This window comes from Rana temporaria, chromosome 10 (genome assembly GCF_905171775.1).
Source record: "Rana temporaria chromosome 10, aRanTem1.1, whole genome shotgun sequence".
In the NCBI taxonomy this organism is placed as follows: domain Eukaryota; kingdom Metazoa; phylum Chordata; class Amphibia; order Anura; family Ranidae; genus Rana; species Rana temporaria.
In genome coordinates this window covers 78,865,200-80,018,632 of record NC_053498.1, presented here as the reverse complement: position 1 = coordinate 80,018,632, position 1,153,433 = coordinate 78,865,200, and the positions used below count along the sequence as shown (strand labels likewise).

Sequence of the window (1,153,433 nt, the reverse complement as noted above, 5' to 3'; positions counted from 1 at the left end):
AATATTAGATCAATAATTGTAATTACATGCCCCTGTTGAACAGGGGAAGAACAATTGGGCCTTTGGTGGTGGTGGTGGTGGTGTTGCCACAACACTGTAAGCCCTCACAGTTACTCTTGGTGGGCGCAGGAATGGGCCCTGCTGTGAAATATTAGATCAAGAATTGTAAGTATATGCCCCTGATGAACAGGGGCAGGAAAATTGGGCACTGGTGCCACAACACTGCAACCCCTCACAGATACTCTAGTTGGAGCGCAGGAATGAGCCCTGCTGCAAAGTATTGCATCAAAAATTGTAATTACACGCCCCTGTTAAACAGGGGCAGACAAATTGGGCCTTAGCCACTGGTGGTGGTGCTCAGAACCAAACATTTTCTTACAAGCTATCAGCATGATCATTGAGGAGGAAGAGGATAGTCACTCAGCATAACAGGATAGTCACTCAGCATCAGCATAGACAGTCTTGAAGGGATCTGACTGTCACGTACCTGGTAGGAGTCTGATATGATGAGGTCGGCCTCTCTTGTATCTCCAGCCCCATCCCCTCTGAGGGTGAGACAGATGGCGGTTAGGGTTAGGATTAACATGAGTGCCTGTAAGTGTTGCTTGTAGAGCTGACAGATGAAGGTGAAGGCTTGAAGACACTGACAGACCAACAGGTACAGAGCACCAGTAGTGTTTGAGGAACCAGCCGGAGTTAAGGGGAACTCCAATCCACTTGCAGAGTCTGGGTAAACAGCTTGCTGGAACTTTCGGGATACAGAGGTCAGAGGACTAGCTGGGTCGGTTAATAGACAGGCAGCGAGGTACACAGGGATCAGCATGAGCGAAGTCAATGGATAGCCGGGATTAGGAACCGAGTAATCAGGAAGATATCAGAGTCCAGAAACGAAGTCAGGGAAAGCCAAGTCAGCAACAGGAATCCTAAAGTCGCATAACTATGCGACTATTAATAATTGGTGTAATATAATTAAACTGTGAACCACAGTGTTTACTATAAGTGAAATAGTTAACCACAAACACCTTGCATGTGAAATAATCCTGAAGGATCACATAAATCAATACAAATAAAAATCAAAAAAAGGAAAAATAGTCCAAATAAATGAATGTGACAAAAAAAGTTATGCGACTTTAGGTTGCGCATTATACACACCTTTCTTGAAGATTTGTAATGAAATATTTGCAATCCAGCTGACAGAGCGGTGCATCCATCACAGACTTTATCTCCTAGCTTTTTTGCAGTTTTTTTGTCACATTCATTTATTTGGACTATTTTTCCTTTTTTTGATTTTTATTTGTATTGATTTATGTGATCCTTCAGGATTATTTCACATGCAAGGTGTTTGTGGTTAACTATTTCACTTATGGTAAACACTGTGGTTCACAGTTTAAAGGGGTAGTTCCCCCTAAAAAAAAATTCTAACAATACATTCGGAAGACTGGTTACACTGCGGTTAGGCTGGGTTTTTTTTTTTTTGTACATACCTCTATCTCGCCGTTTTATCCCTCCGCTTCCGGGTATGATTCTTGTGGGGCTGGGCGTTCCTAGTTGATTGACGTTCCTCCGACCGACGCATACTTGACGTCACGACTTTCCGAAAGAAGCCAAACGTCGCTGCGCAGGCGCCGTATAGAGCCGACTCTATACGGCGCCTGCGCAATGACGTTCGGCTTCTGTCGGAAAGTCATGACGCGCAGTATGCGCCGGTCGGAGGAACGTCAATCAACTAGGTCCAGCAAGAATCATACCCGGAAGCGGAGGGATGAAACGGCGAGATCGAGGTATGTACAAAAAAAAAAAAAAAAAAAACCCAGCCTAACCGCAGTGTAACCAGTCTTCCGAATGTATTGTTAGAATTTTTTTTTAGGTGGAACCACCCCTTTAATTATATTACACTAATTATTAATAGTCTCATAGTTATGCGACTTTAGGATTCCTGTTGCTGACTTGGCTTTCCCTGACTTGCACATTATACACATTTTTCTTTCACATTATATTTAGTTCTCTATTCGAACTATCATTTAATTGCAGCACCAATTACTCATTTTATTATCACCATTTTCATGCTTCTCATTAGATTGTGGGTTTGATTCATCACACCTGTGATGTGTGCGCTGGATCTCTGTATTTAGCTGCATTTCATTATTATTATTTGGGTTAGCGCGGTTCACATCTTTTACAGCAACAGGAATCCAGCACAATACACGGGCGTCAGGAAATCAGGGCACTGCTGAAGATCAGTCATAACCCCCTTTAAATAGGCATCAGGAGGGATTAGGAACGCCCCTGCGCATGCACGCCGTCCGTTGCGCACACGCATGCGCAGTATCGCTCTGGAGCGGCTGTTGTGTTCTTCGTGCATGCGCATGCATGCCAATGGTTTGGAAAGTCCGCCGATGTCTAAGGATGCGCGCATGCGCACGTGTGTGTGTGCCAAAGGCGTTCCAATCCTTATCTTACACTGACATTTAAAAAAAAAATATTCAGTTACATCAGCATCAGGTGCTTGGTAGCTGGTGGTGATCCAAGACTGATTCATTTTTATGAAGGTCAGTCGATCGACCAAATCAGTGGACAGGCGCACCCTGTGATCAGTTACAAAGCCTCCAGCAGCACTGAATGTGCGTTCCGAAAGAACGCTGGATGCAGGACAGGCCACTAGCTCAATTGCATACTGTGCAAGCTCTGGCCAGTGATCCATCCTCAAGACTCAGTAAGAGAATTTTCGGTGGGAAAGGTGTCCAAGTCTGATCTTGCCCCTAGGTATTCCTGCACAATGCAAAACAGACGCTGGCGATGGTTGCTGGAACCAATCATACCTTGGGGCTGCGCACTAAAAAATTGTCTGAACGCATCGGTCAGAAGGCCACCTTCTCCACCGCTCCTTCTTTAAATGACCGAGGCCTCAGCAACATGTTGTCCAGAACCAGGATTTTGTAACCCCCCAGTCTCTCGGAACGCATTGCACAGACCTTTCTGCAAAGCCTCCCGAAGATGTTTCATCCTCTGCTCTCTCTGTGACGGCACAAGGATCAAGGAGGGTTGCCATCCAGTAATGATCCCTCTCCTTGATAGCACGAATACAAGGATCCATCCGCAGGCTTCGCAGGATCAGGGAGGCCATACAACGTAGGTTTGCTGAGGCATTCGGTCCGAAGTTCTCTGGGTCACTCAGGACGACATGATCCGCAGCCACCTTCTCCCAGCCACGTACAAGTCGATTCGTTTCTTGGGACTGTAATTGATTCCTTAAAGACTGCTGCTGATGCTGAGTGCTAGGCTCCACCTCCATGCTGACACAATCCTCCTCCTCCTCCTTGTCCTCTTCCTGTCTGATAGGCAGGCCAGCAAGAACACTGTCTGGATAAAGGGGGCCTTGAGAGGTAAGGAAGTCCTCCCCTTCGTCCCTCTGTTTTGCCACAAGTGCTCTGTCCATTATTCCACGCAGCGTGTGCTCCAACAGGTGGATAAGAGGGACAGTGTCACTGATGCATGCACTGTCACTGCTCACCATCCTCGTAGCCTCCTCAAATGGTGACAGGACAGTGCATGCATCACTGATCATGGCCCACTGGTGTGGGGGAAAAAAACAAGCTCCCCTGACCCTGTCCTGGTGCCATATTGGCACAGATACTCATTGATGGCCCTTTGCTGCATTTGCAGCCACTGCAGCATGGCCAACGTAGAGTTCCACCTGGTGGGCATGTCACAGATTAGGTGGTTCTTGGGCAGGTTGTATTCCTTTTAGAGGTCAGCACTGGCATTATATGACTGGCTAAAATGCACACAGAGTTTCCTGGCCTGCTTCAGGACATCCTGTAAGCCCGGGTACCTGCCCAAGAACCGCTGCACCACCAAGTTAAGGATGTGAGCTGACAGAACCTCTGCCCCAGTGTGGCTCCTGTCCCCCAAGCACACCAGCTCAAGCACCACATGGCATCTTTTTGCCTGCGTACTTGCGTAGCCCCTTAAACGCCTACGGAGCACCGCTGGTTTCAAGGACAAAGCACAGGAAGAAGCCATGAAGGAAGAAGAAGAGGAGGGGGTAGAGGAGAGAGGTGTGTCAGAATCACCAGTAGTAGCATTTTGGAGGCATGGTGGCGGAAACCACCTCAAACACCTCCAACACTCGAGTTCGACTCGAACTCGAAGCTTATCCCTAATGTGAATATTTCAGGAGGCTGTGGGCACCAGGAGGACATCATTCTTGCCTCGACAAGGCACAAAGTGTGGGAGGTTTTATAAAAAAAAGTATGTACAATGATGTAAAAGGAGAAGGGCAGGAGTAAAATTATGGAAAGTCAATTTTGATTTGAATAGAATACTTCATCATTTTATCTTAGCATAGCACACTATAATGCCTCATACACACGACCATTTTTTTTACGGTAAATCTTCTATGAGAGCTTTTCGTCATGAAATCCTGGCCATGTGTATGCTTCATCGCAGTTTTTCCGACGGGAAAACTGCCGGACAAAAAAAGAGAGCAGGATCTCTTTTTTCCCATCAGGAAAAAATCCTGGCGGGAAAACCGTTCGTCTGTATGGTTTTCCGACAGGCAAAAAAACGTGCATGTTTAGAATTAAGTATGAGACAGGAGTGCTCTTTCTGGTAAAACTAGTGTTCATAATGGAGATATCACATTCGTCACGACTGAAAAGCACGAAGACTGAAAAGCGCGAATCGTCTCTCACCAACCTTTTACTAACACAAGGATCAGCAAAAGCAGCCCAAAAGGTGGCGCCATTGGAATGGAACTTACCCTTAATAGTGCCATTGTACGTGCTGTTCGTCACCGCGCTTTGGATGGGTGGACTTTTGTCTGAGCGTGTGTATGCAAGGCCGGCTGAGAGGAATTCTGTCGGGAAAACCGTCAGTTTTTTATCCAACGGAAAAACTGGTCGTGTGTACTAGGCATAAGGTGTGATGTAATCAGTTACACCTTTATGTAAATTATAAGGCACTCTAAAAGAAATTCTAGGCCATGAAAGTCAATACTGCACAGAGGAAATACAAAGTCATACATAACTGCCATTTTTAATAAAGGCACAAAACAGAGGAAGTTTTAGAAATATAATGTAAAGTACTGAACCATACAGTATGTCACACTTACAAGCTTACCTCAGCAGTCTGTGACCTTTGTATGTAGAACACATATTGTAGCATACATCAGTGTGCCTTTGTAACCACTCAGTGTCACATATATCAGCCTCCACCCCCCTGTTGTACTGTATACTCATTTCAGTAGCAGAACAGTTAGCATGTCAAACATGAAAACAACTTGTATTAATGTCTACTGAAGCATCATGTGACTGACAGACAAGCATAGTTGAGGATGTACAGTAAGCTGCAACTCACAGGTGTATGTTGGACTGTAATGTATGCAAGTTACAAGTTAAAAACATGATTTTAATCATGGTGTTCTTTGTAATACCAGCTATAATCACAAATTCCACATGAAGCACGTCACTCTGTTGCTGCTGTGCAGCTTTTCATATGTCGTGTGTTTGCTCTCAGTCCCAGCTGTGTATCCCACCATGGAACACTTCCAAAATGAGTCATGTTAATATAAGTGTCCAGGGATTTTTCTAGACAACAGGCAAACAGAATTAGATAAACAAAAGTACGCCTTGACTTGAGTACAAAACACTTTATATGGCCAGCAGGATAGTAGTACCCACAATTCCTTAACTTTAATTACATAACAAGATGTCTTCTTCTGCAGCCATCATAAAACTCTACACCTTACATCATTTTGATATTTTACTTAGTATATTTATATTATAAACTGGTTTTAATATTTAGTAACAGTTTTAAATAAAATAACAGTACAACAGGCAAAGTATGGGCAGTTATGAGGCGCAAAGTGCAGCAAGTCACAACCACAAATTAGAAATCATCTTTCAACAGTGACGAAACGAAGATTTATTGTTTTGTTTTTTCATGCTGTTCATTTGAGTAATTTTTTCATAATGATGTACATGGCAATAATATAATGGAAGCGAGCCTGCTCGAGTGCCCCCATAGCAAGAGGCTTCCTATTGGTGGCACTTAGCAGGGGGTAGGACCAAAATCGCCAGCAGGGGACCCAAAAAGAAGAGGATTGGGGCTGCTCGGTGCAAAATTATTGCACAGAGCAGGTAAGTATAACATGTTTGCTATTAAAAAAATAAGCAAGCCTTTAGTTTTACTCTAAGGCCCCTTTCACACTGGGGCGGGAGGTGCGGTGGCGGTACCCTCCGCTAGCGGGTGAGAAAGGGTTAAAACTGCCTGCAATGCGCCTCTGCAAACCGCTCTAGTGTGAAAGGGGTCTAAGTGCAACTGTCAGTATTCAGCAGTTCATTACAAAAATCAGGTCCCCCCAGGAGAAAATATTCACACCAGTTGAGAAATCCAAGTGAAATAGGTCAAAGAGAGCGTGAAGTAAAAAATGTTTAGAAGTCCAAAAACATGTATGCTTACACAAAAAAAAAAAAAATATATATATATATATATATATATATATATATATATATATATATATATATATATTATTATTTTTTTTTTTTAAAGTGATCGCATATCCTCTGTTCTCAGCTGCAAAAGAGGTATGGGTGGAGACTGCAGGGAGTTTGTAACAGCAGATGCAGGGAATTAGTAATACACAGATCTTCTTAGTGAAGAGCCATTGGAGGGCATATGGACTGAAATTCCAGCACAGCCAAAAAACTGGCCATGCTGAGAGATTGCATGTACTTCTATGCCTAGCATGGTCAGTTTGAAATAGAAAAGCAGAGGGACTGGCAGGATCACCAGGTACCTTCACAAAGTAAGAAATACAAAGAGAACAGGATAATTTCTCATACATGGTACAACAGACACATATTACGAATAAGAAATGTTTTAGTAGCAAACACTTTAATCTCTTTGTGCTGAGCACACGCAAATATGCGGCATTTCGAAGGCCAGGCCTTGTCACAGAGCGGTCGCATATTTGAGTGCATCAGCACCGACAGTGCTGTGCCGAAAGCGCACGCCTTGCACAGTGACCGGCGGTACATGGAAAGTTTGCCAATCATTTGAATGCAATTAACTGGCCATAAGCCCCACCCTACCTCCCGGCATAGCAAACCCCTTAAAGGGCTGGTGTCAAGGGGTTATTATCTGTGTAACGTTGCTCTTGTGATCTGTGCATTTAACCACTTGCTGACCGCCCTATAGCAGTTTTACTGCTACAGGGCAGCAGCTCTGCACCAGATCATGTATACATACGTGATCCCGCATTACGCCTGCAGGAGGCGAGCTGCTTCTGCACCCACCGATCATCGGTTAACAAGGCAGATCACCATTCTGACAGGGGGGAAGGGATGGATTCTGTGCTCCTGCAAAGCAGGGACTAGAATCCATCTATTCCCCTAGTAAAAGTAGCGCACATAGTAAACACAAAGACTAGCTAGGCACACATTTAACCCTTCGATCGCCCTAGATTCTTAACCCCTTCCCAGACAGTGTCATATGTTTAGCACTGATCACTGTATTAGTGTCACTAGTTCCCCGTAAAGTGTCAAAAGTGTCAGTTAGGCCCCATACTCACGAGCAAACATGTCTGCTGAAACTGGCCCGCAGGCCAGTTTCAGCAGACATGTTTGGTCGTGTGTGGGCGCGAGCGGGCCGAATTCCAGCAAACATTTGCCCGCCGGGCCTTTTCCCAGCAGACAAATATTCCTGGACTTGTTTTAAAACAGTCCGCTGGAATTCTGCCCGCTCGGACATGTACGGTCGTCAGTACAGACCTACCGTACATGTCCAGGCGCCCGCCGTCCCTCGCATGCGTCGAATGACTTCGACGCATGCGTGGAAGCATTTTAAAGGCGGGCCGCCCACGTCGCCGCGTCATTGTCGCGGCGACACCGCGTCATCGACGCGGCGACACCGCGGACACGCCCCGCGTATTGTTTACGCGCGGACTTCTGTACGATGGTGTGTACAACCATCGTACAGAAGCCCTCTGGCAGACATGTATGGTGAAAACGGTCCGACGGACCGCTTTCACCATACATGTTTGGTCGTGAGTACCCGGCCTTAGAGTTCAATTGTCTGCTGCAAAATTACAGTCCCACTATAAGTCGCTAATTGCCACCATTACTAGTATAAAAATAATCCAGAATATTTCCCATAGTTTGTAGACGCTATAACATTCGTGTAAACCAATCAATATACGCTTATTTGGGCTTTTTTGTTACCAAAAACATGTAGAAGAATACATATTGGTCTACACTTGAAGAATTGAAGAAATTCAATTATTTTTTATTTTATTTTTTATTGGATGCGTTTTATAGCAGAAAGTAAAAAAATATTGTTGGAGTTTTTTTGTTTATAAAAAAAACGCAGTGGTGATCTAATACCACCAAAAGAAAGTACTATTTGTGTGAAAAATTACATAAATATTATTTGGTTACAGCGTTGCTTGATCACACAGTTGTCAGTTAAATAACGCAGTGCCGTATCGCAAAAAGTGGCCTGGTCATAAAGGAGGGTAAATCTTTTGGAGGCCAAGTGGTTAAAAATGTCTCCTATATATAATGCAAACATCTGAGCTTTTGAAATACTCTGTCTTATGTTTGGTAACATTATATTGAAAACAAAAAAAATAATGACAAAGTGTCCCTCATTAATTAGCAAATTTCAAAGCAACCAAACGGTTAACATGTCATGCAAGAGAAACTGAGACTCAACATCTCTTCAGCCCACTGGCAAAAGCAGTAGTGCTGGTCAGTAAAACTGGCAGGGAACCAGAATGTACACTTAGGAAGATAGATTGAAGTCACTTTCAGAAACAGACACACAACAGCACAAGCCAACCAAACGCACACGTCTGCTCTTCACGTGAAAAGGTGAGGAAATGGAAAGTCGACAATTCTGTTTCATTTTTTATGTAAATGTTTAATGATGATCTAGTGAAAAAAAAAAAAAAAAAAATGTTCATACTTGTAGGAAAATGATGTTAGCAAACAGCAGGATGTTTTAGAACGCACTTTGTCATAAAAGATTTAATACATTGCAAAAAATGTTTTACATTTCATTTGACCGTAGCGATGTTCTAAGAGAATGATAGCAATGTTCTAACAGGATGATTCATATGTAAAATATGTAATAAAGAGACTTTATTCTAAAGCCACTTTAAAATTGCTACTGTATATCGACTGAACCATTTGCATCTAAATTATATATAAGGTTTAGCATGCTTTGCTGGATTGTTACACTTTATAACATGAACTAGACAATATAATATAGACTAGAAAAGAAAAATGTGATGATGTTAGCTAGCGAGAGTTCCAAGGTTCTATGTGTACTTGAGTCTCTTGATCAAACATGACATTATGTCTAATGAAGAGCCCTCCAAAAAGTAGCTTCAAATGCTTGCAACTTAAATCTACTACTTAACTAATGATGGTATCATTTTACTTCTACATTTTTCCTTCTTCTACAAGTGACTAACAAGATACAAGTATTTGCGGTTGAAATTAACCTCAGAAAGCTGCTGATCAAGGTCACACTATGATCTTGATGACCACTAATTAATAATCAATGAAATCTGGATGAGATTTGTTTCATTTTATTCTTCATACATTTATTTTACACCGGAGTAATATAAGGTGTTTTGAATGATTTTCCATACATAAAACACATTTGTATCTTTTTGATACCTTTGATTAAAAGGTATACAAATCATAAACAAAAATACACACCAGACTGCTACAGTAATAAATAGTATACAACTGCACAAAACTGCATACAACCCAGGGAAAATGATTTTATTAAATGGATAGATTAAAGCGTGTCACCTGGTTTAGTTTGTTTAGGTTCTATATTATACTATACTATACTATAACATTAATATTCCTACTTAATTGTTCTCATAAATTCATGCTGTAAAGCTTCTTATGTAAAAAGGGTTATTATTTGTTTTTCTTTTTGGGCAAAAAGACTTTCAGAGATTTTTTTTTATTTGACATTCTATGTATAGTGCATTTTAGACAAGCGTCCTCCGATCTCGAAAAACAATGATGCAAACTATTAATGTTTACAAGGATTCTGATCAAAAATTCCTTTCTGCCAAGCTCATTTTTTTAACTGGTATTGGTCAACAATTTTTTTTACTACATACAGCTGCAAACTTTTTGCATCATATGACAAAAAGGCTATGTGTATCACAAACATGATAAAAGTATTGTTTAAATTCTCTGTATTTGTTTAAAAATAAGTTACATTTTTTAAAGGATCCTCAAGTCTAGTTGCATATTTACAAGTATTTCATTTATTTCAATAGTGATGTAAGGATCCTGCACTATGCGTTAGTTTCGCTAGCTTAAATTTAGTACTGTTGGGCTTTAGTCAGCCTGAGTTCTATTTGGTAGTTCTCCTTGTCTCAGGATCTTTTTAAATGAATGCCTCGTACACACAGCCGGACTTTCCGAGAAAAAAGTCAGACAGGCTTTTTTTCTCGGAAAGTCCGACCGTGTGTAGCCTCCATCAGACTTTTTGGTCGGAAGTCCGACGGACCTTAGAGATTCTGTTCTCTTTTTGTCCGTCGGACTTCCAACCGGCTCACGGCAGACTTTTGCACGGTCAAAAGTCCGCCTGTGTGTACGAGGCATAAGTGTTATTATTTGGCTTTTCCTGCTATTAGGGAGCATCCTATGGAAATAGCATAAGAAGATTTAGTAACCGGAGTTATGAATTTTCTCCCTGGCCAATCACTAGGAGGTTCATTGCCAGTGGTGCATGCTGGACAAGGATATAAATATTTAGGAATGACCTTGGAAAGTTATTTTTCCTCCCACGCTTTGCCTGGGGAGGGTGTATTTTGCTGCTGATGTTTCTTATGCCTCATAGGCTAGCTGCCTGAGGAGGGTGTACTGTGCTACAGAGACACTGGGACCAGAAGCTTCCTGCTTTCCTGCTAGAGGGTATATCCAGGGGAAGCAGTGTAGGAAAGTGATTACCTGGATTAGAGCACCAGGGTTAACACATATTCTGATGGACATTAACCACTTGAAGACTAGGGGCTAGATTCACGTAGATCGGCGCATCTTTAGAGCGGTGTAGCGCATCTCATATGCGCTACGCCGATGTAACATAGAGAGGCAAGAACAGTATTCACAAAGCACTTGCTCCCTTTGTTGCGCCGGCGTAACGTAAATTGGCCGGCCTAAGCCCGCCTAATTCAAAGTAGGAAGGAAGTGGGCGTGATCTATTAAAATGAAGAGTGACCCCATGCAAATGAAAGGCCGAACGAATGGCGCATGCATGCTCAGAATCACGTTGCATATACTCCCTAAGATACGACGGCTCAATGCCTACGACGTGAACGTAACCTACGCCCAGCCCCATTCACGTACGACTTACGTAAACGGCGTAGATTACAGCGACGGGCGCAAGTACGTTCGTGAATCGGCGTATCTCGGTCATTTGAATATTCGACGCGTAAATCAATGGAAGCGCCCCTTGCGGCCAGCGTAAATATGCGCCCAGGCTCCGACGGCGTAGGAAACTTACGTCGGTCGGATGAAGCCACAATTCAGGCGTATCTAGCTTTAAGAATCAGGCACATAGATACGACGGCGCATCTGTGCACTTACACGGCGTATATAAAAATACGTCAGCGTAAGTGCTTTAAGAATCCGGGCCTAGGACTTTTCTGGAAATCTTTGCTTAAAAGTTTAAATCTGTATTTTTTGTTAGAAAATTACTTACAACCCCCAAAAATGATATACTTTTTTTTCTTAGCAGAGACCCTAGAGAATAAAATGGCATTCATTGCAATATTTTATGTCACACAGTATTTGCCCAGCGGTATTTCAAATGCATTTTTTGGGGAAAAAATACACTTTAATTAATAAATAAAAACACAATATTTACCCCAATTTTTTGTATAATGTGAAAGATGATGTTTCGCCAGGTATAACCTTTCATGCTTTAAAATTGCGCATACTCGTGGAATGGCGACAAACTTTGGTACTTAAAAATCTCCATAGACAACACTTTAAAAATGTTTACAAATCACCTGTTTAAAGTTACAGAGGAGGACTTGTGCTAGAATTATTGCTCTTGCTCTAATGTTTGCGGTGATACCTCACATGTGTGGTTTGAACACTGGCCCAGATTCAAGAAGCACTTGCGCCCGCGCAACCATAGGTTACGCAGCGCAAGTGCTTACTTGCTCCGGTGTAACGAGTGCTCCTGATTCAGGAACCTCGTTACACCGACTGCAGGCTAAAATCTGCGCGGCATAAGGCTCTTATGCCTCGCAGATTTTAGGCTGCATTCTTGTGGGGGCCGCTCCCATTGTGTATCAGCGTGTAGTATGCAAATTGCATACTACCACTGATTCACAAGCTTGCGCGGGCCCCGTGCAAGCCAGGTACGGAGTTTCCGTACGGCTACTTTTAGCGCAAGGCTGCCCCTTCTAATAGTAGGGGCAGCCAATGCTAAAGTATAGCCGGCCTTCCCGCGCCGCGAAATTTGAATTTCACGGCGTTTGCGTAAGTGAAACGTGAATGGCGCTGGACGCCTTCACGTTCACTTAGAAGCAAATGATGTCCTTGCGACGTCATTTGCCGCAATGCACGTCGGGAAAGTTTCCCGACGGAGCATGCGCTGTACGCTCGGCGCGGGAGCGCGCCTAATTTAAATGATTCCCGCCCCCGGCGGGATCATTTAACTTGCGTGCGCTTACGCCGGGCAAATTTGCCGGCGCGCCCTCGCAATTCACGGAGCTACTGCTCCGTGAATCGAGGGCAGCGCAAAATATTTGCGGGGGCGCAGGGCAAAATCGTTGCCCTGCTCCCCTGCAAATATCGCGCAATTCTACTTGAATCTGGGCCAGTGTTTACATATGCTTGCGTGACGTACTTTAAAAAAATCCCATTTATTTTCATAAAAAAAATTATATTGCTTTTATTCCTATTACAAGGAATATAAACATCCCTTGTAATAGAAATAATGATGACAGGTCCTCTTAATTGAGAGATCTGGGGTAAAAAAGACCCCAAATCCTTAATTTGCCATTAGCAAAATAATTTTTTTTTTTTTGGACTTTTGCTTAAAAAAAAAAACCTTAAAAAATGATTTACTATGGCCCGGGATGTCAGCTGTCACTCTGGTCCTCCAAGGGCATAGAGATTAGTGGTGGCCATCTTGGCTTCACTCTTCTCCATACCCAGCTACCACTAGCATTGCATCGCTCCCGGGCTGCAGCCTTACCGCCGCTTCTAAAAGTGATCCTGCGTGGCCACTTTTATCTGACATTAAAACAGCTATAGTAAAAAAATACTAGGGCTGTTACTGATTTTTCTGTTAGATTAATCGTTTTTTTTTTTAATTGATTAATCGACTAATTTTTCGATTAATTATAACGCACATACAGATCCAACTACTTTTAGCTGATCTCCTTGGAGATAAAATCTATGTAACTACATAAACTGTAAAAATGGTGCGAGTAATACCAAATGGTACCAAAAGCAGTCATAAAAACATGTAGCTAAGTATGATACTGGTATAAAAATGTGTACAACGATTCCACTGCTGAATCCAGATGAGGAGAGGTTAACATCAGTCCGTCGGCATGTAGTAGTCCCATGAAGGGAACTATCACAACTGCCAGTGGATGGTTGTAGAATCCCAGGTTGATAGAGGGAAGTGATAGAGGGAAGTGTAACAGCCCTTGCGTGTGGCAGATAGTGAGGTCCCGCCGGCATGCAGATATGAAGGCACAGCAAAGGAGCCCTTCAGATGGACACCGCAAGCCCCGCCGGTGTCCGTGATGTCACTGGATCTCCGACGGAACTCCCTGAAGGCCCAGAAGCCGTCGGAGAGGTGAGTACCGATCAAAAGAATTTTAATTGATCAAAAAGATTTTGATCGATCAAAAAAATTAAAGATTAATTGATTAATTAAAAGTTAATTTGCACAGCCCTAAAAATTACCTCTGTATTTACTGTCAAACAAACAACGTACTTTTACTATGGGCTGGTCGGCAAGTGGAGCTCTAATGGTTCATCCAAGGGGCAAGCCTGCTGACTAGAAGCATCTCTACAGTCTGAATTCTACAAAGGGCCAATCTGGCTTAATGATTCTTTTTCTATATTGATGGTAAGTTTATTGAGCTTAATAAACTCTGATAAACTTTCCTAAAGTGACTGGCACTCCTTTCTTCCACCCAAAAACAGTCAAGAATTCACTAATTGCAGTGATGGTAGGGTGGTGCAACATAGTGTTTGTATAAGTTCTAAAATGTACCTTCATATAATCTTTACACAATCTCCTGCTCAGCAGAAGTCAGGGTAGTGAGTTAGCGGTGTTGCTCTGTGGATTAATTTTGGGCACAGGAAGGTGCAGGAGGAGGAGTTTAGCTAGCTAATAAATGGAGGATGCATTGCAAGGACCTCAGCATTGTAATGGTGCTCTTTTACAGACCAAAGAAAAGCGCAGGTGGCACAACAAAGCTGCTTTAAGGGTGGCACGCTGATGCCCATGCCATACAGAAGATACTGTATATATGAATAAAAAGATCACCTGAGTATTACAATATATTGTTTATTATAGTAATCCTTGGTTTTGCCCATGGAGGAAGAGGTTTGCTTAACCTTCCATGTTCCTATCTGCACATACCTTTCTTTCACTCCCTTCACCACTCCTATTGGCTGACAGAAGCAAAGAGATTTGTCTTTGCTCCTGGCAGCCAATAGCAGCAGAGAGGGTGTGAAGGAAACTGACACTCATAAATATGGCATGCATGTGACTTACTTTCCTTCCTTCCCTCCTGCCTATGTGACAGTGCCGGTACTGACTGATTGTCAGAGTATTGTCACATGGGGCAAGGATAGATTTAAATAACCTGTATAAGATCTGATCCATGACTTGGAGTTTAGATATAGCCTCCACTCTTCACTAGTGTTGCTCACGAATATTCGCATTGCGAATATTCGACTCGAATATAGCATATTCGAGAAATCGCGCTATATTTCGAATTTCGCGGTGAATATTCGCAATTCCGAATATTCGCATTTTTTCAATTTGATTTTTAAAACAGATCACATCCTATCGACGTCTAAAAGCATTGCTGGTATGATTAGAGACCCTGGGCCGAGTAGCTAAGCTGAGGCGATCCTATTATGTTGCCAAATTGAAAAAAAAAAAATTGCGATTTTTCGCTATTGCGAATGCGAAAATGATTGCGAATTTTCGATAACTGTGGTAGGAGAACTCTGATTGTCTCTGATGCAAAAGGGGGGGGCTTTGTGTATGTGTATGTTATGAATATTTGTATGTTTGATATTATTATTTTTTGTAAGAAGGAAAAAATTGCGCATACCTTAAAAAAGGGGAGAATACAGCAGCAACTCAAAAATGTTATACAACATAAATTAATACAAGACAGAAAATGGAGTCGCTCTACAAGAATAAAAAATATGTCTAGTGACAAGACATGTGGGCAAATTATAAAATAAGCAAGCGCAAATAACTTGTGAAATACACAGTGAAACAAATATATAAAGAAATATAGTCCCAATAATAGAAAAATAATCTTTCATAAAAATGTCTTTGATATGTGAAGTGAAAAAAAGTCCAAAGCATGCAGCATGAACGTGTTCAATCTTTAAGGTGTTTGATTGACAAACGGCTGTGACAGATGGATAGAGTAAAGAATCACCACCAATGCAAAACACTTTTTATTTTCTATTGTAAAATATCAAGAATATTCTGAGCCAATCAGAGTGCTCCTTCCGCATTTGCCGAATATTCGCAATTATTTTGTATTGTAAAATATCAAGAATATTCTGAGCCAATCAGAGTGCTCCTTCTGCATTTGCCGAATATTCGCAATTATTTTGTATTGTAAAATATCAAGAATATTCTGAGCCAATCAGAGTGCTCCTTCCGCATTTGCCGAATATTCGCAATTATTTTGTATTGTAAAATATCACGAATATTCTGAGCCAATCAGAGTGCTCCTACAGCATTTGTCGAAATTGCGCAGTAAATATCGCATTCGCATGTTGCGATATTTCGATAAAATATCACGAATATTCTGAGCCAATCAGAGTGCTCCTACCGCAGTTATCAAAAAATCGCAATTATTTTCGCATTCGCAATAGCGAAAAATCGCAATCATTTACTTTCGATAAAATATCACGAATATTCGAATTTAGCGAATATATCTCGAATATTCGAATATATATTCGAGATATATCGCGAAATCGAATATGGCATATTCTGCTCAACACTACTCTTCACTTCCTGCAGCTGGGTGGAGAGGCAGGAGGGCAAAGGAGGGTAAGTCTATGCCATTAGGGTGGGGGAAGTTAAGGGAACCTCCTGTTTTCCCCTTCATGTCCAAGAACAGGTGCACTTTAAAGTGGACATGGTTTTAAAATAAGCAGCTGAAATTGCAAAGTATAACCAGTTAACATTTTCACCTAGTTATCTTGCAGTGGGACAACAACTTATGTGCAGTCAAGTGTTTGATACCCTTGCCACTTTAATCAGTCCTCCTTTGTGGCAAAGTACACACAAGAACAAAACCCAGGCTTCTTCTTTTACATGGGGGTGGGCATGATGTAGGTAAAGCATTACATTTCTTTGATGTGCCACAGTACGTTTTGTTGTTTCTTTTAATTTGTTTCTGGAAGGATTCCAGGTGCTTTTTTTTTTTTTTATTGTACTGGAGGCCGGTGCAATTGTTTATTAATTTTTGATGCGTTTTACCACATTCTAGTACAGTTCTGTGCAAGAAAAAAAACAAGAAAAAAGCAGCATGTTGTACTTATTTTCTGCAAAAGGCACTGGAACGCAGTGCACTTTTGTGAACTATACCATTGGAACTCATATAACCTACTTTGCTTGAGTTTTTGATGTGGAAGAAAAAGCACTGCACTACATGTGGTGTCAACGGGTCCTGAAACAAACATAATAATTGTTATGCGTTTAAGTGTCAGTCACCTGTCAAATCTGTTTTGCAATTTCAAATTATGATTGATAATATATCAAACTGCGAGAAAATAAGTTACACAGCACAGATATTTAGAAAGCAATCCCACCCCACATGTGAGGAGCTTTATGATATCTTGCAGATACCTGCAATAAGGTAAACAGATGAAAGTAGATCTGCAATGACATAAATATGTGACTGCCATTGTAGTTTCTCGGGTGTGGGCTTTGCAGCTCTGGATCCCAAAGTGTTTGGTTTATGTATGTAGCACTGTCCCCATAAGGCTTGCTCAGGGTTGACTTGGGCCTCTTTCTGGGTACCTGCAGCTGGTTACTAAGGGTTTCCACTTTGGTTGCTAGGGGTTTCCACTTTGTCCCACCCTTACTCCGGCTGTTGCTCATTACTCAATGACCAGTCCAGGGTAATTGGGTTTTTGTTTTTTATTTTGGAACTTGGATGGGAGAAGGGATTAGTGGGATACTCCAACTGGAACTATTCACACTATTCACAATGGATAAGGACAACTCTCACTTGGCCCCACCTCCACGGAGGAGAGGGCAGCCACACCCTCCCTTCTGGACTCTGTTCCCCAGCTCAACTAACTCTGGGTATATGTACCCTGGGCTTATATACAGTATTCCAACATGCAATGCAGCACTTTTCCTCTGCCCATTGCCAGGACTGTAACAAAGCCTGTCAGGTCCCCTCCCACTGTCCAATATGCCTCCCTATTGGACCAGTGAGGGACAGTCAAACAAGCTGAGCTGGACCAGAGTACAATGAGCAGACCTAGCCAATAGATCCTGCTCTCTTGTAGGCAGGGAGCACTCTAAGTTTTACCTTACCATCATCCAGGTAAGCAGAAAGACCTCTTGCACCTACCTAGGAGGGTGCTAAACTTAAAAAGCGTCCATAGGGTAATTGCAGTGTGAGGCTACTCTTATGCCGCATACACACGATCGGAAATTCCAACAACAAATGTTCGATGTGAGCTTTTGGTCAGAAATTCCGACCATGTGTAGGCTCCATCGGACATTGGTTCTCAAATTTTCCCACAAAAAAAGTTCTTGTCGGAAATTCCGATCGTCTGTATGCAATTCCAACGCACAAAAATCCTACCCATGATCGGATTAATTTAACTTAATTTTTCTCGGCTTGTTGTAGTGTTGTACGTCACCACGTGTTTGACGTTCGGAAATTTCATTTGACTGACCGTGTGTAAGCAACACAAGTTTGAGCCAAAATTCTGTCTGAAAAAAATCCACGGTTTTGTTGTCAGAATTTCCGACCGTGTATATGCGGCAGTAGACCATAAAATACATATGATACAGAAGAATGAGAGCACCACACTACTACCTTAACGTCCAAATATGCCATTTTTGTGACAAATTTCTGTCTCAAAGACAGAGAAGGTATTCAGCGAGGGGGACTCGTCATGTTTGGAAGAATAAAAATGCTGACTATGACCCTAAGAACACCATCCCTACAGTCAAGCACAGAGGTTGAAACATGATGCTTTGGGGCTGTTTCTCTGCTAAATGTATAAGCCAACTTTGCTGCATCAATGGGCTAATGGATGGGGCCATGTATTGTAAAATCTTGAACGAGAACCTTCTTCCCTCAGCCAGACCACTAACTATGGGTTGCGGATGGGTCTTCCAGCATGACAATGACTCAAAACATACCACCAAGGCAACAAAGCTGTGGCTCAAGAAGAAGCAAATTAAGGGCATGGAGTGGCCTAGTCAATCTCCAGACCTTAATCCTATAGAAATGTTGTGGAGGGAGCTGAAACTTTGAGTTGCCAAGAGACAGCCAAGAAACCTTAAGGCCTCGTACACACCACCGGATCTATCCGCTGGGATTTATCCGCAGATCAGTTCCAGTGGATAGATCCGGTGGTGTGTACGTCCGAGCGGATATTTTTCCGCGGATATTTTTCCGGCCGATGGATTTTCAGCGGATATAAATTTCTTAGCATGCTAAGAAATCTATCCGCTGGAATCCTGTCCAGCGGATTGATCCGGTGGTCTGTACAGACTCACCGGATCAATCCGTCCGCTCCTCTCCCTCGCATGCGTCGTAATGATTTGACGCATGCGTGGAAGTCTTTATCTTCCAGCATCGCGCACGTCGCCGCGTCATCATCGAGGACCGTTTCCAGCGGATAATCCTCTCGTGTGTACGGGGCCTAAGGATTTAAAGAAGATCTGTAAAGAAGAGTGGACCAAAATCCCTCCTGAGATGTGTGCAAACCTGGTAACCAACTACAAGAAACATCTTATCCCTGTGCTTGCCAGCAAGGGTTTCTCCACCAAGTACTAAGTCGTGTTTTGCTTGGGGATCAAATGCTTATTTTACTCACTGAACTGCAACTCACTTTAGAGCATGTGTTTTTTTTCTGGATTTTTAATTGATACTGTATTCTGTCTCTATCATTTAATATGCACCTATGACAAAAATTGCAGACCCATCATTTCTTTGTAAATGGGCAAACGTACAAAATCTGCAGGGGATAAAATTATTATTTTCCTCACTGTACTTGTTTGCACATTAACAGCCTGACTGCTGTGCTCTAGGTGCCCTAAAGACCTGACTGCTGGACTGTATATGCAATGTTGTACATTAGGTAGTCCTGACCGTGCACCTATATGTTACATAGTCACGACTGCTGCACTTATACGCTGTGTTGCACAACACATATATATGATCATACTGATACACCGGCTTTATCACTTTGTGAGTCACTGGCCCAGAACAAGTATAAAGTCACAAATCCTTGTCTGAAAAGTTGTTTCAGGTTAGTAATTCTGAAGTAAGTGACAGCCAGTCAAAGAGCATTTTTAGATATAAAGCCTTCATATTTATTTTTTGACAGATTTCCTTTAAATATATATAGTATATTTTTCGTGTGAACATATTTTGAACTATTATTGCAGTGTTTGAATCATCAGTGCCCTGATTACAATTAAATGCCACCAGTGCCAGAAATACTTGCCCACCACTGTCAGCAATCAATGCCAACCAGTGCCCATAATTGCCACCAACCAGTGCCCAAAAGTGCCAGCAACCAGTGCTCAAAAGTGCCAATAACTAGTGCCCACAAGTGATGCTAGTTCAGTGCTGTCCGTTGCTGGTGCCCATCAATGCCCATCACTGCTGCCCATCAATGCTCATTACTTCTGCCCATCAATGCCACCAATCGATGCCCATCAGTGCCCCTCAGTGCTGCCCATCAGTGCTGCCTATCTGTGCCCACCAGTGATGCCTCTCTGTGCCCACCAGTGATGCCTATCTGTGCCCAGTGCCCACCAATGCCACCCATCAGTGCCGCCCCTCAGTGCTGCCCATCAGTGCCACCTATCAGTGCCCATAAGTGTGGCATATTCATGCCTCCTCATCAGTGCCCATAAGTGCCGCCTCATCAGTGCCCATAATGGCTCCTCATCAGTACCCATCAGCACCCATCAGTGAAGGAGAAAAATTACTTATTTGCAAAATGTACTGACAGAAACAAAGAATAACTTTTTTTTAATTAGTGGTAATCAGGAAGGTGGTTTAGGTGTCCTGTATTGAGGTGATTAAGGCTGAGTGAACACTATTGCGAATTGGATGTGGATTCCCAGCATTCAATTTGCATGTAAGAAGATTGTGACTGGTTCTCAATGGAGCCGGTTCACACAGCTCCAGAGCGGCTCCGGAGCAAAGTGCACTGGAGTACTGTGCATTTTCTGTACCGTTTTAAGTTCAAATTCAGCCAGAAATTCGGCCTGAAATCGGACCTGAAACGATGAACAGGGACGCACCAGACCCCTGCTGTGAGCCGCTCTGTACAGCAGTGTGAACCCAGCCTTAATCATTCCCTATGAAACATTATAGGTAACGTAGTTTGTTGCCTTTTCATGGCTGTGCAAAATTTTGAGTCTTGTCATGTTCGGTATCTACAGTAGTTACTCAACCATCTTTTATATTTTACTAAAATGTATTATGGTATTATGTTTGTTTGCACTAAAAATCATTTTAATATATGTTGTCCTGAAAATATGAGTTTGATAAATAGCTAGGCAAATATCGTGTGACATAGAAAAATTTCAACTGCCCCCATTTTATTCTCCAGGGTCTATGCTTTCAGAAAATATATACTTTTAGGCCTCGTACACACGACGGGACCTGTCCGATGAAAACGGTCCGCCGGACCGTTTTCATCGGACATATCCGCTGGGATCATTTGGTCTGATGGCTGTACACACCATCAGACCAAATTCCCCGCGGACAGGATACGCGGTGACGTGGCCGCGCTGTGGCTGCGACGATGACGCGGCGACGTGCGCGACCCTGGAAGGTCAATGCTTCCACACATGCGTCGAATCACTTCGACGCATGCGGGGGATGTCCGATGAGTCGTACAGACCATCGGACAAGTCCAATGGACAGGCTTCCAGCGGACATGTTTCTTAGCATGCTAAGAAACATTTGTTCGCTGGAAACCTGTCCGCTAGGCCGGGAATCCGGTCTGGTCGGCCGTACAGACGACCGAACATGTCCGCGGAAACTGGTCCGCGGACCAGTTTCAACAGACATGTTCGGTCGTGTGTACGAGGGGGGTAATTTCTAGTAAAAAAAAAGAATTTTTACATGTGTGCAGAAATATAAAAAAATCCCTCTATTGACAAGTGGTTAAAAAGCACTGAAAAGAGACAATACATTTCCATTAAAAACTATAATTATACTCAATCTAGCAACACTCACAAATCAACTTGTGCATGTGCATTACTGTTTTTTCTTTTTTTAGCTGAATTTCTTTGCTAGTCTAGCCAACCTGTATTTAGGGGGTGTCTAATAGATTTACCTTTTACTGGATAGTAATTTGCCTAAGGCAATTTGTAACTTCTCATTTGGCTTCTCCCCTATGTTCTAGAATTGCTGCAGTACCATACTAGGTGTCACCGGCACTCAGGGCCAAAGTACTACCGTAGGATGGTAGAAAATGTTGAGTCTTTAAGTTCCTTCTGGCTCCCGCTAGTAGTTTTCTTTAGTGGTGCATGATGGGGGGAGGCTATAAAAGCTTGGAGATTGGCCAAGAGACAGGTCTCTTTCCACCAGGCCCCATCCTCAAGAGTATGTGTGCAATTGTAAGTACTGTGTAGGACTGAGTCCTATGGGTTCTAGCATGAGTTCTTCAGGCTGTCCCCTCCGGTAGAGGAGGATGCACCTTCCAAGGTGGAAGAGCCTGATGGCTGTCTGCTGGAGGGGGATCAGTGTATGCCCTTGGAGGATCTTGGCACTCCCTTGAACTAATAAAGTCTGGACTCTCTTGTTGAGAATGAAGACCTAACCCTGACCCTCTTCGTGTGAAGCAAAAAATCTTGAAAAGACTAAGTGACTGGTGCCCTTCCTTGTTGTGTGATGCTCTCCACTGTGGCCATCGAACCACCCCAAAATAAATGCTAGCCTTCTCCCTACCAGAGGATAGTCTTCTCTTCTACCCCATGCAGGAGTGGTGCTACATTTTCTTTCTGTCTCTGTGCTCTGCCTTTATTGAGTGAGTAACTTGTATAGCACTACAAATGCGAACTAAATTGCCTCAAGGTTCTGTATCCAATGTCGTTGTCCAGCAATAGACGTGTCTTAAAGGGTCACTAAAGGAATTTTTCTTTTTAGCTAAATAGCTTCCTTTACCTTACTGCAGTCCTGGTTTCATGTCCTCATTGTTCGTTTTTGCTATGATGTTGCTGTAATCCTTCTCTGTTCTGAACAGTCTGTTTCCTGATGAAAAAAGTCATGGGAGCTTTCTCTCTGTGGCACTAATCAAGGAGGTGTGATTACTGTGTGTCTTAAACCCCTCAGAACCAATCACTTTCGTTTTTCAAACCATCACTGCCCTCTATTGGCTCTGTGTCTCTGTACTTCACAGAAGCATAAAAATAGATGCATAAACGAAACTGAAACTACAGTTACATTATATGATTTATTTTTATCTATTTTTAATCATTTTTAAAAGGAATCAGTTAACTATTATGTCTCTATACCCTGTAAACAGTCATTTCAGCAAAAACATTTTTTTCCTTTACAACTCCTTTAAGTTTTTTTCTGAAGGCCACTTTTCACTTCCATCCGAATGTCTGTGAGTAGAGCGTTCCATAGTCGTGGTCCTTGGACTGTGAATCTTCGTTTTCCTTTAGATTTGTAGCGGGACTTGGGGATGTGGAGGAGCTTCTGTGGTGTGAGGTACAGAAGCTGGAAGGTACACATTAGTCTGGTTTCACTCATGTGCCAGTGAACAATCAACCAGTAATCTGTACATCCTAGGGTGACAACATTGCTCTTGTAGAGCACTGCATTCTGTCAGCATAATCACCATAGGACAGAAAGTTCCTTACTGGCAGGATTAACTGGTTGAAACAGAAGAAATTAAAGGACGCCAAGAGAAATCAGGTCCCTTAACGCTATCAATGAACGGTAAGCTATCAGGATTTTTTTTTTGAGGTGGGGGTGGAGGGGGTTTACATGCCCTTTAAGGTAAATTAAGCAGACTTTCTTATGTAAGCTGGCTGTCAGTAGCACTTCACTAATGAGTTCCACTTGTTCCTTGGAATTGCTCTTAAAAACATAATCACAAACAAGCCATATATAGCACACATATAAAAATAAAAAATGAAATATTGAATTCTGCACAGCATATAAAATGTGTATGATGGAAGATTCAATTTATAGCCCTTGCATTTTGCTAAGTGCGTAAATTAAAGATATGATATTTTTTGGCACTGAAGTTAACAGTAGTGTTATGTTGAGTGCTGATTGCATGCACAGTAGTGCACTGACATTACAGAAGACTAAGATCCCTGACCCCAGTGCCAAAACACATCCCTCATTCACAGTATACCCTGCTTTAAAGTCCAAGCCAGGACACCAAATGTTATGACATCTCAGATGCCATTTTTCCACTAACAACATGCTAAAGCTGCTAGAGAACAGAATGAGTGAATTGTCGGGAAATATGAAACCTCAACTTTACATAAAAAAAATCAAAATACAATATTTCTCAGAACTGTAAAATAATTCCCCGATTTTATCCCTTAAAATACATGTTTAAGTTTTAGTTTCTAGTTTCAAATGGTGAAATGCAAGTAACAAAATTCATGGTAATGCAAAAACTAAACAATAAGGTACTAATGCGCTAACAAAGTGCTCAACCAAAAAATATAAATAATAATATTAAAGTGCTAAAGTGTAAACAGCAGTTAAACTCCTATAGTGTTGCCAACACCCGTAGAAATGTGTATAAATATTGAAGTAGCGCTTGTTAATCTAGTGGTAAAATACTAATATATTAAATTAATAAAAGATATAAATCTAATAAGGATAAAATATAAAATGCAATACAGCAAATGGTCCAGCAAGTACTAAAAGTCTGTGTAGATATAATGTGAAATTTGATAAATATATATAAACTATATAAACAAGTCCATCATAAAGTGCATATAAAAATGTGCATAAAAAGGTGCATCCACAAAAGTATCTGATAATCCGTAAAAAAAGTATGGGCCATCGTAAGTCCGAATGTGAGCCGTCGTATCTATGCGCCTGATACTTAGAATCAGTTACGCATAGATTTTGCCAAGATACGAGGGGCGTAAGTCTCCTGCGCCGTTGTATCTTGGGTGTATATTTACGGTGGCCGCAAGGGGCGCTTCCGTAGATTTACGCGTCGAATATGTAAATTAGGTAGATACGCCGATTCACGAACGTACTTGCGCCAGCTACGCTGTTTACGTTAGGCTTACGTCTGCCGTAAAGTTACCCCTGCTATATGAGGCGCAGCAAATGCAAAGTATGGACGTCGGCAAGCGTATCTTTTTACGTCGTTTACGTAAGTCGTACGTGAATGGGGCTATGCGTAGGTTACGTTCACATCACAGGCATTGGGCCTGACGTATCTTATGGAGTAAATTTAACGTCATACTGAGCATGTGCGCACATGCGCCATTCGTTAGGTGCTTCATTTACGTGGGATCACGATTCATTTTCATACAACACGCCCCCTACCAGCCTATTTTGAATTAGGCGGGCTTACGCCGGCCAATTTACGCTACGCCGCCGCAAATTACGGAGCAAGCGCTTTGTGAATACTGCACTTGCCTGTCCAAGTTGCGGAGGCGTAGCGTTAATAGGATACGATACGCCCGCACAAAGATATGGCCAGATACGTGAATCTGGCCCTATGTGTATATAATCAGTCTTTAACACAGCAGAAATGTTAAAGATGTAAACAAGATAGGAAGAGGGGGAAATGGGTGGGTAAGGGTGTCCAGGTCTGTCAGTCTATACAGACATCGAAGAAATAATCCTTGTATCCTCCCCGGGTAGTACCAGCCTCTCTGTATAAAAGCAGAAAAATAAAAACCGCCCGTACAGAGCTTGTATAAAATCCTGCAGCAGCGCTGCAAACCCCTGGTTTGATGTGTATGCTGTGTGTGATGACTTGATCAAAAGAATCAATAATATGTGCTCCAATCACCAATCAGGAATTCACCACGTGGGGGGATATGGGGTCCCCTTCGGGGAAAGCACTCACCAGATGGTTACTTTAAAACCGCGTTACAATATAATATGTCACTGGCAGATGGTGGATTGGAACAGCATACCCCTTTCCTCGATCACCGTATAGATTTTTCACTCTCCAGGTAATAGCAGTTTATGTAAGGGAAGAAAACATCCACATAGCGCAATATAGTTTTTGATAATATTTAATGTTACCCAAAAACATACATGCGTATCCCCTTTAAAAACATGCGTACCAGATAAGTAAAATAGTCAGGCAAAATATAAAATTGGTATGGGTGTTTATGCCACTCTCACTGTTTCTTGGGACCCCTGAAGACCGCTTGGATATCCTTCCTGTAGCTTGCTTCCTGGTTCCCTCAACGAGTGGAGCGCAAAACGTCACTTCCGGTTTGGATGCTGGATAGCAGCGCTCTGACGTTTCGTCCGTTCGGACTTCCTCTTAGAGCGTCCTACGCTACGTTAGACGCTCTAAGAGGAAGTCCGAATGGACGAAACGTCAGAGCGCTGCTATCCAGCATCCAAACCGGAAGTGACGTTTTGCGCTCCACTCGTTGAGGGAACCAGGAAGCAAGCTACAGGAAGGATATCCAAGCGGTCTTCAGGGGTCCCAAGAAACAGTGAGAGTGGCATAAACACCCATACCAATTTTATATTTTGCCTGACTATTTTACTTATCTGGTACGCATGTTTTTAAAGGGGATACGCATGTATGTTTTTGGGTAACATTAAATATTATCAAAAACTATATTGCGCTATGTGGATGTTTTCTTCCCTTACATAAACTGCTATTACCTGGAGAGTGAAAAATCTATACGGTGATCGAGGAAAGGGGTATGCTGTTCCAATCCACCATCTGCCAGTGACATATTATATTGTAACGCGGTTTTAAAGTAACCATCTGGTGAGTGCTTTCCCCGAAGGGGATCCCATATCCCCCCACGTGGTGAATTCCTGATGGGTGATTGGAGCACATATTATTGATTCTTTTGATCGAGTCATCACACACAGCATACACATCAAACCAGGGGTTTGCAGCGCTGCTGCAGGATTTTATACAAGCTCTGTACGGGCGGTTTTTATTTTTCTGCTTTTATACATGGACCATTTTACTTAAGCAGCTGCTATTATTGTTTATATGGTGTTTTATTTGGACAGATTTATCTCTTGGACTTTCAGATCCATCCTAAGCGCAGGGAAGTACTAAAATAGGGGGGCCAGTGATTAGTACTTCTGCATACTTAGTACCAGCCTCTCACCTCATCGGTGGACCCCATGGGTCTAGTGGTGCATCATATCGTAGTACACAGCAGACAGTGGTGGCTCTTTTCTCCTCGGTAACTCCTGGACAACGGTCAGCTGCAGCCATGTCTCCAATCATACCCACGGTTTTAAGAGAAATAGCCTCTAAAGTCACACGTTTTAAAAGCAAGAAAAAAGAAGGATCTTCAGAGTGTAATATAGCAAAAACTGGGTGGTTCCATTTGTTTTTAAAATAGGCAATAACATTAAAATTGTAGAAAAACCCACACAAGTAAAACAGAGTCAAAAACAAAGACTTCCAGTCACAGCCGTGACCGGAAGTTACGCCACTAAGCTACTCCCGATGCGTTGACAGTGACGCAACGTGATAGTGACGCAATGCAATACACAATGCAAAAACTAATTAATCTGGATCTTTTATCATAATATTTATCCATAAGTACAAAAATGTGCTTAAAATTGAGCTCCAGGCAATGCAACTAACTGAAAAACAAATGTTTTACTTGCCAAAGGATTTGCATTTCAGTCCAGACTGCCAAGCAAAACTAGTGACCTCATTTTTCTCTACTCCAATTAAATAACATAGCTAAGTCATTTCTCTGATTCATTCTTTCATTGAACTAATGTGTGAAGGCAGGGCTGCTGTTAGAAATCATGGGGGCCACGTAAAGCCTACCTGACAGGGCCCCCCAGGCCCCCTCCCCTGAAATATATCAAAACAATATTTTCACAAATACACTAAAATCATTATTAGCGGACGCAAACATAACAGAGAACCTGTGTGAATTAGCCCCCTTTTTTTATCTTTAAGCATTTTTTATATATAATTGTTTAAAGAATGTTAAAATGTACTTTATTTTACAATTTGTTATTTTTTGAAGAGACAGGTAAGCCAGCAGTGCTGTGGTTGGGCAGCGCAGTGACAGGGGGCACAGAGGGGGATCAGAAGCAGGCAGAACAGGGAGGGGGATCGGTGCAGGAGGAAGTAATTCTGTAATTGCCCCTTCATCCGACCACAATGATTCCCTCTGCTGTCCAGGCTCCCCTGTTTGCCCAGGCCCCCTACAGGAGGGCTGGTGGTGCCCCCCTATCAGCGGCCCTGTGTGAAGGATGAGGAAGACACAAATTTCTAAATGGTCCAGTAGAAAGATATAAATTAATAAGCATTTCGGAGGCTCACAATTTTTCACTTCAGGGCTAAGAAACAGAACAACATAAAACAATATCAACAGATTTCGGTAATCTAGAAGTAGCTAAATGCATTGTTTATTTATTCAATGTACATCGTGATTGGATAATGAAGGAGCAGCTGTGGACCCTTTAGGTCATTTCTCTGTGCCCATCTTCTGTCAGCATGCTCCTTGTCAGCAAATGTACACTACAGCTCACTTGATTGGCTCCAAGTGCTACCACTTCCTCTCCCAGTTTGAGTACTGCTGTACATGGGATTAAAGAAGGCTGAAGTAAAGTCACATTTGGGAATGTATACTAGTTGTACCTAAAATACAGGTAAATATTTTAACTACACAATTCGATACATTTTTTATTTTTAATAGTCCAGCTTTAAAGTAAACCTTTCACTTTGTCATTTAGGTTCTCTTTTTCAGACGCCACCAGATAGCAAATCCAAAATTGTACAGTTGTTGGCTACAGATGCAAATTGATAAATAACTATGTAGGGACGTACAGCCTACCCTCCCCTCTGTTGACTGACCACTGTACAGAGGGAATAGAAGATGAGAGAAACATTGACTTCACCAGCGGAGAATTCAGGACCATCTTTAATGCAGGGCAAAAGGGAAGTCTGCCCAGGGCCCAGTCATTGTTGTGGGGCCCACAACAGCTGCCCCTTGAGCTTCCACTGCCTGCAAATAGTTGATACAGTAGGTGAATTTGGGTGGGCCCAAGAAAATATTTGCCCAGGGTCCAATCAATATTAAAGACAGGCCTGGGAGCAGGGGTCCAATTATATGCTGCAACACTGGGTGACTGGGGTGACCATGTTTAGTGTGGGCAATGCTAATAAATAGCAGTTCCTCACAGCATTTGGCATGGGTTTTTGAATTGCTAGAGAAAGGTTGCTGTTTGAGGAGGGACAGATCAGGGACCCCGCTCACCGCTCTGCTCCCCCCCAGTCTCCAGTGCTCTAACATAGGTCTTGCAATGTTCTTCTAATTGCTGCTTGCACCGCCATCCTGCCTAACAGCCACCCTCTACACAGATGCTGTGGTTATGTAAGCCTTACCAAAGTGACAACCTTGCTGCCTCTAACATTGCTGAGAATGAGAACTTCTGCACCTGTGTCACCAGTGTTATTGTGTCATTGATACCATACTGTTTGGAACTGTTATGCTGAGCAATTTGCTGCTGTAATTGCAGACACATTACTAGTGCTGATGATTGTGATTGTTGCTCTACTTGTTATCTGTGGACCTACAACTTAACCAAGTAATAATTGTGCAACCTTCCTTTAGACTCTGTGTGCCATTTTTCCAACAAGGGTATCAGCCACCTAGCCCCGCCAACAATCGGACAAAAAATTTTTTTTTTTAAACTTACACTTTAACGGAGGGATACTTTAAAGGTAACCATCCATTTTCTTCTGTTTTTCATATGCTAAGCTATTTCAGAGGTTGTCCAAGATAAACTTATAAAATAAAGGATTATTTTACTATATTTCAAGAACTTGTAACTATTGTATGCTCCAACGATTCCATCGGCTGCCACAGTAAAAGCTCAACTCCAGCTTCCTCATCCCCCATTTGCAGCGCTACCCCATCCCTGTTTGGAGCACCCCTTGATCCTTTTTTAAACTGTAAAAAAAAACATTTCCTGATTAGGTCTGGTTGCATGTCATCAGGGGTCCTGTTTTATCTATGTCAGTAGACAGATCCCAAATGCTGCATGCTGATATTTTATAGGCTCCAAAAAAGTGGGTAAATGCCATTGGGCATCTTTTAACCTGGAAGTGAATTGTAGGGTGGTGAGTCTGTGAGAGACAGATAGGACGAGTATTACAGAGAGAATTATTTATTTTATTTTAACATGTCATGGGGAATTTATTTTTATTAACAACCTGGACAATGTGCAGGAGGCAAGGGTTCCCCACTGCAACTCTATTTAATATTGTTCTGTCACTGGGCTGCTAGTGCCTTCTACAGTCCTTAAAACTGGCAGCAAACATTTCGGGGGTCTAGCTTTGGAGCACATGTGCAGAACACGGCACCAGTGCCTCCAGATCCACTCACCACAAGTAATTTGGATTAGCTCCCCAACATTGAAAACACCTGCAATGTGTTGTTGGCAGCTCAGGCAACATTTCATATTGATATCCTCCAGTTAAAAAAAGGGAAGATCCTTGAACTGTTTGTGTGAGCTATTACTCAAATCAGCATACTTTAAAAAAATTTTACACAAAGTTAAAAGGAGAAGTACAGCCTGAGCTTTTTTTTTTTTCACAAGAAACAGCCTGAGCTTTTTAGGCTGGGTGTCTCCTATGTGTCGTTTTTCCCTCCTGTGACACGTTTTCAGTGGAGAACGGCCTGAATTATGTTCTCCGCTGACGTCACTGCAATCAGTTCAGGCAGCGCGTCATCCCCAACTTTGGAAATCTGGATCCGCCAGCTGCCTGAATAGATGGCAGTCTCAGCCTCCCAGCGAGCCGCTGAGAGACTGAGACAGCCGCTCCCCACCCTTCCACAGCTCAGCGCTCCAATGAGCACGGAGGAGCAGAGCAGGAGAGATTCTGACTGACAGTCAGCAGCTCTTTGTTTGAGGAGGTGAGAGAACCAAGCCATCGACGATGTTCCGTGACTCAGTTCTCAGTGAAAAGGCGGCTGCGACGATGCAGCATCGGTCTGATGCTGCATCCACCTAGGTAACTATAAATGTGGGGAAAAAAAACATAATTCTCTTTTTAAAGTATATCTAAACTCAAAACATGTTTTTTTTTTACTTTGGTTTGGTTACTATCAGGTTTTTTTTGTTGCCTCCTGTTTCCTATTGAGCAGATCTCACTTTAAAACTGTAGCCACAAGAGGAAAGAAGAGGAAATTTCTCCAAAGCACAGAACATCCTTTCTTAGACAGTTGGGAGAAGTGTCCCTTTAGAAAAATGTCCCCTCTTTTGTTTGCTCAAAAAATTTTTTTTCATGCTTTCAGTACCAATGACAAAGGTCACCAAGGCAATATAGAGAACCTCCTTATCAGGGAAACAGACAACAAATAAAAACCTGCCAAACATTCTAATCCCTCATCATTCTATCCATCAATAAAAATAAAAAGCTCAGTGTAGATACACTTAAAGTGTTGCTAAACCCACAACATTACAATAAGTCTGTATTTGCAGTAAATCATGCTGGTTATACTCACTGTGGAACCTACAAGGGTTAATCCTCTGCATTGTGTAAAATGGCTTTTTGATCCCATCTTCTCTGATCCACCCCTTCTTCCGCAGTGCCCAAACAATTTCCTGAAGGAACAGAGCCTTAAAGGGCAAGCTGCACATGATCGGTTTGGTGTGTATTGCTAGAGAGTTTTTATTTTCTTGGGAGAGTGCATGTGATCAGCACAGTTCTGTGTACTGTGTGAGATTAGTTATAGTGAATGCAGGGTCCTGAGTTTAGTAACACTTAAAGACCCCTTTCACACTGAGCCGCCCATAGCGTCAGCGGTGAAACACAGCTATTTTTACTGCCGAGGAGGATTTGCTATGGGAGGATTTGCGGCGCATTTCGGCATCTAGCGGAGCACATTTAACCCCCGCTAGCGGCCGAAAAAGGGTTAAAGCTGCCCGCAATGCGCTGCTGAAGCAGCGCATTGCGGGGGGTATAGTCATGCTGTCCCATTGATTTCAATGGGCAGCAGCAGTGAGGGGGAGCAGTATACACACCGCTCCTTCACCGCTCCAAAGATGCGGCTAGCAGGACTTTTTTTTACCATACTGCTAGTGCAACGCTCCAGTGTGAAAGCCCTCGGGCTTTCACACTGGAGACAATGGAGCAGCTTTTTAAGGACGGATTGCAGGCACTATTTTTAACGTGCAGTTTTAACCCGTTGTCGGCTGCTAGCGGGGGTTAAATGCGCCCCGCTAGCGGCCGAAATGCGGCGCAAATCCACCCATAGCGTTTTACCACTGACGATATGGGCGGCTCAGTGTGAAAGGGGTCTAACTTACAGTTACCACTGCATAAGAAGTAACTATTAAAAAATGATATTTAAAAGTTATAATAGATACATGGCATGTGTATATAATGACATCCATGGCTTGATGTGTTGATGTCTTATACAGGTCTTTACAGACCCCAAAGAACCATTCACACTAGGTCCTATTCCTTTGTGGAACTTACAGTCTGTGGTCTTTTCCACATTTACAGTGTCTAGGACCATTATAGACAATTATTATGTTTTTGAATAGTGAGAGGAAATTAGTTAAACCTCATTAAAAAACATGTAAAAACAAACACAGAGAGAACATAGAAAAACGCCAAGCATATAGCCCTGGTTCACACTGGGTACGATTTGGAACGATTTGAGATGCGATTTGACATGTCAAATTGCATCTCAAATCGGCGGCAATTGTCGGCAATGGCACTGTCCTAATCAGTGCGACGCCGCATCTGCGATTTCAAAAAGTAGTTCCTGTACTACTTTTTGCGATTTCGGGCCGCGATTTACATTAAATTGCGGCCGAAATCGCGGCAAAATCGCGGCAAAATCGCAGCTGCGAAATCGCGGTAAAATCGCGCATTTTACCGCGATTTTGAATTCGCAGCAGTGTGAACCTAGGCATAATGTCAGATAGATATTTAAACCCAGAGCTGGAAGAGGCCAACCAGCATATTGCACAGCAAACATATATTTGTGTAATGCATATCAAGGTCAAGAGGTAGCTTTAGACATCAATGTCAGCTATTTATTAAAACCCTGTTAATGTTACTACAGCCAGGCAGATGTTCTCCTTCTGCTGAGCCTCTCTCACCATTAAGCAAGATCTGACCTGTATTTTCCAAGTGTTCATTTTACTTTTCAGTGCTCGTTTGTCATTTGGCTTGTCCAGCAGATTTCAGTACTAATTAGCCAAGGTACAGAAAGTATCTGGGGAAGATGCATACTTGCAATACTAGAGGTTCCTTTTAACCATCGTTACCAAGCTGAACTATGCAACTAGATGCTTTCAACATACAGAGTAGTGATGTTTAAAATAAACAAACTCAAGTAATGAAGGACACCAGAGCTCTCTCCAGCTACTGGCATACATATGTCCTCACTGCTGGCATTCAATAGACATGTGCATACTGAAATAAATGTATTTAGTTACTCCTGAAATTCGTTTTTTATTTATTTTGTTTTTTGATAGAAATTGCATTCGTCCGAAAATCTGAATGAATTAAGGTTGAATCTGTCAATGAAGGCTTATGGTGTCTGTCGAATGTTCAAAGAAGATTCGACGGAGCAGTGAAACTGTATGACGCCATGATCGTACATTTCTGGTCGAATGTTCCGCCTACAAGCTATAGTAGAATTTTATAGTTGTATGACTAGTAATAATTATATTTATTAATTATTATTATTACTAGTCAACCAACATTATAATTTTTCTATAGCCTATGGGCCGGGCATTTGACGGGAAATATACGATTGCGGCGTCGTACAGTTTAGCTGCTTGTCGAATCTTCTTAGAACTTTCGACAGACACCATAAGCCTTCAATGACAGATTCAACGTTTGTATGTTTTTCGATAATTTGTCAAATCTTCGTCGTTTATGTTGAATTGTCAAGTTAGTTCTAGCTATTTTACTGCTCCTACAATCAGCCAATAACATTCAACATCATCATTATTTTTATTTTACTTCCCCCACCCAATTCCAGCAGCGATCTTTTCTCTCTATAATGTCGAATCTTTTCTCTCTATAATGTCAAATCTTTTCTCTCTATGTTGAATCTTTTCTCTCTGATATTGTCGAATCTTTTCTCTCTATGCCGAATCTTTTCTCTCTATGTAGAATAATAATGGACTAATAGAGTTAGGTGAGGCACATTCGACCACAGGTTCGATAGACACAGATTGTTATTATCAGAGTCATGTCGAATCTCCTATCTATATCGAACTGTTGTTGCCACGAAAACGAAAATAAAGCATTTGTTTATGTCGGAACTTTCGGTTTTCGTATTCTGCGCATTCGTTTTAGTTTGTTAAAGCGATAGCGAAAATAACTGAAATTCGGACAAAAATGCATTCGGACGAAAACGAATGCAAATGTCTAGCACTAAATAGGGTATTATTTTGTTTTTTAACCACTTCCATACTGGGCACTTAAACACTCTCCTGACCAGACCAATTTTCAGCTTTCAGGGCTCTCACACTTTGAATGACAATTACTCAGTCATGCAACACTGTACCCAAATGATTTTTTTGTCCTTTTGTTCCCACAAATAGAGCTTTCTTTTGGTGGTATTTGATCACCTCTGTTTTTTTTTTTTTTTGCGCTATTAATGAAAAAAGACCAAAAATTTTGAAAAAATATGTTTTTTTCTTAGTTTCTGTGATAAAATTTTGCAAAATATTAATTTTTCTTCATAAATTTTGGCCACAATTTATACTGCTACATGTCTTTGATAAAAATAACCCAAATTTTTTGGAAATTATTTGGTCTGTGTGAAAGTTTGAGAGTCTACAAGCTATAGTGCAAATCATAATAAATTATCACATATGATCACACCTGATGTATTGAAGGCCTATCTCATTTCTTGAGACCCTAACAAGCCAGGAAAGTACAAATGCCCCCCAAATAACCCCTTTTTGGAAAGTAGACATCCCAAGGTATTTAGTAAGAGGCATGGTGAGTTATTTGAAGTTGTAATTTTTTCCCAAAACACTTTGCAAAATTAAGATTTTTATTTTTTATTTAAAAAATTTCTCAAAAGTGTCATTGTAATAGCTTATTTCTCTCACATGGCATGTGCATACCACAAATGACACCCCAAAATACATTCTGCTACTCCTCCTGAGTAAAACAATACCCCATGTGTGAGACTTTTCCACTGCCTGGCCACATACCGATGCCCAACCTGCAGGGAGCGCCATCAGGGGTTTTAGGAGCATAAATTGCACATCTAACTAGTTGACAACCTATTACAATTTAGAAGGCCCTGGAACACCAGGACAATGGAATTACCCACAAAATGACCCTATTTTGGAAAGCTAATACCCTAACGTATAATCTATGAGGCATAATGAGTCTTTTGAACGGTTCATTTTTTTCCAGAAGTTTTTGGAATATGTGGAAAAAAAATGAAATCGCATTTTTTTTACACAAAGTTGTCCATTGATAAGATATTTCCAACACATAGCATGTACATAGCAAAAATGACACCCCAAAATACATTCTGCTACTCCTCCTGAGTAAAACGATACCCCATGTGTGAGACTTTTTCACTGCCTGGCCACATACCGATGCCCAACATGCAGGGAGCGCCATCAGGGGTTTTAGGAGCATAAATTGCACATCTAACTAGTTGACAACCTATTACAATTTAGAAGGCCCTGGAACACCAGGACAATGGAATTAACCACAAAATGACCCCATTTTGGAAAGCTAACACCCTAACGTATAATCTATGAGGCATAATGAGTCTTTTGAACGGTTCATTTTTTTCCTGAATTTTTTGGAATATGTGGAAAAAAATGAAATCGCATATTTTTTACACAAAGTTGTCCATTGATAAGATATTTCCAACACATAGCATGTACATAGCAAAAATGACACCCCAAAATACATTCTGCTACTCCTCCTGAGTAAAACGATACCCCATGTGTGAGACTTTTTCACTGCCTGGCCACATACAGATGCCCAACATGCAGGGAGCGCCATCAGGGGTTTTAGGAGCATAAATTGCACATCTAACTAGTTGACAACCTATTACACTTTTGAAGGCCCTGGAACACCAGGACAATGGAATTACCCACAAAATGACCCCATTTTGGAAAGCTAACACCCCAACATATAATCTATGAGGCATAATGAGTCTTTTGAACGGTTAATTTTTTTCCCGAATTTTTTGGAATATGTGGAAAAAAAATGAAATTGCATATTTTTTACACAAAGTTGTCCATTGATAAGATATTTCCAACACATAGCATGTACATAGCAAAAATGACACCCCAAAATACATTCTGCTACTCCTCCTGAGTAAAACGATACCCCATGTGTGAGACTTCTACACAGCCTGCCACATATAGAGATCCAACATGCAAGGAACACCGTCAGGTGTTCCAGAGACACATAGCATGCACATACCAAGAATTACACCCCAAAATACATTATGCTGAGCAAAGCGTAAACAAAAGATTACCTGTGGTAATAGTAGCGCAGTTCTACACAGCAGGATAGCACTGGTCCAGGCAGCAGGCAGGGACTTGGTCAGCAACGGCATACACAATTGTCCAGGCAGGGATACTGCAGGTGGTCAGTTCATGCAACAGGCAGAGGCATGATGGCATAGGTCCTACAGGCAGCAGGCAGAAGGAGGGCCTCGTTCAGGACAGAATGGGGACAGGGGTAGAGGCTTCTCCCACCCAAATCTCTTTGAAGCCTCCGGGCAACCAGACCCTAATCTAGGATGAAAAAACAAAAAAAAATGTTTTCTTCATCTAGAAAAACTTTTCTGGAGCCCCTCACATATGTGAGACCCCTGTGTTGAATCCCACTAGTCCAGTAGCAGGGTACAAGATCAGTCCAAGAGGCAGGCAAAAGGCATGGTCAAACAGTCCGAGGTCAGTTCCAGATCAGGCAGAGGCATTACAGAATCGTTAGGCAGAAGAATGGTCGAAAAACAGTCCAGGGTCAATTCCAAATCGGGCAGAGGTATTACAAAATCGTTGGGCAGAAGAATGGTCGAAAAACAGTCCAGGGTCAATTCCAAATCAGGCAGCGGTATTACAAAATCATTAGGCAGAAGCGTGGTCCAATAACAAGCCGGGGTCAGTTACAAAGCAGGCAGTGGCATAAGGGGTGAGAAGGCAGGAACGGAGGATTACGTTTACCATACTGAACTAATACTTTAGTTTAGTATGGTAACGTTTGAAACAGTCAGTTACACAGAGGCATGGTTGTGAAGGACACTCTGCACAATAATAAACTGTGTCTCGTCTGACTCCTCCACTGGCACACACTTTACATTTTTTTTAGCTCGTCGGCCTGATGCTGTGGGAGGGACCATATCCAGGAAGTGCCGTTCGGAGAGCCGACTTAGAACATCTGATCGGATGTTTTGGGGTAGGTTAGTCGGGAATATCAGGGTAGTGGTAATTTCCTCCAGGTAGCCAAGGAAGGGTAGGGGGTTTTGGGTGGATTTGCCGTAAATAATATGGGAGTTGTAGACGGCCAAATGAAAAAAATAAATAGCTACTTTCTTGTACCAATGGTACGTGCGTCTTGTGGGTAGATATGGTTCCATCATTTGATCATTTAAGTCGACTCCCCCCATGAACGAATTGTAGTCCCGGATACAGGTGGGCTTTTGGATGGTGGTGCCACACCTTCTGCGGGTTTCTACAAAGGAATCGTTGTGGATGGACGACAACATGTACACGTCTCTTCTGTCCCTCCACTTCACTGCCAGAACCTCCTTGTTGTGCAGACTCGCCGATTCCCCTTTCTTCAGCTTTGTATTCACAAGGCTTTGAGGAAAGCCTTTCCGGTTCTTTCTGGCGGTGCCACATGCTGGCGTCTTCTTCCGGTGCAGGTTGTGGAACAGAGGAAGAGACGTATAGAAGTTGTCCACGTACAGGTGGTATCCTTTATCCAGGAGGGGGGTGATAAGTTGCCAGACAACTTTTGCACTTGATCCCAAGTAGTCTGGGCAATCGGGGGGATTCAGCTGGGTGTCCTTCCCTTCGTACACCAAGAAGGAATACAAGTACCCTGTGGCTCGTTCACATAGCTTGTACATCTTCACCCCATAGCGGGCTCTTTTGCTGGGTATAAACTGTTTGATTTTAAGTCGGCCACAAAATTTTACTAGGGACTCGTCGACACAAATGTGTTGTTCCGGGGTATATATTTGGGGGAATAATTCTGAAAAATAATTTAATAAGGAGCGAATTTTGAAAAGCCTGTCAAAATTTGGGTCATTTCGGGGAAAAATTGTCCGTGTCCACCTGGACTCCTGGCTGGGCAGTAAAAGGGGGAATGTTGGCTTCTCCGGAATTTGGAGGAAGCCACAAGGGGTACTGAAGGGCATAGGGAAGGCTTGCATGGGTCCTTGGCCTTTGCTGCTGAGGTCCTTGGCCTTTGCTGCAGTGCTGGTAGATGGCACTTCGGTGCTGGTGGATGGCACGACGGGGCTGGTGGATGGCACGACGGGGCTGGTGGATGGCATGACGGGGCTGGTGGATGGCATGACGGGGCTGGTGGATGGCATGACGGGGCTGGTGGATGGCATGACGGTGCTGGTGGATGGCACTGCCTCACCAGAGCGCCTTCTTTTGGCGGGCTGATTATCTTCCCCCTCTGAGCCTGTATCGGTTCCACTGCTGTAGACTGGCTCGTAGTCTACATCCGAATCGGAATCCAGCTGGGAATCGGAAGACGAGAGCTCCCCGTTGCTCTCGTCACTTGCGGCAATAATTGCAAATGCCTGCTCGGTGGAAAAGAGACGCTTTGACATTGTTGCTGGCGACTTCACACAGATGTGTGGCACAGATGTGCACTGAGGCGGCACAGATGGGCAGAGATGGGTACTGAGGTGGCAGAGATGGGTACTGAGGTGGCAGAGATGGGTACTGAGGTGGCAAAGATGGGGTGGAATAGATGTGCACTGATGAGGCGGCACAGATGTGCACTGATTGATTGCACAGATGTGCACTGATGAGGCGGCACAGATGTGCACTGATTGATTGCACAGATGTGCACTGATGAGGCGGCACAGATGGCACTGATGAGGCGGCACAGATGGCACTAATGTGGCGAAACAGGTGGGCACTGAGATGGGTACTGATGTGCACCGATGAGGCGGCACAGATGTGCACTGATTGATTGCACAGATGTGCACTGATGAGGCGGCACAGATGTGCACTGATTGATTGCACAGATGTGCACTGATGAGGCGGCACAGATGGCACTGATGAGGCGGCACAGATGGCACTAATGTGGCGAAACAGGTGGGCACTGAGATGGGTACTGATGTGCACCGATGAGGCGGCACAGATGTGCACTGATGAGGTGGCACAGGTAGGCACTGATGAGGTGGCACAGGTAGGCACTGATGAGGTGGCACAGGTGGGCACTGATGAGGTGGCACAGGTGGGCACTGATGAGGTGGCACAGGTGGGCACTGAAAAGTACTGAGGTGGCAGGTGGGCACTTGGCACAGGTGGGCACTTGGCACAGGTGGGCACTGGTGGCACAGGTAGACACTGGTGGCACAGATGGACACTGGTGGCACAGGTATCACTGGGCACTGATTGGGTACTGAGGTGGCAGGTGGGCACTTGTCACAGGTGGGCACTTGTCACGGGTGGGCACTTGGCACAGGTGGGCACTGGGCACAGGTGGGAACTGGGCACTGGTGGCACAGGTGGACACTGGTGGCACAGATGGACACTGGTATCACTGGGCACTGATTGGGTACTGGGCACGTTTTTTTTTTACATTCGATACTTTTTTTTTTCACTCACAGATTGCTCTCTCTCCTCACACGCGCTGTCTGTGTGAGGAGGGAGAGCCGGCAATGAGAGATGATCTCATATGTTTACATTTGAGATCATCTCTCATTGGCCACAGAATCGCGCTGTAAATAGCCGCTGTGATTGGCTATTTACCAAGGGACACGGCCAGTACAGGAGTTCCCCGATGCGCGCTCGGGAGCGCGCGCGGGGAACGAGGAAAGGGGCGGCCGTATAAACACGGCCTCCCAGAGATTCAGAGCCACCCGGCGGCCGTACAAAGTCGTACAGCCGTCGGGAACTGGTTAAAGCTAAACCTCAGGAAAACAGTTAAATATGTGTAGCGCTACCCCCAGAGGAGCCGCTGATCAGATTGGGATTGGCGTATTTAAGTTACCTCTGTGATGTGTCTAGGGTGATGATGGTGATGAGAGCAGTGACAGAATGTCCAGATTGTTGGTTGACGTTTTCAATGCTTTATTTCTGGTCCAACATGACCAATAGTCAACTCGAGGTAGATAGAGTAGATTGGTGAAAAGAGTAAACCTTGCAGATACAGGCAATGGATGAACAGAAGCAGTCCTGCTTCCAATAGCAACTCTTTCTTCATCGCCACTTCAGCCGAAGTAGGTAAAGTGCCCCTGGACAGGTCCCTCTCACAAGCCTGGCAGCCAGAGCCTCACTTAGCACTCCTGGGAAGGAACAAGTCTCTGCCACAGACTTGGCTCTAATAGAATTAGGATTTAAGGATGAGACCTCTGCCACAGGCCTAGTACTTGAAAGTTTGGATAGTAGAGCGAATCCTCCCAGTGTATAATTTGGGGCCACCGACTGACAGTTTGCCGCATACAACCTGTCAGTGTCCGGTCACCCAGATCCCCGATGGTTCGTTCAAGCCCTGTTGGATCACCTGTCTCCGGGTTCACCTCAGACCGACTCCCCACCGAACAGCACAACTCGCTTAGGATCTTCTCAATAGAGATGGGGGACCCAGTAATTTAATGGGGCCCCTTTGCAGCATCAGGTGCTCTGGGCCATGAGGGCCCAAAGTCAGGAACTCTGCGTAGCCTGGTAGGCCATATCGCCGGGGCCCGTGATGTGCGCACACCCTAAAGGTGGGTGCCGCACCTGGAACCAGGAACCCGCGAAGAACCCCGAGCAACGGCCTCCGTTGAAATACCCTCCCCCAGCATGCCCCGCGAGGGAAACACTCCTCTGATTGGCTGCTGGGGAAAAGTGCCTCTGCCTGGACCCCTCTGGCACCACCTGGCATCCAGAGATGGAACTACATCTCTGGAGCACAGAATGACCCACAGACAGTCCAAGACTGACAACAGCCGAATTTAAAAAAATCAACACGGATGAGAGCAAATAACTCTTCCATCCCCCACTAAATTTGACATAGCACCTGTATTGAAAAGTACACAGGCGCTACACATGCAATTGAAGTTTGTGAATTGTCAAATATCAAAAGGTTTGTCATTTTGTCCAGCCATTTTTATAAATGAATATACAAGAAAGAGGATGGCAGTACTTTAACCACTTAACCCCCGGAGAATATTGCTGGTCAAAGACCAGAGCACTTTTTGCGATTCGGCACTGCGTCGCTTTAACTGACAATTGCGCGGTCGTGCAACGTGGCTCCCAAACAAAATTGGCGTCCTTTTTTCCCCACAAATAGAGCTTTCTTTTAGTGGTATTTGATCACCTCTGCGGTTTTTAGTTTTTGCGCTAGAAACCAAAATAGAGCGCCAATTTTGAAAAAAAAAATGTTTTACGTTTTGCTATAATAAATATCCCACAAAAATATATAAAAACAAATTTTTTTTCCTCAGTTTAGGCCGATACGTATTATTCTACATATTTTTCGTAAAAAAAAATCGCAATAAGCATTTATTGATTGGTTTGCGCAAAAGTTATAGCGTTTACAAAATAGGGGGTATTTTTATGGCATTTTTATTAATATTTTTTTTCTACTTGTAATTGTGGCGATCAGCGATTTTTTTCAGTACTGCGACATTATGGTGGACACTTCGGACACTTTTGACACATTTTTGGGACCATTGCCATTTTTATAGTGATCAGTGCTATAAAAATGCATTGGATTACTATAAAAATGCCACTGGCAGTGTAGGGGTTAACACTAGGGGGCGGGAAAGGGGTTAAGTATGTTCCCTGGGTGTGTTCTAACTGTAGGGGGGGTAGACTGACTAGGGGAAATCACTGATCTTCTGTTCATACATTGTATGAACAGAAGATCAGCATTTCTCTCCCTGACAGGACCGGGAGCTGTGTGTTTACACACACAGCTCCCTGTCCCCGCTCTGTAACGAGCAATCGCGTGTGCCTGGCGGCAATCGCGCCCGCCGGGCACACGCACGGGAGTCAGGGGACAAGCACCCCTAGTGGCCTGCGCAAGAGCCGACGTATATCTACGGGCTTTCGCACAGGGGAGCCGACTTGCCGCCGTATAGCTGGTCGGCAAGCAGTTAATGCATTAAGTCTGATTGCTGTTGCGGATAACAAGAAGCTGATACTAAGACAATTTCAAGTACCTATGCTACTCATGTAGAAATACATTTAACCACTTGGCAACCGCTGCATGACTATATACATCGGCAGAATGGCTCGTCTGGGCACATGGACGTATATATACGTCCCCTTTAAGAAGCGGCATTGTGGGCGCGTGCCCACCACAAGCTCCGTGAGTGTGACCGTGGGTCCCACAGACTCCATGACCATCGGGAGTCCTGCGTTCATCTCAGGGAGATGAAGAACGGTGAAATGCTGACGTAAACAAGCATTTCCCCATTCTGCCTAGTGACACGACACTGATCACAGCTCCCTGCGATTGGGAGCGGTGATCAGTGTCGTGTCACATGTAGCCCATCCCCCCTACAGTTAGAACACATCCCTAGGACACACTTAACCCCTTCAGCACCCCCCTACTGGCTAACCCCTTCACTGCCAGTCACATTTACACAGTAATCAGTGCATTTTTATAGCACTGGTCGCTGTGTAAATGTGAATGGTCCCAAAATAGCGCCAAAAGAAAAGAAAAAAATCGCTGATCACCGCCATTACTAGTAAAAAAATATATAATAAAAATGCCATAAAACTATCCCCTATTTTGTACACGCTATAACTTTTGCGCAAACCAATCAATAAACGCTTTTTGAGATTTTTTTAACCAAAAATATGTAGAAGAATACGTATCAGCCTGAACTGATAAAAAAAACATTGTTTTATATATATCTTTGGTGGACTTTTTTTGTTTATAGCACTGAAATAAAAAACCACAGAGGTGATCAAATACCACCAAAAGAAAGCTCTATTTGCGGGAAAAAAAGGACATCAATTTTGTTTGGGAGCCACGTCGCATGCCCGGGCAATTGTCAGTTAATTTGACGCAGTGCCAAATTACAAAAAGTGCTCTGGTCTTTGGGCAGCCAAATGGTCCGGGGCTGATTAAAGCAATCCCATCATTCAAAAAAAAGGGGAAAAAATTATAACCAGCACTTAATTGTTTTTTACATTTAATTATAACTCATTGTTAAAACATTCACCCAGGTGGTCTTAGTATGCTAATAAAGAATTTTTATTAAACTGAGGTTTCCATAGCTGGAAATGTAAGCTATCTAAGTTTTAAGGTGTATATGAAGACAAATCTTTTTTAACATTTTGAATAGAGTAAAGAAGCTTTGTCAATTTTTTATTGCTATCTGGGAAGATTTAACTTCTTTATTTGTCCTGGTGACAAATGTCACCAAGAATGAAAGTCATGGGAAATCCAGCAAATTACAATTGTCACCATTAAAGAAAGCGAAGGGTAATCTTCCTACAAGAACACTTGTGACAATTACACTCTCGCTTCATTCTAAAATTTCCTGGCTCATGGGACAACAATCTAAGTACTTGAAAGTGATTATTATTAGGGCTGGTAACTTCACAATTAACCCTTTACACTTACAGACATGGTAGCTGCCATCATGTGTTTAAAAGCTGATCTCAGGGCTGGTCCAAGCAAACTAATACCTTTCACAACTAGATGTGTCCGGTGTGTCCTCTGTACAGACTGTGTGTAGCCTCTAACCTGTGACCTGACTACACTGGCCAGTGACCTGACTAAACTGGCCAGTGACCTGACTACACTGACCAGTGACCTGACTACACTGACCAGTGACCTGACTACAGTGACCGGACTACACTGACCTGTGACCTGACTACACTGACCTGTGACCTGACTACACTGACCTGTGACCTGACTACACTGACCTGACTACACTGACCAGTTACCTGACTACACTGACCAGTGAACTGACTACACTGACCAGTGACCTGACTACACTGACCTGACTACACTGACCTGTGACCTGACTACACTGACCTGACTACACTGACCAGTGACCTAACTACACTGACCAGTGAACTGACTACACTGACCAGTGACCTGACTACACTGACCTGACTACACTGACCTGTGACCTGACTACACTGACCTGACTACACTGACCTGACTACACTGACCAGTGACCTGACTACACTCACCTGACTACACTGACCTGACTACACTGACCAGTGACCTGACTACACTCACCTGACTACACTGACCAGTGACCTGACTACACTGACCTGTGACCTGACTACACTGACCTGTGACCTGACTACACTGACCTGACTACACTGACCTACATACACAATCACTGACCTGACCTACATACACAATCACTGACCTGACCTACATACACAATCACTGACCTGACCTACATACACAATCACTGACCAACATACACTAACACTGAGTGACCTACCTCAGCCGTGGTAGAGATGCAGCCAGAGGACTCGAGGAGGCCCAGGAGCCGAGGAGGAAAGGAGACCAGATGAAGCGAGTTGGGATGTGGGGTGCAGCGCTGTCGCGCCCAATGTGCCTGGAATGACCGTGACCGTCCGTGACCCTGTACATATCGCCCTCAGGAGCCGAGGAGGAGAGCCGCATCATGGCGCGCCGGGCAGCATTGTAATTTCCGTCTTCTGAGCTTGCAGCGCCTATGATGGATGTCCCACGGTCCCAGATTGGACCGCGGGACGCGTGACGTCCATCATAGGCGCTGCAGGTTCCAGAAGACGGGACCTGCTCTTCGGGCAAACTCGACAAACGAATGGTCCCTGCTCAGCGGCGCTTGGGCACTCGGGGCTACTAATTTACTTTGGCATGCCTGAGACTCAGGGCTTTTCGGCTGCAGATTCGGGGCTCCAGCCTCCTCAGCCCACCCCTAATGACACCCCTGCCCCCCCTTCCTTCCACTCCAGATCTGACCCCCCCTTCCTTCCACTCCAGATCTGACCCCCCCCCTTCCTTCCACTCCAGATCTTACCCCCCCTTCCTTCCACTCCAGATCTGACCTCCCCCCTTCCTTCCACTCCAGATCTGACCCCCCCCTTCCTACCACTCCAGATCTGACCTCCCCCTTCCTTCCACTCCAGATCTGACCCCCCTCATTCCACTCCAGATCTGACACCCCCAGCCCCCTTCCATTCCAGATCTGACACCCCCAACCCCCTTCCACTCCAGATCTGACCCCCCTCCTTCCACTCCAGATCTGACCCCCCTTCTACTCCAGATCTGCCCCCCCATTTTTTCACTCCAGACCTAACCCCCCTCTAGATCTGATGCCCCCAAACTCTTTCCACTCCAGATATGACGCCCCTTCCACTCCAAATGTGACGCCCCTTCCACTCCAAATCTGACGCCCCCTTCCACTCCAGATCTGACCCCCCTCCACTCCGGATCTGACCCCCCTCCACTCCAGATCTGACATTCCCAACCTCCTTCCACTCCAGATTTGATGCCCCCATCCACTCCAGATCTGACCTCCCCAGTACATTGTATCCATTGTTTATTTTGGGTGGACTATTCCTTTAATATCATTATATCATAGCTGGTTATATACACGGAGCACCGATCAGATTTGTGCACAGATCACCGATCCATCAGCCACAAAACCGAACACAGCGGAAATCAGACCGGCGCTCGGGCATTCGGGGCTACTAATTTACTTTGGCATGCCTGAGACTCTGGGCTTTTCGGCTGCACATTCGGGGCTCCAGCCTCCTCAGCCCACCCCTAATACGCCCCTGGGAATGGGGATATCCCTTCCCACTCCGGTACAAGATTAAGTCAGGCTGAATGCTGCTTTGCCATTCTCAACAGTGTTGCCAACCTACCAGATTGAAATTTACTGACACAGTACCCAAAATTTGCTGGCAGAGCCAAGTTTAAAAATTATAGTTTTAAGTCCAAATATTAATATTTAGTCTACAAAAAAGTGCAATATGCAAATAGTGATTTAAGGTAGATATTAAAGCGGAGCTCCAGCCTTTAACCACTTAAGGACCGGGTCACGCACTTTTACTTCAGCAGAATGGCACGGACAGGCAAATCGACATAAATATAGGTCACTTTAAATTTTCCGGCGGCGCATGCACGCCGCGGGCACATGAGCATGTTAGGTTATTTTCCTTGCATGTCCCCCTCGGATCTACAGCGACTGCACTTCCAGTGACACTGACAGCAGTGTGCAGCAGCACAGGTGATGATGATGACACCTCACCGACACGACAAGTCCCCTCCTGAGTCACAGTAACAGTCTCTCTCCATGCCAGGTAATCCCTTCAGTCCACTTCAGTCCAAACAGCACTGACAGTCCCACTCCTGGCTTGCCTTGCTTCTGTCCCGCAGACCCTCACACAAGGCTCCGGCCACTCGGCTCCCTTGCACCATGACATCACACAACATACTCAGGCACTGCCTCCCCCAGACCCATCCCCCATTGGCTCTGCCCGAACATGCTGTAGAAGGCACTCCGATGGTCTCTGCTGGCCGAGTGTCACAGCCATATTTTTTACTGGAGACCTTTTCCTGTCACTGGCATTTACTGGTAAAAAAACGGTCGATGTAAACAGCAAACAGTAGACGGTGGGGGTAACAAGTCTTGTCAATCCCATCTTTATTGCTCTCTCTTTTTCACTTGAGTGAGTGAGTGAGTGAGTGAGTGAGTGAGTGAGTAACTTGTATAGCGCAACAAATGCGAACTAAATCGCCTCAAGGCGCTTCCCGTCCAGAGTCATTCCGGTCCTTCAGAAGAGGTGGGTCTTTAGTTTTTTCCCAAAGGCCTGATGGTTTTCTTCCAAGCGGATTGTAGAGGGTAGAGCATTCCAGAGCCGTGGTCCTTGGACCGAAAATCTACGTTCTCCCTTCGATTTGTAGCGGGATTTAGGAATTTACCCCTCCTTCTGCCCCCTCTTACTTTTTATGTTATTTTCTCTTCTTTCTTGTTTGAGCCCTTTATGGTCGGGGGTCTGGAGGTTAGTGCCGATCATTTGGGTCGGCCCTGGCCTTCGGACTACCGTCCTGAGAAGCCAGAATTGGGTGATACAGGGCTGTTATGAATAGGCCCCGTCCGGTAGCTCGTATTGTCTCGGAAAGTGCTAGTGAGTTAATGTGAGTCTAGATGCACATTCAAAGAGAGAAGCCATTACATGTTCGAGTCTTACATATTGCTTGTGTTATAATAGAGTTCCATATAGTGATGTCCGGACTTCTACCTAGACAATTGTGTTGTTAGCAACCTGTTAGCTACTATTGAGCTTATTGTATATGGAACCTGTACCCCAGTTTTCTGTATTTTTCTGTATATCTTGTGAAAAACTCCAATAAAATCTTTTTGGAAAAAAAAACTGATTGTTTTTTTATTGTCTGCCAGTAAAAATACTGACGGTTGACAACACTGATTCTCAAGGAATTTTGTATTCTATGAATGAATATAAAGTTTCCTCTGATTGGCTGAAGCAGAGAGGCAGGTTGTTGACTTAATAATCTCTAACTCAGCTGGTCAGAGGAAGCTTTGTATTTATTCATAGAAAACAAGGCTTCCTGTAAATGGCTGAGCAGCACTCACCCCCACTCAATTTTGTTTCGGGAGAGGGACAGGAAGTACCTGTCTCGACACTAGAACACAACGCTGTATATTGTATGCAGCAAAGGCTACATACAGTTTAAACAGCACACAGAATGCTAATAAAAGTAACAGTAATAGTTTGTTTGGACCAGCCTGGTCCAAACTAATTATTTAAACTCCACTAAAAGCTGGAGATCAGCTTTAAAGGAAACACACACTACTCACGACATCTGATGTTGCAGTTCTGATCTTTAAAAAAAGTCTGCATCAGTCACTGCCATGCCTAGACAAGATTTTAATAGAATTTAAACTATGGTAGCTCTTCACAGAGGCAAATGGGGCAACATATAAATATATATATATATTGTAAGGGGTTAGCTCGGTAGTGGGGTGTGTGACCCCCTGGATGGGTTCACTACACACTGAATATATACAGATAGGCAGTCGAAGACAGTTGAAAACAAAGATTTTGGTTTATTCTTCCATTTTGCTGGAAACAAGTGCAAGCATCCAAACAGCATAAACAAAATCAAACATAAAATAAACCCTGGCCCCTTGGAGCGTCTATCTTCACCACACAGGAACCTATCTATGAAATCTGGCACAGCCTAGTGCTGGGCAGACACTGCTGGTCATACAGCAGAAAAACAATAGTCTTTTGATTTTTATCACACAGAAAAATCCATCACCTCCTCACCTCCTCAGAAGACTTTCAGCTACTGCTCTCTTTCACTCAGAGAGCCTCAGGATGCAGCAATTCAGTGGTAATCCTCTGGATTACTTATAGAGGCCTTAATTGCCTCATTCTGAACAGCTGAAGTTTTTCAACGCCCTTAGACCTTTTCTGGCTACTTTTTGCAGCCAACACCTAATAACAATTGGTGTATTGTCTAAACAAGGCAGAAATGTATGTCCCGTCTGTGACAACACCCACAGATTTACCTGACTTCCTGTCACATTATATATATATATATATATATATATATATATATATATATATATATATATATATATATATATATATATATACGGTATATATATATATATACACAGTAAAACCTTGGACTGCGAGCATAATTAAATGTTTATTAAATGTAATCATATTGCTACACTCAAAATGCATTTAAAAATGTTGCTTGTCTTGCAAGACGCTCTCAAACCAAGGGCCAGATTCACGTACAAGAGCGCCGGTATAACGTAACCCGTTTACGATACACCGCCGCAAGTTTCCAGCGACGTAGCGAACGCGAAAATCCGTCATGGATCGCCGTAACTCCTAATTTGCATACCCGACGCTGGTTTACGACGCGAACTCCCCCCAGCGGCGGCCGCGGTACTGCATCCTAAGATCCGACAGTGTAAAACAATTACACCTGTCGGATCTTATGGATATCTATGCGTAACTGATTCTATGAATCAGTCGCATAGATAGAAACAGGGATACGACGGCGTATCAGGAGATACGCCGTCGTATCTCTTTTGTGAATCTGGTTCCAAGTTGCTCTCAAACCAAGGTTTTACTGTACAGACAATTTATGACAAAGTAAACATAAGAAACAGCAATGAAAAGGTTTAAATGTAAAAATAGTTAGGTTCAGTCTGCCCGTCTGATTATATTGATGCCTGATGAATCCCAAACTGAGTGGAGAGGATGGGGGGGGGGGGGTAAACTGAAATCAGCTCCACCTTTGTTTCACCAAAATTGGCAAGTCAATAACACAATTAAAATCGAATTTAAATCGGTGTACTAGGCAAACTACAAGTACAAAGTGCATTCAAAATTGCACTGAAAGTGCACTTGGAAGTGCAGTCACTGTAAGTTTGAGGGGTAGATCTGAAATAAGGGGAAGCTCTGCCTATTTTATCATCCAATCATGTGCAAGCTAAAATGCTGTTTATTTTCCTTCCATGTCCCCCTCAGGTTTCTACAGCGACTGCACTTCCAAGTGCACTTTCAGTGCAATTTCAAGTGCACGTTGCAAAGTGGATTTTCCTTTAGTAAATAACCCCCATTGACACAAAGCAAATCAGCTAAAAATCATCTAAAAAACAAGAATGTGGAAACATGAAACCCTTCTTAGTTCAAGATCTGCAAAAGACTCAACAAACTTTAAATCGCTGTTGTAAACTGATTGGAAAATATTCTGGTATGTGACTCTGCAACACACATCTGTGATGCTACGGTGTCTGCTTATACTGTCCATTTTCATACATTTTCTATAATCCTTAGTGTACAGAAGTTACCTTCATATAAACAGGAAACTGTGGGCAAAATACTTTTATATAAACTTTATGCAGTACCCTCTATGTAATAATGCCTTTAAGACCAGTATAGCACAGTTAGATAGAATACATTTTTAAAGTAATACACATTGCAATAAAATGTTCTAGTTCTATAAAACATATTTTTTTTTATTATTTATACTCTTTTGTGTGTATTTTTTCTCTTAAATAATGTTGGTTATAATAGCACATGTGCATATTGGATGCCTCTCATGAATATCTCTAAATAGAGAGATTCAGGCTAGTACTATGTTCTATAAAAGAAACCTACTATGTCTGAACATGCAAAGAATAAAATCAAGTAATTAATGGAAAATCTATTTGAGGAAAACATCTTTGTTCGTTAACAGTGAAGTAACATTTTAATCCAATAGAAGCTAGAGGAACATTCCTAGAATGCTTTTACCATTCCACCCCTGCACAATCCAAATATATGTGTCACCACTTCATAAAAACATGCACATTCATGTATACCCTTGTCTAATTAGGTTGTAAACACTTTTTCAACAATACCTTGTTGCTCTAAATTATTAGACATGTGCATTTGTTATCATCCGAATGCAGTTTCGCCCGAATTTCAGGGATTTTCGTGTTAGTTTTAACAAAATTATAACGAATGCGCAGAATTCAAAATCCGAAAGATCTGAAATTAAAAAAATGCTTTATTTTCATATTTCCATTATATTTTTGTATCGTTGTGACAACAGTTTGATGTTGATAAATAGAAGTTTAGACATGACGGTGACAATAGTGATCTGTGTCTATCGAACCTGCAGTAATACCGTTCGACATGAAGATTCGACGAAGCAGCTAAAAACATACGATCTCCGCGAGCGGGCATTTACAGTCAAATGCTCTGCCCATAGGCTATAGAAGAAATCTAATGTTGTTTGACAAGTAGTAATAATTAATAATTATAATTATTACTAGTCAAACAACATTAGAATTCTACTATAGCTTGTGGGCGGAGCATTCGACCGGTTCGGACGAATGTCGGACGACATCGGCCGGTTCAATAGAAACCAGCTGACATTCGGCACGTGTTTATGGAAAAAGAAACACAAAGGCTCTGCTAAGTGCAGTATTTCAACAATATTTTAATGCATAATTTGTTAAAAACACTTACAAGATCCATTGATAAGGATGTTAGTAGTATAATCTCTGGCTCTAACCATAGATTCCATAGGAAAAAGCCAACCAGCAGCTGCAGAAGGAGGAGGGAGTGAGGAGGAAAGATGGCCGTCGTAGTTCCGAAAGTAAGACAGGCATCTTTCCTGCTCTGACCAGACCTGCAAGGTTTTCTTTTTTGTTTAACCCGTTGGGTTAAACGGAAAAAGATAGTAGTGTGTACTAGGCTTTAATGTATAGTTTTTAAAATCCCATCCAACAGTTCATTCTATTAGGTAAGCCTAATGTCGGTCAGTTTACTTATTGCTATGTGCATGTCCCACAGCAATTACCCTCACAGATTGTCTATGTGCTCTGGAAAGTAGCATGTTGGCATTATATACATAAAGAAAATAAATACAGTAAAACCTTGGTTTGCGAGCATAATTCATTCCAGAAACATGTGTGTAATCTAGAGGACTGGTATATCAAAGCATTTTTTTTACAGGGTATAAAAGAGAAGAGAGGCCTCTCTAAGTGTAGCAATAAGTTGATAAATGTTGTACCTTCATATAATGTAACCATATTGCTACACTTATAGGCTCCTCTCTTCTTTTTTATACTCAGTTGTGACATGACGCTACTCTTATATCAAGACATCGCTTGTATATCAAGGCAAAATTTATTTAAACATTTTGCTTGTCTTGCAAAACGCTCTCAAACCAAGTTACTCTCAAACCAACGTTTTACTGTACATAAGTCAATACTTTTGCCTCAATGCCTGCACATTTGTGTCTATAGAACTTCTTCGTACCTGCATGTCATTGTACTAGAAGTCACTGCCTGGAAGAGGAATTGCACTGTGTTGGAGCTTTTACCTGAAACTCTGGGCTAGGAGCAAAGAGTTAACTAGGATTTGCTCCTCGTAGACTCCTATAACCTTTTGGCCTATCTTGATTGCTTTTAATGTTGTGCTTTATTTGAACTCTTATTAGGTTGACACATTTCTCAAATAAATATAATTTAATAAAAAACACAATACATAGTTTTTGTACATTCTTGCCTTTTATATACTTATATGTTCTTTTAGATGTTGTTTTTGTGCCAGGTCTATATCTTATATTTGTAGTTACTAGACCAATTTTAAATTATGTTTTGAAAGCTTGCCTTTACATACAAAAAAACATCATTATTGCTGTATATTTATACCAGCTTAGTATGGCCTTTTGTAATACCCCAATATGTCTTCATATAGGGTGTTCAGCATAAGAGCCACCCTGCCCCACTCCCTACCCCAAGCACTAAGCCAGGATTTAATGAGTACAGCTAAGCAAACTATTTACTTCTCTTTGCACCTTGGCTTTCCATAATGAATGTCTCACTCTATATGCTCATTAACACTGCTCCCCTGGCAGGGAGAGGCTAGGACCTAGGAGACAGGCCAGAGCTTGGTCCAAAAGTAACACTGGCAACTGATGAATCCAAGCTCATGTGTACAAGACAAGACCATATCATTAGTACATTTATTATAAAGATATTTGCAAGATGAGATGTTATAACATCTTACTTTGGAGCTAATTCATTAAAGCATAGGTGATATTGTATTTTCACATAAATGCATTATCTGCAAATTTCTATCAATCAATGGGCCATTTAAATTTACCACAATATACATGGTATTTTATCAGTAATTGCAGTGTTTTGAGTGTAAATCCCAATTTGTATAAATTATAAGCAGGGTTAATAGAAAATATAAATTCATAAACATAAATACATACATGTATATGTAGCGCTTGGTTACTTTTCAGAACCAGTGCTAGTGTAAATTTGGAGGGGGTCAGAGAGTTAAGTGACTCTGACCAGGTTAATCTGTTCAAATTGAGTCTCTGTCTCAGCTTTGGCTGTGCTGTGGGTTCATGCTGTCGTTTCTGGGGTGCTAATGACACCCCAGGCCGACAGGGGGCAGCAGTGGAGTCAAGGATTTGGCATATTTCTCCCCAGCAGCTTATCAGCAGGAGGGGATATTTAACCTGCCTGGGGGTATCCCCGAGCGTGACTCGGGGTGGGTTTTTCATGCTGCGATCGGTATCCCGAGTCACGCTCGGGTTAGCTGTGCAGAGTGTGCAGCGGCGCGGCTTACCTGCTCGCAGCATCCACAGACAAGTTACTCACCTTGTCCCTGGATCCTGCGATGCATCCCCACTGTGTGAGCGAGCGGTGTCCTCGCTCGATTCACAGTGTCCCCGTGTGCCGCCGATCTCCGTTCCCTGTGACGTTACGACGCACGGGGGCGGAGAACGGCGCCAAATTCAAAAAAGTAAATAAACACAATACACACAGTATACTGTAATCTTATAGATTACAGTACTGTATGTAAAAAATACACACCCCCCTTGTCCCTAGTGGTCTGCCCAGTGCCCTACATGTTCTTTTGTATAATAAAAACTATTCTTTCTGCCTGAAAACTGTAGATTGTCCAAACGTGTCCCTTTATGTCAAAAATGGTTTTAGAGCAGCTAGAAAACAGCGATAAAAAATTAGAATCACTTGCAGAATTGTGCGATAGCGATTTGTGGGGAAATACGTCATAAGAAAATAAAAGTAATGACAGCGACAATTCTGCAACTGAGCAAATTTCAGTGATTTTGAGTTGATTACATTATTGAATAATTTTTATTATAATTATATTATTATTTGTTATAATTATTTATAATTATTTATTATATTACTGTATAATTTATAATTTTGTTTTTTATAAAAAATCATACCCGGGATGCCTACAAGACTCTTGTTTGGTCAGATTTAAGTGAGTTATTCCTAAAAATTACAGACCTACAGTATAAAACGCCCAATTTCCTTGCAAAATAATTGTACCGCTTTTGGTACGTAATTCCAGACAGAATCATACCACCAGGGAGGTTAAGAGGCAGACGCCATTTTCCTGGGTCTTTTTCACGTGTGGCACCCACCATCAGGGTAGCCATGCCACGGCACCCTGGCAAAATGGCCTTCCAAGCCAGGGTGTGCGTGCTACGCGGTGTTTCTTGTTTTGGGACCACGTTGGTCTGGAACATCTGAGCTGTGGCTGGGGCCCAGTGATCAGCTGGGTCCCCAATCTGAGGAGGTCCTAAGCATTAGTCCTGTTAGAGGAGGCTGTTCAGTGGAGAATCTGCCTGAGGCGTACCAAGAGAGGCTGGTGTTCCAAGAGGGTTTTGACCATCCACCGGGGACCAAGGTAACCCGGTACTGAGAGGCTGGACGTCGGTCGCCTATCAGTCGGTAACCTACCTAAACTACCTGAAGGAGATCCGGGTGTTGAATCTGTCAAGGAGGATTCTGGACCACTACTATCTTTATTATTTTCAACCATTGAGAGGGTCTGTGGCAGAGACTTAGCCCCATGTTCAAGTGACATTTTGGCTGCCAGGCTTGTGAGAGAGACCTGTCCAGGTGCACTATACCCACTCTGGCTGGAGTGGTGAAACAGAAGTTGTCGTTGGAAGCAGGACTGTTTCCCATCTACATACACCTGAATCTGTTATTCAATTGCTACTATTTCTCTACTCTTCACCAAGTTCTATTGTTTTTTACCCGGCTGGGTAATAAAAGCACAGAAAAGACACCTGTTGTGTGGACATTCCATTTACTACAACTCTCATCAAGTACCCTAGACGGCGGAGATACATGAGGTAACGTGCCACCCAAAACAAACCAGCAGCTCCTTCGGGGGTAAGTGCTACATATATAAAGTGCAAACGTGCTAAAGTGATTGTGCAAAGAAACAGCCAGTAAAAATACAGACAAACAGATCAGTGTAAAAAGTTTATATATATCGCAAACAGTCCTTTAAATGAGATGAACCGGCATCCAACCACCTGGAAAGTGCACTGTGCAATCTAGATGAAAAAGGGATCCACCACCAGCCTAAAACACTCGGAGTACGCCTCTTAGTGAATGTGTTGGACCATAAATTATAATTGTCATAAACGCATGTGATATACCATAGAGAGCTAGTCATCAATGAAAGCGGTTGTCACTCGACACCAGATCCCAGGATGTAACCCAAAAATATAGACTGCTTTAGTGAAGCCTATCAAACATTTAGGGCTAGGTTTAGGTAGAATTAGGCGGGCGTAGCGTATCTCAGATACACTACGCCGCCACAAGTTTGAGCAGCAAGTCCTGTATTCACATAGAACTTGCGCTGAAACTTATGGCGGCGTAGTGTAACTGGGCCGGCGTAAGCCTGCCTAATTCAAAATAGGCTGGTTGAGGGCTTGTTCTATGTAAAATACTAGTGACCCCACGCATTTTAAGTTTTTAATGAACGGCGCATGCGCCGTCCGTGGACCTATCCCAGTGCGCATGCTCCAAATGACGTTGGCAAATCGTCATGCTTTCGACGTGAACGTAAATTACGGCCAGCCCCATTCACGGACGAGTTACGCAAACAACGTAAATATTTTAAATTTCGACGCGGGAACGACGGCCATACTTAACATTGGCTGCGCCATGTATTTGGTGGAATAACTTTACGCCTGAAAACCCCTTACGTAAACGGCGTATCTTTACTGCGACGGCTGAAACCCAATTAGCAAACAAATTATCAGGGGATTACTATGCTATACCAATATCTTCTGACTAGTATTAATTATTTGATTTGCAAAGAAAAATATCCATCATTACAACAACTTATGTTAAACATAGTTTTAATGTTTGAAGGAATACATCTGGCTGACCATCAGGGTTAGAATTTTTTTTTTTTACCTCATGTGTAGTGAAATTGGTAACATTAGGAATAGGAAATGCAAGGAGTTAAACTTGATGGACATCAGTCTTTATTTGACCTTATTAACCACTTCAACCCTGGAAGATTTTTCCCCCTTCCTGACCAGAGCACTTTTTACAATTTGGCACTGCTTCGCTTTAACTGATAATTGCATGGACGTGCAACGCTATACCCAAACGAAATTTACATCCTTTTTTTTTTACCATAAATAGAGCTTTCTTTTGGTGGTATTTGATCACCTCTGCATTTTTATTTTTTACACTATAAACAAAAAAAGAGCACCAATTTGGAAAAATTTAATATTTTTTACTTTTTGCTGTAATAAATATCCCCAAAAATGTTTTTTAAAAAACATTTCTTCATCAGTTTAGGCCAAAATATATTCTTTTACATACTTTTGGTAAAAAAAAACCACAATAAATGTACCGGTATATTGATTTGTTTGCGCAAAAGTTATACAAACTATGGGAAAAATGTATGACATTTTTATGTAATTTTTATAATTATTTTGTTACTAGTAATGGCGGCGATCTGCGAATTTTAGCAAAACTGTGACATTGCGGACAAATCGGACACTTTTGAAACATTTTTGGAACCATTGACATTTATACAGCAATCAGTATTATAAATATGCACTGATTACTGGGTAAATGTCACTGGCAAGGAAGGTGTTTACACTAGGGGGCGATCAAGGGGTTAATTGTGTGTTCCCTCAGTGTGTTCTAACTGTGGGGGGATAGGACTGACTAGGAGATGAGACAGGTCGTTGTTCCTACTTAGTAGGGACACACAACATGTCTCCTCTCCTCTGCCAGCACTGGGATTTGTGTGTTTACACAAATCTCAGTGCTGGCGCTCATGCATGCGATCGGTCACGATCGCCGCCGGCCCCGAGCATCGGGTCCCCAGCTGTTCAGCAGGGTCACGCGCTTACCTCCAGTGTGGCGCGCGCACCCTCTTAAAGGGAAACCTGTATATATACGGAATTTTGCCCAGGAGAGCCATTGTGCCGCAGTAAATCTGCATGACCCGGTTGGGAACCGGTTAAGTAAGTATTAAACCCTCCAAGCAAAAACAAAAACATAGGGTTAGATCCACGTACATCGGCGCATATATAGACGTAGCGCATCTCATTTACGTTACGCCGGCTCAACTTAGAGAGGCAAGTACCGTATCCTCAGAGTATTTGCGCCCGACGATGCGCGGGCGCAGCGTAAATTACAAGGCGTAAGCCGGCGTAATTGAAAGTAGGAAGGAAGTGGGCGTGTTCCATTGAAATGAGCCGTGACCCCATGCAAATGAAGGGCCGGCCGGACGGCGCATGCGCAATGACGCTGACTATGTTCAGCGCCTCTCTGCGCATGCTCAGAACTTGGCCCGGCGTAATCAGTGAGATACGAACTAGGCCCGGCGTAACTAGTGAGATACGCGCAGGGCATAAATGCGCCCAGACATGCGCCCGTCCAGTGCAAAAGTACATCCGTTTGTTCCCCCCCCTGAAGCAAGGTGCTTTTGTCCTTTTTTGTGCAGGTTTTTGTGCAGGTTATTCTGTTAGAGCCATGTCTGCTCCAGCAGCAGAGAGTAAGCGCAAGCACAATTACAACCCAAAGGAGAAGGCCATCATTGTCAGGGCCATGGCCCTGAATGATCGTTACCTCCATGGGCCAGAGAGTGTCAACACCACCCAGGCCAGGAGGAGGGAGATCCTGGCACAGATCGCAGATGATGTGAATGCATTGGGGTGCTGGCACCAGTCAGGCCTCCATCAGGGGTAGCCCCTCCCACTCCTCCCCCAACAGGGCTTCCCCCCCAAGGGTCTCCCCTTCTTATAGGCCCCAAGCCTCATCAGGACCCAGGAAGGCGACCCAGAAGACAAGGGGGTGGCAGACGTCCTGCCTGAAAACATCCGGAGGGACCAGGCCTGCCAGACCCGCCATCTGGGTAAGGTGGTGAGGAGAATGCACCACATGGCAGACAGCATGGCCTCCACGAAGGATTCTGTGCAGGATGTGGCATGCAACTCATCAGTTCTGGTCACCTGCATGGCTGATATGCAGGCCACCACAGCAGGCGTGGGTGAAGATGTCCGCGCCCTCACAGAGGCTGTCAGGGCCAACACGGCAGCCATCCAGGCGGGGGTGAGGCTGCATGAGGACACCAATGTGGTCCTCACCCGTATCGCCCTGGTGTTGGAGGGCAGGCCGCCAGGTGTGCTGAGACCAGGGGATGCTTCTCCTGATGTCCCCCCCAATGAGTCTCCCCTGAGGAGCCGGGGCCAGGGCCGTGGCCGCGGCAGGCGCGGGGCACGGCAGCGCCGGTAATTTTTTTTTATCTTGACTCAGGTTATGAGTATTTTATGTATATTTTTCTATTTTGACTCAGGTTATGAGTATTTTTAGTTTTTTGTAGCCCAGGCAGGCTACAGTGTGACTGATGTATGAATGTGGGGGTGACATTCCTGCCGGAAAAGGGGTGTCACCCTCGGTTGTTGGGGAGAAGGGATCCCCAGGACCAGGGAGAATTGATCCCCAGGTCCGTGTGAATGGTGTATGAATGTACAGCAACATAATTGGAGCCTTGGCGCGGTGTTGCTGCCCACAAGTCCTGAATGGTGGACTTGGGCTAATCCAATTTGATGAGGATGTGGGGTGTGTGTGCTAGGGACCACAGTGGTGTGCATGCGTGCATTCTGCTTGTGCCATGATTAATGTGTGGGTTTAACGTGCAAATATGCCTACTGCGAGGCATCTCCTGACTGCTCTTCCCTCAGAAGACGGGGTAGCCTCGGTCAGGGTGGGATTGTCTGGTTCGGGGGTCAGGTCATCACGTATGTCAATCTCCAGGCCCTTTCTCACGGCGAAGTTGTGCAGCATGCAACATGCAGCGATGAGACCCCACGCCATTTTTTTTATTTTGGTGCTTTTTCAATGACTTTGATCTGTATTGCTGGGACCCGACAATTCATGAATAGCCTCAAGTAGTTTTAAATGACTTTTTTTCCTTTAGAAATTATATTTTGTGCAGGGACAGTTCTAAACATGGGAAACATGCGCTACTTCACAGGCATACTATACACCCCCCCCCCCCAGGTACGGAAATTTAAAGGAATATTTCATTTTTATTGTTTCACTTTAAGCATTATTAAAATCACTGCTCCTGAAAAAAACGGCAGTTTTTAAAACTTTTTTTTTCATTGATACATGTCCCCTGGGGCAGGACCCGTGCCCAAAACACTTTTGATGACAATAACTTGCATATTAACCTTTAAAATTAGCACTTTTGATTTTTCATGTTCGTATCCCATAGACTTTAACAGTGTTTGCGAGTTCTAACACATTTTTTGCCTGTTCGCATGTTCTGGTGTGAACCGAACTGGGGGGTGTTCGGCTCATCCCTAATCTAGATCTTGGGTGCTCAGCTATAATGTCTGGTTCCAGGTTTCAGACTAAAGGAACCTATATCTTTATGGAGGCACTCAATCTGGGTGCTGGACGTTCAGTCACATTTGATAATACTCCAAGTAAGGCTTGATCCTATAGCTCTTTCATAAGAAAAAAATACTCCCTACTGTCCCTGATTTGGAAAAAAGTCCCTCTGTCCCTCTTTCCTCCTCATTTGTCCCTCCGTTTGGTCTGATGTATATAGTTGTATATAAAATGCACTATTTATCTTTCAAAAAAGTGTTTCACACTGCTAAACCTTTCATCTAATTTCTAAATTGTTGCATTTGTAAATTCCAAAAGCCAATATAACGGAATAATAGTGGTAAAAGACGCACTTGTTGGTTTAACATTTTTTTTGTGTGTGTAATTCTCCTTAAAGGGGGCATTGCAGGGTGTGTATCCTATGCCTATATACTTTTGCTAATAGATGTCCCTAATTCCCATCTCAAAAAGTTGGGAGGTGTAAGAAAGTATAGCTTTAAAACAGTGATCAATATTAGAAAAATATTGAAATGTGTTTTCTGTCCCCTGAGTGTATCAATCAGTATTAGTGTATGCTGGACCCTTTATTTTAATGATTTTTGACAATTCTGAAATAGATTCCCAGGTCTAAATCTATCTGGCATCCCCAGGAATTATGAAGATTTGTCCTAAGTTTCTTTGTCTCACTCAATAACTTGCTGCAGTTTCAAACAAACTTTATATTTAGTGACTTCATCTCTCCCCCCTTTAGGAGAGTAGCTACCGTCTGCCACCAGGTAAGTATGTAAGGTGTGCTATATCACATCCCACAGATATTAGGTGCAACTAACAAAACTATGTGTCCCATGATTCTTTAAACCTCTAGTAACAGCAATGACGAAAAAAACCTTTGCTTGCTGTACTCAGAAGCGGCTGTTTAATTAGGCAAATTAGGCAGTCGCCTAAGGCCTCGCACTCACAGGGGCCTTGCGGCCACTTAACTTACCCAATGCATTACCCCAGTTTTGAGGGACAGGGGACCTTAATGCTGCTGTGCTCAGGCAGCGTTAAGAGCCCTGACTCAGGAGCGGGGCCCCTAACAACCAGTGAATATCGGTGACACCACCCCTTGTGACGTCAATGACCCAGCATGCCCTCTGTCAATGACGTCACAAGGGGGCGGGTTCACCAGGTGACATCACTGGGTGGCCCCCACCCCTTAGTTGTTAAAGAGCAGGATCTGGGGGCCGCCTTATTAAAGGGGGCGTCCAAATTCCGATAAGCCCCCTGCCCACAAACCCCCACCGGCCAGGGTGTGAGTGGGGCCCCATGTCAAGTTTTGCCTAAGGCCTCACAAAGCCTAGAGCCACCTCTGGCTGTACTAACTATGCATTTTTAGCACAAAGCTCTACCTGCTGTGCTATTGTGCTCTGACAGGGGAACCGCCCCCACCAGCACATACCAGTCAGCGCTTACAGCCATTAACTGCCAGCACTGATCGGATGCTGATCAGCTGCTGGTTTGACAAATACTTGCTATGGGGGCAGACACAGAACAGGAGGAACCAAGATCACCATCGGGGCATCCCAGAAGTGGAGGTTTGGGGCGGCTCTGTGCAATACCATTGCACACGGCAAGTGAATATAATTTTTTTTATTATTATTATAATAAAAAATATGCATTTAAAACCACTTTAACCTCTTGCTGCCCCTGTAACGCATATGAGATAGTGGGATTTAACACCCACCCACTGCACGTATGCATCCATGGACAGCCGAGGTTTCTGTGTCTCTTCCAGTGACCAAACTGTCCTTGACACCTCTTAGGCCTCGTACACACGAGGGGACATGTCCGATGAAAACGGTCCGCGGACCGTTTTCATCGGACATGTCCGCTCGGAGATTTCGGTCTGATGGTTGTACACGCCATCAAACCGAAATCCGCGCGGACAGGATACGCGGTGACGTGGCCGCGCCGTCGCCGCGACGATGATGCAGCGACTTGCGCGACCCTGGAAGGTCAATGCTTCCACGCATGCGTCGAATCACTTTGACGCATGCAAGGGCTTGCGGCCGAGCGGACATGTCCGGTAAGTCGTACAGACGACCGAACATGTCCGACGGACAGGCTTCCAGCAGACATGTTTCTTAGCATGCTAAGAAACATTCGTCCGCTGGAAACCTGTCCGATCCGGTGGAAAATTGTCCGGTCGGCCGTACACACGACCGAACATGTCTACTGAAACTGGTCCGCGGACCAGTTTCAGCAGACATGTTCGATGGTGTGTACGAAGTCTTATGCCGGGTACACACGAGAGGATTTATCCGCGGAAACGGTCCTCCGGACCGTATCCGTGGATAAATCCTCTGGCAGGTTTTGAACTCCTGGTTGTACTAACCAGGAGATCAAAATCCCCGCGGAATTCCGTCCGCGGTGACGTGTCGCGCGCGACGCTGTCATATAAGGATATGCACGCATGCGTCGAATCATTACGACGCATGCGAGGGATGTGTTCGGACGGATAGATCCGGTGAGTCTGTACAGACCACCGGATCGATCCGCTGGAGCCGATTCCAGCGGATAGATTTCTTAGCATGCTAAGAAATTTTTATCAGCTGGAAATTGGTCGGCCCGAAATATATCCGTGGATAAATATCCGCTGGATCGTACACACCAGCGGATCTATCCGCTGAAACCGATCCGCGGATCAATTTCAGCGGATCGATCCTCTCGTGTGTACGGGGCCTTAGTCTCTAGTCAGGATTATGAACTGGTGGGCCAGGCTTTTTTGAAAGTCAAAAAAATATATACTAGCCACAGTCCAATATCAGCTTTTCTTGCTCACAAGCAAGGCGGGAGTGGTGAAACACATTAAGATAGGTTGGCTTTTGGGTGGAGACATGATTCATGTGGTATTTTTTCTGATAATCTGATACAAATACATAAAGAAGAGCTGAGATACAGGGCACTTTCACCCACTTCCTGTCCAGGACAATTTTCAGCGCTGTTGCACTGTACATGACAATTGCGCGGTCATGCAACACTGTACCCATATGAAATATTTATCATTTTTGGAGATAGATAAAGCTTGCTTTTTGTGGTATTTAATCACTAAGGCCTAGATTCACGTACGGCCGTTCTACGTTGCGCGGGTGTAGCGTATCGTATTTACGCTATGCCGCCGCAACTTAGAGAGGCAAGTGCTCTATTCACAAAGCACTTGCGTCCTAAGTTACGGCGGCGTACCGCAAATGGGCCGGCGTAAGCGCGCGTAATTCAAAGTAGGCTGGTAGGGGGCATGTTGTATTTAAATGAGGCTTGACCCCATGTAAATGCATGGCCGAACGAATGGCGCATGCGCACGCATGCTCAGTATCACGTCGTATTTATGCCCAAAGATACGTTGGCTCAATGCCTGTGACGTGAACGTAACTTACGCATAGTCCTATTCGCGTACGACTTACGCAAACAACGTAAAAAGATACGCTTGTTCCGACGTCCATACTTTGCATGGGCTGCGCCACCTAGAGACCAGCTTTATCTTTACACCGGCATATGTCTTAAGTAAACGGCGTAACTAATTGCAACGGGCGTACGTACATTCGTGAATCGGCGTATCTTGCTCATTTACATATTCGACGCGGAAATCAAGGAAGCGCCACCTAACGGCCAGCGTAATTATTGCAACCCAAGATACGACAGCGTAGGAGACTTACGCCGCTCGTATCTTGGCCAAATCAATGCGTAACTGATTCTATGAATCAGGCGCATAGATACGACGGCGGCCATTCAGACTTACGACTGAAAGTTTTGAAACAATAAAACCTTTTTTTTTGCTTCTGGTATACAATTTTGCAAATAAGTAAATTTTATTCTTACTGATCGGCGCTGATGATGCTGCACTGATGGGCACTGATAGGCTGCATTGATGGGCACTGATGAGGCTACACTCATGGGCAATGATGAGGCTGCACTGATGGAAACTGAGTGGCACTGATATGGCAGCACTGATAGGCGGCACTGATACCCTTCACTGATGGACACTGATATGTTGTACTGATGGACACTGATGTGCTGTGGCGCAATGCAAAGGATGTCATATGACGTCCAGTCGGAACGGTAAAGCCACCACTCGGCCTTCATTCTGCTTTATGGCCGGGCAAGAAGGTGTTAATAAAGAGCAGCGATGGGCTGTTGAAGCCAGCACCTGGATTGTCCATGTATGGCAGAAGAAGAGAGTCTTGCGTGGTGCTATGGATCTGGGTATTTTTTCACTGTGAAGTCAATCACATAGGTCACATAATCAGGAAGTCCATACCGCCACTGGCATAAAGACCCATTTAAAGGGATGCTGGGGCTGGGTGAGAAAGAGATAACAACTTCAACTCTTGCACCTTTATATCTCTTATGAACAAATCATATTTTGTTTAATATCTGATCTTCAGACAAAAATTAATTTTCCTTTTTAGCGACTTCCATACCACACCTATTCTGGCACTTCTCTCTTTCATGTAAAAATCATATTTTTTTTGCTAGAAAATTACTCAGAACCCCCAAACATTATATATATATATATTAGCAGACACACTAGGGAATAAAGTGCCGGTTATTGCAACTTTTTATCTTGCACGATATTTGCACAATGATTTTTCAAATGTTTTTTTTTTCATGAATTAAAATATAACAAAACAGTAAAATTAGCCCAATTTTTTGTATAATGTGAAAGATGATGTTAAGCCGAGTAAATAGATACATAACTTGTCACACTTTAAAATTGCGCACACTCATGGAATGGTGCCAAACTTCAGTACTTAAAAATCTCCATAGGCGATGCTTTAATTTTTTTTACAGGTTACCAGTTTAGAGTTAAAGATGAGGTCTAGTGCTAGAATTATTGCTCTCGCTCTAACACACGCGACAATACCTGACATGTGTGGTTTGAACAGCGTTTACATATGTGGGCGGGATTTCCGTGCACGTTCGCTTCTGAGCGCAAGCTACTGGGTACAGGGGCGTTTTAAATTTATTTTTATTTTTTTACTTTATTTTTACACATTTTTTTATTGTTTTTTATCACTTGTATTCTTATTACAAGGAATGTAAACATCCCTTGTAATAATAATAGTGTGTGACAGGTCCTATTTATGGAGAGATGCGGGGTCAATAAGACCCCACATCTCTCCTCCAGGCTGGAAAGCATGAGATCGCGGAAAAAAAAAATCACAATCTCATGCTTTCAGCTGCGATTGCGGCTTTGTTTACTTCTGGGCCTCCGACGGCCATAGAGATGACCATCTGGTCACCGGTCATCTCTATCCTCCCCATTCAGCGGTGGGAGATTCGTTCTCCGGGCCTCCGATGGCACGGAAAAGCCTGGAGAAGCACCAGATAGCGGAGAAGGGAGGAAGGAGATTGTCATTTATTACTGTGCATATGCCCACATGTGTGAGTCTATAGCCATGTGGGCTGTACAGATAAGTAAAAGGAGCAAATGAAGAGCTTAGAAAGGGAACTGAAATTATGCATGCTCCATAGAGGAGACTAGCTTGTCTGCACAAACTCAGCTTGCAGTGGGGACACAGAGAAGATGGGAGGGACAGCTGAAGTCAGGACCAACCAGGTGTATTTCACTCTAAACAAAATTAATGCATTAGTAGCTTTGAGAACACTCTGTTGTATAGCATGTATTGAGTTTTTCATAGTCTGAATTCAGCATTTTTGATTTGTGGTGCTCAGAGGCAGTGGAGTTCCTTTTTAATACAAAGTACTTCACAAAGTAATGTCCTCTTGTCAGCCAGTAATTGCCAATAACAGTGGTGGGTAAGCAGCAGCAGATGGAGATTACCTGAATGTAGGAGATACACCCTAAAGAAACTTTGTTGAAGTTTTTTAGGGTGAACATTTTAAGGTGTATTTCCGCAAAGTCTTTAAATGTTACAAGAAAACAATAAAAGAACAATAAAAACACATTTGATTGTTTTCTTGTGTGTAGTAAGAGCTTCAAGATTTTCAAAAGAATCTCCCAAACAACACATTTTCTGATAGGTGGTACTGTTGATTTTGTACATTGCAGGAATGTTGTGCAAATGAAACACAATTTTTAATAGCAATATGCTGAAATCACCAATAGTGCACACAAACACAACAAAAAAAAGTCCTACTAAAAAATAAAACTATTATACCATCTCCAAACTGTTATACCAGACCACATTTTTAAAATATTTCCGGAGTTTTAAAGCGGGAGTTCACCTGAATTTTCTTTTTAACATTAGATTGATGCTCATTTTGTGAAGGGGAATCGGGTAGTTTTTTTTAAAAATGAAGCAGTACTTACCGTTGTAGAGAGCGATCTTCTCCGCCGCTTCCGGGTATGGTCTTCGGGTTTGGGCGTTCCTATTTGATTGACAGTCTTCCGACAGGCTTCCGACGGTCGCATACATCGCGTCACGAGTAGCCGAAAGAAGCCGAACGTCGGTGCGGCTCTATACGGCGCCTGCGCACCGACGTTCGGCTACTTTCGGAAAATCGTGATGCAATAGATGCGACCGTCTGAAGCCTGTCGGAAGCCTGTCAATCAAATAGGAACGCCCAGTCCCGCAGCCCATACCCGGAAGTGGCGGAGAAGATCTCTCTCTAAAACGGTAAGTACTGCTTCGTTTTTAAAAAAAACTACCCGATTCCCCTTGACAAAATGAGCATCAATCTAATGTTAAAAATTAACATTTCCGGGTGAACCTCCACTTTAATAACTATTCAGATATGCAATTGTTATGTTTTTTTAAAGAGGTTGTAAAGGTTTGTCTTTTATGTTCTAAATAGGTTCCTTTAAAGCAGAGTTCCGGCCACAATTTCACTTTTTAAATATAAATACCCCTGTAATACACAAGCTTAATGTATTCTAGTAAAGTTAGTCTGTAAACTAAGGTCCGTTTTGTTAGGTTGTTACAGCAGCAGCCAGACTGAAGCCAGACTGTATGACTTCCTGGATTTCAGCCTTGCAGATCTCGCACATGCTCAGTGCTGCACAAGCAGTGTCAGATCAGGTTTCAGCACCTGTGCTGTCCAAGTCATATGATTCTTCGAGACTGGGGAGTGCCCAGACTCCTGGAAAGTTACACTCACTACATTCCCAGGAGTCTGTGCGGTGTAGGTTAGGAAGCATTAAGCACCTAGGTGCAGGAAGTGGGAAGATTAACTATTCTGCCTAGCAACAACACTTTGAAGGCATCTAAAAAAAAAAAAAATTTTCGTAAAGGACTAATGACATTTTTTTAAAACTACTGATGTAATGTTATATTTATGGGTGGAACTCCACTTTAAGCTAGTGCATTGTTGGTTCACTTACCTTTTCTTTCGATTTCCCTTCTAAATGTTTTTTTTCTTTGTTTGAATTTCTCACTTCCCGTTTCTCCTCAGTAAACTTCACACCGTCATCTGAGCGGTGGAAAGTCATTAAGAACAGCTTACTGAACAGCTTACTGAGAAGGAACAGGAAGTGAGAAATTCAGACAAAGAAAACAAAGAAAAAAAACATTTAGAAGGGCAATTGAAGGAAAAGGTAAGTGAACCAACAATGCACTAGCTTAAAGGAACCTATTTAGAAAATAATAACGAACCTTTACAACCATTCACACCTGAGCGTCATATTCATGCTTATTTGCGCGTTTGCATACAGCGTCGTCCGACGTTTTTTATTTTAGCCAATAGGAAAAATTATCATCTTTTCATCACTTGTTGCTATGTTGGTAGATTTTTTTAATCTTCTGCGTGGGTGAAATGTTCTATTGATTAAAGCGACGAAACGCCCATAGCAAACGCTCGTTGTCGCGCAAGTCACTTGAATCAAGCGTTTCCATTACTTTCTATGGGAAATGGAAACGCTCAAAAACGACCAAACCGCCCGATACGACAAAAAAGGGTCCGGAACTTGTTTGAGCTTCAGTCGTTCGGAGTCGGGCGTATTGGCGTGCAGATGTGAACAATCTCCATAGTAAATAATGTATTTTTTCCCCTCTAGCGTATTTGAGCGTCGCGCTTCAGGCGACAAAACGCTCAGGTGTGAATGCAGCCTTTAATGTTGTAAGATAAATCACAGCACCATGCAACTACCATAAGAAACTATTAGCAAATGCACAGAGGTTTAAACAATGTTGGTTTTCATTAGATTTTTTTTCTCTTTTTTTTCACAGGGGCTTGGTGTTTTAAGAGTTAGATGTGAAGACTGTAAAGTGTGGAATGGATGCTTTATGCATAGAATAGTGGTACTATGTATATGTTCAATGTGATTGAAAATTAAATCTGCTCATAAGATGAAAACTTCACTTGCCCAGCTCCTGCAGACCAACCTTGCCTATGGCCAAGTGCAAAAAAAACACCAGTCCTGTAGCAGCCTCCACTCCCCAGTGCCCAAACTCCTTTAAGAAGGAGAAGCCACCCTCACCAAGGATGGGATCTTTTCTAGTGCCAGCGAGACCTCCAGCATCCAGTAAGGAAACACCACCCGGCCACAGGTGGTGCCATTACAAGGAAGGGCAATGCAGAAAGCAGATGGCTCATGGGAACTGGTACCCAACCGGCCACCAAGGAGAAACCATAGGATAAGGCTGACTGAACAAAGGGCCCTTTATGCACCCTGCAAGTGCACTATTTGGGCAGCTCTAATTTGCCTGGGCACCATGGCACTCCTGACATGGAGGATTCACCTTTGATCAGGGAGCCCTCCACCTGGAGAGGCTGACCTAGGTGAGAAGGTATGGCATCTTTAAATCTCTTTAGAACATTTTTGAACAGCAGAAATAGTTGTCCCACAGACAAAAAAGAACAAAATTGTGAGGGGAGTCCTTTTATTTTGCAAGGGGGCTGTCCTGTGGGGTCAGAGGGGTGGAGTTGACCGAATAGCAGGCTAACATGATTAGTCCCATGAAATTTTAATTGTGTCTAGTACCCTTAAAACTCTACCATTAATCGTCAATGCCTCCTTGCAAATAACAGTGCACTTCTTGGGCCAGATCCACAAAGAACTTACGGCGGCGTATCTATTGATACGCCGCGTAAGTTCTACGATGCACCGTTGTATCTTTGTTTTGTATCCACAAAACAAGAGACGACTGAATGTGGGCTAGATCCGACTGACGTACGTCTTAGTACGCGGTCGGATCTTAGGTGCATATTTACGCTGGCCGCTAGGTGGCGCTTCCGTTGATTTCCGCGTAGAGTATGCAAATTAGCTAGATACGCTGATTCTCAAACGTACGTCCGCCCGGCGCAGTTTTTTACGTCGTTTACGTAAGGCTTTTTTCGGCGTAACGTTACCCCTGCCTCTATGAGGTGTACGCAATGTTAGGTATGGACGTCGGGACAGCGTCAAATTTTCCGTCGTTTGCCTAAAACGTTTGCGAATAGTGCTTTGCGTAAATTACGTTCACGTCGAAAGCATTGACTATTTGCGACGTGATTTCGAGCATGCGCACTGGGATACCCCTACGGACGGCGCATGCGCCGTTCAAAAAAAACATCATTTACATGGGGTCAAGATACGCTACGCCTGCCTAAAGACAGGCAGTTCTTTGTGGATCTGGCCCCTTATGTCTAGCTTTACCTGTGCCTACAGCATAATAGCTGTATATCTGCAGTGTGCACTTGGAGATATTGTTGTCCCTGACTGTCTCATTTGAGTGTGATTTAGTGATGCCCCTACTGTGTTGCTCACTGTTACTCCTTACTAATAAGGAAGTTGTACATAAAGACTTTCACGGATAATCTGCTCCTGCTTTATTCATTCTATAGATCTGTGCTCTTCGAACTTCTTCCTCTCCTTCCTAAATATCCCCCTCTTACTCCTTGTTAAAAAAAAATATATCCCACCCTCTTGTCATTAGATCAACAGTCATGTGGGAGGATGGGGGCTCTGACATTGGAAACAAAGACCTGCCTCATCCAATATGGCCCCCACCATACAGAGATTCATTGTTTAAAATGACATAGTTGTAGCGGTTGGTTTCTACTAGTAACAAACATCCACCAAATCACCCTGCTGCCAGACCTTCATCTATCACCTCAGAGAAAATGAACAGTCATTTGCATTGTTTTATTTTTGTTTATTGGGGGATGTAACTGGTTGGGGTAAAGGGGATATTGGATGCCCATAGAACATGTTGTTTTTCCATCATATGTAGTGAACATTGATGAATTAGAATAGCTTTGAAGAACTGATGTACTTCTAACATTTTACAGTCTCTTCCCCTTCATATCACCATGCAGATTATTGCTCCTTTTTCTCTGCACTAGCTCCTGCAGACTGTTGCTCCTGCAGACTTCCCTCTTCCTGCACATAACTTCCACTGTAAAACTATTAGATCCTGTCCCATCATCTTCATTATGACAAAAAGGGACCACTCTGAATAATCCCAGATTGCTGGCTGTAAGCAGTTGTACTTGGTGGTAGCTGACTGTGTAGTTACTAGGCCCAAGGCCTGCAGTACCCCTCCCCTGGGGGGGGGGGCTAGTAGTTTAACAGCTTGTACTTGGTGATGGACTACTGATTTGCCTGACCTGCAAATCCTGCGCCCTCAGGCGACATCGATTTGACACACTTCCCCACAGTCTCTCCTCTGACCCAGGACTCCTCATCACTGGCCACGTAATGACGATGCTCCCTCACAGACTCCCTGGCATGCCTCTGCACCCAGCACTACACTACCAAGTGGGGATTGGTCAGAGCTCCCACACAAGCTGTCTGCTACTCCAGTCCCAGGCCCTGACTCCTTCTCTGTACATTCTCACCAGAGGCAGGGGAGGCGCCTCAGAACTAGAGCACAGGTGACCACACTCATTGCTACCCCAACCACCCGATCAAAACAGGCAGGTCTAGCCTGAAGCATAGGCCTGCCTAAATTTACCTGTGCTGACAGTTTAACCTAGAAAAATCCTATTCTAGCACCTACCTATGGTAGAGGGTGCTACATAGTAATTTAGTAACAGGGAAAAGATCAGCTGCAAGTGTCATGTACCTGACTTTGAAGCCCAAGATGAAGAGGGTGGCTTCTTATGCAATTACCGTCCAAGCAATCCTGGTAGTGGAGACAAGGACTGCTAGGGCAGTGGGTGTGTTCAAGTGCCAGGAATCTTTAGTAGTGAGCTGCAGCTTGGAGACACAGGAGTCCTTCCAGTGGTTGTATGAAATCTGGTCACAGGCCTTGTTCAGTGGAAGCCAGGCAGACAGGTGCAGGGTCAGGATTAGGTTTAAGGTTGGGAACAGGCAGAAGTCAGTAACGTGCTGGCGGTGGGGTACCAAATCAGGAAGCAGAGATGTAGTCAGAAATCCAAGCCAAGGTCGGTAACATAAGTGAGCAGCAGATATAACAGGCAGGGGTGATCCAAGAGAGGTGTCAGACGTAGCCAGGTGTCCAGTCAATTAAAAAAAAAATTATTTGTCAATATTGTTATATAGCACTTTGATGTAGCAGTAGTCTCTAATAGAGGTTCTTGTCTTTTTCAACCGTGATTAGAATATACTGATAACACTTATTCTCTTGCATTCCCTAAAAACATTTTCCTGACTCCCAATCTGTGCAAACCCCAGGAGCTGGGAACAGATTCTGGATTCCTTTGAAATTGGGAGGCAGAGAGAAGGCTTAGTCTCTTTGGGACATGTGAAAAGATAAGGTTGGTTGAGTCATAACTGACTGATCTTAAAAATAATTGAGTGCAGGACCTTAATGTGCAACCCAGAATTGAATGCCAGTCTGATGTATGTCCACCTTCACTTACACTGGGGTGGAATGGCTGTTGGAACAGGTGCAGTTGGGGGATTTGGATCTGCATTTGGATCAGCTGCAGGCCTTGAAAGGCCTTCTGGAAAAACATCTTTATGTCTTTGCTTGGCATGCTGCTGACAAACATCTTCGATAGAACACTCAATTCACACCAGGGATAATATGTCAGTTCAAGATAGACAGAATATCTTTCTAGCTTTGTATTAAGAGGGTGAAAATTCAATTTGCTTAGCTTACCAATGCAATACTCTAAGAGTGGTAGCATTGCCCAGTATCGGATTTGAGTTACCAAAGGTGCCAAGTATGGAGCAAAGCTACAGGACCCCTGTAGCACCCCTAAAGAGGAGGCTTGTGATCAAAGAAGTTAAGAAAGCTGTGTCTCACAGCTACCTGGGAGGGGTTTTACTTTCAAAATTGCAAGTTTATGAGACTTAGGAAGGATTTTGTTTCTTCCAGTAAAGCAAATTGGATATGCTTTAAACATTTTTTTTTCCTTCCACTGTGGCCGCGTACACACGGTCGTTCCAAACCGATGAGAATGGTCCGACGGGCCATTTCCATCGGTTCACCGCTGAAGTGGCCTGATGGTCTGATGTGCGTACACACCATCGTTCCAAAAACCGATCGGGTCAGAACGCGGTGACGTCAAACACACGACGTGCTGAATAAAACGAAGTTCAATGCTTCCAAGCATGCGTTCGATTTTAAAGCATGTTTTAAAATTTTGGACCGAAGGACAACAGACCGATGGGCTATACACACGGTCGGTTTGGACCGATGAAACTGAACCTCGGTCCATTCTCATTGGTTTTGTCCGACCGTGTGTACGCGGCCTGTGGGTACAGTGCTCTGACTAACTATGCAACTATGTAACTTACTGTAAAGTGTTCAATTAAGGTTGAGCAATATGAGAGTTTGTCATTAATAGGCGAGCTTGCTTAAACATATGGATTACTTTTATGTACAAAGAATGTTAGGACCTTCTCTGCTAGTTCAAAATGTATTATTTAATATTTAAGCAAAAGTTATTTTGGATGCATCTTGTGATGGCTTTTGACTCCTATTGTACACATTTTGAGATAAATCTGGAACTGCCTGAACTCAGGTGATATTCTTATGCCCTGTACACACGATCGGTCTATCCGATGAGAACAGTCTGATGGATTTTTCCATCACTTAACCGATGAAGCTGACTGATGGTCAGTCGTGCCTACACACCATCAGTTAACAAAACGATCGTGTCAGAACGCGGTGAAGTAAATCACAACTACGTGCTGAAAAAAATGAAGTTCAATGCTTCCAAGCATGTGTCGACTTGATTCTGAGCATGCGTGGATTTTTAACCGATGGACGTGCCTACAAACGATTGTTTTTTTTCTATCGGTTAATTATCCATCGGTTAATTTTAAAACAAGTTTCACATTTTTTAACCGATGGATAAATAACCAATGGGGCCCACACACGATCGGTTTGGTCTGCTGAAAACGGTCCATCAGACCGTTCTCATCGGATTGACCGATCGTGTGTACGCGGCATTACACTCAGCCACAAGAATAAAGGAGGGATACTTTTTTATTGAATGAAAACATCTTTTTTCTTAGGTTATATAATAAAATTATGTTGACATCCAATTGAAAGACAGGAAAGGACAGTCCCTGCAACTTATCCTTGAGGTAGGCCAATAATAACTTAAGCTCATGTTGAATCAGTTCCACTACAACCTTTTGAACTGTATTCATCAGCCAGTTATCTACCCACGTACATAGTTTTCCCCTAGTCTTAGTGTGTTAATCCCATGTAATAATCTCTGTTTGTGGAACAGTGCCAAGTTCCTGTGCAAGACCCAAATAAATCACATCCAGTGTGTTACTAAAACACAGCCGAGATCAAATATTCTCTAAATTCCCATTTTTATCTAACCAATTTTAGCACTAAATCAATTTTCCCCATTTACATTTGTTAAATAACTGACATCACTAATACATTATCGATATTAAAAATTTGTAATTTTGACTGAAGCGATGAGCAAAACAGTTCTTCTAAACTGGGATTTGCCCAGATGAGACTGATATGAAAGTTGAACTATATGAACTGTTGGTGCGTCTGTACCATTTTTTCATCTATTTATGCTGTTTGGGGACATTCAGTCCTTTGAAGAGTTCTTTACAAGATACCACCATAGTTTGCACTAAAATCAGTGAGCAATGAAAAATGTAATCAATAGTGATGGTACACAAATAACATAGTTGCCAACTGTCCCGCATTTGTCAGGACAGTCACGGTTTTTAAAAAGTTATCCCGATATGACTTTGTCCTGGGCTGCATCACAGAAATCAAAGCTGTTCATGGACAGTCAGCAGCCAGTGAGTTTTTTTTTACATTGCCCGCAGCTGGCACCAGTTGGAACAGAACTTGAGTTCGCTTTGTTTACATTGTGCCGTGCGGGTGTCCACACACAGACATTGCATTTGTGTGGCCGGGCGTGGTGCCCACAAGAGACAGATAGCACTACCTCCTCCACCAGCAGCTAAGAGGACCAGTGCAACAGAACAGGTAGATATGGAACAGCAGCTTCCCTGTGCTACTCTGCATGTTGAAGAAACTACTTCTGTACCATAGACTGTGCGCCCCCCTCCACACTGTGCCCTTCCAACTTCCCAATCCTCTGCCCTGCTGATCCCACTCCACTGCCCTGCTGACACCCAGTTCTTTCCTTCTACAGACCTCTGGACACTGCCTTACATACTACTGACCTCTGGACACTTCCCTACACACTACTGACCTATGTACACTGCCTTACATACTACAGACCTTTGGAAACTGCCCTACATGTTATCGATCTCTGTACACTGCCCTACATACCACTTACACTGGTCAGAACTCAGAGCAGACAGGCAGACCTTAAACTAGCTAAGCAAGACAGCCCACAGTATCAGATCTTCTACCTTCATTATACGAAGCAGGACGAGGCAGCTGTAACTCTGCCTGGTATCCTGTCAGCGGTGCGAGGAGGAGACACTGACGCCGATCGCATGAGGATCTGTTGATATTTTCAAATGCCTATTTCTGTTTGAATGAATGTACGTTGAATATATAAGGGGAGCCTGATGTACTGGGACTTGAGGGTTTTACATATTAAAAGCTGAATTACGCTATGGTGGCTTTTTCTGTTCTTGCTTGTTTTACCTAAGGGTCCTTAACCTCCCTGGCGGTATGATTCTTTCAGAAAAAACATGCTGAAAGCGGTACCATTATTTGCAAGGAAATTTGGCGTTTTATATTGTAGGTCTGTCATTTTTAGAAATAACTCACTTAAATCTGACCAAACAAGCTTCTAATAGGCATCCCGGGTATGACATTTTTTTAAAAACAAAATTATAAATTATAATATAATAAATAATTATAAATAATTATAACAAATAATAATATAATTATAATAAAAATTATTCAATAATGTAATCAAATCAAAATCACTGAAATTTGCTCAGTTGCAGAATTGTCGCTGTCATTTTTTTTTTTTTTTATGACGAATTTTCCCACAAATCGCTATCGCACAATTCTGCAAGTGATTATAATTTATTATCGCTGTTTTTTAGCTGATCTAAAACTATTTTTGACATAAAGGGACACTTTTGGTTGCTATGGACAATCTACAGTTTGCAGGGAGAAAGAAACGTTTTTATTATATAAAATAACATGCAGAACACTGGGCAGACCACTAGGGACAAGGGGGGTGTGTATTTTTTACATACAGTACTGCAATCTATAAGATTACAGTATACTGTATGTATAGTGTTTGTTTACTTTTTTGAATTTGGCGCCGTTCTCCATCCCCGTGCGTCGTAACGTCGCAGGGAACGGAGATCGGCGTCACACGGAGGCACTGTGTGAATCGAGCGAGGTCCTGCTCGCTCACACAGCGCGGTGGCATCGCTGGATCCAGGGACAAGGTAAGTAAAACTCCCTGTACATCCAGTGAGGCGAGCCCGAGTCTGACTCGGGGTTACCGATCCTAGCCCAAAAATCTCACCCCGAGTCAGACTCGGGAACACCACCCAGGAGGTTAAAGCATCTGGTTCCATGATAGAAGCTGTCCGCTGAGATCCATGGTTAATGAAGTGTTATTCACTGAAAGGCGTATTTTATATTTCATTGCGGTGAGTTTGAACCCCGACGGGGCGAGTGATCACAACTGGTGAATTAAGAAGATTTTTGGTGGATGGTGCACGCTGCTATTTTTCTTTCTTTTTCAACACTCCTTCTGGGACATTTCTCATCTGCTTCTCAGCATTGATTTTTGATTTTTGGACTGCTTGGTGGGAGTGATAACACCACCTATAGAGTAGCGCTGTTGTGCTTTATTTTTGTTGAATGGACTTACCTTTTCAATAAGTGTTAGAGTACTTGTTTATATATGCTTTTCTTTCTAAACAGCTGCTTTTGTTTAGGTTGTCTGCTATTCATTTAGCAGTTAACCTAAGATTTGGATCTTTTTTCTTTTACTCTAGGTTGTGTATAGGTATTCATCCAAGTGTCACTAAGCAGTGTATTATAGGCCTTTTTTACACTACTTTAGTAAATAAGTAAAGTAAGGGATAGTTGGCACTTAAGATGACGTCCAAAACTATAGTATTTCTTTATTCAGTAGACATGTACAATGCTGTAAAACAGCCAACGCATTTCAGACTTTAGTCCTTAGTCAAGGCCTGGTAGTTCCAGTGACTTGGGGGTTATCCTTCAGCTCCTTAGTGAGCCAGATTCATCAAGGATTTTCAGCTTCTTATAGCCTTGGAAGGTTTAACAGAACTTTTAGGGGGGGTCACTCTCCAGCAGGCAAAAGACTCTGCTATACTCTGCTCAGTACCCTATATACACCTCTCAGCCTCCTGCTGGTGACTCTCTCGACCAGTGATTGGCTGAGGCTGCATACAGAGTCAGCCCAGACTCTACCCACTATGTTCCAGTGCTTACTGGAAAGGCAGGGGAGACAGGCAATCCGGCAGATGACAAATAACAAAATTTACCTACAAACTATCTATACTAGCACCTAGCTGGGAGGGCATTACAATATGTTAGCAGTGTAATTGGCGTTTATCACTGTATTCTCTGCAAAAGATGTTTGGTTGCCACACTTTAAAGAGACTGTACTGTTGTAGATAGCTAAACAAGTACATAAATAATTTTACGTATAAACAATATCTTCTTAGCTGTGTTTCCTCATGGCTTTATGTCAGCACAGCTGGGGGGTGGGGCCTAAATCCAGCTGTGCTGCCATGGAGCTCATCAAGAAAATTACCGTAAGTATCTGTCATTCAGTTTTAAATTTTCTGTCCTTATTATGAGATATCTTCATGTTAATACTGTATTTTAAAAATTAAAACCTTTTTATAGTATGTAAAGCAATGTGTAATGTATAGGCACTATATGCATGCCTGCAACAAATAAATGAATAGGTTAATGATATGCTTCTTGTAGAACCATGCCCATTTAAACAAATGCCCCACCCTTAATTAAAGCACATTCTCCACCTAAAATGGCTCGCTGGACACACAGCAAAAAAAGGTGTCCCTAAAAACTTTTTTGAAATGTTGGCAACTGTGAAATAATGGTGAAACAAATGTAAAAAATACTGTGGGATCTATTTATTGAAGATTATCTTGGCAATTTAGCCCACGATTAACCAAGATTCACCCATCAGTTTCTGCCTGCATTTGCTCTATTTACTATCTGGGCTGCTGCTGGGTGAATCATGTTAAAGTGATTGTAAAGCTTAAATTATTAAAAAATTCAAATAACAAACATCTACCGTATTTATCGGGGTATAGCGCGCTCCCGCGTATAGCGCGCACCCCTAAAGTTGCCCGAATTCCTGTGGAAAAAATATGTTTTGTACTTACAGTTTTGGTGTCTTGCGCGGCGTCCATCGGCGGCCTCGTCGGGTCTGGCGTCCGTCTGCGGCTTCGGGTGTCCTCTTCGTCGGGTCCGGCGTCCTTCTGCGGCGTCCTCGCGTCCTCCCCGCTCATTTCCCGCGCCGAGTTTGAATACTGCGCCGACATATACCGAGCGCAGTACACTCGTGTATCGTCGGGCAGGCTCGGCAACTCTCGCGCTGACGTCCTGTATGCTCAGGACATCAGCGCGAGAGGCGCCGAGACTGCCTGAAGATACACGAGTGTACTGCGCTCGGTATATGCCGGCGCAGTATTCAAACTCGTGGCGGGAAAGCGGGTATCGGCGTATACCGCGCACCCACGATTTTGCCCTGATTTTCAGGGAAAAATAGTGCGCGGTATACGCCGATAAATACGGCACTTACCTGCACTGTGCAGTTCTTTTTGCACAGAGTGTCCCCGAACACCGACTTCTGGGGTCCCTCTGCAGCTCTTGCGGTTCCTCCCCACATCAGATAACCCCCTAGGAGAAGCACTCTCCCAGGGGGTTACCTTGCGGGCGTGCTCCTGAGTCCAGCATTCGACGTCCATGCTCGACGAATGTATGACTCGGACCTGCCCCCTGGTGCCTGTGTCATTGCATTTGATTGACAGCAGCGGGAGCCAATGCCTGCACTGCTATCAATCGATCCAATCAAGAGAGAGAGGGACAGCGCGTCCCCACCGAGGGAAATTCGGGCTCAGGTAAGTAAAACAAGGGGGCTGGGGGGCCAGTGACTGCCAGGTTTTTTCCCCCTTAATGCATAGGATGCATTAAGATGAAAAAACAACCCCTTTAAATAGCATGTTGCTGAGGCAAATGTAATTAAATATCTAAAGTACAGTAGAGGCAATTTTGATATTTCTGTTAGAATCGGTGGTTGTATAAATACAGTTTCAGCAACCCAGGGTGTAATTGTTGTTAGAATGCAATTTTTAAAAGAAAAGTAGGGCCAAAGGTTTTTTGGCCCAGCTTTTCCTATAGATAGTTGTTTTCAGCTGACAGTGGGCTAAAGTCCCTCCCCTGATGTCCCTATGCTGGTCAAGGCTCTAGAAAGATCTACCCAAATGCCTGAACCAGCTGGAGGGCAGAGCTGAGAGACAATCACTGACAGTCACTGGCTCGCTGCTCACTGAAGACTGAGAACTAAGCAATCAGCAGTCTTTGATTGCTCAGTCTCAGTCTTAGAAGCAGCGGTGCTGCATCCACCTAGGTGAGTACATTTTTTTTTAAAGAACCTTATACAGTACTTCTCTTTTAAATATTGTCTTTCCATTTAAATAAAAATAAGGCACAACTGCCCTGTTGCATAATGAAGACAGGAAGTGCTCGTTCAGCATTGGAGTCATTCAGAGAATACTTTGTATTTTCTAAGCAAATGCAAATTGTTCTTTGATAGACTGAAATGGCAACTGTGAAATCACCGCACCACCATCTTGACCTCCTCCAATCAGAAAACACTGCTTTCATTCGGAAAATGCAAAGTGTTCCCTAAATGGCACCCGTGCAGAGTTAAGGACTTCCTTTGTTTATAATGCAGTGGGGCAGCTGTTCAGCATGGCCTACTACAGCTATCACAGGTATCCCACAGGTATGGCACCAAGCTGGACTAATGAAACTATGTACAAATTTCCAACTTTAGCTTTAATGAGTGAAATTGACAGTTAAACTATGGCTAAAGTGGCTAAAGTGTGCTGATAATAAAATATTTAACGTCACAGCAGAGTCAGTTTCACCAAACTCACTGTGCTCAACTCTGGTCAGAAACAGTTAACCACTTAAGGACCGGACCAATATGCTGCTAAATGACCCAAGGGGTTTTTACAATTCGGCACTGCGTCGCTTTAACAGACAATTGCGCGGTCGTGCGACGTGGCTCCCAAACAAAATTGGCGTCCTTTTTTCCCCACAAATAGAGCTTTCTTTTGGTGGTATTTGATCACCTCTACGGTTTTTATTTTTTGCGCTATAAACAAAAATAGAGCGACAATTTTGAAAAAAATTCTATATTTTAAACTTTTTGCTATAATAAATATCCCCCAAAAACATATATAATTTTTTTTTTCCTCAGTTTGGGCCGATACTTATTCTTCTACCTATTTTTGGTAAAAAAAAAATCGCAATAAGTGTTTATCGATTGGTTTGCGCAAAATTTATAGCATTTACAAAATAGGGGATAGTTTTATTATTTTTAATTTTTTTTACTACTAATGGCGGCGATGAGCGATTTTTTTCGTGACTGCGACATTATGGCGGACACTTCGGACAATTTTGACACATTTTTTGACCATTTTCACAGCAAAAAATGCATTTAAATTGCATTGTTTATTGTGAAAATTACAGTTGCAGTTTGGGAGTTAACCACAGGGGGCGCTGTAGGAGTTAGGGTTCACCTAGTGTGTGTTTACAACTGTAGGGGGGTATGGCTGTAGGTCTGACGTCATCGATCGAGTCTCCCTATATAAGGGATCACTCGATCGATGCAGCCGCCACAGTGAAGCACGGGGAAGCCGTGTTTACATACGGCTCTCCCCGTTCTTCAGCTCCGTGGAGCGATCGTGAGGGGGCGGCTAGAAACGAATAGCCGCACCCTCATCCCGGATCGCTCCTGAAGCCATGGGAACTGCCGCATGTATGGGGGGGGGGGGACCCCCGACCCACGTCTAGGCAGGCACGTACAGGTACGTTGATGTGCCTGTCCGTGCCATTCTGCCGACGTAAATGTACATGCGGCGGTCCGGAAGTGGTTAAAGAAAATATTACCCCAACATTTCATATTCCTGATATGTGCCTGCTGTACCATGTACTTGTATAAAAATGTATCTGGTTCTCTTTGTATTGTTTCCTTTGTGTGGAATATTTGGTGTTCCTGCCAGTCACTCTGCTTTCCTATTAAAAACTGACCACACTAGGTGTGAGAGCACAACATGGTCAGTGTTCTGTGCTATGAAATTAGTCTGCTCTCCTCCATGACCAGATTGGTGCACAACCGTTCACTCGGAAGACAGTTGTGTAATCGTGTGCTGCTATTTCCCCCCCTCTGTGGTCTATACGCAACGGATAACAGAGGAAATGTCATCACTTATACAAAAGGAAAATAAATGGTGTTTATAAAATGTATCTCTGTGATGTGGGCAATATAGAGAGGTACCACAATGATTGATAACCAGTCTTGAGTGCTGTGTACACAAAAACATTAGGATGCTACTACTTTGTGAATTCAACAGTTAATTATGACTTCTTAAACTTTGTAAATTAAAATACATTTTTAATTTGTTTTGCAATTAGGACAAGATGTCAGTCACAGACTCAAATATCGGTTTGACAGCAGCTAGCATGCTTGAAGAGATGACGGAAATCACTGGTCAAAACTTGGTTAGAATGGAAGTAGAAGATCATTACAAATTCATCAAACAGCTTGGAAAAGGGAAATATGGCCAAGTAACCTTAGTTATCCATCGTCAAAGAGGTAATTATAAGTCACAGATAATTACAGATAATCATATTAGGAGAATAGTAAATTTTAGTTCACCTGATTATTTCAAGTAGGTTAGTCTGATCTGTGCAGATTTATCCATCTTTCCACCTTTATCCACCTGATTCCAGGAATTCATGATTCATGTATGATTCCTTGCACAATCGACCTCATTGGTAGATTTCATCCCATCTTTTGTTCTGGAGACAACTATAACATTTTAGATTTGTTATCCTTTTCTCTCTCAATGACAAGGTCAACAGGATAAACACAGATAGCAATAACAACTTTCAAGGGGATACATCAAAGAGGCACTGGGAGTTTAATACTTATTGATACAGAGTAGTAAAAGGAAAATTGACAATTGTTCAAAATGCTCACTGGATCTGGCTGGGCACACAGGAACCTCAATCGGCGCTTAAAGCGGAGGTTCACCCTAAAAAACATCTATATACCATAACATCCAGCATACTTCCGACATCTACAGTATGCAGTTTTTTTTGCCGTACATACCGTTTGATTGTTATTTTCCCCCCGACTTCCGGGTTCTGGCTCCCGCGGGAGTGGGCGTTCCTATTCAGACCTCTGAACCTCTATTCAGAGGTTAGATGATTGACGTCTGGTGAAAAACATCCCCTGGCGCATAAGGCGCATCACCATTTTTCCGTAACTAACCGACCTGCGAGTCGGCTCTATACGGCGCTATACGGCGCCTGCACCCGCCGTGTAGAGCTGACTGCGCAGGCGACATATAGAGCCAAAAAGAATGTAAGATGATGAAACTCTCTAAGGAGTGTCAACAAATTAAAACAGCGCTATCAAATAACTGTGCATATTTGACTATATAAAATACATTACTACAACCCATATGTAATGATATACAGTGATAATAAACAAAATATATCCAGTTTAAGAAATAAACACTAAACTGTGACTGTAATAATAAACACCCGTGATTGACTTAAACGTGAAGTGAACGCACTGAAAGTGCAAGAGACAGTCTTTAAAAATAATTTAGAACGTGGCCAAACAAAGCAAAGTTCATGTGTATAAGGATCCTGCGATCTTCAAATTTTTTCAAAAACTTCCACCACACCCGACAGTGCTCAGTGACTCCTCCCCCATCAAATGGACACTCACCGGATAGGTATGCCTCACACTCTCGTGTTTTGGCACAAAAAACCTTATCAGATGTAGTTGTTCCCGTCAATAAAGATGTAATCCAAATATGACATCCAATCAGTTCCACATATATGTCAGAGAGAGACAAAAGAAGTGCAAATAGTGTGATACCATCAAAGGTTTAATAGCACACCAAAATAAAACTTCAAACAGTGCACTCACAAACAAAATCTTGTAAAACAGCAGAATATCACATCAAGAAACTCCTTCAAACGTCAAAATGGTGAGAAGCGGTCACGGCGGACCCCCGATCAGCGAGAAAAAGTGAAACCAATTCTCCTACTCACGGTGCCATGGACTTCTGTCAGATGCAGCTGCACATCCACTTAAATAAAAACTTCAAACGCACTCTGCATCCAAAAACGCAGCACTCACTAGTAAAATTAGACTGTATGGCAATACCCCGACATGTTTCGTTATAAAAACTTATTCATGGGACTAACCACACAGTCATAAATGGTTACCTTATATCTGATGTAGTCAGATCAATCAGCCTATCAGTCCTGGGCGTTTTCCCACTTCCTCCAAAACTGTGGGCGGAAGTAAACGATAATCCCAAACTCCTGTGGGCTGACAGCATCATCCACCACCACTGGCTGGTGTATGAATCAATCAGCCAGTGCGATAGGCGTGGCGCCAGTCCCCAGATTCCAATAGGTGAGAGAGTATGTTAATCACATCCCCCAACAGCAGCAGTCTGAGCCAATCACGTGCTGCACAGCGCATCCCGCTCCGCCTACAACGATGGGCGGGCCTAGAGCGCTTATGCAGCCAAAGCTAGGAGGAAGTCAGCGCCTCCTCCATTGGCTGGCTGTCTTACCCAGCAGCCACAGCGGTAAGCCGACCTGATAGGTCGAGCAGACGCTGCTCATGATAGGCTCGCCGCGGGGAATGGCTTCTAACAGCACAACAGGGGCAAATCAGCTGTTGTATAGGCAGACGTGGGCGGCGGAAATGAGAGGAAAAAAAAAAAAAGCCGATTTCCGGGTGTCCCCGTGACCACGAATCACATCTACAGCACAATCATTACACTGTGTTTATATTGAATAGCCATACAACAGTTCCTAATTAAGTCATCAGCTGATATATATCAATCATGCGCTGGAGTATATCAACAAATACATATAAAAACATTTGTCACTGGATGAAGGCAATAGTCAGTTAAAATAAATTAATAACATTTTGCATTAGTACATATTAGTATCAAACGCTAATTGCAAATTCATATAAATGATTAAATATATATAATTAAAATATATCTAAAATATGTAAGAAATGCATTAAAAATGAAACTCGATAGAATCAATCTAAAACTGGAACTAAATACAAGTGGTGAATTAGTGATCGCTGAGCTGATCGCAAATGGTCACCGATAACACCCCCACTGGAGAAGGGATTAATTAATAGCAAAATATCAGATAAATGAATAAAAGAGTACATATACTGTAAAGATGCCAGAAAGGGTAATACTAAACCCACGGAGGGAAAGGTGTGGGTATGATAAATGTCTAAGAATTATTGATGAAGCAATTCAAGTCTACCTCTATATTCAACCCCCGCGGAAAAAGACATTTTAGCAAGAATATCCAGTGAGTTTCGCGCTGTGAAAGGTCACGGACTCTGTGTGACCCCCTCCAAGATGGGTAAACCACATCTATGCCACAAAATTGAGCAAGCGTGGGGTCCTGGTTATGTACCTTTTTAAAATGCATGGAAACGCTATGTTCCTCAAAGCCTTTTTTAATATTTGCTAGGTGTTCTGATATGCGGATTCTTAGAAGTCTTTTAGTCCTCCCAACATATAATAACCCGCATGGGCACCATAGCAAATATACAACATATGACGAGTTGCATGTACTGAATTCTTTAATGTCAAACATTGTGCCATCGGAGCTGGTAACTTTGTTAATTCCTTTGTTGTGTTCTTTCACCGTGCGGCAGCAAATACACCTTCTGCAAGGAAAGAATCCTTTCAGATCTATTTTCAATTGGCGATCAGGTGGATCCAATATTTTGCGGACCACTCTATCGCCAAAATTGGGCGCACGTCTATATATAAAACGTGGCTGCTGAGGAATCACTCCACCCAGATGTCTATCTCTGCTGAGGATGTGCCAGTGTTTCTTATATATGGTTTCAATTTCCTTATATTGGATGTGGAAGCCCGTCAGGAAGCTCCACTGGTGTTCATTTGTGGATGGTTCTTCTATTTTCTTCTTAAAACAGTCTTCTCTCGGCTTCTCTGCGATCTCTTGAATAATTGACACCAGGTTGATCTCATCATATCCCTTTTGAGCAAATCTCTTCTTCAGTACATTCGCCTGCTCAAAATAATCTGAGTCATCAGTGCAGTTTCGGCGCACTCTGAGAAATTGCCCTTTAGGGATATTCTTTATCCAAGCAGGGTGGTGTCCACTTCTGATCGATAGATAACTGTTTCGATCAGTGCTTTTAAAGTACACCTTTGTTTTCAACCTGTCATTACATCTTTCTATAGTTACATCCAAGAAGTTAACTGAACACGCACTGATCACATATTCCAGTTTAATGTTGTTCACATTGTTGTTCAATACTTCAAGGAAAACTTTGAGATCTGTTTCCGATCCCTGCCAGATCAAAAAGATGTCGTCAATGTATCTCCGATAGAAGATAAGTTGAGATCTTTGATCTCTGAAGATACTTTTGTCCTCCCACTCCGCCATAAACAGGTTGGCGAGGCTAGGGGCATATTTAGCTCCCATAGCCACGCCAACCTGTTGTGAAAAAAATAAACCATCGAACCAAAAATAATTATGCGACAATTATGCGACATACAGAAATCGAGGGCTTGACCCAAAAATCTTTTTTGTGTAAACGGGATCTCCTCCCTCTTACTCAATGCCCAATTGAGTGCCAGAGCAGCGTCCTCATGCTGTATTATAGTATATAGTGAGGCGACATCCGCCGTCACAAGGAAGGTTTCAGTACCTGGATTTATTCTTATATCCTCCAGGGATATGAGCAGATCAGCTGTATCCTTTAAGTATGCTTTGGTTTCCCGCACACTTGGCTGGAGGAATTTGTCCAAGTATTCACCTAACCTTGCCGTGACGGACCCAATGCCGTTCACTATTGGACGGGCCGGTGGCATGGTTGCATGTTTGTGTATCTTCGGTAAGGTGTAGATAACCGGAACTCTACACACAGAAGGAGCCAAATATGCTTTCTCTTTAATATTCAGGGCATTGATCTGGAAACCCCATTGTATTAAGGAATCCAGTTGTGTTTTGTATGCTTCTGTAGGGTCAGAATTCAACCTCTTATAGGTGGTTCGATCTTCCAACAGTGTGGACAATTGCTGATGATAATAGTCTTTGTCCATCACTACTACTCCGCCCCCCTTATCAGCAGGGCGGATAATGATGTTCTTTTTGTCTTCCAGTAGCTTGATACCTTCCCTGATATACTCAGGATTGATATCTTTTTTCTGTGGCAGATCTTCTATATCTTTTAGCACAAGCTGTTTAAAGACTTCAATGTAGTGATTGCTTCATCAATAATTCTTAGACATTTATCATACCCACACCTTTCCCTCCGTGGGTTTAGTATTACCCTTTCTGGCATCTTTACAGTATATGTACTCTTTTATTCATTTATCTGATATTTTGCTATTAATTAATCCCTTCTCCAGTGGGGGTGTTATCGGTGACCATTTGCGATCAGCTCAGCGATCACTAATTCACCACTTGTATTTAGTTCCAGTTTTAGATTGATTCTATCGAGTTTCATTTTTAATGCATTTCTTACATATTTTAGATATATTTTAATTATATATATTTAATCATTTATATGAATTTGCAATTAGCGTTTGATACTAATATGTACTAATGCAAAATGTTATTAATTTATTTTAACTGACTATTGCCTTCATCCAGTGACAAATGTTTTTATATGTATTTGTTGATATACTCCAGCGCATGATTGATATATATCAGCTGATGACTTAATTAGGAACTGTTGTATGGCTATTCAATATAAACACAGTGTAATGATTGTGCTGTAGATGTGATTCGTGGTCACGGGGACACCCGGAAATCGGCTTTTTTTTTTTCCTCTCATTTCCGCCGCCCACGTCTGCCTATACAACAGCTGATTTGCCCCTGTTGTGCTGTTAGAAGCCATTCCCCGCGGCGAGCCTATCATGAGCAGCGTCTGCTCGACCTATCAGGTCGGCTTACCGCTGTGGCTGCTGGGTAAGACAGCCAGCCAATGGAGGAGGCGCTGACTTCCTCCTAGCTTTGGCTGCATAAGCGCTCTAGGCCCGCCCATCGTTGTAGGCGGAGCGGGATGCGCTGTGCAGCACGTGATTGGCTCAGACTGCTGCTGTTGGGGGATGTGATTAACATACTCTCTCACCTATTGGAATCTGGGGACTGGCGCCACGCCTATCGCACTGGCTGATTGATTCATACACCAGCCAGTGGTGGTGGATGATGCTGTCAGCCCACAGGAGTTTGGGATTATCGTTTACTTCCGCCCACAGTTTTGGAGGAAGTGGGAAAACGCCCAGGACTGATAGGCTGATTGATCTGACTACATCAGATATAAGGTAACCATTTATGACTGTGTGGTTAGTCCCATGAATAAGTTTTTATAACGAAACATGTCGGGGTATTGCCATACAGTCTAATTTTACTAGTGAGTGCTGCGTTTTTGGATGCAGAGTGCGTTTGAAGTTTTTTATTTAAGTGGATGTGCAGCTGCATCTGACAGAAGTCCATGGCACCGTGAGTAGGAGAATTGGTTTCACTTTTTCTCGCTGATCGGGGGTCCGCCGTGACCGCTTCTCACCATTTTGACGTTTGAAGGAGTTTCTTGATGTGATATTCTGCTGTTTTACAAGATTTTGTTTGTGAGTGCACTGTTTGAAGTTTTATTTTGGTGTGCTATTAAACCTTTGATGGTATCACACTATTTGCACTTCTTTTGTCTCTCTCTGACATATATGTGGAACTGATTGGATGTCATATTTGGATTACATCTTTATTGACGGGAACAACTACATCTGATAAGGTTTTTTGTGCCAAAACACGAGAGTGTGAGGCATACCTATCCGGTGAGTGTCCATTTGATGGGGGAGGAGTCACTGAGCACTGTCGGGTGTGGTGGAAGTTTTTGAAAAAATTTGAAGATCGCAGGATCCTTATACACATGAACTTTGCTTTGTTTGGCCACGTTCTAAATTATTTTTAAAGACTGTCTCTTGCACTTTCAGTGCGTTCACTTCACGTTTAAGTCAATCACGGGTGTTTATTATTACAGTCACAGTTTAGTGTTTATTTCTTAAACTGGATATATTTTGTTTATTATCACTGTATACATGGGTGCAGGAACCCTTACAAATCTGGGGGGGACAGCATTTTTACTCGCCAGGTATATTCTTATTCAGTAAACTGGGAGTTGTTTATAACGTGTATGTTATTTTGAAGGGTTGAGAGGGATCCCCTTCTTAGGGTTACTGCCTTATTCTACTGTTGTGATTTAGCGCTGACCTATTTTGGGAACGAGAGGGGGGAGAGAGAGAGAGATCTATGTGGTACGTGATCTGACACTACTGGGTCTGGGGAGTGCATGTGCGTTTTGATTGGCACAGCACAGTAGCTGTGTTTTGATGGGCACAGTGGCTGCGTTTGATGGGCACAGTGGCTGCGTTTGATGGGCACAGTGGCTGTGTTTTTATGGGCACAGTAGCTGCATTTTGATGGGCACAGTGGCTGCAGTTTGATGGGCACAGTGTCTGCGTTTGGACGGGCATAGTGGCTGTGTTTTTATGGGCACAGTAGCTGCATTTTGATGGGCACAGTGGCTGCAGTTTGATGGGCACAGTGGCTGCGTTTGATGGGCACAGTGGCTGCGTTTGATGGGCACAGTGGCTGCGTTTGATGGGCACAGTGGCTGCATTTGACGGGTACAGTGGCTGCGTTTGACGGGTACAGTGGCTGTGTTTTTATGGGCACAGTGGCTGCAGTTTGATGGGCACAGTGGCTGCGTTTGACGGGTACAGTGGCTGTGTTTTTATGGGCACAGTGGCTGCAGTTTGATGGGCACAGTGGCTGCAGTTTGATGGGCACAGTGGCTGCGTTTTGGACGGGCACAGTGGCTGCATTTGATGGGTACAGTGGCTGCGTTTGACGGGCACAGTGGCTGCGTTTGACGGGCACAGTGGCTGCAGTTTGATGGGCACAGTGGCTGCGTTTGACGGGTACAGTGGCTGTGTTTTTATGGGCACAGTGGCTGCAGTTTGATGGGCACAGTGGCTGCAGTTTGATGGGCACAGTGGCTGCGTTTTGGACGGGCACAGTGGCTGCATTTGATGGGCACAGTGGCTGCGTTTGACGGGCACAGTGGCTGCGTTTGACGGGCACAGTGGCTGCAGTTTGATGGGCACAGTGGCTGCGTTTGGATGGGCACAGTGGCTGCGTTTGGATGGGCACAGTGGCTGCGTTTGGACCGGCACAGTGGCTGCGTTTTGATGGGCACAGTGGCTGGATTTTGATGGGCACAGTGGTTGCATTTAATGGCAAACAGTAAATGAAATACTCACAGACATGGTGCAGGGCAGCCAGCCAGGTCAGGTGCAGTCAGCACTCAGCAAGACAGGCAGATGGCACTCAGATTTTAGGCAGCTCAATCAGGCGGCAGCTCAGCTGTAAAATGCTCCGCTGAGTCCGCTCGCTCCTCTCCCTCTTAGCCACGCTGTCTGAACTGAAGATGGCAGAGGTGGGTGGAGCCGAGCGGAGCTCACTCTCCAGCCGCAGAGGCGGCGTGCTGTGGATGCTGGGGCGGCTGCGGGCGGGCTCAGTCTGACGTCACATGCATCCCGCTCGCTCGGCTCGCCGATTGCTTCGACGACGGCGACGACGGCTCAGCGGCTCGCTCGGCGGTGGGGGGGATTTTACCATACCTGTCCCCCCCGCAATATTTCCTGAGGGGGATGCGTCCCCCCCATCCCCCCCGGTTCCTACGCCCATGACTGTATATCATTACATATGGGTTGTAGTAATGTATTTTATATAGTCAAATATGCACAGTTATTTGATAGCGCTGTTTTAATTTGTTGACACTCCTTAGAGAGTTTCATCATCTTACATTCTTTTTGTTCACTTATTATCTTCTAAACAGCAGCTAGGCATCATCCACTCCTCCATAGGCGCAACGGTGGGCGACTTTTTAGGGCGCATTCTATAGATCACCCATTGTTACTGACATATAGAGCCGACTCGCAGGTCGGCTAGTTACGGAAAACTGGTGACGCACCTTATGCGCCAGGCGAAGTTTTTGACCAGACGTCAATCATCTAACCTCTGAATAGGAACGGCCAATCCCGCGGGAGCCAGAACCCGGAAGCCGGGGGGGAAAATAACAATAAAACGGTATGTACGGCAAAAAAAAAAAAAAAAACAGCATACTGTAGATGTCGGAAGTATGCTGGATGTAATGGTATATAATTGTTTTAGGATGAACCTCCGCTTTAAAGAGGAGTTCCTCCTCCTCACCAAAACATTTAAAGTTAGCAGTTACAAATAATGTAGCTGCTGAATTTGAATATTAGGACACTTTCCTGTCTAGGGATCCCGCAATGTTGGCACCCCAGCCGATTTTCCGGTCGGCTCTCAGGTTCTGTCGCTGCCATTTGTGGTAAGGGAAACCGGCAGTGAAGCCTTTCAGCTTCACAGCCGGTTCCCTACTGTGCATGCGCGAAGTGCGCTGCGCTTTCTAACTGGCCTGGCGGCGGAGGAGGGGGGCAGAGGTCGCCATGGCAAGGTCTTTCGAAAGTAGTGGATGGGTGCCAAATGTGGCACTGGAGGGGGGGGGGAGAGAAGGCAAACAAATGGAGCTTTTCCTTTTGGGTGGAGCTCCGCTTTAAACTCTATTAAATTCTAGTTTGACACTCCTTCTTTTGGTTTAGGCTCTAAGCAATAAAAACGTGACATAGGTTGTAGCACTTCCCCACCTAAAACGCAAATGGACTTTAGATGCATTGTAATATTAATGCCTTATTTTCCCTTAAGCCCACCCTTTCCTCTCATTACGTAGGCAGAAACAATAATACAGTTATAATGCTGGTGTATCAAATTCAAGCTAGTGATCTCTATTGTTAAAAATTGATTATGCTTGTCTACGGAAAGGAATGTGTGTGTCAAGTAACCTTTTCCTTCAATACTGGGAAAATTATTTTAGTACTTTGGGGTAGATCCACAAAGAAATTACGCCGGCGTATCTATTGATACGCCGGCGTAATTTCAAAATTCCCACGTCGTATCTTTGTTTTGAATCCTCAAAACAAGATACGACGGCATCTTGGCTAGATCCGACAGGCGTACGTCTTCGTATGCCCTCGGATCTAAGATGCAATTTTTCGGCGGCCGCTAGGTGGCGTCTCCGTCGAAATCCACGTTTCCGTCGTTTGCATTCTGCTTTTTCCGGCATATAGTTAAAGCTGCTATACTGAGGCGTACTCAATGTTAAGTATGGCCGTCCTTCCCGCGTACAATTTTGAATTTTTTACGTCGTTTGCGTAAGTCGTTCGCAAATAGGAATTTGCGTAGAATGACGTCACCGTCGTAAGCATTGGCGGGTTCCGGTTTAATTTCGAGCATGCGCACTGGTATACCCCCAGGGACGGCGCATGCGCAGTTAAAAAAAAACGTTGTTTACGTTGGGTCACGACGTATTAACATAAAACACGCCCCCCATCACAGCCATTTGAATTAGGCGCCCTTACGCCACGAGAGATACACTACGCCGCCGTAACTTATGGTGCGGATTCGTTGTGGATTCAAACCAAAGAAAAGTAAGTTACAGCAGCGTAGTGTATCTTAGATACGCTGTGCCCGGCGCAGATCTGTGTGGATCTGCCCCTTTATGTTTAAAGTGGTTACGAGTCCTCGTACCCGATGCCGGTTTCCAGACAATGCAGTTTTTATTTCAAATTCGATGTTGCCCAATCTGTCCTTACAGTCCTCATATGTTGCATGAATATAGCAAATACAAGGAAGAATATGTGTGGTGTGTAAGAGGATATGTATTTTCTGTATATAGAAATATACAAAATAATTCCTAAAATTATTTAAAAGCTAGTCTTACCTAACAGTGTAAATAATCTTTGGGGTTTTACTAACAAGATGTATTTAGTGGGGGCAGCATATTGTCCACATACCACTATCATGCATGGCTTTCACAAATTAGAAAGACTAATGGCTTCCAAGCACGCACTCCCTTCTGTCTACTGCTGTGTCCTAAAGGAAGAATTTAAGATCAGTTTGCAATGCACTTAATACCTGTCACTAGATTTCCTCTGCATTTCACAGTCACTGTCCAGTTCCTTCTGTGTAAAGTTACATTCATGGCCAAAAGCAAACAAGCAGCACATGTAAACCGTTACATCAGTATTGGTACATCAATACAAGTATATGCATAGTACCTTTTAATGCTCACTAATTCTATCTGTTGCCTTTCATAACACAGTGACTCTTTCCTCCGTGTGATCTTACAAAGCAGCTTGAAGTATAGAGCCAGATTTATACAGCGTAATATGAAATGTTGACTCTGATTAAATTACACTCTGACATGTAGAAGCAGGTCCTAATTTGTATAAAGGTCTTATAGGTCAGTGTCTTGATCAACAAGCCCAGCAGGGTCTGTGCTTTTAAAATACATTAGCCCTTTTAATAATAAATATCAAGGGGCACAAAGCAACATTACAAATATAACCTCTTATCTGTAATATTATCTTTTTATTTCTCTGTGGTCTGAGAGCTGAAATCAAGGGTCCTAGTGAGTGTAAAATATTGCTGTCTGCAGTCTGTACTTATCAACAAGACAGTGTAGAAAGACATATCTATACTAATCAGAGCTAAAAACAGCATGGAAGGCGTCTGTTTATTTCAATATCTTCTTTCGCAGGAGGAATATATGATAACTTTTTTTACAGTACATTGCTCGTGATTTTTTTGAAAAAATATATTAGAAACTAGGGTGCCGATACCGAGCATTTGCATGAGTATTTGTACTCGTGTAAATGCTCCGATGCGTAATCCGACACCTCCAGGGTTCAGCAGCGTTGCAGGAAGAGACATTGTATGAGGTAATTAGAGACGGCATGCGCTTTTTCTCAGGCCCCGTACACACGACCAGTTTCCTTGGCAGAATTCAGCTTCCGACCGAGTTTCTGGCTGAATTCTGCCGAGGAAACTGGTCGTGTGTACAATTTCGGCCGAGGAAGCCGACGAGGAGCTCGACGAGGAAATAGAGAACATGTTCTCTATTTCCTCGTTGTTCTATGGGAGCTCTCGTCCCGCCGAGCTCCTCGGCGGCTTCAGTGCTGAACTGGCCGAGAAACTCGATGTGTTTGGCACGTCGAGTTCCTCGGCCGTGTGTACGGTGCCTCAGAGTTCAGTGAGCAGAGAAGACAGTGGGAGATCAGTGGCATGTTGGAGGCGTCAGAACACTGTGGTGGCCATCTTGGTATACCCCGTACACGCAGCCCTCGCCCGCAGTAAAGCTTGTTAGTTGTTACACACAGCCGAAGTTATGTTACACACATATCAGTGCTGCCTTTCAGTGCCCATCAGTGCCACCTATCATTGCCCATAAGTGCCACCTTTCAGCACCCATCATTGCCACCTATCAATGCCACCTATCATTGCCCATCAGTGCCACCTATCAGCGCCCATTAGTGCTTCATATTAGTGCCTCCTTTATCAGTGCCGCCTCATCAGTTACCATCAGTGCAGCCTATCAGTGCTGCATATCAGTGCCACCTATAAGTGCCCATCAGTGCTGCATATTAGTGCCTCCTCATCAGTGCTACTCAATCAGTGCCCTTCAGTGTCACCTCATCAGTGCCCATCAGTGAAGGGGAAAAATTACTTATTTACAAAACTGTGCTTTGTAAACTGTCACATGACATTAAAAGTATCATAATCAGTATCAGGGAGTACTTGAAAAAGTATCAGTACTTGTACTTGGTCCTAAAGGAGTTGTAAAGCTTTGTGTTTTTTCACCTTAATGCATTCTATGCATCCCCGAACCCCCGTTTTACTTACCTGAGCCCTGAATCTCTGTGGGCGCGATCCTGCAATGCTTTACCCCAGCTCTTGTTGGCTCTTCATTGGATAATTGAAATCAGTGCAGCCATTGGCTCCCGCTGCTGTCAATCAAATCTATGAAGCGGCACGTCAGATGGCGGGGCCATGTGATATACTCTGTGGCTATGGCCGCCGAGTGTATAAGAGGGGGGAGCGCCCACAAGCTAACCCCCTTGGGAGAGCGCTTCCCAGAGGGGGTTAGATCTTGCGGAGAGGAGACAGCGGCCGAGGGACCCCAGAAGACGAGGATTGGGGCCACTCTGTGCAAAACTAACTGCACAGTGGAGGTAAGTATGGTATGTTTGTTATTTAAAAAAAAAAAATTAAACCTTTACAACCCCTTTAAAAAAGTGGTATCGGTGCAACCCTATTAGAAACTTCTAGAAGAGGAAAACCCCTGTGCATGTTTAGGTTGTCCCTGATCAGACCTCATCCTCGTGCTGTCAGTTGTGCTTGCAGCGCCATCTCTTCATCTGTACATGTGTGTATATTAAAAAGAAGAATGCTTACACTGCTGCAGACCTACAATGACAGGTTTGAAACTACATGGAAAGAAAAGAAAGAGGTAAAAAGTAAAAAATACTGGAAGATAATTGGTTTTTATGCAGAGCTGCACCAGATTTCACATTCTCCATGACCAATTCCCATTATTTTTTCATACAAACTTATGGAAGAAATACAGGGAGATATGACATTGCTTATATTAACCACTTCCCACCCAGTCTATTTGGTAAATTCATCATTCTGGGTAATTGTTATATGACGTCCTCCCAGAACGTACCCTACACATGCCCCCGGAGTGTGCTCTGACACAATCTGTCACCGGCTGTGTCCACCAGACACAGCCAATGACTGACCTGTGTACCGGCCTGTTGCCAGTACCATGTGATCCCTGTGACCAATCACAGCAGATCACATGACAATTGTAAACAATGAATGGTTTCCTTTCATGCTAGCTGTGATTGATCACAATATTCACATGGTACAAACAAAGGCAAATCACAGCCTGTACATGTAATTAGTTGTGGCCACTCACATCAAATCACAACAATATGAATGAATCAGTTTAATTTAGTAAACATTGTTGCTTCTACAAGTTAACCACTACCCGACTTTATACGGCCGCAGGGTGGTTCTAATTCTCTAACTGGCTGTGTTTTTACGGCCTGCGCGCGCAGTCAGCGGCGCGGGCGCGTCCGGCGGCGGCGCGCGTGTGCTCACCGCATCGCTGAGATGCCGATGCGAGTGCCTGGCGGACATCACGGCCGCCAGGCACTCGGATCGGCGGCTACAGGGACAAGACGTGGAGCTCTGTGTGTAAACACAGGGATCCATGTCCTGTCAGGGGAGAGAGGAGACCGATCTGTGTCCCTTGTACATAGGGACATAGATCGGTCACCTCCCCCAGTCACCCCCCCCTCCACACACAGTTAGAACACAATTCAGGGTACACATTTAACCCCTTCCTCACCCCCTAGTGTTAACCCCTTCAATGCCAGTCACATTTATACAGTTATAGTGCATATTTATAGCACTGATCGCTGTATAAATGTGAATGGCGCCAAAAATGTGTCAAAAGTGTCCGATGTGTCCGCCATAATGTCGCAGTCACGAAAAAAATGCTGATCACTGCCATTAGTAGTAAAAAAAAAAAAATATATATATAATAATTCTGTCCCCTATTTTGTTAGCGCAATAACTTTTGCGCAAACTAGACGCTTCTTGCGATTTTTTTTTTTTGCCAAAAATATGTAGAAGAATACCTATCGCCTAGACTGAGAAAAAAAATGTTTTTTTTTTTAAAATTGGGCTATTTATTACAGCAACAAGTAAAAAATATTGTTTTTTTTCAAAATTGTCGCTCTATTTTTGTTTAACCTCCCTGGCGGTCTTCCCGAGACTGACTCGGGGTTAGATTTTCCTGCTACGATCGGTAACCCCGAGTCAGTCTCGGGCTCGCCTCGCTGAATCCACAGGCACTTTTTACTTACCTTGTCCCTGGATCCAGCGATGCCACCGCGCTGTGTGAGCGAGCGGGACCTCGCTCGATTCACATAGTGCCTCCGTGTGACGCCGATCTCCGTTCCCTGCGACGTTACGACGCACGGGGACGGAGAACGGCGCCAAATTCAAAAACGTAAACAAACACATTACATACAGTATACTGTAATCTTATAGATTACAGTACTGTATGTAAAAAAAACACACCCCCCCTGTCCCTAGTGGTCTGCCCAGTGTCCTGCATGTCATTTTATATAATAAAAACCTTTTTTTCTCCCTGCAAACTGTAGATTGTCCATAGCAACCAAAAGTGTCCCTTTATGTCAAAAATAGTTTTAGATCAGCTAAAAAACAGCGATAATAAATTATAATCACTTGCAGAATTGTGCGATAGCGATTTGTGGGGAAATTCGTCATAAAAAAAAAATAATAATGACAGCAACAATTCTGCAACTGAGCAAATTTCAGTGATTTTAATTTGATTACATTATTGAATAATTTTTATTATAATTATATTATTATTTGTTATAATTATTTATAATTATTTATTATATTATAATTTATAATTTTGTTTTTAAAAAAATGTAATACACGGGATGCCTATTAGAATCTTGTTTGGTCAGATTTAAGTGAGTTATTTCTAAAAATTACAGACCTACAATATAAAACGCCAAATTTCCTTGCAAATAATGGTACCGCTTTCAGCATGTTTTTTCTGAAAGAATCATACCGCCAGGGAGGTTAAAGGGCAAAAAATAAAAACCGCAGAGGCGATCAAATACCACCAAAAGACAGCTCTATTTGTGGGGAAAATAGGACGTCAATTTTGTTTGGGAACCACGTCGCACGACCGCGCAATTGTCAGTTAAAGTGATGCAGTGCCACAAGCTGAAATTTCACCTGGTCAGGAAGGGGTATATGTGCCCAGTAAGGAAGTGGTTAAATTCAGTGGTATAAGCAATCATATTGTGTAAAAAAAAATAACATGACCACTTCCCCAGTGTAGTACAGTGTCACTATGGTAACACATTATTGCTCTGGTCATGGGGTATTACATACTGTCACCAGTCAGTGTCCCTGATCACCACCACACCAGTTTTATGATGACACTGTACTGCACTGGTGACAGTATGTAAAAAAAAAAAAATTGTGGCTTCAACTTAAAAAAACTCACCATGCCTCTTACTAAATATCTTGTACTGCCTACTTTACAAAAAGGGGTAATTTGGGGGATACTTGTACTGTCCTGGCATTTTGTTGCCTAAATAAATTAGATAGGCTAAAGACTTGTATGCATAGTCTGGGCACAGTTTCAGTTTAAGTAGAAACTATCTTTCAAGGGGTAACTCCACTTTTGTAGTAAAAAATATAGCAAATAAAAAAAAAAAAAATATAGCATACAGTATACTAGAGTTTCCCAGAAGTCAGCACTTAGATACAAGTCAGATTTTAGGCATCCTCTACAACAAAAAATACATTTTAGGTGAGATATTCACAAAGGGTAAATCACATCTAAATGGATACATACACTGCAACTTTCCTCACTGGAAGATGATTATAGGGGTTGTAAAGGTTTGTTTTTTATTTTCTAAATAGGTTCCTTTAAGCTAGTGCATTGTTGGTTAACTAACCTTTTCCTTCGATTTCGCCGTCTAAATGTTTTTTTACTTTGTTTTCTTTGTCTGAATTTCTCACTTACTGTTCCTCAGTAAGTTGTTCTGGCTGACTAAGGCAAAACGGCTCAGATGATAGGGGCAAGCTTACTGATGAGAAACAGGAAGTGAGAAATTGAGACAAAAAAAAAACAACATTTAGAAGGGAAATTGAAGGAAAGGGTAAGTGAACCAACAATGCACTAGCTTAAAAGAACCTATTTAGAAAAAAATAACGAACCTTTACAACCCCTTTAAAAGAAAAGTTCTCCTTCAGGAACAAGTTACTCTACACCCATATTTAGGAAGAAATATGCATGTAGACTATAATATGGATGCAATATGTAATACATTCCTGCTTCTGCCCCTCTTCCTCCTGATCCCCTTCCCCTGTCACAGCAGGTGGAGATCCCCTCAGTCGCTGTCAAATTTAAAATTGTCACCTGCACAGTTGTGTCATTCATTCATAGGGATCTGTGAATGATTAACTACAAGTCCACTACCACAGAAAATGTACTTGTAGTTCCTAATGGACCCATAGCAACCATTTTCAGTGTGATATTGGCGTGGAGAGAGATAGAACAGGGCTTTGTTCAGTCCTACTAGTGAGTGTGTGTGCTATAGTGTGCTAATGTGATTCTATTGTCAGTGTAGAACATCAGTTTAGTGTGAATCTAGTAATAGTGCGAGTGTAATTTGACTATTCATTTTTACTTTAGTGACAGTTTATTTTGTTAGGGCAGGTACCCTGCAGTATATTTCAGGGTGTTACTGCATGTTTAACACAGTATGTTTCAGTGCTTTAGAGCACGTTTAACGCATTATATTTCAGTGCGTTACTGTACATTTACTGCAATATATTTCAGTGAGTTACTGCATGCTTAACGCAGTATATTTCAGTGCGTTAGTGCACATTTAATGCAGTATATTTCAGTGCGTTGGTGCGCATTTGACGTAGTATATTTCAGTGCGTTACTGGGTGTTTAACGCAGTATATTTCAGTGTGTTAGTGCATGTTTAACCGCTTGCTGACCACTCACCATCATTATACGGTGGCAGGTTGGCTCTACTGCACAAATCGCCATAGCTGTAGCTGCGTAGCTGTGGCTCACGCAGCCACTATAGTGTGCCCGCCTGTCGGGCGGACTTGATGTCCGTCGGCAATCCGCGATCGCCTATTACAGAGGCAGAATAGGGAAATGCCTTTGTAAACAAGGCGATTCCCCTTTTGACAGGTGGCATGACAGGGATCTACTGTTCCCAGTAATCTCTGTCATGTTCCAGTAAGCCCACTTACTGGAACATGATAACACTGGTAAACAACAAATTGACAGACATTTTCCTCCAGGCGCAGCGCATTGCAAAGTTGTCCCCAGTGATAATGAGGATGGAAGAGATGATGATGATGAGGACACTGACATCATTTGGGGGCCGGATAGAGCAGAGGAGCAAAGGGAGGGTGAGGCACAACCCTAAAGAGGCAGCCATCATGGAAGAGTAGAAAGCAGCTACCCCATTCCACCAGATTGTGGAGCTGTTATTTCTCAGCCCACTTCCTACAGCTCAGCTGTTTGGGCCTTTTTTAGCACATGTACAGCTGATCGCATGTTGCCATTTGCAAACTTTGCCTCAAGCACATCAAGCGTACCAAAAACACCAGTCATTTTGGTACCACATGCTTGACAAGGCATTTAACCACCTACCACTCAGCCCATTGGCACCTGAAAGCCACACAAAAGGGATGCAATTATGCTCCTCCTCACTCCTCAACTTTCCCAACTATACCTGATGACCTCTCAGCAGCCTCCACTGACAGGGATGGTGTCCCAGGTGCTGCAGTGAATAAAAAAATTGTCACTGCCATCCACATGCCCAGCGTCTAAATTCAAGCTTGTCAAAGCTGCTGGCTTTACAACTTCTGCCTTTCTGCCTGGTGGATTTTGCCCCCTTCCGTGAATTTGCTAAATGTTCTGTACCGCTTTTTCAGGATGCTTTGCAGGCACTATTTTTAGCGATATATTGCCTGCAAAGCGCCTCAGTGTGAAAGGGGTATAAATGTAATTATTGCTGCAGCAGGTTATATACACAGGAAATATGTGCCACATTACAGGCAGACTGAGGGGACCCCCCCCCCCCCCCAGGCACTATATTTAAAGGAATTTTTCACTTTTATTGTTAGTTCTCATTTTTATGGTTTCACTTTAAGCATCAGTAAACCATTGCTCAACCTATTTATTGATAGATAAATGTCCCCCAGGGCAGTACCCGGACCCTCATAACCATTGTATGCCCAATTACTTTCATATAAGCCTTCAATTTTTCCAGTTTGGGTCCCTTAGACTTCAATGAAGTTCGTTATGCGGTTCCGAACATTTGCGATGTTCCGAACATTGGGTCGTTCGGCCCATCTCTAGAGTACAGGCAGAAAGCTGGAGGAAGAAGCCTGACATTGTACCCCTGATCCACTAATCACAGTGCAATGCTTTGCAGGCTCCTGTAGTTAAAAATAATAAATGCACATTTCTTACCTACAAAAATACAGTATGTGCATTTAATATTTTTCCTAAAAGGTGACCATAGTCTTTAATAATGAAAAAGTCACTTTCATTCAGATTTATTTTGTAGAAAACAAACAGCTTTTTCTTCTGAGCAGAGACAGGTAGGAAACTGAAGCAAAGTTTGTCAAAGTCCATGGAGTGTTTTCACAACAAAAGTGGAGTCACTTTTTGAATTGTAATTATACCCAAATCCACATGATTGAATATATGCAAAGTGTATTGTGTCATTAAAATCTAGGGGCCAGATCCTCAAAAGAGATACGCAGGCGGATCTGCTGTTCCGCCTGCGTATCCCTGTTTCTATCTTTGGAACTGATCAACAGAATCAGTTTCCAATAGATAGGCAGAAGATCCGACATGTGTAAGGGACTTACACTGCCGGATCTTAGGATGCAGTACCGCATCTGCCGCTGGGGGCATTTTGAGTCGAAATGCCGCTTCGGGTATGCAAATTAGCACTTACGGAGATCCACGAAGCTTTTCAGCTTCGTTTTTACTCCGTAAGTTTTAAGTTGCATGTGTAAAATTAGGGCTGCTTTTACAAAGTGTAAACTGTTTACACCTTGTAAAAGTAGACCCTTCTTTCTCGCGCCGCTGTTTTTTTTTTTTTTTTGCCCGCCGTAACTTTTTTTTTCCCGACGCAACTTTTTTTACCCGGCGCGATTCACAAAACTCGCGCGGGAGCGCGCCTAATTTAAATGGGACTCGCCCCATTTGAATAGGAACGCCTTGCGCCGGCCGGATTTAAGTTACACAGCCGAAAATTTCTAGGTAAGTGCTTTGTGGCAGTGTAACTTAAATGGGAATTTTTAAGTTACGGCGGCTGGCTGTGGATCTGGCCCAGAGTCCATAAGTCAGTCAGTCACGTGATCCTTTTTAATTTCTCCTGTATGTCTATCTTTTTATTTTATGTGTAAACACATGAAAGCTTGCTTTCATTCACCGACATTCACTATTACAACAAATTCAAAATTATTTGTACACTTCGAATGTCCGGATAACCGCACTACTGAGAAACCTTTATTGAAAAAAATTAATATAAAAAACAGGTAAAAACTTCTAGGAAACAGCAGCAGAGACGTGAGGTAACCCACTAACACATTTCATGCTAAACTAGTGCTTATTCATAGCAGCCCAAGCTTGTCCTACCACATACTATGCTGCTATGAGTAAATGCTAGTATAGCGTGAAATACGTTAGAGGGTTACCTCACTCCTCTGCTGCTGTTCTGTATATGCTTTTACCTGTTTTGATATAAATCTTCTTTAAATGTATATGGTTATGTATATAGCTTATTCCACCCCAACAGCTGGTGCTCTCCCCCTTCCTTTGATGCTTTAGAATTTGGGTGGGCCCTTTGCGTTATCCTGTACAGTGCAGGATTGCTGGTCCTGGTTACGAGTTGCATAAAAAGGTAACCCTCCCATAAGCAGTTGACCCCTGCAGTGGGTAGGGGGGCCAACTCCAAAGGTAAAGGTTTTCTTTCAAATTTGTCATCATATGAGCTTCTTTAATTTATGCATGCTCTGATACAATATTGTGCTGGGTATAGAAAGGCTGGATTAATCTGTTTTCACTAAATACCAAACAAAACTATCAGCGGCTCATCTTGAAATTAAATGAAAAGAGGTATTTTTTTTAATACTTTGGGGCCATTCACACCACAATGCAATGAATATTGAAAAAGGCATCAACCTTCAAAAACATATTTAACAAATTGTTAGTGATACAACTTCTATCCTGCAGGAACATGGGCACCTCTCAGGCTAAAATACATGTGTTCCCTCTAGATCGTACCAGCTGTATCAAGTAAAATGGCTGAATATGAACTTCCATCTATAAAGCACAACAGCCAAAAGAAATGTCACAATGGGCCAGATTCAGAAAGAATCGCCTATCTTTAGGCAGGCGTAGCGTATCTCAAATACACTATGCCGCCGTAACTTAGAGCGGCAGGTCCCGTATTCAGAAAGAACTTGCTCTCTAAATTACGGCGGCGTAGTGTAAATGGGCCGGCGTAAGCCCGCCTAATTCAAACTAGGCTGGTAGTGGGTGTGTTGTATGTAAATGATTCGTGACCCCGTGTAAATGACCCGCTTTACGAACGGCGCATGTGCGCGCATGCTCAGTATCACGTTGAATTTTCTCCGTAAATTACGCCCGCTTAATGCTTAGTCGACGTGAACGTAACCTACGCCCAGCCCCATTCACGGACGACTTAAACAAACAACGTAAAACGTGTAAAATTCTACGCTGTTCCGACGTCCATACTTAACATTGGCTGCGCCTCATATAGCAGGAGTAACTTTATGTCGGTCAGACGCCTTACGTAAACGACGTATATTGATACGCCGGGTGCAACTACGTTTGTGAATCGGCGTATCTTACTCATTTGCATATTTTTTAATGGGAACGCCGAATGCGTCCAGCATAACTATGCGCCCACGATTTGCCGGCGTAGGCAAGTTACGTCGGACGGCTGAAGCCATGTTTTCAGGCATATCTAGCTTTGTGAATCGGCGTAAAGATGCGACGGCGCACATTTGAAATTACGGCTGCCTATCTGGCGATACGCCACGGTATCTCCTTTCTGAATCTGGCCCAATATGTTCTTATGCAACCCTGTGCTCTTTAGCTTACATTTGTAAAAAAAAAATCTCGAAAAGGAGAGCTGTATTTTAAATATTTACAGCTGCTATAAATCAAATTAGTTATTAAATAATATAATAACCATAAAATTTTTCCCTCTTATGAAGAAGCCAGTTAAGCCAACTTGACATTTTTCCCAGTTTATTTCAGAACTAATTCTACTTCAAGAAATGCAATGTCAACTTAAAGAACAACTCAAGTCTAATTGAAAAGCTGACTGTTGTCCTGAAGAACATAGTGAATGACCAGATCAAGAAAATGTTTTCATAGGACGCAGTTAAAAAAGCTGTGTGTTTTTTGTTAAAGAAGTATGGACTTGGAAAAAAAAAAATAACATACATTCTTACATCCAGGTTGCAGCATTGGTCTGATGCTGCAGCTTCCATTTACAGGCTTTAAACCAGGAAACTGAATGAGCAAATGCTGCTGATAGCTCAGTTCTTGACCTACTCAGAGTGGAGAGCCTGTCAGTCGCGGTTCTCCATTTGCCCTTCCAGGGCTCACAGCAGCACAGGGCTGGGGAAGGGGTGGGCACAGCTGGCTATGCTGAGAGCCAAAACACTAGCTGTCAGTCCGGCAATATGACCTCCCTCTTTGCAGAGTCTGGAGCATCTCTGTGACATGAGCTGACAGTGGCCTTTAGTTGGTTCTGGGTCACAATAAAACAAAAGTAAGTACATTCCTGTGACCCAGAATTGAAGTATGGCCAAAAAAGCTTTGGCAATGCCTCTCTTTCAATAAGAGTGATGGTAATCTGGTCAGATCTCTCTACCTTCCGTCAGCTGTTCAAGGTATACCAGGATAGGTCTCATGGGAAAACATGCATGCAGCAATGCGGACATAAGGGAGTAAAGAGGGAAAACTCCATATAGTGTAACTCAGTTTTATTCAAAAAGTAAAAGCACTCCAAAGTGATTATGCTTACAAGATTTAAAATGCAGTGGCACTTGTCACAAAAAAGATGAATGGTTCTCACTGTTGGTGTGGTCTGTAGGATTTCTCCCTTTTTGCCGCTGTGAGTCCCGGGATCCCGTTCGTCTGATTGGACTGTTGAATCACGTGGCCACCCTGACGCGTTTCGTGATTGGTTACACATCTTCAGAGGGCGTCCTCTGAAGATGTGAAATCCTACGGACCGCACCAACAGTGAGAACCATTCATCTTTTTTGTGACAAGCGCCACTGCATTTTAAATCTTGTAAACATAATGACTTTGGAGTGCTTTTACTTTTTGAATAAAACTGAGTTACACTATATGGAGTTTTCCCTCTTTACTCCCTTATGCTGCATGCATGTTTTCCCATGAGACCTATCCTGGTATACCTGGAACAGCTGACGGAAGGTAGAGAGATCTGACAAGACCCCAGTCCATTCCTCAGAGGCATTCCTTGATCAACATCCTGGATTACAAAGTACAGGCTTACTGAAATCTTTGATCTGGTGAGTGAGTTTCTTATGAGGATATCAGCAAGTGGACAAAGTGTAATACTACAGCTGCTGAGTATCAACATTTCCTTTCATTAGGATTGCTTTATGGACTTCAGTATACTATAGAGAGCCAGCTAAATTGTGTATCCCTGTCCATGGATATAACATTTCACCATTACATTGAGGACTCATTAGAATTGTGTTTTTACTGTTTTATGTCTATGAATGCTTTCATAGAGGCTCTTTTCCAGCATAATATTGCAACATATTATTATTTTTTGGGTAATTAGAGCCCAATTTTAGCGCTGTTTATATTTCATTTGGGCTAGTGAGACTACATTGTCAAACAAGATATATTTTGATGTTAGAATGCATTTTTATAGCACTTTTTGCTGTGAAAATGACAATGTGTCAAAATTGTCCAATGTGTCCGCCATAATGTCGCAGTCATGAAAATAATCGCTGATCGCCGCCATTAGTAGTAAAAAAAAAAAATATTAATAAAAATGCAATAAAACTATCCTCTATTTTATGAACGCTATACATTTTGCACAAACCAATCGATAAATGCTTATTGCGATTTTTTTTAACCAAAAATAGATAGGAGAAAACGTATCAGCCTAAACTGAGGAAAAAACATTTTTTTATATATTTTTGGGGGATATTTATTATAGCAAAAAGAAAAAAATATTGTTTTTTTTTCCAAATTGTCTCTCTATTTTTGTTCAGAGCGCAAAAAAAAAAAAAAACGCAGAGGTGATCAAATACCACCAAAAGAAAGCTCTATTTGTGAAAAAAAAGGACGCCAATTTTGTTTGGGAGTCACGTCGCACGACCGCGCAATTGTCAGTTAAAGTGACGCAGTGCCGTATCGCAAAAAGGGGCCTGGTCCTTTACCTGCATATTGGTCCGGGTCTAAGTACCTCCCATGTGTTTCATAGGAGATTAAAACACAATTTTTAAACTTTGGGTCCACTAAATATGTAGCATGGATCTATGAGAGGCACAATCCCTGGGAAGCATCAGGAACATATTTTTCCAATTCTGTCCAATATTAGGTACTAGCATATTTGAACATTTTTAAGAGCTAAAGTGTTTGAAAAACTTTTGGAAATGGATTGCCATATATCATTCCATATATCATTACAAATTGGACACTAAGTGACATTTTTTGGGGACCAGTGACACCCTTACAGTGATCAGTGCTAAAAAAAAATGCATGGACGCTATATAAATGACACTGGCAAGATAAGGGGTTAACAGGGGCAATCAATCAAAGGGTTAAATGTGTTTCCTATGTGTGCTTTCTAAATGTAGGGGGAGTGCTTTGACTAAAGAAAAACAGAGATCCATGTTTCTGCTTAGCAGAAACATGAGATCTTCATTTTCCTTTCTGACAGAACAGCGGTCTGCCTTGTTTACATAGGCAGACTGCCATTCTGCCTCTCTATGAACCATTGCTGCCACCGGACCCGCTGGCTGATTGGCTCCCGCTGTGTCCAATCAGGAGCACGCGCCCAAGACCCAAAGACAAGAATCACATACAGGTACGTGATTTTGCGCTAAAGGGCCGCCCTGCCGCTGTAAGTGTACGTGGGGCGGTCCTTAAGTGGTTAAAAAGGATCCTCTGCATGTTTTGAGCTCCATAGACTTTAATGTAAATCACATGTCAAAAGCTTATCTGTTCAAAAATAGGATGATTCTAGTGCATTTCATAGAAGTCTCTTCCTGATCTGCTTTTGAGAGAGAGGGAGGGAGAAAGACATGAAAAACACATTGGCATTGCATCTGAACTGCATCAACTCACACAGGATGTACTGCTTGAAATTGCACTAGAAAACTGATTCAAATTGTAAGGCATTAGTGTGAACCTAGACTAAGGTTGGCCATACATTTTCTTGTACAATTTTTCTTTTGATTTACCAAAACCATATAATATGAAGTGAAACCCAAACACTTTCAATTTGTAATCAGGTAGGCCCTTAGTTGAACAAGAAAATAGAATAATGTATGGCCAGTAGAGTTGAGCGAACCCGAACTGTAAAATTCGGGTTCGGTACGGACTTTGGGTTTTTCCCGAACCTGGACCCGAACCCGAATAATTGGAAAAAGTTTGTGTCTGGGTTCGGAGTTCGGGAACAAAAATGCGCGGAGGTCCCCGCAAATTCAATAACCAGACCCTTTAGGTCTGGTATGGATATTAAGGGGAACCCCACCGTCAATTTAAAAAAAAATGACGTGCGGTTCCCCCTAAATATCCATAACCAGACCCTTCAGGTCTGGTGTGGATTTTAAGGGGAACTCCACCCCAAATTTAAAAAAAAACTGGCGTGGAGTTCCCCCTAAAATCCACACCAGACCCGTTATCCGAGCACGTTGACCTGGCCGGCCGCAGAAAAGAGGGGGGGACAGAGTGCCCCTCCCCTCTCCTGAACCGCACCAGGCCACATGCCCTCAACATGGGGAGGATGTCCCCATGTTGATGGGGACAAGGGTCTCATCCCCACAACCCTTGCCCGGTGGTTGTGGGGGTATGCGGGCGGGAGGCTTATCAGAATCTGGAAGACCCCTTTAACAAAGGGGACCCCCAGATCCTGACTCCCCCCCCCTGTGTGAAATGGTAATGGGGTACACTGTACCCCTACCATTTCACGAAGGAAGTGAAAATAGTAGTTGTCTGAAAAAAAAACACACACACACCGTTAAACAAAATACTTTATCAATTAAACCAAATAAAAATCCAGCGGTGAAAATAGACAATCCATGCTGCTCCCTGATCCATCGTTGTTTTGTATCCAGCGGCGAGTTAGTTCTCCATCGACGGGTGTACGGGTGTTCTCGCCCACGATTGGTCCAGCGATGAGCAGATCCGTCCATTCAGAGCACAGCTCCCCGAATGACGCTCTGGAGCTTGACGTTTCTTTTATAGGGGAGGCGGGCCACGCGCCACGTGACCCCGCCCCCCTCTGAAGCACACTGTGCTACGTCACTGGGAAAGCCCTATTCCTTACAAAGGAATAGGGCTGTCCCAGTGACGTAGCACAGTGTGCGTCACGTGACCCCCGCCCCCCTCTGACGCACACTGTGCTACGTCACTGGGAAAGCCCTATTCCTTACTAAGGAATAGGGCTTTCCCAGTGATGTAGCACAGTGTGCATCAGAGGGGGACGGGGTCACGTGACGCGTGGCCCGCCTCCCCTATAAAAGAAACGTCAAGCTCCGGAGCGTCATTCGCGGAGCTGTGCTCTGAATGGACGGATCTGCTCATCGCTGGACCAATCGTGGGCGAGAACACCCGTACACCCGTCGATGGAGAACTAACTTGCCGCTGGATACAAGACAACGATGGATCAGGGAGCAGCATGGATCATCTATTTTCCTTTCTGAATCTGGCCCAATATGTTCTTATGCAACCCTGTGCTCTTTAGCTTACATTTGTAAAAAAAAAATCTCGAAAAGGAGAGCTGTATTTTAAATATTTACAGCTGCTATAAATCAAATTAGTTATTAAATAATATAATAACCATAACATTTTTCCCTCTTATGAAGAAGCCAGTTAAGCCAACTTGACATTTTTCCCAGTTTATTTCAGAACTAATTCTACTTCAAGAAATGCAATGTCAACTTAAAGAACAACTCAAGTCTAATTGAAAAGCTGACTGTTGTCCTGAAGAACATAGTGAATGACCAGATCAAGAAAATGTTTTCATAGGACGCAGTTAAAAAAGCTGTGTGTTTTTTGTTAAAGAAGTATGGACTTGGAAAAAAAAAAATAACATACATTCTTACATCCAGGTTGCAGCATTGGTCTGATGCTGCAGCTTCCATTTACAGGCTTTAAACCAGGAAACTGAATGAGTAAATGCTGCTGATAGCTCAGTTCTTGACCTACTCAGAGTGGAGAGCCTGTCAGTCGCGGTTCTCCATTTGCCCTTCCAGGGCTCACAGCAGCACAGGGCTGGGGAAGGGGTGGGCACAGCTGGCTATGCTGAGAGCCAAAACACTAGCTGTCAGTCCGGCAATATGACCTCCCTCTTTGCAGAGTCTGGAGCATCTCTGTGACATGAGCTGACAGTGGCCTTTAGTTGGTTCTGGGTCACAATAAAACAAAAGTAAGTACATTCCTGTGACCCAGAATTGAAGTATGGCCAAAAAAGCTTTGGCAATGCCTCTCTTTCAATAAGAGTGATGGTAATCTGGTCAGATCTCTCTACCTTCCGTCAGCTGTTCAAGGTATACCAGGATAGGTCTCATGGGAAAACATGCATGCAGCAATGCGGACATAAGGGAGTAAAGAGGGAAAACTCCATATAGTGTAACTCAGTTTTATTCAAAAAGTAAAAGCACTCCAAAGTGATTATGCTTACAAGATTTAAAATGCAGTGGCACTTGTCACAAAAAAGATGAATGGTTCTCACTGTTGGTGTGGTCTGTAGGATTTCTCCCTTGTTGCCGCTGTGAGTCCCGGGATCCCGTTCGTCTGATTGGACTGTTGAATCACGTGGCCACCCTGACGCGTTTCGTGATTGGTTACACATCTTCAGAGGGCGTCCTCTGAAGATGTGAAATCCTACGGACCGCACCAACAGTGAGAACCATTCATCTTTTTTGTGACAAGCGCCACTGCATTTTAAATCTTGTAAACATAATGACTTTGGAGTGCTTTTACTTTTTGAATAAAACTGAGTTACACTATATGGAGTTTTCCCTCTTTACTCCCTTATGCTGCATGCATGTTTTCCCATGAGACCTATCCTGGTATACCTGGAACAGCTGACGGAAGGTAGAGAGATCTGACAAGACCCCAGTCCATTCCTCAGAGGCATTCCTTGATCAACATCCTGGATTACAAAGTACAGGCTTACTGAAATCTTTGATCTGGTGAGTGAGTTTCTTATGAGGATATCAGCAAGTGGACAAAGTGTAATACTACAGCTGCTGAGTATCAACATTTCCTTTCATTAGGATTGCTTTATGGACTTCAGTATACTATAGAGAGCCAGCTAAATTGTGTATCCCTGTCCATGGATATAACATTTCACCATTACATTGAGGACTCATTAGAATTGTGTTTTTACTGTTTTATGTCTATGAATGCTTTCATAGAGGCTCTTTTCCAGCATAATATTGCAACATATTATTATTTTTTGGGTAATTAGAGCCCAATTTTAGCACTGTTTATATTTCATTTGGGCTAGTGAGACTACATTGTCAAACAAGATATATTTTGATGTTAGAATGCATTTTTATAGCACTTTTTGCTGTGAAAATGACAATGTGTCAAAATTGTCCAATGTGTCCGCCATAATGTCGCAGTCATGAAAATAATCGCTGATCGCCGCCATTAGTAGTAAAAAAAAAAAATATTAATAAAAATGCAATAAAACTATCCTCTATTTTATGAACGCTATACATTTTGCACAAACCAATCGATAAATGCTTATTGCGATTTTTTTTAACCAAAAATAGATAGGAGAAAACGTATCAGCCTAAACTGAGGAAAAAACATTTTTTTATATATTTTTGGGGGATATTTATTATAGCAAAAAGAAAAAAATATTGTTTTTTTTTTTCCAAATTGTCTCTCTATTTTTGTTCAGAGCGCAAAAAAAAAAAAAAACGCAGAGGTGATCAAATACCACCAAAAGAAAGCTCTATTTGTGAAAAAAAAGGACGCCAATTTTGTTTGGGAGTCACGTCGCACGACCGCGCAATTGTCAGTTAAAGTGACGCAGTGCCGTATCGCAAAAAGGGGCCTGGTCCTTTACCTGCATATTGGTCCGGGTCTAAGTACCTCCCATGTGTTTCATAGGAGATTAAAACACAATTTTTAAACTTTGGGTCCACTAAATATGTAGCATGGATCTATGAGAGGCACAATCCCTGGGAAGCATCAGGAACATATTTTTCCAATTCTGTCCAATATTAGGTACTAGCATATTTGAACATTTTTAAGAGCTAAAGTGTTTGAAAAACTTTTGGAAATGGATTGCCATATATCATTCCATATATCATTACAAATTGGACACTAAGTGACATTTTTTGGGGACCAGTGACACCCTTACAGTGATCAGTGCTAAAAAAAATGCATGGACGCTATATAAATGACACTGGCAAGATAAGGGGTTAACAGGGGCAATCAATCAAAGGGTTAAATGTGTTTCCTATGTGTGCTTTCTAAATGTAGGGGGAGTGCTTTGACTAAAGAAAAACAGAGATCCATGTTTCTGCTTAGCAGAAACATGAGATCTTCATTTTCCTTTCTGACAGAACAGCGGTCTGCCTTGTTTACATAGGCAGACTGCCATTCTGCCTCTCTATGAACCATTGCTGCCACCGGACCCGCTGGCTGATTGGCTCCCGCTGTGTCCAATCAGGAGCACGCGCCCAAGACCCAAAGACAAGAATCACATACAGGTACGTGATTTTGCGCTAAAGGGCCGCCCTGCCGCTGTAAGTGTACGTGGGGCGGTCCTTAAGTGGTTAAAAAGGATCCTCTGCATGTTTTGAGCTCCATAGACTTTAATGTAAATCACATGTCAAAAGCTTATCTGTTCAAAAATAGGATGATTCTAGTGCATTTCATAGAAGTCTCTTCCTGATCTGCTTTTGAGAGAGAGGGAGGGAGAAAGACATGAAAAACACATTGGCATTGCATCTGAACTGCATCAACTCACACAGGATGTACTGCTTGAAATTGCACTAGAAAACTGATTCAAATTGTAAGGCATTAGTGTGAACCTAGACTAAGGTTGGCCATACATTTTCTTGTACAATTTTTCTTTTGATTTACCAAAACCATATAATATGAAGTGAAACCCAAACACTTTCAATTTGTAATCAGGTAGGCCCTTAGTTGAACAAGAAAATAGAATAATGTATGGCCAGTAGAGTTGAGCGAACCCGAACTGTAAAATTCGGGTTCGGTACGGACTTTGGGTTTTTCCCGAACCTGGACCCGAACCCGAATAATTGGAAAAAGTTTGTGTCTGGGTTCGGAGTTCGGGAACAAAAATGCGCGGAGGTCCCCGCAAATTCAATAACCAGACCCTTTAGGTCTGGTATGGATATTAAGGGGAACCCCACCGTCAATTTAAAAAAAAATGACGTGCGGTTCCCCCTAAATATCCATAACCAGACCCTTCAGGTCTGGTGTGGATTTTAAGGGGAACTCCACCCCAAATTTAAAAAAAAACTGGCGTGGAGTTCCCCCTAAAATCCACACCAGACCCGTTATCCGAGCACGTTGACCTGGCCGGCCGCAGAAAAGAGGGGGGGACAGAGTGCCCCTCCCCTCTCCTGAACCGCACCAGGCCACATGCCCTCAACATGGGGAGGATGTCCCCATGTTGATGGGGACAAGGGTCTCATCCCCACAACCCTTGCCCGGTGGTTGTGGGGGTATGCGGGCGGGAGGCTTATCAGAATCTGGAAGACCCCTTTAACAAAGGGGACCCCCAGATCCTGACTCCCCCCCCCTGTGTGAAATGGTAATGGGGTACACTGTACCCCTACCATTTCACGAAGGAAGTGAAAATAGTAGTTGTCTGAAAAAAAAACACACACACACCGTTAAACAAAATACTTTATCAATTAAACCAAATAAAAATCCAGCGGTGAAAATAGACAATCCATGCTGCTCCCTGATCCATCGTTGTTTTGTATCCAGCGGCGAGTTAGTTCTCCATCGACGGGTGTACGGGTGTTCTCGCCCACGATTGGTCCAGCGATGAGCAGATCCGTCCATTCAGAGCACAGCTCCCCGAATGACGCTCTGGAGCTTGACGTTTCTTTTATAGGGGAGGCGGGCCACGCGCCACGTGACCCCGCCCCCCTCTGAAGCACACTGTGCTACGTCACTGGGAAAGCCCTATTCCTTACAAAGGAATAGGGCTGTCCCAGTGACGTAGCACAGTGTGCGTCACGTGACCCCGCCCCCCTCTGACGCACACTGTGCTACGTCACTGGGAAAGCCCTATTCCTTACTAAGGAATAGGGCTTTCCCAGTGATGTAGCACAGTGTGCATCAGAGGGGGACGGGGTCACGTGACGCGTGGCCCGCCTCCCCTATAAAAGAAACGTCAAGCTCCGGAGCGTCATTCGCGGAGCTGTGCTCTGAATGGACGGATCTGCTCATCGCTGGACCAATCGTGGGCGAGAACACCCGTACACCCGTCGATGGAGAACTAACTTGCCGCTGGATACAAGACAACGATGGATCAGGGAGCAGCATGGATCATCTATTTTCACTGCTGGATTTTTATTTGGTTTAATTGATAAAGTATTTTGTTTAACGGTGTGTGTGTTTTTTTTTCAGACAACTACTATTTTCACTTCCTTCGTGAAATGGTAGGGGTACAGTGTACCCCATTACCATTTCACACAGGGGGGGGGGTCAGGATCTGGGGGTCCCCTTTGTTAAAGGGGTCTTCCAGATTCTAATAAGCCTCCCGCCCGCATACCCCCACAACCACCGGGCAAGGGTTGTGGGGATGAGACCCTTGTCCCCATCAACATGGGGACAAGGTGCTTTGGGGGGGCACCCAAATGCACCCTCCCAAAGTTGAGGGCATGTGGCCTGGTGCGGTTCAGGAGAGGGGGGGCCGCACTCTGTCCCTCCTCTTTTCTGCGGCCGGCCAGGTCAACGTGCTCGGATAACGGGTCTGGTGTGGATTTTAGGGGGAACTCCACGCCATTTTTTTTTTTTATTTGGGGTAGAGTTCCCCTTAAAATCCACACCAGACCTGAAGGGTCTGGTTATGGATATTTAGTGGGAACCGCACGTCATTTTTTTTTTAAATTGACAGGGGGGTTCCCCTTAATATCCATACCAGACCTAAAGGGTCTGGTTATTGAATTTGCGGGGACCTCCGCACATTTTTTTTTTCTAGAAGTCCATGTCCCATCGACTACAATGGGGTTCGGAGTTCGGGTTCCCGAACCCGAACTTTTTTTTAAAAGTTCGGGTTCGGACCCGAACCCGAACATCCAGGTGTCCGCTCAACTCTAATGGCCAGCTTTAGTCTGTTCCCATTTTGTCATGGAAGGAAATGTTTTGGAAGGAGTTTGTAGTTATGAGGTTCCCTTATAGAGATGAGAATTAGGCCTGTGGACTAGGAGATAGTAGAGCATCTATCTTCAGAAATTGTTAGCTCTGCCTTACTTCAAGAGAAAGGCATTTTAGCTGAATGTCCGAAAGTTGGGACTGGAATTCTTTTATAACCTTGACAAGTTTATTCGACTGAATATTAAGTTCACTTTGAAAGGAAATTTCTATAAATTTTCACTCGATGCAGCAGAGACAGTTGACCAGCCTAGTGCTAGGTTTGCTGCTTTTGGAATACCATTTTTGCTTGGACTATGAATTTGGCGTTCTGCTATATCTATAAGGTAGAGGTTAAGTTTGGTTTATATAAGTGTCTAACTTGCACATGAACTGTGGGAAAGGGATTTGCATATTGCTTGGGTAACTGATTTTAAATCAGGTTTGAGAGATAGTTTATTATATCTCATTCTCTCTGCACTTGAGAGTCTGTCTATTTGGATAAGATGGCTTTTCCAAAATATGATTGAGACTTCCTAAAACATAAAATCACACAAAGGTCTCCACCACACAAATAAGTGCATTAAAGTCTATGGATAGTGAATAACTGATGAAAATATTTCTTCACAGTATCTTGCAATAATACAGTGCCTATTAAAGCCAACGACACTCCTCCTGTTAATTACAACACATGTCTTGACACAAACAAACAAATGTGCTCACCCCTCCATAGACCTCCATAACATAAGAAATCTGAAGCTCTCCATATGTACAGTATAACGCCTTAATAATCCAGGGGTTCCCCACAAGATACTGTGAAGAAATGTTATTAAGGGACTTTTCATTATTTACTTACTATTTATGGACTTGCTTTAATGCATTTATTTGTGTGGTGGAGAGTTTTGTGTGATTTTAAGATTTTTGAGTCTCATTCATAGCACTGCACTATATAATTGTTTTATGTATTTATTTATTTTTGTGTGAGACAATCTACATCTGTTCAGCTGGTTAATATAGGTATATGTTGTCAAAATTGATGGCACAACTATCAGCCCATCTCCACACACCAAGGTCCTAGGAGTAGTAGACTCTGAACTCTCCTTTAAGCCTCACTTCTAATCACTGTCCAAATCTTGCCACCTCAACCTCCGCAACATCTCCAAAATACGCCCCTTTCTAACCAATGACCCAACAAAACTCTTAATTCACTCCCTGGTCATCTCTCGCCTCGATTACTGCAACTCCCTCCACATTGGCTTACCTCTGCATACTCTATCCCCCCTTCGATTGATCATGAATGCTGCTGCCAGACTCATCCACCTTACCAACCGCTCTCTGCTACTCCTCTCTGTCAATCCCTCCACTGGCTTCCGCTCACCCAACAAATTAAATTCAAAATACTAACAACTACCTACAAAGCCATACACAACTCTGCCCCCAGCTACATCACTGATCTAGTCTCTAAATACCAACCTAATTGTTCTCTTCATTCTTTTTAAGACCTCCTGCTCTCTAGCTCTCTCATCACCTGCTCCCATGCTCGTCTCCAGGACTTTCCCAGAGCCTCTTCAAGCCTATGGAACTCCTTACCCCAATATGTCCGCCTATCGCCTTCTCTATTAGCTTTTAGAGGATCCCTGAAAACCCTCCTTTTCAGAGAGGCCTATCCTACCCACACCTAAGAACTGTATTTTCATTTTGTCCATCTGATCATCCCCCACAGCTACTGCCCTTTGTTCCACTTGACTCTCCCTTCTAGACTGTAAGCTCTAAGGAGCAGGGCCCTCTGATCCCTCCTGTATTGAATTGTATTGTAACTGTACTGTCTTCCCTGATGTTGTAAAGCGCTGAGCAAACTGTTGGCGCTATATAAATACTGTATAATAATAATAATAATAATAATAATGTATAGTGTGATTTCACTGCATGATCCTTTTGTCTGTTTGTTTATTTTTATAATAAAAATGCTCAATATGGTCAAAGTATATGGGCTATAAAAACCTAACAGTATGGTCCAAAGAATGTGCACACAATTCCTAATTATCCATTCGAGGTAATTCCAGTGTAGGATACTGTTAAGGCTACAAAATACTAAGAAACTGTTGACAATTGTAAACTTACAATTTCACGAAAACAGTTTGGGAAAGCCCCTTTTCTGTTTGATCAGGACTTCTAGTGCACAAAACCAGCACCATAAAGATGATTAATTTGATTATATTTGTCGCATACTATACATGCAAAAATCTTAATTTTTGTCAATAAAATTACTTAAACCCCCAGAACAATATATATTTTCTAAAAGCAGAGGCCCTAGAATTAAAAGGTGATAGCTGCAAGTTTTTATGTCACATGATATTTGTGCAACTGTTCATTAAACTAAATATAAATAATACATTTTCAGCAAAAAATATAATAAAATGAATTTTAGTGGAAAAACACACCATATAATACACATTTTTGGTTAAAATATAAAAGATGAAAGTTATATCAAGTAAATAGATGCCAAAGATTCCATGTCTTAAAATCATTGTTTAGGAATGGGATATCCAGAAAGCTCATGTGATGGTCAGATGTCTGCAAACGTTTGGCCATATAATGTACATGAAATACCCCTCAGGAAAAATAAATAACATAATATTTTGTGATATTACAATGAGAAATAAAACTAAAAACCTTTTCTGACCAGGGTTTGTATATACGTAGTTGATGCACTTGCATGGGATGAGCTGGTGTAATACTGAGCTGTGTGTCCATCTCTGTCTGCTACAGGCACCAAAAATTGCTTATACTGTACATTTGTATGGTTTTTTTTTTACATGTAGACTAAGTTAGATTTTGACAAGGTTAACAAGTTAGTTTATTACTAAGCTATTAACAATAGAAAATGTATTGTGCATCAAGTATTAGTTTATAATATCTTTTTATATCCATATGTCTTTAAAAAAAAATCTCACTTTTTTTGTATATTTATTTCACAGGAACACCTATGGCTTTAAAGCTTCTTTCAAAAACTTTAACCAAGAGACAGAACTTCCTGTATGAATACTGTGTGGCTCTATCCCTATCTACTCACCCAAATATCATTGGCATGTTCGGCATTGCATTTGAATCTTCTGAGCACTATGGTTTCCTGTATGAAGCTGCCCTGCAAAAAGATCTTATTTCCATTATAAAACCAAGCGTAAGATAATATTATATTTTTGATGTAACATTTTTATTGTGATATAATATGGATATTGTTTGTAAAATATTATAATATGTTAAAGGATCATATGGGCAATAGAGAAAAATTAGGTAAACTATGGGGAGGAACAATAATTTGTAATGAAAGGATCCATTTACACTATATTACCAAAAGTATTGGGAAATCTGCCTTTACACAACCTTAATGGCATCCCAATCTTAGTCCGTAGGGTTCAATATTGATTTGGCCCACCCTTTGAAGCTATAACAGCTTTAACTCTTCTGGGAACGCTGTCCACAAGGTTTAGGAGTTTGCCTATGGGAATTTTTGACCATTCTTCCAGAAGCACATTTGTGAGGTCAGGCACTGATGTTGGAGAGAATGCCTGGCCCATAGTCTGTGCTCTAATTCATTCCAAAGCTCAAATCATGGTCCATAAAGACATGGATGAGCGAGTTTGGGGTGTAGTAACTTGACTGGGCTGCGCATTTCTGGAAGAATGGTCAGACATTCCCATAGACACACTCCTAAACATTGTGGACAGCCTTCCCAGAAGAGTTGAAGCTGTTATACCTGCAAAGAGTGGGCAAACACAATATTGTACCTTACGGACTACTGGGATTGTGCGTGTAAAGGCAAAACTTCATGTGCGTGTAAAGGCAGGCGTCCCAATACGTTTGGTTATATAGTGTATATGCTTAGTCCTGTTGACTGAGAAGGTGATCTGTTAAATAAAGCCACTGAAACTTAGTATTAAAAATACTTTAAAGGTAAAAGTAGAACTATGAACATAATTGTTTTTCATTTAGAAAAGAGTAAGGGAGGGTTATAACCACTGTCAGTTTGTTTTTTGCCATCTCTGTCTCACTGGGAAGATTTACCTTTACTTCCCATCCCATAGCCAAAACAGAAAGTGAGGGGAAATCCCTGCAAATTAAGAAATTCCTTTGAGGACACTTAAGTCACCTGAACCAGTTTCCCTATTGTGAGAATTCCTCTTTATAACTTTTCTGGGGACCACCCAAAATTTGTGATTTTATTTTACTATCACTTTTAATGCTAATGGTAAACAGAACAAAGTTTTACCTATAGTTATACAGTTGCAATAAAAAGTATGTGAACCCTTTTGGAATTATATGGATTTCTGCACAAATTGGTCATAAAATGTGATTTGATCTTCATCTAAGTCACAACAATAGACAATCACAGTCTACTTAAACTAATAACACACAAAGAATTAAGAGCCGGTTCACACTGGGGCGACTTGCCATCCGACTTCATGTCGCCTCAAGTCGTCCCAAGTCGTGCTGTAGAGAAAAACAATGGAAGTGAATGGGAGCAGTGTTAATACACACAACTCAAGGCGATCTGACTTCAGAAAAGGTTCCTGTACTACTTCAATCCAACTTGTAGGCGATTTGTACCCATTGATTTCAATGGAAGTCGCCTCAGAAGTCGGATCACTGTCTTAACTGAAGCTACTTTCCAGGAAGATAACATACATTTCTCAGGCAAACCTCTCCCTCCCCCTCCCTCCCCCAGAGCTGATGGTTGTTTTATTGGCCACTGGAATGTCTCCTGTCCTGGAAATGACTTCAAGTCGTGTTGTAAATCTCCCCAGATCGCCCTGTGGTTCATGCTCAAGTCGTGTTGGAGTTGCTTCTGAAAGTCGTGCTGGAAGTCGTGTCGCCCTAGTGTGAACCGACTCTTACTGTCACCATGTTTTTATTGAACACACCATGCAAACATTCACAGTGCAGGTGGAAAAAGTATGTGAACCCTTGGATTTAATAACTGGTTGAACCTCCTTTGGCAGCAATAACTTCAACCAAACGTTTCCTGTAGTTGCAGATCAGACGTGCACAACGGTCAGGAGTAATTCTTGACCATTCCTCTTTACAGAAATGTTTCAGTTCAGCAATATTCTTGGGATGTCTGGTGTGAATCGCTTTCTTGAGGTCATGCCACAGCATCTCAATTGGGTTGAGGTCAGGACTCTGACTGGGCCACTCCAGAAGGCGTATTTTCTTTTGTTTAAGCCATTCTGTTGTTCGTAAAAAACATCAAATACGCGGGGTCACATGTAATTTAAATAAAACACGCCCAAATCATCCACATTTGAATTAGGCGGGCTTACGCCGACACACATACGTTATGCTGCCGTAACATAGGGTGCAAGTTCTTTCTGAATACGGAAATTGCGCCCTAATTTACGGCGGCGTAACGTATCTGCGATACGTTACACCCACCGATAGATAGACAATTCTATCTGAATCCGGGCCTGTGATTGTCTATTGTTGTGACTTAGATGAAGATCAGATCACATTTTATGACCAATTTGTGCAGAAATCCATATAATTCCAAAAGGGTTCACATACTTTTCATTGCAACTGTACTTTAGGTTCACCTTTTGGGAAAAAGGTAATAAATACACATATTTTCGCAGTAACAAAAATGTGCATTTATATTTTCTTTCCCCTTAGGTGCTTGCAAATCATTGCACCTGTGATTAGTGGATCGTGGTTGCACTGTCAGGATCCAACAGCCTGCAGACAAGCAGGATTAGGGGTGTGGGACAGGTCTGGAGCATGTTACACATTATACCCATTTTTTTATTCCAAATAAAACATTTTATTGAGAAAATTAAATAAGATAACATGGTACATTGTACAGGTTGTTTCATCATACATGGTACATCAACATTGGTTGAAAGCATCCATAAGAATGTATTAAGTCAGGTCTCACTATTTAGTGTCGAGTGTACTACATGCAGAGTTTACTTTGTATGTAGGTCAGAAATTCTATATTTCTTTAGATGTAACAGACCACGGGGAGAGGTATTGAGTATTGATACTCGGTTGGGAATAGCTGTGTTTAAATGGTTAATATAGTATTGCGTCATTCTCAGCAGGTTAGGAGATTGTGGTCTTATGGGGGTCAGTGTGGTGTGTCGTGGGAAGTTCCTATTTGGGGTATGCGAGGTATGTTTGTCTTAAGTAACGTGATGAAACCTAGGGATTCAGTCCAAGGGGTAGGGGAAATGACTGGTGGGGGTGCTGGCAGGGGGGGTGGGGGAATGTTGACATGGGGGTATATGTAGTTGGAGAGGCTTCTGGGAAGTGGAGAGAGAAAGAGAGGGGCTGTGGGGGTAAAGTATAGAGGTGGGGATAAGGGTGAAAGCATATGGAAATGGTATTAGCAACCGGCTCTTGCTTCTCTCCCCGGGAATCCAATCCTGTTTGGTCTGTTTTTTTAGGTTTGTGGGGAGGAGGCGGTCTTTCTAGTAATGAGGTCCAGTATTCCAAAAGTAATTATAGGAGCATTACACCCAATTTAGTACCTTTCCTACAGAAGAAACATCTCCAGTAAGACTGAACATTTTTAAGGCTGGATCGGAGAGCTTTCAGATATGTTGCGATCGCCGCCGGGCACCCGTGATCGCTCGTTACAGAGCGAGAAGCTCCCGGTCCTGTCAGGGGGGAAAATGTCCTATTGTCTGTTCATACAATGTATGAACAGCGATTTGTCATTTCCATATGTCAGTCCACCCCCCCCCCCCCTTCAGTTAGAAAACACCCAGGGAACAATATTAACCCCTTCCTCGCCCCCTAGTGTTAACTGCCAGTAGCATTTTTATAGTAATCCAATGCATTTTTATAGCATTGATCGCTATACAAGTGCCAATGGTCCCAAAAATGTGTCCGAAGTGTCCGCCATAATGTCGCAGAACCGATAAAAATCGCTGTCATTACTAGTAAAAAAAAAATATTAAGAAAAATGCCATAAAACTATCCCCTATTTTGTAAACGCTATAACTTTTGCGCAAACCAATCAATAAACGCTTATTGCGATTTTTTTTACAAAAAATATGTAGACGAATACGTATCGGCCTAAACTAAGGAAAAAAATTGTTTTTTTATATATTTTTGGGGGATATTTATTATAGTAAAAAGTAAACAATATTAATTTTTTTCAAAATTGTCGCTCTATTTTTGTTTATAGAGCAAAAACTAAAAACCGCAGAGGTGATCAAATACCACCAAAAGAAAGCTCTATTTGTGGGAAAAAAAGGACGTCAATTTTGTTTGGGAGCCATGTCGCACGACCGCGCAATTGTCAGTTAAAGCGATGCAGTGCCGAATCGCAAAAAGTGGCCTGGTCTTTGACCAGCAATATGGTCCGGGGGTTAAGTGGTTAAACCTCAAATATGAAAAATTTACAAAACACATCCCACTATAGTGTGTACTGACCTGAAATCAAAGCACCAAGTCCGGTTCTTGCTCTATTTGCATGACTCACTCTTAATAGATTAAGCTGACACCTCAGCCTCCCGCCTATAACACATAGTAGATGACTCATACCCATGTCTCTATGTTTCCCTGATCCTGTGGGAGGAGGTGGGTGCTGCTGAGAAAAATGCTTTCATCTATGTGTTGTAGAAAGTTGTACAGGACAGATGGCTGCAGATAATCAGGTACAACTTATGTAGGAGGATTTTTACATAATTTGAAGCTAGTCACTTCACTGGATATGTGTAAGGGTTTACAACCACTTAAAAAAATTACTGTAAAGCACAAAGTCAAAACATGAATTCTTACTAACATAACACACAAAGAAGTCCAATATAGCATAATAGTATCACAGCACACTGTATTAAACTCCAACGTGAACTAACTGAAAGACCGTTAGACTTCAGTTCAAATCCCCACCCAACAGCTACACCCCTTTGACATGTTTCACCCACATTGAGCTTATTCGTAGAGGACATAGTGGACACATAAAGGACGCAAAAAGGTCCAGTTACACCTGAATAAAAATAAAATAGATAAATAACCAAGCCTGGATGACATCCATCCTTGTGTACTATGTTAGTTAAGAAATAGAAAGTCAAAATTTTCATAGATTTTTAACTAGGGAACCCCATTAGGCTGGCATACAATTAGTGCCATGCCATTATTTAGGGAGTGTAAAAAGCTAGGAAAAGGTAACTACTAGCCAGTAATCCAGACACCGGAAACATAGATCATGTTTACCTACCAAGATCATGCGTGGCAATGTTATTGATGTGATTTATTTGAACTTGAAGGTTTGGTACCAAAGTTGAGGATGCAAATATAAGGGAATATTTTGTACCTAAGTAAAGGAAATAATAAGGAAGAAGAAAATATTAGTTTTTAATTAAATATGTTTATGCTGGGCTACTATTGTACTATTGATCTTATAAGTTTAACAAGAAACTGAGTGCTAAAAGCTGTGCCTAAACAAATACAAGCATAAAGCAATTGACTGATCACCAGCTTTGCCTATTGGTAGTCTTAAATACATATGCAATTCATATGCAATGGACTTTAAATGAGAAATAAATAAATGAATTGAATCTGATTGCCTTTTATAGGCTTAGCTTTCAAAATCCAGTTCCTCTTTAAATTTATTAGATCAATAGTAAAATGAAAACATTTAAGGCCTGTTAAACACTTTGGATAGCCCAACATAAACATGTTCCATTAAAAATTACCGTTTGTCAGGAACTACAGCCCTTGATAAGACAAGGCTGCATTTGACCTGCTTTTCTGATTTTCAAATACACCGTAAATGCCCAAAGCAGCCAAAGAAACGCAGATCAATGCAAACCAGATTATATGCAGCCTCAGAAAACTGACATTTGTACTGCTTAATTAAAATTTATGGGATTTTTCTGGCCTGCGTTTGACATGTATTCCAAAAAATGATGCCTATCAACAGAGCCAGATTAGGGTAACAGATGCCCTAGCCAAAACTAAACAAGTTTGAGCCCCTCTTCCCCTACATTGCTTAACTGACAAGACAGTAAAGGCTCGAAAAGTACTGTACGTGAAATAAAACTTCCAGAATTCATAAACCTTCTCCAAGGCAGCTCCAGGCTAGATCCCAAAACTGTAATACACAAAAACATTTTCATTTTATTCCTTTAACAGATTGGGCATGTATCAATAGCATGTAACCGAGTGTGGTGTTTGTTAGGGGGTGTTGTTTTGAGAATGGGCCCCCAAAGTGTTTTGTAAATGTAGGAAATATATCAAAGTCCAACCATTTACCCTACAGACCATGATATACAAGTGATACAATTATAATTTTTTTAAGTTCGTAAGAAATTTTAACTTCCTATATCTTATTGTGTGTACCCTTTATGGTAGAGCTTTCCTCCTGATATTCCAGGAAGAGCGCTAGAGAAACAAGTTCAGAAACTTGGCTGAGAAATGGAAAGATCTGCAAGAGTGATGAGTGCTATATATGCTCTAACAGACAGACAGACCTCTTAGACCTTACCATCATTTCTAAAACATCGAACCATACAGTGAAATGTCCGCAACTAGTATTTAATTTCCAGAAGATCACAGGAGAGATTAGACCTTGGCGTGAATCCCAAGGTAGCTCTTTGAGAAAAAAAATGACAACCTGTCAATAACAGACAAGTTCAATTAACGAATATCTCATGCATGTGGCTTTGCTGCCAACCATTGCTGGTCTTTCTGTGTGTAGATAATTACTCATTAGACATAAATAAAAAAATCTACTGCAGATGTTGATGGAACAATAGAAATGGAATTTAGCTTCCTTTTTTTTGTAAATTGTGTGTACCATCAATGACCTAATGTATTACAGATATATATATACATCAAGTTAGATACTGTACGTATTCAGCTATACATGCAAATAAACAATACATTTTATATTTAGGGGTGGCAAGCCTGTACAGTTATAAATGATATATATGAGATAAGTCTAATAAGATATATGCACCCAAGCAAAGTGACAACTACCATTTTTTTTTAAATGCGTTTACTGGTATGTACTATATGCACCTAAACATACACCCGTGTAGAATAAAATGTAATAGTCAGGCAGTCAACAGTTCTGAGGTTGTCAGTGATGTATATGTTAGAAGGCTGGCCGGAGGAGGAGTCTGGGGGAGTATATATCCTCCCTCCTCTGGTGTGTCCCTCGTCGGCTCGTCTTCCTGGTTCCTGGTCAGCTGACGTGCGTCACTTCCACCGCGACCTCTGACGTCATTCCCAGGTGCGGTCTAGCGTAAAAGGAAGTTGCGTTTCGTGGGCTCCGGTGCTTCTCCATGCCTCGGGTTTCTCAGGTATCGGGGGGGGGGGGGGGGTTGCTCTGCATAAAGATGGCTTAGTCTATAAGAAGATTGCCAAGACCCTGAAATTGAGCTGCAGCACGGTGGTCAAGACCATACAGCGGTTTAACAGGACAGGTTACACTCAGAACAGGCTTCATCATGGTCCACCAAAGAAGTTGAGTGCACATGCTCAGCATCATATCCAGAGGGAAAAATCTTTGGGAAATATACATATGAGTGCTGCCAGCATTGCTGCAGAGTTTGAAGGGGGTGGGAGGTCAGCCTGTCAGTGCTCAGACTATACGCCACACACTGCATCAAATTGGTCTGCATGGCTGTCGTCCCTCTTCTTAAAATGATGCACAAGAAAGCCTGCAATCAGTTTGCTGAAGACAAGCAGACTAAGGACATGGATTACTGGAACCATGTCCTGTGGTCTGTTGAGACCAAGATAAACGTATTTGGTTCAAATGGTGTCAAGCGTGTGTAGCAGTATCCATGAGTACAAAGACAAGTGTGTCATGCCTACAGTCAAGCATGGTGATAGGAGTGTCATGGCCTGTGGCTGCATGAGTGCTGACGGCACTGGGGAGCTACAGTTCATTGAGGGAACCATGAATGCCAACGTGTACTGTGACATACTGAAGTAGAGCAGGACCCCCTCCCTTCGGAGACTGGGCAGTATTTCAACATGATAATGACCCCAAACACATCTCCGAGATGACCACCGCCTTGATAAAGAAGCTGAGGGTAAAGGTGATGGACTGGCCAAACAAGTCTCCAGACCTTAACCCTATTGAGCATCTGTGGAGCATCCTCAAATGGAAGTTGGAGGAGCGCAAGGTCTCTAACATCCACCATCTCTGTGATATCGTTGTGGAGGAGTGGAAGAGGACTCCAGTGGCAACTTATGAAGTGCTGGTGAACTCCATGCCCAAGAGGGTTAAAGGGGTTGTGAAGGTAAAAAAAATCCCTAAAAAGCTTCCTTTACCTTAGTGCAGTCCTCCTTCACTTACCTCATCCTTCAATTTTGCTTTTAAATGTCCTTATTTCTTCTGAGAAATCCTCACTTCACCTGTTCTTCTGTCTGTAACTCCACACAGTAATGCAAGGCTTTCTCCCTGATGTGGAGAAAGCCTCTTGAGGGGGGAGGGGGCGAGCAGGAGTGTCAGGAAGCCCACTAACACACAGCTCCTTTCTCTATCTGCAAATTAGAGAGTGTCCTGACTTGCATGCTCGCCCCCTCCCCCCTCAAGAGTCTTTCTCCACACCCGGGAAAAAGCCTTACATTACTGTGTGTAGTTACAGACAGAAGAACAGGAAGTGAGGATTTCTCAGAAGAAATAAGGACATTTAAAAGCAAAATCGAAGGATGAGGTAAGTGAAGGAAGACTGCACTAAGGTAAAGGAAGCTATTTAGGAAAAAAAATTACCATTACAACCCCTTTGAGGCAGTGCTGGAAAATAATGGTGGCCACACAACATATTGACACTTTGGGCCCAATTTGGACATTTTCACTTAGGGCTTTACTCACTTTTGTTGCCAGCAGTTTAGACATTAATGAGGGTGTGTTGAGTTATTTTTAGGGAACAGAAAATTTACACTGTGCAGCCTGGGTCCAAGAATAAAATACCCCCCGGAGCGACACCAGAGCCAATGTGTGTGGTCGGTGATCTCTCTCCTCCTCCAGTCAGACCCATCCCCCCACAGTTAAGAAACACCTTCCAGGGAACACATTTAACCCTTGATCTCCCTCAGTGTTAACCCCTTCCCTGCCAGTGACATTTACACAGTGCATTTTCGCCATTATTAGTAAAAAAAATGCCATTAATCTAGGTCCTATTTTGTAGACGCTATAACTTTTGCGCAAACTAATCAATGTACGCTAATTGCATTGTTTTACCAAAAATATGTAGAATACATTTTGGCCTAAACTGATGAACAAATTTGTTTTTATTTATTTATTTGAATATTTATTGTAGCAAAAAGTTAAAAATTATAGTTATTTTTTTCAAAATTGATCAAATTGTTCAAATGCCACCAAAAGAAAGCTCTATTTGTGGGAAAAAGGGACATCAATTTTGTTTGGGTACAATGTTGCACAACCGTGCAATTGTCAGTTAAAACGTGTGTAAGTGGTTAATCAGGGCTGGGAAAAGCAAGGCACTCTCAGGCTGTCATGTCTCATACAATTTCTTTTTTTTTGTTTACAAACTTTTATTGCAAAAGATAGAGAGCGGTACATAGTTGAATATATATGAAAATACAGCATAATTACAAAAGTTGCGGTAAGTTCATATCAGAAACAGAAATATAATATGACACAGCAAAGCAATTGGGGTTAACAGGCTTCTTTTAGAGATGGGAAAAAACCATGGAGGATCTTGAAAGAATATTGAGGGAAGCCATGTTAAAAGGAACGTGGTATAATAATGGAATTAGTTTGTATTAAAAAAGAGAGGTGAATATTCAGACCAGGGGGACCATTTATTGTTGAAAATGTGCATGGTGTTTTGTAGAGTATGGGAGATTTTTTCCATCAAATTTATCTCGTTAATCCTGTGTTTGAGTGGATTTAGGAGTATTATTGGAGATTTCCATTGAGATGCAATCAGCCAGTGTATGGCTACACAGATTGTATGGATGAGTCTCATATGGCATGTAGAAAGGTCCGTGATGGGGGAGAAAAGTAAACAGTTATGTATTGTAAGGGTGATTGGTTTATCTGAAATTTTGGAGGCGAAGCCTTCAAGCTGTAGCCAAACATTCTTGACCTTATCGCAAGACCAGAAAATGTGAGGGAAAGAACCTGATTCATCACATCCTCTAAAGCATGAGCATGAGTCTCATACAATTTCTGAGGTGTGTTTATACTTACAGTTTTGATTCAGACTCCTGCAAACAATGCTGTTATGGGGAACTTACTGGTGGCAGAATGGACAGGGTGAGGGACAATGCCAACTTCCGAGCCTCCAGAACATGGACACAGCAACAGGCTGCAACACCTCAGGCAATGGCAGGTGCTGTGCAGGTGGACTGTGGACAGCTGCTCAACTCACACTCACAGGCAAAGGCAGCTCACAGACAGAGGCAGCTCACAGGCACAGGCATCTCACAGGCACAGGCAGCTCACAGGCACAGGCACAGGCAGAGGCAGCAGCACAGGCACAGGCAGAGGCAGCAGCACAGGCACAGGCAGAGGCAGCAGCACAGGCAGAGGCAGCAGCACAGGCACAGGCAGAGGCAACTCTCTTCAGACTTGCTCCCTTCTTTCAGGCTCTGAGCCATGCTGAAGAAGATGGAAGAGGTGGGTGTAGCTAAGGCACAGAGGCTGAGTGCTCTGAATGCTGGGGCAGCCACAGCCTCTGACATCACTGCTTGCATAAACGCTGAGCAGCAGGCAATTATAGCAACCATTGCTCGCTTGCCCCCCCCTTCCTGACCTTATGGGCTGCATGCTCAGATAAGGGTCAGGTATAGATCTTGGGGGGACCTTCACACCATTTTTTTTCGTGGGGTGTTCCCCTTAGGATCCATACAAGACCAAAGTCTCTGGTATCGTCTTGTGAGGGACCTCACGCAAAAAATTTTTTTTACATTTTGGCAGGGTTCCCCTTCATGATTCTCAGCACACAAGTCGCACCACAAGTCGGATCATCTTGATCCGACTTCTGGTGAGACTTCTATTCAAATCAATGGGCTACAGTATGGAATCATTGATTTTGAATAGAGGCAGAGAAACGCTGGGCGAGGTTTAACACTGTGTATACAGCGTAAAGCCTCGTTAAATCACGTTTAACACCGTTTACCTGCATCTGGCGTTTTTACAGCTCTAGCACTGGAACCTCAGAACACGCTGTTCCTGTTTTTTTTTGGAGCTTAAAAATGCCTATGCCACCTACAGCTGCTAAACACCTTGGTGGGCATGAGGCCATAGGCTAACATGGAGAGGCATTTTTAAGCTGTGAAAAATGCTCCTAAAAGTGCCTGTAAAAACGTCCATGGGCATGAGGCCTTACAGTTATAAATCACCCTGCTTTAGAAAAAGAGTATGTCCTACTCGATAGGTGATTTTCTCTCACTTTGGAGAAATATTCCTTTGTTTCCTGGTATGCGTCCATGACAAGACATAAAAAAGGAAATCTCCTCAATGGAACGTATTCCTCAACGAATGCCACGTACACACAATCGTTTTTCATGACGTGAAAAACGGTCGTGTGTAGGCTTTAACGACGGGAAAAAACACGCATGCTCAGAAGCAAGTTATGATACAGGAGCACTTGTTCTGGTAAAACTAGCATTTGTAATGGAGATAGTACATTTGTCAGGCTGTAACAGACTGAAAAGCACGAAGACTGAAAAGCGCGAATCGTCTCTCACCAAACTTTTACTAACACAAAATCAGCAAAAGCCACCCAAAGGGTGGCGCCATCTGATTGGAACTTCCCCTTTATAGTGTCGTCGTACGTGTTGTATTTCGCCACGCTTTGCTCGAGCATTTTTTTTCACGATCGTGTGTATGCAAGGCAGGCTTGACAAGAATCACGTTGAGAAAAACGTTGTTTTTTCTAGGACATTAAAAACGGTCGTGTGTACGCGGCATTACAGGTGTTTTACCATTCCTTTATCTATCAAAACCTAAAACAATGGTTTGGCTTTATATATATATATATATATATATATATATATATATATATATATATATATATATATATATATATATTATTTTTAGTCTAAAGAACTAAAGTTTTTTGTATTTGTCAATGTTAACATATATTTCAAATGGAAGATTAGCAGAATTTTCAGGTTTAAGAAGTCTGGTTGATAATTGTATTTTACACCCTCCAGGTATTGGTATTGATATTTGTGTTGCTTGTATGTTTTAACAGGAAGGAGTACCAGAACAAACCGCCAAGAAGGTCACTAGTCAGCTAGTGAGTGCCCTTGAATTTATCCACAGCAGAGGCCTGGTTTATCGAGATGTAAAACCTGAAAATGTGCTTCTTTTTGGTACGGATTGTCAAAGAATCAAACTTACAGATTTTGGACTGACTCGTCCTAAAGGCACCCTGCTTAAACTTGTGTCTGGTATAATTCCTTACACAGCACCTGAATTAAGCAACTCTCAGAATGGAGAGGCAGTTCCCATTGATTTTACTCTAGATACATGGGCCTTTGGAGTTCTTCTCTTTTGTTTGATGACAGGATACTTTCCTTGGGAGAAAACACTACGGTCTGACCCATTTTTTGAAGATTTTATAATGTGGCAGCAAACTGGCAGTCATGAAGAGCTATCTTGGCATTGGAGGAAATTGACATTTGAGGCTATGGATATGCTCAGGCAGTTATTGGCACTGAACCCCTCTGAAAGGAGTTCAGTCAACAAAGCTTTAAAATATCTGAACTATCCATGGATAGTGGATAACTGGAAATCATTGCAAGAATTAAAATAATTTGTCTGCTTTGTACATATCTTGAAACAGGCTTGATTTATGATAGCATAATGACATAAATCATTAGAATACTAACATCTATAATTTCTCAGTATACGCCATTTCTTATTTTGAGTTCTTCAGTCTATTTCTTGACCAAAATCCACCAACTTTTCCAGCCACAGACAAAACTTTAGTTGCAAAACTGCTCTTTTACTCACTGGAGCGTGAAATACATAGAGTTTTCTGATTAGTGAACGTGCCCCTGAAATATTTTGGATGCCATTTTGTTTTTGTGTATGTCAACCAAGATAGTGCCAGATTCTTAGTCACAAAGATCTCTTTGGTAGAAGTAAAGGAAATCGCATTAGTGAGTGTATTGATGCAGTAGGTGGCTGATGCTGCTGGTGGATTGTAGACTGAAGGGGGACAATACTCAATTACTGTCACTACTTTCAATCATCACCATCTAAGAACACTAGTTGTAGGAAGTCATAGCACTCCCCACTAGTTTATTACAGAATGGATAATTGTGATAGGTATGTCACAGACATTAAAACAGTGGACCAGAAAGCACGGCAGGAACCATATTTTTATTTTCTTAAGGATGGTAATACCAAGTGCAGTTTTCTTTCCATTTTCACATACCTTTGAATCATTATATAGACAATATTATACACTAACAGTAGCTTTGCCTGTCTACCAAGTTCTTTTGTAGAAAATAGTGATGTGTTTAGAAATTTGACTAGAGTTCCCATTTGGCTGACAGTATGTATGTCAAATGTCACCTGGTAAAATGTTTTGTAACATTTGAAATTAAAATTAAGATATGCGTTACATTTTAATGTCTTTTTAGTCATTTTTTCCGGTAATCCAAGTTACTAAATTAAAACGAAAATAGATACAAGTGTTTACTAAATCAGTATCCATTAGGTGATAATAAACATTTAATAGACTCCATAGTTCTGTCTTACAGCAGAATCTTGTAAAACACAGGCGAGGTGTGAGTAATGGTGTTTCTACAACTGTAAGTATGGCAAGAAGATTGGCTGACATATACGTTTACAGCAAGTTACAGAGCACAGCTTAACCATGCCCCTTATGTTTTCTTTAAACTCAACATGAGTAAAGACACTTGGGCTGATTTACTAAAGAATAAGAGACAATAAATTGAATATTCAATGTGATAAGCAAATTCCCGTGTACTTTAAATATTCCAGAAGTGAATATGTGAGGTCAGGCACTGATGTTGGACTAGAAGGCCTGGCTCGCAGTCTCCGCTCTAATTTATCCCAAAGGTGTTCTATCGTGTTGAGGTCAGGACTCTGTGCCGGCCAATCAAGTTCCTCCACCCCAAACTTGCTCATCCTGTCTTTATGAACCTTGCTTTGTGCAATGGTGTGCAGTCATGTTGAAACAGGAAGGGTCCATCCCCAAACTGTTTCCACAAAGTTGGGAGCATGAAAATTGTCCACAACAGTTCCCTTCACTGGAACTAAGGGGCCCAACCCCTGAAAAAAAACCACACACCATAATGCCCCCTCAACCAAATGATTTGGACCAGTGCACAAAGCAAGGTCCATAAAGACATGGATGAGTGAGTTTGGGATGGAGGAACTTGACTGGCCTCAACCTGACAGAACATGTTTGGGCTGATTTAAAGCAGAGACGTCGAGCAAGGCCTTTTCGTCCAACATCATGGCCTGACCTCTCAAACGCACTTCTGGAAAAATTGGTCAAACATTCGCATAGACACACTGCTAAATCTTGTGGTGAGCCCTCCCAGAAGAGTTGAAACGGTTATAGCTGCAAAGGATGGGCCCACGCAATACTGAAACCTACGGACTAAGACTGGGATGCCATTAAAGTTTATGTGTGTGTAAAGGCAGGTGTCCCAATACTTTTATACAATGTAGTGTAGTTAACATTAAAAACACATGGCACATGTATCATTCAACATTAGTACAGTATTCAAGAACATCTGATTAGGGCAACAAATGAGTACCATACCTGTAATATTTACCTTTAAAGTTCATGTACGTGTAAAGGTAGGCATCCCAATACTTTTGACAATATAGTGTATATGGATTTTTCACTTTGAGAGATTTATAAGAAAAAAAAAACATAAAACAAACTAGTTTTGCTTTCTTTTTATTAATTTAACACTTTAACTCACAATCATAACATGTTTGTATCATACTTTTACATTTTAAGAATACACTTGTAGCATTAAGAAAGAAAATTGCCGGAATAAAGCAACTGCACATGTTAGCAATAAATACCAAATGTTGATATTTACAGATTATGGCACAAAATGCAGGTGTAGTGCCTAGGTACATAACTTTATTCTTCCTTGGCATTATGGACTTAATTCAAAATAGGCCTAATCACCTTTATTTTAAAGTAGACATAACTTATAACAATTGATTCATTAGTGCATTCAGTAATGACTATACAGTATATTGTTTATGTTTCAGAACTGTATCTGTCTTTTTTTTTCTGCCTTTAAAAAAGTTAACTGGCTGAAAAAAAGTAAAAAAAAAATCCAGCAATGCAGTTTTAACATACAAAGGTCCCATGCTTTCTGCAGGACCAAGGCTGTTGAAGTTGTTGAGAGGATGAAACTAATGGACAGATGTCTTTTGACAATCTAGTTAATTTGGTATCACTGTAAATATTTTCCACACAAATAGATAGTTTTTGAAACAAGTTTTGAATAAAAAGGAAAAACATTTTTTTTTCTTTTTTGGGGGGATCAGGTATATTAGTCAATCATTTTGTAAATAATAATTTTATTGAAGAAAATATATTATTTAGCTAAAATACACATTTATACTGTTTAGGCAAGTATCCCTACAATTTACTCAAAAGTAAGCAATAACAGTGGATTGCAGCACCATACTATTACATAGAGGCCACCATGTGCCAGACAAGACACATTCCATTGAATTCAGTTTTTAGTGAATATCACATTTTACAATGCCCTGACAATTGAATACTTGCTGGGCATAGAGGTTTTTTGTGTTCCACGATATTTTAAAGCAAATGATCCATGACTACTTTTTTATACCTATGAAACACAAGCATATTGACAGTAAATCCCCCTGCACCAGATAATAAAGAGCCAAGCTTGTGTCCTTACATTCTCTGTGATGATTCTTCTCTGATTGAGACTGGTCACTTTGAAAAATTAAGGTTCACCTAGCTTTGTAAAAAAAAAAAAAGTTGAGCTATGTTCACTTTGGATACTATATCATATGAAAGGGAAATATAAAAAAAAAAGTGTGGCTAACACATTATTGAATAGGTGACTCCTGGTTCACATACTTTACTTAGCTCAGTGAACATCCACTTTTAAAGTGAACACTCTTTACTCCACTATTGAATCTAACCATCAGATTTCCATTGTAAAAATAATGAAAACTAGTGCCTTTAAATAACAGCCATATGGTCATTGATTTAGAACAGGGGTCTTCAAACTTTCTAAACAAAGGGCCAGTTTACTGTCCATCAGACTTAAGGGGGGGTCGGACTGTGGGCATTGGAAAGTAGAAAAGTTCCCGACGTCAGTGGGAATAAACAATGTCCCATCTTTGGTATTTGTGGGAGGAATAGCGTCCCATTGTTGGTGTGATTGGGCCCCACTGTTAGTATCATTGGGAAGAATTGTGGCCCATTGGGAGAAATGCTGCTCCTTTATTGGTGTCAGTGGGGGGAATTATGCCCCGTTGCTGGTATTAGTGGATAAAAATAGTGCCCCAAGGGCCAGATAAAAGCAAGCAAATGACCCCACTTTGGTGACCCCTGATTTAGAAGATTAATTGCTACATTATTGTTTAATAATGCAGGGGTATTCTGTTTTGCTAGCCTTTCATGACGTACTAAAACTACAATGGGCTTGAGCTCTGTATTTAAATTATCCCAGAAGAATATGTTATGTGCTATACAGCAATGCATTTGGTGAGAGGCATCAAAAAGGCTGCTGTAAACTCTATAAACAAGACTTATCCAAGTAACTTATCAACAATTACAAAGATGCAATACTGCAAGGAAACTCTTAGGCCTCGTACACACGACCGTTTTCCTCGACAGAATCCATCAAGAAACTTGGTGGCAGGGCTGGTTTTCGACAAGAAACACGTTCGTGTGTATGCTTAGAAACCCGCACATGCTCAGAAGGGTGGCGCCAGTGGAATTAAACTTCCCCTTTATTGTGCCGTCATACGTGTTTTACGTCACCGCATTTGAGAACAACGAGATTTTGTCTTCACAGTGTGTACGCAAAGAAAGCTTGTCAAGATTTTCGACAAGCCTAACAAGGAACTCGTTGAGGAAATCGATGTTTCATTTACGACGAGTTCCTTGGTCGTGTGTACGAGACCTGAGGTTAATGTAATTCCTGTAGTTATATTAGAATTAGTGGAGACTTTGAACTGGTGGGGCATTATGAGCAGGACAACATAGTTTTATCAGCTTGAAAGGTAAACTGTGTGATGATGTCCTATTGGGGAGCTAGATTTCTTTGACACAACTTTAGGCTGTTTACATATACAATGTTTAATGGGTAGCTTGTTTGAATTATAAGCCAGTTTTGTTCAGTTCTCCCCTTATACGTGCTGAAATGATTGCAATAATTGTAAAAATCTGTTTGTTTTTTTACTAGATCTCCCTGATGCTCTTTGTACTGCCCTACAGAAAAAGCCCATAATTACATTTAGGGGTTGATTTACTAAAGCTGGAGGGTACAAATTCGAGTGCAGCTCTGCATAGAAACTAATCATCTTCCAAGCTTTGTTTGTCAAAGCTTAATTGAATGAACCGATGTTAGAAGCTGATTGGTTACCATGCAGAGCTGTGCCAAATTTTGCACTCTCCAGCTTTAGTAAATCAACCCCTAGATCTAATTACGCGCCTTTTCTGTAGGGCATATTTTTATAATTATTGCAATAATTTCAGCTTGTATAAGGGGAGAAATGACCGCTGAACCAAACTGGTTTTAATTGGTGGGTGTAGAAAACTGGGAAGGCAGGATATTCAGATATTTAAATCTGCTATTGACACTGTTTTAAATGTATTTGACAAAGACCCGATAAAGGTCAAATGCATTATCCAGCTCTAGTGCAATATTACTACATTGTATTTTAAGAAATAAAGTTTTACTTTAAAATACATTTTATGTCAGAGGTTATGACAATCTTTTTGAAAGGCATTAGTGTTCTAAGGTAAAAGTCGATTCATAATTTTATTGCTATGAATTACTGAAACTTACACAGTCTCATGCTATTTGCCTATAATTATGGAATTTTTTTTATAATGTCCATTACTCTAGCTGTAATTGTAATTTTAAGATACATCAAAGAACTACACCTTTACTTCAAAATATTGCTTAACTGTAGAGATAATATGCTGTCCTATATTGTAAATATGGTGCTCAATATGTCATGCTTTGAATACATGTATAGTGAATTGCTGGGTGTGCTGGCTACTTTTTTGTTGTTCTCTACTGTAGAAGGCCCAAATTCTTAAAAAAAAGAAAACTAACGGTAATCCTAAATATCACCATTGTATATTATAAACTTTATTTTAAGTTCACCATAGTTTGGGATGGGATATATCAGTGTGACCACTGTTGTAGAACTGCTGATTGCTAGCATAGTGTGCTGAAAATCTGAAAATCTGGAGACCTGAGGTTGGGTCTTAACCAACAAATAATATTATGTTACAGTAAACATATTGTGGATATTGTGTCATATCACATTATCATAATCCAAAAGAAAATTCACATTCTAACAGCTTGAAACAGCATGTTCAATTTAATGTTTACTACATAACACAAGTATGTAAGTCAACTAAAATCAAGACCTTTAAAATTTTTAAAAAATAATTCAACAGACCAATATTCTACAATAAGACGACTTGTAACAGAAAATATTAAATATTCAAGCGTTTTTTTAAGATGTCTGATATTTTTTTGTGAAAATTGGCTATATTTGGATCTTTTGGTTTTATAATACAAAACTAGTAGAATCTTTGGACATAATTCATATCACCTTCTGCCTCAGAATTCAATAAAATAACTACAGATATGTGTAGTAGTCCAGAATTTGATTAATTAAAAAAATATGATTACATTACCATATAATCAAATGCAGGCTTTTACTAGGTCACTGCAGGCTTTTACTATGTCACTTTTAAGGTAAGGAACACAAAATAAATAATTAGATGGAATGTCTCAAAGAAAGTTGTGAAGTGGTATAAGAAAATCTTTATTATGCTATTAGCATAATATCAGTTTAGTTTTAAGAAAAAAAAAAAATTTAGTTCTAACTCATAAACTTTAGTTTGATAACCAGGTAACTAGATAACAATTCTATTATTTGCCATATTATTTGTGTCATTTGCTGAATGTTTAAACATTTAGCTACACTTTTCATTATTTGATTCCTTGGCTTTTTTGTCACAGTTATTGTATATAAAATATATATTGGCTGAGCTAAACACTATTTGTATTTGTCTTCACATTTCCTGAGTTTTCTATTCAAGCAAACATGTTGGATATATGGAACCTATAAAACAGAATGTTTTGGACTTGGATTCATCTTGTACATTTTTATTATTATGACTGTTGCTAAGAACTAAGAGTGCATAATTACAATTACTGTTATCATTTCTTGAACTGAATCTGGCAATGTCTCTATTGGTAAACAATTTGCAGTACCCATTGTAGTAGTTATCAAGAGAAAACTTGGTAATATAATTTGTGGTATTGAAAGACCTGTAGACCTATAACAAATCTTCTTGTGATTTGACAGAAGTTGAGATATCCATATTGAATTTCCATATGGCATGCAGCTACAAGAAATTGTCTGTTCCTTATAGTCAATCATATCAGGCTGGAGAAAGGCCAGAGAGAAAATTAGTGCTTCCTCCCCCACCCTAAGCGTTTACATGGCAGACACACCAATTTTTCTTTTACATATTTTCACATGTATGACAATCTTCTAAAAATTATACATGTTATTATTTTAAATGACAAATTATATTTTAAATACATTTTTGCCTAAAGCCAAAACATATCTTCCCATTTTAGATGTAATAGAGGTCTCTGTGGAATCCTCTCCTTCACCTTCTGCCCTGTAGACACAGCAGGAAGTAAGAGGAAATCTTGCATGGGTGAAGGAAATCTCTGCTTAAGCCTTGCACACACACGATAAAAAAACTGGACAAAAAATTCCACTTTCGACACGATTGTACGATAAACTGATCGGTAGTACACAGCTGTAATCCGAAATTCTCCGAAGGGACAAAGACAAAAAAAATTCTCGTATGATACAAGATTGTACAATTTTCATTTAATCAGTACAGTTTTTGTCCGAAAATACAATACAAATAACTTCCAAATTTTTTTTGTCATACGAGAAATGCCGTACTTTAGTAACCTATTTGAATTTGATATGGAGACTGGCATGCAAAAATAAAATAAAAAATGGACGATCGTTCGTCCGATAATCTCCTTGTGTGTACTAGGCTTTAGCCAGTTGTCTCCAGAACAAAAGTTCCTATTGGAAGATTTCCCTTCACTTACTGCTCTAGTAACAGCTCAAAATTTGGATTTTCTTTCAGTTTCTTTGATAATAGTCATTGGGAGAAATGGTGATTCTACCAAGTGGGGGCAAAGACAGCAATAAAAAAAGCCCAATGAAGATATTACCCCATCACAACTATCCAAAACTAAATCACAAAAAACTTTGCTTTGTATACACTATAGGGGTGTATACTGAAGTTGCACTGCCCTCAAATTTTGCATTCACCTACTCGCATTTTGCGAGTGGAAAATGGTTTCTGGTGAACATGGGCTGCCCATGAGCAGGGGAGCCTGCACCTCCGGTAGGTGGGGTTGAATGGGAGCCCTTCTCCCAGCTATCACTCGGGGGGAAAGAGAGAGTGGAGGAAGAGGAGAGAGCAACTGGATTACAGATCAGGGATTGCCCACTGTAACAGCTTACATTGGAATCGCCGGCCATGGACCGGCGTTCTGTTTGTCACAGGTTTCGGGTCAGGAGGTGGGCTGTGTGTGATAGTGAGCGTATGGCAATTCTAATGTAAGCTGTTATGGTGGACAATGCCCACTATGTGATGATCTGGCCGCCCTCTCTCTTCCTCTGCACAAGTCACGCTGCAATGGTGGGCACAGGCAAGGCTGCAATGATGGGCACATGTGAGGCTGCATTGGTAGGCACAGGTCACGCTCCATTTATGGTCACAGGTGAGGCTGTATAGATGGGCACATATCAGGGTGCATTGATGGGCACAGGTGAGGCTGCGTTGATAGGCACTGATAAAGTTGTTGTTCATATTTATTTTTGTAACTTAACTCTGCATATAACATTTAAGTGTCATTTCATGAGATCATTTACAAAGGGTGTGTTTAGGGGCGGAATTAGGGACGGGCAAGGTAGGGGTTGGGTGGGGCAACTGGTGGCGAGTCACCCTTAAGGCCTGGCTAGTAGCTCAGGACTTGACATTTTGAGCTCTGAACTAGCTCTTCATAGCAAGAGGAAATGAAATTAATTTAAACACTAGAATAATTACTGCATTATTTCAAAGCCCAAAGATTTATTGCTCACTTCTGTGTACTTTAGGAACTAGCCAGTAGCGTTCATTTGTTAAGCACAGGGATAACTAATAACGGTATATAAAATGTGTATTTTAAAATAGAGATCATGTTGTATCACAAAACTTGTGCAATAATGTATTTAAATGTGTTTACAGAAGGTTTCAATGGCTACACATATTTCCGCAACCCCATAGATCTTAGTTAACCTCAGCTAACATGACACATTTCATGGACAAAAAATTAGTAATCTAATACAAAACCAAGCCAGGAAATTGATGTATTTATAAAAAGTTGTATGAGGTCAGGGATGCAAGGTACACAGTAGATACACAGTTGGTCCTTAAAATGAATCAAAGCAACCTGAAACACTCCATTTGGCCATATCATTGTTCAAGAGGTTATAGTTACAACCATTTATTGCTTGAAAAACCATAATCACAAACTGCATGTAGTCATAAAACATTTTTAAATGTCTTTTTTCTTATGACATGCAAAATGTCTTTTCCTGGGCTATATGTCCCCAAAGAATGTCTTGGGTAACTTCATCAGAAAAAAAATTCAACTGCTTTTTGGTAATTGTTCTTATAAATAAACTCCAAGCATACATATCTGATGTATAATGCAATAAAAGAGCCAGACACGGTGTACTGTTGAAGTGCTTGACACTGTAAAATAAGTAAATATTAAAATGAATAAGTAGTCTTGACAAAAATAGCATTGATAAATAAATAAATAAATAAAAGCATAACTGATTTTAGTATGAGAAATGGTCAAGTATAATTTTGTTTCTATACTATTTAATTTACAATTTAATATATCATAAAGGAATATGCTATCCATCATAGCACAGAGGAGCACTACTAAATAAACCTAAATTAAGCTGCAGCTAGAAAGTGAGATATACACCAAAGAAAAATAAGCAAAAATAAAGCCACGCTATCCCATCCATACATATGATAATAATAAGTTATATATGTAAAATGAATGAATATTGAAGTGAAATATAAGTGCCTTTGTCAACTTGGTGGATATTTGATCACTTTGAAATACCCTCCGGTGATTTGTGGATTGACATCCTTCTACTCACTTCACTACCTATGGACTTTTCCTTTTGATTTTTCACTCATGCCTTATACATTATTAGGTTTAGTCATTATAGAGGGACTTCTATGTTGTTTTTTCCTCATTTTTCATAGAGTGTTATTTTGCACTTATATGTCACTTCAATATTCATTTATTTCACATGTATAACAAATTATTATCATATGTATGGTTGGGATAGCGCAGCTTTATTTTTGTTTATCTTGGATGTGATGTCAGCAGCCTACCCAGACAAAAGACTGTCACTCAAGTGACACTCAATGTTATTTCCCTAAACTCTTGACACTAATGCTTACTTAAATGCTGCAAATAATTATTCAGTTTCAATACATTTACATAACATAAACAATGCACAGAGGTACAAAGAAACTTCAAAAATATGAAAGTACACATCAAAGCATAGTACACATAGACAAAACCCAGTGCAAGCGCAATGAGGTATCACTTGTGGTGTAAGAGGAAACAAAGACAAGAAATGTAGACAAGGCCAAAGAAAAAAATTAACATGAAAGAGATTAGAGTAAGTGAAGGGGGGTGGAGGTAGGCTAGTTAGGTCGGAAAGTTGGAGTTAGGCCATTGCGGAAGTCGCCATTTGAGGTGATGCTTCAACCCTCTGTACCACTGAGGGCTGAATTGTCCATAGGGTGTCATTAAAATCTTCTGAGCATGAGTGATCCAAGGATTCCAGATCTTTTTTTTTTTTTTTACTTTATCATGGAGAATGACTTCCAAATTTACATTACACAGGTACCATGACATTTTTTTGCTTAACTTGTGTAACAGTCAGGTACCAGACCATCATAGACTGGACAAATCTTATTGACAGCTGTAAAAATGACGGTCAGAAACATAAACTGGCCAAGAGTACAGTCAGATAATTTAAGATTCAGTAGAGCTTCACAGGAATTCTTATGCCGCGTACACACGATCGGTCCATCCGATGAGAACGGACCGCCTACACACCATCAGTTAAAAAAACGATCGTGTCAGAATGCAGTGACGTAAAACACAACGACGTGCTGAAAAAAACGAAGTTCAATGCTTCCAAGCATGCGTCGACTTGATTCTGAGCATGCGTGGATTTTTAACCGATGTTTGTGCCTACTATCGATCGTTTTTTTCCCATCGGTTAGGAATCCATCGGTTAATTTTAAAACAAGTTGGCTTTTTTTTAACCGATGGTTAACTAACCAATGGTGCCCACACACGATCGGTTTCGACCGATGAAAACGGTCCATCAGACCATTCTCATCGGTTTAACCGATCGCGTGTACGCGACATTAGTGATACAGGAGCTTAGCATAGTATATAAACGAACTGGTAGACAATTGTCCAAAAATTTATGATTCTAGGACACTTGTACCATATATATACTAAAATGTCCAGCTACTCCACAACCCCAGAAACAACAGTCTGAGGTTCCCTGAACAAATGTGACTCTATAGAGTACCATATACCATGAAAACATTCATTTATAGTAGGCCTTATTAAATAATGACTTCGGTGATCTGTGTGCAATTGTGTCCCAAATCTGAGGCTGGTGCAAATCAATCAGCACACTCACCGCACAAATTTATTTTGTGTATATGTGTCACCAACCATGATTGCTGCTAAACATGACAAAGTACTTTTCACTACACTCCATAAAAAAAACAAAAATACCTTCATGAAGCACAATGAAAAATAGTAAATTAAATGTTCCCTTGATTAAAATAAATCATCACAAAATACAGTATATATTAACACAAATAAAATGTCCATACTGTATATTGCAATCCAATGAAGAAAGTCGTCCACCAATGTGCTGTGAAATTCTCAATATCTTCCACTCCAATTTAGTGCAATATATGCAACCACCCAGTGCTAATATTAAACTCTCACCTTATTTTTTTGACCTAGATAACAAATCAAGGTCATATATGCACTCGTTGTCCATCTATGGGCTATCTGAACTTTGCTCCTCCACTGGCTAATGTTCGCCTCTAGCAGCACCACACTCAAAGGCAAATTGCAATAAAAACTGAATGGGACCAATAGTGCTCGCTGTATAACACGCTTTAATTAGAAACTCATACAATTAACAATCACATAAAAAAATCACCCAAAGTGATATGGACCAAGCTCTTTATAAAGACACGGGTACATTCTCCTTCATACCACAAAGCTCGAGGGGTCCCAGGGTGTCCCCATTTTGTTTTTACATGCAATCTACCTGTGAATGTATGTGACACTGCCAGAGGAGAACATTAGTCAGTGAAGGAACAAAGTTCATATAGCCCATAGAGGGGCAACAAGTTTAATTGAAGCACTGGGTGGTTGCATGTATTTCACAGGTTGCACTAAAAGTGGAAGAGATTGAGAATTTCACATCACATTGATGGAGGACTTTCTTCATTGGATTACAATATATGGATATTTTATTTGTGTTAATATATATTTTGTGAAGTTTTGTGATGATTTATTTTAATCAAAGGAAATTTTGCAATGTGCTACATCAAGGTATTTATGTATTTTATGCCCCAAATCTGAGTCCACTGGTGCATCTCAAGGGAAACACCAAAATCCTTTTCCCATTGGGAAACATAAGAAGGAGGACATACAAAGTTAATCTCCAGAAGAGAACCATAGATTGAGGATACTATACCCTTGGATAGAGTATTATGATTTTGTGTTGCTGTTTTCATATTAGTTAATTGTCGTTTTTTTCTTTCGAACCTTTTTTTCTTTTTAACCCTTCCCGGATAACCGTGTTGCATAAGGTAATTTCTGTAGGGTGCGTTTGGTATAGCCATGTTGCTGATTCCCCTCTCTACCAATTAGAAGCATATGGGTAATTTTTGGGGACAGTGATCTGGATAATACAGGATGCTGTTAAAGGGCTGATGGGTGCCATTTTCTTAGACCCACAGGACAAGGCCTCCTATCTTGGTGTTTCAAGCTTTGACCAGACAAGTCCATGGCTTCCAGAGAGTCGGGGCCAACTACACAGTGTGAGAGAGCAGCTCAGACTTCTGAAAGACTCAGCTTTTAGCTTTGTTATCCGCAGGTGAAATGGAGTTAGATCAGGTACTTTGCTATAGCTTTTTTAGCGATTTTATGGCATAAATTTATGGAATATTACATTTTAGTTACCATGTATTGTTGGACTTCAGCTATTTACAAGCTAATTAACTTGTTTACTTGGTTCATGGGGGCTAATGGAGCAGGAAGTGATGTTTTCAGGGAGATGGGGGACATAACAAAAGACTTAAAAGCAGCCATGTTTTTAAACACAAAAGAAACAGTAATCTTGAGGACTGGGAGAAGTAAAGAAGAGCAGTCTGGAAGAAGACCTGGGGAGTAGGAGAGGGCTTGATAAAACCTGGAATACTGGAAGAAGGAACTTGACCAGAGGATGACACTAAATCTATACTGCAACCCAAGTTAAGTAACTATTAGTGTATGCCTATTGCATACATTGTCAATGTTTGTTTGATAGGAAGGATAGATAGCTTGTGCATGTATATATTTTATGCATGTTTGTAGCTCAATGTATGTTGTGTATTGTTTTCCTAAATGTGTGAGCAATTTGTATGCACAACATTCTTGTTTAGTAAAGCACAATAATATAGTACATAAGTATTTATGCTTCCTTGCTGCAAAGTAACCTTAGAAGACGAAGCAAAACATCAGCAACCATCATCTAGACTGGTGCATTGCAAAACCTAATAATTAATGATTATTAACAATTAAAAATTATTATTTAGCCTCTCTCCAGATTAAATTTGTGTTACATTACTACATTTATTCACACATTGACAGGCTCTTAGGACACATGCTACTTTAATAACTGAACTGCCCAGCTGCTTTTTTCTTAGTTACAGATTTAATTCCAGATATCTCTTACCTCGACAGCTACGTCCATCGTCTTGCAACGTCCCTGTAACACAGCTACATATAGGTCCATCTAGTCTGCTTGTACAGATCTGTTCACATCCCCCGTTTTCCTCACACCAGTCCAAACCTATAATGCAAAAAGAAGATCTATTCACAATAAAACAGCTTCTAATAATTCTACATTTTTGAGCCATGTATAAACGGCAGCATTTTTTTAATTAAACTCTTCCGTTTCATATGCTTTTCTAAACATTAAAAATAGACTGAGAACTAATACTTTGTCTGAGCCTACCACAAAGAAATGTTCATTGAAATAATCAGATGCATGTAAAAGATTCTCTGCACTTAGATCCATGCAGTAAAAACTATTGAAATGAATCATTGGCAAAAATAACATTGTTATTCTTGCTGTCTGTTAAAGCGTTTTTTACCATTTCATAACATTTCATATTCCTAATATGTGCCTGCTGTACCATGTACTTGAATGAAAAAGTGTCCTATTCTCTTTATTTGCCCTTCTAGTGTATAAGAGAAGAATTGTAATAGCCCAAGATCCAGCACCTCAGACCTACATCTTCCAAGCAATAAAACATGTCACAGACCTGTTTCACGTGGCTTTCATTTTCAGAGCTGTCAGCAAGCTTTGTTGAGACATTAAAAGTACAATTCAGATCCTGTATGTAAAGTTTGAACACAGATCCTAATGGGAGTGTTGATTGCAACAAGCAGCTAGTAGGCCTCAGGATTCCTGGAATTTGTTCAAAGCCTGCTAAAGTCTGCTAGTAGCTTGCGTAAAGAGACAATCAACAATCCCATTAGGATTTGTGTTCAGCATTTAGAAACTGGATGTCAGGTCACCTGAGGCCAGGTGACAGATACACACCGTTGGGCTTAGGAGTGCACCTCTAAGGTAGTGGACCCTGACTGCTGCGGATGGAACTCTGGGTGGTTAAGGAAGGCAGGTCCACTGGAGCACCAACACGGATCTAGAGCATAAGATACCCCAGGGCGCGGAGTCTAAGAGCCAGCAGGTGTTCACCAGAGCCTCTTGTGGTGAGGATGGACTGCGCTGCAACTGGTTCTAGGTCACTGCCCCCAGGGTCTCCATGCTCACGCTCACAGTAGGCTACAAGAGGATAGAGAGGAAGTAGCAGCCCAGGATTACAAGAGATAGTAAGGAGATAAGCCAAAGGTCGGGGCACTAGCAGACAAGGATAAACATAGAAAACACGCCAAAGGTCAGGGTCACAAGCAGGCAGGGATAGTCAAGAACAAGCCAAGATCGGTAAAACAGAGACAGACGTAGAGCACACGGCAAGCAGGAAACAGGACACACAATATTGCACGGCAAGGCAGGTTTGGATAGCACAGTATTAAATAGTGGTTCCTGTTGAGGCTAGGGTGGAACCACACTAGGGGAAGATTACTTAACCATGCAGGTATGAGAAAACAAGCCCTAAGGCTGATACACAGACCAGGTAGGAGACAGACAGGGCATGTAAGTATTACTGCGTCATGACACTGGAGTTGAATGGTACTTTAAAAGCTTCAAAATAGCTTGCTGAAAGCTCTGCAAATGTTTTGACAAAGCTTGCTGTTCATGCTGCCCTTATACAAGCTAAAACCCACATTAAACAGGCCAAAGCTTCAAAACCTTTTCTGATCTAACCAAAACTAAAAAAAGGGATTGACTATACATATACTTTAAGCAGGGCTCAAAATTTCAAGTCCTGAGCTACTAGCCAGGCCTCAAGGCATACTCGCCACCAGTTGCCCTGCCCAACCCCTACCATGTCCCGCCCCTAATCCCGCCCCTAGACACGCCCTCATAAATCTCAGGAAATGACACTTAAATGTTTTATGTAGAATTAAGTAATAAATATGAACAACAACAACAACTTAATCCGTGCCCAAAAATGCAGCCTGCCCATGTCTACCAATGCAGCAAAATGTCCCCATTTTCCAGCCAGAGTCCCCCCTCACCCACATTGCAGCCAGAGTCCCCCCTCACCCACATTGCAGCCAGAGTCCCTCCTCACCCACATTGCAGCCAGAGTCCCCCCTCACCCACATTGCAGCCAGAGTCCCCCCTCACCCACATTACAGCCAGAGTCCCCCCTCACCCACATTGCAGCCAGAGTCCCCCCTCACCCACATTGCAGCCAGATTCCCCCCTCACCCCGCACACACACCCACATTGCAGCGGGAGTTCTTCCCCCCCGCACACACACACACATTGCAGCCAGGAGTTCTTCCCCCACCCACACACACACACACACACATTGCAGCCAGGAGTTTCTCCCCCGCCCACACACACACACATTGCAGCCAGGAGTCCCCCCCCGCACACACACATTGCAGCCAGGAGTTCTCCCCCCCCCCCCGCACACACATTGCAGCCAGGGGTTCTTCCCCCCCGCACACACACATTGCAGCCAGGAGTTCTTCCCCCCCACACACATTGCAGCCAGGAGTTCTCCCCCCCCACACACACATTGCAGCCAGGAGTTCTCCCCCCCCACACACACATTGCAGCCAGGAGTTCTTCCCCCCGCACACACATTGCAGCCAGGAGTTCTTCCCCCCCCCCCCGCACACACATTGCAGCCAGGATTCCCCCCCCGCACACACATTGTAGCCAGGAGTTCTCCCCCCGCACACACATTGCAGCCAGGAGTTCTTCCCCCCCCCCGCACACACATTGCAGCCAGGAGTTCTTCCCCCCGCACACACATTGCAGCCAGGAGTACTTCCCCCCACCCGCACACACATTGCAGCCAGGAGTTCTTCCCCCCCCGCACACACATTGCAGCCAGGAGTTCTTCCCCCCCCACACACATTGCAGCCAGGAGTTCTTCCCCCCCCCGCACACACATTGCAGCACGGAGTTCTTCCCCCCGCACACACATTGCAGCCAGGAGTTCTTCCCCCCCCGCACACACATTGCAGCCAGGAGTTCTCCCCCTCCCCCCCCGCCCGCATCCTACCTGTGCTGGGTAGGAGTGGAGGAGCCGCCACCGAATGGTTCGCGGGGAACATTACAGTTTTCAATTCAATTGCTGTGAGTGTTCCCCGCAGCGCGTCTTATACAGCCCCTCCCCTCTTGTCTGGGAAACTTTAATAGACAGATCATCCATCCAATCCTGGGATGGGTGATCTGCCTATCAGTTTCCCGGAGGGGGGGCTGTATAAGACGCGCGCTGCGGGGAACACTCACAGCTATTGAATTGAAAGCTGTTGTGTTCCCGACGGCTCCTCCTCTCTTCGCTCGCCCCCCTGCTCCCAAGCAGCAAGCCAGACACTCGCCAGCCCTCAAAATTTACTCGCAAAATGCGAGAGGCAAGTGTAAATTTTGAGGGCTGCTTTAAGTATCTGTTTTACTCTGTTCTATGTTAAACTTAAAGCACTGAACTTCTATTCACAGTTTACTCTTACAGAAAGACATTTTCCTGATCCTGTTAGAAGTTCCTTATGGGTATCATGGGTACATTTTTTTTTACATCTGTAAGGCAAAAACAGAATTATTATAATTAAAAATATAGTAAATACTGACGTTTCCTCCTTATTGGGCCAACAGAAATAATTTGCTCTTTTGAATCCTGTCCATGGTCATTAGAAATTCTGGAATTCTGGGGACAATTCTGTCAAATAAACATAGTATGGAAGTAAGTAAAGATACAATTTTTTTTAATTATTTCACCTTCTGTTTTTTCTCAAATTAATTAGCTAATACTATACCCAGCTTTTTCTGCATTTTCCTGATAATGACTTTATTCTGTGCAAAGTTTAGGGTGTTGCTTTACAGATATAAATAAATTTTGTATTCTTTGTTTTCTACACCTATACTTCTGGGATAAAGCTCAACTGCAAGTCTTGGAACTTTGGTTCACCTCTAAATATGGCCCTTTGAAAACTTTAAAGAGTGCACATCAGTATCAATTTATACAAATGTATGACTTCCAAGGAAAAGATGTGATATTGTTTTGAAATGCAAGTAAAGTGAGTGAGTAAAGGTTTTTTTTCTATGGATCCCAAGTAGCAAATGGTTGGAGGATGGACAAATGCTGTCAAGCACCTATGCCTGTTAGTAGCGGGAATAGGTCTTTATCAATATTATTATCTGTTTGGAAAGCTAAAGTGATATTAAAGTATTTTTTTTTAATTTAAAAATACCAAACGTGTTATACTTACCTGCTCTGTGCAGTGGTTCTTCTCTTCTTGGGTCCTCTGCTGGCGCTCCTAGCCCCTCCCTCCTGCCGAGTGCCCCCACAGCAAGCAGCTTGCTATGGGGGCACCCAAGCCGAAACGCTGCCCGGTGCGTCCATTGAGACACAAGTCACGGTTTGATACCGCTCCCTCTCTCCTCATTGGCTCACTGACTTTAATTGACGGCAGCGGGAGCCAATGGCACCCCACTGCTGTCTCAGTTAATGAGGAGGGCGAATCCTGGGCAGCTGAGACTCTTGTGCAACACCACTGGATCGAGAAGGGCTCACGTAAGTATCAGGGGGGCTGCCACACACAGAAGGTGACTTTAGAACCACTTCTGACTTCAGAACAATTTTAGTATTCTGTTCATTAGTGTTTGTGATATCATTAGGGCCCAAAGTCATGTGTGTCAATAGGCCTACAGTTTTTGTGAACATAGTTCATAAAGGTTTTGTATAGATATTGATGGATTAGAGCCCCTAGCAGATGTTTTTTTTTATTTATGTCCCTGTTGCAGATTTACATTTACTTCCAGTTTGGAAATGTAAAACATGACAGGAGTTCAAAGTCGATCCCCCTCAATACAAAACTTTACAAAAAAGCAAAAAAAGCTTTGGTTAAACATACTTGTTAATGTGAGAAGCAGAAATTGTGAGTAGCAAAGTTGGTTTAACTATTTTTCTATTTTGAGGCTTTCACATGTCATCAACCATCTACAGTTTGCCACAGTATATCTAAACATTTTATATTCTTGTTATGTGCTTGTTGTACTGTGCACTTATGTTCAAAAAGTAGCCTGTTCTGTTTGCAATGTTTCCTTTGTCAGAAATACCTGGTAATCTAGTCAGTCTCTCTGGTTTTCTATTGCAAACTGACCACGCAAGGCATGAGAACACATTTCTCGGAGCGTGGTCAGTTTTTAGACTGTGCTGGGAGCACATTCTGCCTGTTCTCCAATGTCCTCCACAGCACTGCCCTCATGTCCTCCAAAAAAGAAACAAAATGTATTTATAATATGTTTTATGAATATAAACAAATGTTTTGCCATGCATTTCTATTTTAAACTGAATGGGTTTTTTTTTACAGGTAAGGGTTCACATATATTTTAATAGTATAAAGTACGTATCGAGATAAAAAAAAAGCTCAAACATACAGTAAAATTAAGAATGCACCAGCTTATTGTAAGTACAGTATATTGAGTATCAGAAAGAATGCAAGATATAAGCTCACAATCAAATAATCATCAATAAACATATTGCTAAAGCCATTCTATACTTACAATTTTACATGAGTATTTTTCAGAGTCACACAAAGATACAGCACAGTGGAGGTGAACTTCATCATAATCTCCTATGAATTTAAACACTGTGACATGAAAACGACAAGTAAGAGAAATTCCATTCTCCTCTATCCCAATGGTGTTGTCTTTTATGTTTGGACATCTGGTTAGATAAAAAGGAAAGTTTTAAAGGGAAAACATCACAATGGCATGTTCAAAACATTTTCATTACATTTCTCATCAGTTAACCACTTAAGGAACGGAAGATTTTCCCCCTTAATGAACAGACCATTTTTTGCAATATGGCACTGCGTTGCGTTAATTCGGCGTAGCATATATGAGATGCGCTACGTCGGCATAAAGATACGCCGATCTACGTGAATCTGGGCCCCTGTTTCTTAACCTGCACCTAATGGCCCAGGTGCACGTAGATCGGCGTATCTTTATGCCAGCGTAGCGCATCTCATATGCACTACGCTGACGTAACTGTGAGAGGCAAGTGCAGTATTCACAAAGCACTCGCTCCCAAACTTGCGCCGGCGTACTGTAAATTGGCCGGCGTAAGCCTGCCTAATTCAAAGTAGGAAGGTAGTGGGCGTGTTACATTTAAATTAACCGTGACCCCATGTAAATGAAGGGCCGAACGAACGGCGCATTCGCGCGCATGCTCAGAATCACGTTGCATATACTCCCTAAGATACAACGGCTCAATGCCTTCGACGTGAACGTAACCTACGCCCAGCCCCATTCACGTACGACTTACGCAAACGACATAAAATCCGACGGCTGTTCCGGCGTCCATACCCTAACATGACTTACACCTGCTTTATGAGGCTTAACTTTACGCCGGACGTACGCCTTACGTAAATGGCATAAATTACAGCGACGGGCGTAAGTACGTTCGTGAATTGGCGTATCTAGCTCATTTACATATTCGACAAGTAAATCAATGGAAGCGCCCCTTGCAGCCAGCGTAAATATGCGCCCAAGATACGATGGCATAGGAGACTTACGTTGGTCGTATCAAGCCAAAATTCAGGCGTATCTTGTTTCCTGAATAAGGCGCATAGATACGAAGGCGCATCCGTGGACTTACGCGGCGTATCAGAAGATACGTCGGCGTAAGTCCTTTCTGAATCCGGCCATTGTCTTTGTATATGTAATTTTGGCTAACTATTCTTGCTTGCAATACACACACCTATGCCCAAGGCTATGTTTACAAAGACAGTAAGCTTGTTCCTATAAGTAGCAGAGACTATTGGCAATGGTGAGTCACAATTTTTTTTCTCATCAATGGTGAAGATAAAGTAATCTCATATAAGCTTATTTATACTTCATTACAATATTCTAAACAGAGCAGGACCATTAAAAAAGTAATCTCTGAAAAAGAGATTATTCTAGCAGACAGGTGTTGTTTGGACACTAAAGGGTGTGCACCTACAATTTCCAGTGATGAATTCCGGCCCTGCGTCTGCCAGCTACGATAATCACTCTGCAACCTCCTATTTTACTGACTACATTACTGACTACCGAGCCAGCTCTCTGCCAACTGGAAAGAGGTGATAGTGCTGATTTAATGTCAAATGAGAAGGTTAGATGTGGGAGAATGAGACAGAACGTTTGGTGCTGAAACCTGAAATAAGTGTGCAACATGCCTGCAGTATTTCAGGTAAAACTGTAAACATACAGTATATGCATTTCAATAATGTATTTCCTTGCTCATCTCGTGTAAGTATATTTGTGGGTCTACTCTGCCCCTTAATGCATCAGAACAATGCTCAGAATTGGGCAAATTTGCCCTTACTCTAACCCTAGTGTTTTTTTCTCTGACATACAGTAGTTCTGGACAACACTTTAGAATAGATAAAAGTATGGATAACTCTTTCATCCCATTTCCCGGCACTCTTGCCTATGTTCAAGCTCTCCTAGGTGAAAGATTCCTTGTTAGCTATAAGCCCTCCTGAGAAGAATACTCCCCTTCCAGTTTTGTTTACTCATCACTACTGTTCACAAGCCAGGGACCAGGTTGCTCTCTCCAGTTGGTGGCCCTTAAAATATGTGTACCTGTATCTTACTAAGCTGATCCTGAGATGCTTGCTAAAGATTCAGCAGGAGGGGGGGCCTGGTTAATTTTCATCATCCAATTCTGTCCAAGGAGACCATGATTTCCCCTCTTGTATGAAACATCAACATGTGCCCATATTCCTTTGCTGTGCAAGAGGGATCTTCCGTGTCAAGACAAACATTCTTCACCTGAATGTGAGCAGGCTAGGCATGATGGCCTAGAGATTGAAAGGGGGAATTAGACACCAGAAATCTACCAAGCCAACCAGAAAATCTATGTTCCAAAGGACCTGTAAAAATGATACTGTCACCACGTAAAAGGAAGGGTGGAACTGGGATCAACTTTGAAGTTGTTGTTTTTTTAACATTGGACGGTACACTACTTTGGTGGAGCAAAGTCAGTGTTGAACATCAGTCAATGTTGTCCTCGTATTTTCTTTAGTTGACTCTAGACAAGTAACTTGTAGGTTCAAGTGTCTGCCTTGTAGGCCATTATGGGGATCAATGCATGGATTAATGTGATTAAATTCCTCAGAGCCGCAATAAAGATAAGACCTTTTAATCCAATCTTCTTGCAATGTGACCTGCTCTTGGTTTTAAAGGTTCTAGCTTCTCCTACTTTCTTCCCAGCCTCCTCCTGTTCTCTTTGGCATGTATATTTGTTGACAGTTTTCTTTGTGGCAGTTGCAATGGCAAAGTTTAGGAAATAGAGTTATTATGTCAGGAACTGTACTGCCAGCTTTTTCTGATAAAGTCATACCATGTACAGTTTACTTTCGAAAAGGTAATTTTGGTATTTTACTTCAGTTGGAGACAATGCTGCCATTTTTTCCTCTGACAGGCTTCACCTGGCAACACTTGACTTTGATTTCGGAATATCTTTAGAGAGCAGATAACTTTGGGAAGTCAGACAGTCAGACAGAATCTTCTCTAAGGGTCCAAAGAAGGGTGCTTCAAGTCAAATTACTTCAGATGGTGTACACATCTATATGCCTTTCCTCACATAAGAGATCAGGGCACATTTGACAGGAGGTGCGTCAATGTAATGAGCAACATTTGCACAGTTCTCAACAGATGTGAGAAGTTTTATGAAAGTCAGGTATTATATGTTTTATGAAATTATGTTCTACAAAAGTCAGGTAATCAGCATTTTCCTCAAAATAATCAAATGGAAAAGCATATTTGAATTTTAAAAGCAAAGTAAGCATGTCCCCCCTTTGTTCAGAAGAACATGAAAAACATTCCACAACTTCCTGGATAAAAATTATTACCAACATTTGGATTTCACCCATATACCTATTCTAACCAACATGTCTAAAGCTTTTTTTAAGGTAGAATTCCCAAAAGAAACAAAGATATACATTTGATCTGAATTCTGGTATATCCCAAGTAAGGTTAACATAATTTCATAATTAACATAATTAACATAAATGGTTTCTATTACTTTTCAGATATATTTATCTTATATTTGTGCCAGTTTAACATAACACTAACCCTCCTTCAATAATGAAGTAACGCAATTTGTCATTGCTGTCTCTTGATGGGGTAGCATAGCATTTATTCAGTATTAAAATCAGATGAGTAGAGTCAGCTCCAACTACAAAGACACCAACAAACAGTACATCTCGAGTGGTAAGCACTACTTCTCCTTGACGATATGGATGCTTATATGATGCATTTTTGTAAAGCGCCATCTTGGTGGTGAAACTTCCCTCTTGAGTTGGAACTGTTAGATTGATAACACTGTAAATATGCAGAGAACAAATAAATGGATGAAACAGATAGCAATGGTTTAAAACAGAATTTATAGGTTATCTTTTTCTGTGTTATCTCCTAAATCACCTATGTCCCTTGTATTTAGATAACATCAATTTAGCTTTAAATAAACTTATATTGACTGTTTAATGTAGAAACATGTTATACATTTGTATTTCCCAGGTCCAGACTAGAAGTACCCCAGCAGGTAATGTTTTCAGGTGTTCCTTAGTAATTACTACACTTGCTTAAAAAACACAAAAAACATGACCTGTTGGGTCCAAAGGATGCAGCTGTGGGGAGGTGAGGGTTTATTGCATAGAAACAACTTCTTATGGTGCTTCATCCTTCTTGGCTCCATGGGTGTCAAAAGCCCTATGTAATAGATGTTGACACCAGTGCTTTATAAGTGGCACCTTTTATGGAACCCCTCTCAAAGTGGCTTTACCAGTGTTGAAAGCAGCTATCAACATGGCAGGAGGATGCACAATCACTATCAACTTATCATCGAGAAACCACATTGCCTCAGATATATCAGTCTACATTCCAGTATCCAAAATCACTATTTTATAATGAATAGACATGTGCATTCGTTTTCCGAATGCATTTTCATCCGAATTTCAGGTATTTTCGTTATCGTTTTAACAAAACTATTACGAAAGCACAGAGGATGAAAACCGAAAGATCTGACATAAACAAATGCTTTATTTCCCTTTTCGTTGCGGTCGAATGTGCCTAACCTTAACTCTATTAGTCCAATATTATTCTACATAAAGAGAAAAGATTCGACATAGAGAGAAAAGATTCAACATTTTAGAGACATGAAGAAGAGTCGACATAGAGAGAAAAGATTCGACATAGAGAGACATGAATATTCGACATAGAGAGACATGAAGAGTCACATTTTTTTTTTTTTTTAAAGATTCTGTCGAATTTTCTTTTTTTTTTTCTTAGAACATTCGACAGACACCATAAGCCTTCAATGGCAGATTCGACATAGAGAGACATGAAGATTCGACATAGAGAGACATGAAGAGTCAAACATTTTTTTTTATCTTAGAACATTCGACAGACACCATAAGCCTTCAATGACAGATTCGATCTTAATTTGGATTTTCGGACAAATGCATTTTTTTAACGAAAAACAAAATAAATAAAAACGAATTTCGGGAGTAACTAAATACATTTATTTTTCGGACGAAAACGAAATTACGAAACAAAATATTTCAGTGTGCACATGTCTAATAATGAAATGAGATTCACTTTTCCTCTTGATAAATAATACACATAAATGAATAAATGTTTATAAATAAATTCCACGCAATACTTACATATTCAATACCATAAGAACAATCATCTGTACATAACAAAAATATCACAGTTATCTTTTTTAAGGTGTAACTTTGAGTATAGCTTCTTACCTAAGCATCGGTCTTATCACAGAATCCAGAGAAATTTTGATGTCTAATTCATATGCACATGAGAACTCCACATTGATAGTTCTATCCCGTGTAATTATATTCCCTGTGTTGTTTGCGCTCTCTATCCAAACCGTGTTTTTGTACATAATGTGAGTGCCATTGGACTGTAATACAAACAATATAATTACAAATATTTATGAATAAACTGAGCACTACTAGAAGCCCCAAAACTTTAACATGTAAATACTATATTCTGTTAGAAAGCTGGCACTTAGAAACACCCTTTACTAGTCTCATGGTCTAATGATGGACTAGTGGGGCTCTCTGGAAAAGACGTGAGATCCAACTTCTAGTGAATGTCAATAGCTAAATATCAGACCACTGAGTTTTGGGACTCATTGGAAGTTAACTAATGATATATGCAGGCACCACTGGGTTCCTGAGAAACACATCGTTTTGCTCGTCGAGTTCCTTGTTAGGCTGTCAAGGAACTCAGCGAGCCAATTTTCTCCATTCCCGTCGAGGAAAAAGAGAACATGCTCTCTTTTTGGCTCGACGAGTTCCTCGACAGTTTCCTCGTCGAAAAATGTACACACGACCGGTTTCCTCGGCAAAAAAAAACAGCAAGTTTCTTGCTGGTTTTTGCCGAGAAACTCGGTCGTGTGTACGAGGCCTAATTGTTACACCTAGTTGGATATAATCAGCAGGGGAATTTTCCTTTTTCTGAATGAAACAAAATAAAACAAGGATAAGATATATTGCCCAGAGCAATTATCTGTTAATCTTACTTTCAAAGTGCAGGTTCTAAAATTATTATTACATTAAGGAGCTATATTGATGACATTATATTGATAATGTCAAAAGCCAGTCGAAAAGAAGGATTATGTCATTGTTTCTAGGAAGATTTCACTCTTCAACAATGGTCATCAACCATCTGAAGATAAGGTTGATTTTTAAAATAGATTCACATTGAAATATCATTTGTTTTTGTTTCCAGCACTTATGCATTATTAGAAAAATTGTGTTTTTCAGAGGTAAATGCCAGCTAGAATTAAAATATAAAATGAAGGATATGTTCTATTCATTCTTTCTTTACTTTCATGTATTTGTTTACCTGTACAATGTTTCCACAGTTTCCTTTTGTATTGTTTATTTGAAAAGATATAAAGTCTTCTCCCTCAATACCGGGGCAGTGCCTGTCGTTAATGCGAACACCTTCTCTCTCAAAGCCAAGTTGAAAGAGCTTACATTTTGATATTGAAACTTCCATCTGAGCAGCTTTGCATGTTACTTCGGCATCAATGATATCATGAGTGTCTGTAAAGACAAAGTACACAACACACTTTGACAAACAGCTAGATGATTTTTGTTGGGCTACAATGCTCCTGCTTACAAAAAATAGCTTTTATAATAAATGGCCAGAAGTAGTCTCATTTATAATTGAAATGTATGAAACCCATATACCTGTAACAATTTGTCTAAAACAGGGGTCTATGTTTCAACTAAAAGTTGCCAGTAAAGTTATTTAGACAATTTTTTATTTACTGGACTCAGTGCACCCTCATGAGGATAAAAAAGAAATTGCAACTTTAACCTTGACCCGATTTCCCTCTGTACACTGTTCTAATGGCTTTGCTGTCTTTTATCCTTTTCTGAAATTATTAGCAAAAATGTTTGGCACTTTTGCCTCTGATGCAGCCAGTTTGACCTGGTAACCGGTCAGATGGTGCCCTTCTACATGCCCTGCTTCTCCATGCAAGGACTGTTAAGTATAAAATGTGCACTATATATTTCTCTTATTCGGAGTCTATGTGAGCATCACGAGCAGTAATGGATGGCCTTTTTGCATCACAACAACTTTAATGATCAACTTTGGGGTTCCTTTACATATTGCTCTGTTTGCCTTTGTGTCCAACCCTTTGGCTTAGGCCCCATACACACGGGAGAATTTATCCGCGAATACGGTCCAGCGGACCGTTTCTGCGGATAAATCCTCTCGAGGATTTCAGCAGATTTCTATGCGATGGCGTGTACACACCATCGCATTGAAATCCGCGCCGAAATCCTCTGGCGATGACGTGTCGCGTCGTCGCCGCGATTATGACGCGGCGACGTGCGCGACGCTGTCATATAAGGAATTCCACGCATGCGTCAAATCATTACGACGCATGCGGGGGATCCCTTAGGACGGATGGATCCGGTGAGTCTGTACAGACCAGCGGATCCATCCGTTGGGATGGATTCCAGCAGATGGATTTGTTCTGCATGTCAGCGAATATCCGATCTGCTGGAATCCATCCCAGGGGATAAATATCCGCGGATAAAGATCCGCTGGCGTGTACACACCATAGGATCTATCCGCTGAAACCCATTTGCTGGGATTTATCTGCGGATGGATTCTATGGTGTGTATGGGGCCTTACACTGGTGTGCGAGGGAGGTGTTCACAGCATTGTAACTGCTATAAGCTTGTCATGCAAGGGGATTTACCCCATCACTAAGGAAAGTGTGATTTATGTGTCATATCCTTCTCTGGACCACAGTGCCTTCTGTCCATAAACAGGGCTCAACCAGTGTGATTTGGGAGCTCTCAAGTTGGAACCATTATCTTTATGGAACTCTAACATATTGTTCGTCCAAAGAGTCTGTTCCTCATGCATATATGTTAAAGTCCCGTAATGCCCATAGTTTTGCTCAGAGTCTCTGTAATCTTTTTAATCACTTCAGCCCCAGAAGAATTTACCCCCTTCCTGACCAAGCCATTTTTTGTGATACAGCACTGCGTCGCTTTAACTGACAATTGCGCGGTTGTGCAACGCTGTACCCAAACAAAATTGATGTCCTTTTTTTTTTTACCACAAATAGAGCTTTCTTTTGGTGATATTTGATCACCTCTGCGCTTTTTTTTGAGCTATAAACCAAAAAGATTTAAAAAAAAAAAACAATAGTTTTTACTTTCTGTTATAATACATATCCAAAAAAAAAAAAAAATATATATATATATATACACAAAAAAATGAATTTATTCATCAGTTTAGGCCAATATATATTCTTCTTCTTTTGGTGAAAAAAATTGCAATAAGCAAAAGTTAATGTAGCATTTACAAAATAGGGGAAAGCTTTAGGGTTTTTTTGTTTTGTTGTTTTTACTGGTAATGGCAGTGATCTGTGCTTTTAAACAGGACTGCGACATTGCAGTGGACAAATCTGAACCTAAGTGACACTTGTTGGGGACCAGTGAGACCAATACAGTGATCAGTGCTATAAAAATGCACTGATCATGGTATAAATGCCACTGGCAGGGAAGGGGGCAGTCAAGGGGTTAACTGTGTTTCCTGGGAGGTGTTCCTAACTGTATGGGGGATGGGCTGCCTGGGAAAAGAGAGAGATCGCTGTTCCTGATCACTAGGAACAGCTGATCTCTCTCTCTCCTCCCCTGTCAGAATGGGGATTTGTTTGTTTACGTTGACAGATCTCCCTTTCTTCCACTCTTATGCATGGGTGGTGCGGTGGACATTGAGTCCGCCATACTCGATTGCGAGCTCCCGTGACTGGCGCGCACCCGCAAATACCAGTGCACGAACCGATGCACCGGTATGTTGATTCGCACAGCTGAGTCAACTTGCCACAGTATAACTGCAGCGGCTGGTTGGCAACTGGTTAACAACTATATGTACAATATATTGTTTTATTTAGTGGGGATCACCTTATAAACATTATGGGCCAGATCCACAAAGATCTGCCTATCTTTAGGCAGGCGTAGCGTATCTCAGATACACTACGCCGCCGTAACTTAGAGCGTACTTTCCGTATCCAGAAAGAATTTGCGCCGTAAGTTACGGCGGCGTAGTGTAAATGTGTCGGCGTAAGGGCGCGCAATTCAAATGACAAAGATGTGGACGTGTTTTATGTTAATTCAACTTGACCCCACGTAAATGATGTTTTTTTTTAACGGCGCATGCGCCGTCCGTGGTGGTATCCCAGTGCGCATGCTCGAAATCACGTCGCAAATAGTCAATGCTTTCGACGTGAACGTAATTTACGTAAAGCCCTATTCGCGAACGTTTTACGCAAATGACGTAAACGGCGGAAATTTCAACGCTGTTCCGACGTCCATACTTAACATTGCGTACGCCTCATAGACCATGGGGTAACGTTACGCCGAAAAAGCCTTACGTAAACGTCGTAAAAAAATGCACCGGGCGGACGTACGTTTGAGGATCGACATATATAGCTAATTTGCATACTCTACGCGGAAATCAACGGAAGCGCCACCTACCGGCCGGCGTAAATATGCACCTAAGATCCGACGGCGTACTAAGACGTACGTCAGTCGGATCGAGCCCACATTCAGTCGTATCTTGTTTTGTGGATACAAAACAAAGATACGACAGGGCATCGTAGAACTTACGCGGCGTATCAATAGATACACCGGCGTAAGTTCTTTGTGGATCTGGCCCTATATATGTAATATATGATATAATAATACTATACGGATACATGTGAGTTATTTAAAGTAAGAGAGAGAGAGAGAGAGTAGGGCATTTGTGTGCTCTAAATTTACATGTTTATTTGTGTATTTTCTTCACCTTAGGCCTACAACTGAGTGTAGCTGGCCCATGGTCAAACAATATAGACTAAAAAGGGTTTGCAACTATGTTCCAGTCTGTATCCATTACAAGAAATCTGTATTATTGTTACTTATACTGTGTATATTCTCCATCTTAAAAATGTTTACCATTTCCATAGGCTGGTGGATCCATGCAGCCACAAAGCTCTCCTCCGTTGTCTACTTCACAGCTCCTGTTGGGACAGCCTGCATCCACACAAGGATCTTCAATCACTCCTGCTATAGATGAAAAGGAGAAAATAATAACATAATGTTCCTATACCACATATGAGTTTGGGGTTGGTCAAATCATTTACTGCTTTTTTAAGGGAAATTTTAATATAACTGATATCACACATTCCCTGAAATCCCATCAAACTATCTACTCTCCGAAATATACAGTTTATTAGTCATAGAAAGTTTTATACCCACAAAAGAGAGTTAGGAAAAGATATTAAAATGTGTAGAAAACAAAAAAGTTTTTCCTCAGGGATCTTTCAGTTACCAGTGGGCTATGCTAGTTTAGGGTGGTATAAATGTATTTGATCAGAAAATATTATGGTATCACTTCAGCTCCAGGATGATTCAGTGTTACATAACCTAGCGCCCAATGGCTCTATCTGAACCCCCGCTGTGGCCTGTGTCACAACAGAATGTTCCTAATTTCAAATCTGTTGTCACATATCACTTCATCTTTCATAAGCTGGATGTGTACTGTGTGCAGACCTAAGTTGGTATGTGTACAATAAGCAGATTCCAGATTCTTGGAGAAAGCACTGGTGACTCAGGAATGTGGACTATTCAGGGCTCGGTGACAAGTGATGGATAAGTATGCCAATTTAGAAGAGGAAATTATCAAATTGTTTCCCTACAAAATGCTCATCCCAGAGAAGGAATGTAGCAGTATGATTATATAATATTAAAGTACACATGGCACCAACCTTGAACCTTGCAAAATATATAGCAGCTACCCTTTTAAGTGAACAACCCACTCAAAAAATGTGTGAATAAGTGAAGTAAGGCTCTACTCCTATTTGTGCAAGTAAATTGAGTATTGTGCAAAACAAATAAATCCCTGGTATGTGATATCAAACTCATTACACCAAAGCAATATAATTAGGAGATACGATCAATATGATAAGTGCTTTCAATAAATAATGTATAAATGTACACCAAAAAAAAATTATATATAAAAGTGTCCACATAAACTTAAAAAAGTGTCCACCATAAACCAAAAATAAAACAAAAAAAAGTCTTCTGTGCAATGCGTGTATTATGTTTTAAAATACAAGCATTGCACAGAAGACTTATTTTTATTTTTGGTGGGTGCTTTTTAACGTTTATGTGGACACTTTCATATATAATTTTTTTTAAATATATTTTAAATGTATGAATTATTTGTGGAGAACACTGTAAAGGGGTTAGATATCACATACTAAGGAATAATTTGCTTTGCACAATACTAAATTTATTTTCGCACAAAAAGGAGTAGCGCTTTACTTCGCTTATTCAGCAGTATAATTATGTTAAAGAAAAAAAATATGATCTCTGCCACCAAGCATTAGTAATACCTCATTTTTGAATATACAATTCATCTGTGGACACTTATTCAAAAAAAATTATGTTGTTGAACCATAAACAGTGCAGATAAGGACATTAACATTTATGATGGCCATGGATGAACTCAGCTATAAGCCAAGATTAACTTAACTGAATTAAATTTTCTTGTAAAAGAACTGATTAAAGGGCATATGATCTCCTTGTAAAATAACACAAATAAGACAATATAGTACATTTGCTGTAAAGTTGTTCAATTTAAGATCACCAGAAAAACATGAGGGCAATGTTTTCAACTGGAGGAAAAGTGGTTAAATACGAAAAGGGTTATTTTCCTGTTAGTGTGTTAAAAATGTCTTCAATTGGGCCTGGTTATTTCTAAATCTAAGTTTCCAAATTAAAAAAATATCAACTAGTAACAGAATTTAGGGCAAGGAAGTAATTGCCTTGGAGCAAACAAAATCATGTTTTTGAGGCTGGATACATGCTGTTTCTGTGCTTTGCCATATGTACATTAACATATGTTATTTCACGTATTAACACACACTTTGGTAAGGCAGCCAATTTAATACCATGCAACAGATTTTTGGAATCCATGCATCTGGTGCTCTACATGTTGACTAGGGCCCGGACGCTTAGGGGGGCGGCACCCCTGCACCAGGCACTTCTCACAGATCCACTGGGATGCATGTTGAATATCTGATGAACCTGTTTTTTCCAGCCCTATGTGAGTGACCCATTGTCTGTGTGAAATTACATTTTTCTAAATACTGTACTTAAAATAGGGAATGGCAAATTGTTTGGGGAACCAGAAACCTGGAAAGTGTCTGATTCGGCAGAATCCTCAGCCAGCGGTTCTTCATCATTTCTGCAGAGATCAAGACTTGGGCTTTCAGAACACGTGAGAATTCCTTAGCTTTCTTGCAAGGAGGAAATGTGTTTTGAATATTTATTTTAATGACAGAGTCACTTTAGGGTATTTTGCCTTTCTCTGTTTCCATTGTGTTCAAGGAATGCAAGTTTTTTAAACTGTGTGATAAGTCTTTTAGGTTTTCTCTAGTTCTGTTTTCCCAACTCTCTTCAATATAACTTGTAACATTCCACTTGATTATTTGAGTATTTCTGTAAAATAAAAGTAGATAACTGGCTCAGACTTACAGCAGTTTTCCTTCTCAATCCATTCTGTGCTGAGAATTCCAAATGATCGGCATGCCTCTCCATAGGCAGCTAATGAACCACACAGCTGGATTTTTTTGTTGTTGTAGCATCCATCAAGAAAACAAGATTCATAAAAGGGCACAGGATCCAACAGACCATAACATGGCTGGAAGAAGCCTTTCATGTCAGTCAGTTTAAGACAATATCCATCACTCTGAAGCTTCTGGATTTGAACATTGTCACAAGTAGAGGCATACTGAGAATACTGCAACTCATTGCAGCTAAGAAAGAAAGAAAGAAAGAAAGAAAGAAAGAAAGAAAGAAAGAAAGAAAGAAATGTTTAATTTACAATTTAAAACAGTTAAAAACATAATGAGCTTATATACATATTTGTGTGTGTAACAGCACAATGCTTACGTTTGCACACTATTTGACTTGCAGCTCCAAAAACCTGGTTTTGAAACCCCCTGGGGACCCCATCTGGATAAAGTTTGTAGTTTTTTTTACCAGTTTGATTGAGTTTCCACCGGTGTCATCAATTTCCCCCCAAAACACATTGATAGGTAAATTATCATTTCACAAAAATTACCCTGGAGTGTGTAGTTAAGAGACACTAGGGTTGATTTGCTAAAGGAATACAGACTGTTCATTCTAAAAAGTATATGTATAATTTGAAAATAGAATGTGGACCAAAACTGTTTTCACTTAAAATACCCAATTATTTACAGAGTAAATAAAAAACAGGATTTATGTTTGGATGAATAAAGTTTCAGCTTCACCTTATTCAATAAACTAAGCAAACTTTCACTTTGCAAAGTGAAAAGTCTATTCTTATAAATTAGTGGTTGCCAACTAGTGGTTCGTGGACCACTGATGATCCATGAGAACATTTTTGTTTTCCCCTGGGGTTCAAATCAACATTGTGACAGATGTATACCACCCAATATTGTTACCAATGTTGTTCTTAATGCGTGATGACAGTACTGACTGATACCCAAAGCCCCCTCTGTAGTCCTGGCTTCTGTGAACTCAAAGGGAGGCGCCGGAAGAAGTACAGAGAGCAGGAGGTGAAGAAGGAGGGGACTTCCAATTGCAGCGCTGATAGCAGGCTGTGGGAGGGAGCACAGAGCTTGAGCACATGGCTGGATAAGGAGGTGAGACTCAATGATGAGTCTGTGTAAGGTAGCATTGTGATGCGGAATGCAGGGTGGGGTGGGCAGAGAGACATAGAATTGTTTGTATAAGGCAGCAGTGTGATCCAGGGGGAAGGTGAAAGAGAGCTGGAGCATTGTGTGTATAATACATGTAAAACTGTTATTAGTTCAAAATTGTGACTTTAGTGGTCTGTGAGTTCTAAAAGGTCGGCAACCACTGCTATAAATCAACCTTAGATTTTTAAGGCAAGGAGTGGTGTAATTGTTTCTGTAAACTGTAAACCTCTGACATGAAATATGAACAAAGTATATCCCTCTACAGTGTGTGCTTGTCTCAATCCAGAGCACTAGGTATCTTTTCTATCTGCTGCATTGTTCCTCTGCTATCTGCATGAGTAACTTCTGACAAGTTTTCCTGACATCAAGAGGTAAAAAGATGACAGGAGCAAGGGGGGAGCTCCAGCACACAGTCTGTTATTTGACAGTCTCAGCTATGTTCCTGTGTGCTGTATCAGTGGATCTGTCCCTTCCTTCCAATCAGCTCTAATTTCCACTCACTGAGCTCTGTAGAGTGTAACTTAAGCTCCCCATCCCCATGCTTTCTAAAAGCTCAGACAAGCTGTATAAAGTCTGCTTTTTGAAGGGCTGTAGAGAAGAGAATACTTCAGATAAACAGGTACAACTTATGTAGGATTTGTTTCATGTGAGGCAAGTGACTTCACTGCATATGTATAAGGATTTACAACCACTTTAAAGCAGTATTACACCTAAAACAAATATGTCATATAATGTAGTTTGCCGATCCTTAAATGTGCTGGCTACAATAATAAATGGGTGGAAAATAACAGATTACCGGCAGGATCACCAGGTGAAAATAATAGGGAAAGGGGAATGAGTCTGTAAAAAACAAATGCAGCCACCTTTTCTAAGGATTTGTAAGCTGCAATACAATACATTGCATCCACCTCTTCTAAAGATTTGTAAGCTGTAATATAATACATTTTAGTTTTTTAGGTGGACCCAATCAGACCATCCGTTGCCCTCTATGGAGTGGCAGATGAAAACAGACATGTGTCCTCTCACTAAAAAAAGACAGATGGGGATCCATTTCCTATCCATCTGGTGGATTGAATCACATAACAGTCAGATGTAAATGGACAGGTGGACCATTTCCAACCAACTGTCCATAGAGGAAAGCAGCCTGTGTCTGCTCAACATAAGTTGCGCGGACACAGACCTATAATCAACCTGCTCAGCGGGGATCAGCAGACCGATCCCCCACTGAGCAGGTGGATCCGCTGGTGTAGTCCGCCAGTCTGAAAGAGCTCTAACCCAGAGTTCATATTCATTTATCTCTAACTGGATAATCATACTGATAAATCACGGTTACCAGCTAAAAACTTCCCCAGATACTTTTTAGCACTAGAAATAAGTAAATATCATTACACAGTGCACACTAATGGAAATACTGTGTTATGCTTTACGCTTCATGCACACTGGATGTTTTTAAAGCTGTTGCTTTTGGCTTCAGGTTTTTTTTTTTACAGCCAGTAAACTCTCCAGCATGTTATCCTATGTGTAGGCTTTTATCAGCAGTTTTTGGCAGCAGCGTTTTCTGGCTGGAAAAAAACAGAACTAGTGGGTTTGAAGAGGATTTTTCAGCTGTAAAAGAGCACCAATTCTGAAAAATGCAAAAAAAAAGCAGAAAAAGCGTCTATTCAGCATGTATGAGCATTTTTGAGCCATAAGCTTTTATGGGCGTATAGTTTTGCTAAATAAATCCAAAAAACACAGATGCTTGAAAACACTAATGCAACATTCTACAGCTTAAGCTACAGGCATTTTTATAACGTCCAGTGTGCATGAAGCCTAAATGTACAAATCTCCAAACTCCAAAATTCATAACATAAAGGCATCTAAAAAGAATGTTGTACACATTGTTTCTTTTTTCATACTATAAAGCCAATAATTAAATTACAATATACGGTAATACATAAAAAATGATTGGACTGGTTGGTTAAGTTTGGAAGACCATGTTGATTATCTATAAATATTAACGGCCAACCTTTTTTGCATCCCGTTGGTTTTCCAGCTTTGTGCCAACACAACACTACTAACGACGGGTTTCCCTCTTAGAGTAACATAATCATCAGTTAGATCTCCATTAAAGTTTCCACAAAGACCACAGACTTTATTTTGAAGTCGCTCACTGATGGTAATTTTAATAATGTTGAAACCATTGTAATGAATCTGAATGTCAGGGCTTGTGTCAATAACCAAAAATCCCTCCATGTTGTATATTTTTGTGGACAGTCCAGTTACGAATGGAACTGTCACTTGTGTTCCATTTACCTATGAAAAAAATAAAAAACAAAAAAATAATTATTGAAATGTGTGAGCAATAATCTAATAGTTGGGAGGCATTGTCTTTATACAGTAATAATAGTTTAAAAGAGTCGACAACTAAAATTGCATTCTCAAATTTACCTCCGTTACACAAGTGCCATGACATGATCATGATACTACTACAGTGACGATATTTGTAGAGATGTTAATGACTGGAGGCTAGACATGTGCATTCGTTTTCGTCCAAATGCATTTTCGTCCGAATTTCGGGTATTTTCGTTATCGTTTTAACAAACGAACGGGCAGAATGTGAAATCCAAAAGTTCAGACATAAAAAAATGCTTTACTTTAGTTTTCGTTGCTACAACAGTTCGATATAGATAGGAGATTCGACATGATGCTGACAATAGCAATCTGTTTCTATCGAACCTGTGGTCAAATGTGCCTAACCCTAACTCTATTAGTCCAAGATTATTCTACATAGAGAGGAAATATTCGACATAGAGAGAAAAGATTCAACATTATAGAGACAGTGATGGGGTAGACCAGTGGTCTCAAAGTACCGGCCCGCGGGCCATTTGCGGCCCGCGGACCAGTTATAAATGGCCCTCAGGCAGGGTGGAAGTGAGGGGAGCAAAAAAAAAAAAAAAAAAAATTTTTTTTTTTTTTTTTTTTTGAGCTGGGGTGCCATCTGGTGGTGAGCCGTTGGTATTACAAGTTATTACCACCAGATTTGAGCTGGCACCATCTGGTGGTGGCCGTTGGTATTACAAGTTAAGCATTACAAGTTAAAGGAGTTCTCTGACCTAAAAGTTTTAACCCCCGCTGTGCCCGGGCTGTAAAAAAATAGAAAATAAACTGTCACTTACCTGCCTACGATCCCCCGTTGTTCCGATATCGCCGTCCCGTTCTCCGGTCCCGGTCTCTTCCGCTTCCTGTGTGTCAGTGACTCATAGTGCGCTCAGCCTATCAGTGGCCGCGACGGGACATTGCTGCGGCCGCTGATACGTTGAGCGCACTATGAGTCACCGACACACAGGAAGCGGAAGGGGCCCGGGACCGGAGAACGGGACGGCGATATCGGAACAACGGGGGATCGTAGGCAGGTAAGTGACAGTTTATTTTCTATTTTTTTACAGCCCGGGCACAGCGGGGGTTAAAACTTTTAGGTCAGAGAACTCCTTTAAACAGCAATTCTAATGTCATTTTACACTATTTTCACTGCCATATTCTTCCCTCTAATTAGAACCCCCAAACATTATATATATTTTTTATCCTAACACCCTAGAGAATAAAATAGCGATCGTTGCAATACTTTCTGTTACGCTGTATTTGCGCAGCGGTCTTACAAGCGCACTTTTTGGGGAAAAAATTACACTTTTTTTAATTAAAAAATAAGACAACAGTAAAGTTATCCCCATTTTTTTTAATATTATGAAAGATAATGTTACACCGAGTAAATTCATACCCAACATGTCACGCTTCAAAATTGTGTCCGCTTGTGGAATGCCGACAAACTTTTTTACCCTTTAAAATCTTCATAGGCGACGTTTAAAAAAATCTACATGTTGCATGTTTTAAGTTACAGAGGAGCTAGAATTATTGCTCTCACTCTACCAATCGCGGCGATACCTCACATGTGTGGTTTGAACACCGTTTACATATGCGGGCGCTGCTCACGTATGTGTTTGCTTCTGCGCGCAAGCTCGTCGGGACGGTGTGCGTTTTCTGCCTCCTAACTTTTTTAGCTGGCTCCTAGATTCCAAGCAAATTTGTCAAACCCTGACTTACACCAGTGCTGGTGGTAATAATGCGCTCGCTGACACCAGTGCTGGTGGTAATAATGCGCTCGCTGACACCAGTGCTGGGGGTTAATAATGTGTTCGCTGACATCAGTACTGTTGTTTTTGAAGTTTGAAAGTTTGCATGCGGCCCCCCATGGCATATGAAAACTTGTCTTGTGGCCCTCAGGTAATTTGAGTTTGAGACCCCTGGGGTAGACCATTCGACATGAACGACGAAGATTCGACAAAGCAGAGAAAAACATACAAACGTCGAATCTGTCATTGAAGGCTTATGGTGTCTGTCGAAAGCTCTAAGGCCCCGTACACACGACCAAACATGTATGCTGAAACTGGTCCGCGGGCCAGTTTCAGCATACATGTTCAGTCGTGTGTAGGCGCGAGCGGGCCGAATTCCAGCAAACATTTGCCCGCCGGGCCTTTTCCCAGCGGGCAAATATTCCTGGACGTGTTTTAAAACCGTCCGCTGGAATCCTGCCCGCTCGGACATGTACGGTCGTCAGTACAGACCTACCGTACATGTTCAGGCGCCCGCCGTCCCTCGCATGCGTCGAATGACTTCGACGCATGCGTGGAAGCCTTTAAATGGCAGGCCCGCCCACGTCTCCGCGTCATCGCCGCGTCATCGTCGCGGCGACGACGCGGACACGCCCCGCGTATTGTTTACGCGCGGACTTCTGTACGATGGTTAGTACAACCATCGTACAGAAGCCCTCTGGCAGGCATGTACGGTGAAAACGGTCCTTAGAATATTTGACAAGCAGCTAAACTGCTAAACTGTATGACGCCAAAATAATACATTTTCGGTCAAATGCTCTGCCCCAAGAATTTGAATGTTAGTTGACTAGTAATAATAATTCATAAATATAATTATTACTAGTGTCATACCACATTAGAATTCTTCTATAGCTTGTAGGTGGAACATTCGACCGGAAATGTATGATTGTGGCATTGTACAGTTGCTGCTCCGTCAAATCTTCTTAGAACATTTGACAGACACCATAAGCCTTCAATTGACAGATTTGACCTTAAAGCGGATGTGTCACTAAAAAAATATATTAAAAGCCAGCAGCTACAAATACTGCAGCTGCTGACTTTTAATATAAGGACACTTACCTATCCTGGAGTCCAGCGCCGTCCGCAGCAGATGACGAGCGATCCCCCTCCATCCACGGTGAGGGAACCAGGAAGTGAAGCGCTCCGGCTTCACTGCCCGGTTCCCTACGGCGCATGCGCGAGTCGCGCTGCGCCCGCCGATTGGCTCCCGCTGTGTGCTGGGAGCCGAGTGTTCCCAGCATACAACGGGGGATGGACGGGATGCCAGGAAAAAACCCGTCCTTTGCCCGTATCGTGTGGCCGGAAGTGGGTGCAAATACCTGTCTGTAGACAGGTATCTGCACCCCCCTCCCCCCTGAAAGTTGTCAAATGTGACACCGGAGGGGGGGAGGGTGCCGATCAGCGCGACTTCACTTTAGGGTGGAGATCCGCTTGAATTAATTTGGATTTTGGGACGAATGCATATTATAATGAAACAAAATAAATAAGAACGGATTTCGGGAGTAACTAAATATATTTATTTTCGGACGAAAACTAAATTCCAAAACAAAATATTTCAGTATACACATGTTTCCTGGAGGCACAAAGCTCCTTTAATCCATATAGATTTCAGCTCAACTATCCATAGTTGCTCCTTAAATTGTTTTGGACTTTGTGGCCTGCAACTTGTCTAGGTTTGATTGGTTAGACTTTAGAAGGGGGAGGGTGGTCGTACACATGACTGAAATAATTTGGTTTTAGGGGACATGTACAAGAAGAGCGTAAGACAAAATTTAGCTACCACACAACTGTGGCCTTCCAACCATGTTAAGTAAAATGAGAGTACTAAAGATTTCTGCCTGGATGTGGGTGTATTTAGTGTTCACCTCAATGCTGCTTTGGGGCCAGTACTTGGACCAGGTTGAAGTTGTTTGGTCCAGTTAAAATTGGGCACCCAGGGTAAAAAAACATCTCATTCACAACTGTGAAAAGACCACCAATAGAAGTAGATGCATACTAAATTATGTTACATTGCAATTATTGCTGTGATACTCCTGATCTCTGGGAAAAGTTACTGATCACCTATACTGCTATATGAATGCTATGAAGGTTCAGGTCTCTTCTTTTATATGTTTAATACATAGTGCTTCTATGTTTCCAGAAGCTGACAGTCTTCCTAATAAGAAACCATAGCAGTAGCTCTTGCCTTGTTTTAAAGAATAAAGGTCTAGGGGTCGTATGAGGAGAGCCACCCGCTCCTTAAAGTGGAGGTTCACCCGGAAATGTTAATTTTTAACCTTAGATTCATGCTCGCTTTGTCAAGGGGATTCGGGTATTTTTTTTTAAATCAAAGCCGTACTTACCGTTATAGAGATGCATCTTCTCCGCCGCTTCGGGGTATGGGCTGCGGGACTGGGCGTTCCTACTTGATTGACAGGCTTCCGACAGGCTTCCGATGGTCGCATCTATCGCGTCACGATTTTCCGAAAGTAGCTGAACGTCGGTGCGCAGGCGCCGTATAGAGCCGCACCGACGTTCGGCTTCTTTCGGCTACTCGCGATAGATGTGACCGTCGGAAGCCTGTCAATCAAGTAGGAACACCCAGTCCTGAAGACCATAACCGGAAGCGGCGGAGAAGATGCATCTCTAAAACGGCTTCGATTTTAAAAAAACTACCCGAATCCCCTAGACAAAATGAGCATCAATCTAAGGTTAAAAAAAAAATTCGGGTGAACTCCCGCTTTAACAAACTGTGAATAGCCATTGTTAAGGAGCAGGCAGCCACCGTGTCCTTAACAACCAATGAGTCATCAGCTGTCAGCGAGATTCCCCACTGATAACTATGTAAAAAATAGAGTTGCCGGCAAAGAAAAAATAAGAGAAAAAACGCATGGGATGCCCCACAATCACACCAGACCCTTATCCAACCATGCAGCCCAGCAGGCCAGGAAAGGGGGGATGAGTGAGCACCCCCCTTCTGAATTATACTAGGCCACATGCCCTCAACATGGGCATGTGCTTTGGGGCAGGGAACCTTGTCCCCATGTTGATGCGGACAAGGGCCTCTTCCCCACAACCCTGCCCGGTGGTTGTGGGGGTCTGCAGGCAGGGGGTTTATCAGAATCTGAAATCCCTCTTAAACAAGGGGCCCCCTAGATCCTGGCCCCCCATGTGAAATAAATCCATCCTCAATCATGATGCCTGTCACCACTGAAGCGAAAAAAAAACAAAACAAAAAACAGTGCACTCCAGTCGAAGGCTCCAACCGTCTGCCAGCCCCGCCATCTGACAGTTCTTAAATAACTAAGGGGTGGCATGCCCCTGGCCGATGACATCACAAGGGGCAGGGTCACCTGGTTACGTCACAGGATGACCCTGCCACTCAGTTATTTATCAACTGTCAGGTGGCGGATCTACTATGTGAACAAACATATTTATAGTTAATAACAGTGCAACTAGTACTTGCCAAAAAAAAAGTTACTAGTAACATAAATATTCATGTTCAGAAAATTTTGTGAGCCTATTACCTTTACAGTGTTACGATCACTGATGAGAATTTGCTCTTCATTAATGTAGAAGTATACAGGGGATATAACAGTCAAATTTGGAGAAGACCACTTGTCAAAGTTTATGATTAGCTGGAATGAGATATCAGGCAGCTTTTGACAAATTGTTGATAATACAAATGCACAGTTTGCTGGAAAACGAAGAAATGCCCCATCAAATGTCCTGAAGACACCTCCTCCTGCTGCAATACAGTAGGAGCTCTTTTTGCTGAAACAGCCTCGCACTCCATTTCTTAGTGCACATTCTTCATCTGACTTGCAGTGCCTGGGATCACACTGGATGAGATTCCTGCCAAAGCAGCGGCATCGCCTGGTGCAGTCACTATTCCAGAAGAGCTGCTTGGGCTACAAGGGTAAAGAACAAATGCATTATATCCTACAATATCAATAAACAGCTTTACATATGTTCCACAAGCATTGAACTTATTTTGAATCTTCTAAGAGACCTAAACACTGAGAAAATAAAATAGAACATAAGCAGGGTTGCCACAGTAACCAAAGACACTATTCAAATTTGAACTTGACTGGCTGCTATTAGAAACAACCACCTGTGTCTTTTTCCAGTTTTTTTAAATTTCGACAAATAAAACTTGCTTGTCCTTGAATCCAGTTTTGATAAGCATAGACAAAATAGTCAGATTGCCACATTGCTTAAAAAATATAAAAATGTATTAATTGAGGGTGCTGATATCAGTTTGTGTCTTGATATGCCAAGAGAAATGGATAAAAACAATAACACAGTTCTAGACTAACAACCATAGAATGGGTGACCCAGCACAAGCAGTGAAAACCACATAGAAGGTGGATCTACATTACTGCAAACTGGTTTGCTCATCCATAGTAACTATTTAGTTGTGTCAAATCTAACAGGTCTACCTTAATATATTTTTTTACAGTTTACACAATTATCAACAACATGTTTTATCAACAACCTTTGCTTTATTTAAAGGCTCAGTCTACCCAAGAGTTATTTCAGTTGAAATCAAAGCCTATTAGGTTGAATATTCAACTAGCCTATTGTCTGTTTGGGCTCTGAAGCCCCATTCACACTATCAGTTTTCCTGCAGGTTTTCTCTTCAGGTTTACCAAAACCACCTAATATGAGGTCAAACCTCAAGAGTTTCAATTTGTATGCAATCAAGCAGGCCCTTGCACTACATGGTTTTGGTAAACCTGAAGAGAAAACCTGCAGGAAAACTGATAGTGTGTATGGGGCTTAACAATGAGATTTAAATTCCACAATTTGAGGTTTTGATGGAGTTTTGGATTATCTTGTTGCATTCTTACTACTATTAAATTGGATAAAAATGCACCAGACAGACAGGGCCCTTTGTAAATCACCATGATGGGTGTACAGGCCCAGATATCTTATAACCTGAGTCCCTGTAAGCACTTGCATCACCATGTATGGCACTTTCACAGCCTATACAAACTCACTTTAATAATTATCATCTTCTATATTAAAATTTATTTATGGCTTTATGCCACCATAGTTCCAAACCTATTTAAAGGGCAACATTTTAAACATCGTGAAGTTCAGCAAATTGTGTCAATATAAGCAAAATCGGTAATACAAGTGAATGAAGGTACCAATTTAATAACATCATGCCAGTAAACATGCACATGGAAGTCTAAATAAGCATCATCATCAGGGATAGTTATTGGTTTGGGAATTCACTGTTTTCCCAAAGAACATTTAGCACTGCTGATAAACAAGTTGCATACAAGTTGCAATAAATCAGAGTGTAAATTATTTTTCTCTGGCACCCCTATGGCAGCATATATGTGGTAGTAGCACTGCTTACTTCTGCCCAAAGGACCAGGGTAAAGCTATAAAGTGTTATTCGTCCTTGTGGAACTGAAAACAAGTGTAAAGCGGAGACACCCTTATCTGACACCTTTGGTGTTATCCATGCAGGTTTGGCCTTTCCTGTAGCCCTGTACTTAGGTCCTAAATGTTCCAGTAAGGCAGGGAACCCATTTATGACAGTAATGAGATAGAACACTACAGAACCTCTAAATGTTTAAATAACATCTTAACTAGCAATAGGACAGAACCTGTCAAATCAGATACCCTTTTAATTGAGCCTAAGCTTATCATAAATTTCATTAACTGGACCTAAAGGGATCATATCTATGATACTTAAGCAGCAATTACAGAAATAAGCATCGAAAGTGTGTTTTTTTAATAGCTATCATAAAACGTTTCATAAGTCCTAAGTGATTAGAATTGTAAGGCAGACATCTGCTCAAGCTAACAGTATTAGGTTTATTGCCCTATCATAAAATAGTTTAGCCTGCAGAAGGGCATCACCTTCCTGTAATTCTAAGCACAATCAAACAATAGACACAGGCTGGAGGAGCGTGGAACAGGCTGTGATTGACAGAACCTCCCCTTTAGATAGTCAACACCATGTTTTTGTACAACAATAATAAATATTTGAGTTTAAATGCATATGTGTATAATGATTTAAAAGTTTATTTGATATTAATTATGTATTTTGCCTTTGTATTGTGAAGGCTGTTTCACTTACTACTCTGGTCCAGAAAGGTATCAGACTGGGAGTGCTATCTAAACAGGAAGGTGAATTTTTAATCCCAGATGCACCTGTCATCCCAGTCTTTTACCATTTGCCTAAAACCCCTCAAGGGTTTAAATCCCCTTGTGGGCAAACTGATAGTGGTAGGCATCCAGGCTTTAACTGAACAAGAGGGACAGTGGATTGACTTTCAGCTATAGCCTTTGGTCACAAAGCTCCCCAGTTATTTACGTGATACTAAGCATCTCCTTAATTTGTGGCAGGATTTTGAGTGAATGGAGAGAGATATGAAGATTACATGTGCTGTGTCAAGCCTGCAGTCCTCCATTCCACACTCTCTGGGTTTGAAGACAGTTTCTTTTTATTTGCATCAATATGGCATGTACTCCTGGACACAGAGAGTGTTTATTCTTAACATTTCTTGAATATATCCTCACCCATAACTATTTCTCGTTTGATGGAAAATGTTACCTTACAAAATGTGGATTGTGGCGATGGCTGCCATGTTTTCGCAATCTCTTAGCAACCTATACATGGCTTGGAGGAAGAAGGTGAGAATATTTGGAGGAGACATCCTGTTCCGTCTGCATATTAGGTTTATTTAGTGGTATATTGATAACCTTATATGTATCTGTTCTGGGGAATTGGGGACACTTGAAGATTTTTTGTTATATTTGAATGATAATCAGCTAAACCTTAAATTCACAGGACAGATGGATAGGGATTCAATCAGTTTTTTGGATGATTTTTAGCCAGTCATGGTGGACATAAAATTACTAACATTTATAGAAAACCACTGTCAGACAACAGTATTTAAAGAATGAATAGAGAACTCTGCGCTATGGTAATACAAATATAAATATATTAAAGAAGCTGCTCCCCTAAAGTGGTGTGAAAACAACTTTGGCAATGTGGGGGGTGTATAATAATAAGGGGGCGCTAATAGTAGGTGATAAGTAAATTCCAAATTTTAGCTTGAAACAATATATTAACTATAAGGTTAACAATATACAGGTAATAATGATTTAAAGTGCAAGTGCTTATATAATGACAACATCAAAAAATAGGTGCCAACAGGTCTAAAAAATGCAGCAATGGTCACTAAATGATAAGCATTGGTAAGTCCATGCATCACATGGTTGACTTGAGAGTAGACACAGTCACCACGGAACAGATATCAAACTGGCGACACCCGGTGAAAGATAGAGGTAAGTGCCTACTTACCAGACCACCATGACCCTTCGTATGAAAAAAGGATCAGGTGGAGCTTTAGTACAGTTAGTGGCCTAAGGTCTGTACTGGTACCTGGATGGGACTAGCCAGGAATGGACTCCAACAGAAGAAATTATCATGGATAAAATGAAGAAAAAAGGGCCATAGTGAAGTTCTGCAATTTATTGTAAAACAGATTAAAAACAAAAGCCAAATGGCCGCTTACTTGTGCAAGTGCCGAGACATTGGTACTAAGGAATCAAGCGAATTGCAGCTAGATGTGACTTGGAGCACCAGCTGCACTGTGTCTCACTCTCGTGGGTAGGTGTAGTGTGCGTTCCACTGCCCCTCTGTGGCAAATCTGGAAGTGGCTGAACATGACCAGGAACGCCTCGACGTACGTTTTATCTATTAATGTCGTCGGGAAGCTTCCTGGTCACATGATGGGTGTCGTATTTATAACATCTATAATCTATTTATAATCTATTTATGAGATCTCACCCAGGGTTATAAATACGACACCCATCATGTGATCAGGAAGCTTCCTGACGACATCAATAGATGAAACGTACGTCGAGGCGTTCCTGGTCACGTTCAGCCACTTCCAGATTTGGCACAGAGGGGCGGTGGAACGCACGCTACACCTACCCACGAGAATGATTCGGGTAATCCAAGCCATAAGGTCAGAGGCATTCCTGTGGGCCGGTTTTTAAGGCTGCAGAGAATATGCAACATGGATGAAGACTGAGAAAGTGCTGGCCCACATGTGTGATCAATTTCAGCAGCGGGGATACCCAAGTACAGTTGTAAAGAGAGTGGTTAGTATAACAGGAAAACAGAGAGGAATACTTTATTGAGTAAGAAAACACAAGGAAAGACACAGATTGGACCACCTGTTTTCTCCACAGCATTTAGCATGGAATTTAGGAAGATTAGAAACATAATAGAATCTTATCTTCCGGTATTATATAGCGATAACGTACAGTATATGCTTGTATACTTTCAATTGGGGTTAGTGTCCCGGGATAGGGTAGTTTCCTCTCCCCCAACCTTCCTTAGATGATTTTTCCTTTTACCCTATTTCTCTCAATTACACTGTATTCTAAACTAATTGTAACATTAATCCTATTTCCTAGGCTTTTTTGCATGTGCACATTGATTGGTCCTGGCCATGTTTTCATTTATCCTTGCCACTCCTGTCCTGTTCGGGAGCTGTGACGCGCACCATGGGCTTCCCCCCTCCCCTACGTCTTGTATGGGCTTGGGGTGGGCGGGGCTCCATCGCTGAGCGTCTACGTCACACTTTACACGCCGGACATGTGGCATCCTCATGGCGCTGCAGCTGCGGCATGCTAGTTGTCATCTGCACACGGCGGGGGACAATTTTGTTGGCGCCTCTCGCCGGGTGATCCATCTGCCTGGCTGATTGCGCCTTCGTCCCCCCCGGTGTACTAACATGACGTTGGGGGTTGGGCTAGGGTGGCACTCCCTATACTGTATAGGCTTCTCCCCTAGATGGGTGCTACACACTGGATACATCACAGCACTACTTACCCTGGTAAACCATTTTATTTCCCATCCACTCCATTACAGGTACAACCTTTTTTCTACAACTTACATTCCATCAGGTCTTTTCCAACCTTTCACTTTTTTCTTATCTGCACTTACTGTCTCTTTCTTTCATCTTTTCTATCAATTTTCTTTTTCAGCTTCTCACTTAATTTTAAAATGTTCACACTGCTGTTCCTTCACACCTTTTGTTTGCACCATTTTTTACATACCTTCGTCACCTTTTTTCACAGATGTCCCCCACTTCATATGGGGTCACCACACTCCACCCACACATGTGTTACTTCACACTCTGACCCTCTTGGGGCGTCGCCCGTGTGGGCCGTTGTCGCCCTGCGCACCTCCTCAGCTCCTGGGGGTGACTTACCTGGCTGGTCTATGATTTTCACTGCCATACCATCACTGCACAGATGCATCCGTAAGTCTTTCGGCTAAATGTATACATGGGGGTTGCCTTACATAAATTCATAACTTTATTAGATTTGTATCTGTATCCTCCTATTTTTATCAATATATTATCAGTAGGTCAATAATCTGTACATGTATTAACTGTGTCAACTATTCCCTGTATTTGTAAATATATGACATGTTTCTATTTAAACATCAATTTATTGTGTAGTATTTGATTTAAATGTTAAGTCTAAAAAAATATCATTTTATTAGCAGAATGCATTAAAATGAAAAATTAAATTTATATGACTATTTAAACCAATTAAAGGCTGTCTCTTTTCTTAGCTAACCATTTGCTTCCGTGTACTTCATACAAAGTCCTGCCTCTTCTTCCCCCTTCTTTTATTCTTACAGAGGGCATTTGACCTTGTTCACATTTGTCAAGTAGACAAATGTAAAACTGTCGAAAAACCAGATATGGGCATTTCGATTATGCCTTTTGGCCTTTGCAACACTTCCGCAACTTTTTAACACTTCATCAATGATGTTTTTTAAGATCTGTTGAACAAGTTTGTGATTGCAGATCTGGATGATATTCTCATCTTTTCTGAAAATCTGGAGGAGCAATGCCAACATGTCTGCATGCTCTTTGAAAGATTAGTGAAGAACTGACTTTATATCAAACTGCAGAAATGTGAGTTTGAATGAACCCATATCCAGTTCCTGGGATACATTATTCCTCCAGAAAGAGTGAGCATTTATCTCAAGAAGATCAAAGCAGCAGCTGATTGACCTGCCCCTACAAATGGTAAGGAAATATAATGATTTATTGGATTTGCCAACTTACAGAGAATTCATAAGAAACATCTTTAAGGTGGTAACACCAATTACGCAGCTGACCAAGAAAGGGATGTCCTTTGTGTGGTCACCTGATGCACAGACTTCCTTTAGTAAGCTAAAGACTCTTCTTACTTCAGAACCAATATTGGTGCATCCCACTCCTTAACTTCCTTTTATCGTGGAAGTGAATGCTTCAGACTCTGTGGCAGCTATCCTTTCTCAGTAAAAAAGGGGAAAAGATGCAGCTTTAACCTTGTGCTTATTTCTCTCATTTAATGTCTTCAGCTGAAAGGAAGTATGACATTTGGAATAAGGATCTGCTGGCAATAATTGAAACGTTTTACAAATGGAGGCATCTGCTGGAAGGGGCTAATTATCCTGAAACTGTTCACACTGATCATAAAAAATTGTAGTTCATTCAATCTGCTAAGAAGAGACTATCTTATAGTTAAGCACTTTTCCAGGTTAACTTTATCATCTGGGTCAAAGAATTTAAAAGTTGATGCCTTATCAAGAATGTTGTTTGAGCCTCTCCAGCAAGGCAACTCTGAGTATACAATCCAATCTCAGAAATGATGTGACCTGTTTGACCTCTGTACGCAGTAAGACACCCTGATCTTCTCCTTTGGGGTTACTCCAATCACTCCCTGCTCTATCAAGACCCCGGGGTCAACTTCTATGGACCTCAAGGTCGATCTTCCTCCCTTGAAAGAGATGACCTCTATCTTGGTAGCCATCGATCGTCTCCTGAAAATTCTTGATTTCAGGATCTTTAGGAACAAATTACATAATCTGGTTCAATGGGAAGGATATGGGCCAGATGAGAATTCTTGGAAACCTGAGGAGAACGTTCATGCCCTAGATTAACAAGAAAATTCCACCAGGGGTTCCCTCACAAACATGGTCCTCTGACTTCCAGGGGATGTCCTTGAAGGAGCAAAGTGCTGTCAGGATCCAGACAACCTCTGTTGTGTTGACAATGTCTCTTCTTGCTGAGCCACCTGGGATGCAGGACAGCTCTCCGGAAAATTTCTTGAATGATCTAGCTTTGAACCTTGTTTCTCTTAAACCTTAAACCCTTTGCTCCTCCCTGTAAATTCCTATTTTAGCCATGCCTTTGCACTTCTTGTTTGCCAGATGATTGTGTTCTCTCCAGCCAACATCTTTCTTGTCACTCCTGCTGTTGTCTGTATCTCCACTACCACTCATTACCAACCTTTGGCTTGTTCCTTGACTACACTTCTGCTTGATCTCAACCTGCGGCCTCTTGTTACTGACCCTTTGCTTGTTTACTGTCTACACTTCAGCTTGATCCCTACCTGCTATATCCACTACTAGACCCCAGGTTGCACACCTCTAGATGGGGCGATTCTGAGGACCGCGATCTGGTACTAACATGCATCAAAACCCATCTTCACCATTAGGAGACCTGGTGAACAATTAGTGCTTTGACTCCGCAATATCATCTTCCAGGGTGCCAGTGCAGTGTACATATCCCCTTGGTTGGTAGAAGTCTCTCTACTGCCACTGGTCTCCAAGCCTGATCAATGGCTGTGACATTCTTTCAGTATTACTAAAGTAATACTAATAGGCTCAGCAGTCCTCACTACAGTTGATTTTGTCAGGAAGGCTGGAGCTTCCCCACTTGTTTATAAAATAGTATTTGCCTGAACTGACCACACGAGTTGCTGGTTATTGGTCTACGACATGTATGCTACCACATGTTGGCCCCAGAAAAAGGGAAAATTGCATTATACTTACCTTGTAATATTCCTTTCTTGGTGTAAATCCATGGTAGCAAGCTAAACCCACCTGACCTCATTCAGCTTTATAGGTTTACATTGGTCCTGTAGGCGGAAGTAGGCAGGGCTACTACCACATGTATGCTGCCATGGAATACCACACGGAAAGAAAAATTAAAAGGTGTGTAATACACAAATTATATATGTTTCACTTCTTCAGAGAGGTAATGAGATCTCACAGCACTATCTTCTGTGTGTCAGTAAGAAGCTTGCTGCGGCTGGTGGACGGGAGCTCTAACCTCCTTTTACAATGGATAACTCACTGGAAGGTGGCAGGTGACATTACTGCTCAGTGGATTCAGCTCCATTCTTGAGCCTCTTACTCAAGTAAAAAAGCGAAAAAAATTGTAACTACACTGTGATTTATTTCAAAGAGTATGCAGCATGTTTATCAGCAGTAGGGAGGCAAAGCTTTAAACTGATAATTTTAGCCTTTACATCTACTTTCATTTTATTGTATCACAGAACAAGAGAAGCTGAGACATTGCTGGGCATTTGCAAAATGAGCCAAATTATTCTGAATATTATCTCTGTACAGATTGCTGGTAAGCACTCAATATACTGTACATTAGAAACATGTACTGATCTCCAAATTTTGTATTAGCGTGCACTGGTGCCTGAATTAGTCATTCCAACAAATTTTCCCACCTCACAACTCAATTCACCTTCCACATCTCTACAATGTACTTACAAGTGCTGCTTGCTTTGCCTGTTCCCAACTGCGCACTCCTGTATTTAGCAGCTCCTGGGCACAGTGTGACGATCATGTGTCACCACAGAGACAGTAGCTCTTTATGGTGAATGGATCAATAATCACTGATACTGTTGACCACTGGAGGCATCTAAAATACAGTAAAAATATATTCATTTATAAGTGCATCCAGCAGTCAGCAATAGTCAGTATAAACAATAGAGAATTGAGCCAATTCACTAAACGTAGTGATCTGTAAATTTTTGGTGGCTATTGCCAAAAAGTCTGCATCATTTTAATTTTCTGATCTTCCGCTATACTACCTTGCATGCCCTAGCTTTCATTATTTCATTATGTGAAGGTACACAATCCGAAAATAAAAGAATTGCCGGAGCACAGTAGTAGTTACCATGTTTTGAATTAGAGCTCATCAGACAAAAGTGGTGGAAGACTGTTATGCCATTACTGTATCATCCATAGCAGTCACTAACATTCTAAAAACACAAATGGGGACTTCCATTTACCTATAACAACCATAAAAATCATGAGAGTGAGAATTCAACCAAAAGTTGTCGTTATACTTACTTCTTGTCAGTAACTTAAAACATTTGAACCCAGATGGTCAGCATGACAACCAGGCCTCTACCATTTAAGAAGAAGGCCAGCAATGGCAATAAATGGCATTTTTGTCTTTTTCCAGAACAAAGCAATGTACTCCTGGCATGCTATATGTCTTTGACTTTAGATGACAGGGGCAAAGATTATTTCCATGTCATTATTACTCCTTAAGAAAATTGCTTCAGCTTGTAAATCAGATCCTTGAACTTTTATGTAAATTGTCAATTATTGGCAACAAATTTAGTATGATTTTAGCAGATAAATTTTTTCCTCCATAATATTTTCTAGCTTTGTGTTCTTTGTGTTATTTTCAAAAAATTTCTACACAATGTGCCTAGGAACTTCTACGCCACAGAGTGCAGACAGAGTGACATTCTATGATTCTGAGCTTTAAGGAATTGTTGGTGCTTCAACTGGCTGCTTAGAAGAAAACTTACATACATGTTCTTAATGGCCAACTACAAATAAAGAGTGACTTAGATAGATAAAAAAGCTAGATTATTGGTAGGACTCTAAAAAAAAAATTAAGCTTACTAATTTACCCCAGACAACAGTAGTTTTCAGCATGTTCACATTCTCTCATTGAGTAAGGATGTGAGAACAAATGTGCTAGGGAGCATAATCACTTTGACATTTCAGGACCAAGCATGAATCAGAGAAAAAAACTTAAATAATGCAGGGAGGACACAACCATGTCCGTATTGCTTACAAGCAAGTTCAATATTTAAAGTTTCAATAATACTTTGTATAAGGACAGCCTAAAACACCGGCGTTTTTCAAAGGGACATTTTGCTACAGTGTTGTGGAATAGTAGACTCTTAATAGGAAAGGTAAAACAATATAAACTGAAATTCCGCACTAAGGTAAGATAGTGGCTGCTGCCCTCCTGAAAAAAAACGGCACTAAAGGGAGACTCTATCCATGAGCCTACCCATTAAGGACTCCCCGACACATTTTCATCACATTTGAGTACAGTGCACATATTTAGGATTGAGGTTTCTCCTATCCAGGATAGAATATACACCTTAAACCCAGCAGGCAGCGCCACTACCCCACATATATATTTTTACTACTATTAATAGGAAAGGTGCTCACCAAAAAAAGAAAACATGGTGTGTAAGTAGGAAAGCGCCAGACCCTTTTGTGTAGAGTCACGAAATTAGATATTATTGGCTTTAATATTCAATAAAAGCCAATGCAAAATGGGTTCTCTTTTACCAGGGCTTCAGATTACTCAGAGAATAGACAGAACTGATTGGACATTGCGAATAAAATAGTTCTGAAAACAATATTATTTTCACATTCAAAGCAATCTGTTTCATATGTCAGTTTTAACAGACTCCACGAGTTTTTTGTTTTTTCCAAGTAATCCTTATGTCCCTAGACCTCTTCCTATTTGTGAAAATTAGAATTGGACACTGGACAGCACAGTTATCAGGGATTGTAGTTACTCATGTAATGCAGCATTTGCTTTGGTTCAAGCAATGGATTACTGACACTGTAAACATTGTATGAATAATCCTAACTTTACATTTAGCAGTGAGAAATTTTATACTTGCTAACAAAGCTACAGTATGCAGTGCGTAATCTATACACTGTTTTTGACAAGCCCATAATACTAATAGACTATTCTTGCATCTGCCAAAAAAGGGATTTCATATTTGAGTAAACTGAACCTTTATTCTTAATAAATAGTTAGGCTTCTGGGTCAGAAAATCTCATATTATGTTGATCTAACTCCACACCCATTTATAGCATTAGTAGTGCAAGAAAATAAAACCTCTAATCTATGTTTAAAGCTTCACTCCAAGCAAACAGCTAAATACACATCCAAAAAAAAAAACATACATTGAATCTCTTTTACCTGCCAAAGGATTTGAATTTCTCTCAACCAACTCCTGAGATTTACACAGTTCTGCTAGGCATAGTAAGGCTGGTGACTTGACTTTTCCAGCTGCAACACAGCATGGTCACCTATCTGCCCCCTGTCTGTGATTGAATAAAGTAGAAGCAGCAGACTGATTGGATCATCTATCTGCTCCTCTTATCAGCATGGTCAGCCCGTATGCATGCAGGACACTTATGCTGCCCTTCCCTCTCTGTCTGATTGGGGCTGCACCAGAAATTACAACATTCAGTCAAATTTAGCTATTTAACTAGCTAAATTATAAAATGTATTTTATTCTTTTTAATGAATGCATAATTTGATTTAGTGATGTTCAGCTTTAAAAAAAAATGGTAGTGACTGTTACCTCATAGTATTTGCCATCAGCATAACAACCACAGTTATGTGGAAGAATACAGCTCTTCCCGTTCAAGACATAACCTGGATCACACTGACAACCCTCCACGCAGTAATGATTGCAATCACTTTTAAGCCTGATAGCAGCACATCGAGGTTGGCACACACTAACACAGCTCTCATAATGACTGTATGCTGGGCATGTGAGATCTGTAAGTTTTAAAGGTAAAAAAATCAATACAAAACATACATTATAAATACAGTGATGAGATATCGGAAACATTAAAACAAATATGACTAGGCTGAATGTGAAAAAAGAATAAAGGTGTGACTTAAATCATTGGTGTGCTATCAATGATAACAGCAGTAGCATTCATTACAAAGCACAAAATCCTAGGAACCCCCAGCACTAACCTTGATTCATGAATATGTCTCCTTATCTCCTGAGCACTAATGGAAACATCATTCACCATTATGTATTTATTAGCTAGAAGAGGGTTTCACATTCACAAGAGCCCCCCTGTCCCAAATCACCCATCCCCCCATGTGCAGGGCCTGGCATGGATTTGGCAGGAACCCCCACGCATTTTTTTTTTAAATTTTGGTTCGGGTTTGGTTGCTTTTTTTTAATGACTTTTATCTGTATTGCCAAGACCCGACAATTCATTATAGCTGCGATTAGTTTTAAATTACTTTTCTTCCTTTAGAAATGTAATTTTGCTGCGGGACTGTTCTAAACACGGGAAAAATGCGCCACTTTACAGGCATACTATAGACACCCCAGGCACGATATTTGAAGGAATATTTAATTTTTATTGTTTCACTTTAAGCATTATTAAATTACTGCTCCCAAAAAAACTGCGGTTTTTGACACTTTTTTGCATTGATACATGTCCCCTGGGACAGGACCCTGGTCCCCAAACACTTTACATGACAATACCATGCATATAAGCCTTTAAATTTAGCACTTTTGATTTTTCATGTTCGTGTCCCATAGACTTTAACAGTGTTCACGTGTTCTTACAAATTGTTTGCCTGTTTGCAACTTCTGGTGGAAACCGAACCAGGGGGGGGGGGGTGTTCGGCTCATCCTTAGTGAGTGGTAAGAACTGTATGCTCTTGGCCTTGGTAAATATTTTAAAGTGATACCTAATGAAAATCAGTCATATAACTTATTATTACTGAGTTAGAACTTCAGTAAGTAAACCTTCACACTTAACTGTGCTTTTACAGAAAATACAGTTATCTTTTTTGCCTAGACTTCTGAGCTACATTAATTGTTCTCCCCTGCCTAGATAAATACTTACCTGAATTAAATGGCCATCTACAGGAATCCAGTCTCTGGCTGAAATCCGGGGCAGGGGTGATATGTTATTTTAGGTCAGGAGGGGTAAGTGTCTATTAAAACTAGTGTGTTTGATTATCCTCTCGATGTTTAGTAATGTTTGATACATTTTGTAAATGACATGCACATTTCATGTTACAAAAACTCATGTTGCCATACTTAAAATACAACTTCATACGTCTTTTTTAACTAAAACTTACAGCAGGATGTATGGTTTCTCCAGCCAGTGATAGCAATCCCTTGTGTCTGACATGTACTCGCATAGTTTTGTAGCCAGCTACAAGCAGTTTGAACAGCACCACCATCAATGCAGGAGTCAAAAAGACAATTCTTGAAGAAAAATCTAGGATTCACTTTGCTGTGGCATTTGGCAAATACAGCACTCCTGTTGGGAATGAAGCCGCAAAGCTGCTGGGCTTTCCACAATCCATCCACTTTTGTACAGGTTGGACATCTGTCCCCACAGCCAACCTGGCAAAATGTGTCCCTTTTTACCCAGCTGTGACCAAACTCATTGACATTCATACTAATGAAGCCACTAGAGGTCTGCAGGTCATCTTCTATATTTCCATTGTACCTCCCACACAGACCATATGTGCTGTTCTGCATGTAGCGGGGAATTGTTACAGACAGAAATGTCTTCCAGTCATAGACCACCTTTAGGCCAAAGTCTGTTTCAATAACAATGTGAAAACCAAATGCAAATATATTCACTTTGCCATGACCCAACTTCAGAGGCAAATAAAGTCTTTCATTATTTACCTGCAAAAGAACAAAATATAGTATGTAAATCAATTTACAGCTCATGTGAAATTCATAAAAGAGCAGTCTATTACTCAGTTCAGGACCCAGTGATAGGCCAATATAAATGTACTATATGACGGGCAGGAGAAAACTTGTAAGCTTTTAAATTATGTAATAGAGTTCATAACTTTTTTCCTTATAGGATGGATACCACCCCATGGTAAAACTAGCTAAAGGAGATTGTGGAGTATCTAGCATATATGGGACACAATTTTGAACTCCATTATAGAACTAATTGAGAGAAGGCTTCACTTATGGTCAATATGTCCCTCAACATGTTGTAATATAGTGGGTCAGTACTGATTTAATAACAAACATTAAAATTACCAGGAAGTGTAAGACTGGCGTCATTAATAAAGCACAGCATGGCAGCAAAGTAGAACTGAACATTGTGTGCAATAACCACTAATTCAAAGACTACACATTTTGTATCTATTGTTTAACAATGGTCATTTAATAAAAGGTTATCTGAAGAGATAGCACAGCAGACAATGCCTGCTTTGAGGCTCATTTTTTCTGACTGAGACTTCAGACAAAGTTCTTTGATAAGGAACACACGGGCCGAATATTAGGCGACATCGGCAAGTGCAATAGAAATGGCATTCAGTCCGTATGTACAGCAGCCAGCGGGTCTTACAGAAGAGGCATGACTGAAAAAAGTCTGCCGATCGACATCGGATCAGCACTTTCAGCCAAAGGCTGAGAGCGCCTACCAGTGTGTTCTGGTGGGGGAACCCTCCCCCTGTCAGAACACAATAGCTCAGTGGGGGGGATTACTGTACAAACGTTGGATAGTTGGTACAGCAGATCTTACCAATCTCTTCAGTTTTTTTATCTCTCAGACCACTGGGTTAAATGAAAAAAAAAATAGTATGTACTAGGCTTTAAACTCCATGGCATGTGTAAATTTCAACTAGAGCTACTGAGCTCCGTCAACAGTAAACAGAGGGACAAAGTGATAGAGAAAAAGGTCTAAAGTTCTACCTGTATTTTTCTCACATTTGCCTGACTAAAACTATAATAAATTCATTATAACAAAATTACCATGTCCATACTTTACCTTATGAGCTTTGTATCCTCCATTGAATGGAGCAGAAAAGCAAAAAGGGACAATTTTCAATCAAAACATCCTAAAAACACTCTAAAATGATGCAATTATAATTTAACTAAATTTTAAACATCAATTTTTCCCGTGCAAAATTAAATTGATAAATAATATTCATAAAATTAGCTAGATAAGTACCTTGACTAGCTCATCCCCCCGACTTCAAGTCATGGCAAAAATGGCAACAATTTATTTTTAATGTCCAATTAATATTTGTCTCCATTATGTTAGGCAGAGAGTTGACCTCAGTAGTGTTATGATATTCCAATATTGTGCAGCCACTAGCCTACATAGTTGAACAGCATGTTTAGCTGTTTGCAAAGGTAAAACTTTTTTTAGTTTTATATAGAGCCAGGAATGGTTATTTTACTGCAGTCTGTGTACCACTGGGACAATTTCTCTTTACTTCCTGTGCCAAAGATGCAACATAAATTTATAGGAAATCAGCTCATCTCTCTGTCACTATGCTCACTCCTCCTATCAGCATTCTATTTGTCAGCATATGAACTGATTGGTTCCCTAGATCTACTGCACGGGGACTTCATTAGGCTGATACCAGGTCAAACTCTGGAACTTACAGTGCTTGTATTTAAAAAAAATACACTAACTGATGCATTAACTAATACAATCCTGCACTGCTTTGTGTCTTTTATATTTGTCTGGAGTTCAGCTTTAAGGCTTTCAGAGAAAGAATGTATACTGTTACATTGCATTAATATTGTTTTAATGAAATAATGAAGATTAAAGAATACTGAAGTTTATACAAAGTAAAACCCACTTACCAGGACAGTGTGTTTGTATGCCCGATAAATTACAATGTTATAACTGTAAACTTCTACTTCCACTTCCTTTACCCATAGTGCAAGAGAAGAATCTCTGTCCTCATTTTTAGCAGTAACTGTAAATCTCGGGACAGTGTCCGCTTTGGAATTAGTAACTGTAGTGCAAAGGATTAGAGAACAGCTACTTTGAAAATCAAACGGGAGTCCATCAAATGTAAGATAATGTCCATATCCTGAGACAATACATGATGCATCTGTACGGGGCTGACAGTAATACAGCCTATTGTCCTCCATGCAGTATTCTTCATCCTTGCATGGACTAGTCTCACAGTAAACACTGTTGTCTGTCCCATTACAAAAACAAAGAGATTTGCAATCCAGATCGATCCAAAAAGTTTCATTTGTGGAAACCTGATGACCTTCAAAATTACAGCCACATTCACTCTTAGGAATACACCGCGTACCCTGCAAGGCAAAACCTTCATCACACTGGCATCCTTCAGTGCAACTATCAGTGCAGACTGGGCCAGAGGCAAGGGTTTCACAAGTTTCCGTACAAGTAATGCATTCCTCAAAGTGGCTGTTTTCAGGACACATTAGGGCTGTGGTATGCAACACAGGTATTATTAATACAGTAATGAAGAAGATATCAACAATACTTTATCTGGGCAAAAACATTCCACCTGATTTTCTTCCATGTACATTTTTGAATGCATGTAATGTAATCAGCTTTGTGACTTTGCTCTTTTCCCACTTTGATCAATTTCACCTACTCTAATGCCGCGTACACACGATCATTTTGCGGCATGTAAAAAACAATGTTTTTCAGCCTCTAGAAAAAACAACGTTTTTTCCAACTTCATCATTAAAACGAAGTTGCCCACACACGATCGTTTAAAAACAATGCTCTATCAAAGCGCGGTGACGTACAACACGTACGACGGCACTCTAAAGGGGAAGTTCCATTCAAATGGCGCCACCCTTTGGGCTGCTTTAGCTGATTTTGTGTTAGTAAAAGACGATTCACGCTTTTCTGTCTGTTACAGCGTGATGAATGTGCTTACTCCATTACGAATGGTAGTTTTACCAGAACGAGCGCTCCCATCTCATAACTTGCTTCTGAGCATGCGCAGGTTTTTAACGTCGTTTTAGCCCACACACGATCATTTTTTACAACCCGAAAAACGACATTGTTTAAAACGTCGTTAAAAAATGCAGCAGGTTCAAAAAAAAATGTTGTCGCTTTTCAGAACCCGAAAAATGCTCTGAAGCCCACACACGATCATTTTAAATGACATTTTTTTAAAACTTTGTTTTTTACATGCCGAAAAATGATCGTGTGTACGCGGCATAATAGTAGTTGTAAGTAAACTTTTATTATAATTTTCTGGGCTTCTTCCAAAACATTTCAAGTACAGTAAAACCTTGGTTTGCGAGCATAATTCATTCCAGAAACATGCTTGTAATCCAAAGCACTTGTATATCAAAGCATTTTTTTACAGGGTATAAAAGAGAAGAGAGGCACCTCTAAGTGTAGCAATAAATGTTATACCTTCATTAAATGTAACCATATTGCTACACTTAGAGGCTCCTCTCTTCTTTTTTATACTCAGTTGTGACATGTCGCTACTCTTATATCAAGACATCACTTGTATATCAAGGCAAAATGTATTAAAACATTTTGCTCGTCTTGCAAAACGCTCTCAAACCAAGTTACTCTCAAACCAAGGTTTTACTGTAATTCATACTTACCTGCAATCAGCTCCTGGGGTCTACATCGTGTGCCCCGAAAGGCCAGCAGACTGGCTTTCTATTGATGTAGAAAAGGTCTATGGCACACAAGCAAAAATTCCAAACTCTATACAAAATCCCAAGATTTTCAGGAAATTGGCAGTGTTGGACTTGGCAGACCACGCAATGAAGATCTCAGAGAAGCAAGGTTGCTTTAAATATAATCTATTATAAAAGGAAACGTAATTTATAAATGTCCTCCAGCTAAATATTTTAGAAAACCAGAAAAACAAAAATGTTACTAGCCTAAATAGGTTGACCACCTCTTTGTAAATACCGTAGACTCCACAGTATCACAGTTTATAAGAGGATCTAAAAGCCAGGAGGCAGAGCAGCCTGTGACATCTTAGTTACTGTGCTGGGAGCACACAGTAAGCATGTTCTCAGCACAGGGAAGCTGTTCCCCATGGGCACGTACAGTCATGGCCGAAAATGTTGGCACCCCAGAAATTTTTCCAGAAAATCAAGTATTTCTCACAGAAAAGTATTTCACATGTTTATTCCCTTGTGTATTTTGGAACAATGCAAAAAAGGGAGGAAAAAAAGCAAATTGGACATAATGTCACACAAAACTCCAAAAATTGTCTGGTCAAAATTCTTGGCACCCTTAACTTAATATTTGGTTGCACACCCTTTGGAAAAAATTACTGAGATCAGTCGCTTCCTATAACCATCAATAAGCTTCTTACACCCCTCACCCAGAATTTTGGACCACTCCTCCTTTGCAAATTGCTCCAGGTCTCTCTTATTGGAAGGGCGCCTTTTCCCAACAGCAATTTTAAGATCTCTCCACAGGTGTTCAATGGGATTTAGATCTGGACTCATTGCTGGCCACTTTAGAACTCTCCAGCGCTTTGTTACCATCCATTTCTGTGTGCTTTTTGACGTATGTTTGGGGTCATTGTCCTGCCGGAAGACCCAAGATCTCAGACGCAAACCCAGCTTACTGACACTGGGCTTTACAGTGCGACCCAAAATCCTTTAGTAATCCTCAGATTTCATGATGCCTGGCACACATTCAAGGCACCCAGTGCCAGAGGCAGCAAAACAACCCCAAAACATCATTTAATCTCCACCATATTTCACTGTAGGTACTGTGCTCTTTTCTTTGTAGTCCTCATTCCGTTTTCGGTAAACAGTACAATGATGTGCTTTACCAAAAAGCTCCATCTTGGTCTCATCTGTCCACAAGACATTTTCCCAGAAGGATTTTGGCTTACTCAAGTACATTTTGGCAAACTGTAGTCTTGCTTTTTATGTCTGTGTCAGCAGTGGGGTCCTCTTGGGTCTCCTGCCACAGTGTTTCATTTCATTTAAATGCCGATGGTTAGTTCACGCTGACACTGATGCTCCCTGAGCCTGCAGGACAGCTTGAATTTCTTTGGAACTTGTTTGGGGCTGCTTATCCACCATCCGGACTATCCTGCGTTGCAACCTTTCATACATTTTTCTCTTCCGTCCACGCCCAGAAAGATTAGCTACAGTGCCATGGGTTGCAAACTTCTTGATAATGTTGCACACTGTGGACAAAGGCAAATCTAGATCTCTGGAGATGGACTTGTAACCTTGAGATTGTTGATATTTTTCCACAATTTTGGTTCTCAAGTCCTCAGACAGTTCTCTTCTCCTCTTTCTGTTGTCCATGCTTAGTGTGGCACACACAGACACACAATGCAAAGACTAAAGCCCTGTACACACGATCGGTTTGTCCAATGAAAACAGACCGATTGACTGTTTTCATCACCACAAACCGATCGTGTGTGGGCCCCATCGGTTTGTTTTCCATCGGTGAAAAAAAATAGAACATGTTTTAAATTTGTCCTATGGATAAGAAAAACGATAGAAAAAAACGATTGTCTGTGTGAAAGTCCATCAGTTGTCAAAAATCCACGCATGCTCTGAATCAAGTCAACGCATGCTCGGAAGCATTGAACTTCATTTTCACAGCACGTCGTAGTGTTTTACGTTACCGCGTTTTGGCACGGTCAGATTTTTGACTAATGGTGTGTAGGCAAGACTGATGAAAGTCAGCTTCATCGGATATCCGACGAAAAAATCCATCGGATTAGATTCCATCAGATATCCGATCATGTGTACAGGGTTTAAGTGATCTTCTCTCCTTTATTTCTGCTTTCAGGTGTGATTTTTATATTACCCACACCTGTTAATTGCCCCAGGTGAGTTTAAAGGAGCATCACATGCTTGAAACAATCTTATTTATCCACAATTTTAAAAGGGTGCCAAGAATTTTGACCAGCCCATTTTTGGAGTTTTGTGTGACATTATGTCCAATTTGCTTTTTTCCCTTCCCTTTTTTGTTTTGTTCAAAACATGTGTTACTGCAATACTTTTCTGTGAGAAATACTTGATTTTCTGGAAAAATTTCAGGGATGCCAACAATTTCGGCCATGACTGTATTTAAGGCCACTCTGTGTTAAAGCCCACCTGCCCAGCGGCCGCTTATGTGCCTATGGCCAGTGGGAACAGGTTTGGGGTGGAATTTCAGAACCAAAAGCGCTAACCCCGAGCCAGACTCGGGATCGCCTTGCAGTGTCCACAGGCAGGGAGTTACTTACATTGTCCCTTGATCCTGCGATGCCTCCCTGCTGTGTGATCGAGCTGTGTCCTCGCTTGATTCACACAGTGCCTGTGTGCCACCGAGCTCCGTTCCCTGCGACGTTACGACGCACAGGGGCGGAGATCGGCGCCAAATTCAAAAAAGTAAATACACACAATACATACAGTATACTGTAGTCTTATAGATTACAGTACTGTATGAAAGAAATACACACACCCTTTGTCCCCAGTGGTCTGCCCAGTGTCCTACATGCACTTTTATATAATAAAAACTGTTCTTTCTGCCTGGAAACTGGAGATTGTCCATAGCAACCAATAAATGTTCCTTTACATCAAAAGTGGTTTTAGACCAGCTAGAAAAGAGTGATAATAAATTAGAATCACTTGCAGAATTGAGCGATAGTGATTTGTGGGGAAATTCTTCATCAAACAATAAAAGTAATGACAGCGACAATTCTGCAACTGAGCAAATTTCAGTGTTTTTGATTTGATTACATTATTGAATAATTTTTATTATAATTACATTATTATTTGTTATAATTATTTATAGTTATTTATTATATTATGAATTTTTTTTTAAACGTTATCATACCCGAGATGTCTATTAGACTCTTGTTTGGACAGATTTAAGTGAGTTATTCCTAAGATTTACAGGCCTACAATAGAAAACGCCAAATTTCCATGCAAAATAATTGTACCGCTTTCAGCACCTAAAATCTGAAATAATCGTACCACAAAGGAAGTTAAAACACATGGTTTACTCAAATTAGTGTAGGTATACATTACTAAACTATCATGATAAACTCTGTATTTGTAAGTAAAAATTTAAATGCATAAACTTACGGCAGAAGTTTGTACTCCTCCACTGGCCAACATCTACAGCAGCATTTTGGCACGCCATGGCATAACGACTAACAGAGTCACATAGCTCTGTCTGGTTACCTCCACTTTGGCACAGACGAAACAGACAAGTTCTGTAATATGCGGATACATTAACAACAGCATGACAGTCCAGAAAAGAGCTGTTGCTTGGATCATTAATAATTCCACATTTGGAACGACTTCTATAATACTTCAGTAGTTCAGAATCATTGTTGCAGGCTTTCAGCAAATCCCCACATTCTCCATTGCAGATCTCGTCAAAAGTTGTCCAACTCTCTAAGAATATAGCAACGTTATCCGTACACTTTCCATTTGGCAAGCAAAACTCATCCTCACTGTTTCCATTGAAGAAACCACATAATCCTCCTGTACAATTGTGGTACAAGGTAGAAAGAGTGATGTAAAGCAGGCCTTGGTCTGAATACTGTATTTTAACAAACCCTTCAGATTCAATGACTGTTCCATTTCTGTTACGGTACATTTCCAGCTCACCAGAGGGCAGGTAAAAGGGAAGTTCAATCTGAAATCCATTAACCTTAAAAAGATACATTCTCTTAAATTTAACTGTAAGCAGAGTCAGATTCATAATTAGGAACAAAAGGCCTGTGCTTATATTGGCCACATTTCTTTCCTATTATCAATAGAAATACATTAATCTAATATACAATTTTTGGACATGCTCACAATGTTTTAAACTAGGTCCATAGCAGTATAGCAAGGAATGTCCTATGTAAGGCTAAGTTAACACTATTGCAGCTCTGTCTGGGTGCGTTTGAATCATTTGAATGGGCTGCTGTACCGGAAGGAAACACAGACCCTTTTTCCAAAACTGACTCACAGGAAACTACATGGTCCTGCAGAATCATGTGGTTTCCCACACTGGAAAACTTGTCATGTTTTCAGATGCGTGAGGATGCTAAGAATTAATGACATCCACGTGCGTCTGCTAAAGAGCAGCGCATTTGCCTGCGGGTGTGAGACCGTGTGAGATTTACACACACTATGACACCTGCAATAGTGTGAACCTAGGCTAAAGCCCTATTCAGACTTGGGAATTGGACCAGCAGGGGTTCGTGCAGCTATTTGTTGTTGACACTAAATCAATCACTCGTGCAGTCTGTGTTCAGGGCCAATCACATGCAGGTAATCGCTGCATGAGCAAATACATGCAATTAGCCATGTATAACTGCAGGAGCTGTCAGACTCCCATTAGTTTTATTGGGGCTTACTGCCCCCAACCTACTGGGTCTCATGTAGCTAATTGAAAATGGCCCATTAACTGCTATATCATCAGTGCCCAACAGTGCCGCCTTATCAGTGCCCATCAGTGCAGCCTCATCAGTGCCCATCAGTGAAGGAGAAAACAAAATTTTATAACAGAAACAAAGAAACATTTTTTTTCAAAAATGTCGGTCTTTTTTGGTTTGTTTAGCAAAAAATAAAAACCCCAGTGGTGATCGAATACCACCAAAAGAAAGCTCTATTTGTGGGAAGAAATGTATAAAAAATTTAGTTTGGGTACAATGTTATATGACCGCGCAATTGTCATTCAAGTGTGACAGTGCTGAAAGCTGAAAAGTGTCCTGGGCATGAAGGGGCAGAAGTGTCTGGTATTGAAGTGGTTAAATTAAAATAATTTTGAGACATGTCTTAATATTTTTTTTCTTCACAATTAAACAATTGAATGAACATTTTCTTCAAACATCCTGTAGAACTGCAGTAAACTTTAGTTTAGCTGTGAGAAATATGTAATAAAAAATAATTATCTTATTATTTATGTTTGCCTACCTTAATCTCTGAGGTGCTGCCTCCGCCAATTCGTATCTCTTGCTTGGCCACCTGAATTCTTAGTGGTCTGAGCCAGTTGGGGCCTGAGTCTGGTTTCTTCTTGCTGATGTCAATCTCAATAAACTCTGTCTTTTCTGAGCAAGTCTTTAACAGAGTATAAGAATATTCTACTGGATAAGGGAAGCTCACTGAGTCAAATGTGTGCATCACCTGATTTTGGCTTACAAGACATACACTTTCCCTTCTGGGGTAGCAGCCTTGATATCCATTTTCCACAGAGCAGATCTCACCATCTCGACAGCTGGTGTTGAAGCAAACAATATCCCCTCCATTTTCACACCAGCACTGTACAGTGCAGTCTGCAGAGGTCCAGAAGGAATCACCAACCACATAATATTTTCCAGCCATCTCACAGCCACATTTGCTTACAGGAACGCATGAGTCTGCACTCAACACATACCCAATATCACACTCACATCCCTCCGAGCATGGGCTGCTGCAGTACTGAGGCGCTGTGAGGTCAGAACAAGTGGCTGGACAGCTGCTTGTACATACTGAGTAATGGCTGAATTCTGAACACTGGATAGCCGAGGCTGCAAAAAAGACAGTAAAGTAAAATAAATACATGAGGACCAAAATCCTAGGATTAAAACTATCCATCTGGACTCCTTCTGCATAATAAATACAAGCCCTGACTTTTGTATAACCTCTAAAATAAACTGAAATTAATTGGCTGTCCATTATTGAAAGTCTTTATTATTGTGACAAATAAAATTGTATCTGGATACACACATTGACTTTGTGTTCTCATCCTTTTATAACTTCATTTCTGAAATTATTTGTTATGGTTTCTTTGTATGGATGGATTGCATGGCTTGTTACCGACATGTGGTGAAAATTGTATGCCAGTAGTACTTTTAGAAATATATTCACCTAGAGTTTGCGTGTACGCTTTGGTCAATATGCTCTTTCATTCTTATATACGCAGGGACTCTACTACATAAGCCCATCTCAGAACTATGGAAATGTGAACGCGTCTTGGCAACACATATTTTTATGGTCACTAAACAAACCATAGCAAAGGCGTAGAAAACACCTCTCCTCTCCTTTGAGGAGGTGAAGAGTCTGGTGCATGGTACATTGACGAACAAAAAGCTTACGGCTATACTCATGGACGCTATGGACACATTTCCTAAGACTTGGCAACCCTGGTTGGACCAGTTTCCAGCCATGGGCCCGCATTCTCGCTTCTTGGACTGGCATAGCTGCCCAGGCTGGTTTTGGATCCCCAGGGACGGGGCCTACTTTCTTCCTTATGACTCATTTCTCTTTGGTTTCTTACTTTGATGCCGCGTACACACGATCAGTCCATCCAATGAGAACGGATCAATGGACCGTTTTCATCGATTAACCGATGAAGCTGACTGATGGTCCCTTGCGCCTACACACCATCGGTTAAAAAAACGATCATGTCAGAACCCGGTGACGTAAAACACACGACGTGCTGAAAAAAACGAAGTTTAATGCTTCCAAGATTCTAAGCATGCGTGGATTTTTAACCGATGGCTGTGCCTACTAACGATCGGTTTTGACATATCGGTTAGGAATCCATCGGTTAAATTTAAAGCAAATTGGCTTTTTTTAACCGATGGCGCCCACACGCGATTGGATTTGACCGATGAAAATGATCCATCCGACCATTCTCATCGGTTTAACCGATCGTGTGTACGCGGCATGACTCTCCCTCTTGTTCCTTTCTTCTTACTTCTTTCTCTATTTTCTCCTTATTTTTTATTTACGGTTATTTAACGCCACCTGCCAGTATACGTAGTCTATTTTTTGCTCTCTGGTCTTATTTTTGGGGCAATTTTTTTCACCTCTTATTTTGAGGTATAGCTTTATGGTCTCTGGGTGGGGGTGAAGCCTTCCTTCATATCAGGAAGTTTATGGGATAGCTCCTCCCCCACTTTTCAAATAATGTATTTATTTATTTTCTTTTCATAAATATAATTTATATCCATTTTATCCTTAGGTCCTTGTGAGTACCCCTGAACTTTATTTTTACCTACAAATATAGGTCAATCCCAGGTATCGTATGATACTTCTTATGGGATGATCTTCGAAATATTGCTTGCTTGGCATACTTTCTAGGCTTTAAATCTTTGTAGTTACTGTCTAATTAATAATAAGCCTACTTCTCTGCAGTGTATATGTTACCATTCTCAAATTACTTTCCGCCACTGACTTTGGTTTCTGTTCATTGTTTTTTGAGCTTGTCTTTATTCAATAAAAATATTGTGAAATAAAGATATTCTCCTAGAAAGATGGTGAGGCGTTCAATACTTATTTTACTCACTGTATTTATGTACTGTATATATAGTACTGTGCAAAAGTTTTAGGCAGGTGTAAAAAAAATGCTGTAAATTTGGATTTCTCTTCTGTTCCTACTTTTAATTTTGGTAATTGATAAAAAAAGACTATTAACACTTTTATTTCGGAAAGTATTCCTAATTTACAGAATTTTTCACACCTCTCTAAAACTTTTGCATAATACTGTATATATAAAAAAAGAAAATAAGGCTTACTAAAAAAATAGCCTCTATTCGTGAAAATAGAAGAAATAATTGGCTCATCTAGGGACCTTAACCTGTAATATAATACTCCTTGGCAGTGACATTTTACTTTTTACAGCCGAGAGTTAAAAAGTGTCAGGACAGCATCTGGAATGGGAAAACCCCAAAATAAGCTTAATGGGCAAATGCACCTGCAATGGTAGGATATCAGTCATTGCAATTTCTTCAATCCTACGTGTACTGAATGAAGCCAAATAGGGCTCTCTGTTTCAAAGAATTAGATCCTAGGGTTTTCCCATTCCAGATGCTGTCCTGACACTTTTTAACTTTTGGCTGGAACAGTAAATTGTCACTGCCAAGGCGTATTATATTACAGGTTAAGGTTCCTTAATGAGCCAAGTATTTCTTCTATTTTCACGAATAGAGGCTATTTGTTTTAGTAAGTCTACTTTTCCTTTCTTATATATACAGTATTATGCAAAAGTTTTAGACAGGTGTGAAAAATGCTGTAAATTAGGAATACTTTCAGTTAATAGATTATTTTGCCATCTATTGGCTTTCCAAATCTGCATCTGTGTCAAATGTTTTTGGACTTTAAAAATATGTTTTACTCATATTTCAGATTTTCTACAAACCCACATATGTCATCATAAATATCTAGTTTTTTTTCTTATAAAGATGCAAAGGGACTGATGTATAAAAAGTGTGAAATAAGAAAAAAAGGTGTTCCCATGGCAATCGATTAACTTCCAGCTGCTATTTCTACAATACAGATCTGAAAATAAAAGAACGATTGCAATTGGCTGCTATAGACAACAAGAAATCTTCTTATCAGCATACTTTTCATACATCATCACTAGAGAAGGAATGCAAGCAAAGAATCGATTGCAGCTGGATATAGTTATCGTGATTCCCTGTAGATGATTGGATGAAGCACAAGACTGATAAAAATTGGTATTAAACATAAGGGGACTTTTTTTCACATAAGATAATTATGTTTTTAATATACATGTGTATATTTATTGCAGCGCTGTATCATAAGATTTATTAAAACATTATTTTTTATTACTTATGAAATCAATAAAAGAATAATAATAAAAGTTTATATATGTATGTTGCATTTATAAGTATGCATACACTGTCCGGAAACCTTTTTTGTTATTGTTCTTTCATATATTCCTATATCATAGATACTGTATTTATTGGCGTATAACACTCACTTTTTTACCCTGCAAATCGGTTGCAAATAGTGTGTGCATGTTTTACGTCGATACTGCAATTTGGGCTGCGTTGGAGAGAACAGGGAGGGGGGTGGGATGAGTGCCATCAGATTACATACAGCGAGAATCTCCTGTTTACTCAGCAGCCTCTGTAACAGGAAGTCCCGTCTCCTGGTCCAGGAGGCGGGACTCTGTATTAAAGAGGAAACAGGAAATTCTCGCTGTATGTAATCTGATGGCACTCATTCTGCCCCCATCCCTGAGATGGGCATTGATAAGGCTGCGTGTATGGCAATAGGGAGGCTGCAGATGGGCATTGATGGGCATATGGGCATTGATCAAGCTGCATTGATGGGCAATTGTGAGGCTACAGATGGGCATTGAGCACTCTGCATTGATGGGCAATTGTGAGGCTACGGATGGGTATTGATGGGCAATTGTGAGGCTACAGATGGGCATTGATCAAGCTGCATTGATGGGCAATTGTGAGGCTACGGATGGGTATTGATGGGCAATTGTGAGGCTACAGATGGGCATTGATCAAGCTGCATTGATGGGTAATTGTGAGGCTACAGATGGGCATTGATCAAGCTGCATTGATGGGCAATTGCGAGGCTACAGATGGGCATTGATCAAGCTGCATTGATGGGCAATTGTGAGGCTACAGATGGGCATTGATCAAGCTGTATTGATGGGTAATGGGGAGGCTGCAGATAGGCATTGATCAAGCTGCATTGATGGGCAATTTTGTGGCTGCAGATGGGCATTGATCAGGCTGCATTGATGGGCACTGACCCTTATTTTGCTTCAAAGTTCTTTATTTAAAATGTATGTTTATTTCCTGAAACTTCCCTCTTAAAATGAAGGTGCGTGTTATACGCCTGTGCGTGTGAGGTTACAGATGGGCATTGATCAAGCTGCATTGATGGGCAATTGTGAGGCTACGGATGGGCATTGATCAAGCTGCATTGATGGGCAATTGTGAGGCTACAGATGGGCATTGATCAAGCTGCATTGATGGGCAATTGTGAGGCTACAGATGGGCATTGATCAAGCTGTATTGATGGGCAATGGGGAGGCTGCAGATGGGCATTGATCAAGCTGCATTAATGGGCAATTTTGAGGCTGCAGATGGGCATTGATCAGGCTGCATTGATGGGCACTGACCCTTATTTTGCTTCAAAGTTCTTTATTTAAAATTCATGTTTATTTCCTGAAACTTCTCTCTTAAAATGAAGGTGCGTGTTATACGCCTGTGGGTGTTATATGCCGATAAATACGGTAATTGTTTAAAAGAATGATTTTTCATGCCCACAAAAACTCTATTTCCAGATAAAAGAACTCCTAGCAGGAAACTTTCATTCTTTCAGATATGTAAAAAGAAACATTTTGCATTCCTTAATTTGTTTCTTCATTATGGAGAAAAATGATCATGAGTTGCCTATTGGCCATTAGAAAATCAAATTAACATTTTGAGAATGAACATTTTCATACATAATGCATTAAACACTCTATGGCTATCTTAACACAGCCTTCACAAGGCTAAAAATCTCAGAGTTTTTTCTAACCTAAAAAGTCATTTAAAGTTTGTAATTTTGCACTGTTTAAAGAAGTTTGAATTAAGGAGTAGTGGTGCATAAGAGCACTGTCAAAAATAAATATGTATTTTTTTACTTACTATAAAACCACTATATATAGCCCTTGCTAGCTTGGGTAGAAGGGATTAGAACTACACCAAAGACCTAAGATTTTATACTCCAAAAAACAGTTGATGCTAAAAAATGCTGGGTAGCTCCTGGGCATATTTAAAGGGTAAGTTCACCTTTACAGAAAACTCTGTAGGGTGAACTTACACAGGTCCCCCTCCTTAACCCCCATAACCCCCCCCCCCCCCCCCCCAGTCCCGCTGACTTGGACCATGGCAATCTCCGGTTCTAAACACCTGGTATATCCACGCCAGGAGTCCGGGGCTTAGAAATCCTTGAGCTGAATATTCCAATTAGCAGCCGCATAAATGCAAAGCAGCCCTTCATCTAAAACAACCGCTTATTCTAGTTGATTCTAGGTGATACTCTTTCTTAATAAGATCTTATATTGTAAAATAATCTTTTTAAAAACACTTTACTTGGAATGTAGAAGTACGTTCTAGGGATTGGGATGTGAATACCTAACCAAAAGATATACAATGGTATTGTAAAAGAGATGTAATTCTTTCATGTTGTGGCAGCAATGGAGAAGGCATACCCCAAAGTCTGCATTAGAGGTTCAGTGTAATTGCTACCCCTAAAGTCTGAAGTGATAACAGAAGCAAATAATATGTCTATTAATCCATTTTGATGACTTTTTCCCTGGAACCCCTCCTCATTTTAAACCTCATATCAATACAGTGATGTGACTATGGGGTTGATTTACCAAAACTGAAGAGTGCAAATTCTGGTGCAGCTTTGCATAGAAGCCAATCAACTTCTTTTTTTTTGTCAAAGCTTAATTGAACAAGCTGAAGTTAGAAGCTGATTGGCTACCATACACCGCTGCACCAGATTTTGCACTCTCCGGATTTAGTAAATCAATCCCTATGGTTTTTAGTACATGCAATGCACCCTGGCCCTCTTACTGTTTGCTAGCTTTTACTTACCTCTAAGGCCGCGTACAGACGAGCAAACATGTACGATGAAACCGGTCCGCCGGACCGTTTTCACCGTACATGTCTGCCCGGGGATTTCTGTATGATGGCTGTACTCACCATCATACAGAAATCCGCGCGTAAACAATACGCGGGGCGTGGCCGCGCCGTCGCCTCGACGGTGACGCGGCAACGTGGGCGGCCCTGCCAGTTCAATGCTTCCACGCATGCGTCGAAGTCATTCGACGCATGCGAGGGATGGCGGGCGCTCGGACATGTACGGTAGGTCTGTACAGACGACCGAACATGTCCGAGCGGACAGGATTCCAGCGGGCTGTTTCTAAACAAGTTTGGAAATATTTGCCCGCTGGAAAAAGGCCCGGCGGGCAAATGTACGCTGGAATCCTGTCCGCTCGGGCCTACACACGACCGAACATGTCTGCTGAAACTGGTCCGCGGACCAGTTTCAGTAGACATGTTCGGTCGTGTGTATGGGGCCTAATAGGCTCTGGGCCCCCTCTTCATTTGGTGCACCCACAGATACAGTAAGTGCATATTTAATAGGGGCTTTGTCCTCAATATTTCTCCTAAAGAAATGGGATTTTAACAAACCTAATTTTTACAGCATATGTGTGGCTGGACCTATTTTGTGAGGTGGCGTTGTTGTTGCAGTTTTTGCAATACAATTTTGGAGATATAGTGCACTATTTTATGTGTACCATAACCACTTGCCGACCAGCCGCCGTCATTATACTGCAACAGGTTGGCGCGGCTGCACAAATTGCCGTAGGTGTATATGTCGGACGCTTTAAGACTGACAAAGGGCACGCGTGCGGCCACAGGCGATGCGCGTGGCCGGCGGCCACGATGTACGTCGGCCACCCACAATCGCTTCTCAAAGAGCTAGAATGGGGATCTGTGTATGTAAACAAACAGATCCCCGTACTGAGAGGGGTGTAAAGAGAGATCTGTTGTTCCTAGTGATCAGTAACAGCGATCAGTCTCTACCTCCAGTCAGTCCCATCCCTCCACCGTTAGAAACACCTCCCTATGGAACACTTAATCCCTTGATCGTGCCTTGGGTTTACCCCTTCTCTGCTAGTGACATTTATACAGTAATCAGCAGCTACTTTTAGCTCTGATCGCTGTATAAAATTCACTGGTCCCAAAAAAGTGTCAAAAGCGTCCGACCTGTTCACCACAATGTTGCAGTCCCACTAAGAATTGCAGATTGCCACCATTACTAGTAAAAAATTAATAAATAATAAAAATGCCATAATGCTATCCCCTATTTTGTAGACACTATGGGCCAGATTCAGAAAGATCAGCGGATCTTTCTGCTGGCGTAACGTATGTCATTTACGTTACGCCGCCGCAAGTTTTTCAGGCAAGTGCTTTATTCACAAAGCACTTGCCTGTAAAGTTGCAGTGGCGTAGCGTAAATCACGCGGAATTCAAATTCGGTGGGTAGGGGGCGTGTATCATTTAAATGAAGCGCGTCCCCGCGCCGAACGAACTGCGCATGCGCCGTCCGTAAAATATCCCAGTGTGCATTGCTCCAAATGACGTCGCAAGGACGTCATTGGTTTCGACGTGAACGTAAATTACGTCCAGCACTATTCACGGACGAGTTACGCAAACGGCGTAAAATTTTGAAATTGTGAAGCGGGAACGACGGCCATGGCATGTTTATCTTTACGTGGCGTATCTCTTACGGAAGCGGCGTATCTTTACTGCGATGGGCAAGCGTACGTTCGTGAATCGGCGTATCTACTCATTTGCATATTCTACGCCAAACTCAATGGAAGCGCCACCTAGCGGCCAGTGTAAATATTGCACCCTAAGATACGACGGAGCTGGCCGTCGTATCTTAGGCAGGTTTAAGAGTATCTCAGTTTGAGCAAACACTTAAACATACGACGGGTTTAGATTCCGAGTTACGTCGGCGTATCTACTGATACGCCGGCGTAACTCTTTGTGAATCTGCCCCTATAACTTTTGTGAAAACCAATCAATATACGCTTATTGCGATTTTCTTTACCAAAAATATGTAGAAGAATACATATTGGCCTAAACTGATATTAAAAATTTGGGGAATAATTATTATAGCAAAAAATATAATATTTTGTTTTCAAAATTGTCTCTTTTCTAGTTTAAAGCGCAACAAATAAAAAACACAGTGGTGATCAAGTACCATGAAATCCAAGAACACAACATAAATAAGGTACTAACATAAAATCCCTTTTAACCAGCATTACTAACAAACATAAAGGGAAAACAGCAAAAATGTTAACCTAATCACTGATGTTATAATAGGAAACAATACAGTGCAAAAGAAAGCTTTTTTTTTTTACCAAAAGAAAGCTCTATTTGTGGGAAAAAGAGGACATAAATTTTGTTTGCGTACAACGTTACATGACTGCTCAATTGCCAGTTAAAGTGACGCAGTGCCGTATCGCATACAATGGCCTGGTCATTAAGGGGGCAAATCCTTCCAGTCCTTAAGTAGTTAAAATTCCCATTGATTTGTTCCCTTTTTTGCTCAGATTATGCACTGTATTGTTCCCTATTAGAACATAAGTGATTAGGTAAAAAAAAATATTTTCTGTTTTCCCTTTATGTTTGTTATTAATGATGGTTAAAAGTGATTTTATGTTTGTACCTTATTTGTGTTATGTTCTTGGATGTCATGGTTGATTTTCCAGTGAATGCAGATTCCAGTGAAAGTTTCAAAAGTACATATGTGGGAATGTAATCAGGAAAGCTACTGGTATTTCAAGCCATCTGGAAGCCAGTGAATATGCCTATTGTAGTTGACTGGTGTAATAGGAAGCCCTGTTGTGGCTGTTTAACACAACCTGTTTAATCTTTTGTCCTACACCGAGTACCAGCTAAAAATAAAAATTACCTTCTACAAATTGTAGGAACAGATGACAGTTTACAGACTGCAGAGAAAAACAACAGGCAGCATGGGGGCTGGGTGCTGACCAGTCTTATCTTACAGTACTGGACTCCTGGGTTATATTAGATGGAAACCCTACATGGATGGTAATTTGTTTTCTAAAGCACTGCCTATAAAAGACATTTACCAAGTTAGATTTTTTTAATTTTTTCATCCTTTTCACATTTTAGAGCTGATTATTTACAATAACCTTTTTTTCAACCACTTCTTGTTTACATGCACTTTTTTTATCACAAATACTAGTAAACATTTGGGAAGATAGCAGAGCATAAAGCAATATTAAAGCGGAGCTCCAGCCCCCCAATAATTAAAAATCAGCAGCTACAAATACTGTAGCTGCTGACTTTTAATATTAGGACACTTACTTGTCCAGAGATCACACGATGTCTGCACCCCAGCCGATTTTTCTATCGTCTCCCGGGTGCTGCCACTCCTTGTAAGAGAAACCATCAGCTGGTTCCCTACTGCTCATGCGCAAAGTGCGCTGCACTTTCTGAATTGCCTGCTGTCGGTGGAAGGTGGAGACGTCCCGAACTTTGGTGGAACCTCACCGCGGTAAGGACTCCCAGGAGTGGGGACGGGTACCTGTCAAAAAAAGATACCCACCCCCCTCAACGAAAGGTGCCAAATGTGGCAGCAAAGGGGGGAGGAAGTAAACAAGCACAGCTTCCCCTGTTGGCTGGAGCTCTGCTTTAACCATTTCTCTACCGCCCATTGTCATATGACGTCTGCAGGAACACTCTGTCCCTCCGGGCGGGCGTCATATGACGTCCTTGGCTTCCAGGCCGCCTGGCACCCGCGATTGCTCGTCACAGAGCAGGGACGTGGATCTGTATGTGTAAACACATACAGATCCACATCCTGTCAGGGAGAGGAGACCGATCACATGTTCCTTCTATATAGGAACACCGATCGGTCACCTCTCCTCATCAGTCCCCTCCCCCCACAGTTAGAATCACTCCCTAGGTATCATATTTAACCCCTTGATCGCCCCCTCGTGTTAAACCCTTCCCTGACAGTGCTTTCTATAAAGTAATCAGTGCATTTTTATAGCACTGATCGCTTTGTAAATGTCAATGGTCCCAAAATAGTGTCAAAAGTGTCTGATGCGTCCGCTGCAATGTCACAGTCATGATAAGATCACTGATTACTAGTAAAAAAAAAATGTTTTACATAAATCTATCCCATATTTTGTAGACGCTATGACTTTTGCGCAAACCAATCAATATATGCTTATTGCGAATTTTTTACCAAAAATATGTAGAAGAATACATATCGGCCTAAACTGAGAAAAAAAATGTTTAATAAAAAATTGGGATATTTATTATAGCAAAAAGTAAAACATTTTGTGTTTTTTTCAAACTTGACGCTATTTTTTTGTTTAAAGCGCAAAAAATAAAAACCGCAGAGGTGATCAAATACTACCCAAAAAAAGCTCTATTTGTGGGGGGAAATGTATTTGGGCACAGTGGCCTGGGCAGGAAGGGGGTGAAAATGCCCTGTATTGAAGTGGTTAAAGGCTGATTATGTGCAAAGACCAAAGATGCTTTTGTACACCTTTTGGTTGTATTTATAGAAAATGGGTGGCTGGGACAGGGAATACACTAAAACTGGCCATAGATGGGTAATTTTTTGTTTGTTTAACCAGCGGGCTAAATGAAAAAAATAATAATAAATTCCTCCATCCACACATGTAAAGCCCCCTGATGGGACATTCTGACAGCGGGACTTTCCACTGTATTCTACATCAGTGGCTACAGCTGCTGACTGAAAACAGTTTTCCAACATTCCTGTTTGACAAAAGTTGATCTAACAATCGACTGAGCTTCGATCCATCTATGGTAGCTTTAGAATAAACTGTATATAGTAACATGTATATGGGATCCTTTACTCAAGTTGTCTAATAGGCAGAAGCTTTAGTTTTAGTATGTGCATTTTATTTAATTGCTTATGATTCTTCGTAGCATCAAATCCTGTGACTAACAAATCCCATAGCTGGTACTGCAGCATTTTTTATAACTTTAAAGCAGAGCTCCCCCCAAAAGGGGAAGCTCTGCTGGTTTGCTTCCTCCCCCCCTCCCCACACATTTGGCACCTTTTGGGGGAGGGAGCATGTACCTACTCTTGACAGGTACATGTCCCCACTTCTAGGAGACCTCACCGCGGCGAGGTCCCCTGAAAGTTCAGACCCCTCCGCCTCCCACCACCACCGGGCTATTCGGTTTCCCTTACAAGGAATGAGAGCGGCGGCACCCGAAAGCCAATAGAAAAAGTGTCTGGGGTGCCAACATCGTGGGATCCCTGGACAGGTAAGTGTCCTAATAATAAAAGTCAGCAGCTACAGTATTTGTAGGTGCTGACTTTTAATTTTTTGGTGAGGAAGCTGGAGCTCTGCTTTAAGAAATCTATACAGATTTAGTCCAGATCAAGGCATAAACAAACTCATTATTGTACAACAAAAACAAAAACGAGTAACAAATCTTCTTGAATAAGAATGAAAGTTATATACAGTATACAGTATACACAGTACATTTTCAAATGAAACATTAAAAAATGAAATACAAGTGGACTTCTGTAGGATATTCTTCAATTTGGCAAGTTAGAAGGGTGTTCACTCCAGCCTGAACCACTATTATCAATGTGTGACTGCAGTATGCCTACAGTCACACATTGGGTGTGACTGTAGGCTTAGGTCCGCCTAAAAAAATAAAATAAAAGCCAGCAGCTACAAATACTGCAGCTGCTGACTTTTAATAAATGGACACTTACCTGTCCAAGGTGCCCGCGATTTCGGCAGACGAAGCCGATCAATCGCTCGGCTGTCAACTGCCCCCGCCGCCATCATCTGTGAGAGAATCAGGAAGTGAAGCATTGCGGCTTCACTTCCTGGTTCCCTACTGCGCATGCGCGAGTCACGCTGCACGTCCTCACTGGTCCCTGATGTCTTCTGAGACCTGTGTGTTTCCCAGAAGACAGTGGGGGGGTTGGGGAAGTGGCGTGACCCCTGCGGGGATCCGTGCCTGGAAGTGGGTTCAAATACCTGTAATATACAGGTATCTGCACCCCTCTCCCCCCTAAAAGGTGCCAAATGTGAAACCGGAGCAGGGGAGGTTTCCGAAAAGTGGAGGTTCCATTTTTGTGTGGACCTTCGCTTTAGGATTATTCATTTTGGCATTATGAGAGTTACTATAATGGAACTAATTTTATCTTGCCATAGATATGAGGTGTGGGTCATTAAATAAAGCCATTTTGAGCCAGACAGGCTGACGGAAAAAGCAACAAAATTTAACCATCCTATAAGCAGGGGAAATGACTGGACAAGTCTGCCCTTATCTGATATCTATTGTTCCCCTGGAGGTAAAATTATCTTGACTTCTTCCAGTTTCTTTGTCGAAAGTTATAACTATAAACATTAAGTGCACAAACAATCTGAGCATTCATGCAACATGTTTATGGCGGTATACTGTAAAAAATAAATAAAAAATCTTCTAATTAAATTTTCCTGCATATCCAATGATCATATAATGTCTATGACCATCAAGATTGGGTAATCAACGTATATGGAAGGCAAGTAGGGGAGATACCTTTTTCATGGCCCTTCACAGAGGAACTGAGGCAGAAATGTTGTTTTTAGTTTAAGCTAAAACCACTTTGGGCTAGTTTACTAAGGCACACAGTTCGAATCTTGGCCGGTTCAGCAGGAACCTGCTGAGATTCGAACTGTGTGTGGGCAGGCTGAATGTACATGAAAAAACAAACACAATGACGGTGCAAAAGAGGGAGATTTGAACCACAATACCACAAAAAGTTGATAAATAAATTGTTATAAAAAGGGAAGGGGAGGAAGGGAAACAAAAAGACCAGTAACTGGATAATAATAAAAAGGATGGTAATGAAAGTCCCAATATTTAAAGTTCGTATATAAACAGTTCAAAATTACATATTCACCATGGCAGCACTTTGGAGAGTGAAGCAAGACTCTGTAATAGCAAAAACAAAAAGAAAAAATGTGCCTACTAAGTGCAGTATGTCTGATAATATGGAATTTTTTAATTCATTTAAACAGCCAAATGGCTACTCACTAAAAAGTAGTACAAAATGCGCACATAAAAAGGGGAAGTGTAGTCACTGTAGATCGTCAGCCGGTGATGGTGGCTTCTCTGGTGAAGATATTGTTGGTTGCTGTCCAGGAAAGAAGCGAGTCAGAGCACTGCGGGAACAGCGAATCCCGGAAGTACCTGTTCGTGGCGTGCTTTCTGCCTGGAGCGCACAAGGCTCTCGGCGACAGGAAGTGACGTCAGACAGGGGCTCGTAGTGATGACGCATTTCACTGCTTCCACATTTTCATCAGATCCAAAAAAGGAGGTTGAAGACGAACATTAGATATTTCATACACTGCAGGCAGTTTTGTGCCATCCTGCACCTCTTCAGCTATTGTTTCAGTGGATAAATGTGGAGCACTCTAAAAATACACTACTGGCTTCTCTCTCTAGTGCCCACCCGACATCTCTAGTGAACAATATTCCATACAGCCAGTATTTGAGAGTTAGGTGTAATTGTACAAATGATGATGAAGAAAGTTGTGGCCCTTTTATTCTATTCCTTAATGAATGTATTTTCCTCTGGCACTCACTGCCTCTTCACATCAAAAGCAGAATCCACTTCCAGGCTGTTCTCAGTTCGTCAGAGACCAACATTTTTAGGATTTCTTTATCTTTAACATTTGACAGATTCTGGTGGCAGTTGTCCGTCTCCTCACTCCCTGCGCTCCTCTGCTCAACCCCTCACCTGAATCAATGTACCAATTTGATTGATCAATCAGCTTTGGTACAACCAGCATGACGGGTTTTACCTGCAATTATTGCTAGCGCCTGCTATAGCTTCTAGCAATAATCACTGTCTTCTCCAGGCGGGGACAGGTTCCACCGCCGTTCTCCATCCTCCTCCCGAGAGAAGACAATGCCCAGCAGGAGAGATTCCTGCATCAACACTGTCTATGTTGATGAGGGAATCAAGCTAATTTCTTTCCAGCAACCCGTGGTTGCAGGAAAGAAATTTGCTCCGTGTATGGCCAGCCTAACTTTGTCATCACCACCAACTTAATTAGAAGTTTCTCCATTGAAAAAATTGCTTTCATCCACTCAAAAAATAGTCCAATGTGTTGTACATCGTAGGTCTTTTTAGTTAGGAATTTGAATATTTAGTTTGTTTTCTTTCTTTGTTTACACATTGACAGAATTTTTTTTTAATATCTCAGTACAGATCCTGTCTGACCTTTTAGGGTGCATTGCCCATATGCTTTAGATAAGCTTTAGAAGTTATAATAAACCACCATTCAGGTTTCAGAATGCCATGCTTACACACCCAAGAACAGATTTTTTTTTTAAATCAAATCATTTGTGAACTGCTCTTCCAGCAATGTGTTATACACTATATTATTCAAAGTATTGGGAGTAAGTACTGCCTTTACATGAACATTAACTTTAATGACTTCCCAGTCTTAGTCCGTAGGGTTTAATATTGAGCTGGCCCCCCCTTTTGCAGCTATTACAGCTTCAACTCTTCTGGGAAGGCTGTCCACAAGGTTTAGGAGTGTGTCTATGGGAATGTTTGACCATTCTTCGGGAAGCACATTTGTAAAGTCAGGCACTGAGGTGAACGAGAAGGTCTGGCTCGCAGTCTGTGCTCTAATTCATTTCAAAAGTGTTCTATCGGGTTGAAGTCAAGAATCCTCCACCCCAAACTCGCTCATCCATGTCTTTATGGACCTTACTTTGTACACTGGTGCATATTCATTTTGGAACAGAAAGGGGCATCCCCAAACTGTTTCCATAAAGTTGGGAGCATGAAATCATCCAAAATGTCTTGGTATGCTGGTCCTGACCTCAACCCGATAGAACACCTTTGGGATTATTTACAGCTGAGACTGTGAGCCAGTCCTTCTCATCCATGTCAGTGCCTGACCTTACAAATGTGCTTCTAGAAAAAAATGGTCAAACATTCCCATAGACACACTCCTAAACCTTGTGGACAGCTTTTTCCGGAAGAGTTGAAGCTGTTATAGCTAAAAAGGGTGGGTCAACTCAATATTGAACCCTACGGACTTAGACTGGGATGCCATTAAAGTTCATGTTCATGTAAAGGCATGTGTCCCAATACTTTTGGCAATATAGGATATATATTGGACAAACCTTACGTAAAATTTGAGAAACATAGAAGCGAAATCAGGAGGGGTGACCAGTCGCATGCCATTTCTGAAATGCAAATCAATCAATCAACAGCTCACAATTACGGTTCACTGTAATTGAGGAAGTCAAATGTCCATCAAGAGGAGGGGACCTGGCTAGGCTGATACTCCCAGAGGGATTATATTGGATCTATACACTAGATACGTTATACCCAAAAGGTATGAATGAAGAATACAACTGTACAGTGTTTATTTGATCTGGTCTGGTTCCAGCTTAAGTTAGCCATACATTGTACAATCAGATTGAACGGTCTCCTTTAAATCCACCATTTACTTTATAGTGCTTAGATTTTCCCATTAAGTTGCTAATTAATAAGATTGTATAGGTTAGTCTACATAATGCGCAGTCTGTATATGCCAGTGTGGGATTGAACAGAGATTAAAAAGGTCTAATTATGTGGTGTATTGCCAGCTATAGAGATGGGTTTCGTCTCTGCTGTATATACAGTATGTATTATTTACTGTTTTCTTTTATGTGTAGTAGACATGTGCACTGCGTAATTATTTTTTTTTGGGTCATTCGTGACTGCAATTCGTACATTTGTAAATTCGTAAATTTGAAAATTCATAAATTTAAAATTCGTAAATTCCAAATATCGAAAATTGGAAAATCTGAAAATGAACTAACTAACTAACTAATAATAGCTAACTATTAAATTAAAGGTATTGGAATTTCCTTTTAAATTTGGCTGTTAGTGAACGCAACGAATACAAATTTATCCGAAGTTACAAATTATCCGAAATAACGAATGTCACATGTAACCAAATGGAACAGAACAAATTAATAATAAAATGTTTTTAATATTATTATTATTTATTATTAATTTGTTACTTTCTATTCGTTTAGATACGGCATTCGTTATTTCAGATAACTTTGCATTGTAAAGTCCAATACCTATAATTTAATGGTTAATACTTTTTGAGTTATTATTCGTTCGTTATTATTTCAGATTTAAAAAATGTTGGGTTTTTGAAATTCAAGTTTCCGAATTTCTGAATATTCAAATTTATAAATTAATGAATATTCAGAAAAATTTGCTAAAGAGGTCTTCATTAATTCGGATATTTCTGAATTAACAAATTTGTCCAAATTTGTTAAAAAACGAATTCGAAAAGGAAATTAATTGTACACGTCTAATGTGTAGAGTGTCTTAAATTGGGTGCACATTGCTTTTTGTAGTATCTGCTCTATACTTTCTCCTTTTCTAATCAGGGTATTTTTTATTTTTTTATCTTTTAGATTGTGAATCTTCAACAAGCTACTCTTCAGTCTCTGCGCCCTAAAATCCCAATCAGAGTTCTTGCCAAACATTATTTTTACCACACTTCTTGCATCTTTTTATTTTTGTTGTCCTTAGTCAAGCTAAGTTACACCCTGCCCCCGTGGAGTCTTAACTTCTCTGAATCTGGTTGGCACATTGTTGGCAATCTTGAGAGAAGGGTGGAGCCATGAGTGATGTCAATCCCAGAAACAGGAACCAGAAGTGATTTTACACACAGATGTCCTTGGGGCGTAGCTGATAGCAATAGTCATTGTATGTATGGAACATGTACTTAGCTGGTTAGTTAGGCAGGAGGTTCTTGATTATGTTGTTTTTTTCTTCCTCCTTTCTCTTTTCACCAGGGTCTGGCTCAGCTATCCTTGTATGTATTTCTGAACATCAACTGCTATATGACTTCAGCCTCTAACTGAAAGCACTAATTGAGAGGCGGTCGACTGCTGGTTTTCCAGCATACACATCCGTTCTGTTGAAACGGCTGTCAAACACAGGCCGAAATTTGCCCGGCTGTCACCCAACATTCAACCCGTGTGTACTAGGCTTAAGCACCCTTAAATATAATCTATTTTTTGGTTGTTAATGGTGTAGATAAAAGTGAAAACAAATACAGTATATATCAATTTAAGGTACATATATTTACTATATTTACTCACCACATCCAGTCTGTGTTCTCCAGTCACCAACAGTAATCCCTAGTGCTTGACAAATAAGCGCATAGGCCTGGATTGCCTGGCAAAGGCTAGTGCCATTGTCTCGAGAACTACAAAGGTCATATACACAGCTGTGGACAAAGGCAGTGGGATCCACTATGGTGCCACATTCCCACAGTGGACTTCCTGTGAGGTTAATAAACCCACAGTATTCTGAGGTAAAATAAAGTGACTCCATTGCTGAATCACATATACTGCAGTTATCTACACAGCCAGAGGAACACTTCCAGTCTGGATGATATACTCTCCAGCTATCTCCCAGATCTATGACAGATATAGCTGGTCTTCCATCTGAGCGGAGGGTATCATCTTCAGGATTCTTGTTGTAGTTTCCACACATCCCACAGGTAGAGTTGATGTATGTGCCAGGTACTGATATAGAAGCATAGTGTTCCCCATCATACATCACTAGTAGTCCAAAATCAGTTTCCACAGCAGTCGATAGTCCACTTTGGTATATTTTAATGGCTCCATGTTCTAAAATTATTGGAAGTGAAAATATCAGATTGTTTACCTGTAATAAAGCAAATGTGACTTGTGTTAATGGGTAAACAGTGTTTGTTTAAAGCAACACAAACTCCACACACATAAAACCACACTACTTAGAAAGCCAATATCCCTGTGGTAATGAAAAATAGTAATGATAAATAATGTTCAAAATGAAAAAGGAACCAATGTAAGGACCTGTGTCAAGGAGCTTTGGGCTTGTGTCAATGGCATTAATTTGACATCATTTTGAGATGCTACTCAGAACAAAATATATTTGGAGTGAATGGAAGTCAGAAAACACAGGCCCTTAATATGTGTTAATTAGCACAGTAGTTTTATGCATATGCAATGTATTTTGTAAAGACACAACGTTTATATAATGAACTGCTAAGTTTTCCCTGATCTTGGATGGCATGACTTACAGTAGCTTGTAGGAAAGCAATTTAGTAAGAATCACAATGTGGTTCCTCTTTGAGAATCTCAGGTAATTAAAAATGATTATGTTTTCTTTTCTTCTCAGACACTTTGTGGATTCAGATTTATCATACACAGATGGTGCATTGGTCGCCATTTTTGTTTTTACTTGAATTGTTTAATTATGGGCACTGATGGTCCCAATGCTAAGTAGATACAGTATACTTAACATGTATACCTAAAAATGAGGCGTAGTCTAAAATGGCTCAAAAATATGCCAGTCATTGTTAATTGCAGTATAATTTTACCCTTTTCTTCCCTTTTTTCTCAGTGTTTTACACAAAAGTCATTTTTAATTCATGGACATTTAAGATAATATGAGTTAGTTATCTAAATATTATACAAATTAATTACATGGAAATTCCTTTTTTTTTTTTTTTATTTTATTGCATGTATCTATAATTGGCCCCTAAATGATCTTCTGTGCATTCTCAGATGTAACTGCTCTGTGCTGACCCAAAATCTGATGGAGCACCTTAAAAGAAGTCAAGACCAGCTTCTTGCTGAGTATGCAGAATAGGGAAGATAATTTAAGGCCATATACAGCTTTATGCAGGCAGTGGTACTTATTCACAAATAATAGGATTATTCAAGAACAGTATATTCAGTGACAGCTTGCTTTAAATTTGACCTCTTTCCATATGAAAGTTCATCTATAATCCTTTCAGTTGCTTTGGTTTTAATATAGTAACTCCTAAATCATAAAAAAACGAAATATGTCAATATTACAAATTTTACAAAAGATCCAAGCAGAGGTGAGTTGTATTTTGTATCAAATGATTCACTTTAGCTTAATTTGTCTTTCTAGATTTTGGCAAGATTCTCCATGGTGGACAGACTGTAATATAGACAAGTCCGTCTCTAAATTCTTTACTGCTCGTTATCGCATCTTTCAGATAATTGATTTGGGGTGTTAAATGTCTTCCAGTTTTAAGCATATTTTTTAAAGCCCTCTTTGTCTGTTTTTGTATAATCATTTGGTTAGAATTCAACCCACTTTTCTGTTTCTCTTCTGTTCTTGTTACCCCTAATGAACCCTTAAGTTACAGAATGTAACAAAAAACCATTTGGAAGAAATAGCTGGACATTTGCCATAGATGCTAACAGACTGCAAATGGAGCCAAACTATTCGAGTTGTTGAAGTAAATTCACAAGGATGTGTATCAAAAAACCCTTATCTGCCTTTGAGCACACAAGAAAAAGAAAACGTAGGAAATGCAGTCTCATCTTATTGAGGTAATGCCCTTAGGTTGAAAAAACTGTAGTCTACTGATAGAACTACATTTACCTAATAAATGAATGGTATTTTTGCAATTTATGACCATTTTATGATACTAGATTATTATTGTCATGATAAATGAACATATTCTTCGCCGACTGCTCTGTCAAATAATTAAAACTTGAGAAAGCATAACTTAGAACAAACCTATGCTTTGGTCATGCAGGGTGGAACAACATATTTACACTCATGGATGGATTTATTAAATAGTGTTTTTTAGTGTGTGGTGCTCAGGTGCAGTTACCTTTCACTTTAAGCATGTGCTAACAAGGGGTCAAACATTAAATTTCACCTGTTGCTTTACCAACCATTTGCATTTCCCCATATCTTCCTATAGGGAGCACAGAGGGCACTGTTCTTTCCTTGAACCTCATAGGAGAATATTTATGTTCCAGTGAAAAAAATCCCCTTTGTAATGTCATGATTTCTCTATTGCATTTTATCACATTTACATCAGTTCAACAACAGATATCTGCACTGCATGCCAAAATTTGTGAAAGTGTTTCCTTTATAAAAAATCAACATATTAAAGCCTGCCATACATGGCTCAAATTTCAGCCAACTTTTGCTAAATCGGATGCAATTTGAGCCATCGTGGCCTTTTCGGTACCATCCAGCCAAGAAAGTTTAATTGGAATATCCAAGGCGCAAGGTAAGAAAATATCAGTCAAACTGAAATCTGTATATGGCTAGCCTAAAGCTGGACACAGACAGATCAAAGTCATCAGGAACCGGCCAAATTTAGATCCAAGTATGAGTAGGCTGGTTGTACTGAAGTTGATCCATCAATCAACAGTACAGTACAACCAGCCCGTTGGATTCTTCTCATGCTATCACTGCCGGTAGACAGATCGAATCTTGGCTGGTTCAGCAGGGACTTGGGTACATTCAGCCTGTTCATACATGGTTCAAATCTCGGCCGCTTCCTGCTAAACTGGTTGTGATTCTAACTGTCTATGTCTGACTTAATGTTTAACATAATTAACCCTGTCTGCACTGTGTTTGCAGTTCTTCATTATCAGCTGTAAATTAGATATGAACACTGTCTGTCCTTAAAGGGGTTAAAATGTAGAAACATCCTCCTACATTATGTGTTAATAAGGGATTGTGTAGGGAAAAAGAGATTTGAGACTTTGAGAATTCTTAGAATCAGCCAAACACCTTAGAAACATCTAAAATGTATATATACAGTGATACCTCGGTTCACGAACGCTTCTGTTCACGAACAACTCGGTTCACGAACAGAAAAGTTCATAAAAATATGCTCCGGTTCACGAACTCCGCCTCGGTTCACGAACAGGAGCCGCGGCCATTTTAATGCTATTTCCAGGCTGTCACATGGTCGTGACTTCCTGTAGGAAGATCGTGGAGAGAAGAAGACACACAGAAAGAAGTGTACTGCGAGTACTGTGCATACATTTCAAGGTATTTTTTGATTTTTGGTGTGCTTTTTAGCACATACAGTACTGTACTGTACTACAGTGTACTGTTCTTGCTGTTCTTGCTGTATTGTACAGTTCACTGGACACCCAATATGGCTCCCAAGAAGCATAGTGGAAAGAAGAAAGTGCAGAGCAGCAATGAAGGTGACAAGAACAGCAATGCAGGTGACAATGTGCAAAGTGGAAATGCAAGTGACAATGTGCAAAGGGGAAATGCAAGTGACAATGTGCAAAGTGGAAATGCAAGTGACAATGTGCAAAGGGGAAATGCAAGTGACAATGTGCAAAGTGGAAATGCAAGTGACAATGTGCAAAGGGGAAATGCAGGTGACAAGAATGTGCAGCGCAAGCATGGGGGCAAAAAGAAAGTGCAGAGCAGTAGTAAAGGTGACAGCAAGGTTGTGAAGAAAATAACCATTGAGCTGAAGAAGGAAATTATAGAAAAGCATGACCGTGGTATTCGTGTGACTGATCTGGCCTCGGAGTACAAGATGGCAAAGTCAACAATCTCGACTATTCTGAAAAACAAAGCCGCCATCAAAGGAGCTGATGTTGCAAAAGGAGTAACAATGTTAAACAAGCAGAGGACGCAAGTGCTGGAAGAGGTGGAAAAACTTTTGCTTGTGTGGTTGAATGAGAAACAGCTGGCAGGTGATAGCGTTAGTGAAGCTATGATCTGTGAGAAAGCCAGGAAATTGCACAGTGATTTACTGCAAAGAAGCCCCTCTACAACTGCAGCAAGTGACGAATTTAAAGCCAGTAGGGGGTGGTTTGAAAAATTCCGCAGGAGAAGTGGCATCCACAGTGTGATTAGACATGGTGAGGCTTCCAGTTCTGACAAGGCCGCAGCAGAAGCCTACAAGTTAGACTTTGCGGAATTCATGAAGACAGAAGGATACGTCCCTCAACAAGTGTTCAACTGTGATGAAACAGGGCTCTTCTGGAAAAAAATGCCGAACAGAACCTATATCACGCAGGAGGAAAAGGCACTACCAGGGCACAAGCCCATGAAGGACAGATTGACCCTTTTGCTGTGTGCCAACGCAAGCGCCGATATGAAAATTAAACCACTACTGGTGTACCATTCTCAGACCCCTCGTGCATTTAGGGAACAAAATGTGAACAAGGCCAGACTGCCCGTCATGTGGAGAGCCAATGCCAAAGCTTGGGTCACAAGGCAATTGTTTATGGAATGGCTGCACGAGGTGTTTGCACCCACCGTCAGAAAATATCTTTCTGATAACCAGCTGCCTGAAAGGTGCCTTCTTCTGATGGACAATGCCCCGGCACACCCTCCAGCCTTGGTGGATGATATGGATGCTGAGTATGACTTCATCAAGGTAAAGTTCCTCCCCCCCAACACAACACCACTTCTGCAGCCTATGGACCAGCAAGTCATCTGCAACTTCAAGAAGCTGTACACAAAGGCGCTCTTCACTAGGTGTTTTAATGTCACTGAAGAGACGTCCTTGACTTTGAAAGACTTCTGGAAGAAACATTTCAATGTTGCCCACTGCATTAACCTCATTGACAAAGCCTGGGAAGAGGTCACTCCCCGAACCCTAAATTCAGCCTGGAGGAAACTGTGGCCAGAATGTGTCGCTGAACGTGAACATGACATTGAAGGGCCTGATGATGAGGTAGTGGAGGAAATTGTGTCCATGGGCAAGAGTATGGGTCTGGACGTTGATGGTGCTGATGTGGAAGAGCTTGTTGAGGAACATAGGGAGGAGCTGACCACGGAAGAACTTTCTGAACTCCACAGTGAGCAGCAGAAGGCACTTCTTGAGGAGCATTCCACTGAGGAAGAGGAAGAAAGGGAGGAGGTTAGCAGTGATGCCATAAAATCCATTATGCAAAAATGGAATGAGTGCCATGATTTTTTTGAAAAGCACCACCCCAACATAACTGTCGTGAACAGAGTGTTAAATCTCATGAATGATAATGTGGTCTCTCATTTCCGGAGGGTTATGCAGCGCAGGAAGAGACAAGTGACATTGGACAGATTTTTCAGCAAAACTGAGCCTGCAGCTAGGAGACAAAGGAGAGAGGAAACCCCTGAAGGAGATCCCCCTGATGTCCTTATGGAGGGGGACTCTCCCTCCAAACAATAACTGCCTCCCACCTGCCTCCCACCTGCCTTCCTCCATGCCAGAAGTCATCACAAGCAAGGTTAGTGTCCTCTCTTTATACATTACTATACTGTACTAATGTGTATTGTAATTTTTTTTCATATTTTTGTGCTTCAAAAACCCCCAAAAAAAGGTCAGCACGGATTAACCGGATTTACATTGAACCCTATGGGAAAATGTGCCTCGGTTCGCGACCAATTCGGTTCGCGACCAGAGTCAGTTCACGAATTAAGTTCGTGAACCGAGGTATCACTGTATATATATATATATATATATATATTTTTTTTTTTTTATTATTATTATTATTATTATTATTTTATTATTATTATTTTAGGTTTGCTGTGTGAAAGGGAACACATACTTTATAGTGAGGTTTTCTCAAATTTGACTGTAAAAGTGGAAACACACTTTACACTAACTGGACCACTGCACTTCAGTCACAATTTTCGATTTTGGGAGAGCCATAACTGAGAAAGGATAGCATGGAGATAAGTGTAATTAACACATTACACTAACTTTTCTATAGATAATTTATGAAGCTTTTCCTTAAGAGCTTTGGGTTACATTCCTGTATTTGATATTTTTAAATAAATATTGTGTAGAAGTGTGCAGACAGAGTCTTAAAGTAAAGTTCTACTCATTTAAAAGTCAGCAGCTACAAAAAGTGTAGCTGCTGACTTTTAACCACTTGACATCCGGGCCTATTTTGGCACTTTTCTCCTTCATGTAAAAATCAAAACTTTTCCCTAGAAGATTAATCAGAACCCCCAAACATTATATATTTTTTTTAGCAGACACCCTAGGGAATAAAATGGCAGGCATTGCAACTTTTTTTCTCGCACGGTATTTGCGCAATAATTGTTCAAATGCATTTTTTGGGGGAAAAAAACGGTTTCATGGATTAAAAAATAACAAAACAGTAAAGTTAGCCCAATTTTTTTGTATAATGTGAAATATGATGTTACGCCGAGTAAACAGATACCTAACATGTCACACTTTAATATTGCACGCACTCATGGAATGGCGCCAAACTTCAGTACTTAAGAATCTCCATAGGCGACGCTTTAATTTTATTTTACAGGTTACTATTTTCGAGTTACAGAGGAGTTCTAGTACTGGTATTGTTGCACACGCTCTAACGCACGCGACGATACCTCACATGTGGGGTTTGAAGGGCGTTTACATATGTGGGCGGGACTTGCATGCAAGTAAGTTCACTTCTAAGCGCGAGCTACCGGGGACAGGGGCGTTTAAAAAAAAGACCCCACATCTCTCCTCCAGGCTTACAAGCATTAGATCGGTGAAAAAAAATCACCGATGTAATGACGACAGCCGCTATTGCGGCTTTGTTTACTTCCGTGTACCGGGCGTGACGTCATAACGTCACGCCCGAACCACCGACATTCATAGAGATGACTGGTGACCATCTGGTCACTAGTCATCTCTATGCTTTCCCTAATGAACGCCCGCCGATTCGCTCTCCGGGCCCTCCGATGTCCCCTCCCGCCGCCTATAAGAATGATCAAGTGGTGGAACCGCCGCTATGATCATTCTTATGTTGCACAGAATCGCCGACTGAAGACGCTGATATCTGAATGATGCCTGTAGATGCAGGCATCATTCAGATATCACCGCACAAAGCCGAGGACGTCCATGGACGTCCTCGGATCTCAAGTGGTTAATAATCAGACACTTACCTGTCCCACGGTCTAGCGATGCGGGCGCATAAAGCCCTGCTCTTCTGCCTCTCCTCCCTGAGGCACTGGCATTCTAACTGTGGGCACCCAGCTGTGGCTTCACAGCCGGGTGCACACTGCGCATGCACGAGCCGCGCTGCGTGCTGTGAATGGCTGGGCAGTCCTCTGGGACCTGTGACGTGTTCCAGAAGATTGCAGGGAGGGAGGGAGGAGAGGTGATCTTCCTTCCAGTGCCACGGCGCCAGGAGAGGAAGCAGGAGCTGGGTGCCTATAAAAACAGGGTACTCGCTCCTATCCCCAAAAAAAAGGACATGCCAAATTTGGCATGCCAGGGGGTCACCAACACTTAAGGCAGAAGTTTCAATTTTGGGTGAAACTCCACCTTAACAGCAGATGTTGCAGCAGCAGATCAAGCAAGGGCCACTGTAGAGGTAAGTGTAACCTGTCACATGGCATGTACTTATTACGCAGCTGTCAATTAACCAGTACACAATTGTACCAGACTGCTTTGTACAGCTCACTCACAAGCAATATTAACTAAAATGTTTTTCACTAATGCATATTTCGACACGATTTAACAAACTTGAGAGGAAATGTGAAGTCTCTGAAATAAAAAAAATACATTTTTTTCTAAATGTCTAATTTTTTAAGGCCAATTTGGAAATACTGAAAATAGTTTTCTTACATTTACTGTGACTGAACTTAAAATGTAAAGTTTTACCTAAATGTTTCTAGTGTTCACAGTGCAAACAGTTTCAACAACATGCGCTAGCCATAAAGCTGAGAAAAATATATTTTTTAATTTCTCAAACAACACCATAAATTCTAATAATCCAAGCACAAATACTGGCCCAGATTTAAGAAGCACTTGCGCCCGCGCAACCATAGGTTGCGTGGCGCAAGGGCTTACTTGCTCCGGTGTAACGAGTGCTCCTGATTCAGGAACCTCGTTACACCGACTGCAGCCTAGGATGTGACAGACATAAGCCTCCTTATGCCTTCACATCCCAGGCTGCATTCTTGCGTTCGCCGCTAGGGGGCGCGGCCATTGTGATCGGCGTATAGTATGCAAATTGCATACTACCACCGATTCACAAAAGTTGCGCGGGCCCTGCGCACGCAAGGTACGGAGTTTCCTTACGGCCACTTTAGCATAAGGCTGCTCCTGCTAATAGCAGGCGCAACCAATGCTAAAGTATAGCTGCGCTTCCCGCTCGCGACGTTCAAATTTTACGTTGTTTATGTAAGTGAACCGTGAATGGCGCTGGACGCCATTCACGTTCACTTAGAAGCAAATGACGTCCTTGCGACGTCATTTGCCGCAATGCACGTCAGGAAAGTTTCCCGACGGAGCATGCGCTGTTCGCTCGGCGCGGGAGCGCGCCTAATTTAAATGATTCCCGCCCCCGGCGGGATCATTTACATTAGGCGCCCTTACGCAGGGCTATTTAGCATATCGCCCGTGCAATTTACGGAGCAACTGCTCCGTGAATCGCGGGCAAAGCGCAATATTTGTGTGGGCGCAGAGAAAAATTTTTGCTCTTTGCCCACGCAAATATTGCGCGATTCTACCTGAATCTGGGCCACTGTATTCCTTCAAATAATTATTACATATTTGGGTCCTATGGGAATTTAAAAAACAACAACTGAGGTTAACATTATTTTAATTTTACTTATGCAATGTTTTTTGGTGCACATTAAAGTATTAAAGAAAATATAATTTTGTTGCATGGGAAATTGTATTATATCATACTGCATGCCAGCTTTCCAAATGTCCCTGCCGGGTAGATTCATTGTCTCCGTTTTCCTAGTGACCATTGTTTGTGGTGCATAAAGTAACAGGAAATCAAAAATTCCACAGCTGTAACTTCCACAAGATGCGGGTGAAAATCTTCACAAATTGTGATAACTGTTCTAGAGGTTATTTACTTCCTCTTTAAACTTTTCCTGTTGGATCTTATAGACACAAAGTGAAGGGGTAAACAAATGGAGGCACTGCTTAATGATTAATATATAAAAAAGAACTGTTGACCTGCCATTGCAAGCATTGTTCTGACCATTATGTATTTTCTGGGTTTATAAAAGAAAGTCAGTTTCCCCTATTACATGTTTAAACTTGAACTGACATCTACCAGTGAAATTTCTATACTGGGTAAAATGTGGTTGGCAAGAGAATGCAGCAAAAGTCAGTTTATATGAGAGGAGAGTCTTGCACACAGTTGATGTCCTTAGGCCAGAAGACATTCTGGTCCATGTCAAACATAGACACACTAATCCTGCATCCTAAGTACCTCACTAATTTCAGTGGAGGAATCAAGAGACATTGTTGTATTTCTTTCTGTGTTAAGCAATAATTGGCTATAGCTAGGCTTTTGTGGGACTTGGGTTGGTGGGAAAGCTCTATGTAGGAACAGCAAAGCTACATTTAATTTAGACAGCAGATATTATATATCTGTGTCAAGCAAATCTCCCTCAAGAAGCTATTAAAAATAGTTTTACCTTTACTTTTCCAAAGCTTCCCTTGGGAATGACAATATTATGAGAATACACCTCCACAGAAATGTCCTTTAGCCATGATACCAAGGATGCTCCACGATTCTCATTTTTGGCTTCAACACTAAAGAATGGAAGTTGATTTCCTGCTAGGCAATTTCTTGCAAGTAAATAGGCACATGAACCTTGAAAGTGGAAAAGGAGTCCATCAAATGTGTGGTAATGAGGGTCTCCAAACACTACACATGTGCTGCTTTCAACAGGTAGACACTGGAAATATTTCTCCCTTGGTTCACACACTTCATATGGGCCACAGACTGTCTCTTGACAAGAAATCTCATTATTTAAATCGAGGCAACGGCATCTTGTAGAGCAGTTTGCATTTTCCCAAAATTGCTGTCCTCCTCGTATAAAATGGCCTGAAAAGAAGATAACATCATCATTACAACCACATTTTATTTACATCAGATTATAATTTGGAATGTGTTTTGCATTGGTTCAAACATGAATTGGACTTGAAACAAAGTCATTCTCAGTTTGAGTTTTGAAATGGCATACTAATACAGTCGTTCATGCCCATAGCAACTAATTACCAACAATGTACTTCCTGGCCTCTAAACTGTGGTCAGGTAACTTAAAATGATCAGGTCTCCTACCTATACAATTTTTTGTTCCCAGCAGCCTTTGTTGTATTTATTGTAGGAGGCATGGGGTAGATGGGGAGAGCTCATTGCCTTTTTTTATTTTGCAGGAAGAGGTAGTTACTACTGCTGAAAACATCTGTATTTAGAGTAACTGACAGACCTTGGTAACATTGGGGAGATCAAAGAGTGATCAAAGAGTTTTCATGAAGAGATAGTTGCTGCTATTTTACCAGTACTGCTTCTTAGAACGTTGTCCGCTTTTGCAGTCAAATAATAAAAAAAAACACTATATGTTTACTATTCTCATTCACACTGCATGTATAAAAAATAATTTGAACCACTTCAGCCCCGGAAGATTTGACTGCTGAATGACCAGGCCATTTTTTGCGATACAGCACTGTGTCGCTTTGTGTCACTGTGACCGCCTCCTGCACATTTACAGAATGGCACAGCTGGGCACAGGAACGTACCTGTACGTCCCCTTTAAGTGCCCAGCCGTGGGTCGCTTGCGACCCGGTCCGAAGCTCCGTGACCGCGGCCGCGGGACCCGCGGACCCGATCACCGCCAGTGTCCCGCGATCGGTCACAGGAGCTGAAGAACGGGGAGAGGTGTGTGTAAACACACCTTCGCCCTTATTCACAGTGGCAATGTCACTGATCGTCTGTTCCCTTCCCTGATATAGGGAAAGGTGATCAGTGACGTCACACGTCCAGCCCCGCCCCCCTACAGTTAAAACACATATGAGGTCACACATAACCCCTACAGCGCCCCCTAGTGGTTAACTCCTAAACTGCAATTGTCATTTTCACAGTAAACAATGCATTTTTATAGCATTTTTGCTGTAAAAATGACAATGGTCCCAAAAATGTTACCAAAAATAGGAAGAAGAATATGTATCGGTCTAAACTGAGGAAAAATTTTGTTTAAAAAAAATTGATATTTATTATAGCTATCTTTTTTGGGGGTATTTATTATAGCAAAAAGTAAAAAATATTGTTTTTTTTCAAAATTGTCGCTCTATTTTTGTTTATAGCGCAAAAAATAAAAACCGCAGAGGTGATCAAATACCACCAAAAGAAAGCTCTATTTGTGGGGAAAAAAGGACGCCAATTTTGTTTGGGAGCCACATCGCACGACCGCGCAAATGTCAGTTAAAACGACGCAGTGCCGAATCGCAAAAACTGGCCAGGTCCTTTACCTGCATAATGGTCCGGGTCTTAAGTGGTTAACTGACAATTGTGCGGCCATACAACGTTGTACCCACCTAAAGGAACTGACATACAGCTATGACTGCTCGCGGGACTGTGCCAACCTGCCACAGTATAATGACGGCGGCTGGTCGGCAAGGGGTTAAACAATGTCGGAGTGAGCTTGTCCCATGTCTGTCTTCATTGACATACAATGCAAGGAGCCCAGCTGCTACATGTTTCATTATTAGGACAGAGACGTGTGAAAAAAAAAGATACAATTGATAATGAAGATCTGCCCATGCAGCACAGACTGGGTTAATTATGGCAAACGCAGCTGCCCAGTCCCCTCCTAAACAAGGAAAATTATCTAGCATTTTTCCTTGCTGGAGGGTCCAGCATAGAGCATCTAAAAAAGGTAAGCTGCAATTTGTTATCTTTTTATTTAAGTTTTGCTATGTGAAAAGGGGCATGCAACAAATGTAAAGTAGGTATTATCTCAATTGGATTGCAAATGAGGAAATACAGTCAGCCCAACTAGTCAATATCCCTGTAACTGATAGGCAGAGATCAAACTGTCTTTACAAGGACAGAAAGGGTCCTTTTATTTTCCTTTTTTAAAGAATCAGCAGCATCAACTTGCTTCTGACACAGGAAAAGCTGCTTTTTGTTTGAAGCACAATCACCACATAATTGTGCGTTACAGTTTATTTCACCCAAATCACCTTATTGTTAATTGCACCAAAGCACCAAATCCTCAATACCCCTAGTGTCATAGCTGATAATAAAATATTTAAAGTGCAGCTCTCTTAGAAAAACTAAATAAATCTTTATTATGTCATGTACACACGATCGGAATTTCCGATAACAAAACTGAAGATTTTTTTTCCGACTGAATTTTGGCTCAAACTTGTGTTGCATACATACGGTCACACAAATGTTGTCAGAAATTCCGAACGTCAAGAATGCGGTGACATACAACACTACGACGAGCCGAGAAAAATGAAGTTCAATGATTCCGAGCATGCGTAGGATTTTTGTGCGGTGGAATTGCATACAGATGATCGGAATTTCCGACAAGAACTTTTCCCGTCGGCAAATTTGAGAACCAGCTCTCAAATTTTTGCTGTCGGAAATTCCGACAGAAAATGTCCGATGAGGCCTGCACACGGTCGGAATTTTTGACTAAAAGCTCACATCGAACATTTCTTGTTGGAAATTCTGATCGCGTGTACTCGTCATAACTTAAAAGCATACAAGATCAACAACAACGTGTAAAAGAAATCCACATAGTACAAAATCCAAGACAAGGTGTCCAAATATGTGTTTCACATATGAGAACAATTCATTCAAGTGGCAAAATTATTCAATGTTCATACACCAAGTGTCCAAAATCCAGAAAACAGTGACCCCCCTCATGCTCACAAACTGCTTACTAGGTAAAAATATTCACCAAGCCTTATTGGACAGCATTCAAAGAGTTAATGGCTCCAATACGTGGTATACATCAAAGAGTGAATGGCTCCAATACCCTGTATGCTTCCAAACCGGAAATTGCCATCACACAGCCCCACATCAGATATCAAAATCCTGCCACATAAATGCCATAAAAGAAAAGACAACCTCCATAGGGCAAATATCACAAAAAATATTCTATTTCTTAACCACTTAAGAACCGGAAAGTTTTACCCACTTCCTGACCAAGCCATTTTTTGCGATACGGCACTGCGCCGCTTTAACTGACAATTGCGTGGTCCTGCAACATTGTACCCAAACAAAATATATGTTCTTTTTTCACACAAATAGAGCTTTCTTTTGGTGGTATTTGATCACCTCTGCGGTTTTTATTTTTTGCTCTACAGGTATAAACAAAAAAAGAGCAACAATTTTATAAGATAAACAATATTTTTTACTTTTTGCTGTAATGAATATCCCCCAAAAAATTTAAAAAAAACATTTCTTCATCAGTTTAGGCCAATATGTATTCTTCTACATATTTTTGGTAAAAAAAATTCAATAAGCGTATATTGATTGGTTTGTGCAAAAGTTATTGGGCCAGATTCACAGTCAGCTTACGCCGACGTATCTGTTAATACGCTGCGTAAGTTCTGTGATGCGCCGTTGTATCTATGCGCCGTATTCAGGGAACAAGATACGCCTGAATTTTGCCAAGATACGACCGACGTAAGTCTCCTATGCCGTCGTATCTTGGGTGCATATTTACGCTGGCCGCTAGGGGCGCTTCCGTTGATTTACGCGTTGAATATGTAAATGAGCTAGATACGCCGATTCACGAATGTACTTGCGCCCGTCGCAGTAAGCTACGCCGTTTACGTAAGGCGTACGTCCGGCGTAAAGTTACCCCTGCTATATGAGGCGCAGCCAATGCTAAGGTATGCACGACGGAACAGCCGTTGGATTTTACGTTGTTTACGTAAGTCGTACGTGAATGGGGCTGGGTGTAGGTTACGTTCGCGATTCTGGGCACGCGCATGCATGCGCCGTTCATACGGCGCTTCATTTACATGGGGTCACGATTCATTTCAATACAACACGCCCACTACCAGCCTACTTTGAATTAGGCGGGCTTACCCCGGCCCATTTATGCTACGCCGCCGTAACTTAGGGAGCAAGTGCTTTGTGAATACTGTACTTGCCTCTTTATGTTACGTCGGCGTAGCGCATATGAGATGCGCTACAACTGCACAGAGATACGCCGATCTCTGTGAATCTGGCCCATAGCGTCTACAAAATAGGGAATAGATTTATGAAATTTTTATTATTATTATTATTTTTCTGTACTCGCAATGGTGGCGATCAGTTATTTTTAGCAGGATTGCAACATTGCGACGGACAAATTAGTCACCAAACTGAAATGTTTAACACTTTTTTGGGAACCAGTGACATTATTACAATAATCAGTGCTAAAAATATGCACTGTTACTGTACTAACTACACTGGCAAGGAAGGGGTTAACATCAGTGGTGATCAAGGGGTAAATGTGTTCCATCACTGTGTGTTCTTACTGTATGGGGGACTGTGTGACTGGGGAAACACACAGATTTGTCTTCCTGTGTGGCAAACACCACCAGATCCGTGACAGGAATATACACTATTTTTTTATAGTGTTAAAAGCTGTCTGGTGCTTAAAAAGCAGCCCAGTGAAAGTGATTAAATACTGTGCACATATATTTACTACAATATTTAGAAGACTTTTTTTCAGAAAATTAAATACATTCAAATGTTCATTTTTAATTAAAATCTGTCCAGTGTCTGTCGTATTTGAAAAGGGGTTAAATACAGTGCACAGTCACTACAATATTTTGGAAGCTGTTTTCTGTGCAGTAAATACACTGTAATGTGTATTTTTTTAAATAAAATTTGGATAGTGTATGTCCTACCTAAAAAATGTTGTGGTAATATACTGTACATGTAGCCACTACAATTTCGGGGGGGGGGGGGATTTTTTCACAGAAATAATTACACTGTAATGTTGATTTCTTGATAACAAAAAAGGATTTTTTCATTGACAGACACAGCGCTTCCTTATTTAGAACCATAAGGTTATTACAGAAGTAGGACACTAGGCTGAAAAAAAGGCTTGGCTACGCCCATGGGTAGTCCTAGGTGATATACACCCCCCTCTCTGCTATAGGCCTTCAGTTATGTAACAAGCAGTATCAGAAATATTAAAAACTCCATAGAGGGACGGGTGCTGTGTCTGTCAATGAACTCAGAGTAACTTATGGTAAGTCAAAAATCCTATTTTCTCATTCATTCATTGACAAACAGCACTTCCTTATTCAGAACCATAGGGATGTCCCAAAGCAGTGCCAAACATGAGGGGTGCGAAGCCAGGGGGTGTTGAAAGAAAACCGCCATAGCCGACACCTGGCCCTTGATGGTACAGGGCCAAATTCCTTTTAACGTCCCTCTGAAGAAAGGTCAAAATCCAAACCACCGAAAAGGAACGTGGGTGAAACCCCACTGACTCACACCATGAAATATACACTTTCAATTTCCGATGATATACCTTCCTAGTCTTGTGTAGTGTTGGAATCACCGACGCAGATAAGCCTCTATCCTTCAACACCAGGCTTTCAACAGACATTCCGTTAAAGCCAGCAACGGTAAAGCAGGGAGGAAGATCAGTTTCCATCAGTGCACCCTCATCAGTTCTTATCAGTGCACCCTCATCAGTTCCCATCAGTGCACCCTCATCAGAACCCAGCAGTGCACCCTCATCAGAACCCAGCAGTGCACCCTCATCAGAACCCAGCAGTGCAGCCTCATTAGACCAGCCTCATCAGCACCCATCAGTGCAGCCATATCTGTCCCAGTGTCCGTACCACAGTTTGTCACCACGGCCTGCAGTCACCGATATGGCGATTTTTTTTCCACTGAGGAGGCATACTAACTGCTTAGCTTGACTGATGAGAGCAGCAGGGATGCAACAGGAAACCTGCGTTACAACAGAGGGGGGCGGGGTCACCCGTCACATCACTGGGAAAACCCGGGTTTCACCTTGCGTCAGAGGGGGGCAGGGTCACGTGACGGGTGGCTCCGTCCTCAGCTACATAAGACCTGTCAGGCTGACGCAACGTCATTTCCGGGGTGTCTCCGGTGGAGACAGGATGCTGTTCCTCGCTGTGCTGGACATCATCGCTGAAGCCTGGAGAGGAGATCATTCATCGCTGGATACTGACAGCGCTGGAGTGGAGATTGAGAGTGCATTACCACCACTGGAATCTTTTTTTTTTTTTTTTTTAATGACATCTCAACTGTGTCTATGTTTTTTTTTGTTTGTTTTTTACACTTTCTTTGTTAAATGGTAGGGGTACAATGTACCCCATACCAATTCTCATAGGGGGGGCCGGGATCTGGGGGTCCCTGTGTTAAAGGGGTCTTCCAGATTCCGATAAGCCCCCGCCCGCAGACCCCCACAACCACTGGGCAAGGGTCGTGGGGATGAGGCCCTTGTCCCCATTAACATGGGGACAAGGTGCTTTGAAGGGTCACAGACCCCCAAAGCACGCTCCCCATGTTGAGAGCATGTGGCCTGGTACGGTTCAGGAGGGGGGGCGCTCTCTCATCCCCCCTCTTTTCCTGCGGCCTGCCAGGTTGCGTGATCGGAATAAAGGGTCTGGTATGGATTTTTGAGGGGAACTCTACGCCATTTTTTTTTATTTGGCGCAGGGCTCCCCTTAATATCCATACCAGACCTGAAGGGCCTGGTAATTTAATTTGGGGGGACCCCCACACATTTTTTTTTTTATCAATGACTTTTAATGACTTTTCTCTTTATTGTCGGGAGCCGACAATTCATTACAGCCGCGAGTACTTTTAAATTACTTTTTTTCCTTCAGAAATGACATTTTATGCAGGGACAGTTCTAAGCAGGGGAAACAAGCGCTACTTTACAGAAATACTATACACACCCCCCAGGTATGAAATTTAAAGGAATATTTCACTTATTGTTCCACTTTAAGCATTATTAAAATCACTGCTCCCGAAAAAACTGCATTTTTTTTGCATTGATACATGTCTCCTGGGGCAGGACCCGGGTCCCCAAGCACTTTTTATGACAATAACTTGCATATAAAGAACAAAAAGGTTTGCCTACTAAGTGCAGTATGTTAATAATTACGGTTTATTAATGTAATCAGCCAAATGGCTACTCACATGACAGTAGTGAGAAATGAGCATTAATATACATATATGGGCTGTGCGGTCACTGTGAAGTCCGGGAATCCATGCCAAGTGCTGTCCTGGTATGCTGCAGCAATCCGGACTGGACAGAGAGATGTGACGGTGAAGCCCGCCGGCCTGTATTCTGCTCCTCAGCGGTGTACGTACCATCGTCTGATATCTGAAGAAGAAGCGGAAGCTTCGAAATGCGTCATCTGACACGCCCCAGCGTCACATCCGGTTTTGGGTCACTCTGTGTGCGTTCCACGCTGGTACGCACACCGCTATGGAGCAGAATACAGGCCGGCCGGCTTCACCATCACATCTCTCTGCCCTGTCCGGATCACTGCAGCATACAAGGACAGAACGGAGTTCCGTACTTCACAGTAACTGCACAGCCCATATATGGATATTCATGCTCATTTCTCACTGCTGTCATGTAAGTAGCCATTTGGCTGATTAAATTAATAAACCATCATTATTAACCTCCCTGGCGGTATGATTCTTTCAGATTTTAGGTGCTGAAAGCGGTACCATTAATTTTCATGGAAATTTGGCATTTTATATTGTAGGCCTGTAATTCCTAGGAATAACTCACTTAATTTTGTCCAAACAAGAGTCTAGTAGACATCCCGGGTATGATAAAGTTTGAAACACAAAATCATAAATTATAATATAATAAATAACTATAAATAATTATAACAAATAATAATAAAATAATAATAAAAATTATTCTATAATGTAATCAAATCAAAAACACTGAAATTTGCTCAGTTGCAGAATTGTCGCTGTCATTAGATTTAGTGTTTGATGACAAATTTCCCCACAAAACACTATCGCTCAATTCTGCAAGTGGTTCTAATTTATTATCGCTGTTTTCTAGCTGGTCTAAAAGCACTTTTGACATAAAGGGACACTTTTTGGTTGCTATGAACAATCTCCAGTTTCCAGGCAGAAAGAACAGTTTTTATGATATAAAACTGCATGCAGGACACTGGGCAGACCACTAGGGACAAAGGGGGTGTGTATTTATTTCATACAGTACTGTAATCTACAGTATACTGTATGTGTACTGTGTTTTAACTTTCTTGAGTTTGGCGCCAATCTCCGCCCTCGTGCGTCATAACGTAGCAGGGAACGGAGCTCGGCAGCACTCGGGCACTGTGTGAATCGAGCAAGTAGACAGCTCGATCCCACATCGGGGAGACATAGGAGGATCCAGGGGACAAGGTAAGTAACTCCCTGCCTGTATCCTGCGACGCAATCCTGAGTCTGGCTCGGGGGTTACCGCTATTGATGCTGAAATTCCACCCAGAGCCAGACTCGGGAATACCGCTCAGCAGGTTAACCGCTTGCCGACTGCCTAACGCACTTATTTGTCTGCAGAATGGCACGGGCAGGCAAAGCAATGTGCTCCTGTACCTTTAAGGAGGGGTGGCTCCCCTTCAGTCCACCTGCCCCTATCTATCTATTAGAATGCATGTGCCTCCACTGTAGGGACGCTCATTGTTTAGTGTTAGGACCACAGATTACAGGGTGCCTTGGCGTAGCTCTGTGGCTCATGCATGCCTTTGCAAATGCGTGCGGACAAAACCCCTTGTTTTTAACGCATACTGTTAGACAGGTTAATTGGTTGTTCTGCAGGCTGGACGGTAAGGAGGCTTGGTTTTTCCCTGGGCATTCCCCAGGTTTTGTTGTTATCTGCTTTAGCCTTCCAATGCAACTTACTGCGATTGCCAGCTATAGATGGGGGCGGTGGACACGTTTATGTTTCACCTGTGGTGCTTATATTGGTCCAGCAGTGCACCAACACCTTTGCAGCCATTGTGCTATATGCTGGGTGTTTGGTGTGCTCCTGTACCTTTAAGGAGGGGTGGCTCCCCTTCAGTCCACCTGCCCTTATCTATCCATCAGAATGCATGTGCCTCAATTGTGGGGACACTCATTGTTTAGTGTTAGGACCACAGATTACAGAGTGATTGGCGCGGCTCTGTGGCTCACGCATGCGTTTGCAAATGCGTGCGGACAAAACCCCTGTTTTTAACGCATACTGTTAGGCCCCGTACACACGACCAGTTTCCTCGGCAGAATTCAGCTTCCGACCGAGTTTCTGGCTGAATTCTGCCGAGGAAACTGGTCGTGTGTACACTTTCGGCCGAGGAAGCCGACGAGGAGCTCGGCGAGGAAATAGAGAACATGTTCTCTATTTCCTCGTTGTTCTATGGGAGCTCTCTCCCCGCCGAGCTCCTCGGCGGCTTCAGTGCTGAACTGGCCGAGGAACTCGATGTGTTTGGCACGTCGAGTTCCTCGGCCGTGTGTACGAGGCTTCAGACAGGTTAATTGGTTGTTCTGCAGGCTGGTCTGTAAGGGCATTCCCCAGGTTTTGTTGTTAAAAGCAATGTACAGGTACGTTGCTTTGAATCTGCTGCCTAGCGGGCGTGCGTGTGCCGTGGTCTCCATGACTGTGCCCGCTGGACCTGCGGAATCGATGTCACGGAGAGGCAGAATGGGGGGATGCCTGTGTAAACGAGGCATCTCCCTGTTCTGCCTAGTGACAGGACACTGATCGTCTGCTCCCTGTCATTGGGAGCAGTGATCAGTGTCATGTCACATGTAGTCCAGCCCCCACACAGTTAGAATCCCTCCCTAGGACACACTTAAACCCTTCCCCGCCCCCTACTGGTTAACCCTTTCACTGCCAGTGTCATTTACACAGTGAACAGTGCATTTTTAGAGCACTAATCGCTTTATAAATGACAATGGTCCCAAAATAGCGTCAAAAGTGTCCGATGCGTCAAAAGTGTGCAAGTGCTTGATTCACAAAGCACTTGCCTGTAAAGTTGCGGCGGCATAACGTAAATCCTCCGGCGCAAGCCCGCCTAATTCAAATGATCCGGCTAAGGGGCGTGGATCATTTAAATTAGGCGCGTTCCTGCGCCGAACGTACTGCGCATGCGCCGTCCCTAAAATTTCCCGACGTGCATTGCGCTAAATGATGTCGCAAGGACGTCATTGGTTTCGAAGTTAACGTAAATGGTGTCCAGCGCCATTCACGGACGACTTACGCAAACGATGTAAATTTTCAAATTTCTATGCGGGAACGACGGTCATACTTAACATTGACTGCGCCTCATATACCCAGGGGCAATTTTACGCGTCGCAAATCTTTCGTAACTGTCGTAACTTCACTGAGTCGGTCGGGCGTACGTTCGGGAATTTGCGTATTTTGCTAATTTGCATACTCGATCGGGAAAACGACGTCAGTGACACCTAGCGGCGGAAAAAAAATGCATTTAAGATCCGACAGCGTAAGAGCCTTACGCCTGTCAGATCTAATGGTTATCTATGCGTAACTGATTCTATGAATCAGGCGCATAGATACGACGGGCGGACTCAGAGATACGACGGCGTATCTCTTTTGAGAATCTGGCCCTATAAATTTTGCTCAAACCAATCAATATACGCTTATATATTTTTTTTAACAAAAATATGAAGAAGAATACAATCGACCTAAACTGAGGAAAAAAAAGAATTTATATATTTTTGGGGGATATTTATTATAGCAAAAAGTAAAAAATATTGTTCTTTTCTTTTTATATATTGTCACTCTATTTTTGTTTATAGCGCAAAAAACAAAGAGGTGATCAAATACCACCAAAAGAAAGCTCTATTTGTGGGAAAAAAATTACGTCAATTTCATTTGGGAGCCACGTCGCACTTGCAATTGTCAGTTAAAGCGACGCAGTGCCGAATCGCAAAAAGTGGCCCGGTCATTTGGCAGCCAAATCCTCCAGAGCTGAAGTGGTTAACATAGGTACTAAGTAGGCGCACCTTTTTGCTATTTATCGTCCTTTCTTTCTGTGTGGGGGATGGTTGAACTGTAGAAAGACAGAGATCCACGTTCCTGCTTACCAGAAACACAAGATCTCTGTCTTCCTTACAAGCAGAATAGCGATCTGCCCGCTGTTCTTCCTCTCTCAGGGTGATCGCTGGGTTTAAGGCGGCCCGCTGATCGGCTCCCACTGTGTCCAATCACAGCAGGGCTCTGGCTGAACGTGCGGAAGAAAAAAAATTACATACAGGTATGTTATTCTGCGCTTAGGGGCCACCCTGTCACAGTATATGTACATGGGGTGGTCCTTAAGCGGTTAATGAGGCACCAATTGCACTAAACACACAATGAGCAGACTACAATAAACAATGCAGCAAAAAGCATATGAGAGATACAGTGTTGAATATATACCAAACAACTCAGAACTTGCAGCCGCCACTTCTCTCTATGGGTATTGCTTAGACATGGGCACCAGCATAATGACATTATAGGGGTTTCACTTTTTCTACTGCTTGGCTTTTAGCAATGGGGGCTGCTACAGGTGATGCTGTGCTATATTTCCTAACCACTGTACAGAGTCAACCATTGAACTATTTTTAATACAATTGATTGATTTTTGTGATACAAAATATACAATGTCTGGTATATAATCTCTTCAAACACTGAAAAAGTCACATACTATACATGTGGTATCCCTATATTTGGGAGGAGTAGTAGAATGTGTTGTGGGGTGAATTTCTAAGTATGTGCATGCTGAGCATGAAAAATATAAAAATAAATGAACAATTTTGTGTAAAAAAAAAAAATTCATTATCTTTCCAAATTGTTTTAAAAAATTGTGGCAAAAAATGAAGTCCATAAAAGACTTACCATATCACTTAAAACATGTGGTCATTTTGTGGGTGCTTCTCCTGTCCTGGTTCTCCAGGGTTTCCAAAAATGTGATATGTAGTCAGAAAAATCAGGTGCATAATTTATGCCCCATGAAAGGCTGGTGCTCTTTGGGGTTTGGGGGCTTTCTATGTAGTTAAGCCCCATACACACGGTCGGACCTTTGTCCAACCAAAATCACATCTGTGTTAGAAATATCTTATTAATTTTTAACTTCAACTTTTATTTAAAAAAAAATACACTTTCCCTTCAATTACGCATTTTCAAAAAACTTGTGGCAAAAAAATTAAGTCTTTAAAAGACTCACCATGTCTCTTAGAAAATACATTGGGGTTTTTGCTTTCCAAAATGTGGTAATTTTGTGGCTGTTTGTTGTCCTGGCATTTCACCGACTCAAGAAACACGATAAGTAGTCAGGATATTAGACGTGTAATTTAGGCTCCTTCAACAAAAGGTGGTCCTTGGATTTTAGGCTCCCCTATGCAACTAGGCTATGAAAGAGTCTTACACATGTGGTATCCCATAATCGAGAGGAGAGGCTGAATGTGTTTTAGGGTGTAACTAAGAACAAAGGGCCAGATTCACAAAGGAGATACGACGGAGTATCTCAGATACTCCGTCGTATCTCTCAGAGTATCTATGCGACTGATTCATAGAATCAGTTACGCATAGATAGCCCTAAGATCCGACAACTGTAATTGTTTTACACTGTCGGATCTTAGGATGCAGTACCGCGGCCGCCGCTGGGGGAAGTTTGCGTCTTTAACCAGCGTCGAGTATGCAAATTAGGAGTTACGACGATCCACAACGGTTTTTCGCGTTCGCTACGTCGCTGCTAGTCTAGTTTCCCGTCGCAAATTTAGTTGTCGTTTTGGGTGCCCTAACTTTACACAGCACACGTATGTGCTGTATAAAGTATGGCCGTCGTTCCCGCGTCGAAATTTAAAAATTCACGTCGTTTGCGTAAGACGTCCGGGAATACGGAAGAACGCTACGCACGTCGCCGTTTGAAATAAATGACGTCACTTCGCGCAAAGCACGGCGGGAATTTTGAAACGGAGCATGCGCAGTAGGTCCGGCGCGGGAGCGCGCCTAATTTAAATGGCACACGCCCCTTTAAATTACGCGGGCTTACGCCGGAGGCCGTCAGCGTAGGTTTTCATTGCAAGTGCTTTGTGAATCAGGCACTTGCGATGAAAACTTGCGGCGGTGTAACGTATCTATGATACGTTACGCCGCCGCACTTCTACGTGAATCTGGCCCAAACTTCTTGATCTCCTTAAGTCCAGATTTCACCCTCAACACTCCATGGAAACTGCTCTCCTTAAACTCACAAACGACCTACTAATGGCTAAAAGCAATGGACACCATTATGTACTACTCCTGGACCTCTCTGCTGCCTTTGACACAGTGGACCACCCCTCCTCCTCAAAAAACTCCACTTCATTGGTCTCCGTGACTGTACTCTTCACTGGTTCTCACCCTACCTATCCCACTGAACCTTCCGTAAATATTCTACTTCCTCCTCTTCTCTTCCTTTCTCCGTGGGGGTTTCCCAAGGTTCTGTTCTTGAACCCCTCCTTTTCTCAATCTACACCTCTTCCCTGGGTCAGTTGATTGCCTCCCATGGCTTTCAATACAATTTCTATGTGGATGACACCCAAATCTATCTCTTTATTAATCTACCCCCCCCCCCCCAACTCACTCCATCAGTCTCCTCACGCATCACCTACTAACAGACAGACTGCATATCACATCACTCAAACTCAACCTATCCAAAACCAAGCTCATGATATTTCCTCCCCCACGTGCCTCTTCCCCTGATTTCTCTGTCAAAATCAAGGGCTCAACTATGAACCGGTCAACCCATGTTAAGGTGTAATCCTGGATTCTGAACTATCCTTTCGGCCCCACATCCAATCGCTGGCTATACTCCTTCAGTCCCTCATGAATGCTGCTGCCAGGCTCATCCACCTTACAAACTGCTCTGCATCTGCTACCCCTCTCTTCCAATCCCTCCATTGGCTGCCAATCAACCAATGAATTGAATTCAAGATACTAACAATAGCTTACAAAGTAAATATATGTATGGGGTGGCACTAAATCTAAATATTTCTAAATTAAATCACAAAATCATACACAGTATCCGTGTCATAAATATTCAATAGTGACCTAAACAGTAAAACCAACACATAAATGTCACTTAAAACACCACAAATAAAAATAAAGAGAAATTTCTTAGTGCAGTGCCAAATTTCTGATTCAAAATCCTGTGGAATGCAAAGAATTATATAATCCAGTGCTCAATCCCACCAATCCACCACCATGTGCAATGGCTGCTCACCTTAAACTCAAAAGGTAATACGCTTCAATATAATCACAAATCTTCATTCAGTGAATGTCACTCCATCATGGATGATACTCGGCTCCCAAATGGAATAAGCATAAACATCCTTATGGTGTAGTAGGTTTATTAACCCCTTCAATACCGGGCTTTTATACCCACCTCAATACCGGGCCTATTCTGGCACTTCTCTCCTACATGTACACATCATCATTCTTTTGCTAGAAACTTACGCAGAACCCCCAAACATTATATATGTTTTTTTAGCAGACACCCTAGGTAATAAAACGACAGTCATTGCAACATTTTATCTTGCGCGGTATTTGCGCAATAATTTTTCAAACGCCTTTTTTTTTGGAAAAAAATAGTTTCATGAATTAAAAAATAACAAAATAGTAAAGTTAGCCCAATTTTTTGTAAAATATGAAAGATTATACCTAACATGTCACGCTTTAAAATTGCGCACACTCATGGAATGGCGCCAGACTTCGGTACTTAAAAATCTCCATAGGCGGCGCTTTGAAAATTTTTACAGGCTACCAGTTTAGATTTACAGAGGAGGTCTAGAGCGAGAATTGTTGCTGGCACTCTAACGCACGCGACGATACCTCACATATGTGGTTTGAACGGCGTTTACATATGTGGGCGGGACTTACGTGTGCGTTCGCTTCTGAGCAAGAGCTACCGGGGATAGGGGCGTTTTAATTTTTCATTTTTTATTATTATTATTTTTTTTTTTACACTTTTATTTTAAAAAAAAATCACCTATTACAAGGAATATAAACATCCCTTATAATAGGAAATGTGTGTGACAGGTCCCCTTTATGGAGAGATGCAGGGTGAATAAGACCCCGCATCTCTCCTCCAGGCTGGAAAGAATGAGATCGGTGAAATCGTGGCATTGTTTACTTCCCGTTACCCGAGCGTGATTTCATCACATCGCGCCCGGGCCTCCTACGGTCATAGAAATGACTGGTGACCATCTGGTCATCAGTCATCTCTATGCTTCCTAGCCTGTGCTGGACGTTTCTTTCTCCGGGCCCCCAATGGCACGGGAGAGCCCGGAGAAGCACCGAATGGTGGCCTATAAGAACCACCGCTATGATCATTCTTATCGTGCACAGAATCACCGGCATGAAAGAATGATATCTGAATGATGCCTCTAGCTGCAGGCATCATTCAGATATCACTGCACAAAGCCCAGGACGTCATATGACGTCCACCCAGGATGGGAGATCCCCTCTGTGGACGTCAAATGACTATGGGCCAGTAGTGAAGTGGTTAAAAACAATGTAGGCACTTAAGTTAAAATAACACTATTGCATCCAGAATTGGTAACTGTGGGGTCACACAGCAGCAGAACGATGATGAATCTGAACTTCCGATCTCGTAAACGGAAGTGACATCAGACGACTCCTGGGAGTGTGGACCAGTTGGAGTCCAGGCTGAGGTTGACACTCATCAATCCCTCTCTTGGTCTGTGCTGCTGTGCTATGGATTACCACCCTCTACCTCAATGTTGCTCTCTGTTTGCTTAAATGTAAATTTGGATATTTTGTGTCCAATAAATTATGACACTTTTTACTGATCCAGAACCTTGGCACTTTTGTTTTCCTGTATCATTCAAAGTGTGACAACGCTGAAAACTGAAAAATGGCCTAGGCAGGAAGGGGATTTAACATGTTGGTCTTCAAGTGGTTAAACGTGTACAAAGTTGAACAGTGCAGCCTATAGAGCCATTATCGTTACTAAACATTAATAAGCGGACGGTAGAACTTTTCAGTGATTTCTTACATATTAACAATATGAACATGGTATGAGACTTTGGCCTCGTACACACGACCAGTTTCCTCGACAAAATCCATCAAGAAAAATGCTGGCAGAGCTTTTTTGCAGAGGAAAACAGTCGTGTGTATGTTTTTCGTCAAGAAAACTGTCGTGGATCTCGACGAGAAAAAAAGAGAACATGTTCTCTTTTTTCTCGTTGGGAGTCTCAATTTCTTCATCGTGTTTCTCGTCGGGCTGGTTTACGATGAGAAACACGTTCGTGTGTATGCTTAGAAACTCCCGCATGCTCAGAATAAAGTATAAGACGGGAGCGCACCTTCGGTAAAAGTAGCGTTCGTAATGGAGATAGCACATTCGTCACGCTGTAACAGACTGAAAAGCACGAATCGTCCCTCACCAGACTTTTACTTAACATGCAGTAACACGAGATTAGCAAAAGCAGCCCCAAGGGTGGCGCCAGTGGAATTGAACTTCCCCTTTATAGTGCCGCCGTACGTGTTGTACGTCACCGCATTTGAGAACAACGAGATTTTGTCTTGACAGTGTGTATGCAAAGAAAGCTTGACAAGATTCTCGACAAAATGACGTTTCATTTACAACGAGATTCTCAGTCATGTGTACGAGGCCTTAGGAATGAACAATGGTTTGGCTACACTGTTTCTAGACTTTTTAAGGATATACAGCAGTAAAGAGAAAATCCAGGCAACAAACACAGTTTACTTTAATTTTAGTTTTCTAATCCACTGTAGTTTTCTAATCTTCTGCTAGTATAAAAAGATAATGTATCTGAAGCCCATGTTATGTAACTTTCACTCCCCCTGCTTCCTGGATCACCAATTACATTCCAGTTTGTAAAGCATTTTAATTATTCTTTCACTGTTTTCAGGAACAAGTTCCAAATATACAATGCAAACAATTTTATTAGAAACAGTATCTTCCACATAAACAAAGCAAAAACATCAATCATAATTGTTAAAGAGAATTGGTGACTGCCTGTCTAATTGGGACAAACAGCTGTGTCCATGAAGCTACTGCATCCCATACACTTGAAAGTATAACCAAAATTTCTGCACTTAGTGACATTAAAGAAATGTGGCCAGCTGCACTCAATAGTAGCCAGAGTAAAACATATACTGTACAAACTGAATAAAACATTACTTGTGCTGTCCATTTACAAATAAATCAAATGACACAAATAATCAAATGCATGAATAAAGACACCAAATTTTCATCTACATATGCAAAGTGCAACAGTAAAAATAATTGTGCAAAACCACATTTTTTACGAATATTTTTATAGTGAGCAAGCAAAAAAGGGTACTAACAAACATATAGTAACAAAACAACATTTCATCACACAAGACATTTTCAGGGAACTCTGAAACACATTCAGGTGGGGCTTAGTTGTGACGTCACTACGCACGACAGTTCGAGCAGTGTGCTGGTATGCTGTTTTGCTACTATATGTACCCTTTTTTGCTTTGTATAAACTACTATTTTAATGGAATCATACTATACAGTTTATTTATTTCCTCCTATGTGCCTTGGATTGTCAATGCATTATTTGAGTCCGGGTTCGCTCTCAGTGAAGGCGTTTAAAGAGCCAGGTGACATCCTTGAGGCATAGCCTCTGTTTCTATCAAATGCTCAGGACCTCATGGTTGAGAAGTCATTTGAATCCGGTAAGGAGCTGGTGTGCAAGCATGTGGTGGAACACAAATTGGACACATCATTACATGCCAAGTGTTATCACAGCTTATTAACATAATATGTGGACTTTTATATTGTAGTTCCACTTTATATAATTTGATGCAAGGTAGTAGTGTTCACAACAATAGTATATGTATATATGAATCACTTGCTACATATGTGCATCTGATGTATTTATTAAGTTTGTACTGTATATGGTTTTGCACAATTATTTTTCCAGTTTTACTTTGTGTATGTAGAGGGTGTGTTTTTGTTCATAAATTTGTGTAACTTGATCTATTTTTAAAGCGACAACGCAATTTTTATTCATCCCCCTACACTTACATGTGCTGCCTGCATAAAGCACCTGTTGGCTCTAGCCGCATAAACACACGGCCCATTCACAGACTAAGGGCCTCAGATCCCATGTGAATGAAGCCTAAGGCCCCTTTCACACACACATGTCCGTTTTTACAGACTCTGCTTGCTCAGCAGGGATCGCTCTGTTGATCCCCATTGACCCGGCGGATGACAGGTCCATCTCTGCTCACTGTGCAGGAACAGACCAGTCAGAGCTCCGCTCCCCTCTGTGGGAAATCGGATGAAAATGGACTGCCTGTCTGTTTTCACTCGATCCACCAGACGGATGGAAAACAGGGTTTCCATCCGTCTGGATTATACGGAGCGGATCGGATGTCAGCGGACATGTCACCGCTGACATCCGTCGCTCCATCAACCTGCATGGAGCATCCATTCAGGTCCACCTAAAAAACTGACAGATGGACCTGAATGGCCCGCATGTGTGATAGGGGCCTTACTGTACTCGAAATACAACCTGTCAATTAAAGTTCTACTTCTAAGAAAATATATGGGCTGCTGCCACTGTTATTTTCCAGGATTCTGATCCATTTGCTTTGATATTGTTTCATTAATTTCACGTAATTACAAAGTACTAGAGCTTGACTAACAGTCAATGCTATTGAATGCTATTGTAACAGGGATAATTTTTCATCATGTACGGGGATACATGTACCCGGGTACACCTTACAGCTAAAAACAGATTAATCAGTCGGTTATCAAACACACGTGTTCATACTTGTCACAAAATGTATTCAGAACTTACAAAATCTTTATTGAGCATAAATACTTGCAATTTTTTACTAAGTATGATTCAATAATTAGCATTTAATAATTATCATCTTAACATCTATGCAGTTGACATATTTACCATGTTACATATATGTAAAATTTGATCAGCTCAACATACCTTTCAGACTACAGCCATTAGCTGGATCAATTTCCTTTCCATCTACCTTATATAACCAGCGTCCAGGTATATTCACATTTGTGGTTTCTTCAATGCTGACAATCTCTGGTGAGCGGGATCCAGGAACACTGAAAAAATTGGTGCTATTTCCACCAATAAACCCAGCCTGAAAAATAGTTATGCTGGTTAATATTTTGTTGATTGAAATATATACTGATCTCATAATAAATTTAAAGCTAAAACGTCTTTTTCTTCTACTTCTGTTTGAACGATAAAACCTCTGTCAGTATTTCAATTTTTTTTTTTTTTAATGGGTCACGTCCGAAATTATGAGATTTAGAGAAGTCTAATGCTGCGTACACACGGTCGGTCAAACCGATGAGAACGGTCTGATGGACCGTTTTCATCGGACCAAACCGATCGTGTGTAGGCCCCATCAGTTATTTATCCATAGGTTAAAAAAAAGCAATCTTGTTTTAAATTAAACCGATGGATATCTAATCGATAGAAAAAAACGATTTGTAGGCACGTCGGTTAAAAATCCATGCATGCTCAGAATCAAGTCGACGCATGCTTGGAAGCATTGAACTTCATTTTTTTCAGCACGTCGTTATGTTTTACGTCACCGCGTTCTGACACGATCGTTTTTTTAACTGATGGTGAGTAGGCATGACTGACCATCAGTCAGCTTCATCGGTTAACCGATCGTGTGTACAAGGCATAAGTTGTTTTACCTTGCACATGCAGACATTAGGAAGAAAACGCTAGCTTGCAGGATCTAAAAACTGCAGAAAGACACTGGTTTGAGAGCTAAGAAAGTATGACGTTTTAGGGAGGGGATGGAACTAATTGAGCTTATGTTGATGGGGGCAAATGGTTGAATAGTTGTTTTAATTTTCCTTACCGGTTAAGGTTTAAAACACACTACGCACGGTTAGCTGTCAGTAGGTTGTTGAAGAATATCTCAAATAGATATCCATCTAGACTATGTACTAATATTCTCAGTTTTTATAGTTTTGCCTCCACTTGCTTTCTCTAGCTGCATAGTGTGATTAAATTATATGAACACCAAAGTTTTACTTGTTAATCTAACAGACCTGGTCTGACACACCCTCTGTCAGGATCCAGATCTGAAACCAGGATATCTGTTGTGCCTGGCAGTAGCTCTTCTTACTGAGTCAACTGAAATACTGAACAGCTTCCTGCCTAATGATCACTTGGACAACCATACTTTGTATCTTGTTTCTGGTACAACTTGGACTCTTTCCTCCTCCCATGAACTTCCTATTTTACGCAAAGTCTCTGCTCTTCCTATGACCCATGGTTTATTAGTGTGCCGCTCAGGCTCGATCACTGTGGGGAGCAGAAGTGCTAGCAAGGGATGGAGTTCCTTCCAGCTCCTGTAGTCACTGGAAGAAAGAGAGGAAAGGTGCCGCACATCCACAGAGTCCTATGGTGGTATGAGAGACAACCTCGACCTGGGCTCCCACCAGGCTGGAATTATCTCTCTTATACCACCACAGGACTCCGTGGATTTGCAGCACCAGGGATCTTTCCTCTCTTCTCTGCTCTTCCTGTTTGCCAGATTATTTTGCTCTTCTCCATTCAATATCTTATTCCCTGCTCTCCTGCTGCTGTCTGTATCTTCACTACCACTTGTTACCGCCCTTTGGCTTGTTCCTTGACTATACTTCCTCTTGATCCCAACCTGCAACCACTTGTAATGCCACGTACACAAGACCGTTTTTAATGGTCTAGAAAAAACAACATTTTTTTCAACCCGATTATTGTTAATTCGGCCTTGCCTACACACGATCGTGGAAAAAAAAATGCTCTAGCAAAGCGCGGTGACGTACAACACATACAACGGCACTACAAAGGGGAAGTACCATTCGGATGGCGCCACCCTTGGGGCTGCTTTTGCTGATTTCGTGTTAGTAAAACTTTGGTGAGAGACGGTTCGCGATTTTCAGTCTGTTACAGCGTGATGAATGTGCTATCTCCATTACGAACGGTATTTTTACCAGAATGAGCGCTCCCATCTCATAACTTGCTTCTGAGCATTTTCACGTCGTTAAAGCGCCCACACGACTAATTTTTACGACGTTAAAAAAGACAGCGTTAAAAATGACACGAAAATTTAGAGCATGTTCTAAATTTTTAATGCCCATTTTTACCGTCGCAAAAAATGCTCTGGAGCCCACACACGGTAGTTTTTAATGACATTAAAAAAAAAAAATTGACATTGCGAAAAACGGTCGTGTGTACGCGGCATTACAAATGGTTGAGCTTGTTTTTTGACTATGCTCCTACTCGATCCTCACCTGTTACATCTGCTACTGGACCCTGGCTTGCTCACCTCCTGGTTGGGCAATCACGAGGACCATAACCTGGCAGTAGCACACAGCAAAATATGTCTCCACCACCAGGAGCTCTTGTGAAGCCCAGTTAGTGCTTAAACCCTGCACCTTAAATGAGCCCAACTCACCCTCCAGGGGGGTCTGCTCATGTAATTTATCCTGATGGTTTCTGTTTGAGCCTTTCTACTGGTCTCTCAGCCTGACCATGACACCCCCTTTATTCTTCTGCAATACAAGTCAGGGAGAGGAAGCTTGAGCTGAGGGGTGTGACTGTTACTTATCTATGCCAGCATAGAGCACAGCAGTGCTGTCCAAAGCTGTCCCTTCTGCTTATTCATCCAGAGTGGGGGCACTCAAATACAGGTGGTGTATTACTGGCCAGATCAGCAGGTTAAAAACAGAGATAAAAAAAGCCTAGGAAAGGAAAACTGACATCACATCTAATTATTGGCAAGCTGCAATATATAACATTTTTGGTTTTGAGTTTATTACCGCTCTAAAATATCCTGGTATTGTTATTGAGAAACATCCTCTCATGTGTTTTATTATTATGTTTTTGACATAGAAATGTAAACCAACAGTTAATTATAATACACATAAACCCCACAAATATAAATGTCAGAGAACCAACCATGGAAGAACTGGCAGACCTGTCTTGCACGGACCTACGAGCACAGTGCGCATGCGCGCGCATACGGGCAACAACACCATAAATACATTGTTCTTTACTGTGCACGCGCGTGCGCCATTGCGCACACAATGCGGGCGGGACTCCTGGCGTCAGTGCCATATTTAAAGCTTGCTGCAGCAGTCACCAACTGCTGCATGATCTTCAGCCCTTGGTGTGATCCTGAATCCTTGTTCCTGTTCTCCTTGTATTCCTGTTGACGACCCGGCTTGCCTGACCAGACTTCTCCGTGTATGACCCCTGGCTTGTCTCTCGGCTTATGCTTGTCCTGTTCCTGTCTGCTGGATCCAGTGTATGACCTCGGCTTGCCTTCTGACCTGTTCCAGTCACTTCCTGCTTCCTGTGTATGACTACCGGCTCAGCTCCTGACTCCGCCCCTGGGTTTCCTGCCAGTCCACCTCATCTACTACTTCCGTGGTAACCCCTGCCTGACTGCGTATCATGGTCTACAGCTGATCTCCAACATCTACTTAGCAAGTCGCAGCTGGCAACTCCTGCATCTCTGGGCATAGCTCCCCCTGTGTCACCTCCAGGGGGCGTTCTGCACTTAGTCGCAAGGGAAGCCCTCTCAGCACTTCGGCCTCTGGTAAGGTACGTGACAATAAAGAACACAAAATTAAATGAATAAAAGTATCCTAAATATACTCAAAAACCCACCCCAAGTAGGAAAAATAAAAGTAGAAAAATTTAAGACATTTTTACCTAGTAGCTTAGTGAAAGAAAATGCGTTCCTGCTTTGGCAAAATTAGTAACTTTGCAACAGAATCAGTTTGCCTAAAGTCACTCTGCTCATCCTTATGAAAGAGAAAGAAATGTAGGGGCCACTCATATTACCAAGTAAATTGTAGACGATAAGAGATGGACAGCCGCACTCCAAAAAACCTTTAGGTTGTCTTTAATATAAAAAGATTTTTAAAAATGCACTACGCGATTCACACTTTAGATCAGTGCTTAGTCATGGCTTAGCACCCTTGATCTCCTGAATAGCCATTGATTGTTCATTCACACCCACCTGGAGCGGTAACTCCCTTTCTCTCATATTACCAAGTACTGTGCTACAAAATATGCTTTTTCATGCATTGAGGCACAGTGCATTAGTCAACTAAAAAAAAATAATATATAAAATAGACTGTAATGTACCTCAACATGCCAAAGTTTGGGTCATGCTGCATTCATGTGTTGAGATGCCCTTAGATGTGTTGTAATGCATGTGTGCTGGGGTGTCATTCAATATGAATAGTACTGCAACACACAAACACGTGCATGGTGGATTGTTACTGCGCAATGTGGTACCATTATGTTTTACTACTCATTGTTGCAGTGCACTGGTGTGAATTAACACATATGGTACAGAAAGATACATTTCCAGAGATAAAGGTATGCAGGGATAAAGCTTGAGAATCTAGGACAGCCCTGGTAATCAAGAACAGCTGGCAAGTACAAGGTAAGAAGAGAGCAGGGCCAAGGCCACCCACGGGAGGACAGTGCTAATACCAAACCAAAGCACCACTTAGATGGGTATGAATAGAGTTGAGGACTATTTGTGTGAGGTTACACTGTGTTTATAAGAAAACGATACCTAATACATATATTCTGGAATAAATCCTGGTCAGTTAAGAGAACATCTGAGAGGAGTGTATTTCCACTAAATGCCGCTAATGTTACACTGGTTTTGTGGCAACATTTTTACATTGTAGAACCCCAAAAGCAAACATTTATTATATTTCAGCTTACCAATTCTTAGATGTGTTGGCGGCGTTAGTTTTCTTTTTTAGGATTTCTTCTATGTTCATCCGTTGACGTAAGGTGTCCATTTATGATGGAGAGATTAGCCACGAACGTGTTGTTTGCGGCCTATCTCACATGTGCGTCAGTTTATGTAGCTGAGATGAGAGTTGGAGACCATGGGCCGGAATCAGTATCTGTCCGGCCGGCGTAACGTATCTCCGATACGTTACACCGCTCTAACTTTGGGCGCGAGTTCTTTATTCAGAAAGAACTTGCGCCCTTAGTTACGGCGGCGTAACGTATGTGTTGCGGCGTAAGGCCACGTAATTCAAATGGGGATGTAGGGGGCGCGTTTTATTTAAATTTGTGTTGACCCGCGTTTTTTACGTTTTATTTGAATGGCGCATGCGCCATCCATAAAATATCCCAGTGTGCATTGCTCTAAATGATGTCGCAAGGACGTCATTGGTTTTGACGTGAACGTAAATTACGTCCAGCCGTATTCGCGAATGACTTACGCAAACGACGTAAAATTTCAAAACTCGGCGCGGGAACTACGGCCATACTTAACATTAGCTACGCCTCATATAGCAGGGGTAACTATACGCCGGAAAAAGCTGAACGCAAACGTCGTAAAAAAAAGCGCCGAGCGGTCGTTCGTTTCTGAATCGGCATAAATACTCATTTGCATGTTCCTCGCGTAAAAATACGGAAGCTCCACCTAGCGGCCAGCCTGAAATTGCAGCCTAAGATCCGACGGTGTAAGTCACTTACACCTGTCGGATCTTAGGGATATCTATGCGTAACTGATTCTCTGAATCAGTCGCATAGACACGACCGGCCAAACTCAGAGATACGACGGCGTATCAGGAGATACGCCGTCGTGTCTCTTTCTGAATCCAGCCCCTTGTTCTTTGCTTCTCTTCTCATCACATCACAAAACACTTCTGTTATTCGCCTTTACACAAACAGCCATTTGTTTATGAAGGTGAGATCTGAGCACCTCACTGGTCGTCTGTGTAAAATATCTCACTTCCTTCTTCTCCAACTCAGAGACTTAGCAGGGAGAGAAGCTGCTGCGATTTGAGGAAGAAGACTACCGTCTTCCTCCATGAGCACCTGCGTGTGAAAAGTTAACATAAATGATAACTATCTAGCTATCTATCTTTCTCAATTTCCCACGTAGGAATTTCCACCATCAACACAAATATAAATGAGGTTCCACCTCGTGGGTCTGTCTACCAGTGCCACTGCTCATGCCTTTTGCCTTGGTCCTCCAGACCATCAAACACAGAACCTCACTACTCTCATACAAACTCTGCACCTCTGCTCTTTTCTAGCTGCTTGCTGTTTTATCACTGACTGCACCTACACTGTGTTGGGAGGTATTCTCCTGACCCCTATGCAGAGAACTCTCTGGGTGGAGCCCTAAACTATTGTCAGGTTTATGGCAAGACCCAGACACTGAGTTGGAGACTTCTTCCCTCCCAAAAGTTCCTGAGCTCCAAACCCTGATTCAGAAAATACAAAACAGATGAAAAATGACCTTTTTTCCACTCAGAAATGACACTCTGGAGCGCCTCAAACTGTCACAGTTGCCAGACCACGCACTGTCACATTATATAAAGTTATATATTGTTATATTGCATTGTCTTATAGGCCTCATTTACATTTGAGCAATGCAGCATTGCGGGTTACTGTCTGCAATTTTGGATTGTGCCAAAATCACATTATAAATTTGCAACATAAACTTAAGTATCATTTATGGTTAATGGCACCCCAAATTCGGTTAGTAGATGCCCATTTTTCCTCACATGTTGTGGTGTGACAAACGCTACAAAATGCAAGTAAAAAAAAATGCGATTCTCCATGCCTGAAAAGGCTCACAAGCCTTTTTGGTGCTTTTGACATGGAAAGGGCAGCCCTTTGAGGGGAATGAGCTGGCCTTCGTGCAAAGTCTGAAAACAGGTGAAAAACACAAGTGAGCCCCCTTCCAGCTGCCTGTCACCTTTTCTGGGCTCTCATGTTCCACCAGAAAGCCCGGGACCAGCGTGAGTGGTTAGGTTGGCTGCCCACAATAGAAAGGAGGAGACATCTGTTCCTCCTTCTCCTTTGTGACACATGAAGCTAGAAGTGATGAGGACTTTGTCACTTCCAGTTTCAGTGCTGTGTTTCTATTTGTTTCTATTACAGCGAGGAAAGCAGCTTGTTAAACAGATCTCTGGTTGATCAGCTGCTTTGAAGGACAGAGGAGTCATTAGAAGCCTAATAGATCCCTGATCTCTCCATAAAGTTAACCTGTTACTGCCCAAATATGAAAATGAAGAATTACGGCGCTGTCTAATGGGCTGGGTAGGGGGACTGCAGCAGTACCTGTGGATCTGATCCTAACAGAAAGAGTGCTAATTAAATGAAAAAGTGGTAACTGCGCTGTGGGGAAGGGGTGAAGGAAGGGGGAGGGGAGGGACAGTGAGTGGACTAAACAGTGAAAAAGAGAAAATATCCTATTAATACTGCAATAAACAGTACAAATAAGTGTATATAAATGTGCAGTAAACAGATACCTATAATATATGTAGTGGTTAACAGTAGGGATGAGCCGAACACCCCCCTGTTCGGTTCGCACCAAAACTTGCGAACACACCAATGAACTTTAGAACCCTATTAAAGTCTATGGGACTCGAACATTTGAAATCTAAAGTACTAATTTTATAGGCTAAAATGCAAGTTATTGTCCTAAAAAGTGTTTGGGGACCTGGGTCCTGTCCCAGGGGACATGTATCAATGCAAAAAAAGTTTTAAAAAAGGCAGTTTTTCCAGGAGCAGTGAATTTAATAATGCTAAAAGTGAAACAATAAAAGTGAAATATTACTTTAAATTTTGTACCTAGGGAGTGTGTAAAGTTAGCATGTGAAATATCGCATGTTTCCCGTACATAGAACTGTCCCTGCACAAAGTGTCATTTCTGAAAGGTTAAAAAAGGCATTTAAAACCGGACTTGCAGCTATAAGGAATTGTCGGCTCCGGCAATTCATAGAGAATTCATTCATAAAAAAAAAAAAGCGTTGGGGTCCCCCCAAATTCAATAACCAGGCCCTTCAGGTCTGCTATGGATATTAAGGGGAACCCTGCCGTCAATTTAAAAAAAAATGATGTGGGGTTCCCCCCAAATATCCATTCCAGACCCTTTAGGTCTGGTGTGGATTTTAAGGGGAACTCCACCCCAAAAAAATTTTTAAAAATGGCGTGGCGTTCCCCCAAAAATCCACACCAGACCCCTTATCCGAGCACGTTAACCTGGCCGGCTGCAGAAAAGAGGGGGGGACAGAGTGCGCCCCCCCTCTCCTGAACCGTACCAGGCCACATGCCCTCAACATGGGGAGGATGTCCCCATGTTGATGGGGACAAGGGCCTCATCCCCACAACCCTTGCCCGGTGGTTGTGGGGGTATGCGGGCGGGGGGCTTATCAGAATCTGGAAGACCCCTTTAACAAGGGGGACCCCCAGATCCTGCCCCCCCTATGTGAATTGGTAATGGGGTACATTGTACCTCTACCATTTCAGGAAGGAAGTGTAAATAATTGTAAAAAACACACACACACACACACTGTAGAAAAAAGTCCTTTATTAATAAAAAAAAGAGAAAAAATCCAGCGATGGTAATCCACTCGGTCCCTGCTCCCTGCTCCAACGTTGTCTGTATCCAGCGACGGGTGATCTCCTCTCAGGTCCAGCAATGAGAAGATCGTCCGGGATCCAGAGCGCAGCATTGCCTGCCTCCTCTCTCCGCCAGACACAGCCCAGCGAATGACGTGCCTGGAGCTTTGACATTTCTTATATTTGTGAGGCGGGGCCACTGTCACGTGACCCCGCCCCCTCTGACTCAAGGGGGAAGCCTGGACTTCCCCAGCAAGGTAGCAGAGTGTGCGTCAGAGGGGGACGCGGTCACGTGACGGTGGCCCCGCCTCACAAATATAAGAAATGTCAAAGCTCCAGCCGCTCATTCGCTGGGCGGTGTCCGGCAGAGAGAGGAGGCCGGCGATGGTGCTCTGGATCCTGGACGATCTTCTCATCGCTGGACCGGAGAGGAGATCACCCATCGCTGGATACAGACAATGTTGGAGCAGGGAGCTGGGACCGAGTAGATTACCATGGCTGGATTTTTTTCTTTTTTTTTATTAATAAAGGACTTTTTTCTATGGTGTGTGTGTGTTTTTTACAATTATTTACACTTCCTTCGTGAAATGGTAGGGGTACAATGTACCCCATTACCAATTCACATAGGGGGGCCAGGATCTGGGGGTCCCCTTTGTTAAAGGGGTTTTCCAGATTCTGATAAGCCCCCCACCCGCATACCCCCACAACCACCGGGCAAGGGTTGTGGGGATGAGGCCTTTGTCCCCATCAACATGGGGACATCCTCCCAATGTTGAGGGCATGTGGCCTGGTATGGTTCAGGAGAGGGGGGCCGCACTCTGTTCCCCCCTCTTTTCTGCGGCCGGCCAGGTTAACGTGCTCGGATAAGGGGTCTGGTGTGGATTTTTGGGGGAACTTCACGCCATTTAAAAAAAAAATTGGGATGGAGTTTCCCTTAAAATCCACACCAGACCTGAAGGGTCTGGAATGGATATTTGGGGGGAACCCCACGTCATTTTTTTTTTAAATTGGCGGCGGGGTTCCCCTAATATCCATACCAGACCTGAAGGGCCTGGTAATTGAATTAGGGGGGACCCCACGCTTTTTTTTTAAAATGAATTCCCTATGAATTGCCGGAGCCGACAATTCATTATAGCCGCAAGTCCGGTTTTAAATGCCTTTTTTTCCTTTCAGAAATGACACTTTGTGCAGGGACAGTTCTATGTACGGGAAACATGTCATATTTCACATGCTAACTTTACCCCCCCCAGGTACGAAATTTAAAGTAATATTTCACTTTTATTGTTTTACTTTTAGCATTATTAAATTCACTGCTCCTGAAAAAACGGCGGTGTTCCGCGGCTTTTTTCGAATTTGCCGCAAACACCCCAAATTGTTCGTTGTTCGCCGAACAGGCAATGTTCGAGTCGAACATGATTTCGACTCGAACTCGAAGCTCATCCCTAGTTAACAGCAAAGACTCATAAAATAAATACAGATATATGCATATACACCTCCACCCAAAATGCAGCGTGCCAGATAAAATATTCAGTGATAGCACCTCTGAGTGCACTTGCAGCTCACCTCCCAGCTGTTTGTCCAAACAGCTAAACAAAGTCACATATTAAAACTGGATATGGAAGCTGATAAACACCTTCTCCTAATTCCTGGGACAGCTCTCAGCAGCTAAAATGTGTCACGGAAAAATAAAAGGTACATGGAGAGTGCATATAGCGTGACACTGTGAGGGAACCTCAAAAGAAAGATAAAATCTTGAGATGATGCACTCACATGAAGCAAATAAGGCAGTGGGCATCAACCATGAGTGCCGAACTCGTATCCCCCTCAGAACGTCAACTATGCAGGTGGAGGTATATTCTGATCCTCATACGTCCAATGGCATGGCTCAGTGTGTAGAAATGGCATTAGAAAGAAAGAGGGACCATAGAATAACTCTGTATAAAGTATAAATTTAATAAAAAACAAAAAAAAACTCACATTTCAGCAGTAAAAAAGTGTAAAAATCCACGAGCGCCGAGCTCGTAATAAAGCGTCAGACTCTGAGCCCGGTGCTCCAACCCCGACGCGTTTTGTCACATCACGTGACTTCATCAGGGGAAAACACAGGGTAAGGTGGATACACTTAAATAGTCTCCAGGGACAGGACGGACGTCAGCCATTTTCTAGAAGCCTGCCATAGAAATACATAGCAGACATTTTGTTGAAGTCCTCTATTGTAGTGAATGGATCCGCCATTTTCCCAAAGACCATTCCACAGCAATGTGTGATGAATACACACATCCTAATACCAGAGACCAACGGCATAAGTGGGCATCTAGGCATGTTGTAAATACACCTATACGCAAGGTCTCTACTAAAAAGGGGGCTGGCTGACGGAAACTAAAATAAAATAAAGGGGCCAGCCTGCTGTATGATAGGAATGGAAAACAAATATATGGAAGGCACTACGGGAGAAAATGAAGGGGGGGGGCGGAGAGAACCACATACAAATATGAATATGGACAGAGCCATCAAGAACAAAGCATGTTAATAGTGTTGTGCTATACTTAAAGGAGGGATGGAGGCTCAAAAAAAGACTAGCAAAAATGGGGAAGTAAACAAAGGCATAAGAAACCTGCCATCCAATGGGGGATTACATGCCTAAGGTAAAAAATGTATATAGCGATATATATAAATGGAATATACATATGTGAATACACGCATGTATATATACAAATGGAGTCACAGGGACAGTACAGGTGATTGAAGTTAATCAAAAAATGATAATAATATACATGCAGATAAGTGGTCGGCATGGTATACTAGCATAATGACAATAATAAAACCACAGGGACAGCACAGGTACCTGGAGCATGATGAGGACATCCAAAATATAATCAATCAAGTATACTACCATAATACTAGTGGAAAGGTGAAGGAAAATGGGAAAAGGGGGCAACGATAAATAAAGATGAAAAAAACACACTATACCTGCCCTAAAAATCACTCAAGAAACTGTTTAAAGCGGGGGTTCACCCTATTAAAAAAAAAAAAAAGGATTGAATACAGACTTTGATTTAAAGCGGTGGTTCACCCTCCTTAACAACAGTGCAGCATTACATTCGGCATCGTAGCGCGAGCTACAGTATGCCGGTCTTACATTTTTTATCCCCGTACTCACTGTGCTATTGTACATTGAAGATTCCGGGGAATGGGCGTTTCTATGGAGAGAGAAGGTGATTGACGGCCGGCCCTGGCACGTCACGCTTCTCCGGAAATAGCCGAAATAGGCTTGGCTCTTCACGGCGCCTGCGCATAGCCTGTGCGCAGGCGCCGTGAAGAGCCGAGACCTACTCCGGCTGTCTTCGGGGAGCGTGATGTGCCAGAGCCGGCCGTCAATAATCCTCCCTCTCCATAGGCACGCCCATTCCCCGCGGCAGACGGAATCTTCAATGTACAATAGCACTGTGAGTACGGAGATAAAAAATGTAAGACCGGCATACTGTAGCTCGCGCTACGATGCCGAATGTAATGCTGCACTGTTGTTAAGGAGGGTGAACCACCGCTTTAAATCAAAGTCTGTATTCAATCCTTTAGGGGCAAAAGAATCCATGGAAAAAATGCATTTGGATTCAGATTGACTGATGGTCCTTGCTTTATGTCCCCCTCGCCACGATCTAATATATGGCTCAATGACCCAAAATTTTAAATGGGAGGGGTCTTTATTTGGAAATTCTAGAAATTTTAGAAAGTGCCTAGATACTGTGGGCTAGATTCAGATAGGTGAGCGGATCTTTAGATCTGATTTACGTTACGCCGCCGCAAGTTTTTCAGGCAAGTGCTTTATTCACTTGCCTGTAAATTTGCGGCGGCGTATCGCTAATCCCCCGGCGGAATTCAAACTCGGCGGGTAGGGGGCGTGTATCATTTAAATGAAGCGAATTGCACAGTGGTGATCAATCAAACACAAAAGACAGCCCAGACTAAGCATGTGCTACTTTTAAAATTACATATCTTCCCAAATGCATGTATATGGACAAACAACCATACAGCCACACCCCAATGACAAGCCAGCCAAAGCATGCATTATCTTTAAATATAATCTAAAGCCGTGTACACACGATTGGTACAGACCGATGGACTGTTTTCTTCGGACAAACCGATCGTGTGTTGGCCCTATCGGTCTTTTTTCCATCGGTGAAAAAAAACGGTGAAAAAAAATAGAATATGTTTTAAATGTTTCCTATGAATAAAAAAACGATAGAAAATCAGATTGTCTGTGTGGAACTCCATCGGAGAAAAATCCATGCATGCTCAGAATCAAGTCGACGCATGCTCGGTTTTTGGGCCCCTTTAATTTGGACCTCACTGGGATAGTCAGTCCATGAAGCAACTCCAAATGGGTTTTCCTTTTTAGTTTATAGTTCAGATTACTTATATGTTGTAGTTTAGATTGACAGGTCTGTTTATAGTTTAGATTGACAGCTCCGACTTGTATTAAAACTAAAAGGAACATAAAAGGAAGTTATTGGTCAACCCTTCTGTTTCACTGTGATCAGCAAAAACGGTTGCTATGGGTTATAAAATCTTGCAAATTGCTGAAGATACAATAATCTTGTCTCCACCATAATTTTATGAGGAATTCTCGGCTTCCTTTTGAAGTGATAGGAAGAAATTAATTTCAAAAGAGAATGTTTGTAAGTAAACTGTAAGTGGTACAGTATCATGTGGGTAGAGTTGGAGGCAACACTCTCTCAAGATGTCACAGCCAAGAGATGTACTCAAACGAAGGAATGTGATTATAAATTATTGTTTTACCTTATACAGTACATTTACTATCATAATCATAATTGTTAATCTCTTCATATTAGTAGGGATTATGGGGTGGTAGATTGGATAAGCACTGATTTGCTTTTGACCAATTATTGGTCAAACTTGGGGGAATCCAAAATAATTCTAAGCCAGTTGGCAGATATAGCTAATTCAATTTGACTTTCTTTTAGTTCAAAAAGTTGAAAGTTGTGCCAATATCTCCCTGATCACCTTGCATTATGTAACTTTGTAACTAGGGTATAGAAAATGATCCCAGTAATGGCCCTATTGTTTGGAGAAATATTAAATACATGTGTAAGCAAGCTGTATTATGAGAAACTGAGTTAAAGTGGTACTGAACCCAAAGCCAATAATGCAATATTATTACATAAAACTAATTATATATGTATTATTTAATAAATTATATAATGTATTATATAAAACAAATCAATGAGATTGAGTAGTCTTCTTTTGCTTTACTTGAACATAGAGGGGCAGATCCACAAAGAAATTACGCCGGCGTATCTATTGATACGCCGGCGTAATTTTAAAATTCCCGCGTCGTATCTTTGTTTTGAATCCTCAAAACAAGATACGACGGCATCACGGCTTGATCCGACAGGCGTATGTCTTTGTACACCTTCGGATCTTAGATGCAATTTTTCAGGCGGCCGCTAGGTGGCGTTTCCGTCGTAATCCGCATCGAGTATGCAAATTAGCTATTTATGGCGATCCACGAACGTACGTCGGCCCGGCACATTTTTTTCCGGCGTTTGCGTTTGGCTTTTTCCGGCGTATAGTTAAAGCTGCTATATGGTGGCGTACTCAATGTTAAGTATGGCCGTCCTTCCCGCGTACAATTTTGAATTTTTTGCGTCATTTGCGTAAGTCGTTCGCAAATAGGAATTTGCGTAGAATGACGTCACCGTCATAAGCATTGGCTGGTTCCGGTTTAATTTCGAGCATGCACACTGGGATACCCCCAGGGACGGCGCATGAGCAGTTAAAAAAAACTTTGATTACGTTGGGTCACGACGTATTAACATAAAACACGCCCACATCACAGCCATTTTAATTACGCGCCCCTACGCCGCGAGAGATACACTACGCCACCGTAACTTATGGCCCAAATTCGTTGAGGATTCAAACCAAATCAAAGTAAGTTACAGCGGCGTAGCGTATCTTAGATACGCTGCGCCCGGCGCAGATGTATGTGGATCTGCCCCAGAGTCCGTTAAACAAGAACATGTACTGTAGTTAGATCAGAGTATAAGATCTTTTACTGGCCTATACTATAACAATATATATATATAATATATATGTAATTAAACATATTTTTTATCATTATCACTAAAGAATAAATCCACAGTACATGTTAGGATAGCTTACTATATAAAAGTGTGCTCATACTGTATGTCTACATAACCTGGTAGAATTTATGTTTTCTTGAGCATTTTCAGAGAATATGAATGATAACACAAAAAAATTTCTTTTACTCATGGCTAAGTGTTTGGCTAAAGCCATTTATTATCGATCTGTGTGTTTACTCACTTTAAATCATAATCAAAACAGAAACTAGCTAAATGTTTACATACCCCAGTTCTTAATACCGTGTATTGCCTCCTTTAACATCAATGACAGCTTGAAGTCTTTTGTGGTATTTGTGAATGAGGCGCTTTATCTTCACAGATGATAAATCTGCCCATTCCTCTTGGTAAAAAGCCTCCAGTTCCTGTAAATTATTGGGCTGTCTTGCATGAACTGCACATTTGAGATCTCACCAGTGTGGATTAATGATATTGAGGTCAGGAGACTGAGATGGCCACTCCAGAACCTTCACTTTATTCTACTGTAGCCAATGACAGGTCGACTTGGCCTTATTGTCATGTTGGGATGTCCAAGAACGTCCCCTTCGAAGCTTCCTGGCTGATGAATGCAAAGGTTCCTCCAGTATTTTTTGATAACATACTGCAATCATCTTGCCATCAATTTTGACCAAATTTTCTGTGCTTTTGTAGCTCACACATCCCCAAAACATCAGCGATCCACCTCCGTGTTTCACAGTAGGAAGTAGTTTGGCTTGGGGTTACCGCTATTAGTACTGAAATTCAACCCTGAGCCTGACTAGGAATACCGCCAGGGAGGTTAATAGTCATTTAAACCCCTTTTGTCAACTTGTGTGCATGTTATCGGGCCAAATTCACCAGGGTATGTAAACTTTTGATCAGGGTAATTTCTGTTGTCATTATGATTTAAAAAGAGTATCATTCATATTCTCTGAAAAAATGGCCAAGAAATCATACATTTGCCAGGGTATGTAAACTTATGAGCACAACGGTATTTTTGGATCCCATCATACTTTTAAACAATAGCTTTGTGGGAACAATTGTTTTGTAGAAATAGGTAAATGTTGCACATAACAGTTAAGAAATAACATTTCCAGTACTATAATTACTATTATCTGAGTTATAATTTGAATGGCAGTAGTAACTTTGTATATGATTTTTAGTTTTACAGCATATTGCTTACCTGAGCCATAACACCACCCAGCCCAGTAAGAGGGTCTCCCCCACTCGCTGTCCCTGTGGTCCACGTGATCTCTGCATAATTGAACATTGCAAAGCTAGATGCCCCATCTGAAATCAGCAGAGCTTGAAATGTATTCACCTGAAAATGTAATTAAAGTATCATGAAAAGCTTTCCTCCATTCTGTATCATCTTTTCAAGACTGGCAGGTTACATTGAAACAAAAAACATGCAACAATGTGATTATATGATTACTTTACAACTAACAAAGAACTATTTAAAACCAAGAGCTTATATTTTGTTTGAGGGGGCATTAAACTACCAGATACAAACTATCTGGCATTGAAAGTAGCTGAAAGTATTTTAAAGACTGTAAAGGGCTGTATAAGCTAATTTGGAACATGATGTAGTTCATTGAATTTGTAAATTTGTAATTGGGACCTTTGTAGGTTGGCATTGTCAACCTTTCCTTCTGAAAAAAATAGTTTTCTGATTATCAAGTCACAGACAGAATAAATAAGCATATTCATAATTTTAGCATTCTAACTTTACATTTGTTTATGCTTGTTTATGTCTTAAAGTAAAAATTCAGGCCGATTTTTTAAACATTAGGAGTGCTTGCAACAGTTTCCTCCCCTGAGGCCTCGTACACACGACCGAACATGTCCGCTGAAACTGGTCCGTCGGACCAGTTTCAGCAGACATGTTCGGTCGTGTGTAGGGCCGACCGGACAATTTTCCGGCCGACCAGACAGGTTTCCAGCGGACAACTGTTTCTTAGCATGCTAAGAAACATGTCCGCTGGAACCATGTCCGCCGGACATGTCCGATGGTCAGTATGACTCATCGGACATGTCCGCTGGCCCGAGAACCTGCGCATGACGTCGAAGTGATTCAACGCATGCGTGGAAGCATTGAACTTCCGGGTTCGCGCACGTCGCCGCGTCATTGTCGCCGACACGTCGCCGCGTCATCGTCGCCGCCACGTCACTGCGTCGTCTGTCCGTGGGAAATTTGGTCTGATGGTGTGTACAGCCATCAGACCAAATGATCCCAGCGGACATATCCGATGAAAACGGTCCGCGGACCGTTTACATCGGACATGTTGGGTCGTCTGTACGAGGCCTGAGGTGTAGCTCAGTGCCTGGTTCCCTCTGTGTCCTTTAAAATCACTGCTTGTGATGACACCAGGTACTAAAGAGATTACTGGACTTCCAGTCTGCTGAAGCTGTGAGATCTGTGGCTCTGATACAGGGATAAGATACTGTTTTATAGCTGCCCCCCTCTCTACTTGTCTCATCACAAAACATTATATATTACACATGTTACTTAAAGTGGAGCTCCACCCTCTTTGACTACTTAGCTTCATCCCCTGTAGTTCTGTCTCCTTAAATAGATTTGGCATATAATTTTTTTTTTGTGTTAATTTATAATCTATTTGTTGTTCCGGCCGCGGACGCAGCGGCTCCAGCGGCCTCATCGCGTCATCTACTGACCGCTATGCCTCCTGGGAGATGTTTGTCATCAATCCCAGGAGGCCGTGAGCCATAGCATCGCGGAGATGCCTGGCACCATTTTAAATATGGGAAAAATTGCATTCTTTGCCAGTGTTTACCTAGCGTCCAAAGGAGTAACATCCCCAGGGGAGGATAAACTATTTGAGAGCGGTAAGTGTCGTGGATAATTCTGGGGGTCAAAAGCGGCAGTGTGATGGGCGCAGTGACAGCGGCAGCGTGATGATGGCAATGTGCGGTGGGACATTTGCTGTGATGGGGGACAATGTGCGGTGGGACATTTGCTGTGATGGGGGACAATGTGCAGTTTGCTGTGATGGTGGACAATGTGCGTGGGACATTTGCTGTGATGGGGGACAATGTGCAGTTTGCTGTGATGGTGGACAATGTGCGTTGGGACATTTGCTGTGATGGGGGACAATGTGCGGTGAGACATTTGCTGTGATGGGGACAATGTGTGGTGGGACATTTGCTGTAATGGGGGACAATGTGCGTTGGGACATTTGCTGTAAGGGGGGGACAATGTGCGGTGGGACATTTGCTGTAATGGGGGACAATGTGCGTTGGGACATTTGCTGTGATGGGGGACAATGTGCGGTGGGACATTTGCTGTAATGGTGGACAATGTGCGGTGGGACATTTGCTGTGATGGGGGACAATGTGCGATTTGCTGTGATGGTGGACAATATGCGGTGGGACATTTTCTGTGATGGGGGACAATGTGCGGTTTGCTGTGATGGTGGACAATGTGCGGTGGGACATTTGCTGTGATGGGGGACAATGTGCGGTGGGGCATTTGCTGTGATGGGGGACAATGTGCGGTGGGACATTTGCTTTGATGGGGGACAATGTGTGGTGGGACATTTGCGTTGATGGGGGACAATGTGCGGTTTGCTGTGATGGTGGACAATGTGCGGTGGGACATTTGCTGTGATGGGGGACAATGTGCGGTGGGAGATTTGCTGTGATGGGGGACAATGTGCGATTTGCTGTGATGGTGGACAATGTGCGGTGGGACATTTGCTGTGATGGGGGACAATGTGCGGTGGGGCATTTGCTGTGATGGGGGACAATGTGCGGTGGGGCATTTGCTGTAATGGGGGACAATGTGCGTTGGGACATTTGCTGTGATGGGGGACAATGTGCGGTTTGCTGTGATGGTGGACAATGTGTGGTGGGACATTTGCTGTGATGGGGGACAATGTGTGGTTTGCTGTGATGGTGGACAATGTGCGGTGAGACATTTGCTGTGATGGGGGACAATGTGCGGTTTGCTGTGATGGTGGACAATGTGCGGTGGGACATTTGCTGTGATGGGGGACAATGTGCGGTGGGAGATTTGCTGTGATGGGGGACAATGTGCGATTTGCTGTGATGGTGGACAATGTGCGGTGGGACATTTGCTGTGATGGGGGACAATGTGCGGTGGGGCATTTGCTGTGATGGGGGACAATGTGCGGTGGGGCATTTGCTGTAATGGGGGACAATGTGCGTTGGGACATTTGCTGTGATGGGGGACAATGTGCGGTTTGCTGTGATGGTGGACAATGTGTGGTGGGACATTTGCTGTGCTGGGGAGGAGATGTTTGACACTGGAGAGAAAAAAAAAACATGAAACTGAAACTTATTACACTGCTTGTGCAGCACTGAGCATGTGCGAGATTTGCAAGTCTGAAATCCAGGAAGACATACAGTCTGGCTTCATGAAGCCCACACTTAAGATGGCCACAGTCTATTTCTAGTTTATAAACTTCTAAATGCTGTAACAACCTAACAAAACGGACCTTAGTTTACAGACTAACTTTACTAGAATACATTAAGCTTGTGTATTACAGGGGTATTTATATTTAAAAAGTGTAATTGTGGCCAGAGCTCCACTTTAAGGAAGAATCAATTCCCAAATTGCTCCCTACCTCTTTTCACATCATAGTCTCCTTTTCTTCTGGGCTCTCTGTGCTGGCCAAGCCCCTCTGCCCTCACCTCACTACATAACGGTTTATGTAGCAGGCAGGTGGGAGCAAAGGGGAATAATATATCATAGCTAGTCTTTTTGGGACTGCTTACATCACATCCAAGATCACGTCCAGCAGCAGTCTCAGGGCTTTTTGATGACTGCACAAGGGAGGCTTTACAGGTAATTAACTTGCCTAAAATATGTTAAATGCATATCTAATCTTATGGAAAAACTGTTGTTAAAATTGTCTGGTGACAGGGTCTCTTTAAATGTCAACTCAAATTTCATAATCCAGTTCTGTTCATACCTGTTTTATTAATTTTAAAGAATAGATATGCTTATATTAATATTAATATACTTTAGCTCATTTATAATATCCAGGCATCTGACGCATGTCTACAGATATACAGATATCTTCCTTTCTCCTGCTGATGTCCCCTGAGATCCCTATTAGGATCCATGACCAACGGACATTATAGTTTTTCTGCCAGATTGCTGATAAAGCTATTTGCAGATAGTTATAAATCAGAGTAGTTCTATAAAAGAACATATCTATTTAGAAGTTCATGCTCACAGACTAAATTTACTGCAAGGATAAGCAAGTTGAATGCACATCCAGAGGAATGCCAGTGACATACTCCTATACAGAAAAAGCAAGCAGTATATATGGATATACAGTATATACATACAGCAGCAAACAAAACAAAAAAACTGAGTGAGGTCCTCAAAATCCATACCAGACCCTCCATGTTTGATACGGATTTTAGGGTTGTATCCCACACAAAAAAGAATAGTCTCCCCCCAAAATCTATACTGGGACCTTATCTAAGCATGGACCATAGGCATCCCCCCTGTCAAAGCATCTGGTCCCCATGTTGATGGAGACAAGGGCCTCTTCCCCACATTCTTGGTCCTGTAGATCTGGGGGTCTGTGGGGAAATGAATTATCAGAATCTGAAAGCCCCCTTTAAAATAAGGGGGCCTCTAGATGTTCACCCCCCCCCCCCCCACACACACACACACACACAAATGAGTAAGGGGTATGTGGTACCTCTAGTCACTATTTTACAAATAAATATTAAGCAGTAAATAAAAATAGAACATATAACATGGGTGCTCAATCTGTGGCACTCCAGCTGTTGTGGAACTACAAGTCCCATCATGCGTTTGGGAGTCATGATTGTAACCATCCACTGCTTGCAATGCTTAAAGTGGATGTAAACCCAAAATTATTATTTTTTGTCACAATGTAGAGTATAAGATTCCCTATCATCTGTGCCCAGTCTTGCCACACAGAGTTAATCCAGCGCTGAGCAATCCTCTTTTAATGTTCAGTGAAAATTAACAGAATTCCAGATAAAAACTTGCCAAATTATAAAGTCCGTTTCTCTGTTCTTGCTTTGTGTTACAGGTTATTTACATATCCTGGTAATATACAATTAACTTTGGATCACCTCATATTATGATAAACATAACATAACATATGATAAACATGTCCAAGCTCTAGATATGTAAATAACCTGTAACACAAAGCAAGAACAGAGAAACGGACTTTATAATTTGGCAAGTTTTTATCTGGAATTCTGTTAATTTTCACTGAACATTAAAAGAGGATTTCTCAGCACTGGATTAACTCTGTGTGGCAAGACTGGGCACAGATGATAGGGAATCTTATACTCTACATTGTGACATCAAAAACAAAAAAAAATTGTTTGGGTTTACATCCACTTTAATGAAACTTCTGCAACAGCTGGAGGGACACAGGTTGAGAACCCATGACATATAAGTTCTTTATTAAGTAAAAGACAAAAAAATGCCCCACAGTTTAAACATATTATTAATCACATGTCACATGTAAATCTATGTAAATCATGATGAACAAATGCCACCTCTTTAACCTCTTCCATACAGGGCTGTTATACACACTTCCATACCAGGCCTATTCTGGCACTTCTCTCCTACATGTACAAATCATAATTTTTTTGCTAGAAAATTACGCAGAACCCCCAAACATTATATATGTTTTTTTAGCAGACACCCTAGGGAATAAAACGACGGTCATTGAAACATTTTATCTTGCACGGTATTTGCGCAATCATTTTTCAAACGCCTTTTTTTTGGAAAAAAATTGTTTCATGAATTAAAAAAATTAAAAAACAGTAAAGTTAGCCCAATTTTTTTGTAAAATAGGAAAGATGATGTTACCCCGAGTAAATAGATACCTAACATGTCACGCTTTAAAATTGCGCACACTCATGGAATGGCGCCAAACTTCGGTACTTAAAAATCTCCATAGGCAACGATTTGAAATTTTTTACAGGTTACCAGTTTAGATTTACAGAGGAGATCTAGTGCTAGAATTGTTGCTGGCACTTTAACGCACGCGGCGATACCTCACATATGTGGTTTAAACGGCGTTTACATATGTCGGCGGGACTTGCGTGTGCGTTCGCTTCTGCGCGCAAGCTACCGGGGACAGGGGCGTTAAAAAAATAAATTTTATTTATTTATTTTTTTTATATATATTTATTTCTTTTTTTACACTTTTTTTTTAAAATTTTTTTTTTTTTTGATCACTTTTATTCCTATTACAAGGAATGTAAACATCCCTTGTTATAGGAATGTGTGTGACAGGTCCTCTTTATGGAGAGATGCGGAGTCAATAAGACCGCACATCTCTCCTCCAGGCTGGAAAGCATGAAATCGGTGAAAAAAAATTCACCGATCTCATGCTTACTGTTGCTTAGCAGCCGCAATCACGGCTTTGTTTACTTACAGGGACCCGGGCGTGACGTCATCACATCGCGCCCGGGTCCTCCGACGGTCATAGAGATGACTGGTGACCATCTGGTCACCAGTCATCTCTATGCTTCCTGCGCGCGCCGGACGATTCGTTCTCCGGGCCCCCGATGGCACGGGAGAGCCCGGAGAAGCACCGGATGGCGGCGGGAGGGGGGGGATGTCCCCTCCCGCCGCCTGTAAGAACGATCTAGTGGCGGAACCGCCGCTATGATCGTTCTTACGTTGTGCAGAATCGCCGGCAGTTTAGAAGTATATCTGAATGATGCCTCTAGCTGCAGGCATCATTCAGATATCCACCCGGAAAGCCCAGGACGTCATATGACGTCCACTCTGAACGGCAGAGGTTCTTTGTGGACGTCATTTTACTATGGGCCGGTAGGGAAGTGGTTAAAACAAACCAAGCATGCTCAATGCACTCCTGACTGACTCTAGGCACATAAAAAACATGGCCTTTCAAATAAATGTAAATAAAGGGGTGGGGATCTTGAAAAATATTATTGACCAAATATACATACTCAGATGGGGAGAGGCAATTTTTTCTTTGTGTGGAGTACCCCTTTAAAGGGGTGTTCCAGCCTTTTTTTAAGTTTATTAAAAGTCAGCAGCTACAAAAAGTGTAGCTGCTGGCTTTTAATAAACAGACACTTACCTGCTCCACGGTTCCAGTGACGCGCCGGCCGGGGCTCCGCTCCTCGCCCCCCCTCGCCGGCCTGCGTTTTCATTCCTAGTGTGGGCACCCAGCAGTGACAGCTTTCGGCTTCACGGCCGGGCATCCACTGCGCATGCGTGAGCGGGGCGGCGCCGTCCGATTGGGAGGGGCTGAAATAAGGCGATTAAACGAATCGCCTTACCAGCCCTTCGACGGAAGGAGGAAGTGGGACAGGAAGTCCCACTCCTCCTGACCCCCCCACTACCCCCCAAAAAAAATACAAATGTGGCGTGTGAGGGGGGAAGGAGTGGATTAAGCGGAAGTTCCATTTTTAGGTGGAATTCCACTTTAAAATCAACACAAGACCCCTTCCTAGGATCATTATCTGGTACTTATTTTGGGGGTTACCCCATCAGTTTTCTTAAGTTGTTATATTCAACGATCCTTGAAGCTTTTTTGTAGTTTATAGTATTTCATTTTTTAGATGGTTACCAATTTTATAGTGAGACACGGTTTGCATTTTTACAGATTTTTGTGCAAATAGGATTTGTATATTTTGTTATTTTTTTTAAAATGTTGTGAGTAGATTTATAAGTGTGTTGAGGTGTAAATGTATACAGAGCTTTTTTCTCAGAAAATAGGTGCAGGAACTCAACCACGACCCCCGTTCAGATTTCACAAACAGTAGAAGGGTCTTAATGGGGCATTAAATACCAGGATTGCATTACATACAGAGTGCAGAGTTTAGGGGGGGGTTACACACAGAGTGCAATAGCTGTCACTTGTAATCACAGAAACCAGACTTCTGTGTTTACAAGTGATTGTGGTGAGCAGGCACCAAAGGGTCTGAGCCAAAGGTGGTGGAACTGAGTTCCCCCAAGTTCCCCCTAAAAAAAAGCCCTGAATGTATATATTTTGGGGATGGGGTGTATGTTTGGTGTATGTTTATGTCCATTGATTTTTTAAATTGGAAACATATTATTTGTATTTTTGTACATATTCCAAATCAAGCTGATTCTGATTTTTGGCCATCTTCATTAGGATTTAAGAACTTCTGTGCACAGCTCAATGTACATTCCAAAGAAGCTTGTGAAATCTACATGTTTATATATTTTTTAAGTCAAGTTCTATTTTCAGGTTTCAAGTATCTTGACATTGGGAATGCATTTGTCACATGTTTACTAAGCACTTGCCAATGAGTTTGTCATGATTTTACCCTAAATTCTTATTGACTTTTAATGAGGAATAAACCAAACCCTATTCTCAAACTGCTCTTGAAAGATTTCAACGAAGATCCTGAATAATAGCAGTTAAAAATATTTCTTTCATATTATTGCAAAGCCGGCACAATAAAGTATAGTTCAGCAGATCTGGAAAACAACAAAAATCATCAAAAGTTTAAAGCAACATATGATCTACTATGTTTAAATATTCAAATTCTTAATTGTGCATTACAGGAGTGGTGCTGCTTCCTCCATAAAACGTGACCTCATCCCATGTGACCAGGAACACCCACGTGGCCGAGAACGATGGTATGTTTGTAAAATGTTTCCTAATTTCTTTAGACACCCTTTTAAGGATTACGGGATCTGTTGTTTCACGGTAGAAAATCTCCCCTCGTATTCCATTGTGGATATCAGCCCAGAAAGGAGCAATAAAAGCACGACCATCAGCTAGAGGAAAAGATTCTGGAGTAAACTGGCTGACGAGAACATTAAATGAAATCACTCCATTGTTGTTAACCTAGTAAAAAATAAAGAGGTGTCAGACACATAATACTACAGTTATAAGCACATTTAACAGCCCAGAAATTTGCATATAAAACTATTAATTTCATACAATTGCATGAGCTACAGACTTTCACAGTACCTGGTACCGAGGGCAAATTCTGGGAAATGCACATAATAGGATATTAAAGGTCAGGCTCAGAAACTATAACATTTACCACAATATACTGTAAACTGCACAGTATGTACCAAATTTAGTTCTGTTTTATCAATTATGTTTTGTTAATTCGTTTTCGGATATTTGTTATAACTAATCAATTAATTTTATTGTTTAATTGTTGCGTTTTCTCGATAATTTGTTATTTACGTATGTACAGTATCTCACAAAAGTGAGTACACCCCTCACATTTTATACAATTTTAAAAATCTTTTCATGTGACAACACTGAAGAAATTATACTTTGCTATATGGTAAAGTAGTGAGTGTACAGCTTGTATAACAGTGTAAATTTGCTGTCCCCTCAAAATAACTCCACACATGGCCATTAATGTCTAAATCGCTGGCAACAAGAGTGAGTACACCCCTAAGTTAAAAAAATCCAAATTGGGCCCAACATGTCAATATTTTGTGTGGCCACCAGTATTCTCCAGCATTGCCTAACCCTCTTGGGCATGGAGTTCACTAGAGCTACCCTCTTGCCACTGGAGTCCTCTTCCACTCCTCCATGATGACATCACAGAGCTGGTGGATGTTAGAGACCTTGCGCTCCTCCACCTTCCGTTTGAGGATGCCCCACAGATGCTCAATAGGGTTTAGGTCTGGAGACATGCTTGGCCAGTCCATCACTTTTACTCTCAGCTTCTTTAGTAAGGAAGTGGTCGTCTTGGAGGTGTGTTTGGGGTCGTTATCATGTTGGAATACTGCCCTGCCACACAGTCTCCCAAGGGAGGGGATCATGCTCTGCTTCAGTATGTCACAGTACATGTTGGCATTCATGGTACTTTTAATTGAACTGTAGCTCCCCGGTGCCCACCACCATGCTTGACTGTAGGCAAGACACATTTGTCTTTGTACTCCTCACCACGCTTGACAACATCTTATCCAAGTAAGTTTATCTTGGTCTCATCAGACCACAGGACATGGTTCCAGTAATCTATGTCCTTAGTCTGCTTGTCTTCAGCAAACTGTTTGTTGGTTTTCTTGTGCATCATCTTTAGAAGAGGCTTACTTCTGGGATGACAGCCATGCAGACCAATTTGATGCAGTGTGCAGCGTATTGCCTGACAGGATGACCCCCCCACCCCTTCAACTTCTACAGCAATGCTGGCAGCACTCATACATCTATTTCCCAAAGACAACCTCTGGATATGACGCTGAGCATGTGCACTCAACTACTTTGGTTGATCATAGCGAGGACTGTTTTGAGTGGAACCTGTCCTGTTAAACCGCTGTATGTTCTTGGTCACCATGCTGCAGCTAAGTTTCAGTGTCTTTGTGACCTTATAACCTAGGCCATCTTTACGTAGAGCAACAATTCTTTTTTTCAGATCCTCAGAGAGTTTATTGCCATGAGGTGCCATGTTGTACTTCCAGTAACCAGCATGAGAGAGTGAGAGCGATAACACCAAATTTAACACGCCTGCTCCCCATTCACACATGAGACCTTGTAACACTAATGAGTCACATGACACCGGGAAAGGCAAAATGGCTAATTGGGCCCAATTTGTGTATGTATTTTATATATTGCGTTATATGTATAGCACAGTGTACAGTAAAACCTTGGTTTGAAAGTAACTTGGTTTGAGAGTGTTTTGCAAGACATGCAAAATGTCTTTATAAATTTTGACTTGATATACAAGCAATGTCTTGATATACAAGTACAGTGGAACCTCGGATTGCGAGTAACACGGTAAACACGGTAAACACGGTAAACAAGCCTTTCGCAATACAGGCAATTTTTTTATTTAAATCCTAACTCGGTTTGCGAGTGTTGTCTCACAAAACAAGCAGGATTCAAGCCTCTGCAGTGTGCAGTATTGCACTTGATCAGGTGCGGAGGCGCCGGTGACACTCTGAGCCGTTCTGAAACACTTGAAAATACTCTGAAACACTCGGAAATACTCAGTTCCCAAGTGTTTCCGAGCCTTTACTATGGTTTCTGAGTGTAGCCGAGCGGTCTCCGAGTATTTCCGAGTCTCTCGGGGCCCCCTCCCCACCTCTGGCCATATGCGATATTGCATGTCATAGAAGTCAATGTGGAACAAATTATCTTTGTTTCCATTGACTTCTATGGGGAAACTCGCTTTGATATGGAAGTGCTTTGAATTACAAGTATTCTCCTGGAACGGATTATGCTTATAATCCAAGGTTCCACTGTATATGTATCACATACAGGCGTTCCAGGACAAATCCATGTTACACATCAAAAGGGTGTTAATGGTGTGCAGGGCCACATTGGTATCTGTCAATCTAATTATGTATTTTAAAGGTGACTTGTTAAACAAAGGGGATAGTGGCCAAACAATATTTACTCCACATATAATAAGGGGACAGATAATGACTCTGTGCTATGTTAATGTGAATATGTAAGAATGCAAATTAGGGCAGTTTGTGACTGCAGCTGTTTACGTCAAGTGGTCATTATCTGTCACTCTGAAAGACAGAAGTAGATCAAAGGCCTAATGTAAATGGGCAATCGAATTGCTTAGCCTTTCTGTATATAGGGGGTATAAACTGGTGTTGAATCTACAGGGTGGGCCATTTATATTCATACACCTTAAAAAATGGGAATGGTTTGTGATATTAACTTCCTGTTTGTGGCACATTAGTATATGTGAGGGGGGAAACTTTCAAGATGGGTGGTGACCATGGCGGCCATTTTGAAGTCAGCCGTTTTGAATCTAACTTTTGTTTTTTCAATAGGAAGAGGGTCATGTGACACATCAAACTTATTGGGAATTTCACAAGAAAAACAATGGTGTGCTTGGTTTTAACGTAACCAAGCACACCATTTTTCTTGTGAAATTCCCAATAAGTTTGATGTGTCACATGACCCTCTTCCTATTAAAAAAACAAAAGTTGGATTCAAAACAGCCAACTTCAAAATGGCCGCCATGCTCACCACCCATCTTGAAAAGTTTCCCCCCTCACATATACTAATGTGGCACAAAGGAAGTTAATATCACCAACCATTCCCATTTTATTAAGGTGTATCCATACAAATGGCCCACCCTGTAGTCATTCTCCCTCAATATGAAGGCACAGGTCTAGGAAAAATGGGACTCTAAAGGCTACTATTCTTTGTCATATTTACTCTGTTGGATTTTGTCGTCTGTTGCAAGTATCTTATGGACTTTGTTCTGTGTTGGAAGTCATATAAAGTGCATCTCTCTGGAAGAATCGGGTTGCTGCTGGGAATTACTCATATTATCATCATCAAAATAATACCTCAATAATAATTATCTACCCACATTACTATATCACTACATTGGTGGTGTGACCTGGATCTCTTCTTCTATGCTCAAATACAATACAACACCCTTCTCACGCAGTTCTCAGGAATGCACTTTGCAAGTAATCCAACCTCCAGCACAAAATTAATCAGCTGATTGGACTTTAAGATTTACTCAGAGTTGACCTTTTGTTTTATTAGACCTTTAGCAAATTATTGAATCATGCCGTATTCATTCGTTATTTTCGTTAAACTTTTTTTTCCTATTAGTTTAAATTGTTAAATTAAATTAAATTGTTTTATTTTTCTTCAGATATTCGGATGCACCTGAATGTCAGAAAGGTGCAAAATTAACCAGAATTTCGATTTGTTACGAAATGAATTGCACATGTCTACAAATCACTCTGACGGTGCTGTACATATGCAGTATAATGAGCAGCAAGGTGATCTCCAAATAATATGTGTACACTTAGTATAAACAGCCTATTGCTACAATTTTCTGGGTTCCTAATTTGTTTGATTTTCAAAATTGGTTACCACATGCGAATCGGTGAATTATGATCAGTGATTCAAGATTCCCTGCAATGCATGCAATGATTTATTGTGCATTCTTACAAGGCGGTAATAGATACCCACACAGGTTGCAATCTAATCAGACTAAGCTGGAATAATTACAAACCTCATAGGCATTTGTGTGCAGTAAGATAGATAGATAGATAGATAGATAGATAGATAGATAGATAGATAGATAGATAGATAGATAGATAGATAGATATCATAATTTAGGATTTTAGATGGTTAAGGCTTTATAGAATTATATACTTGCGTTGCTGTGCCAGTTGAGCAGAATTAGGAATGCCATTTGAATCGCCAATGATATAAGAAATCAGCATGCATTTCTAGTTGACCCCTAAAATTGACCCCTTTTGCTATGTCATTAAATGTTATACATAGTGTAACATAGGAGCTATTGCAAGCTCCCACACAGATGCCCAGCAATCCCTATAAAATAGAGATTGACTTGAGCTGTTTCCTTATTAGGAATCATTTACTATCTGTCCAATCATCTCACTTCATATATGGTTCTCTACAAACTACAAAACACAAATCCCCTTGCTTTCTACAAAACATTTTACTGTATTTGAAACCATTGCCATAAATGCTACAAACTCTCCTCCAAGCTACATACCCTTACCATTATATTTGTAATCCTTCCATTCTAGTCAGCTTCACATTATCTTTTAAACCCCCTGGGCTCTTACAATTTTGGTACTGTATATAGCTAATTCAGTGACCCCCTAACTAAAATATTTCCAAACCCTCAAAGGCAAACAAGCTGATTTGAAATCCCAGTTATATTCCTACTTACAAGTAAGACATAATGTACTGACATACACCCCAGACCTGAACATAGAACACCCTACCTCTTTTAACAAGCTAAGTTTTCATAGTCCCAGCCAACAACATATGATCTCCTCTTTAATTTATTCAACTTTGTGTTGCAAAATCGCTACTATATACGCAGAAATAGAAACAAACTCAAAAGATAGAAATCCCCCTGCCTCTATTGTAACAAATATGAGAAGGAGGCACAGAGTGCTCTATTTTTACAAGATATAGAAAAAATGCAGTATGCGATACTAATGTTTTCCTATATGATGCCTGCCAAAATTCGGACAAATTTTTCATTATTCGGACATTCGGATGCATACGAATTCCCGAATTGTAATATAACGAATTTAACCGAATCCGAACGAATGTTTTCGAATCGAAAACCCGCGGACGAAATTCGATTGAATTCGAAAACAAATTCTATTTGACTCGAATTCGAAAACAAATTCTATTCTAATCGAATTCGAAAACAATTTGATTCGAAAAAAACAAATTCGAATGAAAATTAAAAGCAAATTTGAATCAAAATCTAAAAAATATAAATCGATTTATAAAAAAGAATGCAATAAAATAGAATATAAAATAATAAAACAATAGAATGAAAATCAAAGAATAGTAAAGAACAGAATGGAATTTAATAGAATGTAATCAAATACAATAGAATATGACCTGGCTTCTTCTATCTATCTATCTTCCATTTTCTGAAATTCGAAATTCATATAGAATGAACTCAAATTCGAATAGAAAAATATTAGAAGAGTAGAATAATAAAATATATATACATATATATATATATATATATATATATATATATATATATATATATATATATATATATATATATATATATATAAATATATTTTTTTCTGCTCTATTCTAATATTTTTCTATTCTAATTTGAGTTCATTCTATATGAATTTCGAATTTCAGAAGATGGTTATATATATAAATGTAATTTTATATATATATATATATATATATATAATTACATTTATATATATAACCACTTCTGAAATTCGAAATTCATATAGAATGAACTCAAATTCGAATAGAAACATATTAGAATAGAGTAGAATAAAATATATATATATATATATATATATATATATATATATATATATATATATATATATATATATATATATATATATATATATATATATATATACATATATATATATATATTTTTTTTTTATTATTCTACTCTTCTAATATTTTTCTATTCAAATTTGAGTTCATTCTATATGAATTTCAAATTTCAGAAAATGGAAGATAGATAGATAGAAGATAGATATTTGATTACATTCTATTAAATTCCATTCTGTTCTTTACTATTCTTTGATTTTCATTCTATTGTTTTATTATATTATATTCTATTTTATCGTATTCTTTTTTAGAAATCGATTTATATTTTTTAGATTTTGATTCAAATTTGCTTTCAATTTTCATTCGAATTTGTTTTCTAATCGAATTGTTTTCGAATTCGAATAGAATTTGTTTTCGAATCCGATTGAAATATTATCGAATCCGGTCGAAACATTTTCCAATCTGACCGGATTTTTCGAAATTCGGTCGAAAACGAACGAATTTCGAAAACGAATTTTACACATGTAACGAATCTAACGTAACAAAATTCATTAAATAATGAATTAAAACTAAACTAAACAATTTTTTCCCTTTTGCACATGCCTACCACTCAGAAGAAAGCAACAAGAAGATAATTATCCACTACACAGGAGATCAGTACTTGCACCAGCTATACATGCCTTCCTTGCTATTATGTATTCAATCAGACAGATGGACTTAACCGATAGAACCAGCAATAAAACTCCTAAGTGTACCTGCAACTGGTAGCGGTGGAATTTTCCCCCCACTACATAGATACCCTTTCACAACTATCCCAATTGATCACACCAATCCATTCACCTGCCTATGCTCCAATATGTATAAATCTAGTGACCATACCACGTTTAGTAAAAATTGTATTACAGAGAGCTAAACTATTTCTTAGCTGTATGTTTTACTGTTGAATCTGTGACTTTCTCTGAGGGCTTTGATTATAAAGGTCCACTCTTCCACCAACAATGATACTATCAAATGCATAACTATCTAGATGTAGACCTATTATTTTTATGTATACTGATATTTGATTCTTGTACAACTATATGCCATTTGGCTATTTAGAAAGTACTTATATTAAAGATATGAAAATCCAATAAAAACACATTTAAAAAAATTACTGCAAACTGTTTAAGAAGTAGCATACATGCATATATTTATTAATTAAATTTATGTATTACTATATGTATTTGCAAAGAAACATCATACACTTTATAATCACTTGTTTTTGAAAAAAATGTGGGTGTCAAACATTATTCCTTATTAAATTACTTTTGGAAATGCAGTTTTAGCGGAAAAAAACACTCACATAAAGTGCTTTGTATGGAACTCCAAAGAAAACAAAAGGAACAGAGAGCTTAATTTCAGATGAACTTCCATCATCCACTTTTGGAGTTTTAGTATCATTCTGCCAGAATGGGTACAAAATTGTCTTTGATTGTGCTGTGGATAAAAACATATTTTAAAATGTAACTCCACTTTTGTTGAGAAGCAAATAATCCACTCTGGGTCATGTAGTATAGTATATGTACATTGCAAGAATTGTAACAACCTTTTTAGCAGATTCCTAAAACAAATTCTGTTTTGAAGAAAAATATGTTTGTTCCACTGTGTGCTTTCAAGATTGATTTTTGAATACAAGGGCTTGTTTTATTATAACCACCTGGTGCACTTTCAATGTTCTAAAGAGGAAAGTTGCCTGCATCCTTTTAGAAGTATTTATACCTTAGGTGGTATCTAACCAAAAATTAAAGTCCCATTGCAGACAATGCCTAAAATGGTACTTGTATTTTAGTGCCAATATCTGAGAGAATGAGTGGCTCACTCATTCTCTCGGACCTCAGCACTAAATCACAAGATTGGCTCTATCACACAAACAGGAAATAACATTTCTGGGAGCATTCTGTATACCAACACCAAACGTGTAGAAAAAGCCATCCAATGATAATTAAAACTTCTCTTCTTATTTTCTGTCAATAAACTTTGGGGGGAAAAAATAATTACACAATGTACAGCTGTCTACCTGAGATAAATTAGGAAGCTCCTAAAACTTGGCTCGTTGCTGAACCCTTCATTGGCATGTCTGACACTCCCCCACCCAGACAATCCAATGCTAAAGTATTGGATCTGGCCAGTTATCTGCCCTTTCTTTAGCGTTTTTTTGTCCTTGGTTTCAATGTCATCGGTTTTTGCAGAGACTATGGGCCAGATTCACGTAGCGGTGGCGCAGCGTAACGTAACCCATTTACGTTACACCGTTGCAATTTTTCAGATTTAGTGCCCGATCCACAAAGCACTTACCTGGAAATTTGCGGCGGTGTATCGTAAACACGTCCGGCGCAAGGCGGTCCAATTCAAATGGGGCGGGTACCATTTAAATTAGGCACGCTCCCGCGCGGGACATACTGCACATGCCCCTTTCGCAAATTTCCCGACGTTCTATTGCGCAAAATTTCGACGCGCCAACGTTTTGTGAATCTCGACGTCAACAAAACACTTACGCCGGGGAAAAGAAAAAATTTAAAAATAATTCAAAAGCGGCGCGGGAAAGACGGGCATACTTTAACATGGTGGAGTACTTTTACACCATATTAAAGGTGCCCTATCTTTGCGACGGAAATCTAACACTTGCGACGACGTAACGACGGGAAAAATCTTCGTGGATCGCCGTAACTGCTAATTTGCATACCCAACGCTAGTTTACGACGCGAACTCCCCCCAGCGGCGGCCGCGGTATTGCATCCTAAGATCCGACAGTGTAAGTCCATTACACCTGTCGGATCTTCTGGCTATCAATGCGTAACTGATTCTATGAATCAGTCGCATAGATACTCTGAGAGATACGACGGAGTATCTGAGATACTCCGTCGTATCTCCTTTGTGAATCTGGCCCTATATGATTAGGTACCATAGGAAAGTAGCACTTAGAAAATAATGCAGTTGTTTTAAATTTCTATTACCTAATGTTCTAATCTTTTCATTATACAGGGTAAACGTTTCATTAGTCAACATTTAATAATTAGTTAAAGTGATATATATTTACAGAAGAAGGAACAATGAGTATTTTTGTAAAGATACAGATAACAGGATAAGTTACTTAACTACTTCAGACCCGGGCCACTGTAAAATGACGGCCTCAAGGTGGCTCTATAAATCCGGGAGGCCGTCTTTTTATGGCCTCGGGTCTTCCGTCCACTGTGGGGCGCGCCCGCGACGGCGGCGGCGTGCGCCAGCCCACGCGCCACCGTGATGCTGATGCGCGTGCCTGGCGGCCGCGATGTCCACCATGTACCCGCGATCGGCAGTTTTAGAGCAGGGATGTGGAGCTCTGTGTGTAAACACAGAGCTCCATGTCCTGTCAGGGAGAGGAGACTGATGCTGTGTCCCTTGTACATAGGGACACAGCATCGGTCACCTCCTCCAGTCAGTCCCCTCCCCCCACAGTAAGAATCATTCCCAGGATCCACATTTAACCCCTTCCTCGCCCCCTAGTGTTAACCCCTTCCCTGTCAGTCACATTTATACAGTAATCAGTGCGTTTTTATAACGCTGTTCGCTGTATTAATGTGAATGGTCCCAAAAATGTGTCAAAAGTGTCCGATGTGTCCGCCGTAATATCGCAGTCATGACAAAATTCGCAGATCGCCGTATTACTAGTAAAAAAATAATAATAAAAAAAAATTCAGAATTCTATCCCCTATTTTGTAGGCACTAATAACTTTTGCGCAAACCAATCACTATACGCTTATTGCGATTTTTTTATTATTATTTTTTTTACCAAAAAAATGTAGAATACATATGGGATATTTATTATAGCAAAAAGTAAAAAATTTTGTGGTTTTTCAAAATTGTCGCTCTTTTTTTGTTCATAGCGCAAACAATAAAAAACGCAGAGGTGATCAAATACCATCAAAAGAAAGCTCTATTTGTGGGAAAAAAAGCACGTCAATTTTGTTTCGGAGGCACGTCGCACTACCGCGCAATTTTAATTTAAAGTGACGCAGTGCTGAAAGCTGAAATTTCGCCTGGGCAGGAAGGGGGTATATGTGCCTAGTAAGCAAGTGGTTAACATTGTAGACAACATTATTTTTTTCACCAGCTAATACGCCTAATGATTGTACAAGTATACGAGTATGTCAATATTTTTCCTGAAGGTTCCTCCTACATACCTTGTAATAAGCAGAGTGCAGACCACAGTCCAATCAGAGAAGAATAATTCATTCTGTAGCAATAAAATATAGTTAGTAAGGAGTTTATTAGTTCATGTACACACTGTATGCATCAGTTTGTTTAATACACAATTTCTATTGTCATTACTGCTTGAACATTAGGTTATAGCAGCACACACAGGCCATTATAGAAGCAAGGGTTAATTATCAGCTATATTATGTTTCTTGTGCTCCCTGTTATAGCTGGAAGGTGCTTGTTTTGTTAAATGAATAGGAGCAACAATGGACAACGGTATCGTTTAAGGCTGACATTTAGAGACCTTTGGGGAATGCGTTCCAACTGTACTGTAGTCAGGATAGCCCAGCATTTCAAACCATCCCAATGTATAAGAAAGATTCAATTCAAAATCTGTACTGTAAAGCAATAGATTTTTCCAAAATCTGATACTCAGTGGTTTATGGAATTATTATCATCACTTCTATGTCAGAGCTTTACTATTTATTTCATTGTTTATTATAAGTTTAGGTAAAATAAAAGAATATTCTATAAAGTAAGTCAGGCAGCTGTACATAATAGCATAATATATTTTAGTCCTACAAAAGTAAAAAAAATACTGTATTTTGGCAACTGTATAAAATTGACATCTGTAATAATAGTATTCAGTATATGAATTATTATAGTTTTTTTAAAGTGTGTTTATCTATATTTATATGCAGAGAGGATTTGGGATAAACCATATAACCTTCATGGTGCCTTCAAGGATCTTCATAAGCTTACTTTTTGTTCACAAAAAAAACTGTTATGCCCTGTACACATGATCGGTCAATCCGATGAGAACGGTCTGATGGATTTTTCCATCAGTTAACCGATGAAGCTGACTGATGATCAGTCGTGCCTACACACCATCAGTTAAAAAAACGATCGTGTCAGAACGCAGTGACGTAAAACACAACGACGTGCTGAAAAAAATGAAGTTCAATGCTTCCAAGCATGCGTCAACTTGATTATGAGCATGCGTGGATTTTTAACCAATGGATGTGCCTACAAACAATCGTTTTATTTCTATCGGTTACAGTAGGTATCCATCAGTTAATTTTAAAACAAGTTTCACATTTTTTACCCGATGGATAAATAACCGATGGGGCCTACATACGATCGGTTTGGTCTGATGAAAACGGTCCATCAGACCGTTCTCATCGGATTTTTACTGTAATTGTTTTGAAAGTGTTAGCTGCAGTTGAACTATGATTTTTGTCACTTATTTAAATTGTATTTAATACTATGTGTACATGTACGACTACTCTGACAGCACTGTTGTTTGAATTCACTGCAGAAAGTGGGAAAATAGTGAATGTACCATCAGGATCCACTGGTAATAACACTATGTTGCCTGGGGGGTGGGGAGGAATAAATAAACGCTGTGTTCATTCCAGTGTCAAACTCCATCAGTTATGTTTTTTTAAATTTGGTCCTATAGATCAATGATAACAACTTATAGGCTCTTTAGGGACTTTAACATCCTAAAGATAAATCTGTAATTTTGTGATCTGGAATGAAAGTAATTTTTAAAAATGGGCCAATCAGTTTCAGCAGAAGTTATGTATGACTGTTCAAGTTCAGTAATTATATATCACTAACAATGGTGATCTTTACTCAAAATTTCTGGACATCCCAGTCTCCGCTACATCATGTATCTGAATATCTTTGGACATCATATCAGGGGTAGAGATGGGCCGAACACCCCCGGTTCAGTTCGTGCCAGAAATCTTGAATATTGCAAAAGTTCGGACCAGAAACGCAAATTTTAGGCTTTCAAGTGCTCTTGCCAACGGGTTGAGTGGTGAGAGGTTAAATGCCTTATCAAGCATGTGGTACCCAAATGGCTGGTGTTTTTGCCATGCTTGATCTGCTTGCAGCAGAGATTGCAAATTGCAACACTGTGATCGGCTGTACATGTGCTAAAAAAAGGCCCACACAGCTGAGCTGTCAGAAGTGGGCTCCGCAATCTGATAGAATAGGGAGTCTGCTATCTACTCTTCCATGATGGCTGCCTCAGGAGGACATCCTGCCTCTTTGGGGTTGTGCCTCCCCCTCGCTTTGCTCCTGTGCTCTATCTGGCACCCAAGTCGTGTCTGTGACCTCGTCATCATCATCATCCCCTCCATCCTCATCATTACTGGAGCCAACTTGGCAATACGATGTGGCTGGGGGAACATGACTGCCAATTTGTTGTTTATCAGTGTTCTCACCTCTCTGTAGGCTCACGTTCCTCCCTTCCTCTACCTCAGATACAACAACAGAATCAAGTAATGTCTATGCATCCTCAAGAAGCTTTGTCTATGGCAGGAGTAACTGAGGACAAGGAGGCCAAATAAGCCACTCTGTCAGCTGCAATGGACTGCGCACTAGTGTCAGCTTGGGTAATAGAGGATGAGGATGATTTACTGAGCCAGTCCACAACTTCTTCTGCATGCTGTGGCTGGATAGCAAGGACAACATCATTAAACAGAGACAAATGTGCCCTGCCTGAGGATGGACCACGTCCACCTTTGCATGTGGACAAAGACACTGCTGGCCCCCTCATAGTGGCACGGGAATGTCTACCTCTCCTTGTTGACCTCCCAGACGTGATGGGGGGGGGCTTATTAAACAAATTGAATAGACACCGGGAAATGTTTGATTGGATGCACTTTATTGGATGAAAAGTGGTGTTTGGTGCACTTTAACCACATGCCGACCGCCGCACACAGATATACGTCGGCAGAATGGCACGGGCAGGCAAAAGGACGTATATATACATCCCCTTTAGGAAGCGGCATTGTGGACGCACACCTGCCGCGAGCACCATGACTCCGACCGCGGGTCACCGCAGACTTGATGTCCGCGGGCATACCCGCGATCGTGTGACGGTGAGGAAGAAGAGAGAAATGCTTATGTAAACAAATATTTCCACAGTCTTCCTAGTGACAGGACAGTGAACACTGCTTCCTGTAATCGGAAGCGGTGATCACTGTCCTGTCACACATCCCCCCTACAGGTAAAAGCACTCCCTAGGAAACACTTAACACCTACAGTGCCACCTAGTGGTTAACCCCTTCACTGCCAGTGTCATTTTCACAGTAATCAGTGCATTTTTATAGCACTGATCGCTGTAAAAATGACAATAGTCCAAAAAATGTGTCAAACGTGTCCGATGTGTCCGTCATAATATCGCAGTCACGATAAAAATCACTGATCGCTGCCATTACTAGTAAAGAAAATATTAATAAAAATGCCATAAAACTATCCCCTATTTTGTAGATGCTATAACTTTTGCGCAAACCGATCAATAAACACTTATTTTTACCAAAAATATGTAGAAGAATACGTATCGGCCTAAACTGAGGAAAAAAATGTTTTTATATATATTTTTGGGGGATATTTATTACAGCAACAAGAAAAAAATATTGCATTTTTTTCAAAATTGTCGCTCTATTTTTGTTTATAGCACAAAAAATTTAAACTGCAGAGGTAATCAAATACCACCAAAAGAAAGCTCTATTTGTGGGAAAATAAGGACGTCAATTTTGTTTGGGAGCCACGTCACACGACCACACAATTATCAGTTAAAGTGACGCAGTGCTGAATCGCAAAAAGTGGCCTGTCATTGACCAGCAAAATGGTCTGGGGCTTAAGTGGTTAAAGGCTAAGTTCACCTTATTTTTTTTTCTAAATTCCAGCTCCCCTATGTACCAATATAGCATTAATGTGCTTATTTAAAAAAAAAAAACAGATTTCCAATTATTCTACACCTCACTCTCTTCACAGCTGTTTAAACATACTGCTCAATTATTTCTGCCTTACATCCTGGTCAGACTTTAGGTCATGACACAGGAAGGAGTTAACCAGCTGATATCATTAGCACACACCCCGCATCATCTACCCTCAGCTGGTCAACTTCTTCCTGTTTCATGACCAGAAGTCTGTCGAGCAGTGTGTTTAAACAGCTATGAAGAGAGTTAGGTAAAATTAATGGAAAGCTGTTGTATTTTTGCAAAATAAGTACATTAATGCTATACTGGTACAGGGGAAGCTGTAATTTAGAAGAAAAAGGTAAACAAAGGTGAACTTTAAATTGAGTCCTGACGTTGACAGAAATGTAAAAACTATAAAAAAATAAAAAAGAGGGAACACCATTGTCACAGTCAGAAAAACTGCGGCTGACAATTTAAAAAAAGGGGGCAGGCAGGGGACAAAAAAAAACACAGCAACAAAAGAAAAGGGGTGTACAGCACTAAATGTTATGTAATACTCACTCACTATACTCACACTATACTGACACACTACACTATTCGCACACTATATTGACACTATACTGAGACACTACACTATACTCCCACTATACTCACACACTACACTATACGCACACTACACTGACACACTATACTCACACTATACTAACATTACACTAACACTCAGGCCGCGTACAGACGAGCATACATGTACGATGAAACCGGTCCGCCGGACCGTTTTCACCGTACATGTATGCCCAGGGATTTCTGTATGGTGGCTGTACTCACCATCATACAGAAATCCGCGCGTAAACAATACGCGGGGCGTGTCCGCGCCTTCGCCGCGACGATGACGCGGCGACGTGAGCGGCCCTGCCAGTTAAATGCTTCCACGCATGCGTCAAAGTCATTCGACGCATGCGAGGGATGGCGGGCGCTCGGACATGTACGGTAGGTCTGTACAGACGACCGAACATGTCCGAGCGGGCAGGATTTCAGCGGGCTGTTTTAAAACAAGTCCAGAAATATTTGCCCGCTGGGAAAAGGCCCGGCGGGCAAATGTTTGCTGGAATCCTGCCCGCTCGGGCCTACACACGACCGAACATGTCTGCTGAAACTGGTCCGCGGACCAGTTTCAGCAGACATGTTCGGTCGTCTGTACGGGGCCTCAGAGTCACAATAAGTGAACACACTAACTTGCTATCTCCACTCCAACAACACACTGCAAAAGTTTCCTGTGGGAAGGAACAGTTTATAGTGTGGGGTGAGACTATGAGCACTGAGCTGTGATTGGACAAAGTCATCATCAATTTGTTCAATCAGGGCTCTGACAGTGTTCTGTGCCCTAATTGGCAAAGCCTTGCACCTGACCAGCGGTCTTCATCCAATTAGGTACCTAGAATGCACTGAGCAGTGCGCAGTGCATTGTGGGGCACTCTTGGGCGAACATCCCCCTAGACACCCTGTAAATTCAGGTGTTCGCTGAACAGGAGGCGAACAGGCGATGTTCGGCCCGAACATTTCATCGGCCTGAACCGTTCACCCAACTCTAATCAGGGGACTTTTGGGCAAGAATTACAATTTTACTAACAAGATAGGATGTCATTAAGCCAGACCCCACCCAAAGACCCAGCTGTGGATAAAAATTAACATCAAGATTGGTTTGGCTGGCCAGTGATTTACAATGTATATCCCCATATCAGTCACATTTTCACCTTTAACTCTACATAATACTAATGCTAGGTTTCATGGAAATGTTCATATGTGTGCAAAATACAATTTTAAATATTGAAATGAACATACTTTTGATGCTGGAAAATATACTTGTAGCAAACCATGGTGCTATACCTGAAGTACTATTACATAAAATCTATTGAGTTAAATATATTTCTAAAAAAAATGGAAGTTGATGATAATGATTACCTGCATTTTATGGCATCGCAACTCTAAACTGACAATATTAATTGTAGAACGAAATGTTTGGACAGCTGCACTCTGGAAAAACCTTCTCGGTTGCCTTTTATTGGTAAAAGTATTCAAACACCACACATCACAGCAAAGACAGGGGCATACAGCTGACGTTTCGCACTAGTGAGCTATGAGTAAGCACTGATTGATAGTGCAAAACGTCAACTGTATGCCCCTGTCTTTGCTGTGATGTGTGGTGTTTGAATACTTTTACCAATAAAAGGCAACCGAGAAGGTTTTTCCAGAGTGCGGCTGTCCAAACATTTCTTTCTACAATTGCTTTGTGCATTTCCGGCACCTGGGTTTCTATGAGAGGATACAGATTCATCCACATACCTAATTGGAGCGGTGACAATCTTCTCTCTAAACTGCCAATATATTTTTTCTCAATATGACTTTGTATATAAAGTAATCTCTGTCTACAGAGGAAAATTAAATATCACAAGTCAGTCAATGCAAACATATCCAAAGACAACAGAAGATTACAACTCATTCCAGAGAGTTTAGGCTAGTGTTGCTTGCAAGTTGCCTCACCAGACACTCTCCTGAGATTGAAAAGTTATTTGCCCACATTTTTGCCAACTGATTTCTACTGTTGCGATAAAGGTGTCTGTTCACTGTATAAATAGACACATTTCATTTAACATTTGTGGAAAGTTTAGGTAAGATTAACACTTCTGTGTTGCAGTAATGCATGCTTTACTGTGTGCATTACCACAATGTACATATTTGCTTTGAACGCAAAAACAATGCACCTGCATTGCAGCATGACACAACACAAGCGGTGCCTTTTAGAAAAAAAAGGTCATGCGCATGTTAGGGTGCACTGCAGTCTAGTCATTTTGACAATGTGCAAGTGCACTGACACATAGCAAAGATGTAAATATTCCCCTAATGCCTCTGGAGCCTAACTGGAAGACAGTTTGTTTGCTAAAACGCTCTATCATAAAGAATTGCCATGCTTCTTTTTGTTCATAAAAGACTGTTCACTTTTTTTTTCATGCAATATTGCTGATCTACTTCATCCCTTTTCAGCCACTACTTATCTACATGCACTTATTGAAACATTTGCAGCACAACATTAACCTGAAACAACTTCCTGACTGTAACAGGAGTGGACTATGGCTAAAAATGTGTCAGCACAGCCACTAAAGAAGGTTGGAAGCCAGACATGAGTGTAATCTGTACATCTGAACAGGATAAGGTTGGGCCTCAAGAACAGCCAGATATTTTGAGTTAGTTTAAAGTATCTCTAAACCCAAACCTCAAATATTAGTTTTACCATGTTATTGTCATTTTAAATTTTGTTTTCAAATCTGCAGCTTCCATTTAAAATATACCTGGTAAGCATGTTATGAAGATCATTGTTCATGTACTACCTGTTATAGGGTGATAACTCGCAGTGGTGCATCACTGTTGTAATCCTGTAAGTGCACCCCTAGTGGAAACTACATGCGCCGTTCTGGCATGCCTTACGTAAGCATGGTATACCTTTCTCATCAGAAAAAAGGTCAAGAGCAATGAAATGCAGAACATTTTGGAATTAATCCAAGTACCCAGGAAATAGATGTAAAAGGCCAGAGCTGCACCCCAGATTAAAAAAAAACATGCAGTTCAGGGCCTGCAGAAAAAATGGCTGTCAAACAGCTGATTGGAAAAGGTCTGAAATGAGAGGATCGTCTCATTTTAGATCTTGGGTAACATAAAAACCTGACTAAGTGGATAACCACAGAAAATAATGAATTCTCTATAAAAACAAAAAACAAAAAAACACCAGTAACACAGCATATCTACCTATTGTACATTTCCAAATACCCAATAAAATGACAACACCCTACAAATAACGTAAGCCTATTAAGGCAATATTTACCTTGTAAAATATAGCTTAGTCTTATTTAATAATTCCCTGCAAATGTTCCAAACCTAACATGAGTCCATTGACTAAGTAAGAAACCACTACCATTTTTATTTCGCAGTTTTCTGCCAGTAGGAAGAAAATAGTTGAAAAGTAATGATCACATGGATAAGAGTGAAATCTGTTGGGAGCAATTCCACATTTTAAACAATGACATATGATTTGGAGGTGCTACTTTCTAAGCCCTGGAATTAAGGCTATAATATACTATATGATATTCATAAACAGAAGTTAAAAGCACACAAACTCATTAATCTATAGAGGAATTGGTGTGTTAACAAACATTTTACTATTATTAAATGACTTACACATGAGCAGCGTGGTTGCTGAGGGATTAGTCCTGAGACCCATTTCCATTTACATACTTTTGAGTTAATTGGCATCTAACTGAAACTAGTCTAAATATGCATTCACCCATATGCATTTGAAAATATGTGTGTTTTAATGTACATTTGCATGCATGCATTATTATTGTGCTGCATTGTGCTTTTGATGTGTTTTATATGCATTTCATGTGGATTTTAACTGCTTTATTGAATACAAGAAATGTTATTCCTGCCACTATTTGCATTTTTGAGAATGTGCGTCAAACATGTTACACATCGTTTAAATGCATTTTACACGTGTTGTCCTGCATTTTGACACCAAACAACTGCGTCCCACAAAAAAGTGAAGATAATGATTGTTCCAATGAGAAGAATGGTACATAATTCTTAATGCATTCTATATGTGTTTTAAACTTGTGCTAAAAGCTATGGAAAGCATTGGATTGGTTGCAACCTAAGTTTCTTGTTTCACTATGGTCAAACGTAAGCTTGTGCTAAGGGAGGAGGAAGGATCCATACAGAACTAGCAACTTGACCCTATGAAAAAGATGTTTAAGAAAGAGCACAATAGCTGCCTGTTGTACCTGACGGAACAGAAAAAAATGTAAGAGGAATTATAAATACAAAGTTTTTTTCTGTTTCAAGTGGTTAAGTGATTGTATCTACAGTATATCACACTAAGCAGTCCTCAAACATTAAATACTTTAAACGGCTCATTAGTATCTACAGATGTGTAAAATTGCATTTTAAATTCCAGTATTTTCAACATTTTCTCCACACCCCCTCCCTTCTGACCCTTCTTTCCTGTTTCTAATTTTATATAAATCACACACTGGCTAGCTATAATTTTTTGGTACAAAATAATCAATGCAATCATGGGACCCTTTAAAATAATCACATTTTATTTTCATGGAAATAGATATCCTTTTTAGAATGTGCATGTAGTTTTAATACACTCTAAAAAATACATGTATTTTCAATCTCTATGTTCTCAAAGACCATTATGAAGTAAAATGAATGGTAAAGTGTATCTAATTTATAACAAATATGTTTTTTTTTTTTTGTAATTATGATTTATAATGTCAGAATAAAAATGCCTAATACTTATTACTACAACAGTCCTTGTGTAGTTTATTATTTTTATCTTTCCTGTTTCAATATGTAAGTTATCAGCAACAGTTAAGGCAGCTTAATCTGTGTTACACAAGCTTTGGTCATGCAAAGGTATATACAGTAGATTTTCTCAGACTGTAAAAACCAAGTAACATTTTTAATTTGATGATATATTCAATTAGCTTCAAACAAGCTCATTTTCTAACTGAAACTTTGTATATGGCGGTGATTATAGATGCAATCTCCACAATATTCAAAGCATGTTTTTAGGTACCAAAACCCCAAAACTATTTTAAACAAACATAAACTATGTTCTCCATAATGCACTGACATCTATAAAATGTTGGTTACATATTCCCCTGTCACTGACTGTATATGAATTCAAAAATACATACTTCAGTTAACAAATCAGTGGAATAGTATCCTGATTGCCCTTATAAAAATCAGCATCTGGAAATAAACAAGAAAACACCTTTAATGCCATATGCACACAAGAATGCATATTTTTTCATGCCAAGTTTAAATACACTATATAGAAGTAATATAATGTTGGTATCTCAATTATAATTTATGAGATAAAAATCCTCAACACAAATACATTAATGTGAATAGCAAAATTAAGAAAATTACAGCTGGTAATAGAAGCATTGGCTTAATTTAAATGGCATACCTGGCCAGATTTAATGGCAGAACTGCACCAGTCTTTATAGCTGCTGTCTTCTCTTCCCCAGCTTGTCTTTTCTGGCAGTGAAAGTAAATCCTGTGGCCCCTGCTCCTGGAAGATACGTGGAGTGTGTATGATGATATAGGAAGGTACAGAGAGAAGAGCCAGAGTAATGTCTATTCCTATTGATTACACCGATCTAACAATCGTTTTGGGTAGCTGTGTTTTTTTTTTTTGGGCTGTGAAATAGGAGTGGGGTTCTTTCCCTGAAATATTACCTGCTTTAAAAAAAGACAGATGAAAATGTCAACTCCTTGGACTAGTTTAATCTTCCTGACCAGAAATACTTTCATCTAAAGAACACAAAAGAGAAAAACCCCTTTCACCTTTCCAAAAGCAGGAAAAAACAACCTTGGCCTATTAAATTACAAAATTAGCATTTGTCTAAAACACTAGACAAAAGACGCAGAGTTTGCATTTAAATGAGCAAGTCAGCTTTGCATAGAAGCTTTTTTGTTCATGGACAATCTCCCAAATTGATTTTATCTGTTTTTCCTATTTCGTAATAAAAAGAAGAGCATAGAATAGTGAAATAGTCAACTTAATTAATGTTCTGTAACAGTTCTCTTCATTTTTTTCCTATAGAGCAGAGAACTGAAGGATTAAATTAGTATTGTCCAGTTGTGAGAACTTGAAGCCAGCAACCACGCCTACTCTCCTTTCACTGTTTTCTTGACAGGGTTCTTTGTAGGTAAAGGCATCTTCTAACCTATATAAACTAGGGCATTTGCGAGAATGGCTGTTGTGTCTGTTTGTAATATGGAGCTGGTCTATGCTGTCAATCATCTGTAAAAATGTTTTATTTCATTCTAAATGAAACAGTCGGTAGAACAACTTACCTACACCACTAAAACATAGCACGGTACTGGATCAGTAATCTGCTGCCATTTTTGTTATGCTTTATGTTTAAAGTAAACCTGTGCTTTGCCAAAAGGTTCCCTTAACTACTACCCTCATCAGCTGCTACATCCTACCTTCCTTTTGCTCCCCTCCACTCTGTTCAGGATGAGGAGGAAATAGAAATATCTGTTATTCCCCGGTACGACTCACTTTCTTTCATTCACATGAAAGCACTGGTGTTTGGTGATTGGCTGCTAAAGAACCTAGCACTGTCAAATGATAATGAAGAAAAGGAGAACTTAGCCCTGGATAAGATCTGCGTCACACTACTCAGCTTCCTCACTTTGCTCCCAGTGGCCAAATAGAAGGGTGGAGGGCATGGGGAAGGTAGTTGGGGGTAAGAGGAAGGTAAACAGGATGTAGGTACAGTTTGACAGGGTCCCTTTATGGCCAAAGCACAGATTCCTTTTGTGTTTTTACCAGCTACAGGTGTCTTAAAAAGGGCAGACCTTAAAGGATCACTAAAGGAAAATATTTTTTTAGCTAAATAGCTTCCTTTACCTAACTGCAGTCCTGGTTTCATGTCCTCATTGTTCGTTTTTGCTTTGAAGTAGCTGTAATTCTGCTCTGATCTCCACACTTCCTGCTTGTCTGGCTCCTTATGAGAAATCTCATGGCAGTTTTTCACTGTGGTCCAAGCTGTGTGTCTAAAACTCCTCAGAACTAATCAGATTCATTTTAAAAACAAAACACTGCCCTGGATTTGTTTGTTTTTGTTCTGTGTCTCTCTCTACTCCACAGAAACATGAAACCAGTTTAAAAACGAAAGTGAAACTATAGGCACATTATATGATTGATTTTTATCTATTTTTAATCATTTTTAAAAGGAATCAGTTAACTTGTATGTCTCTATACCCTGTAAACAGTCATTTTAGCAAAAACATTTTTTTCCTTTAGTGACCCTTTAACAGGGGTTACGGATCAATATAAATGCAAAATATAGATTTCAGTTAATATTGCATAGATCTTCCCCCTAAATATAAGAATACTTACCTCTTGTAAAATTATTTTTAGAGGGAAGCTGCAGTCAGAGATTACCTTTGATGTTTACGAGACCATGGGGGTTATTTACTAAAGGCAAATCCACTGTGCACATCCAAGTGCACTGCAAGTGCACTTGGAACTGCAATTGCTGTAGATCTGAGGGGGACATGCAAGGAAAATAAAAAACAGCATTTTTGCTTGCAAATGTTTGGATGATAAAATCAGCAGATCTTCCCCTCAGATCTGCAGCAACTGCACTTTCAAGTGCACTTGCAGTGCAGAGTGAATTTGCCTTTAGTAAATCATCTGTCATATGTACTAAAGTTAAGCAAGTAAAATGTAAACTGTGTTCTGGTTTTCATCGGATGGCAGTACTGAGCCAGTTTGGCATGTATTGGCATATCAACCCATATGTACGTTTAAAAACTTCTTAGTACAGCACTAGATTACTTTTTTCCAAATCAGAGTTTACCAGATTATCTTCCAGTACCTTATTTACTACTCTGGGTTTACAACATAATGGGGGTTATTTACTAAACCTGGAGTGTGCAAAATCTGGTACACCTCTGCATAGAAACTAGCTTCCAAGTTTTATTGTCATGGCTTTATTAACAAGCTGAAGTTAGAAGCTGATTGGCTGCCATGCACAGCTGCCCCAGATTCTGAGTGCTCCAGTTTTAGTAAAACTCCCCCAATCTTTCTAGCTCTATTGCACAAGCTCTGATATGATGGCAAATTATAGGCTTGCAGGTTAACCATAAAGTACATTTTGTTGAGGTTGTAGGCAAGTTCAGCAGTTAAATACGTTATTCCTTAATTTATTTAGTAGAGTAGGGTAAAGCAAGAACCCTTGTCAAGTTGTTATTTCTGTCTGTGTGACCATTGCAGATTTTTCTTCACCTATTTGGAGAAACCTTTGCCAGAAGGACAGGAAGAACTCTATTCAAAACTAGTACAAATATTTTTGCCTTGATTTTATGTAATGGATCCCTGGAATTTCCGTATCTATTACTCTCATATCATCTCATCTCATATCTCTAATTCTCTTTCTCTGCTCTCTCATTTGCCATCTTTTAAAATCTCCAGAGCCTTTCCACCTATAAGCTATCACCCAACCTCATGATTGTCCCCTACACCTGAAGTTCAGGTCCTACTGTACATGGCTAGGTTGGTACAAATCATCAACTGAGAAGAGGAGCTGCTCAAAGACTTGCATTCAACACACAGAACCCCTCAAAATTGGCAACAGACTTTATGCCTATTTCCAGGGATTTAAAAGAAGTTGGTTGTATGAAGGATTGCACTCCCAGCCTGACTCTGTGCCATGAATTTCCAGTTCATCAGACAACAATCCAAGAACCAGCAAACTGAAAGTGATTATGACTGGTGCAGTTAACTCCTCACTTAACCTTTTACACAATCAAGCAGTATGTATATGCGCTCCCCTTCTCTTAGGCAGAAATCACAACTCCTCAAAACACATAACTGGACATCATGCACTGGCCCAAAGACATTCTTTAGCAACAACACGTTGTGCACAGTCTGAGTGGCTAATACATGCCATATTTTGTTATTTTTCATGTAAGTTCCCATTGGTGACTTTTATATAAAACGTTTTGACAGTTTTGCACTATGAGTCTGTTCTTTTTCTCTCTTCATGTTCCATTTATGGTGTTTTTGCAGGAGTTGTGATGCCTGCCTGAGGGAATTCTTCTGAAGGTTACCCTGGATTGTCCTTGTGCATTTATGACCTTTATATGAGAGGTTTAATATTTAGCTCAGCGAAGCTAGCCCATTACAATCAGCACAAATAAAGACTCAAGCATTGTACACATGCACAGGGTTTTCTTGGCAAGAAACAGCAAGAAAACTGCTGGCAGAGCTTTCTTTCAGAGTAAACCGCGCGTGTGTACGAGGCTTTTGAGGTTTCTTGTCAAGAAAACTGCCCAGAATCTAGATGAGAAAAATAGAGAACCTGCTCTCTATTTCCTCGTCATGATTCTCGGCAGTGTTTTTCTGCCGAGAAACCCGAGCGTGTGTATACCTACCTGTCTCCATGGAAACCCGTGCATGCTCGAAATGACTTTGACGCATGAGCGGTAGCTTCCAAGGTATAGGTAGGGTGAAGCAAGATGGCGGCGACGGCATCGAATGTGACGAGCGCATGCTCGTTGTAGTTGATGACGTCACCGTGTTCGTGCCATTCAAAAGAACGGAGGTTCTTTTGAATCGTAAGTGTGTACACTCAGCCGGCAAGAGAATCTTGCCAGGAATGTCATCAGGAAAAACGCTGTTTTTTTCCTGACGAGAATCCGGGCGGTGTGTACAGGGCTTCAAGTGTGTTTCTTTATTGCTACTTTTGTGCTGTTTTGTGCCATAAAAAATTTACATTTGTGCTGCTTTTATTTTTAAGATATTAGCAATTGTCTTTTCCAGACTATGACATCACCTAGCCCCCCTACAACAGCCAAATGGCAGAAAACCAGGCTGGTTGGTTAGTGTTGCGTTTGTTCTGTTTAATTTTCCGTTCTATCTTTTATCGTTTTTGCGTTATTAATGTTTTATTAAAGGTCACCAAAGGTCACTCAGCCCCCCTACAATACCCAAATGACATGAAACTGGTCTCGTTGGTTAGTGCTACATTTGTGCTGTTTAAATTTCTGTTCTATCTTTTATCGTTTTTGCATTATAATGATTTATTAAAGATAACCAAAGGTCACTCAGTCCCCTTACAAAACCCAAATGACAAGTGTCAAGTTTGAGCTGTTTTGTGCTGTTTAAATTTCCATTCTATCCTTTATAGTTTTTGCGTTATTAATGATTTATTAATCTCCCTGACGGTATGATTCTTTCAGGTTTTTGGTGCTGAAAGCGGTACAATTGTTTTGCATGGAAATTTGGCGTTTTATATTGTAGGCCTGTAATTCTTAGGAATAACTCACTTAAATCTGTCCAAACAAGAGTCTAGTAGACATCCCGGGTATGATGAAGTTTGAAACATGAAATCATAAATTATAATATAATAAATAACTATAAATAATTATAACAAATAATAATATAATAATAATAAAAATTATTACTTTCAGTGTTTGATGACAAATTTCCCCACAAATCACTTTCGCTCAATTCTGCAAGTGATTCTAATTTATTATCGCTGTTTTCGAACTGGTCTAAAACCACTTTTGACATACAGGGACACTTTTGGTTGCTATGAACAATCTAAAGCTTCCAGGTAGAAAAAACAGTCTTTATTACCGTATTTACCGGCATATACCGCACACTTTTTTCCCCTTAAAATAAGGGGAAAATCGTGGGTGCGCGATATACGCCGCTTCCGGCTTCCCGCGCTCAGTTTGAATGCCTGCGCCGACATATACCGAGTGCAGTACACTCGGCTACATTCAGCCAGGCTCGGCTTCACTCGTGCTCACGCATAAACGTCACAGAGCGTGAGCACGAGCGAAGCCGAGCCTGGCTGAATGTAGCCGAGTGTACTGTACTTGGTATATGTCGGCGCAGGCATTCAAACGAGTGCGGAAGCAGCGATTCGACGGGGAGACAGCACGGGAGAAGCCGGGAGGACACCACCGAAGGCGCAGACGGACGCCAGACCCGACGAGGCCACCGATGGACGCCGCGCAAGACACCAAAACTGTAAGTACTAAAATGTTTTTTTTTTTACAGGAATTGCGGGTCCACATTAGGGGTGCGCGCTATACGCCGGAGCGCGCAATACCCCGATAAATACGGTATATAAAAGTGCATGCAGGTCACTGGGCAGACCACTAGGGAAAAAGGGGATGTATATTTATTTTATACAGTACTGTAATCTGTAAGATTACAGTATACTGTATGTGTACTGTGTTTTTATTTTTTAGAAATTGGCGCAGATCTCCGCCTGTGCGTCGTAATGTCGCAGGGAACGGAGCTCAGCGGCACACGGCACTGTGTGAATCGAGTGAGGAGACAGCTCGATCACACAGCGGGGAGACATTGCAGGATCCAGAGGACAAGGTAAGTCAACTCTAATTGGATACTGCGATGCAATCCCGATATCTGGCTCAGGGATACCGCTAATGGTACTGGATTTCCACCCCGAGCCAGACTTGGGATTACCGCCAGGGAGGTTAAAGGTCACCAAAGGTCACTCAGCCCCCCTACAACAGCCAAATGACACGGAACTAGTCTTGTTCGTGTGTTCTGGCTTGTGCTGCTAAAAATGTATTTATGTTGTTATGCTTTTTAAGTTGTAACAGTTTTTTTCTTTTCAAACCCCACTTAGACAATCAGCACAAATAAAAACAAAAGTGTGTTTCTTTCTCTACGTTTGTGCTGTTTAAATTAAATTTCAATTTATTATCGTTTTTGCATTATTAATGATTTATTAAAGGTCACCAAAGGTCACTCAGCCCCCCTACAACACCCAAATGACACAAAACTGGTCTCGTTGGTTAGTGCTATGTTTGTGTTGCTAAAAAATGTATTTGTGCTGTTATGGTTTTTAAGTTACAACAGATTTTTTTTTTAAACCCCACTCACATTGTCCCCCCTACAATATTTCAGGCCCTTCAGGTCTGGTATGGATATTAACCATCTCAATATTGGCCACTTTCACCCCCTTGCTGCCCAAGCCATTTTTCAGCTTTCAGCGCTGTCACAATTTGAATGACAATTGCGTGGTCATGCAACACTTTACCCAAATGAAATTTTAATAATTTTTTCCCCACAAATACAGCTTTCTTTTGGAGGTATTTGATCACCTCTGCGGTTTTTATTTTTTTCACTATAAACAAAAGAAAAGCAACAATTCGAAAAAAAAAGCAATATTTTTTACTTTTTGCTATGATAAATATCCCCAAAAATATATAAAAAAAATATGCTTTTCCTCAGTTTTGGCCGATACGTATTCTTCTACTTATTTTTGGTAAAATCGCAATAAGCGTATATTGATTGGTTTGCGCAAAAGTTATAGCGGCTACAAAATAGGGGATAGATTTATAGCATTTTTTTTTTACTAGTAATGGCGGCGATCAGTGATTTTTATCGTGACTGAGATATTGCAGCGAACACACCGGACACTTTTGACACTATTTTGGGACCATTCACATTTATACAGCAAACAGTGCTATAAATATGTGTAAATGTGACTGGCAGGGAAGGGGTTAACCACTAGGGGGCAATCAAGGGGTTAAATGTGTACCCTAGTGATTCTAACTGTAGGGGGAGGGGACTGACTGGGGGAGGTGACCGATCTGTGTCCCTATGTACAAGGGACACAGCATCAGTCTCCTCTCCCTGACAGGACGTGGATCTCACACCGAGATCCACGATCCTGCTCAGTTACTGGGCAATCGCGAGTGTCCGGCGTACATCTCGCCCGCCAGGCACGCGCATCGGGTTCCCAGTAAACGCGGCAGGTGTGCGTGTTCTGCCGGCGGTGCGCGCATGTCCCCTGGTGGCTCGGCAAGGCGAGGATGTCATATGATGTCCTCTCATAATGAGAGCATTATTGTGCCGCCGTCAATTGACGGTGGGCGGTAGTAAAGAGGTTAAGGGGAACCCCGCACCAAAATTTTAAAAAATTGGCGTGGGGTCCCCCCAAAAATCCATACCAGACCCTTATCCAAGCACACAACCTGGCAGGCCGCAGAATAAGAGGGGGGGGGGACGAGAGAGCAGTCCCCCCTCCTGAACCGTACCAGGTCACATGCCCTCAACATGAGGATTAAAAGCAGCGATTAAGATCCCTCTATTGACTTATTTTTTGCACTGTATATAATCTTAATTTTTATTAATTGATACTAGATTTTTAATTGCTTGAAATTTTTGTATCAATTTTTCTGTGGATTCACTATCACATTTATTAAGTTAAGTATGGGTTAATTATCACCAATCGATTATTGGTGTTATATATCATATGTCACTATTATTAGTGTCAAGGTTAGCGCAATTAATTTTTCTTCCAATATTTTCTAATTTTGTATTCATGTTATACATGATAATTGCAGCTTCCGCACATTAGCTGGGTTTTCACATTCCAATGTTTTTGTACATTATTTCTTAGCGCGGTTTCCTTTTCCATTTTCCATACTATACACACCCCCCAGGTACGAAATGTAAAGGAATATTTCACTTTTATTGTTTTACTTTAAGCATTATTAAAATCACTGCTCCCAAAAAAAGCTTGTTTTTAAAACTTTTTTTTGCATTAATACATGTTCCCTGGGGAAGGACCCAGGCCCCCAAACACTTTTTATGACAATAACTTGCATATTAACCTTTAAAATTAGCACTTTAGATTTCTCCCATAGACTTTTAAATGGTGTTCCGCGGCTTTTAGAATTTGTCGCAAACACCCCAAATTGTTCGCTGTTCGCCAATGTTCGATTGTAACTCATGTTCGACTCGAACATAAAGCTCATCCCTAGTCAGGATCCACCCAGTTGTCTGATTGACAGCTGGCTCTGGCTCAATGTATTTTATTGGGACTTTATGTGATAGACCAACACAAAGTGGAAGGAAAATGATAAATGGTTTTCCAAATGTTTTACAAATAAATATGTGAAAAGTGTGGCGTGCATTATTATTAAGCCCGTCTGAGTCAATACTTTGTAGAACCACCTTTAGTTGCAATTACAGATACAAGTCTTTTTTGGGATGTCTGTACCAGCTTTGCACATCTAGAGAGTGACATTTTTGCCCATTTTTGCTCAAGCTCTGTCAGATTGGATGGAGAGCATTTGTGAACAGCAATTTTCAAGTCTTGCCACAGATTCTCAACTGGATTTAGGTCTGGACTTTGACTGGGCCATTCTAATACATGAATATGCTTTAATCTAAACCAGAGGTCTCCAAACTCTCTAAACAAAAGGCCACATTACTGTCCTTCATACTTTAGGGGGGTTGGACTGTGGTCAGCGGGAAACTTTTTTTTTTTTCATGCATCAGTGGGAGTAAACTGTGTCCCATCTTTGGTATTAGGAGGAGGATTCACACATGAGACCTTGTAACACTAACAAATCACATGACACTGGGGAGGGAAAATGGCTAATTGGGCCCAATTTGGACATTTTCACTTTGGGGTGTGCTTATTTTGTTGCCACAGGGTTTAGACATTAATGGCTGTGTGTTGAGGTGTTGAGTTATTTTGATGGGCCAGTAAATTTACACAGTTATACAAGCTGTACACGCACTACTTTACATTGTTGCAAAGTATCATTTCTTCAGTGTTGTCACATGAAAAGATATAATAAAATATTTAAAAAAAATTGTGGGTGTACTCACTTTTGTGAGATGCTGTATGTTTTTTGTTTGTTTTTGGCAAAATAAGTAAACACATGGAAAGCCAATTGGTGCTGGATAGGGGACATTTGCATTGAGGTGTGGTATTATATGGCTTTGTACTTATAAGCAATGAACTTTTAAGATTTTTGTATGTGATATTAATAAAAGTTGTTTGGTTTTATTATAAACTCTTGCCTTTTTACCTTAAAAGTGTGTGGTTATTGATTAACCTCTCTGTCAAAGGACACTGGATGTGGCACCCCTACAACAACAGCCCACCATTTCAATTTATATTTTGAAAACAATAGAGCAAAGGTAAAATAAACAAAGTGAAAAGTACTTAAGAAAGTTGTCCTGTCCTTTGGTACTATGCTGAGTCCAATTAGCTTGCAGAGTAAGTCCAATCTGCTATATCAAAGTCACTGGCTCTCTCAGTATCGCTACCAGTTTTTGGTGTCAGATGAGAGTTCCAGCTGCCAACTGAAGCCATCTTTACTGGTCCCTGGAGAGGGCATTTGCAGAATTAGTTCAACTAATCAAAGGGGTCAGAGGTGTGTGCTGAAAGGGTGTTGAAGTGTTTTATTATGCTCCAGTGGGCACTACCTCAATGCCAATTATTCAAATTACATCTAGAGTCAAGTTGAGAGCATGAGATGTAGTAAAGTTCAGTTTTAGTATAAATTAAGTGAGACTTACATATGTGTATTGCTTTTAGACTGTTTTACAACAGGTTTATAGCAGCCATTGAAAATTATGTCCGAGCCTTTGTAGATCCAGGGCTAAATAGCGTTGATGTTTCTGCATTGCTTTTTAGCCGATATGCTTGGTGTCAATGTGTCAAAGTTTTATTTTTTGTGTGCCTAGCACAGGCATGAGATTTAAAGCGGAGTTCCACCCAAAATTGGAACTTCCACTTAACCCACTCCTCGCCCCCTTACATGCCATGGCATGCAATTTTTTTTGGGGGGGAGTGGGGGCTTCAGGAGGAGTGGGACTTCCTGTCCCACTTCCTCCTTCCACCGAGGGGCTGGTAAGGCGAATAACTTAATCGCAGCCCCTCCCTGTAGGCGATCGCCTGGGACACATGACAGGTCCCATGCGATCGCCTGTCCAATAAGAGAGCGCAGCGCCGCTCGCGCATGCGCAGTGGGTGCCCGGCCGTGAAGCCGAAAGCTGTCACGGCCGGGTGCCCACACTTAGGATGAAGACGCCGGCCGGGGAGGGGAGGAGAGGAGCTTATTCCCGGTTGGCGCGTCGCTGGAATGTGAAGCAGGTGAGTGTGTTTATTAAAAGCCAGCAGCTACACTTTTTGTAGCTGCTGACTTTTAATAAACACAAAAAATGCCTGAAACACCCCTTTAAATCTGACTGCCCCTGTTATCAACTTGCTTATTTAGGAAGTTGCACAGAAGGGATTGTTCATTATGGGGAAAATTAGGGTGGTCCTGTGTTCACTATTACCCCCAACCAGGGCTGCCATCAGGAATTATGGGGCCCCTTACACAGCTTCAGGCATGGGCCCTCCTGGAGCAGAGACCGGGGGGGGTGCGGCCGCCTGAAATTAAGAAGCGGGGGGGCTTCTGCGAATTAAGAAGCGGTCCCGATACCGCCTTTAAAAAAAAAAAAAAATAAAGAAAAATATATATAAAAAAAGGGGGGTAGCCATTCGGGGGACCTCTGGGCCCTTTAATAAAAATAAAAATAAAATAAAAAATATATATATATATTTTTAAAAGGGGGTTGCCATCTGGGGACCTCTGGGCCCTTTAATAAAAATATATATATATATATATATATATATATACACAATTTTTTTTTTTTTTTATAAAAAAAAATACAAAAAAAGGGGGGTTGCCATCCGGGACCTCTGGGCTCTTTAATAAAAATAAATAAATAAACCTCTGGGCCCTTTAATAAAAAATATATAAAAAAAAATAAAATAAACATTTATTAAAAATAAAAAAAAGGGGGTTGCCATCCAGGGCCCTGGGCTCTTTAACCACTTCCTTACCGCGTCATTGTGAAATGACGGCGGCAGGAACCCCTCCTCGATCCAGGAGGACGTCATGTGACGTCCTGGGCTTTGCGGGTGGATATCTGAATGATGCCTGCAGCTAGAGGCATCATTCAGATATCCTTCTCTCCTGCCGGCGATTCTGCACAACGTAAGAACGATCATAGCGGCGATTCCGCCGCTAGATCGTTCTTACAGGCGGCGGGAGGGGACATCCCCCCCTCCCACCGCCATCCGGTGCTTCTCCGGGCTCTCCCGTGCCATCGGGGGCCCGGAGAACGAATCGTCCGGCGCTGGCAGGAAGCATAGAGATGACTGGTGACCAGATGGTCACCAGTCATCTCTATGACCGTCGGAGGACCCGGGCGCGATGTGATGACGTCACGCCCGGGTCCCCGTAAGTAAACAAAGCCGCAATTGCGGCTGCTAAGCAACAGCAAGCATGAGATCGGTGATTTTTTTTTCACCGATTTCATGCTTTCCAGCCTGGAGGAGAGATGTGGGGTCTTATTGACCCTGCATCTCTCCATAAAGAGTACCTGTCACACACATTCCTATTACAAGGGATGTTTACATTCCTTGTAATAGGAATAAAAGTTATAATAAAAAAAATAAAATAAAAAAAAAAGTGTAAAAAGATAAATAAATATGTAAAAAAATAAAATAAATAAAAAATATTTTTTTTAACGCCCCTGTCCCCAGTAGCTCGCGCGCAGAAGCGAACGCACACGCAAGTCCCGCCGACATATGTAAACGCCGTTTAAACCACATATGTGAGGTATCGCCGCGTGCGTTAGAGGGCCAGCAACAATTCTAGCACTAGATCTCCTCTGTAAATCTAAACTGGTAACCTGTAAAAAATTTCAAAGCGTTGCCTATGGAGATTTTTAAGTACCGAAGTTTGGCGCAATTCCATGAGTGTGCGCAATTTTAAAGCGTGACATGTTAGGTATCTATTTACTCGGTGTAACATCATATTTCATATTTTACAAAAAAATTGGGCTAACTTTACTGTTTTGTTATTTTTTTAATTCATGAAACAATTTTTTTCCAAAAAAAAGGCGTTTGAAAAATTATTGCGCAAATAGCGTGCAAGATAAAACGTTTCAATGACCGTCGTTTTATTCCCTAGGGTGTCTGCTAAAAAAACATATATAATGTTTGGGGGTTCTGCGTAATTTTCTAGCAAAAAAATTATGATTTGTACATGTAGGAAAGAAGTGCCAGAATAGGCCTGGTATGGATGGGTGTATAACTGCCCTGTATGGAAGTGGTTAATAAAATATATATATATATATATATATATATATATATATATATATATATATATATATATATATATATATAAACAAAAATAAAAAAATAAACATTTATAAAAAAAAGGGGGGGTTTGCCACATGGGGCCCTGGCGACCTCTGAGCCCTTTAATAAAGAAAAAATATATATATATATATATATATATATATATATATATATATATATATATATATGAAAGAAATAAAAAAAAAAAAAAAATAAAAAAAAAAATTTTTATAAAAAAAAGGGGGGTTGCCATACGGGGCCCTGGGGACCCTTGGGCCCTTTAATAATAATAATTTTATATATATATATATATATATATATATATATATATATAAAATAAATAAAAAAATATATATAAAAAAAAAGGGGGGGGTTGCCATCTGGGGCCCTGTGGGCCTCCGGGCCCCTGGGAACCTCCGGACCCCTAAAAAAAAAGGGGGGTTGCCATCCGGGCCCCTTACAGGTGTACTGCCTGTACCCCCCTGATGGCGGCCCTTCCCCCAACCCTTCACTGCAAACAGATCAGACCTCATTATCATCACAGGGAACATTTAAACTTTTGGTCAACTTTTTGAATTCTAATTTTTGTAATCCAGCTCCACAGATTTACTGATGATAATTACATTAGAAATAGTTACCAATTTAGTCAGTAGCAAAACAGCATTTAACCTTTATAACACTAGTGTTGCACCGATACGATACTGGTATTGGTATCAGTGCTGATACTAAGCATTTGCAGTATCAGTACTTGTGAAAATACTCTGATACCTGAAACTGATATATTCAGGCTCAGTTCTTTCAGCTGTCAGTGGGATTACCCCACTGACAGCTAAAATGTAAAAAAAAATGCAATTTTCAGTTGTTAAGGAGTGGGGACGCCGCTTCCTTCCTTAACAACCGTTGACTCATTCAGCTGTCTATGGGGTTTCCCAGTTGACAGCCGAAGCGTAAACAAAGTCCTGGCGATTGGAGCTGCAAAAAAAAAAGCAGCTGGGCAACTTTTATCAACAACATTGCTCAGCTGAAACAGCGATAAAAATAAACATTGTTTCTTTTTGTATCTGTTTTTTCATCTTCAGATCAAGGGGATGAACTTCTCTCTGAAGATGAAGTCAGTTTTAAACAATCTGTCAAGTTAAAAAAATATATATATATATTTTTATATTAAATGTTCATGTTTTAACCTCTTAGTAACCCTTCATTTTCTCCTTATTTTCCGTCTTCATTTAATTATTACTTTCCTGCTGATTTTTTTTTTTTTTCACTTCTATTTTATAAACCATCCATAATTTAAAAGCGCCGCTAAAACGATGGTAAAGCACCGCTAAAAGTAGAGGTGCTTTATCACTAATGTGGCCGCGCTGTGAGTGTGAAAGGGGTGTAAGTGCCAAACATTATTTGGCGTTGAAACTCACAGTTTCGGCTGGAGAACAGTTCTCATAGCGGGTCACTTGCTCTCCTCCATTTTTAATAATGTCTTGTGTCCTTTTCAAAAAAATACAAAGGTCCAGATTTTCAAAGGAGATACGACGGCGTATCTCCAGATACGCCGTCGTATCTCTGAGTCTGAGCGGTCGTATCTATGCGCCTGATTCTTAGAATCAGTTACGCATAGATTTCTATTAGATCCGAGTGGCGTAAGTCTCTTACGCCATCGGATCTTAAATGCATATTTACGCTGGCCGCTAGGGGAGTGTACGCTGATTTATGCCTAGAAATATGTAAATCAGCTAGATACGCAAATTCACGAACGTACGCCTGGCCGATGCAGAACAGATACGCCATTTACGTTAGGCTTTTCCCAGCGTAAAGTTACCCCTGCTATATGAGGCGTACATGCGGCGCACCAATGTTAAGTATGGACGTCCTTCCTACGTCGAATTTTGAAAATTTTACGTCGTTTGTGTAAGTCGTCCGTGAATGGGGCTGGACGTCATTTACATTCACGTCGAAACCAATACGTCCTTGCGGCGTTTTTTGGAGCAATGCACACTGGGATATTCCACGGACGGCGCATGCGCCGTTTGTGAAAAACGTCAATCACGTCGGGTCACAAGTTATTTACATAAAACACGCCCCCCTGTTTCACATTTGATACCACTTTTTTAGGACCGAGTACAAGTACCGATACTTTTTTTCAAGTACTCGCCGATACCGAATACCGATACTTTTTTTAAATGTCCCCCCACAGATGCAGCCATGTCCCCCCACAGATGCAGCCATGTCCCCCCCATATGCAGCCATGTCTCCCCCATATGCAGCCATGTCCCCCCATATACAGCCATGTCCCCCCATATCCAGCCATGTCCCCCCATATCCAGCCATGTCCCCCCATATCCAGCCATGTCCCCCCCATATGCAGTCATGTCCCCCCCATATCCAGCCATGTCCCCCCCATATCCAGCCATGTCCCCCATATGCAGCCATGTCCCCCCCATATCCAGCCATGTCCCCCCCACATCCAGCCATGTCCCCCCATATGCAGCCATGTCCCCCATATGCAGCCATGTCCCCCCATATCCAGCCATGTTCCCCCATATCCAGCCATGTCCCCCCCATATGCAGCCATGTCCCCCCCCATATCCAGCCATGTCCCCCCCATATCCAGCCATGTCCCCCCATATGCAGCCATGTCCCCCATATGCAGCCATGTCCCCCCCATATCCAGCCATGTCCCCCCCATATCCAGCCATGTCCCCCCATATGCAGCCATGTCCCCCATATGCAGCCATGTCCCCCCCATATGCAGCCATGTCCCCCCCATATCCAGCCATGTCCCCCCCATATCCAGCCATGTCCCCCCATATGCAGCCATGTCCCCCCATATGCAGCCATGTCCCCCCCATATCCAGCCATGTCCCCCCATATGCAGCCATGTCCCCCCATATCCAGCTATGTCCCCCCATATCCAGCCATGTCCCCCCATATGCAGCCATGTCCCCCCATATCCAGCCATGTCCCCCCATATGCAGCCATGTCCCCCCCCATATCCAGCCATGTCCCCCCATATGCAGCCATGTCTCCCCCCATATCCAGCCATGTCTCCCCCTATATCCAGCCATGTCCCCCCATATGCAGCCATGTCCCCCCCATATCCAGCCATGTCCCCCCATATGCAACCATGTCTACCCCCATATGCAGCCATGTCCCCCCATATGCAGCCATGTCCCCCCATATGCAGCCATGTCCCCCCCCCATGCAGCCATGTCTCCCCCCATATCCAGCCATGTCCCCCATATGCAGCCATGTCCCCCCCATATCCAGCCATGTCCCCCATATGCAGCCATGTCCCCCTTACCTGCATCCCGCCGCATCCCCGCTGCCACCGCCTGGTTAATACGGGCGGGGAACATTACAGCTTTCATTTGAATAGCTGTAGTGATTCACGCCGAGCTGCGTATAGACACTCCCCCTTGCTCGGGATTGGACAGTTCACCCGAGCAGGGGGGCGTGTCTATACGTGGCGGGAAACACTACAGCTATTCAAATGAAAGCTGTAATGTTCCCCGCCCGTATTAACCAGGCGGCGGCAGCGGGGATGCGGCAGGATGCGGCGTAACGTCGGCGGCGGGGGGGGGGTGTTATCGGATGAGGCATCGGGACAACCCTAGTAAATAGGATACGTTACGCCCGCACAAAGATACGCCGATCTACGAGAATCTGGCCCAAAGTGTTCTGTGATTGGAAGAGAGTAGAATGTGTACAAGTGAATGAAACATGATGAATGGAAACAGATAATTAAAAGGTCTGCACCCTCCATTCACAGATTGTTTTTCATTCAAAGAAGCTGTAGTAACAGCTCCTATGAATGGAGGAGCCAAGCAGAAAAGAAGGTCATAGTCAGACATTCTTGATGAGAGACAGTCACAGCTCCCTTAGCTCTATTAACCCCCACTGCACTGAAAGATTACAGCCGGGGAGGTGGGGGGACATGGGGGCGGGGCATTGGAGAAGTAATATTTCTGCTAAACGCAGACACAGCAGCACAACCAGGTGTATTATCTCAGTAACAGATTAAAAAAAAACAAAAAAAAATGCACAAAACCAAGGAAGGGTATGCACATGTCACAAATGCACAAATGCACAAAACCAAGTAAGTTTAATAGCATCTCCATGGTGGTCAATGACAGGGCTGTGAAAAAGGTGAAGCAATCTCTCAAATGCGCCACCATGACAACTCTGTATACAAAGAGAGGGTTGGCTAGGAACCAGCACCTAGTGGGTCTGCTGCTGCAGTCCCAGCAACAGTTCCATGGCCACCCACAGCTCAGCTTAAACTCTGACATGTGCATACCCTTCCTGGGTTTTGTAAGTGCATTTTAGTCTTTGTTTTAATAAATGTATTACTGTGGTAACACACCAGGTCATTTAGTCCTGCTGTCTGTTTTTCCTTTCATAACATCTTTATGAATTTTCCCAGTCTGGAAGGACAGATAAGCTGCATGGCCTAATTTTCTACCCTGCCATGGGATTTCAGGAAACTTGTATAGCTGTTCCTGTAACATTCCTGGCATGGAAGTATCATTGCTTTTTATGTTTCTTTTTGCTAAAAATATCATATAAATTAAAACAAAAAGCACTGTACATGCATACCCCATGGGGCATTTATAAGAAAGTCTAATTTTAGGTACAAATATCTTTCCTAATCTGAAGTAAAAGCATATATTGTCTTCTTTCCCTGAGAAATATTATTGCCTAATATAGGTATTAAGTATTCAAAAGCAGTTCTGCATGAGTTACATATACAATATACTAAAACCTATAAAATTATAAATCAATGAAAAGGAGAAGTTTATATCACAACATGAGACCTAAAACACTGAAATATGATACAAGATGTATTTTAGGGAAGTAGTTAAACAGTGAGGACATCTAGTGGGAGGAATATGTAACATCCTGTTCAGGTTTTAATAATATGGGTATACTTTTGTTCAATGTAAAATGTATTAGTTTCAGAATTTTAAAAATATATTACACATCCTTAAAATAACTATACCAGGAGGCAAGCTTACTGTTGATTTCATAGCTATTGTATGTCACGTGTAGGGATGAGCCGAACACCCCCCCCCCCCCCCGTTCAGTTCGCACCAGAACCTTCGAACAGACCGAACATTCGTGTGAACATTTAGAACTCCATTGAAGTCTATGGGACTCGAACGTTCGAATTAAAAAGTGCTCATTTTAAAGCCTAATATGCAAGTTATTGTTGAAAAAAAGGTTTGAGAACCCGGGTCTTGCCCCAGGGAACATGTATCAATGTAAAAAAAGTTTTAAAAATGGTTGCTTTGTTCTGGAGCAGTGATTTTAATGATGCTTAAAGTGAAAAAAAAAAAAATTGGAAAATTCCTTTAAATATCGTACAGTACCTTCTGGGTGTTGATAGTATGGCCCGGATTCACACAGCTCTTGCGCCGACGTATCTCAAGATACGCCGACATAAGTACAAATGTGCGCCGTTGTATCTATGCGCCGACCCACATACTAAGATACGCCTAAAAATAGGCTTCCTACGACCGGCGTAACTTGCCTACGCCATCGTATCGTGGGCGCATATTTACGCTGGGTGCATTTGCCGCTCCCATTGATTTTCTATGCACATATGCAAATGAGGGAGATACGCCGATTCACAACGTACTTGTGCCCGGCGCATAATATACGCGGTTTGCGTAAGTCGTACGTCCGGCGTAAAGTTATTCCCCATATATGAGGCGCAACCCATGCAAAGGTATGGACCAGGGAACACAAGCCGTCATATTTTACGTTGTTTACATTGGCCGTCAATATGGCTGAGCGTAGGTTACGTTCACGCCGTAGGCAGTGATCCGTCATATCTTAGGCAGTTGTTCCGACGTGATTCTGAGCATGCGCAGAAGGATGCGTCCACGTCCTGGCACATGCGCAGTTGGCGATTCGTATCTGTCTGTCGCTCGGCCCATCATTTGCATGGGGTCACGCCTCATTAGCATGGCTCACGCCCACTTCCACTTACGCCGACTTACGACTTGGAAACCCAGCGCAGATTTGGCAGCACTGGCTTTGTGAATCCAGTGCTTGCCTCTCTGCTCTGCATCGGCGTAGCGTAAAGAAGATACGCTACGGCAGCATAAATATGCGCCGCTGTATGTGAATCCGGGCCTATGCCTGTGAAGTGGCAGGTGTTTAGAACTGTCCCTGCACAAAATGAGATTACTATAGGAAAAAAGTAATTTAAAACTGCTTGCGGCTTTAATGTAATGTCTGGTCCCTGCAATATGGATGAAAATCATTGAGAAAAATAGCATGGGTTTCCCTGCCTCCCTCCCCCCAGGTCATTACCAGCCTCTTTGGTCCTATATACTTTGAACAGCAGTATACAGGCGGTGCAAACAAGACAGGGACTGTAGGTTTGTTGTTAAGTAGAATCTGTTTGTAATTTTGAACTGGTACTTCTTTAAAGTGAAGCTCCAGCCATAAAATGAATTTTTAAGCTTTTCTGAAAACATAGAGAAGGGTTATCACCCCTGTAACATTTGTTTTGCTGTCTGTGTGCATCTGTTCAGAAGATTGCAATTCACTTTCTGTCTCAATGACAAATGATTTTTTTTTGTTTTTTAGTGAAGCAAGGATTGGTGATAAAGCATCAGTGGACAGGAGACACCTCTTACAGATGAGAATTTCCCTTCCTAGGGGTAGATTTCCTCTCACTTCCTGTTGTCTCCTTTGTTTACAAGTAGGAGTTGTTTGTAAGTTGGATGTTTGAAAGTAGAGGCCTGCCGTATATACTCTGCAGAAATTTGGGCCCTAAGTGTTGCCACAACACTGCAAGCCCTCACAGTTAGTCTTGGTGGGCGCTGGAATGTCCTGCTGTGTGAACTATTATATCAAGAATTGTAATTACATACCATTGTTGAACATGACTGTGTGTCCTAGCGTGTCGAGATCCTACGGGGTAAAATGACCGCACCAGCCAAGCAGACACTGGCTGGAAAAGCGCCCAGAGGCGATTCAGTTCGCATGTGTAGCGCTATACAAGTCATTCATTCATTCATTCATTCAACAGTGGTAGAAAAATTGGGCCTTTGGTGATGGCGCTGGTGCCACAACACTGTAAGTCCTCACAGTTAGTCTTGGTGGGCGCAGGAATGGGCCCTGCTGTGAAATATTAGATCAAGAATTGTAATTACATGCCCCTGTTGAAAAATTGGGCCTTTGTTGGTGGTGGTGGTGCTGGTGCCACAACTCTGTAAGCCCTCACAGTTACTCTTGGTGGGCACAGGATTGGGCCCTGCTGTGAAATATTAGATCAAGAATTGTAATTACATGCCCCTGTTGAACAGGGGCAGAAAAATTGGGCCTTTGTGGTGGTGCTGGTGCCACAACACTTCAACCCCTCACAGATACTCTATTTGGAGCGCAAGAATGAGCCCGCTGCAAAGTATTGCATCAAAAATTGTAATTACACGCCCCTGTTAAACAGGGGCAAAAAAATTGGGCCTTAGCCACTGGTGGCGGTGCCCAGGACCAAAAATGTTCTTACAACCTATCAGCATGATCATTGAGGAGGAAAAGGATAGTCACTCAGCATAACAGGATAGTCACTCAGCATCAGCATAGGCAGTCTTGAAGGGATCTGACATTTAAAAAAATATATATTGAGTTACATCAGCATCAGGTGCTTGGTAGCTGGTGGTGATCCAAGCCTGATTCATTTTTATGAAGGTCAGCCGATCGACCAAGTCGGTGGAGAGGCGCACCCTGTGATCGGTTACAAAGCGTCCAGCAGCACTGGATGCAGGACAGGCCAGTAGCTCAATTGCGTACTGTGCAAGCTCTGGCCAGTGATCCATCCTTTAAGACCCAGTAAGCCAGAGGATTTTCGTTGGTAAAGGTGTCCAAGTCTCATCTTCCCCCTAGGTATTCCCGCACCATGTAAAACAGACGCTGGCGATGGTTGCTGGAACCGGTCATACCTTGGGGCTGCGGACTAAAAAATTGTCTGAACGCATCGGTCAGATGGCCACCTTCTCCACCGCTCCTTCTGTGACTGACCGAAGCCTCAGAAACACGTTGTCCAGGACCAGGATTTTGTAACCTCCCAGTTTCTGGGAACGCGTTGCACAGACCTTTCTGCAAGGCCTCCCGAAGATGTTTCATCTTCTGCTCCCTCTGTGCCGGCAAGATAAGATCCGCAACCTTACTCTTGTAACGTGGATCAAGGAGGGTTGCCAGCCAGTAATGATCCCTCTCCTTGATAGCACAAATACAAGGATCCTTCCACAGGCTTTGCAGGATCAGGGAGGCCATACAACGTAGGCATTCGGTGCGAAGTCCTCTGGGTCACTGAGGATGACATGATCCGCAGCCACCTCCTCCCAGCCACGTACAAGTCCATGGGTTTCTTGGGACTCTAATTGATCCCTTGAAGACTGCTGCTGATGCTGAGTGAGTGCTAGGCTCCACCTCCATGCTGACACAATCCTCCTCCTCCTCGTCCTCTTCCTGTGTAAAAAGGGGGCCTTGAGAGGTAAGGAAGTCCTCCTCTTCCTCCCTCTGTTCTGCCTCAAGGGCCCTGTCCATTATTCCACGCAGTGTGTGCTCCAACAGGTGAATAACAGGGACAAGTGTCACTGATGCATGCACTGTCACTGCTCACCATCCTCGTGGCCTCTTCAAATGGTGACAGGACAGTGCATGCATCCCTGATCATGGCCCACTGGAGTGGGGAAAAAAAACAAGCTCCCCTGACCCTGTCCTGCTGCCCAATTGGCACAGATACTCATTGATGGCCCTCTGCTGTGTGTGCAGCTGCTGCAGCATGGCCAACATAGAGTTCCACCTGGTGGGCATGTCACAGATTAGGCGGTTCTTGGGCAGGTTGTATTCCTTTTGGAGGTCTGTCAGCCGAGCACTGACATTATATGACTGTCGGAAATGCACACAGACTTTCCTGGCCTGCTTCAGGACATCCTGTAAGCCAAGGTACCTTCCCAAGAATGGCTGCACCACCAAGTTAAGGACATGAGCAAAACAGGGCACATGGGTCAGTTGTGCATGTCGAAAGGCGGAGAGGAGGTTGGTGTCATTGTCGCAAACCACCATTCCTGACTCAGGCTGGCATGGCGTCAACCACCTCTGAGCCTGCCCCTGCAGAGCTGCCAGAACCTCTGGCCCAGTGTGGCTCCTGTCCCCCAAGCACACCAGCTCAAGCACCACATGGCATCTCTTTGCCTGCGTAACTGCGTAGCCCCTTGAACGCCTACGGAGCACCGCTGGTTCCGAGGACACATCAGCACAGGAAGAGGCCACAGAGGAAGAAGAAGATAAGGGGGTGGAGGAGAGAGGTGTGTCACAACCAGTAGTAGCATTTTGGAGGCGTGGTGGTGGAACAACCTCCAACACTACTGTACCTTGTCCTGCGTCCTTCCCAGCTGCCAGCAGAGTCACCCAAAGCGCTGTGAAAGATAGGTAACGTCCCTGTCCATGCCTGCTGGACCATGAGTCAGCGGTAATATGCACCTTACCACTGACCGCCCTGTCCAGCGAGGCATGCACATTCCCTTCCACATGCCGGTAGAGAGCCGGAATCGCCTTCCGTGAGAAAAATGGGCATTTGGGAACTTGCCACTGAGGTACCGCACATTCCACAAACTCACGGAAGGGGGCAGAATCTACCAACTGAAAAGGCAGCAGTTGAAGTGCTAGCATTTTAGCTAAGCTAGCATTCAACCGCTGGACATGTGGATGGCTGGGAGAGAACTTTTTTCGGCACTGCAGCAGCTGGGGCAGGGAAATTTGCCTGGTACAATCTGTGTACCGATAGTAGATTGCAAGCAAGTACTTGGCTGTGACACACCTAATTCTACACCTTCAGTCCTATCAGTGCAGGCTTCAGAGAGGACTGAGTGTATAGTGGGGTTGGAGATCCCAGCTGATGAGGAACAAGGAGAGGTCCGCTTTGTTCTTTGGTGTGGGTCTTTGAGGTACGCTTGCCAACAAACTGCATGGCAGGTCGACATATGTCTGGTCAAGCATGTGGTGCCCAAGCGGGTGATGTTTTGGCCACGCGAGATACGCTTGAGACATATGTTGCAAATAGCAGCGGTGCGATCTGATGCACTCGTCTCAAAAAAGGCCCACACCAAAGAACTTTTAGAATAACGCTGAGAGACAGCAGCGCCCTGCACATGCGTAGCTCTGCGTTGTGATGCAGTCAGTGTGCTGCCCTTAAGCTGGCCCCTGGAGGGCATCCTGCCTCGTTGGAGATGTGCGTCCTCCTCCTCTCTCCTATCAGGCACCCACATAGAGTCAGTGACCTCATCATCCCCTCCCTCCTCACTGTAGAAAACCTGGCAGTATGCTGCAGCTGGGGGAACATGACTGCCAGATTTCTGTCCTTCTTAGGCACCCCCTCTCTCAGGGGCTCACGTTACTGCCTTCCTCTAGCTGTGTACCATCATCGGAGCCTTCAAATGCTGCGCATCCTCCTGCAGCATGTACTCAACACTGTGGTCAAACAGTTCGGGGGACTCCTCAGGAGGACATGGTGGGGCTAGGGAAGGAGTGACTGATGCCATTGAGCAGAGGGAACAGGCCGCGTTGGCAGCTGATTTGCCAGACAAAGTACCCTGAGCCTGGGTGAGAGAGGATGAGGAGGATGAGGACGGCTTGGTCATCCACTCTACCAAGTCTTTGGCATGTTGCAGCTCAACACGGCCAGCTGCCGAAAAAAAGTACTTGCAGCAAGATACCCTGCCTGTAGTATTAATATGAGCAGATCCCTGCTTCTAGGAGTAAATATGAGAAACACCAGCTTTACGTTAGGTGCACAATGTGCAGAGGACACGGACAGTAGACACACCACATAGCTTTAGGTGTGCACTGCAGAGGACACAGACAGTACACCACGTGGGAATACTGCAGCTATCACAATCACCTGCCTGCCTGTCAGTAAATTAGGAAGAGCGGATCTAGCTAAACTACACAGTGTATAAATATATATACAACACCTGGGATGCATATATATCCTCTAAACACTGTAATTCTTACTGACTAGCTTGCCTGCCTGCTCTACCTAACTCAATTGAAATGACACTGTCTCTCTCTCTCTCTGTCTCTATCTTTAACCACCGCCACAACACACTACACAAGGTGGACTTGCAGGCGGCCTTTTATAGTGTGGGGCGTGTACTAAACCCCCTGAGCCATAATCAGCCAAAGCCACCCTGGCTTTGGTCAATTATGGCTCTCTGTTTTTTGCAAGCTGTGATTGGCCAAGCATGCGTGTCAAAGTGCATGCTTGGCCAATCATCAGCCAGCAATGCACGCAGTAAATTATGGCCCGTGACACGCCACTCGAATTTGGCACGAACAGCCCGTAACGTTCGTATTTCGACGAACTGTCGAACATACAATGTTCGAGTTGAACGTGAGTTCGACTCGAACACGAAGCTCATCCCTAGTAATGTGTGTTTATTCTTCAATCCATGTGGCATCAGGGACATTATATGAAATCAGGGGGCCTGTGTGCAAGATCATTAATTAGGCCCCATTGCTTGATTAAAAATAAATAAAAAATGTGGCGTGTGTAGCGCTACCCCCGAAGGAGCCGCTGGTTAGATTCGGGACGGCATAATTATGTTACCTCTATGATGTGTCTAGGGGTGATGACGATGATGAGAGCAATGATGGAATGTCCAGACAGTTAGTTGACATTTTCTGTGCCTTTATTTTGGGTCCAACATGACCAACAGTCAACGTGAAGTAGATAGAGAAAGGTTGGTGAAAAGGAGAAACTTTGCAGATTCAGGCTATGGATAAAAGAAGCAGTCCTGCCTCCAATGATTATTCTTGCTTTGTCGCCACTCCAGCCAGAGTGGGTATAGTGCCCCTGGACAGGTCTCTCTCACAGGCCTGGCAGCCAGGGCGTCACTCGGAACCACTGAAAAGGAACAAGTCTCTGCCACCGACTTGGCTCTATTAGAATTAAGATTAGTAAAGAGCCTCTGCCACCGGCCCAGTACTCAGGAACATGGATAGTAGAGCGAATCCTTTCAGTCAATAGCTTGCCTGAATCTCCCTCAGGTAGATTTCCTATATTTGTGGCCACCGACTGACAGTTTGCAGCATACAACCTGCCAGTGTTCGGTCACCAAGATCCCCGATGGTTCTGTCTGAGTCCTATTGGATCAACTGCCTCCGGGCTCACCTCAGACCGACTCCCCACAGAACAGCATAACTCGCTTGGGATCTTCCTTTTGAAGTGTGGGGACCCAGTAAGTCACTGGGGCCCCCTCTCAGCTTTAGTTGCTCTGAGCCATGAGGTCCCAGAGTCAGGAACACAGCGTAGCATGTGCGCCCTGACCTGGTAGGCCATATCGCCGGGGCACGTGATGTGCGCACACCCTAAAGGAACCAGGAACCCGTGAAGAACCCCAAAAAATGGCGTACGCCACAGAAATACCCTCCCCCAGCATGCCCCGCGAGGGAAACACTCCTCTGATTGGCTGCTGGGGAAAGGGTGCCTCCGCTTGGACCCCTCTGGCGCCACCTGCCATCCAGAGATGGGACTACATCTCTGGAGCACAGAATGACCCACAGGACAGTCCAGGGCTGGCAACAGCCGAATTTAAACAAATCAACATGGATGAGAGCAAATAACTCTCTCATCCCACTAAATTTGAAATAGCACCTGTACTGAAAAGTACACAGGCGCTACATGTGCTTAGTGCACCTTGGTGAAGAGTGGTTGTGGTTTTAATTGTGCCAGGGTGTTGCTAGGATTGTGAAAGACCTTTCGGCCTCTTTAAAGGGGTTGTAAAGGAAACCTTTACAGAGAAATCCTCACTTCTGTCTGTAACTCACCACCATAATGCAAGGCTTTCTTCCTGGTGTGGAGAAAGCCTCTTGAGGGGGGAGGGGGCGAGCAGGAGTGTCAGGACGCCCACTAACACACAGCTCCTCTCTCCATCTGCAAAGTAGAGAGTGTTCTGACTTGCCTGCTCGCCCCCTCCCCCTCAAGAGGCTTTCTCCACACCAGGAAGAAAGCCTCGCATTACAGTGGTGAGTTACAGACAGAAGAACAGGAAGAACAGGAAGTGAGGATTTCTCAGAAGAAATAAGTGAAGGAGAACTGAACTAAGGTAAAGGAAGCTATTTAGGGGGAAAAAAATTCCTTTACAACCCCTTTAAGTAGAACAGTGATGCAGAACGCATAGCACTCCATTGTGAAGAGTGTGTGTGTGGCCCAAATTGCATTAACAATGGGAGGGGCTTAAATTGTCATGTTATATAAAACAAAAGCCTTTTTGTACACATAAAAATGCTTAGATTGCTGTGCCACAAGTAACAGTCTCACAGACATATATAAACCTCAGCACACTATATATATACATATATATATATATATATATATATATATATATATATATATATATATATATATATATATATATATAAAATGTGTATATAACGTTACTCACTGGACTATAATAAATTCACATTTTATTAATCAAAATATAGCAAAAACATGTAAATTGTGTATTGCATTAAAATGGTACCAAGTCCACATCATACACAACTAAAAACATGCATCCACCTCTCTCACTATATACAAATACTCAATGAACCATTACAAACATCCTTGTATAGTGATTTAGCAGAAAATCGAAACAAATCGAAAATGACAGTGGTGATCCCATGCATGGTGGATAAATAGAACTATGGAGACTAAAGCCCTGTACACACGATTGGATATCTGATGGAATCTAATCCGATGGATTTTTTCGTTGGATATCCGATGAAGCTGACTTTCATCAGTCTTGCCTACACAAAAATCCTACCGTGTCCAACGCGGTGACGTAAAACACTACGACGTGCTAAGAAAAATTAAGTTCAATGCTTCCAAACATGCGTCCACTTGATTCTGAGCATGCGTGGATTTTTGACCGATGGACTTCCACACAGACGATCATTTTTTTCTATCGTTTTTTTATCCATAGGAAAATTTTAAAACATGTTCTATGTTTTTTTACAGATGGAAAACAAACCAATGGGGCTCACACACCATCGGTTTGTCCGATGAAAACGGTCCATCGGTCTGTTTTCATCAGACAAACCGATCGTGTGTACAGGGCTTAAGAGTTCAATGCTTTATGAGGCAAGAGAAAAACAAGCCAATAGCCATTCAATGATAATATCCTCATAAAAGAGGATGGTAAGTATCATAAGCATCAATACTCCAAGGTGCCAGGTGGAGGAACAATCGGGATGACATGGATCTTTGGTTAACTCATATTGTGGAAACTCCCATAGTGGTAAGGGAGAGGTGAATTTGCGTGGTCCAGAGGAGGATAAATGCTCATCAATGACTGTCTAGAAAATTAGACCCATATGCACCTGACCAGTTTTGCCGGGCACAGGCCGGCTTCTTCAGAGGCACAGTGCTGAGTGGCTCTGTCACTATGTGCTTAAATATTGTTTGAAAATGGCCATCACCACATATTGTGTTCGTGCATGCACGTTGGCGCCCAAAAATGTGCAACGCCGTGAATTTGCACATACATGTGGCGTCACTGTGCTCCGTTGCGGTGATGCCATTGTGCATGCGTGAAAGCACACAACGTGTTGTCGTTTTTTTAGCACAATCACCACCCACCCAGGTCAGTGTCCCCGAGCACAATCATCACCTCATCCTGGTCAGTATTCCCCAGCAAAATCATCTTCCTCCAGGTCAGTGTCCCCTAGAACTATCACCCCTTCCCAAGGTCAGTTTTCCACAGCACAATCACCACTCCCCCAGTTAAGGGTCCCCTAGCACTTTCGCCCCTTCCCAAGGTCAGTTTCCCCCAGCACAATTACTTCCCCTCAGGTCAGTCTGTCCATTAGCACAGTCCTTCTGTTCCCTTAGCACCATCACCACCTCCAGGTCAGTCTGTTCCCCAGTACAATCCCCCTGGTCAGTCTGCCCCATGCACAATCACCCCCTAGGTCAGTCTGCCCCCCGATACTGTTGATCTGTCCCCAAGCACAATCACCCCCCAGTTAAGTCTTTCCCTCAGTACAGTCAGAATGTACACCAACACAGTCACCACCCCCCCAGGTCAGTGTCCCCCAGGACAATCACCACCACCCCAGAAAAGTGTCCCCCCCCACAGCAATCACTACCCCCTGGTCAGTGTCCCCCAACACCATCACCCCCAAAGTCAGTGTCCCCCAGCACAATCACTACCTGGCCCATGTCAGTGTCCCCTAGCACATTCACTCCTCCCCTGGGCCAGTGTCCCCCAGCACAATCCTCACCCACCCAGGTTGGTATCCACCAGCAAAATCATCATCACCCTGGTCAGTGTCCCCCAGCAATCATCTTCCCCCAGGTCAGTGTTCCCCAGCACGATCACCCCTTCCCATGGTCAGATTCCCCCCAGCACAATGTCCCCTCCCCTAGATCAGTGTCCTCCAGCACAATCACCCCTCCCCCAGCACAATCACCTCTCCCCAGGTCAGTGTCCTCCAACACAATCACAAACCCTCCCCCAGGTCACATTCCTCCAGCACAATTACTCCCCCTCAGGTCAATATCCACCAGCACAATCACTCCCCCAAGTCAGTGTCCTCCATCACAATCACCACCCCGTAGTTCCGCATAACCCAGCACCAACCCACCACCCCCCCATGTCAGTGTCCCCCCAGCGCATGAGTCTGTAATTAACAAAATAGTGTACTGTACCTACCACAGGAGTATGTAATGTATAATATGGTGTATATAGTGCAGGAGTTTGAGACTGAGTCTGACCCCCAGAACAATCACCCGCCCCCCTCCCCCACCAAGTCTGTCTGTCCTCCAGCATGGTCAGCCCTCCTCAGGTTCATTTATCCCTTAGTATAGTCAATCTGTTCCCCAGGCACAAGCAACCCCCCAGGTCAGTCTTTCCTCCAGAACCGTCGGTATGTACCCCAGCACAATCACCACCCCCCCAGGCCAGTGTCCCCTCAGCACAATCACCACATCCCCTTAGTGAGTGTCGTCCAGCACAATCACCCCCCCCCTCCCAGGTCAGTGTCCCCCCAGCAGATATGCCCCACTCAGAGGTCAGTGTCCCCCAGCACATTTACCCCTCCCCAGATCAGTGTCCCCCAGCATAATCACCACCCCATCCAGATAAGTGTCCCTCAGCACAATGACTGATCCCCCCTCCACCACCTCCTTCTGGAATCCCAATACCCCCTCCTTGGGTGCATTCTGTGTCAGAGCACCGTAGGCACACGTTGGATAATATGCCACTGTGTGACATATAAGTTACAATTAAAACTCCTTGCCTATGTCTGGCCTCACTCTGCTTGTTTAAATAAGCCATAGACAAATTGTATTATGAAAGCTCTGTGGTTTTTATATATGCAGGTTAAAGTGGTAGTAAAGTCCCTATATTAATTTGTACCTACAGGCAGGGCTTTTTTTCAGCGGGAATGCGGGGGAACGCAGTTCCGGCACCTTCTGAACTGACTGTATGTAATAGCAAGGGATGCTGGGGTGTGCTGCAGGGTATTGATGCTCACTGCTGTGGATCTATTTTTGCAGGGGGGGTCTATTGTTGCTGGTGGGTGACCTATTGTTTCTAGGGGGGTCTTATGTTGCTGGGGGGGTCAGTTGTTGCTGAAAGAGATCTACTGTTGGGGGAGGGGTCTATTGTTGATGACAGCCAGAGAGTCTATTAATGCTGGCTGTATGGAGATCTGTTGATGCTGCCGTGAGTCTATTGTTGCTGGTGGGGAAATGTTGTTGTGGGTGGTCCATTGTTGTTAGGGGGATCTATTGTTGCTGGCTGCAGGGGATATATTTTACTGCTTTTCTTGATATCATTACCAAATTCCATATAAATTACTTAGCACCACAAAATGATACTTGGTTCTATATTGTCTAAAAGGGGCGGTACTGGGAGATGGGTAGGGGGCGGAGACAAGGGGTGACTCAGAAAGGGGGAGTTCCTGCACCTATTGTCTGAGAAAAAAAGCTCTGCCTACAGGTAAGCTTACAATCAGGCTTAACTATAGGTACAGTAAATATCTCCTAAGCGTGCACCGTTTAGGAGATATTCACATCGGTAATAGCCGATGACAGTCAGCTGTGCATGCGAAGTGAAGTACACAGTATGCAACTGAATGCCAAGCGTTGTGTTATTCAAACGGCCGGAGCCCACAAACTCAAAAGACCAGATGAAGATGGAAGCACTGGAGGGTTCGTGTCATAATGTGTGTAGCGCTCACCCCCGAAGGAGCCGCTGGTTGATTTTGGGATCCGCCTACTAAGTTACCCTGGCGTTGTCTAGGGGTGTAGTTGTGAGAACAGAGGTAGTGAGCGAAGGTCCAGACATTGAATAAAGGTTTTCTCAATGCTTTATTTTCCAGGCCAAACACGGCCAACATCAACATCAATTGGGAAGGTCAAGGTTGATGAGGGAGAGAAAAAGAGAACCTTGCAGTATCAGGCCTGGATATTAAATGGAGCAGTCAGTACTGCTCTGCGTAGTACCAATTTGTAACTCGTCGCCACTCTGCTTGGACCGACTCCGGACAGACCCCTGCCACAAGCCTGGCAGCCGAGGTGTCACTCTAGATTTCTGGGAGGAACAGGCCTCTCTCACAGACCTGGCTCTAGGGCCTCTGCCACAGGCCAATTTCAATAAAGGAATTAGGTGGATAAAGAGAGCGAATTCTCCCAGTAGACTTTTCTATATGGGTCCCCAGAAGACAGCAAGCATACCTGTCAGTGGTCCGGTCACCCGATCCCTGCCTGGGATTTTCTCAATAGGTCCAGGAACCCAGCGAAACACTGAGGTCCCCTCTCGCCTCAGGATGAGGTTCGATGCAGTCTGCAGCTTTGGCCAGGTAGGCCGCGCCGGCGGGGTCCATGGATGCGCGCACCCTGAGGGTGGATGCCGCACCTGGAACGGGGACCCCGCGAAGATTTTAGAACACATGACACCTGTTACAGATATACTCCTCTCCAACTTGCCCCGCGAGGGAAAAGCTCCTCTGATTGGCTGCTGGAGAAACTTATTCCGCCAGAACCCCTCTGGCGCCAACTGCCGGCCAGGGATGGTATTACATCCCTGGACCACAGACTGACCCAGTGGACATTTCTGGAATGACAGAAGTCCCAAAATTTAAACAAATCACGAATGGGAGCAACGTAACTCTCCCATTCACCATTAACTTTAGCGTAGTGCCCATGCTGAAAGCAAGGGGGCGCTACATGTGCTAATATGTGGTGGATACTAGGACATTATGGGATAAATAGGCAGAGTACACAATAAAAATATTTTTTGAGGTTTGCTACTGCTTTAACCAGTTCCCGACCCCGCATGTACATATACGTCCACAATATGGCACGTACAGGCACATGGGCGTACAGGTACGTCCTCGCCTATTAGCGGGTGGGGGGTCCGATCGGGACCCCCCCCCCGCTACATGCGGAGGTCGGGTCCGCTCGGGGAGCGATCCGGGACCACGGCGCGGCTATTTGTTTATAGCCGCTCCGTCTCGATCGCTCCCCGGAGCTGAAGAACGGGGAGAGCCGTGTGTAAACACGGCTTCCCCGTGCTTCACTGTGTCGGCGCATCGATCGCGTCATTCCCTTTATAGGGAAGACACGATCGATGACGTCATTCCTACAGCCACACCCCCTAACAGTTGTAAACACATACTAGGTGCACCCTAACTCCTACAGCGCCCCCTGTGGTTAACTCCCAAACTGCAACTGTCATTTTCACAATAAAGAATGCAATTTAAATGCATTTTTTGCTGTGAAAATGACAATGGTCCCAAAAATGTGTCAAAATTGTCCGAAGTGTCCGCCATAATGTCGCAGTCACGAAAAAAATCGCTGATCGCCGCCATTAGTAGTAAAAAAAAAAAAATTTATAAAAATGCAATACAACTATCCCCTATTTTGTAAACGCTATAAATTTTGCGCAAACCAATCGATAAACGCTTATTGCGATTTTTTTTACTAAAAATAGGTAGAAGAATACGTATCGGCCTAAACTGAGGAAAAAAAATGTTTTTATATATGTTTTTGGGGGATATTTATTACAGCAAAAAGTAAAAAATATTGCATTTTTTTCAAAATTGTCGCTCTATTTTTGTTTATAGCGCAAAAAATAAAAACCGCAGAGGTGATCAAATACCACCAAAAGAAAGCTCTATTTGTGGGGAAAAAAGGACGCCAATTTTGTTTGGGAGCCACGTCGCACGACCGCGCAATTGTCTGTTAAAGCGACACAGTCCCGAACTGTAAAAACCCCTTGGGTCTTTAGGCAGCAATATGGTCCGGGGCTTAAGTGGTTAAGTAATAAAGACATAATCCCTCTGGCATGCTGCAAGCCTGACTGGTCAGTATCCCTAAGACAACATGACTTCTGTGACCCACAGGATCGGGTAACTACACACATACTGTGTACACACACCTTAGCTGCCATTCTAGCTACTGACACATTATGCTAAGAGTGGAAAAGGGACTCCTGGGACCTAGCTTAGGCCTGAAAGATAATATCCTGTAGAAACCTGGACCAAGTTCCAAAAATGTATAAAATGTACTCAAAACCAGTTTGGTTTCCCTGTATGTAAAAAAAACAGTTTATCATTGAGCTGTGTTAAAGTTTGTTAGGAGACATAGTCAGTTACATTTTTAGGAAGAAAGTAGAAGCTTAACTGCTTCAATATTAGGTACTTTTACCCCTTCCTGCCCAGGCCAATTTTCAGCTTCTGTCCCACTTTGAACGACAATTGCCAATTTGTAATTTTTTTACACAAATAGAGCTTTCGTTTGGTGGTATTTAATCACCACTGTGATTGTAAAGAGGGACTCTGCTGGGGGCACCTAATGTAAGGAGGGACTCTGCTGAGGGCATCGGATGTAAGGAGGGCCTCCGCTAGTGGCATATAATGTAAGGAAGGACTCTGCTGGGGACACCTGATGTAAGGAGGGACTCTACTGGGGACAACTAATGCAAGGAGAGAATTCGCTGGGGGCACATGGTGTAAGGAGAGACTCCACTGGGGTCACCTGATGCAATAATGTGCTTCAATCATCCTGACACAATACCAACCATGGTGATGTGATGATTGAAGCGCTAACACCAGGTGTTTGTACTAATTGCCTTTTATTGATACTAGGAAACTAGAAAATATATGCCTGTTCATAAATTGGGTAATTATGAGAACGTTATTAGCAGGAACTGTATCACTGAGTCCAGGAAGAGTGCAGGTGGTGGCACAGACATGGGAGATAGGGCAGGGCTTTGTCGCTAGAGATTATTTAACCACTTTAATACAGTGCACTTTTCCCCCTTCCTGCCCACGCCACTTTTCAGCTTTCAGCTTCTGTCGCACTTTGAATGATAATTACGTGGTCATGCAACACTGTACCCAAATAGACCCTAGAGATAAATAGAGCTTTCTTTTGGTGGCATTTAATCACCACTGGGTTTTCTTTTATTTTTTGCTAATCAAATGAAAAAATACAATTTCTTGATCATACATCACGGGACACAGATCCTTAATTACCTAATGGGTTATGTAGTTACCACATGTGATTGGACACTGGCAAACCCAATTAAAATGGAGTTCCTCCCCTATATAACCCCACACAAATGGAGAGTACCTCAGTTTTTTCGCTATTTATTGCGGTGTGTCAGTGTATTGCCCATCCCCATTGAACACGTCAACTTATGACGAAACGCACCTGGGGCGGCGTACAGTGACGTCACCGCGTTCGATGTGAAGGAGGAAGGGCTCCTATAATGCCGGCCGGCATCTTTTTACACGCTTTTACGAATTTATGTTTGTAAGTACAATTTTTTTAGAAAATAAACTTGAAAAAAAACGGTATTATGCTATGGTCCGTTTTTTTGTCATCTATGATCCACGGACCACCTTTGTGAAGGAGGTAGCGATCCCTCGTTGGATGATTCATTCCTGGGGCTTCTGGATCCTGTGTTTAACCCACGGACGGAGACCATACCTCTTTAAGGCTGTTCATACTTGTCATTCTGGTAAGAGGCTTTCCATGTGGTGGCGGTTCTCACGGATGTCATAACGTTCACTGTGGTGCTGTTTGTCTCAGATGTTGACACCAACAAGATTTATTACCTACCGTGTTTCCCCGAAAATACACCCTACCCTGAAAATAAGCCCTACCTGGATTATCGGGGTGGGCTGCAATATAAGCCCTACCCCGATAATAAGACCTAGTAAATCGCCAAAATATTTTTTTTTTAAATGATGGGTAAAGGTATCTGTTTGCTGCGGTATATGTAAAACAAAGTATGCACCCACCGCTGCCCCGCCGGAGGTCCTCTTCTCTCCCCCCGGCTGATGTCTGCTGCTGCTTGTGAGCGCATCAGCCGGGGATCGCGGCTATTCTCTTCCCTCCCCTCCTCCCTCCAGATGCCGTCTTCAGCGCATTGACGTCAGCGGCAATCTCGGCTCTTCTTTCTCCTCCTCTCCTCCCGCTGACGTCTGCGCCCCCTCCCTTTTCACTGCACGGAGCGGGCTGACGTTACCAAAGCCGAACTCCTCATCACCTCAGATCTCAGTGCAGAAAAAAAACAGGTACCGTACCCCATACTTTTAACGGTATACCAGTATAAAACTGAACCTCAGACCACATAATGACACAGTATCACAGTACCAAACATGATCTAAAAAACGGAGACTCCTGACTTGATAAGGGGGGGGGGGGTTACCTGAGGGGAAGACAGAGGACATTTTCAGATTTTAACAGAAAATAGAGAGGGATAAATGACACAGCACAAACACTGTGTTGTTTATCATGCATTAAAGGAACAGGATTTGTATTAAAGCAACAACCAGCCAGACAGACTTGCTGTAAATGAGAGATTAGGACCAATGGTTCAAAGGAAAATGTAGTTGACTGTACCGGTATTTGAAAATTTTTTGTTTAAATGTTGTTCAATGTACATACCGTAAATAAATAAGCCCTACCCTGAAAATAAGCCCTAGTGTGTTTTTTGTGACTAACATTAATATAAGACCCGGGCATGTTTTCGGGGAAACGCGGTATTGGGACATTTTGCACATGATTGATTCATATGTTTATTTATGTTACCATTTATCTAGCATGAGTGCTAGTTGATTTGTGTTGGCACAGTTTTTTTCTTCTTTTGTATTTTATGTGTGTCTACACTGTTTACTGCAGCCTTCTGGTTCAATATTGCCACATTATTAATAATGTTTTGGGTTAGCGCAATTTTTCGTTTACTCATGTAAGAAGAGTGGCTCTGCCACGATACGCATACAGGGGTCCTCAGATGCCCCCCAGTAACTCTCCCCCGCTTCCTTGTTTCCTGGGTGCCGCCATGACAGCGAACCAGAAACAATGTTTCTGACAGTATAGAGACACGGATAGGGGGAGGGCCCAAAGTGGTTGCTAGTGCCCCCCGTGCGCAATGCAGGACACCTGTGTGCAGGCGCCAAGAGGCTGGTTCAAAAGCCTTGCACATCAGAGCCTTCTGTATAGCGGCATGGACACAGAGCTGTGGGCTGTAAGCATCCCTGTGGATTGAACCAGGTAAACCTAAGACTCCTACTCGGCATCAGGTTGTGCAGTGAGCTGATATGTTTTGTGTATTGTAAGACTATAGCACAACAGTGATTGCATTTATATATTGTGAATACTACCTTTGCTTTGCAGTAAGGACTATGTCTCCTAGAAGAGGGTCAAGGGCAGTGGTTCTCAACCTTTCTAGTGCTGTGACCCCTTGATAAAATTTCCTTAGGTGTGGGGACCCCTAACAGTAAAATTATTTTTGTAGCGTAGGTTGTCAGAACCCAAGGCAAGACAAGTAATTTGCCCTCCCTGAGACCCTTCCACTCATACAGTATTGAACCCCCTTGTGGTACATTTTAGGATGTACCACTCTCTCTTTTTTTTCCTTTCTTTCCCTTTATCTCTCTCTAACCTAATTTCTTTTCTTTTTTTCCCTCATCCGTCTCTCTAATTATTTCTCCCCCTTGTTCTTTGTTTCTCCCCCTTTTTCCTCTCCCTTCCATGTATTCTCTATTTTTATTCCTTCTCTTACTCCTTGGTGGGAAGTGGGGGATGGGGGTCAGGGGGGAATGGGATGAGTGGCACTGATGGTGGGGATTAGGAATCAGTGGAAATGCTGGGGGGGAGTTCTGAACAACCAACTTAGGTCATCTGCTGATCTGAGAACTGTAGTGGGGACTTTTAATGGCAACTATAATCACCGGTAGTGATACTCACTGTGTCTCTGACTTTATGGTGTCTCGTAGCAGTGACACCAGGGTCTCCTCCAGCCCCTCCCACTTCACATTCCTCACCAGTCAGCTGACCTATAGCCTCCACCCCCCAGCCATGCCGTGAACTGAATGGGGGGCTGTGAAGAGGCTGAGTAGGCGGCCGCAGGCTCCAGGGACAGCCCTGCTGGGTGGCCGCAAAAATGCTGGGAGAGCCAGGAACAGCCCAGGATTTGGTGACCCCTGGCAAATCATAATTTGACCCCCGAGGGGGTCCCGACTCCCAGGTTGAGAACTACTGGTCTAGGGCAAACAAAAAAGGCACCAGAAAATCCCCACATACGGCTATGGATTATGAGCTTGCCCGCAGTTTACCATCCCCCTCTGTTAGCCTGATAGCAGCCTCACAGGATGAGCCCCTGTCTGGTTTTGCAGCTTCTCCTATGGCAGCTCCTGTATATGTCACTGAGTGTGCTTTAAAAGTGGCTATGGATGGCCTGGAAGGAAAGATTGCTACTATTGTCACAATCTCCTTGAGAAATAGCAGAAAACGGGGTAGATCCTCTTCATCTGCTCTGGCTCTCTCATCAGATGAGCCTTTTGAGGGTGAAAAATCAGGAGATGAGGATCATGTGCGGTCTGAGGACTCAGAGGATGAGAGGTTTCCTGTGACTTCTCAGTCGCTAAAGATGCAGGTGCAATATTATGCAGAGATGGTGCGTGCCACTTACAAATTGCCTCTTGTTGAAGCTTCTAGGCCCTCTGTTTCCTCTTTGGGATCTCGGAAATCCCTTCAGGCTGCTTGCGCTTTTCCAGTTCATCCCTTGCTGGATAAACGGATGTTGTCATGGTCTTACCTCTCTGCAGACTTCTTTCATCTGACATGTGCTGGCGGCCATATTGGTTCCTGGGCTTCTTATAACTTACCACACCCTGCGGCTCCTCCTTCCCACTGGGAGGAGCTGGATGCCTTGCACATATATAGGAGGTCTGTTGCTTCATTTCCCTGCTTGGTCCTCTTGTATTCACATGCTCCTGAGATTGTGCTGCTGCTTTTGGTTACCGACCCGGCTTCCACGGACTATCCTTCTGGCTCCCGATCCCTGGCTTCATTCGGACTACCCTTCTGGCTCCTGATCCCTGGCTTTGTTCGGACTATCCTTCTGGCTCCTGATCCCTGGCTCCGGTGGAAGACTCTGCTTACTGTTCGATCATCCGTTTGGACTTTAACCTTGCTGTTTGGTTTTTAATAAAGCCTTCCTATTTCATTTATCTGTTGTTGTACGTCTGATTCATGCTTCCGTGACATTAGGACCAAGCCATGAATTCTGACGGTACAGGGCCACCTTCGCTACCCATGCTGGTTGCCAGACTGGATCAGCAGGATCGCCTGCTGGGTCAGTTCGCTCAGGCGTTGCAAACCCTGCTTGCACGCACGGCTCATCTCGCTCCCACTGCCGATAGGCCGGTTTTCGCTCCTGGGTCCGCTCCTACTGCCGCTCCGGTTGTTGCGCCAGAGTCTACCCCGACACCTGTTGTTGCGCCTGCGGTGTCGCGGGGTATGACCGGTTCTGCCCCCCTTCCGCAGCGCTTTGGGGGAGAGCCAACTCAGTGCCGAGGTTTCCTTAACCAAGTGGGCATTTATTTCGAGCTGCTGCCACATGCCTTTCCTACTGAGAGATCAAAGGTGGGCTTCTTGATCTCGCTGCTCTCGGACAAGGCCTTGGCCTGGGCAAGCCCCTTATGGGAGAACAACAATCCGGTGGTTGCCGAGTTTTCCGGTTTTGTTGCTTCTCTTCGGAAGGTATTCGATGTACCGGCTCGCTCTGCCTCTGCTGTGAAGCTCCTTATGTCCGTCAGACAGGGTTCACGATCGGTAGCCGAATACGCCATTGAGTTTCGTACCCTGGCAGCAGAGGTGGGCTGGAATAATGAGGCTCTGGTCGCTGCTTTCTCACATGGTCTCTCGGATGCCTTGAAGGATGAGGTTGCGGCTAAGGACCTACCAGTGGACCTCGAGGCTCTTATTTCTTTCCTGATATTGACACCAGACTCAGGGAGAGACCTTCCTTTAAGGAGAGCCTGCGGAGGTCTCCTAACAGATTACGTTTGCTGTCCCACCCGTGCCTCCCTCTCCTCCCACGCCTCCTGGAGTTGACTTGCCTGGGGGTGAACCCATGCAGCTGGGGTTTGCTCGCCTGTCCGAGGGGGAGAGGGCATTCCGGAGACGCGAGGGCCGATGCATGTACTGTGGTCTCGGTGGGCATTTTCGGTTGGCATGTCCGAACCGTCCGGGAAACGCTCGCACCTGAGATCCTGTCGGGGGCAGATCTTGGGTGGAGTCTCTTCGTCCCCAGTTTCCCGTGCTGATAAACCACTGATCACCGTTGTTCTCTCCTGGGTCGGGGGCTCTGTGACGACCCAGGCATTGGTGGACTCTGGTGCTGGTGGTTTTTTCATTGATAATAAGTTCGCTGCCGCCAACTCCATTCCTCTGCAGGCTCGAGTTTCCCCGCTGGTTCTCGAGGCGATAGACGGCAGACCCCTCCAGCCGTCGCACGTGACTCATGAGACCCTTCCAGTGGGGATAGCCATTGGGGCCATTCACAGGGAGTCGGCCTGCCTTCAGGTCATTTCGTCTCCACACTACTCGGTGGTCTTGGGGTACCCCTGGCTCCAGAAGCATAATCAGACTTTCGATTGGAGATCGGCCGAGATCCTCTCGTGGTCACCACAGTGTGGGGCTAGTTGCATTCATGGGCCTGTCAAGTTGTTGTGTACCTCTTCGGACTCTGTGTTGCCTCCTGAATACGAGGGGTACCGGGATGTATTCGATAAGGTGCGCGCTGGGTTCCTACCCCCGCATCGCCCTTACGATTGTGCCATAGATTTACAACCTGGTGCCGTTCCTCCTCGTGGCACTGTCGGTTGCGGAGAATGAGGCCATGGAGGAGTACGTGAAGGAGGCGCTTTCCCGTGGTCACATTCGCAAATCCTCGTCCCCGGCAGGGGCTGGATTTTTCTTCGTGAAAAAGAAGGGCGGAGAGTTGAGGCCTTGCATCGACTATAGGGACCTTAATCGCATCATGATCAAGAACGCATACCCGATACCCTTGATTTCCGAGTTGTTTGATCGCCTGAAAGGGGCCACGGTCTTTACCAAACTCGACCTGAGGGCGGCATATAACCTGGTAAGGATCAAGGCTGGTGACGAGTGGAAGACCGCGTTCAACACCAGGACCGGTCATTATGAATCCTTGGTTATGCCCTTTGGGTTGTGCAATGCGTCCGCAGTCTTTCAGGAATTCATCAATGATGTTTTCCGTGACCTGTTGCAGCAGTGTGTGGTGGTCTATTTGGATGACATCTTGGTATATTCTGAATCCATGGAGGCCCACATTCTGGATGTCAAGCGAGTGTTGCAACGGTTACGAGACAACAAGCTGTTCGGTAAGCTTGAGAAATGCGAATTTCACCGGTCCCAGGTAACCTTCTTAGGTTACATCATTTCCGCGGAGGGGTTCTCCATGGATCCTGAGAAGGTTTCGGCTGTCTTACAGTGGCCCCAGCCCAGTGGTCTTCGTTCCCTGCAGCGCTTTTTGGGCTTCGCCAATTATTATCGGAAGTTCATCAGGGACTTCTCCATGCTGGCCAAGCCTCTCACGGATCTGACCAGGAAGGGCTGTAATTCCCAGGTCTGGCCGGCCGAGGCCATCCGGGCTTTTGAGGCCCTAAAATCTGCCTTTGTGTCGGCTCCAATACTGTCTCATCCCAACCCTGGGTTGCCCTTTGTTCTCGAGGAGGACACATCTGAGACGGGAGTAGGCGCCCTTCTGTCTCAGCGTCGGACACCAGAGGGTCCTCTGCTTCCCTGTGGGTTTTACTCCCGGAAACTGTCTCCCGCGGAGTGCAACTACCAGATTGGTGACAGAGAGTTGTTGGCCATCGTGCAGGCTCTCAAAGAGTGGAGGCATTTGCTCGAGGGTTCGGTGGTTCCGGTTCTCATCCTGACGGACCACAAGAATCTGACTTACCTTTCTGAGGCCAAGAGATTGTCACCCCGTCAGGCCAGATGGGCTCTGTTCCTGTCACGTTTTAATTATGTGGTCTCCTACCTACCCGGTTCCAAGAATGTCAGGGCGGATGCCTTATCACGTCGATACTCCGAGCTGTCCAGGGAGGAATCGGTACCGACTTCGGTCATACCTCCTAATCAGATCCTGGCCGCCATTCGCACCAGCCTGACCTCTCCCCTTGGAGAGCAGATTTTGGCGGCCCAATCTGGTGCTCCCTCTGGGAGACCCAACGGCAGATGTTTTGTGCCTGAGGAGTTGCGCACTCGGTTGTTGCGAACCTACCATAACTCCAAGACCGCGGGGCATCCTGGAAAGAATCAGCTGTCCTGGGCTGTTTCACGTTTGTTCTGGTGGCCTTCTCTACGTTCTGACATCGCCGCATATGTAGCGGCATGCTCTGTTTGTGCCCAGAGTAAGTCCCCTCGGCACCTTCCGTTGGGCCTTCTGCAACCCATCGCCACTGGGGAGCGCCCATGGTCACACCTTGGGATGGACTTCATTGTGGACCTTCCTGCATCCCGAGGCCATACGGTCATTCTCATGATTGTGGATCGGTTTTCCAAAACGTGCCACTGTGTTCCTCTCAAGAAATTACCCTCTGCACAAGAGTTGGCCACGGTTTTCGCCAGGGAGGTCTTCCGGTTGCACGGTTTGCCCAAGGTGATAGTGTCGGATCGGGGAAGTCAGTTTGTGTCAAGGTTCTGGCGCGCCTTTTGCTCCCAGTTGGGGGTTCAACTCTCCTTCTCCTCGGCCTACCACCCTCAGTCCAATGGGGCCGCAGAACGGTCCAATCAGGCCCTGGAGCAATTTCTTCGTTGCTATGTCTCCGATCATCAAGACAATTGGGTTGACCTTCTGCCATGGGCTGAGTTTGCCAGGAACACGGCGGTAAACTCTTCCTCTGGGACGTCTCCCTTCATGGCCAATTATGGGTTCCAACCTGCCGTGTTACCGGAGTCATTCTCTCCCCAGGATATTCCGGCTGTGGAGGATCACCTTTCCGCTCTACGTGCTTCTTGGGTACAGATCCAGAGGTCCCTTGAGGTCTCTGCGCAGCGCCAGAAACTCCAGGCTGATCGCAGACGGGCGCCTGCTCCTTCCTACCAGGTCGGAGACCGCGTATGGTTGTCCACTCGCAACCTCAACCTTCGAGTGCCCACTCCCAAGCTGGCTCCTCGCTTTGTTGGTCCCTTCCGAGTGCTTCGCAGGGTAAACCCGGTTGCCTATGCCCTTGCGCTCCCACCTGGTATGCGGGTCTCCAATGTGTTTCACGTTTCCCTGTTGAAACCACTGGTGTGAAATCGCTTCACCTCCTCGATTCCTCGGCCTCGTCCGGTTCAGATGGGCGATCATGAAGAATATGAGGTGAGCGATATCCTGGACTCACGCTTGGTCCGCGGTCGGGTGCAGTTTTTGGTCCACTGGCGTGGTTATGGTCCAGAGGAACGTTCCTGGGTTCCCTCCGCAGATATCCATGCTCCTGCCTTGCTCCGAGCCTTCCACGTGCGCTTCCCCCAGAAACCGTTTTTTGCGCCGCGGAGGAGGGGCCCTTGAGGGGGAGGTACTGTCATGGTCTTACCTCTCTGCAGACTTCTTTCATCTGACATGTGCTGGCGGCCATATTGGTTCCTGGGCTTCTTATAACTTACCACACCCTGCGGCTCCTCCTTCCCACTGGGAGGAGCTGGATGCCTTGCACATATATAGGAGGTCTGTTGCTTCATTTCCCTGCTTGGTCCTCTTGTATTCACATGCTCCTGAGATTGTGCTGCTGCTTTTGGTTACCGACCCGGCTTCCACGGACTATCCTTCTGGCTCCCGATCCCTGGCTTCGTTCGGACTACCCTTCTGGCTCCTGATCCCTGGCTTTGTTCGGACTATCCTTCTGGCTCCTGATCCCTGGCTCCGGTGGAAGTCTCTGCTTACTGTTTGATCATCCGTTTGGACTTTAACCTTGCTGTTTGGTTTTTAATAAAGCCTTCCTATTTCATTTATCTGTTGTTGTACGTCTGATTCATGCTTCCGTGACAGATGTATAATGACTGGGTTCACCCAGATAAACTATTTTCTCCTCCTAGACAGTTTTCCTTCCTTTATCCTATGGAGGAAGGTTGGGGGGTACCTGCTATTGATGCAGCTATTTCTTGTGCAAACAAAAACCTGACCTGTCCTTTAGACAACGCGCAGGGTTTCAAGGATCTAAGTGATAAAACGCTGGAGCCCCTATTAAAAGCCTCCTCTGCCATGGCTAGGGCTGTAGTACAACCTGCTGTTGCAGCCATTGGTGTCAGTTCCTCAGGGAAAAAATGGAGCAGATGATTAATCTCCTCCCTAAAGAGGAGATTTAGGTTTATGAAGACCTTCCTAAGGCCTTGTGCTTTGCGATTGATGCGATTATGGACTCTGTTCAGCAAGCATCTCGCTTGAATCTCCTGCAGGTACATATGCGCAGGTCCCTTTGGTTAAAACATTGGTAGGCCGAGGCTTCCTGCAAGAAATACTTGCCAGCATTCCCCTTTGGGGGAGAGAGCCTGTTTGGAGATTACCTGGATAAATACATCCAAAAGATTACCGGTGGCAAGTCTACTCTATTGCCAGTTAAAATAAAGAGTAAGTGTCCCTCATTTAAACGTACTCTTTCTCCAGCCCCTGGAAACTCAGTCTCCAGGCAGTGGTGACGGCCGCCCCAGTCTAACACTAGGGGAAAAGCCCAGAGCCAAGCCCCAGAGGATCAGGGGTCAGGATTCTATTCAAACCTGTTTACGGTTCCAAAACCAAACAGGGATGTCAGACCTATCCTAGATCTAAAGAGTCTGAATCAGTTTCTGAACATTCGCTTCTTCCGCATGGAGTCTGTTCGTTCAGTTGTTTCCGCCCTTCAGGGAGGAGAATTCCTGGCATCAATAGACATTAAAGATGCATATCTGCATGTGCCAATATTTCCTGCTCACCAAAGATTTCTAAGGTTTGCGGTTGATCAGCGCCACTTTCAGTTTGTGGCCCACTTTCAGGCTGGCTACAGCACCTCGAGTGTTCACAAAGATACTGGCCCCGGCCCTGGCAAGACTAAGGGCACGAGGCATAGCGATAACAGCCTACCTAGACGATCTGTTGATCATAGATCAGTCCGCCGCTCTCTTGGGCCACAATGTGCACAGCACAGTGGAATATTTAGAGTACCTAGGCTGGGTCCTCAATTTCGAGAATTTTTTTTGCAGCCTCAAAAAAGGCTAGAGTACTTGGGCATGATTATAGACACATCCCTAAGCAAGGTATTCCTTCCCAAGCCAAAGGCAAAAGCCATAGGAGACTTGGTCTGAGTGGTAAAGGCAAAGAGAAGGCCTTCCATCTGTCTTTGCATGAGATTGTCGGGAAAGATGTAGCCTCATTCGAGGCTGTCCCTTACGCCCAGTTTTACTCAAGACCGTTACAGGGCAGGATTCTGTCAGCTTGGAACAAGGATGTTCAGGCCCTGGATCTTTTTATGATCTTATCTCCAGGGGTTCGCCAGAGCCTCAATTGATGGTTGCTCCCCCAAAATCTGTCGGAAGGGAAATCCTTCACTCCAGTTACCTGTAAAGTGGTAACCACAGATGCCAGCCTTGGCCTGGGCAGAAAGGCATATTCCTCGCCTATCTGCAGTTTTCATTCCATCGGTAGAAAATTGACAGGCAGATTTTTTAAGCCACCAGCAACTGAGTCCAGGAGAATGGTCTCTACCCCCGACATGTTTCAAATTATATGTCAGAAATGTGGAACCCCAGGTGTGGACCTGTTGGCTTCCAGGTTCAACGCAAAACTGGACAGTTTTGTGTCAAGAACAAGAGATCCCTATGCTCAAGGCTCAGATGCCCTGACAATCTCATGGGATCGGTATTCCCTGATTTATGCATTCCCTCCAGTACCGCTCCTCCCACAATTCCTTAATTGGGTCAAGAAGGAAGGAAAGTCTGTAATTTTGGTTGCCCCGGCTTGGCCCAGGAGACCCTGGTACGCAGAAGTAATAAGGATGGCAGTAGGAAGACCTTGGATTCTTCCATTACGCCCAGACCTATTATCACAGGGTCCAATATTCCATCCTGCCTTACAAAGTCTAAATTTGATGGTTTGGCTGTTGAGACCCACATTCTGAAGAAACGTGGGCTCTCAGGACCAGTTCTATCCACCCTGGTTAATGCTAGGAAGCCGGCCTCCAGGCTCATCTACTACAGAATCTGGAAGGCAAATGTTTCCTGGTGTGAACCCAGAAAGTGGCATCCTAGGAAGTTTGATAAAAAAGTGATAAGCGCTAAAGTATAAGTGTATAACACAGGCGGCTACTCGCCAACACACTAAGACTAATAATAAAAGGATGAGCTTGGGGAGCCCAAAACGTGAAAGTGACTGTCCCACTGTGAACAAAAAAACGAACGAAAAACAAATAATAAAGTCTATATGAAAAATGGCAGGTGGATAATCTTGAAGGGCATATCCAGTGGATGGATCATCTAGACAGGTTTATGCAATCCGGTAACTTATCTCCTATTGCCCTTACCTTTAACCAGTGGTATATGCGCATAGGGCAAATATTTTCTCCTCCTGTTGGATCAGCGCCGCCACTCCTGGATCAGTTCCAATGGTGTCCTGGAAGGTTGAAGGTCCTGGGATCCGTGTCCGTGGTCCCAGGGATAGCCAGGGGATGTAATAAAGAAAGATGTGCCACAATGGTGAAGTAGGTTGTGACCGATAAAAATTTATTCAGGGAAGAAGTCACGAGACAGTGACGTAACGGCGTAGGAAGTGAGACCTATGCAAGCAGCCGGAGGCCAACGGAAGTAAGTCGGCTGGCAATCACGCCGCGTCCGACACTGTCATACGCTGTGGCGCTTTAGCGCGAATCTATGATTTTTTAAAATACCTTTTGAATATATTTTTGGAATAAATTTTTATCGGTCACAACCTACTTCACCATTGTGGCACATCTTTCTTTATAGGTCTCACTTCCTACGCTGTTACGTCACTGTCTCGTGACTTCTTCAGGGAAGAAGTCACGAGACAGTGACGTAACGGCGTAGGAAGTGAGACCTATGCAAGCAGCCGGAGGCCAACGGAAGTAAGTCGGCTGGCAATCATGCCGCGTCGGACGCTGTCATACGCTGTGGCGCTGTAGCGCGAATCTATGATTTTTTAAAATACCTTTTGAATATATTTTTGGAATAAATTTTTATCGGTCACAACCTACTTCACCATTGTGGCACATCTTTCTTTATTACATCCCCTGGCTATCCCTTGGCTCCATCCCTGGGACCACGGACACACGGATCCCAGGACCTTCAACCTTCCAGGACACCATTGGAACTGATCCAGGAGTGGCGGCGCTGATCCAACAGGAGGAGAAAATATTTGCCCTATGCGCATATACCACTGGTTAAAGGTAAGGGCAATAGGAGATAAGTTACCGGATTGCATAAACCTGTCTAGATGATCCATCCACTGGATATGCCCTTCAAGATTATCCACCTGCCATTTTTCATAAAGACTTTATTATTTGTTTTTCAATCCTTTTTTTGTTCACAGTGGGACAGTCACTTTCACGTTTTGGGCTCCCCAAGCTCATCCTTTTATTATTAGTCTTAGTGTGTTGGGGAATAGCCGCCTGTGTTATACACTTATACTTTAGCGCTTATCACTTTTTTATCTATTTTGTCATTGGTTTTGTGCACCTTTAGATATAGCAGCTTTAGTATTTACTTTATTTACTATTGATATATTAATTGGTCTTTATTATATATCAGTTTTTCATTTGGTTTACACTTTCAACACTCGCAGTAGCGCAATAGATCACTCCATTTTGCATCCTAGGAAGTTTGCCATTAATAGGATTCTTGCCTTTCTTCAGTTGGGCTTAGATATTAGGTTGGCCTTGAGCACTATCAAGGGCCAAATCTCGGCTTTGTCAGTGATCTTTCAGAAACCGCTTGCTTCTCATTCTCTAGTTAAGGCCTTTGTTCAGGGGGCACTGCGGTTAAATCCGCGATTAAGTCTCCCGTGTGCCCATGGGATATGAATTTGGTATTGTCTGTTTTACAGAAGCTACCTTTTGAACCTATACACCAGGTTTCTCTAAGTCTGTTGACACAGAAACTGTTTTTTCTTGTAGCCATATTCCCGGCTAGAAGGGTATCGGAAGTGGCGGCTCTTTCGTGTAAAAAAACGTATATGATTATTCATGAAGACAGGGTGGTGCTACGGCCCCATCCGAATTTCTTACCTAAGCTGGTTTCAGGTTTTCATCTGAACCAAGATATAGTCCTACCGTCTTTTTTTCCAAATCCGCAGTCTGCGGAGGAAGAAAGTCTACACTCTTGAGATGTTGTAAGAGCGGTAAGGGTTTATCTGCAAGCTACGGCTCAGATAAGGAAGACTGATTGTCTGGTTATTCTGCCACAAGGCCCAAAGAAGGGCCAGGCAACGTCAAGATCCACTATTGCAAGGTGGATTCGGCAAGTCATTATTGGGGCCTATGATTTTTTTTATACAGCTTACCTCTAAAATCATTTTCTTGGAAATACATCACGGGACACAGAGCTCCCACCCCTCTTCGGAGTTAACGTGGAACACTTATTGCTTCGCTACAAAACTGAGGTACTCTCCATTTGGGAGGGGTTATATAGGGGAGGAACTCAATTTTAATTGGGTTTGCCAGTGCCCAATCGCCTGTGGTGACTACATAACCCATTAAGTAATTAAGGCTCTGTGTCCTGTAATGTATTTCCAAGAAAAGGATTTTACAGGTAAATCTGCAGCCGCTGTAATTTTCTGTAAATGCAGTGCAATATGGCTACCTGTATGTAGTTGATCTGTACACAGAGTGTGTAATGAACACACCCCAGAAACATAATTTCCTGTTTGTGTGATTCGCTCACTAATTTTCCCAGAAGTCTGCCTAGGATATAAGTCAGATTTAAGGCATCCCCTGCAACAAAATTTTCATTTTTGGTGAGATACTTTCAATAGGAACATGTCTAAAGGGATGTAGGCCCAGGAAATTTCCTCATTAGTGTTACTCTTTTAACCACTTAAGCCCCGGAAGATTTGGCTGCTGAATGACCAGGCCATTTTTTTTATTTGATCATCTCTGTGGTTTTTATTTTTTGTACTTTTTGCTATAATAAATACCCCCATTTTCTTTTTATTAAATATTTTTTCTCAGTTTAGGCTGATATATATTCTTCTATACATTTTTGGTAATAAAAATTGCAATAAGCGTATATTGATTGGTTTGCGCAAAAGTTATAGCGTCTACAATTTAGGGGAAAGATTTATAGCATTTTTATTATTAGTAATGGCGGCGATCTGCGATTTTTATCTGGACTGCAACATTATGGCAGACACATTTTTGGGACCATTGGCATTTATACGGCGGCCAGTGCTATAAAAATGCACTGTTTACTGTATAAATGTCACTGGCAGGGAAGGGGTTAACACTAGAGGGGCGATCAAAGGGTTAATTGTTTTTCCTAGGTGTGCTATCATCATTACGCTATTCCATGTTTCTATCAAAGATTTTATGTACTATGGAAATGTGAGAGTTCCTTTTTTACATTAAATATCTAAATGTTATCACGCTATGTGGGACATTTCTTTAATCTTTGGCTACTACGTGTGAATACGGAGATTATCCTTCTCTCTTCGTGTGACTTTTATCGTAAATTTCACCATCCATCTGTGGAGGATACGTGTTGGTTTTACCTGGACGTGTGAGTGTTACTACCTGGATCTTCACTCTAAACCAGGGGTCTCCAAACTTTTCAAACCAAGGGCCAGTTTATTGTCCTTCAGACTTTAGGAGGGCCGGATTGTGGCCAACGGGGGTAAAATTTTTCCCCGGGTCCAGCATTGGTGAGAGTAAATATGGCCTCAGAGTTTGCAGTCAGTAGGATAAAGAGCAGTGCCCCTATTAGTAGGAGTAATTGTATCACATCATTGGTATCAGTAAAAGAGATTGTGCCCCCTTGTTGGCATCAGCGGGAAGAATAGTGCCTCATATCAGTGGGAGTAATAAAGCCCCAAGGGCCGGATAAAGGCTAGCGAAGGGCCACATCTGGCCCTCGGGCCGCAGTTTGGAGACCCCTGCTCTAAACGGTGAACATCACAATAAGCCTGTATGACTTAAGTGGTATATGCCCCTTTAAGTCCACTACTTCTGGTAAGCCTCTATACTGTTGGTGGCGGTTCTTGCAAGTCTTGATTCTTCACAATTTTGTGACATCTCCATTTTCAGTGATGCCGTATTGATGTTCATTCATCTCTTCATTGGGACGGTTTGTTTTACAATTCTTTCACATTGGTGGACTGTTGTGTCACAATATTTTTTCATCTTATTTTTGAAATGTTATGGTTTACACATGATCACCAAATTTATTGCCATTAGTCATATTTAGTAATAATTTTTGACCATATATATGAGTGCTGCACTAATTATATGTATAATCTTTTGCTATTGGTCTTGGGCTGTGCTGGCTGCTGCATATATATCATCTATTTCCTGAAGCACAGTGCGATATCCATATTTTTATTGTTTTACCTTGGTGTGTTTCTAACTGTGAGGGGACTGACCTACAGGAAATTACAGATCGTGGTTCCTAGCTATTAGAAACTCACAATCTGTCATTCCTCACAGAACAGAACAAGGATTTGTGTTTACACACACATGTCCCTGTTCTGCCTCTCATGCCTGTCATTGCGTTCACGAGCATCAGCACCCCCGCGATGCAGCGGGCGCGCACCTGCTATCCGCTTAAAGGAGCCGACATACATCGACGGCGGCTCGCGGGATCGTGCCGACCTGCCACAGTATAATGACCGCGGCTGGTCGGCAAGCAGTTAAGGATTTAGAGCAGAGTGGACCAAAATCCCTTCTGAGATGTGTGCAAAGCTGGTAACCAACTACAAGAAATGTCTTACCCCTGTGCTTGCCAACAAGAGTTTCTCAACAAAGTACTTATTCATGTTTTGCTTGGGGACCAAATATTTATTTTACTCACTGAACTGCAACTCAATTTCTAACATTTGTATCATGTGTTTTTTTCTGGAGTTTTGATTGATATTCTGTTCTTTATCATTTAAAATACACCTATAATGAAAATTAGAGACCCTTCATTTCTTTGTAAGTGGGCAAACTTACAAAATTTGCAGGGGATAACAAAATTATTTTCCCCACTGTGTATACAGTGGATATAAACATTCTACACACCCCTGTTAAAATGTCAGGTTTCTGTGATGTAAAAAAAAATAGACAAAAATAAATAATTTCAGAACTTTTTCCACCTTTAATGTGACTTATAAACTGTACAACTCAATTGAAAAACAAACTGGACTCTTTTAGGGAGGGGAAGTAAAAATTAAAAAATTTGGTTGCACAAGTGTGCACACCCTCTTATAACTGTGGTTGTAGCTGTGTTCATAATTAAGCAATCACATTCAGACAGATGTTAAAAAGTAGAGTGCCTCTGATTAACCCCAAATAAAGTTCAACTGTTCTAGTAGGTCTTTCCTGACATTTTCTTAGTCGCATCCTACAGCAAAAGCCATGGTCTGCAGAATGCTTCCAAAGCATCAGAGGGATCTCACTGTTAAAAGGTATCAGTCAGGAGAGAAGGGTAAAAAAAGATTTTCCAAGGCATTAGATATACCATGGAACACAGTGAAGACAGTCATCATCAAGTGGAGAAAATATGGCACAACAGTGACATTACCAAGAACTGGACGTCCCTCCAAAATTTATGAAAATATGAGAAGAAAACTGGTCAGGGAGGCTGCCAAGAGGCCTACAGCAACATTAAAGGAGCTGCAGGAATATCTGACAAGTACTGGCTGTGTGGTACATGTAACAGTCTCCCATATTTTTCATATGTCTGGGCTATGGGGTAGTGGCAAGACGGAAGCCTTTTCTTACGAAGAAAAACATCCAAGCCCGGCTAAAGTTTGCAAAAGTCTCCCAAAAGCATGTGGGAAAATATGTTATGGTCTGATGAAACCAAAGTTGAACTTTTTTTAACTATAATTCCAAAAGATTTCTCTGTCGCAAAAACAACACAACACAAAAAGAACACTATACCCACAGTGAAGCATGGTGGTGGCAGCAACATGTTTTGGGGCTGTTGTTTTTCAGCTGGAACAGGGGTCTTAGTCAAGATAGAGGGAATTATGACCAGTTACAAATACCAGTCAATATTGGCATAAAACCTTCAGGCTTCTGCTAGAAAGCTGAACATGAAGGGGAACTTCACCTTTCAGCATTACAACAACCCAAAGCATACATCCAAATCAACAAAAGCATGGCTTCACCAGAAGAAGATAAACGTTTTGGAATGGCCCAGCCAGAGCCCAGACCTAAATCCAATTGAAAATCTGTGTGGTGATCTGAAGAGGGCTGTGCACAGGAGATGCCCTCGCAATTTGACAGATTTGGAGTGTTTTTGCAAAGAAGAGTGCGCAAATATTGCCAATTCAAGATGTGCCATAAACTCATACCCAAAAAGACAGAATGCTGTAATAAAATCAAAAGGTGCTTCAGCAAAGTATTAGTTTAAGGGTGTGCACACTTATGCAACCATATTTTATTTTTACTTCCCTTCAACTAAAGGAATTCAGTTTGTTGTTCAACTGAGTTGTACAGTTTATAGGTCACATTAAAGGGGGAAAAACATCTGATATGATTCACCTTTGTCTCATTTTTTTTACATCACAAAAACCTAGACTTTTTATATATATATATATCTAAAATCTATATATATAAAATCTATATATATACCCCCACACACATTTACGCAAAAAAAAAAAAAAAAGAAACTCAGTTGTACAGATCAATCAATCCCTTTTTAAAATACTGATATAAACATTAAGACCCCTTCCACACACACACAGCGCGACCACGTTAGCAGTAAATCGCTGCTAGTTTTGGCGGCGCTTTTACTGTATGCTTAGCAATGCTTTTGGGGGAATTTAACCCCCACTAGCGGTCGGAGAAAGGGTTAAATACGCCCTAAAAGTGCCACTGCTGAAGCGCTTTACATGTGCTTCGGCAGCGATGCCCGTTCATTTCCTAAAGCACTCCAAAAGATGCTGCTTGCAGGACTTTTTCTAACGTCCTGCAAGCTCACCACTCTGAGTGAAAGCACTCAGGCTCTCACACTGGGGCTGCAGGGGAGCCATTTTTCAGGTGCTTTACAGGCGCTATTTTTAGACTTTAGCACCTGAAAAACACATCCAGTGTGAAAGGGATCTAAGTGTAATATATGATTACTAGGGGTGCAACGGATCAAAAAACTCACGGATCGGATCGATCCTCGGATCAGGAGTCACGGATCGGATAATTTTCAGATCAGCAAAAAAAAATAATCTTGCTACACCCACCGGAGTTTTAGGCCGCGTACACACGATCGGTCCAAATTATATATATATATATATATATATATATATATATATATATATATATATATATATATATATACACACATACACACACACACATTTTATAGTTGCTTTATGGCATTTGGCAACCATTTCACACATAAAACTACATCTTTGATACCTGTTGTATATAAGAAAAAAAAAAAACGAAGTTTTATCTCATGGGTCTTTTTTTAGCTTTGTGTTCAGTCATTGTCAGAACTGGGGGGGAAATAACATGCAGTAGTAAATAATCTTGCTTTAAAAACATCATGTCCAAACAGCCTCACCTCTTTAATCCACCCCTGTGAATGTGCTTTTTCTCTCCTCTCACACCAGCGCTTCCCTGCTAGCAGCATTCCCTCTCCAAGTGTGCTTGCCAGAGCCCAGTGCACAGCCCTCCACGCCTCAGCGCGCTGACTACAGAAGTCAGCGCGCTGAGGTGGGGAGGCGTGTCACACTGGGCTCTGGCAAGCACACTGGGTGGAGCAAAATGGCCGCCGCTCCGGAGCAAGGCTGAAGCCGGGGACTTTCCTAGGCCGAGACTCCGGAGCGCTCCGCGGATCGCGGGGTGTGCCGATCCGAACGGGGTGACCCGTTCGGATCACGGATCGGTGACGCACCCCTAATGACTACACACTTATGTTTTTTCCCAACCGTGGATAAAGCTGCATCATGAAACCTCAGCATAGAGCCATACTATAGCATAAGAAGGATGCATTATATTAAGGGATGTGGCTTTTTGCACTGCTGTTTAAGTTAATGTGTTGTATTTCTCTTTGCTTATTGTTCTCTGCAAGTCTCTACGAGTTAAATAGTTCTTTTTATGTGAGCCCTTTGAGTGAAATATGAGTTGAAGCAATGCCTTTGGGAAGAAAGCCTCACAATTTACATTGTTCCCTTTTCATATTAACGTAACAGGAAAGAAACAGAATCTGTCAAACGCTGTTCTAGAGGGAGACTTCATGAAAACAGCAGTGACAAGTTAAAAAAAATATACAGGCAATGGACAAGAACAGGGACTAAGAAAGAAATCCACAGAGGAAACAATATAGAGTTAACTCAATGAAAGTTTAATTAAAACGTGACAAAGATCCTCTGCCAGAAGGAAAAAAGGAGAAAGGTGAATATAGGTTGAGAAGGGTAATTTTAAGATACTGTACTTCCCATCTCTCAGGACTGATGAAAAGGTCAGCTACTTTGACGTGAATGAACATTCTTAGGTTGAGCGGTGGTGTATTGCTGAAGGAAGAAAGACTAAAGTGATAACGATATAAGAGGGTAAAAAGACAAAAGAATAGAAGAGGGAAAGATACTAAACCAAATTTCTAAAGAACAAAAGGCATGAGTATAATAAAATTCTCTTGTTGTATATAACAGACAAATTAAAAATAGTTAAAAATTGTCATTCTTCATTTGGCTTTAGTTACCCAAGGGTACATGCACATAGACCTTTTGACTGTGTTCGCTTTGGACTTGGAGATGTTATTTCCTGGGACAGTTTTGTGCAATACATTTCTATTGTGAAGGCAGCCACATAACACTTCAACAAAACATACATTTTTGTAGATTTTAAAGTATATTCCCACTTTTGCAGTCAAATTTGAGAAAACCCCACCATATGTTTGTTATGTGTTCCCATTCACACAGCATATCTAAAAAAAAATTAAACCAATATTTCTTACCGATCCAGGGGTTGTTTGCAGTCTTTATTGCTGTAAGCTTTATTAAAGCGATACTAAAAAGTGTTGCGATGTGCATTGCCCTCCCATGTAAACCCTACTGCAAAGGCTAGTTATAGGTTGGAATGGTTGCCATTTTTTGTACAGTTGGTTGAATTGGGTGCAGGGATACATTTGCTGGCATCACATGCAGGATGCCCAGTGCTGGGACGCACAGGGACTGCGCCTTTAAGTAAGAGTGTGCTCCCTCCAGGCACACCTGCCCTAACCTATCCTACTGCTATATATGTGCTCTACTTAGGAGACTCTGGAAATGTATATAGTTAGGATTGCAATTTACAGAGGAACCTTGACGTGTGCACTGTAGCTTATGCATATATCTGCAAACGTGTGCAACGAAAACCCTGTTTTTGACGTACATTTTTAGACTGGTTGTTTTGCAGGCTGGCTGGTAAGTGTGATGGGAAATCTTATGTTTGTGTTAGAAATTTGTTATACTGTTGCATGTTATACTTACCTGATCTGTGCAATGGTTTTGCACAGAGCAGCCCCAATCCTCCTCCTACTTGGGTCCCCCACTGGTACTCCTTGCTCCCCCCCCCTCGTTGAGTGGCCACCATAGGAAGCCGCTTGCTATGGGAGCACTCGAGCTGGTTTGCTCTCAAGCCAGGCTGTTGTGTCTATACAGACACACAGCCCAGCACGTGCCCCCCTCACTGCTGACAGGTTTTGAATGACAGCAACGGGAGCCACTAGCCAAACCTGTGAGAGAGGAGAAGAGCTGCTGTAGATGTGCACAGCACTAGCCCGAAATCCGGCTTAGGTGAGAATTTAGAGAGCTTTGGCCGGATGCTGAGAATGGAGTAAGGTAAAACACCTTTTATCTTTACAACCACTTTAACATGGAGGTTGACCTATAGTTTATTGCAGTGTTTCTCAACTCCAGTCCTCGGGGCGCACCAACAGGTCATGTTTTCAGGATTTCCCTTAGATCAAACTGCTGTGGTAATTACTAAGGCAGTGAAACTGATAAAATCACCTGTGCACAATAATGGAAAGCCTGAAAACAAGACCTGTTGGTGCGCCCCGAGGACTGGAGTTGAGAAACACTGGTTTATTGTTATGTATGCTCTGCTAAAGGACTAAAATAAAACGTAATAATAATTAAAAAAAAGAGGGACACACAGAGTTCCACCTCATTAACATACAATGCAGAAGCCTAGCTTCTTGATCCGAAAGTGATAATAAACACAAAAAAATCAAATGTTATATATTGGGGTAAGCTTACCATTCATTGTATGTGGTGGTTGCATTCATTTGTTTATGGCTTTTCTCCTGTGTTTTTACCTGGTGATCTGGCCACTAACAGAGTGGCCATAGTGCTCCCACTCTGGATGCAGGAGCATAGGGCGGCACATTTGCAAAGCAGCGTTGTCAGTCTGGGGGGAGGGGGGTGTTAGATGTAAAAGCAGATTTAGACACTGACAAACTTAAGCCAAATTCCAGATAACATTTTATAAGCAGTTACAGCAAATAGTTTTTATTTTCGTTTGGGATAAAGGTTTTACATAAATGAAAAGCTGGTCATACTAAGCACCACTGCCAGTGTTAAATGGTTTGTCTCATCCCTGTAACAGATACTGTACATCTGCAAGAGAGCTTGTTCTTTTTAAAAACAACAGATGAAAATAGAAGACGGAAAACATAAAAAATAAAACAAATGCAGCCATCACATCTAAAAATTGGTAAGCTGCAATAAAATGAATCTTTGCTTTTAGGTTTAGTACTGCTTTAAACCCTTTGCCTAGACAGGCAGTGTTTGAATGTAGTTTACAACTGATAGTGAGTCCTCCCAGTACAGTACAGACAGGGTTAATGTTGGTAACCATTAACTCCCTAGCCCCCTCTACAGAAGACAACTTACATTTTATGCAAAAGTGAATGCAGCAAGTTTTAAGTTATGAATGAGAACATGTGACAACAATAAAGTAGGTGTTATCCCAATTTGGGCGCAAAAGTAGAAGTACACTTTAAGAAATTAAATATGAATGGGTTTGCAAATATTTCCTTACATCTCAGCTCACCTTAAGGTGTGCCAGTAGAAGTGGCACTGATCAGCCACAGCAATCCTTTATTTTCTACTGATGGTCTGTCTGAGCCTGACGACTTCTAGTCCGTACACCCAAGTACAGGAGCCTGAATCTCTCCACTCTATACACCTATATACTGTACTATGTACAGACACATCAAATACTTTTTTTTGTAAACCATCATGTCAAAACATGATTTTTTTCCCTTTTGGATAGGACCAGAATAGAAAAGCAAGGAGACACATATAGCATTAAAACCATTCTTTGTAAAGAGGGCATGGCTACAAACAGGTTTTTAGACTTTTAGACTTTCTGTCTATCATCATGTGTTATACAAACAGGTAAGAGGTGAAGATTCCCTCTTACATGGCAAACCTTTGAACCCTTCCCCATTCTGTCCAAATTTAAAAACAAGTGGCTGAACCTGGGTAATAACATATAGAATCAAAATCAACAAAGCCATATTAATTACCTAAATCTATGTATCAAATGTATTGAGCCTGGCAGCAGCTGCTTTTTGCTTCTTTATGAGTCTTACGAATATGGTTAGATGGGTCACAAAGCTGATGTAAGCAAGCCAACAGACACTTGGTATGATAAAGATCACGGGCCCATGCAATTTTGTAAGCCGAGTAGGAATTGTAAAATGCCACAATCTACACCCTACTAAGTACAAACTAGTGCAAGAGGAAGCAAACACACAGAAAGATATACATGTATCAAGCCATACATCTCTATCCTAGTACACTGGGTGCCATGGAGTTAGGGCTGCCACCTGTACAGGATTCACAGGGACAGTTCAGGTTTTGAATCATGTGTCCAGGTTTCAGGCGGACTGAAACCCGGACACATTATTGAATTCAGACCAGGTTTTGGCTCTCCAAGTAACTAAGATAGTCACATACAAATCTGATGCCATCCGAGAGCTGCAGTGGCCATCTGGTGGCAGGTTTGGCATCACAGGAGGGCAGGGTAATGATGTCAGGAAGAGTAATCTGGCCACACCCACCATTCACCGCAGCACGTTATGTGCACTGCATTACTACTCTCCTCGTGGCACCCAAAGTTGTCCCAGACAGCTAAAGTGTTCGGGTTTGGCTTGAAGAAATAATGGCAACCCTACATGGAGTGCTAGAATAAAGCTTCATAAAGCCTTAGTAAACTGGGTACCAAGGAGTGCTAGGATTATGGAAGGAAAATGCCAAGACATTTATTTTAGTGCTTATGTATGCTAGCCCTTAAGCAGTATACAAATAGAGAAAATTGCATTGCCATAGAATGCCTTAGTGCAATTTATTGCAAAACATAACCATTATTCTGAGTGGACAATCTAAAACAACTGGCTTATTAAGAAGACGCTTATAAGTGCAATGTTTATTGATTTTAAGGAGGGTATACATTAAAACTAAGGTTCCTAGTTGAATTAGGCCTTCTGGAGAAGGGCAACGTGTTAAAATAATTCCACTCAAAACTAATAATTGAGCTTTGGATGGGGGCAATTAAGAATCCTTACACAATATTATATTTACCTCCATAGCCTTAAAACAAACTTCTACTTTACCCATGCATGGCAAAAAAAGTGGTTCCCCACTCCCTTGCTGCTCCATTCAGGTGCCAGAAATAAAGAGGAAATGTTACTTTACTTCCCAGGCACTGGAGGTAAGGAAAGATGAGCATGTGCTGTTGTGGAGGGTGGATTTAAAGATTAGGTTCACCTTTGGAACATGTAACATGTTCCAATTACTGCTTCCTCTCTCCTCCCCTCCCTGTGACAACGAGCTGCGGATCTTCTCTCCGTACCCGCTGTCACAATTTAAAAACAGTCATTCACTCAGTTCTGTGAATGAACAAACTACAAGTACCGATGGCTATCGTGGCTGACGGCTTGTAGCTCTTAATGAACTGCAAAGTTCATTGATTTATCTATCAACGTTACAGGCAGACAGTGTACTGTGAGTCTGCAGTATCCTAACATTGTACCCACAATCAGTGCAATGCTTTACAGGCTCCAGTGTAAAAAAAAATTCACTTTTTTTTTACTTGCAAAAAGATGTGTATTTATTATTATTATTTTATAAAAGGTGAACTAAACCTTTAAAGCAGGGGTCTCCAAACTTCTAAAACAAAGGGCCAGTTTACTACTCTTCAAACTTCAGGGGGACAGACTATGGCCAGTGGGAGTAGAAAATGCCCTGGCACTGGTGAAGGGAAACAATGCTAAAGGCTTGGTGGTAAGTGGGATAAAGTGTCAGTGTCAGTGTGACCCATCTCTGGTGTTACTGGGATGAATAGTGTTTCGTGTCAGTGAAGGAAATGGCGCCCCAAGGGCCGGATAAAGACAAGCAAAGGGCCACAGTCTGGAGACCCCTATTTTAGGCTGGGTTCACACCTATGCGAATTGGATGCGTGTTTCCCCCGCATCCAATTCTCATGACAGGAGATTGTGACCGGCTCTTTATGGAACCAGTTCCTGCACTACCTTGGTCTGACTTCAGCCTTTTGAATATCATTGAAGTCGGATCAAAGTAGGATCTTTGTCCTAACCATCCGACTTGTGACATCCAACATGGTGATTACAGCAGCAGAAAAAATAATCTGTCATACTGGGATTGTTTTGATTGGTAAAAGGACAAGTTGTACTAGCACAAAGTCTGATCAAAGTAGTATCCTGTTCATTTAAGTTGGATGGATGTAGGACCGAAGTAGACTGTTGTCGCAGAGCAAAGTAGGATGACAGTCGTACGACTGTCAAGTAGTATCAGTGTGAACCCAGCCTTAAGAATGATCAGTGGAAATAGGATGCACCTGAGCTCTATTTTGAGTGTCACGGCAAAGGCTGTGAATACTTATGTACATGTGTTTTTTTTTCCATATATTTGCAAAGATTTTAAACAAACTTTATTGACATTGTCATTATGGGGCGTTGTTTGTAGAATTTTGAGGAAAATAATGAATTTATATCATTTTGGAATAAGGCTGTACCATGGTATGTACTTTATGGATGCACTGTAACTGGTTTGTCATGCACTGTAATTGGTCATTTAACATGGTTCAGATCCATTTCATTTAGCAGGCGAGCAGACCCACTGCTGAATCGGAGCCTGAACAGGATGGAGTCAGTTTTACAAGATCTGTCCCCATTTAATTTGTGTCTGCAGTCCTTTTACTTTTTTTCTCCCAGACGTGAATGGATTCAAGTCTGTTTACATCCACCAGCCCATAGAGCTGCGTGGATCTTTCGATAAGGTCCGTCTGAAAAACTGATAGGTGGACCTGATCAGAAAGACCATGTAAAAGTCTAAAAGTAAAGATGCACTGTGTTCAGTTTAACCTCTTGTTCATCGCAGCCAGCCTTTGCTGGCATGGCCTATGCCTGACAGCAAGATTCTCTTTAATAGGAAATCCTCACCTATATGAGGGATGAACTAAACAATATGTTCCTTTTTTTTGACAGGTAAGAATAAAATTCTATGTTTATATTTAGAACTTCCAGCCAGCAGGTGGATCTCCTTTTTCACATGTTTACCAGGCTAACGTCAACTGCTTTGCTAAAAAGGTAAAATAAAGCATTTGTACAAAACTTAATATCTGAAGCACAGAATACTCACACATTAAACTGATGGCAGGAATGACTCCTCCTTTTTGTGCTGTACATTGTTTCAACTAATGACAGTCTGTATGAAAAGGAGAAATCTACTGCTTTGTACTCTCCTTAGAAAATGCCTATGCTCTTTTCGTCCTGTATATATTAATTTGTAAGAGGAAATATCTGTTTAAAACACATAAATGAAAAAAAAAAAAAGGAGAGCCAATGCAACACACAAAAATTGGGGTTGATTTACTAAAGCAAAATAGGCTTTTCACTTTGCAGGGGAACTTCCATTTAGTTCAGTGAATGAGATGCAGTCCTGCTGGCTTACATCATCTACTCAAACTAAAATACTTATTCTTATTTTCCTTGCACATTATTAGGCATTCTTGGCAAAGTAAATTTTCACTAAGCTAGCAGAACATTTTACTTGAAAGTTATAATTCTCTTGCAAATTGAATAGCCTATTTATTTTTAGTGAATCAACCCCATTGAGTCTTTATCAGCTGTTTGCCATGCATTATAGCTCTTACTCTTATGGCACATGCCTTTTCTCAGTGGAGGTGTTTTTTATTTTATGTTATTATATATGCTATTGTTCTTTTATTGTTCTACATCAACTTTTTTTTATATAATAATTGCCGTTTCAAGACCAGGGTCTAGTTCTTACATTGGTGGAACACTTGGTGATTGGAGATTAACTTCTTTCTGCCCCGTGTACGTATATAAATGTCCCAGGCGGCAATCAGTTATACAAGGATCACAGCTGCTGATCTCTCCATCACCATGATAAGCAGTTGCATCAGTTATTCATTCCCCAGTCTCCTCTGTAGTGAATGAAGGATTTAGTTTAGATTTCAGTTTCAGAGCTGTCTTCCCCTGGCCATTACAGGCAGGAAATCAGATGGTTAAACAGATCTGTTAGACCTATATGGACCTAACTGTATATGTAAATGGTGATTGCACCACACATCGACACTTATGTCAGAGTGAGGGCAATAATTCTAGCCCCATGTTTGACAATAAAATTATAACCTGTAAAGGCTTTTAAATTGTTGCCTATGGACAATTCTAGGTACCATAGTTTCCCAGGCGAGCAAAATTTAAATCTTGACATATTTGGTATCTACAGTATTTTCTCAGACGCAGCATTATATTATATTTAAAAAATAAATAAATAATTGTAATATACAGTATTGTGTTTGCACTAAAATTCATTCAAATGTATTTTTCCTGAAAATGTGTTTGATAAACGGCTGAGCAACTATCATGTGACATAAAAACAGCCACCATTTTATTCTCCAGGGCCTCTGCTTTCAGAAAATATATAATGTTTTGGGGTTGTAATTTCCTAGCAAAAAGTACTGATTTTAACATGTATGTGAAAAATGTCAAAATTGCCCTGGTAGGCAAGCAGTTAAATTATTGGATAGGTGTGCCAAATGTGTTTATGTTGTAGAAATTAACTATTTGATCTTTGATATTTTTTTTATCTTAAATAAAGTTGTAATATTATATCATTGGGTGTCATGAGGGTTTTTCCTGTTTGGTGTTATTGCTGTTAAATTCTCCTAGCTTCGCTAGTGCAGTTCTAATTGGTATAATCCACATTTAACAATCATTCAGGTGTTAAGATTCTAATTTTAAGAAAAGAATGTAAGCATGAAATGTGTTTTCGCTTTACTCATTATAAACCAGGCTGTACACAGGGAGTGGATCAGACAGGAGGAAACTGAGGTAGGTGTTCACATCTGGGTTACAGAGGTAGGAATAATTTAATCTGCAATGCCCCCTAGTAACTGTGCTCTAAATGAGTATAATTTGAGTGGTATTCTGATATAATTTTAATCCTTCATAAAATGTGGAATAAAGATACATTGTATGGATTATGCTTTCACAAACTCAAAGTGCTCTAGGAGTGCCTCCATCAGCCTTTGTTACCAGAGGAGGCCCTAGTGCATAGCAGTTTATACATATGTAGAATTTAGGAAATTAAATAACATAAAGACACTTAAAATACAAAAATTTGTAGATAGATATAAATATACACATTTACATGTTGCTAAAGGTCATTTGATTTTAGGCTCTACATAAAATTGGCATCCATCTCGAACACTATATGAATGTAAAGCTCGCGTGCTGAATTTCAGCTCTTCAGGTCCAAATGGAGCTTCGTGGTCCAGGTAATAGACTCGCATATTGTTTGTGGACAACTGTACTAAAGTTTTAAGTTGCTTTTTAAATTCAGCAACGGTTTGATCAAGACGAACACTTATCGTTTGAACTTTCTCTTCATAGTGAATATCAACACTGGCTTGGTTTTGTGGTCGGAGATCTACCTCTGCAAGTGGCTCCAACTTACCATACTTTGTTACCAATTCTTGATACCTAAGATAATATAAAAAAAAAAAAGTTAGCCCTAATTTATCATGAGATGCCACCTTATATTCCAATATTTTATTATTGCTCAAATATAGACATTATAACATGACCACATATACAACACTGAATACAGCTGAACTGTATTAGTTGGACAGATTTTTCAATATCAGACTGTGTGTATGGCACATATAACCTATATTGAGGATGTAAACAATTTAGCGCATTCCAAAATTGTAAAGAAAAAAATATAATACAAAATTTAACATACATCATATGTCTAAATTTAACTTCAGCTGTTAATAAGGCACCGACAGTTTTCACACTCAAGTTATAGCATACCCCTTTATCATTGCCCTTCTTTTTGAAGTAAAACAAGGAGAGGGGCGCCTCATGAGTATGTTTTAAAAAAATTATTTAATAAACAACAATATCCACTCACATAAAGGAATGCAGAGTTGAGTTCAGAATCCGTAACTGGGCTGAAGAGATGAGATTGGACTGCAAGTCACAGCAGGTCCGTTTTGGCTGGCACCACATCAGATCCTTGACAGGAAGGGGTGGGATGACTGAGAACAGCAGAGTCTCCTTCAGGGGCCCAGGTTTGGCATACCACAGTCAGGCGGGATCAGGAGTGGTTCATCTGGCATGGGTATGGATTACAAGAGGTCTGGTGAGGGAGGGGGGACATCAGAGCTAATGGCTGGCCACGTTGTGGCTGGAAAAAGGCATCCGGCTTCCGCAATAGATAGAGAAACACGGCTGTGTGATCAGAGGCCAGAATGAGGCTTGAGCAGCAAGCACCGGGCTGTGACATCACAGATGCTTGAGAAAAGAGCGTGGCTATTCTTCCACCAATATCGAGCCAGCTCTGAAATGCGTTGAACATCTGTAACATCACAGCCCGGCGCCGTACCCTGTGCTTTCTGCTCAAGCCTCGTTCTAGCCTCTGATCACACGGCTGTGTTTCTCCATCTATTGCGGAAGCCGGACGCCTTTTGCCAACCACAGTGCGGCCAGCCATTGGCTCTGATGTCCCCCCTCCCTCACTAGACCTCTTGGAACCCATGTCAGATGGACCACTCCTGATACCACCTGACTGTGGTATGTCAAACCATCTCATCTCTTCAGCCCAGTTACGGATTCTAAACTCAACTCTGCATTCCTTCATGTGAGTGGATATTGTTGTTTATTAAATGTTTTTTTGATACTTACTCAGAGGCACCCCACTCATTTTTATTTTAGCTCACTGAAACCTGCTTCTGGTCTTCTCGGCAGCTACCCTGACCAACCCATTGATTTATATGAACACAAGTGTATATACACATCCTTATACATCTCTTTTATCCCTGTCCTTGGACTATTTGGTACTATACTGAACTATATTATTGAGGTACTTGTGCATTGCGCCTTTTTACTTCTCTTCGAAGTGGAAGCTATGAACTTTATAGGCCAATATTTGCTCATATTTACATAGAGAGTAACTCTGTGTATTACCTCAGAGAGATTGGAGGCTATAGTTCTGTTGCTTCTACTAGTTAAAGCGGTATTAAACCCAAAGGCCAACATTTATAAATTCTATTGCAACTTACCATTTCTTAGATGTGACAGCTGCATTTATTTTCTTTTTTAGGCTTTTTTTCTACTATTTTCACCTAGTGATCCTGCCAGTATGTCTACAGGTATTTTTTAAAAGAACAAGCTCTTCAGCAGAATATATCAGTTACACAGATGAGACCAATCATTTAACACTAGCAGGCACATTTACAATACTTGGCTTTAACTATTATTTATGTAAAAGGAAAAAAGCTGCTTGCTGCTTTTTTTTTTCGTGCAAGAAATGGTTGCCAGCGGCTATAGCCACTAGCGATAATAACTATGTTCTCCCTGCAGGGACATAAGAACACAATAGCTCCATTGGAAGGAATCAAGCAATTTTCACAAATCTATGGCCGGCTTAACACTGGTGTATTACTGGCCAGAGCACCTAGCTGGAAACAAAAAAGAAAACTCATGCAGCCACCACATCTAATGTTTGGTAAGCTAAAATATATATAAAAAAATGTTTTGGGTTAAATACCACTTTAAACTTGCTGCATATAATGTATGGGATACAATAGTTCTGTATTGTTTCAAGTGGGAATCTATGGAAATATTTAACAGTGCCAACTGTGGTGAGGGTATCTTACTGATCCCTGTAACTTTGAATATTAAGGGGAACACAATTTTTTTAAGGCATTCTTTCAATGATTAACACAATTGGGTTGATTTACTATTGATTTACAATTGGTTTGATTTTGAAAAGTGCAAAATCTGATGCAGTTGTGTGTGATTGCAAATCAGCTTCTAACATCAGCTGGTTCAATTATGCTTTGAAAAGAAAGAAAAAATGGAAGCTGATTGGTTTCTATGCAGAGCTACACCAGATTTTGCACTCTCCCGTTTCAATAAATTAGCTCCAATGAGTAGTGCTGTACTTATTAAAGTGGTTGTAAACCCTTTACAACCACTTTATGCTAAAGGTAAGCCTATAATAAGCCTTACCTGTAGCTACCCAGGATATCTCCTAAACTGTGCAGGTTTAGGAGATATTCTGGGTAGCTACAGGTAAGCCCTGTCCACTGCATGTGCCAATGTCTTCGGCGCATGAGCACTAAAGCAAATGAAAGCAACGGCACAAATGTGGCTGTGCTTCAGTCAGTGAGCCGTTACCGAAACCTCTCGCGCGCATGTGCGAGGGTTTGAAGTCATTGCCGCTCCGGCCAATCACAGTGCAAGAGCTGCGGAAATAACCCCCGGAAGAGATGTCGCTGGCCGGAGGGGGTTACGAGGACCACTGCGGGGGGCTTTGATCTAAGGTAAGTAATTCATAATGAGCTGGTCTAGCTCATTATGCCTTTTTTTCTTGCAGGGTTTTTTTTTTACAAGGGCTTACAACCACTTTAAGAACTGCTTTCTGCCATGTTTCAGCTGAGAAGTCCATCCTCATATCATTATCCCATTTGAGAATGACAGGTGATTTGGAGAAATGTATTCTATTTTGATAAAAAGTATATAACCAGGAAATACCTGCCTAAGTTGAGGGTAAAGTGTTGAAGAGTTTATAAGCCTCTTTTTTTGGTAAATATAAATTATATTATGTTGAGTAAATAAATACCTAAGTACACCCATAGAACGATGGCAAACTATGGTGTCCAATCATCTTTATAAGTGACAATTTAAAAGTCTTTACAGTTTACCAATTATGAGTTACACAGGAGAACTAGCGCTAGAATGAATGCTCTCCCTCTGTCGTTAGCGATAATATCTCACATGGCTAGTTTGATTGCAGTTTATATATGCATGAGGGGCCTACGCGCATGTTTGCGTTTGCACGTGAGCACAGGGGCACCTAAATAATTAATTTAAATGTGTTTTTTTACATGGCCAATTAAAACATTTTTTTAATCAACTTTATTGAACCACATTCCTTGTGATAGCGTGGGCAGTGACAGAGATCTGGGGTTTATTAGACCCCAGATCTCTGCCCCCCAAAGCAGCTGATCAAACTGAGATAAATTTGATCGGCTGATTTACCAGCTGGTAAACAAAAGACCAAAATTGGAAGTGACGAAATCCTCCAGGTCAAGAAGGCCTAAAGATGTCCAGTGACAGGATGTAACTCATAAAGGGGAGGCGTTTTATTAAGATGACATCATCATGCTGTGAGTCTGTATACCAGCATTCAGGATTACACATAGGCCAGTCTGCTGTTTGTTGGCTGATGCTTTTTGTAACATATCGCTGAATGAAGCTTTATTTGGTAAGCACGTTCTTAATTTTTGGTTTCTGAATGTTTGTAATTGACCTTTCTCATATTAAACAAAAAAGAATACAGTGAGCACTATCCGGGTCTTTTTTATGTCTAGATTTATATACTTGGTGAAAGTTTGGCTGGATTCATATAAGTGGTCGGCAAGAGAGGAGACAAGTGCGTCATGTTAACCATTACATCGGTAACAAGCTCTCTTGATCACTTTTCTTTTTCAGAGGTCATAGCATGGAGGTGACGAGATTAGTATGTCACCAGCTGGATTGTTGCATTTACAAGGAGTGATTTTTATTTTATTTTTCTTAGGAAGAGCATTGGATTTTTCACATGAGACATGAACTTTTGGATTGATTTATTATACGCTGTTAGCACTTTATATGTTCTAATTAAAGAAAGGCTGACATTGCTTACCCATTTGAAAACACTATTTGCTCAGATGTCTCAGGCTTCAATATTTCAGGTTTCAAATTTGTAACAAGCATGCATGGTCAGAAATGCTAACCTCAATAATTCTCTCACTATTGGATTGCTTAAGGCTGGCTTCACTTTTGTGCATTGTAGTAACACACAGTAAGATGCACACTTTACCATACTTTTCATATTGATCACACTGGATATGTTGGATACATACAAACATGGATGTGTAAAACAGGTACTTTCAGGGTTATTCAATAAATGGTGCAATCAACAATTTACAGCAACCAATCAGATTTTAGTTTACTGGATTAGGATGCATTAAGATGTTTTTAGAATTTTGGGGTGATTTGGGTCCCTGTTCTTTGTACACCATTGCTTCATACTCCTGTTTACTAAGCTGCCTGGCTGGTTCACCAGGAAACAGAATTAGAGAAAGGGGTATTTAACTGAAAAGTTTTGAGACAGCTCATCTAAAACCATGCAATATTTCCAGAGATGTTCCATGGAAAAATATGGGTATGGATAAAAAATGATATTTGAAAGGTAACTGCTAAGTCTTTGCATGGGGAGCGTAAAATACCCAGCTATAACAAGATGAGATGCATGCATGAGATGCATAGATGAGATTCATGCAAAGGAACTTTTGAGGATACTAGCATGCTGTGTTGAAGTTAGTAAGGAAAAATTATAATTGCAAGCACATTGTAGAGTTTGGGAGTAGGGATACAGAGTACTCTAGGTACCCTGTGCTGCTGAGCAAGGGGAAAAAATAAATGGGTATTTCCAGAGACACTATAGTGCTGAATTGTGGTTAGAGAGGAAATGTGGAAATTGCAGGGACACTGCAGAGTTTGAGAGGAGACATCTCCCTAGGTACCGTGTGCTGCTGAACAATAATTGAGAAAAAGTGAGGCATTTCCTGAGGCAAGAAGATGCAGAAAGTAAAAAAATATATATTTTTTGAAACATTTTGAAAGTTGTAGCTTAAATGCACTTTTCTTGCCACTAATTTCCCAGTTTAATAAGCTATATTACATTCATGAAGGTAAATAGAAATTTCATGGGAAGTAAGTGAGCAGCAAGTAAGTCAGAAACATGATGATTCACAGGAAAGAATGACCCAGTCACTTGTAACATGAGACGCAGGCAGTTTGGAATAGCATACTGGCGCTATGAACTGGAAAGACTCAACCATTAATCGCTGCACAAGACCTATCAGTGTCTCTCTTTCACATTGCACAGATGGAGAGCTATGGACAAAGGATTCATTGACAGTAGAGAGGTTGGTCTCTTAGCCGAGTCTTGAAGTTTTAAGGTTTTTGCTGCTAATAAGTGATAACTATCTAATGAATCGATGATAGATTAAATTCTGAATCTTCATTACAGTATTTCATTTTTAAAGCTGAATACAATGATCTTCAAAATAGATAGGCGTCTTCCTCCTCCCTGATGTTTTTTATGACTCTAAAAGCAAGTTAAAATTCTTTCACTTGCTTTCATTCACTCTGAACCTCCCATGTCCAAATACAATTTTTGGGCTTGAATTTGTACTACTTTATGGAGTTTTCTTCTATATTATTACAAGAAACTTTTATGTGTTATTGTAAATCCAACTGTTCTGAATAGTATTCTAATGAGAGACCATGTAATTCTTTTGCAAAGCTTTATATTGTTGTTGTCTTGTTTATTTGAACAGCCATAGCAAAATGTTGTGAAATCATGTAAAAGATAATATTTCAGGTCTAGAATCATGTTTACAACTTCAGCAGACACCACAGGGTATGGTATGGATTGAGTATGTTAATATAAATTTTACCTTGCAGTAAAGGCAACCAAGCATTTCATAGCAAGCTAAGCTATAGCTGGCCATACATTTCTTGATCAATTTTCTTCAGATTTACCTTCAACTATGTAGAGCAAGGGTCTGCCTGATAGCATACACATTTAAAATGTTCAAAACTATATATGACAAACCCAGCAATATAACTCAGTTTAATCCTTTAACTACCACTGATGAGCCCAATTTCACAATTGGGCTCATCAGTGGTAATTCAAGCCATCAATGAATTAACCACCTTGACAGTATGATTATGTCAGATTTTTGCGTCTCAAAGCGGTACGATGTTTTGCAATTTGGCGTTTTATATCGTAGGCATGTAATTATTAGTAATAACACACTTAAATCTGTCCAAACAAGAGTCTAGTAGACATCATGGGTATGATAAAGTTTGAAACATGAAATAATAAATTATAATATAATAAATAACTATAAATAATTATAAAAAAATACAAATACAATAAAATTAATTTCCCCACGATTCAAAATCGCTCAATTCTGCAAGTGTTCCAATTTACTATTGCTGTTTTCTAGCTGGTCTAATACCGCTTTTGATGTAAAGAGACACTTTTTGGTGGGAAATATATCAGCATGCCATATCTGTATTGTGATTTAAGATGAAATGCTTTGAAATTCTGAAGATAATTCATATGTTTTCATAGAGTCAACGATTCCCCTGAAGATGACCACTCTATGGTCTAAACGCGTCGTTTCAACACCCCATAGCACTTGCTATGTAACTATGTTCAACAGTTTTGTTTACCTTGCTTGCATGCAACATTGTGGAATATGTAGCATATTATCTGGCCAGATTTTCATATATTGTATTTTAATTATAATGTGACATCTGATAACTGCTGAATAAAATATTTTCTTATTAACAATCTTACATACTTTAATCGTGTTTACATTGCTGTCTAAAGCCCCATTGGGGAAACCGTCCTATATTATTAGGGGCACTTTTTGGTTGCCATGGACAATCTCAAGTTGTCAGGTAGAAATAACAGTATATATACCGTAATATAAAACTGCATGCAGGGTGTTGAACAAAGCACTAGAGAAAAGAAGGATGTGAAATGATTTGATACAGTAATGTAATCTATAAGACAGGGTTATGAATTTTGAATTTCTTGAATTTGCTGCCAGGCTCTGCCCCCATGCCTTGCAACTCTCGCAGGGAACGGAGCCTGGCACACAGAGGCCTTCGGGTGGAGGACACAGCAGGGGGACATTGCAGGATCCTGGGGACAAGGTAAGTAACCTGGACCAGGATCCTAAGATGCAATCCCTAGTGTGGTTTGGGGTTACCGCCAATGGTACTGAAATTTAACCCTGAGACACACTCGGGAATACCACCAGGGAGGTTAATGGAGCTTTGAGATGAGGGAGATGCATTTGAAGAGGCATCCTCTTCTCCCAACACTCAGACGCTTCTGAAAACCCGTTTCCTTCTCCTGTATATTTCAAACCCAAATCTTAAAATTCCCCAATCTTGGGCAACAACCCCAATATTTGGACATTTGGGCAGCAAACTACTAAAGAAATAGAAAATACAGTATGATCTAAAACTGGCACAGACAATCTCTCCTTAATACATAGAAAAGCCCTTGTATCCCTGCAGAAGGATGTTGATAAAGTAATCAAACCAGCTGAAAAAACGCGGTAACCTAGTAATCATGAACCGTGAAAACTATGTACAGATCTCAAATTGTAATTGATAACTACTGCATTGAATATAGGAATATTACCCATAAAGCTTTTTAGATAACACCATAGACAAACAAACATGGAATTACCTCAATATTAAGGAGCCAAAAATACCCACCTTCTATAGTAGGCGAAGACCAAATAATGATAACCATATACCATAAATGGTCAAGAAAGGGTGGATAGGGATAAAGCTTACGCTGTGGTTTTATGAGCCAAGGACAAAATGTTGTGTTATGATTACCAAATAACAAAATAAACAACCAGGTAGGTAGGCTAGGGCTTTATCTCCCTTTAAAATGGTACTATGTATATTATCTAGAGAGTACCTTTAACAAAGGATAATACACTGTATATGTTTAAAAGAATCTTATATTTTTATAAATATATTTTTAACTAAAAGCAGAACAAAACTAAGCAGTACTCGTTTCTGCTCTGGTGATGCAACGTCTGCCAGCTCCCTCACAGGGCGCCAACATCTTCGCCTGGTCTTCTTTTGGATTTGGTGTCTTTGGTCCTCCAGTGATTAGCCAGCTCGGGATGATGTAACACCTTTGCATGTTGCACAGGAGTTAATTTATCCCGATATCAAGGCAGGCCAAAAAAATATGTTGGGCATGTGCAGATCAGTGTACAATCCAAACAAGTTTGCCGACAGGCATAATATGAATCTTCGACAATAAAAAGCCTTCGTCTAGCGCTTTTTTTTGCAGGTAAATTTCCCAATAATGACAATCTAAAAAAAATAATTCTGCTGCTTATGCCACAAAAAAAACACATATTTTTAATCCCAGTAGCTGCTCACACTCTCATGCATATAAACATTAAAGTGCCACTTTATTCATACAATTAAGTACTAATAGATCACTTCATACTGGCCCCTTTTGCAGGTATAGCTATGTAAAAAATTTAAAATTACTGCCTATACCGTTTCAAATCCAGTAAGGCACTGTCTTTCCCTGCTCTGCACATGCTCAGTTGCACTTTGGTATGGCCTTTTAACATACATGTTTAAAAGAAAACATTTTATGTAATTTGACATTGGATATATTTAATATTGTAATACAAAAAGTGCAGCTCTAAAAATGAACAGGTCCTAAACAAGGACAAAGAAAGAAAAAGTATAAAACGTGCGTCGGGTCGTATCTACAGCTACTACTGCATAGAATCTACTCATATACAAGCACTTGTTTTATCCTCTCAAATGTGAGTTTAAATTTTAAATGTTTTCAAATAAATGTTTTTCCTGTTAAACGGATTTACACTATGTGCATACCTTTTCCTTACTTTTGGTGACACCTGAATATCTCTGCCATGGAACCCATCGTTAATATTGTGGTTATGCTACTTATTGCTAAGATGAAAGTGTGACTATCTTACCCTGATGTTTGCCAGTTCCAGTGCTGAGGTCTTGGTGTTTTTGGTCTAGTGTCACCATACAGCCCTTTTAGACTCATTTGGTGTATGCCTTGCTAAGTCCATTCAATCCGGTAAGTCTTATTCCTATCAGTGGTGGTGGCTTTACTGCTATCATCATGTTTGTGTTAACTGAAGATCAACTTTCACTTGTTTGGATTATCACTTCACTTATGCTATTACAGTCATCACAAAGTTTAATCATCATACATTTTATAAATTGTTTGCTTTCAATTCATATGTATATTTACTTATAGAGCGAATATCATTACTCACTTATATACAGTGCCTTGCGAATGTCTTCGGCCCCCTTGAACTTTGCGACCTTTTGCCACATTTCAGGCTTTAAACATAAAGATATACAACTAATTTTTTTTGAAGAATCAACAAGTGGGACACAATCATGAAGTGGAACGAAATTTATTGGATATTTCAAACTTTAAAAAAAACAAAAAAAAAAAAAACTGAAAAATTGGGCGTGCAAAATTATTCAGCCCCTTTACTTTCAGTGCAACAAACTCTCTCCAGAAGTTCAGTGAGGATCACTGAATGATCCAATGTTGACCTAAATGACTAATGATGATAAATAGAATCCACCTGTGTGTAATCAAGTCTCCGTATAAATGCACCTGCACTGTGATAGTCTCAGAGGTCCGTTTAAAGCGCAGAGAGCATCATGAAGAACAAGGAACACACCAGGCAGGTCCGAGATACTGTTGTGAAGTTTAAAGCCGGATTTGGATACAAAAATATTTCCCAAGCTTTAAACATCCCAAGGAGCACTGTGCAAGCGATAATATTGAAATGGAAGGAGTATCAGACCACTGCAAATCTACGAAGACCTGGCCGTCCCTCTAAACTTTCAGCTCATACAAGAAGACTGATCAGAGATGCAGCCAAGAGGCCCATGATCACTCTGGATGAACTGCAGAGATCTACAGCTGAGGTGGGAGACTCTGTCCATAGGACAACAATCAGTCGTATACTGCACAAATCTGGCCTTTATGGAAGAGTGGCAAGAAGAAAGCCATTTCTTAAAGATATCCATAAAAAGTATTGTTTAAAGTTTGCCACAAGCCACCTGGGAGACACACCAAACATGTGGAAGAATGTGCTCTGGTCAGATGAAACCAAAATCGAACTTTTTGGCAACAATGCAAAACGTTATGTTTGGCGTAAAAGCAACACAGCTCATCACCCTGAACACACCATCCCCACTGTCAAACACAGTGGTGGCAGCATCATGGTTTGGGCCTGCTTTTCTTCAGCAGGGACAGGGAAGATGGTTAAAATTGATGGGAAGATGGATGGAGCCAAATACGGGACCATTCTGGAAGAAAACCTGAGACTGGGACGGAGATTTGTCTTCCAACAAGACAATGATCCAAAACATAAGGCAAAATCTACAATGGAATGGTTCACAAATAAACATATCCAGGTGTTAGAATGGCCAAGTCAAAGTGCCTGAATCCAATCGAGAATCTGTGGAAAGAACTGAAAACTGCTGTTCACAAACGCTCTCCACCCAACCTCACTGAGCTCGAGCTGTTTTGCAAGAAGTAATGCGCAAAAATTTCAGTCTCTCGATGTGCAAAACTGAGACATACCCCAAGCGACTTACAGCTGTAATCACAGCAAAAGATGGCGCTACAAAGTATTAACTTAAGGGGGCTGAATAATTTTGCACGCCCAATTTTTCAGTTTTTTATTTTTTTAAAAGTTTGAAATATCCAATAAATTTCATTCCACTTCATGATTGTGTCCCACTTGTTGATTCTTCAAAAAAAAAATAGTTTTATATCTTTATGTTTGAAGCCTGAAATGTGGCAAAAGGTCGCAAAGTTTAAGGGGCACTGAAATTGTTTATGTGTTTAAGACTCTAAACAAGTTTTATACTTTTTTTTTAATTTGTCCTTGTTTAGGACCTGTTCATTTTTAGCGCAGCACTTTTTGTATTACTATTTTGTCTAGGCTGTTTGTCATAGGTTGTGCTAGCGGCTGTTTCATGATCACGGATAACGCGGTATTCACATATTTTTTTACACTGTATATTTAATATTTGTTCAATGTTTCAGTGCTGACAATTTTATCACTACTATGTTTTATTACTTAGATGCACTGGGATTAGGTGCACTATATATTCTAATGCCAGTGTATTTATATTGGAAATTTGTTGTGATAAAAGGTTTTACATGGTAAAGCACTATGTAGTGATTTTGCTTTTTGCCCTGAGAGCCAGAGAGCATAGGAGGTGGTACCTGTTGGAACTGGAAATCAGAGGACCCCAGAAAAGGGAAACATGAGTTTTATGACCCAATATAATATATGGGTCATATGGAGAAGATGACAGCACACTTGGTATGGAGTACAAAGGGGGTGGAAAGTGGATTTCAGCACTACAGTGACATTGTAGGCACAAGGCACAGTGGGGTCCATTTACTAAAATTGGAAAGTGCAAAATTTGGTGCAGCTCTGCATAGAAACCAATCAGCTTCCAGGTTTATTTTGTCAAAACTTAATTGAACAAGCTGAAGTTAGAAGCGGATTGTCTACCATGCACACCTTTGCCAGATTTTGCACCCCAGTTTTAGTAAATCAACCCCAGTGTTATATGTTAAAGTTGAAAAAGAAAGACGGAAACTTTTTCCATTTTGGGTGTTGGATGTTTGTTAATTAGCAGTATATTTGAGGTTGTATTGCACTACCTTTTTGATACACAAATTTTCAAGAGTGACACCATCATATTGATTTACATGGAGTATCGCTGTACTGTTTTTTATTTAAAGTTTCACATTAGGAAATGGTTAATTTATATGTTACTCTTTTTCTAGCAGATTTTGTATTAAAACAAGATGTTTCAACAGTAAAAAAAAAAAGAACATTTATTTAAGTTCACTGACTGCTGCTCTGGGCAAATCTTCCAGATCTGACTTTAACCTTGACAGACATTTAAGCTGGAGAAGAACAATAGTCACCATTATAACACAGGGCCAATAGGGGACTTGTTTGTATACACTTAAAACTGGACCTGAAAAGGTATTTTGTGTCAGACCTAACTCCCCTCTATCTTTTGTCCCAGGTCTCACCTTAATGGGACATCTTCCTTTGGGAAATTCATATAGTAACGGAGGAAGAATCTCTCTGAGTCTTCTCTTTCACCTTCTGTGACAACGCTGCCATTCAGTTTGGAAACAGATGGTAATCTAGGAGTTTATACAAGAGAAAATGTTTAGCTGGGCCATCATTGCACTAAAACTGGTAGAGGAGAATGATTTGATCAGTAAATCAATATGCTTTTACATCACATTGTGAGAAGTTTTAATGGGTGCCTGTCAGGTATAATCAAAGAGAAGCGATAATGGTTTAGGTCAAATTTATTTTCTTTTTTTAACACTTCTGTACTATACAACCCCATTAAGACAGCCTACTTGCAATAATCGTTGGAATAATTTTCTTTGGATCTGAGATGGTACATAATAACTTTTTTTTTTGGTCCCCTAATGGGGTTAGTCTTCTCCGGAGCAAGGGTGCTAGGAGGGTCAGACAGAGGCGGTCAGCAGCCTGTGCCTCCGTAGATCAAAGAGCTCATGCTTGCTGCACAGCTTGCGACTCTCTCTCTCTCTCTCCCACTCACTTCCTTGACACAGGTGCCGATTTTCCTCTGCTGCCTTTCAAGCCTCTCTCCCCTGGGACCTAACCTCTTCGGTACGAAAGTCCTAGTATTTAGGGTTTGAAGACTCTGCAACTGTCCCCCTTAAAGGGACCACGACTCAAATATTGGGGAAATGTACCTGCCATCCAGGACACATTCCCGGTGTCCTGTACAATATGCACGTGAAACTCGAAAAATTCGAATATTGTGCAAAAGTTAATTTATTTCACGAATTCAACTCAAGTTAAACTAATATATGACATATACTCATTACATGCAAAGCAAGATAGTTCAAGCCGCGATTTGTCATAATTGTGATGATTACTTCATTTTCCACAAAGCCAAAAGCACCAAACGTGGTTTCATGACCGTTGGATTACCGTGATTGATTAGCCAGCAAACTTGCCTGACCTGAACCCCATAGAGAATCTATGGTGCATTGCCAAGATAAAGATGAAAGACATGAGACTGAACAATGCAGAAGAGCTGAAGGCCACTATTGAAGCATCCTGGTCCTCCATAACACCTCAGCAGTGCCACAGGCTGATGGCTCCCATGCCACGCCGCATTGAGGCAGTAATTGCTGCAAAAGGGGCCCCAACCAAGTACTGAGTACATATGCATGCTTCTACTTTTCAGAGGTCCCATATTCTATGTACAATCCTTGTTTTTTTGATTGCATGTAATATTCTAATTTTCTGAGATTGTGGATTTGGGGTTTTCATGAGCTGTAAGCCATAATCATCACAATTATGACAAATCACAGCTTGAACTATCTTGCGTTGCATGCAATGAGTCTATCTCATATATTAGTTTCTCCTTTTAAGTTGCATTAGTGAAATAAATTAACTTTTGCACGGTATTCAATTTTTTTGAGTTTCACCTGTATATATAGATCTATATATAGATCTATATATATATCTATATATAGATCTATATCTATATATATATAGATAGATATGCGTGTGTGTGTGTGTGTGTCCGGCTTCCCCAAAACTATTGGGCCGACTGTGGTAGCCAGATAATTAGTGTAATTGTTAATGCAAGTTAGATAATGAAAGTTAAAAAGGACCAATTCCTATGCTTTACAACAGTGGCCATCAATCCTGTCCTCTGGGCCCACTAGCAGGCCTGGTTTGCAAGTTAACTGAAATACATCACAGGCAATATAATTTGCTGCTCAATGATTGCAGAATTCTAGTCTTCATCTCCCCAAAGTAACACATAAAATCTGGCCTGTTAGTGGGTCCTGAGGACTGCTCTACAATGCCAATTTTAATTTTCATTGTGAATCTGTTACTTTATCCATCAGATTACATTTTCTACTTTTTATTACAGCTTTAGAAATAAAAGCTGAAGTGTATGCAAGACTCCTTTCACACTGAGGCAGTGTTCAGGCGCTTTAGCGCTAGAAATAGCCTCTGAAATCCGCCTCCCATTCATTGCAGTGTGTCTTTTCACACTGGGGGCGGTGTGCTTGTGGGACGTTATGAAAAGTCCTGCAAGCAGAATCTTTGGGGTGGGTTGGGAGCGCTGTAAATAGCTTTTCAAAACGTCCTGCCCATTGCAGTGAAGGGCAGCGCTTCCACAGCGCCTTAAAAGTGATTTGAAAGCTTGTTTTTAAGGTAAAAACTGCCCCGCCAGTGTCTGAAAAGCAGACTCTTGAGTATTTTTTTCAATAAATGATAGTTATCATACTGCATAGGATAAATACCTGGCAACAACTAATTTCCTGCGTTCTTCTGTGGTATAAGGCTCCACTAGAGGAATACCTAATAACCTGACTTCTTCTATCTTCGGTAAAGTGTTTAGTTTTTCAATGTCCTTCCAGGAACTTAGACCTGCACAAGATAATAAAAGGGTTATATAAAACATACCAGGCATATCTAAAAAAATGACAATAATTATTTTTTATTTTTACAGAACAGTATAATCTAGTAGACATGTTTTAAATGAAACATGTCTATATTTGTATCTTTTCCACGTTTGGAAAAATCGAATATATTTAGGTCTTCCCACATTGTCGTTTTAACCACTTAACGCCCGCCGCACGCCTATTTACGTCCACAGAATGGCACGTACAGGCAGATGGGCGTATATATACGTCCCTGCCTTCTAGCGGGTGGGGGGTCCAATCGGGACCCCCTCCGCTGCGTGCGGCTTACCTCGGGGAGCGATCCGGGACGACGGCGCGGCTATTCGTTTATAGCCGCTCCGTCGCGATCGCTCCCCGGAGCTGAAGAACGGGGAGAGCCGTATGTAAACACGGCTTCCCCGTGCTTCACTGTGGCGGCGTATCGATCGAGTGATCCCTTTTATAGGGAGACTCAATCGACGTCAGTCCTACAGCCACACCCCCCTACAGTTGTAAACACACACTAGGCGAACCCTAACTCCTACAGCGCCCCCTGTGGTTAACTCCCAAACTGCAACTGTCATTTTCACAATAAACAATGCAATTTAAATGCATTTTTTGCTGTGAAAATGACAATGGTCCCAAAAATGTGTCAAAATTGTCCGAAGTGTCCGCCATAATGTCGCAGTCACGAAAAAAATCGCTGATCGCCGCCAATAGTAAAAAATAGTAACTTTAAAAAAAAAAAAAATATCCCCTATTTTGTAAACAATGGCCATGCAGGATCCAGTGTCCGAAGTATCATTATAGTACGTTCTCTGTATCTGTGGGTGCACTGAATAAAAGAGTAGCTCCTGACAATATGTAATTTACACACCCCACCCCTAAATAAAAAAATAAATAAAGTTCAGTGCATGCCACAGTGTAAGAGCCCTTTCACACCGAGGCGTTGAGCGTCGGCGGTAAAGCGGCGATTTACCGTTGTTTTAGTGGCACCTTTCGGCCGCTAGCAGAGTGCTTTTAACCAAAAAGGGTTAAAAGTGCCCGCAAAGTGCCTCTGCAGCAGCGTTTTGCCGGCGATTCGGTGGCGCTGCCTATAGATTTTTTTAAATGGGCAGGGGCACTTTAGGAGCGGTGTGTACACCGCTCCTACAGTGCCTCAAAGATGCGGCTATCAGGAGTTTTTTTGACGTCCTGCCAGCGCACCGTTCCAGTGTGAAAGCCCTTGGGCTTTCACATTGGAGAGACAGGAGAGGCGCTTTACAGGCGCTATTTTTAGTGCTATAGCGCCTCAGTGTGAAAAGGGTCTAAAGGCAACATTACAAAGAGAATGAAATTAATACAGCAATAGGATAAGGTTACCTGACTTGTGAAGGCTTATTGACCGAAGGTTTGGAAATAACCGTGACAAGGATTCCCCAGAGTCCCCAATCGTCAATATATTGTTATTCGCAAGGATAAGTGTATGAAGACAAGGAAACATCATGCCTAATTTACAAATGTCAGACCAGTCCTGGAGATTGTTGTCTGTTATATGAAGAAGCCTCAATGAACGAAAACAAACCGGTGAACACACTATGGTGTCATAGTCATTAAGGCACAAAAACAGTTCCTCTAGGCTGGAAAGGAATACAAGATAATTTTTGTTAAAACAGAAAACAAAAACTGTAAACAAAATGTCAGGTGGTCTTTACTAGTGAGGCCTATTGTCATTATTATAGAGCTGTGAGAAGTCTTTCACATTACGTTTAAATGTTTTAATATATCTGTTGTTCATATCCGTTTGATGGCTTTGTTTGCATATGCATTCTTAAATTTGCATGTTTAGAGTCAAATTTCATATTACTTTTACCTTATGACATGTCCTGGGAATCATTTCTGGACTAGTGGTTAAAAGGCATTGGTGACAAACATTTAAAACCCACAGTTTGTGGGTAATGGGTGAAAATGATACTTATCCCCATTTTCCTCTGTTTACCCCCTCTCTTTTATAGGGCCCAATCAAACCAATACATTGCAGTATCGCATGTTACATGCATTTGTTAGCTGTGGTGGCAATCATTTTTAATTTGGCACTCCAATGCACCTGCGCTGCAGCACACGGTAATGCATGGTAATGAAGGTGTGAATGGACTCTTTAGTGACCGAAATTTCTTAATGTCCTACCCTGGGTAAATGTCATGTTAAAAGATTTTCTTATCTCCCCCCAGTATTTTCTGTTTTTGGGACAGGTCCACCAAATGTGGGCCATAGTTCCTACTTCATTACAACCCCTCCAACATAGCTGTGATGTAGTTCCTGAATATTTATGTACCTTATCCGGGGTAAGGTACCAAAGCACCAGGCATTTATAATTCAATTCCATTGTAATACTGTTTACCGATGTCGCGTGTACCCTCTTTATTAACTGGCTGATCTCATACTCATTTTACACATGAGCCCAGCACCTCCTTCCATTTCTTGGTAGTTAGAGTTACAGAGAAGGTCTATTGCTAGAATTATTGCTCTCGCTCTGACGATCGCAGCAATACCCCACATGTGTGAACACCGTTTACATATGCGGGCGCGACTTCCGTATGCCTTTTCTTTGCTGCGCGAGCTCGCGGGGACAGGGGCGCTTTACGATTATTTTTTCTTATTTATTTTATATACTATAAAATTGTGTTTTTAAAATATATATTTTTTTTTATCACTTTTATTGCTGTCACAAGGAATGTAAACATCCCTTGTGACAGTAATAAGTGTTGACAGGTATTCTTTATGGAGGGATCGGGGGTCTAAAACCTCCAATCCCTCATTTGCACTTCAAAGTATTCAGATTGCCGAAAACGGCGATTCTGAATACTGTGTATTTTTTTAAATCCCCCGCCATGGGCAGCGGAGTAACCTGGAAGTGACGTCATGACGACGCTTCCGTGTTTACATTGAAGAGACTGAATCAAAGCTGTTCGCTTCAATTTAGTCTCTCTCTAGGTGCCGGAGGTGGCGCATCGTAGATCGGGACTCCCGGTGGGAGGGGAGGCCCGGTAAGAGCGGCGGAGGTGGTGGGAGGGGGGATGTCCCCTCCCGCTCCTCCGGGATAACAACTGAGCAGCTTTTAGCCTCATTGATTGTTATCCATGGAAAGCCAATCGCCGGCTCTAAAAAATGATACCGGGATGATGCCTGCAGCTGCGGGTATCATCCCGGTATAACTCCCGAAAGCCGAGGACACATATCTGCGTACGCTCGGCGGGAAAGGGATAATTTAAAAGAAACACACACACACACACACACACTGCACCTTATATCTTGCAAAAAATGAGATAATACGAGTAATTGCGTTGTGACTTTACAACCTCTTTAATTTGCATCAGTTTTTTTTGTTGAATTTTTCAACTAAGCTAAAATAAATCTCACTTCTGGAATAAAATGGCCTATAAGTGTTTAGTACTGACATACACAAGACTACAACATCATTGTATAATTGGCAGCACCTATAAAATAAACGCAACACTATCATACTTACTTTGGTAGCTCCATCAGCAATGTATGGACGGTTTCCCAGGAAACTTTGCAGTTATTGAGAACCAGTTTCCGAATGCCAGAAAATGATCCAGCACACTTACGTTCCAACACAGACATGTACAATGGGTTAGAACTCAAATTCAAGAACTGCAGTTGAGGCACATTAGATACAATCTTGCTGATCTGCAAGTAAAGGCAAAAAAAGGCAAATAATTAAATGAGGGCATGATTATGCTGTAACAAACTTGCCACATGCAACAGTTTACTGTCATTTTCACATGCAACGGTTTACTGTAGTTTTCAAAATATCATAAACTAAGATTTTAATACATCATAGGCCACTAAGGAGCACTGCATGGAAGAAGGCACTGTTCTTATGTTTCAATTATGAAGAGTTTATAGAATTGAATGTAAACATGCCAGATTCTATTAGCATTGCTCAACTCCAGCTACAAAAACGCCTTTGCATATTAACTTGAAAAAGTAACAGTAACATACACATTGTAATTGGGGAAGGATTTGAATCTCAGAGGTTCTACAGAGGTTCTAAACCTTCTCCACTCAATCCAAAGGAAAATAGTTTGTGGGCAGCACAGTGGCTAAGTGGTTAGCACTTCTGCCTGGCAGCACTAGGGGTGCCGGTTTGAATCCCAACCACGGCATAAATAAAATAAAACGGGGCTCTTGAATCTCTAATGATCAGGGCAGATAAAAAGTAGATGTATATTGTAAAACCCCCCTGGTCTTGTCATATTTGATCAAGCATGGGGCAAGAAAAACTCCAGTCCCATGATGCAGTAGTAGCTTCTGGCATTCTACTGTCTGAACTACCCTGTCAACCAGAATGATGTTAAGCACTGTCTGGCCAAATGTTTCAAGATGCCATGTTTTAAACCACACATTTGCTGCTTATCAATTGTAAGGAAAGTAAACTTGTAGAACTTCAAAAGCTCTTCATTTTAAATCCAATGTTTTTATTACATTACGGTTCTCTTCTACCTAGAAAATTGGAAGCACACGCTTGTATTAACACTTAACTTCTTTGGAAAGGCAACCTGAAAGTGGCCTTTTTAACATTTTTCCAATACCTTTGTAGAATTTGTATACACATCTTATATCACTTCCTACACATTAGGTGCCAACATTTTTTTTGTGGATTACACTTGCATAGATGGCCTGTCTCATTACCAGACATCCAGATGTTACAAACCGGTGATGTGGTTTACCCACATTATCTGTTCAATTTGATTCTCTGGTAAATAAAGGTTTGAATACAAACAACATTCTATTCATGCTGTGAACAGTTTGATGTTTTCTCTTACCTCTTGCCAGCTGTCAAGATGATTACCAGATAGGTCCAATTCTGACACATGTGAACAAAAGGCAGCAATCTCATTCTCTTCTCCAGCATGGCTAATGCCACAACTGTTCAATACCAAGATACTGGGGAGGTTCAAGCGATCTAAAACAGAATTTTAATGAGCTCTAGTTAAATATGTATTTATTTAAATTCAACTAATGTGAGTACATGAATTTGACTTGATATTAGCCTGCTGCAATCCCCATAGACAGTACTAAAACTAAAAAAAGGGAGGGGTAGAGCAGGGTAAACAGGGATGAGCTTATTAAGGCAGTACTAAAGTTCCACTTTTAAAAACTGGAAACGGGGAGGCTTTTTAGAGCAGAAAGGACAAGCAATCTTATTATTTTACCCAGCATGGCTAATGCCATAACTGCTCAATACCAAGATACTGGGAAGGTTTAAAAGGTAAGTTTACCTTTGTACATTTTTTTTTCTAAATTCCAGCTCCCCTATGCACTAATATAGCATTTATGTACTTTTTTTGCAACGATATCGAAAGTTTTCCATTAAATCTGCACTTACTCTACTTGTCCTATTCCATGTTTCCAGATGTTTCCATTAGTAATGTCTTTCTTCCTTACAGACTGTAGGTCATGACACATAAAGGAGTTGACCAGCTGACCTCATTAGCACACACCTGCATCATTCACCCTTCCATTCCCAGGTGTACATTTTTTTTACATGAAATGCAATCAGTGATCACCCTTCTCACCAAATACACAATCAAATTGCATAGTGTATGGCCATCTTTATACAAGTACATAGGAGGGAGTAGATAGAAACACTCCGCTGTCAAGCCCTGTTCACAACTCTGCATAGCGGGAACTCACATCCCCACATGCTTTTTTTTTTTTAACCAAGGGGAGGGAGGCGGTTTGGAGCATTTTCACTCATCACACATAAGGCAGCCCATCCACCTGAATGGACTGCCCTACACATAGCAATCGCCCCAAAGAAGCTTTATAACTTTTTGTTAAGAGTGGAGCTTGGTGAGTTTTTTACTGATTTTTGGTGCAGTGCATTTCTGAAATGCAAGGAAACACACAGCTGTGAATGGAGCCACATTGTTCTTGTGTTACTGCACCAATTTCACTTTCAGGTCCCATTCACATCTAGCATAGTGGGAGTGCACATTTTGTGTCTCGTTTTTCCTGTGACACGCATAGGGCAGCCTGTTGATTTCAATTGGCTGCACTACATGTGGTTAATGGGACATTTTGGCGTTTTGTGGGTTGTGTGTTTTTTACTGTGCGCTTTGCACCTCGTTTTTTCACATGGCAAAATGTGTGTTTACTTTTGTGTTTGGTGTGTCGTTAACAATTAATGGCACTAAAAACGCAAATAGTAATTTTAGGTGTATAAACATGGTCATATACTATACAATCTAAATTGTATATTGTGTATTTAGTGAGACAGGTGATCACTGATTGATTGCATTTCATTTATAAAACGTGCACCTGGGAATGGGACGGTGAATGATGCAGGGTGTGTGCTAATGAGGTCAGCTGGTCAACTCCTTCCTGTGTCAGGCCAACAGTCTGTAAGGAAGAAAGACATTACTAATATAAACGTCTGGAAATGTGGATTAGGACAAGAAAAGTAAGTGACTGTAGATTTAATATAAAGCTTTGATATTTTTGCAAAAAAAGTCATGAATGCTATATTAGTGCATAGGGGAGCTGGAAGTTAGGAACAAACTTACCCTTTAAGCCATCTAAAACAGTGGGAGAAATTTACTAAAGCTGGTTCACACCGAATCTGGTGCAGCTGTGCATAGTAACAAATCAGTTTCTAGGTTTTATTGTCAAAGCTCAATTAAATAAACTGAACTTAAAAGCTATATATAATTAGGAGGACTGCAGATTCTCAAGAGAATCGTCAAAGAGGAATACTGTGGGGTATATAAAAAATTGAAAATGCTTTATTGAAAAATAAACACCAATATAAAAACATCAATATAAAAACATTAAACACCTTCACCATTGAAATAGTTAAAATATGACAAGTTGTCAGCACAGACAGGAAGCTGCAGCAAACATGCTTCCGCCCATACATACACCCAAGACTAAGTACACAATATGGGAAGTAAGGCTGATCTTTGAAGGAATGGCAGGCAGTCCACAATAGCAGTAATGTTGGGAATGTCAGTGTGAAAACCAGACCTTGGAGACCGGAGGAGCCAAACCCAGATACTGCTGGATAGGGTCTATGAAGTAAAAAGGATCCTGCTCCGATCCAAAAGCTGCTGGGTTAGACCCCCGGTCAGGTGTCAAAAAAGTTCTACACTAAGAACATTGTGCTCTGTATGCAGAAGTTTGAATGGGATAGTGCAGAGCCGACAGGTGGTGGACTCCAGCAGGTTCAGCCAGTGGGCAGTAAGGTCAGAGTAGTGCTGGATGGAGGTAGGTACAAGTGAAATCCTGGCTTTTACCGATGCAGTTACCACTCCTCGACAGCACTAAAGGATCCTCCAGTCTGCTCTGGGATCAGCCTCCAAGGCACCTTAATCGCTGCGTCCACACTCCTGTTATCTCTGCTTGATTCCTGGCTTAATTCCTAGGGCGGTAAGGCGGGTCTGTTGGTCCCTGTCTATGTCAAAGCATCACAGGTGTGATGACATCACTCTGACACATTTTCTTCAGAGCCAACTGAACTTAAAAGCCAATTGGCTACTATGTAACTGCTCCAGATTCTGTGTGCACCAGCGCAAAAATAATATAGAAATAGAACCCCCCTTCCTTCTTATGCAAGCTGAACACTGAAATTCCAGTGACAAAGATATAACGAAAAAAAAGTGCAGCGCAAAATATAAAACTAAGAAATTATGAAATTAAATCTGAGCGTGAAACATCACGGTAATTAATAATAATAAACATCAGTGAAGTCCATAAAACAAATAAGTGCAAATAAATATTAGGTATGTAGCAAGTGAAAGAGTCCATAAGAGATGATCCACCAGTGAGAAGATCCACAAAAGGTGACAATCCCTCCACCCAAGGCTCTCTAGGTACTCTCACCTCCAGAAACAGACCCCTGAATTACCAGGAAGTCATAACAATTCAAACTACTCACAAGCAGATATGCATAAACAGCATGTAGTAAAAACGTGGGTCAGACAGCAGAGCGGGTGATGTCATGAGCGGCTGCTAGAGACCTCCGTACGCGTTATGTTCAATAGAACTTCCTCAGCGGGGCGTCTGAGGAAGTTCTATTGAACGTAACGCGTAAGGAGGTTTCTAGCAGCCGCTCATGACATCACCCGCTCTGCTGTCTGACCCACGTTTTTACTACATGCAGTGAGTAGTTTGAATTTTAAATAAATGACGATGCCTTTTTACCAACGGTGAGCACTTAGATTATTCCCTCGGTTTCCTATGCATACACTCTGCCTGCTGAGCTTGGAGAAATACTAGCTGTCTCTGAGGAGTTTTTAAAGCAACCTTTATAAAGGAGGATTTCTTATGAGGATTTGGTCGATCTGGTTGTCTGCTTGTTATGACTTCCTGGTAATTCAGGGGTCTGTTTCTGGAGGTGAGAGTACCTAGAGAGCCTTGGGTGGAGGGATTGTCACCTTTTGTGGATCTTCTCACTGGTGGATCATCTCTTATGGACTCTTTCACTTGCTACATGCATATCACCTAATATTTATTTGCACTTATTTGTTTTATGGACTTCACTGATGTTTATTATTATTAATTACCGTGATGTTTCACGCTTAGATTTAATTTCATAATTTCTTAGTTTTATATTTTGCGCTGCACTTTTTTGTTCGTTATAACATAATGATATGCATCAACTTTATGTAATAAAATTAATCTATTCACCCTGTCACCAAATGTAGTCATAAAGAACAAGCAAAAGAAATCCACAGACATTAGGCACCTAAAGACCAGAGTTCTGTTTGTGATCAATAACAAAGGGCATGTTAAAGAGTATACACATGCAAATATATATATATATATATATATATATATATATATTATAAAGGAACATTTAAAAACAAACACTATACTATACTTACCTGCTCTGTGCAATGGAATTACACAAAACAGCCCCAAACTACTTCTTCTCTGGTTTCCCGCCTGCGCGCCTGGCTCCTATTATCTGTCCAGTGCCCCACAAGAAGCTGCTTCTCATTGAGGTACTTGTGCGTGCTCCCTCCGGAACCCCGCTGCTGCATCCATTAACACAGACAGCGGTACTCGGCCCCACCCTCGTCACTGGAGTTGACAGACAGGAATGGGAGCCAATGGCTCCTGCTGCCATCAATCTGCCCAATGCAAAGGGAGACAGCGGTGAAATACGCTGCTCTTGTGCACGTTGCTGGATCGGGGTCAGGTAAGAATAAATGGGAGGCTGGGGGATTCTGGAGCAGATGAGAAGATCAAAAAAACCTGCAGGCCCCGTACACACGACAGAGTTTCTCGGCAGAATTCACCGAGAAACTCGGTCAAAACCCGGATTCTGCCGAGAAACTCTGTCGTCTGTACAGTTTTGGCTCGATGGAGCCGCCGAGGAGCTCGACGAGAAAATAGAGAACATGTTCTCTATTTTCTCGTTGTTCTATGGGAGAAGGCGTCCCGCCGAGCTCCTCGGCGGCTTCATCCCAGAACTCGACGAGGAACTCGACGTGCCAAGCACGTCGAGTTCCTCGGCCGTGTGTACGGGGCCTGAGGCTTTAAACTACACTAATATCACACTACTGTTGGATGTATCCTAATTTTAGGAAACATTAAAGAAAAAAAAAAAAAAGACAGGCTCCTATGTAATCAACATATTTAGGAGTAAAAACTATTATTATTATTGGAAGAAGATAAGGCATTGCTAATTCCAAACTTCTTTGCTAAACCAGTTGTGGATAAACTTGTAGGAATCTCCTTTAATGCAGCATTGGTTGTTTTGGTCTTCATGGCTCATGTCTAATCCTTCTGGAACTTGTGAAACACTGACATCTGCTGGCTATTTCAATACATGATTTATACAGATGGAACAGAACACTTCCTATAAAGCAGATATGAATTCTTCAGCACACCAGCTGTTGTAGAACTACAAGTCCCATGAGTCCTTGCAAGACTGACAGCCACAGTCATGACTCCCAGAGCAATGATTGGATTTGTAGATTCACCACATTGAATCCCTGTTACTAAAACATAAACCAAAGAAATTACCAAAGGCTGTCAAAAGCTGGCTACACACATTACAGTTTAATTGTACTCTTTCTTTAATGTAATATATTAAGTGAGGTACACCCTCACAGTTCTTGGTAAAATTAGGAAAAGGTGAATTTCAGGCAAACAGCTTGAAAACATAAATAGATTGGTTTTACCTGCCAAAGGATTTGTAAATTTGTGCAGCCACTGCTGAACCCTTGACAGACAGTGCAGGCAAATCATTAAAGTGGTTGTAAACCCTTACAGACCACTTTAACCTACAGGTAAGCTTAGATTAAGGCTTACCTGTAGGTGCAACAAATATCTCCTAAACCTACACAGTTTAGGAGATATTTGCAAAAGAAAGACACCGATGTCTACGGCGCTTCGCACTGAGCGTGCTGTTACTAACGGCGATCATGCCGTTAGTGGGGGCATCTGTGCGCATGCGCGGGAGTGGCGTCATCACGACTTCGTCCAGTCACAACACTGACGCCCCGATATGCGGAAGTGAATCGTGGAGAGATGGCGCCGACGGAGGAGGTGACCGAGCACCGCTGCGGGGGCTTTGATCTCAGGTAAGTACTTCATAATGAGCTAGTATGCTATGCATACTAGCTCCTTATGTCTTTGCCTTGCAGGGTGTTTTTAAAAAAACCTTCAGCAGGATAACTTAATGGTGTAGTGAGAAGACACAGAAACAGCAGTAAAAGAAAGCTTCAGCCTTAGATCATGCCTCTGATCACGCTCCTTGTTTCCTGTCAGCACATGTGAGACTTTCTTCAAGTGTTTGACCTTCCACTCCTAATTTGAGCACTGCTGGGCAGGGGGCTGGTGTCAAAGTATATGTAAACTCAACTTCTAAACTAACTTTTATAAATATTAAAATGTTTATTTAAAAAGTAATTTTTTTATATTCTGTGTTCTTGGTTTACCGATCATGGTATCACTGGGCTTGATTAGACAGCAAACTCACCTGACCTAAACCCCATAGAGAATCTGTGGGGTATTGTCAAGAGGAAGATGAGAGACACCAGACCCAACAATGCAGATGAGCTGAAGGCCGCTATCAAAGCACCCTGGGCTTCCATAACACCTCAGCAGTTGCATTGATGCACTAAGTCTTGCAAAACGAGCCCAGACAAAGTATTGAGTGCACACTATACTGTACATGGACATACATTTCAGTAAGCCAACATTTCTGTATTAATCCTTTTTATATTAGTCTTACGTAATATTCAAATTTCTTCAAATACTGAATTTTGGGTTTTCACTAGTTGTAAGCCATAATCATCAAAATTAAAAGAAAGAAATGCTTGAAATATATCACTCTGTGTGTAACGCATCTATATACAACATCATTTTATGAGATGCAATGCACCTGTGTGTATATGTATATATATATATATATATCTCCACACATACACACAGTATCTCACAAAAGTGAGTACACCCCTCACATTTTTGACATGCACTGAAGAAATGACACTTTGCCACAATGTAAAGTAGTCAGTGTACAGCTTGTATAACAGTGTAAATTTGTTGTCCCCTAAAAATAACTCAACACACAGCCAGTAATGTCTAAACTGCTGGCAACAAAAGTGAGTACATCCCTAAGTGAAAATGTCCAATTTGGGCCCAAAGTGTCAATATTTTATGTAGCCAACATTATTTTCCAGCACTGCCTTAACCGTCTTAGGCATGGAGTTCGCCAGAGCTTCATAGATTGCCACTGGAGTCCTCTTCCATGATGACATCATGGAGCAGGCGAATGTTAGCGACCTTGCGCTCCTCCACCTTCCGTTTGAGGATGACCCACAGAGGCTCAATAGGGTTTAGGTCTGGAGACATGCTTGGCCAGTCCATCGCCTTTACTCTCAGCTTCTTTAGCAAGGAAGTGGTCGTCTTGGAGGTGTGTTTGGGGTCGTTATCATGTTGGAATACTGCCCTGCAGCCGAGTCTCCAAAGGGAGGGGATCATGCTCGGCTTTAGTATGTCACACTACGTGTTGGCATTCATGGTTCCCTCAATGAACTGTAGCTCCCCAGTACCAGCAGCACTCATGCAGCCCCAGACCATGACACTCCCACCACCATGCTTGACTGTAGGCAAGACACACTTGACTTTGAACTCCTCACCTGGTTGCCGCCACACACGCTTTACACCATCTGAACCGAATACGTTTATATTGGTCTCATCAGATCACAGGACATGGTTCCAGTAATCCATGACCTTAGTCTGCTTGTCTTCAGAAAACAGTTTGTGGGCTTTCTTGTGCATTATCTTTAGAAGATGCTTCGTTCTGGGACGACAGCCATGCAGACCAATTCAGTGCAGTGTGCGGCGTATGGTCTGAACACTGACAGCCTGACCCCCCCCCCCCCACCCCTTTAACTTCTGCAGCAATGCTGGCAGCCCTCATATGTCTATTTCTCAAAGAGAGCTCTTAATATGACGCTGAGCATGTGCACTCAACTTCTTTGATTGACCATGATGAGGCCTGTTCTGAGTGGAACCTGTCCTGTTAAACTGCTGTATGGTCTTGGCCACCGTGCTACAGCTCAGTTTTGGGGTCTTGGCAATCTTCTTATAGCCTAGGGCTAGGCCATCTTTATGTAGAGCAACAAATATGAGAGATTGAGAAGGATAACACCAAATTTAATACACCTGCTCCCCATTCACACCTGAGACCTTGTAACACTAACGAGTCATATGACACCGGGAAGGAAAAATGGCTAATTGGGTCCAATTCAGATATTTTCACTTAGTGGTGTACTCAATTTTGTTGCCAGCGGTTTAGACATTAATGGCTGTGTTGAGTTATTTTGAGGGGACAGCAAATTTACTTTGTTATACAAGCTGTAAACTCACTACTTTACATTGTAGCAAAGTGTCATTTCCTCAGTGTTGGCACATGAAAAAATAAAATAAGATATTTACAAAAATGTGAGGGTGTACTCACTTGTTCGATACTGAGATATATAATTATATATAATATATATACACACACACACTATAAATATTTATTTAAAAATTTTCTATAAGTGATCACATAAATCTGTGTTCTCAGATGAAAAAGGGGATAGGAGAGAATCACTGTACACCGGGGGCATGTCAGGAAAAGTCTGACCACTGGAGGACATGGGATGGGATGGGATGTTCTCCCAGCAAAGCCAGAAAAAGGACCACACAGGGATGGATTAGACCCTATGAGTAAGTGGCATGTTCAGCCACGTAACGCGTAAGGGAAGTGAGCCATAGGTGACATCATCTCCGCTTTCGGCCGGGAGCGGAGAATCCACTGTGTTTGATGCCTGTGTCATCAGTTTTAAATGTGAGTTTTTTTATTACGTTTTTTAATAAAGTTTGCCTTACGATTTTACACTATTTGGAGCGGTTTCCTTCCTTTATGTACCCTGCGGGGAGCCATTGATCAAAAGGGAGAGGTTCTCAGATGCTGCTTAAACGTGACTGCTGGGGATCTAAAGAGACCTTCGTATGGTGATACATGTATTGACAGAGGCGCTGCTGCCATTGGTTATACGTATTAAGGCTTATTTATAAGCCAGCTAGAGGTGAGAGGCTGGGGGAAACAGGGCACCTGAAGTGTAGCACTTTGTGACTTGTTTTTGTTGCACCTCACCATTGGAATAAATTGTGGAAATTTTACCTCCTTGGGCTGCATGTTTTTTGGAGTTTGGCCCTGATTGTTATTTTGCACAGAGACTTTAATATTGCACATTGCATGAAGACCTCTTCATCTTCACATTATTGAATTAATTTCACCATTGTCAGCACTGCATTTATTGTGTTCACATTGTTTTATTTGGTTCACAATATATAATTAATATTTTATATGCACGTACTTGCAATATTATTTACAGTATCTATTATCTATTTTACTGTCTTATGCTTATTATCACGTTATAGTTTTATGCAATATATTATTTATCATTGGTGTTATTAGTAAGCGCCCCAACACCCCTCGTTTTTATATCATTGTCAGTGTGTAAGCACTATTTTGGTTGTGGCTGCTGCTAGAGATTGATCATATATTTTGAGTTATTTTACATATCAGTTCCCCCATTTTTATCTATATTTAGCTATGGCTGCTGCGTAATATATGATATTTGTTTTATGTTTCTTTTTAGACCTCTTAGCTTATTCTTTGGCCAGTGTGGTTTGCGCATTAGTTCACCCCATTTTTCTTACAGGGATGGATGTGCTCTTATGCCTAGAGTGGTCAGTTTGACATAGGAAAGATGGGGGGCTGGCAGGAACACAAGGCATTTCACACAAAGGAAGCAATACAAAGAACAGGATACTTTTAAACTAGAGTACATGGTACAACAGACACATATCTGGAATATGAAATGCTGGGTAACATATTCTTTAGGACAAGTAATGTCATACCTTTCATAGGTGACACTTGAGGTCCAGCAGGTACATGCACACCAGCTCCTGGACCCCTCCTGTATGGAAAGTTTTCTGGGCTGTATTTCTCACACAGCACCTGCATAAAACTCCTTCCACATGGTGGCTCCATTTCTGTTACCTGAGAGGAGCAAAACACATATCCAGTTACTATTGAAACAATACTTCACTGAAAAATGCAGCACAGAATAATTGTGTTGTACTGGTAAGGAATCGGTATTGAAAATTGGTAATTATGTACTATAGTTCTTTAAACAAAGAAGTAAAACCAAAAAAATATGGAAATCCTGGGCACTCAATGACAATATATTTTGGGGGAAATTTCTGGGCTACAGCCATTTCTCTTGCAGTTCTTTGTACTTTACCTTTAGGCAAAAATATTGCATTCTTATTACATCTTCTATTTCTGAAAGAATGGAGATTTGTGGAAAGAGGAAGGTCAACTACCACATTTAGCCAAACGCTATATTCACAATCTATGATTGTGGTGGCTGGAGCATCCTGAGACAAGTGACAGACTGAGCAATTAAAGTAGATCTCTGAGCAATTTTAAAGGTCTGAATGAATGAATTCCTGACAAGTCACAATTTCCCACACCATTATCATTTTTCATTGCTCTACCTTTTATCATTAAAAACCAGTCCATGAGCTTTAGTCAAATGACTCTGCCTAGACCTCAACCAGGGTTCTTTGAAGCTCTTGGGTTCCTAGAGGAGTTGCTAGGGGTTCCTTGAGCTGTGCACATTGGCAGATGGACCTTCCAACTGAGTGCTTACGCAGTTTTGGCACCAATAACAATCTGCAGGCTTAGCAGAATGGGACCAGTGGGAGTTTCTTTTCTCATATCTTGGGTAAGTATTCACTGGCACAAGACATCTTTCTTAGTCTGTAAGGAGGGCATGCTTAACACCATCCATCCATGTAGGAGGGAATTAAACTGGTATCTGATATAGGGAGGCACTTCACCACAATGTGATGGAACCATTCTGCGGAACACCAATCTAAGAGGGTCCTCTTCCCACTGACCACTAAAGTAAAGGGGGCAGTAGAGTGTAAATGATCTGCTACAGGTTTAACCTACCCGTGGTTCCGGGTTAAAAACATATGATTTTCAAACAACTCCTACTTACAAAAAGAGGGAGATAACAGCAAGTGAGAGGAAATCTGTCCCTAGGAAGGGAAATTCACTCCTGTAAGGCCTCGTACACACGACAGAGATTCTCGGCAGAATTCGCCGAGAAACTCGGTCAAAACCCGGATTCTGCCGAGAATCTCTGTCGTCTGTACAGTTTTGGCTCGATGGAGCCGCCGAGGAGCTCGACGAGAAAATAGAGAACATGTTCTCTATTTTCTCGTTGGCCGCGTTGTTCTATAGGAGAAGGCGGCCCGCCGAGCTCTTCGGCGGCTTCATCCCAAAACGAGACGAGGAACTCGACGTGCCAAGCACGTCGAGTTTCTCTGTCGTGTGTACGGGGCCTTAGAGTTATGGTAAAAAGGTGTCTCTGAGGCTTTATCACTAATCCTTGTTTCCACAACATCCCAAAATTTTCAAAATCTAATTGTCATTGGGACAGAAAGTGAGTTAAAATCTTCTGAACAGGGACACAGACAGCAAAACAGATGTTACAGGGGTGTTAACCCTTCCCTATGCTATCCAAAAAGCTTAAAACATTTTTTTTGGCTGGAGCTACACTTAAAAAAAAAATACCTGTTCCAACTTAAAGGGGTTGTAAAGGTACATTTTTTTTTCCTAAACAGCTTCCTTTACCTTAGTGCAGTCCTCCTTCACTTACCTCATCCTTCCATTTTGCTTTTAAATGTCCTTATTTCTTCTGAGAAATTCTCACTTCCTGTTCTTCTGTCTGTAACTCCACACAGTAATGCAAGGCTTTCTCCCTGGTGTGGAGTGTCGTGCTCGCCCCCTCCCTTGGACTACAGGAGAGTCAGGACGCTCTCTATGTTGCAGATAGAGAAAGGAGCTGTGTGTTAGTGGGTGTCCTGACTCTCCTGTAGTCCAAGGGATGGGGCGAGCACGACACTCCACACCAGAAAGCCTTGCATTACTGTGTGGAGTTAAAGACAGAAGAAGCAAAATGGAAGGATGAGGTAAGTGAAGGAGGACTGCACTAAGGTAAAGGAAGATATTTATGAAAAAAAAAAAATTGTACCTTTACAACCCCTTTAAATACAAATTCAACTTAAGAATAAACCTACAGAATATATCTTGTTTTTAACCCGGGGACTGCCTGTACTCTAAATTTGCCACATTATTTATTTATTTCATATTTGTAACCATTCCTATATCTACATCATGCTGATTTACTGTAGGTTGTAGATATAAAAAGAAAAGGCTTTGTTAAATCTGTTTAAAAACAATGCAAGACAAGTACATAAACATGCATATTAAAGCCTGCAGACAAATCATCTTTATCAGGTCACAAGGTGAGAGGCAGCAAGCTGCCACATTGGTGAACACTGCCAAGAGCTGCCCAGGCACCAGAATTTGCATCATTGTATCTTCTCAGAGCCAGCATCTTAGTACAGAAAGTAGATACTGACCCTGGATTGTGCCTAACCCAACGTTTCTCAACCAGTGTGCCGCGGCACACTGGTGTGCCGTGAAGAGTCCCTAGGTGTGCCGCGGCAAAATGCCCCAAATATTGGTACACTACTGCTGGACATGTGTCTTTACAGCGGTGCCGGTCCGCTGTCTAAAACTCACTTCCCGGCACTCGGGAAGCTGTGCTGGCTGTACGGGCCTCCCGACCGCGTCTTGCCAACCGAATACGTCATCGGTTGCTATGGGAGGGTCGGACGCACACACTGCTTCTGTGACGTGAGAGCCGCGGGTACCGTCCTGAACTCTGCCTGGCGCGCTTTTCCCTGAGGGGGAAGAAGAAAGAGTAGAGCCACCGTGACCCACACTGCTCCCCTGCCCGCAGACATGGCCACCCACTCAGAGAGGGAGAAGGCCCTGAAGCTGAATGAGCAGCACCAGGCCATCCTGTCTCATATGCTGAGGGAGGAGGACAAGTACTGCGCTGACTGCGAGGCCAAGGGTAAGGTGGTGAGGGGGGGCTCTGCTATGAATAACCAGCTGTCACAGTCACTGACACCCCACATCCTCCATTCATGGCTACAGCACTCTGAATTTGATTGGTTGTTGTGCAGCTCTGACAGTTCTTCTTTCAGTGTATGTGTGCATGTGTACACATGTCTGTTAGTGTGTGTGACAAAAGTAGTTCTGATGGTACAGGAATAGGGGGGTCAGGATTAAAAGTAACATACATACAGACAGATGCGCACGCACACGAACAGACACACGTACAAACACACACAGTGTGTGTGTTTGTACGTGTGTCTGTTTGTGTGCGTGCGCATCTGTCTGTATGTATGTTACTTTTAATGTGTGTGTTTGTACGTGTGTCTGTTTGTGTGCGTGCGCATCTGTCTGTATGTATATTACTTTTAATCCTGACCCCCCTATTCCTGTACCATCAGAACTACTTTTGTAGGGCTTGTTCGAGATAGCAGCAAGGACTGCTGCTCCTCTGAAAAGCAATTTGTGTTCATATCGCTTTTCAGGGGCATTTGTCAGCCAGTAAAGAGGCATATCTTACCTCCTCACCACCTATTTTAAGCCCGTAAATGCAATGCACACAGTTGCGGGGTAGTTGCAGTGCAGCCCCAATCACCCTTGGTATACCTCCAGCTGCAGCCACAGCATGTTTACACCCCCAGCTGTTGCCTCTGCAGCTAAAGGGGCAAAAGTTGGGGGTGGTAAAAACAGCTCAACCATGTGGTTTTACTGCCCCTCCAGCCTGACATGTGAACAAGCTTTTGATTCTGTGTGGATGCGTGCTGCGTGTAGGGCAACCCATTAATTTCCCTACCCGCAGTAATGCGGGGAAAGAAGTCCCCGACCCTTTTTTTTTTAATTGTGCCACAAAAAAAGATGGATGGGGCACCATTAAGAATTAATGGCACCCCTAAAGAGCAGAGCATTTGTCTGTGTGTCAAGAACGAGCGCGATTTTGTGCGTGTTCCGCAACACACAGCGACGTGAACCAAGTCTGGGACAGGGGTGCCTCAAGACTGAAAATATTTTTCAAGGGCGCCCCGACTGGAAAAAGGTTGAGAAACACTGGCCTAACCAAACATGGTGCCACTCTTTGTTAGGGTGATTACTGTGAACTCTTGCACTAAATATATCTAATGTTAAATCCACTTAGGCCTCAGGTACACGGGGCGTTATAAAAATTAGCTGCAAAGCCACGACAAACGCCAGGAAAAAGTGTCTGTAAAAACGCGCTTTTAGTAGCTTTTTGCATTGGCGTTTAGCTGCGTTATCTTTTAAGAGTGTCTGCCTCTATTCAAAATCAATGTTTTTTCTATGAAAGCTGTCTACTGACCCAGCTCTCAGCCCATTGAATTGAATAGAAGTCGCATCCAAGTCGGATCATCATGATCCGACTTGTGGTGTAACTTGTTGTGCTCTGAGGATCTTTAAGGGGAACCCCATGCCAAAAAAAAAAACAGCGTGGGGTCTCACCCAAGATCCATACCAGGCCCTTTGAGTCTGGTATGGATCTTGAAAGAGGACCCCACACCAAAGTGGGGGGAAAAAAAAAACGGCCCCTCCAAAAACCATACCAGACTCTTATCCGAGCATGCAGCCCAGCAGGTTAGGAAAGAGGGGGGAAGGAGCAAGTGCCCCCCCCCCCGAGCATTCCAGGCCACACAACACCCAACATGGTGTGGGTGCTTCGAAACAGGGGGCTCTGCTTTCAAAAAAACATCTAAACTACTGTAGTACACATAAGATAACATTGAGGAGAGTTCAAAAGCTGCTGAAAAAATGCCCAACTGCAGTATTGTGACTCCTGGCCACTCTCCTACTCCGATACAAGGCTACAGCGGGATAGGCCGAGATCTCCCTCTGATGTCAGTCAGGGAGGTCACGTGACCACCATGCTGGCCACTCAGTACCTCCATCTGTATCCCTGGATCGGAGGTGTAGAGCGGGCAGGAGTCACTTGATTGGCCTGAAGATATCTGAAAAAGGTATTTAGAGGCTTTGGCCCAGATTCACGTAGATCGGCGCATCTTTGAGCGGGCGTACTGTATCCTATTTACGTTACGCCTCCGCAACTTAGACGGGCAAGTGCAGTATTCTCCAAAGTATTTTATTAGTAATTTTTCAATCACAGTGTCAAAAACAAATACATTAAACATAACAAGGCAGTACCGCAAATAACATTCAGCCATACAGGAATGCATTGAGGAATACATGCAGTAACAGTACTATCATTTACATCAGGCGTCTCAAACTGGCGGCCCTCCAGCTGTTGCAAAACTACAAGTCCAATGAGGCATTGCAAGAATGACAGTTACCAGCATGACTCCCACAGGCAGAGGCATGATGGGAGTTGTAGTTTTACAACAGCTGGAGGGCCACCAGTTTGAGACCCTTGATTTACATGAAGTGTACATACGGTTTGTAAGACAGCGAAATGCATCTTTAACTAGTGAAATCGTTAGACAGCAAGGCCCAACTAGCAGGAAACTGTGAGTAATGCTCTCGGGACTAGCCGAGGCGTCTTAGGGTGGGCTCAAGGCAGTGGAAAACCGTAAAGGGGATCATATTGTTGCAGTCAATAATGAGAACCTAGGGCACGTTCCCCATACCCACCCACCCCTAAAGGGATCACACTGTGAGCGGGACGAGGAACCCCTTGTAGCGATCAGGACCCAGAGTATGCAAGGTTCCATCAAGCAGGCTATCCTTCGATCCCAGTACATTTCAGAGTACAGGCCCTGAAAGCGTGAGTCTCCTGTGCTACAGGGGAAGTTGCACGGGCAGGAAAAGAAGGGGCGGGGGGGCAACAAAAAAAAAAGGGGGGGGGAGCGGCACATGAGGTGGGGAGTCAAGCAGGCAACGAGGTCGTAACTGAAAATCCCTCTCACACAGCTGGTGTATTGCGGGTATCAGTATCCTGGGAGTTCCATGATTCCCTGTAGTGCATCCAGCAGGCCCAGGTAAACCTGAATTTGTCATGTGTATCTTTGGCCTGATGGATGATCCTCTCCATTTCTTCAATCTTTGCAACCCGAGAATGCTAAGTGCAGTATTCTCAAAGCAATTGTTCCGTAAGTTGCGGCGGCGTAGCGTAAATAGGCCGGCGTAAGCCCGCCTAATTCAAATGTGGAACAGGGGGGCGTGTTTTATGTAAATGTTATGTGACCTGACGTGATTGACGCAACGCTTCTTCCCGCTGTAATGCCGGGTGCGCGGCTCACACCGATTTATATAGGCCTCTTATGGCGTCACAATCCCATCATGCTCCGGGTCCCGGAGCATGATGGGATTGTGACGCCATAAGAGGCCTATATAAATCGGTGTGAGCCGCGCACCCGGCATTACAGCGGGAAGAAGCGTTGCGTCAACATTGGAAGAAAAGAAGGCAGAAGACGGCAAAGAAGAGCGGGCTGCGCCGCCGCTAGTAATAGAGATAAAAAGAAGATAGCGGCGGCCAGCCCCGAAGAGTGAGCGGGAGAAGAACCGAGATGACAGCGGAGAAGATGGAAGAAGACCCCCCGGAGAGTGGAGAAGACCCCCCCGGAGAGCGGAGAAGACCCCCCCGGAGCTGACTAATAAATTATTTTAAAACCCTGTGTTGTGTGTTTATTTTCTTTTACACTTTTCCTCCAGGTGAATGGGTAGGGATACGATGTACCCCATATTCATTCACCTAGGGTGGGTGCCGGTATCTGGGGCCCCCTTATTAAAGGGGGCTCACAGATTCCGATAAGCCCCCCGCCCGCAGACCCTGACAACCAACGGCCAGGGTTGTCGGGAAGAGGCCCTGTCCTTATCAACATGGGGACAGGGTACTTTGGGGTGGGGGGGCCGCAGGGCGCCCCAGAGCACCCAACACCCCCATGTTGAGGGCATGCGGCCTGGTACTGGCTCGTCCCCCCTCGTTTCTGACTGGCCGGGCGGTGTGCTTGGATACGGGTCTGGTATGGATTGTGGGGGGACCCCCACGCCGTTTTTTTCGGCGTAGGGGGGTTCTCCTTACAATCCATACCAGACCAAATGGGGGGGAACCCATGCAGTTTTTTTATTTAAAATTTGGCGTGGAGTTCCCCCTCATGATTCATACCAAACGCTGCGGCTAGAATTGGCGGGAATCCAAGTCAGATCCCCATCGCTTCTATGACGGCTTGTTGCCATCGCGGCGAGCCGGCTCCCATAGGTGGTCAATATCGCCGAGAAAGGGCGCGAGACTGACACAATATCGCGGTCACCTACAGTAATATGAGGTCAAACCTAAAGTGTTTCAATTTTTATGCAATCAGGCAGGCCCTTGCACTACATGGTTTTGGTAAATCTGAAGACAAAAATCTGCATAAAATCTAATGCCCTGTACACACGATCACTTTTTGTGATAAAATAAAATTTTTAAAAATGTCATTTAAAATGATGGTGTGTGGGCAAAATGTCATTTTATGTCTTCTGAAAAATGACAAAAAAAAATTTCGAACATGCTTGAATTTTTTATGTCATTTTTTAAAATGTCATTTTTTGTGTCATAAAAAATGATCGTGTGGGCAAAAATGACGTTTTAAACCCGCACATGCCCAGAAGCAAGTCTTGAGATGGGAGGTAAAACTACCATTCATAATGGAGATCGCACATTCATCACGCTGTAACAGACAAAAAAGCACAAATCATCTTTTACTAACTAGTAACCAGCTAAAAGCAGCCTCAAGGCGGATAGAACTTCCCCTTTAGAGTGCCGTCACTTTGTTCATCATTTTTCAAAAATGATGGTGTGTGGGCAACATCATTTTTAATGATGAAGTTGGAAAATTACATTTTTTTTCATCACAAAAAGTGATCGTGTGTACAGGGCATAATAGTGTGTGTGGGGCTTTAAAGGGGCTGAATACAAATGCACGCCACACTTTTCAGGTATTTATAAAAAATAAAAAAAAAATGAAAATTATTTATAATTTTCCTTTTTCTTCACAATTATGTGCCACTTAGTGTTGGTCTAGGTAGGACATAAAATCCCCAAATAAAAAAAATTTCAGGACAAATACAAATACATTACACCACGTCTGAATTTTTATCCAGTCATACGATCATTTTTGTATTTTGTTTTCGATATGAAAAATAGCATGCAAAAAAAAAACAGACCATCATTCGTCCGATAATCTCATTGTGTGTATTAGGCTTTAGAAAGTAAACATAACATAGTATTTGCCATCTGTTTCATATGCTTAGCCGTGTACAGCCCAGAGTAATACTATTAATAAAGACCCCATATGTTACATTATATCTCTCTGCTGTTCATGCCTTACTGCTCTCTACACAAAGATTCCACAAGAACGGTAACATTAGACTGTATCACAAATCCCCTGCATTGCCAACACACAGAAATAACATCACTTTGTGTATAGGCAACTTTGTGTAAGCAGTAGATCACATTACTGCTCCCCATCTGCTTGTAAACAGGACTTTGTTTTTCCTTCTCAGGCACCAATCACATAATAATCGATACCCTCTCAAGGGCCATAAATAACACCGTGATCAGCATAACTATTCACCTGTACACACAGCATACATGATATGCTTCTACGTTCCCACTGTCTATCCTCACCTAAATCCAGCCCCAAACACAAAACTGTTACACAACAACACTATCTGCAATGTTGTGCCATCCCAGAATAAGAACAGCAACTAAAACTTGCAATGTAATCTCGCAGACGGTAGAAAAATAAAGTATATGATTACCAGTATGAAATGACAGGTCATCGGTTTTGTGTAACTTTCTGTAGCAGGAAAAGTTACTTACCATCTTCCAGGACAAAACTTCACACCAGGACCACATCATAACAGCACTTCACTTGCCAGTGTTTATTACTGAGCTAGGACGTAGCTGAACTGTTTGTTTTTAAACATCTGAATTTGGCAGTTCGTACAGGAAGACCGGAGCTATTCACTTGTTGCTATGGAGAACCCATAACAATGACTTCATCTCTTCAGTTTGCCCCTCATCTGCATAAAAGCTGTAAGCTGCTGAAAGGTTACCCCCCCCCCCCCTCACAAACTGCCAGCTCCACCCACTCCTCAAAGCTCTTTGAAAGCAATGTTAGACAAGTATCTCCATTTCATTTGACATGCTAAAGATGGGTACACACCTTCAGTTTTTTTTTTTCTTTTAACCAGCAGGTTAAACAGAAAAACAAACTGACAGGTCGCTGTGTCACCACATCAACACAAGCAATGCTGAAGCAGCGATCTCTGCTGCTGAGACATTGTTTTTTTTTTTTATTAAAGGCAAATATACTCTGCACTACACGTGCACTTGGAAGTGCAGTCACTGTAGATCTGAGAGGGACATGCAAGGAAAATAAAAAACATACATTTTAGCTTGCACATGATTGGATCATAAAATCAGCAGAGCTTCCCCTCATTCAGATCTACCCCTCAGATCTAAGGTGACTGCACTTCCAAGTCTCCCCATTATGAGAATACACAGATCAGAACCGCAGCCACTGACTGCAGGTGCTGGCCGATCGCTGATTTTCCAGCATGCCCGTTCGACAGAAACCAGTCGTTAGACCAGCTCCTGTAGACCAGACTGAAAGCCAGCCATAACCAAACAATTTTCACCCCGTGTGTCCTGGGCCTTACGTTCTGGAGATTCTACAACATGCCCCTGCCTGCAAGACACTTAACAATTAAACTGGACCAATCTAAGACTAAATTATAACGATACTAAACATCAGGTGCCCAAAAATGACAGGTGACTTTCTGAGTACAATTATCTGCTATCAGGCTCCATTCACACGTGTGACTTGTCATGAAACTTTGGTCATCAAATTTGTTCCCCGTGTTTTCACAATGATGACCAATTTATACTTGTGAAACTAAGGCCCCTTTCACACGTTTGGACCATTCAGGTCCGCCTGTCAGTTTTGTCGGCGGACCTGAACGGCCACTCCATGCAAGCCTATGGAGTGTCGGATGTCAGCAAATACATCGCCATCTGTCCATGCGGATCGGATCGGGTGAGATCTGATGAAAACGAACATGCTGTCCGTTTTCGTCCGATCTCTCCATAGGAGACAGCGGCGCTCGACAAGCCCCTCCCCGCTCAGTGAGCAGAGAGGGACCCGTCATCCGCTGGCTCAGCGGAGATCAGGGGAGAGAGCTCCCGCTGAGCTGACGGACTCCGTAGCGACAGAGTCCGCCTCGTGTGAATGACGCCTTCATAGTGCAGCGACTTCATAGTAGTTCATGCACTACTTTGGTCCAACTTTCATGCAACTTGAGGGCCATAGACTTCCATGTTAACCCTAAAAAGTTGCATGTAAGTTTGTTTGAATGTTTTACAATGAAACAGTAGTGCAACAATTGTCCATTATCACTGGTCAATGCCAAAGTCGTATCCAAGTTGCGCCCATCCAAAGTTGCACCCCAAAGTCGGCGCAACTTTGGAGTTGTACAAGTGTGAATGGAGCCTCAGTCTGATTGGCTGCTACAGAACATCACTGATATTTCATTTTTAATCTATAAACACACAGCTGGATAGTAGAACCCCTATCATCTCTACTGCTTCTCTTTTCAAGCTAATAATAGTGAAATACATGTGTGTGTGTGTCAGCAACATTCACTGCATGACAGAAGCAAATCAAATAGATAAAACTGCCAGCTATCTCTCTGTGCCCTTTGGACCTGTGTGACAAGTTCAGAAACTCAGTGTGATTCAACAGAGGTAACAAACGATAAAGTGTATGAAAAGCCTAGCAATTAACGTCTATTTGCTCCCTTTTGGTTTTATTAAGCTCAATTACAGAAATTCAGCTACTTTCTAACATCTTCTAGCTTACTATGGGTCATATCCAATGAGGTGCATGCCACCCTGTGGACTTATCGCTTTAATTCCCAACTGACAGGTTTACTAAACTCTGCTGCTCTGACAGGAAACACACTGCCTTCTCTTACAGCCACAATTCTGCCCGCACATTCACAGAAGGCTTTGTATTTTGTGGATGGTTTTATACAATAAAGTGCTATGTAATTGGGCAGGAGGAGGGGAGGGATGGGCAGAGCGACTGCAAATAGCTCTGCAGCTGCAGAAGCTGAGACCAGGAGGTCCAGTAAGTAGAGAGACCCCCTGCTCACACCGGTGCGACTTGTCGTGGGATTTGACAGGTCCAAATCGCATGGCAAGTCGCCCCCATTGCCGGTAATGGAATTGTTTAAATCGCAGGGCAGCACCGATTTGAAAAAAAGGTTCATGAACAATTTTTTTGTGATTTCAGATGCAACTTGCATAGACATCTGTGCATGAAGTCGCACAGATGTCAGCCAAGTCGCACTGACATGCGGCTTTGAAATTGTGCAATTGACGCACAATTTCAAAGTCGGATTTGGTGTGAACGGGGGGCTTATATTTGTATTCCCAGCACTCAGTAAAAAAAAAAAAAAAGTACATAAAAGAGATAAGTACAGCAGGTGGCATGCACCTCCTTGGACTTAACCCCTAGTAATTCAGATCATTATGTGTCTGAAATCCTGGAGTTCAGCTTTAAATATCCCATTGAAAGTGATTTGTTATATCCATTTGTTATGTGAAAAAAAATACCTGTAAATTGTGCCATAACATTTGTTAACTGACAACGTTCTATGATTTCTACCCCCAGTTCTCTCTGAACTACAGAAAACCTCCTCCTATGTTATGGTGATGACAATGGGAGATGTTCTACAGTTTTAACATTTTTGGTTTAGATACACTTTAACCTAGGGATGCACCAATGCCAGTTTGTTGTCGGCGAGAACTGATACTTTTGGTCAAGTACTCACCGATACCGGGTACCGATACTTTGCATTGCGATTTGCATCCATACAAAATGAATGGATGTAAATTGCACTGAAAAGATTTGCAATTCTTGTCCAAATTGCATGCGATTTCCCCCACCGCTCCAGTGTGTGACTGTGAACTCAGGAAAGATTGCGAAGCGCCATGTAGTACAGCAATAGGCAGTTTATTAGAATGTTACAACAACTCACAAAGTAGAGATCTAGTCAAATCCATATCTGCAGTGTCTCTGTCCCACCAATGATGGCAAACCATGGGCGCTGGAGGTGCTCACAGGGCTGGAGGAGATGCTTTCCAGGACTCCTGTGGGTATAAGGCAGAAGTGATGTTGCTGGACTTGTGAGCACCTCCAGCTCCCGTGGTTTGCTTTCATCAGTAGGATGGGGAGACTGTAGATATGGATTTGACTAGATATTTACTTTGTGAGTCGTTATAACATTTTAAGAAATTGCCTTTTGCTGCACTACATGTCACTTTGCTTTCTTTACTGAATTCACAGACACACAGGAGCTGTGTGGGGGAAATTGCATGTGGTTCAGACAGGAATCGCACTGCGTTCCTGTTCAAATCGCATGCGATTCTTTGCAGTGCGACTTGCGAGGATTCATATTGGATGGATGCAAATCGCACCACAAAGTATCGGGGTTGGTATCGGGAGCATTTTCACAAGTACTTGTGAAAATACATGATTTCGGCGCATCCCTACTTAAACCTGTATGGTACACGCTCTCTATACATATTTGGCTATTCAGTTTTAGTAATAATAGTACTTCTACACATATTTTATTCTAGATGACTTGGATAGGTGGATATCTGGGATGCTACAATACAATTATATACAGTACATACAAAATGACAGAGGCAGAAAAACACAGAAAAACAAAGACAAGCATGTACAAGACCACATGGACCTCATTTGACCAAAATGCCAGACATACATAATAGCTTTTGCCAATGTTTAACTTTGTCTGTAATTCACTTCAAATTGCTGGTTATTTTTTCCAGTGATGAATAAAGTGCTGGAATTTCATGCAGTGAGACCAACCAGCATAAAACCAGAGTGAAATGGGTATTATCACACAACTCAGTCTATTACTGCCATGGATATCCTCACAAACTTCAGAACTGCTCAAGTAATGTTTCAGCAGCACTGCTATTTATTAACATTTTCTTTGATAAATTTTTCATATATTGAAAAAAAAAAAAGTTGCTGACACAGGATTCTCTTCTGGTGTGATCATGGCGCTTCCACTTCTGTGTTTGCCCCCATAGCAAGCCGTTTGCTATAGGGGCAGACTTGCGGGCACGCTCTCAAGCCAGGCTTTGTGTGTGTCCAACTCGGCCCTGCCCACCGCTCTCTGCTCAAAGCTTTTGACTGTAGCCAATAGCTCCCACTGCACTCAGTGTAGGGAGAGGGGAGAGAAGATTGGCAGCTGGGCATAACGCTGGATCGATGTGGGCTCATGTAAGTGTTTAGGGGAAAGGAGTCACAGCAAGTGACAAACTTTATTTACCTTAACGCAGGGAATACAATAAGGTAAAAAAAAAAATTTCCTTCACAATCACTTTAAGTTGCTACCAGAACAGGAACAGAGTGAAAATCTTCCAAGGAGGACACTCATTCCTGTGAAAACTGTTCTAGGCCTCATTCACGCATACAACAGTCCTGCCACCCCTATGGAAAGTGATCCACAGTGGACTGATTTTTAGAGGGAGGTTGATAGGTGGCTGGGGAGCAATATGTCACCTTCTCAACGCCTGTTTTAACCCTTTAAAAGCCTGGACCAATCCACCGCAAACACATGCATGTTACCGGGCGGTTGGGACACAGTGTTTTTATTTAAATAGGCATCGGTACTGCCCACTGAATATGAATATAATAAAAGTAGTTATAAAAGCTCAAGGTTTTTTACCCTAATGCATATGCATTAAGGTAAAGAAAAACATGGGTGCAGCCCCCCTTATACTTACCTGAGCCCCATCTGGATCCAACAACGTGCACTGCATAAGAGCAGCGGCTCTCCTGGATCTCTCTCTCCTCATTGGCTCACACAGCAGTGAGAGCCATTGGCTCTGGCTGCTGTCATCACAGCCAATAAGGAAAGAGCAGGGGCAGGGCCTAGTCACACCTTGTGCGTGAATGGACACAGAGCACGGCTCGATAGAAAGCCTGCTTGAGTGCCCTCCTAGCAAGAGGCTTGCTACTGGGGGCACTTGGCAGGAACCAAGACTGCCAATGGGGGGACCAAAAAAGAAGAAAATCGGGGTGCTCTGTGCAAAACCACTGCACAGAGTAGGTACGTATAACATGTTTGTTATTAAAAAATAAATAAAAAAATCTTTCCTTTAGAATCACTTTAATTTTTGCGCCCAGAGAGGCGGCATGTTCTTCTTCAGGTGGGGAGTCAGGGGGTGGTCGAACCGCAGCTCAACCCCCTGTTTTTACCATCACGCAACCCCAATTACCCCAGGTAATTAGGACCTCAGAACGGATTTTCTTCATATTGGAAAGCAATCTCTATCCTGCTATTGGGAAACATAGGTGGCAAAAAAAAAAAAAAACAACTGAGGTTTTGACTTTACAAATACTTTAAACATACCTTTAAGCAGTAATAAAATTTTGCAAATTTGAAATTTATGTCCAGAGAAGAAATATAAAATCCCTTACCTTCTCTGGTAAAAGAGTTGCCTTTAGCAGCAGCATAAATAGGGAAAATTTGGAGTTAGAGAGTTTATTTTTTTTTATTTGACAGAGTTGAAAATACTGAAAAGTTTTTTTTTTTAGTTTACTGTTCTTTATTAGTATTTGTACAGATGAAACAAATGTGGCTACAGATTTTACTTTCGTTGAAGCTTAATCCACAGCTCATTGTTTTTTCCTCTTTCACACACTTTCTGCTCAAGTTCCTGGTTGATCCAGAGGGACACAGGTTGGAATCTGTCAATTCAGTCAGCTAGGCTAACCAATATAGCTGTCCTTAGCTCCCCCCAGGACCTTTGGTTTCTATGGAAACTCCAACCAACCAGAAAACTCAAACACAACAGGGCACGGATGGAACACTTATGCACAGGTAGATTGTGCTTAAAGCTCATCTCCTCCCAACATCTTATTACAGAAAACTTGCTAACTTCTGGGATGCAATTTCAATATACATTTACATACACACAATTACATTTATTTGCAAGGTAATAATTGCATTTATACTTCAATGCAATTGCACTTTAAATCAATATCTGAAATAAAGGTCTAACTTGTGTTTCAAGTAATAAATATTGCTTTTTTCAGCAGAATGTTAACAAAAAAGATCTCAACAGAAAATTGCATGTAGACTGGCATTGTATCAAAATCTCAGCATCAGTTAAGAAAAGCAGCATCACGTTCAGTTGCTTGGTACTGGGGTACCCCTGCCTGGAACAGCCAGATACATGTGAAAGAATAAAAAAAAAAATTCTGTCTACTCAGACTGTTACAGCTAAACAGTTACAAGTCAAAACAGCTAAATAGACAATACATCAAAACTTACATGAGAATTTTCAGTTACCAACCAGTTTATAGAATAATGTACATTCATTTCACAGCTACATGGCTGTGTAGCTACATGAAGTATGATGTTTTTTTATAGGAGGGAATACTGTAGATAATTTGTTATCACTTGTAATTCTACAGGCTCTAAGCACATACCCTGGCAACCTGCCTGTCCTTGCCCATTGTGCTCAATTCCTCCTTTAAGACCACCTATAAAACTTCTCTCTCCTGTCCTTTAGGTTTCAGAGCAAACACTCCCACTGCAAGGCTAATTTATGCATTCACCTCGTGTAGCTCAAAGAAGGGTTTTAAGCAATTACCCTAATTGTTTTTTTAATTTATATATTCTTTATTGTTTTCTTCCATACAAAAAAATCTGTTTAACCTTTTCTCCACCGACCGCCGTCAAATGTAGGTACGTATAACATGTTTGTTATTAAAAAAATAAATAAAAAAATGTTTCCTTTAGAATCACTTTAATTTTTGCGCCCAGAGAGGCGGCATGTTCTTCTTCAGGTGGGGAGTCAGGGGGCGGTAGAACCGCAGCTCAACCCCCTGGTTTTACCATCACCCAACCCCAATTCCCCCAGGTAATTAGGGCCTCAGAATGGATTTTCTTCATATTGCAAAGCAATCTCTATCCTGCTATTGGGAAACATAGGTGGCAAAAAAACAACCAAGGTTTTGACTTTACAAATACTTTAAACATACCTTTAGCAGTAATGAAATTTTGCAAATGTGAAATTTATGTCCAGAGAAGAAATATAAAATCCCTTACCTTCTCTGGTAAAAGAGTTGCCTTTAGCAGCAGCATAAATATGGAAAATTTGGAGTTAGAGAGTTGGTTTTTTTTTTTGTATTTTTTTTATTTGACAGAGTTGAAAATACTGAAAAGTGTTTTTATTGCCGTCTACATCCCTTTTGGGGAGATTTAACCCAACTTTTTCTACAAACTTTTTTTCAATGTTTTATGAGAAATTTTTAGCGTAATACAGAATCCATTGGTCAGAACATACAGTAAATCATGAAGTAATCTTCCATTCTCTTGAGAAAGTAATAACATTAGATTACACACAGACCAGGTATAAACATGTCATGTTTTTACTGCTATCCCATGGCAAAGGTTTTACAAAATAAGGACACACAGCAATCAAAATCTGGTAGGGTCTACCTCATCAAAAAAATAATAATCTGTATTTGCTGCCGATAGAGATTTATGCCTATTTCGTATTTGGTAAAACACCAAGGGGTATGCCTTTATAGTGAGGGTCGACATCCCTAAAAGAGGCAAGGGAAGAGGTGGAATCCGTGTGGCTGGAGGGAAGAAACAAAAAACTGAAAACTAAGAGTGGACGTATGCTACAGGCCCCCAACCTGAAGAATGAGGAGTACGAGGTCCTATCACAATTAGGAACAGCAACGAGGGCAGGGAAATGTTATAATATTGGGGGACTTCAGTTATCCAGATATCGACTGGGCAGAAGGAACTGCTCATTTATTAATGGCTCGTCATTTCTTAAAGGGGAGTTCCAGCCATTTGTATGTTTATTAAAAGTCAGCAGCAACAAAAAGTGTAGCTGCTGGCTTTTAATAAACAGGCACTTACCTGCTCCAGCGCTGCGCCGGCCGGGGCTCCGCTCCTCTCCCCCCCTCCCCGGCCGGCGTCTTCATCTTCAGTGTGGGCACCCGGCCGTGACAGCTTTCGGCTTCACGGCCGGGCACCCACTGCGCATGCGCGAGCGCGAGCGGACCTGTGACGTGTCCTAGGCGATCGCCTACAGCAGCCACTTCCTGAAGGCGATTAAGCTTAGTCGCCTACAGGAAGGAGGAAGTGGGACAGGAAGTCCCACTCGTGCTGAAGCCCCCACTCCCCCCCCCAAAAAATGACATGCCAAATGTGGCATGTAAGGGGGAGAGGAGTGGGTTAAGAGGAAGTTCCAAATTTGGGTGGAACTCCTCTTTAAGCAACATTTGATGATGCCCCAACCAGAGAAAATGCATTACTAGATTTACTGATTACAAACAACAAAGACCTGATCGCAGCTGTGGAAACATGGGACAACTTGGGAAACAGCAATCACAAGGTAACTACATTCAGTATAAATCACAGTATAAACATAATGGTAGTACAAGGCAACTTCTCTAAACTGCGCTCCATATGGTAAGATATTAAATGGAATAAAATCCTAGAAACACTAAGGAGAAATAGGAATGCTTCAAGAACATATTAAGTAAGTTAGAAGACCTACGATTAAGAATTGTTGACTTGCATAAAGCTGAAAAGGGTTATAAAAGTATCTCCAAAAGTCTTGCTGTTCATCAGTCCACAGTAAGACAAATTGTGGAGAAATGGAGAAAGTTCAGCACTGCTGCTGCTCTCCCTAGGAGTAGCTGTCCTGTAAAAATGGCTGCAAGAGCACAGCGCAGACTGCTTAATGAGGTGAAGAAGAACCCTAGAGTGTCAGCTAAAGACTTACAAAAGTCTCTGGCATATGCTAACATCCCTGTTAGCGAATCTACGATACGTAAAAAAAAAAAAAACATTTCTGCACGTTTACAGTTTGCACCTGGATGTTCCACAGCAGTACTGGCAAAATATTCTGTGGACAGATGAAACCAAAGTTGAGTTGTTTGGAAGAAACACAATGCTATGTGTGGAGAAAAAAAGGCACAGAACACCAACATCAAAACCTCATGCCAACTGTGAAGTATGGTGGTGGGGGCATCATGGTTTGGGGCTGCTTTGCTGCGTCAGGGCCTGGACAGATTGCTATCATCGAAGGAAAAATGAATTCCCAAGTTTATCCAAACATTTTGCAGGAAAACTTAAGGCCATCTGTCCACCAGCTGAAGCTCAACAGAAGATGGGTGTTGCAACAGGACAACGACCCAAAGCATAGAAGTAAATCAACAAAAGAATGGCCTAAACAGAAGAAAATACGCCTTCTGTAGTGGCCCAGTCAGAGTCCTGACCTCAACCCGATTGAGATGCTGTGGCATGACCTCAGGAAAGTGATTCACACCAGACATCCCAAGAATATTGCTGAACTGAAACAGTTCTGTAAAGAGGAATGGTCAAGAATTACTCCTGACCGTTGTGCACGTCTGATCTGCAACCACAAGAAACATTTGGTTGAAGTTATTGCTGCCAAAGGAGGTTCAGCCAGTTATTAAATCCAAGGGTTCACATACTTTTTCCACCTGCACTGTGAATGTTTACATGGTGTGTTCAATAAAAACATGGTAACATTTAATTATTTGTGTGTTATTAGTTTAAGCAGACTGTGATTGTCTATTGTTGTGACTTGGATGAAGATCAGATCACATTTTATGACCAATTTGTGCAGAAATCCATATCATTCCAAAAGGGTTCACATACTTTTTATTGCAACTGTAAAAGAGAAATTTTTGAAAATATAAGACAGAGGGATTATCTACAAGAAATGCAACAAGACGTGTAACAACGCAAACAGGTCAGCTAAAATGGACTACGAAAAGCACATAGCAAAGGAGAGTAAAAAAAAAAGAAGTTTTAATATATTAAAAATAAGAAAGCAAGGTCAGAGCATATAGGCCCCATAAAGTATGATCAGGGTAAATTGGTTACATACAACAAAGAGAAGGCAACGGTGCTAAATGCATTCTTCTGCTCATACTTTATGGATTAAAAGGAGGGATATAGTTACATAGTTAGTCAGGTTAAAAAAAAGTCCATCTAGTTCAGCTAATAAAAATAAAAAAATCATACAATCCCATATACACAATCCTATACCCACAGTATATCAAGACTGTATCATTGGCAACACATCACAGAATGTACCCTTGGTTCTGACAGAAGCCAGTGTCAGAAAAACACTTGAAAAAAATGTAACCCAAAAAATCACCTGGACACCTCAGAGGCCTTAAAGAACTTATAGCCAGATTCAGAAAGACTGGCTTAATTTTGTGCGGGCGTAGCGTATCTCAGATACACTACGCCGCCGTAACTAAGGCCACGTACACACGGTCGGTCCAAACCGATGAAAACGGCCTTAAGTCCAGTTTCATCTGTCAAAACCGACCGTGTGTAAGGCCCATCGGTCCGTTGTCCTTCGGTCCAAAATTTTAAAACATGCTTTAAAATCGAACGGATGGACCGCTGCCCGATCGGTCCAAACCGATGGTTAGTACAGAAAGCATAGGTTCAAAACCCGCACATGCTCAGAATCAAGTCGATGCATGCTTGGCAGCATTGAACTTAGTTTTTTTCAGCACGTCTTGTATTTTACGTCACCGCGTTCTGACCCGATTGGTTTTTGGAACGATGGTGTGTACGTACATCAGACCATCAGGCCACTTCAGCGGTGAACCGATGGAAATGGCCCGTCGGACCATTCTCATCGGTTTGGAACGACCGTGTGTACGCGGCCTTAGAGAGGCAGGTACCGTATTCACAAAGAACTTGCGTCCTAAGTTACGGCGGCGTAGTGTAAATGGGCCCGCGTAATTCAAAGTAGGCTGGTAGTGGGCGTGTTGTATGGTAATGAATTGTGACCTCATGTAAATGACGCGCCTAACGAACGGCGCATGCGCCGTCCGTGGACGTATCCCAGTGCGCATGCTCAAAATCACGTTGCAAATAGTCAATGCCTTCGAACGTAACCTACGCCCATCCCCATTCACGTACGACTTACGCAAACGACGTGAAATTCGACGGCTGTTCCGACGTCCATACTTAACATTGGCTGCGACATCTTTTTGGTGGTTTATCTTTACGCCTGAAAAACGCCTTACGTCAACGGCGTATCGGGCGCAAGTACGTTCGTGAATAGGCGTATCTTGCTCATTTGCATATTATAGGCGTAAATCCACGTACACGCCCCTAGCGGCCAGCGTAAATATGCAGCTAAGATACGACGGCGTAGGAGACTTACGCCGGTCGTATCTTAGCAACATTTAAGCGTATCTCAGTTTGAGAATACGCTTAAAGATACGACGGCGCAGATTCGGACTTACGACGGCGTATCTACTGATACGCCGTCGTAAGTCTTACTGAATCTGACTAATAGTGTTCATAATTTTTGTTTTTTGTTTAGTTTAATGATTGGAATGTTACCTGCCGATTGGCAAAAAGCCAGTGTGATACCAATATTTAAAAAAAATGCAGAGACACAGTATCCCAGTATCTAATTTTTTGTAAATATTTTATTATATCTTTTCATGTGACAACACTGAAGAAATTACACTTTTCTACAATGTAAAGTAGTGAGTGTACAGCTTGTATAACAGTGTAAATTTGTTGTCCCCTCAAAATAACTCAACACACAGCCAATAACCTCTTGACGACCGCGCCATTGCCGAAAGACGGCTACAGCGCGGTCAAGTTATTCTATTCTATCCATAGACGTCCTCCCGTGCTCGCGCTTCTCACGTGCTCGCGACAATGTCCGTGCTCGCCGGGTTCACGGAACCCGGCGCAACACGGATCACGGTAAAGGACCAATGAAAGTGGTTCTTGACCACGTGATCGCTCCCTCCAATGAGGGAGCGATCACAATGTAAACAAACAGGGGTCACGGAGAGGTCCAGCTCTCTTCTCTCCTCACACCGATACAGCGTGTGAGGAGAGAAGAGAGTACATTGTCAGTGAGTTTATTAATTTTTTTTCTGGAGAACTACAGTGCCCATCAGTGCCACTACACTACCCATCAGTGCCCCTACAGTACGCGGCTTTGTTTACTTACGGGTACCCGGGCGTGACGTCATCACATCGCGCCCAGGCCTCCGATGGTCATAGAGATGACTGGTGACCAGATGGTCACCAGTCATCTCTATGCTTCCTGCCTGCACCGGACGATTCTTTCTCCGGGCCCCCGATGGCACTGGAGAGCCCGGAGAAGCACCGGATGGCGGCGGGAGGGGGGATGTCCCCTCCTGCCGCCTATAAGAGCGATCAAGCGGCGGTACCGCCGCTATGATCGTTCTTATGTTGCACAGAATCGCCGGCACTAACGAATGATATCTGAATGATGCCTCTAGCTGCAGGCATCATTCAGATATCCCCCCACAAAGCCCAGGACGTCATATGACGTCCACCCAGGATGGGAGATCCCATCTGTGGACGTCAAATGACTATGGGCGGGTATTGAAGTGGTTAAAAAGACATGCGGCCACTCATTGAAATTGGAGGAGAAGCGGTTTAACCTTAAACTGTGTAGAGGGTTTTTTACTGCCAGAGCGATAAGAATGTGGAACTACTTTACACAATTGATGGTGCCAGCGGGGAGTGTCGATAGTTTCAAAAAAACTTTTAGCAGGGATATGGGAAGTAGTACCAACAAAACACATGCATACACCCACACTCGCACAGGTTGAACTGGATGGACTGGTGTCTTTATTCAACCTTACCCTATGTAACTATGTTGTTAGTGGGACAGCAGAGGAAATCTCTGTAATGGAGCCTTGGATAGCAGTAAAAACTAATCTAATCCTACTACTTTAAAACAATGAATAAAGTTTTAGCTTCACATACACTTTAACTCACCTGACCTAAAAAATGACAAAAAAATACATTAGCAATGCCAAATACAGAACTTCAAAGACATTACCGTAGATAACAGTGAGATAATTGTGACTTACCAACTGAAGAGCTTCTATTCTTTATTTTACATAGGTGGGGCCTATTCCGCAAATGTCACTTCTACTTTTCTGTAAACAGGAGAGAAACTTCATTAAACAGCTTTAAAGGAGTTCTCTGACCTAAAACTTTTAACCCCCGCTGTGCCCGGGCTGTAAAACTATACAAAATAAACTTTCACTTACCTGCCTACGATCCCCCGTTGTTCCGATATCGTCGTCCCGTTCTCCGGTCCCGGTCTCTTCCACTTCCTGCGGGTCGGTGACTCACAGTGCGCTCAGCCTATCAGCGGCCGCGACGGGACATTGCTGCGGCCGCTGATAGGCTGAGCGCACTGTGAGTCACCGACCCGCAGGAAGTGGAAGAGACCGGGACCGGAGAACGGGATGGCGATATCGGAACAACGGGGGATCGTAGGCAGGTAAGTGAAAGTTTATTTTGTATAGTTTTACAGCCCGGGCACAGCGGGGGTTAAAAGTTTTAGGTCAGAGAACTCCTTTAAGCAAAGAGTTACATAGTGCACCATTTACAAAAAACATGTAAAATAAGAAAAAACTCTAATCTTAAAGTGGAATTCTAGCTTACGCTTAACTAACCTTAAAACTACCCTGTGCCCAACATCTGTCCCAACTAACCTGTGTAATAAAGACACATTTACTTAAAGGGGTTGTAAAGGTTCATGGTTTTAAAAAACAAACATGTCATATTTACCTCCGCTTGACAGTTGGTTTTCCCACAGAGTGGCCCCGATCATCCTCTTCTGGGGTCCCTCAGCAGCGCTCCTGGCTCTTCCTCTTCTCGAGTGCCCTGTCGGAGAAGCACTCTCCTTCATGCTATTCACACAGAAAACAGGACTCTGCCATGCACGTCATTGTATTTGATTTTCAGAATCAAGAGCAAATGGCAGTGCTGCTATCAATCCATCCAATCAGGACCTGAGACACTGGCTTTTGCTGGTGTCCCCGTTCCGAGGTACAGCCTTACAGGAGGCTTTTCACTTCAATGTATAGAATGCATTGAGGGTTTACAACTCCTTTAATGGGGACATAACCCCTCTCATATGCCCAGTGAAGTGAAAAGTCTCAGATGATAATCAGGGATGAAACAAATTGAAATTGAAAATTGAATGCCTGGTTGGCTGAATTTCGAATCAATGGTGTCACAGTCGGATCACAAAACACACAATGTCTGATTTTCGAATGAAAATAGGTTTGGAATTCCACCCATGTATGGCCTGCATAACTCAAATCTACTCACAGCCACATTCTAAGGCTAATATGATCTAACCCTGTAAAGCTAAAATCGCTATATGTGCCTTTATTGAAGCCGGTCCGGTCTCCAGTGGCAGATGCTGTGTGCAGGAGACTGCTGTGAAACGCCTAGGAAGTGACATCACCCATAGAGTTATTATGGGGCTTTCGTTATCGGCTGCCTCTCCTGCACACAGAAGCCGCCGCTAACAGCTCAGCGTGCTATACAGGGCAAGAGAGATTTGTTTTAGAATGCGGCCGCCAGTAGATTGAGAGTTATTCCGCGTACACACGATCTGAATTTCCGACAACAAATGTTCAATGTGAGCTTTTGGTTGGATAATCCCACCGTGTGTACGCTCCATCGGACATTTGCTGTCAGAATTTCCGACAACAAATGTTTGAGAGCTGGTTCTCAATTTTTCTGACAACAAAATTTCGTAAATACCGATCGTCTCTATGCAATCCTGACACACAAAAATCCTACACATGCTCGGAAACCAATTCAACGCATGCTCTGAATCAATAAACTAAATTTTTCTCGGCTCGTCGTAGTGTTGTATGTGACCGTGTTCTTGACGTTAGGAATTTCAGACAACATTTGTGTGACCGTGTGTATGCAACACAAGATTGAGCCAACATTCTGTCGGAAAAAAATCCACGGTTTTGTTGTCGGAATGTCCGATCGTGTGTATACAGCATAAGTCTGTTTTTCTCTAAACTTCTACTTTAACTATTTTCAGGCCGCTCTGCTTATGCGATCCAGCACCCCTATGCCAGCCAACACAGCTGCATGGAAATGGAGGGAGCATCAACAACAGTTAGGCCATTGAGGTCTATGGGTGATTCTCTCCCCATTCCCATGCAGCCACCACTGACTGACACAGGGGATCACATGAATAGACCAGAGCAGCCTGAAAATAGGTAAGTATATACATCTTTCTTACATAGGTTAGCTAGCATAAGTGTAAGGAGGGGGAGAGGTTAATTTGTTTAAGGCTAGTTAGGAGTAGGCTGGAATTCATATTTACTATATTATTTTTATTGTCTGTGTCCTGTTAACTTTCTTTTCTCAGAGAAACTAAAGACATGAGGAGATATCCTCTCTCATGTTGGACATACACCGCTCATATTTTGGCCAATTCCAGCTGTAAAAAAAATCTAAAGATTCCCCCATCCCCGCTACCCAGTGTAGATGGAGTTACTTCTTCTGCTGGATATTGTATTATGATAGGCACAGCTTCTGCATCTATTAGAAAACCGAACAGTGGCTGCATCCCTGAAAGTATTGGTCAACTCCAAGTTAACATAATTGCAGATGGTGAGGATAAACCTACCATATTACAGTTGTTAACAGAAAGAATGGTGACAACTGTCTAAGATTGGACCTCCTTTCTTTGAATAGTTTTTTTTTTGCAAACTTCCTTTTGTGTCTCCAGGACAGGAAATAAATGAACATGTTCCTGCATTCAAAGAGCGCACCCAGATCTAACCCATATGCAGTTTTCTATGTCTTCTATATATTTACCACAAGGAAAATTAAATAGAGCTGGTGACCTTTGTCAGGGGGTCTTGCCTTTGGAGTACTTTAAGCCTTTCACTGCCACAAAAAAAAGTTATTATCAAATTTATGAGTAAGAAAAAAAAAATGGTTGTTTGGAGCAAATATATGCCCAATATATTACTTTTTTTGGAGGGGGGGGTTAAGTGCTTGGTGTACTTTGAATTTTCTTTTTTTCCCACTTAACTTTATTGTTATCACAAAGGGGACCAATAGCCCCCTATGTGATAGCATAGTTATAGTGCCATGTTCTCTTGAATGGGACATCCAAGGGCCTATAAGACACCTGATGTGTCCCCTGCACTCCAGTGAAGCAAACATAGAGTATACCCCCCCCCCCCTCCCTTTACTCTCTGTGTGGAAAAAGTGCTCTCTCTGCAGAGTTCAGACATTCAACAGAAACCAGTCATTAGACCAGCTCCTGTAGAACAGTCTGCTGTACGCAAGTTGTCCGGTTCCTGCTGAACTGGCCAATTATTGCCTTGTGTGTTCCAACAAATGGAAAAAGAAAATATGGACAGCTCTCCAAAAAACCTTGATGGTTGTCTTTATTTAAAAAAAAAAAAAAAAAAGGAAAACTGCACTACAAGTCACAGCACACAACACGGGAGTAAAACAACTGACGCGTTTCACACTATAAATTAGTGCTTAATCATAACTGTGTGTTCCAAGCTTTACGGTTTAGAGCAGTGGTCTCCAAACTGCGGCCCGGGGGCCAGATGTGGCCCTTTGTTTGCTTTTATCTGGCCCTTGGGGCAGTATTTTTTCATCCACCAATACCAACAATGGGACATATTTCCCCCCACTGACACCAATTAAGGGGCAGAATTCCTCCAAAATTACACCAAATATGGGGCACAATTCCTCCCAATGACACCAAAGATGGAGCCAAATTTTTTCCAATGACACCAAAGATGGAGCCAAATTCCTCCCAATGACACCAAAGATGGAGCCAAATTTTTTCCAATGACACCAAAGATGGAGCCAAATTCCTCCCAATGACACCAAAGATGGAGCCAAATTCCTCCCAATGACACCAAAGATGGAGCCAAATTCCTCCCAATGACACCAAAGATGGAGCCAAATTCCTCCCAATGACACCAAAGATGGAGCCAAATTCCTCCCAATGACACCAAAGATGGAGCCAAATTCCTCCCAATGACACCAAAGAGGGAGCCAAATTCCTCCCAATGACACCAAAGAGGGAGCCAAATTCCTCCCAATGACACCAAAGATGGAGCCAAATTCCTCCCAATGACACCAAAGATGGGGCCAAATTCCTCCCAATGACACCAAAGATGGAGCCAAATTCCTCCCAATGACATCAAAGATGGAGCCAAATTCCTCCCAATGACAAAGATGGAGCCAAATTCCCCCCAATGACACCAAAGATGGAGCCAAATTCCTCCCAATGACATCAAAGATGGAGCCAAATTCCTCCCAATGACACCAAAGATGGAGCCAAATTCCTCCAAATGATACCAAAGATGGAGCCAAATTCCTCCCAACGACATCAAAGATGGAGCCAAATTCCCCCCAATGACACCAAAGATGGAGCCAAATTCCCCCCAATGACACCAAAGATGGGACGCTATTCCTCCCACTGACACCAAAGATGCAGCACTGTTTATTCCCACTGATGTCAGGACCTTTTCAACTGTCAATGGCCATAGTCCGGCCCCCCTTAAGTATGAAGGACAGTAAGTTGGCCCTTTGTTTAGGAAGTTTGGAGACCCCTAGTTTAGAGAATCTACAGAATGCCCCTGCCTGCAATACACTCAACAACAAAAAACTGGACAAATCTAAAACTGGCCATACACCATACAATTTTCTTATTAAATTTTCTTTAGATTTACCTTCAACTATGTAGTACAAGGGCCTGCCTGATTGCATACAAAATACAAGTGTTTAGGTTTGACCTCATATTATATGGCTTTGGTAAATCTAAAAGGAAAGTTGTACAAGAAAATTGTATGGCCAGCCTTATGCCGGGTACAGACGATCGGACATTTTGACAACAAAACCGTGGATTTTTTTCCGACGGACGTTGGCTCAAACTTGTCTTGCATACACATGGTCCTACAAATGTTGTCGGAAACTCCGATCGCCAAGAATGCGGTCACGTACAACACGTACGACGGCACTATTAAAGGGAAGTTCAATACCAGTCGTGTTAGTAGAAATTTGGTGAAAGATGATTCGCGTATTTCAGCCTTGTGCTTTTCAGTCCATTACAGTGTGACGAATGTGCTATCTCCATTACAAACGTTTTACTAGACCGAGCGCTTCCGTCTCGTACTTGATTCAGAGAATGCGTGGAATTTTGTGCGTCGGAATTGTCCACACACGATCAAAATTTACGAGAACGGATTTTGTTGTCGGAAAATTTGAGAACCAGCTCTTCAAATTGTTGTTGTCGGAAATTCCGAGTGTGTGTACGCGGCACTAGTCTATAGTATGATGATGGTATCACTATACTAATCATCAGGTGACTTTCCATGTACAATTATCTGCTATCAGTCTGATTGGCTGCTACAAAACATCACTGACATTTCATTTATAATTTATAAACACACAGCTGGATAGTAGAACCCCTATCATCTCTACTGCCTCTCTTTCCAAGCTAATAATAGTGAAATGCATGTGTGTGTCAGCAACATTCACTGCATCACATTACTGAAGAGAACAATAAACTGCCATTAAAGAATCATGAATGGTGATATATGTGTATTTGAATACTTTCATCTGCTATCTCTCTGTGCCCTATTGGACTCATGTGATAAGTTCAGAAACTCAGCGTGATTCACCAGAGGTGACAAAAGTTTAATCTGTATGCAAAGCCTAAAGCCCTGTACACACGATCGGTTTTTCCGATGAAAACAGACCTATGGACTGTTTTCATCAGTCAAACCGATCGTGTGTAGACCCCTGACAGCCCTGTCAGATCGCCGCTCTCCCCTATGGGGGAGATCGGATGAACACAGACCGTCTCTCCGTGTTCACCCGATCCGCTCTGCAGACGGATGGAAAAATAGGATTTTCCATCGCCTGCAGAATCGGACCATAGCGGGGACGGATGATATCGGCTGTCAGCGGATGTCCCTTTTTCATCCGTACATGGATGGATGAAAAAGCGGACATACGGTCTGCATGTCTGAAAGGGGCCTAACAATAAGACCCCTTTCACACTGAGGCAGTTTTTCAGGCATTGTGGTGCAAAGAAAGCACCTGTAAAGTGCCTGAAAACTGTCTCTCATGCCTCCCCAAGTGCTTTCACACTGGGGCGGTGCGCTTGCAAGGCGGGAAAAAAAGTCCTGCAAGCAGCATCTTTGGGGATCCCTTAAGGCCCCTTTCACACTGGGGCGGGAGGTGCGGTAGCGGTGCGGTTTTACCCCCGCTAGCGGCCGAAAAAGGGTTAATACCGCCCGCAATGAGCCTCTGCAGAGGTGCATTGCCGGGAGTATAAAAAAATAAATACAAAAACATACTTGGGGGGCACACCCTAAAAATGCTATACATCTAAGATGGTGCTGCTATAAGACCAAAGACAGTACAAAACAGATTATAGCGCACACATGCAAAAATGACATTTATCCTGCCAGCGGTATAGCCGCGGTTTACCATTGCTTTCAATGGGAAGAAGCGGTGGAGGAGCGGTAAACACACCGCTCCAAAGATGCGGCTAGCAGGACTTTTGGAGCGGTCCTGCTAGCGCACCGCTCCAGTGTTAAAGCCCTCGGGCTTTCACACTGAAGAAACAGTAGCCGCTGTTTCAGGTCGGTTTGCAGACGCTATTTTTAGCACAATAGCGCCTGCAAACCGCCCCACTGTGAAAGGGCCCTCATAGTGTATACAGCGCTCTACACTGATCTGCCCATTGGAATGAAAAGCAATTCCGAAAGCGCTCCAACACGGGTGCTTTTAACCCCTTCTTGGGGGTTAAAAGTGCCCTGCTAGCGAACGAAAAGCACCGCTAAAACTAGTGACACTTTACCACTAACGGACCTGCCATCCCAGTGTGAAAGTAGCCTTAACTTCTCTTCTATTTGCTCTCTTTTGGTTTATTAAAGCCCAGATCCAGAAATTCAGCCACTTTCTAACATCTGCTGGCTTCCTATGAGTTAATTCCAATGAGGCGCATGCCACCCTGTGAACTTATAGCTTTAAAATTCCAACTGGCAGTTTTCCTGAGCGCTGGTGCTCTGAAACAAGCAACTCTGCCCACCCATTCACAGAAGGCTTTGCATTTTGTGAATGGTTTCATACAAGCGCTCTGTAATTGGGCAGGAGGAGGGAAGGGTTCAGGCAGAGTGAATGCATACAGCTCTGTAGCTACAGTAGCTGAGACCAGGAAGTACAGTGATAGTACAAGAACAACAAAAAAAAAAACTGTAAACCAAAGAGATGCTGCCACCTCATCTAAAGCTGGTCATACACTGGTAAAATGTCATTTGAAATTTTAAGAATGTTTGATTTTCTAAGTGGGGTTAAATCGACATTTGGTTGGATGTAAAAAAAATTGCGTTCAAACCAGGGCTGTGGAGTCGGTAGATAAATGTTCCGACTCCGACTCCTCAGTTTTATGTACTTCCGACTCCGACTCCTCTGTATTAATATGCGAATGTATTTTATACATTCCTTGAGTGAAAGAAACGCAACCTACCACAGGACTACTGGCTGGGAAGCCAACAGTCTACTGTATTGCACAGTTTAAGCAAAAGACAAAACACAATGAAAACAATCAAGTGACTGGATAGTAGCAGCAGGCATAAACATCAGGAACAGGATCTTTACCAGTTCAAAAATACAAACCACATTATTTGGTTGTTTTAGAACAAAAACAAAGCTTATCTATAATGAACCAAAAACAAAATCTGTAAAACCTAGAAATGGTTTATATTAATCTTGAAATGTAGTTCTAGGCTTAGCAAATGCAAATCAATTCAATGTGGAGTTCTAAGGAAGAGAATTGCCTCTGCCAGATCCTCTTTCATAGAGGCTCTTAAGTCAGACTTTATTATTTTTAGGGCTGAAAATAATCTTTCGACACTGACTTGGGTGGGTGGCATTGCAGTAACTATTCTGGCCACATCACTAACGATCTCTGGATAAACAAGGATGGCTTCTTCAACAGTAAGTTTTGATGAGCGATCATACTTTTCAACTTCTTTTAGTGCTTTATAAAACTCCTGTTGGAATTTTTTTATTTGGACACTTACTGGTTCTCTAACATGCGTTCCCTGTAAAAGCAGAACACAACACTATGGAAAGTATAAGTATTGCAGCTCCTAATTGTGCGTTGCGTGCCATATAGTGAAGCACATGAAAAGCGTGCTTCTTCACGGTCACTTAACGTGTTCGTTTTGCGGTTACGTGAGGCACTGCATGCATTGGTCTTTATTCTTACAGTAGAGAAGTCATTAATTATAACTTTTTGTGAATTGGGACATTTAAACTTGCTTTTTTTTTTTTTTATTCCAATCTAAATTTAGTAGGAGTCGGAGTCGGTGCATTGTTTGCCGACTCCGACTCCAGGTACCCAAAATTTCCGTGTCCGACTCCGACTCCACAGCCCTGGTTCAAACAGTGCATGTGGATTTCATTCAGGAAAGTCCCAAATCTTAAAAGCAAACAAAATTTTGACATACTTCCAAATGATTTTCTTTAAGGCCCCTTCCACACAGCAAACCCGCTCAGATCCACCTGTCCATTTTCATCCGATCTCCCCATGGGAATCAGCAGAGCTCTGACAGGCCCCTCCCCACTCAGTGAGCAGAGACGGACCTGTCATCCGCCGGCTCAGCGGAGATCAACAGAGTGATCTCCTGCTGAGCTGGCAGACTCCGCTAAACGGATCCGTCCCCTGTGGAAGGGGCCTAAGACATTAAATACACTGAGAATTTTTGTGCGAATATTTGTTCATAATTTTGTATAAACAATTGTTTGAATATCTAGCCAGCTTAAAGCAGAGCTCATCGGATTCTGCCCCCCCTCCGGTGCCACAATTGGCACCTTTCGGGGGAGGGGGAACAGGATACCTGTTAAAGACAGGTATCCTTTCCCACTTCCGGGAGTCTGGCCGCAGCTGTGACGTCACTGCAGGGCTCCCTCCTCCTCCTCCCCTGGCCGCCGGGCTAATAGAAGAGAGGAGCGGGCCTCGCGCATGTGCAGTAGGGTTCCCGGCGTGAAGCCGAAAGGCTACACTGCCAGGTTCCCTTACCTGCAATGGTGGTGGCAGTGTAGCCTTTCGGCTTCACGCCGGGAACCCTACTGCCGACATCGCTGGACTCCAGGATAGGTAAGTGTACATTTATTAAAAGCCAGCAGCTGCAGTATGTGTAGCTGCTGGCTTTTAATATATTTTTTCCCGGACCTCCTCTTTAAAGTGATTGTAAAGGCTTTTCTTTTAACAAACATGTTATACTTCCCTGCTCTGTGCAATGGTTTGCACAGACCTACCCCAAACCTCCTCTTCTGGGTTCCCCGCCAGCACCCTTGGCTCCTCCTAACCAACCTCTTACTGTGGGGGCACTCGTGCAGGTCCAATCCTGAGCAGGGCTATGTGCGTCTATAGATACACACAACAGTTTGGCCACATCCCCAATGTATCCTCACTGGGTTTGACTGACAGTGCATGCTCGGTTAAGGGTCTGGTGTTGATTTGGGGGACCACACACCATTTTTTCTTTTTCATTTTTCCGTGGTGAAGGGCCTGGTAGGCATTGGGGAGGGGGGGGGGGGCAGAACCCCACGCTGGGTTTTTTTTTCCATAATTTTTTTTAATTGCCAGTATGTTTTTTTACATTAAGGTGTTAGCGGCAAGCCCGTTGACAGCTGATGATTCATCTGTTGTTAAAGAAGTTGTAAAGGAAAAAAAAAAATTTCACCTTAATGCAATCTATGCATTAAGGTTAAAAAACAACTGATGATGCCGGCCCCCAGCCCCCCCCCCCCCCATTTTACTTACCTGAACCCTCGAAAGTCCTGTGCTCGGTCCCAAAATCCTCCATTGGCTGGCGCTGCTGTCAATCACAGCCGAGGGGCAGGGCTGGGTGATACAGTGAGTGGCTATGACTCATCACCATGCAAGCTCTCTCGCATGAATGTGATGAGTTCTTGCAGATAGGACAAGAGACAGCCGCCGAGGGACCCCAGAAAACGTGGATCGGGGCCACTCTGTGCAAAACGAACTGCACAGTGGAGGTAAGTATAAGATGTTTGTTATTTTAAAGAAAAAAAAAATCCTTTAGTTACCCTTTAAGGGCGCGGTGGCCGGCTTCCCTGTCTGCTCCTTAGCAACCAGCTCAATGCGATGAATGAACACATTTAGGCTGCATTCACACCTGAGCTTTTTCAGCTTGTATAGCGCTCGTATAATGCCAGAAAAAAATGCCCAACAAGCAAAATCCCATTCATTTCAATGGCACCTGTTCACATCTGAGCATTTTGTCACCTGAAGCAAAATGCCTGAAAACTGCCTTAGACCTCTTTCACACTTGGACGTTTTTCAGGTGCTTTTGGGCTAAAAAATTGTGCCTGTAAAACGGCTCCCCTGCATTCGGGCTTTCACACTGAGGCGATGCGCAGGCAGGACGTTAAAAAAACTCCTGCAAGCATTTTTGGAGCGGTGTATACAATGCCCCTCCACCTCTCCTGCCCATTGAAATTAATGGGCAGCACGGCCGAACCGCTGCAGCAGTGCTTTGTGGGTGGTTTTAACCCTTTTTCGGGGGGTTAAAAGTGTCCTGCTAGCGGCCGAATACCTCCGCAAAAACGATGGTAAAGCGCTGCTAAAAATAGCAGGCGCTTTACCGCGCGCGCCCCATTGTGAAAGCAGCCTAAAGATCAAAAAAGAACATGGCCCAGATTTAAAAAGCAACTGCGCCTGCGTAACCAGAGTTACGCAGCGCAATTGCTTACGTGTCCCGGCGTAACGACTTCTCCTGATTCAGAGAGCTCGTTACGCCGACTGCAGCCTAAGATATGCGTGGCATAAGGCTCTTATGCCCTCATATCTTAGGCTGCATTCTTACGCAGGCCGCTAGGTGGCGTTCCCGTTGTGGTCAGCGTATAGTATGCAAATTGCATACTAACGCCGATTCACAACGTCACGCGAGCCCTGCGTACGCAGTTTACGTCGTTTGCGTACGTCGGGTTTCGCGTAAGGCTGCACATGCTAAAAGCAGGGGCAGCCAATGCTAAGTATACCCGTTGTTCCCGCGTCCCGAAGTTTAAATTTTACGTCGTTTGCGTAAGTGAATCGTGAATGGTGCTGGACGCCATTCACGTTCACTTTGAAGCAAATGACGTCCTTGCGACGTCATTTGCCGCAATGCACGTCGGGAAAGTTTCCCGATGAAGCATGTGCCCTATGCTCGGCGCCTAATTTAAATGATTCCCATCCCCTACGGGATCATTTAAATTGCGCGCGCTTACGCCGTGCATTTTGCCGGAGCGCCCACGCAATTTACGGAGCTACTGCTCCGTGAATCGAGGGTAGCGCAGAAAATTTGCGGGGGCGCAGGGCAAAAACGGTGCCCTGCGCCCATGTAAAAACTGCGCAAATGTTACTGAATCTACCCCCATGAGTTTTTTTGGGGCAGATTATTGGTGTTTTTCTGCTTTTTACATTGGTGACCTGAACAAAATCGTGGCAAAAAACGTATGACTTTGAAACGCTCAATGTGAATGCAGCCTTAATAATGCAGTAATTACTGCTAAATAGAACAAAAACACTGCATGCGGTATTTAACACAAAACTGATTTACCGCTAGCGCTATTTTACCAAATTGTTTTGCCCTTTATTTACCTCTTAGTGAAATTTTTTTATTGAGATTTTTGGTCTTTTTTTCATTTGGCGCCAGGTGTCAGCAATTCCTAATGCCTGATCCCCCAGACATGCAGTTCTGGGAGCCGGATAGCTGATTTACAAAACTGGCACCCAACTTTTTTTTTAGTTGGCTCCTAGATTGTCCTAGCACGCTTCCTTTGACTACACACTCCTTAGATACAGCACAGCGAGTACACGTTATTACTAGAGATGGGCTGGGGCGTGTTTGAAACCCCACATGCCCGATTCCGTCAGGAAACCGACACTGCACACCGCTAATAACAGGCAGGGAGACATTTCCCGATATCTGCGGACTGGTAAATGTGTGTAGGGTGACCACATTTCCAAACTGCCATTCAGGGACACGCCCCCCCCTCTCTCACCTTTCCCAAAAAAAGATGAGGGGGGGGATGTAGTCTCGGGGTTGATGGGTAATTTGCCGGCGGGTTATTTGTCAGGTGAATGTGCCACTTGCCACCCATAGCCTGCCACCAGATGCAGTGCCGCTGTCACTCCCCCACGTGAGTAGAAGGAAAGGAGTGGCGTCACTATCTGGAGAGTGAAGACCACACCAGTCCCTGCTGCTTGCCACTGGGTGCTGGAGAAGGTGCCAAGGTGGGTAGGGACAGCAGTGCTGCACTTGGCGCAGGTCCCGGTCTGAGAGAAAATTGTCACTGCTTGCAAGATGCCAGGCAGCGCTGGCCCTAGCAACCAGTTACGGAAATGTAGGTATTAGTTAGTAGGGGGTGGCTGTGTCCTCTATTTCATTCCGGGACATTGTATTGTCCCAGAATGAAGGTGCCCAGGACCCAGCACAGACATGTGAATTGCGGGACAGTCCCGTGCAATCCGGGACACGTGGGCACCCTAGCGGTGTGGAGTGCAGCTTCCTGGCGGGTTTAGGCATGTGGGGTTTTCAAACACACCCGAGTCCATCTCTAGTGATGCGCTAAGAAGTTTGGACACAAATCTGAAACCTCCTGATATCCCACCAGGAGGCTTTCAAAGTGGACAGCCAGTCATAGGTGGCAGAGGTGTGCCCCACCCCAAACCACAGATATACATGTGTCTGTGGGAGGGGGATGCCGGTGCAGTGTCATATTCTGCTCCCTATCGCAGAATGCTGTGGAAGTCACGTGGCGGCCAACTGCGCAATGCGTTCCAGCGGCAAATGCGATGCGTTCCAGGGGATTTACGACACTACCCTACCCAAGGATAGGAACGTTACAATGATGTATTATATTGCAGATTACCAGTCTGCAGATGAGGTGGTTGCATTTATATTCTATTTCCAGCCTTTTACTTCTCTTTCATTTCACCTGGTGATCCTGCCAGCAACACACTTCCTGTCCTAGGGTGACAGTCTGGGATAAACTTGGTTCAAACACGAGTCTGACCCCACCAGGAAGCTGTCAAAGTAAATAGTCAGCAGAGCCGGTGTAGTGTCACCGTTTGCTCCCTATCGAAGAATGCAGCCTAAGTCACGTGGCGTCGAACTGCGCATGCGCAATGCGTTCCAACGCCAAATGCGATGCGTTCCAGGGGATTCACGACACTACCGTTCAGTGAACCATCACAATTTGTCACGGAAGTGACGAGGAACCATACACAGAGCGGCGGGGGGCGGGAGAGAAAGAGACATACAGATGTAACGAGAACCATACACAGAGCGGGGGGGCGGGAGAGAAAGAGACATACAGATGTAACGAGAACCATACACAGAGCGGGGGGGCGGGAGAGAAAGAGACATACACATGTAATGAGAACCATACTGTATCTGCATGTCTCTTTATCTCTCCCCCCGCTCCGTGTATTGTTCTCATTATATCTGTCTCTTTCCCCCCCCCCCCCCCCCTTGTATGCTTCTCATTACATCTGTATGTCTTTCTCTCCGGGCCCCCCCCCCCCCCGCTCTGTGTATGCTTCTTCGTCACTTCCGTCACAAATTGTGATGGGTTCACTGAACGGTAGTGTCGTGAATCCCCTGGAACGCATCGCATTTGGCGTTGGAACGCATTGCGCATGCGCAGTTCGACGCCACGTGACTTAGGCTGCATTCTGCGATAGGGAGCAAACGGTGACACTACACCGGCTCTGCTGACTATTTACTTTGACAGCGTCCTGGTGGGGTCAGACTCGTGTTTGAACCAAGTTTATCCCAGACTGTCACCCTAGGACAGGAAGTGTGTTGCTGGCAGGATCACCAGGTGAAATGAAAGAGAAGTAAAAGGCTGGAAATAGAATATAAATGCATCATCTGCAGACTGGTAATCTGCAATATAATACATCATTGTAACGTTCCTATCCTTGGGTTTGGATACACATTCTGCTGACAGGCTGGGGTGACCAAGCTGTATCGCCTAACTGCAGCAAAGAAATGTCAGGTCATGGGCCCTCGCTGTGCTGTGTGGCAGAGCTGTGTGCATTTCAGGACAGAATAACAAATCCTTTGGCAGGCTGATCCTCTCCCCATTAATGTATTATGTGTGTGCCTGGAGCTCACCTTCCATTCTTCTCTGCCATCACCCCCTGGCTTAGTCACCTCACAATAAGGAGCCTGTGTCTGGGGACTTTATTACTACTTCCCGTTATGTTCTATACACATTTCCCCAGTCACTGAGCCTGCCCTACACATATGTACAGAGGGCAGACAACACTATCCACACATCACCCTCACAATCTGCTTCTGCACACTAAACCCAAATCTCTACAAAATAAAGCTCAGGCACTGAGCTAATGAAAGTATTCCGTCCGGAACTAGTCGGCCCCAAACATCAGTCCCCCTCAGGTACTCACCGTGATCACCGCGCATGCGCCCGCCAAAGTACGCGGCTCCAACAGCACAGAGCGCCAAGAATTCCCCGCGCATGCGCTGTGCCCGCCTTCTACGGCATCGCTGTTCTGGGAGAGGGAAGTGGCGCGCGTGAGCGGGAAGTGTTTCCGGGACGGAGTCCGAGACGAGTGTGTCTGCTGTAAACAGAAAGTGGAGCGAGAGGCTCAAAATAACGTGATATGGTTCCAAACACAAGCTCTTCTCATAGAATACATTTCCATATGTAAGCAATTCGTCCCCTGTAAAGGAAGTCACATATGATTAATTTAAAGATGAAGTTTAATATATTTAGATATTTATCTATATATATATATATATATGTATGTATTGCAGTGCTTACCCCTGAGAGAACAGCCGGTTGTGTTGGCTCCCTGTGACCGTGTCTGCAAACAACCCTGACCCTGGTACACCTGACTGAGCAGAGAAGGTTCATTTCAGATATGTGTATATACACCCCAATGGCTCAAGCTGCATCCACACCAAGAACGGCACAACTCCGCCCAATATTGGAACTTCCGCTCTAAGGACTCCTGACCCCCTGAAATGCCACATTTGGTATGTCATTTTGGAGGGGGGGGGGGGTGAGCAAATACCTAGTTTTGACAGGTACCCAGCTCCCACTTCCGCTCATGGCAGCACTAGGGTTGCCAGCCACCTGTCCAGGATTCACCCAAACAGTCCGGGTTTTGAATCTACCGGAAACCCGGACACATTATTTACACCGGGATCAGGGCCGGATTAACAATGGGGCTGATGGAGCTGCAGGGCCCATGACCTGACATTTCTTTGCTGCAGTTAGATGGAGCTGCAGCTCCAGGCCTCCTTTCTCAAGATAGGCCCATTTGCCCATTTTTAAGATTTTTTTTTCTAAGATCGAATTTGGGGGGTTGTAGCTCGATGACCAGAGGTGACAGAAACCCCACATTTGGGGGTAGGCATGGGAAGAGCTACCCCACAACTGGTTAAAATATGGGACAGCTATCATTTATGGTTCCAGAGATATGGGCCTGCTTGCACAGCCTGTCAGAAGCTACATTCAGAGCGGCCAATATAAATACAAGCTGACACACTGCAGCAGACTGATAGGATCACAGTGCTTATAATAATTATTTGTATATTACTCATGGTAATTAACCCCTTGCCACCCAGGCCAATTCTGACACTTCTCTCCTACATGTAAAAATCATTATTTGTTTTTTGCTAGAAAATTACTCTATGGTGGTCTTTGCACTTTTTATGTTGCAGGGTACAGAGCTGCACGATTCTGGCTAAAATGAGAATTGCAATTTTTTTGCTTAGAAGATAGATCACGATTCTCTCACGATTGTTGTGGCGTAACATCATCTTCCACATTAAAACAAATAAATAAAAAAATGGGCTAACTTTACTGTTTTGTTTTTATGGTTTTTATTATTCATTGAAGTTGGCAAATGCAGTGTGACATAACATATTGCAGCAATTGCCATTGTATTCCCTAGAGCAGTGTTTCTCAACCTTTTTCCAGTCGGGGCGCCCTTGAAAAATATTTTCAGTCTTGAGGCACCCCTGTCCCAGACTTGGTTCACGTCGCTGTGTGTTGCGGAACACGCACAAAATCGCGCTCGTTCTTGACACACAGACAAATGCTCTGCTCTTTAGGGGTGCCATTAATTCTTAATGGTGCCCCATCCATCTTTTTTTGTGGCACAATTAAAAAAAAAAGGGTCGGGGACTTCTTTCCCCGCATTACTGCGGGTAGGGAAATTAATGGGTTGCCCTACACGCAGCACGCATCCACACAGAATCAAAAGCTTGTTCACATGTCAGGCTGGAGGGGCAGTAAAACCACATGGTTGAGCTGTTTTTACCACCCCCAACTTTTGCCCCTTTAGCTGCAGAGGCAACAGCTGGGGGTGTAAACATGCTGTGGCTGCAGCTGGAGGTATACCAAGGGTGATTGGGGCTGCACTGCAACTACCCCGCAACTGTGTGCATTGCATTTACGGGCTTAAAATAGGTGGTGAGGAGGTAAGATATGCCTCTTTACTGGCTGACAAATGCCCCTGAAAAGCGATATGAACACAAATTGCTTTTCAGAGGAGCAGCAGTCCTTGCTGCTATCTCGAACAAGCCCTACAAAAGTAGTTCTGATGGTACAGGAATAGGGGGGTCAGGATTAAAAGTAATATACATACAGACAGATGCGCACGCACACAAACAGACACACGTACAAACACACACATTAAAAGTAACATACATACAGACAGATGCGCACGCACACAAACAGACACACGTACAAACACACACACTGTGTGTGTTTGTACGTGTGTCTGTTTGTGTGCGTGCGCATCTGTCTGTATGTATGTTACTTTTAATCCTGACCCCCCTATTCCTGTACCATCAGAACTACTTTTGTCACACACACTAACAGACATGTGTACACATGCACACATACACTGAAAGAAGAACTGTCAGAGCTGCACAACAACCAATCAAATTCAGAGTGCTGTAGCCATGAATGGAGGATGTGGGGTGTCAGTGACTGTGACAGCTGGTTATTCATAGCAGAGCCCCCCCTCACCACCTTACCCTTGGCCTCGCAGTCAGCGCAGTACTTGTCCTCCTCCCTCAGCATATGAGACAGGATGGCCTGGTGCTGCTCATTCAGCTTCAGGGCCTTCTCCCTCTCTGAGTGGGTGGCCATGTCTGCGGGCAGGGGAGCAGTGTGGGTCACGGTGGCTCTACTCTTTCTTCTTCCCCCTCAGGGAAAAGCGCGCCAGGCAGAGTTCAGGACGGTACCCGCGGCTCTCACGTCACAGAAGCAGTGTGTGCGTCCGACCCTCCCATAGCAACCGATGACGTATTCGGTTGGCAAGACGCGGTCGGGAGGCCCGTACAGCCAGCACAGCTTCCCGAGTGCCGGGAAGTGAGTTTTAGACAGCGGACCGGCACCGCTGTAAAGACACATGTCCAGCAGTAGTGTACCAATATTTGGGGCATTTTGCCGCGGCACACCTAGGGACTCTTCACGGCACACCAGTGTGCCGCGGCACACTGGTTGAGAAACGTTGCCCTAGAGTCTCTGCTAAAATATATATAATGTTTGGCAGTTCCAAGTAATTTTCTAGCAAATAATATTGCTTTTTAACTTAAGAAACAAGTGTTGGACTTTAAGTGGTTACATTTAGTTACAATGTTAGTTAGTTACAATGTTTCATTTTGTTTACAAACTTCGCAGACTGCCCAGATTTTTTCTTTACACACAGAAGTGTATCCCTTTGATCTAAGAAGGAAGCGTCAGTTACAATGTTTCCTGTTAAAAACTTGGCAGACTGCCCAGATATTTTCTTTTGACAGCTGAAAGTCTTTCCACTTGTTATATGAAAGAATTGGCAAACTCTGCATTGAAGATCGTCAGGGGGGTTGAATCGAGATCACGATTTTTTTAACGATTAATTGTGCAGCTCTAGCACGGTATTTGCGCAGCAATTTTTCAAACATGTTTTTTTGGAAAAAAATGTTTCATTCATTAAAAAAACAGTTAGTTAGTTAAGTTAGCACAATTTTTTTTGGTATCCTAAGCGATGCTTTAAATTTTTTTAGGTTACATGTTTAGAGTTACAGAGGAGGTCTAGTACTAGAATTATTGTTCTCGCTCTAACGATCGTGGCGTATGTAACCTGTGTGTATCTGGCTCTGATACTACCAGTGCCTACCCAGCCACTGACTAGAATCTCTCCCCAGCCTGTCCCCACACACCCTCTCACCTGCTGACCTGTGGATGGGGGAATCACTCCTGCAGTGTTATTGTGTTCTGCCAGTGAGTACAATGATCAGTGTTGCTAACTTTAGCTGGCAGCACTGATTGTTTTAAGAAAAAAAAAACAGGCTGGTTGTACTCAAGTTGATTAATAGATTGACTTGTGTAAAACCAGCTAGCCCATACATAGATTGACTATGGCTGGTCTCTGCATAATTGGCGTAATTTCAATCCATGTATGACCCGCTTAACCACTACTCAGTCCCTAAATATCCTTCCACTCATGTACATAGTGCTCACTGTCATACTCTCCACATTCCTCTCCTGTACATAGTGCCCACTGTCATACTCTCCACACTTCTCTCCTATAAATAGTACCCACTGTCATACCCTACACACTCCTCTCCTGTACATAGTGCCCACTGTCATACCCTCCACACTCCTCTCCTATACATAGCGCCCACTGTCATACCCTTCACACTCCTCTCCTGTACATAGTGCCTGCTGTCATACACTTCTCTCCTGTACTTAGTGCCCACTGTCGCACCCTCCACACTCCTCTCCTGTACATACTGCTCACTGTCATACCCTCCACACTCCTCTCCTATACATAGTGCCCACTGTCATACCCTCCACACTCCTCTCCTATACATAGTGCCCACTGTCATACCCTCCACACTCCTCTCCTATACATAGTGCCCACTGTTATACCCTCCACACTCCTCTCCTATACATAGTGTTCACTGTCATACCCTCCACACTCCTCTCCTATACATAGAGCCCACTATCATACCCTCCACACTCCTCTCCTGTACATACTGCCCCATCATACCCTCCACACTTCTCTCTGGTACGTACTACCCTCTGTCATACCCCCTCACTCTTCCTGTACATACTGCCCATTGTCATACCCTTCACACTCCTCTCCTGTACATAGTGCTTTTTTCCATACCCTTTGTACTCCTCTCCTGTACATAGTGCCCACTGTTAGACCCTCCACATTCCTCTCCCTCACCTGCACATACTTCCCACTTATATACCGTCCATACTCCTCCCCTATGTCGCTTACCCACAAAAACAGTTCTTTAAAATTATACTGAATACCCTCAATGTTACCAGCTCTAGAATGGAAACACTTTTGTTAGTTCAACTAAAGGAAATCTCAGTTCTCATATTTGTTCTGCCCCATTATTAGTACTCATTTAATTTTGTGATTACTACTATGATGTATAGAGGAACATTGGGGATCTCAGCTACTCTAAATATAGCACTTATATAAAAAAGTGGCCCTGAAAATATTTTTTAAATGTTGGCAACTGTGCACTTAGGCACTGCCCAAGGGCCACCGTCCACCGGGTCAGTAGGGGGCCCCATGAGAGGCTCCTGGGATCCTGTGATAATAAAGCGGTAGTAAACTTTCCTGACATTACTACTTTTTAGAGGCCCTGGGGTAGGTTATGCCACAACGTACAAGTATGCACAGCATATTAGCACATTAGTGTACACTTAAATTTTCAGACTGAGCCCTCCAGTGCTGCGATGAATCAGGCGGGGCCCGGGCGCTTACATCTTCACCCGGTCTTCCTTCTGGGTTCTGTGCCTTTGGTCACTTGTCTTGGCTGGGCTGCGTTCATGTCATTCCCACTAATTTATTTATTATTTATTACACCCCATTCACACCTCCGCGACAAAACGCCCGACGCCGGCCGCTCGTGCCACTGGAGGGGAGAATTCCCATTGCTGTCTATGAGATGGTTCACATCTCATAGACGCCGTACACCTGCGGCATGAAAAAAAGTCCCGGACCCTTTTTTTCAGGTGGCATTGGCGTTCGGCCATACAAAGCAATAGGAAGGATTTGTAAAAAAAAAGTTACACTATTCGCGGCAAAATACGCCGCGTACGCGGCGTTACTTGTCGCGGAGGTGTGAATGCAGCCTAAAAGGCCCCACCAAAATCCTCAGCACCAGGCCCATGATGTTCTTAATCTGGCCCTGACCGGGATGTGGCTCCCAAGTAACCAAGATAGTCACATACAAATCTGTTGCTGTCCGGCAGCTGCAGACAACTGTCTGGGGGCAGGTTTGGCATCACTGAAGGGTGGGGTGATGATGTCAGCAAGAGCAATTTGGCCACACCCACTGGTTACCGCATTACTCCCCAAATGTGTCCCAGGTCTTTTATAATCCTATAGTTTTTACTGCGGGGGAAAACAATTACCCTGTGGCACTAAAGTGTTCGCAGAGCGGTAGTTCTCTTCTTCCTGCGTCCCAGAAGATTGCCGCATTGCTGCAGTGTCTGTTTATTAAAAGTCAGGAGCTACACTTTTTGTAGCTCCTGACTTTTAATAAATACAGAAATGGGTGTGTAGCGCCTGTGTACTTTTCGTACAGGTGCTATATTAAATTTAGTGGGGGAATGAGAAAGGTAAGTTGCTCTCATTCATTTGATTTGTTAAATTTGGCTGTCGCCAATTCTGGATTGTCCTGTGGGTCAGTCTGTGCACCAGAGATGCAGGGGGGTCCAGGCGGAGCCACTTCTTCCCAGCTGCCAATTGGAGGAGGTTTCCGTCGTGGGGCATGCTGGGGAGGGGTATTTCTGTGGCGGAGGCCGTTGTTCGGGGTTCTTTTCAGGTGCGGCACCCACCTTTAGGGTGTGCGCACATCACGGGCCCCATCACTATGGCCTACCAGGGGCTCTCATAGCTGCCAGGGGACCCCAGTGACTTACTGGGTTCCCACTTCTATTGAGAAGATCCTAAGCTGGGTGCTGTTCGGTGGGGGATCGGTCTGAGGAGAACCCGGAGGCAGGTGATCCAATAGGATTTGAACGAACCATCGGGGATCTGGGCACCGGACACTGAGGCCCTGTACACACGATCAGTCCAAACTAATGAAAACGGACTGAGGTTCAGTTTCATCAGTCCATACCTACCGTGTGTACGGCCCATCAGACTTTTGTCCTTCAGTCCAAAGTTTTAGAACTTGCTTTAAAATCGGACTGATGACCGATCGGTCAAAACCGATGGTTAGTACGCAAAAGCATCGGTTCAAAACCCGCGCATGCTTAGAATCAAGTCGACATATGCTTGGAAGCATTGAACTTCGTTTTTTTCAGCACGTCGTGTTTTACGTCACCGCGTTGGACTCGATCGGATTTTGAACTGATGGTGTGTAGGCACATCAGACCATCAGTCCGTTTTCATCAGTTTGGACTGATCGTGTGTACAAGGCCTGACAGGTTGCATTCAGGCTGTCAGTCGGTGACCCCAAAAGACATACTGGGAGGATTCGCTCTACCTTTCAAACTTTCAAGCACTAGGTCTGTGGCAGAGGTCTCATCTCAACATCCTAATTCAGTTAGAGCCAAGTCTGTGGCAGAGACTTGTTCCTTCCCAGAAGTTCTAAGTGGCCCTCTGGCTGCCAGACCTGTGAGAGAGGCCTGTCCAGGGGCACTTTACCCACTCCGGCTGGAGTGGCGACGAGACAAATACAATTATAGAAGGCAGGACTGCTTTCTCTATCCATAGCCTGATTCTGGGAAGTTGCTCTTCCTTCACCAAACTATCCTGTCTAATTCAAGTTGATATGTTGGTCGTGTTTGACCGGGAAATAAAGCATTTGAAAACGTCAACCAACGGTCTGGACATTCTATTACTGCTCTCATCGCTACCATCACCCCTAGACACAACATAGAGGTAACTTAAATACGCCAATCCCAAATCTAACCAGCGGCTCCTATGGGGGTAGCGCTACAGGTGGAACTCTGCTTCAAGTAGCAGAAAGTATATTGAAATGGGGCGAACGGCGGAAAAATTACACTCTAAGGCCTCTTTCACACGTGCGGACCGTATGTCCGCTTTTTCATCCATCCGTTTGCGGATGAAAAAGGGACATACATTGGTCCCTATGAGATTGCGGGTGTCAGCAGATGAACATCCCCTGACACCCGATCTCGTCCGCCTCCTCAAAGATCCGATTTTGCAGACGGAAGAAAACCCTATTTTTCCTTCCGTCTGCCGATCGAGTGAACACGGACATACGGTCCGTGTTCATCCGATCCCCCCCATAGGGGAGAGCGGAGAAAAGACAGGGTGGTCCCTGCACAGTGGGCGGGGACAGCCCTGTCATCCGCCAGCTCAACGGAGCGATCCCCGCTGAGCATACGGAGGCGGATCATTACTGATCCGCCCCGTGTGAAAGGGGCCTTATGGTTAGAGCAGACTTATAGGTTAAATCAGTATTTTTTTTGCTAGAAAACTACTTAGAACCCCCAAACATATATTTGTTTTGTTAGCAGAGACCCTAGAGAATAAAATGGCGAGTGCGCAGCCTTTTTTCAAACCCAATATTGGAAAAAATACATTTTAACCAGTTCCCGACCCCCGCATGTACATATACGTCCACAATATGGCACGTACAGGCACATGGGCGTACACGTACGTCCTCGCCTATTAGCGGGTGGGGGGTCCGATCGGGACCCCCCCCGCTACATGCGGAGGTCGGGTCCGCTCGGGGAGCGATCCGGGACCACGGCGCGGCTATTTGTTTATAGCCGCTCCGTCGCGATCGCTCCCCGGAGCTGAAGAACGGGGAGAGCCGTGTGTAAACACGGCTTCCCCGTCCTTCACTATGGCGGCGCATCGATCGCGTCATTCCCTTTATAGGGAAGACACAATCGATGACGTCATTCCTACAGCCACACCCCCAAACAGTTGTAAACACATACTAGGTGCACCCTAACTCCTACAGCGCCACCTGTGGTTAACTCCCAAACTGCAACTGTCATTTTCACAATAAAGAATGCAATTTAAATGCATTTTTTGCTGTGAAAATGACAATGGTCCCAAAAATGTGTCAAAATTGTCCGAAGTGTCCGCCATAATGTCGCAGTCACGAAAAAAATTGCTGATCGCCGCCATTAGTAGTAAAAAAAAAATAAAAATGCAATAAAACTATCCCCTATTTTGTAAACACTATAAATTTTGCGCAAACCAATCGATAAACGCTTATTGCGATTTTTTTTACTAAAAATAGGTAGAAGAATACGTATCGGCCTAAACTGAGGAAAAAAAATGTTTTTATATATGTTTTTGGGGGATATTTATTACAGCAAAAAGTAAAAAATATTGCATTTTTTTCAAAATTGTCGCTCTATTTTTGTTTATAGCGCAAAAACTAAAAACCGCAGATGTGATCAAATACCACCAAAAGAAAGCTCTATTTGTGGGGAAAAAAGGACGCCAATTTTGTTTGGGAGCCACGTCGCACGACCGCGCAATTGTCTGTTAAAGCGACGCAGTCCCGAACTGTAAAAACACCTTGGGTCTTTAGGCTGCATATTGGTCCGGGGCTTAAGTGGTTAATAAGTAAAAGACTCACCGCCGTATAAAGCCTGCCCTCATTTCACCTCCTCCTTAATTGTCGTCTGTGTCTCGTGTCACTTCCGGGAGACGCTGACGTCACTTCCGGTCTCGGACTGCGCAAGGAGGCGGTTGGCGGCAGTGTGTCTCTCTGCCTATCTTGCGGACATCGGAGGACTTTTTCCCGGCAGGGTCACGTGCGCCAAGGGCGCAGGTAGGGGGAAGGCTGTCTTCCCATCCGTTCTTTTTGGGGTATATGACGGGGGGGGGGGTTTTGCCGGTTGGGGTCTTTTTTGCAGGTCACGGCCATTTTGATCAAGGGCAGCTCAGTACGGCCACAGGGGCCATGAGGAAGGCCTAGGGGGGGGCTTGTCTTCTCGGTGGGCTGGTTGTCATACATATTCCTCAGCTGGGGGACTTCTGCGGGAGGCTCAGTTCATGCTGATTTTACAGGGGTGGTGCTATAGAGACCCCACACGTTAACCTTACGCTGACATTCAAGGCAGGGGCCCGGTTGTTCTGTGCACATAAACGTTCTTGCTCCTGGATTGATGTTTATTAGGCTTCATGTTCCTTTTTCCTTTTAGTTGGTGCTCCTTTCTTCCGGAAGCACAGAGTTGCATTCCTTGGTGGTTTTCCTTTATTTTGTTCCGGTCAGGTAGGTATGGTGGCTTCCCTCACTCCTGATCAGGAGTGACGTCTTGTTTTAAAAATAAGAGAGGGTTCATGGGGATAATGGTTCAGGTTCTCATGTTTTCTTAATAGTTGCATATATTGTTTCTTTCCCCAGTGGTGGTGTTCCAAGCTGGTCAGGTACGTATTGCCATGTGTGACTCGCTTTCACACTGTCGGTTTATCTAGGTTTCCACTGCACGTTACCCATCACGTCAATGGGTTTCAGCAGATTGAGGTTTTCGTTTTTAATTGGCTTGTTCAGTGGCAAGTCTCCTCATCTGTTTCTCACGCAGCTTACATATCACGTTCAACTCAAGTTTTCTCGTTCAGTTTCTCTGTCTCATGCAATTTCCGTTTCTCATGCAATTTCCGTTTCTCGTGCAATTTACGTTTCTCATGCAATCGCCTTCTTATGCAATTTCACGTTTCTCATGCAATTTCACTTTTCTCATGCAATTTTAACGTTTTCTCATGCGATTTTACATTTTCTCATAAGATTTTACGTTGTCTCATGCGATTTTTTCGTGGTCTCATGCGTTTTTTAAGTTTTCTCATGCAATTTTTTACGTTTTCTCATGCGGTTTTATGCTTTCTCATGCAATTTTACGGTTCTCATGTGATTTACATTCTCTCATGCGATTTTACATTTTCTCATGCAGTTTTTTCGGGTTTCGTGGTATTCTTTTCAGTGTAATTTCGGTGTCCTTACTTACTTTCGGTTGTCATGCGACCCACATTTTCTTTTACTTGCGCTTTTGCTGTTTTCATTTTTTGCATATTGCTCTCACCACTCCTGGGTAGGCAGTCTGTAGTGGTTTCTCACAACTCTTTTCACACGCAGCTCTCGGTTCGCACACCCATGTTTTTTCATTCATACTCACGCAGCCACTTCTCTCATCACTACTCACGTGCTCGTGTCAGTACGTTATCACGTTTCTCATGACTACTTACGTTTCTCGCTCAATCTTGTGTCATTTATGTTCTTCTTTTCGTTTTTCATGCTTACCTTGTTCATCGTCATTTATGGTTAAGTCCAGGCGGCTCCACTGCATGTTTCCTATCACGTTTATAGGATCACATGGATTGAGCTGTTCGTTTTTAATTGGCTTGTTCGGTGGCAAGTTTCCTCATCCGTGGCACATACGTTACATCTCGTTTCATTTAATGTTATCTCACACATACATGGCCTGACACGTTTTCAGGTTTCTAGGCCTGTTCACCTGTTACGCCGCAGGTAACGCGGCCTGTTTATTACTTTGGTTGCTTCAGTTTGTTCATTTTCACATAGTCTCAGGCATTGTTGTAACTAACAGCGTTTAAATAAACGCAGTTAGGTAGCGATGGGCCACCTGAGGGTAACGAGTAATCTATCAGAATACTTTTTCCCTCTCGGCAACGCCGTTCCCATTACTGGGCGGCGTTACCGAAATTACTTAGAGCGCGCGGGGGGGTGGGCAGTCCGGGCAGACTCTGCCTCCTCCCGTGACGCTGCTTGTGACTCACCGTCCGACCAGCTGACGTGGCCGCGTCGAAACAGCACTCCATACACTCCCAGCCACCCGATACAGTATCGGGTGGCTGGGAGTGTACGGAGTGACGTTTCGACGCGGCTGCGTCAGGTGGTCGGACGGTGAGTCACAAGCAGCGTCACGGGAGGAGGCAGAGTCTGCCCGGACTGCAGTGCCCGGCGATAGTACTTGACGGTGAGAAGGAGGGAGTGGGACCTGGCACAGCAGGAAGACGGGACTAGGAGTGAATGAGCATGCGTATGCGCTTCTCTGGGGAAAAGACTGGGTCGGCAACAGTGGGACGTCTTCATGGTCTACCTATCACCTGTCAGTGGTTGACAAGTAGCTTGCGATCAATGGGTTGCCAACCCCCACCCTAGAGCTTTTGGAAATAATGTTCAAAGCCTAGGGTATCCCCCTATGATGTTCACTTTCAAGCAACTAAGCTTGCCTCTCACATGGACCTGTTTACATGCATAGAGCTCTTTGGCTCCATACCTGGGAAGCTGACAGTGCTCTTAAGAAGCATTTCATTGTTTCCCCTTTTAGAATTAACACCTCTTTGGCTCTAGCTTTAACAATGTTCCTGATGATCCATCTGGTACTGTGCTCCACCAGGGGAGGTCTCAGACTGCCCGGCGATAGTACTTGACGGTGAGAAGGAGGGAGTGGGACCTGGCACAGCAGGAAGACGGGACCTCCGGTATGGTCTCAATGCGGGACCGACTCACTACCTGAAATGAATGATCTCATAAGCTCCAGCGGTGTTTACACAGTGTATAACGGTCGGACGGTGATATGCCTAAAACGGATGGAACCGGCGGAACAGTGGCGTTGGAGCCCGCCGAGGAGATCATCATGACAGTCGGCGATGGAGAGGCACAGGTACGCCTGCACAGTACACGGGACACACAGACCCATGAGGTGGGGATAGAGTCAGAGCCAGATCATATCAGGCAGCTTAGCGGGCTTATCCAGGCTCTCCCCACAAAGGATGACATGTCTGGGCAGTGGGCAGTTGGGCACTGTGGGCAGGTGGAGTTGATAATTAATTATACACAGTATTGCATTGCTGGACCTGCCTGGCCATGTGGAGCGGTCTGGTGGAGTATCAGTGACACTCCACCGGACCGCTCCACATGCCCAGGCAGGCCCAGCAAATGCAATACTGTGTACAATTATTAATATCATCATCACACTCCACCTGCCCAGCAATACTGTACAATATAGATTCAGTGTGCAGTGTGAGTGACACTGCTGCAGTGCACACTGAATCTATATTGTACAGTAGAGGGGGGGTGAACTATAGCGCTTGCCAATACTGACGCATCATCCCGTTCACACAGCCGGATCATTGTTTTGATAGTTTTAATCGTGTGTTTTTCGAACGATTTTAATGCTCCTATTGGAGCTTGATTTTTGTTTATATTTTGAATTTTATTAAATACTCTTTGGACTACTTCACCATTGGGAGCCTCTCTCATTTATTTTTTGGGATATAGCGAGTGCTTATGCACCCGGAGCCTCCATTTTGTTGAAGACCATAGCCTGTATCCATAGTGAGAAGGATCCACAGGACCGTAGCCGCATATCCAGCGGGGAGGAAGTCGGGGAGGCGTCAGTCTCTGGGACATACACCATCTGATGGTATCCAACGCTGTTTTCCCATGATATGGAGGTAAGCGCTCTGTGAGCCCAGCTGCATATAAGGATTGCTTCATTATTTGCATATGGACACATCTTCACCATTTGGACACATCTTCACTATTTGGGACAGTTTATTCCCATTCACTACTTGAGTGATTGGCACAGATGAACTCTATCACATTCATGCATTCATTTCCTCTGGCATTAGAGGATTTTATATGCTTTTTCACATTGGACGTTTTATTTATTATATATTAAGTGCACCATTCATTGATTATTTTTGCGCTCATCACTCACTATATTCATACCTATATTGTACAGTATTGCTGTCTGGGCAGGTGGAGTGTGATGATGATAATAATTGTACACAGTATTGCATTTGCTGGGCCTGCCATATACTGTACTGTACTATACTGTATAACTGCACTACAAAATTCCTTTACAAATAATGCATATTTTAAAATGTTATTACTAATAACATTTTAAAATATGCATTATTTGTGAAGGAATATTGTACAGTATTGCTGGGCAGGTGGAGTGTGATGATGATATTAATAATTGTACACAGTACGAAATGTTCTAAAATACTGTATATAGTGTTTTTATTCTTCAATCAGTTAATATTAACATCTTTGATATTAAAGATGTTATAGAACGTAATTGCATTGTAGAATATAAAAAAAAAAGTCAGTTACTTTGCTGAGTAACTAATTACTTTGCCAATGAAGTAACTGAGTCACTAACTCAATTACTTTTTCAGACACGTAATTTGTAACTGTAACTAATTACTTTTTTAAAGGAAGATGAGCAACACTGGTCTCAGGTGGGGTGGCCATTGGTCACTAGCTATTGGGGGTCGGTCATCTTATTTTTGGTTATATCTGGTATGTTTTTTTTGTTGTACAGGTCATGTCGCAGGCTGCAGACATTAAGGAATTCGCCTCTAACCCACCTTCTCCAGCTAGGGGGTCGCAGCACGTCAGCTCACCTTCTCTCAGGACCTGGACCGTCCCAAGACTCATGACGGAACTTCGTAGTAGGGGAATTCCTTTCCCGGCGTCCGCCCGGAAAGCCCAGCTCTTCAGGTTGCTTTTCCCAAGCACATCGGACGCTAGTATAGAGCAAGTTACTCTGCCGACTGTAGTCACTTCATTAGCTCAAATCCATACTACCCTCAGTTCCCTGGCTACATCATGTCAGGACCTACAAGATAGAGTGCAGGTGTTAGAGAATTCACCATAGCTCCAGCAGTTGCTGCAGGTCCAGGGGCGATTGCAGATTCCGGTACTCCCCCGGTTCCCATGCCAGTTCCAGCAGGCCCAGGTAATCCTTCTGCTCCCCCGATTACTCCTGCTCATTTCATCCCCGCTAACATCAAAAAGGACATCCTGGAGGGCAAGGATGTCAATCTGGCATCCCTGTTGATTGCGGCGCATGACGTAGCTGACAACAGGTCCTACGCTTGCGGGGATGTTTCAGTGGTGGTCAAAACCAGGGATCACAGGCTTAACCGCAAATTATCAATCCCAGAGTTTGTCCTGGCCTTCAGTCTCTACAGAGACATCATATGCTCTGCCAGTCCACTTAGGAGGGAGGAGTTGGACCTGTATCTCTTTACTGTGGTCGAGTTAGGCCACAAGTATGGGGGGTCCAACTTTTATGATTATCACCACTCTTTTTCTGCCAAGGCCGCGGCTCGGTTTGCCCAATTCCAAGTAGCTACAGTTTGGAGCAGTATTGACACGGAATTATTTTGCCGACACTTCGCTGGGCTCAGATCCCCTGTGTGCGCCACGTGTCAGTCATCCTCACATACAGCATACTGGTTCCTGCCCTACCCAGCACATCCAGGGGGTCGGGTGCACCTCTCCCGTCCGCAGGCCTTCCTGTTCCAGTGAACAAATTAGGCCGGCCCATTAATTTTCTTGGCAAGTCCCAGTTATGCAATAACTACAACCTTGGTACATGTAATTTCAGCCAGTGCCGTCTGTTGCATATTTGTACAGGGTGTTTCAGGGCTCACCCCAAGTCGGCCTGTTCACTTAGGCAGGCCAAAGCCCTGTGACTAAGCCGCATCAATGTGGCTTTTTTACAAGAGTGCTTAGCCGCCCATCCGTCACCTTCCTTGAGCTGTTTCTTGGTTAAGGGGTTTTCGGAAGGGTTCCACACCGGGTTAGTGTCCTTGCCCTCGGTTAGTGTGGAATGTCTCAACCTCAGGTCTTCGGCAGTAGACTCCGAAGCGGTGGACCTGCTTTTGCAATCCGAATTAGATAAGGGTTTCATCATCGGGCCATTCACCACACCACCTTTTCAAGTTTGGAGGGTTAACCCACTGGGGTTGGTGAGAGGGAAGTTTTCCAATAAACCACGTTTGATTCACGACTTGTCTGCCCCTCATTCTTCACATACACCTAGCCTCAATTCTTTGATACCGTCGGAAGAGTTTCCCCTTAAATACGCTTCAGTTGATCAAGCCATTCAGTCTATCATCAGGGTAGGCTCTGGCGCCTGGCTGTCTAAAGCGGACATTGCTGACGCTTTCAAGCTGCTGCCAATTTTACCATCACTTTGGCAATGGCATGGGATCAGGTGGAGGGGGAACTACTATTTTGCTACCAAGCTCACCTTTGGGACTCATTTGCCCAGGCCCTTAGCTGGATCCTGACACACAGGGAAAATTGTAATGAGGTAATTCATTACCTTGATGACTTTCTCCTCATTGAAAGTGGCGTTCAGAGGCCCAGACCTTCTGAAACTCACTGCTGTCTTTTCAGCTCTGAATGTCCCACTGGCAGTAAAGAAAGTGAAAGGTCCCGTTACCAGTCTGACGTTTTTGGGTATCACGCTGGACACACAATCCATGCAGGCCAGTCTTCCTCCAGACAAGCTGGTTAGGATCAGGGATCGCATTCATCCTTTTTCGGTCTCTCGAGTGTGCACTAGGGTGGAGTTACAGTCGCGTTGAGAATCATTTCCCAGAATCATTCCCCAGGGTAGGACTTTCATTGCCAGATTACTGTCATTGTTACCTTCTGTCCCTAGTTCAGAGTCTCGGGTTATCCTGGATCCATCCGCTCTGTCAGATCTCATGATGTGGGATGAGTTCCTCCAAGGGTGGAATGGGGTTTCCATGTTCATCCCTACAGTGTCCAGTTTTTCCCCTCGGGTGTCCACAGATGCAGAAGCCTCCAAAGGTTATGCAGCCATTTTTGGCTCGCACTGGCTGGCAGGGTCTTAATCTGAGGAAGTCTTATCAATTCCTCGGTTTGCAGAGACCTCTGCTATGTTTGAGATTTACCCTATTGATTCAGCAGCTCAGGTATGGGGGCATTTGTGGGCTGGGCAGACGGTGTTTTTTTCCACAGAAAACCAAGCAACCTCTGAAATCATCAACAGTGGCAGGTCCAAGTCATTGCAGATCATGGGGTTTGTGCGTAAGCTTGTTTGGTTGTCTCTCCGGTTCAATTTTCATTTACATTGTAGGTTTGTCAGTGGTGCTTTTAACGTGGCAGCTGATGCTTTATCCCGGTTTAATTTCCCACTATTTTTTCAGCAGGTCCCGGACGCAGACGCCTGTGCTACACCTTCACCACGATTCCAGCAATTAGTGTTGGATTAAATTATTTGTGAATGAGGCCCCGTACACACGTCCGAGGAACTCGACGTGCCAAACACATCGAGTTCCTCGTCGAGTTCAGTGTTGAAGCCGCCGAGGATCTCGGCGGGCCGACCTTCCTCATTGAACAACGAGGAAATAGAGAACATGTTCTCTATTCGGCCCAACGAGTTCCTCGTCTGCTTCCTCGCTGAAAAGTGTACACACGACCGAGTTTCTCGGCAGAATCCAGCTCCGATCGAGTTTCTGGCTGAATTCTGCCGAGAAACTGGGTCGTGTGTACGGGGCCTCAAAGTGATTGGTGTGTCCTCTTTTAGATCCGGCACCTCATCCCTATAGATTATGGTATAGGATTTGTAGAGGATGAAAGGGATTATAAAGGTGCCATTTAAACAAGTAATACAGAAGAATACTAACAAAATTATGAATATATAAATATTTTATTTTTAGTAGAAAAATAGAAGAAAAAAACAATAATAACTAAGATTGACATAAGTTGTTACATAATCCCGACATGTTTCGGCAAATCGTTGCCTTCCTCAGGGGTGTGAGTCAATCAATATGTCTTTGTACAATCTAATGGAACATATACATACATAATTAATACATTACAGTATAAACAGATGAATATCTCAAAGCATGGCTATATTCATAAAAGACTCAGTGCGGTTGCAGGGGGCTAGTATTGCACACTAGAGTATAAAAAATTCAAAAAGGGAAACAGTTAGGGGTTAAAGGACCACAAAATAATAGTTTGCGGTAACTTCTCCTCTAACAAGGACTAACATAGCCTCAATACATACCTAATTGGAATCATTTAGAAATGCTAAATGGGTGGGTGCAGAATGAGCTGCCACTGATGGAAAATTTTACAGTGTGGGCATAAGATGAATAGCTCAATCCTAGAGCATCACACAAAGCTTGTGAAAGGCAGATAAAGGGGAAACCTGAAAAATATAAATAAAATAAAGACCATTCAAAAAGAAGGTCCTGTATTCTCAGGGATGACAGTACAGTCAACCAAGAGCATGAAGTGTAACATTGGAAAGATAATACCAAAGGGTAAGAATAACAAATAGTATTTACCTTTAACAAGTAGAACCAGTATACAGCACCCACCAGGCTCAACAGCAAACAAATGCTAGATGAGCCTGTTTAAATAGCCCCCCAGCCGGTCAGTGATGATGATCACTGAACAGCTGCGGACATCAGATGGCCACGGCGCGCGCGCCTACAACCCTCATAATGCTGTGCGGCGCGAGGTCAGCCGCCAGCCATAGGAAACAGCATAGCGGCCACACCTGCGTCAGTCAGCAAGATGTAACAGGGGGGCGAGAATGTTAAAGGACAGCGGAGGGCAAACAAGGCGTGGCCAGGGGCGGGCAGTGTGTAATTAGAACACACAGCCCTTGGGTGTCCATACAACCACGGGTAGGGGGCAGGGATAACACCAACGAAACGCTGCACAAAAGCAGGGCCAATGTCGGCACAAAACAAGGCAACTAACAAACATAGTCAAACACCGATATTGCCACAAATCGATGTAAAAGGAGAGCAATGAATGGACACGAAGTCAGAAGGACAAGCCATGGATGGAGCATTCAGCAAATCTAATGGAAAAAGCAAAGACACCATTGTTACATAGTTGCAGTTTACATCTAATTCCAAAAATAACAAATAATTTGAACAATCAACAATGAGTCTCATTTTAAAATTATTCAAATCAAATAATGATTCATATAGGGACTAATGGAAGGGAAAAGGGAACGGGAAAAAATATGGGAAAAAGGGAGAGAGAGAAACAAATTATCAATTGCATACATCTCCGGATGGAATTGGGATGAATACCTGGGATGGTTGAAGGAAGAAAAAGAGCAGGGATAGGGATGGGAATCGGTCCCAGATGGGACCCGTAAGGACAGTTGAAATATGCATGAAACAAAAACAAATGGATAACTTATAAAAAAGATTTAAAACTGATATATTCATTAAGCCCTGGATACTTGGTAGCATCCAGGCTATGGATCCATCGTGTTTCCAATTGTAACAATGTAACATCTATGTCCCCACTAGGGATGAGCCGAACACCCCCGTGTTCGGTTCGCACCAGAACCTTCGAACAGACCTAACGTTCGCGCAAACGTATCGAACCCCATTGACGTCTATGGGACTCGAACGTTCGAATTCAAAAGTGCTAATTTTAAAGCCCGATATACAAGTTATTGTCGGAAAACAGGTTTGGGGACCCGGGTCTTGCCCCAGGGAACATGTATCAATGGAAAAAAAAGTTTTAAAAACTGTCATTTTTTCTAGAGCAGCGATTTTAATGATGCTTAAAGTGAAAAAAAAAAAAGAAAAATTCCTTTAAATATCGTACCTGCTGGGTGTCTATAGTAATGGCACGTGTTTATAACTGTCCCTGCACAAAATAAGATTACTATAAGAAAAAAGTAATTTAAGACTGCTTGTGGCTTTAATCTAATGTTTGGTCCCTGCAATATTGATGAAAATCACTGAGAAAAATAGCATGGGTTTCCCCGCCTCCCTCCCCCCAGGTCATTAAAAAGCCCCTTTGGCCCTATATACTTTGAACAGAAGTATACAGGCGGTGCAAACAAGACAGGGACTGTAGGTTTGTTCTTAAGTTGAATCTATTTGTAATTTTTAACTGGTACTTCTTTAAAGTGTAGCTTCAACCCTAAAATCTTTTTTTAAGCTTTTCTGAAAACATAGAGAAGGGTTATCACCCCTGCAACATTTGTTTTGCTGTCTGTGTGCATCTGTTCAGAAGATTGCACCTCACTTTCTGTCCCAATGACAAATGATTTTTTTTTTTTTTGTGACACCTCTTACAGAAGATAATTTACCTTCCTAGGGGTAGATTTCCTCTCACTTCCTGTTGTCTCCTTCCGTTTGCAAGTAGGAGTCGTTTGTAATTTGGATGTTTGAAAGTAGGGGCCTGCCGTATATACTCTGCAGAAATTTGGGACCTAGGTGTTGGTGTTGCCACAACACTGTAAGCCCTCACAGTTAGTCTTGGTGGGCGCTGGAACGCCCTGCTGTGAAATATTAGATCAAGAATTGTAATTACACGCCCCTGTTGAACAGGGGCAGAAAAATTGGGCCTTAGGCACTGGCGGCGGTGCAAAAAACACTGCAACCCCTCACAGATACTGTAATTGGAGCGCAGCAAAGCGCCTCATGCAAAGTATTGCATCAAAAATTGTTATTGCACTCCCCTGTTAAACAGGGGCAGAAAAATTGTGCCTTAGGCACAACACTGCAACCCCTCACAGATACTGTAATTGGAGCGCAGCAAAGAGCCACATGCAAAGAATTGCATCAAAAATTGTTATTACACGCCCCTGTTAAACAGGGGCAGAAAAATTGTGCCTTAGGCACAACACTGCAACCCCTCACAGATACTGTAATTGGAGCGCAGCAAAGAGCCACATGCAAAGAATTGCATCAAACATTTTTATTATACGCCCCTGTTAAACAGGGACAGAAAAACTGGGCCTTAGGCACTGGTGGCGGTGCCACAACACTGCAACCCCTCACAGATAATGTAATTGGAGCGCAGCAAAGAGCCACATGCAAAGTATTGCATCCAAATTGTTAATAAAACGCCCCTGTTAAACAGGGGCTGAAAAATTGGGCCTTAGGCACAACACTGCAACCCCTTACAGATACTCTAGTTGGAGCGCATTAATAAGCCCGCTGCACAGTATTTCATCGAAAATTGTTATTACACGCCCCTGTTAAACAGGGGCAAAAAAATTGGGCCTTAGGCACAACACTGCAACCGCTCACAGATACTGTAATTGGAGCGCAACAAAGAGCCACATGCAAAGAATTGCATCAAAAATTGTTATTATACGCCCCTGTTAAACGGGCAGAAAAACTGGGCCTTAGGCACTGGTGGCGGTGCCACAACACTGCAACCCCTCACAGATAATGTAATTGGAGCGCAGCAAAGAGCCACATGCAAAGTATTGCATCCAAAATTGTTAATATACGCCCCTGTTAAACAGGGGCAGAAAAATTGGGCCTTAGGCACTGGTGGCGGTGCCCAGAACCAACAATGTTCTTACTAGCTATCAGCAAGATCATTGAGGAGGAAAAGGATATTCAGTCAGCAGCATAACAGGACAGTCACTCAGCATAGGCAGTCTCCAAGGGATCTGACATTTGCAAAAAATTATTCAGTTACATCAGCATCAGGTGCTTGGTAGCTGGTGTTGATCCAAGCCTGATTCATTTTTATGAAGGTCAGTCGATCGACGGAGTCGGTGGAGAGGCGCACCCTGTGATCGGTCACAAAGCCTCCAGCAGCACTGAATGTGCGTTCTGAAAGAATGCTGAATGCAGGACAAGCCAGTAGCTCAATTGCGTACCGTGCAAGCTCTGTCCAGTGATCCATCCTCAAGACCCAGTAAGCCAGAGGATTTTCGGTGGGGAAGGTGTCCAAGTCTGATCTTGCCCCTAGGTACTCCAGCACCATGTAAACCAGATGCTGGCGATGGTTGCTGGAACCGGTCATACCTTGGGGCTGCGTACTAAAAAATTGTCTGAACGCATCGGTCAGACGGCCACCTTCTCCACCGCTCCTTCTGTGACTCACCGAAGCCTCAGCAACACGTTGTCCAGGACCAGGATTTGGTAATCCCCCAGGTTCTGGGAACGAGTTGCACAGACCTTTCTGCAAGGCCTCCCGAAGATGTTTCATCTTCTGCTCCCTCTGCGACGGCAAGATAAGCTCCGCAACCTTACTCTTGTAACGTAGATCAAGGAGAGTTGCCAGCCAGTAATGATCCCTCTCCTTGATACCACGAATACGAGGATCCTTACGCAGGCTTTGCAGGATCAGGGAGTCCATGCAGCGTAAGTTTGCTGAGGCATTCGGGGCACAGTCCTCTGGGTCACTGAGGACGACAGGATCCGCAGTCACCTCATCCCAGCCACGTAAAAGTCCATGGGTTCCTTGGGACTGTAAATGATCCCTTGAAGAGTGCTGATGCTGATGCTGAGTGCTAGGCTCCACCTCCATGCTGATGATACAATCCTCCTCCTCCTCGTTCTCTTCCTGTGTGCTAGGCGGGCAAGCAGGACCACTGTCTGGATAAAGGGGGCCTTGAGAGGTAAGGAAGTCCTCCTCTTCCTCCCTCTGTTCTGCCTCAAGGGCCCTGTCCATTATTCCACATAGCGAGTGCTCCAACATGTGAATAAGAGGGACAGTCTCACTGATGCATGCACTGTCACTGCTCACCATCCTTGTGGCCTCCTCAAATGGTGACAGGACAGTGCATGCATCCCTGATCAAGGCCCACTGGCATGGGGAAAAAAAACAAGCTCCCCTGACCCAGTTCTGCTGCCATATTGGCACAGGTACTCATTGATGGCCCTCTGCTGCGTGTGCAGCCGCTGCAGCATGGCCAATGTAGAGTTCCATCTGGTGGGCATGTCACAAATTAGGCGGTTCTTGGGCAAGTTGTATTCCCTTTGGAGGTCTGTCAGCCGAGCAGTGGCATTATATGACCTTCGGAAATGCACACAGACTTTCCTGGCCTGCTTCAGGACATCCTGTAAGCCCGGATACCTGCCCAAGAACCGCTGCACCACCAAATTCAGAACATGAGCAAAACAGGGCACATGGGTCAGTTGTCCCTGTCGCTGGGGAGAGAGGAGGTTGGTGCCATTGTCGCTAACCACCATTCTTGGCTTAAGCTGGCGTGGCGTCAACCACCTCTGAGCCTGCCCCTGCAGAGCTGACAGAACCTCTGTCCCAGTGTGGCTCCTGTTTTCCAAGCACACCAGCTCTAGCACCGCATGGCATCTCTTTACCTGCATACCTGCATAGCCCCTCGTACGCCTACGCAGCACGGCTGGTTCCGAGGACACATCAGCACAGGAAGAGGCCACAGAGGAAGAAGAAGAGGAGGGGGTGGAGGAGAGAGGTGTGTCACAAACGGTAGGAGTGTTTTGGAGGCGTGGTGGCTGAACAACCTCCAACACTACTGTACCTTGCCCTGCGTCCTTCCCAGCTGCCAGCAGAGTCACCCAATGCGCCGTGAAAGAGAGGTAACGTCCCTGTCCATGCCTGCTGGACCATGAGTCAGCGGTGATATGCACCTTACCACTGACCGCCCTGTCCAGCGAGGCATGGACATTGCCTTCCACATGGCGGTAGAGAGCCAGGAATCGCCTTCCATGAGAAAAAGTGTCGTTTGGGAACTTGCCACTAAGGTACCGCACATTCCACAAACTCACGGAAGGGGACAGAATCTACTAACTGAAAAGGCAGCAGTTGAAGTGCTAGCAATTTCACTAAGCTAGCATTCAACAGCTGGGCATGTGGATGACTGGGAGAGTACTTCTTTCGGCGCTGCAGCAGCTGGGGCAGGGAAATTTGGCTGGTACAATCTGACATCGGTGTACCGATAGTTGATTGCCCGCATGTACTACTAGGTTGTGACACACCTAATTCTACACCTTCAGTCCTATCAGTGCAGGCTTCAGAGAGGACTGAGGGTCTAGTGGGGTTGGAGATCCCAGCTGATGAGGGGCAAGGGGAGGTCCGCTTTGTTCTTTGGTGTGGGTCTTTCAGGTACGCTTGCCAACGAACTGCATGGCAGGTCGACATATGTCTGGTCAAGCATGTTGTGCCCAAGCGGGTGATGTTTTGGCCACGCGAGATACGCTTGAGACATATGTTGCAAATAGCAACGGTGCGATCTGATGCACATGTCTCAAAAAAGGCCCACACCAAAGAACTTTTGCAGTAACGTTAAGACACAGCAGTGCCCTGCACAGGCGTAGCTCTGCAATTTAATGCAGTTGGCGTGCTGCCCTTAAGCTGGCCCCTGGAGGGCATCCTGCCTCTTTGGAGATGTGCCTGTGCCTCCTCCTCCTCCTCTTCCTCCTCCTCTCTCCTATCAGGCACCCACGTAGAGTCAGTGACCTCATCATCCCCTCCCTCCACATCACTGTCGAAAACCTCGACAGTATGCTGCAGCTGGGGGAACATGACTGCCAGATTGCTGTCCCTCTCGGGCACCCCCTCTCTCTGGGCTCACATTACTGCCTTCCTCTATCTGTGTTCCATCATCGGAGCCTTCAAAGCGCTGTGCATCTTCATGCAGCATGTACCCAACACTGTGTTGAAACAGTAGGGGGACTCCTCAGGAGGACATGGTGGGACTAGGGAAGGAGTAAGTGATGCCATTGAGCAGAGGGAACAGGACGCCTTGGCAGCTAATTTGCCAGACAAAGTACCCTGAGCCTGGGTGAGAGAGGATGAGGACGAGGATGACTTGGTCATCCATTCTACCAATTTGTCTGCATGTTGAGGCTCAACACGGCCAGCTCCCGAAAAGAACGAGCGTGTGCAACGGCCACGTGCTGAAGAGGATGCACCGTGTCCACCACCAGCACTGTTGCCTCTAGATGCAGAGCCTGCTTGCCCTTGTGACTCTCTGCCTCTCTTTGTTGTCCTTCCAGACATTATAATAGCCTGAAGAGGACAAAATCAGTACACACAACTCGTAGCTTTAGGTGCAAACTGCAGAGGACACGTGCAGTACACACCAAGTAGCTTTATGTGCAAACTAATGAGCACACTTGCAGTATACACCAAATACGTTTAGGTGCAAACTATACAGCACAAGTGCAGTAAACACCAAATATGTTTAGGTGAAAACTATACTGCACAAGTGCAGTAAACACCAAGTACGTTTAGGTGCAAACTATACAGCACAAGTGCAGTAAACACCAAATACGTTTAGGTGCAAACTATACAGCACAAGTGCAGTAAACACCAAATACGTTTGGGTGCAAACTATACAGCACAAGTGCAGTAAACACCAAATACGTTTAGGTGCAAACTATACTGCACAAGTGCAGTAAACACCAAATACGTTTAGGTGCAAACTATACAGCACAAGTGCAGTAAACACCAAATACATTTAGGTGCAAACTATACTGCACAAGCGCTGTAAACACCAAGTACGTTTAGGTGCAAACTATACTGCACAAGCGCAGTAAACACCAAATACGTTTAGGTGCAAACTATACTGCACAAGTGCAGTAAACACCAAATACGTTTAGGTGCAAACTATACTGCACAAGTGCAGTAAAAACCAAATACGTTTAGGTGCAAACTATACTGCACAAGTGCAGTAAACACCAAATACGTTTAGGTGCAAACTATACTGCACAAGCGCTGTAAACACCAAGTACGTTTAGGTGCAAACTATACTGCACAAGCGCAGTAAACACCAAATACGTTTAGGTGCAAACTATATTGCACAAGTGCAGTAAACACCAAAAACGTTTAGGTGCAAACTATACTGCACAAGTGCAGTAAACACCAAATACGTTTAGGTGCAAACTATACAGCACAAGTGCAGTAAACACCAAATACGTTTAGGTGCAAACTATACAGCACACGGGCAATACAACACGTTAGAACACTGCAGCTAGCACAATCAACTGCCTGACAAATAGGAATAGCTGATCTAGATAAACTATACAGTGTATAAATATATGTACAACACCTGGGATGTATATATATCCTCTACACACTGTGGGCCAGATCCTCAAAAGGGATACGCCGGCGTAACTGCTGTTACGCCGTCGTATCCCTGTTTCTAACTATGGAACTGATCCACAAAATCAGTTTTCCATAGTTAGGCAGAAGATCCGGCATGTGTAAGGGACTTACACTGCCGGATCTTAGGATGCAGTACAGCATCCGCCGCTGGGGGCATTTGGTGTCGAAATTAGCACTTACGGAGATCCACAAAGCTTTTCAGCTTTGTTTTTTCTCCGTAAGTTTTAGTTTGCAAACGCAAAATTAGGGCTGCTTTTACAAAGTGTAAACTGTTTACACCATGTAAAAGCTGACCCTTCTGTCCAGCGGCGCAATTTTTTTTTGGTTTTGAATTTTTTTTTTTGCGCCGTATCTTTTTTTTTTCCCGACGCAACTTTATTGACCCGTCGCAATCCACAAAGCTCGGCGTAACGTAATTTCGCGCTATGCACGTCGGGAAAATTACGTCACGAGCATGCGCAGTACGGCCGGCGCGGGAGTGCGCCTAATTTAAATGGGAATCGCCCCCATGAAAAGAGGAACGCCTTGCGCCGGCGGAATTTAAGTTACACAGCCAAAAATTTCTAGGTAAGTGCTTTGTGGATCGGGCACTTAGGTAGAAATTTTAAGGCAGTGTAACTTAAATGGGAAAAATTAAGTTACGCCGGATCTTTGTGGATTACCCCCTGTAAATTTAACTAAACTGACTAGCCTGCCTGCTCTATCTATCTATCTAGTAAAAAAGACACTGTCTCTCTCTCTCTCTCTCTATGGGACTGATCTTCTCATTAACAATGCCGCAACACACTACACCAGGCCGCCTTGCAGGCGGCCTTTTATAGTGTGGGGCGTGTGCTAAAGCCCTGAGCCATAATTGGCCAAAGCCACCCTGGCTTTGGCCAATTATGGCTCTCCGATTTTTGCGCGCTGTGATTCGCCAAGCATGCGGGTCATAGTGCTTGCTTGGCCAATCATCAGCGCGCAATGCCGCAGTGAATTATGGGCCGTGACGCGTCACTCGAATTTGGCGCGAACGACCCCTTTTGTTCGAATTTCGACAAACAAACGAACAGCCAATGTTCGAGTCGAACATGGGTTCGAGTCGAACGCGAAGCTCATCCCTAGTCCCCACCCCGAACATGTGGTAAAACATGCTCAAGGGCATGGAATCGCACCATATTTGCATCGAAATCATGTTGGCAGCCAATATGTCGGTTTAATGCAGTGGTGGTTCGTTTTTTAAAGAGTGGTAAAATATGATCTCTAATTCTTTTGAAGAAAGGTCTCTTTGTTTTACCGACATAAAAGCAGCCACACTGGCACAGAGCAAGATATACCACACCAATTGTCTTACAGTTTACATATTGTTTAATGTTGTGAATGAATCCCGTAGGGAGGGGCACATCAATCGAATTAGACAAGTAACCGCACATGTCACATCTTCCACAAGGGAAGGTGCCCGTCTGCAGAGCCTGTTCAGAGGATTCAGGGCAGAAATGACTAGATACCAACCGGTCCCTAAGGGAAGGGGCACGGCGGTAGGTTACTAGAGAGAATGGTTGAATACATTTCTTTATGGTATTGTCTGCCAAAAGGATCGGCCAGAATTTTTTAAAAACATTATTGGGTTGACCATGCTGTTTGGAAAATTTGGTAATTACACGAACAGATATATTAGACTTGGGGATTTTTTTAATGAATTAAATCTTTTTTATTCAGTTTCATAACTCTATTGAAGAACTTCTTCAAAAGGGAACGGCTATAACCCCCGAACTAATAATCGGTCGCGCAACTCATTTGCTGCTTTAACAAAATCAGACTCCAAGGTACAGTTTATTTTTAGGCGAAGGAATTGACTATAGGAAATACTGTTAAGAAGGGGTTGGGGATGAGCACTGGGGGCGTGCAAAACCGTATTACCAGCGGAAGGCTTACAAAATAGGGAGGAATAAAGTTTAAAAATAAAAAATGTAGCGCCAACCTGTGTGAGAAAATAGTGTCCACAAAGTGGCCCCAAATGGACAAACACCCTATAGGGAAATAAGTCCAAAAACTACACTGGGTACACGATGGGAAAAAAGATCATATATAACATGAACCTAGAATAAATAAATAGCGTTCACGGTTAAATATAAATAAGTGAACAAACAGGGTAAAATAATTAATTAATCATGTGAAAGTGCATGACCAAAAATGCAGTACATAAGTGAAAAAGTCCCATATATGTGTGTGAGGGTGGTTCCTTATGGTACATTCATAGTTTGTGACCACGTTCAGATATTCCCCTCAGTTGAAAAACAACACCTCTTCATACGGAAAGGAAAAAACCTCTTCTCATGGACATTCCTTGGTAAGTTAAAAGATAAATACTCTTACCGACTCCCGTTGACCCACATCTCACCATACGGTGGGTAGGTCTTCAAGGCTTGTATGGGCTCAGATACCCTCCAACAGCACCGATGAAGGAAGAAATCCTGTTTCTGATGTTCCTGAAGGAGATGAAAGTAGTGGCCCCGGGAGCATCCGTGAGGTGGTGTGGAATGAACACTCCAAGTATCAGAGGAAAAAAAGGGGAAAAGAACACCTCCTCATAGTGTAGAAAATTTAATAAAATCTCTTCAAAAGATATAAAAATGTTCCACAACAGGGAGAGAATCCAAACAGTACAAATGTATATATAAAAGAAGTCCCAAAAGGTAAAAAAGTTCCACACTTGGATCACCACAGCAAGTCACATCACCACAGAAAATCAAGAAAAATCAAGATCAATAGTGTAGTGGAAATGAAAGGAATAAAGTTTACCCTCTTTATCAATATGGATCCGTAAGTCAAGAAAATGTATATGATCCTGACTACATTCCATAGTGAAACTCAAATTAAAGTCATTCACAGCGAGTTCATCCATTAGTTGCTCAAGTCCATCCCTGGTACCCGACCAGAAAATTAAAATGTCATCTATATATCTTGACCATGTGATCACATGTTGTAACAAAGGAGATAGATGATCATTTGAAAATAATTGCCTCTACCACCCCCCCAGGTACAGGTTAGCATAAGAGGGGGCACAAATGGTCCCCATAGCCACACCCTGTACCTGGAGGAAGTGGGAGGTGCCAAACAAAAAAACATTCCGGGTAAGAATGAACCTGAGCAACCGAAGGACGAACTCGCTTTAATCGCCAGAAGACGATCCGCGTTCATCCAATTGTGTCCGAGTAATAGCAATGCCCTTCTCATGAGGGATGGAATTGTACAAAAGTATCCAGGGCTTAATGAATATATCAGTTTTAAATCTTTTTATAAGTTATTAATTTGTTTTTGTTTCATGCATATTTCAACTGTCCTTACGGGTCCCATCTGGGACCGATTCCCATCCCTATCCCTGCTCTTTTTCTTCCTTCAACCATCCCAGGTATTCATTCCAATTCCATCCGGAGATGTATGCGATTGATACTTTGTTTCTCTCTCCCTTTTTCCCATATTTATTCCCGTTCCCTTTTTCCCTCCATTAGTCCCTATATCAATCATTATTTGATTTGAATAATTTGAAAATGAGACTCATTATTGACTGTTCAAATTATTTGTTATTTTTGGAATTCGATGTAAACGGCAACTATGTAACAATGGTGTCTTTGCTTTTTCCATTATATTTGCTGAATGCTCCATCCATGGCTTGTCCTTCTGACTTCTTGTTCATTCATTGATCTCCTTTTACATTGATTTGTGGCAATATCGGTTTGACTATGTTTGTTAGTTGTTGCAGTGTCTTGTTCCGATATTGGCCCTGCTTTTGTGCAGCGTTTCGTTGGTGTTATCCTGGCCCCCTACCTGTGGTTGTATGGACACCCAGGGGCTGTGTGTTCTAATTACACACTGCCCGCCCCTGGCCACGCCTTGTTTGCCCTCCGCCGTTACATCTTGCTGACTGACGCAGGTGTGGCCGCTATGCTGATTCCTATGGCTGGTGGCTGACCTGGCGCCGCACAGCATTATGGGGATTGTAGGCGCCGTGGCCATCTGATGTTTGCAGCTGTTCAGTGATCATCATCACTGACCAGCTGGGGGGCTATTTAAACAGGCTCATTCAGCATTTGTTTGCTGTTGAGCCTCGTGGGTGCTGTATACTGGTTCTACTTGTTAAAGGTAAATACTATTTGTTATTCTTACCCTTTGGTATTATCTTTCCAATGTTACACTTTATGCTCTTGGTTGACTGTACTGTCATCCATGAGAATACAGGACCTTCTTTTTGAATGGTCTTTATTTTATTTATATTTTTCAGGTTTCCCCTTTATCTGCCTTTCACAAGCTTTGTGTGATGCTCTAGGATTGAGCTATTCATCTTATGCCCACACTGCTAAATTTTCCATCAGTGGCAGCTCATTCTGCACCCACCCATTTAGCATTTCTAAATGATTCCAATTAGGTATGTATTGAGGCTATGTTAGTCCTTGTTAGAGGAGAAGTTACCGCAAACTATTATTTTGTGGTCCTTTAACCCTTAACTGTTTCCCCTTTTTGATTTGTTTTATACTCTAGTGTGCAATACTAGCCTCCTGCAACCGCACTAAGGTTGGAGTGTTGTTGTGATTGGTGCTGCGACTTGCCACACTTTGGCTCTGCTCCCTGTTGGGACTCACAGGGTATGTACGGCTCTCACTCTGGTCATTTTCATCTGGTCACCTCCACACCGGAGATCATTGTGTGTGCATTGAGTCTTTTGTGAATATAACCATGCTTTGAGATATTTATCTGTTTATACTGTAATGTATTAATTATGTATGTATATCTTCCATTAGATTGTACAAAGACATATTGATTGACTCACACCCCTGAGGAAGGCAACGATTTGCCGAAACATGTCGGGATTATGTAACAACTTATGTCAATCTTAGTTGATCATTATTGTTTTTATCTTCTATTTTTCTACTAAAAATAAAATATTTATATATTCATAATTTTGTTTGTATTCTTCTGTATGACTTGTTTAAATGGCACCGTAATAATCCCTTTCATCCTCTACAAATCCTATAGTGTTGAATTAAGTTCCCATCAAGCGGACGCAGCGGCCTTGATCGATAAATCCTTATCCGTCAACACCAGCAAGGCTTACCGTACTGCCTGGAATGCTTTTCAGGCTTTCCGGTTGAGTTTTCCAAGCCCTGATCATTTTGATATCCAGTACCTGCTAGCTTTCACAGCTTTTTGCCACTCTCAACTTTAGTTGGTCCACAGTACCATTAGGACATATCTCGCTGGTATTCAGCACTTTATGTCCTTGGTTGACCCTAGTAGACCCTCTATTTTTTCAGCACACCCCATCAAAGCCATCCTCAGAGGCATCCAGAAGGGCAGCCCCCCAGCCATGGTCAATAGGCCAGGTTTTCCGGGTCATGTCTGACATCCTCACGAGGTCCCTGTTTGGGTTCTTGCCTAGCCTAGTGCTCAAGGCAGCAATATACCTGGCATGTTATGGTTTCTTGAGGCCAGGGGAGTTCACGGTTTCTGGCCCAGGGTCGCGTGTTCTCTTGGTCAGTCAATTAGTCAGACACCCCAGCCACTTCTGTTTGCATCTGCATGCTTGTAAAACACAGCAGACAGGGGTGGGCACGGATATCAGGTTTTTTGAGACCGGCAAGGCATGGTGCCCGGTGTCGGTTTTAGACCACCTCACCAGTGCTTTGTCTGACAAGCCCAGAGATGGTCCTCTTTTGCCTTTCCCTTGTGCTCCCCTCTCCGCGGCTCAGAGTATTCTGCACTGCCGTATCTTTTTGGCTAGTCTGGGTCTGGACCCCAAGACGTACTCTGGCCATTCCTTCAGGATATGCGCAGCATCACGCCAGGGGCTTCTGACCCATATTATCCAGAAATTGGGTAGGTGGAAGTTGTCATGTTACGCAAGGTATATTCCAGAGCCTCTGGTCGAGATGTCTCAAGCGTTTGTTAATTTGTCAAATTGAAGGTCCATCTTTTGCTTACAATAAATTTTTTAATTAACTTTCACCCTACCGTGTTTTATTTTTGCCCCCTTTTAGGCATACCGTCCGGGTGACCTCGGCACACTTCAGGTCAATGTTCTCGGGTTCTGTGTTCTTTGTCCGTTCCATCCACAGGTTGACTACGAGTACAAGTGAAAGGCTGACCGCAGTTCAGCCTGTGTTTGTAGGAGGAGTCAGGCCGTATAAAGCCTGCCCTTCTTTCACCTCCTCCTCCCTTGTCGTCTGGGTCTCGTGTCCCACCCACCCGTTCCCCTTTTTTCCTTTATTTCACTTCATTTAATTTCTTTGCCGCCTTCCGCCTCCGGTCCCGGAGCATGATGGGACCGTGACGTCATAAGAGGCCTATATAAATCGGTGCGAGCCGCGTACCCGGCATTATAGCAGGAGGAAGCGACGCGTCAACATCTGAAGAAAAGAAGAAGGTGGAAGACGGCAAAGAAGAACGGGCTGCGCCGCTGCTAGTAATTGAGCTAAAACGAAGATAGCGGTGGCCAGCCCTGAAGAAGAAGGCACCAGAGAGCGAGCGGGAGAAGAACCGGGGAGTGCCGAGATGACAGCGGAGAAGATGGAAGAAGACGTCCCGGAGAGTGGAGAAGAACCCCCGGAGAGTGGAGAAGAGCGGAGAAGACCCCCAGAGCTGACTAATAAATTATTTTAAAACCCTGTGTTGTGTGTTTATTTTAGTGACATTTTTCTTCACCCCATATTCATTCACCTCGGGTGGGGGGCTGGTATCTGGGGGCCCCCTTATTAAAGGGGGCTCCCAGATTCCGATAAGCCCCCCGCCTGCAGACCCCGACAACCAACGGCCAGGGTTGTCGGGAAGAGGCCCTATCCTTATCAACATGGGGACAGGGTGATTTGGGGTGGGGGGCCGCAGGGCGCCCCCCTGCCCCAGAGCACCCAACCCCCCATGTTGACGGCATGCGGCCTGGTACGGCTCAGGAGGGGGGGCGCTCGCTCGTCCCCACTTCTTTCCTGACCGGCCGGGCAGCGTGCTTGGATACGGGTCTGGTATGGATTGTGGGGGGACCCCACGCCGTTTTTTCGGCGTAGGGGGTTCTATTTCAAATACGTACCAGACTTAAGGGCCTGGTATGCCCCCTGGGGGGGAACCCATGCCGGTTTTTCATTTAAAATTTGGCCTGGAGTTCCCCCTCATGATTCATACCAAACGCCGCGGCTAGAATTGGCGGGAATCCAAGTCGGATCCCCGTCGCTTCTATGACGGCTTTTTCCCCATCGCGGCAAGCCGGCTCAGCACTGGCTCCCGTGACGGGGCTCGTAGGTGGTCAATCTCGCCGAGAAAGGGAGCGAGATTGACACAATATCGCGGTCACCTACTGTAAAGAATTTTTTGGGATTTTTCTTACTCTCCTCCGCTATGTGCCTTTTGTCTTCTATTTTAGCCTTATATTTCTTGTTGGAGTCTTTGAAAAGTTGGAATGCTGATGATGATGATTGGCCTACATGTACGTCCCTTTATATCTGCTGCCCAGGAGTCCTGGGAGTCCCGCGATTGCGGTCAGCAAGGGCAGAACATGGGAATGCCTTTGTAAACAAGGCATTCCCCTATTCTGCCTAGTGACACTGTCACTGATGACTGTTCCCGATCACGTGATGTGTTACGTGTAGCCACACCCCCTAACAGTAAGAATCACTTCCTAGGGAATACTTAACCCCTGCAGCGCCACCTAGTGTTTAACCCCTTCACCGCCAGTGTAATTTTTACAGTAATCAGTGCATTTTTATAGCACTGATCGCTGTAAAAATTACAATGGTCCCAAAATGGTGTCAAAAGTGTCCGATGTGTCTGCCATAATGTCGCAGTCCCAATAAAAATCGCTGATCGCCGTCATAACTAGTAAAAAAAAAATATTAATAAAAATGCCATAAAACAGTCCCCTATTTTGTAGACGCTATAACTTTTGCGCAAACCAATCAATAAATGGTTATTGCGATTTTTTTTACCAAAAATATGTAGAAGAATACGTATCGGCCTAAACTGAGGAAAAAAATATTTTTTTATATATTTTTTGGGGATATTTATTATGCCCCGTACACACGATCACTTTTTGTGATGAAAAAAATGACATTTTTAAAAACGTGTGTGGGCTTCACATTGTTTTTTGTCTTCTGAAAAATGACCAAATTTGTTTTTCGAACATGCTTTAATTTTTTATGTCATTTTTTAAAATGTAATTTTTTGTGTCGTAAAAAATTATGGTGTGTGGGCAAAAACGACGTTTTAAACCTGCACATACCCAGAAGCAAGTTATGAGACGGGAGGTAAAACTACCATTCATAATGGAGTAAGCACATTCATCACGCTGTAACAGACAAAAAAGCACGAATCGTCTTTTACTAACAAGTAACCAGCTAAAAGCAGCCTCAAGGCGAATAGAACTTCCCCTTTAGAGCGCCGTCGCTTTGTTCATCATTTTTCAAAAACGATGGTGTGTGGGCAACATCATTTTTAATGATGAAGTTGAAAAAATTTCGTTTTTTTTCATGATGAAAAATTTAATTTTTTTCCAAGACAAAAAGTGATCGTGTGTACGGGGCATGATAGAAAAAAGTAAAAAATATAGTTTTTTTCGAAATTGTCGCTCTTTTTTTGTTTGTAGCGCAAGAAATAAAAATTGCAGAGGTGATCAAATACCACCAAAAGAAAGCTCTATTTGTGGGAAAAAAAGGACGTCAATGTTTGTTCGCACGACTGCGCAATTGTCAGTTGAAGTGACGCAGTGCCGAATCGCAAAAAGTGGCCTGGTCTTTGACCACCAAAATGGCCCGGGGCTGAAGCTGTTAATATGTTCTTAAAGCATACCCATTTCTCCTCCGTGTTCTTTGTTCCTGAGATTTTATTCCAATTAGTATTTTCTAGCAAGGCTCGTAGTTTAGGGAAGTTGGCTCTTTTGAAATTCAGTGTCTTGGTATACCCCTTATGTTTCCTATTATGCTACGTTTCCACTGAGCGGATCGGTTCGGTACGGTTCGGTACGGTACGCTATTTTGGTTGTTTCCATTATGAAAGCGTGCCATAAAACCGAACCGTACCGCACCATTCAGGGTCCTGCTTCTCATGTGGGTCCATAGAAAATGGAACGGTACGGTTAGGGCGGAGCTACTGGCGTCACACAGTACTTTCCACTGATTGGTGGTCAGAAAACATCAATGCTGACGTCAAAGCAAAGCGCCAAACAATCACCACGTCGCCTTATTAGTCCATATAAAGGAGAAGGATGCCAGCAAACAACAGCAGGGTCTGGTTATCTGAGGAACTATCTACGTTCTTAGCAATCATCGGCGATGGCGTTATTCAGAGTGAGCTTGATGGATCAGTGAGAAATGAAAAGGTCTATAAAGATATTTCTCAGCGGATGGCAGCCGAGGGATTTGAACGGACGTCGGGCCAGTGTAGGGCAAAGCTTAAAAAGCTTAAAGCACAATATAAAAAAATTAAGGACGCCAACAGCCGTAGTGGAAACTGTCCAACTGCTTGGAGGTGGTACGACGCCATGGACGCCATTTACGGTCATCGGCCAGCAAACCAAGGCAGGGAGGGAGGTCTGGACTCTGCAACTGTAATTCTCGAATCTATGGTAGACCCCTTTGGTAAGTTTTTTTTTTTAAAAAACTTGGCATAGGATATCGCTCTGCTTACCATTTAAAATATAATATCTAACCATATGTTTATTTTCAGAAACAGTTGATGGACTCTCCACTGATGCATCAAACTTATCAGAAGATGGACCTTCAATGTCTTTCAGCAGCAACAGCAGCAGTATTTCCTCAAGCCAACCACAGAGTAGCCAACCACAGAGTAGCCAACCACAGAGTAGCCAACTACAGAGTACTCCCAATGCACCAAGGCACAATGGTAAGACATGATGATAATAAAGTAATTTTTAACTGCATTTTCTTAAACTAAAACAGCAGTGGGGCAGATGTGCAGGAGGTACAGTGTTGGAATAGATAAGAAGGGGGAGATCAGCTGTGGGGGAGATGTGCAGGAGGTACAGTGTTGGAATAGATAAGAAGGGGGAGATCAGCTGTGGGGGAGATGTGCATGAGGTACAGTGGTGGAAGAGATGAGAAGGGGGGGACCAGCTGTGGGGGAGATGTGCAGGAGGTACAGTGTTGGAATAGATAAGAAGGGGGAGATCAGCTGTGGGGGAGATGTGCATGAGGTACAGTGGTGGAAGAGATGAGAAGGGGGGGACCAGCTGTGGGGGAGATGTGCAGGAGGTACAGTGGTTGAATAGATGAGGAGGGGGAGATCAGCTGTGGGGGAGATGTGCATGAGGTACAGTGGTGGAAGAGATGAGAAGGGGGGGATTAGCAGGAGGTACAGTGGTAGAAGAGATGAGAAGGGGGTTCAGCAGTGGGCAGATGAGCAGTGCTGTGTATTGGTGTAGCAGATGAGCGGGGGGAACAGAGGTGTGGCAGTGAATCAGTGTGGTACAGTCTAGTGGGGCAGATGAGAAAGGAGCTTACAGTATTGGTTTAGCAGATGTTACCAAAAGCAATATTTAGGTCTTTTGTATATTACAGGTGAAAGGAGAAGGTTCCAGTTGGATCTGCGCACAGTTATGGAGGATATGCGGGCAGCAGAAGAAAGGCAGCTGGAAAGAATGGATAACCTTTCTGAGAGGCGGTTTCAAGCACTACGTCAGGATGCACAGGAAGCTATGCGCCAGGAGGCAGAAATTGCCCGGCAGCAGATGGAGCAGTTGGCTACCTTCAACCAGGCCTTCCTCGGTGTCCTTGGTCAGCTTGTTCAAGTGATTGGAGCCAATCGTCAACCCAGGTCACCACCCAGACATTAGTGCCTTTCATGCAGCACAGGACCTGTACCCATGTTTACGTTTAAAAATAAAGTGGGTTTTAAAGGTTAGATTTTTTTTTTAATAGGCTCCTTTGAGCCATCAGCGATCACACAAGATTGGACACATTTGCTCCTTGCTGCACATGGCTTTCTTTGTGCTGCTGCTCTGATTCCCTTCTGCCTCCTTTGCGTTATCACCCCCCTTGGACGGTGGAGCCTGGATTTCAACAAAGGGCACCCCCGATCGCTTAATTTCTTCTCATTTTTGCATTGTAGATGTAATTGCGAATATACTTGGCATTTTTGGTTTACCTTTTCCTTTAATTTCCTTTTTAGATGTTTTTTTTTCTTGGTCTGAATTTCTCACTTCCTGTTCCTTCTCAGTAAACCTGACAACATCATCTGAGCTGTGTTTAGTCAGTCAGCACAGCTTATTGAACAGCTTACTAAGGAGGAACAGGAAGTGAGAAATTCATACAAAGAAAACAAAAAAAAAACATTTATTGGTAGTGAAATTGAAGAAAAAAACTACAATGCAATAGCTTAGGGATATGCAATTAGTGGATATCCAACTGTTTCAGAACTACGATTCCCATGTGGCATAGCAAGACTCTGACAGTCACAAGCATGACACCCAGAGGCAAAAGCATGATGGGACTTGTAGTTCTGCAAAACAGCTGGATTTCCGCTAATTGCGTATCCCTGCACTAGCTTAATAAAAAACAAACCTTTACAAGCTCTTTATTGTAAACAATGTTTCTACATTTTTTTTTCTTGGTCTGAATTTCTCACTTCCTGTTCCTTCTCAGTAAACCTGACAACATCATCTGAGCTGTGTTTAGTCAGTCAGCACAGCTTATTGAACAGCTTACTAAGGAGGAACAGGAAGTGAGAAATTCATACAAAGAAAACAAAAAAAAAACATTTATTGGTAGTGAAATTGAAGAAAAAAACTACAATGCAATAGCTTAGGGATATGCAATTAGTGGATATCCAACTGTTTCAGAACTACGATTCCCATGTGGCATAGCAAGACTCTGACAGTCACAAGCATGACACCCAGAGGCAAAAGCATGATGGGACTTGTAGTTCTGCAAAACAGCTGGATTTCCGCTAATTGCGTATCCCTGCACTAGCTTAATAAAAAACAAACCTTTACAAGCTCTTTATTGTAAACAATGTTTCTACATTTTTTTTTCTTGGTCTGAATTTCTCACTTCCTGTTCCTTCTCAGTAAACCTGACAACATCATCTGAGCTGTGTTTAGTCAGTCAGCACAGCTTATTGAACAGCTTACTAAGGAGGAACAGGAAGTGAGAAATTCATACAAAGAAAACAAAAAAAAAACATTTATTGGTAGTGAAATTGAAGAAAAAAACTACAATGCAATAGCTTAGGGATATGCAATTAGTGGATATCCAACTGTTTCAGAACTACGATTCCCATGTGGCATAGCAAGACTCTGACAGTCACAAGCATGACACCCAGAGGCAAAAGCATGATGGGACTTGTAGTTCTGCAAAACAGCTGGATTTCCGCTAATTGCGTATCCCTGCACTAGCTTAATAAAAAACAAACCTTTACAAGCTCTTTATTGTAAACAATGTTTCTACATTATCAAAATTTTGCTTTTACAAAATATGTATGAAGATGATTTTTTTTGTGTAATAAAAAACAAGAACGACTTCTCTGAGTATGTCTGATTTTATTTAGCATTTAGCAAAAAGTAATTAAAGATTTTAATTATTCACGGTAACAACGTTAACGTTAAGGTGCCTCATCAGAGCCTGACGTATTTCGCTGCACTCTTCTTCCATATCCTGTGCTGCTATTACTGGTACTGGCTCTTCTGGAGATGTATTCCAATCCTGGTCAAAGTCTTCTCCATGGCTTTCACAAAGATTGTGAAGAGTACAGCACGTTAGGACCATGGATTTTGTAAGTTGAATGTCACTGTCATTCCTCTTCATAAGACACCTCCATCTACCCTTTAGTCTTCCAAACGCATTTTCCACTACAACACGTGCCCTGGATGTTTTCTTGTTGTAGATTTGCTGCTCTGTTGTTAGGCGCCCATTGTCAGAAAATGGTTTCAGGAGCCAATTTTGTAAAGGATAGGCAGAGTCCCCAAGCACATAATAGCCAACATTCACCCCACAAATGTTCTTAGTGCTAACAGGATACAGGCCTCCCTGGCCAACCCAATCCCAAAATGTTGACAATCGGAGAACCCGAGCATCATGCAAACTCCCAGGCTTTCCTACATTCACATTCCAGAATAGTCCCTTGCCATCCACTACTCCCTGGAGGACGATGGAATGCCAGCCTTTTCGGTTGAAGTAGTCAGTGTGGTATTCTTGTGGTGCTATTATTGGTATGTGTGAGCCATCAATAGCACCAACACACTGTGGAAGGCCCCACCTGTTCTCAAAGTACTCAGCCATGTCTTTGAGCTTTTCCCTGTTAGGAAAATGAACAATTTCAGGAGCTAGCAATGTGCACACAGCCTTACAGAAGTCCTGCACACACCGGCACACTGATGATTTGCTGACACCAAAAAGATGACCTATACTCCTATATTCACTGTTGGTAGCCAGCTTCCACAGTGCAATGGCAATTCTTTTCCTTACAGGCAAACAGGCTCTGAAGTTGGTGCTTTTCTTTTCCATCACTGGACGTAGCTTGGCACAAAGGAATGAGAAGGTTTCCTCTGACATCCTTAAATTCTGCACCCACTGTCTGTGGGTGAATCCTGGGACGGTCACATTCCACCACTCATTGGCACGAGGGAATGCCCAAATCACTGGTCGGCGGCGCTGCTTTGCCAAAAGGAGAAGCATCTGTAAAAAATGCAGTGTGTCAGTGTGTATAGGTCAGTGTGTGTGTGTGTGTGTGTGTGTGTGTCTCAGTGTGTGTGTGTGTATAGGTCAGTGTGTGTCAGTGTGTGTGTGTCAGTGTGTGTATAGGTCAGTGTGTGTGTGTGTGTCAGTGTGTGTATAGGTCAGTGTGTGTGTCTGTGTGTCAGTGTGTGTATAGGTCAGTGTGTGTCAGTGTGTGTATAGGTCAGTGTGTGTCAGTGTGTGTGTGTCAGTGTGTGTATAGGTCAGTGTGTGTGTGTGTGTGTGTGTGTCAGTGTGTGTATAGGTCAGTGTGTGTCAGTGTGTGTATAGGTCAGTGTGTGTGTGTGTGTCAGTGTGTGTATAGGTCAGTGTGTGTGTGTGTGTGTCAGTGTGTGTGTATAGGTCAGTGTGTGTGTCTGTGTGTCAGTGTGTGTCAGTGTGTGTGTATAGGTCAGTGTGTGTCAGTGTGTGTATAGGTCAGTGTGTGTGTGTGTGTCAGTGTGTGTATAGGTCAGTGTGTGTATAGGTCAGTGTGTGTGTGTGTGTCAGTGTGTGTGTATAGGTCAGTGTGTGTGTCTGTGTGTCAGTGTGTGTATAGGTCAGTGTGTGTCAGTGTGTGTGTGTATAGGTCAGTGTGTGTCAGTGTGTGTGTGTATAGGTCAGTGTGTGTCAGTGTGTGTGTAGGTCAGTGTGTGTTTCATGTAAATGTGTGTGTGTGTGTTTCAGGTAAGTCAGTCAGTTGTGCTTACCCTATAGCGCTGCCGTCTTTGTCTTAGCAGCACAAATGTATACTTCTCCTCCCGGCTACACATCCAAGCTAAAAGTTTTCTTCTCTTTTCGGCTGTGTTTCTCATTGCCGCTCGCAACCTTCTCTCATACAGTGCGGTATGAATTTTGCCTATAAAGAACCAAAAGGCTAGCAGAGAAAAGACGAGCTGCTGAATGACCTCCATTGTTGTTGTTGTTTGGCTGACGCTGAGTGACGCTGCATCACGTTTCTCGTCGCACTAGTGTGACATCATGAGAGGCATTTTTTCTAAAACCTGTATGGCCCTGGCGGTCCGATTTGCAGTGGAAACGCTCACCAGAATAGACCGGACCATTCAAACCCGTTCCATTCTAAACGACCCGAACCGATCCGCTCAGTGGAAACGTAGCATTAGTGTGATTTGAAACTAATTGACCTGTGTTCACTGTTTCCTGCAAGTGTTTTTGGAACTGGCGAGCCTTAGATGGATGCGGAGTTCCTTCCACCTAGTCTATGTCTGGATAATTAAAATCCCCCATTATGATGACACTTCCCATCGTTGCCACTAATCCAAATTGTCCGCATCAACCTCCTCCCTCTGGTTATGGGGCCTATAGCATACTCCCAGTATTACTTTCCTCTTAGTTTCATCCCTTTGCAGCTCTACCCATAAGGATTTCACCTCCTTCCTTGCTCCCTTAGTTATGTCATATATTACATTCACTTGTATATCATTTTTGATGTACAAGCATACCCCTCCCCCTTTTTACCCCCTATCCCTGCGATATAGGAATACCGTTGAATGGTTGCCAGCCAATGATGAGAGCTGTTGAGTCTCTGAAATTCATACAAAATCCTCGAACAACGGTAGCTCTAGTTCTCCCATCTTGTCTGCCAGACTCCTGGTCCTGTCTTATCTTGAGAGATGGCGTACAGAATTGCAGGATAATGTTTTCCCATGACTCATCAGTAACCTGGCAGGTCATGCTGTTACAGGCCCAAGCTTGACCAGTGGCAGAAAGAATTCATGTGGAAGGAGGAAATTGAGGTGTCCACAAGACATGCACCTGGTTCAAAAGGCAAGCCATATATGTGGGACTGCTCCAGTTGATTAAGCAAGTATGTTATCACTGTGCGGTATGTGCCTCCCATGACTTGGAACACATCTTCCCCATTGGTAGTACTAACCGTTGACTCCCTTGCCTTGGACATGTGGAGTAATGGATATCGCCATGTTCTTGTTATGGTGGACCACTTCACCAAGGTTGCAGTAGCCGTACCAACTCATGACCAGACTGCAAAGACTACAGCTCAAACAGTATGGAAGGACGTCTGTCTCCCTTACGGCTGCCCATAAGGGATCAAGGTCCCTGCTTTGAAAATAAGTTCTTTCAGGAGTGGTGTTGCTCCTTAGGTGTCAAAAAGACACATACAACCCCATACCACCCACAGGGTAACGGAGCATGTGAGAGATTTAATCGTACCCTGATACAACTGTTGAGAAGACTGGCCCATGAGAAAAGAACCAGATGGACCCATTACTTGGCTGAAGGACCCATTACATTGACTCTGATTTGCAAGATAAAGGAAAACCTGCAAAAATGTCCGGTTGGGGGTACTTGAGGACAGGGTTGAGAACCACTGGTCTAGAGGACCAGAAGGGCAGGCTCCAGAGACACCAGTAGAACCACCATCAGAGAATCAATGGTGGTTACTCCCTTTTCCCTCACTACTATCTCTAAGGTCTGCAGAAAAATGTGCAGGTTCAAACAGTTCCGTGCAGCCCAATGATTGATCAGCTCAGGTTCTTACTCCCACTGTGGGGGACTCTGGCCCACTGTCTACTGAAATGTCGGAAAGTGACCATGTGCCTTTGACTGGTCCTGACAAAGAACCTGAACCCCAGCCCTTGAGGTGCCCCCAGAGGCTTAACCACTTAAGCCCCGGACCTTTAGGCAGCTAAATGCCCAGGCCAGGTTTTGCGATTCGGCACTGCGTCGCTTTAACAGACAATTGCGCGGTCGTGTGACGTGGCTCCCAAACAAAATTGACGTCCTTTTTTTCCCACAAATAGAGCTTTTTTTTGGTGGTATTCGATCACCTCTGCGGTTTTTATTTTTTGCGCTATAAACAAAAATAGAGCGACAATTTTGAAAAAAATGCAATATTTTTTACTTTTTGCTATAATAAATATCCCCCAAAAACATATATAACATTTTTTTTCCCTCAGTTTAGGCCGATACGTATTCTTCTACCTATTTTTGGTTAAAAAATCGCAATAAGCGTTTATCGATTGGTTTGCGCAAAATTTATAGCGTTTACAAAATAGGGGATAGTTTTATTGCATTTTTATTATTTTTACTACTAATGGCGGCGATCATCGATTTTTTTCGTGACTGCGACATTATGGCGGACACTTCGGACAATTTTGACACATTTTTGGGACCATTGTAATTTTCACAGCAAAAAATGCATTTAAATTGCATTGTTTATTGTGAAAATGACAGTTGCAGTTTGGGAGTCAACCACAGGGGGCGCTGAAGGAGTTATGCTTCACCTAGTGTGTGTTTACAAATGTAGGGGGGTGTGGCTGTAGGTCTGACATCATCGATTGTGTCTCCCTATAAAAGGGATGACACGACACGATCGATGCAGCCGCCACAGTGAAGCACGGGGAAGCCGTGTTTACATACGGCTCTCCCCGTTCTTCAGCTCCGGGGAGCGATCGCGAGGGGGCGGCTAGAAACGAATAGCCGCGCCCTCATCCCGGATCGCTCCCTGACGATTTCCGACCGCCGCATGTAAGGGGGGGTCCCGATCGGACCCCCGACCCGTGGAAAGGCAGGGACGTACGGGTACGCCCATCTGCCTGTACGTGCCATTCTGTGGACGTACATATACATGCAGCGGTCGTTAAGCGGTTAATGAATTACCTGAAAGTGAGGATGTGCCATCACCTGTTAACAGAGGGGAACCCAGAACTCAGCTCTGAACTCTTTGCGCAAGAGGACATTATATGGTCTGTAAACTTGCCTGGAATCGCAAGTTCAAGTGGGGTGGAGTGTGGCAGAGTGCCCCTTTATCCAGAGTCAGGTGCAAGTCCCTTTAATTCAAACTCCCACAGTCCTCTGGGTTCCCAGCATCCCCTGAGCTCTTGGACACTCCCAGGAGATATAAATTCCTGCTCCTCCCTGTTTCCTGTGCTCAGAGAAACCCTGCTTGATGGGACAGCAATGATTGTGCACGTGTGCTGTCTGAACATAGTTGCCAACATTTAAAAAAAAATTCCAGGGACACTTTGCAGCACAGCTATTAATTAATTACCACACTCACTTCCCCGAAGCTCCACCCACTCTGCATTATCTTCGCCTGGCGAAGATTATGCGGAGTGGGTGGAGCTTCGGGAAAGTGAGTGTGGTAATTAATTAATAGCTGTGCTGCAAAGTGTCCCTGGACAAATGTTGGCAACTATGCAGTGTCACCAGGTGCTGGGTCCTCCCCCATTAGGTCTGGTGTGTGGGCCCCCAGGTGTGCGCACAAGAGCACACAGCATCTATCTAAACCCCAGTCACTGGAGGTCTTTGCTGCTGTCCATGCAGTGGGGTGTCCCTATCTTCATCCACCAGGACTAGAGTTGAGTGGACACCTGGATGTTCGGGTTCGACGGGTTCGGCCGAACTTCAGAAAAAAGTCCGGGTTCGGGACCCGAACTTGACCCCGAACCCCATTGAAGTCAATGGGGACCCGAACTTTTCAGTACAAAAATGTCTCTAAAACACTAAGGGAAAGGGCTAGAGGGCTGCAAATGGCAGCAAAATGTCGGTAAGAGCATGGCAAGTACTCAGAAAATAAATGTGGATAGGAAAATAACTTAAAATAACATAAAAAAAAAATCTTGACCTAGGAGGACGAGGTCCATATGGAGTAGGAGGTTGAGGTGGCGGTGGATGTGGCGGTGTAGGTGGAAGCAGTGGTGGAGGAGGACGAGGTAGCCAACACAGCAGGTTTTGGTTTTTAATTGATTTATTTTTTAAATTAGGGTACACCCCTAATGTGAGAAAGATCTAGGGTTGCCACCTCATCCCTTTAAACCTGAACACATAGTAATTACACAGGTTCTGGGGCTAATTTAATGTCGATAAGGCACCAAGTGAGTTTAATAAGCAGCACCTTAATCAGTCAGAGAACCTGTGTAATTAATATGTTTTCGCTTTTAAACATGGTTCCTCCTCCATCTCCTCCTCCTCATCCTCCACCTCGTCATCCTCCAGAACTGTGCCCTTGCTGGACAATTGTGTACCTGGCCTTTGTTGGTGCAGGAACCCACCCTCGGAGCCACTTGTGAATGACTGCCCTGAAAGCCTTGGAAATGATCCTGATTCCTCCTCCTCCTGTGCCACATCCTCTTTCAACATCGCCCGAAGCATTTTTTCAAGGAGGCCTAGAACTGGGATAGTAACGCTGAGAATGGCGTCATCGGCACTGGCCATGTTGGTGGAGTACTCGAAACAGCGCAACAAGGCACACAGGTCTCGCATGGAGGCCCAGTTATTGGTGGTGAAGTGGTTCTGTTCCGCAGATCGACTCACGCGTGCGTGCTGCAGCTGAAACTCCACTATCGCCTGCTGCTGCTCGCACAGTCTGGCCAGCATGTGCAAGGTGGAGTTCCACCTTGTGGGCACGTCACATATGAGGCGGTGAGCGGGAAGGCCGAAGTTACGCTGCAGCGCTGCCAGGCGAGCAGCAGCAGGGTGAGAACGCCGAAAGTGCGCACAGACGGCCTGCACTTTCTGTAGCAGCTGTGGCATATCGGGGTAAGTTTTCAGGAACCTCTGCACCACCAAATTCAGTACATGCGCCAGGCAAGGGATGTGCGTCAAACCGGCTAGGCCCAGAGCTGCTACGAGATTTCGCCCGTTATCGCTTGAGGCTCACTGACGCCAACCACTCATCGGTCTGTTGTTCCATGTCCCTCCACAACTCCTGCGCGGTGTGTGTTTTTTTTCCCCAAACAGGAAAGTTTTAAAACTGCCTGCTGGCGTTTACCCATGGCTGTGCTGAAGTTGGTGGTCAATGTGTTACGCTGACCTGATGAGGAGGCGGTAGAGGATGAGGAAGCAGAGTAGGAGGAGTTAGCAACAGGAGGTAAACTGAAGCGCCCTGCAATCCTCGGTGGTGGAAGAACATGCGCCAAACTGCTATCCCACTCAAGCCCAGCCGCCACTGCATTAACCCAGTGCGCTGTTAGGAAGATTTAACGTCCCTGACCGTGCTTACTGGTCCACGTATCCGTAGTTAGGTGGACCTTGGCACAGATGGCGTTGCGCAGTGCACACCTGATTTTGTCCCCCACTTGGTTGTGCAGGGAAGGGATGGCTCGCCTGGAAATGTAGTGGTGGCTGGGCACGATGTACTGTGGGACAGCTAATGCCATCAGGCTTTTAACCACTTGCTTACTGGGCACATATACCCCCCTCCTGCCCAGGTGAAATTTCAGCTTCCGGCACTGCGTCGCTTTAACTCACAATTGCGCGGTCGTGCGATGTGGCCCCCAAACAAAATTGACGTCCTTTTAAACCCACAAGTAGAGCTTTCTTTTGGTGGTATTTGATCAATTCTGCGGTTTTTATTTTTTGTTCTATAAACAAAAAGGAATGACAATTTTGAAAACAAAATACAATGGGCCAGATTTACAAAGAGATACGACGGTGTATCTACAGATACACCATCGTATCTCAGATGTAAACTGGTCCTATCTATGCGCCTGATTCATAGAATCAGATACGCATAGATAGGGCTAGATCCGACAGTGTTACAATGTGTTACACTGTCGGATCTTTTTTTCATTTTAAAAATGGCGCCGGGGGCGTTCCCGCTGATTTACGATAAATAATATGTAAATCAGCGAGATACGCAAATTCACGAACGTACGCGGACCCGTCGCAGTGTTCTTACGTCGTTTCCGTAGCGGTTTTCCGTCGTATACTTACCCTTTCTTTTATCAGGCGCAGCCAATGTTAAGTATAGCCGACGTTCCCGCGTCAAATTTAAATTTTTTAACGTCGTTTGCGTAAGTCGTTCTCGAATACGGACGGATGTCGTTTACGTAAGCGTCGCAACCACTGACGTCCTAGCGACGTCAGTGGGAGCAATGCACGCCGGGAAATTTCGCGGATGGCGCCTGCGCATTTAAATCGGCGCGGGAACGCGCCTGATTTAAATATGACACTCCCCTAGCCGCGGAATTTGAATTCCGCTGGGGGATTTAGGATCCGCCGTCGCAAGTTTGGAGGTAAGTGGTTTGTGAATTAGCCACTTGCCTCCTAAACTTACGGGAGCGGATCTTAATTCACGTAGATCGAGCGGATCTATAGATCCGCTGAGCTACGTGAATCTGGCCCAATATTTTTTACTTGTAAATATGGGGAAGGGGAAGAGGAGGGAGGTGGCCTAGAACAGGCCAAAAAAGTTACTACTAGCAACAGGAAATACTTGGTCAGAAAAATGTTCAAGTGATAAGTATACAAAATTATTTATTAATTAATATTGGTATAGAGAACATATTTAAATATAAAACAGTACATTGATCAGCAAACCTACCGTCCGAGATGAAGCTACACTACTAGCCAAGCGAAACGCGTTGACGTCATCACCCGGCCTCGTCACGTGACGTCCTCCATGTGAGTGTGTGAGCAAGGAACGCCGAGGAACTATCCAGCTAAACGTGCGGCTTAGAGAACCCGGATTTAACAGCGGAAAAACTGCCCAGGTGTCCGCGTATGGTGCGTCTCAATATCCACCATACGGACGCCATAACAGGGAATCTGTCCCCTATCGTGGACTTTCCAAAAATCCGGTGATTGATTGGACAAACTCAGGGATCCACCCACTGTCACCTTCACTAGGATGACAAGGAACCAACTACTAGCAAGAAGTCGGTAACGTACAAACACTGGCTAAAATTGTGTTTAAGGATATATAACCATTTGTGGTCAGATTCATGCCTAACACCAGCAGACATGTGAAACGCTCCAAATGTTCTGTACCTACTTACCAAATGAACTTTATACTAACTCAAGCAATACCTCATGCTGTACTAACCATAGCTGCTTTATACTAATCAGTTCATGTTGCTTCTTGCTTCTTGCTAACCACCTACTTACCTATACTGGATCCAATAGAATCTGTACCAATCACCAATTCTCCCATAGCCCCACCCAGGACTTTGCACTTCCAAGTGGCCTTATCATATCTTTTTTCCTTCTGGAAATAATGACCAATATTTTTTTGTTCAGTTGAACTGCTTTCTCTTTTTTGCATACCATTTCCTTTGATCAGACGATCTGCAATCAAGACCCAGCTGTAACACCTAATTGCCTCTTGCCATTCCTCTTATCGTTCCCTCCCTCCCCTACCATCCCTCACCCATGTATTCAGCCCTTCCCAACCAGCATATATCAGGCCCTTAGTAGCAGAGGTTATTCTTATATTTGAGAAATGGCTACTCTTTTCCCCTGCTTATCTTAAATTGCCATTAATTTAATTAATATGCTGGACTGTCGGTGCTGAATACACCCACGTCCGGACTTGTGCCGTGAGTTTCCTGTCATTGTTTAATTGTTTGTCCTGTCCTGTTTGCATGTTCTTTTAAGTGATAATTTGATTATTGCATACAATTATCCATCTCCCCTTAGATAGTTTGCTGATCACTGTACTGTTTTATATTTAAATATGTTCTCTATACCAATATTAATTAATAAATCATTTTGTATACTTATCACTTGAACATTTTTCTGACCAAGTATTTCCTGTTGCTAGTAGTAACATCTTTGGCCTGTTCTAGGCCACCTCCCTCCTCTTCCCCTTCCCAATATTTACACTATATAGTTTGGTTACAGCAACAGAACCCATGCGGGTGTACCCACTACTTGGGGTACCACACTTAATACTTTACTATTCCATGGTCACCTTGCGTTATCCCCGTCCCTAAAATTCCCCTTTTATTCTATTAATATTTTTTACTTGTTGATATAATAAATATCCCATTTTTTTTTTTTTAAAAAAACATTTTTTTCAGTCTAGGCCGATACGTATTCTTCTACATATTTTTGGTAAAAAAAAATAAAAATCGCAATAAGCGACTGGTTTGCGAAAAATTATAGCGCCTACAAAATAGGGGACAGAATTATTATTTTTTATTATTTTTTTTTTTTACTAGTAATGGCGGCGATCTGCGATTTTTATTGGGACGGTGACATTATGACGGTACATCGGACACTTTTGACACATTTTTGGCTCCATTCACATTTATACTGCGATCAGTGCTATAAATATGCACTAATTACTACATAAATGTGACTGGCATTGAAGGGGTTAACACTAGGGGGTGAGGAAGGGGTTAAATGTGTATACTGCTTAGTGTTCTTACTGTGGGGGAAGGGGGGTGACTGGGGGAAGTGACCGATCTGTGTCCCTATGTACAAGAGACACAGATCGGTCTCCTCTCTCCCTGACAGCACGCTGTCTGTGAGAGCCGGCAATGAGAAATTATCTCATATGTTTACATATGAGATCATCTCTCATTGGCCGCACAGATCGCCTACCGAACGGCCACTCCGATTGGCCGTTCACGGCGATCTGTGATTGGCTGTGTCCAAGGGACATGGCCAGCACAGAGTTTCCCCGCTGCGCGCTCGGGAAACGAGCAAAGGGGCGGATGTCAATTGACGTCCACTTGGATTTTCAGGTTCGCACTGTAGCGGTCATTCGGCTATAGCGCGGGCCTCAGGAGGTTAAAACTCTGCGTCTCCACCAGACGGAATGACAGCATTTCAAAGGCCAGGAATTTTGAAATGCTGGCATTCAGGGCCAGGGATCGCGGGTGGGTAGGGGGGTACTTCCTCTTCCGCTCCAGTGTTTGGGAGATAGAGAGCTGAATGCTTCCATGGGACATTGTGGAGATGTTTGGTGACCCAGGTGGTAGTGTTGCTTGCCAGTCCATTAATTGCGGGGTGGCAGGTGGCACTGTCACTACAGAGGTGGATGAAGAGGCCGAGAGGCCCGAGACTGAAGCAGAAGAGGAATCAGGAGGAGCCAGAGACCTTTATTGGTTTTTGAGGTGTGTACTCCACTGCAGCTCGTGCCTTGCACTTAGATGCCTGGTCATGCAGGTTGTGCTCAGGTTGAGAATGTTTATGCCTCGCTTCAGCCTCTGATTGCACAGCGTGCAAACCACTCGTGTCTTGTCATCAGCACATTGTGTGAAGAACTGCCACGCTAGGAAACTCCTTGGACCAGGCTTTGGTTTGCTTGGTCCCTTGCTGCGTTGGGCAGTAGCAGGCGTACTGTCTAGGGGACGGACGCTCCGCTTTTGCACCCTGCTCCCTCTTCTGCTGTGCTGGTGGCTCTGTGCGACCACCGCTTCTTCCTCCGAACTACATGGGTCACCTGCATGAGGTTGATTCCATGTGGGGTCAAGGACCTCATCGACCACATCATCTTCCACCCAGTCTTTACCACTGCCCTCCTTGTCGTTCTGCACAATTGCAAAAGCAGCAGCAGTTGGCAACTGTGTTTCATCATCATCTGAGACGTACTTTGATGGTCCCCCCATGAACTCATCTTGAAACATAAATGGTTGGGCATGGGTGCACTCAATCTCTTCCACTTCTGGGGCAGGGCTAGGTGGATGGCCCTGGGAAAACATGCTAACAGACCCATCAAAAAGCAGAAGAGTCTGCTGCATGATTTGTGGCTCAGACTGCTTGGCTGATTTGCAAGGGGGTGAGGTGAAAGACTGATGGACATCGGCTGCAGGTGCCAACTCTGATCTTTCAGCACAAGACTGGTTGGGAGACAATGTGAAGGAACTGGAGGCACTGTCAGCAACCCAATCTACTATCGCATGTTCTGCTCCTGGCCTCAACATTCGTAGAGCCGGATTATGCCCGACCAAATACCGATGCAGGCTCTGTCGCCTACTCGCACCTGAGAAAGGTGTTTCACTTGTGCGTGTAGCTGGCACAGATCGACCACGTCCTCTCCCTGCAACAGGAGCTCCACTAGCAGCACCGCGGCCATGTCCCTTATTTGACGTTCTCCTAATTTTTCCAAAAATTTAGGATCTTGCCCTAAATGGGTGTTTTTTGATTAGAACAATAGAAGAACACTACCTAAAGTGTTTATCTCACACCTACAGATATGCAGGAAATGCCCAAAATATTTTTTTTTTTAATAGCACAATAGAAAACAGTATGTAAAGTGTGTATCTCACATGTACAGATATGCAGGCAAGACTGCAAACACTGGAGAAAAAAATGTAAAATATTTTTTTTTGCCCTAAATGGGTGTTTTTTTAATAGAACAACAGTAGCTAAAGGCCCAGATTCAAAGAGATTTGCCCCTTTTTTATGGAGGCACAGGGCAGCGCCCTCGCAAATTATCTGCGCTGCGCACGATTCACGGAGCAGTATCTCCGTAAATTGCGTGTGCGCTCTTTAAAATTGCCCTGCGTAAGGGCGCCTAATGTAAATGATCCCGTAGGGGGCGGGAATCATTTAAATTAGGCGCGCTCCCGCGCCGAGCGTAGAGCGCATGCTCCGTCGGGAAACTTTCCCGACGTGCATTGCGGCAAATGACGTCACAAGGACGTCATTTGCTTCCAAGTGAACGTGAATGGCGTCCAGCGCCATTCACGAATCACTTAAGCAAACGACGTGAAATTCAAATTTGGCGACGCGGGAACGACGGGTATCCTTTAGCATTGGCTGCCCCTACTATTAGAAGGGGCAGCCTTACGCTAAACACGCCGTACGGAAACGACGTAACTTGCGTACGCAGGGCTCGCGCAACATTGTGAATCGGTGTTAGTATGCAATTTGCATACTATACACTGAGCACAATGGGAGCGCCCCCTAGCGGCCATCGCAAGAATGCAACCTAAAATATGCGTGGCATAAGAGCCTTATGCCACGCAGATTTTAGGCTGCAGTCGGCGTTACGATGTTCCTGAATCAGGAGCATTCGTAACGCCGGCGCAAGTCAGCAATTGCGCTGCGTAACTATGGTTACGCAGGCGCAATTGCTCTCTGAATCCGGGCCAAAGTGTTTATCTCACACTTACAGATATGGAGGAAACACAGCAAACACTGAAGGAAACACTGCAAAATACATTTGTTTGCCCTAAATGGATGTTTTTTGAATAGTACAATAGAAGAAAAGTATCTTGCAGAGTATCTTACAGTAACATATGCAGTGCTGGTGTAATTAGATTTTAGAAACAGGACAGACTCCTATATATTTCTATTCCCTACAAGCACAAACAGGAACCTTCCCCTAACCTATCTTGCAGAGTATCTCACAGTAAATGTAATATATGCAGTGCTGGTGTAATTAGATTTTAGAAACAGGACAGACTCCTATATATTTCTATTCCCTACAAGCACAAACAGGAACCTTCCCCTAACCTATCTTACAGAGTATCTCACAGTAAATGTAATATATGCAGTGCTGGTGTAATTAGATTTTAGAAACAGGACAGACTCCTATATATTTCTATTCCCTACAAGCACAAACAGGAACCTTCCCCTAACCTATCTTACAGAGTATCTCATAGTGACATATGCAGTGCTGGTGTTTCTGAAGCAGGACAAGACAGTCTGACTCCTATCTAAATCTCTCCCTACAAATTCAATCTGGAACCTTTCCCTAACCTATCTTGCAGAGTATCTCATAGTAACATATGCAGTGCTGGTGATTCTGAAGCAGGACAAAACAGTCTGACTCCTATCTAAATCTCTCCATGAGAGCAGCAGCAGCAGCCTTTCCCTAACCTAACTAAAGCAGAGTGCAGAGTGACGAGCTGCGCTGTGTGCCTCTAGCTTATATAGAGGCTGGGTCACATGCTGGGTCACATGCTGCACTGGCCAATCACAGCCATGCCATTAGTAGGCATGGCTGTGATGGCTTCTTAGTCACAGTACTAAAACAAATGGCGATTTGCTGTAACATTGCCGAACACCGGACCCGAACCCGAACTTTCAGCAAATTGTTTGGGATTCGGGTCCGGGTACAAAAAACCCCAAAGTCCGTACCGAACCCGAACTTTACAGTTCGGGTTCGCTCAACCCTAACCAGGACCTCCTGACCAAAAGACAACAGCAGTGCCAGTGTGAAGCCTGTGCCAGCCGTCGATGCACACAGCCATGAGCTTTCCAGAACCTTCCTTCACAAGGTGGACATGTGAGACATTATCTTATTTTCTCTTTCAGAAGTTGAACTGAACTCAGGAAGTCTACTGCCATCTAGTAGCTATTTGTAGAATTTTTCTCATTTCTTTTGTTCCTGTTTCCCGGACGCAGTGTTATGTTGACCTTCATTGTTTAGTAAAGTAGAAATTGCATATCACCACTGATCATTTGGCTTATACCATTACACTACAGGCTCATCCTCTCTAAGTCGACTGAGCTACTTGTATTGTTACTATATAAGAGTTATTGCTGTTTCCCAGCCTGCAGTGCACATGCCCCACCTAGCCAGGAAAAAAGGCAAGACAGACGGAGATTCTGAAATTCTTCATGTTTACATGTGTGTTATCCTGCTAAAGTTAAAGTGTCATTAACCACTTGAGACCCGCGCTGTAGACGAAAGATGTCCACAGCGCGGCTCTCAACTGCCGGGTGGACGTCTCTGGACGTCCTTTTATTTGCATTCCCCATGCGCACCGCTGGGGGCGCGCAGCGGGGGAAAACTGTGCCCGGCGCATCGCTGAGATGCCAATGCGCGTGCCTGGCGGTCGCGATGTCCGCCAGGTACCCGCGATCGGCAGTGACAGCAGGGACGTGGAGCTCTGTGTGTAAACACAGAGCTCCACGTCCTGTCAGGGAGAGAGGAGACCGATGCTGTGTCCCTTGTACATAGGGACACAGCATCGGTCACCTCCCCCAGTCAGTCCCCTCCCCCCACAGTAAGAATCACACCCAGGGAATACATTTAACCCCTTCCTCACCCCCTAGTGTTAACCCCTTCCCTGCCAGTCACATTTATACAGTAATCAGTGCATTTTTATAGCACTGATCACTGTATATATGTGAATGGTCCCAAAATAGTGTCAAAAGTGTCCGATATGTCCACCGCAATATAGCAGGCCTGACAAAAAAAATTGCATATCGCCGCCATTACTAGTAAAAAAAAAAAAAAAATCCTAAATCTATCCCCTATTTTGTAGGCGCTATAACTTTTGCGCAAACCAATCAATATACGCTTATTGCAATTTTTTTTTTACAAAAATATGTAAAAGAATACGTATCAGCCTAAACTGAGGAAAACAATAAAAAATAAATAAAAACTGGGATATTATTCGCAGAGATGATCAAATACCACCAAAAGAAAGCTCTATTTGTGGGAAAAAAAATTATAAAAATATAATTTGGGTACAGTGTTGTATACAAAAACAAAATAAATCCGCGCTATCAAATAAGTGAGCAGCTATAAAAAACAGTGAACAATGGAAAATGACAGACAGAACATACAAATAGTAGCGCTAAATGATAATAAAGATTAAAAATTGTTTGAAAAAATCAAGTGACTGATGTGTGGACAAAAAGGAGGACAAATTAAATAAAAAAAAAGTCCAAATATTAAATGGTGAGAAAACTTGATTGATGCATAAGCCGGTTGAATGCTCCCTGACCAACGATGATTCACTCTTGAACGTGATGCACACTAGTGATATACCCGCCACCAATAAAGCAAAGGCTTACCAAATGTATTGAACCCTAATGAGCCTACGCCCAGGGGGTCAACAAAGCTGAATGTATACAAAGGCTGTGACAGTGCAGGATCCGATCTTTATATGGCAATACCAAACGAGAGGAAGATGTCCAATACTTAAAGATGGTACCTCCCAAACAGTCAAACCAAAACACAGATGTATAAAGAAAAAAGTAAAACAGAAGAAGCACATAGCGTAATAGCGTAGGCACTGAGCTTTTAATAATGGTTAGAAACACTTACATGGAAGTGGAAGAAAAGAACATATCGATCAATATGTGCGTGGCAGCAGTGGACTCCACTTTTCCTTTATACATCAGTGTTTTGGTTTGACCGTTTGGGAGCATTCACCCAGCTTATACATCAGTCAAGTTTTCTCACCATTTAATATTTGGACTTTTTTTAATTCAATTTGTCCTCCTTTTTTGACCACACATCAGTCACTTGATTTTTTCAAACAATTTTTTATCTTTATTATCATTTAGCGCTACTATTTGTATGTTCGGTACAGTGTTGTATGATTGCGCAATTGTCATTCAAAATGCGTCAGCGCTGAAAGCTGAAAATTGGTTTGGGCAGGAAGGGGGTTTAAGTGCCCAGTAATGAAGTGGTTAAACCCACCTCATAAATAAATGCTGTATTACATGCTGATCATACCCACTCGACCACTATGAGATTTGTTTTCTGTATTCTGCAAAAAAACCTGGTTGATCCATCTACCCCTTCTGTCCATGTCCCCACTGCAGTAGGGGGATTTTGCAGAGCAGTGTTGGCATCTAGCGCACTTGCTCAGTTTTCAGTCTGTTTCTATGCTGAGCATTTCCTTCTTGATCACATCTAAGCAGCCCATGTGACTATAGAATGACACATGTGAGCATATACATAGTGGTAAATGACAGCCCTCTCCCCCCTCCTCCTCCATGACCACTAACCAGCTAAACACAATAGGAGCAGGATATTACATCTTAATTGATGCTGGTTTCACCTCCCTGTTATTCTAAGGCCCAGGCTGGAGGGGCATTACACAGTCTGTGACTGGCAGAAATCCACCCACACCATGTTATTGACAAAAAATAATAAAGATTTGATTTCAAATGTACAGTATATGTTTATGAGAATGTAAAACAGATTATTGATAATAATTATTTATGTCAAAGAAGTGTTTGGGTGCTTTGGATTCTTGACCCTTATTCTGTGCACTGCGCTATACCACATACAATTCATATTCCCCACCGACTCATTCTGTACACTGCCCTGTACATGTCCTATTTCACACTGCATCATTCTGTGCACTGTGCTGTATATGTCCTACTTTGCACCGCTTCATTCTATACACTGTCCTGTACTTTCCTTTTTCCACACCACCTAATTCTGTAACAAGTGCAATGGAGGGGCCGCCCCCTTGGACTTTTGAGGCAAAAAATTGAGGTAATTTAATAAGTAAAAGGCAAGTCAGTTTTACTTTTAATAAAGCGGAGGTTCGGCCGATTTTTTTTTTTAAATACGACAGCTGCTGACTTTTAAAAAATGGACACTCACCTGTCCAGTGTGCCCGCGATGTCAGCAGCTGAGGCTGAGCAATCGCTCAGTCCTCGGCTGCTTCCGCCGCCATCCTCGGTGAGGGAATCAGGAAGTGAAGCCTTGCGGCTTCACTGCCCGATTCCCTACTGCGCATGCGCAAGGATCGCAGCGCGCCATCACTGGTCCCCGCTCTCTCCTGGGAACAGTGTTTCCCAGAAGACAGCAGGGGGGTGACATCACAGGCTGGATTCCCCACGGGGATCCGAACCCGGAAGTGGAGCAAATACCTGTCTCAGCCAGGTATCTGCACCCCCCCCCCCCCGAAAGGTGCCAAATGTGACACCGGAGGGGGGGAGGGATCACTTTTTGTGTGAACCTCCGCTTTAAGTACAAATAGTAAATAGATTGTGTGAACACAAACAGTGACATTAAAATATACAAGGTATACAAATGAACCATTTAATACATAGATACATATATCAAACCCAAGGGTAATAATCCTGGTACTGACAGAATCAAACTGTGGTCAGTCCATGAAGATTCATAGCGTGCATCTCGACATGTTTCTCAAAATTAATGGCATATGTATTTTCCTTCATCAGGGGGAGTTTGCATTTGGGTAACTTTTTATCTTTGTCTGCAACATAAATACAGTTACATAACATTCATGTTGTAATGCATAAAAACGCAAATGGTTTTGCACAGTAAACTGTGTTTTTATTATTTTTCTGTGTTTTTCTAATAGCCAGATTCAGGTAGGGGCGTGCATCTTTAAGACGGCGTAGCGTACCGTATTTACGCTATGCCGCCTTAAGTCAGAGAGGCAAGTACTGTATTCACAAAGTACTTGCCTCCTAACTTACGGCGGCGTTGCGTAAATGAGGCAGGTGTAAGTGCGCCTAATTCGGATGAGGGGGCATGTTTTATGTCAATGGGGGGTGACCCGACATGATTGACGTTTTTTAGGAACGGCGCATGCGCCGTTCGTGTACATATCCCAGTGTGCATTGCTCCAGAGTACGCCGCAAGGACGTATTGGTTTTCGACGTGAACGTAAATTACGTCCAGCTCTATTCACGGACGACTTAGGCAAACAACGTAAAATTTTCAAATTTTGACGCGGGAACGACGGCCATACTTAACATTGACTAGGCCAGCTATTTTATGGAATAACTTAACGCCGGAAAACGCCTTACGTAAACGGCATATCTTTACTGCGACGGGCGCACGTACGTTCGTGAATCGGCGTATCTAGGCATTTACATATTCTACGCCAAACTCAACGGAAGCGCAACCTAGCGCCCAGCCTAAATATTGCACCCTAAGATACGACGGCGCAGGCTGTTGTATCTTAGCTAGGTTTAAGTGTATCTCAGTTTGAGAATACACTTAAACTACGACGGCGCAGATTCCGAGTTACGTCGGCGTGTCTACTGATACGCCGGCGTAACTATTTGTGAATCTGGCTATAAATGTAAGTACTCTTAAGCCTAAAGAAACCATACAATTTACTGTGCAAACCATTTGCTATTTTACGCATTACAACATGAATGTTATGTAACTGTATTGATGTTGCAGACAAGGATAAAAAGTTACCCAAATGCAAACTTTCCCTGATGAAGGAAAATACATATGCCATTAATTTTCCGAAACATTTAGAGATGCACGTTATGAATCTTCATGAACTGACCGCAGTTTGACTCTGGCAGTACCTGGATTATTACCCTTGGGTTTGATATATGTATCTATGTATTAAATGGTTCATTTGTATACCTTGTATATTTTAATGTCACTGCTTGTGTTCACACAATCTATTTAATATTTGTACTTAATAAAAGTGGCACAGAGTTTCCTTTTACTTATTAAATTACCTAAATGTTTTGCCTCAAAAGTCCAAGGGGGCGGCCCTTCCATTGCACTTGTTGCATGTTTTTCCTATTCATAATTCCAGGATGTTGGCAGTCCGATACACCCAATTACAATAAACCTTTTTCTCTTGGATCATTATGTATTTGAATAATAAATTGGCTGGTTAAATCCCGCGTAATGACATCACAATTGTTGGAATAATAATAGGATTTTATGCTCACTGTAAAATCTCTTTCTCTGAGTTCATGAATGGACACAGCCTTAATCTCGACATAGTGGAATTAGCCTATCTATCTTTAGGAGTGACTAGGCAGAAGTGTTAACTTCAAAGCAGAACCACCCCACCCAGGGTGCGGTCCCACTGACTATATCCCCTTAGCCTGCACCAAGCAATTCAGTTCGTAGCAAGCAGTACAGACAAAGAGGGGTGGGTGCTGTGTCCATCCATGAACTCAGAGAAAGAGATTTTACGGTGAGCATAAAATCCTATTTTCTCTTTCGTTCATGGATGGACTCAGCCTTAATCTTGACATAGTGGGACGTCCCAAAGCAGTGTCAAAATGAGGGGTGGGAAGCATAAAAATAAATAAACTTCACCCCAAAACAGAGCTCCTCAACTGAGGAGTTGTAACTCTAAACAGCCACCTGCAAAACTTTGTGGCCGAAGAAGCATCCGAAGATGCACTCACATCAACTTGTAAAGTTTAGTGAAAGTGTGACCGGGGGACCAGGTCGCCGCCTTACACACCTGGGAAACAGACACTTGATGTCAGAAACCCCAAGAGGCACCATTTCCCTGGTTGAATGCATCGTGATAGGAAGGAGCCCGACCCTTTATGGCGTAAGCCTGATCAGGATCTGTCGGGTCCACCTTGAAATGGTAGCCGATGAGGACCGCTGGGCCCTTCTTGGGACCAGCCACCGAAACAAACAGTGAGTCTGAACTCCGCAACAGAGCAGTAACAGACAAGTATCTTCTCGGAGCTCGAACAGCGTCCAAAGAATGCCACGTCGTCTCCTTAGGATTCGACGGATGAGGACACAAGTATGGCAGTACAATGTCTTCCTTGAGATGGAAGGTCGAAATGACCTTAGGAAGAAAAAAGGCTGTGGATGCATCACCACCTTATCCTTGTGGAAGATCTATAGGGAGCCTTTCATGACAAGGCTGCCAGTTTAGAACCCGTCTTAACTGACATAACAGCCACCAACAGGACCACTTTCTGAGAAAGTGTCAACAAGGGAACCTCCCTAATCTTCTCAAACAGTGGTTCTGAGGCACCTAGAAGTCATGGCGTTAAAGCCATTGACTGTAAAGCAGGATGACCTATGGGACCTTGCGACAGCAGGTCCTCTCGTAGTGGTGACGCCAAGGTGCGCCTGCTATTCAAATCCCCACGGAGGTAGTGGAGGACGGACCGGAGGGGCCACATGCTGAACCCCCCTGTACAAATGTTCTCACTAGAGAGTGAGTCGCCAGGGGTCGCTGAAATAAAAACAGCCAGTGCAGATATCTGCCCCTTAAATCGTGCTTAAGCAAGCTCTTTGGTTCACCCAAGTGCGATAATAAATCCTCGAGGATAACTTCCTAGCCTTCCTCAAGGTAGGAATCACAGAATCCGACGGGCCCCGGTCTCTTAGTACCTGGCTTTCAATAGCCATGCCGTTAAGCCAGCGACTGTAAAGCAGGATGCAGTATGGGACCTTGTGACAGCCGGTAGACGCCCAGGGGACGTCTGCTACTAGCTGCACTAGATCGGCGTACCAAGGACGCCAAAGCCAATCCGGAGCAATTAGGATCATAGGAATCCCCTCTGCCTCCACTCTGCGAAGCAGAAGAGGCAGGAGCTTAGAGGAGGGAAGGCATAGATTAGCCGGTACTGACTCCACTAACGCATCTGTCGCGTCCGCCCATGGGTCTCTTGACCTGGCCACAAACGATTCCGAGTCGAGACGCCAGGAGATCTACGTCTGGCGTGCCCCATCTTGGGCAAAGGAGCTGAAACACCTCCGGGTGCAGAGACCATTCTTGGTCCAGCATCTGGCGACACAGGCAGTCCGCCTGCCAGTTTTTCACACCCGGAATGTATATGGCCGACAGTGACGGTATGCTCCTTTCTGCCCACCTTAGGATGTGAGCGAATACTGACGCTGCAGCCGAGCTACTTGTTCCTCCTTGATGGTTGAGATATGTCACCGCTGTGGCATTGTCAGACTGGATCCTGACTGGACGCCCTCGTAGCCTCTGAGACCATGTGGAGAGGCACAGCCTGATCGCCCAAAGTTCCAGGACCTTGATCGGCAAATGGGAATCCTCTGGAGACCAGTGACCCTGGTTCGACTGAACCCCCCAGACTCCCCCACCGGTAAGGCTGGCATCCGTCGTGATGACTATCCAGTGAAAGGAAGGAACGACTTCTTGGACAGAAGTGCCGGTGAGGTCAGCCACCAACAAGGGAGGCCCTGACCAAGTGGCTCACCCTGATTAGATAATCCAGGGATGATAGGCGCTTGTCCCATCTGGACAGAATTTCCTTCTGTAGCACTCGCGTGTGAGATTGCGCCTATGGTACCGCCTCGAAGGAGGCCACCATGAGGCCCGGGACTCACATGCAAAGCGGAGTGACGACCCTTCTGGGATGTCAACTACCGCACTGCAGCCTGAAGGGTCTGCAACTTTTCCACAGGGAAGCAAACCTTTGCCTCTGAGGAGTCCAGAATCAATCCCAGATATACTAGGCATTGAGTCTTTACCATTACTGACTTCTGAATGTTCAGTAGCCACCCAAGTGTCTGAGGGTCTGATGTTATAGACACGCTCACCTCTAATTCTGAGGCTGAAGCGGCCCTCAGAAGCAGGTCGTCCAAGTAGCCCACGACAGCGATGCCACGTTGTCTTAGTAGGGCGAGAATTGGGGCAAACACCTTGGTGAACACCCTTGGTGCCGATGCCAGGCCAAAGGGGAGAGCCACAACTTGATAGTGGTCTTTCCCGACCGCAAAGCGCAGAAGTCTCTGATGCTTTGTGCATATGGGGACATGTAAATAGGCATCCCTGATGTCTTGTACCTTCATGAAGCAATTGAGAGCCCTGAGGTCCAGAATTGGGCGAACGCCCTCCTTCTTTGGTACTATGCACAGATTGGAGTAAAACCCCTGAAAACGATCCTGTACAGGGACAGGAATAACCACCACGCGTTTCAGCAGGTCTTGTCAAATAGGACTTCCTGACGAGTCGGTTGTAGCTGGCGGTTGGAGGGAAAAAAACAATCTGTTTGGTGGGCAGTATAGAGCTCTATCTTGTACCCTGAAGACACTACTTTGCAAACCCACCGGTCGGGGACCTGAGATGTCCACCGGGTCGCGATTTCGCGAAGACGTCCCCCCACCTAAAAGATGGGTGGGGGTCAAACCTTCATGCGGACGTAGTTTTGTCTGCAGGCTTGTTGAGTTTGCGAAACCATGGACGTCTCAGTCCCTGAGCAGGTGCTTTATCGGCTTGTGGTCTTTTACCCGCCGTACTGGGCGGACGAAAAAAACGCTTGTGTGTGGTAAAGAAGGGCCATTGCCTACGGCGTGGCTCCTTCCCCTTTTTTGGACTGTGGGAGCAGTGTGCTCTACCTCCTGTAGCATCTTTAATTATGTCATCCAGGGGAGTTCCAAAAAGTCTGTCACCCTTAAAGGGCAAGCCCATCAGGGCTTTCTTGGAAGATTGGTTGGCGGCCCAAATCTTAACCAAAGTAGACGGCATAACGCCACCGCCTGACCTGAGCTATGGCCAGCAGAGGAATAGTGACCAAGGCTGATTCAGAAATGAATTTTTGGCCTTGTACTAGTAGGTCAGCTAGGGCTACCTCGTTCGAGGAAGCCTGACGCTTGTAACCCATTGAGTAGCATCTTTGCCCCTTTCGTGCGTGTCTGAGACACCAGGGCCCCAACTATGGTTGGGCATACCATCAACACACTACCGTGTACAGGTTGTGGGTGATCGCCTCAGCCTTCTCATCCGCAGGGTCTTTGAAGGCGGGAGCCCCCTCCACTGGTATAGTGGAGCTTGTTTAATCTGGACACAGGAGGGTCCACTATCGGGGGCGAGGTTCATCTTTTCAAGAAACTCTCTTCGAGAGGGTTCTTGGTCCGCATCTTCAGATACCTCAGGTCCAGGGTCATGAGTGCTAGCTGGACCCAGCAACGCATCTGAGTTGTCCCCAGCAGATGGTAGAGGGAGGGGGTGCTTTCTAGCCCCTATTCTCCAACGCACTGCTTCCACCTTGGCTACGAAGGCATCTACGATTGCCGGCTAGCGTCCACTGATAAATCGGGTGCAGGGGCATCAATTGCCAGCTCAGGTGTCACGGGGGAAAAATCGTCTGCTTCTGACGCCATGCTGTCCACACACCTGACACAGGGACCCCCAAACAGTAACCCACCACTCCTGGCTGCAGCAGAGACGAGGGGTTCCCACCCGTAGAGCGACAGGCATGTCGTGGAAGACCCAGCGCTCAGCTATGGTCGGCACACGCTCGATAGCCGAAACTGGGAAGAATACAAGGATCTGGGATCCAGCCTGTCGCCCAGTCGGCAGTTGATTGAAGCATATCTACCACATGGTAATGGAGGTGGCTGTCCGCCAGGCTACTGCAACTCGGCCCTGTAGACCGGTCCGATGCAAGCCCTGGAGCATATAGCTCTCCGGCCACCCGTAGAGCGACGGGTATGTCGAGGACGACCCAGCGCACAGCTATGGTTGGCACACGCTCGATGGCCAAAACTCGGAAGAATACAAGGATCTGGGATCCAGCCTGTCGCCCAGTCGGCAGTTGATTGAAGATCGCAGGAAAAACTTAAATAAATAAATGAATAAAAAATCCAAAAAATTAATCCAAACTAAAAGCCTCCAAGCCATGGGCCTGAAGGTGAGCCATGTCTTCTCCTTAGACTAGGCAGAAAAAACTAAATTGCTTGGTGCAGGCTGAGGGGATATAATCAGTGGGACCACACCCTGGGCGGAGCGGTTCTGCTTTGAAGTTAACACTTCTGCCTAGTCACTCCTAAAGATAGATAGGCTAATCCCACTATGTCAAGATTAAGGCTGTGTCCATCCATGAACGAAAGAGAAAAGAGTTCTCCCTTCTCAGTCCAGACAGAAGACATACTATTTGGGATTATCCAGAGCAGCTTTAATTCTCTCCCCCAGGTTCTAATGCGTGATGAAGGTCTTGCAAATTTCCTGCATCCTCTTTTACTCCTCCTCCCTCTCCTTGATTCTCTGCAGCTTCTCTTCCTCATGGAGTCAGTTAATTTCCTCTCTCTGTAGTTTGGATGCTTTTCACTCGAAGCTTCAGACTTTCTAACCTTCTGAGAAGAGATTTATTTTGGGCCATGGGGGCATCATGCTCCTCTCTTTCTTGCTGATGCTGCTGTTCAGCCAAAGACTCAAACTTCCAGCTCATGTTGTTGTTATAATTCTCTCTTGAACTGTGAACTGAGCTCTGTTGCACATTTAGAAGCTCCTCTACCATTAGTGGATATTTGATGCGGGAGGCCTTGAGTTTGGCTAGGGGGTCATGGCAAGACTTTCTGCCCTGACATGGGGTAATACAAGGTATGTGGGGGAGGCAAAGAAAGAGAGTGGCATGCAGGATCTGTAATGTTTTGTCACAAGGAGAACTCACCTAGAGGAGAATACAGTGACTCCAAAGATCCCAGATGAAGCCCTTCCCATGTCCTCAGGGCACCGCCATATTGGTGACCTCTTCGCCTTGCCCGTCTGATGTCTCACTGCTCTGTGCATTTCCTATTCCATGCCGTGCCATTCTGTACACTGCACTTTACATTTCCTATTCCCCACCACATTATTCTGTACACTGCGCTGCACTTTCCCTATTCTGCATCAACTCATTCTGTACATTCCCTATTCAACGCTACCTTATTCTATATTATGGAAGTCTTCTCAGACCTTATTTAATTTTTAAAGCAATGTTATTTTTAGCTACGCCAATTAAAGTTAGTTGCATATAACCACCCCTCCTCCCAAACACACACACACAAGCAGTGAGAGAAATGAGCGAAGCCATGACAGCAGATGATTGTAGCTAGGCAGGAGGGAGGCAGAGCAGGAGCTGATCGCTGACAGGGGATAGAGGAGCCAGAGCTGTATGTGATTGTGGACCATTGGGAGAACAGGCACAGCGACTAGAGGGGAAGATGCAATCACTCATGGGAAGAAAAGCAGAGTTAGCATTGATCTTGGGCAGGTGACCCAAGAGGTAGAAAATAAGTTCATTGTGATAAGGGATTGGAGGAGAGAGAGGTGCAGTAGCTAATTGTGTGCCATTGGGGGTAAAGACATTTGGAAACCTATGCAGATTAAAAGCTAACCATGGACAAGGAATAAAGGAGGCAAAGGGAGCTCTCATCATAGCTGAACAAAAGTGGTTGCTGATAATGGAAGAATAGAAGGTAGAAAAGGAAGGCAAAGTAGTAGCTGACTGTATGATTAGGTGTCAAAATTAAAGCCTTTTGCTGAAGAGGTTGTGGAGAAAGGCAAAATGAGAAAACGTTATAAGATTTTGACTAAAGCCAGCCATACATGGATTGAAATATGGCAAGTTCAACAGGGAGGGCTGGGCTAAATTTGTACCCAATATATTAGCAGAGGGGTCTTACAGAAGTCGATCTACCTATCGGCTTCTGTACAACTACCCTGTTGGATTTTCACTGCTTGATCAGTGCCCAAGGACTGTTACAGTAACTGATTGTGGGTGGGACAGCACAGGAGCTAATCATGTTTAGGGGTTAAAGGCAGTAGAGCAGGAGCTGACTGCATAATTCCCAACTTTCTGAGATGGGAATAAGGGACACCTATTAGAAAATGTATATAGGCATAGGACACCCTCCTGCCCCGTCCCACTTAAAGGAGAATTTTACAAATAATAATGAATTGGTTAAACCCACAAGTACTATTTTACCACTACTATTCCTTTTATATTGGCTTTTGGAATTTACAAATGCAGCGATTTAGAAATAGGATAAAAAGGGGCTTGATTGTCTCAGCGACAATCAAACATTACAGTCCCAGTATACTACCTGGAGACTCACTATCACTGCTGTCATTGTACCCTGACATTCCTTGATTCGTATCTGGCTGTCACAACTGTTTAATTGCTTCATTTAATGCCTATTGTATTTATATTCTTGTAAGTGTAATTTCTAAAAGTTTTTTTTTTTAGAGGAAAATAAAGACCTTCTATACAGAATTACACTATGGATATGTTTCTGTTTTTCCTCATATGATTGGACACGGTAATCAAGCCCCTTTGGTAAAGTTGGTCCTAGGAAATCGGATTTAAATTGGATATCACAGGATTGTTAACCAACATAATTTCCTGCCTATTACCTTACTATTTCTGGTAAGAGTTTATACAGAGGGGGATGTGAGTACTCCCCTTTCTTTGCATGTGTGGCGGTGTTGGTGAAAGGCTAGGCATCTGCCATATTAAGGAACCTCCTTTTGAAAATTCCTGTGGACTATTCATCATCCATTCAATATTTATTTTATGGACTTTATTATATATGCACTTTAATGGGTCTTCAGTTTATAATGTACAACCCAGTTTGTAAAATGTGAATTCTGATTGACTGCTATAGGCTACTTGTTTTTTCATATTGCTGTTTAAAAAAAAACAATGACACTTTCACAGTTTCACAGTTTCACAGTTAACTCCCTAACATTTTAAGGAAGAGTATGTAAACATTACAGAAGCACAAACACCTATTAAGAACAATTCTCTTTATTTTACAGAAATTGCATAGAACTGTAGTTTTCATCAAAAATATCCTTATAGTTGTTTCATATACAGTGTTACATGGACTCCCGAAAAAAGACAATTTTTACAGTAAGGGATAGATTTACTAAAACATGATTTATGAATCTTTTACGTGTAGTTCATGGTATGACTAAAAAAAACACACACACCAAGAATGACCTCACTCAATCAGTACAATGCCCATCTTTTCAAAGGGAACATTTCTAGAGATCTCGATTTAGGGATGATTCATACCTGATGTGAATAGATTCGGTGAGATAGCATTGGGCGACTATTCCAGCGCTCTGGTTGCCTTGTCTCCTATGTGCCCGGTTCATACCACTGCATTTCAGTGGTGTGCGGGCATGATGCACTGATAAAAAGTACTGCGAGTAGTACTTTTTTCAGTGCAGTCAGATGCAATCCACTGCCTCGCATTGAGTAGCCATTGATTAAACTTTATGAGATGTCTGTGTGACATCTCAATAAAGTTTGTTGAAAAGAAAGCTGAACTCAGCGCATCATAACTGCAGTGACGGATTGCTCTGCACACCAGCCGTTGCTGTAATGTTGACACATGTTAATGTGACCTTGCAGCACATTGGAACAACTGTCACTTCTCATAAATGATGATGTGGTAAATCTATCCATCTCAGTTACACTATGGCAAAGCTATATATTAACATAACCATCTTCAGCATTTATGTCAGAACATTATTTTTAGAGCAGTTTGTGTGGCCAGGATCTATTGTTCATATTGGGAATTGATTCCATACAAAACATGAATTCTGACATAACACAGCCTTCAAAGACACACAGAAAACCGTTTAATCTCAACCAATAAACACATCAAAACTGTCTCTAGTTCATGTATGAAGGTCAACCTAATTCTTACCAGGTCCATATTATGATTTTTGACAAAATGTTCTCTTTATTATTACAAACATTGCAGATGTTGAAATCATAAATTCTCATAAGCATGAAAGACTTTAAAGGAAGACAATGTTCCTCACAATCCAAGGAAACAATACAACAGTCCACTACTAAGTTGGGTAACAACATACCAGTTTTTGTGATGTCAAAGATTTTAATGTCAGCTGGAAATATGCAGACCCTTTGTGGGAGATTTCGTTTTATAATGTGGGTAATCCAGTACTAGGATTTTACTCTTCTTTAAAAAAAATAGTTTTTGAATTATATGGTCTTAAAAAAAAGACAAAAATAAAACAGCACTGGATGCTTTTGTTTCTTCCATTATCTGTCATGGCTCTTTACTCTGGCTCACTGCTATTTGTAGTCTTTTCCCACAAACTCTCTTCACTTTGTGCTGGAGATCCACCAGATGGGCGTGTTCTGAGACCCTGAAAACGGCGACACTCTGGGCAGACTCGAATGTGTGTACATTCTCTGGCAACTAGAGCTGCTTCTTGTGCCAGTCTCTGTGCCAGTGGGTCAGGGCCAGTGCCCCCACACAGTTTACCATTGCTTAGAATGCTAGAATTGCGTCCTCTTTTGTCTTCTGGAATAGCTGATCTGGAGCGTATGATGCCTGCCCGTCTTCGACGTGGCATTAAACTGTCTTTGCAAAGTATAATGCTACTTAACTCTGACATCATTTCATGACAAACAGAAACCTGCAACAACACAAAAAATTTATTATTTTTTTAATAAAATAAAGCATTATTTCTTAATATCTTGTGTTAGGGGCACAAATATGAATAGTTATTTTTCACATGTATAGAAAAGAGTACCAATCTAACAAGAATTTAAAATATTGAAACTTAAGGGAAAATTTAACAGCTTTTGCTTTTTTAAAGTGGTAGAAAGCTGCAAAAAAAAATAAAACACCTGTTAGGCAATTGCATAAGGTTCTAGTATGCATTGCATACTAGCACATTATGAAATACTAAACCTTAAAACAAAGCCCTCAAGTGGGGTGCTGTCACCGCTTGGAGGGCTTCCATCTTCCTCCGGTCTTTCTTTCTGGTTTGCCGGTTCTGGCTGTATGAGTGGCCGGAGCCACGATGACGTCACTCTTACACATGTTAGCGAGAGCCCTCAGGTCCAGCATGAAGCTCTAAAGGTCCGGCAAGGTATGCCAGACCTTCAGAGCGCATTTAGGAGATATTCATTTTACTTACAGGAAAGCCTTATTATAGTCTTACCTGAAGGTAAAAATCACAAAGTGGACTTTACTACCGCATTAACTAGGGAGAAAAAAAAAGTATTTTTATGAGTCTATGCAGTTTTTTTTTATTAAGCATTAACAGAGATAATATCAACTCAAAAAGTCTTATGCTGCATACACACGTCTGATGGACCGTTTTCATCAGACTAAACCGATCGTGTGTGGGCCCCATCGGTTATTTATCCATCGGTTAAAAAATTAGGAACTTGTTTTAAAATTATCTGATGGATAAAAACCTATAGAAAAAAAAACAATCGTCTGTAGGCACGTCCATCGGTTAAAAATCCACGCATGCTCAGAATCAAGTCGACGCATGCTTGGAAGCATTGAACTTCATTTTTTTTAGCACGTCGTTGTGTTTTACGTCACCGCGTTCTGACACGATAATTTTTTTAACTGATGGTGTGTAGGCACGACTGATCATCAGTCAGCTTCATCGGATAACTGATGGAAAAATCCATCAGACCATTTTCATCGGATGGACCGATCGTGTGTAAAGGGCATAAGGCTGCATTCACACCTGGGTGTTTTAAATTGCGAGCAGAATGATTACCCTATGACAAAATAATTAGGTACAATTGTTCCGTTATGTATATAAAACACTCTACTAAAATGACAAACCACACAACATGAATTTCAGATGCCATTCATTTTAATGGCACCTAAAAACGCGGTGCAGCTATTGTCGCACGATAAAAACCACACTGCGATGGCGAACCGAATCACGTGAGGCTTGTTGCTCAAAAAAAGGATCAGGAGCTTCTTTTAGGCTACAATCAAGGCAGAACCGCACTGCGTGTTTAGATGCCAATAAAATTAATGGCATCTGAAATTCGTGTTGTGTGATTTGTCATTTTATCACATCGTTTTGAAATCACGGGCAGAATCGCAGCGAGGTGTAAATACAGCCTTTTATATACATAACGGAACAATTGTACCTAATTATTTTGTCATAGGGTGCCTTCATTAACGACTTGTTGCCTGCCAACAGTAGTTTTACTGTGGGCGAGTGGTACATGCAGGGCAGACAACGTACCTGTATGTATCTGCCTGTCTTCCGGGTTAACAGCACACATGTGATTGGACACACGAGTTTGGCAGCAGATTTCAGCCAATGATTTTGTCTGAAATCAGCTGTGTCCAATCACAGACAGAGTTCTGTGTTTCCATAGGACCAGCAATCTGGCTGTTTCAGGCAAAAAATCAGCCATATTAGAAAAAAAAGCAGCACATATTACACACATTACATACTGTTATGCACAACGTTAACTCTTTGATTTCCTCTAGATGTTAACCCCTTCCCAGCCAGTGTCATTAGTACAGTGTCAGTGTACAGTATTATACTGATCACTGTATTAGTGTCAGTAGCGATGTCCGTGTCAGTTAGTGACCCTCCCAGCCAGTGTCTGTTAGTGCCAGATTTCCCGCCACACTATCACAGTCACACTATAAGTCGCTGATCACCACCATTACAGTATTGCATCTATACCTGTGTAAATTCCAGTATACTGTATATACTATAGTTTGTAGGATATGCTAAAACTTTCACACAAGCCAATTAATATACACTTGTTGGGTGTTTTTTTTACCATCTTCTAGTTTATATTTTTGTCAAAGCTTAATTAAACAAGCTGACGTTATAAGCAGATTGGCTACCATGCACAGCTGCACCAGATTTTGCACTCTCCAGGTTTAGTAAATCAACCCCAATGTATTACTGGACTTTAAACAGTATAGGCACTTATTTTTAATATTTTACATACGGTAGCTATATCCTGCAAAAGGGGCCAGGCTGAATGATCTAGCAGAACTTAATTTTCTGACTAAAGTTCCACTTAAAATTTTGTTTGTCCTTACATATTGCATTTACTTTCAATGACCTACAGCATATTAAATGGATTCTGAGCATCAGATAAATAAGTAGACGTTATGATCTTACTTGAGTGTCTTCAGAGTTTCTTATTGTCCACAGGAACTCCAGCATGGCCATGAAGATAGCCACTATTAAACCACAGATTAACACAACAAATATGCCTCCGATATTTTCCATGCCCAAACCTGACAAAACAAGAAAAGTATGCAAATATTTCATTACAGTACATTATTCTGTACTGGGCTTTGTTGAATTTGCACATTATATTTCGGCATTTTCTGTGAATTATTATAGATACAAAATATAACAGTATGATCTGACATCTGGCATGAATGTGTCATGTACGTAATAATAAACATTATGGGGTAGATTCACGTAGAATGGCGTTTCTTTGTGCGGGCTTAACGTATCCTATTTACGTTACGCCTCCGCAACTTTTACAGGCAAGTGCCGTATTATTAAAAGAAAGTTGCGGCGGCGTAGCGTAAATAGGCCGGCGTAAGCCCGCCTAATTCAAATTGTGAAGAGGTGGGCGTGTGTTATGTAAATGAACCCTGACCTGACGTGATTGACGTTTTACACGAACGGCGCATGCGCCGTCCGTGGAATTTCTCAGTGTGCATTGCTCCAAAGTACGCCACAAGGACGTCATTGGTTTCGATGTGAACGTAAATGACGTCCAGCCCCATTCACGGACGACTTACGCAAACAATGTAAATTTTTTTAATTTCGTCGCGGCAGGGTTAACTAACTCCCCATCTATCTTCACTACATTCTCCCGGGCTCTTAGCAATGTGGGGTCCCTCAATTGCTCAGTGATGACATTTTCTCTGTGCACCTCGAGGTCATTAAACCCTATTGGCCGCTGTTCCTCTTCTGAGGTAGCAGGCTCCTCTCTAGGGACTGGTGTTTCCCCTGCTAAGACTGAGAATGGAAACTCAGGAGAATCCTCACAGTTAGAGGTTTCTGGAGTAGATGTTTCAGGCTCAGAAGAACCACCTACTGGGGAATCTGGGCAGTCCCAGAGTTCCCAGAATTTTGGGAAATCCCTTTCCACAATGGCGTCATGTGGCAGTTTGGGAACTAAACCCACCTGGTGACACAAGTTACCGAGGGAGGTTTCAAAGGAAACCGTAGTCACCGGATATTCTCGAGTGTCCCCATGTACACAAATTACCGCCATTTTCCTAGGATGTAAGGTTTTTTCCCACCACTAGATCACTTTTCACTAAGGTGACCAGGCTACCTGAATCCAACGATACCACAACATCTTTACCATCTAAGCACATTCTACATAAAGGTTTCTCATTTCCCTTTACTACAGTGCATGTGGTTGCAAAAAGGGACTGTCGTCTCTCTGTCAAAGTCACACTCCATGGGTTCATCACCCGCTGGGCAAACCGCTGCTACATGTCCCTCTTCCCGGCAACGGTAACAAATCAACCTTCTGGTCCTCTCCTGTGGGATGGGTCTTCCAGGCCGCTCTCGCCAAACATTAGCAATAGTCTCGATAATTCCTCTAGTTGCTCTTTGGTCCCTCTCTCCACCCCCATCCCTTGATGCAGTCTTACTTATAGGTGGGGAGGGTCTGGTCTTGGGGTGTAAAGTCTGTGCATCTCTGGTGGAAGAGGACAAATTCTCTGTTGTTGGGTACCTTTCGACCAGGTCTACAAGTTTGTCTGCGGTTTCCGGACCACCATGGTTCACCCATTTCTGCAGGGTGTTAGGAAGAGACCTAAGAAATTTGTCCATGACTACTCGCTCCAAAATTTTTGGTCCGGACAGAGTTTCTGGCTGCAGCCATTTCCTAGCCAAATGAATGAGGTCATACATCTGCGACCGAGGTGGCTAGGGAACAAGTGACTGATGCCATTGAGCAGAGGGAAGAGGCTGCCTTGGCAGCTGCTTTGCCAGACAAAGTAGCCTGAGCCTGGGTGAGAGAGGATGAGGAGGATGAGGATGGCTTGGTCATCCACTCTACCAAGTCTTCGACATGTTGCGGCTCAACACTGCCAGCTGCCAAAAAAAAGGACGAGCGTGTCCCACAGCCATGTGCTGATGAGGATGCACCGTGTCCACGACCAGCACTGTTGCCTCTAGACGCAGAGCCTGCTTGCCCTCTTTTATTGGCTCGTGGCTCTCTGCCTCTCCTTGTTGTCCTTCCAGACATACTAATGGCCTGCCCACTGCAGAGGACCAAATAGCATTAGGTGCACACTGCAGAGAACACAGGCAGTACACACACCACGTAGCTTTAGGTGCAAAATGCAGAGGACACAGGCAGTACACACCACGTAGCTTTAGGTGCAAACTGCAGAGGACACAGGCAGTACACACTACGTAGCTTTAGGTGCAAACTGCAGAGGACACAGGCAGTACACACCACATAGCTTTAGGTGCAAACTGCAGAGGACACAGGCAGTACACACCACGTAGCTTTAGGTGCAAACTGCAGAGGACACAGGCAGTACAAACCACGTAGCTTAAGGTGCAAACTGCAGAGGACATGGGCAGTACACACCACGTAGCTTTAGGTGCACACTGCAGAGGACACAGGCAGTACACACCACGTAGCTTTAGGTGCAAACTGCAGAGGACACAGGCAGTATACCCCACGTAGTTTTGGTGCAAACTGCAGAGGACACAGGCAGTACACACCACGTAGCTTTAGGTGCAAACTGCAGAGGACACGGGCAGTACACACCACATAGCTTTAGGTGCACACTGCAGAGGACACGGGCAGTACACACCACATAGCTTTAGGTGCACACTGCAGCGGAAACAGGCAGTACACACCATTTTGCTTTAGGTGCACACTGCAGAGGACACGGGCAGTACACACCACATAGCTTTAGGTGCACACTGCAGAGGACACGGGCAGTACACACACCACATAGCTTTAGGTGCAAACTGCAGAGGACACAGGCAGTACACACCACATAGCATTAGGTGCAAACTGCAGAGGACACAGGCAGTACACACCACGTAGCTTTAGGTGCACACTGCAGAGGACACAGGCAGTACACACCACGTAGCTTTAGGCGCAAACTAGAGGACATGGGCAGTACATACCACATAGCTTTAGGTGCAAACTGCAGAGGACACGGGCAGTACACACCACGTAGCTTTAGGTGCACACTGCAGAGGACACAGGCAGTACACACCACGTAGCTTTAGGTGCACACTGCAGAGGACACAGGCAGTACACACACCACATAGCTTTAGGTGCAGACTGCAGAGGACACAGGCAGTACACACACCACGTAGCTTTAGGTGCACACTGCAGAGGACATGGGCAGTACACACACCACGTAGCTTTAGGTGCAAACTGCAGAGGACACAGGCAGTACACATCATGTAGCTTTAGGTGCACACTGCAGAGGACACAGGCAATACACACCACATAGCTTTAGGTGCACACTGCAGAGGACACGGGCAGTACACACACCACGTAGCTTTAGGTGCAAACTGCAGAGGAAAAAGGCAGTACACACCACGTAGCATTAGGTGCAAACTGCAGAGGACACAGGCAGTACACACCACGTAGCTTTAGGTGCACACTGCAGAGGACACAGGCAGTACACACCACGTAGCTTTAGGCGCAAACTAGAGGACATGGGCAGTACATACCACATAGCTTTAGGTGCAAACTGCAGAGGACACGGGCAGTACACACCACGTAGCTTTAGGTGCACACTGCAGAGGACACAGGCAGTACACACCACGTAGCTTTAGGTGCACACTGCAGAGGACACAGGCAGTACACACACCACATAGCTTTAGGTGCAGACTGCAGAGGACACAGGCAGTACACACACCACGTAGCTTTAGGTGCACACTGCAGAGGACATGGGCAGTACACACACCACGTAGCTTTAGGTGCAAACTGCAGAGGACACAGGCAGTACACATCATGTAGCTTTAGGTGCACACTGCAGAGGACACAGGCAATACACACCACGTAGCTTTAGGTGCACACTGCAGAGGACACGGGCAGCCGCAGTACACACCACTTAGCTTTAGGTGCACACTGCAGAGGACACGGGCAGTACACACCATTTTGCTTTAGGTGCACACTGCAGAGGACACAGGCAGTACACCACGTGAGAATACTGCAGCTAGCACAATCACCTGCCTGCCAGTAAATTAGGAAGAGCGGATCTAGCTATACTATACAGTGTATAAATATATATATACAACACCTGGGATGCATATATATCCTCTACACACTGTAACTTTAACTGACTAGCCTGCCTGCTCTATCTACCTACAAAAAATGACACTCTCTCTCTCTGTCTTCTCTCTCTTAACCTCTGCAACACACTACACAAGGCCGACCTGCAGGCGGCCTTTTATAGTGTGGGACGTGTTCAAAATCCCCTGAGTCATAATTGTCCAAAGCCAATTATGGCTCTCCGTTTTTTGCAAGCTGTGATTGGCCAAGCATGCGGGTCATAGTGCATGCTTGGCCAATCATCAGCCAGCAATGCACTGCGATGCCGCAGTGAATTATGGGCCGTGACGCGCCACTCGAATTTGGCGCGAACGGCCCATAACGGTCGTTATTCGACGAATGATCGAACATACGATGTTTGAGTCGAACATGGGTTCGACTTGAACACGAAGCTCATCCCTATTGACTGTCAGTCACTTTATAGTAGGCAAGTAGGCATCACTTTAGCCAGTCACCCAGACATACCAGAGTGTTTACATTTTCTGGAAGCAGACATGATCTCATTTTATTGACAATATACCCTGAAGAACTGAACAGTCTTTCGCACGAAACAGATGTTGCCGATACACAAAGAATTGTCTGCACAAAACTGCTTAGGACAGGAAAACGATGGTTATTTAAAATAGAAAAGAAAAACGCATGTGTTGAGAGTCCATGGGTCGCACACCCCAAAGAATGCAAAAACAAAATGGAGAGGTCCCCCAGGGGTTTTTTTTAGCGACATGGGCCCAGATTCACAAAGCACTTACGCCGACGTATAACAAGTTACGTCGACGTAAGTGCAAATGTGCGCCGTCGTATCTGTGCGCCAGACCCACAAACAGATATGCGCCTAAAACCAGGCTACACCCCGCCGACGTAGCTTGCTTACGCCGGTGTAGGGTGGGCGCACATTTAGACTGGATGCAAGGTGCCGCTCCCATTGATTAGCCATTCAAACGTGCAAATGAGGGAAATACGGCGATTCACGAACGTACGTGCACCTGACGCAGGCTACGCGAGGTGCGCATAAGTTGTACGTCCGGCGTAAAATTATTCCCCATAAAGGAGGTGCAACCCAGCAGCAGACATGCAAAGGTCTGCACCAGGGAACACAAGCCGGCGTATTTTACGTTGGACGTGTGTCTGGCTGGGCGTAGGTTACGTTCACGCCGTACGCAGTGATCCGGCGTAGTTTAGGCAGTTGTTGCGACGTGGTTGTAAGCAGGCGCAGGGGGATTCGTCCACGTCACGGCACATGCGCAGTTCGTGATACGTATCTGTCTGGCGCTCGGCCCATCATTTGCATGGGGTCACGCCCACTTCCACCTACGCCGGCATACGCCTTCGAAACCCACACCACACTGGCGCAGCGTTGGGAGCACTGGCTTGCTGAATTCCATGCTTGCCTCTCTGCGCTGCGTACAGTGGTTACTCTACGGCGGCGTAATGTGCGCCGTGCTCTCTGTGAATCTGGGCCATGATGTATTAAATTCAAAAATAGAAATTGTATTAAAATGAAATCTTTACTTGGTTTATACAATAAATTAAATAGGATACAACATGGTTGGGTCATTAAAAGTGGTAAACTCTGGTTACACATAATTTAGGGAATATACCAACAGTAATAAAATACAGTACAGTACATAATCTGCCATTTGTAGAATTAACTTCCATATGAGTACCCCAAGGTATACCGATGGTTATTTTTGCCCCCTTCCCCTGATGGAGCCTGATGCATCCTCCTGCTCCACAGATGCAAAGGTACCTCAATCCAATGGGTGCAGTTTGCTCGCATCCAGCAGGGTAAGTCTCACTGTCCAGGCTGTCCGGTGACGTCAAGAATTTTGATCAATCAAAATAATTTTGATCGATCAAAAAAATTAAAGATTAATCGAGGAATTAATCTTTAATTTCCCCAGCCCTAGCTTTTATCTATCTTTTAATGGGCTATTGAGGTGGAGAAACAACAAGGTTCCCAGTTAAATCTCCTTTGGCACACCAGCAGGACCGTTGATCCATACTAACAGTTTAACCTGACCTTCTTTTTAGTTAAAGAGATCATGGTGGTCTGGTGAGTAGGCAATTCACTCACATTCATCGGGTGATCTACATTAAGCTTGTCACTGGTGATGGGTTTAAGGATTGAAGTTGCACCAAAAAAGATTTATGGACTGTGATTCTGATTCAATAATTTAATTCACTGTTAATAATTAATTTCAGCACTGGAAAATCAGGAATTTTTAATTGTTTATATCATGCTATTAATTAGCACTATGCACTTTAATTTGTTTATGTGCAAGAATTGTCATAATTGAACACAAACTATCACTCACAGTGCCCCCTACCACTACACACCCCAAACCTGTTACAGCAGCCTTCACCCCACTCAGGTGGCTTCTCAACAAGTCAATTGCCTGCATAAAGTTATGCATGCATGGCTTCTTCTTCTCTATAGGATCTAGTGGAGAAGCTATCTACTTGCAGGCTTATTAAAGAGAAAATCCTTAGCATGTGTGCTGCACTATCACCAATCGTGGGCTTCAACTGCTGCAAAGGTCGCCAACTCACCTGAGGTAAGTAGTGGAGCATATCTATGGCATAGGAAGTTGTTCTAAAGATACGACTATACAGCATTACCATCACTTAGTCTCAAAACAAATAATTCTGCGCTGGTGTTAATAAATGCATCCAACCACTTAGTTTATCAATTCTCCTGTGCAAATATGAGTGCCATCATAATAACATGTAAATAAACAATAATATAATACAATAGTATAATACATTTATGTATATTTCTTCTTTTAATAATATAAGTCCTGTGCTTAAGTGCAATTAAATAGTTAATTAATGAATAATGTTAGAAAAAAGTTTTAAATTGTTGAGTCACAAATTCTTAAAAATAAATGCCTTCATTCACCTCAGTGCTCCCCCATAAGAAATGCGCTCACCTCACAAAGTGTGACCTCTAGTTTGGTCAAATAAAGCTTTTTAGTCAACCCGAACTAATAGATAATGCTTTCTTCCTCATTGCTCCATTGATATACTGTACCTCCATTATGACTTGAGAGAGAAATGGAGGTACACAATGGCAGTATATATGTATAGAGCAATGAGGAGGAAAGTATGATATGTTAGGCCTCGTACACACGACCGTTTTCCTTGACAAAATCCGTCAAGAAACTTGGTGGCAGAGCTTTTTTGCCGAGGAAAACGGTTGTGTGTATGTTTTTCGTCGAGAAAACTGTTGTGGATTTCAATGAGAAAAAAAGAGAACAAGTTCTCTTTTTTCTTGTCGGGAGTCTAAATTTCCTCGTCATGTTTCTCGTCGGGCTGGTTTACGATGAGAAACAGGTTCGTGTGTATGCTTAGAAAACCCGCGCATGCTCAGAATAAAGTATGAGACGGGAGCGCACCTTCGGTAAAAGTAGCGGTCGTAATGGAGATAGCACATTCGTCACTCTGTAACAGACTGAAAAGCGTGAATCGTCTCTCACCAAACTTTTACTTAACATGCGGTAACACAAGATTAGCAAAAGCAGCCCCAAGGGTGGCACCAGTTGAATCGAACTTCCCCTTTATAGTGCCGTCGTACGTGTTGTACGTCACCGCGTTTGAGAACGATGAGATTTTGTCTTGACAGTGTGAACGCAAAGAAAGCTTGACAAGATTCTCGACAAGCCTGACAAGGAACTCGTCAAGGAAAACTATGTTTCTTTTACGACGAGTTTCTCGGTCGTGTGTAGGAGGCCTCAGCCCTAGGTGACTAAAAAGCTTTATGTGACCAAACTGAAATGTGAGGTCACACTCTGTGAGGTGATCGCATTTCTTATGGAGGAGCACTGAGGTGAATGGATACAAAGCATGGATTTTTGAGGATTTGTGAAGACTCAACTAGTTAAAACTTCTAACATTATTCATTAATTAACTATTTAATTGCACTTAATCACGGGATTTATAATATTATAAGAAGAAATATACATACATGTATTATATTATTGTTTGTTCACATATTATTATGATGGTACTCATATTTGCACAGGAGAATTGATACACTAATGCCGCGTACACGCGATCGGAAATTCCGACAAGAAAACCGTGGAATTTTTTCCAAATGAATTTTGGCTCAAACTTGTGTTGCACACACACGGTCACACAAATGTAGTCTGAAATTCCAACCGTCAAGAATGCGGTGATGTACAACACTACAACGAGCCGAGAAAGTTCAATGATTCCGAGCATGCGTCAAATTGATTCCGAGCATGCGTGTTTTTTTGTGCGTCGGAATTGCATACAGATGATCGGAATTTCCAACAAGAACTTTTCGATTCAGAAAATATGAGAACCAGCTATTAAATTTTTGCTGACAGAAATTCTGACAGAAAATGTCCGATGGAGCCTAATTTCCGACCAAAAGCTCACATAGAACTTTTCTTGTTGGAAATTCCAATTGTGTGTACGCGGCATTAGTGGATGGATACATTTAACACCATCACAGCATTATTTGTTTTGAGTTTTATTTGCACATTTATATTGGTAGTGTGTTGCTTGTTGTTTGCATATATTACACAGATTGGCCCGGATTCAGAAAGGAGTTACGTCGGCGTATCTCCAGATACGCCGTCGTAAATCCGAATGCGGGCCGTCGCATCTCGGCGCCTGATTCATAGAATCAGATACGCCTCAATTTTGCCTAGATACGAGTGGCTCAAGTCTCCTACGCCGTCGTATCTTAGGGTGCAATATTTACGCTGACCGCTAGGGGCGCTTCCCTAGACTTCCGCGTAGAATATGCAAATGAGATAGATACGCCGATTCAGAAACGTACGTCCGCCTGGCGCATTTTTTTACGTCGTTTACGTAAGGCTTTTTCCGGCGTAAAGTTACCCCTGCTATGTGAGGCGTATGCCAATGTTAAGTATGGACGTCGGGCCAGCGTCAAATTTTGCGTCGTTTGCGTAAGTCGTACGCGAATAGGGCTGTGCGTAAGTTACGTTCACGTCGAAAGCATTGACTATTTGCGGCGTGATTTCGAGCATGCGCACTGGGATACTTTCTCGGACGGCGCATGCGCCGTTCGTTAAAAGCGTCAATTACGTGGGGTCACAACTAGTTTGCATACAACACGCCCCCTACCAGCCTATTTTGAATTAGGCGGGCTTACGCCGGCCCATATATGCTACGCCGTAACTTCGGGAGCAAGTTCTTTCTGAATACGGGACTTGCCTGTCAAAGTTACGGCGGCGTAGCATATATGAGATACGCTACGCCCGCCTAAAGATAGGCATTTGTATCTGAATCCGGGCCCTTGTATTCTAGTTGTTCGCAAGACTACCTATTATATTACCATCACTTCGCTTTTACCTGGGGGGGTTGCTGGGGGGAAAACGGGAGAAAAATGCTTTAAAGGGATATGTTTGCTTTGTGTTTAAAAGTGTAAGAATTAATTACATCAATTCACACCAGATGCAGTTCCGTGCACTTTTTTCTGCACTAAAAATGCATGCAGTGTTTTTTTTTTGTTTAATCACATTTTGTTGGATATTTTTTTGTTTTTACACACAGGTTCCACTCAAAGCAAATAAAAATAACCTAAACATACATAGCCATTCTTAATGCAGACTATTCCCCAGGCATGGCTCTGGGTCTTAGGCCGCATACACACGATCAGTCCATCCGATGGGACCGTTGTCATCGGTTAACTGATGAAGCTGACTGATGGTCTGATGCACCTACACACCATCGGTTAATTAACCGATCGCGTCAGAACGCGGTGACGTAAAACACAACGACGTGCTGAAAAAACTAAGTTCAATGCTTTCAAGCATGCGTCGACTTGATTCTGAGCATGCGCAAGTTTTTAACCGATGCTTTTGCATACTAACGATTGGTTTTGACCTATCGGTTAGGCGTCCATCGGTTCAATTTTAAAGCAAGTTCTACATTTTTTGACCGAAGGATAACTGACCGATGGGGCCCACACACGATCGGTTTGGACAGATGAAAACAGACCTTCACTCTCTGATACATAACCGCTGGATATATGTTGAAACCAAAAAACTAGGCAACAAGAGAGAAGACCGTTAGAAATAGCAAGATCCTAACTACTAGGAATTTTTAACCATTCTTCCATATTAATTTGGGAAAAAATATTGCGCATACCATATGTGAAAAGAAAAAACAGCTGCGTCTCAAAAATGTCATACAACATAAATATACAAATAAAAAAGATAGGAGTCGCGCTAAATAATTCACTCCTAAGTGTCATACACACAATGTGAATAAAATAAATAAGTGTTTCAAACAGTCCAAATATTGCAAAGAAGGATGAGAACAATATATGCAGGTATAGAGTCCATTAGAGCACAACAGGAAACAATAGATCCCAAGTGTGAATTGAATCCATCAATTAGTGATTGACATACAGGAGACCTCCACCAACGAGTAACACAGACCCTTACCAGAGTCTCAGATCTCTATGAGATCAAAAACAGCATGACTGTACAGACATCCACTGTCACGGTAGGAATAAATTTGATCCACCATCCAGTTGCAGTTAGGTAAATATAGAGTTAATCCCCCGTATGACCACCAGGTATATCACTCCGGAACATAGAGAGAAATCAGGAAACAGCCCATAGTGTGAAACCGTTTAAAGATTTAATGGGTAAAAGTAGATTATACACTTACAGCATTGTAGAAATGTAAAAGCATCAGATAAAAACAGCCGGCCGGCCTGTTGGAGCGTGTGCCCGCCGTCTGAGGGAGGCGGCGCTCTGACGTCACTGCGTTACACGTATGAGGACCCGTAGGATACAGGTACACGCTCCAACAGGCCGGCCGGCTGTTTTTATCTGATGCTTTTACATTTCTACAATGCTGTAAGTGCATAATCTACTTTTACCCATTAAATCTTTAAACGGTTTCACACTATGGGCTGTTTCCTGATTTCTCTCTATGTTCCGGAGTGATATACCTGGTGGTCATACGGGGGATTAACTCTATATTTACCTTACTGCAACTGGATGGTGGATCAAATTTATTCCTACCGTGACAGTGGATGTCTGTACAGTCATGCTGTTTTTGATCTCATAGAGATCTGAGACTCTGGTAAGGGTCTGTGTTACTCGTTGATGGAGGTCTCCTGTATGTCAATCACTAATTGATGGATTCAATTCACACTTGGGATCTATTGTTTCCTGTTGTGCTCTAATGGACTCTATACCTGCATATATTGTTCTCATCCTTCTTTGCAATATTTGGACTGTTTGAAACACTTATTTATTTTATTCACATTGAGCCAGATTCACAAAAGGGATACGACGGCGTATCTGCTGATACGCCGTCGTATCCCTGTTTCTATCTATGCGACTGATTCATAGAATCAGTTACGCATAGATATCCCTAAGATCCGACAGGTGTAATAGTTTTACACTGTCGGATCTTAGGATGCAGTACCGCGGCCGCCGCTGGGGGGAGTTTGCGTCGTAAACCAGCGTCGGGTATGCAAATTAGCAGTTACGGTGATCCACGAAACTTTTTCCCGTCGTTACTTCGCCGCAAGTGTTAGTTTGCCGTCGCAAAGATAGGGCACCTTTTACAAAGTGTAAACTTACTACACCATGTAAAAGTATACCCGTCTTTCCCGCGTCGCTTTTGAATTATTTTTTTATTTTTTATTTCCCGGCGCAAGTCTTTTTTTCACGTCGCGATTCACAAAACGTCGGCGCGTCGTAATTTCACGCAAAGCACGTCGGGAAATTTGCGTCGGGAGCATGCGCAGTACGTCCGGCGCGAGAGCGCACCTAATTTAAATGGTACCCACCCCATTTGAATTGGCCCGCCTTGCGCCGGACGGATTTAGGATACACCGCCGCAAATTTCCAGGTAAGTGCTTTGTGGATCGGGCACTTAGACAGAAAATTTGCGGCGGTGTAACCTAAATCGGTTACGTTACACTGCGCCCGGGCTACGTGAATCTGGCCCATTGTGTGTATGACACTTAGGAGTGAATTATTTAGCGCGACTCCTATCTTTTTTATTTCCATATTAATTTATTGCTATTATCGAGTGTTCCTGATATACTTCTGCTCAAACACAGCAGACACAAAGAAAGTAAGGAGAGGAAAAAAAACAAACAAAAAAAACATAGAAAAAGAAAGACTACAAAAAAACAAAAACAAGGACTACAAACATATACAACCCTAACCAGACCAACATATTCCTCCGGGACACCCCCTCCCCACCCACACCGTGCCATACCCCTCAGGCCCAGTCAATTCCATCTTATTTTACAAATAACATCTCAAAATGTCTGAGTTCAAGAACTTGATCCAGGGTAGTCACACTTCTATAAACTTATGATAATATCCCTGGTTACTTGCCATTATTTCCTCCATTCTTTTTATTTGGTTAATTTTCGGCTACCCACTCTTGTATAGTGGGAGCCTCTGTTGTGTTCCAATGCCTAGGTATAGTTATTCGCGTGGCTGAGATTAGATACGGGGCCAATCCTTTTGTGACCTCTCGCAGTGACCCTGGATACATGGAAAGTAAGGCTATTTCTGGAGATTTATGATAGACTACACCCGTCACGCAGGAACAGATTTAGAATACAGAGTCCCAAAATTCTTTAATCCGAGGACTAGTCCACCAGATATCGATCATTGTACCGTTATCTCCCCCACATCGTCAGCATTCCCCGGGATAGATCTGCGAAATTCTATGTAACCTTGATGGGCATCTATAACATCTAGTTAGTATTTTATAATTATTTTCCTGTATGAAAGTCGCCGAACTCGATTTAAATGCACAGTGTTTTACATGTCTTACAATAGCTCTAGTTCACACCCATGCAGTCAGTTCCAGGCAGTTTCTGGTAAGATCGCCTCAGGGGTTAAACCTGAGGTGGGATCTGAACTTGCACTTACATTAAGTATGCCTCTTCCCATAGCCTTCCCTCTCTTTCTTTCTTTCTTTCTTTCTTTCTTTCTTTCTTTCTTTCTTTTCCTTTTCTGGTGTCTTTTTTTCACATATCTGGATTATCATTTTTATCTTTTATCTTTTGTATTTAATGTTTCTTGTATTTTATGGTGTATGGATGCATGCACGACTGTGTGCACACATGTACATATTATCACTACAAGGTGTGTGAACAATAATGGCATACACATTGATCACCCAATATGCATTGCAGCTGATTTCCTTCCTTGGATAATTGCTTGCAGTCAATTTAGAATTTGATGGGTGGAGTCAGTGATCCTTAGGCCCTGTACACACGACCGAACATGTTTGCTGAAACTGGTCCGTGGACCAGTTTCAGCAGACATGTTCGGTCGTCTGTACAGCCGAGCGGACAGGATTCCAGCGTACATTTGCCCGCCAGACCGTTTTCGAGCGGGCAAATGTTTCTAAACTTGCTTAGAAACATGCCCGCTGGAATCCTGTCCGTCGGACATGTTCGGTCGTCTGTTACGACTTGCCGTACATGTCCAAGCGGCCGCCATCCCTCGCATGCGTCGAATGACTTTGACGCATGCGTGGAAGCATTGAACTGCCAGAGCCGCGCACGTCGCCGCGTCATCCTCGCGGCGACGGCGCGGCCTCGTCGCCGCGTATCGTGTACGCGCGGATTTCTGTATGATGGTGTGTACAGCCATCATACAGAAATCTCCGGGCGGGCATGTCCGCTGAAAACGGTCCGGCGGACCGTTTTCATCGTACATGTTTGCCAGTCTGTACGAGGCCTTAGAGCTGATATTTATTTCACAAGTTTCATGTCTGTAATGTGGTTATGACTAAGGCCTTATAGGCTGAAACACGTTAACCTTTCCTATTTGTGTTTGTCTACTGTGGCTTGTCAATAAATACGTCAATTGTTTAAGAGCAACAACCGGAGTGCAGATCATCTTTTCCACAGTTTCTGGTAAGTTTCTGCACCGGAAACTGACCGCAAACTGACTGAGCTGACTGCACTGGCGTGAACTAGAGCCATTGGAATACATGGAAAACACTGTGCATGCGCTTTTTAGGCCAGTTCCCACCACAAAAATGAACGCATACATCCCGGATCAGTTTTTTCTTACAATTCACACCACAAGCAGTTCCAGTTCGTTTTTGATACAATTTGCTAGGTTCCAGTACAGTTCTATGCAGAAAAAATGCAGCACGTTCTTACTTTTTTTTTCTGCAGAAACAGACCAGAAACTGACTGCACTGGTGTGAACTAGAATACATGGAAACACTGCATGCATTTTTAGTGCAGAAAAAATGTGCATAGAACTGCATCTGGTGTGAACTAGCACTAAAGCATTTTATCATTCACTGCTTAACAGAAGTGTAAAGCTTTACTATGCAAAAATAAAAGGGATAATTTACTATCAAGAAAGAAAGGAAATGTAAATTGTAAATGTAAATTGTAAAATTTTAAATAACAGATACCTTTTGCTCTGTGGTCTTCTTCTTTTGGACATTTACCTCCATCCCACCATTTCCGCTTTAGGTCTTCCAGACAGTTGTTTTCCTGTAGCTGCAAGATTGCTAGATCAAATTCATCACGGAAAGCAGAGCCTATAGTAAACACAGATATGTGGCTTAAAGTGTATGCATGGTCAAAGCTTTTTTTTAGTTTTTAAAATAGTAGGGGGTTAAAAGAGACTTCCCTGTACATCCTGTATTAAAAACACAAAACAAAGAGAGAAAATCTCCCCAAAGTATAATTTTCATTTTATACAGCTGCCACCAACCAGAAGATTTTCTGTCACCTCTTGCTTTCAAAAACTGTAAAATATAGGATTTCCCCTTACTTTCTACTATGGTCACCCAAACAAACAGAGAGGTGAATCTCCTCCATGGGGACACAAAGAGCAATAAAAAATTGGTAGGGGGTCTAATGGTGCCTTATTTTATCCAAAACACAAAAAAACACATTACTGTACTCATTAATAAATATAACGGGTTATTTGACTTGTTTTCTGTTATGTATCCTTGCAGCGAGCAATAGATCTATTTTCAAAACACAACAAGAAGACACAACATTTACTTGTTTTGGCCTTAGAAGTGTATTTGCTGAGAGGGCTAAGATGACCCTGGAAAAGATTGCTAGCTATTGATCCATACTTATAAACTGTCATAATTAGCCCTTTGACACTGCTACACTGGGATATTGACAATGAGCAAACTCACAAATTAGAAAACATTTATCAAGTCCATGCTTCATCAGTCCATCCTGCTTTTGCACAGCAGCAAAGTCCAACATTGTGTCCTTAGCCATTAAACAGTCTTAGCACATGGATTGCTTACAATGAAGATAAATAAAAAAGAAAGTACACAGATCTGGTGCAGCATAAAACACATTCCCACATCTTGTCATTTTTTTGTCTTAATTATTTAGTGCTACCTCCTGTGAGGGCTGCTGGTTGAATCAGTACCCCACTGGTTGCCCCGACCTTGCAAGATCTACAGTAGGTGAACGCGATATTGTGTCAATCTCGCTCCCTTTCTCGGCGAGATTGACCACCTACGAGCCCCATCGCGGGAGCCAGCGCCGAGCTGGCTTGCCGCGATGGAGACAGAACCGTCATAGAAGCAACGGGAGATCCGACTTGGATTCCCGCCAATTCTACACGTGTGCGGCGTTTGTTATTAATTCTGAGGGGGAAGTCCCCGCCGGATTTTAAATAAAAATCCGGCATGGGTTCCCCCTCAGGAGCATACCGGGACCTTAGGTCTGTTATGGGTTGTAAGGAGAGCCCCCCTACGCCGAAAAAAACGGCGTAGGGGGTCCCCTACAATCCATACCAGACCCGTATCCAAAGCACGCTACCCGGCCGGCTCAGGAGGGGGGGGGCGCTCGCTCGTCCCCACTCCCTTCCTGGCCGGCCGGGTAGCGTGCTTTGGATACGGGTCTGGTATGGATTGTAGGGGGACCCCCTACGCCGTTTTCTTTCGGCGTAGGGGGGCTCTCCTTACAACCCATAACAGACCTAAGGGCCCAGTATGCTCCTGAGGGGGAACCCATGCCGGATTTTTATTTAAAATCCGGCGGGGACTTCCCCCTCAGGATTCATAACAAACGCCGCACACGTGTAGAATTGGCGGGAATCCAAGTCGGATCTCCCGTCGCTTCTATGACGCGCTTGCTGGGATGTGCTGTCACTATTCCAGTGAGTGTGAGATGTCGGCGAGATCTCGGCACCATGTCGCCGAGAATCAGCGCGATGCTGTCGTGCTAAAAACACAATATCACAAACACCTACTGTATGCCACCTCTGACACCCTGGGTTCAGACATTTTCTATCAGTAACAATGATGAAATAGACACACTACAAGGTGATGACTCAATAATATTTGTTTACTGATATGAACAAGGCATTTAAAGGGGAAGAACTTAAACTTACACTCTATAGAAATACTTCAGGTAAAATGTCATTGGTGGTAAAACAGCAAAAGCAGTGAATAACGTCAGACAATTTAATATAAAGAACAATTAGACATTGGCAGCCCTTAAGTAAACATATGTGACCTATGTGAACAGGCAGAAGAAGGGTAGGGGAATGACTTTTGTCAGACCATTCCTTTCTGTACCTAAACCTACAGGCGCAAACAATAAACAAGGTTTCATAACATTCAGCAAACTGTTAGGCCGCGTACACACGGTCAGTCCAAACCGATGAAAACGGCCTGAAGTCCAGTTTCATCGGTCCAAACCGACCGTGTGTACGGCCCATCGGTCTGTTGTCCTTCGGACAAAAATTAGAGAACTTGCTTTAAAATCTAACCGATGGACGGCTGACCATCGGTCAAAAACGATGGTTAGTACACAAAAGCATCGGTTCAAAACCCGCGCATGCTCAGAATTAAGTCGACGCATGCTTGGAAGCATTGAACTTCGTTTTTTTCAGCACGTCGTGTGTTTTACGTCACCGCGTTCTGACCCGATCGGTTTTTGAACTGATGGTGTGTACGCACATCAGACCATCGGTCTGCTTCAGCGGTGAACCGATGAAAACGATCCGTCGGACCATTCTCATCGGATGGATCGACCGTGTGTACGCGGCCTTAGAGGTTGTAGAATTTAACCTGCTCCCTCAAAAAGTTCTAGGCAAATTCAGGCTCTATGAGTGCAGCAAAATAAATCCCTAATAATGGGGGGAAAGTTTGGTGTAGTCCCGTGTTACAGAGATGAAATCCTTTGGTCTTCAGCTAGAACTTAGGAGAGCTGTAACGGATGATATCCTGAATGGTAGAGCAAAGCAATTTAACTGGTTTAGCTTTAGCAAGCAAAGAAAGCAGAATCTTCCTGTGTTGTTTGAGTGCAGAGTGATCACTGTGATTATGGACTAAAAAGCATTGTATCCTGTGGTACTGCATGTAACAGCAAGGTGAATAGAGACAATGGTGTCTGTATACAGTGTCTATGTAGCTGGAGGGACTTATCCTGTGGTACTACAGGTAACAGCAATGTGAATAGAGGCAATGGTGTCTGTATACAGTGTCTATGTAGCTGGATGGACTTATCCTGTGGTACTACAGGTAACAGCAAGGTGAATAGAGGCAATGGTGTCTGTATACAGTGTCTATGTAGCTGGATAGGTAGGTTCCCACCGATACTGCAATTGATGATGCTGGTGGTGATGATAGTGGCTTTACAGGCTCTCCCTCAGAGTCCTGTCTCAGGGGATGGCGTCCGACCTCCGTCGCACTGCGTAGCGACCCACCCAGATCAGCTGAAATGTGATTTAGATGGAGCAGAGAGTGCTCTAGGCCGGTTTCTTAATATGATCCCCCAACAGTCGGTTCTTGTTTCCCAGGTGTCTGGTAGTTGTAGTTCCAAACAGTTCAACTTAAAGGGAAATCCCAGCAGTCTGAACTACATGTCCCAAGATGGTAGGAAGTAGCAATATGGGTAGGTGACAATGACGAAGAAATGGTTTTGAACAAAGATTTTTATTGTTCACTACATTATAAAAATATCTTTAAAAGAATTACAGCCGTATAACCACTTAAGGACCGCCTCCTGCACATATACGTCGGCAGAATGGCACGGCTGGGCACAAGCACGTATATATACGTCCTGTACTTGTACCCAGCCGTGGGTCGCGGGCGCGCGCCCGTGGCGCGCTCCCGCGACCCGGTCCGAAGCTCCGGGACCGCGGGTCCCGCGGACCCGATCGCCACTCGAGTGCGGCGATCGGTCCCCGGAGCTGAAGAACGGGGAGAGCCGTGTGTAAACACGGCTTCCCCGTGCTTCACTGTGGCGGCGTATCAATCGCGTCATTCCCTTTATAGGGGAGACACGATCGATGACGTCACTCCTACAGCCACACCCCCCTACAGTTGTAAACACTCACACAGTGAACCCTAACTCCTACAGCGCCCCCTGTGGTTAACTCCCAAACTGCAACTGTCATTTTCACAATAAAGAATGCAATTTAAATGCATTTTTTGCTGTGAAAATGACAATGGTCCCAAAAATGTGTCAAAATTGTCCGAAGTGTCCGCCATAATGTCGCAGTCACGAAAAAAATCGCTGATCGCCGCCATTAGTAGTAAAAAAAAAAAAAAAAAATGCATTAAAACTATCCCCTATTTTGTAAACGCTATAAATTGTGCGCAAACCAACCGATAAACGATTATTGCGATTTTTTTTACCAAAAATAGGTAGAAGAATACGTATCGGCCTAAACTGAGGAAAAAAAATTATATATGTTTTTGGGGGATATTTATTATAGCAAAAAGTAAAAAATATTGAATTTTTTTCAAAATTGTCGCTCTATTTTTGTTTATAGCGCAAAAAATAAAAACCGCCGAGGTGATCAAATACCACCAAAAGAAAGCTCTATTTGTGGGGAAAAAAGGACGCCAATTTTGTTTGGGAGCCACGTCGCACGACCGCGCAATTGTCTGTTAAAGCGACGCAGTCCCGAACTGTAAAAACACCTTGGGTCTTTAGCCAGCATATTGGTCCGGGGCTTAAGTAGTTAAAGAGCCTTCTTCATATGCATGTGACGGTCCTATGTATTTCTAGGGTATACATGCATAGTAGGGAGGCTCTCTATATAATAATATTATTAATAAGAAGAATAATTGTACCACTATCATGTGCTGGTGTTTAGCTTACTATTGTGCTCCCGCCCAGTACTCAAGAGGTAAACTAGGTTGCCCCTTCTAAGTGTTCACTGGTCCTCCTTTCAGGCTTGAGGTAGGTGGACCTGTCAGTGAAAGTTGTCATCTAGCAACTACCAATACAGGAAGTGGTCAACAATTGTGCCAGATTTCAGCTGCTGCTACAGTGAAGTTTTGGTGTGGAATACAGACAAAACTCTGGCGTGACGCACTCTTTTGGTCCTTCTGAAATAAAGCAGTGAACAATGGGACTGTCGCTGTGCAGAGCTGCTGTCCCTGGTTACTGCATTCTCCCCTCACCTAGGCTGTGTGCAAAGCATCCCATCTACATTTTAAATGAGAAATTATACGAAATACCATGTGGTTATGCTGCACCAAATCAGTGTGCTTTCTTCTTTGATTTATGTTTAAAACTCATAAAATAACCTCTTTAAACAAGTTGCCAAAACCTGTGTTGGTTTTTTATTTAAAATAATTTATTTTATTAACAGTATTACAAAATGAATCATTTAAAATCAGAAATGGTACATGTTTTGGCAGTTTGTATGGAGTTTACTTTTTAAAGCAGAACCTCTGTTTGATCTGTAATTGCCATGATTCTGCACATGTGATCAGTTATGACACCAGCCATTTTATTGTTTGACAAGTTGGTTGACAGCACTAGCAAATGTGACAGTTAGGCCTCTTGCACATGATACTCCTGTTTGAGCATCTACTTTTTCAGACTTTTTTGAATAAATTTGCGCATATTTACCTGTATTTGTTTTTGCGCGCACTCGCACATTTGCGCAACAAAAACGTATTTTCACGTTCTCATTCTGCACAATATGTAAATGGGCATTTGTGCGCATGAGGCATAAATTACTGACCAAAAAAGCCGATTTTACATTTTTTTTTTGTTTATGATGAATGCACAGCGCTTTCGTGTAAAACCTGTGTAAAAAGGGACATCACAATAATTGGGCTGTATTTTGGCTCAGTAAAAAAAAAAAAAAAAAAAAGCTGAACTGAGCTTTTTCAAGCTGCAGTGTGCAAGAGGCCATAGCTTTTCCAGGCATGTTGGGAAATGAACTTTTTTTTGCAACCGTTAAATGGTTTAGTTCCGCTTTTAGTCTAACCACTTATGGACTGGTCGCCCGTCCATTGTACTGTGGATGGGTGTTTCCTATAGGCACAGTGACCTACCTGTACGTCTACGTTGCTGCCTTCTTCTGGTTTCAGGGCGCATACGCGCAATCACCCCCACCGTGCGCTGGCTCCCACTGTGATTAGACACAGCAGGATTTTGTCAGCAGGTCCCACCCAATGATTCATGGCTGGGACCTGCTGATTGGCTGTGTACAATAACAGCCCAGAGCCCTGTATTGACAAACAGCACAGAGGGGACGACTTTTAGTAAAAAGCAGCACATAATACACACATTAACACTTGTTAGGCACCCACTTAACCCCTTGATTATCCCGAGATGTTACCCTCTTCCCAGCCAGTGTAATTAGTACAGTGACAGTGTATAGTATTATCACGGACCACTGCATTAGTGTTACTGGTGATGTCAGTGTCAGTCAGTTACCACCCAGTGTCAGTTGGTGTCAGACTTTTGCCACACTATCACAGCCCCACTCTAAGTCGCTGATAATCCACAATTACTATCAAAAAATAAATGAACACATACAAATTCCAGTATACAGTATATACACCATAGTTTGTATACGTTATAACGTTTACAGAAACCAATCAAAATACACTTATTGAGATTTTTTTCTCAGATAAGGAAAAAAAGTTGTAAAAGGAACATAAAAGTAGAGAAACAGTTTAATAAACAATAAACATCGAAGGCTGGTCTGATCGAAAAAAGACAAATCAATTGTGCCATCCACAGATGCAAGGTGGATGGAGGAAGCCTCTAGAATACACTGATCAAAATACAATGATCAGTTGCTGATCTAGAAATATTTCCTAATAAGCCCATTCAAAAGTCGATGGTTAGATCAACTTCTGTTGGGCAGCAGCAGCCACACATGGATCGAAATTTCGCCTGTCCCTGCTGAACCAACTTAAACCTATGTACAAACTACACTATTCCATATAACCATTTCAATTGTACCTTGCATCAATGTCTTGTGCCAAAAGGCCTTTCTTTACCATCTCAAAAAGCTGGGAAGAATACATAAACTCGCTGCTGCACATACCTAAAGGCATTCCAATGCCATAGCCCTTTGTGTCAAGCAGACCTCCAACCTGAGTGAGGTTACAGTTGCGTTGACGATAGTACTCATTCATAGTGGATTCCAGAAGGAAGGCATAGTTTGAGTTCAGCACTCTGGCAATCCCTTCTTCAGTACTCTTGACAAACACGCTGGGCTGTTTTGAATGCATGTAATTCCACATTCGTTGATAGGTCTGGTATCTAGAATTCTAATAATTAACAACACAACATTATCACATATTATGTTATTACTAGTGATTGAACAACTATAACAATATATGCTTTAAAAAATCATTTGTATGTATTTTTAACTGAATTCTTGGATCTTTTCTGTTTTGTATATACAGTAAATGATAGTAAAATAATATAATATTGTGTACAGATATAACCTATTTACAGTTCACTGCAAATCAGCTGGATTTAACCTGATCAGGCAAATAGGCACATGCATATATTAGGGGAGTATAACCATTTGCCTTGAATCTCTAAAAAAAAGGACATTATTTGGGTACAGTGTCGCACGACCTTGCAATTGTCAGTCAAAGTAACACAGTGTCTTATCGCAAAAAAATGGCCTGGTCATTAAGGGGGTAAAATCTTTCGGGACTGAAGTGGTTAAAGTGGAATTTTAGTCAGAAAATTAAGTCCTGCTAGTCTATACTGTTTAAAATTCATTAATACACTGTCTCACCCTGCTCTGCACATGCTCAGTTGCTCTCTATTTTTGGCATTGTGCCAAAAATCTGAGCCACTAGAGGCTGCTCAGGGGCTCTGGGATTTATCAAAATGGCAGCCTCCGGCAAGAAGAAACATGAGCAATGCTGGAGGCAATTTACAGCACACGCTAATTTTGGTAGCATATGTATTAATGTTGAATCATTGCTAAGAAACATTTTTTTTTTAAGTTGTCATGGGTAAAGTTCTGCTTTAAGCTCAGTGGTCCTTGAATATCAATGAATGGCCATTTTTCTAGCCCAAGTAATACAACCACTGAGATTGCTAATGAAATTTACAAAGCACTGGTGTGAGAAATGCTCTGCAAAGATACTCCATGCAGAGTATTTTTTATTGACTATATACAATTGACCAGTCCTGGTAAAATAACATATTTTAATATTTTTCTAAAATAGAAAGACTGGCATAGTCTCTGCAGAAAACAAAGTTAAACATGGCATAATTCTGCAAATGGGATGCACAGTTATATATTGGCTGAAATTAACACACTGGGGAAAATTTCACTTTGCAAGAAAATGCAGTCTGACATGAATAAACTGTAATATTTTGCCTAGTAATAAATAAAAGGTGAACAGAAACAGTAGTGTATTGTTAGTAATGCTAGGTTACCTATATGGCATTAGGGGTACTATTTATTATTTCCCTTTAGGTACACTATGATGGCAGTGTTATAGATGCAGGTAACTTAAAGCTGATGTTTAGTTTAAAAACTTATTTTTTCTACAGCTTTAGTAACTTTATTTGACCATATTTAAGTATTTTACAGCATGTGCAGGCTGCTGGATTCTGTAGAAATCTTGATTGCAGAGCTGCCCTGTCCTCTTGCTGCTGCTGAACTTCCAGCACTGTAAGGTTAACAGCTCCGGGTCCCTAAGCTCAGCTTGCTTAAAGATGATCTAATGGGCCCTCCTGCCCTCTCTTCTACTTAGAAATGTCCCTCCTCTAATTAGACTGCCTGTGAGACTTGGTTTACACATATGAGGGTTACAGGCAAAATGCAATGCTCTATGCGTAGGGGTACAATTATCCCTTAATAGCACCCCATGTGCCAGAAAATTAAACGTGTGTTCAGGTGCGTAAAAACTGTATGGTGCCGCCACACCATGTGGTTCCATGCGGGCGCATTTAGGAAAAAAGTCAGAGACTTTAACCCCGAATTTCTCACAGGTACACAAAACGCAGCGTGTAGGAACCACACACGCGTGGACCTAGCCTGATACGATCTGTATATGGGTAAGGGGAGGGGGTAATCCTAGAACTGATCAGACTAAACAGTCTAATCAGTGAAATAAATGTTCTCAATGCAGGATATGGCAATAAATCAGAAGGCTTGTCCCTGTCGGATCCTTAATGCAGTTAAGCCCAAAGACTCGAAGCTGTTACCCATATAGCGCTGGAAGTTCAGCAGCAGGAAGAGAACAGAGCAGCCCTGCAGTGAAGATTTCTACAGAATCCAGGAGCCTGCACATCATGGGACATTTATTGTAGATAAGTGGTGTAGCTAAAACTAACAGAAAAACATTTTTTTTAGCTAAACTTCAGCTTCAAGTAGTAACTTCTCTATGTCTGGATTTACAGCTCTGAGTAAGTTCTGCTACCTTTCCTAGAAAGTGTCATTCTTTTAGATAATTCTTTTAATGTATTTTTTACTGGATAAAATGAAACAGAAGTGGTGAAACTCCACAGTGAGAGGAGCAGAGACCAGATCTATCTTATAAGATCTGGAAAATTAATTTGCAATACATTTAAATCAGCATGTAATAAAGTAGTGTAAAGAAGCCATGGTCAAGCAAGCAATTAAAAATCCTATATGTAGCTGACCTATTAGTTTATAATGTAAAGCCGTTGGCATGATGGGGATAATTACTTGGAAGAAAGTCATGCTAGATCCTCCATGTATGGTACCATACTCAATAGTAGTCTGATCGGCCAAGTCATCCACTGACTCAATGGGTACATCCATTCTCTGCACAGTAAGAAAGGCAGCAAGATTTGCTGTATATGAAGAAATAATTATCAAAGTGAATGTCCACCTGTAACAAATAAAATAAAATTACAATCTTTAATTATTTAATGGTTAGGCATTTTTCTGCATTACCTTTAACATCCCAATATTATAATGTACACAGCTAAAGGTACTTAGGCATCAACCAGTTAAAAAAAAAAAATATATATATATATATATATATATATATATATACACACATATACTGTACATATATATTGTAATAGTGAGGGTCCCGGTCACCATAAAAATGCAGCAAAAACAGACACAGAGTCTGCATGTCAGTGGACTGCAGAACTTCACAGCATAACTTTAAAACGGAGAAAACTGTTTTGGCAGCTTTTTCCGGGTTTTGCTAAGTTTGAATGGGGCTGTGTGGTTTGGAGATCCTGCAGAGACTTGGGCGGGATGGGATCTCTGGCCCTGTGTCCAGGTCTTGGGAATAGCCAGCAGGTTGGGTGCTCAGGTGAAAACAGCCAATATAATCAGGGACTGGTGAGAACAGAGTGGAGAGGAAGGTGGAGTGTGTGCAGCTGGCTGTTGCTGCAAGGCAGACCTGTGTGTGGGGAGCTGTCTGTCTACCCTGCAAGACTACATCCCCTGTGTGGGGGGGACTTCGTGCCGATGGACTGAGAGGCAGGTAGACCTGGGGTGGCTAGTGAGTCCAAGAGGGGCTGAAGGAAGTCCTGAAGTCGGGGAGACAATAGACTGGAGAATCCTGTTGATGCCAGGAGTGGGCCAAGGTTTAACAGGTACAGCCAGGCTGAAGTAAGCCTAGGAGCCAGGAAGCTTGGCATTTTGTGTTTGTGAACTGTATTGGAGAAGAACCCCTGCGTGGGAATCCTATGAATGGACTTTTTATTTTGTTTCCTTTTAATAAAAATGGGCTGCCATGCCCTTAAATCTTACAACTGGCTGCTGTGGACTCGCTAACAATCGCATTTACCACTTAAGTTAAACCCCCAATGTTTACTATATATATATATATATATATATATATATATATATATACATACACACACATATACACACACACACACACACACACACACACACATATATATATATATATATATATAGTATAGTGTGTCACTCATGTATATATGACCAGTCAATAATCTGTAAACCCATGACTCCCAGCTTATCTTTGTATACCAACTTTATTTCCTTGAGTTGCAACTGTGTATTTCCTGGCAAAATAAATTGTCCAGAAGTTACACTAGGGTGGTAGAATGTCCCTTTGTGTATGGTTACATTAAAGTGACCCATGGGTCAAATAATTTGTGAGAGAGGCTAATTATCCACATAAATCAGGTGGACAGGACAGTCCAGAGCATGAGTTTTCAGAGGCAAGTGTGTGACCAGAGCTTGATCAATACAATTTCCGGCTGCTCTGGAATCCACAAAGGCCAGTAGCTCATGAAGTACAGTCCAATAGTGGATAACAGCAGGACTGGTTAAGTGATTGTCCTTTTGAGGTGTTAAAGGCGGACCTAGGATGACCCTAGGGCTTTCACAATCACCTAGGGTGCTGGAGTTTCTTGTGGAGCAAGAGCAAAGCATATGACCCTTGAGGCCACAATACAAAGTCTCATGTCAAGATGGTGTGTGCATTCCTAAACCGATAAACAGGTGGAATCTAAGGCCCCATACACACGACCAAACATATATGCTGAAACTGGTCCGCGGACCAGTTTCAGCATACATGTTCGGTCGTGTGTAGGCACGAGCGGGCAGAATTCCAGCAAACATTTGCCCGCCGGGCCTTTTCCCAGCGGGCAAATATTCCTGGACTTGTTTTAAAACCGTCCGCTGAAATCCTGCCCGCTCGGACATGTATGGTCGTCTGTACAGACCTACCGTAAATGTCCGAGCACCCGCCGTCCCTCGCATGCGTCGAATGACTTTGACGCATCCGTGGAAGCATTTAAAAAAAAGGCAGGCCCGCCCACGTCGCCGCGTCATCGCCGCGTCATCGTCGCGGCGATGGCGCGGACACGCCCTGCGTATTGTTTACGCGCGGACTTCTGTACAATGGTTAGTACAGCCATCGTACAGAAGTCCCCGGGCAGACATGTACGGTGAAAACGGTCCGACGGACCGGTTTCATCGTACATGTTTGCCCGTGTGTACCCGGCCTAAGTGTATAGTTTCTTCCTCAGATATGGCACTGGGGAGGGGGGGGGGGGGGTAGGAATTGGTTGTCAAGAAGGCACAAGTTTTACCTCAGCTGTGCCAAGTTCCAGTCTTCTTTCTCCCACTAACAACAGTCAATTCTGATGGCCAATTTCATGGCCTTCACCAGTAAGGCTGGGTAGGTTTAGTTGACCAAAGTGTCTTTAATTGTCTCAGATAGGCCAATTCAGAATTGGCTAAAGAAGCACTTTGTCATTCTTTTCATATTCTAGTGTCCTCCTGCTAAACTCTAAACCAATACATCTCAGCGGAGTTGGACACTTGCTCTATGTTGCACAGGGCTGATTCAGCAGCAGCACAATCTGGGTTATCATATAGCAAGCCCAGGGCTTCAACTAAAGCATCTACCATTAGCAGCGCCAAATTGGTTCTAGGCTAAAAGCTTAGACCTGGGGGTCACCCGGCAGTAATGAATTGATGATTTGCACCCTCTGTGTTTCAGAGAAAGACAAAGATGGCTTTAACTTAAAATATAATTTACAGCTGTTTTTAAATATACAGAACCTCCTACTGTCACCAGAAAAACGATCATGCAAAGGAATCTTTGGTTCAGGTGTCAGAGTATTGGTAGCGGTGGTAGTAGGAGAATATTGCACCTTAGTGAGCTCTGTGGCCAGTTCCAGGACTTGATGGGATAAACTGCAAAGTTCTTGGGCAGACATCTGAGTTTTTGCGTAATCCATTAAGTTTCCTTTTCCTTTAGTGTATGGCTCGTAAGTAACATACAGATAGTTTAGTGATAAATAGCATGTACGATAACCGAGACTGTAGGCAGAGCATGCTTTCTGGTGCTTGTGGTGCACCTCTGCAGATGTATGTACAGCAGCACTGATATTAGTATGTAGCAGGAGCAGACCAAGTAGTAACAGAGAGTCTCATAACACAAGAGGGTCAGCCAGAAGCGCAATCTAGACAAACCAGGTTACACACAAGTAGATCAGAGTCCAAATGGTACACAATCACAGTGAAGAGAGTAGGGTCAGAGCAAACCGGGTCCTACATGGTAATACACAGGGCAGATACAAGCTGGGTCAAGGAAGAGCACAAAAGGTAGTGTACAGCAGGTGCTTTAAACATCAAGGAGCTGGCCGATCAGCATCATTTCCAGGTGGGAGCTGCACCAGGTGAATTTTGCTCAGCTGTAAAGGGACATCCCATGGGTTCTGGCAGTTTTTTAAACTAGATTTTGACATGGAACTGTTCTTCCTGAGAAATTACAACTTTCAGCTGTCTTTTACCCTTTGGCTCTTTTACTGGAAAAATAGAAGTAAAGTTTTAACAATGGCTGTTCATAGGAATGACAATTTATACAAAAATCCACAGTGGTCCATTTTGCAAACAGAGTGTATGTATTGGTAGTTGCTAAGCGTGTAGTATGGTTGGGGTTGTGTGGTGGTCGTCATGTCCTACATGTTTCCCTCCTTGTTGGACTCCAAGCAAGGGTCACATGAGAGACCTACCCCAGGGTGAGTTTTTCCGGGCTACGGTAGGCACTTTGTACAGGGCCACCACACTACACATGGGGTATCTTAACTCGAGCCATGCTTACAACCCGGACAGATGTTCAAACATGAACACACTCTAGTAAACTATCTTAATGTATTATAGACCACCACAGTTACTTGTGCATTTAGGAGTGACAAGCAGATCCCTCTCCACCTCTCTAGCTTCTCACTGCTACCTCACTCCAAGTAATGGTAGGGGGTCCCACCATGCACCTTGCATAGACTTCATGCATGCACTTGATTTAATTATTTCTCTTCCATACTTGTGTACAGGATGATATCCCCAGCAGTGCAGATCTACTCCCGTTGCTATGGGAGATATCAGGTTGAGGTCAGGATTCTGTACAGGCCAGTTAAGTTCCTCCACCATAAACTCACTCAGCCATGTCTTTATGGACCTTGTTTTGTGCACGGGTCCAAATAATTTGGTGGATGGGGGATTATGGTGTGGGGTTGTTTTTCAGGGGATGGGCCTGACCCCTTAGTTCCAGTGAAGGGAACTCTTAAGGAGTCAGAATACCAAGACATTTTGGACAATTTCATGCACCCAACTTTGTGGGAACAGTTTGGGGATGGCCCATTCCTGTTCCAACATGACTGTGCACCAGTGCAGAGAGATGAGAGAGAGAGGAACTTGACTGGCCAGAGTCCTGACCTCAACCAGATGGAACACCCTTGGGATGAATTAGAGCAGAGACTGTGAGCCAGGCCTTCTTGTCCAACATCAGTGCTTGACCTCACAAATGCACTTCTGGACGAATGGTCAAATATTCCCATAGACATACTCCTAAAACTTGTGGACAGCCTTCCCAGATGTAACAGCACTGGGGAACGGGAGTGAACCACAACTGCAGATGCAAGGATTTCAATGCGCTTCTCTATGTGACAACTCAGCATTGGGCCCCAGGCATCACTCCTAACAAACAGGAGTTTGGGGGTTCTCTACATCATGTCTCTGTCACACAAAGAAAGGCGCTGAGCTACTAAGGATGGACGCATTACAACATGCGACCAAAGCTTAGCGTTTAAAATTATATTATGTTCTAAAAGATTGCAATGCACAACTGTACGCTAGTGATTATGAGTATTACATAGTGTTGTGCATTAGGCGACTTAAGGGAGAAGGTATAGAATATGTCAACCCTTAGCATAGAAGTTTAGGCGAACATGTTCCGCAACTTTAGGGCATGGGTCCATATACAAGTTGCACTTATGTCAGCACGTAGTAAATATGAGTTGTAGTAACAACTAATAGTTGTGTATGAGAAGCAATATAGCTCAGGTACTATGAGAGTACACGTAATAAATAACAATTGTAGTAACAACTAGTAGTTGCGTATGAGAGGCAATATAGCTCAGGTACTATGAGAGTACACGTAATAAATAACAGTTGTAGTAACAACCAATAGTTGCGTATGACAGGCAATATAGCTCAGGTACTTTGAGAGTACTCATAGTAAATAAGAATTGTAATAACAATTAATAGTTGCTTATGGGAGGCAATATAGCTCAGGTACTTTAAGAGTATACGTTGTAAATAGGAGTTGTAGCAACAACTAATAGTTACATACAGTACAGACCAAAAGTTTGGACACACCTTCTCATTCAAAGAGTTTTCTTTATTTTCATGACTATGAAAATTTTAGATTCACACTGAAGGCATCAAAACTATGAATTAACACATGTGGAATTATACATAACAAAAAAGTGTGAAACAACTGAAAATATATTTCATATTCTAGGTTCTTCAAAGTAGCCACCTTTTGCAGTAGACACATCTCTAGAACTGTTAAGAGGAGACTGTGTGAATCAGGCCTTCATGGTAGAATATCTGCTAGGAAACCACTGCTAAAGAAAGGCAACAAGCAGAAGAGACTTGTTTGGGCTAAAGAACACAAGGAATGGACATTAGACCAGTGGAAATTTGTGCTTTGGTCTGATGAGTCCAAACTTGAGATCTTTGGTTCCAACCCCCGTGTCTTTGTGCGACGCAAAAATGGTGAACGGATGGAATCTACATGCCTGGTTCCCACCGTGAAGCATGGAGGAGGAGGTGTGATGGTGTGGGGGTGCTTTGCTGGTGACACTGTTGGGGATTTATTCAAAATTGAAGGCATACTGAACCAGCATGGCTACCACAGCATCTTGCAGCTGCATGCTATTCCACCGGTTTGCGTTTAGTTGGACCATCATTTATTTTTCAACAGGACAATGACCCCAAACACACCTCCAGGCTGTGTAAGGGCTATTTGACCAAGAAGGAGGAGAGTGATGGGGTGCTGTGCCAGGTGACTACCTCTTGAAGCTCATCAAGAGAATGCCAAGAGTGTGCAAAGCAGTAATCAAAGCAAAAGGTGGCTACTTTGAAGAACCTAGAATATGAAATATATTTTCAGTTGTTTCACACTTTTTTGTTATGTATAATTCCACATGTGTTAATTCATAGTTTTGATGCCTTCAGTGTGAATCTACAATTTTCATAGTCATGAAAATAAAGAAAACTCTTTGAATGAGAAGGCGTGTGCAAACTTTTGGTCTGTACTGTATGTGAAGTGAATATAGCATAGGCAATTTGGGTGTAGATGTCCCTTTAAGTTCTTGCTTAGCAAACAGTCCTTAGGAAGGAAGTATATCCCAGATAGTATGTTGATAGCCACCAGAGATTACAAACAATAGCAGTTGTGTTTAGATGAAACATAAGCAACAGTTCTTACTATAGCACTATAAGAGACACAATAGCTACTTTTCCGTTTGCAGGCTTCTGTGCAGGCAATAGGGATTCCGTGGTTAGGATGTTCAGCAAGGAAGGCCCAAGGTTGTCCCCAGCAAGGCTCTCTGTTGAAGCAGGTGCAACAGCACTAAAGGAGTAGTTGATGGCATGAGCGGTGCAGTCCAGGGATTGCTGGGAACTGTGGTACCACTGTAGCCCTGATAGTAGATGCCTCCAAGGCCAAGAAAGGCTGGTAGTCTAGCCGGCTACGGCCGACAATAATAGAACGAGGAATGTATCTCCTTTGAATGCCTTTATAGGCAGGAGATCAGGTGCAGTGCATCGCACTGAATTCAAACAAAGCGATGTGTGCGGCGCACTTCCGTGTTCCACACTGGAATGCATCACGGCGCCGGGTGATGACGTCATTGTGCAAGCGCCGCATGCGCTCCAGCATGGAACACATTACGGGGCTGAAAGCACCTGCCATACAGAAAACAGGGAGCCCGACAGCACCTGTTAGAGGAGGAACAGCCAGCGAAAGAAGCGGCTGTTACACCAGAAGAGTTGAAGCTGTTATAGCTGCAAAGGGTGGGCCAACTCAATACGGACTAAGACTGGGATGTCATTAAAGTTCATGTGCATGTAAAGGTAGGTGTCCCAATACTTTTGACAATATAGTGTACTTTAGTGTTTAACAGCCATCATTGAAAAAGTACACAGAGATATTTATTATTGAAACAGTAGCTGAAGATTGTTTATTTTCTTACCAAACTCCACTGACACATCGTGTAGACAAAGCTCTTGGTGCAATGGTAGATCCCTGCTGCATAAAGCCACCAACTGGAAACCACAGACTGTTACCAAGAGAGTACTGATTAATTAGAATATTGCATCGTCCTTGAACACAAGGGTGGGGACTGTACCATTCATATGGAGTTAACCTAAATCAAGGAAACAAAATAAAAATTATTGGCTTACAGTATTTTGAATGTTGTATAACGTATGTGTTATTATGTGTAGCATCAAGACTTAAAGTGGTTGTAAACACTTAGGCCTCGTACACACGATATTTTAACCAGAGGACAACGGTCTGAAGGACTGTTGTCCTAGGTTAACCTATGAAGCTGACTGATGGTCCGTCGTGCGTACACACCATAGGTTAAATAACCGATCGTGTCAGAACGCGGTGACGTAAAACACAACGACGTGCTGAAAAAAACGAAGTTCAATGCTTCCTAGCATGCGTCGACTTGATTCTGAGCATGCGCGTGTTTTTAACCAATGGTTTTGCATACTAACGATCGGTTTTGACCTATCGGTTAGCAATCCATTGGTTAAATTTTAAAGCAAGTTGTCATTTTTTTAACCTAAGGTTAAATAACCTATGGGGCCTACACACGATCGGTTTGGACCGATGAAAATGGTCCTTCAGAACGTTGTCCTCTGGTTAACCTATGGTGTGTACGAGGCCTAAGGCTCCTTACACAGGAGATGGCTCTGTTGGAGTCTGCCTGTTTAGTGGGGAATCTGTCCGCTTATCCCCGCTGAGCAGGTGGATGGCTTGTCCATATCAGCTCTTCTTATGCAGAGCAGCCACAGACACAGCCCACTCTTCTCTATGGGCGGTCAGCTGTAAACATACCACTTGTCCATTTAAACCTGACTGCAATTCAATCCAATCTGCCAGACAATGGGAAATGGATACCTATCCGTCTGTTTTTTTTTTTTATTAGAATTTATTGGAGTAAATTGCAGTACAAAGAAATGAACATGGGACAAAGTACAGAAAAAAGAGAAACAAACGCAATTCACATTTTGTCATATAAACCTAAGGCGCTAAGCGCCGAACCCAGTGTCCTAGTTTAAGGGAATCTAAATGGGAAGTAAAGCATAGATACCGCTTAATGACCTTAAGGAATGGTGCAAGAGCATTTTTGTGGGAAAAGGACAGAAACTGGATGGATCATAAAGATAATGGAACCTGAAAGAAAAATAATAAATAAATAAAAGGGTAGGGAACAAACAATGGAAGGGTGAGAGAAGGGGGGGGGGGGGGGAAACACCACTAGAATACAAAAGCTGGACACACATACCGAAGCTCAAAGTGTACAAATCAGATATGTGAGGAACCAAAGCTAAGAGCAAGTGGTAGGCTACAGATATGTCATTGGATGTGCCCTGTAGTAAGAGAAAGAGACCATGAAATTATTGAGTTCTTCCGGAGGTAAAGCCGTCTCCATAAAAGCTCCCCATGTGGAGTAAAAACGTTTGGCGGAGCCCTCACGCTTAAAGTTGATATTGAGTTTGTCTTTATATAATAGGTGAAGGAGCTCCCTTTTAACCTGCAAGACTGTCGGTGGGCAAGGGGATGTCCACATCTTTAGTATGGACCTTCGAGTGATAAGTAGACAGACCAGGATCCAGTTCATGTGTTGACTCTGGGAGCTGGCAGACCATGTGAGGAGGTGCTTGTCCCAATGACCGAAGATCAGGAGTAGAGGGTCTTTTGGTAATTTCAATAGAGTTATTCCATATAAGAAGGATAAGACTTGATCCCAGAAGGTGGAGATAAAGGTACATGCCCAGAAGCGGTGGGTTAGTGAGGGTTTGAGTTGGTGGCAAAGCGGGCATTTGGCAGAACTTCGGTTATTTTTATCATGGAGAAAGGGGATGTAGGCGCGATGCAAAATCTTTAGCTGAGTTTCCCTCCAGATCTCATTGGGGGCTAAATGTAGTACCTTATTGTAACCCTGTAGGAGTTTAGTTATTAGATCGTCATCGGGAAAGTCCTTGCTCCAATTTGCTGCAGATGAGGATGCCAATGGGGAGGATTTTTTTTGAAGAAGAGGTTTGTAGATGTCCGAGATGGTATAGGAGTCATTCAGGATCATTTGATCTAAAATAGACATTTTGAATCTTTGAGCGTCCTCTCTGCATGCATCCCGGAGAAAACTGAGGCATTGCCTGAAATAGAAAGCATGAGATTGGGGAAGAGAGAAAGTTGTTGCCACTTCTGAAAAGGGGAGAGGTTTTCCTGTGACCACGTTGCAAAGTTGAGAAAACTTAGTGAGGCCGTTTTGCTTCCATACCTCAAAGGGCTTGTGGCTTAGACCCGGTAAAAAGTTAGGGTTGTCCTGGATAGGTAGGTGCTTGGACATAAAACGGGGAAAGTTTTAGGCTCTTCCTCGATTCCCTCCAAGCAATAGCCGTATCACGTAAAAGGAGGTTGTGTTGTAAAGCAGATGGGACGGATTTCCACTTGCAGTGGAGAAGGGCAGACAGTGAGTAGGGATGGGCTATTGTAGATTCCAAAGTGAAATTGGAGTATTTGGAGGATTGCGACAACCAGTCTAGTCCTATACGCAAAAGACATGCCAAGTTATATGTTCTTACATTAGGTAAACTTATGCCCCCTTCGCACCTGGGAAGATACAGTTTCACAAACGCAATGCGCGGTCGTCTGTTTTGCCAAATTAATTTGGAAAAGGTTTTATTAAGTGATTTGATATCTTTGTGCTTTAGTAATAGTGGTATTGTCTGTAGTGGGTATAATAGGCGAGCAAAACTGACCATTTTTATCAGGTGGCATCTTCCCAGGAGCGAAAGAGGCAGATCCATCCAGTTTCCCAATTCCTGAGAAATCCTAATAAACAGTGGTGGGTAATTTAGGTGATATTTGGAAGAGGGCAGCTTCCCAATTTGTATGCCCAAATAAGTTATGCTAGAGTGGGCCACCTTAAAGAGAGAATGAGAAATCCAAGAAAGATGATGAGCAGAGCCTATAGGGTGAATCTCACTTTTACTATAATTTATACGTAGGCCGGAACATAGTCTGAATTCGTCGAAAATTGTTTTGATGATAGACATGTCGGAGTGGGGGCTAGCTGAAAATACAAGTATATCGTCTGTGAACAGGGATGTGCGTATTTCTTGGTTGCCTATGGTGATCCCATGTAAAGGGGCTTTATAGGTTAGGTATCTGGAGAGGGGTTCTATAGCTATTAGGTATCTGGAGAAGGTTAAATAGCAGCGGAGAGAGGGGACAGCCTTGTCTAGTACCTTTGTAAAGGCGGAATCCATCGGAAATCCATTGGAAAAAAGGCCGGCTGCAACCAATTTGGCTACAGGGGATGCGTACATTGCATTTACTAAGTGGATAAAGGAGCCTTGGAAACCCATTCTCGACATGGACAATGATAACCATTCGAAGCTAACATTGTCGAAGGCTTTTTCCGCGTCTAAAGTGATGATAGTGAAATCCCCCCCAGGGTTACAGTTGGCATGGTCAAGCACCATCATGACTTTACGTTTGTTCAAAGTGGCTGTCCGTCCTTTTACGAAACCGGATTGAGCAGGATGAATCAGGGAGGGGAGAATGTTTGCAAGCCTAGAAGCAGCTATTTGACAAAATTTTCACATCCAGATTTAAAAGAGATATTGGTCTGTACGAACCCGGGTCGAGGGGATCCTTACCTTTTTTGGAAAGCAATTTGATAATGGTCTGATTCCCCGTGGGTAGGTAAGGGCCCCCTGACCATATACCTTCATAGACTTTGAGCAAAGTAGGTTCTATTATGTTTTGTAGGGTTTTATAAAATTCCCCTGTAAAACCATCGGGGCCAGGGGCTTTAGAATGGGCTAGGCACTTGATGGTTGTTGAGATTTCGGAGTGGGATATGGGTGCATTTAATGCTTCTAACTGGGAGGAGGTTATCGAAGGCAGGGCAATTTTGTCGAAGAAAGAGGACGCAAGTTTGCTGTCAATGGGGTCGGGAGCATAAAGCGACGAATAATATTGTAACATAACGTTGATTTCCCGATGCGAGTGTCTGACGGGTCCTGTGGAGTCACGTAGGGCGGTTATATGTGTAGGGTGGAAGGGACCCTTGCAGAGTCTCGCCAGAAGTTTCCCAGCTTTGTTGCCATACTTGTGAAGTGTAGCGTCTAGGTGGGGTTTTTTCCGTCAGTTCTAGGGTTTCTGCCCATGCGTCGAAGGCTCTTTTTGCCGACTGCCATGCTGTTCTGTTAGCAGGGGAGTCTAGGGTAGAGAGGGTGCGTTGGGCCAAATTAAGTTTGGAGCTAGCTAATTTATATTCGGCTAAAGTGTGTTTTTTATAAGAGGCGGCATAGGATATTATGCGGCCTCGGAGGAAGGCCTTGCCTGCTTCCCAAAAGAGGTTAGGATCAGCACAATGTGCCGAGTTTGCCATGGAAAATTCTTCCCATTCTTTTGTCATGTAATTATGGAAGTCCGAATTATTGTAGAGAAAGGAAGGAAAACGCCAAATTTTAAGGGAAGGTAGAAGGTCTGGGTTATCAAGTGTTACCGAAACAGGGGTATGATCCGAAATGGCAATATCGTGGATATCCGTTTCGGAGATTAGTGGGACAAGGTTATCAGTGCAGAAGAGATGGTCAATTCTAGTGAATACTTTATGCGAGTTGGAATAGAAAGTGAACTCCCTATCTGTCAGGTGGTGTAGTCGCCAGACGTCTTGGAGGTGGAGAAAATCCATTGTGTCTGCGAAGAGAGTTGGGTTGGAGGAAGGTGGGGTATTCGATGTGCGTTTGGGAGGAGATCTGTCATCGGCTGGGTGTAAGATGGCGTTGAAATCCCCGCCCGTGAGGTGAGGGACATGTGGGATGCTCAGTAGTCTGGAAGACACGTTGCTAAAGAATTGTTTACCCGGGCTGTTGGGGGCGTAAATATTCGTTAGCACGAGTTCCCTGGTACCTACACGAATGTGCGCTGTGAACATCCGCCTCTGGTCATCGGAGTCAGTAGATGTGATCTCACATGGGAGGTTCTTATGTATCAGGATGAGGACCCCTGCTTTGCGGCCATTTGCGCTAAAACCTAATACCGTGCCCACCCACTGTTTCCTCATGCGATGGAAGTCAGAAGTGGAGAGGTGGGTTTCTTGGAGGAGGGCGACGTCAGTGTGAAGTCTTTTAAGATGTCGAAGGATTTTAAGTCTTTTGTTGGGGGATCTAAGCCCTTTTAATCACTTAAGCCCCGGACCAATATGCTGCTAAATGCCCAGAGGCGTTTTTACAATTCGGCACTGCGTCGCTTTAACAGACAATTGCGCGGTCATGCGACTTGGCTCCCAAACAAAATTTGCGTCCTTTTCTGCGATTTTTATTTTTTGCGCTATAAACAAAAATAGAGCGACATTTTTGAAAAAAAATCTATATTTTTTACTTTTTGTTATAAGAAAAATTGAATAAACTACATTTTAGTCAAACATTTAGGCCAAAATGTATTTAGCCACAGGTCTTTAGTAAAAAAAAAATCGCAATAAAAAAAAAAATTAGCTCCCTACAGATCAGAAAAATGATCGCTTAGTGACACTGGCAATAGGGAGTGAAAGGGTTAACTAGGGCGGTGATTAAGGGGTTAAAACTTTATTAGGGGGGGTACGGGGCTACCCTGGACCTAACACTAACTGGCTGTCACACTAACTGTTACACTGACACTAAATGCAGTGATCAGTACATATATGATCACTGCATTCAGTGACAGTGTGACAGGGGGGGTGATCGGAAGGGGTTAAATGTGCCTATGTGTACTGGTGTCAGTGTAGTGTTAGGTGCGACTTACTGTGACTCTTCTTCCATCTCGGCGGTTTGAAAATACCGCCGAGATGAGAGCTGCATCACTTCCTCTGCATATGTTTACATTTTACAGGCAGAGGAAGTGACACGGCGGCGGCTCACAGGATTGGCTGGAAGCGATCACGAGGGGGCGGACAGAAACGAACAGCCGTCCCCTCGAGTCGGATCGCTCCCGGAGGTAAGCCGCCCGCGCACACAGCGGAGGGGGTCCCGATCGGACCCCCGACCCGCTAGAAGGCAGGGACGTATATATACGCCCATCTGCCTGTACGTGCCATTCTGTGGACGTAAATAGTCGTGCGGCGGGCGTTAAGTGGTTAACATTCCATGAAATGATTTTCATGTGAGGGGGACAAGGAGGGAGATGTGAGCAGGCTTTGGGGAGACAATTGAACTGAACATAAGGGCGAGCGACACAAAGTCTACTCTTAGGCCTCGTACACACGACCGAACATGTCAGATCGGCTTTGGGTTAAGACATTGCGGGTGTCATGAACAGGTAAGTGTCCTAATATTAAAAGTCAGCAGCTGCAGTATTTGACTATTCGGTGAAACTCCGCTTTAGAAATGCAAATGCAAAAATGTAGAACTTTTTTGAAATGCGTTTTTCTGGAAATTTTTGTTCTGTCCCTCACTTATAAAATAAACCTACAGTACCATTAGAATTATAGATACATTAATTCTTTGTCAGTTGGCATACAAAATCAGCAGGGGATCAAATACTTTTTTCCTTCACTGTATATATCAATGATATCAGTCCATTGGAAATTGTATTGACTTGGGTGAAGGGATATGCTGACATTTGCTGTAGACCCATCACCTTTATTGGTTACATTTGCCTACATTCACTACTAAATATTTAGAATGTTACCAGCTAATGTGCATCTGGTTGAAATCCTGGAAGCTGAATGTAGCTAATATTAGGCCAAGACCCTAAGCATTTATATTTATTATACAGCTTGGGCAAAAAACATTCTTTAAAGCAAGCTTGTGCTTTACCCTGGGCAGGGCCAAGCACAGGATTGCTTTATTCCTTTCATCTTCAACCACCCCCCCCCCCCCTGCTGCATTGTTTCACTGTTGGGAGTGAAGAAATTACCTGGTACATTGAGTGATAGAGGAGCATGTGACTCACGTCTAATTACAGTGATTGAGCCAGTCACCAAACACTGTAAAATGGGGACAGTCCATAAGCCTATTTAGGATAAGTATTAGGAGACCCACCCCCGCTATCAGAAAGATGGGATGCATTGTTATGCGACAGACCTTTTTAACTTTGGTAAAAAGATAAAAAATATCATTTTAAAACTAAGCAAATACAGTTATGGTGTCCTAAAAACAGAGGTATGCCAGCGCTCAGAGTGGGCCATGCTTGTGCTCAGAAGCTGTGATGAATGTGTGAGGTCCACCTTACCTTTGGTTGACAGGGGCATGGCTGCAGGCGGATTCAAAATGGAAATTGGACTGAATAGTGGCTAAGGATCCACCCACAACTGTGCACTGTCATTCTATAGCCTAGCAGATCTGATGGGGCACTGCCTTAACAACCCCTTTAAGATTCCGGTTACCCCCACTACAAAATTCCCTGGTCATGCGACTGACAAGGAGGAAGGGAATGTCCAATATGGTGCCTGGCACCGACAGAATCGGGTTTCTATCTCAGACGGGTACATGAATTGGGCTCAAGGACAATGCATTTCCATGCAACAGCCCAAAATAATTCTAAAGGATCTTTAAGAATTCTGCCCTTTGTGCTTGCATACTGTAAATGCTCTCCCTCATCACATGTTGAGGGTTCTGAGTGGTGGCCGCAGTTTATCCTACTGCCACAGCAGACCAAGTGAACATGCCTAGAAATGCAGTTGTCTTAGTACCATGTCAGTGCATGATAATGTCTTAGTACAACGATACTGTGCAGATAACTTAGAATGCATAATGTGTTCTCAGGACAGTACCTACTGTATATTAGACTAATACCAAAGCAGTAGGTTGACACAACACATAGTAATAGGTTTGCCTTTCAGATAGAGGTTGGGGAAACATAGGGGCACTTTTTTTATTTGATTTATGACTCCAGAAATACAGTATTTATGCCTCTGGCTATTCCCTCAAATTCAAACATGCAAACTTATATCATAAAGACGATAAGGGGCAGTTTTAGCCATAAACAATTTTTTATCTGAACACTGTCAGTACAAGAATGCCGTGACAATTTTTAAATGTCAGAATGTACAATTGCAAGTTGTTTTTTTTATTTTATTTTTTCAGATATTTTTATGGAAAGTTTGCAATTTACAAACCTCAAACAGAAACAGAAAGAGGTAGATTTACAAAGTTTGTATCAAACCCACAACCAATGTTTTCTTTTAGGCCGGGTTCACACATATGCGAATTGAATGCGCGTTTCCCCGCATTCAATTCACATAGCAGGAGAATGTGACTGGTTCTCTATGGGGTCCGGTGCAGTGCGGTGTGCCGGAAAAATATGTGCCTTTTTTGGTGTGTTTCAGGTTTGATTTCAGCCCAAAATTTGGGTTGAAATCGGACCTGAACCGATGAACCAGCATGTGGCGACAGTGTGAACCTGGCCTTACTGCACTAATATTATAATTTTATATTTTTAAACACACACAGGTGCACTATTATGAACATCATTAATGCTCCTAACCCAATCTCATCCAAGTAAATATTCCATCAAAACTTTCAGGTGAAACATTGATATCCACATTATTGGTCAGGACCCTAACAAAGGTTATGAAAAGTGTTATATATAATTTGGCATCATGTCTATTTTATTAAAGACCACCCTACCTACCGAGGGGTTAATGATTAGTAGTTCATATCGCCACCTTTTGATGCCTTTGGGATGGAATGGATATATCTCCATATATCTTATCACCTGGCTATATTACATATAAGCCAGGAGGAATGTATCAATATATTGATATATATGAAATCATTTTATTCATTTAGAATTTATCATCGGAATCGTGTATTATTGTGTGAGTTCCTGTGCCCTCCGGGGTGGGCCACCATCCTGATCCATCTATCGGTCTTTTATGGCACAGAACCCACGGTGAGATCACGGGGTGGACTGGGCTTGGTTCATGGGATGGATGCACATCCCTTTTTTTATAAAGTGTAGTCTAATATATTATATATCCACAATGTATAATAATACTAATGATATATTTTTCATTTAAAGTTCATGTGACAAAATTCATGCATATCTCGTGACAAATCTATATATGTATCTAGCTCCTGAGGAAGCGGATTCTACAGAATAAAACCGCGAAACATGTAGAGCCTCTGTACTTTGTATTGTTGATAATTGGATGTTTCATTGGTAAAAATAGAATGTCTATAATGAGCTATTGCATGATTGTCACACTAAAATAATTTTTATTTTATTGTACATCAATTTTCTCTATTTTTTGTAATACATTTTTTTTTATACTACATCCCTGACTGATTATCAGTTTGTCCTACGGTGCCATTAAAGTTCACCTAAGCCTCTTTCTTTTATACAATATGCATTGATATTATGTCTTTGAACCTAATATCATACAGTTTTAATCATATTAACAGACAGTGTCTGGAAAAAGTATTCACACCCCTTGAAATTTTCACAATTTTGTCTTGTTACAACCAAAACTGTAAATGTATTTAAAAAAAATATTTTATTGGGATTTTATGTGATAGACAAAGTGGCAAATAATTTTGAAGTGGAAGAAAAATGATAAATGGTTTTCAAAATATATTATAAATAAATATGTGAAAAGTGTGGCGTGCATTTGTATTCAGCCCCTCTCAGTCAATACTTTGTAGAACCACCTTTTGCTGCAATTACAGCTGCAGGTATTTTTGGGAATGTCTCTACCAGCTGTGCACATCTAGAGAGTGACATTTTTGTCCATTCTTCTTTGCAAAATAGCTCAAGCTCTGTAAGATTGGATGGCGAGCATCTGTGAACTGCAATTTTGAAGTCTTGCCACAGATTCTCAATTGGATTTAAGTCTGGACTTTGACTAGGCCATTCTAACACATGAATATGCTTTGATCTAAACCATTCCATTGTAGCTCGGGATGTACAGTATGTTTAGGGCCATTGTCCTGCTGGAAGGTGAACATCTGCCCCAGTCTCAAGTCTTTTGCAGACCAGGTTTTCTTTTAAGATTGCCCTGTATTTGGCTCCATCCATCTTATCATCAACTCTGACCAGCTTCCCTGTCCCTGCTGAAGAAAAGCATCCAAACAACATTATGCTTCCATCATCATGTTTCACGGTGGGGATGGTGTGTTCAGGATGATGTGCAGTGTTAGTTTTCCACCACACATACGATACACACTATGTGAGTCTCTCTTCATTTTGGGTATCCACGCTGAGCTTCGCGGCCTTTGTGCCCATTAAGTTCGTTCCATCTGATCGCTTGCTTTCCCTGCCATTGGAGACCGCTATCTACTGGGAACAAGTCCAATACTTTTGGCCCATTACAGCTTACCTCTGGTAAGCATACAACTTTATAGGTGGTGGTGCACAGGTGTGATTGGTGACACATTGTGGTTCTGCTGTTTCCTCGCACAGGATTTCTATTTGCTCACTGGTTGCTGCACTGTGTGTATCTTACTATAGGACTATCGATTCATCAGTGATTGGATATTCCTTTTTCCTTTTTTGTTGGTTCACATATGGACTATATATGCACTTTGATTTATTATATGTTTTTTTCTTTGTTTCACATGACATTGGTTATTGATTTGTCAGCTTTGGCACTCATGGTAAATCACTTTATTATTTTTTGTGTTGCGCAGCTCTACTTTTTCTTTTTTGTATTTGTTTTAATGTATGGTCCTACATTATGAGCTGCGGCATTTACATTTTGATGTGTTTAGAAGCGCAGTATATCCCATTTTTCTCTATTCCGCCATACATAGCATTTTGCTTTTAGGCTAAAAAGTTAAATTTTGGTCTCATCTGACCAGAACACCTTCTTCACCATTTGCTGTGTCCCCCACATGGCTTCTCTCAAACTGCAAACGACACTCTTCCATAAAGGCCAGATTTGTGGAGTGCACAACTAATAGTTGTCCTGTGGACAGATTCTCCCACCTGAGCTGTGGATCTCTGCAGCTCCTCCAGAGTTACCATGGGCCTCTTGGCTGCTTCTCTAATTATTGCTCTCCTTGCCCAGCCTGTCAGTTTAGGTGGACAGTCATGTCTTTGTAGGTTTGCAGTTGTGCCATACTCTTTACGCTTTTGGATGATGGATTGAACAGTGCTCCATGAGATGTTAAAAGCTTGGGATATTTTTTTATAACCTAACCCTGCTTTAAACTTCTCCACAACTGTATCCCTGATCTGTCTGGTGTGTTTCTTGGCCTTCATGATGCTGTCTTTTCCACTAAGGTTCTCTAACAAACCTCTGAGGGCTTCACAGAACAGCTGGATTTATACTGAGATTAAATTGCACACAGGTGGACTATTTACTAATTAGGTGACTCCTGAAGGCAATTGGTTCCACTAGATTTTAGTTAGGGGTATCAGAGTAAAGGGGGCTGAATACAAATGCATACCACACTTTTCACATATTTTATTTTGTAAAAAATTGTGAAAACCATTTATTATTTTCCTTCTACTTCACAATTATATGCCACTTTGTGTTGGTCTATCACATAAAATCCCAATAGAATACGTTCATGTTTTTGGTTGCAACATGACAAAATGTGAAAAATTCCAAGGGGTATGAATACTTTTTCAAGGCACTGTACATGTAAATAGGTAACTATTACCAAATTATTCATTTATAGTGGAAGCATGTATGAGTATTTTGCACTTAACTGACAATGTAACCAATTAATCTGATCTACTATGAAATCCAGAAAAGGAAAAGAAAAGAACAAAGAATGAAAACAGAAATAAAATAATATAAAGATTAAAATAAAGTTATATCCAAAACAAATTGTTTCAAAAAGACAATGATTAAAAAAAACAATGTCCTGAATATAGATAAAATCAAGGTAACCAACAGTGCACGGGGGGATGTTGAAAAAAATGTGGAGACCAGCTGTGTATTTTAATACAGGTGAGGAGAGGAGAGTGGAACGTGAACTGCCATTAATGATTTGTATACCAAAGCGCCACTAGACCTGTTGTGGTTTTTGTTTAAGGAGCCACCGTGCAATGCAAGCAGGCGTTCCTAAATAGTTTATATGGGCTTAAATGAGTTCCTCTCCCTCTTCTGTGGGACCTGCAGTTATGTGAAAAGGCTGACTGTTGACAGAACACTAAAAGGACACCCAGAGTATGCCATTCTCCCTCCCGCTGACACCAAGGATGGGGTATTTTCCCTTCTACTGACACCAAGGATATGCCAATGTGCCAAGGATGTGTTATTTTCCCCACGCTGATACAGAGGGTGGGACATTCTCTGCACCATTCTTCCTCCAATGGACACCAACAATGGGACATTCTGGAATATTTTAGCAATCAATTGGAGTCCGGTATTTTAAGATCTAATATGGTGGGAGTCCATATAGATCTATTATTGGTGAGTTTGAATCTGAAGCTAAAGAGGTAGTCTGTACCATGATCCGACAATCAGAGGAGGAGGTCTGTTAATCTGTGGAGCTTAAGGCTGATTTTCACCTGATTTCTTGTGAGTGTAACATCCTAGGGGAGTGATGTCCCACATGGTGTGGTAAAGGGATGAAGATATTCAGGGATTAATTATATATCTTTTTCGACATCCCCCATGCACTGTTGGTTACCTTGATACGGCCTACCACTCTATACATAATTTCTAATTGTATCTATATTCAGGACATTGTTTTTTTGAATCATTGTCTTTTTGAAACAATTTTTTATTATTGGACACTCTGCACTGAAACAAATAGTTTAGCACTGCTAATGTTTAGCTTTTCTTTAGGGTGTGTAGACATGCTTATTACTATTAAAATAAAGTTGTTCTTTTGATATGGGCCCTTTTCCTTGTTACATTCCACTCCTTTTCTTGTTTCCTATTTATTCCTATATTCATATTTAGACTGCAGAAAGACTGACGACTTTGTTTATGCTCATCATTAATTAATTGCGATCTGAAAAACAGCTGCAGAAAAGTAAGGAAAGCCTACTGTATGTAGAGGGGAGCAGACAAGGTAGCTAGCAACTTGGTTTGGGTTGTAACCCCCTACTGTAGTTACAGGCATCTGTGACATATACCTCACTAAATGCCAGTGGAAACATAATAACTTTAAACATTACCTGGCTACTAAGAATAAAACACAGCTGACAGCTAAGTAACCAAGAAGCATAAAAAGCCATACTCCAGGTGAGAATGGATCAAGGAAGGAAAAGTAGCCTGGTTTTCTGCCCTGCAATAAAACACAATTGATTAATGAAAATAAAAATAAATAAAAAAATACACTATAAATATACAGAGGTTCAATGTTGTTTTCAAACAATATGCCATAATGTCCATATTACAAAGGCAATGTATAGTTCTTTTGTAAACATGCACAGTATATATACGGTCTAGATATACTGTGTATATATATATATATATATATATATATATATATATATATATATATATATATATATATATATATATATATACACACACACACGCACGCATAACTCATAATTAGTAGTATAGAGTGATAAACCCTCATTTAGAGCAAAGTGATTTGGTTTTCGAAAAGGCCTCCTTATGGAGTTGTGCAGTTGAAATAAATTTTGAAGAGAGGAGTTAGAGAAGGGGAGAGGGTAGGAAGAGTAACCTAATCTTTTATCATAATGTGTTATCCTTGAAGCATAAAAACTGTATTTGAGTGTAAATCCATCTAGACTGACTGACTATCAAGAGACAACAAGAGAGGTCATATTGGGTTGTAATGAGGTCAAGTTCTCTTAAATAATTGCAGGCTTGTGAAGTAGCAATTCAAATCTGTCCATGGTTTTAATAAATTGCAGTTTCTGCTTGATCAGATTGTGGGAAAATGTATTTGAATTTTTCTGAAACAAAAAAATAAAAAGAGTCCTAAAGTGTATCTGACAACATAGTTACATAGTAGGTGAGGTTGAAAAAAGACACAAGTCCAACCTATGTGTGTGATTATGTCAGCATCACCTATTAAATCCCTGTATGTTGTGGTCGTTCAGGTCCTTATCTAATAATTTCTTGAAGCTATCGATGACCACCGCCTATGGAAGGGTATTCCACATCCTTGCCGCTCTAAAAGGTAAAGAACCCTCTACGTAATTTAAGGTTAAACCTCTTTTCTTCTAATTTTAATGAGTGGCCACATGTCTTGTTAAACTCCCTTCAGCCCCCTCTCCCACCGCCGATAAAAGTGGTCTCGCTGTGAATCCGCCGCAGAGACCAGTTTTATCTTGAAGCGGACTGCCCACTCTTGAAGAGGATACTTGGGTTATGGTAGCTATCTGCTACCATAAAAGCGGTATTCATCTTCAAAGTAGTGACGTAAAACGACGTCCGGAAGTGGTTAAAGAAACCTACCTTTCATACAATTGTCTGCCTTAAAAGTCCATGGGAGTTACCCTACATTGCACTTGTGCATATTTTTTAATGTTTGGAATTGTTATAAGCAAATTCTGCTGTAGGAAGATAGTCCATTCGGTCATTCTGAAGATAACTGACAAAACATTGAAGGTACTGCTGCAGAATTTGATTGGTCCTCTCGGTCTGACCATTAGACTAAGGATGAAAAGCAGAGGACAGATTCATTGTAACACTTAAAGCTTTGGAAAGACTTTTCCAGAATATTGAAGTAAACTGTACTCCTCTGTTAGACACACCATCATCAGGAATTCCATGGAGTTTAAAGCGTTTCTGAACCATCAGTTCCACAGTTTTTTCAGCAGATGGTACCCCCTTAACTGGTACATTAAAAAAGCACCTAGTATAAAATTAGACAGCTACCAAGATAGTGGTCATTTAGAGGGAGGTAGACCAACCACAGAGTCCTAATAAATGTAACCCCATGGCCATGAATGAACAGGGAGTGGCTGGAGCAACCCCAAATAAGCAGTTCAGTGTGTCTTTATGCGTGCACAGGTCAGACACAGGGTCACATAGTTTTTTTACAACTTTCTTGTAACCCAAAAGGAACATGATAAAGTTCTGTTTTAGAAATCCTAAAATGCCCAGCAAGTTTAGAGTAAGGAACCAACCTGAGCATTTCTAGCTGAGCAGGTTCAAGTACATACAGACAATGCGCTTGAATCCAAAAGCTGTCCTTATAATCAAGGTTAATGTCCTTTCAGAGGATGGTTGGAAAGTGGGTCCTTAGTATACACTTGCTTGAGCAGTTTTAAAAATGTCTCATGGCCCCTAGGAAATTCTTTTGAGATGGGACAACTGTAATAAGGCTTTAGCTTTAACATTCCTTGACCTAGATCGATAAATGATAATAAAATTGAACCTGGAAAGGAAAAGAGACCAATGTGCTTGTCTAGAAGACAATCTCTTGCCAGAATAATTTAATTCTTAACGTCAGTAAGAACAGTTACAGGATGATTAGCCCCTTTCAGCAGATCCTGCTATTCAGAAAATGTCACCATTCCTTTCAACTGAAGACATTAAAGTGGTTGTAAAGGCCATTTTGTACCTTTATGTATTCTACACATCAAGGCAAAAAAGCTTCTGTGTGCAGCAGCCCCCACAGCCCCCTCCCAATAATTACCTGAGCCCCATCTCTATCAAGCGATGGCAGTGGCTCACCCTGGTCTCTTCTTCCTCATTGGCTAAGACAGCAGTGGGAGCCATTGGCAACTGCTATTGTCAATCATAGCACGTGAGCCCATGAGGAGGGAGCTGGGGAAGGGCCAAGCGGCGCTCCCTGTGTGCATGGACACACAAAGCAGCAGCTCGTCAGGTGCTCCCATAGCAAGCTGCTTGCTATGGGGGCACTCGGCAGGAAGGAGGGACCAAGAATTCCAGCAGGAGACCCAAGAAGGGGAGGATTAAGACAGCTCTGTGAAAAGCCACTGCACAGAGCAGGTATTAACGACATGTTTGTTATTTAAAAAAAAAATCTTTCTTTAACACCCCCTCCTGCCTGCGCTATAGTCGAAAGACGGCTAAAGCGCAGGCTTAATTTGCTGGGAGGACATATATGGAAGTCCTCCCGTGATCATGGGACTAAGCTGATCACAGATCTGGGTAAAGGGCCAATCACAGCGGCCCTTTACCACGTGATCAGCTGTGTCCAGTGACAGCTGATCACGAATGTATAAAAACGGGGGGGAACTAATGCGCAAAACCAACCTCAACAAGGGCACAACAAAGCTAAAATAAGAAAATCAAACTAATAATGCAGCTGCCACGACTAATAGTGTTCACACACTTAAAGCAATTAATGACAAGGGGGGGTGTAATGGCGCTTGCAACAGGATCTAATTAAAACTAAATATCAATAACGATTTCCATAATGTGAATAAGTTGTCAGGAAAATGTGCTCCACTGGTTCCTGTGTAAAATGTGTTCCACTCTGAATAAAATCATATACCCACCCAACATTAACTGAGTAATGTGGAGAGTAGTAAGAGTGGATAAATGATGATAAAAAAGACAAATGTGCCAGTGACCCGCACAATATTAATAGTGAGTGATCTGGAATCGTTCAGATAAAATTAACAAGCAGTAGCTATCTTCATAAACATATAACATATATAGTGTGAATATGCAAATGAGCTCAAACCAATCCAAAGTGCATAGTGCAATAAATGAATAATATCCATAAAAGTGAAAAAAACATCAAAAAGTGGAAGAAATAAAATTCCAATCCATGCATAAAAGTGAAAAAAAAATTCAATCCATAAATGACTGCAGTGAAAAATGTCCCATATAAATCACCAAGGAATTAAAAAAAAAAAATCTATCAAGAAATGTCAATATACAAAAAAAAATAATTATATATATATAAAGAAACGTGTCCAGTGCAATAATAACGTGAAGATGAAAAACAATCCAATCCAATAGTCAAGAACGCAATATCAAGCAAAGAATGAATGAATATAAAGTGCATCTGTGCTTCACTTCTATTAAGATTCCATGATGAGTGCTTCAGTGCAAAGTAAAAAACGTGCTTCCAAAATGACAGACTCCAAACTTTTCCACAGTGCAGTAGTGAAGATGGAAATAGTTAATACAAGCCCCTTACCTTGAAGCGGCTTGTATATAAGCCTTATAACGTAATAGCGAGCGGATCAAGTCACCAGCAATCCTCCTCTTCCTCACGCGTATCGTAACGGAAGTAACGTGTGATCGTTACGATACGCTTGAGGAAGAGGAGGATTGCTGGTGACTTGATCCGCTCGCGGCCGCAGAGCGGAGACCCGATCGTACTACACGCTGTTTATACAGCTCTGTCTGTAAGTGTTTTAACTGTTTTTACTCATTGAATTGTGAATGGTCTTACGCTATGGAAGCCTCCTTGTGTTCTTTTTGAGTGCCATTGCTGGGATCAGGTCTCTGTTTATGCAGTGTAAGAACGGCAGGCTGGCTGTGGGACATCCTTCATTTACATGTTATAAGGCTTACATACAAGCCGCTTCAAGGTAAGGGGCTTGTATTAACTATTTCCATCTTCACTACTGCACTGTGGAAAGGTTTGCAGTCTGTCATTTTGGAAGCACGTTTTTTACTTTGCACTGAAGCACTCATCATGGAATCTTAATAGAAGTGAAGCACAGATGCGCTTTATATTCATTCATTCTTTGCTTGATATTGCGTTCTTGACTATTGGATTGGATTGTTTTTCATCTTCATGTTATTATTGCACTGGACACGTTTCTTCATATATATATATATATATATATATATATATATATATATATATATATATATATATATATATAATTTTTTTTTTTTGTATATTGACATTTCTTGATAGATTTTTTTTTTTTTTTTAATTCCTTGGTGAATTATATGGAACATTTTCCACTGCAGTCATTTATGGATTGAATTTTTTTTCACTTTTATGCATGGATTGGAATTTTATTTCTTCCACTTTTTGATGTCCTGATGATCAGTACAGTGCCCATCAGTGCTGCCAATAAGTGCCTCCTCATCAGGTTCACCTATCAGTGCCCATCAGTGCCACCTATAAATGCCCATCAGTGCCGCCTATCAGAGCCCATCAGTGCCATCTATCAGTGCAGCCTCATCAGTGCCCCCCAGTGCAGATAAGTGCCACCTATCAGTGCCCATCAGTGCAACCTATGAGTGCCCATCACTGCAGCTTCATTGGTGCACATCAGTGAAGAAGAAAAATTACCTGTTTGCAAAATGTTCAACATTTTGCAAAAAATGTAAAACCAAGTGGTGATTTAAGCGGTTGTATACCCCACTCGGTTTTTTAAATACAAAAAAAAAAAATTGGCCTGGTCAGGAAGAGGATAAAAGCGCCCAGTAGGCAAGTGGTTAAGGTCACTTTAAATTAGTGAAATGAGGACAAGAATGAAGCTGCATTTTTTCACCTATTCACTGAGAAAGGATAGCTTTCTGAAGCATCCATTTGGGCTGCCATTTCTTCAGTGTTGTTTTTCTTCGGGATTGTACCAATATTGCTGCAAAAGTGAAAAGAGTCTTTAGCTTACTAAAGGCAGTCTATACCTCAAGTGACCGCACAAAAAGGAACCCCTTTCTTTGTCATCATCATCTTACATATGTTTCTTATGAATTTTCTATAGAAAATGGCAAATCCAACAAATCTTTGATTCTCCTTAACGTTTCTAGAGGCAGTCTAATTAACTTCTGCTTTGATCTTATCAGGATCTATCTCCACTCTTTCTAGAGAAATGACATATCCCAAAAACTGGATCTGGATTTGTTCAAATTCACATTTCTCCAATATGATGTAAAGTTGATTCTCCCTCAATCTTTTGAAGACATTGCAAACATGTTTGTGATGCTCTTCTAGATGCAATGCAATAACAAACTGATCCCACAAGGTATTGTTGATGAAATGTTGAAAATTTGCAGGTGCACTGCAATCCCAAAACGCATGACCAAAATTTCAAAATGTCCATATCTAGTCCTAAACGCATTCTTTCATTCCTCTCCTTGTTGAATGCAAACAAGGCTCTATGCCCCCACCCCCCGTAAGTCTAATCTAGAGATTAAGGGAAATGGATAACAGTTTTTCATAGTGATTTTATTAAAATCTCTGTAATCAATGAACACATGCAAGGTGAAAGCCTTTTTGTTCAACAAAGTACAGGTCTGTCCCTGCAGGAGACAATGGGGGTTATTTACAAAAGCCAAATCCATTTTGCACTACAAGTGCACTGCAAGTGCCCTGAAAGTGCACTTGGAAGTGAAATCGCTGTAGATCAGAGGGGGACATGCAAGGAAAATAAAAAACTAAATTTTAGCTTGCACACGATTGAATGATAAAATCAGCAGAGCTTCCCCTCATTTCAGATCTACCCCTCAGATTTACAACAACTGCGCTTCCAAGTGCAGTAAATAACCTCCATTGAGTTTCTAATAAAGCCATTTTTTTAATTCTCATAAAACCACTTCCTTAGCACGTTTAATTCAAGTTCTGACAAAGAACGCAACCAAAAAGTATTTGGCAATCGTATGGGTGATGAGGATCAGCATTTTTTATATCACAGACATCCTGGAACTTGTATACAAAAAAAAAAAAAGGATGATGGCGCCAAAATAAAATCAAATAATAAATAGTGTCAAATGCTACACCTAAATTAGTGATTACTAATTAACAAGTGATAATGTAGTGAAGGGCGCAAAGGACCAATTAATCAAAGACAATATAAACCGCATGAGAAAATGACATTCTATGTGATCATATATGCATAAACAGTCCTTATATATGCAAAAATGCTTCACCTGAAATGCTCACCAGAAATGGCCACCAGGTGACCCACAGGCATATAATAGGAGATGTATTGTGACATCAAGGAAACAAACAGCAAGCCCCTTCAAATCCAATGGATATCCAATCCAAGCAGCATCAACATTTAAATTGTATTAAAGCGGAGTTCCACCTAAAAATGGAACTTCCGCTTAATCCACTCCTTCCCCCCTTACATGCCACATTTGGCATGTCATTTTTTTGGGGGGGTAGTGGGGGGGGTCAGGAGGAGTGAGACTTCCTGTCCCACTTCCTCCTTCCGCCGAGGGGCTGGTAAGGCGTTTAGCTTAATCGCCTTATTGCAGCCCCTCCCTGTAGGTGAGTGCCTGTCCAATCGGACGGCGCCGCGCCGCTTGCGCATGCGCAGTGCCGCTCGCGCATGCGTAGTGGGTGCCCGGCAGTGAAGCCAAAAGCTGTCACTGCCGGGTGCCCACACTAGGAATGAAGACGCCGGCCAGCGAGGGGGGGCGAGGAGCGGAACCCTGGCCGGCGCTTCGCTGGAACCGTGGAGCAGGTAAGTGTCTTTTTATTAAAAGCCAGCAGCTACACTTTTTGTAGCTGCTGACTTTTAATAAACTTAAAAAAAGGCTGGAACACCCCTTTAAGCTCAAATCCCTATCATCTGCAAGTAATTAGCTCCTCTGGACAGAGCCACAAGAGGCAAATATAGTGCAGTAACGTTTTTAATCTTTAAAAAGCAGAACTTGCAGTTCTTATAAGATTGCAATGTACAGCAAGGAATCAAGCACAGCGTGAGGGAGAGTTACAAATAGATCATTCTGTGGTGCGTCTCAGCTGTGTGGAAGAGGAGGACTCGTGTGTAGATATCGAGCCTCGATTTCAATGCATTTCTTGCTAATACCACACGTCATCAGGAAATGGGCTCAGCACCATTTTACTGGAGCCTATAAGGTGCTACATCTATTCCCATTGGTTGGAACCAAACAAGAAGCACAGATGCCAATCCAGACCTCTCTCACGTTGTTTTTCTGGAGTTTCCACTCCAGCTTTCTCCTATATTTCTCCGTAGCCTCTCTATCTAATCTTCATCATCCCTCTAAATCGTTTTTAACTTGTCCCTATTAGCTACTCTAAAAACCATCTTCTTGGAGTTAAGAATATCCTTAATATCTCTTGTTACCCATGGTTTATTATTTGACTAACAATGAAAAATTGTTGTTGGAATAACAGAATCTAGACAAAAAGCAATTTTTTTTTTTAAAGTTTATTTTGTGCGTGTACTCGAGAGAGGAGCCGGACTACAGGAGTTGGGAGTAGGCAGGCCTCCCCCAGAGGCAATTTGCCACCTTTCTCCATGCCCCGGGTGGCAATGGCGGGTGTGTGAGGGGGTCCTCCCACACAGCCCGCCCTACCTGCTCCGCTTTGAAGCCTAACGGGGCAGAGGGACTCCCTATAAGGGAGTGAGAGGATCTAGCCCGCTCAACCAGCCCCGTTAGTCCTTCGCCTCTCTTTTTAGAGAACGCGTGGTCAAAGTGCGTGCATGTTAACCCAATTTCGAGTGCGTGTAAGTGTGGTGTTTTTTTTGTGGGAGGCTTACCTTGCATAGCACACCCACCGGGAGCCGGGCTGAGACCACCAAACTCAATTCACATGTAGCTGAGACCGGGATCCGAACCCCTAGCTGCAGAGGTGATTGGCTTGTCAGCGCAGTGCCAATCGCGTTGAGCCACCGCAGCTCCCTCAACAAAAAGCAATTTAATGTTGAAAAAAAAAAAGTTCAATGCTTCCAAGCATGCGTTGACTTCATTCTGAGCATGCCTGGATTTTTAACTGATGGACGTACCCACAGACGATCGTTTTTTTCTATAGGATTTTTTATCCGATGGGGCCCACACACGATAGGTTAGTCTGATGAAAACGGTCCATTAGACCGTTTTCATCAGACGAACTGATCGTGTGTACGCATGTCGTAATTTTTTTTTAAATTGACAAAAAAATACAACTTCAAAAACACTCACCGTGCCTCTTATTAAATATCTTGGACTATCTTTTTCCCAAAAAGGGGTAATTTTAGGGCCTCAATACATTAGACAGGCACTCATTACATCAGGCTTTATTGATTTTCATACCATAGTTTGTGAACCCTTTAATCTTCATACAAACTAAATAATATACACTGATGTGGGTTATTTCTACAAAAAAAATGTAGCAGAATACATTTGGCCTAATTTTATTTTAAAAAAAAGATTTCGTTGTAACATTTAAGAACACAAGTTAATACAATTTTTTCTTCTAAATAATTTTTTCCCTTATATAGCAAAAAATAAAGACCCCAGTGGTGATTAAATACCAACAAAAAAAAAGCTCTCTATCTATCCAGAAAATTGTCAAAGTGTGACAGGGTTGAAAGTTGGAAAATGGCCTGGATGGGAAGGGGGAGAAAGTGTCCGGACTTTAGACTGGTAATATGCACGTGTGAATGTAGCTGAAATGCTACTTCTAGTTATCTTATACTAGACATATTAAATACATGCATTAGTGATCCTTAGTAAATCAAGCCCCTTCAAGCTTTTCTTAACCATTTAAGACCCGGACCTTTATGCAGGTAAAGGACCTGGCCACTTTTTGCGATTCGGCACTGCGTCGCTTTAACTGACAATTGCGCGGTCGTGCGATGTAGCTCCCAAACAAAATTGGGGTCCTTTTTTTTCCACAAATAGAGCTTTCTTTTGGTGGTATTTGATCACCTCTGCAGTTTTTATTTTTTGCGCTATAAACAAAAATAGAGCAACAATTTTGAAAAAAATTCAATATTTTTGCAATATTTGCAATATTTTTTACTTTTTGCTATAATAAATATCCCCCAAAAAGATATAAAAAAAACGTTTTATTTTATTTTTGGTAAAAAAAAATCGCAATAAGCGTTTATCGATTGGTTTGCGCAAAATTTATGGCGTTTACAAAATAGGAGATAGTTTTATTGCATTTTTATAAATTGATTTTTTCTTTACTACTAATGGCGGCGATCAACGATTTTTTTCGTGACTGCGACATCATGGCGGACACATCGGACAATTTTGACACATTTTTGGGACCATTGTCATTTTCACAGCAAAAAATGCTATAAAAATGCATTGTTTACTGTGAAAATGACAATTGCAGTTTGGGAGTTAACCACTAGGGGGCGCTGTAGGGGTTATGTTTTTCTAACTGTAGGGGGCGGGGCTGGACGTGTGACGTCATTGATCGTGTATCCCTATATTAGGGAACACACGATCAATGAAGCTGCCACTGTTAAGAACGGGGAAGGTGTTTTTACACACAGCTCTCCCCGTTCTTCAGCTCCGGGGACCGATCAGGGGGACCCCGGCGGCGATCGGGTACGCGGGTCCCGTGGCCAAGGAGCTTCCGGCTGGGCATTTAAAGAGGACGTACAGGTACGTGCTTCTGCCCAGCCGTGCCATTCTGCCGACGTATATCTGCAGGAGGCGGTCCTTAAGTGGTTAGAGGTGTCTTGTGATTTTCTCTTTGTGCACCCACCTTTGGTAAATACTTACCTTGGAACGAGGTGTAGAGAACTTACCTGGTCCACGCCGAGCGAGATGTCATCTTGCCTTGGCGTGTCTTCCAGGTATCGCCGCTACAGCGATGTGAATGGCTGGAGCGGCGATGTCGTCACTCCCGCGCATGCGCGCAGGAGACTTCATTCCGGCAAGGTCCGGCGACTGCCTGGCCTTTAGCCGAGGATCCCTGCTGCACATGCGCCGCTGCAATCAGCGGCGCATTGTGAGGGGAATATCTCCTAAACCGTACAGGTTTAGGAGATATTCTTTATACCTACAGGTAAGCCTTATTATAGGCTTACCTGTAGGTAAAAGTGGTAGTAAAGAGTTTTCTACCAGTTTAAATTCTTACACATTTTTACTCATATATTAAGTTTGCTAATTACATGATACTTTTTGAACTGTATGATCTTATGAGATATAGATTATATAATCCATGAGACAATGTCAACCAAATTAGACACTTATGTTCAAATGATTATCTATGGTTAAAATTTAAAAACATTATATTAATTTACCCAATGAAGGTCCAGAGGGCATAGCAGGAAGACAACAAGGTTGCACACTCAGAGCCCATTCACACAAGGGCAACACGACTTTCAGCGCGACTTGAGGCAACTTGGACACGACTTGAGTATGAATCACAGCGCAACAAGAGGCAACTTACAAGGCAACTTCAAGTTGCCTCCAGGACAGGAGGCTTTCCAGTGGCCAATCAAACAATAATTAGCTCTGTGGGAGGGAGGGGGAAGGGAGGGGTTTGCCTGAGAAATGTATGTTCTGTTTCTGTATTGTTGCTTCTGTTAAGACAGTGATCTGACTTCTGAGGCGACTTCCATTGATATCAATGGGTACAAGTTGCCTACAAGTCGGATTGAAGTAGTACAGGAACCTTTTCTGAAGTCGGAGTGGTTGCAGTAGTGTGCATTAAGACGGCTCCATTCACTTGCATTGATTTTCTCATGCAGCGCGACTTGAGGCGACTAGGGGCGACTTGGGGTGTCTTAAAGTCGGATCGAAAGTCGTCCCTGTGTGAATGGGCTCTTAGGGAAAATGAAAAATAACTCTTTGATAAAAGTAGAGAAAAGTTTTTTCTTTTGAAAGAGAGAACACATCAGACACATTGGGAGTGGGAGAGGTCATAACAAGCAGTCCTTACAGCTTTCAAAGGCAGGTGCTAGTGCTACAGTTCTAGGAGATTTAGGTTAGGATCCCTGAAGGGAGCCATTGCTGACTCAACTTCTGCACAATGCCCAAAGCATGGTTCACTGCATTCATACTTAAAAGACAAGGTGATAATTGCTGGGGTGGGATCACTGGCTGATAGCCTAATCAGAAAAATTACTTTTGCTATGTACCAGCAAGCCTGTATACAATTTCTGTAGATTCCCCATACATGATATTTTACTGGGGGTTCGCAAGTAATATTGGGCAATGATTATACTGAAAATAGGGGGCCTTCTCGATAAAAGGGACCAATTGCAGCCCTTTACTAAAATATAACATTACAGAATACTTTTCTATATACAAATGCTTCCTCTCTTGCTAGCTTACTAAACATGTATGTTGATATATCCTTGCTAACACAGGAAGGGGCCACTAATTGGCATTATAAAAAGAAGTGATGATCCATTGCAAGTAATTTCACTAGTTTTAACCAGACAGAACAAAGACAGATTAGACGATTAGAAGGTATGGGCTATAACACATTGGGGGTTATTTAGGAAAGGCAAATCCACTTTGCACTACAAGTGCAAACTACAAGTGCAAAGTGCACTTGAAATTGCACTGAAAGTGCACTTGGAAGTGCAGTCGCTGTAAATTTGAGGGGTAGATCTGAAATGAGCTGAAAGCTCTGCTGATTTTACCATCCAATCCTGTGCAAGCTAAAATGCTGTTTTTTATTTTCCTTGCAAGTCTCCCTCAAATCTACAGCGACTGCACTTCCAAGTACACGTTCAGTGCAATTTCAAGTGCACTTTGCACTTGTAGTTTGCACTTGTAGTGCAAACTGGATTTGCTTTTCACAAATAACCCCCACTGTTTCTGTTATTTTTTGAATAAATGTGTTGCGATAATGTATCACATTTGTTTCTTTATCACACAAGCAAAAGTCAGAAAATTTGGATCAGAATCACACCAAAATAATTATGAATCAACAAGACACATTAAATATTATACAATTTAAAAAAACTGTGTTGGAGCTATGTTTTCAGATTTACAGAAGAAAAACCCAAGAGAAGCTCAAATACATTATTCTGAATATCGTAGATGACAAGACCATAGAACTTACCATGTGAACACGGTACAGGACGCTGATTCCTAAGGTCATAAATGGCTTGGAGAAATCAATAACCTTTTCTCTTTCTGCTGTTATTGTGAGACCAGCAACGGCTAAATCTGCTTTCTGTAGAGGTACATATAACAGAAACAGATAATCTTACTAGTATTGTTGCACAGCAGTGTAAGTGAAGAAATTATACTCTGCTTAAAAAAAAAAAAAAAAAAAAACTTCAGTTTGCACTTACAATACGAGAAAGTAATATTATTCTTTTGGAGATATAAATAGCAGATATTATTCACACTGCACAAATTACCCATGTTATTGCGCTATTACACTGAAAGCTCTCGGCTCTTTTATGTGGATTTTATTGTACAAAAATGTAATTTAGGCAGCCAATGTGATGGCATTAACTCTGAGAACCTTAAATTGATCTGAAAATGCACTTTTTTTTTTTAAAAGTATGACAAAATATATTTATCCCAGGTGCTCAACAAAAGGTTCATAAGAATACAGAATACAGTATATCTGAACTAGAAGAATCAGAACACTGTGATATGTTGAAACAGCCACTGATACACTTTATGACATATTCCAAATGCATGGATTTCTATTGTTCAATCCACTACTAAATTATATTGGTGTTAATTGATCTCTATGACATTTTAGAATTCCTTTGTGCCTCCACACAATAAATGTTGGTGCGGATGACAGATTCATGTACTTGTTGTAAAAGTGTCACTATTAAGACTTACCTGAATCTTCTGCATGTGTTGGTAAAGTTACCAAAACGGGCGGCAGGGATATTTAAATCTGACACAGGCCATTTTAAAGGGATATATATATTTTTTTCCGGTTTCCTTGATCTGGTCTGAGGTCATAGATCCTCTGATTCTGTTCTTCCTCCAGTGGTGGGCAATGCAGAATTTTCCTGTACATCCAGGGTGGTAAGCTGGTCCTTAAAGTTTGTTAACCCACTTATATAACATGATATAATCCACTCTGTGTCCTAATAACAAGTGCACCTGTATGTGTGCTTTATTAAACAAAAATGCCTCCTTTGTCGTATTGGTATCACTGTGGTTCTTTGCAATCACATCATCGGCCCGCTCTCTCCTCTGTTTAGCTGACAGATGCAGTGGGCGGGGCTGAGATTTCCCTTGCTGATGTCAGCCAGGAGGCAAGGAGAGATAGAGCCGGCCGGTCATGTGATTGCGGGAAACCGCTGTGCAATCCGGTAAAGAAGGCATTTTTTTAATAAAGCACACAGCCAGGAGCACTTGTTATTAGGACACAGAGGGGCTTATATTAAGTTTTAACAGTTATGAAAGCAGCAGGAGCAAAGGGGGCAGGCACTAACACAGGGGCAGACTTGCAAGGAGAGGAGGAGGAGGAGGACACAGGAACACAGAGGAGGACAGGGGGGCTACAGATGATGGAGGCACGTAAACTGACCATGGTGTCAGGGCTCAGCAGCCATGATGAACCGTGGTTAGTTTACGGGGAGAGCAGAAATTGGCAGGATCAGCCAGGTAATACAAGTGTTCCAGGGGGCCAAATGACACAGCACAAACACTGTGCTATAACAATCGCTTTAATGCTCTAGGTTTACAGAAAGTGGGTTGAATGACATTGGGTATCATTCAACCAAGAATAGGAGTTGGATTAGTGGATGTGTGTGTCTGCGGAAGACAGCACTGAAGGGAAGGTGAGAACTGCAGTCAGAGCTACTTTTTTGTCATCATATGCATCCACTGTGCCCTTGAAATGCGGCCACTGTGCCCATCATATGCAGTCACTGTGCCCATCAAATGCAGCCACTGTGCCCATCAAATGCAGCCACTGTGCCCTATAAAGCCTTGCATTACTGTGTGTAGTTACAGACAGAAGAACAGGAAGTGATGGTTTCTCATAAGAAATATGGATATTTAAAAGCAAAATTGAAGGATGAGGTAAGGGAAGGAGGACTGCACTAAGGTAAAGGAAGCTATTTAGGGAAACATTATTTTTTACCTTTACAACCCCTTTAACCTCTTGACGACCGCGCCATAACTGAAAGATGGCTACAGCGCGGTCGAGTTATTCTGGGAAGACTTCTATGGACGTCCTCCCGTGCTCGCGCTTCTCGCGCGCCCCCTGGCACGCGCACAAAATTGTTCATGCTCGCCGGGTTCACAGAACTCGGCGCAACACGGATAACGGAGCGATCACTTGTAAACAAACCGGCGTCATGTGATGACGTTTTTTTCTCCTCTGTGTACCGATCGTTACATTGCGAGAGGTGAGGGGAGAGAGCAGGTGGCAGTAGCACTGCTCTGTGACAATTGAAGTCACAGAGACAGCCATCCCTGCCAATACCCTGCCCATACTCTGCCATCCCTGCCAATACCCTGCCCATACTCTGCCATCCCTGCCAATACCCTGCCATACAATACCCTGCCCAGACTATGCAATACTCTGCAATACCCTGCAATACTCTGCAATACCCTGCAATACTCTGCCATACTTCGCAATACTCTGCAATACCCCGCAATGTTAGGGTCTCAAGAAATGAGATAGGCCGTCAGTACTTCAGGTGTGATACATTTTCAGAGATTGGCACCATAGCTTGTGGACTCTATAGCTTTCACAAAGACCAAATAATATACACCAATTTGTACTTATTTTTACCAAAGATATGTAGCAGTATAAATTTTGGCAAAAATTTATGAAGAAAAATTACTAATTTGCTAAATTTTATAACAGAAGCGAAGAAAAATTCATTTTTTTTTTACAGAATTTTTTGTCTTTTTTCTTTTATAGCGCAAAAAAAAAAAAAAAACCACGGTGGTTAAATACCACCAAAAGAAAGCTCTATTTGTGTGAAAAAAAAGGACAAAACTTTCATATGGGTACAATGTTGTATGACTAATGAGTAATTGTCATTCAAAATGTTAGAGCACGAAAGCTGAAAATTGGTCTGGTTAGGAAGGGGGTTTAAGTGCCCAGTGGTCAAGTGGTTAATATAAGCCTGAGAACCGGTGGGTAGATACTTGTCCCCATTACATATTACATTATATAAAGACTGGAGAGTGGGAGGATGTCTTCACTGGTTCGCCTTGTAGAATTCTGCAGAATAACTGTCAGTGCCAGGGGCCTTGTTATTTGCTAAAGTGTTAATCGTGTAGGCAACAGGAGCATTAATATTGTCTAATTGGGACTCCAAGAGATGAGGAAGCACCAGGTCATCTAAGAATATGTGGCCTGTTTCACGATCTATCGAATCTGTGTTATATAACGCTGTATAATAAGATTCTAGAATTGTTGAGATTTCCTGTGTGGATTGTTTAAGTTGTCCTGCGTTGTTTTTGAGAGTTAAAATGTGTGTTGGTTTATAAGGAACTTTTAGTGAGCCTGGAAAGAAGTTTTTCAGGTTTATTTCCGAATTTACGAAGTTGTACATCTAGGTATGGTTCCTGTTGATCTGCCGAGTAATCAAAAGAACGCTCAGCTTCATGCCAAGCATTTCTATGATCCAGTGAGTGGGAATTAACTAAGTTGCATCATGCTTGGCAGAGTTTTTCGCTAGCATGTCTGTATTTTATTGCTACGGCTTTTTTAAAGGAAGAAGTATAGGCAATAATTTTGCCTTGCAAAAAGGCCTTCCCTGCTTCCCAGAACAAGATAGTGTCACTTTCGTGCTCTTGGATAAAAGACTGATACTCCGACCAGGCCTTGCGGATGGTACATAGGAAGTCCTCATTTTGTGCCAAAGTTTAGGAGTTGCATGTGACCGTAAGATGTTTAGAGTTAGAGATATGGAAGAGTGATCGGAAATGGCCATCTTGTGTATAGAAGAATCGCTGCTGGATGAGAGAAGGAGAGAGGAACAAAACAGATAATCTAGTCTGGCCAAGGAGTCTTGGGGAGAGGAATAAAAAGTAAACTCTATCTATAGCATGATTTAGATACCATGGGTCTAGCATGTTCAAAGCTTACAACATGTTTAAGAGTGGAGAGTCTCTAAGTGTAGATGTGAGACCCAACTTAGCTCTGTGGGGTTTGCGTGATTTGTGGTCTTCCTCTGGATGCATTACCGTATTAAAATCACCCCCTACAATGTGGAAGGGTTGTGGGTGTTGCATGATCCATGCAGGTGTGTCTCTAAAGAAGGATCAGTTGGGGGAATTAGGGGCATATACATTAGTACGGTAATTTAGATAGTGTGAGATGAAAAATGGAGACCTAAGGATACTGTACGGCCAAGGTCATCCCTGGTTACCGACTTGATGGTACAGGGGATGGCTTTTGTGCAGCAATATAATCACTCCTGCCTTATGGCCTACAGCTGGGGATCCCACCACCTCCCCTACCCAGAGTTGTTTCAGGTGGTAGAAGTCGGCTTCCACTAAATGGGTTTCCTAAAGTAGAGCAATGTCTGCCCATTGGCGTTTAAGGTGGCGCAACACTTTCATGCGTTTTATGGGGGAGTGGAGACCTTTGACATTCCAGGAAATTACTTTTATATCAGCCATTGAAAGGGAGAATGGAGTCCTAATGAGTGAGAAGGATACTGTCTGTAGACCACTACCTTTAGCAATAAAGGTATATGATACTGCCTGTTGAGAGTTATGGGAAGAATGGATGGGTGAGTCAGTTCAGCAACTTGAAGAATTCAAAAGAAACATTTTTTAAATAAGCAAGAAAATAAGCAACAAACCATAAAATCTTAAGGGCACTGGCTTCTCTTTTTTTCCACACAATGCATTACTAGGATCTAGATCCCTAAAGCCCTTGTCCATTGACAATTGACGGAGACACCCAATAGGAGTGGTGGATAGCAGACGCACATGAGCCGCACCCTTGAATAAAGCATGCCCTACAGTGCCAAAAACAAGAGATTATAAGCATAACAGCAGACGGATCAACTAAGAAACAAAGGACCAGGTTCTAACTGGATTAGTAAAACAAGTATAAAATAACATAGAATAATAGAGTTAGGTAAAATGTCCAGGACCATCAGTAAGCCTTAGACAAATTCAAAACATATGGAGGGTCAAACAGAAGGTACCCTCCATGGTTCAGAAGCATCCGCGTAGAGAAGAGGATCTAAACTTGATTTTTTTAGGGCCCTCTTTATGTGTGCTACGTTGATCCTTGAGAGAAAGGGGTGCTTTTCTGGCTGGTGGAATTTCCTCCAAGCGTTTCAGATTTATAGACTGCAGAAACTGCTCTGCCTCCAAAGGGGAATGGAACGTGAGGCGCTCACCTTCTGATGATGTGAGATGCAGGATAGCGGGGTAAGCGAGGGTAAATTTAAAGTGATAGTGAAACAGAACAAAACAGATCTGCAAGAAAGCCTTACGTTTGCGTGATACCTCTGCTGAGTAATCCACAAACAAAAGGAGAGTATGGCCTTCAACTTGCAGGGTGCGCTGGTTCCTGAATTTTTGTAAAAGCTGTTGTTTACGTGCATAGTTTAAAAAGCGTACAATGACGGGCCTTGGAGATTGCCTGTTTTCCATAAGCTGACCCAGCCTAGGCGCTCTTTCCACTATGCACTCTGTATCGACCTCCAATGACTTGGGGATGGCAGAGCACAGCCAGGTCAGCAGCCTTGAGTGATTTCAATGATGTGCAGATCATCACCTGGAGTTGTTTTCCAGGTCTTTCAATTTCTCCTGGAAAGCTAGCAAAGCCTCATCATGAGTCTGGATAACATTAGATGCCTGATGCATGTCTTCTGCTATGAGAAACAGCTGATTCTCTGTGGTCTGTATTCGTTGTAGCTGTTTTTTGATTTGTATTTTTCTATTGTAGTGATCAGTTCATATACAGTGCATGTTGTAAAAGATTTCCTGAAGAAGCCGTAAAAGGCGAAACATGTAGAGATAAATCAGATGTGCACCTACTGTTGGTATATTGTACTGATCTATTTGTGAATATTTTATGCTTTGCTGTGTATGCGCGTTAAAGTCTCCAAAAAAAAACACTTTTCTAAATATTTATGTATTTAAAAGGGATGGGGCGTCTTCAAATTAAGTTTTTCAACAATTCAGCTAAAAAATCTTCTTCTAGACTTAAAATCAGTTTACTGTATCAGATCAGGCAGTGATTGTGATTGGTTGACAGAGGTTACAGCATATCATTACCACTTACTGACTGGTTGCTAGAGGTTACAGCACATGATTTCTTCTTGTTGATTGGTTGCTAGAGGTTACTGTACAGTTATACTGCTCACTAATTGGTTGCTACAGGTCACAGCCCATTATCTCTTCACTGCAGAGGGGCATGATATACATATGAATGCCGCCTTTATTTACATATGAATGCTGCCAGCCTCAGCTATTTACATATGAATGGCATCACTATTTACATATGAATGTTGCCACTATTTACATATGAATGTCGCCACGATTTACATATGAATGTCGCCACGATTTACATATGAATTACATTTATTTACTTGTAAACACAGGGTCTGCGGGTGAGTCATCTGTATACAACAATACGGCAGAGCTGGGAAGCATTAGTTGCAGCACTTCACACTGAGATATCTCATTTAAACTGGGACAGTTGGAAAGTATGAGGCAGCTGATTTGGGCCCCACAACAATGATAGGGCTCAGGGCAGCTTCCCTCTTTGCCCTGCCTTAAAGACGGCCCTGTGTACAAATGAGATACACACAAGGCAAGGGAGAACAGGGAGCAGATGAAAAGGGTAAAAACAAAACCGGAAGGGAACAAGGCAGCTGGTTACTGGATACAGGGCAAGGGCATGGGCAAGTTTAAGAGTAAATGTCAACACAGTCAGACTGCAGCACAACAAACAGGGTACAAAACAGGAGCAGAAAAAAAACACTGACTGCTAGTGGGAGCAACCTTATATAGCCAAATAGCAGTTGAAACCAGGCAGAGCTGATCACTGAAACCTGCTGGCAGACACCAGATCTGCAGCTATTAGCCCTTAGAACCACAGTGCCACCAGCAAATTAACCAGGTCCTGACAGTTCTGTTCTTCCTCCTCTCCCGCCCTCCTCTTCAACTTTTGGCATAGTTTATATTGTTTTGGGCGAGAGTGGGTACCTAGCTTTGACAGAAACCAGCTTCCACTTTCGCTCCAATCGCCTTTGCAATCGGAGCAGAAGTTCTCCCCCCCCTTCACTATTTGTCTTCTAGAACATGTCACAGGTCCCAGATGGCTGCGAGACCATCCACAAAGCGCAGCCTGGCTTGAGCATACACGGTGGGCTGCCAGCTGTGAAGCCACAAGAAGTCACAGCCGGCTGCCCACAATTAATATAGTTTGTTTATTAAAATTCAACAGCTACATTTTTTGCAGCACTGACTGAAAAAACACTTTAATCCATGTTAGTTGATTGTCATTCACTTCTGCCGTGTACGTACAGAGCTCAATAGCAGGCTAATAATTAGGGCACTTCAGATTCAGTGTAGATATTTAGCAAAATTTGAGTGAGGGACTGTATACAGGCTTACTTTAAAGTGGATCTTAACAGATAGGGAAACTGTAGATTTATTCATGAAAAATTTACTATTTGGCTTGAATTCCTCCTGGAAAATAGCGATGCATGTAACTGTGCCTAGGCACTCTTGTGCCTATAGCCTCATAGCTGTATACCTGCACTGAGATCTAAGACAACGGTGCCTCTGAATTCTAGTCTCAAGAGATTTGGAGTAAGATTCATTGACTTATCTGTACTGTTCACTGTTCTCCTTGCTGGAGCTCTGACATGTGGAAGTGAAGCCCTGCCTCTACCAAGATGGCCAACTCCACACAGAAAAACCTTGCAAAACAAGGCAAAATAAGTCAGTAATGGGGAAGAGGTCAGCTGCAGGGAGAACACATGCAATACTGGTGACCAGTATGTTACCTGTTTTTTTTTTTTGGTCACAGCTTCCAGTTCCTCTTTCAGACAGTGGTAAATTATTTCCCTAATTTCAGTTTACATTCTATTTGTTTACAAACTATCATTCACAACCAGGTTATAGCATTTTCATTCTATATATGCCTTACCCTGGATATCAGTTCTCCCACCATTCCAGTCCAAGTTCCATTCACCTCTGAAACGCCATAAAGACCATCAGCAACCAGGCGAATTTTATAGTTAAAATGCAAGATCTTGGCTAGCTCCTTGAGCATGTCCACACAGAACCCCTCGTAGCGTTCATTACCCTTCAGATCATGATGATTTGGTTTAAGCATCACGTATGGGTTTTCCTTTAATAATAAAATAGTTTTGGTTATTGCCATCAGCTTAGGCGATTATTTGAATACTATGCTATTAATTATATGCAAGTATAAATCATTTAAATATTTGTTTTTATATATAATTTTAAAATACATGCTGTTACCTTGGGGCCATATGACAAAGATTAGTTATATGATTGTTAGAACTGTAAAAGTAGAAGGGCACATGAATGGAGAACCCACTTTAAGGGGTTTTCTATAAAAGATGTTGAAAAGAAAAGTTGTGTTTTTGTTGTGAATTATTTTCACCATATTTCAACTTCTTGGGCTAAACTTCAGTTATTTTTATTACACCATTATATTTTAACACAAAAATATATATAGGATGATTTAATCAACTGTTTTCCAAAGCACTTCAATAACTGGTGGAGTGAGAAAATAAATGCGCCACCCAAAAAATGTAAAAACAGAACCCCAGTGAGGGGTATGAAGCAGCTACACAGGAATGTGACAAATTCAAAAGGAGTGAGGATGATAATGTAGCGCTACATATGAGTCATGGTAACACTATGTGTACCCATTAGGGTGTGACCATATAGTATGTTATAAAAATGCTATGCAATAAATACCCAGTGAACAAAAACGTGAAAAACAATCAACAAAATTTCAAATATAATCAAAATTAGGAAATTATGGGGCTGATTTACCAAGCCTTTGCTCCATGATTCATGGAGCAAAGGCTGGAGCAACAGCCGTTTTGAGATTTACTAAAGCAGCACAACTTATTTACTATAATGCCTAGTGCGCCCAGGAGGGGGCGCATGGTGCGCCTCTATGGACCTGGCGCACAGCATTTAGAAATGTAAAATGAAGGTGTTTGTGAGAGAGTTTATTAGGGGGGGGGGGTTGTGGGGTGATGTGGGGAAGTGTAGTGACATGTGTTTGTTTAAGTTTTACGGGCTGAATTGAAAGTGAAAGTGATTTTTGTGAAAACGAACGGCTACACTGGCAAGTACGTTTAAACCTCCGGGAGGTTTATTTGTGCACTGTGCATGCGCGAGCGGCAAATACGGCCACTTACGCACGCTGCTTCACTACGCCGGCAAAATATTGGTAAATATCAAGCGGCGTAGCTGCCTTTGCGTGGCTTGAAGAGGCGCACGTAAATGCTCGAACCGTTTTCAGCTTACGCTGACCATGAAGGGGAACTCCGCGCCAATTTAAAAAAAAAATGTTGTGGGTTCCCATCCAGGAGCACATCAGGCCCTTAGGTTTGGTCTGGATCGTAAGGGGGAAAACCTACACAGGAGTGTCACACAGCGGGAACTTCAATTGCAAACGGATCGTTCGCATCTTGCACGGCTTCTTCTTCCCCGGACGATCCGCTTTCAATTGAAGTTCCCGACGTGTGACGCTCCTGTGACCCCGCCCCCTCTGACGCACATGTACCACACGGGGACTTTCTTATGGCTTTTCCCGTGGTGTCAGAGGGGGCGGGGTCACCGGATGACACCGCGTCCTCAGTGATAAAAGTACTGTCTGAAGAACGGGAGCGTCACACGGCGAGAACTTCATTTGGAAGTGGATCGTCTGGGTAAGAAGAAGTCGTGCAAGATGCGGACGAGAAGACCGAAGGAAGGAGAAGAAGATGGAGGAAGAAGCCGGTGCAAGATGCGGACGAGAAGACCCAAGAAAGAAGCAGAGGAAGAAGAAGATGGAGGAAGAAACCCGAATGAAAGCAGAAAAGAAGAAGATGGAAGAAGAAGAAGCAGCGAGGAAAGAAGACATTAACCACTTAAGATCCGGCCCTTTAGGCAGGTAAAGGACCTGGCCAGTTTTTGCGATTCGGCACTGCGTCGCTTTAACTGACAATTGCGCGGTTGTGCGACGTGGCTCCCAAACAAAATTGGCGTCCTTTTTTTCCCACAAATAGAGCTTTCTTTTGGTGGTATTTGATTACCTCTGCGGTCTTTATTTTTTTCTCTATAAACAAAGATAGAGCGACAATTTTGAAAAAAATGCAATATTTTTAACTTTTTGCTATAATAAATATCCCCCAAAAACATCTAAAAAAATTTTTTTCCTCAGTTTAGGCCGATACGTATTCTTCTACCTATCGCAATAAGCGTTTATCGATTGGTTTCCGCAAAATTTATAGCGTTTACAAAATAGGGGATAGTTTTATTTCGGGTTTCTTCCTTGAGGAAGAAACCCGAATGAAAGCAGAAAAGAAGAAGATGGAAGAAGAAGAACGGAAAGAAGACATTAATAAAGGAATTGTCAAAAACCGGCTATTGTCTTTTTTTACATTTTTGACACTTTTTTTGGTGAAATGGTAGAGGTAAAATGTACCCCATTACCATTTCACGCAGGGGGGGCGGAATATGGGGGTCCCCTTTGTTAAAGGGGTCTTCCAGATTCCCATAAGCACCCGCCCTCAGACCCCCACAACCACCGGCCAGGGTTGTGGGGATGAGGCCCTTGTCCCCATCAACATAGGTACAAGGTGCTTTGGGGGGATCCCAAAGCACCCTCCCCATGTTGAGGGCATGTGGCCTGGTACGGTTCAGGAGGGGGGCGCTCTCTCATCCCCCCTTTTTTATAAGGGGTCTGGTGTGGATTTTTGGGGGACCTCCACGCCATTTTTTTTTTAAATTTGGGGTGGAGTTCCCTCTTAAAATCCATACCAGACCTGAAGGGCCCGCATTGTTTTTAGTAAATCAGCCCCATAATGTCCATCATAAATAAATATAATCAAAAAGATGTCATGAGATGGAAGAAAACATCCCAACGGAAATCTTCAGATGATTGATGAAATACATATGTGCTTACCAGAGGCGTTGGACCCGATTGTCATACAACAATGAATCGATTGAGCTTAGGGTGTTCCAAACGGCTGTTCCACAAACGTGTCAACGAGAATCCAATGAAGGATAGATTGGCGACCTAACCAAAAAGGACGGATGGGCCCGATGTTCCTCAGCCACGAATTACTCTGATATGGAAGACCCGGCTAAGTTGTTGATATGCCAATCATAGGGATCCACAGATATCTATGTGTACCCGATTCAGGCAAGCAGCAACCCTGATAAGGGTGTTAAAACCAACTGGAGAGAACTCAAAAAACGTATCTTCCACAAATTCACGTAAAGAGAAGAAAAACATAGGGGTCTCCAATGGTGTAGGTCAAAAGGAGGTTTTAATAAAAAAAAACAGCATACAGCATAAATTCTTTAACCTCCCTGGCGGTATGATTCTGTCTGGAATTACGTACCAAAAGCGGTACAATTATTTTGCAAGGAAATTTGGCGTTTTATACTGTTGGCCTGTAATTTTTAGAAATAACTCACTTAAATCTGACCAAGCAAGAGTCTTGTAGGCATCCCGGGTATGATTTTTTTTTCAAAACAAAATTATAAATTATAATATAATAAATAATTATAAATAATTATAACAAATAATAATATAATTATAATAAAAATTATTCAATAATGTAATCAACTCAAAATCACTGAAATGTGCTCAGTTGCAGAATTGTCGCTGTCATTATTTTTTTTTTTTATGACGAATTTCCCCACAAATCGCTATCGCACAATTCTGCAAGTGATTATAATTTATTATCGCTGTTTTCTAGCTGATCTAAAACCATTTTTGACATAAAGGGACACTTTTGGACAATCTACAGTTTTTAGGCAGAAATTACATTTTTTATTTTTATAAAAGTACATGTAGGGCACTGGGCAGACCACTAGGGACAAGGGGGGTGTGTATTTTTTACATACAGTACTGTAATCTATAAGATTACAGTATACTGTATGTAAAGTGTTTGTTTACTTTTTTGAATTTGGCGCCGTTCTCCGCTCCCGTGCGTCGTAACGTCGCAGGGAACGGAGATCGGCGGCACACGGGGAGACTGTGAATCGAGCGAGGAGGTCCCGCTCGCTCACACAGCGGGTGGCATCGCTGGATCCAGGGACAAGGTGAGTAACTTGCCTGTGGATCCAGCGAGAAGGTAAGCCGCGCCGCTGCACACTCTGCACGTCCACCCCGAGCGTGACTCGGGGTTACCGATCCTAACATGAAAAACCAACCCCGAGTCACGCTCGGGTTTACCGCCAGGGAGGTTAAAGCAATATGGGGAGCAAAATGCAAAGCTTTGCATTTTGCTCCCCATATTGCTTTTAAGAATTTATGAACTGTGATCAGTTTATCATGTATGCTGGTTTTTATTATTAAAACCTCCTTTTGACCTACACCATTGGAGCCCCCTGTTTTTTTCTTCTCTTTACATGAATTTGTGGAAGATACGTTTTTTGAGTTCTCTCCAGTTGGTTTTAACACCCTTATCAGGGTTGCTGCTTGCCTGAATCGGGTACACATAGATGTCTGTGGATGCCTATGATTGCCATATCAACAACTTAGACGGGTCTTGCATATCAGAGTAATCTGTGGCTGAGGAACATTGGGCCCATCCGTCCTTTTTGGTTAGGTCGCCAATCTATCCTTCATTGGATTCTCATTGACACGTTTGTGGAACAGCCGTTTGGGACACCCTAAGCTCAATCGATCCATTGTTGTATGACAGTCGGGTCCAACGCCTCTGGTAAGCGCATATGTATTTCATCATTCATCTGAACATTTCCGTTGGGATGTTTTCTTCTATCTCATGACATCTTTTTGATTACATTTATTTATGATGGACACTATGGGCCAAATCCACAGCCAGCGGCGCAAAATAAGTTTTTTCTAACTTATGTCATTTAAGTTACGGCGCCCTAAGTTGGTGTCGTAATTGCCGTATCCACAGCGCATTTGCGCCCAAAAGTGCGCCTGCCGTAACGTAAATTCGGAGGCGTAAGGCGGGGTTATGGCAAGAGGGAAGGAAGTGGGCGTGCTTCATTGTAATGAGCCGTGACCCCATGCAAATGAAGGTCCGGCCGTACTGCGCATGCGCGCACGAATCTGCTGCTCACTGCGCATGTGCAGAACTTTGCTTGGCGCAATCAGTGAGATAGGTAAAAGGCCAAGTGTACTTAGTTTGAGGATCGCACTGTGCTTAACTAGCTCCAGTCAAACACACTTCATTTGCAAAAGTATTTCCCTGTGTTCCCTTCCATGAGCAATTTGCTTCTGCTCTTAGTTTGTCAGTGTTTGTTGGTAAGTTGTGTTTGATAGAGAAGTGTTGGAGGAGTAGTAGATAGTAGTTGTTGTTTGTTTGTGATAAGTGTAATTTTTGTTTGATTGTTTCTGCTAATTTTTTTGTTTGTTTTTTTTCTGCTTGGATTTTGTGTTTGGTTTTTGTGTGTTTGTATTTGACTTTGTAGTAGCTGTCTGCTTGTGTGTGTATTTTTGTGTGTTTGTACTGTTTGGCTTCTTGTTGCTGGGTGGTGTCTGTGATGGCCCCCAAACGCAGGAAGCTGAATTTTTCACATTTTGAAAAGCAAATCCTAGCCAGGTATGTCATACAATATGGAAGATATCTACATGGGCCTGATAGCCGGAACACCTCCCCGGCCCAAAGGAAGAGGATCTATGCCAAAATAACAGATCACATAAATGCGGCTGGGGGAGGGGAGACGAGAACCCCCGCTGGCATTAAGAAAAAGATCAATGATCTGAGGAGCGTGGTCCGCAATAAGGTGGCCAAGCTCACTGCGCATAGGAGGGGCACTGGAGGAGGGGGACCATGCCCCATCCGGCTGACTGAGGAGGAATGGGCAGTGGCCCGGTGTTTCGAGCCAGAGCAGGTGGTGGGCCTGCCTGGTTATCAGTCTGATGTTCCTGTGAGGCCAGGTAAGGTTTTTTTTTTTTTTTATTTGGTGATTAGCATGTGTGGGTGGGGGAAGGGAACATGTGCCAAGTGTGTGGATCCTCAAACCTGTGATTGTTTGGTGTCTTCCACAGATGACCAGGAGATTGCTGGGCCATCAGGCCATGCTGCTGCACCACCCCAAAGACAGGAGGCTGCTGAGGAGTCCCCAGGGGAGGGGAGTGGCCAAACCTCCCCTCATGAGGAGGCTGAGGGGGAGGAGGATGAGGGGGAGGAGGATGAGGGGGAGGAGGAAGAAGATCTCCAGATTGGCCGGGAAATCATTATTGCCACAGATCTGATGACCTTTGACAATACCCTTGAGGCTAGCCTTGAGGCTCCCCTTGAGGCTACCCAAGAGGCTCCCCTTGAGGCTACCCCAGAGGCTCCCCTTGAGGCTACCCCAGAGGCTACCCCAGAGGATCCCCCAGAGGATCCCCCAGAGGCTGGCACCAGTCAGGCCACCATCAGGGGTAGCCCCTCCCACAACATGCCGCAACCCACAAGGGTCACTCTATCCCCTCCTACCTGGCCACAAGCCTCAGGGGCAGGCAGGATGGCGACCCAGGACACCAGGGTGGGGTCTGAGCATATGCCGGCCAGTCTGCTGAGGGACAATGCCAAGCAGACCCGCAGTCTGGGTGACATCAAAAAAACTATGGCCAAGATGGAGCACAGCCTGGATGTAATGAGGGAGTCACTCAGTGATGTGGCCACCAATTCATTGGGTGTCATCACCTGTTTGTGGTCCCTGCATACCGCCACAACAGGCGTGGGCCAGGAGGTGACTGCCCTCACCCGGGCTGTGCAGGACAACACCCGGGCTGTGCAGGAGAACACACGGGCTGGCCAGGCCAATACGGCTGCCATCACTGCCTGCCTGACCAGGATAGCAGTGGCCTTGGAGGGCAGGCCAGCCGGAGGTCAGACACCAGGGGAGGCTCCTCCCTCCCCTGCTCCCCCCCCCAATGAAGATACTCCCTCCCCTGCTCCCCCCCCCCAATGAAGATACTCCCTCCCCTGCTCCCCCCCCGTGAAGATCCTCCAGGTGCCCCTGGCTGTGCCCGTGGCCGTGCCAGTGCCCCTGCCCGTGGGCAGCCTAGACGGAGCACTCGCCGCCGGACTTAAATACCAGGGGTACTTTTTTTTTTTTTTTTTTCGCTTTAAAAATTTTGGTTATTATACTGTACTTATGATTTGGTTTATGTGTGTGAATGATGTGTGAATGTGGGGGGGGGTGGCATTCCTGACAAAATAAGGGTGTCACCCTCAGTTTTGGTGGAGAAGGGATCCCCAGGACCAGGGAGAAGTCATCCTAGGTTCCTGAATGGTGTATGAATGCACAGTGACATAATTGGAGCCGTGGCGGGGCGTTACTGCTCCCAAGTACCAAAGGGGGGGGGGTACTTGGATCTAATCCAATTCGATGTGCATGTGATGTGTTTGTGCTAGGGACCACAGTGGTGTGCATTCATGCATTCTCATTGTGACATAAATCATGTGCGTTTCCAGAGACAAAAACATTCTCAATGTGTCATTAAACATGTGCGTTTACTGTGCAAAGCAACATTCTCATTGTCACATAATTCATGTGCGTTTGCAGTGAAAACAAATAATAACATTGTCACATAATTCATGTGCGTTTGCATTGAAAAGAAATAATAACATTGTGACATGATTTCTGGCCATTTACTGAGAAAAGATGCCTTCTGCCAGGCGTCTCCTGGCTACTGTGCCCTCAGTAGACCGGGTAGAGTGGGCTAGGGGGGGATTGCCTGGGTGGGGGGTCAGGTCAGCACGTAAGTTAATCTCCAGTCCCCTTCTCGTTGCAAAGTTATGAAGAATGCAACAAGCCCCTATTATTTGGCACACAAAGTCTGGGGAATACAGCAGTGTACCCCCAGTCTTGTCCAGGCATCTGAAGCGGGACTTCAGCAGGCCAAAAGTACGCTCCACTACTGCCCGGGTGCGAATATGAGCCTCGTTGTAGCGTTGCTCTCCTGGGGTTTGGGGGTTCCTGAATGGGGTCATCATGTGAGGGCCCAGGGCATATCCAGAGTCACCTGGAAGGCAAAAGACAGGAGGATATTAGTCATGCATGTGCCCCATGTGATGTCTGCATCATGGGGGGGGACAGTCATACCTGACACACATGTCACTCACCAACCAGCCAGCTGTCTCCATACACGTTCTGCTCCAATTCACGTGCTATGTTGGTCTGCCTAAAGATGTAGCTGTCATGGCACGAACCTGGAAATTTGGCACACACATGCCAGATGAGGCCATGGGCATCCACGATTACCTGGACATTGATGGAATGCCAGTTTTTGCGATTCCTGAACAGGTGCTCTGTATCATGGGGGGGCTGTAGTGCCACATGGGTACAGTCAATGGCCCCGATGGTCCGTGGGAATCGTGCAATCTGATAGAAATCAGCCATGCTCTTCATTCGCTGGTCCTCCTGGGTGGGCTTTTCAAATTGACTGCCCATGCGTCTCAGTATTGCAGGGACAACCTGGTGCACACACCTGCTCATCGAGGACTGTACCATCCCAGCCAGACCTCCACATGTTCTCTGAAAAGACCCAGTGGCCAGAAAATGCAGGGTGGCCATAACTTTAATGTGAGCTGGCAGGGCATGGGATCGTTGGGTTGGGGTGTTCAGATCATCCTGCAGGATCCTGGTTAAGTCCAGGATGGCTTCCTGGTTAAATCTGAAGTTGCCAATGACCTCAGACGCAGTCATGCCAAAGAGATCTTGGCGTGGGCGGTATATCCTCTCCTGTGCCCTCCTCCTCCTCCTCTGTGCCCTCCTCCTTCTCTGCGCCTGTAAAGTGGCGAGTGCCGTTATAATCATTGATGGCCCAGGCATTTTGGCAGTCACAATGAAGTCAAGCAAAGAAGTGTTGGCAGCTCTTCCTAAATGGTGTTGCTTCAGCAGACCTTTACAGGGCTGGTGTAAAATTAGGGCTGCTTTTATAAAGTCTAATTTTGCTCCAGAAAACTAACAGGTGCGCACAGGGCGTTATCTACGGCGCACAGGGCGTAATCTACGGCGCACACACTTAATTTTGAGGATCGCCCTATCTCCCTCATTTGCATCTTTGCCTATCAAATAAAGCGGCGTGACTAGCGTAATTTGCGTCAGAGGATGCGCCAGAGTAATTATTTTAAGTAGGACGGAAAAACCGGATTTTTCGTTTTGAGGATCGGGCGCAAAGATACGCGCGGAGTAAAATTAGAAATCTCGAGTTAAGTCGGCACATCTGCTTTGTGGATTTGCCCCTATATTTCTTATTTTGATAATATTTGAAATTTTGTTGATTGTTTTTCACGTTTTTGTTTACTTTGCTGGGTATTTATTGCGTAGCATTTTTATAACATACTATATGGTCACACCCTAATGGGTACACATAGTGTTACCGTGACTCATATGTAGCACTACATTATCATCCTCACTTTAATAACTGGAAATGTGCAGACTTACTAGGATAGTAGTGACTATTAATGTCTTGTTAGCCAAACTGTCAGAAATGTTTTGGAAGAAGTGTCTTCTGTCCATAGATAGACCATTAGTGACATGCCATTGTCCAATCTGGAAAGAAAAAAATATGTACAAGTATATAATGTAAAGGTAAAAGCAAAATAATTAATTGGGATAGCAAATTTTAAATAAGTGAAACATATAGTATATTATCACAAGCCAATGAGTATTTGATCCTCAACCTGATGTAGCAGCAGGTCACATTAACAAATGACCCCCTTCTTCCCACTCACTCCCCCTTCCCTAACTTTGTGTGCATTGTGTGCCAAGCGATGCACCAATCCAACAGCCATACCATGAAATTCACAAAACCGGAAAAGAGCAACACTGATTATAAATGTCAAGTAGTGAGCGTGGCCTCTAAAGACAAATGACTTTGGTCTCTAGTATTCTGTATAAACAGAGAATAGACGAGCTGTCTCTTTAAATCATATAATAGTAGCTTTAGTATTCAGTGCCTTATATGTACTGTTACAAGTGAACCAAGGCTTTCCAAGTAATACAGGTACTCCAAATGGTACATCTCACACCTTCAGGATATACCTCTGCTGGCAGTGGTAACAGTGAACACAACATCACAGTGTAGAATTTTAGTAGAAAAATTAAGTGTAACATAGATCATATCAAGGATTTTTAGCTATGTAAAAGCAAAAGGAAATCTACACCTAAAAGCAAAAATATAATATATTGAAGCTTGCAAGTACTTGGATGTAGTGGCTGCACTTGTTTTCTTTTTCAGCCTTGTTTTCCTTTATTTGTAGCTGGAAATCCAGTGTTTTATTAAACACACTTACTGTCCCTAGCGGGGCATTTGCACACTGATTGCATCTGTGGGGGGGGGGGGGGATCATGGTTGTCATAAAGGCTGCCCCCCAATTTGGGCTATATAGATACAGTAACTCCCTCTAATCATTTCATTTACTTACATGAGAAGGGAAATTACCGACATCCGGCAAATAAAAAAAATAAAGACAAAAAGGTGTGGGGTCTCTCCCCCCAGCTCATACCAGGTATGGATTTTAAGGGGGACCCCATGCCAAAATCAAAAAAGTGAGTGCCCCCCTCCTGAACTATACCAGACCACATTACCTCAACATAGGGAGGATGGGTGCTTTGGGGCACCTTGTCCCAATGTTGATGGGGACAAGGGTCTCTTTCCCACAACCCTGGGCTGTGGTTGTGTGGGGATTCAGGCAGGGGACTTGTCAGAATCTGGAAGCCCCCTTTAACAAGAGGGCCCCCAGATCCTGCCTACCATTGTGAATGAGTATGGTTTGTACCCCTACCCATTTACCAAAAAAGTGTTAAAATTAATAAAAAAACACAGGTTTCTTTCACTTTTTTTATCGGCAGTTATTTTTTTTGATTATTTAACTGACAACGGGGAAGCCCATTGACAGCTGATGGCCCATTATTAAGGACGCCATGGTGGGCTTCCCAGTCCCTCTCCTTAACAACCAGATTTTACTGCGCCCTAATTGGGCAAAGCGCAGAATGCACTGTGCAGGTTGGCTGTGTCAGTTTCATTCCGGGACACTGTATTGTCAAGGAAAGAAGGTACCCAGGAAAGACCTGCAAAATGCTGGACTGTTGCAAATTGCATGGTCATCCTAGGCTGGGGGGGCACATGGCTGGGGTGGCATATGCTGGGCGTATTTCAAATAATTGGGTTCTTTAATCACAGGTAAACTCTGCATCTACGTTGCTGCTGCTTCATATCCACCTAAAACTGAATACTGACTGACTGCTCTCAGTGTCTTTGTGGAAAACTATGTATCTACATGGCTACTTTCACCATCTATAGCCCTGTTCACATTATTGTGATTTTCTTTTTGTTCTTTAGTGTCTTAGCTAAATTATGGGCTGATCTCAATCTTTACAAATCTGACCTCTTAGCCCTTTTGCAGTTTGATTGTGATAATAAAGGTTTGCTCTGCTTCCCCTGATCCAGCTTTGCATTAAATGGCGGCCCACCTGACTAGGGTTATAAATTGGTGCAAACACAACCTCCAAAAACTGTGCATATTGGAACAGGAGGCTGCTATAGTACCGCTCTCAGGCCTCCATTGGACAGAGAAGCAACCTGTATCTTATTTAGCTAACTACCCACTGATTGGACCTTCCCTTGCCGAACTAGAAAGATTTTTTCACTTGGCCTCACAAATCACGCTCCAATATTACCTCTCTCATCCTTCTGCTTCTGCTAATTTCTGGAGATATATCCCCAAACTCTGAGCCTTCATCATTTAACTGTACCCAACACACCCAATCTCCCCACAGCCTCTGGCAGCAATCGCAAACCACGCAAATTCTTTTCCATTCCTCTTCTTCCCAAAACCTCTTCTCCTATGCCCTTTGGGAATCCTTGCTCTGTCTGCAACAAACTGACCTCGGTTAATGCCTTTAATTTACTTGCGGTTACTGAAACCTGGCTCCATGAATCCGACACTGTTTTTTTCTGCTTCCCTCTTCCATGATGGTCTCTGGACTCACTCTTCCAGACCCAGTGGATGGAAGGGAGGTTAAGTTGGAATCCTCCTATTCCCACAATGCACTTTTTTGTTTGTATTTTTTTGTTTTTTGTTTTAATTGCTTCAAATGTATACAGCAGAGATATACTGTCTCTTTGTATGTTTTCTCGCTTTAAAGGGGAAAGGTGGTGGCAACAGGGTATTATAAGGGGGGGAAGAACATAAAGGAGGATTGGGGGAGGGGTGAGAGGTAGGATGGAGGAGGGAGGAAGGAGAGTGGGAAAGACCCACCCGCCCTCCTGTCCTGAGTCCCAGAGGAGTCAATTATCTCCAGGGGTTGGTAAGACTGCCAGGAGATCTCTCCTCAGTCTATGGTTGGGAAGCCAAGTATGTTTGAACAAGACACCTTTTAAGTTCTTTACTCTCCTACCTCTCTGTCATTCTCACCATTTGAAGCCCACTGTATATGTCTATTTTCTACTTAATCTGATGGCAACACCCTTGATCTTGTATTATTCACATGCTTGCCCTTCTCACTACACATAGAATCAAGCCCAGACCTCTACAACCTTGGCAAACAGATGACACCAAAAGTCTCAAAAAACATAGCTTTACTCTTGAACATCTGTGGCATAAGTTTAAATCTCAGAAAAACTTCAACCAATATAAATCTGCCCTGCAAAAAGACAATTCTTGCTTCTTCACTGCCAAACAAACTATTTTATCACTCTCATTACCACCCTCTCATCCAGTTCCTGTCAACGCTTCCCTACCTTTAACTCTTCATCCTTCACCCACTAACTCACTCACTGCCCAGGAAATCACGAATCACTTAAAAAATAAGATTACCATATTTTTCCCTCCAAAAGACGCACCTGACCATAAGAACCACCTAGGTTTTAGAGGAGGAAAATATGAAAAAAAAATCTGAACCAAATGGTGGACTAAAATATTTAATAAAATATAACCAAATAATATTTCTACACTGACATCCAATGTAAGGGGGCACCCTACACTGATCCCCAATGTAACTGGGACATTTACACTGACCCCAACACAACAGGAGCATTTAGATCAAGCACCAATGTAATTGAGACATTTACACTGACTAGCCATAAAACAGGTGTATTTACAGTAAACCGCCATCTCTCTACTAATCTCTGCATTCTTATCTCCCTCTCAGTACAACTTTGCCCCTCTAACTCATCATCTGCTAACCTCTATCCCCCAAATCCCTACTCTGCTAACCTCTGCACTCCAACCCTTCCTTCCCATTCAACTCTGCACCTCTGTACACCACCTCTGCACCTCAAGCCCCCCTTTTTGATTACCTCTACATGCCTCCTATGCTCACCTGTATGCTGTTTACATGCTCTAGGTGGGCGGCATGCAGAGGATGGGGCGTGATTTGTGAATGTCAATGTTAATTAAAAGAGCAATGCCTTTTGTTTCTCTCCCTATAGCAGCTGAAGGCAGGGGAGAAACAGGATTTAGCTGGGGCAGAGAGATGCACAGGGCATCATTCTGCCACCAAAACAATCCCCCTATTAGTGGCTCTGCTGGTCAGTATTCGCTCCATAAGACGCACAGACATTTCCCCCCACTTTTTGGGGGGGACAAAGTGCGTCTTATGGAGCAAAAAATACAGTAATACAATTTGTGATGAGATCTCCACTTTCCAGATACCTCTCCCACCTAACATCCATGCCCACATACACTGAGTACTTCAAACCCTTTACGATAGGTGAGGTTGCTACCACCCCACCTAATCAACTGACCTCTGGACCCGGTTCCCTCTCAAATACTATGGTCACCCTCTGACTATCGTATACTCTCTAACTCACATCTTCAATCTACCCCTGTCTTCTGGCATCTTCTCCAACTCTTCAAAACATGCAATAGTCTCCCCCATACTTAAAAAGCCCTCATTGGTCCCCGCCAATCTTAACAACCTATGCCCAATCTCCTTGCTCCCCTTTTCCTCCAAACTCCTTGAACGTCTGGTCTACAACTGACTCAGTCACCACCTCACTGAGAATAACCTTATTGAACCCCTTCAGTCTGGATTTTGCCCTCAGCACTCCATAGAAACTGCTCTTCTAAAGCTCACAAACAATTTACTAACAGCTAAACCAATGGACACTATTCTGCAAACCACCTCCTCCTTAATAGACTTTGGTCTCCATGACTGTACTCTTCAATAGTTTTCATCATACCTATCCCACTGCACCTTTAGTGTCACATACAATTACACTTCCTACTCGTCTCTTCCTTTTTCCATCAGGGTCCCACAAGGTTCTGTTCTTGGACCTTTTAGATTCTCGATCTACACCTCCCTGGGTCAGCTCATAGACTTCCATGGCTTTCAATACCACTTCTATGGTGACGAAACCCAAATCGATCTTTCTACCCCTCAGCTCACGCCATCAGTATCCTCATACATCACTAATTTACTAATAGACATGTCAGTCTGGGTGTCACACCACTTCCTCAAACCCAATCTATCCAAAACTGAGCTCATTATATTTCCTCCCCCTTCCTAACCAGTGACACTACAAAGCTTCTAATTTACTCCCTGGTTATCTCTTACTTCGACTACTGTAACTCACTCATCACTGGATTACCTTTACATAGACATCCCCCCCTTCATCCATCATGGTTGCTGCCTGACTCATTCATCTAAACAAACATTCAGTTTATGATACCCTTCTCTGCTAATCCCTCCACCGGCATTCGCTCACAAATGAATTAAATAAAAAATATTAACAATTTACAAAGCCTTACACAACCTTGTCCCCAGTAACATCACTAACCTAGTCTCAAAACACCAATCAAATTGTTCTCTTCATTCTTTCCAAGACCTCCTGCTCTCTAGTCCTATGGAACTCCCTACATCAATCTGCTTGACTTTCTCCCACTAAAATCCCTAAAAAATCCCTAAAAACCCTTCTGTTCAGAGAAGCCTATCCTGCCTCCCCCTAACAACTGTACTTTCACTTTCTCCATCAGCTCATCTCCCACAGTCATTATCATTTGTATCTCTTGACCTCCCCTTTTAGATTATAAGCTCTAACGAGCAGGGCCCTCTGATTTCTCCTGTATTGAATTGTATTGTAACTGTACTGTCTGCCCTCATGATTTAAAGCACTGCACAAACTGTTGGTGCTATAAATCCTTTATAATAATAAAAATAATAATAATAATATTAAAATCCTGTTGATTAAAGCCAATAAATCTTTTTTGTCCACCTTCTGCAGGGGCAATGCAAAACAGTTCACATAACTCTAATGGAAGGTCAAGCATGGCTTCATCTTTCCTCTCAAAGCAGAAAAAAAATTGTACAGCTCTAGCCAAACACTTAATAACATTTGAATCCTGTAGTATTTTATAACCCTATTCCAAATACAGATATATTTTTCATCAACTTCTATAATAGTTTAGTTTCAATTTTTTTTATTCAGTAAAAAAGGATATAACAAAAGTACAAGACAATCAAATACCCATATAATATTCCTGACAGAAAACAACAACCATAAGAAACCAGGAAGGTTTTACATGCGTCACAATATACAGTATATATAATAACAAACATATAATAAATATAAAATACAAGGTGTATGTGGATGTAAGCATATCCTTACATCCATATACAGTATCACGTTTCTTCATCACATTTCTTCATCAAAAAAGGAGGCAAGAGACAAACTATAAATGCGGAAAACCCTCTTCAAAGCGTAGGTACCCCTTCTGATCTTCCTCCCAACTACAGTCTTTAGAGGGAAGATAGTACCGTTTCTAAAGGAGGTCATGCTGTCACTGGCAGCTCTCGCACGCATTCGCGGGAGTGATGTCATTGCGGCTCTGGCCAATCACAGTGCCGGAGTCGCGATACCTGGAAGTAACTCCGGGACAACATGTCATCAGCCAGTGCTGTGTAAGGCACCGCAGCGGGGGCTTCGATTCCAGGTGAGTATTACATAATGAGCTAGTATGCTATGCATACTAGCTCATTATGCCTTGCATGGTGGTTTTTATTTTTTATTTTTAAAGTGGGTTTACAACCACTTTAAAAGTTATTTTTGTAAATTAAACCATGTAAATTTATAGTAAAAATAGATCTAACGTATTGGTTTAAAATATACTGTATACATATAAAATCTATATATAAAAATTAATACCTTTGTGTAGAAATTATTTTACAATTGTGCAAAAATAGTGCAAAAGAGAAGCAAGAAATGAATCTCACAAACTTAAATCAGAGACACTGCATCCCCAAATGCCAGGATATGTGACTTTAAATAATTGCATAAATGCATGAGTGCATTGTTTAAATGTGCAAGTTAAAATGAGCATACATTATACAATACATTTAGTGCAACAAAACAGAGGTTGATGTGTCAACTCAAAACATGCAAAAAGTCCACTTCTGCAACAAATGTGAAGATATATAAAATCTTGTGATGCGTGGACTATATGTGGCAGAAATCCTAATGGTGGCCGTGCTCTTTCACCAACATGAACCCTATCTGCTTACCGGAACATTGGACCCCCAAAAATGTAAGAGGTCTAAAGGTAAACAGCCCAGAAATCACCCAGTCATATCACAACAAAAACAGAGAACTTTCTCTAGTCTCCAGAAGTGTGATAGTCAACTGCTGCAGGTTTTGGAACGATCCAAAGCCAGGTCATATCCTCAAAACATGTCCCAAAATACCACAAAGGAAAGAGGATTCATAGTGCATTATCATCAAGTAAAATTATACTCACAAAGGGAGATATTATAATCACATATAGCAATACGAAATGCTGCTTGTCCCAGCACGCATGCATGATGATGTCAGCGCTATAGCTCCCCCCCAAACCATTATAGTTTACCTTTAATTAAAATATACATAACCTTATCCTAGCTTCATGGGCACACTAAAGGGAACCCCATAGCAACCAGATTTCTGAATCCTTGGTCCTATCCAATGGTTCTCTAAGGGGAACACCTTGGGCCGGATTCAGATACCTCAGCGTATCTGTCCGGCCGGCGTAAAGTATCTCCAATACGTTACGCCGCTCTAACGTTGGGCGCGAGTTCTTTATTCAGAAAGAACTTGCGCCCTTAGTTACGGCAGCGTAACGTATGTGTTGCGGCGTAAGGCCGCGTAATTCAAATGGGGATGTAGGGGGCGTGTTGTATTCAAATTTGTGTTGACCCCGCGTTTTTTACGTTTTACTTGAACGGCGCATGCGCCGTCCGTAAAATATCCCAGTGTGCATTGCTCTAAATGACGTTGCAAGGACGTCATTGCTTTCGACGTGAACATAAATTACGTCCAGCCGTATTCGCGAATGACTTACGCAAACGACGTAAAATTTCAAAACTCGGCGTGGGAACGACGGCCATACTTAACATTAGCTACCCCTCATATAGCAGAGGTAACTATACACCGGAAAAAGCCGAACGCAAACAACGTAAAAAAAAAGCGCCGGGCGGTCGTTCGTTTCTGAATCGGCGTAAATCCTAATTTGCATATTCCTTGCGTAAAAATACGGAAGCGCCACCTAGCGGCCAGCCTGAAATTATCTATGCGTAACTGATTCTCTGAATCAGTCGCATAGATACGACCGGCCGAACTCAGAGATACGACGGTGTATCAGGATATTTACGTGATGAATATGATAATTAGGTAGATACGCCGATTCAGAAACGTACGTCCGCCCGGCGCATTTTTTTACGTCGTTTACGTTAGGCTTTTTTCGGCGTATATGAGGCATAGCCAATGTTAATTATGGACGTCGTTCCCGCGTCGAGTTTTGAAAATTTTACGTCGTTTGCGGAAGTCGTTCGCGAATAGGGCTGTACGTAAGTTACGTTCACGTCTAAAGCAATGATGACTTGCGGCGTAATTTCGAGCATACGCACTGGGATTTTTCACAAACGGCGCATGCGCCGTTCGTAAAATACGTCAAATACGTGGGGTCACAGAGAATTACCATAAAACACGCCCACATCATCCCCATTTGAATTACGCCGACACACATACGTTACGCCGCTGTAACTAAGGGCGCAAGTGCTTTCTGCATACGGAACTTGCGCCCTAAGTTACGGCGGCGTACCGTATCTGAGATACGTTACGCCACGCCGACAGATACTCCAATGTATCTGAATCCGGCCCTATGTGTTTTATGTTCCCAGTTTATAAGATGACCGCTTTCGAATATTTAGTAAAGAAAAGATTGGTCTTAACCAAGATGGTAGATATACATGAAAATAAGGGCAGAAATAGACTATTAAAGAGTACTTCCTGTCTGACTTCACATACTTTGAAAAAGTAAATTAGAAAAAACTATTTAGGAAACGACGTCAGATGTGACCTGTAACCAGAAATACCCTGTCAGCCACCTTGATTTTGGGCTTTATATGTTTTTTCCTGCATGTAAGCATATTGATGCAATAAATGTTTTGGAGACTATGCTGCACAAAGACCTGTTTTTTTATTTATTTTGCATGGCATTACTTACTATACTCTTAAGGAATATTGGGGATAAGAGAATAGTGGAGTTATGGTAATATACTAAGCTTGCTTATACAGCCTTTTCAAACAGTGGGTATATGGTCCTGTAATGTGCACCAATTCACGTACGGATGCATGGAGGTGTAGAGGTTCCACATATGGGATGTCGATGGTTTCTTTATGCACTAAAGAGTTTTTACTTAAAATGTGAGTATTGCGATTTGTGGAATGTTATTGTTACAAGCAGGCAATATTACACAATTTTAGATTTTATTTTTTTGGGTATCTTTAACACTGATTGTGAACTTTGATGGGAAGAATGTGTGATATGTCGGCTGAAATGTTTGCATTTGGTAGAAGTAGATGGGACAAAGTGGAGTGAATAACACTAAAGCCTCGTACACACGGTCGGACATCCGACAAACTTTCCCTTGGATTTTTGTCCGAAGTGAGTTGTCTGGTCACACCCACACCCACGCTCTGACTTTTCTTCAAACTTTTCTAAAACTTTCCCAACTTCACGTGTCTTTTCTGCTCTTTATCGCCACCCTTTGGTTAACTTCTGCTATTGTTGGTTGATTTTAACATTGGTTCTGGAAATGCGTGTTTGTACTTCGGACAAAAGTCTGATGGCTTTGCTGTACACACGGTTGGACTAGGCACCATCGGACTTTTGTTGTTGTAAAGTTTGTCCGTTTTCAGACCGAACTTTTTGTCTGTCGAAACCCGAAAAAGTTGGTCCGATGGAGCGTACACACAGTCGGACAAATGTGAAAACTTGCAGATTTTGAAGTTTGTTGGACGAAAGTCCGACCGTGTGTACGGCCTTAAAAGCACTGGGTGATTGTTGGCACTAAAACAATTACATAATGTGAGCACAACAATATTTTGTTGAGGATTGTGAAGCCATTAAAGCATGCTACACTATATAGTGGACGGTGAAGAAATAAGGAGAAGAAACACTTGACTGATTGATTCATCAGGCTTCATTTGACCCATAAATGGGCCTTTAGATCTGGTGAAAGTTTATAAAACCCTACAGACTTTGATCTTGGATTTATACATTTTAGTGCTGGTTCAGATTTGTATTTAAATATGCTTTGTTATTGGTGTGAATTATTACATTCAGTTTAAAGTAATCTTGAACTCACATCTTGGATCCAGCTTTGGAAAAAAGCTTGAACTTACATTATTATTATAATGCCATTACTATGCCATTTTGTTAGAAATTCTGACTTTTTTTCCAATGTTCCATAAGCTTGTTACCAATACATAAAAACAAATACTTCCCTTTTGTGATAAGTATAGTAACTAGGGTAAGTTATCTGCTATTTTAATAAAATTTGTAACACATAAGGTATCATGTTGTATAATTATTGCAAACAAGCAAATTAAACAAACAAATAATAAAATCAACATAATGCATGTGTACCTGGTGCATTGTCAGATGGCCACCTTACCTGCTGGATCCAGCTGAAAATTAATAAAAAAAAGAATGTGCTACTATTTAAAGATATTACAATATTCTACAGGATTCTCAAAGTTGGTGCCATAAACATTAAAAAGTTATCCCTGAGATTTAAAACTGAACATAAAGGTCCTTATATGTTTATGCAACCCTGACTTACTATAAGAATTGTTAGCAACCATAAGAGATCCCTCATGATCGCTTCCCTGTATTTTTGGCCAGTTTCAAGAAACTGGTTCATGGAATGCACTGATGGTCTGACTGAACAATCTGGAGAACACTATGTACACATCATTCACGTGTCCCTGGTGGTCAAGACCAGATAATTGAAAATTGCTTTAGTCTTAGGTTCAAAACAGGAAGAACAATTACCCTACAATCTAAATTCACAATGGTATGCGCTATACCCTTTCCAACTAATAGCCACCATATTAGCATATCACATTTTTTGTACACTGCTTATTGGAATCACACAGCACATACCAAATGCATGTATTATCTCTGTATTATAAAACCAGTTAGTACTAATGAACTTTTGGTCTTTATTTCTTAGAACAAATGCTACTTTGAAGTATATATATAAAGGCATTTTTTTTTTAGATGTGGATAGAGTAGTGAGAGGTTGGAACCACTGTCAGGGTTTTATTGCTTTCTGTGTTCCCTATATGGAGATACACTCTCTCTAATTGTCCTAACCACCAATGTCACAGAAATGAAAGTGGTAAATCCAAATTTCTGAATTGCCACAAGAACAACGGTCTTCGGATGGGGACACTTTTTCCCATGACAACCATCTCAGAGGGGATTTATGTCACATTGGAAAGCTATCCTCCTATTACCTGTTGAGTCTACAAGACAGGGAGTAAATGGAAATCTCTTTAATGATACACAGAAAAAAAAAACTGACAGTAGGGGTTTATCCTTCCTCCAAAATGAAAAATGTAATTTTAGCCTTAAATATATTTTAAGTCCTGGACTTATTTTCTAGAAACGAAAATGTTTTGTGTACAACATGTCCAACATGTTGGTAACAGATATTAAAGCTAAGTTTAAAGCCTCGTACACACGATCAGTCCATCCGATGAGAATGGTCTGAAAGACCGTTGTCATCGGTTAACCGATGAAGCTGACTGATGGTCCGTCGCGCCCATACACCATCAGTTAAATAACCGATCGTGTCAGAACGCGGTGACGTAAAACACAACGACGTGCTGAAAAAAATGAAATTCAATGCTTCCAAGCATGCGTCGACTTGATTCTGAGCATGCCTGGATTTTTAACCGATGGTCGTGCCTACTAATGATCGGTTTTGACCTATCGGTTAGGAATCCATCGGTTAAATTTAAAGCAAGTTGGCTTTTTTTAAACCGATGGTTAAATTACCTATGGGGCCCACACACGATCGGTTTTGATCGATGAAAACGGTTCATCAGACCGTTGTCCTTTGGTAACCTATCGTGTGTACGAGGCCTAAGACTGCATAACTGCTATACTTTACCCACCTGAAAGAGCTAATGAGGTAATGAGAAGAATATATGACTTCTTGGCCATTTTTCAGAGAATATGAATGATAACACAAAAACTTTTCTTTCACTCATGGTTAGTGTTTGGCTGAAGCCATTTGTTATCAATCAACTGTGTTTATCATATGAAAACAGAAACAAGCCAAATGACCTTGATCAAAAGTCTACATACCCCCGTTCTTAATACCGTGTATTTCCCCCTTTAACATCAATGACAGCTTGAAGTATTTTGTGGTATTTGTGAATGAGGCTCTTTATCGTCTCAGATGGTAAAGCTGCCCATTGCATGAACTGCACGTTTGATATCTTCCCAGAGTCGCTCAATGATATTGGAGGTCAGGAGACTGAGATGGCCACTCCAGAACCCTGCTGTAGCCAATGACAGGCCGACTTGGCCTTGTGTTTTGTATCATTGCCATGTTGGAATGTCCAAGTACATTCCATGTGCAGCTTCCTGGCTGATGAATGCAAATGTTCCTCCAGTATTTTTTGATAACATACTGCATTTACCTGTGCCAAATTTCCTGTGCCTTTTGTAGCTCACACATCCCTAAAACATCAGCGATTCACCACCGTGTTTCACAGTAGGAATGGTGTATCTTTCATCATAGGCCTTGTTAACTCCTCTCCAAATGAAGTGTTTATGGTTGTGGCCAAAAAGCAAAATTTTGGTCTCATCACTCCAAATGACTTTGTGCCAGAAGGTTTGAGGCTTGTCTCTGTGCTGCTTGGCGTATTGTAAGCGGGATACTTTGTGGCATTTGCGTAGTAATGGCTTTCTTCTGGCGACTTGACCATGCAGCCCATCTTTATTCAAGTGCCTCCTTATTGTGCATCTTGCACACCATATGTTTTCAGAGAGTCCTGTATTTCACTTGAAGTTATTTGTGGGTTTTTCTTTGCATCCCAAACAATTTTCTTGGCAGCTGTGGCTGAAATTTTAGTTGGTCTACCTGACCGTGGTTTGGTTTCACCAGAACCCCTCATTTTCAACTTCTTGATTAGAGTTTGAAGACTACTGATTGGTATTCCTAATTCCATGGATATCTTTTTATATCCCTTTCCTGTTTTATACAGTTCAACTACCTTTACCCGCTGATCCTTTGACAATTCCTTTGCTTTCCCCATGACTCAGAATCCAGAAACGTCAGTGCAGCACTGGATGAAAGATGCAAGGGTCTGTCAGGAGTCCAGAAACTCATTGACCTTTTATACACACACACTAATTAAAAGCAAACAGGTCACAGGTGAGGATGGTTACCTTTAATAGCCATTCAAACCCCTTTGTGTCAACTTGTGTGCATGTTATCAGGCCAAAATCACCAGGGTATGTAAACTTTTGATCAGGGTAGTTTTGTAGTTTCTGTTGCCATTATGATTTAAAAAGAGTAAATACAGTTGATTGATAATAAATGGCTCCAGCCAAACACTAACCACGAGTGGAAGAAACGTTTTTGTGTTATCATTTATATTCTCTGAAAAATGGCCAAGAAATCATAAATTCTGCAAGGGTATGTAAACTTATGAGCACAACTGTGTGTCAATGGAACAGTCCTAAAGGAACTGAAAACTCTCGTAAATGGCTGTCTGTGCTTTGTAAGACTGTAGCTACTCTTTTTTGCTCCTAGTCCTGTTGCATATTACTTTTCTGCATACTTTCTTGCCATTTCTCCCTCCAGCTGATCTCTTTATGCCTTCATTCTGTTTTATTTTGTTACCCTTTTGCAATTTTAACTTCCTTTTCATTTTTTGTATTGCACCCTTCCTGTGAAACATGCCCCTCGTAACCAGCACCTCATTTGCCCAGGAGCTTGTCATACTCCAAACCTGGAAATTGCCAGTTCCTCTATTGAAATCTCGTGTGTGTACCTTATATATGGCACACCAGCAATCCCACTGCTCAACCTATCTGCAGAAGGTTACTTCAGCAATAATTTATCATGTGTTTTATACGGCCTGCTTTGCCCTTGTGGGCTATTATATGCGGGTAAGACCTCCAGATGCCTTTAAACCAGATTTGGGGAGCATACACGCAGTATCCTTACAGTGGATGTAAACCCACTCTCATCCTTTCTAAACTACTGCAATAGTGCTGATCTATAAGGATATACATGCCTCCTGCATGTATCCTTACCAGTCAAATGTCTCCCCTCTGTCTGTTATAAGAACTGAAAAACTGCAGATTCCGTGGGTGGATCTGTTGTCTGGAGCTCTGTGGGTGGAGTTGTGATGTCAGTAGACTCCCCTCCCTCCTCCACACTCCCCTTGTCAACATGCATTTTTCCTATGTATTCCTTACACTGAATCCTGCTATGATCACTAACATCCAGTCAAAATCAAGAAAAGTAACCACATGACTTCAGAAAAGGAGTGGGGGGTGGGAATTAAAAAATAATGCCTGTCTCCAGGCTAGTGCATGAGATATGTAAATAACCTGTCACTCACAGCAAGGGGGCGGAACGGACTAAGGTTTTTCTCTGTAAGTCCGTTTTATTTCACTGAAAAATAAAAAAGGATTGCTCAGAGCTGGATTAACTCTGTGTGGTAAGACTGGGCACAGATGATAGGAAATCTTATACTGTACATTGTGACATAAAAAAAAATACAAATCGGGTTTACATCCACTTTAAGGCAAGAGGTAAACAGTCTCTTCCCCAATGTTTACAAGAGCATGGAAAGAACCCGTTGGACTCAGTAGTCTGATTATTGTGGTCTCATGAGGTGGGTGTTTTTACTCTTATGGTGAGAGTTTTTTTTTAGCTCCCTCTTGTGTGTCATCTTCTGATATTTTGGGAGCTTTCCTATATTTATACTCTTATGTTTTAGTAAGTTCTAGAGGTTTGTAGTATACCTTTTGAGGCACAGTGCACATTAGGAGGTTGATTTTGACTAGCGCACCTAGCTTTTTTTATTAACATTACTGTTAGTATATTGCGTTAGATATTACTACCTGCAGTATATACATACATAGTCATACATTCAATCATTATGTGGGTAGTTACTGTAGGTAGTCTTTATGCTAGGGATTAATTCTACTAAGGAAATGTGCACGTCTGTATATGCATATATTATATTTCATTATGTTTTATTGCTGTTTCTTGTATTGATTTATTGATTCATTAATTATTTTCATAATTTTTTTAGTAAAGGGCTTTGTCTTTGATTTAGTAGTTTGGACCTTATGGGGGTAAATTCTGGACACTGACATTGACATGGAGTGTTATGCCTTTTTATTGTCTGCCTTTTAGAGGTTCTTTTTGCCACTGTTCATCTTTAGACTACCTGTTGATCGGCTCCAGGGAAATGGCTCATCATCTGGTAGCTACCAAGGAAGTGCATGGCATTTAATTTAAATTTGGCTACATTGTTGTTTTTTTTATTTTTCTGCATTGTGTAATTTTTCATGCCAGGGTACATTTGTGTCATTGTTTGCAGTGTGCCTGTATGCCCTGTGTCTGGTTGGCTCTGTGAATGTTGTTGTTCGGGGTTCACACAATGACAACAGCTCTGAATGATGTATGAGCGCTTGGCACGTCTCCTACTACAGTGATCCTGGGAGCTATCATTGACAGGTATGCGTTCCACTAGTTCAGGGACTTCCAGCTTCCTGCTCAGCATGCGTTCCATCAGCGGGCGCACTCTGCTTTCACCAGCAGCCATTTGATTGGAACAGTGCTTCCTGGCCAGGACTTTTGCAGATCACCTTTGCATTTTCGCCATCTACGGGGGGAGCTTCACCTAGGTTTCTTTAAAAAGGTTTCTTACCTTAATGCAGAGAATGCCTTTACCTTTACAACCACTTTTAATATTAAAGTGAATCAGCTATACATTCTAAATTGTTAAGACTAGCTGTTTAGTCAATGAGCAGGTACCACAAGGTAGATGCTATTACTGTATACCAGCTGTCCAGAAAAGCATCCTTGGTGTGCTGTCTGAGATTGCTTTAATTTTTCTTGTGAAATCTTGACTTCTCTGTTCCCAAGCCCCACACACCTATCAGCCTAGTGACCAATGGGAGTTCTCTCTTGTCCAGTAAGGAAGCTCTCACTAGACAGGGGGCCAGAGACAGAGTTTAGTACCAAGAGTTAGGACTTAAGCCTAAAGTGGAGGCCTAGCTGGCAAACTGACAGCAGTCTCTGAGAGGCGTAAAGCTACTTGCCACTATGCAGCACTTTTAGTTGAAAATATTTTGAATGGATAACAGGTTTATTTAATAAAAACATATATACTAGTTTTAACCCTCTGACAGAGCCTAAGGGGTGCTTTTAATTTCAACCATTACATCCAGCATCAGCAAAGTGCATATGAGAAACTCAGCTTTTTTCAGTGCTGCCAACTAAGATTCCCATAGTAATTTATGAAACGAACAAGGTGACACGTTTCTAAGTTTCTCACTGTGAGTTTTGGCTAATGTGTCTCATTAGTGTAAAACAGCATGCGTCTTAAGTTAAGTCAACCATACTAAGAAGTAATTCCACAAAAAAAGTTCTTCATTATCTCTGACATCTTTAACCATTAAAAAGTGCTATCTATGCCATGTTTAACTAAAGAAAGGGTATCTATACATTTTTCTGCAAATTATGCAAATTTACATTTACCTGCGCATATTAATATTATTATACTGTACAGGATTTATATAGTGTTGACTTTTATACAAAATAAAAAAAGATTGTTTAGTTAAAATACAATTCAATAAAGGAGGATTAGGAAGATCCTGCTCGTGAGAGATTGCAAGCTAAAGAAAGGGGAGTTATTTTCTTTTAAGTATTTTGCATGGATAACTACTCAACCAGAATGATACATGGTCAGATATTAAGAAGTGACGATGTATGGTTATCATACAATGCAGTCTCAACATTCAACTCAAAAACTCAAATAGGTCTCAACAATTACATCTGGATATGCATGTCTGAATTGTAAAAGTAGTTCACAGTTAAATGAGCACAAACAATAATATGATCATTTATGGTACCTCCTGAAATCCTATCCTGGTATATTGCAGAATCTTGAGATCGTAGTTTGACCTTTGACCCTTGCTATTGAATTCCACATGTCCGGTAAGACCTTCCAACTCTACCTGTGCAAGAGAAAGCTAATCACAGAAAGCCACAAGCAACTTGAATTCTTCAGTTTATAAGTTATATTAACCAATAACATGTATTTCAAAATCTGTACAATATAGTATATGTAATAAATAGTATAACAGTGTTAATTTTGTAGACAAAAAAAAATTGTCACAATTTTTGTCAGCTGCATGTCTTCGGTGATGAAAAGTAAATGAAAATCAATTACAATTTTTGTCAACGTATGAAAACTGAATGAAAATGTAAGGGAGGGATGTTTACCCACCTGAACTTCCTCTTTTCTTGGAGCTCCGTCTGTCTGTTAAAGCCCCAGCCCCCTGGCAAACTGTATTGACTGAAAGATGCAGGCTCCCTCTGTCTGCCTTCTGCTTGGGAGTTTTGGAAGAATGCCCTGCAAACCACTTGGTCAATGCTTCCCCTCCCAGCAAGGTAGCAGTGCTTATCACTGTGTAAAACAACAGCCTCCCCAGACTAGTTCTATGTCCTGTGTAGTCCCTCACTCCCATGCTATATTAGGTGTTTACTGAAGATTAAAAAAACACCAAAAACGCTGAAGTCCAGAAAATCAATGAAAGCAATAAGCTGATTCCAGAATCAGAATCCGTCAATAGAGTATATGTATGGAAACCAACCATTGAGATCCTAATAGTAGAGTGTAACATAGGTGCTCCATCAACCAGCAAGAATACTGACAGCTAAAAATACCAGAGTAAGGCCCCTTTCACACTGAGGAGTTTTTCAGGCGGTACAGCGCTAAAAATAGCGCCTAAATACCGCCTGAAAAACTCCTGCCCAGCCTTCTCAATGTGAAAGCCCGAGGGCTTTCACACTGAGGCAATGGGCTGGCAGGAGAGAAAAAAATCTCCTGCAAGCAACATCTTTGGAGCAGTGAGAGGAGCGGTATGTATACCTTCACCGCTCCTTCCCATTTAAAACAATGGGAAACCGCGGTAATACTGCCTGCAATGCGCCTATGCAGAGGCGCATTGCGGGCGGTATTAACCCTTTATCCCGCGGCGATTCCGACGGTATAGCGCCGCTATTTTTCGCAGCGCTATACTGCCACCGCACCTCCACTGCCCCGTGTGAAAGGGGCCTAAAAGAGAGAGAGCACCAGCTTCAGTGTTACATCATTTATTAAAAAAGATATAGACAAATGTATGTAGTACACTGACATTGTGTTGATAAAAACATGTGCATCCATAGAGGCTGTGGTTGCTCTCCTGAGTCCAGAAATTCAAGCTGGATGTAAAGCGAACTGACAGTCTCTGTCTGAATAGTCCACGAGCAGCCGCCAACAAACTGCACAAGAGCCGCCTGCTCTCAGCAAGGATCCTGGAAAGCAGAGAGCTCTGCATAGGCGCATTGCCGGCGGTATTAACCCTTTATCAGCTGCTAGCGGGGGTTAATACCGCACCGCTAGTGGCTGAATCCCCCGGCAATTCTGACGGTATAGCGCCGCTATTTTTAGCAGCGCTATACCGCCACCACACCTCCACTGCCCCGTGTGAAAGGGGCCTAAAAGAGAGAGAGCACCAGCCCCAGTGTTACATCATTTATTAAAAAAGATATAGACAAATGTATATAGTACACTGACATTGTGTTGATAAAAACATGTGCATCCATAGAGTCTGTGGTTGCTCTCCCGAGTCCAGAAATCCAAGCTGGATATAAAGCGAACTGACAGTCTCTGTCTGAATAGTCCACGAGCAGCCGCCAACAAACTGCACAAGAGCTGCCCGCTCTCAGCAAGGATCTTGGAAAGCAGAGAGACTTCACACAAGGACACGTGCATGTGATCCTCAGAAGCCAGCTGATAAATGATGCTTGATGGTTGCAAATACTATCGCATTTCAGAGGGCAGCCTCCTTCTTCAGGTCTACCATGTGGTCTCATAGGAGCACTTAAATAGTGTTTGTCATAAGGTTGTTACCCATTATGTACCATTCAATAAAAAATCACTGAGAAAAGCGATTGTCTATTGAATGGTACATAATGGGTAACAACTTTATGACGACCATTATTTAAGTGCTCCTATGAGACCACATGGTAGACCCGAAGAAGGAGGCCACACCCTCTGAAATGCATAGTATTTGCAACCATCAAGCATCATTTATCAGCTGGCTTCTGAGGAGCACGTGCACGTGTCCTTGTGTTGAGTCTCTTATTCCAGGATCCTAGCTGAGAGCTGGCGCCTCTCGTGTGGTTTGTCTGCGGCTGCTCGTGGACTTTTCAGAATGAGACTGTCAGTTCGCTTCACATCCAGCTTGGATTTCTAGACTCAGGAGAGCAACCAAAGCCTATGGATGTGCTGGTTTTAATCAACACAATGTGAGTGTACTACATTCATTTGTTTATATATTTTTTAATAAACAGTGTCACACTAGGGCTGGTGCGCTCTCTCTTTTACTCTTGTCTATTAGATGTTTACTCCAGGAGTATATAACGAGTTTGGAAATTCTAGAGAAATGCTTAATAATGCATTACAATTTAACTAAACTCATTGGATTTTAGTCGACTACAATGTACTGGAGATTTTATTTGACTAAAAAAACAATTCAAATGACTAAAATACAATTAAAACTAAAATGGCATTTTAGTAAAAAGACTATGGGCTAGATTCAGGTAGGGGGGGCGTAATTTTGTGCGGGCGTAGCGTATCCTATTTACGCTACGCCTCCGCAACTTAGACGGGCAAGTGCAGTATTCACAAAGCTCTTGCTCCGTAAGTTGCAGCGGCGTAGCGTAAATCAGCCGACGTAAGTGTGCCAAATTCAAATTGAGAAGAGGTGGGCGTGTTTTATGCAAATAAAACATGACCCCACGTAAATGACGTCTTTAACGAACGGCGCATGCGCCGTTCGTGAAAGAATCCCGGTGCGCATGCTCGAAATTCCGGCGCAAATCGGCAATGCTTTCGACGTGGACGTAATTTATGCAAAGCGAACGACTTACGCAAACTACGGAAAAAATTCTAAATTCTAAACTACGGAAAAAATTCTAAACAACGTCCATACTTAACATTGCGTACGCCTCATAGAAGCAGGAGTAACGTTACGCTCGAAAAAGTTTTATGCAAACGACGTAAAAAATTCCGCCGGGCGCACGTACGTTTCTGAATCGGCGTATCCAGCGCATTTGCATATTCTACGCTGAAAGCGACGGAAGCGACACCTAGCGGCCAGCATAACTATGCAACTAAGATACCACGGCGTAAGAGACTTACGCCGCTCGTATCTTAGCCTAATTTAAGCGTATCTGGTTTCCAGAATACGCTTAAATTTACGCCGGCGTAGATTCAGAGTTACAACGGCGTATCTACTGATACGCCGGCGTAACTCTCTATGAATCTAGCCCTATGACTAAAACTAAATTAAAATTGTACGTCAAAATTAACACTGTAGTTTAATGTATAATAAATAACTATTGCCTTTTATTAATATGTCATATACATTGTAACCTTGACTACCAGCACCCAATTTACAATTCCGACAATCACAGGAAGAGTGGTTCTACACAGACTGGACAGGTAAACAGTTAGGTGAATACAAAAAGCATAAAAAGTCGGAGAATTCACCTGTCAGTTAATTTTGCATTAGGGTTGCACCGATAGCAATACTAGTATCAGTATCAGTGCTGATACCAATACTAGTATCAGTACTGATACCAAGCATTTGCACAAGTACTTGTTCTCATGCAAATGCTCCGATGCGTGACCTGATACTTGGCAATCAGGGATGATTGGTGCGGCGGTAGGGGAAGTTACAAGCACCGATCTTAGATTGCAATAAAACAGCTGACAGACGCCTCTCCATCTCTCCTCCCGCGGCTTTCAGCTGCTTTATTGAAAACTATATAGGGAGATCAGTGCTTGTAACTCCCCCCACCGCCGCACCAATCACCCCGGCTGTCCCCTGTGTCCACCTCCCATGCTCCGGTCCCCCTCTCTGTGCTCCTCTGGTTCTTCTCTAGTCCCCCTCTGTCCTCCGTGTTCCTCCGGTCCCCCTCTCTGTGCTCCTCCAGTTCTTCTCTAGTCCCCCTATGTGTCCTCCGTGCTCTTTAGGTCCCCTCTCTGTGCTCCTCCGATTCCCCTCTCTGTGCTTCTCGGGTTCTCCTCCAGTCCCCCTCCATGTCCTCCATTCCCCCTCCGTATCCTCTGTGCTCCTCTGGTCTCCCTCCATGTCCTCCGTGCTCCTTTTCTGAGTGATCACTGACTCTGTCCATTGATAACTGAGCATTGTAAACTGTGTTTACGATATTTCAGTTTGTGAATGGAGAGGAGCCTCTGTCTCCTGTCCATTCATCTTCAGTGCAGCTGAGGCTGCAGAGAAAGGGACTCGGGAAGCTGTGCTCTCAGTCCCTTTCTCTGTCAAGCCTCTTCAAGGCTTGACAAAGGAGTGCACATGCTCCACCAAAACCCGGCGCATGCTCCGAAACGCATCACACTGAACCCTAGGATCTGTGAAGTCAGCACCACTTAGCCGTCCTCGCCGCGCTGCGATCCATGCTGCATTTTATCTGCACACAGGACTTTCCATCAGACTTTCCCCTCTGACTTGTGATACCAGCAGGCTTTCCTTCCCGCCGCTGTAGCGCTCTTCTAGAGCTACCATACGGAGCCATGCTCCACCACGTACTGGTATCCCCAGTGGACCTCTTCCTCTGACTCCTGATCTTTCCACCTGCCACTGCTGCGCTCCCCTTGGATAATGGACACATCATTTATTTGTGAGTAGCCCATTAGGGGGGCATCTAAACATGATATAAAATATTACACTTAGTGGCTCTTTCCTGTCTCCCCCTCCATCTATAAAAAGGAAGATTTTTAATTATATGAAAATATCTACTCTGTCTTTTCCGCATATATTGCTCCTTTCTTTTTACTTACAGAATATATTTAAGGAATGAAAATCTCTCATCCTTACTCACCATTCTCAGGTAGTTCATAAGGCTAGTACCATGTTGCCATATTTGTGAGGACCCACATGACAGTGGTTTAACGCCAATTTCCTGACTTCGGTTTAACTCCTGCACCGCACTCACAACGCCATAAACAGCATCAAAGAGCAAAGCAGCGGAAAGCTGTAAAAAAGTGATTTATTTATGTAACAATGTAATTGAAAACTAATAAACACTTTTGAAGGACACCTATCATATCCGAAATCTGGGAGCAGCTACTGTTAACTTTTTTTTTTTAAATCTACAAGCTCCATAGTCCTCTTCCTTGTTTTAATTCATATCCTAATAAGTTATGGTCCAGAAACAATATATAGGCAAACAAGTCATTGCTCATGCCACTGCAGTAAAGAGGCAAGGAAAAGGATAAAATGTATCATTAAAAACAAGTTAGGATTAGCAGTTCCTATGGATGTATCCTGAGAGGTTCTATTAGAGCTGAGCCCTTTGGAAATGTGAAAAGAACCTAAAGAACAAGTCTACTTTTAGTAAAAACCCTCTTACACCACCCTCACTATCTTCCTAAAATAAAGTAACCTACCGTAGGAACACCTATCAAGCCGTTTACATACCTCAGCATGTCAGCCACTGTCACTCCTATTGTTTACAACTGCCAAGGCCGAACCCCACATCAGCAATGGTCATATCTGCACAGTCAGCCCTTTTGTGGCCATATTTTGGGTGCCTCTTGTCATACATTAAACTTTATGAGGGCTTAACACTCAGAACTGGTCAGCTCTGAAGAAGATTTTGACCTGAAATAGGTAAACAATGAAGGAGTCCATTACTGTCTTACTGAGGTAAGTAAGCAACTGGGTTGGGGTTTTCTAGGTTAGATGACTAGTTAGTGTGGACCAATAAAGTTCTTACCTGTAATGAAATTGTCCATTAATTATGATGTAAACCCACTGCAACTAAGCAGCTGGAAATAGATCCAGTTGACATTATTTATCACATCATATTCACATTCGTTTTGGAAAGTTATTGATCTGCATGTGTTAGATTGACAACCTTACAAAGAGTTTAATCAGTTTTGATCTATTTTGTTACATTACAGTCTTTAGTTCAATGATTTTTTAAATCTGAATTATATGTAATTGATCAGAACACAATAGTCTAAGTTGGTGAAGTAAATTTAGAAAAATATATACATAAAACTATTTTTCAGAAATAAAAAATTGATAATTAGCATGCGCGTATGTATTCAACCCCTTTGTTATGAAGCCCATAAAGAGCTCTGGTGCAACCAATTACCTTCAGAAGTCACATAATTAGTGAAATGATGTCCACCTGTGTGCAATCTAAGTGTCACATGATCTGTCATTACATATACAAACTTTTTTGAAAGGCCCCAGAGGCTGCAACACCTAAGCAAGAGGCACCACTAACCAAACACTGCCATGTAGTCCAAGTAACTCTCCAAACAAGTAAGGGACAATGTTGTTGAGAAGTACAAGTCAGGGTTAGGTTATACATTTTTTTTTCCAAATCTTTGATGATCCCTGAGAGCACAATCAAATCAATCATAACCAAATGGAAAGAACATGGCACAACAGCAAACCTGCCAAGAGACGGCTGCACGCCAAAACTCACGGACCGGGGAAGGAGGGCATTAACCAGAGAGGCAGCACAGATAAATAAGGTAACCCTGGAGGAGCTGCAGAGTTCCACAGAGGGAATGGAGTATCTGTACATAGGACGACAATAATCTGTACGCTCCATAGAGTTGGGCTTTATGACAGAGTGGCCAGAAGAAAGCTATTACTTTCAGCAGAAACAAACTGGCACGTTTTGAATTTGCGAAAAGGCATGTGGGAGACTCCCAAAATGTATAGAGAAAGGTGCTCTGGTCTGATGAGACTAAAATTTAACTTTTTGGCCATCAAAGAAAATGCTATGTCTGGCGCAAACCCAACACATCACATCACCCAAAGAACACCATTCCAACAGTGAAACATGGTGGTGGCAGCATCATGCTGTGGTGATGTTTTTCAGCTGTCAGGACTGGGAAACTGGTCAGAGTTGAGGGAAAGATGGATGCTGCTAAATACAGGGATATTCTTGAGCAAAACCTGAACCACTCTGTGTGTGATTTGAGGCTAGGATGGAGGTTCACCTTCCAGCAGGACAATGACCCCAAACACACTGCTAAAGCAACACTTGAGTGGTTTAAGGGGAAACATGTAAATGTATTGGAATGGCATAGTCAAAGCCCAGACCTCAATCCAATAGAAAATCTGTGGTCAGACTTAAAGATTGCTGTTCACAAGCGCAAACCATCCAACTTGAAGGAGCTGGAACAGTTTTGCAAGAAGGAATGGGCAAAAATACCAGTGGTAAGATGTGGCAAGCTCATAGAGACTTATCCAAAGCGACTTGGAGCTGTGATAGCCGCAAAAGGTGGTTCTACAAAGTATTGACTTTAGGGGGTGAATAGTTATGCACATTGGGGCAGATCCTCGTACAGCAGCGCATTTATGCGCCGGGCATAGCGTATCTAAGATACACTACGCCACCGTAACTTACTTTTTCTTTTTGAATTCGCGCCGTAAGGGAGCTGAATTCAAATGGATGTAATGGGGGCGTGTTTTATGTAAATACGTTGTGACCTGACGTAAACAACATTTTTTTTTAACTGTGCATGCGCCGTCCGTTGGGGTATCCCAGTGCGCATGCTCGATATTAACCCAGAACAAGCCAATGCTTCCGACGGTGACGTCATTCTACGCAAATCCCTATTCGCAAACGACGTAAAAATTAAAAATTTCTACGCGAGAACGACGGCCATACTTAACATTGAGTACGCCTCATAACAGCAGCTTTAACTATACACCGGAAAAAGCCGAACGCAAACGACGTAAAAAAATGTGCCGGACGGACGTTCGTGGATCGCGGTAACTAGCTAATTTGCATACTCAACGCGAAATTCAACAGAAATGCCACCTAGCGGCCGCCGAAAGATTGCAGCTTAGATCCGACGGCGTACTAAGACGTATGCCTGTCGGGTCTAGCTGAGATGCCGTCGTATCTTGTTTTGTGGATACAAAACAAAGATACGACGCGCAAAATTTGAAATTACGCGGCGTATCAAAAGATACGCCGGCGTAATACCTTTGTGGATCTGCCCCATTGACTTTTTCTGTTATTTTGTCCTATTTGTTGTTTGCTTCACAATAAAAAAGAAAAAAACATCTAGTTGTGGGCATGGTCTGTAAATTAAATGATGCAAATCCTTAAACAATCCATGTTAATTCCAGGTTGTGAGGCAACAAAACAACAATACTTTTGCAAGGCACTTTCTGCAATGCAGGCAGGTGAGCTGATGAATCAGAGAGTGTGAATTCTAGCAGAGATCGCCAGTGAAGTGCTGAGATCGCAGCTTCATAAACTGGCTGTTCCTGTGTCAGTCAAAGACAGCTTTTCAGTGTGCTGAGATCACCTCTCGAGAACATGTTCTCCACCGATCATCCCCCGATCATCTCTGTTTCATAAACCGTTAGTGGACTGTGATAAGCGGTGATCCTAGGGATCACCACTGTTCACAGTTATCATAAACGGACACCTCTGTGTGCATCTCAAGATTTCATTTTCAGTTTTAGTAGACTGTACTTTTAAATTTGTTAAAATATGTGCTTAAGACATGTAAACAGACATAAAGAATATTGGTCATGTAAGCAAGATAAGCAATGTTTTTGTATCTGCAAAATGTTATAAATATAGCAGTCCAGGCAACAAATGAAATCGTTCAGTGAATTTTATAAATCCATAATTTTCCACTCCCTCCTACTGAGCAATGCTAATAACACCAATAAATTCTGTGAAATGTGAAACTGTTTAAATTATACCCTTGCTATAATCCTTAAATCTCAATTTATTTGTAACAAAGATTGAATTACACACCGTTTCTTCTTGTTATATTATTTAATTCATAATAAGCCTCATAAATACATAACTACAGTATGCCTAACTGTTGTGTTTTATTATGCAGTAAATGAACAGGAGTGTGTACTCTAAAAAGAGTTCAGATTTACTGAAATTTGATAATGTTCACACAATAAATTGTGTGAAGATTCACTACCATTATCAAATTATGTGAAAAGAAAATCCCTGGGTTACTCATTTTACCTGCACATGATTGGATAATTGAAGTGAATATTCACATCATTTATTGTGTGAACATTCTCAAAGTAATATTTAACCACTTGCCGACTGGCTCTCGCCGATAAACGGCGGCAAAGTGGTTTGTTCCCACAAATCGGCGTATGGGTACGTCTGTACCTTTAAGGGCAATAGCTGTTGCAAGCGCGCCGCTCACATGCTGGCTGCACGGCAGTGAACCCGGCCATCTCACAATTGCGTGCACGAGAGCAGAACAGGGATTTGTGTGTCTAAACACACAAATCCCTGTTCTGTCAGGAGATAAGAGACATATAGTTTGTTCCCCAATCAGTCCTATCCCCTCACAGTTAGAACACACCTAGGGAACACATCTTTAACCCCTTGATCGCCCCCTAGTGTTACCCCTTTCATGCCAGTGACATTTACACAGTAATCAGTGCATTTTTTACAGCAGTGATCACTGCATAAATGTCAATGGTCCCAAAAATGTGTCTGCCAATGTTCTCAAATCTGCCAGAGCCTTCTTGGAAGTCTGGTCCGCAGACCAAACCTTAAGCCAATAAGGCGTTGCAGAACCACTGCAGATACTGAGGCTCTGGAGATCAAGGGAGCTGCATCCAGGGCTGCATCGCAGACATACTTGAAGCCCTGCACTAACTGGTCAGCCAGTTCCACGCAGCCTGGAGGAGCATGATGCTCTTCCAACTCCTGGTGCAATAGTCTTGCCCATTCAGTAAGTGTCTATGACACCAGTGCCATAGCCAAAATAGGCTACAAAGCTGAACCCAGCATAGAGAAAATGGAGCGACCTACCGCTTCGGACCTCCTGTCAGCAGGGTCCTTAAATGCAGGGGGTCCCTCAACCAGAATCTTGGTTGCCTTGTTCAACCAGGTTTCCAGGGGGTCCACAGCCGGGGGAAATGCCCGTTTTTTTAAAAGGCTCTCCTCAAAGGGTAACGGACCGCCATACGCTTAGGGACCGCAAAGGTCCTCTGCGATTGTTCCCATTCCTTGTCTATGAACATATCAAAAAAGGTCACACCTTAGCAGTGTGGGCCTGCTTGTGGGACCCCATCAGCAGATGTCCCGGCAGTATCCTCTAGCTTAAGAGTGTCCCGCACTGCGGTGATGATAAGAGCGCCAACCAGTGCCTTGTCTTGCGCTGACGGACCTGAAGTCCTCCTCACTGTCTGAAAGGTCCTAGTCCGCATCCTCTGATACCTCAGAACCAGGGCCCTGGGCTGCAGCTGGGCCCAAGTCACAGTCAGAGCTATCCCCAGAAGATGGCGGGAAGAGGGGGCGTTTTTTCCCCCTTTCGCCCACACACCGCTTCCACCCTGGCAACAAATGATTCCAGGACTGCCGACCAAGTGTCCACAGGGACTGCAGGTGCAGGGGCACCGGTTGTCACCACTGGAATGTCTGGGGAAGAAGCGCCAGCTTCTGAAGCCATGCTGACCCGCTCACCTGACGGCCCTCAGGGAATAAAGTCAAGGTACAAGTGCACAAAAAGAGAGAGACCCACCCTCCTTGCTGTACCCACCAAAAGGGATATCCCAGGGGACTCACCACCCTGACAAGACCGCTGCACAGCACTGCCAGTCCACTCTCCTTTACACTGTGTGTGTCTGAGTGTCTCTGAGGTAAAATTGCGCTGTTCGCGCCGTTCAGAAAGTCTCCCCAGCACTAGAGGCCAAAACCTGTTAAAAACCACACCAAGATGGCCACCGGCCGCCTCAGGAAAAAGAGCGTGAGCTTCTAGAAAATGGCTGCCCACTGTAACTGCCTGCGTCACAGCGTGGCTACAAGAAAATGGCCGCCAGCCGCATATCAATGGCAGCAGCGCGGCCACAAGAAAATGGCGCAGATTTAAAGAAAAACGGCGCAGAGGGACACTGAGGTGGACGAGAAGGCCGAAACACAGTGGCCCCCGAGCGGAGGACCCCCCATAGCAGACCACCCACACACACTGCGGGCTCAGAACACCCCGCAGCCCCCAGCCAGGAAAGGAAAAAACAACCCCTCAGGTACATCCCAGGTCAGTCACAGCATGGTGGAGGAGGGAAGGGACGGGAGGAAAGGGAGGACACGAGACCCCCTAATCGACCCCCCTAGGAAAGCCCAGCTGTTCCATCCTGCCAAGACATGAAACGTACTTAACCGTCCCTGCGAGGACTGCTGGCGCGTTCCTGACAGACCCACTTCCGAGCAGTATGGAGTAGCTGCCAGCCACGGCCCACTGTGACACAGACAGCTAGCAGCCTGGTCATATGTAAGCACCGGAGCAAAAAGCTCACCGGCCACTCCTGGAGCAATGGGGTATCTCGTGGCCGACCCAGCGCGTAGCTAAGGCCTGCTCACGCTCGATGGCCGGACTGGGGGGACATCAAGGATCTGTATTATCCAGCCTGTCACCCAGCCGGCAGTTAATAGAAAAATAAAAAATAAAATAAAAATAAATCTTTAAAAATAAAAGTTCTTCAGGACCATGGGCCTAAGGGGAGCCAGGTCCTTCTCTTCTAATAAGCAGAAAAAAACTGAGCTGCTCAGTGCAGTGAGAGGGGTTATGACCAGAGGGACCGCCCCCTGGGTGGGGCTGTTTCAGCTTTGCTGAAGTTTACATGTTTTAACCATTAACATGTCTGCCTAGTCCTCTCCTAATAGACAGAACATAACCCTGCAGTCAAGAGTATAACCACTTAAGCCCCGGACCATATTGCTGGTCAAAGACCAGGCCACTTTTTGGGATTCGGCACTGCGTCGCTTTAACTGAGAATTGCGCCACCGTGCGACGTGGCTCCCAAACAAAATTGGCGTCCTTTTTTTCCCACAAATAGAGCTTTTTTTTGGTGGTACTTGATCACCTCTGCGGTTTTTAGTTTTTGCGCTATAAACAAAAATAGAGCGACAATTTTGAAAAAATTCAATATTTTCTACATGTTGCTATAATAAATATCCCCCAAAAATATATAAAAAAAACTATTTTTTTCCTCAGTTTAGGCCGATACGTATTCTTCTACCTATTTTTGGTAAAAAAAATATCGCAATAAGCGTTTATCGATTGGTTTGCGCAAAATTTATAGCGTTTACAAAATAGGGGATAGTTTTATTGCATTTTTATAAAAAAAAATTTTTTTACTACTAATGGCGGCGATCAGCGATTTTTTTTTTCTTGACTGCGACATTATGGCGGACACTTTGGACAATTTTGACACATTTTTGGGACCATTGTCATTTTCACAGCAAAAAATACATTTAAAATGCATTATTTACTGTCAAAATGACAATTGCAGTTTGGGAGTTAACCACAAGGGGGCGCTGAAGGAGTTAAGTGTGACCTCATCTTCTAACTGTAGGGGGGTGTGGCTGTAGGTGTGATGTCATTGATTGTGGTTCCCTATATTAGGGAACACGCGATCGATGATGGCACCACAGTGAAGAACGTTGAAGCTGTGTTTACACACAGCTCTCCCCATTCTTCAGCTCCGGGGACCGATTGCGGGACTCCAGCGGCGATCGGGTCCATGGGTCCCGCGGTCATGAAGCTTCGGACCGGGTCGCGGGCGCACGCCCGTGACCAACAACTGGGCATTTAACAATCACGTACAGGTACGTGATTGTGCCCAGATGTGCCATTCTGCCGACGTATATCGGCTTTATGCAGTCCTTAAGTGGTTAAGCAAGGACTGAAGAACATATTGTCCTTGCTCTTATAGATTTTAAATATTACTATATGTTTTCAGAAGTACCAAACTTTTCTACAACTGCCGTGGGGGTAACACATGAATAATTTAGTTCTCAGTGATCACTTCTGATAATTACATTACATCAGACATATGCATAATTTAACTGCAGAGAGAACTTTGAAGAGAATTTTTGGCTTGCAGAATCATAGGCTCAGAGATGGGTGTTCCCAGAAAAACAAATAACCAAAATACAGGTTTTCTAGGGTGAAAAACAAAACTAATGGGCAGATAAGTTTTATCCTACTATGTATCTCTATGATAAATGTTCACATTCAGCTAATGTGTATTGTCTGACAATGGGAATTAGTGTGAAGAATAGGCTTCTGTTTATTAATGTTTTATAGGGATTTTCAATTCTAGGAAAATAAACATTGCAAAACAGATACCAACATAACTGTACCACATCACTTTTGGAATTTACTTTTACCATTCAATGGCTGGAGTACCATAGACAAAAAAAATCATATTAAACCTCTCCTTTCAAAAAGCAGTTGGTGTAGACCAGGGGTCTCCAAAGTACGGCCCGCGGGCCACATCCGGCCCGCTAGGAGGTTTTGTCCGGCCCGCAGCTTCAGTCACCAGACTCACTGCAGGGACGGAGTCTGCTCGAATTGCGGGGCTTGCTTTGCCTTCTGACAGGCATTGAGAAAGTGTCCCAACAAAGCTTGTGTTTTAGTGCAGACCTGCTGCTCCTCCCAGCTCCTCCCCCGGAGTTAGATTAAGTTTCATTTTTGCTGTAACAGCTTGTCTGTGTAGAGGGGCCGGACCCGGGAAGTGCAGTGTGTCTGCTCTAAACCAGCTCGTCAGAGAAGCAGCACAGAACACACTGATCTACGGGGAAATAGCAGAAGGTGATGGGGAAAAGAATGTGCTGGGGACACAAGTATAGAGGGGGGACTCAGATGGGGGGGACAAAACTGTGTGTGGTGGCTCTGATGGGGATGTAGACGTTCAGAGGGGTGTGCAGGGACTCTGATGAGGGACACATGTGTGCAGGGACTCTGATGAGGGACACGTGTGCAGGGACACAAGTGTGAGGGGGCTCTGATGAGGGACACAAGTGTGGAGGGGCTCTAATGAGGGACACACGTGTGAGGGGGCTCTTATGAGGGACACACGTGTGAGGGGGCTCTGATGAGGGACACACGTGTGAGGGGGCTCTGATGAGGGACACACGTGTGAGGGGGCTCTAATGAGGGACACACATGTGAGGGGGCTCTGATGAGGGACACGTGTGAGGGGCTCTGATGGGGGACACAAGTGTGGGGGGATCCTTTTTTTAATTCTACTCTATTCCATAGCTGAGGAGTCATTTTATAAATAGCTTCTTTTTTTTCGGCCCGCGAATATTTGTAAAATATACAATGTGGCCCTCGAAGTAAAAAGTTTGGAGACCCCTGGTGTAGACTATAGATAGATGGTTGTGTATTAGATAGACTTTCAACTACTCACCAATAAATGTTGTTATTGTGTTAAAGTTTTCACTCTTGGTCAAAAAACTCTCATTTAACCTACAACATATCTTTAAGATATTAAATCTTAAATATAATAAACGGGTAACAGCAGTGTAAAGTGGCACTGTGATTTAACAGACATCCTCTCCCTTCTTTTGCTAAACTCCCTGGCAGCTCCAAAATCTGGCGTGCTCCTTACTGACCACCCTATAGAACGTTTACTGCTACAGGGCGGCAGCTATGTGCAGGATCATGTATATATATGTGATTCTACAGTTCCGCCTGCAGGGGATGCGCACATGTCACCGGCGGGCTGCTTCTGATGTGGTAATTCACAGTAGAAGCCGTTCTGTAGGTGCCAGGTACTCGTCTGTAAAGCACAGAAAACTGAAATATGCCTAAAGTATGTAAACAAGGCATATCTCAGTTCTAACTGGGGCAAAGGGACGATCCCGTGTCTCTGCAAAGCAGGGACTGGAATCAATCTCTTCCCCTAGTGAAAGCAGCGCATACAGTACAAAAATCACTTGCTAGGCACACAGTTAACCCTTTGATCACCCTAGATGTTTAACCCCTTCTCAGCCAGTGTCATTAGTACAGTGACAGCGCATATTTTTATCACTTATTACTATATTAGTTTCACTATTTCCCTCAAAGTGTCCACAATATCGCAGTCCCTGTTTTAATAAAAATTCCATAAATATATTCCATATTTTGTAGACACTGTAACGTCCGCATAAACCAATCAATATAAGCTTATTAAGATTTTTTTTACCAAAAATATGTAGCAGAATACATGTTGGTCCTAATTTATGAAGAAATTCAATTTTTTAAAATTTTTTATTGGATGTGTTTAACCACTTAAAGTGGTTGTATAGGGGGTTTTGTAACGTTTACCTACAGGTAGGCCTTATTATAGGCTTACCTGTAGGTAAAAGTTACAAAACCCCCTATAAAGAATATCTCCTAGACCTTGCCGGTTTGAAGTTTCCCGCGCACATGCACGGGAGTGACGACATCGCCGCTTCAGCCAATCACAGTGCTGGAGCGGCGATACCCGGAAGACACACCGAGTCAAGATGACATCTCGCTCGGCGTGGACCAGGTAAGTTCTCTTCACCTCGTTCCGAGTTAAGTATTTCATAATGAGCGAATATGCGGTGCATACTAGCTTATTATGGCTTTTGCCTTTCAGGTGAAAAAAAATTATCGCGGGTATACAACCGCTTTAAGGACCGCCTAACACCGATATACGTCGGCAGAATGGCACGGCTGGGCACAATCACATACCTGTACATGATTGTTAAATGCCCAGCCGTGGGTCGCGGGCGAGCGCCCGCGGCGCTGGCCCGAGACCCGGTCCGAAGCTCCGTGACCACGGACTCTCGGACCCGATCGCCGCTGGAGTCCCGCGATCGGTCCCCGGAGCTGAAGAACGGGGAGAGCTGTGTGTAAACACAGCTTCCCCGCTCTTCACTGTGGCGCCGTCATCGATCGTGTGTTTACTAATATAGGAAACCACAATCAATGATGTCAGACCTACAGCCACACCCCCCTACAGTTAGAAACACAGATGAGGTCACACTTAACCCCTTCAGCGCCCCCTTGTGGTTAACTCCCAAACTGCAATTGTCATTTTTACAGTAAACAATGCATTTTTAATGCATTTTTTGCTGTGAAAATGACAATGGTCCCAAAAATGTGTCAAAATTGTACGATGTGTCCGCCATAATGTCGCAGTCACGAAAAAAATCGCTGATCGCCGTCATTAGTAGTAAAAAATTTTTTTTTATAAAAATGCAATAAAACTATCCCCTATTTTGTAAACGCTATAAATTTTTGCGCAAACCAATCGATAAATGCTTATTGCAATTTTTTTTACCAAAAATAGGTAGAAGAATACGTATCGGCCTAAACTGACCCCATAATTAAAGTTAATAGCACTATCGTTTGAATATATTGGGCAGCTTCAATGACCAGTAGTGTGGATGGAGTAGGAAGTAAAAAGGGATGATAAAAGCAACCTGAGTTGGGCTCTAATGCCGCGTACACACGATCAGTCCATCTGATGAGAACGGACCGATGGACCGTTTTCATCGGTTAACCGATGAAGCTGACTGATGGTCCGTCATGCCTACACACCATCAGTTAAAAAACCGATCATGTCAAAACGCGGTGACAAAAACACACGACGTGATGAAAAAAAAACGAAGTTCAATGCTTCCAAGCATGCGTCGACTTGATTCTGAGCATGCGTGGATTTTTAACCGATGGTTGTGCTTACTAACGATCGTTTTTGTTCTATCGGTTAGGAATCCATCGGTTAAATTTAAAACAAGTTGGCTTTATTTTAACCAATGGTTAAATTACCGATAGCGCCCACACACGATCGGTTTTGACCGATGAAAATGGTCCATCAGACCATTCTCATCAGTTTAACCGATCGTGTGTACGCGGCATTAGTGTTTTTGGGGATCAATTGAGAGATACATGCAGATATATAAGGAAGTCTGCTTTTCATTTATTTGGTGCCATTTTATGTTGCTTTTAGAAAGTAATGAATAACTTTGAACAGTAAGAAGATAAAGATGCTGTTTGTTCAAACTGGAATACATTCATAATAATAAGCAAAACACTAAAATAGATTGCAAGCTCTAATGAGCAGGGCCCTCTGATTCATCCTGTATTGAATTGTATTGTAACTCTACTGTCTGCCATCATGTTGTAAAGCGCCATGCAAATTGTTGGTGCTATATAAATCCTGTATAATAATAATAATAATAATAATAATAATAATATTAAAGTGGTTGTAAAGCCTTAACGTTTTTTTTTACTTTAATGCATTCCATGCATTATGGTAAAAAAAACTTCTGTTCGGATTACCCTCAGTCCCCCCTTATACTTACCTGGGCTTGATATCGATTCAGCGATGTGCACAAAAGCAATGGCTCACTCCGCTGTCTCACTCCTCACTGGAGAGATTCACAGCAGCTGGTGCCAATGGCTCCCACTGCTGTCATTCAAATGGTAAGAAGAGGGAGCATGGGGCGGGGCCAAGCTACCCAGTATGCGTCAATAGACACAGACAGAGAGGCTCGGGAGTGAGCCCACACAAGTTTCCCAATAGAAAGAGGCACTCGCCGAAGAGGAGGAGCCAGGAGCGCCAACGGGGGCCCCCAGAAGAATAGGATTGACGTTTCTCTGTGCAAAACCATTGCACAGAGCAGGTAAGTATGACATGTTTTTTATTGTAAAAAAAAAAATTAAACTTTAATGTCACTTTAACATAAAATACAGTATAGGCATTATAATAATACTCATATAACTGCAAAGTAAAATTATAAAATTAATGTGTTCTTCAGTAGGACTTAGAAATGGGTCAGAACTGGTTAAAACCTGCTGTCTTGTAAACCACATGATCTGCTATGTCAGAAGCCAGAATACAGTGTCTTGAACAAAAATAAATGCCACTTACTGCAGGGCCAGTGAAAGGAGAATGATCACAGTTCTCTTCCCAGGATTGCTGGAGTATCTGTGTGAATTCCTGAAAGTAGCTGTGCGATTGATTAAACATAGAAAAACTCAAGATGTTCACCCGTTCATCCAACGGGCTGTCAAAGCGCTGCAGTGAAAATTCCTGATTGAAGAACATGTCAGGGTTAATGATCAATTCAGCAACATCTTACAAGCAAGAATTAAAATTTTTACAGTTAGGGCCAACGTGTAGAAGCTAGTAGTGGAGAAGTACTTGTAAAAGCTGTTTCCATTAAAAAACTATAGATAAATGGTTAATATTGCTGTCTTATCATTGAAAACATAATAATATTAATAATATATAGTACTTATATTAGGCACATACAGGTCTACTTAAGGATGAGTCAGCAGCTACAAATATTGTAGCTGCTGACTTTTATTCAATTTTAAGTTTATTTTCAATAAAAGTACATACATTTGTATTATATCAGCAGTATACAAATCAATAATATACAGAAAACAGTAAAGCAAGTACATTACTCCACATATTAGACATTCCTGTCATAGTAACTGTCCATCACATCTATCCATTTCTCATGTCCTTCACCATACGGTGAGATTAAGACAGTTCATATAAGCAAAGGAGAAAAATTAGGTGTAACTAATAATTTATAATTAAATAAAATAACAATTTAATATGCTATATGATCCCTTAGGGCTATCGTTACCACACAATAAATTATATATAAGAAAAAAAAATCCCCATGTGTGTACTAGACCTAAGTTCACGGAACAAATAAAGGATAGGATTTCTGGAGAACAATAACCTCTCCGACACCCCCAACGGGAACTGCCTGTGTCCAAGAGATCAAGCAACCCCTTCAATCCCCCCTCCCTCCCTCTAATAGTTTTTATTAAAACCCACCGGTTTCTATAATCATATATTCTCTAAACCCTCCTCAAACCTAATATCCCCAAAAGTTTGGTGTAATCCTTTAAAAACCTAAACATAGGTAAATACAAATGTTTATAATATATATATTTTTTTCTTTCCTAAACATAACACCCTGAGACTGAGAAATAGTGAGGATTCTATCCTCATAGATAAGACAACGAGAAATAATCACAGAAAAATCAAAGAAAGGAAGAGAAAAGAGAAAAAGAAAAAGATATGGCAGCCTGCCTGCCAATGAACACCATCATCTTCAGGATATAAATGTCTTCACAGCCTTCACGGGGTAAAAGATATTCCCATAAATTTCATCCAAGGCTCCCATATTTCATGGAAAAGAGTAGACATATCCAACATGGAACAAACCCTCTTTTCTTGTTCCATGATCCATGTAACCTTTTGTTTCATATACCTGATGAAGACAGTAGTTTTTTTCCACGCAGCTGCGATTGTGATCCTGGCACCCGTCAGAATGTATTGGATGAGTTTTCTAGTAACCTTGGAGGTCTGGGGTAACATTCCGTTAAGTAAAGCAATAGTGGGGGATTGATGTAAGTTACATCCTGTGACTCGTCTTATTATGTTAAACACCTTATTCCAGTATCCCCGTATTTTGGGACATTCCCACCATATATGTACCATAGACCACAGTCCCTGACAACCTCTAAAGCATAGGGGCGAGGTTGACGGATACATGGAAGCCAGTTTAACAGGAACTAAATACCACCTAGTATAAATTTTTACATTAGCCTCTACAAGGGATATATTCACATATCCTTTAATGGATCTAGTATAGTTATTACACCAGTCAGATAAATCCCAAGTGTCATTAAGTTCCTTTTCCCAGGCCAACATATGAGGTAATTTGGTACAATTATTAGCAAGAGATCGATATATGATTGAAATATTTCCCTTCCTGATCAAACCCTGATCACAATTACTTTCATAAGGTGTCAATAATCCAGAGATCGAGTCACTATCCCATAGGCTTTGTGCATAAGCATGTAGTTGGGAAAATCTTAGTTTTTCTGAGACAGGAAGATCTAGCTTGGCTATGAAGTGTTGTTCAGGAAGTGGACCTGAGCGTGAAAAGAAACGACCTATACGATACAACCCTTTATCATGCCACCATTTGAAAGAATCTATATCAATTTTAGTAACAAAGATTGGGTCTAGAAAAACGCTTGATAAAGGCCTGCCTTTAGAAATTAGAGAGGGATTGTTTTTAAGTGAATCCCATAAAACTAAGGTTTGAGAAAGAGTCGGAGATAATATAGAAGGCCTATTCTTGGTAGGACTCCACATCAACTCCTCTATCGTTAGATTCGGGGTCGCCTGCTCTTCTATATCTAACCAGTCAGGGCGTTCATGTTTAAGAAAGGTTTCCGATAATTGTGCCAATCTCGCTGATTGATAATACCATAATAAGTTGGGTACCCCCAGACCACCCTGTTCAGGTAAGTTATAGAGAGTGCGAGATGGAAGGCGTGGACCCTTGTTGTTCCAAATAAACTTGGTAATCTTTCCTTGAAAAGATTTTAGATGACTTTTAATTATCGGTATGGGTAATGATCTAAAAAGATACAAAAGAGCTGCTGACTTTTAATATTAGGACACTTGCCTGTCCAGGGATCCTGCAATGTCGGCACCCCAGCTGATTTTCCAATCGGCTCTCAGGTGCTGTTACCGCCATTCGTTGTAAGGAAAACCGGCAGTGAAGACTTGCGGCTTCACAGTGGGTTCCATACTGAGCATGACCGAAGCGGGCTGCGCTTTTTGAATGACCCAGCGGTGGGGGAAGGAGGTAGGGGGGGGCGAAATTCCTGCGGCCAGATCTCCCGGAAGTGGGGACGGGTACCTGTCAAAAATAGGTACCCCCCCCCCACAAAAGGTGCCAAAGGTGACAGTGGAGGGGGGAGGAAGAAAACAAGCAGAGCTTCCTCTTTTGAGGTGAGCTCCACTTTAATAACAATAATGACAGTATGGTATTTTTTTACATTGTGATTGGTTTCTAAAGAGTATTTCATTTTGTATATCATTAGGAGTCAGGACAGATTAATGTTAGAGATACTGGTTTTTGAGTTATGAAGATATTGTCATATAAAACTTAGAGAGGCCACAGGACCCTTGGAAAAAGCCTGAGTAGAAGACCCCCAACCTCTACAGATTTTACATGTCCTGTTTAGTCATTGGCCTGTTAGATTTTTTTTCTAATATGAGAAAAGGTTGCTTTTAGGCCTCGGATACATACAGATACCCAAAAATTAGAAGTTTTTAGGCATTCAGGCATTTTTTTTACTTATTGACATGCAGCCCGTTGTTTTTAACCTCTTTAGACCCAGGCCATAGTAAAAAGACGGCTCTTAAATGCCGGGAGGCCGTCTTTTTCCGGCCTCGGGTCCTCCGGCCATTGGGGGGCCCGGCGCGTCACTGAGATGCCGATGCGTGTGCCTGGCGGCCACGATGTCTGCCTGGTGCCCGTGATCGGCAGTGACAGAGCAGGGACGTGGATCTCTGTGTGTAAACACAGAGATCCACGTCCTGTCAGGGAGAGAGGAGACCGATGCTGTGTCCCTTGTACATAGGGACACAGATCTGTCACCTCCCCCAGTCAGTCCCCTCCCCCCACAGTTAGAATCAGTAGTAGGGAACACATTTAACCCCTTCCTCGCCCCTAGTGTTAACCCCTTCCCTGCCAGTCACATTTATACAGTAATCAGTGCATATTTATAGCACTGTTCGCTGTATAAATGTTAATGGTCCCAAAAATGTATCAAAAGTGTCCGATGTGTCCGCCGCAATATAGTGGTCCTGACAAAAATCGCAGATCCCCTCCATTACTAGTAAAAAATAAAAAAATAAATGTCAGAACTCTATCCCCTATTTTGCAGCCACTATAACTTTTGCGCAAACCAATCACTATACGCTCATTGCAATTTTTTCCCCTCCAAAATATGTAGAAGAATACGTATCGGCCTAAACTGAGAAAAAAACGTTTAAAAAAAAAATTGGGATATTTATTATAGCAAATTGTCGCTCTTTTTTTGTTTATAGCGCAAAAAATAAAAACCGCAGAGGTGATCAAAATCCACCAAAAGAAAGCTCTATTTGAGGACGTACATTTTGTTTGGGAGCCACGTCGCAAGACCTCGCAATTTTCATTTAAAGCGTGACAGTGCCAAAAGCTGAAATTTTGCCTGGGCAGGAAGGGGGTATATGTGCCCAGTAAGCAAGTGGTTAATGTGCATATATACTCAGGTGTGTAATCTTGCTCTGCATAAAGATCAGTAAAAAAAAAAAAAAAATCTCCAAAAATCTGCATTGCTGGGCAGTCGTTTATGCGTGTATAGGCACAAATATACATAAATGTACATGGACACAACACAACCCAAGAAAAGCTAGAATTTTTATGCATGTGTACACACATGTGCCAAAACACGAAAATACATTTATTATACAGCTTAGCCTCGGTTTTACGCAGGAACTTTCTGCCAGGAATCTAATGTTCATACATCAACACTGTGTGCAAAGTACAAAAAGAAACATTCAAAAAATGATGTCTTTTCATTCCTCTAAGAACAATAAAAAGTGCTTAATGAATTATCACATAAACATATGTCACAATTACTACAGAAAAAGAATGTATGTAATAAGCCTACTAAAGGCTCAAACAGCAGATTTGAAAAAATGTCCAGCTGTCTATCTATCTACTAATATATTTTTCTCTGCTTTAGCCTAGGTTCACATTGGAGTGATTTGGCATGTCAAATCGCATGCCAAATCGGTGGCAATTGCCGGCGATTGCACCGTCTGAATCTGTGCAATTCCGCATTTGCGGCAACCCCCCGATTTACAAAAGTAGTTTCTGTACTACTTTTGGCAACTTCAGGGTACGTTTTTTATAGACACCTGTGCAGCAACCCACACAGATGTCTCTGAAATCGCCCCAGAAGTCGGGATTGACATGCAGGAATAAAATTGTATGAGTTCAGCTGGATTTTATCCTGCTGTCAGTGTGAACCTGGGCTTACAGAGAGCACTGCACTATTCACAGCAGCTACAGATAGATGATTACACTTTGCATTCATTTTCAAAAGTGACATTCTATTCAATTATTGAAGGCACTTAGCACCAGCAAGTGTGAAGTAGGAAGAGGTCAGTCACCCATATTGTTATGGCTCAAATTCAGATTACTCTTGAAACTTCCATCAGTATGTAAAACTGTATAATTTTCTGTAAAAAAAAAACTGTGCAATACGTGCTTTTTACAATTGCAGTTCTAAAAGTGCTCTCTCTTCCAATCAATATCTTTAGTAACATTGTGATAAAGACCATCTCTATAAATGCTTTAACTTTCAACATACTGTAGTAATTACATTTTACTGCTGTTTCATACTTTAGTCACCTGTAATAATATCATTACAGCCTTAAGTGGTCTATAGAAATACACAAGATAGGAGAAAATAATTCACAGCACTGCTTTTGCTGTTAATAAGAAAGTAATTTCTCACCAGATTTGTAAAGATATATGTGTAATAAGCCGAAACCATTCCCAGCTCTGCAGCCTGTAAAAAAGGAAAGAAAAATACAAAAACCCCCATAAAAGTCTGTTAATGCACCTTAAATGTTAATTTGCAAGTTTCATCTAAAAATGTATTTATATAAACTGCATTACACCAACAATAATGTAATACAATTGCTTTTCCAGTGACACAGACAGTGAATCTGTAGTGACTGTGATGTTATAAATCTGATTGGGACATTTTAAAAGGTATATTTTATACAAAAGGCATTTTTACAGTGTATTTTTTGAATTTCTTATAAAATGAGACCTACGACCTTAACAAAAAATGTTTCCATATTTTTCAATATAAAAGCTATTTATAGATACCCAGCTATAACCTATTACGTTTCATGCACGCATGACATTTTTACAGCTGCTGTTAGGAGCGTCTGACATTTTTTAAACTACCTACAAATGCTGCTCAATGTTAGCCTATGTGTCCATGCACAATGACACATAAACTGTCAGAGGCGTTTGGAGGCATAAGCGTTTAGGAGCAATAGAAAACAACGACAGTCTGTGCTTCTAGGAGCAGTAAAAACTAGCTGTAAAAATGCCCAAAAATATCCCTAAACTCTGCTAAACGCTGTAACAAGCTGTTAGCTGCATTTGGCGTTTCTACATTATAGGGAGTGTTTTTATGAGAAAAAAAAAAAGAAAAAACGCTAATGCACAAAAACTGCAAAAAAAGCCCATAAATGTTATTCAAAAACTCGGCTAACAGCACGGCTAACTTTTTTTCTGGCAGCAGTGCTGATGTTTTTTAAACGTCCTGTGTGCATGTTCCCTTACCAATTGTGTCTTGTTTTCTGCAGCTGAACATCCTGTTAATGTACAGTGTCATATATCTTCCGAGCCAGACACGTATAAAATGTATAGGCCATGCTTACTCTGATTTCAGATTTCTGGGAATCAATGGGAATCATGGGGTACCATGCAGTGTCTGTAAAAATTATAATAATTGCGCTGATTACTAACTTAAATAATGCCAACCGTGTTTATAAGTGATTTAAGATCTGAGTATAAGTAACACAGAAAAAACAATAAATGAACAAATCCACAATAAGTGTCCAAATGTGCTTGGAATGTGCACCAGTGGTTCAATTAAGAACAACACCCAATTCAGTGTAGTGATAGGAAATACGATGTGATCACAGACAAACTCCTGCTTCACAGGAAGGGATCTCCTCCACATAGACACCACTCATGGAAAAAAAGAGAGAGAGAGACAACTCATAGCGCAGATGGTAAGGCACCAGGACTAACAGAGACAATGATCTACTCCCCCACGCGTTACGTCAATGGTCACTTGACTTAGTCAAGTGACCATTGACGTAACGCGTGGGGGAGTAGTTACGAGCGGGACGGATAGTGGATCCGAATGAGGAGAGGAAACATCAGCTGAGCGGCTCTATGAAGGATCGGTGCACTGTGGATTTATGCATTGTTTGAACGGCGGTATCGTGAGTGTGCTACTGTCAGAGATCATTGTCTCTGTTAGTCCTGGTGCCTTACCATCTGCGCTATGAGTTGTCTCTCTCTCTCTTTTTTCCATGAGCGGTGTCTATGTGGAGGAGATCCCTTCCTGTGAAGCAGGAGTTTGTCTGTGATCACATCGTATTTCCTATCACTACACTGAATTGGGTGTTGTTCTTAATTGAACCACTGGTGCACATTCCAAGCACATTTGGACACTTATTGTGGATTTGTTCATTTATTGTTTTTTCTGTGTTACTTATACTCAGATCTTAAATCACTTATAAACACGGTTGGCATTATTTAAGTTAGTAATCAGCGCAATTATTATAATTTTTACCTTTACTCTGTTTGACCCACAACACTATTTTTGCTGCGTTTACTATTTGGTGATTTGTTAATGGTATAATTTTGATTATTTAATTTAGCGCGGTAGTACCATTTTCTCACATGCAGTGTCTGTGCCTACACCCAAAATTGCATTATCATAACTCAAACATGAAGAACTGGACAGTAATCTCTATAAAATCATTAGAGCACAATTATTCCCTAATACAGACCTTCTCAACCATAATGCGGTATAGATAGCCCTCTTATTTATTTATCAAACTGTACTGAAGAGGAATGTATTTTCCCCAAAACTGCACGCGTTCTCCTTTTTGGGCAGAATTTCACTTTTCATTATAAACAGAAACATTTTCGCTTACCTCGCCCACAGAAGATTTGAAATTTCACGTTTCTGTGTGAGTTTTTTTAACATGCTTTTTTCTTCCATCACTTCCTGTGCGTTGTCTCCCATCATACACTACCGTGCTGCATCACAGAATAGGGCATGATTCCTGTCTGGACCACACCTCCCTTATTATTATACCACCTCTTGTTTTATTTCCACCCGCTTTCCTAAGGTGACCATACACTCTACAATCTGATTGTACAATCTTTTTTAGATGTACCATCAGCTATGTAGTACCACAACATACAGGGATATACAATATAATACTGACAGAAAATCACACACATAGGTTGGACTTGATGGACCTGTGTATTTTTTCAACATCGCCTACTATGTAACTATGTACAAGGGCCTGTCTGATTTAATACAAATTCAATGGATTGTTCCGGTGGGTCTTCCAATTCCAAAGTTCTGGTAAATCTAAAGAAAATTGTACAGAGATTATACAATCGGATTGCATAGTGTAATGCAATTTTTATACAAGTACATAGGAAGGAGTGCATGGGGGGGGGGGTCAGTTTAGAACATTTTCACTTGTCAAACATGGGGTAGAGCAGCCCAATCACTTGAATGGGCTTCCCTATGCACAACAAACGGCCCAAAAAAGCTCCAGAATATTTTTGGAGGGGAACATGGTACATTTTTATTACCTCCCCTTTATTTTTTCATTTGAACATTAAAAGGGAATACAAAACAGAACCGTTGGGCATTCCCTGGCTCAAAAACGTACAGTAACAAAAATGTATATTTTAGTACACAGGTAAAAAAAACTAGAAATACCAAACCATAGCCATTGCTTGACATAGAAGGGGTAAAGCAGCCGTAAATATCCTGTACAGACAACGACTCCCAACTCAGCATACAAGCGATAAAGGCAGGCTAACTTCAAGTAACTGGAGAAATAAATAAGCAGGTCAATGGACCCCAAAACAGACACGCTTAACAATGCACAGGCTAGAAACATATTAGGCTAAGAAATGCCTCCCTTTTTTTGCACTTGCAGCTTGTTTGTCGTTTGGCAGATGTGCGCCTGCTACCCATGCTTGGAGTGCCATTAACATTTAATTGCGCTGCAAGTGTGATTCATGTTTGTTTTCAAAATGCACATCAAAATGCATGTTTTCTGTTCAGTTTGCCGTGTGTTCGGAAATACATAGATGTGAATGGAAGTTCCTTGTTCTTGTGTAAACACACCACTTTCAGGCCCCATTTATACCTAGAGTAGGCGGAGCACACTTTATTTTGGGCTCAACTTTCCCGCAACTCGCACAGGGCAGACCATTGATTTCAATGGGTTGCCCTTCACATGGCAAAGTAGCTCATGGGACATTTTGGTGTGTTGCTGTTTGCACAGTTTTGCTACGATTACCCAAAAGTTTTTTCACATGGCAAAATGTCTGCTTGCTTCTGCACTTGAGATGTCATTAACAATTAATGGGCAATAGTGTGACTAATTAATTTAGGTCTATAAAGGTGGCCATACACTATACAATCTGATTGTAAAATCTCTGTATGATCTCCTTTAGAGTTTCCAAAACTATATAATAAACTGCTGTAGGCGGTTATCTGATTGCCCAGCTTCTGCACACTCTGACAAATGAATGTTCTACGCAAGAAGACGTTAAGGTAGAAAATAAATTGATTGCTGTTTATTTAGTGAGGATGGTGATCACTGATTGCGCTGGAAAAGCATGAACCTGCAGAGGTGGGTGGGAGCGATCTCCTGTAAGGAGAGGGCAGGTGCAGGGTGTGTGTTAATGAGGTCAGCTGGTGCCTTAATGTTTTTTGCAACCTAAGGGCTGTCCAGAAAGTAATGGAGAGGTATTTTATACAACTAATTGAAGGTTGAGGCAAAGCATGGCCTAGGACAGATAGATTTTTTTCCCTGTAAAAGGGGTACATTTTTGCTATATTGGTACACAGGGAAGCTGGAATTTTGGGGGGGGGGGGGGGGGGACGAACTTAGCCTTTAATGTTCCTATGACAATTGATACATGCATGAATGGACCAAAAAAAAAAATAGACATATTGTACAGCTCTGTGTGAATTGGGGCATTGTGAGAGACAAAACTATGTAATTTGCACACCTTCATTAATATTGTGTGGGACATTGATGCATTAGCATGAATAATGATAGTACTGGTCTTGTCATCACGAATTTCTTTTAAGAGTGGCGTTGGGTCCCAACTGTCATCAAGCATCCTGACTGAAAGACAGTCCTTGGAAATCAGAAACTGGCGCAGGAGCTTCTCCAGGTTCAGAAGACCTAAGGAGACATATATGGTAATTTTCAAAGTAAAAAACAATGTCAACAAGTCAGTGGCCTACAAAAATCGCCCAGCAAAGCAGAATACACAGTGCGCATCAGAGAATGCAACCAAAAAAGTGAATAGCTTATAGTCTGCAACTGACAGCAACCAAAATCTTATATATTTTACCCAAAGTAATGTAAAAAATGATAATTACAAAAAGCATATAATTACACAAAAAAATTAAGATGTGTCCCATTTAATCTGACTTATAGTAAGCGTCTAGAAATCTTTGCAGTGCACACATGCCATTAAAATCATAACCATAAATTACTGCAGCTATCTACAGGTTGAAAGTTATATCCTAGACCAGTGGTTTTCAACCCTCTAGTGCCGTGACCCCATGATAAAATTTCCCAAGTTGTGGTGACCCCTAACGGTAAAATTATTTTCGTAGCGTGGGTTGTCAGCACCCAAGGCAAGACAAGTAATTTGTGCCCCTAACCCATGGACATTTAGTGCTCCCTGGGTCCCTTCCACTTGTACAGTATTCAATCCCCTTATGGTACATTTTAGGTTATACCACACTTTATTTGTTCTCTTTTCTTTCCCTTTTATATCGCTTTATCCTAATTTCTCATTTTTTTCCCCAACCCTCTCTCTAGCCATCTTTCTTGTTCTTTCTCTTATTCTTTAGCCCCATATAAACTATCAGTTTTCCTGCAGGTTTTTCTCTTCAGGTTTACCAAAATCATGTAGTGCAGAGCCTGCCTGATTGCATACAAATTGAAACTCTTAAGGGTTGACCTTATATTAGATGGTTTTGGTAAACCTGAAGAGAAAAACCTGCAGGAAAACTGATAGTGTGTATGGGGCTTTTCTCTCCCTTTTCCTTTCTTCCTCCCCCTCTTTTCCGCTCCCTTCCATGTTTTCTCTATTTTTATTCCTTCTCTTAGGCCCCGTACACACGGCCGAGGAACTCGACGTGCCAAACACATCGAGTTCCTCGGCCAGTTCGGGCCGAGAGCTCCCATAGAACAACGAGGAAATAGAGAACATGTTCTCTATTTCCTCGCCGAGCTCCTCGTCGGCTTCCTCGGCGAAATTGTACACACGGCCGGGTTTCTCGGCAGAATTCAGCCAGAAACTCGGTCGGAAGCTGAATTCTGCCGAGGAAACTGGTCGTGTGTACGGGGCCTTACTCCTTGGTGGGGAGTTGGGATGAATGGCAGTGCTGGCGGGGAGTTGGGATCAGTGGCAGTGCTGGGGGAGTTCTGATCAGCCAACTTAGGTGCTCTTGATCAATAGTCATAAAAAAATGTATTTAACAAAGTTGAACTGAGCAAGAAACATATTTGTAGCGTATAAGGACATATCCAGTGAAGCAGTGCAGAGATTAACGAGGTTGTGCAAAATGCAGTATCATATATTTAAAAGCATTATAAACCTTGTGTTTTCCATCTTCATAATATGTGCATTGATCATATAGCTTCATTGTGTCATTCTTTTGCCCTGTGCACATACCCTATAATAGAGAATATTGTTACATTACAGTGTCAAACATGAGGCATGGCACTGCACAGGCTAATGCATATATGTCAAACACAAGTCCCGTGGACTGAATGCAGCCCGCCAGGCCTTGTCGTGCCACCCTTGCACCCATTTTTTCAGCTAGAACCTGGCACAACCCCATTCTGCAACCTCCAACTCTCCCTGTTGCTACTTGTAAACACAGAAGCCTTCTGTGTTTACAAGGGACAGCTTTGCTCCCAGTGGCTCCCAGAACTAACAGACCCCTGCACGCACTCACGGCAGGGACAGATCTGAGAGAGAATGTTTGGCGATGAAGGGCCGCCTACGCAGGGAGGTACTAGAGCCGGGCAACGTAGGAGATGCTTTAAGGGGTGGAGGTTGGGGTTGCAAACTGTGCATAGTGCACCCATGAATCCTACACTCTGTACACAGCACACCCCTAAACTTTATACTCTTTAAGTATTGCACTCCTCAACTCTGCACATAGTGCACTTAAGATACACCCGGCCCTTTGAGGGTAAGCATACTGCTGATATGGCCCACAATGAAATTTAGTTTGACATCTCTGGGTTAATGAATAACCTCGGTCTGTAGCCTAATGCCGCATACACACAATTGTTTTTCAGGATGAAAAAAAACGTTGTTTTTAAAAACGTGATTTAAAATGATCGTATGTGGGCTTCACATCGTTTTTCGGCTTCTGAAAAACGACAAAAAAAATTCGAACATGCTGCATTTTTTAACGTCGTTTTTTAAAATGTAGTTTTTCGTGTTGTTAAAAATGATCGTGTGTGGGCAAAAACGACGTTTTAAACCCGCGCATGCCCAGAAGCAAGTTATGAGACGGGAGCGCTCGTTCAGGTAAAACTACTATTCATAATGGAGTAAGCACATTCATCACGCTGTAACAGACAAAAAAGCGTGAATCGTCTTTTACTAACAAGGAATCAGCTAAAAGCAGCCCAAAGGCGAATAGAACTTCCCCTTTAGAGTGCCTTTGTACGTGGTGTACGTCACTGCGCTTTGTTCATCATTTTTCTAAAACGATGGTGTGTGGGCAACATCGTTTTTAATGATGAAGTTGGAAAAACGTTGTTTTTTGGACATGCTAAAAAACTTCGTTTTTTTTCATGCCGAAAAACGATCGTGTGTACGCGGCATAAGAAGTGACACTTCCTGTGAAGAAACTACATATTGCACAATCCCTGCATCTCTCAGTCTAGCACTGGTACAGGTGAAATAATTATCTGACACAGCCACAAACCAGTAGAGCAGTCACAGTAGAGCAGCAGATCAAAATGCTGGAAGAGATGTGTTTTTTTTCAAATTATCTCTCCCACATTTGTGATGCAACAAAAAAAATGGGAAAGCATAGAATGAACACTGTGTGACTCATAATAAGTAGTTTCCTGTCCCTTTTATTGAATAGGGACAAGCTAGGTTAATAAATGCATAGGCATAGGGGGATCAATCAGCTCTACAAACTGCAGCCACAGCATATGTGTTGGGCAAACAAACAACACAGGGAACATAATTGCACCAATACCTAGTAAAAACAACTAAAACATTTGAAACTGTACAATGTCTTTAAAAAACTGGTGAAATACGGTTATAAGAGAAAGTAAAGATTTTTTTTTAACAGAATGAACCAAAGAATCTAATGGCCACTATGGACATTTACATTTCAGTTAGCAGTGGTCAAGTCTGTTGACATAAGATGTACTCTTGGGTGCTGTAATTTGCACATTCTCTTTGCTCTTGTTTGCTAATCTGCACCCACTGTATCACCTTGAAGCAAATAGATTTTATAGCACAGAATGACTGGCAAAAATTGCAGTCCCATCCATAAATGCTGTCAAAGTTTTTTTTTTTTAGCTAGCGTGAGGGTGTTGAAAAAACAGAAAAGACAAAAGACACCAATGTCTTCTAAAAGATACCCAACAAAAATAGCAACTGAAACACATGCATGTGACTAGAAGGGCAACTTCCCACTCAACACTTACATTAATACAAAAAAACACTTCTCATATTTTTATCATTGATCGTGATTTTTTGCTTTTACTGTGCCCTTTTATTTCTTAGTGAAACGCATTAAACAAAAACATTTGTTGTTTTTATCATTACAGAAAATAGCTTTAAATTATACTAAAATTTAAAGAAATATGAAAAGTGGCATTGCTGACTTTGCTATATGAAAATCTCTGTTCCCTGGCAGTTTGTGCTAATTAATTGACTCTAGTGCTTTCTGAGTTAATGACATAAAGTATAGAGGTCAAGCATTCTGTCATTTCATTGGCTTTCCTTCCTTTATGTAAGTGTCATATTAGTGAGTGACTTAAAGCATAACTCCAGGAAATTTGCAAATGATCAATTCCTCGTTTAGTCCAAAGGGAAGGAGAAGCACTTTAAAGTGGAGTTTCACCCAAAAGTGGAACTTCCACTCTTTTGTGTCCTCCCCCCTCGTTGACAGGTACCCCACCGCCGGACCAGTAGGAGAGCGCAGCGATGCCTCGCACATTCACAGTAGGCACCCAGCCTGAAGCCATAATGATTAACTACTGGGTCCCCTTACCGGCAATGGCAGCGGTAGCACCCGACAGCTGATGGAAACATCAGCTGCAGTGCCAACATCGCTGGACTCCAGGACAGCAAAGTGTCCTATTATTAAAAGTCAGCAGCTGCAGTATTTGCAGCTGCTGGCTTTTAATTTTTGCAGGGATGGGCAGACCTTCACTTTAACTTACCTCAGCTCCCCTGGCAGATGGTGCTCCTCCATGCTCAAGGGGCATACTGTATCTCAACACCATCATGTCCAGTGCAAGGCTTTGGGGGACAAAGCTGTTGCTCCCAGAATGACATGAAGGTGCGGGTGTACAGCCCTGAAAGCACCCAAAGTGCGACAGTCCTATAGCTGTCCCAGTTGACAGCTATTGGACTGCTTGCACAGAGATGCATGCAACACCTGTGCACTCCGATGCTGGAAACATGGCCCTGCATGGGGCATAGATTAAAATGCCCTGTGTGAATGAGACCCTAAAGTGTATGTAAACCCCAACAAGAACCTCTCCTATTTGCCCCTTTGTAGTCGATTAAATCTACCACTAAAAGGCTTTTGTTACAATGGTTCAATAAGCATCACAATACCTTTTGATCTCATCAGAAATACAGTGACCTCCTACCTTTTTGTGGATTCTGCCTATTCTGCACTGAAACGTCAAACAAGTTATCAGCCCTGCTAAGTTTTCTGTTCTGAAGAAAAGGGGAGGAGGGGTTATCTGAAACACAAAACAGGGGCAAGCAGCCCAGGGACACAGCACCTCTACTTTATAGATACTGCAAGTAAATGCTGTCACCCTAGAACAGAAAGTGTGTCACTGGCAGGCTCACAACGCAAAAACATGAAAAGCAGCCCGAAAAAAAGAAAACCTATGCAGGTACCACATTTAAAGACAGGTAAACTGCAATACAGTCTATTACGATTTGGTTCCTGGAATTACTTACATTAAAAGTTATGAAACCAGAGACTGCCAGGAAGAGAGCATTTTTAGAAATAGGATGCTGAATATGTCTCTTGATACAGGATTCTTTTCAAATCACATATTGATTTATGGTTTCCAGCTTCATGGTGATTCAGAGTTTCTATATCCAAACATTAGCTGTATAATAAATCATATAATAGAGATGTACTGTACCCTGAGTCAGACTTTCCCTGCCCTGCAAACTGCAACAAATAAAATTGAACACAAGGAAAAAAAAAATTCTTGCATTCCATTTTTTACATTTCTTCTATACTGCTAAAGGAAATCTGACTCTGAGGAAAAAGTGCTGTTTCATGCTGGTTACCACACTGCAAGGCAGGGTCCTGGCCAGCTGATCCACCGACCTTGCCGGGAGTACAGCGAACTTGCCGTGACACATCCCGGGGCCCCCAGTGATGACAGACACCTTCTCTTATATGCTTGTTGATCTCCATTTTAATGTGAGTAGCCATTTGGCTGTTGCTTAATTAATAAATCCCCCTTTTGATCCAATTTGCTACACTTAGTGCGGCACACCTTGTTGTTCTTGTACCTGTCTTCCAGAGAATTGCTTCACTCTCAAGGGAGCTGCCAGAAGTGTTGCTATAGTACCTCATGGATTTTATAAACTTTTATGAAATTTTATACCAGACATAATAGTAAAGACTTCCTAAATTATTGTTTTTACATTGCCATTTGATGGTCCTGGTGTGTCTTTGCACCATTTTCTGCGCCATTCCCTTTTGTTATTATTTTTAGGGCTGTTACTGATTAAAATTTTCGTGTTCTATTAATCAATTTTTTTTATCGATTAATCGATTAATTTTGATTAATTATAACGCACATACATTTTTCGGATCACCACCATATATAGTCCCCACTGTGATATACAGACATCTCCCCCACTGTAATATCCACAGACATCTGCCCCACTGTAATATCCACAGACATCTCCCCCACTGTAATCCACAGTCATCTCCCCACTGTAATATGGTCCACATCTCCCCCACTGTATAGGAAGATTAGTGCTTGCTTAGTCTTACCAGAGAAGCTGGCCGAACACGAGCAGTTGAGGCTGGGTGATGACATCAGCGCGCCGCTCTAGGCTCACCTAGGCCGCCGCCGGGTGGACCAAAATGGCTGCCGCTCTGGGAGCTAGGCCGAAGCTGCAGCCTTTCCAATGGCCAAGGCAGCAGCGGAGCTCCGCAGATCACGTGGTGTGCCGATCCGCATATGGTGACCCGTTCGGATCCCGGATAATATACGATGCGTTGCACCACTAGTACCGATTAAAAGAATTTTGATCGATCAAAAAAATGAACGATTAATCGAGTAATTTATCTTTAATTTCCACAGCTCTAATTATTTTATAAGACAGGGTGTTCTAAGCTCCCAGCTATAGTTGTGGGAAAATGTACAGTTCTGGGGAGGTATAAAAATTGTCTGTGGTGACACAGTAGCCCTGGTTCAGCAATGGCTCTATCAAGGAAAGAACCAAAGCGGTTGCCATTCCAAAACCGCTGAATCGCTGGCAGAATTTGGTCCCTTTCCCGGTGTACAGGACTGAGTTCCAGATGTACCCAGAGCTGGATTCACACAGCATAAATGACTTTATGCCAAAGCGAGCGCGCTTTGATCAGTGAACTGTATCCAGCTGAGTCTACCTTTGTAGGCCATGAGACTATCATCGATAGTAATGTCTCTCTCAGGAATATAGGTCCGCTGGAAATTCTGCAAAATAAGCTGGTAAACCTCCCAAATTTTTTTCAGCTTTGGAGCTGGATGAGAACTCTCATCAAAGTCCTCATTATTTGCAAAGTGCAAATATTTCATGATTAGGGATGAGCTTCGTGTTCGAGTCGAACCCCTGCTCGACTCGAAGATCGTATGTTCGATCGTTCGTCGAAATACGAACGTTACGGGCCGTTCGCACCAAATTCGTGGCACATCACGGCCTATAATTCACTGCGGCATCGCAGTGCATTGCTGGCTGATGATTGGCCAAGCATGCACTATGACTCGCATGCTTGGCCAATCACAGCGTGCAAAAAACGGAGAGCCATAATTGGCCTAAGCCAGGGTGGCTTTGGCCAATTAGGGCTCAGGGGGTTTAGTACACGCCCCACACTATAAAATGCCACCTGCAGGTCGGCCTTGTGTAGTGTGTTGCGGCGGTGGTTAAAGACAGACAGAGAGAGAGAGAGACAGTGTCATTTTTACTAGGTAGATAGAGCAGGCAGGCTAGTCAGTTAAAGTTACAGTGTGTAGAGGATATATATGCATCCCAGGTGTTGTACATATATTTATACATTATAGTTTAGCTGGATCAGCTATTCCTAATTTACTGACAGGCAGGTGATTGTGCTAGCTGCAGTATTCTCACGTGGTGTATTGCCTGTGTCCTCTGCAGTGTGCACCATATAGCTACTTGGTGTGTACTGCCTTTGTCCTCTGTAGTTTGCACCTAAAGCTACTTGGTGTGTACTGCCCATGTCCTCTGTAGTTTGCACCTAAAGCTACTTGGTGTGTACTGCACGTGTCCTCTGTAGTTTGCACCTAAAGCTACTTTGTGTGTACTGCCCGTGTCCTCTGTAATTTGCAGCTAATGCTACTTGGTGTGTACTGCACGTGTCCTCTGTAGTTTGCACCTAAAGCTACTTGGTGTGTACTGCACGTGTCCTCTGTAGTTTGCACCTAAAGCTACTTGGTGTGTACTGCATGTGTTCTCTGTAGTTTACACCTAAAGCTACTTGGTGTGTACTGCCCGTGTCCTCTGTAGTTTGCACCTAAAGCTACTTGGTGTGTACTGCCCGTGTCCTCTGTAGTTTGCACCTAAAGCTACTTGGTGTGTACTGCCCGTGTCCTCTGTAGTTTGCACCTAAAGCTACTTGGTGTGTACTGCCCGTGTCCTCTGTAGTTTACACCTAAAGCTACTTGGTGTGTACTGCCCGTGTCCTCTGTAGTTTGCACCTAAAGCTACTTGGTGTGTACCTCACATGTCCTCTGTAATTTGCAGCTAATGCTACTTGGTGTGTACTGCACGTGTCCTCTGTAGTTTGCAAATAAAGCTACTTGGTGTGTACTGCACATATCCTCTGCAGTTTGCACCTAAAGCTACGTGGTGTGTACTGCCCGTGTCCTCTGTAGTTTACACCTAAAGCTACTTAGTGTGTACTGCCTGTGTCCTCTGTAATTTGCAGCTAATGCTACTTGGTGTGTACTGCACGTGTCCTCTGTAGTTTGCACCTAAACCTACTTGGTGTGTACTGCACATGTCCTCTGCAGTTTGCACCTAAAGCTACGAGGTGTGTGTACTGCCTTTGTCCACTGCAGGCCATTAGTATGTCTGGAAGGACAACAAGGAGAGGCAGGGAGTCATGAGGGCAAGCAGGCTCTGCATCTAGAGGCAACAGTGCTGGTCGTGGACACGGTGCATCCTCATCAGCACGTGGCCGTTGGACACACTCGTCCTTGTTTTCGGCATCTGGCCGTGTTGAGCCGCAACATGCCGAAGACTTGGTAGAGTGGATGACCAAGCCGTCCTCATCCTCTCTCACCCAGGCTCAGGGTACTTTGTCTGGAAAAGTAGCTGCCAAGGCGTCCTCTTCCCTCTGCTCAATGGCATCAGTCACTCCTTCCCTAGCCCCACCATGTCCTCCTGAGGAGTCCCCCGAACTGTTTGACCACAGTGTTGGGTACATGCTGCATGAGGATGTGCAGCGTTTGGTAGGCTCCGATAATGGTACACAGATGAAGGAAGGCAATAACATGAGCCCAGAGAGAGGGGGTGCCCAAGAAGGACAACAATCTGGCAGTCATGTTCCCCCAACTGCAGCATACTGCCAGGTTTTCGACAGTGATGAGGAGGGAGGGGATGATGAGGTCACTGACTCTACATGGGTGTCTGATAGGAGAGTGGAGGAGGAGGCACAGGCACATCTCCAACGAGGCAGGATGCCCTCCAGGGGCCAGCTTAAGGGCATCACAACGCAGAGCTACGCATATGCAGGGTGCTGCTGTGTTTCAGCGTTATTCCAAAAGTTCTTTGTTGTGTGCCTTTTTTGAGATGAGTGCATCAGATCGCACCGCTGCTATTTGCAACATATGTCTCAAGCGTATCTCGCGTGGCCAAAACATCACCCTCACCCTCTCACATGCTTGACCAGACATATGTCGACCTGCCATGCAGTTCATTGGCAAGTGTACCTCAAAGACCCACACCAAAGAACAAAGCGGACCTCCCCTTGCCCCTCATCAGCTGGGATCTCCAACCCCACTATACACTCAGTCCTCTGTGAAGCCTCCACTGATAGGACTAAAGGTGTAGAATTAGGTGTGTCACAGCCTAGTACATGCGGGCAATCTACTATCGGTACACCAATGGAAGATTGTACCAGGCAAATTTCCCTGCCCCAGCTGCTGCAGCGCCGAAAGAAGTTCTCTCCCAGCCATCCACATGCCCATCGGTTGAATGCTAGCTTAGCTAAATTGCTAGCACTTCAACTGCTGCCTTTTCAGTTGGTAGATTCTGCCCCCTTCCGTGAGTTTGTGGAATGTGCGGTACCTCAGTGGCAAGTTCCCAAACGCCACTTTTTCTCACGGAAGGCGATTCCGGCTCTCTACCGGCATGTGGAAGGCAATGTGCATACCTCGCTGGACAGGGCAGTCAGTGGTAAGGTGCATATTACCGATGACTCATGGTCCAGCAGGCTTGGACAGGGACGTTACCTATCTTTCACGGCGCATTGGGTGACTCTGTTGGCAGCTGGGAAGGACGCAGGACAAGGTACAGTAGTGTTGGAGGTTGTTCCGCCACCACGCCTCCAAAATGCTACTACTGGTTGTGACACACCTCTCTCCTCCACCCCCTCCTCTTCTTCTTCCTCTGTGGCCTCTTCCTGTGTCCTCGGAACCTGCGGTGCTCCGTAGGCGTTCAAGGGGCTACGCAGGTACGCAGGCAAAGAGATGCCATGCGGTGCTTGAGCTGGTGTGCTTGGGGGACAGGAGCCACACTGGGCCAGAGGTTCTGTCAGCTCTGCAGGGGCAGGCTCAGAGGTGGTTGACGCCACGCCAGCTTAAGCCAGGAATGGTGGTTTGCGACAATGGCACCAACCTCCTCTCCGCCCTGCGACAGGGACAACTGACCCATGTGCCCTGTTTTGCTCATGTCCTTAATTTGGTGGTGCAGCGGTTCTTGGGCAGGTACCCAGGTTTACAGGATGTCCTGAAGCAGGCCAGGAAAGTCTGTGTGCATTTCCGACGGTCATATAATGCCAGTGCTCGGCTGGCAGACCTCCAAAGGGAATACAACCTGCCCAAGAACCGCCTAATCTGTGACATGCCCACCAGGTGGAACTCTACATTGGCCATGCTGCAGCGGCTGCACACGCAGCAGAGGGCCATCAATGAGTATCTGTGCCAATATGGCAGCAGAACTGGGTCAGGGGAGCTTGGTTTTTTTTCCCCACGCCAGTGGGCCATGATCAGGGATGCATGCACTGTCCTGTCACCATTTGAGGAGGCCACGAGGATGGTGAGCAGTGACAGTGCATGCATCAGTAAGACTGTCCCTCTTATTCACATGTTGGAGCACACGCTGCATGGAATAATGGACAGGGCCCTTGAGGCAGAACAGAGGAAGGAAGAGGAGGACTTCCTTTCCTCTCAAGACCCCCTTTATCCAGACAGTGTTCCTGCTTGCCCGCCTATGACACAGGAAGAGGACGAGGAGGAGGAGCAGGATTGTGTCAGCATGGAGGTGGAGCCTCAGCATCAGCAGCAGTCTTCAAGGGATCAATTACAGTCCCAAGGAACCCATGGACTTGTACGTGGCTGGGATGAGGTGGCTGCGGATCCTGTCGTCCTCAGTGACCCAGGGGACTCCGCACCGAATGCCTCAGCAAACCTACGTTGTATGGCCTCCCTGATCCTGCAAAGCCTGCGGAAGGATCCTCGTATTCGTGCTATCAAGGAGAGGGATAATTACTGGCTGGCAACTCTCCTTGATCCACGTTACAAGAATAAGGTTGCGGACCTTATCTTGCCGGCGCAGAGGGAGCAGAAGATGAAACATCTTCGGGAGGCCTTGCAGAAAGGTCTGTGCAACGCGTTCCCAGAGACTGGGGGGTTACAAAATCTAGGTCCTGAACAACGTGTTGCTGAGGTCAGTCACAGAAGGAGAAGGTGGCCGTCTGACCGATGCGTTCAGACAATTTTTTAGTCCGCAGCCCCAAGGTATGACCGCTTCCAGCAACCATCGCCAGCGTCTGTTTTACATGGCGCGGGAATACCTAGGGGCAAGATGAGACTTGGACACCTTTCCCACCGAAAGTCCTCTGGCTTACTGGGTCTTGAGGATGGATCACTGGCCAGAGCTTGCACAGTACGCAATTGAGCTACTGGCTTGTCCTGCATCCAGCGTTCTTTCAGAACGCACATTCAGTGGTGCTGGAGGCTTTGTAACTGATCACAGGGTGTGCCTCTCCACCGACTCGGTCGATCGACTGACCTTCATAAAAATTAATCAGGCTTGGATCACCACCAGCTACCAAGCACCTGATGCTGATGTAACTGAATTTTTTTTTGAAATGTTCAACAGGGGCATGTAATTACAATTCTTGATCTAATATTTCACAGCAGGGCCCATTCCTGTGCCCACCAAGAGTAACTGTGAGGGCTTACAGAGTTATGGCACCAGCGCCAGCACCAAAGGCCCAATTTTTCTACCACTGTTCAACAATGGCATGTAATTACAATTCTTGATATAATAGTTCACACAGCAGGGCGTTCCAGCACCCACCAAGACTAACTGTGAGGGCTTACAGTGTTATGGCAACACCAACACCTAGGGCCCAAATTTCTGCAGAATATATATGGCAGGCCCCTACTTTCAAACATCCAACCTACAAACGACCCCTACTTGCAAACGGAAGGAGACAACAGGAAGTGAGAGGAAATCTACCCCTAGGAAGGGAAATTCTCTTCTGTAAGAGGTGTCTCCTGTCCACTGATGCTTTATCACCAATCCTTGTTTCACAAAAAAAAAAAAACATTTCAAAACATCATTTGTCATTGGGACAGAAAGTGAATTGCAATCTTCTGAACAGATGCACACAGACAGCAAAACAAATGTTTACAGGGGTGATAACCCTTCTCTATGTTTTCAGAAAAGCTTAAAAATAGATTTTATGGCTGGAGCTACACTTTAAAAAAGTACCAGTTCAAAATTACAGATTCTACTTAACAACAAACCTACAGTGCCTGTCTTGTTTGCACCGCCTGTATAATGCTGTTCAAAGTATATAGGGCCAAAGGGGCTTGTAATGACCTGGGGGGATATTTTTCTCAATGATTTTCATCCATATTGCAGGGACCAGACATTACCTTAAAGCCGCACGCAGTTTTAAATGACTTTTTTCTTATAGTAATCTCATTTTGTGCAGGGACAGTTCTAAACACGTGCCACCTCACAGGCATACTATAGACACCCAGCAGGTACGATATTTAAAGGAATTTTTCATTTTTTTTTTCACTTTAAGCATCATTAAAATCACTGCTCCAGAAAAAACGACCATTTTTTTTCCATTTGTTTTTTTCCATTGATACATGTTCCCTGGGGCAAGACCCGGGTTCTCAAACCCGTTTTCCGACAATAACTTGCATATTAGGCTTTAAAATTAGCACTTTTAAATTTGAACGTTCGAGTCCCATTGACATCAATGGTGTTCTAAATGTTCGCGCGAACGTTCGGTCCGTTCGAAGGTTCTGGTGCGAACCGAAAGGGGGGGGGTTCGGCTCATCCCTATTCATGATCAGTGGAAATCTATACTCCGACATGACGGTTCCAAAAAAAGGTGTGGCCAAAAATGTGTTGGCTGTCCAATACCATTTTTGCAGGGGTTTCCCCACCACTGCCTGTAAAATTATAGGGCCAAGAAACTTCCAGATGTCGTCGCTGGTTACAGGTTCCCATTTTCTGCGCCTTGAAAATCGCTGATGGGTAGCAGCTTGTTGATCCTGGTAGCGATTCGTCTCCAAAACAATTTTGGCGATCACTTCATCCGTCAAAAAAAGTTGGAGGTATTCTAAGGGATTGTCATCCTCAACGTCCACTTTGATCCCAGGTGCTCCTGTAAATGGAAATCTTGGGGGCGCTACGTGCTCCGTACCGCAATCAATTGCGCACCAAGTCCGCACATCGCTGGGCAGTCGCAGGATCGTCACTCAAAACACTTTCTGCGTCTGATGACGAACTTTCCCACGCGTCGCTGTCACTCAACTCCTCTGCAAGCGATTCTGTATCGCTGTCGCTGTTTTCCAGCAGGTCGCATAGCGATTTTGAGGTAGAGGCGCGCTTTTTTGATGCCATGGTCGCTGTGCAGTTTACAGACACAATTACAGTAAATCTGCAGACAAGGGCACTGGAGAAAGCACTGGGTGGCAATGAAAGGTCACTGTATATTATTTTTTATTGTAATCCAATTGTATCAGTGTGTTTTTACTTTGTTTTTACTTTTGACTGTTTGAATTTGGCGCCGTTCCCCCCCCCCCCTGTTCCGCCCCTCTGCGTCGCTCGCAGGGAAGGGAATCAGGGGAACACAGTGCATCGGGCGGAACATCCGGCCGCCTTGCACTGCGGAAATACATCGCTGGATCGCAGGGAAAAGGTAAGTCATCTCTTTCTGCATCCAGCGAGGCAAACCCGAGTGTGGCTCGGGGTTACCGATCGCAGCACAAAAATCTCACCCCGAGCCACACCCGGGAATACCGTTAGGCAGGTTAATGACTGTTTAGCTGCAATATATGCAATGGATTGCTTGTGTTTACATAGGCTTTAAGTGATTATAAGAAAAGGATCCCTCAGGAACACCTGTTTTAAGGTGTTAATATCCTAATATGCATAACCATTATAATTAAACACATACTTGTTCTTCACAAGTGCAGTATCCTGGAAGTAAAGAAATATAACATAAAAATAAATGATGTGTATCTGCAGAAGATTAGGGATAGTCCTTATAAAACTCAGATCACAGTAATGCAAGTGTTGTTTCTGACTTAACATCAAGTAAAATGGTTCCTGGCAGACAAAAAAATAAATACCGTATTTTCCGGTGTATAAGGCGACCGGGCATATAAGACGACCCCCTAATTTTACATTTTTTTATGATTTTTTTGCCTGTACTCACTGTATAAGTACTTCCTTCGGGAGCCAGATTCTTCTTCCTTCTTGCTGGAGCTAATCACGGCGAGCGATGTATTCTATTAATGAATACAAAGCCTGCTTGGATTGGCAGAGGCTGTAACATCATCAGCCCGCGCCTCTGACTCTCAAAGCCAATCCGAGCAGGCTACTGTATGTAGCCTGCTCGGATTGGCAGAGGTTGTTACTCCAATCTGAGCAGGCTCTGTATTCATTTGAATACATCGCTCACCGGGATTGGCTAAGCAGTATATACTGTATGTAGCCGAAGCTACATACATTATTACCGCACATCCAGCAGGCATTCCGAACAGCTGACCCGGCGTATAAGACGACCCCTGCTTTTTGGCCATTTTTTTTAAGTGTAAAAGGTAGTCTTATACGCCAGCAAATACAGTAAATTACAATACAACATAACAAAAATAAGCACTAAGTAAGACTTCATCTGCTGCCTTTTGGCAAAGAAAGCGTGTTTAATTTGTTTAAAAAATAATAATGTATGCTTTGTCTATTCAAAATTGTTGCATAACCTGACTGGGTATATTGTGCTTCTTTTCCTCAATCATTGCTTTGCACATTTGATGGTGATTGATTTAAAATTGCCCTACGTGCAAAATCTGATTGTCATGTGCACACTTTATTTGCATAACCATTTTAGGTCTGGAATTATTATACACACATTTACAGACATGGTACACGTGTTCTTATGGCTGTATTCTTTCATGTGCAAATCCATATTTTCTTTATCTCTGCAAAGTAGTAATTCTTTAATAAAAACTATATTGACAAGGTTTTACTGAAATGTTAATGTTGGAATGTTTCCTTAATTGCTCAATTTTCTTCTGGCTAAGAAATTTGCTATAACAATGAGGTAAAAGAAAATAAATGAATTCTTTCATATAATTTTGACTTCAACTTTTTATTAATCTGTTATCACCAATTTACTCTATTAAAGTAACGTACTGTATTACTAAAATGTAATTTACGTTTTAACACGTTACTTTAGCTTGTAAAGTCTTGTTTATTATTTTTAAATCTGCAACTTTCATTAAAGTAATATCTGGTGACCCAGCTATGAAGGTCCCGTTTCTGGTATTTTCTGTTATTGGGTGACAACACTGTGTCCCTGTCTGCCAAATGTGCTTCTGTGTTGTCAACCTGTCACACCAACTTCCGATGGAGAAACTGAAACAGTTTAACACACATTCAGAACAGGTACCGTGCACTGTTGCCATTGTGGTAATCTCTGGCTACTGGCTCTCCTATAAAATGTTATAGTATTCCTCTGTTTAAATACGGAACTAGAAAATACTTTATTGTGTGACATTAGGGGTTTACTAAAGGCAAATCCACTTTGCACTAAGTGCAAAGTGCACTTGAAATTGCACTGAAAGTGCACTTAGAAGTGCAGTTTCTGTAGATCCGAGGGGGACAAGCAAGGAAAATAAAAAACAGCATTTTTGCTTGTACATGATTGGATGATAAAATCAGCAGAGATTCCCCTTGTTTCAGATCTACCCCTCATATTTACAGTGACTGCACTTCTAAGTGTACTTTTATTGCCATTTCAAGTGCACTTTACACTTGTAGTTTTCACCTGTAGTGCAAAGTGGATTTGCCTTTTTTAAATAACCCCCATTGCTTTATTAAAACACATAATAAAAAAAAACAGATCCAAACAACTTACATTGTTTCAGTGCATATCCACTTTCTTTATATTATCCGTGTACCAAATCTTTATTTCTGTTTCAATCACAATTTTGATCCTGTCAGTTAATCTGTTCATTTTCAACTTCCTTTAGCAGGGTAAAAACTTTGTTGATACAGTGGACAGGGTAGTTTTAGATGGGCTTTATGTAAGAAGAACACAAGTTAAAGCCCAACTTCAGCTAACCCTTTTTTTTATTATTTTAAATAAGGGTCTAAATTTTATGAACAAAAGCTGTTCATCATAGGTATCCCTAACCGTGTTATATAATTTGTTCCTGCTGTGTGCAGTAAGAAGGATAAGGTCTGGATGGTCCACTTTGCTGCTTTCCAAAACTTAAAACTCTAGATGAGGACATAACCCCACAACAGCTACTACCCTTTGTTCCACTTGACCCTCCCTTCTAGATTGTAAGCTCTAACGAGCAGGGCCCCCTGATCCCTCCTGTATTGATTTGTATTGTGACTGTACTGTCTTCCCCGAAGCGCTGCGAAAAACTGTTGGCGCTATATAAATCCTGCATAATAATAATAATAATAATAAAAATTAATTTCCTGGGAACAATTTGGGAAGGGGAAAGTTTATTGCAAAATTTCAAGCATTCAACACTACAAAAAGCCCTACAGTAGATTGTCGCACCTTCCCCACTGCAAAATTACTGATACCGCTCAGGCTTCCTCATCACAATGCAAATCTCCCAGCTGTTGCCACCTCTTTAAATTCTACCCCTTCCTCTTTAAATGTGAGGTACCACTCATATGAGGCTGCCCTATCGACTGCACCAGTCAAGTACCAGTTTCTGTCCACTTCATTCTTTGAAGCCTAAGGCCTCGTACACACGACCAGTTTCCTTGGCAGAATCCATCAAGAAACTTGGTGGGAGAGTTTTTTTGCCGAGGAAACTGGTCGTGTGTACATTTTTCATTGAGGAAACTGTCGAGGAACTCGTCGAGCCAAAAAGAGAGCAAGTTCTCTTTTTCCTCGACGGGAGTCAAATTGGCTCGTCGAGTTCCTCGTCGGGCTGGTTTCCGACGAGAAACTCGAGCGTGTGTATGCTAAGGAACCCGCGCTTGCTCATAATAAAGTATGAGACGGTAGTAAAAGTAGCATTTGTAATGGAGAGAACACATTTTTAATGCTGTAACAGACGGAAAAGTGCAAATAGTCTCTTACCAAACTTTTACTTAACACGCAAACACATGAGATTAGCAAAAGCAGCGTCAAGAGTTGTGCAAGTGGAATCGAACTTCCCCTGCCTTCCTATGTGTTGTAGTCACCGCGTTTGAGAACGAGGAGATTTTGTCTTGACTGTGTGTACGCAAAGCAAGCTTGTCGAGTTCCTCGACAAGCCTAAGGCCCCGTACACACGAGAGGATCGATCCGCTGGAATTGATCCGCGGATCGGTTTCAGCGGATAGATCCCCTGGTGTGTATGATCCAGCGGATATTTTTCCGCGGATTTTTGTCCCCGGGATGGATTTCCAGCGGATCAAGATTTCTTAGCATGCTAAGAAATCTATCCGCTGGAATCCAGTCCAGCGGATTGATCCGCTGGTCTGTACAGACTCAGCGGATCAATCCGTCCGATTGCATCCCTCGCATGCGTCGTAATGATTCAACGCATGCGTGGAATTCCTTATATGACAGCGTCGCGCGTCATCATCGCGGCGACGGCACGACAAGTCACCGCGGAGAGAATTCCGCGGAGATTTTGATCTCATGGTTAGTACAACCATGAGATCAAAATCCGCCAGAGGATTTATCCGCGGAAATGGTCCGGGGGACCGTTTCCGCGGATAAATCCTCTGGCGGATTTTGAAATATCGCGTGTGACAAAAATTGCAACACACATCGTTTTATTCTCCAGGGTCTCTGTATCGCTATACAATATACAATGTTTAACCACTTCAATACAAGGCACTTTTGCCCCTTCCTGCTCAGGAACACCTGTGGGTTTTTTATTTTTTGCAATATAAACCAAAAAAGACTAAAAACTAAAAAAATAAAATATATATTTTGTACTTTGTGTTATGAAACATATCCAATAAAAACAAATTTCTTCATAAATTTAGGTCAAAATTAATTTGGCTAAAATTCTTTGGTAAAAAAAATCTTGAAATGTGTATATTTATTTGTTTGTGTGAAACTTATAGCGTCTACAAAATATGAGATATATACCGTATTTATCGGCATATAACACGCACAAGCGTATAACACGCACCTTCATTTTAAGAGGGAAGTTTCAGGAAAAAAACTTATGTTTTTGAAGCAAAATAAGGTTCAGTGCCCATCAATGCAGCCTGATCAATGCCTCAAAATTGCCCATAAATGCAGCTTGATCAATTTCCCATCAATGCAGCTTGATCAATGCCCATCTGCAGCCTTACCATTGCCCATCAATGCAGCTCCATATTGCCATGAATGAAGCCTGATAAATGCCCATCTCTTACATACAGCGAGAATCTCCTATTTACTCGGCGGCCTCTTTAATTTAAAGCCCTGCCTCCTGGATCGGTTTCTATGATAGACAGAACCCTGGTCCAATGCCAGCCCAGGAGATGGGACTAACTATTACAGAGGCCGCTGAGTAAACAGGAGATTCTCGCTGTATGTAATCTGGCGGCACTCGCCCCGCCCCCCTCCCTGTCCTCTCCGAGGCAACCCAAATTGCAGTATCGGAGTATAACATGCACACACTATTTGCAACCGATTTGCAGGGTGAAAAAGTGAGTGTTATACGCCAATAAATACAGTATTTGAAAATTGACCAGTCATGATGTATTGACACCCTCTGATTTCTTGAGGCCCCACAATGCCAGAAAGATAAAAATACCACCCAAATAACCCCTTTATGGAAAGAAGACAGTCAGGGGCATTTAGTAAGAGGCATGGCAAGTTTTTTGAAGTTGTAACTTTCTGTCACAATTTTTGTTGAAAAAAAAAAAAAGTTTTTTTTTTTCACAATTCTTTTTTTTTTTACATACTATCACTGGTGCAGTACAGCGTCATCATATAACTAGTAGTGTAGACACAGCATATGCGGGAGCGGCGCGATATGTGCCCTAGGGGGATGCATAAGTGTGCATGTGTACTGGTAAGTGATATACTGGTCTGACTGGTTATAGGAGTATAGAGACACAAAAAGAAACACCACCAACATGTTCAGAAAAGGAGCATTTAGGTAGAAAACAGTCAAATGCACATAAACACGCATTAGTGCTAGCAGTTTAGGCATGTTCGCGCCTTGATGTGTTCTAATATGCATGATGTGCTGAGGCCTCGTACACACGACTGAGAAACTCGACGGGCGAAACACATTGAGTTCCTCGTCGAGTTCCTTGTTAGGCTTGTCGAGGAACTCGACAAGCTTGCTTTGCGTACACACAGTCAAGCCAAAATCTCCTCGCTCTCAAACGTGGTGACGTACAACACATACAACGGCAGGGGAAGTTTCGATTCCACTGGCTAAACTCTTGGGGCTGCTTTTGCTAATTTCATGTGTTTGCGTGTTAAATAAAAGTTTGGTAAGAGACGATTTGCACTTTTCAGTCTGTTACAGCTTTAAAAATGTGTTATCTCCATTACAAATGCTACTTTTACTCCTGTCTCATACTTTAACCTCTTGACCACTGGGCACTTAAACCCCCTTCCTGACCAGACCAATTTTCAGCTTTCGGTGCTCTCACAATTTGAATGACAATTACTCCGTCATACAACATTGTACCCATTTGAAATTGTTGTCCTTTTTTTCACACAAATAGAGCTTTCTTTTGGTGGTATTAGATCACCTCTGGGTTTTTTATTTTTTGCGCTATAAAAGAAAAACGACCGAAAATTCTGTAAAAAAATAAAAAAAAAACTTGTTTCTGTCATATTCGCAGGTTATTTCTCACACACAGCATATGCATACCACGAATAACACCCCAAAACACATTCTGCTATTCCTCCCGAGTATGGCGATACCCCATGTGTGCAACTTTTACACGGCGTGGCCACATACAGAGGCCCAACATGCAGGGAGCGCCAACAGGCGTTCTGGAACACCCAGGCCAATTCTGACATTTCTCTCCTACATGGAAAAATCACAATTTATTTGCTAGAAAATTACATAGAACCCCAAAACATTATATATGCGGAGTATTGGGGTATTGCGGAGTATTGGGGTATTGCGGAGTATTTGGGTATTGCAGAGTATTGGGGTATTGGGGGTATTGCAGAGTATTGGGGGTATTGCGGAGTATTGGGGTATTGCGGAGTATTTGGGTATTGCAGAGTATTGCAGAGTATTGGGGTATTGCAGAGTATTGGGGTATTGCAGAGTATTTGGGTATTGCAGAGTATCGCGCAGGGTATTGCAGAGTATCGCGCAGGGTATTGCAGAGTATCGGGGTATTGCAGAGTATCGGGGTATTGCAGAGTATCGGGGTATTGCAGAGTATCGGGGTATTGCAGAGTATCGGGGGGTATGGCAGAGTATCGGGGGGTATGGCAGAGTATCGGGGGGTATGGCAGAGTATCGGGGGGTATGGCAGAGTATGGGGGGGTATGGCAGAGTATGGGGGGGTATGGCAGAGTATGGGGGGGTATGGCAGAGTATGGGGGGGTATGGCAGAGTATGTATGGGGGGGTATGGCAGAGTAAGTATGGGGGGTATGGCAGAGTAAGTATGGGGGGTATGGCAGAGTAAGTATGGGGGGTATGGCAGAGTAAGTATGGGGGGTATGGCAGAGTAAGTATGGGGGGTATGGCAGAGTAAGTATGGGGGGTATGGCAGAGTAAGTATGGGGGGTATGGCTGAGCTGGGAGGGATGGCTGGATCTGTGACTGCAGTTGTCACAGATCCAGCCACAGCACTGCTGACACCCCGCGCTCCCCCCCCTCCTCTCCTCTCGCACTGTACCGAACGGTACAGAGAGGAGAGGGAGGAACCGGCGTCATCAAATGACGCCGGTTTGTTTACAAGTGATCGCTCCGTCATTTGACGGAGCGATCACGTGGTAAACAGCCGCGATTCGCGGCAATTTACCGTGATCCGTGATGCGCCGGGTCTTCTAGACCCGGCGAGCACGGACACTTCCGCGAGCGCGCCCCAGGGGACGCGCAAACGCGGAAGTGCACGAGGACGTCCCAGGGACGTCCTGTCACAGTAACTCGACCGCGCTGTAGCAGTATTTTTGCTATGGCGCGGTCGGCAAGTGGTTAATCTGAGCAAGCGCGGGTTTCTTAGCATACAGACGTCCGAGTTTCTCGTTGAAAACCAGCCCGTCGAGAATCTCGACGAGCCAAATCAGACTCCTGTCGAGAAAATAGAGAACTTGCTCTCTTTTTGGCTCGTCGAGTTTCTCGACAGTTTCCTCAACGAAAATGTACACACGACCGGTTTCCTCGGCAAAAAAATATCTCCCAGCAAGTTTCTGTTTTTTTGCTGATAAACTCGGTCGTGTGTACGATGCCTCAGAGTATAACAATGTACAGATGCCTGCTGTGATCATGGCCAGTGTGCATACACATTTTTATATGCTGCTACTTGGAATGTAAGTTCCAGTGATACATACCCATACGTATGCTACCTTGTTTGATCCATCAGCATGAAAGTTTGTTGGACCTGCTGCTTTGCTTGACATTTCATTGCTTAGGTAGCTGATCACTTTTTTTTGGAACAGAAAACTTAAAAGCAGCAATAATTGTGTGATCAATATGTGCTGAAAACCAGCACCAAACTCTGTGCATTGCACATCTGTGCACAATTTGCTAAATTCTGTAATGCCTGCATACTATAGTGATTTATTTTAGTAAATCAGGCCTATTGTCAAAAATATATAAAAAAAAACAGAAACAGATATTGGGAATCTGATATTTGTATTAGTTATATATCTTTATCTAGTCAAAGTGTATTTCTCACAGTCTGTATAAAAAATCAGATTCCATAAATGAATAAAACTCTAAAAAGCATTAACACTAAGAAAAAGGTAGGAATGCATACATGATCAATACACAGATATCATCCTCCAGAACCTCTTTTATTAAACTTGAAATCTAGATCTGATTTTATTAAATCTCACACAATGGAAACATAGTAACATTTTCATAAAAAGAAAGCCAAAGGATAACCTAGTCCAAGAGTGATATCAATTACAATGAGACTGGTGTCTGATTATATAATAGATACCTATGTGTTCTGACCCAAGTTTAAGGTGCACACAAATGTAATAATTTATTGATGTTTATACTTAGGATCTTGTTGACAGACAGGTTAACATCTGTGCGAGCGTGGGAGTGTAAAAAACACACACTCCTGCACCGGCACAACAACGCACAGCTTTTAAGAAAATGCAGAGTTAATGGCACCTCCATCCACAAGAATACGCAGTGTGGTTTCCCACATACAGAAACGCAGGTGCCAAAGCACCATGCCCTTTCCGACCTTTTCCTGCAGAAAAAGGAAGGTACAGCAGCCCCTTCAAATGAAAGGGCTGCTGTGCCCAGGCAAACACAGCAAGCAAAACTGTAAAGATGTGAACCAAGCTCAAAATATATACACAATAATCTCCTTCTCCTAACTGCCAGTGTTGCAATATACGCATATAAAGGCACATATACACATGTATACATGCGTATGCATGTAAATTACTGCACTCAGATGTATAATTTTCTATTTTTATTTTACAGCTTTGTATTCTGCTGTGTTGCTGATCTTTATGCAGCCATGTGCAATGTATCTGTGTTCAGATAAGTAAAAAACATGGCGTTTTTTTACTCCCATGTGCATGAGGACTAAGGTGGACTAAGCTATAGCGCTGGTATAGTCAGGGAAATTGAAACCAGCCTGTAATTGGTAAATCCTAGAGGATTCAAAATGTTCATATTTGTGGATTCACTAGTATCCACAATGAAAATAAATAAGAATTATGATTTAAGAAGATACACATGCAGACACAGCACAGGAATGCTAACAACAATGGTGTGTCTGGTAGCTGCTATGCTGAAAACGATCAACCTCCATAAACCTAATACAAAATTCTTAGAACAGTGAGCACTTGCCCCAAGTCTCTCAAGGTAAATTTTTGATTTCAAGGTAATGGGGAAGTTTAACGTGATTGTGAACTATTTTTTTTGTATAGGTATAAAAATACATTTTAAATACCTATTTTCCCTTTTTTATACATGGTCACATTCCCTCTGTTCTCAGCTGCATACGAGCTGGGGAGAGGAGAAACCCCAGCACACTGAGCTACCCAGTTAATGGCTGTGCAGGGGGGTATGTCAGAACAAGTCTGATCATTGGAGGAGAGCACGCTGAGTTCCCAGCATAGCTAGAGAACTGAATATGAGGCAGAGAATCATGTGAGCTTACAAGCAGGTAATTACCAGTAGAGAAATCACATCTCATGTGCCAGGTCCAATTTATCTGGGATTTGTGGCAGTTTTCCATATTGAAAACTGCAGCAATCCCTTTGTAATTAGGCATGGAACAAAAGCCAGTTTTTATCTAATTTTTAAAAAGAAACTGCCACAAGTAACACAGATGTTTTTTTTTTGGTAATGTGGTGCAAGCCACGTGTCACATTAACTCCTTCAGATCTGCGCTATAGCCAAATGATGGCTACAGCGCAGACCTATTTTGCGGGGAGACCGGCAATAGACGTCCTCCCCTTTGCACGCTCTTACCGGCCCCTTACCACATGATCAGCTGTCTGCCAATGACAGCTGATCACGTTATGTAAACAGAAGCTTGGTAAAAGTGACATCGGTCCCGAAGAGGAAAAGACACAGGCACCTCATCTGTGCCCACCAGTACCGCCTGTCAATGCCCACAGTGCCATGAATCAGTGCTCACCAGTGCATAACAGTGCCACCTATCAATGCCCATGAGTGTCACCTATCAACGGCCACCAGTGGTGCCAATCAGTGCCTCATCAGTGCCACCTAGCAGTGCTGCCTATCAGTGTCACCTACCAGTGCCGATCAGTGCCCATCACTGCCACCCATCAGTGCCCATCACTGCCAGCTATCAGTGCCACCTATTAGTGCCACTTCTCAGTGCCCACCAGTGCCACCTATCAATGCCCTTCAGTGACACCCATCATTGTCACCTCTCAGTGCCCACCAGTGCCACCTATCAGTGCCCATCAGTGTCGCCTTATCGGTGCCCATCAATGCAGCCTATCAGTGCCCATCAGTGCAGCCTCATCAGTGTACATCGATGAAGGAGAAAAATTACCTGTTTGCAAATTTTATAACAAAATATAAAACGGTTTTGTATTTTTTTTTATTCTGTCTTTTTAAAAAAATGTAAGAAAAAAATAACTCCTTAGTGATCAAATAACACCAAAAGAAAGCTCTATTTGTGGGAAAAAAATTATAAAAATTTAATTTCGGGTACAGTGTTGCATGACCACGCAATTGTCGGTTTAAGTGCCCAGTAAGCAAGTGGTTAACAAGGGTGCAAGACATTTTTTTAATTTCCCTCATTGTTCTAAGAATTATGTTTTTTTTCTTCTTTGAAATATATATGGGAAGGGGTATTTTTTCAAATTTCTCTTTTCATTAACCACTTCACGCGATATACATCGGCAGAATGTATCGGCGTGCATGTGACCCTGTCCGAAGCTTCGTGACTGTGGCCGCGGGACTCGCGGACCCGATCGCCTTTGGAGTCCCGCGATTTTTTTTCCTCAGTTTAGTCCGATACGTATTCTTCTACCTATTTTTGGTAAAAAAAATCGCAATAAGCGTTTATCGATTAGTTTGCGCAAAATTTATAGCGTTTACAAAATAGGGGATAGTTTTATTGCATTTTTTTTTTTTTTTTTACTACTAATGGCGGCAATCAGCGTTTTTTTTTTGTGACTGCGACATTATGGCGGACACTTCGGACAATTTTGACACATTTTTGGGACCATTGTCATTTTCACAGCAAAAAATGCATTTAAATTGTATTCTTTATTGTGAAAATGACAGTTGCAGTTTGGGAGTTAACCACAGGTGGCGCTGTAGGATTTAGTGTACACTTAGTGTGTGTTTACAACTGTAGGGGGGTGTGGCTGTAGGAATGACGTCATCGATCGAGTCTCCCCTATAAAGGGGATCACTTGATCGATGCAGCGCCATAGTGAAGCACGGGGAAGCCGTGTTTACATACGTCTCTCCCCGTTCTTCAGCTCCGGGGAGCGATCGCGCCGTCGTCCCGGATCGCTCCCCGAGGGAACCCGACCGCCGCGTGTAGCGGGGGAGGGGGCCCGATCGGACCCCCGACCCACGTCTAGGCAGGCACGTACAGGTACGTTGATGTGCCTGTCCGTGCCATTCTGCCGACGTATATCTACATGAGGCGGTCGGGAAGTGGTTAAATGCATTTTTTGCTGTGAAAATGACAATGGTCCCACAAATGTGTCAAAATTGTCCAAAGTGTCCGCCATAATGTCACAGTCACGAAAATGTTTTATATATTTTTGGGGGATATTTATTATAGAAAAAAGTAAAAAATATTGAATTCTTTTCAAAATTGTTGCTCTATTTTTGTTTATAGCGCAAAAAAAAAACGCAGAGGTGATCAAATATCACCAAAAGAAAGCTCTATTTGTGGGGAAAAAAATACGCCAATTTTGATTGGGAGTCACGTCGCACGACCGCGCAATTGTCAGTTAAAGCGACGCAGTGCCGAATCGCCGGGTCTTAAGTGGTTATTGAAAACACTTATTATATTCTTTATTGGGGGACATTGTAAGAAGTTGCAGCCCTAGTTCCTTTTGCATGGTATGTTAAATGGCAGCTCTCAGGTTTTTTTGAGCATGTATACAGATGTCACCCGGAAGTTAATGTCTGCATCATCCACTGCCCTCCCCATTTATTAATTATAACATAATGTTAGGAACCTCCCTGAGCCTATCCTTATAGGCACTGGAAATGGCGCATTAGGATATAGATTCATAAAGCACAAATATTAAAAACACTTCTGGCAGCAGTAACACTGGAAGCTGGTCTGCTCGCTTTGTACGTGGAGCTGAGCAATCTTTATTTTTTAGGGCCCTTGATCGAACAGGGCTGTCTCAATTCCTATGCGCACTAATCTGAGAGGCTGGACGCAAGCCTCTATGGCCTCGTACACACGACCGAGTTTCTCTGCAGAAACCAGCAAGAAACTTGCTGGGAGATATTTTTTTGCCGAGGAAACCAGTCGTGTGTACATTTTCGTTGAGAAAACTGTCTAGAAACTCGACGAGCCAAAAAGAGAGCAAGTTCTCTATTTCATTGACGGGAGTTTCAAATTGACTCGTCAAGTTCCTCGACGAGCTGGTTTTCAACGAGAAACTCGAGCGTGTTGTGAGGATGGGACCCTGTGTTGTGGGAGAAATGGCTGCTTTACGCCAAATTCTGTAGAGAAACACACGTTAATGGGTCAGCTGTGTTTTGGGCTTTTTACGTCTGACCTGAACAGCATTCAGGGCCCCACCCTACAGACAGGAGGTCTGTTCCTGGGAGCCAGGTGAGCTCCCATATCTCTGAGAGAAGAGAGAGGCTGCATGGGTTGCAGCTAGAAGTTGTGTGCTTTAAGAGGATAAAACGCTGTGTGCAAATCAAATGCTGTGTGCGGATAAGTCGCTGTGTGCGAATCAAACGCTGTGTGCAGATAAGTCGCTGTGTGCGAATCAGACGCTGTGTGCGACTGTTGATTTTTTGCAAGATACAGGAATGATGAAACCCCCCTGCGAGGGCAGCTTTTGTATCTGTGAACTTTGAGGTTTTTAAATAAAAGTGGGCTACCAGGCCCTTAAAAACTCAGTATTGGATTGGCGTACTCACTGAAAAACGCACCTACCATTGGAGTCTGATCCCCCAATCTTACAGTGTGTATGCTAAGAAACCAGCGCATGCTCAGAATAAAGTATGAGACGGGAGTAAAAAGGACATTTGTAATGGAGATAACAAATTTTTCAAGCTGTAACAGACTGAAAAGTGCAAATCGTCTCTTAACAAACTTTTACTTAACACACAAACACATGAGATTAGCAAAACCAGCCCCAAGAGTTTAGCCAGTGGAATCGAACTTCCCCTGCCGTTGTATGTGTTGTATGTCACCGCGTTTGAAAACAAGGAGATTTTGTCTTGACAGTGTGTACGCAAAGCAAGCTTGTCGAGTTCCTCGACAAGCCTAACAAGGAACTCGACGAGGAAAACGATGTGTTTCGCCCGTCGAGTTCCTCTGTCGTGTGTGCGAGGCCTATGAGATACCACAAGTCAGCAATATACTCTCCCCTTACCCTGCTACGGGGGGAATCCTCACTTACCACACATTTTCGCATACTACTTAATCCTCAAGTGTGGGCTACTGTAGGTATGGCATTACCCTTCTATAACATGTAGTCTCCCAGGGGAGCCTTCTTTTTTTTTTTTTTATAAAAACGTTGTTTATTGAGCATAATATAAACGAGTTACAAAAAAAAGGGGTGTAAAACGGTGCAACATGCACCACAAGCAAGGATAAAGTACAATGTCAATATCATCTGTATAGATACAGTAGACACATTAAAATAAAGGACTAATCATCCGTGCAATTGCAGAACACAACCGGGGACATAGCAAGCATACAGGTCGGGTTCTAGGGGTATGGAAAGGGAAATAGTACGGAACTTCATTCATCTGGAGCAACACAGGTGGAGGCTTCACCCAACCATCTATCCCAGACCTTATGGTATTTGTCGGGACAACCCCTGTGAACATAGAGAAGCTTTTTATAGGGCAGAGGAGCATTAACAGCTCTGATCCATTGCTGAAGGGTACCAGGGGAGCCTTCTTAGTTTTGACTCTAAAGATCACCTTTCGCCTACCCAACCATATGCTTTTCCGTTATTACCAACTGTGACATGCAGTTAATAGGCACAGAGTTTCTCTGTCCTCCCACACACTAGAGAAGCTTCTAATGACAGAGGACCTTGATAAGCCACTCTCCTTCATTTACACATAGCTCAATCCGCTAAGAGGCTTAGTCTAGATGGCCTCTATCAGAGATGGCACGCAGATCTTACTTCTCTCACTGAAGTTGGTCCGAATGCTTGCATCACTTTTTGATGGGTATGATCTCAACTAGAGAGAGTTTTATTCAGCTCAAACTGTTGCACAGAGTCTATTATACCCTGCAGAGGCTGTCTCTCATATATCCTAACCTCTCAAGCACCTGTCAGTGATGTACTATGGAAGCGGGTACTCATACATATGCTGTGGACCTCTACTCGCACAGTTTTTTTTTATAATGAAGTAGTATCTACCCTCAATTACATGGGTGGCCTTTCAATTGCCCGACATCCTCAGACAATATGGCAACAACTCGCTGTGTTAAACTGTTCATATTTTGTTTTGTTTTATTTATTTTGTGCTAGGCAGACCATACTGATCTAGAGCAGGGGTCTCCAAACTACAGCCCGAGGGCCAGATGTGGCCCTTTGCTAGCCTTTATCCGGCCCTTGGGGCACAATTCCTCCCACTGACACCAACAATGGGGCACTATATTATCCAATGATGGGATACTATTCCTCCTACTAATAGGGGGAATACTCCTCTTCCTCTCACTGATGCCGGGCCCGTGACATTTTCTTCCCTTGCTGGCCCCAATTTGGCCCTCCTAAAGTCTGAAGGGCAATAAAGTTGCCCTTTGTTCGAAAAGTTTGGAGACCCCTGATCTAGAGGAAGGTCCCTAAGCCTCCCATGGAAGTGCGAAATGCAGTTCTGCCACTATTAAAATTAACATACAAAATTTGTAACTGCCCAAGACAATTTGACAAAATCTGGTCAAACTTGATAGATGTAAAAGGGATTACTCCCTGATGCCATTCACGTTTTGAAATTTTTTAGTGCACCTGGGGTCATGGATCAGGCTGGGCTAAGTCTATACATGGCGTTAAGTGGGTATACTTGGCTGCTACCATCAGTCCTCTACTTCCCCCCTCCTCCACTACCCTTTGCTCTTTCTCTGCCTCCCCACTCTTCTCCCCTCCCCTCTTCCCTTACTCCCAATTAATCTGGAATGGTATACCTATAATATGCCTGTAATATTTAGTAAAACCTAGACTAAAAGTTGTGAATTTACCTCATTGTATACCCTGATTGTTACTACCACAGTGCATTTTCATACTTATGCGATGTAGTCTTTCAAACAGACCTGTACTATGTGCAAAATCTCAATAAATATTTTTACTGGCAATAAAATTTTTCTATAACTGCAAAAGAAGGACATGCTGAAATGTGCATATGTTTTTTTAATTATATGTTTACATAAACTGATATCAGTTTTCCACCCATATATTTTTTTCAACTATGTTTTATTCTCTTTGCAGGAACAATTTGTCTTTCTGCCACAAGAGGCTGCTGTTAATGTGTTAACGATCCTCTGTTACAGTACTAGGAACCATGCAGTTATATTTACATGATTTCTATAGTGATGATGATCATTGCTTTCTTCCAGCATTTATAAATGTACATGTGGCGGGCTTTATTTTTATTTTTTATGTAAATATGTGCTTTACTACTAAATATTTGCTATAATACTAAAGGTTTAAAAAGGGACTGGGGCTATAACCAACACTTCAGTTTGCATAATTATGCAAAGACTACTTTGAGGTCTCAATACAATTCGAGGATTTTAATCTGTGAAATCACAGCAATATTCATTATGTATTTGTTGGCTGCATGGTAACCACTGGTGTAAACAATATTTTTCTATAATTATACTTGTGGGATCCAATATTTAATTAAAATGTAAGTTGCTAATATAGTGTTAGTGCAATGTGGTGGTGCCAAACTGATATGGTAACCATAACCGAGTGTCAGGCAATCAATCGAGCACCAAACTGATATGGTAACCATAACCGAGTGTCAGGCTGTCAACTATGCTGATGTGGACCCTGTAGCCACACTGCAAGGGATATCCAGTGAAAGGTGGTAGGGTTACCCAAAAAGTGTAAGACAACAGTTTACCATTTTTAATAGGTTACACCTGGGATCTTGAAAGGGGAAAGGGGAGGTATTGGAAATGGGACTAAAATTTGCTTTGCTAAGGATAACTTAGATCAGGACTTGCTGACGTAGGAGGAAGGTCCCTGCTTAAAGCAGGTGACATGGCATCTCCAGGGCACATAATCTAAGATCTATCCATCATTTACTTTGCTTCACTGGGATGATCATAGAGGTTAGGGCTGGCTGTGAACATGCCTGGTAAGGACATAAAATATCTTCATGGACTGCATTGATAATTGGGATCTTTAACCAGCCTAGCGGTATTCCCGAGTGTGGCTCAGGGTGGAATTTTAGTGCCATTAGCGGTAACCCCGAGCCACACTCGGGATTGCCTCGCTGGAACTTGGAAGAGGTTACTTACCTTGTCCCCCGGGATCCAGCGATGTATTTCCGCCCGATGCACTGTGGTTTCCCCTGATTCCCTTCCCTGCGAGCATCGCGACGCAGGGGGGCGGAACCGGCGGTAAATTCAAAAGTACAAAAACACAAACACATTGATACAATGTAATCCTATTGGATTACAATAAAAAAAAGTGACCTTATATTGCCCCCCAGTGCTTTCTCCAGTGCCCTTGTCTGCAGTTTTACTGTACTTTGTGTCTGTAAACTGCACAGCAACCATGGCATCAAAAAAGCGCGCCTCCACCTCAAAATCATTATATGACCTGCTGCAAAACAGGGACTGTGATACAGAATCGCTTGCAGGGGAGTTGAGTGACAGCGAATCGTGGGTAAGTTCATCATCAGACGCAGAAAGCGATTTTAGCAACGATCCTGCGACTGTGCCCAGCGATGTGCGGACTTGGTGCTCGATTGATTGCGATACGGAGCACGTACCCCAAGATTTCCATTTACAGGAGCACCTGGGATCAAAGTGGATGTTGAGGATGACAACCCCTTGGCATACCTCAAGCTCTTTTTGACTGATGAAGTTATCGCCAAAATTGTTTTTGAGACAAATCGCTACCAGGAGCAACAAGCTTTTACCCATCAGTGCTTTTCAAGGAGCAAAAAGTGGGAACCAGTAACCAGAGAGGACATGTGGAAGTTTCTTGGCCTTATCATTTTACAGGGAGTGGTGGGGAAACCCCTGCAGAAATGGTACTGGACAACTAGAAAATTACTGGCCACTCCTTTTTATGCCACCGTTATGTCGGAATATACATTTTTGCATTTTGCAGATAATGAAGACTTTGATGAGAGTTCTCATCCAGCTCCAAAACTGAAAGCAATTTGGGAGATTTACCAACTTATTTTGAATAATTTCCAGCAGACCTATGTTCCAGAGAGAGACATAAGTATTGACGAAAATTGTCTACAAAGGTAGACTTAGCTGGATACAGTTTATCGCATCAAAGCGCACTCGATTTGGCATAAAGTAATTTATGCTGTGTGAATCCAGCTCTGGGTACATCTGGAATTTGGTCCTATACACCGGGAAAGGGACCAAATTCTGCCATCGATTCAGCAGTTTTGGAATGACAACCGCTTCAGGTTCTTTCTTTGATTGAGCCATTGCTGAACCAGGGCTACTGTGTCACCACAGACAATTTTTATATGTCCCCAGAACTCTATGAGTTCCTTCTTTTGAACAAGACGGACACATATGGGACCGTTAGGGCTAACCAACGTGACATGCCGCCAACCTTTGCCAATAAAAAGCCCGGGGCAGGAGAAGTAGTTGCCTGGCAGAAAGGAAAAATGATGGCACTGAGGTGGCGGGACAAAAAAGACATGCGCCTTATGAGTACCATTCATAACACTTTGACCCTAATGGTACACACCAAAGGTGGAAAAGATGTGATGAAGCCAAAGGTTGTGTTGGACTACAACAACACCATGGGTGGTGTGGACAGAGCTGGCCAGGCCATGACCTTTTATCCAGCCATGAGGAAGCAACAAAAAAAATATTATAACATTTTTTTCAGGCATCTTCTGGAACAGTGCCTGTGGAATGCCTTCATTCTTCTAAAAAAAAGAGTGACAGGCCTATGGTACATGCGGACTTTGTGTTGAAGGTTGCCAAACTCATCTTTCTAAAGCACCAGATGCCAACGGCTGTAAACCGATCTGGACATCGGGCTGCTGGTATTGTGAACCCGGAACGACTGACTGGTTGTCACTTTATGGACCACATTCCACCCACTGAAAAGAAGACAGCACCCACAAGGATGTGTGTGGTTTGCTGCTCCAAGAGTGACGACACCGGAAGAAAAATCCGAAAAGAAACCCGTTTCTATTGTCCTGACTGTGACGTTGGACTTTGTGCTGTACCTTGTTTTAAAATTTTCCATACCCGAGACGTTTACTGAAGCAATATGACTACTAATATTGCACCCTTGTTTGACCAAAAAAAATTCAGTGTTTTTGATTATATTATTTACTAAAACGTATTGAATAAAAAGTATTGTTATTATTCAATTATTATTTGTTATTATTCATTATATTATAATTTATGATTTTGTGTTTCAAACTTTATCATACCCGGGATGTCTACTAGACTCTAGTTTGGACAGATTTAGGTGAGTTATTCCTAAGAATTACAGACCTGCAATGTAAAACGCCAAATTTCCATGCAAAATAATGGTACCGCTTTCAGCACCTAAAATCTGAAAGAATTATACCGCCTGGGAGGTTAAGAAAAGCACTGGTCCTGTTTTATATATTTTCATCTGCCAAGGGGGATTAGTTTTCCAGATGCTGGGATTGCATTGACTTTTCCTGTGCACTAATATAATTTTTATAGTATGTGGACATGTATAGTTAGGAGCAAGCCAATGGTTAGGGCGGCCAGCAGACACAAATAACCAGGAACAAGCCAGGAGTCAGGATGGGGATCAGATATTAATAACTAGGAACTAGCCAGGGGTCAGGATAGTCAACACATGTGGAAAACCAGGAACAAGCAAGAGTCCAGAATGGGCAGCAGACACATAAAATCAGAAATACCAGCTCGATAGCGGGAAGGCATACCAGAGGTTCAGCAGCTTGTTAAGTTGTTGATTTGGCATCAAGTCAGGAGCCAAGGCTTTAAATGGTGCAGGCAAAGGGTGACTCTAGCTACTGCCATATTGGGATCAGGAAAGTATAGTGTACTGTATATACAGAATCTCACAAAAGTGAGTACACCCCTCACATTTTTGTAAATATTTTATTATATATTTTTATATGACAAAACTGAGGAAATTACACTTTGCTACAATGTAAAGTAACACGTGTACAGCTTGTATAATAGTGTTAAATAGGTTAATTTGCTATCCCCTCAAAATAACCCAACACACAGTCATTAATGTCTAAATCTCCAACATATACTGTGACATACTGAAGCAGAGCATAATCCCCTCCATTTGGAGACTGGTCCACAAGGCAGTATTTCAACATGAAAACGACCCCAAACACACCTCCAAGACAACCACTGCCTTGCTAAAAAAGCTGAGGGTAAAGGTGGTGGACTAGCTAAGCATGTCTCCAGACCTAAACCCTACTGAGCATCTGTGGGGCATCCTCAAATGGAAAATGGAGGAGCGCAAGGTCTCTAACATCCACCAGCTCCGTGATGTTGTGGCCACACAAAATATTAACACTTTGGGCCCAATTTGGACATTTTCATTTAGGGGTGTACTCATTTTTGTTGCCAGCGGTTTAGACATTAATGGCTGTGTGTTGAGTTATTTTGAAGGGACAGCAAATATGCAAATATACAATGTTATACAAGCTGTACACTCACTACTTTACATAGTAGCAAAGTGTAATTTCTTCAGTGTTGTCACATGAAAAGATATAATAAAATATTTACAAAAATGTGAGGGGTTTACTCACTTTTGTGAGATACTGTATATTGCTATACAAATTATTTTCATTTTCTTTTTCCTATGTTTAATACAGTATTATACTTTTGCATTCGCCTGAGAAAGAAGAGCATATACAAGAAACACAAAGAGGAATAAGGATCCTGTTGTCCACTGCATACAGTATATGCACAGTGTAAGTGTCCACATCACATTGATGCTGGTCCAAAATCTTTGGGACAAGGGCCTCTTCCCCACAACCCCGTCCGGTGTTTGTGGGGGTCTATGGGTGGGGGCCTTATTGGAATCCCACCCCCCCATGTGAATGAGTATGGGGTACCTTCCCATTCACCAAAAAGTGTAAAAATGTGAAAAGACACAACACAAGTTTTTGACAAGTCGTTTATTTAAAAAAAAAAATATCCATTGTCAATCACGACACCCGCCGCACCGCTGGACCCAAAAAAAAAAAAACCTCCAGTCTTGTTGAAGGCTCCTGCCGCCGCTGTCTGCCTGCTCCACCATCTGAAATTTCTTAAATAACTAAGAGGGGGAGTCACTTGATGATGTCATTGGGTGACCACTGCCCCCTTGTGACATCATCGACCCATTTAAGAGTAGTCAGATGGTGGAGCAGGTAGACGGCGGGATTCTTCGACGAGACTGCAGTTTTTTTTTGTTTTGTTCTTTCGGGTCCAGCTTATTTTTTATTTTTTTTTATAAAAATAAGCTATTTTTTTACTATGAGAGGACTCTACTTCTTTCTTGTTTCATAAACCACCCCTGACCATTGAGTGAAGAAGGCAAAGACAATAATTAAACAAGGAGGGGGACAACATCCAGGACACAGATCATTGGAGAGAGATCCAAAGATATCCCATAGTGACCACATTGTGTGGTTTTTGTGTAGTAAGGGGGTTTATTGGAATCTTGTGAGGGCAGATAATATCACATGAGCATGAGGTGGAATAGCATTAAGAGGTTTGTTTTGGCACAAGCACATTTTCTATATATATATATATATATATATATATATAAAGGACTTTGTTTTTTCTTCACATTTTCAAGGACTTTTTAACTTTTTTGTTATGTGTGGATTCTGTTCATTGCATAAGTGATTAACCACATGCTGACTGGGCCATAGCCGAAAGACGGTTACATCGCTGTCGGCTTGTTCTGGGAGGGCGTCCATGGATGTCCTCTCGAACTCGCGCTTCCCACACGCACCCTGGGTCACACCCACGGAAGTGTCCGTGCTCGCCGAGTTCACTGGACCCAGCGCAACACGGATCGCGGTAAAGGGCCAATGATAGCAGCCCTTTACCACGTGAGGGAGCGATCGGAATGTAGACAAACGGGGGTCATGCAGAGGTCCACCTCTCTTCTCTCCTCACACCGATACAGTGTGTGAAGAGAGAGGAGAGATCAAGCACAACAGTGAGTCTATATTATATACTGCAGTGCACAACAGTGCCACACAAGTGCTAATCTGTGCCCTATAGTGCCACTACACTACACATCAGTGCCCCTACAGTACCTATCTGTGCCACCAGTGCCACAACAATACCCATGAGTGCCACTACAGTACCCACCAGTGCCACTACAAGGCTAATTAGTGGCACTACAAGGCTCATCAGTGCCACATCGGTGTCACCAGTGGCCTTCAGTGCCCATAGGTGTCGCCAGTGCCACTACAGTGCCCATCAGTGCTCCATCAGTGCCACTTCAGTGCCCAGTGCCACTACAGTGCTCATCTGTGCCACCAGTGCCAATCGGTGTCACCAGTGCCACGTCAATGCCCAGTGCCACTACAGTGATCATCAGTGCCACGTTAGTGCCATCAGTACCACATCAGCACCACTATAGTGCTCATCTGCACCACTACAGCGCTCATCAGTGCCACTAGAGTGCCCAATAGTGCCCATAAGTGAGTGCTCATCAGTGCCACCATATCAGTGGATCCTCATCAGCGCCGCCTTATCAGTGCACATCAGTGCCAGGTAATTAGTGCAGCCTCAGTGTGGTACATTAGTGCAACCTTATCAGTGCCCATTAATGCACCCTCATCAGTTTCCATCAGTGCACCCTCATGAGAACCCAGCAGTGCACCCTCATCAGAACCCAGCAGTACAGCCTCATTAGACCAGCCCCATCAGCACCCATCAGTGCAGCCATATCTGTCCCAGTGTCCCTACCACAGCAGTTTGTCCCCACAATTCCACTGAGGAGGCATACCAACTGCTTAGCTTGACCGACGAGAGCAGCGGCGAGCTCTCTGTGTTTGATTCTGGTTCAGAATATGAACCCGTTGTAAGCAGTGGGTCTGCTACAGATTCGGAGGAAGAGCAAAGTGTGCCCATGAAACTAAGGCGCTTTGACATGGAACAGCAGGCTACCACAAGCAGGGCTGTGGCATCAAACAGCAGCTCAGTGCCATCCACCAGAAATGCAGTGGCATCAACTAGCAGCTCCGTGCCATCCACCAGTAGCACAGTACCTTCCACAAGAAATTAAGTACCACTGCAGCAAAGGTCCAGAACTAGTGGGGTGTCATTTGGGCCCCAAAGGGTTAGGACCCATGCCAACCTTCCCTATGCCCTTGAAAACCCTCTGTGGCTTCCCCCCAATTCAGGAGCAGCAAACATTCCCCCTTTCACCGCCCAGCCAGGTGTTCAGTGAACACAGAGAATTTTGCCCCTATTGATTTTTTTTTTTTTTTATCCAAGACCTTTTATCCTCCATCATGGCTCAGTGCAACCTCTATACACAACAATCCATAACAAGCAATTATGGTTCAAGTTACACCCATCCCTATGAGTGGAGAGCATTGACAGTGGAGGAATTTAAATTATTTTTAGGCATAGCATTCAACATGGGGCTCACAAAAAAAAAAAAATTATACTCCTATTGGTCCACCAACTCCATCCACCACATGCCACTCTATTCATGAATTATGCCAAGATCAAGATACCTTATGACAATGCATTTCCTCCATTACAATGACAACACCCAGTGCCCTCCCCGAATTGACCCATCACATGACAAATTACCGAGTACATCGGAGCCAGCGGATAGATTGTTTGGGGGCTTATATATCCACTCCTTGGAAAGGGTTACCATCTTTATGTGGATAATTACTATACTAGCTTGCCCCTCTTCTGCAGCCTTCACCGGAAGGACACTCCAGTGTGTGGTACAGTGCGAGCCAATAAGAAGGGTTTCCCACAAAGGCTTGTTACTAAAAGATTATGAAAAGGAGAGACGGCTTCTTTGCGGAATGAAGAGATATTGGCTATCAGGTGGAGGGACAGACTAAACGTCCACATGCTCACAACGATCCATAACGACACCTACGTGGAAATCCCCAGAAGAAACGGCCCTATCCAAAAACCAGCACGTGTTCATGACTATAATTTGTTCATGGGAAGAATCGACTTCAATGATCAAGAAGAAAAAGCCGCTATTGGTATAAAAAAAGGTCTCCATATATCTTTTCAGTTTGGCCATTTACAATACTTATGTTATTTACCGTAAATCTACAGGGAACCCCATATCTTATCTTCAGTACCAAGAACAAATTGTCTCCACCCTTGTGTACCCTGAAGGCCCACCAGAAAGCATTTGCTCGGATTCAGTGAGCAGACTCCATGAACGCCACTTTCCTGAGAGACTCCGCTACCATCAAACAGGCCGAAAACGTCAGAAGAAATGCCGGGTGTGCACCAGAGGAGGAACTAGAAGAAACTATAGAGTATTATTGTCCCCAGTGTCCTTCCCAACCAGGCCTTTGTATTGGTGAATGTTTCCGCCGTTACCATAGTTTTCTACATTATTAGGAAAGTATGGTAAACTTAATTGTCATTTACCGCCACACCCCTTATGCCACTGTACATACCGCTGCCTTCTCCAGAACTGACCCTGACCTGCTAAACGACCACACTTCTGCCTAACGCTAAACATACCTCTGCCTGCTCTGGAACTGATCCTGGCCTGTTATACGACCACACTTCTGCCTAACGCTAAACTGTACCTACCTCTGCCTGCTCTGGAACTGACCCTGGCCTGTTATATGACCACGCTTCTGCTTAACGCTAAACTGTATCTACCTCTGCCTGCTCTGGAATTGACCCTGGACTGTTTGACCATGTTTTTTGTCTGCCTCTAAGACTGAACTTTTACTCTGCTACTGGAGTAGTGGGATTCATAACACAGGGGTCTCACATATGTGAGGGGCTGCAGAATTGTTTTTCTGGATGAAGAAAACAAATTTTTTAGTTTTCTCATTCCCGGATTAGGATCTGGAGACTGGGAGGCTTCAAAGTGATTTGGGTGGGAGAAGCCTCTACCCCTGTCCCCATTCTATCCTGGCCTGCTACTTGCACCATGTTACTGCTTACTACCAGGATCAATATTTTGGCACTGCTGGCAATGTCTCTACTTGCACTGACCCTGGACTGTATATGGACAGTATCCCTGCCTGTACTGACTATGGACAATATTCCTGCCTGCTGCCTGGACAATTCCATTCACTGTCGCTGACCACGTCCCTGCCTGCTGCCTGGATCAGGGCTCTCCTCCTGTGGACAATTGCACTACTAAAACCACAGGAAATCTTTTGTTTACCCTTTACTCAGCAGAATGTATTTTAGGGTGTAATTCTTGGTACATGCTATGTGTTATAAATATGAAGGGCCTTCAAAAATGTGATAGATTGTAAGGAAATTAGAACACCTGATGGTGCTTCTTGGATGTTGGGCCTCGATGTGGCCAGGCTGTGTAAAAAGCTCACACATGTGGTATCGCTATACTCAGGAGGAATAGCAGCAAAATATTTTGGGGTGTCATTTTGCTAAGACTCATTATGCCTTATAGATTATACGTTGGGGTGTTTGCTTTCCAAAATGGGGTCACTTTGTGGGCGTTTTTTCATTGTTCTGGTGCTCCAGAAAGTGTAATAGATGTTTGAGAGATTAGGGGCCAAATCCTCAAAAGAGATACGCAGGCGGATCTGCTGTTCCGCCTGCGTATCCCTGTGCCTGTCTTTGGAACTGATCCACAGAAGCAGTTTTCCAAAGATAGGCAGAAGATCTATGCAGTACCGCATCCGCCGCTGGGGGCATTTCGTGTCGAAATGCCGCTTCGCGTATGCAAATGAGGACTTACGGAGATCCACAAAGCTTTTCAGCTTTGTTTTTTCTCCGTAAGTTTACGTTTGCATGCGTAAAATTAGGGATGCTTTTACAAGGTGTAAACTGTTTACACCTTGTAAAAACAGACCTTTTTTTCGATCGCCGCGATTTTTTTTTAAATTTGATTTTTTTTCCCGCCGTATCTTTTTTTTAACCCGTCGCAACTTTATTGTCCCGTCGCAATCCACAAAGCCCAGCGTAACGTAATTTCGCGCGATGCACGTCGGGAAAATGACGTCACGAGCATGCGCAGTACGGCCGGCGTGGGAGCGCGCCTCATTTAAATTGTCATCGCTCCCTGGATAACAGGACCGCCTTGCGCCGGGAGAATTTAGGTTACACTGCGTGAAATTTCTAGGTAAGTGCTTTGTGGATCGGGCACTTAGGTAGAAATATCCCGCCAGTGTAACTTAAATGGGAAAAATTAAGTTAGGCTACGATTTTGAGGATTTGGCCCAAGATTCGTAATTTATGCTCCTATAACGCCTGATGGTGCTACTTCAATGTTGAGCCTCTGTATGTGTCCAGGCTGTGTAAAAGTCTCACACATGTGGTATCACCATACTCAATAGGATTAGCATAATATATTTTGGGGTGTCATTTGTGGAATGTACATGCCATGGGAGAGAAATATAATGCTAATTTGGTGTGAAAAAAAAAACTTAATTTTGCAAAGAATTGTGGGAAAAAATTACAACTTCAAAAAACGAACTATGCCTTTTACTAACTACCTTGGAATGCCTACTTTCCAAAAAGGGATCATTTGGGGGGTATTGTACTTTCCTAGCTTGTTAGGGTTTCAAGAAATGAGATGTCAGTACATCAGGTGTGATCAGATGTGATCAATTTTCAGTGATTGGCACCATAGCTTATAGAGTAGATTATCTAACTTTCACACAGACTAAATAATATCCACTAATTTGGGTTATTTTTACCAAAGATATGTATCAGTATAAATTTTGGCCCAAATTTATGAATAAAAATTACTTATTTGAAAATTAAATAATAGAAATTAAGGAAAATGCATTTATAGCACAACAAATTAAAAACACAGAGGTGATCAAATACCACCAAAATAAAGCTCTATTTGTGTGAAAAAGGACAACATTTCATATGGGTACAGTGTTGTCATTTACAATGTGAGAGCACCGAAAGCTGAAAATTGGTCTGGTTAGGAAGAGGGTTTAAGTGCCCAGTGGTCAAGTGGTTAAACGGTAAGTTCACCTTTTTGTACACTTTTTTTCTAAATTCCAGCTCCCCTATACACCAATATAGCATTCATGTACTTTCTTTGCAAAAATATCAAAGCTTTCCATTAAATCTAGTCGCTTACTTTTCTTGTCCTAATCCACATTTCCAGACGTTTCCATTAGTAATGTCTTCTTCCTGATGAGACTTTAGGTCACGACAAAGAAAGGAGTTGATCAGCTGGTCTCATTAGCACACACCCTGCATCATCCACCCTCCCATTCCCAGGTGCACATTTTTTTAAATGAAATGCGATCAATCAGTGATCACCTTTCCCACTAAATACACAATATACAATCAGATTATATAGTGTACGGCCATATTTATACACCTAAAATTAATTACTAGTTGCGCTTTCAGTGCCCTTAATTGTTAACGGCACACCAAACACAGAAGCAAACACACCTTTTGCCACGGGAAAAAACAAGGGGCAAATGCTGCACAGTAAAAAACTCACAACCCATAAAACACCAAAATGTCCCATTAACCACATGTAGTGTAGCCAATTGAAATTGCCCTGCCTGCCCTATACGTGTCACAGGAAAAACGAGACGTAAAATTTGCACTCACACTATGCTAGATGTATATGGGACCTGAAAGTGAAATTGGTGCGATAACACCAGAACAACGAGGCTTCATTCACATCTGTGCGTTTTCTTGCCTTTCAGAAATGCGCTGCACCAAAAATCGCAGTAAAAAACCCACCAATCTCCACTCTAAAAAATAGTTCTGAAGCTTCTTTGGGGCAATTGCTGTGTGTGAGGCCCCGTACACACGGTCGGACAAAACCGATGAGAATGGACCGAGGTTCAGTTTCATCGGTCCAAACCGACCGTGTGTATAGCCCATCGGTCTGTTATCCTTCGGTCCAAAATTTTAAAACATGCTTCAAAACCAAACCGATGGACCGCTGCCCGATCGGTCCAAACCGATGGTTATTACAGAAAAGCATTGGTTCAAAACCCATGCATGCTCAGAATCAAGTCGACGCATGCTTGGAAGCATTGAACTTCGTTTTATTCAGCACGTCGTGTGTTTGACGTCACCGCGTTCTGACCCGATCGGTTTTTGGAACGATGGTGTGTACGCACATCAGACCATCAAGCCACTTCAGCGGTGAACCGATAAAAACGGTCCGGCAGACCATTCTCATCGGTTTGGTCCGACTGTGTGTACAAGGCCTGAGGCAGCCTATTCAGGTGGATAGGCTGCCCTATGTGTGAAAATGCTCCAAAATGTCCCCCCCCCCCCCGCTAAAGAAAACAAAAATGCACGTGGGAAGTTCCCACTATACAGAGTTGTGAACGGGGCTTGACAGCTGAGTGCTTCTGTCCACTCCCTCTTATGTACTTGTATAAAAATAGCCATACACTATGCAATCTGATTGGCTGCACTACATGTGGTTAATGGGACATTTTGGTGTTTTGTGGGTTTTTTACTATGTATTTTGCAGCATTTTGCAGCATTTGCCCCTTGTTTTTTCACATGGCAAAATGTGTGTTTGCTTCTGTATTTGGTGTGCCGTTAACAATTAACACTGAAAGCGCAACTAGTAATTTTAGGTGTATAAACTTGGCCATACACTATGCAAAATGATTGTATATTGTGTATTTAGTGAGAAGGGTGATCACTGATTGATTGCATTTAAAAAGCGTGTATCTGGGAATGGAAGGGTGGATGATGCAGGGTGCTAATGAGCTCAGCTGGTCAACTCCTTCCTGTGTCATGACCTAAAGTCTGATCAGGAACAAGACATTACTAATGGGAACATGGATAAGGCCTCGTACACACAACCGTTTTCCTCGACAGAATCCATCAAGAAACTTGGTGGCAGAGCTTTTTTGCAAAGGAAAACGGCCGTGTGTATGTTTTTCATCGAGAAAACTGTTGTGGAACTCGATGAGAAAAAAGAGAACAAGTTCTCTTTTTCCTCGTCGGGAGTCTCAATTTCATTGTCGCGTTCCTCGTCGGGCTGGTTTTCGACGAGAAACACGTTCGTGTGTATGCTTAGAAACCCGCACATGCTCAGAAGGGTGGCGCCAGTGGAATCAAACTTCCCCTTTATAGTGCCGTCGTACGTGTTTTAGGTCACCGCGTTTGAGAACGACAAGATTTTGTCTTGACAGTGTGTACGCAAAGAAAGCTTGTCAAGATTCTCGACATGCCTAACAAGGAACTCGTCAAGGAAAACGATGTTTCATTTACGACGAGTTCCTCGGTCGCGTGTACGAGGCCTTAGACAAGAAATGTAAGTGACTGTAGATTTAATGGAAAGCTTTGATATTTTTGCAAAAAAAAGTACATAAATGCTATATTGGTGCATAGGGAAGCTGGAATTTATAAAAAAAAAAAAAAAAGTGTACAAAGGTGAACTTACCCTTTAATATTTGGGATTATATTATATTTAATTTTTTAATGGTATCTTACAAGGCACTTTAAATGTTACAAGCACACACATGATACTGTTTGATATGTATGGAAGACCATAGCAAGGGTTTTTGTAATATTTTTTTATTATTTAGTTTTGCATAGTTTCAATATGTGTTATGCAAAAAAATTGCTTCTCGGTTTTCCTGTTTACGTTACACAGCAAAAACCTTTACCAAATCAGGGTCTTTATATCGATGTAATAATTTATAAGCTGTGGGACTATACCCATCTGCGACTCACAAATTCCCTTCTAGAGAGGCCTATATTATCACTGCAATCCTCAGAAAAAGAGATTTATATCCTGTTATGACAGCTGTGGGAAAGCCAGGAATCATGAGAAGGATGCCACTTTTGCCTTCTGTACATGAATCATGCAGATCAATTAAATAATCTAAATCTATGTTTTTGACTTTTCCCCTTTTACAGACACTGGTACCTTATCTGTCAATCATATTACAGGATTTTTATTTCTTTTTTGGTAAATTTAACAGGGACTTACTTACTTTAAAGTGTAGCTAAAGGCAAATCTTTTTTTTTAGTTTTGAATAGAGTAATGATGGATTAGAACACCTATTGCCGTCTGGCACCCTGAGAGAATCACCCTTTCTATTTTCCCTGTTTACCATTGAAAGTGAAAGTAAAGGAAAATCACAAATTTTGATTGGCCCCAGAAAAGTAAACAAGGGGAAATCTTCCAATGGGGACACTAGTTCTGGTGACCTGGGGGGCCCAAAGGAATTTTCCTTAATTTGCAGAGATTTCCTCTCACTTCCTGTTTTGGCTATGGGACACGAAGTGAAGGTAAAACTACCAAATGGGACACAGATGGGAAACAAAAAGACAGTTGTTAGAACCCTCCCTTACTCAAAAAAAAAAAAAAAAAAGTTTGTCTATAGTTCTACTTTAACCACTTGACCTCCAGAAGATTTTCCCCTTTTATGATCAATCCATGCATTATGGCACTACGTTATTTTAATGCAGATAGGCTTCTGATGTGAGTAATCGCAGCAGAAGCAGGCCTTCTGCGCGGGTTCAGAATCACATACAGTATATATCGATATATATATCTATATATATATCTATAATAGATATATATAGATATATATATGTTATTCTTCACAGGAGGGCCACCCTGTAGCAGTAAATGTGCTATGGGGTGGACCTTAAGTCGTTATATAATGAGAGGATTATAGCCGAAAGTAAAAAAAATTGCTGATGAATAAAGTATGGCAGGAAATTAGATATATAATCCAATACACTGATATATCAGTTCACACCCCTTTATGAGAAAATATAAAGTATAAGGAGATATAAATTGGAAGAATTTGGAGAGGACTAGGGATTCAATATATCTCACAATTATATTATAATAATAATAATAATTTTAAAACTCTTCAAGAATTACATAAAGAATATTCTCTGCCCCCATGTACCGTCTTTCAATACTTACAATTAGGAAATGCTTTGCAGACCCAATTTAAAGGTAATAAGTTAAAGGTACAAATTATACCATTAATAGATCTTACTGCAAAGATACAAACTAAGAAGGGCCTTATTTCTAGTATATATGGGTATCTAATTGGGCAATCTCAGGGAGAAGCTATCTGTCCCGCTAGAAGGGGAAGGGAAAAGGATTTAGGAGATTTAACAGATGAACAATGGAAAAATATTTTTAAATAGTGCTAAAGAAGTGCTAAAGAAGTATGAACAGTAAAGAGTTTACAGTACAGCCACAAGTGATAATATTTTCTTTGTTCCAGCCTTCAATCTAAAACAACTTCCACAGTAGCTGGCATTGATTCCCAAATAAAACTGGTGTATTGCAATGGTTTATTTATACACAGTACAATTTTATTTTTATCTTGAAAGCTTTTCTAAGTTTGCGATGCAACAGCATTTCAACAAATATATTTTAAAGCTGTTCACATTTTTGATTTTAGGCAGGTGTTTTCTTTTCTATTCTCTAAGTACAGATTTATAAAACACAATAGTTAAAAAGCACTGCCATCCTAGGGAAAGATACAGTATGGCTCCTCAACATGAGCACTTAAAGGTATCTTGTGACTTACAGTACATTTCTGAAATGTGTGTGCTCCCTAATGCCAATGTGTAATGCTTGCATTGAGCCAAATTGCATTACAGGAACTCAATAAAGCTTGCTTCAACCCACGTCATGGCAAAATAAGCATGGAATGTAGGTTGTAAAGGCAGAAGGTTTTTTATCTTAATGCATGCTATGCATTAAGATAAAAAACGATTTGCGTGTGGCAGCCACCCCAACACCCCCCTAATTACTTACCGGAGCCCCATCTCTCTCCAGCGATGTCCACTAATGTCTAAGCTGTTCAGGACACTCCTCCTGATTGGCTGAGACACAGCAAGCTGTCAATCAAAGTCAGTTAGGGGAGAGAAGGAGCGAGGCCGGGTCAGGGCTCCGTGTCTGAATGGACACACGGAGCTGTGACTGTGCTCCAGTGCCCCATAGGAAGCTGCTGGATGAGGGGCACTCGATAAAAGAGAGGGGCCAAGAGCAGCAAAGAGGGAATCGAGAAGAGAAGGATCCGAGCTGCTCTATGCAAAACCAGCTGCACAGAGTAGGTAAGTATAACATGTTTATTTTTTATTTTTTTAAACAAGACTTTACAATCACTTTAAGCCGGCCAAAGATGGATCAAATTTTGATCCATCTATGGGCAGGCTGATTGTACTGAAGTCGATCAACTTCAGTACAACCAGCCTTGATCACTGCCGGCCGCATTGTATTCTGACAGCTGGGAAATCTCCCACTGTCAGAATACAATAGCGTTACAGGAGGGATTACCCCATCAACACTGGCTGTGTGTGTGTATAAGGGAATTTAGCAATTTCCTTTCCTTCAACATTTTTTCGACAACAAAACCGTGGATTTTTTTCCGACAGAATGTTGGCTCAAACTTCTGTTGCATATACACGGTCACACAAACATTTGTTGTTGGAAATTCCGACAGCAAATGTCCGATGGAGCATACAGTAGTGATGATGCAGACTGGGAGGCCTTTCAGAATAGGTGTAATGTATTTAAACATCATGTGATAGATCTTGTGACACTTCAATTGCACAGAGGTAACCCTTACATCATCTATTTATGAAACTTCATAAGATAATTCGTTTGACCACATCTTATTTGGAGGTTTTATAGCAAAGGGGATAAACGTACGCACATACTGTACAAGACTTCTGTTTTTTTTAATATAAAATACATTTTGCACCTTGCATGTTTTGTACATGACATGGTACAAAGTGCCAACAAACCATTTGAATTGCAGGTTGTAAAACAGGAAAAATGGGGGAGAGAATACTTTTGCAAGGCATTGTAGCGGCTATCAGTTAGCTGTCATCGCTAAGAGAATTTTTGGAAACTCATACATATGAAGACCGAGCCATTCAATCTATGCTTTAAGTGTGACCAGTCTCATTAATATGAGCCATACTAGGGTATGTAAAAATGGGATGAATCCAGATGTCCACTCAGATTTTTATTAACTAGTTTGATACAGGGCACGTATACACCTTCCTGCCCAGACCAATTTTCAGCTTTTAGCGCTATGACATTCTGAGAAAATAGAGCTTTCTTTTGGTGGTATTGGATCACCACTGGGGTTTTTATTTTTTTTGCGCTACAAATAAGAAAACATCGAAAATCTAGAAAAATAAAAGTTTTTCTTTGTTTCTGTTACAAAACCTTGTAAATAAGTAATTGTTCTCCTTCACTGACAGGCAATGATGAGTCAGTACTGATTGGCAATGATGAGGTGGCACTTATATGCAGCACTGGTGGGCACTGATATGCAGAACTAATGGGCACTGATAGATGGCACTGATGGGCACTATTATGCAGCACTGATAGGTGGCACTTGACACTAATAGGTGGCACTGAGTACTTATTAGTGGCTCTGATGGGCACTAATGGGTGGCACTGATAGGCACTGATGTGGGCATGGATAGATGGCACTGTTAAGCAGCACTGATCAGGGGCACTGGCAGGCATCACTGATAGGCACAGTGTCATCTCTATTGGGCATTGATTGGCATACCTGGTGGTCATGGGTGGGCATCCCTGGTAGTCCTGGGTGGGCATCCGCGGGGGGGCTGCACTGATAATCCCTGTCAAGAGAGCAGACAATCAGCTCTCCTCTACTGTCAGCTGGAGGAAAAGTCAATATAAGGCTTTTCCTGTTTACTCTGTGATCAGCTGTGATTGGACACAGCTGCTCTTGTGGCAAAGAGCCTACATCAGAGGCTCTTTACTGGGATCGGAGATGCGTTGTGTCAAACTGACACACCACACCACCGATCAGCGTGCTGCGGCTTATCCTGCTGGATGTCATATGACCGATAATGCAACCACTTTGCACACGTCATATTGCTATGATGAAATGATTAAAGCTGTATTAAACCCAAAAGCAGCTAGTATTATATGTTCTTTATTATATTTCAGCTTACCCATTGTTAGATGTGATGTCTACATTTGTTTTTTATTTTAGGATTACTTTCTTCTATTTTCATCTGGTGATCCAGCCAGTATGTCGGTTATTTTTCTTTAAAGCACAATCTCTCTTCCAGATGTATCAGTGTACAGGGATGGGACTAACTATTCAACACTGACAGGGATGCCTACAATGATCAGCTTTTATTTATTTATGTAAAATCTTTATTCCCAAAAGGAAAAAAACTGTTTGTTGTAACTTATTATAAAGCGTTAGCTAGAGTTCGGCTTCAATTTATTAGTGTATTTAGATCTGCCAGTAAATGTATTAGTATGCTCCCCAACAGACTGCCAATGCTGCTGTATGCTGTGCCCCCTTTATTTATTCTTCCAGAGTGAGGGCACTTTAATACAGGAGGTAAGTTACTAGCCAGATCACCAGGTGAAAACAGAACTTTAAAAGCCTAAAAAATAATATTAATGCAGCCACCACATGTAATGATTGGTAAGCTGCAATATACTACATTTATACTACAATCATCATACAACAATGCACAGCAAACTCGCAGTGCATTATGGGGCGTTCCACGGCGCTCGAATGTTTGGTACATTTTAGAGCAAACGAACACCCGATGTTCGAGACGAACTTACGTTCCACTTGAACTGCAGGCTCATCCCTACTCAACCACACAGTCTATTTGGCATTGTCCCTTACATTTTAGCCAGTGGCGGCTGGTGCTCAAAGTTTTTGGGGGGCGCAAATGAAAAAAAAAAAGAAAAACAATTGCAGCCTCACTGTGCCCATCAAATGCAGCCACTGTGCCATCAATTGTCACCACTGTGCCATGCCATCAAATGCAGTCACTGTGCCATGCCATCAAACGCAGCCACTGTGCCATCAATTCGCACCACTGTGCTATGCCATCAAACGTAGCCACTGTGCCATGTCATCAAACGCAGCCACTGTGCCATCAATTATCACCACTGTTCTATGCCATCAAATGCAGTCACTATGCCATGCCATCAATTCACACCACTCTGCCATGCCATCAAACACAGCCATTGTGCCATCAATTGTCACCACTGTGCCATGCCATCAAACGCAGCCACTGTGCCCATCAATTGTCGCCACTGTGCCAATTGTTACCACTGTGCCCTTTAATTGTCGCCACTGTGCCCATTGATGTCACTGTGCCCTTTAATTGCTGCCACTGTGCCCATTGTCCCCACTGTGCCAATTGTCCCCACTGTGCCCATTGTCCCCACTGTGCCAATTGTCCCCACTGTGCCCATTGTCCCCACTGTGCCAATTGTCCCCACTGTGCCAATTGTCCCCACTGTGCCAACTGTCACCACTGTGCCCATTGTCACCACTGTGCCCATTGTCACCACTGTGACAATTGTCACCACTGTGCCCATTGTCAACACTGTGACAATTGTCCCCACTGTGCCCATTGTTACCACTGTGCCCTGTAAAATGCCCCTCCCCCGGCCGGCACTTACCTTTCTGGAAGTCAGCCATCCTCCTAGTCCTTCCACGTCCCTCGATGTCTTCTCCCGCCCACGATGACGCTTCAACCAATCAGGTTACCGATAACCAGAACCGGTGAACCTGATTGGCTGAGACGCCTGTCAGTCTTATCCAAGGAACGAACCCCCCTGTACGTTCCCTGGATAAGCATCCGGAAGGCTGAGGGCTGTACTCGGAAAGCCTATCAGAGCTGCTGGCTCTGATAGGCACTTCCGCACAGCCAACCAGCTGCCATTATTCAGGTGGCTGGCGCTCAAGGTCCGGCCATCTGAATAAATCAGCGGCCGGCAAGAATAACATAGATTCATGCAATGCATGAATCTATGTTATTCAGTGGCGGTGCGAGAGCCAGAGGGGGCGGCACTCCAGCGCCCTCTATAGACTAACCACGACTGATATTAGCTAATTTCCTTCCTCTGCAAGGATGTACTGCAGGGGAGGTGCAGCTGTTCCTCAGTAGAAGAGAAGTGTTGCAAAACTAAATATAATATAAAGGTTTTGGACCTGAAAGGAGTAAAATGTTATAAACATTCAGAAGGTATTTTTTTTGTGTACGTATTAAAATTAAATCATTTTACTGGAATAGCTTTAATAAAGAAGGTTGTCCCCAGAAAAGTTATAGAAGGGAAATTTTCCAATGGGGATAGTTGTTCTGGTGACCTGGGGGGGCCAAGGAATTCCCTTAATTTGCAGGGATTTCCTCTCAGTTTCTGTTTGACTATTGGATAGGAAGTGAATGGAAAATCTGAATGGCAAACAGATGGTGAAAAAAAATCTGACGGGGGTAAAAACCCTCCCTTGCTCTATCCAAAATGAAAAATAAAGTTTTGCCTAGTTCTACTTTAAAGGGGTTGTAAAGAATTTTTTTTTTTTAATAACAAACATGTTATACTTACCTCCACTGTGCAGCTTGTTTTGCACAGAGTGGCCCCGATCCACGTCTACTGGGGTCCCTCGGCAGCTGTATCTGGTCCTCCCCGCAAGAACTCCACACAATTATGTGAGCTCCTTTGCATTGTGTGGAGTCCGCATCATTGGATGCGATTGACAGCAGTGCCAGCCAACGGCTGCGCTGCTTTCAATCCATCCACTCTAGCCAATCAACGGCCAGGCTGAGTGGCGAAGAGGATGTCAGGGCCGAGCACGGGACTTTCGAGGGGTCGGGTAAGTATAACGGGGGGCCGGGGGGGGGGGTTGGGGGGCGGTATAGTCGGAAGTTTTTTCACCTTAAAGCGGGAGTTCACCCCCAAATCAACTTTCTGACATTAGTTCCAGCATACTGCTAACATCTGCAGTATGCTGGGTTTTTTTTTTTTTCCCCCGCTACTTATCGTTTTATGAGCTGTTGTTATCCGGCTCCGAGCGGGGAATCTTGCGGGGAGTAGGCGTTCCTAAGCGAAGAGGAGTTGATTGACGGTCTGCTAAAGCGCGTCACGGCTTCCGAAAATACCCGAAATGACACTCGGGTGTTTACGGCGCTAAACGGCGCCTGCGCCTGCCGTGTAGAGCTGACTGCGCAGGCGCCGTAAACACCCGAGTGTCACTCTCGGGTATTTTCGGAAGCCGTGACGCGCTTTAGCCGACCGTCAATCAACTCCTCTTCGCTTAGGAACGCCTATACCCGGAAGCGATCCCCGCTCGGAGCCAGAAAACAAGGGCTCATAAAACGATTAGTAGCGAAAAAAAAAAAAAAAAACATCATACTGCAGATGTTAGCAGTATGCTGGAACTAATGTCAGAAAGTTGATTTGGGGGTGAACTCCCGCTTTAATGCATAGAATGCATTAAGGTGAAAAAATGTTTACCTTTACAACCCCTTTAAGTCCAGCGCATTTGTAGAGACTCCTCTCCTGTATTAAAATCAGCAAGCAAATGAAGACTGCATAGGAACAGCTATAACTCCCAATTGACATACAGTACACTCATCAAGACACTTTGATATTTGCACAACTCCATCCAAGAGTCAGTCTATTGGGTCAGGACTTAGGAATTTTAAAAGTACTGAAGCAGGATGATGTGATGTTTTCAGGAAGCTATGTACAGAACCCTGCCCCCACCAGCCATTATTTTCCTATTTTAGACCCAGGGATGACAATGAAATATATGTAATGTAAAGGTATGTAATGAAAACTACGGTAAGTGGTTTCAGTTAAGAATTTCATTAGCTTGTTGATAAGTGAAGAGGAAAGATCAATGAAATGCAAATATAGGCAGATTAAAAATCAGCTTTAATTCAGGATTACAAAACATCTAAATTCACAATATTGATGGAGTTGTTGTAGCAACTACTTACATTCGGCTTTGGCACAGATAAGACAGGCAGTGGTGCTGTTGAAGAAATGGAGTAAAGCTGCGATAGCTGCACTGATGTCTGTGTTGCTGGGATGAAGGTTCAGAGTTGTGAATCTAGGAAATTGGGATCTTAAAACTTCCTCTGGGGAAACTTTTATGTGTGGTACCTAATGAAGTAAAAAAATAAACAGCAGTTAGCTTATGAGTTAAGTGAAATACAAAGAATTTATAAAGAAAAAGAAAAACAGGCAGAGGTGGGACATGAGTAATAAGAATGGGCAGTAATAGGAGTAAAGGAAAACAAAAATAAAACTATCTAAAAAAAAATATTACTTCCAAAATAATCAGGGAAATGCAGATTTAGGGGTAAATTCATGTAGGAGATACAACGGCATATCTCCAGATACACCGTCGTATCTCTGAGTGTGCGGCGTCGTATCTATGCGCCTGATTTATGGAATCAGTTACGCATAGATTTGACTAAGATCCGACCGGCTAGGTGGCGCTTCCATATATTTACGCGTATAATATGCAAATTAGGTAGATACGCCGATTCAGAAACGTACGTTTGCCCGGCGCATTTTTTTACGTCGTTTACGTTAGGCTTTTTCCGGCGTATAGTTACCCCTGCTATATGAGGCGTATCCTATGTTAAGTATGGACGTTGTTCCCGCGTCGAGTTTTGAAAATTTTACGTTGTTTGCGTAAGTCGTTCGCGAATAGGGCTAGACGTAATTTACATTCACGTCGAAAGCAATGACAGTTTGCGGCGGAATTTCGAGCATGCGCACTGGGATTTTTTCACGAGCGGCGCAAGCACCGTTCGTAAAATACATCAAATATGTGGGGTCACAGTAAATTTAAATAAAACACGCCCACACCATCCACATTTGAATTACGCGGGCTTACGCCGGACCACATACGTTACGCCGCCGTAACATAGGGCGCAAGTTCTTTCTGAATACGGAACTTGCGCCCTAAATTACGGCGTAACGTATCTGAGAAACGTTAAGCCGCGAGGATAGATACTCCATTGTATCTGAATCCGGCCCATAATGTATAAAAGCAAAGTGTATTCACACATCAGCTATGGTTTCTTGTTTGGTAGTTGTGGATTGTGCCACTAAAATAATTGTTGGAGAAGGAGAAAATGTTAGCAATGATATACGGGGTTATGACTGGAGTGCATGATGCAATTGTAAGTATTGAAAGAAGGAGTGTTTAGACGGGCCATATTCCTCTGATAGTGACTGGTAAGTTTTAAGACTGTTATTCTGGTAAATTTGATAAAGTTATGACAGCCCTCCCCCCAAATGCCTCCAAATTAGATAGTTCTGGCAAGATCACACTATTCCAGTGGCATATATTGTGTATAAACTATGTGCTTAGTAATAGTTTTCACTGCAAGCCATACTTGGTTCAGGGGTGTAAGTGTAGGGTATTGAGATCCTTTTTGAAAATGACACGCTTCCAAAAGAGATAGGGTCTTAGGATAAACCCGCTAGTCCCACATTGTCCATGGTGGTTGAATATTTTCACGTTTAATTCAGGGTAATTTTCGCTTACCAATAGGAAAAGGGAGCCAACCCATCTAAAAATCATCTGATTAATACATATTGGGGCATTATACCAAACATCATAACTGGGACATCCAGAGTATTTTCATTCAATTTGCCCCTCCCACAACAGACAAAGGCAATTGACACCAGACCCTAAAATTAGCCTTTAGTTTAGTCAAAAAGAGTTCTACATTTCAGAAAAAACTTTTTTTTTATTGAGAAATCACATATTATTATGACAAATAGTAGCAAAGAAATGCTTTACATTATATTGTTACATGTTGCAAATACATATGACTTGTAAGCAACCTATAGAAAATAGGTTACACTATATCTTATCAGTGAGACGTATAAGGAGCAAACATTGTCAACCTCAAGATATTTGCATTAAATCTATATAAAGTGTTTGCGTGAGAAATAAAAGAAAATAAACTCTCTACAGTCAACAAAAAATAAAGAAGAAAGAAATTGACACCCAAATCTAAGAGAAGTACATATAAATAACAGTTGAGCATCGACATATGCCAGCTTCTCTCTACAGATAGCATCTCACCACATACAGTGCCTTGCAAAAGTGTTCAACCCCCTTGGCATTTTTTGTGTTTTGTTGCCTCACAACCTGTAATTAACATGGATTGTTTGAAGATTTGCATAATTTAATTTACAGACCATGCCTACAACTTTGAAGATTTTTTTTTATTGTAAAGCAAACAATAAATAGGGCAAAATAACAGAAAAAGTCAATGTACATAACTATTCACCCCCCTAAAGTCAATACTTTGTAGAGCCACCTTTTGCGGCTATCAGAGCTCCAAGTCGCTTTGGATAAGTGAGCTTGCCACATCTTAACACTGGAAATTTTGCCCATTCCTCCTTGCAAAACTGCTCCAGCTCCTTCAAGTTGGATGGTTTGCGCAAGTTGTGAACAGCAATCTTTAAGTCTGACCACAGATTTTCTATTGGATTGAGGTTTGGTCTTTGACTAGGCCATTCCAACACATTTGCATGTTTTCCATTAAACCACTCAAGTGTATTTTAGCAGTGTGTTTGGGGTCATTGTCTTGCTGGAAGGTGAACCTCCATCCTAGCCTCAAATCACACACAGAGTGATGCAGGTTTTGCTCAAGAATATCCTTATACTTAGCACCATCCATCTTTCCCTCAAGTATGACCAGTTTTCCAGTCCCGACTGCTGAAAAACATCCCTACAGCATGATGCTGCCACCACCATGTTTTTCTGTGGGGTTCTTTGGGTGATGTTATGTATTGGGTTTGCGCCAGATATAGCGTTTTTTTTGATGGACAAAAAGTTAAATTTTAGTCTCATCAGACCATACATTTTGTGAGTCTCCCACGTGCCTTTTCGCAAACTCAAAATGTGCCATTTTGTTTTTTGCGGAAAGTAATGGCTATTTTCTGCCCACTCTGCCATAAAGCCCAACTCTATGAAGCGTACGGCATATTGTTGTCCTATGTACAGGTACTCCAGTCTCTGCTGTGGAACTCTGCAGCTCCTCCAGGGTTACCTTAGGTCTCGGTGCTGCCTCTCTGATTAATGCCCTCCTTGTCCGATCCATGAGTTTTGGTGTGCGGCCGTCTCTTTGCAGGTTTGCTGTTGTGCCATGTTCTTCCGATTTGGTTATGATAGATTTGATGGTGTTCCTAAGGACCATCAAACATTTGGATATTTTTTAATAACATAACTCTGACTTGTACTTCTCAACAACATTGTCCCTTACTTGTTTGGAGAGTTCCTTGGTGTTCATGGCAGTGTTTGGTTAGTGGTGTCTCTTGCTTAGGTGTTGCAGCCTCTGGGGCCTTTCAAAAAGGTGTGTATATGTAATGACAGATCATGTGACACTAAAACCTCATACACACGACCAGACTTCCATCGGACTGTTCTGTGGATTTTGGTCTGAATGCCCACATCTTTTTCCCTGTAGGGCACTGGGGAGTATGGCATTGACTTAGGACAGGGCTCAAAATTTCAAGTCCTGAGCTACTAGCCAGGCCTCAAGGGTTACTCGCCACCAGTTGCCCTGCCAAACCCCTACCCTGCCCCACCCCTAATCACGCTCTCATAAATTATATCATGAAATGACACTTAAATGTTTTATGCAGAATAACATTACAAAAATAAATATTAACAACAATTTTATCAGTTCCCCTCAATACAGGCTCACCTGAGCCCACCATTGCAGAGTGACCTGTGCCCACCATTGCAGCCTCACCGTGCCCCACATTGCAGCCTCACAGTGCCCCACATTGCAGCCTCACCGTGCCCTAAAATCCAGCCGCAATGTCATTGAGCCCCAAAATCCAGCCTCACTGTGCCTCAAATTGCAGCATCACCAGAGTGGAGAAAGTGAGAGGGCGGCCAGGACATGACTGGAGGAAGATTAGAGCCACGAGAGACGTTCTCCCAGAGTGATCACCCCTGTGGAAGAGAGCATATAGGAAGAGGAAAGCCTCAGGATCGCAGAGCAGTGAAACAGGCTGTAACAGCTGACATTGTCTCTGCTTTGCTCACTCTCACACAGCCCCGCCTCCTCCTGACCCTGTATTCACACCTGAGTGTTTTCAGCTCATAAAATGCCATAAAAAATGCCTGAAAAATACCCAACAAGCAAAATCTTATTCATTTAAATAGCCCCTGTTCACATCTGAGCGTTTTGTTGCCTGTAGTAAAACACCTGAGGCTGCATTCACACCTGAGCGTATAGTTTTTAGGCAGAAAGTCACGCTATTTTTTCCACGATTTTGTACAGGTCACCAATGTACAAGAAAAAAAAAAACGCCTGTAATCTGCCAAAAAAGAAGCTCCTGTACGGACGTTTTGCTTTAGGTGACAGAACGCTCAGATCTGAACAGGGGCCTTTGAAATTAATCGAATTTGTTTTTAGAGCTATGGCTGAGAGCAGAAAAATGCCCAAAAAGGCCTGGGTGTGAACAGAGCCTAAGCTCAAAAAAGTACACAAACTTCTTTATAGGCAGATTACAGGCGTTTTTCTGCTTTTTACATTGGTGACCTTTTGACCTGTACAAAATTGGGGAAAAAAACGCAGCAAAAATTGTGGTAAAAACATGTGACGTTCTGTCTGAAAAATACGCTCAGGTGTGAGTGCAGCTTTAACCATTTAGGTAAGCAGCAGTGTACATGTGTTAATTAAGCCCGGGTTCACACTGATGCGATGCGGGAAGCAGTGCGATTCCATCGCCGGTTGCCGCATCGTATCTCTTCTGTGGGCAGTTCACACTGCCCTCTGCGAACCGCTGCGGGTGTCAATACATTGTTAACGACACCCCCAGTTTAGTTCACTGATCGCAGTGTGAACTGTTAACTCGCACAGAAATCAGATTGCATAGGTGAGAACACTCAAGTGATTTGATTCTAGTGTGGAAAAAACAAGTGCCTGTGATTTTTTTCTGTACCAATCCAATGCGAGTTCAGCCATACAATTGTATGGCTGAACTTGCATCTCACAGACATCGCATGCGATCGACACCACAGGTGCAAATCGCATGCGACGTCTCTAATCGAACTGGTGTGAACCTGGGCTGAAGCAGTGAAGGCACAGTTTTTCTCTTCTAGCAAGGACACAGAGGGTTAAATACTACAGAGTCTATTTCAGATAACAAAGAGATAGCAGAAACAAAGTGGGAAAGCTGGAGCACAGATAAGCCATGGCATGAGGTTTACAAGGAGACACAGTGATGATTTATATCTGACCTGGCTGGAGGGGCAAGAAGACAGAATGTACACAGTAGTTGGGTCTGCTGCTGAAGCCATGATCCGACGGCTCCCATCATCCATGTGCACCGGGGCCACAAGTTCACAAGACAGGAAGAGAAACTGACCAGCTCTCTCACTGGTCTCCCATCCTATGCAGAGAGAAGGGGGAGGGAGGGGGAACTGTTACCACACGCTGTATGAGAGAGAGAGCTCTCTCCGAACACTGCAGCTAGCAACTCTTCTTCCACAACGCTGGGAGAACGTCTGCTCGCCCCCCCCCTCTTCTCCCAGGCAGCCCAGCTCCTCGCCGGCCCTCATTTTTCACTCGCAAAATGCGAGTAGGCTAGTGAAATTTTGAGGGCTGACTTAGGAGATCGTGTCCCTTTTATCTGAAGCCAGAAATACCTCTTTTACAATGGAATGGGTTGTCAATAATAGATCAGTGGTCTTTGTTAGAGCAGTTAAGGCGTGCCTCAGTTTCAAGTATTTAAAAAAATTGTTTAGTAGGTATACTATAGTCCTGTTGTATTTCTATAAAGGTTTTAGGTGTATGCCCTTGAAATATGTGCAAAATATATTTAATTTCGGCCATTTCCCAATGCTTAAACACTTCCAGCTTCAGTACCTCCCAATATTTGGAGTTATGCCAAAGTGGGGTACAGGACAAAAAGACAGTCACAATTGGGCATGGGCAGAGTAATATGAGCCTTCAGGAATAAGCATATTTCTAACTGAATTTCTAACTGATCTAATAACCCCCAGCCATCTAAATTGTTGAATCTGAGATGCTATATAGTAGACTCTGGATTGTGGGACAGCTAAACCCCCCTGATCCTTTCCGATTTGAAGGGTAGTTAATCTAATGCAGGTTATCTTTTTATGTCAGATCAATACCCGAAACTGTGAGTCTATACGCATGAACCACTTTTGCGTAATCCATATCAGCGAGTTATTAAAGACCTATAACAACTGGGGGGCCCACACCATTTTTACTAAGTTAATCCTTCCTGCCACTGAGAGAGGAAGAAGAGAACATTTTTCCCGAAATTTGGCAAGTATCGGTAATAAATTCAAAGAAATATATTCAGTTGGGTCAGGGGAGATCTGTACTCCCAGGTATCTGAACTTTTTAACCACCTCCACTACCCATGCACAATCAGGTAGGGGGCAAAGAAGCGGGTCCAATGGCATTAACACCGACTTATCCCAGTTTATGGAGAATCTGGACAGCTTGCCAAAATCATCAATAAGTGTCACTACCGCCTGCAACAAGCCCGTCGTATCACCCAGATATAGCAGGGTGTCGCCTGCATTCAATGATACCACTTCCAACCTCTGTCCTCTTTTAAACCTCAATATCACAGGGGAAGCTTGGATATGAGCAGCCAAAGGCTCCAGGGCCAGGGCAAATTGCAGAGGTGATAATGGGTACCCTTGCCTAGTGCCCCCATATAGCTTAAATGGTTCTGACAGTTCCCCTTTTACTCTAATGCGAGCAGATGGGGCAGCATAAAGTACCTTTATCCAGTTGATAAATGTCTTTCGCACTCTGAACCACTCCAAGACCTCCCACAGATAGGGCCATCCCCCTGCTGTTGAAGGCTTTGACAACATCCAATGAAAATATTGCCCTGTTACCCGTATTATGCACAGGCAGTTGTAAGTTTAAGAAGAGACACCTAAGATTCTGCGCCGTGGAACAGCCAGGAATGAATCCACATTGGTTTCTATGGGCAATCTTGTGTATGACTTTTGACAATCTTGATGCCAACACCTTGGATAATAATTTGACATCTGATATTAATAAGGAGATGGGCCTGTAACAGTCCGCCAGCATTGTGTCATACGGCCTGGAAAGACAGCTGAAGCCTTTTCTCTTCCTTCTTGCAAGATAGAAGCACTCCTCCCCAAGATAGTTGATTATACACCTGGGGCCGGCAGGCTAATACACAAGCTCATCTGACCTCCTTAAAACCGGGGTCCAACGATTGGGTAAGAGTCAGTATTTATATTTCTTCAGCTGAATATAAAGATTCAAGTTTCTTCAAGATTTTGGGTTAAAGTCTGCAGCGATTAATGAACTATTGTTTGGAAGTATCTGGTGGTCAGGATTTTCTTTGATATATTTTTTTGAGGACTTTGATCACTCAATTACCCCTTCTTCTTTTTTTTATTCATTTTGGGTTTATTTATATCTTTTTTGTTCACTTGGTACAGGGTGTATCAACACATCATTTTTTTTATCACTTTATGGTTTTGATATAACATTATTTCACTCCCTTGTGATTGCACATTTAAATGTTTGGAGTTGCGCGCTTATTTCTTTTTTGTATGTATGTCTCTGAAGTTTAAGTATTTGAGCTTTTAATAGGCAGCAGCACTCCCCTATTTAAATTCATTTTTCACTCATTTTTTTATTCCTTCCTCTATTTAGAGGTCATATATCAATTTTTCCTCACTTGTAAGTGGGTTTAGCGCAGAGTTTCCCCCCCCCTTTTTTTAGTTGGAGTTCTACCTGCCTTGCCATCGACTGTGAGGCCAACCAGGCCTTCTTGGTGTCATCCGTAGGATTGTCAATATAGGCCTCCTCCGTTTTCACTGTTTCCTTTAAAATAAGTGTCTCCCATTCTTTTGTTGATGTTTTAATATTCTGAATAATGTGTATAAACTGACCCCTCAAGAAGGTCCCGCACCACCCCAATGTCTGCTGAATCAATGTTATAGAGGAAGAAAGATGTTAATAGCTCGGGGATAGTGTCTGGGTCTGGGATCAGGGTCAACCAAAATGTTACAGCTAAAATGTTGTGAAGTTGTAGGGAATGCTAGTTCCATCCAAAAAGGGGAATGATCTGAGATATGCCTGGGTTCATAGTGGGAATCTACCAATAAAAATAAAACAGAACGATTGCCTAGGCCCAAGACTATCCTAGATAGACAGTGGCATAAAAACATCTTTGTAGTAGGACGTCTTAGCCTCCACACGTCTATGAGCCCAAGTTCTCCCACTAGGCGAGAAAAGGGAGTAGCTTTCCCCAATAAAGATACATTTTGGGAATTAGAGGACATTTTATCCCAATGGAAGTCTAGCAAATATTATAATCCCCCACCGCTATCGGCGGTGTATTAGGATAATGGGCCATACAACTCGCCAGTGTTTTGAGAACCTCAGCTGAAAACGGTGGAGGTATGTACATCCCTGCTATTATACAAGAAACGACAAACATTTTCGCCGAACACTTCTTAAATAGGGTTAAATAGAGAGTCACGCTGAGAATCACTGGTTCAATAAAACAGTTATGAATTCAGGCTGGGTTTGCATTTAAAAAAAAACGTAATAACCGGGGGGGGGGGGGGGGGGGGGCATGCCTTGCGGCTGCTATTTTTGCTGAACAGTCAATTGGTCCAGTTTGCTCTCTTTAAAGTGGTTGTATAGGGGTTTTTGTAACTTACCTACAGGCCGTGCACCAGATGTATCATGCCATTTCCCAGGGCCATTGATCGTTGCATCTTCGGTTTAGATGTAAATTCAGGGCAGAATTTGCACCTAAACCGGTGAACAGAAACGCACCGGACTACAAACCACAGCCGGACCTGTGTGAACGCCGCCTAAAGGTTTGGCATAAATAAATAAAAAGCTGATCACTGTGAGCACCCCTCAGTGGTAAATGGTTTGTCCAACTCTCTAAGGGCTCATTTACACCTGCTTTGCTCTCTGAAGAGCGACCCACATTCAGATCACTCTTCAGAGAGCATTAGACAGGTGGTGAGAAGGTGTTCTGTTCTCACCACCTGATTTAACCCCTTAAATACCTGATAACTGTGCTGGAGCCATGTGTGTCATGTGGTTTTGGGGCGGTTGTAGCGTGGCCCCAGTCACTTGAGCAGATCACGTTGTGCAGATGGTGCTCAGCGTGAGAGGCATATTTACAGCCCCAGCAAAATGGGGAGAGACTGAGAGGTGGTAAAAACGCAGCTCAGCCACCAGGTTTCAGCCCCTCCCCCATTGAAAGTGTAAAGGAGCCCTAACTGTCACTTCTTTTGGACAGAATGGTCTGTTAAAGGAAGCTGAAAAACCCACAGACTTTCTTGCAGGATCACCAGGTAAAAATAAAGTGTGGGGGGGGGGGGGGGGAGACTAATGCAGCCACCAGATCCATCACTACTAAGAGCTGGTACACAGAGGTATTGTACACAGAGGTATTGTACATTGAGTGTAGTGTGACTTTAGTAGGGAGGAGATGAGAGGTGACACACCCCAGGTGTAATATACATTGTATGTGATCTGCTTTCTCTGATCCCAGGTCCACCTAATGGTGGAGCGGAGGTGTGTGATCCCCACCATGGCACTGCCAATGATCACATCCACCACCTACTCTGCCCTCTCCCTCACTCAGAGTGCCCCCCCTCTTACCTCCTCGATGGCGGTGACAGTGCTCCTGCATTGGCTGAGCCGGGTGGTGAAGTTGCAGGAGGTGGCTGACTTGTAATCCTCATTGGTCTCTGATGAATTCCGACACACTGATCTGATCCAGCATGATGATCGGAAGAGGGGGGAGGAGGAGGGGGACCCCACTCACACCTCTAGGACAGGAGGTAACCACTCCGGGGACTTCTCCTAACAAACCCCCGGGGACTCCGCCTACTACACACGCCGCAACTCCGCGCACACAGCCGGGAACTTCAAGCAGATGACAGTCACAGCGGGGATCACACCAACCCGGGATCCACGGTGTGACACACAGAAAGGCAGGCAGCCGCCGCCGCGGGAGGCGGCAGCTCAGCGGGAAGCAATCTCAGCGGGTGGCCGTGGCTGCTTCTGAGTTGGGAATACGTTTGGAGGGGTTTTCGTGCGGGGGGGGCCGCCCCCCGCAAAGTGCCGCCCTAGGCCTTGTCGGCCTAGGCCAAGATACATCTCTGCCCTGAGGTCATATACACCATCAACTCTTCTGAATGCTGCCCACTGGGGAGGTAAAGGGGCATGCTTGAAAGTCCTGCCTGCAACTGTGCTCATTAAGCCTAACATCAGCATGTTCTGCAAAGGTAAGCAAATTTGTCAGGGGGAGGGTAGTGTGGGGTGTACCGAGAGGCAGAGAAGGAATTACAGTTTGGGGTGTACAGGCGAGCAAGGAGGGGATGTATAGAGGTAAGGAAGGTGGGTGCAAAGATGAGCATAGGACGCAGGTAGAGTTAAAGGGTTGGGGAAGGTTGGAGTGGAGTGGAGTGGATAGGGAGGATTGGGGTGCAGAGGTTAGCAGGGGTTTTAAGATGCAAAGGGTGAATAAAGATGTAGGTCATGTGTAGGGTAGCCCATTAATTTCAGTGGGCTGCTCTATGCACTATAAATGCAGTAGAAAGTCCCTAACCCTTTTTCAAAATCACACAGTGTCCCAGCACATGTCAGCAGATGCGTGAGGGTGTCATTAACAATTGATGGCAGTGCTGTGTATCTGGTAAAGGGCAGTACATTTCTGTGGTGTCAGGAAAGCAATTTTGCATGTGTTCCTCACACACACAGATGTGAAAGCAGCCTCGATATCTCAGTTACATTGGTGGTCAGTGTAAGTCTTCTCATTACATTGGGGCTTGGTGTACAATCCTTTCATTCAAACAAATGGCCAGTGTGAAGGTCACGCTTACATTGGTCAGTATAAATCCTTCCTTAAATTAGTGTTTACTGTGAATGCTTCTACTACATTAGTGGTCAATGTAAATCCCCATTACATTGGTCACACTCTCCCCTTCGCCAGCACTGTCACTGATCACAGGAGTTCTAGGATCCCTAGGAGTTTTCTGTCTTTTTTTTCAAAAGTTCTTTGATGTGGGCCTTTTTTGAGACGTGTGCAGCAGATCGCACCATTGCTGTTTGCAACATATGTCTGAAGCGTATTAAGCGTGGCCATAACACCAGCTGATTGGGCACCACATGCTTGACCAGACATATGTCGACCTGCCATGCAGTCCATTTGCAACAGTACTTAAAAGACCAACACCAAAGAACAAGGTGGACCTCTCCTTGCTCCTCATCAGCTGAGATCTCCAACCCCACTATACCTTCAGTCCTCTCAGAGATCTGCACTGAGAGAAATGAAGGTGTAGAATTAGGTGTCTCAAGCACTTGCAGGCAATCTGCTAGCGGTACACCTAAATCCGATTGTAGCAGGCAAATTTCCCTACCCCAGTTGCTAAACCGTCGAAATAAATTTAGTCCCAGCCATCCACATGCTCAGCGGCTGTATGCTAGTTTGGCTAGCACTCCAACTGCTGCCTTTTCAGCTGGTAGACTCTGCCCCCTTTCGAGAATTTGTGGAATATGCAGTACATCAGTGGCAGGTTCCCAAACGCCATTATTTTTCTCGGAAGGCCATTCTGGCTCTCTACTGGCATGTGGAAGGCAATGTCTTGGCCTGTTGGACAGGGTGGTCAGCGTTAAGGTGCATATTACCGCTGACTCATGGTCCAGCAGGCATGGACAGGGACGTTATCTTTCTTTCATGGCGCACTGGGTAACTCAGCTGGCAGCTGGGAAGAATGCAGGACAGGGTGCAGTATTGTTGGAGCTTGTTCTGCCACCACGCCTCCAAAGTGTTGGTAGTGGTAATTTTGCCACACCTCTCTCCTCCACCCCCTCCTCTTCTTCCTCTATGGCCTCTTCCTGTGCAGATTTGTCCTCAGAACCAGCGGTTACTTTGTAGGCGTTCTAGGGGCTATGCAAGCACTCAGGCAAAAATATGCCATGCAGTGCTTGAGTTGGTCTGCTTAGGGGACAGGAGCCACACAGGGGCAGAGATTCTGTCAGCTCAGGATCAGAGGTGGTTTACGCCACGGCAGCTGCAGCCAGGAATGGTTGTTTGCGACAATGGCACCAACCCCCTCTCCGCCCTTCGACAGGCACACTTGACCCATGTTCCCTGTTTGACTTACGTCCTTAATTTGGTTATGCAGTGCTTCTTGTGCAGGTACCCGGGCTTACAGGATCTCCTGACGCAAGCCAGGAAAGTCTGTGGGCATTTCCGCCGGTCATATAATGCCAGTGCTCGGCTGGCTGACCTTCAAAAGAAATGCAACCTGCCCAAGAACCGCCTCATCTGTGACATGCCCACCAGGTGGAATTCAACGTTGGCAATGCAGCAGAGGGCCATCAATGAGTACCTATGCGAGTATGGCACTAGGTCAGGGTCAGGGGAGCTTGGCTTTATTTTCGCCATTCCAGTGGCTACTGATCAAGGATGCATGCACTGTCCTGTCACCATTTGAGGAGGCCACGAGGATGGTGAGCAGTGACAGTGCATGCATCAGTGATACTGTTCCTCTTGTCTTCCTGTTGGAGCACATGCTGTGTGGAATAATGGACAGGGCACTTGAGGCAGAATAGAGGGAGGAAGAGGAGGACTTCCTTACCTCTCAAGGCCCCCTTTATCCAGACAGCATTGCCACTCACACAGGAGGAGGAGGAGGAGGATTGTGTCAGCATGGAGGTGGAGCCTAGCACTCAGCATCAGCAGCAGTCTTCAAGGGATCGTTTTCAGCCCCCAAAAACTCATGGACTTGTACGTGGCTGGGAGGAGGTGGCTGTGGATCATGTCGCCCTTAGTGACCCAGAGGACTCCGGATCAAATGCCTCAGCAAACCAACGCTGCATGATCCTGCAAAGCCTGAGAAAGGACCCTCAGATTTGTGGTATCAAGGAGAGGGATCACTACTGGCTGGCAACCCTTCTTGATCCACGTTACAAGGGTAAGGTTGCGGAACTTATCCAGCCTTCGCAGAGGGAGCAAAGGATTAAACATCTTCAGGAGGCCTTGCAGAAAGGTTTGTGCAATGCGTTTCCAGAGCCTGGGAGGTTACAATTTCATGGTCCCCCTGGACGACGTGTTGCTGAGGCTTCGGTCAGTCACAGAAGGAGCGGTGTAGAAGGTGGCCGTCTGACCGATGCGTTCATACAATTTTTAGTCCGCAGCCCCAAGGTCTGATCGGTTCCAGCAACCATCGCCAGTGTCTGATTTACATGGTTCAGGAATACCAAGGTGCAAGATCAGACTTAAAGAACTTTCCAACAGAAAATGTACTGGCTTTCTGGGTCTTGAGGATGGATCACTGGCCAAAGCTCGCTCACCTTTATAAAAAATGAACCAGTCTTGGATCACCAGCTACCAAGCACCTAATGCTGATGTAACCAAATCATTTTACTATGAATGTGAGATCCCTTGAAGACTGTCTATGCTAATGCTGATGTTCATGTTGATATCTTCTAATAACATTTTTGTTTCTGGGCACCACCACCAGTGGCTGAGGCCCAATTTCTTTGCCCCTGTTTAACAGGGGCATGTAATTAAATTTTTTGCTGTAATATTTCGCAGCAGGGCTCGTTTCTGCGCTCAACTAGAGTATCTGTGAGGGGTTGCAGTGTTGTAGCACCACCACCAGTGGCTAAGGCCCAATTTGTGCCCCTGTTTAACAGGGGCATGTAATTAAAATTGTTGCTGTAATATTTCACAGCAGGGCTCGTTCCTGCGCTCAACTAGAGTATCTGTGAGGGGTTGCAGTGTTGTAGCACCACCACCAGTGGTTAAGGCCCAATTTTTGTGCCCCTGTTTAACAGGGGCGTGTAATTACAATTTTTCATCTAACATTTCTCAGCAGAGCCCTTCCTACGCTCAACTAGAGTATCTGTGAGGCTTTACAGTGTTGTGCCACCACCACCACCGCCTAAGGCCCAATTTTTTTGCCCCTGTTTAACAGGGGCACGTAATTACATTTTTTATCTAATATTTCTCAGCAGGGCCCATTCCTGCACTCAGCAAGAGTATCTGTGAGGCTTTACAGTGTTGTGCCACCACCACCACCACCACCTAAGGCCCAATTTTTCTGCCCCTGTTTAACAGGGGTGCGTAATTAAAATTTTTGATCTAATATTTCTCAGCAGGGCCTGTTCCAAGAGTAACTGTGAGGGCTTACAGTGTTCTGGTACCACCAACACCTAAGGCCCAATTTTCTGCAGAGTATATAGGGCAGGCCGTATTGTATATACAGGCAGTCCCCTACTTTCAAACATCCGACTTACGAATTAGAACTACAAACGGTGGGAGACAACAGGAAGTGAGAGGAAATCTACCCCTAGGAATGGAAGTTCTCTCCTGTAAGAATTAATATGGGAAAAATATGTCTCCATTGATGCTTTATCATCAATCCTAGTTTCTCTAATAACCCCAAATTTTCTAAATTCAGTTTTCATTGGGACAGAAAGTGAGGTGAAATCTTCTGAACATATGCACAGACAGCAAAACAAATGTTACAGGGGTGATAACCCTTCTTTATGCTATCCAAAGAGATTAAAAATAGATTTTTTGGCTGGAGCTACACTTAAAAAATGTACCTGTTCCAAACTACAGATTCAACTTAAGAACAAACCTACAGTCCCTGTCTTTGGACCGCCTGTATACTGCTGTACAGGGGGAGGGTAGTGTGGGGTGTACCGAGAGGCAGAGAAGGAATTACAGTTTGGGGTGTACAGGCGAGCAAGGAGGGGATGTATAGAGGTAAGGAAGGTGGGTGCAAAGATGAGCATAGGACGCAGGTAGAGTTAAAGGGTTGGGGAAGGTTGGAGTGGAGTGGAGTGGATAGGGAGGATTGGGGTGCAGAGGTTAGCAGGGGTTTTAAGATGCAAAGGGTGAATAAAGATGTAGGTCATGTGTAGGGTAGCCCATTAATTTCAGTGGGCTGCTCTATGCACTATAAATGCAGAAGAAAGTCCCTAACCCTTTTTCAAAATCACACAGTGTCCCAGCACATGTCAGCAGATGCGTGAGGGTGTCATTAACAATTGATGGCAGTGCTGTGTATCTGGTAAAGGGCAGTACATTTCTGTGGTGTCAGGAAAGCAATTTTGCATGTGTTCCTCACACACACAGATGTGAAAGCAGCCTCGATATCTCAGTTACATTGGTGGTCAGTGTAAGTCTTCTCATTACATTGGGGCTTGGTGTACAATCCTTTCATTCAAACAAATGGCCAGTGTGAAGGTCACGCTTACATTGGTCAGTATAAATCCTTCCTTAAATTAGTGTTTACTGTGAATGCTTCTACTACATTAGTGGTCAATGTAAATCCCCATTACATTGGTCACACTCTCCCCTTCGCCAGCACTGTCACTGATCACAGGAGTTCTAGGATCCCTAGGAGTTTTCTGTCTTTTTTTTCAAAAGTTCTTTGATGTGGGCCTTTTTTGAGACGTGTGCAGCAGATCGCACCATTGCTGTTTGCAACATATGTCTGAAGCGTATTAAGCGTGGCCATAACACCAGCTGATTGGGCACCACATGCTTGACCAGACATATGTCGACCTGCCATGCAGTCCATTTGCAACAGTACTTAAAAGACCAACACCAAAGAACAAGGTGGACCTCTCCTTGCTCCTCATCCGCTGAGATCTCCAACCCCACTATACCTTCAGTCCTCTCAGAGATCTGCACTGAGAGAAATGAAGGTGTAGAATTAGGTGTCTCAAGCACTTGCAGGCAATCTGCTAGCGGTACACCTAAATCCGATTGTAGCAGGCAAATTTCCCTACCCCAGTTGCTAAACCGTCGAAATAAATTTAGTCCCAGCCATCCACATGCTCAGCGGCTGTATGCTAGTTTGGCTAAATTGCTAGCACTCCAACTGCTGCCTTTTCAGCTGGTAGACTCTGCCCCCTTTCGAGAATTTGTGGAATATGCAGTACATCAGTGGCAGGTTCCCAAACGCCATTATTTTTCTCGGAAGGCCATTCTGGCTCTCTACTGGCATGTGGAAGGCAATGTCTTGGCCTGTTGGACAGGGTGGTCAGCGTTAAGGTGCATATTACCGCTGACTCATGGTCCAGCAGGCATGGACAGGGACGTTATCTTTCTTTCATGGCGCACTGGGTAACTCAGCTGGCAGCTGGGAAGAATGCAGGACAGGGTGCAGTATTGTTGGAGCTTGTTCTGCCACCACGCCTCCAAAGTGTTGGTAGTGGTAATTTTGCCACACCTCTCTCCTCCACCCCCTCCTCTTCTTCCTCTATGGCCTCTTCCTGTGCAGATTTGTCCTCAGAACCAGCGGTTACTTTGTAGGCGTTCTAGGGGCTATGCAAGCACTCAGGCAAAAATATGCCATGCAGTGCTTGAGTTGGTCTGCTTAGGGGACAGGAGCCACACAGGGGCAGAGATTCTGTCAGCTCTACAGGGGCAGGATCAGAGGTGGTTTACGCCACGGCAGCTGCAGCCAGGAATGGTTATTTGCGACAATGGCACCAACCCCCTCTCCGCCCTTCGACAGGCACACTTGACCCATGTTCCCTGTTTGACTTACGTCCTTAATTTGGTTATGCAGTGCTTCTTGTGCAGGTACCCGGGCTTACAGGATCTCCTGACGCAAGCCAGGAAAGTCTGTGGGCATTTCCGCCGGTCATATAATGCCAGTGCTCGGCTGGCTGACCTTCAAAAGAAATGCAACCTGCCCAAGAACCGCCTCATCTGTGACATGCCCACCAGGTGGAATTCAACGTTGGCAATGCAGCAGAGGGCCATCAATGAGTACCTATGCGAGTATGGCACTAGGTCAGGGTCAGGGGAGCTTGGCTTTATTTTCGCCATTCCAGTGGCTACTGATCAAGGATGCATGCACTGTCCTGTCACCATTTGAGGAGGCCACGAGGATGGTGAGCAGTGACAGTGCATGCATCAGTGATACTGTTCCTCTTGTCTTCCTGTTGGAGCACATGCTGTGTGGAATAATGGACAGGGCACTTGAGGCAGAATAGAGGGAGGAAGAGGAGGACTTCCTTACCTCTCAAGGCCCCCTTTATCCAGACAGCATTGCCACTCACACAGGAGGAGGAGGAGGAGGATTGTGTCAGCATGGAGGTGGAGCCTAGCACTCAGCATCAGCAGCAGTCTTCAAGGGATCGTTTTCAGCCCCCAAAATGCTTTATCATCAATCCTAGTTTCTCTAATAACCCCAAATTTTCTAAATTCAGTTTTCATTGGGACAGAAAGTGAGGTGAAATCTTCTGAACATAGGCACAGACAGCAAAACAAATGTTACAGGGGTGATAACCCTTCTTTATGCTATCCAAAGAGCTTAAAAATAGATTTTTTGGCTGGAGCTACACTTAAAAAATGTACCTGTTCCAAACTACAGATTCAACTTAAGAACAAACCTACAGTCCCTGTCTTTGGACCGCCTGTATACTGCTGTACAGCGTATATAGGGCCTGGGGGCCCCCACGACTTTCCTTTTTTTAATTTGGGTGCAGGGTTCCTCTTAATATCCATACAAGACCCAAAGGGCCGGTAATGGGCTGGGGGGGGGGGTGTTACCCATGCCGTTTTTCTCAATAATTTTCATCCATATTTCCTGGATCCGACATTACATTACAGCCGCAAGCAGTTTTGCATGACTTGTATTCCTTTAGAAATGTCATTTTGTGCAGGGACTGTTCTAAACACGGGAAACACGCGCCACTTTACAGGTATACTATAGACACCTCCCAGGTGCTATATTTAAAGGAATATTTCAGGGGAGGGGTAGCAGGTGGGAAGAAAACATTATAGAATGTGTACAAGCCTGAGATAACTCACATTATTATGACTTTTGAGTCCAAGTGAGGACCTTGGAATTGACAACTCTATCTGAGCTAGGGATACCGTAGGCCAAAACTAAATGTGAGAAGAGGAGTTATGTCCAGAAGGCACACCTCTAGGGGGATTTAACACGGGAGAGTTTTACTCCTAGCATTAGAAGCCAAAGCTTGGAAAATATGTCCATTGTGGGATTTAGCAAAAATAAATTCCATGTAGTAGTGGTCACTGAGTGATGTGATAATAGCTGAACTAGGTGGAGAAATCGTTTTTTTTTTTCAGTAGCGTGCTATGGGCAAGCGGGCTGCAATCAGAACGTGTGTGACAATAGCGTGACATTTAGATTGCCAGGGAGACAGTCCTAGACCAAAGAGGGTGATCTGGGGATTTAGTACACAAGAGATATTCGTGAGTTCGTGTAGGAGGTCAGAGATGCCAGAATGGGGTTATAGGGGGGCACTCCCAGCATATATGAAGTGCGGTACCAACATCCGACTCTACTATAAAGCAGCTCTCTTGGATCAGGCCAAATGTTGGTGGATGGCCCACCCTCACATCCCTTGGCTACAGATTGAAACAGTAGCACTCTCGCAGGACCCCACTCTACTGCTACCAGCAATCTGACTATCTTATCATTCATCACGGCCACCTATCAATGCCACCATCACAGCTTGGAAAGCCATACCACAAGCCTCCTCAGGGCTTCATGCACAGGTCCTACAAAAACTACCACTTCTCTGTTTATAACTTCTATCACCAGATCTCCCACTGAAACGATGGACTGTAGCAGGCATTCGTAAAATTGGAGACCTCTTTTCCTCTCACACTCTCAAATCCTTCCAACAATTATCTAATGCCTTCCACTTACCTAGTAAGGACTTCTACATTTATCTACGAGTTTGTAATGCCTTCAATGACCACAATAGCCAATACAACAACAAAAGATATGTTCTACACCTCGCTCACTAATAGTCTTACAGGAATCTCTTATATTTATAATCTGTTGTCTCGTCCAAATATGAAACCTCAGCATGTGATCTTCTGGGAAACAACCCTTCATATCGACTTTCCTCTCAAATCCTTGTATCAAGCACTGCGTACCCCTACTCGGTTCTCCAGGAATCTTTCACACTGGGAGACGATGATGAAAATATACTACTAGTGGTACTATATGCCTACCAGATTAGCCCAAATATTTCCAACCCACTCACCAAAATTCTGGAGGAACTGTGACGTTTTAGGTTCTGTGAGTGCAGATGTTTTTAAACAAGGTCTGTGTCTTACCCTGATGAAGTTATTAATAATGCGTTGCATTTTGGCTAGGTCTGAATGAAGTATGGGGATTGGAAGAGTTCTTAAAAAAGGACAAGCAATGTGGTAACAGAAACATTTTGGACAGGACGATGAGCCCAGACCATGAGGCATTAAGAGAGGACATGGATGCATTTGTATTTTGAAGTTTCTGAAGCAGGGAATATAGATTAGAGTGGAGTAACATAGTAGAGGGAGGAGTGAGTTGGATGCCCAGATACATCATGGAGGAGTTCGGAGCCCAGGAAAAGGGGGCAATTTTGGTAATGTCATTTTTTATAGCTAGCGGGAGAGAGATTCCCAGCATGGAAAACTTAGTATGATTTTGTTTGTAAAGGGAGATGTCCCCAAAATGCTCTAAGATCTTACAGGAGGGGGGGGGGAGTGAGTATATGGGGTCTGCAATTTAAATAATTATATTGTTGGTGTAAAGGCCAATTTTATGCAAGGTATGTGCAACTGTTATTCCAGTAATGAGGGGGTGAGAGCGGATGACCTGGACTAGGGGTTCTATTACCAGTGCGAAAATAAGGGGTGATAGTAGACACCCTTGGCGAGTTCCATTCGTAATTGGGAAAGGATCTGAGAGGATTGCTGATGTCCATACTCTAGCACTGGGTTTGGAATATAGGCCGAGGGTGGCTTGAAGAAAGTTACCAGAGATGCCAAATCTTCTCAAAACCTCTTCCAAGTATTTCCAGTGGACTCTATCAAATGCCTTTTCTGTGTCTAATGAGATCAGTAGAGAAAGCGTTTGGTGATGTTCAACCCAACTAATGAGGTCAATAAAGTGTCTGGTTCCATCTGCTGCCTGGCGTTGGGGAATTAAGCCCACCTGGTCAGGATGTATAAGTTGGGACATGTTAGCTGCTGGTCGAGTTGCCAGGAGCTTAGCATAAAGTTTGAGGTCAGTGTTGAGCAAAAAAATTGAACGGTAGTTGGCTGGGTCATGGGGGGGGGGGGGGGGTATAGTGGTGACAACGGCCTCAAGAGATTCCGTAGGGATCTCTCCGGTCATTAAAAATCTGTTAAGAGAGACACGTAGGTGTGGCATGAGTTGTTCCTGTAATATTCATTGCAGAAACCATCAGGGCCTGGTGTTTTATGGGTTTAATTGCCGACTGAGGTTCCTGAATGGTGAAGGGTAATGACATGGCCTCTATCTGCTGTGAGGTTAGGGAAGGGAGTTGAAGTGGAGCTAGGAAGTTTTGAATAAGCATCTGGGAGGGTTGGGGTTCAGAGAGTGAGAGGTGAAGGTTGTACAGCTTCTCGTAGAAGGAGCCAAGCTATATATTTTGGATTGGAAAGTCTACGATCTTGAGAGTCAATGAGGAAGGGTATTTTCAATTGCGCCGCTTTACGTTTATATTGTTGGGCTAGGAATTTACCAGCTTTGTTGCCTTGCGAATACCACTAGAGTTTGAGTTTTTCAGGCAGAAGTCAAAGCCATTATGTAAGTAAGAGCTCAGATCTGCACTGAGTTTGTTGAGTGTAGTGAGGTCAGTGTTCTCAGCGTCAGATTTATGATGGGCTTCTAGCTTCTGGATTTGATCCAGAAATGAGTTTATGGTGGAGGTGCGTTTTTTCTTTTCCTGGGTGCCTATTTTTAAGAAGATTTCCCTAATGACAGCTATGGGCAGTCCAAACAGTTGAAAGGTTAGCAGTAAAACCAGAGTTGGAGGTAAAAAAGTGTGTAATCTCAGATCTAATCTGTTCTTGCCTCTCCAGGGAGCTGAGGAGTGAGGCATTCATACGCCAAAGGGTTTGTTTGTTCCCTTTGGAGGAAGAGTGTAAAGAGATTGAGACAGGATTGAGATTAAGACAGGAGCATGGTCCGACGATACGCGCTGTGCGTTCCTCCAAAAAGTCAATGCGTTTGTGCACATGGTTAATGGAGGTGTGGAGTTCCTTTTGAAAATCAGCCTGCAGGGAGAGCAGCATAGCTTTCAGGAAGTGCTCTGAGGCAGGGGCATCAGTTGTAGGAAAAGCAGCCAGAGCTTGTATAGAGAGACTATCAGCTGTGGAACTACTAGTCTCAGCACCATGCTGCCTTTTCACTGAAGGAAGCTTTGCTGGTGATTGTGCAGGGGAGATGGCAAGCCTCTTACTGCGATCAGAAGGAAGGGGGATGTCTACTGTAAAGTTGTTTCTGCCGACTCACCCATGTCTGAGGCAAAATCCTCTTCATACTGAGGCTGCATGGCTGGTGGCTGTTGTTCTCCACTCATCACACTAGCGCCATGTTGGTCTGGGAGCTGTGCGAGCCACATGTAGTCTAGGAGCCAGTGGGACCCGTGCTACTGCCTGCGCTTCCTAGACATAATCCCCGGATCGGGGGTAAGCTATTCCCCAGGGCTTGCGTGTGAGAGGCTGAGCTGGAGAGCTGCATGTCTGGTGCTGAGGAGGAGCTGAGTAGAGACTCCAGGCGGCCATCTTCTCCGGCGGCCAAACCATGCCCCCAGCATCTTCTTTTTATTCTAGAGGTCACATGCTTTCAGAAAATATATGGTTTTGGGGGTCTTTCACAAATTCTAAAAAGCTGTAAAGGAAAAATTTAATCTCTCAGATTTTTTGCGAAATTTGGATATTTACATTTTTGCATACGTTCGATTTTAACTATTTTGCAAAAAGGTGCAATGTAAAAATATTATTTTTTTGTTATTTATTAACTCCATACAGGTTAAACTTTTATATTTAGTAGGGATTTAGCAGGATTTTTGTAAAATTAGCTGTGTTTTTATCTGCCAATTATGGTTAGTGTATTTTTTGCGAATATATTGGTTTGATAAACATTTGCGCAAATACTGTCGTGTCTAAAAAATCAGTAGCACCTTCTTTTTATTCTAGAGGTCATATGCTTTCCAAAAAAATATGGTTTTGGGGGTCTTTCACAAATTTTGAAAGCTGTAAGGGAAAAATGAAAAACTTTTGCGTCTTTTTAATTTTCACCATTTCGCAAAAGGCGCAATTTAAAAGTTACAAATATTTGTTATTTATTAACGCAATACAGGCTATGCTTTTATATTTAGTAGGAATTTTGAAAAATTTGCTCTGTATTTATCTGCTAATTTTGATTTTAGTGGATTTTTAGCAAAAATATTGTTTTGTATTTTATTGGGATTTTATGTGATAGACCAACACAAAATGGCACATATTAGTGAAGTGGAAGAAAAATGATAAATCGTGTTCAAAATTTACACAATAAAATTTACAAATAAATATCTAAAAAGTGTGGCATGCATTTATATTCAGCCCCCCCAAATCAATACTTTGTAGAACGACCTTTCGCTTCTATTATAGCTGCAAGTCTTTTTGTTTATGTATCTACCAGCTTTGCACATCTAGGGCCAGATTCACGTATAATCGCGTAAATCTGTGGCGGCGTAACGTATCACATTTACGTTACGCCGCCGCAAGTTTTACGGGCAAGTGCTTGATTCACAAAGCACTTGCCTGTAAAGTTGCGGCGGCGTAACGTAAATCCTCCGGCGCAAGCCCGCCTAATTCAAATGATCCGGCTAGGGGGCGTGGATCATTTAAATTAGGCGCGTTCCCGCACCAAACGTACTGCGCATGCGCCGTCCCTAAAATTTCCCGACGTGCATTGCGCTAAATGACGTCGCAAGGACGTCATTGGTTTCGACGTTAACGTAAACGAAGTCCAGCGCCATTCACTGACGACTTACGCGAACGCCGTATATTTTCAAATTTCAATGCGGGAACGACGGCCATACTTAACATTGACTGCGCCTCATATACCCAGGGGCAACTTTACGCGTCGCAAATCTTACGTAAACATCGTAACTTCACTGCGTCGTTTGGGCGTACGTTCGGGAATTCACGTATTTTGCTAATTTGCATACTCGATCGGGAAAACAACGTCGGCGACACCTAGCGGCGAAAAAAAATATAGCATTTAAGATCCGACAGCGTAAGAGCCTTACGCCTGTCGGATCTAATGCGTAACTGATTCTATGAATCAGGCGCATAGATACGACGGGCAGACTCAGAGATACGACGGCATATCAGGCGATACGCCGGCGTATCTCTTTTGAGAATCTGGCCCCTAGAGTGTAACATTTTTGCCCAATATTCTTTGCAAAATAGCTCAAGCTCTGTCAGATTGGATGGAGAGCATCTGCGAACAGAAATTTTTTAAGCCTTACCACAGATCCTCAATTGAATTTAGGTGTGAACTTTGACTGGGCCATTCTAACACATGCATATGCTTTGATCTGAACCATTCCATTGTAGCCCTGGCTGTATGTTTAGGGTCTTTTGTCCTGCTGGAAAGTGAACCTCTGCCCCAGTCTCAAGTCTTTTGCAGACTCTAACAGGTTTTCTTCTAAGGCCTTGTACACATGACCGAACATGTCTGCTGAAACCAGTTTCCGCCGACATGTCCGACCGTGTGTAGGGCCTAGCGGACAGTTTTCCGGCCTAGCGGACAGGTTTCCAGCGGACAAAAGTTTCTTAGCATGCTAAGAAACTTGTCCGCTGGAACCATGTCCGTCGGCCCGAAATCCCGCGCATGCGTCGAATTGATTCAACGTATGCGTGGAAGCATTGTACTTCCGTATTAGAGAACGTCGGTGTCTTCTACGTCACCGCATTCTCTGTCGGCTGGGATTTTGGTCTGATGGTGTGTACACACATCAGACCAAAAGCTCCCAGCAGACATGTCCGATGAAAACGGTCCGCGGACCGTTTTCATCGGACATGTCTGCTCGTGTGTACAAGGCCTAAGATTGCCCTGTATTTGGCTCCATCCATCTTCCCTACAACTCTGACCAGCTTCCTTGTCCCTGCTAAAGAAAAGCATCCCTACAACATGATGCTGCCGCCACCATGTTTCACAGTGGGGATGGTGTATTCAGGGTGATGCACAGTGTTAGTTTTCCACCAAACATAGTGTTTTGCTTTTAGGCCAAAAATACAATTTTTGGTCTCATCTGACTAGAGCACCTTCTTCCACATGTTTGCTGTGTCCCCCACATGGCTTCCTACAAACTGCAAACAGGACTTTTAACAATGGCTTTCTTCTTGCCACTCTTCCATAAAGGCCAGATTTGTGGAATACACGACTAATAGTTGTCCTGTAGAGAGATTCTTCCACCTGAGCTGTGGATCTCTGCAGCTCCTCCAGAGTTACCATGGGCTTCTTGCCTGCTTTTCTAAATAATCCTCTCCTTGCACGGCCTGTCAGTTTAGGTGGATGACCATGTCTTGGTAGGTTTGCAGTTGTGCCATACTCTTTCTATTTTCAGATGATGGATTGAACAGTGCTCCATGAAATGTTCAAAGGTTGAGATTTTTTTTTTTTATTATTTTTATAACCTAACCTTGCTGTAAACTTCTTCACAATGTTTTCCCTGTCTGGTGTGTTCCTTGACCTTCATGATACTCTTTGTTTACTAAGGTTCTCTAACAAGCATCTTAAGGGCTTCACAGAACAGCTGTATTTATACTGAGATTAAATTACACACAGGTGGACTACTTCCTAATTAGGTGACTTTTGAAGGCAATTGGTTCCACTAGATTTTAGTTAGGGGTATCCAAATAAAGGGGGCTGAATACAAATGCATGTCACACTTTTCAGATATTTACAGTAAAACCTTGGTTTGAGAGTAACTTGGTTTGAGAGCGTTTTGCAAGACAAGCAACATTTTTTTAATAAATTTTGCCTTGATATACAAGCAATGTCTTGATATAAGAGTAGCATCATGTCACAGCTGAGTATAAAAAGAGGTGCCTCTAAGTGTAGCAATATGGTTAGATTTAATGAAGGTACAACATTTAATAACTCACGTGGTTGATGATTAAAAGAGGAACATTTAAGTATGCAGGCATCCGGGGTAAAGCTGTCCAAATAGACCGTCCTCCTCACCGCCATTGATGTCATCCTTTCCCCGCTGCACTCCATGAGCCCTTCAAGTCTCGCTTTCAGATCGCTCTACTGCAGGGTAGTCTTCCCTGTCATGATTGTAGACTGACAGCTGTGAGATCCGGCAGTGCGGAGGATGGTCTACACTTAGAGGCACCTCTCTTCTCTTTTACACTCTGTAGCTTCTGCTGGATTTGGCTTCTAATCCCCTTGTGGGGCTTCCATTTGTGGATGGACATTTTATGGTTGCACAACCTATAACCTTTTTATATAGACTATAAACTGAAGGACATATGAATAAATGGTTGTGAAACGATTCATCTGAGTTTCCATTATTTCTTATGGGAAAATTTGCTTTGATATACAAGTGCTTTGGATTACAAGCATGCTTCCGTAACAAACTATGCTTGCAATCCAAGGTTTTACTGTATTTGTAAAAGAAATTGAAAACCATTTATCATTTTCCCTCCACTTCACAATTAGGTGCCACTTTGTGTTTGTCTATCACAGAAAATCCCAATAAAATGCATTTACGTTTTTGGTTGTAACATGAAAACATTTGGACAATTTCAAGGGGTATGAATACTTTTTCAAGGCACTGTGTGTGTGTGTGTGTGTATATATATATATATATATATATATATATATATATTCACTCCAATAGAGTGAGTGTGTGAAAAAGAAGAGTGATGAATCTAAAACGATTTAATAAAATGGAATATCATGCAAATACATAATGAAGTCCATTCTATTGTAAATATTGTCATTGTTAGTCTTTCACGCTTACTACAGACTGGAGGTGTTGGAAGTCACTGTGCACCACTGATCACTCTACTTGATGAATAATTAATACAGAGGTGTTTATATTTTACTCATGGGCATTCTGATGTGAGAAGGAAAATAGTCATATTCCATTTATTCAAGTTCTAAATCATTTAAATATTAGACTGCTTATTACATACAATTTCCCTTTCATATAAGGCAATTCTTACGGTTATGATGACAACAAAGATAATAATAATAATACAGTACCGTACTTGGACAGCATGTGTTTACTAATTACGGTAGATTAAATAATGTGTTCAGGTTAGTTTGGCATAGGAATACTAAATGACTCGTGGCTATTACTATTTTAAAGAATTACCCGCAGTGTCCAGACACAAAACACTTTGGAAAGATGCCAAGCCAAGCCAGTCACTCTCTATTTAGGGCAAGATCATCCACAAGAGCACCTAGGCAAAGTCCTATTGTCTGGCATATGTCTAGGAGCTTAACCTGCTTTCCTTTTGTAGCATCCAAATTGTTGCCCCCACCGCCAGCCAGCACTGCAAAGTAATAATAATGGAGTTCCCGTCAGCAGCGGAGATGTAAGAAGCTGAAGGGGTGTAGACTATGTACTCTCCTCTCCTGTTATCTCTGAGTTAGCAGGCAGAAAGATGCTATTTGAGGAGGAAGCTGGAGGAGTAGGACAGGCTCTACTGCACAAAGAAAGTTTGCTGCTAAACTGTTATGAAGAAATGAAAACATAGAGCTGAACTACAGCCTTACCTTCAATCGTCTACAGTTATACAGACTCCTCTCCTTTACTAAAAATGCTTAGTCCAATATCACTGAACACTGTGAGCTTCTCACAGTAGGCACTATACTTGACCTGCCCCATTTCCTGGCTGGAGGACGCCCAGAACCTAGGGTGCCCACGTGTCCTGGATTGCCCGGGACTGTCCCGCAATTGACATGTCCGTCCTGGGTCCCGGGCACCTTCATTCAGGGACAATACAATGTCCCGGAATAAAATAGAGGACACAGCCACCCCCTACCAACTAATAACTACATTTCCGTAACTGGTTGCTAGGGCCAGCCCTGCCTGGCATCTTGTAACCAGTGACAATTCCCGGTCTCAGTCAGTGAGACCGGGAGCAAAGCCTGCGCCTCATGCAGCACTGCTGTCCCTACCCACCTCGGAACCTCCTCCTTCTCCGACACCCAGCAGCAAGCAGCAGGGACTGGTGTGATCTTCACACTCCAGATAGTGACACCACTCGTTTCCTTCTACGCACATGGCTCATGCAGAGGGAGTGACAGCAGCACTGCATCTGGTGGCAAGCTATGGGTGGCAAACAACACTGCATCTGGTGGCAAGTGGCACAGTCACCTGACAAATAACCCGCCGTCAAATTTCCCATCAACCCCGAGACTACATTTCCCCCCACCCCCCTCATCTTTTTTGGGGGAAGGTGAGAAAGGGGGTGTGTCCCTGAATGGCAGTTTGGAAATGTGGTCACCCTACCAGAAACATTGAGCTATCACCACCACAGGCTTACTGTCCTTGGCCCACCCCTTTCATTCTTTGGATTTTAGTTCTTTCTATAATGGAATCTCAGCATCATATCACCTAGGGTTCCCTGCTGTTTTCGGGAAGCGTCGTACAGCCCCTCCCACGAGCCATGATCTGCCTAGCATGTCAAGAAAAACACAAATGCTCGGTGATGATAAATATAAAATGGACTATTTGATAAAAACATTCAGGACCAGTTCACACCATAGAAACGCAGTCTGGATGTGTTACAGATGCTTTTCTAAATGAGCGTTTTTGACAAGTTTTTGATGCGGTTCAGTGCATTTTTTCCCTCTCTTTTTCCTTAACCTTAAATAAGGACATGTGTGTTCCAGTGTGCTTTTGGTGCATTAAGGTGCGTTTCAGTGCATTTTTGATGCGTTTTACAGCGTTTCAGTACATTCTAGTGCAGGGAAAATGCAGCATGTTCTACTTTTTTTTCCTGGAACTATAAGCGCTGGTGTGACTATGCCATTGGAAACCATATAACCTACTTTCCATGTGTTTTTCATGCAGAAACAAAACACACTGAACTGCAGGTTCATTTTTCGGGTTGTAAAAAACAACGTTTTTTAAAAATGTCATTTAAAACGATTGTGTGTGGGCTCCAGAGCATTTTTCGGGTTCTGAAAAACGACAAAAAAAAAAATCGAACATGCTCTATTTTTTCACAGTGTTTTAAACTATGTCGTTTTTCAGCTTGTAAAAAATGATCGTGTGTGGGCTTTAACGATGAAAAAAAAACGCGCATGCTCAGAAGCAAGTTATGAGACAGGAGCGCTCGTTCTGGTAAAGCACATTCATCACTCTGTAACAAACAGAAAAGCGCGAATCGTCTTTTACTAACACAAAATCAGCTAAAGCAGCCCAAAGGGTGGCGCCAAATCCGAATGGAACTTCCCCTTTATAGTGCCGTCGTACGTGTTGTACATCACCGCTCTTTGCTAGAGCATTTTTTTGTTCACTATCGTGTGTAGGCAACGTCGTTTTAATGATGAAGTTGAAAAAAACGTTGTTTTTTCTAGAGGCTGAAAAACAGTTTTTTACAACCCAAAAAATGATTGTGTGTACGCGGCATTAGACTTTGCTTAAAAATGCAATTGGAATGGTGGGGGGGGGGGGGGGTGAATTAGGAAAGGCAAAATATAAGCAGATCACATCTTGGCTTTAAATGCTTCTATTACTACTTATATGTGTGCTTTCTAGTCTCTTCTCTTGGCTCTCAGTCATTCACTGTAAATAGTCACTAAACAGAGGCTGAAAGGTCCTGGGAACCTGCCAAAGTCTCTGTCCTTAGTTATTGTTGTTCAGAAACAACAGGGTCATAGCAAGTATCCTGACATTGCAGCAAAGTTCTACAGCAAATTACTGAGGAGATGCTGCAGAGACCAGTGCCTTCCCACCTATACAAAACAGCGTCTAGGATGCCTGAAACTGCAGTCTTCTAGTAAATGACCTTTAAATGCTGCGGTCGTTTTATTTTAACTGTTTAAGTTGATCGTGCGGTTCAGCAAGGTACTGCTTTCACTACAGTATTGTGAAGTGGCGGCTGGTGCTCAAAAATTTTGGGGGGGCACAAACAAATTGAAAAATTCTAAAAGAAAAACATCAAATGCAGCCACTGTGCCATCAAATACCGCCATTGTGCCATCAAACACAGCCACTGTGCTCATCAATTGCAGCCACTGTGCCATCAAATACCGCCATTGTGCCATCAAACACAGTCACTGCGCTCATCAATTACAGCCACTGTGCCCATCAAACGCTGCCACTGTGCCCATCAAACGCTGCCACTGTGCCATCCAATGCTGCCAATGTGCCATCAAATGCTCCCACTGTGCCATCCAATGCTGCCACTATGCTACCATATCAAATGCTCTCAATGCTGCCACTGTGCCATCAAATGCAGCCACTGTGCCATCCAATGCTGCCACTGTGCCATCAAATGCTCCCACCGTGCCATCCAATGCTGTCACTGTGCCATCAAATGCTCCCAATGCTGCCACTGTGCCATCCAATGCTGCCACTGTGCCATGAAATGCTCCCAATGCTGCCACTGTACCATCAAATGCACCCACTGAGCCATCCAATGCTGCCACTGTGCCATCCAATGCTGCCACTGTGATCCCCCCTGCCCAGCCATCTGCCTGGCACTTACCCTGTCTCTGTGGGGCAGCGGGTGACGGTCCCCTCCATGCATCTTTTCCTGTCCTCCTTTCTTATGATTGGACACCTTATAGGTGTCCAATCACAGCGCCTGACGTTTCAGCCAATCAGGCGACCGGTAACAGACCCGACAACCTGATTGGCTGAGAGTCGGGTCAATGTTAGCAAAGCGAATTCCTTCATCTTTGGAAACATTGAGCTGAGTGAGAAGGAACGCACAGCGTTGCACCTGCTTCTTACTTTTTTGGACACTTATTAGAGCAAAATGCTCTAATCAGGTGCTTCAAAAAACACCCCCACCGCTGTAATTCAGGTGCCTGGCCGGACACCTAAATAGGGGGTGCCAGCAGCGACCATAGATAGATTCATGCAATACCATCTATCTATGGTAATCTATGGTAATTAGAGAGTGGCAGGAGAGCGGGGGGGCTTGTTCTGCTATGCATCCATTCTCTAATATGCCAAAGATAAGAAACGTTAGATGTTACAGAGTTACATTGGTAACCTCGTAAGTACAGAAATTGGCTTGTTTTTCATTAGTAAATCACTAAGTGCCCATTCAAATTGGTTTTGTTATGGTAATGGACGGTAAAACATGTTTCATCACATTACTGCACCACACGTACTCCCGTGCGTTCAGATGTACTACACAGCAGTAGGCAACGCACACTGTACTGAAGCACACCACAAAATTAATTTCTTAAGCTGGATACACACTATACAGTTTTCTGTAGATTTTTTTCTTTCAGATTTAACAAAACCATATAATATGAGGTCAAACCTTAAGAGTTTCAATTTGTATGCCCTTGCACCACATTGTTTTGGTAGAACTAAAGAAAATCAGACAACAAAAGTTGTATAGTGTGTATGAGGCCTTAAGATGTACTGTGTTAAAAAAAAGGCGCACATCTAACTATTTTTAAGGTGTGCTGTTAGCTCAATCAAAATGAAAGGGCTGCCTTACAGGGAAACTTTACCAAAAAGGGGCTTTTTTTTACCTCTCCCCCTGCCTCCTCTATCACTTTTGAACACTTAATTTTTGGGTGGGGGGGAGTGGGTACCTGGTTTTGTCATGTACCTGCTCCCACTTCCACTCGGATCACTAGGCGATCAAGCAAAAGTTGACCCCCCCACACACACACACACACTGTGCCTGTAGCCTTCTAGGACATGTCACAGCACGGCTTGCATATGCGCAATGGGAAGCCAGCTGTGAAGACACAAGGATTCATAGCTGGCTTCCAACAGTTAACACGCTGGTGCCAGGGACCTAAAGACTGGCGAAGAACCAATTCAGGTGATGATGACTCTGGATCATTTGACAGATTGTGCTTTTTTTTAAGTCAGCAGCTACAGTATTTGTAGCTGCTGGCTTAATTTTTTTTGGAAAAATGTTAAATTATTTCAGGCGTCGCTTGTTGTAACATAAAGTAAAGATATCCAAAAGATATGACATATTGTGAATGCCACTGTTGTGATGATAAGTGACAGACACTAGTGCAGATATAAACATGGGTGACAAATAAAAATTAAAGTGACATAGTGGAAAAAGTCTTTAGTGCAATCCTGAGTGCTTCGTGCCTCGTTCCCAGGGTTTCCCCTGTGTGTTCTACCATGTGTTGTAATGTATTCATACCGCACTCACCAGATGTTGGTCAATTCATAGCCTTATAGCAAGGGAAGTTAGCAAAGCTTGTAGATCTTTTGGGCGACCTGTTCCACAATCCCTGGTGTCTTGCGCTAACAAATGCAAGGCTCCTCCCTGTTGCAATTCAAGGGGTTATCCCATATGATTATTGGGCAGGTGAAAAATAAATAGAAAGACAGCTTCTCATAGTATAAAATCCTTTTGAGGTTTATTCATTAAAAAAATTGTAAGAAAAAATGCCACTATGTAAACACAAAACGGCCCTCTGGATATATAGAGAGATTGATGCTGCCTATGGCCTGGCATGCGTTCCACTTGCTGGGCCGGAAGTGACAAACGGGATCATCTTGATGCGTTTCGTCATCAATGGGTGATGTTATCAAAAGCAGGAAGTTATATAAACTCCGGAGGACAATGTCACTCCTTCCCTTCCAATCAAGTTCTCTACCATAGAAAAGACATTCAGGAATTGCCATTATGCTTACTCTTCCTGTGATACCATTCACTCCTTTATCTTTGTTACATATAATTAGTGTGATACGGATAGTGCCTCACTGGAGACATCTTGTGGAATTTGTGTAAACTGCTGCCCCTGTTTAAACCTGCTATGTGTCTACATTTATGAAAATAACAATAAAAAGAAAGAGAAGAAAAATAAAGATAAAAATTGAAAGATGAAAACCCAAAAAATATAAAAATATATATAAAGATAAAAATAAAAGTGAAAAAATTGAAATAAAAGTAAAAAATATATAAAAAAATTAAATAAAAATAAATAATGAAAAAATAAAATATAAAACAGTAAAAAAAAAAAAAAATATATATATATATATATATATATATATATATATATTAAATTTGAAAAATATAAATTATATATGCATTGGCAAAATGTGCTAACATTTTAAATTGAAGGGTTATATGTGTGCGTGATTACACATAGGTGAATATGACATTTTTTATTATAACTACCAAATACAATGGCCCGGATTCACAAAGCACTTACGCCGACGTATCTCGAGATACGCCGCGTAAGTCTATCTATGCGCCGTCGTAACTGTGCGCCGTGCCCACAATCTGAGAAACGCCTGAAAATAGGCTTCTTACGACTGACGTAACTTGCCTACGCCGTTATATCCTGGGCGCATATTTACGCTGGGTGCATTTGCCGCTCCCATTGATTTTCTATGCACATATGCAACTGAGGGTGATACGCCGATTCACGAACGTACTTGCGCCCGGCGCATAATATACGCGTTTGCGTAAGTGGTACGTCCGGCGTAAAGTTATTCCCCATATAGGAGGCGCAACTCGAGCAAAGGTATGGACCAGGGAACAGAGCCGTCGTATTTTACGTCGTTTACATAGTACGTGAATAGGGCTGGGCGTAGGTTACATTCACGTCGTAGGCAGTGATCCGTCGTATCTTAGGGAGTAGTTCCGATGTAATTCTGCGCATGCGCACTGGATTGCGTCCACGGGACGGCACATGCGCCATACGTTATTCGTATCTTTATGACGCTCAGTCCATCATTTACATGGGGTCACTCCTCATTAGCATGGCTGACGCCCACTTCCACCTACGCTGGCTTATGCCAAGGAAACCCAGCGTAGATTTGGGAGCGAGTGCTTTGTGAATCTAGTGCTTGCATCTGTGCGCTGCGTCGGCGTATCGTATATTCGATACACTACGCTGGCATAAATATGCGCCGATGTATGTGAATCCGGGCCAATGTGTGCTTTTATTGTACTCACTAGCTGTTTATTGTTGGTGTCGTAAACCCCAGCAATACTGTGGGTGCTGGAACACAAATTTAACAGAGCCTTGGATCTGTGAAAGCAAGACACCAGGGATTGGGACAGGTCCCCCAAAAGACCTACAAGATTTGCTGACTTCCCTTGCTATAAGGCTAGGAAGTCACAGAGATCTGGTCAGTGCAGTGTGAATATATTACAACACGTGATAGAAAACACAGGGGGATGGGGCACAAAGCACTTTTTGCACTATCACTTTAATTTTCATTTGTCACCCATATTTATATTTGCCCTAGTGTCTGTCACTTATCATCACAACAGTGGCTTTCACAATATGTCATAACTTGTGGATATCATTAGTTTATGTTACAGTAAGCTCTGCCTGAAATAATTTATCATTGGTTAACTATTTTGTTGGACATAATAGACAGCAGCTGGACACAGTATCATCCCTTTTCTAGTATTTGTTTACCTACACGCAGGTGTTTTTTATTCTTTTTTTTTTTTTTGGGCTGGATTGAAGATGCTTTTTAATGCTGCACATCTCAACACACAGTAATGCTTAAAATGTATTAGGGTATAAGTGAGAAAACAAAAGGTGAAAGAGCTGGCAATCTCCTAGAGTATAAAAGGCAGACTACAGAAGTTGGAAAAGCTAACTATTATGGTATACAGGAGTATACAGTAGGTGAAAGAGCTTACAATCTAATTAGGGTATAAGGGAACACACAGAATGTTGAAGAACTTACATGATATTGGGGTATACAGTACATATGGATACAGAAGTTAGAAAAGTTTACAATCTAGGCATAGGAGGTTTCTAACACACATGCCTCTGCACACACCAAAATGCATAGTACTGCAGTACCAGGCAATTTGTTGCAGTGCGATTTTTAAACGCCTTCCGCCTGGCCTACAGAAAAATAATAGCTTTGGCACAATCTGTAACCTGCTGTGTTCACCAGACACAGCAGATGACAGATCCATGCTGCCAGTACCATGTGATCGCTGTGACCAATGACAGCAGATCACATGAAAATTGTACACAATGAATGGCTTCCATTCATAGCCATTCATTGTGCACAGTAATAGTGCTGATCTCTGTATTTGGTCACAGTGATCACTTGGTACAGACAGGGCCAATCACAGCCCACCTTTACCATGTGAATAGCTGTGGCCAATCACAGCTAGTTACAATGGTACACACTGAATGAATGGATGTCATACATAAAATATGATTGCTTATATTAGTGATTATCACTGATATAAGCAATCATAGTGTGTAAAAAAAAAAAAGAAATCCTGATCACCTCCCCAAAGTAGTATAGTGTTATTATGGTAACACTGTATTGCTCTGGTCACAGAATGTAAAAAAAATCAATATAAAAAAACAAAAAAACATTGTAATACATTTTTTTTAAAAAAAATTGAAAAATACTGTCATCCAGTCAGTGTCCCTGATCACCACCAAACCAGTTATATGATGACACTGTACTGCACTGGTGACAGTATGTAAAAAAAATGTTTTTAAAAAACACATTTCTTTAACCTCTTAATTTTACAAAAAAATGTGACAAAAACATTAGAATTACATTTTTTTTGCCATGCCCCCTACTAAATACCTGGGTTGTCTACTTTCTAGAAAGGAGTCATTTGGGGGGTATTTGTACTGCCATGGCATTTTCGGGCCTCAAGAAATTAGGTTGTCAGTACATCAGGATTGATCGATTTTCAGATACATATACCATAGTTTGTGGACTCAATAACTTTCCTACAGACTAAAAAATATACAGTAATTTGGGTAATTTTTTACCAAAGAAATGTAGCAGTATACATTTTGGGCTAAATGTATTAATTTATTATTTATTAAGAAAGGTTATTTATTTGCAAAATTTTATAACAAAAAAAAGGTAAACATTTCATTTGGGTACAGTGTTGCATGACTGAGCAATTGTCATTCAAAGTGTGACAGTGCTAAAGTAGAAGGGGGTGAAAGTGTCCGGTATTAAAGTAATTAAAATGTGTCAGGCAATTCTTTTGTGCGATTTTTGCCTATAGGGCAACCCACTGAAATTATTGGGTTGCCCTAAACATGACAGACTGGGAACACTCAAAAGGGATCGCATGCTCCGTCGCACCTTCAAGGTGTGAATGGAGTCTTATACACGAAAAACAAGTGTGGTTAGAAGCACCAAGTACAAACATTTGTCTTGGTTGAAATTTGTTGTAAATCTTTATTTGTTACGAGCAAAAGATACAGCCAAAGTATTTTCAGGGAGAGGAATTCCCCTTTTTCAGAGTGATATAAAACAGGTACATATACTCTTGGCTGGGTCTCAGATGTATAAATGCCATTTAAAAACACAATAGACTCCATCCAAACTCAGTTCAGATCTTCTATGTTATTTCATTCTGATTGCATTACAAATTGCATTACTTTACATTGTTGTTCAAGCCCTGAAGAAGGGGGAGTCCTTTGCCCCAAAAACACGTTGGGCCAGATTCACAAAGAGATACGACGGTGTATCTCCTGATACACCGTCGTAACTCTGATTTCCGTTGGTCGTATCTATGTGACTGATTCATAGAATCAGTTACGCATAGATATGCCTAAGATCCGACAGGTGTAACTGTGTTACACCGTCGGATCTTAGGCTGCAATTCCAGGCCGGCCGCTAGGTGGCGTTTTGGTTTATTTACGCAACAAATATGCAAATGAGGAGATACGCCGATTCAGAAACGAACGACCGCCCGGCGGTTTTTTTTTTAAGTCGTTTGCATTCGGCTTTTTCCAGCGGATAGTTACCCCTGGGTCTATGAGGCGCAGCCAATGTTAAGTATGGCCGTCGTTCCCGCGTCGCGATTTAAAAATGTTACGTCTTTGCGTAACTCGTCCGTGAATGGGGCTGGACGCCATTTACGTTCACGTCGAAACCAATGACGTCCTTGCGACGTCATATAGCGCAATGCACGCTGGGTAAATTTGCGGACGGCGCATGCGCTATTCGATCGGCGCGGGAACGTGCCTGATTTGAATAGTACACTCCCCCTAACCGCGGAATTTGAATTCCCCCGGGGGATTTACGAAACGCCGCCGCAAGTTTTGAGGTAAGTGCTTTGTGAATTACCCACTTGCCTCAAAAACTTGCGGCGGCGGATCTTAAAGGATCACTAAAGGATTTTTTTTTTAGCTAAATAGCTTCCTTTACCTTACTGCAGTCCTGGTTTCATGTCCTCATTGCTCGTTTTTGCTTTGAAGTTGCTGTAATTCTGCTGTGATCTCCACACTTCCTGCTTGTCTGGCTCCTTATGAAAAATCTCATGGCAGCTTCTCACTGTGGTCCAAGTTGTGTTTAAAACTCCTCAGAACCAATCAGATTCATTTTAAAAACAAAATACTGCCCTGGATTTGTTTGTTTTTGTTCTGTGGGTCTCTTTACTTCACATAAACATGAAACCAGTTTAAAAACGAAAGTGAAACTACAGGCACATTATATGATTGAATTTAATCTATTTTTAATCATTTTTAAAAGGAATCAGTTAACTTTTATGTCTCTATACCCTGTAAACAGTAATTTCAGCAAAACATTTTTTTTCCTTTAGTGCTCCTTTAAATCAGATAGGTTAGCGGATCTTTAGATCCGCGTAACCTATGTGAATCTGGCCCATAGTCTGTATCTGTTGTTCCTAACAATTAAAGATTTTTATTTAATTTTAAAGGCTAAGTTTACCTTTAGCAACATGTTACACCCATATTTAGAGTGTAACATGTTTCTACAAACTCACCCTCACCCCCAGAGTCCACCCCCCTTCCCAATGACAGCGGGCAGGGGTTCTTCTGCCTGCACAGCCTTGCCATTCATACACAGCGATCTGTGAATTAATAAACTACACATGTCAACTGACATGGGAAGAGAGCTGGAGAAAGTGTTCACAGAATCCTGACATTGCACTCATGATCTTTATTGATCATGGATGGAATGCTCTTCAGACTTAAAAACATTTTTTTTTTTACTTGCAAAAACATTTATTAATTTTTAACAAATGAGAATGTGTAGCCTTTACGTAAGACAAACGTTTGTACTAGGCGCTCCTAGCCACACACTTAAGCTGGCCATAGATAATTCCTTTTTTCTTTTCTTTTTTTCAAGCAATAGATTTTTATTAGCGTATCAAAGAGAGCAGCAAAGTATACATACTTTTGTGTACAGCATAAGATGTCGTGGTCACAAATATGCGTAATTGAACATAGCATTACAAGAAGATTAATCTTCAACAGGTTACTGTATCGTGGTACTATCCAAGCAATTTTTCCAATCAATCTTAACATAACCCATTAGGTGATAACAGTCTTAGACATGTGCGATAAAAGAAACATAAACGAGACAATAGTGGGCTTCCTCACACCGCCCGCGCCCCTGACGGGAACACTCTGCGCTTGGCGGTATGCGGGCCCACCGTACCGATGTTACATGCATGTCAGACACGCGCACAGATATCAACTTTCGGTATTTAAAGTGACAAGAGATTAGATGGTATGTAAGAATGCGAAACAAAGATTAGTTAAAATATAAGGAAAAGGAAAGGTAAAGAAAAGGCATAAATTAGAAAAGAACATAGACTGGATGTATTGCTCCAATGTATGCAAAAGAGCATGCTTCCTGACTGATAAGACCACATAAAAGTAGATTTCGGTCTAGAACCTAGTCTCATTAAGTTTATACCAATCTGTCCAAGGTGCCCAGGTCTGGGCCCTGTTCCCAGGTTTGTGTTGGGTTGCTCCGAACATTATTTCATAGTTAATGTGAAGATTAGTAGATCTAACCACCTCTTTCAGGGTAGGGGCCTCCGTAGACCTCCATTTCCTTACTAGTTCTAACCTCGCGCTCAAAAGGATATGCGTAACTATCAATCTGTAGGGTGGAGGGAATAATTCTACTCCTAGCGATAAGATAGCCATATCTATTCTTAGAGGACAATTGTAGCCAGTGGTTGCACGCATAAGGTCAAACACTTCGCTCCAAAATTTCTGTATCTTAGGGCAGATCCCCAGTATATGTATCAACGAGCCCCTGTGTCCGCATAATCGCCAACACAGGGGGGAGGTTTGTGTCTGAAAATTTGCTAGCCGTGTAGGGGTCAGGTACCATCGTAGCAAGATCTTCTGGTGTAGTTCCCAGAGATTAGCGCATTTAGTGGCTTTGTACACTGATGTGATGGCTAGCTTCCACTGGGATATGTCATATTGATTATTAAGGTCCCACTCCCAAGATCTCATAGATGGTGTTTTAATCAGTAGATTTTTCTGACCCAGCTGGCCATAAAACAGGGATATGCCCCTAATGGAGGTAACCGGCTTAGTCAGATATAAAAATACCCTCCAAGGAATCTCGACCGATAATTTCGGTGTTGCTTCCAGAAGATGTGATATTTGAATGGCCGCATATTGATCCCTGGCAGATAAACCATATTCGATTTGGAGAGACCTAAAAGACTTAGTCGCAGGACCCACTTGGAGTTCCGCGACAGTCTTGATACCTTTATCTTCCCATGTTTTAACATTGAGGTCGGGGATTAGTAGTTGTAGGCCTGCTATAGGGAATGGGATAGTTTGAGGGTTGGAATCAACCATTGGTTCATTCAGGAATTTACCCCAGGCTTTGAGAGTTGCTCGCATAGTGGGGGAAATACCTATAGGTAGTCTATTCATATGAGTGCTAGCTAGTAGTAAATTGGATAGGTTAGAGTTGGGACACTGGAAAGCTTCCAGCGAGAGCCACCGCGCTGTGTGATCTCTCTGGAACCAACCTCTCACTTGCGCTAAGATTGCTGCTAAGTAATAGTCCCTGATTAGCACATGGCCCACTCCTCCTGCAGCTTTGGATTTGACCAATTTATGGAAGGCACATCTGGCCCTCCGTCCCTGCCAGAGAAATTTGTTTATTTGAGATTGAGCTATGGAAATTTTTTTATCCGGGACTAATATAGGGAGATTCCTAAACAAATAGATAAGTTGGGGCAGCAGTATCATCTTAAAAGCCGCAAGACGGCCCGCCCACGAGGATTCCGTCCAAGACAGCTCTTTAAGTTTAGAGGGGAAGGAGAGCAGAAATGAATTATAATTGGCTTCGACTAGGTGGTCAGTGTTGTCAGTCAGTACAATTCCTAAATACTTGATGCCAGTGGTGCTCCAGGTGTATGGGCACTGAGTTTTAATCCCAGCGCACATGCTTTCCTCTAGTCCTAAGCCTAGGATATACGACTTGCTTTCATTAATTTTATAGTATGAGATCTTATTAAATGAACTTAGAATTTCCTGTGTCGCTGTAAGTGATGTGTCTATGTTTGACAAAATCATGATGATGTCATCAGCGAAAAGGCTGATAGCGTGCTCCTCTTTACCAACCTTAAGTCCAGTTATTTTGGGGTGGGTCCTTATTAAAATAGCTAGGGGTTCCATCAATAGGTTGAAAATTAACGGGGATAAGGGGCACCCTTGTCTCGTACCATTAGTTATAGTGAATGGGGCCGACAGAATACCGGACATATACACCTTGGCTGATGGTTTGGAGTATAGGGCTTGGATGGCTGTGAGAATATCACCTCTAAATCCAAATGATTCCAAGGTCTTGGATAGGTACAGCCAGTGTATCCTGTCAAAGGCCTTCTCCGCATCCAAAGATAGGAGCAGAGAAGGCCTTTGTTGCACCTTTGCTAAATGGATGATATTTATCATGCGTCATGTGGCATCTGAGGTTTGTCTGTTTTTAGTGAAACCTGATTGGTCTGGGTGTATCAATGTGGGCATAATATCCACCAACCTTGTAGCGATTAGTTTGGCGTATACTTTGAGGTCTATGTTGAGTAATGAGATTGGTCTAAAATTTGCTGGGGATGTGGGTTCTTTTCCTGGTTTGGGGAGTGCCACTATGAGGGCTTCTAACATTTCTGGTGGAAATGAGGCAGAAGCAGCCGCTAACTGGAACATCTGTAATAAACAGGGCATTAGTAGAGATTTGAATTCTTTATAGTATTCGCTACTAAAGCCGTCAGGGCCTGGTGATTTGTTAAGGGGTAGGGAGTCTATGACTTTAGAGATTTCGCTATCGGTGAAGGGAAGATTGAGATAGTTAAGTTGGTCAGCTGACAGCTTGGGGATGTCTATTCTCTCTAGGAATTGGGAGATAAGCTCAGGGGTTGGTTGGAAAGTGGACGGGTCGTCTTTGAGGTTGTATAGTTTGCCGTAGAAGCAGCTAAAGGCATCTGCAATTTGTTGGGGGTGGGACACTTTCTGGGCAGTGACAGGGTGTGTCACAAAGGGGATTTTTAGTTTGTATCTATGTCCCTTAAGGGCCCTTGACAATAATTTACCTGCCTTGTTGCCTGATGCGTAATAGGTCATCTTTAAACGTTTAGAGGCCCGCTCGAAATTTTCTAAGAGGTGTAGTCTTAGGTTAAATCTAAGTTTGGTAAGTTGTTCAGACACTGTGACATTAGGGTTGAGTTTGTTTTTGCTGTCTAGATCAGTGATTTGTCTCATAATCTCAGCGAAATGTTTCTGCCTCTGTTTTTTGTACCTTGCCCCTGCCTGGATGAAGATGCCGCGGATGAAAGCCTTATGGGCGTTCCATAGTGTAAAGGGGCTTTGCACTGAACCTAAATTATTTCTAAAGAATTCGGAAATGTGGGTCTGGATTTTGTCTTTGAGTTCTTTATCCTGTAGGAGGAAAGTGTTAAGTCTCCAAACTGGAGTCTGTTTGCAAGATGCAAAATCAGCCACAGACATTACCACAGAAGCATGATCACTCCATGAAATATTAATTGTCACAGACTTAACCTGAAATAATACTCTCTGTTCTACCAAAAAAAGATCTATCCTTGTATAAACACAGTGAGGTATGGAAAAAAAAGTAAAATCTATTTCGTTGTCGTGGAGGCAGCGCCAGGCATCATAGAGGTTGTTCTTTGTAATCGATGGCGCCAACTCCGGAAGGTGGCGTGTAGAGGTGGTGGTAGAGTCTATAGCTGGGTCAGGGGTCACGTTAAAGTCACCACAAATAATGAGTAGACCTTGTTGGACTTGTTGGATTTTCTTCATTAATTTGTTGAAAAAGTGCACCTGATGCTTGTTAGGGGAGTAGACGTTGACGATTGTGTAAGTGGTGTTGTTCAGGTCACATGTTAGGATTAGGAATCTTCCTAAGGGGTCTTTGATGACTGTGTGCATTTGGAATGCCACAGTATCTCTGATGGCAGTTAGGACTCCCTTGGTTTTTGAGTCCGCGTTAGCTGTGAACACATGTGGGAAACTACCATGTGAGCATTTAGGCGGGGCCTTTGCACAAAAGTGTGTTTCCTGGGCGCACACTATATCACAGTGGTGGGTAAGTGCCTCTTTCCATAAAGATTTACGCTTGACCGGGTGATTAAGCCCTTTAGTGTTCATGGACAAAATATTAAGCGGCATGGTGTGGAGGGGTTATGGATGCTAATGAGTGGCAGAAGGTATTTCTAGGCAGTTCCAAGGGGTCTATTTCCACTATCTTTGGATGGGTAAAATGATCATATGACAACAGATCGGTAGTATAGATGCAGTACTCACATGACCATATGTATGCGATCACTCGGTGTCTTGATAGGAGCGAGGACTGTATTATGCGATCTATGGTGTTGAGAACGATTGATAAGGTGGTCGACATCCAGTGTAAAGAAGAGGTGGAGAGCTGGCTAGTAAACCAAAAAAAGGATATAAAAAAAAAAGAAAGAGTAACAAAACAAATCATGTGTAAACACAACAGTGCCACTGCGGGTTAGCAGCAGCAAGGAGATGGTGAGATCCTTCAGCAGCAACGTGCTGCAGATTGCAACTTGCAACGGGGGGGTAAAGTTAGAACGGACTTAGTCGGTTCCGGGTTCAGGGAACTTAGGTGTGGATACAGCCCATGGCCCACTTCAGGTGTGTGACTTGGCATTCCTGGCTGTGACCTGTTTCCATTCGGGTTCTACCCTGCGAGGAGTGCGGTCTATTGAATGTGCTTCAGTGCTATCGGGCAGGATACCCCATTCTTTGAGAAGGTCGAGGCCTTTTTCTAAAGAGGTGATTGTAAAGGTGCGATTATCTTTGGTAACTGATATTTTAGTTGGATATCCCCAGCGGTAGATGATCCTATGATTACGTAGCACCTTGGTCACCGTGTTCAGATTCCGCCGTTTCAGCAAAGTATATTGGGACAGGTCTGCATAGAATTGTAAATCTTGGTATTGTTGGGGGATGGATTCATGCTTCCGCATCAGGATCATAAGTTGTTCTTTAACATGGAAGAAATGCAGCCTTAGTAGAACATCCCTAGGGACCTGATCAGGGAGATGGGATGGCTTAGGCAAGCGGTGTATTCGGTCGATCGTGACGTCTAGATCGGCAAGATCTGGGATGAGGGCCTTAAACATGGTGGCGGCATATTGGCACAGGTCAGGTGGAAGCACAGATTCTGGGATCCCTCTTATTTTTAGATTGTTCCTCCTCGACCTGTCTTCCAAATCTGCTAGTTTTGCTTTGACCCATTCAGAATCACCTTCCCTTTCCTCGTTTGCATCTACCAGATCGTTTATAGTTGTGGCGTACTCCTCCATTTTGGTCTCTATATGATCCACTCTCCTGCCCACATCTTGAATATCTTTACTGAGGCGATGCATACATGTTGCCATGTCTGACTGCAGGGTGCTCCTTAATGAGATCAACATGTCTTTTAGGACAGTGTCAACTACTGGTTGATTTTGTGTGGGATAAGATACTATGGAGTCGGGCAGATCCCGCGTGTCATCCCCAGAGTCTGAGGCCTGGCTCCCATCCAGGCTTGTGGCCAGGTCGGATCTCCCACCATCTAACCTGGGTTTGGATTTAGCTGGGCTGCGGGTGGATGGGGTCGAGGGAGCAGATGACATGATGTCAGGGGATGTTAAGATTTTTGCCCGAGTACCTGCATTAGCTGGTGTCTTCAGCGAGGAGAATTGTGAAGGCGAGCAGGCCTCGGCGCCATCTTGTTTCTCGGCTCTCCCGTGTGGGGCGAAAAAGTCCGTGAGCCGGTGAGGTTTCCTGTCCTGGTGACGCTTCCCGGTCATGACGGCGGTCACTCGGGCAGTTCCCTTGGGTTTCGTGGGTGAAATCGGGCTGAACTTAGGTTGCTGGGTGCCGCTACAGTTCCCTTCGCTCCGGAGCTCCGGTCTTATGCGTCCATCCGGCTCGCGCTCCAAGCCACGCCCCCTTTCTTTTCTTTTTTAATCAGCCAGTGGGCTGATTGAAAAAAATAAAAAAACAGATTCCCCCAGCCACACATGCAAGGTGGATGAAGGACTCCTCCTCTGTCAGAACACACTGATCCACAGCTGAAAGCCACTGATTGCCGAACGTTTTCCAACAGTGGAGTGGATCAAAATTTGCCTAGTCCTTGCTGAACTGGACAAATTTCCATTCATCTACAGGCAGTTTTAGGTGTTAAATCTACAGGACAGGAAGTGAAACCACATCTCACTAAAAAGGCACTGCATTTTACCACTTTTTTTAGTTTAAATTTACCACCATTGACTTGTTTAATAAAAGCATTTTAAAAGTAACCATATAATCTTTTCAATTGCTTTGTACATTCACATTTTTTAATGAAAACAACCTAAATATGTGCTTTAAAGCGGAGCTCCACCCTAAAGTGGAACTCGCACTGATTGGAACCCTCCCCCCCTCCGGTGTCACATTTGACACCTTTCAGGGGGGAGGGGGGTGCAGATACCTGTCTAAAGACAGGTATTTGCACCCACTTCCGGCCCAGCATTCACGGGCAAAAGACGGGCATTGCATTACATCCTGTCACCCCCCGTTGTGTGCTGGGAACACTCGGCTCCCAGCACACAGCGGGAGCCAATCGGCGGGCGCAGCACGACTCACGCATGCGCCGTAGGGAACCAGGCAGTGAAGCCGGAGCGCTTCACTTCCTGGTTCCCTCACAGTGGATGTCGGGGGGGCAGCAGAGTGACGAACGATCGCTAGTCCTCTGCTGCGGACGGCGCTGGACTCCAGGACAGGTAAGTGTCCTAATATTAAAAGTCAGCAGCTGCAGTATTTGTAGCTGCTGGCTTTTAATATTTTTTTTTGGCCACACATCCGCTTTAAGGTTTACATTTCTTTTGAGTTTAGCCATTGTTAAAGTGCTACTAAACCCAGGACTCTGCATTCACTATATCTGGTCTCCCACAGTACTCAGAACATGGAAATGCAATAGTTTTAGTAAATATAAACTGCTAAACACCCTTTCTCTTCCGCAGTATATAGCAGGCTTTTGACTTCTATCAGTGTCTGGTTAATGCTTGTAGGAAGAGTTTTCATACTGCTCTTACTGTCCAATAAGGCTGCAGGACCCCTGACCCTCTATCTGGACAGTGCTGATTGGCCATGTGCTGATGCACCCTATCAAGACAAAATAAAAACAACTCTCTAGCAATACACACCAAACTAAGCATGTGCAGCTTGTCCCCTAGCCTCTGTTCCATCAGGAGATGGATTGGGAATAGTGGTGGAGGGGAAGAACAGAGAAGCCATGTTCAAACAGGCTTTTTCGCACAATGCAGGTTTTTTTCTGTTGTGGGTTTAGTAACACTTTGCTATAACAAGAACAGTTTACCTGATATTGGTGTAACCTGGCAGCCAAGGAGAGTGGACTGGAATGCACATGCATGAAAAATTATGACTTCAGTGTATGCCCTAGATGCTGTTAAGTGAGGATGTGTACTGTGTAGAGCGAGTAGAGCAATGAATTTGCATCAAATTTTGTGTTAAAAATCGCTTGAACATTCCTTTGTAGAAACTATTTGGATAATTCAGAAGGCTTTCGGGTACGATGCAAGGAGTGCAGCGCACATAAAAGCGTGTCACACACACTGCAAATCTGTTGAATGTGATTCACGTTCTGGAAGGCCTGCAACAAGTGGAATATCTGAGAATGTTGAACGCGTATGGACCGCAATCAACAAAGATCGGCGACTGATCCAAAAACGACTGTCTGAGATTTTGATGCAGGATCTTGGCATGAAGTGTCTATTAACAAAATCTGTTCTATGGCTTCTGCTACCAGAGCAGAATGAACAGCGAGCTGCAGTTGCTGATAACTTGCTTCAAACTGCTAACAATGAACCAAATTTCCTGTAGAACATTGGAACCAGAGATGAATTGTGGGTCTATGGATATGATGCTGAAACGAAGACCTAGTCATCCCAATGGAAGTCACCTGGTTCTCCACACCTGAAGAAGGCGAAGCAAAATTGCAGCAAGACCATGTTAGCTGTGTTTTTTGATTGGAAAGGTGTTGTCCATCACGATTACACTCCTCCGGGACAAACAATTATTAAGGAATACTACCTCAGTGTGCTTCGACGATTGAAAGATGCAATACGACAAAAATGGCTGCAGCTTTGGGCAACTGGTGATTGGCAGCTTCATGATAACAATACGCCCACCCATGCATCACGTCTCGTGCAGAGTTTTTTGGCGAAACATCAAATCACCTAGGTGACTCAGGCCCCCTACAGCCCAGATTGTACACCCTGCGACTTCTGGCTTTTCCCAAAACTAAAATCACCGTTGAAAGGGAAGAGATTTCAGACCATCAACGAGATTTAGGAAAATACAAAGAGGCAGCTAATGGTAGTTTCAACAAAGGATTTTGAAGAGTGTTTTGAACATTGGAAGAGTCATTGGGAGAACTGTGTATCATTGTCCTACATGTTTTTTGTACATTCTTTAAAATTTGTATTTTTTATGTTACATCTCTGGATACTTTCCCGGCAAACCTCATATATACATAGGTGCTTCTACACTGAGCAAAATTATAAACACAACACTTTGCCCCTATTGATCATGAGCTGAACTTAAAGATCTACGACTTTTTCTATGTACACAAAAGGCCTATTTCTCTCAAATATTGTTCACAAATCTGTATAAATCTGTGTTAGCGAGCACTTCTCCTTTGCTGAGATAATGCATCCACCCAGATATTAAAGCGGAGTTCCACCCAAAAGTTGAACTTCCTCTCATTGTACTACTTCGTGGGGAGGGGGGCAGGATACCTGTCTTTCACAGGTATGTTGTTCCCACTTCTGGGAGCCTCAGCCACAGGTACTGACATCACCATGGGGCTTCCTCCTCTTCCCTTCTACTTCCCTGGCCGCCGGGCCAGTAGGAGAGAGGAGCAGAGCCTCACGCATGCGCAGTAGGGTTCCCAGTATTAAGCCGTAAGACTACACTGCAGTATGTGCAGCTGCTGGCTTTTAATTTTTGCAGCGGTGGGCAGACCTCTGCATTAAACAGTAATTTTTAAGAATGTTAAGGTCAACTAAAAAAAAGATTTTTAAGTAAACACTTCAGTTATAACTCATAATGTGTTCACTGAAAAATGCACTATACTTTTTATAGGTTTTACATGGAATGGAATAGGAATTTTATAGGAATTTTCAATAGAATCCAAATACCCAAATAGACATGATGGGATTTTACTGTAGTGCCAACAGCTGAAGACTTCTGTACATTCCGGTCACAGTTATTGTATTTTACTGAAACCAATGTTATATGGTAAATTTAAGTGGTTGGACTTGACAACTGACTGGACCTAACCTAACCTTAACAGTATGATTTTATATTAGCAAGATTATGTAGCTCACAAAATTGTGCAAAGTACAGCACAGTGCCAACCTCTTCATAGTAGGTCTTGCTCAGCAGAAACAGTTTAATGAATAAAGAAAAATATGATAACAATATATCTGCTGTGATAATAATAAAAATAATAATAAACTTTTATTTTATATAGCACCTTTTGAAGGTAGCTTCCCAAAGCGCTTTACAGAGAAAACACAAGAAATACACAGGATAAAACAAACAAGACAATTATGTGAAAGCTTATCTAAACAAAGAAGTTTTTAGATATGATTTGAATAAGTTTAGAGAAGATGACTCTCTGATGTTCTTTGGAAGTAAATTTATAAAAGTTTTGGAGAATAGCAGGAGAAGTCTCTGTATACATATACATATTACACATACAATACATATACTGTATATTAAGTGATGTGAGCTACATGGGAGTCTTTTAAATTTCAGGAAGGACGAACACCATCAATAGTTTCTACTGTGCTTCTTAATATAAAATCCCAGAAACAGACGTGACAATCCAAAATGCTGAAATCCCAAAAAATGTATGCAGATATTATATTAAACTGAATCCCCCTCCACCCGCAGTAAATATTTTTTTTTAATTCATAGAAATAAATGAATCCCTTAGGCCCCATTCACACCTAGGCGTTTTTACGCCTGAAGCGCACTGCTCACAAACGCCAGAGGGGAAAATTAACATTATTCCCTATGGTGACTGTTCACACCTGAACGCCTGAACGCCCAAACGCCTGTCGCGCGAAGCTCAAACAAGTCCCGGACCTTTTTTTGTCGCGCGTAACGTGCGGTTTGGGCGTATTTGAGCGTTTTTTTTTCGTATAGAAAGTAATGGGAAACACGCGAATTGAGCGTATCGCGCGACAACGGGCGTTTGCTACGGGCGTTTCGTCGCTTTAATAAATAGAACTTGTCGCCCATGCAGAAGATTAAAAAAATCTACCAACATAGCAACAAGTGATGAAAAGATGATCATTTTTCCTATTGGCTAAAATAAAAAACGCCGAAGTACAAAAACGTCGCACGACGCTGTATGCAAACGCGCAAATACGCGCAACAAAACGCCAGGAAAAAACGCCCAAAAAAACGACCGAACGACCGACGCTCAGGTGTGAATGCAGCCTTAGTGTGCTGCTGTATTATTACCCTCAAAAAAATGTATATAAACAGAGGATCAATCAGAATCCTCAGACTTAATGCACATTTCATGGTACATAAGAACTTACTTTCAAAGAGACAGTTTTGGATGTCCCTGCTCTTCATCACCATTCTGTTAAGCAATAGGGTTGCACAGATACCGTTTTTTTTTAATTGACGAGTATTGATACTTGTGTTCAAGTACAGTACATGTTGCCGAGAATGTGTTTTTAGCATGACAGCATCGCGCTGATTCTCGGCGACATGGTGCCGACATCTCGCACTCGCTGGAATAGACAAAGCACATTCCAGTGAGCGCATCATAGAAGCGACGGGAGATCCGACTTGGATTCCCGCCAATTCTAGCTGCGGCATTTGGTATGCATTCCTGAGAGGGAGAACTCCACGCCAAATTTTAAATAAAAAACCGACATGGGTTCCCCCCCCCCAGGAGCATACCAGGCCCTTAGGTCTGGTATGGGTTGTAAGGAGACCCCCCCTACGCCGAAAAACCGGAGTAGGGGTTCCCCCTACAATCCATACCAGAGCCGTATCCAAAGCACGCTACCCGGCCGGCCAGGAAAGGAGTGGGGACGCGCGAGCGGCACCCCCCCTCCTGAGCCATACCAGGCCGCATGCCCTCAACATGGGGGGCCCCCCCGGTCTTCTTTAGCTCTTTTAGCAGGGGGGGCTTCTTCTTCTTCACCGCCGTCTGGTTCTCTTTCGATCTCCGGTACCTACCCACGTGGTACCTACCCATGTGGGTAGGTACCGGAGCATGATGGGACTGTGACATCATAAGAGAGGCCTATATAAATCGGATGCAAACCGCGCACCCGTCATTGCAGCGAGAAGAGGCGTCGTGTCAACATCGGGAGAAGGGAGAAGAAGAGAAGAGAAGAAGAAGACGTCACAGAAGAGCGTGCTGGCCGCCTGCTAGTAATTGAGCTAACACAGGAAGATAGCGGCGGCCAGCCCTGAAGGAGAAGGCACCAGAGAGCGGGAGAAGAACCGGGGTGCGCCAAGTCAACAGCGGAGAAGATAGAAGAAGACCCCCCGAGAGCGGAGAAGGCCCCCCCGGAGAGCGGAGAAGACCCCCGGAGAGCGAAGAAGACCCCCCGGAGAGCGGAAGAGAACCAGACGGCGGTGAAGAAGAAGCCCCCCCTGTTAAAAGAGCTAAAGAAGACAGGGGGGCGCCCGGAGCAGACTAATTAATTATTTTAAAAACCCTGTGTCGTGTTTATTTACTTTTACACTTTGCCTCCAGGTGAATGGGTAGGGGTATGATGTACCCCATATTCATTCACTTAGGGTGGGGGGCCGGTATCTGGGGGCCACCTTATTTGAGGGGGCTCCCAGATTCCGATAAGCCCCCCGCCCGCAGACCCCGACAACCAACGGGCAGGGTTGTCGGGAAGAGGCCCTGTCCTTATCAACATTGGGGCAGGGTGCTCAGTGGTGGGGGGGGCCGCTCACTCGTCCCCACTCCTTTCCTGGCCGGCCGAGTAGCGTGCTTTGTATACGGGTCTGGTATGGATTGTAGGGGGACCCCCTACGTCGTTTTTCGGCGTAGGGGGGGTCTCCTTACAACCCATACCAGACCTAAGGGCCTGGTATGCTCCTGGGGGGGAACCCATGTCGGTTTTTTATTTAAAATTTGGCGTGGAGTTCTCCCTCTCAGGAATGCATACCAAATGCTGCAGCTAGAATTGGCGGGAATCCAAGTCGGATCTCTCGTCGCTTCTATGACGGCTTTGTCTCCATCGCGGCAAGCCAGCTCGGCGCTGGCTCCCGCGATGGGGCTCGTAGGTGGTCAATCTCGCTGAGAAAGGGAGTGAGATTGACACAATATCGCGGTCACCTACTGTACTCGCCAATACCGATTATCGATACCTCTCCTGAGCGATTTGAGCCCATACAAAATGAATGGGCTCAAGTCGCACTACAAAGAATAGCACTGTAAGAATCACATGTGGTTTCCCGTACGCCTTCCTGTGTAAACCTTGGCTGAAGTCACTATGACAAGAATGGGTTCACACAGGAGCAGTGGTGGTAACCAAATGTGATTTGGACAGGAATCTCACCGCATTCCTGTTCAAATCACAAGCGATTATTTGCGTTGCAATTTGAGCCCATTCATTTTATATTGGCTCCAATTGCACCACATAGGTATTGGTTTAATTTATCAGAGCATTTGCAAGAGTACAAGTTTTCATGCAAATGCTTAGTACCTGCACCGATACTGATATCAGTGCAACGCTAGCAAGTACGACAAATCATAACATAGTTTAAATGCCCACACATCATAAACATGTCACAAAAACAATAAACTGATGTGGGAGATGCATATAAAATATTATTGAATTATAGATTGCACCAATACTAGTGTTTAGTCGATGTTGGATAATAGGTGACAGAATAGTGTGATCAGTTCTTAAACTGAGGAATATGAGAGAAAAGGAGGTTCGTGTCTCAGTTGTGTGCAGTGTTAATGAATAATTAAGGGAAGGGATTTTGTTCGCCTCAAAACTGGGAAGGTTTTTACAATCAGAAACGATTACACATTTCAGTCTTTACTAAAAATGTATAAGCTGGTCTGCCCATGTAAATATGTTTATGTTGGAGAAACAACTAAGAAAATAAAAGATCAAATAGCACAAGAAAGTAATTAAATCAGAAAGGGACAACCAACATTGTAGGTACCCACACTTTGCAGAGTATGCCCACTCTGTGATGGGGTGATTTGCTGGGAAATTGGGTCCTATGGAGACCCAGGAACCTTTCTGGATACCCCTTACCTGCTGGGCCACTAGTGGAGCGTGCTTTGCTATACATCCTTATTCCTTACCATCTTTGGACTTTTTGCCTTTGTGCTGGTTGGCTAACTATTTGCAAAGTTTTTGGTAAGTGCTAATCTTATGTAGGCTGTGTTTGGTGCATTGTTTGGTGATAGCTGTTGGCTATTTTATTTTCAATTTCAATCGTATTTCTAGTTTGAATTGGATATACCATGATCGTATACTGATAAGAGTGACTCTGCAGAATCTACCTCTTGTATCTTTCATAGGCGAAGGTCAGTAGTGCCATATTTTTTGTTGTATATTGATATTTTGGCTACTCCATTGTCCTATGCACATGTCTACCCCCAGCTAAGTAGTTTGTGACCCTGTGTTCTTTTTGAAAGAATCTGTGCTTTCCTGAGGGTGGTGCCTGGTCTGCTTCACTTCCAGGGGTTGGTCTTCTTACTCTAGATTTCTATTTCAATGTCTCCCCATAGCCTAAACAGATATGATTGGCCCAATAGGTATTGTATATACTTTGTATATGGTTTACTATGTGTTTTTTTCCCTCTTTCCAGGAGGTTTTACATATTTGAATTAATTTATGAATATGTATTTGTATGTATGTTTGTACTCATTGCATGTATTTGCTTGTTAACATCAGGTAGTCAGATGATAAGAGACTGAAGCTCTGAAGAAGCGGCTTTGACTGCGCAACTGGTAATCCAACTATTACCCTATGCTTTTTTTTACTTATTGGGGCTATGTTTTGCTCATTTGATGTGAAATGCACATTTATATTTTGTAATAAAATTATGACTTTAACCACTTCCCGACCGCCTCATGTAGATATACGTCGGCAGAATGGCACGGACAGGCACATCAACGTACCTGTACGTGCCTGCCTAGACGTGGGTCGGGGGTCCGATCGGGACGCGGCTATTCGGCCGCTCCGTCGCGATCGCTCCCCGGAGCTGAAGAACGGGGAGAGCCGTATGTAAGCACGGCTTCCCCGTGCTTCACTGTGGCGGCGTATCGATCGAGTGATCCCTTATATAAGGGAGACTCGATCGATTACGTCAGTCCTACAGCCACACCCCCCTACAGTTGTAAACACACACAAAGTGAACACTAACTCCTACAGCGCCCCCTGTGGTTAACTCCCAAACTGCAACTGTAATTTTCACAATAAACAATGCAATTTAAATGCATTTTTTGCTGTGAAAATGACAGTGGTCCCAAAAATGTGTCAAAATTATCCGAAGTGTCTGCCATAATGTCGCAGTCACGAAAAAAATCGCTGATCGCCACCATTAGTAGTAAAAAAAAAAAAAAATGCAATAAAACTATCCCCTATTTTGTAAACGCTATAAATTTTGCGCAAACCAATCGATAAACGCTTATTGCGAATTTTTTTACCAAAAATAGGTAAACGAATACGTATCGGCCTAAACTGAGGAAAAAATTTTTTTTAGATATGTTTTTGGGGGATATTTATTATAGCAAAAAGTAAAAAATATTGCATTTTTTTCAAAATTGTCGCTCTATTTTTGTTTATAGCACAAAAAATAAAAACGCTCTATTTGTGGGGAAAAAAGGACGCCAATTTTGTTTGGGAGCCACGTCGCATGACCGCGCAATTGTCTGTTAAAGCGACGCAGTGCCGAATTGTAAAAACCCCTTGGGTCATTTAGCTGCATATTGGTCCGGTCCTTAAGTGGTTAAATGTTGTGTATTTTTCCTGATGATAGATATATCAGGCGGTCGTCATTAAATGTCCATATTTTCTTCCCCTCCTACACGTTAATAATCATTGTTGGGTGGATGACCTTCTGATATAAAGCTCTGTATATACCATATTTTTTCATTTTATATCACTCTGAACATAATTTGAGATTTGTAGTCCTGGATTATGCTTCTAGAAGCAGAAGAGGTGGAGACAGCATTTGGACACTAAAAAAGAGGGGTGGACTGACAGATTATTTTAGGGTTAGGGGCAGAGATTTCTACTTCTATTTATTTACATTGTTTTGATTTCGTTACAGGATTTTCCAACACTACATCTGACCCAATTTATCTTGGTCTGCATGACCCATTAAGTGTCTTAATTGAAGCCTGCTTTTTTAAAGTGATTTTGGGTTTGTGGCTAGAGAGACATTGGCTATGAGTAGTATTTTTGTATTGGGAATGATTAACATGTTAGTTGCTATCTGTTTAGTGAGATTATATTAACTTTCTGTAAATAGTAATGAGAGACTATTTCAAAAACCAGATAAGAAAATATTGTGTTGCGCTGATAATCAAGTAAAAAATTGCATACATATATATATACACCATATACATAAATAAGAACCCCCTACACCTCAAATCAGGGAGGTATATGTGCAAAAGATAAACAAAAACCACTCAAAAACTATAATGTGAAAAAATTCAAATAGAACCAGCAAAAATAGTTCATGGAAAAAACACAGTTCAGTACATAGGCTAATAGGAGACAGGTGTGAGATCCACAGTCCTCTGGTGTGCAGCTGTCATTATAGCAAAAAAACAAAAACAAAACACCTTTCCCTTCTGGACTCCCCGATTAACACTTGACTTATTCATGGGGCAACCCATGAATAAGTCAAGTGGCTATTGACGATACGCGTGGGGGAGAAGCCGAGTGACGCGATCGACGGTCGAATCCGTCCTTCTGAGGAGATCGTAGCACTGAGCGGCGTTCAATGACTGATTGCAGTTGAGCCTTTTTACCATCGAGGTTCCGTGAGTGCAATCATTGTATTGCAGGGTTCATTTCCCATTTTATTACGTTATTTGCACCATATATCTTTCTTTTCTCCTTATGAGCGGCTGATATCCTGTGTTAATCGGGGAGTCCAGAAGGGAAAGGTGTTTTTTTTTTTTTTTGCTATAATGACAGCTGCACACCAGAGGACTGTGGATCTCACACCTGTCTCCTATTAGCCTATGTACTGAACTGTGTTTTTTCCATGAACTATTTTTGCTGGTTCTATTTGAATTTTTTCACATTATAGTTTTTGAGTGGTTTTTGTTTATCTTTTGCACATATACCTCCCTGATTTGAGGTGTAGGGGGTTCTTATTTATGTATATGGTGTATATATATATGTATGCAATTTTTTACTTGATTATCAGCGCAACACAATATTTTCTTATTTATTCACTTTGGTTTTGTGCACCTCACGTGTCTGCAGCTTATCTTTAGTATTTTATATGGTTTTAGTAATAGCGCTGTAGTACCTTTTTACATATTATTTCAAAAACCAGACATTTGATTGCTTTGATATTATATGTATCTCTGCCATATATTACTTTGTTTCACTCATGTTTTTCCTATGACGGGTTGTTATGTTTCATTCACTTGCTATTTGCTATGACATATTTACGGCTTTGTGAGCATTTAAACTTTATTGTTACTTCTCTTACTTACCATGGCTGTGGAGAAGGGATGTCCAAAGCTATCTTCTTTTGAAAGCGTGTTCTTATGTACTATGAAATCTGGATAATATATTTGGGATTATCAGGATTTTGGCTTTTATGTATTTAGTTCCCACTATTTACAAATGAAGAGCAACCACTTAGCATGCAAACATGACAGCATGACATCCAAACACACAAATAATGAATGTTCCATGCAAGGTTGGTATAACATAGCATACAAGACCTAACCTCCTTCTCTCCACAGATATTGCTGATGATGGAGCTGGATGACGGACTGTAAGATGGGCCAAGAACTCCCAAAACTCCTTTGGGTAAGATCTGGCACACTGCAAGAAGGAGATAACATTTTCATGTAACAAATTCCAAATTTTCATGCATTTCAATATGTAAAAATGTCCATGGAGGGAAAAGGAGCATAATTTAAATAAGCTTTTAAAGACATATATATAACTACAAGCACACAGTTTAGCATTTTCCACACATATACAGTATTTGTAAAAAAAAACAACATCTTGCAGCCAATACTACAAATTAAATGTATGTATTTCAGTAGCTTTTGGTGGAATGGTTCTACAGCTGTTTTCAAACCAATAAGAGCAACATGTGTCACCTGTCTGCCAGTTCCACTTATTTCTGCAGGACCATGACACAATTTAACCACTTCAGCCCCGGAAAAATTGGTTGCCCAATGACCAGGCAATTATTTGCTATTTGGCACTGCGTCGCTTTAACTGACAATTGCGCTTTCGTGCGACATTGCACCCAAGCAAAATTTACATCCTTTTTCCCACAAATAGAGCTTTCTTTTGGTGGTATTTGATCCCCTCTGCGGTTTTTATTTTTTGTGCTATAAACAAAAAAAGAGCGTAAATTTTGAAAAAATATATATTAAAAAACAAAATTCCTCAGTTTAGGTCGATATGTATTTTTCTACATATTTTTGGTAAAACAGGCATTTCCCCGTTCTGCTGCTCCGTGACACGATTGCGGTACACCGGCGGACATCGAGTCCTGCAGGCACGGTCACGGTGCGCGTGCATCCGCTAGGAAGCAGTTTCAAAGCAGCATACAGGTACGTTGCTATTCCTGCCCGTGCCATTCTGCCAAAGTAAATGTATGTTAGGCAGTCGGCAAGTGGTTAAAGTGGTTGTTAAGTCGCATAACCCCATTACTTGTATCTGTTTTACCAAGCTATAAAGTACTGTGTGTCAGTTATTTTTTAAAATATAATCCAAAATACCTTCTTTCAGGGACCTGCTCTGCAGGTCACGTGACCTTCCTCACCTTTCCTTCCCTTCGCCAGAGCGGCGCTGTGAAAAAGGGTATTTGGGATTATATTTTAAAAAACTCACACAGTACGTTATAGCTTGGTAAAACAGAGAGGGTGCAAGTAATGTGGTTATGTATTGCAGCGGAATAGAGGCAGGAGGAGAGGGGAGGAGCAGGAAGGAGAGCGGCTCTCACTACTCTAAATGATAGGCAGGTAGGGAGGGGGAGAGGGGAGACAATCAGATCACACAGCGGGATGACGGAGATACGTAAACTGTCCACAGTATCATGGATCAACTGCCATGATTACCGTTGTCAGTTAAGAAAGGGAACACAGAAACAGGCAGGATCAACCAGTATTTCAGAACATAGAAAGGTACAATTTATACTGCAACATCGCTATGCTGTTAATAATGCTTTAAAGGAACAGGATAATTTTTAAGTTTGACTTATGACCACTTTAAATTTGCAAGTGCCAAAGATTCTACACTGGAGGGCATGCCCTACCCTTTCCAATCAAGGTTATACACCTTCAAGTGGCAAGTCTTACTTTGTCAAGGCAACAACTGCGCTGATGTGGACCCTCCAGCTACATTGTATGTGACAACGAATGAAAGGTAGGTGTACCTGTGAAAAGTTTTTAGGGTATGTTTATTTAAAAAAATAAAAAAGTAATAACAAATACAATAATCCTACTAGTTTCTCCCGAACTCTTTACAGCAGGTTATTGTACGCATAACACCATTCTATACTCTACCAGCATTCACCCTAGGCCTCTAGTGGATTAAATTCCTTACAGCAAATATTTACAAATCAAATGCAATTGCTCAAATTATGTAGATTTCATACATGAGACTAATAATCTAAAACAACGGCTCCTAGAGAGAGGCTACAGTCATAGATGCCTGAAAAAAGCATTTAATTGGGTGGTGAACAAAAACAGACATGACCTGTTATTTTCCCACAAAAAGGATACATCTACTCCCAATGATTACACCAGGATTATGTTTTCTAATGAACATTTTAAAGTTAAACAAATCTTCAACAAATAATGGCACATTCTATTTTCAGATCCAACAATTGGACTCTTTGTCCCCCCAACTCCTCTTGTTGCATTTAGACAAACTACCTCGGTGGGTGATTTGCTAGTCAAAAGCGAATTCATGGGCTCCAAACGCGGTGACCCATGTAATACATTGGACGCCTTTCCTTGCGGTTCATGCGCATATTGTCGCTACATGGACACTAGAAAAAATCTACGATTACCTAATGGACAGACCTTTGTCCCTAAACATTTTGCCAGTTGCCAGACCACATTAGTCGGGTACTTGTGAGTGTGGCTGCTACAACATAGGAAAACCATACAAAAACAATGAAAAATAATCTATCGTCATATACTGTATCAGCCATGAAAACCAGAAATCCGGACTTCCCTCTGGGGAGACATGTGGCCCAAATTTATAATGCCCGCTTCCCCAGAGTTACAGTCCTTGTGCTGGACCGGTTACATCAGAACTCCAGAGGAGGCAATCTTAACAAGATCCTCCTCCAAGGCGAGCTGAGATGGATTTCAAATTTGAATGGCACTTCACCTCCAGGTCTAAACGAGGCATTTAACTTCAAGCCCTTCCTACAAGGGTTTTCCTCGGGTGGTTTCGGGAGGGACATAACTATCTCCCTCGACAACTCCCCTCAATATATGGTTTCTTACACCATATAGGTGCAAACAATCTTTGCATTCAATCCCATGTCCACAGATGTCTGTCTCCACACTTAGATTGAGTATGGGCACTTTTGTTCTCTACATTTCGTCATATTTATAATTGGCCGCGTACCACCCAAATTTCATCTATGCCATTGTCCTGCAATATACTGTTGCTGTCACCAACCTTGTTTAGATATATCATATTCTGTGTCGTTTTACATTTTTGCTTTTATGTATTTCTCAATATGTAATTACACACTGCCGGTATTCCACAAAAGAAATACGCCGGCGTATCTACTGATACGCCGTCGTATCCCTGTTTCTATCTTTGGAACTGATCCACAGAATCAGTTTCCAAGAGATAGACAGAAGATCCGACATGTGTAATTGAATTACACTGTCGGATCTTAAGGATGCAATTCTAGGCTGGCCGCTAGGTGGCGAGGCCATTGCGGCCAGCCTAGAATATGCAAATGAACACTTACGGCGATCCACGAACATTCCGACGGGCCCGTCGCGCTAATTCTACGTCGTTTACGTCAAGTTACGCCGTGTAAAAATAGGGCTGAGTCCTATTTGACTAAGCCCTATTAAGTATGGTCGTCGTTCCCGCGTCGAAAATTCAAACTCTACGTCGTTTGCGTAAGACGTCCGTGAATGGCGCTGGACGCCATTTACGTTACCGTCTAAGCAAATGACGTCGGAGCGACGTCTGTTAGTGCAATGCATGTCGGGTAATTTACCCGACGGAGCATGTGCAGTACGTCCGGCGCAGGAGCGTGCCTAATTTAAATGGGAATCGCCCATTTGTATTAGGAACGCCTTGCGCTGGACGGAGTTAAGTTACACCGCCGCAAATTTCCAGGTAAGTGCTTTGTGGATCGGCACCTAACTTGGGAGATTTGCGGCAGTGTAACTTAACTCTGAAAAGTTAAGTTGCGCTCGGCGGCTGTGGATCTGGCCCACTGTTCTTATTATGTACCATGTAAATAATAATGTGCATTATATGTTGATGCTGTCTCCAAACCACTTACTTTATCATCATTGTATTTACTGTATACCATTTATTTATACATTCCTGATACCTTTTGTTTTATTCTTGCTTTTTTTCAGGCTCTGCGTCCTGTCCTCCCCCCAAACCCATGCCCCAGGCTACGATTTTCCAGAAATTCCGAATTTTAATTACTTATATTTGTATTCTGTCACCATGTAGGAAATTTTTTATACTATCTAACTCTGTCTCCATGCGCTCCACTCTGGAGTCCCCTGGCACAGGTAGGCCCCCTGACGTTTTAATGTCTCAAGGCAATATTTAGGCTTCTTTCTTAGATATGCACCTAAAGACCGGTGGCAAGTTAAAGTAAGTTACTACTGGGGATTTTGGCAGATAATGCTTAGAACAGTGATGGCAAACCTTTTTGAGCCTGAGTGCCCAAACCGCAACACAAAACCAACTTATTTCTTTCAAAGTGCCAACATAGAATTAAACCTGCCAGCGTCTCTGTACAGAGGATGGGACTGATTATCCCTCTGAATGAGCCCTAAGGGACCAAAAAGAATGCAGAATGCACTGTGCAACATACACTGACCTACCTGACACATGCACTGACCTACCTGACCATTACACTCACCTACCTGTCACATGCACTCATCTACCTGACACATGCACTCATCTACCTGACACATGCACTCATCTACCTGACACATGCACTCACCTACCTGACACATGCACTCACCTACCTGACACATGCACTCACCTACCTGACACATGCACTCACATACCTGACACACACGCACTCACCTACCTGACCATTGCACTCACCTCTCTGACACATGCACTCATCTATCTGACCATTACACTCACCTACCTGACACATGCACTCACCTACCTGACCATTACACTCACCTACCTGACTCATGCACTCACCTACCTGACACATGCACTCACCTACCTGACACATGCTTCCTGCACTACTTACATCCCCCCACACAGTACAATGTAGATCGGAGGATCCATCCTCCTCCTTACCTTTCCATGGCCTCATCGTCCAGCTCTTCTTGGGCAGTATTGGAGGAACCCCTGCCATCCAGCCGCTCCTCGATATCCCCGCCGCCAGGATATCAGATAACAGCCATTGCACCTCTCCCCATGGATGATCAGCTCCGAGCACCGCCCCTCCCCCTCTGCTTTTTCACAGGCTGCACTAGGACAGAACCAAAGTCGTCCTGGAGCAGGGGGAACTGGAATAGGGTGCCTGCAGAAAGGAATGCCAGAATTCCTTACCAGAAGTGTAGGGGTCCAGGGGAGGCAATAAGCTGCAGAACACAGTTAGGACGGTGGAGGAAAAAATGTACACCCCTCCTAAACAGCGCACATGGAACAAGATGAATGGCTTCCCACCCCTCTGCCGACATCACTGGCATTGATGCAAGGAAGGGAGCCAGCTCCTCCCTGCCTGTACCATCAGTGCAAGTGACTGCCTGGCTGGAGGATTCCCCTGGCGTGCCGACAGAGAGGGCTTGACATGCCAGCTGTGGCACGCGTGTCATAGGTTCGCCATCACTGGCTTAGGACATCCAATCCAATTTGATCCTTTGAATATGATTGCCCAACTACGAATTTTGATTACTTTATTTCGGTATACAATCTCCCTCTAGTGTTGCTCTGTTTATTCTTGCATTACTAACAGTTTACTTTATATATTTAACATATATGATCTATTATGGATATTATTCCCTAATAATTTTTCAACATACTTACTTCACATCATATATATTTATGTTTAGGGATTTCTGTGGCATTCTGCTGATCCTCGTGGACTCTACTGCCTTGTTTGCGTCCCCTGCCTTATTCCCCCACCCAACTCTCCTGTGTTCCGCTTTCCTTTCCCCTCCCTCCCCTTTGTGTCCCACCATCCCCTGTGGCAGGTAACACTATTTACTCCCGATCTTTGCAACGATTTGCAATTTGATGAACTACAAAGATCCTATACCATCACAATATAGCCTTGTGTGACACGGATGATGGGACTGTAGGGTGACACCGATCCTGTCTATAAGTGGTCTCTAATGTGCATGTGCACCTATTTAAAATGGTCAATTTGCCTGTAAGTATTTTTAGATTCAAATTAACTGCCCCTCAATATTTGCCATGCTGTTTTCCCAATTTTGCTTATACATCATATCTGAATTAATTCTTCTTGTGCATCTTTACGATAGATAATACAGCTTATCTTTAAACCCCTGAAGAAGGAATGTAATATTTAACTCCGAAACATGTTGGGATTTCTGAATTTCATATGATCCATTTGGCCTCCCACCATAAGACCTTTCTTATAACTCAGAATTTATCTGTATAATTTTATAGCATGACCATTGTTTTTGTTTTTATAACAATTATTTTATGTAAATCATGTTTGTATAATAAAATGTTGTAATATTTCTTTATACTTGTTTGTTACTCGTGTATATGTTTATACCCCTTGCCCATACAATCCCTGGGGCATCTTTTCCATTTTTTCTCCTTCAAAATTGGAATGTGGCTTGGGTTCTTAGCTTTTAGACCTTTAGGTAGCTTAAAACTGGTCACAATAACAAACTATTAGAAACGATGTGATGGTCAGGAACCTGGATTCTGAAGAGAAGAGAAATGATTGTATGTGGAATTGAAACCAATCTACCCTATATTTTATCAAAGGCCTGTGGATTTTTCCTGAGATCATAAGTGAGTTTGTATAATGGTAGATTGTCATCAGTTTCTTGCAAGTTTTAGTAGATGGGGGCGAGGACACTTACCACTTAGAAGAGTATACACAGTATACACAGTATACACAGTAACATTTTGGCATGGAAAGGGGTAAATCACCAATGACACTTAAAGCGGAGGCTTCGCTTATCTGCCTCCTCCTCCTCCATTCTGGTGCCACATTTGGCACCTTTCGGGGGGGGGGGGGTCGCGGGTACCTGTTTTTGACAGGTACCCGTCCCCATTTCTGAGAGATCTCACCACGGCATGATCACTCAGAAGTTCAGCCCCCCCTCTTCCTTCCCCCCGGCACTAGGCCATTCAGAAATTACAGTGCACTTTGCGCATGCGCAGTAGGGAACTGGCTTCACAGCCGGTTTTCCTTACAGGCAATAGTTGAGGCGGCGGCACCTGAGAACCGATGGAAACATCGTCAGGGGTGCTGACATCTCTGGATTCCAGGACAAGTAAGTGCCCTAATATTAAAAATCAGCATCTACAGTATGTGCAGTTGCTGACTTTTTGCTGGGGGGGGGGCAGAACTCCACTTTAATAGACTGTTCTCGTAGTACAAAATATTGGTGAGTCTCAAAGCTGAGAAGATGAAGTCATTGACCCTTAGCCAACAATTATAAACATATGTACAGGTCCAAAAACAATGAAAGAAGTCAGCAATATCTCCACATCCCTGGAAGCAAACAGCAGCAGAGTAGACCCATTTTACACAATCTAGAAGGTGTAATATTTTTATAATGAAACAATTCCAGTTGTATTACTTTTTCCCTAGAGGAAGTCAGTGAGATTTAAAAGAGTTGAACCCTTTGGTATCTAGCTTTGGAGGTAGCAGTAAGTGTGGAATAGTAAGTAGAAACAAGCTTGGTAATATCTTGTCTCCCCAGAAGTTTTTCAAAGGGAGTAACAATTGTTGGGTTAGGATAGGTCAGAATTGTCTGCAACTAGCATGGTGAAACTGGTAATTGTACAACCCCAATTCCAAAAAAGGTGGGACGCTGTGTAGATTTGAAAAACATAAGGTAACCTTGAAATTGATGGCAGCAACACATCTCACAGGGCTGTGCTTACCACAGTTTAGCATCCTCTATTCTTTCAACAACACTTTGTAAATGTCTGGGAACAGAGGAGACCAGCTTCTCGTGTTTTGAGAGAGGAATGTTTTCCCATTCTTGCCTGATATAGGATCCTAACTGCTCAAAGTGACACAAAAAAAAAAAAAAATAGAAAAACAAACATGTTATACTTACCTGCTCCATACAATGATTTTTAACAGTGCAGCCTAAATCCTTCTCTTCCTGGGTCCCCCACCAGCACTCTAGGCTCCTCTCAACTGCTGAGTGTCCCATAGCAAGCCAGTTGCTATGGGGGCACTCATGCATGCTCACTTCTGAGCCCAGGTCTGTAAAATACAGAACAGGCCTCAGACCCGCTCCCTCCTGACTTGCCAATTGCTTATGCTGCTGTATCTGAGCCAATGAGGAGGGAGAGAGCAGGGAAAGCAGCTTCTTTAATGCACATCGCTGGACGGGATCGGATTCAGGTAAGTATTGGAAGGGGCAGGGGAGCTGCGCACAGAAGGTTTTTAACCACTTCCCGACGGTCGTACGACTATTGACGGCCGCAGGGTGGTTCTAATTCTCTGAGGCGCCGTCAATTGACGTCCGCCCCTTTCCGCATTCCCCCCGAGCGCGCAGCGGGGAACTTCTGTGCTAGCCGTGTCCCTTGGACACAGCTTATCACAGAATGCTGTGAACGGCCAATCGGAGTGGCCGTTTGCTAGGCAATCTGTGCGGCCAATGAGAGATGATCTCGTATGTTTACATATGAGATAATTTCTCATTGCCGGCTCTCACAGACAGCGGTGCTGTCAGGGAGAGAGGAGACCGATCTGTCTCTTGTACATATAGACACAGATCGGTCACCTCCCCCAGTCACCCCCCTTCCCCCCCAGTTAGAACACTATATAGGACACACATTTAACCCCTTCCTCACCCTCTAGTGTTAACCCCTCCCCTGCCAGTCACATTTATACAGTAATTAGTGCATATTTATAGCACTGATTGCAGTATAAATGTGAATGGTGCCAAAAATGTGTCATAAGTGTCGGATGTGTCCGCCATAATGTCGCAGTCGCAATAAAAATTGCAGATCGCGCGCCATTACTAGTAAAAAAAAAATAATAATAATAATTCTGTCCCTTATTTTGTAGGCGCTATAACTTTTGCGCAAACCAGTCGCTTATTGTGATTTTTTTTTTTTTTTTTTTTACTAAAAATATGTAAAATACGTATCGGCCTAGACTGAGGATAAAAAAAAAATAAAAAAAATTGAGCTATGTATTATAGCAACAAGTAAAAATTTTTTTTTTTTTCAAAATTGTCGCTCTATTTTTGTTTATAGCGCAAAAAATAAAAACCGCAGAGGTGATCAAATACCACCAAAACAAAGCTCTACTTGTGGGAAAAAAAGGAAGTCAATTTTGTTTGGGAGCCACGTCGCACGACCGCGCAATTGTCAGTTAAAGCGACGCAGTGCCGAATCGCAAAAAGTCCTCTGGGCAGGAAGGGGGTTTAAGTGCCCTGTAAGGAAGTGGTTAAACAAGCTTTAGCCTTCTAGCAAGCAGTAGCAATGTCAAACTGGCAATGTGCTAATAGGAAATTTGATGAATAGTGTGGAGGGTGGAGCATATTTTAAAAGTTATCTTTCAAAGAAGATTACTGCTTATTTTGGAGTGGCTCACACTGGTAATTAGGGACTATGCTAACAGGCAAAAATTTGTGCAAACATGGAAACCCTATTAAAGTCTATAGGATACGAACATGAAAAATCAATAGTGTTTATTTTAATCACTTCAGCCCCGGACCATTTGGCTGCCAAATGACCAGGCCACTTCTTGCAATTCGGCCCCGCATCGCTTTAACTGACAATTGCGTGGTCGTGTTCACGTTCCCTTTGAGACGAAACGTTGGGCAAGCGACGTTCTGACGTCACTGCGTTACCCACCGAACCCAGAAGACACGGGCAGGCAGATCGAGGAGCCGGCTGGCTCAATACTTTTAATGCTTCTAACATTGGTTGTCTCTGTAAGTGCTCATTTTTAAGTTTGTTATTAAATGCATCTTGGATTTTACACTATGTGAGTCCTTCTCTCTTATATGGCACATCTATATATACACTGAATGCGATTACCTACAACAAGGCTTTTCCGGGTGGAGATGCGTTTTGGAAGCTTTCATCTTATATGCGATTACTTATGGTGGAGGTGCTTTTTTATCCTCATGTTTCCTGGATGTTGTGTGATCCGCCCCGCTGATAAAGGGGGCGGAATTGTGATACTTAATAAGTCTGATTACCTCGAGGTACTTGGTAATATAGTTGGAGATAGGGATACCTATTTACCACTCCCCAAGGACCCCAGACCATCGTATAGGAAAGTCTTGACTGGAATAGTAAAGAAAGGTTATACTTCTGGAGTTCTCAATAAAAAAGAAAAAGCTTTTTTGGTTCCAGCTTCTTCAAGGATCCCAGTGATATACTACCTGCCCAAGATCCATAAAGATCCGGTCCACCCTCCCGGGAGGCCGATAATTAGTGGAATAGATTCCATCTCTTCTAGGGCAGGTAAGTATATCGATGGGTTCCTTCAGCCGTTGGTTAGGGCCTTACCGGCCTTTATCCGCGACAGTAAACATGTGATTAATATAATGAACAACATCCCACATGAGGAAGGTTTATGGTTGGTTACAGCAGACGTCACGTCTCTGTACACCATCATACCCCACGATTGGGGAATTTCATCTGTGAAATATTTTTTGGAAAGGGATTCTGCTCTGCTGGAGATCCAGCAAAGATTCATTATGGATCTTTTACAGTTTGCAACCACTCACAATTTTTTTTGGTTCGGTGGCAAATACTTCCTACAAAAGAGGGGGGTCGCTATGGGGGCTAAATTTGCCCCTAGCCTGGCCAACCTCTTTATGGGGAAATGGGAGGAGGATGTCGTCTATGCTGACCGCAGACCAGAATTGGTCTTGTGGGCTAGATACATAGACGACGTCCTCCTCCTATGGAGAGGATCCAGGGAGTCTCTGGTTGACTTTATGGATTGTCTCAATACCAACAATAGGGGGATTGAATTTAAGTATGAGGCAGATCAGGAGAAGATCAATTTTTTAGATCTGGAAATAAGGGTGGAGGACGGTCAATTTGTGACGTCCACATACTTTAAATCAACAGATCGCAACTCCTTTATTCCCCGTGACAGCTGTCACCATAAGGCCTGGCTGGATTCGGTTCCTAAGAGCCAATACTTGAGGCTTAGACGCAATTGCAGCAAGATGGAAGACTTTGATGAACAAGCCAAAATGTTAACTGCAAGATTTTTAAATAAAGGGTATCAGGAAACAGACCTCTTTAAACAAACGCGAGAAGCTAAAATTATCGATAGAAATGTGTTGTTGCAGGATAAATGCGTTTCTAGTGAGGAAAATAATCAATACATATCTCCTTTCATCACTAGTTATTCAAATCAGCACTATCTAATTAAAAAACTGGTTAAGAAACATTGGCATCTCATCAAAGAGGATGCTATCCTTGGCCCTGCGTTACCAGAACAACCTCGGGTAGTCTTTAGAGGGGTCCCCTCATTAAGGGATTCTCTGGCTCCAGGAGTCGTGGATCCACCATTGAATAAACCTATGTTCTTTCAAAATATAATTGGCTACCATAAATGCCAAAAATGTGCGGTATGTAAAATCAATGCCATTAAAGAACGCAAGACCTTGAATTTCATTTCAAATAGCACCTCACAAGTGTTTAACATCAAATCTTTTATTACATGCTCTATGACCCATGTAGTTTATTTACTTATCTGCCCATGTGGGTTACAGTACGTTGGACGTACTGTAAGAAAGTTCCAGGTAAGGGTCAATGAACACATTGGGAACATAAGGAGAGGATTTAGAGAACATTCTGTTTCTCGGCATTATAGGGAGGTGCATGCCAGGGATCCTAGTGGCACTTCCTTTATTGCCATTGACATCCTCAAACCCCACTGGAGAGGTGGATCAAAAAGGATAGCGATATCAAAACTCGAGATGAGTTGGATATATCGCATGAAATGTCTTAAACCGCAGGGTTTGAATGTGGACATAGAGGTCAATGCCTTTTTAGACAATTCTTAGTGATCTCTTGCTGAACTATTCATTTTCTTCCCCCCTTTCTTGCCACTCCAATTTTCTGGGTCCATCTGAGGATTGTATACTATTGAAATTTGATACTAAAGATGAGGATAGTATACGATTATCGGTTTAATTTTTTGCCTTTAAGATCCGTGTGGGACCCCTTGGGGAGGTAGGTTACCCTTCTGGGGATTGTTCTTGTCTCCAATAGGGATTTACCTACCTGTAATACTCACAGATGCTGGTTAAATGGCAATGTAATTTTTTTATCAACCACTAGAGGGCTCTCAATGTGATATATTAGATTTATTAATTTTTAGATTTTTTATGTTTTGACCTTTATGATTTTAATGTATAGGGAGAATACAGATGTCAGCCAACTGCGATTTCTCTTTCAGATATTAAAATCCCTGTTTTGGCTGATATGATATTAATTTGGGTATAATGTTCATGCTGCTATCTTTCTGGCGTTTTTAATAGATGCTATAAAGTGGTGACATGAATTTACCCGTTTTTAGGTTAATATGGCGTTATCTGTTTATGTATAGTAAGAACATACGATGTGACAGACAGTGACTCTTTAACTAAAACATTTATATGAAATGAATGGTGGGATGTCTGCTGACCATTGAGAATATCCTCATGAGGTAGGACCTTACCCTGCTGACATAGGATAGTCCTATCTATGTCAAGGGCGGTCTTACTGGAAGGAAGTTCCGGGTCATTCAGATCCTCCCCTTCCGGGTTCATTGATCCTGCGGCCGTTCCTGATTGGAGGCTGCTAGCTGAGAGAGAGGCTTGGTTGCCTGCTCTGTAGGCATATAAGGCTGACGTTCAGTGCGTCGCCCGTGCCCTTTGACAACGCCATCTGTGGTGAAATCGATCAGGGCGGAGCCACGCACCGAACGTCATTGCGTTTTACGTGACCCCGGATGCACGGGCGCACGTTTTTTATTTGTATCTGTTTGCTTGTTTTAGCCGGCAATTTTAAATTATATGTACCGCTGTGTATATGTTGCACAATTTTTAATAAATATTTGACGGTACTTCACATTCTGAGCCTATTTCTTCCCCTGGTTCGCCGGATGGACGTGGAGCCGTTAAACACATTGGAGAGGATATTCTGCCTGTCAGCTGTGACCGAGTTTTCTCCATGACCTGAGTGGATCGACACGCTTTTTATGATCGTGGATCTGGTAAGAGCACACCCTTACTTACCTCTCGGTGGGAATATATGTTTCTTCTGACCAGAGACCAGAGGCTGTTCAATATTTGGATCATTTTATTACTCTGCAACTGTTTTTTGCCCATCTATTTGGACATTCATATGTTTTGGGGTTCTGCTGTTGATTTCCCCTCTCATTTTTGACTGCCTAACAATTGATTAGTATGCAATTCTAATGGACTAACAAAGTTTTTTAAGCGTTTGGTCCCAAATAGCAGATTGTTGTAATTACCCCGAAAGGTTTTTCCCATGACTGTTTGGGCATCATCCCTTTTTTTTGCTATTTTTTGCACTAGCACTTTATTCATTTATTCATTTATGCATTTATTTATTTATATTATTTTCGCATTAAGTTGCGACTCCTAGCGCAACTCATCTTTTTTCTTTTTACTTTTTGCGTGTATATCACATGTTTAGCGTTGCTGCTGGAATTACTCACTATTTATTTATTCACTTATCCATTTGAAATTCATTTATATTCATTCTCCTAGCGCAAGGAAAACCCCCCCTCTTTCCTTTACTTGTCTTTTTGATATATTTTTTCCTTGCTGCTTGGTTTTTTTGTTCACTGTGTGCAAACATGGATGTGTTCGAATATCGGTCCTCACGCACCATTGTCAAAGATGGCGTGTTTGAGATCAACAAAGAACCAGATAATGATCTTGGTGGCCTATTCATGAGATTAAAGAATCTTATGGTTGCTGAATTGCATACTCAGTGGGATATTGCTATGTTAGACCAATATGTAGCTGACTCCATGGTTCCAAGGAGCTTAAGATGGGAGGTCAGCCCCCAAAAAGGTGAATTGGAATTGGCTGAATGGTTCCAATATTTTAATGAGGCGGGCGTAAAATTTTTGCAGTTTTTGGCTCAGCGCAAGAAGTGCAAATTAACACGCTTGGATGATGAAATTAAACTCATTAAGGTTAAACTTGGGCCCCTGACTGATAGTGTGGAGTATAAGGAGCGATCCTTAGTTCTTAAAAAACTGTTGGAAAAGGAGGAAACTGAACAAAAGAATAAGAAAAGAAAAAAGTTTAACAGAGATATAGCAGATTATAAATCAGGTTTGGTTTTTGACTGGCAGAGCAAAATCCAAGAAAACGAGAGTAATTCACTGGACATGGATACAGCTCCTCCACCCAATCAAAATATGGGTGCTGTAGCTGCTTCCAGCTCAACTCCTCATACACCTAATAGACCTATCCTTCGCCCAAGAAGGGTCTCCTATAAATCACCGGGGAGGGAGAGATCGTCTCAGTTATCTCAACCTCTAAAACCCAGGGATGTACAGAATAAAGGTCCTTCTGCTAAATCTCCAGGTTGGAGAAATAAAATTAAAGTACGGAAACCAGAAACCCCTCGTCGGGAAGTAAGAGATTTTGGGAGACCTTCTTGGAGACCCCAGGAAGGAGCCAGATATGATTATCCTATTCCAGTGAGCAACCGTTTCCAACCTTTACAGGAATTTCGATCCTTCGGGGGACCCTATCAACAGTTGGGTGCCTCCGGTGGATGGAATAGAGATGATAGGTCATCTTCTTATTACTATCCTTCAATGCCTCCTACCTCCTTCTACCCCTCTAGACCTGTTAACCAATATGACCCTTATTACCAACAAGACCAATGGAGAGATCGAGAACCGAATCAATATCAGGATTTTCCCAGGTCCAATCAAGACCAACTAAGAAGGGTAGACAGAAAAGAGGAAGTAGAGGGGGGAAAAAAGCAAAGAATAAAAAGAAAGAGAACACAATAGGTCAGGGGATCTTCAATCTCAGCACTGTCACGCTGACCTCAGAGGAGGTTACTCTCCTCGATAAAGGATTGAAGTTTGCCCCACCTAAAACACTAAATAAATTTGAGACGCATATGGACGTACATAAATTTTCTAGGAAATTAAGTATGAAAAGGTTTTTTCTTTCTAAACCTGCCATAGCGTCCACTAACATCAATACAGATGTGGAAATTCAACATTCCAATCTTTCGAATGCCTCTTTGTTCAACCCCCCTGGAGGTATGGCACCTAACATCAAGGTTTTTAGGGATGTACTTTTGAGGGATCTCGAAAAAATTGATGTTAGGAAAACCAAACTCAATAAACCCCTGCAGGCTGGTTTTGACCAACTTTGCGAAGAAAAAAGTATTGTGATCCGCCCCGCTGATAAAGGGGGCGGAATTGTGATACTTAATAAGTCTGATTACCTCGAGGTACTTGGTAATATAGTTGGAGATAGGGATACCTATTTACCACTCCCCAAGGACCCCAGACCATCGTATAGGAAAGTCTTGACTGGAATAGTAAAGAAAGGTTATACTTCTGGAGTTCTCAATAAAAAAGAAAAAGCTTTTTTGGTTCCAGCTTCTTCAAGGATCCCAGTGATATACTACCTGCCCAAGATCCATAAAGATCCGGTCCACCCTCCCGGGAGGCCGATAATTAGTGGAATAGATTCCATCTCTTCTAGGGCAGGTAAGTATATCGATGGGTTCCTTCAGCCGTTGGTTAGGGCCTTACCGGCCTTTATCCGCGACAGTAAACATGTGATTAATATAATGAACAACATCCCACATGAGGAAGGTTTATGGTTGGTTACAGCAGACGTCACGTCTCTGTACACCATCATACCCCACGATTGGGGAATTTCATCTGTGAAATATTTTTTGGAAAGGGATTCTGCTCTGCTGGAGATCCAGCAAAGATTCATTATGGATCTTTTACAGTTTGCAACCACTCACAATTTTTTTTGGTTCGGTGGCAAATACTTCCTACAAAAGAGGGGGGTCGCTATGGGGGCTAAATTTGCCCCTAGCCTGGCCAACCTCTTTATGGGGAAATGGGAGGAGGATGTCGTCTATGCTGACCGCAGACCAGAATTGGTCTTGTGGGCTAGATACATAGACGACGTCCTCCTCCTATGGAGAGGATCCAGGGAGTCTCTGGTTGACTTTATGGATTGTCTCAATACCAACAATAGGGGGATTGAATTTAAGTATGAGGCAGATCAGGAGAAGATCAATTTTTTAGATCTGGAAATAAGGGTGGAGGACGGTCAATTTGTGACGTCCACATACTTTAAATCAACAGATCGCAACTCCTTTATTCCCCGTGACAGCTGTCACCATAAGGCCTGGCTGGATTCGGTTCCTAAGAGCCAATACTTGAGGCTTAGACGCAATTGCAGCAAGATGGAAGACTTTGATGAACAAGCCAAAATGTTAACTGCAAGATTTTTAAATAAAGGGTATCAGGAAACAGACCTCTTTAAACAAACGCGAGAAGCTAAAATTATCGATAGAAATGTGTTGTTGCAGGATAAATGCGTTTCTAGTGAGGAAAATAATCAATACATATCTCCTTTCATCACTAGTTATTCAAATCAGCACTATCTAATTAAAAAACTGGTTAAGAAACATTGGCATCTCATCAAAGAGGATGCTATCCTTGGCCCTGCGTTACCAGAACAACCTCGGGTAGTCTTTAGAGGGGTCCCCTCATTAAGGGATTCTCTGGCTCCAGGAGTCGTGGATCCACCATTGAATAAACCTATGTTCTTTCAAAATATAATTGGCTACCATAAATGCCAAAAATGTGCGGTATGTAAAATCAATGCCATTAAAGAACGCAAGACCTTGAATTTCATTTCAAATAGCACCTCACAAGTGTTTAACATCAAATCTTTTATTACATGCTCTATGACCCATGTAGTTTATTTACTTATCTGCCCATGTGGGTTACAGTACGTTGGACGTACTGTAAGAAAGTTCCAGGTAAGGGTCAATGAACACATTGGGAACATAAGGAGAGGATTTAGAGAACATTCTGTTTCTCGGCATTATAGGGAGGTGCATGCCAGGGATCCTAGTGGCACTTCCTTTATTGCCATTGACATCCTCAAACCCCACTGGAGAGGTGGATCAAAAAGGATAGCGATATCAAAACTCGAGATGAGTTGGATATATCGCATGAAATGTCTTAAACCGCAGGGTTTGAATGTGGACATAGAGGTCAATGCCTTTTTAGACAATTCTTAGTGATCTCTTGCTGAACTATTCATTTTCTTCCCCCCTTTCTTGCCACTCCAATTTTCTGGGTCCATCTGAGGATTGTATACTATTGAAATTTGATACTAAAGATGAGGATAGTATACGATTATCGGTTTAATTTTTTGCCTTTAAGATCCGTGTGGGACCCCTTGGGGAGGTAGGTTACCCTTCTGGGGATTGTTCTTGTCTCCAATAGGGATTTACCTACCTGTAATACTCACAGATGCTGGTTAAATGGCAATGTAATTTTTTTATCAACCACTAGAGGGCTCTCAATGTGATATATTAGATTTATTAATTTTTAGATTTTTTATGTTTTGACCTTTATGATTTTAATGTATAGGGAGAATACAGATGTCAGCCAACTGCGATTTCTCTTTCAGATATTAAAATCCCTGTTTTGGCTGATATGATATTAATTTGGGTATAATGTTCATGCTGCTATCTTTCTGGCGTTTTTAATAGATGCTATAAAGTGGTGACATGAATTTACCCGTTTTTAGGTTAATATGGCGTTATCTGTTTATGTATAGTAAGAACATACGATGTGACAGACAGTGACTCTTTAACTAAAACATTTATATGAAATGAATGGTGGGATGTCTGCTGACCATTGAGAATATCCTCATGAGGTAGGACCTTACCCTGCTGACATAGGATAGTCCTATCTATGTCAAGGGCGGTCTTACTGGAAGGAAGTTCCGGGTCATTCAGATCCTCCCCTTCCGGGTTCATTGATCCTGCGGCCGTTCCTGATTGGAGGCTGCTAGCTGAGAGAGAGGCTTGGTTGCCTGCTCTGTAGGCATATAAGGCTGACGTTCAGTGCGTCGCCCGTGCCCTTTGACAACGCCATCTGTGGTGAAATCGATCAGGGCGGAGCCACGCACCGAACGTCATTGCGTTTTACGTGACCCCGGATGCACGGGCGCACGTTTTTTATTTGTATCTGTTTGCTTGTTTTAGCCGGCAATTTTAAATTATATGTACCGCTGTGTATATGTTGCACAATTTTTAATAAATATTTGACGGTACTTCACATTCTGAGCCTATTTCTTCCCCTGGTTCGCCGGATGGACGTGGAGCCGTTAAACACATTGGAGAGGATATTCTGCCTGTCAGCTGTGACCGAGTTTTCTCCATGACCTGAGTGGATCGACACGCTTTTTATGATCGTGGATCTGGTAAGAGCACACCCTTACTTACCTCTCGGTGGGAATATATGTTTCTTCTGACCAGAGACCAGAGGCTGTTCAATATTTGGATCATTTTATTACTCTGCAACTGTTTTTTGCCCATCTATTTGGACATTCATATGTTTTGGGGTTCTGCTGTTGATTTCCCCTCTCATTTTTGACTGCCTAACAATTGATTAGTATGCAATTCTAATGGACTAACAAAGTTTTTTAAGCGTTTGGTCCCAAATAGCAGATTGTTGTAATTACCCCGAAAGGTTTTTCCCATGACTGTTTGGGCATCATCCCTTTTTTTTGCTATTTTTTGCACTAGCACTTTATTCATTTATTCATTTATGCATTTATTTATTTATATTATTTTCGCATTAAGTTGCGACTCCTAGCGCAACTCATCTTTTTTCTTTTTACTTTTTGCGTGTATATCACATGTTTAGCGTTGCTGCTGGAATTACTCACTATTTATTTATTCACTTATCCATTTGAAATTCATTTATATTCATTCTCCTAGCGCAAGGAAAACCCCCCCTCTTTCCTTTACTTGGATTTCTCACTTGAAGACTACAATTTGAACACATTTATGTGGATGGATTATTCATTATTTGGACTTTGAGTGATTTCACCTGTCACTGAGTTATCACATTTTATATATGTATATGCATTTATTTTCACTGTCCTTTTGGAGAGTGTCTCAGTATAAGTATAGCACTTATTATTGATTTAATTTACATTTATATATAGGTTAACCTATATTTATTATCACTTCACTAGCGCAGCTGTTTATTTTTCCATATGTCTATTGTTGTAGTATAACACTTTTAGTTGCTTGCTTGTAATTTTCTAAATAAGTGCAATATTTCTTTCACCATTTTCTCAGTTTAGGCTGATACGTATTCTCCTACATATTTTTGGTAAAAAAAAATCGTAATAAGCGTATATTGATTGTTTTGCCAAAAATTATAGCATCTACAAAATAGGGGGTGGTTTTATGGCATTTTTATTATTATTTTTTTTTCATGACTGCAACACATCGGACACCATTTTGGGACTATTAACGTTTATACAGTGATCAGTGCTATAAAAGTGCACTGATTACTGTGTAAATGTGTCAGTGAAGGGTTTAACCATTAGAGGGCGGGAAGGGGTTAAGTGTGTCCTAGGGAGTGATTATAACTGTTAGGGGGCATGGCTTACTGTAACACGTCACTGATCGCTGCTTCCGATTCGGGACCCGCCCGACTCAATGTCCGCTGATGTCCTGCAATTGGGTCACGGAACGGCAGAACAGGGGGATGCCTTTGTAAACAAGGCATCTCCCTGTTCTGCCTGGTGACACGTCACTGATCGTCTCCTTGCTCTCATCGGAAGCAGAAAGTGGTTAAAGGCGTATATGCAAGTTATTCCCATAAAAACATTGTATGGGGACCCCGGGTACAGCTCCAGGGGACATGTATCAATATCAAAAATAATATTTAAAACAACTGCTTTTTCAGGAGCAGTGATTTTAATAATGCTTAAAGTTAACCTCCCTGGTGGTATGATTCTTTCTGATTTTAGGTGCTGAAAGCGGTACAATTGTTTTGCATGGAAATTTGGTGATTTATATTGTAGGCCTGTAATTCTTAGGAATAACTCACTTAAATCTGTCCAAACAAGAGTCTAGTAGACATCCCGGGTATGATAAAGTTTGAAACACAAAATCTTAAATTATAATATAATAAATAACTATAAATAATTATAACAAATACTAAAATAATGGTAATAAAAATTATTCAATAATGTAATCAAATTAAAAACACTAAAATTTCCTCGGTTTCAGAATTGTAACTGTCATTACTTTCAGTGTTTGATGACAAATTTCTCCACAAATCACTATCGCTCAAAAACCACTTTTGACATAAAGGGACACTTTTTGGTTGCTATGGACAATCTACAGTTTCCAGGCAGAAAAAAAAAATATTTATAATATAAAAGTGTATGCAGGACACCGGACAGACCACTAGGGACAAAGGGGGTGTGTAATTATTGTAGACAGTACTGTAATCTGTAAGTGTACTGTGTTTTGACTTTTTTGAATTTGGCGCCGATCTCTGCTTCTGTGCGTCGTAACGTCGCAGGGAACGGAGCTCGGCGGCACTCGGGGCACTGTGTGCATCGAGCGAGGAGACAGCTCGCTCACACAGTGGGGAGACATCGCAGGATCCAGGGGACAAGGTAAGTAACTCTCTGCCTGGATACTGCGACTCGGGAATATCGTCAGGGAGGTTAAACAATAAAAATGAAATATTCCTTTAAATATCGTGCCTGGGGGGTCCCATAAGTCTGCCTGTAAATTGTCACATATGTGTGTTGTGCTTTACAGTGCCACAGCAAAATGAAATTTGTATAGGAAAAAAAAAATTAAAATTGTTTTAGGGTCTCCCCTAAAATCCATACCATGCCCTTTGGGTCTCAAACTCCATGCCAATTTATAAAAATTTAATAAATCTGAAATCCATACCAGACCCTAATCCGAGCAAGCAGTCTGACAGGCCAGGATGGGGGGGGAGCGAGTGCCCCCCCTCCTGAACCATATCAGGCCGCTTGCCCTCAACATGGGGAGGGTGCTTTGGAGTACCCCCCAAAGCACTTTGTCACCATGTTGATGGGGACAAGGGCCTCGTCCCCACAACCCTGGCCCAGTGGTTGTGAGGGTCTGTGGGCGGAGGGCTTATCGAAATCTGGAAGCCCTCTTTCATATGGGGGCCCCCAGATCCCAGACCCCCCCTATGTGAATGGGTATCAGGTACATTGTAGCCCTACCCATTGACAAAAAAAGTGGCAAAAAGTAAAAACCACAAAAGACAGTTTTTGACAATTCCTTTATTAAAAAAGAAAGAAAGATAAAAAGTGTCCCGTGATGTACATCCATCGTCAATCATGCCATTTGATGGACCCAAAAAATTGAGAAAAAAAAATCGAGAATACTCCACCTCCATGAGAGGCCTCACAGAAACTGCTGTCTTTTCGCTGTGACAGCTGTTATATAGGCAAGGGCAGGGCCACCCGCTGACATAAATGGGAGACCCCACCCTCCTGTGACGGCACATGCCGTCAGAGGGGGACGGGTCACTCGGTTATGTCACCGGATGGCCCCGCCCTTGCCTATATAACAGCTGTCACAGCCAAGAGACAGCAGTAGGCTGAAGACCTCCCATCGAGGCGGAGCTTTTTTTTTTCTATTTTTCGGGTTCGTCGGGCGGCATGATTGAAGATGGATGGACATGGCTGGACACTTTTTTTTAATAAAGAAATTGTCAAAAACTGTCTTTTGTGTTTTTTTACATTTTGAAATTGTTTTTGTGAATGGTTAAGGCTACACATTTCACTTAGGGTGGGGAAAGCGGTATCTGGGGACCCCCTTATTAAGGGACCCCAAAGCACCCTCCCCATGTTGAGGACAAGCGGCCTGGCATGGCTCAGGAGGGGGGGATGCTCGCTCGTCCCCCCTTTCCTGACCTGCCAGGCTGCTTGCTCGAATAAGGGTCTGGTATGGATTTTGGGGGGGACCCTACGCCAATATTTTTTTTTACATTTTGGTGTGCAGTTCCCCTTAAAATCTATGCCAGGACCGAAGGGCCTGGTATGGATTTTGGGGGGGAATCCCATGCTGTTTTAAAAAAAAAAAATTGGTGTGGAGTTCCCCTTAAAATCTATACAAGACCCAAAAGGCCTGGTATGGACTGGGGGGGGGAGGCATGCTGTTTTTTCCTCAATTCTGTCAGAGTTCCTCTTAACCACTTCAATATACTGTATTATATACTGTACACTAACTGTACTGTGTATATATATATATATATATATATATATATATATATATATTCCACACTGACTGGACTGTATTTATATATACTGTACAGTATATATATATATATATACATATATATATATTAAACTGCCTGCACACCGCTACACTAACTAACCTGCCTCTAGCTAATGTTCTCTCAATTACAACACTATATACGGCCGCCGTGTAAGCAGCCTTATATAGTGTGGGGCGTGGACTTGGCCCCTGAGCTATGATTGGCTAAAGGCACTCTGCCTTTGGCCAATCATGACTCTCACAGCAGAGCGCGCTTTGACCAATCATCAGACACAACTGAACTCGAATTTGCCGCAAACGCCCCATAATGTTCGTTATTTGCTCGACTCGAACATTGGCCCATCCCTACTGGTAATAATAGAGGAAGTTTCAGGCAACAGATACAATGACACCATCTTGAGTCTGTAGCATATCTATATTTTTGCAGCATTAGAAAAAAAAAATACTTACTTGTTTCTGCTGTTTCATACTCGCTGTCTCTCAAAAGTTCAAAGATGTCAACCTCAAGCTTGGATTTCCCTTGTCTCTCAGGGTTTCGATTTATTCTGTCCTTGGCCAATGTAATGGAAAGTCTCTCTCCTCTACTGCATTCCATGGGATCATCCAGAATGGCAGCTGGTGAAAGTAAAAGTGATGTTTTTATTTTCTTTACTTTTTTACCTTTTGTGGCACTGTTATACCACAAAATGGGGGTTATTACTAAAGGCAAATACACTGTGCACTACAAGTGCACTTCAAGTGAACTTGGAAGTCCAGTCGCTGTAGATCTGAGAGGAACATGGAAGGACAATAAAAAACAGCATGTTTGCTTGCACATGATTGAATAATAGAAATAAGCAGAAATTCCCCTCATTTAGGATCTTACCCTCAGATCTACAGCAACTGCACCTCCAAGTTCACTTGCAGTGCACCAGTAGTTTGCAGTGTATTTGCCTTTAGTAAATTAACCCCAATGACTTCAGCAGGTAAAGCACACCAAAAATACAGTATTTCTGGTAAAGTATTGGTCAATTATTCAGCTGTTTGCTGTGGCTGGAATATTGCTGTAGTTTGATAATGTGGTATTTCTTGCAATACAAGTATCACTGTTTGTATAAGGCCCATTTTACACTGGTGGTTATGTAGCAATGTGCATATTTGATCAATGCATGTGTGCATAATTTTGAGCATTTTAAAACTTTTTTTTATGTTCACTCATTGTGGAGAGAAATTTAGAATAGGTTTTGTCACAGTGAATATGCATTACAACAAGTGATTGTACTATAAAGCAGGTTTGGATAAATGTGTCAATTTGATAAAGACATTCTTGAAACATTCGAGGAAATACAGAACACAGCTTGTTATAAGATAATAATCTTGGTATTGCTGGCAGTAAGGGTAAGCAATAAATATGTATATTTGCTACAAGGTCTCCAGGATCTTTGATCTGTCTAAATCGTTGTATGAATATGTATTAATAGAATATTTTATTGAATTTTCCTGTAGGTGCAAGGTGGAGTGATGTTTTAACTTAACACACCAAGGATACTTATTTGATAATTGATGAATATATATTTGGCATTTTCTGTACATTGATTGTTTTAAGAAATAATGATTTACTTCACTAAAATGCCTTCAGGCAATGCTATTTATGATCTTCCAGAAATGTATTGTTTATTATAGGTCACTTCATAACTGTATCAATTTTATTGTTAAGATATACATGCTATGGGGTTGACTTTTTTTTTTTTTTCCTACGGAAACATTTTTTTTCCAGAACACATTTCCAAAAAAAAACTGGACCAAAATACAGAGCTCTAGACTGATCTTAAACTGGACAGATCTCCAATTGCTTGTGTAGTCCATGTGGCAGGTGGTGTGGATCTGGTCAATTAAATATCGACAATACAAAATAGGTACCACTTCACGCATTCATTTCTTAGCAGGCTTCCTTCCTCGTCCTCTGCCCCTTTTGGCAGGACTGTCTTCCTCTTCGGAACTTTTCTCGTCATCTTTTTCCATTTTCTTCTTCTTTGCCTGTCCTGCCTTCTTGGAAGCTGCTGGCCTCTTTACAGGTTTGGGAGGAGATTCTGTATCATCTTCCTCTTCTTCCTCCTCCTCCTCAACTTCTTCCTCTGCCCAGGAGTAGTCTGCTTCCAATGCAACATACTGACCACTAATATAAATTGGCCCAGATCCAGACTTCAGTTGGAATGTGACTGGAGGAGTCAATTCAATGCCCACCATGGTAGCCATTGGGAGAATAGATGGCTTTAGTGTGGCAATAGGAACTGGTTTTGCATCACTTCCTTCTACTGCTTGAGGGACTATTTCTACTATGTGAAACTCATCCTTTGCTGTATTCCCAAGACATACTGTCCTCAACGCCAGTTGATGCTCACTCTTATCTTCATCTGACAATTTAAATGTGAATGTCTTGTTCTGTTTATTCAGCTCACACCCCCATATGAGAGAAACTGTTTTTTCCAACAGCAAGTTGATTGTAGATTCCATCTTGATAACACGATTTCCAGAGCTGCAGCACATGAGTAGGGGGTTGACTTATTAAAGGAAAATAGACTGTGCACTTTGGAAGTGCGGTTGCTCCAGAGCTTGGTAAATGTGGTAAAGTTCTGCTGACTTCCATTAACCGATCATTTACAAAATAGCAGTTGTTTTCTATTTTTCTTGCATGTGATTGGGTACTCTTTGTAAAGTGAAGCTTTACCTCAATTACTAAGCAGAGTGCACACAGTCTATTTGGCCTTAGTAAATTAATCCCTTAGTCTCTAGGATCAGATATCAGCTTAAAAATAAAAACTGCTGCAAGCATAACGTGTAAGCATTTAGACGTGATTGAATATACTATACCTGCAAATATGACCAAATGATGGGCTGTTCTGGCAGGCAAATTTCCACCACTTCCAGGTAGTATCTAGGCTTGTACCTAGTAGTACCAGCCTGGTCACACTTCAGCACTATGAGGTAATGCCAAAGCTTTGCCTTTTAGAATGATCCTTCGTTTGACTATATCTACAGGTATGTGCAAGCACTTCTGTGCTGGTATAGTACTAATGATTATGATGGGGCTTAGAGTAGGCTGTTTACAACAATATCAAGGACTCTATGGTGCACACTACCACAGTTTGGTGAGGCATGTCCTAAGGATGCAGTGAATGTAAAATAATATAAGATAAAGCTCCACATCAGGTAAGTAAGGAAAGATCTTATCAAAATAGTGTTAACAGTCTCAGTGATTAAGAGCACACACTATGAACTTGAATAGTGTAGACAAAATATCCCAGTCAAGGTGCACATAGCACTGTAGGTCCTAGATGCAGCTTAATTGAATGGTGCTTCTGACAGCTAGAGGAAACATGCTCTCTTGTGCTGTTCTGTCTATAGTTTAGCAGAATATGTGATTTAAATGAACAAGTGAAAATTGTTTGTGTTGATGTTGCACTTCCAGCATGAAATCAAGGTGAAAAGAAAGTGGAGATCTAAAGTGGTTGTAAACCTCAGTCATGGAATCTGAGCAAATCACATATATCGGTAGTGTTTACTTATCTCTCTCCAAAGCTCTAAGGCTGGTCATACACTATACAATTTTCTTATTTAATTTCCTTTAGCTTTACCCTCAACTATGTAGTGCAGGGGGCCTACATACAAATTGAAAGGGTTTAGGTTTTGGTAAATCTAAAGGAAAGTTGAATAAGAAAGTTGTATAGTGTATAGCCAGCCTTAGTGTCGCTCCTCTCTGGTGCATTCGTCCTCTGTTATCAGCATGAATGAAAAAGGTTTTCCCGACAGATGAGATAAAATTTGTGACGGGGAGTAAGTTTTGCACATAGCTCGTCTGTTCAAAACACAGTTCTGCTGTGTGAAGCAGGGTGTGTTTCTTTCCTCCAATCAGCTGTCACACACTGTAACTTCAGCCTCTCCACCCCTCCTCTTTTCTCCTGACAGATGCAGAAAGATTTGAACACTTGTTTGCCCTTTTGAAGGGGTGTAGGCAAAAGAAGACTGCAGATAAACAAGTAAAACCTATGTAGGAGGATTTGTTTCCTCTCTGTGTATCATCTGAGGCTGTTCACTTCACTGAGTATATGTTCTCACATATACACTGTTATATATACTCTGGTTTACAGACACTTTAAGGGAGATCCTTTGTATGCTTTCAACTAAAAGGGCTTCTGGAAATTGCACACAGCCAAAAAAATGTTATTATCAGCTACTCCAGTCTAGCAGTTCTACCATCCTAATGTTGGATTTATGCAGATCATTTGCTTGATCCTCTGATCAATTTTGCAAGGCTAATTCTGTGTTCTGGAGCCATTGACTATTTTAAATCATTATGCCACAAGCATTAGTAAATATATAGGAAAGTTTATTATATTTACCGGTACTTGTTTAAAACATTTTTTTACATTTATTTAGTTACTTCCTGGTTCCCATACCTAGGATGATAATGAAGAAATTATGTCGTACATCCCAGGAGTTGTCAGGAGGGGAGGAGGGGTTTTCTCAGCTAAGTAACTAAATAAATGTAAAAAAATGTTTTAAACAAGTACCGGTAAATATAATAAACTTTCCTATATATTTACTAATGCTTGTTGCATAATGATTTAAAATAGTCAATGGCTCCAGAACACAGAATTAGCCTCCTGCTTGCATGGCTGAGCCAAGGGCAGATGGATTCCAGGAAGTAAATTTTAGTTGAATCATCTGCTCTTACTCAAGATAGTCACAGACACAAATGCTAGGGGTGTTTTACAAAGTGATTTTTCAGTAAAATAAAGTATGGAGACATGGATGGAAAGATGTGTTTATTTTGAATATTAAAAATCAATAAAAAATGTGTCTTTGGTTTGTGGTGATCAGATGCAGTGTAATATTGCTTTAGTGTTCAAAGTGGCAAATTAGTCCTCCACCTGGTTGATGTAGGTCACAGTTTCAGATACTTGGATCCTCAACATCTGAAAGCCGAACCTCAGTTAGAATGCATCAAACTTTGCCTTAACATTTTTGTGGTGAGGCTTATTTAACAGGTGGCAATAGCTTCCAGATTCTTCCCCAAGTTGTTATGCGTGACTATTTTAGCAATTTTTTTCACACCAGGCCAGCGTTGTTGACCTGAAACAGTCTTGTACTTCATGGCGTCACCAGGGTGGGGCCTAGGTGACCCCAATTTTATTGTGTGCCCCCCCAAGTTAAGTACTGTATAACCGAACAATGGCTGCAGGCCGGCACAATGGCTGTCCGAGTGTCCGACCGCTGAATGACTAACTACTGACTGTTAGGTGACGTCGCTTGATGGCCACCGCTGTTGTTTATGGGAGTTGTAGTCCGCGACGGCGACTGCGTGCTCAAGCTCCCTGCTCCTGGGGGTGGAGTCAGTCTGAGGAGAGCATTGCTGCGGTCGGATATTTTGCCTGCCTCTGCCTGGACACTGTGGAAACACCACGTGAGGTGGCTGGCCTGGGCGCGCCGCTGCTGGCTGGTGGTGGCTGCAGACAGTACTGGAGCAATATCACCCTGACCCACCCACCAGTACTGGAGGAAGCCGTGCAAGGAGAAGGAGGAAGTGAGGACCTGTCCTGTCCTGCTGATGCTGCTGCTGCTGAGCCCTGAGTCTGCCGAGCAAGCTGAGGTGAGAGACCCTGACACCCCCACAGGATCAATCATCCCATCTATCAACCCCCATACATCTCATTTACCTTGCCCATGGCCTGTAATTCCTGCTGGAAGCTGCCCATGGCCTGTGAATCATGCTGGGAGCTGCCAATGGCCTACAGGCTAGCAGGACCCACATGCCATGGTCGGCTCCCACCAGGACCCACAGGCCATGGCCAGCAGGACCCATAGGCTATTGTGCTGTCCACTTCCAGCAGGACCCACAGGTCAGTGGCCAGCAGGACCCACAGGTCCAAAGCCAGCTCCCAGCAGGACCCACGGGTCAGTGACCAGCAGGACCCACAGGTCCACAGCCAGCTCCCAGCAGGACACACAAGTCAGTGGCCAGCAGGACCCACAGGTCAGTAGCTAGAAGGACCCACAGGTCAGTGGCCAGCTCCCAGCAGGATCCACAGGTCTGGAGCCAGCTCCCAGCAGGACCCACAGGTCAGTGGCCAGCTCCCAGCAGGACCCACAGGTCCACAGCTTGTGGGTCCTGCTGGGATCTGACCACTGACCTGTGGGTCCTGCTGGCCAATGACCTGTGGGTCTTGCTGGCCACCGACCTGTAAGTGCATTCAATTCTTGGCAGGATACATATCTGTATCCAGAACCTGGGTGAATAAGATAGAAATGGTGAATTCTCAATGGGCAAGACCTCACTGTGTAATGCATATGACCCTACTGGAAGTAGAGTTTATACTCTAATCTTTTGTGAACTCCACGCTCTGTTTCAATTCTTTTATATACTAATAGATTATATTGGGTCTTTCTAATCCATAATAGACAGTATGATCTTCTAAATCTACCCACTTCTATCCAATAGAGTGGAAATGCATGTTACTTTGATATTTACTCTTTATACCTGATAGTTTAGGTTTATACTCCTTTAGGCATTCTATACTTTTTGTGCCTGTCTATTACCTGATTTTGGTCATAGTCACGTTAGTTCACATCCATTTTGGATATAGAGCACTTATAATACAATATCCTTCTAGGCATGCAATCTAGTGTGCAATTTCTTTCCAATTTTTTTTTTTTTTGATCCCTGCAGCTTTTTCACTTTTTTTCCTACATTGCTTGTCCTATTCTCTTTATCAGGGGGTCTGCAGAGGGGGTCTTCTCCTAGTGCCCTGCCTTCTGGTCACCCGCCTACCCCCAGCCTCCAGGGGAACCTCAGCTGTGAAGATTCACAGCATTGAGATCCAGATATCACTTTTTTGTCTTTTATCACATGGCCTTGATTTCTACGTTATTTCACTGATATGTGAGTATACCCTGTATATGTCAGTGGATTCCAAAATGTATGTACTTTCTAATATATTTCATTGTCTGCTTATTTTATTTTGCATGACATGGTCTTTCCACAGATGTACACATAAACTAACTTTGTCTGTCCCCTGATGAAGTGGGCAAAATGCATAGATATTATAGCTTCTTAAAATAGATAATGATTTACCAACTACGTTGGCACTTTTAATGTACATTGGTGAAATGTTATTTTTATTCTGACCTAATTCAATGTGTAAATGTATATGTGTGTTTTTTATGTAAATTTAAATAAATGTTGTACTTTTTATACATTGTATGTATTTTTTATATTGGGGATTGAGTGCTGCTTAGGTCTAAATATGGTGGTCCTCTTTTTTTTTCTCTATTGATAGATTATAATATCTTCCATACATGTGCTAAATAAACAAGTAATAATGGTGGTGATGGTAATGGTGGTGATGGAAAGTAACAGGAAGCTCTTAAAAGCAATAAGATCAAAGAGAGGTAACCAACTGTTTGGAGGTTTGGGATGGGAAAGGACTGGTGACATTCAGGGACCAATGGAGCCCTAAGCATTACAGAGAAAGTAAGCTTCTTAATCAAGGGTAGTCAGGCTACTGACTACCCTTGATTAAGAAGCTTACTTGTCCCAGTTTAGCTCTAATATTAAATGTAAGATGATAAATGGGCACTAATACTTGTCAAAACTTACTAACATGTGATATTGTGATCCACATTAGAAACAGTTGTCTAAAACTGCATATACGTGCTAATTATTAGCCAGATTATGCAGTTTGTACCAGGATTATAAATGCAAGTAATAGAAACGTCAGATGCACGAGTTGCCCACATACATATACCATACAGGCATTGCACAAAATTGTACTGTTTAATATGCACACTCGACACTTAGCATAAATGACAACCATCCAAATATGTATCTGACTGCCCTCTATTTATAGTCATTTTTCTTCCACTCACCCTCAACAGCCGGGGCACTAGGGCTTATCCAGTCAGGACTGACTGCAATAGTGAAACTGTCACTGACACTGGGGAGGATATACAGTACATGGTAAAGAAGAGGGGAGCGAGCAGCTGGTCTGGAGTTGGGGTCCTGTCACATGATATGCCAGGCAAACATCCGTACATCAATGTACCATCATTTTGATATGTTCTTGTATTGAAATTGTGCATGTGAACATTCTCACACTTTTGCACACACACAAAATCCAAACCCTAGGCTTGTGGTTTACCAAACCTCTTGTTTATTCCATTTAGTAAATCAGCCTCACAAAATTTAAAGAAAAACATGAGCTAAGGTTAAAATTTAGGGAAATAGCTATTTCTTAGTTGACTCTGTAGCTGCTTACCCACACAGGAAAATGGTGAAAAAAATAAAAAAGAGAATTGTCACAAAAATAATCCTTCCCTACTGATGGACTATGCTAAGCTCTGTATCACATTTTATAAGAGCAATAGCATATTCGTTGTGTGAAAGCAATGTGTCCATATCAAAAGTCTCTGATGTCCATGACATTAAAGCAAGGTCCTCTGAAAGACATCTGCCTTGCACACTAAAGGCTTTGCGTCTATTCCCAGTTGCCTCTAAATCCCTCTCATCAGATTCTATGCCTGTGCCTGACATCAAACATTAGCTCTGTCAGTTTAGCTACAGAGAGATTCAGCAATAAGAGAATATTTGCAAAAATAACTCAACTGTTTCCCCCTTCCACACTTCAGCTCACTAGCTAATGCTTCTCCACAGGCGACACAAACTGTGGTTAAACATGTCAAAACTGCATCTGGGCAATGCGTTTGCAATTTCGTAAAGCAAGACACATGCTATTGAGTTGTTATAATTTGCACTGTGAAATCATTAGCATAAACAGACTTTTGATTATTGGGTTTTATTGGCTTCTGCAATGAACTAAAACACTAAGAAAGATTTTTTGTTTGTTGCTGGCTAATACTGTTTATATGTGTACCATGTATGTACTTGAGTAAATGCATACCTCTCAGCATTCTGATATTTTGTAAAAGCACACTTATTTTACCAAAATATTTTTAAAAATACATATTTTGCTATTACTTTAGTTAGGAAAAAAAAGTAATAATTCATGGGTGAAAGACAAGTTTTTATGCAGCTTATGAAAATACGGTATGTATATATACCGTATTTATCGGCGTATAACACGCACAGGCGTAAAACACGCACCTTAACTTTAGGAGGGAAGTTTCAGAAAAAAAACTTTCCACAGCCCCCTGCATGGTACACAGGGCCCCCCGCATTGTACACAGACCCCTGCATTGTACACAGCCCCCCGCAAAGTACACAGACCCCTGCATTGTACACAGATCCCCACATTGTACACAGACCCCCGCATAGTACACAGACCCCTGCATTGTACACAGGCCCCGCATTGTACACAGATCCCTGCATAGTACACAGTCCCCTCATAGTACACAGACCCCCGCATAGTACACAGATCCCAGCATAGTACACAGACCCCCGCATAGTACACAGACCCCCACATAGTACACAGCCCCCCACATAGTACACAGACCCCCACATAGTACACAGACCCCAGCATAGTACACAGACCCCCGCATTGTACACTGACCTCTTTCATTATAAAACCCTCCTCCTCCTTACTCCCAGGAGACCCCCAGTCTGGATTGCCAGCATGCTCTGAAGTATAGAGGGCATCGCTGCCAACCCCTTCTCATGCGCCGCTCCTCCTTTGTCACTCGATGTTGATCGGAGCTTTAGAATACCTCCATTGGCGCCGTGGACCCAGTCATGTGACTGCTCTCCTCTCTTTCATTGACGGTCACATGAACGCTCTCCTCCTCCAATTAAAAGCTACACTCGAGGAGGGGGCAGAGCGAGAGGAAGAGAGCAGCCAGAACATGCGGCGTTGGTGGAGGGATTTGCGGGCTTAGATTTACACTGATAGTGGCACGGGATGAGCGGTGTGTGGGAGGGGGCTGGCAGTTGTGTTTTATGGAGTTTGGAGTGTGCTGGTTGCGCTGTCCCAGGGCCAGAAGAGGATGGCGCCCCCGGCCTGATTCTCTCCCAATGGGTGGCACCTGGGGCGGACTGCCTGATCCCCACCCCCTGTTGGTAAAAAAACTGATATTGGCGTATAACACGCAGGCGCGGTTTACCCTCTGTTTTCAGGGTAAAAAAGTGTGTGTTATATGCCGATAAATACGGTATATATATATATATATGTATATAGACATAGACATAAATATACCTAAATGTTTCTTGTACAAAGGGTTTTATTGAAATTACAGATCGAAAGAACAATACAAAAAACATTGGTGGATACATCATGGAGAGATGACTACAAAATACTTCAAAAATCAAAGGGATTAATCCAAGACAAACAAATTTAAACAGGCCCATTGAAGTCCAAGGGCTATCCCATGGGATCTTCAAGGGGTTTTTGTCAGCTTGAAAGTCCAGGAGAAGTGGCAGCACGCTGGGCTAGGTTTATGTGCTGGAGAACTTGCAGAGCCATATATAAAGCAGGTTTTGAGATGTTAAATCAACACATAACATTTCAAGAAGAGGAGAAACACAGAAAAAAGTGGAAAGAAAAAGAATGCAACAAAAAAAAAAGTAGTACAGTATATACCCTTATCCAAAAGAAGTATTCTCACACCATGTATGCGATCCCAATAGGACCAGGCCTGAATAAAGATAGGAAGAAGCGGAGAAGGACCAGAGAAAGAATAGAGTAGGCATAGAGAGCAGAGGAAGGAAAAAGGTAAGGGGAAGTCCACGGGGTGGGGGGAGCAGAGGCATGCTAAACAGAATGTATACCTAATTGTTTCAATGATCCCAATTATTTACATATCAATAAGTATTTTACATAGTAAAATTATTGAGGCAACTCTATCTGGCTGTTTGCCATCAGGGCACTATCAGGTGGAAAATAAAGTGTCCCCTCACTAAGGCTGGCCATACACGGTTGGAATCTCCTGCTGAACCAGCCGAGATTCAAACCATTATTGAGCCTGCTAAATGAACCAATCGATCAACTTGGGTGCAATCAGCCTGCGGGTTTTGCTATATGATTATTATTATTGTAGCCGCTAGCGATAATCATTGTCTTCTCCTGGCGGGGACAGCTTCCCCCGTCTTTCCCTGCCCCCTGCCTGGAGAAGACAATGGCCCCGGCAGGAGGGATTCCTGCATCAATACTGTCTGTGTTGATGGGGGAAACAAGCAAATTCACTCTGTATGGCCAGCCTAACACAGGTTGGGAAAAAGAAGGGAGACCTTGCAGAGTCCCTGCAATCAAGCAGCGTAATTCTAGTGGATATAAAATCACATCACATTAAGATGGAGGAGATAATTTACATACCACAAAGATGAAATGTGGATGCAAACCAAATGTCCCCAATAACATGCCCAAACAGTGGTGAGTAGCGGAAGAGCAACCTGCCATTTCCAACTACATGTTATATTCTTCATAGGTCCAGCCTTGTGGCTGGGCTTCCAGCAGTTGTGGCCTAGACCCAGTGCTCCTTATTTCCAAACATAACAATGTCACAAACCCTGCCACACCCATGCAGGTAATGAAGTCCATGCACGTGCAAGCATGAGGACATCAAAGCACCACCACATATACAGTATGTGTTAAAGCCTGCCACACCCATGCAGGAAACCAAGTCCATGCATGAGGATATCAAAGCGCCACCACATATATTTGTTTAAGCTAGAAATCTCACACTTCCCCCGCAACAGCAGATCCCATATTACGTGCAGGCATAGAATGGCCCAAGCTCAGTACAGCGTGAGTGCCAAAAAGTATTGCAAACAATTTGCAAAGAATTTATGTGGAGGCCATGTAAAAGAACACAAATGGTCAAATAAAACTCACAAGGAAGTCTCTAGAAGCCAACTTCAAAGGGGGGACTGATGGCAAAAAATACCAATACATCCTACACCACCTGTCAGCAATATCAAAGCAACACACCTGTAAAAAAAAAAAAAACTACACACTTAGCTGAATTGGCAAATCTGTAACATAATTAACATTTCATTAATGAAACAGAGCAAAACTTACTTGATCGAGTCATGGCTTAATGATAGTTTTTCAACTCATCTATCAGTCTAGGCTCAATGTGTAAAATTTGCTTGTTCAAGTAACCCACCAAGGGTGGGAATAGATCTGATCCAATGCTAGGAATGACAGGCCCTGTAGTTGATAGCTTTAAAATTAGGCAAAATGCCTTGCGACAGGACTTTGGACATTACTGTAATACTGCCTACAGACGATCGGACATTCCGACAACAAAACCTGGATTTTTTTTCCGATGGATGTTGGCTCAAACTTGTCTTGCATACATACGGTCACACAAATATTATCGAAAATTCAGAAAGTCAAGAACGCGGTGACGTACAATATATACGATGAGCCGAGAAAAATGAAGTTCAATAGGCAGTCGGAATTTTTACACACGATCAGAATTTCCGACAACAAGTTTTGTTGTCGGAAAATTTGAGAACCAGCTCTCAAATTTTTGTTGTCGGAAATTCCGACAGCAAATGCCCGATGGAGCCTACACACGGTCAGATTTTCTAACAACAAGCTCCCATTGAACATTTTTTGACGGAATGTCCGATCGTGTGTACACTGCATAAGAAGCATCATAAACACGATCATAGATCCTCTGCCATAATGTGTGTTTAGTTTTTCCTACTTACAATGATTTATAATTGAATTGAAGTAGATACACCACCCACAGAGTTTGCCAGTTGACAAGATTCTTGTAATAACATTTGTTGCCATTAGGTAAAATTACATAGCACACATTTAAAGATCCCCAATGGTAACCTTGCACCTTGACTGAAAGACCATATGCGACAATAAATATTCACTCTGTCCTATTGAAGCGGCTATACTGCAGAATGCATCAACAAGGGTTAGCATGGCAATGACAATGTCACTAGTGTCTAATGCTGTTTTTTATATGTAATGTACATACGTAAGTATATAATCAATTTTCCTTGTTTAAATCGTTTATTAACTTTAACAAAGAGGGTAAAGAGAATGTACAAGTGTTACATGAATAGGCTACAGACTCCATGCAGGGAGGAATACTTGGTGGTATTTTGCAATTCAAATTCAACACAAGTAAACAGCCCCTTATTAAGACAACAGAGTAAGCTTTCCCTAACACATAATCAGAGGCAGAGAGTCCAATGATTGATTAAGCTGCATTCAATGAGAATAATATAATTCTTAACAGAGTATTCACTACAGGCCTCTCCCCAGCCATAGCATGGGGTGAAGGAGGAAATGAGTGGTGCCCAACTGAGAGCAGTATTATCACAGATTTACTGGTAAAGGCAAAAAAGCAACTCACAAAATAGCAGAATCAGATGGGCATATGTGTTGTAATCGCCAGTTAACAGTGTCTGGATGGCCTTTAACCGCCACAAGCACGGATGATGTGTGTGGAGGGTGTAGTGGATCCCCGTCGCCCTCTGCTTCTTCCAATCTGGGCCTTCAAATATCAGATTTTACAGCCCATATATTGTAACCAAGATCCAGACGAGACTAGCTCAGTTACACAGCTTGAACATGGACTGTTTTTATTGAAAACACAGGTACACAGGTAATACTTGGGACAATCCCCCCCTTTGTATTTCGGGCGGGATAGATTGTCCAATCAGCAGGGAGAGCTGTTGGAGGATTCCCCCTCCCTCCTCACAGCAAACACACTTACATATCCCATAATATCAAAGGCAGACAGACACAATATATATATCACACACACATAACATTCCAGTGTGGTTGCACAGTGAGTCCAATTAGTACAGATCAGACTGGGGTTCTCGGTCACCCTGTGCCCTATTAAAGACACAGGGTAACTTAGACATAGGAGGTGCATGGGGAGCTAAAACAAGGGTTTCCCAACATCCCCAAGGGATTCTGGGTTCCATGGGCCCTCCTGTCCCATCTCTCCCCTTTCGGCAGCAGACTAACACATGCAGAGACCCCAGACGTGTTGACTCCAAAGTTAGTCAGTAGTTCCAGTCCCCCAATGCTGGTATCCACACAGTACCCCAAATAAATTGTCCCAGAGCATTACTCACCCAGCAAACCTCTGTCTCTCTCAGAGAACATATCTGCCGCTGGGGAGAGGTGTGGACTGGCCCTTCTCCTGGAGTCCTTTCAGCCGCTGGAGAAAAGACAGGGTGACAGGGCTCACTCTGTCATGCTGTTGGGGATCTGGGCCGACTGCCCATCATCCTTGGGGTATACAAGTAGAGACTGAAGTCCCATCCACTTTTGGTAGGTAAAAATCCCCCAGTGCTTGCAAAGCATGGCTGACATCCTCCTGTCTCAGTGCTGGACCATTTTCTGGGGTTATGTCAGTGGAGACCGAAGTCCCATCCACTGATATCAGCTCAAGGTGCAGTTTTGTGCAGAGGACAGTAGCATTCTGCCCTGTTAGCACTTTAGCTGAGGACCACACATCATCCACCACGGCTAACTGTTGGGGGGTGACCGTCACCTGCTCACCGTGGGCCCCTTGGAACTGCTGCAGGTGTGGGGCAGAGGTCTTGGACCCTCTGTCCAGTGCTTCAGCTGGAGGAGTCTCTTGTAACTCCACAGATGCTGCTGTTGGTGCTGGGCAAGGCTCATTGAAGTTTGGCCCTGATACCAGCTCTTCTGCTGGAGGCTCACCAGGTTGTTCTTCCTCAGCAGAAAAGTATATGAAATCCCCAGTCTCTGCAACTGGTGTCTGGGGGTAAAGGTTCACAGAAGATGCTATTGGTGCTGGGCAGAGGTTAGCAGGGCTCTTCCCTGTTGTCAGCACTTCAGCTTTGGGGATGGCAATCTCCGGATTTTCCATTGCCGAGTCTCTGGCATACTGCTGGACAGGTGCATTCCTCCATCCAACCTCATCTTGTGCAGAAACAGGTTTGCCAAGGTCAGTCAGCACATGCTCCATCCACCGTAAGACCTCCACGTCCAAAGCTGTGGGGGCAGGTGGGCAAAGCACACCGTCACTATGCCACATTGCCGACTCTTCAGCCAGGATTTCAGAGCTGTCTGCTGGTACTTCCTGGTAGCCCCAGGCAGAGGCAGCCCAGTGAGTCTAGCAGCCATCTGTAGGCAATCTCCAGCTCCCATTCCTGAACGAACAGAAACTCTATATCTTCCAGTGCACTTCCAAGACGTTCAGAACCAGCAAAGAGTACACAACAAAATGAGACCATATAATATACATACATAATGTGGCGGTGGGACCCTGTGCGACCTTAAAGATTGCTGGTTTATGCCAGATTTTGGAGAGAAAGGCACCCTGATTGCACAGCTGTGTGTTGGGCTATTTAGTTGTGACCTGACTATGGCTCAGGGCCCCACCCAACAGACAGGAAGTCTGTGCATGGGACTCCCATCCATCTAAGAGGAGTCAGACGCTGCATGGGTGCAGCCAGAGTATGCATGTCTACAGGAGGCAGATGTCATTGGTGATAGAGCAACAAGGCGCTGATCAGGAGTAAGCTAGGAGAGAGCTTAAAGGATCACTAAAGGAAAATATTTTTTTCGCTAAATAGCTTCCTTTACCTTACTGCAGTCCTGGTTTCATGTCCTCATTGCTCGTTTTTGCTTTGAAGTAGCTGTAATTCTGCTCTGATCTCCACACTTCGTGCTTGTCTGGCTCCTTATGAAAAATCTCATGGCAGCTTTTCACTGTGGTCCAAGCTGTGTGTCTAAAACTCCTCAGAACCAATCAGATTCATTTTAAAAACAAAACACTGCCCTGGATGTGTTTGTTTTTGTTCTGTGTCTCTCTCTACTTCACAGAAACATGAAACCAGTTTAAAAGTGAAAGTGAAACTAGAGGCACATTATATGATTGATTTTTATCTATTTTTAATCATTTTTAAAAGGAATCAGTTAACTTTTATGTCTCTATACCCTGTAAACAGTCATTTCAGCAAAAAAAAATGTTTCCTTTAGTGACCCTTTAACTCTAGGAAACTCTGTTTGTTCTGAGGAGCAGACCTAAGGCCTAGGCTAAAGGCCTGAAACAGCCGGATGGCAAGAATGAAAGCAAGGAGACCAAAGTATTGAGTATGCAAGATGCAGTAATGGTGGAACCCCCTGTGCTACTGATGTATTTGTGAACTTTTTGTGCTTTTAAATAAAAGTGGGCTACATGGTCCTTAAAAATTCAGTTCTGGACTGGCGTGCTCACTAAAAACGCACCTAAGGCTGGAGTCCGATCACCCCAATCTTACAATATGTATATATACAGTATATATATATATATATATATATATATATATATATATATATATATATATATATACACACACACACACACAATTCCAGTGTGATTGCACAGTGAGTCCGATTAGTACAGATCAGACTGGGGTTCTCGGTCACCCTGTGCCCCTATTATAGACACAGGGTGACTAATGCCGCGTACACACGATCGGAAATTCCGACAACAAAACCGTGGATTTTTTTTCACGCCGGAATTTTGGCTCAAACTTGTCTTGCATACACACGGTCACACAAATATTGTCGGAAATTCAGAGCGTTAAGAATGCAGTGACGTACAACACTACCACGAGTCGAGAAAAATGAAGTTAAATGATTCCGAGCATGCGTAGAATTTTTGTGTGTCGGAATTGCATACAGACGATCGCAATTTCCGACAAGAACTTTTGCTGTCGGAAAAATTGAGAACCAGCTCTCAAATTTTTCTTGTCGGAAATTCCGACAGCAAATGTCCGATGGAGCCTACACACGGTCGGAATATTCGACCAAAGGCTCACAACGAACATTTGTTGTCGGAAATTCCGACCGTGTGTAAGCGGCATTAGACATAGGAGGTACATGGGGAGCTGAAACAAGGGTTTTCCAACCTCCCCAAGGGATTCTGGGTTCCACGGGTCCTTCCGTCACAGGGAGCAAGGCCGATCCTAGGGTCACAGGCTCCTGGGTGCAGAAATATTTCTGGCTCCCCACATGGGTGTGGTCATTTTACTAACTCCTCCCCTTTACAAATGTGGCAACGGCTCAACCACAGAAATGCTTCCCCACAAAGTCTTCATTACCTTGGGATCCTTACATGATCTCTTAACAGTAAACAAAATACAGGAAGAGAAGCGGAGTACTTTTTTGGGACCTGGAGGGGGGCCTCTCTGATGGACACAGACAGGGCTTCTGTTAGAGAGTCTGTTAGACCCCCAGACATACTACAGACATGATACAGGAGATGGTCAGAGACTGCAGACATAATACAGGAAATGGTCAGAAACTGCAGACATGATACAGGAGACGGTCAGAGACTGCAGACATGGTACAGAAGATGATCAGAGTCTGCAGACATAGTACAAGAGATGGTCAGAGACTGCAGACATGATATAGGAGATGGACAGAGACTGCAGACATGATATAGGAGATGATTAGAGACTGCAGACATAGTACAGGAGATGGTCAGAGACTGCAGACATGATATAGGAGATGGTCAGAGACTGCAGACAATAGTACAATAGATGGTCTATTAGACCCCTTTCACTCTGGAGGGTTTTTTCAGGCACTTTAGCGTTAAAAATAGCACCTGAAAAAAGCCTCACCTGCAATCCCAGTGTGAGAGCCGGGTGCTTTCACACTGGAGCGGTGCGCTTGTGGGCCGTCCAAAAATTTCCTGCAAGTAGCTTCTTTGAGGCACTTTCATGTGTGTGTATACGCATCAGCGCCCCCACCTCTGCAGGCGCCTGGGTGCAAAGCACCCTGCCTAGGATCGGCCCTGACAGGGAGTATACAGGGATTCGAACCAGGAAGCAGCTAATCACAGCCGTGGGGTTGGGTATTGTCTGCAAAGTGACCTTTCACCATATTCACTAAGCTATGTAAAAAGTTACTTTGCAAAGTGAACATGCTATACTTCTTTAGTAAATCAAACCCAATGAGATGTATGGTTTCCCCAGTGTCCTGATAAATAAAGCATGGAGAAGGGCTGTCAAAGTGATGGATGAGCTGCCTTGATTATGCCAGGAGATCTGTACACTCTTTGTGCAATGTGTAGAATTGGGCTATCAGTGTGACTACCCAGTCCTGCTCTTTATTTAATTATGAATGAAAACCACTGTTGCAGCCTTCATTCATACAGTATTTATACTGTAGAAAAAAGAAAAACAATTGATTTTATATATATATATATATATATATATATATATATATATATATATATATATATATATAGGGCAGATCCAAAGACGAAGTACGCCGGCGTATCTACTGATACGCCGGTGTACTTTCAAATTTCCCACGTCGTATCGTTGTTTTGAATCCTCAAAACAAGATACGACGGCTTCTGGGTTAGATCCGACAGGTGTACGTCTTTGTACGCCTTCGGATCTAAGATGCAATACTTCGGCGTCCGCTGGGTGGCGTTTTCCCTGTCGGGTATGCAAATTAGCGATTTACAATAATCAACGAACGTACGCGCAGCCGTCGCATTTTCTAACGTTGTCTGTAGTTGGCTTTTTCCGGCGTATAGTTAAAGCTGTTTTTTTGCGGCGTATACATAGACTTGCCATGTTAAGTATGGCCGTCGTTTCCGCGTCTAAATTTTTTATTTTTTTTGCGCAAGTCGTCCGTGAATAGGGATGGACGTAACTCACGTCTAAGTTAAAAAAATGACATCCTAGCGACGTCGGGAAATTTCCGGACGACGCATGCGCATTTTATTTGGCGCAGGGACGCGCTTCATTTAAATGAAACCTGCCCCCAACCCGCCCAATTTCAAATCCGCTGCCAGAAATACACTACGCCACCGTAACTTACGGTGCGAACTCGCTGAGGATTCGAAAACGCGCCAGGTAAGGTACGGTGGCGTAGTGTATCTCTGATACGCTGCGCGGATCTACATGTATGTGGATCTGGCCCTTAGTTCCTCATTATCCCATTAACCCTAATTTGTTTTTCAACAATCCACTAAAATGTAAGAAACAACATTGAGCTAGATTCAGGTACAGTTACGAGGGGCGTATCAGTAGATACGCCGTCGTAACTCCGAATCCGCGCCGTCGTATATTTAAGTGTATGCTCAAACTGAGATACGCTTAAATGTTGCTAAGATACGGCGTAGGGTGGGCACACATTTACGCTGGACGCATGGTGGCACTGCCATTGATTAGCCATTCAAATATGCAAATGAGGAAAATACGGTGATTCACGAACCTGCGCGTGCCCGACGCAGGCTACGAGAGGTGCGCGTAAGTTCTACGTCCGGCGTAAAGTTAAGCCCCATAAAGGAGGTGTAACTCAGCAGCAGACATGTAAAGGTCTGCATCAGGGAACACAAGCCGGCCAAGCCGGCATATTTTACGTTGGACGTGTGTCTGGATGGGCGTAGGTTACGTTCATGGCGTAGGCAGTGATCCGGCGTATCTTAGGTAGTTTTTCCGACGTGGTTGTGAGAATGCGCACGGGGATGCGTCCACGTCACGATGCATGCATCGGGCAAGCCCACTTCCACCTACGCCGGCCTGCGACTTCGAAACCTATGCCTCGCCGACGCAGCATTGGGAGCACTGGCTTCCATGCTTGCCTCTCTGCGCTGTGTCGGCGTATCGTACATTGGTTTGCGCTACGGCGGTGTAATGTGCGCCCGCTCTCTGTGAATCTGGGCCTGTGTGTGTACTGAGGTATTTACTTTCTGGTCTATTTCTATTGCTTTTACTCTACATTTCCTGCAGGTCTTCCCTGGAGGGTGGGGGGTTTGTGTTTTTTACTTTTTGTTCTTTTGATCAGCATTGTATTTTGTTCTCTTGCAAAACTGCTAAACAAAGGATTGAAAAAAAAAATATTTCATATTCTTGATATTTCATGTACTTGTACATGTATGAAAAAAGTATTCTGTTCTCTTTGCACTGCTTCCTTTGTTTGAAATACCTGGTGTTCCTGCCAGTCCCTCTGCTCTCCTCTTAAAAACTGATCATGCTAGGCATGAGAGCACAGCGTGGTCAGTTTTCTGGCTGTGCTGGGAACTCAGCCTGCTATTTTTCAATGATTACCTTTGTGCTGACATACCACCCCTGCACAACCATTCACTGGGAACTTATTATTTATTTTATTAAAAAATGTTTTTTTAATTTACACTGTCCCCTGAATTTTTTGAAATTTTTGTATCACTGTTTTGCTATCACAAGAAATGTACACATCCCGTGCAATAACAATACAACATGACAACATTTTTTGGAGGTGCGGGAATGAGGAGGGGGACCTGTTCCCATGTCTCTCTCTATCCTTTTTGTCTTGTTTATTACTTAGATCCTAGGCCCAGGGGAGTTAAGGGCACATGCTCCGGCATAGATTCCTTTTTTCAAATGCATATTAGAGGACAGATCCATTTATGTACCTACTGTATATGTATCTTCTATGTAGTTATGTGTATTTTGTGACTGTTTTGTATTTTTATGAATGATTTGCAAATTGTTATACAAAGTATGTAAGATTTTAAATTGTAAAACAATTCAATAAAAACTATTTAAAACAACATGACAAGTCATCTTTATGGAGAGATCTGGGGTCTATAAAACCCCAAATCTCTCCTCTCCCTTTAAACGCAAAAGATCAAAACTTTGATCTTTTGCTTTTAAAAAAAAATGGCCTTGTTTACATTGGGCTGAAACCGCAAGTGACATCATGACATCGCTCTGGTCTTCAAAGGTCATAGAGATGACCGGAGACCATCTTTCCTTCGCTCATCTCTGTGACCAGCCGCCGCCAGCACTGGATTGGTTCCTAGAGGGGGAAATTTAATACTGAAGTTATGGCATCTAGCTGTAATCATAACTCGAGTAGGTAGTAAAGTAATGACATATATTTCCAGGTAGGCGGTCGGGAAAGTGACTAGATTAAGCAGAATTTCACAGTGCCAATTTTGCATTGCTTGCTCATGCATTTCCTAGCTAAGTGATGTGATCTGATGAGACATGAATGAGTACAAGGGATTTGTGGGAAGGTACTACTGCACTCCAAAACACCCTTGTCAAATAGTGAGGTGCATGGAAAGGATTGGGCATGTTAAAAGGGGCCAAGCAAGAGGCTGAGCAATAAGGCACCATTTCATCTGACCTTCAGGACATAAATACCTAAGGAAATGCTTGGCCAATAAAAAAAAACTTGTTTTAAGGGGATGTTTGTCGAGTGTTAAAATGCTTACCAAACACCTTTTTTGATGTCCATGGAGCACAGCCAAAGATGGGCCTCTGTCCAAAAGTCATCAGTTGTTATTTTTTTTATTATTTATCGCAGCAATTTGAACAAATATTACAGATTCAAGCAATGAACAGTCAGAGCTAACCTTGACGCAGCAATATCAACTAGAGAGGCCAGGCAGGAGAATAACTTGTGCCCCATAGAACTCCACTGGACCAAGGCATCAGGCACGCTATAGGATGTTCTCCTTGACAGAGAAATAAGTGTACTCTGGAGCTGGGGGTGGTGCTAGGGAGACCCCTCAACAAATATTGTTCCTACGGAAAAGATTTTCCCCATTTTCCACTCTGTGTGTGAATGTTCCACTTTGTCAAAGTTTTTCAGAGACAGCATCCACTTTGGCGGCATGTTTTAGACATGATGCCCAATGGCATCCACTTCTAAATTCAAGGCTTCCTTGATCTCCAATGATCAGGTCATTCTTGGTGGGAAGAGACTGAAGCAGAGATTGCATTTCTGGGTCTGCCATGAGAGAGAGAACTCCTGAAGGCTGTGTATCCTCAGTGGGTTGCGGAGGTTAATTAGGTAGCCAGCTGGAGTGGGAATTGGTGTGGGAGAGCACTGTGCTTATTGCAGTGAGACGGCAGAGATTTAGATAGGTATGCAGTGAGGCATCTTGGCTGGCGCTATGCTGGAAATAGGCAGTCTCAAGAAGCAGAAACTATGAAATAACCCTGCAGGTCTTGTTGTAGAAGGGGTCCAGACCTAGCTCTAGGTTTTCCCATTGGGATAAAGCAGCTGACTGCAAAGATGTAAAAAGCTTGGGTAGCCTGGAGCTTACCTGCATCTGCTCCTCTCCATGGTGAGGACACCCCCATCCCTCCATGATATTTTTTAGCTAAAATAAAAGTACTTTTTGGTTGCTTTGAAAAAAAAAATGCTGATTTAGAGCTCCATGCTGACCTAAACTCTGGGTAGTCCCAAAAAATGTACAAATGCTCTTTTTAGACATTAATGTGGTGTATATAGAAAAACACCAAATCAAGTAATTCAGAGTATTAAAATTACATACATTTCTCATAAATTTACAACTCGCATGGTATTAATCTTATTTTCCAAAAAAAAATTGACTTTTTTAAAGTGAATTAAATAAATTCATGACTGCATTTCAACATTTGTCATTGCAAGGAGTTGTACACCAAAACTGGTCATAGATAAAGTATCTTTTAGACATATGCAGAGCTGTATTTGACCAATATGGGTGGGAAAGCTGCAGGCTGGTAGTAAATGTCTCCTCATTAACCTTATACTTTATTTCTTATGTACTGTATTTTTTGTTTGAAATCTACCCTACTCTGTTTTACTTTGCAATAATAATTCCTTTTTAGACATATGAAAATTACTTATCCTGCAAGCAAGTAGCTTTATCAGCTAATGTATATTCTCTACATCTACAAGTTGGTTGGGGTCCATGCATGTATTCGTAACTTTTGATGAGAATAGATCTTTGACAAAAGAGCCCTTGCCTGCCACTGAGAAGTGTTTTCCTATTGTGTGGTCTTTATAATGTCTACCTTAAGAGACCCTGGGGGTTTTTAGAAAACAAGTATTACATGTCAATTTGTGAGTCAATTACTCACCTAATAAATCTGGTTTCTTGCTGCTGCCTTTTTATTGTAAGAACATGGCATTAAAATGTTTGCAGGTTCATTTCACCTGCTTTCATTAACAACAATGAAAAAATCTATGAGAAATACTGGAATAAAGTGGACTGAGGGCTGTGAGTGAAATCAGACCAGAAAGATAACATGTTAAGTGAGAAGGAGCAATTTCCCGACTGGCTGATTAATTGAATTTAGAATAGGGGAGGGTTGGCAACTATTGTCCTTCAGGGCAAACATAAATAGTTGGCCTGGGCCTACACTCTTCAGCAAGAAACCTTGCTGAGCATTAACACTACAGTACACATTTCCATTCATGCATTTTATTATTATTATTTTTTTTACGTACTTAAAGTGTACTTCTTTGTACCTTTACAGGTCTGCATGAATACATTCCTGACATGTTACAATATACAGCAACAGTATGATATTTTCATAATGCTTTACCTTTTATGATTAAAGTGCAATCCCTGAACTCCAGTCATCAGTGGACAGCTTAGTCATGAGGAAACAAAGCCCTATACTTATACCAAGATAGCTATCTCCACACAGAAGCACAGTGCAGAACATGCATTGGTAAGTCAGTATAGGGGAAAAGATCACCTGCAAGGAACCTACAGGCAACACTAGTGACTACACTTATGCCCTCCTCTCGCCGTTTCAGCACAACTTCCAGAGTTCAGATTCTCTTTAAAGCATATTTAAACCATCGCCTTGTAAAACAACCCATTCAGCTTAAAACAGAAATGAAAGGCAAAACACTTATCTTTACATATAAAAGTACAGTGGAACCTTGGTTTAAGAGTAATTTGGTTTGAGAGCGTTTTGATTTGCGAGCAACTTTTCTTTTTAATTCTGACTCGGCTTGCAAGTGTTGACTCGCAAGACAAGCAGAATTCAAGCTAAATAGGCCTGCAGTACCTCATTTGGCCTGAGGTACGGGGGCGCAGAAGCCAAGCAGAGCTAAAAATAGGCCTGCGGTACCTCATTCTGCCTGAGGTACGGGGGTGCAGGAACTGAGAAAAGCCGAACATTGGCCTGCAGTACCTCATTTGGTCTGGGGTACGGATGCAGGAAACGAGCCAAAGTGTCCTTGGGCCTTTTCGGGCCTTTTCGGTGCTCTCTGGTGTCCCCAACCTCTGGCCGCATTCGGTATTGCATCCTATTGAAGTCAATGCGGAACAAATTATTTTTGTTTCCATTGACTTCAATGGGAAAACTCGCTTCGATATGCGAGTACTTTGGATTACGAGCAGACTCCTGGGACAGATAATGCTCGTAATCCGAGGTTCAACTGTATGTTTATAAGTGATCACATCTATTTACTCAGATACATAAGGAGCACAAGAAGGAGAAACAGTAGTACACTGATCTTTTTGGTGAATGGCTATGTAGAGGGGGCATGTCAGCAGAAGTCTGATCATTCGCTATGTTCCAACAGAGCCAGAAAACAGAAAGATGTGCTCTCCTGCCTAGTGTGATCAGTTTTGATAGGAAATCAGAGGGACTGGGAGGAGCACCAGTATGTAGATGAATTTTTTTGCTATCCCACACTTCTGATTTAAATGCATGACATGTGCATTATGGCTGAATGATTCATCAGAAAAATACGTTGTGACCCCTTATTATATACAGTATCTAGCTATCTCTATAGCTATATCTCTAAAGCCTCGTACACACAATAGGTTAACCAGAGGACAACGGTCTGAAGGACCGTTGTCCTAGGTTAACCGATGAAGCTGACTGATGGTCCGTCACGCCTACACACCATCGGTTAAATAACCGATCGTGTCAGAACGCGGTGACGTAAAACACAACGACGTGCTAAAAAAACGAAGTTCAATGCTTCCAAGCATGCGTCGACTTGATTCTGAGCATGCGTGGATTTTTAACCGATGGTCGTGCCTACTAACGATCGGTTTGACCTATCAGTTAGGAAACCATAGGTTCATTTTAAAGCAAGTTGGCTTTTTTTTAACCTATGGTTAAATAACCTATGGGGCCCACACACGATCTGTTTTGACCGATGAAAACGGTCCTTCAGACAGTTGTCCTCTGGTTAACCTATCGTGTGTACGAGGCTTTAGTATTGCTTGCCACATTCTTGTACATATGATCATAAGACGCCTTTTTTAAGGCTAAACTCTAAACGTTGTGTTTTCTATCTGTATACAATGCGAAGACATATTTTGTTAAAACTTTCAAACACACATGTGCGCATGCGCGCGGCGCCGAGGACGGTCATGTGCTGATCGAGCTCCGCACAGCTGCGGCCCTTTCAGCTATCAAAAGCAATCAAACGGGCGGATCGACCCCTAGTGAGCACACCCCACAACTCGGGACCGGACCATGCAGCGGAGGACCGCCGGCAACAAACATAACCAGCGCCGACCCTCCCAGCATTCTCGCAAGACGCGCTCACAGGCCCAGCTACACTCCCCTCAGCCTAAGATGGCGCCGGGCAGGGGAGACAATACACGTGGCGGCTCCCGGGACCAGCCGGAGGATCGGGCGGAGGAGGTGAGGAGGGGAGGGGGAGGCACGGACCGGAACAGCACACAGACTCAGGCACATTCACCCTAGGGACAGATGCAGCCGGGTTTAGTAGCTGGAGGAGGGGTTGTTTCTCCCCTGCATCAGGCCCCCCTGAGTGTGATGGCGCTGAATGGAAAAGAAGCGCTGATAGGAGGAGGCCAGAGCTCAGAGACTGATACACACGACCCTGGGAATATAATTTCGATACAGGCTGAAATACACAGAGACCCCTTCTCTTCACAATCCCAGGTTGGGACCCCCTCCCCATGCTCTGACCTGGATCGAGGGCCCCACCAATCCCCCATGTCAGGCTCCCCTGATGGAGCATTGCTGATGTTTACTACATCCCCTGCCTCGTCCACGGACAGACAGATGGCTGAACTCGCTGAGATAACATTCAGCCAGGGAAGTTCTGCGCTCCTGATGCCCCCTGCCCTTGCCCCTGCCCCTGCATCCTCATACTCTGGGGATACGGTGCTGCTTGCCAGGTTCTCGGCCCTTTTACAACAAGAACTGACAAAAGCTTGTACAATGATTACCTCTGGGATAAAGTCTGATTTTCAAAATATTGGAGCACGGCTGGATAGCATTGAAACCAAAATGGACGGCACGGTTAAACGTGTTAACCAAAACTCCAAAATGATCACATCTTTACAAGACCAATTGGATGACGCTAACGCAAAGATTGAAGATTTGGAGAATAGATCTCGCAGGTACAATTTCCGGGTGCAGGGTCTCCCAGAAACGGTACTGAATCTGGAGGAGACCGTACACGCTTTGATGTCACAGTTGATCCCGGACATTTCTCCTCATCAGCTAGAACTCGATAGAGTGCACCGCGCCTTAATGGCCCCCAGGCCGGACGGCCTGCCACGAGACGTTATAGTTAAGCCACACTACTACAGGATCAAGGAGAAAGTGATGCTGGAGGCCAGGCAGTTGGGTAACGTAACTGTTATGGGATACCCGGTCCAGATCTTTGCGGACATTTCGCAATCAACGATCCAGAAGAGAAGAGCGCTTAAACCCCTTTTGTTTCATCTTATAAATCGCCACATCAAGTATCGCTGGTCTTTTCCGTTCAGACTCTCGTTCTCATACAAAGGCAGATCCTACTCCTTCAATTCGTTTCAATCGGGGGAAGCATTGCTTCAAGAATTGGGATTGATCACTATGGATCCACAGACTCCCACAAGTGCACCCGGGGGAGGAGACAGGCCGGTGTCCCCCCTATGGTCCCAACAGGGTCGCTCCAGAGCCAGAAGACCCCCCTTGAACACTTGAAGATCGGGCATGGCCTGTGTCTATCTCTTTATCTGTTTATTCTCCCACTGTGCCCCTCACGGATGTTGGGGGCTGATCCCTCCAGAAGAGGGAGTTACAGTAGCAGGGACGAATAGTTTTGAAGTGTCTGTTTCTGCAAGGTTCATTTTGCTATTTTACTTACATAGGTGTTGCCGCGAGAAGGGCCACGTTTTCACTTTCATTGTTTATTTTCAATTCCATTTTTATCTAATTTTTTTTTTTTTTTCTCTATTTTAAATGTTTTGCTACTATGTGATACAGCCAGGTAAACTGTTTATATTAAGAGACGATCCGGTCCTGACTAGGACTTTGAAATTGTGTTATATATTGCGGGGGTGCGGTCCAATGGGCTGGTTCCGCCTGTTCTAACTGGTCCGCGAGGGTAAAGGGCCGGGGTGGTAACGCATGCCACGAATAGCGAACTTGCCTCTCCTCTTTGGGTGGGGGCAACTTCGCGCAGGTTAACGGGCATTTTTGTTCTTTCTATGCCCTTGAATACGCGCTGTTTTTCGGCGTGTCCGGGGAGGGGGGGGGAGGATGTTTACTTCTCGTTCTCCCCTCTCCCTTCCCCTCTTTTTTTTCATTTTTTGCGTTTTTGTTTGTTTTAATTTTCCTCTCATTTTTACTCTGGCAACGACTGTCTTATAGGTGGTTTTTGTCAGACTATGATGTGATGCAATCAGACTTACTTCTCCAATGCCTTTTCTTCTTTAACCAGACTTTCTTTTCTTTTCCTTTGACTCGTCTACCTTTTGGTGCATCCCCATCCCAAGATAAGATACAATCGCTTGGGTCCGGACCCCTATTTCTTCAGAAACGTGAGTACAGACTACCGAACCATCATGACAAATAGACCCCTCACTAAGTACACTATCCTAACACACAATGTGCAGGGCATTAATTCTCCCACTAAGCGAGCGAAGGCCTTCCAACAATATCACAAAATGGGGGTAGACGTTCTGCTCCTACAGGAGACGCATTTCTCCAAGACCTTGGCCCCCAGGTACCTGAACGCTAGATACACAACGGCCTATTTATCTAATGGACCTGATAAAAAGAGGGGGGTAGCGATATGTTTCGCCAAAAAGGTTCCATTTACACCCACCACCGTCATTAGGGATAAGGAGGGTAGATACATTATGGTAGTGGGGAAAATCAATGAGAGCGAGGTCACCTTTCTATCATACTATGCTCCCAATGTGGGTCAATTGACTTTCTTCCGCTCTATGTTGGAGATCATAATGCCCCATGTAGCGGGCCACGTGATCCTCGGGGGGGATAGTAATACTTCTCTTGACCGGGTCCTCGATAGATCTAATCCCGGGAAAGCGATACTGAAACACGCCACTAGACAGAGCGGAGCAATGGCACGTCTCCTACACAGTTATGACCTGATCGACGTGTGGAGAGACGCCCATTCTACTGATCGGGATTTTACGTACTACTCCCATGTGCACAAGACGTACTCGCGCATAGATCATGTATTCACGTTCTCTCCCCTGCTTTCATTTGTTTCGTCCGCTACGATACTCCCCATGTCTTGGTCGGACCATTCCTCGGTCCAAATCGTGCTGACCGACCTCTGGGCAAAGTCAAGCCCACCATCGTGGCGTTTGAATGAGTCATTGCTGAATGACCCTGCCTTTCGAAAAAGAAATTGAGCGAGCTATAAAACAGTTTTTTGAGGAGAACTCCTCGTCGGTCTCCTCTCCGGTGACCCTTTGGGCTACCATGCGGGGAACGCTTATACAGCTTGCCTCTAAGGTTAAGAGGGAACGTGAATGCACGATTCGGCAGCAGGAAGAAGAATTACGTCGGGTAATGCGTGAACAGAAATCTAACCCACACCTCGATTTTAGAACCCAAATTGACGATGCGCGTACGGCTTTGAATTTAAGTCTTACTACGAAGGCGGAGAAATATCTTCGGTGGTCGCGCCATAGATTTTATTCTTTGGGCGATAAGCCGAATAAACTGTTGGCGAGAAAATTAACCCCTAGGCCGTTCAATCCCGCCCTACCTAAACTCAGACTGAAGAATGGCCAACTTACCCAGAATCCACACAAGATTCTCCAAGAGTTTGCCGCATTTTATTCTAAACTGTACGAATCTTCGGGGGACTTTAGCAATGTTCAGGCAGAGGCATTTTTGGGTAATGTACCCATCCCCAAGTTATCTAGCGACCACGTGGAATTGATGGAGGCAGAATTCACAACAGAGGAAACTGTGGCGGCCATTAAGTCTCTGAACCCTTCTAAATCACCGGGCCCGGACGGGTTCACTGGCCACTATTACCGTAAATACTCGGAAATCCTAGCTCCGCACTTATGTGCCCTCTTTAATGGCTTGCGCAGAGGCTCCCCCCTTCCGCCGCACGAGAATAGGGCGTTTATACATGTCATTCCTAAGCCTAATAAGGACCATAGTGATTGCACAAATTATCGCCCGATTTCGCTGATAAATGTCGACCTTAAACTACTGACAAAAATACTGACTACCCGGGTGAATTCATTTTTAGCACAATACATTCACCCTGACCAGGTGGGATTTGTACCCCATAGACAGGCCCCGGACCAGACTAGAAGAATCATTGACATTATATCTGCGTTAAACTCGGGCTGGGACGGGGGAGGGCAGAGAGGAGCTTTGCTACTTTCGCTAGATCTGCAAAAGGCGTTCGACTCCTTGTCCTGGGAATACCTTTTCTTTATACTAGAGAGATATGGGTTTGGGTCATATTTCATGACGACACTTCGAACAATATACAACGCTCCCATTGCTAATTTGGTGGTCAAGGGCTATAGATCTCGAGACATTTCCATACACAGAGGCACCCGACAAGGCTGCCCTTTGTCTCCAGTGTTGTTTATCTTGGCTTTGGAGCCCTTGGCTACCAAAATTAGAACACATCCGGACATACTGGGGGTTCACTGCGGAGGGCGGGAGCACAAATGTGCGCTGTTCGCGGACGATATATTGATGCTCCTCTCCTCTCCGGTTACCTCCTTGCCAATTCTGAATGTAGTACTGGGACATTTTGCGACGTTTACTGGTCTGCGGGTAAATCACTCTAAGTCTCAGGCTCTAGGTGTCTCCCTACAGCCCCACATAGTTCGAGCCTTGCGCGGACAATACTCTTTTAGCTGGCAAGAGGAAACCCTCCCCTACCTGGGCATTTATTTAACTCCTACTCTTACTACACTATATAAGAAGAACTATCCCCCTTTGTTTCGCAAGTTGTTGGAGGACCTTCAGAGGTGGTCGACTAAACCCCCGTCATGGTTCGGTAGGCTGTATTCGGTCAAGATGACCATTCTACCTAAGGTGTTGTATTTATTCAGGACTCTTCCAATAGCTATAGTAAGCGTGGATATTAAGAAGTTTCAGTCCAAACTGCTTGATTATATATGGGATCATAGGAGGCCTAGGGTGAACAGAAAAACATTGTACACCCCTAAATTGGGCGGAGGACTGGGTATGCCGGACCTTCTTAAGTATTTCCACTCAGCCCAGTTGGCCCAGCTGATCCATTTTCATACGGGTCGATCCAAACCGCTCTGGATGGGACTGGAGTCTTCCCTGAACCCGGACAGAGAGATCAGTCACCTGATGTGGCTGAGAGGACGGGATAGGCCAGCTATGCTATGTCCGTCTCTGTCATTCTCCCTGAGTCTCTGGGATCGCCTAGCCAAAACATATCGATTTAAGTCACCACATACCCCGATGGCATCTCTGTTTCATAATCCCCTGTTCACCCCGGGTCTCCGACCCCAGGACTTCTCTTGGTGGATCAATAAGGGCCTATTGAGGATAGCGGATCTCTGTGACCACAAGGGAGCTTTGTCAAAATTGGTTCTACAGGAGAGGTATGGTCTTCCGAATACTGAATACTTTCGATACGCTCAAATTGCTCATTTCTTAGAGACTTTGAACCGTACCTCTGATCTTTCCACATCTACGGCTATGGAGCAACTTTGCAGAACCTTTGACAAACATTCCGGTCACATATCAATAATCTATAGTTTGTTGTCCTCCGGTACTCAAAAGATGGCATATATGCTAAAGTGGGAACATGATCTAGGCATGGAACTGGAAATGGCAGAATGGAGTAAACTGGTACAGGGGGCTTCTAGATCCTACATTAATACCTCTTTAATCGAGGCTAATTACAAAGTGTTGTTGCGATGGTACATGGTCCCTGCGCGAATAGCCACTTTTGTTCCGGGGGCGTCCCCGCGGTGCTTCAGGGGGTGCAATGAGGACGGTTCCATGTACCACATTTGGTGGTCATGCCAAAGGGTGAGACGATTTTGGATACGCACTTACAACTTCATCTATTCTTTAACCCAGGTGAACCTAGTTAAGTCGCCTCTACATGCACTGCTGGGACGCCCGGTGGAGGGTGCGTCAAGGTACTTGAGAAAACTGATAGCTTTTATATTTGTGGCAGCCAGAATCTCCATCGCCAAGTCATGGAGATCCCCCACTGTCCCCTTTGGCCTTTTGAAGTCGAAACTGTCCTGGATTATGGTGAACGAGAGGTTGTCAGCCATTCTGAATGATAAAGTCAAAATTTTTGACAAGGTGTGGGATCCCTGGATCGCTTATCTCACAAATGCACACTGATCCGAATCAATGCTAGAGCTTTCACCTTCTTGGATTAAGGTGGGGATGCACCATCCCCTTTCTCTCTCTTGCTCTCTTCTCTTTCTTCCTCTTCTATCTTTCCTTCTTCCTCCTCTTCCTTCTTTTCTGCTCTATTACTGTTACGTTACCAATTCAGCTGGAGTGGGCCATTGTATGTTGGCCCTCTGGGCCTAGATAGCGCTCCAATTGGGCGATTCTGTGCTAAATTGACGGTTATCCATGTTTGGGGATGGCCCTAGAGGGAGTGCTCATGGACACAAGATATGTAACTGTTATGTGTATACTTGCAATACTCTGTACTTGTTGAATGGCCCTCCAGATGCTGACTGAGAGTGCCTCCCCCCCCCCCCCCCCAATTTTCTTTGTATACCCCTCTCCTCATTTTTTTTTGAAAACTTAATAAAAAATATTGGAAACGAAAACTTTCAAACACTTTCTAATAAAAATAAATTCAAACTAAAATTACACAGTCGTCACTCCAACTGGAGCCGAGGGCAAATCTTTCACTGAAACCACCTGTTTTGTCCGACAGGAAATGAGGGGAAACAGAAATTATAAAAAAAAACTGATAGGAGTTGTATCAATCAATACCCAAAAAAAAAAAAAACAATTGCTATAGAGATACATTTAAATCCCTACATTTGAATCCCTTTAAAGCGCTACTTGGTCTATATTAACATTTAATATTTATTATTGGTATTTTACTGATCTTTCTATTATTTTTACATATCAGGTTTATTTATAATCCTGTGTTTAAAGTAGCAGCTATATCCAGCAATGGTTGCATAAATATTCAATCTGGTGCAGGATTTCATGAGCACTTGTTTAGTTTGTTGTGCTTTTTTAAGGTCATATTTACCCGCACAGTAATTTACTTTGAATTCTTTTATAACGAAGATGCTTTTAAAATACAAGACAATCTATATGATATAGTCTATAATATGAAACTTATTTTACGGAGACGTATGATCATACAAAATAGCTAATTTATTGGTAGACAAAATATGAATATTTACATGAAATTAAAATACCAGTTGCGTCACATTAACGACTTGAAAATCAATAAAATACCCCCAAAATGGGCATGCAATACCTTTGATCTGTGTCATGGTAGGTTCTCAAGATAACTTTATGTAAATGACAATGAAACAAAAGCGTCTATTTCACACGTCTAATCGTTACTTTACTGCAGGTAAGTAAAAGATCAAATAATGTGAAATATATTGGACGTTAGTTTTGTCAATAAGATTGAAACTATGTAAAAATAAAAATATAATAAAAATTGTACTCTTAAGGAAAAGTGACAAGTTATTGATATGAGAACAAACCAGAACTACAGGAAATTCAATACTTCAATATTTCAACATTTCTAGGGAACAACAATATATTTGAGATAAAATAAAAATGACATAATTACCAATTTCCAAGGTGGCTATCTCCTATTGGCAAGTGACCAGAGCTAAAATCATTGCAGTCTTCATGCATAGTGAAAGCGTGCTCTCATGGGGCGCTTGTCATGAATATGCATCAAGCCTGTCTGCCTACCTGATCTCCATGTGTTCATTAGAGGCAGATCCTGCTCTGGTTCCCCTTTTTATCACTTCCTCTTCCTGTATGGCTCCACCCTAGTCCATCCCAGGAAGCCTATATTAACCGTTGCTCTACAGGTCTGCAGTGCTGTTCAACAGTGTTCCTATGCTTACTTCCTGTCTGCAGTGTATTGCTAGTTCCTGGTTGCAGAGTGCTACGATCATCTTCCGTGTACCGTTTTGGCTTGTCCCCGACTTCCCTGTCTGCCTGTGCCCCTGACTATTTGCATGTTCCACGGTTATCCTTGTCTGCCTGTTGCCCTGACCTCGGCCTGTCCATCACCACTGTTTGTCCTGCTGGCTGCCTCCCCCTTCTCCCTGCGGAGTGTGACTTGAGGAATCCCGGGAACGCGACCTGGACCCAGTTGCGGCCAAGACCATCCCTACCACCAAGGGCTCTGGTGAATACAAAACTGGGTCTTAGACTCCGCGCCCTGGGTGACCTTAGGTTCACGCTTCGTCTCTGCTAGCAGCAGTCGGCCATAGGATTCACCACCCTGTGGTGCATCCCTGACCCCTACGGGGTGCACTTGTCATCTGGCTACGGGTGACCTGACAGCGCTCCTATTGATGGGGTCCTCTTCTCATCCTCCCATTGAGCTCAAGATTAAGATTTTTAGTTTTTAGATTGGATCCCTTCTATCTCATGGGTTTCCCTTTTTATATTGATTAAAACAATAGGACTATCAAGATCCTACCCAGTTCTGCCCCTCTGACAGCTGTCCTTAAATCATAGGCCTGTGGCACATATGGGCGTTCCTGCCAAGACGTGTTTGGTTTCTATTGGCTGACAGCTTAATAATTGACTTGTTCTCTGGGCTTGGAGAACCTCGAGTAATATTACTTCCAGCCACTAGGTGTCTCACCTTTATTGTGAGATAATCTATACGTTGGATATCTATATTTTAGGTTTAGACTATCGACATATATCTATCCATATATATATATATATATATATACCTCTATGTATGACTCTGGTATCTTTATATTATATAAAATACAATTAGTATACTGTTGATTTCAATACAATATGTTCTTATATTCCATTATAAATGTTTTTCAAACAGTCTTTGCAATCAATGCATAGGTTACATCTCTCAATCAAATGCAAAATAATTATTAATGTGGATACATGAATTATTTTGATATGTGTTGATGGATATGTGTTACATGTTAGTTCATATTTTTATAATCACATTGTGATATCTTTCATAATGTCGATTAGCTTATATAAAGCACTTCTACTTATAAAACAAATTTCTCATATAATTCTTTCTTCGAACCAAGCTCTAACCTAATGGATCTGTTTCCCTTGGTCCTAATTCATCGATTATCTAAACATTACTTATTTCATGTCGATATATTTTCTTTTAATAATGTGTGTATTTTAAAATATCTGACTTGTATCATATATTGGTGGAACTTGGACATTAATGAAGATAGTTTAATAGCTCAGCTGTGTAAATATCCTCTCCTTAGACTCTTCGCTGGTCCACATGGTTCATTGTGTTAGTATGGCTAAAGTCAACGTTCTTGTTTGGTAAGAAACTACTCCACAATGGCCATACCTAGTCACTTGAAGCCAGTTTAAACATTTTGTTTGGTAAGAAAATCATTGCATTGTTCTGTGAGAAGAGCTTCATTGTTTCAACTTTCACTGAAGATCGTAAACGTTACAGATAGTTAATGTATTAGGAACTGGGCAAATATGGCTTGGTTCCTGAAGAGTTTTTTTTTATTTTAGTGATTCATCTCCAATTTTAGACTTAATGGATATTTCATATTTTTGTCGGAACAATATTGAAATATATTATTTTTATCGTCACAAAACCCACAACAAGTTGTATTTGATATTTAGCGCCTGTAATGGTCACCACCATTTACGACCTTCCATCCCATCCAAGACAGCTTATCGACACTCCAACCAACCGGACCCGATCAATAAGAATTCCCCCCAGACACGAGACACACAGCTCTGTGCTTCTGGTTTCAAATGTAATACAACTTTAATGGTTTCTCTCAGTCTTATATATAGTACAAGGCAGTAAAGGAACAATCAACTCCCCACCCACACATCACACCGTGGGGGCTTCAATCACATTCTTTGAGCTAATTACTAAACATTCTTTCATTAACAGCATAACAAACAAAACACCATCACACACAATTATCTTATCTCTTCCCAATCCACATCCCTAGACAGACGCTCTGTCTCCGACAAGTACATTCCACACATAAACAGTATTTAGCATACATAATTAGAGGTCTGGTAGCAGACCTGGAATTACACCTCTACAGCCTTACACAATGGTTAATGGAATATCTTAGGAGTCTATGCAATTAACACCTTTGAGCATCAATAGGCTTAAAGCAGTGTTTTCACACAATGAAATGTCTTCCAGGCCTGACTCAATTAGCATGTCACTAGTCAGGGCTAATCATAGAATATTCTTTGCAGGCATTAAGGAATATACTGTAGATCACTGTCCACGCCAAAACAATCCAGCATGTGTCCCCCATCTCCTGGCTCAATCTGTGCCCAAAAGTCACTCCTGTTACATGGCTCCCTCCTTGTGGAACACTCCGGCAGACCCGGCTTGATCCTTTTCGGGTCAACTTGGGGATGTCCGGAACTAGGAGGCCGGGATGATGTCTGTTTGCCGGGATAAACCATCAGCATTGCCATTTGGCTTACCAGGTCAGTAGCTGATGGTGAAGGTGAATAATTGAATTCAGTCCTGGAACAGTCACTTGCTTTGCTCTCTCAATGGCTCCCAAAACCTGTTGCTGATGCTCTTGGGACAGATAAGGCACCACCTGGATGCAAATCCCATTTAATCTTTTGACAATTTCAGCCTGTTTGTGCATTTCAATGTTCAAGCCACGGACATCTCATAATACATGACATAGTGTCGTTGCATCTCTGATTTCTCACTGGCCAACTTGTCACATTCCCATTTTAGACTGTGATATTGTGCCAGATCTACAGTACATGTCGGGGAAGGTAGTCTTACCCGGGTCTCAGCAGCAAGCGAGTTGGTTCCAGCAACGCGGGTTGGGGCACAGGTAGTCACTGTGTGGGCTTCAGCGGGACACATCGGGGCGTACGCAGAAACAAGGGGGGCCAAATAATTCCCCAGTAGTACATCTGCTGGCAAATCCTTCATCACCCCCACATTCACATGTCCCGAACCAACCCCCCAATCCAGGTGAACCCGGGCAACGGGTAGCCTGAAGACGGTGCCTCCCGCTCCGGTGTGCTGGCTCTCTGGGATGAGTTTCTTCTGTAGCAGGGTCATCGTAGCCCCAGTATTGCGTAGTCCATTGGCTACCTTCCCATTGACCCAGACAGTCTGCCTGTGTTGCTGCCTGTTGTCCTGGTTAGCTGCTTGTATCGTCTCTTTCGTGCTGAACACCCCAATGTTCTTCCTCCTCAACGCAGTGGGCCGCAGGCATGGATGTGTGGGGGTTCCCCCTTTCTGGCTGTCTCCATGACTGTGACTGCCTGGGTGGATTCAATGGACAGTCTAGCTTTCTGTGTCCTAGCTGTTTACACCCAAAACACCTGATGGGCTGTGAGTAGTCCTGGGAGTTGAACCTAGGCTTCTGAGGATAAGTGGCCGCTTGAGGTGGTGTTGTAGGACGGTCCGACTGGGGTTTGTAGGCAATAGCCGGCGGGGGTGCCGCTGATCGATAATCCACCCGAGCTGTGGTCTTGACCACAGAGTTGTCCAGTTTGCGGGCGTCTGTGTATTCGTCCGCCAGGCGAGCTGCTTCAGACAAGGAGAAAGGGTTTCTGTCCCGGACCCACTCTCTGACTTCCCGAGACAGTTTGTCAAAGAAGTGCTCCAGCAGGAACACCTGCAGCACCTCTTCCCTGGATTCTGCTTGGCATCCATCGACCCAGTGGGATGCTGTGCGGTGTAGGCGGCATGCCCACTCGGTATATGAGTCTCCAGTCTGCTTGCTCGTCTCTCGGAACCGCCTCCGGTATGCCTCCGGTGTGACGGCATACCTGGCCAAAAGTGCTTCTTTTACCAGTCAAAATTACAAGAAAACAGCGCTCAGAATGATCAAGTGACAACAATCAGTAGCAGGGGTTAAAAAGGTTAAAATGCAAGATGACAGCAGCAATTATGAATAAAATTAGAACCAAATAGTTAAAAGTTCATCAATGGGAATACAATCAGTCCATGCATTGAAGCTGTATTCTCTGGACAATTTATCAGTAGATGACCAAGGGCTGCTCTTCCAAGAGTGAAGTCAACTCAGGCATACATGGAAAGAAAAAACAGGAAAAAAAGCACCTCTGAGTCATCTGATTTAATAAAATGATTAATGTAGATATCCAACACTTACATTACATATAGCAGGAACAAGGGTGAAAGTGAGGATCTATGGATAGGAGCCAGATCGTGTATCAATCCTGATGAGCCAAGTCCGTGGCTGTGTATGAGCGGTGCAGATGCACGGCGCTCAGTCCAATAGATGATGCGTTCAGCGGGACAGTGGCTGGCAAGGGCCAAAACGATGTGGTTCAGAGCAAAGCTAAACACAGCGCTCGTTCCGAAGGGGGTGACGTCAGCAGGACGGTGGCTGACAGGGACCAAGAAGGCACACGACGCGTTTCAGAGCCAGCGCTAATCAATGGCAAGACTGCGCGCTCTTTTTTCAAGTGTCTCAATGATTTTTCTTTTACATTTAAATCCCTGTTCTGCTTACATACTTACCTTGCCGTTTGCTAGGAGTTTGTGTGCCAGTAGCATGCAGTTCCTGCACCAAAATCATTCAGCAGAGCATTCCTAATGCTAGAAGATACTGCTCTTTTATTTAAATATTTCAGAGAGAACTAGAACAATAAGGCTAGCCAGTGAAGCAAGATACTTAGCCTAGTCAGGGTCACTTGACTGGAGCTTAAAAATATGTAAACCCAACATTTCATATTCCTAATGTGTCTGCTGTACCATGTACTTGCATGCTTTGAGTAAAACCCCATACACACTATTACATTTTCTGCAGATTTTTGTCTTAAGATTTACCAAAACCATATAATATGAGGTCAAATCTTAAGAGTTTTAATTTGTATGCAATCAGGCAGGCCCTTGCACTACATGATTTTGGTAAATCTGAAGTAAAAAATCTGCAGAAAATCTAATAGTGTGTGTGGGGTCTTACAGAGGAGGTTTAGGGCTAGAATTATTGCTCTCGCTCTACCGATCGCGGCGATACCTCATATGTGTGGTTTGAACACCGTTTTCAGATGCGGGCGCTGCTTCATGTATGTGTTCGCCTCAGGACGTGAGCTTGTTTTCTTATTTATTTTACCTTTTATTTTTATTTTTTACACTGTTCTGTTAAAAAATAAATAAATAAATGTGTCACTTTTATTCCTATTACAAGGAATGTAAACATCCTTTGTAATAGAAAAAAAGCAAGACAGGTCCTCTTAAATATGAGATATGGGGTCAAAAAGACCTCAGATCTCATATTTGGACTAAAATGCAATAAAATGCATAGAATGCATTAAGGTAAAAAAGCTTCAGCCTTTATAACCAATTTAAGTGCCTACTTTTGTGTAGATTATCAACCAATGCTCATGCTAGGTCTTTGGTAACATGTTAGGGGTTTTAAGCATTACATTTAAGCTACTGTTTTTCCTAACTACCGTATTTATCGGCGTATACCGCGCACTTTTTTGCCCTGAAAATCAGGGCAAAATCGTGGGTGCGCGATATACGCCGATACCCGCTTTCCCGCCGCCGAGTTTGAATACTGCGCCGACATATACCGAGCGCAGTACACTCGTGTATAGTCGGGCAGTTTCGGCTACTTCCACGCTCACGTCCTGGACGTACAGGATGTGAGCGCGACCTAGGCCGAGCCTGCCTGAGTGTACTGCGCTCGGTATATGCCGGCGCAGTATTCAAACTCGGCGCGGGAAAGCGGGAAACGAGCGAGGACGACGCCGCAGAAGGACGCCGGACCCGACAAAGAGGACACGCGAAGCCGCAGGCGGATGCCGGACCCGACGAGGCCGCCGATGGACGCCGTGCAAGACACCAAAACTGTAAGTACAAAATCTTTTTTTCCACAGGAATTTCTGCCCAACTTTAGGGGTGCGCGCTATACGCGGGAGCGCGCTATACCCCAATAAATACGGTATATATTTTCTATTGTTACTATGTTTTCTAAAATATTATGTTAATATTGGAGCTTGGTGATATTATAAACGCACCACCTCCTAATTATATAGAACAAAGAATACCCAGAGGGTAGAAAGATGGAGTTTTGAGGTACTTTTTTTATTACATACACAATATAAAATGACTATAAAATATTTGGGCAAGAACAGCCCTGTGGTGACAATACAGAAGAATGGTTGCCTCTACATGTTTCACCACAATCATGGCTTAGTCTTGGGGACCCCGAGAGGAGTCCCTATTCACATAAATTTCAACATAATAAAAAACAAATATAGGTCGTCTGCTGAACATATTCTCATCCCTTAATGATTATGGTTCCAAATAATCCCTAAACCCCTCCAGGAGGTCCGATCACGGATGTCTGTGCCAAGAATAGGAGGGAAGAACAAATACCCTCCAGTTGAGCCTAGAAATTCATATATATTACTGTTAGTAGTGTTCCCTGAATCATCTAAAAACAGATCAAATCAGGCTCTGTGTCTGACCTGTTGTCTTAGAGAAGGGTGCTTAACAGATTTAATCAGTCCGTATACTTTTTCTAGTGAGAGCTTGAGACAGTCACAGCAAATTTCAAAGTGCTTGTGTAATCTGCGATAAAGTAGATTTAACATCAGAAATTTCCCTGATTTAAATCAAATTAAAAAATTAGGAGAAAAGTAGATGGACAGCCGCACACCAAAAAATAACCTTAAAAAGGAAGCCTTTATTTGTGCAAAAGGATAAAAGCACTACAAAGCACAGCAAGCAGTGGGATATAAATAGCTGACGCGTTTAAATCAAATCCACATCCCAGTATTAATAGGTACATTATATATTTAAAATATATCTCTTACCTAAGTGCTTCCTTAAAGTGGATGTAAACCCGAAAATGTATTTATTTATTTTTGATGTCACAATGTACAGTATAAGATTTTCTATCATCTGTGCCCAGTCTTGCCACACAGAGTTAATCCAGCTCTGAGCAATCCTCTTTTATTGTTCAGTGAAATAAAACAGACTTACAGAGAAAAACCTTAGTCTGTTCCGCCCCCTTACTGTGAGGCCTCGTACACACCATCGAACATGTCCGATGAAAATGGTCCGGGAGTCAGGGGCGCGCCCCCTGTAGCCTGCGAGAGAGCCGACGTAGAGCTACGGGCTCTCGCGCAGGAGAGCCAACCTGCCGCCGTAGAATGACGGCGGCAGGTCGGCAAGCAGTTAATAAGGACATAAATCCAAATGGGAAACACTAATTATCACCACAATAGATCTAGTAGCACAGAATTGGCCCCCTATTAGAGCAAGGAACATACATTCTTTTATGTCAAGGCCAACCTCATAAGTTTGCGCACAAGAACCCAATCACATCAGAGGGCCCGAATGTTAGTCAACCAGATAAACTTTACAAAGAAATTCAGAATACATTTTAGAAAGAATAACTTTATGCATTCAGAACATGTGATGACACCCAGTATTTTAACTTCACCCCCACCATAAAAGTATAAAACAGAAGACATTCTAGGAAAATAGCAAGAAGGGGAAGGGGAAGGCACATGAATGATCAATTAACCCCTAGAGGAATGGCTTAAAGATCAATGCATCATTAAGCCCTGGATATTTTTTAGAAGACAAATTAAAAATCCATTTAGTTTCTTGCTGTAATAACAGCCTATCCACATCACCTCCTCTCTCATTTAGGGGGATATACTCTAAGGGCAAAGAACCTAATTTTTGTGGCATCAAATTGGTTATACAGGCCCATGTGGCGGCTAATTGGACTTTCACATTTCTTTGCAGTGACCAGTTTGACATGATTAATGATTCTATGAAAAAAGGGTCTGCTTGGTCTTACCTACATAGAACATGCCACATTGGCACTCCATGTAATAGACAATGCCTATTGATTGGCAGTGTAAGGGGTTAGCTCGGTAGTGGGGTGTATGACCCCTTGGATGGGTTCACGACACACTGAATTTATACAGACAGGCAGTCGAAGACGGTTGAAAAGAAACATTTTGGTTTATTCTTCCATCTTGCTGGAAACAAGTGCAAGCATCCAAACAGCATAAACAAAATTAAACATAAAATAAACCCTGGCCACTTGGGGCATCTACCTTCACCACACAGGAACCTATCTAGGGAGTCTGGTACAGCCTAGTGCTGGGCAGACACTGCTGGTTATACAGCAGAAAACCAATAGTCTTTTGATTTTTATCACACAGGAAAAATCAATCCTTTCCTCACCTTCTCAGGAGACTTTCTGGCACTGCTCTCCTTACTCACAAAGACTCAGGATGCAGCAAATCAGTGGTAATCCTCTGGACTACTTATAGAGGCCTTAATTGCCTCATTCTGAACAGCTGAAGTTTTCCAACGGCCTTTAGCCTTTTCTGGCTACATTTGCAGCCGACGCCTAATAACAATTGGTTTATGCAGAAATGTATGTCCCGTCTGTGACAACACCCACAGATTTACCTGACTTCCTGTCACAGCAATTAGCGAAGACATTTGGTTTATCCATTTTACCAGTGGGTAGCCAAATCTCCTGTGGCTCCCAATTGAATTTGCAAAAGTTACATCTGCCACATTTGCCAGTACCACATACCCTTGTATGGTCTTTTGCTTTAGGATGTGTGTGGTGACTATGGATTAGATTGTCTCTCAGGGACTCTGATCTTCTAAAAGTTATTTTTGGGTATTCCTTTATATGTTTCGCAACCTTTTCATCAGCCCTTAATAAATACCAAAATGTCTCTATCATCTTATGAACTTGACTTTGCTGCCGTGAATAGCGCGTAATTATTCTCACAGTGCTTTCCGTTTTCTTTGGTTTAAATCCATGTATTAATGCGTTTCTATCCTGCCCATTAGCCCGTGAAAGGCTCTCTTGTATGGTTTTTGCAGCTGAAAGGCGCAATTCAGGATGGTCTGTGGTGGGCTGGCACCTACTTGAATAATTGTGGCCAGCTGTGGAATCAATCTACACAGGAATACTTAAGATGGCCGTGGCAGCTTTGCGCATGCGCAGTACGGCACCACTCAGTATGTTGCCAATACTTCAGTTTCCTAATCACCTGTTGGAGATTGTCCTTTGATTGCTCTCTCCCAGCAGAAATGTTAGACTCACCTGGGATTAAGTATTTAACCACTTCCATAACGCGCTCATTCTGGCACTTCTCTCCTTCATGTAAAAATCATAATTTTTTTTACTAGAAAATTACTCAGAACCCCCAAACATTATCTATCATTTTTTTTTAGCAGACACCCTAGGGAATAAAGTGGTGGTCATTGCAACTTTTTATCTCACGCGGTATTTGCGCAATAATTTTTTAAACACCGTTTTTGGAAAAAAACGGTTTCATGAATTAAAAAATAACAAAACAGTAAAGTTAGCCCAATTTTTTTGTATAATGTGAAAGATGATGTTACGCTGAGTAAATAGATACCTAACTTGTCACGCTTTAAAATTGCGCACACTCATGGAATGGCGCCAAACTTCGGTACTTAATAATCTCCATAGGCAACGCTTTAATTTTTTTTACAGGTTACCAGATTAGAGTTACAGAGGTCTAGCGCTAAAATTATTGCTCTCGCTCTAATGCATGCGGCGATACCTCACATGTGTGGTTTGAACGGCGTTTACATATGTGGGCGGGACTTACGTGCGTGTTCGCTTCTGGGTGCGAGCTACTGGGGACAGGGGCGTTTTAATTTTTTTTTATATATATATTTGTTTTTATTTTACTTAATTATTTTTTCGCATCAAATAGTGCATCATCTGGGGATGCACTATTTGATGCGAAACGCGTCTGAAGACTCCACCACTGCCACTTTGTACATTTGAAAGCGCTGATCACCTTTTATAATGTAAGTGTTTTTATCTACATTAAACATTGGTACCTTTTAGTATTACGCTATGTGCCTTTCTCTTCTTCTCCTACATCTCTACATATTGGTTTACATTTTGGCCCACATTGGGTACCCCTGGAAGCGACCTTTTTCCTGATTCGATCCCTGGGTTCCTCTCTGATTGACGTGCGAGATGTCTCCATGAGAATTGCAGTCAATGATCCAGGCCTGAGAGTGGTTTATACCCTGCTTTACTGACCCTCTGAGCATATGTCCATTAGGGTACAGCATCTCTGGTAAGCCTTCCTTTCAATGATCGGTGGTGGATTTCTTTACTGCACTTCATTCCGGGGCATTGGGACTATTCTCACCAATTTTCATCACATTGGACTTTTTTTCACATATATTTATTTAGATTTTTATATACACTATCCAGTGTCTATACCAGGGATATGCAATTAGCGGACCTCCAGCTGTTACAGAACTACAATTGCCATGAGGCATAGCAAGACTCTGACAGCCACAAGGGTGACACACAGAGGCAGAGGCATGATGGGACTTGTAGTTTTGCAACAGCTGGAGGTCCGCTAATTGCATATCCCTGGTCTATACATCATGATGTCCCTTTTTTCCCCACAAATAGAGCTTTCTTTTGGTGGTAATTGATCACCTCTGCGGTTTTCATTTTTTGCTCTATACACAAAAAAAGACTGTCAATTAAAAAAAAACAATATTTTTTGCTTGCGTTTTAGGCCAATATGTATTCTGCTACAATTAGCGTATACCGATTGCTTTGTGCAAAAGTTATAGCAGCTACAAACTATGTTGTATTTTTATTTATTTATTTTGTGTTTCACGCAATAGAGCCAACCTGCCGCAGTATATGTACTGCGGCCGGTCGGTAAGTGATTGATTTCTGAGTGATGTGTACCAGATTTAACCCCTAATAATTGTTATATTGCAGCCCTACTTGTAACCCCCATTTTAAAAGATTAAATTGATTGTAAAGTTTCATTTACAAAAACAAACAAAAAACAAACGTGTTATACTTACCTGCCCTGTGCAGTTGGTTTTGCACAGAGCAGTCTGAATCCTTCTCTTCTTGGGTCCCTCTTTCGGTGCTCCTGGCCCCTACCTCCTGTTGAGTGTCCCCACAGCAAGCAGCTTGCTATGGGGGCACCCGAGCCGAGTCACAGCTCTGTGTCCATTCAGACAGGAAGCCCCAACCCCTCTCTCCCCCAATTGGCTAACTGACTTTGACAGCAGCGGGAGTCAATGGCACTGCTGCTGTGTCTCAGCCAGGAGAGTCCTGTGTGGCTAAGACACTCGTGGACATCACTGGAGAGAGAGATGGGGCTCAAGTAAGTATTAGGGGTGCTGGGGAGGCTGCTACACTCAGAAGGTTTTTTATCTTAATGCATATACATTGAGATAAAACACATTTTGCCTTTACAACTCCAAATGGTGAAGGATCACAGGATTAGATGGCGAGAAAACTTTACTGGAACAAAACCAAATCAAATTCTCGTTCACATGATTGTACTTGTTCTATTGTGTCAGGTACCCCACCCACAAACAAATTTGGGAAAGTCCAAGCTATTGATCATCTAATATCCCTTTTAGAAGAAAATGACAATGCTGACCTGATTGATTGTATTGACATTAATCAACGTCTACAACAATGGGAAGAACAATCACTTAAGGACCCTTTCTGAGATTTGGTGTTAAAAGCAGGGGTGTTTTTTGCTACGACTTGGAACCCCCAAACATTATATATATATTTTTTCTAACACCCTAGAGAATAAAATAGCGGTCATTGCAATACTTTTTGTCACACTGTATTTGCACAGCGGCCTTACAATCGCACTTTTTTGGGGAGAAAAAATAAACACTTTTTTGAATTAAAAAATAAGACAGTAAAGTTAGCCCAATTTTTTTTTTTTTTTTTTGTATATTGTGAAAGATAATTTTACGTAAATTGATACCCAACATGTCACGCTTCAAAGTTGTGCCCGTTCGTGGAATGGCGACAAACTTTTACACTTAAAAATCTCCATAGGCTACATTTTAAAAATTCCTCAGGTTGCATGTTTTGAGTTACAGAGGAGATCTAGGGCTAAAATGATTGCTCTCGCTCTAACAATCACGGCAATACCTCACGTGTGGTTTGAACACCGTTTTCATATGCGGGCGCTGCTCACGTATGCGTTAGTTTCTGCGCGCAAGCTCATCGGGATGGGGCTCTTTAAAAAAAATTATTATTCATTTTACTTGTTTTGATTTTGACACTGTTCTTAAAAAAAATAAAAAAATTGGGTTACTTTTATTCCTATTACAAGGAATGTAAACATCCCTTGTAATAGAAAAAAGCATGGCAGGTCCTCTTAAATATGAGATCTGGGGTCAAAAAGACCTCAAAGCTCATATTTAGACTAAAATGCATTAATTCACCTTATATATACACACACACACACACAATATATACATATATATATACAGTACAGACCAAAAGTTTGGACACACCTTCTCATTCAAAGAGTTTTCTTTATTTTCATGACTATGAAAATTGTAGATTCACACTGAAGGCATCAAAACTATGAATTAACACATGTGGAATTATACATAACAAAAAAGTGTGAAACAACTGAAAAAAATATTTCATATTCTAGGTTCTTCAAAGTAGCCACCTTTTGCTTTGATTACTGCTTTGCACACTCTTGGTATTCTCTTGATGAGCTTCAAGAGGTAGTCACCTGGCGCAGCACCCCATCACTCTCCTTCTTGGTAAAATAGCCCTTACACAACCTGGAGGTGTGTTTGGGGTCATTGTCCTGTTGAAAAATAAATGATGGTCCAACTAAACGCAAACCGGATGGAATAGCATGCTGCTGCAAGATGCAGTGATAGCCATGCTGGTTCAGTATGCCTTCAATTTTGAATAAATCCCCAACAGTGTCACCAGCAAAGCACCCCCACACCATCACACCTCCTCCTCCATGTAAAAAATGTGAGAGTGTCTGCGCTGTAAAAACCTGGAATGGGGGAGGGAGAAAGGGAGGGGTGAGTGGACAAAGATCCGTGGACCAGTGGGGTGGTGGGGTGTACAAACACAAATAGAAGTGACCTTCAATAGGAAATAAGGTGAGTGCAGTCTAGCCTAAACTGTATAGCAAGAAACACACAAAAAGTCTTCCAATGTAAATAATATGTGAACTACAGTTCAAAAGAAAAAACACCTTGGAAGGAGGATGGAAGTCAGCAAAAGTGAAATGAGCAAGACTAAGTAAAAAGTGAAATCTTATCAACAATATTGGAGTGCAGTCCAAAAATCAGGCAAATTCAAAGTGACAGATGGGTAAATAAGTGATTAAGTGTAGGAGGTACCAGGCTCAGGTAAGTGAAGGTGTGTAATCAGGTAAAGTCCACACACCGTGCACCCTTCACCGATGGTGAATCAAACAGCTTACCTCCCTACTGACATACAGACCCAGATGAATCACTATACCAGCTTTCTGTTAAATGGATGTCTGCTTGTCAGATCTCAATCGTTGCTCATACATGTAAAAACAATGGTAAAGGTATTGTAGCTTTATCCTCTTTGAGACAAGGAGGAGACAAAATGCGCAAAAGAAGGGGTGACCAGATGTCCACTTACACAACTTACAAAAGTGTGTAGGGAGCGTGTGCCTGTCTCCACGAGCGCCGAGCTCGTATCCTTGTCTTCTTCCTGCTGCCAATTTTTCCCCTTAGCATCCATAGAGCCGTCCGCTCATAACGAGATATGAAAGGCATGTATGAGCAACGATTGAGATTTGACAAGCAGACATCCATTTAACAGAAAGCTGGTATAGTGATTCATCTGGGTCTGTATGTCAGTAGGGAGGTAAGCTGTTTGATTCACCATCGGTGAAGGGTGCACGGTGTGTGGACTTTACCTGATTACACACCTTCACTTACCTGAGCCTGGTACCTCCTACACTTAATCACTTATTTACCCATCTGTCACTTTGAATTTGCCTGATTTTTGGACTGCACTCCAATATTGTTTATAAGATTTCACTTTTTACTTAGTCTTGCTCATTTCACTTTTGCTGACTTCCATCCTCCTTCCAAGGTGTTTTTTCTTTTGAACTGTAGTTCACATATTATTTACATTGGAAGACTTTTTGTGTGTTTCTTGCTATACAGTTTAGGCTAGACTGCACTCACTTTATTTCCTATTGTAGGTCACTTCTATTTGTGTTTGTACATCCCACCACCCCACTGGTCCACGGATCTTTGTCCACTCACCCCTCCCTTTCTCCCTCCCCCATTCCAGGTTTTTACAGCGCAGACACTCTCACATTTTTTACATTATTATTCCTTGTCTTGAGAGGACAATATCCTTGCTGTTTGCTGCAGTATTCACGTCCACTCACCCCACTGCCCCCTTTCCGGCCCACTCCCCCTCACTTATATCCCATACAGCGCAGGAGTTTCACCTAGTACACCTCCTCTTCCATGCTTCACGGTGGGAACCAGGCATGTAGAGTCCATCCGTTCACCTTTTCTGCGTCGCACAAAGACACAGAGGTTGGAACCAAAGATCTCAAGTTTGGACTCATCAGACCAAAGAACAGATTTCCACTGGTCTAATGTCCATTCCTTGTGTTCTTTAGCCCAAACAAGTCTCCTCTGCTTGTTGCCTTTCTTTAGCAGTGGTTTCCTAGCAGATATTCTACCATGAATGCCTGATTCACACAGTCTCCTCTTAACAGTTCTAGAGATGTGTCTGCTGCAAAAGGTGGCTACTTTGAAGAACCTAGAATATGAAATATATTTTCAGTTGTTTCACACTTTTTTGTTATGTATAATTCCACATGTGTTAATTCATAGTTTTGATGCCTTCAGTGTGAATCTACAATTTTCATAGTCATGAAAATAAAGAAAAAACTCTTTGAATGAGAAGGTGTGTCCAAACTTTTGGTCTGTACTGTATATACACACACACACACACACACACACACACACACACACACATATATATATATATATATATATATATATATATATATATATATATATATAGTAAGGGGTCAGCTCGGTAGCGGGGTGTGTGACCCCCTGGACGGGTTCACTACACACTGAATTTATACAGGCAGTCGAAGACAGTTGAAAACAAAGATTTTGGTTTATTCGTCCATCTTGCTGGAAACAAGTGCAAGCATCCAAACAGCATAAACAAAATCAAACATAAAATAAACCCTGGCCACTTGGGGCGTCTAGCTTCACCACACAGGAACCGATCTAGGGAGTCTGGCACAGCCTAGTGCTGGGCAGACACTGCTGGTAATACAGCAGAAAAACAATAGTCTCTTTTTGATTTTTATCACACAGAAAAATCAATGACCACCTCACCTCCTCAGAAGACTTTCTGCTACTGCTCTCCTTCACTCACAAAACCTCAGGATGCAGCAAATCAGTGGTAATCCTCTGGATTACTTATAGAGGCCTTAATTGCCTCATTCTGAACAGCAGAAGTTTCAACTCCCTTAAACCTTTTCTGGCTACTTCTGCAGCCGACGCCTAATAACAATTGGTGTATTGTCTGAACAAGGCAGAAATGTATCTCCCGTCTGTGACAACACCCACAGATTTACCTGACTTCCTGTCACAATATATATATATATATATATATATATATATATATATATATATATATATATATATATATATATATATATATATATATGTGTGTGTGTATGTATGTCATTTAAAAAAAAAAGAAGAGCATTGGGCCTCACTCTGCTCCATGTCAGCCCAGGAGAAGGATCCGATCGCCTCCCCTCGCCCCTCTCCTGCCGCCGATAAGTGATCTTGTGGCGAATCTGCTGCAGAGACCACTTTTACCTGAAAGCTGACTGCCCGCTCCTGAAGAGGGTACCGGGTTATGGCAGCTAGCTGCTACCATAACAACGATATTCCTCTTCAAAGTAGTGACGTATTCCTGCGGCAGGTGGTTCGTAAGTGGTTAACCAGAAGGATTTGCTCCCTTAAAGGTTCACTAAAGGAAAACATTTTTTTAGCTGAAATTACTGTTTACAGGGTATAGAGACATAATAGTTAACTGATTCCTTTTAAAAATGATTAAAAATAGATAAAAAACAATCATATAATGTACCTACAGTTTAGTTTTGTGTTTGCTGTTGTTTCCTGGTTCTCTGATGTACAGAGCCAGAGAGCCAATAGAGGGCAGTGATGGTTTGTAAAACGAAACTGGATTGGTGCTGAGGAGTTTTAATCACACCTCCTTGATTAGTCACCACAGTGAGAAATCTCCCAGTACTGTGGTGATCAGGAAACAGACAACCAGGAAGTGTCCAGAACAGAGAGGAATTACAGCAACATCAAAGCAAAAACGAACAATGAGGACATGAAACCAGGACTGCAGTAAGGTAAAGGAAGCTATTTAGCTAAAAAAAAATCCTTTAGTGACCCTTTAAGTCACCTCTGTGCCCATGGGATCTGAATCTGGTTTTGTCAGTCCTTCAGGGGCCTCCTTTTGGGCCAATATGTGATGCCCCACTGGCCATGGTCACAAGGAAACTAGTATTTTTGGTTGCGGTACTTCCGCAAAAAGACTCTCGGAGTTAGCAGCTTATCTTGTAAAGAACCATTTCTGGTGATTCATAGGGATAAGTAGTGTTACGTCCCCAGTCGTCCTTTCTGTCTAGAGTGACATTCAGTTCCCATTTGAACCAGGATATTTTGTTGCTTTTGTTTTTTCCAGAGCCAAATTCGGCAGGGAAAAAGTCATTACAGTTAGCTTCTGGAAGCAACTGCTCGGATACGGAAAACCGATGCATTGTTAGGGTTGCCAGGGTGCCCAGAAGGGGAGAGGCAGCATCCAAATCGTCCATCTCTAGATTGGTTTGTTAGATCATTACTCATTGTATAATTCAAAGGGAAAGTCCCGCCTTTCCGCCCTAAGAGCGCACTCCACCAGGGCAGTTAGTGTTTCTTGGGCAGTGCGTCACCAAGCCTCCATAGCTCAGGTGTGCAAGGCCGCAAATTGGTTATCTGTTCATACATTCACAAAATTTTACTAGGTGGATGTGGGTCAACAGGAGGATGCCGCCTTTGGGCGCAGTGTTTTGCAGGCAGCAGTATAGGTCCTCGTGTCTGACGGAGGTCTGCTTTATTTGTTTGCGTCTCCCTCCCCTCAGATGACATTGCTTTGGGACATCCCATGTAGTAATTACTGGTGTTCTGTGTCCCGTGATGTACTAAAAGAAAATAGAGTTTTTATAACAGTTTACCTGTAAAATCCTTTTCTTGAAGGTACATCACGAGACACAGAGGTCCCTCCCCTCTTTTGGGATTATTATATATTGCTGTGCTACACAGCTGAGGCACTCCCTATGTGGGCGGGGTTATATAGAAGGGGACTTCCTGTCTTGATTATGCCAGTGTCCATCACCTGAAGGTGGCCTATAACCCATGTAGTAATTACTGGTGCTCTGTGTCCTGTGATGTACCTTCAAGAAAAGGATTTTACAAGTAAGCTGTTATAAAAATCCTATTATCTGGACTGATCCCTGCACTTAGTGCTTCCACCTTTTTACTCTGTACAAGTTGTCTTTACCAGGGATCCTGTTTGGCTCCACAGACCAACAGAGAGCTATCTCATGACAATAATCATTTGATCTACAGTATTTAAAATCTCCACCAAGCTTGAAGTCCAGTGCTTTGGTTTTTCATTTATGTACTCTAAACTACAAAACTACAGTTTGAAACAAAACTTTCAAAATTACTCAAATAACACAAATCACAGAGTAACTTTAATTTGTAGTGCTTATTGCAATTCCACTGGGCAACAGAGAGCTGTCACATGACAGTAATAATTTCATTTATTTGGAGTCTCCACCAAGCTTGAAGTCCAGTGCTTATTTATTCTAACTACGAAACAAAATTTTTAAAGAGATTTCAGAATTACTCAAATAACACAAATCGCTTGAGTCATTTTTATTTGCTATGTCCTTGCTTTAAACTGTACAGTTAAACAGCTAAATTGCAGTTGTAGAGATAAATAGTAGACCTTGGTTTTGCTCAACAAACCTCACTTTCAATTGCACAAATTTATACCTGTTTCAGTGACACAGCCAGATGCCAACAAAGGAAATTAACAATATATATTTCTATTGATTTACTGTGTTGTTTCAGGCCAGAAAAGATACCTACTGTCTCTTTTAGAAGAATATTTTCTAGTTTTTTGAAAAACATGTACATATTATTCCCTTAGTATCTGCTGTTGGTTTCATGTTAAAATTCAATTTTTTTTTTTTTACCACAAATCATATACAGTATCTCACAAAAGTGAGTACACCCCTCACATTTTTGTAAATATTTTATAATATCTTTTCATGTGGCAACACTGAAGAAATTACACTTTGCTACAATTTAAAGCAGTAAGTGTACAGCTTGTATAATAGTGTAAATTGTCTGTCCCCTCAAAATAACTCAACACACAACCATTAATGTCTAAACTACTGGCAACAAAAGTAAGTACACCCCCTAAGTGAAAATGTCCAAATTGGGCCCAAAGTAAGTTTATCTTGGTCTCATCAGACCACCGGACATGGTTCCAGTAATCCATGTCCTCAAATTGTTTGCAGGCTTTCTTGTGCATCATCTTTAGAAGAGGCTTCCTTCTGGGACGACAGCCACGCAGACCAATTTGATGCAGTCTGCGGCATATAGTCTGAGCACTGACAGCCTGACCCCACCACCCCTTCAACCTCTGCAGGAATGCTGGCAGCACTCATACGTCTATTTCCCAAACATAACCCATGCATATGATGCTGAGCATGTGCACTCAACCTCTTTGGTGAACCATGGCGAGGCCTGTTCTGAGTGGAACCTGTCCTGTTAAACCACTGTATGGTCTTGGCCACCGTGCTGCAGCTCCGTTTCGGGGTCTTGGCAATCTTCTTATGACCTAAGTCATCTTTATGTAGAGCAACAATTCTATTTTTCAAATCCTCAGAGAGTTCATTGCCATGAGGTGCCATGTTGACCTTCCAGTGACATGAGAGAGTGAGAGCGATAACATTAAATTTAACATACCTGCTGCCCATTCACACCTGAGACCTTGTAACACCAACGAGTCACATGACACCAGGGAGGGAAAATGGCTAATTGGGCCCAATTTTGGACATTTTCACTTAGGGGTGTACTCGCTTTTGTTGCCAGTGGGTTAGACATTAATGGCTGTGTGTTGAGTTATTTTGAGGGGACAGAAAATGTACAATGTTATACAAGCTGTACACTCACTACTTTGTAGCAAAGTGTATTTTCCTCAGTTTTGTCACATGAAAAGATATAATAAAATATTTACAAAAATGTGAGGGGTGTACTCACGTTTGTGATATATATATATATATATATATATATATATATATATATATATATGTATTTATATATAGATATATATATATATATATATATATATATAATAAACTGCCTGCACACCACTAACTGACCTGCCTAATCTAGCTCAAGTTCTCTCAATCTCCACGTTATCACACTACATACAGCTGCCGTGTAAGCAGCCTTATATAGTGTGGGGTGTGGGACTTAACCCTCTGAGCCATGATTGCCCAAAGGCACCCTGCCTGAGTCAAACTTGCATTCAAACTTACATTTGACTTGAACATCCAGACCATCCCTATTAATTATAAATCCGTTAAGGAGATTCCCCCTCTTTATTTGCCCGGTTTACCATTATTATTGAAAGTGAAAGTAAGAGAAAATCCCAAATTGGGTTGTCCCCAGTAAAGTAAGAGAAGGAAAATCTTTAACTGGGGACACTAGATCTGGTGACCTGGGGGTCCCCAAAGAAATACCCTAATTTGCAGAGATTTCCTCTCACTTCCTGTTTGGTTATGGGAGAAGGTAAGGTAAATCTCTGCAATGGGACACAGATGGCAAAAAAAATCTGAAAGGGGCTATAACCCTCTCTTGCTCTATCCAAATAAAAAAAAAAGTTTTGCCTATTCTATGTTAAGTTGCATGGCCTGTGATGACCATCATGGAATTAGCCACCCTATCCCCTAGTATACTAATAATGACCTATTTGTTTGATTCCATGCAAGTAAATCAGTATATATCTTTTTGGATTGCATTGTAATCTCATCTTGGATTATTTATCTTAATTAGTCCAGTAAAATATGGTATGGCTGAGATAAGAGAGCTGGCCTATGAGGTAAAGAGTAATGCCTTGTACACACGATCGGAATTTCTGATGGAAAAAGTCAGACAGAATTTTTTCATCGGATATTCTGACCGTGTGTGTGCCCCATCTCAGTTTTTCCATCGGAAATTCCGTTCATCCGTTTGGAACTTAAGTGTCTCTCAGAGGTTTAAATAGTTCTCTAAATAAAAGAGCTCCACGCACTCGTCATCACAAACAGGAGCGGTCACCATCTTGTTTGCCTCGCACAAGGCTGAGATAGATTACATGTCAGGTTTTTACCATTTTGCCCAGGGAGTGCAAAGCAGTATCAATATCCCATCATTCTTGGCTGCTGCATGCCTGCTCCTCTATATTCTTTTTATCTAATTGGCAACAATGATGTTGCTTTAGTCGCGTTTTACCAATAAAATCATATCCAGAAAAATGTGTATATCCAGGGCGCTCCAAGAATTTGGTCACTGGCTGAAGAAGGAACCAATGAGCTGTTCCGAAACGTGTCCCGCCTCTATGACACACTTCCTGCCCTCTTCCTGTTTGTGTTCCATGCTAGTTTTTGTCTCGCTTCCTCTGACATCATCCCCAGGCTCCATCACCATTGTGTTCCCTAAACACTCACAGCACAAATTGGCTGTTATCTTGTGGACTTCCCTGGAAGCTTTATCATCAGACTGGGACTGCCCTCCCACTGGAACATCTTCTGGACACACTTACCTGCTACATGCCTGCTTCATCCACCATTTTGTAAGTGTTTTTAAACCCTTTAGGGGATATTAAAAGTTTTATATTTCTGCACTTAGAGACGCCTTGTTTGTTTTTCCATAAAATCATATGTTAACACATTTACATAATCTGTTTCAGGAGCTGTGCTGCACAACACATGAAGACGATCCAGTGTTATGTTAAATAATGAGCTAAATTAAAGCAACTACTAGAACATCACAGTTTGCTTATGTTTAAATTAAACAAAAGCTCATTACTTGTTACAGATATTTGCTTTTTACACAGACTTCATTGATATCTGCCATCAGCCTGATATTTTAACTATTTATAAATATCTACAGGGTTGGAAAACCTGGGAAACAATGTTGTTCTACATCTGACTTATGCCTTTTGCTCTCCCGTTCTTACTTCTCTACAAGATCTTCTGTTTAGCCCCATTTCAACTAATACACAAACTAATACACAAACCAGTGTAGACAGATAACACTCACTGCAAAGACCACTAGTGTAAGGTTAGATGATAAAAAGAAGGATGGGACTTACCAATATGGAAGCTCTGGTGCAAATATGAAAGGGAGCAGTTCAGGCATACGAGGGGGCACACAGTAAAATTCAGTATATTGTTTTTTCTTAAGGTCAAAGATTCTGACAACATGTTATCCTGCAAGCTTTACCGTAAATCTACTGTGGGTAACACAATCTTACACTTGTCAAGTTTTCATCCCAGGCCTCTTGCTACTTTAATTCCATACAGCCAATATTTGCGTATCAAACGCAACTACTCTACTGAAGAAGATTATAAACAGGAGGCCAAATTGCTAGGTTACTGGAAAGAGGTTATAGTCACAGGTGCCTTAAAAAGAGATTTAATCGTGTAGCCACAAGGAATAGACATGATCTGGTATTTTCTAAAAAATAAAAACAAAAAGGACAAATCTGGATCTAATGAAATTACAAACATTATTACTACCTATTGTAATGAACAAAGGTTAAACAAATTCTTAGTAAATACTGGCACCTGCTAACCTCAGATCCCAGTATAGGTCCCTACGTCCCTGCATCTCCCCTAGTTACATACAGACAAGCTACATCTATGGGAGATATTTTGGTCCGAAGCAAATTTAGAGGCCACACACAGGGTGCCCCATGAATACTTTTTGGCACTTTTTAATTTGGTTCCTGTGCATATTGTCGTTATAGGGACACACACACGCAAGAATATACAATTACCTAATGGTTGGAGATGCAACCCCAAACATTTTGCCAACTGCCAAACAATGGGAGTGGTATCTCTCTTGTAATGTGGCTGCAGCTGTTACTACATAGGTAAAACGATTCAAAAGCTAAGGAAAATAATTTACCGCTACATCGTAGCTATGCAGACCAGCAACCCCAATTTACCACTGGGGAGACATGTGGCACAGACACACAGTGGCCTTTTTCCCCAAAGTATCCATTTTATTGTTGGACTGAGTACATTCAAGTCCACGGGAAGGAGTTTCTAACAAGCTCCTCCTACAATGGGAGCTACGATGGATATCCAATTTAAATGCCATTTCGCCACCGGGTTTGAATGAAGCCTTTAACCTCCCTGGCGGTATGATTATGTCTGGAATTTTGCACCAAAAGCAGTACAATTTTTTGCATGGAAATTTGATGATATGTATTGTAGCATAAACGGTGAAACAGTGCAGCGCAAACAATAAAATACGATAACAGTAAGAATAATAATAATAATGTCACAAGTCCATAAGTGATCATGGAAGATAAAAATAATATAAAAAAATATTCAAGAGTCCATCAGTGATTGTGTAAAAGAGAAATCCAGATGAATTTCATAAAACGGTGCAGATTCCAATCAAGTGACCAAAGAAAGATCCTCTGCCAAGAAAAAACAGGTGGCCTCTCACCTCAATCGTTCGACCCTAAAGGAGTCACATAGCGTGGTATACAATCAAGAATCCTGAATCTGGCAATCAGCAGATCAATAGACAGCTCCGGATGTCAATCACAGGCTCAAAAAGATATCAGCAAATGTGGACATATAGGAAAAAAAGGAGAGATCTAATGCTCTCAGTAGCAACATAGGGGTGTTTATTAAAAAGCAATAAAAAACACTCACATGGTGTGGCACTCAGAACCGAGTGCAGGTATACAGGCAAGTAATGCTAACAAGCGCATGCAGCATGCGATAGAAGCGGTGATCGCGGGTGACGTCAGCACGTAACTCCTCCCCCTTGTACGTTACATCCCATAGGCGGGACTTCATCAGCGTCGGGTATGGAGATAGTGAAGGCGTCCCGCAATTGAGCATATATGCCATGCCGGGGTGTCGTTATGGCAACCACCATAAACAAATCAATCGAGTAACGGCCCACATCTTATGCTCATAATAACTAGAGCACAGAGCCACAAAGGACCCGGCTCAATACCAATTCAATGAATCAAGGATAAACACGCCAATCAATCTGGCCACTGACCGGACATGAAAAACCTTGTAAGTTTGATTCATTAATATTAAAAATATTAAAAAGGTTATATGACAAGAAATTAATAAAGGTAAAGGAGAAATAATTCTCCATGATACACAAAACTGCATTTGGCATGCCAATAATGTGATCAACCTCTAAATAAAAAATTAATAAAAAAAGGTCAAATAACCAAATATGCCACATGGACCTGAAGCATATAGGAAAAAAAGAGACATCAGCCGCGATCACCCTTTCATATTGAAAATTATAAATACAACAACTTCAATATATATAAAATATATATGAAAAATACACATAAAAATTATATACAAAAAACAGACATAATAGAATAGTATCAAAAATAATAATAGGGTCACCTGTTCGAAATAAAACAATTCAAATCAAACTCAACATTTAATCCTGCTGGCGAGGTAACTTTGGTCTCATAAATCCAATAGGATTTACGGCGACTCAAATGTTGAATATAATGTCCACCTTGCCAATGCCTTGAGACTTTTTCTATTCCCCAGAATTTCAGGCTTTTAGGATCTCGTTGATGGTGAGTCCTGAAGTGTTTGGGGACACTATGGGTTTTAATACCTCTTATGCACACGAGAGGTGCGCCCCACATATTGGAGGCCACATCCACATTCAAGCATGTAAACAACACCCACTGTAGTACATGTAATCAATTGTTTAATCGGATATTCAGTCTCTGTAACAGTGGAACAAAAGGATTTCCGCTTTTTAATATTGGCTTTAGCATGCTTACAAGTCGCACAGCGACCACAAGCATAAAAGCCAGACAGAAAATTAAAAAGTTTAGGTTGAGCCAAAATAGGTGGGTCCACCACTCCAGGCGTCAAGCAGTCCCTAAGAGAAGGGGCCTTCCTATAGATGAATTGAGGACGGTCAGGGAGGGCCGGTCCTAGGACTCTATCACCCTTTAGAATTGGCCAATGTATGGCCACAATTCTTTTAAATTTCTTATGTTGGATGTTGTAGTCTAACACCATTTTATAGTTGCTAACCATTTCTTCATCTGAAGTATAAGGTTTATCTGCTATGATAATATTCCTTTCAATAGCCCTCACTTTCTCAATTTCCTGTGGAATGGAAGGTCGAGAGTATCCCTTAGAGGTAAACCTAGTCGCCTGCTCTTGCGACTGTAACAAGAAGTCAGACTCGAGTGTACAATTTCTACGGAGCCTGACAAATTGTCCTCTAGGAATGTTACACAACCACAACTTGTGATGACAGCTAGTAAGTGGAATGTAACCATTCCGATCAGTTACTTTGAAATGATTTCTGGTATGTAGTGTAGATTCTCTTTTGAATATTTCTAAATCAAGAAAGGTGACTTGCTCATGGGAAACTGTCCAGGTAAGGATAATATTCCTATTGTTGTTATTAAGTCTATTCATAAACTCCTGGAGGGTGGACACATCCCCCTCCCAAATCATTATCAAGTCATCGATGTAACTCCTATAACTCCTATAGCAAAGGAGCTTTGGTGGTCTCTCATGAAAAACCACACTGGGAGCAATACGGGCCCCATAGCAACGCCTCATCGTTGCAAATAAAATTCTCTATCGAACCAAAAATAATTTTTTATAAGGCAGAATCTAAGGCTCTCCAATAGAAAGTGTACATGATCGTTACTAAGATTAGTGGCTTCTAATGCCCAAAGTACAGAAGCAAGTGCCGCTTTGTGATCAATGATCGTGTACAAAGACCCTACGTCTGCTGTGACCAAAATAGTATTTGGTGTGCAGGAAATAGAGTCCAAAATCTGGATGATCTGCTTAGTGTCACAAAGATAAACTGGCAATTTGCATACCAAAGGTTGCAGAAAAAAATCCAAATATTGGCCTAGGCGTGAAGTAACTGAATCTATGCCATTTACAATCAGACGACCAGGTGGCCGTTCTGCATCTTTGTGTAACTTCGGTAGGAAGTATATGATAGGGGATGCGACAATGAAAGGGGTCCAGATAAGCCGCCTCCTTAGCATTAAGAACCCCCCTACCTTTACCATGCTCTATCAAGGAATGTAACTGTCACGGTCACTACCGTGCCAAACGGACAGCGAGGCGTGGTCGCGCCCCAGGTGGCTCTGGGTGGAATTGAACCCAGGACCTCCCCGTTGCTGCTCCGGGTCTTTGCCTCTGAGCCACTTCTCAGTTGATATTCTGCTTGCTGTACGTCGGAGCCTGGTTCTGAACTATGTGCTGATTGCCTGTCTCTGGATCTCCCTACAATCTGCACTTGTCTATCCTGGTCCAGCTGAGGCAGGTTTCCTAATCAACCAGGGTATAAAGCCCTGCCTCACTATGAAGGATGTGTCAGTTCATTGTCCCAATGGTTCCTGTGTTCCTGTGGTTGTCTTCAGCTACAAGACTGACCACGGCTTCTGACCCTTTTGCTTACGTACCCTGGAATGCTGCTGTCTCCTGCCCTTTGACCCCGGCCTGTACTTTCGGACTTTCCCTGCCTTCTCCAGCCCTTGACCCACGGCTTGTGCCCCGGACTTGTCTTTGGTTCCTGTCTTCAAACCCTGAACTTTCTGTCAGTAGTTACCTGACCCTCAGCTGTCATCAGTGTACCCCGTCATGCTCGGCTACAAGACTGACCCCGGCTTCTGACCTTACTCTGAATTCTGGAATCATGGCCACGGCTATACTTGACTATCCTTGGCTAATCCCTATCTAGCCCCCGTGCACAGACTCACAGCCCAGGTAGTGTCTTACCTTATTACCGTGGGCTGTGTGTACCTGCAAGGGTGAGCTTACAAATCTGCAAAATGGACTCCACTCAAGGTAAGCCCTCACAGTAACTCATCAATTTGACCATGGGGTCGCCTGGTAATAGAAGGTAAGTATTGTGGTCGCTCAGAAGTCTATCCATCTCTTCGTGGTAATAGGCCTTACTGAGGACCACTAAACCACCCCCCTTATCCGCTGGGCGGATGACTATGTCATTACGTTTTTCCAATGACAGAATGCCGCGTCGGATATATTGAGAATCCTTGACTTTTTTAAAAGCTAGATCCTCAAGGTCATTACATACCAAATTTCTAAAGACATCCAAATGTCTGGTGTCACTGTATTGAGGATTGAAAACAGATGTATTTCTAAGATTAGAATGTTTTGAAGTGGATGTGGAGAAGTTTCTCTGAATGGGATTTGAAAGAAAATACTTCTTCATATTTAAACCCCTAACATACTTCTGAACATTGACATATGTCTGAAATTTGTTAAGATTGCGGATAGGGGCAAACTTGAGGCCTTTATCCAGCACACGTGTCTCATCATCAGATAAAGGGACACCACTTAAATAAAAAATACCTGTGCCTATTACGGCCTTTGCCTTTTGGACTCGTCGCCCCCCCCCCCTGATTCCTTTGGAAATCGGAGCCAGGGGGAGAGGAGGTTCTCTCCAATCGTTGGTCCATGCAGATAAATGTGGGGCGGGCCCCTCCAAGGGGTCCTCCCCTGTCCTAAAAAATGCTGATTATTAGGAGGGGGCACATCCCAATAATTCTGTAGCGGGGCATAGTAATTGTATGTGGGGAGGGGGGGAGGGGCTCCAGAGGGGAAGCCACCTCTCCCTCTTGGATGCCCATTACCCCTATTAGGTGGCGGTCTCCAAGGTGGGTTATCATGATAGGTAGATGGTTGAGGATAGGATTCCCTACCAGGTTGATGATTACCCCTTCCTCTACCCCTTCCCTTACCCCTAGATTTAGAAGTACCACTACCTCTACCTGTGGGAGTAGCTGATCTAATAGGTGTGGTGACAGAGACCCCTGAATTGGTCCTAGGACAATGGGGGTCCTGAGTTGAGAGTATGTGAACTGGCTCAGTAGTGTCCATTGGTAATGGATGACCCTGTCCAGTAGAAGGAGTGGTCAGAGATTACCATTTATACACATTAAGCACTCCAAAGTAATTTATATCTCGCAAAAACTTTTTGCGTTTTTTCTCCTGTATTTCCTTATCCCATTTGACAAGTTCTTAGTAATTACTTACTTGACCAAACAAGACTCTAGTAGACATCCCAGATGTGATACATTTGAAACACAAAATCATGAATTATAATCTAATAAATAATATAATTGTATTCAATAATGTAATAAACAATAATGAAATTTGTCAAACAAAGAAAATTAAAAAAAAAACATCCTGAGTGTGATCATCTTACCCTTCTGAAAGGCAACCATTTCTCCGGTTTTGAGTTTTTTCTTGGCAAACATAGATGGCATGTCACGTCGGTTAGGCCTAACGGTACCATACGCATCAGTCTTGTTTTGTAGCGAAACCTCATACAGTTCCGGAGACGTGTACAAATTGTCTGTGGTCACACAATATCCTTGGTTCATCAATGGCTGCAGCAGTGTAAGGACAGGTGATGTAGCCATCCCATAGACGCTGTACCTGGGGTTGAACTTCATGCCTTTACTGGTGTAAATGACCGAATTCCAGATGTATCCGGTGGATGCCTCGCAGAGCATGTAGAATTTGATGACAAACCGCGCTCTTTTGGATGCAACAAACTGTATACAGCTTAGGTGTCCCTTGCAGGCCATCAAACTTTCATCCACGTTGACGTCCCTTTGAGGTATGTAGGCCTGCTGGAAATTGGTCACAATCATTTGGCATATTTGGCACAGGATGGGTGGCCTCATCAAATTCTTCATTGTTCATGAAGTGGAAATACTTCATGATGAGAGAAAACCAGTATTCTGACATCACAGTGCCAAAAACCGTGGGCAGTAACTTATCGGTGGACCATTTTTGGAGCGGTTTCCCCACCACCCCCTGAAGAATGATGAGACCGAGAAAATGACAGATGTCCTCTTTAGTCACCGGTTCCCACTTTCTGCTTCTGGAAAACCTGGCATGCAGCGTAGCCGATTGCTGATCATGGTAGCGATTTGTCTCTGTGACAATTTTTCAAATGACCTCCTCAGTGAGGAATAATTGCAGGTATGCCAGAGGGTTGTCACCCTCAACATCTACCTTCATCCCAGGTGATCCAGTGAATGGGAATCTCGGGGTTGCTACCTGGACCGTATCGCAGTCTATAGGGCACCAAGTGCGCACATCGCTGAGGTCAGGTGCAGGATCATCGCCGTTGTCACTTGCCAGATCAGTGTCAGAAGACAAATCTCCCCACGACTCACTATCGCTCAGTTCTGTGAGCAACTCCGTGTCGATGTCGCTCAACTGGTCCAAAAGCGCCTTTGTAGTAAAGTGGCGCTTTTTTGATGCCATGTTCTAAATATTTTTTATGGGCACAAATGACAGTAAAATGTCAGGCAAGGGGCACTGTACAGTGATGGTGTCAGATCTGAGATGATACAGTGTAATCCTCTCAGAGTGTGTGTCACTTTTGAATTTTAAATTACCCGCCCAGTTCCGCTCCCATGCACCGCTGTTGCTCGCAGGGAACGGAACCAGGAAGTCAGGTGATGGTCGGCGAGAGCGCCAGTGATCTCGCTGGCGATCACAGCAGTAGAATATCATTGCTGGATTGTCAGGAGAAGGTAAGGGGACTCTGCAGCAGGCTCTGCAATGTTACCCTGAGCGTGACTCGGGGTTACCGCTCATAGCAGAAAAAAATCAACCCTGAAACACGCTCGGGATTACCGCCAAGGAGGTTAACCTCCCTGGCGGTTTGATTATTTCAGATTTTAGGTGCTGAAAGCGGTACCATTATTTTGCATGGAAATTTGGCGTTTTATATTGTAGGCCTGCAATTCTTAGGAATAACTCACTTAAATCTGTCCAAACAAGAGTCTAGTAGACATCCCGGATATGATGACGTTTGAAACACAAAATCATAAATTATAATATAATAAATAACTCAAATTAATAACAAATTATAATATAATAATTAGGGTTGTCCCGATACCGATACCAGTATCGGGACCGATACCGAGTATTTGCGGGAGTACTTGTACTCGCGCAAATACCCCCGATACCTAAATAGAATACTTCCCCCCCCCGCCGCCGCCGCCGCCGCCGACGAATCGAAAGCCGCCGCATCGCGCCGCCGCATGGGTTAAACGGCGTGCGGGAACATCACAGCTTTCAATTGAATAGCTGTAGTGTTCCCGCGCGTATAGACACTCCCCCTTGCTCGGGATTGGATGGGTGATCGTGATCTGTCCAATCCCGAGCAAGGGGGAGTGTCTATACGTGCGGGAACACTACAGCTATTCAAATGAATGCTGTGATTTTCTCCATACACTGGAGGGTGCACGGTCAAGGGGAGACACCTAGCTTGGGGATACTAAACAGATAAGGTAACAGAGCTGTGATGGACGGATGAGCTGGGCTCAGGGAAAGGGGGGAGGCGGCCGATAATGGTTACTACAGACTGGGATTTACTGGGTTTTACTCTCAGCGGTGGTTAAGATTTGCATAGCAATTCCACTAAGCCTATTTGTACTAGAATTGCCTGGCTTGGGGATTTTTGCCAGCTAGATTTCTCAATCCTCTCTCTTTCCTTCAATCCTTCCCTCTGCAGATCCCTGTCACAATCCTGTGTGCTTTTATCAATGCAACCCTCATCTTCCTGTTCCTGCAGCACCTCTGCCGGACTTATTTAACCCCTCCAGCTTATAATGGCTGTATGCCCTGGTAAGGTGAGCCTTAATAGATCTTGCCTAGTTATTTTTGTCTCCCTGGAGTGTACACTACCACGTAAACGCACCCGCAGAGGCAAGAAAACTGCCAGCTACTTTAAAGTGATATTAAAGGATATTTATTTTGTTTAAAAAAAGATGTTATATGTACCTGCTCTGTGAAATATTATGACACAGAGCGGTCCCTTACCTCTTCTTTTGGAGTCCCCTGCTGGCACTCTCTGCCCCTATAGTAAGGTGACCAGATTTTTAAAAAGAAATCTGGGGACATATTTTTTTTTTACTAGTAATGGCAGCAATCAGCGACTCTTTGCCTGTCTCCGCCGCCGCCCGCCTCACAGCTTGTCAAGTCTTACTCTCCGGCAAAGGTATGGGGGAAATGGCTGGAGGGACATGGCTGCATATGTGGGGGGCATGGCTGGGGGGACATGGCTGCATTATGTGGGGGACATGGCTGCATATGTGGGGGGACATGGCTGCATATGTGGGGGGACATGGCTGCATATGTGGGGGGACATGGCTGCATTTGGGGACACATTTAAAAAAAGTATCGGTATTCGGTATCGGCGACTACTTGAAAAAAAGTATCGGTACTGGTACTCAGTCCTAAAAAAGTGGTATCGGGACAACCCTAATAATAATACTAAAAATTATTCAATAATGTAATCAAATCAAAAACACCGAAATTTGCTCAGTTGCAGAATTGTCGCTGTCATTACTTTTAGTGTTTGATAACGAATTTCCCCACAAATCGCTATCGCTCAATTCTGCAAGTTATTCTAATTTATTATCGCTGTTTTCTAGCTGGTCTAAAACCAATTTTGACATAAAGGGACACTTTTTGGTTGCTATGGACAATCTCCAGTTTCCAGGCAGAAAAAACTGTATTTATAATATAAAAGTGCATGCAGGACACTGGGCAGACCACTAGAGACAAAGGGGATGTGTAATTATTTTATACAGTACTGTAATCTGTAAGATTACAGTGTACTGTATCTATACTGTGTTTTTACTTTTTTGAATTTGGCGTCAATTTCCGCCCCCCTGCGTCGCAACGTCGTAGAGAATGAAGCTCGGCAGCACTCGGCTCACACACACAGCGGGGAGACATCGCAGGAACCAGGGGACAAGGTAAGTAACTATGCCTGGATACTGCAATGCGATCCCGAGTGTGGCTCGGGGTACCGCTAATAGTACTGGAATTTCACCCCAAGTCTGACTCGGGAATACCGCTCAGAAGGTTAACTTCAAACCTTTTTACAGGGCTTGTCATCCGGTGGTTTTGAGAGTCATGTGATTTACAATGCTCTTTGTGTATTTTGTTGGATATTTTGTTCCATATCTAACCCACCATTCTTTAGATTTAGCCTATGATATACAGGTCCATTTTGATGCATTTTACATCTCTGTTTTTGCACTTCTTGTGTTCTGCTGTTCTATATTTGATGCTATTTAATCTTAGAGCCCTGGTTCACACTGGGCTGCGGGAGTGAAGCCGTGCGAGTTCAGCTGAACTCGCATGGCTTCACTCCCGCTGGCAGTCCCGATTTCGGCCGCGATTTAAGAGACATCTGTGCAGGTTTCTGCACAGATATCAATGTAAATCGATATCGCTCAATTCTGACCAGAGGGGGGCTGGTCACCCGCACGTCACTGGGAAAGCCTGGGTTTCCCCTTGCGTCAGAGGCCTTTTCCTGCGGCCTGCCAGGTTGCGTGCTTGGATAAAGGGTCTGGTATGGATTTTTGGGGGGAACCACACGTCATTTTTTTTTTAAATTTGTGGTGGAGTTCCCCTTAATATCCATACCAGACCTGAAGGGTCTGGTAATTGAATTTGGGGGGACCCCCGCTAATTTTTTTTTTTTTCTATCAATGACTTTCAATGTCTTTTCTCTGTTTTGCCGGGAGCTGACAATTCATTATAGCTAGGTTTTAAATTACTTTTTTTCCTTCAGAAATTATACTTTGCAGGGACAGTTCTAAGCACAGGAAACAAGCACTGCTTTACAGGCATACTTTACACACCCCCTAGGTACGAAATGTAACTACTTCACTGGGAAAGCCTGGGTTTCCCCTTGCGTCAGAGGCCTTTTCCTGCGGCCTGCCAGGTTGCGTGCTTGGATAAAGGGTCTGGTATGGATTTTTGGGGGGAACCACACGTCATTTTTTTTTAAATTTGTGGTGAAGTTCCCCTTAATATCCATACCAGACCTGAAGGGTCTGGTAATTGAATTTGGGGGGACCCCCGCTCATTTTTTTTTTTTCTATCAATGACTTTCAATGTCTTTTCTCTGTTTTGCCGGGAGCTGACAATTCATTACAGCTAGGTTTTAAATTACTTTTTTTCCTTCAGAATTTGTGCAGTGATATCTGAATGATGCCTGCAGCTACAGGCATCATTCAGATATCACCGTCTTCAGCCGGCGATTCTGTGCACAATAAGAACGATCAAATCAGCAGTTCCATCGCTTGATCGTTCTTATAGGCAGCGGGAGGGGACGTCCCCTCTCCCGCCGCCATCCGGTGCTTCTCCGGGCTCTCCCGTGCCATCGGGGGCCCGGAGAGCGAATCGGGCGGCGCTGGCTGGGGAAGCATAGAGATGACTGGTGACCAGATGGTCACCAGTCATCTCTATGACAGTCGGAGGTCCGGGCACGACGTTAGGACGTCACGCCCGGTACCCGGAAGTAAACAAAGCCGCAATTGCGGCTGTCGGTGTAAGATCGGTGATTTTTTTTCCACCAATTTCATGCTTGTAAGCCTGGAGGAGAGATGTGATCAAAGTGATCAAAAAATAAAAAATAAAGTGTAAAAATAAAAAAATTAAGTAAAATAAAATGAAAAACATTTTTTTTTAAAACGCCCCTATCCCCGGGAAGCTCGCGCACAGAGGCGAACACGCATGCAAGTCCCGCCCACATATGTAAACACCGTTCAAACCCCACATGTGAGGTATCGTCGCGTTGCGTTAGAGCGTGTGCAGCAATTCTAGCACTAGACCTCCTCTGTAACTCTAAATTTGTAACTTGTAAAAAAAAAATAAGCGACGCCTATGGAGATTTTTAAGTACTGACGTTTGGCGCCATTCCATGAGTGTGCGCAATTTTAAAGCGTCACATGTTAGGTATCTATTTACTCAGCGTAACTTCATCTTTCACATTATACAAAAAAATTGGGCTAACTTTACTGTTTTGTTATTTTTTAATTCATGCTTGTAAGCCTGGAGGAGAGATGTGATCAAAGTGATCAAAAAATAAAAAATAAAGTGTAAAAATACACTAGACCTCCTCTGTAACTCGAAAATAGTAACCTGTGAAATTTTTTAAAGCGTCGCCTATGGAGATTTTTAAGTACCGAAATTTGGCGCCATTCCATGAGTGTGAACAATTTTAAAGCGTGACATGTTAGGTATCTATTTACTCGGCATAACATCATCTTTCACATTATTCAAAAAAATTGGGCTAACTTTACTGTTTTGTTATTTTTTTATTCGTGAAACCGTTTTTTTTCCCAAAAAAAAGTGTTTGAAAATTTTTTGCGCAAATACCGTGCGAGAAAAAAAGTTGCAATGATCGCCATTTTATTCTCTAGGGTGTCTGCTAAAAAAAATATATAATGTTTGGGGGTTCTGATTAATTTTCTAGCAAATAAATTGTGATTTTTACATGAAGGAGCGAAGTGCCAAAATAGGCCCGGTTGTCAAGTGGTAAAGGAATATTTCACTTTTATTGTTTTACTTTAAGCATTATTAAAATCACTGCTCCCGAAAAAACGGCCGTTTTTAAAACCGTTTTTTTGCATTGATACATGTCCCCTGGGGCAGGACCCGGGTCCCCAAACACTTTTTATGAGAATAACTTGCATATAAGCCTTTAAAATTAGCACTTTAGATTTCTCCCATAGACTTTTACAGGGTGTTCCGTGGCTTTTTGAATTTGCTGCAAACACCCCAAATTGTTCGCTATTCGGTAAACGGGCGAACAGGCAATGTTCGAGTCGACCATTAATTCGACTCAAACTCGAAGCTCATTCCTACTCATTAATGAAATAAATGAACTTTTGCACGATATTCAAATTTTTTTAGTTTCACCTGTACATCCTATGTGGAGTTTATCTGGAACTGTCGGTCAGCACCCTATCTGTGATTGCTGTGGTGTGTGTCCTTCCATTTCTTTGACATATTCCCCTTCTTTGGATTACATATCTATGAGATGGGATGCCTTGGAGATGCCAGATCTGTGAACCCGTTTGTGTAGCACTGTTTACTCATGTTTATTCATTATTATGTGAGTATTCACAGATTTCCATGTATGCCCTGTTTTCATTGTCATGTCTGTATCCACTGACCATATACTATCTATATTCACTGTATATATCCAAAACATGTGGGAATCTTTTGTGTCCATCGACACTGATTTGACGTCCAAGCTGTGAGATCATCAAATGGTCTAGAATTCAGCTGTGTTTATTATAACCTCCATGAGAATATCTTTGTGTGAGCTATTCTATGCAACATTTATGTCATTTTTTTATGTATATATAATTTTGTACTCAATAAATTTGTACTTTACTATACTTTGTTCTACTCTGTATATGGTATTGTTCCTTGCCCACAAAATCCCTAGGGGCACCCCCTTTTTTCTCTCTCTCTCTGCATTTTGGGATGAGGCATAGGATTCAAGTATATGACTTACAGATGGTCTTTTCTCATTTAATATTCATCATTGTTTTTCCATAAGGTCATTGTCTACCTGTTTATGCAATTGAAATAAAGTGCAACGTTTGCATTAAGAGCTAATCATCATTGCTCGTAATGTACATCTATGAATGAAGTCCAATACCGGACAATGAACTTACCAATTCGGATGGAGTGGGGGCTGCCAGTGGACTCCATCAGCAACAACAAAAGAAGCACCAGAGGCGCCAGAACACGTAGCATTTTACACAAATCGTCATGAAGCCCTCTTGTAATGTGGGCATTCCATAAATGTCTGCAGAGTAAAAAAAAAAAAAACATATTTGAAACAGTACTAAAATATATAGCCATAATGAAAAGAGAAGGGAGAAGATTAATTTTGCTATTTACTGCAACAAAATTAAATGACAATAACAAAGTTACGTGAAAGCAGTAGATTAAAATGAAGATTAAACTGCAGAATAATCTACTAATTTATTAATAATCTGCACCCCCCCTCCCCCCTGAAAGGTGCCAAATGTGACACCGGAGGGGGGAGAGTTCCGATGAGCAGAAGTTCGACTTTAGGGTGGAGCTCCGCTTTAATAAAGGCTTTATTAGAGTTGCAGCAAATCTCCACTTTGCATTTATATAAATGCAGGCATCTAAAAGAGAATTTTCAGCCACAGAGAAAACAAAATTATACTCACCTAGGTGGATGCAGCATTGATCTGATGCTGCATCTGTCCTCCGCCGCTTCTAAGCATGAGAGCTAAGCAATCAAAGACCGCTGGTAGCTCAGTTCTCAGTCTTCACTGAGTGAAGAGCCGAAGACTGACAGTCACTCTGCTTTGCCCTTCCAGTGCCCACTGGAGTGCTGGGCTGTGGAGGGGGCAGAAATGGCTGGCTCAGTTTTCCAGTGACTCGCTGAGAGGCTGATCCAGCTGCTGGTCCAGGCACCTGGATGGATCTTTCCCAGGCCTGGATTGGCTGAGCGAACAAACTGCATTCCTGAGACCAACAGGAGAAGTATAGCCAAAATATCTTTGGCCATACTTCTGCTTTTAAGTAAACACTCCTGCATTGTCATCCTGTTACAGTGCCTTGAAAAAGTATTCATACCCCTTGAAATGTTCTAAATTTTGTCATGTTACAACCAAAAACGTAAATGGATTTTATTGGGATTTTATGTGACAGACCATCGCAAAGTGGCACATAATTAAGAAGTGGAAGGAAAATGATAAGTGATTTTCAAAATGTTTTACAAATAAATATCTAAAAAGTGTGGCACATATTTATATTCAGCCCCCTTTGCTCTGATACCCCTAAAATCTAGTCGAACAAATTGCATTCAGAAGTCACATAATTTGTAAATTGAGTCCACCTGTGTGTAATTTAATCTCAGCTGTTCTGTGAAGACCTCAGTGGTTTGTTAGAGAACCTTAGTGAACAAACAGCATCATGAAGGCCAAGGAACACACCAGACAGGTCAGGCATAAAGTTGTGGAGAAATTTTAACCTCTTCGCACCCGCACTATAGCCAAAAGACAGCTAAAGCACGGGACCAAATTTCCAGGATTGCGTCTATGTACGCCCTCCCAAGCTTGTGCTGCCTGCGCACCCCCTGTGTTGCGTAGGTGGCACGCTCTGTGATCAGCGAGATCCTGGCCCCTTACCACATGATCAGCTGTCAACAAATGACAGTTGATCACATGATGTGAACAGAAGCCGGTAAAAAAAAGCAGATTACCGGCTTGTGTAAACAGGACATCGGTCTTGCACACAGAGAGCCACTGCCACCTCATCAGTGCCCACCAGTGCTGCCAATCAGTGCCTCATCATCTGTGCCACCTATCAGTGCTGCCTTTCAGTGCCACCTATTAGTGCCCATCAGTGCCGCCTCTCAGTGCCCATCAGTGAAGCCTCATCAGTGCCCACCAGTGCCGCTTCATCAGTGCCCATCAGTGCAACCTTATCAGTGCCTATCAGTTCCTATCAGTGCAGCCTCATCAGAGCACAAAAATGAAGGAGAAAAAATACCTGTTTGCCAAAAAAAATTCTAGCAAAAAAAAACAACGCCAGTAGTGATTAAATACCACCAAAAGAAAGCTCTATTTGTGTGGGAAAAAAATGTCACATGGGTGCAGTGTAGCATTACCGTGCAATTGTCATACAAAGAGTGACAGCCCTGAAAATGTATCTGGGCAGGAAAGAGGTTTAGGTGCCCAGTAAGCAAGTGGTTAAAGCAGGTTTTGGTTATAAAAAAGAAATATCCCAAGCATTGAACATCTCCCGAAGCACTATTCAATCCATCATCCAAAAATGGAAAGAATATGGCACAACTGCAAACCTACCAAGACATGGTCATCCACCTAAACTGACAGGCCAGGCAAGGAGAGCATTAATCAGAGAACCATGGTAACTCTGGAGAAGCTGCAGAGATCCACAGCTCAGGTGGTAGAATCTGTCCACAGGACAACTATTAGTCATGCATTCCACAAATCTGCCCTTTATGGAAGAGTAGCAAGAAGAAAGCCATTGGAAGTCTCTTTTGCAGTTTGCACAAGGCCATGTAGGGGACACAGAAAACATGTGGAAGGAGGTGCTTTGGTCACTAGATGAGACCAAAATGTAACTTTTTGGCCTAAAAGCAAAAAGCTATGTGTGGCGGAAAACTAACACTGAACATCTCCTTGAACATACCATCTCCACCATGAAACATGGTGGTGGCAGCATTGTGTTGTGGAGATGCTTTTCTTCAGCAGGGACAGGGAAGCTGGTCAGAGTTGATGGGAAAATAGATGGAGCCAAATACAGGGCAATCTTAGAAGAAAACCTGTTATGTCGCGTACACACGATCGGAAATTCCCGACAAAACCGTGGATTTTTTCTGATGGAATGTTGGCTCAAACTTGTGTTGCATACACACGGTCACACAAATCTTGTCAGAAATTCCGACCGTCAAGAACGCAGTGACGTACAAGACGTACGAACGAGCCAAGAATAATGAAGTTCAATAGGCAGTTCGGCTCTTCTGCTTTAATTGTGAGAATGCGTGTTTTTTTTGCGCATCGATATTGCATACAGACGAGCGGATTTTCCGATAGGATCTTTTTCTGTTGGAAAAATAGAGAACCTGCTCTCTTTGTTGGCGGAAATTCCGACAGCAAAAGTCTGATGGAGCATACACACAGTCGGATTTTCTGACCAAATTCTCACATCGGACCTTTTGTTTCGGAATTTCTGATCGTGTGTACGCGGCATAAGAGTCTACAAACGACTTGAAACTGGAGCAGGGGTTAACCTTCCAGCAGGACAACGACCCTAAACATACAGCCAGATCTACAATGGAATGGTTTAGACCTAAATCCAATTGAGAATCAAGACTTGAAAATTGCTGTTCACAGACACTATCCATCCAATCTGACAGAGCTTGAGCTATCATGTAAAGAATAACGGTCAATCATTTCACTCTCTATATGTGAAAAGAAGGTAGACATACCCAAAAAGAATTACAGCTGTAATTGCAGTGAAAGGTGGTTTTACAAAGTATTGACTCAGGGGGGCTGAATACAAATGCACTCCACATTTTTTACATATTTATTTGTAAAAAAATTGGAAAACCTTTTACAATTTTCCTTCCAATTCACAATTATGTGCCACTTTGTGTTGTTCTATCACATTAAAACCCAATAACATACATTTACGTTTTTGGTTGCAAGATGACAAAATGTGGAAAATTTCAAGAGGCAGGAACACTTTTTCAAGACACTGTAGATGGGCTTCTGGTGGAGACTACAAGTGGTAGATTTAACATATATTATACAGATATGGTCCACTGTTGTCGGCATAGATTAACACTGTATTAACCACTTCCTTACTGGGCACATATACCCCTTCCTGACCAGGTAAAATTTCAGCTTGTGGCACTGCGTCACTTTAACTGACAATTGCGCGGTCGTGCGACGTGGCTCCCAAACAAAATTAACGTCCTTTTTTCCCCACAAATAGAGCTTTCTTTTGGTGGTATTTGATCGCCTCTGCGGTTTTTATTTTTTGCGCTATAAACAAAAATAGAGCGACAATTTTGAAAAAAAAAACAATATTTTTTACTTGTTGCTATAATAAATAGCCCAATTTTTTTAAAAAAACATTTTTTTTCTCAGTCTAGGCGATACGTATTCTTCTACATATTTTTGGGGGGAAAAAAATAAAAAAAATCGCAAGAAGCGTCTGGTTTGCGCAAAAGTTATTGCGCTTACAAAATAGGGGACAGAATTATTATTAATTTTTATTATTTTTTTTTACTACTAATGGTGGCGATCAGCATTTTTTTTGTGACTGCGACGTTATGGCGGACACATCGGACACTTTTGACCCATTTTTGGCGCCATTCACATTTATACAGCGATCAGTGCTATAAATATGCACTAATTACTGTATAAATGTGACTGGCATTGAAGGGGTTAACACTAGGGGGTGAGGAAGGGGTTAAATGTGTACCCTAAATTGTGTTCTAACTGTGGGGGAAGAGGGGTGACTGGGGGAGGTGACCGATCTATGTCCCTATGTACAAGGGACACAGATCGGTCTCCTCTCTCCCCTGACAGGACATGGATCTCTGTGTTTACACACAGAGCTCCACGTCTTGTCCCTGTAGCCGCCGATCGCTAGTCCCTGGTGGACATCACGGCCGCCAGGCACTCGCATCGGCATCTCAGCGATGCGGCGAGCACACGCGCCGCCGTCGGACGCGCGCGTGCCCGCTCCGCCGGATGCGCGCGCAGGCCGTGTTTTTACGGCCTATTAGAGATTGAGAACCACCCTGCGGCCGTATAAAGTCGTACGGCCGTCGGGTAGTGGTTAAACATTTTCTGTAAAATTTTAAAAATATAAAATAAAATTGCCTACAAACTGGTATAGTTTATATAAATTTAAAATGTTGTGTTATCGCAAAAGTCCTTTTCACATTTTATTAATATAACTGATTTTTGATGCATTGTAAATAAATAGACTACATTGCAAACATGAATGGCCTCTACTATGAACTAGAACTATGGGGTGGATGAGGGGACGCTCAGCTGACTTTCATCATTCAATCATGTGCAAGCAAAAATGCAGATTATTTTTTCATTTTCATTGCATGTGATTGGGTATTCTTAGCAAAGTGAAGCTTCATTACATTTACTAAGCTCTGAAGCAACTAAACTTGCAAAGTGCAAGTGCACATATATATTAATAACAAATTCAGGCACCCTAGAGAATAAAATGGCTGTCGTTACAATACTTTATGTTTTTTGTGAAAGATAATGTTACACTGAGTAAATTGATACCCAGCAAGTCATGCTTCAAAATTGTGCTTGCTCGTGGAATGACGATAAACTTTGACCTTTAAAAATGATCATAGGTGACGTTTATACATTTCTACAGGTTACAAGTTTACAGAGAAGGTCTAGTTCTAGAATTATTGCTCTTGTTTTAAAAATCGTGGCAATACCTCACATGTGTAGTTTGAACACCATTTACATATGCGGGCACAACTTACGTATGCGTTCACTTCTGCACACGAGCACGGCGGGACGGGGCGCTTTACATTTTTTTTTCTTTTACTTTTTATTTTTACACGATCCTTTTAAAAAAAAATTGGGGTCATTTTTATTTCTATTACAAGAAATATAAACACCCCTTGCAGTAAAAAAATGCATTACAGGAGCTCTTAAATGTGAGATCTGGGGTCAAAAAGACCTCAGAGCTAACATTTACACAAATATGCAATTAAAAAAAAATTCCCCTTTAAGACCATTGGGCAGAAGTGACGTTTGACATCGCTTCCGCCATTCAATGCTATGGAGCCAAGCGTGTGCCATCTTTCCCTCACTCGGCTCCATGCCTGTCAGACTCACTCCTGGGCCGCATTCTTGGAATGGTCCAGTCACACACAGAGCGCAGCTCGGCCCCACTTCCTGCTCTTTCATTGGCTCACTGGCTTTGACAGCAGTAGGAGCCATTGGCTGTGTGAGCGAATGAGGAAAGAGAGACCTGGGAGAGCCGCTGCTATCAATGCATGTCGCTGGATCAAGATGGGGCTCACGTAAGTATAAGCTCCACCCAGGTTTTTTACCTAAATGCAAAGAATGCATTAAAGGAGTTGTAAAGGAAATTATTTTTTCCCCTGCCCATCAGATGATGCCGCCCCGAGCCACCGTTTAACTTACCTGACCCTTCGATAGTCCTGCGCTCGCCCCCGTCATCCTCCTCGAGTCGAAGCCCGGCCGTTGACTGGCTGCAGTGGATGGATTGAAAGCAGCGCAGCAATTGGCTGGCGCTGATGTCAATCACATCCAATAACGTGGCGTGATGGGGGGCGGGGAAACAGCTACACACCATGCGAGCTTGCTCGCTCGTCTGTGTGTAGTTGCTGCGGGGAGGGGCCGCGACAGCCGCCGAGGGACCCCAGAAGACCAGGATCGGGGCCACTGTGTGCAAAACGAACTGCACAGTGGAGGTAAGTATACCATGTTTGTTATTTAAAAAAAAAATCCTTTACAACTCCTTTAGGGTAAACAAATTCTGCCTTTAGAACCACTTTATGTTCATCATGATAAAATATTATTGAAAAATGCAAAGAATGACTTAATTTATATAATTTTTTTTCTCTTTTCCATCCCTTTATTTGAAATCTAAAAACCACACAGTTAGAGTTAAGACAGACACATTTGTTCTGCACCTGACAAAATAACTAAATACACCTGAACCAATGACAATGGCATTTAACTAGCATTTGCCCAGTCACAGTTTGTTTTAGAGCGATTTCTATACTCCAAGTGATAAGGCGAGGGCGATATTCATTTACTAGTTGTAAACAAGGCCTCTTGGTGGCATGATATACTGTAATGAGACACCGCCTGTGGAGCCTTTAAAAAGTTCAATCAACACATTTGTAATACAGAAAGTTGGCAGAAACAATGTGTTACAACATGACAAATACAAATTTTGCTAAAATTCAGTAGAAACAGAGTTAAAAGTCACTATCTAACATCCCCTTTATAAAAGATAACCCATGTTTAGTATATTTATTATTATTAATTCCATTGCATTCTTTCTAGAATATGTTTCTGACCTGATATTTAACTTGCTCTGTCAGGTTTAACCTCATCAAAGGGCAGCCATACATTGTCCACAGCATTAAAGCAATGCCCAATAATAATGGACTGCAAGGGGCACACATTTTATAGCTCAGCTTTTCTATCTGTTTAGGCATTTTTCCTCTTTTTTTTTTTTTTTTTTTTGTATAGGAAACTGTTGAATAAAAGATGCATGAGGATACTGAAATAGTTTTCTGACAGACCTATGTGATCCCCATAATATAAAAAAAAAACTTTAAAAATATCAGAAACTTAGTATCCACCTAATATGTGAAGCATAGGATGTGTGGAATGCACAGAGCAGCCCAGATCTTCTTCTTCTTAGGTCCCTCCCCAGCGGTCCAGGCCCCTCCCTGCTGCCGAATGCCCCCACAAGCAAGCAGCTTGCTATAAGGGCACCCAAGTTGAGCTGCTGCTCTGTGTGTCCATTCAGACTTGGAGCTGCGACTTGGCTCCGCTCCCTCCATCTTCTGAGTAGTTCACTGGCTGTGATTGACAGCAGTGGGAGACAATGGCTCCCGCTGCTGTCAAAAGCAAATCAGGAGTATTAGGGGGGCTGAGGGGGGGCTGCTTCACACAGAAGGCTTTTTACCTTCATGCATAGAATACTTGAAGGTAAAAAAACGTGTGCCTTTACAAACACTTTAGAAGGCAATAGGTGATGCACAGCAGTAAATTTGTTGGGGTAGACTGGATGGGTATAGGCAGGTTTTTAAAAAAAAAATAAAAAATTCTTACTTGTTCTTTTTCTCTTGCCCATGGTGTTGGGAGTATAAATTAAACATATATAACATAAGAGAGTTTTATAGATTGATTTTGCAATTTAATGTTATTTTTCTAAGGTTATGTTGTACATGTAAGAGAGGATAATTTTGATTTGGTGTTGTATTAAAGAAATTATAAATAAAAACAGATTTAAAAAGTAATAATAAATATTGATCATTCATTGAACATTTCCTGTGAGTGTGTAAATGCCCTTAAAAAGGAATGTAAACTAAACATGAAAAAAGGTTTTGTCATACCCCCCCCCCTTGCCATTCTGAAAGAAGCCACCAGAGAAGTTACAGGTAAGTAACCTCATATAAAAGTTACATGTCAATAAGCCAGGTCTCCAAGATCCTTCTACTGTGCTGACCAGGAGGTTCTAGCATACAAGTAAAAAAAACAAAACAAACCCTGAAACAAAAAAAAATTATATACGTGCAAAAGGGATGCTGTGGTGTAACAGGTCACATTCTGTTTTGTACTACAAACCTCCAGTCTCTATCTCCTGATTCTTTTCTTGTTGCTTTGACCTGTGCCAGCTGCTATAAAATTACAGAATTACATAACCGTGGGCAGTTCCCAACTGATATATAGCTTGAAACTCATAACATCCAGTAACTGATCATGCTTAATGGGAAAAACTCAGCAAGCATAGTTTGGTTTATCAGCAACACAGTAGGGAATTTATTGGAGTTAACTTGCAGAAGCAGTAGTCACACATTCAGTGCTTACTGAGATGTGGCCAGTTTCTATACTGTTAAAGTAAAACTGTACTTTGCCATATTTGGAACTATTATAAAACACAATCATGAGGGCTCGAAATATGATGTCAGATCTAAAACTAATTGTTGTTGTTGGCAAATAAAGAAATTCATACAAAATGAAAAGTCAAATATGACCTTTTCTGGACCAAAAGTAATTGAAGCGTAGGTGACCAGACCAAATTGTTAGTGTCAGCATGCATCCCTTAACTTGACTTAATCCATTCATAGACACCCTTTTTCATAGGGTGAAGTTGCTTACTCAATTCAGCTGCAGTGTTGTCACCCCTTCCTGCATGATCCTAAGTTACAATACCATTGTCAATACCAGGGCTCGACAAATCCCGGGCGCCAGGTCGCCATGGCGACTAGAAATGGGGCCCTGGCGACTTGGCTTGGAAGGGGGGGCAAAAAAAAAAAAAAAAAATGTTTTTTTTTTTTTTTTTTTTTTTTTGAGCTGGGGCCATCTGGTGGTGAGCCGTTGGTATTACAAGTTATTACCACCAGATGTGAGCTGGCGCCATCTGGTGGTGGCCGTTGGTATTACAAGTTAAGCATTACAAGTTAAACAGCAATTCTAATGTCATTTTTCACTATTTTCACTGCCATCTTCTTCCCTCTAATTAGAACCCCCAAACATTATATATATTTTTTATCCTAACACCCTAGAGAATAAAATGGCAAATGTTGCAATACTTTCTGTCATGCCGTATTTGCGCAGCGGTCTTACAAGCGCACTTTTTTGGTGAAAAAATTACACTTTTTTTAATTAAAAAATAAGACAATAGTAAAGTTATCACCATTTTTTTTTTTTAATATTATGAAAGATAATGTTACGCCGAGTAAATTCATACCCAACATGTCACGCTTCAAAATTGCGTCCGCTCGTGGAATGCAGACAAACTTTTACCCTTTAAAATCTTCATAGGCGACGTTTAAAAAAAATCTACAGGTTGCATGTTTTGAGTTACAGAGGAGGTCTAGGGCTAGAATTATTGCTCTCGCTCTACCAATCGCGGCGATACCTCACGTGTGTGGTTTGAACACCGTTTACATATGGGGGCGCTGGTCACGTATGTGTTCGCTTTCTGCGCGCAAGCTTGTCGGGACGGGGCGCGTTTTCTGGCTCCTAACTTTTTTACCTGGCTCCTAGATTCCAAGCAAATTTGTCAACCCCTGGTCAATACACAGTATACGGGCACATTCTATCGTAGTCAGTAAAGTAAAACTGTCACATTAGCTGCTACTGAATCAAGCACGTCTACAGGTAATTCATACATAGTTGGCAAGATGTGCATAGTGAGTGGAAAAAAAATAACACAGTATGGGGAAACTGTGTTTTATAAATAAATAAATACAATAAAGCACGTTGGGCACCAGGGACCTATAAAATTAATTCATGTCAATACAGGCCTCATGCACACTGCAGCTCCTAATCTTACTTTTTTGGGGCTTTTGTCATTTATTTGCCCAAGCCCCTAAACACACCACATTAAAAGCCCATGGGGTTGATTTACTAAAGGAAAATAGACTATGAACTGTGCAGTTGCTCCAGAGCTTAGAAAAAGAGGTAAAGATTCACTTTGCAAAGAACACCCAATCACATGCAAGGGAAAAAAAATGTGTATCTGCTTGTACAGGATACTGTTCAAAGGGGTTGTAAAGAAAAATTTTCCCCCCTAAATAGCTTCATTTTCCTTAGTGCAGTCCTCCTTCACTTACCTCATCCTTCCATTTTGCTTTTAAATGTCTTTATTTCTTCTGAGAAATCCTCACTTCTTGTTCTTCTGTCTGTAACTACACACAGTAATGGGAGGCTTTCTCCCTGGTGTGGAGAAAGCCTCTTGAGGGGGAGGGGGCGTGCAGGAGGGTCAGGACGCTCTCTAATTTGCAGATAGAGAGAGGAGCTGTGTGTTAGTGGGCATCCTGACACTCCTGCTCGCCCCCTCAAGAGGCTTTCTTCACACCAGGAAGAAAGCCTTGCATTACTGTGTGTAGTTACAGACAGAAAAGAACAGGAAGTGAGGATTTCTCAGAAGAAAGAAGGACATATAACAAATAAAATCGAAGGATGAGGTAAGTGAAAGAGGACTGCACTAAGATAAAGGAAGCTATTCAGGGAACATTTTTTTTACCTTTACAACCCCTTTAAGTTCTATGATTCTACACAAAAACGATCTGGTGATATGCATATTGAGTGAATGCGCCTAATACACATTTGAAAGTCCCTTAAATTTTAGCACCAAATGTGAAGGGTAGCCAGTAGGAATAAGCAATTAGGCTTGTGTAAATTCCATGTAAGAATCTGCAAAACCACTGTAAAGTCTAATAACCCTGAGCCAAGGGTTAGAGCGAGAGCCAATCCCTACTGAAGTCTACAGGATGTGAAAGTTGTTATATTTTAAAATTGCCATTTTCAAGGTCAATAGGCTGAAAAAAGTTCATGGGGAGCTGGGCACTGCCAAAGAGGATATTTATTGACATGTACTTACTATAAACAATGAGCAGAGGTAGTGTCTTTAATACAAGAATTAAAGGAGTTGTAAAGGAAAACATTGTTTTTGCTGAAATGACTGTTTACAGGGTATAGAGACATAATAGTTAACTGATTCCTTTTAAACATGGTTAAAAATAGATAAAAATCAATCATATAATGTACCTGCAGTTTCTAGTTTCGTGTTTGCATGTTGTTTCCTGCTTCTGTGATGTACAGAGTCACAGAGCCAATACAGGGCAGTGATGGTTTGGAAAATGAAACTGATTGGTGCTGTGGGGTTTTAGACACACAGTAATCACACCTCCTTGATTAGTGACCACAGAGAGAAAGCTCCCAGTACTGTGGTTATCAGGAAACAGACAACCAGGAAGTGTGGAGATCAGAGAAGAATTACAGCAACTTGAGAGCAAAAACGAACAATGAGGACATGAAAACAGCACTGCATTAAGGTAAAGGAAGCTATTAAGCAGTGTAAAGCTGGCCATCAGGGATAACAGGGCTAAATGGTGTTTATCTAACTTATTTATCTATGGGGATAGTGAGTATATGTATGAATGATATAATGGGAGGTATTGTGGGTGCGACATGTTCTTTCACTTAGTTTTATCTGAATAAAAAATGAATAGCGTAATGCTGCAAATAAAAGGTAGTTCCAAATACAAATGATGGCTAGAAACAAGTGAATGCTGTGCTTTGAGCTCCCCAACATTTTAAAAAAGGTCCTTTCAAGCTAACTAAAAATCAAAACTCCCCAAAAGGAATATTAACCCTCAAATAATACCACTGAAACAACAGCCCCCATTTTAAATGGAAACCCTGCAGCAAAATAAGGCAGTTGAATCTGAAAAAAGGCCCTAAAAACATACAACAAAAACCTATAAAATAAAAGCCAATATAACCTCAAAATAAGTCAAAACCCCAACATTCTGCACCCCTGAAACAAAACACTTTCTTGATGTAAAGTCCTCTTGCCAAAGAGCAGCCGGGGGAACGGAGAAGAGGAGGCTCTGGGCTGCTCTGTGTAAAACCACTGCACAGAGCAGGTAGGTATAAGATGTTTGTTATTTAAAAAAACAGCAAGCCTTTACTATCACGTTAAGGCTTGGCTCACATTTGTGCGTGTGTTTACAAGTGCAGGAATCACACTGGTTCCTGTACCCAACCACCCTGAGCCAAAACACGCTGCTCTTTTACAGGCACAAGGGGCTGCAAACATCTAAATACAAAGTGCATTTACGGGAAATAGCATGGTTGTTGAAATAGTAAACACTTTGGTCAGGAGTATAGTATCAAAATACAATATACCATATACAGAGCAAGGGTCAGAGAAAAACTGAAATATCACATGGTCCTAAGTATTCAGACCCTTTGCTCAGTATTTAGTAGAAGCACCCTTTTGATCTAATACAGCCATGAGTCTTTTTGGGAAAGATGCAACAAGTTTTTCACACCTAGATTTGGCAATCCTCTGCTATTCCTCCTTGCAGATCCTCTCCCGTTCTGTCAGGTTGGATGGTAAACGTTGGTGGACAGCCATTTTTAGGTCTCTCCAGAGATGCTCAATTGGGTTTAAGTCAGGGCTCTGGCTGGGCCATTCAAGAACAGTCAGGGAGTCGTTGTGAAGCCACTCCTTCGTTATTTTAGCTGTGCGCTTAGGGTCATTGTCTTGTTGGAAGGTAAACCTTCGGCCCAGTCTGAGGTCCTGAGCACTCTGGAGAAGGTTTTCGTACTTGGCCACATTCATCTTTCCCTCGATTGCAACCAGTCGTCCTGCCCCTGCAGCTGAAAAACACCCCCACAGCATGATGCTGCCACCACCATGCTTCACTGTTGGGACTGTATTGGACAGGTGATGAGCAGTGCCTGGTTTTCTCCACACATACCGCTTAGAATTAAGGCCAAAAAGTTCTATCTTGGTCTCATCAGACCAGAGAATCGTATTTCTCATCATCTTGGGGTCCTTCGGGTGTTTTTTTTTAGCAAACCAAATGCGGGCTTTCATGTGTCTTGCACTGAGGAGAAGCTTCTCTGCCATAAAGCCCCGACTGGTGGAGGGCTGCAGTTATGGCTGACTTTCTACAAATTTCTCCCATCTCCCGACTGCATCTCTGGAGCTCAGCGACAGTGATCTTTGGGTTCTTCTTTACCTCTCTCACCAAGACTCTTCTCACCCGATAGCTCAGTTTGGCCAGATGGCCAGCTCTAGGAAGGGTTCTGGTTGTCCCAAGCGTCTTCCATTTAAGGATTATGGAGGCCACTGTGCTCTTAGGAACCTTAACTTCAGCAGAAATGTTTTTGTAACCCTGGTCAGATCTGTCTCTGAGCTCTTCAGGCATAAATCTCTTGTGCATGAAGGATGGTTTTTTCCCACAATGGCTAAATACAATTTATCCATGAATGGAACATGTCTGTTACAAAAATGTCTCTCTTTCTTCCCCTTATAAAACACTATTACAAATCAGCCTTCTATGTTTGCCAGCAATACATTAGGAAACTGTCCTTGATATATTGCTAATAAAAAATGTAAAATAAAACAAATATTATACCTATTTTCACTACAACTATTGACTATCCAGTGAAACTATCTGATTATTCCATCTCCATAAATTTAAAACCACCATCTTCATTTAATCCAGCTAAGAATAAGGACTCTGATAAAGACTTTTAGTATTTAGTAACACAAAAGTTTATGAAATTGAGCGAAATGCTAATAAATAAAAATAATTTCAACAATTGAGAATTTAGAGCCCTTAGTAAATTACAAAATAATCTCAATATCATGATACAGAGAGCCAAAAAGATTGGCTAAGCAAATACCAACAATCTCATTTCAAAAGATGAATGTAATTTCATAGATACATTAAATCCAAATATTGCATATTATTATTACATAGCTAAAATCCATAAAATGTTAGTACCCCTTCCAGGGCAAAACATTTTATAAAAAAAATACAGAAAAATATGTACAGAAAAATTGTATATAATTTGCCTTGCTTTCTACAGGATCCTTCAGGTGTGATAAAAACTTTAAGAGTACCTACAAATTAAGGGTGCAGCTATGGGGGCAAGGTTCACACCGAGTTATGTTTAGTTGGATGGTTTGAGGATCAAATGCTATTTGCAAACAACCACTTTGTTCCAAACCTTGTCACCTATAAACACTTTACTGTCGTTATATGTACCTAGCAAGGTAAACATCACATATTAAAGAATATGTTTTTTTCCTTAACGCTAATACCACAGGTCTTAAAATGACATCTTACATATAAGAGATAGACTTCCTTGATCTGGAACTACTGTACCTTTGAAGTTATATTTTAATTACAAACCAAAGGTACAGTTATGGTGACAAGGTTCAGAGTTATGCATATTAAGTTGTGGGATGGTTTGAGGATCAATTTTTTTTCAACAACCCCTTTGTTCTAAACCTTGTCATCCAGTTACTTATACATTTACTTTTATTTTACTAATTTACATTTACTTTACTGTCATTATATGTGTCTGGCAAGGTGAACCATCATATACTAAAGAATATGTTTCTTTCCTTTACTCTGATACTATGGATCTTAAAATTACCCAAGAAATAGAATTCATAGACCTGGTTCTAACTGGGAATACCAGGGTTCAGATTACAGTGGAAATATATTTCAAACCAGCTGACAGAAACCATTATCTCCATTTCTTCAGTTCACATTATTAACATTTTAGCCAATTTAAACACATTAGTAACAACTGTACCACAAATTAAGTCTTTGAAAAACAAGCCAAAATAATTTACTATAGATTTTGAAGAAAAATATAATATCCTCCACAAATAATAACAGGGGCATTGGAACGATTAAGGAAACTGACAAAAGAAGATTGTTTAACATTGACACGGAAGGGTGCACTAAATAGAGAAAATGTGAATATCTGTAAAACAATGAGATTTACTACTAATTATAATAAACAACATAAATAAATGAGATCTATATTAATTGGATTTTGGTTCATACTAAAACAAGACCCACTGATGAAAAAGCAGCTTCCTTAAAAAAATCCAAAACCTAAGCAATCTTTATCGCTCCTAATAAGTTAACTTATTAAACCAACCATAATTAGATCAGATATAATAGACTTAAATAGCAAAGGCAGTTTCAAATGTGACCATAGTAGATGTTTGTGCTCTCAATCTATCACTCATGGAAGAACATCTTTTACCTCTAGATCAAGTAATAGTACTTGGAAAATGTATACTTTTATGGACAGCAGAACACAATGGGGGTTATTTACTAAAGGCAAATCCACTTTGCCCTACAAGTGCAAACTACAAGGGCAAAGTGCCCTTGAAATTGCACTGAAAGTGCACTTGAAAGTGCAGTCCCTGCAGATCTGAGGAGGACATGCAAGGAAAATAAAAAACAGCATTTTAGCTTGAACATGATTGGATGATAAAATCAGAAGAGCTTCCCCTCATTTCAGATCTACCCCTCAGATTTACTCTAATGTGCACTTTCAGTGCAATTTCAAGTGCACTTTGCACTTGTAGTTTGCACTTGTAGTGCAAAGTAGATTTGCTTTCGTAAATAACCCCCAATGTGTCCTAATATATATATATATTTCTTGGCCCACCTCATGTCATCACACGATGGGTTAACATCTCCTCTGGAGACACACATGACCACCTGTATCTAGCTGAATATAAAGACAGCCCCTCCCCCAACTAGGATGTTCTTTTTTGGTCTGATCCAGGCCACCTGTTGATTGCTGTTGGTAAGTCGTTCGTTTGCTGCATCCCCGCATGCCGAACCTACCCCTCCATGTTCAGACTCTCATGGAGTTGGAAGACCGAGAATGCTGAAAGTAGATCTGTCTAAAAACTGAGATGACTTTTTGTGCCAAGGCCGCAGGAAAAATAATGCTTAAACAGCATTGATATATGTACAGGTATTATGAGCTCTGCAATATCATCATTGCCTCTCCCTTTGGGTTTTTTTTCCTGTCTTTTTTATATGCAGTGCACTCCTGGCTTTATTGTCAGCCTGAGAGTGGCTGTGAAGGGTGTCACAGCGGGCAGGGAGATGGGCAGCACAGGATGGGAACCACTAGACGCCATGCAATGGTGTAAATGATTTTGGAGGTTTGCAGTTGTGAGGGTTTCTCTCCCTCCCTCTCTGAAGTCCTGCCAGGTAAAGGACTTCCCTCTGATTCTGACTAAGTCTCCTGTCTGTCTCTGGATGTCTGTCCTGGCTCCCCTGCTATGCTGTGTACTTCTGTGGGTTTGACAGTCTGACTGTTTTTTGTCTCAGACTCTGACTGTGTCTGATGTCTACTTTTGGAAATGGTGCCTAAAGCTTACCTGCTGATGCTTTAATACCGTTGGTATTACAAGTTATTACCACCAGATGTGTAAGCTGGCGCCATCTGGTGGTGGCCGTTGGTATTACAAGTTAAGCATTAAAAGTTAAACAGCAATTCTAATGTTATTTTTCACTATTTTCACTGCTATCTTCTTCCCTCTAATTAGAACCCCCAAACATTATATATATTTTTTATCCTAACACCCTAGAGAATAAAATGGCTATCGTTGCAATACTTTCTGTCACGCCGTATTTGCGCAGCGGTCTTACAAGCGCACTTTTTTTGTGAAAAAATTACACTTTTTTTTATTAAAAAATAAGACAACAGTAAAGTTATCCCCATTTTTTTTATATTATGAAAGATAATGTTACGCCGAGTAAATTCATACCCAACATGTCACGCTTCAAAATTGCATCTGCTCGTGGAATGCTGACAAACTTTTACCCTTTAAAATCTTCATAGGCGACGTTTAAAAAAATCTACAGGTTGCATGTTTTGAGTTACAGAGGAGGTCTAGGGCTAGAATTATTGCTCTCGCTCTACCAATTGCTGCGATACCTCACATGTGTGGTTTGAGCACCGTTTACATATGCGGACGCTGCTCACGTATGTGTTCGCTTCTGCGCGCAAGGTCGTCGGGACGGGGCGCGTTTTCTGGCTCCTAACTTTTTTACCTGGCTCCTAGATTCCAAGCAAATTTGTCAACCCCTGCTTTAAAGTGAGTGGATGAAGGCAGATGGCTCTTAAAGAAACAGGGTTCCATGTTTTTTGGTAAGAGGTAAGATGCTTTTTCTCCATATTTTTTGTGCAAATATGAGCTTGACACAACTGTTAGTGGCACAGAAGATTAGCAAAGGTAGGATGGGGCGTATGAATGCAAAAGCTCAAAAAAACATAAGACCCGCCTACGATTGCAGGATGATGACACCTCACAGGTTGTCACATTCATTAAGCATGTGGTCAATACACTCTAAAGGAGTTGTTCCCACTCACCCTTTGAAGGGACAGGAGCCAGGAAATTGGCACAGGCGTTTATGCCAGCATGATAGAAGATGCCTAGCCAAGCTCAGGGTGCATTTTGGGCCTGCATGCAGTCTGCAGTGGCAGAGAAATTAAATTGCACAGGTTGCCTCACAAGAATGTGGTTGTGCAAAGTTTTAAGACCTATTAAAGCGGCTACAAGCAACACCCATAAAGATAGAGCGTAAATCACTCGTTCATGAGGGATAGTCTTAACCCATAATGGCAGAGCGTAAATCGCTCATTCATGAAGTATGGTCTTTTCCCATAATGGCAGAGCATACATTTCTTGTGCATGAAGGATGGTCTTTTCCCATAATGGCAGAGAATAAATCTCTTGTGCATGAAGGATGGTCTTTTCCCATAATGGCAAAGCATAAATCTCTTGTGCATGAAGGATGGTCTTTTCCCATAATGGCAGAGCATAAATCTCTTGTGCATGAAGGATGGTCTTTTCCCACAATGGCAGAGTGTAAATCTGATGAAGGATGACCTTGTCAGAAGACCAATTTACAGTAACAAGTTCTCTGAACTTTATCCAAATAGAATGGCTGATGTATGTTTATGCACTGCACTTCCAAGGGTGGATGCTGCCCTCTAGTGTCTGGGACAGCAAGTGTCTTTGCCTTTTTATAACTTGGTTGTCTTTAGAGATCCTATGGATGAGAAAGAGGACTTGTTTACACCAGATGCAGTCCAGTGCATTTTTATTCTGCATCAAGATCGCATGGACAGTGTCTAACTTTGATTCCAATTACTTAGTTCACACCAGTACAGCGCATTCTAGTGCCATCGACAAAAGTAGAATGTTGCATTGTTTCTGTCTGGAACACATCTGGAATGTGGCAAAACGCATTGAAAATGCATCAAAAACACGTATGCAGAAACACATCTGGAACATTGTGGCAATCTGGCCATCAGACATGCACAGAATCTATACAGTGACAGGTTTTGCCTGCCAATCAGCAACATAGTTAAATTCACTGTATAAACTTCAGAAATGGTATTGCAATATTATTGCATTCAACACAGGAAACTACAAGACCAAACCCCCGTATTTTTGAATATGTTCAGGTGTTTTTAACTAGCCTTGCAGGATAAATCAAATTTTTGCATGTGTGCGCTATAATCAGTTTTGTACTGTATTTTGTCTTATAGCAGCACCATCTTAGATGTATAGCATTTTTAGGGTGTGCCCTCCAAGTAGGTTTTTGTATGTTGTATAGATCCTGACCAGGTCTCTTAGGCTGGAACACCCCTCCCCCTCTTCATTACCTCTTATTAGTGGCCACCAGTGTAAAGGAGGAATCCCTTAAGTTCTTCCTTAATAGAGGAGTTTATCTCCCATGGTTGAGACACTAGGTTCTTTCATTCTATTAACAGGTTAGGACCCACTAATTCGGGGTACTTTGTCGCAGTAAGTTGGCTTAGCACTATATGACCATATAGTGTGACCAAACCCCCCGTATTTTTGAATATGTTCAGATGTTTTTAACTAGCCTTGCAGGATAAATGTCATTTTTGCATGTGTGCGCTATAATCTGTTTTGTACTATTACAAGCGCTGGCGCACTCAGTCACTGCTATGAGAGCATTATGGTTATGCCATTGGATGGCAGGCGGAACTTCTACACAAGCCTTTGACATTTCCTATAATGAGAGGTAATTGTTTGGCCAAACACCGAACAATGTAATTAAGCGAATGACAGGAGGAAAAGTCTGGACGGTAGCCACAGATTAGTAAAAGGAAGCCGCCATCCATCACTCAAGCCTACTGAACTTTAGAAGGTGCGGGAAGCCAAACCTTATAGGACAGGCTGCAGATTTAACAGATCACACTGGAGGTGTCTCAAAGTTATTTTTGACATGAAATCAAGTCCAGAGCAAACTGCTAAAATGGCTGGAAAGTCTTTTTAAGGTGTGTCCAACCAGTGTCTTCCTGTTCGGGGCCTGAGTGAAATTCTCTCCTGCGTTTCCTGCTCTAGCCAACATCCTTGATGTTTTACAGTCAGCGCTAGAGGTTGGTCTGGCATACAACTCCAGTTAAGGTACAGATCTCTACTTTATCTTTTCACGGGCTGCACATGGGTGCAAAAGCCAGTGACTAGATGCTTCTTCCAGATGACAATCTATACATGACCTTGAGGGAAATCCTTGTTCCCTCTGTGGGACTTGGGCTTGAATCTGAGAGCACCGGTTGATCCAATAGGTTTCATTTTGCATTGAAGTACCTCACGGTAAAACTAGTTCTCCTGACAGCAACTACTTCTGACAGAAGGATGCTGAAGATTGCAACACTTTACTGCCTTTGGTGTCTTTCTTCCTGTTCCTTTTACCGGATCTTTGTGACCAAAGAGGTGTTTTGTCTAAATCAGCCCTTTAGGAAAAATATCACCTCCCAAATTCCGAAATATACTGCTACACTCAGCACATTTCTTGGCGACACTGAATCGCACCTCCGACCTAACCACATTCACCTCAATGGAAAATCTCTGTAGGACTTTGGACAAACACACTGACCACATATCACAGAGCTATGGTATTTTATCCTCGACTTCTCAAAAGTTGTTTTATATGCAAAAATGGGAGCAGGATCTAGAAACTTACTTGGCAACAGAAGAGTGGAGCAAAATGGTACAATGCGCATCCAAATCATATATTAATACCTCTCGGATAGAGGCAAACTATAAAGTTTTTATGCGGTGGTACATAGTCACAGCGCGGGTAGCAACCTTTGTCCCGGTGCCCCCCCCCCCCACAGTGCTTTAGGGGATGTCGAAAAGTGAGAAGGTTCTGGATAAGCACATATAACTTTAAATACTCTTTGACCCAAGTGAACCACATTAAATCGCCTCTACGTGCATTGTTGGGACGCCCAGTGGAGGGGACATCAAAGCAAATTAAAAGACTCCTAGCCTTTATGTTTGTCGCAAGAAGCTTATCTATAGCCAAATCTTGGATGTCCCCTACAGTCCCTTTTTACCTGCTGAAAGCTAAACTATCATGGATAATGTTGAATAAACGCTGTGTGTACACGGTGTGTAGGCACATCAGACCATCAGTCAGCTTCATCGGGTAACCGATGAGAACGGTCCTTCGGACCGTTCTCATTGGATGGACTGTTCGTGTATACAGGGCTTTACTGTAATTTTCCTTTCCTGGCCCATCCTTATGTCAGCACAGGACTCCCTCCCTAGTGGGGCTCCGAAGGAGGTGTTAACGCATTGTGTGCTGACGTGAGGATGGGCCAGGAAAGGAAAATTGCAGTAAGTATTTGATAACAATTTTCCTATATATATATATATATATATATATATATATATTAGAATAAACCTGCCGTATTCGAAACGTACAAATTAAACCTTGCGCAAACATCTGAATAGGCATTGAATTAATATTCAAACACATTTTCAACAACACAGCCTTTCAAGACACCTTTCACAACAACAATTCAGTACATTCCAGAGTCAATGGATTATTATAGATTTACCAAATGGTATAACACTGAAACAATGTGCATACACAAACATGGTACACTCTGTCCTTATGTTCTAAATGAGAGTTTTTGCCTTTTACAATAAACGATACAATTGATGAAATTCTATACTTGCGTTATTCTCATATGAGAATAGTATATTATTAATTAAGTATTGTCTGATAATATAGATATAATTCTAGTATGACATTTTATTCAGCCTGTGTATCAATGCAAATAGAACCTTGAATACATTATATCTCTAATAATGAACCGACTGTTTTATACAGAGTAGCATAACCCCAGTGTGGTACTAATGTTGCATAATATTTAGATTGTGTATCAAGGGTTTTATTTGTTTCAATACAGTTAGAAACTTGAATACACTGTATGACTATTAAAAGTCCAGCTGTCTTACACAATATAACCACTCATAAGTCAGGAAGAATTCTTATGATGCAATATAATATATAGCATTTTTAAAGAAACAAATCTTGAATAATTTGTAGACATGTGCAGGATGAAAAAATGTGTTTTGTTTCGTTATTTAATTAAATTTGTTTAGTTAAGTTTGTTGCATTCATTACATTCGTTTTCAGGATTCATTTCGTATTCGAAAAAAATTCTACCGCATTCGAAAAAATTCTAACGCATTCGAAAACAAATCTACCAAATTCGAAACAAATTATCAAAATTGAAATAATGCTAACACATTTAAACAAAACTATATATAACCATTTCCTGAAATTGGAAATTTGTATAGAATGATTTTGAATTAGAATAGAACAGATTAGAATAGAATAGAAAATAATAGAATAGAATAGAAAAACAATAGCACAGAATAGAATAAAATCGAATATATGTTTTTTCTAGTTTATTCTTTTCTATTATTTTTTATACTAATCTTTTGTATTCAAATTCAAATTCATTCTATACGAAATTCGAATTTTGGAAGATGTTATATATAAACATCTTCCAAAATTCTAATTTGGATAGAAAAGATTAGGATAGAATTTAAAATAATAGAAAAACAACAGAACAGAAAAAGAAAAATTATATATATATATAAAACATCTTCCGAAATTCAAATTTTGTATAGAATGAATTAGAATTCAAATAGAAAAGATTAGAATAGAGTAGAAAAGAATAGACTAGAAAAAACAATAGAACAGAATAGAATAAAATATAATATATACAGTATATATCATATTTTATTCTGTTCTATTGTTTTTCTAGTCCATTCTTTTCTACTCTATTCTAATCTTTTCTATTCAAATTTAAATTCATTCTATATAAAATTCAAATTTCGGAAAATGGTTATATATATATATATATATATATAATAGGGTTAGGGTTAGGTTTAATCCCAACCCTAATATTTACATATATATCTATTAGTGTTTAAATTTGATTTTTTAAAACACAGATATAATTTACATTTAATTTCAAATAAGCATACAAAAGGAATCACTTTTTAAAATGAATTCGACATTACATGAACATAAATAACAACAATATGGGTCAATACTACATCCTCCTGATTTTTTCATCTCACTTCTACCTCTGCCCTCTCCTTTCCCTCCCCCCTCCCGAAAAGGGGAGAGAAAAAAAAACATATAAACATATATATCCATTATTCGAAAATTCGAATTTCGTATAGAATGATTTTGAATTGGAAAAGAAAAGATTAGAATAGAAAATAGAAAAAAATAGAATAGAAAAACAATAGAACAGAATAGAATAAAATATAACATATATTATATTTCATTCTATTCTGTTCTATTGTTTTTCTAGTCTATTCTTTTCTATTTTTTTCTATCCTAATCTTTTCTATTCAGATTCTTTCTATACGAAATTTGAATTTCATTTTTTATATATATATATATATATATATATATATATATATATATATATATATATATATATAAAAGATATAGAATAGAAAAACAATAGAACAGAATAGAATAAAATTTAATTTGTTTTTCTAGTTTATTCTTTTCTATTATTTTCTATACTAATCTTTTGTAATCATATTCGAAATCATTATATGCAAAATTCGAATTTTGGAAGATCATATATATTACATTTTTTCTAACATTTTCCAAAATTTGAATTTCATATACTGTAGAACGAATTTGGAAAGAAAAGATTAGGATAGAATCTAAAATAATAGAAAAACAATAGAACAGAACTTATAAAAACATCTTCCGCATTTCAAATTTCATATACAATGAATTTGAATAGAGAAGATTAGAATAGAGTACAAAAGAATAGACTAGAAAAACAATAGAACAAAAGCGAATAAAATATTCTATTTTATTCTATTTTGTTCTATTGTTTTTCTAGTTTATTAACGTTTCTATTATTTTCTATTCTATTCTAATCTTTTCTATTCTAATTCGATTTCATTCTATATGAAATTCGAATTTTGGAAAATAGTTATATGTAAAAAAAAATCGAATGTGGTAGTTTTTTCTAATTTAGTAGATTTTTTTCAAATGCGGTATAATTTTTTCAAATGCAGTAGATTTTTTTTTTTTTTATGTGTTCCACTTCAGACATAACCATTTACCGGAGGAAGGTAGCGAGACTTTCCCGCCATTCATTTACCCAACATGTCTCCTTCTGGTTTCGCATCATATGTGGAACTTTTTTTTTTTTTTTCCCTCCCTTCTTATATATATATATATATATATATATATATATATATATATATATATATATATATATATATATATATATATGGGTTTTTTTTTTTCCTTCCTTTTTGTGTTTGTTCTTCGTTTTCCCTTTTTTCCAAATCCACAAGGATCAAGTATATACATTGATTACTAAAACCCCAAAATGATTTTTTTTTTTTCTTTGCTTGTTCCTTTTATATACACAACACTTTAACCCTTTTAAATCTTTGTAACCCTTCTACAACCCCTCCCCTCCCCCTGTTCCTCCAGTTACCTTTCTATATCTTCTATTCATTCTTGTTTTCTATCTTATTACTTTCTTAAGTTGTGTCCATCCTTGAAAATCAAAAAAAAATCTTACAAAGTCCTATACCCTATGCACCTATGCACCCATTAACTCCGCAAATACCATGGAATGTTTGAACTCTGACCACTTCGACCATGTCTTTTCATATTCCTCTAAGCCATCTGTGTCACTTAGCCTTAAGAATTCTAAATTTTGGATGGAGTTTATTTTGTTGCACCATTCTTTAATGGTAGATTTTTTCTAATCGAATACAATTTTTCAAATTTGATCGACTTTTTAGGAATTCGTTCAAAAAATTTTCAAATTCTAATATGAAACTAATCTTTTATAATCTTTTCCATTCAAATTCGATTTCATTCAATAAGAAATTCGAATTTCGTATAAAATGAATTCAAATTTGAATAGAAAAGATTAGAATGGAATAGAAAAGAAAAACAAGAGAATAGAATAAAATATAATATATATATTATAATTGATTCTATTCTGTTCTATTGTTTTTCTATTCTTTTATATTTTAGTTTCCATACATTTTAATTATTTTCCAATCTATTCTAGAATTCAAATTTATACTATTCGAATTTCGGAAGACTGTCATGTTCTATTTTATTACATTCTATTAACTTCTATTCTATTCTTTTTGATTCTATTGCTTTATTGTTTTATATTCTATTTTATTGTAGTTTTTAGAAAAACGATTTCTATTTTTTCAAATTCGATTCGAATTTGTTCTCAAATTCGATTCAAATTTGTTTTCGAACTCGATTCAAATTCGAATTTCGTTTGCGTTTTTTCGAATTTGTTTAAATTCGTTAATTTTGTAATTCGGAAATTCGGATGCATACGAATTTCCGAATAATGAAAAATTTGTCCGAATTTGAATTTGTAACGAAACAAAATGCACATGTCTAGAAATTTGGGTTTTTATTGATTTTTTACATTAGTTGATATAAAATTATGATAAATATCAAACACATTTAAACATACAAGCTAATTTGACCAGATTACATTTTTATTAGTAATGGAACTATAGTATTATTCAGTTCAAAGCTACAGAGCACCTGCATTTATAGAAATGATTGAAGCAGATTATTATTATTAGGAAGATCATTTTATGAAATACAATTATAGTAAACTCAAACATTCTTAAATAAGATATAATTGTAATTTTAATTATTTAGGTATGTCATTGATAACATATAGTATTTTTTTATATATACAGTAACACCTTGGATTACGAGCATAATTAATTCCAGAAGATTGCTTGTTATCCAAAGCACTCGTATATCAAAGCGAGTTCCCTCATAGGAAATAATGGAAACTCAGATAATCCGTTCCACAGCCACTGCCTGTCTACGCAGTTCTGCATGTGGTCAGAGGTGCTGGGGCGCCAGAGACACTCGGAGATGTTTGGAGACACTCAGAAATGCTTGGAGACACTCGGGAACAGAGTGTCTCCGAACGTCATATCCATATTTAAGAAGTGTACAATATGAATATTTTCATATATTATTCAGCTACTCTTAAGGCTCATACACATCGGGGGAGTATATTCATCCAAAGAATTACGTACAATTTTCGTATAGTGTGTACACAACTTTCGACAGCCGATTCCGACTTTTCGTAAACTCCCAAAAATTTCTCGTATGGGAACAAAACGAAAGATTTTCGTTTAATATGTACCGTTTACGTATGTTTTTTGTACAAGAAAAATCAGAAAAGAAAGACTGCGCATGATCAGAAACAATAAACAACAAAAAAAAAAGCCTTTGTCATGCAAGAATGTTTTTACAAATTTTTGTTCATTGGTTCCAATTTACTGTAAAACAAGGAAAATCGGACAATCATTCACCCAATTTTCTTATAGTGTGTACCCCATATTAGTTACCCCTTATTTTGTTTTATAGCTTCTGCCATCTCCCCATCAAATCATTAATATGGGTGCAGCAGCCCAAAGATCAAATGGGAGTTCCCATATGTATCTGCTCTATTCAATTTCATGACTCTTTACATTTATCTAATGGAATTTATCCCACAGTGGCACCTCCCATAGTCCTTCCTTAGTCCTGCAGTAAGCCATGATTCTTTGGCATGCTGCAAGACAGAAATGACACAGGAGGAGGTATGACACATTTACACCTTTCACCACTCACAGGAAGGTCCAGAAACACCCACAGTAACCCTAGGACCCACCCACGTAAACTACCAGAACTGGTACAAGTTACTCCCTTAGCCTGCCCTTAAACTACAGAGGCTCAAAGGATCATGGGACATTTAGTATCAGGACTGTAAAGAAAAAAGGAAACTGGTGTCAGAACTTTGAAATTCAGCCAGAATGAGGTGTGACATCACAGACACAGAAACCTGCTGTATACAGCTAAAGGAGGAAAGTTACACACAAACTGACACTGGGGTTGTGATTCATTTACTTGCACAATGCATCTGTAGTTTTGGGGAGTAAAAGCTGGAGTTCTTTAAGTATCGGTATATGTTGGAGAGGGAGGGCTTTGATCCCGGAATGCATTGTTTACAATATCTTGTCTTAAAGGAGTTGTAAAGGAAAATGTTTTTTCACCTTAATGCAATCTATGCATTAAGGTGAAAAAACTTCAGTGTATACCGCCCCCCACCCCGAGTCCCCGTTTTGCTTACCTGACCCGTCGAAAGTCCCGCGCGCGGTCCCGAGATCCTCTTTGCCGCTCAGCCTGGCCGCTGATTGGCTAGAGCGGATGGATTGAGAGCAGGGCAGCCACTGGCTGGCGCTGCTGTCAATCACATCCAGTGACGCAGCACGCCGAGGGGCGGGCCGAGTGATACAGTAAGCGGCTATGGCCGCTCTCTGTATCACGGGAGCGCGCCTGCAAATTACTCACCACCATGCGAGCGCTCTCGCATGACTGTGGTCAGTACTTACGGGGAGGACCAGAGACAGCTGCTGAGAGACCCCAGAAGACGTGGATCGGGGGCCACTCTGTGCAAAACGAACTGCACAGTGGAGGTAAGTATAACATGTTTGTTATTTTAAATTAATTTTTTTTTCCTTTACTAACACTTTAAACTGGCCATACATGGATCGAAATTCAGGCGGTTCAGCAGGTATTTGAATTATGATCCATGTATGGTCAAGCTGGTTGTACAGAAGTTTACATAGAAATCGACCTCTGTACAACCACCCTGGTAGGTTTTTCCTGTGCAATCCGTGCTGCCGGCTATAGCTGGCAGCACTGATCAGTATATTCTGATGGTGAGGAAGTTACCCAGCTGTCAGAATACAAAAGCTTAGCAGGGAGGATTTCCCTATCTACATTGAGTGTGTGGATGGGAGAATAAGGTAATGTTTGTTTTTGTTCAACCTACTGGTTGAATGAAAAAAAAAAAAAAAAAAAACGAGCATTGTTTTTGACACTACACAGAAAGTAAAGTAATTTCAGCCCAACTGATTTCAGATTAATTTTCATATTAAGTTAGCTAAATACACTACAGATGTGTCAAAACGAATGCCGTGTACACACGATCGGAAATTCCGACAAGAAAACCGTGGATTTTTTCTGACGGAAATTCCGACTGTCATGAACGCGGTGACGTACAACATGTATGCCGAGCCATCAATAAAGTTCAATAGGCAGTTCGGCTCTTCTGCTTGATTCTGAGCATGCGTGTTTTTTTTGCGCGTCGGAATTGCATACAGACGAGCGGATTTTCCGATAGGAATTTTTTTCATCGGAAAAATAGAGAGCCTGCTCTCAATCTTTTGTTGGCGGAAATTCCAACAGCAAAAGTCCGATGGAGCACATACACGGTCTGAATTTCCGACCAAAAGCTCACATCGGACATTTCTTGTCGGAAATTACGATCTTATGTACGCGGCATAAGGGTATACAAATTCTTAGTTTGTTTTCTTCAAAAAGCATCGACAGCCTAATCCAGCCATACACTGTTAATATTTCAGCTAATTCCTGTGAGACCAAAGAAGCAGGTGAAAAATTGTTGGCCGATATGTGACTGCAGCCAATAATGCACTAACAGTCAGTATACAATATTTGGCAGGGGAGAGTCATCCATTTACACTGTTTTGCATAGATAGGGGAGTCTCTCTCTCCAATGGTGTTGGACAGTGCATTGATAGGGAGGTGACTGAAGTAAAGACTTTATTGGCTGCTATTGCAGCCCTGGATTGGGATTGGCTGGTGCTGCAGCTAAAGAGGAACCCGTCTCAGCAACCCTGGGGCAGGAAGACTTCCTTTAGGCCATTAGGGCCAGAGGTAAGGTGATTGTCTCGCAGGTTTATAGCCCCACCCAACAGTGTGCAGAACCCCACGTGGGCGTTGGCAAATCTTTGGGGGACCCACAGGGAGAATAGACAGCTGGAGTAGAGCTCTGGGACCCAAACTGAGACCATGGCGCCTACGGAGTGAGTCTGCGAGAGGAGACTGTCTGGAGTCCAGGGAAGAGGGCTCAGGAGCCTGCAACCAGAAGCGTGTTTATGCAAATGCTCAGGGCTGCCATTGCTGTTGTGGTACAGGTGTTGTTGCTGTTGCTCTCGCCCAATGCCACATGCTATGCCATTCCAGGAGGAAGAGCACTACAGGCTGTAGAGATACTGTCTTGCATGGCAGAAGAAACTACTGCTGAGTGGCACATGGCTAAGCTGTACAAAGAGAGCTACATGTGGTTGCTGTGCTGTGTCTGGGATGAGCATCTCCATGAGCCTCAAGATCAAGTGTTCCAGTCTTCCAGTGTTCCATTATTTTGGTATCCTGCTATTCCAGAGTCCCTGCTGTTTCAAAAGAAGCTACAGGATCTGAAAGAGGGTTGAAAGGACTTGTTGGCAATTTGAATGGTTCATTTGACTATCAATGCCATTGTTACTGTCCATAGGGAAGATCTGCCAGAAGGAAACTATGCAGTGGAATACACATTCTCCAATGGAAGGGCATGAACTTTGTGAGAACTGCATTTAGTATCCACTGGCCAGTGGTAGACAGGGCCTGTGATTTACATGTTAGAATGCATTGTTGATACCATTAATATCTTTTGTTTTTACTGGTGGGTTAGTTTAATTTCTTCACTTCACTCTGGTGTGTCCTGTATTTGTACTAATGTTACAGTTAGTTGCCTAACTTTCTTTTTAAAGGATTTTGGCTTGCAAATAAACAGTTTTTGGGGTGTCTGTGCTCACTCGGGCCAGGTAATGGTGGGTCATCACCACTGCAGGACAGGAATACCCAATACATCCAGCAGCTCCTTTGGAGGTAGCGCTCTGATTTCAATACAGACTTAGCAGGAAATATGGCAGACCTCTTAGAGACTTAGGGCCTAATCCACAAAAACCCGGCGCAACGTAACTTTTGCCATTTAAGTTACACCGCCGCAAAATCTCTACCTAAGTGCCCGATCCACAAAGCACTTACCTAGAAATTTTGAGCGGTGTAACTTAAATCCGTCCGGCGCAAGGCGTTCCTAATTTAATGGGGCGAGTATTAGGCGCGCTCCCGCACCAGACGTACTGCGCATGCTCCCGACGTAATTTTCCCGGCGTGCTTTGTGCGGTTTTACGTTGCGCCGGGTTTTGAGAATCGTGACGAGCGTAAAAAAAAAAAAAACGAGTTGCGGCGGGAAATTATTATTTTTTTTTAAAAAAAAGACAGCGACGCGGGATAGAAGGGTCTACTTTTACAAGGTGTAAACAGTTTAGGCCTTGTAAAAGCAGCCCTAATATTGCAACGGCAAACTAATTCTTACGGAGAAAAAACGAAGCTTAAAAGCTTTGTGGATCTCCGTAAGTGCTAATTTGCATACCCAAAGCGGCATTTCGACGAGAAATGCCCCCAGCGGCGGCTGCGGTACTGCATCCTAAGATCCGACAGTGTAAGTCCCTTACACATGTCGGATCTTCTGTCTATCTATGAGAAACTGATTCTGTGGACCAGTTCCATAGATAGAAACAGGGATACGACAGCGTATCCCTTTTGTGGATTAGGCCCTTAGAGATCAGGGTTTAGGCAGATACAGTCTATTTTCTCTACTGTAGGTGGTGCTCCACCGCAGTGACATTGCAGTCGGAGGGGAAGTCAAGAGGGACATGATTCCTATATGGTTCCTGGGTCACTGGAGAAGCTATGCAATTGGATGCTGCCACCCCACGTGACTGACAGCCATATTGGGTCAGACAGAGCCTATTTAAGACTCTAGCAACCAGGCTTGGTGCACATTTTGCATGTGGGTAGTGTTGGGACAGGTCACCCATCTGACAAGGACAGTGATTAGTGGAAGGGGGGGTTCCTGATGAGTAGGGAAAGGATAGGGACATGCCAACCTTCCTGGAGACCTCCCCATTTGGGCATGGGCTGGACAGCCCTCATTCCATCCCTCGAGACAGGCGCTCTTGGCACATCCAAGACCTGCTCTGCTACACATGGCTGTTGCATTCTGTGAGTGTTCCCAGTCGTGCACCTTCCCACTGGGCTTGTTGTGTGCTGAACTTTAACATTAGTAAAAGTTCTCTGCCACCAGATTTTGAGTGTTTACTGTCGCTGCTCATGCTGCATCTCCCTACAAGGGGACAAAATGTCCTACTCAGGATAAGGCATTATTTAACAATTACTATGTCTCTGGGATGTCCCACAACAGTTACCATCCATCTTATTTCCCTGATGCAAACCACCCTAAAGCCAAGCATCTCTCCCCTCCTACTGCAATTCTTTGTTTTTATATATAATCTTTAACATAAATACTGGGGAGTTATAGAAGCATTCTATGTGTGTATTTAATGCTTTTTATGCATGTTATTTACGCATAAAAGTCTCTATTGTGTAAGCAGCCAAAAGTCCTGAGACTGTTGCTGGGTTCTGTCGTCTTGGATGTGATATGTGCACCCCCAGCCGATTCAGAGCTGTAATTCAAGTGACACTTTATAGCATTCCCCTTCCCTCCTCCTCCAGCAGCTATATAAAGGTTATGTAGGGAGAGGTAGGGGCGGATCCAGAGTCTAATCTCGGGAGTGGCAATGCCCAAATATTTGCGGGCAATTTGTAGGGTGGATGCAGCCACGTGGAGAGGAGGACAGGGCGGGAGAAGCCAGGTGGAGGGGAGGACAGGGCAAGAGAAGCCAGATGGAGAGGAGGACAGGGCGAGAGAAGCCAGGAGGAGAGGAGGACAGGGCGAGAGAAGCCAGGTGGAGAGGAGGACAGGGCGAGAGAAGCCAGGTGGAGAGGAGGACAGGGCCAGAGAAGCCAGGTAGAAAAGAGGACAGGACGGGAGAAGCCAGGTGGAGGGGAGGACAGGACGAGAGAAGCCAGGTGGAGGGGAGGACAGGGCGAGAGAAGCCAGGTGGAGGGGAGGACAGGGTGGGAGAAGCCAGGTGGAGGGGATGACAGGGTGGGAGAAGCCAGGTGGAGAGGAGGTAAGTTCTTACCTTGGAGGATAATAATAGAATCTCTGGCTCCCTCCACCATACAGCCTCATGGTCTCTCTTCTCCTCTCTTCCTCCTCCTGCTCAGCATGCTGGGGGCTGCAGTCCTCTCATGAAATCATCCTGGGGCCTGCTGGTATCCTAGACTACATGTCCCATAATGCTCTGTTTCTAGTTTCCCAGCCATTGGCTCTGAATGTAGCCAATAGGAGCATGCATTGGCAGATGAATTCTCTGCTCGAGGAGGAGAAGGAGGGGTGGAAATCCCCGGCAGCTGCGGCTCTGCCTGTGTCTCTACACAGAGCCTGTCAGTTTCGGCGCTGCTGCCCTGTACTGATGGAAGGTTGGCATCAGCAGAGCCTGCTCACTAGTTTTTTAGGGGGGGATTGACCCATTGCCCCCCCTTCCCCCCTTGGATCCACCCCTGGGGAGAGGAGAGGTGAAAGAGCTAGGCCAATAATGAGAAGAGAGGGCTATTCATGCAAAGGGACAGGGCAGTTCTAGGAGAATTGACTCGTTTTTTTTTTTGGGAAGTTTAAAGGTACATTTGAAAGCAAATAAAACACAGTGGCCCGGATTCACATACAGCGGCGCATATTTATGCCGCCGTAGCGTATCTCCTTTACGCTACGCTGACGCAGTGCAGAGAGGCAAGCACTGGATTCACAAAGCCAGTGCTGCCAAAACTGCGCTGGGTTTCCTAGGCGTAAGCCGGCTCATGTGGAAGTGGGCGTGAGCCATGCAAATGAGGCGTGACCCCATGCAAATGATGGGCCGAGCACCAGACAGATACGTATAACGAGCGGTGCATGCGCCGTCCCGTGGACGCATCCCAGTGCGCATGCTCACAATCACGTCGGAACTACTCCCTAAGATACGCCGGATCACTGCCTACGGCGTGAACATAACCTACGCCTAGTCATATTCACGTCCTACGTAAACTACGTAAAATACGTTGGCTTGTGTTCCCTTTGCATGGATGCTGCTGAGTTACACCTCCTTTATTGGGCATAACTTTACGCCGGACGTATGACTTTACGCGCACTGCGTCGGACGGATGTACGTTCGTGAATCGGCGTATCTCCCTCATTTGCATATGTGAATAGAAAATCAATGGGAGCGCCAAATACGACCAGCGTAAATATGCGCCCACTCTACGCCGGCGTAGGCGAGTTACGTCAGTCGGATGAAGCCTATTTTCAGGCGTATCTTAGTTTCTGAGTCAGGCGCACAGATACAAAGGCGCATATTTGCACTTACGCGGTGTATCTCGAGATACGTCGGCGCAAGTGCTTTGTGAATCCGGGCCACAGTATAAAAACATTGCACGTAAGCATTTAAAATACCTAAATGTCTGTGCTTTTACTTTTTAAGTTTGTGAATATTTCTTCAAGCAATTGCTTTTTCCTTAATTTGTAGTTCATACACTGATTTGCATACAACACTTAATTAAACATCTAATATTATTCCATGTTAATATTCTTCTTTCAGCTCAGGCACTGTGAGATTCACATCTACCACTCTGACTTTGCCGGCAGCATTCATCCAGCTAAAGAGAATAGTTATCAGCAGTAAATCAAACAACAAATTATAAAAGCAGTCTGTAATAGACTTTTGGTTAGAGGTTCATTATTAAAGCTGTAACAATTGTAATAAGCAGGTGAATATTTGGAGGTTTGCCTCTTGGAACTGGTCATCTTCTACTAATGTCCCCATATATCTTTAGTACAGGGAATATACAAATCCCTCTGAGGTAATGTTTATGACATTTTGCTAACAATTTCTATCCAAAACAAAAAAAATAAAAAATCAATCCCTTCAGGCACTTTTTATTATTTGTGTGGTGTCTTCAATTTCCAAGACAGGCAAGCGAACATAAAGAAGCCAAAGTCAGTACTAATTACCAGACTGAAAAGGGCTGAATCACAAGGGATCCATAATATTATAGCAGAAACAAAGCAGGCTTAGCAGCTTAGGACCCTTAGCACAGCTCTAGGTCGGTCAAGAAAGGACTTTTCTTTTCTAAGCTTCTCTAACCCTGTTTGTGTACACAGTGGCACAACTATAAGTAGAGCCCATAATGGTACTTGGCAAAAACTACTGAAAATGTTGGTCTATCACATAAAAGCCCAATAAAATAAATTTACATTTGTGGCTGTAACATAACAAAATGTGGCAAATTGCAAGGGGTATGAATACTTTTCCAATTCACTGTACATGTGTATTTACAAAAAAAATGCCAAAAGGCTGTTAAAGTGGAGTTTTTTTTCTGCCCATTGTACATAGGGCCTACAAAAACAGCACTAACCATCATAAAATGATCTATACAAAATACATACAGTAAATACCAAGTAATGATATTGGATATAAATAGGAGTGCAGCGCTGGATAATATACTATGTGAAATACGTGAATTCAAATTTGATCAAATATGTGCAGATAAATGACAATAAACAAAACAATAATGTGAACATGTGCTAAAATAAGTCCACATATGATTACTGCATTAGCCGTAAATCGTGCATGTAAACACAAAAAGAAAAAATATCAAAAAAAAGTTCATAAGTGTAGATATCCAGTAAATGATTTCCAGTGTGGAAACATGGGTATAAACGTTCACCACTTGTGCTGCCCGTCACCTTTTAATAAGATTGGAGGCTTACCAAAAAGCTTGCGACCGCCCTTATTCAGGGGGGATCAGACAAGGCTTAGTAGAGTGACAGGATCGCCGATGTGATGTTTAGAAACTCCCTTCACAGGTGACCAGCTGGCATCTATGAATGCACCCTCAAAAGCACACTCCCTGGAGGCGATCTGTGCACATCGATGGACGTTCCCTGTCATTGACTGTTCCTCAGAATGAGATGCTGCCTCTCTGGATGCCTGAAAGATTCATCGATCCATCGATGTTCACAGATCGCCTCCAGGGAGTGTGCTTTTGAGGGTGCATTCATAGATGCCAGCTGGTCACCTGAGAAGGGAGTTTCTAAGCATCACATCAGCGATCCTGTCACTCTTCTAAGCCTTGTCTTCCAATCTTATTAAAAAGGTGATGGGCAGCACAAGTGGTGAAAATTTATACCCATGTTTCCACACTGGAAATCATTTACTGGATATCTACAATTATGTTTTATTCTTTATTTTATTTTATCAAATATAAAAGGTTAACATGATACATATACATATAGTACAAAATAAAGCACTCTTATAAAAGCCTACACTTATGAACTTTTTTTGATGTTTTTTCTTATTGTGTTTACATGTACGATTTACGGCTAATGCAGTATTCATATGTGGACTTATTTTAGCACATGTTCACATTATTGTTGTGTTTATGGTCATGTATCTGCACATATTTGATCAAATTTGAATTCACGTATTTCACATAGTATATTATCCAGCGCTGCACTCCTATTTCTATCCATACTGTTTTTGCCCCATATCAGGGTTATAGTGCTCAGCTGCAGGATATCCTTCACAGTCTTTTTGGTTTTTATTTATCACTTTTATCACACACCTAGCGCAAATTTTTTCTTTTATAATTTGTTGCAAGTAATGATATTGCTCGTTTGCAAGCATAAAATGATTGCAGTATAAAAAAAGATAAATACAAACATAGTCACTTTCTATGTGATTTATCCTCAGGCAAAAGGTCAGCAAAATCTTTCCAAAGCAGTCTTTAACCACTTCCATACCAGGTACTTACGCAGCTTCCCGCCCAAGCCAATTTTCAGCTTTCAGCACTGTCGCACTTTGAATGGCAATTGCGCGGTCATGCTACACTGTACCCAAACAAAATTGGCGTCCTTTTTTCCCCACAAATAGAGCTTTCTTTTGGTGGTATTCGATCACCTCTGCGATTATTATTTTTTGCGCAACAACTAAAAAAAGGCTGAAAATTTGGAAAAAAATTTACGTTTTTATTTTTTTCTGTTAATTTTTTTGTAAATAAGTTTTCTCTTTCAATTACGGGCACTGATATGGCGGCACTAATGGGCACCGATGAGATGGCACTGATGGACATCGATGAGGTAGTACTGACGGGCACAGATGAGGTGGCACTGATTGGCGGCGCTGGTATGCGACACTGATGGGCACACATAGGCGGCACTGATGGGCACACATAGGCGGCACTGATGGGCACACATAGGCGGCACTGATGGGCACACATAGGCGGCACTGATGGGCACTCATGGGCGGCACTGGGCACTCATAGGCGGCACAGATGGGCACTCATGGGCGGCACTGATGGATACTTATGGGTGGCACAGATGGGCACTGATAGGTGGGCACTGGGCATGGATGGGCACTGTGGGGTGGCACTGGGGTGGCACTGATGGACACTGGGGTGGCGCTGATGGACACTGGGGTGGCGCTGATGGACACTGGGGTGGCAGCACTGATTTTTGCCAGGTTGCCAGTCAGTGCCCATTTGTGGGCACTGACTGGCATCTTTTTTTTTTCTTTATGCTTTTTTTTTTCTGTCATTTTTTTTTTTTTTTTTTTTTTGTCATTTTTTTTTTTTTTGCCCACCCTGGTGCTCCAGGGTGGGCATCCCTGGTGGTCCAGTGTGGCGATCCGAGGGGGGGCTGCGCTGATAAACAATCAGCGCTAACCCCCCCTGTCAGGAGAGCCGCCGATCGGCTATCCTCTCCTCGCGTCTGTCAGACGCGAGTGAGGAAGAGCCATCGGCGGCTCTTCCTGTTTACATCGTGATCAGCCGTGGTTGGACACGGCTGATCACGTGGTAAAGAGTCTCCGCCGGAGGCTCTTTACCGAGATCGGAGATGCAGGGTGTCAGACTGACACCCCGCATCACCGATCGCCGCGATGCGCGCCCCCACGGGCGCGCGCGGCATGAAATCCTGCAGGACGTTCTAGAACGTCCTGTCAGGATTTCATAACCACTTCCCGGACGTAAATCGGCCATAGGCCGGGCGGGAAGTGGTTAAAGTCAAAAATCACTATCCGCCACCAGCTGGAGATAAAACTCTTCCCAATGCAATCTTTAAAGCCAAAATATCACCATCCACCACCAGCTTGAGGTCAAACTCACCAGATAAAATAGATCTTTTGATTTTGAAAGGTCAAACAGCACTATAGACTGGCAATGGCATTCCCTACATTAAATGTAACAAGAACTGCTCATCTGAGACTTATTTTCAATACCAAAGCAACAATTATATCACTGTGCAATAAATAGTACAGGAAACAGAAGGCAACTCTAGTCATGTATTACACTTATAAGTTAGGAGAAAAACAGCTCTGTCAAAAAAAAGAGAATGCAAGAAGTAAAACTAATCTCAAACTTAATTTGCAGATATGGCGCCCCAAACTTGCAAGGAACCTTCACCATGCTTCACTGTTCCCTGCAGACACTCATTATTGTACCGCTCTCCAGTCCTTCAGAGAACAAACTGCCTCAGGTACAGCCAAATATTTCATTATTTTTTTCGTAATTCCTTTATTTCAATTTTTTTTTTAATTTTGACTCATCAGCTTAGAGCACCTGTTGCCTTTTTTCTACACCCCGGTTTCTATGTTTTAGTGCATAGCTCACTTAGCCTTGTTTCCACATCAGAGGCATGGCTTTTTAGCAGCAATTCTTCCTTGGCCAGACTTCCGCAGACAGTAGATGGGCGTACCTGGGTCCCACTGGTTTACGCCAGTTCTGTGCTGATGGCACTGCTGGACATCTGATGTCGAAGGGAAGTAAGGGAATGATGTGTCTTTCATCTGCAGTATTAGGTTTCATTGGCTGAACACTGTGTCTACTGTCCTCAACGCTGCCCGATAATGTTTGTCCTCAATGCGGAGTAATACAGGCAGATATTCATCATGCCATACCATCTGCAGGTGTGTCATTTCCACCAATTTATTCTTCTGCAGGACAACGACCCCAAACATACAGCCAATGCCATTAAGAAAAAATCTTAGTGCAAAGAAGAAGACCCCTGATCTCAATGTCATCAAGTCTGTCTGGTATTACAAGAAAATTATGAGGCATCCTACATCCAGAGGATAGGATGGTGCCAACATGTGTTAAAGTCCAGAGGGACAATGAAGGACATGGCCGTCATGCTGAACTCTAGGGTTTTCCCCCCTATGGAAATATGTGGTTCCTATCCCCCTGCCTCAGTATGATGGCCATGTCCTTTATTGCCCCCTGGACTTTTTCGTGTGTCGTCTCTGTCCTCTCCTGTTTACTTCCACCTTTTCCACCATAGCGGTCACAGGCTCACTGACACCAGGACGTGACATCACCGTGCACCGGAAGTGACGTCACACATGACCATTTCCATGATTGGAGATTATCAGTGGGGGGATACATATGGAGACCTTGTCTCCAGATCCCAAGCACCAGCCCCCTCATTCCACACCTGGATCCCGTCTTTTCTTGGTGCCAATTGTGCATCAGGTGACCCTGGCCTCTTTCTTCATATTCATTGTGCCCCTGGCTCCTTCTCTCTCTCCTTGTGGATGGTGGTGGAGGAGGCTGCACATGGGCTGGTCAGCACCTTTTCCCCTTCAAATTGCATTAAATTATTTATATAGTCTTTTTATTATCCTTATTAGATATTTGGGCCATGTATCTTCAATCTTGGGGACTCCTATCAGATTCATATTGTATGACGATACATATGCCAAAGGTAACTTATCTGGGTACTTACATTATAATATACACCATTTTTTTTCTTTCACTTAATATTTACCTCACGTATGTTCATCCCAACATTTTAACTTTTATAATTTTTTTTAGGATTCCTTTGGTTCCTGGGGACCCTTTTTCCTATCCTCTGTGCTTTTGTTATCCAATACATTTTGTTACTATGAATACATACAGTACAGACCAAAAGTTTGGACACACCTTCTCAAACTATGAATTAACACATGTGGAATTATACATAACAAAAAAGTGTGAAACAACTGAAAATATATTTTTATATTCTAGGTTCTTCAAAGTAGCCACCTTTTGCTTTGATTACTGCTTGGCACACTCTTGATGAGCTTCAAGAGTTAGTCACCTGGCGCAGCACCCCATCACTCTCCTTCTTGGTCAAATAGCCCTTACACAGCCTGGAGGTGTGTTTGGGGTCATTGTCCTGTTGAAAAATAAATGATGGTCCAACTAAACGCAAACCGGATGGAATAGCATGCTGCTGCAAGATGCTGTGGTAGCCATGCTGGTTCAGTATGCCTTCAATTTTGAATAAATCCCCAATAGTGTCACCAGCAAAGCACCCCCACACCATCACACCTCCTCCTCCATGCTTCACGGTGGGAACCAGGCATGTAGAGTCCATCCGTTTACCTTTTCTGCTTCGCACAAAGACACAGGGGTTGGAACCAAAGATCTCAAGTTTGGACTCATCAGACCAAAGCACAGATTTCCACTGGTCTAATGTCCATTCCTTGTGTTCTTTAGCCCAAACAAGTCTCTTCTGCTTGTTGCCTTTCTTTAGCAGTGGTTTCCTAGCAGATATTCTACCATGAAGGCCTAATTCACACAGTCTCCTCTTAACAGTTCTAGAGATGTGTCTGCTGCAAAAGGTGGCTACTTTGAAGAACCTAGAATATGAAATATATTTTCAGTTGTTTCACACTTTTTTGTTATTTATAATTCCACATGTGTTAATTCATAGATTTGAGGCCTTCAGTGTGAATCTACAATTTTCAAAGTCATGAAAATAAAGAAAACTCTTTGAATGAGAAGGTGTGTCCAAACTTTTGGTCTGTACTGTATGTTACAGAGTTTTATACAAACAAATTACCCCCTGGCCCCCTGAGGAAGACTTCATAGGTTGAAACTTGTCAGGGCTTCTCTCTCCTTGCATGTTATCGATATTTGCACTTCTGGTCACAGTTTTCTACTAGTTTTAGTGCTAGCCACTACTATTCTGTATGTACAGTTGTGCTCATAAGTTTACATACCCTGGCAGAATTTATAATTTCTTTGCCATTTTTCAGAGAATATGAATAACACAAAAACATTTCTTTCACTCATGGTTAGTGTTTGGCTAAAGCCATTTATTATCAATCGAAGAAAAAACTGCGCTGATATAAAAATAAGTGACAAGCTGCTACATACAAACAAACAAAGCCAGCAGAATAATAAACAAAAAATGTAGCGCTAACAAACTCAAAATTATATAGTACCAAGTGAGGTAACAACTCTCATAGTGTAAGAGCATAAAAAATAAACAATTAGCATGGATGAAAGTGACTAAAACAATGCTCAATGTAAAACAAAAAATGAATGAAGTCTATGTTTAAGGTAAGTAGACATCAGATGGAATAATTGATGCAAGAAAACAGGTGAGCTGCAATCCAGTGATTAAGATGTAACAGGTGTACAAGTTGTCTGTAGAACCCCGTGAAGATCACAATCACATCAAAGTATGAAATAGGTAAAACACTCTTACCAGATGGTGTTGGACTCTACTACCTTATAGCAAAGAGTCAGCCAAACATTGTGGTCTTTGAGAGCCGGGACCACTAAAAACCGGACTTGGATCATATGCAGGGCTGGAACTCCAATGGAATGGACAACAGGAACCCGCAGTATTTGAATGGTGTATTTGCGTCAATGCCACAGGCTCTGAATAGGATCTTTGGACCATCAATCAGGAGATGCAGGCAGAGGACGTGGCTAGAGCTCACAATGAAGCCATACGGTGAATGATATGAAAATGGGAAAGAAAAAGGAACTCCAATGGTGCAGGTCAATAAAAACCAATAGGTTTATTTGTAAAAGTCATGAAAATGACAAGGATAAAAGTGATCACGTACAGGGGTAGCAATGTGGGGTGCTCGATGGCAATACCCGACGCGTTTCGGCTCAGTAAGCCTTCAACAGGGGCATGCCCCTGTTGAAGGCTTGCTGAGCCGAAACGCGTCGGGTATTGCCATCGAGCACCCCACATTGCTACCCCTGTACGTGATCACTTTTATCCTTGTCATTTTCATGACTTTTACAAATAAACCTATTGGTTTTTATTGACCTGCACCATTGGAGTTCCTTTTTCTTTCCCATTTTCATATCATTCACCGTATGGCTTCATTGTGAGCTCTAGCCACGTCCTCTGCCTGCATCTCCTGATTGATGGTCCAAAGATCCTATTCAGAGCCTGTGGCATTGACGCAAATACACCATTCAAATACTGCGGGTTCCTGTTGTCCATTCCATTGGAGTTCCAGCCCTGCATATGATCCAAGTCCGGTTTTTAGTGGTCCCGGCTCTCAAAGACCACAATGTTTGGCTGACTCTTTGCTATAAGGTAGTAGAGTCCAACACCATCTGGTAAGAGTGTTTTACCTATTTCATACTTAGATGTGATTGTGATCTTCACGGGGTTCTACAGACAACTTGTACACCTGTTACATCTTAATCACTGGATTGCAGCTCACCTGTTTTCTTGCATCAATTATTCCATCTGATGTCTACTTACCTTAAACATAGACTTCATTCATTTTTTGTTTTACATTGAGCATTGTTTTAGTCACTTTCATCCATGCTAATTGTTTATTTTTTATGCTCTTACACTATGAGAGTTGTTACCTCACTTGGTACTATATAATTTTGAGTTTGTTAGCGCTACATTTTTTGTTTATTATTTATTATCAATCGCCTGTGTTTACTCTTTTTAAATCATAATGACAACAGAAACTACCCAATTGACCCTAAAAAAGTTTACATTACCTGTTGATTTTAACTTGATAACATGCACACAAGTTGACACAAAGAGGTTTGAATGGCTATTAAAGGTGACCATCCTCACCTGTGATCTGTTTGCTTGTAATTAGTGTGTGTATAAAAGGTCAATTAGTTTCTGGACTCCTGACAGACCCCTGCCTCTTTCATTCAGTGCTACACTGAAGTTTCTGGATTCTGAGTCATGGGGAAAGAAAAGAATTGTCAAAGAATCCGTGGGAAAAGGTAGTTGAACTGTATAAAACAGGAAAGGGATATCAAAAGATATCCAATGAATTGAGAATGCCAATCAGCAGTGTTCAAACTCTAATCAAGAAGTGTTAAAACTAAACTAGTCAGGTAGACCCACTGAAATTTCAGCCACAACTGCCACGAAAATAGTTTGGGATGCAAAGAAAAACCCACAAATAACTTCAGGTGAAATACAGAGGACTCTCTGAAAACATGTGGTGCGGCTGTTTCAAGATGCAGAATAAGGAGGCACTTGAAGAAAGATGGGCTGCATGGTCGAGTCGCCAGAAGAAAGCTATTACTATGCAAATGCCACTAAGTATCCCGCTTATAATATGCCAAACAGCACAGGAACAAGCCTCAAACCTTTTGGCACAAAGTCATTTGGAGTGATGAGACCAAAATTATGCTTTTTGGCCACAAACATAAATGCTACATTTGGAGAGGAGTTAACAAGGCCTATGATGAAAGGTACGCCATTCCTTCTGTGAAACACAGAGGTGGATCGCTGATGTTTTGGGGATGTGTGAGCTACAAAAGCACAGGAAATTTAGTCTAAATTGATGGCAAGATGAATGCAGTATGTTATCAAAAAATACTGGAGGAACATTTGCATTCATCAGCCAGAAAGCTGCGCATGGAATTTACTTGGACATTCCAACATGACAATGATCCAAAACACATGGCCAAGTCGACCTGTCATTGGCTAAAGCAGAATAAAGTGAAGGTTCTGGAGTGGCCATCTCAGTCTCCGGACCTCAATATCATTGAGCCACTCTGGGGAGATCTCAAACGTGCAGTTCATGCAAAACAGGCCAAGAATTTAAAGGTAAACTGGAGGCTTTTTGCCAAGAGGAATGGGCAGGTTTACCATCTGAGAAGATAAAGAGCCTCATCCACAAATACCACAGAAGACTTCAAGCTGTCATTGATGTTAAAGGGGGCAATACACGGTATTAAGAACTGGTGTATGTAAATTTTTGATCAGGAACATTTGGCCAGTTTCTGTTGTCATTATGATTTAAAAAGAGTAAACACAGTTGATTGATAATAAATGGCTTCAGCCAAACACTAACCATGAATGAAAGAAAAGTTTGTGTGGTCATTCATATTCTCTGAAAAATGGTCAAAAAAATCATAAATTCTGCCAGGGTATGTAAACTTATGAGCACAACTGTATATATTTTATGGTGGAATTACATTGTCCCCATCTGTTTAGGGGCTTACGGACCGCCCGCCGCAGGAATACATCACTAATTTGAAGAGGAATACCGTTGTTATGGTAGCAGCAAGCTACCATAACCCCAGTATCCTCCTCTTCAGCAGGCAGTTCTCTTTCAGATAAAAGTGGTCTCTGTGGCAGGTACACCGTGAGATCACTTTTATGGGCAGCGGGAGAGGTTATGGAGACGAGTGAGGAGAAGATGTCCCCCACCCATCTCCATATCACTGCAGGGCAGAAGTGACGTCAAAACTTCACTTCCACCCAATGTTCTTAGGGAATTTTTTTTATTTTATTTTTTAGAATGACATAAAACATTTTTTTTATTGCATTTTAGTTTACATATGAGATCTGAGGTCTTTTTGACCCCAGAACTCATATTTAAGAGGTTAAAGTGGGATGAACGAATATCTGTGCTAATTAATAAAACAAAAATATAATTTTTTTTAAAAAGCAGCCAGCACAGTTTGTTGATTCATCAAACACAAATATACAAGTCCAGAAATGCAGCGCTTCAGTGAAAATTATATATAAAAATTAACCATGTGAAATATAAAATGAAGCAAATTAAAACCGCCACCAAACTTCAATGTGCAAGGGAAAAGCACACCATACCTCCGTGTACGATGGAGCATACAGAAGGTCAGAATTTCCTTTCAAAAGCTCACATCGGACTTTTGCTATCGGAATTTTTGATCGTGTCTACGGGGCATAAGATCCTTAACCTTAACATGCATGGTGAAATATATTGTCTTTTCCTCAGGAGTTTTATTTTCTACTCATCCATCCTCTTTCACTCTGTCTCAAAAAACAAACAAAAAAACAAAACAAATTTTCCCGTCCCGTATTCTTCCCTCCCCAGAATCACATCTTGCTCTTATTTAAAGATAGTCTATTATTTTCTATTATTTTCTTTGAGGACCGAAATTCTTCCCATTGTTTCCATATTTCTGGTATTTGATTATTTATAAATCCTTCTTTTCGTATCTGTTTTTCCATATATTCAAGTGTTTTGACCCCGACAGTGCATGAAACATGTGCAAACATGCGCGCGTAAGCACACATTGCATGTTTTTTCCTATTAACTAGCTTTCGGTTGGCTAAAAATAATAATAAAATAAAACATTCACGCCTTGGACACCTGCAAAAAAACATGTACAAAAGCTAAAAAAAAAAAGCCTGCAAAACAACCAAAGAAACAGCTGAAGTGTGAATGCAACCTAAAGCATACATTCACTCAGATTCTTTGGGTGAAGTAGAGAGCATTTCATTTCACTCCAGCTGTTTATATAGTTTGTTTAATCTTACATCAACCATTTATGGCCTTGATCAAAACTGTGTAGCTTAAATGAGGTACACTGTAGAACCAGATAATCCTATATAAAATTCAAAAAAGGTGCTAATACAGAAATGTTAAAATATGGATAAAAAAATTGTGAACCATGCATTCTTCTTGTTATAATGCCATATAATGCATTCTCTTTTGTATATTTGTTGAGAACAATGGCAGTACTACTACATGCATCATGAATGTTTTGATTTGTCCTTAAGGAGGAATTTCAACCTCCCCGCCTATTAATTTTTTTTTCTCCCCTACTTAACTGATACTGGGTTGTGTATTTCAGATACAGTACTCAACAACATAGCAGATCCAATGTTGTCCTGCTGAGATACTCTTTTAAGCAGCTGCTGCCAGGTCCCTAGCCACCATGTTTCTCTGCAACATCAGCGCAAGGCTGCACCAGCATTTCCGGGTTCTGGCACAGCCTTCCGATGGGGTGCCCCTAGGCCCACCCCCTCCTCTTTTAGTGAATGGGGTGATGTGCAGTGCTCCCAGTGCCTCCTGGGTCAACTGTAAGCAGAGTGCATTCCCAAAAATTTTCATTTTAAACCACAATACAAAATTGATTAAGAGAGTCATACGTTTTTTTATCGTTTCTATAACTGCAAATTTAAAACTCAAAAATATTCATTTACATGCACTATTTATAAACTCAAATTGAAAATGAGCAAAAGCAGTTTAGCCATCTGAGGTGCCAAATAGTAGGTAGTGGGTGGCAGAAAAAGGGTTAAACCAGCAAAGTGCAAAATTATTTTGTGAAACAAACCATACAGTAGTAGGTTGAGTGCACAGAAAGAAAGAATCACTACTGCCAAATCATTTATTTCCCTCTTCAACATTGAAGGAGAAGGAGTTGATGGACAGCATTCTCCATGTACTGCATTGCTAATCAAGGAATACAACTTATTGAAGAAGGAAAGACTTGATGATGTGGTTTTCTTTCTGTGGATTGCATTAATGGGGTTAAGACAGCCTCCCTTTTGGCCAGGGCATCCCAGAACTGGTAATGAAGCCATAAGTCCTCCTGGAGCAACACTGTTTGGCTCTCAGTATTGCCTTTATAAACACAGGCTCCACATTAACAAGCCATCCTACGGTAATATCCCATGTATTTACTATTATTAGGTGAACAAGATGTTTCTTAAATTTCAAGAAAACATTTTTTATAAGACTGGTGCTACATGTAAAACAGATATTTCATAAAATAAGATTTGTTGTTTTTAGTTAAGTTGAAAGGGTTTCAATTACATACAACAAACTGAATAAACTAATAAACATCTTGTTTAAATGAAGTCTCATTTTCTAAAATATTAAAATGAATAACAAAATATCTATTTTCCTTCACTGCTGCAAAAATGTGGCCTAATAAATGGCACGAGCTCTACTTTAATGTTAAGCTACTTTGTTTTGTTAACTTGACTTTGATAAACGCAGGTAATTAGGCTGCTTCTTTGAAACTGATAAAAAAAAAAGGAAATCAAGAAGCAGATGGGGAGACAGAGAGTAGAGAAATAAACGCAAATGTGGCATTAGCAAGTGACAGACTGTATAAACACATATGGGGAAAAGAAAATGCCAAACACCATGTTGAAGAAACAAGAAGGAAAATAAAAAACAACCAAATACATCAGCATGTCAGGCCAAATCAAACTACTCATTTTACATGGTGTGTCACAATTTTATGATAAAGCTGCCAAATAATTTTTCTCTCAGACAAAGAAACACTGATGTTTTTTTGGTATATTATAAGATAAAAATCAACTATTTTCTGATGAGGATTCAGAAGCTTACAGCTCTATTAACTGCTCCATTGCAGCAAACTGGTGTGAACATTGTGCTGCTACAGTATAACAAAACCACTTATGCTGTGTTTTGGTAAAAAATAATGGTTAATAAGAAAACTAAATATATACTTTTTTTACAAATGTAAATTCATATTTTCGCTAAAGCCGAACCATAGGCACATATAAAATACAGATGAACACAGCTCTGTAATCATTAATACATCATTAAATGTACTTTTTAAATGTAATGCATGCTAAGGGTATGTACCTGAATTTGACCTGGTGTCAGACTCCCGCAGTCCCTGTACGGCAGGGATGAAATTTGGGGAGAAGGCATCTTTCTAATTGTCTAATGCTGTATATGTATAGATCCCTTCGGGCCCATTAATGTGCTCCCATGCTTGCCTTGACACTTCTGCAGTGTCTGCCTACTGAATTCATCTAGCTCCTGGGATAAGTGCTAAATGGGCAAGACCACCAGATATGGAGCATCGATCCCTCCTCTTGTTTTCATCACCAAAAACGACCGTGTGTACGCGGCATTACTCTATCCAAAATGAAAAAATAAATAAAAGATTGTGCCTTTAGATATACTTTAAGATCATTGGTGACCAAGCAGCAGTCCAATAGCCATGGATGACTCTTTTGTACTTTACATGCAGCTTTTGGGCCCTAGCCACTATTAGGAAGTAGTTTCCCTTTTTAGAGGCTTACCCTGGGCTGGGTTGTGCTAGTCAAATGTTTTTTTATTTAATTGTGGGAGCATTGCTCTGTAAATAAACTGTATTGACAGTTCTCTAGTAGTCTCATATAACAGATCTCTAATCTCTCACTGTCTCCTGTAGCATGTCTGCAGTCTCTAGGTATCTTCTGTAGAAGACCTGTAGTTACTGATTGTGTGTCTACTCTAGGAAATCCATAGTCTCTAACAGTTTTCACCAAATTGTATGTGAGACGCACTTTACAACATCTATAACCACTTGCCGATCATCTGCTGTCGTTATACGGCAGCAGGTCGGCACGATCCCCGCGAACCGTCGTAGCTGTACGTCGATCCCTTTAAGTGGGATAGCAGGCGCGTGCGCGCCCACTGCACCGCGGGGATGCCGATGCTCGTGACCGGTGGTTGCGATGACCGCCAGCGACCGTGGGCACGAGAGGCAGAACAGGGATGCGTGTGTGTAAACACACACATCCCTGTTCTGTTCTGTAAGGAAAAACAGATTGTGAGTTCCTAATAGCTAGGAACCACGATCTGTCATTTCCTCTTGGTCAGTCCCCCCCCCTACAGTTAGAAACACACTAGGGAACACAATGAACCCCTTTATCGCCCCCTAGTGTGTAACCCCTTCCCTGCCAGTGACATTTTTACAGTAATCAGTGCATTTTTATAGCACTGATCGCTGTATAAATGCCAATGGTCCCAAAAATGTGTCAAAAGTGTCCGATGTGTCCGCCACAATGTCGCAGTCCCGATAAAAATCGCAGATCGCCACCATTACCAGTAGAAAAAAAAAATAATAATAAAAATGCTATAAATATATCCCTTATTTTGTAGACGCTATAACTTTTGCGTAAACCAATCAATATACGATTATTAATATACGATTATTGCGATTTGTATTAGCAAAAATATGTAGAAGAAAAAAAAAATTTCGCTCTTTCTTTTTTATTGTTTATAGCGCAAAAAATAAAAAAATCACAGAGATGATCAAATACCACCAAAAGAAAGCTCTATATGTGGGAAAAAAAGTATGTCAATTTTGTTTGGGTACAGCGTCACACGACGCGCAATTGTCAGTTAAAGTGACACAGTGCCAGTGCAGCACTGGTTAAAAGTCTATAATCTTATTAACACAATCCTATTTTACAGCCTGCTTTACAATCTGCAAGAGGCATTCCAGAATCAATCTCAGATATGTCTGTTTTGTCCTTTGATTTGTATTAGAGATTTGTAGCATATTACAAAATGTCTGTAAAAAAAAGTTAAATCACATTTTCAAGGCTTTGCAGTAGACAATAGTATGTTCCTAGCTAATATCTTGTGAAGCATTCTGAAAAAAAAAAAAATTTTTGATGCCAGACTCCTGCCATTTTTTTTCTGTATTAATTTAGGAAAGAGGGATAGAACCTCTGTCAGATTTTTATATTTGGTCTATGTCTCCATAGGGAGGATTTTCTTCTCACTCTCTGGACAATGTGAAGGGAGGTCTCATTAGTGGGGCACAGGCTGGACCAAACAGTTTTTTTTTCAATAAAGTGGAGCATAATTGCTGCCTACTGTACGTCTTCTTGTTCCAGCGAAAAAGTTCTTTCCTCATTTCATGTTGTCAAGGTGACAGAGAGTGAGCTATGATCTCTCCAGTGGGGTGACAGTAATAACATTTGACAGAAGTATTTACTCTTGCCAAGCCCATGCAAAGGGAAAAAAACAATACTTTGGCTGGAGTTAGGTCAATACATTTATAAGAAAAGGGCAAAATTTATAAACTATCCTCAGAATTTGGATATTGAGATTGCCCTCTAAACTATGCCTGTTTCCTTTAGCCACAACTTGTTCTTCTGTCCCTTCTCTTTGATCCTTCTATTAGCACTATTACTTTTACTGTGCTTACGGGAGCTGCTTTCCTTCTTATTTACCTTTCTTCTTTCTACTACCTCCAATTTTCAACAGCCTAAAATATTAAATAGCTAATGATTGCTGAATTAAACCTGGTTTTGATTGATTTCCTGTTAAATAATTAATAACATTGTGTACAATCCATAAAGGAGTTGTAAAGGAAAAAAATGTTTGCCTAAAATTAATGTCTGCAAGGTAGACAGACAGAATAGTGTAATGATTCTGGTAAAAAACAAGTAAATACCTATTAAATTCCTTAATCTATATCACCTCCAGCATTCTAGTTTCTGTTCTCTCATTTACTTCCTGGTTTGCGGCGCTCGTTCATGTAAAAACTACATTTCCCAGTATGCATTGCGGCACACCCAGTAATTCAAACCTCCTTGAAATCTCTAATACGTAGAGAGCATCCTGCCGCACAGATGTAGTTCCTAGGAGGGGGTGAGCACGTCACTGACCACCGCAGTAAAGCCTCCCTTCATGGTGGTGAGTAACAATCAGACAAGCAGGAAGTGAACAGAACAGAGAAGAAATAGAGCAACTTCTGAGCAAAAATGAACAATGAGGAAGTGAAAAGAGGAATGTCTGCAGGTAAAGAATGCTTATTATGAAAAAAAAAATGTTTCCTTTACAACCCTTTTAATTGCTTGTGCAGAAATCATTCAGGTTGATCAAGTTTATGTATCACAAAGCCACTATTCTGTAAAGTATTCCTTTTTTTTCCTGTTCTGTAATAATTAATCTGGGATCTAACCTTCCATCTTCTTTTAAAGTTTAAAGGTCTGGGGCCAGATTCAGGTAGCTCGGTGTATCGTTGAGCGGGCGTAGCGCATCTCATATGCGCTACGCCGACGTAACTCTGAGAGGCAAGAGCAGTATTCACAAAGCACTTGCTCCCTAAGTTACGACGGCGTAGCATAAATGGGCCGGCGTAAGCCCGCCTAATTCAAATTTGAAAGGTAGTGGGCGTGTTGTATTAAAATTAACCGTGACCCCATGTAAATGAAGGAGCCGAACGAACGGCGCATGCGCGCGCATGCTCAGAATCACGTTGCATATACTCCCTAAGAAACGACGGCTCAATGCGTACGACGTGAACGTAACCTACGCCCAGCCCCATCCACGTACGACTTACGCAAACAACGTAAAATCCGACGGCTGTTCCGACGTCCATACCCTAACATGACTTACCCCTGCTTTATGAGGGATAACTATACGCCGGACATACGCCTTTCGTAAACGGCGTAGCTTACTGCGACGGGCGCAAGTACGTTCGTGAATCGGCGTATCTAGGTCATTTACATATTCAACATGTAAATCAATGTAAGCGCCCCTAGCGGCCAGCGTAAATATGCACCCAAGATACGACGGCATAGGAGACTTACGTCGGTCGGATGGAGCCAGAATTCAGGTGTATCTGGTTTCAACAAAAAGGCGCATAGATACGACGGCGCATCCTAGAACTTACGCGGCGTATCAACAGATACGTCGGCGTAAGTTCTTTTTGAATCTGGCCCCTATTATACGACTGAAACTTTGTTTTTTGACAGATGCACTAGTTTAAACCTTCTAAGCATTTTTTTTTTTCTTGAAGTAATGAGTGAGAGAGACTGTGCTGTTGGCTACAGTGTCACATAAACTCGATATAACATTGGACTGGAAGCTGGAAACTAAGGGCCAGATTCAGAAAGAATTACGTTGCTCCACGGCAGCGTAACGTATCTGATTTACGTTACACCGCCGCAGGTTTACAGCGTAAGTGCCTGATTCACAAAGCTATTACCTGTAAACTTGCGGCGGTGTAACGTAAATCCGCTCGGCGCAAGCCCGCCTAATTCAAATGGGGCGGGCACCATTTAAATTAGGCGCGTTCCCGCGCCGAACGTACTGCGCATGCTCTGTCAGGAAAATTACCCGACGTGCATTGCGCTAAATGACGTCGCACGGACGTCATTTGTTTAGACGTTAACGTAAATGGCGTCCAGCGCCATTCACGGACGACTTACGCAAACGACATACTTAACATGGCTTAGAACACCTAGGGCTCAGCCCTAATTTTATGATGCGTATCTCGACGGAAACAACGTAAAGTTAGAGCGACGGGTAACGCGGACATTCGTGGATCGCCATAACTAGTCATTTGCATATTCTACGCCGACCGCAATGGCCTCGCCACCTAGCGGCCGGCATAGAATTGCATACTAAGATCCGACAGTGTAAGTCAATTACACCTGTCGGATCTTAGGGCTATCTATGCGTAACTGATTCTATGAATCAGCCGCATAGTTAGGACGGGCGGATCACAGAGATACGACGGCGTATCTCTTTTGTGAATCTGGCCCTAAGAGACCACTAAATAGAGATCACTCAAGGCCGCTTTCCATGCAACCGTTTACTGAAAACTGGGCATTAAATGGTCTGAAAGTGTGCTCACATGAAGTAGGGCTGATTCAGTTCAGTAACTAACTAGTTCAAGTGGAATGACTGGGCCAGAGAATCGGACAAATGTTGTGCTTGCATTAAAGTGTATATATCATCAAAATTTTAAATCCTATATTCATTTCCACATTATATTTCAATAATTTCTGGCCTATTCTTATTAATATGAATGATCTTGAAGCATGTAAACTTAGCAAAGATATTCCACACATTTACTTCCTTGAATTCTGTGACATGTATTCACTACAGCCCTGTGAAAAGACGATGTTGGGGGTAATTTACGTGATTCCCAGAATCGGCGCTAATCTGCGATTCCGCAGATCTGCAAGTGCCCATTTTGAAGGCTCATATGCAAAAAATTGCCCATAAAAGGGGATGGGGGTCTGGGTACTGCCCTGGGGGACATGTATCAATAACAAAAAATATAAAATATATTTTTTTCATTAGCAGTGACTTTAATCATGTTTAAAGTGAAACAATAACATTGAAAAATTCCTTTAAATATCCTGCCTGGGGGGTCCCCTTAGTCTGCCTGTAAAGTGGCACATCTGGCCAATGTGTATAACCGAGCTGCAGCAAAATTAAATTTCTAAAGGAAAAAATGTCTAGTTTCCCGGCAATGTAGATTAAAAATCAATGAAGTATTTCGGGTCTGGTATGGACATTAAGGGGAACCCCACGTCAAAATAAAAAAAAAACATGGCTTGAACCTTTGAAGTTAGCAGGGCATACCACTACGTTACAGAGCTGAGCACAACCATACGTAGAAAATACAATTACTAATGTTTTATTATTATTCTATACAATAGTTTTGCTTTTGAGGCATTAACTGCTTGCCAACCAGCCGCCGCAGTTAAACAGCGGCAGGTCGGCTCCCCTGCGCGAGAGCCCGTAGCTATACGTCGGCTCTTGCGCAGGCCACTAGCGGCGCGTGTGGCTCAACCCCGACTCCCGTGCGCGGCGGGATCGCCGCCGGGCACACGCGATCGCTCGTTACAGAGCGAGGACCGGGAACTGTGTGTGTAAACTCCCGGTCCTGTCAGGGAGAGAAATGTATGAACAGAAGATCAGTCATTTCCCCATGTCAGTCCACCCCCCTACAGTTAGAACACACCCAGGGAACATACTTAACCCCTTCCCTGCCCCCTAGTGTTAACCCCTTCAATGCCAGTGGCATTTTTATAGTAATCCAATGCATTTTTATAGCACTGATCGCTATAAAAATGCCAATGGTCCCAAAAATGTGTCAGAAGTGTCCGAAGTGTCCGCCATAATGTCGCAGCACCGAAAAAAAATCACTGATCGCCGACATTACTAGTAAAAAAATAATAATAAAAATGCCATAAAAATACCCCCCATTTTGTAAACGCTAGAACCTTTGCGCAAACCAATTAATAAACCCTTTTTGCGATTTTTTTTTAAGAAAAATATGTAGAAGAATACGTATCGGCCTAAACTGAGGAAAAAAAAGTTATATTTTGGGGGAATATTTATTATAGCAAAAAGTACAAAATATTAATTTTTTTCAAAATTGTCGCTCTATTTTTGTTTATAGCGCAAAAACTAAAAACCACAGAGGTGATCAAACATCACCAAAAGAAAGCTCTATTTGTGGGGAAAAAAGAATGGCAATTTTATTTTGTTTTGCTCTGGTCTTTGACCAGCAATATGGTCCGGGGGTTAAGTGGTTAATATTATGGTACCAACCATGCTCATGTGGTATTGGCTATTAGGCATTTGTGTATTGTCAGCATATGCACATTCTTATATTGTCAGCAATTTCACATTATATAGATGGTTGCTAAGCAAGGGGCCAGAAAGCTAGCTGTCGCGTCCTTAACAGCCGATGAGTCCTCAGCTGTCAGCAGGGTAAATGTAAAAAAAATAAAACTTGCCCCAATGTACCCGTTACCGATTCACATATGGCGCGGAGGATATGGGGCCCCCTTGTTAAAGGGGGCTTCCAGATTCTGATAAGCCCCCACCCGCAGACCCCGTCAACCACCGGCCAGGGTTGTCGGGAAGAGGTCCTTGTCCTCATCAACATGGGGACAAGGTGCTTTGGGAAGACCCCAAAGCACCCTCCCCATGTTGAGGGCATGTTGCCTGGTATGGTTCAGGGAGGGGGGAGCAGCTTGCTTGTTCCCTGTCCCTCCAGGTGCATGTTTGAATAAGGGTCTGGTATGGATTTGGGGGGGCCATGCCAATTAATTTTTTCAATTTGGCATGGAGTGCCCCTTAAAATCCATACCAGACCCAGAGGGTATGCGCCTAATGATATCATCCCCACTAAAATGCTGAAAGAATGTGCCGATATTTTGGCTCCAGCTATCTTGCAGCTCATAAACCAGTCATTCAAGGAGGGCGTGGTGCCACCCTTGCTCAAACAAGGTATAATCAAACCAATTCTAAAAAAAAAAAACCTCGACCCCAAAGACCCTAACCACACCGTCGCCCCATAACAGGCCTGAATGTCTTCTCCAAGGTAATTGAGAAAGAAGTTGTACAACAGCTACAACATCACTTAGACACCCATAAATTACTTGACCCATTCCAGTCCTGTTTCCGTCTGGGTCACGGGACAGAAACAGCACTGCTCAAAATATGGGATGACACTCTAGAGGCCGCAGACGAAGGAGAATCTTGTCTTCTAGTACTGCTGGACCTAAGCACAGCTTTTGATACGGTAGACCACGAATTATTGCTGACACGGCTAGTCAAAGTAGCCGGAGTTGCGGAATGTGATTTATCGAGGCTCTCCTCCTTCTTAGAAAACCGACCACAAATAGTGAAACTGGGCCCTTTCTCTTCTGAAAAACGTCATGCGGAGTCCCCCAGGGATCCCCTCTGTCACCTGTTCTTTTCAATATCTATCTCCGCCCTCTTTTTGAAATCATCAGCAACCAGAAGTTACTTTACCACTCTTATGCAGATGACACACAACTATATTTTCGCATCTGCTACAAAAAGGATCATTATCTCGGACTAGAAAGTAGAGGTTCACCCAAAAATTTTATTTTTAACATTAGTTTGAGGCTAATTAAGGGGAGCAGAAACGGGTATTTTTTTTAAAATCAATGCTGTACTTACCGTTTTAGAGATAGATGTTCTCCCGCCGCTTCCGGGTATGGGCTGCGGGACTGGGCGTTCCTATTTGATTGACAGCCTTCCGACCGTCGCATACAGAGCGTCACGAGTTTCCGAAAGTAGCCGAACGTCGGTGCGCAGGCGCCGTATAGAGCCGCACCGACGTTCGGCTTTTTTCGGCAACTGGTGACGCGCTGTATGCGACCGTCGGAAGGCTGTCAATCAAATAGGAACGCCCAGTCCCGAAGATCATACCTGGAAGCGGCGGGAGAACATCTATCTCTAAAACGGTAAGTACGGCATTGATTTTAAAAAAAATACCCGTTTCTGCTCCCCTTAATTAGCCTAAATCTAAAGTTAAAAAATTTTTTTCGGGTGAACTCCCGCTTTAATAGAAAAGTGGATGACAAAGAGTTACCTTAAACTCAATGGCTCAAAAACAGAACTTCTCCTGTTTCACGCCAATCGAAAGAATCATCCCGCAACAACATGGACGCCCCCGCCCATTCTGGGTCAATCCATCACCCCCAGCACCAAAGTCAAAAGTCTGTGAGTCATCTTCGACACCTACATGACAATGGATGCACAAATAGGGTCAGTAGTCAGCGGATCGCACCATCTGCTGCGCCTATTACGCAGACTCACTCCCTTTTATCCCAAAAAAAGACATACCAATCGTGGTGGGGACACTTATCAACTCCAGACCTGACTATGCAAATGCCCTCTATCTTGGACTCCCAAAATACCAAATCACTCGTCTGCAAGTCGTTCAAAATACGGCCGCTTGACTTGTGACTGGGAAAAAACCATGGGAATCAATCTCACCTTCGTCGAGATCCCTTCATTCGTTGCCCGTAAAAGACAGAATCACTTTCAAAGCACTCTGTCTAACGCATAAGTGTATTCTGGGAAATGTCCCCCAATATCTATGCGAGAAACTAAAATCTCACAACACCAATCGCATTCTGCGATCCACCAACCAAAATCAACTCCAGATACCCAAAGCCAGATACAAGTCCAAAGGAGAACGAAGATTTGCGGTCCAAGGACCCAGACTATTGAACGCTCTACCAACCACCATCCGATTGGAGGTAAACCACCTGGCCTTCAGGAGAAAGATCAAGACCCATCTCTTCTGAGGGCCCAGGGAATGGATACCAAGCGCCCAGAGGCGATTCAGTTTGCATGTGTTGTGCTTTATAAGTTTCTCACTCACTCATGCCATTTTTTTCAATTAGGCATGGAGTTTCCCTTAAAATCCATACCAGGCCCAACCCCACACCAATCTTTTTTAAACAACAGTTTTTGGGGTATTTTTTGCTTAATTTGATGCTTAGAGAGACTTCACATTTAGTTGACATATTTCATGGGTTACCTAGTCCACAAAATAATTAGTAGAGCCCTTAAAGTGGAGGATCGTTTTGTCAAGGGGAATCGGGTGTTTTTTTTACAATCGAAGCAGTACTTACCGTTTTAGAGATGCATCTTCTCCGCCGCTTCCGGGTATGGGCTGCGGGACTGGGCGTTCCTACTTGATTGACAGGCTTCCAACAGGCTTCCGACGGTTGCATACATCGCGTCACGATTTTCCAAAAGTAGCCGAACGTCAGTGCGCAGGTGCCGTATAGAGCCGCACCGACGTTCGGCTTCTTTCGGCTACTCGTGACGCGATGTATGCAACTGTCGGAAGCCTGTCAATCAAGTAGGAACGCCCAGTCCCGAAGACCATACCCGGAAGCGGCGGAGAAGATCGCTCTCTAAAACGGTAAGTACTGCTCGGATTTTTAAAAAAATACCTGATTCCCCTTGACAAAATGAGCATCATTCTAATCTTAAAAAAAAAATTCGGGTGAACTCCCGCTTTAATTTCAGCTTTGAAGCAGAGTTTTTTCTTTTTTTAGGGGCTTTTCTCTCCCCCCCCCCCCCCCCCCCACCATTACACTTTTTACTCAAGGATTTGCACAACCAAATCCTTTTGTATACAACTAGAGTTCATACAGATTTGAAGGGGTATGAATTGTTTGCACTTATAAAATATGTATTTTGAGCCTACAAAAGTCAAACAAAACAAAAAACAATCAACTTTTTGTTTTCAACAATAGTATAAACACTTGTTACATTAATGTACTTGGGCCAAATAAAAACAAAGGCATGGAAATGATGCATCAGCATTTGACACAAGTTAGAAAGGCCCTGCTCAAAAGAGCTTTCAATCTACAAGGGTAAAACACTAAAAATTATACACATTACACAAATCACATTTAGAAATGCAGGGATACAAATCAAGCTTTTTTGTGATCAGAAGTCCTCGCCCCAAACCCCCAAAAAGTTACATGGCAGAATTATCATAAGCAAAAAAAGACCAAATACCAAATGTAGAGCACAAACTACATTGACACACACACACACACACACACACAGCAGTAATGAATTGGGACAAGGGATATTCCTTTTTATCTCAAACATTACATAGCAGTTGTAAGTCTAACGTGAGATTTAAACACAATCATCAAACAGCCTTAGTGGGGTGTGCAGGGTTAGGAATTATGCAAACCCCCAAAAACCAACATCTATTTGAAGCCCAATATACAAACTGCAAAGAAAAATCTAGGCCTGTTCTTAGGCCAAACAGCCACCACAAATGTTGTCCTTTAATAACCTAAGCTTGCTCACCTCCACCCACCCAGTAAGGCCCCTTTCACACTGGGGCGTTAATCGGACGTTTTTCAGGCGCTTTGGTGTTAAAAAAAAGCCTGTAAAGCACCTTAAAGAAGCCTCATCTGCAATCCCAATGTAAAAGCCTGAGTGCTTTCAGAGCCCTTTCACACTGCCAGCGCCCAAAAACCGCTGGCAAAGCGCCGCTAAGACTCCTTTCACACTGGGGCATTTTTCAGGCGCTTTGGCGTTAAAAAAAGCTCCCTCAATGGAAAGGGGGCTTTAGGAGTTGTGTATTCAACGCTCCTAAAGCTCTGTAAAGAAGCTCCTTGCAGGACCTTTTTTGACGCCCTGCCAGCGCAGAGCCTCAGTGTGAAAGCACTCGGGCTTTCACATTGGGATTGCAGATGCAGTTTCTTTCAGGCGCTTTACAGGCATTTTTTTTTTAACACTAAAGCACCTGAAAAACTTCCCAGTGTGAAAGGGGTCTAAAGGAAACCCACCATTGTAAGTGATTCTGTCTCTTGAGGAAACTCAAGTGGTCACACCTGTTCATTAGGAATACACATAGCTAGATTCACATAGATGGCCGCAACTTTAAGGCGGCGTAGCTTAAGGCATTTAAGCTACGCGGCCGTAAGTTATCGAGGCATGTACATGATTCACAATGTACTTGCCTGCTAAGTTACGGCGGCGTAGCCTAAAGCGGGCGGGCGTAAGGGCGCCTAATTCAAATTTGTCAAAGGGGGCGTGTTTTATTATAATGAGACTTGACCCGACGTGATTGACCTTTTTTTTCAACTGCGCATGCGCCGTGCGCCTACATTTCCCAGTGTGCATTGCAGCTACGTCCGCCGCACGGGCCTATTGATTTCGACGTGGACGCAAACTACGTAAATCCCTATTCACGGACGACTTACGCAAACGACGTAAAAATTTTGAATTTCGACGCAGGAACGGCGGCCATACTTAACATTACTATTCCATCTATTTGATGGAATAACTTTAGGCCTGTAATGCGTTACGTAAACGGCGTAAATGTACTGCGGCGGCCGGGCGTACGTTCGTGAATAGGCGTATCTACTGATTTACATATTCTACGCCGACCGCAATGGAAGCGCCACCTAGCGGCCAGCCTCAATATTGCAAACTAAGATAGGACGGCGCAAACCGTCGTATCTTAGATATGTTTAAGCGTATCTCTGTTTGAGAATACACTTAAACATAGGTCGGCGCAGATTCTGAGTTAGGTCGGCGTATCTACTGATACGCCGACCTAACTCTACCTGACACTCTTTACAAATGAAAATATGCCTCAGTATTGATATCTGGGAAGGGTAAAAGGGAAAATTACAACTTTGTGAGGGGTGTGTCACAAAAATTGGTGACAAACCGCATACATCATTCATCATAAACATACAACATTAAAATATGTGTGCAGCATCACACCAGATGTATACATCCATATCTGGGCCAAAACAACCCAGTTCTAGATTTGGTGCAAACCCACACTTGCTTGATTTATGTGATTTCTTGGGGTTCCATTATGTGAAACCCATTAGCACTGGTGAAAAAAAAAAGTATAACACCACAACTTATAAACCTCTAGCCAGCTAGCAAGATTGGGAATCGAACCAAGAAACTCAATACTGCAAGGTTGAAGCTCTAGGCTGTAAGCCACCATGATATTCCATGTGTTTATGTCTCTGTGGTGTCAAACCGTCATAAGTCCCAGTGGTGCAAGAAGTAAATCAATGCAGATGTACTGTGTACTGTAGAGAGCCAGTGAAAAACCTGTTTCTGGCATATGTCATCTGTTTTAAAGGCTGGGTATGGCTGATTACTGTCAGCATGCTGAGAGATAAACTTCTGCCATTTTGTGGGGTTTGGCTTGGTAAGAGGCTGCAATTAATGGTGGGGAAATGTTCCTTGCCCATGGAAAACATATGACACAATTTTCAATGGTGGTGGAACCCTCCTACACATAAATACTACATTTAGACAAGTCCCTGAGTCAGGAGTTAAAGCGGGGGTTCACCCTAAAAAAAAATTCTAACATTGCATGGAGCCGACCTATGAGACCGACAGTACGCTGTTGTTTTTTTTTTTTTCTTGCGTACATACCATTTTAGGTGGGAGTGGGCGTTTCTAATCACAGGCTGTGATTGACGTTCTTCTGACCGGCGCATACTGCGCGTCGCAAGTTGCCGAAAGAAGCGGAACGTCGATGCGCAGGCGCCGTATAGAGCCGCACCGACGTTCGGCAACTCGTGATGCGCAGTATGCGCCGGTCGGAAGCACGTCAATCACAGCATGTGAATAGAAACGCCCACTCCCGCGGGGAAGCCGGGGGTGAAAATAGCCCTAAAATGGTATGTACACAAAAAAAAAATACTGTCGGTCTCATAGGTCGGCTCCATGCAATGTTAGAATTTTTTTTTAGGGTGAACCCCCGCTTTAAGTTTAATAACATTGGAAGAACAGAAGAACCTCTCTACGTGGCATGTTTGGGATGCGAACCCAGAAACTTAGTGCTGGTAGATGGAAATGCTAACCTCTAAGCCACTGAGCTGCCACATGTGGAGCCCTCCTTCACATAAATTCTGCGATTCTTTGGACATATAGGTGGTGGAATTACATTAATCAGGAATTCTTCTTGATTTATTCTGTGATATTTGGTGGTTCTTGGTGTGTGAGTAGAATAGTGATGTTACCCTCAGAATTTTGGGAATTATTTCTGATGTTGGTACACATATCAAATTTTTTGGCCTCAAAAATGATTATTTGGAAATAATAAAAAAAAAACACAAAATTGAGACTCATTTTAAAATTTGCATCAGCAATGGTATTGTTTGTGGGTTATAAAATGTGATGCCGCGTACACACGACCGTTTTTCAGGTTCTAAAAAATTACGTTTTTGTTTTAATGTCATTAACCTCCCTGGCGGTATGATTCTGTCTGGAATTACGTACCAAAAGCGGTACAATTATTTGCAAGGAAATTTGGTGTTTTATACTGTAGGCCTGTAATTTTTAGGAATAACTCACTTAAATCTGACCAAACAAGCATCTAATAGGCATCCCGGGTATGACATTTTTTAAAAAACAAAATTATAAATTATAATATAATAAATAATTATAACAAATAATAATATAATTCTAATAAAAATTATTCAATAATGTAATCAAATCAAAATCACTGAAATTTTCTCAGTTGCAAAATTGTCGCTGTCATTATTTTTTTTTTTTATGATGAATTTCCCCACAAATCGCTATCGCACAATTCTGCAAGTGATTATAATTTATTATCGCTGTTTTTTAGCTGATCTAAAACCATTTTTGACATAAAGGGACACTTTTGGTTGCTATAGACAATCTACAGTTTGCAGGCAGAAATAACAGTTTTTATTATATAAAATGACATGTAGGGCACTGGGCAGACCACTAGGGACAAGGTGGGTGTGTATTTTTTACATACAGTACTGTAATCTATAAGATTACAGTATACTGTATGTATAGTGTTTGTTTACGTTTTTGAATTTGGCGCCGTTCTCCGCTCCCGTGCGTCGTAACGTCGCAGGGAACGGAGATCGGCGGCACAGGAGGACGCTGTGTGAATCGAGCAAGGTCCCGCTCGCTCACACAGCGCGGTGGCATCGCTGGATCCAGGACAAGGTAAGCCAGCGCACGCTGCAGGCTCTGCATAGCTTACCCCGATCGTGACTCGGGGATACCGCCAGGCAGGTTAAAAACGATCGTGTGTGGGCTTCAGAGCATTTTTCGAGTTCTAAAAAATGGGCACATTTTTTTTCGAACATGCTCTATTTTTTCACAATGTTTTTAAGGTTGTCGTTTTTAAGGTTGTAAAAAATGGTCGTGTGTGGGCTTTAACAACGTGAAAAATCTGCGCATGCTCAGAAGCAAGTTATGAGACGGGAGCGCTCGTTCTGGTAAAACTACCGTTCGTAATGGAGTAAGCACATTCATCACGCTGTAACAGACAGAAAAGCACGAATCATCTTTTACTAACACAAAATCAGCTAAAGCAGCCCAAAGGGTGGTGTCATCCGAATGGAACTTCCCTTTTATAGTGCCGTCGTATGTGTTGTACGTCACCGCGCTTTGCTAGAGCATTTTTTTTTCACGATCGTGTGTAGGCAAGGCCGTTTTAATGATCGGGTTGAAAAAAACTTTTTTTTTCTAGACCCTTAAAAACTTCGTTTTTTAGAACCCGAAAAACGGTCGTGTGTAGGCGGCATGAATTTGGGTAAAGATTTTTGTGAGATGGAAAGCAACAAGTGAAAGTGACAGAGAAAAAAATATTTTACCAAAACATGAAAACATTATACATTTTAGCATTCTTAAAAACAAAATAGATGAAAAAGAAGCAACGTTGTTGCAAAGAATTTCTTTTAGAGAAAGATACATTTCATCTCAACATGAAGCTAGAATAAGGAGACAAGTCATTCTATGGTATGCACAGCTGGATTTTCATTAAAGTGGAGGTTCCACCTGAAAAAAAAATTTCCACCAGAAATCTAAAAAAAAATAAAATAAAAATAAATGGAAAAAAAAATGTACTTACCCTAAATAGCTGTTGCTATGCGGAAGTGCCGAATCTGCCTCATCATCCTCCGCGGCGGATTCTCTTCCTCCTCCTACACTCGGTATCTTCTTGTGAATGGGGCGCGCTGCATTCTGGTAACTGTGTGTGTCCCAGAAAGCAGCCGGCCCATTCACAAAGCGCCGCGCTGCTCGCGCATGCACAGTAGGAAACGGGCAGTGAAGCCGTACGGCTTCACTGCCTGTTTCCCTTACTGTGGATGGCGGCGCTTGGAGCTGCCAGGATCGAGGATCGGCCTCGGCAGGGGCCGACATCGCTGGCAGCTAGGACAGGTAAGTGTCCTTATTAAAAGTCAGCAGCTCCAGTGTTAGTAGCTGCTGACTTTTAATATTTATTTTTTTTTGTAATGGAACCTCCGCTTTAAGTATCTCCCCTTAGCCCAGCCTCAGAGAGTGAGAGAGTTATACAGGTATAACCACCCTAAAAATTTTATTTATCTGCCGGCAGCATCATAAGGAGGTTTTACGTGACATAAGTATGCTTATTTGTGTGTACATAGGCAACAAATAGGCAAGAGGGAATCTCTGATGCTAGGTTATCAATGAGAAACAACATGGAAGGTTCCACAATGAACAGCTGCTTTTTTACCTAAGAACTACTGGCCTGGGGGAATATGCCAATATAAATAAAATTTGACAATATAAACATGTATAAATAAATACAAATAGAAAAACTATAATGCTCTTCTAGCAGATTTACATAAGAAATGGCATAAGTTCTTTCGTTCTTTAACAAATCTAAACAGAATCGGTGATATGGTATACTGTGGACCATTTCCAGTTCACAAATCAATATTTATATTGTACCTTTAATTAATTAATGGAGCATTTGTTGCCTGTATGCTATCTATAAGAGACCAAAAAATGCAAATGGTATCTAAAGATTCTATAACAGAATTTTCAAGGCAGGTGTCTTGAGTTAAAACTCGAAAACACTGGTTAACAACATGACAATGATTAAAAACACAAAAAGAAAAAGAAAAAATTAATGAAACAATAATTATGTATTTTCAAACACCCACATCACAGTCCTTAGTCCAGTACCATAAAAATGCTTTGATATAATTTGAAGACATGAAAAGTTTTTTATATAGTATTGGCCTGACTGCTATCTGAGCAATAGTCATACCAGACATTTGTTTGCGCTTATTGCCATTAAAAGAGCTTCCACATGTTCACATATTTTGTCAATTTATAATATGAATGGTTTAAAATCCTACTCAAACTTAAAGCGGTAGTTCACCCTCCTTAAGACAATGCAGCATAAAATCCGGCATAGTAGCGCGAGCTACACTATGCCGGTCTTAATTTTTTTATCCCGGTACTCACGGTTATATCGTGCATTGACGATTCTGTCTGCCGCGGGGAATGGGCGTTCCTAGCAAGAGGGAGGGTGATTGACGGCCGGCTCTGGCACGTCACGCTCCCCGAAGACAGCCGGAGTAGGTCTCGGCTCTTCACGGCGCCTGCGCCTATTTCGGCTATTTCCGGAGAGGCGTGACGTGCCACGGTCGGCCGTCAATCACCTTCCCTGTCCATAGGAACGCCCATTCCCCGGAATCTTCTATGTAGGATATAACGGTGAGTACGGGGAAAAAAAAAAATTAAGACCGGCATAGTGTAGCTCCCGCTACTATGCCGGATTTAATGCTAGAGGGAAAAAAAATTTTTTTTTTTTTTTTATATAGGGTGAACCCCCGCTTTAAGTTAAGTTTTTATCCATGTAAACGTATTTTTATCCATGTAAACGTTCGCTGTATAATGTAACAAGTTTTTTTTAGACATTTTGTCATTACTATTCATATTGCTGTATTTTATCGCTTTTAGATTAGATGTTAATCTCCTTAGCCTTCTCTGTTCATTTCTTATCCTCGTTTGATTGATGTATGCCGCCAACCAATAACAGCCATCCCGCTCATTGATAATACGTCCGTCTTCTATGGACAGTATGGATCTGACGAAACAGCTGACGCTGTGAAACGCGTAATCCGATTGGCTGGCCTGGACTTCCACGTCACTTCCGGTGTGACGACGGCACACTGCGCCCTACAGTGGAACGCACGCTGCATCCTTTCATCTCTATTGGTTTCCTAATCCTTGAGTGTGTAACATTCTCAGCGTGCTGCTGCCCTGGACATGGATCCCTACAGATGATGACACCACAGTGACTCCAGGCTTGCATCTCATTGCCTACATCTCATTCATTGCCTGTGTTAATTCTCCTTTTGTGAGTAGCCATTCTACTGTTTTTTACTTAATGAATTATTAAATTACGGCTCACTGCACTTAGATTGGCGCATCTTGTCTTTTTCTTTTGATGCCCGCTAAGCTTGGACATCTACACAAGTGAACTTATGGTACAGATTTACAATTTTTTTCTCTTTTTCTCATTTTTTTTCTTTTTTTTTCTTTTCCTTATAGGCAAAGGTAGAAATTGTTTGACGGCTGTTTATGTCAAACTAGCTTTTCTTAACTTTTGAGTCACTTTCCCTCAATACCGAAGTGTTTTTCAGTTATATGCTCCTACGGTGAACACTATAAGGCTGACACTGTACACTGACTCTGCAATCTCCATCTGTGTTCTTATTACCCATATCACCTTTCTATTAGAACTTTCTTCACTCCCAAGTTTTGAATATCTGGGGACAAGAAGTTTTCTCAACTTTAACCTCAGCAACTTTTTAGCTGAGTGTCAAGTCAACCTCATGTAATAGCCGAGTGGTTGTTTTCATCTCTTTGCTATTATTTGGATTTCCGCATGCATCCCTTGAGATATTTAGATGCTGTATAGCAATTCAATAAACTGTTATGCCGCGTACACACCATCACTTTATGTGATGAAAAAAAATGACGTTTTTAAAAACATCACTTTAATTGACTGTGTGTGGGGGGAAAACGTCGTTTTATGTCTTGTAAAAAACGACCAAAAAAAATTGAAGCATGCTTCAATTTTATGTGTCGTTTTTCAAAAGTGCACTTTTTACTTCACAGAAATTGACCGTGTGTAGCAAAAAACGTTGTTTTCTAAGACGTTTTTTCATCCACGCATGCCCAGAAGCTACTTATGAAGCGAGCTTCAATGGTAAAACGTGGTGGAACGTAACCTCACTTTGCAAGATCATTGTGAGAAAACGATGGTGTGTAGGCAACTTCGTCTTTGAAAATTGAAGTTTCAAAAACGTAATTTTTTACTTCACAGAAAGTGTCGTTTTTTTTCATCACATAAAGTGATGGTGTGTATGTGGCATTAGAATGACTTTATCTGAATAAGATTGCTCTTAATATATAAACCATTTATGTTGTATGAAGTTGTTACTTTTATTCCTACGATTAATAGGTTAACTAATTTAACATGTTTGATGTTATTCTATATTTACCCAAACAATACACTGTACTGGGGCTATGTGTCAAAATACATTTATAGTGCTACAATGTAATCGGTTTGTTTATTTTTCTTTCCTTTTTTTCTTTTATTTGACATGAGTATACTATATTTCTATTCTGTTCCTGCTTTCTGCTGGATGTTACAAACGAGATATTGTTTCAATGTATTTATTACTTGATATGAAACTTAAAAAATATCCTAATTAATGAGATTCCGTACTTAGTAGTTTCACGGTATCTCTATGTTTCTCATATATGCTCGTGTGTAATCACCCTACTTATGATACTCTCAGACACACAAATGACGCCTAACTGAGGCGAGTTGAATTTTTCTAAACTAAGCCCGCGTTACATGTACTTGTAAAATTTTATCCAGTCCTCACTGACCTTACATATTGGGAAATGACAGCGATGTATACTTATTTTTAATTATTAAACCGACTCCCCATACCTACTTATTTACTCTGAACATTTAATTTTCTAACATTCTAGGGCTTTGGTAGAGACGAACAACCCATATTATTTACGTTCGATCTCCCACTCTTCTCAAAGGTTTAGTCGACCCCCGTATGGTAGTCTCACTTTCATCTTAAGAGTGATTCCCCTTTACTCAATCCTATCCACAGACTACTATTTGATTCTGGATCCCCCCCATTTCTGGTGAACCCACTCTGTTTTGTTGGTGAGTGGGATTTCACAGATAACCGGAACACCTCCCTCTTATACCTCTTCCCCTTCCTTTATTTCTATTTGATTTTTCCCTTTGTATCAATTCCCTCTACCTGCCACTGATCTTACATACCTCATCTTTATTCACCTTACTTACTGATTAATTCCAGACACAATATGACGACCATTATTCCATCTGGTAATATTCCTCCAGTTAAAATCATTTCTCTCAATATCAAGGGTCTCAATATTCCGGAAAGGTGATCCCAATTACTTCTGAATATGAAACAAAATAAAGCTGATATCGTATTTCTCCAAGAAACCCACTTCCAATCAAATTCGATACCCAAAATACATGACCATTATCTTCCTATCGTGTTCCATTCCACTAACCCTTTGACTAAATCAAAAGGGGTTTCAATGTTAATTGCTAAAAAAACTGTCCCCTTTTAGTTTCTACTTCCATCGCTGATAAAAATGGCAGATACCTATTTTTGAAAGGCACCTTCCTGAATCATATGGTTACCTTGGCAAATATATACGCCCCCAATAAGAATCAAGTATCTTTTTTCGGATCCATTTCGAACAACTAGCCTCCTTCAAAGAAGGTACTCTTATATTGGGAGGCGATTTTAATGTTCCTCTTAATCCTGTTCAGGATACCTCCACTGGTACTTCCTCCATCCCATTCATGACAATAAGAAAAGTTAAATCTCACCTTCAGGACCTCTTACTTCATGACACTTGGCACACCTTAATCCCTAACAGTAGGGATTAAACCTTTTATTCATCACCACACGGCAGGTTTTCCAGAATTGACTATCTGTTCATTACCCAAAATGATTTATCTATGGTCCAAAATACTTCCATTGACCCTATGTTCTTTTCAGACCACAACCCTATTTCTCTAACAATATAATTTCCAGACGCACATCCTAAAATGAATATTTGGAGACTTGATCCATCCTTAGGCCCCATACACACCATAGAATCTATCCGCAGATAAATCCCATCAAATGGGTTTCTGCGGATAGATCCTATGGTGTGTACACGCCAACGGATATTTATCCGCAGATAAATCTCCCCTGGAATGGATTTCCAGCAGATAAATATTTGTCGACATGCACAGAATATCTATCTGCTGGAATCCATTCCAACGGATGGATCCGCTCGTCTGTACAGACTTACCGGATCCATCCGTCCAAAGGGATTCCCCGCACGCGCCGTAATGAATAGACGCATGCGTGGAATTCCTTATATGACAGCGTCGCGCCCGTCGCCGCGTCATAATAGCGGCGACGGCGCGACACGTCATCGGCAGAGGATTTCAGCGCGGATTTCAATGCGATGGTGTGTACACGCCATCGCATAGAAATCCTCTGAAATCTTAGAGAGGATTTATCCGCGGATACGGTCCGCTGAACCGTATTCGCGGATAAATTCTATCGTGTGTATGGGGCCTGACTCACAGATCCCACTATAGCTCAGGAAGTGGAGTCCAATATTAAATTATTCTTCCATGAAAATAATCCACTAGACACTTCTCCTATAACTAACTGGGAGACCCACAAGTGTGTGGTTAGGGGTATTCTCATTGCTGCCGCCGCTAAGCTTAACCGAGATAGAAAGAAAAAATACTCTGATCTTATTTATAGAATTAAAAAATGAGAGAATGCACATAATCTTACACAAGCCCTGACAACCCTGACTGAACTTACTCAAGCAAGAACCGAAATGTTAGATTAACTATGTAAACAAGTTAGACGCAAATTTGCTCTGGCTAAAAAAACTTTATGAGTATGGCAACAAAGCTAGTACAATGCTTGCCAAAGCTTTACAGACGAATAAAGCTAAAACAACAATCCATTCCATATTTGATGCACAAGGAAACAAAATACACTCCCCTTCTGCCATAGCCAAACAATTTGTTGAATACTATACAAACCTCTACAATCTCCCTCAGTCTGATCCTTCTATATCTCAAGAAGAAAGACAAAAATTAATTAAAAATTTCCTAAAACAATATAGCCCCAAACCCTTATCTGACGACACAAAATTACAATAAGATGCACCTCTAAACAAGATGGAAAAAGACCTGGCACTTAAACAGATGAAACCGAGTCAGAGCCCTGGCCCTGACGGACTGACGGTAGGATATTACAAAACCTATGCGGAAAACCTCACTCCATTCTTTTTATCAGCCTTTAATTCATTTGCTAATTCTACCAAACCACCACGTAACCTACTATCAGCACATGTTGTGATGATCCCGAAACCAGACAAAGATCATTCCATGGTTGCTAATTATAGACCAATTTCGTTATTAAATGTTGATCTTAAATGGTTTGCAAATACTCTAGCAAACAGACTTCTTCCTCTCCTACCCAAACTAATAGACCTAGACCAGGTAGGTTTTGTACCTTGGCAGGGAAGCGAAAGATAACACCCTTAAGGCCATCAACATACACCACTGGCTCATGTCCACCAAAACCCCTGGTTTCTTGCTCTCGTTGGATGCGGAGAAGGCGTTCGACAGAGTGGCATGGGACTACATGACTGAAACATTGAATGCTTTAGGCCTCCCATCCACCATGTTGAACTTTATTTCTACACTTTATTCTAAACCTACTGCAAGAATACGTGTGAATGTACACCTGTCGGACGCCTTCTCCGTGTCGAATGGTACTCGCCAGGGATGCCCCCTTTCCCCACTGATTTTTATACTTACATTAGAACCACTACTGAGTCGCCTTAGAACCAATCCCAACATTAAAGGCATAGACATTAAAGGACATACCTATAAACTGTCCGCCTTTGCGGACGATATCCTTATGTTTCTGACAGATCCACTTACCACCATACCCAACTTACTCGAAGATTTCACTAACTTCAGGAATTTGACGAAATTCCAAATACATTTTTCAAAATCTACCGCCCTCAACATTTCCCTACCTTTAACGACATGCAACCTATGCCAATCTAACTTCCCCTTCTCTTGGAATGCTCTAACTATTAAATACCTAGGTATACAACTTCTGATTTGTTTAAATAACTTATACTCCCTGAATTATACCCCCTTACTACAAAATATACGATCTGATTTATTAAAATGGTCTTCTGGAATGTTTTCGTGGTTCGGCAGAGCTGCGGTTATTAAAATGAATATACTTCCGAGAATCTTATATATCCTGCAAACTATCCCTATTGTAGTTCCTCAAGCCTTCTTTTCTTCATTCAAAAAAATTTGCACAGATTTTGTCTGGAATATACTCCGCCCGAGACTAAACTATAACAGACTTACTACCCCAAAACCATTTTGAGGAATAGGCCTACCTGACATATATAAATACTATCAAGCTTGCTGCCTGACCAGGATTATTGATTGGAATTTACACTATGAACACAAAGATTGGGTTAGACTAGAACATTTATTTTCGCCCCTCCCACTTGCTCAAATCCCATGGATTAAACCTCATGATATTCCTATATCCTGTAAGCAACACCCCTTGATTCATCCGACTATACTCACATTTCGACGTGCTTGCAACAAACACAAAATCTCCTCTGCAAACGGTCCAATGACCCCAATCAAACTTAATCCTGACTTTACACCAGGAATGCACTTACATTTTTTATCTGACGGCTGGCCTCACCCAATTGTTAGAGCTGGACAATTTTTCTTGGATGATAAATTATTGTCTCAATCTGACTTAGCTGCTAAAATAAACAAAGAATCATTCCCTTTTAGGACTTACATACAACTGAGAAACTTCTTTCTAAAACCGAACCCCAGCCCAGACTGGTCAAGAGATAAAACTATATTTGAAAAATGGTGCGATAATGAAAAACCGCTTAAACATCTGATCTCTTCTACATATTCTTTATTATTCTCCGCTCAATCACCTAAAATCAATTGGGCTAATCAGCTATGGGAAAAAGACCTTTCACTTGATCTTTCAAATTCAGAATGGGAAAATATTTACAAGTTTATTCATAAAGGATCGATTCATGTTCAAACACAAGAAAATGCATCTAAGATTCTTTCCAGATGGTATATGACCCCTCTTAACTTGCATCGAATTAATACCTCAATATCTAAAACTTGTTGGAGATGCAATCGTGAGACAGGCTCTTTTCTCCACATTTGGTGGTCATGCACTGATATCTAATCATACTGGAAAGATGTCCATAAATATATTTCCCAAATAACCTCATTTAATTTGGATTTCACACCTGCTCAATTTTGACTCCACTATTCTCCTTCATTACCTAGAGCAGACCTGGGCAAACTACGGCCCACAGGCCGTATACGGCCCGGCGGACCTTTTAATCCGGCCCGCCGCCGAAATCGCCGCCGCTACCACGTTAATCACCGCGGCGGGGAACATTACAGACATCGCTCGTTTGAACAGCTGTTTTCCCCGCCGCGCATAGACACTCCCCCTTGGACGGATCTCTCCAACCGCGAGCAAGGGGGAGTCACATAGACACTTCCCCTTGCTCGCGATTGGACAGATCCGTCCAAGGGGGAGTGTCTATGCGCAGCAGGGAAAACAGCTGTTCAAACGAACGCTGTCTGTAATGTTCCCCGCCGCGGTGATAACAGTAGGCAGGGCCGGGAGGGGTCACTGTGCCCATCACACGCAGCCACTTGTGCCAACACATGCAGCCACTTGTGCCAACACACGCAGCCACTGTGCCACCATAAATTGTCGCTACTGTGCCCATCAAACGCAGCCACTGTGCCACACGCAGCCACTGTGCCAATCACACGCAGCCACTGTGCCAATCACACGCAGCCACTGTGCCAATCACACGCAGCCACTGTGCAATCAATTGTTGCCACTGTTCCCAAACACAGCCACTGTGCCAATCACATGCAGCCACTGTGCCAATCACACGCAGCCACTGTGCCAATCACACGCAGCCACTGTGCCAATTATATGCAGCCACTGTGCCCATCAAACGCAGCCACTGTGCCAATCACACGCAGCCACTGTGCCAATAACACGCAGCCACTCTGCCCATCACACGCAGCCACTGTGCCCATCAAACGCAGCCACTGTGCCATCACATGCAGCCACTGTGCCAACACACGCAGTCACTGTGCCATCAATTGTTGCCACTGTGCCCATCACACGCAGCCACTGTGCCATCAATTGTCGCCACTGTGCCCATCAAACGCAACCACTGTGCCATCACATGCAGCCACTGTTTAATCAATTGTTATTGATTAAACAGTGGCTGCCTGTCCCCAGCCTCTGTCCCCCTCCTGTGTCATGTCCCCAGCATCTGTCCCCCTCCTGTGTCATGTCCCCAGCGTCTGTCCCCCTCCTGTGTCATGTCCCCAGTGTCTGTCCCCCTCCTGTGTCATGTCCCCAGCGTCTGTCCCCCTCCTGTGTCATGTCCCCAGCGTCTGTCCCCCTCCTGTGTCATGTCCCCAGCGTCTGTCCCCCTCCTGTGTCATGTCCCCAGCCTCTGTCCCCCTCTTGTGTCATGTCCCCAGCCTCTGTCCCCCTCCTGTGTCATGTCCCCAGCCTCTGCCCCCCTCCTGTGTCATGTCCCCAGCATCTGTCCCCCTCCTGTTCCATGTCCCCAGCCTCTGTCCCCCTCCTGTGCCATGTCCCCAGCCTCTGTCCCCCTCCTGTGCCATGTCCCCAGCCTCTGTCCCCCTCCTGTGTCATGTCCCCAGCCTCTGTCCCCCTCCTGTGTCATGTCCCCAGCCTCTGTCCCCCTCCTGTGTCATGTCCCCAGCCTATGTCCCCCTCCTGTGTCATGTCCCCAGCCTCTGTCCCCCTCCTGTGCCATGTCCCCAGCCTCTGTCCCCCTCCTGTGCCATGTCCCCAGCCTCTGTCCCCCTCCTGTGCCATGTCCCCAGCCTCTGTCCCCCTCCTGTGCCATGTCCCCAGCCTCTGTCCCCTCCTGTGCCATGTCTATAACAAGTACTCGTACCAGTTTTCCAACAATGATATTTACTGCTTTTTATAAAGAAATACAATTGATTTTATGCAGTATTGAGTTTAGCCTTTTGGCCCGGCCCTCCAAAATATATTTAGTTTCTCATGTGGCCCCATCGAAAAAATAATTGCCCACCCCTGACCTAGAGGCTATTACTGATCCTTGACCATGCATCTAATCAATGCGGCCAGGATGTGTATTCCAGCTGAATGGAAATCCAGCTATCCCCCATCAATCATTGACTGGTTCGACCGCACCCAGAGGAACATGGAAATGGAGAAATTGATTCATCAAGCGAAAGACACCCAAAAACAATTTACTAACACATGGTCTGACTGGCTGAATTTCATATCAACGGATACATACAAAATTATTAAATCTGGAAATTGAGTTCCTCTTTACTTGACCTTTCTGATACTTTAGAGATGTGGCAGGCCCCTCCCTTTTCTCCTTTTCCCTCTTATTTTCCCTCATTTATATCCGAGATATTCTTTATTTAATAAATCTGTTATCCTGATTTATTTTGCATTCAAACATCATTGACATGCTATGACTCCACGATGTCTTGTCTAAATACTCCCTCTTAGGCTGAGTACTCACGAGCATACATGTCCGATGAAACCGGTCCGCGGACCGTTTTCATCGGACATGTCTGCCCGGGGACTGCCAGGGGACTTCTGTTCGATGGCTGTACACACCATCGAACAGAGGTCCGCGCGTAAACAATACGCGGGGCGTGTCCGCGGTGTCGCCGCGTCGATGACGCGGCGACGTGGGCGGCCTGCCTTTAAAATGCTTCCACGCATGCGTCGAAGTCATTCGACGCATGCGAGGGATGGCGGGCGGGCGGCAGGACATGTACGGTAGGTCTGTACAGACGACCGTACATGTCCGGGCGGACAGGTTTCCAGCGGACTGTTTTAAAGCAAGTCCAGGAAACAGTTGTCTGCTGGAAACCTGTCCGATCCGCCCGAAAATGGTCCGCTCGGGCCTACACACGGCCAAACATGTCTGCTGAAACTGGTCTGCGGACCAGTTTCAGCAGACATGTTTGGTCGTGAGTACAGGGCCTTATACATATTTAACATGATTTGCTTTATATTACTATTCTTAACGTGTAATGTTCAATGTGAAAAATGCATAAATGTTTTACTATTGTTATGACTGATAACTATTATATACTTATGCTCCAATATACGGCTGCGTCCGTAATTCTATATCCTCTTCAACATGTTATCAATATTGTAATTGTTTAAATTCTCAATAAAAACCTTTACAAAAAAAAAATGAATCGCAAATCCACTGTCTGTTTATGTGTAACTTACCTCCTTTAGCTGTATGTAGCAGGTCTCTGTGATGTCACTCCTCCTGGCTGAATTTTAAAGTTCTGATTTCCTGCTTTCTTTCTTTTGCCCATCCTGATACGACATCTCCCATGATCCTTTGAGCCTCTGTAGTTTCAGGGTAGGCTATGAGAGTCACTTGTACCAGTTCTGGGAGTGGATATGGGTGGGTCCTAGGGTCTGTGGGTGTTTCTGGGCCTTCTTGTGGGTGGTGAAAGGTGTAAATGTGTCATACCTTCTCCTGTGTTATTTCTGTCTAGCAGCATGCTAAAGAATAATGGCTTACTGCAAGACTGCAGAGGAAGAGCTATGGAGGTTATTGTGAAGGTGTTTACTTCATATGTAAAGGAATCACTTCACAGAGAGCAGGACTCTGGGAGGGCAGGATCTGAGGGGTGGGACTCTCCCTGTTCACACTGGTCCACATATTTAACTGGGCAGGATTGAATTCTAATTGTGATCCATTGCATCCGACCCAGCAGCAGCCCATCTAGCTTTCAGAACACACTGTGTATTAACCACTTAAGACCCGGACCAGTATGCAGGTTAAGGACCTTGCCCCTTTTTGTGATTCGGAACTGACAATTGCACGGTCGTGCGACGTGGCTCCGAAACAAAATTTGCGTCCTTTTTCCCCCACAAATAGAGCTTTCTTTTGGTGGTATTTGATCACCTCTGCGGTTTTTATTTTTTGCGCTATAAACAAAAATAGAGCGACAATTTAAAAAAAATGCAATCTTTTTTACTTTTTGCTATAATAAATATCCCCAAAAAAGATATAAAACATTTTTTTTTCCTCAGTTTAGGCCGATACGTATTCTTCTACCTATTTTTGGCTGGGCTGTTAGGCCGCGTACACACCAGCGGATCTATCCGCTGAAAATGGTCCGCCGGACCGTTTTCAGCGGACAGATCCGCTGCGTCCGCTGCCGGATTTCTGTCTGATGGTTGTACACACCATCAGACAGAAATCCGCGCGTAAACAATACGCAGGGTGTGGCCGGACCAGTTTCAGCAGATAGATCCGGTCGTGTGTACGGGGCCTTAAAGGCGACATACCTGTTTGTGCCTGTGCCCAGCCGTGCCATTCTGCCAACGTATATGTGCAGGAGCCGGTCCTTAAGTGGTTAAGGGGTTTTCTTTTTTGAATAATGCTTTAGGATGTATTCATTTCCTCCCACCATCAGATCTGTGAAGGAAGTTACATAATTTGCAGAGTCGGAAATACTACAAAGGGGAGCGTTACAGACTCTAGCTGCTGTAGGAAGGGGCTGTGGAAGGGACAGAGTCTATCAGCAGGATATACAGAGTGTCACATGATACAAAGCCACAACTAAACCCAGAATATCAAGGGATCTGCAGACAACAGAGCAACATGGTACAGAGGTAGGATCTAGGGCAGTGCTAATCAGGGCCGTCTTAATAGCATCATGGGCCCCTGGGAAAAGTAATGCTCTGGGGCCCCTACAATGGAGACAGTGCAGGTAAACAGACATCAAGTAGGTAGGAGGCAGAACAGCGGAGCGTCCCCTTTTTTGCTCCGCATTAACTACATGAACAATCATTCTATACAGCAAAGAAACAGTGGGGAAAATACTACATAAAGTAACAAAGCTGTCCTGTGCATATAATATATCTGCTAGATTGATGCCTCTCCAGCACTATGGCACCTCTACGCCCCAGATATCCCCCACCCCAGCACTCTGACCCCTCTACACCCCAGAAATTCCCCCAGCACGGTAACCATATACCATAAGATACCCCTTGTGATCCCCACTACATCCCTGATACCCCCTACACTGTGGCCTCTCTACATCCCGGACCCTGATACCTCTAGCACTATAGACACCCAAGCTATCCCAAGCATTGCTACCCTCTATACACCCCAGACCCCCCCTCAGCATTGTTTTCCCCCATATACCCTTGATATCCCCCAGCACCATTATTCCATCCATGTAGTACCCCCTCTTCCAGTGGAGACACACTGCATGTAAACTTTTAGCTCTAGGCCCACCTATACCAATCAAGCAGGCAGAAGGAGGGGCGGAGGAGGGATATCCCTCCGGGTATTCCAAGCCTTTTCGGTGCAAACAGTGCTGGACAGCTGGGCTCACTATGACACCATCCACAATGCTACTTCTGCAGGTGGGCTCTCAGTGCTGCCGACTCAGCAGCTCCCACTCCAGCTCCTACCCCGCAGCCTTCGAGTCCCCGAGCATTCAAGCTGCATGGCACGAGGTCAGAGCATCACTGGTGCTCTGGCCCTGCCCCTCCCTGCTGGCTGTGAAATATGTATTGTTCTGCACAGCACTTCGCACAGCTACCAGCCTGCCTTCCCTGTGTATATATCACTCTCAATGCCATCATGGGGCCCCCAATTTCGGGGCAGTGTGGGCTCAAGAACCAGCTGCTTTGGGGAAAGTGCAGGGGACTCCATGCAGCTGGGGCCCCTGGGCAATGCCCAGGTGTGTGCTCTCATTAAGACAGCCCTGGTGCTAATGAAAAGAAAGTTGGAGTTCCACTTTAAGGATGCACAATCTTCTTGGAACTTTATTATCTTAACACCGGGAATCAAAATAATGCTTGTTTAAGAAATTTTGCTCTGCTCGCTTTTTTAGAAATCAGAATATGCCCCTAATATTTATTTTATAAATCAGAGGTTTGTGTTTTGTGATTCAAACTTTCAAATTTGGTTTTTGTGATTCCCCTTGCATTGTAAAATGCTTCGCTATTTTGGTGGCAGCTGTTCCAGGGTTTTTATTTGCTGCTCAAATAATGTTCCTATCATTAACTGCAGCTTTTAAATTTGCAAACCTGGTGGCTGCCAGTCTCCTCATATTCCTAGTTTATTATTTCGCTGTGCATAATTAATTCTCTAAGTGTGTCATATAGTTTGGACTGGTTTTAAAGTCTATACACTGCTGCTGGCATTTGATGTAAAGCTTAATAATCTCTAGAATGACACAATATATAGCCAAACACTGGCCTTCATTTCTTTTATGTCCGGCTACTCAACAGAATATATCAAGGCTATATATATATATATATATATATATATATATATATATATATATATATATATATATATACACACACACACACACACACACAGTATATATGTTTGCACTTATTGCCATTATACAGCTTGTATTACAGTGTCCATTTGCTGTACCCTCAAAATAACTCAACACGCAGCCATTATTGTCTAAACCGCTGGCAACAAAAGTGAGTACACCCCTAAGTAAAAATGTCCAAATTGGGCCCAAAGTGTCAATATTTTGTGTTCCCACCATAATTTTCCAGCACTGCCTTAACCCTCTTGGGCATTGAGTTCACCAGACCTTCACAGGTTGCTACTGGTGTCCTCTTCCACTCCAACATGATGACATCACAGAGCTGGTAGATGTTAGAGACCTAATTTAGTGCTGACATATTGCCGGTTTATTTTTTTCTGACTTTTCTATTGTCAGCATTCTTTTGTTTACATTTCAGCTCTCGATGGGGAAGCCCACTGACAGCTGATGAGTCACCGTTTGTTAAGCACACGGCAGCTGGCTTCACAGAATTTGAATCAGTAATTTTTCAACCAATCCGAATTTGAATCGTTCCAAAAATTTGGAATTTGTTCGAAAATTAATAAAGAAAACTAAATTAAATGAAACATAACTACCATATATACTCGAGTATAAGCCAAGGTACCTAATTTTACCACAAAAAAATGGGAAAACTTATTGACTCGAGTATAAGCCTAGGGTGAGAATGCCACAGCTACTGTAAGCTGAAAAGAGGGTCAACAATGCCCATTTGCAGCTTCACTGTGCCCATTTCCATGCCTCACAGTGCCTATTGCAACCTCACTGTGCCCAACCTCACTGTGCCCATTTGCACGCCTCACTGTGCCCATTGCAACCTCACTGTGCCCAACCTCACTGTGCCCGAGTCAGTGTACCTGAAATTCTTGACAGGCTGCGGGCGTCCATTCATTGTTTAAAAATCACGGCCTCCTCATGGTCCCTTCCGTGATAGGCGTTTCCCGGCAGACACGGTTCCGCCTATCACGGACGTTCTCTCATCCTGAGACTCAGTTTCCCAGCAGGCACTGTGTTCAGTGTTCCGCCAATCATGGACATCCTTTCATCCTCGGACAAGAGGACGTCCATGATTGGCACTGAACACAGTGTCTGCTGGGAAACTTAGTCCGAGGATGAGAGAACGTCCGTGATAGGTGGATCTGTGTCTGCCGGGAAACGCCTATCACGGAAGGGACCAGGAGCAGACCGCGACCTTTAAACAATGAATGCATGCCCGCAGCCTGTCAAGAATTTCAGGTAAACTGACTTGAGTATAAGCCGAGGGGGGATTTTCAGCCCTAAAAAAAGGGCTGAAAAACTCAGCTTATACTCGAGTATATACAGTAAATGATTTCTGAAACAAATCAACAAAACAAAATTAGTAAAATAAATCTATCCACAACTAAACTAAACACATGTTTCCATCCTGCACATGTCTAGATGCTGTGGAGAATATGAGCTGCTGTGACATAAATAACCTTGTTAGCTTTAAAAAAACAAATCTCCACTGAGTTAGAAAAACAAAAACATAATCACTTATTCTCAAGTGAAAATACATTAAAGGAAACCTATGGTGAAAGCATACAATTACATTTTTCTAACATCAGCTTTGTAATAACACAAACAATAGTTATTTTTGCCAATCCATTATAAGTTTAGTTGAAAAATGTCCTTTCATGTTCTGAGTTCTGTCCATCTGCTGGCCATCTCTTTCCACAACCTCCGATATTCCCTGTGTGCTTTCCAGCTTTCCCTGTGCTGTTTACATACATTTTCTAAGGACTATATATCCCATGGTACCTTGCTGCCTGAAGGCAGCGATTCCTGTCTTGACTCTGCCTCCTGAAACTTTAACCACTTGCCTACAGTGCACATACACCCCCCCCCCCCTTCCTGCCCAGACTAAATTTTAGCTTCCGTCACTGCGTCACTTTAACTGACAATTGCGCGGTCGTGCGACGTGGCTCCCAAACAAAATTGATGTCCTTTTTTTTCCCCCACAAATAGAGCTTTCTTTTGGTGGTATTTGATCGCCTGTGCGTTTTTTAGTTTTTGCGCTATAAACAAAAAAAGAGCGATAATTTTGAAAACAAAACACAATATTTTTTACTTTTTGCTATAATAAATATCCCATTTTTTTTTTTTTTATCTCCATTTAGGCCGATACGTATTCTTCTACATATTTTTGGTAAAAAGAAAAAAAAAATCGCAACTGGTTTGTTATATTGCCTACAAAATAGGGGGACATAATTATGATTTTTTTTTTTTTTTTTTTACTAGGAATGGCGGCGATCTGCGATTTTTTTTTCCGGGACTGCGACATTATAGCGGACACATCGGACATTTTTGACACATTTTTGGGACCATTCACATTTATACAGTGAACAGTGCTATAAATATGCATTGATTACTGTATAAATGTGACTGGCAGGGAAGGGGTTAACCACTAGGGGGTGAGGAAGGGGTTAAATGTGTAGCCTAGTCAGTGTTCTAACTGTGGGGGGAGGGGGTGACAGGGGGAGGTGACCGATCTGTGTCCCTATGTACAAGAGACACAGATCGGTCTCCTCTCTCCCTGACAGGACGTGGAGCTCTGTGTTTACACACAGTGCTCCACGTCCCCGCTCAGTTACCGGGCAATCGCGGGTGCCCGGCAGCCATCGCAGCCACCGGGCATGCGCACAGTGTTCCCAGTAACGCGACGGGTGCGCGCGCGCACCCTAGCAGCTTCTAATGACAGGATGTCATATGACGTCCTGTCAGAACAACAGGGGATTCCGCCCGCCATCATTTGACGGCGTGCGGTTGTAAGGAGGTTAAATAAAAAAAATGGCATGGGTTCCCCCTCCAAAAGCATACCAGGCCCTTGGCCCTACGCCAAGAAAACGGCATGAGGTCCCCCAAAAATCCATACCAGACCTTTATCCGAGCACGCAGCCTGGCCACATGCCTATATAAATCGTTGCACACCGCACACACGAAATTACAGCGGGACAGTGCTTCGTGTCAGCATTGGAAGAAGACCGGATGGAAGAAGACGACGGAGAAGACTGGGCCACCGCTAGCAAAAGAGCTAGCAGAAGATAGTGGAGGAGCACGGCAGAAGGCACCGGAGAGCGGGAGAAGAACCGGAGAATGGGAGAAGAGGCTGAAGAGACCCCTGAAGTGACCCCCAGAGTCGGAAGAAGACCCCTGAAGTCAGAAGAGACCCCCGAAGTCGGAAGGAGACCCCCGGAGCTGCCTAATAAATTATTTTAAAAACCTGTCTAGTGTGTTTTTTTTTATTGACACTTCTATCCCCCAGGTTAATGGGTAGGGGTACGATGTACCCCATACTCATTCACAAAGGGTGGGGGGCTGGGATCTGGAGGACCCCTTATTAAAGGGGGCTCCCGGATTCCAATAAGCCCCCCACCCGCAGAACCCGACAACCAACGGCCAGGGTTGTCGGGAAAAGGCCACCCCCTTTCCTGGCCGGCCGGGCTGCGTGATCGGATAAGGGTCTGGTATGGATTTTAGGGGGACCCCCATGCCGTTTTTTCGGCATAGGGGCTCCCCTTAGAATTCTCCCTGATGAAGATACGATTACCCTGTATCGAACACATCTAGGGGCCAGGACGACACGACAGCCAGTCTACCTGCTTAGGAGGAAAAATACACCATTCCAAAACCAGCAATAATGTAATATTTCATGCCATAAACAGAGTAGTGCACTAACACACCTGGCACATGTGAGTACCCCACTGGGAGGTTGTTCTTATTTGTTTGATAAAACGTTTAAAGCGATATCACACTATCAAGGATTTGTATTCCCTATTATTCCTGAGATACTGTGTGGGAAGACCAGGATCCTGTTACCCTTATAGAACCCAGGGTTGGTTCACAAGCGTGTACTGACTGAGCATAATCGCTAAGTCGCACTTTCGTTACTTTCTAGATTCCAGTAAAACCTGGAATAAGTTCCCCTTATCATTAATAGGGTGTATTAATTCAATTAAGATGATATGGATGCCTCAGCTTCTTTATTTTTTTACACAATGCTCCGATCTGATCAGAGACCTGATCCTGGAGAGTTTTACATTTGAGTGAGATAACTTCCTTTGGGTCTATGCTTCTGGAAGCACTAGACACTTTTCATAGGACGGATAGTTTGAAAGCATGTTAATTTTTATGATATTTATATAATTACTTGATTGATGGATATTATATTGATGTACTTTGTAAGTTTTTTTTACACTTTAGATCTCATAAATTACTTTAAATGTTTTGATGTTTGTTTTTGCACAAGATATAAGTTGGCAATAGCGCTGTTATTTATTTGTTATTTAAGAAGCAAGAACATGTATTAATTTTTTTCTCAGAAGATTCATCCAACTTTTAACCATAATTTTTCCAACTGAATCCGAACAGAAAAATGCATGAAGCTTGGGTGATAGTTGTGTGAAAACCATCTATAAATAGACAGGTCACCTGTTTCACAAAACGCCAATCATCGTACGGAAGGATAGGAACGCCCAGTCAAGCAGTCATCGGACCCCGGAATCAGGATATAAAGGTATGTACCAAGAAAAGAAAAACTGCCGAAATGTATTGTCCTTAATATGCTGGATCTGCTAGATGCAATTTAATTTTTTTTTTTCTGGGTGAACCCCCACTTTAAATCTTCATGATTCTGAATGTAGAAGTAGCCCGAGATAGGCTTTGAGGACTTTTGGAATGTCCAATTTGTGCAGATCAGCATCTGATTCCGCTGGGAAGGCTGGAAGCACCCATTCACTGGAAAGATGAAATATGGATGCCACTCTTTGGAACAAAATGATCCAATGGTCTCAGCACAACCCTGTCTGGGAATAACATGGAATAAGGTTCTGCCACCCCAAATTTTTGGAGTCAACACACTTTCCCCTGAAATCATGGCTAATAGAAAAGCCGATTTTAAGGAGATCTCCCATAAAGAACAGTCTTCTGTCAGAGTACGATGAGGGTTTGAAGAAAATTGAGGACTACTGCCAGGTCCCATTGAGGGAACATATTTCTCTTAGGAGGGCGTAGTCCAAGTACCTCTCTCATGAAGTGATCCATCAGCAGGTTTGCTGCCCATTTCTTTCGGGTAAAAGCCAAGATGGCAGAAATTTGAAAAAAATAATTTAAGCAAACTGAGCCCCAAGCCCAATTCAGATTGTAGAAAAGACAGAATTTGAGATAAATTTGGGTCATGAGGGTCAAACTGATGTCCAGCTGCAAAGCTTGTGAACCTAATCCATATTCTGGAGTAGATAGCATTGATTGACCCTTTTATAGAACTCTGTAAAGTTCGAATCCCCTCTGGAAAACATCCTAACTCTTGTAACCTCTGCCTTACAATTTCCAGGCTGCTAAGGTTAGTCGTGATGGTTGCAGATGTAGTGCATCTCCCTTAGACAAGAGGAGATGAGGAGTCACCGGCAGAGTGATCGGTGTGCACACGCTGATTCCCATTTCCAGAGAGACCCATGGTCTGTGAGGCTCATAAGGAAAACCTGTGATGAATGTCAAATCTCATCAGGAATTTCGGGATTAAAGAAATTGGAGGGAAGGTATAGGCCAGTTGCCCAATCCAAGGATTGGTAAAGGCATCTGTCCCCTCCACTAATGGATGAGGGTAGTGTGAGAGGAATCGGTTCCCCTTGTAATAGGCTAATGAGGCAAAACAGATCCAGTTGCAGGATGATCCTTTGGAACACTTCGGGGTGAAGGGACAATCCGTTTCCAAATTTTGATAGCCTGGAAGATATATGGCCCTCAAATCTGGGAGATATTGCTGGGCCAAAGTCATGATTGGTTCCACCTCTCCAAAGAGGAATTGGCTGTGTGTGCCACCTTGTTACTGTATATAGGACACTGCTGCTGTGTGGTCCAGATGGAGTAGGACTGGCAGACCCTGTATGTGTGGCAGTAAAGTGTTCAATTTCACAAATGATGGTAGAAGTTCTAGAATATTGGAAACTAGGCCCTGAGTGGGAAATTCCCACCTGCCCTGGATCTTGAGATGCTCACAGGTGGTGCCCCACCCTGCTTTGCTGGCATCTGTGGCAACAATGATCCATGGCGGCAGCCCTAATATACTAAGCCATTTAGCAGGTTTTTTTTATTTTATTTTTTTTATCACCAGAAACTCTGGTCCCTCCGGCTGGAGATCCTGATTGGCTGGGCTAGACAAACTCTTCCATTGCATCAGAAAGCCTTGTTGGAAAACGGAGTTTCCAGTGAGCCCAGAGGATCATCGGAATACAAGAAGCCATTGTCCCGAGAGGACTCATGCACTGGGATGCTGACATCACTGGTGCAGCCAACACCTGTTGGAACATCTCCCTGACCTAGGGAGTTTGAGGTTGCAAAGAAACTGAGGCTGCCTGAGTATTGAATCGGGCCCCTAGGTAAAGCATATCCTGCGTAGGCTCCAGCTGGTTTTGGTAATGCCTGCCCCTCAACTCGAAACTGAGGACGTGCTAATAGGTATATTGCAAGTCCACTGAAATCTTCCAGTAAACCGGTTGAATGACCTGGATTTATGGTATGGAGAGACTCCATCTTGAGTCTATCCGTATAAAGTGATTCAGCCTCTTGAGGTAGTTCTGGAGGCTGCTGTTTGAACAACCAATAATGGCCATGCCATTGGTAATGATTAAGCACAAAATGAATGTGTGAAATGCGTCCATGTGACCTCGTGTTGGTGTCTTTGGTGTTATCACTTTGAACAATAAAAGGCAATCGGAATTCCTGGATGTGCAGCAATTTCTTTTCTTACATGGCCTTGCGCCACTGTGGACTGAAACCACCATTTTTCGGCAGTGATCTTGCCGGAACTGGGTCACCTTGAGCCACCTGGCTCCAACTGCCTCCTGGGCAGGCCTGGCGTTAAAAATGCTTCTGGGTATCTTTGGGAGCCGCAAGGGTCTTGGCTCCCAGTGAACTTACGAAGGTTGACTGTGTACCCCTCCAACGCCTTCTGAAGCCCTTGGATGGGCGAAAGCCTCTGAAATCCCAGTACCTGTTTGGCTCTCCTCGAGATGGTTGCCCCCTCTGGCTCTTTGATCTTGGGGCAGAAGACCTGATTTTCCTCCTATAAACCTGGAGATGATAGTTTCCAGTTCTTTTGGCAAAACAGCGCCTTCCCATCAAAAGGCAGTTTACAGCAATTCTGCTTTGAGGGTGGGCCAGCCGTCCAGGATTTTAGTCACAGTGCTCTTTTGGCTGTGACTGAGCCAAGCATGGTTCTGGATGACCATTGAATGAGGTCTATAGCTGCCTCACCTGTAAAGTCCGCTGAGAGTTTTATCTCATCAAGAGCCTTGATGACTCTTCTCTTTGGCAGCTGGTTTTAATCACATACTCCAAGTTCTGCGTCCACACTCACATAGCACTTGCTATGGATGTTAAAGCAATGCGTCAATCAAGGATATCGTGAAAGGAGGAAGAGTCTTCCATCGGAAGTGTCACATTCTTGGCCAGTCTGGTGACTGCCGCATCCACCGTTGGTGGGTTAGATAAAGGAGTCGCATCCTTCTCTGTTAGTGGATACTTCTGCAACCTATCGGTTGAGGAGGATTTTCTCTCTCCCTTTTCTCATTCCTCTTGAAACAGGCTTCTTATTTCTGTCATAAGAGAAAAGGTAGCTTACCTGCTTCTTTAGATTCTTCCTATGGAACTCAAAGGCTTGTTCACACTTGCAGCAGGATCTGCTATTGCCCTGAAAAGCAATCTGTGCTTGGGTCGCTTCTCAGAGGCAGAGGAATTTGATATTGTCACTTAGAGGGGATTAGTGTTTCTGCAATGCGATTTTCAAAGAGCGATTTGTACACAATGTTGCAACTCGCATGGGTGCGGCCCATTCACTTGGTTGCCCTACGTGTGCAAAAAGAAGCCCCTGCTCCTTTTTAAGGGTGACCAGTTTTGCACAATGTTTTAAAACATTGTGCAAAATCGGCAGCAGAATCGCATGGCATTTGGGGTGCCCTGAAAGGATAACGGCACCTAATGCATATTGTACAGCGATTGTCACACAATTTTAAAATCAGATTGTATGGTGTGTCATAACAGGTTGTTTTCTCCTTTGGAGGAGGTTCCGGATCCTCCCATTCCAGTGCAGCTTTACTGCCATAATGATTGGTGATATTAGCGTAAAAACAAAGCCTCGACCTTCAGGATCCTCTGTTGAGGAGGAGGCAATATCATCCCCCTCTGCCTGAAAGATTGGCTGTAATACTGGGTCTGGGGAAGCAGCCTGCTTAATCTGCTGGGCTGGAGTCACCCCTGAAGTGCCTGGTACCCCTCCAGTTAGAGAGTGTTGAATGGCTTGATTTAGACCTGGTGTAGTGCCCATACTGTTCGTCCACTTCTGTCCCTGGTTTCCCGAGATGATCGGAAAATTCAGCCAGGGGGTTGGGGACTATTTTGCTGAGCAAGGTTGACACCTGCTGACTCTCAAACTCCTGGTCTCTAGCAAGCTGCCTGACGCAGTTGCTGCAAAGTAGCTTTCCAGGCATAGGGTCGTCTCCACATGACCAACATTTGCCTTTCGGGCACTGAGCCCTCAGAGGAGAAGCTGTGAGCGTTCTCTTAAGCGTACATTTGCGCCCTTTGTACTGGGGTCTGCCAGGACTGGTGGAGACACTTTCCGCCCTGAAAAATCCTGTTGATCCAGAGGGCCTCTGAACCTCCTTGAGCGGGTGTGAGCGGCCGGGGTTGCAATAGATAAGATATAAGAAAATCAACTCAAAATCACTGAAATTTGCTCAGTTGCAGAATTGTTGCTGTCATTATTTTTTTTTTATGACGAATTTCCCCACAAATCGCTATCGCACAATTCTGCAAGTGATTATAATTTATTATCGCTGTTTTCTAGCTGATCTAAAACCATTTTTGACATAAAGGGACACTTTTGGTTGCTATGGACAATCTACAGTTTGCAGGGAGAAAGAAAGGTTTTTATTATATAAAAGTACATTCAGGACACTGGGCAGACCACTAGGGACAAGGGGGGTGTGTATTTTTTACATACAGTACTGTAATCTATAAGATTACAGTATACTGTATGTAATGTGTTTGTTTACGTTTTTGAATTTGGCGCCGTTCTCCGCTCCCGTGCGTCGTAACGTCACAGGGAACGGAGATCGGCGGCACAGGAGGACGCTGTGTGAATCGAGCGAGGTCCCGCTCGCTCACACAGCGCGGTGGCATCGCTGGATCCAGGGACAAGGTAAGTAACTTTGTCTGCTGCTGCAGCGAGGCAAGCCCGAGTCTGACTCGGGGTTACCGCTTTTGGTATGAAAATATCACCCCGAGTCAGACTCGGGAATACCGCCAGGGGGGTTAAAGTGGCCGACGTTCACCTATGGCGATTCACCCAGGAGAGCGGTGGTTTGTCGGCAAGCGGTTAAAGTGGAGGTTCACCCAAAATCTTAATTTTTAACATTAGATTAATGCTCATTTTGTCAAGGGGAATCGGGTGTTTTTTTTAAATCGAGGCAGTACTTACCGTTTTAGAGAGAGATCTTCTCCGCCGCTTCCGGGTATGGGCTGCGGGACTGGGCGTTCCTATTTGATTGACAGGCTTCCCACAGGCTTCCGAAGGTCGCATACATCGCGTCACGATTTTCCGAAACTAACCAAACGTCGGTGCGCAGGCGCCGTATAGAGCCGCACCGACGTTCGGCTTCTTTCGGCTACTCGTGACGCGATGTATGCGACCGTCGGAAGCCTGTCAATCAAATAGGAACGCCCAGTCCCGCAGCCCATACCCGGAAGCGGCGGAGAAGATCTCTCTCTAAAACGGTAAGTACTGCTTCGATTAAAAGAAAACACCCGATTCCCCTTGACAAAATGAGCCTCGATCTAATGTTAAAAATTGTTATTCGGGTGAACTCCCGCTTTAAGTACAACTCTGAATGTCACTTTTCAGACACTTTTCTTTCCATTTAGAGATTACATTTCCCAAAAATGTTCTACATCCAAAGACATCATCCAAAGAAATTTCTGCTTATTTCCTAATAACAGGAAAGTAGATTTGTCTGACCACATTTGTCTTTTTTAAATTTGTTTAAATATGTTTCCTACAAATCTGAGTTGGCACTTTGATACCTTATTAAAGATCAGAACAAAAATTTGCTTTGCACCAACCCACTGGCACCAAGCCAGTTAATAATCAGTCTCCAAACACTGGAAACAATATATTGTGTGAATATTTACTTCAATTATCCAATCAAATGAAAAGAAAAATTCCTGTTTACTTATTTCATCTGCACATGATTGGTTATTCAAACAGAAACGTTTCACGATTGGATAATTAAAGTGAATGGGCCAGATCCTCAAAGAAGTTATGCTGGCGTATCTATTGATACGCCGCGTAACTTCTAGTTTGCTCCGGCGTATCTTTGTTTTGTATCTACAAAACAAGATACGCCTGAAGCTGGGCTAGATCCGACTGGCGTACGTCTTAGTACCCCGTCGGATCTAAGGTGCATATTTACGCTGGCCGCTAGGTGGCGTTTCTGTCGATTTCCACGTCGAGTATGCAAATTAGCTAGATATGGCGATCCACGAACGTACATCCGGCCGGCGCATTTTTTACGTAGTTTCCGTAAGGCTTTTTTCGGCGTATAGTTAATCCTGCTATATATGGGGCGTTCTCAATGTTAAGTATGGCCGTCGTTCCCACGTAGAATTTAATTTTGTTTACATTGTTTGCGTAGGTCGTTCGTGAATAGGGCTTTGCGTAGAATGACGTTCACGTCGTAAGCATTGGCTTGTTGCGGGTTAATTTCGAGCATGCGCACTGGGATACCCCCACGAACGGTGCATGCGCCGTTAAAAAAAACGTCATTTACGTCGGGTCAAGACGTATTAACATAAAACACGCCCCCATCACATCCATTTGAATTGAGCGCCCTTACGCCGCCAAAGTTACACTACGCCGCCGTAACTTACGGCGCAAATTCTTTCAGGATAAGGAAAATACGATGTAAGTTACGGCGGCGTAGTGTATCAGAGATACGCTACGCCGGACGCAACAATGCGCCACGCTACGTGGATCTGCCCCAAAATATGCACAATGTATTGTGTGAAGATTCTCAACTCATTTAGCAAATTAGCCTTTCTGTCTTTATTATGTTCAATACCACAAATGTATTTAAACAATTAAAAATATTTTTTTTGTCTAATAAATATGATATATTTATTGTTTAAGGTGTTAAGAGTATGTTACAACAACCAATCGCATCAAATGCTGTACAGGAAATTATTTCTAGAAAAAGGCCAATGTAGACCATTCACCTTCAATCATTTTATATTTAACCGCTTACCGACCAGCCGCCATCATTATACAGCGGCAGGTCGCCTTGTTCCCATGGACCTTCATAGCTGTACATCAGTCCCTTAGCAGGCGCGCGTGCCCACTGCACAGCTGTGGTGCCAATGCTCGTGACCGCTAGCGATTGCAGACACGAGAGGAAAAACAGGGACGTGTCCCTATTCTGTGCAGAGAGGAAAGAGAGATTGTGAGTTTCTACTAGCTGGGAACCACAATCTCATCTCCTATAGTCAGTCCCATCCCCCACGGTTAGAACACACACATAGGGAACACAGTTAACCCCTTGATTATTTTTCTGTATTCCCACATTTGTCTTTTAACCACATCTGGCTGAAATTACAGAATGTATCAGGACACTGTCCAGATGCTATATGGTAGACAGCTTATAACATATTGGCCAAATTACTTAAATATTGACAACCCAGACAGTCAGACTTTCTTCCTCTTAGGCCCCTTTCACACTGGGGCGGGAGGCGCTATACCGTCGGAATTGCCGCGGGATTCGGCCGCTAGCGGTGCGGTATTAACCCTTTATCGGCCGCTAGCGGGGGTTAATACCGCCCGCAATGCTCCTCTGTGGGCGGTATTACCGCTGTTTTCCATTGTTTTAAATGGGAAGGAGCGGTATACATACCGCTCCCCTCACCGCTCCAAAGATGCTCTTTGCAGGAGATTTTTTTCTCTCCTGCCAGCGCATCGCCTCAGTGTGAAAGCCCTCTGGCTTTCACATTAAGAAGGCTGGGCAGGAGTTTTTCAGGCGGTATTTAGGCGCTATTTTCAGCGCTATACCGCCTGAAAAACTCCTCAGTGTGAAAAGGGCCTTACATAAATAACTGTAATCTATAATCAGCTGTAGGATGTAACTACAAGCACAGCAGAGACTGCGACTAATTCATAAATGATTTATCCAGACTTTTTCTTAATCAATCAGAACAACTATTTATTAGGAAAATTACACATAGGAAACTTCTTTGAATACAAGAGCACCCCAGATTTATGTGTTTTTGTCTTTTAGAGTCCAAGCGTAACAATGCATTAAACTGCAAAACAACCTTCCTGCTAAATAAATAGAATTGGTGACTAAGGGCCCTTTCACACGGGGCTATCCGTGTGCGGGCTCCGCTTTGCTCAGCGGGGATCACTCCATCGATCCCCGCTGAGCAGGCAGATGACAGGTCTGTCTCTGCACACTGTGCAGGGACGGACCTGTCAGAGTGCCGCTCTCCCCTATGGGGGATCGGATGACAATGGACCATACAGTCCGTTGTCATCCGATCCGATCTGCCAAGCGGATGGAAAAGTAGGGTTTTCCCCCATCACACTTTGGTGGGTCGGATGTCAGCGGGCACGTCACTGCTGACATACGTGGCTCCATAGAGGAGCACGGAGCACCTGTTTAGGTCCACCTAAAAAATCCTACTTCAGCCCATTGAATATCATTGAAGTCGGATCAAAGTCGGAACGCTGTCTTGCATGCTCCGACTTGTGCTCTGCTGATCTTGAGGGGGAACTCTACACCAAATTTTAAATAAAAAACCGGCATGGGTTCCCCCTCCAAGAGCATACCAGGCCCTTCGGTCTGGTATGGATTTGAAGGGGAATCCCCTATGCTGAATAAACGACATGGGGGTCCCCCCAAAATCCAAAGACCCTTATCCGAGCACGCAGCCCGATTGGTCAGGAAAGGGGGTGGAGACGAGCGAGCGCCCCCCCTCCTGAACCGTACTATGCAGCATGCCCACAACATGGGCGGGGGTGGGTGCTTTGGGGCAGGGGGCGCCCCCCCACCCCAAAGTACCCTGTCTCCATGTTGATGAGGACAAGGGCCTCTTCCCGACAACCCTGGCCGTTGGTTGTCGGGGTCTGCGGGCGGGGACCCGCAGAATCCGGGAGCCCCCTTTAATAAGGGCCCCCCACCCTATGTGAATGACTGTGGGGTACATCGTACCCCTACCCATTCACCTGGGGGGAAAAAGTGTTAATAAAAAAAACACATTAGACAGGTTTTTAAAGTAATTTTTTAGGCAGCTCCGGGGGTCTTCTTCTGACTTCGGGGGTCTCTTCAGACTTCTCCGCTCTCTTCTCCCGCTCTCCGGTGTCTTCTCCTCGCTCCGGTGCCTTCTGCCGGCTCCTCCGCTATCTTCTTCCAGCTCTTTTACTAGCGTTGGCCCGGTCTCCTCCGTCGTCTTCTTCCCTCTTCTCTTCTTCCGATGTTGACACGCCGCTCTCTCCCGCTGTAATGCTGTGTGCACAACGATTTATATAGGCATGGGGCGTGGTCGCCGGGTGATGTCACCCGGTGACCCCGCCCCTTATGACGTCACCACCCGGGGCATGGTGGGACTGTGACGTCATAGGGGGCGGGAAGCTTTACAACCCCTTTAAATAGTTACATAGATACATAGTTAGCAAGGTTGAATAAAGACAGTCAATTTTGTTTGGGAGCCACGTCGCACGACCGCGCAATTATTAGTTAAAGCTGAAATTTCACCTGGGCAGGAGGGGGGTATATGTGCCCAGTAAGCAAGTGGTTAATTCTCTGGTACTTGGCAAAATAAGCAGCGTCGCTGCCTATCCATTACACTTGAACGGGCTGTAGTGCCACCCTTAGAGCAGCGGTTCCCAGTGTGAATGGGGGTCACCCGGTTCAGGCCACAAAACCCCCAGTTTCAGCCCTGTAGGCGACACCAAAAGGTTTATAAGCATCCCTATGTTCGGTATATAATTTTGTTGCTTTGAAAACTCCAGTTAGTTTTAGTTTTAGAATGACAAATAAGCTTGACTTTTAGACAGTGTGACCTATAATAATTTTGCTATGTGGCTCCTTATTTATAATTGCACCCTTGTGTCAACACATTTATGATCCTAAAATAGTTAACCTTTTACTCTGATTTTAAAACTGAAGAATGTAAAGGTGTACACAGACACTGAAAATATAGATTAGTGAGCATAATGTTTTGTACAGTGGCAACAGGGAGCACAATTTCTAAAACGAATCATCAATTCTTCTTATCAATTTGTTTTGTAACAAAATGTAAAAGCATTCCACAATCACAGCCATCATAAAGCAGTGTTTTCAGGAATCCCTGTGCTTAGTGGTTTGTCGGGTGTCCCTTGGCGAACAAAGAATACCTGATCACAAGCAAGAAATCTTTAAAAAAAAAAATGTGATTGCATGTGTGTTCTGGAAGTCAGCAGAGATTCACCTCATTCACTAACTTAAAGCAAAAATTCCCTTGGAAAGTTAAAATTCCCTTGCAAACTGTACAACATATTTGCCTTGCCTTGCCTAGTGAATCAGTCCCATTGAAACTGATACATCCCATCTCTTGTAGATAATATTAGGCAACGAGGGTTAGGCACCATGCACACTGGAGCTGAGCAACAGCAGTTTATTGAAGTTTGGGCGTTTTTTTTTTTTTCAAAGCCCATAAACTCCACGCTATGTTAGCCTATGTGTCCATGCACACCTGGACGTTTTACAGCTTTAATGAGCAGTGGAGTTTATGGGCTTTTTTCTGAACGCCCGAAAAATCGCGTTCAAAGTGCCGTTTTTTGGCGATAAAAAACGCAGCTCGCCAGCGTTTTTTTATCGATTGAAAAAAAAAAAAACGAAAAACGCTAACGCTATTGCAAAAACGTTAAAAAACATTGGGAAGGCTCCCTGCAAAGCTGCTGGCGTTTTTATAGCTTTTTTTAGCATCCAGTGTGCATGGAGCCTTATTTACTAAAAGAAGAGAGTGCAAAATCTGGTACAGCTGTGCATGGTAGCCAATCAGCTTCTAACTTCAGCTTGTTCAATTAATTAAGCTTTGGTAAAAAAAAAAAAAAAAAAAAAATTGAAGCTGATTGATTTCTATGCAGAGCTGCATCCCATTTTGCACTTTCTAGTTTTAGTAAATCCACCCCAATGTATACGTCTTCAGCAATCAAATGAAAGAGAACAATCGCACTGTATTTGCAGATTGGCTGTTGTACAGCCCTAGACGGACTATGCACAACAACATTTTGGCAGTGGGAAGTAGTATTGCTGGTCTGTACAACATCCGAATTCAATCAGTTTGTCAGCAGAGTTTAAACACTTAGAGTGCTTTCACACTCACAGCGACCGGGAGTTGGCTCTCAATGGGCAGCGCCGCCGAACCCGAGTACTTTCACACTGGAGCGTTGCGCTAGCAGGACGGTAAAAAAAATCCTGCAAGCAGCACCTTGGAGCGGTGTGTATATCGCTCCTCCACCGCTCCTGCCCATTAAAATAAATGGCCACCACGGCTATACCGCCGGCAAAGCACTGCTGCAGCAGTGCTTTGCGGGTGGTTTTAACCTTTTTCGGCTGCTAGCGGGGGTTAAAACACCCCGCTAGCGGCCAAATACTCCCGCAAATACGATGGTAAAGTGCTGCTAAAAATAGCGGCGCTTTACCGCTGATGCAGCCGACGCCCCAGTGTGAAAGGGGCCTTAATGACAGGCCATTTTTTGTGATACGGCACTGACAATTGTGCGGTTGTGCGACATTGTACCCAAACAAATGATGTCCTTTTTTTCCCAAAAATAGAGCTTTCTTTTGGTGGTATCTGTTGACCTCTGCAATTTAGGATTGTTGTGCTTTAAACAAAAAAGTGAAAATGTTGTAAATAAATAGAACAATATTTTTTACTTTTTGCTATAATAAATATCCAAAAAACAAATGTCTTCATCAGTTTAGGCCAATATGTATTCTCAATATGTATCGCAAAAAGCATATATTGATTTCTTGGCGCAAAATAGGAGATAGATTTATGGCATTACTAGTAAAAAATAAATAAATAATAGAAATGGCGGTGATCTGAGATTTTTGGCGGGACTGCGACATTGCGGACACTTTTGACACATTTTTGAGACCATTGACATTTATACAGAGATCAGTGATATAAAAAAGCACTGATTACTGTGTAAATGTCACTGGCAGGGAAGGGGTTAACACTAGGGGGCGATCAAGGAGTTAAATGTGTTTCTTGGGAGGTGTTTCTAACTGTGGGGGGAAGGGACCGACTGGAGAAGGAGACAGATCGCTGTTCCTAATCACTTGGAACAGCAGATCTGTCTCTCCTCCCCTGTCAGAATGGAAGTGAGGAGAGCTGTTTTAAGCTCCCCGAACCCTTGGGAATGTTGCAGAAGGAAGTTTCTAGGCCCCCCCTGTTTGCTCACCTGGTAGCTAATGTTAAATCATTCTGGGGCAGAGGGAAATTCCCCTCCCGCCCCCTGCTAAGGGATGGGTTAAAGGTTAACCAATGATAGGTCACAGGGAAGATCACATGGTGCTTAGGAACGTTCCAGAAAGGGGAAAGGTTATTTAAAGGGATCACATCAATTCCTCTGTGGCCAGATTTACAGGACCCTTACCTGTGAACTCCCCTCCCCCCTCCCTTGTCGCGGCCTGTAATATTACGTGGTACTCCCTCTTGGTTTTTCGTGTTAAACAGGGGGTGTTATTTAATAAGGCATTAATCCCAACCCGAGTCGTAGTGGCTGGGTTGATGAATGGTTTGGTTTGTTTGAATAAATAACTGATGTCTTTGTATTTATATTTACCTATGGTGATATATATGGTAATAAAATATGATCGTTATATTAAATACCAGTAATAAAGGCCTGCGGCCAAGTTTACCCCACCTCAGTTGTTTAATGGTCATTATTATTATTATTACATAATAATATTTCGGCATACAGTCGTATGGGGATCGGTCTGTTTACATTGACAGATCCCCGTTCTGGCTCTCGCTCTTTTTTTAAGCAGCCAGCTTACACCTATGGTGATTCACCCAGGAGAGCCAACCTGTTGAAGTTTAATGACAGCAGGTGGGCTACGTTTACACCTATGTGTTTTTAGTACATTTTTACGGTTTGCAGAAATGCACTACAGCCCATTTAACATGGTTTCCTATGGAACACTTTCACATATATGCGTTTTTCAGCCACTGCGTTTTTGGAAAGGGTCCTAGCAGATTGCGTTTTGCGTGTAATAGACTTCAATGGACCCACACCAAAAACACAACTGTTGCATTTTTGATGCGTCTTTACATGCCTTATAATCCCCCCACCCACTGGCCAGAGTCATTCCTGCCCCAAACCCCCCCCCCCATGTTGAGGGCATGTGGCCTGGTATGGTTCAGGAGACCTTTTCCTGGCCTGCCAGGCTGCATGCTTGGAAACGGGTCTGGTATGGGTTTTGGGGGGACCCCATGCGTTTTTCTTTTAAATTTTGGCGTGGAGAACCCACGCTTTTATTTAGTTAATTTTAAAAAAATGCTGTCAATACATTTTTTTACATTCAGCTGCCAACGGGGAACCGTACTGACAACTGATGACTCATCAATTTTTAAAGATGCAGCGGCCGCCCCCTCCTTAACAACATGCACTGCAAAACATGTTGGACAACTGCATCAACCCGCATAGATGTGAACCTAGCCTAATACAATATTTTGCTGCATGCCCACTTTTCTCATGAAACCACCTTTCACACTGAAGCGTTTTTACAGCGTTTTAGCGTTAAAAATATCGCTATTAAACGCTCATAAAATGCTCTCTATGAATCTCAATGGACCCTTTCACACTGAGTCCTGAAAAAAACGCTCCAAAAACACCCCTTTCCATTGAAATGAATTAAAAGCGCTGTAAAAACGCCTTTCTCTTTTACACTGAGGCGTTGCACTGGCGGGGAGTTGAGAAAAGTCCTGCAAGCAACATCTTTGGAGCAGCTTTTGGGAGGAAAAAAAAACACCCCTCTCCATTGAAATTAATTGAAAGTGCTGTAAAAACGCCTTACCCTTTCACACTGAGGCACTGCAAAAACGCCCTAAAACGTTAGGGTTTTAGTGGTGCTTTACCAGCACATTGGGATTGCAGATGAGGCTTCGCTCGAATAACGCTTGAATAACGCTCGAAAAATGCCCCAGTGTGAAAGGGGCCTTAGGGTGTATTAAAAATTGTAACTACTATTAAGGCCTTAGTTGAAGTTCAAATCTTATTAGCTACATAATAATTTCATTTTTAAAGGGTTGATATATTGTGTGAGGTATTTGTGTGTAAGGAAGGTGCCACTCAAAATGACAAGGGGTCTGGGTATTGGAACACAACCTGGAAAAAAATGTTTTCAATGGGCTGTACTGAACCACTAAGGACAACACATGGGTGTGATCAAACTCTTTTACTGAGTAAATGACTATAGAAAGAATTCTCACTGTATTTAATTACTAAATTCAGCACAATATCAAACAATGCAAAGCACATTTTACAAATAAAACTGAAATATATTCTACACCCTTATCTCAAGAATTTTCAATTTTTTTTTCAGTCTTTGCAAAGTGAAAACAATATGTAATTAGGCAAATATAACAGCTGTGTTTTTCTGCTGCATATATTTCTTGATGTTGAACAGTATGTAAATATTATGTAAAACATATTCTTCTTTAAGTGTTTGACCTGTAACTTATGTTTTTGCTATGTATCAAATTCATGATATCTGAGGCAGTTATGAATAAAAAAAAATAAAAAAATAAATAGAACTGTTGGCTGATGTACAATTCTGTTTTACTTTGATCAGGACAAGAACCATAAATAGGTTTTGATTTTGTCTGAATTGTGAGATTCTCTTGCTTAGACTAAACTAAATGTAATTGACCTTGTACTCAGTTAATATGGAATGTCTAAGCTGTAGAAGCTAAGCAAATATTAACATTTCAAGCAATAGTAGGAGCATATTTTGGTTAAAGATGTACAAAAATCTTGAAAATAGATGTACATCTGTAGCCTGCATATGTTTTACTTTTCACTAGCAATGTACCTACTAAGATAGCAATATTTTGTGGCTACACATGAAAGCCTACTAGGACACCAAATATTTATCATTTGCATTCCATTTACAAAAGAACAAGGATAACCCAGGTTTCAGGAACTCTACAGACAATTGTTTACTTTAGAGCTATTTTCCTTTGAACACTTGAGCACATTCTTCTAACTCCTTGTTGGCTGAATATCAAGTCAAGCAAAAGGGTACTGTACGTTTAAAAAACCGAAAGCTATAAATGTTATATGGTATGATCTAAATTGTCTTTTGTACACAGTAAAAATATAATTTAAGATCATGGATTTCTTCTTGGTATTATGACAGTCACCTCCTCGTGAGCACAGAGGGCCAGATTCAGAGACATTTACGTTACTCCGCGGCGGTGTAACGTATCCCATTTACGTTACACCGCCGCAGGTTTACAGCGTAAGTGCCTGATTCACAAAGCTCTTACCTGTAAACTTGCGGCGGTGTAACGTAAATGCACTTGGCGCAAGCCCGCCTAATTCAAATGGGGCGGGCACCATTTAAATTAGGCACGTTCCCGCGCCGAACGTACTGCGCATGCTACGTCGGGAAAATTACCCGACGTGCATTGTGCTAAATGACGTCGCACGGACGTCATTTGTTTAGACGTTAACGTAATTGGCGTCCAGCGCCATTCACGGACGACTTACGCAAACGACGTGATTTTTTAAATTTAGACGCGGGAACGACGGACATACTTAACATTGCTTAGAACACCTAGGAGGCAGCCCTAACTTTACGACGCGTATCTCGACGGAAACAACGTAAATTTAGATCGACGGGCAGCGCGGACGTTCGTGAATCGGCATAACTAGTCATTTGCATATTCTACGCCGACCGCAATGGCCTCGCCACCTAGCGGCCGGCCTAGAATTGCATCCTAAGATCCGACGGTGTAAGTCAATTACAACTGTCGGATCTTAGGGCTATCTATGCGTAACTGATTCTATGAATCAGCCGCATAGTTAGGACGGGCGGATCACAGAGATACGACGGCGTATCAGGAGATACGCCGTCGTATCTCTTTTGTGAATCTGGCCCAGAGTTTGTGTTACAGTTCAACTCACCTGTCCCCTTATGCAAATCTACCTATGCACAGGTTTTAATCTTTAAGTCTTTAAAGGAGAAGTATAGCCAAAGCTTTTTTGGCTATACTTCTTCTGTAGAACACAGTTCGTTCTGCATTCCCGTGATCCATTTTCATCCAACAGCAAGCTTAAGTTTGCTGTCGGCTGACGTCGCTCAGCCAGTCCAGGCTAGAAAAGATCCCAACCATATGGATGGAATCCACCAAGATGCCTAGACTGGCACCTGGCTCAGACTCTTAGGCTGCTTTCACACTGAGGCGCTATAGCGCTAAAAAGAGCGCCTGCATAGAGCCTGTAAAGCGCCTTTCCTCTCCAATGTGAAAGCCTGAGGGCTTTCACACTGGAGCGGTGCGCTGGCAGGACGGTAAAAAAAAGTCCTGCAAGCTGCATTTTTGCAGCGTAGAAGTGTACACACTGCTCCTAAAGTGCCCCTGCCCATTGAAAGCTACAGCTGTGCTTTGCAGGCGATTTTAAAGCACCGCAAAAAAGACAGTAAAGTGTCACTAAAAATAGCGGCTTTACTGACGACGCCCCTGATGCCTCAGTGTCAAAGCAGCCTTAGTGATCCGTTGAGAGCCTGAGCCAGCCCTTCCCGCCCCTCCACAGCCCAGCTCTCCAGTGAGCGCTGGCAGGGCAGAGCATAGAGCCGGTGACTGACAGTCATGGCTCTCTGCTTAGAGTGGAGGGGGAGAACTCAGCAGTGTTTGATCACTCAGTTCTCACTACAAAGCCGGAGGTGAGTATGAATGTTTTTTTTCTTTTCATACTCCATACATCTCTTTTAACCTCCCTGGCGGTATGATTATTTCAGAAAAAAGGTGCTGAAAGCGGTACCATTATTTGCAAGGAAATTTGGCGTTTTATACTGTAGGCCTGTAATTCTTAGGAATAACTCACTTAATTTTTTTATGACGAATTTCCCCACAAATTGCTATCGCACAATTCTGCAAGTGATTATAATTTATTATCGCTGTTTTTTAGCTGCTCTAAAACCATTTTTGACATAAAGGGACACTTTTGGACAATCTACAGTTTGCAGGCAGAAAGAACAGTTTTTATTATATAAAAGAACATGTAGGGCACTGGGCAGACCACTAGGGACAAGGGGGTGTGTATTTTTTACATACAGTACTGTAATCTATAAGATTACAGTATACTGTATGTAAGGTGTTTGTTTACCTTTTTGACTTTGGCACCGTTCTCGTGGTGGCATCGCTGGATCCAGGGACAAGGTAAGTAACTTTGTCTGTGGCTGCAGCGAGGCGAGCCCGAGTCTGACTCGGGGTTACCGATCGTAGCCAAAAAATCTCACCCCGAGTCAGACTCGGGAATACCGCCAGGGGGGTTAAGGAAAACACCTGAGGATCAAAAGTACAGCTTAAGTACAGCTATCTTTTGCAGCAAGTTTGAGTACTCTTCATGTCATTTGAGGATGAACAGATACAGTATCTCCCTATCTAAGACCAACATGTGTACTCCAATGTCCAACATTTGTGGAAGGTAATAAAAATATCCAACTATCTTTAGCTAATCCCAGAGCCACTTCCGCTCGCACTCTTTAGTCTAATGTTTCCTCAACCTTTTTTCAGCCAAGGCACCCTTTAAAATTATGCATCTTGAGGCACCTCATTCTAAAATGTAAAAAACTAGCATTACATATTAGGCCTCGTACACACGACCGAGTTTTCAGCAAAAACCAGCAAGAAGCTTGCTGTTTGTTTTTTTTGCCGAGGAAACCGGTCGTGTGTACACTTTTCGACGAGGAAACCGTCGAGGATCTCGTCGGGCCAAAAAGAGAACATGTTCTCTATTTCCTTGACGGGAATGGGAAAATTTGGCTCGCCGAGATTCTTCGGCAGCTTCACAAGGAACTCGACGAGCAAAACGATGTGTTTCGCCCGTCGAGTTCCTCGGACGTGTGTACGAGGCTTCATAGTCGCATCTACACACATGGGCCACCCAACATTAGAGGTGAATTATTCCTCCACATTTGCAAACTGGTATTGACTAGTATTTTAGCATTTATGTTCTTCAATTTCTCTCCCTTTCTTTCTGCTAATAAGATCCCAATGCTAATAGAGAGGGTTCAAGAAAAGGGAAAACAAGGATGCAGTGCAGGCACCAGACATCCTCCTTTATAAACTTATGATATCATTGGTTGTTAGGATGCCAGTGGCTGACCTGCACAGTGCCCAAGGGTGTAATGATGCACAATAAAAACCTGAGGCTTTGTGTTACAAAAAGTGAGGTTTGTTCCAATTATTGGCTTGTTGAAAATTTTTGGGCAATTTGTGGCAATTTTTAGGCATTTTGTAAAGACAACCCTGAAGTACCCAGAAGGCACCCTGGTTGAAAAAGGCTGGATTAGCCACTCCAGAAAGAATAAAATTAAAAAAAATCTTGCTCTTTAAAGTAAACCTGCCATGAAAACAGTGCTTCCATGAAACTGTGTTCACACATTAGAGATAAAAGCTCACTTTCTGTGGAATTTTGACCACTTGCTTCCCACCGGATGACTATATACGTCCTGTCTTTGAAGAAGAATACCATTGTAATGGTAGCAGCTAGCAACCATAACCCAGGTATCCTCTTCAAGAGATCACTTTTATTAGCGGCGGAAGAGTGCCCCGCCGTGCTCCGGTGCCCTCCGCCGCTTACCATGGCAGTCGGTAGCAGCAGAGGCGATCCAGACCTGTCCCTAGCCTGACATGGAGACTAGTGAGGGGAAGATGGCCCACACCTATCTCCAAGTCATTTCAGGGCGGAAGCGACATCAAAACGTCCATAGCTCTTAAAGGGCCATTTTATTCTTTTTTTTAATGACAATTTTTTTTTTATTGCATTTTAGTGTAAATATGAGATCTGAGGTCTTTTTGACCCCAGATCTCATATTTAGGAGGACCTGTCATGCTTTTTTCTATTACAACGGATGTTTACATTCCTTGTAATAGGAATACAAATTACACAATTTTATTTTTTTAAAGGACAGTGAAAAATAAAAAATAAAAGGTAAAATAAATAAGAAAAAATGTAATAAAATGTAAACGCGCCCTGCCCCACCGAGCTTGCATGCAGAATCGAACGCATACGTGAGTAGCGCCCGCATATAAAAGCGGTGTTCAAACCACACATGTGAGGTATCTCCGCGATCGCTAGAGTGAGAGCAATAATTCTAGCCCTAGACTTCCTCTGTAACTCAAAACATGCAACCTGTAGAATTTTTTTAAATTCCTATGGAGATTAGGGTAAAAGTTTGCTGCCATTCCACGAGCGGGCACAATTTTGAAACGTGACATATTGTGTATCAATTTACTCGGCTTAACATTATCTTTCACAATATAAAAAAAGACTAGGCTAACTTTACTGTTGTCTTATTTTTTAATTAAAAAAAGTGTATTTTTTCCCAAAAAGGTGCGCTTGTAAGACTGCTGCGCAAATACGGTGTGACAGAAAGTATTTCAACAACCGCCATTTTATTCTCTAGGGTGTTAGAAACTGTAACGGCTACCCACTGGTGTGAGGGTCTCAGCCGTTGGAGACGTCCTTTTCCCTGGCAAGCTGCGATATGCAGGTACCGCCGGTATATCCCATCGAACGCCCTTCCAAGAAACGAGACGTGCTACGTTTGCAGAGTCAAGCAGACTGACCTTTAATGTCACATTTTTCTTCCTTAAATCTGGTTACAAACTGTACAGAAACAAATGACACTCCCCCCCCCCAGGGGGGCTTCAATACACACACTTTGAAAGAATGACCTTCCCTTGAGCCAATCAGCTGCTAGCCATTTCGGCTCCTCAACTTAGCTTGATCAGACAATAGAATTCAATTAACCTTTAAAACAATTATCACTCACACATAATCCCCATCAGCATACACCTCACAGGGGGCTGTTATCTCCACAAGAGAGTTCATTAGCTATGCGAAGGGAACATTAGCATTCAGCAGTGACAGAGACCCTTGTCCAGTTAACCCTTTGAGCTCAGAATACAATGTGGTACACCCACTTGTGACAAGCCATGCAGTTCCTTGTAGTCCCCCTGCACGAAGATCATAACTGTCCCGGCAGCATGCATATGTCCGTTACAGAAACTATTAGCTAGATTCACGTACGGCGGCATATCTTTATGCCGGCGTAGCGCATCCCATTTGCACTACGCCGACGTAACATAGTGAGGCAAGTACTGTATTCACAAAGCACTTGCCTCCTAAGTTACGTTGGCGTAGCGCAAATGGCCCGGCGTAACCCCGCCTTATTCAAAATAGGCAGGAAGGGGGCGTGTTGTATGGTAATGATTCGTGACCCCATGTAAATGAGGGCCGTTGGTACGGTGCATGCTCAGAATCACATCGCAAATACTCCTTGCTTTTGACGTGAACGCCCAGCCCCATTCACGTACGCTTACGCAAACGACGTAAAATATGACGGCTGTTCCATCGTCTATACCTTGCATGGGCTGCACCATCTTTTTGGTGGTTTATCTTTACGCCGGAAAAACTGCGTATCGGGCTTACGTAAACAGCGTATCGGGCGCAAGTACGTTCGTGAATAGGCGTATCTTGCTCATTTGCATATTCTAGGCGTAAATCCACGTACATGCCCCTAGCGGCAAGCGTAAATATGCAGCTAAGATACGACGGCGTAGGAGACTTAGGCCGGTCGTATCTTAGCAACATTTAAGCGTATCTCAGTTTGAGAATATGCTTAAAGATACGACGGCGCAGATTCGGACTTACAACGGCGTATCTACTGATACGCCGTCATAAGTCTTACTGAATCTGGCTATATATATATATTATGACATTTTCTAGAAAAAAAAATGTTTTTAACTTGTAAACACCAAATCTCAGAAAGAGGCTCGGGACTGTAGTGGTTAAGCATTGCATTTTTACAATTTAGATGCAGTGTTCGAACAACTAAGCATATGTGACTAGCTTCTGGCAAAGCCTGTTGGAATGCATTAATGACAAACTAGCTTGGCAGATGTTCCATCCACAGTGGATGACTGTCAGGAACTGTAGGAATTAACTAATAACAGCTCACTTTTCTAGCATGAGCCTTGGTGTTCATGAGCTGGACTGCAGGAGCAAGATAGCAGTTACCACTGATAGAAGTAGACTTCCTCAAGGAATAGAGCTAAAGAAGCATCGGCTCCTCCCCAAAACGACAGAAGCTATGAACAGGATTCACTAGAATCTCCAGGTTTTCCCTAACGGCACTCACAGGAGAAATGTAGGAATTCTACAGAAACACAGAAGAATAGAAAAAAGGCAGCTCATTCTTTTGTTCTGACTGGTTTGTTCATAACTTCAACTCAGTTAAGTAAAGTACCAGAGCAAGAGACCAGCTAGAGTCCTAAATAAAGGCAAAGTCAATACCAGACACGTAGCTATTCCAAACAAAGGGCAGTTAAGCAGACAAAAGCGATTCCAGAGCAGGGTTAAGAGTCAAAAATTGAGTCAAATCTAAAATGCTCTACTTATTCAAAAGCAACTCTTCTCTCTTGAGATTCTCTTTGACTTTGCCTAGTCAAACATAAGGTCATCAGCCTGCTACAGACACGAGGAAACATTCCTTTATTTTCTCCTTCCAGTTATCAGATTGCAAAATTGTGCTTTTGCAGCAAGTCAAAATGCCACAGCAAGGGGATGATCTGTGTCAGATAGTTGTGAACACAGCCATGAACTTCACAGCCACTCTTTTGGCACTACTCTGCTACTGGGAGTTTTCAGATATATTTTGGCAAGAAAATATCAAAATATGGAAAGAATTCACATTGAGGACTACAGCCCCAGGTAGCATTTAGGTTGTTCCTTCTGTGAATGGGGGAATACTGTGTCATTGTATTCTAACAGTGTGAAACTAAAGTTTTCCAGCAAGCGCGAACAGGACGGGCCATAGATGGGTAGAAATGTGGTCGGTCCCTCCTGAACCAGACACATTTCAATCCATCTATGGCCAGCTTTATCTGCAGTCTCTGCTACAGAGAAAAGTTTCCTCACCCACCCATTTTTGTTCTCTCCTCCATTCACAGAACTCATATTCCTATAATCCCACAATGCACCATGTTCTTTGAATGGGTGGAGCAGCAGATGAATGACAGGTATCCCCTGCCTATTCATAGAATGAGATGCATTGTGGCATTGTAGTAATACAAGTTGTATTTGCATGAGAGAGCAGAAAGAGGTGAACGAGTGTGGCACAGCTTTTCTCTGTAGCCTTGGCTGCTGTTACCTCCCACATTGCTGGAAGACAGCCACTGAGGATGGTATCTGGCAGCTCTTAGGAGGCACCGAGGGCAAGATTTTTAGTGGAAGCAGACATCTATAGGTAATGTGATATGCATCATCAGCCCTAATGTGTATGGTGATCATCAGTGCATTGTTGTGATTTTAACTACACCCATTAAAACCATGCCCGCTACCTCAACCTTTTGTTTTATTGCCTGTTACATTATATTGATTCTTGTATGCAAAATTTTGTTAGTTATATAGTGTGTGTTGGATATGTGATTTGTAAACCATAATCTAAAGTCCTTGGGCACACCTTGTATGTGAAAGGCTTCTCTGAGGCCTCGTACACATGACAGAGTTTCTCGGCAGAATTCACAGAGAAACTCGGTCAAACCCGGATTCTGCCAAGAAACTCTGTCGTCTGTACACTTTTGGCTCGATGGAGGAACTCGTCGAGAAAATAGAGAACATGTTCTCTATTTTCTCGTTGTTCTATGGGAGAAGGCGGCCCACCGAGCTCCTCGGCGGCTTCATCCCAGAACTCGACGAGGAACTCAACGTGTTTGGCACGTCGAGTTCCTCGGCCGTGTGTACGGGGCCTGAAGCTTGCAACAATTTGTTCAGTCAGAGATAAACTATGTACAAACCACTACTCATTACCTTTACCTTCTTATTAACCTTAAGGCTCCATGCACACAAAACAAAATAATGTTATAAAAATGCCAGTAGCTTTGCAGGGAGTCTTTCAAAGTTTTTGAAAATTTTAGCAATAGCGTTTATTAGCGGTTTTTAGTGTTTTTCATCGTTAGCGCTTTTTAGGTTTTTTTTCATATTTTTTTTTATAATTAGATAGAAAAATGCAAAAAAAAAACGCTGGGGAGCCACGTTTTTGAGCGTTTATCGCATTTGGTTTTTTTTAGGTAAAAAAACAGCACTTTGAACGTGATTTTTGGGCGTTCGGAAGAAAGGCAATAAACTCCACTGCTCATTAAAGCTGAAAAACTTCCATGTGTGCATGGACACATAGGCTAACATAGAGTGGAGTTTATGGGCTTTTAAAAAAAACGCCCAAACTCCATTTAACCACTTTAGCCCCGGGTCGGTGTTTACGAGACAAAACCATTTTTTTTGCTAGAAAATTACTTAAAACCCCCAAAAATTATATTTCTTTTTTCTAACACCCTAGAGAATAAAATGGCAGTCATTGCAAAACTTTTTGTCACACCGTATTTGCGCAGCGGTCTTACAAGCGCACTTTTTTTGGAAAAAATTCACTTTTTTAAATTAAAAAATAAGACAACAATAAATTTGGCCCAATTTTTTTATATATTGTGAAAGATAATGTTACGCCGAGTAAAATGATACCCAACATGTCACGCTTAAAAATTGCGCCCGCTCGTGGCATGGCGTCAAACTTTTACCCTTAAAAATCTTGATAGGCGACGTTTAAAAAAATTCTACAGGTTGCATTTTTTGAGTTACAGAGTAGGCCTAAGGCTAAAATTATTGCTCTCGCTCTAACGATCGCGGCGATACCTCACTTGTGTGGTTTGAATACCGTTTTCATATGTCGGCGCTACTCGCGTATACGTTCGCTTCTACGCGCGAGCTCGTCGGGACGGGGCGCTTTAAAAACATTTTTTTTTGCTTTTCGCATTTATTTTTATTTATTTTAGAATTTTTAACACTGAAAAAAAAAAAAAAAAATTGTCACTTTTATTCCTATTGCAAGGAATGTAAACATCCCTTGTAATAGAAAAAAGCATGACAGGTCCTCTTAAATATGAGATCTGGGGTCAAAAAGACCTCAGATCTCATATTTGGGCTTAAATGCAAAAAAAAAAAAAAAATTTGGAAATGTCATTTTTTCAAATGACAAAAAAAAAAAATGTTTCTTTAAGACGCTGGGCGGGACTGACGTTTTGACGTCACTTCCGCCCAGCAGAGCTATGGGGACGGGCGAAGGAGATTTTTCCTTCAGTCTCGTCCCCGCTCAGCTGCCGGATGGTCGCGATCTCCTCCGCCGCTACCGACAGCTACGGTAAGCGGCGGAGGGCGCGGGAGAGCGGCGGGAGGGGGGGGGGGGCCCCTCTCCCGCCACCGATAACGGCGATCTCCCGGCGAATCCGCCGCGGAGACCGCCATTATCGTTAACACGGCCGCCCACAGAAGAGATGAATATCTCGATTGTGGCAGCAGCTGCTGCCGTTACCGAGATATTCATCTCTAAAGTGAGGACGTATAACGACGGTGGGCGGTCGGCAAGTAGTTAACTGAAGTTTATCAGCTCCAGTGTGCATGGAGCCTAAGGATAGTTCCACATGTATGGGTTGCAGTAATTCATACAATATTGCATGCATTCCCCTAACACACAAAAATGAACATCCCTTTTGCAAATGCTGAGAAAGACTTACATTTTTCATCTACAGTAGTAGGTAAGCAGGTAGGTAAAACAGGTGCATTTTTTTTGTTTCCAAACCTTTTTTTTGCCTTCAAATTATATAGGAAAATTTGTTTTAGAGAGACTACTGCAAAAACAATGCTATGTTCATCCCCTCAAAAAATGTGTTATTTCAGTATCATAAGTAACAATAAAGTTATTACTGAAAAAGTAGACTATAGCTAAAAATTGTTCAGGTCAATAAGGGGTATACAGATATGGCAGCTCAAGTGCTTAATACCCAGACTTAGGGCCCTTTTACACTGGTGCGTTTTTGCCGCGTTTTCGCGGTAAAAATAGCGCTATTAAAACGCTCCCCAAGCCCCTCTCCATTGAAATGAATTAAAAATGTGGTAAAAACGCGGTAAAAATGCGGTAAAATCGCGATTTTAACCCCTTCCGTTTTTACCGCGTTTTTACAGCGTTTTTTAATTCATTTCAATGGAGGGGGCATGGCGAGCGATTTATGGGCGTTTTAATAGCGCTATTTTTACCGCGAAAACCAGTGTGAAAGGGCCCTTAGGCTGCTTTCACATTGGGGATAGAGCCGCGGTGACGGTATAGCCGCGCTATTTGTAGCGCGGCTATACCGTCGTATTTACCGCGATATTCGGGCGATAGCGGTGAGGTTTTAACCCCCGCTAGCGGCCGAAAAAGGGTTAATACCGCGGTATTACCGCGCTTTCCCATTGATTTCAATGGGAAGGCGCGGTATAGGAGCGGTGAACACACCGCTCCTATACCGCAGTAAAGATGCGGCTAGCAGGACTTTTGGAGCGCTCCTGCTAGCGCAACACTTCAATGTGAAAGCCTTCGGGCTTTCACATTGAACACTACAGGGCAGGTTTTTTTCATGCGGTATAGCAGCGCTATTTTTAGCGCTGTACCGCATGAAAAACGCCTCAATGTAAAAGGGGCCTTATGGAGTTTATCCAGCTTATTCTCTTTTCATGTCTCTTGTGAAGAAAGTTGGTATCCTAGGTCATGTTTCTGCTAGGCAATGCAAAGTGATTAACAATTTAATATGGTATCAGTTGGGAAGTGAATGGACTAGTTTTTTACTCTGCTTTTGGTTATATAGGAATCAGACAAAACAGTTTTTGTTAGTAATTCTTTAAGTGTTACTAAACCCACAACAGTAAAATAAGTCTGTATGTGCAGTAAAGCATGCTTGTTATACTCACTGTGGAACCTAAGGGGTTATTACTCTGCATTGTGTAAAAAGGCTGCTTGATCTTGTCTTCTCTGATCATCCCCTTCCACAGTCCCCAATCCATCTCCTGATAAGACAGAGCCTTTGGAGTCACTCTACACATGCTCAGTTTGGTGTCTATTGCTAGAGAGTTTTATTTTTTCTTTGGAGGGTGCATGTGATTAGCACAGTGCCAATCAGCACTGTTCAGACAGAGGGTCAGGGGTCCTGCAGCCTCATAGGACAGTCTGAATAGGATGAAAACTCCTCCCACAAGCTTTAACCAGACACTGATGGAAATCACAAGACTGCTCTATACTGCTGATGATAATGTTCTGTGTACTGTGGGAGACCAGATATACAGTAGTTAATGCATGGCCCTGGGTTTAGTAACACTAAATTATTTTCACATTGCGCTTTATAGTTCATACTTATGCAAATGCCAGTATTCAGAGTTGCTTAGGACCATGACCGTGTTTAAAATAAAAAAAAAAAACTGTAAAATAACCTACAACAATTGTAATAGCACTGTATATAAAACAGTGTAAAACTGAATTTTGTATACATTGATGCTACACTGAACATAAGAACAATACATTCTTAGTAGACTATGAAGTGTTATACCCCATTTATACATCAGACAGTCCCATAGTAGGAACACAAAATGATATACACAGAGTAACCCATATGTTATATCGTTTGTGCCATACAAATGAAACCTCAATGAATATACTTTGAAGTAAGCCCCCAAAACCCAAATGAAGCAAGAACACCAACAAAGTGTCAACGGTGAACTGGGTTACAAATAGAGCAGCAGACTGGATTCCCACGATACAGGTCCCTGCTTCAGAGAAAGGCTTGTTGGGAATATAGTCATAGCTGGAAATGATACTTAATCAGCACTGATTAATGCAGGCGCAATGCAAGGGCACATAAAAAACAATTGTTCTCTATGTGCCCTGTTTACACCATATATGCGTAGTGGTCACATGTGATGCATAAAAAATGCAGCAGAGTATTAAAATGTAACCAGTGTAATATGTTGCATCGCACCACCCTTACTAACACACATCAGTAGGTGTGCATTATGCCAGATCAGAACACGTGCCTGCTGGTACTGACTTGGCCCTCACTTTTTGCAAACCACACACATCAAGATTATAGTTGCATTTAGTCTTCTGGGTCACATCACAGGTCTCAGGAGGCTGTGGGACCATTCATAAAAGCGCAGCGTGGCTTGCGGAGCAGGCTGTGAAGCCGCAAGGAATTACAGGTGAGAACAGAGATCCCCAGAGAGGTACCTGTCCATTTTAATAAAAGTCAGCAGCTACCGTATTTGTAGCTGCTGATTTTTTTTTATGACTGAATAACCTCTTTAACTGCTTGCTGCCCTACCACAGTACATTTATCAGTATAGCGTCATACAGTTAGTTCCAAATATATATCGACACAGGCACAATTTTCATCTTTGTATGCCACCAGAATTTTTTTTTTAATTAAACAATCCAAAATGAGTTTGAAGTGCAGACATTCAGCTTTAATTCAAGTACAATTTTTATGAACCACAACAATTTTTATATACAGTCCCCCATTTTCAGGGGCTCAAATGTAATTGGACAAATGAATATAGTCATAAATAAAATGTTAATTTTTAATATTTTGTTGAGAATCCTTTACTGGCAATGACTGCCTGAAGTCTGGAACTCATAGAGAGAGACAAAAAGGGAGGAAATGAACAAAATATTTCCTTCTTTTCCTCCCTTTCTCTCTCATCACCCCAGTCCCGTCACACACACAAGCCCATACATTAGTCTACATTTTCTTGTTCCCAACATATTTTCACATCTTTCCCACATATATCAGAGGTCCTTTCCCGGCATCGTCACCAATGCCAATGTGGGCATCACTTTCCCGCTGGAGGCTCTTTGGTGGTGTTCCTCTCCCCTGGGTTTTCACACCCCCTCAGCTCCCGGCAGAAATATGTGACGGTTGCCGCCAATGCAGTGCCACCAGCACATTTTGTGCGTACTGTGTAAGTAGGAGGTTTCTTTTCCTTTTTTTTTTTATTATTATTTTTTTCCCTCTTTTAAGAGTTTTGAATACACTTTATTGGCCCTTAATTTTTCTTATAATATTTTTCCAGATTATATGCATCTACTCCTGATGAGGCGCCTAAATCGCCAAAAAACACGTCGAGCCTACAGCCTTTTCAATCTTTAGGCTATCCTAGATGCTTGATGATATCATACATGCTGTGATGTAGCTATTTTAAGAATTGCCGTTAACTTATATCTTTATGTGGAGCCTGCTGGCCAAGATATTTGTATGACTTGTGCTTATTTTATTAAAATTGCCTTTTCATGCAATCTATTGTTCTACTTACGAGCCTCATTTAAAGTCCCGAACTTCCTCCATTTTTATTATATATAGCTTGAATATGTTTTGGTAAATGCCTGAAAAAATCTAAAATTGTGCCTGTGTCCAAATATGTATGGACCTAACTGTAGCTGTGTAAATTCCAAGATATATACCATTGTTTGTAAACGCTATAAGTTTCACACAAACCTATTATTATAGACACTTATTGGGATTTTCTAACCAAAGATGTGTAGTGGAGTACATTTTGGCCTACATTTATGAAGAAAATATATATATATTTTTTTTAAATTCTGTCTTTTTTCGTTTCATATAATAAAAAAATGGGAAAAAAACTGTTTTGATCAAAAACTGATGAAAAAAATTATATAAGTTTCACTTGCATACTGTGTTGCATGACTGAGCAATAGTGACAAGGAGACTTGGTGACTAAGTAAGGTTTTATACTATTTGGAGCATTTATTTTCATGTTCTGATAATTAAATAAAAAGTAAGGGATTATTATTATTATTATTATTATTTGCAAATCATTCTTACCTCAGTAGATACAGCATCGATCCGAGCAATCAAACAACGCAGATCACTCGGTTTCCAGAGATCCCCAAGTAGAGAGCTGCAGACTGTCAGTCACAGCTCTCCGCTCTGCCTCCTTGCTCACTGGAGCACTGGGCTGTGGAGGGGCAGGGAGCGGCCATCTCAGGCTCTCAGCGGCTTGCTGAGAGGCTGAGATGGGTGTCAGTCCAGGCACCAGATGGATCCAGACTTTATTGTCGTGATGACGCGGTGCTTGGACTGAAGTCCATGATGTGTCACAGGGGTGCAAAACAAATTGCACTTATGTGATCCATATGAGAAGTACATTTCTAAGTCCTTTAACTATATGGGGTGATAGTTGACAACTATCATATAACCATCTACCTCTGAGGAGAACCCTTGTAATTGCTTCTGGATGATCCAAGCCGGACTGTTCCGTTATAAGCTCTGATGACCTTTCTTTAATTAGAGGGTCATATACAGTCAATAAGCTTGCACTTTTTACATAAGACGTGGTGGCGTCACGGAATATACTTCTTCATGGGTAATGGATGCTCATTACATATATATGTGTATATAAAAACTTAAGAAGAGGACTTCTCCTTTTATGCACATGGACTTTTGCATTTAAATTTAACTTAGTTACTGGAGAATGTTTTTTGTATTTTTTGTATTTTTGTATATTATTGTGTCTAAAATTTAGTAGCAAGACTCTTTTATGCTAAAATTGGAGTCTGTACACTGTGTAGAATATCTAAAGGTAGAGTCGCTGCTTCTTTCACTTTTATTTTAATATATTCATTCATCTTCGAGTGCAGTTTCTTTTCTAATTTTTAAATGACTGAGCGATTGCCAGTTAAAGTGGTTGTTAAGCCACTGTAATATAATCTTCCTATTCCTAGTCTAAAACCATATTAGAAAGCTGAAGGAACTCAGGAGCTCTGGACGATGCTTTGTGCGCACACACTAATTATCCAGATTGACTGTTTTGGTATACAGCTAAGCATTCAATTTTAAAATGAGACAGACTTGGAGAAAACATATAATTTTACCTAATAAATGAACGCCTGCATGTCAAAGTGATATTGGCTACTGGCTCCTTTATATATTTACAAAACAGGATAATGATTAGTAATTAATGTAAGTGATGCCTAAACAGTAATGGTTTTGGTCAATGTTATTTTAACCTTTTTTTTTTATTTTTTTAATGTTATAAACTGAAATGTCATATTATTTTTCCATTATTTGTAACAAATCTTACAATACACTAAGCACCCATTTTTTTTTTTTTTTTTTTTTAAGTTTTTTGTTAAAGGATAGACCTATATTTATCTCAATAATGGTTAACTCATTGACAGTCAAGAATGCGACACACTTTATGCGGGGTATTTAAGAATAGCAGGTGTTGCATCTCTCTAGAAATAAAATATATTTTGCTGGTCCACTTTCTGCAAGGTAGTAAAAATAATAAAAAATAAATACTATTAATGAAAATAAATTCTGCTGCTATGCTATTTAGCTTTGATCATCTACAAAGAAATTACGACTTTGGCCTTTGTCAGATCTAGATCTAATGCCGCATACACACCTTCACTTTATGTGATGAAAAAAAACGACATTTTCTGTGAAGTAAAAAACGACGTTTTTGAAACTTCAATTTTCAAAGACGAAGTTGCCTACACACCATCGTTTTTTCACAATGCTCTAGCAAAGCGAGGTTACGTTCACCACGTTTTTCCATTGAAGCTTGCTTCATAACTAGCTTCTGGGCATGCGCGGGTGTAAAAACGTCGTTTTAAACGTCGTTTTTTGCTACACACGGTCAATTTCTGTGAAGTAAAAAACGACGTTTTGAAAAACGACACATAAAATTGAAGCATGCTTCAATTTTTTTTTATCGTTTTTCACAAGACATAAAACAACGTTTTCCCCCACACACGGTCATTTAAAGTGACGTTTTTAAAAACGTCGTTTTTTTCCATCACATAAAGTGATGGTGTGTACGCGGCATAAGTCATCAAATTAAATGAACTGAACTGCAGCAAAAAATACAAGCAGATACTGCAGTCTGCACTAATTCTGAGACAGCTCTGCATAACACACAGAGAATGGCTCACGTAGCACTTGTATATATTGACCTATTCATTCCATTACACTCTACTGTAGGCATTAGGAAGTCTGGGCAGGCATTAGGAATCTGCACACGCATTCTATTTGAGTTCTACTGTATAAGAGGCTTCAGGAAGTGAACAACTCCTCTACCCACTACTTGTTTATGTCTGTGAACAAAGATTACAGAACTGGCACAGTTTTTAATGACAAGGTCAATAAGCTGAATTCCAAATGAATGAATGCATCTTGGGGAAGTGCTGTATGTAGCTTGACATTTGTTCCAAAATTGGTCCAAATTTCCAACATCACTGAAGCATTGCATACACAGACATATCATATGTTCCTATATATTATCCCCCAAATTGTATTCTCTGGCACTAGCTGAGAACAGTATACACTCACCACCCACTTTATTAGGTACATCTGTTCAATTGCTTGGTAACACAAATTGCTAATCAGCCAATCACATGTGTGCTGCCACAATGGGGCATAGAATTTATATATGTATATTGTTTCTCTGAACCATTTTCTATGGACATTGGGCTAGATTCACATAGATCAGCGGATCTTTAGATCCGCGTGACCTATGTGATTTAAGATCCGCCGCCGCAAGTTTGAGAGGCAAGTGGGTAATTCACAAAACACTTACCTCCAAACTTGCGGCGGCGGATCGTAAATCCCCCGGCGGAATTCAAATTCCGCGGCTAGGGGGAGTGTAGCATTTAAATCAGGCGCGTCCCCGCGCCGATTTAAATGCGCATGCGCCGTCCGCAAATTTTCCCGGCGTGCATTGCTCCCAATGACATCGCTAGGACGTCATTGGTTTCGGCGTGAGCGTAACTCGCGTCCAGCGCGTTTGAGAATCGGCGTACGCAAACAACGTAAAAAAAAAAATTTGACGCGGGAACGACGGCTATACTTAACATTGGCTGCGCCTCATAGAAGCAGGGGTAAGTATACGCCGGGAAAACCGCTACGTAAACGTCGTAACAACACTGCGTCGGGCCCGTGTACGTTCGTGAATTGGCGTATCTCGCTGATTTACATATTTCTCAACGTAAATCAGCGAGAACGCCCCCCGCGGCCATTTTTAAATTGCAGTTAAGATCCAACGGTGTAACACAGTTACAGTTACACCTGTCGGATCTTAGGCATATCTATGCGTAACTGATTCTATGAATCATTCGCATCGATATGACCGGCCTAAGTCAGAGATACGACGGTGTATCAGGAGATACACCGTCGTATCTCTATGTGAATCTGGCCCACTATGTTTAGTTCACATGCTGCCATCTTTTGTGGTAATGCACCTATTTTTCATGTTTCTTTCCCTGATCTATCACACATTTCCTTTGTGTGTAATGCTCCACCCTTTTTCCTGAGTTTTGTACTTCCTCTGTCATGGCTGAAACTACAGGCCACATGTAAGATGGGCATGTGTATTCTGCATAGTAAGCTACCGAAAAATATCATCTTTTGATCGCATAAGTACCACAACCTACTCATCTGTTGTTTCATGTCATCTGCTGTAACCCTGATATTTCGAAATAAAGCACCTCTGCGAATAGAAACGGTACTTGGTGAGTTCAAGCTATCTGATGAGGACTGTGATTACATCTGCTTATACAGGCCATACAAATCGCTTCACAACAATCGGAGTCAGAATATTCAAAAGATGTATAGAATCCTACAGCCTGCTGTGTATATGTGCGCGCTTATCTGCAATCAAGCTTAGTCAAAAGATGTATAGAATTCCCACAGCCTGCTGTGTATATGTGTGTACCTGACCTGCAATCAAGCTCAGTGCCATCCGCCATCTTGTGAAAGCACATGGTCGCACAAGCTTACTGCACTTCATGTGAATGTTAAAAACTGTTTCTCTACATTGAACTGTGTTACCTCACCTGTCTAAGCTGTTGTTCGTCTTCTTAAAGAGACAGTACCATTTTTTGCAAAAATGTGAAAAATGTCTAGACGAGAGCACTTTTTTGTGGCTGAACCAATGCAAATTCATCATGCCTCTGAACCCGCAGACACATAGATAGCAGATTCTGCAGATATTGCAGAACAGAGTGTCAGGCCCCGTACACACGACCAGTTTCCTCGGCAGAATTCAGCTTCCGACCGAGTTTCTGGCTGAATTCTGCCGAGGAAACTGGTCGTGTGTACACTTTCAGCCGAGGAAGCCGACGAGGAGCTCGACGAGGAAATAGAGAACATGTTCTCTATTTCCTCGTTGTTCTATGGGAGCTCTCGTCCCGCCGAGCTCCTCGGCGGCTTCAGTGCTGAACTGGCCGAGGAACTCGATGTGTTTGGCACGTCGAGTTCCTCGGCCGTGTGTACGAGGCTTAAGACACTTGTCACACTTTATTGATCAACCAGCTGAACTAGGAGACTCTATAGATCGCTTATCTATCGCGTATGTACACTACCAGCGGCTGTTTGCAAAATACACAGCTTTCTTGCAGGACTGTACTATAGAGGACTCTTCAGCAGAACTGACCAGGGCCGATGCACTAAACCAACAAAGGGATCTCACAGATCCACATCAACCAAGCACACTGCACGTTCTAGATCCTCTCACTCCAGAAGTTCAACATTAAGGCAATAGAGGCCCGCGCTAATGCAGAAAAAGAGTGCAAAGCTCCTTTACCAGAAAGGAAGCAGAAGTAGAAAAACAAAAGGCAGCTCGCCATGCAAAGATGGTAGCTCGCCAAGCAGAGATGGATGCTCAAAGCAAAACTCTTGAAGCAGAGATGGTAACTCACCAAGCAGAGATAGAAGCTTGAAGCAAAACTCTTGAAGCAGAGATGGCAGCTCCACAAGCAGAGGCAGATTCCCAAATAAAGATTCTGCAAATGGAAAGGGAGGAAGCAGCTGCCCTAGCAAGGCTGAGAGTCCTTGAACAAGCGATGGGAGAAAGTGCTAACTCAGACTGTTTCATCCCAGCGGAACTGCAAGACCCAGTTGCGTGCACCAGTGAATATGTACTAAAGCATAATGTTTGCAATGATACAGAGTCATCTCCTGTACTTCCTACTAATCATATTATTCTGACTCTCAGCATTGAGACCTCTCCGCTCCAAATGCCTGAGCCTCTTCAAGTCTACAACACAAGTGCATGTATGCAGAAAACCATATCACCTCTAGCTGACAACAAGGTGACTTCCAGTGACAAGCCGCAGCTCAAGCCACAGCCAGCACAAGCCTTATTCATGTCATGGAAAAAACAACGTTCTGCCATTTTTCTCGTCGAGAAAAATGCTCTGGAGCATACACACAACCATTTTTCACGACCAATTTAAAAAAAAGGGATTTTTAATACAGCTTACCTGTAAAATCCTTTTCTTGGAGTACATCACGGGACACAGAACGGCATATTCATTACTATGTGGGTTATATGGAGTACCTTCAGGTGATGGACACTGGCAATCTCAAACAGGAAGTCCCCTCCCTATATAACCCCCTCCTATAGGAGGAGTACCTCAGTTTTGTAGCAAGCAGTATGCCTCCCAAAAATGGTCCCCATAAGAGGGGTGGGAGCTCTGTGTCCCGTGATGTACTCCAAGAAAAGGATTTTACAGGTAAGCTGTATTAAAAATCCCTTTTTCTTTCTCGTACATTACGGGACACATAGCGGCATATTCATTACTATGTGGGATGTCCCAAAGCAATGCTTTAATGAGGGGAGGGAGACATCTTCCCAAGACAACAGGATTTAAATTAGAGGTACACTCAAAATAATAATAAATCCAACTTAGTCAAGAAAATAAATTTAAATTTAAATCAAGGGTGCCCCCGATTCTGAGGGTCTTAAATCGCAGCCTGCAGCACTGCCTGCCCAAAGGCTGTATCTGCATTCCTTCTTACGTCCAACTGGTAACATTGTGTAAACGTGCAGACTGATGACCAGGTTGCCGCCTTGCATACTTGAGCCAGAGAGATTTGATGGTGTGCTGCCCAGGAGGCGCCCATGGCCCTGGTAGAATGAGCCTTTATTGATAAAGGAGGAGGCAGCCTCTTCAAGCCGTAGGCCTGAGTGATTAACTGTTTAATCCATCTCGAGGTGGTGGATTTTGCAGCTGCCTGCCCCTTCTTGGGCCCATCTGGCAAAATGAACAACACATCTGTTTTCCGAATCTTCTCTGTAGCTTTAAGATAGGCCTTCATGGCCCTGACAATATCCAAGGTATGCAGCAACCCTTCCCTTCTGGAAGTGGGTTTCGGAAAGAAGGATGGTAGTACCAAATCCTGGTTTAGGTGAAAACTGGATATAACCTTTGGTAGAAAAGAAGGATGAGGACGGAGAACCACCCTGTCCTTATGCAGAATAAGATATGGTTCCTTACAGATAAGGCTGCCAACTCTGATACTCTTCTGGCGTAAACTATGGCGACCAGAAATACCAACTTCCTTGTCAGTAAAACCAAAGGAATTTCAGCCAACGGCTCAAAAGGTTGTTTCTGCAGAGATGACAGAACAAGATTTAAGTCCCACGGACAGAGTGGTGACTTGACCGGAGGATTAATACGTAAGACCCCCTGAATGAAGGTCTTAACTAGCGAGTGGGTGGCCAGCGGCCTTTGAAACCATACTGACAGAGCTGAAATCTGTCCCTTGATTGTGCTTAATGCCAGGCCTTTATCCACTCCTAGCTGGAGAAAACTTAACACTCTATCAATGGTATATTTGCGGGAAAGCCATTTCTTGGACTCACACCAGCCTACGTAGGCCCTCCAAACCCTGTAATAAATTACTCTGGAGACCGGCTTTCTAGCCTTAATCAGGGTAGAGATTACCTGCCTAGACAAACCTCTACCCCTGAGAATCAGGGATTCAGCCGCCAGGCCGTCAAATTTAGACGCCGTAATGCAGGGTGGAGGATCGGGCCTTGCGAGAGTAGGTCTGGTCGTAGAGGAAGAGTCCAAGGGTCTCCCACTGCCATTTTCAGGACTAGTGAGTACCACGCCCTCCGGGGTCAAGCTGGAGCTACCAGGATGACTGGCCTGTGCTCTACTCTGATCCTGCGCAACAGGCGGGGTAGTAACTGTAGCGGGGAAAAGGCATACAGAAGCTTGAACTGATGCCAAGGGCAAACCAACGCATCGGTTCCGCAGGCCATAGGGTCCCTTGTCCAGGACATGAACCTGTCTAGCTTCTTGTTGAATCTCGATGCCATGACATCCACGTCTGGCACTCCCCACCTCTGGCAGATTGTCTGAAAGACCTAGGGATAAGGAGACCATTCCCCTGGCGACAGAGTTTGGCGACTTAGGAAGTCCGCCTGCAGGTTGTCCACTCCGGGAATGAATATCGCTGATATGCAAGGTACATGAGCCTCTGCCCACAGGAAAATCAAGCTCACCTCTCTCTGAGCGGCCTGACTCTTGGTTCCCCCTTGGTGGTTTATATACGCCACAGCTGTGGCATTGTCTGATTGTATTATCACCGGGGACCCCTGCAATTTGGCTGTCCAAGCCCAGAGGGCTAGCCGAGCAGCTCTGAGCTCCAAGATATTGATGGGCAACTGCCTCTCCGCCTCTGCCCAAGTACCTTGGCGAGTGTGACCATCCAAGAACGCTCCCCAGCCTCTCAGGCTGGCATCTGTGGTCACTATCTTCCAGGCTACTGGGCTGAAAGATTTTCCCTTCAGCAGATTCTGAGGGTTTAACCACCAGCACAGACTTTGCCAGACTCTTGATGATAGTGGCAAAGGAAATTCCAAGGCCTGTGCTCTCTTGCTCCATGCTGTCAGAATGGCTGCTTGTAGGATGCGAGTGTGGCTCTGAGCGTAAGGTACCGCCTCGAACGTGGCCACTAGCTTGCCTAGTAATCGCATACATAGGCGAATAGTTGGTTCTCTTTTGCTTAGAACCAGATGTATCAATTCCTTGATAGCTTCGACTTTTACCAGAGGCAGGAACACCTTTTGCCGTTCCGTGTCTAACCTCATGCCGAGATATTCCAACTGCTTTGTGGGTTGAAATGCTGATTTTTCTCGGTTTAGGACCCAACCAAACCTCTCGAGGTACTGAACCGCGAGGGCCACTGCTCGCTCCAGGCAAGGAGGCGAATGATCTATGATTAGGAGGTCGTCCAAGTAGGCTAGGACCGTGACCCCTTGGATCCTTAGATTGGCTAGAATTGGAGCTAGGACATTTGTGAACACCCGGGGGGGCCGTAGCCAGCTCGAAATGGGCGGGCCACAAATTGAAAATGATGCTGAGCCACCGTGAAGCGTAAAAATCTTTGATGTGGCTGAAAGATCGGTACATGAAGGTAAGCATCTAAGGCTAGAAAGCCGGTCTCCAGAGTAATTTGATCCCGAGCCTTTGGGAGCCATGGTACAATACCAAGGTACCCCTGCTTACAACAACTGACTGTTGTAGCTAGGAGAAAAAATCTATGTGGTTTAGGGAACAGCAGAGACTACTAATGTCCAAAAACCTGGTGGGGAGCCCAATATGTTTTTTTTTTTTTTTTTTTTTTAACATTTTTTTTTTTCTTTCGGATCTTGTCCGCCTTTTTTTTTTTTTTTAAAACAATACTGTCCCCCCACAAAAAAAGTCTAGTATCCACCTGCTGCCATGAAAGGGATTTTAGGCTAGACAGAAATAGCTAGTTCTGACTCCAGAACTGCAATACTCCCTTGCGCCACTGTGCATCAACAGCAGCGCTGCCGCTCTGTGTCCTCCTCTTCAGAGCTCAGTAACAGACTGAGCTGTATAGCACAGAGGAAGGGACGCCCCTTCCTCCTAAGACATGACGTTCCCGCCCCCCCCCCCCCTCCGCAACGGCGCAAACATTTTTGTATCCTCGCGCATGCGCGCACGTGTTACGGGGGGGCCATGCTGGAAGCCACCACGGCGCCCTGCTGCGGGACCCGACCGGAGGAGAGCAAGCACCGCACGGCACGCAGGCAGGTAAGAGCCCTAGGTAGGTCCTAGACACCTCCCTAGCTCTGGGTAAGGTATAGGCACACAGCCCCCCTATCCCCAACCTAGCGCGCAGCCAGATAGTACCTGCAACATAGACCAGGGAAATCAAACATTTGGGGAGTACAAACACAGACCATCCTGTCTATATACCGACATGGTGGTTCCAGACTGCCAATGCAGGAGCATACTCAGGCTAACTCCCCCAAAGATTTCCCCTAGAGAGCCTGCTGTCGAACCAAGTCCCGCAGGCCCCCCTCTTACCTGCTCCATGCCGCAGGACATTGCATAGCAAGTGGTCCAATCTTCCCCCATCTCCGTGGGTGGCGTACTAGAGCTTCAGGCCCTGGGGTCCTGGAAGGAACCCACTGTCCTGGACCTATACAGCACCCTGGCAAACAGGTTTCTTTAGGCACTAAAAAAGGCTCTAAGTCCTGGGCCCAGGGTCCAGCTCTCTGAAAGAGAAGCATTATAGGCAAAAACCCCTCGGTTTGGGGTCGGGGTACTGTCCACTTTGGCTCTGAGGCACCTTGGACAGATCCGGTTAGCCTGCCTTAATCCCAAGGATGTGGAGGCAAAGCTATTCCATGACCAACACCTATAACACTGGCGAAAAAACTGAGGTACTCCTCCTATGGGAGGGGGTTATATAGGGAGGGGACTTCCTGTTTGAGATTGCCAGTGTCCATCACCTGAAGGTACTCCATATAACCCACACAGTAATGAATATGCCGCTCTGTGTCCCGTGATGTACAAGAAAGAAAAGGAATTTTTCTCATCATGAAAAACGGTCGTGTGTACGCGGCATTAGGGATTACACTACAGTCAAACGCTCTTGCAACATAATTTTATTCTGGAAAACCTCACCCTACTTCACCAAAGAACTTTCACACCCGAGGGGTTCCACAAGTTACTTTGGCACCAAAGTGAGAGATCAGACTTGAATGACATTGCCAGATATATGGTACACGGGAGCTCATTAACACTACCCTCTCAAGGTTTGACGACTATCCAGAGAGCTACAGGGCCTGGAGCTGCTATTGCAAATCTCAACCTAACTACCAAGGAGGAACTAGATTTGCTGGGGCCAGGATCTGCAGATCGTGTTAAAAGACTGAGAACAGTGCATGTTGACCACCCAGATGCAGGTCTTGTTGCTGCATGGGCAAGACTTGAGCAAGCCTATGGCAGCTCTGAAGCCATAGAGAGCGCTCTATTCAAAAGACTGCAAAACTTCCCAAAAATAGGGAACAAAGACTATCACAAGCTTCTGACATCGGAGTGATCTTCTCATGGAGCTGGACCCCTACCAACGTTAGTTGAGCGTGACCAGATACCAGACGAAAAGGAAGAAATTCCTACTCCAGAGGCTGCATATCACCATCCTCACTTAAGGCACCTTGTTAATGAGATTCCTGCAATGGACATGTATGCTGAAATCTTGATCTTGCTAGGAAGAGACATTCTCAGAGTACATAAAGTACGCAAGCAGTGCAATGGACCTGATGATGACCCTTACGAACAAAAACTTGATCTAGGCTGGGTAATCGTGGGTGACATATGCTTGGATAGAATGCATAAAGTATCTGTACCGATTCATAATGGCAGATAAACAGAAAAGTAGTTTTTGATCAATATCACTCAGTAAGGTGAGCAAAACAGCACACATATAGCCAGATTCAGGTACCCGTGCCTATCTTTAGGCGGGCGTAGCGCATCTCATATACGCTACGCCGCCGTAAGTTAGAGAGGCAAGTACTGTATTCACAAAGAACTTGCGTCCTAAGTTACGGCGGCGTAGTGTAAATGGGCCGGCGTAAGCGCGTGTAATTCAAAGTAGGCTGTAGTGGGCGTGTTGTATGCTAATGAATTGTGACCTCACGTAAATGACGCGCCTAACGAACGGCGCATGCGCTGTCCGTGAACGTATCCCAGTGCGCATGCTCAAAATCACGTCGCAAATAGTCAATGCTTTCGACGTGAACGTAAACTACGCCCAGCCCCATTCTGAATTGACTTACGCAAACGACGTAAACGACGTGAAATTTGGCGGCTGTCCCGACGTCCATACTTAATATTGGCTGCGCCATCTTTTTGGTGGTTTATCTTTACGCATGCGTACGTTCGTGAATAGGCGTATCTTGCTCATTTGCATATTCTCTGCGTAAATCACTGTTCATGTCCCTAGCGGCCAGCGTAAATATGCAGCTAAGATACGACGGCGTAGGAGACTTACGCCGGTCGTATCTTAGCAACAGAGAAGCGTATCTCAATTTGAGCATAAGCTTAAAGATACGACGGCGCGGATTCTGACTTAGGACGGCGTATCTACTGATACGCCGTTGTAAGTCTTTATGAATCTGCCTAATACCTAAGTTACCAGCAAATAAAAAAAAATGTATACAAATTTCCCAAACACAAGCAGATTTCTCAAGCCAAATCATACTGTATATATTGAAGCATACCTCTATCTTCTACCTTAATTGAATAGACACGTCAGTGTCTGTTGGCCTTGAAAGGCAATGATGGCACGTCTAAAACAATCTTACTCTGTCACTAAATAGACACCTCATTCTGGCAGTTCCAATGCATATAACTAGCCATATCAAGCACCATAAATTATTGTAATTGTTTGTAGACATATCCTAAAATATCAGAGTATCTCTGTGACCAATGAGTGACTATTCTCCTGCCACCCATATGCTGTATCCAAATATTGGCTGTTAAAAGATGGTTCTTTTATAGGTAAAAATAGTCAATCTTTAATTTACTGCTAATATTTTCTAATTAATTCAATATCTCCACAAGAAATAATAACTTAGAGATGCACACATTATTACTCATCATTTACAACTGTATACATTTGGTTCAATAGCATTGCTTGTAAATGATGAGTAATAACGTGTGCATCTCTAAGTTATTATTTCTTGTGGAGATATTGAATTAATTAGAAAATGTTAGCAGTAAATTAAAGATTGACTATTTTTACCTATAAACAAACCATCTTTTAATTATAAATATCCCAAAATAAAATGCTTTTAACACCACTTCAGCCCCGAACCATTTGGCTGGCAAAAGATCAGAGCACTTTTTGCGATTCGGCACTGCGACGCTTTAACTGACAATTGCGCGGTCGTGCGACGTGGCTCCCAAACAAAATTGATGTCCTTTTTCCCCACAAATAGAGCTTTCTTTTGGTGGTATTTGGTCACCTCTGCGGTTTTTATTTTTTGCACTATAAACAAAAGAAGAGCGACAATTTTGAAAACAAAGCAATATTTTTTACTTTTTGCTATAATAAATATCTCCAAAAAATATATATATATAAAAAAAAATCCTCAGTTTAGGCCGATACGTATTCTTCTAAAAAATGTTGGTAAAAAAATTTGCAATAAGCGTTTATTGATTGGTTTGCACAAAAGTTATAGCATCTACAAAATATGGGATCATTTTATGGCATTTTTATAAAAAATATGTTTACCAGTAATGGCGGCGATCAGTGATTTTTATCGTGACTGCGACATTATGGCGGACACTTCGGACACTTTTGGTGCTATTTTGAGACCATTCACATAGAGATCTGTGCTATAAATATGCACTTATTACTGTGTAAATGTGACTGACAGTGAAGGGGTTAACCAGGAGGGGTGCTGAAGTGGTTAAAAGTGTCCTAGGGATGTGTTCTAACTGTAGGGGGCGGGGCTACATGTGACATGACACTGATGACATTACAGGGAGCTGTGATCAGTGTCCCGTCACTAGGAAGAATGGGGAAATGTTTGTTTACATTAGCATTTCCCCATTCTTCCTCTCAGTGAGATGACCGCGGGTATCCCGATTACACTCGTGGAGCTCGCGGCGGGCGTGCGCCCACAATGTCGCTTCTTAAAGGCGACATACAGGTACGTTAATATGCCTGTACGTGCCATTCTGTCTACATATATCGGCGTGAGCCGGTCGGCAAGCGGTTAAAATCATTTTAAAAAGTTATGTTATTGTGGTCAGTGTTGGTGCTGTGGCACAGTAATACCATATCTGACCATTTTTAGGGCTGACATTTTTCAACCTAAAAACACAAATATTCCAGCTGCCATATTTGTAATAATATTCCTTTGTATGTAAAGTTTAAAGCACAGTTGGAAAGATGAAACGCCACAGCACTTGTCTAATAAATCTTTCAGTTTGGTGAAAGATATGCAGTTTGAAAGTATATTCATTTAGAAAAGTAGCACAGAGTATGGTTAATAATTGTGTTTGAAGAAAGAAATCTGGAATGTATCTTTCTCGAAAACCACATGACAAAAAAAAATGACAGCCAGGCATTTAACAATTTTAAATTGCAAGTACTTCATTTTTTTCATTTAGTAGTACACTAAATAAGCTATACACTGACACATTTCACATTTATGACAAATAATTATAACAGACTGTACATTTTAAAGATCAAAATACTGTTGCAATCAATTCCTGCATCTCTGCAAGTGAGGTATTCCTTTTTGAGGTTTGCAGTTGTAGTATAATAAAAGTGAATTTGCACACTCTTAGGCCCCATGCACACGAGAAGCAAATGCAAACACATGTAAACTCAAGTTTTCAAAGGCAAAAACCGGCGTTTAAAACGCCCGTTTTTGCCGCGAATTTCGTGGCATTTTACCGCGTTTGCAGCTATCAGCGTTCATAACAAAGACATTGTAGACCCTCCCAAAGCTTTGAAACGCAAAAACAATTGCGTCTGAACCCAAAATTTTTAGTCTGAAAAAATGAGCCTAAACCCAACTGCTTTAAAACGCAAAAAAACGTGAATGTGTGCATGGACACATAGGATAACATTAAATGTGTTCAGGGGCAGTTGAAAAAAATGCCCAAATGCCTCTGAACTCGAGTTTACCAGCGTCTCGTGTGCATGGGGCCTAAGGCCCTATGCACATGAGAAGCAATTACAAACACCTCTAAACTCACGTTTTCAAAGGCAAAAACCGGCGTTTAAAACACCCGTTTTTGCCGCGAATTGCGCAGCGTTTTGCCGCGATTAGCTGCGTTTTACCGCGTTTGCGGCTGTCAGCGCTTATCTCAAAGACATTGTAGACCCTCCCAAAGTTTAAAACGCAAAAATAAAACGCTTCTGGACCCAAAATTTTGCGTCTGAAAAAAAGGACATAAACCCAACTGCTTTAAAACGCCAAAAAACGTGATTGTGTGCATGGACACATAGGATAACATTAAATGTGTTCAGGGGCAGTTGAAAAAAATACCCAAATTCCTCTGAACTCGAGTTTAGCAGCGTCTCGTGTGCATGGGGCCTAACAAAAGGGAGAAAACAGAAGGTAAGTAAGGTAAGCAGCGGGCAGTCTAAAGAACATGTTACTTTGCCCTTCATGGAGAAAGCACAAACTTACCATGTATTATTGAGTATTGCCATTAGTCCCTTTGTTTTTGAAAGCAAGGCATTAACATGAACTTGTGGTCATGTTGAAGGCAATTTAGTGCCTGCAGATATATTCAAAAATGTTGTGGAAACCCAGAAACCCAGCAACTTTAACATACAAAAAGCAATATCAGTACCTTAACTATACTTAGCCAATTCCGTCACACGTATAGATTTATCAACCTGAAGCAGTCATAATGATGAAAACTGTAATGTAAAAAAAGAGATAGGACAATAAGACAAATGTTGTACATTTAAAGGGGTTGTAAACGTTCATCTTTTATTTTCTAATATGGTTCCTTTAAGCTAGTGCATTGTTGGTTCACTTACCTTTTTCTTTCGATTTCCCTTCTAAATTGTGTTTTCTTTGTTTGAATTTCTCACTTCCTGTTTCTCCTTAGTAAGCTTTCCACCATCATCCGAGCGGTGGAAAGTCATTTAGAACAGCTTACTGAACAGCTTACTGAGGAGGAACAGGAAGTGAGAAATTCAGACAAAGAAAACAAACATTTAGAAGGGAAATTGAAGGAAAAGGTAAGTGAACCAACAATGCACTAGCTTAAAGGAACCTATTTAGAAAATAAAAAACAAACCTTTACAACCCCTTTAAGTATCCTACATACTATCAAGTCTGTCATCAATGTACTAAATATTTACAAATCAAACATCAGTTTTGGTTCCCTGTTTTATGCACTCGTTCTCATTACTATTTAATACTTTACATTATATATAGAGGTCGACCGATATGGGTTTTTCTCTGGCCGATGCCGATATTTGGAAATCGGGGCGGCTGATGGCCGATATATGATGCCGATTTTTGCGGTCGATATTTTAGGCTGATTTTTCTTATTTTTTCCCCCTTCATCTCATAAAATCTAACGGTTAAAAAATATAAAAGGGTGATGCCAGACATCGCATGTGATTCGCACCACATTGAAGTGCACATCACATGCAATGTCTGTGCGATGCAATTTCAGCCATACAAACTGTATGGCTGAAATCGCATTGCATTCGCACCAAAATGGTGCAGGACCCTTTATTTGGTCCGCACTGGAATCGGATCGGATGGGTGTTCACACCCATCCAATCCGATCCCTGCACCATGTCATCGTTTGCACTGCGATCTGGAAACTGATCTGGGGGCATTAGCTTTACATTGACACCTGCAGTGGTTTTCAGATCTCAGTGTGAACCACTGTGCGATTCAGGTGCGATGTGGGACCCACACTGAATTTGCACAGTTCTCGCATCGCACTAGTGTGAACCGGGCCTAAATCTGACTGCCCATAGAGTAGAGTGGGGCTGTGTCTGTGTTTGCTCAGCAGAAACTGAGCAGACATGGGCTTGTCATCTGCCTGCACTCAGCAGACAGATACCCCACTGAGTAAAACCCACCCTGTGTCTTCTGTTTTATCCCCATCAGCTTTGCTCTGTCCCCTTCTGCCCCCCTCCCTTTTCACTTGCTTTGTCCCCCAAATATTCCTCATGAGTTTACCTCTCTAGTCTAAAGAGTCCCCATGGTGTACATGCAGCAGCTGCAGGCTGCATAATCAGAACAGACAGCCACATAGAATGAAGCATCTAATCTATGTCCTACCTTCCACTGAGGATTCTCATACATGCCATGCCATTCCAGAACCTGTAACTGATGGCCCCGCCCCCTGGTATCACTCGGCCCCTCCCTCTGGTTTTACTCTTCCCTGGCTCTCCCTCATCTCACTCGCCGCCCGATAGTCTGTGCAGGACTGAAGGTGGGATAGGATTGGTCATAGGGTGGGCGGGAGGGAGAGAAGGGAGGGGTTCAAAAACGAGTGGCCATCATCTATCTTGCAGCTTACTGGGAGAGAGGAGGAGAAGGAGGGGCTGGGGGAGCAGAAAGAAGTTTGTGAGAGGCAGCGTCTGAAATTCACAGTGCCCAGGGCTGTGCTGCTTCTCACTGTGCGCGCTGTGTCAGCTGTGCTGAGCGAGGTACATATGAGATCCGCGCGCGCCTCTATGCTAATCGGCCTAATTAACATAATAATCGGCCGATGCCGATTTCCTAAAAAAGCCCAAATATCGGCCGGCCGATATATCGGTCAACCTCCAATTATATACTGTAGGTAGAAAGAGAACACAACTCGTGCAGATGATGTCACATTCTATATCTCCCATATTAACAGAGCCCATTATTTCTCAATTACAATGAGATGTTTCATTTTGAATATCCCATCTATAAATTCCAAATTTTAGGAACCTTGTTTAAACATTTCCTGTGTTATAATTGTGTATATTTTCGAATAGGATTAAAGTATTCATTTGTTCTACTACTGCAAGATTGTCATAGAAGAGATTGACACCCTGCGTAGGATTACATATTTGCTAGCTATAAAAATATGTTTTGCTCAGGAATATTCTATAATAGTGATGTACTTTTTTTCCTGTCATGATTCCAAAAATATATAGAACACTAAAGATAGCTGCAAATCTAAAATGGTCTAATATGGACCTTGTTCAGTTTTGTTTGAGGCACACTGCGTTCTTGATGGCTTAGGTCACACTCTCTACTCTTAGTCATCTGTGATGGTCTATATATCCCCTCCACTGACTGCCTTCTCTTTTTGTAGCCAACATATCTACTAAAGAAACCTGCCTGTGACACAATGTACTAAGTCTTGTACAAGACAAAAGGATCACCTGTGAACAAGTGATGTCAGGTCACAAGCTCGCTGCTCTTTTTTTTTATTTTGTTTGTTATATGAGTACCTTAAAGCTGTAACCCCAATAAATTACGCAGTGTTTACATACTTCACTATTTGGGTCCCCCTTTACTTTTTACTTCATGCTCATGGATTTGGGAGACTGACCACTGCTACTGAGGTACATAGAGGCAATATAGCACTGTATATGAGGATCGTATATATCGGGTTACCAAGGCACATTAGGACACAAACCTCATCGACATTTCCATAGACACCATTGTACATGAAGAATACTAGGCGATAGCCACTGCCAGATCCCGGATTCACTAATCATCACTATTTACATCACGCTGTTACTTTACAGATGTTTATACACTGAAGAGGATTCACATCCCTTTTTCACTGAAAGACTATCTGCACAGATTGTCACTTGGAGCACAGCACTATATTTATTGCACTTTACCTATAAAGTTTTTTCTGGATACCTATGTGCACTGTACTCCAATGGCCTCCACAGTCACCAGATCTCAATCCAATAGAGCACATTTGGGATGTGGTGGAATGGGAGATTTGCATCATGAATGTGCAGCCGACAAATCTGCAGCAACTGCGAGATGCTATTATGTCAATATGGACTAAAATCTCTTAGCAATGTTTCCAACACCTTGTTGAACCTATGCCATGAAGAATTAAGGCAGTTCTTAAGGCAAAAGGGGGTCCAACTTGGTACTAGCAAGGTGTACCTAATAAAATGACCAGTGAGAGTATATAGTATGTAACAGTTTCTTTCTTCCCTTTTCAATGGTTGAGTAATCAACCTTTGCAACCAGTGACATCACCTAGCCCCATTCAGTTTTATGGCCTCGATAATCCAGCCATGTGCACAAAGAGAAAGGGATAGTGGCTGACATCATTGCCCAAATACAGCCATGTGGATATGGAAATTGGGGGAAACCCCCATGTACTTTTTACATTTTTTTGTGTTTTTTTTGCCCCTTGATAGCCATACTGGTCCCTCTTCAATGATAAGGGTCTGATATGTATCTTTAGGGAGGGAGCCACACGTTTTTCTTTTTGTGGCCTAAAATAAATTGGAAGTTTGTATATTACCCACTTATTTGTCCTAGTTGTAAGTGGCGGTAGCTTGCAAACGCCTACTAAAATGAGCCTTAAATTGGAGTTTCACCCAAAAGTATGTCCCCTCCCCCCTCTGGTGCCACATTTGGCACCTTTGGGGAAGAGGATACCTGTCTTTAACAGGTATCCTGTTCCCACTTCCGAGAGTCACAGCCACGGCTATTGACATCACCGGGTGCTCCCTACTCCTCCCCCTGTCGCCGGGCCAGTAGGAGAGAGGAGTGGAGCCTCGCGCATGTGCAGTAGATTTCCCGGCATGAAGCCGCAAGGTTACACTGCCGGGTTCCCTTTCCCACAATGGCAGTGGCAGCCCCCGACAGCTGATGGAAACATTAGCTGCGGTGCCAACATTGCTGGACTCCAGGACAGGTAAGTGTCCTATTATTAAAAGCCAGCAGCTGCAGTATGTGCCTTTAATTTTTGCAGCGATGGGCGGACCTCCGCTTTAAGAGTGTACTATATATTTTTGAGTCAGGTGAGCCTATTTTATTTAAACAATAGACCAGAATTTTGTCAGTGATTCTAGCTGAAAAGATTAACAAAGGACATAACATTTTCACCAAAGGATCATAGACGGCATTCTATATGCATAGCCATTAAAACTGGTGAATGGTCAGGACTAGCTTAACCGTTTCCTGACCGGCTCATGTCGATATACTGCGGCAGAATGGCACCACTGGGTGACACCCTGTATGGGTACGTAGTTTAGGAGCACAAATGCCAACACGGGGATTTGTGTGTGTAAACAAACAAATGCTTGTTCTGTCAGAAGAGAGGAGACATAATGTATCATTTGATCCTTATAAGTCTCCTTCCCAGTCAGTCACATCCCCATACAGTTAGAAACACTAACGAGGGAACACATTTAACCCCTTGATTACCCCCTAGTGTTAACCCCTTCCCTGCCAGTGACATTTACACAGTAATCAGTGCATTTTTATAGTTTTGATCACTGTATAAATGTCAATGGTCCCAAAAATGTGTAAAAAATTTCTGATTTGTCCACCGCAATGTCACAGCCTCAATAAAAATCGCAAATTGCCACCATTACTAGTAAAACAAATAAATAATAAAAATGGCATAAATCGATCCCCTATTTTGTAGACACTATGAGCTAGATTCACCATTGCTTTACGTCAGCGTATCTATAGATACGCCGCGTAAGTTGAAAGATGCGCCGTCGTATCTATGCGTGCCATTCTGGGAGCTAGATACGCCTGAATTATAGCTTCCTCCGACCGACGTAAGTGTTAGTACGCCGTCGTATCTAGGGTGCATATTTACGCTGGCCGCTAGGGGCGCTTCCGTAGATTTACATGTAGAATATGTAAATGACCTAGATACGCCGATTCACAAACGTACTTGCGCCCGCTACGCCGTTTACGTAAGGCTTACGTCCGGCGTAACGTTACCCCTGCTATATGAGGCGTAGCCAATGTTAAGGTATGGACGTCGGAACAGCCGTCAAAATTTACGTTGTTAACGTAAGTGGTACGTGAATGGGGCTGTGCGTAGGTTATGTTCACGTCGAAAGCATTGAGCCGACGTTTCTTAGGGAGTATTTGCGACGTGATTCTGAGCATGCGCGCGCATGCGCCGTACGAACGGCCATTCATTTACATGGGGTCACGGCTAATTTCCATGGAGCACGCCCCCTACCTGCCTATTTTGAATTAGGCGGGCTTACGCCGGCCTATTTACACTACGCCGGCGCAACGTACAGCGCCAGATCTTTCTGAATACTGGCCTGGGCTCCCTATTTTACGTCAGCGTAGCGCATATGAGATGCGCTACGCCGGCCAAAATACACGCCGAGCTACGTGAATCTAGCTCTATAACTTTTGCGCAAACCCATCAATATACGCTTATTGCCATTTTTTTTAACCAAAAGTATGTAGAACAATATATATTGGCCTAAACTGATTTTAATTGTGGATATTTATTATAGCAAAAAGCAAAAAAATTGTTTTTTTTTTTTCAATAATTTTTTTTAATAGCGCAAAAAAATTAAACCACAGAGGTGATCAAATACTACCAAAAGAAAGCTCTATTTGTGGGAACACTGAAAAAAATTAGTTGGGGTACAGTATCGCATGACCACGCAATTATCAGTTAAGGTGACACAGTACCAAATTGTAAAAAGTGCTCTGGTCAGAAAGGGGATAAAATCTTCCGGGGCTTTAGACGCAATGGTATGATTTTTGTGCAACAAAAAGCTGGTGTGTATTGGATATATGAAATATTCAATGCTGTTATAACTAGCTGTCTATTCATCCCATTTCTGTCAGCTCTGCTTTCCTGGGATTAAAGCAGAGTTCCAGGCAAAAATACAAGTAGGCCTTGAACAAGTCCACCCCTATCCCCCCCCCCACCCCACCCCCCTCATTTTTGGATATCATTTTTTTTTTTTCTATTTGTTTTGTACCTTTTCTTGTCTTTTTTAGGTGTACTTCTGCCCTAATCTCGCTATGGGAGGTACGTCATTTCAGGGGTGTTCAAATCCCCCCAGGGTAAAAATAAAATGCATGGTGTCCCTGCTCTGCAGCCGCACATGGCACCAGCGAGTGTATTCAGACTTACCACTGCTCAGACTGCTGTGTTGCTGCTGGCATTCTGCTGTTCATACTAGCTAATCGTGAGTCAGTGAGAGACTGTCTGTGATTCTGTGTGGCAACTAGCAAAGTTAGTGATTAAAGCGGAGCTCCACCCTAAAGTGGAACTCACGCTGATCGGCACCCGCCCCCCCTCCGGTATCACATTTGACACCTTTCAGGGGGGAGGGGGGTGCAGATACCTGTCTAAAGACAGGTATTTGCACCCACTTCCGGCCACACGCTACGGGCAAAAGACGGGTTTTTCTGACTTCCCGTCTGTCGCCCGTTGTGTGCTGGGAACACTCGGCTCCCAGCACACAGCGTGTGAGCCAATCGGCGAGCACAGCGCGACTCGCGCCGTAGGAAACCGGGTAGTGAAGCCGGATTGCTTCACTTCCTGGTTCCCTCACTGAGGATGGCGGGGGGAGCAGCAGAGAGACGAGCGATCGCTCATCCTCTCCTGCGGACGGCGCTGGACTCCAGGACAGGTAAGTGTCCTAATATTAAAAGTCAGCAGCTGCAGTATTTGTAGCTGCTGGCTTTTAATATTTTTTTATACTGGCACATCCGCTTTAAGGTGGCTGGGCTAAATTTTTCATTGATTGTGTTACTGACAGCTTACTGAGGCTAAGCTGAGTTTTCAATTGCTTGTTTTACTGACTGTCGCAAGCTTGTTGTGGTGCTCACAGGCTTATTGATTCAGCATTTGGCACCACAACATGTCTGCCAATTCCAGAGCTAGGCTGAACTTTCTGCTGCCCTCAGTGGCATGTTTTACCCTTGGTTCATATTTGTGGTGCTGGAAACACATTGCAATCACACTGTGTTTTTGATCTGCTGCAGGTGTCAATTCAAAGTTCACAACTCCCCAAAAGAAGGTCGCAAACGCAGTATTTGTCTGAACCAGATCGCATGGTTGGTCAAAAAAAAGTGTCTGCATTTCTTTGGTGCGATTCAGCCCATTCAAAATGAATGGGCTCAAATTACACCACACAGAATGGCATGTGAATAGCACAGGAATACAGTGTAGTTCCTGTGCGATTCACATGCAAACTATAGTGTGAAACCAGGCTTACAGTGTTGATTGCAGTGCAATTAAGGCCTATTCATTTTGAATGGACTCAAATCGCACCAAAGTCATGCATGCACCAATTTAGGAACCGCATTGCAACAGGTTCACATGGTCGTTTTGTGAATGCGATCTGGTGCAGGCAAACACACTGGCCCGGATTCACGTAGAGCGGCGCATCTTTAGACCGGTGTAGCGCATCTCATATGCACTACGCCGACGTAAATCAGTGAGGCAAGAACAGTATTCACAAAGCACTTGCGCCGGCGTAACGTAAATTGGCCAGCGTAAGCCCGCCTAATTCAAAGTAGGAAGGTAGTGGGCGTGATCTATTAAAATGAAGCGTGACCCCATGTAAATGAAGGGCCGAACGAACGGTGCATGCACGCGCATGCTCAGAATCACGTCGCATATACTCCCTAAGATACGACGGCTCAATGCCTACGACGTGAACGTAACCTACGCCCAGCCCCATTCAAGTACCACTTACGTAAACTACGTAAAATACGACGGCTGTTCCGACGTCCATACCTTTGCATGGGCTGCGCCTCCTATATGGTGGTTTAACTTTACGCCGGACGTACGCCTTACGTAAACGGCGTAGATTACTGCGACGGGCGTAAATACGTTCGTGAATCGGCGTATCTTGCTCATTTACATATTCAACGCGTAAATCAATGGAAGCACCCCTTGCGGCCAGCGTAAATATACGCCCAAGATACGACGGCGTAGGAGACTTACATCGGTCGGATGAGGCCAAAATTCAGGTGTATCTTCTATTAAGAATTAGGCGCAGAGATACGACGGTGCATCCGTGTACTTACGCGGCGTATCAGTAGATACATCGGCGTAAGTCTTTCTGAATCCGGCCCACTCTGATTTGCAACCTTTGTTTGGGATGTCATTAACCACTTAAGACCCGGACCAAAATGCAGGTAAAAGACCAGGCCGCTTTTTGCGATTCGGCACTGCGTAGCTTTAACTGACAATTGCGCGGTCGTGCGACGTGGCTCCCAAACAAAATTGGCGTCCTTTTTTTCCCCACAAATAGAGCTTTCTTTTGGTGGTATTTGATCACCTCTGCGGTTTTTATTTTTTGCGCTATAAACAAAAAAAGAGCGACAATTTTGAAAAAAAATTATATTTTTTACTTTTTGCTATAATAAATATCCCCCAAAAAACATATATACATTTTTTTCCCCCTCAGTTTAGGCCGATACGTATTCTTCTACATATTCTTCTACCTATTTTTGGTAAAAAAAATCGCAATAAGCGTTTATCGATTGGTTTGCGCAAAATTTATAGCGTTTACAAAATAGGGGATAGTTTTATTGCATTTTTATTAATTTTTTTTTTTTACTACTAATGGCGGCGATCAGCGATTTTTTTCGTGACTGCGACATTATGGCGGACACTTCGGAAAATGTTGACACATTTTTGGACCATTGTCATTTTCACAGCAAAAAATGCATTTAAAATGAAAATGAGAGTTGCAGTTTGGGAGTTACCCACAAGGGGGCACTGAAGGGGTTATGTGTCACCTAGTGTGTGATTACAACTGTAGGGGGGTGTGGCTGTAGGTCTGACGTCATTGATTGTGTTTTTCCTAATACAGGGACGCACAATCGATGACAGTGCCACAGTGAAGAACGGGGAAGCCGTGTTTACATACGGCTCTGGTATACTCAAACACCAATACCATAAGTGTGAATATGAATATGCAGAAAAAATGAAAAAAAAAAAAAAAAAAAAAAAAATATTAAAAATTAAATACAATTCAAACAAACAGTCCAAAAGTCCATAAGTGTCAGAAGATGAGTGAATTAAACGAAAATAAATCTCCACCACGTGACAATCCACCAAAATTTTGAAGTGATCCCTCCACCGTTGTAGATGGCTACTCTCACCTTCATATATGGACCACTGAGTTAACAGATGGTCAGTAAAGCAAATCAAATAGGCAGGTCATGAACAGGAACCAGGCTGATGTATTAGATCCTCATAAGACAACCAAACCGCAAAGGACAGGTGCATGTAAAGAGATAATCACAGACTAAGTGCTTACTGTTGCAATGTGTGGATTTATTCTTTAAAAGAAGCAAAAGTCAGGCTACTCACATTTGGCCAGACAAAAAACGGCATGAAGTAACAATCTTTAGGAATGAACAGCAGATGAGCGACGTGATGTTTCAGGCTCCTAAACCACCGGACGCGTTACGTTATATCAACTTCCTCAGCGGGGCGGGGCTGAGGAAGTTGATATAACGTAACGCGTCCGGTGGTTTAGGAGCCTGAAACATCACGTCGCTCATCTGCTGTTCATTCCTAAAGATTGTTACTTCATGCCGTTTTTTGTCTGGCCAAATGTGAGTAGCCTGACTTTTGCTTCTTTTAAAGAATAAATCCACACATTGCAACAGTAAGCACTTAGTCTGTGATTATCTCTTTACATGCACCTGTCCTTTGCGGTTTGGTTGTCTTATGAGGATCTAATACATCAGCCTGGTTCCTGTTCATGACCTGCCTATTTGATTTGCTTTACTGACCATCTGTTAACTCAGTGGTCCATATATGAAGGTGAGAGTAGCCATCTACAACGGTGGAGGGATCACTTCAAAATTTTGGTGGATTGTCACGTGGTGGAGATTTATTTTCGTTTAATTCACTCATCTTCTGACACTTATGGACTTTTGGACTGTTTGTTTGAATTGTATTTAATTTTTAATATATTTTTTTTTTTTTTTTTTTCATTTTTTCTGCATATTCATATTCACACTTATGGTATTGGTGTTTGAGTATACCAGTATCATTTATATATTTGAGTTTTGCGCTGCACTTTTTCTATTTTATTTTTTACTTGTTTAGGATTTTTGCGAATTTCCCTTAGTGTTCAGCTGGCATTACCAGTGATCTGAACCCTGGGGGTCTGTATCACATAAATACACTTTAATATCATCATTTTTTGATCTATATATTTGCGCTGATTGCACCCTGTTTTTTATATATTTTTACATACGGCTCTCCCCGTTCTTCAGCTCTGGGGACCGATCGCTGGACTCTAGCGGCGATCGGGTCCGCGAGTCCCGCGGTCTCGTTCACAGAGCTTCGGACCGGGTCGCGGGAGCGCGCACAATCACAGGTACGTGATTGTGCCCAGCGGTGCCATTCTGCCGACGTATATCGTCGTTAGGCGGTCCTTAAGTGGTTAAGATAGCACTGACACCCACTGCAGATTGCAAGGGGGGTGTGATTTGAATGCGTTACATGAAATGTGTGTGGATTGAGGGTTTCCTGCATTCTAGTGTACCTAGGTGTATCTCCTAAGCAGTAGTGTGTTTTTCCTCTGCCAGGGCAGAAATATGTGCAATTACACACCTTCTCACGGCTGCTCAGATGTAAAACCTAGCTTAACCACTTGCCGCCCGCCTTATGCAAAAAGACGTCGGCAAAGTGTTTTCAATATCCTGAGTGGACGTCATATGACGTCCCCGGGGCACGCATCGCGGCGATCGTTGTCGCAGGGTGTCAGTCTGACACCCCGCAACACCGATCTAGGTAAAGAGTCTCCGACAGAGACTCTTTACCACGTGATCAGCCGTGTCCAATCACGGCTGATCACGATGTAAACAGGAAAAGCCGGTAATCGGCTTTTCCTCACTCGCGTCTGACAGGGGGGTTTGTGCTGATCGATTATCAGCACAGCCCCCTCGAGGATGCCCACACTGGACCACCAGGGATGCCACTGGACCACCAGGGATGCAAAACACAGGTATGCCACCCTAGACCACCAGGGATGACAATCACAAATAATGGATGACAATCAGTGCCCATAATGGATGCCAATCAGTGCCCACAATGGGCATCACTGATTGGCAGGCATTGTTTGGCACTGATTGGCATCCATTAGTACAACACATACATTACTGCCCCCTATCAGTGCCCATCCGTGCCACCTATCAGTGCCAATCCATGCTGCCTATCAGTGCCCATCCATGCCGTCTATCAGTGCCCATCTGTGCCGCTATCTGTGCCGCCTATCCGTGCCGCCTATCCATGCCCATCCATGCCGCCTATCCGTGCCTATCCATGCCGCCTATCCGTGCCTATCCGTGCCGCCTATCAGTGCCCATCCGTGCCGCCTATCAGTGCTGCATATTAGTACCCATCATCAGTGCCCATCAATGCCACCACATCAGTGCCACCTCATCGGTGCTCATCAGTGCCGCCTTATCAGTGCAGTACCATCAGTGCCCATCAGTGAAGGAGAAAACATACTTATTACAATGTTTTATAACAGAAACAAAAAAAACTATTTTTTTTCTAAATTTTCAGTATTACATTTCTTCATGTTAAAAAGTATAACATCAATGTTACATTTGTAACATACATACAACATAAAAACATTTTTCAAACAAGAATTTCCATCTTGACATGATACTAGTAATCATAGTGGGTTTTCTCAAGCACTGATTTTGAGGCCCACATATTTAGGGAACTTTGACTGCGAGGTCCATTCAGCCAGTGGGTATCCATTAATGATAGTATTTTTCCCAAATGCTGATTTTGAGGCCCACACAATCAGGGAACTTTAACTGCAAGGTCCATTCAGACAACATGAAGAAATAAAATATAAAGAATTTTAAATGTATTAGCAGTTTTATGGTTGCCATTAAAAATCCCGCCATAAGGGGCTTACAGTTTCTTATTCTAAGGGATGATGGCAACCACACCCTTAATCATGAAGGTAATCTTATTTCAAGAGTTATGAATATGTATGTATTTGATCCAACCAATCCCTGAGGTCCTTGTTCAGAGGTATGGTTTCAGGAGATGATAAATATTAGGAGCACCCTTACAGAGTGTTTTCTACCTCCTGGGCTTCTGTTTGAAGATAAATATTTTTAGGTAGATTCAGGTAGAGTTAGGCCGACTTATCAGTAGATAAGTCGACCTAACTCAGAATCTACGCCGGCGTATGTTTAAGCGTATGCTCAAACAGAGATACACTTAAACATATCTAAGATACGACGGCTTGCGCCGTCCTATCTTAGATTGCAATATTTAGGATGGCCGCTAGGTGGCGCTTCCATTGCGGTTGGTGTAGAATATGTAAATGAGAAGATACGCCGATTCACGAACGTACGCCCGGCCGACGCAGTACTTTTACGCCGTTTACGTAAGAGATAGGCCGCGTAAAGTTAGAGCTGGGCCCTAGTTGGAATAGTAATGTCAAGTATGGCCGCCGTTCCTGCGTCAAAATTCTATTTTTTTACGTTGTTTGCGTAAGTCGTCCGTGAATCTGGATTTACGTAGTTTACGTCCAAATCAATAGGCCCGTGCGGCGTACTTAGCCGCAATGCACACTGGGAAGTGTAGGCGCCCGGCGCATGCGCAGTAATAAAAAAACGCCAAAAACGTAAGGTCAAGCCTTAGTACCATTAAACACGCCCCCCTAACACACATTTGAATTTGGCGCCCTTACTTAACACCATGCTCGCTCGCTCGCATGAAGGTGTTGAGTTCTTGCGGGGAGGAGCCGAAACAGCCGCTGAGGGACCCCAGAAAACCATCCACCTAGGTGAGTATGAATGTTTTTTTTTTCAAAACCTGCACTTTCCTTTTAGGCTACCCCACTGAATGGATATCTGGAAGTAGTTTCTTTCCACACTTCAAAGACATGCTGTTAGGTTAATAGGATCCTGTCTAAATTGGCCCTGATGTGAATGTATAATATATATGGAAAGATAGTGTAAATTGTCAACACTATATAATTGTAGCTTCCCTGTCCTAAACAGGACTGCTAGTAAATTTAGTTGTGCTAGGTGGTAACTAGCCTGGCTAGTCATTGATCAAATGGGTTTCTCCTAATCTTGAGTTAAACTGTAATTTTTCTCTTTTGTCAATATCTGGCACTGTTACCTTTTGGCATTAGTATGCGAGATTAGAGGTCGACCGATATGGGTTTTTCTCTGGCCGATGCCGATATTTAGAAATCAGGGCGACCGATGGCCGATATATGCTGCCGATTTTTGCGGCTGATATTTTATGCCGTTTTTTTTTGGCAGGTGGCACTGGCTCGTGGCACTTACAGGTGACACTGGCAAGTGGCATTGAATGGCAGGCGGCACTAATTGGCACTGGCAGGTTGCACTGGATGGCACTAATTGGCACTGGAAAATGGCACTAGCAGATGGCACTGATTGGCAGGTGGCACTGGCAGGCACTAACAGGTGGCACTGGCAAGTGGTACTGGTTGGCACTGATTGGCAGGTGCCACTTATTGGCACTGGCAGGTGGCATTCATTGACACTGGCAGGTGGCACTGGATGGCATTGGCAGGTGGCACTGGATGGCACTAGATAGCATTGGCAGGTGGCACTGATTGGCAGATGGCACTGGCAGATGTCACTGATTGGAACGTGGCACTGGCAAGTGGCACTAACAGGTGACACTGGCAAGTGGCACTGGTTGGCAGGTGGCACTGGATGGCAATAGTTAGCACTGACAGATGGCACTGGTTGGCATTGGCAGGTGGCACTGAATGGCACTAGTTGGCATTGGCAGGTGGCACTGGATGGCACTAGCAGGTGGCACGGATTGACAGGTGGCACTGATTGACACTGGCACAAAAAAACGGTGTCACCCCCCCACCAACTATAGTCCCCCCTCAGTACTGACCCCCTCCCTCAGTACAGACCCCCTCCCTCAGTACAGACCCCCTCCATCAGTATAGACCCCCCTCCCTTAGTACAGACACCCCCTTAGTGCAGACACCCCCACCTCAGTACAGACCCCCCTCAGTTACAGACCCCCCAGTAATACACCCCCCCTCAGTACAGACACCCCCCCCCCTAAGTACAGACCCCACAGTACAGACACCCCCCCTCAGTATAGACACCCCCCTCAGTACTACAGACAAAAGCCCCCCTCAGTACAGACACCCCCCACTAGTAAAGACAGTAACCCCCCTCAGTGCAGACACCCCCCAGTAGTACAGACAGTAACCCCCCCTCAGTGCAGACACCCCCCAGTAGTACAGACAGTAACCCCTCAGTGCAGACCCCTCATCAGTATAACTCCCAGTCCCCCTTACAGACCTCAGACAGCGGTGTGTGTGTCCCTCGAGCGCGGGCTCCTCCTCCTCTGTGGGTGTAAACAGAGAGGAGGGCCGAAGCCGGGTGTACCAAGATGACCGTGGCTCCGGAGCTAGGCCGAAGCCGCGGCCTTTCCTAATGCTATGGCCACGGTGGCAATCTGCGGCCAATCCGAAAGGGTTGACACGTTCGGATCATGGATCAACAGTGATCCGTTGCACCACTATTGGGCAGGTTAAATAGCGGGCAGGTTAAATATCGGCCTAATTTGGATTAAAATCGGCCGATGACGATTTCTCCAAAATGGCCGAATATCGGCCGATATATCGGTCGACCTCTATGCGAGATTACAGTGAATTCAGGTTATGAGTAAATATGTTTTTCTTAGCCAATCAGCAGGAGTTTTTTGGTCGCTGAGGCTGCTGGGATAGACTATTTATTTGGAGAAAGTCAGGTGATCTGGGTTCTTACCACCCAGGCTGCAGCCTTGGAGGGTGTGTGTGGAGCAGCATCCAAGTTGTAGGCCTGGGGCCTAATCACATGTAAAGGGGCTCAGCCTGAGGGAAGCCCAATTGCTGCCAGGAGGCAAGGGAGAAGAAGTTGCCAGAGGGTCAACCACTCTTGTTGCCGGAGGCAAAAGTAAAGGGATGGAGTTCTGAAGGAGCACCAGAGGAGATTCTTCATCAGCCAGGGACTGTGAAGTAGCTGAGAAAGCTTCAGGAGAGAACTCATCCACGAAGTACAGAGGGTAGCTGTGAGTAAAGCTTGAAGGAGTACAGCAGGTAGCTATAAGTATAGCTTAGAGAGAAGTACACCGGGTAGCTGTGAGTAAAGCTTGAGGGATCCAGCGGGTAGCTGTGTGAGTCCGAGGAACCCAGCAAGTAGCTGTGGGTGAAGCTTGAAGAATACAGCGGGTAGCTGTGAGCGAAGTTTGGAGAGTCCAGCAGGTAGCTGTGAGCTAAGCTTGTGGGATACTGTGAGTAAAGTTGTTGCTATAGGAGACAGCCGTTGCTATGAAATACAGATTGCTGCATTCAGCTTAAAGGCCCTTTTCTGTATTGCTGTTTGCCTAGTTCTATTTTTGTCCTGTAAAACTCTCTTTGTTTATTTTTAAAAGTGACTGCTGCCATGTTTCCACCTTGCACTTCACTCACAATGCCTAGTAACCTGCACTTTGAGGAGGGATGTCAGCACTCTCTGACTCACCACCAGTACTCTGGAGGTCGGGAAGAGCACTACATAATTACGTTTAATAATTAAATAAATGTGTTACAGGAAAGCTGGGTAGAAGCCACTTCTGGACATTGTAAGAAGGATTAATTTCCCATCAATCAAGATATATTTGACTGCTATTAGGGGGTCAAGAGACATATTTATTAAAGCGGGGGTTCACCCTTAGAGGGCACTTTTCCCCCTTAGATTCCTGCTCGTTATTACTAGGGGAATCGGCTATTTATTTTAAAATATGTGCAGTACTTACCCGTTTACGAGACGCATCCTCTCCGTCGCTTCCGGGTATGGGCTTCGGGAATGGGCGTTCCTTCTTGATTGACAGGTTTCCGAGAGGCTTCCGACGGTCGCATCCATCGCGTCACGATTTTCCGAAAGAAGCCGAACGTCGGTGCGCAGGCGCAGTATAGAGCCGCACCGACGTTCGGCTTCTTTCGGCTACGAGTGACGCGATGGATGCGACCGTCGGAAGCCTCTCGGAAGAATGTCAATCAAGAAGGAACGCCCGCTCCCGAAGACCCATACCCGGAAGCGACGGAAGAAGATGCAGCTCGAAAACGGGTAAGTACTGCACATATTTTAATATAAATAGCCGATTCCCCTAGACCAAACGAGCAGGAAGCTAAGGGGAGATTTTTTTTTTTTTTTTAAATGGGTGAACTCCCGCTTTAAATAGAGATCCACCTAGTTTTAAGAAAGAATGGGACTTCTTTTACAGAAATTACCAAGCATCTGTTTTTAAAGGGCCTTGCTACTTCAAAATACCGGTCCTATTTTGTGTTAAATTGAATTTAGCAATAAAAGGAAAAAAGTCGAGGTAACTGGTGCCCAACACATTTTTCATCACACCAGGCAGCAAGGTCTGTCTGTTTGGTCTAGTCTGGGCACCGGTTTATTTTAAAACATCACTGTACAAGCTGCTCTCAATCCCAGAGCTATTTTAAAATTACAATGCTGTAATTTCCAGATGTCAGAAACAACTTCCAATCCTGCTAACAAATGCAGCATTTTTCTGCAGTATAAGATCACTGGAATGGTGGCGATCTCTTGCTGCAGAGGCATACAGGGATCCTTCGGGATCTCCCTATAATAAAACAATTACTTTGGGTACAATGACCAATTGTTTCTGTTTTATTTCTACCTGGAGTTCAAGTTTAATCACCAAAATCTAAAAGAAAATGTAAATGTAGGCTGTGACTACTAACCTCTTACTGAAAACACTAGTTTCTTGCCCATCTCTGGCACTAGAACCTGAGTCATGAATCATTAACAAGTCATGCTATTTCAGCCATCACTGGCACTCCCTGCTGCGCGCCCCAGGGTGTGCGCGAGAAGCGCAAGCACTGGAGGACATCAATAGACGCCCTCTCAAAACTAGCCAGCCAAGCTGTAGCCATCATTCCGTTAAAATGCGGTCGGCAAGTGGTTAAATAGGAAGTGTTCTTTTTCATGTAACTAATGTGAATTCATAGAAGCTATATACTATCTTTGTTGTAATAAAGAGAAATATGAAAATATGAACAGTGGTATTCACTATTTCTATGGGTGCACCGATACTGTACTCCTAAGTGGTGCGATTATACCTAAGTGGTGCGATTTGAGCCCATACAAAATGTATGGGCTCAAATCGCACTTCAAACAATTGCTTGCGATTTGAAGAGGAATGCGGTGTGATTTCTGTCCAAATAGCATGCAGTTTCCCCTACCACTCCTGTGTGATCCCAGTATAGAAACACAGGTAAGGACCATCTATCAAGTAGGGATGAGCTTCGACTCGAACACCGTATGTTTGGCAGTTCGTCGAAATACGAACGTTACGGGCCGTTCGCGCCAAATTCGAGTGGCGTGTCACGGCCCATAATTCACTGCGGCTTACTGGGTCTTGAGGATGGATCACTGGCCAGAGCTTGCACAGTACGCAATTGAGCTACTGGCTTGTCCTGTATCCAGCGTTCTTTCAGAACGCACATTCAGTGCTACTGGAGGCTTTGTAACCGGTCACAGGGTGTGCCTCTCCACCGACTCGGTCGATCGACTGACCTTCATAAAAATGAATCAGGATTGGATCACCACCAGCTACCAAGCACCTAATGCTTATGTAACTGAATAATTTTTTGGGAAATGTCAGATCCCTTCAAGACTGCCTATGCTGATGCTGAGTGACTATCCTGTTATGCTGAGTGACTATACTTTTCCTCCTCAATGATCATGCTGATAGCTTGTAAGAACATTTTTGGTTCTGGGCACTGCCACCAGTGCCTAAGGCCCAATTTTTCTTCCCCTGTTTAACAGGGGCGTGTAATTACAATTTTTGATGCAATACTTTGTAGCGGGCTCATTCCTGCACTCCAACTAGAGTATCTGTGAGGGGTTGCAGTGTTGTGGCACCAGCACCAGTGCCTAAGGCCCAATTTTTCTGCCCCTGTTTAACAGGGGCGTGTAATTACAATTTTTGATGCAAAACTTTGCAGTGGGCTCATTCCTGTGCTCCAACTAGAGTATCTGTGAGGGGTTGCCTAAGGCCCAATTGTTCTGCCCCTGTTTAACAGGGGAGTGTAATTACAATTTTTGATGCAATACTTTGCAGCGGTCTCATTCCTGCGCTAGAGTATCTGTGAGGGGTTGCAGTGTTATGGCACCAGCACCACCACCACCACCACCACCACCAACAAAGGCCCAATTTTTCTGCCCCTGTTCAACAGGGGCAAATAATTAAAATTCTTGATCTAATATTTCACAGCAGGGCCCATTCCTGTGCCCACCAAGAGTAACTGAGGGATTACAGAGTTGTGGCACCAGCACCACCACCACCAACAACAAAGGCCCAATTTTTCAGCCCCTGTTCAACAGGGGCAAGTAATTACAATTATTGATCTAATATTTCACATCAGGGCCCATTCCTGTGCCCACCAAGAGTAACTGTGAGGGCTTACAGAGTTGTGGCACCAGCACCACCACCACCAACAAAGGCCCAATTTGTATGCCCCTGTTCAACAGGGGCATGTAATTACAATTCTTGATCTAATATTTCATAGCAGGGCCCATTCCTGCGCCCAACAAGAGTAACTGTGAGGACTTACAGTGTTGTGGCACCAGCGCCAGCACCAAAGGCCCAATTTTTCTACCACTGTTCAACAATGGCATGTAATTACAATTCTTGATATAATAGTTCACACAGCAGGGCGTTCCAGCGCCCACCAAGACTAACTGTGAGGGCTTACAGTGTTGTGGCAACACCAACACCTAGGGCCCAAATTTCTGCAGAGTATATACGGCAGGCATGGGCGTAAAATGAAGGATGGATGGCCGCACTCCAAACCAAACAGGTTGTCTTTATTTAAACGAACAGCAAAACATACCAGATCACAGCAACAGAAACAGGAGGATAACCGACGTTTCGCACTGAGTTAGTGCTTATTCATGGCTAACATGCATTAAGACTGTTTAGTATATATAGAGATCAAAAGCTGACATGTGACCTGATTGAATGATTGGCTGGAGGTGGCCCGCAATCACTGGACACACCAGAAGCCAATATCAGGTCACAGACTGCTGGTGCATACCAAAAGGGAAAAAAGGAAAACATTTTTTTAAAAAAGAAAAACAAAATATAAATAAACCAAAATCCAAGGTGCCAAAGTACAAACATAATCCACATAAATATATATCTGGACTAGGTATGTTTAAGTGAATAAACAAACATGGTGCAATTAAATACCATCAAACACTTATACAAAACAATATATATCAATATAGGTATAACAAAGAATTAGATTCATTGTGAGTGTGAAATAAGAGTAAATATAAATGTATGGATGGTGAGGTGCCGTCTCTAAAGTTGCCACATTGGCGACAAGCGCCAGGAGGTGTGTGTATATATCGGGAGTCAGTCTGCATGAGTGTATGAGCTCAAGAATCAATGGCTGCAATGGTAAATCCATATAGCAGACTCTCGTCCCGATAATAGGTCAAAATTAAAGGAGGTGTATTGTAGATCATCCTATTATCTATCAAAAACCAGAGAGAAGAAAACCGAATAATATGTAAGAATGTGGAAATGCGGAGTACTACACTCTGTAAGACGTAGTAAAGATGCAGTGCACATTTATTATTTATATAAGTAAAAAAGATCTTTTAAAAGGTGAAATGCTCAATGAAGAAGTGTAAAGCGGTCGAAGACCGTGGTGTGAAGTTCTAAAGAAACACAAATGGAGGACATGTGAAAGGAAACAATTGTGACATATGCCAAAGTGTAAAAATGGATATCCGGGAACTAAATAGTTCCCTAAAAAATATATATATATGTGACCTACAGATGTCTCATAGTACAAAACCCTATGGGGATGAGATTCCATATTGCAAAAAAATAAATTTTTTTAATGCATGGAGACATTGAATACTGAGGTTGTCTGTGTCTGCATATTAGTTAATGCACAAGTCCTGTCGTATGTAATTGATAAAAAAAGGGGGGAGGGGGGAAGGGGGAAGGGGGAGAAGGAGACAAATGTCATGGAAACACAAACCCGGGCTAGACACTGAAAAAATCATAATCTGCCGCAATAGGCATCATGACTTGAGGACATTGCCCATATGGGTATGCAAATGTTGAAAATGCATTATTACCGTGGACTAAATCTGGAAGCAATGTCGCATAGCATGAATACAGGCTTAAGATATAAAATATATGTGAATATATAGTTCTAGAACCAGGTGCTCTGGCTATAATGTAAAGAGTGGCTAGAGATACATGGGTGATAACCAATATATCTCGCCGACCTAATATTCATGTAGGTAAAGGAAAAAAGAAAAGAGAACAATATATATGCCTGTAGAATGAAAAGTATAGCCGGGTTTGTGAACCTGGGTAAACCATGACATGAGCTCCCGCGAGATATGTCTTGGGTAAAATTGATTGAATATGTGCATGCGTATGTGTGCAGATGTATCAAGTAATACAATTTAGCTGCACATGCATATATACAAAAAGATCTATATAAAAAAAAAAAAAAAAAAAAAACAGAAAAATGCATGGAACAGGGTCCGCAGAGCGCGCGTAGTCGTTTAAGACTATTATCGCATTGGCAATGGATGTGTGTTAATTGGTTAAGGGGTGTATATATATATATGAGACAGACATCTCTAATGCTGTATATAACACATCAATTGCTACCGTTTCCGTTGACAACTAGTTAGTCTTATCAATTCTTAAATTGCAAGTGTATGCACAAAGATAAAAAAGAGATAATAGCCAACCAAACGTGAACATATGAAAGCGCGCTGGATGTGGACACTGTAAAGCAGGGCCCCTTAAAAAATAATAATACTCTGTAAAAATGGCCAATTTATGTAATAACATAAGGCACTATATATTAATGTCAGGGGCGTATTGAAAACGAACGTGATAAAAACAGAGAAATTGGTTAAAATAAAAAGGAGTAAACAGACGAAATTGGGGATGTTTAGAAAAATACTTGGTATGAGTGCACTATGTGGCTTGTGAGTGTGTATGGTCAGAGAAAAGCATCGAATAGCTCGAAGATGGTTTTTGGAGCACTTAATGTAGGCATTGTGGACGAAAATTATTCATAATGCATGGTCACTGTCAAAACGATATGGGGTGTAATGAGTATAGTACCCTAATCATAATAATAGGAAACGTCCCATTGAAAATTTAACCCCTCAGGCATTCTAGTGCCTAAAAGAAAAATCCAAAAAACTTCTCGTCGGCAAAGCAAGCGGAATTTATCTCCCCCCCTCACTGGGCGGGTGATTTTCTCCATGCCTTGTATATGCAGGCTAGAGACATCTTTATGATGAACCAGGTTCCAGTGTTTTGCTACATTTGTATTATTATCTTGGCTGATATCATAAAGATGGTCTCTAAGCCTGTCTTTCAACCGTCTGATCGTGCGGCCCACATATTGAACATGACATAATTCACAGCTAATGACATAAACTACATGTGCAGTGTTGCAGTTAATGAACTGCTTAATATCATGGTTCTTGTTAATTGAGTGGGAATGCACTGATGGTCCGGTTGTAATGTGTTTGCAATACCTACAACCCCCCACTCCACATCTAAAAGTGCCTTTAAATGTAAGCCAATTGTCTCCACTCGGCCTGCTGAGAAACAAACTTGGGGACAAAATGCTGCCTAGGGACGGGGCCCTACTTTTAAACATCCAACTTACAAACGACTCCTACTTGCAAACGGAAGGAGACAACAGGAAGTGAAAGGAAATCTACCCCTAGGAAGGGAAATTCTCTTCTGTAAGAGGTGTCTCCTGTCCACTGATGCTTTATCACCAATCCTTGTTTCACAAAAAAAAATTTTTTTTCAAAAAATCATTTGTCATTGGGACAGAAAGTGAATTGCAATCTTCTGAACAGATGCACACAGACAGCAAAACAAATGTTACAGGGATGATAACCCTTCTCTATGTTTTCAGAAAAGCTTAAAAATATTTTTTTTGGCTGGAGCTACACTTTAAAAAAGTACACAGTTCAAAGTTACAGACAGATTCTACTTAACAACAAACCTACAGTCCCTGTCTTGTTTGCACCGCCTGTATACTGCTGTTCAAAGTATATAGGGCCAAAGGGGCTGGTAATGACCTGGGGGGAGGGGGGGAAACCCATGTTATTTTTCTCAATGATTTTCATACATATTGCAGGGACCAGACATTACATTAAATCCGCAAGCAGTTTTAAATTACTTTTTTCTTATAGTAATCTCATTTTGTGCAGGGACAGTTCTAAACACGTGCCACTTTAAAGGAATTTTTCAATTTCTTTTTCACTTTAAGCATCATTATAATCACTGCTCCAGATAAAACGACCATTTTTAAAACTTTTTTTTTTACATTGATACATGTTCCCTGGGGCAAGACCCGGGTTCTCAAACCCGTTTTACGACAATAACTTGCATATTAGGCTTTAAAATGAGCACTTTTGAATTTGAACGTTCGAGTCCCATATACTTCAATGGGGTTCTAAATGTTCGCGCAAACGGTCAGTCTGTTCGAAGGTTCTGGTGAGAACCGAACGGGGGGTGTTGGGCTCATCCCTACTATCAAGCGCAGCATTGGGCAAAAAAATATATTTATTAAAACATTTTTGTTATCACAACTCACATGTTAAAACTACATAATATATCTTGCATGTCAAATCCAAAACAGGGCTGGAGGAGATGCATAGGCGGTCTGCCCAAAGCTGACATAACTTCTGCCTTATACCCACAGGGGCCCCAGAACTTCCTACATCTTCTCCAGCATAGCTCCTAACTGTCCCTGATTTGGAACAATGTCCCTCTGTCCCTCTTTCTTCCTCATTTGTCTCTCATTTTGGGCTGATCTATATAGTTGTATATAACATTTACTTTTTATCTTTCAAAAAGTGTTTCCCATTACTAAACCTTTCATCCAAATTCTAAATTGTTGCATTTGTAAATTTTACAAGCCAATATAAAGGAATAGAAGTGGTAAAAAAAATAGCCCTTGAAGATTTTGTTTTGGTTAAGGGGGTGTAACAGGGGATGTGTCCTATGCCTACATGTTGGGAGGTATGCCTCCAGCCCTGTGAGCACTGCAAGCAGCCATGGCTTTGGATTTGCATTTCATTCATAACAGCTGTGTTTCCTATAGAGTGAGGCTGTGATTGGCTAAAAAGTTGTGATAAAAAGTTCTTAATTTTCCAAATAATTTTGACGAAAAAATTGCACAAAACTCGCCATGCCTCTTACTATATACATCAGAATGTCTATTTTCCAAAAAGGGGTGATTTGAAGGGTATTTGTACTGTTCTGGTATTTTAAGGGCCTCAAGAAATGAGATAGGCTGGGAATGATCAATTTTCAAATATATACTGTGTCCTATATACCAGGGGTCTCCAAACTTTCTGAGCAAAGGGCCAGTTTACTGTCCTTCAGACTTTAAGAGGGCCGGAGTGTGGCCAGTGTGAGTAGAAAATGCCTTGGCGTCAATGTGGGCAAAGAATGCCCCATCATTTATATTAGTGGGAGAAAAATTTTCCCATTGTTGGCATTAGGGGAAGAAATATGGCCCCATCATTGGCGTTATTGGGAGAAATAGGATCCCCTCATTGGTGTCAGTGGGAGGAATAAGTTGTTGGCATCAGGGCAAAGAATTGTGCCTCATCATTGGTGTCAATGGGAAGAATAGGTCCCTGTAGTTGGTGTCAGAGGGATAAATAGTGCCCTATTGTTGGTGTAGAAGGAATAGTGCCTTGTATCAGTGTGGGGAATAGTGTCTCAAGGGCCTGATAAAGGCAAGCAAAGGGCCACATCCGGCCCCCGGGCCACAGTTTGGAGACCCCTGCTATATACCATAGTCTGCAGAGGCTATACTAAGTTTCACACAAACCAATTATCAGCCCTCAAAATTTCCACTCGCCTGCTAGCATTTGGCGAGTGGATTTAAGCTGGGGGCGAGTGATGACAGGGCTGCATGACCAATGTCCCTTCAATCTGTGCCTACACTTAGAGCCCCGATGCGATTGGGGGCCGAAGAGGAAAGGTGCATGCTTGAGAAAAGTAGTCTGGTGAGCCGCGCACGGGCAGAGCAGTACACAGGTGCTCTCCTTACAATTCTCATTAAGCCATGGGACCTAAGAGTATGACCTCTCTGAGCCTGCCCCCCTCCCCCCGACCAATGTAGCTGGAGAGCAGAGAGCAGGAAGTAATGAGTCAGGTGGAGGATTGCGAAAATTACCACTCCGGGTGTCCCAGGTAGGCAGTGCAGTGCTCACTGAAATTTGCCCTGACATGACAGTTTGTACAGTTTTCTTCTCCTTGTGCTCTATGTAGGTGTCCAGCAGTTCAGCCTGAGCACTGCGAGCAGACTGGTCTCAATGTGTGCTGTGCGGTGTCAATGTGTGCTGTGCTATGGTGTCAATGGCTGTGTGGATCTCGGCGCTGGATTGTGCTCCCTCCCGCTGTGCTGCAGCTCCTCTCCTCACTGCCAGCCTGAATAAAAGGGGGAAGTGGGGACATGCAAGCGTGGAGCCGCACACACAGGCTCCTGATGATGAGATGAATAGGAGAGGGAGAGAGAGGATGGATGGATGGGAGTTGCAGAGGAGACAGCAAGAGAATGGGGAAGAGATCCAGTTTTAGTGCCCTGTCCCTCTGGTCTGCCCCCAGTGCCCTGTCACTCTGGTCTGTCCCCCATTGCCCTGTCCCGTTTTGTTAAAGTTGTTTTTGGTAATATTTAATTGTGTAACTTGATTCTGCATAAAACATTTAACAGTGTCATTCCATGAGATAATCTACGAGGGTGTGTTTAGGGACGCAATTAGGCGTGGAGCAGTGTATGAATTAGGTGGGGCAACTGGTGGCGAGTAACTCTTGAGGCCTGGCTAGTAGCTCGGGGCTTGAAATTTTGAGCCCTGCAATTATTATACACGTATTGGCCTGGATTCACATACATCGGCGCATATTTATGCCGCCGTAGCATATCTTTTTTACGCTACGCCAACGCAGCGAAGAGAGGCAAGCACTAGATTCACAAAGCCAGTGCTGCCAAATCTGCGCTGGGTTTCTTAGGCGTAAGTCGTCGTAAGTGGAAGTGGGCGTGAGCCATGCTTATGAGGTGTGACCCCATGCAAATGATGGGCCAAGCGCCAGATAGATACGAATAACGAACAGCGCATGCGCCGTCCCGTGGACGCATCCCAGTGCGCATGTTCAGAATCACGTCGGAATGAATGCCTAAGATACTACGGATCACTGCCTACGGCGTGAACGTAACCTACGCCCAGCCATATTCACGTACAACGTAAAAGACGTAAAATACGACGGCTTGTGTTCCCTGGTCCATACCTTTGCATGGGTTGCGCCTCATATATGGGGAATAACTTTACGCCGGACGTACGACTTATGCAAACCGCGTATATTATGCGCCGGGCGCACGTACATTCGTGAATCGACGTATATCCCTCATTTCCATTTTTAGGAAATTAATGGGAGCGCCAGATGCGTCCAGCGTAAATATGCGCCCACGATATGCCGACGTAGGCAAGTTACGTCGGTCGGATGAAGCCTATTTTAAGGCGTATCTCAGTTTTTTCAGTATTTTATGTTTTTTTTTTTTTTTACAGAAAGTAGAAAATATCAAAATGTTCAGTCTTTTTTTCCTTTTTATAGCATTTTTTTTTTTTTTGAAAACCCAGTGGTGATCCAATATCACCAAAAAGAATCTTGAATTGTGTGGGAAAAAAAAAATTGCATACGGTGTTGCATGACCATGCAATTGACAGCTAACCACTTTGATACCAGGTCATAGTAAAATGACGCCGGCAGGAACACTCTCCCATCCTGGGCGGATATCATATGATACCCTCCCCATTCTCGCTGCTCATGTGGGTCCCCAGGAGCCCGCAGCGCAGTGATCAGGGATGAGGTGTGTCCCTCAGGACACAGCCCATCCTAAATCAGTGTAAAGAGCCATTAAAATGTCTTTATCACATGACCGGCTGCGTCCAATCAAAGCCGGTCACATGCACTGCCCTCGTGCAGGCGCTCGTGCGCACCCCTAGGGGCGTGCAGAGCAGCAATCAGTGACGGGGCTTGTCACCCTGACACAGCCCATCCTGGATCGCCAATTGGCTCTTTACTATGTTTACTATTAGCTGGACTCAGGTAGGCGGGCGCATTCTTGCGGCAGCGTAGCGTATCGTATTTACACTACGCCGCCGTAAGTTAGCAAGGCAAGTACTGTATTCACAAAGTACTTGCCTGCTAAGTTACAGCGGCGTATCGTAAATGGGGCCGGCGTAAGCGCGCCTAATTCAAATGAGGATGTGGGGGGCGTGTTGTATGTAAATTAACTGTGACCTGACGTGATTGCCGTTTTTTTTACAAACGGCGCATGCGCCGTCCGTGTACATATCCCAGTGTGCATTGTGGCAAAGTACGCCGCACGGACGTATTGGTTTTCGACGTGGACGTAAATTACGTCCAGACCTATTCACGGACGACTTACGCAAACAACGTAAAATTTAAAAATTTCGACGCGGGAAACGACGACCATACTTAACATTACTAGTCCAGCCATTTGATGGAATAACTTTACGCCTGAAAATGCCTTACGTAAACGGCGTGTCTGTACTGTGTCGGCCGGGCGTACGTTCGTGAATAGGCGTATCTAGTGATTTACATATTCTACCCCGAACGCAATGAAAGCGCTACCTAGCGGCCAGCCTAAAAATTACACTTTAATATACGATGGTGTAAGACACTTACGCCGCTCGTATCTTAGCCTAATTTAAGCGTATCTGGTTACCAGAATACGCTTAAATTTGCGTTGGCGCAGATTCAGACTTAGGCTGGCGTATCTACTGATATGCCAGTCTAAGTCTTTCTGAATCTGCCTATATGTCTTTACTATGTGACCGGCTGTATGCAACCACTTCCGGTCACAGAATGTAAACAAATTGATCGTGTGTGAGGAGGAGATTGCAGTAATAGCTCATTACTGCTTACAGTGCACGCCAACATACACTGATTGCCCCCCTAGTAATAAAGAGGACCTGTCACCAGCCCATCATAGTACCTGTCACCAGCCCATCTGAGTACCTGTCACCAGCCCATCAGAATACCAGAGTACCTGTCACCAGCCCATCCGAGTACCCAAGTACCTGTCACCAGTCCATCAGAGTACCCGATTACCTGTCATCAGCCCATCAGAGTACCTGTCCCCAGCCCATCAGAGTACCCGAGTACCTATCTGCAGCCCATCAGATTATCCGAGTACCTGTCACTAACCCATCAGAGTACCCGAGTATCTTTCACCAGCCCATAAGAGTAACCAAGTACCTGTCACCAGCCCATCAGAGTACCCAAATACCTATCTGCAGCCCATCAGATTACCCTAGCACCTGTCTCCAGTCCATCAGAGTACCCAAGTAACTATCTGCAGCCCATCAGATTACCTGAGTACCTGTCTCCAGCCCATGCCTCATAGACTATACACCTTGGGGTGTTTGCTTTCCAAAATGGGGTCACTTAGATGTGTAATTTATGCTCCTAGAATGCCTGACGGTTCTCGCTGCATGCTGGACCTCACAATGTGGCCAGGCTGTGAAAAAGTTACACACATGTGGTATCGCCATACTCGGGAGGAGTAGCAGAATGTATTTTGGGGTGTAATTGCAAGTATGCATATGCTGTGTGTGAGAAATAACTTGTTATTATGACAATTGTGTGTAAAAAATTAAATAAAAATGTCTTAATTTTCCCAAGAATTGTGGGGAAAAAATGCCAACTTCAAAAAACTCGACATGCCACTTAATAAATACCGTGGACTGTCTACTTTTGAAAAAGGGGTAATTTGGGGGGTATTTGACTCCTTTTACACTGGAGCGTTTTTCAGGCGCTTTGGCGTTAAAAAAAAGTGCCTGTAAAGCGCCTAAAAGAAGCCTCATCTGCAATCCCAATGTGAAAGCCTGAGTGCTTTCAGAGCCCTTTCACACTGCCAGCGCCCGAAAAATGCTGGTAAAGCTCTGCTAAGGCCCCTTTCACACTGGGGCGTTTTTCAGGCGTTTTGGCGTTAAAAAAAGCGCCCCAATGAGAAGGGGTGCACTAGGAGTGGTGTATTGAACGCTCCAAAAGTGCTGCAAAGAAGCTGCTTGCAGGAATTTTTTTGACGCCCTACCAGTGCAGCGCCTCAGTGTGAAAGCACTCAGGCTTTCACAATGGGATTGCAGAGGAGGTTTCTTTCAAGCGCTTTTTTTAACGCTAAAGTGCCTGAAAAATGCCCCAGTGTAAAAGGGGTCCAAGGCCCCTTTTCACACTGACACGTTTTTCAGGCGGTATATCGCTAAAAATAGCTCCTAAATACCGCCTGAAAAAATCCTGCCCTGCAGTCTTCAGTGTGAAAGCCCGAAGGTGCGCTAGCAGGATCGCTCCAAAAGTCCTGCTAGCTGCATCTTTGGAGCGGGGTGTTTACCGCTCCTCCACCGCTCCTTCCCATTGAAAGCAATGGGAAACCGCAATAATACCACTGGCAATGCTAAAAATAGCGCCGCTATACCGCCCCAGCGGACCTCCTGCGCTCAGTGTGAAAGGAGCCTAACTGAATAGCACCCAGTGTGAAAGGGCTCTGAAAGGGCTTTCACATTGGGATTGCAGATAAGGCTCCTTTTAGGTGCTTTACAGGCATTTTTTTAACACCAAAGTGCCTGAAAAATGCCCAAGTGTGAAAGGGGTCTAATTGAATCACCCATCCAATCATGTGTTAGCAAAAATCTTTTCTTTTTTTTTTTTATTCTCTTGCATTATTAGGTATTCAAAGTAAAAACTGATTTACCATATTTATTATCAGTCTTTGCTTGAGTAATCAACCCCAATGCGTAAAATTTGAAGGAAAATATTACCTAACAAAAAGGATACGTGTAATACTTATCTTTACAATAAAAATACCATTGGATTTAGACAGTATAAAATGATACCATGTAAATATTTTTCTGAAAATAAGAACAATCATTTTTTTTTTTCTCCTAAGACCTCTCAATTGTCTAACAATAAGAAAGCATCGCTTGTGGTATGTGAAAGAACAATGGTGCACTATGAAGCAACAGCATGTGACATTACATGATCCCTGTCAGACATGTGTCACTTTAACGGGAAAGGATGATGACTGAGCTACAAGGACCATTGGCTAGAGTAGATCTTCTGAGGGAAAACGCTTCAAAGACACAACTGTGCATGTTTATGTCCATGTCAGGAGTATAAAAAAGTTATTTTAGTGATATTGTCATTATGTGTGATCACAAGGGGTCTGTTTATAAATAAAATGAAGGAAGGAAATGAGAAAAAAGATGCAAACCAGAGTATCCAGATTCCAGGTTTAATTTTGTAGGAGAATTAAATACGAAACCTGACCAATCACTATGGGCAATAACTCCCACTTCTGTTCCCATATTATTTTCTACAGTTTTTGTCAGTTATTAAATATACTTCCCCCTACTTCTGTACTGTGTGGGTCGATGTCACTATTCTTCCAAAGAGATTCCAGGGAATGTTGAGTAGCCCAATTAGTGCAAGATGATGTTCAAACACCTTGCAGAAGTGAGTTCTTGTGAGATTTAGGCTATTCCGCAAACAAAATGATATGTGGTTAATTATCTGTATTATCTTTTGCAGTGGGATGAGGATACCAATAAATTTTCCACTTTCAGAATTATTTCATAAAGCCCAACACCAGGCATAACTTTTTATTTTTATTTTGGATCGTGCAAGGAAGGGTTGGAGCCTCTATCAGGTTTTTATAACTGATTGTGTCCCTACAATGGATCTTTTTACACACTCCCTATCAGGAACGAAAGTGATGAAAAATCTCTCAAGTTGGGAGATATTTGTTTTCATTAGAATGAGTAAAGACTGAAACTGCTGTCTGTGTCTTCCTCCCATTTCCACAATGTCAGACATTGCTGGATGGCTGCAGCAGCTGTACACACTCTACACTGCTTGTGTTTTCTTCCCATGTAAGTACCTTGTCCCTTCATGTTTCCCACCCTGACCCCCATACTATTGCTTTACATGCCATTTCCTATACTCTGTACATCTCTAAACTGGGATTTATTTCTTTCATTTATTTTTTAGCTTCCGATCCCTCTACTGACCTCTCTGGCCACTTTTTGTCATTACAGGTATGTCTCTAGCCTCATATATAAAATCTTGGTTCAGCTTTCTTTTTTGCGATCCTTTTTTGCGTTCTTTTTCGTTTTTGTTGCCTGCGGCACCGTTGATATTATCCTGTCCTCTTATTTATATTCTGGACAGGTAAAAATATATATATATACAATCAATAAACTTTTACGCTGTGACACTTCGGGCCAAAGGTCTTGCTACGCTGTGATTGATATTAGATGCCAGTCCTCACTCCTCTCCTTACCATCTGAGGCTTGCCATGCGTCCCGATTGCGATGTCCTTTTAAGGGGTGTGCTGAGCGGTTGAAACTTCTCGGGTGGTATGATTTTTTCTTATCTGTACCAGTTTAATGTTATTATTTTCAACACATTGTCATTTATTTGTTTTCTAGAAAAGTTGTCTGTTACACTTTCTGACTCCACACATACTTCGGTCCCTGAAGAAGGAAACCCGAAACGCGTTGGGCCCAGTATTTATATTGTGGACTCTTCACCTTTTTTCCAATACACCCCATTAATGTGTTGTTTTTAAACCTTTGTACTATATACGTTTACTGAACGTTGTTTGATACCGTCCTGTTATTATTAAACTATTATATATTTTGTATCTACCATGACTACTTGTACTACTGTTGCCTAAAAAGCCCCACCCTGGGGGATCCTCCATTTTTTTCTGTTCATCAGGGGTGTCGGCAACTATTTGAGACCAAACCATAATAGATGTTCTATTCATAATTTCTTGTCCAGGAGTCAAAGGGTCAAAAAAATTAAGGAAACGGTCTCCAACTAGATTCACAGGCAGACATTTTAACTTTCCTCTGCTCTTTCCAAAACAAATAAAAAAATACAAAACATAATAGAACTTGTCTTGTGTGAAACTTAGGGCCAGATTCACGTACGATCGCGTATCCTTCTGCGTGCGTAGCATATCTGATTTATGTTACGCCTCCGCAACTTAGACGGGCAAGTGCTGTATTCTCAAAGCACTTGCTCCGTAAATCGGCCGGCGTAAGCCCGCCTAATTCAAATTTGGAACAGGGGGGCGTGTTTTATGTAAATGTTGTGTGACCCGACGTGATTGACGTTTTTTACGAACGGCGCATGCGCTGTCCGTGGAAATCTCCCAGTGTGCATTGCTCCTAATACGCCGCAAGGACGTATTGGTTTTGACGTAAACGTAAATTACGTCCAGCCCCATTCACGGGCGAGTTACGCAAACGACGTAAAATCTTCAAATTTCGTTGCGGGAACAACGGCCATACTTAACATTGGTACGCCGCACTTACGCCACCATATAGCAGGGGTAACTATACGCCGGGAAAAGCCTAACGTAAACGGCGTAAATGTACTGCGTCGGCTGGGCGTACGTTCGTGAATTCGTGTATCTAGCTAATTTGCATACTCGACGCGGAATTAGATGGAAGCGCCACCTATCGGCCAGCGTAAATATGCGGTTACGATACGACGGTGTAACATAGTTACGCCAGTCGGATCTACGGGAAATCTATTTTTTAACTTCCTGAACCTGTAAGGAGTACGGATGAGCTTAGTGTTCAGATGTTCTTCTGAATGCCAAACATTGGGGGCATTTGTCATGGGCAAACATGATATCATCAGGCTGTCAATGGATGCTAACGAAGCAGCGGGTCACTTGCCGTGTCCTTACTAACCACTGATGTCACCTTGTCCATTCACTTACATGGCAGGGAATCCCTGATTACATACGCGAATGGGCGGGAATCAGAGGTATTACATCATTGTTTAAATATGGCCACATGTCACTACTATCCCTGCCCTTTCCCTTATTTAGCTGATAACAGCTCAGGGAGTTGCAATTCAGCTAGTGGTACCCTATTGAGATTAGTTGTGTGCACTAGGTCATTTTTTTTTCTGTGGGAATCTTGATTGACAATGTATTTACAGCAAAGGACTTTTTTGGGGAGTTTTATTTTAGCAATATAGGACTTGTCAAACGTTGGGTGTCTTTATTTCTAAGTGACAATTTTTTATATGAATAAGTAGGGGTACTATTTACCCCTTACTCACTCACATGCAGGGGCGGTATCTGGGGGCCCTTTAAGCTCTCTACCCCCAGACCCCAACAACCACCAGCCAGGATTGTGAGGAAGAGGCCTTGTCCTTAACAACATGGGGACAAAGTGCTTTGCCAAGAAGGGTCTGCCCTGGCAAGGCACCCCTTCCATAATTTTGAGGGAATGCTCTTCCTCCCCCTTTCCTGACCAGCCAGGCTGTGAGCTCAGCGTAAGGGTCTGGATATGGTATGGTATCGATTTTTAGGGGGGGCTTCATGCTGTATATGGTATGGTATAGATTTTTAGGGGGACTTCAAGCTGGTAAGGATTTCCTTGGGGGCCTCACACCTTTTTTATTTTTTTTTACATTAGGTACTACCTTAAAATCTATACCAGGCATATCAGAATTATTTTGGGGACTTCATTCTTGCGGTAGGATGTGCTACTGCAAAGAAAAAACAGAACACAGACCCTTCCAAAGGTCCCCCAAAATATATAGCAGACCCTTAGAGGGATCTGATTGTTGTTTAATCACTTAACGCCAGACGATGTTCCGGTACATTGCCCGACTTTGAGTAGTTATACTGGAATGATGCCAGTAGCTGCAGGCACTGTCCGAATATTGTTTTTTTTAGAGTCGGAGGAGCTCTTTCTTATAAACGCAATCCTAGTGGCTAAATAGACCCCAGATGTCACTCCTGCCATAAAAAGCTTTGGATCATACCAAGATCAGTATGATCCGATGCTTTTTACAAACCACTAGTGGTTTGTTTACAACCGGTGAACCGGAAGTGCCTTAATACTCTCGCCGATTTCCTGGGCACTCCCTTCCCACCGAAAAACCTAAGATTGCTGCCAGAACAGCCCTGATCATCTTGTTGGGAAACTCATAAAATAGAGAGCAACTGAGCAAATAAAAAAAGTCCCCATTAACTACTTGCCAACTGCATCACACCATTTTACAGTGGCAAGGTGGCTCTCCTGTACCTAGTATGTGATCTGGCACTTCCAGGTAGGGGGTGCGCTGCTTCTGCTGTGATTAGTCACAGCAGATGCCGATTAGCAGGTGCCAGCCAATGGATGTCCACTGGGACCTGCTGATCGGCGAGGAGAATGACAGAGCAGAGCACTGCCTATGTAAGCAAGACAAAGATCTGTCCTGTCAGAGAGGATGTGCTGGATTTTGTGTCCCTGCAAAGTGAATAAAATCAAGCACATCCCATAGTAAAAGCACCACACAGTTAACACAAAAACGCTGGTTAAGCACACATTTAACTCTTTGATCACCTTAGATGTTTAACCCCTTCCCAGCCAGTGTCATTAGTACAGTGTATATGTTTAGCACTGATTACTGTCAAAAGCGTCACTTAGTTTGCCACAATATCGTGTATATATACACCAGCCCTCAAAATTTCCACTCGCCTACTAGCATTTGGCGAGTGGATTTAAGTTGGGGGCGAGTGATGACAGGGCTGCATGACCAATCTCCCTCCAATCTGTGCCTACACTTAGAGTCCCGATGAGATTGGCGGCCAAAGAGGAAAGGTGCATGCTCGGGAAAAGTAGTCTGGTGAGCCGCGCACAGGCAGAGCAGTACACAGGTGCTCTACTTACAATTCTCATTATGCCATGGGACCTAACAGTATGACCTCTCTGAGCCTGCCCCCCTCCCCCGGGCCCCGACCAATGTAGCTGGAGAGCAGAGAGTAATGAGTGAGGTGGAGGATTGCAAAAATTACCACTCCGGTGCAGCGCTCACTGAAAGTTGACCTGACATGAGAGCGGCAGCCTTCCAGTTTGTGCATTTTTCTTCTCCTTGTGCTCTATGTAAGTGTCCAACAGTTTAGCCTGAGCACTGTGAACAGACTGGTCTCAATGTGTGCTGTGCACTGTCAGTGTGCGCTGTGCTATGGTGTCAATGGCTGTGCAGTTGTGTGGATCTCAGCGCTGGATTGTACTCCCTCCCGCTGTGCTGCAGCTCCTCTCCTCTCTGCCAGCCTGAATAAAAGGGGGAAGTGGGGACATGCAAGCGTGGAGCCGCACACACAGGCTTCTGATGATGAGATGAATGAGAGAGATAGAGGATGGATGGGAGTTGCAGAGGAGACAGGAAGAGAATGGGGAAGAGACACAGTTCTAGTGCCCTATCCCTCCGGTCTGCCCCCAGTGCCCTGTCCCTCTGGTCTGCCCCCAGTGCCCTGTCCCTCTGGTCTACCCACAGTGCCCTGTCCCATTTTGTTAAAGTTGTTGTTGGTAATAATTAATTTTGTAACTTGATTCTGCATAAAACATTGTCATTCCATGAGATAATCTACAAGGGCGTGTTTACGGGTGCAATTAGGCGCAGGGCAGTGTATGAATTAGGTGGGGCAACTGGTGGCGAGTAACTCTTGAGGCCTGGCTAGTAGCTCAGGACTTGAAATTTTGAGCCCTGTATACACCATAGTACAATAGCACAATATACTCTTATCAGGATTTTTTTTTTATCAAGAATATGTAGCAGAAGACATATTGGCTTACATTTATGAAGAAAGTCGATTTATTTATTTATTTTTTAATGGATATGCTTTATTCCAGAAGGTAAAAAAGTTTATTTGAAAAATAGGGAGAGATGTGGCACTTGCTAAAATAAATAGATAACTCCTATGCAAATAAGCAATGACCTTAGTGCTCAAATAATCATGTGCAAAATGTTGTGCAGAATATTGTGCAAATAGCGCAAATAAATATGTAAATATCCACTGTGCATACACCCAACTCCTGGGTAAATACACAATACGAATAAAACTGTGCAAGATATTGTGCAAATAACACAAATAAATATGTAAACATCAACTGTGCCGACACACAACTCATGTACAAATACACAGTTCGGATAAACCTGTGCAATAAATTAAATGTGCAAATATGCAAATGAATAACCAACAAACAATAGTGCAAAAATGTGCAGACAAGAAATTGTGTATGTCAATCTATAAGTTCTCTGTGATCAAGATATGTGCAGATCCACCTTAAAAAGAAAAAATGTGTAAATGAAAAATCTCTGTGATCCAATAAAACCAGAGCAAAGTACAGTTCTAAGTGCAGAGTAGAAGGGAGTCACCGCTCCAGGTGGGTATGCTATGAAATCAATAACTTCTCAGAGATAGAGTGCTAATGCCTTCATCCAGTCCAGGTGCCCATGTTTCCCCAGCCTCTCATCTCATTGGCTAATATAAAAGGCCTTTTAGATGATCCACAGTAGCTGAATGGTGCCTGGTACAGTGATTCCCTGTCTGCTCACAATCCCAGTCAGATTCCCTGGATTTTCAGACTCAATGGTAGAGAGAGGAAGAAGGGGGCTCCATAGTGTAGTAATTTGGAACAATATTTTAATCGATAATTAAGTAATGCACTTACAATTAAAATGGGTAAAAACAGCAATAGGAAACAAACTTTTGGTCTCGGCCGCGACCGGAAGTGACGTCATCACGGCTCTCATTCTCCGAGGTGTTGTGTCACTGTCCATGTGACTTTTTCAAAGGATATTTTTTGCACAGGTTTATCGGTATTGTGTGTTTGCACATGAGTTGTGTCGGCACAGTTGATGTTTACATATTTATTTGCATTATTTGCACAATATCCTGCAGTTTTATCCGTATTGTGTATTTGCACAGAAGTTGTGTGTTGGCACAGTGGATGTTTACATATTTATTTGCGTTATTTGCACAATATTCTGCACAACATTTTGCACATGATTATCTGAGCACTAAGGTCATTGCATATTTGCATAGGAGTTATCTATTTTTTTTAGCAAGCGCCACACATCTCTCCCTATTTTTCATTGTTATCAGTGTGTGAACACCTTGTTGTGGCTGCTGCATATTTAGGTTATTCGATTTTTTATTACCCGTGTGGTTTGCGCATTACTTCCCCCTGCTTTCCCAAAAAAAAAAGAAAAAATTCCCCCCAAAATTTTTGGTCTTTTTTTGTTTCTAGCTAAAAAAAATTCAGTGGTGATCAAATATCACCAAAAGAGTGCTCTATTTGTGGGGGGAAAAGGACATAAATTGTATTTATGTACAGCATTGCATGACCGCGCAATTGTCAATTAAAATAATGCAGTGCTGTATAACAAAAAAAGCCTGGTCATGAAGGGGGGTAAATCTTTCGGGGGTGGGGGGGGGAGTGGTTAAGGCAGTACTAGCTGAGTATGGGTTAAAGGATAAATGTATCCTTTCAATCAATATAATGGAACTTTGATAAAACAAAACATTTTTGAGCACTAGAGGTAATTTATAGTGAAGAGCAGATACCATCATGTTATTCCAGCCATCATAAAATGCAGGTCATGGTGCTGAGTCTACATCATCCCACAGTGTTCTCTCTGTTTAATGCTGCACAGTTTTGATCGATCATGTGACCCTGCACCTTTTTTCATTATCAATGGTTTTATGCTTGCCTTGGAGTCCCAAAGCAAGCAGAATGCATTGTACATTTGTACAGCACAGTACTGTTCTTTATAAATGTATAGTCTTGTTTTTGATTTTTTTAAGGGAGGAGTCTGTGTGTCCTTAACAGGCAGCAGGGACCAGAGGTGACACAAAGTTATAAAACACAGCACAATATGTATAATCTGTACAATATGTACATCTGAGGTTTATATAATATATGCCTATGTGATGAACGGAGGTTATATTGAACAGTTAGGTAAATGCTGCAGTCATCCTTTTCACTGAAAGTGTAACTGTAGGCAAACAGCTAAATACATACAGTTTGTGTGAACTGTCTTAGCAGCAAAGTAAAATTATAATTCTGTTCATCCCGTTTTCTAATTTATGCATTTATAATCAAAGGAAATCAGATAGTTGCACACCTGTGCCTCTGCCTGCTTCCACTTAGAGGCTGAAGTATTACTGCCAATCCTGGGGTTAGGCAGTGTATAGATATACATTCAAGGGGTTCTCACCACTGCTATCACTCAGTGAAGGAATTCTTGGCCACAATCCAATACGTCATGAGTGAGTAGAAATGAAGAAATGATTCTGCACCATTCCACTGTTACACAGGGCCTTTACTAAATGCAGTTAATCCATATAGGTCAAACACGTAGTTAGTCTAGCCAACAAAAATCGTTCTACATTCACCTGCATGCTTCTTAGGTAGTCAGACCTAATCCAGACACCAACAAAAACCTGGGGAATGCCCAGGGAAAAACCAAGCCTACTTACCGACCAGCTTGCAGAAAACCAATTAACCTGTCTACAGTATGCGTTAAAAACAGGGGTTCAGTCCGCACGCATTTGCAAACACATGCGTGAGCCACAGAGCCGCGCCAAGGCACCCTGTAATATCTGTGGTCCTAACACTAAACAATGAGCGTCCCCACAGTGGAGGCACATGCATTTTAATGGATAGACAGGGGCAGGTGAACTGAAGGGAAGCCACCCCTCCTTTAAAGGTACAAGAGCACACCAAGCACTAATCCAGACACCTCTGACAGACACTATGCAAATTCCTGAACAATTTCTTTTCTCCGCTGTGTATAGAGAGTGAAGGAATTCCACTGATGAGGTCCTCTCTCTGCTCTTTCTCCAATCAGTAAACTTTATTTGTTAGTTTCACAAAACCGTGCACTGCAGTATCTGATAAGCTACAGTACATCGCCTACCTCTCCTAGTCAGATGTACAAGGTGTTATGGGGGCTGGTACAAAGGCAGATTGGGATACTATTAAAAATACATTTAAAGCTGAATTTAGATATAAAAGGTGTTTATTTTTGAGTTCTTAGAAATGTGAAAATAATTAATGTACAGGATATGGGATTTTAAAGGTGCTGAATATGAAAAGTCACTCTAAAGAGAATATAAAAAAATTGAAAAATATTTATTACCGTATTTATCGGCGTATAACACGCACCCTAATTTAAAGAGGGAAGTTTAAGGGAAAAAAACTTTCAAAAGCCCCTTTTACATTTTAAAGCCTCCCCTGCACATTACACAGACCAAAGCCCCCCCCCTGCACATTACACAGACCAAAGCCCCCCGTGCACATTACAAAGAGCAAAGCCCTCGCCTGTACAAAACACAGACCGAAGCCCGCAGATTGCCTCACTCCTATCTTTAAATTATAAGAACACAATGGGAGCTCCTGTGAATAATGGGACTAGTGTGTGTGTGTTCTTGTACCAGCCAGATATATTTTTATCCAAAAGGAATCTATAAAAAATTCCTGGCCAATTTTGCCCAAGTGCCCCTCCAGGGATTGCTAGTGATTCCACTCCAAAGAAGAAACTTGAAGGATAGAAATAAGAACGGACGAATCCCCAAAGAGAAGGGCCCAAAAATTCTACACCTGTATTAAATGTCCCAATCCGGCATGAGCTCCCAAACGATCCCATTGAATTTTTAGATATGTGACTTAATAGCAATGTAATAATAAGCAAGCACTGAATTGGTACTGTCAGCGCCAAACCTGTATCAGCAACAGCAATAACAATACAGACACCTATTCACACACATTAACTCTAGTCCTCTTCAGCGCCACCAAGAAAACAGCGTATAAGATAACATGATCATCTAAAACACAGAATTCGTTTTTCCCCAGCCATGAGTCCCATATTTCATTCAACTTTTAGGGGCACCCACTGAATAGGTTTGTATTTGGTTATCGTTGGCAAGTTCAATTGCCATATTAACGTGTAGTGAGTTCAGGTCTCTCCAATGCAGTAGAATCACTTTTGGGGCATAAAACAGTATTAGCTGAAATATAATGCTAGAGAATTTAAGAGGAACATATTGTTATAGAATATTCAGGCCCATGTTGGCACTGTCATGACGCAGACAGCTGGAGTGAAATAGGGTATAGTAAAGCCTATGCTTAAATTAAAATTCTATCATTTTGTCCACTGTGCTTAACCACTTAAAGACCACAGGTGTTTTTCAGATTTGGTGTTTGCAAGACTAAAACATTTTTTTCTGCTAGAAAATTACTTAAAACCCCCAAACATTATATATTTTTTTTTTCTAACACCCTAGAGAATAAAATGGCGGTCATTGCAATACTTTTTGTCACACCGTATTTGCGCAGCAGTCTTACAAGCGCACTTTTTTTGGAAAAAATTCACTTTTTTGAATTAAAAAATAACACAACAATAAATTTGGCCCAATTTTTTTATATATTGTGAAAGATAATGTTACGCCGAGTAAAATGATACCCAACATGTCACGCTTTAAAATTGCGCCCGCTCGTGGCATGGCGTCAAACTTTTACCCTTAAAAATCTAGATAGGCGACGTTTAAAAAATTCTATAAGTTGCATTTTTTGAGCTACAGAGTAGCTCTAGGGCTATAATTATTGCTCTCGCTCTAACGATCGCGGCGATACCTCACTTGTATGATTTGAACACCGTTTTCATATGCGGGCGCTACTTGCGTATGCGTTCGCTTCTGCGCGCGAGCTCGTCAGGACGGGGCGCTTTAAAAAAATTTTTTTTTTTGTTTTCTCATTTAATTTTATTGATTTTATTATTTTTTACACTAAAATATAAAAAAAAAAAAAAATGATCACTTTTATTCCTATTACAAGGAATGTAAACATCCCTTGTAATAGAAAAAAGCATGACAGGTCCTCTTAAATATGAGATCTGGGGTCAAAAAGACCTCAGATCTCATATTTAGGCTTAAATGCAAAAAAAAAAAAAAAAAAAGGAAAATTTTTCATTTAAAAAAATGACAGAAAAAAAATTGTCTCTTTAAGAGGCTGGGCGGGACTGACGTTTTGACGTCACTTCCGCCCAGCAGAGCTATGAGGACGGGTGGGGGCCATCTTGCCCTCACTCAAGTCCTCACACACAAGGCGGCAGCATCGGATCTCCTCCGCCGCTACCGACGGCTCCGGTAAGCGGCGGAGGGCGCGGAAAAGCGGCGGGAGGGGGGGGGGCCCCTCTCCCGCCACCGATAACGGCGATCTCGCGGCGAATCCGCCGCGGAGACCGCCGTTATCGTTTACCGGACTGCCCACTGAAAACATGGATATCTCAGTTGTGGCAGCAGCTGCTGCCGTTACTGAGATATCCATGTTTAAAAAGAGGACGTATATATACAGTGGGTGGTCCTTAAGTGGTTAAAGCGGATTTCCGGCCACAATTTCACTTTTTATATATAAATACCCCTGTAATACACAAGCTTAATGTATTCTAGTAAAGTTAGTCTGTAAACTAAGGTCCGTTTTGTTAGGTTGTTACAGCATTTAGACACTTTATAAAATAGAAATTGACTGGGGCCATCTTAAGTGTGGGCATCATGAAGCCAGACTGTATGACTTCCTGGATTTCAGCCTTCCAGATCTCGCACATGCTCAGTGCTGCACAAGCAGTGTCAGATCAGGCTTCAGCACCTGTGCTGTCCAAGTCACATGATTCTTTGAGACTGGGGAGTGCACAGACTCCTGGAAAGTTACACCCACTACATTCCCAGGAGTCTGTGCGGTGCATTAAGCACCTAGGTGCAGGAAGTGGGAAGATTAACTATTCTGCCTAGCAACAACACTTTGAAGGCATCTAAAAAAAAAAAAAAAAAAATTTGTAAAGGACTAATGAAATTTTTTTTAAACTACTGATGTAATGTTATATTTATGGGTGGAACTCCACTTTAACCACTTGCCAACCAGGCCAATTCTGACATTTCTCTCCTACATGTAAAAATCATAATTTTTTTGCTAGAAAATTACATAGAACCCTCAAACATTATATATGTTTTTTAGCAGAGACCCTAAAGAATACAATGCCGGTCATTGCAACTTTTTATCTCGCACAGTATTTGCGCAGCAATTTTTCAAACACGTTTTTTTATAATAAAAACAGTTTCATGCTTTAAAAATAAAAAAACAGTAGTTAGCCCAATTTTTATGCATAATGTGAAAGATGAAGTTACACCGAGTAAACAGATACCTAACATATCACGCTTCAAAATTGCACACGCTCGTGGAATGGTGCCAAACTTCGGTATTCAAAATCCTCATAGGCCACGCTTTAATTTTTTTTACTGGTTACATGTTTTGAGTTACAGAGGAAGTCTAGGTCTAGAATTATTTCTCTCACTCTAACGTTCGCGGCGACACCTCTCATGTGTGGTTTGAACACCGTTTTTCATATGCGAGCGGGACTTACGCATGCGTTTGCTATTGCGTGCAAGCACACGGGACAGGGGCACTTTAAAAATATATATATATATTTTTTTAATGTTAATTTTACTTTAAATTTTTTCGTTTGACACTTTCAAAAAAAAAAAAAATTTTTATCACTTTTATTCCTATTACAAGGAATGTAAACATCCCTTGTAATAGGAATATGGCATGATCAGTCCTCTTTACAGTAAGATATGGGGTCAATAAGACCCCACATCTCACCTCCAGCCAAGGCAGCACCGTTTGTTTGAATGCAGAGCCCGAGCGTGACGTCATAACATCGCGCCTGGCCTCCGACGATCATAGAGACACTGGCGACCATCTGGTCTGCCGGAAATCTCTATGGTAAACATCCGGTGCCGGCAGATCCATTCTCTGACTCACCGATCACAGCGGTGAGTCAGAAGAAGCACCGGAGAGTGGCAGCAGGGGGGACGTCCCCTCTCGCCACCCTTAAGAACGATGAAGCAGCTGGCCAGCCTCTATGATCATTCCTATGGTGTAGGGAATCGCCGGCTGAAAAAGCCGATGACTAAATGATGCATGTAGCTGCAGGCATCATTCAGATATCCCCGCACAAAGCCCAGGATGTCATATGATGTCATATGATTGGTTAAAACATCAGGGAATCAAGTTATCTTTAGCCCCAGCATAATCGGCATAAGTTAGAAATGTATGAAACCCATGTTTGCTAACAATCATTAAACGATTGAGGTCCCACTGTATGCAAAAGGCTGTAGTGACCCCTTTGGATTGTGTATGATCATGCAACCACTTTTCTAAGATAATAATTGGAAGAGTCACTGTAAAAGACCCAAAATACGATCTCAGGCAATGGCACAATAAAATATGTATCAAACTCTCTGGCCCACCATGCCGTATCAGGATGGGCATACAGTTCCCCGAGTCTTTGGTTGTACCACACAGAAGATGTGGTGAAACTTATTTTAGGACATGTCCAAAAGTTTTTTATGCAAAGCCAAAACAGAAATTTATATTGGAGACCCTTCCTTGCAAGTACTAGCGGCCATTCTCAGTGGAAAATTATGTGGTGGCTCATAAGAATCCATGTACCCAATGTCACTCACTAATACTGCAGCATCATCATTTGGTGATAACCACCAGTCATGCAAGAAAGCAAGCTAGAAGGCTGGAGAGTATTGGAAAATGTGGAATTTGCCACTCTGCTCTCAGCTACTAGAGCTTGTAGGCCCACCCAGGAGATGCAGGGATGGGAGCCACTTCAAATAAAAGAGGAAATGGCAGAGTTAATGGGCCAGATTCACAAAGAGATATGACGGTGTATCTACAGATACACCATCGTATCTCTGACTTACACTGGTCCTATCTATGCGCCTGATTCATAGAATCAGTTACGCATAGATAGGGCTTAGATCCGACAGTGTTACAATGTGTTACACTGTCGGATCTTATTTTCGATTTAAAAATGGCGCCGGGGGCGTTCCCGCGCATGCGCATTTAAATCGGCGCGGGAACGCGCATGATTTAAATAGTACACTTCCCCTAGCCGCGGAATTTGAATTCCGCCGGGGGATTTAGGGGGATTTAGGATCCGCCGCCGCAAGTTTGGAGGTAAGTGGTTTGTGAATTAGCTTGCCTCTCAAACTTGCGGGAGCGGATCTTAAATCACGTAGATCGAGCGGATCTATAGATCCGCTGATCTACGTGAATCTGGCCCCATATGTGCAAACCACTGTTTAGTAAAAAATATCAGGGATGCTTTAAATAAAAAAAACTGTGTAATCATTAATAAATCATTGAATACATTTTTTAAATGCAAGCAGTGCAAGTACTGGAATTTGACCTGGCATCGGCCTCTTGCAGTCCATATACAGAAGGACTGGAATGTGAGTGGAAGAAGCAGTTTAAGGACCCATTTAGTTCATGTGCAGTGCAGGCAGCAAGAGAAAGCGCAGGAGAAAACATAATAGCGGAAATATGAGCTCAATACTGTGCTACTTCTCTTTTCACTGTCCATTCACAGGTTGGGGCAGGTCCAGGTCAACAAGGGCTCAGCAGAAGTGTATTAAGATGTGCTCACCATAAAAAAAGTACTGCAGAGGAAATTTCTGGATTGAAGGTGAATATTGCAATTTTGTTATTTTTCGAGTTCTGCCTAAAGTATTTTTAACGAATATAACATTGATTCAATTGGTTTCCTCTATAATGTCTACACTCAAATATTTATTAAAAATAAACATTAAAAACCCACATTCAAATATATTCTAATCTAATAAACAACACATTGGCATTTATAACGTTTATGATACTCTAAACAGAGTTGTGCATAACACATTTGGATACAGCGGCTATTCTTCTAAGGAAGAAATTATAAAATCTTGCATAATATGCACCTGCTGAAATAATGGTTTCTTCTTCAGCAAACATGCACACTAGTGTATCTCTATCATAGCACATGCTGTGATAGGAAGCCCTGTCTTTGCCCTGTACTGACAACGTAGAACAAAGAGATATCATATCTGTAATCTTTGCCTTTTTGTTGGATTGGTTTGTATATGTAATTATGTCAAATTCATAGCATCTTTATCGTAAATCTATCAGTTTCTGCACAAAACTTCCCCAAAAAAAACACTGATTCAGAGAATCACTGGAGCTAGGGGTAAAATGAGCCGTGCATGAAATATTTATGGCTATTTTCATTCTATTTGCTTTGGCTTATTTTTTAGCAAATGTGAGAAATGGATAATCAGATTAGCACATTTCTCTCCCATTCACATCATTTACAAAACTGGCTGTGTAATTGTAGCCAATTTCACATACAGTGCAAACAGCAAAGCTGTTGTATGCAACCCACAGAGACTAGTAAGCACTAGTAAGCCTTTTTTTTTTTTTTTGAAAATTCCATAAAACAAATTAATGATAGAGACTCTTTATTAAGGAGTTAGCGCACTTTGCCTCTTTACCTCTCCATGTGTCAGTTTTGGGTGCCTGAATGCTCAAACAGCAAGCACCAGCGCTGTCAGGTGGGAAGAAGGGGTCACATGCTTTTGTATTTTCTTTTTTCCCAGAGGCCAAATTGATTGTTATAGAACAAAGGAAAGGTGAGTACTGAAGTGAATCTGTTGCTTTTGTCCTCTATCAGTAAACCATATAATCACTTTTCTAGGATCTTGTTATGTCACCCTCAGCTAGGAGCCATGGTCCGAAGCTAGGGGTAAGGTGAATATACTTTTCAATTTTCACCAAATATGCCATTTTTTTTTTTTTTTTTTTTCATTTCGCTTTTTTCTATGGGAGCGATTCAAAGAATCAGCAGACCTTTCGTTTTGATGCACCCCGACACTTCTATAAGAAAATACAGCCAGCTGCCCTCTGCAATACAAGATAATGAACACTAATAGCCAGATTCACGTAGGCGGGCGCAACGTTAGGCAGGCGTAGCGTATGGCATATACGCTACGCCGCCGTAAGTTAGAGAGCCAAGTGCTGTATTCACAAAGCACTTGCCTCCTAAGTTACGGCGGCGTAGCGTAAATGGGCTGGCCTAAGCGTGCCTAATTCAAATGTGGAACAGGGGGGCGTGTTTTATGTAAATGACTGGTGACCCGACGTGATTGACGTTTTTAACGAACGGCGCACGCGCCGTCCGTGGACATATCCCAGTGTGCATTGCTCCAAAGTACGCCGTTTCGACGTGAACGTAAATTACCTCAAGCCCGATTTGCAGACGACTTATGCAAACGACGTAAAAAGATAGGCCTGTTCCGACGTCCATACCTTGCATGGGGTGCGCCACCTAGGGAGCAGCTTTATCTTTACGCCGGCGTATATCTAACGTAAACAGCGAATTGCGACGGACGCACGTACGTTCGTGAATCGGCGTATCTAGTCATTTGCATATTCTACGCCGAACTCAACAGAAGCGCCACCTAGCCGCCAGCGTAAATATGCACCCTAAGATACGACGGCGTAGGAGACTTACGCCGCTCGTATCTTAGCCTAATTTAAGCGTATCTGGTTTCCAGAATACGCTTAAATTTACGACGGCGTAGATTCAGAGTTACGACGGCGTATCTACTGATACGCCGGCGTAAACCTATCTGAATCTAGCTATTATTCTTTTAGCAGTAAGCAAGAGAAATCTTCTGTCTATATTAGCTTGGGGCACTGTTTCTTTCCGACACTTCCGGGTGTGTCGAATCGCATGTCCCTCGCTGGGAGCCAATTTCTTCCTCCGTCTGCTCTGTCACTACAGCAAACCAGCGGGAAGAACCAAGACTCTAACAGGGAACAAGCTGACAAACATACCTGGATGTGTTGGATAACCAGGAGCTGATGAAGACAGAAAAGATTTAACTTGCCATCTGCTGGAGAGGTATTTCAGAAAGCAGCTGGAGAGAGGTGACAGGATCGCTTTAAGGCAATCATAATCATGCACAGCCTGATAATTGCAAGTGATCTGACTCGAGCATTACTTGCTACGATTGGTAAACAATCTGGTCATGGGCCATGAGTAACTCTAGAGGGCAATAATGAGTACTTAATTCTCATAATCACACAGAATTTTTCCCAACACATTGGAATATTTCTCCGCAACTGAGCAACTGAGAACCAATGGCTCCCTTTTCTGTAGAGACAACAAAGCCAATTTTCACCACGCAGGTGGTGCATCCACTTCACCCAACACAAGAGAATTGAGTCTCCGCTGGGACAGCAATGGAAGAATAAAGAGAACAGAACAGCCATCTAAGTCTATGACAATCTGCCTGTCTATGAGCATCATTTATTGTATTTCAAATATGCTTATTACATGCATACATATTCATGCTGCAATTTTGTGTTTGGGTTATTTTGCATAAAATTAGTATGAATAACAAACTTCCGCTGCATCTGTATCTTGTCACCTCTGTTCACAGCCGGGCCAGGGCCCTACTCGCAAAAAGGTGTGTGTACCTACATATAGTATATATCAATGTATATGTGTGCGCCTATATATGTAAGCTGAACTCACCAGTACTACAAGTAGGTAATTATATACTGAATTATACATGAGGTATGTTAACCACATAGACTGGAAAGGTTTGAGCGGCAATATTTTTCAAAGTATATACTGAATTACATATGTTGCAAATATATATAATTATATATTATCACCTACATAACATATTTTTATCTTAACTCACCAATAGTTCCAATAAAAACAAAAATATATGTGTATATATATAAAACTACTAATGTGGATAGATATGGACCACATATTTTATATCCAGTATATATATATATATATATATATATATATATATATATATATATATATATATAAAATTATTTGAGCTCACCAATATTATAGTTATGTTGGAAAATACACGAGAGGTCACATATATTTTTTATATACACCACTTTTTTTAATTTAACTGTAATGTTGGTAAGTTCAGATATAAAAAATAAAATATATACCTATATATATATATATATATATATATATATATATGTATATATATATGTATGTATATATTTATTTTATTATTATTTATTTATTCTTTACCAACTTACCAATATTACAGTTAGGGAATCATATATGGACACACGTGGGATAGATGGATAGAAACAATATTATATATATATATATATATATATATATATATATATATATATATATATATATATATATATATATATATATATATATTTATATATATATATATATATATATATATATATATATATTTTTTTTTTATTATTTTTATTTCATTTTTTGTTTAATCCTGAATTCGCCAATATTACAGTTAGGTGATCATACAGACACCAGTGTGATAGATAGATAGATAGATAGATAGATAGATAGATAGATAGATAGATAGATAGATAGATAGATAGATAGATAGATAGAATTTTATACATTAAAATATTTTTTTAGTTTAATCCTGGACTCTCCGAAATATTACAGTTAGATAATCATATATGGACACCAGTGCGATAGATAGATAGAAAGATTTATATATATTAGAATTTTTTTTTGTTTAATCCTAAATTCGCCAATATTACAGTTAGGTAATCATATATGGACACTGGCGTAGATAGATAGATAGATAGATAGATAGATAGATAGATAGATAGATAGATAGATAGAATTTGGAGATAATCTTAAAGTTGGGCAATGGATGAGTAGCAGCCTTACCCCTGCAATATGAGAACACAACAGATTAACATTTGGCCCACCCTGTCTGCTGCACAACACCAATCCAGTAATTACAGCTCAGCCTCCTCTGTCTCCCATTCCCAGGACTGGCACTGATGGATCCTATAGGGATAAGTGTAGGGATTTTTGGGAAGCTCTCAGTGCCAGTCATACACAGGGCTCCCTCTGCCACACAAAGTGGACACTTTAACCCTGATAGATAGAACATTCCATGGTGCCCAGTCATGTACACATGTTGTACACACCATTGCCTCCACATGAGGATGTTACCCCCCTCATACTATACACACCGTCTACCAGAATTTTCCCTCAATGACTGCGTCCCCCCCCCCCCCCCCTCACTAGTTTGGGGAGCAGGGCGGCTGTTGTAATGTGGGAGGCCCCGGCGGAGAGGTAGGTGTCTCGTTGTTACCTTGTGTCGGTAGGTGCCTGTGTCCTCGGGCACCTAGTAGTAGAAGGTTCCCTCTCTCTAATAGACGGAGGAGCCGGGGGCACAGTCCTTGTCTTCCCTTTCCTTCTCTTCCATCCTCATTGTCCGCCGCACACCGTCATGTCCCCGCTCCCCCGTCCTCCCTCATGCAGCACACGCAGCATCTGCCCGGTGCAGCCAGCCAGTCACACACACACAGAGGCGCCTTCTTCTCCGGCTATCCGCCGACAGCCTGCACTGACATGGAGAGAGGGAGGGAAAAGGGGGGCTCTGTGAAGAAGAAAGGAGGGATTAGGTGAAAGAAGGGACTGAGGAGAGGAGGGGGGATGGCTACTTACTGAACAAGTGACATAGGGACATGATGGAAAAAAAAGGGAATGACGTCAGGGGAGAGGAGAGAGAGGTCCTCAGGTAGAGCGGACTGCCATGGCAGGGATGGAAGGATGAATGGAAGGTAATTAGTATCATGGACAGGCAGTCACCACTCAGGTCTGTTAGAAGATGGGAGGAGGTGGGGTACATACCTGGGGTCACTCACCATGGTCCTTATAGGACAAGATGAGGAAACATTCTATACCCACCATTACAGGAAGACACCTGCGCCCAATTGGGTTCAATAACAAAATTGGGCCCATTCCCTGTGGCGTCTTTACCACCGCGTTTAGATGGATGTAGCGTATATATATATATATATATATACACACACATCTAAGGCCTTATTTACACAGGCGGACTTCACATTTACCAACAAACTGCCTATGCAGATACACGGCATCTGTAGATAAAAACAAACTGTACTGCTATGAATAAACTTAAAGAATGACCTGGCTATATTTCCTGTAGTGTTCATTCCATCAATGAAAATATTTTTGGCAGTCATTTGACGAAAACTATGATGAACATCAATTCCAATGTCCATATAGGGCCCTTTCACACTGATCAGGTCCACCTGACAGTTTTTCAGGTGGACCTGATCGGACCTTGCAGTCTCCCTATAGAGGAGAGTGGGACTGGGTCTGTCTCTGCTCTGCACAGTGAGCAGAGACAAACTTCTCATCCGCCTTCTCAGCAGGGATCAGCGGAGCAATGTGAAAGGGGCCCATGGGCGTCCACTGACATTTTTTCAGGGGGGCGCTTTCGCAGCGGTGATACACATTTAACCCTTTCTTCAAACGCTAGCAGGGGTTAAAAGCTCCCCACTAGTGGCCGAATAGCGCAGCTAAAACGAGCACAGACCACTCCGATCAGCACAGACCCCCCATTCTGCACAGACCCCTCCATTCAGCACAGATGAACCCCCCTTCAGCACAGCCCCCATTCCGCACAGACCCCTCCATTCAGCACAGACGGACCTCCCCTCCCCCATATCATTCAGTACCTCAGATCAGCCATCAGCACAGCCGGGGCACAGCAGGTTCCCTCCCTCTGTGTACACATAAACACTGGAGGGGGAGGCAGCTTCACTTTGCTCGCTGTGTCTGTGTGACATCCGGCCCGGGACCGCTCAGACAGCCCGCGGCCGTGAGACACTTCAACACCTTCTCGATTTTACAGGGGGGGTCAATTGCCCCCCCTTGCCCTATGGAGCGGACGCCAATGAAGGGGCCTTAGTCAACTAAAACCTGCCTACTGGGCACTTTCACCCACTTTCTGCCCAGGCCAAATCGCAGCTTTCAGCTATGAATGACAATTGAGTGGTCATGCAACAAAGTGCCCATTTTGAAGGCTTATATGCAAGGAATTGGCCATAAAAGGGGTATGGGGGTCCGGGTACTGCCCTGGGTGACATGTATCAATACAAAAAGGAGCAGGAGCTTTGCCCAATCAGGGAGCAGAATGCACTGTGCAGCGGAGTGACAGATTCCATTGTCAGCTTGTCATTAGGGTGGCTGTGTCAGTTTCATTCTGGGACACTGTATTGTCCTGGAATGAGGGTGCCCGGGACCTGGGATAGACCTGTAAAATGCAGGAATGTCCTGGGCAATCTGGTCACAAGTGGTCACCTTACCCCCATTCCATCACTAAGGAGGGACTTCTCTAAAAGGGGGGCTATTACTTTGCCTGTTTCCATACTATATTTGGAACATAGCCATCTAGTGGTCAGCCAGCTAACTGCCCCTGCTAAAGTGATTTTTGTGATTTTGGTAAACGTGTTCAAAACCACATGATTTTCCACGCGTTCTTGAAATGCTATTGTGTGAATGAAGCGTAATGCTGATGTGAAGTTTCTCTTTAATACAAAAATGTGACTATGTACAGTTCCCGAAACATTGTATCTCCTTTACCCAGGAACATGGAGAAGTGTGCATTGTTCTCAGCAGAAGCTGTTCTCACTAGGGAGCTCTAATTAGAGGTGATTTAAAATCTTCAGAATCAAGCATTTTTCGAGCATATTTAGGCATTTTCTCCAACTGTGGATTATAAAAATGCTCACTAAACATTCAGATGTGCTTGTTACAGGTGTTTATGTTTTCAATGGCCAAATAGGTTATAAACATCAGGAAAATATTTATAAATTCTATGCCATGTGTTAGCATGCACCTAGTGTTTCTTCGCACTGATGGTGTGAACAGGCCCTAAGGATCATCAGCAGAATCTACATGCTACTAATCTGTATATGAAAACTGGAATGGCATTTTCACACATTAAAAACTAAGCTGGGGGCACATTACTCCCTCGGCAAAGTGTTCCCTCTTTATGTCTAGGCTGAGCATTCATCCTCACATACAACAGTTTCCACTTCAGTGCAATTCAGCTCCACTCCATGTAATTCTAATTCTAAATTATATTTTAAGTTAGGAATACAGTATTCCATTAAATATGTGGCAGGAATGTGTTCTTTAACCACCTCAATACTGGGCACTTATACTCCCTTCCTGCCCAGGCCAATTTTCAACTTTCATTAGTACTTTGAATGACAATTGCACAGCAGGGCCATCTTTAATATTGATTGGACCCTGGGCAAACATTTTCTTGCGACCCCCCCTGACCTCCATGCAATTTCGCTTTCCACCTTCTCTGAGACATTCAATAAGTAGCAGCCAGACTCCAAATCTGAATCAGATCAGGCAGCGATTGTGATTGGTTGCCAGAGGTTATAGTGTATCATTACTGCTCACTGACTGGCTCACTGATTAATTGCTATAGGTTACAGCACATGGCTTCTGCTTGTTGATTGGTTGCTAGAGATTACTGTACATCAATACTGCTCACTGATTGGTTGCTAGAGGTTACTGGACATTCTTACCACTCACTAATTGGTTGCTAGATTTTACCGCACATTATTACTGCTCATTGGTTGCTTGCTACAGGTTACTGTATATCCTTAGGCCTCGTACACACGATAGGTTAACCAGAGGACAACGGTCTGATGGACCGTTTTTATTCGGTCAAAACCGATCGTGTGTGGGCCCCATAGGTTATTTAACCATAGGTTAAAAAAAAGCCAACTTGCTTTAAAATTAACCGATGGATTCCTAACCAATAGGTCAAAACCGATCGTTAGTAGGCACGACCATCAGTTAAAAATCCACGCATGCTCAAAATCAAGTCGACCCATGATTGGAAGCATTGAACTTCGTTTTTTTCAGCACGTCGTTGTGTTTTACGTCACAGCGTTCTGACACGATCGGTTATTTAACCTATGGTGTGTAGGCGTGACGGACCATCAGTCAGCTTCATCGGTTAACCTATGACAACGGTCCTTCAGACCGTTCTCATCGGATGGACTGATTGTGTGTACGAGGCTTTACCACTCAATGATTGATTGCAAGAGGTTAGTGCACATCATTACTGCTCACTCGTTGGTTGCTAAAGGTTACAGCACATCATCTCCTCACTGCCTGCACACCATGGACTGGCGAGGTGAGGGAACCCATCAATATACAGAAAACTCCTAGGGATCCTAGGACTCCTGGGAACAGTGGCATTGCTAAGAGGGGGGGGGGTGTTACTTAGGAGGCAGTACACTGTGGCAAATTCTGGGGAATTTACAATGACCAGCAATGTGAGGAAGGATTTACACACAATGTAACGGCAGCTTTTACGCCACCCACCAATATAAAGAGAAACTCCCAGGCCATAGCTGTTGAGTCAGCTGTCCCCTCCCCCCATGCTCCTCTGTCGTCCCCCCTGCCTCTTTGTTCCCCCCCAGGTGAGCGCTGTGGGGAGGGAGAGACAGAGGAGCCGAGGGGGGCGGCAGTCTGCAGTCACTGAAGCCGGCCCACTGAGCCATCAGCCCACCGGGAAACTCCCTGTAGTCCTAATGGCCAGTCCATCCCTGGTTGGAAGGTAGGTTTACTCAATATGCTGCTAGACCTATTTTGGACAGCATGATGTGCTTTTTGATGAAGAAAACCTTTACCTATCCAATTAACCAGTTGCCTATTGGGCACTTTTACCCCCTTCCTGACAAGGCCAATTTTCAGCTTTCAGAACTGTTACACTTTGAATGACAAGTATGCTGTCATGTAACACTGTACCCATATGACATGTTTATGATTTTTTTTCACACAAATTATTATTATTATTACTATTCAGGTACTTATATAGCGCTGTCAATTTACGTAGCGCTTTACATATACATTGTACATTCACATAGGTCCCTACCCTCAGGGAGCTTACAATCTAAGGTCCCTAACTCACATTCATATACTAGGGCCAATTTTAGACAGAAGCCAAATAACCTATCAGCATGTCTTTGGAGTGTATAGAGCTTTCTTTTGGTGGTATTTAGCATGAGGAAAGGAAAGCCGATAACTGGCTTGTGTTTACTTCCGTAATCAGCTGTCATTGGACACAGCTGATCACGTGGTAAAGAGCCGCTGTGATTGGCCCTTTAGCCCCAGCTGTGATCAGCTGAATCCGAAAGACTCAGCGATCACAGAGCGTGCCACCCGGGCAGCGCAATCAATCAGCAAATTAAAAGCAAACTGTAGCCATCTTTTGGCTATAGCGGGAAGGGGTTAATCTGTATCTAATCAAGTAGACCTTGTTAGTGCAGCCATGTAGTCATGGTTGTTGGTAGAAATGATGGTGGCCATACGCACTTCAATAAAGGATCAATTTATTTTCTGATCATTCTCATCTTATAGGAATAATCAATCTATAGTCAACAACCCATCTGCAATCCAAATGAGACACACGGGGAAGTGAATACGATCGAATACAAGAACTAAGTATCTGCTGCTGATCGATGCAACATGGTCAATATTTTTTCACCCTGGCTGGTCAACACAGTTTGATCTAATTTGATCTAAACTGAGTCCAATTTAAACAGAAGAGAAGGAAGTAGTAATCACTGGACTACAAGTGCAGTGACGTCACCACATTTGCAATCTCAGAGTCTGTTCACCTCAATTGCAGATGGGACTTGTAGTCTTTCCATTCACAGGTCCTGGAGATAGATGACACAGCTGTGTGGGCAGAGCCATGCACAGGTATGCCAAATCAAAACAAAACAGGTGTGTGCAGGGAAAAATACCCTGGGATTCGAGAAAGTGGAGGGTGGGGAACTGGGGAATGCGACCATGGTTCACCCTCAATATGATCAGACAGGTGGATTATGCTTTTAACGCTAAATTGCAGACAGATGTAAAAGACACAAATTAGTCCTACCCTGTTGCATTAATATGCTCCTAAAGGAATTTTTGAATGTAAGCAACCAGGGGAAATTTTTGATGAAGTCTCCTGGCAAAATCTCTATGTTGCAGCTTGCAGTGTGTGTTGTGACAATGAGTGTCATTGATCTTACCATAAAGTATGCCACAGCAAAATTTTCATGGGGTCCCCTGGCTAACTTCCTCTGTAGCAGCTTGCAGTGTCAGCTGTGACAATATGTGTCATTGACTTACCATAAAGTATGTCTAAATCAAGGACAGGCAGCAGCAGAAGAGCTGTCGGTATAATCAGACAACTAGGGAGTCGGGACCATTGCTTTAGAAAAAGGTTATAGTTGTAGAAGCAATAATAATAACCATAATAATGTCAGCTGTCCTATAAGCTTTTATTTGAAAAGAAACCCTGGGATTTTTTTTTACTGCTTTAGCACACAGGTTTAATTTCAATCTGCAGAGGGCAATAAATCTACTATGCTAAGACAGCTGAGCAAATACTTCTTACTGCACAGAGGGGGATCTTTGACTGGCAAGAATCCCAAGGTCTGACATCAGCCCTTCTATAATGGAAATTTACCAATTTAGTTTCCTTAACAGTATCCCTAATGAGAACCCCACCTCAGGCCAGGTGCAATAGCAGCCTGTTCAATCATAGTGTGAGGGGTGGGAAGGAGACCTGTAATTGAAAGTTAAACTGCAGCAAGAAATATAAGGTCCCATGCTCTGCCCGACAGGGCTGTGTTCTGTTACAGAGCTGTGTATATCTCAGAACTGGATCACCAAAAAAAATAAAATAATTGGCAGGTGAAATCATTCTTTTGTATACATATAATCTATACTCACCAGCCACTTTATTAGGTACACCTGTTCAATTGCCTGGTAATACAAATTGCTAATCAGCCACCTGGCAGCAACTCTAGGCATTTAGGCATCTAGACGTGGTGAAATTGACTTGCTGAAGTTCAAACCGAGAATCAGAATGAGGAAGAAAGGGTATTTAAGCGACTCTGAACGTGGCATGGTTGTTGGTGCCAAATCTCTAAAGGGAATGTTTAGAACACCTTGTTAAATCTGTGCCACAAAGAATTAAGGCAGTTCTGAAGGCAAAAGAGGGTCCAACTCGCTACTAGCAAGATGTACCTAATAAATTGGCTAGTGAGCGCATACTGTATGTAGTTGTTTGTAGTCTGGCAATAAGAGCCCTTTCAAACTGGAAACGCCTATAGCGGAGCGTTAAAATAGCGGTAAAAGTTGTTTGTAGTCTGGCAATAAGAGCCCTTTCAAACTGGAAACGCCTATAGCGGAGCGTTAAAATAGCGGTAAAACCGCGATTTTACTGCATTTTTACAGCGTTTTCAATTCATTTCAATGGAGAGGGGTGTTTTTGAAGCGTTTTAATAGCGCTTTTTTTACCGCGAAAACGCGGCAAAAACACACCAGTGTGAAAGGGCTCTAAAGGTGCATGCACACACTATGTCACCTCCTATATATGTTTCATATTACATTTTCAATTGTCTTTGCAAACACATTAGTCCTGGTTTACTGTAAGGCCGGGTACTAACGAGCAAACATGTACGGTGAAACCGGTCCGTCGGACCGTTTTCACCGTACATGCCTGCCAGAGGGCTTCTGTACGATGGTTGTACTAACCATCGTACAGAAGTCCGCGCGTAAACATTACGCGGGGCGTGTCCGCGTCGTCGCCGCGATGATGACGCGGTGACGTGGGCGGGCCTGCCATTTAAAGGCTTCCACGCATGCGTCAAAGTCATTCGACGCATGCGAGGGACGGCGGGCGCTCGGACATGTACGGTAGGTCTTTACTGACGACCGTACATGTCCGAGCGGGCAGGATTCCAGCGGACGGTTTTAAAACACGTCCAGGAATATTTGCCTGCTGGGAAAAGGCCCGGCGGGCAAATGTTTGCTGGAATTCGGCCCGCTCGCGCCTACACACGACCGAACATGTATGCTGAAACTGGTCCGCGGACCAGTTTCAGCATACATGTTTGGTCGTGTGTACGGGGCCTAAGAGATCAACAAGAACACAAAAAAAAATCGATATGAAACTTTTACATTGCAGGATAGCATGAGCAGAGCACATGGATGTACCGATATGTAATGATCACCATCCCTGAACCTATCTGGTAAATCATACACTAATATTCAACGTGTACAGTGTGGTCCCAGTTTGTTGTGTGCTTGCCCTGGCCACAGCATGTACAGTACATGCACACTCTGATACCTCCAATACACTGTCTATTATTGATCACTTACTTCTACAATGTAATCAGTGGTGGCTGGTACTTCATTTTTTTTGGGGGGGTGGCAAACAAAGCCAGAAAATAACCCCATAGCCCCCCTTGTCACTCGCCCACAATAGGACAGACGAACGGACAGAAAGATGGATGTCTACTATTACTGTCCTTCCCCCCTGGGGATTTAGTGGTGAATTTGAGAAGCATTTGGTCAAAGCCTGTCCCCCATAGTCCCCCCTCATCTCCCCTCTCCTGCCAGGCACATGTCTCTGATCCTGCAGATTGCCAGGTGAATGGCTGGAGGTTGATACATGGGGCAGAGGTGAAGCAGGGTACCCTCCACCTTCAGTCTGATCACAGGATGCTGCAGTATACAGACGACATGGTGTCAGATCACATTACAGTACCCGTGGCTTCTCCATCCACAGAGCTGAGGTGTCAGGGTAACTTCTGATTTCCTACTGGCACAGTAAAACCCGAAGTGATGCCACAGCCCCATGAGAAAGCACCGCCCATGTCCTATGGCGGTGTCACAAGAAAACCCCACAGCAAGGGGAATGCCTGCAAGATGGAAGTGTTACGGCGCAATGCTTTGCGCCACAAGGACTCACAAAATCAGGCACATTAAGCGTCTCACATGCAATCACATGATTGCATAGACGTCCTGCTGCCCATAGGTCACTGTGTCTGGCGTCCGTGCACTTGTAGGACTTTTTTTTTTTTAAAGACCTTTTTTTAAAAAAAAAATTGGTTTGCTTTCTTTATGAGATTAAATTTATTTTTAGCATGTCACCAAACAGTTGGTTTATGTTTCGATGCTGTAGTGTAGCTACTGTACATAACAAACCACACTTCCTTGTAAATTCATGATATGTAAACCCTGATGTGGTATGTACATGTACATGGCCATGTCCTGTTAACATTTTTTTCCACCCTGGTTATGTATGTCTGCAGTTCCTTTACAGTTGCTTGTAGGCATGTTTGTTATAGCTTTCAATAATGTGCTCCTAACTGACTCACTTGTTTTGTTGGATGGTCTTCTCTAGGCAAAGTCTTTGTTGTGCCCCAGACAATTTTCAAAGTTTGGGATTTTGTTTCATGAAACATTGATTGGTGCAGAACCTCATCTTTGATCTTTTTAGACAACTACTTGGTTTTCATGGTGTTGTATTTTCAGATATGTTATGTAACAATGTTTGTGGCTCCCCAGAAATAGAGTGATCTGAGATTATCACTGATCTGTGTAGATCAGTGATAAAAAGAAATCCAACTAAAACTATTTTATTTTCTAGCTGTTACATTACAAAAAGTACTAAAAGCCAATGGGGGGAATACTTATGCAGCATACTGCACTGTATAATGCAGTGATCACAAAGTACATCTCCACTTGTTGTTGAACTGAAAATACCAGCATGCCAAAGCACATATGTTTAGCTAGGTAGTTGACAGGACAAGCAGCAATTATATTTTCACAGCTGCTTGAATCACTGATATAATTTAACTATAATTATTAGTTGGGATTATACTTGCTCATGGCAGTCAGTAATTAGTAGCCAAATCAGTTTATCCAGGAAAAAGTCAGGGCAGGCTGTGGTCAGAAAGGCAAACTGAAGCAAGAAAGACAAGGAATATATATATACGAAAACACTATATACTGTAGCACAGACAACTCCCCTAGAGAAAGTCCAATATAAAATGTGCAGTCACTATTAAGAAAGCTTGCAGCTCCTCTTTGGGATCAACCTCTGGGATCAAATGATGAGAAAGAAAAAACATAGGGTGCGACCATCCAAGTGTACATACTTATTGAAATAATAGTTTAAAAGCAATCATGCACTCACATGTGGCTCTATAAAGGTGGGGGTTATCAACATGGTGGTGAACATTCGTTTTTCCCTGCTGTAAAAACCTGGAAGCATTGGCAAAGTATGCTAGAGCAGCAGCAGGAAGGCCTTTCTTGGTAAAGTCAGTGATGGGGCCACCAGGATGGAGAATTCTCTGAATAACTTTCAATATAAATTGGTAAATCCAAAATGGTGTTGAATGGCATGGTGGTTCATAGGCTAAGGCCACTGAAAAATAGCCTGGACCTTGTCAGGATTCATAGCTAAGCCCAAATCAAAAATAATGTATTCTAGGAATGGGACCTCGGTTGCATGAAAGACACTTCTCCAGTAGGGATGAGCTTTGTGTTCGAGTCGAACTCACGTTTTTCGACAGTTCGTCGAAATACGAACGTTACGGGGCGTTCGCGCCAAATTCGAGTGGCATGTCATGGCCCATAACTCACTGCGGCATCGCAGTGCATTGTTGGCTGATGATTGGCCAAGCATGCACTATGACCCGCATGCTTGGCCAATCACAGCTTGCAAAAAACGAAGAGCCATAATTGGCCAAAGCCAGGGTGGCTTTGGCCAATTATGGCTCAGGGGGTTTAGTACACGCCCCACACTATAAAAGGCCGCCTGCAGGTCGGCCTTGTGTAGTGTGTTGCAGTGGTTAAGAGAAGACAGAGAGAGAGTATCATTTATTGCAGGTAGATAGAGTAGGCAGGCAGGCAAGTCAGTTAAAGTTACAGGCCCGGATTCAGATACAAGATACGACGGGGTATCTCCGGATACGCCGTCGTATCTCTGAGTGCAGGCCGTCGTATCTATGCGACTGATTCAGAGAATTCGTTACGCATAGATTTCCCTAAGATCCGACCAGTGTAAGTGTCTTATCTTAGGCTGCATATTTACGCCGGCCGCTAGGTGGCGCTTCCGTATAGTTACGCGAGGAATATGCTAATTAGGTATTCACGCCGATTCAGAAACGTACATCTGGCCGGCGCATTTTTTTACGTCGTTTACGTTAGGCTTTTTCCGGAGTAAAGTTACCCATGCTATATGAGGCGTAGCTAATGTTAAGTATGGACATCGTTCCCGCGCCTGAGTTTTGAAAATTTTACGTCGTTTGCGTAAGTCGTTCACGAATAGGGCTGTACATCATTTACGTTCATGTCGAAACCAATATGTCCTTGCGGCGTACTTTGGAGCAATGCACACTGGGATATTCCACGGACGGACGAGTCACGAGCCGATAAAAGAGGGCAAGCAGGCTCTGTGTCTAGAGGCAACAGTGCTGGTCGTGGACACGGTGCATTCTCATCAGCATGTGGCCGTGGGACACGCTTGTCCTTTTTTTTGGCAGCTGGCCGTGTTAAGCCGCAACATGCCGAAGACTTGGTAGAGTGGATGACCAAGCCGTCCTCATCCTCTCTCACCCAGGCTCAGGGTACTTTGTCTGCCAAAGCAGCTGCCAACGCGGCCTCTTCCCTCTGCTCAATGGCATCAGTCACTCCTTCCCTAGCCCCACCACGTCCTCCTGAGGAGTCCCCCGAACTGTTTGACCACAGTGTTGGGTACATGCTGCAGGAGGATGCACAGCGTTTTGAAGGCTCCGATAATAATACACAGCTAGAGGAAGGCAGTAACGTGAGCCCAGAGAGAGGGGGTGCCCAAGAAGGACAGCAATCTGGCAGTCATGTTCCCCCAGCTGCAGCATACTGACAGGTTTTCTACAGTGATGAGGAGGGAGGAGATGATGAGGTCACTGACTCTACGTGGGTGACTGATAGGAGAGAGGAGGAGGAGGCACATCACCAATGAGGCAGGATGACCTCCAGGGGCCAGCTTAAGGGCAACACACTGACTGCATCATAACGCAGAGCTACGCATGTGCAGGGCGCTGCTGTCCCCCAGCGTTATTCCAAAAGTTCTTTGGTGTGGGCCTTTTTTGAGACAAGTGCATCAGATCGCACCGCTGCTATTTGTAACATGTCTCAAGCGTATCTAGTGTGGCCAAAACATCACCCGCTTGGGCACCACATGCTTGACCAGACATATGTCGACCTGCCATGCAGTTCGTTGGCAAGCGTACCTCAAAGACCCACACCAAAGAACAAAGCGGATCTCTCCTTGCTCCTCATTAGCTTGGATTTTCAACCCCACTATACCCTCAGTCCTCTCTGAAAACCTGCACTGATAGGACTGAAGGTGTCGAATTAGGTGTGTCACAGCCAAGTACTTGCGGGCAATCTACTATCAGTACACCAATGGCAGATTGTACCAAGCAAATTTCCCTGGCCCAGCTCCTGCAGCGCCAAAAGAAGTTCTCTCCCAGCCATCCACATGCCCAGCGGTTGAATGCTAGCTTAGCTAAATTGCTAGCGCTTCAACTGCTGCCTTTTCAGTTGGTAGATTCTGCCTCCTTCCGTGAGTTTGTGGAATGTGCCGTACCTCAGTGGCAAGTTCCCAAACGCCACTTTTTCTCACGAAAGGCGATTCCGGCTCTCTACCGGCATGTGGAAGGCAATGTCCATGCCTCGCTGGACAGGGCGGTCAGTGGTAAGGTGCATATTACCGTTGACTCATGGTCCAGCAGGCATGGACAGGGACGTTACCTATCTTTCACGGCGCATTGGGTGACCTCTTCTTCTTCCTCTGTGGCCTCTTCCTGTGCTGATGTGTCCTCGGAACCAGCGGTGCTCCATACGCGTTCAAGGGGCTACGCAGGTACGCAGTCAAAGAGATGCCATGTGGTGCTTGAGCTGGTGTGCTTGGGGGACAGGAACCACACTGGGCCAGAGGTTCTGTCAGCTCTGCAGGGGCAGGCTCAGAGGTGGTTGACGCCATGCCAGCTTAAGCCAGGAATGGTGGTTTACGACAATGGCACCAACCTCCTCTCCGCCCTGCAACAGGGACAACTGACCCATGTGCCCTGTTTTGCTCATGTCCTTAACTTGGTGGTGCAGCAGTTTTTGGACAGGTACCCGGGCTTACAGCATGTCCTGAAGCAAGCCAGGAATGTCTGTGTGCATTTCTGACGGTCATATAATGCCAGTGCTCGGCTGACAGACCTCCAAAAGGAATACAACCTGCCCAAGAACCGCCTAATCTGTGACATGCCCACCAAATGGAACTCTACATTGGCCATGCTGCAGCAGTTGCACACACAGCAAAGGGCCATCAGTGAGTATCTGTGCCAATATGGCAGCAGGACAGGGTCAGGGGAGCTTGTTTTTTTCCCCCACGCCAGTGGGCCATGATCAGGAATGCATGCACTGTCATGTCACCATTTGAGGAGGCCACAAGGATGGTGAGCAGTGACAGTGCATGTATCAGTGACACTGTCCCTCTTATTCACCTGTTGGAGCACACGATGCGTGGAATAATGGACAGGGCCCTTGAGGCAGAACAGAGAGAGGAAGAGGAGGACTTCCTTACCTCTCAAGGCCCCCTTTATCCAGACAGTGTTCCTGCTTGCCCGCCTATCACACAGGAAAAGGAGGAGGATTGTGTCAGCATGGAGGTAGAGCCTAGCAGTCAACATCAGCAGCAGTTTTCAAGGGATCAATTACAGTCCCAAGAAACCCATGGACTTGTACATGGCTGGGAAGAGGTGGCTGCGGATCATGTCATCCTCAGTGACCCAGAGGACTCCGCACCTCAGCAAACCTACACTGCATGGCCTCCCTGATCCTGCAAAACCTACGGAAGGATCCTTGTATTCGTGCTATCAAGGAGAGGGATCATTTACTGGCTGGCAACCCTCCTTGATCCACATTACAAGAGTAAGGTTGCGGACCTTATCTTGCCGGCACAGAGAGAGTAGAAGATGAAACATCTTCGGGAGGCTTTAAACGCCATTTTTGACCTTTTTGGTCTCAGTCTCTGAGACAGGTTTGGCAAATTTCTGTGGATTTGGAAAACGGGTCGGCTCGGGATCCTTTGGCAGTGTGGAGGTTGTTGGGTTGTAGAATGGAGGCACACCTACAGGCATTGTTTAAGTGAGTGATGACTGCACTTTTTTGTGAATATATATACATTATTGGACATGATTTATTGTTTGTTTTTCAATCAATGTTTCTTTATCCAGATATCAAAGACACATAATATCCCTGATGAAGATCAACCTTTAAAAGTTTGATCGAAAACGCGTCGGATCAGCCAATTCTCTACAGTCTACCCCTCAGGGGGAACTTTTTTGAAATATGGCATGGTGTCTTTCTGCTACTCATATGTCTGTAATTAATGTTTTTTCCATGACATCATATTGTATTGCAATGTAATTTTGTACTTTTTCTACTTATGTGTATTAAATATATATTTTTTACACTTTTTGAATATATTTTTTGTTGCCTACACAATCCCAACCTTAGAGGTTTTCTCATTACATCTTCGGGAGGCCTTGCAGAAAGGTCTGAACAAAGCGTTCCCAGAGACTGGGAGATTACAAAATCCTGTTCCTGGACAACGTGTTTCTGAGGCTTCGGTCAGTCACAGAAGGAGCGGTGGAGAAGGTGGCCGTCTGACTGATGCGTTTAGACAATTTTTTTAGTCCGCAGCCCCAAGGTATGACCGGTTCCAGCAACCATCGCCAGTTTTACATGGTGCGGGAATACCTAGGGGCAAGATCAGACTTGGACACCTTTCCCACCGAAAATCCTCTGGCTTACTGGGTCTTGAGAATGGATCACTGGCCAGAGCTTGCACAGTGCGTGATTGAGCTACTGGCTTGTCCTGCATCCAGCGTTCTTTCAGAACGCACATTCAGTGCTGCTGGAGGCTTTGTGACCGATTCCAGGGTGAGCCTCTCCACCGACTCGGTCGATCGACTGACCTTCATAAGAATGAATCAGGCTTGGATCACCACCAGCTACCAAGCACCTGATGCTGATGTAACTGAATAATTTTTTTTTAAATGTCAGATCCCTTCAAGACTACCTATGCTGATGCTGAGTGACTATGCTTTTCCTCCTCAATGATCATGCTAATAGCTTGTAAGAACATTTTTGATTCTGGGCACCGTCACCAGTGGCTAAGGCCCAATTTTTCTGCCCCTGTTTAACAGGGGGCGTGTAATTACAATTTTTGATGCAATACTTTGCAGCGGGCTCATTCCTGCGCTACAACTAGAGTATCTGTGAGGGGTTGCAGTGTTGTGGCACCAGCACCACCACCAACAAAGGCCCAATTTTTCTGTCCCTTTTCAACAGGGGCATGTAATTACAATTCTTGATCTAATATTTCACAGCAGGGCCCATTCCTGCGCCCACCAAGAGTAACTGTGAGGACTTACAGTGTTGTGGCACCAGTGCCAGCACCAAAAGCCCAATTTGTCTACCCCTGTTCAACAATGGCATGTAATTACAATTCTTGATATAATAGTTCACACAGCAGGGCGTTCCAGCGCCCACCAAGACTAACTGTGAGGGCTTATAGTGTTGTGGCAACACCAACACCTAGGGCCCAAATTTATGCAGAGTATATACGGCAGGCCCCTACTTTCAAACATCCAACTTCCAAACGACTCCTACTTGCAAATGGAAGGAGACAACAGGAAGAGAGAGGAAATCTACCCCTAGGAAGGGAAATTCTCTTCTGTAAGAGGTGTCTCCTGTCCACTGATGCTTTATCACCAATCCTTGTTTCACTAAAAAACCCAAATTTTCGAAAAATTATTGGTCATTGGGACAGAAAGTGAACAGATGCACACAGACAGCATAACAAATGTTACAGGGGTGATAACCCTTCTCTGTGTTTTCAGAAAAGCTTAAAAATAGATTTTATGGCTGGAGCTACACTTTAAAAAAGTACCAGTTCAAAATTACAAAAAGATTCTACTTAACAACAAACCTACAGTCCCTGTCTTGTTTGCACCGCCTGTATACTGCTGTTCAAAGTATATAGGACCAAAGGGGCTGGTAATGACCTGGGGGAGGGGGCGGGGAAACCCATGCTATTTTTCTCAATGATTTTCATCCATATTGCAGGGACCAGACATTACATTAAGGCCGAAAGCAATTTTAAATTACTTTTTTCTTATAGTAATCTCATTTTGTGCAGGGACAGTTCTAAACACGTGCCACTTCACAGGCATACTATAGACACCCAGCAGGTATAATATTTAAAGGAATTTTTCAATTATTTATTTTTTTCACTTTAACCATCATTAAAATCACTGCTCCAGAATAAACAACCATTTTTAAAACTTCTTTTTACATTGTTACATGTTCCCTGGGGCAAGACCCGGGTTCTCAAACCCGTTTTACAACAATAACTTGCATATTAGGCTTTAAAATTAGCACTTTTGAATTTGAATGTTCGAGTCCCATAGACTTCAATGGGGTTCTAAATGTTCGTTCGGTCCGTTCGAAGGTTCTGGTGCAAACCGAATAAAGGGAATGTTCTCAAAGTCTGGCCAAAACTTCTGTAATGTGACGTTAATGGTATGCCAAAGACTGGGAATAAATCAAGAGATCAATTCGATAACAAGGAACTTACCCAGGTAGCCATTAGTAAGTACAATCGTGCAAACCTTTTTACAGATAAGCTGCAAGAATAAAGTGAACATTCTCAAACAATGATCAACTAAATATAGAGTAAAGGATATGCTGCGCTAGTATAATATAAAATTGTAAAGTGTTTAGATAAGTGGCACAAATGTGTTCATGTGTAAATGCTGCTGCTAACAAGACAAAATCAAAGTCTGTAGTACAAGGTTTCCAATTTCTGAGCATGATTACCAACCTTGTGTTCCATCACACAAGGGTCCAGAAAACAGTGCTACCATGGAAAAGTAATATAACAATGTTCAAGCTCTGTGCTGTGTCAAGGTGAAACTGCCACCAACCCCTTTGGGCACTCTTTCTTTGTTGTATTGACCCATTAGGAAAAAAAGATCTTCTGTCCATATCCTGTTTAAAGCCAGGATGGGCGGTAGTTGTAATGTAATTAAAAATAAAGGATCATGCCCCATGTTTAGGCTCTGAAAATTATAAAAGGAAACATAGCTTTCTCTGTAATAAAACGTATTAATTGTCACAATAAAAAATTGCATTTACATATAAACTGATTACTCCACCTTTCATAACATAGTCCCTGGAAAGTTGTACAGAGAGTGGAGGAAAAGGGCAAAGGTGCAGAAGAGAAAGTGGATAGCTCTTCAGCATGGCATGCAAAGATGCCAATTGATGCGGATTGCTAGATGCATAGCCTCATTCAGCAACTCAGGTGTAGGATGATAAACCTTGATAGCTTTGGAGATCCACACTAAACTATCTATGGAGTGCTGTATCATTCCAGAGAGAGTCAGGTGCCCATATACACAGCTCAGAACAATATTACTCAACGGGAAGCCTCCCTTGACATAAGAGATGGAGATTAGTTTATGCCGTGTGCACACAGTGTCATCATAAAGCAGACCTAGAGAGTTGAATTTCATTTTCACAAATGTCAGTTCAGGGTCAGAGGAAATGGAAGGCGCAGGACAACTGCTCCCTTAGAGTACAGTAATGATATTTTTTTTTATTTTATTTCTCTGTTTAGAACCAAATAATCTAGGGCCCTGGCACTGAAAACTGAAATGGTTGAGTAAAGTTTTTTTTTTAGGTCCAGGGCCTCAGAAGCAGCAAGAGCTTGGCGCAGTTGAGAAGTCCAGACAGAGTGCTTGAACCTGGTGATCAGCTTACAGAATCTTCAAATATATACGCCTGTGATGGATCGATTGTAAGCTCCATGAGTAGGACCCTCATAATCCTTTATTGAACTGTATTGTAATTGTATTGTCTCCCATTACATTGTAAAATGCTGCACAAACTGTTGGCACTATATAAATCCTGTATGATAATACTAATAATATCTACCACAGTAGACTTGTAGTAATATAAGGTTTACCTACTTTTTCCTGACAAAGTAGCAAGGCTCTAGGACAGTTTCACCTATAGTAGCCACATTCTGTCTTAAGGAAAGTAGGCCTACTAGAGTACTTGGATACATGGCTGAATTGGGCATTCTCCAGCAACCCCAGAGAGAGAGAGTTCACATACTAGGCCAGGTGGCTCTGAGATGTGTAGTGGTTCAAGTAAGGTGCAGTATTCAAGAGTGGCCAGAACTAGTGGCTGGCTGAATACCAAACTTGCAGTGGTCAGGGCTGGCAACAGGCAGTAATGTAATCCAAGCAAGGGACAGGCAGAAATGGGTAGCCTAATCCATTTTCCAGGCAAGGGTCAAAGCAGGCGGCATTTAATAGCAAAATCCATTATCCAAGCAGGCAGGTGCCACTCAGCAGCATAATCCAGGCTAGGGTCAGGGAAAGCTATGGTCATATGTGTCCAGGCAAAAAACACCAAAAACTGAAGTAATGTAGAGATAAGGCCATAGATACAAGAGCTAGGAAACTAAATGTTATCACAAGCCCAGAACCCTGGGCATGTGATGTTCAAACAGAGTTACACAGCACTGCTGGCCAATCAGGGCAGTGGAGGCAGAATAGGCAGCACTGAGCCACTGCCTAGCAATTAAAACACCACTTCTCAGATGCTCAGTGAGAACAGAGGGGGCATTGCTGACAGTACAGGTTCTGTTGCCTGGCAACCGACGCTCAGTCTTCGGGGGACGGAGAGTGGCTGCATGCTGGCTGTGGTGAGACAAACAGATATCATAGGAGCGTGTCTCTTGATCCTTAAATGATAGTGTTTTCTGGACCCATTTAGGCAGCTTTGGCCCTGATGAGTTTAAACATGCTAGCTGTATATATTTGAAAACTGTTCCAAGCTGCCAAACCCCAAATGCATCAGAAAACGTATTATTATTATTATTATTCAACAGGATTTGTATAGTAACAGTTTACGCAGCGCTTTACAATATTAAAAAGGAGACAATACAGTTATAATACAATAAAATACAAGAGGATTAAGAGGGCCCTGCTCAGGAGAGCTTACAATCTAATAATGCCAAAAACCTTCTTCACTAGTCTCCACAAATCCAAATTCATGTTTATGTTTAGTTGAAATAAATACCTAATTTCATATATATTTACTGAAGAGACTGATGAGGTACATGAACCACATTCCCTCTGACTTGATTTGCATGTGAGTGCTTAGTCAAAGACTGTGGTTACAAACAAGACAATCAGGCTTAGATCCATTGCATCACCAAGTGCTGCAAAAAAGCAATTATAGTCAATTAACACTTTAATTACCAATTAATAGGATTAGAATATCCAGACAAAAAAAAAAAACGATGTTAATACAGTTACAACTTATAAAAATGTATTACAAGTATTAAAAACATCTATCACCATAATGATTATATATAACAACTCCACTAATATGAATATAATATAGACTATCTTGCTAAATTGTGCATAGAGCTTTTAGATAAATTTTAGCTCATTGCAAAAGTATCATAAAAGCAAGAAACATCCCACTCAGAATTAGAGATAAGTCTACCTAGTACATTGAGTAAATATCTGATATACTTTTTGTACAATTACAGAAAGAGATCAGTGTTACATTTGGAGTATTTCATCTTTTTAAAATATTCTGAATGATGGTAATTAATACAATGTCTGATGACATTAGTATTTGTACCTTAACATATATCTTATAAAATTATATCTTGCCCAGTTTCTAAATCTTCTAATGATTTTCACTCATGTAGAACTTAAAAATCCATACAAATATTAGAATAACATTTATCTTTCGAATGAAAATCGATAATGGTTTTATAGGCAATGTTTTCTGCATAAATATGAAGTCATGTTACAGTGAACCTGTGCATTCTAAGGTTGATCTGGGTCCATAGAATATGAATCTGCAGGTGCCTGCTTGCATGCTTAATTTACTTGAGATCACCCAGGTATCACCAAAACTCAAATGCAGACCACAACTACAGTATTTGCCCCTCAATCCTCTCCCAATTCCTTACTACTGGCCAGCAAGGTCACCAATCACGTTTTATGGCTAATAGTGGAGGAATGCTCAATCATAGCCAAGCTATGGTCTGTATTTGCATAACAGTGCATCTTGATTTTGAGAATATGTATGAGGATTAGAATAGACACCTGTTTGACTTTAAAGAATAGGAAACACATGTGTCATCTAGCTCCACAGTTACATAGCTCTATATTAATCTGAAAATCAGAAAACAGTAAGAGCCCATTCACACAGGGACGACTTTGGATCCGACTTCAAGTCGCCCCAAGTTGCCTCAAGTCGCTCTGCATGAGAAAATCAATGTAAGTGAATGCACACTACTGCAGTCGCTCCGACTTCAAAAAAGGTTCCTGTACTAATCCGACTTCTAGGCGACTTGTAGGCAACTTGTACCCATTGATTTCAATGGAAGTCGCCTCAGAAGTCGGATCACTGTCTTAACAGAAGCAGAACATACATTTCTCAGGCAAACCCCTCCCTCCCACAGAGCTGATTGTTGTTTGATTGGCCACTGGAAAGCCTCCTGTCCTGGAGGCAACTTGAAGTTGCCTTGTACTGTCCTGGAGGCAACTTGAAGTTGCCTTGTAAGTTGCCTCATGTCGCGCTGCGATTCATACTCAAGTCGCGTCCAAGTTTCCTCCCAAAGTCGTGCTGGAAGTCGTGTTGCCCCTGTGTGAATGGAGTCTAATGCCCCGTACACACCATCACTTTATGTGATGGAAAAAAACGACATTTTCTGTGAAGTAAAAAATGACGTTTTTGAAACTTCAATTTTCAAAGACGAAGTTGCCTACACACCATCGTTTTTCTCACAATGTTCTTGCAAAGTGAGGTTACGTTCCACCACGTTTTACCATTGAAACTTGCTTCATAAGTAGCTTCTGGGCATGCGTGGATGAAAAAACGTCTTAGAAAACGACGTTTTTTGCTACACACGGTCAATTTCTGTGAAGTAAAAAGTGCACTTTTGAAAAACGACACATAAAATTTAAGCATGCTTCAATTTTTTTGGGTCGTTTTTTACAAGACATAAAACGACGTTTTCCCCCACACACAGTCAATTAAAGTGACGTTTTTAAAAACGTCATTTTTTTTCATCACATAAAGTGATGGTGTGTACGCGGCATAAGGGTTGGAGCCTTGCTGTCTTACCATTGCAGCTGGGTGTATGGACAGTCTTTGACCGAAAATCCCCAGAGTCATTTCCAAATTATTTTATTGGCTTGATGCTTTTATTAGCAGTTTATTTGTTCTTAGCTTAACACTGGAACTGATTGTATGATTATAGCTGACAGATCCATCCACTTTATTTAACAGTAAAGTGGAATTTTACTTTTAAAATGTCATTATAAACACAGAGGAGTTTATTTACTAAAAGTAAATCCACTTTGCACTACAAGTGCACTTGGAAGTGCAGTTGCTGTAGATCCGAGGGGGACATGCAAGGGAAATAAAAAACAGCATTTTCGCTTGCACATGATTGGATGATAAAATCAGCAGAGCTTACCCTTATTTCAGATCTTCCCCTTTGGATCTACAGCGACTGCACTACCAAGTGCACTTGTAGTGCAAAGTGGATTTGCCTTTTGTAAATAACCCACACAGTCCGCAAAAGGGCCTATAGATAATACTGTTTTTTAAAATCCCAGAATAAATTATTTTAAGAGATTAGTGATTAGAGATTAGTTCTCTTTTTTAATTCATGTTTAATTTAAGTGAACCTATCCCTGCTATAAGACATGTAGGAAACAAAAGAGGAAAAACGGAGGGCGCACCGACCTAGTGTGATACTGTTTGGTGGATTTTATTAAATCAATAAAAACAAATCATAATACTCACAAAAGGAGTGTTAAAAACAGGCCTTGAATCACAATGCAGCAAAGAACCAGTGGCCTAACTACCAAGGGTCTGGGTCGTACAATCAGTAGCCCAAAACAAATATGGTACTGTCCATTGAAGAAAGACAATTAAGGAGAGCCTCACTAGCCAAAGGCTTCTTGAACAGCATTGATAACTATGAACAACAACCAGAGGAACAAGAGGATAATGATACAAATAGTGATAGTACACTGGTTAGAGAAGAAAAAATGATATCTACTTTTTATAAGTTGAAACATCTTTTGGAAGATGAGATGACACAATGGTGGGATATTATACTGTTACAAAAATATCTAGAAGTGAATAGGATCCCTAGGGGGCTTAGGATTAACAAAGTTTGCAATTTTTTAGATGAGGATCTACATCAGGAGTGGATTACTAAAATGCGTGTTTATAACAAAGTATGGCTAGAAACGATTATAAAACAGAGGGAAAGGAACATGGAGAATATCAAAATAGGTATTAGCGAGGTACAGGAGGCCTTGGCTGTCTATAGTGACATAGAAGGGTTCTCTGAATGGGACACTAATATCAATGAACAAATTGTAGAATTTGAAGCTGGTATGATAATTAGAAAATCGGAAAAATTTGAAAGAGACAGACAAGACTATATGTCAGGACGTGAGTTCAATTGGAGAAGAGAACAAAATCTATCACCTCCAGAAGAGTACGAACATAGAGGTGGTAATACCTCCGAACACCATCCTCATGTGGAGCGTACAACTCAAAATACCAAAAATTATTTCAATAAAAATAAAAATAAAAATAAAAACAACAATAAAAATAAAAATAAAAATAAATTTAAAAGTCAAGGTAATAGGACTAAACAACAGCATGAAAATAGACAAAAATCAAATTATAGAAATAGCACTGCTATAAATAGTCTCAATGGAAACGCACCTGACAACGTACTCTATAGATCACATGTACAGGATGATTTTCCTCCACCCCTGATCCATAAAAATGCTGAAACAGTTACCAATGTGAACACTGTCCATAAAGAAGGAATAGACAAAACAGATGACCGAATAGAAGAAAATGATGAACCATTACAAGAGACTAACAAAGATGGGGTAGAACAATCTCAAATAGAATTAACATCGATAGTAATGCAAGTAGTACCCGGTGGCGAGAACGATATGGGAGGATGCAGGTCCAAAATAACAACAATAGCCAAAAAAGATACAAACTCTCCTTTTTTTGGGAAAGGAGCTGCGGGGTGGACAAGACCCGCAGCTCAGAAAAATCTAGTAGCAAGGTCTATCCCATCCCCCCCAAACACTCGGAGAGTGAGAAATCTACGAGAAGAGGCCGGAGAGGAGGGAAGAAGTCTAAGAAGAATAATGAAGAAATAGAAAATCACTCCACCATTAAAATCTTCAACTTGTCCAAATGCACTTTTAAAGAAGAAGAGCTGAAATTATTGAGAAGAGGATTGAATTTTGCCATGGACACTGCTCCAAATCTTTTCGAACTTTTTATCGATCTGAATAAATTCACACGAAATCTTACAGTGAAACGCTTCTTTCGGCTCAAGGAAATCAATGGAACACCTAGTGAGATCCAAGAAGACACAATTCCATCGTGCGAAGAAGAGCCTTTGGAGGAGGACATTTTGGACATACTGGAGGAACTCTATAATGAGGGAAGGACGGGGTCCCAAAATGAACCCCTAGCCTCGATAGGCGAAGAGCCAATAATTGGCACATCTTTTAGGGCTAAGTTAAGCTTCTATCCGCATTGGAATAAGGGTCAATTTATTTCCACATTCCATGAGGTAGTCCTAAAAGAATTTAGAAAGATCTGTGGAAAAAGAGGTCACAAAGGTAGAAGAAATCCCAATATAGATCTGGAGGCGCCTCTAAATAGCCTGAAGAATAATTCAGACATTGTAATAAGGAAGGCAGATAAAGGTGGAGGTCTGGTGATACAAGATAAGGAACAATATTTGGAAGAAGCTTTTAGACTGATCGAGGATACCACAACATACGAGAGATTACTATGGGACCCGACAGTACTGTACAATAAGGAACTAAAGAAATTGTTGGAAAAGGCCGTCTCAGATAAGATCTTGACGAAAAGTGAATTCCTTTTCCTTTATTCCAAGCACCCAGTAGTTCCACATTTCTATCATATTCCGAAGATCCACAAGAGCCTAGAGAGACCACCGGGCCGACCGATCGTCGCGGGTATTGATAGTCTGTCCAGCAATCTAGGGAGCTACCTTGACTACTTCCTGCAAAACCTGGTGGTTAGTCTACCATCCTTTATCAAGGATTCGGGACATGCTTTGGAGATTCTGATGCCATATAAGTGGGAAAAAGGATATAGGTGGCTATCACTGGATGTGGCATCACTTTACACGTGCATACAACACGAATTCGGGCTCAGAGCCATCGAATATTACCTGGCTGAGGCACGAAAGTTCAATCCACGACAGGCACAGTTTATTCGTGACTGTATAGAATTTACTCTCACACACAACTACTTCTCCTTCCTAGATTGTTTCTATAGACAGATAAGGGGTACTGCCATGGGGGCTAGATTTGCCCCCAGTTATGCAAATCTCTTCATGGGATACTGGGAATCCAAATATATATGGGACAACAACCCTTTCGCAAAAAATCTAATACTATATTCACGTTATATAGACGACATCCTAATTATATGGGATGGCAGCGATGAAGAGTTGGAAGGATTCCTGGCTCATTGTGGTAGTAACCCCTTTGGGATTTCTTTTACACATGTGGTGGATAAAGAATCACTAATCTTCTTAGATCTTGAGCTAAGAGCAGATGAGAGCGGTAAGATACTTTCAAAGACACACTTTAAACTAAGTGCAGGAAACTCTTATTTACATGCCTCAAGCCAACACCACCCAAGGTGGATAAGAAATATCCCCTTTGGCCAGTTTTGTCGCCTAAAACGAACCTGTACCCAGAAGAACGACTATGAAACACAGAGTCTGATTCTGAGAGAAAAATTCAGAGAAAAGGGATATGGAGAAGCACACATAGAGGAAGCCTTTCAGAAATATCTCCAACTCTATGAGAACGATGGGTCAGCAAGCGAAAAAATCGTGAAACCTAAAGAGGGTGCAATATCGACAACACGTTTTTGTACTAGATTCAATAGCAAAGCTTCCACTATACAAAAAATCTTTAAAAGAAATTGGAAGATTCTGACAGCTGACCCTTTCCTCAAGACTTGCATTCCATCGCATCCCAATCTGGTCTTTAGAAGACCGAAGGATCTGAGAAGTATTGTAGCTCCTAGCAGAGTCAAGAAAAACAGCAGAAATAAAGGACTTGAAAGCCCCTGGTCCACGATCTTCGACCAGAAAGGAAGCTATAAATGTGGGGTGAATACATGTGGTAATTGTATGCACATGCATCATAGGAAAAAAGAAGTTTTTGGGGTGGATGGAAGACGCCATAAGATCAAACAATTTATTAATTGTGGAATTGAGTTTGTGATCTATGGCATTATGTGCCCATGTGGCCTGCTTTATGTAGGGCGCACTTCACGACAACTAAGAACCAGAATGAACGAACATAGGAGCAGCATCTCTACAAAAAAAGATAAAGGCTCCATACCCAAACATTTTAGAGAAGTTCATGATGGTGAAGTGGAGGGCCTCAAAGTCTTTGGCATAGAGGCCATTCAAAATGACCTTGACAGGGGGAAGAAACATCAAATTCTCTGTAAAAGAGAAGCATATTGGATTTTTACTTTGGGTACAATGGTGCCGAATGGACTGAACGAAGAAATAGAACTGCACACTATAACATGAGCAGAAAGAGAAATAATAATGTTCTTGTCCTGTTCCAGTATGTCCCCCCCTCTGCTTCATGCCCGCATCCCCTCTTTTATCCCTTTCTCCCTCAAAATCATCTAAAACTAGTCATCTATCAAATTCCAAGGAAAACCCCCCCCCCCCCCCAAAACCCCCCCCCCCCCCCTCCCCTTCCTTTCTCTTCCCAATACAAATAGATGAGTAATATAGTCAGTACAATAGTTATCCATGCACTAATCATCTAGTAATGCAAAATAGATAGTAATTTAAATGGCCCAAAGAGACGTCCATGCCACCTGTCCATTGTGGACTGGATTTATGTAATTAACTGACTTTTTATCATCACTTTTTATTTTTCTTTGTTTTTTCGCTTTTTAATACTTAGTCTAGTCGATTCATAAAATCATAGGTAATACCACTGGGGGCACCTTTTTGTAAGTGCCCCTAAGGGCACTGTGGGAGGTTGTAACAGTATGATCGCACGGTTAGTTATGTAGATATCTGGAGGGTCTGCAGTCCTTCTAGATACTATCACCTGGGACCTCTGTGAGTGTGCATCCATAAAAGCTGGGCATATGACCATAGACAACATTATTATTATTATTGTTATTATTATTTCATTTTTACTACCATTTGAAATTATGTGGTTTTTAATTGGATTAAATGGTGGGACACTTTTATCTGGAATCTATTAATATTAATTAATTATCAACTCCTTTAATACTCCTTTTAAATGCATTATGTGTCCATTTGTGAAAGTTAGATTTTTAAACATTTATAATATATGTCTTTTATGTAAAGGGTGTGTAATATTATTAGTAATAATCTTTCACCTGCACAAGGTTGATGGCTCGCTCCATGTAATTTACTTCCCCCTAAAAATTTCCTCCTCTCCCCTCCATTCTTCCTTCCCTTTGGTGTTTTGTCATTCAGTGATGCTGTCCTGCTATATAGAGGCGACACTGAGAGGCAATATTCATCTTTCACCACTAGATGGCAACGGTGTAACTCTCCCCTTTGGGAACGTGCCACCTAGTAGGGAAGGAGACGCTCCAGCCTGCTGGTTCTACAAGCTGGAGCGCATCGTCACTGTATATGCGCCGCGCGCGGCGTCAATGACGTCACGCGCATGCGCAGTGGAACGTAGACTCGGCTGGAGCGCAAACAACTTCCTCCACGTTGGGCGTGCGTTCCAGCAGCCTCCTCGTCCAAGGAAGGTAGGCACAGCACTGCAAGTGGGGCTTGTGTGGCACATATGAGCAACTACACAGCCCCTTATTGGAAGTGTGATTAGGAGAGGCCTTATTACACTCTGGCACTTTATTGATTTGATTTGCTATAACTATACACTTGGAGGCAGCAATCTGCTGAGTGCTTTGACTGAAACGGCTTTCCATATTGTGGTGTGTGTATGCATGTGTATATATATTGATGCCTTATTGTGGTAGTCATTTTGTATGTACATTTTTATTGCTGGGTATAGTGCAATTTTGGACTGTGCATTCATACTAAGAATGGCTTGATATAGATATGGAGAGAGGAATAAGGAAAAGGTGACAGACATGTGGGTGGGTGTCCGGCCATGCACCTCCTACTTTATGGGAGGGGCGTCTTTACCACTTACTGAAAGCTAGTATTTATTGAGACAAGTCCCTTGGTGAGGAAGCACTGCAGACCTTTTAGCTCTGAGGAAAGGGGTTCTCCCCTGAAACGCGTCAGCCCTAGCCACGGTCACGGATCGAAACAATATCGTGCTATGCCGATGGTGTTGGTTCTTTGCTGCATTGTGATTCAAGGCCTGTTTTTAACACTCCTTTTGTGAGTATTATGATTTGTTTTTATTGATTTAATAAAATCCACCAAACAGTATCACACTAGGTCGGTGCGCCCTCCGTTTTTCCTCTTTTGTTTCCTTTAGTTTTATGAATTCCAACGATTCAGAGGAGGGCTGCAAGACTTTGGAAGATACCTTTTAATTGAGTTGCTATTGAGTATCACCTTTTTCTTCAAACATCTTTCCAAAGAATACCGGAGCGCAGGAGATTTGTTTTTGTATAAGACATGTAGACCTGCCAGTGCTGGTTTCACATTAACAACATCTCTTGAAGCACTACAGAGAGCAAGGAATTTGGGGTTTTGTGAAATCTGACATTAGCAGTATCTCTGTTAAACATCACATCTGCTGATATCTGATAGAGTTTAAGTCGTCCGCGCTATAAAATAGGCAGTCAGTAAAACCATTAACGTCAGGATGCATACGCTACTTGAAAAATGTACAGTTCTTTTAGTTCATTGCATATCTAAAGGAGTACTGGGAATAGTGCAATTCAGAAAACACTAGGTTATTTTTGATGTGCTTTCTATCTCATAATACCAATTCAAAGTAGGATTTGTGTTTTTTATGCAAGCTTTGCCAAATAAATCAGAAATGAGCATACATCCCCAAACTCATCTATGTCTGAGTTTGGGGATATAAATTACTTAAAGCAAACCCGTGGGGGAAAAATAAAACTACTGAACAAATAGCAATAGCAGGAGCTGATAACATAAATTGTCAGCACATACAGTGGAGGTTATTTATGAAAGGCAAATCCACTTTGCACTACAAGTGCAAACTGCACTTGAAGCTGCACTGAAAGTGCACTGGGAAGTGCCGTCACTGTAGATCAGATGGGGACATGCAAGAAAAAGAATAAATAGCATTTTAGCTTGCGCATGATTGGATGATAAAATCAGCAGAGCTTCGCCTCATTTCAGATCTACCCCTCAGATTTACAGCGACTGCACTTCCAAGTGCACTTTCAGTGCCATTTCAAGTGCACTTTGTACTTATAGTGCAAAGTGGGTTTTCCTTTCGTAAATGATCCCCAGTATCTCTTGATTTAGAATTGGTGTCTCCAGACAGTGTCTGATGGGGTACATTGGGTCCCTCCAAAGGAAACAAGAGCTTGCATTTAAGCAGTGTGCTGTGCAAAACAGACATTGGGGGTTATTTACAAAAGGCAAATCCACTTTGCACTACAAGTGCAGACTTCAAGAGCAAAGTGCATCTAAAATTGCACTAAAAGTGCACTTGGATCAGGGCCAGATTAAGAACATCATGGGCCTGGTGCTGAGGATTTTGGTGGGGCCTTTTAGGCTGCATTCACACCTCCGCGACAAGTAACGCCGCGTACGCGGCGTATTTTGCCGCGAATAGTGTAACTTTTTTTTTTACAAATCCTTCCTATTGCTTTGTATGGCCGAACGCCAATGCCGCCTGAAAAAAAGGGTCCGGGACTTTTTTTCATGCCGCAGGTGTACGGCGTCTATGAGATGTGAACCATCTCATAGACAGCAATGGGAATTCTCCCCTCCAGCGGCACGAGCGGCCGGCGTCGGGCGTTTTGTCGCGGAGGATGGGGTGTAATAAATAATAAAAAAATGCGTGGGAATGACATGAACGCAGCCCAGCCAAGGCAAGTGACCAAAGGCACAGAACCCAGAAGGAAGACCGGGTGAAGATGGAAGTGTCCAGGCCCCGCCTGATTCATCGCAGCACTGGAGGGCTCAGTCTGAAAATTGAAGTGTACACTAATGTGCTAATATGCTGTGCATACTTGTACGTTGTGGCATAACCTACCCCAGGGCCTCTAAAAAGTAGTAATGTCAGGAAAGTTTACTACCGCTTTATTATCACAGGATCCCAGGAGCCTCTCATGGGGCCCCCTACTGACCGGGTGGACGGTGGCCCTTGGGCAGTGCCTAAGTGCACAGTTGCCAACATTTAAAAAATATTTTCAGGGTCACTTTTTTATATAAGTGCTATATTTAGAGTAGCTGAGATCCCCGATGTTCCTCTATACATCATAGTAGTAATCACAAAATTAAATGAGTACTAATAATGGGGCAGAACAAATATGAGAACTGAGATTTCCTTTAGTTGAACTAACAAAAGTGTGTCCATTCTAGAGCTGGTAACATTGAGGATATTCAGTATAATTTTAAAGAACTGTTTTTGTGGGTAAGCGACATAGGGGAGGAGTATGGACGGTATATAAGTGGGAAGTATGTGCAGGTGAGGGAGAGGAATGTGGAGGGTCTAACAGTGGGCACTATGTACAGGAGAGGAGTACAAAGGGTACGAAAAAAAGCACTATGTACAGGAGAGGAGTGTGAAGGATATGACAATGGGCAGTATGTACAGGAAGAGTGAGGGGGTATGACAGAGGGTAGTACGTACCAGAGAGAAGTGTGGAGGGTATGATGGGGCAGTATGTACAGGAGAGGAGTGTGTAGGGTATGACAGTGGGTACTATGTATAGGAGAGAAGTGTGGAGAGTATGACAGTGGGCACTATGTACAGGAGAGGAGTGTGTAGGGTATGGCAGTGGGCGCTATGTATAGGAGAGGAGTGTGGAGAGTATGAAAGTGAGCACTATGTACAGGAGTGGAAGGATATTTAGGGACTGAGTAGTGGTTAAGCGGGTCATACATGGATTGAAATTACGCCAATTATGCAGAGACCAGCCATAGTCAATCTATGTATGGGCTAGCTGGTTTTACACAAGTCAATCTATTAATCAACTTGAGTACAACCAGCCTGTTAGGTTTTTCCCAAAACAATCAGTGCTGCCAGCTATAGTTAGCAACACTGATCATTGTACGCACTGGCAGAACACAATAACACTGCAGGAGTGATTCCCCCATCCACAGGTCAGCAGGTGAGGGGGTGTGTGGGGACAGGTGAGGGGGTGTGTGGGGACAGGTGAGAGGGTGTGTGGGGACAGGTGAGGGGGTGTGTGGGGACAGGATGGGGAGAGATACTAGTCAGTGGCTGGGTAGGCACTGGTAGTATCAGAGCCAGATACACACAGGTTACATACGCCACGATCGTTAGAGCGAGAACAATAATTCTAGTACTAGACCTCGAGCTCTGTAACTCTAAACATGTAACCTAAAAGAAATGTAAAGCATCGCTTAGGATACCAAAAAAAATTGTGCTAACTTAACTAACTGTTTTTTTAATGAATGAAACATTTTTTTCCAAAAAAACATGTTTGAAAAATTGCTGCGCAAATACCGTGCTAGAGCTGCACAATTAATCGTTAAAAAAATCGTGATCTCGATTCAACCCCCCTGACGATCTTCAATGCAGAGTTTGCTGATTCTTTCATATAACAAGTGGAGAGACTTTCAGCTATCAAAAGAAAATATCTGGGCAGTCTGCCAAGTTTTTATCAGGAAACATTGTAACTGACACTTCCTTCTTAGATCAAAGGGATACACTTCTGTGTGTAAAGAACAAATCTGGGCAGTCTGCGAAGTTTGTAAACAAAATGAAACATTGTAACTAACTAACATTGTAACTAAATTTAACCACTTAAAGTCCAACACTTGTTTCTTAAGTTAGAAAGCAATATTATTTGCTAGAAAATTACTTGGAACTGCCAAACATTATATATATTTTAGCAGAGACTCTTGGGAATACAATGGCTATTGCTGCAATATGTTATGTCACACTGCATTTTCCCACTTCAATGAATAATAAAAACCATAAAAACAAAACAGTGAAGTTAGCCCATTTTTTTTTTGTTTTTTTTGTTTTAATGTGAAAGATGATGTTACGCCGCAACAATCGTGAGAGAATCGTGATCTATCTTCTAAGCAAAAAAATTGCAATTCTCATTTTAGCCAGAAACGTGCAGCTCTATACCGTGTAACATAAAAAGTGCAAAGACCACCATAGAGTAATTTTCTAGCAAAAAAAAAATGATGATTTTTACATGAAGTAGAGAAGTGTCAGAATTGGCCTGGGTGGCAAGGGGTTAATTACCATGAGTAATATACAAATAATTATTATAAGCACTGTGATCCTATCAGTCTGCTGCAGTGTGTCAGCTTGTATTTATATTGGCCGCTCTGTATGTAGCTTCTAACAGGCTGTGCAAGCAGGCCCGTATCTCCGGAACCATAAATGATAGCCGTCCCATATTTTCACCAGTTGTGGGGTAGCTCTTCCCATGCCTACCCCCAAATGTGGGGTTTCTGTGACCTCTGGTCATCGAGCTACAACCCCCCAAATTCGATCTTAGAAAAAAAAAATCTTAAAAAAAAAAAATAATAATTTTTTTTTTTTTTTTTTTTTTTTTTTTTTGGGCAAATGGGCCTATCTTGAGAAAGGGGCCTGGAGCTGCAGCTCCATCAGCCCCATTGTTAATCCGGCCCTGACTTGGATTTGCAGTCACTGTAGATCCAAGGGGGATATGCAAGGAAAAAAAAAAACAGCATTTTAGCTTGCACAAAATCAGAAGATCTTCCTCTCATTTAAGATCTACCCCTCAGATTTACAGCGACTGCACTTCCAAGTGCACTTTCAGTGCAATTTCAAATGCACTTTATATCTTTGAGGCTGGGTTCAGCTTGGTGCGACAAACGTTCCGACATTGGGAGCTCATGTCGCATGACGTGTGAAAATCAATGTTTTCCTATGGGAGCTGTCTTAACTGGTCCGATACAAGTCGGTCAGACTTTGAAAATGCTCCCTGTACTACTTTGGTCCGACTTTGAGCCTACTTCAGCCCATTGAATATCATTAAAGTTAGATCAAAGTTGGAACGCCGTCTTGCATGCTCCGACTTTGGCATGCGATGTGTGCTCTGATGATCTTGAGGGGGAACTCCATGCCAAATTTTAAATAGAAAAAATGGCATGGGTTCCCCCTCCAAGAGCATACCAGGACCTTGGGTCTGGTATGGATTTTAAGGGGAACCCCTTTTCCCGAAAAACTGCATTTGGGTCCAAAAATCCATACCAGACCCTTATCTGAGCACAGCAGCCCGGCCAGTCAGGAAAGTGGGTGGGGACGAGCGAGCGCCCCTCTCCTGAACCGTACCAGGCCACATGCCCTCAACATGGAGGGGTGGGTGCTTTGGGGCAGAATGAGAATTTACATATAGTGAACTGACAAGCAAGTTTCCCCTGACTATCAGTGATAGAAATTATTTTCTAAAAAATGTAATAGCATGGTTTTCTTCTATTTTCCATCAGTCTGTATTTTTAAACTTCCCTCTAACACCCTCTTTCGACAGAACTCAGAAGGTTTGGGCACTCACCAGTACTGACACCAGTCATGGTAACCCCATGATTCTTGCTCTATCTCTTCAACTACGTATGTCTAGGTCAGTCTCCACATATTTGGAGGACCGCCTCCTGCACATATACATCGGCAGAATGGCACGGCTGGGCACATCCACGTACAGGTACGTCCTGTACTAGTACCCAGCCATGGGTCGCGGTCTGAAGCTGCGGGACTCGCGGACCCAATCGCCGCTGGAGTCCCGCGATCGGTCACCGGAGCTGAAGAACAAGGAGAGCCGTGTGTAAATACGGCTTCCCCGTTCTTCACTGTGGCAGAAGCATCGATCGTGTCATCCCTTTTATAGGGGGACACAATCGATGACATCACACCTACAGCCACACCCCCCTACAGTTGTAAACACAGTTCAGATCACACATAACCCCATCAGAGCCCCATGGGGTTAACTCCCAAACTGCAATTGTAATTTTCACAATAAACAATGCATTTTAAATGCATTTTTTGCTGTGAAAATGACAATGGTCCCAAAAATGTGTCAAAATTGTCCGAAGTGTCCGCCATAATGTCGCAGTCACGAAAAAAATTGCTGATCGCCGCCATTAGTAGTAAAAAAAATTTAAAAAAATGATAAAAATGCAATAAAACTATCCCCTATTTTGTAAACGCTATAAATGTTGCGCAAACCAACCGATAAACGCTTATTGCGATTTTTTTTTACCAAAAATAGGTAGAAGAATACGTAACGGCCTAAACTGAGGACATTTTTTTTTTTATATATATATATTTTTGGGGGATATTTATTATAGTAAAAAGTAAAAAATATTGAATTTTTTTCAAAATTGTCGCTCTATTTTTGTTTATAGCGCAAAAAATAAAACCCGCAGAGGTGATCAAATACCACCAAAAGAAAGCTCTATTTGTGGGAAAAAAAGGACGCCAATTTTGTTTGGGAGCCACATCGCACAATTGTCAGTTAAAGCGACGCACTCACGATTTGCAAAAAGGGGCCTGGTCCTTTAGCTGCATTTTAGTCCGGGTATTAAGTGGTTAAAGTGTTCTTTAATTTTGATCTTTTAATTTGGAGTATTCCTTCTTTGCTCAGGCAAGGAGGTAGATAGTAGTGGTAGAGGTACAAAGGGGAAAATGTACTAAAATTGGTGCATAAAAAATCAGGTGCAGCATAATAACCAATCACAGTCTAACTGCAGCTTGGAGCATTTTCACCTCCTGCTCCTATCAATATTACGATCACTTTTTCAATATTATCAGAAATTCTGCTTTCCTTGAGTTTTCCACGTGAGTGGAACTCTTATTTCAATGTCATTCCCTTTAGCCTTAACGTGACCGTAAACCTTGTAAAACAGCCCATTGCGTTTAAAATTGAAACAAAAGGCAAAATATTTATGTATAGATATAAAAAAACATTATAAATACCTTGTTTCCCTCTTTTTACAAGTGATCACATGCCGTCTGCTCTTTGTTCTCAGCTGCATAAGAGCTGGGGGGGAGGAGAAGCAACAGCACACTGAGCTCCCCAGAGAATGGCTGTGCAGCAGGGGCATGTCAGGACAAGTCTGATCATTGGAGGAGAGCAGGCTGAGGTCCCAATATAGCTAGAGAACGGACCATGATAAGCTATCCTGCTTAGTGTGGTCAGTTTTAAAAGGAAAGCAGAGGAATTTAACAGGAACACCAGGGATTTCACAATAAGGAAGCAATAAATAGAGAAAAGGATACTTTTTCATACAAGTACGTGGTACAACAGGCATATATCAGGAATATGAAATGCTGGGGTAACAAACACTTTAATAACAACAAGGAATATAATATTGTCACATATTGGACTCTCCTAGTTCCTTTTTTTGAAATGTTAACTGTTCTTTAGTATCAGGTCCTTCTTTAATATTAGCCATGTTTGTAATTGGCCTGCTAATTTGTCGGTATTGTAGCTGACATAAAGGCAGCCTTTTTTCCATTTTTTTTTTTTTACTATTTCACCCTGTCCTAAATCCTTAAAGTGTTAGTAAAGGGAAAAAAATGTTTTCATTTAAAATAACAAACATGTTATACTTACCTCCACTGTGCAGTTCGTTTTGCACAGAGTGGCCCCGATCCACGTCTTCTGGGGTTCCTCGGCGGCTGTCTCTGGTTTTCCCCGCAAGTACTGACCACAGTCATGCGAGAGCGCTCGCATGGTGGTGAGTAATTGCGGGCGCACTCCCGTGATACAGCGAGCGGCCATAGCCGCTCACTGTATCAATCGGCCCCACCCCTCGGGGGGGCGGCGTCACTGAAGTGACTGCGCTGCTCTCAATCCATCCGCTCTAGCCAATCAGCGGCCAGGCTGAGCGGCGAAGAGGATCTCGGGACCGCGTGCGGGACTTTCAACAGGTCAGGTAAGTAAAACGGGGGCCCGATTTACACTGAAGGTTTTTCACCTTAATGAATAGATTGCATTAAGGTGAAAAAACATTTTCCTTTACAACTCCTTTAATTCCCTTTTAGCATTATCCAAATATTTTACATTATACCATGTCTAAATATTTCCTTCTACATACAGTATCTGATTGGTGTTCATAGACTTAAATATTAGTACAGTTCCTTCTTAAATCATTTTACCTTTTATGATTCCCTGTATCCAAGATGTGTAATGTTCACTATTTATCATGGCAACAGCATTTCTGTCTTTGTTTCCTTAAAATAATTCTTGGCACATACAGTATACAGTATTTGCAAAAAAAGGTCCTGTACTGCTTCTCTTGCAGTACCCAGGTCAATACAGGAAATAGAAAGTCACTGATTTGTTGGTACATTATACAGTGAAGAGACAGCCAGTCCTAAATGCGCCTCCTGTGCATCATTTAGCGATTCACACACCAGAGATTTGTGCATTTTATTAGTTAGCAATACTTCTTTGTTAATTGTGAGTTTATTGACAGCAGATGAGTCACAGAGTAGCTGCTTTAGTTCCCCAACTTCTATTACAGTGATGGCTATAAAATAACCAAGACATATAGTAAGTGTGAATTTCTCTAAATAAACAACAACGCTCAGAAAAAGGTTATAACCCTTCCCTACGTTACCCAAAATTAGCAAAAACGGTTTTGTTTTTATTTATCCATACCACGTTAATACATTGTCATCTAGCCCTCTTTAGGAGGACAGTTTTGTCAATGTGGAGCCAATATTGAGAAGACTAAGAAAGGGGGCACATTAGGAGCCCACTTGAGTTGGATTGTGGCCATCACAGGGTTAATATGTTAAAAGGTGGTGGAGTATGGGTTTGTAAATAGTTAACATTTTGCAGGTAGTTTCCATGTACTGTACCTTTAAATTCAGGATCATCAGCCAGCCAATGGGATGTGACGGAAGCTTCTGGGAGCCAGGAAAGGCTTTAAAAGGATTGGCTGGGCTGGGAATCGTCCTCTTTCCCTTGTCAGCAGCAGCTGAAGAACTCCCTCCCTCCTCTCCTGTCGCGGTAAATTTTATGTGGTAGGCGTCACCCTGGGAGTCCAGGGGGGACGTGATATGTCAATTAATGAGTTAAATGCTGCTTGAGTTACAAAAAACTGAGCAGTTGCACAGATTTGGTTTTGCTTTATTAATGGCAATTTTTGATGTTGAAGTTATGAAATAAAAATTGATATGATGATTTAAAATTTTTGTGTTTAAACCAATAAAGTTACCGCGGTCTTTATTCGCCAATTATGGGTCAGTGTATTTATTTGTTATTGTGCCTGGAGTAAGGTTGTCGGGTGAATGTGCATGGCCTACAGTCCCACGGGTAATGACCTCAAAATACAGGGTGAAAATTCAAAACTAATCTTAGAAAGTATTATTTTAACAAAAAAAAAAGTGGTTAAATCTTGTAATATACATCCAGCAGAGGTAGTGATTCAGTCAACAGTAAATGGATTTAAACATAATTGGGACAAACCTAGATCTAACCTTATACAAAAAAGTTGAAAAAAAGGTGTCAGTCTCAATAGACCACTTGGTCCTTTTCTCTGCTGTCACTTTATATATTTCTCTGTGGCAACACTCATATTCCAGCATATTATTTTCTGTTCCCATCCTAAAAACCAGATGTCTCCTATGGTCTTAAGAAACACATAATAGTCCCCTAGAAACATTACAGTGGCATCCGAGGGTACCCATACACCTGACATGCCAGCCACCCCTTCTAGCAACTTTTGTTTGGAACAGGATCAATTACATGTCTGTTGGTCAATGTGTGTGTAAATTCTTCTTATATATACATAACATCCACCCTCTATGGGCAGGCAACCCCTCCCTGCACCCTGTCCACCTTTTTAGTTCTTTTTAGAAGCTGGGAATTACTGTAGAAGAGGGTGCCTGCTTTCTTGCATTATGAACACAGGGGTTGTCTGCTGGGCATGGGCACCATTAAGCATTTTCTGAATGAATGCAAAGCGTTCTCTGATTGGATGAGGTGGAGAGTATGATGTCACTGCCCCACCTTTCCACCTCATCCAATCAGAGAACACTTTGGCCCTGATTCACAAAGTTTTACGCTGACCTATCTAATGATACGCCGCGTAAGTCCACGGATGCGCCGTCGTATCTATGCGCTTGATTCTGCCTGAATTTCGGCTCCATCCGACCGACGTAAGTCTCCTATGCCATCGTATCTTGGGCGCATATTTACGCTGGCCGCTAGGAGCGCTTCCATTGATTTACGCGTTGAATATGTAAATGACCTAAATACGTCGATTCACGAACGTACTTGCGCCCCTCGCAGTAAGCTACGCCGTTTACGTAAGGCGTACGTCCGGCGTAAAGATAAACCACCAAATAGCAGGTGTAAGTCATGTTAGGGTATGGACGTCGGAACTGCCGTCGGATTTTACGTAGTTTGCGTAAGTCGTACGTGAATGGGGCTGGGCGTAGGTTACGTCTTATGAATTGAGCCGGCGTATCTTAGGGAGTAAATTCGACGTGATTCTGAGCATGCGCGCGTATGCGCCGTTCGGCGCTTCATTTACATGGGGTCACGATTCATTTTAATACAACACGCCCACTACCTGCCTACTTTGAATTAGGCGGGCTTAAGCCGGCCCATTTACGCTACGCCGTAACTTAGGGAGCAAGTGCTTTGTGAATACTGGACTTGCCTCTCTATATTACATCGGCGTAGCGCATATAAGCTGCGCTACGCCCCCCTCAAATATACGCCACTCTACCTGAATCCGGCTATATGTATTTATTCAGAAAATACAAAGCCTTTTCTGAATGGCCCCTGTGCCAAGAAGCCAACCTCCTGTATGTACAATGGATCAGGCTGGCCATTCAGCATGGTGCCAGAAGCAAGTGGAGATCACTGAAGTAGCGGTGTATACTTCAGTGACTTTCCAGCCTTCTAGGGCATCCGCCAGGTATGCTATACATAGTTACACTGGTCCAGTAACTATGTATAACATAACAATGCCTGGAATTATTCTTTAAAACCTCCTCTACAAATGTCAGCTGCCAGTGGCTATTATGCTGATCCAAGACCAAGAACAAGCATACAGATCAGGGGTTCTTACTTTCCTCTAACTTCACTAACTTCATGCTTGTTCAGGTTGAGAAACTCAAGGTAATGAGGCCAGATTTAGTCAAGCAACTAGCATTTTCAGAAGAAGGTAGCAATTGTAGCCTCCATTGTTTTCAGTACAGCCAGGTTTCCTTTAAATATTTTTTATTTTTTTTCATCACTGGAAGCAGCATAGTTTTAAACATACATGCCATTCCTCTTTTCTGCAACACAAGTCAGGGTAAGGATACTTATGATGAGGGGCGTGTGGCTGTTAAACAGCTCTGCCAGTATAAAGCACTGGAGTAGGAGAGCAGAAAGCTTTTTTTTTCCACTGATAAAGTATTTTAGGGCATTTCCCCCCCAAAAAAATCTGACACAAAACAAAAATGTAACCTCTTGCCGACTGCCTAATGCATGCATGAGGCAGCAGAGAGGGTGAACCTTAATGTCCCACCTATGTGTCCATGAGAAGCCAAGGTCCTGTGTGTGTTGAGAGCATGCTCACTGCGCACTCTTAGTACATTGACTGAGCTGTCACCTACAGCTCTCAGACACCATTTGCTATCAGATCCCAGAGGGACGGGCACCTAATTATGGGACCGCAGTGATAGCCAGTCACAGTGCTCACTTGGTTAGGAAGCCACCTTCGCCTCACATTGTTAACAACAATTTAAATGGGCCACCAGGAGGCAACAGCAAGGGGTTAAACAAGATTGTGAAATGTAACATCCATATGACAGTTCTTTTTTTTTTTTCAATTTCTTTATTTTCATCTTTTCCAACAATTTTCACATCATCTTTACAGAGCCTATATATTGTCATTAATAATTATAATTCAAAATCCAAAAGGTCGGTACATAATTAAATATATTTTCCCACCATCTTATTCTTTACGTGCCTTTCAAACAGGCAAACAGTGGTTAGGGTCAGAGGATTCTATGCATCACACATTGTGAATTCCCATTCTCTAAGGAATAAAAAAACTAAAAACGAAGAAGGAAAAGAAGAGAAGAGAAGAACCAGGGATGTAGAAGGGCATATAAAGAGCATCTCTTCACCATCATATGCCCTCCCAATGTCCCGTCGTGGGGCGACGCTTCCCCAGACCCGACCTCTACATCCCTGGTTCCCGCCACTCCATCTCCCCTCTCTTTACCTCCGATTCCTACCTATCTGACTTCATACCTCTGTACCTCCCATCTTCCCTCCCCCCCCAAAAAAAAAAAAAAGAAAAAAAAAAACCCACAAAAAGAAAACAAACTACCCCTCCGCTCCCCCTCCCTCTCCCCCCCCGCCATCTCCCTACCCTCCTCTGACTGGACCAAATCATTCCATGGTGACCATATTTTAATATATCTTTCTCTATTCTTCCTGCTTGTCCATATTAATTCCTCCATTCTGTTTACCTCTTCGACCTTCCTAAACCACATATTCAAAGTGGGGGGTTGTGATTGTTTCCATTTAAGTAGGATGCACGCTTTAGCAGCGTTCAGCAAATGGTGTATTAATGGATTCCCTTTTATTCCCCCCGGTATATTTGACAGGTGTAGGAGGAAGAATGCCGGGTCGTTTGGTATATCTGTCTCGGTAAATTTTTTAACTACTCCCCGAATTTCACCCCAATATTTTTGAATTTTTGAGCAGTTCCAAAAGATATGCACCATCGAGCCTTCTTCTACCCGACATCTCCAACATACATTTTTAATATTTGGGAAGTATCTGTGCAGCTTCTCTGGAGTCCTGTACCATTGTGAAATTACTTTATAATTATTTTCTTGCATTTTAGTGCAGGTTGCTGTTGTAAATATAGCCTGTATCATTCTAGTTTTTTGAGTTTCTGCAAAGACTCTTCCCAAATCTTTTTCCCATTTTTGAATAAAGGGCAACTGGAAATTCTCAGCTTGATTATTCAATAATGTGTACATCTTTGATATAGTGTGCGTACTTAAATCTTTTCTCATACACAGCTCCTCGAATACTGTTAGTTTACGTTCCACATAGAATGGTATCACTTTACTTTTTAAAAAGTGTATCAATTGCGCTCCTTGCCAAAATTCTAGTTTATAAGGTCCACTTTTATCCACCAGATCACGCAATGTAGTCCAATTGCCCCTCTTTCTAAAATGAGAAATCTGGTATATACCTTTCTCGATTAATACGCTAAAAGGGCCTTTTTGCATACCTGGTATAAAACGTGGGTTTCCCAATATAGGTGTTAAAGGTGAGTCATACTTCAATATTTGTTCTCTTAGGAAGAGGTCATGACAAATCCGCAACGTTGTTCCAATTGTTGGATGTTTTTTTTATGTCCGCTGATATTTCTCTATAGCACCACGGGGACCTAGATAGTAATTCTCTACACTGTGCTTGTTCTATATTTGGCCATATCTTTGTTTCCTTATGCCGACACCAGTCTATCACCCTCCCTAAGTGGACTGCCTGATAGTATTTAAAAATGTCTGGGATGGCCAATCCCCCATGCTGTTTAGGCAATGATAGAAGAGACCTTTTAATTCTTGATTGTTTACCTGCCCAAATAAACTTAGTAACAAGTGTTTGTAAGTTCCTAAAAAACGTTCTCGGTAGGGAAATTGGAATTGTCTGAAGGAGATATAGGATCTTTGGTAATACGTTCATTTTAATTATATTACTTCTACCAAACCAAGAGAACATGCCCTTGTTCCATTTTTCTAATAATCCACGAATTTTGTTTAGTAGAGGTAAAAAATTCAATTCAAACATTTTCGCTGGGCTAATGGCTATGTTTGTCCCTAGATATTTCAAACTTTGGTCTGTCCATTTAAATTTATAGCTCGAAATCAATGCTTTTGACATTTCTCTTGGGATTGATACCATCAGGGCCTCTGATTTACTGCAATTAATTTTGAAATTTGAAAGTCTTCCATATGTACCCATTTCTTTAATCAGATTAGGTAGTACTACCACTGGGTTTGTGATTGAAAACAGCATATCATCGGCATATGCAGTTATTTTATGCTCTCTGTCTCCTATCTTAATACCTTTAATGTCTTTATTGAGTCGTATTTTACATAAAAAGGGTTCTAGAGTAAGTGCAAATATCAAGGGTGAAAGTGGGCAGCCCTGTCTTGTCCCATTGTTGATCTTAAAAGCAGATGATATTACTCCATTTGCCTTAACTTGAGCAGTCGGATTCCTATACATGCTAACAATCCACCTTGTCATTCTCTCCCCTAAGTTTATGTGTCGCAAGACAGAGAACAGGAATTCCCACCCCACCCGGTCAAAGGCCTTTTCGGCATCGGTTCCAAGAAAAACACATGGAGTTCCCACTGTACTTACTATATGTAACAGATTTATGGCCTTGATAGTATCGTCTCTTGCTTCTCTTGTCGGTATGAAGCCTGCTTGGTCTTGGTGAATTAAGGAGGGGAGGTGTGTTTGTAACCTAAGCGCTAGTATCTTACTAAAAATTTTAAGATCTACAGTACGTTCAGTAACGAAATTGGCCTATAACTACCACAGGCCTTTGGATCTTTACCCTCTTTAGGGATTACTGTTATTGTTGCCTTAACTGTTTCAGAATGAAAGAAAGTTTTATCTCCTATCTCATTAAACAGTTTAACTAGAAAAGGTATCAGTTCCGGACCCAGTGACTTATAATAATACGCTGTAAACCCGTCTGGGCCTGGTGCTTTCCCATTTTCCAGTAAACTTATTGCATTTCTTATTTCTTCTGGTGTTATTGGTGATTCCAACTCCTCGCCTACCATGTCTGGTAAACTGGGCATTCCACTTAGTGCCAGGTATTCCTCTATTTCTAGTCGGTCCGGTGTCCCCAGCTCCAAATTATAGAGCGAGGAGTAGAAATCACCAAACGTTTCTGCAATCTGGTCCGGTAACTGTACCTCCGATCCATCATTTCTCTTAATTGAGGGTATATATGTTTTGGTTTGTATTTCCCTTAATGCCCTGGCCAGTTGCCTGCCACATTTATCTCCTGATTCGTAGGTACATTTACGTCCAATCTGCAATGCCATTTTTGCTCTGTATTGTAGTAACTTAGTTACCTGGGACCTTACTTTAAATAGTTCTTGTTCATCTTCAATTGTCTGAGCATGTTTATGCCTTGCCTCTAAGATATGGATTTTTGTTAGTAATTCTGTTAATTTAGCCTCCCTTATCTTCTTAATTCTTGAGCCATGCTTAATCAGAATCCCTCGAATAACAGCTTTGTGTGTTTCCCATATTGTCCCTTTGGTACATTCTAAGTTGTCATTTGTTTGAAAAAAAAAAGACAGCTCTTTCTGAATGTCCTCTATCACCTCAGGTTCTTGGAGAAGACTCATTTAATTTCCAAGTTGTTGGTGTAGAGCGAGATCTCTCTGTTAATTTATATTTTAAAAATATTGGTGCGTGGTCAGACCAGGTAATTATACCGATCAAGGTTTCTTTAACTGAATGTAATTGTTTATGTGGTATTAAAAATATATCGATTCGTGAGTATAACTTATGGGGGTTGGAAAAGTAAGAAAAATCTTTTTCCTTTGGATGTTGTAATCTCCATATATCTATTATCTTTGCCTCCACCATTGCTCTTGAAATCCCCTTTCTTACTTTAGCTGGTATAGATGATGTCCCTCCTGAAGTGTCTTCGCTAGGTATCAGTGGGACATTCGCGTCTCCTCCTAAGATTAAATGCCCCTCTGAAAAATCCATAAGTTTACCCAACATTTTTTAAAAAAAAATATCTTGTTGTGTATTCGGCGCGTAATAGGTTGCAAATGTTGTCATGACCCCTCCTATTTTCCCTTTGATGAACAGATATCTTCCTCCCACATCTATCAAAACTTCCCTATATTCCAACGCCACTCTATTTGAAATCATAATAGCAACTCCCTTGGTCTTAGCTTCTGGATTGGTTGAATGGTATACCATTGGGTAATCTCCGCTCTTAAGTAAGAACAAGTTTTCCCCCTTAAAATGGGTTTCTTGAATAAAGGCGGTATCCACCTGATTCCGCTTAAGGTCCTGTATTAACATTCGGCGCTTTTCTGGGATATTAAGTCCCCTAACATTTAATGACATGATCTTTAATGTTTCCATTCTGCCTTACTCGGATTTGTGCCAAATCTGAGAGAGACCAGGGGAGTCACACAGAGGAGGTCCGAGGGGGAGGAGGAAAGGGCAACAGGAGAGAGCAGCGGAAAAAAAAAAAACCCACACCCTACCCCTAACCTAAACCACCCCCTCCCCCCACCCCACTTATCTAAGGACACTACAACCAATTCCCCACTTGGCTGACAGAGCCCGTAAAGCTTCCAATGCTTTATACACTCCGCACCAATCTATGGATCTTGAGTGTTGGCCTATTCAGGGGCCGAGATTGAGCACAGCTGCTTCAGGCCCGGCCTCCTATCCACGTTCCACCTTATCATAAAAGAAAAAATTTGATAGCTTTTTAACTTAGACTTCGTTTTTTACTTTAAACTTTAAATTTGAGAGAGCTTCAAAGAGAGATTCCAACAAACAAAAAAAAAAAGAAAAACCCACAAAATGTATATCTTTCTCTTTTCCCCCCTTTCCTCCTTATATAAAAAACCCATATAAACTTCATTTATTTCATATCTTATCCCATGCCAGTAGGAGAGGTTACCCCACCACACCTCCAAAAAAAAAAAAAGGGGGGGCCTCATCAACTCCTCCCCCCTCCCCCAATAATAAATAATAGTGTAAGTGCTCTATTTTAATTCCTTTCAATCTCCCCCCAACTCCACTCCTCATCTTCCCCCCTACCCATCCCCTCCCCCCTCCCCCCTACTCGTCCCCTCCCCCGCCCATCCCCTCCTCCCCTCTCTCTCTCCTTTCCTCCTCTAAATCTCCATTTTATCTAACTCCTGCAGTAATTATTATTGTCTTGCGAGAGCAATTCAGTTGTCCCCTGTTTTGGCCAATCTTGCCAATTTCACTAACTTTTCTCTTTCTTTTCATTTTCTTTTTTCTTCCCCTTTTCTTCCCTTCTTCTTTTCCTTTCTCCTCCCCACCAATTTACTTCGTATCTTGCTTATTTCTATTTTCTCTCATATTTCTTAAGGGAAGCCTCCAGTTCGGCACCTCAAAGGAATCCACATTTAAAAAGGAAAACAGTCCAGGAAGGTCACTATGCGTTTGTAAAATGTACGTAGCTGCATTCTTTCTTATGGCTACTGCAATGGGGTACCTCCACCGATATGTGCCCCCCACACTCCGCACACAGTCCAGGACTGTCCGTAACATTCCTCTAAGCTGTAGCGTAGCACGTGAAAGGTCTGGTAAGATTTTCACCTTGGCTCCCTCAAAGTCCACCACCCCCAGGTCCCAAGCTTTCCTTAGCAGGGCCTCTTTATGTGCATACCTATGCAAACGACAGATAATGTCCCGGGGTCTCTGAGGGTCAGCTGATTTGGGACCCAAGGCCCTATGTACTCTATCCAGGTCCATATTTAAAGGAATGATCCCTTCCAATATAACATGAAATATACTCATTACTTTTTCCTGTAAATTTTACTGTTCTATAGCTTCTGGGACCCCACGGAGCCTCAAATTACAGCGGCGGCTTCGGTCCCCTAATTCTTCAATCTGCAATTGCATCTCTACCAGCATCTCATTATGCTCCTCTCTTTCTTTATCCAGTGTGCACATTTTATCTTCAAGTCCTATCTTCACTTCTCCAGCCTCTACCCGCTCTGAAACCTCCTGTATCTCTGTGTATATCTGCTGTATCTCTGCGCGGTGTGTCTCCTCCACTTTGGCAATCAATGCCTCTATATCTCCCTTAGTGGGGAGCGCTTCAAGATCCACCCTTGTTGGTAGGGCTTGAATCAGAGCCCTCAAATCTGGCTCCATCTCGCTGTCACAGTTTAATACCCCTGGAGAAGTGCTTACCGCAATTACCGCACTCACCGTGCTCACAGTGTCCGTGCAGCACTCGCCGTCTCGCTGTCTCAGGCTTCCCCCCGAAACACTGGCAGCGCTGGAGCGTTCCGGGCGGCTGTTTGGTTCCTGTCTCCGCACAACGCTGACAGAGTCCGTGCAGCTTGCGCTGTCCCTCTGTCTCAGGCTTCCCCCCGAAACACTGGCAGTGCTGGAGGGTTCCGGACGGCTATTAGGTTCCTGCCTCCGTGTCGCTGGAAAAAATTTCTGTATAGCAGACTGGTAGGTAAGCAGGGTCGAAGGCTGGGTAAAAGGCTGCTGTGCACACTGCTCCCCCGCCTTGCGAGAGTTCCTTGTCAGGCGCTGTTTTTGTGTTTTCATGCCGGGTTTCCACGCTCTTAGACTGCAGGGTCTTCTTTCACAAGCTCACAGTCTCATTAAACCGCGGTGGAGTGGACGGAGCTCCAGCTCTGTGCGTCTCACTCAGCCATGCTCAGATCACGCCCCCCCCATATGACAGTTCTAACATATGACAGTTCTAACATACATTTTTAGTAGAGGTAGTTTTTCTAATTCACATATAACCTAGTAGAAAAAAAACCATTTACCTGTGACAATGTCACTTTTTGTTTTTCTTAAGTCCTCTATTTTAGTTTTTGCTTCATCGGTTATAATCTGCTGAAATGGCTTGCAGTCTTGCTGGAGATTTGGCTCTGCAGTTCCCTAATATGTTATATATAATGTTACAGTCAGGTGCCCACCATAAATTTCAATGAAGGTCTTAACTTCTGCTGCAGACAGTTTATCAATCCATTCAGAAGATTTAGTATTGTTGGATCAGTACTCAAGGAATTTCATCTAATACAAGAAATTATATATCGACAACTTAAAATAGGAATGAGATGATATGATTCAGGTAGGCATTAATAATAAATTCAGACATGTACACAACGTTTTTGCTTTGACATATGTCAATTTCACAGATAATATTTTAAAGCTCAGCACTTGATAAATGTAATAGATTACACTCAAGTATTGCTATTGAGACCATAGCAATAATATACTGTACATATTTTCAAAGATGTTATGAAAAAAATCATATTTCGATCTCTGCTTCAAAATACTGAGCTATGAGCTAAAGTGCTCAAGTATTAGGCTGTATGATTGTATTTGCTCTCTAGATGTCATAAAAATACACACAAACTTTTTTTCAGTAGCATCATATATTTTGTTCCTTGCCATAGTATTCTATAAAAATGGAGGAATATTGGCAATTGTAACCAACGCTTGCTTCAAATGTCCTACATGGACTTCTGGAAAATAGCTGAAATGGGATTATTTGCTGTATGTATTACTTACACTTATTCTACTCATTTGTTAGGCTTTAACACATATCATAAAGTACTCTGCTCAATACCTTTTTAAAGCCACATTATAATCGGTATGAAATATAAGCATGCATACTATATGGATTTATTTATTTTATGTATGATTATTCAAATCCTCTGTATGTGTGTCTTTTCACATAACAGGGGCTGGCTGTGTATTTTCGGTTTTCGTTATTGTGGTATATACCCTGTTCATATACTTTTCCACACCTGGACTTGGTTGCTCAATTTCTGACATCATAAACTCTTCATCATTGATGCAGGAAGCTTTAACCACTGGTATGATATTTCATTCATCAATTTATATACCGGTATTATCTCTATTGATGTTGTCTATATAAATTATGGGCCAATACTGATATATTTCAAGCAAATTTATTTACTTGCTTTTTTGCTCTATTTTGTCCTTTTTCCCCCTTTTTCTTTTCTAACAAATTATTTTTATCCTCCATGTGGTATATGTGCGTGCATGTATACATACGTGCATAGGCATATGTATGGATTTAGTTATATTTTCGTACATGTGATTAGACATATTGTCTTTTGAGATTCATAAAGTCTATTTTTTTATTTTTATATCTCCAATAGATGACCAATTTTTGGTACCACTAAAGTGATACTTAAATAATCACATATTTGTGCATACTCCCTATATGATTGGAGTCTTTTCTTGGATGGATGCACCCATCGCGATGCATCAGGTGACGTAACTATATGATGTAACCCTTGCCTCCCCTTTCCTGTTTTTAACGATTTAAGAAATTGTTTTTCTGTTGTAAAATCATTATCATTGTCTTTGTGCTGTATTAATGTGATATGTATTGTTCCAGATTATGAAGCAATATCTACATATTAGCTAAAAATCCTGTTTGTCTCGTCCTGAAGAAGCCCCACGGCGAAACGAGTAGGCGACTTCAAAGGATTTATCCACTACTCATGAATTTATATAGTTTTTATTCATGATTGTATTTATTAGTTTTTCTATATACCTTGCTATTGTGTTAAATCATTTTTCATTTTTGTAATAAACAATATATTTTTATACTTCCGCTTGCCTCAAAGTCCGACCTTCTGCCCATTCCTTGGACTGGGTTTTCTTTATATTTTTACTATTAACGGATGTGGCTAATGTGAGTGCTTTCCTTGTGTGTCTTGTCCTCAACTTCCCTTCCCCCCTCCCATTCCCCCCCTTTCCCTTCCCCTCCCAATGTTTTAGTCTCATTTCCTTCCCTTCTTCCCTCCCTTTCCCTAATTAACTCAGTTACTGTACCAATGACACTGGCTGGGAAGCAGTTAACATCTAGTGCCAATTAGGGGTTAATTGTGTGCCTAACAATGTTTAATATGTGCTGCTTTTTACAACAGATTGAATTATTTTCCCTGCAGGGAAAAGAAACAAAGCCATTCATTTTTCCCTCTGTAGGGAGGGATGTTTTCCGCTAGGATTAGTGATGGACGAACATCCGATGGGACGGTTCGCGAACGCTAACTGCGAACAATCGCAAATGTCCACGAACCGCAAGTTTGCGGCGGGCCCCATTGACTTTAATGGCAGGCGAATATTAAAAACCTTCAGGTCATATTTGCAACTACAAAATACTTACTAGCTGTGCACAAATAGTCCCACAACATGGACACTGACTTACCAGAAGTAAGTGCCGGCCATTACAAGCCCCAAAAATTAGCCGACAGGCGTTCACCTGACAGCAAACAACTTTGTATTCTGTGGCTGGAGGTACATTAAGCCATTCACCGGATACAGAAGTAAGTGTCGGCCATTACAGGCCCTAAAAATTAGCTCACAGGCGTTCACCTGACAGCAAACAACCTTGTATTCTGTGGTTGGTGGTACATTAGGCATTGTAACAGCACTGGTGAACGGCGTGAACCACAACTGCGGTTAGCAAGGAATTCAATGCGATTCTCTATGTGACAACTCAGTATTAGGCCCCAGGCGTCTCTCCTCACAATAGGAGTTTGGGGGATCTATACATCATCTCTGTGTCACATAAAGAAAGGCGTTGAGCTACTAAGCATGGACGCATTACAACATGCGACCAAGGCTTCGCATTTAAAATTAGTTCAAGGTCAATATCCCAATACACCACTACATGCAGGTGATTATCAGTAAGGGACCCCAGGCGTCACGCCTAGCACCAGGAGTTTGGGGGTTCTCTACATCATATCAACCTTACGTAGAGATGTATTTAGGCCACTAGGGGAGATGCTATGAAATGGCATAGAAAAGTTAGAGCGAACATGTTCAACAATTAGGATGAGGCCTATAAGTATTTTATACTTCGGTCAAGCACATAGTAAATTGTATTTGTAGTAACAAGTATTAATTGCATACGAGAGATAGTGTAGCTCAGGTACTTTGAGGATACATGTATAATACACAAGTTGTACTGGCAACTAATAGAAATGTATGAGAGGCAATATAGCTCAGGTACTTTCAGAGTACATATAGTATTTGTAGTAACAAGTATTTGCATATGAGAGGCAATATAGCTCAGGTACTTTGAGAGTACATATAGTATTAGGAAGAAAAGTGTTACTGCGCTGATCTAATTATCCAGAGGTATTAAATCTCTGGGAGTATGGACATAAGTGAAATATCAGGGCCACAATGTACCCAATCTTAAATGTGAATAACCTGGATACAAACAATATATAAAAAAATATGAGAAATATATGAGTCATACAAATGTGACACAGTGATTTCAAACTTGAATCGTATATCTAGATCAGTGTGTCAGCATACAATCCATATGCCACAGTGCTTCTATGAGAAAAATGGATGTTGCTGCTACTGACCAACCAAATAGTGAAAACAATACGAAAGATATTACAAAAAATATTGTGTATATATGTGTATAAAACTACAATATGCAGTATGCCAACTGCACCGTGAGTTGTCCAATAACCGATATTGGAACAAAATAAATATCAAAAAAGTGAAATAATTATCAAACAACCATACAAATGTGCAATGTGCTGACTGCACTTAAAAATAGTCCAAATGGCAGGCAATCTTGCGCTTATACAATAGGTTCCAGCAAACACAAGGTTCAATGTTGGTAGTACTGTGTAGAGGAAAGTGCCGCTATCTCTTCCACCCGACAAAGATGTGCCACCATCACCAATGGTTAAAATCAACACTCACCAGACCCCAGATATTATTAGGCTCCAAAGTGGTGTCTTTTCTTTGTCCGTCAGTGGGTGTTGCCTCCTTTTCCCTTTTACAAGGTGTCATCAATTCCTCAAAAACAAGGGGCTCATCATGGTGTAGTATATTAAAATATGTATTTATTTAAAAAAGGTAAAAAAATAACACTTACAATATAAAGTGCCTCTGACCGGCACGGAGTGTCTTTGGCAGTGTCAACCGTTAAAAGCCGCTGACCAGCATTTAAATGGCGTCCTAAGAGGTGTGCTTGCCCCGCTGTGCTCCGCATGTATTGCTACAAGGGGTCCGGGCGCGCTGGTGTGCTGCACCCTCTGTGTGCGTGTCCAAACAGCCTCTACGCGTTTCGCTAATTGCGTCGTCAGGAGAGGCTGTTTGGACACGCACACAGAGGGTGCAGCACACCAGCGCGCCCGGACCCCTTGTAGCAATACATGCGGAGCACAGCGGGGCAAGCACACCTCTTAGGACGCCATTTAAATGCTGGTCAGCGGCTTTTAACGGTTGACACTGCCAAAGACACTCAGTGCCGGTCAGAGGCACTTTATATTGTAAGTGTTATTTTTTTACCTTTTTTAAATAAATACATATTTTAATATACTACACCATGATGAGCCCCTTGTTTTTGAGGAATTGATGACACCTTGTAAAAGGGAAAAGGAGGCAACACCCACTGACGGACAAAGAAAAGACACCACTTTGGAGCCTAATAATATCTGGGGTCTGGTGAGTGTTGATTTTAACCATTGGTGATGGTGGCACATCTTTGTCGGGTGGAAGAGATAGCGGCACTTTCCTCTACACAGTACTACCAACATTGAACCTTGTGTTTGCTGGAACCTATTGTATAAGCGCAAGATTGCCTGCCATTTGGACTATTTTTAAGTGCAGTCAGCACATTGCACATTTGTATGGTTGTTTGATAATTATTTCACTTTTTTGATATTTATTTTGTTCCAATATCGGTTATTGGACAACTCACGGTGCAGTTGGCATACTGCATATTGTAGTTTTATACACATATATACACAATATTTTTTGTAATATCTTTCGTATTGTTTTCACGATTTGGTTGGTCAGTAGCAGCAACATCCATTTTTCTCATAGAAGCACTGTGGCATATGGATTGTATGCTGACACACTGATCTAGATATACGATTCAAGTTTGAAATCACTGTGTCACATTTGTATGACTCATATATTTCTCATATTTTTTTATATATTGTTTGTATCCAGGTTATTCACATTTAAGATTGGGTACATTGTGGCCCTGATATTTCACTTATGTCCATACTCCCAGAGATTTAATACCTCTGGATAATTAGATCAGCGCAGTAACACTTTTCTTCCTTATGCACTATTGACCCCCACTAAGGGCACACAGTACTGCAGCAGATCACGGTTCACATTTTATTTATTTATTTATTTTCTTTTGCGCCGGTGACATTCACAACCATACATATAGTATTAGTAGTAACAAATATTAATTGCATATGAGAGGCAATATAGCTCAGGTACTTTGAAAGTACATATAGTATTAGTAATAACAAGTATTAATTGCATATGAGAGGCAATATAGCTCAGGTACTTTGAGAGTACATATAGTATTAGCCCACGGCCACAGGCGTTCACCTGACATCAAACAACTTTGTATTCCATGGCTGGTGGTACAATAGGCATTCACCGGACACAGAAGTGCCGCCCATTACAGGCCCCAAAAATTAGCCCACGGCCACAGGCGTTCACCGAGCAGAAAACAACTTTGTATTCTGTGGCTGGTGGTATATTAGGCATTCACTGGATACAGAATAAAGTGTCGGCCAGTACAGGCCCAAAAAATTAGCCCACAGGCGTTCACCAGAATTTGAATGAAACATGGTCTACTGGTCACATGTGTTGAATTCCTCTGAGATCCATTCTTCATTCATTTTTTAAATGTGAGGTAGTCAACACTGTTGTGAGCTAGGCGAGTGCGCTTATCGGTCATGACCCCCCCTGCTGCACTGAACATCCTTTCGGACAGGACACTGGATGAGGGGCAAGCCAACAGTTCCATTGCAAATTGTGCAAGCTCTGGCCAGAGGTCAAGCCTGCCCACCCATTAGTCCAGGGGTTCATCATTTCTCAGTGCATCCACATCGGCCGTTAACCCGATGTAGTCAGACACCTGTCGGTCTAGGTGTTCCCTGATGCTGGATCCGGAGGACAGCTGTCGATGAGTCGGCTGAAAGAATGATCTCATATCATTAGTGACTAAGACATCTTCAAACCGCCCTCTTCTTGCACTGTTTCTCTGTGAGTGGAAATTCCTCTGCCAGCGGACGCAAAAGCAGAATGCAGCATTTCTCAAAGCAAGGCCTGGAGGTGCTGCATTCTGATAGCCCTTAGTGATGGTGGTAACATTTCCGCCATGTTTTGTTTGTACCGGGGGTCTAAGTACGTTGCCACCCAGTACTGGTCCTTGCCCTTTATGCTTTTTATATGGGGGTCCCTCTTAAAGGCCCCCATTTGCACTAAACTGGAAGCGATGTACTGGCCTGGCTCCTGCTCATCATCCAGGATAATGTCGTCCTCGTTCTCCTCCCCCCATTCACGGACAACACCAGGGATCCCAGAAAGGTTTAAAGCATGCTCTTCTTGCTCCTCCTCCTCCGCCCCGGCACCATCCTCCTCGAATTCCTTTTCAGACTCCCATTGTTGACTTGTCTCAGGTGGAGTAGCCCCCCCTGGGAATTCATCCAGCATTGCGACTTCCTCATCTTCCTGCTCCTCGACGGCTTGATCAATGACACGACGCAATGCATACTCCAGAAAGAAGGCTTAAGGTACGATGTCACTAATGGCGACCTGGCTGCGACTGACCAGTTTGGTGATCTCATCAAATGGCCGCAGAAGTCTGCATGAGCAGCCACTGGCGCGGTGCAAAAAAAACAAACTCCCAGAACCTGCCCTGCCGTAGAGTTCGTACAGGTAGTCGTTAACTGCACATCTCTGCTGGAGCAGCCTATCAAGCATATACAATGTTGAGTTCCATCGCGTCGGGCAGTCACAAATAAGACGTCTGACAGGCAGGTTGTGTCGCCGCTGAATGTCAGCAAGGCGAGCCATGGCCATGTAAGATCTTCTGAAATGGACCGAGATTTTCCTGGCCTGCCGCAAGATGTACTGGAGCCCAGGGTATTTGGCAACGAATCGCTGCATGACCAAGTTCAGGACGCGTGCCATGCATGGCACGTGTGTAATTTTGCCCTGTTTCAGCGCGTTTAGCAGATTGGCACCGTTGTCGCACACCACTTTACCAACTGTCAAATTGAGCGGTGTTAGCCACTGATCTGCCTGTGAATGCAAAGCTGAAAGGAGTTCAGGACCAGTGTGGCTCTTGTCTTCCATACACAACAGATGCAGCGCAGCATGGCGATGTGTCACCTGGCACGTCGAATAGGTTCTGGGGATCTTGGGCGGTGCAGCGGAAGAGACGGTAGCATCAGAAAATGAGGAGTCAGCCGAGGAGCAGAGGGAGGATGGAGTAGGAGGAGGAGGAGAAGAGGCAGGCCTGCATGTAATCCAAGGCAGTAAAACCAAATCTACATGGGTGCCACGGGTTACATGCTTGACGGCCGTTAGAAGGTTCACCCAGTCAGGATCACATGATGAGGATGTGACGTGCGTGAGGGTGGGAGGTGCCGGAGCGCTCCATGGCTCGTTGTAGCGAGTGGCGGGGACCCGACGAATCCAGCATCAGACCGGTGGATGCCAGCGTGAGAGGCTGACACCCCGAAGACCGAGCCGGAGACTCAGCTCCACTTAGCCCGACATACAGACGGGACCCAGAACAAAATCGATATCCCAGACAACGAACTGAGGGAAGCCTCGGGACCCTACGACCCCCCAGCCCTGCGCTTGACGCTGGCGGGGATCTGCGGACGCACAGCTGCGCTACAGTAGGAGTAGCGGTACATATAAGGAGATGATCCATGGAGGAAAACCGAGCAGTGGCAGCGGGTCAAAGAGAAGGTCCTGAGGTTTGGTGAGACGCTCAGTTGAGCCGAGCAGGGTCGGGCGCCATCCCGCTACCCCCCCCCGGAGTTCCCCCCCTCCTGGTCTTGTGTTCTCACGTTGGGGATACAGGGGGGGGGACCATCCGAACGACTCCACAAGAATTATTTCAACTCCTCCAAAATACCTATAGATGACAGAAATTAAGTTTCTCTCGTATAATGTGAGAGGATTAAACTCTCATGTTAAGAGACATAAAATCCTCGGCGAACTAACGCAGTATAAGGCAGATGTCGTCTACTTACAAGAAACCCACATAACTTTAGAGTCCAACATAAAGCTATACTCATCCAACTACCCTACATGGTACTACGGTGACACAATATCATCGCTGTCCCGCGGGGTAGCCATAGGATTTGCAAGGGATGTACGATTCACTCTGGTGGACAGACAGACAGATTCCGAGGGTAGATTTTTATTTCTGAAAATTAAATTGGGAGGGGAGGATTACACCCTGGCAAATGTCTATGCCCCCAACGTGAATTCGGTAAAATATATTAGTAAAATACTTAGAAAACTAAAAGACTATGAGGTGGGACATGTAGTGTTGATGGGAGACTTTAACCTTTGCATGAGCCCGGCTCTGGATAGTACGTCTCCGGCACAGAGGACTAACTGTGAGCAGCTTAAGGCACTGAAAAAACAAATGTTACACAATCAAATGGTTGATGTATGGCGGATCTTGCATCCCAAAACTCGCGACTACACATTTTTTTCCCCTGTGCATGGGACGTACTCAAGGATCGACTACATTCTCGTAGACCATAGACTTTTGGAGAGTGTGGTTGAAACAGGAAGCGAGATCATGACGATCTCAGACCATGCCCCTATAACCATGAAAATAAGTACATCTATACAGAAAGCTAATCCACCAGAGTGGAGACTGGATGAAAGTCTGTTGGGAGACGAGGAGGTAGTCGAGAGAGTACAAAAGGAATTGGAATTTTATTTTCGTAAGAACGATACGGAGGGTATCTCAAGGGCCTCCCTTTGGGACGCCCACAAAGCCTATACAAGAGGGATTTTTATTGCAGAAGGGGCAAGGGAAAAAAAAGTAAGAACGAGTAAATTAAAATCATTAATGGCAGAAATACATAGGCTGGAACAGGAACACAAAACACAGGGTCAAAAGAGAGAAACAGTTCATGAACTAATTCTAAGAAGAGATGAATACAGAGCATATACCAAGCAAGAAACTAAGAAATCTATAAATAGGACGGTGAGAGAAAGATACGTGTGGGGAAATAAACCCAGCAAAAACCTGGCCAGAATGGTACAAAAAAAGAAAACTAGAAATTTTATTGATAAAATAAAAAACAGGAATGGGGAATTTGTTCACGCGACAAACAAAATAGCCGACTCTTTTAGAAGTTATTATGAAGGCCTATACGACGTACAACAAAAGTTCTGGGATCCGGGTGAGAAAGAGGCCAAAATAAGGGAAGTATTCCAGAAAGCTAAGCTGCCGAAGATAGAAGAGCATGAAACCGCTAAAATGGATGAATGCATAACTGAGCAGGAAATTAGTGATGCCCTAAAGAATGCTCCCAAGGGGAAAAGCCCCGGGCCAGACGGCTTTACGACTTCTTATTTACAAAGGTTTAGTGCCATTCTGGTACCCAGACTCTGCCATTATTTCAACGGTTTGGGGGCAGATTACGAGATGAGCAGAGATGCTCTAACAGCAACTATCACTGTCATAAAAAAAGAGGGAAAGGATAATACGCTCTGCTCAGGTTTTCAACCCATTTCACTCTTGAATGCAGACACCAAATTGTATGCTAAAATTCTTGCCGAACGCATGAAGAGGATAATGACAGCCATGGTCCATCCCGACCAGGTTGGCTTTATACCCGGAAGGGAGGGCAAGGACAATGGTGTCAGGGCACTCCTCCTCCGGCAGATTAAAGCAGGGGGGACCCCCGGTCTACTCCTGTCAGTTGACGCTGAGAAAGCGTTTGACAGGGTAGACTGGGGGTTCTTGATGCAAACACTAGAAATTATTGGAATCGGCCCGAGGATGATTGAGAGGATTAAAAATCTTTATTTTCATCCCTGCGCAAGGATCAAAATTAACGGATCCTTGTCTGCTCCCTTCGAGAACCCTCCACAAAATAGATCTTTACACACGTCAGCACACGCAATTACACTTAACGCTTTGAGGATTTGGGATAGATTACATAAACAATTCAAAACAAAATTTAACTCCCCACTTATAGACTTAAAAGAAAATGAATATTTTGCACCAGGGACAAAAGGGGTAGGTGGAAATTGGATTAGAAATAGAACACAGTTAAAAGATATAATTTGTAAGGGTAAAATAATGTCAGTTCACGATATTAAACAAAAGATAGAATCCATGACGCTTGACGAGTGGAGATACCTACAATTGTCAGCATTCGTCAAGCGCCTACCGCATCCTTTGCGCCCACGAGAGGAGTACACTATACTGGAACAACTGTGTATTACCGAAAGCTCTAAAGCAGTGGTCATCAACCCTGCCCTACAGGGCCCACTAACAGGCCAGGTTTTATGTATTACCATGGGGAGATGCAGTCTAGAATACTGCAATCACTGAGCAGCAAATTATATCACCTGTGATGTATTTCAGCTATCTTGCAAACCTGGCCTGTTAGTGGGCCCTGTAGGGCAGGGTTGATGACCACTGCTCTAAAGGAAACATCTCTAAAATATATAGATACTTGTTGAAAATAGATGAGTCGGATACGCTAAAATATATCCAAAAATGGGAAAGAGAACTAGAAGTCCCAATGGGGAAAACGACAGTAGGAAGAATCCTTAACATGACTCACACTTCGGCGGTTGATGTAAGAACCGCCGAGATGAAGGGTGGAGGGTGAGGGGGGTGGATGTTTCATTCGACCGATATAACTTTACGTACTCCGCTCCGTTTCGTATGATCTTGTTACTTGATACTTGTTTCAAAAGCCTACATCTCTGATGGCATGGGGTGAATTAGTGCATATAGATTGGGCAGCTTGCACAAAGGGAAAGGCACCATCAATGTTGAAACATATAGCCAGGTTTAAGAGCAGCATATGCTACCATCCAAATGTTTTTTTTAGCAAAGACCTTGCATATTTCAGCAGAACAATGATACACTGCATACTGCATCTATAACAACTATCTGGCTTCGTAGAAGAGTCCAGGTGCTTAACTGGCCTCCCTGCAGTCCAAACCTTTCACCATTAAAAATATTTGATACAACCTTTCACAGTCTTATCAGAGAGGGGCGGGTGCCTGACTTTGGAGAAGTTGCCACCTTGACTGGGTTCAACCATCCTGAAGGGGTACGTCTGGTCATGATAATGTGGCTGCCGCACAACCTCCTCTCCCTGGGATGTGGCAGGCAGCCCCCATGATGTTGTTGCTTGTGCACCTCCAAGGAGCAATAGGAGCATTGTCTGTCCCATTCTGCGCACAAACTAGAGGCATCTCAGTAGGCATGCACATCTCCACCCCTACTGCCAGCTCCCCAGACAGATCTCCTTACCCGTGCGCAAGCTCTCGCCATGCAGGCAGCCCCAGCGGGAAAGGTAGGGGGTAGGGAGAACTGAAGGTCAAAAATCAAGAAGGGGGGATGTAGCCTAAAGCAACCTACAAACATAATAAATAAATAGTGGTTGCGCTCAAATTAATCGATACCTTAGAATGAATACCTAACACATAAATGGATAGATAATGAGTCCCCACCCAAGTATATGTGATATAAATAAATCTTGAGTCTATGAATAGAAAAAATCCAAATTGTGAAAAAAAAGTGTTTCCAAACAGATAAAAATGTATTATTAAATAGAAGTCCTGTGCAAAAATCCTGTAAAAAAGAAGAATATTCAAGATACAAGGTCTTTTGCAAAAAAAAATCCGAGATGCAAATTCCTTTGCAGGAAAAACTCAAATAAGAAGGTGAATCAGTATGTAAATATATCAAACTTTATGTGACTCTCAAAACACCACAATCCACCACAGAAAGAAGTGTGCGCTTACCAGTTGCACAGACCAGTATAGCCTGTAGTTTACACCCAGCAAAGGTCTTTTCTCCACGGTGATTCCAAGGGATGATCTGGCCACTCCACCAACAGGGTCGTCCAAACAGAGTCACAACTGAACAATCCTCCTCCACCAGCCGGATGATGGCTCATAGATGGTTCTGGGATAGCTATATGTCTGTGCAAGAGGATCATCACAAAGAGAATGCAGCAAGAGAAAAGCCACAGGATTTAATAATACATTTTTTATCTGTTTGGAAACACTCTTTTTTCTATGCACAGACTCACAATTTATTTATATCCCATATACTTGTGTGAGGACTCATTATCTATCCATTCATGTGTTAGGTATTCATTATTAGGCATCAATTAATTAATTAGAGCGCAACCACTATTTATTTTCCATTAATATTTGTGTGCACTTTGTGTTGCAGCTTACCTTGTAGGTTTTTCTAGTGCAGTTTTTTTTTTATTAAACATACTCCCCTACCCTCTCCCTCACTTTTGGCACAGGCCCACCTCGCCTGCTGAAGCCAGAGGGGGTCTGGAGAGGCATTCCCATGCACCTCCTAGGAATGAAAGAATAAAAACAACAAACAGGAGTTGCTGTGCGTGTGCAGAAAACAAGAACTTAAAAAAGGCAGTAATGGGTGGGGTACTTTTAACTTCTCTGAGTGCTTGTGTTTCCTGTAGGAGGAGGAGCCTCTTATGTGACCATCCTGGAGAATGATTTGGGCAACAGAAAATATGACAATGAAGGCCCAGGACTGTTGAGTAATTAGAATCTTATAAGAATGGGACAACATTCCTTTCCCAAGGCTCCAGCAACTGATCTCCTCGGTTCCCACATATTTACAGTGTGGCGTTAAAATAAGGGATGCTACACCATGGCACTGTCCCAACCTTTTTGAGATGTGTTGCTGCCATCAATTTCAAAATTACCTAATTATTATTATTATTTTTTTTCTTAAAACTGTATATTTTCTCAGATTAAACATTCAATATGTTTTCTATTGAGAATAAAATATGGGTATATGCTATTTGCAAATCATTGCATTCTGCTTTTATGAAGAATTTACACATATTCCAAACTTTTTTCAGAATTGGTACAAAGCTTCATATGAATGGCAGGGCAGTACACAGCCCCACTCGATTTTATCCCAGGAACAGCCCCACTCGTTTTTACCCCAGTAACAGCCCCACTCGTTTTTATCCCAGTAACAGCCCCACTCGTTTTTATCCCAGTAACAGCCCCACTCGTTTTTATCCCAGTAACAGCCCCACTCGTTCTTTATCCCAGTAACAGCCCCACTCGTTTTTACCCCAGGAACAGGAAGTCCCTGTACCATTGCTGGGAAGCAACACTATATAGCTGATGCTACATACAGTTTATACACAGCTGACAGCAGGCACGTGTATTAGTTTGGACCAAACTATTTAAAGGATAAGTTCACCTTTGGGAACACGTTACATCTGCCATCCGATTTTAGGGTGGAATATGTAACATGTTCCCAGTGCTGCAACCGCCGTGTACTGCCCCCCTCTCTGTGGCGGCAGTACAGGGAGAAGTTCCCCGTACCAGCTATTATTGCTTGAAAACAATGCCCACACAGGCACATCATTCATACACACACAGCCGTATGGGATGTATAGGAAGTCAGATAAGTTTGCTTTTCTACAAAAAATATCCTTTAAAGTGAAATTAAACCTGGGGTTAAGTATCAACAGTCAGTTTACCTGTAACTCCTCTTGATCCTAGAGTACAGTGTATGATACAAGCACTTATTTAGTTTGGTGCATAGTGCCATCTTGATCATGGTTTATTTTTCTTTTCCAAAAATGTGTACAACGAATAAATATGGAATTTAATTGGCTGAGAAGGCTGGAACATGAACATTCTGCTCAGGGCAGAATCTGTTCTACCCCTATTTCTGTGACAAAACCTCCTACCTGGTTCCTACTGGATGATTGATGTATGCCATCGCTGTAGTGTTCTTCAGCTTATTCCAGATTGGATGACCCTTCAGCAGGATGATCCAACACTACATAGCTAAATTGCTTAAATCTCCAAGATGTTTACTGGGAGATGAGATTCTTCCAATGACCAAGTTCCCTGCACCAACAAGGTGCCCTGGACTCCCTTGCAACCCAAAAGGCTGGGGTCTGTCATGGGGGTGCTCCATAAAGATGGAAGATATAACTTCCCTGACTTCAGAGACAGATTCTTGAGCCACTAAGCTAGGGGGTGGGACAACCTGGTTCTCATTGTCAACCACATTGGTCTTCTTGTCCCACGATGGACATAAAATTGTGTTGCAGCTGCCTGGAGTTGAATTGGGCAAAATGAACTGTCACAAAGGAAGCTACAATCAAGCAGACGACTTTCATGCAAAAGCAAAAAATTATACAACCTAAAGGACTGCAGAGTTTGAACCTGAAACTGAAGAATCTAAAGCTTGAAATATATATATAATATTTTAGGTAATATATCCATTTTAACTACCAGCATATTAATTCTACCCATCCATGAATAGTTCAATTTATCATATTTTTGGAGTAATTTTATAACCTTTTAAATTATAACAGTGATTCAGATTCTGCAACCTATTTAAGTTACTTGTGATATATATTCCCAAATACTTAATTGCTTCTTTTTGCCATTTAAACAAAAAATCTTTTTGGAGTAATAACCGTACCTTTTCTGTCAATGATACGTTTAACATCTCTGATTTATCATAATTAACCTTAAAGTTACTTATTTTCCCAAATCGTTTAAATTCTTGTAAGTTTGGAATTGTTAAGATCGGGTTTGTGATATAATTAATAGGTCATCTGCATACACTGCCGTTTTATATTCTTCACTTTTGATATTAATCCCTTGAATGTTTTTATTCTCATATATTGCTATGATAAGCTTACCATTATATATAACAGTGGACACAGGGGACACCCCTGTCGAGTACCGTTTGATATTTCGATATTTTCCGAAAGTATGCCATTAGCTCTTATTTTCGCTCTAGGGTTAGAATAAAGTGCCATTATCCTACATCTTAGGTCCCAGTCCTGTTTGGATTAATGTTTCTTCCAAAAACCGCCATCCCACCCTGTCAAACGCTTTCTCAGCATCAATTGATAATAGACAGGCTGTGGTGGCAGTCCTCTGGGCATACTCTACCAATGTACAGGTTTTTATATTATTATATCTAGTTTCTCTTCCCTTAGTAAATCCAGTTTGATCTAAATGTACTGTATATAATTCGGTAAAATTGGGTTCAGTCTATTAGCAATGATTTTAGAATACAATCGTATATCTATATTTGTAAGGGAAATTGGTTAATTACTACATAATAATATATGATCCTTTTCTGGCTTAGGGATTAGTGTTATATGAGCTTCCATACTTTGTGGTGCAAAAATGTGTCCTTTCGATATGGAGTTATATGTCCTTTTGAAGATAGGTAAAAGTATATCCTGAAATGCTCTATAGAATCTAGGAGTGTATCCATCTGGTCCCAGGCTTTTGCCCAAGACCAGTGTTGAGATCATTTGTTGAATGTCTTCCGTTTTGAAATGTATTTTTCCAACTCCTCTATTATTTCTTCTGAAAATGTAGGTAATGCCATTTCCTTAATGTATTGTCAATTCTTCCCCCTCCTTTTCTTTATGTTCTTGTTGTGTATTTATGTTATATAACTTAGAGTAGTATTTATGAAAAGTTTCATTTATTTCTATGGGGTCAGTTCCCCCATAGTTTTAAGAATTTTTACTATAGAGGTCTGGGATTGTTGTTGTTTTATTGTTCTTGCTAATAATTTCCCTGTTTTATTTTCATATTGATATGCTTGTACTCTATTTTGATCTCTCCACCACAGGGACTGTTCATCAAGCAGACTTTGTAATTCCATACTTTTATCTTTTAGTATTATTGTATCTAACTAATTTAAGGTTTGCTTATGTATATTTTCTAGTGTTGATATTTCTCACATTAATTGGGATATTTTCTGCCCTTTTTCCTTTTTTATTCTTGTTCCATGCCTGATGATAGTCCCCGCAGAACACGTTTTAGTGTTTCCCATTGCATAGGAATTGCGGTATTGTCTATTTCATGGATCTGCAAAAATTCCTGTATCACTTGTCGAATATCCTCTTCACATTTTTCATCTTTAATTAAATTATCATTTAATCTCCATGTTCCCAGGGGTTTCTTAAATTCGATCAGACCAAGCTCCAAAAATATTGGGCGTGGTCTGACCAAAAAAAATCCTATATCCATAGAGGGATTCGTCATCTGACCTGATTGATTAATGAAAAAATAATCTATTCTATGATATGAATTGTGTATATTCACTTTATTCAAGTCTGACTTACTAATTAGTAAGATAATTAGTAGGAATCTGGGGCTGCTTTACCCAATCTGCGACCCTTCAGAGTACATCCTGCCATATTCTATTTTACTTTAATGAGATTAAAGCGGAGGTCCGGTAAAAAAAAAAAAAAAAATTAAAAGTCAGCAGCTAACACTGTAGCTACTGACTTTTAATAAGGACACTTACCTGTCCTAGTTGCCAGCGATGTCGGCCCCCGCCGAGGCCGATCCCTTGATCCTGGAAGCTCCAGGCGCCGGCATTCAACGTAAGGGAAACAGGCAGTGCCCGTTTTCTACTGTGCATGCGCGGCTCTTTGTGAATGGGCCGGCTGCTTTCTGGGATACATACAGTTCCCAGAAGGCAGCGTGCCCCATTCACAAGAAGAAACTGACTGTAGGAAGGAGAAGAAGATCCACCGCGGAGGATGAAGAGGCAGATTAGGGACATCCGCCTAGCAAACGCTAGGCGTAAACTTTTTTTTCAGGGTGGAACTCCACTTTAGGCAGTTTTTATTTTCATGTGTAAAGGGGGAAACTAAAGCGCTGGCCAATACTCTCAACGTGAGGAATAAAATTGTGAAAACAATAGTGTGAGTAAAATAATAAATGCAGCTCAAATCTAAAATGTACTAACGACAAAGAGAGCCTCTGATGAAGTCACGTGACGTGACGCAACGCGTAAGGCCCTGTTTAGACGTGACCGGAAGTGACGTGACATCCCGTCCGCACATCCGCAACTTGCTGTTTTAACGTTTGATTTTTTAAGCTCATGTTGAGCATTTTTTACCATTTGGACCAATAAATAATTGTTTGCCGAGAAGTATTTCACCATTTGGAGCCCCTTTTCTTTTCCTCTTTTTACATCTCATTGATTGCCTGTACACGCTCCGGGCACGGAGCCTCCATTTTGGTGTAGCCCCAGACCACACACAGTGAGGGTGGACGCTCTCCAGGCTAAAACACAGAGGATCGTACGAGCTCGTCCGAGCAGAGGGAAGTTCGTTAAGTCTCCATCTGAGTATCCACACGCTGTTTTTACACATCAGGAAGGTAAGCGCTCCGTGAGCCCAGCTGCCGGTGGGATCGTGTTTAAACACTTTTATCTGGACGCACAAGTTTATTGTTGATTATTTTGGGACATTTATTTCTCCTATTTATTTATTTTTTGCAACACAGGACACTTTGGTTCATTGTTTGTGTGTATCACTGTCACAGTGATTTGAGTGATTATGGTATCTTCATTCAGTACTTTATTCATTCATTAATTGGCTTATTCCCCTTCATTGGGGATCTTATTTATATTTACTATTGTTTGTATATGCACCATTCACCAATTTTTGCGCTCATCATTCAACCATATTCAGTTTTTATTTTCATTTTGCTTTTATTTCTTCTTCTCTCAACTTGATGGGACTAGCTCTTCCCAACTACTCTATTAATAGACCTATTCTTCACATCATTGCATTTAAGACATATATAGTATTAATATTGGGATTTCTAGGCAGGAGAGGGGCGAGTGTTGTTTAAGGGGAGAAGAAAAAAAAAGGGTGTATTTACTACCTTGTGTAGTTTACAAAAAAAAATGGTATTTATATATTGTGTACATATTAAATTTAATCTAAAATAATACGTTATAAAAAAAAGTGTGTGTGTATATATATATATATATATATATATATATATATATATATATATATATATATATATATATGTATATATATATATATATTGTATACGTGTTAAGAAATTATATACTTTCAAATACAATATTATATTAATTATTACAGTGTCTATATGCTATAATGTATCCCTTAGTGTTTGTTACGGCCCCTTTGGCATCGAATAAATAACAAGAGGAGAGCTTCTGACGGGTGCAGTAGTTTTATTCTTTCTCGACAAAGGTGCGCAGCAGTGTTGAATATTATTTTCTTTATCTCCTTGAGCACCGTAAACATGAATATTGTAAGCACCATAGCACCATAGCACCGTGAAAACTGTAAATGACATACAACACACTAATTTACAGTTGTCACCAAAAAGGGGATTACAGGGTTAATTACAGTTGTCTGCACACACATCTAATTACATTGAACATTCAAAGAAACATGGTTACATGCAAAGTGCCTTGGATTATATAGCGTATTTAAAACCAAACAGCATGAACAGGGTTTATCTCTAGAACATATACACCTTTATAACAATGCACACTTTTCTGCATACCTCGATCCGCTTGCCAAAGGGGGTACAAACTTTAAGCTTTAGGGATTTTCTGCAGACATCTTCCATGAAATCCTATGCAGACAGCTAACATGTGGCATCTGAGATACAGGAAAAGGCTTTCTTTCTAAGACAGGAAGGAGTGGTCTTGTAATCCTGCTGATCAAAACATTCTCCAGGGAACCAAAGGGAGGCAGAAAGGTTCCACCCAGCAGTAAGTGCTGAACAAGATCCACAATGATAAGCGGACAGTTACAGTGTTTATCCCTCTATCCTCCCTCTCCCATCACCCCCCCCCCATTCCAAAACCCCAACCACTCTCTAGTCATTTTTCCAAGGCCTATAGATTTTAAAATATGCCTTGGGTCAATCTGGTAATTTTACATCCGGGAGCCGAAGAGTCCCAGGAATTCTGGGAGATACCCAAAGTCCCTAAATGTTGCTTTTAGATCTTCATGTTGAGCTTGAAGTTGAAATTGAAATTTCCATCTATATTGGATATTATTTTTAAGTTGTTCCAAAAGGGGTTTCAGTGCTCTTCTCAAATCCACTGTATGTTTATACAGGTCTTGGAAGAATATTATTGGTGTCCCTTCATGTTGTATATTTTTATTTTGAACAGCCGCCATAATTTTATCTTTTACTTGAGAATAGTGTACGACATATGACATCTCTAGGTCTGGTAGGGTCTATTTTTTTTGGTCCTGTGATTCTATGTGCTCGATCAATTATAATTTAAGCTGCAGACAGGCTTTGAATTAGCCCTTTATAGATATCTTGCAATGTGGGTACCAAATCCTTTAAATTCACAGTTTCTGGCAGACCTCTAATTCTTATATTGTTTCTTCTATTTCTATTTTCCAGATCAGCTATGGCATTTATAGCTCGCTTTAGATGTTGTTCCTGTTCTTGTATTTTTTCTTTAGCTTGTTTTAATTTTTGTTCTATATTTGTCACTCTCATATCTATTGTGTTTATGTTTTCTTGATTGTTCTGTAGAGATGTTTTAAGTTCCTTCAGTTCTGCCTTATATGAGGTTTCTAGTCTATGTACATAGTGATCCATGTCTGCCCTAGTAGGTAAAGAGCATATATATAAAATCATATCCCATGTTTCCTTCTCTGTTTCCTCCATTCCTAATAATGGTCTGTGTGAATTGGTGAGCTATTTCTAAAAAATCTCCTCTTCTTCTGGGTTGTAGATGATTCAATTATGTTCAGCAACACCTGTGATACCTTTAGTGTGTCTACCCGGCTCAGGACTGGAGACCAAGAGACCAGGAACTGAGCGAGGACGGTTTCCTCCGGTAACTTACAAGGCAGCTGGTGGAGCTAGAGTCTTTGCTTTCCAGGTTAGAGTTTGACCGTCTTTTGTGTTCATCGTTATACCCAAACTGGTCAGGTTCTGTCGCTTATCAGGGAGAAAGCCTTATAACCCACAGCCATAAGTGCTTCAACCAATATGCCGACATTTCTCAGTTTATCTGCAGATCCGGGTTCTCTCAGGGGAGAAATGATTGATCATCTTTTCATACAAAGTATGAACAGCGATCTGTCATTTCCCCTAGTAAGTCCCATCCCCCCTTCAGTTAGAACACAGAGAGGGAACACATTTAACTCCTCGATCGCCCCCTAGTGTTAATCCCTTCCCCGACGGTGACATTTTTACAGTAATCAGTGTATTTTTATAGCACTGATCTCTGTAAAATTGCCAATGGTCCCAAAAACATGTCAAAAGTGTCTGATGTATCCGCCATAATGTCGCAGTCCCGATAAAAAATCGCAGATCACCGACATTACTAGTTTAAAAAAATAATAATAATAAAAGTGCCATAATTCTATCCCCTATTTTGTAGATGCTATAACTTTTGCGCAAATCAATCAATATACGCTTATTGCGATTTTTTTTTCCACCAAAAATATGTAGACAAAAATATATCGGCCTAAACTGATGAAGAAATTTCATTTTTTTTAAAAATTGGGGGATATTTCAGCAAAAGGCTCCAAGTATTGTTTTTTTTTCAAAATTTTCGCTTTTTTTTGTTTATAGCGCAACAAATTAAAATTGCAGAGGTGATCAAATACCACCAAAAGATAGCTCTATTTGTGGGGGGAAGAAAACGGACGTCAATTTTGTTTGGGTACAACATCGCACGACCGCGCAATTATCAGTTAAAGTGATGTGCCATATCGCAAAAAATGGCCTGGTCATTAAGAGGGAAAATCTTCCGGTCTTTAAGTGGTTAAATAAAAAACAATTTTAGCAGTGCTACGGTATACGAACATGGGTTTTTATTTTTTATTTTATTTTTAACCACTTAACGCCCGCCGCACGACTATTTACGTCCGCAAAATGGCACGGACAGGCAGATGGGCGTATATATACGTCCTTGCCTTCTAGCGGGTGGGGGGTCCGATCGGGACCCCCCCGCTGCGTGCGGCTTACCTCGGGGAGCGATCCGGGACGACGGCGCGGCTATTTGTTTATAGCCGCTCCGTCACGATCGCTCCCCGGAGCTGAAGAACGGGGAGAGCCGTATGTAAACACGGCTTCCCCGTGCTTCACTGTGGCGGCTGCATCGATCGAGTGATCCCTTTTATAGGGAGACTCGATCAATGACGTCAGTCCTACAGCCACACCCCCTACAGTTGTAAACACACACTAGGTGAACCCTAACTCCTACAGCGCCCCCTGTGGTTAACTCCCAAACTGCAACTGTCATTTTCACAATAAACAATGCAATTTAAATGCATTTTTTGCTGTGAAAATGACAATGGTCAATTTTTTCAAAATTGTCGCTCTATTTTTGTTTATAGCGCAAAAAAATAAAAACCGCAGAGGTGATCAAATACCACCAAAAGAAAGCTCTATTTGACGCCAATTTTGTTTGGGAGCCACGTCGCACGACCGCGCAATTGTCTGTTAAAGCGACGCAGTGCCGAATCGCAAAACCTGGCCTGGGCATTTAGCTACAAAATGGTCCGGGGCTTAAGTGGTTAAATAACCGAAGATGTCATCAAGTACATACAAGGAGGAATCCTCAGTGGTGTCTTGAAATATTGGTGAGTATTTTATTAGACTACAAAAGTATACAATATTTATCACTTCACACTGTTTACAGAATAAGGAGCAGCTGCCAGGCATTCAGGTGGTGGGACTGAAAGGTTGGCACTTTTTTAAATCCCAAGGGGGAGATTGTATTGAAATACCATGCAACAAGCATTAGGCCTGCGATTGCAGCATGCTCCCTAATGAGCGCGTTTGACAGGCAGTTCCACCGGTCAAACTCTTCCAGCGGAGTTAAAATTGCTGTGACCGTGAAGCAAAGCATCACGGCATTCTATAGACCTCTTTGGCAACAATTGTAGAATTTAGGTGGGAGGTAAAACCACGGCTCAACTTGTTTTTTTCACCCCATGGGAAAGGAGCCTTAGTGCTTACTTATAACTAAAGAAATCAATAACCTTATCTAGTCATGTTCAACAGGATAAAGTGATGATTCCATAATCCGGTACTCGGAGAGAAAGACTGACTGGCCAGGTTTGAAAACCCTGTCCTGTCACCTCTGTACCTCGGGGTGCTGCCTTTTGGTCCTGCTCTCTCCATTTGAACATGTACATTCAGGCAAACTAATCATGAACATTTAGTAATCCCACTAGCTAGCAACCATGGCTGTCTGACTGCTCTTTCATGTTTCTGAATACCTGTAAATAGAATTCAGGTTATTTGTTCTGCAGTTATAACTCTTCTTCTCAATTTTAATCTGTTGTTTAAACCACTGTTTCTCAAACTGTGCCTGGCTTTCAAATTAGCAATCAAATGCAAACATCAGTACAGGCTACAAACTGCGGCCAATTAAAGTACCAGTATGAGCTGCCAATCATAATGGCACAATTTATTCTACAAGGACTAAGCGGGGGAGAGCTGCAGATGTAGGGTTTAATTCTGCATGTTGAAGGTGATCCCAAACACTAGAAAGATTATTTCTATACAAAAATTACACCTCCAAACATCAGTACAGGTAGAAACTAGATACACCACCTTTTTAGGTTTTTCAATTTTATATAGCTATATTTTGAAATATATGAAATACAATGCAAAAGATGTAATTGCTACATTTATTGGCAACTTTAACTTTGGTATTTGTAATAACAAAAAGACATGTTCCTGTTGTCATATGGCACAGGTATGCAAGCTCTTGGAGAAAAGAATTAAAAAAATGTTGGTTTTATCCAATGTTTGCAGTTTTGCTCAGTCTGCACTCAGTATAGAATCATTTTTTTTCTTTTTTTAAGCACTTCAGCCCCGGAAAAATTGGCTGCTCAATGAACAGGCCATTTTTTGTGATTCAGCACTGCAACGCTTTAACTGACAATAGCGCGGTCGTGCGACGCTGCACCCAAACAAAATTGTTTTTTTCCTACAAATAGAGCTTTCTTTTGGTGGTATTTGATCATCCCTGTGAGTTCTATTTTTTGCGCTATAAACAAAAAAAGAGTGTACATTTTGAAAATACCACAATATTTTGTACTTTTTGCTATAATAAATATCCCCTATTTTTTATTTATTTTTTTTATCAATTTTTTTCTCGGTTTAGGCCGATATGTATTCTTCTACATATTTTTGATAATAAAAATCGCAGTAAGCATATATTGATTGGTTTGCGCAAAAGTTATAGCGTCTCCAAAATGGGGGATAGATTTATGACATTTTTTTTTACGAGTAATGGTGGTGATCTGCGATTTTTATCGGGACTGCAACATTATGGCGGACACATCGGACACTATTTTGGGACCATTGGCATTTATACAGCGATCAGTGCTATAAAAATGCACCATTACTGTAAAAATGTCACTGACAGGGAAGGGGTTAACACTAGGGGAAATCAAGGGGTTAATTGTGTTCCCTGACTGTGTTCTAACTGTGGGGGAGGGGACTGACTAGAGGAAATGACAGATTGTGGTTCCTAGCTATTAGGAACACACAATCTGTCTCTCCTCAAAAAACAGGGATATGTGCGTTTACACACACACACACACACACACACACGTCCCTGTTCTGCCTCTCATGCTTACGACCACGAGGATCGGCATCCCCGCGATGCAGCAGGCACGTGCCTGCTATCCCACTTAAAGGGACCAATGTACAGCTATGATGGTTCATGGGATCTCGCCAACCTGCCGCAGTATAATGATGGTGGCTGGTCAGCAAGTGGTTGAAGGGAACCGTTTTCCCAGCAGTAGAAATCCGTTGCACTTATCCCTGTTTGCGGATATAAAATCAACTTAGAGTAGAGAAAAAAGCATCTGTCAGTTTCTTTCATTTAATCAATATCACTTCTTGGTCTCTAGAGGCACTGGTGATTTAAAATAGAATATCCCCCCCCCCCCATTTTGGATATCCCGTCAGATTTTCTTTCCCCATCTGTGTCCCATTGCAGAGATTTCTCTTTACTTCCTGTCCCATAGCCAAACAGGTAATGAGTGGAAATCCCTGAAAACGAAGGAAATTCCTTGGGGACCCCCAGGTCACCAGAACTAGAATTTCCATTGGAAGATATCCCCTATATTACTTTTCTGGGGACAATACAAAATTTGGGAATTTTTCTTTTACTTTCAGGCTCTGTGCACACTAGCATTTTTTTCTGCTCCTAGAAGTTAAATAGTGTCAACCTATGTGTCCATGCACACTACTTTAAGCTATTAGCGTTTGAGCTTCAGCGTCTAGGAGCAGAAATGTGTTTTTCTGTAGAGCTTCTTGGAGCGCTTTTCCAGCAGAAACTCTGCTAAACACTCCTAATAGCGTTTGAGCTTTTTTTTTTGTCCTTTTACTGCAAAAACACTAATAAAAACACCAACACTCCTAAAACGCTTTTACAAAAAGCTATTACCAGTGTTTTTTTAGCCAGCATTTTTTTAGCTTAACAAAATTACTAGTGTGCTTGAAGCCTTAATGATAATGATAAACAGGTCAAATAGAGACAATGAATTTCCTTAACTACTTCAATACCGGGCACTTTAACCCCTTTCCAGTACAGGGCATTTTTCAGCTTTCGCCATTGTCGCACTTTGAATGACAATTTCGCAGTCATGCAACACCGTACCAAAATAAATTTTTAATAATTTTCTTCACACAAATAGAGCTTTTTGGTGGTATTTAATCACTGCTGGGTTTTTTATTTTAAAATATATATATATATATAAGACCGAAAATTTTGAAAAAAAAAAAGCTTTGTTTCTGCAAGTAATTTTTCTCCTTCACTGATGAGGCTGCACTAATATGCCACACTGAAAGGCAGCACTGACTGGCATCGCTAATGGGCACTGATTGGCGTCACTGCTGGGGCTTTACTGTAATCAGGGCACTGATAATCAGTGCCCGATTACCTGTCCTGTTGTCCCCTGTGAGGAGATGCTGCTGATCGGCTCTACTCCCCTCACACATTGTCAGTGTGATTGACACAGCCGACATGGTTAAAGAGATGTGTCATTGGCTCTTCAGAGATCGCAGCCATCCCTTCTGGGAGAACACACAGTAACTATTGCTAGGGATCAACTTGGGTACAATCAGGTTGCCTATACATGGTTTGAATCTCAGCCGGTCCCTGCTGAATCGGTCGAGATTCAAGCCGTCGATGGCCAGCTATAGTATGGGCCCCACAGCTGCCCCCTGGGAGGACTAGGTCATCAGTGCCTTTCATGAATTCTCATGTATACACAGAGACATTTCATAAGATTAAAATCTCACAAGAACTCCTGGCAAAAAAACTTTTTTTTCTCAGTTAATGCTCTAGTGTGCATGCATAGCATCTTCCTGCATGTCATCTGAGGAAAGGCCTTTTTGAAATATGGCCACCAACAGAAAAGCTCTGGGCAGAGGAAAAACAAAAATCCATGTAATAAAAGCCTACAAAATTTAGGTATTTTCTAAATTTTTTGCAAGGTGCTGTTTCTTTATTTGTGACGTGCTAGGTGAGCGTCTGCTTTAAGTTATCCTGCAGAAAAAACAGAGAAAAACTGAATGCAGTGATAGTGGAAATAACACTCTTTGCTTTCAAACCTGTTTCTCTTTGACTGTAATGAAAAACAGGAAACCCAGCAGGAACAGAACTATATGTTCTAGTTTTAAAGTAAAAAAAACAACAACAATCTTAATGTTCAAGAGATTTGCACTATTCTACACTTACCCATTCTCTCTCCTCTGGGTAAAAAGTAAAAGATTAAATATATCATAAAATGGGGGCAAAATTATATATATATATATATATATATATATATATATATATATATATATATATATATATATACATATATACATATACACACACACACACATATACAGTGGGGATCGAAAGTTTGGGCACCCCAGGTAAAAATGTGTATTAATGTGCATAACGAAGCCATGGAAAGATGGGAAAATCTCCAAAAGGCATCAAATTACAGATTAGACATTCTTATAATATGTAAAAAAAAGTTAGATTTTATTTCCATCATTTACACTTTCAAAATTACAGAAAACAAAAAAATGGCGTCTGCAAAAGTTTGGGCACCCTGCAGAATTTATAGCATGCACTGCCCCCTTTGCAAAGCGGAGACCTGCCAGTGTCATGGATTGTTCTCAATCATCGTCTGGGAAGACCAGGTGATGTCAATCTCAAAGGTTTTAAATGCCCAGACTCATCTGACCTTGCCCCAACAATCAGCACAATGGGTTCTTCTAAGCAGTTGTCTAGAAAACTGAAACTGAAAATAGTTGACGCTCACAAAGCTGGAGAAGGCTAAAAGAATATAGCAAAGCGTTTTCAGATGTCAATATCCTCTGTTCGGAATGTAATTAAGAAATGGCAGTCAAAGCCAGGGTGGCTTTGGCCAATTATGGCTCAGGGGGTTTAGTACACGCTCCACACTATAAAAGGCCGCCTACAAGTCGGCCTTGTGTAGTGTGTTGCGGTGGTTAAGAGAAGACAGAGAGAGAGAGTGTCATTTATTGCAGGTAGATAGAGCAGGCAGGCTAGTCAGTTAGAGTTACAGTGTGTAGAGCAGGCATGTCCAAAGCCTGGCCCGGGGCCCAATTGTGGCCCCCCTAGGGATTTGGAGATATATATATATATATATATATATATAGCGCCATTGCAGCCTCACATGTGCCCTGTGCCCTGGGGGCCACAAAACATATATATCATATTTATCGGAGCTGCCTCGGAGGGGAGAGGACGTGCGACGTCGGATTACATAAAGAGAATCTCCCATTTACTCTGCGGCGTCTGTACTAGGAAGTCCCGTTTCCTGGGATGCCATTGGATTACTGTTCTGTTTATCATAGGAGGCGGGACTTTGTATTAAAGAGGCCACGAGTAAACAAGCAATTCTCCTGTTTGTAATATGATGGGCACTTGTTCCTTCCTGTCCCCTCCGAGGCTGCAGATGGGCATCGATCAGGCTGCACTGATGGCAATGGTAAGGCTGCATTGATGGCAATGGTGAGGCTGCTGCAAGTGCTGGTGACAAGCGTGTCTGACCCCGCAGCACAGTACAGCGGAGAGCGGTACGAGACAGCTGTCATCTCTATCTGGCACATGAGCGGTCGTGGTAATATATATACTCAAGGCTGATTTTACTTTTGTTCAATGTCAGTGTACATCTGGATGGTTATTTTATTTGAAGTGTGATTAAACTGTTTCAAATGGGATTACGCTATGTCAACTTCCCTTTCTTTCATGACAAATCACTGAGCAATTGATGGGTCCAATTAAAGAGATCTACACCAAGATTTATTCCTGATCACTGAGATTTTCTGGATTGATTGTTTCATATGGGTTGGTGATTAAGATCTGGAGATTCACACTAAGATTTATTCCTGATCGTTGATGACTTCTGGATTGATTTAATTCATGCTGTTTGATCATTAAGATCTGGTAAGAGTCTTTCTTAGAGGGGGTCTCTATCCACATCCCCCCTCTTTCTGAGCATATGTGTGGTGGTGTAGACGTCAGACAAGCAATAAAGATTGCACCGTTCCTCTTGGGACCTTTTTGGACTTTAACCCTTTGCATACTTTGCAATACCTTCCAAATGTGATTATACATAATATGGACAGAATCAAATCAGAATTTAAAAGTTTATGTTGATTCATACACTTTAAGCGCTGCCTGGTCAATATATATCTTCCAGTTGGACTGTTTATATTTACCCTGTTTTTAATGGTGAGGCTGCATTCATGGCAATGGTGAGGCTGCATTCATGGCAATGGTGAGGCTGCATTCATGGCAATGGTAAGCCTGTGCGTGGTATACGCTGATAAATACGGTATATCCAAATAACACGCCCAAGCTCACCCTTAGTTCTGAGCAAGGATGAGCTCCGGCGTGTTCGCATAGAACAAGTGCAGAGCCCGCCAGGAAGTGAGCACAGCGCTGTGCTAATCACAGCCAGGGAGACATTGTCCCGATGCTTGGCTGCAGGGATCTTGAAATGTCTCCCTGGCTGTTATTAGCGCAGCGCCGTGCACACTTCCTGGCGGGCTCTGCACGTGTTCTATGCGAACACGCCAGAGCTCATCCTTAGTCCTGAGCAGCGCTCAGGATTTGTTGGGGCCACAAAAGAGATATATACAGTATATCCAAATAAAACGCCCAAGCTCATCTCTTCACCACACACAGCCACAAAGGCAAGAGAATTCTTGTTGGGCAGTGTATTAGTGCGCGCACGAACGCACTTGGATCAAATTTTAATGGTTCAAAGAATGTCAGGCCAAATAGTCGGCCCTCGAGCATGTTCACTTCATCAAATATGGCCCTCTTTGAAAAAAGTTTGGACACCCCTGGTGTAGAGGATGTATATGCATCCCAGGTGTTGTATATATATTTATACACTGTATTGAGTTTAGCTAGATCCTAATTTACTGACAGGCAGGTGATTGTGCTAGCTGCAGTATTCTCACGTGGTGTACTGTCTGTGTCCTCTGCAGTGTACACCTAAAGCTACGTGGTGTGTGTACTGTCTGTGTCCTCTGCACATTGTGCACCTAACGTAAAGCTGGTGTTTCTCATATTTACTCCTAGAGGCAGGCATCTGCTCATATTAATACTACAGGCAGGGGATATTTCTGCAAGTACTTTCAAGTGGTGTACTGTCTGTGTCCTCTGCAGGCCATTAGTATGTCTGGAAGGACAACAAGGAGAGGCAGAGAGTCAGGAGCCGATAAAAGAGGGCAAGCAGGCTCTGTGTCTAAAGGCAACAGTGCTGGTCGTGGACACGGTGCATCCTCATCAGCACGTGGCCGTGAGACACGCTCGTCCTTTTTTTCGGCAGCTGGCCGTGTTGAGCCGCAACATGCCGAAGACTTGGTACAGTGGATGACCAAGCCGTCCTCATCCTCCTCATTCTCTCTCATCCAGGCAAAGACGCTGCCAACGCGGCCTCTTCCCTCTGCTCAATGGCATCAGTCACTCCTTCCCTAGCCCCACCATGTCCTCCTGAGGAGTCCCCCGAACTGTTTGACCACAGTGTTGGGTACATGCTGCAGGAGGATGCGCAGCATTTTGAAGGCTCTGATGATGGTACACAGCTAGAGGAAGGCAGTATTGTGAGAACAGAGAGAGGGGGTGCCCAAGAAGGACAGCAATCTGGCAGTCATGTTCCCCCAGCTGCAGCATACTGCCAGGTTTTCTACAGTGATGAGGAGGGAGGGGATGATGAGGTCACTGACTCTACGTGGGTGCCTGATAGGAGAGAGAAGGAGAAGGAGGAGGCACATCTCTAACGAGGCAGGATGCCCTCCAGGGGCTAGCTTAAGGGCAGCACACCGACTGCATCACAACGCAGAGCTCTGCATGTGCAGGGCGCTGCTGTCTCTCAGCGTTATTCTGAGATAACAAAAGTTCTTTGGTGTGGGCCTTTTTTAAGACGAGTGCATCAGATCGCACCGCTGCTATTTGCAACATATGTCTCAAGCGTATCTCGCGTGGCTAAAACATCTCCCGCTTGGGCACCACATGCTTGACCAGACATATGTCGACCTGCCATGCAGTTCGTTGGCAAGCGTACCTCAAAGACCCACACGAAAGAACAAAGTGGACCTCTCCTTGCTCCTCATCAGCTGGGATCTCCAACCCCACTATACCCTCAGTCCTTTCTGAAGCCTGCACTGATAGAACTGAAGGTGTAGAATTAGGTGTGTCACAGCCAAGTACTTGGGGGCAATCTACTATCGGTACACCAACGACAGATTGTACCAGGCAAATTTCCCTGCTCCAGCTGCTGCAGCGCCGAAAGAAGTTCTCTCCCAGCCATATACATGCCCAGCGGTTGAATGCTAGCTTAGCTAAATTGCTAGCACTTCAACTGCTGCCTTTTCAGTTGGTAGATTCTGCCCCCTTCCGTGAGTTTGTCACGGAAGGCGATTTCGGCTCTCTACCGGCATGTGGAAGGCAATGTCCATGCCTCGCTGGACAGGGCGGTCAGTGGTAAGGTGCATACTACCGCTACCTCATGGTCCAGCAGGCATAGACAGGGACGTTACCTATCTTTCACGGCGCATTGGGTGACTCTGCTGGCAGCTGGGAAGGATGCAGGACAAGGTACAGTAGTGTTGGAGGTTGTTCCGCCACCACGCCTCCAAAATGCTACTACTGGTTGTGACACACCTCTCTCCTCCACCCCCTCCGCTTCTTCTTCCTCTGTGGCCTCTTCCTGTGTTGATGTGTCCTCGGAACCAGCGGTGCTTCGTAGGCGTTCAAGGGGCTACGCAGGTACACAGGCAAAGAGATGCCATGCGGTGCTTGAGCTAGAGTGCTTGGGAGACAGGAGCCACACTGGGCCAGAGGTTCTGTCAGCTCTGCAGGGGAGGGCTCAGAGGTGGTTGACGCCACGCCAGCTTAAGCCAGGAATGGCGATTTGCGACAATGGCACCAACCTCCTCTCCGCCCTGCGACAGGGAAAACTGACCCATGTGCCCTGTTTTGCTCATGTCCTTAACTTGGTGGTGCAGCGGTTCTTGGGCAGGTACCCGGGCTTACAGGATGTCCTGAAGCAGGCCAGGAAACTCTGTGTGCATTTCCGACGGTCATATAATGCCAGTGCTCTGCTGGCAGACCTCCAAAAGGAATACAACCTGCCCAAGAACCGCCTAATCTGTGACATGCCCACCAGGTGGAACTCTACGTTGGCCATGCTGCAGCGGCTGCACACGCAGCAGGGAGCCATCAATGAGTATCTGTGCCAATATGGCAGCAGGACAGGGTCAGGGGAGCTTGGTTTTTTCCCCATGCCAGTGGGCCATGATCAGGGATGCATGCACTGTCCTGTCACCATTTGAGAAGGCCACGAGGATGGTGAGCAGTGACAGTGCATGCATCAGTGACACTGTCCCTCTTATTCACCTGTTGGAGCACACGCTGCGTGGAATAATGGACAGGGCCCTTAAGGCAGAACAGATGGAGGAAGAGGAGGACTTCCCTACCTCTCAAGGCCCCCTTTATCCAGACAGTGGACGGTTGGGACTTTAAATGAGATGCGATTGGCAATATGCGATTAAGTATATATATATATATATATATATATATATATATATATATATATATATATAAATAAATAAATATATATATATATATAAATAAATATATATGGAAAATATAAAAATTCTTACCATAAAGACCAGGCTCAAAAATACCAAACCAAAGAAGCACAAAACCAAATTAATCTGTCTAACTGTATGTAATTAAAACAGAGGTTTAGTTGCAGTCATTTGCAAATATCTGGGAAGCTGCAGGCCAGTGTCACGGCACTCTGTGTAACTGCAGTCCTAACTATGATTTTTAAGGCCTCCAAAGGAGGAACCCAGGTGTGCTAATTAATAGACAGGGAGCAGAAGGCAACATAGCACCGCCCCTATCTATGGTTGGTCTGGCAAATGAGAGCACCGAAAAAACAAAATACAAAAAACAGGGGTGAAACCAATACATGCCTACCAAACCAAAATACCACCAAAATGGGTGCGGACCACATCAAACTGGGTCAGCTAGTCAAAAAACTACAATGCATAAATTAACTTGTTGGTGGCAGATCTGTGGAGGCAATATGTAATACTCCTGAAATCGCATTTCCATCCCTAGTTAATGTTAAAAGAAAAAAGTGGGGTTGGGACTTTATATGAGGCATGTGGTTTCCACATGCCTCATATTGCCAATCGCATCTCATTTAAAGTCCCAACCGTCCATATTTTGAAACCCTTACAGGGATGGAGGCCTGTGGTGATGGAAACCACATGCCTCATATAAAGTCCCAACCCCACTTTTTTCTTTTATCCAGACAGTGTTCCTGCTTGCCCGCCTATCACACAGGAAGAGGACAAGGAGGAGGAGGAGGATTGTGTCAGCATGGAGGTGGAGCCTAGCACTCAGCATCAGCAGCAGTCTTCAAGGGATCAATTACAGTCCCAAGAAACCCATGGACTTGTACGTAGCTGGGACGAGGTGGCTGTGGATCCTGTCGTTCTCAGTGACCCAGAGGACTCCGCACCAAATGCCTCAGCAAACCTACGTTGTATGGCCTCCCTGATCCTGCAAAGCCTGCGGAAGGATCCTCATATTCGTGCTATCAAGGAGAGGGATCATTACTGGCTGGCAACCCTCCTTGATCCACGTTACAAGAGTAAGGTTGCGGACCTCATCTTGCCGGCGCAGAGGGAGCAGAAGATGAAACATCTTCGGGAGGCTTTGCAGAAAGGTCTGTGCAATGCGTTCCCAGAGACTGGGAGGTTACAAAATCCTGGTCCTGGACAACGTGTTGCTGAGGCTTCGGTCAGTCACAGAAGGAGCGGTGGAGAAGGTGGCCGTCTGACGGATGCGTTCAGTCGATTTTTTAGTCTGCAGCCCCAAGGTATAACCGGTTCCAGCAACCATCGCCAGCGTCTATTTTACATGGTGCGGGAATACTCAGGGGCAAGATCAGACTTGGACACCTTTCCCACCGAAAATCCTCTGGCTTACTGAGTCTTGAGGATGGATCACTGGCCAGAGCTTGCACAGTATGCGATTGAGCTACTGGCTTGTCCTGCATCCAGCGTTCTTTCAAAACGCACATTCAGTGCTGCTGGAGGCTTTGTAACCGATCACAGGGTGCGTCTCTCCACCGACTCGGTCGATCGACTGACTTTCATAAAAATAAATCAGGCTTGGATCACCACCAGCTACCAAGCACCTGATGCTGATGTAACTGAATAATTTTTTTGGAAATGTCAGATCCCTTCAAGACTGCCTATGCTGATGCCGAGCGACTATCCTGTTATGCTGAGTGACTATACTTTTCCTCCTCAATGATCATGCTGATAGCTTGTAAGAACACTTTTGGTTCTGGCCACCACCACCAGTGCCTAAGGCCCAATTTGTCTGCCCCTGTTTAACAGGGGCGTGTAATTAAAATTTTTGATGCAATACTTTGCAGCGGGCTCATTCCTGCGCTCCAACTAGAGTATATGTGAGGGGTTGCAGTGTTGTGACACCAGTGCCTAAGGCTCAATTTTTCTGCCCGTTTAACAGGGGCGTGTAATTGGAATAAGGGACTATCTCGGTACTGATAAACACAATAAACATAATTGTATTAAAAGATTTATTATACATAAAATTGCAAAACAAGCAGATATACACATCAACGATTGGTCCAAGTTTCGCGGATTACCGCTTCATCGGGAAAAAACAATCTAAGAAATTGAATAATACAATAAGAACAATAAGCTTACCCAGTGAGCAAATTACTAAGGCGCAGAGCCGGTCAGCCCTAATGGTTCCCCCTGCGGCGGACAAGGGGGTATTTTGGTCATGGAACTGTAAATATAGACATATAAATTATAAACCCCATGAGACCCATGCCATGGCAGAGGGGGGGGGGGAGAGGAGGAGGGAGGAAGAAAAAAAGTTAAGTAAGGAAAGGAAAAGGAGAGAGGAGTGAGCCATAGTGATGAGAGAAGTGAGGAGAAAAGAAAAAAACGAAGGAGGAGGGGAAAAAGGGGGGGGGACAAGGAGGGGGGAAAAAAAGGGGGAAGGGCAGAGAAGAAGAAAGGGCAGCCAAAGAAAGAAGAGGGGGAGGGGAGGAAGAAGGGAGAGAAGGAGAGGAGGATAAAAAATTAAAAATTTTGATACAATACTTTGCAGTGGGCTCATTCCTGCACTCCAACTAGAGTATCTGTGAGGGGTTGCAGTGTTGTGGCACCAGCACCAGTGCCTAAGGCCCAATTTTTCTGCCCCTGTTCAACAGGGGCATGTAATTACAATTCTTGATCTAATATTTCACAGCAGGGCCCATTCCTGCGCCCACCAAGAGTAACTGTGAAGACTTACAGTGTTGTGGCACCAGCGCCAAAGGCCCAATTTTTCTACCACTGTTCAACAATGGCATGTAATTACAATTCTTGATATAATAGTTCACACAGCAGGGCGTTCCAAGCGCCCACCAAGACCCAATTTTCAAAAAATCTTTTGTCATTGAGACAGAAAGTGAATAGCAAACTTCTGAAAAGATGCACACAAACAGCAAAACAAATGTTACAGGGGTGATAACCCTTCTCTATGTTTTCAGAAAAATCAAAAAAATAGATTTTTTGGCTGGAGCTACATTTAAAAAAAGTACCAGTTCAAAATTATAAACAGATTTTATTTAACCACTTAAGGACCGCCTCCTGCACATTTACGTCGGCAGAATGGCACGGCTGGGCACATGCACGTACAGGTACAGGTACGTCCTGTGCTAGTACCCAGCCGTGGGGGCGCGCGCGACCCGGTCCGAAGCTTCGTGACTGCGGGACCCGATCGCCGCTGGAGTCCCACAATCAGTCTCCGGAGCTGAAGAACAGGGAGCGCTGTATGTAAACACATCTTCCCCATTCTTCACTGTGGTGGCGGCATCGATCGTGTGATCCCTTTTATAGGGATACACAATCGATGACTCCACACCTACAGCCACACCCCCCTACAGTTAGAAACAGACATGAGGTCATACATAACCCCTTCAGTGCCCCCTTGTGGTTAACTCCCAAACTGCAATTGACATTTTCACAGTAAAGAATGCATTTTAAATGCATTTTTTGCTGTGAAAATGACAATGGTCCCAAAAATGTGTCAAAATTGTCCGAAGTGTCCGCCATAATGTCGCAGTCATGAAAAAAAATTGCTGATCGCCGTCAGTAGTAAAAAAAAAAGTAATTAATAAAAATGCAATAAAACTACCCCCTATTTTGTAAACGCTATAAATTTTGCGCAAACCAACCCATAAACGCTTATTGCGGTTTTTTTTACCAAAAATAGGTAGAAGAATACGTATCGGCCTAAACTGAGGACATTTTTTTTTTTTTATATATTTTTGGGGGATATTTATTATAGCAAAAAGTAAAAAATATTGATTTTTTTTCAAAATTGTCGCTCTATTTTTGTTTATAGCGCTAAAAATAAAAACCGCAGAGGTAATCAAATACCACCAAAAGAAAGCTCTATTTGTGAGAAAAAAGGACGCCAATTTTGTTTGGGAGCCACGTCGCACGACCGCGCAATTGTCTGTTAAATCGGCGCAGTGCCGAATCGCAAAACCTGGCCGGGTCCTTTAGCTGCCTAAAGGTCTGGGTCTTAAGTGGTTAACAATCCTACAGTCCCTGTCTTGTTTGCACCGCCTGTATACTGCTGTTCAAAGTATATAGGGCCAAAGGGGCTGGTAATGACCTGGGGGGAGTGGGAGAAACTAATGCTATTTTTCTCAATGATTTTCATCCATATTGCAGGGACCAGACATTAAATTAAAGCCGCAAGCAGTTTTAAATTACTTTTTTCTTATAGTAATCTCATTTTGTGCAGGGACAGTTCTAAACACGTGCCACTTCACAGGCATACTAGAGACACCCAGCAGGTACGATATATTTTTTTAAATCAGTAAAATGGTTTATTGTGCCAAAAATAAAAGTAAGGTACAGAAATATATATCAGCATACATGGAAGTCACAAAATATCAGCACAAAGAGAATTGTACCTTACATATGCCAGAACAGAGGCACCAGGAGGTTACAGAAACCAAATACCGTTATTGACAAAGTTTAAACAGTGCCGGGCAGGTGAGAAACCGCCTCTCCCCCCAACACAATCACACACTAGGCCAACGGGCCAAAACAGAAAGTCTGCATTCCACAGTCTGCCCAAACATTCAAAATCATCGCCCAACATTAATGTAAATTCTCCTGTCCACAGTATAAAATCCCCAAAGATATATACTTCAATCATGGTCTGGATTTTATTTATTCTTTAATTTAGTCATATATGTTTTGTGACATTATGTTTTGTACCCGAGAGGACAACGTCGACTACATCTGCAGCAGCCGAGTCATAACCAATCTCGGAGGTGCCAATCCAGGCGTCTCCAGCCAGGGCTGCCAAATGGAGTTAAATTTCCTGGGGGCATTTCTTTTTTTTTTTTTTTTTACTCATCTTTTATTTTTCCACAGATAACAGAAAATGTTACAACTATAGATACGTATTCCACACATTTTAACATTTTAATCCGTCACTATATTTTCCCTAAGCCATCCTCGCTCCTATTGCCCTTTCATCTGATACTCCCTCCCTACCCCCCCCTCTCCAAAAAAAAAAAAAAAAAAAATAATAAATTCCCCCCACCCATCCCGCCCCCCCCCCCCTCCTCTCCCCTTCTCCTCTCCTGAGATATTGGACATACACTTCTAAATTCCTAGTCATCTACCATTACCTTAAATCTTTCTCTCTAAGAGTTTTAGTTTCCCTCTATTAACCCCTTTCCTTCTTCTGATCTCATAAATACATTCCATCCGGACCATATTTCTTCATACTGTATCCTCCTATTCTGCGCTGTACGCACCAAATCTTCCATTGCACCTACCTCCTCAATCCTTTTAAGCCAGCCTGCAATAGATGGCGGGCAAACATCCCTCCACCTCGAAGTAACTCCTGCCCGTGCCGCATTGATCATGTGGCACACTACCGACTTCCTATACTTCTGCACCGGTACTTCTGAGCTGTGTAACAAGAAAAGAGCAGGATCGTCCGGAAGCAATGCTTCCGAAATTTTTTGCGAGATTCTTCTCACCTCCTCCCAATAATGTCTTATTTTTTGGCAATACCAAAAAATATGTAACAAAGTTCCTTGTTCTCTGCCACACCTCCAACACCTTTCATCTACTTCTTTATCAAATTGATGTAATCTTTCTGGGGTGTAATACCATTGTACAAGGAGCTTGTAATTAGCTTCTTGCGTTTTTGAACATACCGACGAGTTGACTGCCAGGTATATTATTTGTTTATGCTGTAATGGGGTGAAAATTCTCCCCAGGTCTTTTTCCCATTTCCGAATGCCTGGCATCACAAAATCCTCAGCTGGCATGTTCAGAAACCCATACATTTTAGATAGTACTCTCGGTAGAGGTTCCACCTCATCACAACATCTCTCTAGTGTTGTCAATTGCCTACAAAATTCTGTTACCGGGCCCAAAGATCTTAGGAAATGACTTACCTGAAGTGCCTGCCACAGTGCAAGTTCAAATTTACCTCCTTCCTCTGTCAGTTCCCCGATTGATGGCCATGCATTTGACCTCAAGAAATCTGAGACCTGACAGAGGTTCTTTCCTTTAAACTTTTCTTTTGTATTTTTTTCCATTCCTGGAATGAAATTCGGGTTACCTATTATAGGCGATTTACTAGGTGTATATTTCTTATCTCCACAGATTTTCGCTGAAATTTGCAATGTGGGGCCTATTATAGGGTGTCTCTTAAGGTATCTAGGGAGAACCGCGTAACACCAAGGTGCTCTAGCCAGAGGTATCTGGCTCACATACTGCTCTATGTTTACCCAGCGTTTAAACTCCCCATGTCTACACCAGTCTACCAACCTAGTTAAATGCGATGCTCTGTAGTATTTTATTATATCCGGGACTGCCATCCCTCCAGCACTTTTAGGCATTCTCAACAGTTCTCTTTTAATTCTGGCTTTTTTCCCTGCCCATATGAATTTCATGAACAAAGAATTCACCTGTCGAAGATAGGTTATTGGTATGGAGATAGGCAGTGCCTGGAACAAATACAATACCTTTGGCAAAATACACATTTTGATTATACTTCCTCTCCCAAACCAGGAGTGCATTCCGTGTCTCCATTTTTCTAGCAATCTTCTTATTTCAAGGTACAATGGGGGAAAGTTCAATGCATAAGTATTTTTAATGTCTGATGGTATGTATGTGCCTAAATATTTTAGTACCTTCCCCCATTTGAACTTGAAATTCTGTTTTATTATATCCCCCATAGGTTCAGGGATTGCCACGTTCATTGCTTCCGATTTTGTGTTATTTACTTTCAGATTAGATAACCTACCATATTTCTCAATTTCTCTTACAAGGTTAGGGAGTGATACATGAGGGTTAGTCACTGAAAAGAGCAGGTCGTCCGCATATGCTGCAATTTTATGAGTCTGATCTCCCATCTGAATTCCCTGGATATCCCCATTTAATCTGATTCTGTTCAATAGGGGTTCTAGTGTAAGGGCAAACAACAAGGGTGATAGCGGGCATCCCTGTCTTGTTCCGTTTGTAATTTTGAACGGGGATGATATTACTCCGTTAACCTTACTGAGGCTCGGGGGCCTGTATACATACTCATTATCCATCTGATCATCTGTTCACCTACCCCCACCTGTCTCAATACTTCCTCCAAAAAATGCCAGCTCACCCTGTCAAACGCTTTTTCTGCGTCGGTATTTAAAAACACACAGGGAATTTTTTTTTCTCCAACATAATGCACCAAGTTAAGTATTTTAATCGAGTTATCTTTAGCTTCTCTTCCTGGGATAAATCCCACCTGGTCCATATCTACTAATTCTGATATACATGGTTGAAGCCGGGACGCTATTATTTTGGAGAAGAGTTTAAGGTCTGCATTTAGCAATGAGATAGGTCTATAACTGCCACATTCAGCCGGATCCTTCCCCTCTTTAGGAATAACAGTAATGTGGGCCAAAAGTGCCTCCGGGGGGAATACCGCCGAGCTTCCCAATGCGTTAAAAAACTTTGCCATCTGTCCGTTTAATATCCCTAAGAATTCCACTTCTTTCGGACTAAAGATGGTAATCTAGGCATTCCTGCCCCAGAGAGGTATTCCTCTATCTCTACCTGTTTATCGCCTTCTATTGGTAAATTATATAACGCCGCATAATATTCCCCAAATACTTGGGCAATCTCTCTAGGTTTTTTTAGAAGCTGTCCTTCTTTCCCTTTAATCAATGGGACATATACCGACCTGTTCTTTTCCTTGAGTTTCCCTGCAAGTAATTTGCTACATTTATCTCCCAGCTCATAATTAGCCTTCCTTCCTCTCTGTATAGTCGCCTTAGCTTTAAACCGCATCATCTCTGAGATCTGCTTCCTTAATTGTCCCAGCTTTCTCCCCCACCTCGGGTAGTTGTTTTTTTTTATGTTGGAGTTCTAATTTTTGAATTTCCTCTAATTTGTCCCTAATCTGTTTTTCCCTTTTTTTTTCAAATAGGATCCATGTTTTATCAGGATACCCCGAATGACTGTCTTATGGGCCTCCCATACCATACCTGTATTACTCCCTGGTATATCATTGACCTGAAAGTATGCTGCAATCTCCTTAGCGACATCGTCCCTGACTTCTGAGTTTTGCAGCAGACTCTCGTTCAAACGCCAGGTTCTATCCTGGGCAAATACCTCGTTAGAAAGGGAGAGACATAAACTAATCGGGGCATGATCTGACCACGTTATGTTCCCTATTGTTGTCTCCGTTACAGAGGTAATCAGGTAATGAGGAACAAGAAACATATCCACACGGGTATATACATGATGTGGATTAGAGAAAAAAGTGTAGTCTTTTTCATCTCCATGTAGAATCCTCCACACATCCACCTCGTGTAGTTTCTTTATTATCCCCCTTCTGACCCTCCCTGGTATCGACGAGGTCCCTGTGGATGCATCCATTCTGGGATCTCCTGGGGGCATTTCTATGCTGATATGTATAGTGTTCTCTCACAATAATAAGGTTTACTTGGTCAATCCATTGTTTTTTAGTCGGGACGTGCGGGGACAACCAGAATCTAGCTATCCGTTTCCTTGCTAGGTATAAGAGCCTGATCACTGCGATATTAACAGGTGGAGGGTATACCTCTTCATCCACGGCACCTAGTATGCATACTAGGGGGTCCAATGGGACCCTAACTTGGAACACTGAGGAAATAACCTCTGTGACAGGTACGATATTTAAAGGAATTTTTCGAAAAAAAAAATTCACTTTAAGCATCATTAAAATCACTGCTCCAGAAAAAACAACCGTTTTTAAAACTTTTTTTTTACATCGATACATGTTCCCTGGGGCAAGACCTGGGTTCTCAAACCCGTTTTACGACAACAACTTGCATATTAGGCTTTAAAATTAGCACTTTTGAATTCGAACGTTCGCGTCCCATAGACTTCAATGGGGTTCTAAATGTTTGTGCGAACGTTCGGTCCGTTCGAAGGTTCTGGTGCGAACCGAACAGGGGGGGGGGGGGGTGTTCCGCTCATCCCTACTCTTCTACTGCCAACATGTTCTTTGCTAGTACACATGCAAGATACCTACTAGATGTGCACACTGAAATATTTTGTTTCGGAATTTAGTTTTCGTCCGAAAAACACATTTATTTAGTTACTCCCGAAATTCGTTTTTATTTCGTTTTTCGTTAGAAATTGCATTTGTCTGAAAATCTGAATGAATTAAGGTCAAATCTGTCATTGAAGGCTTATGGTGTCTGTTGAATGTTCAAAGAAGATTTGACTGTGCAGCAAAACTGTACGACGCTGCGTTCGTACATTTCAGGTTGAATGTTCCGCCTACAAGCTAGCTATAGTAGAATTCTAATGTTGTATGACTAGTAATTATATTTATTAAATATTACTACTAGTCAACCAACATTAGAATTTTTCTATAGCCTATGGGCCGAGCATTTGACCGGAAATGTATGATTTCAGCGTCGTACAGTTTAGGTGCTCCGTCGAATCTTCTTAGAACTTTCGACAGACACCATAAGCCAGGGGTGGCCAACCTTTTGAAGAGTGAGGGCCACTTAAGTGACCCGGTAACTGGTCGAGGGCCACAATGAAATGAAACGGTTCTGAATGTCAATTTTTATTTTATTTTGAATAGCATAATAACGATCTTAAACAACAAACAGAATCATTTTGTGTGTGGCCAATACCCATTGGATGTTAACCCACCGTTTACTCACAATCACAAAAAAAGAGTGGACGACACTAGTGTGAACACTGACTTTGTTTACTTTTTACAAGGGACTCTGTCAGGTTTTATTTCAGTTGTTCCTAAGCGGAGACACTGTTCCAGGTGACAGTCCGTTAGTCTTGTTCTAATTTTCGATTTTGCATGCTTCATTCTTGAAAGAAGTTGCTCACAAAGGTAAGTGCTTCCAAACAGGGAAAAAAACATAGCTGCATTTCTTCTCAAATTTGGAAAGTTGTCCTTCGACAAATACTTCTGGTAAAAATTCAGGATGGGTAGTTCAGAATGTTTGATCTTAAGTTTGGCATTAGCCCGAAGTTCAATTAGTTCCATCTGAAGATCTCCCGGAGCAGCGGCCACATCTGCAGATAAGGGGTTGATCACCAGCATCACACTTCTCCTGCGTAAAAAAAATAATTTAAATCTGTCCTGGAACTGACTCTGCAGCTGACTTATTGCAACAGCATAACCAGGTGCATACTCTGCGACCTGTAGTTGCGCCATGGTTTTAAAATGAGTGAGATTTTGACTCTCCAGTTGACTTTTGAACAGTTCCAATTTCATTAGAAAAGACTTGACGTGGTTAAACATAGTGTGAACTAATTGATTTTTTGATTGGAGCTTTATGTTAAGTTTGTTCAAATGAGAAGAGATGTCTGTAAGAAAGGCAAAGTCGGCCATCCATTTGGGATTGGTAAACTCAGTTACTGGTTTGCCCTTTTCTGTCCTGAACTCTTGGATGGCATCTTTCAATTCAAAAACACCGTTGCAGCACTTTTGCACGGCACAACCATCGCACATCACAAAAGTAGACAACATCACTGGGACCTTTATCGTATTCAGTTTCAAGAAAGTGTTGGAATTGCCGGTGATTTAAACCCCTTGCCCGGATGAAGTTCACAATCTCAGTGACAACTTTCATTATGTTGTCAAATCCTAAGGATTTTGCACACAGATTTTCTTGATGAATGATCTAGTGGTAAGAGATGAAAGTTGGAGAATGTGATTCTTCTCTTAAAAGTGCCACAAATCCTGAATTTTTACCAACCATACTCGGGGCTCCATCCGTCACCACTCCTACAAGATCTTGGATACTAAGCTGAAATTTTTGGAGGATAGCTTTTGTTGCATTGAAAATATCGACTCCCCTCGTAGTTACTTTCAGTGGACACAGTGCTAAAAATTCTTCTAAATTGTCGTTCACTCCACGAATGAAAATGGCTAGCTGAGCAGTGTCTGTTAGGTCAGTGCTTTCATCCAGGGCTAAAGAATAACATGAGAACCTTTTTAGTTTCTTCACCAAGGTCTCCTACATTTTCAGCTAGTTCTTCCACTCTGTGTGACTGTCTGTCTAGATAGGCTTATTTTTTTGAAGGCATCGATCTTATTAGGGAACACGCATGCTAAAATACACTCTTTTGCAAATTCTCCGTCCGAAAAAGACTTGTTTTTTTCCGCAATAATTTCAGCAATCGCAAAACTTGCTTTTACAACGCTGTCTGCGTCATCTGCCACTCTCTTAAATACAGACTGTTGGGATTTTAGTGACTTCTTTAGTAAGTTTATCTTGTCTGTTCGCAATTGGCCCTGAAGAGATTCAAATTTTTTTGCATGTTTTGTTTCGTAATGTCTTCTAATATTATATTCCTTCACAATTGCAACCGTTTCTTTGCATATTAGACAGAGAGGCTTGGAATCATTTTCTACAAAAAAGTATAGATCTGTAAACTTTTCACAGAAATTCCGAGACACTTCACCATGACTTTGTTTCTTTGCTGTTTTCGATACACTTGCCATCATTGAGTTGAATAAACCTGAATACAGGGCAGGGGTAGGTAAGAGATGGCGATCTACCTCAACAACATGAAAGAGATCAAATATCACTGGGATTCAGCGCCCTTTCATTTTTATTTATTTTTTTAAATAAATTCACTAGCAAGGCCTGGCACTAACTAAAATAGTAAGAAAAACTTACAAAGATGTCACTGTAAAAATATAAACTTAGCCTAGAGCAGTGGATGGTGTCAGTAGATCAGTGGACGGTGTCAGTAGATCAGTGGACGGTGTCAGTAGATCAGTGGGCGGTGTCATTAGATCAGTGGGCGGTGTCATTAGATCAGTGGGCGGTGTCATTAGATCAGTGGGCGGTGTCATTAGATCAGTGGGCAGTGTCATTAGATCAGTGGGCGGTGTCGAAAGAGTAGTGGACGGTGTCAGTGGTTTCTTACTTTTATTCTATTTTTTTATAATTTTTTACAATTTAATTTTCTATTTTTTTTTTCTTGCACAACGGTGTCAGTAGTTTTTTTTACTTTTATCAATGTATTATTTTTTACAAGTACATTTTTTATTAAAAAAAATGTTAACATTCTTTTTTTAAATTGTATTTTTTAAATTTTTTTAGGTGCCCTTTCAGGGAGGCTTTGGTGAAATATCAGGGGTCTAACAGACCTCTGATGCTCACTTTTGAGACAGAGATAGGGACTGAGGATAGAAATGCCCAAGTCCCTTTCTCTGCAGTCTCAGCTGCACTGGACAGTGAATAAATGGGAAGCGCTCTGTGCTGAGCAGCTTCCTGTTCATTCACGGTGTACAGTGAGGAAAATAAGTATTTGAACACCCTGCTATTTTGCAAGTTCTCCCACTTGGAAATCATGGAGGGGTCTGAAATTGTCATCGTAGGTGCATGTCCACTGTGAGAGACATAATCAAAAAAAAAAAATCCAGAAATCACAATTTATGATTTTTTAACTATTTATTTGTATGATACAGCTGCAAATAAGTATTTGAACACCTGTCTATCAGCTAGAATTCTGACCCTCAAAGACCTGTTAGTCTGCCTTTAAAATGTCCACCTCCACTCCATTTATTATCCTAAATTAGATGCACCTGTTTGAGGTCATTAGCTGCATAAAGACACCTGTCCACCCCATACAATCAGTAAGAATCCAACTACTAACATGGCCAAGACCAAAGAGCTGTCCAAAGACACTAGAGACAAAATTGTACACCTCCACAAGGCTGGAAAGGGCTACGGGGAAATTGCCAAGCAGCTTGGTGAAAAAAGGTCCACTGTTGGAGCAATCATTAGAAAATGGAAGAAGCTAAACATGACTGTCAATCTCCCTCGGACTGGGGCTCCATGCAAAATCTCACCTCGTGGGGTCTCAATGATCCTAAGAAAGGTGAGAAATCAGCCCAGGACTACACGGGAGGAGCTGGTCAATTACCTGAAAAGAGCTGGGACCACCGTTTCCAAGGTTACTGTTGGTAATACACTAAGACGTCATGGTTTGAAATCATGCATGGCACGGAAGGTTCCCCTGCTTAAACCAGCACATGTCAAGGCCCGTCTTAAGTTTGCCAATGACCATTTGGATGATCCAGAGGAGTCATGGGAGAAAGTCATGTGGTCAGATGAGACCAAAATATAACTTTTTGGTCATAATTCCACTAACCGTGTTTGGAGGAAGAAGAATGATGAGTACCATCCCAAGAACACCATCCCTACTGTAAAGCATGGGGGTGGTAGCATCATGCTTTGGGGGGGTTTTTCTGCACATGGGACAGGGCGACTGCACTGTATTAAGGAGAGGATGACCGGGGCCATGTATTGCGAGATTTTGGGCAACAACCTCCTTCCCTCAGTTAGAGCTTTGAAGATGGGTCGAGGCTGGGTCTTCCAACATGACAATGACCCGAAGCACACAGCCAGGATAACCAAGGAGTGGCTCTGTAAGGAGCATATCAAGGTTCTGGCGTGGCCTAGCCAGTCTCCAGACCTAAACCCAATAGAGAATCTTTGGAGGGAGCTTAAACTCTGTGTTTCTCAGCGACAGCCCAGAAACCTGACTGATCTAGAGAAGATCTGTGTGGAGGAGTGGGCCAAAATCCCTCCTCCAGTGTGTGCAAACCTGGTGAAAAACTACAAGAAACGTTTGACCTCTGTAATTGCAAACAAAGGCTACTGTACCAAATATTAACATTGATTTTCTCAGGTGTTCAAATACTTATTTGCAGCTGTATCATACAAATAAATAGTTAAAAAAATCATACATTGTGATTTCTGGATTATTATTTTTTTGATTATGTCTCTCACAGTGGACATGCACCTACGATAACAATTTCAGACCCCTCCATGATTTCCAAGTGGGAGAACTTGCAAAATAGCAGGGTGTTCAAATACTTATTTTCATCACTGTATATCCAGAAAAGGAAGGGGCCGGTAATTGACACATTTACTGCCCCCTCCCTGCTCTCTATCCTGAAACATCCCCTGTAGCAGCTGGCAGAAGAGGAGGGAAGCTGGCAATGCTGTGGGGGGGGGGGGGACACCAACACAGCCTGCTATACTCTATGAGCCCTCCGATCTGCCCAGTCGGAAGGGGACAGATACCCCATAGCTCCCAACTGTCCCTGATTTCAAGGGAGTGTCCCTCATTTGGAACAAAGTCCCTCTGTCCTTCTTTCCTCCTTATTAGTCCCTCATTTTCATACGATGCATATACCTGTATATAAAATGCACTTTTTATCTATCAAAAAGTGTTTCCCAGTGCTAAACCGTCCATCCAATTTCTAAATTCTTGCATTTGTAAATTTCAAAAGCCAATATAAAGGAATAGTAGTGGTAAAAATTTTAATTAAAAACTAACCTTAATCTTCACTTCCTCCTCACGATTCCTGCAGGCTGCTGCTGTCCCCCAGGTGGTTAAGGCTGGTGGCTGTTGCTGGCGTTCCCCCTGGGTGAGTATGGCTGTCAGGTACTGCTGGTGGGTACCGCAGGCAGGTATCACTGGCAGGTATTGCTGGTGGGTATCACTGGCAGTTATCACCAGCAGGTATCTCTGGCGGGTATCACTGGTGGGTACTGCTGGCGGGTATCACTGGTAGGTACTGCTGGCGAATATCACTGGCGGGTACTGCTGGTGGGTATCACTGGCGGTTACTGCTGGCTGGTACAGTGGTGGGTACACAGGCTGGTAGACACTGGTGGGTACAGTTGTGGGTACACTGGCTGGTACAGTGGTGTGTACCCTGGCTGGCACAGTGGTGGGTACCCTGATAGGTATACTGGCGGGTACACCGATTGGTACCCTGGCTGGTACAGCAGTAGGTATACTGGTGGGTGCACTGGCTGAAACAGTGATGGGTATCCTGGCTGGTACAGTGGTACTGGTTGGTATAGTGGCAGGCACACTGCCTGGTATAGTGGCGGGAACACTGTCCGGTATTGTGGTGGGCACACTGGTATAGTGGCGGGCACCCTGCCTGGTATAGTGGCAGGCACACTGCCTAGTATTGTGGGGACACTGCCTAGTATAGTGGGCACGCTGCCTAGTATAGTGGGCACGCTGCCTGGTATAGTGGGCACGCTGCCTGGTATAGTGGGCACGCTGCCTGGTATAGTGGTGAGAGGAGAGTTAATACTCACTGTGCAGAACAGAGCCCGCGCTACAGGAAGCGTGCAGAACAGAGCCCGCGCTACAGGAAGCATGCGGCTGCAGTAGAGAGCAGAGCCGATGCTTCCAGTATAGCGCCGCCCCTGTCATAGGCGGAGTGATATCAAATGCACTCCGCCTGTGACGGAGGCGATACAGGACGCAACGGCTTTGGCTCTGCTCTATGCTACGGCTGCAAGCATCCTGTAGCGCGGACTCTGTTCTGCACAGTGATGATCGGAGATACTGAACTGGGCGGGCCACATCAGAGCTCTTTACAGTGCAAATTTTGCGGAGAAAGCGGGCGTAAACCCGCGATCTGGTGGCGGGCCACATCAGGTTGGGCACCCCTGCCATAAGCCTTCAATGACAGATTCGACGTTTGTATGTTTTTCGATGCTTTGTCGAATCTTCGTCGTTCATTTTGAATTATCAAGTTAGTTCTAGCTATTTTACTGCTCCTCCTCTTTGGTTACAATCAGACAATAACATTCATCATTATCATTTTTATTTTACTTCCCCCACCCAATTCCAGCAGCGATCTTTTCTCTCTATGTCGAATCTTTTCTCTCTATAATGTCATAATGTCAAATCTTTTCTCTCAATGTAGAATAATATTGGACTAATAGAGTTAAGGTTAGGCACATTCGACCACAGGTTCGATAGACACAGATTGTTATTGTCAGCGTCATGTCGAATCTCCTATCTATATCGAACTGTTGTTGCAACGAAAATGAAAATAAAGCATTGGTTTATGTCGGATCTTTCAGTTTTCCTATTCTGAGCATTCATTTTCGTTTGTTAAAACGATAACGAAAATACCTGAAATTAGGACAAAAATGCATTCGGACGAAAACGAATGCACATGTCGAATACTTACACTAGTAGCATTTAGGCCGAGTTCACACTGGTACAACACAACTGTTGTATGACTGTCATCCTACTTTGCCCTTGCGACATCGATCTGACTTGAATAAACAGGATACGATTTTGTCCCGACTGAGATAGTCTGACTTGTCCTTTGACCAATAAAAAACAAACAATCCCAGTGTGAAAAATTATTTTCCTGCTGCTGTAATCATCATGTCGGATGTCACAAGTTGGGTGGTTAGGACTAAGATCCGACTTCAATGATATTGAATAGACTGAAAATAGACCAAAGTCGGACCAAAGTAGTGCAGGAACCTTTTCTGCAGTGGGACCAGTTAAGACGGCTTTCATAGGGAACTTTGATTTACACGCGTCATGCAACATATGCACCCAGAGCGCATGTCACACCAGTGTGAACCGGGCCTTAAAAATACATTTAATACATCATCAACTGCGCATCCGCCGGAGCTCCAAGATGGCCTCGTAAGCCAGGAGCTCCGCATCGCTCCGGACCACCGCCGCATTTGCAGCCCACACAGCCAACCACAAGCTCAGTTACGGGGTCCACGAACCCCCCGCGCACTCCCCTAGATGTCCGCCCCGCTTTCCCCGGCGCGATCTCGGGCCATCATGCGGCTCGGCTGCACCAAGATGGCCGCCGTCTCCACATCACCTCAGCCACACGCGGCCTACACAAAGGCGACGCCTGATCAGAGGCAATCATAGCCCCAGTGACCCTTACCTACTCCCAGGTGACACAGGGGGTTCTCCAGAATCGATGTTTTGGAGAATAGGTCCAGAAGATACAACTTCAGACTTCGTGGCCTACCTGAAACTAAAGGACGTGACCTCTGCAGTCCAGGACCTCATCAAGACCCGTATCCCTAATACTCCCCCTCATCGCTTAGAGCTGGACAGAGCCCACAGAGCCGAGACCCCCCAGGAAAGACAGATCCCCCAGGGACATTGTTGTGAAGCCACACTTTTACAGGGTGACGGAGGCGGTCATGCGACAATCTCATTCACTACCACAGGTGACCTGCCAGGGCCATTAAGTGCAGATATTCGCTGACCTCTCCCCCTCAACAATCCAGAAGCAGAGATCTTTTAAGCCACTCCTGACGGTCCTCTCACAATGGGACATTAAATACAAATAAGCTTTCCCATTTGCTGTGAAGTTCACTTTGAATGGCAAGACGCACTTCTTCTCTAACCTGCCGGACGTGGAGAAGATCTTCCTTAATCTCAAGCTCATCTCACAGGGAGCCCCCATGGATTACTCCAATGCATCTGCTGGGTCCTCCAAGTGACCTCCTCCTACAAGCCCGGTCTCTCCGGTTTGGAACAAGGGCATGCACAAATGATCAGACCTTCATAAGACATGGCTCAAGTCCCCCTTTCACCCTTCTCTCCTGTTGACGGAGCTGGAAGCTCCTGGCCCTAGTGGCCCTTTGACTCCCCCCCCCCTCCATACTTGTTATACAGCTGTTCGTTTTTACCTATTCAGTCTTCTCCAGTTGCTAGTTGACGGATAATTCAGAAGTCTAGCCACTGAGGAGACCTTCTCTGAAGCAAGACTCACCCGCCGGGTTTTCTTCGTTTTTATTTATTGTTTCTTTTCAACTGTTCTATTTTTGACTGTTTAATTCTATTTTTTTTACCACCTCCAAGCCCAAAGAACTTCTAGTACTCTGAAGATCGCCCCCCCCCAGAGGCTCCCTGCATCCTCTCGAGTGGGGATCCATGAGATGAAGGTTTCTGAAACCTGAAGGACAGCATTACCTCAGGCACAGGGTAGCCCAACACGGACATTCATGGTGCCAGGGGCTGTCGCGGGATGCCCGGGGGGCTCCTTCCCCCATTTGGGGGGGGGGGAGTCGCTCCCTCTGGGACCCTAGTTCCCACACGGCCCCAGGGATGAGTTATTTATAGTTGTGCTTTGTTCTATGTTTTTATTTACTTCAGTGGACGGGGCCTGGGGTGACCCACTTGCGCCTCCGCTTCTCCCATAGTTGCAGGTTTTTATTTGCACCTGTGGGATGGGTTGTCAGCCCTCATTTCAGGGTGACCGACCATTTTTGGTAGGCGTTTGGCAGATTCGTTTTATGCCAAACCCGATAGGTCTTCCCAATAGGGGTGCCTGGGGTCTTCTCCCAATGATCCTGTTCCAATGTAGCGGGACATGTACTTTAAAGTAAAAGTGCCAGTTAGTGGTCAACTAACCTGTGCCATTATGACCCTGTTTGTTAATTGCCATACCTTAATGCGATCTTATGTCTAGATGGATTGTACTTATTGTTTATTTTCTTCTTTTTTTTTTTTTAAAATCGATAAAAACCTTTGAAATGAAAAACACATTTAATGGAAACATCACAACAATAACTGATGGTATTGTTAAATTTTCCTTAATTTAGTTTAAATGATAAAGTTCACCTTCTCAGCCAGAATTTCAGTTTTCATAGTAAATAGAAGCATTTTTCAATGCCATTTCTGGCCCAGCCATCCCAATGTGCTTTCCTCTCACATCATCCACAGATTTAAAATTGTGTCTGTTTATTAAAATTCTTAGGCCTTATGGAGACTGGATGTTATAAAAATGTCAGTAACTTTAGCTGTAGAATGCAGCGCTTTTGCATTAGCGCTTTAAACATTCGCATTTTTAGCAAAACTATTATCACAAAAGCTTATGGCTCAAAAACGCTAAATAGCTTTTTTTTTTTACATGTTGCATCACAGAAAGGGGGGTGATAGGGTGTGTACACCACTCTGGACCACCCCTCCCTCATTACAATACCATCTTCCACCCACTTCCTATACAATCTGATTGACAATCTCCTTTAGCTCTCCTATAAACCATGTAGTACAAGGGCCAGTCTGATTGGATACAAATTGAATGGATTGGTCAGGTGGGTCCTTCTATTTAACAGTTTTGGTAAATCTGTGCAGAGATTGTACAATCTGATTGCATAATGTATGGCCATCTTTACACAAGTACATAGGAGAGAGTGGATGGAGACACTCAGTTGTCAGGCCCAGTTTGCATCTTCACGTAGCGAAAACTCACATTCCCGCGTGTTTTTTTTGGGGGGGGGGGGGTATTTTGAAACGTTTTCACCCTTCGTGCATAGGGCAGGCCAAATTACTTAAATGAGCTGCCCAAAATGCAAAAATCACACAAGAGAAGCTCCAGGACTTATTTTGGCACAGAGCATGGTGTGTTTGCTGTACTTGGAGTGCCTTTGACATATGACAACACACACAGGATGCACATTTGCAGCATTTCTGAAACGCATGGCAAAGGGTGCATTTTCTGTGCAGTTTGCCATGTGCTTGGAAATACACAGATGTGAATGGAGCCTCACACACCAATTTCATGCCCCATTCACACCTAGAGTAGTGGGAGCGCATGTTTTTTGGCTCGTTTCTCCAGTGACACACATAGGGCAGACCGTTGATTTCATTGGGCTTCGCTACAAGTGGCAAAGTAGCTCATGGGATATTTTGGTGATGTGCAAGTTTTTTTTTTTTTTTTTTTTTACTGCATTTGTCACCTGTTTTTTCAATGTGGCAAAAATATGTGTTTGCTTCTGTGTTTGGTGTGCCCTTAAATAATGACAATGAAAGCACAACTAGGTAATTTAGGTTTATAAATGTGGCCATACACTATACAATCTAATTGTACAATCTCCTTTAGATTTACCAAAACTATATAATAATAGGGCACACCATCTATCCAATCAGGCAGGCCCTTGCACTACATCGAGGGTGTCCCGTGGGCTGCATGTGGCCCCAGGGAGTTTAGCATGCAGCCTGAGCCCATCTTAAGGGACCCTGGGGAAGCCAGGCAAATGCATGTGTGGAGAAAACAGCTGATGGGAGTGGAAATGTAGTGCCAAAAGTGATGTACCTACAAGGTATACAGTGAAATATGTAAACACTGACAAACTAAACCCAGTAAGGTGAAAAAAACAATGATATGACACCAAAGTGATGGTGAACAAAAAATTAAACAAAGTCCACAAATAAATGTGTATAAAGGCAATGTCCATCACAGATGGATGGAGAATCTCATGGTGAGGATATCATGGAAGCTGTATAAACCAACATAACAGATATGTCTTCAAACAGATGGTATGACATAAACACGCTTCGACCCGACTGTCAGCGACAACAGATCAATCAGACAGAGATATTCCCAATCTGTACATGCTACGTCACGTGTTTGGACACATGGCGGGCTGAGAAGCGGATTACAGGAGGCTCTGCTAGAGTTGATTGCACGGTAGACGTGCAGCATTATGACGCGCAGCGGCCATTACAGGTCCACACAGGATGTTGTTACTTCTGGCCCTTCTCTACTACCATTGGTCGCCAGTTCTGCACCATGATGGTGTTTGACCCGGATATGATTGGAGGCTGGGTGGTGAGTGGACAGGAGTGACCACATGACCGATTTTCGCTGGCTTTTTGATATGCCTTGGAACATGTGCATGTTTTAGGTGCTTCCGGATGTATCTAGTGAGTCATAACTAACCAGGAAGTATTTTAGAATGTCCCATACCATTGGTTCTTGGTCCGAGATTTAGAGCTTAGCTCATCATGTGACTGGCTCTTCTCAAATCACAGACCTTAGCACTGAGATCTTGACTGATTGGCTAATCATTATTTTAGATTTCATACATATATATTTAATATGGAGGAGCAGGTAGATGCCCCAGTAGAAGTCAGAAAAGTATGTAACTCGTCGGGCTTGGTACACCATTCCCCATATTGCTTTTTATCTAATAAGCGATCACTTTATCTGTAAGTTGTTTTTTTATAGACCCCAATTTTTTGGACCTTGACCATTGAGAGCCCCCCTTTTTTTCCCTTTCTTCCATGTTCTGTGGATTCAAGTTTTTTGGTTCTTCCAATCGGTTATCATTGCCCTAGTTTAGGGCTACTACCATCAAGAACCTATCGAATACTTTTGGATTGTCCTTGGTTCGCCCTTATGTTTGGGACATCTATATCTGACTGAACACTGGTCGTGAGCCACTAGGCCCACCGGTTCCACTCATGGCTACCTCCATCCAGATTCCATTCAGGAACACTTGGAGCACCTCTGGATTCCTCTGACCATCGAGGATACCCACAAATTTGGAATATCTATGTCCGATTGATCCATTGTCGTTGACAGTCGGGTCCAACGGTTCCGGTAAGCGTGTCTAAGTCATACCATCTGTTTGAAGATACATCTCTTATATTGGTTTATACAGCTTCCATGATATCCTCACCGTGAGATAATCCATCCATCTGTGTCGGACATTGCCTTTATACACATTTGTGGACTTTGTTCCATTTTTTATTCACCATCACTTTGGTGTCAAAGCATTGTTTTTTTCACCTTACTGGGTTTATATTGTCAGTGTTTACATATTTCACTGTATACCTCGAAGGTACATCACTTTTAGCGCTACATTTCCACTCCCACTTGTTTTTGAATTTGTCACATTCTAGTGTAGCCGCTTCACTTTTCCTTTGTTGAAATAATTAGTGCAATAATTACTTTTATCCACAAAACAGCTAATGGGTGAAGGATGTGTGCTAATGAGGTCAGCCGGTAAACTGCTTCATGTGTCTTACTGGTGTCTCTGTCTCAAATCTATACCAGGGAGTCTCTGAAGGGTTTTAAGAAATATAGCTAGGGTTAAGGTAAGGCCCTGTTCTCAAAATCAAGGAAAGCTTATATATTTTCACAACAGAGGTACATTAATGGCATACTGGTACATTGGGGAGCTGGATTTTAGAAGGGACAAAAAAAAAAAAAAACTTAGCAATTAAGGCTTCATGTACACGGGACGTTTTTACAACCACTCCTGAACAATTTACATTGACAGATAGTAAGCCACGTTTAAAACATCCATCATGCTGTGTTTAGCGGTGTTCAAATAAAAAAATAAATTCAGAATTGCCAAAAAATAAAAACGCTTGTAAACGAAACGCGGGTTACTGTGTTTGGCGCTTGAAACTCTAAACTCAGGTTCTGAACCCATTTTTTTGCATTCCAAAAAAAACCTTAGTTAGACTTACCGGTGACGGTATTTCTACGAGCCTTTCAGGACAGCACCTTGGAGAGCGTAGCTCCACCTCTTCACAGGAAACACAGCGTGACAACGCCCCTTTAAAAAGCAGCTGCTTCCACCATGCCTTCAGTTTTTACCGAGAAATCCTCCGACATGCTGGAAGATATAAGCAGACAATTACCAAGTCCCACAAATGATTTCTTACTTATGATAACCAAGGGAGGGATGTAGGCTGCTGTCCTGAAAGGCTCGTAGAAATACCGTCACCAGTAAGTCTAACTAAGGTTTTCTCCCTTCGCCTTTCAGGACAGCACCTTGGAGAGGATAACCGAGAAACTTACTTCAGGGTGGGGACCACTGCCTGTAAAACCTTCCTACCAAAGGACTGGTCCGAGGCTGACATCAGATTCAATCGGTAGTGCCTTATGAAGGTTGAAAAACTGGAACAGATGGCTGCCTTGCAGATTTGCTCAGGTGATCCCCCGGCCTTCTCTGCCCATGATGCTGCCACTACTCTGGTAGAATGAGGTAAAATACCCACCGGAGGTTCCAGTCCTAAAGAGATGTAGGTCTCTTTAATGGCTTGCTTTAACCATCTTCCCAGGGTATTCTTGGAAGCCTTACTGCCCTTGTTAGCACCTTCTCTCAGGATGAATAGTGAAGGAGACTTCCTGATATTCTTTGTTACTTCAACATTGTGAATGTATATAAGGATCCAGCTAGTAGATTCATTATCCTGCAAGGTTCCTTGCAGGGGAAGATGGTCACTATAGCTAATATTTACGCCCCCAATGACCCCCAAAGCTACTTTCGATAAGAATTTTTTCCAGATCCTGGACAAATACAGCTTTCCACACCTGTTACTGGGTGGGGACTTCAATTTGGTGGCGCACTCTGCTCTGGATAGAAGCAGGGTTGGCAGCGCCTCCAATGCGTTCCCCAAAACGTTAAAGACACTGTTGCACTCTGATAATCCAGTGGATTCCTGGAGAGCACACAATGTAATGGAGGTTAAATGATTCTCTACTCTCTGACCCCATTATAGTCTCGCAGCTAGCAAAACATATGGTAGAGTATTTTGCCACTAACGACACAGATGATGTTTCCCCTTCAGTCCTTTGGGCTGCTCACAAGGTGGTAATGAGGGGGCACCTTATCCAAATAGCGGCTGAGAGAAAGAAGCAAAGATTAATGGATATTACTAGACTTACTGCTGAACTAGATAGGTTGTACCATTTGGATACTTGTTCCCATGCCCCTGACCTTCTTCTACAAATTAATAACACTACATTAGAGCTTGATAAAATCCTCTCTGAACAGACCGAAAGGTCTCTGAGATGGTCTAAGGCTAGGTTCCTGTTGCACAGTAATTCGGCTTCGACTATGTTCGCCAGAAAACTAAACCAATCACTCCAATCCCCTCACACTTACAAATCGAGGAACCCTAGTGGTAACTTAGTCTTCCACCCAGCGGAGGTGCTACAGATTTTTTTCAAAGTTTTACACTAAGCTTCTTTCCCCTCCCTCCTCACTTCCTGATCCGGCCCTCAATTCATGGTTAGATGATCTACCTCTTCCCACCCTTACACCAGAACACCTGCTAGAGCTGAATGCCGATTGCTCAGAATCCAAAATTCTTAGGGTTATCAAGTCATTGAAACCGTCCAAAACCCCTGGCCCCAATGGGTACTCTGCCCCATATTATAAGAAATTCAAGGACAATCTAATTCCACGTCTAAAATCCCTCTTTAACCATGTTCTGAAGGGCAATCATTTCCCGGACGACATGCTGTTAGCGAACATGTCCCTGATCCCAAAACCCAACAAGGATCACTCCCTTCCTCAAAACTATAGACCGATTTCGGTCATCAATATGGATCTGAAGATCTTTGGCCGTATATTAGCAGACTCTCAAAAATCATTCCCTACCTAATATCCCCTGACCAGACAGGCTTTATCCCGACCCATCAGATCACTGACAACATTAGGCTGGCCTCCAACGTCATTTCAGATGCTGACTTACACGCACGTAGGGTACTGCTCCTTAGCCTAGATATACACAAGGCTTTTGATAGCGTTCTGTGGCCATACCTTGAACTAACATTAACTAAATTTGGCTTTTCTGGGGCCTTTGTCCAGGGTTTCAGGGCTCTTTATAATCACCCGTGCACCCGGATTAAGCTCCCAGGCTGTAATCCTGATTATTTTAAGCTGGGAAGGGAAACGAGACAGGGGTTCCCCTTATAGCCACTCCTTTTCGCCCTGGCTATCGAACCTCTGGCTCACTCAATTAGCCTAAACCCCAACATTAAGGGATACACTAAAGATGATCAAGAATTTAAACTTAGCTTAGATGCAGATGATGTCCTCTTATTCTTAACTGACCCAATAGTCTCGATCCCTAATCTCATCTCCACCTTACGCACTTTTCAGGACATCTCGGGCCTTGGGTTAACCTCTCTAAGTGTTCTGCCCTCCCGATAAACATCCCTCCGACCATTATTACCTCTCTCCAATCTAACTTTAATTTTTCCATTGAACCAAGGATTTTGTCTTATTTAGGGATCAAGTTAGCCTCTTCACTCCACAATATGTATATGGCCAATTACCCGAATGCTTTTACTCACATCAGACAGTTGTTACATACGTGGAGCCCATATCATATTTCCTTCCTAGGCAGGGTCCAGGATGTAAAAACGTCTGTTCTCCCCAAGCTTTTATTTTTGTTTAGAGCCCTCCCCAACTATTTGTCGCGCCGAACGATTGAACTACTGCAACGCGACGTGAACAAATTTGTTTGGCATAATAAAAAACCCAGGACTAGGTAAGCTAATGGTTTACAGACCTAGGGCCTTAGGTGGTCTGGGTTTGCCCAACCTCTGGCTGTATTACATCTCCACCAGAATGTTGCAAACAGCACAATGGCATGCCTCCCCGAGTGGCATCCCTTGGCTTCGCTTCAAACTAATCTCTATAGCCCCCTATTATCTTCCTGGTCTGCTGTGGTCCAAAACTATTCGTCCCAAAGATCTCTCCTCTTTAAACATGGTAGTGTAACCCCAGGCTCGCTTCTTATTTGGGTGACCCCTCATTCCCGGCAGCTTTTCCCAATCCGGGGTTTTTTGCCCTTTGGATCTCAAATAACTTAGTGACCCTGCACTCATTGCAGAAGGACAGGGTGATTCACGCCTTCCTGTCCTTACAATCCTCCTACTCCCTCCCCAGGTCCGAATTTTTCAAATATCTGCAAATCAGACTTTAACTCTCGATACCCGGGGGCCTTTGCTAACCCTGTTGCTACATTGGAGGGTCTCTGTGGTCCCTCTTCCAGAGACAGGGGAACCATCTCCCGCCTATATGGTTTTCTGAGTGGCCTTGGCCTCCCAGTGAAATCTTCAGCCGTACTCGGTTGGGAGTTGGAGACGGGGGTGGTGGCTTCCCCGGAGGAATGGGCGGATAGGATCTCAAGCATGCACAAAATCTGCGGCGTTGAAGGAAACGGTGGTGAAGTTACACACCAGGTGGTATTTTACCCCTGCTAAATTGCATAAAATCTTCCCCGCTGTTTCCGAGCTTTGCTTCAGAGGTTGTCCTGAGAAGGGCACCCACTTTCACATCTTTTGGAGCTGTACAGCCCTGAAGGACCTTTGGCGAAGGGTTACGGATAGGGTGGCAGCGATCACAGGGATGCAGATTACTCTAACACATCAGATGTGCTTATTTTTCGCTGAGATACCCGGTTCCACACCCCCTGAACAGAAGCTAGTACACACACTTTTCAGTGCGGTCCACTGGTCCATTGCCCTGTTCTGGCGAACCCCTGGAGTTCCTTGGGATCAGGTACTTAAACGTATGGCTGCCATCCAGATCGTGGAAAGGGTCTTCCATACCATTATGAATACTATGCAGGTTTATGATTTGAAATGGAAGCCCTGGTCTCCCTAATCACTCGTTCATCAGCATGGCCACTCCACCCCCATACCATCTTGCCAAGTTACTTTTAGGCCGACATCTTTGTAGGTGGTTTCCCATAACCTGTTCTGCTTTCCTTTTTGGCTAGTGCAAATTTATTTTATTTTAGCTTATGTTAGTTTACTTTTGTTTTAGTTTTGTTTGTGTGTTCTTTTCTACCTTACTTCTTTATATTTTGCTGAATTGTCTTTTTGTCCGAGCAGTAGTGTCGTGATATTTTGGCATGGCCTTCTACACCCCTTTGTTTGGATACGGATATCTCAGCTCTGGCTGACGCCACACGATTTCTAAAGATATGTAGCTTAAGTCATATTTGTGGACTGGAATGGTCCATTCTCTGTTATCACATATTGTTACATGTCCAATGTCAGTGTATTTGTTATTGGACACTTTTTTGTTCTTGCTATTACCTTTTCAATCAAAACGTTTGTATTAAAAAAAAATCTTCGTTACTTCTAGATACTTTAGAAGACACCTCCTGACGTCCAAAATGTGGAAGGCTTCTTCCCCCGGACCCGAAGGACAGGGGCAAAAGGTAGGGAGAATTATCTCCTGTGTACGGTGAAAGATTGATGATACTTTTGGCAGGAAAGCTGGGTCTATCCTTAAGACTAGCCTATCTGGTAAACATCTCATAAAAGGTTCTTTAAATTTTTAATGAAGACTCTTCTATAGGTTCAAATGGAGACTTAGTGAGAGCCTGAAGAACCAAAGACTTTACCTTTGCCATAGCCCTAAAGAATCTGATTATTAAAAAAGGTTCCCTTGACAGGGTTTTTTTCCCAAAAAAATAAGGCAGCTACCTGCGTCTTGAGGGTACTTGCTGCTAAACCTTTCTCCAATCCCTCTTGAAGAAATTCTAGAACCAAAATAGTATTACTAAAATTAAAGTTCTTGCTGGAACACCAGGTATTATAGACTTTCCAGACTTTAAAGTATATAGCTCTGGTGACTTATTTTCTACTTGCCAGGAGGGTATTAATAAGTTTTTCAGATAATCCCTTTCGTCTTATAATTTGTTCTTCAGAAACCAGGCTGTTAGGTTGAGATAGCCTGGACCTGGATGAAGAATCTGATTCTGAGACAACAGATCTGATCGGCAACCTCCAGGTAGTAAGGTACTATTGGAATTCCCTTCAGCCTCAAGGGTTCCAGAGCCTCTGCCATCACTTTCGTGAACACTCTGGGAGAAGAGGAAAGACCGAAAGGCAGGGCCTGAAATTGCAGGTGCTCCACTTCTCCTCCCAGATTGACTGCTAGCCGCAAAAATTTTTGTGACTGGGGTGCTATTGGTACATGGAGATATGCACCTCTCAGGTCGATCGATGGCATGTGACAACCCGGGGTGAGTAGATTCCTCACAGAAAAAATTGTGTCCATTCTGAATTTTTTGTATTTTATGGACAGGTTGAGAATCTTCCAATTGAGGATCAGACGAAACTTCCGATGTTTTTCGACCAGAAAAATGTGTGAATAAAACCATTTCCCCTGCTGATCCTTTGGTACTTGGGAAATAACTTCCTGCTGCATCAGTTCTTGCAAAAGAGACTTCGTAGCCAGTGCTTTTTCCAGGTCCTTTGGTAGATTTGTGATGTAAAATCGATTTGGAGTAATCTGTGAGAATTCTAGTTGGTACCCCTGTCCGATTAGGCTCAGAACGAAATGACTTCTTGTTTTTTCCCAAGCTGGAAGGAAGTCCTGTAACCTTCCCCCTACTGGGAGATGGTCATTGTTTTTTAGGAGTTTGTTCGGGAGGTCTAAAGAGCATCCCTCCCCTGCCTCTTCCTCTGAGGATTCCAGGACTTTTTCTGTGTTTGGTCTCTTTCTTTATTGGTTTGCTGAAAATGAAGAACATTTTTCCTTTTCTGCACTGCTTTCTTTTATGGGGAAGCTTTTTTCTTATCTGCTGTCCTGTCAAGGACAGACTCTAGTTCTGGCCCAAACATCAGGTCTCCTGAAAAGGGAATTCCGCATAATTTTACTTTGGAGTCCCCTGACCAGGTTTTTAGCCAGATGGCTCTTCTCGCTGAGTTAACCAGCGCTGAGGATCTGGCCGTCATCCTGATGGATTCTGCTGAAGCGTCTGCTAAAAGCGGTCAAATATATGGCAAAGTGGGAAAGGACTCCCAATAGATCCTTCCTGGAAGTGCCTGCCATCACATGTTTTTTAAGTTGCTCCAACCAACACTCCATGTTCCTGGCAACAACCATGGCAGCCATTGCAGGTTTTAGATTGGACAATACTGAGTCCCAGGCTTTCTTCAGTAGTCCATCTGTCCTTTTGTCCATAGCATCCTTAAGGATGCCCATATCCTCGAAAGCTAAATCGGTCTTTCTAGATATTTGGGAGAAGGCGGCATCGATTTTTGGTTATTTTATTCCAAACCAACTCTTCCTTTTCCTCAAAAGGAAACAGTCTTTTGAGGGCTTTGGAAAAAAAAACTGTCCTTTTTCGGGATCTTTCCACTCTTTCTTAATAGTATCTGTTAGAGTCTTCCCAGTTCATAAGATCCTATGTTTAACTTCTTCCAGACCCTGATACAGTTTGTCATGTACCGACAACTGGGGTTTTTCGTCTTGGATTTCCAAAGTGGTATATATTGCCTTGAGCAATTCGTCCACCTCTTCAAGCGACAGTTTATACCTAGAGGATCTTGCTTCATCTTCCTTCTCATCCTCCGAATCAACGGTTGAGGGGGGAACGCTTCCCCTTTCATCCGCAGACTCACTCTCCACTGGTCTGGAAGTGGATGGAGGGAGACTGGCTTGAGAACGCTGTTCCTGGCTGGAACTCTGGCCTTTTTTCTCTACCAGGGAACGCACTGTCCCTAGGGTCTCTGACAACTCTTTTCTTAGAGGATAAGGGATCTTTATACTCCTGTGTAGATTCTTCCCTCAATAGGTCCGCAATGCAGGATCTGCACAGTGGTTTTGGCCAAGAATCCCTTAAAGGGTTTTTGCATGAGGGGCATTTTCTTCCTTTTGCTCTCTGATTTAGTTGTGGTTTTCTGAAACAATAAACAGAAAAAAACCCAGGCCCTTTTTTAGGGTTAAATAAATCACCAATTAAGAGAACACACAGCACTCTTCAGCCGACACCCTATGTGCCACAGAGTCTCACTCCTTGCTGAACTGCTATTAGAGCATTAATACCAAAGCAGACAGCTGCAGGATTTAATTAGTAACACCAACAAAAAAAACACCCAGTGTCATAAAAAAAGCAAAGGGGCACCACTGTACCTTTCCTACCTGGGCCTAGCCGGGAACCTAGGCGCCTGCATCCGCAACTGCTGCTGATGGTTCAGCTTCCTCCATTATGGACCACCGCAGCTGCCACCACTGAGTTTTAAATAGCATCTTTTCCTTTGCTTAGCTCCTCCTATGAGCGAAAGGAAGTCCCGGCCAGATGACCCGCCTCTTCCTCCTGCGTTCCAGCAGCTGGAACCAATTGCTGACGCTGCTACACCCTGCCAGAAGTCGCCACCCACCGGAACTGACGTCACCCGCCGTTCGGGATTCGGCGCTGCCATGCAGAGACCTGGCATGGACGCTCAGTGTGAGCACAACCGCGGCCCCCCCGAACACCCTGGGCGGACAACTCCCGACCGACCATTACTCCTGTAAGCCGGCGAAGGAAGAGACACCGGAGCACCCCCCTCACGTACGGGAAGGAGCCGGGTTGGTCTGAGAGACAAACGGATGAAGGTACTGCCAAAACCCTCCTGGAGAGAGCACAGCCCCTCTGGTTCCCCAGCAGTGCTTCCATGGCGGAGGAAACACTAAAAGGCATGGTGGAAGCGGCCGCTTTTTAAAGGGGCGCTGTCACGCAGTGTTTCCTGTGTTGTGGTGGAGCTAAGCTCTCTCCAAGGTGCTGTCCTGAAAGGGAGAAAAAAAGCCTCTAAACTCAACTGCCTATAAATGACCCTGTGTACATGTACTGATAAGATAACAGAGGAGAGTTCGGGAGCAGTTGAGTTTAGCAGCAGCAGTGTACATGAGGCCTTAGGGTCCATGCACATTGGCTTTAAAAATCGCTGCTTCTACAGGAGTTTGAGGTTTGCCTGTAAGAGCAGCTCAATGTCCTCCTGTGTGTGTGTTCATGCACATTAGGACATTTAGAGGCATACAGTATTTTAAGCTTAGTGTTTACTGGCTTAAAAATACGCTGAATGCGCCTAAACTCTTCTTAGTTCACTTAAAGCGGTAGTAAAGCCGCTGCCGTTTCCCCCCCCCCCCATACCTGAAAAGCAAAAGCCATAATGAGCTACTATGCACCACATACTAGCTCATTATGAAATACTTACATTGGAACGAGGTTAGGGGAACTTACCTGGTCCACGCCAAAGGAGATGTCATCTTGCCTCTGCGTCTTTCGGGTATCGCCAATCTAGCGCATGCGCCCGGGAGACTTCTGTCCGGCAAGGTCCGGCGGCTGCCGGGCCTTTAGCCGAAGATCGCCGCTGCAGTCAGCGGTGCATTGCGAGGGGAATATCTCCTAAACCATACAGGTTTAGGAGATATTCTTTATACTTACAGGTAAGCCTTATTATAGGCTTACCTGTAAATTAAAGTGGTAGTACAGGCCCGGATTCAGATACGAGTTACGACAGCGTATCTCCGTATCTATGCGCCAGATTCTTAGAATCAGTGACGCATAGATTTCCCTAAGATCCGACCAGCGTAAGTCTCTTACACCGTCGTATCTTAGGCTGCATATTTACGCTGGCCGCTAGGTGGCGCTTCCGTAGATTTACACAAGGAATATGCAAATTAGGTAGATACACCGATTCAGAAATGTACGTCCGCCCCGGCGCATTTTTTTACGTTCTTTGCGTAAGGCTTTTTCCGGCGCAAAGTTACCCCTCATAAAGCAGGGGTAAGTCATGTTAGGTATGGACGTCAGAAACACACGAACAGCGTCGTATTTTACGTAGTTTACGTAAGTCGTTAGCGAATAGGGCTGTACGTAAGTTACGTTCACGTCGAAAGCATTGACAGTTTGCGGCGTAATTTGGAGCATGCGCACTTGGAAACGTTCACGGACGGCGCATGCGCCGTTCGTAAAAAACGTCAAATACGTGGGGTCACAAGTAATTTAAATAAAACACGCCCACATCATCCATATTTAAATTAGGCAGGCTTACGCCGACACATTTACACTACGCCACCGTAACTTAGGGCGCAAGTTCTTTCTGAATATGGAACTTGCGCCCTAAGTTACGGCGGCGTAATGTATCCGAGATACGTTACGCCCGCCGATAGATACGCAATTGTATCTGAATCCGGGCCACAGAGTTTACTACCACTTTAAACTTGAATACAAATACGCTCTATATGGGCGTTTTTTCCCTGCCAATGGAACTGTTTTTTTTCTAAGACCGGGGTGCGAGGACCCTTAAAATGGCCTAAAAGCAGCTCCCTACAGAAAAGGAATTGTACCCACTTTGGTTGGCAGCCCCTCAGATCTTCACAAGCTAAGCTGGATAATGTATTGATCATGCAACAGTTCCAGATGTGTTGAATGTCTCGTCCTGCACTGCACATGTGGTTCCATTAACCAGCTCCCACATAACTACAGGACACAACAGTGACAGTCTCTCTAACACCACTACTTATATGCATTAATAAGACACATTATCAAATACCCCTTTTTTCCATGGTTGGGGATAAAAGTTAAAAAAATACATATTTATTTCTCCCTGCAACTGAGCCGATTTCATGTACATTGAAAAGATTGTGGGTCCTCGTTAATCAAAACCCTTTGAGCATGTTAAATAATTTATTAAGCAGCACATATAAACAACCACCAAAACACTTTTTTTTACCGTAACCTCTTTTTGGTAGTTTCTTTGCATAATAAATTGTAATTGCAGTTGTGAGTTCGAAGTTTGAACAGTACACATTTATTTAAAAAATGCTATTTTGAGTGTTTTGTTTCATGTCTTTCTTTAGAAAGGGATGCAATTTAAATAAAAGGTATATTTAATGATAAAAACCCTCCTACAGTACTCCGAGTATTGTCATCTTAGGGCAAAGACAAAAACAGACATGAAATAAAAGATATGAAATAAAAAGACATGAAAAAGTTAGTCATGATTCTGTAAGCTTGTTTATTATCAGAATATTATCATACGTCCCATGCTCCCATCCCACATCCTCAATGTGAGATGTCCAAGAAATATTCCAATCCAGAATCATAAAAATTTAGGAGCTATAATTCATAAAATAACTAAGTCAAATACATACATTTGGATAATTATATAGTTTACACACCCATCCACAATCATTAAAACACAGAGTATGAATGTTAATATGGCCTTACTTGAAAATAATACTCCCAAATCTTGTCTTAAACCAATGTTAAGAGTAAATTACTCATGTACAATAGGAATATATCTGGAAGAATTTTCTTTTTTTCTTCTTTTTTTTTTTAAATACAAATACATACAGAAAAGGATGCAGAAAACTCCCTTTAATGGGAACACAGCTTAAAAAGAGCTGTGATTAACCTGTCCTAAAAGTGCAAAGGCGCATCCCTAGACTGCTTCCTGATCCAGCAATGTCAATGGGGAAGAACAACAGAGCTTTCTACAGAGTTAGTGTAAATTGGCAATGGTATGTGGACAAAAGCACCACCATTGCTATACAACTGGCTGGTAATGAAAGGGCGAAGTTGGTGGAGATCTTCGTGCCCAGATAAAAAACAAAAAAAACATACTTCTGAAGCTTTGTTCATTTGTGCTGGTGCTATGAATGGATTCAAATGCAAAATAATGTAGTGATTGCAGGCTCGCATTTACAGTCTGAACATGCTGCATGTTCATGCTGGCACCAGAGTTAAAACGATTGTCTACATAAATCAGAGTCCACGTGGTGTAAAGTATGGTTGATCGTGATCTATGGAAGGAAGTCGTGTTGAGAGCAGCAAAAAAAAAAATCTGTCAGTAATTGGCACAGAACACTGATTATTAGTGAAGACCAGCACAAAGCACCCTCCACTAGCGAGAAGATGCAAGCTTCCCAATCTCCAACACTTTGGTCATGCGGGAAGTTTTAGGAGAGCTTTTAGAGGAACAGTCTGGCAGTCTCAGTAAGGTGGCAGTACAGCTGGAAAACACAGCAAGCTGAGGTTCTGAAGCTCTGGTCCTTACATGCAAGGGAAAATAGGGGATATGGGGGCTTGTGTATACATAAAGATCTCAGCACCGTCAGTGCAAATACAGAGGCAGACACACAGGCAACATTATTACTGGCCCTAAATATTATTTGTTTTACTGGTGTCTGCCTCAAGTGTGCATTGCTAGCTCAGTAGTGTTTTTGGCAACCTGCATTAATGTTTTTGGAGAACAAGAATCTAAACACCATATGGCGCATAACTATTTATTTATTTATGGCTTATTTCCTCATGTAGATGAGGAAACATGAAGACGACCAATGCCGACATGATGTTGGCCATTTGTCAGATTCATAAAAGATGAGCAATTTTCCTTCTTCACATCCAACGTACAAATTTAGCAGAAGTAGCTTGAGAAGAGGATGCTTTAATCTCACGTCTGTCTTTGTAGCTATATAACACTATCAGCAAGTAATCCAAATTTGCCTTAAATAAAGATGTCAGCTATTTATAATTTTTCTGCTGCATTTTATAAGCCAAATAATGTGTACCCTGTGTACCTACATGTGTATATTTAGCATATATGATGATCATGAGATGGGGAGGACTAGCCGTCTTTGTCTGCAGGGGGTGCCCAAAGTATAAGTATTTGTGAGATGTTAGTGGGCTGCAGGCAGATCCCTCCATTCAGCTGGAATCTCATGGACCAGAGCTCAGGAGACTTCAGGTTCAACCTTTGTCTGTAGGAAGCATTGCGATATCTGTGGACAGAAAAACAAAACATAATTACTGAAAGAGTAAAATTAATTGAGATGCTTAAAATATTAAAATGCATACATTAAATAGCACACCTTTCTAAACACGTACAGCTGTGAAAGAGTGCGAACCATTAAACATTTTCTGGTCACCTGTATGAATGGATCCTAAATTATTCTATGATCTTACAAAAAAGCAATTGAGAGAATAATTGAAGACCTTTAGCAATGACGCAAAGGAAAGGCGAGTATATGCTAAGGTGAGGGGGATTAAAATCTAATTGAAACCTCATGCCATTTGATCGCTTTATAATACTATATATAGATTTTTTTTTCCTGGTTATTAGAGGGGCGGTTCACACTTGTGCGATGCAGGAGCCCTGCGAATCGACTGCGGTTTCCGGCATCACACCCGACTCACACGGCAGTTCACACTGCCATATGCAAACTATGTGTTAATACATTAATGACACACATTCTGGTGCGGACCAAAAAAAGGGTCCTGTACGAGTTTAGTCCGAATGCAATGCGATATCAGCCATACTATCTGTATGGCCAAAATCCCAAGACATTGCATGTGATTTGCACTGCAGTGCGAATCACATGCAATCTCGCACCACGCGGCAGTGTGACCCGGCCCTCAAACTGCTGCTTCCTGCACTTCTCCCCAATGCTCTGTACTGGCAGAGCTAAGCAACACCACACCCCCTCAGCACAAGCTTTCTCACACAGATTTGTACTGCAAAGAAGGGATGGGGGTATGTCAGACCAGATCTGTTATTTCAAGGGTTCCTCCACGTTAAAAAGGTTGAGAAAGGGCTGGTGTAGAGCATCTTATAATAATTTATTCATTTTCAGAATGTATGTTTGTGTGGCATGTCACAATACAAAGTTCAGGCTGTGATCTGTTGATGCCAAATGGCATACTCTTTAAAAGGCACAGTCCCTGCCCTTAGCCATGCCCACTGACGCATTTCACCCAGGTTAGGCTTAATCCCAAAGGTGACCTAATTTAACAGGTTGATAAAATTGATTATCTCGCTACAATGGCAGGTAGAAGCACCCCCCCAAAGTTAACAAAACTGTAGACAGTGTGTGCAAGCGCCCGACATCATTCGCAGGCACGTTTTCCCGATTCCTTAAAAAAAAATTTAACCTGTAAAAAAAATTTGCATTTGTTATTTTTTTTGTAAAGATGAACCTAGTCTTTAACCACTTAAGGACCGCCTAATGCCGATATACGTCGGCATAATAGCACGGCTGGGCACAGGCACGCACCTGTACGTCGCATTTAAGAGCCCAGCCGTGGGTCGCACGCGCGACCTGGTCTGAAGCTCTGCGCTCGTGGGACCCGATCGCCGCCGGTGTCCCGCGATCGGGTCACAGGAGCTGAAGAACGGGGAGAGCTGTGTGTAGACACCCCTTCCCCGTTCTCTGTGGCAGTGTCACTGATCGTCTGTTCCCTGTTATAGGGAACGGCGATCAGTGACATCACACCTACAGCCACGCCCCCTACAGTAAGAATCACTCCCTTAGGGCACACTTAGACTTAGCGAAGGCTGGCCCATGTAGTCTGATCCAATAGAGCTATGGTAGCTCAAATTGCTGTAAAAGTAATGCTAGCTCTGATAGAAATGTGTCACAACACAGTGCATCACAGTTTTCTGCATATGGGGCTGTGTAACCGCAGACTAGCAAGGATGCCCATGGTGATCCATGTCCACAGCCAAAATAGCTTACAATGGTCATGTGAGCATCAGAATTGGTCCATGGGACAATGAAAGAAGGTAGCATGGTCTTATGAATTCAAGAATGGTTTGAGGAACAAGGAGTTTGAAGTGTTGACTCTCCAAATTCTCCAGATTTAAGTCAAATCGAGTGTCTGTAGGATGTGCTGGAAAAACAAGTCCGATCCATGGAGGCCCCACCTCGCAACTTACAGGACTTGATTTGTGAATGACAGCTTGATGCCACATACCACACAGCATACATTTAGAGGTATAGTGAAGTCCATGACTCAATGGTTGGTGCCAATATACCAAGGCTACAATATACAGTGCCTTAAAAAGGTATTCATACCCCTTGAAAATTTCTAAAAAAAATCATGTTACTCTACCAAACACAAATGTATTTTATTGTGATTTCATGTGATCGAAAAACACACACACACACACACACACACACACACACACACACACACACAGTGGCACATAATTGTGAAGTGGAAGGAAAATTATAAATGGTTTAAAAAAAAAAAAAAAAAATATCTGATCTGAAAAGTGTGGCATTCATTTGTATTCAGCCCGCTATACTCGGATACCCCTAAGGGGGGATCGGATGAACACGGACCGTGTGTCCGTGTTCATCCGATCCGCAGATGGAAGAAAAAAATAGGATTTTCTTCCGCCTGCAAAATCGGATCTTTGCGGAAGCGGGTGATTACGGGTGTCAGCGGATGTTCATCCGCTGACATCCGCAATTACATAGGGACCAATGTATGTCCCGTTTTCATCCGCAAATGGATGGATGAAAATGCGGACATACAATCCGCACATGTGAAAGGGGCCTAACTAAATCCTAGTGAAACCAATTGCCTTCAGAAGTCACCTAATTAGTAAATAGAGTCCATATGTGTGCAATTTAATCTTGGTATAAATACAGTTGTTTTGTGAAGCCCTCAGAGGTTTGTTAGAGAAACTTTGTGAACAAACAGCATCATAAAAGGCCAAGTAACACACCAGACATGTCAGATAAAGTTGTGGAGAAGTTTAAAGCAGGGTTAGGTTATATAAAAAAAAAAAAAAACATCAAGCTTTGAACATCTCACAAAAGCACTGTTCAAGCCATCATCCGTAAATGGAGAGTATGGCACAACTGAAAACCTACCAAGACAAGGCTGTCTATCTGGGCAATGAGAACATTAACCACTTCCGGACCGCCGCATGTACATTTACGTCGGCAGAATGGCACGGACAGGCACATCAACGTACCTGTATGTGCCTGCCTAGACGTGGGTCGGGGGTCCGATCGGGACCCCCCCCCCCCCGTACATGCGGCGGTTCACGTGGCTTCAGGAGCGATCCGGGACGAGGGCGCGGCTATAACGAATAGCCGCCCCCTCGCGATCGCTCCCCGGAGCTGAAGAACGGGGAGAGCCGTATGTAAACACGGCTTCCCCGTGCTTCACTGTGGCAGCTGCATCGATCGAGTGATCCCTTTTATAGGGAGACTCGATCGATGACGTCAGACCTACAGCCACACCCCCCTACAGTTGTAAAAACACACTAGGTGAACCCTAACTCCTACAGCGCCCCCTGTGGTTACCTCCCAAACTGCGACTGTCATTTTCACAATAAACAATGCAATTTAAATGCATTTTTTGCTGTGAAAATGACAATGGTCCCAAAAATGTGTCAAAATTGTCCGAAGTGTCCGCAGTCACGAAAAAAAATCACTGATCGCCGCCAATAGTAGTAAAAAAAAAAAAAATAATAATAAAACCATCCCCTATTTTGTAAACGCTATAAATTTTGCGCAAACCAATCGATAAACGCTTATTGCGATTTTTTTTAACCAAAAAACTGAGGAAAAAAAAATCATGTATAAATGTTTTTGGGGGATATTTATTATAGCAAAAAGTAAAAAATATTGCATTTTTTTCAAAATTGTCGCTCTATTTTTGTTTATAGCGCAAAAAATAAAAAACGCAGAGGTGATCAAATACCACCAAAAGAAAGCTCTATTTGTGGGGAAAAAAGGACACCAATTTTGTTTGGGAGCCACATTGCACGACCGCGCAATTGTCTGTTAAAGCGACGCAGTGCCGAATTGTAAAAACCCCTTGGGTCATTTAGCAGAATATTGGTCCGGTCCTTAAGTGGTTAATCAGAGAAGCAGCAAAGAGGCCCATTGTAACTCTGGAGGAGCTGCAGAGATCCACAGCTCAGGTAAGATAATCTGTCCACAGGACAATCATTAGTTGTGCACTTCACAAATCTATAAATGGCCTTTTATGGAAGAGTGGCAAGAAGAAAGCCATTGTTAAAAGAAAGCCATAAGAGGTCCCGTTTGCAGTTTGTGAGAAGCTTTGTGGGGGACACAGCAAACATGAAAGAAAACACATGCAAACAAACCACCAATTAAAAGTAAGTGAATCAGCACTCATGAACATCAGATGAAATATAGAATGGTAATACACTGATAAATGCAAAAAATAAAGTCCATATAACAGTTGTGCCCATACGTTTACATACCCTGGCAGAATTGATGATTCCTTGCCCATTTTTCAGAGATTATGAATGATAACACAAAAACTTTTCTTTCACTCATGGTTAATAATGAATGGCTTCAGCCAAACACTAATCAACTGTGTTTACCCTCTTTAAATCTTAACGGCAACAGAAACTACCCAGATGACCCTGATCAAAAGTTTACATACCACAGTTCTTAATACCGTGTATTACCCCCTTTAACATCAACGACAGCTTGAAGGTCTTTTGTGGTATTTGTGGATGAGGCTCTATCTTCTCAGATGGTAAAGCTGCCCATTCCTCTTGGCAAAAAGCCTCTAGTTCCTGTAAATTCTTGGGCTGCCTTGCATGAACTGCACGTTTGAGATCTCCCCAAAGTGGCTCAATGATATTGAGGTCAGGAGACAGATGGCCACTCCAGAACCTTCACTTTATTCTGCTGTAGCCAATGACAGGTCGTTGGCCTGGTGTTTTGGATCATTGTCACGTTGCAATGTCCAAGTATGTCCCATGTGCAGCTTCCTGGCTGATGAATGCAAATATTCCTCCAGTATATTTTAACATACTGCATTCATCTTGCCCACAATTTTGACCAAATTTCCTGTGTCTTTGTAGCTCACACATCCCCAAAACATCAGTGATCCACCTACATGTTTCACAATAGGAAGGGTGTAACTTTCATCATAGGCCTTGTTGACGCCCCAAATGTGAGTTTATGGCTGTGGCCAAAAAGCACAATTTTGATTTTATCACTCCAAATGACTTTGTGCCAGAAGGTTTAAGGTTGGCCTTTGTGCTGTTTGGGGTATTCTAAGCAGGATACTTTGTGGCATTTGCATTAGTAATGGCTTTCTTCTGGTGACTCGACCATGCAGTACATCTTTCTTCAAGTGCCTCCTTATTGTGCATCGTGAAACAGCCAGGCCACATGTTTTCAGAGTCCTGTATTTCACCTGAAGTTATTTGTGGGTTTTTCTTTGAATCCCGAACAATTTTCCTGGCAGGTGTGACTGAAATTTTAGTTGGTCTACCTGACTATGGTTTGGTTTCAACAGAACCCCTCATTTTCCACTTCTTTATTAGAGTTGGAACACTGCCGATTGTCAATCTCAATTCCTTGGATATCTTTTTAAATCCCTTTCCTGTTTTTTACAGTTCAACTACCTTTTCCCGCAGATCCTTTGACAATTCTTTTGCTTTTCCCATGACTCAGAACCCAGAAATGTCAGTGCAGCACTGGATGAAAGATGCAAGGGTCTGTCAGGAGTCCAGAAACTCATTGACCTTGTATACACACACACACACTAATTACAAGCAAACAGATCACAGATGAGGATGGTTACCTTTAATAGCTATTCAAAACCCTTTGTGTCAACTTGTGTGCATTTTATCAGGCCAAAATCACCAGGGCATGTAAACTTTTGATCAGGGCAATTTGGATAGTTTCTGTTGCCATGATTTAAAGAGTAAACAGTTTATTGATAAATGGCTTTCGCCAAACACCAACCATGAGTAAAATAAACGTTTTTGTGTTATCATTCATATTCTCTGAAAAATGGCCAATAAATCTAATTCTACCAGGGTATGTAAACTTATGAGTACAACTGTAGTCCATATACAGCTCCCTCCCTAGATCATTTGCGTCTTTGCAGCTCACAGTGGCTTGTGAGGCCTGTGAGGCAAATACAGGGCAATCTTAGAAGATAACCTGTTAGAGTTTGCAAAAGACTTGAGAATTGGCAGAGGTTTACCTTTCAGAAGGAACCCAACCCTAAACATACAGCCAGAGTTACAATGTGTGATACATTTGCCTATATGTCTCAGTTTACTGCTCCCTGCTTGCCATATGGGTAGAGGTAGAAAGGAATTTCATGTGTGATTCATTCCTCTGACAGGTTATTGACGTGCTAATGTCCCCTCACTATTCTAAACGTTAATTGATCTATTGTGTTGTGTAAAGAAGATCTGTGTTTACCCTTAAAAGATGTGTATTGTATCATCAGGCTAAATGATTAGAGAAGTAGTAATTAACTCCAGTGATGTCTTTATCTAAAGAAACGTGTCTGCGGGGTCGGCTCCGACTTGTCTCCTATAATCTGTATGGGAAACCCCACTGTGTGAGGGGGGGCGTTCCTAACAGGCTGTAACCACATATAAGCTGAGTTTTTGTGTCAATAAAGTGTCTTGGTTCCAGCATCCAGTCTTGACTCATGTGTGGGGAATCCTGTGATGTTCTTGTATGGAGAGGAGGGAATGCTTGACGGGGATATCATACCGATAACTTCACAAATTGGTTGGCAGCAGCGGGATCTTCCCTTCTACTCCTTCACACCCGGATTCCAAGCAGACACTGGAAGAACTACTGGAAGGATTGCTAGCAACAAAACCAAGCGGGTCATCATAGCGGAATCAATGGAGATAGACCAGGAGGACGGGATTGCAGCAACGCCAGCAGTACAAGAGATGGATACACCAGTGATTCAGGAGGAGGAATCGCCAGCCAACAAGCTAATGAGAGAGAAGCTAGCGTGGTTCGGCCCGAACCCAACGCCGGATGTGGTGCTGAAAGTGATGGACCTGTTAGCGGAGGAGGCTAAACAAATAAGGGACGCAGAACTACAGAAGGATAAACAAATAAGGGACGCAGAACTACAGTTAAAACTGGCAGCAGTCCAACAAGCAGCCGCACCTTCTCCGAACAGTGAGTACAGCACAGCAGACGCAAGGAAGATTCCGTTTAGCGCTTTTAAAGCTTTTGATGAAAAGGACTGTGAAATTGATAACTACCTGGCGGATTTTGAGCGACAATGTAACCTGCACCGAATAGCTAGAAGAGAGTGGGTTGCAATATTGTCAGGCAAACTGTCAGGCAAAGCTTCTGATGCTTTCCGGACCGTGCCAGATCAGGATATCCATAGCTACGCCCGGGTTAAAGAAGTGCTCCTGGCTCGTTATGCAGTAACCCCAGAGTCCCACCGACAGAAGTTCAGGGACTCACGCAAAACCACGAAAGACTCTTACGTGGAGTGGGCATGCCAGTTGTCCCTGTCGGCCTCTAACTGGGTTAACAGCAGCCAGGCCACCACCGCAGAGGACATTTTGCAACTAATGCTCCTGGAGCAATTTTACAATCACATCCAGACGGATGTCAAAGATTGGGTGAGAGATCGCAGGCCCATGACTCTACCAGAGGCCGCTAAGTTGGCGGATGAATATGCGGATACTCGCAAGACAAACCAGGTCACACCACGGGTACAACCTCCACGACCAACGGCGCCCTCACACCCACCAGCCGCTAGATACCAACCTCCTAACAGACCGGTGACATCTAGCCCTCGCTATCCACGCCAGGAGGACAACGAACAACGCTGCTTCCGGTGCAAACAGTTGGGTCACTTCAAGCAGAATTGCCCCATGAATGACAACACCAGGTCAAATTGGTCTCAACCTGGGTACCGCCCACCAGCAGCAGCCCATTGTGTAGACTCGGCTTGGGATCCCCAGGAGCGGGGTCGGGAAGAACCATTGGGCACCCCTTACGAAGCCCTCATGGTACAATCTGCTATTACGGACAACAGGGAACACCATTGTCAGCTGGTCATGGGCTCCAGCCCTGAGCCGGAGGGGCCCTGGAGGGAGCTGGGCAGAAAGAGGCACCGCCGGCCACCCTTCAAGAAGAAGAGGTCCTGGAAGTCATATAACCAGCGGACCTGGGAGGAGAAGAAGCGACTGGAGGAGAGGGAGTCGCAGCGGGCGTCCCAGATGCGGGCCGAGATGTTCGCCAAGGGCCCACCGGTGGCCCCTTACACCACCACCCAGTTCCGGATGATGAAGGACCACGTGGAGAGCCTGCAGGACATGAGCAAGCAGGATCTGATCCGTGAGTACATAGAGCTGGAGGAATGCATAAGCCGCATGGAGGAGGAGAACAACCACCTGAGGTCACAGCAGGCTGACCCCCCCAGGCTCCATGAACTGGAGATGGAGCTGGAGAAGCTCCAAGAGGAGAACCGGCGGCTGCGGAGGGAGCAGGGGGTGGCTGACCTTATGGGGCTCTGAGTCCCCTCTCTCCCCCCCCCCCCGGACTCTGAGCACCAGTGCTACAACAAATATAACTTTTCCTTTTTATGAATCTCCTGTGATTGTCACTTCAGAGCCATAACCTGCCCCCTCCCATAGCGGGACACCTAGACGGCGGCGCACAGACCCATTCGCTGTCTTCACACTGACTTCTGGTGACTTTGCAGATCGCACAAAGACTTGGGGACTGACCGGCGTGTGATCTGACGACCCGGTGACATACCTGAGTCTGAAGCAGTTGTCAAGGGAGGTCAGTCATGCCAAACGGAGTTAACCTCGGACTAAAAGCTCTGAACCCGTCAACCCTACTGGACCAGGGAAGGTCCAACCGGATTTGCCGGAGCAGGGAGCAAAAGGGGGGCCATTGTGATACATTTGCCTATATGTCTCAGTTTACTGCTCCCTGCTTGCCATATGGGTAGAGGTAGAAAGGAATTTCATGTGTGATTCATTCCTCTGACAGGTTATTGACGTGCTAATGTCCCCTCACTATTCTAAACGTTAATTGATCTATTGTGTTGTGTAAAGAAGATCTGTGTTTACCCTTAAAAGATGTGTATTGTATCATCAGGCTAAATGATTAGAGAAGTAGTATGTTAATTATTCTGATTGCTTCAGTGTAGTAATTAACTCCAGTGATGTCTTTATCTAAAGCAGTGGTTCTCAACCTTCTAGTGCCGTGACCCCTTAATAAAATTTCCCAAGTTGTGGGGACCCCTAAGGCCCCGTACACACGACTGGTTTTCTCGGCAGAATTTAGCCAGAAACTCGATGGGAGACGTATTCTGCCGAGAAAACCGGTCATGTGTACACTTTTCACCGAGGAAACCGACGAGGATCTGGTCGGGCCAAAAAGAGAACATGTTCTCTATTTCCTCGTTAGTCAATGGGAAAAGTTGGCTCACCGAGATCCTCGGCGGCTTCACAAGGAACTCGACGAGGAAAACTATGTGTTTTGCCCGTCGAGTTTCTTGGACGTGTGTACGGGGCCTAACAGTAAAATTATTTTCGTAGTGTAAGTTGTCAGCACCCAAGGCAAGACAAGTAATTTGCACCCCTAACCCAGGACATTTAGAGCTCCCTGAGTCCCTTCCACTCGCACAATATTAAAAACCCCTTATGGTACAGTTTAGGATGTACCTCTCTCTCTCTTTGTTCTCCTTTCTTTCCCTTTTATCTCTCTCTATTCTAATTTCTTGTTTTTTCCCCCAATCCCTCTCTCTAGTGTCTGCAGTCCCTCTGACCTCTAGTCTCTGCCCCCCACCCATGCCATGAACTGAATGGGAGGCTGTGAAGAGGCTGAGTGGGCGGCCGCGGGCTCCAGGAACAGCCCAGCTGGGCTTCCACAGGCTCCAGGGACAGCCCTACTGGGCAGCCCACGAAAGGGCTGGGAGAGTGGTACAGGCTTCAGGAACAGCCCAGGATTTGGTGACCCCTGGTAAATCTTCATTTGACCCCCATGGGGGTCCCGACCCCCAGGTTGAGAACCACTGATCTAAAGAAACGTGTCTGCAGGGTCGGCTCCGACTTGTCTCCTATAATCTGTATGGGAAACCCCACTGTGTGAGGGGGGCGTTCCTAACAGGCTGTAACCACATATAAGCTGAGTTTTTGTGTCAATAAAGTGTCTTGGTTCCAGCATCCAGTCTTGACTCATGTGTGGGGAATCCTGTGATGTTCTTGTATGGAGAGGAGGGAATGCTTGACGGGGATATCATACCGATACCGTCACACAATGGAATAGTTTAGATCAAAGCATAATTATGTGTTAGAATGTCCCAGTCAAAGTCTAGACCTAAATCCAATTGAGGATCTGTGGCAAGACTTGTAAATTGACTTGACTCTCTCCATCCAATCTGACAGAGCTTGAGTTATTTTGCACAGAAGAATGGGTAAAAACATCACTCTAGATGTGCAAAACTGGTAAAAACATACCCAAAAAGACTTGCAGCTGTAATGACAGCGAAAGTTGGTTGTACAAAATATCGACTCGGGGGGCTGAATACGAATGTAGGCCATATTTTTCAGATTTGCAAAGAATTTTGAAAACCATTTATCATTTCCCTGCCACTTTACAATAATGTGCCACTTTGTGTTGGTCTATCACATATAATCACAATAAAATACATTTATGTTTTTGGTTTTAACATGACAAAATGTGGAAAATTTCAAAAAATACGATTACTTTTTCAAGGCACTGTAGATTTAAGAAATGGTGGTATAGTTAAATATTATCACAAGTTAGAAAACAACACCACATGATCCATTTTCAAGCAATGTTTTTTTCATTCTTACAATAATTAAAATTTAGATTGCATATGCCCTACCGAGCTGAAGATTGCGGCATTGCATAAATCTTAAAGTACAACAGAGGGCAAACCTTTTTCCACTTTGGATAGAGTAACGGAGAGATATTATATGTAAGGTTTATTTGGACACCTGCCTCGTATTGTGAGGATTTCCCTTCACTTACTTCTTATAACCCAAAGAGGAAGTGTGAGAAAATCAATCACTATCAAGTGAGGGAAATCCCAGGTTGTAAAAAGAGTCACTAGAACTAGTGTTTCGTTTCATGATATCCTCATGATTCTTGTCCAGGGGACAACCCAAAATTTGGGGTTTTATTTTACTTTCGGCGATAATGGTAAACAGACTAATAGAGAGGGTGAATGTCCCCAACGAGGGCACAAAAGACAAAAACTAACAAGTGCTCTATACCATTCTGTCCAAAATGAAAAAACAGGATTTTTATAACAGCTTACCTGTAAAATCTTTTTCTTGGAGTACACCACAGGAAACAGAGCCATAATCATTACATAGTGGGTTGTATGGTCACCAGAGGTGATTGGGCACTGGCACAACCAATCAGAGACAGTTCCCCTCCATATAGCCCCTCCCATCAGGGGAGTACCTCAGTTTTGTAGCAAAGCAATAAGGTTCCCTTTAAGAAGGGGGGGGGGGACCTCTGTGCCCCGTGGTGTACTCCAAGAAAAGGATTTTACAGGTAAGCCGTTATAAAAATCCTATTTTCTTCATCGCACACCACGGGACACAGAGCCATAATCATTACATAATGGGACGTCCAAAAGCAATGCCCTATTTGAAGGGGGGGAGACACAGATCAAGCAGACCACCATGGACAAGGTCTATACTGCAGCCTGCAGCAAACGGCGGCATTCCTCATGTCCCCTCACATCTCTCTGATAAAATTTGGAAAATGTGTGAACTGAAGACCAAGTTGCAGCCTTAGGCCTCGTACACACGACCGAACATGTCTGCTGAAACTGGTCCGCAGACCAGTTTCAGCGGACATGTTCGGTCGTCTGTACGTCCGACCGGACAATTTTCCGGCGGATCGGACAGGTTTCCAGTGGACAAATGTTTCTTAGCATGCTAAGAAACACGTCCGCTGGAAGCCTGTCCGTCGGACATGTTCGGTCGTCTGTACGACTTACCGGACATGTCCGCTCGGCCGAAAGCCCTCGCATGCGTCGAAGTGATTCGACGCATGCGTGGAAGCATTGACCTTCCAGGGTCGCCCACGTCGCCGCGTATCCTGTACGCGGGGATTTTGGTTTGATGGTGTGTACAACCATCAGACCAAAATCCGGCAGCGGACATGTCCGATGAAAACGGTCAGGCGGACCGTTTTCATCGGACAGTCCGTCCGTGTGTACGAGGCCTTACAGATCTGAGTCACCGAAGCCTGGTGGTGCACTGCCCATGAAGCACTTATCGCCCTGGTAGAGTGCGCCCTAACAGAAAAAGGAGGAGTTCTGTTCCTTAAACCATAGGCTTGAATAATAGTCTGTCGAATCCACCTGGAGATAGTGGATTTTGATGCCGCTTGTCCCTTCTGGCAAAAAAAGCAAAACATCTGTCTTGCGTATCTGAGCGGTTGCCTGCAGATACATCTTTACAGCTCTCACTAGATCTAGAGAGTGTAATAATTTCTCCTCCGCTGTTTGCAGATCGAGAAAAAAAGAAGGCAGGACAATATCCTGATTTAAATGAAAGGCCGACACCACCTTAGGTAAAAAGGCAGGATGGGGTCGTAATACAATTTTGTCCTTATGACAAATTAGATAAGGCTTTTTACAAGAAATAGCTGCCAATTCAGATACTCTTCTAGCCGAAGAGATAGCAATCAAGAATGCCAGTTTCCTGCCTAAAAGAATCAGCGGAATTTGACGAATAGGTTCGAAAGGTTACTTCTGCAACACTGACAGTACTAAATTCAGATCCCATGGGCATAAGGGGGAGTTGACTGTTGAATTGGTCCGCAATACCCCCTGAACAAAAGCCTGAACTAGGGAATGAGATGCCAGAGGTCTTTGAAAGAAGACTGATAGAGACGATATTTTCCCCTTGATGGTACCAAGGGCTAATTTCATATCCACCCCTAGCTCGCAAAAAGCAAGAATCCTACTTATGTCATATCTCTGAGGATTCCATTTGTTAGTTTCACACCATGAAACATATGTCTTCCAGACTCTATAGTAAATCAATCTGGAAGCTGGCTTTCTGGCATTAATAAGCGTAGAAAGTACCGGACCTGAGATCGCTCTCTTTTTCAGAATGTGGGTCTCAGCAGCCAAACCGTCAAATTGAGCTCTTGTAAGGAAGGATGGAACACTGGACCTCCACTGCCATCTTTATGATCTAGGCGTACCAAGGTCTTCTGGGCCAGCCTGGGGCCACTAAGATTACAGGAATTCCTTCCCGCTAGATCCTGCAAATCAGCCTTTGTAGTAGGGAGATTGGCGGATAGGCATAGATCAGGGAAAACTGATTCCATGACACTACCAGCCCATCCGATCTGTAGGTTAGAGGATCTCTTGTTCTGGACACAAAGTTGTCCAACTTCCTGCTGAACATGGAAGCCAGTAGGTCTACGTATGGGGTCCCCCATCTCTGGCAGATGGCCTGAAAGATCTCGGGGTGGAGAGACCACTCTCCTGGTAATATCTGCTGGCGACTCAAATAGTCTGCCTGCCAGTTCTCTACCCCTGGAATGAAAATTGCAGAAAGGCAAGGAACATGTTCTTCTGCCCATCTCGGAATGCGATTCACCTCCTTCTGGGCGCCCTGGCTTTGGGTGCCTCCTTGGTGATTGATATAAGCCAGTGCTGTAGCATTGTCGGACTGAATCCGCAACCCTGTAACCTGCTTGACCAAGTTCTGAGGGCCAAGAATACTGCCCCCAACTCCAGTAAGTTGATGGGTAGGTCCCTTTCGGCTTTGGCCCAGATTCCCTGGGCTGAAGCTTCTTCCAATACAGCTCCCCAGCCCATTAGGCTGGCATCTGTAGACACCACCTTACAGGTGATTGGGAGTAAGGATCTTCCCTTCTGCAAGTTCTTGGTCCTTAACCACCAACTGAAGTCTTGGCGCACCTGTGAGGACAGGCGCATGGGTAAATACAGAGATTGGCTCTTCCTGGTCCAGGCAGCTAAAATCTTGCCTTGAAGTAGTCTTGAATGAAATTGGGCGTAAGGGACCGCCTTGAAGGAGGCTACCATCTTTCCCAATAGCCTCATGCAAAGGCGAATGGATGGTCTCTTCTTTGCTTTGACCTTGTGCCCAGATACTCTACCCTTCTTTGGGCTTGTAGCGAGGATTTTTGTAGGTTTACCATCCATCCTAACTTCTCCAGGTATCTTATCGTAGAGGATACCGCGTGATCTAATCCTGCCACTGATTGATCTATCACAAGTAGATCGTCCAGATAGGCTGTTATCACTATGCCCTGTGCTCTGAGATTTGTTAGCAGAGGGGCTAGTACCTATGTAAATACTCGGGGTGCAGTGGACACCCCAAAGGACAGAGTAGTTTCCATTCGGAAATGGCGAATGTTCAGAAACTGATTTAGAGATCTCAGATCCAGAATGGGTCAGATGTCTCCGTTGGTTTTGGGATCACAAAGAGGTTTGAATTAAAACCTGAACCTTGCTCCATTAAGGGTACTTCTGTAATTACCCCTCGGGACAGCAAGTGATCCAATCCCTTGAAGAAGGATGCTCTTTTTTGGAGGATCTTTGGAGAGCCCTGAGCTTCGGAACTGAGAAGATGGGGGTCTCTCGAAATTCTAGCTTGTACCCTAAAGATACAATGGATACCACCCATCTGTCCTGGATTTCTGTCTGCCATACCGCTGAAAACTGACCAAGTTTTCCCCTCACTCGGCCGAGCAGGGGCACCTCTTCATGCAGAAGTTTTAGGGTTTTGCTTGTTAGCTTTAGAACCCCACTGCTTCTTGTTTCTCTGGAGCTGGTCTTCTTTTGCTTTTGTGGCTGGCTGAAAATGCCGTCGCCACTGGCTGGCGGTAGATTTACCAGAAGCCGGGGAAAGAGAACGTTTAAAACAAGGTCGCTTATTTTTTCTCTTCTCTGGTAACAGCGTAGACTTTCCGCTGAATATCTTCTGGATGTATTTCTCCAAATCTTCCCTGGAGAGCCTTTAATGAAAAGGGAAACTCGCTAGAAGCTTTTTGCATGGTACCTCTGCAGACCAATGTTTTAACCAAATGACTCTGCGCATATGCACCAACTCATAGCATCTATTGTAAAACAAGGCTTTGGGCAAATTTTCTAACAATTTGGCCTGTTCTGGAGATAATTCTTTTAGCCCATCTTTTACCTGGTCCTTGAGGACCTGACACATACCCACTGAAGCTACAACGGGTTGTGTAACTGCTCCTGCTAACAGAAAGAAAGATTTCAATAAGGATTCCAACCTTTTTTCTGAAGGGTCCTTAAACACTTGCATGTCATCCACTGGACAAGTCAGGTTTTTGTTTACACACGATATAGCTGCATCTACCGCAGGTAAACTCCACTTCTTGGTAAATTCCTCCTCCATGGGATAAAGAATTTCAAATTTCTTTGGAGGAGAAAAACACTTGTCTGGATGTAACCAGTCTGCGTAAATTAGCTTCTTTAACAATTGATAAACTGGAAACTAGTATGAACTCTGCAGAGATTTTAATGAGCCCAGGGAGGAGACCGGTGATTCAGATAATTCCGAGGAAGGCAGCCTGAATGCAGTTCGCACTGCTTCAGCATAACATTGCACCTGCGATCTTAGCATCTGAGAGGCAGAAAAGGGTTCCTCTGATACCCCTGAGCCGTCCGACTCCTCATTCCCGTCCTCTGCAGGTATTACTTCATCCTCCTCCTCTGATCTTTCTGACAGATGATCTAAAGTAAACAAAGGCGATCTGCTTCGCTTTTTGTCCCTTTGTGAGGACTTAGCGATTAAAGTCGCAATCTGCACTTCGAATCTCCCCATGTCTGCAGCAAAAGTGTCCTCAGTGACATATGCAGCCCAGGTGCCACTGGAGAAACTCCCGATAGTGGCAATGGTTCCTCCTGTATAGGCAAATCAAGGCTTACTGGGGAGAAAGGTACTGAACAGGCACGTGTAGAGCCCCCTGTCTCCGGCGGTGTTGCCTTCTTGCTCTTAGCCCCTAAACCCTTTCTAAGGGAAGACATCTTTCAAAGCAACAAGCCAAGGTACCAAGATGCATATACTACTGTGCTCAGTTTAGCAATTTACATCAAGTAAGCAACTTAAACACACCGTTTCATGCAAAGAGTAGGTGTCTCTCTTTGGTAATGCCCACCAACCACATAGAGCTTACGTGTCCCCAAGAAAAGACTGCTGCTGGCTGCTTTATGGCCCCTATCTGGGCACCATTTTTAAAAACTCGGCGTGCGCCCGCCCGCGCTTCTGCCCTTTCTCGATAAAGCGCGCCCGCGTGACCTATATTATTGGAGCGGCTCCCTGGAAACATGGAGAGCTTCCCCATGCTTTTACTGACCTCTTAACAGGTCTCCAGAAGGGGAAGAGTGGCGCCGTGTCAGCAGAGCTCTGCAGCAGAAAGCGTGCCTGTGGGTCTGACACTGTATGGAGTGAGGTAAGAAAACTCAGCTCTCCCTCCAGTGCCTCTAAAATTGTTGAAAAAGGTCCTTAAGAACAAATCTTAGGCTCGTTTTCCCTTACCTTATCCCCGCCGCAGGTTTATCTGCTGAATTTACAGACAGTACCAAACTTCACCCATCTCGACGGGTGAACCAGAGCCACTGGTTGGGCGCCCCTGAGTTACAGGGATGAGAGAAGGGTTCTTACAATGACCACCTTTTATTTACGTATATAAATCCTTTATTCCAAAGTGAAAAATTCTGCTGTAACGGTTTATAAAATATTAGCTGAAGTTTGACTTCAGTAAGTTATTGCATCTTTTTCTAGTCCATCCAAACTCCCCCCTCTCTTCCCCAGACTGACAATGCTTTTGTCCAAAGGTTTCCCTGTGTTCATTCATCCAAAGTGTGAGCACTCTAATACAGGAGGTGGGTTACTGGCCAGACAGCCAGGAGAAAACAGAGGGAAAGTAGCCTTAAAAAAGGAAAAACAAAAGCAGCCACCACATCACATTTTGGGTTTAAAGTAGTAGTAAACCCTGATGGGTTTTACTTCATTTTCCCCCTGCAGAGTAAAAGCACAATGGGCTAGTATGCATCGCATACTAGCCCATTATGTGGCACTTACCTGCAAACGAAGCCTGCGATGTCCCCGCTGGTGGCCAAATCCATCTTTGCCCCTCTTCCTTCCAGGGACGCAGACTCTGTAACTGGCCAGAGTGGTGTGATGTCACTCCTACACATGCATGCGGGAGCCATCAGTCACGGCACTTGCTAGTGAAGAAACAGCATGGATGACATCATCTGTGCACTACAAGGTAAAAATCTCCCAAATGGCGCACGTTTAGGAATTTTTTACAGTTCCTATAGGTAAGCCTCATTATAGGCTTACCTATAGGTACAAGCTAGACAGAGGGCGGTTCCTTTAAAACCAATTTAACCTGATGCTTTGCCCTGCATCACTAAGGAACAGGTCATCTACTGGATTATTAGAAAAACGTGTAAAAAGCTGTATATCTAGTAAAGTTTAGCAATGTGCAAAACTAAAAACGGGACACTTATAATGCCCTCACAATAAGAAAAACAACCGTTTGTTATTTTTGGAGTTCCCTCTGTAACAAAAATGTACTAGGCTTTAATCACTTTCAACATCCCTCAGCAGGGTGACAACGCTGTTCATTCTCCAGTAAAATCAAGGGGCACAGCTGTCACTTTGTAGGCAGGGTAGTTTTTAGATGGAAAAAGTAGATTTAGAAGGACTTTAAGTAGGTTCAAAACCAATTAACGCCCAACTCTTTCTCAGCCGTTACAACTGTTATTTTTATTCTCAGGTGGAATAAAGGTTTAAACCACATGAATAGAAGCTAATCATTTGAAGCCCCCAGGTAGTGTTATATGGTTTGTCTCAACCCCTATGTCACTGTTGCTGAAAAGCTTGGTCTGCACGTAAATGTGCAAAAAATATAAAAGACCTGTAAAATAAAGAAATTAATCTAAAAAACAAAACAAAAAAATGGTAAATAACCGGTATTAACCTCATACAGTTACTGGGCTACAATATTTTTCATTATAGTGGTCTTTTTATGGGGACATCACAGCAAACTGAGGGAGAGCTAATCATGAAGCGTATAAGTACACTATAATTTTTTCTTAAGACTATGAGTTACTCAGCATTTGGTAACAAATGTATTTCGTTGAAAGTCAAAAGAGGAGCAGATTCCTCTGGAGGAAATTAGAATACTCTGTGTTAGACTGAATGTAAATACTTGACAGAGATGCGTTCAGGCATTAAATTAAAAATAGTAAGGCCGTGGGGATTTGCACTGACCTTTTGTTGGTTTTAATAACAACTCTGGCCTATTCTTTTTATCTGGTATTACGTACAGGCATACCCCACTTTTAAGTACACAATGGGGTTTATTTACTAAAGCTGGAGAGGGCAAAATCAGGCTCACTTCTGCATAAAAACCAATGAGCTTCTAACCCCAGCTTGTTCAATTAAGCTTTGGTAATAAAACCTGGAAGCTTATTGTTTTTTATGCAGAAGTGAGCCTGATTTTGCACTTTCCAGCTTTAGTAAATAAGCCCCATTGTGTACTTAAAAAAGTGGGGTATGCCTGTACTCTCTTGCCTTAACCCAGTTATCTAGCTAGCATTGACAGAACTACCACCATTGCAGGCTATATGTCGGTTAAAAGGCTAGATATGCAAGTGAAAGTTAAAGATGAGAGTCAGGACTTCAGTATTATTACGAATTATGTACATTCTACTTCTTATGTGCATACTGAGAAGTGTACATCACTAGCTGCCTGCTTTTCGTCTATGCAAATAGACTGCACTGATTACTAGACAACTGTCAGTGCAGGCCCAAACACACTGTAGTAGAGATCCACTCTACTAAAGTCTCAATTTGCTGCCAATAGTCTATATAACCAATAATATGTATACAAATGAAAGAATAAACCATCCACTACTTCTAGATATAGGTTAATAAATACTACAGAAATCCAAACATGACAAAGATCATTTTTTTTTTAATAAGCGGACGCAAAAATGTATTTGTTCCAGCAACGTTCTGAAATCTTTTTCTGAAAAATAAGCATTGTCCTTGATGTAGAAGATAAAAGAGCACAAAGAAACAAAAAGGTACAGTTAACTTTTGTCATATCATACCTGGATCTTCCTCCAGAAGGCCTGATGCAGCCAGTTTGCTTCGGAGTGCATGATAATAATTTTCAAGTCCCTGCAACAGATAAAGCAATGTAAAAAGAGATCAGGTTTAGGAAGAAAAGATTCTGGCACTTCAATAAATTGTGTACTCTGGCCAAAAGCATATAAATATGTTGTCCCCAAACCTTCCTAAGTGCAAGAAAGCAGACGTGTAAGAAATTAGATGAGGAAATGTAATAACTATGGTGCTGAGAAAGAGGTGTTTAACACATTCTTATCACACAGCAGTTGCTTGATTACAAATGAAACCATTACCTGCATGTGTTAGAACAGCTAGAACAAATTAATATTCTCTATACATTATAATACTATACTCTATACATTATGACACTGTGAATAAATGGTTTCTATAGGAACAAAAATAATGAGTAAAGCTATTCCCACCTATATACTACACAGTTACATTAGTGAATTAAAATCCTCAGCTTTTGCAAATGCAATTCTGTAAAATTTGGTCATATGCGTCACCCAACAGCATATATTATCAATATCATGGACTACTTTTATCATGACCTAACCTCGATCTAATGTTCCAAGTATCAGACAAAACCTGTGCTGGATTTCCTGTGGGCAGGATTCAGGCAACTCCTGTCCACCTTTGTTAAAGATGTCCCAAACGGATATTGGAGTGAGAAAATGTTCAATATAGTCTTTAAGGTTAAGTTTACTTGGCATCCTTTTTCCTGCATCTTGGGCTGTAGTATCTATCAAACTCGATAAAAGAGACTGATCTAACTATATGTTAATGTAAAACACATTTATTGGTCAGAAAGTAATGCCCTCCTATCCATATAGGCAAAAGCTCAACTCTGTCACACATGTTGGAAAGTACGGAGCAAAAGGGTTTTGTGTGGGATTCTAGCAGTGCCAAAAGTCATAGAAAACAACATTACATATAAAACAAATTAAGTTTATTAACAAAAATAAAAAAAATGTGTCAATAAAAATACTTTAGTATTTTTATTGAACCCATTTTTTTTTATTTTTGTGAATAAACTTAACCACTTAAGCCCCGGACCTTTAGGCAGCTAAAAGCCCAGGCCAGGTTTTGCGATTCGGCACTGCATCGCTTTAACAGACAATTGCGCAGTCGTGCGACGTGGCTCCCAAACAAAATTGACGTCCTTTTTTTCCCACAAATAGAGCTTTCTTTTGGTGGTATTTGATCACCTCTGTGGTTTTTATTTTTTGCGCTATAAACAAAAATAGAGCGACAATTTTGAAAAAAATGCTATATTTTTTACTTTTTGCTATAATAAATATCCCCCAAAAACATATCTAACATTTTTTTTTCCTCAAAGGAAAGGCAGGGACGTACATGTACGCCCATCTGCCTGTACGGGCCATTCTGTGGACGTACATATACATGCAGCGGTCGTTAAGCGGTTAATTTGTTTTATATGTAATGACGTTTATGACTTTTGGCACCACTATAATTTCACACAATTCCCTGTTGCTCCATATATACTCAATAGGGATGAGGTATAACACTGTCACCCAAATGCTACCCAATGTGACATGTTGGAAAGGTTAACATGCCTTCCTTAGATAAAATTTGAACTGACTGGTTAAAATTTCCCTGATCTCGTACCAGTGGGACAATTAAGTAGTGCACACTTGTCAATGTATGGCCTCAAATCATGATTAATAAAAAGGTTTCAAGAATTTCTGATAATCATAATGTGATGTACAGAACACCTTTTGATACCAATTACTTACTGTAAAGGCCAAAATATCGGCACAGGTCACAATGAAAATTAGAATTTATTGCTCTACATACTTATCAAGAATTAAATCTTCTGATCTCGTTCTTACTGTATACAACTTGGAAATGACATCCTCACAGACTCAAAAGTAAAGAGGCACAGGTTTGCTTAAAAATAGGTAAAGTAACTGACATTCTTTAACCACCTCCCACCCACCGCATAGGGAAATGACAGCTGCTCTATTGTTCTGGGATGACGCAATTTGATGTCGTCACACTCTCGCCATGCTGCGTGCATCTTTGATCTAATTAAAGAGCCGATGACCCATGTGATCAGCTGTGTCCAATCACATGTAAACAAGGAAATGCCAGTTATCGGCTTTCCTTTCCTCACACTGACAGCATGTGAGGTGAGGAGAGACAATCAGTGGAATTTCCTCACAGGGGAGACCTGCACAGATAATCAGGGCACTGGATATCAGTGCCGCCCCAACAGTTCCCAGTGTTGCCAATCAGTGCCCACAAATGATGCCAATCTGTGACAATCAGTGACCATAAGTGCCACCTCATCAGTGCCCTTCAGTGTCATTCCAGCAATCCTGTTTTATCAGTGCAGCCTATCAGTGCCCATCTGTGCAGCCTCATCAGTGAAGAAAAATAACTTATTTATAAAGTTTTCTTCCAGAAACCAAGTTGATCTTTTTGCGTTATTTACAGTTTTTTAGGGAGAAAACACAAAAACGCCACACAGTGTCAAATTAAATACCACCAAAAGAAAGCTCTGTCTCTAAAGAATTATAAAAATGTTGTTTGGGTACAGCATTGCATGATTGCACAATTGTCATTGAAAGTGCGATAGTGCTGAAAGCTAAAAATTGGCCTGGGCAGGAAGGGGTTAAAAGTTCCCAGTATTGAATTGGGTGGAGGTAATAGGAGGTTCTCCCGGAACAGGCTGAGCTGCGGCGCTGTCGCCCACTGTGACCACTGGCCACAGCAGATGACTGACCAGTGTACTGGCCGATGCTGGTACCATGTGATCGCTATGACCAGATCACATAATTGTACACAAAGCTTTCATTCATTAATGCCATCCATTATGTACTATTGTGGTAATCTCTGACTGCTCACAGTGATCACATGGTACACACAGGTCTAATAACAGCCCACCTGTAACATGCAATTCGCTGTGGCCAATCACAGTTAACCACAATAGGCAACACTGAATGAATCAATTTTATTCAGTAAAAACGGTTGTTTAGAACAGTGAAATTCACTGGTATAAGCAATCTTGTGTAAAAGAAAAATAAAATCCTGATTAGTAAGTAGTGATGGTACTATGGTAACACTGTATTGCTCTGGTCACAGCGTGTTGAATAACCACTTCCATACCAGGCACTTACGCACCTTCCTGCCCATGCCAATTTTCAGCTTTCAGAGCTGTTGCATTTTGAATGACAATTGCGCGGTCATGCTACACTGTATCCAAACAATTTTATAATTTTTTTCCCACAAATAGAGCTTTTTTTGTGGCATTTAATCACCTCTGATTTCTATTTTTTGCGCAACAACTAAAAAGAGACCGAAAACGTTGAAAAAAATAAAGTTTTTATTTTCTGTTATTTTTTTTTTGTAAATAAGTACATTTCCTTCTTCAACTACGGGCACTGATATGGCGGCACTGATGGGCACCGATGAGGCAGCACTGATGGGCACTTATAGGCAGCACTGATAAGTGGGCACTGGGCATGGATGGGTACTGAGAGGTGGCACTGATGGACACTGAGGGGTGGCACTGATGGCATTGCTGGGCATCACTTTTGTATCCCATATTGTGCCAGTCAGTGCCCATTTGTGGGCACTGATTGGCATCTCTTATCTTTTTTTTATATTGTTGCCCCCTTCCCTGGTGGTCCAGTGTGGGCATCCGAGGGGGGGGCTGCGCTGATTAACAATCAGCGCGAACCCCCCGTCAGGAGAGCGGCTCTTCCTGTTTACATCGTGATCAGCCGTGATTGGACAAAATTAGCAAAAAAAACACACAATGGTGAGTAAATCCCACTAAAAATAAAGTTCAGTTTGTATATAAAAAAAAAAAAAATTATAAAAATATGTCATACAGGTACAGTGTTGCATAACCACGCAATAGTCATTCCACGTGCGACAGCGCTGGAAGCGGAAAATTGGCCTAGGCAAAAAAGGGGGTAAAAGTGCCCGGTAATGAAGTGGTTAGAATTTTTTTTTAAAGTCAGCAGCCACAAACACAGTAGCTGCTGACTTTTATTATACAGACACTTTACCAGCCCAATGATTCAGCCTCGTCTTCACCCAGGCTAGTTATTTGCTGGTCTTTGGGTCCCCAGCACTGCCATCTTGACTGGAGGGAGGCCTTCTGTGGCTTCCTGACGCTTCACAGTTGGCTCCCCACTGTGCATACGCGAGACGCACTGCCTTTTGTGTATGGCCCGCAGTCTCCTAGGACGGGTCATGTGTCCCAGGAGGCTCTGCGCGGGGGTGTTTGGGCTGAAGTGGAAGAAATAGGGACCTTCACGATTCAAACTAGGCAGAGGAGGGAAGAAAGAGGACAACTGGAGCAGGTAACAAATTATTCTGGTCATAATCATATCCACTCTTGGCCCTTTAAAAACGAAAACATGTAAACCAATATGTTCATTTTATTTCACCAGAAAGTGGTACTTTTATACTAGCAGCGTTATTACTTCAGTTCACCTTGAGCGGCTATAAGTCAGTTTCAGTGCTCACCTTGAGCTGTTCTAAGTCCGTCTCAATATTTTTAATATAATGGAACATCCGTTCGAATGTCTCAGATGGTGGTGTAGGCTCAACAAGCTTAGGGATGGGCTCACTTAGCCTCTCTGTTGCAGAGGCGGAGTTGCTCTTGGCTTGCTGGTCAGAAAATGTGCACTGGTTAGAAGACACAGGACAGATGTAATCTTCATCCGTGGAACTTTCCTGTATGCACTCATAACCATCCAGGATCAAGTACCGCCCTACATAAAGGATATCAAGTAAGTGATCTTTATCCAAACCAAACAGTATTGCCCACTTCCCCAATATAAGCAAGCATGTCACCTGATATCCGATATTGCATCTCATCAATGCCTCTCTCCTTGCTGTATTCCTTAGAATGCTCCTCGCTGTGAAGGTCCTGAGCATCAAAGTACTGTTCTATGCTCTCTTCCACAGATTCATGAGTTATCTCTGAGCTTAGACTTCCACGATCAGAGCAACTTTCTTCAGATTTCTGTCTTAAGGATTGTCTATTAGTATAGCTCTCTCTGCTTTTCTTTCGCAGGTGGTTAAGGCCCAAAGGCACTGGCTGCTGGTCACTGTCTGCAGTGTGCTCCCGGGAACTCCGACTGCAGAAACGCTGGAAGTTTTCGGATTCCTCTTTTTGAAGGAGCTTAACTTGTTGCAATAGTAACTGCTTAAGTAATGCCACTAAAGATAAATAATAATAAACTGAAATCAAAATAAAATTGGGGATAATATTGCACCATTAGTGCATAGTTCTACACAAATTTTATTCTAGCCAAAACTAAAATCAAAACAAGACTGGGAATAATAGTACATCACATATACATAGTAAATATGCAAAGCCCAACTCCAGCCAAACTGATTTTCTTTCCATTTTTCGGTCAGCTTTTACTTATATGCGATGCATATTGAGAATTCCTCACACAGCCATTATGCCCTTATACTAAAAATAGTGAAATATGGATCTTTATGCCATATATGACAAGGACCCCCTTTGATTCTTACAGTTTCTGAGTGCATCCAGGGCCCAAGTGTGCTCCAGGGGTGTGTCATAAGAGATGGAACTTGAGGTTGATGTGGAAACTGGATGGTGAACAGTCCTTTGTTGAGGCTGCAGGATGCCATCATCCCCAGTATGGGGAGCAGACATGGGCAAAGCTGTGCCTTCAGTTTCTGGGTCTTTATCTGTGGAAAAAGGCACAGAAATGGTGAAAGCAGTCATTTTGAAGGAAAATGCATGCAAAATTCCAAACCGTCATAAACCTATTATAAAAAGAGGAATACTGAAAGAACATCTAACTTGACATATTGCAGAGGAGCACTCAAAATATCTGATGGTACTAGCCATAATGTTCTGCAACATGACACACTTTTAAAAACACTCTTATCCATTAGTAGGTAATTGAAGTCTAAACCCAAGACAAACAGCTAAATACAAGATGAAATACATACCGACTGCATGAGGTTTTTTTTTTTATAACAAGGATTTGTGGTCTGTCCAGTCCACTTTATAATAAAATGCAAACAAGGTGCTGGGATTACAATGATTACCAGTATTTGCTTCATAAGCCTAAAATTTTATAAAGAGGTATAAAAATAGGAGAAACATTCTTGTCTTTACGGAGCACTGCCTGGCATGATTATATTGCTAATGCAAATGTTATATAACTGTATATATTCAAAGAAACCCTGGAGAAGCCTTTATAGATGAACTTCACTGCAAAGGCAGGAAAAAATAAATAAAACACAAGTAAATTTAGTCATGCATTAATTAAAATGACTGTCTGTTTTTCAATTTAACCACCTCCAGTACGGGATATTTTCTCCTGATGTACTGACGGTCTATATAATTTCTTGAAGCCCTAAAATGCCAGGACTGTAGAAATTACCCCTTTTTTTGGAAAGTAGAGAGTTCAAACTATTTAGTAAGGAGGCATACGTTTTTTGTAGTTGTAATTTTTTGTTTTGAAGTTGTCACTTTTTTGTCATTCATTTAGAAAATTAAGAAATTAAATATCTTTTTTTTTTACAAAGTTATTACACACACACACACACACACACACACACACACACACACACAGGCATACTTACAATTATACCCAAAAGTGTAATTGAGTATGGGGATACCACACGTGAGACTTTCAGAACCTAGATAAATAGACTATGGACGCTGAGTGTATGACACAGGAGCCCCATCGGGAGAGAGCTTCCCAGAGGGGGTTATCGAATGCGGGGAGGAGCCGCCAGAGCCGCAGTGGGACACCAAATGAGGATGATCGGGGGCCACTGTGCAAAATGAACTGCACTGTGGAGGCAAGTATGACATGTTTGTTATTAAAAAAAATAAAAAAAAATACCTGAACCTTTAAAACCACTTTAACAATAATGGCTGTAAAAGCAATAATTTCTCACTCTCCCTGGATAATATCCTGCAGCCATTGAGGAATACTGCGATAGCCACAGCTATCACATAGCACAGGGCTGCTGTGATTGGCCTATACTATGTCATCTCTGTGACCGATCTTATAGATCACACAGTAGTAAACAATGATGGTAGAAATTGATATAGTGTTTACTACTGTCCATGTGATCGCTGACTGGCTACATTATTCACATGGGACCAGGGCTGCTCAAAGCAGCCCAGTACAACAATTAGTGTTTTGCTGTGTTTGGTGGACAAAGCACAAAATGCGGATGCAAAGGGACATACGGTTACCTCCACCTGCATCGGTGCTGCTCCTGTTCAGCTCTTTATGTACTATGGCAGGATAAGGAGCAGTTAATTGGTTTAGGCACCTGAATTTGACTTTGTATCAGCCTCTTGTTATACCCTGCACAGAAGCTCACAGACTGGGAAAGATAGCCATATAGATGTGGATTGTCTTATTGACAAGAACATTTGTCATTGGTGGCGAGAGCAGAGTAAGCAGGGATTTTAGCTCTGCCGATGCTTCTTAACTGACCTATCACGGGCTGGGGTGGGAAAGTGACATAGCGGTTTTTCTTAACTACAGTAGAGCAAAGTCAGATTACCAACCCAGCTGTGTTCTTTGGCAGGGTAGTGCAAATCCTGGGATAGGATGGACAGAAATACACATCCTTAGGCAAGTAAAACAGCTCCGCTATATGTATTTAGCAGCTTGCCTGGAGTTCACCTCCGAAAAATTAGAAATTAGAAAAATTAGAAAAATTAGAAAATGGGAAAATGTTTAACAGCTCTACCTTATTTCAGTTGGATTAGTAAAATATCATAAAATTTGCATGCACTAACTGCAAAATATAGAAAAAAAAAATAAATATCTTTAGGCTTACTCAATAAGGCAGAGGAAAATGCGTTATCACAAAACTACTAATATAAATTTATGCTTCATCGATCTGGGTTCATAAACCTTGCCCTGTTTGTGTTCATTTTTATACAGCTTAAGCTCTAGAAGGCTATACCCTGCTGTGCTGAGTAGTGTATTCTGATGCTGGGGAGTATTTCCCTGATGTCAGAATACAATAGATCAGCAGCGAATTCCCCTATCCCCTATATTGAGCGAAAAAAACGACTTGTCTATGGGTTGCCTTAGTGTAGATATATTCTCAATGTGGTTAGTATGCCGTACCTTGTAATTAAGGGCTAACATGCTATGGCAGCAGTTTGTAGTGTCATGGCTGATCGATTCCCCTATGTCAGGGATATGCAATTAGCGGACCTCCAGCTGTTGCCAAACTACAAGTCCCATGAGGCATAGCGAGACTCCGACAGCATCAAGCATGACACCCAGAGGCAGAGGCATGTTGGGACTTGTAGTTTGGCAACAGCTGGAGGTCCGCTAATTGCATATCCCTGCCCTATGTGCATGTACTGGTTTAGCCAGTCTGTCTCTAAGCACCAAACGGACAAAACAACTTAATGTTACAGGTCACACATCATCCAATGTTTGCCATCTGCTCTGTATCGTATGCCAAATATGAGAATGCTAATGTAAGGAAAAAATGTCTATCTGCATTGTGAGCTCTGTGTGTCTGAATGCTCTGCCTGCATGTGTCTGTGTCAGATCTAATTACTATATAGCGCTCCTCCACATCAGCACTTGACAGAGACCCAGGGATTGTGGGATATCTAGTTTCTTCAAAGAAAATTTTATTTCTCACACTAAAGACAGAGGACATGCATTAACCTGTGTGGAGCCATGCCAAATAACAAATTGTTCCTACACAAAAAAACAGACCCAGAAATGTGAAAATGTACTCTATTACAGTAAAGGCTGTGTGTACAGGGAAACAAATGACAAGCTGAAATAACATGATCAGTGCACATCCTATGCAGGTAAAAAAAACACAAGTAGTAGGCAAAAATGTGTATAATATCTGAAATACAATACAAGAAACACCAATATGTCAGAAACCCTCCTCCCAAAGTAAAAATGCAGACAAAAACACACACACACACACACACACACACACACACACACACACACACACACACACACACTCTAGAAGAAAATGCAAAAAATATACTTTCGGGAACCTTTGGTGGGAATGACGACACAGACCTAGTAAAATGTTAAGTGATTCAGAGGATCCCAATTGTCATAGAAAGCAGCTTGTACGCCATGCTAGAGCATCTTCTTGTGAGATTTGGGATTCTCAGCATTCCCCAAAATGTAGTGTAAGGGAAGTATATTTTTGTATGCTTTTTACTAAAGCAGAAACCAATAACATATTATTGGCATGTTCCCCAAGACTTCCCACATGCAAAAAAATGTATTGCATGTGCAAGCGATAAAATTGTATCCTGATTTATCATGGGGTGTTGAGCTGAATCGTTACACTCACTAAACTCACCTGAACTAGGCACATCTTGCCCTTGTTGTTCATGGCCCCCCTTCTGTTTTTCTCCATTTTCGTGTTCCTCTCTGCAAAGGTGCAAAACAAAAGGCAACTAAATATTCTCAGTGCGCAAAGTCGCATCCCAGATCATTGTATTATTCAAGAGCCTTTCCTTGGCAGTTTTCTTACATTTAATTTAAAGAATAAATGGCATTTAAAAAAAAACAAAACAGGATGGACAAATTGAAAGTGATTGTAAGACAGAAGTTTTTTTTATCTTAATGCATTCTATGCATTAAGATAAAAAGCCTTTGGTGTGAAGCCATCCCTCTCAGCCCCCCGAATACTTACCCAAGGTCCATCTAGATCCAGAGATGTTGTAGGAATGTCTCAGCCTTTGAGCCCCCCCCCTCATTGTCTGAGACAGCAGTGCAGCGCCATTGGCTCCCGCTGCTGTCACTCAAAGTCAGTCAGCCTATAAAGGAGAGAGAGAGGGGGCGGGACTGGGCCTCCGTGTCTGAATGGACACAGGTAGTGGTGGCTCGGCTCAGGTGCCCCCATAGCAAGCTGCTTGCTGTAGAATCACTCAATGGGGGGGAGGGGGCAGAAGAGAGATTCAAAAAAGATAATGATCTGGGCTGCTCTGTGCAAAACCACTACACAGAGGAGGTGAGAACAACATGTTTGTTATTTTTAACCAAAGCAAAACCTGAGACTTTACAATCACTTCAAGCCGGCCATAGACAGATCGAAATACGCCAGTTAGCAGAAAATGCACGAATTTTAAAACCGGCTATGGGCTGACTGGCTGTACTGAAGTGGATCTACCGATCCACTTCAATACACCCAGCCTGTTGGGGTTTTTTTTTCATATGATTTCTGCTGACAGTTTTCGCAGTGGGAGGGATTCCTCCTGACTGTAAATATTGATAGTGTTGATGGGGGAAAAAATAAATAATAAAAATAAAAAAAACAAGGGATTTTCTTTCCTTTAAACTGTGGTTTCAAGGAAAGACAAACTGCTTACTGCATGGTCAGCCTTACAGAAAGTTTGGGGATTCAATGAATATTCAAACGCAAACAAAACTGTAGCATTCTAGGTACAAAAACAATCAGTGACAACTGATAAAACTATCACAAAGATTTTTCTAGCTTGTTCTTTCCCCGCAGACAAGTTTAAGATAAATCATCAAGTATCAGCACAATCTTTAGCACACAATGAGCCATTAGTCTAAAAAAGATATCTATGTTCAAAATCATAAGTGCTGCATGAAATAATTGCCAAGGTATTCTGTCGTTCATTCAATGTTTCTTTTGATATAGAACACTTGTAAAACCTTCTCACAAAATTGTTACATTGATGGCTAGCCCTACATGACCCATCCATCCACTAATAATTGTTGCCTTATGCCTGTTCCTCTTGCAACCATGTTATGTTTTTTTTAAATAAGTGTCTGGAAAAAAAACTGGAGAATACATGCTTCAATGTGCAGATATTGCATGCGTTTCTGCACTGGGGCCTATCGGGAAATAGAGTAGAAACCAAACACGGGCTATGAACAAAAGAGGGTACTGCCATCACTTAACCATCGAGGTTCATTTCTAAAAAAGCCAGACCTTGATGAAGCTGCAGTTGAACCCTTTTGTGACCATAGATTTTTGAATTAATCACTCTTTTATATGTTTGATATTGGAACTAGAAACATGCACATTTATGCATCCCTAGTTCTCTGCTGCAAGGTTAAAGGGTCACTAAAGGAATTTTTTTTTTTTGCTGAAATGACTGTTTACAGGGCATAGAGACATAATAGTTAACTGATTCCTTTTAAAAATGATTAAAAATAGATAAAAAACAATCATATAATGTGCCTGCAGTGTAGTTTCGTTTTTGCTGTTGTTTGCTGGTTCTCTGATGTACAGAGAGCCACTAGAGGGCAGTCAGCCAATAGAGAGCAGTGATACTTTGTCTAAAACTCCTCAGCACCAATCCAGTTTCGTTTTACACACAGTAATCACACCTCCTTGATTAGTGACCACCGTGAGAAATCTCCCAGTACTGTGGTTATCAGGAAACAGGCAACCAGGAAGTGTCCAGAACAGAGAGGATTTACAGCAACATGAAAGCAAAAACGAACAATGAGGACATGAAACCAGGACTGCAGTGAGGTAAAGGAAGCTATTTAGCTAAAAAAAAAAATTCCTTTAGTGACCCTTTAATGTTCTCATTGTAAGGGTAAATCATTATTTAGACTTTGAGTAAAACCCAGGCAAAGCACACAATTTTATCTTTAACGTCCCCTTCATATCACAAAAAGCAAACCCCACTGCAGAGACCACACTGCAGAGGGATCTGCTTTTTGTGATAGTAGTGCTGACATTTGAATGCCGAACTGTAAGTGCATTTTATTTTATTTTTTTAATAAAACGGTTGGCGATTCACTGCACCAAAGTTCTCTCCTGTCTCATGTTTAACTGATCCTCTTGAATTGTGCTGCAGGGTGAAGTCACGTGTTTATGGTCTACATGGGGGTGACTGCTCGGAGTCTGTTGGGGGAAACAATTAGTACACACACACCCTGCTGATCTCCCGTTTGTGAGATCGGTGCCGTCGCTAAACTTCTTTGTGTTGCACAGGAGCACTGTTGTCGTCGTCGTCATCTTTTTTTCACAGAGAGCACTTTATATCACAGTTGAAGTTGGGTAATCTTCATTCCTGTGGATGTACACTATTTGATTGGACCTTTTGATTGGACTTCTGATTTGCACAATTCTTGTGACACTATACGTGTACTTTATTTTGCATATGGACTGAGTTGCATGTTATGTATACACTGTTGCACAATTGTGTGGTTTATTTTTTTGTTGGGGAAAATAGTTATATTTTACAATTCAATATAAGCTTAGTGGAAAATCTAAATTTCATAGTGTGAGATCTTCCCTGCATGCTTTGCAGCTTCTCCTCTGCGGTTTTCTTTTGATTTCCAAGGACTGCATATCCCAGGGTACCTTGCTGCCTGCATGCCGTGATTCTTGCACTGACTCCCTCCTCCTCTCAGCACCTCTGTAGTTCAGAAGGCAGGCTCTGTGAAATGTGACACTGCGAGCCTACTCACAGAGGTCAGCAATGTATTTCTCTGACATTTTACCCCAATAATAAACTTTATCAACAAAACTAATTATTTTCTAGAAAAAAAAATGAAGAAATAAAAAAAAATGGTATTAAAAATTAACCCATTGTAGTGAATTGAGAATTAAGTCAACTGTAATATAACAAAATTGATATGGATGGTGAGGGTTCAACAAATGAATGGAGAAGTGAATGGGGGATGTGTAACAGAAGTGACAAAACAAAACAAAAACCGTGACAAAATGAGCAGCTGCAATCTCTGGCCCCCTGTCTGCAGGATTCTGCGGACAAAGACTCTGGCTAGTGGATATTATGACAAGAAGGCACACTTACATGGTCAAAACATGAGCAGAAAGATTATTTTTGGCAATATAAATTGGGTGAAGGAACATCCAATGTCAAAGAAATTTACACATGAAAAAATTAAATTATTATATAACTCTTTGTGCCAGCACACAATGTGCCAAATCATCAGCATCAAACACGCAGAAAGAAAAGGCAATCTGTTGTAGGCACTATGTGGGCTTCCTAATAAGCCAAGTTCGACTTGGGTCTCTGCCTTTATAGTGCAATGATCATTTAGGTTAATGAAAAAACAGTCTAACCAGTGAATACCAGGATAAGAGTTTTTCACTTTCTCTATGAAAAATAGCCTTTTCCCATACTTGCCATATAAATAGGAAATGTTTAAGAAATGTTGCATAAAATATATCTAAAACCAACAACAAACATGAAATAAACTGAAGACAACAGTCATTAGGTGTGGTGCCTGCATTAATTTTTTTTTTTTACATACATTGTTACCTGGTAGCCATGCTAGTAAAACACTTTGGTTCTCACTCACTGTATTGTACCTATGGAGGATCAGTGTGTAACACTTCCCCCTCCTCTTCATAGGGTTTGGTAGATTTAACACACTAATAAGATTGTACATTGCAGTACGCATAGGACCATCACTAGATTTCTGGCAGGGTCTGATGGTAGTTTTTGCACTTATCGAACAGATATTATAAAATAATTCTAATCAAATTTTTACAAAACAAGAGTAAATAAGTTAATTGTTGGGGTTTACACACCTTTTGTATTACGCTACACTACTCATTTTTTGTTTTGCAAGTCACATTCGCTTAATTCATCCAAAACTTTGTTTAGCTATGGACGGAGTGTAGGAGGGACATCACCTCTCACTAGCATTTATTTACTGCCTGTGTGTCTACTGGAATCTTTCTAGTGAGGGCACACTGCAAGACCACCCCCCCCTTTTTTTTCCTCTAAAGTTATTACTGTGTCTTCTTATCCTGTTCACAAATGCTTCTCTTATTTTTTGCCCTGGTTTCACAGGGACAGCCAGTGAGGCAAAATCACTTTAACATGGTCACAGAGGGCAACAAAAACTGGACAGGGGTATGTTATCCCCCTTCCCCTTTCTCGTTTCTTGCTCATACTTACTCATGTGTAATCCCTGGTGGATCCAAAGGAATTGCAGGCCTGAGACCCTCCTCTCCTTTACATGAAGCCGCCATCCTGGTTATCAAGTCCTGCCAACTGTTGAAGAAAAAAAAGGAAAACAATTCACAAGGGTTCTGGTCCCTAGTTAAATACCAAAAGATTATGCCCATCCTAAAATGTAGGTACTTTTAAAGATACATTAACACATTATTTGTATTAATCAGATTTGTACCATAGTTACATGGTGAGTCAGTAAACAAATGTGTGAACAAACTAAATATCAATGTTAAATCTCAAATCTGCATGTTAAACAAAATCCATTTTTGTTTATTATGGTCAGTAATAAAAAATACAAGGTTTAAAATATGTTTTTCTCCTTTTATAGTCTGGTAATTATGAAATATTGCATATTTATATTATGTAGCCATCTTTCCATCCAACAGATAGCATGCTAGACCACATTATTATCAATTTAACTTTTCAAGTGTGCTAAAACCTCAATGAGGTATCCGAGAAGTGACCTTACAAGGCTCCTTGCATTTAGCATTGAACCCTTATTTAGCACTCAGTACAGTGTTCCGCTTGGTCTAGAGCAGCCATTCTCAACCAGGGTTCCGTGAAACCTTAGAGCTCCTCTAGAGGTGGCTAGGGGTTCCCTGAGCTGTGGCTGATTTACCTATTTGATGGTGCCTACATAGTTTTGCGCCAATGCCACTTGGATGAGCCAGTGGTACGGCACCAATAATATTTAGAACTCTGTAAGGGGGCCATTCTTACCACCACTGTAAAAAAGGGCATTGTTCCCAAAGAATGTGTTTATCAGGGGTACCCCGAGACCTAAACATTTTAAGGGTTCCCCTTGGGTAAAATGGTTGAGAAAGGCTGGTCTAGAGACAATGCATTTCAACCTGCCAGATGGACAGGCTGCAGGTAGCAGGGCAGGATTCTGCACCGGTACTCCCAAGTAAACAAATAGCGGGATTACATGCAGGAGCTAGACATCCCATGTGCAAGGGGCCCAAGATTATTTAATGTAAGGTTTGCAATAATGGCGCTGCAAAGAATATCGTATATCCGTATTGCTTCAACAGTGTGAACCTCTCAAACTGAACTGCACATCACACACACTACAATCACATCATAAATGACATTTTTAAACCCGTGCCCTTACATCCTTTTCGAAAGATTAACTAAAAGGTATCAAAAACACACAATTCCATTTTAAGTGCATCCATTACACAGGAGATTCAGATTTGTTTAAGATCACTAGCAATTAAGAATTGTAAACACATACACATTTTTCTCGGAGACTGTGCTGGCGACGAGCTCGTAAATTTGTGCCCCGTTGTCAGACATTGAAATTACGAAGAGTGCCCTGTTATCTATGAAAGAAGAAAAAACACACTGAAGGTAGAAGGAAAAAAAAAAAAAAAAAAAAAAAAACCCACAAATAAAAAATATAAAGAAACACTAGATATGCCCTTATACAGTACATATACATAAATATACACTACTATAAAGCTATGCAACATTATGCACTTTAGTGGTGATCTGTGTTTTTAATCATTTGTACTATGAGAACAAGCAAGTTATAGTGAGTAATTGACTAGCTTTGCTACTGCAGCCATTTAACAGTCGGGTTTACTTGCAAACTCTCCAAGAAATTTAAAGGATAAGTTCACCTTTTCGGCAGAATTTCACTTTTCATAATAGAAGTGTTTTCAATACCATTCCTGGCCCAGCCATCCCAATGTGCTTTTCTTTCACTTACCTCATTCACATGATATTTAGAATCTTGTCAGCCTTGTTGTACCTTTGAATGGATTTTTTCAGATTCCATCACTTCCTGTAGCTTGTATCAGAATTCACTGTTAGGTCATCTCCCAGAAGCCATCACTTCCTTGTTGCATCACAGAAGAGGGCATGATATGCAACGCTGTATCCTGGCCTAGGCCAACAAGGCCCAGGCCTAGGGCAGCACTTTGCAGGGGGAAAGCACAGAAAGTGTCCCCACTGGCTTGTGCTACACTGTTGGTGTAACGCAAGCTGTTTCTAATATTGACTGTCCTATCAGCCTGGACCACAAACCTTCCTCACTGTGCTATATGTTTTCTGCTGCACCATTGGCATGGTTATATCTTCTTAGTCCTCTCCATACAATTATCAGAAATTTGTGCTTGAAGTTGAACTATAGGCAACACTTTTTTTTCCCATTTTGGATAGAGTAAGGGAGGGTTATAGCCCCTGTCAGTTTATTTTTTTTACCATCCCTGTCCCATTGCAGAGATTTCCCTTCACTTTCTGCCCCATAGGCAAACAGGAAGTGATAGGAAATCTATGCAAATTAAGGGAATCCATTCCCCCCACCTAGGCATTGAGAACTAGTGTCCCCACTCGAAAATGTCAGGGTGGGTTTTAAACAGAAAGGGGTGTGGCCTTGACAGGAAGTGGGTGGGTCATATTTAAATTAGGGAGTGCACGAGTTTAGCCAGGCCTAGGGCAGCACAAAACCTAAATACACCACTGAGATATGGTGTCTTCACCACTCTTGACCACACCTCCCTCATTACAATACCACCTTCCACCCACTTCCTATACAATCTGATTGTACAATCTCCTTTAGATCTCCCATCAGTTATGTAGCACAAGGATCGGCATGATTTGCTAAAAATTGTATGGCTTGTTCAGGTGCCCCCTCTATTCCATAGTTCTGGTAAATCTAAAGAAAATTGCAGATTGCATAGTGTACGGCATCTCTATACAAGTACATCGGAGGGAGTGGAAGAAGACACTCGGTCATGAGGCTTCATTCACATCTCCACCTAACAAAAACGCACATACCCGCATGTGTTTGTTTTGTGTGGTTTCACTCGTCACACATAGGGCCTCCCATTCACTTGAATAGAAAGCCCTACGCGCAACAATCACCCCAGAGAACCTCCAGAACTATTTTTGTAGCGGAGCATGGTGCATTACTACACTTTTGCCGCACCTGGGGATCCTTTATCATGTGATGACAACACAAACATGATGCACATTTGCAGCATTTATTAAACGCATTGCAAAGCACACATTTTCTGTGCAGTCATGTGTTTGGAAACAAATGTCAATGGAGCCTCATTGCTCTTCTGTGAACTCCCCAATTACACTTTCAGGCCCCATTCACACAGTTGTGGTAGTGCATGCTTTTTGGTTTGTTTTTCCAGTGAGACACATAGGGCAGCCAGTCGATTGCACTGGGCTGCTCTCCACCTAGCAAAGTAGCTCATAGGACAGTTTTGTAAATTTGTTAATGCATTTGTCACCTGTTTTTTTTATGTGGCAAAATGTGTGTTTTCTTCTGTGCTTGGTGTGCCTTTAACAATTAATAAAACTGAAAGCACAACTAGGTAATTTTAGGTTTATAAATGTGGCCATACACTATACAATCTGATTGTACAATTCTTTAGATTTATCAAAACTATATAATAGGAGTAGACACCATCTATCCAACCACTCTGTATCCAATCAGGCATGATCCGTGATGTCCTGTAGGCTGCACGTGGCCCCAGGGAATTTAGCACGCAGCCTGAGCCCGTCCATAGAGAACCTGGGGAAGTCAGGCAAATGTACACATGGAGGAAGGCCACAGGTGCTGTGAAAACTTAGTTGATGGGTGAAGGTACGGTAAGATGTACACCTGGTAAACTCTTTCCTGTGTCATACTGGCTGGTCTGTCCTCTGTTTATACCAGGAAATTTCTGAAATGATCTGCAAACTACAGCCATGGATGGAGATGAGGCCTGGTCTTCAAAACCAACAAAAACTTGAATTTGTGTGCAACAGAGGTACATTATTGGTATATTGGAACATAGGGAGGTAGATTTTAGAAAAAAAAAAAAAAAAGTGAATTTGGCCTTTAAGCCAATGGATAATCAGAGATTCCACCAATGCAAGTGGAAGCACATAACTTGTGTGAAAGCTGGATTTTAGGCTCCATGCACAATGGCTTAAAAAACGTTGCTTCTACAGGAGTTTTATGTTCTGCCTGTAGAAGCAATTCAATATTATCCTATGTGTCCATACACATGAGGATGTTAAGAGGCATATTTTGAGTTTAACATTTAGAGGCAGAAAAAAAAAAAAAAACCTTCTCATTCGCGTTTCTGATTGGAGCTTTGAGGTCGGGAAAAACGTTAAACTCTCCTAAACTCGTCTAAGCTTTGTACAAAAAATGCTCTATATGGATGTTTTTTCCTCCAAAGAGAACAGATGTTTTTTAAGCCCAGTGTGCATGGATCCTTAAGGGTTTGGACTGCCCTGTCATAAAAATACAGAAGATCTGAACAAGTCAGGCTAAATTCAAATCACTGATACAAGTAAAAATTGGCTTTATATATTTTTTTTTTTTCCTGCATTTTGAACCAACATCTTGTTCTGTAATGTCATCATCATCTAAGGAGGGTTACATTTTTTTACTAAAGATTACAGAATTATAAATCTAAAACAAAAGATTACCTTATCCTAAACAGAACAAATTATCGTAGTATGATTTAACCCCTTCCTGCCTGCAATCTGTATATTAATGTAGTTGATTCTCTAAAACTGAAGAGTGCAAAATGTGGTGCAGCTGTGCATAGTAGCAAAGCGGCTTCTAACTTCAGCTTGTTCAATTAAGCTTTGACAAAAAAAAAATGGAAGCGTATTGGTATTTTCTATATTTACATTTGGACTTCTTTCCCGACCATCTAGGTGCAGTCAGTGATGAATATAATGAAATAATCAAACAATACATTGCCACAATAGAAAAACAAATTTCAAGCCAACTGGAATCCATCAATGCTGACTATTGTTAGGCACTGTAGCGAGATGCAACTGACACCAAGTACAATAAAAAATCAGCAGAAAATCACTTTTGGGCCTCATTTACACTTGTGCTTGGGAGGGGGGCAGTAAAAACACACACCTGAATGTTTTTAACCCCCAACCACTTCCCCTTATGCTGCAATGGCAGTGGAGGGTAAAGTATACATGCAAAAAGCATCGTAGTATGGCAACAATTATCACTGCGCAGCAAAAAAATCCTTGTAGCCGTCATGTTCAGCAGGCAGTACCGTCTGCTGAATGTGACCCTTTTAAATGAATGGGGGCACCACTCAACCATTATGCACATGGTTGCGGTGCACTAGTGTGGGTTTCAAGGGAAGCAGAGGGTGAGAAAGTGATGCAATGCCTCCACTTCTCCAAATATAGATCGCTCTACACAGAGCAACACTAGTGTAAACTTGCCCTTAGCCCTGCTGAACTCATGCAGCATATCCAAAACATTATGCAATTAAATACATTAGTCATTAAAATGGGATTGCCATCACAAAGCATGTTTCATAGGCTTGTGCAGAAAAACACAAATGGTGAAAAATACTGAATCCGATGGTACCCTTTTAGCTCTGTATGATTGCAGTTATACAGTCATTACTGTTATTCTACCATTACACAACAGATATATAACTTGACTGACCTGTTGCCACTTGTCGTACCAGCACGGTGTTAAGTTTGATGATGGGACTGAAAATGTGTTTGCCATCTGAGGTGGTTGCCAGAATCTTACTGTAACATCTAAGGATCAATTTGTCATCCTGTTTCTGCAGCAAAACCAGAACATCCTCTAACAACAATGTATAGAGATCTGTAAAGAGGAGAGAGGCACATGTATTAGGAGAGAAAGGCATTTATTGAAATCTTTAAATGCGTGATGTGGAGTTGGATGTTTTATCCTCATGCAATTGGACAATGTAAATTACTGCTGAATTCCCCGCCCATATCATGTAAACTGAACTTGACACTCTTGTGAAATAAGTGAAAGCTAAATTCTGCTTGGTTGCAATGGGAGGATTAGTTGTAGCCAACTACGGTCTTTTCAGGTGTTAAATACATCCACAGAGTTTAACCAATTTTGCAAAATACATAATGTAGTGATTAGATCTTTTGTCATCACATTTTTTTAAAATGTAGGATAATATCTGCTTTATTATACCAAATATTGCTACATGCACTTTGTACATTTCACAGTAAAAATACTTAATTTTATGCTCCCTTAAAATGCCAAAGTTTCCACAGATTCTACCCACCAATGATCTTGTCTCGATTCACCTTCCAAGCCAAAGGCCCCTCATGAAACATCTTCCTTTTAGTCAAATCTAGATTCTGCAAAATAAAACACAAAGTCAACATCGCTGTGCATGAACAAAATCAACAGAATTACAAATGTGGATTTAACAGGAGAGAGGGAACACACAAACTGGGGCTAGACTGTTACTGTATTATCATAAACAGATATGATTAATTGCTTGTATGTCATGCATGTTACGTTACACAGTAATACTGTACAAGGATGAGCTCAGGCGTGTTCGCAACCACACAGGCAAAGCCCACCAGAAAGTCGGCACTGCACAGCGCTTGAGACATTTCCCGATCTCTGCAGCCACGGATATGGAAATGTCGCGCTGCTTGCGATAAGCGATGTGCCGTGCTGATTTCCTGGCAGGCTCTGCACGTGCGGTTGTGAAAATGCCTCAGCTCATCCTTAATACTGTATAGTTCACCTGTACATGAGTATGTGGTGAAATCCTTCAGATTTCTGCTTGCTTGAGTATCTCCACTAGTAGGATCCCACCCACTCTCTCATCAGGTGATGGGGCACTGAGCTTAGGCACACGCCTACAACCGCAATTGCCAGCTGTAACACTGCCCCCCCCCAAGAGCAAATAAGGCTTTAAATAAGACCTCAAAGCATTTGTCCAAAGTGTTAAAAACTCTGGGCCAGATCCTCAAAAGAGATACGCAGGCGGACCTGCTGTTCCGCCTGCGTATCCCTGTTTCTATCTTTGGAACTGATCCACAGAATCAGTTTCCAATAGTTAGGCAGAAGATCCGACATGTGTAAGGGACTTACACTGCCGGATCTTAGGATGCAGTACCGCATCCGCCGCTGGGGGCATTTCGAGTCGAAATGCCGCGTCGTGTATGCAAATTAGCACTTACGGAGATCCACAAAGCTTTTCAGCTTCGTTTTTTCTCCGTAAGTATTAGTTTGCAAACGCAAAATTAGGGCTGCTTTTACAAAGTGTAAAGTTAGTACACCTTGTAAAAGTAGACCATTTTTTCCCGCGACACGGTTATTTTTTATTTTATTTTTTTTATTTCCCGCCGTATCTTTTTTTTCCCCCGACGCATTTTTTTTTACCCGGCGCGATTCACAAAACTCGGCGTAACGTAAAACCGCGCAATGCACGTCGGGAAAATGACGTCGTGAGCATGCGCAGTACGGCCGGCGCGGGAGCGCGCCTAATTTAAATGGGACTCGCCCCATTTGAATAGGAACGCCTTGCGCCGGCCGGATTTAAGTTACACAGCCGAAAATTTCTAGGTAAGTGCTTTGTGGAATTGGGCACTTAGGTAGACATTTTCCGGCAGTGTAACTTAAATGGGAATTTTTAAGTTACGGCGGCTGGCTGTGGATCTGGCCCTGGGACTTTATCCGCTGGACACTCGAGGGTCTTATTAAAATAAGAAATTGCTGGATCCTTTAAAGGCATATTTTCAATTTTTAGTAAAAATTCTCAGGGAAAATTGTACCCACTCTGCATACAAGAACATCCTTTGGATGGGGATGTATATGCAAGGATTGAGGATGTTGCAGCGGATGTCACAATCCAAATCCTGTAACCTTTGGAGTTGAGGGCTTGGGAAATGGTAAAGTGGATGTAAACGTACTACTCACCCAGTATAAACTAGTGGCCTCCTGCATGTATTCCTTGCAAAATGTCACCCCCTTCAGCATTAGTAGCCCCACAAAACTCTGGAATTGGTGGGTCTCTTTGCCAGAAGTTTGGTGGGCGGAGTCGTGATGTCACAAGACTCCCTGCCCACCTCTACACTCAGCTATTCCTGAGTTTCGAGTAAAATCCAGTCAAAACTCAGGAAAGGCACCACATGACTTCAGCGTGCCTAATCATGCTGAGGTGTGGAGCAGCCAATCCTGGGAGAGCTGTTGAAGAAAGGAGGGGGATGTGAAGCTGGAATTGGATATATCTCTCCCTCGTTGGTTAATGATTTAAGAAAAAGTACTGGACAACAATCCTCTAATTTAATGAAGTAGGTATCAGTTTGCTTGAACTGTCATGGAGAAAGCTAAAGATTTAGATATATAGATTTAATATTATTCTGCTTACTCTCAGCTCATCAATCATAGGATACTCTACTGGCTTCAGGTAGGACAAGTCAAGTCTTCGTTGGTAATCTTCTAACCTCTGCAATGAAGAAAACACATTATGAAGCTCTAGTTGGATCCGTCCTATGCTTCTAAGGTTTACATTAAACAGCAGAGGAAACGAACACTATTAACAAAATCTGGCACAGATGGAAAAATTAACAACAACAAAAAAAAAAAAATAGAGCAGATAACTGCAAGTCAGAGTTATGGCGCGTACAGACGATCAGCCATTCCAACAACAAAACTGTGAATAAATTTCCGATGGATGTTGGCTCAAACTTGTCTTGCATACACACGGTCACACAATTGTTGTCAGAAATTCCGAACGTCAAGAACGCGGTTATGTACAGCACTACGACGAGCCGAGAAAAATTAAGTTCAAAGATTCCGAGCATGCGTCAAATCGATTCCAAAAATGCGTAGAATTTTTGTGCGTTGAATTGTGCACACACGGTCAGAATTTCCGACAACAAATTTTGTTGGAAAATTTGAAAACCAGCTCTCAAATATTTGTTGTCGGAAATTCCGACAGCAAATGTCCGATGGAGCATACACACGGTTGGATTTTCCAACAAGCTCACATCCAACATTTGTTGTCGGAAATTCAAACAGTGTGTACGCGGCATCAAGGCCCTGTTCACACTACTGTGACGACTTCAAATTATTCTCTATGGTGCTCATTCACATCAAAGCAGCATGGTGTAGTGCAATTTTTGGAAAAATGCAGGTGCTTCTTTTTATGCAGCAGATAAAAAAAATGTGGCACCATAGACTTTAATGGCAGTACATGGAAAGACATACATGCATTTTTGGTGCATTTTGGGCAGGATTTTGTTTTAACAATCAGTCTCCTTCAAAAAGGTCTCTAAAAAAACCAAGGCCAAGTATGTTCCATTTAGACGATACGGACAACATAAATGCAAGAAATTGACCCAAAATACCCAAGTTAGGTTTTTCTTTCAACCAGCAGATTAAATGAAAGAGAAAAAAAACAAAAACGTATGGTGGAATTTTTACTGCTGTGTTATTTATTGTATTCTGGCAGCTGGGAGATTTCCCCACTGTTGGAATACACTTATCAGTGTTGTAGGCTGTGTGGAAAATCTGATAAGGCAGCTGTACAGACGTCGATAGGTAGATAGACTTCTGTACAATCTCAGTGCCCATACATGGATTGAAATTCACCCGGTGCCTGCTGAAGCGGCAGAATTTTGATTCACATATGGTTAGGTTAAGGCTTACCTGCTTGTTCTCAGCTTCTTGTACAGCTTGATTGACATGATTCAAAATCGTCCGACAATGCTCTGCAGCCTTTTTTACCTTTTTCTTTTCTTCTGGTTGGTCTATTCAAAAATCAAAGGAATCACAACTGGGTTCTGAATAAGTCACCAAACATAAGTATTTTTACATTCCAACGGACTAAGAAGAAACTTAAAGGAAACAAAAAACAAATAATCTAGTTTTCATTTAATGCATCTCTACATCTAACTCCATGTTTTTGTACTAGACAAATGAGTCATCAGTGAGAAAAAGATGCATTTTGTGTTTCAGTAATTAAACTCTGCCACGCAAACACTAGATAAAATAAAAACTGTTAGCAAACATTAAAGATACATTTTCATCAGCATAATCTTGCATTATTATATTTATAGCACCATTATAGTTATAGCACTACTACCCGATGACCTCAAAATATAAAAGAATTAGGGTGGTTTTTATCAAAAAACTTAAATCAAAACAATTATACAGTGGTACTAGTAACTACATTAAAACACTTTTAACTGTAAAAGGTTAAAATACATAGACAGATTAAAGAGACCCTCTACCACTAACCAATTACTTAAACTGATTGTGGACCACATCCCTGATACATAGTCAGAACATGAATTCCTCAGAACGTTCTGGGCTTTTCCTTGCAGCTGGTTTCCATTTCTGTTCCCAATATTTGTGTTTGTTGCGTATATATCCCCATGTTCATGCTGTTATATATTATAAATGTGGAATAATGGAAACAGCTGCGCTAAGTTAAAGGATTATTAATGTCTGGATTAATAAGCAGCGACTATTCTGTGAACAACAGTGAATATATTTGGAAAATATATATAGTTGCGCTAAACCAAAAGAAAAAATATATTTTGTGCTATCAGTGAAAACGCACATCAGATAAACACATAGCACAAGGATGAACCGTGTGTGTCTGGTGTTGATAAATATAGGTGTCGACAACAACACAAATCTATAGGTATATACACTCAAATATATTAACAAAGTACACCAAACATTTAAGTGCAATTTACCACATTAGGCAGATATAACACTGATCAACATAGTGAATATGTAAACAAAGATTCCAGTCCATCTGGTGGATGGGTGAAATAAGGTGTACAAAAATTAAAAATTTAATATAAGGGATAAATAAAGATAAAGTCCCAGTGAATGTAAAAAGTCCTTCGTTGAACAGCTGGTATACACCCGTGCACACTCCAAAGATTAATGAAGCCTTGTGATCCCAAGAGCTACTGTGAATCCGCCACCTTTAGTCAAAGAATCTGCTTACCAGAGCCAAAGGTCCTCATGGACCAAGTACAACATATAAAACCGTCAGGGAACTGGTTAATACTGTGTCCGGATTGAGCAAAGATCAAAGGCGCTCCACATGAATCACTCGGTCACTCAATGGTATGGATCATATAAGGAAAGAAGGGCCTCACATAGCATAAAACCAGAGGATACTTTATTGTAGATCAAATTTAAAATCAAACACTCACATTTCGGTAGATATATTGAGCCTGTAGCACTAGCCGGACGCTAATAGGCAAGCCACTCGTGTAGAGATACTGCGATAGAGGGGGATGACGTCAGCACGCTGCTCGCTCCGCCCGATGCGTTTCGTGATAGGTCACTTCGTCTCGTCCCCGAAACGAAGTGACCCATCACGAAACGCGTCGGGTGGAGCGAGCGGCGTCATCCCCCTTAATCGCAGTATCTCTACACGAGTGGCTTGCCTGTTAGCATCCGGCCGGTGCTACAGGCTCAATGCTCAAATATATCTACCGAAATGTGAGTGTTTTGATTTTAAATTTTGTCTACAATAAAGTATCCTCTGGTTTTATGCTATGTGAGGCCCTTCTTTCCTTATATGATCCATGCCATTGAGTGACCGAGTGATTCATGTGGAGTGCCTTTGATCTTTGCCCAATCCGGACACAGTATTAACCAGTTCCCTGACAGTTTTATATGCTGTATTTGGTCCATGAGGACTTTTGGCTCTGGTAAGCAGATTCTTTGACTTAAGGTGGCGGATTCACAGAAGCTCTTGGGATCACAAGGCTTCATTAATCTTTGGAGTGTGCACGGGTGTATACCAGCTGTTCAACTAAGGACTTTCTACATTCACTGGGACTTTATCTTTATTTATCCCTTATATTAATTCAATTTTTTTGTACACCTTATTTCTCCCATCCATCAGATGGACTGGAATCTTTGTTTACATATTCACTATGTTGATCAGTGTTATATCTGCCTAATGTGGAGAATTGCACTTAAATGTTTGGTGTACTTTGTTATTATATTTGAGTGTATATACCTATAGATTTGTGTTGTCGTCGACACCTATATTTATCAACACCAGACAAACGGTTCAACCTTGGGCTATGTGTTTATCTGATGTGCGTTTTCACTGATAGCATAAAAGATTTTTTCTTTTGGTTTAGAGCAACTATATTATTAATGTGCAATACATTTTGAATACTTTTTTACTATCAAATACATAGACAGATGTCATTATTTTATTACAGAATAATAAACGCATACATCTAAAGTTTAAAATTGTGCATCTTAGGTAGCTAAAAATAAAGTGAGCATATTATAAAAGAAACAGCTTACAATTAAAATTCTACAAATAAGTTTGATACAAACCAAATTCCCATTGTAAAACATTAAAAACATACAGCAACCCCAAATGTATGTACAAGATTAGTTTTGTGCTAGTCCGTGTCTCATATGTGCATATAGCTCAGTTATATGTGGGCGTGCGTATATATATTTTTATTTTGGTGGGGAAACCTTTTATCAAACTGTTTAAATGTATATCCCTTTTTCCTTTATATAGGATCCCCCCCCCCCCTTTAGGTCACTGTCTATATGGGCCCTCACAAAAAAGAGCGCATTCTGCATCTCTAAGCTGCCCCAGGTAGTAATGATTTGATGACTCTACAGACACTATATTTTCTCATGTGCACTGAAGAAATGGCAGATCAGGCCGTTTCTTCAAGGTCCTGTGCCATGACCAGCAGCACCTGTGAGCATGCGTGAGAGCGAAGTCACCTCGGCTCTGGCCAATCACAGCGCTAGAGCCCTTGAACCCAGAAGAAACTTCGGGCTGCTGCAACAGCTTTGCTCCAAGTATTTCATAATGAGCTAGTATGCCTTTGTCTTACAGCAGGGGTGCCCAACCAGTGGCCACATGTGGCCCGCAGAGCGTTCGGATGTGGCCCACGACCTCCTGCTCTGTCATGGTAGTTGGCAAGTCCAGATCTTGGTTTCCCGGCCCTCTATCCCAGAGCATTAGGGTTGTGAATGAAGCGAGCAGTAGAGGAAGCAAGGGGGTGTGGAGCAGAGACGTTTAAGCCGATGCTTCCTGTATAGCGTTGACTTCTGTCACAGGTGGAGTGATACCAAATGTGCTCTGCCTGGGACAGCAACAGCTGGTAATACCTGAATGGAAGACGGTTATTATAGGTCAGTTCACTACAAAAATAACAATATATATAGGCATATCTTCTGCATTGGTTTCTGGGTTGCTTTCAAACTGATCCGCAGGTTCAGTGCAGTGTACCTGCGGGTTACCTGCACTGAGCCTTAGACTTCTGTTAATACCTGTGGGTTTGGTTCACTTTCTAAAAGTGCACCACACCTGCAGGATATAATAGAAGTCTATGGAAAAGTGCAGCTAACCCACAGGAAAGCCACAGGTGCAGGTAAACTGCAGTGTATTGTTGTGAAAGCAGCCTTAGGCCCCTTTCACAGGATTGGTCCAACCCAATCGTACCCTCCATTCCTCTCTATGGAGCGGCACATGCAAATGGACTTGTGTCCATTTACACCTGCCTACCTACAATTCGATCTGCTAAAAAAAAAAAAAAAAATAGAAGAGGATCTGTCCCCTTTCATCAGATCGGAGGGGCCATAGAGTAGAGTGGGCTGCGTCCATGTCCGCTCTGCAGTATCCATGTCATCCGCCCGATCCACTCTAATGTGGCCCTTGACCGGTTACCAAGTCGCTTAAATGGCCCTCACTCTTCACAAGGTTGGGCACCCCTGTATTACAAGTTTTCATTTCTTAGGAATTACAACCTCTTTAAAACTTTACAAGGCTTTAATATTACTTTAACATGCCCAAACTGGAGCTGGACTGCTGAAAGCTCTGCAAATGCTTTGTAAAAGCTCCTAGTACACAAGCACAATACAAGCTGATGAGTGACTGAACAAAGGTTAAACAGAGGCAAATACTTTAACCATAAGTATACGTATAAAAACACGCACAAATACAGAAACGTGCATACAAAAAATACCAAACGGAAGGTACTTGCATAGGCAAGAATTGCTTCTTTAAACACATTTCTAAAATATGTATTAAAATAAATACATAGCAGAATATTGATATGGGAACCTACCAGAATACTTGGCAATATTATCCAAAAGTAAGGGATATTTAGTGAGCCTTTGCATCTCAGTAGGGATAATGTCCTTTAGCTGTAAGCGCCGGCACAGAGGATTACTCTCGGCATCCTGCAAGTACAGATTTATCATTGTTAACAAGACTGATTACATGCACCATCAATTTATTTCAAACATCATTACAAACTACTTCTGTGAGAAAGCGCACAGCAAGAACAACTCATGTTACTGCAGTTACACTTCATGAGCAGCATATCACTCATGTTACCGAGGATACACAGGTCATGTAATCTCACATCTATTATGGCACAGCCATATATTAGGTGGCTTACATGTACTAATTTAATGCCAGGTTGAATTAATTTCCCCTATAGCGGTCTTCCACCTTCAAAGCACCCTCCACCACACATGCTGCTGATCGGCAGGGGGGTTCAGCCTCAGAACCCCATGAAAAAAACAAAAAAACAAAACAAAAAAAAACACGGTTTTATTAAAGCCAGGCAGGTCCATACAATGATAGTTTTTGGAGCTGCTTTAGAGATCAGTTGGAAAAATTGAGTGTGCTCTTGTTTTTCTTCATGAGCCATATCAGCGCCAGCATGATGAGGTGGGGGGATTGGAACAAATGCGTGCCCTGAAGTAAAGTTGTGCAACCACATATCACTTAAACAGTGTTATTTGTTCACAGCTTTTTTTATATACTTGTTTATTCACATTAAAAACAGAGAAAGTGTGTTGGGAAGAATTTGGCTCTCAAACATCCTAAAATGGGTTGTATCCAGAGCATGGATTTAAACAGGCCAGGGTGCAATGAAAGCAATTCAAGAAGTCAGAAATTCTAATGACCTGAACAAACATTAAAAATTTAGGGTCTTTCTTCTGCCGGGACTTTATCATCTCCAAGGCAACGGGCTGATTACTACAAAACGTGGCGACTGCTTGCTTTAACCTTTCTTCTTCTGGTCCGCAGAACTGTAGACACAAAGACACTTTGTAAGAACTTTTCTCATGGTACAGCCATGCATAAAAATGAGAAGGCGAGGAGGGTGGTACAGAAGAGATGGCTTACCCAGCTTAGAACATCATCTCCAATCTGTTCAATGACAGAGGTCCCGTAACGCTTTTTGACTGCTTTCATCTGCTCTTTAAGCCCCACTGAAAGAAAAAAAGAAGGAACATCATTGCACATAGGGTGGCTTCAAACAGGAGACGGGCATCAGTTTTGTCACAGACATGAGTGAACTAGCTTGGTCTAAAATGCAAAACCTAATACTGTACGTTTAAGTCCTACAGCATGCATTTTAATTAAAATGCAACTCCAGGCAACATGCTAAATAGAAGTTTAAACAAAATATCTGGGAAGTGTTTCAACTGCCAAAGACTTAATTCTGTGCCTCCATTTCTGTTATCCAGGCATTCCTGCAGAGCAACACAGCTTGAATTAGCGTGGTTAAAAACACCTCCAGCTTGCTGATTAGTAGTGAAAGAGCAGAAGCACTCTGATGAGGCCATCACTCTGCTCTCTCCTCCTGTTAACATGTTCCCTGTCCTCACATGTACAATCATCTGAAGGTAGCAGCATATAACCTATTGTCTTTGACCTCCTACCATGTGTCCTGTATTTTGTCAATTTCTAGTATTGCCCTATCTTTCCCCAAGAGCTGCTGTGGAGGAGATTACATGGGTTTGGACAAGATTGGACAGGGCTGATCGCGTAGTAAAGAACCTCCGTCGGAGGCTCTTTACCAAGATCGGTGTGTCAGACTGACACACCGCACCACCTATCGCGTGGAGGCTGTTATCCGTCATATGATGTCCAGTCAGGATAACGCAGCCACCACCCGGCTGTCATTTTGCTATAGGCCAGGCGGTAAGTGGTTAAAAAAGGCCGTTTGATCCGTCTTCTCTGATCCTCCCCTTCTTCCATAGTCCCCAATCCATCTCCTGATAGTACAGAGCCTTGGGGAACTCTGCACATGCTTAGTTTGGTGCGATTTGCTAGAGCTTTTTTTCTTTTTTTTTGGAGGGAAGGGTGCATGTGATCAGCACAGGACAAAATCAGCACTGTCCAGACAGAGGGTCAAGAGTCATGAAGCCTCATAGGACAGTCAGAGGAGAATGAAAACTCCTCCTTCAAGCTTTAACCAGTGCTCAGCCAGACAATGATAGAAGTCACAAGAAGACTATATAATGCTGATAAGAAAAGGTATTTAGCAGTTTATATTTACTAAAATAATTGGATTTCCATGTTCTGGGTACTGTGGAAGACCAGATATAGTGAATGCAGAGTCCTGGGTTTAGTAACACTAATTGTACAGGATATGCGTCTGGCATTTTCTTTGAAAATGACTGGCGGAAGTGCGTTAGCATAGTGCAATGACTTCACCACTCGAGCAGCAATACTGCGTGGGAAAAACCCATCAAATTTAAAAAAGTAAATGTAATTATTTTACTTACAGTTAGGGTAGTGTATATATTTACAGAAGATGATAACACATTAACCACTTAAAGTTAGGGGTGCAACGGATCGTCACCGATCCGTGATCCGAACGGGTCACCCCGTTCGGATCGGCACACCACGCGATCCGCGGAGCGCTCACGGATTGGCCGCCATCGTGTGTCACCTCCAACGTATGTGTACCCGAGAGACAAACCCAGCGCTCACTGGGCGAAAAAACCAATCACAGAGCGGGGCTGGAAGTGTCCCTCCCGGCGCTCCGTTGTGATTGGCAAGGCCGGCTGGAGGAGGGCGGGGTTGTTGCCGGAAGTAGCCGAGTGTGGAGTTGTAGTTACTCCGCGCTCCCTGTGTGTAGCGGGTGGCTTGAGGGGGGGGCGGGCGGTCAGCTCACCTCCATAGACCGCTCCAGTCTTACCCGGTCCTCGGTGTAGTTCTGTGTGTGTGGTGGCCGCTCAGACTGGCATAGCTCCATGTCACACGCCCTGCCCCGAGCCTCTTCTTACCCCTGAGGTGGAAGAGTGCTCCCCTCATCTTCAGTAATGCATTCCTCCATTAGGGGGCACCTCACACTCTCAGACTTATCTACAGGTGAGTAGTGACTTTGTATAGGAGTCCTCCAGTCATCCTGTCCTGTGATATGAGAGTCCCATGTAGTGACCCCTCTCCCTATATGTCTGTTACTGTTATTGGAGTTCTCCTTTAACCTGTTGCTAATAATGTGACACACGTGGGGTGGTGGGGATGGCGAATCGTAGCGCACACATGACAGCCGAGGTTTCTGTAATGAGAGCGTGCTCACTGTGCTCTCCATCACCCAGGTGACCGCACTGTCACAGACACTCTATGATTTCCAGGATGAGCTCCTGATCATGTGATGGCCAATCCCAGCAACTATGTGATCGAGAAGTCCATCCCACCTCCCAGCTCTGGGTCTAAGGTAGGGGTGCAACGGATCGTCACCGATCCGTGATCCGAACGGGTCATCTTGCCCCACCCCCGTGTGCTTGTCAGAGCCCAGAGCACAGCGTGACACGCCTCCCCGCCACAGCGCGCTCACTACAGACCCGGGACTGCCTGCAGACATGTGGAGACATCATCTGTGAGCTCTGCACCTGCAGGTAGGAGCTACACCATCACCCGGGGAGCATGGCTGTCTGTACACCAGAGGAGGGGGTTGGGGGTGACACCAGAGTAATGATAGTGAATGTGATTAGGGGGCAAGTGGACATCTTTTATTACACCCAACAGAGTTTTAGATTCAGTTATTTTCATCACAAAACGGAGCTTATACGCTTAAATACAGTATTTGTAAATCCGACGGACTGTTTAAATGTTAAATTTAATGTGAAAATCAGAGGTGTTCTGTCACATTAGCAATAAACAGTCCGTCGGATTTCCAAACACTGTATTTAAGCACATAAGCTCAGTTTTGTGTTGAGAATAACTAATAAATCTAAAACTCTGGTGGGTGTAACAAGATTTGTCTTTTTTTTTTTGCCGATCCGAAAATGATCCGTTCCGTGACTCCTGATCCGAGGATCGATCCGATCCGTGAGTTTTCTGATCCGTTGCACCCCTACTTAAAAGTGGTTGTAAATCCTTACAGACCGCTTTATGCTATAGGTAAGCCTATAAATAAGGCTCACCTGTAGCTACCCCGGATATCTCCTAAACCTACATGTGCCGATGTCATTGGCACATACGCACTGGGGCAAACTGTCTATGCGTGCCGTTACCGGCGTCTCTTGCGCGCATGTGCGAGTTGACGGCCTCCGGAGCGGTGTACGAGGCCTTTTTCTGATACTTGTTTACAAGCAGGGCTCAAGTCCTGCGGGAACGGAGTTCCTGCACGTTTTTCACAGCAGGAACGCAGTTCCCTTTGCAGGACTAGAGCAGCCGAGCCGCCCGAGCCAATCCTTCACTAAGCAGAGATGCCCAGCTCGAGTCACTGTCAGGGGCAGGCGAACCTTCGTAATCCTTTATGTTACTGGTCGCTTCCTGTATATGGATTCATCGAGTAGTGTGCGGGTATTCAGTCACTTCCTCGATGCCGCAATGTCTCCTGGGAGCTTTTGTCATTGTTCCCAGGAGACATTGCGGAGACATTGCGGAGGTCTGCCGCAAGAACTTGCTTAAAGCGGCAGACCTCCGCAATGTCTCCTGGGAACAATGACAAAAGCTCCCAGGAGACATTGCGGCATTGAGGAAGTGACGGAATACTTTTTCTGATACTTGTTTACAAGCAGGGCTCAAGTCCCTTCCCCTATGACCCTGGGAACTTTGATAGATTGATAGACAGATCCAATCCTGGGACGGTGATCTAAGTGCCCAGACAAGGGGGAGGGGCTGTATATGATGCTGCATGGCGGGGACACACACAGCTATTTTAATGAAAGCTGTTATGTTCCCCACTCCCTAGCGCTCTAATCAGCCAGGCGGTGGCGGCTCTCCTCTCTCTTCCCCTACGGTTGCTGGGACAAAAGGCTCCCATACAACCCAGGCCGACGGCGGTGCTCGCCCCCCCCTCCCGCTCCCAGGCAGCCCACACTCGCCCCCCCCTCAAAATCAACTCGCAAAATGCGAGCAGATTTTTTGAGGGTGTGTGTGTGTGTGTGTGTGTGTGTGTGTGTATATATGTATATATATATATTTATATATTTATTATATGATGGATACATACACCCACACTAGAGCTGCACGATTCTGGCCAAAATGAGAATCGCTATTTTTTTGTCTTAGAGTAAAGATCATGATTCTTGCGATGTAAAGTCTTTCACGTCATACAAAAAAAATTGGGCTAACTTTACTGGTTAGTTTTTTGTTTTGCATTTGAAAGGCCGCTGCGCAAATACAGTGCGATATAAAATATTGCAACAACCACCATTTTATTCTCTAGGGTCTCTACTAAAAAAATATATATAATGTTTGGGGGTTCCAAGTAATTTTCTAGCAATAAAAATGATTTTAAACTTGAAACCAACAAATATCAGAAAAAGGTTTGGTGTTTAAGTGGTTAAACTTTCCTAATTTACACATAGAAGTCTATTCCTTTGATGTAAAAGACAAAATTGTTACAATGTTTAGACTAAGACCCCTTTCACACTGGGGCGTTTTTCAGGCATTTTTCTGGCGTTAAAAAAGCCTGTAAAGCGCCTAAAAGAAGCCTCATCTGCAATCCAAATGTGAAAGCCTGAGTGCTTTCAGAGCCTTTTCACACTGCCAGCGCCCAAAAAACACTGGTAAAGCGCAGCCAAGACCCCTTTCACACTGGGGCATTTTTCAGGCTCTTTGGCATTCAAAAAAGCTCCCTCAATGGGAAGGGGGCTTTAGGACCGGTGTATTCAATACTCCCAAAGCGCTGCAAAGAAGCTTGCAGAACTTTTTTGACGCCCTGCCAGCACAGCGCCTCAGTGTGAAAGCACTTGGCTTTCACATTGGGATTGCAGATGCAGCTTCTTTCAGGTGCTTTTTTTTTTTTTTTTTAAACGCTAAAGTGCCAGAAAAACGCCCCAGTGTGAAAGGGGTCTTAACATTTCACTGATAAAGAATGTTTTGATCCTTGGCAGACTGCTCAGATTTTACTGCTGTGGCTTCAGCAGAGAGATAGAAAGATTGGGAAATATTTTGTCAGGATCGAAACGGGAGAACAAAAATTGCGATAACGATTCATTGTGCAGACACCCCCCCCGAATGGCAGGAGATTTTGACTGGTTCTCTATGGAGCCGGTTCACATATCTCTGCAGCAGGTCCTGTGAGATTTGTACAAAAATGCTGTGCATCTTTTGGGTTCATTTCAGGCCTGAATTCAGCCAAAAATTGGGGCTGAAATCGTACATGAAACTGTGAACTAGGGATGTCCCGATACTAGTACCGATACCGAGCATTTCCCCCGAGTACTTGTACTCAGAGGAAATGCTCTGATGCCTCAGCCGGTACCTGGGCAGGCAGGGGAGTTGCAAGTCTTCTGCTCCGTGCAGTCTTTCCTCCCCTCCTGTCAGTGCCGCTCTTCTCTCCCCCCTCCCCGTCCGTGTCACTCTTCTCTCCCCCCCCGTCCGTGTCGCTCTTCTCTCCCCCCGCGTCCGTGTCGCTCTTCTCTCCCCCCCCGTCCGTGTCGCTCTTCTCTCCCCCCGCGTCCGTGTCGCTCTTCTCTCCCCCCCCCCGGTCCGTGCCGCTCTTCTCTCCCCCCCTCCCCGTCCGTGCCGCTCTTCTCTCCCCCCCTCCCAGTCCGTGTCGCTCTTCTCTCCCCCCTCCCAGTCCGTGTCGCTCTTCTCTCCCCCCTCCCAGTCCGTGTCGCTCTTCTCTCCCCCCCCCCCGTCCGTGTCGCTCTTCTCTCCCCCCCCCGTCCGTGTCGCTCTTCTCTCCCCCCCCCGTCCGTGTCGCTCTTCTCTCCCCCCCCGTCCGTGTCACTCTTCTCTCCCCCCCGTCCGTGTCGCTCTTCTCTCCCCCCCCCCCCCGTCCGTGTCGCTCTTCTCTCCCCCCCCGTCCGTGTCGCTCTTCTCTCTCCCCCCCGTCCGTGTCGCTCTTCTCTCCCCCCCCCCCGTCCGTGTCGCTCTTCTCCCCCCCCCCCGTCCGTGTCGCTCTTCTCTCCCCCCCTCCCCGTCCGTGTCGCTCTTCTCTCCCCCCCTCCCCGTCCGTGTCGCTCTTCTCTCCCCCCCTCCCCGTCCGTGTCGCTCTTCTCTCCCCCCCTCCCCGTCCGTGTCGCTCTTCTCTCCCCCCCCCCGTCCGTGTCGCTCTTCTCTCTCCCCCCCCAGTCCGTGTCGCTCTTCTCTTTCCCCCCTCCCCGTCCGTGTCGCTCTTCTCTTCCCCCCCTCCCCGTCCGTGTCGCTCTTCTCTCCCCCCCTCCCCGTCCGTGTCGCTCTTCTCTCCCCCCCCCGTCCGTGTCGCTCTTCCCCCCCCCCCCCGTCCGTGTCGCTCTTCCCTCCCCCCCCCGTCCGTGTCGCTCTTCTCTCCCCCCCCCGTCCGTGTCGCTCTTCTCTCCCCCCCCCGTCCGTGTCGCTCTTCTCTCCCCCGTCCGTGTCGCTCTTCTCTCCCCCGTCCGTGTCGCTCTTCTCTTCCCCCCCTCCCCGTCGCTCTTCTCTTCCCCCCCCTCCCCGTCCGTGTCGCTCTTCTCTCCCCCCCTCCCCGTCCGTGTCGCTCTTCTCTCCCCCCCTCCCCGTCCGTGTCGCTCTTCTCTCCCCCCCCGTCCGTGTCGCTCTTCTCTCCCCCACCCCCCCGTCCGTGCCGCTCGTCTCTCCCCCCACCGTCCGTGTCGCTCGTCTCTCCCCCTCGTCCTTGCCGCTCTCCCCCCTCAATTTGTGAGGATGGAGAGCGGAGGTAGGAGCCGCTAAATCCGGCTCCTACCTTTTCCGAATGGACAGAGTCAGTGATCACTGACTCTGTCCATTCACATAACTGAGCATCGTAACCTGTGTTTACGATGCTTCACAGTTTATGAATGGAGAGAAGCTTCCCTCCATTCATTTCAGCTGAATGTGTCCTTAATCCCTTTCTCTGTCTTAAAGGGGAGATTTCAGAGGTCTTTTAAGACCCCTGATATCTCACCAAAGACCCCCAACATATATATATATATAAAAAAAGTAAATAAAAAAACAAACACACTGACAATTCACCCCCCCCCTAAAAAAAAACAAAAAAAAAATCACGGTAATAAAAAAAATTGTAAAAAATAAAAATTATAAAAAAAAAATACCGCCACTGTCACAGGACATTAAAAAAAAGTATCTTACCAACATCAAAACATCATCCCAACAGTCAAGTATGGTGGCGGGAACATCATGATTTGGGCTTGCTTCGCTGCCTCAGGGCCTAGACAACTTTCCATCATTGAGGGGAAAATGAATTCCCAAGTTTACCAAAAACCCCTAAAAAGGATGTTAGGGTCTGTCTGCCAGCTGAAGCTGAGAATTTGTGTGATGCAGCAGGACAATGACCCTAAGCAGCAAAGTAAATCCACCACAGTCCGGCTTCAGAAATTAAAACTGTACCTTCTGGAGTGGCTCAGTCAGAGCCCAGAACTCAACTCCATAGAGATGCTGTGGAAAGACCTCAAGAGCCGTTCACAACAGACATCTTAAAAGGTTTCTGAGATGGTGCAATTTTGTGAAGAGTGGTAGAAAAAATATTGCGCTCATTCAAAAAGTGACTAAAAGTGTTATATTACACCAAAACCAAATACAACATCAAAAAAGCTGCGCTAATGAATTGAAAATATAAAGATGCCTCTATATAAATAAAAAATAAATAAATGAATGAATATTACTATAATGTGAACCAGACTCTCTAAATAAACGGAGAGTGACTAAAAGTAATATTATAATACATGAAATAACCCAGTGATGGGTGCAATCATTCAGAGTCCAAGTATTGAACAATCCATGTAAGTGTAATCCCAATACAGGTGTTTAAACGTTGATTTTCCAGTGTAAAAAGCTGCCAACATCCAGAAAATGTGAGTATAGGAAAGCCTCCACCATAGGTAATTGCTGCCTCTTACCAGCTAAAATTGATCTCTGATTAAGGAGATCGCAATCGCATAAAGGCTGGTGCTTGCAGACGGCTCTCCACCAGAGAAATCCTCAATGCAGGTATTCACTTTCAGTGCATGCAACGATGTGCCATGAAAAGAAAACTTGCAAAGTATAAAATCCAGGGTATATTTATTAGAAAATATAAAATGTGCACTTACAATACTGTTGATTGTTAGAAGCATATAGTAAAATCGAGCCGGCCGGCTCCTCAATGTGCCTGCTCGTGTCTTCCGGGTTCGGCTGGTAATGCGGTGACGTCAGAACGTCACCTGCCCAACGTTTCGTCGCAAAGAGGACATGGTCACGGGATAACGGGTGGCGCTCTGACCACTGCTTAAATACACTAATAGATCTCATAATCACAAAAGCACAAAATCCTTATGCCCCTGTTGAAGGCTTATGTGGCCGAAACGCGTCGGGTATTGCTATTGTGCACCCCATATTGCTTTTTACGTGATCACTTTTATTTGTCATAATTTTACATGTATGACCTTTTAATAATAAACCTTTTTTGGTTTAATTGACCTGCGCTATTGGAGCCCTTTCTTCTATCTTTTATACCATTCATCCCATGATCCAATTGGAGGTTTAGCCACATCTATTCCTGCACCCCTGGATACAATGCTTGAGGATTACACCTGGAATCTGTGGCAGTTACGTAGCACACTATCCGAATATCGTTGGTTCCTGGTGTCCACGCCAGCTGGAGTCCTAATTACAACAACGGTCCCATTCCGGTTACAGTGGTCCCGGTCCCCAATGACCACAACGTCTGATTGACTCTTTGCTGTACAGTAGTAGAGTCTAACCCATCTGGTAAGCATGTTTATACTTACCCTATACCTGATGTGATTGCGATTTCCATAGATCTCTACAGACAACTCGATTACCTGTTTTATTCAAACTACTGGACATCAGTCCACTCCACGCACTGCACCAACTTTCCCATTGAAGTTCACTCAATGCTTTGGCTAGAGACTGTTCATTCAATACTTTGGCTATAGACTTTGCAACGTTTTATCACATTGAAAAAAAAAATCTTGGCTACCTAATTTGGGGTATTCCTGTTTATGTACACATATAGTATGAATGTTGTTGCCTCACATGGTATCATACATTGTATTTCTTGAGCTTATTAGCGCTACATTTTTTGTTCACGAATATATTATGGAACTGCTTGAATTTGCAGCAACCCATAATTTCTTCTGGTTCAATGGTGTTTTTTTTAGGCAGGACAGGGGTGTCGCTATGGGGGCTAAATATGCCCCCAGTTTGGCGAACTTGTTCATGGCCAAATGGGAGGAGGATGACGTCCGTGTTCAAACCAGATCCCAGGTGTTTTTTTTGGGGTCGGTACATAGACGACATCCTCCTCCTATGGAATGGCAGTGAAGGGGAGCTTGTGCAGTTCATGGAGTTCCTTAATGACAACGATAGGGGTATACTTTTGAGCTACGAGGCTAGCCAAGAAATTATTCATTTTTTGGATTTAAGGATCTCTGTGGGCAATGAAGAATTAATTACTTCCACTTACTTCAAGGATACTGACCGTAACTCATTTATACCTAGCGATAGTTGTCACCATGCCTCATGGCTGAAGTCGGTACCAAAAAGTCAATACCTGCATTTGAAGCGTAATTGTACTAACCAGGAAACATTCTTAGAGCAGGCTCAGGTCCTCACGCTAAGATTTGTTGAGAAGGGTTATTCTACCCACTCCTTGTCTAATACCTTAGATTTAGTTCATAAAACCGATAGGGCAGTATTGTTGAAGGATAAGACTGGTAGAGGTGGAGATAATGCTTTCAGGAGCCCCTTTATTACAAGTTACTCATGTCAACACGCCAGTGTTAAAAATATTATGAGGAAACACTGGCACATTTTGAGAAATGATAGGGTTCTTGCTAACATTCAGAGGTTTTCAGAGGTGTTCCCTCTTTGAGAGATAAGTTAGCCCCTAATATCCTCAATCCCCCTGCTATAAACTCTGTTTTTTTTCGAGCCTAACTGGCTATTATCAATGCAGGAGATGTCAGGTTTGCTCATTAAACGGATGAACAACCAGAAGGACTACAAGCTTTAGGTCTGGGTGTACATCTAAGAGCTATACGATTGAGCCGTTTATTACCTGCTCCACGGTTTGAGTCATGTACATGTTGCAGTGCCCTTGTGGCCTGCAATATGTGGACAGAACCAAACGCAGGTACGCCTTAATTAAAATAACATCAGGAGGGGATACACGAAACATTCAGTATCCAAACATTATTTGGCTGTCCACAAGAGGGACCCAACTAATACTATCTTTCTTGGTATTGACAAGTTCACCTCCCATTGGAGGGGTAGTGATCTTGTCAGGAGTATATCACAACTTGAGATGTCATGGGTAAATAGGCTCAAAAGTTATACCCCTTTTGGCCTAAATATTGATGTCGACATTAACCGTTTCATTGACAACTCGTAGGCCTATTTGATAGTTATACCTATAGTGAGAGGGTTGTCCCCTTAGATGAGGTGGTTTAGTGCTCATTAGAAAGTAAAATCATGCAATTTACCTTTGCTCCATGTATTTTCCATACTACTAATTGAGCATGCATATTGGTTGATAAGTACAAGTATGTGAACTTGATGTGAGTCCCAAGTGGCTGACTATTCATCATATCGCCCTGCAATATGTGAGGGCTTATCAACATTAATTGTGACTGTTCTGTTATAAGCATTCATTATGATGGATGTCTAACAGTTTTTCAATGTTTGTCTTTTTTCTCCTTTTTCTTTTGTCCCTATTTATGCATTCTTTGGTACTATTGAGACGATCAGTTCAGGTGTGGTCTCAGGTCCATTCTGGGTTATGGATTGGGAATTTTTTGTAAATAATAAAAGTCCCTTTTTGGCTCATTTCCCTTAATTATTTAGATACAGTGCCTTGCGAAAGTATTCGGCCCCCTTGAACTTTGCAACCTTTTGCCACATTTCAGGCTTCAAACATAAAGATATAAAACTAATTTTTTTTGAAGAATCATCAAGTGGGACACAATCATGAAGTGGAACGAAATTTATTGGATATTTCAAACTTTAACAAATAGAAAAATTGGGCGTGCAAAATTATTCGGCCCCTTTACTTTCAGTGCAGCAAACTCTCTCCAGAAGTTCAGTGAGGATCTCTGAATGATCCAATGTTGACCTAAATGACTAATGATGATAAATAGAATCCACCTGTGTGTAATCAAGTCTCCGTATAAATGCACCTGCACTGTGATAGTCTCAGAGGTCCGTTTAAAGCGCAGAGAGCATCATGAAGAACAAGGAACACACCAGGCAGGTCCGAGATACTGTTGTGGAGAAGTTTAAAGCCGGATTTGGATACAAAAAGATTTCCCAAGCTTTAAACATCCCAAGGAGCACTGTACAAGCAATAATATTGAAATGGGAGTATCAGACCACTGCAAATCTATGAAGACCTGGCCGTCCCTCTAAACTTTCAGCTCATACAAGGAGAAGACTGATCAGAGATGTAGCCAAGAGGCCCATGATCACTCTGGATGAACTGCAGAGATCTGGGAGACTCTGTCCATAGGACAACAATCACTCGTATACAAATCTGGCCTTTATGGAAGAGTGGCAAGAAGAAAGCCATTTCTTAAAGATATCCATAAAAAGTGTCGTTTAAAGTTTGCCGCAAGCCACCTGGGAGACACACCAAACATGTGGAAGAAGGTGCTCTGGTCAGATGAAACCAAAATAGAACTTTTTGGCAACAATGCAAAACGTTATGTTTGGCGTAAAAGCAACACAGCTCATCACCCTGAACACACCATCCCCACTGTCAAACATGGTGGTGGCAGGATCATGGTTTGGGCCTGCTTTTCTTCAGCAGGGACAGGGAAGATGGTTAAAATTGATGGGAAGATGGATGGAGCCAAATACAGGACCATTCTGGAAGAAAACCTGATGGAGTCTGCAAAAGACCTGAGACTGGGACAATGATCCAAAACATAAAGCAAAATCTACAATGGAATGGTTCACAAATAAACATATCCAGGTGTTAGAATGGCCAAGTCAAAGTCCAGACCTGAATCCAATCGAGAATCTGTGGAAAGAACTGAAAACTGCTGTTCACAAACGCTCTCCATCCAACCTCACTGAGCTTGAGCGGTTTTGCAAGGAGGAATGGGCAAAAATTTCAGTCTCTCGATGTGCAAAACTGATAGAGACATACCCCAAGCGACTTACAGCTGTAATCGCAGCAAAAGGTGGTGCTACAAAGAATTAACTTAAGGGGGCTGAATAATTTTGCACGCCCAATTTTTCAGTTTTTTATTTGTTAAAAAAGTTTGAAATATCCAATAAATTTTGTTCCACTTCATGATTGTGTCCCACTTGTTGATTCTTCAAAAAAAATTACAGTTTTATATCTTTATGTTTGAAGCCTGAAATGTGGCAAAAGGTCGCAAAGTTCAAGGGGGCCGAATACTTTCGCAAGGCACTGTATGTATCTATATAATTTTTTATCATTTATTACATTTCATTGTGGTTTTTTTTTAAGCAATGGTTAGAGCAATTAGTTATATATTTTTTTGGTATAATTCACCAATGTATATGGTTAAAACAACTTTTGGCCGATTTTATTTACGATTTTTTAGATTGGGTTAAATAATACACTGTTCATCCTATAATGAGATGTAGATGGGGTGTGTTTCCGCGCCAAACTAAGGTAAGTATATAAAATTATTCACTAGTGAGAATTAATTAGATACTTCGTAACAGGCTGCTCCTTTGTGACAAAACATATGCAGAAATATATTGTGCAATAAAATCAATAGTGGGGGAAGAGGGCGCTAGTATAAAAATGATACCTGAATTGGGGTGTCCTTGGGCAGGGGGCCCCAATGGTATAAGTGGAAAATTAGAAAAAATATAATGTTAAACACTCGAGTGACTAAGCAATTTGTACATAAATTGTGACTCATACAGTGTTATATTATCTGGTATTGCACACGATTTAGCTGAGTCACAATTTATGTACAAATTGCTTAGTCACTCGAGTGTTTAACATTATATTTTTTCTAATTTTCCACTTATACCATTGGGGCCCCCTGCCCAAGGACACCCCAATTCAGGTATAATTTTTATACTAGCGCCCTCTTCCCCCACTATTCATCCTATAATGTGTATGCAGTGTTGCCTTAATACCTTTTATTTATAACGCTGTGTGGGTTTAGCACAATGGCTGGGGTGATTATTATAGTCCGACATTTTAGCTTCTTTTCCCTTATGTGATTCGTTAACAAAAATGGCGTCAACACGGTCTCCTTGGGATTCACAGCGAGCTTATGAGATCTATTAGTGTATTTAAGCGGTGGTCAGAGTGTCGCCCGTTATCCCGTGACCACGTCCTCTTTGCGACGAAACGTTGGGCAGGCGACGTTCTGACGTCACCGCGTTACCAGCCGAACCCGGAAGACACGGGCAGGCACATCGAGGAGCCGGCCGGCTCGATTTTACTATATGCTTCTAACAATCAACAGTATTGTAAGTGCGCATTTTATATTTTCTAATAAATATACCCTGGATTTTATACTATGCAAGTTTTCTTTTCATTGCACATCGTTACATGCACTGAATGTGAATACCTGCATTGAGGATTTCCCTGGTGGAGAGCCGTCTGCAAGCACCAGCCTTTATGCGATTGCGATCTCCTTAATCAGAAATCAATTTTAGCTGGTAAGAGGCAGCAATTACCTATGGTGGAGGCTTTCCTATACTCGCGTTTTCTGGATGTTGGCAGCTTTTAACACTGGAAAATCAATGTTTAAACACCTGTATTGGGATTACACTTACATGGATTGTTCAATACTTGGACTCTGAATGATTGCACCCATCACTGGGTTATTTCATGTATTATATTACTTTTAGTCACTCTCCGTTTATTTAAAAAGTCTGGTTTACATTATAGTAATATTCATTCATTAATTTATTTTTTATTTATATAGAGGCATCTTTATATTAATTTTCAATTCATTAGCACAGCTTTTTTGATTTTGAATTTTGTGAAGAGGAATGGTAAAAAAAAATAAAGAATGTTTTGCAAGTCTAATCCAGAGCTACAGAAAGTGCTTGCTGTCAAAAGAAGGTTGACCAGCTATTAACTTCAGGGGTTCACTTACTTAATTGTAGGTGTGTAGGTTAAGAACATTGAGGTTGATTTACTAAAAAGGTAAATATACTGTGCAGCTGCTTTAGACCTGAGGGGAAGCTCTGCTGATTCTATCAGCCAATCATGTGCAAGTAAAAATGCTGTTTTTTTTCCTTGCATGTGGTTGGGTATACTTTAGTAAATGAGGTAAAGCTTCACTTTTCAAACTCTGGAGAAGGTTTACAGTGCAGTGCACAGTATATTTGCCTTTTGTAAATCAACCGGATAGTGTTTGTCTATTGTTGTGACTTACATGAGGACCAGATCACATTTTATGGCAAATGACTGCAGAAAACCAGTTAATTCCATATACTTTTTTTTAAAACAACAAGAATATTAAAAATATATATATATATATATATATATATATATATATATATATATATATATATATATATATATATATATAAAAATATTGTGCTTATCTAAAAAAACAAAAAGTAAAGCTGCTACACAACAATGTGACAAAAATTACAAAAAGATAAATATAAAAGTGTAGCGCTGGTAGTTAAGGAGAAACTTCAGTACTGAGTAAATATAGTCACTGAGTGTGAGACAGTGAAAAATGTAACCAAAAAGTGAATAAAAATAAATGTTCTAATGAGTCCACAAAGAACAAAAGGAAAGACAATATATGTCCATCAATATGGCGTGTAGGTGAACCGTGAAGAAAATTAACATGTAGCCACATAGATCATCATGGAGACAATTTCTTCAGACTGATTGAAATAGATGGAATACGCTTACACCAGTGGATCTACCCGTCAGCGACAGCAGATCATGAGGCATGGGAAATCCAATCAACTCAGCTTGTCTGGCAACTCTGAGTGGTTAGGACCACCGACTTGGCCGCAAGGACCCGACAGTCCTCGGCTGAAGACCCTGGATGGATGATGCCCTGGATGGGAGGAACAAACCGGAGCTCAATGGGTCTCCACCCGGTTTCCAACGAGTGTTATATATTGGGAATATTGAGAATGAGAGGAACCCCCGAAAGGGTTACTGAAGCACAATGGAACAACTCCAAAAAACGAACTCCAACAAACATGCAAGGAGAAGAAAAAAAAAAGGAAACGGTGCTCCAATAGTGCAGGTCAAAAAATATATATGAAAGGTTTTATTGTAATAAGACCAACAAAAAATTACATTAAAAGTGATCACAAATTAACTATAAAAAGGCAATATGGGGAGTGGCGTACCAAGCCCTACGCATTTCATCCAAGTGGGACTTTAACTGGGGCATCTAAAGTCCCACTTGGACGAAACGCGTAGGACTCGGTACGCCACTCCCCATATTGCCTTTTTATAGTTAATTTGCGATCACTTTTAATGTAATTTCTTGTTGGTCTTATTACAATAAAACCTTTCATATATATTTTTTGACCTGCACTATTGGAGCACTGTTTCCTTTTTTTTCTTCTCCTTGCATGTTTGTTTGTTTTTTGGAGTTGTTCCATTGTGCTTCTGTAACCCTTTTGGGGGTTCCTCTCATTCCCAATCGTCTCAACACTCGTTGGAAACAGGGTTGATACCCTGTGAGCTCCGGTTTGTTCCTCCCATCCAGGACATCATCCATCCAGGGTCTTCAGCCGACGACTGTCGGGTCCTTAAGGCCAAGTCGGTGATCCTAGCCACTCACGAGTTGTCAGACAAGCCGAGTTGATTGGATTTCCCATGTCTACACAATCTGCTGTCGCTGACAGGTAGATCCACTGGTGCTGATAAGCGTATTCCATCTATTTCATTCAGTCTGAAGAAATTGTCTCCATGATGATCTATGTTGCTACACGTTCATTTCCTTCACGGTTCACCTACACGCCATATTGATGGACATATATGGCCTTTCCTTTTGTTCTTTGTGGACTCATTAGCACATTTATTTTTATTCACTTTGTTTTTTTGTTTATATTTTTCACTGTCTCACACTCAGTGACTATATTTACTCAGTGAGATACTGAAGTTTCTCCTTAACCACCAGCGCTACACTTTTATATTTAATTAAATAATATAAATGTCCTTAATATGTGTTTAGTGAAGTTAGATATACACATACTCATGGATCTCAGCATCAAATACCAAGTTCTACTGAACTCACCATGAAGTTGTAGGATCTCCTCTAGGTTGGAAAACACACTTCTTGTTTCAGCAGGTGTTAATAGGTTTTCACGTTTTACTCGCTGGTGGAAGACCTGGTTAAGGACATTTAGTGTCCGCACATGTGCTGTCTCTGTATAGAACAGTTCTGTAAGGTGAAAATGAAGGAAATATTATTTGTACTTTTAAAACACCATCAAGCATGTTCAAAATGGACACTGGCACCTAAGGCAGGCCCATACATGATTATTTACTTCCATTCAACCAGTGGGTTGAACAAAAGAAAATGTATTGATTCTTTATATATATATATATATATATATATATATATATATATATATATATATATATATATATATATATATATATATATATATATATATATATACACACACACACACACACACACACACACACACACACACACTCAAAGGTGGATGGGAGAAGCCTTCCTGCAGAGCTATCGTGTTCCAACAGCTGGAGGGCTTCCTACTCAATCAGCACCACTGGCTATAGTCAGTGGCACTGCTTGAGTGTAAATTTTCTAACAAGCTGATTGTACATAAGTCGATCGAGTGATTGACTTCCGTACCAACAGCCTGCCCATAGATGGATCTAAATTCATCTGGTCCCTGCTAAAAATTAGTTTTAATCCATCTATGGCTGGCTTAAATCTTTAATAAATTGGATTACTGTTACTGCATGTTGAAACTTAAAACGTAATCACACCCTCGCTGGCGCATTCTGAGGACCTAAGCGTTATCAGACCACAGCAAAACACTAGTAAAAAATAAACAAATCTGAAAGCATACTCTGTGTAAAATGCATCAAGACACCTTGGGTATAACTGCTGTCATATGCTGACATTTTGAATAAAGCTCTCTGAAATTGGCTGTATGTGGATTGACCTTACATTTTTTACCAATTCGTTAATTATAGAAAAACAACATCCCTTTCTATTATTTATTTCACTATTAAAATAGCATGGCTGCACTGATGGGCACTGGCCAGGCTGCACTGATGGGCACTGGTCAGGCTGCACTGATGGTTGCTAATATTAATTCTTGTAACTTAATTCAGCAAAAAACATTTAAGTGTTCTTTCATGAGATAATTTATGAGAACGGGATTAGGGGCGGGGCATGGTAAGGGTTGGGTGGGGTAACTGAGCCCTGATGTAACAATTTACAGCAGAAACAAAGCAAATTTATATTAGTTCCTGTGCACCAATTAATTTAGTTATGAACAGAATCACCTAAATTCTTTAAACTTGAATCCTGTGAAACAGTTGAAGTAAAAGCTTCCACTCCTTCCGGCTACAGGAGCTGCTTGGGAAGAATCCAGATGTGCCCCCCCTGCCAGTCAGTTCACCCCCGTACCTCCCCCGCACCCCTGATCCATCACTGCTTCTGCGGTATCCCTCCTTCCCCTCCCGCCGTCTGCAGCTTCTGTCCATTTCCATCGGATACTATTTGATCTGCTGGATGGATGGGGAATAGGATCCCCATCTGTCTGTGGATCAGATGCAGGTGGGTGTAAATGGACACATGTCCATTTACATTAGCCTCTCCATAGAGAACAATGGGTGGTCCCGATTGAAAAATGGACAGGCAGACCCGATTGATCTGCTTGTGTGAAAGGGGCCCAAGGCCTTGTTCACACAAGGAATACACTGTGTATGTTTACAGGGATGCACATGTGTTCTGTGCATCTCTGTGTAGAAAGTCCCATTGATGTAGTAACTGCACAAACAGAGCCATTGCTCCCAATTTTACATCCATGTAGGTCCGCATGCATGTCCCTGTGCTGACACCATCTGCGCTCGGGGTGGTGTACCCACACGGCAGTCAGATTGGGAACAGCAGCTATGCCTGTGCAGCCGTTGCATCCCAACTGACATAAATAAGACTGCCTGTACGGGATGCAGGGATCACCTGTGCATCCCCATGAGAATAAACATGGCCCTCCATAGGCGTACATTTTAGTATGCCACGTGTGATGATACTTTAGTAGTAAATTAGCAGGAATTTTGTAAGTTATGTTGCGTTTATGTGCATTGTTTGTGTAAATAGCGATATGATGAACATTTGCGTAGTACAAAAAATCTGTAGGACTTTTTATTCTACATGTCATGTGCTTTCAGAAAATGTCAAGTTTGAAGATGTATTTTCAAAATTTCTGAAAGCTGTAAGTGAAAATAGAGTATACTGTTTATTTCCAGTTTTGGAAACCTTCTGTTTTCACTATTTCACAAAAAGGTGCAATTTAAAATGTACAAATAGGTTATTAACGCAATACAGTTTTAGCTTTTATATTTTCTAGGAATTTTGTATTTTGTTATGTATACCACCATTAATGATTTTACTGTATTTTTAGCGAAAAAAAAATATAGTTTTGATAAACATTTGCACAAATATCGCGATGCCTTAAAAATCAGTAGCAGCTTCTTTCTATTCTAATGACCATGTGCTTTCAGAAAATGAATTGCTTGAGGGGTATTTTACAAATTCTGAAAGCTTTAAGTGAATAAGGATAACCTCCAAATTTTTTAAGAATTTTTTGCGCAAGTCTGATTTTCACTGTTTCTCAAAAAGGCCCAACTTAAAATTTACAAATGGTTGTTTATTTTTGTAGGAATTTTGTAAAACTTACTGTGTATTCGTGAATAATGATTTTAGTGTATTGTAAGCGAGAATATCGATTTGGTAAACATTTGCGCAAATATCGTGTGGCCTTAAAAATTAGTAGCACCTTATTTCTACTGGTCATGTGCTTTCAGAAAATATATGGCTTGGGGGGGTCTTTACCAAACTCTGAAAAATGTATGGGAAAAATAAAGCACTGAAAAAATTGCAAAAATGGCCTGGCCACCCGAGTGTAAAAATGGAGCACATGGCCTGGCAGCGAAAGGGATAAATCTGAAAGTCTGTGCCTCAAAATCATTTGGATTGTTTTGTTTTAAATTTTTCTCTGGTAAGAGTCAAAAGTAAGACAATTGTGCCTGTGTCCAAATACATATGGACCCAACTGTATGTATGCCACAGTCGTAACATTGTTTGACTGGAGCCTTACAAAAAGGCCCTTCAACTGAATCGACCAATGGAATAAGGCAAGACAAATTGCCCTCAATACCAGGATGTTGATGGGCAACAACCACTTCAGAAGTGACCAATATCTCTTGACCAAGAAATTGTCCAAAACTTCACTCCAGCCCATAAGGCACATCCATTGTCAAGACCCTGCAGTGTAAAAGGGGAGTAATGATTTCCCCATGTCCAGCATCTGTGAGGAGATTCCCCAGTCCAGACATGGAGATTACCATCAGGGAATTCAATGACTGTTCTTTTGTTCCATACTTCTAAGACATTTTGTTGGAGGGGCAGGGAATGAAATAGGTCAAAGGTAAATCCCCATGCAGAACCATCATGCAAAAGTGAATTGAGGAATCTGACAGTCTTGAGCAAGACACTGCCTGAGCCCTCATATCAAGACATACTGTAATGTCCAGAGGGAGGATCACTCTTGCCTGTTCAGTATCCAGGGTCAGCCTAAATATTCCGGCCTCTGGGTTGGTCCGAGGCATCCTTAAATACTGGGAACTTATCCACTGGTCACTTGGGGACCCTGTTGAGGTAAGAGACTGCCAGATCCACTGAAGGTATACACCATTTCTTAGTGAACTCATGTTCCATGAGATATTGCCAAGCAGAACAATCACTATTAGTATGAGCTCAGTCCTTGTACAAAACATCATTTAATTTAGAACGTACAGGAAAAGATTGAGGTTACTATGGCAGACATCATAATCCAAATCCCTTAACCTTTTAAGAGGACGACTCAGGAAATAGCAACGTAAAATGAGTTTGGTCAACTTCCGAGAAAAAACTCAGAAAGGTCTTTTGGATCAGAGATCAATTTTGACCTTGGGGTTTTTCAGGAATCGATTTCTCAGGTGAGAGGTGTTTGGCATCTCCTTCTACTGGAAATATTCTGGTCTTGCTCTGCCTTGGCCTCCACTGGTAATTCCTCCTTTAAAAGGGATGGAGGGGGAGGAGAACATTTCCACTGGACACCAAAGCGATCCAAACAAGCAAGTATTCCTAGAAATCGGCTGCTGTACCCTAGCGATAGCAGATGAGAATTCCTTCCAAAAGAACTGGAGGAGGAGCATGGAAATACAGCATAGGTGGAGTGAGTCAGAGCTGCACAGAAGTAACTGACCCCCAGAAGATATGTTGCACGGGGGGCTCCTACCTACCAGAAGAAGGTATTTGGGACCTCTTAACCCCAACATCCCCTCCTCTCTACTGTTACGCATATAGGGACTATTGCTGCAATAACTGTCCAAGTCAGCGGCTAAGGCACTGAGACAATGTAAATTAGGACAATAATAGAATCTGAACTACTGACTGCTGTATCCAAGTAAGCCAATATATATATCTATAGACAACTTTTAACATACGTATACGATGGAAAAAGGGTGATCGCCACCTGACCTGAACTCCGACAAAAACTTAAAGAGACCCTTTCTTTTACGGTGTCCTCTATAGGCACTTAGCTTTGCTTCCGATTGCTCCCTTCAGCCTCCAGGAGTAAACTAAAATAGCCAAAAATTGTCGGTATATATCTCAGCAAATTACTCACTCCTTTTCCTTAGTTACAGCCCTGATGCTTCATAGTTGGCCCAGTGCTGTCATCTGTGGCGTTGAAGTAATTCATAGTACTGCGGAAGCTCCAACAAGACAGTTTGGAGCTTAAAAACAGGTCTTTCCTTTCATGGTCCCCTAGGGCCTAGGCCACTTTTGAGCCAGAGTGCCCAAACAGCAACATAAAAAACAAAACAAAAAAAAAAAACACACATACACTGGGACACATCATTTAATGAAACAGAGGAGGTTGTAGAAAGAAGACTCGGTGGCTTAATAACCACTTTAAAAGTGGAGTTCCCCCACAAAAAAAACATTAAAATCAGCAGCTACAAATACTGCAGCTACAAAAATGCTGCAGCTTCTGACTTTTAATATTAGGACACTTAACTGTCCAGGGATCCCACGATGTCCGCACCCCAGCCGATTTGCCAATCTCGGGTACCGCCACCACCAGTCGTGGTAAAGGAAACTGGCAGCGAAGCCTTTCGGCTTCACAGCTGGTTCCTTACTGCGCAAGCATGAAGCGTAAAACTGGCCCGGTGGCGGAGGAAGAAGGGCGAACTTCCAAGGGATGTTGCCGTGGCGCAGTCTCCCGTAAGTGGAACAGGTACCTGTCAAAAACAGGCACCCCTTCCCCTGGAAAAGGGGGGAAATGTGGTACCAGAGGGGGGGGGGAGCAGATAAGCAGAGCTTCTACTTTTGGGTTCGCCATCACTGGCCTAGGCCAACAGATTGGCACAGATGCAAGGAAAGTGGAGTATACAGTATGCTGCTGGGGAGGGGGGGTGTTAGGTTACCCTTTTTATTTTGTCCTGAACAGGTAAACTGATGAGTCATTTTATTTAAGGTAAACCATAAAACATTTTTATCTGTGAAAGTAGAAAACCATGAAACTACTATGTATGTTAGACAATTGTAATAATTTTAATCATGTTGGGCTGTTTTCTTTTCACTTAATGTCCTGGTAACTCACCAGGTTTAAAAGTTTAAAATATTGAAGGAGGCATTTACAGGTTAATAACATGACCAAAATACATTAAATGACGAGGGTAGCTTTAAATTTTTTTTTTTTTTTTTTTGTAATACCTCCTCTGCAGTTGGTTTTGCACACAGCAGCCTGGATACTTCTTCTTGGGTCCCTCATCACTGCTCCTGAATCCTCCTTCCTATCGAGTTCTCCCACAGCCAGCAGCTTCCTATGGGGGCACTGGAGCCGAGTCACAGCTCACACTGTGTTCATTCAGACACGGACCCCCGACCCGGCCCACTCTCCCTCCGATTGGCTGACTAATTTTGACAGCCGCGGGAGCCAATGCGTGCCGCTGCGGTGTCTCAGCCAATCAGGAGGAGTGTGCTGGACAGCATAGACATTCATGAATATCGCTAGAGAGATATGGGGCTCAGGTAAGTATTTTTAGAATGCATTAGGATACAAAGCCTTCTGCCTTAACAATTCCTGTAAAGACCAATTTTAGTTTCATTTAAATTTTAAAAGATATATTGGGAGAAATGCATTAAAAAAAAAAAAAAAAAAAGCTGTGTATAAGGCCTTTTGCTTTAAAATCGCCTACCTCTAAGCACCTGTTCACAAATCCAAGGCACAGGAAGCAGGAGGACAGCCGCTTTCTGTGTGAGAGTTGCAGTCCATGCAGAAATCAAACTTCCCCCTACCCTGCACCTAGTCAGGAGCTAGGGGTCTTCAATCAGCAAGAAGTGAGAACCCGGTTGACCACGGAACTCTAGCTCTGCATTAGTACTAGTCTGGTATCTGCTATATGCTATACTGGGATACAACTAAATATATTAGGGAGTTATCTCAATGTACCTTGTGTACATTTTTTATTCGTTTTAGAATGAAAAAATAAATAAATCAGGATAGTAATAGTCTTATTTTTTGCAAATTTCTGCAAAAATTTACATTTTTCTATAATTACAGATTCTCCTCTTCAAGCAGAGGGAGGCTGTCCCTACACAAACTCCGCAATCTCCAGAGACTGGAGTCGTCTTTTCTGAGTGCTGCTGCAGTAGAATCACTTTGACTGCTTTGGAGTCATGATGCTGCATATAATGTGCTCAAGGGAAGTATTATGCAGGAAATGTGTCCTGGTTACCTTGCTTTTCTGTTTAACTCTCTGCAATTACACCCAGACCACTCAAAGTATAAATAAAATGAAACCTTTGCACTCAATAAACAGTAATGTTAGTGCATGGCAAGGGCCAGGAAATGATTGCCTACCTGAAGGAATAATACAAAGGATGCATTTTACTTACTGATGTAACTTAGTGTAAAATCAGTGGTCTACAACAACAATTGGAGGAGGAAGAAGAAGAGGAAGAAGAGGAAGAGGAAGAAGAAATAAATATAATTATGTTAGAAACGGGGGAGAAAGGCAGGTATGCGGTAGTTTCACTTTTATGTGAGGATCCACCGACACTAGGTTCACACTAAATGCGGCTTTAAAATGGTGCGACTTCACTTGAAATCGCACAATTTCAGAGCCACATGCCAGTGGGACTTCGGGTGCAACTTTGCTAACATCTGTGCACAGACGTCTATGCAAGTCGCACCTGAAATCACCAAAAGTAGTGCAGGAAGTACTTTTTCTAATTGGTGTGGAAACGCAAAGTCGACGTCGCACAGATTTGAACAGTTCCATTGCCGACAATAGGATGCAACTTTCCATGCGATTTGACCCATCAAAATGCGTGATAAGTCGTATCAGTGTGAACTGGGGCTAAAGGCGAATAACCCCAATTAAGCATAGTAAAGATAGAGGTTTTGCATTTACTGTACAATATTAAGATACCATTGAGTAATACTGGAAGCCTGAAACTTTTTTTAGGCTACACCGTCAACTACTAGCAAACGAAAGAAAAAGGGGACCAATGTTTCTTAGTAAAAGTGAGAAAACATTACCAGCACACCATGGATCTTCAGAATGGGTCCAAAACCGTATTCAGAGATTACATTATTACAGCAGAGGCAATGTTTCAGAACCTCGCAGAACCCCTTCATCAGGCATGCTATGGTCACATGCCTGATGAAGAGGTCCTGCGAGGCTCCGAAACATTGCCTCTGCTGTACTAATGTAATCTCTGAATAAAGCTTTGGATCCATTCTGGAGATTCATGGTGTGCTGGCTATGTGTTTCTTGCTTCGACTGTTGGTTCTAGCTCATGGTAGCTGCAGCACCTGCTTACACATACAACTATTTCTTTAGGATGTGTGCATTGGGAATTGTGCATTGGAATATGTTTTTTAGTAGACTCCAAAAAAGGGATTGTTTGCTACGAATAAAAAAACAAAAAAAAAAACACATTTTCTTTCTCACTTGTTTAGGGACACCGGAAACCTTTAACGTTTGAAAAGTACAAACGCAGTCCAACTGAAAGGCAGGCAACACAGCAACAACAGAAAACAGGGTGCTGCCTGCAGCTGCCTAAAGGAACTTATGCCAGAAGCTGGTAGAGCTCAGGGAAAGTGAATGAAAGGTCAAGTGGCAAACTTAGGCAACAGCTGTCTCATGGAAATAGAAAACGAAAGTAGGGGTATTGTGACAACCAAATTTGGTCATCACCTTCTCCCTTCTTGTTTAAGGTGTTGGCCCCTTGAATTACACCCAGGGATGTTTTTCCCTGGTTTAGGTTTATTTTGCATTTTCATAGATGGACTAGTGTAATTATTTTGCTGTGACCGTTTAATAGTTTGATGGATATGGGTGACATTACTTTTATAACTAAGAGGTGTGTCTAAAAAGTTTGAATGGTAAATTACATTTACTGGCCTTCAAAATAATCGGCATCCGTTACAACACACTTTTGGCAACGTTCATAAAGCTTCTGGAAACTGTCAGCAAAGGCCTCTTTATGAATTGATCGCATAACCACTGTCACACATTTTCCGATTACCGCCATGTCCGCGATCAACATTGTCTTGATCTTGGAATTTTGCAGACGACTCTTTTTGGGTCACTGGGAAGACTGAACGCCATTTCATCGACTGCCGTCTGGAATCAGGTTCAAGGTCTCATCCCTGGCAAAGATGGTTCACAGAAAGAATGGATCCTGGGCACACATGGTAACGAAATCTCCAGAGGTTTCCATCCATTTTGCTTTCTGTTCATCTGTCAGCTTGTGCGGCACAAACCGGGAACAGACCTTCCGCTTACCCAAATCTTCCGTGCTGATGCCCAATTCCTCCACCATGAATCAGAGTCAGTCTCCAATCTCGTGCCAGCATTTGTCGCACTTGCCCGATCACGTCTGGGGTTCTGCTTGTCAATGGCCGGCCCAAACGTTGTTTCCCTCCCACCGTGGAAGCATTTGAGCCAATCATAAATAGATTTTCTGCTCATTGTGACCCCCAACTCTCACACTGACTATGTGCGACTGCCTGTAGTGGGTTACCATTGAAGGTCACATGTACTGCAAACTAGGTGGCGCTTCTTTGCACGTCTCTGGATAGCCATGTGCTTGCGTGCGCACCTGGCCCATGTTGTCGCTTAGATATAACGGACCACTGACCAAAGATTCACACATATGAACTTTAACCACTTGCTGACGAGAGCCAGCACAGGGATTTGTGTACGTAAACACACAAATCCCTGTTCTGTCAGGGGAGAGGCGACATATTGTGTGTTCCTAGCAAGTAGGAATGATAAAATGTCTCCTCCACCAGTCATTCCTATCCCCCCCAGTTAGAACACACACTGAGGAAATACATTTAACCCCTTGATCGCCATTGCATCTCCACAGGTCCCCCCACCACCCACAGTATGTTCCCTTTTGGGGTGGATTGGTGAGGGGATGACGCTCAACGGTCCGGGATCTAACCATATTCATATTCGAATTCCCCCCTCTCGACCCTTCTAGTTTTTAATATATAGATAATTTTATCTTATTTGTTTTCTTTAGGAACTTCCCTAAATAGATTTTAAAATGTTATAATAGGTCACTTCATACGACTTTTGCTGATGTGATAAGACATGTATTGTATGTTTTGATTTTTCATGACCTTTGTATACAACTACTTCTACCTTTCAGTTTGTATTGTACTTTGTGTGACCTTAAAGTATGTACTTGCATAAAATTCAATACATTTCTTTAAAAAAAAAAAAAACCTTGATCGCCCCCTAGTGTTAACCCCTGCTATAATAAATATACCCAATTTTTTTTAAATGTATATATGTGTATATATATATATATATATATATATATATATATATATATATATATATATATATATATATATATAAATAAATTCTTCCTAAGGTTAGGCCAATATGTTTTTTTTTTAAGTATTTATGGTAAAAAAAAAAAAAGTGTATATTAATAAATGAATAAAATAGATTTACAGCATTATTATTTTTTATTTTTTTAACTAGTAATTGTGGTAATCAGTGATTTTTGGTTGGACTACGACATTTTGGCCAACAGATCCGACGCTTTTTTGGGATCAGCGTTATAAAAAATCCACAGATTACTGTAAAAATCACACTGGCATGGAAGGGGTTAACATGTGGTGATCAAGGGGTTAAATTTGTTTCCTGGGAGGGAGTGTACTGACTGGAGGAGGCGAGAGATCACTGTTCCTGATCACTAGGAACAGACGATCTCTTTACTCCAGTCAGAACATTTTTTTTTTTATATTGACAGATCAATGTTCTGGCTCTCTGAACCTTCAAGGCACAGATCTTTTACGGGTGGCAAGAATACATTGGCTTGGACCGTGTTTAGGATCAGACCTAAATATTTTAGACTTTGAGCTGGTCTCAATGCTGACTTTTCGGTATTTATGATCCAGCCTAAGCTTTCCAAATACCACACTATGTACCCTATGCTCTGTTCTAGAGCCTGGGCTGAGACATCTTTGAGCAGGAGGTCGTCCAGATACCCAAGCACCAGAACCCCTTGGGCCCTTAGAAGACCCAGTACTGGTGCTAGGACCTTTGTGAACACCCGGGGAGCTGTAGCAAGCACGAAGGGTAGAGCTACAAACTGAAAATTACATTCATCTACTGCAAAGCGTAGGAACCTCTGATGAGGCTGAAAGATGGGTACGTGTAGATAAGCGTCCTTTTTATATCTACGGAGGCTAAAAAGTCTCCTCTCTGGAGGTTATTAATGAGCAGACAGACTCCATCCAAAAGGACTGTATCCATAGATACTTGTTCAGGGATCTTGGGTCCAAAAAGGGCCTTGTGTTCCCGTTTGGTTTCTGAACCGTGAACAAGTTTGAGTAAAAACTAGGGTTATGCCGATATCGGTACCGATACTGAGCATTTGCGGGAGTACTTGTACTCCCGCAAATGCCCCCGATGCCAGATCCGATACTAACCCCCCCCCCCCCCCGCCGTAATGCCGCTGCATACCGCAACGCCCCTGCCACCTAGTTAATCAGCGTGCGGGGAACATTACAGCTTTCATTTGAATAGCCGTCTGTTCCCCACCGCGCCGCGTATAGACACTCCCCCTTGCTCGGGATTGGACGGGTGATCTGCACTTTGATAGACAGATCACCCGTCCAATCCCGAGCAAGGGGGAGTGTCTATACGCGGCACAGCGGGGAACAGACAGCTATTCAAATGAAAGCTGTAATGTTCCCCGCACGCTGATTAACTAGGCGGCGGCATCTAGGTATGGGGAGACATGGCTGCATCTGTGGGGGAGACATGGCTGCATCTGTGGGGGGGACATGGCTGCATCTGTGGGGGGGACATGGCTGCATCTGTGGGGGGGACATGGCTGCATCTGTGGGGGGGACATGGCTGCATCTGTGGGGGGGACATGGCTGCATCTGTGGGGGGGACATGGCTGCATCTGTGGGGGGGACATGGCTGCATCTGTGGGGGGGACATGGCTGCATCTGTGGGGGGGACATGGCTGCATCTGTGGGGGGGACACGGCTGCATCTGAGGGGGGACACGGCTGCATCTGAGGGGGGACACGGCTGCATCTGAGGGGGGACACGGCTGCATCTGAGGGGGACACATTTAAAAAAAAAGTATCGGTATTCGGTATCGGCAAGTACTTGCCAAAGAAAGGGATGCCTTTAATAATGACTCCAATTTCTTGTCAACAGGGTCCTTTAATCCCTGTGCGTTATCTACCGGACAAATCAAATCTTTTATAAAGGAAAAGACAGCTGCATCTACAGCTGGCATGCTACATTTTTTAATGAACTTTTCATCCATGGGTTAAAAAAGGAAAAACCTTTTAGGAGGAACAAAAATTCCAATCATCATACACCGCTTGTTCCAACAGAGGGTGTAGGGGAAAGCCTGTGTGGCCTGAGGGGGCCTTAGGGATCCCAAAGAGGAAGAGGGGGCTCAGTGACCTCTGCAAGAGGCAACTTAAAGGCAGAGCGGACCATTTCGATCAGAGAAAGGATCAAAAAAGGCAAACAGCTGGATATCTTCTTGTCCAGATTGTGCGAAAGCAGACTCCACTGCCGGGCACTCTGCTGAATCCCGAGCTTTAAGCTCCTCCCCATCCTCAACCTATTCCTGCTCCAAACTAGGAGGCTCTGTGGAGGGGGATCTGTCATGCTTCCTGCCACCCTGCGGGATGATGACAATCATGCCAGCTATCCTGTGCTCTAACCCGGCTAGGGCTGAGGCACCGTCTCTGCTCTTCTGACAGAACTGGGATTTGTGCGTTTACACAGATCCCCGTTCTGTCTCTCGTGCTTGCGATCAAGGGAGATAGGCGGTCATCTAAAACGATGGCCACGTGCTTTGGGTCCCTCGCCGTGCAGCGGATGTGTGCCTGCTAAGGCTCTTAAAGGAGCCAACATATCTGTACGTTGTTTTGTGCAAGAGAGACAACCTGCTGACATAAATGTACACAAGTCGGCCGAGAAGTGATTAAATCAAGAAAACTTTTGCCAAAATAGTAAAAAAAAAAAAAAAAATTTTTAATGTAGCGGTATATTACTTGCTACTACCATAAGCATCCACCAAACAACCACCCAAATTAAAATTACCCTGCTCCCGAACATCACAGCGATACTACTTGTGTATGTTAGCTGTTCTTTGTACCCATAGTTGAACCCAAAAACAATAGTGCGTATTTTGCTTTCCAATAATAAAAAAAATATATAATAATAACCCAAACACTAACCCTGCCCACTGACCTAGATCTAGTTTTTTTTTAATCATTTTATCTGAGGAGAGTGCGGAAGATATGATTCGCCTCTCTCCATTATTCACAGAGAGAAAACAGGGGAGTGAGCTTCACAGTGACTGATCCCTGTGACAGCCAATCAGAGGCTATTACAGCGATCAGGTGACCCAGAATCAGGAGTTCCGGGTCCCGATCATTAGTATGCGGCCCAGGGCTCACGGCAAGACCCTGGCCTCTGTGCCGGGAGCGTGACATGCGTCACGTTCCCAGCACAAAGGGAGAGACACAAGTATATGGTCCAACAAAAAAAAGCCCAGTCTAATGGGACCTTATTTGTGTTAGGTCTGCATAAAGGGGTTAATTATTGTCCCCAGAAAGTGAAAAAAAAATCTCTCAAACAGAGCCCAAGATAGGAGTAAAACCTCACTGAGGTTCTTCCCTATTCTCTACAAAAGGAAAAAGTTTTGGCTATAGCTTCACTATTTCCAGACTCAAGTTGTGCTACACACACAAAAAATGTAAAAAAAAAAATTGTACACAGTACATGTGTAGCACATCCAGTCCTTCTGTCGAGATCCCCCTCTCTAAATGAACAGCAATTCTTGGCTCTGATTATTCAGAGCAGCACTCGGCAGCTTCAGCTGTCAAAAAAAAGGAGTCCGATTCAGTGTTTATCAACACTGTTTAGATGAAGATAGAAAGATACAAAGTAACATGGTTATTTTCATATCTATTCAATTCATTTTTCTGCAGATGAAAAGTGATCAACATCGATCTGTAGATGTCAGATAAGCAACCTAGCAAGTGATTTTTTTTTTTTCCTTTTAATAAAATGTTCCTGTTTAACCTCTGATTAACCCTTAGTTTAATAATTAACTCCCTTATTCTTATTTTCCTGCTGACTGTTTTTTTTGTAAATGTATTACTATATAAACTTTGTTTTGTTTATTAATTTTTTTTTTTTTTGACATTTAACATATATTTAAACATTTTACATTTAAAACAGAGCAAAAAAACAAAAAAAATATTGATTTGTAAATAACGCTAAAATACCTTGTACTGAATCACAATTTTTGTGTAATTTTATACAGGACAAATTACAGAATCCTTTTATCTGCAGTAACACAATTTTTAAACTAGCACTGTCTAAGGAATGTGGGGGGGGGGGGGGGGGGGGGGGAATAAAAAATCATAGTCTCAAGACACTATCACGAAAAAGAAAGCCTTGCTTGTCCTTAGAAAATAATTTTGCAACAGAATTTTTGACAGTTTCTTTGTGGATTTATGTTGCGGTGTAGAGGTGAGCCAATAAACGATTGGCCCCATATATAATATTTTTGTAAGGCAATATACACAGCAATAGCCTGTCAATTAGTGATACATGGCTCTGAGTTTTCATTATTTTGCCTCCCAGTTCTTTTTTCTCTGGTTTATCCAGTCCAATGTCCCCATATGTTTCCAGTGACCCCATTTTTCCCCCCAAGTGACAGGTCTGATAATAAAAAGGATGGAACGGTTTCAGGCTACCCAAATAGAAGATAAAGCTAACAAAAATGCTGACCAGCCAACTCTTTTATAATTTACATAAACTGTGTGAAAGTAGTATAAACTGTGGAGGAATGTAGCATTTTGTGTGAGAACATCTTCCCATTTGGGCTCTGAATGCCAATTTTTCCCCACATTACATTAATTACAATTGATATATAGAAACAAAAATGGGAAAATAAATTAGAATCATGCAGCCAGCAAAATGATGCTTTGTGGGGTTTTTTTTATATGTCAAAATGAACTTTGATAGAGACGTACTCGAACAATATTTCAGAAATCAGAGATGGTAAAAGAATCCCCAGTTATCTCTGTGAAATTACAAAATTTGAACTCTCTTCTTGAGAGGCTTAAGAATATTTGAAAAAGGATCAAAAATTTGAGGAGGACTGGCAAGTATATTAGGCATGGCGAGCTTATAAATTGGGATGGAAGTTGCATTCGGCACAATTTGAAAAAAGGAAAGAGCCACCATTGGAGACACGTTATCGGTCACCAACATGGAAAAACACACAGAACATGCAGATTACTGTCGCTTTCTCAGTTACTGCATCTGCATGAATTGTTGCGTCCAAAAATTACAAACACTTCCTCATTTGCCAGAATGCACATCACTAAATACACATTTCTCTATGGGTTCATTAGCAGCCACTTCTTCACAGCATACTTCGCAAGGGACTTTGACAAATACACTTACTTCACAGATAGGCATCAGTATAAACACTCAGGGAAGGACTTCAAGCACAAATTCACAAAACCTGAATACAGGCACCATTTTGGAAAAATCCCAATCTAGACCCCTTTTCATTCAAAAGAAAGCAGTAAAAGAGAACCTACAGGTGATTAATTTACCACCAAGGACATTCTAAGATGGAGAATTGAAAGTTATACAAAAGGGCTTGATGTTTTTCCCCATAGCAAATACTGACAAATTAGAAACTACAACGTATATTAGAGATCAAAACCAATTTACTAAGCAATTACTTCTGTTATAACTAGGATGGACAACTAATCGATTATGAAATCAATTACTATTTTCATAATCGATTAATCGGCCAGTAACTCAATGGGTTTAAAAAAAGTACAAATGAGCAAATAATCACTACTGTTAATATTATATTAATACGAAAAATCTTTGTACATTTGTTGAATGAAAGAATGTGGTTTGAAATTTTTACTTGCTTTTAACATTGTTTTAAAATTAATGTAATTTCGGAATGAAAACCACATACACCGTCTGAGAATTCCTTTGACCAAGAAGTTTTCTATTATTTCTAAACTTTCCCGTCACTGTGGTTGAAAACGAACGTCGATTTGACCCCACTGACGATTAGAAA

General features: G+C 42.7%; 6 protein-coding genes and 2 long non-coding RNA genes across 19 annotated transcripts in view; 3 read left to right on the top strand and 5 right to left on the bottom strand.

Moving 5' to 3' along the window:
- The first annotated feature begins 8,735 nt into the window (after positions 1-8,735).
- Positions 8,736-128,395, top strand: LOC120915226 (serine/threonine-protein kinase SBK2-like). 2 transcript variants are annotated; one of them, XM_040325557.1, is made up of 4 exons: positions 8,736-8,873; positions 79,998-80,178; positions 114,804-115,006; positions 127,014-128,395. In XM_040325557.1, the coding sequence occupies exons 2-4, from the start codon at positions 80,004-80,006 to the stop codon at positions 127,575-127,577; spliced, it is 942 nt and encodes a 313-aa protein (XP_040181491.1). In that variant the 5' UTR covers positions 8,736-8,873; positions 79,998-80,003; the 3' UTR covers positions 127,578-128,395. The 2 variants fall into 2 exon arrangements, with proteins under 2 accessions (XP_040181491.1, XP_040181492.1); XM_040325558.1 differs by lacking the exon at positions 8,736-8,873 and adding an exon at positions 66,528-66,562.
- A 12,638-nt stretch (positions 128,396-141,033) lies between these two features.
- On the bottom strand, positions 141,034-269,903 carry LOC120915224 (alpha-tectorin-like). Its single transcript, XM_040325555.1, has 21 exons — positions 269,703-269,903; positions 262,160-262,447; positions 253,789-253,926; positions 238,036-238,201; positions 218,711-219,123; positions 208,642-209,212; positions 191,084-191,676; positions 189,257-189,830; positions 184,046-184,647; positions 181,555-182,116; positions 180,020-180,219; positions 168,067-168,450; positions 162,421-162,707; positions 159,202-159,482; positions 156,616-156,726; positions 152,993-153,195; positions 151,879-152,042; positions 150,197-150,445; positions 146,639-146,801; positions 144,704-144,791; positions 141,034-141,277 (listed from the first exon to the last, which is right to left on the bottom strand). The coding sequence occupies exons 1-21, from the start codon at positions 269,850-269,852 to the stop codon at positions 141,132-141,134; spliced, it is 6,333 nt and encodes a 2,110-aa protein (XP_040181489.1). The 5' UTR covers positions 269,853-269,903; the 3' UTR covers positions 141,034-141,131.
- A 72,903-nt stretch (positions 269,904-342,806) lies between these two features.
- Positions 342,807-409,142, bottom strand: TBCEL (tubulin folding cofactor E like). Of its 7 annotated transcripts, none has more exons than XM_040325551.1 (10): positions 408,991-409,142; positions 394,556-394,624; positions 391,317-391,328; positions 372,494-372,635; positions 362,890-363,029; positions 361,569-361,750; positions 359,423-359,679; positions 357,920-358,046; positions 355,640-355,756; positions 342,807-343,374 (listed from the first exon to the last, which is right to left on the bottom strand). In XM_040325551.1, exons 4-10 carry the CDS (start codon positions 372,624-372,626, stop codon positions 343,056-343,058), a joined length of 1,275 nt encoding a protein of 424 aa, XP_040181485.1. In that variant the 5' UTR covers positions 372,627-372,635; positions 391,317-391,328; positions 394,556-394,624; positions 408,991-409,142; the 3' UTR covers positions 342,807-343,055. The 7 variants fall into 7 exon arrangements, with proteins under 7 accessions (XP_040181485.1, XP_040181488.1, XP_040181487.1 ...); XM_040325554.1 differs by lacking the exon at positions 408,991-409,142 and adding an exon at positions 408,698-408,966; XM_040325553.1 differs by lacking the exon at positions 408,991-409,142 and adding an exon at positions 395,265-395,394.
- LOC120915225 lies at positions 409,076-410,311 on the top strand. The gene is made up of 3 exons (XR_005743852.1): positions 409,076-409,250; positions 409,361-409,582; positions 410,273-410,311. It is a non-coding gene; the product is annotated as an uncharacterized LOC120915225 (long non-coding RNA).
- A 63,999-nt stretch (positions 410,312-474,310) lies between these two features.
- Positions 474,311-963,475, bottom strand: GRIK4 (glutamate ionotropic receptor kainate type subunit 4). Of its 3 annotated transcripts, XM_040325544.1 has the most exons (21): positions 963,167-963,475; positions 915,040-915,109; positions 792,015-792,148; positions 724,623-724,787; positions 702,163-702,260; positions 647,863-648,028; positions 596,789-596,967; positions 592,440-592,493; positions 586,978-587,139; positions 574,157-574,309; positions 569,116-569,220; positions 552,122-552,229; positions 542,652-542,855; positions 534,651-534,764; positions 522,190-522,299; positions 509,078-509,251; positions 501,759-501,924; positions 499,140-499,365; positions 492,265-492,393; positions 477,678-477,796; positions 474,311-475,184 (listed from the first exon to the last, which is right to left on the bottom strand). In XM_040325544.1, exons 3-21 carry the CDS (start codon positions 792,094-792,096, stop codon positions 474,822-474,824), a joined length of 2,877 nt encoding a protein of 958 aa, XP_040181478.1. In that variant the 5' UTR covers positions 792,097-792,148; positions 915,040-915,109; positions 963,167-963,475; the 3' UTR covers positions 474,311-474,821. The 3 variants fall into 3 exon arrangements, with proteins under 3 accessions (XP_040181478.1, XP_040181477.1, XP_040181479.1); XM_040325543.1 differs by lacking the exon at positions 915,040-915,109; XM_040325545.1 differs by lacking the exons at positions 702,163-702,260; positions 792,015-792,148; positions 915,040-915,109; positions 963,167-963,475 and having other exon boundaries at positions 724,623-724,728.
- LOC120915220 (nucleoplasmin-like) lies at positions 726,069-726,697 on the bottom strand. Its single transcript, XM_040325546.1, has one exon. The coding sequence runs from the start codon at positions 726,663-726,665 to the stop codon at positions 726,084-726,086; it is 582 nt and encodes a 193-aa protein (XP_040181480.1). The 5' UTR covers positions 726,666-726,697; the 3' UTR covers positions 726,069-726,083.
- On the top strand, positions 945,119-945,672 carry LOC120915221. Its single transcript, XR_005743851.1, has 3 exons — positions 945,119-945,209; positions 945,328-945,374; positions 945,508-945,672. It is a non-coding gene; the product is annotated as an uncharacterized LOC120915221 (long non-coding RNA).
- Positions 963,476-1,071,941: 108,466 nt separating the features above from the next.
- ARHGEF12 (Rho guanine nucleotide exchange factor 12) overlaps positions 1,071,942-1,153,433 on the bottom strand; it is a 254,728-nt gene continuing 173,236 nt past the window's right edge. For all 3 annotated transcript variants that reach the window (XM_040325540.1, XM_040325541.1, XM_040325542.1), the window contains 16 exons: positions 1,137,781-1,137,927; positions 1,121,576-1,121,661; positions 1,121,353-1,121,478; positions 1,120,503-1,120,617; positions 1,116,070-1,116,170; positions 1,114,787-1,114,864; positions 1,112,684-1,112,759; positions 1,112,074-1,112,241; positions 1,107,871-1,107,958; positions 1,106,577-1,106,672; positions 1,102,016-1,102,086; positions 1,098,188-1,098,367; positions 1,097,498-1,097,866; positions 1,097,168-1,097,415; positions 1,092,646-1,092,715; positions 1,071,942-1,073,726 (listed from right to left, as the gene is read on the bottom strand). In XM_040325540.1, coding sequence (XP_040181474.1) covers positions 1,073,695-1,073,726; positions 1,092,646-1,092,715; positions 1,097,168-1,097,415; positions 1,097,498-1,097,866; positions 1,098,188-1,098,367; positions 1,102,016-1,102,086; positions 1,106,577-1,106,672; positions 1,107,871-1,107,958; positions 1,112,074-1,112,241; positions 1,112,684-1,112,759; positions 1,114,787-1,114,864; positions 1,116,070-1,116,170; positions 1,120,503-1,120,617; positions 1,121,353-1,121,478; positions 1,121,576-1,121,661; positions 1,137,781-1,137,927 — 2,051 coding nt within the window. In that variant the 3' untranslated portion in view covers positions 1,071,942-1,073,694. The remainder of the gene's footprint in view (positions 1,073,727-1,092,645; positions 1,092,716-1,097,167; positions 1,097,416-1,097,497; positions 1,097,867-1,098,187; positions 1,098,368-1,102,015; positions 1,102,087-1,106,576; positions 1,106,673-1,107,870; positions 1,107,959-1,112,073; positions 1,112,242-1,112,683; positions 1,112,760-1,114,786; positions 1,114,865-1,116,069; positions 1,116,171-1,120,502; positions 1,120,618-1,121,352; positions 1,121,479-1,121,575; positions 1,121,662-1,137,780; positions 1,137,928-1,153,433) is intronic.

What these genes read in the sequence shown, in the direction of transcription:
- LOC120915226 (XM_040325557.1), top strand. Translation starts at nt 80,004, where the DNA reads ATGTCAGTCACAGACTCAAATATCGGTTTGACAGCAGCTAGCATGCTT. An exon ending in AGTTATCCATCGTCAAAGAG is followed by an intron (nt 80,179 to 114,803) that starts GTAATTATAAGT and finishes TTTATTTCACAG; the next exon opens with GAACACCTATGGCTTTAAAG. An exon ending in TTTCCATTATAAAACCAAGC is followed by an intron (nt 115,007 to 127,013) that starts GTAAGATAATAT and finishes ATGTTTTAACAG; the next exon opens with GAAGGAGTACCAGAACAAAC.
- LOC120915224 (XM_040325555.1), bottom strand. Translation starts at nt 269,852, where the DNA reads ATGTTTTTATCCACAGCACAATCAAAGACAATTTTGTACCCATTCTGG. An exon ending in CATACAAACACACTGTCCTG is followed by an intron (nt 182,117 to 184,045) that starts GTAAGTGGGTTT and finishes GTTCTTTTGCAG; the next exon opens with GTAAATAATGAAAGACTTTA. An exon ending in TGGCCCAATAAGGAGGAAAC is followed by an intron (nt 141,278 to 144,703) that starts GTCAGTATTTAC and finishes TTTGCATTATAG; the next exon opens with GTTTGGACTGGTGTGAGGAA.
- TBCEL (XM_040325547.1), bottom strand. Translation starts at nt 381,417, where the DNA reads ATGATGTGGTCCTGGTGTGAAGTTTTGTCCTGGAAGATG. An exon ending in AAGTTTTGTCCTGGAAGATG is followed by an intron (nt 372,636 to 381,378) that starts GTAAGTAACTTT and finishes TGCTCCTCTCAG; the next exon opens with GTAACAGAAATGGAGCCACC. An exon ending in AGGAAATTAGTTGTTGCCAG is followed by an intron (nt 355,757 to 357,919) that starts GTATTTATCCTA and finishes ATAAACTCCTAG; the next exon opens with ATTACCATCTGTTTCCAAAC.
- LOC120915220 (XM_040325546.1), bottom strand. Translation starts at nt 726,665, where the DNA reads ATGGAATCTACAATCAACTTGCTGTTGGAAAAAACAGTTTCTCTCATA.
- GRIK4 (XM_040325544.1), bottom strand. Translation starts at nt 792,096, where the DNA reads ATGCTACGTGTTCTGGCGCCTCTGGTGCTTCTTTTGTTGTTGCTGATG. An exon ending in TATCTGTGCCAAAGCCGAAT is followed by an intron (nt 596,968 to 647,862) that starts GTAAGTAGTTGC and finishes ATGTCTCCTTAG; the next exon opens with GTCTTCTGAACCTGGAGAAG. An exon ending in CTCCTTTCACTGGCCCTGCA is followed by an intron (nt 574,310 to 586,977) that starts GTAAGTGGCATT and finishes ACTTTTTTACAG; the next exon opens with CTTTCCGCTGCTTTGCTCTT.